This window comes from Dermacentor variabilis, chromosome 2 (genome assembly GCF_050947875.1).
Source record: "Dermacentor variabilis isolate Ectoservices chromosome 2, ASM5094787v1, whole genome shotgun sequence".
Taxonomy (NCBI): Eukaryota; Metazoa; Arthropoda; class Arachnida; order Ixodida; family Ixodidae; genus Dermacentor; species Dermacentor variabilis.
The window spans coordinates 27,485,466-28,487,299 of record NC_134569.1 but is presented as its reverse complement, the minus strand read 5'-3'; the positions used below and the strand labels follow the sequence as shown (position 1 = coordinate 28,487,299).

The window sequence follows — 1,001,834 nt, the reverse complement described above, 5'->3', positions numbered from 1 at the left end:
TCCTTGTGCAGTTCACAAGTAGCGTTAAAGGGACACTAAAGAGAAAAATGATTTCTTCTGTGTCAGTAAATTATCCTTCTACAGTATCAAAAACTCCATTCTTGCCACAGTAAGACACTTGGTAAGCCAGGAAAAGTGCAATAATGAAAGACGGGCATTGACACCTACTGGAAGTTCCTGCAACAGCTCGCTGTGGCATCATGGATTTTGACAGCATCTTCTAGGGCCTAGTTAATTCTTCAGCACTAAAGTTCAACTACATTGTGTCCTAATGTGCCAAAGATTGAACAAGACGGGAACTTTTGCTGAGTCAATGCTGCCTAAGTATGAAAAATACCTTGAAATTCGGGATGTCATCATGATGTACTGGCATTGGGGATTTGGTATGAAATTCAAGAACTGAAACTTTCACTTTCTCTTACAATAATCGACCTATTATTTCAAAATTAACGACCACAGAGTTTTCACAGAATGCTTTATTCATCTAAACTGATTTAGTATTTTGCTTTAGCGTCCCTTTAAGCACTCCTGAAGGGTAAAAAAATAATTTCTACATAAGTAAGTGCGGACTGAAGGTAGAGGATGATTTACACACAGATTTACAGGAAGGACCATCAGTCCTCCTATTTGCATTTTGCAATACTTATAAGCTATACTCTAAGGAACATGCAAGTCCATAGAAGTGCAGAAGACCAGCTGTGCCTGCACTTTGATTCTCTGTTTCACAATAAAGTAGCTCCACACATTTAGAAGCTATAGCTACTGCCAGCCAATCAGGAGTGCGATAACGCAGTTGCATGTGCCCCTGCTCAGTACAGAGCCTAATCGGCAGCGCTAGAGCACACTTTGTATGTTCCACTCCTGTACCAGATTACTGTGGATAGGGGTATACACCACACTGCTGTGCTTTTATGTTACAGATGCAATTGTGCCATGCTCTTACCCTATTTGATAATTGGTCTCACTACTTTACAAGACACACTAACCACTTCAAGAAACCTGATGCATTGTGTCCCATACACCTTGATCAACGAAACTGTGATAAACCCTGTGCTTTGATTAAGCAGAGTCAAGCGATGAGGCTGGGATGCGTACCACCCTCTGTTCCTTACTTCTGGCATGATATGCTTAAACAGTGCTTCAGTAATGGCCTAAGTACACAACTAAGATGGCCACAAGCGTGGCCATCTTAGTTGTGTCAACATAGGTGCGTGAGAAAGCCCAGGCAAAAAAAAAAAAAAAAATGCTAGTCATTTTTAAACTGCTGTTAAATTTTCTGCTGCTAACCTAGTCGCACGATTTTAGCCAAATGTGCCAGCAATATACTGCTTTGTAATGAGGTTTTCTAGGTCTCAACCTGAGCTACTCATTAAGTACTAATGAAGCAACCTCTCAAGGGTCTCCTTAACTTGACTGCCACTTTCGCACTAGTTGAGGGACTGCAAAACTTTCGGATTTGATTTGATAGTGCTGGACACGGCACATGCACCATGGTATTTGATATAGGGATGCAGGATAAATAGGCTGCCCAGCCATTCTCAGCACTCCTTTGTTTGCTACATTGGATGCACAGGCCTCTGCAGGCACAGTGTGAACTGCTTGTTGTTGACATCACAGTGTGCTTCGCTAATGGCTCAGGTAAAGGAGGTTTTCAGGTATGAACTCTTGGTAAAAATTTTATATGTCAGAAAAGAAGTTACATAATGTAAACATATTTTCCACATTTACCAGGACACACCTATTAAAGGGCCCCTCACCAGGCCCCATAGCAAATTTTGGTTATACGCTGAAAGTTGTTACGTGTCCTCTAGGGAGCGTTCTGCCGAAAAAAATGTTCAAGTCGGCTCATTAATAGCAGAGACAGAAATATTTCAGTGCCACAAACACATGATTTCAGGAGGCGGGCTCCACTGCATAGCGAGACTCCCTCTCCCCTCGCCCTGTCTAGCCCCGTGTCGCGCGCGAGCTGTTGTCTTGTGCGCGCAGCGCACTATTTTGCACGCTGTGTACAAAGAAACGTGAATAGCGGTATAATTCTGTGCTACACGAATACTGAGGCAGAACAAGCGGATTGCAGAGCGTTATCACGCACTGGAACAGGGTCGAAAATGGCATAGTTTCGGTACCTGCGCACGTGACCGCACGACCGTGGGAACAAGCAGACGAAGTGGAAGTACATCTCTCTTGCTTCAGTGCGAAGTAAAACAGAAAACACGCCGACTTTCTGTTTGTGTGTTTTATTATTTCTCTAATTTTCAATTCGTCAATTCAAGCAACAGATAGCACAGATAACAGATCTTATCATGAATAATTCGGGAAGTCACGTGTCGACTCGAGCGACGTCACACTGCGGACACGATTACGTCACCACCCGGCTTGGAGCGCGGCGGCCGCAAGTGAAGAGCGAAACGGCGTTCGGATTGAAATTTCAGATCTTTTCATGGCGCGTAGCGATGTAATACTTTGCAGACACTATTGTTATTGCGCAATGTATGCTCTGCGCTTGTCGGCTCAAAATGGCCAGACCTGGTGAGGGGCCCTTTAAGGCACATTGAAAATTCCTCAAATTTCATTGAATTTTTCCTCTTTCTTTTTCTGTTTTCTTCTTGTAGCAAAACTTGTCTGTGTGCAGTCTCTGATGATCTGGGCGTATGTGTAGCCACCATGTTGCTTTTGCCACTTATTACAGCATCCAAAATTATAATATTAATATAAAGATGCAGTTGGTGTACACTCGTGTGCGCACTATCAGTGAAGGCTTAGTTTTATGCAGGGCACAATAGGGCTGAGTCATTTCTGCATCTGCACAATTAATCATGGCACAGCAGAAAGTGCATGAGTGGCATGTTTTGTCTACTGATGATAAATTTGTGTTGCGCGACAGTGACTTATTGCAGCACCTTCATATACCGGTGCAGGTAGCTCACACAAGTTAAGGGGGGACGCGGCCCTTGAAAACCGAAAAATAGCGAAAAAGTCGATTTTTGAAAAACCATATTTTTGGTTTGTATGTCTCATAAACTACCTGTTCTGTAATTATCAGCACCTAATTCAACCGTAAAGTACCAAAAATAACGCTACTTTTGAGGCCACCGCGGCCCAAAAAACGCGCAAATGCCGAAATGAAGTCAAACTTCGCGGGCGCGCCATTCCCGGCCCATGCGGCCTGCCCGCGCCATCTTGGTGTCGTTTTGACCGTGGATTCTTTGTCTATATTTTGCCGCCTTGCAAAATGGCATCGTCGGCGCGGTTGAGACGCTATTGGCGTTTTCCTGCGATGTGATGCGGAGCGCTGATTGGCCGGAGCAGTGCATTCAAATCTCGCGGGCTAAGGCACGCCTGCCATTGGCTGCTGCGCGGGCAGCGGCTGCTGCTCAAATCTCGCGGGCTAAAGCGCGCCTGCCATTGGCTGCTGCGCGGGCGGCGGCGGCTGCTCCCTTTGTTGCCGCGCTCGCGTCGTTGTTGCCCCTTGCTCTGTCGGCCTCAACATGAGCTTGCGCGCTGCTCATCGCCTTGCGCTATCTTTTAGATTATTTGTTCAGCTTTTCTTTTTTCGCTAGTTCTTCGCTGCACGCGATGCCGGCAAAGCCCAAGACAGTGCAGATGTTCGGTGCACGGGAGCGCGATATGCGTCTTGTACGAGCATCGAACTTCCTATCTCTCGCAGCGAGTGCCGACTGCGTAGACGCTTTTCAGCGGCGGAACTGTGCTTTCGGCTGTCGCCAGTCGAAAATCCGACACACTGAGTGTGCCTGGAGCCGCAAGAGCTGATTAGAAGCTCCGCAGGAGCTTTCTAATAAAGAAACACATGTGTTCAACTTTAAGGCCTGTTTTCTCGGAATGGATTTTTTCGCTAGTAGTGGTGCTGGGGAAGGCGATATCTCAAGAACCGCTCTTCAGATTTGTATGCCGTTTTTTTTATTCTGTTCCTGAATGACTTTGCCAGGGGGTAACAGGCTTCTTTTTTTGAAAGCTGGTGCAGTTAATTTATAATAAGCAATTAATTTTTGATGGATGTGGTCATTACTGGCTACATCAAATTCAAAGTTGTCTTAAAAATTTTTGGAGGGGAAATTAAAGAAAAGGGCTCTTTAGCCCCCTGGGATATCTATCAAGGGATCATCACAGTGAATTTCAGCTTCCTACGATGTCCTGGCATTTCTCCAGGCTCTTCCTCAGGCATATACATGAATCACCTAGTTAGACCTCAATAACTCTGGAACTAATAAACATATCTTCATGAAACTTTGCAGTTCCTCATAGTTCAGTGGTGTGAACGTACCCTGAAAGTTTCATCTGGATATCTTAAAAAATAAGAAAGTTCGGTCTCCAGGGTAGCCTCCCCCCTTAAGGGGACCTCAAAGTGAATTTGTTTTATCGCCTGTGACATCATGCTGGCTATGCTTGCGGATATCTTCCTGGGGCAATGAAGGGAAAGCAACAGGAGTGGGGCTTCTGCATGTGTTACTGTGCCAAGTAGCACGTTTGACAGCGGTTTTTTTTTTTTTTTTTTTTTTTTTTTCAGTATCTTGGAGCAGATTCTGAATCGGCATGGCTTGTTACTTGCAAAGGTTTCTGTTTTGTTGAAACATGGGAGAGTATACAAGAAAAATTAGAACAAAACATAACAGTGAGTGGTATAATTTCATGCTATGTTTTGGTATAAGTGCTGTAGAAAGTCAAATGTTTTGCTTTATTTTCTGTCCCCAGCCTAAACAAATGCAAGTGAGAATGTGGGACTGTTTTCAATAGTGCTGTCACATGTGCACTTTCCCTTCATAGCTTTCCGTTCATTGCCACAAAAAGTTTTCTGCAACCATAGTGAATGCTGACGCTTTGAAGCATCTAAGTTAGCCTGCCAAAGAAATGAAGCTGGTAACTTTAAATTGTAGCTTTTTTCTGATCTATTACACTATAGTCTCACATATAATCTTTCTAGTTTAAAAAAATATAAGGAACAGAATCTAGCTGAGCATGCATTGAATGCAACACATGACTACTCCCTTAATCAATGATGATTCGTCGGTGCCCTCTCAACTTAGCTATCTATAATGTGGTTTCATTGCTATACTTTCTCCTTGTGCCATGTTTATGCTTGCTCTTTGGTGGTGATTCAAACTACAAGCCTTGAACGTAATTTTACTCTTCCTGTTCAGCCAGTCTCTTGAGGTTTTGGCTCTCGCCATTACATACATAAATGCTTAAGGGCAAAAGGAAGATGAAAATTAAAATTTTTTCTTCACCCATGCAGTAAGAGAAAAAGTCTTGCTATAACTTTCGCATGTGCTCATACCACAAGCGGCGTGAATAAATTCTCGCACCCTGTTGGTCATGTATGAACCATTGCTAGAGACATATTTCCTCAACACTCACTAAGTAGTGTTTGTACCGCAGTGTGAGCACAGTCTATTTCCTCATTATTACTGCAGGTTGTTTGTCAACCCCCCCCCCCCCCCCCCCATATGTTGATTCTGTGCACTTTGCTATTGCCCAAGCACACTTGAGAGTGTGCACCAGCCATTTTTCGTTGCTCACTTCTCTCTCTCTCTCTCTCTCCCTTCTTTCCCCCCTTTTTTTACTACACACTTGTGTGTTTGTGGTCACTCACCGCCACATCGGCTCTTCCCTTTACACTTCGTGTTGGAGTGTGCGTGTGTGTGCGTGTGCAGTGTGCTGTGAGGCAAGAACTCGTGCTGGTTTCGTGATACACTTCCCTCAACATAGTGTGCGCGGATGCTTGTGCAGAGCGGCCAGTGCTAAGCATCTGCACCGTTTTTCACATTCCGCCCTTTAGTATCGATAGTCATCTGTGCGTGTGGATCCGTTCGTCTACTCCACTGTTTGCAGTGGCAGTTCTCTGCATTGTGTTCGTGTGGTCTTGCGGCAAATTTTTTTCTGAGCATCCACATTACTTTTCACACGTGTGACTGGCTCAAGTGTTGCGTGTCTGATCACGGTGTGTTGTTTACTGCTGAGGCCCGGTGGCACATTGGCATGAGTGGTTTGAGTGCAGGCACACTCTGCTTTTGTGGGGGCAGCTTTTTCTGAATCCTTAGCTTGTGCTGACTATAAAACATTGGCACCAACGTTAACCCCTAGCTTATGCGCATGCTCTGCACAGTACAGCTGTTCCTATCGGCATGCGTTGCTCCCAGTGCCTGTATATCTCAACCAGTTGAGTGGCCCTTGGCAGTTGAGAGGTCTGGGCTGGAATAATGTAACAATGCTCTTCCAGTTCTATTCCTTTTCCTACATTGTCACTCGCCACAGCGATGCCCCTGTTGCGTTATCACTGTAATAACTGGTCAAGAGTGGCTCGTGGATGAGGATGGAATAGAATCTGGTGAAAAGGATTGTTACATTATATCGGCTCTGGGGTACGATTGCACCTGAGCCTACTAAAGTAAAACTGCTGTAACTGGCTGATAAACCAAACTAATTAATTTGCTTTTAGTTACCTGGACTAATAAAGTGTCAAGTGCTCCATTTAATGGAATTTTTTACGCCATTTTTCAGTTGAGTTTGATTAGCAAGAAAAATGGCATGATGCTGTACAGTCTTATTTCTGTCAGCAAGAAAAAGTGGGAGTAAACAACCTCCCTTTGTTCATTCAAGCCTGATGGGAAACTTTCTTTTAACTTTTAAGAATAAACATGCACGTCGCATGAAACTTTTTCATACAGGATACACATGTACTGGGCTGTTAGAAGCGGTGTTGGCAAAAGAAAATGAGAAAAATGAAAGCACAATGCAGGTATCTCAGTAAAAACCTCAGTTTACTATTGTGGGAGAAAGAGGGGATCATTTGTCACACACAAGAGCACAAAGTGCTTCTTTGTTGGCTTGGTGTAAAAGTAATTTATTTTCAAATCAGAGTACTATTGCATAAATCAGAGTACATCTGTAAGCAGAGTAAGTCAGAGTACTAACTGAGGAGGAGAAAGAAATTCATTTACAAGGAAGTAGATGAAAAGACAAGCCACTCACATCCTTGAATCACGTGCAGAGAAGTATAGTGTCAGCGTGATACTGTGCTTCAGAAAAGAAAACTTAAGAAACAGTCTAGTAAGAATGCTTTACGAAATATATAGTAAAATGGGAACAGATACAGTAGACTCCTGTAAATTCAGCTCTGGTTCGTTCTATCCTGACTTGAAGGTCCCAGCCAGCACTCATACATTTCTATGGGCCTAAACTTTCATTATTTCTATACTGAAATTGGTTTTCTTTGAATAATTCCAACTCGACTGGTCATCACGCATGCACCTTGCCTCCATGGTGATCCAAAAGCAGCAGCGTCTGTCTTTATGGCGTTTAGGGGGCAGCGAATGAGTCAAACACGTTGTGTCCTGCCAAAAGCACCAGTTTTCAGCTTGTCCTAAGAAGGTTTTCAAGCAACAATGGTAGCTCATTATGAATGATTACTGTAGTTACCCAATTCTTGATTTTTTCAAAGGAAATTATTTTTAATTGATAAAATTTGGCATGCTTGTTTAGTTTCTTCTTTTGATTCTAAAAATGCGAATATTTTTATGTACATTTATTGCTTCGTTATATAATTTTGAAAAGGATTCCTTTTGTTCTTAGAACAATATACAAAGAACCACTGCACAGAAATATACAAATGACTCATGGAGGCACTTTTACGGTTGAGTCATTATTTTTGTTTTATAGCACAGTGAACACCAGTGTTTTTGAACATGGACATGCAGTGGTCACACAAAAAGGCAATCTTAAAAATTTGCTCTAAAAGTTGTGGGATTCTCTCACCAGTGCTCTTGGGACAAAGTAACGACAACACAGTAGTGCAAACAATCATAACGGCATTTATTGCACCTTTCATAGATCAATGCCTGCTAACCGAGTTGCTATCCACAAAACATGCCGATGGGCGCGCGACAAATCTAGAAGTCCGACTCACCGCGACCGGAAAACGAGCGAATATGTTCGCCCCATGCTGGATCCCAACGCCTGGTCGTTCGCGTGTTCGGTCACGCCAACGGTGGCGCGTTCAAAGGCGGCCACGCGAGACGGTCTTGCAGAAGCATCGGTCGGCGCGCGCGTGCGGGATGTCCTCACTGTTAGCCGATCCGCCGGGAGAGAGAGAGCGCCTTGTCTCCCCTGCGCCCCCAAGTAACCCTGCCGTGAGGCGGCGTTAGCAACGCAACACTCGCGCCATCTCTCGCACTGCGCCCCAACCACATCGACCGCCGCAGGCATCACGCAGGCCACGCGGCGAAGCCGGATTACAGGAGGCGCGCCATGCGGGAAAAACATATCAAGGGACGCGCGAGAGTCGCGCATCCCCACAAAGTTTAAAAATCTGCTTCACATGTTGTGTGCTCCAAACATCTAGCTTCATAATGCAAAATAATTATTCTTCTGTCTGTGATAGGTACTAACATAAGTAAAAGGTTTGCTGGATGTGCAAAATTAGTATGTGGAGCAAATAAATAAAACAAGCAAATCAGCTACCCCGTAGTTATAAATTATAATGGAATCTCGATAAATAGAAATCAACCACGCATTTGCGTGATTACTCATGGTATTGTGCTGTGCTTGAAGCCGAAGCATCTGTAAACAGTAAACTCTTCAATTTACGAATGCCTGAAGCTCAAAAGCAGTGCAAGAATCTTAAGGCATGATCTTTTTAGCTGTATATTTAAGAGCAGCTATATCGAAGCACATGCTCATTAGATTTCCAAGAATTGGATGTCTGATCCAAATTTATTAAAATTTGAACTAGCGATAATGTGTACATTAGGAAACTGATCATCACACTTTGTCTCTCAAGTCGTGTCCACCTGTACAATTAACCAAGTTACATACACAGGATCATGCCAAGCGCCGTTGACTATCTTTCAAAATCTGTTTTGGGAAAGGGAAAGGAGCTGTCTAGCAGGCTTGCTTGCACACTCATTAATTAGTGCAAGCTATTTCTGCGGCTCTTGCACTGGCTGGAAACGTTAACTAGTTCATGGGATAGTTTCCCGTTTGGCTTATGCATATTGCTTTAGGTAACCTGTTGGCGCATCGAAAGCCCTCATTCTTTTCTGGCCTGATGAGCTTCAATTATTTAGAATATTCATAAACATATAGAGAGACAATTTAGTGCATTTAGCCTGTGTTAGAATTTATATATATATTGGCTGAACCCAAAAACAAATTTTAGCCAATAATGGATGTTGACCGTCAATTTTATTTTGTGCCCATTACTTTTCGAGTGTAGATCTGGATTTAGGATGCATGTGCAAGAGCATAACAGTGTGCAAAACTGGATTCAAAAAGTGGTAAAGCGCAACATGGAAAGGAAGACACAAGCCGAGCCGACCAGAAGAAGGAGCAGCGCGCTTGTGTTCCTTCTTCTGACTTCTTCTCACCGGCTCGGCTTGTTTATTTCTTTCCATGTTGTGCTGTACCAGTTATAGAATCCAGTATGCCCAATCCTCAACCCTAGTGCAAGATTGGGCTAGTTGGTGTGCCTCTACCGAACTCTCTAGAAAGTTGATTAATTGCTGGAAGAACTGAATAGAAACACCCAGACACAAAGGAGTGAAACATGTACAAGCGCTAGCATTACTAGTATAAGCACGAACGTAGACACTAGTAGCTGCGTTTGTCTCATGCCTTTGTGTCAGTGTTTGTCCTGTAAACTAAAGGGCTCACTAGTAAAAAAGCAGGCTAATATTTGTGCTATGCCTTTCCTTGGCAGGTACAGTCAAAGCTCATTATAACAAAGTCACATATGCCACGAAAATACCTTTGTTATATCTGATATTCGTTATGAGCATACATATTCAAATTTACAAGGGTGTAGGTCAGGTTCATGTGAAAGGGAAGCACGCGTGATGCCTCCGGCGGCCCACCAAAGGGTCTCCTGCAGCTTTTGGGGTTCCATTGGTGGCTTGCTGTGCCAATACAAAATTATATACACACTGCACTGTTGCTAATACAAAACCTTGCAATCAGTACAATCACACATTATTGGCACTTTGGCTTGCCGGCTGCAGTCCAACCAAGCCAAGCAACTGGCCAAAACCCACATGCGCATCCAAAATCTGGCATGTTATGTTGCTATTACTGGGTACAGTTACTAACCAATTTTCAGGACATGTAGACAGCCATACGCAGACCTGAACTCCCCTGCTTTGGCTGTCAGTATTGCCTGTGCATGTGATCTCACATTTGATCATTGATTAGATATGCAGTTGATGGCGAGCTTCCACTGAGATCTTGTTGCCAGCAACTCCAGTAGCAATCAGCAAATTTTTGTCACAGCCGCACTGCCACTTCGCCTAGCAAGTATCACTTTGTCGCAAGTCTGCAATGAAAGTTTAGATTTAGTGCCAAGCCAACATGGCAGCAACTTTGTTTATGACCGCCACCTTTGCAGTATCATGCATGCACATTATCTCCGAATAATGAAATGGCGCACCGTGCGGAGTTCGAATTTTCGGTTGCTGTTGCACGTTGGTTCTAGGGGTAGGTGGCGATGCCACAGGGACGTATGAATAATAGGGGTGAGTGAATAGTGATTGTTGAGACCAAATCAAATACGAATCGAATAGTGCCAGAACCAAATCAAATTGAATATAGAATGCTTTTCAGATTGTTTTCAAATGATGAATAGCTGTTACTAACATGACACGGTGTTCACATCAGAGTATAGGTAAAGTTGGCAAGTTTCTGTCATCACATAGTACGTTATGAAGTGCTGTTTATTAAAAGCACAAATGGAGCATTAGGAGCAAACAAGTAGTTGGCATGCACATGCGCTTCAGAGAGCACAAATGATTGCTGTACAACCTGTAATGCATAGCTACCAAAGTGACGTAGCCTGCTCCACTACGCAAATTCTCGTGTTCAATGCCTATATTATGCCCGCAGGGGTGAATATTTACCGTATTTAGCTATAATTTTATGTTTATTTGGCCACAGTTGATGTTTTGAAGTATTAGAAAAAATATTTCTACTTATGAATATTGACTATTCCGTTCAGAGACTGAATTGAACAGGACACTATTTGATTCGTTATTCAAAAGTTTTGAGTATTCGTGCACTCCTACCGAATAAGTGTGCAGGTTAGCAAAGAAAAACATGTCTAAAAAATCAGTTCGCGAGTGTATTTAAAATTTTTGCTGCCAGAATACAAATTTTTAGCCACATGCAAAAAAAAAATTGCTTCACTGTAATTGATATTATCTCAGATCTTCAGTTTAATTATTGCAGGGTATCCATTGAAATAATGCACGACTAGCCAAATTGTAGATTTACTTCATTATATCGAATTATATGTTATACAGAGGTTCGACTGTATGGGTAACGACAAAAGTGGGTGTTATAGTTTTTAATGACCCACACATTGTGCATATTTTTTTAATATATATGCAAATATTGCACGTGTATGAGTAAAAATATGCAGCATCAATAAACTGCATGTGTTGCTCATACATTTGCATATGTTGCATACATATTTCTCAAATCATGAATGCAGTAAGAACAATACAAAGCCACAGCTATACTACCTGTGCATTCAGCCTGTCATGCAAACTCTCTTTCAATTAATAGTCATAGCTACCACCGACAGAAGCTGCTAAATGGTAAGTATGCTCATGCAAAGCTGTGAGGAGGAGGATGATGTTTACTGGTGCCTGCTGTGAAATATAATGTTCACATCATCATGTGGCATGTGATCTATATAACTTGAAACTGGAGCCGATACATTCATGAATTTATTTAAGCCTTTGCACAAGCACATTGCGGCACATTGCACATTGAAGTCGAGGACATCATATCGTGCTTCTCAGTGCAGCTGCGATTATGATGGCAAGCACTGGATGATGTGTATATCCTCGTTATTCAGCATGAGCAAAATGCAGTTTCTTCAAGTGCTCGTGCTGAAGAAGTTTTGCGCTGGTACATCATGTGATGGGAATTGCAAAAGCTGCTTGCAATGGTAACTACGAAGCCGCACACAATAGTGATGGTCAACATGCCTCAGCCTGCACCAAAATGTGTCTGCAGGATATACATGCAAGATGCGTGTGCGAGCCGCATTGTTGGGTGATTCATGCTGAGTCTCCTGTTCCCTGTGATTTCTTCGAGAGCTGTGAATCCTGTTTGCCATGTTTCTCTCTGGTGTGTTTGATCTTCCACTGGTAATTTGACATTCCAAACTTTTGTTGTACAAGTGAAAATTTCATATCAAATTGCCTCATAACAGTCATTGTTTTTGTTTTGACATGTTCTGATTCTCTTGTCTTTCACTTATTCTTGGTAACATTTTGCAGCAAGAAAGTGTGGTGACTTTTTTGGTCTGCCATTTAAAATAAGTTTAGGTCTTCTCACTTGTGTTGGCTCTTTATTAGGCGTTTGCAGGAATGAAAAAGAGCACTGCAGATTTTGACTTGACCTATAAAACAATTGCAATGCTGTCACACACGTTAGATTTTAAGCAGTATTGCTATTTAGGCATGATGGTGATTGATGGGAGCAGTAAGCATAGCATGCTGTGGACAAGAACAAAGAAAGAAAGTACAAAAAGTACTGAGTGTGTGTAGTTTCTTATTCATTTGTCTTTTCTGCAATGTGCTATGCTTACTACTTTTTTAATATATTTTAGTCGAGTGAAATTACACTTCAAGTACAGGAGAACACCCAAGAGCACCCACTATGCTTTCTAATGCTATTGCTAAGGGTTCTTTCGTGGTTCCTTCATTCCTTCCTCTTTTATATCCTTCCTTCTTTCTACACTCCCATTCAAATAATGCCTTTATTCTTGATCAGTTTACTTCAGTTAACCCCACCATTTACATATACTATTTTCCTCACTTTCTCTCCTTGAAAGTGTGCTTCAACAGTTCTTGCTACATTTCCTTGGACTGACTGACCTCATTGCCTTTGCCACCAACTTTAGTCTTCAGTGCTTATTTTTGCATACCTACTGCACAGCTATCACACAGTTGAGTGGCAAGGGGGTTAGAAGCAAAGTGAAAGATTGGGCAGTTGGTTCTGCATGATCCAAAATGTAACAGCACAACTTGGGACAAGGGCACAAAAAGAAGAACAGACAAGGACAAGCACTCGTCTTTGTCTGCTCTTCATTTTATGCCCATGCCCAAAGTCATGTACCTGCCAACTATTCTGGGGAGACTCCTGAATTCTGTCCAGTTCTTCCGATTGTACAGACACAACCGTAAGCCTCCCAAAAAGCTGTCCGAACGCCACTGCGGGGGAAAAAAAAGAAAAAACACATCATGCAGTACAGCCACATCGTACCGTACCTTCCAGTCTATAAGTCGTACTGCCCTCAGAATGGCCCTTTTTTTTTTTTTTTTTTTTTTTTTTTTTTTTTTGAGAAAGAAGTATATAAGGTACACCTGTTCATTCGGTAAGCGATTTTTAATATATACAGTGACGTTTCACTTCGTGAACGCGGGTCACGGACAAGCAATGATATGGACACTCCAGGCACATTTCTGCCGTTGTGGTCGCCGCAGTGTTCAGTATAAAGTTAAAGGGCGATAACCTCGTCCCCGCATGCCGTGTGCTGTACGCTCTAAAAACAGTTGCACCCTTTGGGGTGTATATTTGCTTCAGCAGTAATCGTCCTCTGTCTTGCTTATGTTTCCTTTCTTGAAAATGCTGCGCTCTCAAACTTTCCTGTTGAGAATGCTCTGTCATGCTGATAACGCGCAGACCATTTGTGACTTGGAAGTACCGGGCTTGCAGCGTTAAAGAAAGGAAACGCAGACAAGATAGATGACGATTATTGTTATGAGGCAAATATACACACCAAAGCATGCAACTGTTTTAAGAGTGTATGTGCAAGTGAAAGTGTGCAATGGCGAACCAAATCGTGCACAAGGGAGGAAATCGGGAAGGCAGTACGGGAGGCAGAGGGCGGGTTAGCTTGTACTCTGGTAGCAACTGCATAGTTTGCGTAGTGGCGTACATCTTGCCTTGAAAGCGATCTGTGGATGTGATGACTTTGGATTCGGTCAACTTGCGGTCAGCCTGCCGCCGCTTGTGTTGCTGCTGTGTCCTCACACGGCGCACGGCAACTCGATCACGAGAGGAACCCGGTAAATCCATAGTGCGCACACAACCCGTAGTAACTGCCAGAGGAGGTCAATACAGTGCACTTCGCATAGCCATAGCACCCAATCCAATTTTGACAACAGTTCCTCCAAAAAAAAAAGAAAGAAGGCTTGTATAAGTAGCACTGTTCTATTAGACGCACTGACAAAAAAATTCAGAAAAAAAATGTGACTTATATGCCAGAAAATAAGGTGATTGCCATTACGCACTAGGACGCTGCAACTATAGCTCTTTCTTTTTTTTTTTTTTTTTATGTGAGGGTTAATGCCTCGGAGCATACAGGGGTATGGGATGCAGGCAAATGAGGATGAATAAATGAATGAAAAAAGATTAGCCGATCTAATATGGTCCAGGAGGGATCGATAACGTTGTTTCTGCGTCCAAGCAGTGAACTTCCAAAGTACATATACTCAAATTGGAACTATAACCATTTAAATCCGAGCCATTTGTGTGTAGGCGGTGCAGTCCTAACTCAGTTCACTTTAGATGAGTGTGCAGGAAGCAAACGTGTAGTATGCGTTTCAATGGCCGGTTCCCTTAAGCCTGCTTCGCCACAATACGGCCTTTTTATTCAGCGAAGAATATTTGAAGTGGGAAGGGACCACTGTCATGGGACTTATAGTATGTGTTTCTTAATTGCACAGCCACGTACATGCTGTTTCCGGCTACAGTGCAAGCACCAAGATGTCTAATAACTGCACTGGCAGCCATTCAGAGCTGTTTCTGGCATTGCTGTCCCCCAGAAAAAAAAAAAAAAAAGCGAAACTTTTTTTTTTTTTTTTTTTGCCATCATCATCTCTCCCTCCCCCCACCTCCTTGCTTGACAAATCACCCAAATTTAGAGACGCCCAGGTTGGCAGGCTTGTGTTGTTATATTTTGGGTTAATAGAAGCACTTTTCTGCACAGTGTCATGTCTCTTGGTGCGTAGGCAGCTGCTTAGCCAAGTTCTTTAGCTTGATATTGTGCAGGAGAAAAAGCTGTAAAGCACAAGACAGAGTTGCAGTGCTGGTTAACTATACCAGCATGAGGCTTTAGAGTAACGTGACAGGGTGAATGCCTCGTTGAGTAAATATGAGCATGTTACAAAAGTGTGTATAGTGCAGCCAATAGTGAGGACAGTGGAGAGTTAACAAGTACAATGGCCTTTGTCAAAAGTTTCAAAACCACTTTGCATGTAAACAGTGCTATCATCAGGCAGTGTACAAGGATCCTGTGGAACTTTCAGTTCTGCAATCCACACTAGCTGTTGGCAGGTGTTGAAACCATCACATTTAGTAGTCGCCATGTAAATTGTTGCCAGTTGCTAGCCATTTACTACTGCTGTTATCGGCGTTTATTTCTACATTGATTGTGCTGTAATGTCGGATGGATTACGTATGTGACTAAATTTCTATGTTGGTGTACAACATAAATTATGCTACCATACGCATAAATGTGCAGAAGCACCATGTGACTTGAAAAGAGCACTGACCAGACAATAAACCTGGCCACATGCTTTTCTTTTTCTTCACATTTGTTTTGCAGCCTTAATCCAATTTGCATCTGCTAAAAGCACTACGGTAAACAATTTAATTTTTGCCAATGGCTTACATTTCTTGAATTCTTAATCCTGCAGACTATTGGTGGAAGCAAATTTTTTAATATTAGGAGGCCCCTCAAGTTGCATGGCCATCTTGGAAATTATAATGTCCAAGAAGTATTCAAAAATTTTAACTTGGTACAAAACTGAAAAAATTGATTTGCGAAAATGACCCTGTTTGTGGTATCTCTATAAAACCACTGCACCAGATTATGGCCCCAGTGTGCTCATGTTCGAGCCCCTTTCCTCATCATTGTTTGCACTCTACACATCTTTATAATCAATGAAGAAAACAGCTGTGGTGCTGTGCCATTTGTATGTCATTACAGAATAATTTTTTCACATGAGAACAGTAGGTTAAGCCAAACAAATCTACAGTAGTGTTTCATGGCTTTATTCAAATTATTTTTCTCATTTGCTGGTAAAATTTTCTTTGCTTCAGTAAATGAGGTAAGTATCACTCTGCAGTGTGCATCTTCATTTAGAGCAAAGCACAGGTTTTTGTTTGCTTTTGTGAAATGCTACATTTACAACTATTGTTCCTATTTTGTGTTGCCACCTTGCAAGTGGTTCACTTGGACTTGCTGTGTTTCTCGTGTAAGACTTGTGTTTGGCACTGACTTTCATAATCACTAGCACTCAAATTTTTATTTTATGCTTTATAACATGACTGACGCAAAATGTGAATTTGATGGTAAGAGTTTGAGAGCAGTCACACTGTCAGGGAGTGTACCCTTTCTTTTTTTTTGTGCCTTTTCTTTCTTTCTTTTTTTAATCAACCTGTTTCTTAGGGGTGCGATCAGTTACCTGTTCCATTTTGCTTTCACATTTTTTACATAAGAGCAGCCTGCATTTGTTTCTGTTGTGTATTGCACCTGCCTTTAGGTGATCTTCATTACCTGTTGCTGTTTCTTGAGTGCTGCGCATATTTTAGGTGTTTTCCATTCTTATATGTAAAACTGTGCTGGCTTTTTACATTGCTGTTCAGCATTAACTGAAGCGCTGTTCTTCTGGCTTTGGACACCTTCTGTATGTGGACAGCTCCCTCATGTTTACATGATGCTTTAGTGAGACCTCTAATATGAGTGCTAAAAGCCAACCAGAGTACTATTTTGCTTAGTAGCCTACTGCTACTTGGACTAACACATTTTATTTGTATGTTGTCACCTCTTGGTTATTTGACAGGTCATTTGTGGTTACCTTATACAAGATGCAATCATTTCTGCCACAACGCTCAGACAAGAGACTTTACAGCAGCATAAATGTGCTCTTTTTTTTTTTATGCACTTGGCATATAGAAATGGCGCTGCATTGCTTTTTTTTTTTTTTTTTTCATTTTATCTTGCATTTAGTGTGCAGTAGTTATGCAGGAAATTAAGCAAGAAAGAGGAAAGTATGCATTTTTGCAGGGATGGAGTACAATATATGCACTACCTTAGCTGACCATGTTAATGTTCAAAGGTTTGCTTTACCTTTGCATACTCGATTACTTTTTGTTATTTTATTAATGCTGAGCAATTTATTACGCATAGTTATAGAGTAGTATAGAGCCTCCGTGTTGAGTGCAAACCAGTAGCCTTACATATAAGGTCATTTATTACCGTGGAGAGGTAGGTTGAGATAGAGCTCAATCTAAACATTTGGCAGAATGGCCTGTCTGGTTAAGTCAATTTGTTATTCAGTGAGCCCGCCATGGTGGCTATGGCATTGTGCTGCTGAGCACTAGGTTGCTGGTTTGATTCCCAGCCATTACGCCACATTCTCATGGGGCCAGAATGCAGAAACACTCGTGTACTCGTACCACACTTTGGAAGCACATTTAAAGCATCTCAGGTGGCCCTTCCACTACAACATCCCTCGTAACTGTGCACCTTTGGGACATTAAACACCGCAGTTATTATGCAGTGAACAAGGTTAGAGGTGTCATTCACTTTGTGAATATTGAGGTGCAACTACAGTCAAACCTTGATATAACGAACCTAAGTATTACAAAATCCTTGATATAACAGAGTATTTAATCTTTTATAACTTTTTGTCCATAGAACACCATGTATTTAGAACCTCATTATAATGAAGTGCGTTTATACATGATTTCAATGTAACGAAATTTCACATCCACCGCAAAGGAATACCGAGACAGTAACTGCAAACCTAATTAATAAAGATAAAATCAGACATCCACCTGTTCGTAGCAGTTGCTGCCTTGCGGTTTTTGCAATTGCAACCTTGCGGGTTTCGACAGAACTATTACGTAAATGCAAACCTCTGTGGATGCAGATGGTCAAATAGTTAAATGACAAGCAGCTGCTTGCGAGCGCACCTTTCAAATCGAGCTCTGCAGCCACCACCAACAGTGACTAGCAAAGCATAGCAGCGTAATTTTCCGTTTAAAGTCCCAAGTGCGATATGATCACATTGCGGCCCCCGTGCTAGTTGCTTTGGACGCAAGCGAAAGCTTGTGGGTCGAGAAAGATCGTGTCGATCAGCGCCGTCTTTCCACGTACATCTCCTTTTCAAGCGCGACCCTGGCTGCCCATGGCCGCCAGCGTAGCTAAGTGCATACGCAGCCCACTTGCTGTTTTAGAAGTAATCTTCCGCATGTGCAAAGAGTGGGCGTGTCGAAATGGCGTGTTATCATGTGCACTGTCTTCCCACACTACTAGTATTGCAAGTTGGGTGATGCGACGTTTCAGAGACACTTGAAGCGAGAGGCAGACAAAACATTTGCGCAACACCCCCCCACCACCACCCCCTCGCTGCCGGCACTTTTCACAGTAGTGTCGTCCTGTTGTGGGCAACATTATTAGCCACAAGGATATCAATGTTTAACTGCATATTAATAAAATTATTTTTTTTAAAACTGGGCATTTATGTTGACCGACAGCTATAGGGAGGTGTTAAGCAGAAAACACCGTGCGTTCATTCACTCAGGAACTGGTAGGCTTCTGCGCAATAGCCGGGACTCATCACTTGCATTGAACACATACCCGCCGTGGTTGCTAGTGGCTACGTGGTTGCTAGTGGCTACGGTGTTGGGCTGCTAAGCGCTAGGCTGCGGGATCGAATCCCAGCCATGGCAGCTGCATTTCAGCGGGGGCGAAATGTGAAAACACCCGTGTACTTAGATTTAGGTGCACATTAAAGAACCCCAGGTGGTACAAATTTCCGGAGTCCCCCACTACGGCGTGCCTCACAACCAGACCGTAGTTTTGGCACGTAAAACACCTTTTTTTTTTTTTTTTTTTTTTTTTGGAGAGGAGGGAAGTGCATAAGATCACAAGTAGAGAGGAGGCACGAAGGAAGGAGAGAATAGTGTGATGTTGCGCTTCGGTGCTCACAGCTGGCAGATGGCCTGTAGCAATTTGTCAGGTTCAGACATGTCTTGTGACGGCGCATACCATGCTGTCAACAAGCGGTATGGAAAGTCACGTTGAGGAATATCACCGAAAGAAGGGCGATGCGATGGCGACGACAGGCTGAATCAGAGGAAGCTTGTAAGGCTCGTTTAGCTACAGCAGCAGGTGAAATAAAGAGCCGAAAGGTGTGCTGCCAAGTTAAAGTAACGATGGACACCGCACCTTCTAAAAGTGGTACGAGTGATCCTGTGCAATTGCCTCGGCGGAAGAATGCTGAGGCTACGTAACAAAGAGTCTAGCACGTCTCATCATCCTGTGCAAAACAGGAATGCTCACGACGGACAAAAAAGGAAACTAATGCTCGCACATTACTGTTGCATGAATCCCATTGGTTGCCCTCAAATTTATTACTTCTGCATGTAAATGACAGTAAATTGTCACTTTGATGTGTTGCACTAACTGTTGGTAACGTTAACAAAGAAAGCATTGTGCAATGGTTACAGCGTGGAGGAACAGTGGCTAAAGGTTATGCGCCGTTTAAGTTGCCTGACCATGCCTGGCTCATTAGGATGAGAGTTGTAAGGCTACTTGGATGCTATTTTAAAAATACTATTCCCTCTTCATTAATTACAATGTGAGTGGCGCCACAGTGAAGCAACCGCACTTCTTTTAATGTACGACTATACACTACAAGACACCACTTTAGTAATGTGTAGTGCCTTTGCCCAGTTGGGCTTATTACGTAATGCAGTTTTTTGAGCTTCTTTTTACCTTCTGTAGTGAGACTCCAATGCCAAGCTATGAAAGAGCAATTACACTGACACTAAATTTGGCCCACAGTATTGCAGTTGTGGATAAATTGGTAGTTCTATGCTGCTTTGAAGTCTCTTGGAATGGCTGGTGTGGCACTGCGTACCTGTGATACAAGCGCTGTGATATTTTACACAACAATTATTGACACAACATGTATTTTATTCAATTTTGACTGAGACAACTTGTATATCTATAAATTCAAGTCATGTTAAATTTTACCTGTGTATGTACAACTGTTTCTGAAAAATCGCCCATGGTGTGCACTATGTGTTATGCAGTGTTGTTTACGACAGCAGTCTTGTTGTACACAGCCATTGTTCTTCTTGCCTGTGTATTTAGCCCAAAACAAAAGAAATATACAAAGTGCTTATCAATAATGTGCATTGTGATGCCTGGTCAAATCAAGCACTGATCGTTGTTGCATTAAATATTCTTCTTGCTTTACGGAACTGTGTCACTTTCTACAAGATTCCATTACTAAAAACACTGAAATGCTTATGCTCCTTCACGGTGAAGATGAAGTTCAACAGCTGTCTTGTAATCTTCATTACTAATTGCATTTCATTGGCATCTCTGTGGACACAAATGCACTGAGCAAGAATATCATTATCAGTGGGGTAATAAAATATTGTGCTCATATTTGCTCTTGAATGTAGTTTTTACACCTTTGGTTATGTGCCCTGGGTGAGGAGCATGGCTTAGAGACCATGAACCGTAATCTGCTTTTTATGTTCACTTTCAGCTACCTTGCCAAGGTACTTGGTGGTTAATTCATACGTCAGTACTAGGGGTGTTCGAACAGCGAAATTTTCTAATCAAATCCAATGTAATATTCAAGAAAAGTTACCTTCAAATATGAAATCAAATATTGACTATGCCTAAATTTAAATGTCAAATATAAATGTTTCCTAGTCTGCTTGGAAAAAAGAAAAGCTTGTTTACATTATTTGGTACTTGAAATGCTGTTAACTGGATGTCAGGCCAGCTCAAAAACTTGTAAATGTGACGATATATGGTATACCAGTGCCAACGAAACAAAGTAGCATGTCACTAGATGCACATAGTAGTGTGCTGTGCTTCCTGAAGGAGCTACTCGGTCAAAATTATTTCTGCCATGTGCTCGCATAAGAACTGGTTCATCTGTGCAACAACATCTGTTGTGCTGTTGTATCATTCGGAAGCCTTCGGGTGCATCATCTTTCTCTTGGTCAACTGCAACTGTCATTATGTATTACAGGAAAACCTCATTAATAAGTACTCACTTAGTAAGTAATTGCGTTATGAATTTAGTCGCAATGAATCCCCTGCCCTGTTGCCATTGAACATTTACTGGCTGACCACTCGAGCTGTAGTCACTTAATGCATGCCAAACAGTTGGTGCGTAATATTTAATTCATTTTTAGGCGCTTATAAGCGTGCAATCGGCAAAAGGTCATGCGTGCAGACCATAGATTGCGAAATTGCAGCGCAAAGACCTTCCCTGGAGTGCAGTCGCCACCGATAGTGACATCAAAATATGGCAGCCGTGATGCGTTTCCTGCTCCCATAGCTTCTAGCACTTCCACATTGTCATCATGGATGGGCCCTTCCGTATCTGACGTAGCTAGTGCATTGAGTGTCATGAAGGTGCTCGCAGAGAAGTAGGGCCTGATGGAGAAACGGGCTCGCACCCTTGCCATAATTTGATGATGCCATCATCGCCGCAAGGCCGCTACGGCAGCAAGTGAAAATCAGTTTTGCTGCCTGCTCGGAAATAAACTTGTCTGCATCTGTGCTTGAGTAAGAATTAACTTTTTTGGCCGGTAAGTCTGTAACCGCTCATATGCCATTGTCGGTGAATTAGTACATCGCTTAGTGCTTACCTCGTCCCCTGCCAACTACATGCTACAATGTTTTACTGTATACAGTATTCAAACAGTAACAAATGCTATGCAATTTCAAATAGTAGTGAACTGTTGAATGAAATAGCATGAACTATGATTAACATATGAAATACTGAATATTTGTACACCCTTAGTTCATACTTTTCTCCACTCTACCTATCATAAAAAGCTGTATGTTACACAAGGTCCAAACCTCTCTTACTAGGCAAGCAACATGGTAGCTTAGGCTCGTGTTGGTGTTATGCGAGCTGTGATAGATATAAAACAACTGTTTTGCTGCTTGAAAACGAGGTGCGGCATTGTGCCAAGTCTAATTTTAATATGTTTGGAGAACAAAAACAGTTTGGTTTTACAGTCAGGTTGTTTGCACGATGTCTGAGGATGTCAGCTTGCCTGGTCGTGCCTAATTTTTAGCTATTTCGGGTTTCTTATGCATATCTTGATCTACATTTCATAGCTAAAGAAAATGGAGGAGCATACCTCATGTTACCTGACTAGTGATGGAAGGTAAAGTTGCATGAAAATAGGTTTCACCAGTATGAATTGATTTGTTTCTGGTTAGCAGCTTTTTACATAAGAAGTAGCTGTTTATATAGAAACTTCTATGTTGAAGAGAAACAGGAACCCAATTTTTAAGTTTCTTGTTTTATTATTGATGTTTTCAGTTGTAGCTTTATTTGAGATAGAGAAATCAATCTCCGGACAATGGAACTCCAGGTACAGCATCACAGAAAAAGTGCATATACATTTTTCTATAGTCTTTGGCTAACACGTTTGTAGCAGCAACACAATAGCATGGTGGCAGGCAACCAGGAAGCCTTTGTTGGCAGATATTTGAAATGATAGTTTGATGAAGTACTACAATGTCTGCACTTTTGTATTTCTTGATTTTTCCAGTGCATGGACAAAATGGGTGGTTTATCGCTTGCAAAGTTGCAGTAAGCTGTAAATATGCTGACATTTAAGGAACACTACAGAAAAGTATTCAGTCAAACTACATTGAAAGATTAGGCTTTTGTAATAACGAATTCATCATTTGTAGCGAGAACAGAGCTTTTGTGACAAAATGAGAAAACCCAAGTGGCGCCACCTGTTGTGGTCTATGGAACCTCTGGTGTGACAGCACTGGCTCATTCATAGAGAGGAATGTTGCGTGTAGATTACGTCAACTCATCTGTTTGAGCAGGGGTATCTAAACTAAGGAGCACCAGCTAGCAACAAAGTGATATATTGGCACACAGAAAACGACGATAGACCTTTAGACAAATAATTTACGGTTCAAAGCCATGAGGGTAAAAATTCAGTTTTCCCCCCAAATTTTCGAGAACTGCCAAATTCCCTGAAGACAGCTTCACCAGGTTTTTCTCTGATGTTAGACACCTTGAACAATGCTAAATAAACTAAATTAAAATGGCATGTCACTACAGCATAAGTACATTTATAGTGCAAGTTCAGACAAAGAAACAAAAATAATTTGGATTGTTGAACAGCTGCACTTAATTTAACATGTCAAATGTTGAAACATGATCAAGATTATTAGATACAAATTTGCTAAGGTCATCCAATGCTGCAGTTAATCTGACATAGCTCAAGCTATTTTTTACTCAAATTTCTCTGCCCAGCCCACCTCCGCACACACTGTGTGTATTAGATATATTCTGGGAGTGTGGTGTTGATTTATACATACACATTTTGTCATAGCTTTCTCAGATGCTTGTTTCTAACAAACACCCATAAACAAGGTCACACCTTGGCTATTCTTTGGTAGAAGCAGCTCAAGGGCTGAACTGGTTCTTAGCAAATTTTTCACAAAGTATTAAATATCTGGGCCAGTATTTTGTAACGATGCCTTTTCCGGATGCAAATACCTTCCGGTGCATTTAGCGTTCGCTAGTGGACATGCTCTGGCCCGTGCAGGGCCTGGAACATGGCCACTCACAAACGTCAAAAGCACCAAAAGGCATTGGAAAAAGCATCGCTGCAAAATACCGGCCCTGCATAGTTGTCAAAGTTACAGCTACAAAGTTGCAAACTACAGCTGTACAAACTACATTTGAGTAAGCATTTATCAAAGCAGACAAAATTTTTATATTTTTATATTTCACAATGTAGTTAGTTCACAAGAGTTTTCACCGTCTATTTAAAAACTGTAATGCATATGTTTATATTTCAATATTGAAGGCAGTCATTTTTCAGAAAAGACACTTCTGAGCTGCCATAATGGTTATGACATTCTGCTGCAAAATTGCAAATTTGACTTCAAGCAGTGGCAGCCCAATTCTAACAGGAGCAGAATGCAAGAATGCCTGTACTGTTAAAAATATTCTAGGGAAATGCATGAGGTATAGAAAGCTTCACACATGTTTATTGTACATTCTGGAAAGAACAACACACAACAGTGTTGCAAGACCTTATTAGTGCTCAATTTGTTATGCATTATTCCTCTTCCTGATATGGCCTACAATGCAATCTGTCCTTTGCCAAAAATACATGAAAAGCCTGTTTACAATGTTGACTAGATCAACCACAAACCTCGACAGCAGGTACTTTTGCACTCTCCATCACTGTGATATTGAAAAACGTCTTGAATGACAGTGACCGTAGAAGCATTGGCCATACAGTTTCGAATTGGAAAGCTTGGTTGATTACACAAATTTCTTTTCAAAAGAATTCCTCACATTACTTGCAAATCAGTTTCATAATTTTCTGAAATGCAACTTCAAAAATAGCACACACAGCCACATTGCAGGTGCCTCAGAAAGACGGTATTTATACTATAACTTTGAACAGATCACATGAACACCGCCCATATTTTCCACACTACTAACAGCTTTGCACGCTCGCACTTCGATTTTTACGATGTGTAAAAAATTATGCATCGCCAGCACTGTCGTAATCTAACTGCACGTCCAGTTCACCATACACACTCCTAAGCATGTCAATCACTGAATGCTGAATGAAGTCAACTTCTTCCGGCGGACAGTAAGCATCAATGCTGGAACGAGCTATCGTTATCACTGCTGGTGCTGCACACAAGCTCTGGAGAAAACGAGCTGTGCTGGCAATGAGATCCAAGACTTCCTGCTTTGAGCTTCGGTGGTGAGGTAATGTAGAATCCAAGTCGCACGTGCAACCAGCATCGTGAACCAAGTCTGCATGCAGAGTTTCTCCTATTGGGGGACGTTCCTTCAGGTCACTGCATAAAGCCACCAGCTCAGCTGGGTATGAAGGCTCTCCGAGGCTGTTTTCATCGACTGGCTGCTCCAGGTTCTTGCTGTCCTGCAACTGGTAGTTAAGACAGGTCCTCAGGTGTTCAAGTTGCCTAGCACGACCATCTTGAGCTTCCTGCAGCAGTGTGGCAAAAAAGTTTGACTATAGAAGAAAACATTGATGGGGTTTCAAAAGAAAAATATTCGCGCAGAAACTCCTCTGATAGTTGTCTAAGTATACGTAAGCATTGTGCCAGTTGCTCATCTCCATGTAGCCCAGCATCGTCATTAATGTTATGAAACTTTATATGACAAGTATGAACCCTAGTCAACCCTTTTCGGACTAGATCCGAGCCTTATCAACCTTTATCAGTTATCAATCTTATAAAACTCGATTGGAGCCTTGTCAACCCTTATCAGTCAGTATCGACCTTATCACAATTGATCCAATCCTTGTCAACCCCTATTGGACATGATTTGATCCTCAACTCTTATCAGTTCATATTAACCTTTTTTTTTCAGAATTTCTCTGACCATTATAAGTCCTTATCGCTCTTCAGCACCTTATTCATCCCCATCGAACCATTATCAACAGTGATGAGTCTCATATAACCCTTCATGACTCCTTATCAACTCGCTGACTGCTTATCTGTCTGCATTGTGTGACATGAAGTACATGAGTCCTCACAGATCTGCGGAATTTCGGTCGGCGAAGGAACGCCTCCAACGGAAGGCACATCGTGCAACCACCGAAACTCGTCGGGGATGTGGCGTATTTGGCATTAAATTTTCCCAAAATCAGAATTTTTCTGTCTACAATACTCCAAGTCGGCTCTACATGTAGTCCTAGAGATGGCTTTTATTCTGCATCGCGAAATCTTTCGACAGAGCCTTCATAGAAACTGTTCTCTTTTGCCATTTGTTTTGTACCGCTGGTACAACACATTCATATAGTTCAGATATATTCACCTTCAGCGAGCACGGGTGTTTAGCCCAGTGGAAGAAGAAGAGGCTTGTTCGAACGGCCACGTTTGCGATGAGCTCCGCTGGAAACAGCGCATCGGCCCTCGGCCGAGGATCAAACCCACCGTCAACTACTGATTCCGGTAATTATAAAGTCGTTCTCTCTCGTCTACCGACTGGAAATACCGTTCTCAATTCAGTTTTCCTGCATGCTGACCTGGCAGGGCGGCCAAATCGGGCCCCGGACTTTCGCGATGCACTCCTTTCAGTGCCAAATGCAACTGGTATCCTCGGCGCTGGACAATACCAGATGAGCCATTTGTGGTTCGTCACATATGTCAACAGCATCGCGAAACAGAAACTTGTCGACAAAGGCGAGTTGCTGGTGAAGGGCCTCAAGTGCCTTGTCATAGACCCGGAATGCAAAAATATCAAGATGAAGCTTCTTTGGCTTCCCCTACACCTCGAACAGAGACGGATTGTTGAAGCACTAGAGCCATATGGCACAGTGAAGTCCATCACGAGAGAAATGTGGCGGTGTGACGGCATGGAGGGCTGGCAAATGACTGATCGAGACGTAGCGTTCACACTGAAAGATGGGGTTTCTGCCAGTAATCTGCCACATCTATTGAGCACACACAGCCACCAGTGCCTCATCTTGGTTCCTGGGCGACCACCACTTTGCCTCCGGTGCAACAGAGTTGGGCATATCTGACGACATTGTAGAACACCGCGCTGCAGTAACTGTCACCGCTACGGTCACCCTGCAGATGCATGTGTCGGAACCTACGCCGACAAGCTTCGTGGAAATAGACCAGCTGAGGATGGATACCATCACCGATCATCTAATGGACGTGAGCGAAGTTGTGGATGCAACTGGCGAAACACTCCCTGAGACTCATCGACAAGAACAGATTAAGCCGTCATCGGCCGAAATTAGCCTCAGCCAGAAGCCTGCAAGCGAAGATGAGACTAAGGCGCCTGAAGACGAACCAACCGTGTCATGGGCAGAATCGCCACCAAATCAAGATCGCTCACCGTCAGTGGAATCTGGATCGATGTGCGAGGCCGCTAAGAAGCGTCCAGCGCCATCTGACAATCCATCTCTCTCGGGAAAGGAGGCTCGCATTCCCAAAGTGTCAAAGTTAACAAAGCCGCTCCGGGGAACACCTACTCCTGCAGATGTCCCTTGTGTTAACGTGCACCAAAAGGTCCATAGTGCATCACCTCATCGTGAAGGGAGTGGTGCACCTCTGGAGCAGCGTTTAAACGCTGCACCTACATAGGTAATCATGGCGGGCGCTCTTCCCTTCCATTTTGGCACTTTAAATGTCTGTGACTTACAAAATAAGCGACGGAAAGTACAGCTTCTACATTTGTTACACAATAGAAAATTAGATATTGCTGCTATCCAAGAAACAAAGATTGAATCCGACGAAAACACAGAAGTAGCTCTATCTCCTTTCCTATCTGACTATAATGTTTGTGTCAGCCATGCAGTAGGCGTTTCCGCAGGTTGTATGTTATTTGTTAGCAAGCATTTACAATGTAATTTGCTACGTTTGTTTACAGATAGGGAAGGGCGCCTAATCTGTTGCGATATTGATATCTGTGGCACGAGTTGCAGTTTTAGATTTATGTGCGTTTATGCCCCGAACAAGTTACGTGAACGTGAGTGTTTCTTATCTCTAGAACATCAGTTTTGTACTGATCGTGCATTAGTCCTCTTCGGAGACTTTAACTGTGTATGCAACGCGCAAGATCGTACGCCACTGAAGCTGAGACACGATCGAAGTAGTGATGCTTTGCAACGCCTGATATGTGATTATCAGCTTGTGGACATTGGGGAAAATGAAAAGACAGGATGCCGATATACACACTTCCAGGGTACCTCGCATGCAAGGATTGACCGAATTTATGTTTCACTTAGTGCGCTACCACTTACTTATAGTTACACTGTGCACCCTATATTTTTTAATGACCATTGCCTAGTGTCAGCACTGTTTGGCAGCCGTCGTTACCAAAGTCGGTGTTGGGAGCTGTGGAAGTTTAACAACCAGTTACTTTCTCGTGAGTGTTTCTTAAATCGTGTTACTGAGCTCATAGCTCATGTGTCATGCCGCAAGGACTTGCCACTCTTTGCTTTGTGGGAATTATTCAAACAGGAAGCTAAAATGATAGCTATTGAAGAATCATCAATATTAGCCTTGGAAAAAAAGAATAATTACAAAGCATTGCATAGACTTTTGAGTGAATTACATGAGCTTGCATGCCTACATCCGGGTCAATATATTGATGATATTTATAAGGTCAAGGCACAGTTACAAACTCCGAGCGCAGAAAAATACAGAGGTGCACTAGTGCGTGCGCGAGAGCAGCGTTTCCTGGAAGAACAGCCTTGCAGTAGGGCCCTTGGTGATGAGCGCCGACACGAGCTGTCTAAACAAATACTAGAGATAGAGTATGGTGGAATCATTGTCAATGAGCCTACTCTAATAACTAAAGCATTTTTTTAACATTATCAAAAACTATTTCGAGACCATAAACCATTGGATACAGATGCTGCCAAAAAAATTGTATCATTGCTGCCCCAGTTAAATCAAGATGATTATGATTATACAAATGAAAACATTGATATTAATGAGCTAACTGCATGCATCGATTCGTTAGTGAAGGTCAAGACGCCCGGCCCGGATGGCCTTACTGCCAAATTTTATCAGTGTTTTCGTTCCCTCTTATCGCCATTATTACTTCAGGTGTACCAAGAGACCTTAGAAGCAGGGTACCTAACCACCACAATGTACGAAGGACACACCGTCCTTATAGCCAAAAGCGATGATGAGACTAAATTGCAAAAAGTTGACGGATATCGGCCTATCTCCTTATGCAATGTGGATTATAAAATTTTTGCTAAGGTATTAGCTAACTGTTTGCAAGCTGTAATAAGGTCTGTGGTCGGTGATCATCAAACATGTGGCATCAGCGGCCGGTTCATTCAGACGAACATTCATGTTGTGAGATTGGTGCTAGAGTGTTTAGCTGAGGGGATTGGACAGGTGGCAATGGTGCAGCTAGATCTGGCTAAGGCGTTCAACTTGGTGAATCACTCATTCCTGTTTACTGTACTAGAGCATATAAATAACGGATCTCGGCTCCTTAGAGGTGTCAGGATATGTTATTCTAATGGATCAACGAGACTGATAGTGAATGGCTCTCTCTCCGATCCGATTAGGCTTTTATCATTAGTACGACAAGGATGCCCTTTGTCACCGCTTCTGTTCTGCTTGTATTTAGAGCCACTTTGTATGAGCATTCTTAAAGAACAAAATTTCCAAGGGTTTAAATTACTGACTAATGAGGTTCGGGTTCTTGCGTATGCAGATGACGTGGCCTTTTTTTTGCACCGATAAAAAGAGTGTAAAGACTGCGCTTGCAAATACACAAGAATTTTGTGCGGCGTCAGGTGCAAGCGTTAACTTTGAAAAAAGTTCAGGTTTCTGGTTTGGATTATGGGCCACAATGCCATCACATTACGCAGGCATTCAATGGAAAGAGGATCTGCATTATTTAGGTGTGCCTCTCTCACAGCATAGAAATAGCAACGCTCATTGGTCGGGAGAAGTTGGCAAAATTCAACGTAAAGTGAATTCATGGCGAGGGCTGAATTTGTCAATGTTCATTCGTGCTGAAGTGTGCAACATGTTCTTAGCTTCCCGTCTTATATATGTGCTGCAAGTACTGCACTGCTCACGAGTTCGCCTTCAGGCACTGCATCACGTATTTGCAACATTCATTTGGAGTTCGAGCTGTGAATCAATGCAGCGCGACAATCTGTTCTTCCCCCTTGAACATGGTGGCCTAGGATTAGTACACCTCTTTATCAGGCAAATTGTTTCTCGTCTGTTTTTCTTTCAAGACAGTGACCATCCGTTTTTGGGTGAAATGTTGCAACTCTGTTTAGTTCATTATGCTCCTGATATAGTAGTGTCATCAAATGTCAAAGATGTCTCACAGGCTCCTTGAGGCTTCCTCAAAGAGGTTGTTGACACATTTATTTTCTTGAAAGTTAGATTCAGCCTGGAGTAAGTGTTCACTGCCAGTCGAAAAGCAATTTCTGCGGCACTGGTGGACTCTATATTCCCAGATCCTTTGTATCGTGCACCTTATTTAGGCCGACCTTATCAGGATATACTTAAGCGCGTCCAAAAAATGTGTGTACCTCCTGGAGTAAAAACATTTTTCTTTAAATTACATTCAGAAACACTTCCTGTTAAAACTTGGTTAAATTCGAGGGGTTGCTTTGTGCCGTGGTCAACAAACTGTCGGCTCTGTCCACGTGCCGAAACGATAGATCCATAGACTGTAGGGACGCTGTATTTTTTTGGGACATTCTCCAACGGACACTTAAAAAGGACATTGACATAACTCCATATTCAATTAGGTTTCTACCATTTAAGGTTACGGGTGGCCCTCCCTATGACATGTTCATAGTACTTGGCTTATATAGCTTGTGGAGAAGTAGACTGTGTGATCGCCATGCCGAAAGCCCGCGATCTACAAAATCCTTCTTTCGTGAAAGTGCTGCCTATGTAAGAAGTGTGTACGCTGCGCAGGACCCTCCGCCAGACTGGATGCACTTGTTGGGTGCAAGTGTGTGTTTGCGCGAGTTTTAAGTGTGTAGTTGTGTCAACATTGTAATACACTTTCAGTTTTGCTTTCCATGTAATAAAGAAAAAAAAAACGGGTGTTTAGCCCAGTGGGAAAGACACTCGGCCTCTGAGCATGGGGGTGTAGGTTCGAAACTCGCCACCGCCAATGTTTTTCCTTTCGAATTTATTTTGCTTTATACATTATTTTTTTATAGCGATTTGTTTTATGTGACTAACCAATGGGTTTCCGTGTTAGGTAGGCATGGAAATGTTTACGCACTGAAATGTTCTAATGGAACCATATCAGTCCTGCACCACAAGGTCTGTAGTTTACACAGTTAAATGGAACGCCATCAAGCTTTGAATTTCCTTTCCCTTATTCTCGGTCTGTGTTTATAGCACTAATACGTTATGAACACATTCCAACTCACCTAGTTATTGTTGATGTATTTTTGTTTACCCTCCCCCCAAGGTTTGATTTAGCTGCTGCCAACAGGCCACAGGAATCCATAGCTGCATGATGCTTGCTCGTGCGACTGATGTCCCAGTTATGTGAATGTGCCAGGGCAATTAACTGGCAGACACAGTTGACATTTGGGCATGGCACACCTGGCTGGTGATAAACATTGCTCTCTCTGAACACACACTCACATACGGTATACAGGGTGCCCCAACTATCATGCACCAGCAGGTTTTTAAAAAAAGGCGAGATTATTCTATGCGAATAAGACCAACTACATGTTGTTGAGGGTCTTGCTGAGAAACCAGCAGTAATATTTTAGTCCCTGCCATACAATCAGTAATTAAAATAATCATTATAATTGGCAAGATGTAATGGATTGCAAAGAATTGTGAGAGCTGTCAAAATGAGGTGTTTCCAGCAAGGTACAGATTATGTGTTTCCTTAAAGATTGCAAAATATGAAAAGCAACATGTGACTGTGCACCTACATGTGCTAGAGCCATATACAGTAATTATATACGGAGTTATCGTTTATTTATTTATTTATTTATTTATTTATTTATTATACCCTCAGGGCCAAAGGCATTACAGAGGGGAGTGGGTAATATAGGTTACAAATACAATCAATACAATACAGTGAATTTTGTTAGAACATAATTTCAACATTCTCCAAAATAAACGAAGGTTGTTAGTGCATCGCAAAATCGTTGATTACCTTGAATGGCTGCAATATTGGGAGGGAGGCAGTTCCATTCGACAGATGTCTGGGGAAGGTAGGACTGAAAAAAAGCTTTAGTATTGAATTTTTTTATGCCAACCTTGTGCCAATGATCAATGCAATGGGAGATGTATTCTGGTGGTGAAATAAAATCGTCGTGTAGCGTGATGTGATGATATACCTTGTGGAATAGAGTGAGGCAATCGATTTTCCATCGAATTTTTAAAGATGGGAGAGAACGGTTAGGGGGTTTTCACGGCTGTGATACTTGCGGTACGGTTGTAATTTGAAAAGATGAAGCGGAGTTATCTAGTATAAGTTCGAGAGAATATACAAGATTTTCATGCCCAGGGTCCCTTAGGTCGTATTAGTGATTTGTAAAGTAGGAGCTTTAAGGACGATGGAGCAGCAGAGAAGTTGCGACGTAAATACCCTAACATGCAATTACCGATATTAGTAACGTATTATTATGGGCATTCCATGTTAAGTTTCGTGATATATGTACATCTAGATATTTATATGATGCAAAGGAATCAAGAGGAATGCCATTAAGACAATAAGAAGGGGAAGTGTTAGAGCAGCGAGAAACACGCATGAACTTACATTTGTTAATATTTAATTTCATTTTCCACATTGTGCACCAGTTAGAGACCAAATTAAGATCGGTCTGGAGAGTATTAATGTCGTTGAGGTTACATATTTCTCGGAAAATTACACAGTCGTGAGCAAAAAGGATGGCAGAAGATAGGGTGGACGGAAGGTCATTAATATAAATTAAAAATAGAAGTGGTCCGAGGATGGATCCTTGCGGTACACCAGCTAGCACGTTAGTAAGCGGTGAGGTTGTGCCATTAGTGAAAACAAACTGCTAACGGTTGAGAAGGAAAGATTGAATCCATCTAAAGACATGTGGATCAAGATTAAGATGACTTAATTTATAAAGCAACAATTGATGGCACACTTTATCAAAAGCTTTCGAAAAGTCTAAAAAGATGCAATCACCACTGACTGGTCAAGAATGCAATGTAATTTATCAGAGAATGACAGTAACTGCGTTTCGCAGGAATATGTTTGACGGAAACCATGCTGTGAAGAAGAAAAAGAAAGAGTTATCATGTGCTAGCAGCATGTGCTAGTGAGTGAAATGGGAGGATAATTTTGAGGCACATGCTTATTACCGGATTTGTAAAGTGGGACCACCTTCCCGATTTTCCAGTCGTTAGGAAGGCTTGATAAATCGAGCAACTGCTGAAGCAGTTTTGTTAGTATAAATGAACTATAAGTGCAAGTACTTTTTAGGAATTTAGAACTAATTTCATAACACCCCAGCGATGAATCGTGGTTTAAAGACTTAATTTAGCAACGCCAGGAGCATCAATAGTTATTGGCGACATAATGGAAAATCTGTGGTGCGGCATATCTGGAAGATCAACTGTTACGCTCGAGGAAAAGCTCTCAATGAGTGCTCTATTCAGTGCGGTAGCACAAAGATTATTTGGGATTATGTTTCCGGAGGTATCTTGCAATGTAATTAAAGGGTCGTGTGCAGGGTGTATAATGTGCCAGAACTTTTTAACATTTGTTTTCAAAATAGATGGTAAAGTAGAGGACAAAAAGTTGTTCTTTGCAAGTTTCTGGGTTTTCACGTATGTGTCGGAAGCAGTCTTGGTATGTCGATGATCGCTCAATAGAAGGTGAAGTTTATGTGGCTGTTTGATGGCACTACTACCCCGCGAATGCTATGTAGCATTCGCGGGATAGTAGTGCCATTAAACAGTCTCAGTAGCCAAACCAAGCTGTTCATCTCAGGCTTGCTGGTCGGAGCAGCGCGTTTCCTTGATGCTAGTATGCAATAAATGCCACGGGCTGCTAGAAATGAAAAGAACATGCGTGCTGTTATTGTCACTGCTTGGCCCAATAACAGATGGACAGCTTGCTTTCCTCCTGAAACTGTTTGATGGTGCTCAAACATACTGCCAGGGATGTGGTCATCATTGTGAATCGATACAAACCTTGCCAGAACAGTGCCTTTACTAACCAATTAAAGTTAATTTACATTTACCTGTTAGAAAATAATAGAAAATTATGCCAGATGCCATGTTCAGTCTCTGTTTCTCTACTGGAATCATTTCTTGCACAGGACTGCATCCGCACTGTGCACATGTGCACCAAGACGCTAAAGCTGCATTTATATCAGTGCGGCAAGTGGCACATTGCATTGCATTTCTTGACCATTGGATCCATGTACACGGCGGTAATGTGCTAGGAAAGCAAATCGAATTATGGGCCGGAAGAGGGGCAGATCAAGGACGATAAGCAAACTCATGCGATGCATGTAAACACTGGCATATTGCATCGAGGGAGAGAGTAAAAGTGAGACAGTTGCTCGCCTGTGCTCTTATCTCACCAGCAAAACGCTCTCTCCAGAGATGGGCTCCTGCTTGTTTAAAACGAAGGGCAATACACTGCTGTTGCATTCGTATGTAAATGCAGCTCAAGTGTGTAAGTGGTGGCCTTGCACAACTAGAAATGTGATTGATATCCTTTATCAGCTAATTTCAACTACTAACGGGGGCATCCACATATTCAATGATTGATTGTGTCATGTTACACAGCTTCTAAGGCTACCTAAGTGGTGTGGCAACCAACCTTGATCTTCTGTGCATCACGCACATCTTTTGGCCAGTCCCAGTGGTAAAGTTTTCGCAGCATGGCCATCTGGCTGGCAGTGAACATGAGTGAGAAGGGGTCCTGCGTGCTGTAAAAGTCAAGATCAATGTCGAGCACCAGCTGTCGTGAGCTGCTTGGCCGCCAGGTCTCATCCAGGGCTCGCTGCATGAGTAGCCAGTCCAGTGGCCGCACCCTCAGAGTCACCCCGTGTGCACCGGACAGCTCTTCACTAGGTGCCCAAGCACACTCACTCAGGAAGTATGGCAGTGCACTGGAAACCTTGGCACGTCCATCCTGGAAAACACGTATAAGGCTGCAAGGATAAGTGTTTTTGCTAGTGCGTGATGGCTAATGGAAAATTTTTTAGGATTAAATTATGGTGTTTTACGTACCGAAACCATGACCTGATCATGAGGCACGCCATAGTGGGGGTACTCCGGAATTTTGACCACCTGGGGTTCTCTAACGTGCACCTAAATCTAAGTACACGGGCGTTTTCGCATTTCGCCCCCATCGAAATTCGGCCGCCGTGGGCGGGATTCGAGCTCGCGACCTCGTGCTAAGCAGCCCGATACCATAGCCACTAAGCAACCGCGGCGGGTTGCTCATGGAACGGCTAATCGTGGAGCGACTAATCAGCTCACTCACTCTCAATGAATGGTATTTGCGAAGTTTAGCACAACATGCATCCCGGATAAGGACACACGTTCGGCATTGTTGGCTTGACTTTTGTAGAGCGTAAAGTTAAGCAATACAGGGAACGGCAGTAAACGTAATGGAATTTAGCACTCGTACTGTTTCCTTCCTAACTATCGCATGTGGTTTAACTATAAGGTATGAAAATGTACCCCAGGTTACAGTTAAGTGATGGCAAGTTACCATGGGGTATGCTTGTTTCCGCAGCAATTTCCCATACGAGGCGTTGACAACCACGCTAGGAATTCTTAGTCACTTGTACGACATTTACTCTGGAACATTTGACCATAATTTGGGAGTCTTCCTGCGCATAAATATTTTGCCAGCAGCACACTCTTAATATGACATGGCAAATATGGCACAGCTTCTAAAATGTGTTCTGGGCAGAGCATAAATGCAAGAAACTTATCGCTCAAGATAACACTGTCAACACCCGCAGTTCCCAAAACAAGCAAAGTAAGTTAACTGTACACAAACCGGACTTGATAAAGCTGACAGCACTGGGGAACAAGGAAACGCACGATAACAAAGGCTCAACTTAAGGCGGCACCGAAACGATGAAGCACGCGTAGCTGAATCCTGGCTTGAAGCTTCATGCAAGCGAAGCACTGTTGAACTTGCCTTTTCGCCAATTAGAAAGCAGTGGTCTCCGTCGGGCAATTGATCTGACCAGGGTGAACGAACCCAAAGCAGGCGGTCAAAGTGACCTGCCAAAGCACCAGGCATAATCCAGCTTTCAATGTCAATAGATGACATCACATGTTCACGGTCCTGGATCTTTTGCGGTTCGAGCTGGGGAGGAATCACAAGGTCCGGATGGGCATCGAAATGAATCAATAGCAGGCCATCGAAGTTCAATTTCTTGGACCCAATGGCACGGTAGATGTAATCCAATGCATGAAAGTGTGGCTCAACCACATGAACCGGAATAGCGCGACCCATTGTACTAAATGTGCCGCCGGTGTTCACGCATTCATTGAAAACAAAGCAAGCAAGCAAACCCGGCAAGCGGCGCAAGTAGCATGGTTTCCTACAAGTTTACAGTTTATGCTCAAACAATGGCTCGGAACACCTATGGACACAGAAAACCTATATGCTATGGTCATGAATAATAATACGGTTAATAAAGAACAAACTTGGCTATGGATGCGTGTAGAGCATAACAGACAACGGTTGAGTGAACCGAACGTAGCTCTCCCGCTGAGGCGCCGCGTGTGGAAAAATTGTGCGAGGGCGCTGCGAGCGAACTGAATTCAGGTGAAGACGCGCTTCGCGGCATATTCAGCTGCGGGCGCTGAGACTGATTGCACGAGTACACTCGTATAATGGTGATTTATTTCAACAGCAAAATTATATTGACACATTTTTACTCCGTAGACATATCTGAAGCATGGGTGATGCAACATGACGTCTTCAATTTTGCTTTAGTTGCATTTTGCAAGTGCGTCGTCTGCTAGCGAGCGCGCGTTAGTTACGCGGACACCCATTTTAACAGAGGACTCACCTCAACTGAGCCGGTCAGAATCCTCAAAAACAACCCAATGGAGCACCAAGTTTTACTAATCTCGACTCCGGCACATCAGGCTCTCAGGGGCAATGAAGGAGCCAACGAGCTCGCCCGACGACTTACTGTCCAAAGTCTGTGTAGTAAATTTTATGGTTTTAATTGCTTTGCTGCGCCCGTGACTCTTGTCGGCCAGTACCGATTGTACATACAGGGTGTTTCAGCGAACACTTTCAAAAATATTTAAAGGTTGCCAGTGGAGGATATCGCAATTCTATTTCATGAGCTACTACTGGTCTACTCGAAGCAGCGGACAATACTTGCACAAAAAATTGAGATGCAAAATCGGCTAACTAATAAACATTCACCAATTAAGTTTTTAACTAATTACATTATGGTCCATATTGCGATTTGCAAATTGTAGCCGTGGAGTTCGTAATGCGGATCCACTTGGAACGAATTTTCAAGATGACACCAGTTTCGAGATATAAATTCCCAAACTTTGCGGAGAAATGCATTGGCGTTCAAGTTAATTTGTTAACAAAACGTCGTTTCATGCACTGAAGCACACAACCTTGTGAAATCCACTGCTAGAATTTGTAAATTGCAATATGGGTCATAAGATGATTAGCTAGAAAGTTAGTTAGCGAATTCTTGTTAATTGGTCGATTTTGCATTTTGCATATTTGCAGATCTACAAATATCGCTACGTGTGTGTGAGGCAGGCACGTACGCAGCATTTTTTTTTGGGGAGGGGAGGGGGGGAGGGGGGGCCCAACCCAAGGTAACTTTCCGTGCAAATGAGGGGGAGGATCCGTTTACTAGTACAAATGTGAATAATTCCTACCATTTGCCATAAAGACGCATAAAGGCGCAAAAGAGATATGAAATAGCGTGTATCTCACAGGTATGCCTGTGAGATACACCTTTTTCTTACTTGGCAAACAAAGAACCACACCAAATGGACTCGTGTACGAAAGATGCGCAGGAAGAACCTTGCCGAGAACAAGTTAACAAGCGAAAGTGCAAAATAAAGATTTCTAGTAACGTTCTTTTTTTTTAATTAGCTCTGGAAGAATTATAGAGAAATGTATATTTGCGGAACAATCACACTTCTTTTAGATCCCTCGTTTACTGCTCTACCAAGTAGCAAAACCGACTCGTGTTGTTATTCGGGAAGCTGCGTAACGATGCGTGGTCACCAGTCCCGCACAACCGCGTAGAGTGCAGGACGCTGCGGTTCTAGACGTGCTGCGCCCAACGCGGAAGCTTAGAACCCCCCCCCCCCCCCCACTTCCTCCCCATTAGCACAGCAGGGAAGTGGCTACGTCAGGCGGCTCAATTGATAACTGTAGAAGCGTCATTCAAAACACACGGAATTATTCTCCCCTTCCTGCGGCGTCTTCTCTGCTTCCTTCTTAAATAAAAAGATGGTGATCCATAAATATTTTCACAAACAATTTTCACTTTTCCTCCCTGTTTGGCTGTTGCCTTGGCTTTCTCCTTTAGCAGATCGCTTAATTTGTAATCTCCGCGACTCTCGTTTCCAGTTGCCAATTTTGCGCGAGAAATGCTGTACAATAAGGGAAAACCAGACGAGGTAACGGGTGACAGTCATATCGCTGATATATGGTTCCGAGGATCTGCCAGCATCGCGGCGAGCTGTCACTCGAGGAAATAATGAAGCAAATGTGAAAGTTAAACGCAAATGGCGTTTTCTCCGGCCACAACTCGTTCCACGAGCGTACAGACCGGCCGACTATGAACCGAATCTATTTCCTGGCCCCCGATCGGTCTAAACAATGAAGGTTGAACTAACGAAGCAACAGGGTGCGCGTTATCGTTAAATAGATGGTGACATAAAAATTCTGTTGGGCATTATAAATAAACTAAAATATAGTGCCTAAAAAAATTAAATTATGGGGTTTTACGTGCCAAAACCACTTTCTGATTATGAGGCACGCCGTAGTGGAGGGCTCCGGAAATTTCGACCACCTGGGGATCTTTAACGTGCACCTAAATCTAAGTACACAGGTATTTTCGCATTTCGCCCCCATCGACCGTCGGCCTGAAGATAGTGCAATATCGGGCCGACCCGCGGCGGAGGTGTATCAGGCGTTAAGCACCCCGCATACGTGGGCCGCTCCCAAAGATAATGCAACACCGGCTGACCCACGGCGCAGGTGAAACAGACATTAAGCACCCCGCATAGGTGCGCCGATCCCGAAAGTAGTGCAATATCGGACCGACCCGCGGCGGAGGTGAAGCAGGGGTTAAGCACCCCCCATACGTGGGCCGCTGCCGAAGATAGTTAAACACCGGCTGACCCTCGGCGCAGGTGAAACAGGCCTTAAGCACCCCGCATACGTGGGCCAATCCCGAAAGTAGTGCAATATCGGGTCGACCCGCGACGGAGGTGAAGCAGGCGTTAAGCACACCCCACACGCGGGCCGATCCCGAAGATAGTGCAACAACGGGCCGAGCACCAGTGGAGTTGAAGCAGCCATTAAGAACTCCCCATACGTATGCTAATCCCGAAGATATCACAATACTGGGTTCACATCCCGAAGATTCCGAAGGGTGCCTTATAGGTTCCCGAGTCCACATGGGAATGCGCCATTGATCTAGGACCCTTTTTGCACTATCTTCAGGATCGGCCCGCATGATGATGTTTTTCTATTAACTAAAGCCGAAAAAAAACTACGGATGTTAGTCATACACTGTTTTCGCTTGAAAAGGCAGCAAAATGTTGACCGCCGAGTGGATTGATTTGTCGACGCTTTAGGAATGTGTGTGAGGAGTGGTGCCTTGGGGGCGGATGGGTGGGGGCGGTATGCCACTTAATTTCGTGGGGGGGGGGCGCCCCCCCCTCTGGGTACGTGCCTGGTGTGAGGCATGTCGTTCCTTTAATTGTTTCATTGTTGCCCTTATGATAGTGCGCCGGATTATTGGAAGTAGCCGTTCATAATACAGAAGCTGCTTATAGTTGAACGGACGTACAGTTAGGAACGGCGTTTCATTTAGGTATGAAATATAAAATAAACGTAATACGTTTTTCTCAGAAATCAGACTCGAGAATAATTTCTTTCGTTTACACCCATAAAAAGAAGCCGATGGCCGCAGCTACCTTCTTTCTTTCTTTTCGTTGTTTTCTTTTTCTTAAACAAATTCTGGCGTTTTACGTTTGGCGATATGATTATGAAGCCCCCTGTTCAGTTCTCACCATTTGGGTTTCTTTAACGTGCACATAAACAGAAGTACGCGAGTGTTTTTTCCATTTCGTTCCAACCGAATTCCGCGACCTGGTTTGAACCCGTGAGCTCGAGTTCAACAGTGCAATGCCATATCCACTATGTATACCGACTAATAGGGCTACCGCGCCGCTTCTTTTCTTTCTTTTTATTCTTGTTAAGCGTGAACTGGACAAGATATTTCACACGGCTTACGGGCCAAATATTAGATTGTATGATGGCTACATAAAACTGTTCTCGGCGCCCGAGGTCCGACCACAGTACAAGAACCCGTACGAACTTTACTCCGCATTCTGTTATGCGAGGAAGGCGGAAACATTAATGGAATGTTGCACTGTAGTTTTTTTTTTTTTTTCTGTAAGACTTCCCGTAAAACTGAGTATAGGGCGCCGGATGGGGCAGATATGTTTTATTTCTTTGAAGCGGCAAGCAGGAAGTTAACTTAATTTACATATGTTTCTCTGTTCGCGTTTCGCAAGGCCTACTGATGGAAAACTATACGCGCAAAAATACACGCGAAAGATGCATGCTGCTTGAAGAACAAGAAAAGTATTGGTTCTCCCAAGGGAACTATACAATAACCTATAAAAATATAAATTATGTATATTAGAATCAAGGCCGACACTGCGGCCGCAATCACCGAGCGGTATTAAAGAAAATGATGAAATGAAATAAATAAGATAGAGAAAGACATCTATTCCTAAGGCATAAATACATGACATATGCAATTATAAACACCGTTTGAGCTGTCCGAAAGCGTATACCAGCGCGCGAAGTTGTACGAATGACCATTCCGAGAAGTATCGCCAGCAGTTTCCAACGGCGCGACTTCGGTGCGGCCCAATCCACTTCGATCGCAGCACTGCCAGAGTATTTTTCGTCGTCGCTCGCCTCACTGAAAAGCTTGCGCCGCCCCGGCCGCTCGCCCCACTCAACCGTTTTCTAGTACGCTCTAGTGCCTCTCCAGTTGGGTGCATCGATGAGCGTGCTCTCGGATCGGTAGCAGTAGCGGCCAGTCCGAATGCTCATCTTAACCGAAAAGTATGTCTGAGGCAGTTCGTCTAAGGCGGATTTTTTTTTTTTTTTTTTTGCATTCAGTCTATAGAAAATCAAACAAACGTTTCCATGCTGTTCGTTGTATGTGAGTATTCGGTTTAACCAAGTTCGTCTTAGAGAGGCCCTGAACCACTTTTTCTCGAAATGGAGAAAGGCATATGAAGTGAAAATAGGCTATTTCAGAAATACATTGCCGCAAAAAGTACTTCAATGCGTTTAACAGAAGCGGAGTTCTTGGCAGTCAAACACTGCCTCCACTGTGCGCCCGTTGCTTCTTCAATGCTGCCCACAACGCTCCGCCTCCTAAATGTAACCGCGGCGCGCAGTTCACATATTATTTTGGATGTTAACGTAGACGCTACGACATCCACATTTGGGTGCCTATGACGTGCTTAACAATTTGGTTAATAATAATAGAGAGAGAGGGAGAATAAACACTTATTTCATAAAGCGAGTAGAAAATTTCCTCGATGAGTGGGGCCCTCAGTCCAGTGCTCCATTGCCATGCGCGACTTCGCGAGCCCGCTGGATCAGCCGTTGCTGTTCCTGCTGGCTTGTGCTGAGCAGCGCAGACTCCCAAGAGGAAAGGGTAGGGTTGGGTATAGGAGGAACACCTGAAGGGTTAGGGCATTCCCATATGGAGTGATACACCGTGGGTTTGGCCCCACAGTGGGGACAATAGGAAGGGTACAGGGTGGGATGAAAGATATGTAGCATGTGGAGACAAGGAAATGAATTGGTCTGCAGTTGCCGCCAGACTGCGGCATCTGCTCTATAAGCGAAGGATGAGGAGGGGGATAGTTATGGCGACTTTGTCGGTAGTACTCGAGCGTCTCCGTGTACTGTAGAGGCTCTGGCGGTGCGTCGTCTGGGTTGGACAGCTCTTCCGATGGTGCCCGGCCAGTCAGACCTCGGGCTACCGCATTAACGCGTTCATTACCATGGAGAGAGGCGTGTCCAGGAGTCCAGACGATACGCACCCTGTGTAACATGGGAGGGGGGACAGAGGAGAGAATTCGATGTGTGTGTTCTGGCACGAGTCCTTGCGCGAAGGCCCGGCAGGCAGCCTGCGAGTCTGTCACTATGGTGATGGGGGTGTCCTGTGCGGAGAGGGTCGAGGCATGGACAATGGCCAGGGCTATTGCCCCTTCCTCTGCTGAGCAGCTGTGCGTTGTTAGAACTGTGGCACACACCCTAAGCGCGTCTGTATTGTCAGTTACAGCTAAACACATGGCCCGCCTCTCTGGGTAGCGGGCCGCGTCCGTGTACAAAACCGGTGTAATTGTGGTGCGGTCTCCAAAAATGCGTGCCAGGGCCTGAGTTCGGGCGCGTCTACGGCCGGCGTGTCGCTCGGGATGCATATTGCGGGGAATTGGAGCTACATGTATGCTAGCGCGTAGAGCAGGAGCGAGGCGATATTGTGGGACGTGTGTGGGTGTCTCAGGGACAGGGTAGCCAAGGCGAGAAAGTATAGCGCAGCCCTGACGACTGCGTCTGAGACGTTGGAGCTGACCATTGCAATGAGCCTCCAAAAGCTCGCCAACGGTGTTGTGGATACCAAGCTGAAGAAGCCGTTTTGTGGAAGCATGTGGAGGCAGCCCAAGAGCCGCTTTCACTACCTTCCGTAGAAGGGCGTCCATCTTCTGAGTTTGAGTGAGGGTGAGATTGTGATAGGGGAGGTGATATGTGAGCCGGCTGATTATCAGAGCCTGTACTATGTGGAGGACGTCTTTCTCGCGAAGGCCTCTTCTACGATTAGTAATGCGGTTTATCATATGTGTGACTTGTGCTATCTGCTCACCCAAAAGGTGCGTAGTGTGCGAGGGCAAATGCAGTTGTCGATTCTCAGCGAGCCGCAGTGCGCTTAGCCAGTTAAAGCCCCCCAATTTTCCAAAAGTAGCGCCATTCTTAGATCTTTACGTCACCCCGCTCTCCCCGACGTTTCCTCCTCCACGCCTCCTGTCGCCCCAGCCTCCTCCGTTTCCCCATTGGCCAATCTATGTCACGTGGAAGCAGGCGCCGCGCTTTTGTATATTTTTTTCCCTTTACAACGCGTTCCGACCACCATTGTTGGCCCTTGTTGGATCAGAGTTTCTTGTCCCGCCAGGATATCGCCGGTCAACTGTACTATAACTGTACCTCCCACCGCTCAAATGACGTGCTAGGTGTCAAGTGTTGAGGTTTGCCCCCGCACCCTCACGAGATGTAAAAGAGCGTAGGGCGTGTGTCGCCGCACCAGGGGCAGATGCCGCGATATGTATGTGGGAACATTTTACTGTATCTGTGTAGGTTTGGAAAGGTGTTTGTCTAAGGGCTACTGCCTCTTCAGTGCTGAGCTTTCTGTGAGGGGGAGGATAAATCCTGGCGGTTGAGTCGCTGGATCTCGAGTCGGGTCGCAGTAATTGGATGGCAGGGGAACGAAGGTAAAAGACGAGGATTGATAAGACCACGATCTACTGAGCGACCTGTGCATCCCGTGGTCGCCTACGGCAGCGCGCGGCCGAAGAAATACCACGTGATCATTGAGTAGGGACCAAGCGTGCCGGTAGAGGCCGCCAGTGCTCACCCTCACAGCAACGCCCGATACGCTCCGGCCCTGCATTCAGGAGTACGGCGATGACGGTAAAAATTCGCAGAGGAGCTGCAGTAAACTCGGCATTTCACATTATTGACAGGGTGCGGCTAGAAAAATGCGCGTCGATACATGCCCCAGACATTTGGTATCTTCGCTGTGCAGTGCAATGAAATTTGAAACTACTCTGAAGGCGCGGCTGCTAGGATTGAAATAGTGTAATCCCTTAGAGCTTTTTTTTTTCCTCATTGTCTGCTAAAATGTTGGTTACTGCTGTGGTGCCAATATGGTCTGCTGTGCACATTCCGCGCTAGCCGAGGCCTGAGCGCACCCACACGTCATTCTCCCGTAGGTTTCGCTAGCCCCGAGCCGGACGCAATGAACGCACTACGTACCGCTTTGCAGGGCCCACGCGTTCCTTTGCTGCATTCGGCACGTTCACTGAAGTGACGTGCCGTTGAGAGCGCGGCAGAACGTGAGTAGTTTTAATTGCAGTGCATGCCACAATCGCAAAAATGTGCTGTTATTGCATTTATTTACGCCGCTTTACCAAATGATAACGAAAGTCTAGCTTGAAAAATTCCAAGGGCGCTTTATTGTGCCATCACACAGATAGTCACTACACTTTAAGCACTTTTCTGGAGTTGGGCTTTTGAAACGAAAAGCTTCACTACGCTAGTCAACACCGCGCTTCATGCGAGCCGGCGTATGTCGGAATTGGCTATAAGCGTGTTCGGAGTCGGCGCAGATGGCCACTGCCGCGCGCTATGCGTCGTCGTTTGACGTTCGCCGCAAGCGCGTGTTTATCGCGGAGGCCGACTATATAACCGCTTGCCAGATAACAGGCGTGCGCATTCAACATGGAAGGAGAAGAGAGTGATACTACCGATACAGATAGCTGTGTTTGTGGCTGTACAGAAATTGCAAGACAATGTGCCCAACAATAATGAATAAAGAAGATTAATAATCCTGCATAACTTATGGTATATATCATTGATAAGCAATTTGCATAACTACACAAGGCACACGTATAGCATAACCATAAGCTTACCAAAGCATATCCATAAGTGAAACCGTAAGCATAACCGTTGTGGAGTTCTCGTCCCGTGCTCTTGGGACAAAGGAACGACAACACAGTAGTGCAAACAATCACAAGGGCATTTATTGCACCTTTCATAGATCAATCCCTGCGAGCCGAGTTGCTATCCACAAAACATGCCGATGGGCGCGCGACAAATCTAGAAGTCCGACTCACCGCGACCGGATAGCGAGCGAATATGTTCGCCCCATGCTGGATCCCAACACCTGGTCGTTCGCGTGTACGGTCACGCGAACGGTGGCGCGTTCGAAGGCGGCCACGCGAGACAGTCTCCCAGAAGCTTGGATCGGCGCACGCGCGGCACGGCACGTCCGCACTGCTTGCTGTCCCGAACCGAAGAGGAAGCGCCTTGTCTTTCGGCGCCCAAGTAACACCACCTGTCGGCGGCGTTAGCAGCGCAACACTCGCGCCATCTCTCGTACTGCGCCTCAACCACTCCGACCGCCGCGGGCGCCTGGCCACGCGGCGAAGCCGCATTACAGGAGACGCGCTATGCGGGAAAAACATATCAGGGGACGCGCGAGAGTCGCGCATCCCCACATCCCCCCAACCTTAAGTCACTACATATTCGAGCGAAACACGTCACACGGTCTAACATCAACGTGTGCTTCGCGAACAAGGTAGTACATGTAACAGCTAGTGGCCGCGCTGAGGAAATGTCCACACGCTGTCCATAGCATGCGAACCGACATTGTCCTTGGCTACACCGCTGGCGTCCGCCGGTCACAGCAGCAGCTTTGCAGACTCGACGGCACGATTCCAGGCCAGGACTCCGGAAACGGCGACGCAGTAGTCGGAACGAGCAAGCGTCGCTCGCGCCGAGGCGCCCTGCTGGCGAGAGCCGCAGTAGCTGTCGGTGACCGCCGGCTGTTTTCTCCGCCGCCGAGGGTTGCGAGCTGGATACAGGCGGCCGCCGAAGTCGCTGCGCCGAACTCGCCACAGCATCACCATTTCCCGGTGGCTCGATCGTAGTCCGGGGCAGCAGCGCAGACGATGTGCAGGTGACGGCAAACCAGGGGTGACTCCAATCACGCTGCGTACACTCAACACACTCGGCAAACACTAAAGTAGTGCAAGGGAGAGGAATTCTGCATGCGCATCGCCCACGTGGTGCGATGTTCGACTCGGCTAGCAAAAGACCGGGCAGCTACTCAGATGCTAAGTTCACGTGAACGAAGCTCGCTTCCTTGAGTCGAACGAGTAATTTCAATTCGTGCGAGGCTAACTAAAATGAGGGAAGCCAAGTGCAACACCTCAACGCCACGGTCCACCAGGTTGTCCCCCTCCACGTGCGACAGGCAGCTCCGTAAAGCATTAGGCCTAAAGCGTCGCTACCCTGACAACAATTAACCTGCATCCAAAAACAACACCCAGAATGGGCGCAAAACAGGCAGCCGCGAGGAGACGTCAGCTCTGTGAGGTGGTCCTACCCCACTCGGTGCACACAGCATCCGAGTTGACGGCGCCCACTGTCCCAGACGGTGTCGTAGCGCCCGGTGCCAGGCAGCAATACCAGTCAGCCCGTATGGCACCCGTGGCCCGCGGCCACCCGGCTCCCAGAGCCGCGACTTCATCAGAGTCAAAGAGATAGAAGAAGCTATTTACATAAGAAATTCGGACCACCCACGAGGCTTCCGTACTCACTCGCTTCAGGCTGGGCAATGCTCCGCGGGCGCTAAGCCTCGCTCTCCCAGGATGCAGACCACGTGGCTCTCGTACCGACGAATGGCACTAAAAAAACACTTGCGAAAAGGCTTAGCATGTTGACGTGTTCAAACACACTACAGCCACCGTCGCCTCGCTCAAGAAAGTAGGCCGTCAACGCTAGCGATCAAAATCCGCGCTAGCCCTACGCTTCGGTTCAAACAAAGGTCTCGAACGAAGCAAAACTGTTAAATCTATCGTCCGATGCCCCAAGAGCCCCACGTTGGGCAGCCAGATGTGGGGTTCTCGTCCAGTGCTCTTAGGACAAAGGAACGACAACACAGTAGTGCAATCACAAGGGCATTTACTGCACCTTTCATAGATCAATGCCTGCTAACCGAGTTGCTATCCACAAAACATGCCGATGGGCGCGCGACAAATCTAGAAGTCCGACTCACCGCGACCGGATAGCGAGCGAATATGTTCGCCCCATGCTGGATCCCAACACCTGGTCGTTCGCGTGTACGGTCACGCGAACGGTGGCGCGTTCGAAGGCGGCCACGCGAGACAGTCTCCCAGAAGCTTGGTTCGGCGCACGCGCGGCACGGCACGTCCGCACTGCTTGCTGTCCCGAACCGAAGAGGAAGCGCCTTGTCTTTCGGCGCCCAAGTAACACCACCTGTCGGCGGCGTTAGCAGCGCAACACTCGCGCCATCTCTCGTACTGCGCCTCAACCACTCCGACCGCCGCGGGCGCCTGGCCACGCGGCGAAGCCGCATTACAGGAGACGCGCTATGCGGGAAAAACATATCAGGGGACGCGCGAGAGTCGCGCATCCCCACACCATAGGCTAAATCATAAAGCATAACCATAAGCTAAACCGTAAGCATATCCATAACTTAAACCATAAGCATATCCATAAGGTAAACCGTAAGCATATCCATAGGCTAAATCATAAAGCATAACCATAAGCTAACCCGTAAGAATAACCATAGGCTAAATCATAAAGCATATCTATATGCTAAACCATAAGCATCGCCGAACCTTTTCGCTTCGAGATATCCAGGCTTAACTTTAGCTAAGCCCCAGCCATTTTTTTTTCGTTCAGGTTTCAACCATTGGTTCCTAATATTGGTCACGGGGAACTCGTGAAATGAAATTCCTCTTGATGCTCGGAATCCTAGTCTTATTGCCTTCCGTCATCTTCTGGCCCTCAAGGTAGAGGTCGATGAGGCCGGGGGACTTGTAGATTCCTCTTCCGTGCACCCGGATCACCTCGGACTTCTCGGGCGCGCAACGCATCCCGCTCGCTGCCGCAAATCTCTCCACGGCCGTCGCAGCCTCCTGAAGGGTCGCCTCTTTTCGCGCTAGGGCGCCCTTGGTGGCCAAGAGCGTGATGTCGTCTGCGTACAGGGCGTAACCTAGGTCCGGGATCTTCCGCAGCTCTTTTGTTTGGTCTTGGTTCTCCTTCGTATTTTAGAAGGCAGGGTCGTATGGGGTCGCTACCCAGTTATCTGGTTTTTAGGGTGTCAATCAGATCCTGGTCGTTTCCGGGGAACTTGTGAGCGAATTCTAGAAGCGTCCGACTGGTTGTCGATTTCTCCTTGTCGGGCTCGATCAGGCAACGTAGGATGGCCCACGTCTGCGCCGTACTCAGGGTACCCTTGAGCGAGGTGCAAAACTGTACCCAATTTTGCTGCGTCAGCTCGTTCGTGTAATTTCTGGCTTCGTCTGTTATTTTCTCGATTCATAGACGTAGTTTCCGGTTTAACCGCTGTCGCTTCCGCCATTTGAGGAGGTCCTCACGGCCTTCCCACAGGTGTAAGAGCCAGCGGTCGACTTCGGGCGTCTCGACCGTGCGCTGGATGGCTTTAGTGGTTTAGATGTGGGCGTCCCGGAGCTGCTGCATCCATTCCGCTATGTCCTTTATGCCGTTTTCGGGCGAAGGGTGCAACGACGAGGAACGCGGTGTGACGTCATACTAAACGGCGGAGGCGGGACGGCGCTGCGCAGTGGCGGAACGCCTGTGGCTCGGTGCTACTAGTGGCGCATGCGCAGTAGTGACTAAGGAGCGAGAAATATCCGCAGCGAGGCGCGCGTTGTGACGTCATGTGCCTCCTCGGGGCACCGCCACGGCGAAATCACAAGTTAGCGGCCAGTAAAGCTTTCGCCATAGAATAAAGAAGCAGCTTTCGCTTTAAAAAGCGCCTCGTGACTGGTGCAACATACCGCGCCCGTGCGAGGAGAATTACGTAACACCAACGAGAAATCTCCACGTGCCCCTTGCATTTCGCCTCTATCCCGGCTGCTTCCTGACGCGTTCTCAATATTGGAGGCATGAGCTGCGCTTACTCGCACGTGTTGTGTGCAGGATTATAATGGCCGAGAAAAGCCGCAAAAGACCGCAGGCCCTAACATTTTTAATGCTTAACGTTAACATTTTTATGCGTCCGATTAAGTAAATGGGTATCGCATGCGTCATATGCACTGTACGTGAACCTACGATACCTTTACGCTGTCAAATAAAAGTACAAATACTTCTACGCTATCAAAACCTGAAACTCTGGTAATTACGCGCGTTTGAGCGCACCGCGTGCATGCGGCGCGTTTCCGCAGCACGAACTCTCAACGTGCTCGTGCTTTACGCCTTCAGTAACGGTCCTTTTCTCTATTTTTTCCGCAATTCCAACACGACATTCTTAAGGCCAGTTGCCGACTAAGGAAGCAAGATCTCGTTTGAAAAAATCTGCTCCGCAGGGCTCGAACGAACTTTTCCGCTGATTTCCTCCGGTAGCGTGTTAGCCGTCGTCTGCTACGGCAGGGCCAGCATGGGCGGTGCCACCGTCGAGGCCGAGCGGAGAAGTGGCTGGCGCTCCTTTTGGAGATTGAGGGGTTTTATAACTCGCCAGTAGACTCGTGGTGGCACCTCGCGGTGACCGCGGTATCTACGCCATGTAGCAGACCGCAGTTCTTTTGTCAGCTTTCGGCCAAGAGCAGCCGTCGAAGGGAATGACGAAATAATGCGCCCAGAAGAGTGTAAACAAGGCATTCTGTTGAAAAGAGAGCGTTTGAGAAAGGAGACTTCGCAATCCGCTTGCGAGCTCCACGCACCGCGTACGACAGCGAAACTTGGCCGAGATGTTCACAGCAGCGTATGCTACCCGCAGACTAAATCCATTTCACCAAGCCTGAGGGGTCCAGGTGTCCTCGGACTCTTTTTTTTTTTTTTTTTTTTTTTTACGAGCTGACCACATTCAGGCACATTACCCAACATCACAGACTAAACTGATGCAAATACCTCCCACCACACAAGTTAAACAAGACAGTGGCCGTAACTGGGAGACTACTGCAAACGCACACCTACCCCAACTAGGCGTTCCTACGCCACTAATGCACCATCGCTGCCGCTGCGGCACACACCACCGACGAGCTGGTCGATCAGCTTTGGGGCCGTCCGGCAAGCAGAGGATGCCGCCCGGGCCAGACTTCGAGCAGTCACCCAAGGCACCACCACCGACATCATCGACGAATGGTGCGACGGGACAGGGGTTAATCCCCTCTTCGCCCCGAAGGAAAACTGCCGGACCAGTAAAAGTTGTGAGCTTGCGCACACCTATCCCACTTTTTTTTTTTTTTTTAATGCTGATGTGGCCCAATTAAATGGCATGCTTCTGTTCAGTTGTCTAGCCTTCTGCCAGAGTCGGTGGACCGAGGCATTTCTCCCGGCGCCTGGCTATCGCTCTCAGCGATTGTACATAAAAGCGGGTCATGGAAAATGAAACGTTGCACTCTACAAACGCCTTTTATGGCTTGCTCAAAACAATAATCCTTGTACATCTTGCACTTCGCCTTAACACACCGCACTCGCAACTTTCCTGTCAATCGATAACATGCATAACCTAAGTACTGGGCGCGCAAAGGCGTGCATGGTAGACGATTACCGATTCTCCGCATTTGTACGCAACCATCAAAGCCGAGGGGACAAGTACAACTCAAGATGTGCTAAGTTTCCTTGAGTCTACGAAATAAGCGCCCACACTTCATAAGCCAACATGCAGACTCATACTCGCTTACTCCCATTTGTGCCATTGCTTACATAGCACCAAGACGTTACTTCAGTAAGGTTAAATAAATATATACATAAATAAAAATCACTAGTGTTCCACAACAGAATCTAAGAAAGCCAACATTTGGACTGCAAGCCTGGTATGCTAGCCAATTTCTTGCAGTTAAAATTTTCCCGCTCTTGACTGACTCAACAGAGGACAAGCAAGGGGCACCAAATCCAAGGAGCACAACGTTTTTATTTTACAGGAACATGGTGGCAAGCTGCTTGGATATTTACAGTGCAGTTTGCGCTATTATGGGGAATCGTCCACTTGAGAGAAAATCGCACACACGCATAGAATTAAAAGGGGCAGCACAAACCTCAGCACAGCCAAGAAACAAACTGCAATGTTCTTTACCACAGTCCTCACCACCTACACAAAATGGAACCCCTTTTAGAGTTCACAACAAACTTCACATCGCCTTGCACAACGATGCACTAGAGTGGCCCAGTGTGTTTCGACTGCGTCGAACCAGGCAAGTGACACCACGGATGGGACCCCTCTAACATCCCAGTGTGGGCAACGCACACACTGGACTCTGTTCATGGGTCTACAGTTGTCTTCTCCTTGAAGTACCGATGGCGCCAAACCACCAAGACAAAGACATGGTCAAGGCTTCCTTGCGGCACTAAATTTTTGGCCCAAATGGCACACCCATTTTTGTGTAATCTTCAGGTGCTGGAAGCATCAAGGCTAGTCTTCAGGCACTGCTGGTCAGTGGATGCCGCGCACTGCTTCAACACCCCCATGCCAACAAGGGTGTTCATATGCCACACTACATCCTGTGGTCGAGGAGGCCTGGGTATTGACTCCTTAGACCAGTGGAAAGCCCACCATATGCCATGCAAAAAGCCTCAGTGGGGGACTGAAACGGGAGGCAGACCTTGCACAGCTCTGGTCACAAATATCGAAAAGGTTTGATACCTGTGGCAAAAGCTGCTTTTGAAATCACTAGAACAAACAATTTTCATAGAAAGATGGAACAAAACCCAAGCTCCACATTTCTTTAAGATGTGACACAAATGGCTGCGAGCAGCTTATGGAAAAGATGCTTACATTGCAGCACCGGACAGCTAAATGCAGGCATAACCATGAAATCCCAAATCATGCAGCTTTAGTTGCTTCAGAGGTAAGCGCACTTACACAAGTTGATACATGTGCAACATTGTAGGACAGGTCTCTTTCCTTAGAAGAGTAGCCTGGAGGACATGGAAAGGTGACAGCTTTAATGGCAACTGTAGAGTGAGAGTGAGCAGACAGCACATGCCAAGTTAACGCAACTATGCATGTGCTCTGACCTCAAATGTTGTAGTATCCTTGTTTACGTAAAATTGACCACGGAGAGACTCGCACAAAGTGAGGAGTCAACATCTGCACTTCGCACGCCTCTGCCTACAAGCTTAGAACTGCTTCTGCTGCTCCAGTGCATTTCATCAAGGAGCCTTCTGAAGTAGTGCGCATGATGCGACAGCCTTCTGTAGTGACTGTGGAGCAAAGTACATGCACACCGCAGACACGAAGGTGTGCTTCTGACCCTAGAGAGCGATAAGCAGGCAGCACATTGAAATCCTCACAACTCATGCCCGCATTGCAGAAACACTAGTGTTGCGCAGGAGACAGAAAAGAGAGAAGGGGGACCGAGAGGGAGAGCTTTCTCGTTTCCAGTTTATTTACAAAGGGGGATGAACAAGGTGAGAAAAAACATGCCACGCGGAACATTACAAACCAAAAAAATAAATAGTCGGAGAAGCTAATGCCACTCAATGTAAAGCAGTGGGGCCCCGGCGCGTATTGCTGTGCAGCCGGCATGCTTTACACTCTCTCTCCTCTTCTCACGCACACGAGCAGCAGAAATTTTGACCATGGTCTTGGTTCTGTCCCCTCCTACTTAGCGCCATTCACCAGGGAGGCCTCATCCTGGCGTGGCGGCCTGGTCTTGGCTGGTGCACCAGTTGTTGCTGGAGCAGGTGTTGCTGCGTCCGCGCGCACCTCCCCATTCACCTTGCGAGTGGCTGGCCGTTCCTTTGGCTCAGACTGCGTACACACATGAAGGTAAGCAAATTAAAAAAAGACAAAAAGGGGGAGGGGGTGGGTTTAAGTGCCAAACCACAATATGATTATGAGGAACATCGCAGTGCAGGACTTGGCACTAATTTTGACCACCTGGGGTTCATTAATGTATATACACTAGAACTTTTGCATTTTGCCCTCATCAAATGCAGCCGCTGCGGCCGGGATCGAACCCAGGACACAGCTCAACAGTGCAACAGCCTCTAGGCTATCGCGGCAGGAATGAAAGCAAACTCACGAGACATACCACTAAGGAGCACTCTATTTGCCTTAAGAACACTACCTGAATGTGGTACAACCACAAACAACGGTGAAGGCCTGCCTAGGATGGTAAACATACTGCAGAGAAAGAAATGGGTGCACTACAGTGACGCAAATAGAGCGGTGTCTTGCATCCTAAACACTTGTATATACTTGTCATTACAATTTAGACTGCAATATTGGACATACAAGCATTCACTCCTTTTGCTTAGTGTACAATCCATTTAAGCAAGCCATAACAGATGCACACCATTTAACTTAAAGGGCCGCTAAACCACACAGAGGTAGAAATTTAGCTGCATTACAGTTGTGCATGAGCCTACAACGAACATATAGCCTCGAGAATTTTCCGAAATGGTGCCGTAATAGCGGAGTTACACGTGTTTGATGATCAAAATGCGGCCCTCGCTCGTTTTGCTCTTCGCTACTCTCTGTTCATCAACTGGGCTCTTCGCCAAGTGCTCTTCCATATGTCACGTGTCATACGTCACTGCCAACACCCTTTTAAACACACTGTCCATTTCCGGTTACCGCGACTCTGCGCTTCTCGGCTACCCGTTGTTGCTGCGAAGCGTGTCGTTATGGACGCAGTGTTGTGTGCACGCCTAGAAAGGCTTGCCAATATAATCGATCCGTATGGGGACACGCCGTGCCGAAGTACCTTCGCGGGAGATGAACAGCTGCCGTCACCACCTTGCCCAGACCATGGCAATGATATGGGTTGGTGCGTTGTGCTGTTTTCGCCTACTCGCTGTTTGCCCTTCCCCTGCTAATGGCATCATAAATGCAGGTGTGCGTGCGGTCTATGTGTGGCGAGCACAAATGCAGAGAACTTTCTGCAAGGAGGTGACAAAAGTCGTTGCTAAAGGAAATGACAACTGCATTACATGGCACCCATATTTCCCCAGCACATGTCCGAGTTCTCGAGGTGGCGTATTGCGCTTTCCGGGAGCTCGGCATGCAAATATATGAAGAATTGCACAAGTGAACAAAATATGGATTCATTACTACATTACTAAATTAACTCACTGAAAAACCTCCAATTCACTCAAGCCAGGCATTGTGCAGGGCGTCATCATGACGCAGCCGGTGTCACGTAGTTTTTTTCCAGTACCAGCTCTTGCAGCCAAGCACAGAACACAGATGCCTTATAGCAATTGCAAAACTCTGCCGGACTCTGTTGGAGCGCAAGCAATTTAGCACTTGCTTTGGGGGCCGTAGTTACCGATTTGAGAGTGCGCACAAGAGAGAAACACGACGACATGCAGAGACTAACGCATGGAGACTAACGCAGACTAAGGCTACGTTCCCACTTGGAAGTGGAAAGCGTCCGGAAAATCTTTTCTGCGCATGTTCAAGATGTTCACATTTGTTTCGCCAATGCAACAGAAACCACTGCCGCTTTCACCCACATCCATCTAGTCAGTGTACCTTTATCCGCGTGATGGTGCTGTTCTTCACACCATTTCAAGTGGCATGTTCATTCACTGCCCCATCGGTTATCAAAAGCTGTCATTTTGCGTGACTGCACGTGTCGTCTTTAACTTTCGTCTGCCATGGATGAGGAAGAAGACATAGTTTTGATACCTTTAGCTAGTTGTTCTTCCTAAAAATGGAGAATGAACAAGGGAAAATTACAAATTTTACGACCGGATGTTTACATGCTAGTGCAGCTTCCGGTACAGAGGAACCGCTTTCCGCTTTGCCGTGGCGAAAAATTAGGTCTGAGACCGATTGGGCTCACCGCCTGATTTTCCGCCCGTTTCACCGCCTAGGCGGGCAGATTTTGTCAAGTTTTTTCTGCTTCCGCCTGCTCAGAGACAAAGTGTGAATGTAGCCTAACTAGAAATAAATCTATTGTTGAAATTTAGCACTGTGTGTGTCAGATGTGCCTTTCTGTTGTCCTTGTTGTTCAGCTTGTGCTACAACAACGATATGAGACATGCTGTATCAACAAGCCCCCTTCTGCTATCCTCAACAAACCTGCCCCCACGACGGCTTTGCCACAGTATGGAGCAACACGTGGAGCAACCTAAGCAGCAACACGTGCGAGTGCACACAACCATAACTAGACTGTGCTAGAATACGGCCGAGTGGGACGAGTGGCTGGGGCAGCACATGCTTTGCAGTGAGGCGCGCGGCAACGAAAAATACTGTGGCAGCGCTGTGACAGAAGTGGACTGGGCAGCATCAAGGTTGCGCTGTTGGAAACTGCTGGCAATTCTGCTCAGCGGGGTTACTAGTACTGCTTCACGCACAGCTTGTTTGCGATCATACCGTTCAAATGGTGTTTATAACTGGATATGACATGTATTTATGCCTCAGGAATAGATGCCCTTCTTTCTCTTCTGAACTTTATTTTTAATGCTGCTCGGTGACTGCGCGTGCATTGCAGTCAGTGTCAGATTTCATTCTACTCAAGCTACCTCGTGTGTGCAGCTACAGTGCGCAGCAGTCGGGTACGCCCATCACGCCACGGCACCTTCAAGGGTGTTGCAGGAAAGCTTACTGCCCATCAACAGAGCGCACGTGGTCTAGGGTGGCGGAGTTCGATGCATCTATTTTACGTCCGACCCAGTTCAAAACAAAATATTTTAAATGCATACAATTTTCCAGGTGATACAGAATGTGTTCGATATACGAAATAACTCGATATATCCATGCTAGATATATTGAGGTTTGACTGTACGCTAATTTTTGACCCGTAAGCTGTGTGAAATTTTTTGTCCAGTCTGCACTTCACAACAGACAACAAAAGAAAATTCGGTGCCCTTCCACTCTGGGAAGAAGGATGACCTGCGAAGCTGTGTATATGGGCTTCTTAATGACGAACTGTACCTCTGCCACAGGTCGGCCTGATATACTATCTTTGGTATCAGCCCCCGTATGGGAAGTGGAAGTGCATAGCGCCTGTGTCACCTCAGCCGCGGGTCGGCCCGGCATTGACAAGATAGTGGGGAAAGTAGTTCTTAACAGCTTCGCTGTAAAGAAGAAAAAAAAAAAAGGAAAAGCAGCAGCAGCACATTAGCCTAATTGCTACATAGTGGATATGGCATTGCGCTGTTAACTCTAGCTCACGGGTTCAAACCAGGTTGCGGAATTCGATGGGAACGAATTGAACACTCGTGTACTTCTGTTTAGGCGCAAGTTAAAGAACCCCATATGGTGAGAACTGAACAATGTGCCTCATAAGCATATCACAAGGCGTAAAACACTAACATTTAATTAAGGGAAAATGAGACATCCACCCATTTGTAGCAATTACTACAAAGGAAACCCATATGGGGTCCTCGAAAGAAAAGCCTCGCAAATGAAGAAGAACTTTATTGAATAAAACGCTCAATGGGTGGAGCCCCTAGAGAAGGGTCCCGCTGGCTTTCGCGCACCGTCTCGCTTGTCGGATGATGGCTCTTTGGACCTCTTCCTGCGAACTGGACAGCACCGCCTCCCATTTGTGTACGCTCCGTAATTTCTGTGTGTCTTTTGTGTATATGCTGTGCATGCCCATGAGATGTGGTCTAAGGTTGGCGTGGCCCAAGCCATGGGCATGTGTCCGTATATCTTTCGGGATGAATTTTATGGGGAATGCTGAAGAAAAATTCGTCCTGGTCCACGACTTGAATCAGGGACCACTGCCCGTACCCATACGAAGAACCTGTATGGGTTTCTATTGTAGCAATTGCCATGATTAGGTGGATGTCTCATTTTCACTTAATTACTTCTCTCCACCTTGCGGGTTTCTGCAGAACTATAACGGCAAACGCTAAAATTTGTTCAATTAAGAAGAAGGAAAGGTAGCTGCGGCCATCGGCTCTTTTCTCGGGGTGTAAACGAAAAAAATTACCATAAAAACCGGAATATAGATAGGTCGAACTTTTTTTCAAAAAATTATTGCGAAAAGTCGACCCTCGTCTTGTATACCGGACATTGGCGGAAAAGCTACGGAAGTCTTGCAACAATGGGCGGATAAAGTAAAGAGCCGCTTTCGCCATCAGCAGCAGCGCGGCGTGGCAACATTGTGGCACCGCCAATTTGCGTTTACACTGTCACAGGTTAAAGGCTGCTTTTTCATTTTGTTTCAAAATGAGTGGAAGCCGACTGCAATTCACCGTCGCCTTCAAGAAATAGGCGATTGAGTGCACGGAAGCGCACGCCAACCTCGCGGCACAGTGCGAATTTTGAGTATCCGAAAAGACCATTTGGGACTGGCGGAGACAGAAGCAGCAAACCAACAGAAAACGTAATTTCGTGGACGGACAGCAGAACTGGAAGACAAGGTTGGGGAGTTCGTCTGGGACCTGTGTGTAAGATCGCTGTCTGTGACTGCCGAATGCATCCGTTTAAAAGCGGTAGAGATCTCGCGCGCCTCTGGACTGGGCAGCGAGAAGCACTCGTCATCCGACTCTAGTTCGGACGACTCTGATCAAATGTGTTGCTCTGATTCAGAGTAGCGCTTGCGCACTTCGTGCCCTTCTGTGTACTGTACACTCGGCCAATTTTTAACAGTATCGTACGACCACCGACCCGCGTGTTTGTCAGCACCTTATCACAGCATGGAGCGGCGAAATAGCGAAAGCGCATGTGTACACATGCGTGTATCTCATTTGTTTCGCCGCTCAGCGCCGTTAATAAGGTTCTGACAAGCACGCAGGTTGACGTTCGCGCGATATTGTTAAAAAATTGGCCGGGTGCACATGCGAGCAGCATTTAAATAAATACTGTTACTGTTGTGCATGAGTCGCATTTTCTTTTTCAAGGTAAGGGTGTTTTTCAGTACTTTTGCCATTGAAAAAGATTTTCATCTTTAGAATTCGTTAGTTGGGGGATTGGCCTATATTCCGGTTCGACCTATAGTCCGGTTTTTACGGTATTCTCGAGTCCGATTTCTGAGAAAAACATGTTACGCTTATGTTATATATTATAACTAAACGTAGTGCCGTTCCCAACTGTACGTTAACTCAACTAAGCAGCTTCTGTATTATAAATGGCTGCTTTCAGTTATCTGGTGCACTAACATAAGGACAATAATGAAGCATTTAAACGAACGGCATGCCTCACATACATGCAGAGATAGTTGTAGATCTATGTTCGTTGAAGAAGGTAAGTGTGGTACCACATTGGGCACCCAGATTTAATGGGTTGCAGTCTTAGAGACATGGTGAGACTGCCAAAAAAATGTTTTCCTTGCCTGAATCAAGTTAGCAGATTTACAGGCTGCCCCAAAATGGGGCATTTATATTGAATGACAGCTAGGAACTTGTTCAGCAGAACTGATTAGAACCTGTTCATTAATTCTCTCAGAAACTGGTGTGCCTCTATGCAACAGCCACGACTCTCCAGCAGCACAATCATTCAGAATAAGAGTTCTCACTTTTGAAGCCTCTTCGAGACTTCAACAGTGCTGTTATGCATTAGATTCATACGGAAATGGCTATTCGATAATTTCGAATAAAGTGGAACATCGGTTAACGTCCCCCGGTTTTACGACGGATCAGCGCAGTCCCGACGAAATCCACATAGAAGCAATGCATTAAAAACCCCGGTTATCCGATGCAATTTTACGCCTGACTCCTGTTCTACGAAGACCCTCGCGAAGTGCAGGACAGAACGGCGGACGGAAGGAAAGTGTCACGGGTCTTTTCTTCACGCCTTTTCGAGAAAGCCTTGTTTTCTTCACAATCACTTTTAATTCGACACTCTGCTGGGGTAGGATAACAGGATAACAAGGAACGCCATAGTAAAACGATGCACGTTGTTGAATGAAGCAGTTTCCAGAGCCTGTACTTGAGCAACTTCAGCCATCTTGAGATTGACGTCTTCTAGTGGGAATTTGTGGAGAATGTAATCGCATGCTGCCGTTAAGTACAGACGTACAGCAGAGAAGAACTGCTCTCTCTCAATGCAGCTCATGTCTCAACCACAGAGTAGGTTGTGCTGCCAATTACTGTTTTCATCACCTTTCTGGTTCTCTGCAGCTCCATAATCAATTTCTAGCAATGGATGGCATGCCTTGACTGGCTGCCTTGACAACACCTGGGCGCACAAATCTGGTCAGGAGATCCTCGAAAAGGCAGTTCAAGAAGCCAATCAGTACATGAATCTGAGGAGCCTGTGCCTGAAGAAGGCAGTTTGCCTTCTCAACAAGCGCTATAACATTTTGGAGAAAAAGACAGCAAGCTCTGTTTAGCTCTGATGACAAAAAATAAAACAGGCGCCCCTCACGAGTCACGTGGCTGGCTTCCCCAGAATCCTTGGTATGAAGTTTCAGTTTTTTTGTTTGTTTGTTTGAGGTTGTAGGAGTTCCTTTGGTCTACCGGGCGCAGTCGTATCTGTGCCTCTGGCTTTGAACTTATTCGCCATTGCGAGGAGACCCTCCCCCCAAATGCCTGCCCCTCTACTGCGCGCTGTTTTGGCCGGGCGCCGCTTCCCGCGGCGCCATGCTACGTGGACCTCCGATTGGGTCATGCGGCGTGATGTAGGGAAGAGGCCCTCATTAGGGAAGATCGCCATGGGCGAGGGAGTCGAGCTGAGGCAGGGATGAACGCCGGTCCCGAGAGGCAAGCGGCAAGGTACGTGAACGACCAGCTATTTGTCACTCGCCTTGGCCTGGGGACGTTCACGTGTTTTGTCAGCTTGCTTAAGTCTGGCTTGCTAAGTGGCTCTGTGTTCCGCCCTTGCGGTAGTTGCAGGCACTCGGTGCGTCACATTCTGCGTGTCCGAACCGTCGCTGACCAGTGTGTGTGACGGGAAGCGCTAGGTAGTGTTTGCGAACGCATTTCGGCCTACGTGCACGAATCATTGTTCGACGTGGCGTGGCACCTGCCTTCCCCTGCCATCGGGGGCAGAGTGTGCCCTGTGTGTTTGGGTGAAGTTTGGTATGTGCTGGCTATATTGTAATCAATAAATGCATTAACTGTCCTGGACGTCTCGTGTTCCTGGAAGAGCGCCCATATGTACGGCCAGAGCCGGCCAGGCCTTTCGGCTCGGTGCTCGAACCTGCAGTGGGTCTATCACCGTGCGCCGTCGTGAAGCTCCACTTCTCGGGGGCTACTTGGCAATGCCGTGCAGGGAGACGTAGGGTGACATTTTACACAAAATTCTGAAGGGCTGGCAGGTATGCGATAACACTCCTGCGAAAAATTTGCACCAGCAGCAAAGAATACGCTTTATTACTGCTACAGTCGCATACTGTTTATTCGGACCTCCCGGGGACTGCGGAAATGTCCGAATAAACAGGTGTTCGAAAAAGCAGATTAAGAAAAAAAAAAAAAAAAAAAGAACTATTTCCATGCACTTATTCGGGCTCGACAGTAGGCCTGAAGAAATCGTGAATGCGCCATTGCACGCTGTTCGGTTTATGCGCAATCAGATAAGCCTGAATCTTGGAGAGGGTCGTACGGGCGGCTGAAAGCAGTCACTGCTCGTACTCGCTCTGCATGCGACGGCAGTGTAGCACATGGTGCGTCATCTTCTGACGTCCCTTCGTGGGGCAGCAAGGAGGCTCTGTTCAAAACAAAAATGGCGCCCAGCTAGTTGAACCATGCACCGGTCAGAGTCGGTGCATGGTGTTCTCGATCGAGTTGGCCCAAGGAGAGTACGAAAAATCAGACGAGAGGTCGCAAGGTGTCCGAACTTTCAGCAGTTGTTATACATTATGGTCTATGGGGAGAATGACGGTGCCGCGAAGCAGAATGAATAATCGAGCATGTCCGAATTTTCGGAGTCCGGAAAATCGATAGGCGACTATACTGTGTTTGGTAGAGCTCTGTGTCACGAGATGGCTGCACCGTGCAGACCATTGACGTTTGTGGTTTTGCTCATCCCGTGAAATGGCACGGTCAAACGGCGAGGCCCAGTCCCCTTGTGCTTGTGTTTACCCGAATACCGGACTCGCGAAACGCTATTGTAGTAGTAATCCTCCGGTGTTTACAAACGGCCACAAAGGCGCAAATCCTGGTGCCGATCGGATAGCGACAGCCCAATGCACTGAAGTCCCTCCACTCATCTGCTGCCTTGCAGAGGGACATGGTCGCAGCTCGACATATTGCCAGTCGCTACGTTTGCAGCCCACAACGCAACAAAGGTGAATCATGGTGCTCACAAAAAGACAGACCTATACTGACAGCAGAGCTCTCGTCACCATGGAGCACGCTATAACACAACCAGATGACGCTGTGTGCCGGAAGTGCTTAAGTGTAGTGAGAAATTGTCCTTGTGCATTCTATTTCCATTTCTTTTTACAGAAACAAATTAGCTAACATTCCAACTATTAAGAACATTTGGTCTCCATAAAGTAGGAAAAATTATCGGCGCGCTTGGGCAGCCAATCGGATAGCTCGCCCTACTAGCGTCATTAGGGCAATTTACATCAAATGGCTAGGGGCGGCTGAAAATTCAGCCGAGCGGTGTGCTGTGATTGATGTACATTTTTAAAACCTTATAATAAATTACACACTTTATATGCAGCACTTAGATGCGTCAATTAATCATCCCAAGGACCTACTCTGACTCAGTATGTTTGTACAAGATCGTCAGAATCGTTTCAGGGTCACTTTATAGGGACACTAAAGGCAAGAACTAAGTCGACGTGGACTGTTTATATACCATTTCAGAAACCTCGCAACGCTTGTTTTGTGCTAAGAAAAGACTTAGTTTATGAGAAAATTGCATCTGAAGGGTCCGAATACATATTTGAAATTCAAATCTCCCGCCACCCAACCGGGGAAGTGGTGACGTTGCATATGTCATCACCACCCGGTGAGCAAAAGAGCATCCGACAGACAGTGGTACCGAGCCAAGAAAGCGTGGTTGATTCGCCACTGCAGCTGCTTTTTGGTCAAGTGGTACAGACCGTTTGGGCATCCCACGACATCACATGCAAGTTGAATTCTCTGCTACTTGCAGTTTGTGCGAGTTTCGCAAGCCAGTGAAACCAGCACAGCACTACGCGATAACGAAACTACTAAAACGTGGAAGTGCAGGTGGCACAGAGTCGAGAGAAAACAAAACCTTTCGACTGGCCACGTCGTTGTCAAGGGTAATTTCAATGAGTTTTTTCTAAACATAAGATGGAACTGGACAAGTAGCATTTTAGTTCGTCTGATAATACAATACAAGGATATTTCTTGCAACGAGTGGTTGAGTAATAGAAACGGAATTTAACTGAGGAGCGCTTTATTCATCGGGCACGTACATGAATGTCATGGGGGAGTCTCAAATTATGTTCTGTATTTACCTCAATTTCCGGATTATTAAAGCTCTGTTCGCAATAATTTCAACGCTTTAGAAATTCCCAAGCACTAACCTATCACTTAAGCTTGACTTAACATATGCCTTTAGTGTCCCTTTAAAGAGAAACAAGCAGCAGCCACCAGTGCTGTCAGCCACATAGGTGTGAATTATTGAACTGTGTTGTACTTGTTGAATGCATATAGCTTTGAAAAAGCAGTTTTGGAACCCTTCAAAGGCATAGCAAGCAACTTAATCCTTAGGTTAGACCCAAACTGACCAGAATTACAAATTACTGTGACAAAGTCAATCACACTTGGGGAGGAATTTCTGAAAGCTGGCGGCACTTCCATCGGGCCACTAAGCTGTGGGCTCCTGCACCCCGTGTTGGCTAAATGCAGCTGCTGCACTTGCCTTGCGGTCCCTCGGAGGCAGCGGCTGGGCCGAATTGCCTTCCTTGGCGTCACGAGGCTCAGAGAAGCTGCGTGCGGCCACTCGGTCCCCACTGCCTGCCTGTTGCTGCGACTGTTGTGACTGTGACTGCTGGGGACCCCCCTCAGGGCCACCATAGCGCCTGGGCCGGCGTTTCTGATTGGGCCGTCGGTTGCGTGGCCCTTCTGTTGAAGTCACACTCTCTGCACAGGAAAAGGAATGCATACACTCAGTCCCTTTCTTGTGTGCTCACAGCACCGGATTGCAGTGGAGATTTCTCGAAACGCTTCATATTGGTAGCGCTTGTTCACACGTAACTTAAGCAGATGCTGCGATATACCTGTTCTACACTTCTGGCTACTTGGGAAACACAGCCGCTCCCTCCCACTGAACTTTGACATGGCTACCATTTGCGCACTCAGTTTGAACCTTCTTCCAATTAATTTAAAGCCTGGCCAAGAAATGGAAAGCTCCCGCTTTCATTCCTTTCAAGCTGCCTTTCGTAAGCTGCCACAAAATGATAATAGTGTATTGACAGACAGTAGAGACTTGTGCCCATTATTTCACCATATTTCTCACGACAGTCATGTTTTTTTTTTTGCAACAGTGGTCATAACCAGCACTGTTTGCTTTGTATAGTATAATCACTGATTAACTGCTTATTATACAGCTTGCTGAAAGGCACTTGTTTACTAAAAGGCACAAACACCCCCCCCCCCCTTTTTTTTCCTACATGCCCGTGTCCTCCCATGCCATCCTCGTCCGTTTGATAGCTGCTTACAATGGATAACTTGGCTCATCCCTTTGCAAGCTGCTTACATTGGATTGCTGCACACTGTTTTGGTACGTGGTTAAAGAAAGAGGAGGGGACAGAGGAAGTGAAGTGCTTCACTGTCTCTCCTCTGTCTTAGCTTCCTGTTCCGTAACCACGTACCAAAACAAGAATGTACAGCAAGCCTAAGCGCCAACTTACCCTAACAGTTATTTTTGGTTACAATGAAACTCTTCAGTGGCTTTCACATTTAATGAACAGTTGAGTGAATGAGTGACAATGTTTCAACTGCCAGGCTTACTTTAAGATACAGAGTCCCAAATCCACTGCTTGTGTCACACAACGGCACACTGCGCTAAATGCTGCCCCCCAGCTACACTTCCTCTGCCGTGTTTCCCGTCGTGACGGTTTCGTGAATGAACACCACGGCAATGCCAGAGCCACTTGCCCCTGTCCAGGCTGGCCACACTTGACACCTCGTGGCTGTCCAGCAGCGACTCATCCTCATCTGTCACTCGGCGGCGGTCGCGGCCCCCTCCACCTCCTCCGCCTCGCCTGGGCAGCTCTGGAGGACCATTCTGTCTGTCGGACCTGAAGCCTGCAAGCGACAGCCCTTGTGGCAGAGGTGCACCATGGCGATGAAGACAGCCAGCCCTTAAACTGAAACTGTACCTCAACAGGGGCTTAGCCCTAGCACGACACGTGCTCAGTACACCTTGAATGTGCAGTGAACAGCTGAATGAGTAAAAAGATTAGGAGGGAAGGAGCTGCCATGCACACTACCTAGTCATATTTATCATGTTGTTATGCTATTAAGAATTAGCAGCTATGGTGTAGCCCACAGAAATGTTTAACTGCCTAGAACAGCAGTGATGCATGGTGTTAAAATGGCAGGACAAAATTTAAAAACACTTTGAAAATTGGTTGCTTCAGACTACAACCCTAGTATGCTACGGCTTCAGCTATTGTGCAATTGTGGCTATGCAATCCACTGTTCATGACACCAAGGTGCCGCCATTCACGGCTTTGCATGTGCCAGTATTTTGGCATTGCCCTGCAGAATTTGGCAAAAAGAAAAGAGTTGTAAGAGCAGCCAACTGCAGTAAAAGCGAATGGGCTTGACTCAACTATTTTTGGTTAGTGCATAAGCTCACAGTGGAGTACCTGCAGCCCCAGTTCTGACGTAGAGGAGGAAGACCCTTGCAGCAGCCAAAGCATGCAGTGCACTGGCCAGCAGGAGCAAAAGGGTCTCCCCCCTCCCAGGCAGCTCACACACACAGCCCAGGTGACAGAAGAGGCCAGCCTCATTTATTGCATGGTCCAGGCACAGACACCATGTTCACACAAAGTTGGCTTCGTGTCCAGTCACGGCGTGTGTGGTGATACTCTCCTACATGGACCCTTTTGCCCCTGCTGCAGGCACGAGGTTTCCCCGACCACACAGGCACACACACACACAGTCCGGCCCACACTGTCAAGGCACACTGACGAGGGTCCTTGTGGGAGTGCCGCATTTGGCACTGGGCGTAGCACCTCCACTGCCAACAGGGCTGCCTGCACACACACTCTAGAGACGCCACTGCAGACATGCCCATTGTCTTCCTGCTGCCACCTACAATGCCATTTGTGTCAAGCACTATTTGGCGCTTGGCAGAGACTAGAGTGTTACATCACAGGCAAGGTAATGGTTAGTGTGACATCCGAGAAGGCAGTAGTAGTTGGTAGTGTTGAGCACCAGGCTCCCAGGCCCCAAAAGGTTTGATAACCTCCCTGTCTTTTCATCTGCACTGAGAGTCAGCATCTAACACTGCTTGTGTGGCTTTTCCACTAAAGAGATGCAGTGATTCCATTCAAGGTAGGTGCACATTGCGGCATCTTGAGAGGTGCCTACGCTAATACCCAAAGAAACTGGCTCACTCCCTAGCAGCCGACATTCTTGCTTCATGCGCAGTTCGATTCATGTAAAAGTGCTGTACACTGACTTATGCTTTTCAAGCAGTTCTTGGTCTAGCAAGTGCACACCTTATTAATGTTTAATGGGACTGCACTTGTTAACCGGAACCCTTCCTATCCGAAACACTTCCAGTTCACATGGTACAATTCAAGAAGAATTAAAGTGCTTACATGTCATTTCCCTCCTTTCATAACAGCAACAGAATCTGTGAAGGATATGTTCAGTCTTGCTCTTGTGCACTCTGAAGTGTGAACTTCCACACTAGGATCGGGCACCACATTTGGGATGACTTAGGCTCTTTAAGGTGCAACTACTGCCTTCCCCTGCCTCTGCTGCCGCCCCCCCTCCGGTTGTGCTGCTGCCCACCTGCAGAGGAGCCGTAGCGTCCCCCGCTGTCTCCCCCGGCGGCCCAGCGCCTACCGCCCCAGGGGGCACCTCCTCCTCGAGGGGCACCCCCACGACCTCGGCCCCCTCGGCCCATAGCAGGTGGAGGAGGACCCCCCTCGTGGTGCTCTGAGGCGGGGTGGTAGCTCAGGCCCCCCCGGCGGCCCCCACCTCCCATCGGAGGAGCACCCAGCTGGCTCCGAAGCTGCTGGTCAATTTCAAGCTTCTCCTGGCGCAGCTTCTCCACCTCCTGCACCCCAAGAACAGAAGACATGCAATGAGTCCTGTGCTTAAGCAGTGTTTGCACAAGGCTAAGCATTCAAGAGGGCACATGCTTTGAGTGGTGGGAAAAAAAAGAAAGAAAGAAAGAAAGCAAGGGGGAGTTGCATAGCACAATCTTGAAGTTTATCTGGCACTGAACTCGTTTCAACCATGAGAAATGATAGCCAGGGCTGCTTGCAGATCTGTAAATTCAAAACCAACAAAAGGTCTCATCAGTGTGTCAGGAAAACAAGGCCTAACCGCAGGCTCACCTTGAGATGCGCCAGGTGATACTCGAGGAGGATGCGGGCATTGCCAATGCTTTCCACTGTGCCCACAAATACAAAGGGTACCTGCAAAAAAAAAAAAAAAAAAAGCTTGCTCATGACATACACATAAATCTACATTTGCGAAGCGCACAGTACATAGAAGTGAACAGTAAAAATTAATTAAATTTGGATTCCAAATGTCAACTTGTCAAATAGCTAAAGAAGAACTCGTGCTCACTGCACTCTACAGTGAAGTCGCATGGAAACTATATTTCTGCTCGACTCATGCATATAATCTAGCACCTTCTAGGCTGCATGGATATCCACACTAACATGGCAAGGATAGCAAGACCTCCCATTAACATGCTTTGGCTGCATTGGTGCAACATACATCCCTTCATCCAAACATCTTCTGTGCCACTGTTCTCGCTTTGATAAGCAATGTCAGACTCTCCAGCGTGCCTTGAATACACTGGACGCCAGGCCACTTAGAGAAGAAAAGACATTGGGAGCCTCATAGTTCATTGGCCCAGAAAGCAGTTCGAGCGCATCTCCACTACCTGAAGGCAACAGACTTGAGTGCCCAACTATAGACATCCTACACCTAACTTAGTGTATGTGCAAGAGCGCTATAGACTCACATTCTCTCTCTCACTCCCCATTCCCCTCCACATGCGTAGGGTAGCAAACTGGACTCAGTCTGGTTAACGTCCCTGCTTTCCTTCTCTCTCTCTCCTTCATCCAAACAAGGACATGCTTAATGACCAAGCAGAATCAAAGAACAATTTCGCAACACTCGTGGTTTGTATATACATATGAAACAAAATGAGAAAGGGGAAGCATTCGAACGGCTCTTATCAAAGTGAAGATCACATTGTTCCAGTCCATTTCAAGTTGGAAGTATGGTTTTTAGTCTATTCACCATTATACGCTGCACTCCCATGTATGCCATCCTCTAGCAGTAGCCCGAACTAAGCAAGGGACAGCTCAATACTCACGTGTCGACATGTGGCAACACTGACTAAATACGCACATTTGCAGAGACTAGAATGCATGTCCAAATTACCAAGCTTTCGCTATATAATACTGCACCCTTGGGCTCACCAGTCTCCAGGCAGTTTGTTCTGTGCGCTACAGCCACCATGACTTCGCTTCAAAATGACTTGAAACGACCTACAGCTTATGATACAATGCAAACATTCAGAACTGATTCTGTGTGCTTTAGTTTACCGTGCAAGTTTTTGTTAATTAGCAAATTAGGCCTAAAGAAAGAATGTCCTGCTTCTGATAAAAAGCTATTTATCCTAGGGGAAAAAAATATGATTGTATTTTGGAAATCAGCAGGTAAAAATACATTAACTGTAGAAATTTTATTCAAACTGTCTAAAAATGTAAAGTTATTTTAAATGCCTCATTTCCCCGTTATTTGACGCAAGTTAATTTGATACTGAGCAAAGGTCCTGGCCGGCATTTATGTATTTTTATGGGCCTAAACTTCCGTCATTTCCTAAAACCCGCCATTGCCACATATTTCGAACTTGACTAAAGAGCATACACCCACAACCTTTATGGTCTGGATAGCCACTACTTTATTGGCAGCATGCCTTGGCAGAGCTCAGAGGAGAGTGAATGCATCAAACACTTGTCATCTCGTCCTGTGTCCTTTTCACTCTGCCGTCGTTTTGTTTGCGCTGTTCCCATTATGATTGTCATCTCACGTTGAAAATGCCTATTTTCAGTCTGACCTAGCAAGATTTACACTAATGATGGCTCACAATGATTGCAATATTTACTCAATACTAACATAAAAAATAGAAAAAAATAGAGGAAAAGCATACGAAATCACAACAGTGTTTGTGGCATCCGTATGCTTTACTGCATAACACAACTGTATTGTGGCGAAGCTGACTAAGAAACCATAGGACTAGGTTGCCACGGAACCTTGCCCATTTTACAGTGAAGCTGTCTATGGCTAGGTTCTGGTGGATCTTGTCTCCATTGACATAGACAAATTTTTCATATGTGGGCTGATCCCGAAGATAGTGCAATGCCAAGCCGACCTGCAATGGAGGCAGGCTTTAAGCCATCAAGGGGCCCACATTCACAGCTTCGCTGGTCATCGTTCTTCCCAGAGTGGAACGGCACTGAATTTTTTCTTGGTTAAAAGATCAGGCTCATGTTAAATTTCTACTTCGTTTAGGAGATTTAATGTAACTTATACGTTAGCTTTCTACTTCGAACAAGTAGCAAGCAGGCATGTTTAATTTGGGGGCATGTTAGAGTCGGGCAAATACTGACAAATGAATCAGCAGTGTGTTTTGGCATTTTTTCTGGATCTTGCTTAATTTGACTGTGTATTATCAAATGCCCCACACAGAATCAGAATAAATTTTATATTGAATTCCCATATACTTAGGAGTAAGTACATTGGAGCCACTGCATAATGGCAACCACAGTTTTGTACAAGACTCACATGTGCCAGGCAGTGAAAATTGCTGCCATATGCCATTTTGGTGGAATTATAGGCCACTTTGATGGCTTTTCAGGTGTCAGACAACTGCTAAGCAAAAGCTTTCTCTGTTAAATAAACTCCAAGATAACTTTCAATTGCTTTGTCCACTCTGTGGTTGGAAAAGTTGGGATGTCAAGTTTGTGTAACTTATTGTAGCTGTGCTGTGTGGACTGGATATTATGAATGGGTGCTGAACGAGTCGCAGCCCACAAGAAAAACCTTCCAGTCTTTAACCGGGCGGCTAACAAGTGACTCATTCCCACATGTTAACCTCTGTGCTTACAGGCCAGAAAGGAGGAACTATGTGCTGCAGCTCATGACCTGGACGTGTCTCATGAAAATGAGGCAAAATGCTGTCAGTAATGTGCAAGAAATTTACATTTACTCCCTAAAGCACCTATACTCCAAGAACACACACAACACACATACATAAAAAACAGTTAAAGCAATATTTCTTTCAGAAACACACCAATATGCACAATTCTGACAAAATGCTATAACTGATATGCAGCAATCAAGCCAAGAAAGAGTACCACGGCTCAAGCAGTCAATAAAAGAAAGCGCATGCAATCCTTTCTGACAGCCCAACTGTACCACATGCTGATAGAGACAGTTCACCAAACTCCAGATGACCTTGCCGAGACCCATGGTGCGTGCAAAAGTAACATGACAAACTAGCAAGTGCTCCCACATATAGATAAAGTCCGGCTAATCGCAGAACAAAACTTCACTTGAGTGAACTTTTCTGGTTCCAACAATTCAGCAGAATTTTACTTTTTCAGCAAGCTTCATAACATCTCATATTACAGAGAAAGAAAAAAAAGGAAAAAAAGGGGGGGGAGGGGAGGGAAAAGCCTGTGCCCCATCCTAACAGGCATGCTTTGACAGTCCTGTACCAATACGAATGGAACAAAGCTCACCATTGAGGGCCCAATAATGTCTGATGCATCCGCTTTTCCTTGCCATGTAGAATGGGGTAACTGTTGGAATAAAGCACTCTTGGACTGCACGCACTAGGGCCCAAAAACAGATGCACCTTTATGCTGTTCAGAAATGTAAGTTGTTCTGCATGCTTTTCAAGTGAATGCAGGCCCGACTTTAGCCATTCATTCAAGTGAATGTAGGCCTGACTTTAGCCGTTCATTCAAGTGAAGTTCTACTGCATAAAAACCAATTAAAATTGATTTGCAGGACACGTCATCACCATTAAACACACAAGATTTGTTGAAAACCATAAGATTTATAAGCACACTAACAAAATCTAAACGGCTTGACCAATAATTTCTTGCTGTGTATTGTATACTTCACAACTGTTTCCCGGCTACTGATAACAATTAGAGTGTGTGCCAAAGCTAGAGTTTTGTTTATTCATGCCACTGGTGCTTAATCCAGAAAGCCACTGCTATCATTCCTATCACGTGTCCAAAAGCTGTCCACTACCATTTGGCTGTGTACAGTTCTTGCATCGCCAAATATCCTTTCACCCTGGCAACCAAGAAAGATACCCACGCACAGTTTCCAAAAGCACTGAACGTGCCTTTGCATCCAAGCCCCTCACAAAGCAAGCCCCCTCACCCCATTCTCCCCTGACTGAAAAGACTGTCACCTGCAACATTTCCGAGGCACATCCTTCGTCTCAAGCTTCAAAGCCACTCCATGTGTAAACATAGTTGTGATCTGTCTACATACAAGGGAACCCTTATGATTTTCATCTCTCCAAAACAACAGTGATGGAGAGAAAGTATTTTTCATTCCCAAAAGCTAAGCAGTGTTCCAAGGTTAATACAGCAGCACTTCAATAGGGAATGGTAACAGATCTAGTCTCTTGCTGACTCCATGGCACTGAAACTTTCATTCAAAGACTTTGCATATAAAACAAAGATTACAAAAATACTCCACAAACAGCAAAAATAAAAGCCCCATTCCTGCAGTCACCATGCCAGCAAAGATGAACCCACCTCTTCTCGGGGGCTCTCGTTCTCGTTGTCGCCCTCGATCTTGACCCGCACCACACCCGACTTGTCCACCATTTCCTGGATAATGCGGCCATTTTTTCCTATAACCTTGCCTGCAGGAAGAGAGTGGCACACAGTTTTGCGTCACCCACCTCATGATAGGTAAAAGGATGTGTTGCAAGATGCTGCCCCAGGCACACTGCCCCAGGCACACTCAGTGCGCCTGGGGCAGCATAAGAGTGTGCGTAACTGTTTTTGAAATAAGTTATATTGCGGTCACAGTTTTGGCTTACAGACATACGAGGGTGTCGTAGCTCAGTGGCACACCTTTTCCTTATTGCCAGGGTGTGCAAATACCGAATTGTAGATAACAAATAAGCTGCCAAATTAAGTCAAGAAATGAAAGCCGACAATCGAATATCAGAACATATCAAGACACTTACTGCTTATATAAATTTTGTGCAAGAAAACACGATGCTGCACATGCTTGGAAGTCTCCAAGCATGCAAAACAAGAATGTAGCAAGCAATAAGTAACTTAGGTACCTGGAAATGGATGTACAGTATGGTCCACTTTTAATAAAAGGAACACTAAATTAGGGTTGTGATAACATAAAAATACTACACCCCGTTTTTATTCCAAACCCGCCATTGGCGCTTCATGCTTTGTCAAAACTTTTTGAGCTGCTTAGTACACTAGCACTGATTACAGCTCAGTTGACTGTTTGGATAACATTTTCTTTGTGACAGCAATGACAGTAGACTCCTGCTTACTGCACGATTTTATTGGGACGGAGCAAAAATTTGTGTAACCAAAGACTAAACATAGGAAAATCAGAAATATGGCCAAAATTATTTAAATAATATTTTAAAGCAAATTTAACACCTTCCTATATCTTGTGGGGATGCGTGACTCTCGCGCGTGCCCTGATATGTTTTTCCCGCATGGCGCGTCTCCTGTAATCCGGCTTCGCCGCGTGGCCTGCGTGATGCCCGCGGCGGTCGATGTGGTTGGGGCGCAGTGCGAGAGATGGCGCGAGTGTTGCGCTGCTAACGCCGCCTCGCAGCAGGGTTACTTGGGGACGCAGGGGAGAACAGGCTCTCTTTCCCGGCGGGTCGGTGAACAGCGTGGACGACCCGCGCGCCGCCGACCCATGCTTCTGCGAGACCGCCTCGCGCGGCCGCCTTGGAACGCGCCACCATCCACGTGACTGTACACGCGAATGACCAGGCGTTGGGATCCAGCATGGGGCGAACATATTCGCTCGCTATCCGGTCGCGGTGAGTCGGACTTCTAGATTTGTCGCGCGCCCATCGGCATGTTTTGTGGATAGCAACTCGGCTAGCAGGCATTGATCTATGAAAGGTGCAATAAATGCCCTTGTGACTGTTTGCACTGTGTTGTCGTTCCTTTGTCCCCAGAGCACGGAGGAGAATCCCACAAACTGTGCATGACAATGTGCGCATGCTTGTGCTCACGCGCTCCAGTCTGGCCGAGCTATTCCGCATGAAGGAGCTTGACCGCCAGATAGTAGCCACATCCAAATTATGCATTTTGCACAGTAAGTCAATATGAAACCAATCTGCCAAGGCTTTTAGCCAGTAGCGACCAGGAGTAAGTGTGTGCTGCAGAAAGTGTACCTGAGGTCTGACTTTAGGTTGATGCAGTTCGAGGCTAGTTGAGTGTTCAAAACTAATAAAATGAGGGAGAACTGATGGCTACGACACAGGTAAGTAGTGTGGCCAAAGTTTCAATCCTATGTGGGCGACCCCAGCATAGTGTCAGCAATGATAGTACTTCCGGAAGTACGCAACTCCTATCAAAATTCGAAATGCAGATTTTCGCTCACTTTGGCTTGTTTATTAAACTGCATCAATAAATATACAAAGTTAAACAAAGTAACAGTAGGAAGAAGCACACTGATCCAAACACCCTTCTTGATTGATTGGCCAATAACAGCCGGGTAAGGAATTTGCTATGACGAAATATAGCAGTCAGAGAAGAGTAAGAAGGCTTCTATTGAGAAGAGCGTTTGAGAAAAAGGTGCCTTGGCGCTTTACTTGCGAGCTCCACGCGCCGCATACAAAAACAAAATTTGGCAGGGATGTTTACAGCAGTGTACGCTATCCGCAGGCTATGTTTTTTCACGAAGCCCAAGGGATGGTTCAGGACGCCTTAAATTCGAGTAAATATGCTTTTCTTTCCTTTTTTTTTTTACCAATAGCTTTTGGTTCATGTCGTTCCTGCAATATTTGTAGCTATTATTCTATGCAATTTTTGTTTTTCACATTCCCTTCATTGAAACACTTGTAGACTGTGCCACCCCTGCTTTTGGCTGCCAACGCCAAGCTGCACTACTGAATAAATTAAGTATGTACGCCACTATATATACCACAGAAGGCATATAAAAACGAAAGAATGGTGAAGCTTCATTGAGACCTTGAAGCTCCTACACTATTTCCATGTGATGCCAGATTTCAGCAGCGTTTGTTTGGCGTTAGTTAAATGTTTACTATTTAGCAAAGCACTATGCAACATTTGAAAGCAAGCAAAGATTCAACCTGGCCAGTTTTATGAATTTTCATGCACATAACGGGTGTAAACTAGTAGAAATACGTTCCATAAATTAAATTAGATGGAAAGCCCCGGTGCCAGATTGTGGTCACAAAATTCAGGAAGAGCAAGTACAGCTTTGATTTTCTCCACTAACAATACATTTTATCAAGAGAATGAGGAAAAGGCAATGCCACACAAGATTAGTGAAATAATTATATTCTAATTAGCAACTGACTTCATATTTCCCTTAGTGCCCTTTGATGCTGTGTTCACACCCACTGCAGTCACCATAGTGTGCCTACCCATACTGATAATAAGGAGAGGGAAAGTGTCTAAAACAAAAGCAGTACGACAACCAGTGAGGGTTCTGCCTGCCACATGCAGACTTACCGACCAATAGCCTAGGCACTTGGATGGACTCCTCTGCGTACTCCAGCATGCCCCGTGCTGTTTTCACCGACTCCTCCGTCTGGAACAAAAAACTGAGCACTTAGTCACTACACTAACTGCCACAGAAACAATGAGCTCGGCTGGCACACCGACAGCCATGAACAGAAGTAGTCTTTGTCTGATACACTAGTACACCATCTCCGTCAAAATTTATACACACAAGAGTGAGAAATTAACCTCCCTGTTCCAATGAGAGCACATCATGCGACAACCTCATCATGCCTTCATCAGGCGGCACAGCTTTGTTTGATGAAAGTGTAAGGAACACGTGTGCATTGCTCCAATTGGTCGTTCTCGTTTATCCCGTCAGAAGATGCCCCCAAGCTTTTGCCAGCTTTCTGCGCGTGAAACTAGAACATTTAAATAACTGTATGTCATAACATTCCTTTGTTCCATGTCGCCTCATTTTTTCTCATGATTCGATACAGGCGCAGCCTAGATCAGCCCCAGTCAAGCATTCCAAAGGCGCACCACCAGTTATAGCTCCTATAAGAGCAGAGATTGTGCTGTAATTCTGGACCCACTTTCCAAAGCACATGAGCCATGGAAAGCCTAGTAAGCATCCGAAGTGCCTTGTTTTTTATAGCAAATAGCTTTTCTTCTGATTGTTTGGCCATTTTGTGGTCAGTGGTGAATGGACTTCCACTGAGATCACATGCACTCACACAACCGAGTTGCAGGGCATGTCATCTTTCAGATGGTTGAAGGTCAGCGGCAGCGAGTTCGAGACGCGTTTGCCGTCGCCAGCGACCTTCGGCCACTGCTGAGCACATAAGCAGCCCTCAAATGCCTGCGCAAGTTTTTGCCCTGGCATACACCACCATCACATCAGCACCAGCTTGAATACTGTTGTTAGCCGCATTCATACCGTATATTTCATACCGCTTATAAAAAGTCGTTTGAAATGCTGGTCAATACGTGCGCTTGGCAGGCCTGATTTTCCTTCAATCTTGCTACAATCATGCCAGGACAACAGATACCACGGTTTCAAGATCTTGTAAGTACAATTAATAAATTTCATTTATTCGTGGACAACACAGATCATTCAGCACAAAGAGAACACAATCTGCCTTTTTTACAATCATCCTCAATTTTCTACACAACTTTTCGTCCGTTGCAAACAGATTTACCGCTTTTTAAAACACCCCGAGATGCATGCCACAGGGATTGTTTCTGATGGGAAATGCAGCCACAAATTATAGTATTCGTTTTCCACCTGCACCGCCACAATAAAATAAATCGTCAGCAAGTTGTCTTCAGGATTTTAAAAGAAATAGCAAATCTAATTTGTGAATTGTAATAAGGTTTGAGAATTGCATGAAACGAGTAATTAAAATTTTTTTTTGGGCTACATTGGGTGTTTTCCGAGTGAAGGCGTGCTGGCAGTGCCAGACCACTCCTCGCCTTGCAGCGGTGAGCATGCCCAAGGTTGCTGCTGTGAGGTGAGGTGTGAACTGGTTGGTGCCAAATATTAACAAAAATACAATTATTAATATTTTTGTTAATAACTGCTTCCGCTTTAGTACATTGCATTTTGCACCCATTCCGATTCATGCCATTATGATAGTACAGTGTCACATAAGAGTAAACCTTTGAAAAGACGGGGAATGCGGGAGATGGAAATTCAAGACGATTAGCAAAACGTGAACAAGGTGAATGCAGGAGCCAACGTTCCAACAAGTGGACTTGTCTTCTTCAAGCCTTGAAGAAGACAAGTCCACTTGTCGAAACGTTGGCTCCTGCATTCACCTTGTTCACGTTTTGCTCATCATACAGTAAACCTTTGTTGTATAATAATAAAGATGACGGCGAAAAAATTCAATTTAAGTGGCAATTCAATAAAAGCGAACACCCCTTAAAAGCTAAGAAAGTAGAGCTGAGGTAGCACAACTCCACAGAAGTTTAATACGGGTGTCAGGCAGTTTTTGTAGCCAGTTGAATTTTCGCACAAGCTGTGGGAGGGACCCAATCACGGCCTAGAATTTTGATCCAGATCGTGCTGGATCGGAATCAAAAGTGGCCGTGTGACACTGGTGTAAGTGTGAGATATTCAATGAAGCAAACCTTTATTGAGGAGCAAAGAAGGTGGTTAGCTCGGTCTAGGTGCGAGTAAAGCTTGCTCCAATTCGTACAACTACTGAAAGAACTCAATCACTATTGAATAAGCGTCCTGTTGTAAATACCTTGCAGGCATATCTGACATTGTCGCTATTATGGAGACTGCATGTCGAAACCTGCTCTCACGCTTCATGCATACAAGTATCAGGTGCAATCTAAAAATGGCATCCGGTGGCATTACTGCCCTATCTTCAGCATCAGCCCAAATTTTCAGACTCCCACATACCCATGTAACGGGCCACACTTCTGGACTGCACTCCTTTTGGGAACTGTTAAGCAACTTATTAGTGGCTCAGTCGCAATTAGTCGTTAAACCGGGTTAATCAATTCCAGCAAGCCAAAAGCCTACCTTAACATGCCATACAAAAATACCTATGTGAACGTGAAAACGTCTTCTAAACTCTACTTCTTAAGAAGTAAGGTATCCAGTACGACAAAGATTATTGTTCACAAAAAGCATACCAGTAAAATATACGAGAGTTGATCCAGAAATAAGGTTCCCATCAATCTTAGAAATAGACAACATTGTTCATTCTCATAGAAATTTATATAATTGGAAAGACGAAACTTTGCTCTATTTTTCTACATAATCGCCATCTTTTTCTACGCATTGTTGTAGACGGTGCTCCAATTTCAGTACCCCAAAGTCGTAGAACTCTGCCACCAACTTATTGAGGAAGTGTTGGCCACTCAAATGTTCCTTTAGCTTGGGGAACAAGTGATAATCGCTAGGCGCGAGGCCTGACCTGTACGGTGGGTGGGGCATGACAGTCCACCCAAAGTTTATCAAAAGTTCCTGGGTTTGACGGGAGACGTGAGGTCGGGCATTGTCGTGAAGCAGCGTTACACCGGCTGCCAGTCGTCCTCGCCGGTGGTTCTGGTTTTCTTAGTGCTGCACAATAACTGTCTGAGTTGATTTTGTGCCACGTTCCATGAAATCGATCAGAAGTATCCCCTTACGATCCCCAAAACAATGACCATGACTTTGCAAGCAGAAGTTTGTTTGAACTTCTTTGCAATTGGCGACTCTGGGTGACGCCACTGTTTGGATTTCTTTTTTCCACTTCCGGAGTGAAATAAAACACCCACGTTTCGTCTCCCATAACAATGGAGTCCAACAATCCTTCCTTATCTTCTTGACACTTTTGAAGAAACTGGCGAGCACAGGCAAGGCGTTTCTTCTTGCTGTCTGATGTCAATAGCTGCGGTACCCACCGAGCACAACACTTGTGATACCCCAATTTTTCAGCCAAAGCTTTATCCACTGTATCGCAAGAACTCCTAGGAATCTGAACAAGTTCAGGGACGGTGATCCTCCCGTTTTGAAGCACTTGCATTGGACCATCTCGATAACCGCCTCCGAAACTGACGGTCTTCTACTCCGTTCTTCATCATGGAGCTCCTTCCGACCAGCACTAAACTCCCAGCATTACATTCGGCTGTGTTGAATAGACATACACTTGTCGCCATACACTTCTGTCAACTGACGAATATCCATGGGTGGAGTAATCGAGTATTCATTACATATACGGAAGAAACTGCTTGAATGCACGGAATGTACTCACGAGAAGAAGAAAAAAAAAAAAAATGGCGACCGGCTTGCTCCGCTGGCCGCCATTATTGTTTTGCTGTCCCGCACTACATACAGGGGCAGCCGCCTATTTGTTGACCTGTTATCCCGAAGCAAATGAAAAAAAAAAAAAAAAGGGGGGGGGGGGATTTAACTTGCATAGTGATCGCACCCCTGAATTAGAGTCATTTTTTTTTTTGACAGAAAAGTGCCATCATTATGCGAGTAAATACGGTAACAACGAAAGCCTGCATTCGATGATCTGGGCACTGGCACCAAAAGACCGGCACACTTCTTTATTCATGGTGGAGGCTGCTGTGGCAGAGGCAGTATTAAAGTTCAATGCAGGCAATGCAAGGGCCTCAAAGGACATAATGAAAGAACTATGTCCATATCCAAGTGAGAAAGTTGCACCCGCATGGCCGAGAAAGATAGGCGTCGAATGGCAGCATCAGCCAAGGAGTGCAAAGCATCAGAAAATTTGCGCCAGTCCCTCAAGAAGCGGCACACAGGGACTGGGAGTCAGCAGGACTACATGCTGGTGCCTACCGAGCTGTTCCAGCTGTAAGTTTGTAAATAAAATAAGGTTTTGCACGTTTTCTCACTTTTCTCAAAACATGTTTTTGGGTCACTTCACTAGACTGTCAGAGTGATATCTCATGATCTAGAACAGCTAGAGCACCAATTCTTTCTTTAGCAGAAAGCTTAATCTGCATATTACAAAGTGCTGAGAGTAGAATTTCAAATTTGTGCGCCATGTATGTTTCCATTTTATTAATTTTCTTTTGGTGTGGTTGCCTTAAATCAAGGAAAGAACTTTGATCACTTGCAGAATGGCTAATTAGAATTTTATTTGAAAACTTTTTGCAGCGTTGCAGTTATTAGGAATTATAGTACCTAGCTATGCAATAATATTCACTTTCTGCTGAGCAGTTTATTTTTCGTTGTCTCCGGAAACAATAGAGTGGCAGCGCTGTCCATCTCCTGAACTAATGGACCTACAAGAAAAATTATTGCATATTTGAAATCAGCACGAAAAACTAAGTAAGCCTGTTTATTTTCATCAGATTTGGCCATATGATGCAGGAAATTAGCTCCACAACCCATGTCCCCCCTTAATGTGCGTCGGTTCTACAGTAGCATCGAAGCTGTCGGAATCGGCGCCGCAACAGACAATGAGAACACTAACGGTAGATGATGCAGGTATGACCGTATCCCCACAAATGCAGAAGATAGTTTCGTGATCTACAGGGTTCTCCAGGAGTCCTGACGGCATCCTACAAGTTATGAATACCTTCCCTGCGCGGCAGTCGACAGTAACACCACACTACCACAAGTCCATGCCCACAATAACGTCGTGAGCCGACCGAGGAATAATTGCAAACTCTGTTATAATAACATGTCCTCTTGTTTGCAGTGGACGAGCAACTCATCGGCACCTTCTCCTGCTTTTCCTCCAAAGGTGGGTGGAACTCGGTAGTACTGCAGCGGACAGGCTAGACGCTGCCTTTGAAGCAGCTCCTTCTTCAGGCCGGCAAGCTGACGGCTTCAATGAAGCTGCAGCAGTGATGGTTCCGTTGTTGTGAGCGCTCACCCAGCACTTCTTTTGTGCTTACACGCAAAAAAAAGGCCATTTATCACCCTGATGGCCGGAGGGGGGCCATTTATTTCAGGTCACGAAGGTGACCTCAAGAGCAGCCAGCTGGTTGAAGATCTCAACATTGTCCCCTTCTTGCCCAATCCGGGACCACAAACACACTCACAAAACTATAAAGCAAAAGTGCTTGCAATAAGCACTTTTGCTTATTCGAAATTCAAATATATATATATTTCGAAAATATATTCGAAACTTTCAAATACCGAAGCAAATGATGTCATATTCGACTTGGCCTTGTGGGTTCTTAGTGTCTCACAGGAGTACCAACCACCGTGGGTTCGAGCTTAGCACGCCTCAGGGCCGCGTCAGCTGTCAACCTCTAGTGCCGCTGTGCGCGAGCTCAGGCCACAAGAGACTACTGAGCGACGCACGCAAGAACACAGTATTTCCCTGAGTTAGTGGAAACCGTTTATTGTATCCGACGGCACCCGACACTGCACGAACGCGCGGTCCCAGGACTGCGGAGAACCACAGGGGTTCCGCACCAAGGGCGGGAAATACAGCCAGGGGCGCCTATAGCACGCCGCTGCGAGAGCACAGGCTCCCCCCCCCCCAAAGCTGGGACACGCCACTAGGAAAAGTCCCGGCGGCTTTGCGACTTGCTCTCGCGATAACCAATGAGCCAACTTGCGAGAGCTCGGGCAATCTCCTTTGGCTTGGGCCTCCGAATAAGTACGGCTCGGTGCGGTACGACCTCGCGCAAGCACTAGGCACCCATTCTTCGGCTTAGCGTCCGGACAGGATCAACACGAGGTATGCGCTCCCCGCACGGGCAAAGGCACCGTGCATGAGCTCAGACCTAGTCACAAAGGTGTCGGCGGACAAGAGGAAGCACGTACATACGCGGCGCAATCCCAAGGAGAAAGAGACACGCTTTCGCCATGACAGTAGCCACCAGGGGCCGCTTCGTGATGTCGTAGCTCCGCCCTCACCGCAAACTATCATGAGTGTAGCGCCACCGCTGACAACCAATTTGGAGCGAGGAGGCAGTGAGACGTAGGGATTGCAGGTATAGGTGAAATGCGCCCGCGCAATGGCACGTCGAATTCCCCAAGTCCACACAGCCTTCAAATCGAATAGGGCTATTAGAAAATATTTTCGAAGTGTTTTGAAGTTTAAGAATACCAGTATGCGTGCGTTTTTTGCAAGTTTATGTCTTTCTATATCTACCATGGGTACAGCGTTTTCATGCCACTTTGCTGAAGGAGCCACGGCTGCTCGAAAAAAGAACAAGGCCGTGACAGAGCATTGGACTTCTAGCCACCATAGACTGAGCATATGAATTAACGAATGTAAACAATAGTGATAACGATGGCTTTTCGGAAGTTTTAAAGAAAGCATTTACTATTGCATTTTTAGGCACTAAATGTAATGTTGTCGCAGGACAAGGGGAATTGGAGATCGCAGGGAAAGGCCTTAGTCCTGCAGTGGACATGAATAGGCTGATGACGATGATGATGTAACGTAACTGCAACGTCGTCATAAAATCCGTAGGTATTTATCTACATAAAAGTATATATTATACATTGTAATTGTAAGATACAATATAAACCGCCTAAACATCTACTAATCTCTAAAAAAAGAAAAAAAAAAAGTTCGTCTAAGCGGTAGTAGGTATTCGGTGAGGCAACCATGTGCTTTTTAGAGCTTTTTTTAAGGCTTGCGCTTGCAAACGTGGTCGCGGGATGCGTGTGTCGCTTTAAGTTATCAACTCCAGTCATATTTTAGTTTTTCTTTCTGCTCAATTGCGCACATGGCCGAAGTAGCCAAACCATGGACGAATGAGCGCAGCGGGTGTTCAGAAGTGCTATTTGGGAGTTCTTCGATCATGGAGCCAGTGGCACGACGTGCTGCGCGTGCAAGATGTCCCTTAAGACCCCCATGGGCATTACAACCACCCTCATCAATCGTCTAAAGCGTCACCCTGATCCATTCAAACAGTTTGAGAAGCCCCGTGTTGCTGAACGCTCAAAAAAGCCTGCAGGCCCGAAAAAGATGACGGGGCACCAACAAGGCAGGCGCAAGTGCTGCTAGCTGCAGCTACTTCAAGCTGATGTTGAAAGGTGACGGTCAGCGTGCAAATATATTAACGAAAGTTGTGCAGTTCGTGGCCACTGGCTTACGCTCTTATTCTATCGTTGAGGAGCCAGGCTTTTTGTCTTTGATGCAGACCGCAGTGCCCGAGTACAAGGTCCCATCGAGGACTACGTTTTCTCTGAGTGTCGTGCCAGAACTTTACACCAAAGAAAAATAACGGATCAAAAGTGAACTGTGCAATCCCTTCACCCACGGGGCCCTATGCTACTCGGTCATGACCGACAGGTGCACGTCGAGGCCTGGGGATAGCTATATCTCATTTACATGCCACCTCGTTGATAAAGAGTTCCGGCTTCATAATTATCACCATGCATGCTGGCACATGCCCAATGGCCATACATCCGACAACTTGAAGTGCATCCTCCTTGACTTGGCAAAGGAGTGGGGACTGCTTCAACATGTTCCAGTTTTCATTGTCACTGACAATGCTAGTAACTTCCTGGGCGCCGCATCACGAACGGGAGGGACAAATATACAGTGCTTCGCGCATACATTACAATTGTGCATTCAGTGTGCGAAGAAGGATACTCAGAATTTTGAACAGCTGTGCATCAAGGCCTGAGCAATCGTAGAATTGTAGGGCACTACAAGAGGAGTTTCCAGGCCAGGAGTTGCCTCAAAGAGGTTCAAGTCAGCATGGGCTTAGAGCCCCTTGAAGTGATTCAGGATGTTGCAACGCGATGGAACAATGAATATGAAATGATGTCTCGCCTTTTAAAGCTCCGTCTGCCAATTTCCTTGAACCTGTCAGAAGAGGACACATTGGAAAACCTAACTTCAAGTGAATGGCATCTGATGGCAACCGTCACATCAGTGCTGAAATGTGTTGACAGTGCAACAAGAGAATCTTGCTCCGAAAGGACCCAGCTCTTTCGGAAGTGGTGCCACTAGAACATTGCATGCAACTTCTGCAGTTGTGGGAGGAGTCTGTATTTGAAGGAAACCCCCTTCATAGCATGAAGTCCAGCTTCATGGGCATAACATTGTAGGTGACATATATGCCTTGAGCACAGCACTGGAACCCCGATTTAAAGCAGTCTGTTATGACACCAAATATGAGAAACGGTGGCTGAAAAATCTACTCTGCTCAGCTGTGGAGAAGAGCCTGCCTCAGGGGAGGGACAAGGAAGAGTCCAGTGCACTTGCACAAGCTGTCTCTACTGATGTGTGGAATGTTTGTGGAAGTTTGGCCTCCACCACCACTTCAAGCACTGGTTCCCAGCAACTGATAGAAGAGATGGATGAGTGCCTCCATGCAACTGTTTCCTGTGTTTCCAACTCCTTTCCTGTGGTGAAAGAATTTCAGTGAAGTCAAGTGCCCGTCACTGCCAGCAACCAAAGTGAGACGTTGTTCTCGTCAACAGGAAATGTCACTTCTAGAAGAGAACATCTTCTCCCCGAGCATGTTGAGCAATTAGTGTTTATACATAGCAACATGCACTAGGATGAAAGGTTGGGTGAGTAAAGCACAGTGGTCTGAATAAATTGAAAAATAAAAAAGTCTCGTGCCTCATGCCCGTTTCTCGTTGCCTCGCATTTATAATGGTTGAGAAAATACACTTCATAATAACGGCCAGCAGAGATCATTGTAACAAGATTATGTACTTCACTCTATCAATTTTTCTGTTGTGTGCTAAGGGTCCCAAATATTCGCTTCGCTTCGAAATTATTCAAATTCGATAACTATTCGCTTCGTATTCGCTTTGAAGTGAAAAACCACTATTCACACATGCCTACGCATTTCCTTTGATGAGCAAAGAGCTACGAGCTTGCCAGAAGCAAAACTTTGCTGTTACCCACCTTATCATACAAGGATGTCTGTAAAATCCAGTCGCCAGAAATTTCCACATAACAGCATTGGAGGGAGGAGGAGATCTTAATGACTAGAAAGGAGGAGAGGTAAGCCTGGAGAGCATGCCTCTAGCATGCTACACTGGTGCAGTGAGGAGATACATGGGGAAGCAGGAGATACAGGGAAAGGTGGGTGGCAAATGATTATGATATGGAACAATGATCTACTATATACATTGTGGGGATGTGCAACTCTCACGCGTCCCCTGATATCTTGTTTTCCCGCATAGCTCCAGTCTCCTGCAGTGCGGCTTCGCCATGTGGCCTGGCGCCTGCGGCGGTCGGAGTGGTTGAAGCGCACTGCGAGAGATGGCGCGAGTGTAGCGCTGCTAGCGCCGCCTCACGGTGGGGTTACTTGGGTGCGGGTAAGAGAAGGAGTCTTTGGTTCGGGACAGCAAGCAGCACAGACGAGCCGTGCGAGCGCCGATCCGTGCTTCTGCGAGACCGTCTCGTGAGGCCTCGTACGAAAGAGCCGCCGTTCGCGTGACCGTATGCGCGAACGACCAGGCATTGGGATCCAGCAAGGGGCGAACATATTCGCAATTTGTCACGCGCTTATTGGCATGTTTTGTGGATAGCAACTCAGCTAGCAGGCATTGATTTATGAAAGGTGCAATAAATGCCCTTGTGATTGTTTGCACTATTGTGTTGTCGTTCCTTTGTCCCAAGAGCATGGGTGTGAGAACTCCACATGTTGTCCAATATGCAGATGCAAGTTTTAGACAATAACAGCAGGGGAATGACAACACGCACGCATCCAATGCGATTTTCTATCAGTACAAAGTTCATCCAGGCCAGCAATACTGATCGAAATGATTAATGCATCATGGACAGAGGGAACTATAACAACAGTGTTTATGGAAAGCACGAGATCATGTGCGAACATCAGTCTGATTAACCCTCGGAAGGCACGCTGATCACAGCGAATACATGAGTTCAGCATTCATGCACACAGATTCATACAGTCCCCACATGCGAGCATGCAGAACTTGGCAGGCATGCATGCCATAGTTGCCGGCTGATCGACTGCTGATCTGAACGCTGCTTCACAGGCGATTAATCTAAACCGTACGCGTGATCTGACAAGCAGTCACTGATGAGCTACCCATAGGAACTTACTAGCGACAAGCTTTCCACGACTCTGCGGCCCATTTTCATACTGGCCGGCAGCAAATTTTTGTCACCTCCACATCACTAGCCACTTTCTAGCTCTTTAGGCATAACTGGAGCTGCGTCACCAGTTGCCAACAACTAAAGCTTGTGGTCTCCTCGCTATGCTCACAGCGCGCACGCTCTGATATCGCGCGCGTCGGACGACCACCGCATGTTCGAGCACACCGAGCCGCCATGCGTGCAGGGCGCCTCGTCCGCGCCTGCTCCGGCCCGCTCCGTGTGCCGACACGCAGCTGCGCGCGTATGCGCCCCGCCGGCCTCAGCTTAGGGGAAGGCGAGACCGCGCGCGCAGCAAGAGAGACCCTAGGCGAAGCTCTCTGGAAGCCACAAAGAACATTTATTAAGGTTGGACTCAATACAGACACGTTTTAACATCACGTCCAAATCTGAAGCTAATTAAGACACAAAGCATGGCCAAATGGTCGCCGGTGGTCGCTAACGGCGCACCGCGACAGAGAGAGAAAAAATAACAAAGAACACCAGCTGTAAGAGGCTGCCTATCCTTCGGTCAGCGCCTGCCATCGCGCGCCCCACAGCAGAGAAAAGGGAAATAGAGAGAAACGACAGACGAACAGACGGGGGCACGATCGGAAGACGCTGCCTCAGGACATCAAGACGACGGAAGAGTATGCGCACCTGCCGAAGCCGGGACCCCAACGAGCCGAAGTAACCATCGGCCGTTGAGAGAGCAACACGTTTGCACCTTCAGACGCCCCGATTGGTCTCCCTCTGGGCCCCGCCTTGAGCGCGCTTACCTGGAGTGCACGCAAGCAGAGCCCGAATCCCGCCAAAATGTCGGCCAATGGGGAAAGCCTGTTGACCTTCCCGTGGGCGGGATCACAGCAGAGCGACAGTGTTTTATGACCCACTGCCACCCCGTCCAGGCAAGGAGGAAAGGGACATGGAGCCGTCAGGCAACACAACGGCCCCCACACAAGCACCGCGAGAGCCAGAAACCCCACAAGCTGCAGTTACTGAATCAATGCAGATCTAATCACAGCGGTCACATGACCCCCAGAAAGCCAACAAACCACCTCGCCAACGAAAGCAAGTGCACAGGATGACTGGTGCATGTCCATGGCCAGCATCTCTGTGAAATACCACATGGTGGCCCCTCAATCCTAACGCCATTAGTAGGTGCACAATGGTCTCTTTTCGCAGATTCGAGCGACCCATCACAAGATGAGCATTGGATTTGCATGGCAGGCTCGAAAATATGCAACAGGTTGCTGACCTCCAGCGAGGCGAGGGGGACGCTGCACTAACTTGACATGGTGGGCCTCCCAATCTGAAGAACTCTTTACCATTAGCACTTATGAACGCGTGGAGTGATGCTGAGTGACGTGTTGCGCATTCTCTGCTTTTGTTGTCGCACAGATTGGCTTTAAAACGAGCTGACCCTGAAACACAGAAACCAACTGCCATAAAGATGGAAAAACCCTCCTGTTTTCTGGCAGAAAACTAAGCAATACTTTCTAAGGAATACAAGATTGCCATTAAGCACAGTACTAAGCCTTATTGGCATTTAGGACAAGTTTGCCATTTCTTCAGCTTCAGATAAAAAAAAATTCTATTTGACAGGCGTTCCATTGACAAACATTTTTCGGACTTTTGTGTACGAACCAAGTTATCAATGCAAGCACACTAGCTGAGTATTCCCTTTAATAAGAGTAGAGCATACTACGCATCTATTCATTAGTACCTGAATTTATGATAGCTAGCAAGATAATCTTGTTAAGTAATGCAATTAGCCTCCCAAATAACTGTTTTTAGCAAAAAATTAGGAAGCTTAAAAGTTGGTGTTAAATTTTCTCGCATTTAATATTTTATTCGATATTAGGATTTTCCCTTCTTGATTTGATTCAATATTTAATTCGAAATCTACTATTCGGTATTCAAACGCTCCTGTTATTAAACACACACACTGCTTCAATAATCCTACAGCAGGATCAGGGTTCATACCAGTTGTGGAAAAAATTAAAACTTTCAAGGTTTTGACAAGGCCTTTTTAAAAATTAATACTCTGTGATGCCTGACAGCATGAAAAGCAAAACAGTCTTAAACAATAGGGAAGCATTTTTTTTATAACCCAACAAACAAAATGTGCTTGCTAAGCGCTCTTCACATAAACCATCGCTAGCTGCCACAAAGTTGCTACCCGCATCGGATTGGACTGACTATTGGGTTGCATAAACCTCGTGGTCAAATAGAGAAATAAAACCCTCTAAGCTTACCCGAAAGCAACATTAACTAATTTTTAAGCCCTTTGAAGATAGACAGCTATGAAGACAGACCTTAAAAATGGCAGTTTGGTGCTTCAAGGACAATTACGCATTCTGCCTGAGCATGTAACATGAGTGGAGAAGAAAAGTGAGAACGAAATATGAGCCCACCTCGCCAAATATCTTGAAGGTGCAGGTAGCCTCTTGGAGTTCAATGCCCGTGACACCATCCAGCTTCCGAGCATTCTGGATGTTGGCTCCATGTGCCCCTATGGCCAGGCCCATCAGGTCCTCACGCACACTGAACTCCTCCACGAACCCGGAGCTTGACTGGAGGCGCGTGCTCTGCACATTGCAACACATTTCTCCTTGGTTCCATCCACACTGCCAGGCACAGAGTGTGGAATGTGCACAGAGTACTAGAGTGCCACCGTCTGGTGCTGGAGTAATTCAACCACCATGGGAATCGCAGGGGTTGTAACGTGTGGATTTATTTTGCTTGTAATTTTGGCCCACAGCCTTCTATAAAAGAACACACTTCATTGTTTCTTTGTAATCAAGCTGAATGGAGTGTTCCTTCATAAAAACCAGGCAGTAACACCCAGAATAATGCTGTTTACGATGACTGCTCAGTGAATGCCATTAAATTCAAATACTGTACTGGGTAAATAAGATTTTCTAGACATTTTACTCTGCATAGCTGCGAGTACACCCAAGATGCAGAGTCACAAAAATAATTGTTAAGAGGAAGCTTTAGCTCGGGTGCTCCTATCTAAATGCATGCAAAAGGAGAATTCCTTTTTCTCGGCAACCACTGCACCAAATTTGACGAGGTTCATTGCATTTAAAAGAAAAACCTAAAATCTAGTGACTGTTGGTTTTGAATTTTTTATTTAGGTCGTCAATGTTTTTTAAAAATAGGCAAAAATAGCAAATTTTCAGAAAACGAAACTATCAAGTTTACAACTCCGTATCTTGGCAATAAGAAATGATATCACAATAATGCAAATTGCATCTCATAGTACATCTTAAGCAGACAAAATTGATATCTTACATACGAATCTCAAAAAACTTAGTAATGTGCAAATACAGCTTTTGCAAAACCCTTGTACACAACATAACAAATTCATGTATTATATAAATTGACATAGAAAATTTGTCTGTTTTAAACGATCTAACGGATTCCGTTTACAGAACGGCTATATCTGTTCTTGAAGGTGACCTATCAATTTGTAAGCTTCATGCTTCTATTTTTCTCAAACTTTCGAATTTTAAAAAATTCTTTCAATAAAATTAAGCCCCTAAATCAAAATGCCACTTCCAACAGTCAGTAGAATTTAACTTTCTCTCTCGAATGCAGCAAATTTCCTTAAGATCGGTCCAGGGGCTATCTCAAAAAAGCGTTTTTGCGTTTTACATGTATTTGAATGGGTCGAGTCAGAGTTGGGCCCGAGCTAAAGCTTCCTCTTAAGTTTATTTTCTCATCACTGCCCCGGCCCTAGGGGGGTTTACCATGATAGAAAGACAATCTCCAGAAATGCAACTCAAGTACGATTTAGGGCTCATTCACACCGGTGACTGACAGTGGTCGCAAATGGTCGCAAACAGTTGCTTTTCTCAAAAAGCGACCATTTTGGGCCAGTTGCTCTCTGCGCGATTTTTCAGTCGCGCAACCGTGGTCACAAAACTAATAAACCAATCAGCGGTGCACCGGAAGTGATCTTTCGTGTCTACATCCGCCCTCCTTCCGCATTGCTTTTAAATTCCGCGGAGATTCCGAGAGTTCTCGCTGAGAACGATAATCTCCGGGATTGAGACTTGCGGGTCGCGCTCAGCCGGGCTTGCCGGTGTGAACATCAGTCGCCTTCAGTCGCTTTTTGATTGCGAGTCGCAAATGGTTGCGCGACCTTCTCAAGTCGCCGGTGTGACTGAGCCATTAGTCATCACTGTGTCTTCAGCTACATGAAGATTATAACAGGGAGACAAAACGTTTACGCCAGAAAGATAACGAAAATTTGCTCCAATGCTGAACTAATGAAATGCAACAGTCCCCTTCAGTACATTTAGTGCCTTATGTTGTGTTAGATGGACCTGTTCATTCATGGATACATAAACTGAAGGGTGCTGGAAGCAGAGAGCACGTGCTTTACACCATTTCTTGAAGCACATGTGCTTCACTGCACTGCAACCCACAATGAAGGCAGAGTGCCAAGTACTGGTGCATACTATGAATCCCTCCCATGCTGGTTGAATAGCAGCAATATTGGTGGCTTAATGTGGACAACAGCACAAGCATTTTTTCCGCTAGTAATCTTGGTGTACTGAACAATGGTCCAGCTTATACAAAACTGCCACATGGCACATATATCATGCACCTTAATCATGCAGTAGCCCATTGACATGCTGGGATGTGTAAAGCAAAATGGTAACCATGTATGGATTAGGCAGAAAAGGCGGCTATTCCGCCAAAGGTACCGATGTGCACTACTGATGTGTTTAGGCTTTCAAAATTTGATTTCAGCAAGGATGCTATGTAATATACAAACACCAATTAGGCCCCACAGTCGAAGCCATACAGATGACTTGTGAGACAAGTGTGCTCCTTAAATAAAAAGGGTTTAATAACACTTGCGCTATTTGAGTCACCCTATACAATCCAGCTTAGAGATGGTTTTGCCCATTTCACAATCAATGTGCTTCTGCATTTCTATGTAACAGTGAACTAAATTCAACTATCATAATTACTGTTCAATTTCAGTGGAAAGTCAATGCCATTACTTGAGCAGATGAGAAGCTTACAGCTGTATGGAAATTCATGCTGTTTATGTGTCACCCTAGTGCATGCAAGCAGAATGTCAATCCTGCGTTGAAGTGCCCCATCTTCTACTCCATGGACTATTCATGCAGTTAGTCTAATCAGCCATGCACACTCTTATGGAAAATATGTGCCTTAACCACAAAGTACACCTGCACGCAAATGCACATGGATGACAGGTGCCTCGAAAACTGTTCATGTGTGCATACACGCACGTGTGCAAGTCTCGAGCAAGCAGGTCAAAAAAAAGAAAAAAAGGAAAGGGGAAAGAAAGCTGAACGATGGCTGGGCAAATGCTAGAGTGGAGTTGTCGAAGCTTATCTGTACACCTGTGCTATGAGAAGGCACTTTTACCATGCGACCTGTAGTCCATGCACATTCACTCACAAATGTACAAGAACGGTACATGTGTGAACACAAGTTGCATATAAACACAGTTTTAGTTGAGGGCAGTCAGTACATCCACGAAAAATACACATCACAAGCACAAATTAACATTCTGTAAGGCATTACTTTTTCAGAGACTTTCTCAGGCATGTTCGCGCTGGACGAGTCATGCACACAAAGCAAGCTGAGGTTCCCATGCTCAACACCATGCTACAGCCCAGCACACGAACGCGCGCGCACACGCAGGCATGATAAGGGTTAGCACACACACCTTTTGCTTTGAATTGGGGTCGCCTCTCTGAGAAGACTTACGACTCTGCAAAGGGAAATGTCGCAAAGCACACGCTGGTTGGCACAGCAGCTGTTAAAAGTGAAAGTCCTGTCGGCTAAGCAAAGGGCACATGTTCCACACAGCTTGCCTTGCCTCACACAAGCGCCTAGCAAGAAAAGCACAGCTCAAGCTGGGGGACCATGGCAGCAATTATGTGGAAAAAAAAAGCATGTTCATCTTAGTTACCATTTGCTGTAGCTGGAGAATGAGGCAGACAGCAATTAAACAGCTCAGCACTGAATAACTTGTAACAGTTGAAAGCCTGGATATCAAAGCTGCCAAAGGACTCTGTGCAACATGACTCCCTGTAGCATGTAACATGACTCCCTGTAGCCTAGGAGTTCCCAGCTAAAAAAACATTAGGGCTGCCTCCAAGATGGCTGTAACACTGTCTTAAGTCGAACACTCTTCTGCATTTCTATTTTGATACAGTTTGCAGAATAGGGAAAAATTTTGGCCTCGAATGATACAAGCTAGTTGTTAACATTTTTTTTTTTCATGATTTAAGAAAGGGCTCCCTGTGAGTGCAGCCAGCAGTGCACAGCAATGACACAGTGGACTTCTATTGCAGAACTTTTGCACAGACACTGCTATGAAAAAATGTGGTGAGGGGTTATTCTTGACAATTTTAGCAGCTTATTCTTGCTGCACAGCTGAAGCCAGCCCAAAGACCTTAAAAACAACGAAGATGCTTTCTGCTATGCATGTAATTGTCAGAAAACAATATGGCACAAGCAAGTAATGATCTAAGTCCATTGTACGTGCCGTGACTACAATTGCAATGACAAGTAGGTCATACCAAACACGTGCACTTGGTGTTCCATCATGCTACTTACAAATGTTCTTTCCATCAATCACTGTACATCAATGTAATGCATAAAACAGTATGAGGCAATACTGATGAATGGAAAAGCCAGGTGGTGGCACTACCTCAGTATCGTTGGAAAAAGAGGGGCCAAATTGGAAGTGTAAACAAGCGTGTAGAATTATTTGCATGAGCTAGCCAAAAGCAACTAATGCTGCTTGTGTCTTTCCTTCTCATAAATGCCTCCTAAAATGTGAACTCCGAGGATGGCTGGCTGCTCTACATAAGAGAAGACTGAATTACCATCTGCTGTGATTCACTATGTAAAGTCTGACATAGCTTTCTACCACCATTTATGTGCACAGGCACATTCTTTGCTCCATAATAGGAAGTAAACTGATATGAAACATACTGCCCAATGCATGCAACAGCCAGAAGCCAAATAAAAACACTTCTGTTCAACTCATAAATCATTAGAAATACAAGTCTAACAATTTTAGAAGCACTGCCATTTTGCAGTTATCAATGCAAGAGGAAGAAACTAGTAGGTGCACAAACAAACATGTCCAACAATTTTACTCAAGACTCCACACCAAGAAAAATGGCAAATGTTGCCACATTGCAATCCTTCACACAGCAATTAAAAGCTTCAAATACTAATAAGCAACCCTAGTTAAAAAGAAGCAGGTCTTAAAATTTTTAACAGATGTACTTTCACAGCTTGGCTATTATAGCATTCTACAAGACTTCTGGACACCTGCATAAACAACTACACAGCAGAGGCCCTTAATACTGTAGCATCTACACAGCTACAGTAGCCTCAGTCTTTACAAATCCACTGACCAACTAGCATAACTTCTCTGTATCAGAAAAATTGATCAAAATTGCACAAACTTCATCGAAAGCACAAAAGAATATTTTTCAAGAAGAGATTTTCTTCGTGAAAACAGCCTAAAGGTATGCTTGCAAGAATCTCCTGAGATACCCAGCTCTATCGGCAACAGTGCCACAGCTGTTGGCTCCCTTCATTTGAAATGATCCGACTCGGGTCTACTATAAAACTCTTAGCTGCAAATGTGGAAGCCAAGTGTGCTTTCATTCAACTTGTCATTGTCACCTTGACCAGAAAGACAAAATGTTGAAGGACGAAAGTGCTACGAAACTGGCTTCTAGCAAATTCACTCAACCCTTCTCTGCATAGTGAATTACATAAACCAGGATGTTGGGTGTTTGACAATGGCTACATTAAAACTGCTCACAGACACTATATCATACACGGTAAAAATAGGAGCTATGAGAAGTGCTGCAGTCTAGAACTCCAGATTTGTTTTGACTACCTGTGGCTAATAATAACATGCACATAAATCCAACAAGCACAATGGTATTTTTGCTTTCTGACCAACATCAAAATGCACCTGCTCAAATTGATATTATATACATACACACTAAAAAAAAAAAAAGAAAAAAAAAGATGAAAGAAAAACTAGATCCTTTAGAACAATTAAGATCAAAGATGTAGAAGAAGTGGTTAAGATGACACACAAGTGCATGACATCATGTTATATCTAGCACGTAGTTATGCATTTCTTAGTGATGTGATGAAATCACATGATCGAAAGACTTGGGCCCCTCACCAGGTCTGGCCATTTTGAGCTGACGGGTGCCATGCATACAATGCATGCCAACGATTGTGTCTGCTAAGTATTACATCGCTATGCGCCGCGGAAAGAGTTGAAATTTCAAACTGAACACTCTTTGGCCTTCTCCTGGCAGGTACCGTGCTCCCAGCCGGAGAGTCGACGCATATCGCACAAGTGCGCTACGTACATCACACTGCTATGACTCCGCTCGTAGTGACCCGTTACATCAAGAATTATTACAGTGCAGCTGTTAGAACCTCGCTGGGTTTCTCTTGACGTGCACAGTTTCGTAAAGCTGGGGGAGAGAGAGCTTAGAGAGTGGAGCCTAGCGGGGACACAGGTGGTGCGACATCGTTGCTCTCAAAAAAAAAAAAAAAAAAAAAAAAAAAAGCCCGTGTGCCTGCTTTGGCAATCCTCTTTTTTTTTTTTTTTTGCCACTGCGAAAAAAAAGTATGTGTGGCTCTGCTATCAAAAACACCAGACACCAGCGGAGCTGGGGAAGCCAAGGAAAAGTTAGACAAAGTGTGCGGTTTGGCACTACTTTACTGGCCTTCCCTCAGCTGCACTGGTCTCTGGTGTTTGCGATAGCAGAGCCATGCATAACTTTTCAAGGCAACATCTGTTTTTTGTGTAATCTGTTGCTTCAATTGATGAATTAAACTTCAGAGAAATAATAAAACACACAAACCGAATTTCTGTGTGTTCTTGTATTACTCCGCGATGCAGCAAGAGAGAAGAACCGTTTTGTCTGCTTGTTCCGACGTCATGCATTCATGTGCGCAGACAACAAAAGTGTGTAATTTTCTGTGTTCCAGTACGCGATCATGCTCTATGAACAGCTCGTGTCTTCCTTAGTATTCCCGTAGCACTGGATTCTACCACTAGTCAGGTGTTCTCGTACACAGAGCAGAAAATCTTGCACTGCGCGAAACAACACAAACGGAACAGCTTACGCGTGATGCTGTCAGTGGAAGTGCACTGCACAGCAAAAAAGCGAAGGGAAAAAGAAAAGGCTGGGCCTGCGACTTATGTGTTAATCGATCCTTGAGCACCGATACGAGAGAATGCAGGGAACGAATTTCGCTTGCAGGGGCTAGATGGGGCAAGTGGAGAGAGTCTCTTGGCAGTGGCTCTTGCCTCCTGAAATCGTGGGTTCGCGGCACTGAAGTACAGTCGCCGACTGATTTTTCAGACTCCAAAAATTCGGACATGCTTGATTATTCGGTTTGCTTCGCAGCACCGCCATTCTCGCCATAAACCATAATGTATAACAACTGCCGAAAGTTTGGACACCTTACAACCTCTTGCCTGATTTTTCGGACACTCCTCAAGCCAATTCGATCGAGATCACCATGCACTGACTCTGACCGTTGCATGGTTTGACTTGCTGAATGCCACTTTTGTTTTGAACGGAGCTTCCTTGCTGGCCCACGAAGTGGCACTACTGCAAATCCCCGCTCATCATCATCGTTTCTGCCTGGTTCGTGGCTACAGTAATGGCTACAGCAGTTCCAGTCTCAGCTTAGTAAGCCATGTCAAGACAATTCAGCAGCTGATTTGTTTTCGTGCACGACGCTGCAGGTAGGCGACGTTTTTCGTTTGTGCGACTGATGTCGGCATGACGGCGCGGTGACGTTTGCTTTGTGTGCTGTGTCATGGTTGCGGTGATCCAACGCGGCATACAGAAACATCGCGTCAAGTGTCTAATTGCGTCGACAGTGCCCGCGCAAACTGCGCTGGGGAATGCCGGCAAGCGGGTGCCGAGAGGCCTAGGATTTGTCACCTTCCGATGTGCTCCCTACTGACGCCGAAAATGTTCTGCCAAGCATTGCGATTCCGGACACCGTCTCATTTGACAGTTTAAAAAGTGCTGACACTGCTGTACTGACATGTGCAGAACTCGACGACGGCGAGATCATTCGTCAGGTTTCTGCTGCACTGCCGGACGATGACTCCGAGTCAGAAGATGACGCACCATGTGCTACGCTGCCGTCGCATGCGGAGCGTGTACAAGCAGTGACTGTGCTTTCAGCTGCCTATAGTGACCGTACGACCCTCTCCGAGATTCAGGCTTACCCGATTGCGCGTAAAAGGAACAGTGTGCAATGGCGCATTCACGATTTCTTCGAGCCTACTGCCGAGGCTGAATAAATGTGTGGAAATAAAGGATTTAGTTTTTTTTTCTTAATCTGCTTTTTCAGACACGTGTTTATTCGGACATTTCCGCAGTCCCCGTGAGGTCCGAATAAACGGTCGGCGACTGTATTTCTATCATGGCTATTAATGAACCAATTTGAAAAATTATTGCGACAGAATGCCCCCTACTGTGCATGTAACTTCCTGGATATAACTGAAATTTGCTATGTGGCCTGGTGAGGGGCTCTTTAAACGGGCCTTTTTTTCCATTATATGCTGGAAGTTGTTACGTACCCTCTAGATGGCATTCTTCCTCAATAATTTTTCAAATTGGTTTATTATTAAAGATAAAAATACGTGAAGTGCTGTGAACCATTTTAGGAGGTGAGCTTCGCTGCCAAGAGCCGCCTTTCATTTACCCCCCCCCCCCCCCCCGCCTAGACTCCACAAGCGAAATTCTTTCCTTACCTTCTCTCATACTAAAGCGGGAGGAATGCGCGATGCTTACATGATATCCCTGCCTTTTTTCTTCTTTTTTTTTGTGCATGTGTGAGCGTGTTTTTTTTCTGTGTGGAGCACTTTTGGTGATAGTCTCATGCATGAGCTGTAGCATTTTGTCTTGTTTTGCGCAGCACACAATTTGCGCAGCACACAATTTGCGCAGCACACACAAGAGCACCTGACTAGTGCTACAAGTCAGTGCCACACAAGCAGATCAAAGAGCACAATCACATGTTGAAACTCGGTAAAAAATTATAGTTTCATCTTCAATTACACAACATGGGGAAAAGCAGATTAAGCAGGAGCCCATCCTTCTTGATACAGCACAGAGTAAAACTGACTTGCAGAAACTCAGTTTATAGTTTATTATTCCTCAGTTTATTATTTCTCTAAACATTAAACCGTCCATTGAAGCAACAGATCAAACAAATAACTCCTGTAGCGTTGCAAAATTCTCAAATCATGTGTCGCGGTGAGTGACATTTCAGCAATGCAAATTAGGTATGGAGCACTTGTGTGTCTGAGCTCAACTCTCGCTGGGAGTGTATCTCCCTTGAGAAGGGTGCACGGTGTTTCGTTTGACATTTTAGCTGTTTCCGTGGCACACAGTGGTGCAATAGTATTCAGACACAATGGTCACCGCACATTGTATATACTGCGCTTGTTTATTTAATATAGCCAAACCTGGTGAGGGGTCCTTTGAGAGCCTCAAAGGTTACCTCTGTCAGCATTTTGACAGCAGCTTATATAGGACAGGGTATGGGTGTATTAGCCTTGACAAAGGCTACAAGTAACACTATCTTATTTAGCACGTACAGGCAACAATATATTAAAAAGAATATCAGTAAAACTTAAAATGACGCCGCTTTTTCTACCATTATATAGTATTCATGCCCAATTTATGGTAGCCTACTGCATTAGGTAGGTATACAAGTGTTCTTCCTGTTTTATAAATACTTGAGACACTGCACGTCTAATTTCACTCCAGGTGATGGCCCTGTGGTCAATGCCTATATCTTTCACAAAGTGCAGCTAGCTTTCAGAATTCCAAAATTTTCAGAAAAAACACGCCATACTTTTATTACATACTTCCAACCAATTCCGCCTCCCAGCAGTGCCCGTGCTTTAAAGCATAGCCATGCAAGCCCCCCCCTCCCCATACCACAGGCCAAGGCTCCATAGAAACACAAATGTTAGTCTTTGCTGCTGTTTGTGCATGCAAGCCTCAGTCCCTGAACATGCCAAAGTGACATGATGCAAAACAACCAGGCATCCTCCTGTTACGATGACTATGCGCCATCCCAACCACCAATTCTACCTTAACAAGAAGAAATTCCACCAACCAAAGAGCTATGAAGAACACAATGCAAATGCGGAATCACACACTAATATACTTGTTATGAACACATAATGATAAGCACGCTACCACAAAAACCTGCGCTGTTGTCAAAAACCGGTGCACTGTTGTCTCTACAGTTCAAACCAGAATCACTTGGGGGCTATATTTACACTGCTTAGCAGTGAAATGCATAAGTATGCCCAAAGTTTTATTCTGGTCTACCAGACTTGTCTTTTGATCCTTGCTGCCACTTTCAACACTACACCACATTCAAAGGGGCAGTTGCAATTGTGTTGTTGCAACTACACTTAAAAACAACAGATGCCATTCATCGATGCAAGTTATGTAGTGAAATGGTTCATTACCTTTGTTTGTATTTAACATGAAATCTATGCAGAAACCTATTTTTCTTCTACCCACACAAATGTTGCAGCACTAGCAACCTTTCAGGAGAACCTGCATGCAACTGTTTCAAGGAACCTCTATATTTCCTACTTCAGAGAGCAGTAGCTCTAGAATGTGTATCTAACATTCACTTTTTACAACCAAGCTACATCTTCCCATTATTTCAGTGCTGGTGAGCCGATTGGTAGCAAGTTCACCCATCAAAACATAGTCGATTAGTTTAGCCACCTATATACACAATGAAATTTAAATACGGCAATTGAATGATTTTCTGGACATGCCTGATAATTCACACTATCGCAGCACCACCACATTCTCCATTGAGTTTAATGTATAACAATGTCTGAAATTTCGGATGCTGAAACCTTTTTTCCATCCGTTGTATCGGAATTTATGCCATGACCACAGGTCCGAAAGAGCATTTTTCAATGTCACCTCCATTTTGATTATCTGGAGCCTTGAACAAGTGCCTCCATCCATAGCCACTGTGGTCACCATAACCATTTGTGTTTGGCCACATGGTGTTTGGTGTGCGATCATTTCGTGCTGTTGTGCACTCCGAAAAGCTAGGCCTAGCTGCCTTGACAACGCTACCAAGCTTCCTGCTGTTCAGTGCATAATTTTCATTGAAAGCATTTGTTGCTGTCAACAATGGAGCAGACTCCACCTTTGTCATCCTAGCTGATGGCTTCAAAGCATGGAAAGCAGAGCAAGGATCCAAGAATTTCGCAATGCAGACTCAAAAGTCAGCATCGCTGCAATACAGTGGTGTTACACAGTGAAGCATACAATATGTATTGCAGTGAAGCACACCGAGAGTAGAATGAGAAATGGTAAACTCGACGTCCAATTTTTCTGACTCCTTAGGAGCTGTGAAAAAGTCCGAAAAATAAATGCATGCCTTTTACTGCCTCCGAGGAGTTGAATCATCACAGGAACATCCAAAATCGCTCTGAGACCTGCTCGTACACTTATTAGGCATATCGGTGATTGTACTGTGACAGAAGACAGTGGGTGCACGTGTGTAATTAAGGAATACAGTTAAATCTGGATGTAACAAACCTCTAGATAACGAATTTTTGGACTTAACAACTTTTATTTAATTTCCCAATGCCCCCCCTCCCCCCCCATAGAAGCCCATGTATTTCTGACCTCTGTGTAATGAAGGCATTACGGCACTTGACCTTGTTGTAATGAATTTTTGACACTCATCATTTATTATCATGAACAGTAGCTCTACTCAAAATTTAAGTAAATAATGCATAACTTTTGTAGTTGATAAATAAGGCAAGCAGCCGATCACGAGAGGAACGTATGCGATCGCAGCGAGCCAGGGCAATCAATCCAGTGTGCCGCGATAATGATTAAAGCCGCTACCTCCCCTAGCGCAGCTCTCCCAAGGGTTAGAAGCAGGAGGTTGCTTCCCAGTTCAACATCCCAGCCAGCACCCTGTCGACTATCTTGAATGAGAAAGGGCACAATGGGCACAAGTTCAAAGAAGAAAATGGGCACAATGGGCACAAGTTCAAAGAAGAAAAGGATGAAGTAGTCGACGTACACCAATATGAACAAAGCCCTGTTTACGTGGTTGTTGGACACACTGGCAGCAAATGTGCCCATAAGCGGCGTCATCTTACAGCAATGCAACAATGACAATGCATTACTGTCTTAATTTTGTTTAAATTTTCTGTTGCAGTTTATCATGAGAAGCCAACAAACACTGACACCAAGGACAACATAGCAACAACACCAACAACATACAGTAGAACCCTGTTGTTACGCTGCTCACTGCTGCGTTTTCCCGGCTGCTACGTTTTCATCCGGTCCCGGCATAGCTTCCACAGGATACAATGTATAAGGAACCCCGCTGTTACGTAGTAGCTGTGAAAACGTTCCCGCATGATACGTCACAACTTAGCACCCCGCACCAGCCTGCGCTAAAGTAGGCAACGCGTTCCAACCACCATTTTGGCTTTTGAAGAGTTTTGGCTGGGCTTGGCTATGGAACTGGCTGCAACAAGCCGCACGCCAGTTCGAGAGGCCGCCACTAAGTGGCCATTCGTGAAAAATGCTCTCACTATCATCACTGTGATTACGGTCACCGCATCGTTGTTGGACACGGAGGAAGGAAACTCAGGAGAGGCCCTGACGTCACTCTTTGTGAAGCTAACGTGAAGCCATTTGCTCATGGCATTGCTTCGCCTATCAGGCCCGCTCTCCTCTCTTGTTTACATTTCTTGCGAATCCGCGCTGCGCGCAACCGTGGTGCTCGGACGCGCGAGGTCCGCAGCAATAGGAAACAATCGTTAGCACGTTAGCATGATTACGCCAAAGAGGGCAAAATTTTCCGCGGATATTCTTTCATCCGTTGCCATTGCCGTGGCGCGGTGACGACGAGGAGCACGAGCCGCATGATGCCGGGGAGTTGCCAAATCCTAGCTTTGGAGAAGCCGTCGCGGCTCTGGACCTCCTCCGCAGGTACGTCGCACCTCACGGCGACGCTGACAGCAATGCGGCCTTCCAGGCTACTGAGGAACGTGTGGCGATTTCTAGCGAGTGAAAGAAATGGCAAGCCACCATTATAGACTTTTTTAAGTCCTAAGCGCACTCTGTGGAAATAGTCTATAGTTGAAGCTGCATTTTTTTCATTCATTTTCGGAGCTTTCCTCACTGTTGTGTTTTCCCGGCTGTTACGTTTTTTTCCCCCGGTCCGGCGAAAAATGTATGAACGGGGTTCCACTGTAGTTGTTTTCTCATCCACTTGAATTTCCATTAATTTATTGTTTATCTCATTTGTTAAGCATAAGTAATTTCCCCTATGTTGTCCTTGGTGTCAGTGTTGGCTTCTCATGATATGACTAATAAAAATCGGGACCCTCGGTTAACCCTCTCTTCTCGTTTATTACATAAAGAGGGTCTCGAATCCGGCAACATTGATGCCTTCAGGTAGCATGTGTGGGTTTATTGACCAGTTGCCTTCACCCAAAAAGATCCCGTTCTCGTGACGCCTGCGGCATAAAAGGATGTTCCACGTCCGCTGCTGAGGTATGCGAGTGGTGGCGCTGGCTAACACTCCCAGGGTTCTAATAGGACACATAAATAGCCAAGAAAGTGGATGGGGAAACAGCGCCGCAGTAGCTCAATTGGTAGAGCATCGCACGCGAAATGCGAAGGTTGTGGATTCGGTTCCCACCTGCAGCAAGTTTTCTTATCCACTTTAATTTCCATTAATTTATTGTTTCTTTATTTTATTTATTAAGCACAAGTAATCTCCCCTATGTTGTCCTTGGTGTCAGTGTTTGTTGGCTTCTCATGATATGACTAATAAAAATCGGGACCCTCGGTTAACCCCCTCTCTTCTCGTCCGTTGCAGTTTAAGATATTCGTATATTGTGTGCTCCCACCTTGATGTTACCTTAAGTTATGCATTGTTTACTTATTTCTGTGAATAATTTAATACATCTTTCTGTAACTGTCCCCCCCTGCAATAATGCCTTCAAGGTGACGAAGGTATTGTCAATAAATAAATAAATAAATAAATAAATAAATTGTGACGAAGAAGATGGGCAGGCTGAAAAGCCGTGTTGCCATCATGTTCACACGACGTCATATTAAATTGGGACTTTCTCTCCACACATCATGCGATCATTGACTGCGCCCGCGCTGAAATCGAGCTGTTTCAGTTTTCGACCAATATCATCACTGACCATAAGGACCATTGTCGCAAAGTCGCTGTTTCAGACGACACCATTATACCTGCCTGGTCTTCCACTCTTGTCAGTATCTACTGCTTATCATCCACAGACCAATGGCTTAACAGAACGATTCAACAGAACTCTTGGTGACATGCTATCAATGTATGTTGCATCTGACCACTCCAACTGGGACCTTGTACTTCCGTTCGTCACTTACGCATATAACACTGCCTCTCAAGCCACTACCGGATTCTCACCATTCTTTCTGCTTTACGGCCGCCATCCCTCCAGCACCATTGATACAGTTCTCCCGTACCGGCCAGACCCTGCTGAATGCTCACCTGTTTCTACGGTTGCTCAGCACGCCGAGAAATGCCGCCAACTGGCCCGTTCTTTGACGTCTGCTCAACAGTGCCGCCAAAAAGAACTCCATGACCTCAATCCTCCCCCTCACCCCCCCTTCCCCGTCGACTCACTAGTGTGGCTTTGGGTCCCGCCTGTTGCTGCTCCTGGCCTTTCGTCCAAGCTCCTCCCGAAGTACCACGGACCCTACCGCGTGGTTGCACAAACATCACCAGTGAACTACGTGGTCGAACCCGTATCGCCATCTTCCGATCTGCGTCGTTGGGGGCGAGAGACTGTGCACATTGACCGCCTGAAGCAGTATTACGATCCGCCCACCTCTTCCTAGGTCGCCAGGATGGCTACTCTTCAATTCCGGGGGTGATTGTGACGAAGAAGATGGACAGGCTGAAAAGCCGTGTTGCCATCGCGTGGCACGTACCCAGTTCGTTCGCTGGCTGCGTCCTACCTACTGGTGCTGAGTTTGTCGCTGCTGCTCTACGAGCCGAATAAACCCCCCTTTACAAAATAAATAAATCTCAGTAACGAAAGAATTACTGGCAGCTACTCCATTGTACTGGAAACAATATGCACTAGGTTTCCTTAGACTAACGCAACTGCTCTTTTTTGAAGCCTTGGTGTATGATAGTTGGGGAACACTATAATTCACTCAGTAACCGAAATGAGGCCAAGCTGGATTCACTCGAAATCGGAATGAACAGCAGTCATACACAGCAGCGCTTATACTTGGGCCCACGGAAAGAAAGAAAAGAAAAAGAGGCTGCAGTTTCGCAGGAAAGGCGAACCAGTATTAGTGATAGCCAAGTATACTGATGCATGCAGGGACAACTCGGTCTAGCCAAAAAGTGGAATCTCCTCCGATATCTTATGGGCCCGGAAAAGAGTAAATCCGAGCAGAGGAAATACCTCAATAAGATCACTCACCAACACCAGGGCACAAACAACGAGCTCCTGAAAGAGCTCAGAACCCAGTACATAGGCACAAATGCACAAATCCCCCAGAAGCCATACGCAGGTCCGGAGAATCTTAACCTAGACGCACCCATTCTAGAGGCTAAAGTACGAGCCGCCATGCTGAAACTCCGAACTAAACCTGCACCAGGCCCCGTAGCGTAACAAATAAGACCCTCAGAAATCTAGACAACGCATCTATCGCTGCCCTAACAGAGTACTTCAACTGCTTTTGGGAAACAGGTTCTATCCCCTCGCAATGGAAGCATGCACAAATAATATTCATACCTAAACATGGTAAGCAACTACAGCTCGAGAACTTACGCCCAATCTCTCTGACCTCGTTCGTAGGAAAACTCATGGAGCACGTCATACTTAACTGCCTCCACAATTTTGTGGAGCACAACAATTTATCCCCGAACTCCATAATTGGCTTTCGTCAAAAACTTTCCACGCAAGACGTCATGGTTCAGCTTAAACATCAAGTTCTGGACCACATATCCAAGAATGGTACCCGGGCTGTCCTGGGCCTTGATCTTACAAAGGCCTTTGACAACATAGCGCACCATGCTATACTGGAGAATCTGCAGTACCTAGGTGTAAGCCAGAGGAACTACAACTACATCAAAGATTTCCTCAACCACCGCACAGCGGAACTAATAGGAGAACTACAATCGGACAAGAGGAAAGTCTTGGCACACCGCAGGGATCAGATTTGTCTCCCTTCTTTAATTTAGCAATGATCCGATTCTGGAACAACTTACCGTATTTACACGATTGTAAGTAGACCCCCCAAATCGCGTGACAGGGGAAAAAGAGAGAGAGAGAGCATACCCGAGGGCACATTCAATAACGAAAATTTATTAGTAGCTGACATGGTCACTGGACTACTCGTCTTCACTAGTGTTGCCATCGTCATCGTTGCTGCGGTTCGTCCCACAGCGCGTCGTGGTCCAGCAAAATTTCGCATTTGGCAAACGACCGCACCAGGACATCTTGTGGAACAGCAGCCCACGCCAAATGCACCCAACCACACACAGCCGTCAGGGGGGCTCTTTTGACAGGTCTGGCTAGCGTAATTTCGCTGTCTTCTGCCGCCAGCCGCTCGTTGTACTCACGGCGGAGCAGGGCCTTAAAATTAAGGCAAAAGTCCGGGCTTGTTTCATGACCATGTCGCACTTCACTACCAGGGACCGATCACGCATTTCAGCGACGTACGCCGCAAGTTTTGCCTGCAGCTCCGGAAAGCATCCAGACTTCGGCACGTGGGAACTTTGTCACTTGCCGTCACAGGTGAAAATTTCGCTTCGCTGCAGTCGCCACTCTCGCACCACCCGTTCAGAAACATCGAACTTGCGGCCCGCTGCGCAGTGATTTGTTTCTTCGGCGTAAAGGATCGCAGCCCTCTTGAACGCTGCTGTGAACGAGTGCCGAACGATTAGTGGGCCTGGAGCACTCATGATGACTGTGGAAGCATAGAAGTAGCACGTAGCCGGCAGTCAAGTGGAACGCGTCAAACCAATGCCTTTCAGCTGAGAAAGAGAAACTCGCGAGCGGTGTCAGCTCTTCCATGAACTGCTGATACTCCCCGCAAGCGCCTATCGATCCCCCCTCCCCATGAGTGATGCATGCACTGTAAAACTCTCAAAAATGTTGAAAGACCCTTCCGAAAAGCGAATAAACATGCGGGATAGCGAAAAGATACGGTTAGGGCCATAGAGCAAACATAAAATTGTAACTACATTGTAGCTCCCGTTGGTCTCGCTTTTTTGGCGGTGCCATGTTTTTGTTTCGATTGTAAGTCGACCCCCCCAACTTCAGACTTTCAAATTTTAAAAATGTGATCGACTTACAATCGTGTAAATACGGTAATCAGATTCCAGATAGATTTACACCAGTCTGTATGCCGACGACATCACCCTGTGGGTGGTTAAAGGTAGCGATGGAGATATAGAAACCAAGCTACAACAAGCTGTAGACACGGTTGAAAAGTATGTGCCCGACAAAGGCCTCGCCTGCTCTCCGCAAAAAACACAACTCTTCCTACTCAGAGCCCCTACAAACTGCAATTCCGACACTGCACCACCCCCAGAAATGACTATGCGAGCCGGAGAAGGCGCGATCCCGGTGGTGACCACCATCCGTGTACTCGGCCTCTTCATGCAAGCTCACGGGCGCAACAGCAACACAATAAACTAGAAGCATGCATTCAACAGACGATGCGACTCATCTCAAGAATTTCCAACAGACACTCTGGCATGAAAGAAGCCAACCTCGTAAGGCTGGTACAAGCCTTCGTGCTCAAAGGCATCACCTACATCACCCAGTACCTCTGCCTCAAAGCGGCTTAGAGAGAGAAAATAGAGGGAATTATACGGAGGGTTTATAAACAGGCTGTTGGGCTACCCATAAGAACGGCCAACGCTAAATTGCTAGCCCTAGGCGTGCACAACACCGTCAAGGAACAAACTTCAGACAAACACCGGATCTGTTCTGGTCGTGCCCAGCGGAAAATAACACAAATCACGAAATAAGTAGTACTGAGCAGTGGGAGGCCGTGTTGCTCAGCTCCAACCCTCACCTGCAGGCCAAGGTCATGAAAAGAGCTGAAGAAGCCACCCGGGCCCAGGGGCTCATGGCTGCCTAACAACAAGGTCATCCGTCAATACCTTCTTTTCAAATAAAGCCTTTACTCACTCACTTCTAACAATGACAGTGACAACACAAGGCTTTGATTGGTCACTTGGCTCCAAAAGTTTACTGCCCAAACCAAAAAATTTTGGTCCACATGTGTAGCCCAGAGCTCTCTAAAATAGCGTTAAATAGCCGCTCCCTATTGCGTTTTTCACGCAGTAACAAACTATACAGCTCTTGCACATTAAGTCCCATTGCTTATACATTTAGTAAATTTCAGACCAGTTACATTGTATACATTGTAAAGTTTGCTTCAGCGCTTTTTAGAAACTGGAAACCACCGTAACGTTTGACAACAGAATGATTGCCACTCGTTTTAACTCTTAAATGTTGCTCACGAGTGTGTCACGAGTTAAAAAAGAGAATTACGCATGCAGCTTCACTGCGTACATATCTTTCGCAGTACTGTTATGCTGCCACCATACCATACAGAAAAGCTAGCTTTGCAGTTTGGAAAGAGTTCCTTGACACAAGGCCTGCAGTGCAGCACGTTTTAGAGCACTGGTATCCCTTTTGCAAGCTTTTAACTAATTTAAACATTAAAAAGAAAAGTGTGCTCATCTTTTCTTGAAACAAACAATCAATTTCTTGCACACATCGGGAGGCAGAAATTACTTGTGAAACCTTTTACCATATCCTTTGCCTTTCATTATGGCACACAGCAGTAAATCCTAACGTGATCTCTGACAGGCTATCTGTAATCAACTTAAAAAAGCTAGTTTATCCCATGAATCTTTTAAAACAATTTTTTCAGCCTCTTATGGAGGCTAGGGAGGGCAAGTTATGGCATCTAGCATTGCAACTGCCACCTGTGCTCGTTTTTTACCTTTCTTGCCCTGCTCCTCTTCCTCTAGTCTCACTATTCAAACGGAAAACCTTCGCAAATTTAGTTTTCGTTTTATATTTGTGAATTTACTTGTTCACCACCAGTACAAATGCATTGTGCCTGCCAAAATGGCAGCACAACTGATGACACAGATTGTGAAAGCAGATTACAGAGAACAGGTTATAACTAGTGCCACTCTGCAGAACAGTTGAACTAGAGCAGGCGCGCTGGTTAAGGGACATCTGTAAATGTATGGAGTTCAGTAGGTTGTGAATTAGTCTACTGGATGTCTTCCCGTTTTTAATGTTTGCTCTATCAGCATGAAAGGACCAACTGCGAGGACACACCAAGTTCATCACGATGCACCATATAAAAGGAAAGTGATCATGTGTGTGGAGATGGACAGTAATTGGGCCGCATCATGGGCGTAGGGAGTTTTATGCGGGACTTGCGTGAAGAAAATTAGGGACGCCCACGATCTTCCACCCGCGCAGAATGCGAAAGGGGGTAAGAAAAAAAAAAAGGTAATTTGCACCACTGTTCTAGCCCTTCATTCTTATAGTGATTTCACAAATTTTGATGGCACCCACTCAAGCCTAGTTAATATTGCATGAAAACTGGCCTATCTTGAACAGTTACAACTGACTGCTCTACATCCTCGCCTATGCATGACAAGACAGCTAGCTGCTTGTGATTCACCTTCTCCATGAAAATGTGCTAGCATTTATAGGCCATTCACTTGCCTAACCAATCCAGTTACTGCACCAATTTCTGTCGGTAGAGAACTTTATGTGTGCTTGCCAGTCTCTCAATAATTAGCTGTCAATTATACAAGCTCTACCTTCTAGAAAACCAGTATGTTAAACAGCGAGAGTTACGGAATGTATTTTTTCTTCACTTTTGCAGTTTAAGAATTACACAATTTTCCAGGCAAACTAATAACCTGGCTTCAGTCAACACTACAGAATTATGTGCACATAGAAATCTGGCTGCTGTAGGCCTTCAGTCATGGTTACATGTTTCCCATAATGGCTACATAATGGGAGATAACTATGCACACACAACTGAAAGAAAAAAAAAAATTGTTTATGGCTCCTATAACATGTGGCTTTTCAGAGACAATACACTGATGAAGCTACTGCTCTCAAGCTAACATCTTTGCAGCACTCCAGTGTGTACTAGCTACCATGAGCTGCCATACAATGCAGATCTTTACTTGGGGTCTGCCCAGCCCAAGCTAGTTTTGTTGTACAGCACCAGACATTGCATGATGCATGCATAATTGGGGTTCAATTGGCCATTTTTGATCCCATATAACTCTTCGTTTCTGGTTCAACCTGAACTACACTAGGGCCATACTTATCCTAATTGAGGACAGCAGGAAACTCACCTCAAGTTGTCGGGCAGCCTCCTCTGTCTTACTGAGCAGAATCAACTTCTGCCGTAGGTTCCGGTAATAGATTTCACTCATCATTTCAGCCCGTTTCTTGGCTGCCTCTGAGCGGGCCTGCATGTTTACAGAACATATGCAAGTTTGCTTTCAACTGCATCATGCTACAATAGTGCCAAAACTTACACTCAAAACATTGTTTTCCTTATAAAACTGCCAAAACCCACAGTGCCAAATTTCACACAAGTTAAGCACTACCACTTTAGCTCCTCTTTCTATTATGACAAAGCGAGCATCACCAAGTGCACACCATAGACCCAGATGCTTCATAATGTGGACCACCCAGACTCGGAGGCAGTTATGTTGAAATGCCAGTTATACTTGCGGGCAACTTTTCTTGGCTATGCAGCGAACACTACGGGACTGAAGAGCACTTGTGGCACCGCTACCGAAAAGAAGAGCCGCAATTTTGTTCATGTTTTTTTTTGGTGGCAAAGAGAACATTACTGTGAAACTATATGCAACATTCACTGCTCTGCTACTCAAATTTAACTGTATTACTTAGTTTCAGGTGAAACTGTCATACGTATTACACATTCCTCAAAGGTTAAATGGCACCCTCATCTTCTGGTGAATGCTAGTCTCCTGCTGTCCCACCTGTTAGCTTTCCTGGGAGATTGATGACCAATTTCAGCAATGAATGGCTGTTAAGACATACAAAACAAGCATGTGCAACATTTACACACAAACCAGGTGAACCCATTCGGAAATCAACTCTTGGCGTGTGCAGACGATTGAGTGAGCTGACTTATGCTGCGCTGGTTCTAGCGGTGCTGTAGTCAATTGTGCGTTCCCATTGATGCTGTGATCACACAAACGGTTTGGGGCTTTGATGCAGGCTGCCGCTGCTCACTTTTCACTGGATACATGAGATATCTACGAGCACTGATTATCATTAACGCTCAGTTAACTGTGTCCGTCTTCTCTAAAGTAAAGGTGCTAGGTGCTATGCAAGACGGGTGAAATTGAAACTAAAAACCAGTGCCAAACTTTCCTGAACTACTTTGTGCAGGAATACATGTGCAGAAGCTTCGCCTCCATATCTTTCAGTTCATAGCCAAGAAAAGCTGTCTGCGAGTGTAGCATTCAGTAAAATTGTAATTGTTAGAGTTAAAACCACTACTCAGTTATGTCAGCCACGCACATATGTATGGGCAAGTCATCCAATATTTTCCCCCTTTCTTCCTTGAGATTCCCTGGAGAGGGTGGAGGGAGCCTCCAGGCATATGCAGGTTTAGCCTGGCAATGTTGGATGCATGTCATTCTCCAAGAGAAAAAAGAATACCAGCCACTCACGATAACCATGAGGCACTGCTTGGAAGGGATGTACCGAACCACAGCCGCCCCAATGGCCTTCTTGAACTCCTTGTGAGCCGAGTCATCCTTGGAACTGCCACAGCCACAGAAAGAAACGTGGCCAAAGGCCATGCCGGTCACGCTGACTGACTCAAAAACCAGCAATCCCCCCCTCAAGTTGGCCAAGACACTCACTATTCACGTAGGTCGTCAGGCACGTCCAACTCAAACTTGCTGAATGTGTTCTTGGTGATTGGCGGGCTGCAAGGAAAAGCCAAGCGTTTGATACTGTATCCTTGATGAGAGCCAAGAGTGTAAGAGCTGAGTGTGTAGGAATTTGTTCACAAATACAGTATTACACTAGTACAGTTGTACCTCGATAATGAAGACAGAATAACAAATTACCACAGATAACAAGGTAAATATAAAATGTTTCTCACCAGTGCCAGCATGTAATGAATTATGTGCTTATACCAATAACTGGATATACCAGTTGCGCAGACAGTGCGGCACGGCTTGCACGCATCAAAACGCAGCGCGATCCCGGTGAACAGTTCCTCTCTGCTACTGTGCGCTTATTTTGCGTATCGCTGTCATCTCCTCGTTCTGACAGACACAAAAAGCATCCCCCGTTGGCCCCCTCTAACCACAGATGTTTTTCTCATTAATGCTGAAGTCCCGCCCGGCTTGAATCTTTAATGATACCTCTACAGCTAGCAGAACTTTTCGTCTGAAAACGGCACTATAGTGGCATCGCCTGTTTAGTGCCATTAAGATAAAGCCATGCTATGGGCCACGCCGCATTCCGACACGACACAGGTCAAAGCGACGTCGCTCATGTACTTCAGTTGGCTATTGGCATGGCTAATAGCAGCTGCGATACTGACTTTTCTAGATGACGCTAGCTATTATAATGAACTAGAAATATTCTAGTTCACTATACTATCTATGCGCCCTATTTATCATTTTAAATTACAATTCGGTGCATTTTTTAAAATCCTCGAATCTTAAGTCGACCTTAGAGTTTGACATATATGGGGGAAAAAAAAAAAGAAACAACTATCGGCCTAGATTTGAATAAGTATGGTAGTAAAAACCGGCAAACAAAGCAAAGCCAGATGTGCATCAGTCTTGTTATATTGCTTTCTTTCCATTTTAACAGTAAATGTGAAACTAATTTTTGAACCAACTTGTTCCTAGTGTTCTTGCAAAGGATTTTTCCTTACCTCTGCTACTACCCTCACAGTACAAGTCAGGAGATGGAATGCAAAATGACTAACACACTACACTATGCGGGTACTGTAAAGTTTGTCATGGCTTGTTGGTGGACCAGTTGGTTTTGACTCACAGTGAATGGCCAACAGTGCTGAGAACAAAGGACAACATTTGACAAAAGAAAACTAACATCTCTTTCTTGTCCAATCATGTTAATATTTAGCGCTTTTGGCCAGGCACTATAAACCCCTTTATACAAAAGAGCCAGGCTACAGTTGTGGGCACGCGTGGTGGGGCCAGTACTTATCACCTTCGAATACTAATCACCCTTTAGTTCACACAAGCTGTTTGCATACACTATTTCTGAAGCAACATGCATAACTAAATGAAGTGAGGACACAGATGGATATTCATCTCAAGTAATGTTCTATGAAAAATTTAAACCCGCTGACCATTGATACTAGTGTCATGGCCAATCGTGTGAGCTTCAAAAGAAAATTTGTCACATGTGCATTTGCTGAAACTTAAACTTTAAACATCTTCCTAATAAGAGGCAGCTTTAAGAAAGTATATAATACAATGAACAAGCAATGGCATGCTAGAAAAATAATGTAGTAGACCACATACATAATGTAGACCACATACATGAGTCACTAGAAAATTAAGCGTCCTGTTGTTACTATAAATGGTGCCACAGAAAAACAAAAACCTCACCTCAATTTTTTTGTGAAGGGAGAATTTACATGAAAGTACTCCAGGGCACTTGATGACTTAGCAACCATTATACATGTGTGGCCGCAGCAACTAACTCGCTCAAAATGTAGCCCTATACAATGCCATTAAATTTTTATAAAATCACTATGCTAGCTATGGAAATGCTGCTTGCACAGGCAATTTTATGTGCTTAGGCGGACATAAGTTTCACAAGTGAGAAGAGTCAGCAAATAAATAATTAACAAAGACGTGTGAAGTTTTTAAGTTTTGTGATTATGGTATATGTTCATACCAGAAACTTGGAAGACAATCGTACTCAAAGTGAATTCACTTTGTTTGACATTTATAAGGCATTCGCGTTCGAGATATTTGTCATCAAATTTAGGACTCAGTAGGCTCATTACTCATTCATAGAAGGGAATCTCGACAACGATTGACCCCCCCTATGTGATGTGATGCAGCCAACTGCGGAAGAAAGGGGAAACTAATCTTGTTTTTGCCAAACAAGGGCAATGGTGCAGCTGGTCATCAGCTACACCCAGATTCTACACTAGCGAGCTATATGTAATGAGCTACGTCACACGAGCGGTCACATGGGGGGCTTGTTTTCGTGCTGAGATCAGGGTGTCTACCAAGTTGACATTTCCAATTTTCCTGAATTTGCAACGCCCTTCCCGAGTGCCTTTGCAAAATTCCCCGAGTTTCCTGAGATAGGCTGACACCATGCCGCCAGATGCTGTACTAGCAAGCATGTTAAAAAAGAAAGAAAGAAAGAAAAAAAAAAAGACAATCCAGTTTGACTAGCAAGGCGCAGCGTTTATTTTATTCCAAAAGAAAACAGAAGGGAGGGGTGAGTAAAGTGCACAGCAAATAAAACATCTTCGAAAAAATTGTAAAACCCATTGCAAATCGAGTCGCACATTCTCAAACACGAAAAAGGAGATGCATACAGAAGCAATTGCCGTATTTACTCGCATAATGATCGCACCCCTGAATTTTGTCGTCAAAATGCGATTTCTTAACATTTCCTGTGTAATGATCGCACACCAAACTTGCCACAGTGATATGTCATGTGCCAAGTCTAGCTAATAATGATGGCGCTTACCATCTGTCGAATGCTGCGCGAACGACTCTTCAAGACAAACCAAGCAGTCTGCACGCACCAAACATTCTTAAGCAGATGCCCCATTTCATTCCCCTCATCATTTTTTCGCACTTCCATGACAAAAAGAAAGCTACAACCAAACTTGCCTTTACAATGTCTAGGTTTTATAATGGTTGTGGTCAACAACAACAACAAAGGTGTCTTTCGATTCTTTTCTGCACTCTTGCGCACAGAACAAACCGCGAGCGCAGGGTGTCTACCAAGTTGACATTTCCAAATTCTCCGAGTTTTCCAGGTTTTCCCTGAGCACCTTTGCAAAATTCCCTGAATGAGCCAGAACTTTGTTTTATATCAAGACAGGCTGACACCATGTTGCTCGATGCTGTCACTCTCTAGTAAGCATGCTGAAACAAAAAAAATCACTTAATCCAGCTTGAATAGTAAGGAGTAATATCTATTTTACTTAAAGAGAAAACAGAGGGAAGGTGTTAGTAAAATGCACAGCGAAAAAAATCGTAAAACCATTCTGAATTGAGTCGAACATTTTCAAATACGAATAAAAATGAGATGCATACGAAAGTAAATATTTTTGAATATGAGCTATTTCTATCAACTGATAGCAAGCTCATCGGTATGAGGCCTGAACTTTGTCACAACTAAGATTCTCTCTCAGCAGCTGCAAAGTCAACCTCAAATGTCCTGACATACTCTGAGCCCGTACACAACATCTCAGTGTTGGGTTTCATTGCTTTAAAGAGTTTATTTTGGTTTGAATGAAGGACACCTGCATCTCGGCGTCAGCCAACACTTTGTTTTTGAGCTGGTAAGTCAACCGCAGCTGTCCTGACATGCTGTCAGCCCGCACACAAAATTATGACAGAAAATTCCATACCCACTCTTGAATCACGCCGAAAGCTGCTAAAGCTTGAATTCCTTTCCCTTCTTCTCAACAACAGGATTGAAACTAAACCATCGACTTATATAACGCCTGCAATAACACGGCACACAAGACAGCATCATCCTGACTCACTAACACCCTATTATGCTAGAACTGACGTTTAAATTTTCTTTTTTTTCTCCAGAACAGTATCAGACAGGAACGACAGTTTACAGGTACAGTATGACTAAAGATTGTATAAATTTGTATTTGCTTGTTCCTAATTTGTTCTCTTTTGTTTGTATGCATTTTATTGCCCCTCTGCTTGGACCAAAACGTATGCAGTATGTACTAAATAAAAAATAAAAATAAAAGACATCTGTGTTGGGTTTCACTGCTTTAAAGAGTTTGTTTTGGTTTCGATGAGGGACACCTGCATCTCGGCGTTAGCCAACACTTTGCTTTTTGAGCCCGAGCTCCTTCGAAGAGGCGGCGGCACGCTTCCTTTCCCGTTAATTTCTCAGTGTGTCAGTCCTTTCTGTTCTAATCCTTCTGCCACGCGTTCACCCCATGGATCATCCTCTTGGCCAGTTGTACAGAAAACGCCAGGTTTTTCGGACTCCTTAGGGGCCGCAAAAACATCCGAAAAATCGGGCAGTCCGAAAAAAAAATGAATGCATGTCTTTGACTGCCCCTAAGGGCTAGAATTGCCACAGGCACATCTGCACTTATTAGGCATATTGTACTGTGACAGGAGATAGAGGTGCAAGCATGTATAATTAAGGAATACATACTGTGTCCAGTGACAATTGCCCCTTCCAATGCTTGTTACGCTTCACCGCATAACACTCCTGCACGGAGGCTTTCGGAGCCTGGCATTACACAACGCGCTGTGCTCTGCGAGCTTCGAAGCCAATCGCAAGGATTACAAAGGCGGAGTTGGTGCCATTGCTGACAGTGGCGAATCATTTCAATGAAAAACACGACACTGCACGGCAAGAAGCTTAATAGCGAATGTATAAGCAGCTAGGCCTAATGTTTCCGTAGTGGTGGCTGCGGCTGCCAGCGGATCTGCGTGCGAGAGTGCTGGTTGTTAACTACTCTGGCAATACCTTGTGCCGATGACACAACGTCAATGACGATTCGTTACGATTCCTCTGTCACTGGAGCCAGCATTAACACGACTTTCATTCCCTTTTAATAAAGTTACAGCTAATTTTGAGCACAAATTTCCTGAGTTTTCCCTGAGTATTTCCAGACTATTCAAATTCCATGAGAATTCTCGGTTTTCCCAGTTGGTAGACACCTTGCTATACTACTCTTCAGATTGCATGTCTTACTTGACAGAATCTGCCAACATATTTTCAACATGAGAAGCAATTGCACCCTAATTAGGCGAAGCAGACTAAGAGGCTCCCAACAAGACGCAGCGTTCAATACAGAACCCTATTCCCGTGTTTTTCAAGGGACTATGGGGAAAAAGATTTAGCACCTGGGAATACATTTGTCAGGAAGGTCCCAAATCGCCAGAGCAATGTCAGAAAAAGCTAAGCGTGTGCGTACAATTAACCCTTTAACTCTGGAATTACTGAAGAAATGGCAGAAAAAGTTGTTGCAGGAGTATTGCACTTTATTTCTTCCTCCCTCCACCCGAAATTTCTCTGTAGCAGGGATACTGGACAAAAAACAATTTGAACACTGGCCTGCCTCCCTCCGCTACCTCAGTCAAATAATTGCCCCTCATAAAGAAGAGAACAAAATTACCACTCACTGGCTACAGGCATTCAATTCGCCAGGCTTTTCTTCCTCTTAGTAAGCCATCACGGCTTATATCCTCCTACGGAAGATGTGCACGAATACCCTTTTTACTGTAAAAGATCCTAATGTCTATTTTCTACTGAAAAACAAGTCACTTTTTCTGGTCTTTTAAGTTTCTACAACCATTGAGTGCCCCAAATGTCGAATGTTGCGAATTCACAACATACCGTAGCCTAAGCGATAATGCGAAAATTGACTGCATTCTCAAGCTCACTGTACACCCCCGTTGTAATCTCTAGGATGTAAACCATGCAGTCAAATCTTGTTACCCCACGTTAATGAATTTCTAAAATTTACGAATATTTAAACCCCCCCCCCCCCCTGATTGGCTATATTTTCAATGTAAAAACATTTAAGAACTACAAATTTCAATAGAGCACATATTTCAGGATAACGAACATAGTTTATATTCCCCTTTACAACCGAGGAACACGAGTATTACGATTTCGGCTAATACCATATTTACTCGCATAATGCTCGCACTCGCGTAATGCTCGCACCCCCCACATTGGCTATCAAAAATTGGAAAATTTTTTCCCCTGCATAATCATCGCACCCCCAAAATTACTGCCACAAGCCGTCTGCTTGTCGTAGCGATCGCCATCTATTGACTGCGGCCAGAACTAGCTGCCATGGTTGGGCGCGCGTGCTACTAGGCGGCAGTACTGTGCTATCATTCGCTGCCACTGCCGCTACCGCTCATCCACTCACCACCGCTACGCCATTTTGCGAAGGTGTCTCCAGCTCTCCGGTGTCTCGTAGGCCTCGTTTGCCTTGTTCGCGTGTTGCACCGTGCTCTTTGTGCCACTTTGCCATGGGACGCTATGCAAGCTACACAGCCGCTTTTAAGCTAAAAGCTATTGAGTATGCGTTGGAACATGGCAACCGCGCCGCCAGCAGACAGTAGTGACGGGGAGGTTGCGTGCGGCAAATGAAGTGCTTTAGCAGCTTGAGCTTACGTTCACCCTGTACTTTCATAACGAAGGTAAGTTACGCTTGAAAGTAATGTTTTCGTTATATTTACAATTGCGGACCTGACAATCCTGATCTTGGACCCATTCATCTTTGCATTTAACACTCCGAAACATTTGCTTGAAAATTTTCCCCGCATAATTATCGCACCCCCAAACTTCCCGTTGATTTTCAGGGAAAGAAAGTGCGAGGATTACGCGAGTAAATACGGTAGTAACAGTGCCGCAACTCTCGCATGAAACAGAAGCAGCAAGTGCAATAGCTATCATCATCACTGTTCCAGTAGTTATCATTATCGCCATGTCGAGTAACAACTGCTTCCCCACACACTTCATGACAAAGGCTTGGCAATGTTTGCGCGAGATCCAACGATGAATGCAGTTAGTGACGGCATCAAGAAGCGAAAGCAGTTTTCGCTGCAGGACAAGTTGGACGTGTTGCACGAAACCGGCGCAGGGAAAAAGCAAATTGACGTGTGCAGGCAGCGGGGCACTGCCCCATCGACCGTCTCGACCATTTTGAAAGACAGAGATAAGATTGCCAAGCTTCACTGAGAATCGCAACTCGCTCCTACGAAGGAATGGCTTCGACTGGGAAACTTTCAAAACGTGGACCAAGCAGTTCTCACGTGCTTCAATGATGCCAGACTGCAAAACGTTCTCATGTCTGGCCCAATGTTACAAGAAAGAGCCCGCAGATTCGCCGATGCACTTGAAATAACTGGGTTCGACACCAGTATGGGTTGGCTTTTTCATTTGTGAGGAACGGAACGGAATAACTTGGCAGGTAGTCTCGGGCGAGGAAAAGGCTGCTGACAGAGAAGGCATGGATTCCTGGCGCAATAATAGTTTTCTAGAGGTGGCTGAATTGCACTCTGAAGATGATATTTTCAATGTGGATGAGACCGCGTGTTTTTATCAGCTCCTGCCAGACCGGACGATGCACCTCAAAGGGAAGCAGTGCAAAGGAGGGAAGAAGTTGCACCTTCGCGTGATAGTCCTGGTCTGCTGTAGTGCAACAGACACGAAGAAAATTAAACCGCTCGTCATCGGTGAGTACGCGAAGCCTCGCTGCATGAAAAACATGTTACCATACCGTTTCCACTGTGTATTGAATGTACGGGAGCTTGATACAGCACTATATTGTTGCATGGAATTTCGAAGGGGATGTTAAGACTGTTCAATAAAGACAATAATTCAATGTGTCCAGGTTTGAAATATCTGGGATTGACTGCATTCCATGATTCGTTATCTCAAATAACTTGTTTTACAGTCAAACCCATTTATAGTGAACTTGATAGTTCCACAAAAAGTGGTCGTTGCATCAATTGTTCGGACTTGCCTTAGAAAAAAAGCAAATTTTAATTTGACTGCTGCTGGCGTCAGCAGTTACGAATTGCCACCACTTTGTTCTGAGGAAATGCCTTTCAGTACTTTCGTTTTTTTTTTCTCGGCACTTTTCTGCATGTGACTACAAGTTTCCGTTAAAAACATTATCTAAAGAGTGAAATGTGGCATCATAGCACTTTCAGAACTGCGCCCAGTTCCGATCACCTGCCATTTCAAAACTATGAGCGCATCCGCCGCCATTCTTTCTTCGAGAGTGTGACATATTTTACTATCAGCCTGACAAGCGGATTCTACATACGAAGCGAAGCAATCCAGTTGGCTGTAAGCGGCAACTACGGTGGTATGCCAACACTTTGCAAAGAACTTGCCATTACAGCTGCAGCATTGGCCACATGTGCGCTGAGAGCCACACAGTTACATTTTTCTTATGTTGCTTCAGCCAAATAAGTGCGAAATTCCAAAGCTAGAATACTATTGCGAGCCATTATCGGCAGTAACGTAAACGAAGCATCAACAAACCGTAACCACTGATTCTTTACAACTTTATGTGGCAGCACCGCGTTGAGCCACAATTACACCGACTCGGGCCGCGTAATATCGATACCAACACTTGAGCGGCATTGGTTCAAATTGGTCCTCAACAACGTGCAACCGCTTTGAAACGTGCTTTCGCATTGTAGTGAGCGCAATAGTACATAACGTAGTGCATGAAGTGCGGCACAGAGAACTGTGCAAGAACGAGAGTGCCACCGTCGTAGCTTACGAGATTCATGCCGCACGAACAACTCTAATATGGTGCCACCATCGTAGCCTCCGAGATAGGAGGCCACAGCCGCTGTATGCTGTACTGCTTTGTCCTGAAGGACGCTGGAGATGTGCATTCAAAGCATGGTTACCATAGCAGTGTTGAAAGCGGGTGACTTTCCTTGCGGCTTCTGAAATCCGCGTGTGCTCTTCTTGGTGGTTGAATCTTCGTCGCGGTCGGCCTAAAGCTAGGGGGGAGGGGCTTAGTTTAGTCAGGCTTCCATGCTTTGGAACTTCGCGGGCGCCCTGCTTTTACAGCAACCGAGTTTGAAGTGCTCATAATAGAGAAATGAATTTGTTCATTGTAAAAGTACATCGCTTTTGAAAATGTTCGTTATACTTGGATGTAGTTTCAATAGGCAGGGTTGGAACATCGTTAAGCCGTGAAATGTGGTTGTTATAACCAAAAGACTATTATATCTGGGATCATCATAAGTGGGTTTGACTGCATCAGCATTCATTGTAATGCAGTTACTTTCCATACACCTGAAAAACAGTTATCTCCCAGGTGATAACAGTAGCATATCTTATAGATGGAAAACTCGTACATGAACACTGTCTGTTAGATGTACAGTGCTCTGGAAAATGCTCTGCAAGGTGCTTTTTGCACTACCGGTGAGTGCTGGGGGCCAAATGCAGTCAAAATTCATCATGAGGGCCCTTGTTTTCAGCATATACCACAATACATCAGCTCGGTGTCCCTAGCACACACTGGTGGTGCAGAAAGTGTTGGCCACCATGCAAGCCGATTATCGTATTTGAATCACCGAGCACTGTGCATTTATTTGAATCTCTAAAATTGTGCGCTATGCACCTCTACAGGCTATATGTACAGTAAGTTCTTGTAATGTCACTGGGACAGAGAACTGATTTCGTAATAAGCGGTAGTTTGTTAAAAATGCGAAACGCTATCTATAGGAGAATCATAGTAATGCAGCAACACAAACATACACAAAAAAGCTTGCAATAAACTGATACCTCAAAGAAAGATTTTGTTTTAACAGTGGTTTACTGCATGTACTGGTACATACAACCAGGAACACAGGCACAGTGATAATGCTTCTCTGGTGGATATCAAAGGTACAGATTGTTCTCAAAAAAGATCAATACACGGCAAAGAGAAACCCACCATACCAATGCATCACTTATGTTGAGTTCTCAATCTGCTGCTGCATGGCAAATGATGCATTTATGATGTACGCGGTTCAACACCACCGCCTCAGTTTCTTGACGGAAGCCTCACTATTTTTAACCAAGGTTAAATGCTGACTTTTGTCATCTCCTGGCACACTTAAAATTGTGTTTTTTTTTTAGGGCTAATGATGCTATTCATTTCATGTAGCTAAACAAATCAGAGTACCTCAAGGGTTCTTACACACTCTTCAATACCTAAGTTATCTGGCATTTAAAGAATAAGAATTAAATCTAAGATTGTTTAATAAAAAGAAAGATGGGGGTGAAGGAAGGAAGCCTTACTTGGGGTTCTTTGGCCGCAAGCGGTCAGACGGTACAATCTCCGAGTAGGCTGTGTCCCAGCCCTGGTATTCCACGACATGGAAGTCGCCCTTGGTCATCTTGACCCGCGCCTCCCACCAACCAGAGGCCTCCTGCTCATTGGCTTTAGAAAACACTTCCACTTCTTGGCCTTCGGTAAAGATTTCGTCACCACGGGCGCTCGATGGAAGTCGCACTCGTTGGAACGGGAACTTGTTTGGTGGCTGCCAGCTGCAAGAAAGTGCAGGGTGTCACACCTCAAATTGCCCCTCAACATAATAATATCTGAGAAAAAGAAATGAAAGGGAAGACGAGAAAGTTACCAACACTTCTTTCCGCACAACACAAAAATATGTATTTGCATAGTTGCTGTATTTGCATAACTCTTAAAGGGCCCCTGAAACGGTTCGGACAAATTTTGTAGACGCGTAGGGTACAGCTTAAGTAGAACATTCACACCACAATTTAAGTGAAGCGTTACGTATTAATGGAGCTACAAGCGATTAGAAGTTACCCTCCTCACTAGCCATGCTTTTCCTCCTCAACTCGTTCGCCGAGCGAGCGGGGCTAAGCTCCGTCTTCACTGGTTCAGCGTCACGATGCGACATCACATCGTTCACTTCCGGTTGTTTTGGAGCCCGCCCGCGCGAGACCTCTCCGCTAGCCGCTTGGCCGTCGACCCCAAGCGAGAGCTATCGAAGCAGCGTGCGTTGCAAGCATTCTGTCGTAGCGCCGAACGTGTTTTGTATTCCGGTAACCACAGGCAAGCTGGTCATTTCGGCAAATGACTGGAGGCATAAACTCAAGCTGATGAAGGAACATTAGCGTAGACGTACGTGAGCGGCCTCATCGGTCTGCACGGTCCATACACTTGTTGGCGCAGCGCTTAACCAGCCAAACAAAGCGCTAATATTGCTCTAACCAAGTGTAAAACAATTTAAACATTTATAAAAACAAGTGTTGATGATTACACTCCTGCGAAAAATACACACCAGCAGCAAAGAAGAATACACTTCGTTGCTGCTACTGTGTATGGTTGAGCTTTGTGCCACCAGGTGGCTGCACCATGCAGACCATTCATATTTGCCCTTCTGCTCATCTCATGGCTCATCCCGTTACGGCACAGTTAAGCGGCCAGACTCTGTCCCCTTGCGCTTGCGTCTGCCCTAATACCGGACTCGCGAAATGCTATTGCGCTAGTAATCTTCCGGTGTAAAATGACGGCCACAAACGCGCAAATCCTGGCGCCGATCGGATAGCGGCAGTCTGATGCGCAGCAGGCAGTTCGCTCGTACGCTGCCTTGCAGAGGGACACGATGTCGCAGCTTGACATATTGCCAGTCGCTACGTTTGCAGTCCACAAGGCAACAAAGTCCAATCATAGTGCTCGCGAAAAGACTGAGACCGACTCTGACCGCGGAGCTCTCTTCAAAATGGAGTACGTTGTAACACAAGCAGACGACACACGCTGTGTGCCGGAAGTGCTTAAGTGTACTGAAAAATTGTTCTTGTGCATTCTCTTTATGTTACTTTCTTTTCATAAAAACAAATTAACTAACATTCCAACTATTACGAAGATAATTTGTTTACCGTAAAGTTGGAAAAATTATCGATCACGCGCCCTTGTCAGCCAATCGGATAGCTCGCCCCACTGACGTCGTATGGGTGATTTCGGTCATATGGGTAGGGGCGGCTTAAAATTCCGCCGAGCAGTGCGCTGCGATCGGCAGCGATGTGCATATTTAAAACCTTATAATAAATTACACGCTTTACGCGGAGCACTTAGATGTGTCAATTATTGATCAGAAGGACCTACTCTAACGACTCAATACGTTTGTGGAAAATCGTCAAAAGCGTTTCAGGGTCCCTTTAAGCCAAGTGCTAGTTACTATGTTCAGCCTGCCTCAGACAAAAGAACTTGTACACTTTTAAAGGGTTACATAAGGAAGAACTCCATGCATGAACTTGTGACACAGTTGCTTGGCAGTAGCACAATTCACAAATTCAGAGTGCACACAGGCGACAGCAGTGCGATTTGGTTATTACAACCCTTCATACTTCAATAAAAACACCAAATCCAATACAGGCATAGTTTCGCTTAATTTCCCAGGCTACAGCAATTATACATTTATACAAGCTTCAGAGCATCCTGAAACTTGTGGTGGATGGATGCCTCATGACTATGGCTGTAGGAAATCATGAAGCAACAGCAAAAACCATAAAAGAATAAATTAATACAATTGCATGGAAACTAAATTTGTCATAACTAGAAGTAAAATAGTGAAAAAGGAAACACCGTATGCAAGACATTACTTGAGCCTCAATTTTCAGACAGACCATGTGAATCGAAGCAAAGGTGACACTCCACACTGCTGCTCTTTTTAACTCTAAGTGTTTGCTACTGATAAAAAAAAGTGCTCTTAAGCTCGTGATTAGGTACACTTTGATTATTAGGATAACCAGAGAGCACAACCACATTGTAAAATGATGTGGGACAAAGACCCAAGTCAAAAACTGCTAGGCCAATGGATAACCTTGGGACAGTGCCATTATCCAAGTGATAAAAACTTGTGGGACACTTGACTTCTTTCCTCCTTTTCCTTGTATATGCAAAGCACTATCACAAATTCTTTGTCATGTGGCATTTCTCCCAGCTTATCTAAGAAACAAACACCAGGAACGGTGTCACACAATGCCCTTTCAAACACCCACATGAGCTAATTAAAATGTCTTACAAAAAGTACACTAATATTTGCTATTATCTAATAAACAGGCACCTGCTTGCAAGTTAGGAATGTTCACCAGTAAAATTGCTTTTTGAACAATTTTCTACTCATAGGGCCTTGATATCCATATCTCTAATTAACATTAACCACATAAAAAGGCTACGCTGCAATGTGTTCCTTACCTACCAGTCCATTAAATTTAGCAGAAAATAAATAGCCTAAAAACAATACAAACAAAAGATAACCCAGAAGTGATGTTTCAGTAGAGTGGCAAAAGTGAAAGGTACTTGTGAATGTTTCTGGTCATGCCCTTGGGCTGTTACTAGATGGAGGGTATGCTCAGTTCATTTCCTATAGTGCATGTAACCTAGCCAAGAAGCACCACCCTTCTAAGCATTGCCTCACCAACTCTGCACAGCACAGAATGAACTACAAGTTGCATCAGCCAATGTGGTATTTAAACATTCTGGGGTTTTACAAGCCAAAACTATGCTATGATTCCATAGTGAGGGACTTGAATTTTTCTTTTGTGCACTCACTGTATGGTACGCATGCTTTTCTGCATTTCGCCCCCATTGAAATGCAACTGCTGCGACTGGGATTTGATCGCGCACCCTCAGGCTTAGCAGCGCAACGCCAGGCCACCACGGTGGATAATTTGGAATGAAAACCAGCCCCACACAACGGAGAAAGTGATTTTATCACTGTGCACCCCTAATCGTACTTTGAGCCGTCCATTCACAACTGGCACCATGCGACAAAGGACTAACAAGTGATGGTGGACGTGCTCTGCTTCTGGTCTTCACCACTGAGCGGCTGATGCAACAAGCAGACATCTTCTGTGTAAACTAAATAAGACATGGCACAGACTTTATAAATGCCTGAACGGGGGTAAAGCATGCGCCTAGTACAAGAAACAAAACACTAATTTCAACACTTGTTTTTTCTAATGATGCCAGCACTGCATTACACATATAGTGCATTGAAAGCTCGGGAAATGTGTGACAGGTAAACACCAGCCCATTTACTTGACAAGACACTCAAGTGAGCATCCCATAGCAACTATTCCACCAGCAGAGTGCTCAACGCGACGTTTTAAGTCTTGCTGCACAGTAAGCACTACATACAAAGAAACATTAAATGTGTATATCGCAAGAACAACTGACCATGCAAATCCAAGAAAAGTATCTCAAGCAGTCATGCCTAGAGCAGTGAAGGTGACAAACACACAAGCTGCTGCCAGTTCCATAATGAGACGATGAATACAAAAAGTAGTGCAGTAATTCGAATTGAGCAATGGATTAAAATTTTTATCAATGTAATGTGCCAGTACAGCACTACTGCGCTCTGGGAACACCGATTATAGTGCCGTGGCCTGCTCAATAATCCCCAACACGGACAAATTAATGTTGTATAGCTAGGGGCATTTAAAAGTCATGCTAGGCACTTGCGATGTTTGAGTTCTTTTTTTTTTTTTTTCATCTCCGTTCACCCAATGGCAGTGTCATTTTTCTTTCTTCCGTGTTAAAATTTGAAACGATCTATTGCAACGAGCCCTAATTATCTACAGTGCATAAAAAGAGCAACATATTTTCGATATCACTTGCCGATTGTGCAACGCAAGCTACAACTTGACTAGTTTCCTGAAGACACTCGCTCATGCAGAGCTTAAAAGCAGTGTACGCTTCGCTCATTTTTTTACTGATGCCATTTTTGTGTGGATCACACAAACTGCCTTGACTGCGCTGGTACGCCCAGTATCAAACGTTCTGCTACGTCAAGGACATTTATCAGAGCAGCTTAAACCGCCAAAACCGGCGTGCGAGACCGTTGATCACGCCCATGCGCACCACACTCGCGTCGCAGCCATGTGGAAGCCGAACGGCAAGAAATCGTGCAAAGTTATTCGTTTTCTTTTTTCAGCGTTTTGCCTTTATACCTATGAATGCGATAATACGTCGAGGCAGCATCCCTTTAGGCGCCTCTGGTCAATGCGAGCTTTCGTTAAGCGCTCATTACGGGCAACCTCGGAGAGTCGCATCACGCAGAAGGCGTGCGCCCGCGATGCTCGCACGCCGAGGGAGGAGCCACACATCCCGAGATCTCGCCGTGTCTTACCGACGTGCGGGCAGTGCCGAATAAAAGAGAAAACACTCACTCATTCTCGAACGCGACTGTGATGTCGTTCTCGTGGACGTCGACGACGAAGGCCTGCGCAGAGAGAGCAGCAACACGTGAGCCTCACACTACCGCTGAGGCGTTTCACAAACGCGAGGTCCGAGACGCTGGCAACGCCGTCGCGGGGCACAGATTCCTGCCGTCCGGCGATAAGCCATTTCTACATGCCTAGCTTTGAAGATACGTCGCCGCTGTAGTTCACAGTTAGCACACGGAAGCTGGTTGCGATTTTATTAAGTTCAGTGACCCTATAAAGGCAGACGCCTTCGCAAAGGGAGAAACAAAGCTGTCACAGAGTGCTGCTCGGTCGCACCGCGCGTGGTCGGATGGCACGGCGCAACGACAAAGCGCACTGCCAGGAGCGTAAGGAAGACAAATTTCATCGGAAATCTTCATAAAATAAGGTGTTCGCAGGTACTTAAGCCTAAATTAAGACCGATAGCGACAGTTCGGATGAAGCGCGGCAACACAGTTTTAACCCTAACAAAACTTTCGAGTTCGGTCTATTGCCCTAAGCATTTTGACATAGCAGAACGCACAAAAAGATGGGCTGGAACTCGTCCTTTAACTTTAATAATGTCTCCGACGTGACGGACAAAAATAATTTTGGATAGTATCAGCAAATTTACCTTATAGTGGGCTCCGTTTTCGCCGCGTACTTCGACCGCCAGGTCCTCCATCTTTACAGTCATGAGCATCATGGGATTTGGATCGGTGCTATTTTTTATGCGGAGTATTCGTTTCCGCGAATGATTACTATCGCATTTTTAAAGATACGCTTTTCGCGTGAATTTTTGTATCTTCACATAATTAAAGCTTTAGCGAGATAACTGTTTATTAAATCTCATTGAATTCGCATCGGCTACCCACTACTGTGTAAAGTGCGAATGGTTGTCTGTTGCAGAGCTATGCCGCCGTGTGCTGCGGGCGCGTGATGTCTTTTTCGTGTAGTGGTTTCGTTGTAAGAGGAGAAACATCTACGTTTTCTTCGTCAGATGTAGATTAGCCCCTACAGACGCTTTGCGAGTGCGCGTAAATGGCCTCCGACAGTGACGACTCGGAAGAATTTTTCGATGCTGTCTCAAGTCCGATTCGGTCTGTTGAAAACAAGTGAGTTGTCGTCGGTAATCCGAAAGCTTTTTTTTCTCACTCGATAAAGCGCAGGATTACCTTTAACAGCTTGATTAATGGTCGGTCCCTCGCGTTTGCGTCATCACTGGCGCTGTTTTGCTCCGTAACTTGAGGGATGGTGCTTCAGTGCGCCAGGAATTTCATTTGCTCGAGTGGCATGCCACAGGCGATGCCGCCCTTCTTTTGAAAAGTGGTGTTTGACTCCACGCGCTTGGGACACGCCTCGCTCCGGCGCGCGATCCGATGGCGCGTGCCAAAGTGGCCGAAAGTGGCGCCGTACCGGCCACTCAATAAAACGCGGTGGTGTTGCGGGACCCTCAGAGCTGTCAAACGGCTGTCACAACGGGCCCACAACGCCCTTTGCCAATTACTTTCTCCGGTCTTCAACTGTTCGCATCATACGTAATAGAAGGAGAAAAAAAAACTACAAGCTTCGGTGCGCACCTGTCCGTGCTCTACAGTTGCACTTTCAAGCGCGGCGCAGGGGTTAAGGTCCAGCCCAGCATTATTTTTTGTGAGGTGTTTCCGCATTTGAGCCGTGGACTATACGGGTGTCACATGGCGCACTTTTGATCGCGATCAAGCCCGATCCGGATCGAATTTCTCGGTCGTGATTGGCTCCTTTGCACAAAATGCGCGAGAGAGCCAATCGCAGTCGAGAATTTTGATCCGGATCGGTTGCGATCAGAAGTGTACGTGTGACACCGCGCCGGTATTGTATATGGCCTAGCTAACAGAAGAACAGAACATGGTGGCAGATCGCGGAATGCACACCAAATACCCGATATAATTATTGAGCAATGCGTTTCGCCATAGCTGTAGAGAACATGGCAGTATATATCACACTGTTGGGATAATTGCGTTCGGGGGGGTGAAGGGAGGAGGCAGCAAAGAGCCAAGGCCATAGAGTACACAACATGTGCAACAATTTCCATATCTTCATATCCAAAGTGGATGTGAGAGGTCTGTTTAAATTTGAAAAAGGCAATTCTTCGAAAACGGCATAATAGATATCATTGTACTTGCAAATGTTTTTCTTATTTTAAGGGCATTAGTGTGTGGAATTGTATAGTCACTACGTCAGTTTCTTTAAGAGTGTGCAGTAGATGTGCAATGGAACAGTTTGCCTTGAGCAGTCATTTCTTGGCATGTAAGTGTTCTCGACTGGTATAATCCATGTAAGGATCTGTTTTGCTAGATTCTTTTCATTTCTTAAGAACCACTGTTCATGGTCAGCTGATCGCAGTGACAACTTTGACAGAGTGCCACTCAGACCACTGACATAGCGCAAGAAGGAATAGGATCAGTACAGAGTTAAGTATAAAACCCATGCAAGCGATCTTGCGCGCGACACTGCAGCGACAAGCGATGCGATGGAGATGGTTGTTGCATTCGCTCGCCGTCTACAAGTCGTATACGCCCCATGCGAGCAATGATTTTGAGCGACGTGTCCCCGGTGTTGCCGGTATGAGGGCAGCAATATACACACCGAAACTAGCATGACGTGTGCTTTATTAATTTAAGTTGTATTTTACTGTAAAAAGCAGCATAATTTCTGAAGGTCGTGCAGTAGGTTCTTATTCTTGCATGTATAAAATTCAATAGTTTGCTCGTTCCATGCGACAATCAGTAGCATTTGAGTGATGTACATCCAGTTCCGGCTTCATGCTATTGGCTAGTCGCTCATAGCACTTCCGGGCAACGAGCGACGAATTCTAGATTTCTAGAATCGAGCGATTGAGCAACAAGACCGAGCAATCTGTTCAAGCGACAGCATACAGCCCTCCAGTAGGTGGGCTGTATGCTGTTGCAGATGCAATTGAACATTGCAACATGCAATGCGTTATGCTAACAAAGGAAGGGTAAAGCCACTATAAAAACACATACATTGCAGTGTTTCCTGCTTTCTACTACTGAGGAATGCTTTGCCATAGGTGACACCAAAACAGAAGCCCCAGTTGTAGCCAAACATGCCATGTGTTGCAAAAGTCATGCATCTTAGTTATAATGATGAATGAGAAGAAAGGGGGATAACCAAGGGGTCCAGTTTTTAATAATCATATCATAAGAAGTCAACAAACTAAGACACCAAGGGCAACACAGGGGAAATTACTTGTACTTGCTAATTGAAATAAAGAAATTATAAATTAATAGAATTGAATGTGGTTGAAAAAACAAATAGCTACCAGGTAGGGATGATCCCACGTCTTCACATTACGTGTGCGATGCTCTACCAATTAAGCTACCACGGCGCCGCCTTCCCATGATGATAATGTTATAATGATATCACATACAACAATGTATTGCTGATAACATCCGGCTTCCTTAATGTTGTGATATCCTCTATTAACTATTTGAGTATGGTGAAGCGCCATAAACGGTACAAAGTCCATTTCCGTCTATTGCGCTTCACCGTACTCAAATATGCATAGCCAACTGGCCCAAAATTCTTCTCTTCTGAACCTCTACTACTTCTGCACAGGATGAAATGCTTATATCAACGCATTTAATTGCCTCCTTCACACAATTTCAATGGTCAAAACTTGGCTTTCTAGGCAGTGTCTAGCCTGGAAAATGAGGCATAAAATAAAATCCAGTAAAATTGTCTAAAATAAATGTGATTGTCCATGTCCTACCTCAATGTGTAATTAAAAAGGATTCCTGTAGACTGCATAGCTGCCAGGGTTCACACTATTCACATGGCTCTTAATGTGCACATAGCTCTGCTTCCTCGTGGAGCAAGCACTGATCTCAGACCTTTTCTTTTTATTAGCTTTCTTGGTGTCTGCGCTCCATTTCATTTTGCTCAGTGGATAGTTATGCAGTTTAGCATCACATTGCAGTTTCTTCTATTCTGGTGGGTAATACTTGTACAGATGGTAGAAACTCTCGAAGTTTGTTACGCTACTGCGCCATCCTCTCAGGTCTGTTTGATTGATGCTGTAGCCTGCTAATATGATGAAGTGCAACAAGCGCATTGCAAGTGTGTATAGTAAAAGGAGCACTGACATGTACCCATTTTCGAAGTTGTGGAAACTCGACTGTATACTTCTTGGATGTAAAAGGATGACACTTAGCAAGTATGACATACACTTATGACATACTTTATTTTGATGCTAAAGTAGGGCCAGACCTGCTGTCATCGACATTATTGTGATGTCATGCCGAGGGAGGGGGTCCAACGTGGTTCTAGTGTGGGAAAGGAGGTGAAGGAGACGGAAAGAAAAATGTGGGAAGAAAGAATGCTCGGAAAGCCAGCGCTATCAATGTATAGGTCACAAAAACAGGAGATTAAGAGAGAGCTCTTATTTGATAACTCGCGGGGCAGCTCACTATTATTCGAAGCTAGGACAGGGGTTTTGAGAACGAAAACATACAGGGCTAAATTTGAAGACGTGGACCTTCGGTGCACAGCATGCGGTACCGAAATGGAGACCACTGAGCATATAGTGCTGAGATGCACAGACCTTCGCCCAACCCTGGCAGAGGGAACAGTGGCAGATATGGAAGGGGCATTAGGTTTTCCCGGGGAACGAGGGCAAATAGATGTGAAAAGAGTGGCAGTAACGAAGGGGAGGCTAGAGGATTGGTGGAGGAAGTCAAGGGATAGATAATACTATAAATCGGGGAGATAATGTTTCCTCTACTGTGTTAGATAGTTATTTTGGGGGGGGGGGAGGGGAGTGAAAACTAGGTTAAGGAAAAGAGGATATAAAGAAAGGGAAAAAGAATAATAATAATAAAATAGGAAGGGGAGCAAAAGGCTAGGTGGCGCCAGCCGCCGCCCGTTACAAAGGGTATAGCCGCCATCCATCCATCCATCCATCCATCCATGAGGGAAGAAAGTTTGCTGGCATTGTGTAGCATTGAGGCTAGGTATGTTCATGTTGGATTAAAGACTGAGAAACTCCGACCAAAATTTTGTTGTTGTTCATCAAAAAATAAATGGGTGCTGCATGCATTTCTTCTTGCTGTGCTAGCATGCGGCAGGCTGCAGTGATCGCAGGAGCAGAGCCAGCTAACGAATGCATCATGACATAATGATGCATCCATCTACTAGGTAATGAAACCAAAGCTGATTCGTAGAAACTACCATAGCAAATTACTTAGGGCACCCTGATGCTTGCCAGTATTTTTCTAGTGTTTAGAGAGTTTGAACCTTCAAACGCAGAATAATAAAAAGTCAAAAATTGCATGTCTTTCTGCTTCTTAAATGTTCAGTCAAACCTCAATTTAATAGATTATTGTATATAAAAAAGTAAATCTAAGATGTTTCTCACCTTTAACAGTGCATAATGACTGTGGGCTTATAATGAACATTGGATATAACAAAGGTATTTTCATGTGTGATGCGACTTCATTACAGCAAGGTTCTTTGTTTTAATGGCATGCATCTTTCATTACAACACAATGTCAGCAGTGGTCAATTACAATTTTTAATTTCTCACAACATGCCACATCTCTCACATTCATTTTTGGGCCTTGCATGCAGCTTCTTTCAACACTGCTAATAGCTCTTCTGTTTTCATTCAGGGATGCTACTGAGCAAGAGGGCAAACGGTCCTCACAAGCAGAAATGGAAAAGGCAGTTGAGGTAGGTTTTTTTATGATTCACATTCCTGTTACACATGCTAATTTAAAGGAAATTGTAGGGCATGCTGCATGTGTCCCATTTGATTTCTGCATGTGTCCCATTTGCTTCAAGCTACCTTTGCAACCACCATAGTAGCTCTGAAATTTTCGCTGCTGTGTACGTTACGTCTCCAGTTGTGGCAGCACTTTGGTAGGAGATAGACATAAATACGCCTGTGCATATAGATGCTCGTGGATTTGTTGTATACTGCAACACATCATGTGCCTACACAGACAAGCTGTGAGCTTTTTAAGAGGTAGCCTTAACTTTGGGCTAACCCCTGAATTCTTTGTTCAAATGCATGTGGAACATAAGAAATCCACCTACTAAAAAGATTTCACCCAAGTTTGTTGCAGAGAGAGTTCAATTCTACTGACCTTTGGAAGCTGTATTTTGACGAAAAGTCTTAAACTTGTTACAAATATTGGCACATTCAGTAAGTAAGTTTAGAAAAGAACCATAACTGCCATGTTTACAACTCTACATACCAAAAACAGAAGTTGCAGTTCTACTTATCTTCGAGTGTTTTAATGTAGACAGATATTTGTTTACAGCTTACATGAAAGGTTTCACTACTCATGCAAGTTTTGTAGCTGTCCTATCTACAGACTAGTTATATATTTCAAACAAGCGAACAGAATATAAATATTGTGTGCTTTGGGTGTCTTAGTTGGATATCATAGTATTGTGCGTTCATTGCAAAGCTTCACAGTTTTAAGCTTTGTTTCTTTTCTTTTTTTCCTGGATTTTATTTCTTTATTTCTTTAAAGAATTGAAGGCCTATATAAAGAATCTGCTCTGAGCAGCCAGTAGATTTTATCTTTCTCTTTTAAATGCAGGAAATGTCATTCAAATCTGTTCAGTGGTTGTCAAAGAAGGTGATTTCTCTATTTCATGTATTCAAATAAGAAATGCCCAGGTAAAGTTTTCTCTTAACAGGTCCAACTATTTATTGGGTAAACATGTGCCTGCAGAATGAAGCATATAACTAAAAGAAAAAGAAGATATTGTAGTTTAACTGTAAAAGATGCAGTAACCTGTATACAGGGCAAATGCCAAATTTCAAGTCTTTACAATGCAGAGGTGCTAAGTAGATGCCTAAAAAGCAAACATGTCAGAAGGACTGTACCGCACACATTGTTCAAGCAAAATACTGGATTCCAGTCTCCTGTGTAAAGTGCTACAGTGCTCGTATGAGCAACTGCTATGAATGACCGATTGAGGTAACACAGTTAATAGGTGGCCATTTAACTGACCACTGTAAAAGATATCTGCTTCAGCATTTACTAATATCCATATTCTTGATGCTTTTAGAATGCATACACAAAGGGACTTGTGTGACACTTTTGGATCAGGAAGGGAGGTGGTAACCATATTAGCCTTATTTCACAGTATTGTCAAAGATAGAAGTGCTTTATGGCCTAATAAATCTATTATCTGGACAAGTGTATGCCCTGTGTAATGTGCATTGTTGCAATATATGCTGCATGTTCCTTGCACTGCTTTTTACAAATATATTGAACATCCTTACATAGTAAAGACTAGATGAATTTCAGGTTTTGTCTAGTCTACATCTTTGTGTGGCCTTGTTTCTTAGCTCGATTAAATTATGAAGTGTAATGTGTGTAACCAACTGTCCCAGCTTTCTTTATTCTTTAGTTGCTTTCCAACCAGCTTCTGCTACTCCTTCTCTCTTATAATCCAGAGCATGCACTTATAATAATAATAATAATAATAATAATAATAATAATAATAATAATAATAATAATAATAATAATAATAATAATAATAATAATAATAATAATAATAATAATAATAATAATAACAACAACAACAACAACAATAATAATAATATATAGCCTTCCTTCATTTCTTATAACTGTCTTCGCTTTGATGTACTTGTTATCAAGGTATCAGCTACCTTCTGTAAAAATGTTTATGCCCGTAATAAAGGGGAGAGGGGTGTAGTGAAAAGTGATCATATCCATACTTACAGGCCAGTGGAGTGTCACGCACCAGCTAGTCATGTAAGCGCAAAAAATGTTGGGTTGTGATGTGGGGCTCATGGCCAGCAGTTCCACTTCGCAATGGTGTATGCATTTGCTACAATACACTGTTGCGTCGCTCTATTTTGGAGTGTTAGTGATGCAAGCTTTTGCTGCCTTGCTGCAGGAGGCCAGTCGCAAAGCCCAAGAAGCCGAGCGGCGACAGCAGCAGATTGAAGAGATGCGCCGCCGTATGCTGTATGAGGATGAGGAGCCAGGATTCTCTTCGGAGCAGAGCTCTGCTGAAGGGCTTTACCTACAGCAGCAGTGAGTTCAAAATGTCATTAAGTACACAAGACAAAGAACTGCGAATGTAGTTCGTACAAGTGACACATGCTCCACCACTTTTAATGATGCTTTTATGTTTTGCACCTCATTAAATGGACCTTAAAAGGTAAAGCAAATGAAGGCAAGGAAAGCCCTTGTGCAAGTATAAGTAACTTTCCTGGGATGTTGCAATATGTGAAACTGCTAAGTGACAGAAAAGAGGAAATCCTGCTTACCTCACCATAACTGTCCAGCGCGCGGCTGGAAGTTGAGCATCGGTCAGCTGTACGGGGATAGAGGAGAAGGAATGGAAAGATAAGAGATAGGAAGGAAGAGAATGCTTTGAGCTGATAGTTCTGCTGGCATAAGCTGCTCTGTAAGCACCATACGCACTCAGTAGAAGCGCAGAAAGTGACAAATTTCACTGCGCCTGCTATCTTGTGGGTGTGAATGTAACTATCTCGCATATATATTAGACACACAGCCAATCCTTCCTGGCTGATCAGGCCATTCTACAATGTGTGCTGTCTCACAAGCAGGCAAACCCACATGGCCAGAGAATGTATTCCACACTGCCAATGAAAAGGCCAAGTGCGCATTGAATTCTGGCTTGCTGCTTCGTGCCACTGTTTCAGCACTGCAATATTTGAGTTTACCTCCACTTCTGATGTGGGGATCTTTTTGAGTGACTATTGGTGTAACTTTGACACATTTAACTTTTGAATGAACTGCTTTTGGTAACCTGGTTGCTATTCCATGGTCTTGAGCTTGCATTATGCATAGCATGTTTAACCGTGCTTGTCGTGCAGCAAGCTGGCAAAATTTGAGTGCTTTCAATGTAATGGAAAATTTGTATTTGGATTTTTCTTATATCACAGTTATAATTTACAGCAGTCTGATAATCCTGATGACTGATGAAATTAAATAATACCCTCAGCGACAGCTCCAAGGTATATGTATGCATGGTAGCGAAACTCCCACAGAAGCCCATACATCTTGCAATGGTGATTTGTGGAGGCATGCCAGTGCCTTCTACATTCGGTGAAACCAACTTCTCATTTGGGCAAAATCAATGCTTGTTGTTTGAGACTTGTTGTACTAAGTCACCTACTGCACCAGCTCGCATCACGTTTACTACATACACAAAGCACACTACAGTACAAATGAAGCCTAAGTGTGAGTATTCACCGCAACATCGTGTCACAATCCATCGTGAATTATTTATTGACCAATCTGTATTTATAGCCCTAATTCTGTAACCGCACGACTTAGAGCAGTGAGCTTTCAATATTTTATATAAATACAAAGCAGTATGTTCACCCAGATTTTGAACTGCCGTATAGACTCATGTAAGGGCGGCACTTTTTTTTTCACAATTTTGACGAGGTGTGGCCCTATCACAGGACTGAACTTTTTGGTCAAAATGCTGCCGGCACAGCCGGCGACTCCTGCACACCCTGGTTCCCCAAATGTACCATTTTATCAGAAGGCAACAACATGCAGCACTCGCGACCTAGTAGGGCTAAGCGAAGTGCGCAGCGCATGGCATCAGGGAACCAAGGGCAATTGCTTGTCTGATGGAAATTCTTTTCTACAAAATTTTGGGCTGCTAAGCTGGGGGTGCGCCTCTTACATAGGTGTGGCCCTTATACGAGTCTATATGGTAAATACCACATGCATGTGTTCTTTGTACCAACACACACATCTGTTATTTTGGTTTCAAGGTAAAATCTACGCTATATTGAAATAATTCACAAAAACCACAGTTTTATCTTCACTAACAGCATAAGTGCCACCTGTAGATTATCTTTGGTACTGAATACATAACTAAAACACATTTAGTAAAAAGGCAGTTAAAAAAATGAAGTTACTGATTAAATCTTATAAGGTTAATGTTACACACTTAAACCTCGATATAAGGAAGTGGGTAAAATCGGCAATTTGCTTTGTTATATTGAAATTTCGTTCTATCGAAATTCGACTTTTTATGGAATTAAGTACAGTCACCGATCAATTGTTCTTACACGGAAAGTGGCTGCAGGATTTTACAAAGTATCAGGCAATTGAAAAAAGCAAGTTTGAATGACAAAACAATTCATTTTGGTGAGTTTGGGAGTTGGCAACGAATGGTAGAGTTTTATGCCACGTCAACAATATCTTCAGATAGGCAGTATGAATTAAGCGAAGCCACCCATGCTTTCGCATGCACTCTTCCCCCACCCCCCACGGCTGATAGCGTCACCCGCACTGGGACGACTCTATCATGAAAAGCATCGGCAGCGGGGAGCGAATGCTTCATCTGCCTCTCGCTTCAACAAGTCATTGAAACTTGAAATTATGCAACCTTCAATACTAAACCCACAGGAAGGCAGCTTACTTGATGCCACACCATCTTGACATACCCACTCTTTGCACGCACGGCAGGTTACCTCTAAAGCAGGGTGCGCAGCTGCCTATGCGCTCAGCTACACTTACAGCCATGTGCGGCCATGGCCAAAACGCATGTCAGCTTACCGCCCCCTCGCCCCACCCTTCGCACGAGCTTGATCGCGTTACTGCGAGTGAGCTTCCCTCTTCCTCTTTGCTTGCATGAGGAGACAGCACTTGTGCATCAAGGCACCATCTTTCTTTCTCACCCTCCACACTTTCACTCGCACCTAAAGCACAAAGTGCACGAGGATGATAGGATCTTATCACACTTGTATACGGAACATGATGCGGCTTCACTTCGGCGGTGGCCTTTGCAAGCAGCTGCTTGTAATTCAATCGTTTGACCATCTGCGTGTGGGGAAGTTTCCATTTATTGTCTCAGCATTCCTTTGCTGTGGAAGCAAAATTTTGTTATTTTGAAATCGCCTACATACTTCGTTATATTGAGGTTCTAATTACATGGTGTTCTATGGACAAGAGGTTATGAAAAGTTAAATACTTTGTTATATCGAGAATTTCATTATACTGAAGTTTGTCATATCAAGGTTTCGCTATATCTTACCATTAAGTTTTATAGCTACGCATAAGATAGTTTTGAGTACATTACAATGAATGTTACAATGTTACATTACAATGTTAAATATGGTATTACCATCTTGGCATATTTCAGCGTACGTAATGACCAAACTGCATAAAGCCTGCACAGTTTCATACTCATAATTATTCGTAGATGGAAGCAAACAGCCTGTGACTTCATATTTTGCTATTCTAATGACATTGTCTGTACTTCAAATTTTTTCATTAGTGATGTAACGGATGCATAATTTTGATGAACTGGTGTTTTGCTCTGCCAGTATTAGTCGCACTTCAACCGCACGGCCATAGTTGATGTCACTGCCCATTCATTGGTTTCCTACTGCATTTCAGCATCCCCTTCGCGACCATGTAAATTGACCTTGACAGCTCCCTCAAAGTAACAAAAGTCAATCTCAAAGGCCATGCTTTTGTGTACTTCAAATGTTGGAAGTGATTGGCACAAGCCGGAAATACATTATGCTCGCCATGCGAAGGTTTGTTTTCACATTTGTGTGTTGTGTGTTAGCAGTCAGCCCAACAGTTTCTGCTGCCATTCTCTAGTTTGTGCTGCTTTTATAGCATAATCAAAAGAATTGTGGACACAATGCGGTATACGAAGAATGCAGAAGCTGTTGCTCACTTGCAGAAAAAGGTTTCTGCTGGAGCACTCGCACAGCTGTGGGCATGCACCATCTCAGCACAGTACATGCATAGTTTCGGGATGTTTCAGAGCAGACAGCACAGTGCTGGCCCCAAACTTTCTAATGTCACAGAAGCCATGCACAGTAGCCATTTTTGTTGGTGGGAAAGGCTTTGAGCAAGCAACTTCAAAATGAAATTTTGGATTAGATTGTGCACTGAAGCCTAGTTTGTGCATTTAACCATATTGGCCACTCTACTCTCAGTTACAATGATAAACTGACAATATTTGGACAACCGTGCCATGAGTATCCACCCATAGCAATTTTGCTGAAAGTCAATGCTGGATAGACAGTGAAAATCAGTACAAAATTGCACACTTTGCAACTTGGTACTGATTTGCTGTTACTGCACTGTAACCAGAGACTGTACTGTGTAAAATTTAATAGAAATGATGCTTACAGCAGTATAGCTAGTGCAGGAAGTGAACACATGTTTATTGAGAGTGTGACTTAGAGACACGAGCTCAAGCGCTGTAGATACTGCGCATCGCTGACGCGCATCCGCAGTGATACAATCACTACGCATGTCCAATACATCCTCCCTCAGGGAACAAACAAAATAGACACTTAGGTAAATATAGATATTTGTCAAAGCTTATGGCACTTAGTCAAAGTGTTCATCATAATGAAGCTTCTGTGGAGGCCAGACCATCGACGTTTTCTCAGCTGGCGTCAGTGGGGTGCCAGGCGAAGAATCGCAGCCACTTGCTATTAGCATTGATCCTATGTGTGTTTCTAGAGATCACGCTTCAGAGGCCTGCGCTGTTGGTTCAGCTGGTGCTGTAGGCGCCAGTGCATGGGAGCTTTCACCGGATGGACTCTCCTCGCTGTTATCATCGCTTTCACCACTGTACTGCTGCCCCATCCTGAGCAGATGTTGGCGATTTCACCACAGTACACGGTGGTCTTGAGTTTGTATCAAGTAGGAACATAGAGCAATTTCAACGACAACCTTTGCTCATTTTGGGACCACCCTGCAGCATCCTGAAGCCTCACATTCGTGCCTCTGCGCAATATTTCCAAAGACTTTCCAGCCTTGGCTTGGTGGTGCTTCCTTGCAGTGGTCCAAGACACCCTGCCAAAGTCACGAAGGGTAGAACGAAGTTGCCTTGTTTGCAGAAGCTCCCCCGGAGAATGCCCATCTTCAAGTGGAGCTGAGCAATAGGCTAACAAACCCAGCCAGAAGTCCTACCCCGCCTCTCGAGTCTTTTTCAAGCTTCGCTTTACAATTTGCACACCTTTTTCAGCCTAACCATTTGACTGTAGATAATGGGGACTGGAGGTTACGTGATTGAAGTCGTATGCTTTGGCAAACCTGGCAAATTCATGGCTCAAAAACTGGGGTTATCCGTGCAGACTTCTACAGGTGCACCTTACCTGGCGAACATGGCACTGAGGGCTGCAATCATAGTTGCTGCAATTGTGTCTTCGACCTTCTCGACCTCGGCGAAATTGAAAAAAGGCATCATAAGCAGCTACTTACCATATTTACACGATTGTAAGTCGACTTGAATGTAAGTCGACACCCCCCCATATCGCGTGTGACAGGAAAAAAGGAAATAAAGAAAAGAAGAGCATACCCGCGGGCACATTCCATAACGAAAATTTATTAGTAGCTGGCATAGTCACTGGACTAGTCCTTCTCAATAGTGCTGCCATCGTCATTGCTGCTATGGTCCCGAAACACGTCGCCGTCCAGCGAAATTCCGCATTTGCATACATACGTAAGTCCACGCCGAAAGCACCCAGCCACACTGAGCTGTCAAGGAGGCTCTTTTGACATGTCCAGTTGGCGTAAGTTCTCAGTCTTCTGCTGCCAGCCACTCATACAAACGGCAGAGCAGGTCCTTAAAAAGCGAAGATCCAGGCTTTTCTCATGACAATGTTGCACGTCACTGGCAGGGACCGATCACGCATTTCGGCGACGTACGCCGCAAGCTTGGCCTTCAGCTCCAGAAAGCGTCCCAACTTTGGCCCGCGGAAACCTCTTTGCTAGCCGTCACAGGGGAAAATTTTCCTTCGCTGCCGTCACCACTCTCGCACCACCCATTAAGAAACATCAAACTTACGGCCCGCTGCGCAGTTATTTGTTTCTTCAGCGTAAAGGATGGCAGCCCTCTTCAACGCTGCTGTGAACAAGCGCCGAATGTTTAGTGGACTCGGGGCACTCATGACGACTGAAGAACCACGGAAGTAGCACGTGGCCGGCAGTCAAATCGAACGCATGAAACTAAAGAGCTACAGCGAAAGAGAAACACGCGTACCGCGAGCGGTGTCTGCTCTTCCATGAGCTATCGATACTCCCCGCAAACGCCGCTGTTCTGAGGGTGCCGTTGCAAATGGAACAGCAGCACTTCCATATGCTTCCGTGAACTATCGACACCCCCACGAGTGCTGTGTGCGCTGTAAAACACTAAAATATGTTTAAAAAGCCTTCTGAAAAGCGAACAAACATGCAGGATAGCGGAAAGTCGTCGAGCAAACATAAAATTGGAACTACATTGTAGCTTTCCTGATATCCCATTGGTCTCGCCTTTTTTTTTTTTTTTTCGGTGCCATCTTTTGGTTTCGATTGTAAGTCAACCCCCCACTTCAGATTTTCAAATTATAAAAAAGAGGTTGACTTACAATCGTGTAAATATGGTATGAATTTCCGGCATCTAAGAAAAGATATCCATTCCGACCCTGTACCGAGCACACTTTAAAACTCGCCGCATTAGAAGTGGTTCATGTGGCTGTCCGTATGCATACTTTCTGCATGTTTCGCAGCTTTCTACTAGTGCAGCGATGTGATTCAGACCGGGCCAAAAACAAGGATACAGCAAGGACAACAAGGACAGGATACCAGTAAGCTATCGCAGGAGACGAAAGATCTGATCAAGAAACGTCAATGTATGAAAGCCTCTAACCCTACAGCTAGAATAGAACTGGCAGAACTTTCGAAGTTAATCAACAAGCGTAAGATAGCTGACATAAGGAAGTATAATATGGATAGAAGTGAACATGCTCTCTGGAATGGAGGATGCCTAAAAGCAGCGAAGAAGAAACTAGAAATTGGCAAGAATCAGATGTATGCGTTAAAAGACAAAGCCGGCAATATCATTACTAATATGGATGAGATAGTTCAAGTGGCTGAGGAGTTCTACAGAGATTTATACAGTACCAGTGGCACCCACGGCGATAATGGAAAAGAGAATAGTCTAGAGGAATTCGACATCCCGCAGGTAACGCCGGAAGAAGTAAAGAAAGCCTTGGGAGCTATGCAAAGGGGGAAGGCAGCTGGGGAGGATCGGGTAGCAGCAAATTTGTTGAAGGACGATGGGCAGATTGGTCTAGAGAAACTGGCCACCCTGTATACACAATGCCTCATGACCTCGAGCGTACCGGAATCTTGGGTGAACGCTAACATAATCCTAATCCATAAGAAAGGGGACGCCAAAGACTTGAAAAATTATAGACCGATCAGCTTATTGTCAGTTGCCTACAAAGTATTTACTAAGGTAATCGCAAATAGAATCAGGAACACCTTAGACTTCTGTCAACCAAAGGACCAGGCAGGATTCCGTAAAGGCTACTCAACAGTAGACCACATTCACACTATCAATCAGGTGATAGCGAAATGTGCGGAATATAACCAACCCTTATATATAGCTTTCATTGATTACGAGAAAGCGTTTGATTCTGTCGAAACCTCAGCAGTCATGGAGGCATTACAAAATCAGGGTGTAGACGAGCCGTATGTAAAAATACTGAAAGATATCTATAGCGGCTCCACAGCCACCATAGTCCTCCATAAAGAAAGCAACAAAATCCCAATAAAGAAAGGCGTCAGGCAGGGAGATACAGTCTCTCCAATGCTATTCACAGCGTGCTTACAGGAGGTATTCAGAGACCTGGATTGGGAAGAATTGGGGATAAGAGTTAATGGAGAATACCTTAGTAACCTGCGATTCGCTGATGATATTGCCTCGCTTAGTAACTCAGGGGACCAACTGCAATGCATGCTCACTGACCTGGAGAGGCAAAGCAGAAGGGTGGCTCTAAAAATTAATCTGCAGAAAACTAAATTAATGTTTAACAGTCACGGAAGAGAACAGCAGTTTACGATAGGGAGCGAGGTACTGGAAGTGGTAAGGGAATACGTATACTTAGGGCAGGTAGTGACGGCGGATCCGGATCATGAGACGGAAATAATCAGAAGAATAAGAATGGGCTGGGGTGTGTTTGGCAGGCATTCTCAGATCATGAACAGCAGGTTGCCATTATCCCTCAAGAGAAAAGTTTATAACAGCTGTGTCTTACCAGTACTCACCTACGGGGCAGAAACCTGGAGGCTTACGAAAAGGGTTCTACTTAAATTGAGGACAATGCAACGAGCTATGGAAAGAAGAATGATGGGTGTAACGTTAAGGGATAAGAAAAGAGTAGATTGGGGTGAGGGAACAAACACGAGTTAATGACATCTTAGTTTAAATCAAGAAAAAGAAATGGGCATGGGCAGGACATGTAATGAGGAAGGAAGATAACCGATGGTCATTAAGGGTTACGGACTGGATTCCAAGGGAAGGGAAGCGTAGCAGGGGGCAGCAGAAAGTTAGGTGGGCGGATGAGATTAAGAAGTTTGCAGGGACGACATGGCCACAATTAGTACATGACCGGGGTTGTTGGAGAAGTATTGGAGAGGCCTTTGCCCTGCAGTGGGCATAACTAGGATTATTATTATTATTATTATTATTATTATTATTATTATTATTATTATTATTATTATTATTATTATGAAAAACAAGTGTTCAAGCCCTCTCCTTACACTTTTGCGACCCGAGGTGGCCAGCATGCTTCATCATGCTTCGTCATATATTCTTTTGTATTACAACTTTTGAACCTTTCAGCACTATTTTATTAACGACTGACAGTTCTTTCGAAAGTGGCTTGAGTTTCCCTTTCACTGGCTGCCCACTTGCTAAGCTCGTCACCATAGTCCATAGGTACTCATCACAAGAAGTTTCCTGCTGTAATAACCGCGGCGTTTCGAAAGTGACCATATAGCCGAAGGAATGCACTGCATGAATCTCGATGTCGTTTGTAGTGCCAACATGGTCTTCACCCTGGTCTGCTGTCGACCATGAGAACATGTCAGCAAGAACCAGTTGCTTTCTGGGAATGTACTGCGAAACAAAGTCGTATTTTAGCAGTCGCAAGAAGAATATTTGCATTCGTGGTGGCATATTGGCGACTTCTTTTTGGGCTATTGCTACAAGTGCTTATGATCTGTTTCGATAAGCACTTTTATTCCGTACACAAACTTCTGAAACCTTTCACAGCCAAAGCAAATTCCAAGTGCCTCCTTTTTGATTTGTGCATAGCTTTGCTCGGCTTGGGGTTACGACGCGAGATGCATATGCTACAGGTCCCCATTCATCATTGCAGCCTTGCAATAATGCTGCACTGACACTTTCCTTTGATGCATGCCACGTTATCTTAGTTTCTCGTTGCGGATGAAAGGTTTCAAGTAGGGAGGCAGTGGTGAAAACTTGCATCAAGATTTTCCACTCCTGCGTGTGGTTTGCTGTCCACTGAAACTTGGCACGAGAATTAATTTGCTCTCGTAAAAGCATCATTCGCTCAGACAACTGCCGCACGAATTTGCCTAAATAGTTCATCACCCCCAGCATCCACTAAATGTTGGTCTTGGACATTGGTGTCAGCATTCTTGCCAAGCTTTTGATTAGCATTGGGTCAGGCAATATGTCCGTTAGGCATATGACATCACCAATGAATTTGATTTCTTTCACTGTGAACTTGCATTTCTGCGTGTTGAAAGTCAAACCTGCTTTCTCAGCAGCATTCAGCACTGCTATTAACCGCTCATGTACTTGCTTACTGTAACCCTAAAGCAATATGCCATCAATGTATATAATATAGCACACCTGGTAGGCCATGAAATGCTTGGCTCATGGTTTATTTAAATACCTTTGGTGTGGATGAAATGCTGAAGGGCAGATGCAGGAAATTGTATCTCCCAAAAGATGAAGAAAAGAAAAAGCGTAGATCTTGAAAGTGCGCTCATCAAGCTGTATCTGTTGATAGCAGGAGTTCGCGTCAAGACAGCTGAAGCACACAGCGTTGGTTAATTGAGCTTCCAAATCCTTGCGCCTAGGAAGCAGGAAATGCTGCCACTTTATGTACTTGTTAACAGCTCTGGGGCCTATATGCACACCCTTAGCATACCATCTTTTTTCTTTGTGAGAACTAAAGGGCTGACCTTGTCGGTAGGCTCTATCACTTTAACAATTAAGCCAGAATGTACCCTTCCAGGGTGTCACCAACCGGGAAAACCGGGAATTATCAGGGATTTTCAGTAGTCTGGAAATACTAAGGGAAAACTCAGGGAAATTGTGCTTCTGTCAGGGAAAATTAGCTGTAATTTTATTTAAATGGAACGAAAGCCGCGGTAATGCTGGCTCGAGTAACAGAGAGGAATCGCAAAGAATCGTCTTTTACGCCGTGTCGTCGGCTGGAGGAGCTGCCAGTGCACAGTCAACGACCACACACCCCATCGAGACATTATATAAGGACTTCTGAAATTTCGGGCGCAAGAACACTTTGCCGTCGCATTTTCCGGACATTTTGCCATGTCCGCAGGTCCGAAACGGCGTTAATCAAAGCCACCACCGCTGCCGTTTTGATGACCTCACCGCCTCGAACCAGCGATCTCGCACGCAGATCCACTGGCTGCCGTAGCCATCACCGCGGCGACGCTAAGCCTAGCTGCTTAGACGTTCGCTATTAAGCTTCTTGCCGTTGAATTCCGTGTTTTTCATTAAAATAATTTGGCGCTGTCAGGAATGGCACCGACTACGCCTTTGTGGTCCTCGCCATTAGTGCATTGCATAATGCCGGTTCCCGAAAGTCAGCTTCGCCTCAATACAGCAATGTTACGCTGTGAAGCATACGCTAAAGTATTGCGGTGAAGCATAACAAACGTGGGAAGGGTCAATTGTCACGAGGAACAGTTATGTATTCCTTAATTATACACGCGTGCACCCGCCATCTCCTGTCACAGTACGAGCACCGATATGCCTACTAAGTGTACTAGCAGGCCTCAGAGCTTTTTCGTATGTCCCTGTGGCAGTTTGAGCCCTTAAGGGCAGTAAAAGACACGCATTCATTTTTTTTTCGAACTGCCAGATTTTTCGGACGTTTTCGCGGCCCCTAGGGAGCCCGAAAAATCGGACGTTGACTTTACAACTGACCAAGAGGATGGTTCTAAAGGTCTGTAGAGCGAATGTGCGGCGGAAGAAGGACGAGAACAAAAAGGGCCTACACATTGAGGTATGAAAGGGAAAGGAAGCATGCTGCCGCAGCTTTGAAGGAGTTTGAGCTCAAAAAACAAAGTGTTGGCTGATGCGGAGTTGCAGGTGTTCCTCATCCAAACCAAAATAAACTCTTTAAAGCAGTGAAACACAACAGTACGGCATTGTGCGCAGGCTGAGAGTATGTCGGGACAGTTGAGGTCGTGCCGCTGAGAAAATCTCACTTGAAACAAAGCTCGAGCCTAATACCAATGAGCTTGTTATCAGTTAGTAGAAATAGCTCATATTCGAAAATATTTGCTTCTGTATGCATCTCCTTTTTATTTGTATTTGAGAATGCACGACTCAATTTGCAGTGGGTTTTGCCTTCTTTTTTTCAGATGTTTTATTCGCTGTGCATTTTCCTAATGCCTCCCTTCTGTTTTCTTTTGGAATAATATAAACGCTACTCCTTGCTATTCAAACTGGACTAAGTAACCTTTTCTTTTTAATTTTTTAATGTGCTTGCTGCGATGTGACAGCATATGGCGTCATGGTGTCAGCCAGTCTTGACATAAAACAAAGTTCTCTGTCACTCAGGGAATTTTGCGAAGGCACTCAGGGAAAGTGTGGCAAACTCAGGAAAATTGGAAATGTCTACTTGGTAGACACTCTGCCTTCATTCAAATTCCTTCTGTAGAGGCTCTTCCAGCACCAACAGAATTCGTCGAGCTGGTAGCATGATGGGCACCCCCCCAAATTTCAGGACCATGCTGTAGGCTTGTTGCAAGCTACCTAAACCCTCGAAACATGCCTGAAATGCTTGAGAAGTTTCTTTTTTGTGGTCTTGTCTACAACGCCTACTCTATGCTAGACTAGCCCCAAAACTTCACTAGCTTCTAGACCGAGTATGGCCTGCTGTTCATTTTTAACAACAAAAATTGCGACTGTAGCAGAAGCACTTCCTGTGCAGACATGCCAAAGTGCAATACTGCACTGCCATTATACGCCCGCAGCACCGAATTTGTTGGCTTCAACTTTTCTGCTCCCTGCAGTTGGTGGTAAATTGACATAGGAAAAAAGCTTGCCTGTGATCCTGCGTCTACTTTAAAGCTTACCTCACGATTGCGAACTTGAGCTTCAACCATCCAATTCCTTTCGTGTCTTGCTGTCATGACCTTGAGAGCATCTAGGTCTTTGTCTTGCTGTTTTCTGACTTCGCTTACTACAGTTAATGTGCAACTGTCTGCAAATTAGTCTAGCTGTTGGCACAAGCAACACCTCTTTCCATAGGGTGGGCTTTGCTTCGGTTTTAAATTGTTCTTTTCCTTGTTTTTGCTTTTTTGAGGGTGGTACTGAGCACCTGGAAATGGCATAGACACTGTCGTACCCTCTAAGCCATACTTCATTTTGCTGTGCTACCAGCTCCGCTGCATAGCACATCTTCTCTGCTTTTTGAAACATCACTTGGCTGTCACGAAGCATTTTCTCGCGTAGTCTAGGATTGTGTGTGCCAAATATGATCTGGTCCCTCATCATCGATGCTTGCAACACAGCAAAGCAAATTTTTCAAATGATTCTCCCTCTGCCTGCTTTCTTAAATGGAATGCATATCTCTCCTGCATTTCATTGCTCACTTTGGCGCAGTAGGCACCAAACTTTCTCACCACATTACTGTAGTCACTCTTGTCTTCATTTGGCTCAAACTGGAAGTTGTTGAAGATGTCCAGCATATCATCACCCTCAATTCTCAGCGGGAATGCTTCCTTTGATGCTTCCATTTTCAGCTGGTCCTTTGCCGCCGTCGCCTGTAGGAATAGAGAGTTTTAAAATAGGGGCCCCAAACATTTTGGGGCCTCAAAGAAATAGCGTTGAAGCTACTGCGCATGTGCAAGACGCAAACTGTGTTTGGCTTTGATGTCAAGCACGCTAATTTCACAGATTTAGCAGGAGCCCCAGAAGCTGCCCCAAAAGCTGCCCCAAAAGCTTTGTACAAACATGGCAGCACCCACCGAAGCGACAGCTCTAACCTAGCTCCAAACTGGGCTCAATTCATAGTAATGCATGAAGTTCGTAAGCTAAGAGGGGTGACTGTGGTTATCGCTTTCTCTCAACTAACGTGTGTAATGAGGATTGATTCATTAGGCGCTGCTGATTCTGAATTCGAATGTCAATTTCATGGCTCGTAGGCCTAACATGGCTAAACTTGGCTGGTGAGCAAACGTAAAATTGGTCATTGATAACTAAGTGCAACAAATTGCTTGCTGCTAATAGAATAGCCTTTAAATTGTAATTAAACACAAAAGTCAAAATTGCTGTTACCATAAAATGGTATATTTCATTTAATTATTTACAATAGCTTTTCTTTGATGCCATAGTGCCTCTGCAAGTGCAAAACGCTATCCACAAACGCAAAGCCCTATTCTAAAGCTCTTCATTCTTGTGTGCCCCAACGCTAATACCCACAAAAATCTTTGAGGCCCCAAAAGTTCTAAAACTCTCTAATAACTCAAATTTCTGCTTAAAAAGCTTCCAGTTTTCTGTGACGTTACCCGTCAGCCGCAATGATTCTGGTGTCTTCCGCAGGTCCATAACACACTATTTGTGGGTGCGATTGCCCTCAGGCCTCGAAGGGCAACTTTTGACACCATGTAAGGTGCAACAGAGATGACACTTACAACAGCGTAGCCAGCGCAGAAAATGAACACGTCTATTGAAAGCATGACTTATAAAAGACGCAAACTAGTGCACTTTACATACTGTACATCACTTATGCGTGTCCGCACTGATGCAATCACTACATGTGTCTGATGCATACTGCAACCTGGTACTGTGCTATTGCTGCTTGATAACTTAGTTAAGAGTAAGCAGTGCTAATACATCCAAAAAGGAGGTCCTCCCCCTACATTTTCTCCCAAGATGTGCTACTACATCTGTGCTGACAAAAGATTTAATGCGCAGTGAGCCACCCCTCCAACCTTTCTTTGTCTTTTGGTAATGGCTTCCCTTTGATACTACCCTGAAGATGTCCCTAGCTAACACAGTAATTTTTCTGTGTTTTCGCAGCACATTACCACTTGGTCACGTTCCAGTTTACAGAGCTGTTTGCATTCACAATTTATTTTACTGTACTTTGATGGACACCCGGGCACCAAGGCCTGAAGAACCATGTTACAAACATCACTTTGTTGCGTTGAAAGTACTGTTGTGAGCTTAATGAACAGAAACATTAGAAAATTTGTCAGTTAGCCTCATTCCTTGCCAACAATGACATGCTGTAGCCAAAACTGAATGCAAGGCAACAGCAAGAGAAAACATTGTTTCCGTGTCTTATAAATTTTGGGAAGCTGATTTCACTTATTTTTTTCAGTGATCGTGTGCTCGCAGAAGACTACAGGTAAATATAGCAAATTGCTTTTAACTTTGTCAACCTTCCACTTCAGTTTTTCCTACAGTTGAAATTGACATGTTCTGTCTCTTCATAAGGTTTCTTTAATTCTTCCTTTTTTTTTCTATTCCTTGAAATGCTTTTGATTCAGCTTGTGGTTGACTACTACCGTGCATGATTGATGCAAAAAGCCCTAGCTGGTCTCGCAGTTGTGTTCACTAACTGCAATGGTTGCTTAGTGGCTATGGTGTTGGGTTGCTAAGCACGAGGTCACGGGATTGAATCTCGGCCACAGCAGCCGCATTTCGATAGGGGTGAAATGCCAAAATACCTGTGTGCTTAGATTTAGGTGCATGTTAAAGAACCCCAGGTGGTCCAAATTTCCGGAGTCCCCCACTATGGCTTGCCTCATAATCAGATTGTGGTTTTGGTACTTAAAACTCTATAATTTATTATTATTTTTTAACAGTTGTGATCACTTCAAAGATTACGAACCTATGTTCAGCAGATTTTGAGGCGTTGCAGTTATGGGAGCTTGTTCACATAGAACTGATCAGATTTTAGTTGCCCAGATGGGAAAAAAGACAGAGATATCAAGATACCTGAAAGGTGCTGTAATAAAGTGTATATAGTGCTTGCGGTGGGCCCTTATTATACGCTGTATTCAGAGATTCGTGAGCCTTTCACAAGTGTTTTAGTGAAACATGGGAGACCAGAGGTTGTGTTTCTTTATGGACTTCTGCTTTTCGTGTCAGGTTTACCAATGGCAAATTGAATTATTGAATGAAACAAAAGTGTAGGAGAAAACTAGTGGAAAAGCATGTTTTTGATCTGCATTATTCCATAGTAATGTATCCATTCATTGTATTCTAAGAATGTGCAGCAAGAATATTTTTGGCGGAAAATGTTCATCCCTATAGTTGGGCATTATGTTATGCTAGTTGCTGCATAACATGAAAATACCGTTGAAAGTCATAGTTCAAGAATGCAGTGCCAGCTGATAGTAAAGTTTGACTAGAATAGATGCTTAGTAGTAGTAGTAGCATGGTATGGTATGATGAACTCTATTCAGGTCCTGAAGATCAACCCTTAGGTTAACGCAGGCGGCTCCCACGTCAGGACAGTAAGGTTTAACCTTATTGATGTATCGTGGGCCTTCTTGACGGCCTGTACTTAGTCGAAAAGAACTCCACTGTGAAGGGCTCGTCGCCACCAGTCTCTTTCCTTGTCACAGTCTGTGAAAGACACAGGACACTGCCCAAGCATATGATCCAGAGTAATGATGTCATTACATTTCTTGGAATTCTCGTTCTGGCAATAATAAACAGGAGAGCCAATTTTGCCCACCTGGTGTGATAGCTATCATAGTTGTTCCAAATGTTGCTCTCTGGGCAGGTGTGCTGAGCCCGATTTGGTAGCCAGCACCAAGGAAGGTCCCCAGCCACCCCCACGGCGCCGTCGGGGGCAGGCCTCCAGCACCAGCGGAAGTGGTGATGCTACCCCACGTGGCCTGCCACGTAGTCCGGCGCCATCTATTGCAGAGTTCTCAATGGACCTGCCAAGCGCATGCCGGGGGCAGTATGTCGTCAAACCACAGGTGACCTTTCACTTTTTCTTTTTGTCTTCTGCTGTTATAAAGCAAGAGATGTTTAAAAGGAGGAGGAAGTGGTCATTCGTGAGGAACTGCAACATCCTGTAGAAAGAGGCACAGCAGAAAATCGCTTGTAGGCAGCACGTGCAGGCATAGAACATGCACTTCCTTCATTTTAATGGCAACTGTAACAAGCATTACTAGACACTAGTTGGTTTACCGCTGCAACAGAATGATGGTGGGTAGTAATATTTTTCAGCTGCCGAATGATGTGCACACCTGGACTCCCTATGTACTTGGAGGTGTTGGTAACATTATCTGGCTGTGGCAGAAAGCAGCTTTTCATCTAATGTTTCTTGCTTCATGGGTATAGAGAGAGAAAACAAGAAAAGACTGGAAGGTTAGCCAGACCGATGTCCCATTGGCTACCCTGCATGGGAGAGAGGGGATCAGGCATTGAAATAATTAAGGAGGCAAAAGGAGAGAGTGCTCGCACACAAAAATAGTGTACAGAGGATATCTGTAATCATCTTCTCAGGTCTGTTGGTTTTAGGAAAGTTCTTAGAGCTCGCATAGCTTTCTGGTTTTTTGAAGGGTGAGGCCAAGCACACAGGATTTTTGTCTCTGTAGAGGGCCAACCATCCATTTAGCTGAGTGCAGTTCGAAGAAGTAGGCACTTCTCCAAAGCAGAACTGCAGTACTTGTCTAGTAGGTGGAGTTGCTTAGAAATGCTCTCGTCATTCTCCCAAAGACTAAGTATTTGGCTGTGCTGCTTTGTAGCAGAAATTCTTTGTTGAGTGAAATTGAATGTTCTTTCGTATGCCTTGCCCATTTTTTGTCATTTGCCATGAGTTACTGCAGCTATCAGGACTTGCCTGAACACAGGAGCATGTTGCCTACACAAGCACCATTGACATAGCTCATTGGCTACTGGGCTTTAGACATCTGTACAGAACAGCACACGGAATCTCTGCATCAACTGCTGCAGCATGTAACACAGCAGCCAGTGAAATAAATAATTATATCCACTGTCAATTAATGACATCTAACCACTCAGTGTAAGTATTCTGCATGAACTGACCTGGCAGGGCCGAAATATTGCGGTTAACAAAGAAGCTTGATGGGAAGCTAAGGACTGTGTAATGAGTGATAGAACAAAAACAAAAATGATAGGTGGGACTTTAAGAAAAAGAAGATGGAGGACGCTTACGTAAGCTTTGCCTTTAAGAGTGGAACGTGATATCATTCAAAGATCTCTTACTGATTCTCACACTTCTCGACAACTGGAGCGCATGTAACCGTAATGTTTACTGGGAAACGCTGGCTGTGAAAGCTATGCATGAAAGCGGGCTTTCTAGTAGAAATGTGGCCTCTAGCGGGGGCCACGATGCAGCGGAGGTGAGCACCATCTGGAGGTATTGCAAGGAACTTGGTGCACCGCTCCATGACCCCCGAGATACTCACACGTTGGCACACGTGAATGGCGGACGCCATGGCCAGTCTATGAATGGTAGAAATGCTGGAAAAGGGTTTTTTTTTTAGTTTTCATGTAACAGAATTAGGTTTTCTCGTAAAGTCAAATTACAGTCCGACGCTATTGTGTCAGTAGGTTGTGTGTAAGTCATACTTTAAGATTTTTCTGTGTATTTTAGCTTGAAAATTTCAATTAATTCAGTAGCTTCCTTGCGCCACATAGAGGGTCTGGGTGGTTTGAAAATCTGTTTTGCCGAAACGATGTCCGACGCCGGATTTTGTGTGACACGGTGCCCTTAACACTATCGCATTAAAATACTGCAGTATGTACTATAGAGCAAGTTTGAGCAGCTGATGGTCTAGTTGAGAGAAAGAGGATAAAGTAGATAAAATAGAGATGGGCACGTCATGTAATGGCACAGTGCAGATACCCTGGGCTTAGAAATTCAATTCAAGGCAGAAGAGGATTAGAAGTAGTGACGCGGTACAGAAGTTTGCAGGCATGGAACGGAGTTAGGTCTGACGCAGGACAACTAACACTTCATGGCACTTGCTTCTTTGTAGCCTGTGAACCTGTATCCACTGGTTGGTAAGTCTGGCAGCATCCGTACACTTGTTCTGCAACACAGTTGTGCTATGTTAGTCTGTGCTTTTTCCACATTGCCTCACAGCCTTGATTCCAAATGCCATGGCTCTGTGAGACCAAAGCCATTATTTTGCGGTAGTTGTTATAGCGTTACTCTGCTTGCTTGTCACATGGTGTAGACTTTTCAACACAGAAGGGAACAAGGTGTTCTCTTAATTTCTGTTTGCACATGTAAGTGATGCTCTATGCTGACAAATTTTTTGTGCGTTTCGATGTTGTTTTAACATTATGGATTTTAAAGTAAAAACTAGTCTTATATTCCTCTTCTAGCTTGTTCATACTTGTGCAAGGCTTTGTTATCAGCATAGACAACATCCAAACAGCATAAGAATATGTTCAGCAGCATGCGTGCACATATTTGCACTGTTGTTACACCAGCAGTGCAGCATTGGCTGATGTGAAAAGAAGGCACAAACGTTTCTGTGTTCAAATATTCTAGTACAGCAAGTCACATTTTCAACAGATTGACAAATTCAGTGGCTGGACTGTTTACAAGTAAATTTCTTGGTGTTTTCCTGGGTTTGCAGGACGATGAACGTGACCGTGGAAATCCGCGGAGTCCAGAGTCACGTGCAGAAGGAAACCTGCGCCAGCTGAACATAATGATGCGCACCCGCTCAGATTCTGGCCGGCCTCTTACAGACAAGGTAAATCTAGCAAAAAGCACTTGAGGTTTGTGGCCTCTTAAAGGGACACTGAAGAGAAGCACTGAGTCAGTTTAAATTGACAAAGTATTCCTGAAGAATCCCACTTTCATTAATTTTGCGGTAATAGTTCGATTATTAGAAGAGAAAATGACGATCAAAGTTTCATTTTTGAATTTTGCACCAACACCCCAGGGCCAGAACGTTAGTGGGGCATCACAGAATGCAAGGTATCTTTTCGCATTTCAGCCGTTGTGGTTCAGTAAAAGTTCTTGAAACTTCCCAAGTTTAGTCTGTGGCTCTTTTAGTATACAATGTAGTTCATTTTTGCTGATAAAAAATTTAACTAGGCCCAAGCAGATTGCATCAAAATCTACGACGTCACAGCAAATTGGTGCAAAAATTTCAAGGTGGAGCTTTTCGCTCCTTTTCTGATTTACAAAGCATCTTGTCATAGCAACAGTGGCTTTATTGCTATTGATGAAATAAAAATTACTTAAAAAATTCAAATCGTTTTTCTCCTTAGTGTCCCTCATATCCTGAATACTCTGCTCTGACATTAGCTGGAAAGCGCTAATTTTTTTTTATTTATGAAAGCTGTGACGAATATTTCTCTTAAAAGCTCTTGCACCATTATATATGGTAGCTCGCTTTCCTTGATTGTAGGAAATTGTGGGCATCATCCCCTCAGGCATTATGAACCACCCATTTCAACTTCTTTATTAACACACACTGTTCCAATGTTACTTGATTTCTGTTCGTGCAAGCACTAAGTGGCAGTGAATAAGGATAAGTTAAGAATCCAATTAGACCAATAGGCTTTACTGAAAGGGACACTAAAGGTTACTATGAAGTCAAGTTAAAGTGATAAAGCAATGTTCTAGAATGTCTAAGGCGTCAATATTATCGCGAACAGAGCTTTAGTAACCGAGAAATTGAGGTAAATGGATGACACGATTTGAGACTCCCCAGCAACATTCCGGTGCTAGCCCGATGACGAAGGCACTCCTCATCATAATTTATGTCACTGGTACACAACTACTCGTATTAAAAAGATAATTTCAATAGGTTATAAGACGTAAGAAAATGCTACTTGTCTACTTCTGTTCAATTCTAAGAAAAAAATAACATTTTGACATTACCCTTCAGTAGTATGGGTGGTCAAAAGGTTTCGTTTTTGCTCGACTCTGCGCGCTTGACTCTGGGCCGCGCGTGCTTTGGAGTTTCAGTTGTTTCGTTATCGCAGCATGCTATGCTGGTTTTGCTGGCTCGCGAAACTTTCCTTTGGAACAAGCAGCAAGAATGCCACGTCCATATGATGTCGTGGGATGCGCAAACGGTCTGCGGTACTTGGCCAAGGGAAGTTGCAGCGGCGAATCCAACGTTGCTTATCACTGTGTGCCAACGAGTGAACCCCTCCATTCGAAGTGGTTAAGTGCCGTACCTCTGCCACATCACGTTGGCAAAGAGCCAAAAAATCGCATAGTGTGCTCGCTGCACTTTCGTCCAGAGGATTACGAATTCAACGCTGAATTACTGAAGTCATGTGGAGTGCCTTTCAAAGCAATGCTTTCCCATAGCGCTGTTCTGTCGGTCTTGCCTGCATTCTCCGAAGTGTAAGAACAACTGCAGGTCGAAGACGGGGTTGGGAGTGCGGCATTTGGTTTTCACGAAGGAAAAGCTGCAAATGTGCGAATATGTACAGCCATGACATACAGTTGCCGTCGTAGTAGTATGCAACGACGCCGGCAGCGCGAGCCCTTAGCAGCAGGTCACATTCATCAGTGCTTAAATCGCTGAAGTCGAGCCCAGCATCACGAGCCAATGTGTCGTTGTCAGGGTCGTCCATTGCAACGAGCGTCAAAGTTGGCGTCGTAAAATAAAGAACCAGCTTATCGTCGCGTGCTTTCCCTTCCACTAGCCACCATAATTCCGCTTTCGCGCTGCTGTCGGCTCTGTCTTGGCTCTGTTTCTGGTCGCGCGTTTGTGTTTTGTGCAGAAAAACCATAGCGCCGTCTGCGGGCGCCGTTTTACTCACCGACGGCGCAACGTCACTATGAGACCATGACGTCACCACTCCTCGATCAGAGGACGGGCGATTTGAACTGTGCTAGAGGTACGCGGTCGCTTCAGAACAAATTTTCTCTTAAAATAAGTCTCTTCTTCGCACGAAACAAATGTTTCGAGGTTTCTGGGATGGTATTTCAACAGTCCATGTTGACTTAATATGAACCTTTAGTGACCCTTTAAGTATACATTCATCTCTGCTTCAAGTAAGTGACGTCTCAGTAGCGCCATACGACATCTTGAAACTGAGTGAAGCGGCTCATGTGCAGGAAATCCTGGACCAAGTGGAGGTGCTTAATTTGGACACAGGCGAGAAAGTGCCCCTAAGTGTGGCCGAAGAGCGCCTTCCACGCTGTCTCAACCCACTGGCTCTGCACATCATGCGCATCACGTCTGAGTACGTGGGCCATTCAGATGTGGGCCCTGCCTCCGATGAGGAGAGCCCTAGACCACCGGGTGACTCCACAGATAGTCTTCGCCGCAGAGCGTAAGATCCTCTTGTTGACATCTCTACCTAGCACCATGACAGAACTGAACACTCGAAGCTCTTGTGAAAGGAACTCTAGCATTCTCTATGCATCTGAAGGTACCAAAATTGTATGGCTTACTGTCATCGTGGTTTACACTTTCTGTGTCTGCATTTGAAAGAGCATTACAGTAGGATCTCAGTGACACAATCGCGCATGATACGAATTTAGGTATGATGCATATTTTTCAGAAGCCCTGGCTCAAGTCCATTAACTTACATGCTAAATTTCAAATGTTGCAAATCACTTGTCGCACTTGTGTGTCCACCTTCACTGTGTCCTTGTCAATTGTGCGCGCTAAATATTTTACTCAGAGTGTCTACCAACCGGGAAAACCGGTAATTCTCAGGGATTTTGAGTAGTCTGCAAAAACTCAGGGATAACTCAGGGAATTTGTGCCTCTATCATGGAAAACTAGCTGTAATTTTATTGAAAGGGTCCAAAGTCGCGGTAATGCACGTGTGAGTAACAGACAGGAATCGAGGAATTGTAATGAATCGTCTTTGACGCCCTGTCGTCGGCTGGAGTAGTTGACAGTGTCTGTCAACGACCGACTTTCCGGATTCCCGATAATTTGGACGGCCATGCGGCACCACCCCTTAGAGTCAATGTATCAAAACGTCTAAAATTTCGGACACAAGAACTCTTTGCCGTCCGATTTTCCAGACATTTTGTTGTGACCGCAGGTGCGAAACTGCATTAATCAAAGCCACCACCACTGCCATTTTGATTACCTCGCCGCCTTGAACCGACGCTCTCGCACGCAGATCCGCTGGCAGCCGTAGCCACCACTACGGCAACGCTAGGTCTAGCTGCTTCGGCGTTCGCTATGAAACTTCTTGCCATTGGGTGCCGTGTTTTTTATTGAAAGAATTCGCTACTGTCAGCAATTGCACGGATTCTGCCGTTGTGGTCCTCGCGATTGGCTTAGAAGCTTGGAAAGCACGGTGCATTGCATAATGCTGGTTCTCGAAAGTCGGCTTCACGGCCGTACAGAAATGTTACTTGGTGAAGCATACGCAGAAGTATTGCAGTGAAGCATAACAAGCGTGGAAAGGAGCTATTGCCATGGGACACAGTATGTATTCCCTAATTATACACGCATGCACCGGGTATTTCCTGTTACAGTTCGAGCACCAATATGCCTAATACGTGTATCGACATGCCTTCAGAGCGTTTTCGAATGTGCCTGTGGTGGTTTGAGCCCTTAAGGGCAGTAAATGACAACCATTTATTTTTTCCAACTGGCCGATTTTTCAGATGTTTTCATGGATCCTAGGGAGTTAAAAAAAATCGAACGTGAACTGTGAAACTGACGAAGAAGATGTTTCAAATGGTCCGTGGGACGAACGAGTGGCGGAAGGAAGAGAAGAACGTAAAGTACCTACGCATTGAGGAATGAACGGGAAAGGAAGCGTGCTGCTGCCGTTTTGAAGGAGCTTGAGCTCAAAAAACAAAAGTGTTGGCTGATGCCGAGATGCAGGTGTCCCTGATCCAAACCAATATAAACTCTTTAAAGCAGTGAAACACAACACTGAGGTGTCATGGGCGGGCTGAGAGTATGTCAGAACAGTTGAGGTTGACTTACGAGCTGTTGAGAGAGAATTCCAATTGTGACAAAGTTCGGGCCTCATACCACTGAGGTTGCTATCAGTTGAGAGAAGTAGCTCATATTTGAAATATTTGCTTCTATACGTATCTTCTTTTTATTCGTACTTGAGAATGTCTGACTCGATTTGCATTTTTTAAAACATTTTATTTTCTGTGCATCTTACTAACCTCTCCTTTTATTCTATGTTTGAATAACGTAAACACTACTCTTTAGTATTCAAATTGGATTAAGTAATTCTTTTTTTAAATTTTTTCATATACTTACTAGAGAGTGACAACATCAGGCAATAATGGTTTCAGCCCGTCTTGACATAAAACATAGTTCTGCATCACTCAGGGAATTTTGCGAAGGCACTCAGGGAAAACCTGGAAAACTCAGGGAATTTGGAAATGTCAACTTGGTAGACACCCTGTTACTGTGAATTCGTACCAACTCGCCGAACTATCAGTTCTGCTGCACCACTCATTTGCTGGTGCGGCAGTAGTGCCAGACACTGGCTGTTGCCAGGCTGGTAAAGTGCCGACACCGATGTACCAGTTGCATTCCTGTTGCCAATGCGACCTACGACACTGGATCTGCGCCACCACAAAGAAAAGTAGACAGATTTTGTTATCTTGTGCAGATCATGTCCTTATCACCATCAGACAGCAGCTAGGACATAGCAGTGAAAGGAGCTCAAGATAACAAGGTATAAATGTCGACTTGAAATGTCGACTCCAAAACATGCAAAGTGTGCAGCAAGCTGTTGCCAAAACATATGCAAAACAAGTGCACCAGTGATTCAAATTTACGTCAGCCAATAGGAGTGCTTCCTGCGTGCCACATGACTACAGTAATAAATCACGATGCTAGTTTTCCCTTTTCACGCTCTTTTTTGTTGCTTTTATTTCTACATGGAGAAATACCATGCTGCGGCTTCCTGAATCTCTGATCTATCGTATTTACTATCGATAACACCTCCCGAAGCAGAATTTTAACGCAAGAGCGTTAAGGGCTCCGTGTCGCAAAAAATCTGGCATCGGCGTCCTGCATTCAGCGTCCAGCGTTGTACGTCGTTTTGGCAAAAAGAATCTTTAACCACACATACCCAACCATGCAGGCCCTACATGTGGCGCAAGGCAATTACTGAAGGAAATTAATTTCTCAGGGCAAACTACATAGAAAAATTGTAAAGTACGACTTACACACAACCTACAGACATAATAGCACCGTATTGTAATTTGAATATACAAGAAAACATAATTCTGTTACGTGAGAACTAAAAAAAAAAAAAACCCACTAACCTCTTTTCCAACATTTCTACCATTCATAGAGCGGCCGTGGCCTCCCAGGTTTGTGTGCACGCAAATCTCAAAGGCCATAAAGCGGCGCGTGCATTTCCTTGCAACATCTCCAGATAGTGCTCACCTTCGCTGTATCGTGGCCCACGCAAGAGACCACGTTTCTACTAGAAAGCTCGCCTTCGTGCATAGCGTTCGCCATTAGCGTTTCCCGCTAAACGTTATGGTTAATAAGCTGCAGTTGCCGGGAAGCGCGAGAAGCACTCGGGGATCTTTGAATGATTCCATTCTTAAAGACTAAGCTTAAGCGTCCTCCAAATTTTCTTCACGACTTCAAAGACAACTCACAAAAGAATGTGCTATTCTCTCAGGTTCTGCTGCGTATTTCGTCAAAATATTTCGCCATGATATATGTGAAGGTCTTAGGTAAGGAGAAAAAAAAAGTCACAGCTTTGCCCGAAAGGTGAAGCATCGATTTTTTTCAAATACAACTCATTACAATCACGCATGATTTAGACTGGTGCTCGCATATAACTAACATCATATCATCTGCTAACAAAACATTGGGATTTCTGAAATGCAATCTCCGCAACGCTCCTCAACAGGTAAAACTACTAGCATATAAAACACTGGTTAGGCCAAAACTCGAATACGCATCACCCATATGGCATCCTCACCAGATTTACCTCAGCAACGCATTAGAATCCATACAGAACCGTGCCGTAAGATACATTCATTCGACATACTCATATGATATCAGTGTATGACCATTAAAAGTAGAGTCTGGTTTGGACACACTAGCGCACCGTCGCCGTATCGCGAGCTTATCATTATTCCATAAATTCTTCACCAGCTCGCTTCGCCACGCACCTTACATTGTACCACCTTCACGCATATCGCTGCGCACAGGCCACCCACTAAATGTTGCTCGCCCTAGCGGGCGCACTGTCACCTGCTCGTCGTCATTTTTTCATCGTACAGCTAAAGACTGGAACAGCCTTCCCCACCACGTCGCCGCCATCACCACCTCATCTGCCTTCGTGGATGAAGTAACGAGTATTCTGACTTTAAAATAAGATAGTGGACAACCTCCTGTATTTTTGTACCACCCACCCCTTATGTAATACCCCGCAAGGGTTCTTTAAGGTAATGAAATGAAATGAAATGAAATGAAATTTAAAAAGTGCCATTTTCTCAAATTCTGCTGCGTATTTCTTCAAAATATTTTGCCATGAGATAAATAAAGGTCTTAAGGAGAAAAAGAAAGTCAACAGTTTTCCCTGAAAGGCTATGCATTGGTTGTGATAGCAAATCATTAGACATCTGTACGAAGTAAGGATAATAGTTTTATTGGCTGTATAAACATGTTAACATTCGCTTACTAAATTAACAAGCATGGTGTCACACATGCACAGGCAAACATGAACACATTTCTTTCAATAATCGCAGACACATGCTGTCAAAACGCTAGTGTGAGGAATTGTTGCAGCACCAGCAAGTGAATTGCCCTTCATGCTGCCTCTCGCTGCAATGCAAAATAAGCAGCGAGAACACAGCGCACACGAAGCTACCAGCCCTCAGCGCGCCTAGACTCTGTGCCTCCTGTAGAGCGCTTTCAAGATAAGACCCACACAGCCACACCATAGGCAAGCGCCATTTGTATCAGCCACCAATTCAGCTGATACAAATTTTAGCGCCTTCTAGAGAGATTCATATCATCAAAATGCTACTGTATTATCATTGAACAATAAATTAAGATATTGTGATGAGGCATGTTCTCTCACATGCCGTGTTGTCATAAACATCTTGAGTATAACTGAGGTTTAGGTTCTTAAATAGTTTGCAATGAAAACCACCGTGTAATTTATGCAGGGGCCGTCTAACAAGAATGCTCGGCCGGAAGGTGGGCCAGAAGGTGGGTCAGACGGTGACTCGAATCAAGTCTGCAGCTGATGAAAGTAAGCATTCTTTATATCTTGCAATAATTGCGGCAGTGACTGCACACTCTGTCTTTCCACAGGTTGACGACAACCAAGATGACGTGGTGGCTACGATATTATGCTATTTAGCATGAAGTTGTGGAATCATATCTTGATTGTGGCAGCTACATTTTTTTTTTTTTTGGATGTACAGTGAAACCTCTTTAAACCGTAGTTGGCCGGAGCTCGGAAAAAGTACGTACTAAATGGTAGTACTGTTTAACCGAATAGCATGAGATCACCCACTTACCTGTCGAAAACGGAACTCAGAGTGCGATGAAAGGGTAAAAAAAACATGCAGTATTTATTCACTTCGCGCGACAAATGTGTTATTTTCGTTTGATGCCGCCGCGGCCTAGCACGATGACGACAGCGGCCTCAACTTGCTGAAGCTTCGTGCCAGCTTTTCAGCCAGCCCCCTCTTCTCGGCAAACACTCGCATGGCAGATTCCTCGTTGGCGTTACATATTCTCCGTGCACGTGCGCAGTAGTGCTGCAGAAGTCCTGGGGGCGCCTTTTTCATTGCCGGATGCCGGAGTTTAGAATACTTTTCATTTGCAATAGAATTACGTTATCGCGCCCCTGTTCTCATCGCAGCGATTGCATTCATGAGGCTGACATAACGCACAGCTTGTGCCACTGTCGGGCTTGAATCGCCCGTGCTGTCGCTTTCCGTGTCATCCTCATCACTGTCGCTAGTCGACACTTCGGCAACGACACAGGCAACAATGGCGAAAAGTCGAACCTCGTAGCCGACATGTCTTCGCGGTCGCAGCAGCGCTGCCGAGCAACTTCTTAGCATTCCAAATGCCACACACTGTAGCTAGCAGACGATCCCTGTTGCGTGCCAGCGCCGACTTCTTCGTGTCGCGTTCGACAGCACGGACGATGTCTAATTTTTCTTCTATGCTGAGCACCCGGCGTCTTTTTTATCCGAGCTTTGGGACGACGCGAGTCCTCACTTGCACGACACCATATCGCTCTCTGGCACGGCCATAGAGAAAGCACGGCTTCGAAATGATGTTGATGTTGATGTTGATGTGGCTTCGCACAAACGCACAGGGCGCTTGGAGGCCGTTGTTCCGATCTCTGAGGCTTGTTGTTCTGTCGGGCCGCCCGATGGAGACAGCTCACCGCCGTGTTTGCGCGACGAAAAGTTGAAACTCTACGTTTTAACCAATGCGTACGCAATAAGCTTGTAGGGTTTATGTGGATACGAAACACATTATGTTCAGTAGCCGCTGAGTCGGGGATTTGACTTTACTGCTTTTAAAACGAAACTACTGTTTAAGCGGGTACTGTTTAACGAGGTTTTACTGTAGTGCAAAAGTGCCCACGTACTGTAGTTTCAGCAGACGTTAAATTACCCCAGGTGGTCAAAATTAAGTCGCCCAATGTCCTCATTATGACATCATCCATCATCATTAAATGATTTGACCCAATTTCTAATTCAGCCACATGCACAAGTTCAAGAGGGTTGCCCATGTTTGCTAAACAAATCATGTTGTCATGAGAGTAGCCACGTCATGACACTTGGAGATGTACTTCATCTTTAGCTTTTACAGCTTGCCTGGATATGGCTGGAGAGAATGTAGCTCCAAATCCAAAAGGAGGTTTTCATTTTGTGTGAACAATTTTGAATTGAGCAAGTGACGAAGGTTACATTTGGACCTTCTAAAAAGTCAAACAAAACATGGCTGCAAAACATTTTGCAGCTATGTTGCTCTGAAAACCTGGTACACATTTTGCTTTAGTTAGGCTGCCTCTAGGGAGCACAGACAACAACAACAAAAAAAGCAGTAGGGAGGTTGCCACTTTGCTGTCTGCCCAATTGTTGGCCATAACTACAAACTAAGAACATTCTCAGTGCAGTCGGGCATGCAGAGATTTCTTTTTATGCATTAAGTTTTTCTAATGGCAGCTTAGTGCCTTCACTGGGCAGCTTGCTTTTTTGCTCAAGCTGCTATAGACCTCTTCATCGGGTAAGGAGGGAAGGGCGCATGGCGAGCCTTTCCTCCTCTCTGGCTTGTGCGATCCAGCGTTGCGCTGCTTGAAAGTATTGCTGTCGTGTGCTACGGAATGATTTCGAGTTGTTTTAGATTGTACTTTGTGAAATTTACGCAATGTCCATTCATATAAGGTCGTCAGGGAAGCCTTTTGGTGCATTGGTAACTACAGTACACGGAAATGTCTCTTGGGGGAGCAAACATGCGACGCGCATTATCAGCTGCGGTGTGTGTATGTGTTGTGAACTATTTTGCACATATCGGTTTTAATTCAATGAAGAGAACTGGCATCTCTGTATTACCAGCATGAAATGGTAAATCTGCTAACTATCTGATCGCTTGGCGTAGGGACTAAAACAAGAGCGCATGCTCCTGTACGGCCAACCTAAGGCAACCACGAAACATCTAAGCAGCAGACGCTATCAAATATTTGTGATACACCAGCGTCGTTCTCACAGATTTCAAGTCTCGTAGGCTTGAAATCACTATATGTCTACGCTAGCCTCCTGCATAAGGCCGATGGCGCTGCTCAACACTGCGACCACTGCAGTTGGTGGACCAGCATGATACATATGAATAAGCTATGTGCTTCAGCATTGCCTTTTTGCCCTGTAAAGCCATAATATCTGAGATGAATCGCATAAAAAGAATGCGATGGCTATATTGAGGACAAAATTTCCGTAATATGTGTGAGTACGTAGTAGAGAACGGAACAAACACATAATCATGCCGCAAAACGTTTACAGATCTATAAACGTTTATGCCGCATGCTTGGACCATGCACTATATAGAACAAAGGTACCCCTGCTTAGGATACTCGTGCAGTTCGTAAACGGTCACTTTTCTGGACAAGTATAGTTCACACTGTAAGGTATGCTATTGTTACTAACCAAAGCTATTTTATTCACGGGTGGAAACTTCGTCTACCGAACCAAGTAGTCACACAATGTAGTCACACAATCTGCAGCGAGCAGTTTGAGTGCTTGTCAGAGTATAATAGCAGGGCTCCTATCATAGCAGAATGGTACCCACGCTGCTATGATCGTTTTGTGTGTTTCATTGCTCCTAAACCGCAGCTTAGAATTAGAGGATAATACTGCAATAAGGTCACATTAGTGAATGGAACTTTCAGAAATACACAGTTGATCTCCGAGGCTGATTGTAGGCTCTAACATGCGCGCACACATCGTGCTGCATGCTTCGTCCGCCTCAACGTCAGCAGAAAGTCCGGCCATACCAACTTATAGCACTTCAGTACGTCTTACAGAACCGTTTTCCACGTAGAAGATGCCACGTCATACTAAATAGACCACACAAGCATGAAAAGCAATGCCAAAAACTACCGCCGAGTGTATACCTGCCATGCAGAACGGAGCGCTCGCCCAAGCCAGCATGCTGACTACCCATAAACGGTGCCACTGCACAGCAATATGGTGGCGCCTGTGAAAAAACGGTCTATATGAGCAGGGCAGATTGCCTCAGTGATTTTTCATATGAAGCTGAGGCAGCCAGTGAGACTTTGTCAGGGCAGTGGTAAAATAGCCTAGTGTAAAACAATGCAACCTCTGCATGTAATGCTAAGATTCTCTGCAGGACACACTACTATGGTGATGGCAAGAGTATAAGCTGTTTTTCTCAGATATTCAGTGGGTACCTTTGGGTTTGAACAGTTCAAACAATGAAGAAGCTACCAGGACAATTCCAATCAATTCCGCTGGTGAGGCTTCTTGGGGAGAAAAAAAAAGAAAAAGTTATGCAGATCCAATGCACATCTTGGTAACTTGTATGAAGCAAAGCTTTCGTGAAGCAGTTAATCAAAATTCTACAAGTTTGCCTATTTCATTCTTGTGCCTTTGACGTAAAAGAAACTGGCGCACGCACATCTGCTCTCATGCACCTGTGCTAAGCAATGTGATACACGCAGCAATTATATCAATGCGCTAGTTGGCATTGGCATGAAAGAAGTATATGTATGTGTCTTCATGGCCATGCAACTAGAAGAAACTTCTTAGTTTGTTTATCTGTTTGTTTCTAGCAGGAGTCCTGTGTCCCTGAATTAAGTACCATGAACGGAAAGAAAGGCAGTTGTGGCTTAATGGTTAGATTGCTGGCTTTTTTGGTGGACCGAGCTTTGATCCCATCATTGGGCCCGTATTTTTCTTATTTTATTTTTTTTATTATTCTTTTGAAGTGTGAGCTACTTGCCAAGATGGAAGCACCCAGCAGCCATGGTCAGGAATGTCGTGGAGGGTTCAAAAAGAAAGCTTGGATTTAAAAAAATAAGGGAAGCAGCTATATAACAAGAACATTTGTAGTTCCATCAAACCCTTTAGAAGTTGTCTATACACTATTCAACTACGAACTGTTTCCTTTTACCATTCTTACATATTCCATACCATACCATACATTTTACCATATTCTTACAAAAGCATTGTGGCAGCCTGTGCAAATGAAATTATAGTAAAAGTAATGTAATGGTACCACACACACTGTAGTTTCTCCTTTGTTCATTGTCTCTGTCTTTCATCATTCATGTTCATTAACTCCATCCTAATTCCAGATGTGATCTTGTAGCTGCCCTTGACTATCCTTTAAGTTGTGTATGTGACCACACAACCTGGGCGAGTTTAAAATGAAATGTCAGATAATTCCCCAGGAAGGACAAGTCGGTGAGAAAGTGCTTGCCACACCTGACAAAAGAAGTCTGGGGAGTTCAATGTCTGACTGCTGGCCTGTTTCAGGGCTACGCCCAAGTGAAGAAGAAGGAAGTGAGGAAGAGACCCTCAAGGTCAAGACCAGCCACCGGAACCCACCCGACTTCGACTCTGTTCGTCTTGTCCAGGAAATTGCCAACGTGCACACGGTAACGAATGCCCTTTCCCATGCCCTCCATATTTTTTCCACCTGCCATGTACAATAGATGAATCTCAGTTCTTTAGTGGTCTTTCTGGAGCTTGAGGTTCAGTGGGTCTTTATTTTGGATTTCTATTCCATTTCATGGCAGGACTCTCAACCTTGAATACATCATAGTGTGTTTGCTTGAAAAATAAAGTGTAGAAAGTTGCCAATTCATAGTTCTCTGCATTCATGCATGCAGGACGTTGTGTCCAGTACACGTTCATAATTAACTGATTATGCTTGCAAGCTAAAGAAACAGTTTATTGGGGTCCCGTTCTTTATAAGTAAGGTAGCTCTGGGGAGGGAGGGATTCCAAATAAATAATGCATGCAAATATCAGTTCGCAATGAAATTGAGCACAGGAAAAAGGTTTGAGACTAAATGTCATTCTGCACTTAGTTGGGGAAGTTCAGGCATCAGCTGCAGCTACGTGGGACTGTGGTTAATATTGGTGAAGACTTTTCTTATGGTGGCCAATCTGTGAACCCACACAATGCAATACAATCCGTTACAACCACAATTCTGAGTAATTTTTCCACAGGGTGCTGTGTGGACCATGAAGTTCTCGGCCTGCGGACGCCTGCTGGTGAGCTAGCTGATGGCCTCCTTACTTTTTTTTTTTTTCTTGCTTCCTCTCTGAAAAAGCTAAGGTGCTAGTAAATTGAATCGCTGTAAGGTCACAGCAATGATGCAAGAAGTTTTTGCAGCAGTGCTTGGGATTCTGTGGAAGCATATTGCAGAAATTTTTGCAAATACAGCACATAAACACAGACAAAATGCAGTCATTAAAATGGAGGAGGCATCCTGTAGTTGTGAGCATCCACTGCAAGTACATGTGATGCGAGAGAGCAAATACAGTAGGCTTGCATTAAAGAAAAAGTTATCTTATGCTGAATGGTCTGATAGCAGTGATAAGCTAAACAGTTTGGGGACCATTGCTTATGATCATGGCAGAAATTTTGAAAAGTTGGTTAATCATGTTTAATAGTTATTTAACACTGACAATATAAGGGCACAATAACACATGCAGGACTCGCCCAGTATGCACTATTGCACAGTTTGTTTAGTTGCCTTCAGCACTGCCATTATAGCCAAATATTTCTATAGATCTAGTAGTTGTTATCAACAAAAAAAAAAAAATGTGCATTTAGTAGATACTTTTTTTATTTCAAATTATTTTTGGTTTTTAAGAAATAAGTGATTTAGTGGGATATGAATTGAATGACCCTATCAGATGTCTCGCAGGTTTTTCATTCTTTTTTAATAATATGGGATTTTGAGCAGAATTGATATTCTCTCAGCAGACCTATAGAAGTAAGAGGTATAGATTTATTATCGTCAAACTTGGTTAAACTGAATTATTCCTTATATAGAACAAAATCTGAACATGAAGCTGAAATGCAGCAGGGCAGCAGTCACCTGCTTGTAATATCACTTTCTGATATTTCTTGCACGGTACAATAATGTAGTACTCTTGCCTCTGTAAAGGAGTACCGAAGTCTGATCAGAGCTGGTAAGTTATTCCTTTGGGACTGTCCCATCACTTATTTGGCAAAGCTGAGTTTTATAATATACTGTTATGTAGCCATCTCCACTTGAGATACTATAGTCTATATTTGCATATAAAATTAGCTTACTGATCACAAATGTTCAGTATTCATTATATTGCCTGAACAATGCACTCTTTTTGCTTTTTCATATTTTCATAATTTCAAAATTACATATTTTCAAAATTGTAGAATGTCTACCACATGCTCCTCGGACGTAAAAGGATGACACTGTAAAAGTATAAAAGTTGGGAAATGCAGGATATTTTAATTTGATACTAAAGTTTCTCTATATCATGGACCTGGTGTAATAGTAATTATTATGAGCGAGAGAGAGAGAGAGAGAGAGAGCAGAAGTTGCTGCCATTGTATAGCAAGATTGCTAGGCATTATCATATTACTCATTCAAAAATAAGCAGACAATGCTGTGCAATTTTTTTCTAACTTCACTCACGCATGTGAAATTTGCAGGAATGGAATGAGCCAATGTGTTGCGACGTTGTGACATATCCACCCTCTGGCTACTGAAACCAAAAATTTTTTATAGAAACAAGTATTCTAGTAAGTTACTTACAACACTCTGACATTTTCCAGTATTATTTTCTAAGGTTAAAAGGGTTTCGACTTTTATTTAACGCAAAGAGAAAATGACAACTCAAACATTTCATGTTAATACACTTTTAACCCGCGAGGTGTGCACAGTTTTAACGAAACATATCAACTGGTTACTGCTTAATGCACTGTCTTGCCCTCCTCTGCAAGGCGACGGCGGGCCAGGACACTATCCTGCGCATTTGGGTACTGAAGAGCGCCTTCCAGCTCTTCGATGACATGCGCAACAAGTACAAGCAGGAAAGTAAGCTGCAAGGTGTTACTGTTTTCGCAGAGACCATTATGTAAGCAGCAGGGCTGTGGTTTGTTCTGTGAAGTGTTTGCAGGGAAATCTTGTCTTTCACTGCAGGTGACAGAGAATTTTTAGCTAGACCATAGAGTTTCGTAGTGTCATAGTGAGAAGGGTTGCTGCTGCAGCTAATATATGTAGGCTGTCAACAATAGTTGATATTCAAAACATCATAGGCCAACTTCCCTGCATGGCACTATCACAGCTAGAAAAAGTACTCTGGCTTGTGGAGGAGCTGCAAAACAACTCTAGTCATGGCACCATGCAGCAAAGTTGGCCTGCAGTGTCTTGAAAATCCAGTATTGTTTTCAGCAAAATATTTTATGAGTTTAAGTGGTGAAAGCAGTTGTCGCTGCATTTTGCTTGTTTGTTTATGAAACAGAAGCAAGCACCGCTTAAGCTTTCTGGCCTCATGTTATTCCTGGCAAACAATTCCAAGCTTTACTGGAATCCCATTTTATTCTCTTGATCTTGTCAAAGAAAGATTTTGGTGGCAGTGGTACAAGATGGTGGGAGCAGATTTGATATTGTTACAAATTCTAATACTTAACTGCTCACCCAAATCTGGTTGCCTGAAGAGGCATGTCATTATATTTAGCATAATGACCACTTCTACTGCTATAATTGGATTTGGACTTGTCGGTTTCCTCAAGTTGCTTGTCAATTTTTTCCTCACTTGTCATGATACTTTAGGGCTATTGGCATTTGCGCTGTTTCAATTAAATTAACTGCAGTTTAATGCATGTTTTTGCATTAGCAAGTCCTTTTGCACTGTATAATGTTAATGTGTCCCTGGACTACAACGTTGATTTAGATTCAAAACTCATGCCAGGATTGAGAAAAATTGAAAATCTCTTATTGTCATTGCTTACTACAGAGATGGATTGTGATCGACGATGATGACCATGTTTTTTCTCAGTGTTCTTAAGAAATTCAACAGTCTCCAGAAGCCAATGTTAAAAGATAATCAGCCATAGTCTCAAATATATTCTTTAGACACCACATTCTGCCCATTCTTGGCCAATTTCGAAGGAGCCTTACCAATTATACTTAGGCTTGTTTTGAGAGGGATATTCGCTTATTTATCTGGCCTCAATTTATCTGGTCACTCTGTTATTTAGGCGAGCCCAGGCACTCGGCAGATACTTCGCAGTGGTGTGTGATGAATGTCCACCATATTGAAATGTTTGATATGTAACATTAATTAAATTGTGGGGTTTTACGTGTATGAGGCGCGCCGTAGTGGAGGACTCCGGAAATTTCAACCACCTGGGGTTCTTTAACGTGCACCTTAATCTAAGTACACGGGTGTTTTTGCATTTCGCCCCCATCCAAATGGAGCCGCTGTGGCCGGGATTCGGTCCCGCAACCTCGTGCTCAGCAGCCCAGCACCATAGCCACTGAGCAACCACAGCGGGTATATGCAACATTGAAATGTAACAAGTTTCCACTACATGTATTGAAAGCAGCTACTCCTCATCATGCCTCGAGTTGCTTTTTTAAAGTGGAGTCTATACTTTCACACACTTTTGCAGTTATACAATTTATGCAAGTTATTACAAGTCATCACAGTTATACACGGTCCACATGTGCACATTGCATACAGGCAAATGCATGTGCGCTATAATGCCATACCAGCAGACCGAACTAGTGCACTACCATCACAGTAGACGAGTTTATCAGTATTGTGGCAGAACTGGGAACATAAGCCGCAGGACTGGGCAAACACCCCTCATGTGAGTTAAGCATAGGCAGCTGGATGTTTAAAGGAACATTAAATAAAAAAGTAAGTCTAGCTGTAATAGTAAATTGCACTTCTACTGTACCAAGAAAAAAAGACTCTCACCATGAAAGGAGGCTTGGTAAGCCAGAAGAGGCGCAAAAATTACCTAGACAGGCGGCTACACCACTTGGAAGTTCCTGCACTGCTTTGCTGTAACACCATGAATATCTATGGCATCTGCTTGGGTTGAGTTGTTCTTTTATTGGCAAAGATAGACTGTACTGTACTGTAAAGGAGCGAAAGACTGAACTGAGAATGTTTCAGGCACCTTCACTGCAGTTTTAGCACAAAATTCAAGGAATTAAACTTTAGTCTTCATTTTCTATTTTCGTAATCGCATCTTACTGCGAAATTAATGAAGATAGAGTTTTGAAGGAATACTTTACTTTATCAGTCTCAACTGATTTAGTGTTTCTGTATATGTGCCTGTAAGCTTCTGCAGCTTGACTGTACTAGGTCAGCTCTAAGACATCTCTTTTGTGACATATTGCAGCTACCAAGAATGAGAGCACAGAAACAGCAGATCCACCACCAGAGGAGGAAGAGGAAGGACCTTTCCGTTCCTTTTGCAAGTATGCTGGACACACCGCTGACCTCTTGGACGTGTCGTGGTCACGGGTACGTCACGCACATACAGCTTCAGCACCTGTTCTAAAACATAGATCTCTAACAGCTCAGGCACTAAGCAATTTTACATGATAAGATTCAGTATCTTGGCAGCCCTGGAGTTAAGACCAAATGCATTTGCCAAGCATTTATAAGTCCCCACAGCCAGTAGTTGTGACATGTTTGTCGTGTCCCACCTAATGGCATCTCCTATCGTGCAATATATATTTTTTTAATGTTTTGTGCTATTTTTTTTAGCCACTTCCCCTTGTGGCACTGAGTAGCCAGGCCTTCTTTTCATGCAGAACAACTTCATTCTGTCATCATCCATGGACAAGACAGTGAGGCTGTGGCACATCAGCAGTCGTGACTGCCTCTGCTGCTTTCAGCATGTTGACTTTGTCACGGCCATCGCTTTCCATCCCCGGGTAAGGTAGCTGATGCTAGTGCAACAAGTGCGAATGGCTCATTTGTGATCACTCGCAGGATGACCGCTACTTCCTGAGTGGCTCCCTTGATGGCAAGTTGAGACTTTGGAACATTCCAGACAAGAAAGTCGCCCTCTGGAACGAGCTGGACGGCCAGACCAAACTCATAACAGCTGCCAACTTTTGTCAAAAGGGCAAGTTTGCCGTGGTCGGTTCCTATGATGGGCGGTGCATCTTCTATAACACAGAGGTAAAGTGAAGCTTTAGCAGTGGCATACGGTCTTGACTGGGCCTCTTTCGTGCAGCAGCTCAAGTACTACACCCAAATCCATGTACGCTCAACACGAGGAAAGAATGCTCAGGGCCGAAAGATTACTGGTATTGAGCCTATGCCTGGAGAAGACAAGGCAAGTTCATAATTGATTGCAAATTTGCGTGCCAGTTACAGACAAACATTACTTTTGCTTTAGTGCTTACGTTACAGACGTAAGCACTGATTGTGCACAGAAAAATGACCGTACACACTCACCCACGCACACACTATCCTGTCTTTCCTTATGTTCTACAGAGATTCATTTTTGTTGCTTGTAACCTCTATAATTTATGCTAGCTTGTATAACAATGTAACTATAGCTGCTAGGATTTAAATGTAAAGGTCACACAGACAGAATTCACATTGCCATTCCACGGGCGATGTAAAATTAGGGCCGTTTAGCTCCGCATTATGTTAAACAGCTATGCCCTACTTGTCCTGCATATTTTATCAGTTTCATTGAATCAGTAACTACGTGACTGAATTCTTACCTTGCTGCTTGGAATCCTAAGAGCCTGCGCTCTTTTGCAGATTCTTGTGACCTCCAATGACTCGCGCATTCGTCTGTATGATCTTCGAGACCTATCACTCTCGTGCAAGTACAAAGGCTACGTCAACCTCAGTAGCCAAATCAAAGGGTCCTTCAGGTAAGGCTAGCTCATAGTTGTAGAGCTCAGACAAGTGAAAATGCTACTGTGCGCAGCCACGATGGAAGGTATGTCATCAGTGGCTCGGAGAACCAGTTTATCTACATCTGGAAAACCTACCACGACTACAAGTTCTCATCAGCACGGCGGGATCGGAACACTTATTGGGAAAGTATAAAAGGTATTAGTCAGAGTTCTAATGCTACTCGTGCGTTGTGGGATGCCCTGTGTCTCAAACATTCATGCCTTATGATAACAGCTCCTGAGGTTAAAGTGTCTCCTTGAAGCTCTATTGAGCTTCTTTGTTGGCTCTAAAATGTTCTTTTAGTTCACTGCTGCAATGCTTTATCCTTTGCTCTTTCGCTGCTGTACTTACTCAAATCTAGGTCGGCCTTGATTCTAAGCCAACCCCCTAAATTTGGAAGTTCAGAAAATAAAAATAAGATCTCCACAAATGCCGGCTTACCAAACTAATAGCAAACAACAATATAAATAAATAAACAGCAAGAAAAACAAATGGCACTTGTTACCAATGTCCAGCACCAGCCACAAACTTGCTGTGGCTCTTTGTAGATACTCATGTGCAGACGCAGTGTGCTCGATGCCAGTATCTCGCCAAAAAGGAACATTGAAAAACAATGACTGTGCATGCATTGCACGCATTTAATCCGGTTGAAAGGATGTAGTATACTGTTATGGTGAACTGTAGTACTGTTTGTCTATGGAAGTATATAGGAATGGTGACAGCACTCCCTTATGGCACTGGTGCTAGAAGCAGGCCATTTTTTAATATTTTCCATGGCTCCTAGCAAAATCCTCGCAGCTACAGGCCGACTTAGCAGTTTCATAACTCACATTAAAAGAAAACTATCGGCTTAGACTTGAATAAATACGGTATAATATTGTTACGGAACATAGAGTTTCATATTAGTATAACTAGAGGGAAATCTGGTGCTGCGATCGTTCAACCATCATGGGAATGATGGGAAGTACAGGCTACGGATTGGCATTCTGTTGAATGGAGAACTAGTCTACAAGTATTTTCGGGCAGTTTTGGTTTGGCTCCAAGCGCAATTGCTATAACCTGCAGTGGGACAGTGCAACGCAAAGCTCTCTGCCTTTCTGTTGCTCGAAGTGGCGATTGCCTGTTGGGCCAACGGTTGGGACGATGTTTGTGTCGCGGTGTGGTGTCGAAGCCCCGACGAGAAAGCGACTGCATCATAAACGTTGAAAGAACATGTTTTGACCGTTTGGACCTTGGTTTGTTAAGTGTGTTAGGTTGGCACTGTAGCATTACGTGCTTTATAGAATAGGAAAAAGAAGGCACTACTGATACAAGAAATAGACCGTTGTACTTCTAGTGGCTTGACAATCAAATTTTATTAAGGGCTTCATTATGCATTGCTCGTATACGTGATCATTGAAATGCATGTTTTAGGACTTTGAGAACACAAACTTACTTGTGGTAGGAAAGGTTGCTGCTTCCTGGCTGTAGTCTAGTGTCGCAAAATGGGTAAATGCAAAGCCACGCCATAACACTTCGGAAGCGGCACGTCAATATAAAATATAATAAAGCATACTCGAAGGAGGCCACAAGCGTCCTAGCTAGCACTGCAGCAGATGTGCTTAAATGTACTTGAAGACGTTCAGCAATCGTGACAGCTGATGCAGCCTTTCGAAAGAGCGAGAGAGTTCGCATGTGCCTGTCGTCTGCGAGAAAAGTCTTGCGTTTGCAGCGAGCAGGCGTCGTAGTAGACAACACTTGTAGCATTCCTCTCAAACGCGCAACGCTTCCATAGATACTTGAGTATTTTTATATAAGTACATGCATGGTTGTTATTGCTGTTGTAAAAATAAATAATTATTCTTTGACACTAAATCGGGAAGAAAATCGCAGAAGAATGCATACCCTGGTGTGCCCTGGTGGCAAACCATAGTAAACCGTGCTTCAATCTGTCATACAAAGTTTCTGTAACGTGTTGTGCATTATATAAGACACTGCAGAAATAAAATTAGATGTTACGCGATAATACTTAAGTATAGCTTAGTTTACTGTACCACAAGCAAACGCCACTAGTCTAAAGATCGAAGTCAATCCGAAGCCTGTACTTCCAATCATTCCCACATAGGTTGATGCAACGCTCATGAGAGCCCCTGTAGACACTAGCGCCACATTTCCCTCTAGGGTATTTATTTAGAAACTCCACGTTACAGAAGGATAAATGAAGAGAGAGGAAGAAGATCGCGAGATGCTGGCTGCTGCATGATGTTACTAGTCAGCCATCTTAACCCCATCGACTCTGCTTGTACATACATTGTAAATACAGTCTTATACTCTCAACATGCCTGTAACAATATGATGAAAAATTACCTAAAGAAATACTTTGATGCGAAAAGGGTTAAGAGAACATGAAAAGGCAACACCGTATCAGTTTGTACTGGTAAAGTATACTTTCAAAACTTTTGTTTCGTATATTTTGTGAAAGGAAGGTTATTACTGATTTTTTAAAAATGTAGGTGAAACTCCCCTTTTTTCTTCCTCAGTACCCATATTTTATTCAATATATTTGTACATGTGAGACGTTCTTGTCTCAGAGCCACAACTGCCATCACGCTCATTACTACTGTGCAGAACTTCTGATGAAAGCAGAACGAGGCCCCTTATAGAGCAATTCTTGATTTAAAATCATTGTATAGTAGACTTTTGTTAATTCGACGCTGGTTAATTCAATTCTGACTGGCGTCCATACATTTGAGTGCTTGGATCAAATGCTTGCAAGAAACAAAACTTGGCACTTGACGTTGAGATTTCCCAACAAAGCAATGTGCAGTAAACATGAGGCAGAAAAGTCTTGGAATAGGCTAGTTAAGCCATGCTAAACGAAAATTTTTCTGCACAAATTAGACAAGGACAAAATAAAGACACATGAAAACAGCGCTGGTGCTGTTTTCATGTCTATTTCTTCCTCGTCTAGTTCATGCTGAACATTTTTGTGTAATAGTAAGTGCTTTAATGACATTTGTGCACTTGGAAATTCCAATAGTAGTATAGTTAGTAAGCATCTGTTCTGATGTGTTCATGCCTGTTCTGCATTCCCTCCTGTCTTGAAGGGATGAATGCAACAGAGTGACGAAAACAGTTCAAGGTGATGATGTACAGCCAAACCTTGTTATGATGAAGCTGCATCCAACTCGAGAATACCTATTATCGCTATATCTAATTGTTATGAGCGTACATTTGTTACATGTTGATATCAGCAAGAACCATTTAATTTATACTTCGTTACATCTGACACTTTATTACATCCTTGTTCTTCATATCAAGTTGTAGCTTGAAACGACTCTAAGTAACCTGATGAGCTCACATCATTTTTTTCTAATGACCACCATCCCCCCCCCCCACCCAAACACACACTTTTTCTTTTTTTCATCAAAAACACATTGTCCACACTTTTTCCACAGGCTGCAACAGAGTAAGATCATTGAATTAAATTTCTTTCTGCACAATATATGGTGCTCGCTATTCTGGCAAACTCAACAAGCAACAAGGGTAGATATTGCTAAAAAACAAATAAAAAGGTGGTGTGTGGTGAGAAAATAAGGCGGAAAGACAGCACTACCCTCAGATTTCATTGTTGCTTAAGTGAAGTGGATATGGACAGTTTGTGTAATGTCGGCTCTCTGCAAACTGTGAATTTGTTTAAGTCCATTTTGATTATGCATAGGTCGAGTCGATTGTCATAAATTGTCTGAAGCATGGCTAATAGAAACATTGTTATTGTGTATTAAACAAAATTTTTAAGGGGTTCTGACACGAAATTTTCAACTTGTCATTTATAGTGTTAAATGAAGGTAAAAAAGGTTTATGCCTTCGAAGAAATACCAGCAAGCACCAGAGCACTAAATAATTTGCGATAATACTTGCTTATACCAACCTTTCCTGCATTAGTAAGGTCTTGTCTGTAATATTTGTTTCCTTGTTTTATTCGTGCTGTTTAACCTCAGTTCTGAACCTTTCCTGGTTTTGGTACCAAGGTGTTGTGACACAGTGGCCGGCTTCATTGAGAAGAGATATGCACAGCACTCTTGTTTATTTTTCTATGAACACTAGCTACCTAGCTTTACGGGTTTCAAGAACAGTTTCTCTGAAAGCAAGGAATGTTCTTTAGCCCCCCTCCCCCCTTTTTCATGTGTATGAAAAAAAAAAGGGAAAAAAATCTTTAAAAAAGGAGTTACTAGAAAGTGGTGGACCTGCGAAGAACTTTGCTACGTAGAAGTGGTCATTGTTGGCCTCTAGGAGTTGAAGAATAGATATAAAGCAAACTGATAAGTATTCACGGGCAACTGAGTACCACACACACAATTTAGAAGATTAGGAATTTTGAGATGTGGAGGTTCTTGAGTACTGGGAATTACCTCTGGCTGGAAGTGTAGTAGTGCTGGTGATGAAGTGAATTTGTTGGAAGATGTGTTTCCAATTGTGCTACATTAACAATCTCTTGTGGAATGTTGCAGCTCACAATGCTGTGGTGACAGCAGCAGTGTTTGCACCAAACCCAGACTTAGTTCTACAGCAGTTGGATGAGAAGGAAACTACGGTCCCAGAGAGCCCTGCTACGGGCAATTATGTGATCATCAGTGCGGACTTTGGTGGAACCATCAAGGTGTTCGCCAGGCGCAGCCGTCCTAGGGCCAGCCTCCACTGAGAGGGAGATTGCGAGGAGGCACATGTGAATAAAATGCATGTTTCACTTGTACAGTGGGGACTTGAGAATGAAAGCATTGAGCTGTTCTTTGAAAAGTTCACTTGTGATGGGCTTGCCCAGCTGGCACTCGGGGTTCTTGACAACATATTCCACGTAGACCTGTGTAGGAACAAGAGAGCAAACATCTGGAGCAAACTACTCGGGAGTGCAGTTGCACGTTGCGGTACAGAACAGCAGGTGAGTTGGCACTGGTTAGTGTTTGAACAATGCAATTTTTTAGAATGCAAGAAAATAGAAAGAAAAGCCGACAAAAAATTGGAAATGCCCAAAATGGTGATGCGCTCAAATAACTACTTAGACGCAATGTACTTATTGCATGATCAATCTTTGAAAGCAAGGTGCAGCTGAGTAAACGCTACAAAATTGCAACTATCAGATTAGGACTGATATTTGCATCAAAGGGAGCGACATAGTTTTTCATCTTGCTTTTAGTGCTTGTGCTTGTTTCCTCAGTGCAGCTAATGGCGCTTCCAATGCCTAGCTTTCATCCTGTTTAAATATGAACGAAAACTAGCCTAAAGTGGTACGGCCTTCAGCACTGAACCACTTGTTTGCTTGCCTGTGATGGTACAGTTCTATGTTTTCCCATGCATGCAACAAAGCTTTTGAAAGCTATACCTCTAAGGACCACAGCTCAATTGATTTGGTGACAACACTAGTACTTAACAGTAAAGCAGTGTAAATAACTGACAGATAACAAATTAATTTGAATTCCCACTAATTTCGTACTTTGGCCTATTACAAAAAGCTGTAAATTAAGCAGCACACTAGAGATACTGCGAGCTGGCAGAGTAGGAACGTGGTCACCTCGGACCAAAAGTGCGAGGAAAGAAAACATGGACACCAAAGTTAGTTCTATTTGTGGTCCCGTTGTGTTTGTATTTCGCAGTTTTGTTTTCAGATCAGTAGCAAATGCACTGCTTCAGTACGAGCATGCTGCGGTGATCGCAATTTGCACAAAATAAATAGTTGACGCATACAGCCGTAAACGTTTGTAGATATCGCCGTTTACCTGATGGTAAATGTCGTGCAAAAGCTCTCGCACGTTGCTGGCGTTCGTGTCCGTGTTCATGATGAACTTGAGGCCCGACGGTGTCTCGTAAAAGTTTAGCTTGTACTTGTTGGTCTTGAAGTTAAGGAAGCCGTCGTTGCTGCGAGGAACATTATGCGGTAAGAACAAGAACGCTACGCGGGTTTATTATCCTCACCAGACTGTTGGGGCAATCTTGGCCACAAAAGACTTGAGGGAATATATCATTCCATACATCAGTTTCGCCTCCTGCAACAGAAGCAGAGTCGGTGAGAGGGTTCGCTATTGGATCGAGCATTTCTTTTGGCGCCGTGTAAACTGACCTCCTCCCTCAACATGCCCGAGTTCTTGTTCCTCTTCCACTCGTCGTAGTAAAGGAACGCTCCATTGCGGCTGAATATGTACAAATTATGAATGGTCATTTCAAGATTCGCTACACGGCAGGCGCCACTTATTCCGCTGGCAGCTTGCGAGCAGACGATGATTGTGATGATGATGCCAATAACGAAGCAGCCAGAAATGTTTTTTTAATATGTTTGTGGTCAGATTTCTTAACACAAGTGCTGTCAAATTATATTCTGTTAATTAGTAATGCAGGAACATACAACGAAAACTCGAAAGTTCTTGTGTTGTAGCTGCCAACGTTATTAACGTGTCCCGCCATGTCTGCGTATAAAATTAAAATTTTAGTGTCAAATCACTTGATAGTTATTTTTATTAATACTAACATCATTTGTAAAATAAAACTACTTGCTTTTAACTGTATGTCATTGTGGCAGCCATAGTGGCTGCCTCGTTACGGTGAGAAGCTTCCGGGAGCTAATATCCTGTGTTTGCCATGCCGCGTGCATCGTCGCTAAAGTCCATGCTTGTGTCTTGCCGTCTTTCGTAAACATGACTTACAAAAGCCAGTCAACTCCGCGCTGTAGGACAGGAGCAAGCTTGGTAAAGCACAAAGGGACGTTCTCTTATGACTCCAAGTAAGTATAAATTGTTACACGATCATCCTATAAGTGAAAACAAGGTCATGACAACACGAACGGCGTAGACGAAGTCAACTGTCGGCTGAAGTTGCCCCGATCATAAGGGAATGCAACTACTTTGTTGTCAAGCCGAGAGTAGTAATGAAATCCAAGAAGGTCCAAGGTTACGTACACTTGTCACAAAGCATGCGGTGAATGAGTTTGGCCCGTCACGCGGCAGCGCGCAGTAACGTGCGATCCCAGTGATTGCAAGTTTGTCGCGCTGTTTAGTTGTGAAATGTTATTGCTTCCTGTCAGAGAAAGTGCCAAAATGTTCCACATTACATTTTCATCGAACTAGTCCTATCCGTTGGAAGTGGTTTCGGTGGCCCTGCGTGTTTAAAACATAAATCTGGCAGTTTTATGCACATATGTTTCGGCACACTGACGTTTCGCTGAAGGGAAGAATTCGCAACTCTGCTTGACTGCGTATAACGTGAATAACAGCTCTCCTAAGGGCTGATCGACCCTCCCTGTACACATGGCACGATCTCCACCACGTAAATTCCGTTTGCTGCATCAAAATTTAGCGTTGATGCGTTCTTAGTTGTGATGCTCGATTTCATTAAGCGAACTCTAAGCTATATTGAATGGTAATTTAATTGTTTTAGGATACTACCCATGCGTAACACACTACCCATGCGTAACGCACTTTCTTAATCCGTAATACTACCTCGGCAATTATCTTAGTCGGAGCTGTCAGTCTATCAAAATTGTCATGGATGCACTCGGCTATTTCAAGAGCCAACGTTGCCGAACATGCAATATCACATTTTGAACAGCGGTGGCAATCATGCTATATTATATTATAAGGCAGAGTTTGCTAACATGTACCTATGACAGTTCCCTGCATATATTTCAGAGAGACAGGAACATTATGACAACTCGCAAATTAAAATAGACATGAACATACCTTTGTTAATGAATGAAAAAATAAAAATAAAACTTTTGCACAGGATACAGCAGTTAGAACACATGTTTGGTACTATTACATTGACAAGCCTCTCTTCCCCAATTGAGGAAAACATCATAGACTGTAAAGCTTTGCTGGAAACATGCCACATCTCAACTTGAATTAAGTGCACCGCTTTTGATGTTCATGATAGCAGAAAGTGTCTTCTGCAAGAGGTCCTTCTTCGATTTGTTCGTAATTTTATGCAGCATTCTGTGCTGATACTTGTATTGCAATTTTGGTTTTGTTTAGCTTCACATAAGACAAGAGTGCTTAGTTTGCAAATGGGTGGGCTCAGTGCAGATGTTCAATGTCTATTTTGTGACATTATAGTGCCATACTAAAGCAATGATAGAAAGTTCATTCAACCTAGTGCTCCCCAGTAAGCACTACCCATTGCTTTCTTTTCAGGTTTTTCCTCATTCCAAGTGGCACAGGCGTAAAAGTCTACAGCTGTGCTACTGGAGAACGTGTCAGCACCTTTAGTGAGCACAACTCTGAAGTAGTTGCTGTTGTAAGAAACCCAGAAAACCTGGTGCAGGTGAGTAATCGGGAATCATGTATTATCAAATACGATACACAAAGGAACATGTGAGCACTTGACAGATAGCTTCTTTGATGCCGGGCTATGGCTGAAATGGCAAGCATGGGAACATTGTGTACGTCATTCTGTCTACTAGCGGCACTGCCTGCCGTGGCAAATTTTATTCCCCAAATGGCTTTTGGCAATGAAAAGTGTAAGTTACACTCTCCTGTGTTGTTTCGTAGTCTCTACACTGTGAAATGTAATACCTGCTTTGTGATGCCATGGTGAAAAGTTATTGCCCACCTCAAACCTAGATCGGGGTACCTATACTCTGTTTCAGTAGTTCCGTGCAGCACTGTGGAACCTACAGACTTCCTCGCCCAATTAAGGGGCCAAACTTAATTTTAATGGTGCCCTTCCCCACCTTGTTGTCTGCTGGTGGTGAGTGCTGCAGTGCAGGCAGCGGTAGCATCTACCATGACTGCACGTTCGCTCCGACACCAAAGAGGTCTTCCAACATACTTCATGTTACTGAGAAGGAAGGTTGCACAGATGGCGGGAGTGGAGGGTTTACAAGGAGCACATGGCCAGTGCGTTTCACAGGATGGTGGCGCCATCTCTTGACTCCTCTTTTAACATCCACTTCTGCATGGTGTGCTTGCTGACATTCGTAAGTGCAGCCATATTTTCTCAAATGTAAATTTGTGCACATTTACGGCACTTATTCTGCAATGTTCCAAGCATGTTCAATGCCAACTTATTCATTCCCTTCGCATAAAAGAGCAGCTTGGAATGATACCACACAAGCAAGTCTGCTGATGCCATTCTTGCGAAGGATGGAGCACTAACCAGGAGGGAGTCCTCCACAATGCTGTGGCTGTGCTTGCTACACATATGAAATTATCCACTGTCAAAGCAATTAATTGTTTGTACTTTTTACTGCAAATTAATGTTTGTACGGGATCATTGCAGTAATTTTGTTGTTTGCATGTTTTCATTCGAACAAGCGGCGGAGAACTCTATTTGCAGTATCATAAAGCCTCTAAAAAGGTTTTATTAAAGAATAAAGCAAAACCGCACAGTAAACTGCCGTGGCCTGCAGAGAAGCTTCCAAGTAAACACCTGCCAACAAGACCACTTTTCAAGGTCATTTAGTCATCCAGCGTGTTCCAAACTGTTCTTCTACAGCTCGCTGCGAAAGAATCAGTGCTTGCGAGTCGCATTGCCTTGGCTCTGCTGCACAGAACTACTGAAACAGGGTGTAGTGCATCACAGCTGCAAATGTATCATGTTTAGTAGAATATAAGCTGAGATTTTTCCTCAAAAGCCTTAGCCTCGAAGTCATCCCCTCCATTATATGCGAGGCTGGTGGATTCAGTTGCTGTTTCAATATGGAGGCAGCAGCACCATATTTACAGCAATCCAGTTTTTAGACAGCAACATTAATTGTAGCAAATTATAATCTTTGTAGATTAGGCACTTTTTGCCTTCACACCAACGCAAAGTGAATGCCATTGTTCATCGTCATCATCAGCAAGCCATCGAGAGAACAAAGTGCCGCCTCCACAACTGGTGGAGGGCACTTCTGGAACAAGCCAGAAGGTGGCATTGACTAGGATGTGTTTATCTTATAGTTTCTTCCTTTATTTTTCTTTCTTTCCTTATTTATTCCATCACTCTTCTGTTTTAGATTAACTATCCGAGTCAGTTGCAGTCACCAACCACAGGGAACTAATAAACCTACAAACAAGTCAGTAGAACCAGTCATTCTAGGTGTGGACAAGATAATCTGCCACACTTTAGAGCATCTTATTTACTGCTATCAACTGAAGTGCATGTCATTTCAATGTTTTGAGAACTGGTATTTATGCTTATGATCCTGTTTCATGTGTGTGTGGGCATAGGCAGAGTTGCAAGTGCTTTTTAAAAGAGTTATGGTCACAGCTAAGTTTTACATGACATTTTGAAGTTGCATTTGGCTTTTGGTGGATGTATTTTGTAATGTTTCAGGTACTGAGTTGTTCTGCTGATGGTGTTGTGTACAAGTGGGATCCTTCAGATGGTTCTGTGCTTAAGGTATGAAATTCGACCTTTTGTAAATCCTGCAGTGCTGGTGGCACATTCTCTTCGTGTTTAGATGTATGACACCATGTGATGTGGGCCTTCTATATCATAGTAAATTTATTGTCAAGCCAATACTGATCAAAGCAAGTATATTTGCACAACTGCCTGCTGAGCTCATTGAACACAAGGATGTGGTATTTGATATGAAAGAAAGCATGTGCACAGTGTGTTTTGCAGGAAGAGTGGAATGGAAATGGTGTGAACTCAGCCAACTCTGAAGGCTATTAGGGGAGTAAGTTTTTTTTTTTTAATTGTGATTGTGTAGGTTGTCCACAAATAGCTGCTCTCAAGACACCACTTGAGCCACTGTGCTGAATTCACATAAACTGAAACTTCCTTTACTCTGTGGCCAAGAACATCACGCTATTTATTTTGGCATTCTTGAACTTGAAACAAGCTGCTGCTTATGCAGATCATGCTTGAGGATAATTTCTTTGTGTGTTGTATACAGAAAAATTTGAAAAGCTGTGCTCAAGTTGATATACTGGAGGGCATAAATACTGTTATGCACATACTAACCAGATTTGAGAGTTACACAAGAACTTTGGTGGCTTTTTCTGAGCCATACAGCTTTTGACATTTATTCATATTATGGTAGTAGACTCGTTAGCATTGGCAGTGGGCTCATTCACTTTATGTTCAATTGTTAATTTCTTCCTCATTGACTGGCTACACTATCAGTGTGTAATAAAATTTCAGACAAGGCGGTGTGAGGCATGTGTAGTGGCAACGCAGCTGGTACATATCTGCACAACATGTGTGCTATTTACAAACTGGCAGTTGTCAGTATAGCCACTTCATGCCATTTATTAAACAGGTCAAGGCAGCATTGTTCGTTTCCTTTTGCAAAAAAGTGCAGGCTTGGCATAAGTCTTTTATGTGTGTGTTAGCAAGTTAGCATAGGTGCTTGATAATACGAGTATATAGGGTGCTGACAAAGCAAAGCTTGGTAAATTTTATTGGTTGCCCAAGTCACGGAGCACATTTCCATAATGTCTAATCCATTTAGTGCCTCATTGTTAAGCAACTTCGTGTACCCCTAAGGACATAACTTTCACTGCTGTTTCTCTTTTCACCAGATATTGTAGCCAATTTTACATCATCTGATTCATAGTAGGCTCATTTGTAAAGTATCTGGTTTATGTTTTGCATGTCCTGCTGTTTCTTAGCATATTTACGTCATATTCTTTCCTCGTCCTTTTGTGGGCGGGGCGGGGTGGGGGGAGCAGGGACCGTGTATAACTGTGGCGTCACATACTTAGAAAGAGTAAAATAACAAAAAAAAAATGGCATCATCATTTTACGCCTTGTTGCTTCTGTGCAGAAACATGAGGTTTCAATACCTGGTGTTGTAGGAGATACAGAGGAGTCTAAGGTGGCCGGCTTCTATGCTCCACCATCATTTTCCTCCTGGTTTGTCCTCAGGCAAAAACCAGGTAAGCATGACTTTGTAGCATGCATTAGCTCTAGTGCAGTGCCTTGTACAGAACGTTCCCCTGCATTGTGGTGCGGAAGATAAATCTCGGTGTCACATCAAGGTTGCTAGCAAGCTACTACTCAAGTAGCACAGAAAGTTTTTTCCTCAAATATATATTTGGAAAATTCTAAGCACACCTTTTTCTCATATGATTTTGTCTGGCTAGATGTCTTCCTCATTCATTTCAGAGTATTTAGTGTTTTATGATTACATGGGCTTTCTAATGTTTCATGGTCCTGTAACCCTTTCAGTGTCACTGATATACTAGTACATTTCCGCATTTTTGTCCCACCATGTCACTGATGTTCCCATATGTTCTCTACTCTCTCAAGGTGGACCATACTAAGAGTGAATTTGCCATATGCCTTCTTTTTCCTTCTTAATGACCGAAAATAAACCGGTGTGTTCGTTTAGTAATACTTGAGAAAAAAACAACACTGGGGGTGCATACCTTTTGGGAATACCTGACAATGAAAGGGTTCAGTAGCACTATTTTTAAGGCTTGTTAGGATTCTTTTTTTTTTTCGTTCTCAATTTTTGTCATGCAGATTTATGTGCAAATTAGTAAGTCTAAGCTGGGCGATAATTATTTAAAAGTTAGTTATGTGACTAATTCTTTTGAGACAAATCCGTTCTTTATAAAGAATTTCATGTGAATGTTTGTTCACTGAATAAAAGCATTGCTTCAATTCAATTAAATTAAAGGACAGCACCATCATCACTGGCCAATAAACTCAACAAGCTTATGTGGGATCAATAACAACAGGTAGATTGAAGTTGATGTGGCCGCTCATATGCATTGCTTTCCCTCTCTGCTTCTTTGCTTTTTCTTATTTTTACGAGCGATATGTTATATCTTAAGCGCTTTTCAAATGGCTGGTGCAAAAAGTTTTCGCTACCCCGTTTTGCAGAAACCACAGCACATGAGAACAGGATATGCAGATTCGTCAGTGCATCACATTCTTTTGCGCAGTGGTTTCAGTATACATACCATATAATCTTAAGTATGGACTGCACGACGATCTGGGCAGCCCAAAATTTGGAAAAAAGAAAATTCGAACTGAGAAGTAATCGTCACCAGATGGCGTGAAATTTGCTTTGACCGCCGACGTCCGGGGTTTGGCCACAACCAGCTGATTTGTGTTCCTTTGTGGCACTGCGCAAGTCGCCGGCACCGTCCTTTCTTTGTGTGGTTGGTTTTTACAGCCAGCTCCTTCAGCTTACCTGTCAGCTCACCTGTTAGCTGCATGGTGTTCGTAGTGGAGAGGTAGCATTTGATAGCGTACGCTGCTGTATTTAAGCTCTAGGTGGTTGCATGTGCCAAGGAGCACGGCAAGTGAGCAGCCGGCCTCAACTTTGGCATCAACAAGTATATCTGTAGGAAGCTGAAAAAGAAAGCAGCTTGCTGCAACGAACAAATCGAGGAAGCTGCCTTATGGGAAAGTGTATACGTTCCCAGAACGCATAGTCGGAAAAATTTGACCAAATTGCCGGGTCCTGTGTAAGTGCTGCCCTTTGTCAGTCTTCAAAAAAAAAAATAGTGTATCTCCTATACATGTATATCGATATTATTGACACACCAACTATCCCAACTTGATGTTCTGTTTGACAGATGCCAGTCACGGGAAACTTGAGTGCCTGCCTCGTGGTGGCGGAGAAGGCCAGGTGCTGGTGGAGAAGGTGGCCACAAGCAGCTCATCTCCCATTGCGTTCAACTCAGATGGTGGTTTCTATGCAGCCATCTACAAGGCCAAGCTCTTTGTTGGAACTTCTGGGCTGCCTTCCCAACCTGCAGCTGTGTATGTTTCTTGTTTTGCTGCAAGTGGAGACATAGAGTACCTTTTAAACATTTCTGAAATTATCTAGAAACAGCAGTGCATTGTCGAGGTTGTGCTACTGTAAGTTAACTTTTGTGCAGAGGCACCAATGTTCAGTAATGTCCTTGTAAGACATCTATTTCTGTGTGCCAATTCTGAGGAGCAATGACAGTCCCGATTTTTTTGTAAGTCTTGATTCAGGATCCCCCTTCATCGATGCTCTAAGTAGTAATGTGTTGGTAGGCATGAAATTAGGGGCTGGTATTTCTTACTTTTGCTAGTTTCATTGTTATCACTGTATGTCTCCTTTGTATGTCTGTAATCACAGACATACAAAGCACTGTAATCCTTTGTATGACTTGTTATAATCACAGGTTTCGAGCCATGGGCCACAAGAAAGGTGTAAAGTTCTCCTGTGTAGCCTGCCACCCCACCGAGGCATCACTTGCTACTGGTGACACCTTGGGACGCATCACCATCTGGTAAGTCACTGCTGCCATCCTCTAAGTGGCTAAATGACCCACATTCACACTGCCTGTTCCCAGGGTGGTAATGCTGTGAGTGGCCATATACAGTATTGGCTATTTGGTTAGTATGTTTTGAGAAAAATAGTATTTTGAAGTATATAGGAGGTGGAGATGGCAAGTAAGCAGTATACTTGAGCTACTGTGCAGTAAAAATCCTATTTTATGTCCCTCCTTTATGCACCGTTCCACATTTTATGCCAGGCTAAAGTGCCTGGCAAATGCTCCATTGAAACACTAGATTGTCTGTGATATAAGTGCAGGAACACTTATTCTGTATCACTGCTGAGGATTTAATTGACAGATGCTATAGCCTCTGGTGGTTTGTTTCCTTATTGCAATATGATGACCAGTGATGGCAACGAAGTACCTTGCATTCTTCACGCCTACTGTTATATGTCAAGCTGCACGCATAAGTGTACAAGGGACATATTTGTACGCACCAGTTGCATTAGCATGCAACAACACGACATGAATGCTCTTTTTGTTACAGGTGTGCTAAAGAAACCACAAATTAGACAGTTTTAGTTTAGCGCACACAACTATCGTTAGGCTTCGACTCGTTCAAAACGAGAAGCGATCTTAAAAACACCACAAGGTTATCCATAATATGTACTCTGTCGTCGAAGCGGCCTGAGACTAAGCGAAAGCCGTTTACACAGTCATTTACTATGAACGAAGTTTATTTTACAAAATCAGCGCCAAATTCAATTCGAAGTGGGCAGCCGACACCGCTGCCATGTTTCACGCAAACACGCTAACGCTAAATCTGAGAAATAGGGTGCGTACGCTATACGCTATGGGTCGTTTATCGTTCTGTGCATGCACAGTGACGACCCGCTGTTTTACAGCGTATGCTAAAATAAAACTGTCTATTGTGAGGCTGTTCCACACACATATATATATTGTTACGGTGGGAAAAGAGAACAAGTTCGTTGACGGTGAAGACAACGAAATGGCAACAGCCTCTCAGGATTCTCGGCAGCTGTTTATATACGCTTTGTAAATACACCGTGTAAGTAGTTTTATACCCGTGACATTTTGGTGGAAGTGCTGGGTACGCGTCTTCGCCACGGAGCTCTGCGGCTGTAATGACGACTATGCATACCCGGTACGTTGCTCCACCTCAGCTGCAAGACCCTGGCAAGATCACTGGCCTCGATGGTGTTGACGTAGAAGAATGGTTGGAGATGTATGAGCGCTTCAGCAAGGTGAGCAGGTGGAATCTGACCATAATGCTGGCCAATGTCATGTTCTACCTCAACGGAACACCACGAACATGGTTTTATGCACGAGGGAGAGCTGATCAGCTGGGGCTTGTTCAAAGAAAAGCTGTCCGACGTTTTTGGTAATCCAACCGGTCGACAACTAGCCACCAAGCAACAACTCGCTACGTGTGCCCAAATTGCTACCGAGTCTTATGTCTCCTACATTCAGGATGCCCTAGCCGTCTGTCATAAAATCGACACGTCCATGCCAGAGGCGGACAAGGTTGGACGCATTATCAAAGGCATCGGGGAAGACGCATTTAACCTTGTGGTCTTCAGAAACTTATCGACTGTCGATGCCATCATGAACGAATGCTGTCGTTTCTAGCAGGCGAAGAGTCGCCGTATATACAATCAGTTTACATGGCTTCCAAACACTGCAGCGACCTCTTCCTATACCGACCAATCTAGCTCGCCACCACCAAGCGAAAACATTACCCGAATTGTACGCCACAAACTCGAAGCAGCGTTTACTGCCTCACCTCAACAGACGTCTTGGAACAGCACTGCTGAGACGATATCGCTGATCCAGTCTGTGGTTCGTCAGGAAATCGCTAATATGGGTCTTCCAAGCGCCTGCTCCTTGGGTCACCCTGACACCCACCCTGCTCCTGCCTCGGTCCTATCACAGTCCACCTCACAGTGTCCGTTATCCTTACGCTACCAGGAATACCTCGGACTGGTGTACACCTGACGACAGGCCAATCTGTTTCTGCTGCGGCCAAATCGGTCACGTTTCCCATCACTGCCGGAGCCATTGGCCGTCCCCTTCTCGAAACACCTTCCGGAATTCAAGTTCGCCCCGAAGTTCCTCACCCCGTCGCTTCTACGACGCTTCCGACGCCACTACCTCGACTTGCCGCTATGCTCGCTCGCTCTTGCCTCAACATCACCATCCATGTCCGCCCCAGCTTCACCGCTCACCGTCGCCGACCTACCCGGGACCATCCCAGCAGGAAAACTAGGCAATATGGCACCTCGAGGTGGTGCTGCAATGTCGGATTCGCCGCAAAATCCTCCTTTGGCGCTGTTTAGGAGACATAACCTTCTTGACGTCCAAGTTGATGGCACACCCATCACAGCCCTTATAGATACTGGAGCACACATCACACATATCGATTATGACCAGCCGCCTACGCCGCCATTTAAAGAAAATTGTTACGCCTGCCATTACTCTGTTCATACGAATCGCCGACAGTAGCACAGTGACCGTGGTCAGAATGTGTACTGCCCGTGTGAGCATTTTCGGCCGCCATACTGTCGTTATTTTCACTGTGCTTGACCAATGCCCCCATGACCTCATCCTAGGCTTAGACTTCCTCTCCGCCCATTCAGTTCTCATCGATTGTTCTTCAAGTACTGCGTGTCTTGACCAACCTCTACTGGACGTTCCTCCAACACCACACGAAATTCGCCTAAGACCAACTGATTTTGTTCACGTTCCACCGCGGGTCTTGACATACATCGAAATGCCACCTTCTACGCCAGTTCCCGATTGTGATTACATCTCCGCTCCCATAACTGCCATCGTTCTCACGCACAGCGTTACTGTCCTGCATACAATACTGAGGGTCACAGACAATCGCACGTACCTCCCTTTGGTGAATTTTGGGCTCGCGAAGCAAATTCTGCCTAAAGATATCACCCTGGGTACAATCAGTGCTTTAGAAGTTAGTTATGTCGAGACTTTTGCCGTCGACGCTTCCTGTGAGCCATTCCGGTCTGCCAAATGTACTGACAATGACATTAGGAAAATGATCGCCCCGAATCTCACTCCTGTGGAGACTGAACAGCTCTGCAGTCTATCGCTTTTCTACAAGGATATATTCGACCTGAACAACCGACCCTTAGGCCAGACGTCACTTGTCAAACATCGTATGTATACAGGCAATAATCCACCCATCCATCGGCGACCCTACCGAGTTTCAGCTTCAGAGCGGCACGTCATCAAAATGGAAGCAAACAAGAGGCTAGCGAAAGACATAATTGAACCATCGTCGAGTCCCTGGGCATCTCCTGTCGTGCTGGTCAGAAAGAAGGGCGGCTTATGGAGATTCTGCGTTGATTACCACCACCTCAACTGCATCACGATGGAGGACGTCTACCCTCTACCTCGTATTGATGACGCCCTCGATTGCCCATACGGGGCACAGTATTTTTCGTCCATCGACCTACGATCCTGATACTGGCAAATCGCTGTGGATGATCTAGATCGTGAAAAGACCGTCTTTATGATGCCTGATGGTCTTTACCAAAGTTATGCCTTTTGGGCTATGCAACGCTCCGGCTACCTTTGAGCGTATGATGGACTCATTACTCCAAGGATCCAAGTGGCCGACTTGTCTCTGCTACCTAGATGATGTTATTGTGTTCTCGCCCTCATTCAGCACACACATTGAGCATCTTTCAGCTGTACTTGCCATTTTTCGCAAGGCTGGTCTACACCTCAACTCCAAGAAATGTAACTTTGGCCATCGTGAGATTACTGTTCTTGGATATGTCGTCAATGCGACTGGCATCTGACCGGACCCCAAGAAAATTCGCGCAGTGAAGGAGTTCCCTGTTCCACGGTCCGCAAAAGATGTACGAAGTTTCGTGGACCTTTGCTCTTACTTCCGGCGCTTTGTTAAAAATTTTGACACCATAGCACGCCCTCTCACATATTTCCTGAAGAAAAGTGTGCCGTTTTCATGGGGATCCTCTCAGGCCACCGCCTTTTCTCACCTTACCACCATGCTCACCACCCCACCGATTCTAGGACACTTCGCTACTTCAGCCCATACAGAGGTGTGCACCGATGCCGGTGGCCACAGAATCGGTGCCGTCTTGGCACAAGTTCAACACGCCCATGAACGTGTCATCGCGTACACTAGCAGTCTTTGTCACCTGCGGAGCGAAACTACTCTATTACCGAGCGCGAATGTTTGGCCGTTGTGTTGGCAGTGGCGAAATTCCGCCTCCATTTATAGAGCAGGCCCTTTTCCATTGTAACGGACCACCACGCTCTCTGTTGGCTTTCATCCTTAAAAGATCTCACAGGGAAGCTTGGACGATGGGCTTGGCTGCTACAAGAGTATTCCTATTTGGTGGTGTATAGGTCTGGTCGCCTGCACAAGGATGCCGACTGCTTGTCCTGTTACCCTGTACACACGCCCGCCCACGCCGACATAGGCGCTTCCGCAAGTGCTCTTTCTATTTCCCAGCTTTTGGACATGACCAACGAGCAACGCTATGACGGTACTTTGAGGACCCTCATTGACCGAATGGAATCTGCTCCTACTGATCCATCGTTATGGTGGTTCGTTCTCAGCGACGGGATATTGTACCGACGCAGTTTTCATCCTGATGGTCCTCCCCTTCTCCTTGTCGTTCCTCAACACCTCCGCTTAACCGTGCTTCAGGAGCTCCATGGTGCCCCAACTGCCGGACGCTTTGGGTTTGCTCGCACTTATGACCGCGTGCGCCGCCGCTTCTACTGGCCCGGCCTCGCACGCTCTGTACGGTGCTATGTAGCTGCTTGCAAGCCCTGTCAATATTGCAAGAAGCCAGCAACGCTTCCTGCTGGGTACTTACAGCCGATCGACATTCCACCTGAGCCGTTCTTTCGCATCGGTTCGGATCTCCTTGGCCCTTTCCCCGAGTCCAGCTCCAGCAACAGGTGGATCGCTGTCGCTACTGATTACGTGACACGCTATGCCATCACTCGAGCACTTTCCACGAGCTGCGCAACCGACGTCGCAGATTTCCTACTCCAGGATATCATTTTAGTACATGGTGCCCCGCAACAGCTCTATACTGACCACGGCCATACTTTCCTCTCCCAAGTCATCGCCGATATCCTACGCTCATGTTCTATACCAAGCACAAGCTGGCTACCTCCCATCATCTCCAGACCAACGGCCCCACTGAACGACTTAATCGGACCACTACTGACATGCTATCGAAATATGTTTCACCTGACCACAAGGACTGGGATGTGACGCTCCCTTATGTCACGTTCGCCTATAATTCATCATGCCACGATACTGCTGAGTATTCCCCATTTTACTTGCTCCTCAGTCGTGACCCTGTATTACCCTTGGACACTTCACTCCCCTTGATACAGGAGTCGAGGACCAAGCATGCCTGCGACACCATCATCCACGCTGACCATGCACGCCAGCTTGCCCGTACTCGTCTGTTGGCATCGCAGGAATCTCAACGGCATGCTTACAATGGCTGCCATTGGGACACATATTTTTCAGCAGGCTCTCTCGTGCTACTTTGGTCCCCTTGCCGCCAAGTGGGGCTCTCCTAGAAACTTCTTCTGTGCTACAAAGGCCCTTAACGTGTTCTTCGTCGAGCGACCAGTGTCACTTACGAGATTAATCCCTGAGACCTCCGCCACGCCACCTGGTTCCACATCACCTGACGTCGTACACGTCTCTCGGCTTAAGCCTTACTATGCCCTTACTGACAGCCCCACCTGAAGCACCGGGATGGTGCTTTTTCTGCCGGGGGTCGTGTTACGTTTGGAAAAGAGAACAAGTTGACGGTGAAGACGACGATGTGGCAAGAGCCTCTCGAGATTCTCAGCAGCTGTTTATATACGCTTTTTAAATACACCGTGTAAATAGTTTTATACCCGTGAGAATATGCAGGCGAACCTGACTATATCGAACCCGTTTACATTGAATTATCCTGTATATCAAACAATTTCTGAACACAGTATTACTACAATGAGTACCGTGTTTACTCGCATAATGATCGCACTTTTTTGTAAAAAAAAATTGACCCAAATTCAGGGGCACGATTATTACGCGGGTTAAATTTCCCGCAAGAAGAAAAAAAAAATTTTCAACAAATAGGTCACCAAACAGGCGGCTACCGCTGTATGTAGTACGGGACACCAAAACAAAAATGGCGGCCGGTGGAGCAAGCCGAGCGTGCCGAACACAATTTTTTTCTTCTCAAGAGTGCATTACGTGCATTGAAACAGTTTCTTCCGTATCAATAATGAATAATATCGTTAATATCGGCAAGTTTGCCCCAAAAACATAGCCATTTCCACTTTGAGGGGACAGAAACAGACGAGCGTGCTTAGCTGCCAGTGATATAGGAACACGTGGCGGGCATGCTGCAGAAACTGCGGCATTTGTCTTCACTACTATCCTAATGCGGCACGTTTCCGCTAAGGGTGGGCGAATATCTTAGCTGTGTTACAAGCTTTGGCGTATGAATAGGGTACACTTCTAACGTATCAGTGTAAACGTGGCAGCTATCGTTGCCGCTCGCGATTTGCTGCGTGCCCACGAGTGCAGACGAGAAAAATCGAAAGGCACCTTTTTTGTTGTTGACCACAACCATTATAAAGCCTACACATAATACAGGCAAGTTTGGTGGTCCTTTTTTTTTTTTTTTCATGGAAGGGCGGAAAGTGATAAAAGGAATGAAATGGGGCATCGGCTTAAGAATATTTGGTGCTTGCAGACCGCTTGGTTTGTCTTGAAGAGTCGTTTGTGTAGCATTCGACAGATGGTAAGAGCGCTCATTATTAGTTAGACCTGGCACATGACATATCGCTGCGGCAAGTTCAGGGTGCGATCATTACACGGGAAATTATTAAAATCGAATTTTGACGACAAAATTTAGGGGTGCGATCATCACGCACGTGCGACCATTATGCGAGTAAATACAGTATGTATATATATATATATATATATATATATATATATATATATATATATATATAGTAAAAATTCCGCTTACATCGAACAAAAATAGCAGCGACTCCCAATATAATGAACGTCAAGCGGCACAAAAGTGCCCCCAGTAGTTGGCTTTCTCTTGTGACGGCAGGGTAACTTGGCAGCGAAGCTCTATCCACCCGCTCTGCCTACCGTGACCACGTCACGTCGTGCGAGCCATCGACACCCCCCTGCAAAAAATTATCCTGCACGCCCGCAGTGCTTGTTGCTTAGACAGCCAATCAGAAGCTCTTGCGCCCTCATTGTGCAAGATGGTAGAAGTGCGAGTGGTCTCACTGCTTTTCTGGTTCACTGTGTTTGCACCTTGTGGGCCTTCTCCCAAAATGCTGCTGTTATGGCTAGTGTGAAGTGACAAAATTTGCCTTTCGCCAGGAAGCTCGAAATCTGGAATCAAGTTGAATGTGATGAAAAATTGGATGTTGCCGCAGCATGCAAGGTTCTGAGGAGCACTCTCAGCACGATCTTGAAGGAATAAGGGGAAGATAAGGTCTAAAGTGGACAAACTTGTAATCAGGTGCCTGGGGCGCCTGACGTGTCTGCACGGCGACATCGAGGCAGCCGTGTGCAAGTAGTTCATCCAAAATTGCTTCAGACATGCCGGCTTCCGCGTGCGCGATGGTGACTCCAAAAATTTTGATTAGTGCAACAAAGCACGTGGTAGTGTCGCTGAAGTTTGGAGCGAGCTGTTGACGGATCAACAATCAATGAGTTTGTGAGTACAGATGATGGTGCCGCGACTACGGAAGAGCCCGAAAACAAAGACTACATTGCTGACATCGTACCGAGCACAAGTGATAGTGGGTATAATGAGGAAAGCAATGATGATCCTTTGCCGACATCATCTGAAAAAATTGGTGCACTCTCTCTAGTCTGGTGATTGTGCGCTAATCTGGAAGGTTGCTGCCTCAGTTGCTCCGACTCTTTAGACAGTGTGGAGAAGGCGCGGGCAGTGAAGTTGCCCAAGCAGAAGAAAATACAGGACTATTTCATGCGAAACTAAGATAGTTTCATCAATGAAAAGTGGTTTTATGGCACCCAATTTTTTAGCATTCTTATATCGGATTATGCCCTATGTCAAACTGATAGGCGTTTTTTTGCGAGTTCGATATAACAGAGTTCAACTGTGTGTGTGTGTGTGTGTGTGTACACACACACACACACACACACACACACACATATATATATATATATATATATATATATATATATATATATATATATATATATATATATATATATATATATAAATAGATACGGAACAGCCGCCACAGTGTGGCTACACTGAGGATGAAGAAGACGACGTGTGTGTGCCCGCTTGATATAGTGTCGCCATCTTTGCCACCGTTGGTCTACGTGTAAATATATTGTAAATAGACTTGTACATCAGCTACACGTAACATTAATTTGGTGGAGGCGGACGTTCCCCAAACCCGTCATGGAGCTCTGCAGCGGTCACAGCGGCGACAGTGTAATTTTGGCTCCTGCTGGTGGCACTTCATCTACGCAAGCGTCTCCGTCTGCAGCCCCGACCTACATCGCCGTTTCCCCCCTCGGAATCCTGGTGTTTTCACCGAAGTGGGCAGTCCTGATGTTGACGACTGGCTCCGCTTATACGAATATGTCAGCACCAGTCACAGGTGGGATCCGACTATTATGCTTCTGATTCTCCTGATTACCACCCTCTTCCCTCTAGTGTGTCCTTTTCCTTCGCTCCTTCTGTGCCCGCCCCATCATCCGATGCTGCGACACCTTTGACACGACCCCGCTACTCCTGCTTGCCTTCTCCCTGCCACCGTCAATCTCGTTCGCCCCCGTCACGCCGTGCTCCTTCACCGACCTACTCTCCGCACCCCCGACCGGAAAACTAGACAGTGCAGCTTCTGGAGGTGAAGCCACAATGACAACATTGGCACGAAATCCTCGCTTCACCTTACCCACGAACAAGAATCTTTTGGACGTTCTCATCGACAATGTTCCTGTGTGCACGTTGATTGACACCAAGGCGCACGTGTCCATTAGGAGTGCTGCTCTTCGCCGTCGGCTCAAGAAAGTTCTGACGCCTGCCCCGAACCGAGTTGTACAAGTCGCCGACGGAGGGACTGTCGCTATTGTTGGCATGTGCTCTGCCCGACTCACCATTGCTGAGAGACACACTGTCGTCCTATTCACTGTCATCGAGCATTGCCCTCACAAACTCATTCTCGGTCTGGATTTCGTTGCCAATCATTCTGCCCTAATTGTCTGTTCGGCCAGCTCACTTTGCCTTGACTTGCCTCTTCTTGCCGACCCTGTGGATCTGCCTCCAAGCAATTTGAGCTGCATGGATTTTATTCGCCTACCACCTTGCTCCTCCTAGCTAATGTGCGTTTCCAATGGTGTTCTCCATACCATACCATACCGCCTTGCTCTGTGACACACGTCGACTTATTGTCCTCACAAGCTGTACCTGACGGCAGTTACGTGGTCGCACCAATTCCGGCTGTTATACTTACACATGCTGTGACCGTGCCGCACACTGTGCTGACAATTACTGGCAACCACACTTGCCTTCCCCTTGTCAATTTCGCACTAACCGTGCAAGTTCTGCCTCAAGGGAGCTCCTCGGCAATAATTAGCGCTTTGCAGGATGATGAGGTCGAAGCATTCACAGTGGAAGATCGTTACAGCTCAGCCCATACCGTGACATCATCGCACGGTACTGACGTCGACATTGAGAAGATGGTTTCCTCTGACCTTACACCTGCTCAAGCTGAAGCCCTTTGCCGCATTCTTGAAGGCTATCGCGGCATTTTTTACTTTGACAATCGACCCTTAGGTGAGACATCCATTGTGCCCCATTGCATAAATACTGGCGATGCGAACCCTATTCACCGATGTCCATATCATGTTTCTGCGTCAGAATGAGCTGTTATCCAACAGGAAGTAAAAAAGATGCTTGAAAAGGACTTTATCGAGCCTTCCTGTAGTCCCTGGTCAAAAAGAAAGATGGAATGTGGTGCTTTTGTGTAGATTATCGCCACCTGAATAAAATCACAAAAAAGGACGTGTACCCTTTGCCACGTATTGATGACGCTCTAGACTGCCTGTACGGTGCCACCTATGTTTCTTCTATCGACTTACGGTCCGACTACTGGCAGATATCCGTCAACGACATGGACCGAGAGAAGACTGCATTTGTTACCCCTGACGGCCTTTATCAGTTCGAGGTGATGCCTTTCGGTCTCTGTAACGCTTCCGCCGGCTTCGAACGAATGATGGACTCTTTGCTTCAGGGGTTCAGGTGGTCCACCTGTTTGTGCTATCTGGACGACGTAATGGTTTATTTGCCCACATTCGACACGCCTATAGACCCTCTTTCAGCGATTCTTGGCGTGTTCCGCTGCGACGGTCTCCAGTTGAACTCGTCAAAATGTCACTTCGCTCGCCGCCAAATCACCGTCCTTGGACACCTCGTGGATGCCAGAGGCGTGCGACCTGATCTGGACAAAATTTGCGCTGTTACGAACTTTCCTGTTCCAAAGTCTGCCAAGGACGTTCATAGTTTCGTAGGGCTGTGCTCTTATTTCCGACGCTTTGTGAGCGATTTTGCGACCATTGCACGTCCCCTCATTAACCTCTTGAAGAAAGACTCCTCTTTCTCTTGGGGTCCTGACCATGCCGCATCTTTTTCGCAGCTCGCTACTCTCCTTACCACGCCTCCAATTCTTGCTCACTTTGACCCGTCTGCCTCAACGGAAGTTCGAACTGACACCAGCGGTCACAGCATAGGAGCAGTGTTAGTACAACGCTAGCGTGGACATGATCGCGTTATAACCTATGCCAGCCAACTTCTAGCACCCGGCGAGCGCAGTTATTCAATCACAGAGCACCAGTGCCTCGCTTTTGTGTGGGCTGTTGCGAAGTTTCGTCCATACTTGTACGTACGCCCATTTTGTGTGATCACTGATCACCATGTTCTCTGCTGGCTATCCTTGCTCAAGGACCCCATGGGACGGCTCGTGCACTGGGCGTTATGCTTGCAAGAATATACTGTCTCCATGGTATATAACACGGGATGCTTGCACCAGGATGCCGACTGTTTGTCCCGCTACCCCGTCGACGAACCGGCTGATGCGGACGCCATCGCTTGTGTTTTCTCTGTGTCCCAGTTGCTTCAAATCGGCAACGAGCAACGCCGCGATCCTTAATTACGAGCCCTCATTGACCGTCTGGAGTCAACGCCTGGCGACACCTCTCTCCGGATGTTTCTCCTCAAGGAGGGGGCATTATACCGCCGCAACTTCAATCCACACGGCCTTGACTTTCTGCTCGTCATTCCATCACACCTGCGTTCAACTGTCCTCCACCAACTTCACGACGCTCCCTTGGCTAGACACTTAGGCGTCTCGTGCACATACGACCATGTACGCCGTCAACTCATTTGGCCGGGTCTCGCCCACTTCGTGCGGCGCTACATTGCCACTTGTGAGCCCTGTCAGCGCCTGCAAAACCCTCCACACTTCCAGCTGGATGTCTCCAGCCGATCGACATCCCACCCGAACCCTTTTTCTGTGTTGGTCTAGACCTTCTTGGACCATTTCCTCTCTCGGGCTCCGGAAATAAATGGGTCGCCGTCACTACTGATTATGCTACGCAGTGCGCAATTACCAGAGCCCTCCCGACAAGTTGTGCTACTGACATTGCTGACTTTCTTCTGTACGACATCATTTTAGTGCACGGTGCTCCGCGCCAGTTACTCACTGACCATAGCCGCAGCTTTCTCTCGGCAGTCGTCGAGGACATCCTCCGTTCCTGCTCGACAAAGCACAAGTTCAGCACGTCCTACCACCCGCAGACCAACGGCCTCACGGAGCGCCTCAACCGGACCATCACTGACGTGCTTTAGAAGTATGTTGTGACCGACCACCACGACTGGGATCTTCACTTACCACATGTGACGTTATCATATAATTCATCGCGTCACGACACGCCAGCTATTCACCATTCTATCTCCTATATGGCCAAGAACCAGCGTTGCCCTTGGACACTTTGCTGCCCTCAGCCACACGTTCCGCCACTGGATACGCCCGCGACGCGATTGCACATGCCGACCATGCATGTCAGCTCGCCTGCACCCGTCTCGAGGCCTCACAGGAGCGTCAGAGACGCCTCTATAATTGCCACCATCACAACGTGCACTTTTCTCCGGGTTCTCTGGTGCTTCTCTGGTCAACCATTTGACGTGTGGGTCTTTCCGAAAAGCTGCTGTCACGCTACACTGGCCCATACTGTGTGGTACCACTAGTGACCAATGTCACATATGAAATCATCCCTGCCAACCTCTCAGCGTCATCGTCAACTGCAAGTGACATCGTTCACGTGGCGAGACTGAAACCATACCGCACACCTTTCACCGCAGATGTGTAGATTAAGCACCGGGACGGTGCTTTTACCGCCGGGGGTGATGATACGGAACAGCTGCCACAGTGTGGCTGCACTGAGGAGGAAGAAAACGACGTGTGTGCCTGCTTGATATAGTGTCGCCATCTTTGCCACCGTTGGTCTACGTATAAATACATTGTAAATAGACTTGTACATCAGCTACACATAACAATATATATATATATATATATATATATCATATTTACTCGTTTCTAACATGCCCTCAATTGTAACACGCACCTGTTTATCGTGGCAAAAAAAAAGAAGAAAAATCCTTTACAATACCGCATACCTCATTCTTTCATACAGAAATACAACTTTCTCTCATTTGGAAAAAACAAAAGCTTTACTCCCAATACACTAAAGTTGCAATAAATAAGGAACGTCTCAGTTTCGCCCAAAAGGCGAAGCATCTATTACGATAGCAAATTAGTAGAAGACAGCTATACGAAAAGTAAGGATAGTAGTTTCATCGGCCATATATACTTTTAAGCATTCGCTTACTAACCAAATTAACCAGCATGGTATCATGCGTGCACAAGCAAACAAGAACACATCTCACTCAATGACCGCGGAAACTCTAAACGCGGGAGTGAGGAAGTATGGTAGCAGGAGAGAGGTAATTGACCTTTGTGCGGCCTCTAACTTCGACGCAAACTAAGCGATGAGAATACAGCGCAGTGCGCCTAGATGCTTAGACTCTTGTCTTCGTCGCAGATCACTTTCAAGATAGGGGCCGCGCGGCCGCACCGTACGTAGCAGCCGCCAGTGTAGGACGCCTCTCCTGTTTGCTCCAGTCCCACACGCAAGCTTCGTGAACTCCGAACGCCCATGATGCTGCCCGATTTCCATCTGTCTTGGCATACGTGATCGCTTTCCTTTTAATTGCGGCATCGTAATGAACTGGGCATGTCATTGCAGTCGACACTTCTGTGCTGATAGAGCAAATGCAGAAAACAGGGAAACGGACAGTGCACTAACCTAAGCGAAAGAAAGCATTGCCTAAGCACACATACTACAGCGCATAGAGAAAGCTACGGCAGCTAGGCTTGATGCACGTACGAGGCGGCCATTTTGAAGTGCCGATGGCGATATGGTAACGCAGATTTAGGGTCGTAGTCAATTCGTATGCACATGCAATTTTTGGACCCCTTTTATCGGAAAAAAAGTGAACGCGAGATTCAAGTAAATAGAGTACACTTAAATCTCATTATAGTGAAACTGCTTATAACGAAATAATGGATATAACGAAAGAATTGTGATTCCCCTTGAAAGTCCCCATAGAAACCCATGTGTTTAAAATTTCTTTTTAACGAAAAAAGATTAATTGATCAATGGATATAACGAAAAATCTTCATTCCGAAATCGCACCTAACAAGCCACTTTGTACACAAGATATAGATTTCTTAAATTGTGCGACGCGTTGTGACCCTCCGATGCGGCAGTTCAAATCTCCCGCGGCGACCCCTCATTATCCGGCAACACTCCAAGCCAAGCCAAACTGGCCAAGCAGCCGAGCCGCTCCGTCCATTGCATGCAGTGCGCACTGCCAGCCGAGTGCCGTGCGCCTTTGTTTGCATTGTTCCGTACGCTATCCGTCAGTGCTTTTTCGGCCGTGTCGCCAGTTTCACGACAGAGAAATGAATGGCAGCAGCAGCAGCAGCTTGAAGCTAAAATGGAAAGTTATCGCCTTTGATCAGAAGGCAACCATGATTAGGACTGTTGCGTCAGGCACGAAGAAAACTCAAGCGGCCAAGGAGTTCAGCATCGCGCCGAGTACCCTCTCTACAATCCTCAGCAGCAAAGAAGTCATCACTGGCGCTGTCGCACGTGGTGTGAAAGGTAGCCGGAAGAAGCTGCAGTCTCCTGCCTTTGAAGTCGTGGAAGAGGCGCTGTTCAAGTGGTTTTTGAATGCAAGGGCTGCTAATTTGCCCATGAGTGGAGCACTGCTCCAGAGAAAAGCGAGAGACGTTGCTTGCACTATGGGCTGTGACAGCTTCGTTGCAAGCGATGGCTGGCTGCAGCGTTTTAAAGAGCGCCGTAATATCGTTGGCAGGGTCGTCACTGGCGAGTCCCATGCCATCAACGATGAAACCGCAACGGCGTGGGTGAAAGCTAACGTTGGTGCTCTCCTTGAAAAGTATGAAAAGAAGGATGTGTTCAGCGCCGACGAAACAGCTCTCTTCTATCAAATGCTACCACAGAAGACCCTATCATTAAAAGGTAAGCTGTCGCGGCGAGAAACATAGTAAGGTCTGCATCACTGTGCTCCTTTGTACGAATATGGACGGATCAGAGATGATACCACCTTTGGTGATAGGAAAAAGCGTGTCGCCACGATGGTTTAAAGGAAAGAGGTGACTTCAACCGCAGTCCTTATCAAACTGGAAAGCCTGGATGACAAGGGAAGTTTTTGTGGGATGGCTGCGTGACTGGGATGAGAAGTTGAAGAGGCAGAATCGCAATATATGCCTTTTCTTGGACAACTGTGCTGCCCACCACACCACTGCTGCGCTGACGAACATTGAACTTGGGTTCTTGCCCCCGAACTGCACGGCAGTGATACCATGATCAAGGCGTGATAATGTCATTTAAGGCTGGATACCAGAAGCGGGTGATAGACCGACTTGTGTCAAACATGCAGCTACACAGATTATTCTTTGCATTCTGCGTAATTACATAATTAGTCTTAATTAATTAATGAACTTCCCAAATATTATAGTTAGATGAAAGGTGTCAATGAGAAATTTGTACAGCGACATGAAAAACTCCCGACACAGGTTTCTGTTGTTCAAGATGTGCTACATAAATGTGTTTTTATGAATCTGAAAGAATCCCGCAAATACATGCAAAATGCTTTGAGCGGCCAGTCGTGCGGCAATATTGCATGTAGTATTCACGGGGCATATTCGTATTGAGCAACAGAAACCGTATCAGGAGTTCCTCATATTGTTCTAGAATTTTCTCATTGGCACTTCTAATCTCACTATGATGTTTGAGAGGTTAAGTAATCAGGACGAATTATGTAATTAAGCAGAATGCAAACAATAATCTGAGTATCTCCAAGCGATGGCAAGCTGCATTAACTTGGTTCTGTCCAGCTATGGGGCGTTTGCATATTTTTAAATCTTGGTGCATGATAGTTGGGACATCCTGTTGTATATATATTTTTAGTCAAGAGAAATCACCAAAAACTAACTGATTAACCTTTCTTTGGAGGAATTGCTCATTACTGTGCATTTTACCGACCTCTCGTTTCTGTATCCTTTCAGGCAGGGCCTCAAAGAGCCAACACCAGTGCGTTCCATCCACCATTGGCACACACTTCCTGTTTGTGACTTGGCTTACACTGCTTCTGGTAAGTGGCATTGTGCATTTGATGAGCTAAACCTTTTGGATCCAGATCAGGGGTCTCTAACCTAAAGGCCCCTTACAACAAAACTGCATTTTCTCTCTGACGCTCTCTCTCTTCGTCCTCATGCTTTAAGTGTCCTCAGTTCTTCAACATATGAAGGAAGTAAACAAAAGTTATGAGTATCACCTTCCTTGATTCAAAAGAATGAGGTTATTGAGGATCATAATGGAGAGGGAAACAGGAGTGTTTTAAAAGCTCTGTATACCATTGCAGGCTGTTGGTGCGGGAGAGTGTTAAAAATATATAAATATGCTTTTCCCGAAATGTGTCTTCTCTTTTCTTTTTTCCCTTGTATAGATCTTTTTGATTGGTGATAGCTTTTCCAGCAGCAAGCTGGTCTCCACGTCATAAAGTGTCTCTAGACGTGAATATTGAGGGTGTTAAGGTGCAAATTGTAGGTACATTCGATTCACCTGTACCACCTGAACCAGTTCACGAGGTGCTGCACCCTGCCATTAGTTTCAGCACTGAACCACATCGTTCATTTTAAAAGGTGCAGGGAAGGTGAAGGCTGGTTCATTATTTTGCTGCGCCCGCTCCATTGTCAATGCCGACTTGGCGCAGGCGTACAGGTGCAAAGCAGCACACAGGCACGAGCACCGTTAAAACTTCGCTTACGCACATCTGATGTGTGTACGCAAGTGTGATGTGCATTTGCGCCCCAGTAGTCGATCATACAGTGAAACCTCGTTAAACCGTAGTTGGCTGGAGCACGGAAAAAGTATGCACTAAACGGTAGTACTGCTTAACCGAAATAGCATGAGATCGCCTACTTACCTGTCAAAAACAGACCTCGGAGAGAGTGCGATGAAAGGGCAAGAACATGCAGTATTTATTCATTTCGCACGACAGAAGTGTTATTTTCATTTGATTCTGCGGTGGCCTAGCAGCGACGACAGAGGCCTCAAACTTACGGAAGCTGCGAGCCAGCTTTTCAGCCAGCCCCCTCCTCTTGGCAAGCACTCGCATGGCAGATTCCTCGTTGGCGTTGTATATTCTCCGTGCAGCACGGGCACGATAGCACTGCAGAAGTCACCTTTTTCATTGCGGGGTGCTGTTCTCGTCACAACAATTGCATTCATGCGGCTGACGCAACGTGCAGCTTCTGCCACTGTCGGTCCTCATCATTGTCGTTAGGCGACACTTTGATAACAACAAAGGCAATGATGGTGAAAAGTTGAAGCTCGTAGTCGACACCTCTTCGTGGTCAACTTCTTCACATTCCAAATGCCATACATTGTAGTCAACGGTAGATCCCTGTAGCGTGCCAGCACCAACTCTTCGTGCCATGTTCGATAGCACGAACAATGTCAAATTTTTCTTCTATGTTGAGCACCCAGTGTTTTTGATCCGAGCTTCGGCATGACGCAACTCCTAGCTTAGACGACACCACAACACTCTCTGGCACAGCGCTGAAATGATGTTGATGTGGCTTAATGTGCAAACGCACAGGGCGCTTGGAGGTCGTTGTTCCAATCTCTGAGGCTTGTTGTTCTGCCAGGCCGCCCGATGGGGAAGATGCACTGCCGCGATTGTGCGACGAGAAGTGGAAACACTACGTGTTAACTGATAGGTACGCAATAAGCTGGTACAGCTTACGCAGATACAAAATGCATTATGTTCAATGGCCACTGAGTCGGGGATTTGACTTTACTACCTTTAAAACAAAACTACTGTTTAAGTGGGTACAGTTTATCGATGTTTTACTGTACCTGCAGTGCAGGACCTCTCAAACATACGCATTCCGTGCACATTAGTCGAACATAACGCCTGCACTGCGTCTGCACCTTGGCATTCTTTCCGAGTGTTGTGCTGTGCTGGCACCGCAGAAATCGAGCTGCACAATATCTGAACTTCTCGTGAACCACCGTGAACAGGTTCACATGCAGGCGAATCGAATGGACCTTATGTGTTTGCTGTAAAAAAGGGTACCGGTTCGACTTCAACAGCATTGGCTCTCTCTTGATACTTCAATCTTTCTTTACCTGTGCTTCATGGGGGGCAAGTCATGTGCCATTGTATGTATGCCATAATAAGTGCCAGAATTAGTCAGAGGGTTTTTGTGCCTAATGGCAGCTTTTTTTGTTTCTTTGTTTCTCTGAGTCCAAAAGCATTCCGTTCTTGTTACAGATGTTGTTCAGAGTTCTATATGAAATGCTGGTTTGACTAGGATGCCATGTAGCAATACAGAATTTGCTTACTTTCTAAACTTAATTATTGTGGGATTCAGCATCCCAAAACTGCACAACGGCCAGTGGGTTATGGAGAATGTTGTGATGGAGGACTAATAGAGGTTCTTTAACATGCACCTAAACCATGGTACTTAGGCGGGTTTTTGCATTTTGCTGTCATTGAAATGCAACCACCGAGGATGAGAATTGAACCTGAGACCTCATGCTCAACAGTGCAGCGCCCTAGCAATGAAGTAGGCTTGTGCGAATATTGGATAGTTTCAAGCATGCAATCTAATATTATGCTATTCAATATTTGCTTTGGCCCAAATTTTAGTGCTCGAAGTTTTTGAAACAGATGAATATAGTACTATGTAGTGCATATTTTTTCACATATGAGCCCCGCCCCCAATTAGAACACGTCTGGAAAGAAAAAAGAAGAAAAAGAAGGCACGTGTATAACCCGCAAATATAATTGCATACAACATTTTACAGTCTCCATTCTCAAATCCACAAATTGTCCACACTGTATCTGTGGCCAGCTGCTCTGTTCCCCACCTCTTCAGTGATGCGGATGGTAGAGAACTTTGCCAAAAGGTGGTTGCGTGACAACGTAGACCTTGCTGCTGTGAAACAGTACCTTGAGGCTAAATTCTCCTGTTACCTGCACCCTGGTGTTGCTGTTAAATGTTTTTAATTTTTGGTGTGGTTAATGTGCTCAAAACTATGGCAAGTTCCGATACATATAATCAACAGCTTCGGTTTTGGTGAGCAAGTCAGATTGCATATGACAAGGCAGATGAATTTGTTTACAGCCGCCTACTGATTTCTGCACCGGCTGGATTATTCATACATATTGTTCACAGCGGCCATACTGTTTCCGCAGAGCCGTACACACACTGTGAATAGATTTGCGTCGATGCAGCTGACACCCAGCAAAACAGCGCTGGTTAGGCATAACTGCCAAGGAAGGCATGGCAATGGAAGGCAAGCTCTCGCAGGAAGCTTAACGCTCATCGCTGATTGTCTCTCAGATCATGCATGTGAGCTAGACTGACAAGCACCGAAGCAGCGAGCATGCCTATCAAGTTCGTCTGTGTGCTTGCAGAACAGAGTGAGTCAAGCTCACATGTAGAAGGAAAGCATCAAACTGAATCTGCACTACGCAGCATTAACTGTCAGCATCACGCAGTCAGAGTCAGACTTCATAGCAAGTGTACCAACTTTTATTAGATTGGTCAACATCTGGCTCTTTCATCAACGTTTGACATTCACACTAGCCTACCACTGAGCTACCACAGCAGTTGCTTTTAAAACTTGCATTGGCGCCTCCAAGTTTTCTTTCATAAGTTCTGTAGGTAGCAGGGATTGACATTAGCTTTGTTACTGCATCCCCATTCAGCCTTACAAATTCATTTGTTTTTTCATAATTAGCTCAGGACTAATTAGCATTGATCAACAAAGAAGACTAGATTGCCTTTGAAAGTACACAAATACTTTTCAAGCTTTTGAAAATATTCTGCAGCAGAACGACAGAAGTAAGGGGGAGTGTCGTGAAATATATGATGGCGCGATATCGTTGGCACCATGTCTTAAGTGCAAAATCAGAAGCTTTTGGCTTTGTTTTCTGCAAAACTAATCAACAACTTCTGCCAAAGAAATGCAAGTACTGTTTCAAAAGAATAGTCTACTCATTATAAATAACTTTAGTGCTTGCTTGTTGCATTGCTGTTGTCTAAGTATATCACCATGTTCTCCTGGGCCGCAGGCAGTTTCCTACTAAGTGGAGGTGGCGAGTGTGTATTGGTCAAGTGGAGCCTGCCGACGGGAGACAGCCAGTTCGTGCCTCGCATAGGTCTACCCATCTGCCACATTGCCACCTCACCTGATGCCACTCTAATCCTGACAGCTCACACTGACAACTGTGAGCACATTTACAATTTAGTCTTACCTACACAGATATAATGCCTGTAAAGGCCAACTGCAATGACATTTTGGACCATGTAAGAAGCAGTGCTTCAGAGAATGTAAATATAGAGCATTCCCTGTGCTACATTTTACATTTGAAATACAAGTGAATACGTCATGAAATTCCCACAGAAATAGACAAGAAAACCCCTTTTCTAGCGTTTCCACAATTCACAGACCGGATTGGATACCGAAACTTCAAGAAATGCTGCCATCACCACTTGCCGGAAATGACACAAAACCTTTAGTGTTGAGAACTAGCACAGCTTCTTCGCATGACGTCCTATAATTAGTTTTGTGCTCTAATTAAAACAACAATATTCAAAGCCTGCACATGTGCAAAAATTTGGAGGACATTTAAGCTTAGTCTTTAAGAGTGGAATGCGATAGCATTCGAAAATCCCTGACTGCTTCTGACGCTTCCCGGAAACTGGAGCATATGTAACCATAATGTTTATCGGGAAATGCTGGTCGTGACTGCTATACATGAAGGCAGGCTTTGTGGTAGAAATACGGCCTCTTGCATAGGCTGCGATGCGGTGGAGGCAAGTGCCAGCTGGGGGTGTTGCAAGAAACCGGGTGCGCCGCTCCATGGCCCTCGAGACACCCACATGCCGGCGTGCACAAATGGTGGAAGCTGCGGTCGGTCTGTGAATTGTGGAAACGCTGGAAAAGGGGTTTCTTTGAGTTTTTTTGTAACAGAATTACGGTATTTATTCGAATCTAGGCCGATAGCATTTTTCGAATAACCATATACCTAACTCTAGGGTTGGCTTAGATTCGAGGATTTTAAAAAACGCGCCACATTTAATGGAAAATGATAAAAGTGGTTCATAAATAGCACCATCTACAAAACTCAGTATCGTGGCCACTACTCGCTGCGCCAGTAGCCAACTGAAGTACATGAGCAACGTCGCATTTGGACCCATGTTGTATTGGGGTGTGGCGTGGCGTTAGCGTAATGGCACCAAACAGGTGATGCGACTGCAGTGCTGCTTTCAATCGAAAAGTTGTGCTAGCTGCAGAGGCACCGTTAAACTTTCATGCCAGGCAGGACTTCAGCATCGATGAAAAAAACGTCCGTCATTGGAAGGGGCAATGGGAGACAGTTTTTATGCTTGCCGCAATGAGGAGATGACAGCTACAAGGAAGATAAGCGCGCGATAACAGAGAGGAGCAGTTCACCGAGATCATGCCGCGTTTCGACGTGTATGAGGCGTGCAGCACTGTCTGTGCATGCATGGGCGCGCGGACGTGAGCTTGCGCGCGTCCGCAAGCATATAAGGCTAGCAGCGATGATGATGTAGAGTCAGTGTGACATGTTTATATTAAATAAATGCTGTTTTCATATTGTGAACGCTGCCCTCACTTTTTTGTTCGGCCTACATTAGAGGCAAGTTTTTTTTTCTTTTTTTTTTGGCTTCGGACATTCGGGGGTTATATGGCTTAGAATCGGGGTCAGCCTAGATTTGAGTAAATACGGTATGTTTTCTCGTCTAGTCAAATTACAATCCAAGAGCTATCATATCTGCAGGTTGTGTGTATGTCATAGTTTAAGATTTTTCCACATATTTTAGCTTGAGAAATTCATTAAGTTCAGTAAATTCCTTGCATCACATGGATGGCTTGGGTATGGGTGGTTTGAAAATCTTTTTGCCGAAATGACGTCCGACGCGGGACGGCAGTACGAGCTCCTTAATGCTGTCGCATTAAAAAAACATGTACCCTGAAACCTCGTTAAACTGTAGTTGGCCAGAGCTCGGAAAATTTATGTACTAAACAGTAGTACTGCTTAACCGAAATAATGTGAGTTCGCCCACTTACCTGTCAAAAACGGAGAGAGAATGTGATGAAAGGGCAAAAAGCATGCTGTATTTATTCACAATGGCTCATAGCCCCTGTTACGAGGCTATGAGCCATTGCATTTTTTGCTTGCTTACGAGCATATGAGGGCTTACGGGGGTATGATTGCTTACAAGGGTATGAGCCATTGGTGATGCGTGTCGACACGAAAATTCTCTGGTACCCTAGCCATATACAGCTCCACTGTGATACAGTCGACTCTCGTTACAATTGATCCTGATAATCCGGAAAAAAACGTCCATTTTATCTGAAGTCCGTAATCTCCAAAATGCCTCACTTCCGAAACTTTAGTCGAGATATGTAAAAACGTTATTGCAGAGCGAGTGATAAATGTCCAAAATAAAAAACAAACAAACAAAAATGTCACAGTTTCTCCTGAAAGGCAAAGCATCGATTTCGATAGCAAATTAATAGACAGCTATGCGAAGTAAGGATAGTAGTTTTATCGGCCGTATAAAATTGTAAACATTACCTTACTGACTAAATTAACAAGCATTGTGTCACGCACGCACAGGTAATCATGAACACATCTCGCTCAGAATGTTGGAGTGTGGAAGCGCGGCCGCGACAGCGAACCAATTGACATTCATGCTGTCTCTCTCTTCAGTGTGAAATAAACATTGAAAGCACAGCGCATTCAAAAGTACCGGCACTGGGCACGCATTGTCCACATTGCAGGTCGCTTTCAAGATACGGCACCGACACGGTGTGCACGTTGTCCACATCACAGATCGCTTTCAAGATGCGGGGCAGGCGCGCAGTTTGTCCACATCGCAGATAGCTTTCAAGATACAGCGCCTGCGCAGTGAACAGCAGCCACCGGACTAGAACACACCCCCCCCCCTTTTCCTCGCCTCTCTACCCCCTCCCCCCCCCCCCGTAGCGCTGCACGCGTAGGCCGGCGCACTTCTGCCCTGCTTTCCTCCCTCCCTCGCGCGCACGATATTGAGCCACAGTCATCAGCTGACCCTCGCAAGTCAGTTGCCAGCCCGTGTCAACACAGTGGAAGTCCGTTTTATTTGCCCGATTTCGACAAAAATTGGCGCTAATTTCATCTGCTGTAGCCGATAGCCCTTTGTAGTGCGATCCATTAAAAGCAACCTTCGTTGCATTGATAAAATAGGTAGAGCAAACTAAGGTGGAAATACTGCCCATTCTATGCGAAAGTCTGTTGTATGCTGGTTCATTGTAAGGAATGTATACAGTATTGACCTTCCACACACAGACAAAAAAGCCAAAAAGCTTTCGCGATGTTCATATGCTTTGTCGCATAACCCCAGTGTATTGCGTCGAAGCTAACTTTAAAAATGTACAAGGCGAAGCTGACATAGAAAACCGTTCCCTCTGACAGGGCTCCACTAGCGATCGCAGCTCGCTGGGCCTGGTCGAGGGTCGCCAGTTGGCTTCCCAGGTCCAGTTCGGAGAGTCTCGCCTCCCAAGACCACGTAGTGAGTGTGTGTGTTGTGACTCGTGGCGAAATTGCGTCGCCCAGACGGTCGGTAGATTCGTGTGTTATGTGTGCGAGTGTCGCTGTGTGGTTGCTACACCAGGCACATGTCCGGGACATGGCCACCATTGTGCAATACATATTGCCCTCCAATACATATTGTTAAAAAATTGGGTGTGCGTTAAATTTCTACATTGTTTAAGAGCTCATGTTATCTCTACGTTAGTTTTCTACTTTGGACACATAGAAAGTGGGAGGGCGTTTGCTTTGGGGCCATGTCAGAGTCAGCCAAACGCTGCCAGATGAATCGGCAGTGTGTTTTGACGTTTTTTCTTCATCTTGTTTAATTTTACCCATCACATAATTTGATCAGTTTTGTCGGTTTCGTCAGGGTCGAAGTAATGGAAGTCGACTGTACTCTAGTTTTGTTCGCATGGAGGGAACAAGGATGATGGCAAGCTCTGTGCCTAAGCATGTTGTTGACCCTCTCTGTCTTCCAGGCCTGCGGCTAGTGAGCAGCCAGTTGTGTGTGGTGCGCCAAGTGCAAGGACTTGCACTCAGTCAAGGGTCTGCACGTGAGCTGCTGCTTTATGACCCCCGCACTAGTGCCTTGCTTCTTCGAGGACTGCCAGGGCATTTGCAGTTCTACCAGCCCCATGAAGACAAGCAGCTTTTCTGCGTTAGTACACCTTCATCTCTCGCAGGCATTATAAGTTGCTAAAGGTGGCTAGATAGCCCTTTCAGAATTTTTTCAATAATTGTTTGGCCGTAAAAGATTACCTAATTATGTACAGAATCACAATTGAAAGCTGGAGTTTTTCATGCACAAGCACAAACTGTAAATCCGTTCATTATCCACATTGTCTGTTATGTCACGATTACCTAGAGCATGCCTTAAGTGCCATATGCCAATAATAACAAATGGCAGTATCTGTACTGCAATTCTGCATACTAACAAGTAACACATTTAGTCAGTGAGGCTCAGGGGAGATACAAAGTTGACGAAAACAACCATGAAAGCCATTGGCCTTGCCACATTGGATATCAGTGTATCACCAGATTTTTAGTGATGTACAGTAGAGGCAAAGAGGACTAGTACGTGCCTATATAAGAATGCCTACTGGTTGTGCAGAGACATTGGTCGGGAAACACATCAGTAGAACATAATATTTATTGGTGTATTTTTTCTAAGAGTGCAAATATTCAAAACTTTGAATATTCGATTCAAATCAGTTGGTATTTGATTTGATCTGAAAAACACTCACTCTTTGAAATATTCAAATCTGCCCTAAATTGCCAAAAGCAATTTAGGGCGGATTAGGGCAATTTTGGCCAGTCAGCTTCACCGCAGTATACCTGTATTATGCGGCGAAGCATGCAAAATACATTCAGGAAAAGCATATTAGTCTGCAGCAAAGCATACTTGAAGTAAGACATGATTACTGTATCGGTACCATTGCTGGTGCCCTGCTACAAACACTATCAGCTCGAATATCCACACTGTGCTGCCTCTTCATGCATCTGGGCACCACCAGCAGCCAAGTGGGAACCTTTGTGTATGCTACTAATCTGGCTAAGTGCCTAAAAACACAGTTTCCAAACAACATATTTCACCAAGTAGCAAGCTTGGCAATGTTTTTAAAGAAGACCGTCATTCCAATGTAGTCGAGTACCACCAAAATTCTTCAGTGGCAAAGTGGATTAAGAAACCAGCTTTAGAAGAAGCAAGGCAAATTTCAACACCATTTGACGCAGATATGTACCCAATAACAAAGACTCTTGAAGAACCTCCTTCCACATCATCACTGTGGAAAGACTTCCGTAGGCTCATTAAGCTGGAACAATTTTTACTGCCATAAACACATGTTGAAAGATATGTGCATTATGATATTTTCGGCCAAAATATTATGCGGCTCTGATGTGGATTCCCCGCAGGGGCGTCTGCGTAAGCAGGCGTTTGGTGTGTTGCGACACCACGTACCCGAGCACACGAGGGTTGGACCCTCCCGCGTGTAGCCGTGCGCGGCTTAGCCGTGTCCGGGGAAAGGGGGATCCTGGAGGTTGAGCCGATGCCGGGTGTTAGGACCTTTAAGGCCCCCCGGCGGAGGCAACACACCTCTTTGGCCTCTGCTTCACGTAGACGGCACCCCCGGACTGACCCACCCGGGGGAAATCGGTAGTTGCCTTTTCCTGTCTCTCGCTCTCCCTCCAACCTTCGTCTTTCTCTTACTTTCCATCTTTCCTGTCTTCTCCTATCTTCCTCTCACTTCCAATTTTCCAGGCAGCAAGGGTTAACCTTGTGTGAATAACCAACCTAGGTTATCTCATATTTGGTTATAGTGATAACGTACAGCTGGCGTTTGCAGGACCTGTTCTTACAGTCCCCTTGTAGGACTCCCCGGTGGGTGGCTGGCGTTATTGCCGAAAATTCAATCCCTTTATGGCAACCTCTTTCCCTCCGCTTCCTGATCGCCCTCAGAAAAGAGGGCGCACCGATGATGTATTCCAGTTTTTTGGTCGGCAAAAAGAATCCTTCCCTCGTTTTCACGTGATCCACTCTGAAAAACCAGCTAAACCAGTGCGAACTATCTCACCATTCCTTGTTTCTAAGACATTGACTGAAGTCTTTGGTCCAGGTTATAAGGCGTCGAGGATGGCAAGCGGTGATCTCCTCTTGGAGCTCCGCTATCAGAAACAATATGAGAAATTGACAAAACTAGTGTCGTTTGGGGAAACCCAAGTAATTGCAACCCCGCACCGTACGATGAACACCAGCCGCGGTGTTGTCTCGGACGATGACTTGCTGGAGCTCACTGAGGATGAACTCTTGGAGGGCTTCAGTGACCAGAATGTTATCAATGTTAAAAGAATTAAGATCAGGCGTGACAGCAAAGATATCAAGACCAAACACCTTATACTCACATTCGGCTCAAGTATTCTGCCCGAGTCTGTAGAGGCCGGGTACATCAAGCTCCGTGTTAGGCCATATGTGCCAAATCCTCTTAGATGCTTTAAGTGCCAAAGGTTCGGCCACAGTTCGCAAAGCTGCCGAGGCCGTCAAACCTGTGCGAAGTGCAGTGCCCACGAACATACTTCTGAAGCTTGTGAGAACACTCTCCATTGTGCAAACTGTGAAGGGGAGCACGCCGCATACTCGCGGTCGTGCCCGTCTTGGAAAAAAGAGAAAGAAATTGTGACAATCAAAGTCAAAGAAAACATATCTTTCAAGGAGGCACGCAGGCGGGTATCTTACCTGCCCAAAAACACATTTGCCGATGTGGCGCGTCAGGGGGCAGCGCCACAACGGTCTCCGGCGGCTGTCCGACCCACACCCAGTGAGGCGGCAGCGACGCCATCCGCCCCCCCGGCGGATGCAGCTAGTGCTGCTACGCCAACCCAGCAGACGGGGCCATCTACCTCTGGGCAGGTGACCCCGAAGGCCTCGTCCAACGTGCCGAGGCCTTCACGCCAAACAAAGCGCTCGGAAGAGCGCCCGTCCAGCGCCTCGCAAGAGGCGATGGACACAACCACCAGCCCCACGGCGCCACCAGCGCCTAAGGAGCGGCGAGGCCCTCTCGATCGCTCCAAAAGAGATAAAACTCCCGTCACGGCGCCTTCAAAGCGCCTGTGAACTAATCCGTTTCTTAAACACACAGCACCAAACTTATTTATCAAAATGGAAACACAAATAGTACAGCGGAATGTACGAGGACTTCTACATAACCTCGACGACATTAGAGAAATAATACACAAACCCAATCCGAAGCTGCTGTGTGTTCAAGAGACACACCTCAAACCTACCAATAGAAATTTTCTTCGAAACTACACCATCTTCCGCAAAGACCGTGAGGAGGCTAATGCCTCCGGTGGTGTAGCAATAATAGCCGACAGGGCGGTAGCTTGCCGACCCGTCGCCCTTAACACGCCCCTTGAGGCAGTGTCTGTTCAGGCCATTCTTTTTAATAAAATAGTAACAGTGTGTTCCATTTATATACCTCCGAACCAGCGTCTCGAAAAAACAGACTTTTATAAGCTCATTGACCAGCTCCCCGAGCCCTATATACTCGTGGGAGATTTTAACGCTCATAACACAATGTGTGGAGACTCGCGATGCGACGCGAGAGGTCGACTCATTGAAAATTTTCTTTTAACCACCAGTGCGTGTCTCTTTAATAAGAAAGAAGCAACGTATTATAATATTCATCATAACACGTACTCATCAATAGACCTGGCGATCGGATCCGCTTCCATCTTTCCTGACTTAGAATGGCATGTAATTAAAAACCCATTCGGAAGTGATCACTTCCCAGTAACGCTTAACTTCGTAAACAAACTTGACTTGCATTCACACTTCCCTCGCTGGAAACTGGCCTCTGCTGACTGGGAACGTTTTAGAGAATCCACCCACATATCACGGGATTTTATAGATAATTTTACTATAGATCATGCTGTTTCATACTTCACCGCTTTTATCATTGACGCCGCTGAAAAGTTCATTCCTCAAACAAGAGGCACTTCATCCAAAAGACGGGTCCCTTGGTAGAATGACGATTGTAGAGAGGCGAGGAAGCGACAAAATAAAGCTTGGAGCAAACTACGCGAAAGTCCTACAGCAGAAAATCTAATAGAATTTAAACAGGTTAAATCGCAGGGAAGAAGGACGCGACGACTGGCAAAGAGGGCAAGCTGGCAGAGGTTTCTATCGGGTATAAATTCATATACTCAAGAATCTAAAGTATGGGATGGGCTGAAAAGGCTTAAGGGGCAAGAAATTCATCCGTTGCCCCTAGTAAACAGCGAAGCAAACCGCTTGGAAGACCAAGCTGACGCCCTTGGCGAACACATCCAATATGTTTCCAGTTCTAAACATTACTCCAAGGCGTTCCTAAAACACAAACAAGTAGCAGAACACAAGGCTATCGACCGCAAATGCAGACATAACGAACCCTTCAACGCGCCTTTTAACATCGCCGAGTCAAGAGCCTCCCTGACTGCATGTCAGAGCTCCGCACCTGGACCGGAGAGGATCATGTACGACATGATTAAACACCTTCCCAGTGGTACTCAAATTACTCTGCTAGCACTTTTTAACGCAATATGGGCTGCAGGATACCTCCCTACCGCATGGAAAGAAGCGTTGGTCGTTCCGATTCTTAAACAGGGCAAAGACCCCACATTAGTAACAAGTTATCGCCCAATTGCCCTCACAAGTTGTATATGCAAACTTTTTGAAAAAATGATAAACCGTCGACTTTTACACTTCCTTGAATTAAATAAATTTCTTGATCCGTATCAGTGTGGTTATAGAGAAGGACGATCTACAACCGATCATCTAGTGCGCATGGAAGCAAACATTCGCGACGCCTTCGTGCATAAACAGTCCTTCTTATCCGTGTTTCTCGACATGGAAAAGGCGTACGATACAACTTGGCGCTATGGCATCCTTCGTGACCTATCGACGCTGGGGATCCGCGGCACTATGTTAAACATTATAGAAAGCTACCTGCAAAACCGTACATTCCGAGTGAAAATAGGTAATGCGCTGTCGCGTGTATTCATACAGGAAACTGGGGTACCCCAGGGAGGCTTACTGAGCTGCACGCTCTTTGTAGTTAAAATGAACACGCTTCGTAAAACATTACCCCCATCTATTTTTTATTCCGTCTACGTAGACGACATACAAGTAGGTTTCAAATCTTGCAACCTAGCAGTCTGTGAGAGGCAGGTACAACAGTGCTTAAACAAAGTCTCCAAGTGGGCAGACGAAAACGGGTTCAAAGTGAACCCCAACAAAAGCTCTTGTGTTCTTTTCACCAGGAAAAAAGGGCTTGCTGCAGATCCCACTGTTGAAATGTATGGGCAACGTATACCCGTAAACAAGGAACACAAATTCCTAGGCGTTATACTTGACTCCAGGCTTACATTCATCCCACACATAAAATATATTAAAGCAAAATGTCTTAAAACAATGAACTTACTTAAAATCCTATCCCATACAACATGGGGTAGCGACAGAAAGTGTTTATTGAATCTTTATAGGAGCCTAGTTCGATCACGACTGGACTATGGTGCCGTGGTTTATCACTCCGCCGCACCAAGCGCGCTAAAGATGTTAGACCCTGTTCATCATCTGGGTATCCGCCTCGCCACTGGCGCATTTAGAACAAGCCCCGTCGAAAGTCTATATGCAGAGTCAGACGAGTGGTCACTACATTTTCAGAGAACATACATCAGCTTCACCTACCTTCTTAAAGTGCGCTCTAACGAGGAACATCCGTGTTTCACGACAGTAAACGACTTAACATGCGAAACACTTTTCCGTAACAGACCCTCCATGAGACTTCCTTTATCGCTACGTGTAAGAGAACTTAGTGAAGAAATGGATGTCCCAATACTCGAACATCGCCTAATGGCTCCTGCTAATCTATTACCGCCCTGGGAGTGGCAGGTGATTGAATGTGACACATCCTTTGTAAAGGTCTCGAAGCACGCTCCTGAGCTTGAAATTGCCATGCATTTCCGAGAGCTTCAATCGAAGTACTCCTGCTACGAATTTTACACAGATGCGTCCAAATCCCATGCTGGTGTATCCTACGCTGCTGTTGGTCACTCTCTATCTGAATCTGACGTGTTGAATCCCCTAACAAGTATCTTCACTGCAGAAGCCTACGCAGTGTTGTCTGCAGTAAAACATATAAAGACACTGAAACTTGACAAAGCCATCATATTCACAGACTCGTTAAGTCTTGTAAAAGCACTCATTTCGTTACAAAAGCATACAAATCCTGTCTTTAATGAACTCTACACACACTTATGTAACATCTACTCATCACACAGACATGTAGTAATATGCTGGGTTCCAGGCCATAGAGGAATCGAGGGAAATGTGCTTGCTGATGAGATGGCCAAATCAATGGCATCGCAGGGTACTCGTTCTGCTGCAGTCCCTGCCACAGACATGAAGCCTTTCCTCAGAAACAAACTACGAAGCCACTGGCAACGCTTGTGGAACGCAGAAACGAGTAATAAGCTTCACGTAATTAAGCCTAAGTTAGGTTTCTGGCACCCAACAACGAAAACACGAAGAACAGACGTCCTGTTCACTAGACTAAGAATAGGACACACGTTCGGCACTCATAACTTTCTCCTCACCGGTAACGAGCCTCCAACCTGTGGTAGATGCGGCGACAAGCTTTCGGTCCTCCACGTCTTCCTGGAGTGCCGGGAAGCCGAAAGAGACAGGAAGAAACATTTTCCTTTTGCATACAGCCATCATGTCCCCCTGCATCCGGCCATGTTCCTTGGTGTAGAACCGCTTTTCAAGACCAAAGCAGTCCTCGCTTACTTGAAAGATGTTGTGCTACACGTGACAAGCCCCATTATTCCGTAGTGCATCCTCTTTCCAGAGGATACATCTACGATAGTGTTCTTTGCATAGCACATGCCTCTAGGTCCTTGGCTTTCAAGGGCTCTGGTGAGGCAGATGTGCTCCAGACATTTTAGCAGCTCACGTATTTTATATATTGCATCATTTTTTCTCAGTGCCTTCCAATGTTCATAGTACACTTCAATAGTCACTCCCATAATTTTATTACTCGTACATTTTATGGAATTTGGATCATCTCTTTTAGGCCCCTTTACAGCCACGGCACATTAAGATCACAGAACCCATCTATCCACTACGAACTCATTAACATTAGCATGGCGCTCTTTGGCCACACCTGGCCCTTGCGCCATTAAACATCAAACATCATCATCAAACATCATCTGATGTGGATTGTGAATGTTTAATGTTTATCTGTGTTTAGTGCAAGACCACTGGAATGGTGAGTTCATGTTAAAAGTTACCTTGCGTGCGCCACTTGTGTTGGTCTGTGTAGTAGACTGAACACACAGCGAGACATATTTGCCTGAAGCATTGTTGTGTGCCATTGTTTGTAGCCTGTGAGAATGTTAGTGCTGTCATTGCATCACATTTTGCAATGAATTTTTGCAAAAGTGTTAAACATTATGCAAAGCCCACAATCTGATATGAGTCATGCACCAATGGGGGACTTCGTTTTAATTTTGATCACCTGAAATTCTTTATTGTGCAACTAAATCTTAGTACACAAGCGTTTTTACATTTAGCCCCTATCAAAATGCAGCTGCCATGGTTGGAATCGAATCTGCGACCTCAAGTAATGCCATTGCCACAGAATATCGTGGCAGGTACACAGGTGTTGATATCATAGGGAGCTGCATCCATAGTGTCATCTAGACGCTGCGATGCTTTGGTGCAGCTTTGTGCCTGTATGCCCTACATCAGTTGTCCACTTAACAAATTTGCACGATGCTTTTTTTTTTTTTTTCCCCAGAAAGAGTACAAATGTAGGCAAGTGTACCTTGAATATAAATTTATCCAGTTTGACCGCAACTGTTGCCTTGTCTAGTACAGTTAAACCTGGGTTTAACAAAATTGAAGAAAGGCCGCAATATTTCACTTACATACAGGTTTATGTTGCATGCAGTTTTACATGAAAACCGGGAAGTATCATGCAAAAACAAAACCAAAATGAGACAGATTTCACTTCAGGTGAGCTCACTTATCAAACATTTATTCAGGAGAAAAAACTGTGATTTTAGCTTGTTTCTCCTGCATGATTGATAGCATCAAGCGGTGCTTCAAAGAAGCTAAGTTATGCAATGCGGCTTCACCATCCTCTGCGCCGATGGAACAACACAAGACATCCAACGCATCCATCACTTCTCTCGCGGCAGGCACAGCAAACAGCAGATCTGCTTCTGATGCATCTTCCTTATCAACATGATCTTGCATGATTTCAACAAGCAGCGCATCTGACATTTCTTCACAACATACAGTGCCATTGTCAGCATACAAAAATGCGCCAAGTTTCATGTCATCAGGCACTCAATTATTCACACATAACGCATCCCACCTTCGGTGACATCAGGTAGGTTTTCAGGCACCTCTTTGTCGTCGCAAATTTCAGCTTAAACAACCTTTATTTTGGGCATTGGAAAAGCAATTTGAAACTGTCTGGGTTCCAACTTCCTGCCACGATGCAGCAAGCATCTCGATCGCTTGATATATGTTTACCTTCATCTGCCATTCAAAATGGATCTCAAGAAGGGTCTTATCTATCACCTGACAGCGGTAGCAGCATTTGAAGCTGTTGATGATTCCTTTGTCCAATGGTTCAAGTTAAAATTCAAGTTCGCTTCAAAATTGGAGATTTTATGGAGTCGAACCCACTTATAACAACACTCAAGTGCCACGAAATTTCCATTGTTATAATGGACAGTTGTTATAACTGCATTGCATGAAAAAAAAAAATCAAAATTGGGTGGCAGTACTGTTGTGAGAAAACTATAATGTTGGGGAGGCCAGTTCCCCTCCCCACCACCTTCCTCCATCCGGCTGCTGATCGTGTTGACTCGTTTAGGTGCTTAACTGTGCTTCCTGCGCACTCCGATTGCGTGTAACAAGCCACAGCTGTTGACATTCAAGGATGGTACTGCTATAACTGCAAAGTGGAGTCACAGGCTGCAAGTGACATGCGAGCTCCGCTGAGGCGTCGGTTTGGTGGCATCAAAGGGGACCTTTTAAAATATGTGAGAAGGTTGCCACAGCAGCCTCTCAGCTTGAGAAATCCAGAAGAAACGCTGTGGCATGATCACCATGAGCAACGAGCCACAATTCGAGCCGCTGTATGCCGCCATGAGGGCATGCAGTGACTTGAATTGCTTTCTCCTTTTTTTTTCCAAGGATTTTGCATTCCATTACGTTTGGGTGTGGATGCCCAGTAGCCAGACTTCATCGTCATAACCGATAATATTGCATGTAGGCATTGTAAGCAAGTCATTTCACCAGAGAAAACATACAGGAGTTAACAGCGCAGCAGCTTCTCATTGTTCTAACCAATATATCGTTAAAACCAGTATCATTATAAGTGGGTTTGACTCTATTCGCACACCCCTAATTTTCCTTTATACTTTGCCTCGGAATTTGGGGACAGTTCACTAGTTGACCTGACAGTCACGTAGTATGCTAACTTCTTAAATTGCAAGGTATTGTCTTAGTACAGTGCACATTAGTCAATCATTTTGTTCCTAAGTATTGAAGATTTGTTCGTGAAGTCCACTCTTTCAGACACAATAAAGTTTACTGAAAAGAGCTTTAAATTTTAGCCTTTTTCGCTGTTGTCCATTACTAATGATACTGTAGATAAAAAAAATACGTTGTGAGACTCAATTCTCGACAGACAAAATGAAATCGTGCACAAAGTTGAAATCATGCAAAGTGATTTAAATTGTCTTGCAATAAGACAAGTTGCTACGAATAATTACTGCTATCTCTTGCAGCTGGACGTGGTGGGTCAGAACTACATGACCCAGGAGCGGGAGGGTGGCATCATCAACACAGAGGTGGTCCTTGCTGCCCTTGCTGGTGACTGGCTGGTCACTGTTGAGCACTGGGCTGATGACAGCTTGGGCCCCGAGACTCGCCTGAAGTTCTGGCGCTTTGACCACACCCTCCAGAAGTAAGTGGGGCGAAAGCTGTAAACTGGATTATAGTGAAACCTCGTTAAACCGTAGTTTGCTGGAGCCCGGAAAAAGTACATACCAAATGGTAGTGCTGCTTAACCGAAATAGCGTGAGATCGCCCACTTACCTGTCAAAAACGGAACTCAGAGAGAGTGCAATGAAAGGGCAAAAAACATGCAGTATCTAATTCGTGCAACAAAAGTCTGTTATTTTCGTTTGGTGCTGCAGCGACCTAGCAGCGACGACAGCGGCCTCAAATTCGCTCAAGCTGCAAGCCAGCTTTTCCGCCAGCCCCCTCTCCACAGCAAACACCTCCATGAGGCTGACGTAACATGCAGCTTCTGCCACTGTTAAGCCTGAATCGCCCGTGCTGTCGCTTTCCGTGTCGTCCTTATCACTGTCGTTAAGTGACACTTCGGCAGTAACAGAGGCAGCAATGGCAAAAAGTCGAACCTCAAGAAAGTTGAACCTCGAAAATGTTGAGCCTTGTAGCCAACATCTTTTCGTCGTCCCAGCAGCACTGCTGAGCATCTTCTCCTTCACACTCCAAATGCCACCTACCATAGTCAACGGTAGATCTCTCTCTCGTGCCAGCGCCGGCTTCATGCCATGTTTGATGGCATGAACGATGTCAAATTTTTCTTTTATGCTGAGCACTTGGTTTGTTTTATGCTGAACACACAAGTCCTGGCTTACACGACTCCACAACACAGGCCACCACTAGCCAGACACAACGATCTCTGGCTCGGCGCCGAAGTGATGTTGGTGTTAATGTGGCTTCACCCTTCGAAGCACCCTCTGCGTTTGTGCTTGGAGGCCCTTCTGATCTTTGAGGCTCATTCCTCTGTCTGGCCAACCTACCACTATGATTGCGCTACAAAAAGTGCGAACACTATGTGTTGGCCGGTATGTACACAATAAGCTGGTACAGTTTATGTGGATACAAAATTCATTATGCTCAATGGCCGCCGAGTCGGGGATTTGGCTTTACTACTTTTAAAATGAAACTACTGTTTAAGGGGGGAGGGTGGGGGATACCCTGGAGACCGAACTTATTTATTTTTTAAGATATCCGGATGAAACTTTCAGGGTACATTAACACCGCCAAACTATAAGGAACTGCAAAGTTTCATTAAGATGTGTTTATTAGTTCCAGAGTCATTGAGGTCTAATTAGGTGGTTCATGTGTATGCCTGAGGAAGAGCCTGCAGAAATTCCAGGACATCGTAGGAAGCTGAAATTCATTGTGATGATCCCTTGATAGATATCCCAGGGGGGCTACAAAGCCCTTTCTTCTTAATTTTCCCTCCAAAAAATTTTAACGCAACCTTTAATTTGATGTAGCCAGTAATAACCACATTCATCAAAAATTACTTGCTTATTATAAATTAACTGCACCAGTTTTAAAAGGAAGCTTGTTACACCCTGGCCAAGTCATTGAGAAACAGGCTAAAAAAAAATTCCACACAAATCTGAAGAGCGGTTCTTGAGATATCGCCTTCCCCAGCACCACTACTACCAAAAAATTCATTCTGAGAAAACAGGCCTTATAGTTGAACACCTGTGTTTTTATTAGAAAGCTCCTGCGGAGCTTCTAATTAGCTTTTGCGGCTTCAGGCACACTCACTGTGTCAGATTCTCGACTGGCGACAGCCGATAGCACAGTTCGATGCTCGTACAAGTCTTATATCGCGCGTCCGCGCACCGAACATTTGCACTGTCTTGGGCTTCGTTGCGGGCATCGCATGCAACAAAGAACTAGCGAAAAAGAAAAAGCTGAGAAAATAATCTAAAAGATAATGCAGCTCGTAAGCAGACGTCTGTTAAAGTGGACGGAGCAAGGGGCAACAACGATGCAGCGCGCGGCGGGCATCGCACCAAAATACCAAAACACTTGTGTAGTTGGATTTAGATCCATGTTAAAGAACCCCAGGTGGTACAAATTATTCCCGAGTCCCCCACCACGGCGTGCCTCCTAATCAGATTGTGGTTTTGGCACCTAAAACACCGTAATTTAATTTAAGCACCTCGCTGTGATGTCCGTGCTGTTTACTTCTTGGACACGATGTACATGGTTGTAGTCGTAAATTTGACGTCCTTTCTCAAGCGTCGGTGTTCTAAAATGGGCCTCGATGTTTTCGATTGCCTTAAAACCACAATTTAGAATGTCCGACAGGTTACAAATGAGCGCCGCCAAAGCATGCCTCTGTAGCGGTGGCCGCCTTGGTGTTTCGCACAACTGAGACTGTGGCGCTGACGGCCGAGCTGATTGCTGCGCCACCTGACCATTGCAGGGAGACCATCACCATCGACATGACCGGCCGTTGGTTCAGCGTCTCGTGGTTTTGCGTTGCACATGCGTACGTTGACGTTTGACTCTTTGGGCAGCCGTGCATTCAGACAGTTCTCTGCATGTGACTGCAGCAATCCCGCAATGCACAGAAATGCCTTGAAAGTGTAAATTTCAAAGCGCGTAGCTCAGTAACAGCGTCTACAAGGATTGGGTGGCACTGGATGCAACGAATCCACATCGAGCAAAATGCAAAACACACGGGAAGTGCTTCGACCTAGTTGCCATGGGCGAGTCTGCACTGAAAAGCCAGATGAAGAGTGCAAAGCACAGCGCCTGTATGAAGAGAGCAGCGGCAGGTTCAGTACGCGAGTATTTTTCCGCTAGCGCGAGCGCGCAACTCGTAGATACTCCGTCGCAGTCATCTGACATCAACAGCGCATGCAAGGTAAACAAGCTGGTGATGGATGCAGAAACTTTATGGACGCTGATGTTAGTCACATCCCACTGTTCCTACAGATCGTCATCGGAAACAGGCGAGTTGTTTAAACGCATGTTTCCTGATAGCGAGATCACTAAAGGCTTCTCATGTAATGAGAAGAAATGTGCTTGCATGACCTGCCGTGGCCTCAGACCTTTTTTTCTATCAACGCTGCAACGAGATAGAGAGCAGTGGGAAAACTATGTCGTACTTTTTGATGAGTCTGCTAACGAGTGCCTGCAAGGAAAGCAAATGGATGTGCGCATAAGATTTTGGGACTCGCCCAAAAAGGTGATAACTAAGTACTACACATCTGTTTTCATGGATCACACAACAGCTGAGGATATTCAAGACCAACTTCTGAGTGCACTAGAACCGTTGCCATTGGCGAAGATTCTTCAAATCTCAATGGATGGACCCATTGTGAACCTCAAGTTCCTCAAGATGCTGCAATCTCACCTGCAGGAAAACTTTTCAAGTCCACTGTCTTGACTTGGGTACTTGCAGCCTCCACACTGCGCACGATGCCTACAAGGCCGGCATCATGGCAAGCAAGTGGGGACTCGACACCCTTTTGTCCAGTCTGAGTGCACTGTTTGAGGATGCCCCAGCAAGGAGGCATGATTTTTCAGCAGTCTCTGGGAAGGCAGTATTTCCTCTGAAATATGTTGCCCATCACTGGGTTGAGAATGTGGCTGTCATCGAAAGAGCTCTGGAACTCTGGAGTGATGTGCAGAAGTTTGTAGAATCCGCAAGGAAGAAGCAAGTGAGTCTGCCGAAGTGTGTGTCTTTTCAGAACATTGTTGAATTCATTCGGGACACATTAGTAGTGGCAAAGCTGAACTTTGCTCTTGGTGTTGCTGCCACACTGAAGCCATTCCTAATGGAATACCAAGCAGACAAACCGATGTTACTTCTTCTGGCGAGAGACTTGGAGACGATAGTCAGAAAGTTAATGACAAAATTTATCAAGTGTTTGACGTTGTCTTCAGCAACGGGGATCACTGGCCTGCTGCAAATTGATATAGAGGGCCCAAAGAATCATACACCACTGGAAAAAGTGGACTTTGGTCACACAGTCGAACAAATGGTGAAGAAGTGCAATGCAAGTGCAAAAGATGTATTTCAGTTCAAGATGGAGTGTAAGCAGTTCCTAGTCACAGTGACAAAGAAGGTCCTTGAGAAGAGCCCCTTGAGGTTCCAAGTGGTTAGAGGCCTTTCCCCACTTGACCCTCGGCAAATGTGCTGCAGGCCTAATGAGTGCCTGGCAGGCCTCAAGAAAGTGTTGGAAGCACTCATTGCAGCAGGGAGGCTGACAGATCAGCATCGAGACTCTGTACTTGCAGAGTACATGGAGCTGTTACAAGAAAAACATCAACTGCGACTTTTCTAGAAAGCCACCAGTCTGGACACCTGTTTTAGTGAACTTTTGCAGTTCAATGCTTCTTATGCAGAGCTGTGGAAAGTTGTAAAATCTTTGTTTGTGCTAAGCCATGGTCAGGCAACTGTTGAGAGAGGCTTTAGCATAAACCGACAGATCTCTGTAGAGAACTTGAAAGGCCTGTCTTATATCTCGCAACGAATTGTGTGCAATGCACTGGAAAAAGCAGGTGGCATCTTTAACATTGTCGTCACAAAAGGTTTGAGGATTTGAGGATTGAGGTCGTCACAAAAGGTTTTTACTTCTTGAGCATTGAGCCAATGCTCTTTCCAAGAAAAGAGGGAGAGATGTCACCTGCAGTAATGGGTACAGTGCAAGAGAAGAGGCAGCAAGGACAAGAAGAAAGAAGTGCGTGTGCTAAACACCCTGTTCGATAGCCAGGGTTCTCCACTGTTTTCTCCAGGAGCCAGCTGCCCTCAATAAACGTTGCCAGTCCCCTTTCAAGACACATGGCAATATGTCTCGTCCTTAATGGTGTTAAACGCTCGATCACAAAATATGAGCTGTTATGCTGTCCCGAGTCATATTCGTAAGTGCTTCTAATAATTTAAACACCTGATCATTTAATTAAGCAAAATCATGAGGTCCCTTCGAGTTTGAATTATTGAGAGTCTACTAAATGTCGCTCTCAAAGAATTAATTCTCTCCCAGTTTAGTGCAGCCACAGGGTAACAAATTCTTCTGCTGTCCCTGTGCATTCCTTTTCCACCTAAGCCTTAAACTGCCTCTCACACATTGCGGTACATTAGTCCAGGGCATTTTTCTCTAGTTTTCTGTGGATATAATTTTCTCAAATTTGCTTTCTTTTTTATTAGTGGATGCTTCTATTGTTTTTGCAACCAGATTTTTTGCTGCTGCATGGCAATTTGATTTGTGTTAATCTATGTTTGCTTGTCTATGCACGTATGTCTTTATACATGCACTGTGCAAACCTATTTCGTTCAGACTGTAAGGGTTTGCTGCCATTCTGAAACAGTGAGTGTTATTGCCTTTACTCTCATTTAATGGGAACATTGAACACACAGTGCACACCTGTTACAGTATCACAGTGCTTACGTGAAGCCTGTTCCTCCACCCCTGTTCACCCTTGGCAGCTTTGTCCTGGACACAAGTGTCTATGCACCACACAATGGCTTCCTCAATGACTTGCAACTGCACAAGCCAGACAGGTGCAACAGTGGTGGCACCTTCCTTGCGCTCACAACCGCTAGTGACCGCAAGTTTCGTCTTTGGGCACCACAGGATGAGGTAGCAGTTCCTGATGGACCAGCAGCTGCTTCACAGAGCAAAGGTGTGTTCCACTTTGTTATCCTGTAGCAGAGTGACTGGAATATGTGTCAGACCCATGCTGTTCTGTGGTGAACTCCAAACTATTGGTGCATGTTACATTTTGGACACATTTTAAGTAAACGTTCGCACCATGTATTGTCAACGACCAATTTTTCACTCATGCCCGATAATTCAGACACCTTTGTGGTGCAGCTATGTACACCACAGAGCCAATGTCTATGCACGTCTGAAATTTCTAACACTGAAACCCTTCGGCGTCTGAATTTACAGACTTTTTGCCATGACTGCATGTGTGAAATGGCATTAATCGAAGCCCTCACCGCCACCATTTTGATTATCTCGCATCCTCAAACCAGCACACTTGCATGGCGATCCGCTGGCAGCTGCAGCTACTGCGGCAACATGAGACCTAGCTGCTTTGCTGTTCGTGGCTGTCGGCAATGGTGCCAACTTTTCCACCCTCGCCATTAGCATCAAAGCATGAAAAGTATGGCAAGGGTCAAGCGTTGCTTAATGCCGGTTCCCAAAAGTCAGCTTTACTGAAATACAGTGGTGTTAAGTTGTCAAGGATACGCAGTGTATTGTGATGAAGCTTACCAAGAGTGAAAAGTGGCCACTGTTGTGGAACACAGAATATATTCCTCATACACACTTGCACCTGCTGTCTCCTGTCGCAGTATGAGCACTGATATGCCTAATAAGTGTACTGGCAAGCCTTCAGACCTATTTCACGTGTGACTGTGGTGATTTGAGCCCTTAGGGGCAGTAAAAGACATTTATTTATTTATTTATTTATTTATTTATTTATTTATTTATTTATTTATTTCACTGCCCAATATTTTGGATGTTTCGTGGCCCCTAGGAAGTCTGAACAATCAGATGTTGGCTGTACAGACTACGTACTTTGACAATCATCCTTGACAAACATGGCAGATCTATGTGCCAAGGGGATGCCACAAATAAAAAAAGACAATCCTGTGCTACTCTCCAGGCTTTTCCGTTCTCTTCTTTGCACATTGTGATGCTAGCAGAGTCATATGCATGATGTCACTAGAGTAAAAGCTGTTGATTGGTCAGTCAGCGATGGATGTGATGAGAGCCAGCTGTGTGTCCTGAGAAGAAGGGGACTTGCTCATCGTGCGCGACTGGTCCTTCTGTGAAGCTTTCATTCAGTCGTCATCACACAGAGGACAGTCAGAGGCGAACATTGGAGGAGTCTTTATTCTGGTTGCCGGATGCAACCCAAAGCTTTTGCTGCACTGCATGGAGTTGGTGAAAATGCATGGCGAGTTTGGTGCCTCAATGCCAGATAGGTTGGCAAGGTGGAGACTCCACTTGCGACGTACCTATCTTGAGGCAATCTTTAAAGCTTGGGGCCCCTGTGTAGATTTGTAGACTTTCAGGAGAGAAAAGATTGGCCGCACCAAGTTCATACTAAATGGGAGCATGTACATTGAAGTATAGGTTTGGGGACTATTAATAATAATAGTAATATTAACAGATGTTAAAAGCAATCGGTAATTTGGCCCTGCTCAGGAAATTGTCTCTATAATAGAGGAAGATAGTAAATTTATAAACTTTTCTTCAAGGGGGTTGGGGGCCAAGACGCACTGAATCAAAATGAAATTACTGTTTGCCATAGCCACTGCGTACGAAACCACGGTCACTATCGACACATTCGTCAATGTTGAATGCTCAGTTCTCAAGGCGCGCGGTGTTATGTGCGGTGGTAAACACATGAATAAAGGCTGCATATAAAGGCACAAAGAGGCTCGAAATGTTCGTTCCTGTTGCTCCTATATGGCTTCCGTTGATGACTGTGGTGATGTGGACTCCATTGCTTCATTTTGGTTGGGCGCTAGCGCCGCTTTTACTCTTTCGGGTCGCACATTTTCAGCGCTCTGATGGTTGTCCAAATTAACCGGTTTGTGGCCAAATATGTCCAGATTAACAAGAGTTTGATGCTATCAAATAATGCATACAGGCCTGCTGGGACCAGAAAACGAGTCCAAATTAATGAGGGTTCAATTAACAACGTTTTACTGTATACTCATGTGCTTATTATGTTTATATGCATGTGGTCAAATTTAATCAGGAGCCCTTCGTCACTACAGTGTGTCCATAGCCCAAGTGTTGCTTTAGGACATAAAAATTCCATGAAAGAACCAATCAGTAGTTGGACAGGCAGAGTACTGGTATGGAAAATACTGTTTTGCGATGTTGCTGCATTGTACTGATTGACTGTGATGCTTTCCTTCATGGATAGTGCACGTGAGCTCGTGGAACTGCATCGGTTCAGGGGTCTTTCGAGGCTTTGTTGCTGGCAAGGGCTCCATCTCCCAAGATGGCTCATTGTTGGCAGTCAGCTTTGGCCGATCAGCAACCCTCTGGTCTGAGGACTGTGCCATGAGAGCTGTGCTGGCCCACCCACGGTGCTCATCCAACATCACGTAAGTGCCGCAAGCTCCGTGTTGTAACTACTCTGCCCCCCGCCCCCCCTTCTTTCCCCATGCCTTACTCCTTTTATCATTGGCTCAGTTGCCACTACTTCTGCTGCTATCACTTAAACATTTGGATTGGCCACTTGACACAATGGATGATAATAAAAATAAGAGAGAATTGATTAAAAGGAATAATTACAAAATGCAACCTTCATTCACTCATATAACCAATGAAATACACATTGCTTTCATTTCAAATGGAATACCAGAGACTATGCTTATGTACTGTTCAACAGCTGCCGACCTGGAGCAGTGGTTTCAACTTTCTTCTACAATGCACTGGAAGGCATTCATTCATGGCTTTCACTTTTTTTGCTCTGACATTAATTAAGCCACACTGTGGTACATCTATTTGGCTGCATTTTGCTGGCTACACCACTGTGGAAGGCCAACCGCACTTCACCGTTCTGTTCTCCAGTTGAAATGCTCTGTACAGCATATACAGTCAACTACTGATTTTTCAGACAGATGCCTGATAATTTGGCAGCCTTCACGGCACCACCCCGTGCCCCATAGAGCGAATTGGCAAGAACATCAGACATTTCGGACACTAAAACCCTTCGCCGTCCAATTTTCCTGCCTTTTTGCCGTGACCGCACTTCCGAAATAGAATTAATCAACACTGCTGCCACCGCAGCCGCCATTTTGATTGTCACGCAGCCTAGCAGCATTTCCACCATCGCTCTCGCACGCCGATCCACTGGCAACCATAGCCACCACGACAATGCTAGGCCTAGCTGCTTCAACATTCGCTACCTACCACTTGCTCATGCTCATCTGCTGGCAGCCGCAGCTCACCGTCGACGCTGAGCGGACAGTTCAGTCGTTCTCGTGAAAACAATGCATACACGAAGAACTAACTGCAGTACACACGTGAATGCACAAGCAGTCGCTGACGCAATGGCGTAAACAAGCCATAGAATTAAAATCAAGAGGTTATGGAGTGAAAAAGAAAGAAATTTCTTGTATCCTCACAGGGTGGCAGCACTTGCTGGGCAAAAGAAAAGAGAGTTAAAAGATTTGGAAATTTTCCTAACATACAGATGGCATCGTAATTATACGGCATCGAGCATTTGGTACTTGTTTGTGGGTCCGTATATTTACATCTTTGACCCTCAAACGCTTGCACCCACCATCTCATGTCACAATACGAGCACCAATACGCTCAATAAGTGTACTGGCAGGCCTTCAGAGCTATTTCGGATGTGCCTGTAGCAATTTGAACCCTTGGGAATAGTAAAGAGCATGAATAATTTTTTTTTTTTTTTTTTTATTGTTCTTGCAACCCCTAGGAAGTCTGAAAAATTGGACGTTGACTGTAGTGAGGTTTTAAGAAGTTCTTCCAAGTTGAAATATTTCAAAAAAATGTTCCAACAGGAGAAACTTGAAGTTCTAAGGCCTATCGGCCTCATTGTAACATATGCCAAACACATTTACAGCAAAAGCTCATTAACTCGAAGTTCTATGAACTGGCAAAAATTTAGAAATAAGCGGACTTTCGACATAAGCAAATAAAAAAAATATATAAGCTCCTAGCTGCGCATAGTCCACATGAAGCCTTTCAAAATAGGTGCCAGTATCTGCTAAGTTTATCGCAGAAGCTCAATATACAGTCCACTCTCGTTATAACGGACACTGATAAGCTAACGAAAAACGTCCATTTTATCCGACGTTCATAATATCCGAGACGCCTCAGTTCCGAAACTTTCATTGTGATGTCCAACAACTTTATTACAAAGAGTAAATAATAATAATGAAATAATGAAACAAGATAAGCGCTGCAGCAGCAGACGAATTGACCTTCGTGCTGTCTCACGCTTCAACATGAACGTAATGTCAAAACCACAGCATATACAAAGCTACCAACACTGGGCGCACTTTGTTCATATCACAGATTGCTTTCCAAGATACGGCGGCCGCGCAGCCGCGCCATTAACAGCAGCCACAAAAGTAGAACCCCTCCCCTCTTCTTTTCCTGGCCTCCCTCCCATGCCTTATGCGCGATAGACGGTGCGCTTCCGCCCTGCTTTCCTCCTTCCCTCGTGCGCAAGATCGTCGGCTGACCCTCGCAAGTCAGCTGCCAGCTTGTGTCGACGCAGCAAAAGTCTGTTTTATATGCCCAAATTAGACAAAAATTGCCTCTAATTTCGTCCGCTGTAGCCGATAGTCCGTTGTAGTCCGGTTTATTAAAAGCAAACTTCGTTACATTAATAAAATAGGTAGAGCAAACTAAGGCTGAGATATGGTCTGTTATATCCGAAAGTCTGTTTTATGCGGGTCCGTTGTAACGAGCATAGACTGTATCAGAAGTGGTGTTTTCAGTGCATCACTTTTGTGAGATGTGCAACTCGGCACCCAAAACATCGGGCATTTACGATCTAAGGAATCCTCGCACAGAGCCAAGAAAATGCTGTTGCACATAGGCATCGATGTGCCCAAAGCCTAGTTTTGCGAAATATTGTGATATTGCTCGTACTCAAAAAATGTCTTTGACCGGGAATACTGCCCAAGGCTGCATTTTTGTAGCCATGCCTCTCGCTTGATTTATGCTACTCTTCCACTGTTCTCAGCTGGCTTATCCCACTGATAACCCGAGTGGAGTGTCGCTATTTGTCTCACTGACAAAGTGAGATAGGAAACTGCATCAGAAAGGCAACGCTACGAAATCACCACCTTTAATGTAACTTGTTACATTAAAAAATTCCAAAAACATAGCAAACACTCGGTGCAGCCGCACCTTGAATGGAGTCAATGTAGTTGATTTTTGGGCCATTTGTTGGTGCCAGACTGCACACAAGTGTGCAGGTATGTTGCGGAGGTCATTTGTACTTTCTCCAATTTACAGTTGAACCTCGCAATAAAGAAATCAGTGGGGGGCACGAAAAAAATTCGCTTTCGCGGAAATTTCGTTGTTGCAAAATAAGACAACACAGGTAGGTAATCTGTCGCAGAACAAAACTTTACTGTCAGAATTCCATTATCGTACTTTGGCAAGCTTGCTTGAGGATATAGAACCGCATTGCCAACAGTACAAAGTGTGCCGCACGCGTCTATCAACAGTGGCAGCACTGCCGTGGAGCTGTATTCTCGGTCAATTGGAGATACGATCACTTTTGGGAGATTTTGCATAACTCAGCTGACGCAGAGAAACAGTGTTCCAAGTATGCAGCAGCATTTCTCCAGCGCACGCTGTCGCCTGTAGGTGCTGACATGTCCAGTGCCAAGCGTGAAAGTGATCGTATCTCATATACTGGAAGGCAGTCGATCGAGATTATGGCCCCTTCGCGCAAATCGACTTCCAGCGCTAAATCCACAAGCGATGCATGTCGAGTGAAACTAAAAGCAGCATTCTTGAAGCAAGAGATGTGTATTTCCAGACGATCACTCAATCACGGCCCCATGCATATCACTCCATGCTGCTACCGCCATCTCAAGAATCGTAAACAATTTTTTGTTTTTGCTGCAGTTTTCTCACCGAGGCGCACATTACACCCTGCAATGTGTGCAAAGTCGCTGTCACATGGCGGTAGCAAAATCTGTGTTGCTTCAAACAGGTGATCAACAAACCAGATGACGGCCATGACTTGTTGCCAGCGCAGGCGATCACATCTGGCACTTCGTTATTTTTGTAAACAAAAATAGCGGCACCCGCGCAAGTGTAATGTGGTGGTATTTTGCGCAATTTTAATGCAAAGCAACCGCACTTGAGCACATTTTGGAGTCTGCTAGCCTTGTGCGAGTAGTTCATATGCGGGGTTACATTCTGGCAAATTTCGTGGATGCAGGATTGTAGTACAGCAACATTTCATTGTCAAGAGGTATGAAATGCATTGAATCTTATGGGCGTTCGCTGGGGATACGAAAATATTTTGTTGTCATGAGAATTTCGTTGTCACAGGATTTCGTTATCACTGGTTTTGACTGTATTGAATTTTGTGAGGGGTCAGGACGACACTGCGCCCACATTATCAATGAGATTGCATGCAGCTGTGAACTATGGATGATAAGTGTGGCATAGAATGAAGCCGGTATTCCCTACAAGATTGCAGTATTGTCACTTTTTGACAATATCGCAACTGCACACAATGTATGGAAACCTCTGGGTAGTGACTTTTTTCTGACATTTCCGCAGTTGAGATTTCGAGGCGCCTGGAGTATGGTGCAAACACATATATAAGAGTTGAAAAATACATAGAGTTGACACCAAGCCAGGCAAAAATTTTGACTTTACCGATATTTCAAGATATCAGAGTTCAAGTTAACAAAGGTGTCCTATACAACTCCATGAGAAGCACGCTTGTGTAAATGCTGTTTGTAAATGTTGTTTGTAGCACCTCTCGTATGAAATGTTTTATTTATCGGAAATCAAATTTGTGTTTGAGTCAGAAGCAAATGTAGAAGACACTTCACTCAAGTTGAAGCTATAATTGTAAGCCTTGTTAAGTTTTGTACAAATTGAGTCAGCTTTCCACCTAAAACACAGTGCAATTGCTTCTGCTCTTCTTATTTTCAATCAATGTTTACAATTTCAAAAATGTTGATCTATACCTTCAGGGAACTTTCTTTTGGTCAAGGCACCTCCTCACACCTGCTCACAACTTGCACAGAAATGAAGCTGATTGTATGGGATGTCATCTCCCTTTCAGGTGGGCTGCTTCACCTTGCACTCTTCCAGATTGTTTGTTTGTGATGTGTTTACAATTTGACTCGCGCAAGATTTCTTAAAATAGTACTGCATTTCATTTCATTTCGCTTATACCTCAAAGGCCCCAGAGAGATGGGTTATTACATGAAGCATGGGCTGAGTTTAAGAAAACAGTGATTCGAGAATAGCCTTGAATTCATGTGCATTGGAGTGGTGCGTGGCATTGGCAGGCAGGCCATTCCAGTCCCTTGTGGCTTTCACAAAAAATGAGCGTAGATGGTAGGTAGCCTGCCCTGAAGGAGGATACAAGGATACATGGCTTTTCTGTGGTTAAAGGGACTGACAACTGGTCTGAATGTGTTGTGAGATGTTGGTGGAAATGAAATCACAATGATTTATAGTGATAGAATCCAGCATGCTGTTCGTAATTTAAGTAGGAATTATAATTTTAAGTTGGCAAAGAAAGACTCAAGAACCACTAAGTGACAAGGCCTGGCGGTGAAATCTTGGTACTTCGAATGTAGTCTATAAGATTACTGTACGTATGTTGGTTGTTATTAAGTACAACATAATTATTGCTTAAAATTGCACTTGCTATATTATTAGACACTTGTACTTTATTGTATGCTTCGAAAATCAAAAGCGCACACCTGGCTACGGCAACATGCTGAACCACGTATCATGTGTGAAAGCGTCATTTCATTTTCAATCCAATTGGTTTTATTTTGACTGGTTAAATACCACAGCAGTTGGACAGGAAACCACGAAAACACGGAGCTATTATCGCAGGAATACTCTTAACACTTTGAAGAACATGAATTGCAGGAACATCAACTTGATAAACAAAATACTTTCTCCCAATTATGGCCACATTTGTCGTCTACCCTCCACTAAATCTAGCGTATAATCGCTATCGTGCTCACCTATCACCATTCTCGGCATGCTTCCAGTGAACGACTACATCCTCACTGCAGATTGAAAAAAACAGATTAAAAATGTTTCGCGGTGTTTTCTGCATTACCACTTCATGATTAGACTCTTACTGGTAAGCTTTCTGTTGAATTCAGAAAATAGGTACCATGAAAATTTGTTGTCAGTCCCTTTAATGCGGCTGGACTGGCAATAAGCTAGTAATATAGCTGAAATTTAAAGTGGCTCATGATAGAATTTGTGAGAAAGACAGTCTGGAAATGACGTCACGATTCTAGATTGGTCAGAGCAGCACGGTTTTTACTTCAGAAACACTTGCATGATAAGAACATTCAGAATAAGTAAACCGGGCTGCTTGGTTTTGAACTAATTCAAGTGTATTAGATAGGTTATGTTGATGAGGATCCCAGACAGAGGATGCATATTCTAACTTAGGGTGGACATATGTGACTTAAGCTAATACCATATTTACTCGACTCTAACGTGCCCTCGATTGTAACATGCACCTGCTTTGTGTGAATTAAAAAAAAAAGTCCTTTACAGTACCACGCACCTCATTCTTTCATACATAAATACAACTTTCTCTCATTTGGAAAAACAAGTATTTATTTCCAATGCACTAAAGTTGCGATAAATAAAAAAAGTTGCAGTTTTGCCTGAAAGGCAAAGCATCAGTTGTGATAGCAAATTAGTAGACAGCTATACGAAGTAAGGATAGTAATTTTATCGGTTGTATACACTTGTAAACATTTGCTTGTAAGCTAAATTAACAAGCGTGGTGTCACGCTCGCACAAGCAAACATGAATACGTCTCACTCAATGATCGCAGAAACTTGCTATCAAAGCGCTGGAGTGAGGAAGTGTGGTAGCAGGAGCTAGCGAATTGACCTTCATGCTGCCTCTCTCTTCAACACGAACTAAGCAACGAGAACGCAGCGCGGTGCAGTGCGCCAAGACGCGTAGACTCTGTCCCCATCACAGGTTGCTTTCAAGGTAGGAGCCATGCTGCCTCGCTGTAAGCGGTAACCACCAGAGTAGAACACCAATCTCGCACCCAAGTTTTGGGAACTCCGAACGCCTGTGATGCAGCCTGATTTTCGGCCGTTTTCGCACACGTGATCACTTTATTTTTGATTGCAGCATCATGATGAACTAAGTGTGTCATCGCAGTTGGCACTGAAAACGGGAAGACGGGCAATAGACTAACCAAAGCACACATACTACAGCACATGGAGGAAGCTATCACAGCTAGGCTCGAAGGGTGTACGAGGTGGCCATTTTGAAGTTGCAGTGGCGATATGGTAATGCAGATTTAGGGTCGTACTCAATTCTAACGCACACACAGTTTTTGGACCCAGTTTGTCAGAAAAAAGTGCACATTAGATTCAAGTAAATAAAGCAATTTCACTGACGGGGGGGGGGGGGGGGGGTGAGTCTTAGGTTCCAGCGGAGAAAACCAAGGGTCTGATTCACAGCATTGGCTATGTTAAAGACATGATGTGACCAAGTTGGGGTAGTTGAAAAGGTTATGCCAAGGTATTTATATGATTCAACAAATGATATTTTGGAGCCATATATGGTGTATTTCCCTGATTGGTGATGCTGTCTGCAACAGAAAGAAATTAGTAATGTTTTTAGTATTTAAAGACATCAGCCATTCATTACACCATAATTTCATGTGTTTGAGGCCATTTTGACGGAACTCCACATCCGAACTGTTAGTTATTTGTCGATAAAAAAATCTGTGAACAATCGGATCTTAGAAAAGATATCAGTAGGAAAATCATTGTTGTAAATTAGAAAGAGTAGTGGTTCGCGAACTATGCCTTGTGGTGTACCCGAAAGTACAGGCGATCATTCTGATGAGTTCTTGTTAGCAAATACGAACTGCTGCCGGTTAGTGAGAAAGCCAAATATCCAGTCTAATACAAATGGATTAATGTTAATGTGGGAAAGTTTTAGAAGTAGCCGTTGGTGTGTAACTTTGTCAAACGCCTTTTCAATGTCTAAAAAAAGGGCATCTACAGGTACATTCAAATCGACCTTAGAACTTAGATCACGAAAAAGTAAAGCCAGTTGAGTATCACATGAAAGACTTTACAAGAGCTATGTTGAGCAGGATGAAATAGGTTATTGGATAGTAAAAAGTTTGCAATCTGAAAGTAAATAACATGTTCCATTAGTTTGCCACAAATACTGGTGTGTGAAATAGGACGACAACTACTGCACAATGATGGAGAATCTTTTTTGGGGACTGGAACAATCTTGCCTACTCTCTAGTTTCGCCGTCCGATTTTCCGGACTTTTTGCCATGACCGCAGGTCCGAAACAGCATTAATCAAAGCCAACACCGCTGCCGTACTGATCACCTCGCCGCCTCTAACCGGCGCTCTCGCACGCAGTTCCGCTGACAGCCGTAGCCAGCACTGCGGCAACGCTAGGCTGCTTCGACGTTAGCTATTAAGCTTCTTGCCATTGGGTGCCATGTTTTTCATTGAAAGAATTTGCTGCTGTCAGCAATGGCACAGACTGCACCTTTGTGGTCCTCACAATTGGCTTCGAAGCTCGGAAAGCATGATGCGTTAGATAACGCTTGTTTCTGATAGTCAGCTTCGCCTCAATACAGGATTGTTACGTGATGAAGCATTACAAGCGTCGGAAGGGGTATTGTTGTGGGTCACAATATCTATTCCTTAATTATACACGCGTGCATCTGGGATCTCCTGTTACAGTACAAGCACCGATATGCCTAATATGTGTACTGACAGGCCTTCAGAGTGTTTTCGAATGTGCCTGTGGCGGTTTCAGCCCTCAAGGGCAGTAAATTGCATGCATTTATTTTTTCAACCTGGCCGATTTTTCGGACGTTTTCGCGGCCCCTAGGGAGTACGAAAAATCGGACTTGGGCTGTGAAACTGACCAAGAAGGTGCTTCAAATGGTTCATGGGGCGAACGAGTGGTGGAAGGAGGACAAGAACAGAAAGAACCTATGCATTGAGGAATGAACGGGAAAGGAAGCATGCTGCCGCCATTTTGAAGGAGCTTGAGCTCAAAAAAAAGTGTTGGCTGATGCCGGAATGCAGGTGTCCATTATCCAAACCAAAATAAACTCTTGAAAGCAGTGAAACACAACACTGAGGCGTCATGCGCGGGCTGAGAGTATGTCAGGGCAGCTGAGGTTGACTTACGAGCTCTAGAGAGAGAATCTCAATTGTGACAAAGTTCGGGCCTCATACCACTGAGCTTGCTATCAGTTGATAGAAATCGCTCATATTAGAAAATATTTGCTTCTGTGTGCATCTCATTTTTATTCGTATTTGAGAGTGTCCGACTCAATTTGCAATTTTTTTGAAGACATTTTATTTGATGCATATTACTAATTCCTCCTTTCTATTCTCTTTTTGAATAACATAAAGACTACTCCTTAGTATTCAAACTGGATTAAGTCGTTTTTTTTTTATTTGTTTCATATGCTTACTAGAGAATGACAGCATTGGGCGACGTGGTTTCAGCCCATCTTGACATAAAACATAGTTCTGCGTCACTCAAGGAATTTCGCAAGGGCACTCAGGGAAAACCGGGAAAACTCAGGGAATTTGGAAATTTCAACTTGGTAGACACCCTGGAGTTGTTCTTTTACTTTGAAATCTGAAAATTTAACAATAATTAGCATGTTTCTGTTTACTTTGAATTTTCCCAATCGATGGGCACGTTCGACACCAATTGATTGGGCAGTTATATTTACATAAAAACATTTCATAGTTTTGTCTAAACACATCACATCTCTGCTAAAAGGTAAATGAGAATAAGAACATACTAATTATTAGTGGCTAAGTGTCTATTTCTCATTTTTAGATGGGGTAGCCTTGTGCAGAATACACAATTATGATTATCCCCTGCAGGTGTTGTTCAGTATGTGGCATGGCAATTGTCACTGATTGCTCTGGAGGAGCTGTATTGCAAAGCAAATGAGAGTGATTTGCCTGAAATCATGTTGCTTTGAAATAACCAGTGGAACATACATACAAGCTTTGAACCAACCAGTAAGAAATGATTCTGCCATGTAGCAAGAAAATGTCATCCAGATTGACCACTGGAACTCATCTGTATTCATTGTTTTGTACAGTTCTGTGGGAACTTGACTGCACAGCTACCTGCCTGGTAGCAGACATCTCTTCTGACATGATGGCGGCCTTCTGCAGCAACAACTCAAGTAAGCTGTGCTCCAAACATCAGAGTGCGTACTAATACCATTCAGTCAACAACTGATGTCTGATAAGTTAGACGCCTTATATGTACATAAAAGAATGTCTGAAATTTTGGGCTCTGAAGCCCATTGCCATTCGATTTTTTTTTTTTCACTTTTTGTCTGGACTGAAAGCCTGAAATGAAATTAATTGAAGCCATCACTGCCCCCATTTTGATTATTTTGCAGCCTCAAACCATCATTCTCATGCACTGATCCACTGGAAGCCGTCGTAGTCATTTTGTGCTATCGTTAGGCCTAGCCACTTTAATGTTCGCTGTCAAGCTTCCTGTAGTTGGGTGCAGTGTTTTTCGTTTAAAGGATTCACTGCTGTCTGCAATGCTGCCAACTCCACCGTCATAATTTTCACCGTTGGCGTCGAAGCATGGAAAGCACAGCAAATGTCCAAAGCATTGCATAATGACGGTCCCCAAAAGTTGGCTTTGCCGCAATATAGCGGTGTTTAGAATCGGAATCAGAATCAAAAATTTATTATTAGAAGTTGGGTCACAATTACAAGTACTTAGTATGCAGAAGGAGGTCCCATAATCAAAGACTGTATCAGGACCTCCTGTACAAGAACGGTTATTGTAGTTAACATCTAAAGGCAACAACAGCATATAATAAGGAAGTATACAAGCAACAAGAAAAGAACGGTTACAGAACAAAATACATGATTGATTACAAAAAATAACAAGGTTTAGCATATCTCATGGTAGCAGCAAAATTGTGCGCGAACAAAATACCAGCAGTTTATTTACAACAACAAAAGAAAAAAAAGAGGGGAAAGAAAGAAAAACAAAAAAGAGAAGAAAAAAGCGAACAATGACCGACTACAGTAATCCTTGTCGTTAATCTGCCAATAAAAAATGCATTTTTAGTTCTCTTTTAAAATGTGATAAAGATCTTGCGTTTTTTATTGTGAAAGGAAGCGTGTTCCATATTGATATGGAAGAGAATTCTACAGACTGCTTACCATAGTTAGTACGGATTCTTGGTAAAAGAAAATTGTTATTCAACGCAAATCTGGTGGTACTATGAATCATCAGGTTAGAAGGCAAAAATGGGATCGATGGTAGCTCATTATTCACAAATCTGTAGAAAAAAATATCTAGGTTGTATTTAGTGAGTCCAGATATGGTAAGAATGTTATTCTCGTGTATTAGGGAAGTGGCATTAGAAAAGCATGGGCTGTAAGTAATTATTATTATGGCTCGGTTCTGAACTGTCTGGAGAGATGCAGTATGAGTATTATAGGTGTTACCCCAACATATTATGCCATAAGTAATGTGAGAGTGGACAAAAGAGTGGTAAAGTGAGAGTAATGTGGCACGTGAGAAGTAAGGGCGTGTTTTAATTAAGATGCGTATACCATAAGCTATTTTCTTTTTTATGTGAGCAATATGATTGTGATATTTCAAATTACAAACAAGTAGAATACCAAGAAAAGATGAACATGAACTTGGAGGAAGGCGGTGAGAACCGAAAGTGATAGGTGGAATGGATGGTATGTTTCGCTGATGAGAAGAGAATACAACAAATTTAGTCTTAGTTGCATTAATAGATAACATGTTAACATTACACCACCTTAGGATATTTTCTAAGTCAGCATTTAACTTCTTAACGAGAGATGAGATATCTTTATGAAATGTGAATATAGTGGTGTCATCTGTGTACAGAATGCATTTTGTGGAAGAGAGACAGTTAGGTAAATCATTAATATAAACCAAGAATAGAAGTGGACCCAGGATAGATCCCTGGGGCACACCAATGTTAGTAATTCGCTGTCTAGAATAAGTGTTGGAAATGGAAACAACTTTAACTCTGTTATATAAGTAGCTTTTTAGTAGTGAGAGGGCAGGCCCACAAATGCCAATAGCTTCGAGCTTCGAAAAAAGGATATTATGATTTATGCTATCAAATGCTTGCGTTAGATCGATGAAAACTGAAGCGGCGAGAAATCCTTCGTCGATTAATTTTTTTAGTTGATCAGTAAAATGAATAAGTGCCATCTCTGTGGAATATCCGTGGCAAAAACCAAACTGGCATGAAGAGAGAATATTAAATTTAGAAATTTAGAAAGCGGTCTAGCATATCAAGTGTGCAAAGAGACCACTGTTATAGGGCATAACATGTGTTCCTTAATTATACATGTGTGCACCTACCATCTTCGTTCACAGTACGAGCACCAAGATGCTTGAAGTGTTGCACGATAGCCAGCTTCGCCTCAATACAATACTGCTACACAGTCAAGCATAGGCAGAGTATTGCAGTGAAGCATACCAAGAGTGCAGAGGGGCACTGTCACAAGACAAAATGGGTTTCTTAGTTATACACGCGCATGCGGTACAAGCACCGAGACATCTAATAATTGTACTGGTTGGCCTTTCAAGCTATTGAGGACATGGCTGTGGCAATTTGAGCTCTTCAGGACATTCAAAGGCATGCATTTAATTTTTCGTGGTTCCTAGGGAGTCTGAAAAATTGTATGTTGACTATGTACACGAGTCTAATGGGCACATTTCTTTTTCCAAGAACATGGGTCCAAAAATTGCCTGCACATTAGAATCGGATATGAAACCAAAACTATGTTTACGGCAGTTTACTGTCAGAAGCAACATTATCGTCATCACAAGATGGCAGCAAAGCACATTTTCATGAAGGTTGCTGTACCTAATGTGCTCAACTGCAATCTCGAGCTGTATTCTCAATCGATAATTTTCATAGATACCATCACTTTCGCCATACTTTGCACAACTTGGCATCATATGTGTTCGCTTAAAAGGCCACTAGAGTATCTGTGGCAGTACCAAGCTTGCTATCTGCACGCAGTGCCAGGAATGTTGTCGGTTGGATACTTCGACAATTCTGATGCAGAGTCACATAATATATCTCAAAAGTGATAGTGGTGTCTGTAAATGTGATAACTAAAGAATACCGCTCCTGTGTGCATCTATCTGTGGCCTAGTGAAGTGCAAATGGTGATGATAATGCACTACTTTCATTATGAAAGTTCACTTCAAAAAAAATCCTGTAAAGGTGAATACTGCAGGTCTGGCTTTTCTCTGATCCCGAGCATAGGGGGCATGCTGTATTTTTTTTTATAAATCAGGGCATGTTAGTACATTCAAGTGCAATTTTTTTTTCTTACGTTAAATCAGTTGGGCACGAATTAGATTTAGGAGTGCATTAGAACTGTGTAAATGTATTAAAGGGCCCTCACCAGATCAATAATCACATTCTGGTTATATGCTGGAAGTTAAGTGCTCTCTAAGGAGTCTTCTACCATAAGAATTTTTCAAATTAGTTCGTTAATAGCAGAGATAGAAATATTTGTATTACTGCGAACCTATGATTTCAGGAGGCGAGTGTCATCGCCAACATAGACACTCTCTCCACTTGCCCTGTCCAGTCTCCTCAAGCAAAAATCCTTCCCTGCTTTCTCCCATACCGGAGCCAAAGGATCGCGTGACGAATACATCACAGGCCCTGCCTCCTTCCTCTCTCTCTCTCTTGCTGAATGGCGCACTTCCGATGACCGTATCGCGTGTGAGCTGTTGCATTTGTCTCGTTTCACACAGCAGATGATTTTGCACGCTCTGCCTGAGAATGCCTGATTAGTGGTATAAGTCAATGCCACAATCACAACCACTGAAGCAGGCACGAGAGGATGAAAGAGCATGATCGCAGCGCTGGAACGCAATAGAAAACTACATAGTTTTGCTCTCTGTATGCAAAATTGCATGACATGGGAGCAAGCAAACAAAATGGAAGTACATCTCTCTTGCTACAGTACAAAGTAAAACAAAAACATGCAAACATTTGGTTTCTCTGTTTTATTATTTCTCTAACCGTTATTCCATCTCTTGAGGCAACAGATTAAACTAATAACTGATGTTGCCTTGAATAATTCTCAAAGTCTCGTGTCATTATGAGTGACGTCACACCACAGCAATGTACGTAGGTGCACTTGCGCGATTGACGTTGACTCTCTGGCTGGGAGCGTGGTGCCCGCATGAGAAGAGGAAACGGCATTTGGTTTGAAACTTAAGCTCTTTCTATGGCACCTAGTGATGTAATACTTAGCGGACACAATCGTTAGTGCCCATTGTATGTACTGTGCTTGTCAGCTCAAAATGGGTAGACCGGTTGAGGGGCCCTTTAATTCCTCAGCTGCTTGCTGTCAGTAGTTGGTCTCACTCTGTAATTATCGCTCTCCATTTTTCTCTGTGCCATGGTCGCAGTGCTTCTGTTCGAGCCAAGGACCAAGGACTCCGTACAGACCTGTGATGTCCCTTCTGAATGCCAGCCAGTCAGAGCAGCCACATTTCTGTTGAATAATTCAGCCAGCTCATGCGGTGATGCTCTGCAGCGACTCTGCTTCCTTAGCAAAGAGCAGGTGTGTTTACTGAAATAAGTGTGTTGTAGCTAGGAAAAGCTTGTGCTCAAAAACAAATGCAAAAGTGATATGGAAATGCTCTGTACGCGAGAATGCTTTCCAGCACAGCATACCCCTATATAATCTAGGGTTGTCTGGAAAAGCTGAAGGGTTTGTTTGAAAGCTATCACCATTGATTACTTTGAGGCATGTTTGAATTATTTTTCTACATTTTTTTTACAGGAACTGTACTCTTGGGTAAAGGATGCCAAGGAAAAGGAAGCTGTGAAGGGACACCAGGTACTTGTCTTCTGGCTAAATTTAGTAGATGCAATGAACAAACTGCATACATAATATTTAGTGGTATATCTGGATTAAATCCTGCTTACCAAACCCTATAGATTGTTCCTAGATGACATTTAAGTACACCTCAAAATAATGAAGTCATTAAAATCAGCAACTTGCTATCTTATGTTGGAATTTCGTTATATTGCAATGAGGCCTTTTATTGCAAATATAAATACAGTTGCCGATGGATTTTTCTCACACGGGAAATGCCACGAATTTTGATGAATTTTAGGGCAATTGGAAAAAACAAATTTGAATAAGAAAAAAGATTGTTTTGTTAAATTTGAGAGTCTGCGATGCAGGTGTGATTTCATGCCGTGTCGACGGTATCTTCACATCAGCGATACAAAGCGAAGCCAGCATCCCTTTCACTTTCACTCTGCCCCTGTGGCTGATAGTGTCGTCCTCAGTGGTACGACTCTCTCATGAAAAGCGCTGGCAGCTGGAAATAAATGCTCCATCTGCTTCACGCTTCAATGCGTCTCCAAAACTCGAGGTTATGCAACCTCCAGCACTAAATGCTTGGGAAGACAGGGCACATGATTCCATGCCGTCTTCGCACATCCACTCCTTGCGGATGTGGCAGATAACCTCTAAAGCAGGGTTTGCAGACTGCATGCCAACCTGCCCCCCACTTCCTCCCCTCTCGCCCACTTGATGGCACTACCATGAGCTTGCTCCTCTCCCTCCACTTGCCCCTTGCTTGCGTAGCAAGACTGCGCTCTTCAAGCCACCATCCTCTAGGCTCACCCTCGCATGCTTTCACTCACTCCGAAAGCATACAGCACGGCACAGGATAGGATCTTACCGCACTTGGACTTTATATGGAACATGGTGCTGCTCTATTACAGCAGTCACTTTTGGAGGTGGGATTTCAGAGGTGCATTAGCAAGCAGCCGCTTTTAATTAAACCATTTAACCATCGACAACTATGGAAGTTTTCATTTATTGTCTTGATATTCTTTTACAGTGGCACTGAAATTTCATTATATATTGAAATAGTGTGTAAACACACTTTGATTTATTGAGGTTCTAAATACAAGTAGTTCTATGAACGAGACGTTATAAATAGGTAACTACTTTTTATAACGTAAAACGTTTATACGTTTTGTAATGTATAAGGTTCATCATGTCGAGGTTTAACTCATTATATCAAACTTTTTATTGTAAATGTTCTATGTCATGGCAGTGCAACTAATTCTATGCAATATCATAGCAGTCCTAATGACTAAGATGCTGTGAACATACTGCCTTAACCCTAACTGCCGTAGACAATTCTTACTCTGTTACCTCTCTCTCTCTCTCTCTCTCTATATATATATATATATATATATATATATGGGCATGTTCAGATAAGAACGGTAATCGAGGTCCCATGACCATTTTTTGTTTTCAATGAAATTTTTATATCTGATGGGCAAATGTGTCCACACAAAGGAATGAACCTTAGTTTTGCAAGAAACTTCGTAGTTTTCTCGGAAAAAAATTGTATGTCACAAGAGCTGGAGAACGTCGGTTTTGCCACTTCGCAAAGTTGCAAGTTTGGAGCCTCACTGCATGCACAATAAATTTTTCCCGCACATAAGTATTTTTTCGTTACTTTTTCGTAACATATACTATACGAACAAATAAAAAAACAATTTTTCGCTGTGTCAATCTTCTAAATAAAAAATCGCAAACTTCGCTTCCGGAGCTATTCGGTGCAAAAGAGGCACTTTTCAGGGCACCCTCAGGGCAAGATGCGTAAATATCTCCACACTTAATCTTTTTCTCAGTATTTTCTAGCTACTTTTACTCACTTTAGGCAAGTTTTCTAGTTTTACACTTGACAGATATTTTTCAATATGGCCTCAAATTTGGCCAAAGATCAAAAACGTCAAAAAAAGTGACAACTTTGACTTCTATTTAAAAAAACATCATCATCGTCGAATCTCATTAAAATTTGCCTGAATAATCCTCAATACTCGATAATATTAGGGTACCGAAAAAGTGTTGCATTATATTGTTTTAAAGTATGAAAATAATACAAAACTGACTTCATAATTTCAATCCCTACGATTGCTCAGTATTTTCTCTTAGGATGCGCTATCGTGAGAAGCTGGATTTAGTATTTTTTTTTTTTTTTTTGTGGGTAAATTTTAAATGTTACAGTTGCTGAGTTCATAAGTGTAATTTTTAAGTTTTTTTTTTCTCTTACAATCAAAGGTCTAAAGCTCCTATTCGCTTTCGTACTCTTCTAACAGTGGGACTTAAATTACTGTAAGCATATTTGAGAACGTTATTTTTTAGTGACGTGTGGTTAGTGGTCGTTTATGCAAACATTTATTGCACCCGTCGCTACTCTCAAGATGCCTTTAACTAGCTGCCGCCGCTCCATGGATGAACTGCGCTTGGCAGCCGCTCCTATAGCTATATAACGCCCGGCGCGACCCCGAATTTCATAGCACCATGTGTGCCGCCACCGCACCGAGGCTTTAGCCGCCGCTATCGTCTTTCCATCGCAACGCACCGAACGCCTGGCAGTTACACCTTAGCCTTGGACCTTCGACCGAGACAGGCCCGATGAGCGGATGTTGTCCGGATCTCGAGTTTCGCGTGTCGTTTTGCAGGCATGGTAGACGGTGGGGTCGTTTTCTGTACTCACGTGGTTTCTCTGCGCTCGAAGGCTCCCACGACAAGCATACTTGGTATCCCAGTCTCAGCTCGTACGCCAGACCGAACCAGCGTCAGTGTCGACAGCGGGCAGCCTGTGTTAAAAATCCATCCATCTGTCCATCTCCTTTTTTTTGGAAAAGCAGCCCTGGGCCCTGCATCCGTCACCTGCTCTTCTGTCCTACGATAATCTTCGGAAGCGGTCAGCTTTTGCATTCATGAAGAGATTTCCGCGGCGAACGTTTTGTGCCGACTACTCAAAAAGGCACAAACAGAGAATTGAAAAAGGACGTAATTTTCGCAGTGTAAAGACCCTCAATGTCGCTGCTCGCAAAAAAGTCCTACTTTCCGAAGAAGCTCTCCGAGTACGAGAAAGTGACTTCATCTGTCAGAATTGTTACCGTCGGTTCAAGGAAGACATAGATAATATGCAGGCAGAGTCAACCGAAACATTCAAAGAATTCCGCCCTGGAGAAGAAATCGTAGAAAATTTAAACTCCAGTGTCAGCCTTACCTCCGAAATCTCGCCCCTAAAGCCACCGAGCGCTCTAAAGAAAACGCCTCAGACTTTCCTATGCAAAGCGAAAGCAGGAAGAGGTGGCAAGAGCTGTGGTGACGAAAATACGATCAGGGATACAGGCAGCATATAATATCCCAGAGACTTCGCGTGCGTCACAAGAAAAGTGTGCGCAGTGCAGCAGCTGGGAAGACAACCTACATGCTGCCTACAATAGGTGTACGTCCTTTCAAAAGCGTTGCCAGTTGCTGACACTGCTACCACGCAACCTAACCGTGAAATATGTGCAGGAAGTTATTCCAGAGGCAACGAGGTACGTTATTCAAAAATCGAAGAAGATGGTGGATGAAGAAGGCGTATGGTCAACACAGGAGCGATATACAAGATGTAAGCTACAATACGAAGACATTACCACCGTTTTAGAATATTACACCATGGATGAACTCGATTGCTCTAGACAGACACCGAACAAAAAGGATGTTGTGAGAATCGAAAAGGAGGGAGAGAAGGAATGGGTACCTAAACGGTTCATGACGCGGTCCTTGCGAGAAGCATTCCGCCTCTACAAGCAAGCTCACCCTGCCTCCCAGGTTGGCCTCACAAAATTCATATCCTTGCGTCCTAAGTGGGTGAAATGCTCACCACAGTGGCAAGTGTGTGTTTGCGTGTGCTGTGCAAACTTTCAGTTGTGCCTCGTGGGACTGCAGAACGCCTCCGGAAGGTAGCTTTCTCCCGATGATATGCAGAGTCTCTGCGTATGCCAGGAACTTACTGCATCATGTTTCCTCAGGAATTGTGAGCACTGTCCACAAGATGACATTTTCACTTTGGAAAATTTTGATATGAGCAGCGAGGACGAGGTGTTGATTGCTTCTTGGGAATACGGTGAGCTAGTTAAAAAAACTCTGACCGCTTCATCATTTATGAGAGAATTTCAAAGAATGACCATGAAATGAATTCCCCACAACTATATCAGATCTGTGCAAGCAAAAGCAATACATGAAGAAAAACAGAGCTGCGAGAGAGGTGCAATTGTATTGCATTTTGATTTCGCCGAAAACTGGACAGTTGTGCTTCCAGACGCAGTACAAGCGTACCATTGGCAGAAGAAGCAGGTCACCGTGTTTACCTGCGTTGTCACGTCAAGAAAATCGACTCGGAACTACGCCGTTATTTCCGACGATATGTCTCATGATTCAGCTCATGCATGTTTGGCTCTGTCGAAAATCAAAGCACATTTCGAAGACAACGCGCCAATCTACACTAAGGTAACACATGTGAGCGACGGGGCTCCCGCTCACTTCAAGAATAAATATCAGTTTCATGAGCTAGAACGCAGTGAATGTCAAGAGACGAAATGGATGTTTTCGGCCACTGGACACGGCAAAAATGCTTGTGACGGCGTTGGTGGGCTTGTGAAACATCGAGCATCACACCACAACTTGCGGAAGCCTGCAAGTGAGGCCATACAAACAGCCAGCGGGTTCGTGGACGCAATTCAAGGAACGCTAAAGAACATCACCATTCTGGAGCTCCGACAGAGGGAGCTTGCAGACTTTCGCGAAATGAAGAAGGAAGAATGGAAAACGGCAAAGAAAATGCCTGGAGTTCGGACGCTCCACATGTGGAAGTATGTTCAATCAAATGAAGGCAGTGCATCCTACGTGGCCTCCACCGCTGCTTCGGAATGGAAGAGACTGTGATCTGGTTTGTCCTTCGGTCTGGACAATATACTGTGCGCCTACCGAAGTCAACTGCTGCCCTTTATTTCTTGTTATGATTTTCTGAATTGCAATCTGCAGATAAAGCGGCATACCATTTGTAAATTGTGTCCCGATTAAAACTCCTGCTGATTAAGAACCTTGCAGATAAATTGTCCCCCTCAGAAGACGACGTTTCGTCTCCTGACAGTGCTTTGTAGAACCATTGAACACAGAGGTAAACAGATGCAGGTCTGGACACGTCGGCTTCAGAAACACATTAATATTCATTTTTATATATAAAACTTTTCTAAGCACCGATAAATTATCTAATATTTTTAAAGAATTGATTACATACCAATGTAACTTAGGATGATAAATTAGGCAATACAAAAAACGTTTGACCGCCGCCAACCAGTTCGTGAGACATCAGGTGAAATCGCGAATTTATTCCCATTTTGACGCATCATGAACGCCGCTAACAAGCGACTAGAAGCTCTACAAACATTGAGGATCATTCGGATATTGTGGTAAATAAAATGTAACCAAGTTCAGTGAGTGCTAAAACAAATTTCTGAGAGTTACTATTTCTAAGAGGCAGTAAAAAGCAATTCTAGATAACAAAAACATGAACTCAGTTTTGTATTCATTTTTATACTTTCAAACAATATAATGCAACACCTTTTTGGTACCTTAGAATTAACGATTATTGAGGATTATTCAGGCAAATTTTAATGAAATTCGACGATGTTGTTTTTTTTAAATAAAAGTCAAAGTTGTCACTTTTTTGACGTTTTTGATCTTTGGCCAAATTTGAGGCCATATTGAAAAATATCTGTCAAGTGTAAAACTACAAAACTTGCCTAAAGTGAGTAAAAGTAGCTGGAAAATACTGAGAAAAAGATTAAGTGTGGAGATATTTACGCATCTTGCCCTGAGGCTGCCCTGAAAAGTGCCTCTTTTGCACCGAATAGCTCCGGAAGCGAAGTTTGCGATTTTTTATTTAGAAGATTGACACAGCGAAAAATTGTTTTTTTATTTGTTCGTATAGTATATGTTACGAAAAAGTAACGAAAAAATACTTATGTGCGGGAAAAATTTATTGTGCATACAGTGAGGCTCCAAACTTGCAACTTTGCGAAGTGGCAAAACCGACGTTCTCCAGCTCTTGTGACATACAATTTTTTTCCGAGAAAACTACGAAGTTTCTTGCAAAACTAAGGTTCATTCCTTTGTGTGGACACATTTGCCCATCAGATATAAAAATTTCATTGAAAACAAAAAATGGTCATGGGACCTCGATTACCGTTCTTATCTGAACATGCCCATATATATATATATATATATATATCCCAATAAGTGCCATGAATAAGTCTGTCTTATTCGGCCCCTCTTTCTAGGGGCTGGTAACGAGCCAGCCTCGTTCAATCAATTTTGAGGTTCTGGAAGAAATTTAAGAAATAGCGAAATTCAGTGGCGTCTTGTCGCATCTGTTGTGAAAGCAGAGCTTTCATTTGATTGAGTCATCAAGCTTCAAAGATGATTTGCTTCTCCATGAAAGCATTGACAGTGATGGCTGTGTTTTCAGTGCTATAGACACACATCCAGTGACTCATATTGCCGACTACGACAAATAGTTTTGATACAGCACGGCAGTGAACTAAGTTAGGTGAGCGGAAGCTGTCTTTTGCTATTTTGTATTTTGAGACACAAATTGTAAAAGTACTACCTCCATACTATATATATTTTCTACCTGCAAAAAAAATTATATTTATATGCATAATTAGAAAAATTTCATTTTCTGAACACATCTTTATATTTCTTGCCAGCACTTAAAAGCTTATATAAAAATGTATTTCAAAAGATTTTGATAAGACAATTTAAATAGCCAGCCTCATTTCAATATAGCTATGTGAGCTGGAGGTACAGAAAGAAAGCAGTACTTTGAGACATTTTTAATTATTTTTGACATTGAAGGCCATGCTTTCATTGATGACATCTGCTGCCTACTGTTACTGGCTGATGTAGAATTTAACCCAGGTCCAGATATCACTGCCATACTGGCTGAATTGCAAAAACTAACTACCAGACAGTTGAAGCTAATTTCAGAGGTTGCAGACCTCAAAAACAAAGTACTAACCACAGAACAAACATTAACAGCTGTAAGCCAACGCCTAACTCGCTTGGAAAGCCATTATGAAAGCCTTACAACAATTAGGACAAATATTGATAGCCTGTGGGCAGATAGCGTGCAAACAGCTGGCTTGGTTTGCAGCCTTGAAGCCCGCTTGGTTCATGCTGAAAATCACTTGCACAGGAACAACATAATATTTTACGGCATCCCTGAAACCAACACAAAAGAAACTTCCACCCAATCAGGACAGCTAATTATTGACCTCTATTGCAGCCACTTAAATACCAACATAGATCCTAAAGAAATTGATCGTCCCCACCGTTTTCGTAAATTCACCCAAAATCGATTCCGGCCTATTATAGTCAAGTTCGCTTATCATAAAGCTAAATGCGCAATTCTTTCCTGTGATTGTAAATTCAATGGAACCGACTAAAGCATGGGTGAAGATTTTTCCAGTGCCATCCACATTGTGCGAAAACACCTTCATGCATTTGCCAAGTGCAAATCAATTCCATCTTCCCTGCGATTCAAAACGCTTTTCATCAGATCGCAGCATTACACATCTGATGCATCATCTCAAACGGTAAAAGGATCCACCACCTAGCAATCATCTCCTAAACCGAAAGCACCCTGTCATACAACCCTTCAAATGAACTTTCGTTTTCTGTCATTTTTACCAGCATAGGCACTTCCTTGCCGAAATAAGAGATGATATCTAATTTTGTTTCGTCATCCCCAAGTAATTTTTTAGTATTAACAAAGACTGAACTTTTAGCTGACTTGCCAAACTGTAATCTACATCGGAACGACGACAAAGGCTTCTGACAGGGAGGCGGTCTTAACGCTTTGAGTCAGCTGACATGCTCTGTTATTAACATCGTGTCTGACCTAGAAATAGTATGGCTATCATGTCGCCCTACACCAAAAACAGTCATACTAGGTGCGTGCTTGTTCATGCTTTTGCTCCTCAATTGCTGGATTAGGATTTATGCTGTTGCCTCAAAAATAACCCCTTCCCACCTTTAATCTTTTTGTGCTCCTTGCCCTGTGTCATTAAGCATGACAGCCAAGAGGCTTCATTAAAGATGACATAAACTAGCAAACATCAAGTATAACTTCCTAATTTTCTATTGCACATCTGAGGCACCTATGACATACAAGGGGCTTCATACAAGGGGCTTCACCTATGACATACAAGGGGCTTCATACAAGGGGCTTTGCAAACAAGGGCCGGAACTAAGTATAAGCATTATGGCAAGTCATTGCTCGAACATATTTCCTTCTCTTCCTTTCAGTCAGTGAAACTGGAGTCACTGCTGCCTCCCACGCCATTTGGCACTCTGGTGGCTCAAGAGAGTCGATCAGCTGTGGCAACTGAGGCTCCTGAGCAGTACAGGCTGGGACTCTCTGGCTTCCGGGAAGTGCACCAGGTTTGTAGTAGGCTTGACCTCATATTCTGGCACTCACCTCGTGAACCAGATTCACCAACCCAATATTTCATTAGAGGATCTTTTCTTTCTCCCTTGATGTCTATCTCCTCATGAAGCAATCTATCTTACATAGATGGCATCCCCTGGGCAAGTTGCATGCTCATTTGATGTCAAAAAAAAGTTTTTAGTTTGTGTCTCTTGTGAGCACCCTACACCACCATTTTTTCTTGATGATCTTGAATATGCGAAAGAACACCAGACTTAGGCAGATAAAGGGTACGTTAAGCATGACATACTCTACTTGCATAAAGTCAAGTTTGCTTATGACGCATCTGTGGCAAATGTGAGTTGTTTGACAAAGCCTAGAGAAAGGCGTGTTGTTATTGTTCCTTATCATCAACTGCAGAAGCCTCCTAAAACAAAACAGATGAATTTTTTAACTTGATTGACATGAGTAAACTATCTGTGATGTTGGGCACTGAATCGTGGTTGGATGGTAACGATAGAGATTGTGCTGTCTTCCCTAGCAACTATGTTAGTTATAGAAAAGATAGAGACTGTCAAGGGGGTGGTGTTTTTATTCTTGTTGATCAAACAATACAGTCACAGATGTTAAGCAAGTCAGATGATTCTACTGAGGCTGTCCGGGTACAACTTCATTTGAAAAATGAAAAATCACTGGCAATCTCTTCCTTTTACAGGCCTCCTGGCAGTAAGGTACAGGTTTTGAATAAGCTAGTGGAAAATTTAGAAGTGAGAAATTATGACTCCTTAGTGATTGGTGGTGATTCCAATTTACCCAAAATTAATTGGACGCAAAATGCCACAATACATAATGTGTGTGGAAGTAATGTGTTGGAAGTAATGTATTTGACTTATTTTTTACTAATTTGCCTGTGGATACGGAACCTGGGCTCATCTTGACAGGCATAAGCGACCATAACTCTGTTATATGTAAACTGAAATTGGTGTACATTGAAGTCGCTAATAGCCCAGGTAAACAAATATACAGCTACCGAAAGGCTCAAGTCAATGAAATTTCGTTGGCACTTGACTCGTATTACGACACATTTGAAACATTGTCAGAGTCACTGAATGTAGATGAAGTGTGGCATTTACTTAAAAATAGGATTTTCGAGTTGCGTGACCAATTCGTCCCATTATGGACAATGACGGTTAGATGTAAGCCGTGGTTCACAAGGGAAGTTTGTAGAGCACTGTGAAAAAGAAATCGAGTGTACATGGCATACAGAAAGAAACCGACACCCCAGAAAAAGCAGCAATTGCAACAAGCTTCAAATGATGCGAAGTCCACAATATAACATGTGGAAGGTATTTTTTATGCTTCTTTTCATTCTAGTTTAAAAAGTCACTCTTGGGAATTCAGGCAAGTTATCAAGGAATAGAAAATACGAAGTGTCACTTCCTGCGCTCGAACACAATGGGGCTTCTGTTCATGATTGCCTCGATAAGGCAGAATGTTTTAGCTCCTTCTTCAGCTCTGTTTTTACTGCGCGCGCAGCGAACACTGAATGTTTCTCTATGGGCTTATCGGAGGGGAACCCAGGAATGACATCGTGTTCGACAGGAGAGGCATTCAACTACAATTTGAGTGTTTAAGTACCACTAGTACCAGCGGTCTAAGTCCTTGACATGCAGAATATTGCTTACAGACTGGAAGATTGCCAATGTTGTTCCCATTCCAGTCAGGACCTCGAAAATCTGTGTTTAATTATCGGCCGGTGTCCCTGACTAGTGTACTTTGCAAGGTATTTGAGCATGTACTTTTTAGCAACATCATGAGCCACTTAAATTCGTTTTCCTTATTGATCCCTCAGCAACACGGATTTCGAAGTAGTTTTTCTTTTATTACTCAGCTTATAGGGGAATTAACGCACAACTTAGCATCCACCTTTGACAATGTGGGTTGTGTAAATTGCATCTCTTTAGATTTAAGAAAGGCTTTTGACGTAGTTCCCCGCTCTTTGCAGCTGGAAAAATTGTCGTGGTACAACATAAGTAAAACAGTTGTTGAATGGATAAAAGAATACTTAAATTGTAGGACACAACGCGTAGTCGTTGGTGGTAAACGGTCACATGGTGCTGTTGTGTCGTCAGGACTGCCTCAAGGTTCGGTTTTGGGTCCGCTATTGTTTTTGTTATACATAAATGACATTTCCATTGGCATATCATCTTTTATCCGATTGTTTGCGGATGACTGCATTTTGTATCGTGTTATGAAAGGTCCCGATGATTACAATGAACTACTGAAGGATTTAGACAAGGTTGCAGAGTGGTGTGATAAATGGGGCATGGGTATAGATCTTGATAAAACCGTGCAGATGTGCTTTTTGAGACAAAGGTCATGGCACGTATATATCGTATTTACTCGAATCTAGGCCAACTCTCCCCCCCCCCCCCCCCAAAGTCCGAAGCCAGAAAAAAAAACAACTTACCTCGAATGTTGGCTGAATGAAAAAAACTCTGTTTCATCGGCACAAAACCCAGTATTTTTTTTGCATAAGCGCACGCTCCATAGGCACGTACATACAAAGTTTATTCGTCGTCGTGATCGTCCGCAACATCGCTGTCCTCTTTGTTGTTGAGTTCATCCCAGAGGGCATCATCCTCGCTTCCGTCCATCGCGTTTGAAATACAACACTTTTTGAAAGCTCTAATGATTGTTTCATCTGGAATTTCATTCCACGCCACGGCGATCCAGTTCGCCAGCTGGCCAAGCGAAGCACACTTGATGCGCCCGGTTGGGGTGAGCTGATGTTCTTCTGACGTAAGCCAGTCGGTATAGTGCTTGCGAAGCCTATCTTTAAAGGGCTTATTAATGGTGACGTCAAGCGGCTGGAGTTGGCTAGTCATGCCACCAGGGATTATGGCGATGTCTGTCCCAGCACGAGAAAGCGTGGTCTTCATGCTGTCAGTCAGATGGCCGCGGTAGGAATCGAGGACTAGAAGTGACTGCTTGCACAACGCGGCCCCTGGATGGCGTTCCCAAACCATTTTCACCCAGTCCTCCATCAAGCCGCTGGACATCCAACCTTTGTCGAGAACGTGCACAACAACATTTCTGGGGAACTTTTCACCTGCTGATAGAGCCTTGCGCTTGAATATTATGTATGGGGGGAGTTTTCGTCCGTCGGTGGTGCAGCACAACATTACTGTTGTTCGCTGCTTTTCATAACCCGCCGTCCCAATTTTGACTTTCTTCGCACCCTTTTTGGCCACGGTGTGTGCCATTGGCATGTCGAACACCGGGGTCTGGTCCACGCTTACAATTTGCCCCAGTTGGTAGCCCTTTTCCCGCCGTTTGTCCATCACGTAGCACTGAAACTTGACAAGCTTCTCCTCGAAGTCAGCGGGCAGCTTCTGTCAAACGGAGGTCCAGCGTCTCAGGATGAACCCGAACCGTTTCATAAAGCGCATTGCCCAGCCCCTGCTTGCTTTAAAATTGGCTCGTGCGACACCCTTCACGTTGGCAACTTCCCTGGCTTTCGCCTGGATAATCTCTGTTGTCACGGGCATTCCTGCTTCCCTTTGTTCCGTGCTAAAATCGGCGACAACTTCTTCAACCTCATGGTGTCGGCCCGTTTTTTGTCCAGTGAACGCCAAGCAGGTTGCTGCACAGCTGAACAGTTCGGTTCGTTGTTTGCACCATCATCGCACACTCTTTTCGTGCACGCCGAACTCGCGCTGCGCTTGCAGGTTCGAAGTTTTCCCCACAGGCAAAATGACCTTTCACTTAAAGGCCGCACTGTAGTGGCACTGCTTGGTTGGTGCCAACGCTTCTCAAGCACTGGTGGCCCAGGCGTTTTGCGAGCACGTGGTTAAGGCGCGACACTTCCAAAACTCAACCAACATGACCGCACTGAACGATCGCTTTCAGAAAACTGCCAACTCCACGCTCACGCCTCGCGAGAGGAAGAGCGAAGGGGGTGTCAAAGTGCATGGCAATCGCCGGCACTCTAATCACGTGACACAATCCACCCTTGCGAGTTAATTCCCTATATAAGAAAACTACCGCCATCTACTCTCTCCTCCGCCGTTTCCTCTCCTCGCCTGCACATGGCAGCCTGAGATCGGTGCCTGGCGAGCCGTCATGCCGCTAACGCAGCCGGGCCATTAGCGGTCAAACCATGGTACTGTACTTGAATTTAAGCCGACCCCCCCCCCCCCCCCCCACACTTTCGCACATCGTTTTCTCAAAAAAAAAAAAACATCAGCCTATATTCGAGTAAATTGCATTAACGGGACAAATCTTGGTGTGTACTTGACCCTTCAACTATGCCGGCACCGTCATGTTAACTATATAATTGCCAAGGCGTGTAGAGTCCTTGGTATGTTACGTAGAAATGTGAAATGCTTTTACGTAGAAACAAGGAACTTACTTTACAACACTCACATAAAGCCAATAGTGGAATATGCTTGTACCAACTGGGATCCCTGGACTGTGACAGACATAATGAAACTAAAGAGAGTACGAAGCTTAACAGCCTGTTTCGTGGTTCAAAATTATACTCGGTATTTCAGCACATCCCAAACAAAGGAAAACTTAGGCTGGAATACACTTCAAAATTGTAGAAAGACATTCAGATTAAAATTTTTGCACAAAATATAGCATTCTAAAACCGGCCTCAATCGTGATAGCTACATAAAGGCATCAGAGTACACTTCTGCAAGGCACGATCACCCACTTAAAATTAAAAGAGTATAGATGTAGAACAGAGCTTTCTAAGATGTCTTTTTTTTTTCCTAAGATGGTCAGTGAATGGAGCAGGTTGCCTCGTGATGTTGTATCGCTATCTTCAAATGATGGCTTTGCCTCAGCCGTGTGATTTGCATTTCCTTTCTGTACTTTGTGCTTGCGTCACCAGAACTGCTTTGTTTCGCCTCGCGCATGTACGGTTATGCTCTGCTTATCTCTCGTTTTTTTTTTGTCGACGATTTGCCCTGAACTGTAATTTTTATCTTCATGTGTTCTATATTAACTGCTTTTATTTGTCAATGATATATGTACCCCCCCCCCTCCTCTGTAATGCCAAATTGGCGCTGTGGGTACTGTGATAAATAACTAAATAAATAACTAAATAAATAAATCTATGTTCAACTGTTGTGATTCAGCTTTAGCAGATAGGATATGATGACTAAACTTAGAGGAAATGGTTATTTTGTTTAATCATTGCATCTTTTTTTGCCGCAGCTTCTGGATGTGGCTTCTCATGCGTTGCCCCCGATGACAAGTCTTTATGAAAACTTGCTGTCCGCATTCCTCAGCAAAAAGGAACAATGGAAGAGGTAACTGAACCTTAAGTTTTTCTTCGTAGGGTACATGCCTAATGAAAATATTCATGCTTATAGGAAATCTGGAAAGGCATAAAACTGGAACTATCTGTTTGCTTTCATATTTCTATTGCTATACCTCCATATGCAGTGTACTGTAGCTATGTCAAAGGGACTGACAACTGGCCAGAATGTGTTGTGAGACGTTGATGGAAATGAAATGACCATGATTTATAGTTATAGAATCCAACACGCTGTTCAGGATTTAAGTAGGAAATATAATTTTAAATTGGCAAAGAACGTCAGAAAAACCAGTAAGTAGCAAGGCCTGGCTGTGAAAGCTTGATAATTCGAAATAAAGTCAAGAGATTACTGTACACAAGTCAATTGTCATTAAGTACAGTATAATTATTGCTTAAAATTGCAGTTAGCATATTATTAGACACTTGTGCTTTATTCTATGCGTATTATAAAGTAAAGAAAGTCCACGCTAACGTGTGGCGCTTGCGTCGTCCCACATGCATGGTGGCACACATGCTGTTGTACATGCGCGAGTATAGCACGAGTTTGCAACTACCCAGAGTTTTATGATCTCCCTGTGATACAAGATGCCATCGACGAGTTGTGCCGTAAATGGGTACGAATTTTGCCTTCGTGTCAGCGCTTCTGTCACACTGTGCCGACGCCGAGCTCTCCACCGACCATCAGCAGATTGTCAGAATCGGTAGAGTGTGACAGAAGCACCGACACAAAGGAAAAAATGCTGTCGCCGACAGTCAGCAGACCGAAATCGATGTCGGGCTGGCCTAGTGTAAGTGAGCATTTACCAATCATTATTCTTGAGGTGCGCTGTATGTGGCAGGGATGGTGGTCTATCGTGCAAGTTGGATTCATCGCTTCCGCTACCGCTTTTGTCCACTGAAGCATGACGTTCGGGTGCTACTTCATAAGAACCTAAATTCTGAGCATGCACGCGAGCTAAAATCCTTTGTTCCAGCTCACTCAGGTCTTGGAGAGACGACATCGGAAATCATAAGCACATGCTTGGTTACAGCAGCACAAATGGCGTATCACGTGTAAAAGCGTCGTTTCGTTTTTGATGCGCTTGGTTTCATTTTTAGTCAAATATCAAAGTAGTTGGACAGGAAACCGCAAACACATGTAGCTATTATAGCAGAAATACTTTATCACTTTGGAAAACATGAATCGCAGGAACATCAACTTGATAAACAATATAATACTTTCTCACACCTACAGCTGCACTTGTCGTCTGCCTCCCATTAGTGCCGTCCTATAATCACTATTGCGCTCACCTATCACAGATTTCAGTATGCTTCTAGTGAACGACTTCATCCTCACTGCAGATCGGAAAATTCTGATAAAAAAATGTTCTACGGCATTTTCCGCGTTACTACTTCATGATTAGATGCTCTGACCATTAAACTTTCCATTGCACTAAAAAAGTTGGTACCATGAAAATTGGTTGTCAGTCCCTTTAGGTGTTCCATAGGAACTGCATGTCTATTTCGAAGTGTGCTTGTTGTGTACCCTTCCTATAGGTAGGGCTCAGTATCTTCATTCAGCTTGAACTGAAATATTTCTCTGGAATTTGGATTTAACCGAAAAGAGTCGTTGAAAGCAAATTTACTAGGTGGTTAAAACGATCGGCGTACAGCTGCGAGCATGTGCATGCACTTCAATGCAAGGAGCCTGGTGAGATCAAGGTCAAGCTGTATCGTCATATCATTGTGCCCTTGCTAGATTGCTTTTCAAAAACTGTGTTCTTATGTTTTATGCAACAGCATTGAAGAGCAGAATCAGCAGTAGTTTCAGCAGTAGTTTTCATTGTGCTTCAGCTCCACAAAAATAGTCAACAAAATAGTATTCACAGAAAAAAACCTGAAATGCTTGATGCAAAAGTTTGTGCCTGAGAAACATTTGGTGCAAAAACATTTGGTGAAACAAATAAATACTTTAAAAAAGCAAAAAAAAAAAAGTGTCGCATTGGGAAAATAAAAGCCAAAAATGCTGAGCACTACTTACAGCCAGGATAAATGGGGGCAAATGCCTGATGGCATATAAATCTGCTTCAAAACTGTACTCACACCGAGTGTAAATTCATGCAGAAGAGGGCTCTTTACCCCTTTTACTATGCATTTCTTTGATCATTCTTGCCATAATACTAACACAATTGTGACATTATCAAACTATGGTTAACCATGGCAATGAATGTTTTCAACATGACGGGACACACAGTCTACTACAACCTGTAGAGTTGTAGTAGATTACAACGTGCACATTCTCTTGGTAAAGTGATCTGGAAAGCAATAATTGCTGCTTTGCACAAAATTACATTTGAGACTGAGGTATTCATATCTTTTGTGCTTACTTTTGCAGGATTGGAGCGAGACATAGTGAAGGAACTGGTTCTGATGATGATACCATGAGCCAGGATGAGTCTGACTCAGATGTGGACATGGACGTAGATCAAGAGCCCGAAAAGCACAAAGTTGTAGATGCAGACAAGGTGTTGCCTACACACGAGAGCTTACTAGACAGCGTCAGACTGGCTAAAGTGAAGAATTTTAGCTGGTTGACTAAAGAGGGCTAGCACTGCATAAGACATAACAAATCATCTCTAGGCTTTCACATTGTCATTATTCATCTATTAAAGTGTATTTATCATTTTTGTGCTGTGGTTGCTGTTTCGTTTTTTGCATCATGTAGTTTCCTTACCTTTGAACGTTGTTTGACAAACTTCCTCGAGCTCATAGGCAGAAGCCATATTGCATGCATGCAATATGAATAAGGTCTATACTAGATGCTTTCAGCATGAATTTATTCCATAATCCAAAGATTGAGGCCCCATAGCATTTCACTGTTGTGCAGTACCACTAGTCTTTGTTGAAGCACAATGTCAAATACTGTGTCCTTTGAGGTACAATGAATCATCAGCAAGAAGTTTATATTGTCAATGGCAGTGGGTCACTTAGAGATTTTTGATGACAGCTGTTTGGCTCCCTGTTTCACTAGGGTGGGTCCGGAATTGGCAGAATCTTTTCCAGTACGTTTAATGTGTACCATGTGATCTCAGAAACAGACATGCAAAACATTTTCTATAGCAAATAATGCCATTCTCACGTCAACTGGGTTGCTCAAATTGGTGGACATTGTATGAAAAATTGCAATATGACATTAGCTACTTGGCAGTTTTTATTAATTGTGGGGGCATTTATTGTGCCCTTTTTCATCATGTGTGTAGGGGCAATCATCGTAATGGACTGTGCCGAGGGTCTCTCGGGCTCATTAAAAATCGGCCCTTACTGTGACATCATAAATGGTGGAGGTGCTTCTTGATCCCACGTCCTCTACATGCCTGGCCTACTTCCCGGAGCTTTGTTCAGGTCACCACTTGTACTCACTGTCTGCCAGCTTGCCGCAGGATGAGCAGCCTGGCGCTTCTACCCTAACCATCTCGACACCGCAAGCGGCACCTTCTCTGATCATGAGTGGCCACCAGCGTGGTCCCCATCAGTTCGCTGGTCTTTGCGGTGAAGATGTTGAGGTTTGGTTGGACGATTATGAAGGCATAAGCTCTGCTAACCAAGCTCCTCGAGCTGTGTCATGTCTCATTCTATCTGACGGGTGTGGCGAAGACCTGGTTTTTCAACCATGAGATTGATTTCTCTGATTGGACCACCTTCAAGCAGCAGCTTCGACAAGTATTTGGAACGCCAGCGGTTCGCTCCATCCTTGTGAAGAAAACTCGCGATGCTCGCAAAACACTCCGGTGAGTCCTACACATCGTACATTGAGGATGTGCTTGCACTCTGTCGCCATGTCAATGATGCTATGGCTGAGTCGGACAGGGTACGTCATATTCTTAAAGGGATACTAAAGGCAAATACTAAGTCAAGCTAAAGTGATAGATTAGTGATCGAGAATCTTTAAGGCGTCAATATTATCGCGATCAGAGCCTTAGTAATCGAGAAATTGAGCTAAATGCAGGGACATGATTAAAGACTCCTCCGGGATATTCAAGCACTTGCCCGATGACGAAAGCACTCCTCAGTTAAATTCTGTCGCTAGTACTCTACTACTCGTTGCAAAAAACATCCTTGTATTGTATTATAAAATTAAATAAAATGCCGCTTGTCCAGTTCCATTTCATGTTTAGAAAAAATAACTCAGTCAAATTACCGTTGACAACAATGCGGACAGTCGAAAGGTTTTGTTTTAACTCGACTCTGCACCGCCCACGCTTTCGCGTTTCAGTACTTTCCTGATCGCATAACGCTGTGTCGGTTTTGCTGGCTCGCGAGACTTGTACAAACTGCAAGCAGCAAAGAACTTCCGTGTGATGTCGCGGGTGGCCCGAACAGTCTCTGCCACTTCACTAGTACACTGTAACTTCACCAAAAAGCAGCTGCAGCGGCGAATCCACTTCTTTGTCTTGGCTCGGTGCTGCCATCTGTCAGGTGCCGTTTTACTCACCAAAGGCAGCAGAGGGCGGTGATGGTGTATGCAATGTTGCCACTCCCTCGGTTGGGGGGCGGGAGATTTAAATTCCGAAAAAGGTATCTGGACATTTCAGATACAGTTTTCTTGTAAACTAAGTCTTGGCATGAAACAAGTATTGCGAGGTTTCTGGAAAGGTATTTGAACAGTTCAAGTTAACTTAGTATTTGCCTTTAATGTCCCTTTAAAGGTAATGGGACTGTGGCCTCCCCATGAAGAATCTGGCTACCATTGCTGACGTCGTCTTGACGTGCCAGTGCCTCAACGAGCCCGAGTCCGGACGCTTGCAGCCGGACTGCGAACACCGTTATATGGCTGACCCTGACCCGTGTCTTGCAATTTGCATGGTTATCCGCAAGGAACTTCAATCACTTGGGTTTTCATCTGCGTTGGTTGTTCCTCCTCAGCCTTCTGGTGCAGCGTTGTGTGACGTCATAAAGGAGGAACTCGTGTCCATGACTTGGTCTGTGCATGTGGACCCTTCTCCTCCTCGCCTCCTACCAACATACGGCCAGGTTGTTACCCCGCCTCCAACCAGCATCCGTTCAACGTTGCCTCAACCCACATGCGCAGGTTGGTGTGGCACCTCCAGCCAATGCCCCTCAATACCACTTGAGCCTTCGTCACCTCGCCTGACTGCACTATCTCCCAGTGCATCGAGCTTCCCCTACTACCCGCCTTGGCGACCATCTCCTCCTATCTGCTATTACTGTGGTTATTGCGGCCATATATCACGCTTTTGCCACAATCGCCAACAAGATGAGCGTCGTGATGCGTATTCTGGTGGGGCCTCTTCTCAAAGGTTCCACATCTCCATGTGCAACGACCGAGACGCAGAACGGTTATCGCAGCATCAGACGCCGCTCACCTTCGCCCTTCCAATGCTCCTATTCACCGCTCCGGCCTGCCTCGTTAACCTCTGACCGTTGCCCGGAAAACTAAGTAATCCAGTTTTCGGAGGAAAAACTGCATTTACCAGCAGGATTACAATTCTTCCAGCGTGCTCTTGTAATGTGATGCCTGTGTTTATTGAGGGTGTGCAAGTAAGCTTTGGTGTACACCGGCTCGACTTTATGCATGCTGATTTGTGTAGGCATCTCAGGAAAGTTACGATGCCTTACAATGGACCACTGCTGGTTGCAGATCAAGGGGACACTATCGTATGTCGCCGGCCGTATCACATGTCTAGCCGAGTGCAAAATTATTGAGAAAAACATCACCGACATGCTGCAACATGAGATAATCTGCCCCTCTGCTAGCCCTTGGTCGTCTCCCATCATTTTAATCTGAAAGAAAGATGGTGCCATGCGATTTTGTGTCTATTACCAAGTGCTCAACAAGATCATGTGCAAGGGTGCATACCCATGCCTCGCATTGACGATGCCCTCAATTCTCTGCAAGGTGCCGAGCACTTCTCCAGTCTTGATCTGCATTCAGGTTACTGGCGAATTCTGATGCACAAAGACGACAGAAAAAAACAGCATTTACAACCTCAGATGGCCTTTCGGCCATCCGAGGTTGCCCTTCGGCCTCTGCAATGCTCCTGAAACTTTTGAGCACATGACTGACGCCGTTCTGTGTGGCCTGAAAGGGAAGACATGCTTGTGCTGTCTGGACAATATAATTATTTTTTCGTCAACATTTGCCCGGCACCTGTAACATCTGAACGAGGTTCTCGCATGCCTCGCTATCGCTGGTCTTCAGCTCAACACCAAAAAGTGTCATTTTGCAAGCAAGAAGATCAAAGTACGTGTTAGGTCGCATTGTGAGCAAGGATGTTATTCGACCTGATGCTGACAAAATTTTTCGCTACCTTCTTTCTACAGCCACACTAATCAATGACTCCACAACCACCTCCAGTGGCGCAGTCACTGACATTTCCTCAATGGTGATTTTGTCCTTCGCTGCTCTTGACCATCTCACTTCGGACGACCATGAATCATTTTCGTCTCAACAACTCGCCCATTCGTACTGTTGACATATTATAGACCACCTTCATGGCGCTCCACGCCCACCTAACGCCAGGCTCCATCAACAGCTGAAACAATTCAAGTTAGGAAACTCCGTGCTGTATTACCATATCCATCATCCTGACCGACAACACTGGTTGCCTGTACTGCCTCGCTGCCTTTGTACTCGTGTCCTTCAGGCCTTTCATGACAATTTTACTGCTGACTACCTTGGCATCTAGAAAACTTACGACCGCATAAGAAGTCGCTTCTACTGTCTCGGCCTGTCCACCAGTGTGGTGAAATACGTCGCTTCCTGCTCCATTTGTCAGTGTCGAAAGCAGCCAACATCAGCTCCTGCCGGGCAGCTACTATCGGTCTCATGTCCTGCGGAACTGTTCAAGGTTGTTGGCATTGATCTCTATGGGCCACTTCCCATGACTCCCGCCGGTAGTCTATGGATAGTTGCAGCCATCCACCACCTCGCACGCTATGCTGAAACAGCTTATGTCAATTCTGCATCTGCTTCCGAAGTTGCTTTGAGTCTTTAAGCCATAATCCTGCATCACGGCACCTTTCATGTCGTTCTGCACGACCACAGAAAGACATTTCTTTCAGAACTGGTAGGTGAAGTGCTCCAGAGCCTCTGGCACAACTCGCAAGACTACTTCAAGTTACCATCCTCAGACCAACGGCCTGACGGAGCGGTTTCATCGTACACTGTCTGACATGATAGCCGCCTATATTCAACCAGATCTCAGAAAGTGGGATGCAGTTTGGCCATTCGACACCTTCGCGTATAACACCGCTGTTCAACGCACAACCGGTTACCCAACATTCTGCCTTGTTTATGGCTGTTCACCCAGCTCCTTTCTCTATGTTTCATTTTTCTCTGCTACTGTCAGTCCATCCCCATCTTCCTGCAAAGAATATGTTTCCTACCTTCACCATTCTCGCCAGGGTTCCTGCTTCAACACCGAAGCCAGACAACAGAACTGGAAAGATCAATTATGACGCATCTCATCACATAGTTTTCTACCAGCCTGGCGATGAAGTACTGCTCTGCACACCAGTTCACACTCGTGGGTTGTGTGAGAAGTTTCAGTTTTGCTTTATTGGCCCATACACAGACCTGGAAATGACTTCTCTCCTTAATTATTGTGTGACCCCTGTTGTTACCTCAACTGACTGCCGTTACCGCTCTACCGAAGTGGTCCACATTTCTCGTATGAAGCCCTTAGGCTGCGGCCAGGATGGCCGCTCTCGCGCAGGGAATATTAGTGTGGGCATTAATTGTGCACTTCATTATCGGTATATTATCATCATCATGTGTGTGCCCTCCTCCTTCATTGTGCTTGTAGGCGCATCATGATAGTGGACTGTGCCGAGGGTTCTTTGCTGCGTCTCTCGGGCTCAATAAATGTCGGCCCTTACTGTGACATCACAATTGACCTTGTAATTCATTTCAGGGCACATGTCACAATTGCTGAATAAAACTAGGCAGTAATGGAGCCATATCTGTTTAGGAGACATCCTGTGCTCGGCACCACTTTCGAGTAACACGCCCTCAAAGTCTATGGCAAAATGCACTGATGTTCTAGTTAACACTTATCCATGTTTCATTTTTCCAGTGTTGACAAGCTTTAACTGGATTGTCAATGCATTTCACCAATAAACTTGTGAACAACCTTCTCGAAACTGGTGCTAAAGATAAGGTTTCTCTTAAAAGGGTATGACTTCATTGCTGTTCAGCTTCAACAAAATAAATTGGAGCAACAAGTCTCTAGTTGTGAAAAATAGGTCTGAGTGACGAATAAGATTTCTGTGCCACGCATACTTTCTTGGCAGGTGTAGTCAGCCCTCATGGTCGGGCTCTTTCACTTATTATTCTGATAGCAATTATAAGGCCACTCCAGGCGCATTTTCCCTGTCACCGTCGCCGTGGTGTTCCGTATAAAGTCCAAGAGCAGCAACACCGTCGCCGCGACGGGACGTTCATTTGAGGGATCGCCAGCCGTTTGTGCACAGGCGCGAGTGAGCGGGCGCGAGAGAGAACTTCAGGGGCTTTTGCTCCTTGAATATACGACACTGCCTAGGCATTACGGAGGAAGTTTCTTAGCGCGTGTTGTACGCGTTTGTCCCTAGGCGCGCTGGCATTGCGGTGTGGGATCGAGTTTGTTTACTCTCGGACAGGCGCGATAATATAGGCGAAGCAGCGGGCACTGACGCCCGATTTGGCGACCGTTGTGTCGGGCAGACTGTCTCACACCTGCGGCGTTCGTGCTGTGGGCGGCTAGACATAATTTAATAAATCGTTTTTTTTTTTTTTACTACTTGTAACGTGTCATTATTTCGCATCATTGGCGGTGCCTCCAGGACACCAAAGCGGCAACGGGGATACCAAAGCTAGAACCCGGACGCGTAGGTCCGTCGGTTGGGGCTCGCCGAGGCCTGCGCATGCCAGGGGTGTATAAGATCGGCTGTCCACGATAGTAGATAGGCAATTTTTTTATGCGAACACCCCCTGGCACGCTCCGGCCTCCGCGGCCCCAACCCACGGACCGCCCTGCTTCCAGCTTTGATCCCCCCGCTACCCCTTGGGGGCCCTGGAGATCCTGCGCCGCCTGCTTTATTGTAACCTCAGGTGCTCTCCTGAGGCCTCCGTTTGGCGGTTACATGTGCCCTCCTCGAACAGTGCTTGTAAAAAATCCAATCTATCGTCGCGACGAAAAAAGCCACCCGCGACTTATACAACACCAGTCAGAACATTGCTCCTTGAGACACAGCGATCACCAAATGGGGCATACGTTATCCGTGCCCACTGCCTCATCGCGCCGGCAGCAAGCGGCGGAGCGTAAACAAACTCGACTGCACTCCGCAATGCTGGCATGTGGGACAAACGCACCTTCTCTCGCACCCGCTCTACTCGCGCCTGCACAGAATCGTCGAGCGACGCGAGAAACGCCACACCCAGCTGTACCTCCAGTGTACGCATACAAGCCCCGCCTTCATTCTCACTTTTTTTTTTTATTATTGTAGCGCTGCGCTCTTCCGCTGACGGCGTTGCGCGCGAGCTGTTGTGTTTCGCGCAGCGCACGATATTGCGCGCTGTGCACAAGGGCACATCACTAGCGGTATAATTAAATGCTACACGAATACTGAGGCAGAACATGCGGGTCGCAGAGCCTGATCACACTCTGGAACACGGTAGAAAATGGCATAATTTCGATCGGTACCTGCGCACGTGACTGTACGACCGTGGGAACAAGCAGACGAAGCGGAAGTACATCTCTCTTGCTTCGGTGCGAAAAAACAAAACAAAAGAACACGCAGACATTCCGTTAGTGTGTTTTATTATTTCTCTGAACTTCACTTCGTCAATTCAAGCAACAGATCACACAAAGAACAGATGTCGCCTTGAATAATTCTCGGTCACGTGTCACCACGATTGACGTCACACTGCGGACACGAGTACGTAGGCGCAGGGACACGAGTACGTCACCGTCCAGCTTGGAGTGTGGTCGCCGCGAGGAACAGGGAAAACGGCATTCGGATTGAAATTTCAGAACTTTCCATGGCGCGTAGCAATGTAATTTTTTGCAAACACAATCCTTCGCGCGCATTGTATGCTCTGCGCTTGTCAGCTCAATATGGCCAGACCTGGTGAGGGGCCCTTTAAAGGGACCCTGAAACGATTTTGACGACTTTCTACAAACGTACTGAGTCGTTAAAGTATATAGGTCCTTCTGATCATTAATTGACAGATATATACCGACATACCACGAGACACCGATATGACGGAACTCACCCATATATGACGTCATTGGGGCGAGCTATCCGATTGGCTGTCCAAGGCACGTGATCGATAATTTTTCCAACTTTGTGGTAAACAAATGATCGATGTTCGGGATAGTTGGAATGTTATTTAGTCTGTTTTTATAAAAAGAAAGCAACATAAAGAGAATGCACAAGAACAATTTTTCAGTACATTCAAGCACTTCCGGCACACAGCAAGTGTCGTCTGCTTGTGTTACAACGTGCTCCGTCTTTGACAAGAGCTCCGCCGTCAGTGTCGGTCTGTCTTTTTGCGAGCGCTGTGAGTCGACTTTGTTGCGTTGTGCACTGCAAACGTATAGCTACTGGCAATATGTCAAGCTGCGACATCATGTCCCTCTGCAAGCCAGTAGTCGAGCGGACTGGCTGCAGCGCATCGAACTGCCGCTATCCGATTGGCGCCAGGATTTGCGCGATTGCGGCCGTCACTTTACACCGGAAGACTACTAACACAACAGCGTTTCGCGAGTCTGGTATTAGGGTAAATGCAAGCGCAAGGGGACAGAGCCTGGCCGTGCACCCTTGCGTGTCGTTTCAGGGGATGAACAGAAGGGCAAATTTGAATGATCTGCGCGGTGCAGCCACCTGGTGGCATAGAGCTCAACCACACACAGTAGCAGTAACAAAATCTATTCTTCTTTGCTGCTGGTGTAATTTTTTCGCAGGAGTGTAATCGTTAACACGTTGTTTTTGTAAATGTTTTACACTTGGTTAGAGCAATATTAGTTCTTTCTTTGGCTGGTTAAGCTCTGCGCCGACGGGTGGCTGGACCGTGGAGACCGATCAGGCAGCTCACGTACGTCTACGCTAAAGTTCCTTCATCAGCTTGAGTTTATGCCTCCACCGTTCCGTCGAAATGTTCATCTAGTGTGTGATTACTGAAATACCAGACACGTTCGGCACTACGACAGAATACTCGCAATGCACGCTGCTTCGATAGCTCTTGCTTGGGGTTGACGGCCAAGCGGCTAGCGGAGAGGTTTCGCGCGGGCGCGCTCCAAAACAACCGGAAGTGGACGATGTGACGTCGCATCGTGACGCAGAACCAGTGAAGGCGGAGCTTAGCCTCGATCGCTCGGCGAACGAGTTGAGGAGGAAAAGAATTGCTAGGGAGGAGGGTGACTTGTAATCGCTCGTAGCTCCACTAATACGTAGCGCTTCACTTAAATTGTGGTGCGAATGTTCTACTTAAACTGTGCCTTACGCGTCTGCAAAATTTGTCCAAACCGTTTCAGGGGCCCTTTAAGTTTATCCAGCGTTTCCTTGCCTTCTCATGCCACCTTTTCCCTATCCCCCACCCCCCTTGTATTTGTATGGGAACTGCAAGCGAGGAGTGTCAAGGCTGTTATTCACTCGTTTCGCGACTGTGTTGGTGCCTCCTCTCCCCCCTCCGCTCTTCAGTTCTGTCAACTCAGAATTTCCTCTAGGTGGCGTTGTCTAGCTTCCCTCTGGAAAAAATTTGGTTGCGGGCGTTCATAGTGGTCTTCTTTTTTTCTTTTTTACACTAGGTAGAACATTAAGCAGTATAATAGCAAGAGCTTGGTGGCGCAACCCACCGCCTCGTTCCAAAGGGGACGCTCATAACATCCATCCATCCATCCTGGACTTGCACGTTGGTAGAAAGGTAAGCGCTTGGGGTGTGTCACGGGTAATTACAGCTGTCAAGAGGCTCACGTGGCTATGACCCAGGAGCACCAGAGGCAAACGAGTTCCTCACGTCCCTTTTCTTCTCCGCCACGCTCCTTCCATGTATATACACGCTCTGAATCACCCCCAGACGCGGTGTGCCGACAGCAGCAGCCATAGTAGCAGTAGCAGCAGTGATAGCAGTAATGGCGGTAACGGTAGCAGCAGTGGGAAAGACGAAGGAAAAGGCAAATAATTAATTAATTTAATTATGGGGTTTTACATGCCAAGACCACTTTCTGATTATGAGGCACGCCGTAGTGGAGGACACCGAAAATTTCGACCACCTGGGGTTACTTAACGTGCACCTAAATCTAAGTACACGGGTATTTTCGCATTTCGCCCCTATCGAAATGCGGCCGCCGTGGCCGGGATGCGAAACCGCGACCTCGTGCTCAGTAGCCCAACACCATAGCCACTGAGCAACCACGGCGGGTGAAAAGAAATAGAAAGCTTCGCTTTAAAAAAAGAATGTAGCTGCGGCCTTCGGCTTTTGTCTATTGGTGTAACAAAACAAATTATTCTCGAGTCTGATTTCTGAGAAAAAACATGTTACGCTTATCTTATATTTCATACCTAAATGTAATGCCGCTCCCGACCGTACGTGCGCTCAACTAAGCAGCTTCTGTATTATAAACAGCTGCTTTCAGTTATCCGGTGCACTATCATAAGGACAATATTTAAGCAAAAAAAGGAACGGCATGTCTCACATACATGTAGATATATTTGTAGATCTGCTGTGTTTGTTGAAGAAGATAAGTGTGATACCACATTGGGCGCCCAGTTTTAATTGGTTGCAGTCTTGAAGACATCGTGATACTGTAAAAAAAAAAAAAAAAGATGCCTGAATCAAGTTTGCAGATTTACAGGCTGTCCCAAAATGGAGCGTTTATATTGAATGACAGCTAGGCACTTGTTCAGCAGAACCGATTAGCACCCGCGCGTTAATTCTCACAGGAACTGGTGCGCCTCTGCGCAACAGCCACGATCCTCCAGCAGCACAATCATTCGGAATAAGAGTCCTCACTTGCATCGGCCTCCCACCTTCGAGATTTTAAAAGTGTTGTTATTCGTTGCATTCGAACTCAACGGCTATTCAGTATTTTTTAACAGTGAATTCTGAAGTCGAGTACGATCTGAATGGTAAATACCATTCGATTAGACTATGTGTTTCTACTTCATTTCGCCTGCTGGCACGTTGAAGGAGATCGCTAGACAAGCCACGGAGATTACTTTGGTAAAAACTTCCCGGTCTCCCCGATTGAGTCGTCTGAGTACATATATCTTGTCCCTAACACTGTTGTTGCTATTACGTCCAATAATTGCCTTGATTCCTTTTCTCGGAAAGTCGATTGATTCACCTAGGGCTAGTGCAGATTTTAAAAGAAAGACGCTAATTCCGGGCGGGAGTTCTCCCTTTTTCAATCAGCGCATATGGAACATGTGATAATTTTTCTCTGCATATATGTCATGCATATATCTATGTGACCTTAGATTTGCCTATAAGCACATCGGTCATCAGCATGTCTTCGCCCCACGCAGTTAATGAACCTGGTTCATTTCACTATAATGTTGTTTTCTTTGATCATTGTCCCTGATCAATATTCCACCAACAAGAAGCGCGCGTCAAATGACACGATATCAATAACATTTTCTCACGTAGCTTCATGTTGCAGATAGGCGGCCTCTGTGGCAAAAATTGCGTGTTGCATTTAGAAAACAATTAAAAAAAAACAGCAGTTCACCTTCTTAAAACTACAATTGGTACTGGCCGACGAGAGACGCGGACGCACCAATGCAAGTAAAACCATAAAAAATTTTACTGCACAGATTTTTTTTGCAAGAAAAACTGGGCGTCCGCCAGCGACCGCGCTACGAACGCGCGCTCGCTAGCAGACGACGCACTTGACAACGACAGCAAAAGTGAACATGTCGTGCTGTATGACGCATGCCTGAAATATGTATGCATAGCAAAAAGGTGGTACAAAAAATTTGCAGTGAAAATAAAGCACTGTTATAAGAGTGCACGCGCGCAATTGGTCTCTGGGCCTGCAGCGAAATCACGTTGAATATGTCGCGAAGCGCGTTAATTTTTCGCCCCAATCCAATTCGCTCGCAGCGCCTCGCAAAATTTTTCCACACGCGGCGCCTCAGCGAGAGAGCGCTGAACAGTTTGTTAATCAGCTGTTGATCACTTGGAATCTCCTCGCCTATTTTTATTTGTGTTGAAAGCGAGTGTTAGATTGTGTAATTGGTTATGTAATAGACGTAATATGTTAGCATTCAAAGCGACAATGGATTCGAATGAAATGTTGAAACAGTAATACCGGTGTCACACGGCCACTTTCGATCGTTATAGAGCCCGATTCGGATCGAAATTCTCGACCGCGATTGGCTCCCTTACGCAGATTGAGCAATGAAGACAATCGCGATCGAGAAATTTGATCCGTATCGAGCTCAATCGCGATCAAAAAAGCGCCATGTGGCGCCAGTGTTGCTCGCACAATGTAAATTGACTGTTTGATGCACCACGCATATGTGCTATGCATATGTAGAAAATGTTTACTAGGCAAATGTTTTAAAGACAATGAATGTAATGCAGGTTTGAAGGCAATGAAATTGCAAAGTCAAAACCAAAACGAATATTCGTCCTTGGTAGCACATGCTCTTGATACTAATTGATACTATTTCTTAGTATTTCTGGTATTTCTTGCATCATTTCTTGTCACGCTTGTTTTTGTCACGTTTCTGTAGTGGTCACGTGGTTGCGGTACAGTTACGATTTTATTAGTTCATTAGGCAGTCAAGCTAGGTCAAGCCTGGCCATTGGCCTGGCCAAACCAATTTTACGGTGGCGATGATCGTTGCGCTACTGCCAGATGCTGCCAGTGTCAATGCCTCCTTGCTAGTGTTGCTGTTGTGTACTTACTGTTGTACCGATGGGAAGCTCTGAAATCGATTTTAATAGTGAATCAGTTACGCTATTTTCATGCTCCCCCTTGCTTTAGTTGATTTACAGCTACCAGCTTAATTAAGTGTTTAAGGTTGTTGAAAGACAAACCGTCCAGATGCCGTGTTGCCTTTGATTCGAGTGTGAAGGAAGAAAGATGTTTCATCCTGTTCGTGGTGGTACACGCGGTGGCGCCGATCAGTTTAACTGGGAAGACGTCAAGGAAGATAAATACCGGGAAAACTATCTGGGTAAGCAGAGCGCATGCGGTATGGTACGGCCGGTTGGCCTCCCGTTCCGCGCGCTCTCGCTGGCATTTGCTTGCCAATGGCCCAGGAAACGCGTACTGTGTAAGGAAGAAAAGTGTAGATTTCATATGAAGCAAATAGAAGCCGATGAGTTTTGCGACTACTGGTGTTGTAGGCATAGTACAATCGCCAAGCGCCAGAATAATAACACAGAAGGTACCAGACTGGATAATGTGCAGCTCACGAGTCATTGCGGCTTCTGATCTACTACCAATTTCTTTGCATCGCACCGATTGCATGCACCGATTCAGTGCTCTAGACAGAAGTGTTAAAAGAGTGGACGACTGTAAGCTGTACGGCTCGTACACTTTGCACGTATCCTTGGTTCGTGAAACGTGATGGCGTCGTAGATAGCTGCGCTTATTAATGTGGTTAGCATTCTTTACCTACATTAAGCATTTTTAAGTTTTATCTGGCCTCTTACACTGTCGTGACGTCGTCGTGGTCGTTTCTTTACCTGGATGTATGCTAGGATATGCATGACTAAAGCCCCTCCATATTGCGGCAGTAGACGCGATGAAGGTACTTTATGCATGACATGAAAGAATAAGATGCATTCATAATATGAACTACATGACATTACTACCATGCCATGCCATAAACATAAACGTTGAAGCACGCGGGAGGAGCCGAGCTGTATGCATGCCTCATATATAACGCGTTACGCCGTTGGCAATATGCTATGTCGCTACATTACCTCAATGATAAGTGCATTAACATTGATAGTCATCGTGAGATTCATTCTGCTGGCTTTTTATTATCGGTATTGACAGGCGCAGTCAGTCCGTTCACTGTATTCATGTAACCGTGCCCTTTCAATGAACAGGGCACTCTCTTCGGGCGCCGGTGGGACGATGGCAGAAAGGCAAGGACCTGACGTGGTATGCCAAGGAGAAGCAACAGGCTGCTTCAACATCAAGACAAAATGAGGTGGCAGCTGCCAAGAAAGCCGAAGAGGAAGCCATGCTGGCAGCATTGTGAGTCTCTTGTTGCTAGGTAAACTGCAGATATCGGTTTTGGGCACTGAACTAGTACTCTGCCATGTGAGTGATTAGTTAGTTGATTGATTGAAGAAACAGCTGCACATTTGAGATGCCCAAGTGGCAGGGCTAGGGGGTATTAACACTGTATTAACCTTGACCACCTGGCACTCTTTAATGGGTGCCTAAGTTAGACAGGCATATTCGTGTTCCTCTTCTTCGGAATGTTGCTGCTGCTACCAAGAATCAAATGCATGAATTTGTGGTCTACCCCCTTGACATGTTTGTTACAAAATCAGGTGTCTCTGTGTTTAATGTATGTGGTTTCAAATCCAACAGGGGCTTCGCCACACCAGCAAAACCGACACATCAGCCACTAACCAAAGCGGTAAGAATTTTGTAGCACATTCTACTGATTCCTTAAAAGGAAGCTTTAGCCCGAGGCCTCCTATCCAAATACATGGTAAAGGAGAAATTGTTTTTCTTGGCAACCACTGCATCAAATTTTATGAGATTTGGTGCATTTAAAAGAAGCTAAAACCTAGTGACTGTCGTTTGTGAATTTTTGATTTAAGTTGTCTATTTTTTAATAAAAAATTTACAATAATTGTAAATTTTCAGGAAACAAAACTATCAAGTTTACAACTGTAACTCAGTAATGAAAATTGATATCACAGTTCTCTAAATTGCACCTAATAGTAGATCTAAAGCGGACAAAAAGGATGTATTATATGTGGCTCTCAAACAGATCACTAAAGTGTGAATAGAACTTTTGCAAAACCCTTGTTAGCAATGTAGCAAATTCACATAAGACATACATTCACATATCAAATTTTTCCACTTTAGATGCTCTAATGAATGCAGTTTCCAGAACTGCAATATGTGTTATAGCTATAGAGCTACGAATTTGTAAACACTGTACTTCTGGGGTTTTTTTGTCTTCTTTCTTTTTTTTTTTTTGAAGTTACCGATTTTTAAAAATTCCATTAAGAAAATTCCATTAAAATAATTCAAGCCCTAAATCGATATTCCGCTACCAACAGTCACTAGAATTTAACTTTCTCTCTCAGATGCAACATATTTCGTTAAAATTGGCCCAGTGGTTATACAAGAAAAGTGTTTCAGCATTTTGCATGTATTTCAATAGGTGGCACCGGAGTGGGGCCTGAGCTAAAGCTTCCTCTTAAATGTGAAGGCTGTGCCACTGTAGATAATGTTTCTTTAAAATTTTCAAGAATTAAAATGAAAGAACACTTGTTGTGTGGTGCCTTCAGCTTATTTGCATGCATTTTTGTTTTCTTCAAATTCACAGAAATTACATAGAATAAAAAATTTTTCGTCCTTTAACAGTGAAATATTACGCAAATATAGTTTGTTTAAACAGTGTGTCCAAGATCCATTTGATTTAACCTTTTCCAAAAAAATAGAGCTTCTTGGCTTCACGCTGATGTTAATATTCTGTGGCACTGATTGCAAATGTGATGCAATGATTTCATCAAAACTGCCAGTTCTTTCTTGACATTTGGCCTAATCTTGGTGTGACTGATGTGGCAAGTTTTCTCCATCGCTGGATGCATGAGTCTTTTATGATATGGAGAGGTCCTTTTGCCAAGTCATAATTTTAATCTTCCTTCATGAAACATTTAGGTGTGCACAAAGTTATTTTTGTGTAGTATTCTTGTATGCTCAGCACATTTTTTTCTTTACAAAAATGTGTGTGTAAACACAAATTTTCGCCTTTTGTTTATTTTAAATGCATGGAGGCAGACAAGGCATGTGTTTATTTTAATGCATGCAAGTGTCACATGTTACTGTAAAAATTATGCCTTTCAACCTGGTCAGCATACACCTACAACACATGTAGAGCAACTGCAACTCTTAGTTTGAATACTACTTGTTTGAGAAAGCAGATTGTGGTGGTTAGCAGGACTTGAACACTTGTATTGTTTACATAAACTGTTGTGAACTGTGAGGTACTCACTGACACAGCTGTTCAAATCACACATATGTGGGTCTGCCACAATACACTGGCTTTAATTGACTGTTGCTGTTTGGCAAGTCAGTGTGCCAATCTAGGATTTAAGCTACAGGTCACAAGAAAAGTTTTGCTCTTTATATTTCGCTTCTTCAGGAGGTGACTGAGGCACTGCGCAGAGGTGATGACGGCAGAGATGAGGGAGATGCTGACCGGGTCTCGGGCGTGGGCACCAATGCAAGGTATGCATTTTTTTATTTCCTCTACTTAACTGCCACGTGGCTTGTGTGTGTAAGCTTGGCCCCTTTACATTGGCTTTAAGACCTAGTTTGCATGGCTGATTGGGTAGGCATAGAATGAAATAATGCATTCGAGAATAGTTCTGCATGCTGCTGGTTGATTTTAGTAAAAATGTGTGACAATTCCGGGCTGGTGCAATGTTAAGATTACTTTATTCTATTCCTTTTTTTTTTTCATTCACCACTCGCAGCTCGCCAATCCTCATGGTAATGTAGGCGGAGTGCAACTCGGGCCACTGACAAAGCACAAAAATGAAAATAATTGGAATAAAATCATTCCAGTATACTGGCATTGATCTCCCTCTACTAGAAACCTCATAGAGGTTCCCATTTATTTCATTTCTTTATCTTTATTTCACATTTTATTTCACTGAAGTAACAGCATCTTTGTTGTTTCTTGCCTCAATTGAGCCATTATGTAAACCTTGATTAGCAGCTGGGTGCTTGAAACTAGAGTGGAAATGTGTGTTTTCCCAGAGGTGACTTCTGTACTCGTGGAAAGCGGCCAGCCGAAGGTGTGGAGTTCATTTCCCATGCAGCCACCACTCAGGATAGTCGCCAGGCAGAGAAAGAAGAGAGCTCCAGCAAGAAGCACAAGTCTGAACACAAGTCGGTAACTCTTTTGCATGCTTGGGAGTGTGCCTGACCTGTGGGGCTTTGAGTAAATAACTGCTGTACAGTAATACAGTAGGAAGTGCTTTATGGTTCGAGTAAAAGTTGCAACATCATATGTGCATGTTTGTATGGCTCTAAACTGCATAAGATGACATTGTCTTTTCTGTTAACACTATTGAGCTATTGTGCACAGATGTACCACACACCTTTATTGTTGTAGCCACTTTCTTCTTGGACTGCCTTTTTCCACAGCTCAACTTGATAATGTTTCGTTGTTCAGGGATAAACTACAGTTATTCTTTCCCTAAAATTAGGAATCTTGCATCATTTTAGAACTTCATAAGCATTCTTTGAAATTTGTTTCAGAATATTGGTCAGGCAAAACATATATAGTATAACCTCAGTTATGGAATACCAACACGCCCTAACCTACGCTCTTTCAAGTTACATATATAGTAGTTTACCTGCCAATACCCATATAGACCTTTTCTTTTTCCCCAGGAAGGAGAAGAAATCCAAGAAACACAAGAAAGAAAAACATAAGAAGAAACACAAACACCGAAGCCGGCGGTCTCCCAGTTAGTGCCCAGCACTCACATGTAAGGATAATGTTACCAACTTTATGCCACAGTGCTGAACACATGGTTTGTGCTGTGTAATTTTTCGTATCTGCAAATACTACTAAGAAAAGGGGACAATGGTGGTATCTTTTGGGATGCCACCGTCGCTGTCGTCTGAAATGTGCGAGGAATAAACGTGTTTGAACCACTTGTACCCGGCTTCAGTGCTCTCACTTTTTTTTCCCCCATTGCATAAATAGGCGCCTTACGACTGTCGGTGCCGCGAGATGTGCTCTCACTTTTTTTTTTTTTTCCCCATTGCATAAAGATAAATAGGCGCCTTACGTCTGTCTGTGCCGCGAGATGTGCGTGCTCAGCTTGTTCGTTTCTGATGCAACAAAATGATAAGGATGAGAGCTCAGTCTCCCACGTCATTTCTGCGTCATCTGTGCGTCGCCGCACGCCGTAGCAGACGATACGCCCCTCCTTTACTACTGCGCATGTGCGGTCGTGTTAGACGCATGCGCAGTGTGCGGAAGTGCGGCGTGGCTGGTTCTGCCGCCAGGCAGTGGGTGACCTTTCTTGCATTGCTCCGGAGGCAGCGGCAGTGAGTTAACCTTGCGAGGTAAGTTACCGCTTCAGCGGCGTTCAGAATTTTTTTTATTTATCTACAAACCGTTAAGCGATGAACACAGTCCGTAATTATGTTTAATCGCGCTAGTCGGCTGGCATAAATACCCTTGCTTGTCGTCCCCGGCGCTGAAAGGTCAGTGATAGGCCTAACGAATGAATGAAAAATGTGCTTTCACGGAAGGTAGCTTGCGTCAGATTGTACCGCACCACTTTCACGCGTTAACCGGTGCTCGTTCCAGGTCTCAGATAGTCCAAGCAGTGCGCTCTGTGCAGCCGTTAGTTGCTTTCGAGCGACCTTCGGTTGTTTTGCGTGTGACTTTTTTAGCATATTTCTCTTGCGCACAAGGTGACCGTGACTGGCCCGTAGGAAACGGGTCGCGTTCCCATTGCAAGTGCTTTCGCCGCCGGTTAAGTAGAGCTGTACTTTCTAGCAACATCACGCTTCGTGCAGGCAGTAAACTTTGCTATTGGCGTCTGCACGCTTTTGTCTACAACCCTGTACTACTGCCGGTGCCCCCGGCTTTTAAAGAACGTGGCGTATGCTTTGACGTGTGATCTTCTTCTTTCCCTTTATTGAGCTCATTTATTAGTCTTGTATTTTTCCGGGCGACGCGTCAGTTCGTCCGCTTCCATATCGTTTTGTAATTGAAGTCAGCACTGCCGCAGAGCGAAGGCACGAAAACTAGCCTTTCCAGAGAGCTGCTTCTCCACGGTGCTCCTGTGTATTGCTAGCCGGCAAGACTCGCCGTATTAATCCATAAAACAAGAACTTTATTCAGTGGCATATGTTGTAGCGCTAACATAGGAGTGCAGCCAAGCGACTATGACCTGAATCGGACTGGAAACCTGTTTGCACTGTTCAGATTCCGAGTCCAAATTCACATGCCTTAGTGATCACCTTATTAAAACATTGTGAAATTTTTGTGAAATAGTCTAAAATAGCATTGGTAATTGGTTGGTTATACGTGATTTGCGCTTGACCTCTGGGACTTCATTGATGGGCGAGCCTTCATGTCATGGAATTCATTTAAAATATTTGTCCTCACCTTTGCAGTGTGTTTTCCTCTAAGTACAGACGTATGCTACGTGGGTCTTATTTCAGGCCATGGGCGATATCCCTAAGGGTGACCCCGAGAAGGGCAAGAAGGTATTTGTGCAGCGGTGTGCGCAGTGCCACACAGTTGAAGCTGGCGGCAAGCACAAGACAGGCCCCAACCTGCATGGTCTCATTGGGCGAAAGACAGGTCAATCTCCAGGCTTCAGCTATACAGATGCCAACAAGAGCAAAGGTGATCACCTTTTCTTCTGATCAGCACTCTAACTGTGGAGCTGCTTTTAGGCTAACACCAGTAGTTTATTGTGTTCTATTTTCATTTGAAGTTCTGTTATCAAATTTGGGCTCAACATATTCTTCCTGCGCATGAATAGTATTGCAACACTAGTTCAGACTTTAAACTGGGGCCACGTTCACCACTGCACATTTTTGGTGATATCACTTTCAATGTATGCTGATTGACTAAGCCAAAGGGCAGAACTTGCACTCGTGAAAGGTTGTGCCAGGTGTACAGAATACCACAAACATTATTTCTTAAAGACGAACCCTGCTCCTTTTTAGCCATTCAGCATCTTTAGCATCCTGTATGTTATCACCAGGTTTAATCGAAATGAATGTAAAAGAAATGTCCACACTACAAGCATGGCACAACTGGGCCCTTTTATTATTCCATTCCAAAGCATTAATGTGAACTTTTCAGCTAAGATTTAGTCTTGTGCGTTCACTTTCTTTGATGACTCAGCTCTTTGCAAGCATCTTTTTTTATGCAATACCCCTAGAATTCCTCAAAAGTGTATTATTTCATATCAGGGTACCTTTGGCATGACGCTCAGGATGAAAGCAATCATTCATCAGCTTCCTTGAACAAAAAGGATAATAGAATATGTTCACAAGTGTAGCTGTAAATAGATGAGATAAAAGCGCACCATAGTACCTGGTTGGCTGGGTGCTGCAGGTATTACATGCACTGTGCAATGTTTATCCCTGTACTATGCATCATGCTTGTAGTTGCAAAAGAGGAGCCATAGGAGTAAAAAATTTCATGTTGGTGAAAACTGTCTCGGGGCCCTGTCTAATCTTATTGGTGCCCTATGTTCAACCTAGGTGATCCTTCCCCAAGTACACCCGCTGTGGTGGTTTAGCTGCTATGGCACTGCACTGTTAAGCACAAGGTCTAAAGGTCATATCCCAGCCATGGTGGCCACATATTCAGTGGAGCAAAATGCAAAAATGACTGTATACCATGCATTGGGTGCATGTTGTACAACCCCAGGTGGTCAAAATTAGCCCATAGCCCCCACTGTGACATGCCTCATAATCAGATTGTTGGTTTAGCACGTACCTACATTTCAATTTTTTTTGCTATGTATTGGTAAAGATAGTCAACTTTCCAAACAACCTTTAGCAGCAAGCGCATTGCTTCTTTCATTTTGGACAAACAAACAAAATAATTTACCAGGTTTCAGACAAATTTTTCTGTTGGTGGGTGGCACATCATTTAATTCTGTGTAGGCAATGGCCCTTGGTTTTGGTGCCCAGGCTGTTTGCTTTGATCATAATTCACCTGTGTTGCTTGCTCTGTCTTTATAGCACAAAAGAAATAGTAGAATAGCTTATACTGTGTCCTCAGTGCGAGATGAGACTAAGCGATGGCTTAATTTTTGTCTAATTTTTGCTGTAAGACCAGCAGCAAGTGAAGTAACACATGCAAATTAAAAACCGAAACAGGCAGCCTGGGCAACTGCCATGTTATGCACTCTCAGTGACCGCCGGAAGCCATTCTGGTAAGCTTGGTAGAGCCCTGTAAATTTTGCACATGCACGTTCATGGCAATTGGTAATGGTAGGAAGGTACTGCTAAGCTAAAGCTCTCCATTATGTACTTTGCTGTGGGTCTATATCTTTTTAGTGCTCAATTTTCAGCAACAGAACAATACTTGTACTGAGCAGAACTTGTAAAAATGGGCTGGTTTGCAATTGCTAGCATTTATAAAAAAAGCTGTGTCTCAGTGCAGTAGAACCTCGTAAATACAATCTCGTTATGTACAATTTTTCAGCACCAACATTCGCGATCGATAACATGAAAAATGACCCAATACAGTTAGTTTTCCATTAATGGGCCCATGCATTCACGGAAAACATTCTTTTAGCACCAGCATTCGGTGCATTGCCAAACTGATCGCATGATAAGCTTTCCAGCTGCTAGATCCCATGTAAACAAGAAAGGGCATGAGGTGTGCGGTATTGAGAATAGTAGCTGCCCGCTACAGCAGCTTGCCCGCTATACTCGCCCGTCCATTTCATGTGAAAACGCTGGCACGCACTCAGTTTCCTTTCCTGGTACCAGTCAAATCCTCCCTGGTCATCGCATGCCAAATTCACAGATATAGCTGCCAACCCTATTGCGATACGCGTTTTCACTTGTCTGTTTCACAGTGCATGGGATGTAGTGCTGTTGGAAGTGTACTGCAGGCTTTTAATACGCAATAACCCTAATGTCGCCGCTGTTGCACCTTGCTGCAGGTGGCACAATGTAAGCCACGAAAATGACAATGCATGTCTCATGCCGCTCAAGTCTTACCAGCTAGGCACACATCGGTGTCTTGTGCTGTATTGACACCACGCTTCACATTACGTAGATGTCAACTGCAGTTGAGTTAGTTACATTTTTTAGCTGCTTGGGATCGTGTTGTTTTACAAAACGTATGAATTACATTCTACTGTATAAAACTTGCAGTTGCATACTTCAAGAACTCTTGTTATAGTATTGCTGAAACCAAAACAGTAGTACTAAGTGTGCTGTATGACCTTTTCAGATAATTTTTTGCAGAAATGTATTTTTCACAAACTTGCCATGTTTTTGTTCTTAAAAGGTGAAGGATAGTGATCAGCAACCTTTCAACTACATAACTTGTGGCACAAATAGGTTATCCCATTGACCTCCTTCTGGTTTATGCATTGTAATAATGTTCCACAGGCCAGCTAGAGTATGCCAGCAAACGCCAAATTATTTGGAGCTGTAGTTCAGTGCATTGTAGTACTTCTCCATTTACATGAAAGCAGTGCCATAGTTACATTTTTAAACTGCCAGCCTTGCAAGCCTAGACCACCCTTAATTCATTGGTGTAATAGAACATCTGTAACCGACTTTACTGATTACTCTGCACTCTACAACATGTTGCAATGTTTAAATCAGGCTGTACAGTAACATATGCGGTCCTTTCTTTATCCAAGTAAAAGTGATTGGCTTTTGATTGAAAGGGTGTTCAAATCTTATAAATTGATGTTGGTACTCCAGTGCCCTTTCTCATAACCCAGATGTGGATTTGTATGAAACACTAATCAGAATTTTATCATTATTGATGTAGGGATCACCTGGAACAAGGACACGCTGTTCATCTACTTGGAGGACCCAAAAAAGTACATTCCGGGCACCAAGATGGTCTTCGCTGGCCTCAAGAAGGTGCAAGATCGAGCAGACTTGATATCCTACCTGGAGCAGGCCACGAAGTAGAAGCAATGCATTAGAAACACTGGTGACAAGCTTGGGGCACTGCCGCCTCCACTCCTAACCATTGCCATACCCAAGAATAAATTATCACCATTTTCCATCTGTTGTTGAGGGGCAGTGTCTCTTGCTGCAAGGACAAGTTAGAAGCTGTTACAGGGCCCTCGCTGCCACTACAGTAATAAATGTTTGCAGTTTTACCGCTGTTACTGACAGATGGAGCCTTGTCTTTCGTTGTTTCGTAAACACATGACACACACTTATGTTAAGGGGTGCAAGACTACTGGTTTATTCTGGCTGAAGAAACAAATAGTGGGTTTTGCTGCACACAAGTAATGAGAACCACATTTCTTGTCTAATGAAAAGTATATGTGCACGTGACTGCTGTATCTGATGGATTGCTTGCAGAACCTTGTGGCATTTGATCTAGAGGACAAGGTGCCTTTTTAAGCAATATTTCAATCTGAGCTTGATGGTTTACTGTGTTAATGGTTACCTCTGTACTATCATGCATAAGATGTGTTCGTATGATTTTGTTTTATGATGTTTGGGGACCGGGCATTGCCTAAACAAAACTACTAGCATGATGGTTATAAGTCTTGTTTATGAAGAATGCATAAAATTTCTGTGAAACAAACACTAAAATGTTTGCAGTGTTAAGATGTACAGAAAATTCGATTGTGAGGCTTCCTAATGCAAAATTTGAGCGCAGCTGAATGCATGTATTGAGGCATCGCTCAGATTGCTGCATAGCACTATATATAGACCGGCCACACAGTTACCACTTCACGGCAACTGTAGCTTATGCAATCACAATCTTTACCGGGAAATGCTTGTGGCGAACACTGTGCAAAGGCAAGCTTTCTGTTATTTCTTTTCTCCTGCACGGCCGTTTCTGCGGACGTGAGCGCCATCTGGTGGTGCTTCAAGATGGCTTCTGGTTTCCTCCTCTGCTTTCCTACTTGTGCTCTCTACTTTTGTCGTCTTTCATCCGCCATTGCTCTCTAAGTTCGCTCTTTCAGTGTTTGCTCAGTTATGCCGACGCAGGAATGGGCGCCTAAGAGCCGCGCCCTAAAATCTTGGAAACAAAGATGATGATGTAGGCAAATAAATCTAGGTGCCCCCTTTCTACTCTAAAATTTGGAAGAATAAAGTCTGAAAAATTTGTTGCTGGCTGAATGAACAAACCTGCATGCACATGGTGGTGTTGCAGCACATGTGACAAGGGAGATGCACTGATGTTAGTGACTTGTTGCGTGTGGAGGAAGCAGCTAAATGAAGTGGAAAATATGGTGCCACCTTTGTGGAAGGTGCAATTGTTATATGCACACAAAGCAGTGCATGCACCATGCAGTCGCGAGCAGCATAGCTAAACATAGAGATGGCTGGGGTGTGTCACTGGTCGCCTTGGTCATCCCTGAAGTCTGCTGTCCAGGTGTCTACATCTTCAAAGAGGCGGTGAACCACAATCTCCTCCTGCAAATGAGCAAAATGTTATGTGAACGATTAGTGTGAGATCTACTGAATTCTATTGGGGGAATACATACATACTGAAGATTTTGCGCCAAAAAACACACACAAGAAAGACAACGACACCACGGGCGGGGTGTATATAGTTTCATGCAGTAATTACTAGAGGGAACTGCAGTGTCTGCAGTAGCTGCTATAGAGGCAGTTCAACCAGCATGTGAATTATGGGAAATACAGTAATGGATTTGACTCAACTTTGTTCTTCTGGCTTCAAACAGTTCCGCGACTTCACAAACTCGTAATTTTCAACAAAGTAAATTCAGGACTGTGAAATAATACCCCCCGCATACAGTATGATTAGAAAAGACCGCGATACGTGAGGAGAGGGTGTTGCTATAATTTTTAAAGAAAAAATAAAGCTTGTACCGATGCAAAATAGCCCTGATAATGAGAGTATCTGGTGTTTGACAGTACTGTGTGGAGTACCCACACAGTACTCTGTGTCATTGGGGCTGTTTACAGGCCACCCGATGCTCCAGTCTCGTTCTTGAGATCAATCCAAGACTTCCTGTGTACTAGTATATCCCATAATTATAGCCGGGGATTTCAACCTGCCCGGTATAGAATAGGATAAATTTTTTAAGCTCTACTGAGTTTAAAAATAGTGAAGTTTTGTTTGAAATAGCATTCACACATGATCTTGCACAGTGTGTCCCTGATGCAACTAGGGTTGGTGCTACATTGGAACCTGTTCTTGATCGTGTTTCTGCATATTCGATTGTCTGAATGGGATGTTGAAATTAATGGTCTTCCCGATCACAAACTTGTTTTGGTTTGTATAAGAAAGGCGTCAACTAAGGTTGGTAATAGACAAACTTTTACCTGCAAAAACTTTCCCATGGCTGATGATGTCAGTATCCTTCATTGCTTAGAGACGTCACTGTATTTATTCAATAGGGAGATTGATGTTGATGTGCTCTGGAGCCGCTTTAGAGAAATAGTAAATTATTGCTTGGAAAAGTCCGTTCCTTTAGGAGTGAAAACAGTTGGGAAGCAACCCCTGGCTAAATCGAGAAATTATTCATTTAAAGTGGAAAATAAAGCATAAGAGAAGGAAAAAGCAGATGAATCAATCAAAAGTTAAGGATTTTTCGCTTACGCTTAAGCATAAATGAAAAACTGCGAAAGAAAGATATTTCTCAGAAACACTTACACTATTCATGAGCGACTCGCCTCGGCACTTTTGATGCCACATTTCCCCCTCAAAGGAGAATGTTCAGTATGTTACCGTTGATGAACAGCTCAATGAAAACGAATTAGCGCAAAATTTTAATGAATACTTCCACTCTGTCTTTGATCGTCTTGCGGTACTGGCCCCGATGGTATGGCCATCGATGGATGGTCCCGATGGACCGGATGGTATTCCAAATGAATTTTTGAAATGTTATGCAGAATGGATTTCGAAATATTTGCTAATTATATTCGGTGCATCACTGAAACAACAGAAGTTGCCTCCTCACTGGCTTATAGCTAGAATTGTACCGGTACACAAAAGCGGTAGTAGGTTCAATATCGAAAATTACAGGCCCATTTCAGTTACTTGCACTACTTGTAAGATATTTGAACATATCGTGTCTAAACAACTCTTCACTTAGCTGGAAAGCTCAAATCTATTCTTTCCCAATCAACATGGCTTTTGATGTAAATTATCAACTATCACTCAGCTTGTTCAGGCTATATGATTTTGCCAAAGTTTTAAATGAATCGGGTCAAGTGGACGCATTTGTCTAGAGTTATCAAAGGCTTTGATCTTGTGCCACATGCTGAGCTTCTAGTTGAACTTGGTCTTTTAGGAGTGAATAAAGAACTTATTAATTGGATTAAATCCTATCCTATGAGCAGATCACAGTATGTTGAGATTAAAGTGGCAAAATCTGCAATTTTAAAGGTTACGTCCGGGATTCCCCTGGGGTCGGTGCTCGGTCCCATTCTATTTCTGTGTTATATTAATGCTATTGCAGAAGGCATTGACAGCTCGCTCACGGTTCGCCTTTTCGCAAGTGACTGCTTAATTTATTCTAAAATATCAAGCCAGAATGATCAAGCCACTTTGAACACAGTGTTGGAAGGAATTCACGAATGGTGCACGAAATGGAAAATGAAAATTAACCTTGATAAAAAAGTTTTCGCAAGAATAACAAATAAAACTAAGAATACCCTTTCGTTTGATTATGAGCCTAATGGAAAACGATTAAAGCGAGTTACCCACTTCAAATATCTGTTCTCTGTCTGAAACAGAGAACAGACATCCCGTGGCATACCTATGTGTTAAAGATCACGCACAATATCGCGTGGTTTTGCTGCGCTCTGCAGCGCATCTACGCCTACCACAGCAGTATGTGCAACAACGAACACCGGCACGAGCCATATGTCCGACAGCGCGTTCCTAGGCGCGTGAGTGCTGCAGAATCGGCCTCGCATTCGGAAGTACCACAACACGCGCCTAATGTCATCAAGCCGGCGATGCTAGTTTTCAGTGCTGCACTATGTTCCAGCACACGTTCGGTGAATATGGTTGAGAAATGCGAAAGTGATGCAAAGAAACCACGGGTTGACTAAGGCAGGACATCCACCTAAAGCTAAGCGAAGATGAAGACATCACTTGATAATACGCCGTTCTCCTTGGTAGTGCATAAAAAGAAGCAGCCTCAGGGAATTCCAGTTTTTCGACCCTCACAGGAATGCCGCACCTTCTGGCAAGTGAATCCAAACCTCGCTGCGTAAGAAATTGTTTCCGCGGGAAAGGAAAAGGTACAGTCATTCCGCGTGAATAGAGATGGAAGTTTCTCTGTCGGCGTTACTTCAGTCTCGTCTGCAAGACATCTACTGTCGATGAGTCAAGTAGCTGGTTTGGGAATCAAGGCATTTATTCCTGCATCTTATACCAAAAATGTTGGCAAGATACGCTATGTCCCGGTTGAATATACAGAAGAACAATTGGTTGACTTCCTGAAGGATTTTGGTGTGACATCTGCCCGTCGTCAGGCGTGCTAAAGTCGCCAAGAAGACTGAGCGACAGAATCACGCCCTCCGAGAACCGTTATTCTCAATTTCAGAGAAGGCAAACCAATTCCGCAAAGAGTGCACTTGGGTTTCACGAGTCATCCTGTAGAATACCATGGCCCTGTTCTGAGATTCTACAACTGCCAGAGATTTGGGCATTTAGTGAAGAACTGCCGCAGTCCACGTCACTACAAGATATGCGCAGAAGACCACAATCATTCAGAGTGCAAGTCTGTGTGTCAGCCAGAGTGTGCCAACTGTGGCGGAAACCACACAACTTCCTACTCCGGGCGCCCTCAGAACAAAGCTCCCTCAAAGTTATATAGACACGAGTTGAAATATGGAAGACCACAGTGCAGCAGCGCCAGATTTCCCTCTAGATAATATAGTCAGAAACTCTATGGGGGTGCTGGAGCATAATGGATGGATGGATAAATGAGGCTCAACCCTTTCGATGGATGGATGGATAGATATTATGAGCGTCCCCTTTGGAACGGGGCAGTGGGTTGCACCACCAAGCTCTTGCTATTATACTGCCTAATGTCCTACCTAGGTTAAACAATGAAAAAAGAAAAAAAAAAACACTACGAACTCCCGCAACCAAATTTTCTGATCCCCTATTGCGAACTGTGCTTTTGTATGTCTCCGTCTTTTGTCGTTTCCCTACTTTTCTTCCACCAATCCTCAAATCGCCTCTTACCAATGCCTATTACGGACATGTTTGCTTTACCACTGCTCCCACTGAACCCAAGGGCTTCAAGGAGGCCAGTGGTGCCTAAATCGACCGCTGGGTAGACGTCTTCACATTCTAATAAAACATGCTCCGTTGTTTCCCTAGCCTTACCGCAGCAAGCATATGCTTCTTCTTCCTTCTTATATCTCGTTTTATAGGTGCGTGTTCTAAAGCATCCCGATCTCGCTTCAAAAAGTAATGAGCTTCCCTTTGAGTTATCATAAATGGTTTCTTTCCTGATTTTGTTTTTTCCTCTTAAGTAGTTATTCATGGCACATTTCTTTTCCATTGCAGCCACCCATGAGGTTATTTCAGCCTCTCTGACTTTCCGCTTGACCTTCTTTGTTGCTGTGTTGCCCACCCTACAGGCCGCATACTTGCTGGTAAGCTTCCTAGTTCTTTTCCTCCACTGTGAATCAATGTTTTTTCCTGTACAGATACCTGAACACTCTCCCAGCCCATTTACTTTCTTCCATATTCCTCCGCAGTAAAATTGATAAATTTTACTGCGAGCTTCCCTCACTTCAAAACTAGTCCAGCTCATATCACCCTGCACAGCTTCATTTGTAGTCTTCCCATGAGCGCCCAATGCGAGGCGATCCACTGACTTTTGGTTCCCGTTGAGTCCTGATTGTATCCCTGATTTAAAGCAAACAACCACATTTCCAAAAGTAAGTCCTGGAACCATTACACGTTTCCCTATACCTCGGAGGACCTCGTACCTATTGTATCCCCATAGCGCTCTGTGCTTCATTATGGCTGCGTTTTTCTTCCCTTTTACTGTTATGGTTTTTTCCTGTGTTTCCATATATCTGTTGCCTTCATTTATCCATATACTAAGGTATTTATATTCTGTTACCCTGTATCTCCCCTGTCTGTTCACTGTTTTAATTGAATACCATAACACCTGATTTTCTAACAGTAAATTTCAAACCTACATTGTTCCCTTCCTGTAAACAGATATTAGCCAGACATTGCGTATCACTTTGCTTGTTAGCGACACCTATTTTCCATGGTTTATTGCAAACTTCTGAGGAATGTCTTCAATGTTTACTGGCAAGGGGGCTGCAAGTGTGTCTGGGGGTTCCGCAGGCTACCTCGAGTTCTCTAATAATTGCTGAAGCTCGTCACCCACCATTTCCATTCATACGAACGGTTGAAGCATGCTGACATATTTATCTCATCTTAACCCAACACGAGAAGTATCCATTAAACGTCGCTCTTAGCGAACGAAACAAAAGCAAGAGTATTGATGTAGTTCAAGAACATAAAGCATTATTACCAAGATTTGAATTATGCATTATGAATGTTAGTTATCCTCCTTGGATGTTAATAAGTCCTAAAATAGAATTATCGGTCGACGGGATTATAAGAGAGACATGTTCATGGTAGCCGTACAGCAACTGACACTCTTCCAAATTTACTCATTATATATCCCCAGTACATCCACGTGTATACAGATGGTTCGTGTCATAAAAATTCCTCAGCTTCAGCATTTGTCATTCCACATTTGGCGCTAGAGCAAACATTCAAATTGTTCCGAGCGACATCTTCCACCGTGGCAGAACTGTTCGCAGTCCTGTGTGCTTTGCGTTTCATAACATCAGAAAAGAATTCACAAAAATTGGTTATCTTTAGCGATTCGCAAGCTGCTCTCACATTACTACAGAGCAATAAGAAAAATTCTTTGAACACTTTGCTATTGTATGAGACGCTCAAGGAACATGCAAAAGCAAGCGCAATCAGCCACGTAACTGCATTTCAGTGGATATCCGGGCACTGCAATATTCCTGGAAGTAATGCAGCGGATGCAGCTGCAAATGGGCCCACAACAACGCAGAGACAATCAATCGTCTCCTTTTGCGTAGTGAAGTCCGTCCGCTCCTGAAACAGATATTCTGTCGTCTCAGCAAAACTGCCTGGTTTGATCAGCAATCTAAGAACTCGGAGTTATACTTTATAGGCCCATGTATAAACCTATCAATTCCGGGAAATCTAAGAGAAAACAGAAAACATTAAACGTTGATGCGCCGCTTGCGGCTTGGTACTGCATTTACGAGACACTTCTTATACAGGATAGAATGTGCCTCTAGTCCGCAGTGTTCTTGTGGCTGTCCAGACGAAGGTGTGCATCATCTCCTCCTCGAGTACACTTTATACGATCCACAAAGAAGGGTACTGCAAGCGAATTTGTTGCTTTTAGACAGAAGACCATTCACTCTAAAAAAGTTACTTGGTCTATGGCCAACTGCGGGCCTTCAGAAAAGAGCACTTCTTGCTTTAACGAAGTTTTTCGAGGACACCAACATTTTGGGAAGATATTAAGTTTCAATTGATCCTATTAGGCTAAATGAGCAACATAAATGTTCTGGGTTCAAAATTGACTTATGTGGTGATCGTAATATTTACGCAATGTGTAATTGTGTTCTGTGCCTGCAGTGTAATTACATGTGTGTTTTGGCTGTTCAAAATATCTGACTTTACATATGCGTATGTGTACTGAACTCATGCACAAAACTTTGCGATTCATGTACTGTTGGACTGTGCAGTTTTTATTCATCTGGTGTTCTATGAGTGTCATATTTTGTGCCATTATTCTCCCTTTTTGCGCGTACTTGTTTCCTTCGCTAAGCGACAAGGAGTAGCCGGTGCCGCCATAAAGGCGCCAACCTCTCCCATTATTCATTTCAATAACAACAAAAAGAAGTGCCCAACTATGTGAGGGCAGGAACGTAGTAAAAAGCGCCCGCGCGTACCTGTTGCGTTGCCGGTGAGAAGCGGTGGTATATCTGCGCGGGCAGAACAAGCAGGTGGCCCGCGCCGACCCGCAGGCGCAGCCACCGGTCGGACTTGTCACGCACGTCCAGGAAGCCGGTGCCGCGCTCAAAGTAGCGCACTTCCTCGTCCGGGTGCTTGTGCTCACGCCGGAACATCTCCGTCTGCGTACAGTGATGACATCACTCTCGCCGCGCTTGCCGGTTGGTGCTACGGGGGGACGCGGGCAAAGCGAGGACCAGCACGAAACGGCACACTTGATTTGCAATGAAGATTGCCGCTTAGCCCTCGTTTTCATCCCACGAATATCAAGAAATATACTCGAATACCTACGCTTGCGTTATATATATATATATATATATATATATATATATATATATATATATATATATATATATATATATATATATATATATCAGATCATAAGAAGCCAACAAACAATGACACGAAGGACAGCAACTTGCCGCCAGTTGTGCGTCGGCGTCCTCGGCATAACCGAGCGAACGAGCACAGCGAATCATGAAAGAGCGAACGGGGAGAGCAGCGGGGGATGAAAGTGGGTAACAGTGAAGATATCCGCGAGGAGGAAGGCGGGGGAGGAAGGTGCAGCGGAACAATGAGGTGGAAAGCGGAGGAGGAGAGGAGGGCGAAAGCGCGAGAAGAAAAGCGTAGTGCCGCGCAAGACGGGCTCTGTGGCGACGACCGCTACGAGATGGCGCCAGAGTAGCGCCTGTCGTCTGTTCACCGATGACGCCACCGATAAGGCATACTGCGAGCGCGTCCACGGATACCATATACGAAAACAAAGCGCTGCATGAGTGGATATTTGTCTGCGGCGGCTGCTGTGAATAGCGCCCACACGTCACCCACGCGCTGCTTCTCGCGATCTCCCGATTAGCGAGGCAGTCGCGCCACGCCTCGCTCCATTTGCAACGTGCCGCACGAGACAGATTGTCCGCGCCCGCCAATATATCGCGAAATGAAAACACGTATAGAGCTTGGCTCAAATTTCGCCTTAGGGAGTATCGTAATCGCCGTTGAAATTTTGTCATTTACTTTCGTCTTCATGTATTTATCATTTCTTTAATTCATTTAAGAAATATAAATGATTATTCATAGCATGCTGTCCTTCGTGTCATTATTTCTTGGCTTTCTATGATCTGACTGATAATCAGATCCTCGCGTTTCATTTCTTCTCGCTAATTAATATATATATATATATATATATATATATATATATATATATATATATATATATATATATATATATATATATATATATATATATATAACGAGAGAAGGTCAGATGTTGTTTCGGTCGTGGAGGAAAGAAACCCGGGCTTCGTCTTAACAGTAGCCGGTGTCCCCTCTCCTCATTTTCGCTCGATTTGATCTCGGTTATGTTGACAATTTCCCCAGGGCAGCGGAATAAATTCTGCTTTTTGCGCAAAACACATTCATAAAGCTCCCGATTGCTTACATGCGTGATTAAAGCAATGGTCGTAATTATTCCCCTCAAGTTGAACTTTACCTGCATATTACCCATAACGGTATTCCTTATTTTCGGCAAATACAAACAATGCACCTTATTTAGTTCACCGAGGTCACCGTGTAAACCAACTACGAAAGTCCTCTGACGCATGAATATAGGTTTTTTTTTTTCTCTTAATGAGGGCTCGGCAGTTATTTACAACGCTTCGAATGGGACCAAGAACGGAACGGTATATATATATATATATATATATATATATATATATATATATATATATATATATATATATATATATATATATATATATATATATATATATATATATATTATACGGCAGGTTACCGTATTCGTTCGAATGTAGGTCGACCTTTTTTTTTTTTTCGAAAGTGTGACCCATTTTCCTGCGGTAAAAGAAATTGTCAGTTCTGCCCGGAGGGCGCAGCACTAACTGTAATAGCAATGTCTAGCCTTGTGTCTGTACTTCTCGGACGGTGTTCTAACAAAACGCGGGTACGACTACGCGACAGCACGGGAGGTATAGGCCAAAATTTCTGGCACACTTGAAAGCTTTAGAACGCCGTGTCGGGTCTGTAATGACATCGCACGGGCGTCACTGCGCTGCAATATGTGTATATTTAAAATAAAAGGCGTGCACTCTGAATGTATTGTTTCGCGAAGTTTGTTTGCAGGCTGCCATTCGCAAAATTCTGAGCAATAATTTAGCCAAGAAAGTGAGGCCCAGTTGGCATGAGAAACTTTGTAGTGATCGAATAGTGTAGCAATAGATCCACGCATATGCCATGGATAAGCATATAGCATGTATATACCTAAGCATATGCGTAGCCCCACCGCGATGCATATAAATGCAATGCATATAATTGATATAGCAATAAAATGAGTTATCAACGTGACCCAAAAAATTGACCGTCACTTTAGCATTCGCCAAAGAGGGCGAAAGCTTGCGCGCTCAAGAAACAATCATTGAATTAATTAATTGACATTCTCATGCGAATGTGTTGTTCCTTCGCCCTAATCAACACTGAAGGTTGTGGGTTGGAGTGCCTTCTTAACTTCGCCTTAACACCATAGGTCGTGGGCTCGACTCCCACCTAAGTTCGTGGGTTTCAGCGGCTGAATTAACTTTATCTTAACTAACTTTTTGTTTTTGTTTTTTGGGGGGGGGGCATGATGGGTGGCGCTGCAGCCAGCTGTGGGAGACGACGACGACAAACGCATGAGTGCGTCTCTGCGAGAGGCAAGCTCACGTGACTTTCCATACCGCACTGCGCGTTTTCAAGGCCCCCTTCTGATCAGGCATTTAAGGCTTTCGCCTTAATAATTTGGACCTACATTCGTGAACAAAGCTAGCAAAAGTACTGAGCTAACGGAGTTTCTTACCGTTGTGCGCGCCATAAGGCCAGTCTGTAGATTTATCCAGACTGGAGTTAAGAATTGCTTCTATTTCCGACGCACTCGGCGACACCGAGGACGACGCCGTTTACAGGGTGCCGAGGATGCCTGCGAAGCGTCCGACGAGGATGCTGCTTGTAGCATCGAATAGCGCGATTTACTAGCCGAACTTATGGTAAATAAAGGTGTGTCACGTTTAAAGCTTTTAGTTTTTCTAGGAATTATATATATATATATATATATATATATATATATATATATATATATATAGGGGTTTTCTTCAAAGTTCAGCACGCAGGACCCGACGTAGAAGAAGTAAAAAGAAGTCTCCCAAAAAGTTCGTCGTCTCTTTCCTGCGTATATATATATATATATATATATATATATATTCTCGGCGAATTCAATATATCGCGGTCGACCTAAATTCGTGTTAACGGAATTTTTAAAAAACGCCTGCCCAATTTAGCGTAAGACAACTTACTGTGCTGGAATGCTCGAAGATGTATACATTGCTTACACTAAGTATATACGCATAATTAACTAATTAGCAAAATGAAGCTAATTATGTGTTAGCTAATTACATTACCGCAGATTTTGGAATTAACGATTTGAAGCCAGTGGTTTTAAGACACATCCACTTGGAACGAACTGTGAAACTATAACACCAGTTTCGAGATAAGCGCAGTTAAACTTGCCGTGAAGGTTCACTGTTGTTCCACATAATGTTTAACAACACGCCTTTTTATGCACTGAAGCTCAAAAGTTACTGGTACACCAATGCACTTCGTCGCAAGCTTTGCGAACGCATACCTTGAAACTGGTGTCAGTATAAAGGTTCCTTCCAAGTGGATATGACTTTAAATGTTATCAGCTAAAGTTCGCATACTGCAATATTAAGTGCAGAGTAACTGGCTTAAAAGGTAATCAGCAAACGTTTGTTAATTAGTAATATATTCGCTTTCATCTATTTTTGCAAATAACGTCTGTCTATGACAGTAATCTAGCTAATTAAGTAGAAGTGTTCTGCATGTCGCGGGTGATCTATAAAAATTATGTTAACGATAAAATAAAACACCCCGCATATATATGCTGTTGCTATTAGTCAGTGTGATTTTTTGTATTAAAGCGTCGCGACAATGAAGGGATCCCATTTTTGATGAGTTTGTGCAGTGAAAGCATGGAAACCGTAACGCAAAGATCCAAAAATGTTCTCTAATCAGCATCAAACCGAGGTAAATGAAGCGAGTTTTCTTATTACTAAGCGCCACCAGGAGAAATAGTCTTAATAGGCCAAACACTAACGTTTGCTTTAGAGTTTAGAGGGTATGGGAGCGTTCATAAAGATACGGGGTTACAGTTGCCTTCACACAGGCCTTTCGCGGTGCAGATCAAATCTTTTTTTTTATCTCTCTTTTACCAAAAAAAATATTTCAACTGTATTTAAATTGAGTGCGAAGCCTGCGCATAACTTACTAGCAACATTTTAGAAACGTTGGCTTGAAATTATCTGCCAATGCCAAGCCCTCGCGTTTTCGTCTTTACCTCTGTCCAGGCATGCAGGGAGATTGTGTAGTGTTGGAATGAGAGTTTGTCGAAGTGGCGAAGCTTTTGTAAGGACCACTGTCTCCATGTGGGCCTCGCGCAGTTCAATGAATCTTGCATCGACGTCATTTTTCGTCGTTTTCGGATCGGAAAGAAATGTTGCATAGCTTTAGAAATGGCGAACTTGAAAATGTTTCGGTCGTTATGGACATTATTAGAGTGCGTTATACGTAGCAGACTCTAGTTGCGATAAACGACAAATCTAAGACGTGTATATAGCGCATACGCATACCGGAATATACTGGATCGCGCGTATAGTACATGCGCATGCGCAGATGTGCTCGTATGTATACGTACCATGCTCACGTAGTCGTCCTTGTGCGGCGAGAGATGGAGGCGGTCCTCGTAGCGAATTTTCTTCCTCTGCCTGATGCGCTCCAGCATGGCGGCGGCGTCCTCGTACGACGAAGTCTGCGCCATATTGTGGGCTTGCGTATGGTATCACGTGGTACGCATTGGCGCGCTGCACCGACATCACACATCTCTCTCTCTCTCACTCTCTCGAGCGCGCCGTGGAGTGTGCGTGTTTATACGGCAGGGTATCATGTCCTACGTAACTTGAGCCAAGCATTAGAAATATGCAAATGCCACGTAGCTGGACAGAACCAAGGTAACGTTGCTTGCCGTCGCTTGAAGATGTTCAGATTGCTTTTATTTTTCGTTCTGCCTAATTAGATAACTAGCCTTAATTAAATTGTCAACTTCTTGAGTGCTATAATTCGATTAAAAGTGTCAACGACAAAATTGTAGAGCAACATGAAAAACTCCCGATGCAGCTTTTTGTTGCTCGATACGTGCTGCACAGAAGTATTTTTCCTAGCCTGAAAGAAGCCGCGAATGCGCGAAAAGTGCCTCGAGCGGCGAGTCGCGCGGCTCGCAACGCACGCTGCTGGCGCCTAGCGGCTTCGCGCGCTCGCTCCCAGACAACCGCGGAAGCAGACGACACGACGACAACGTCATGAGGCACAGCCCAATGAAAGCGGAGATTTGCCCCGATCACTCGGCGAACGAGTTGAGGAGATAAAGCATGGCTAGGGAGAAGGGTAAATTGTAATCGTCTGTAGCTCTCTTAATACGAGACGTTTCACTTAAATCGTGGCGCGAATGTTTTATTGTAGCTGAACCTTACGGCGGCTACAAAATCCATCCGAACCATTTCAGGATTCCTTTTTCTTATGTTTGGCATACCCTATACATTGACCATAGGGTATGTGCCGCTTCACGGCCTTCTACCGGGTGCCCCACGTAACGTGTGACAATGTGTAAATGCCACGAAAAATTGCCGTGCCACTGCCTGCTCGAGGCGCTTCGCGTGTATTCGCGAGCTTCATTCAAGCTTGGAAAAACACTTTTACCTAGCACGTATTGAGAAACAAAAAACTGTGTCGGGAGTTTGTCATGTTGCTCTACGATTTCTTCATTGACACTTTTCATCTACTCATAATATTTCAAAAGTTGAGTAAATAATTAAGAATGGTTATCTAATTAGGCGGAATGAAAAAAATATAATGTGAGCATCTCTAAGCAACGGCAAACGACATTACGTTGGTTCTGTCCTGCTACGTGGCATTTGTATACTTTTTAAAAGTTAGGCTCAAGTTACTTGAGACACCCTATGCACAAGCCGAGTGCTCCGGTTTGTATAGCATACAAAGAGTGCTGGTCAACATAGTGCCAGTGCGCGCACGTACTTTTGTTCTGCATAATAAAACAATAGATCACGTTATAAACCATGTACCTATCATGTTGGCTCATAGGCACAATGACACAAGGGACACGCACACACACGCGCGCGCTTTAGGAATCCAAACCATAGGTGAACAACCCCTTTGAGACACAACTAAAGGACTGTGAACGGTCAAAGATTATAACAGTAGCAGTTCCATTGAAGACAGCATCAAAGGCGAACGGCTTTTATCAAGCCCTGCGATGTATACGCCCACCGTAAGTGGCTTCAAAAAGTAAAGAGAAGCAATTGTATCTCTCAAGCGGCACGAGCCTTCCGAGAAAAGAAAAAATAACTCGCCTCCGCCCCCGAGAGCGGGGCATCGGCTCTACGGGATCGGGACACTACGACAGAAATGCAGCAACAAGAATCACAATGGGCGTGTGGCAATCGCTTGACCACGTTCAGAGATCTCACCCAACACTACAGACTCGAAAGACGCACATTCCGGCCATCGCACGATAAATTAAACTGGAACTAGGCCGTATAACCATACGCTTACTGCAAACACACACACCAACCCTAGCTCGGCCGTCTTACACCACCGTTACCCAGGATTATACCCAACTGATGTGCGTAAAGCGTGCGGACACAGAGCGACGCTGCGACACAGAGCGACGCTGCGACACATGCTCTGGGAATGTGCCGGCAACAGCGGTACTGAAACCGCTGCCGTTCGCGACGCGTCGATAACTGCGGCCGTTACCAGCGTGCAGGAAGCCTCGAGCTCGCTTCTTCCCGACGCCGCTCCAGCTGCGGGGGCCGCCGGAGACCTTCTCCGTCGGCGCCGCCGTCGCTGGGAAGCAGCTCTCAAAAGTTCGGAGTTGGAAGACCAGCTCTGGGCCGTCCGGCAATCCGAAGATGCCACCCCAGCCCAAGGACTTCGAGCCGCCACCTGAGGCCACCACAACCAAAGCTGCCGGACCATTCATTTCAAGTTTATTTTCTTCCTCAAGGCACATCCAGGCGATAATCTCTAGATAGCCGTGTGCCAACATGCACGTGACTTCCGTAAGGGGGACATCAACGTTCACAAGAGCACTTTACTCTTTCGATCACCGTAATTTCAAAGCAACGACATTGTGTGAAATCTTAGAGGTGCAGTCTCTGTCACAGACGCGCATAATCGAGCCCGCTGTGTAATAATCATAATTTAGCATTAAGAGTTCGGCCATGTTAAAGGTATTTAGTATACACAAGGAGGTCACAGTAAAAGACTGTATCGCGACCTCCTTATGATAGTTAATGATGATAGTTAAAGCTATGAAATTATGAAGTTAGCAATTATGATAGTTAACAACTAAAAGCTCTATTTTTGTTAATCACCACCCTATGAAGCCAACAGGCTCTTTGTCTTCATTGTCTGTTGGCTTTATATGATTGTGACATATTAAGACGTGCATTTGTTGATCTTTTTTCCGGGGACCGTATTTCACCCGCTAACAACTTAAATTTATCGCTCAGCGCAACACGCACCTGCATGATTTGGAACTTACTCGAAGGTTTGCCTATTCGCGGATAACTGTAATTTACCAGACAATAGCTAACCAAGGCGAAATTGCCTTACTCCAGACCGATTTAAATAACATATTTGTCTGGTGTCAAACATGGAACATGTAATTAAACATTTCAAAATGCAAATCAATGCTCGTATCGCGCACCTCATTAGCGTGTACACACTATCACCTTGATAATACTCTTGAGTCTGCTTCATCTTACAAATATCTCGGTGTACATATTTGTAGCAACCTATGATGGAGCCATCAAGTAAAAGGTACATTGCCAAAGCTAACCGTTTACTTGGGTACTTTCGAAAAAATATCGATATGGCAGCCCCTCCTCCTCCTCCTCTACACCATTTACATTCTTCCGTAACTTGAATACATATTATCTATCTGGGCTTCCGGTGGTACACATTGATAAAGGACTTTGAAAGGGTGCAGAATCATTCCATTCGCTTCATCGTATCCTATTATGGCCGCACAGCCAGTGTTACCATGAAGAAGTCACTGCTTAACCTTCTAGAACTTACCATTCAGCGTAAAATAGCACGGCTCACTCTTTTTCATAAATTTTACTATCGCAACAATCATCTTCGTGAACAGTTCATTAAATCCTCTCTTTTCATATCATCAAGAATTGACCACCTCCAAAAAGTTGATGTTCCTTGTTGTAGAACTGTGGCCTATTCACATGCATTTTTACCTGGAACCACCTAAGAATGGAATCAGCTGTCAGAAGCAGCTATTGCTCTAGGCTCATGGCGAAATTTGTGTCAGCACACCTGACCGCCGGAGTGTCCGCCGAAGCGTCATCACGCCATATGAAGACAGATTAAAGAATGAAAAACCATTGATAGTGACAGTCAGTGAATCATAACGTTATAATAGAGCTGGTAGAGGTTAAGAATGACTGGTAACGACTAATAATGACTACTAATGACTCCGAAATGACCAATATGTCTAACGACGGATTGCAATGACCAGAAATGATCAGAAATGACTAGAAATGTCGAGTAACGAATAGTATGGCTAAATGACTACTAATAATTTGTAATGGCTTCTAATGACTACGAAATGACCAATATGTCTAACGACGGCTTGTAATGACCACAATTGATTACAAATGACTAAAAATGCTTATAGTGATGACCAATAATCACTAATAATGACTGAAATGACTTGTAATGACTACTGATGACTATGCTATGACCAACATGTCTAACGACGGCTTGTAATGACCAAGATTGATTACAAATGACTAAAAATGCTTACTAGTGAGCAGTAATGACTAATAATGACTGAAAGCACTTGTAATGACTACGAAATGACCAATATGTATAATGACAACTTGTAACGACTACAATTCATTAGAAATGACTAAACATGCTTAGTAATGACCAGTAATGACTAATAATGACTGAAATGACTTGTAATGACAATGATATGACCAACATGTCTAACGATGGCTTGTTATGACCGCAACTGATTACACATGACTAAAATGCTTAGTGGTGAGCAGTAATCAGTAAAAGAAACAAGAAAAAGAGAAGAGGGAAACAGAAGGAGGCGAATGACAAGAGACCTCTTAAGAGAGATCTTAAGAGACCCTGTAACTTGTTTAGTAACATGCTTAACATCGCCTAATTATTTGTACTCGATTTGTTCTTCAGTTTTAGCCTGTTTGTTTGTTTTTCCTTTTAGATCTTGAAATAACTCCGCTTTTTCCTAGTTGCAGCTGTACATTATTGTATTAATTTGTCGATTGTTCAGGCTCCTTATTCTTATTGTATTAACTGTTTCTTTTTCATTTTGGTCTCTGATATGCCCCTACCCTCTGTAGTGTGCAAACGCTGAGGGAAATAAATAAATAAATAAATAAATAAATAAATAAATAATGTTATCGTTGATTCTATCTGTTGCTTATGTTCTAGTTAAACCTAGCGTCATCAGATTGTATGCGCCACGCGAACAGTATTGTACCTTCTAGATGGTCTGCGAGCACAAGTGGTTACGCTGGAACATTCGACGAGTCATGTATAAAAGCCGACGCGTTTGACCTGCAGATCAGGTTTCGACGATCGACGAGTGTGCTCACTGCTATCATTGTGTACTGAGTATTACTTGTTTTGCTTGGCACAGGTTCGCCCATAAGCAGTTAGTTTCGTGACTTGCGTTGTGCCACTGTGGTTGTTCACCATCACTACAACGTGACATCTGGTGGGGGTGCTTTCGCGTTCATGTACCGGACGCCCCCGGTTCAAACCCTGAAGACAACGCCAACGTTGCACTGGACCATCGAGCTAGCCGCAGGTTACAAAGCCTGCCGCAGCAGCCAAGACAGCAGCCATAACGAAGCTGAAGTGTCTCCTGCACCCATCGTCTTTCAGCTGCCAAGGGAGCCTCCTATTTCCCGTAGACCTTCGTCACATGATTCCAAAATTTGGCTCGATACATTCGAAAGGATCTCGACCTTAAATAACTGAAACGCTAAGAACAAGTTACGCCACCTATACTTCAACCTGGAAGACGCCGCAAGGACTTGGTTCGAGAACAGAGAGACCGCCCTAGCGACGTGGGACCTGTTTCGTGAGAACTTCCTGAAGACCTTCACAAATGTCGTACGTAAACAAAGGGTTGAAGTTCTAGAAGCTCGAGTACAGCTGCCCAACGAGAACATTGCGATTTTCACGGAAGAGATGACTCTTTCTGTTCCGCCACGTTGGCTCCAACATGACAGAAGTAGAAAATTGTGCGGACCGCACGCAGTGTGAGAATCGACGTTATCCGAAACATTTTGCAGGCACCTGGCTGTGCAGAATTGTTTGGGGTTTCGCAAAGCGTTACCAGGTTGAAAAATGTGATTGTAAATTCAGCATTCGTGTGTGTGACGAGAGTACAGTGAACTAGAATTAACGCGAGATTGCGTATGTGACGACAGCAGCAAGACAACGACGACGGTAAAGACGTTTGCATGGTTTGCATCTGAACGAGCGGCACGGAGATGCGAGATGGGTAAGAAACGCAGAAAACTAAATGCTCGCGGACGGCAGAGCGTGCTACTTGGATGACACAAACGGGTGACTTGACGACGATACTGCAGCACAACCTGAGGCCCGTGTCCTTTTATAGCCATTCGAGCGAGTGGTGTGGTACACACCAGTCGCCTAATGCTTAATGCTTAAGCGAATGTTTACCGCATTAATACCACCAGACAGGCAGTCCAGAGGGCTCACGAAAGGGCGGAGGCCCACGGGCTTCCCGTCCGAACGTGGGTACGGCCCGCCACCCATGCCGACCACTAAACCAAGAGTGGGTGGGGAGGGGCGCCTAAGGACTCAATACAGTTATTTCCTCCTCCTCCTCCTCCTCCTCCTCCTCCTCCTCCTCTATCAAGAAAGGGGTCAGGCAACGAATTGGAATCTTTCCAACGCATGCGTCTGCATGCTTAGAACAAATATTCAAGCTATTAGACTGGGAAGCCTTAGGAATGAGGATCAACGGCGAATATCACGAGAACCTTCGGTTTGCAAATGACATTGTCCTGTTCAGCAACGCTAGGGGGGGGGGGGGAGGTCAACAAATGATTCAGGACTTGAACCGAGAAAGTGTAAGAGTTGGGTTGACGATTAATATGCAGAAGGCAAAGGTAATCTTCAATAGCCTGGCAAGAAGACAAGAATTCATGATCCCCAGTCAGCCTCGAGAGTCTATGCTGGAGTACGCTTATCTAGGTCAATTAAGCGCTCAATCATTGCATTCTACCGGTGCTAACATATGGAGCAGAAATTTGGAGGTTAACAAAGAAGCTCGAGAACAAGCTAGGGATCGCGCGAAGAGCGATGGAACGAAAAATGTTAGATGTAACGTGATGAGACAAGAATAAAGCGATGTGGATCGGAGAGCAAACGGGAAGCGCCGATATTCTATAGTTTACATTAAGAGAAAGAAAATGGAGCCTGTCAGGCCGTGTAATGCGTAGGGCAAATAACCGGTGAACCATTAGAATTACAGAATGGATGGATGAAAACAACCTTATTTTAAATCCGGCAAAGTTTAACGACGCGGTCTCAGGTCTCCAATGAGAGGACTTCGAGGCCTTGCTTCTTCGCCGCCTCTCGGGCCTGCTGGACAGCCCAATCTTGCGTTGGAGCTGCGCAGATCGGCGACCCACGTCGACGCAAGAGTCTCCGGAGCTACTTCAATTGTAGCTGATATAACACGACACTCCCACAAGATGTGTGAGAGCGTTGCTCTAGTTTCCTGACATAACTTGCAAAGAGCACTCGGGTATTGCGCGGGGAAAATGTGCCGCAATCGCACCGGACTGGGGAAGGTTTGTGTCTGCAGTTGTCGCTAGACGACTGTCTGGCGACGTTTCAGTTTGGAATGAGGTGGGGGCAATAACCGCCTGCCTAGCTGGTAGTGCTTGGTGATGTCACTGTATCGGACCAAGCGTTCTCGCGTGTTTTGAATCGGGAGTTCCGAACTCGAAGAGGCGGTCTCCGATTCTGCGCGGCGGGTCAGTTCTCGCGCAGAGCGGTGTGCTACTTCGTTCAAGTTAGGGGGGCCTTCGTTGGTGGGGGTGGCGACGTGCGCTGGGAACCACATGATCGCGGTGCTATCGAAGTGCTGTCGACAAGCTTTCCTTAGGATCTGGAGAGCTTCGGAGGAAATGCGCCCCCGCGCGTAATTGCGAACTGCGGATTGTGAGTCGCTAAGAACTACCTCGCAGAGGGAGTCGGTAAGCGCAAGCACAATCGCTACCTCTTCCGCTGTTTCTGGGTGTTCCGCTGCGACACTACGCGCGTGCGTAAGCCGGGAGTTAACGTCTACGACTACCGCCGTGAACCGGTGTTCTCGTGTGTGTTCTGCCGCGTCTACGAAGCGCGTAGTCCTCTTCCCGCACAAGGAGCGCAGCAATGCCTGGGCTAGGGTCTGGCGTCGGCCCCGATTATATTCGGGGTGCATGTATCGAGGGATAGGGGCAACGACCAGTGTGTCGCTGAGGTCGGGTGGAATGACCTGTTTCTGACCGTGTTGGACGTGGTAATTCAAGCCGCGTTTCTGCAGGATGCACCGGCCCGTGGCTGTCAGGGACATGCGTTCGCGTTGCGAGGTTCTTTGCGCATCCACGATTTCCTGAAGCGTGTTGTATACCCCCAGCTGTAGCAGACGAGCAGTGCTCGTGGGCTCCGGTAGGCCAAGAACGATCTTGTTAGTCTTGCGTATAAGGGTTTTGGTTTTCTCCCTTTCGGTGACATTCCAGTTGGGGAAGGCAGCCACATAAGTAATGTTACTGATTACAAAAGAATGTATGAGGCGCATGACGCTGTCCTCCTTCATGCCCGTGTGCTTGTTTGTAATGCGTTTGATCAGGCGGGTAGCCGCTGTAACCTCGCCTTCGATTTTGCGGATATATCTTCTATGTCTGACCCGTTGGCTATATGCATGCCGAGGATGCGTATCTTCGGGACTCGGGGAATACAGGAGCCGTCTTGCGTATAGAGGATTATTTCATCACATTGGCGCGGGCGGTAGAGGAGCAGCTCCGATTTGAGTAGAGATACTCGGAGACCTGTGTCTTAATTGGAGGTAGGTTTCGACTGCAGAGACCGCTGCTTGTAAGGTGGATTCTATCTGACCGTCACTGCCCTTGTCGACCCACAGAGTGATGTCATCTGCATACAAGGTGTGATGGAGGCCGTCAATCTCGTCGAGGTAGACTGGGAGACCCAGCATCACGAGGTTGAAAAGGAGCGGGGATATGACCAACCCTTGAGGAGTGCCGGTGCTTCCTAGTGCATGTTCGTCGGATGTCATGCTGTCGACCGCGAGGGTGACTGTGCGGCGCGACAGGAAGTCTCTGATGTAGTTGTAGATTCGCTCGCCCATGTTGAGCTTGTTTATTCGGCTCAGGATAGCTGCATTGTTACGATCGGCCTGCAGGGATCATTATCATCATCATCATCATTATGGTTACGCTCACTGCAGGGCAAAGGCCTCTCCTACACTTCTCCAACTACCCCGGTCATGTGCTAATTGTGGCCATGTCGTCCCTGCAAACTTCTTAATCTCATCCGCCCACCTAACTTTCTGCCGCCCCCTGCTACGCTTCCCTTGCCTGGGAATCCCTTGAATTCCCTTGAATTTGCAGGGGTACTGACCTGCAAACCTTCCCCTGCCCGCCGCAGCTGTTTCGATCGTCCTGCGGGGGTAGCGATCTTCGAACCCTTCCCGGCCCACTGCGACAAGTCACTTTGGAGGGCCAACAATGCACCTCCTTCGGAGAAATGGCGACGCCAGCAAAGTTAATCAACCATGCGCCTCCTTCGGAGAGTAGGCGACGCCAGCAAGGCTAGCCACGTTCGGCGGACAGAGTATTGTTACTTGATTCGCTGTCGCCTTCACGGTCTACTTGGAGCAAGAGGACTCCTGGAAGAGGGTGTTTTGCGGGTGCGTTTTCACGGGCCCCAGAATTCGCCACAGTCTTCTGACAGTCGCGGCGGCTACCTGAGTCCGCTCTGCAATCAAGAGGCGGCGGCTGGGGTCAAGCGTGACAACTCATATCTGTGAGGGCCCGCTCACCTCGGTGTGTTCTGTGAATCCAAAGTGCAAATGTGAGAGTGTAAACCCTCCCCCTCAGAGGCGGGTCGACTACGCCTCCAACGATGACTTTGGACGGTCCGATTGGACGGAGGTTGAACGGCAGTTTTTCCTCACCTAGAGATCTAGGGAGAGCAGAGGGTTTTTAAACAGCAGTTTTCGACTGCTCTTCGTGCTCGTGTACGAGGAGCTCGTGTGCTTCGTGCTGTCTGCTCGTGTGCTGTGTGATTCGTGCTTCGCCTTTCGGGCTCCATTTGGGAGTCATGCTAGACTGTTGAAATGTATCTCCTGCCGTAATGTAAATTTTGTAATTAAATCCCGTACTCCTAGTTCTCGATGAGAGCAAGTTCCTCCCCACAACCACGTCTCAAGCGCGGGTGAGTTGGACGACAACATGGGCCAGCTACCACATTTTTACATGCCCGACTACAACCCGTACAACTGGTTGCCACCGATGGGAAATTCCTCTTTTCAACAACGTTTAAACATTACAGCATGTGCTAAATTGTCAAATGACTTTTCCAGATCTAGGCCGAGGATGGCCCGGTTGCCGCTAGTTAGGTCGTTGATAATCTGTTGGTAGAGCTGGAGCATGACGTCTTGAGTGGAGAGGTGTGACCGGAAGCCCACCATAGCGGGTGGGTAGGCTCCAGTGTCCTCGAGGTGGCGGTTGATGCGGGAGAGGAACGCATGCTCCATCATCTCGCCAGCGCAGGATGTAAGGGAAATGGGCGGCAAGTGATCGAGGCTGGACGGCTTGCCTGGCTTTGGTATCAGAACTGCCTTAGAGCGTTTCCATGCCTCTGGGATATGACCTGCTCGCCAGCATTTGTTGACGTATGCCGTAAGAGCGGTTATCGAGGCATCATCGAGGTTTCGTAGAGCCTTGTTCGTAACCTTGTCGGAACCAGGTGCTGATTTGCCATTAAGGTCGTGGAGAGCTGCGCGGATCTCTGACTCATGAAATTCTTCATCGAGTGCCACATTTGTCTCTTCAGTATAATCTCCGTGTTTAACATCGGGTCGTTGAGGGAAGTACTTGTCTAACAGGCGTGTCACGAACTGTTGATCACTCGTGGTAGCCCGGTCATTGCAGGTTTGCTCGCTGAGCAGACTTGCTTTGTGTTTCCCCCAAGATGTGACGAAGGAGATCCCACGTGCTGCCATTGTGGAGCTGCCCATCAACTGCGTTGCAGATGTCGTACCACTGTTCGCGGCTTAAGGTCCGGCAATGTTCCTCAAGCTGGCGACTGATGTGTGCGATTTTCTTACGAAGCTTTCGGTTTTGCCTGTGCTTCTTCCATCTTGCGTGTAGTGATGTCTTGGCTTCCCAGAGGTGGGCTGTCGATCTTGTCAACCTGGACTTCGGGTGCGACCGTCTGTGTAGTCTTGTTCATGTCGTCATTGAGCATCTCTATCCATGCCTCGATGTCATCGATGTTTTCCTCACCTCTCTGTTCGACTCGCTGCTTTCGGAACTTGTCCCAGTCCGTCCATTTTAATAGCTTAGGAGGAGGGGGTGTACCCGCCTGAGGAATTCGTGTTTCTATGATCATGTGGTCACTACCGAGATCGTCACAGGTATTGCACCGCGTTGCTTGAGGGATGTTTCAGACCGCCGTTAAGTCCGGTGTCGTGTGCCGTGCCGTTGATGTGCCCGTATGGGTAGGCGCCGTGGGACCGGTAATTAGAGTTAATTCGGCATCATACAGGTCCTGCCACAGGCGTCGACCTTTGGCTGTAGTGTAGCCATTGCCTCAGGCCTCGTTCGGGGCGTTGAAGTCTCTCCCCACCAGAAACGGGCTTGCGCCCGCCAAGGCACGCGCCCCTCGCAACAGAGAGAGGAAACGACCCCGCGAGTGAGTCGAATTACTATATACGTTGAGGAGAAATACACTGTGTTTGCGTGTCCTATTGGGAAGGCGCTCTACAAGCACGTGTTCCGCATGTGTACCGCGTACGCTGTGTTCTTGCACTACTATCCCTTTCCGAATTAAATGGGTGCCAAGGGAAGGTAAGCGCAGTCGAGGACGGCAGTAAGTTAGGCAGGGTGATGAAATGAGAAAATTTGCAGGCGCAAGTTGGAATCAGCGCAACTCAGGCATAATTGGAAATCGCTGGAATAGGCCTCATCCTGCCAGTGGGCATAATTATAGGCTGATGATGATGGTGCCTTGCGGTCGCACTGGCTACAATCTGCAAATATAAATTTTGGAGTTACATACGTGCAAAAACTACGGTATGATTACGAGGCACGCCGCAGTGGGAAACTGCAGACTCATTTCCACCAGCTGGCGTTCTTTAACGTGTACCCTATGCACGGCACACTGGCGTTTTTGCATTTCGTCCCGATCAAAATGCTGCCGCCACTGCCGGGATTTGATCCTGCTCCCTCGGGCTTAGCAGCGCAACGCCATAGCCACTACGCCACAACGGCGGGTCGCGATTGGTAAATTTCAATGTGCCGTAAGTTAATTAGTTAAAACATTATTAATGACTTTGTTAATTAGTACATTATGAAGTTTGATTTCTCATGTACATTACTTGCGTGCGCACGCAAGTAATGTCCGCCTCTTCGACTAGACCCCAGCTCAAGAACTATCACTGTGCTACCTGTCATAGGCGATTTATAAATATACTTAAGGTCTTTGCAGATACACCTAATATAGTGCAAGCCGATGCGGCACGGAGCTGCAGGTGATGCACGTAAGCGTTAGCTCCAACACCAACACGCCGTTGACGTCATGCCATTGTCATCATTCCGTCGTCGTCATTTTATCGCCTTCATGCCAATGCGATTATTCCTTCAATGTCATGTTGCCGTCCTCTTTCCGCTGTTTTCACTCTCTTATGGTCACTGTGTTGTCATGTCGTCAGCACGCCGCCACCGTCGAGACGTCATCATCAAACCACCGTCAATGTGCCTTCGTTGTCATACAGTCGCTGTCATGCAGTCGTGATCGTTCCATCGTCGTCATTGCAGCTTTATGATAGCATTGTCATCATGCCATCGTCTTCACGCCTTCGTCGTCATACCATTGTCATCACTTTAACACCGTCATCCCTCGTCATCGTCGTGATTTTGTCGTCGTCATGCCGTCGTCGCCATACTGTCATCACCATACCGTCGTTGCCGTATTTTGGCCATCATTCTAGTCTCGTCATCCCATTTAGCCACCTCATTGTTGTAATTTTGTCGGCGTCATAATATTGTCATTTTGTCGTCCCGCCGTCATCGTTTTACCACCATCATCATTCCAGCGTTGTCATCCATAAGTCGTCACGCCGTCGCGTGATTCTGTCGTCAACAGTCGTCAGTATGCGGTCGTTCTGTAGTCGTCATATTCTCCAAGTGATTCCAGTAACGTCATCCTGTCGTCGTCATTGCGTCGCCGTCAAACTGTCATCGTAATGCCATGGTCGTTTCATCGTCGTCATGCGTGGGAACACTTTCCAGCGTTTGCACGCACTGGCGCGGCACGCATCTCGGATGCCACGCGCAGACTTCTCAGCAGCACCGCTAGATGGCGCAGCGTGTCTAGATGGAAGTGAGAGAGAGGAGCCTAGCTGCAGTACACGCCCCATGCATGACGCGTTTCTCAGCGTTCGCACGCAATGGCGCACCACGCCGCGTGCCGATAAGGAAGCGGAAGAGAGGAACCCCGGCTGCAGTACACGACTCATACGCCCCGGCGCGAAACCGGTGCTATCTCGGAGGCTACGCAAAGTACTTCGCGGCGGCGCCACTAGATGGAGCAATGTCTCCAAAGGCAAGCGCGAGAGCGCAATCCCTCTGCAGTGCACACTTCATACATGACGCGTTTCGGCGTTGGCAATAAGTTATGTCGCTACATCGCTTCAATGCTAATCGCATCACCGTCGACAGTTATCGTGAGATGGGTTCTCTTAATTTCTTTTAATTCGTTCGGCTACCCCCTTGATGCTACCCTGGATCCGCCATTGCATCGCACGGTGTTGAATTCCAGCTAGCGTGGAGACTGACGTTCACAAGAAGTCGACGCTGATTAATGTTTTCGTTCATCCCGTCTACTTCTTGCGAACGTTTTTTTATTGCCCCTCGATGCAGCATGTAAACCAGGTCGTACATGGTGCCCGATGCGCTGACGAGTTCTTCGAATGCGTCGAGGAATGCGCCACAGGCTGCGATCATTTGGACGCGCAACACAACGTGCGCACGGGACTTCAGTTGCGTTGTTGCTCTCTCTGCTTTTCCGCTCTCTTTTTTGATTCTCCCTCTGCCGGTTCCCCTTTCACCCAAGAGGAAATTATGAACCTTATTTAGGCCCAGGATCAGACCTCTCAAATTCTAGCGGTCAAGAGGGCCCGCGAAAGGGCAGTCAGGTTTGACCTGATGGTCCGCGAGTGGGCCTAGCGAGGTGACGTTGAGTTTACTCGCGTCTACTGTGGACCGAATAAAGTTGTTTCACTCAATCACTAACACACTCACTCACTCACTCACTCACTCACTCACTCACTCACTCACTCACTCACTCACTCACTCACTCACTCACTCACTCACTCACTCACTCACTCACTCACTCACTCACTCACTCACTCATTTTACCCAAATAATACATAAGGTAGACGAATGACGACACGTCCACGTAGTTACCACCCATTGTTACGGCTCAATTTCGTTGCTGTTAAGACATACACTGTAGTGTTATAAACCATATTACTGAACTTTTACAAAAAGAGCCTCTGGCAACCTTACTTTTTTTTCATAGCATGCTGTACAGAGCGAGCAACAAAAACAAAAGCCAGCCGCGGAAAAAGAGAAGCCCGCAGGTTTGCGGCCAACCACAAGTTAAAAAAAAAAGAAATAAAAAGCTATTTTACCGCGTATTACACGAGAAATGATAACTATCTGCGCTTGAGGCATGATACGCATTTATTTTATTTGAAGACGTAGAGAGGGGCTTCTCGTACATGAAACAATACTTTTCTTCCCACATTGTTCAGTGATATGGGACATAAATTATTTAGGAGCTAAAAGAAAAATATAAAAGAAAGGTGCTCCATATAAGACAGGCGAACCGAAGTTTCTGGGCGCTCTGCTGCCGTGGCGTTTACAAAACTGTCTATATAGCAGTACGTTCATTTCGACGCTAGTCGCCTTCTGTTTTTTTACAACTGAATGAGAGTTCGTCTTAAAGGAAATCTTTATAAGTGGGTACCTTATATATAAAGAAGTGCAGAGTATACCTCATAGAACTCCGCGCCTTCCCCGATGATTTGCTGGATCCTTTCGGCGTCCAACACCTTTTCAGGCTCGTTCACATACCAGGCGGTCAGCTTTTTTTCAGGCTTGGGGACCATAGCTCAGGGCAGCTAGCCGCTCTCGATTTAGGCGACGGACGGGGCAATAGCAAGCGGGCGTCTCCAATGCGTGACCGAAACGTGCTGCTCCGATCCCTCGATGAGCGTATACTGACGCGGCGGCACAGCTTTTGCGTAGGAGTCAACACGGTCCTTTTGCGTTATCGGATGCGCGATAGCGCGGCAGATGTTGTGTTGTTGAAGCCGTGAGAGCGGCGCGTCGCATAGTATCAGAGTCGTTCCGGCGCACCTATTCTTATGGTGCACCTATTCCAAGCACAAATTTCGCGAAAACAGTTGTATAGCGAGAGGAAAAGCAGGTGATGATGTAGAGGCTTTGCCTGTCTGCCAACTGCGCAACTGTTCACCTCGGTTCAGCGTATCTTTAAACGTTGCCTCGGCAAATGTATATACGTTATTTACTCGCGCATGCCAAAAAAGAAAAAGGTTAATTTGTACTCTTTGCTGGCTTGTACCAATGAAGGTTAATGTAAATGGCGGTGAAGGACGAAACCTTGGCACCAATGCAGAACCTTCGGCACGTGCGTGCTGCGAGACCTTAGAACACTTGTTGCTTCCGCTCAGCTTTTCTAACTCAGCCTCGTCAACTAGGTTCAAACAAAGATTGAGTCGGTGCGTGCTTTGTTTCACTGCCTTGATTATTTATTAAGACGCACTAGTGCTCTGCCGTGCAACTGTACCACCCGACGAAGTGGTACACCACTGCTCACGAAAGCAGTGCGATGCGAGGCTTCAATGCGGCCTCGTTAAGTAGCCGAAGATACTTGAGTATATATGACGTGTGGACTGTCAATGTACGAGTAGACATGGTCACACAACATCGGCAAAAGCAGCTGACACTACACTCTAGTTCTTTTTTCACTATATTCACCCTTTTGAAGCTTAATCTTCGGCAGGTCCCTTTTGGAAAATAGCCCTCTAGTACTATAACCTTGTCTTTCGGTGAAACCCATGCACTCCGTTCTAGAAGCACGCAAGTGACCATGTGATATATCATGCAGGGTCCTTCGTTTTCTGATTTTACATTACTTGAAATTCGGGGGCTAACAAATGGTTGTTATTTCTAAAGAGGAAAATCAGAGAGAAATCGGGGTAAAAGTCGGTTAGGTATTTCTAAAGAGGGAAACCGGGGAGGAATCAGGGTTTTTGTTGTCTGGCAGCACAATTTTGGGCATTTTTCTGTTAACATTTAGGGACGAATGACACAAGCAATGGTCTCCGTTTGGTCACAAACGTTTTATTTGACTTAAAAACAAAAGTTACGGCGCTAAACAGATGACGACGAAGTGAGAAACAAATGACGTATATCTCCTCGTTACAAGTGCTTGTTGACGTACATTATCATACGCCTTGGACGCGTTGCTGTTTACATCCTATACCTGTCGTGTTTTCGTCCTGTTTTACTGATTACCAATATAAGTTCTTGCAACAAAATTAATGGAACACCAATTAGACGAATCAACTACTTTTTCAACGTAGCTGCATATATAGTGTCATAAACATCATTTCGTCACTACTGACCGTTCGCAATCAAGAGCAACCTGGGCACTGCGTTTATTCGCTTCCCACAGCATTACCAGCACTTAGACGTACGCGACGTGTGGGAAATGCGATGCAATGCGCCTTTGTCGCATTCATGTAAATGCGACAGGCTACTCAAAAAGCAAGAAGCTTTCATTCACTCAGCGCTGGCAGACGCTGGATGCTTCTATATTTAATATATGCTTGTTTTCACTTGGATATGAAACGAAAACGAGGCATATGTCATATTGGATAGATAGATGCATACGACATAGATGGACAACCAATCAATTGTTAGTTTAGCGCCCGTACTACGTAGTTCTTTGTCTTGTGTTGCCGTTCCTTTTACGCTGCTTTTACTGCGTCATATTCATATCATAATAATATAAATATTAAGATGTATCGTAACCACTTACTCAAAGGAGGAGGTCAGCGTCCACTAGTATTGTAAAACCTGTTTTTGCTGTTATGCTTTACGAAAGGGCGGACTTCGGGGAGAAATTGGATCTAACCCGAATTTCATAAATTTTGTTCGGGGTGCAAAAATAGGTAATGGTCGGGTTTTACCCAAAAAGTTGCAGTTTCGCCCGAAACGCGAAGCATCGATTGCGATAGCAATTTAGTAGACAGCTATACAAAGTAAGGATAGTATTATTATCGTCCGTATAAACTTGTAAACATTCGCTTATTAATTAAATTAACAAACATGGTATCAAGGCGCACAGGCAAACGTGAACACATCACGCTCGATGACCGCGGACACTCGCTGTCGAAACGCTGGCGTGAGGAAGCGTGGCAGCAGCAGCGAGCGAAGTGACCTTCGTGATGTCTATCGCTTCAACGCGAACCGAGTGGCGAGAACACAGAACGCACAAAGGGATGAGCCGTCGGTGCACCTATAGACTGTGCCCCCAGCGCAGGTTGCTTTCAAGATACGGCCCGCGCGACCGCGCGATGCGCATTTGCTGCCAGAATACAACGCTGCCTGCCGCCCTTCCCTTCCACTGTGCCTCGGGTAGGAAGACGGCGCGCTTCCTCCGCGCTTTCCTCCCTGGCAAGCGCGATATTGAGCCGCGATCGTCGGCTCCCATCGCACTTGGACTTTTATGCGAAACATCACAACGACTCCGACTCCGACGCCGACGACGATGGCAAAAATGCGCCTGGAGTGTGCATATAATTGCTATCCGAATAGAACGAAGGACCCTACATTTATGGAAACTGTCAACAGCGCGGCCGCACCTCCCTGACGTCGTGCTCTGCGACTTTTACATGCATGCATTTACTGAGTCAAGGCACAAACCGCTACGAAGAAATGTTTTATATCGTTTGCGAATCATCTATTGTTTTGCAACTCGATCAGCAGCAGCAATGTAAGAGTTATATAGCAGGAGCGCTCGAAAATAAAGAAAAGGGAAAAATAAAGCTTGGATTTACCTGTCACATGGCCAAATGTGAAATTCAGTTGTCTTTGGGTTGCCTTCTTCTACGTCTCCTCCCCCCCCCTTCCTTTTCTTTTCGTATATTCCCCCCCCCCTTATTTTTTTTTTTTTTGCTTGCCAGCGTGCGCAGCACCGCGTGAGGTTCAGGAACAGTTTCCGCCTTGGGGTCGTGAAGGTAAACAAACAGAGGCACGCGCGACCGATAGCGGTCTCGGTAATCTTCCTTTGTTTACAAGGGGCGCCTTCAGCACAGCTGCTAGAGGTACACAGCGACAAGTCTCGCATCAACAGATAGGCGAGTCCGGCAAGGTTGCATCTTTAAACACTGCGCGGGTAAAATTTGGCCGTATACGAAGCGAGAGAGGCAGTGATGTGCACTCTCAACTGAATTTTATTGTAATATAGATACAACAAAGCGAAAAAAAAAGAATGGTGCATTAAGAGACGGAGAAAGTGTGACACACACTGGCACATCCAGAGGAGGATAGAGGAGTTTCGTCTCTTTCGGCTTCCCCAGGTGATGGCAACTATAGTTATTATATACGTCATTACATACGTTCAGTATGAAACCTGCATGCACGTCTTGCCAAACCTTTTCGTTTCCCAATTAGCCTAGCGTGCACAATATGTGAGTAGACTTGATCCAGCTGTCGTGGCTCTCTTTCATAAAGGTGTAGCATAGGACAAGCGCTGGCTTCACTGCCCCCGATACGAAGGTGCCTGGCACTACAGAAACCTTTGTTTTTAACTCCTTGTTCTGGACAGCCGCCCCATATTTTCAAGTTCTCCAACTTGTCAACCATCATTGGCTCACAGGACCGTTGCCGCCTCTGCGATTGTCTCAGGTTAAGCGCCAACATGGCGGATTCATCTTAGAATCTGAACGGCAAGAAGGCCGACAAGCACGTAGATGGGACGAAGACGAGCACCGGTATAGAAAGGAGGTCATCATTGCTAGAGGGACTGGTTAACGGGATTAACTCTAGTAGGTAAAGATAAATACCCCAGAAGGTGGATTGGAAAACGGCGCAGCGGATGGCTCAATTGGTAAGAGCATCGCACGCGTGATGCGAAGACGTGGGTTCGTATCCCATCTGCGGCTATTTGTTTTATCATCCACTTTTATTTCCATTCATTTATCATTTCTTTAATTGAAATATTAACTGCAGATGATTTCCCCTATGCTGTCTTTGGTACGCATCGTTGTTTGTTGGCTTCTTATGGTATGACTAGTAAAAAGCAGGTCCGCCAGCTTCCTTTCTTCTCGTCCGCCCCATATATATATATATATATATATATATATATATATATATATATATATATATATATATATATATATATATAATATATATATATATATATATATATATATATGTGCGTGTGTGTGTGTGTGTGTGTGTGTGTGTAATCTCTCAAGGCGACGAAATAAAGGATTCTCGCCACTTTATGCCCAACAAGCAGCCGATGCGCTGAGATGACACCACCTCGAAATGCTAGTTCAATCGCGTGAAACTTACCGCGAAACCCACGGTAACGTTTTTGACACTCCGGAACGAACTACTGTTTCAGTTGCGGCCTAGGTCGCCAAACCAACCACAAATTATTTACTATATATACTAATTAATTTACCCCAAATAACATTTCAATAGTTTTGGCGCAAATTTACTCTCCGTGGCCAGAAGCAGAGGTGATCATGTGGAATGATATTTGGGCTCTGCGTGGTTAAATCGGCGTGGAATGCTGCGCAATTCCGAGAGAATCGGTGCTCTCACGGCGGGCATTAACCAATTATTCCCTTGATTGTAGAACGGTGGCCAACAGGAGCGCCACACTGACAACTGAAGATCTATGGAAATGTCTTCGAACTTGAGTAGTAACACAAAAAGCACGCGAGCATTGATCAAGTGAAAAAGAGAGACAGAGAGAGGTAAAAAGCGAGACACGCACACGTAAAAGAGAAAGAGGGCTAACAGGATACGCATGACCAGACGCCATCGCACAGGCGTACCTCCAAAGCAACAGTACTATATACAACACAGCTAGCTGACTTTATAACGCATTCCCTGTGCCTGTCCGAAGAACGCTATCGCCTTCGCCGTATAATGCCACGAAGTTCACACGACACGTTGGCGTTGGCGCACTTCGGCACAGTATCGTCGATAATGTGGGGTCAGAAGCCGCTTTCCGATCACACCTTCAGGCGCTGTATCACTCACATTCCACCATGTTTTATCTCCCAGCAGCCACGGCGCTGAGGCATGCGCCGAGATATCTCTATTGTCCAGGGGAACCGTTCTATTTCAATCAGGAGCTCTTCGGACGCCGTTTGGCACTTGAAGTACTTACGCAATGTATCTCATTGCACTTCAGCGCCGATGCCTTGCATGCACTTCCAATGCGCGGGAGGTTGGACTACGACTTACGCAATTTAATTTAAAAGCAATGGGGGTGTTGACGACTCCTCTTTTGTTTTTGGAGTAAATGCTAGTCTCATATTTACCACCGCTTTCAAAAGTCAATCGTAGCCCTCACCTACGCAGCAACTAGGGGGTTTCCGCAGTCTTCAACGGTGTAATTTATCATTTGCAAAAAATGTTGTTGCGAGTGCGAGCAACAGTATTTCTAACCACGTAATGTCGACCACCGACTAGCAGAACGAACGGGTGTTTCCGTTCAACATCTTCCCCTTCACCACCGGCGAACGCTGCACACGTCTCTGCCAAAGCCTGTGAGGGCGGGGTAACTATGAGGACCTCGAATTTTCACATTAATTGGAGTAATTTATTGTCAAAGGACTTTGTGCTCGCACTACCTCCCTGGAAGGGGAGGAAGTGGGGCACTTAGAGCGAGAAATGAAGTCTGTGAACGAGAGTACGCGGTTAGAAAACAGTAGATACTTCAGACTATTTTGCAAATCATCAATTAAGAAGTTCTCGCATTCGCCGATGAAGTAATCACGGAGTTTTCGCATTCGCTGATGGATTACTTTAGACGAGAAGTGCTCCCCTACACCAGAGGGAGCATGAATAGGTCGTCTGTATATCGTATCTTTCCAATGCATTGCATTTAAAGAATAATAAACTGAAACTGAAACTGAAACGTACTCCACCGAGAGCTAAATTCAATTTGAGCACTTACTCATTTAAGAATAGTTGCCGGCACTCCTTTTGTTCCCCGAATACACCATTTTTACTTCGTTTTTTTGTAAGGGAAACTTTCTTTGCGAGCCCTCCCGGACTTTCCTGACCATAGCTTCTGACCGAGTGCTGCTGTTTCTGCTGTCTTGCTGAATAGCTCACACTAAAAAAAAAAAGGAATTACATGACCATAAAAGTTTTGAGCCTCGGTTCTACAGCACAGCAGCCCGATGCTCAAACCATTAGGTCACAATCGTTTCTTTTTTCTTTTTTTTACAGCGAAGCTATATGTGGGGGGGGGGGGGGGGGGGCTAGCGTTCCGTGCATTTTTGGTCTCCGTGAACAAAAGTCATCATCATCAATGGATTATACCCCTGTAGGCATACTCCCGTATGCAAGCTAAAATTGCAATGGCTCATAGTTCCATAAGGGAGAGGTTACAAGCACTCAGCAAAGTGAAGCGAACAGTGCTTAAATTCTTTTTAATCACGCATACAACATACAGAACAGCATGTCGAAAACTGCCATCGTCAGTGGCTCATACCTCAGCGAGCAATGGCTCATTCCCCGTAAGCCGTGGCTCACACCCCCGCAAGCAAGCAAAAAAATGCAATGACTCATAGTCCCGTAAGGTTCATGGTTTTACGTGAATTAGCTGCGTTGACACTACCGCTGTTGTCGTTGTCGGTTATTTCAATGTGGATGTGTCGGTACCGAAAAGGGAGCAGTTTATGCGTTCCGGCCCAATCGACGATCCAGCGGCGTACGTGCATCGATTGGACATTATCAAAGAATGTGATTGCAGTTGCGAGTGAAATAATGACCACCGAACAAGACAATAAATGAGCGTGCGTACCTTTCGTCACAATGATCACCCATAAAGACAATAAATGAGTTGGTACCTTTGTTCAAGATTATGTATCACCTCCGTGTCGTGTGCTAAATAGCTTTGCTGGTCAATCACCTTCACAGAGTGGAATGGCTCATGATTTTTTCTTCTTCTTTATCGTCTTTGTATGTGAAAAACATTACGGCATAATCGCGCGTTTACTTCTATTATGCCAATGCCAGCTAGATCTTTGAGATTATCGCTGCGTGTTCATAATGACAATTTCCATACTCTAATACATACCCAGACGGGGGATTGGCCAAACAAACGGGCCGTACATACCGTGCCAACGCCAACTAGCTCTTGAGATGATCGCCGCGTGTTCATAATGATAATTTCCATACTCTAATACATACCCAGGACGGGGGATTGACCAAAAAAACGGGCCGTACATACCGTGCCAACGCCAACTATATATATAGCTCTTTGAGATGATCGCCGCGTGTCCATGATGATGATTTCCATACTCTGGCACATACCCAGGACGGGGGATTGGCCAAGACGGGGGCAGTACATACCGTGCCAACGCCAACTAGCTCTTTGAGATGACAGAAAGTTGACCGTCCCCTATTTTCATTGAAAATAGAGTGTTTCTTGTCGCTGTTTTATGACCCTGGGAAACATCAAGGATAACGGCAGTGTGACATTCTGGAACGTGTGAGCAAGTAACTTTCTACAAAGGCTTTATATATAACCTACACAGACTAAAAGGTTATCGTTCGTCACTCACAACATGCTCCCTGTATTAACGAAATATAAGCACTGTGCCTCGATAGCCAACCAAGAAGACAGGGCAAAAGCAACTGCATGTCTTGCCAACACAGAAACCCAGAGTATTCGGTAGTTATCTTCAAAGCACATAATTAGCCTACACATTGAAACTTTCGCTTCGTGCCCCGCCATAAATCGGCCCCATTTCCTGGAAATATTAAATCTCTGCTATTTTTAGTCCTCTCGGGCAAGGGGAGAAACTTTTGAAGCGTTTCATGTAACGCCCCTAAATGATCCAAAAACGAGTGTTTAGCTACTTTCATTTAGCCCATAATTGACACACAGGATTCAAAATATGCCAGCGTATTGCTCCTATTGTTCGTCACATTTTCTAAAACTGTACTTTGTGAGTGATGTTGCTTCTTCATAAAACCATGAAAAACTGCCACTTAACGTTTTCTAGCGCTTATGTAGTCGCATTAGCAGCTTCGTTGTGAAAGAAGATTACACAAAACAAAAGAGAAACTCTCAGACGCATGGGATCCCCAATTTCCAAAATCAACCATCGCCTATTATTCAAGAAAGTGTCTTAAAAACGGCAGTTGCTTCTGCTCTGCGATAAACACCATTGGACAGTTCAAAATATTGCAGTGGAACTGTCGTTCTATATTCTCAGCTTTAACATGTTTGCTTTACCTATCTAATCAAGCCAGATGTTATACTTCAAGGAACGTGGCTTTCACCAGAGAAAAAAATTTCATTTGAAGGGTTTTCGGTGTTGCTGCTCAGTTCGATCGACATTCCCGAGTTGGAGGATTATTGATACTCGTTTAAAGTAAAATTTGTCACCAGGCAATAAAAGAAAACAACACGTGCACCGACGATTACGATTCTCCCTAATGCGAAATTTGAGCGCAACACTATACGCGTTTTCGTGTAGCGATATATTGGCTGGCCTGGACAATCTGTCTCGTGCGTCACGTTGCAAATGGAGCTACGTGCGGCGCGACTGCCTCACTCATTTGGAGATCGCGAGAGCCAGCGCGTGGGTGACGCGTGAGCGCGATTCACAGCAGCAGCCGCCGACAGACCCCCATCTCGTAGCCATCGTCGCCACAATACGCTTCTCACGCTTTCGCCATACCCTCATCTGCTTTCCGCCTCTTGTTTCTGCTGCACCCTCCTCTCCGCTTTCCTCCTCGCGTTCGCTTTCATCTTTCAGCGTGCTCGCTCGCTCGGTTACGCCGCCGCCGTCGCCCGCCGCAGGAATGGGCGCCTTCTAAAATTTATTTTCAAATCATGGACTCTGCGACTGCTCAATTTTGGCTATAGGTTTCTGTCTCCCAGGGTATCTTCCGTTTTCAATTATAAATGCCTACTTCCCCACCGGTGTGCATAGCACGCGTTAACTTGATAGGGCTGGGCTGCTTGCAGAAAGGAAATTTTGTTTGCAGGGGACTTTCATTCGCATCACGTGTCGTGGGTGCTAAAACAGATTTGCGTGATAACTGACTTTGGGAGTGGACTATTGATAGTCATCTTTAATGTCAGAACGTAGGACATGGGACATTTACTAGAGGTCACTTTCGTTCGGTGTTAGATTTAACATCTTGTAGAGCTGGTCTCAACTTTTCTTCATGGCGAGATGCGAAAACACCGTGTGCTTAGATTTAGGTGCACGTTAAACAACCCCAGGTGGTCGAAATTTCCGGAGTCCTCCACTATGCCGTTCCTCATAATCAGAAAGTGGTTTTGGCACGTAAAACCCCGTAATTTAATTTTTTAACGTTTCGTCGTGGTTAGCGGTTGACTCAGCAACCAACAGTGATCATCTTCCTGCGTCATTAGAAATCATTTGTCCAATAACATCTTCAGTATGTCAAGCGTGCACCATTTGTGTACCACAATAAATGTGATACTTTCTTGGTTCAGCCGCTTAGAAATTTTCCAATGACAAAGAAATAGCTCCAACGATTTTTCCAGTTCTAGAGGGTTTCCGGAATCAAGGTGAATTTGTCATCCCTTCCGCTAAAAATATCGGTTGTCGTTAGTGGAATGATGAGCGTACGCATGGACTAAATAAAAAAGGAAAGCTGCTTGGAAAATTCTCGATAATCAATGCCAAACAAATTGGAAAAAATATCAGTTTCATGCTGGTGCATTTAAACGTACTGTTAACCGAGCCAAATATGAATATGATATTGGGCAGCACGATTATCTACCAAATAATTAAAAGAACAAGCATGCTCTGTTTGCCCTTCTTCGTGCTAGGAAGGTGCAACCAACGCTGTTAACATTAGACTCGATCGTTTTGACCCTGTAACAAATGAGCGCCTCCCTAGAAGATATTGTCAAAGGTTTAGAAAATCGATTTGCAACCTGGCTTCCAACTATCTATATTGCATTAAACATTTCGTATGGCTTCACGTCAATTTCATTATCGGAGCTAAATTATGCTGCACTAAGCTTGCCGAATACAGCCCTTGGGAGTCAGGAATACATTGTCAAAAATATTGTTACAGGCATCTCATAACGTTCTTTTAGACCTGGTAAAATATTCAATTAAATATACTTGGACTATGTTGCAATGGAAGCTTGCCCAAGTAATAATGATGCTTCAGAAACACGGGAGAGGCTATATATAGAAGAACATTAGGGCCATTTATCTTACGTCAAACGTAGTAACATTAATTGAGAGGCTTCTTCACCTATGTATCATGAAATTTGTCAGTGAGAGAGAGAGAGAGAGAGAGAGAGAGAGAGAGAGAGAGAGAGAGAGAGAGAGAGAGAGAGAGAGAGAGAGAGAGAGAGAGAGAGGGGATCTTTATGAGAAATACAGAGATTTCTGCCGTCGCATATACAACTGCTGGCATGGTATACTCTCTATAGGGATGGGGAATGGGATTAAAAGATTCCAGAGGAGTGAAATAAAAGATAAAAAAGAATAAAAATAAATATGAAATGCGCAAGTGGGCCTGATACTATTACAGGTGGGATGGCGGGTAAATTTAGGCTTTCTTATATGAGTTCTTGAATCTTTAAAGCTAATTCGACCAATTTCTGACAGGTATTTGGACGGTAAATCCAAAACACACCGCTGTTTGGAAGGGACCGGGCATGGGACCTAAGATGCTGGGTAGCGTTAACGGATTGTGCCAAATCATTTCCATTTGTTGCTCAAAAGAATTGTCTCTCGTCGCGGTACCCGGCGCGTTCAAGTAGTACAAGGTGTGGCATAAAAGTAATGAGACTGATTTTTTCTAAACAAAATTTGTTTTACTTTTACACGTCAATGTTATCCCCTTCAAAGTAATTTCCTTGAGCAGCTATACATCGGCGTAGGCGTTGTTTGCACTAATCGTAGCAGTGCTGGAAGGCTTCAACTGGAATTACCTTCAGCTCCTTGGTTACGCTCCATTGAACGTTTTCGACACCAAAATGGTGCCCCTTCAAGTTGGTTTTGATCCTGGGCAACAAAAATAGGACACATGGACTAAGATCAGGCGAATAGAGGGGCTGAGGTACCACTGAAATTCCTTTTTTTTTTACTGGTTGGCGAAGATGGCCGTGTGACAAGAGGCGTTGTTATGGTGGAGCATCCAAGTGGCCGTAATGTTTGGTCTGACGCGAAGCGCCCTCTTTCTGAGCCTTTCAAGAACTTCGTCATAAAAAAAAAAAAGACTTTCTGGACAGTTTGTCCTTCGGGCACAAACTCTGTGTGAACAATCCCTCTACTGTCAAAAAGGCAAATCAGCATCGACTTCATTTTTTATATGCTCATTCGAGCTTTTTTCGGTACAGGAGAAGTGTCAGTGTGCCACTGTTGACTTTGACATTCTGTTTCTGGATCGTACTCGAAAATCCATGATTCATCACTAGTGACGATACGGCTGAAGAAGCCTGGGTCATTTTCTATCCTGTCGAGAAGGTCAAGCTAGGTACACGTTCTTCTGATTGTCTTTCTGTTCAGTGGAGAGATTCTTTGGCACCAACTTGGCAAACACCTTTGTCATGCCCAAATAGTGAGTGAAAATTTGATGAAGGGTAAAATGATTCATATTTAGCACACTAATCATAAATTTCAAAGTTAGTTGGTGGTCTGACCTCACAAGAGCCCTCACTCTTTCCACATTTTCCTCAGTTTTCGATGTTGAAGGCCTCCCTAAGCAAGGTTTGTCTGCCACTATTTCCTGGCCCTCCAAAAATGCGTTGTGCCGCTGGGAAACTTATGCTCTTGATAAGGAATGTTCCTTAAAGGCTCGTTGCAACTTTTCATAAGTCAGACTCGTGCATTCACCGATTTTGGCACAAAATTTGATGGCACACCGTTGCTCCAAATTTCGTTGTTCCATTTTTGTAGCGCAGTACAAAAACAACACTTATCACGCTCTTTAGAGTCACGTGTCTACCGCACGAGGTTGACACTTTCACTGAGCGTCTGGGAGTGGTTGATACACAAACTATGTGAAGGGCGCGAAGGGGGGGGGGGGGGCACATCGCGGTTGGAACGCTCCCAGTGTTGCCAGTATGATTACTTTTCTGCAACACCTCGTATGTACTCCACTGTCTCAAAGCTGTCACGGTTATCACAGTAGGGATTAGGGGTACGCAATATGCGGTACAGATAATTGTTCGTGTATGCCACGTTCAGTCGAAGACGATGGTACAATGTCTGTAAGTGCCGAAGAAGTGGTCATGGAGTTTTCTATCTCACTTTTGGATCAATATAACGCAGAAAGCTATTTTGGTGACGCGGCAGATACCAGAGGCGGTATTTTTCTTGATATGCATATTTTTTTGCCAGGTTCGAAGCGTCGGCTTTGGTAAAAAATATTCTTCTGAAATTTCGGTATTGGAGTCAATTTGAGGAAGCTTCAACCGCTTTTTCGTTTCCCGAAATACTGGCATGGCCAGGTATCCACTGGAACGTGATGCAATGCCCAGCAGTCAACCTTGTAGTGAAGATAGGCAATGTAAAATGCTGCAGATTGGTTATTACATCGCTTGTGCCTGTTCCATATACTTTGTACGGCTGCTTTCGAATCCGTGAGTATCATCCACGTCTTTGGCGGCTGCTGTCGAAGTACATTTACAAGGGCCTCCTTAATGACATATAGCTCAGCTGACGTAGATGACGTCGCTCGCTCAAAACGAAACGATGAGCTGCGTTGAGTTGCAGAGCTATCTGTGAAAATGTGCGTCCCGGTTGCGTATTCTTTGTCCATATATTCCAAAGCTGCCTGGTGGGCCGCTGCTTGAGGCATTTTCTTTTTCGCGCTGATTTCAGGGATATATGGCACGATTTTCACTGGGGACAGTGTCGAGATTGATATGTTTCGTGGCACAATTTGTGACGCCTGAGCAGTAATCGAAATAGGTGTGCTGTCGGATTATTTTCAGGGCCGACGTGCTTCATCTGGTGGGCCCACGTGGACGTAGAAAGCCGCATACAACTCGCTCGACGTCATAAGCAACACGCTACTTTAGTGACGCTTGATGTCGCTAAAACATTCGATACCGTGGAGCACCCTGTTTTGATAAATCGATTGACATTCTGTGGTGTTCCCGGTTATATAGCATCGTGCACTTCCTCTATTCTAGGTGAAAGAGAGTTCTATTTCTACAAAAGCGGCATTTTTTCTTCTAGGTATAAATAAACGAGAGGAGTACTGCAAGGCTCAGTCCTTTCTCCGGTGCCTTTTAATATTCTTATGAGCAGAATTCCCCGTCGTCAGGAAGTAACTACTTAAGTTTATTCAGACGATATTGCGTTTTTCGCAGCTGCAAATGAGATCCACATGCTACATCAACGACTGCAAACTTACCTTCGAACCATGGAGATACGGCTAGATGTTAATTAGTCTTTTCTCAATGCCAGGAAATGTGCCATTCTCGTTTTCCCGATACCTGATACAGTGCAACTCTTATTGTCTTACCACATTCAAGACAAACCACAGGTAGAGTCTATTAAATACCTAGGAATGATTTATAACGCCTCTCCCAGCTGGCGTCCACACATAGGTTATGCGACTGGAAAAGGTACCCGTGTAACTCGCATATTGCGTAGGCTGAGCAACCGTCGATTAGGATGGAGTAGAGATACACTCCTAATGATATATCCTATGTACGTTCGTCCTGTACTAGAAAGTGGTGTCCTGGAAACAGCATCACTGCATAAAGTAACAACATACGGTAGCGGTAGCGACTACATCACCAGCATCAGATTCCTAAATTAGACGCATCTATTTAACCTAACCTAACCTAACCTAACCTAACCTAACCTAACCTAACCTGCAGGAGTGTCATAATGCAGGCAGTGTCAGGCTCCGCAATAACTCACTCCGCAGTTTGCCGACATCTTCTATACCCTTGGCACAGAGATTTTTGCCAGAAACGAAAAGTTGAAGTGTCCATCATGAGGCCGCGCTGCCGCATACCTAAGTTAAACTTTAATCCACACAAGTCTGATCCAGTACCCTCACTATTATGCTCACTCTGTGGCGAAACGGATACAACAGACCATTTCTTGTTGTCTTGGAAACGTTTTTCTGTAATAAGAAAAAGATTATTGAAAATCCCGCTTCGTAATATTGGCCTAGGTTTATCTGTGCCTGTGATCCTATCTTTCGGAGCTTCTATTATTGGGCTGAACCACACAGATATGTTTGCTTAGCGATCCAAAATTACCTGATTGAATCTAATCGATTACCATGCTAGACTGATTGTTCCCCTCCCCACCATAGTGCTATTTTATTTATTTATTTATTTATTCTTATTCTTATTTCTTTTCTTTTCTTATTCATGCTTTTCTTCTGATCGCTTTTCTTTCCTCTCACAAAATTATTACTTTCAAAGTTCCAACGTTCAAATTGTTCATTCCTTTCCTTTTATACACTTAGTTTAACCACACGATTCATCGCCAATCTCCCAATGTGGGTATGTGCCACAACCACTCAGATGAACAACAACAAAAAAGAAAAAGAAAAAAAAAGGAACGAGAACGGGCATCAGGGCAAAGCACAAGCCCTTGACATGTATTCTTCCTACCCGTTCAATGTTTTTTCTGTAATAAACCTGTGCAGGTGTCCTTCCAACTAGGCCGAACTTGAATCCTTGCATGCAAATGCACGAATAGACATTTTTTATACATATTTATTTCTGCATTTAATAGGCGAAGCCATGCGGCAGGTTTGATGTGCAAACTACAGAGTTTCCTGCAAAAAAAAAAGAATATTAGAGGGAACTCGGGCGCTAGTATGTGTCTTAGGGACCTACAAGCATGGCGGTTCAGTGAACATGGGAGTCATGATCTGAGTTATGGCTTTGCCTAAACTTCGTCCTTATGGCTTCGAGCGGTTTTGCGACTTTTCAAGTTTACCATTTCAGCAATACAGTGCGGTATAAATGCCACAATTACCAGTGAATATTTAAGTGCGCGAAGCCTTATTGCCTTCTGCGTTTACAAAAGTAAGATTTCTTCGAAATTTAGGCCAATAAAGGGGATAAAGCATAGAAAACACAGTCACGAGAACGTCTGAAGCCGCAAGCACGTATATCAGAGAGAGAGATGCGAATGAGACAAAGGCAGGGAGGTTAACCAGAGTTACAGCCTCCGGTTTGCTACCCTGCAACGTATATCAGACAAATCCATATACTAACCATCATTCCCATCGTAGCTGAACGACCGCAGCGTCCTGCAGAGAATTCCTACGAGTAACTTTAGCAGGAAATTCTATGGCGCGAACTACATTTTCCTGTGTGTACAAGAATGTCTCCAACAGTTACACTCGCTTCAAGGGCGGCGTTAACATCATGGGCGACCTTTAACAACGCAACAAGGATAGCGACCACTGCTAATAGGTATAACCGCTACTGCTCCTACATGTACGCAAAGGAATGCGTATAGGTATAAGCGAAACCACTACTGAAGACATAACTGCCGTCTGTCATTACCTTCCGTCAATTCCCAACTCAGTAGAACCGCATAAGCTTTTCACAGCTCACTTAGAATATAATATGGAGTGTTCTTAGTTAATTATGAAATTTTAATTACTCAAATTTTAGATATCCGTTTTAGGGTATCAGTCGTATTCGAGACGTCTTAGCGCACGCCCAGAAACACAAAATGAAATTGTTTCTACGATGTTATCTTTTGCACGGTTGTCTTTTGCAGGCTCTAATAAAAAGCCCACGAAATATGCCAAGATAAGTACAATGACGTCACTGCGCGCTTGGAGGTCTGGATTGCAGCGTTATGCATCGTGTTTCCAGAGAATGAAGCCCGCATGACAGTGGTTAAAAACAAATTGCGGCAGAACCCATCTCACGATGATTGTCGAAGGTAATGGGTTAGCACTGAATCAATATAACGTATTCCCACCGTAAAAACGTATGTATGAGGCGTGTACAGCAGCGGGACTCCACTTTAGCGCTTCCCTAAGAACACTCGGCGCCATCTAGCGCCACCGCGGCCGCGCAACCTGCGCGTGGCCTCCGATATGCATAGCTCGACGGTGCGTGCGAACGCCGAGAAACGCGTCATGCGGCAACTCGAACGGCAAGCGGGCTTCTCTGTCGCGCTTCTTTCTGGACTTGCTGCGCCATCTAGTGGGACCGCCGAGAAGTCCGCGCGTGGCATCCGAGACGAGAAGTGTGGCGTGCCGGTGCCTGCGAACGCTGAAAATCGTTCCTCCGCTTGCTGCACACTCGGTGGCATATACTCGGGCACTCAGGTTAACGATATAGGTTCATTGAAGCGCAGCACATACCCAGTACATTAATGGCGCAGATCGTTATAGCGTCGGGTTGCTGTCCTTGAAGAACTTTTGTGCGTGGGTTTGATTTCGCTTAGCATTGGAGAAGATTAAGAGATTTTTTTTTCTCGCCATTGCAGAGTCACCTATTCTCAGTGGCACATACCTTAGTGACCCAAGTTGGCGTCAAAGAGGTTCACTGAAGATCAGCGCAAACCGAGTGGCACGTACCAAGAGTTCCAAGTTGGCGTCAAAAAGTTTCTTCGAACAGCGGTACCCACCCAGTCCTACGTGTACAATGACCCATGTCGGCGTGAGGCCTGGGTACCTGCAGCCACTTGAAATCTCGGTATAGAGCCATTCGGTCGTGTCGGCTTGGGCCTTTTGGGCCCTTTTCCGGCATCTACTTCGGGGAACAAGTGGGTTGCTGTCACTGTTGACTACGCGACCAGATACGCCATTCCGCGCGCTCTCCCAACCAACTTCGCTATCCGTATGTGGCATATTTCCTGCTACATGACGTCATTTTGATGCATGGAGTTCCAGGTGAAATGCTCACAGACCGATGCCGTACTTTCTTGCCCAAGGTCACTGATGGCATCATGAGGGTCTGCTATATCCAGCATCAGCTTATCACCTCCTACCATCCCCAAGAATGGCCTGACCGAACGATTGAACCGGATGCTTACAGATATGCTGGAGAAATACGTTTCAGCTGGTCGCCCCAATTGCGATCTCGCTGTACCGTACATTACCTTCGCCTATGATACTTCGTGCCTGGACACGTTCCACCTCTTGTGTCACCGTGAACCTACGCTTTCTGTCGACACATTGCTACCATCGATAACGACCTCGATAAGTGAATACGTCTGTGATGCCATCGCTCACGCTGACCACGCTCGACAGCTTGCACGCGCTCGCCTGTACGTCAGTGTCGCATGAGAACAATAAGCATCGATACGAGCTTTGGCACCATGAAGTGCACCTTTCGCCGGGCGCCCTAGTGCTCCTTTGGACGCCTTCCGATCGAGTAGACCTTTGCGAGAAACTCCTGTCTTGTTACAAAGACCCATACCGCGTGGTTCGCCAAGTTACTGATGTCATCCACGAAATCGTTCCAGTCAGCCTCGCACCGTCCTCCGTTCTGACCAGCAGTGGTATCGTCCACGTCGCCAGCCTTAAGCCCTACAACTCTCTGCTTGCCACAGATATCTAGCGGCACTGGGACGGCGCATTTGCCGCCGGGAGCTTGTGTTGCGATGCAACAGGCGCTTATGAGACACGGCGCAAAGGAAGACGAAGACGGGCATCTGGGCTTGGCACGAGCTGGTTGCCATCTTGGTCTCTGGCTGCGCTTCCCTTGTAAATACAATGTGAATACTCTTTTGTCTGTCTTTCCGCACGTAACAATACATACATACATACATACATACATACATACATACATACATACATACATACATACATACATACATACATACATACATACATACATACATACACACACACACACACACACACACACACACACACACACACACACACACACACACACACACACACACACACACACACACACACACACACACACACACACACACACACACACACACACACACACACACACACACACACACACACACACACACACACACACACGTAGCCTTCGGAAAATGCGTTGAATACCCGAAGGCTGTTAAGGCATTAAAAAAAGAACCTTGACTAGAGTGTTCGCACCCATGTTCACTTGCACGCCTTTCTCTTATCATTAGGGCCGTGATGTATTTAGCTATTTATAACGAAGGTATACGCTGGACGCTATGGCCGATTGCACTTTTTTCTTTTCGATGGGCATTCACGCTTCAATAAGTTCGGCACTCTTGTTACGCTCTTGTAACACAAGAAGGCGAAAGCCTGCTGCACACTTGGTAATACATGAAGTTATACAATCGGGGCTAGACTTCTCGTAAGACCTAGCGAGCCGCAGTAAAGTACACGTGTGGCACTAAGGCGACCTCCTCACTCAGTGGCACGCCGCTACTTCCGCCGTGGCGTACTTGCGAGCCACAAGAGCGTGCACGCTCCTCCATCGCTCGCCGCCGCTCCGACTGTGATGTCAATGCGCATAGTGTGCGTGCCCGCTTTTCTGTGCAACAACACCTGGCGCGACAGCAATTACTAAACTTAAAATTCGGCGGAGACACTTAAGACTGGTTACGCGTGGGAATGCGAAAGCATTATACCGTTTGTAGACCTCGGAAGGTCATCAGCGCACTCATTATATACTCATGACGTGGCGCCACCTTCCCCGCACTATAGAGGCTTTCTAGCCTCTGTACCCGCACCGTCGCCTGCGCCGCCCAATGACGCACGCACTAGTCAGCGAGATGGCTGTGAAGTGTGCAACCAGGCACGCAATAGGCACACCTTTAGTAAGCCAGAACCGTGGAGCAGCCGTCTGAATATGCACAACTGGTGAGTGTCGGGTTGCATATGCTACTGTAATAAACACCATGGAAAAAAAAAGCAGGCGTAGCTTCAGAGAAGTGTGCTCATCTCGCACCCCGGGGACCCGCGTTGGTTTCCCACCCAGACCGATATGCACCACATTTTCTATTCAAAGCCACCAATTTACTTTCCTGGGAAATGAGACGTCAATACGATCACTTTTTTGACGTGTTTTCACTCTTTGCGGCGTCGGCCATTTTTTCGTCACAGCGTAGTTTCGCCAAGGTCACCACCAACAGACACCTAAGGCTTTCGCTTTAATTTTAAAACACGGTTGATATAGTGTTGTCATCTATAGGCATGCAAAAGTGCAGGGGCGTAATATATTATTTCCTTTTTTTTCTTATTTCGCAAACTTTCAGTGGTACGATTGATTACTAATTGCAAACCGGGAAAAAGAAGAGCACGCAAAGAGCAACACAAAGAAAGATCAAGTGCAGACTGCCAGTCTGTTTACGGTAGTAAACAATCGTTAAAGTCAACTCACTAGCCCATCAAGATATGTTCTACTCAACTATACTCCCTCTACATCGGGCTCCTTCATCCGTATACTCTCTCCTTTTTAGAGCGCAGCTCTTTGGCGTCCGTTCCTGGGTTTCGCGTCGTCGTCGGCGTTGTCGTCGGCCTCGTAACCAGCTCCGCCCCCCTTTCATCCCCCCAGCGCTAGCAGCGACCGACTGATACCGCTGGATGCCGCTGACGCCGCTAGAGAGTCAAGATAACGTGACTGCATAGAACACCGTCGCCGCCATGCAGAAAGAGTATCAGTCAAAGGCATCAGTCAGTCGCTGCTATCTCTTCCCTCCTCCCTTTATCGTGTTGTCCGCTTGCTGCGCGCGCTTCTGCCCCCATCGTTTGCCGCTGGGTGTACACGCCGCCCCCCTCCGCTTCCGCTTACTGCTGGTTGCTCTCGACGGCGGCGATGAGCCTCCGCTTCGGCGGCGCGAACTGCACGGTCTTCTCGGCGGCGGCGATGAGCTTCTGCTTCAGCCTCGCTTACTGCTGGTTGCTCTCGACGGCGGCGATGAGCCTCCGCTTCGGCGGCGCGAACGGCAGGGTCTTCTCGGCGGCGGCGCTTAGCCTCTGCTTCCCCCACGGCTGTGACAACCTCGCGAGGCACTTGTATAGATCTCGTCTTTGAGAATCAAGCATTGGTGTACCAAGTCGAACATATATCAGTCTATTTCTCCGACCACAAAGCTTCCTTCATGACTGTCAAGAACTGTTAGTGGAGTCTTTGTTAAAGGAATACGTGTGAAAAATAAAAAAAAAATTATGTGATAGCGCATACATGTGTTGCTCGATTTCTTTGCCTCAATCTATCCAAAAGGTGAAACAGCTTATTTGCTGCGCTCACATTTCGCATTAGGAAGTAACGTAATCGTCGGTAATTTTTTCCCTGATCGATAAATTATCGTGCTTGTAATTCATATCGTCGTGGCGACCTGCAGGGTAAGATGTTCAGCATTCTTGCCTCAGGAAAGGCATCGGACTATAAGGCACTGACGCTGTACCAACAGGCTCAATTTTGCTGTCATGTTTGTTCGCGCGCTAGCGCCGCTAATACGAGTAAAATTATGAACAGCGAACGTACATTTCCATGCTACGTAAATTTATCGCATTGTTCTACCTTTTGGATGCCGTGACGCAGAGTGCACGCAGTCCTATCTACACCGTCCTGAGAAAGCGCATGTCACGTCGTCCCCCAGACACGAAAGCGCGTGCTTGCGCGCGGGACCACGTGATCAGTAGCACAAAACAACGATGCACCAGAAGGCGGGCGTTGTCCCGTTTGCGTCGACAGGCGATATATTACCCTCGGCATATTCCTTCGCTCTGCTCTTGGTTGCTGTAGGCTGTGCTCAACTGCGCCACGCGCGATGGGAGAACTGGAGGATTTGTCGACCGCGGACTCGGGCTACAACGACGACGCCGAGCTGCGCGAGGTGTTCGTGTTGCTCGACCGCGACTGCGACCTGGAGCTGAGCTTCGACGAGCTGAAGACGGCGGTGCGGGCGCTCGGCCTCGCCGTGACCGAGGCCGAGATGGAGGACGTGCGCGAGGAGCTCGAGGCGTGCGCAGGCCGCACGACCGTCGACTACATGGGCTTCCTGTCGGTGCTGGCCAAGCTCGAGTTCGGACACCTGCGGCTGCCGGAGCGCAGCAGCGCGCAGGAAGTGGAGACGCGCAGGGCGCTTGAGATACTCGACCCCGGTGGTATGTCGAACCGCTTCTTTCCCTCGGTGAATAAGTGCACGTGAAGAATATCTTGGGATTAGGAGCGGTTAAGGTTAACGTTAGTTAAGGTTAGCCCCTTTTCTGTCAACTACGCATCAAGTTAACATAGTAATAATCAAAACTAAGTTGGCTCTTCGCTTGCTGTCATCTTAAAGGGACGCTGAAGAACACAAAGTTGGTCTGGATGAGTAAGTTATGATTTCGCCGACTGTGCGAGCAGGCTTGGTACGCGAGCAAACGCCCAAAGACGAAATACCTGTAGTAGAGGTGACACCGCTTTGATGTTCCTGCGCAGTCGATCGATTTTGGCATCGAGTGCACCATATAGTTCAGTGTTCACTGGTAAATGACTACATTGTATCCTAAAATAGCAAAAGACACAATTTGGCAAGTTCCGATAACCTTTCTCGAAGCCGAAACGGCGGAAATGCGAGAATGCTTCGAAATTTGTGACCTCACAGCAACTTCTAGCCCTGACGTTCCAGTGTGAAATTCAAATAAGGGTCTTTGTCGCATTTTCTTCATTTATAACACTTTCACGCCAAATACGTGAAATATTATGGAAGAAAGCCAGAATAAACGCCCTTACTGCTGCTGTTTACTGTTCATTTAATTGGACTGTTCAATTCGATAAAAACCGGTGAACTGTACGTACGAATATTCTGGAACATTTAGCTTCGAATACTGCATTGAGCAACTTATGTCACTTGTAACCAGTGGCGTAGCAACAGGGGGGGCCGGGGGGCCGTGGGCCCCGGGTGCAAGGGGCCAGTGAAGGGGGGGGGGGGTGTCATATACGTCTGAATACACCCGGAAATTGTCGATATGCTCGCCTTCCTCGACTACACCCGGGGGGGGGGGGGGGTGACAGAAGCGCTATCGGCCCCGGTTGCCAGACGACCTAGCTACGCCACTGCTTGTAACATATTGGCTGTAGTGATAACCATGCTTCTTCTTGCAGGACCGCACAGCAACGGTCATAACTAATCGGCAGACATAATTTGCGCAGCCTTTCCCCCATGGGTTCCCTAAGTACAACCAACATTCGAAATTTATGTACGATTATGGCCGATCATACGGGTTTACGATAATTGATGTGCAGGTTGACGGGATAATGTGCAATACCGACGCACGAGGCACCGTTGCTGCATAAAGAAAATATGCATTTGCTGAAGGCACGTGCGTAATAAATCTTCGAGAACCTGAATTCAAATTAAGAAACCTGTTTTCAAGCAGCGTTTATATTCGCGCAGGTTCGACACCGGAGGCCGCCGCGACCGTGTTAGGGTGAAATGCGCGAACGCTCGTGTTTAGACGCCCGCTTTGATTTGGGTGCACGTTAGAGGACCCCGGGTGTCCAACATCAATCCAGAGTCTCCCTTTACGGCGTGCTTCATAATCAGATTGTGGTTTCACCACGTGAAACCCCCCTTTTTTTTAACTTATCTTTACTGTGGCAGTTTAATTCCCATTACGCGATTCACTGAGCTCTTATATTTGTACGTGAACTTTAGAATGTTCGCGCACCCATACGCGGAGCCAATCTAATTGCGGCAGATGACTTTTGTGGTGGTCGGCACGGTTGTCAGCACCAAGAACAGCGGTAGTGGTTTCGGTGCCTATCGTTCGCCTACTGGAAAGTCAGCTGTATAAGCTGTTCATTGGCCGGTGTCAGTTTGCAAGTGCACTCTTAACCAAATGTACAACCTTTGGGTCGTACCTTGCCACACAGCGATAATCGTGATGTCTCGCTTGCGTTTCCTTTCTCGAAAACCCTGCGCTCTCTGCTTTCCTGTCGAGAATGCTGTCATGCTGATAACGCGCATGCCGTTCGTGACTTGAAAGTACCGGGCTCGCAGGGTTAAAGAAAGGAAATGCGGGCAAGACAGATGACGATTATTGTTGCGTGGCAAGATACGACCCAAAAGGTGTAATAGCGAATAACTGTGCACTGCGGTGATACTGGCGCGTAGCCGCATGCAGATATCAGTTAAGCTAATCTGTAGCGCTACAGGCCGTTTGTGGCTAGCTGTATAATAACCCGCATCTATAGTCCCGCCAGAGGTAGCTATTACCTTTTAGCTCGCTTATTTTCCTGTGCTTCGATAAAGTTATAACTAAAGGTACGTTACAGCGAAATTCGCGAAATGCTGGCCTTCACTTTCTGGGGATTTAATCATTTATTATTCGCCCTCTTACGTGGAACTGTGGGCAAGTGTGCGCTCGCGCTGCTGTATGCAGTCGCCGGCATTCAGTGGTCGCACTGTGTTCAGCTATATATAGTGCCCTCACGCGAATGCCTTTTTCGCAACGCAGGCACCGGCCTGGTGAGCGTCCGCGACGTGCGCTGGCTGCTGACAAGCATCGGGGAGAAGCTGACCGTCGAGGAAGTCGACCAGGTCCTGGGCGAGCTGGGGTGCGGCGGCGAAGACGACGACCGCGTGCCCTACAAGGAACTCGTGGAAATGCTCTTCAGGGACAGCTGAGCGAGGCGCTTCATCGCGAAGCCCGCTATATAGCTACGATGGCCTATGCTCTTGAGTTGGTCTGTGTATATATAAAATACGTGCGTCAATAAAGTGGCGGCATTGTCCTGAGTGTCATGCACAGTATTCTAATCGCAAGCGTTAATTTCACACGCAGTCTGTGGTGTACAGTCGCAAGCTCTGACTGTAGAGACGAAAGCACGTGCCGACAAGTTCCATCCTATGTAATCCCTTTTCAGACAGGGCTGAGACAATTAAGGCAACCTGCTTGAGCTAATCAGGTTTTGCTACGTCTATCGCAGCCTAGAATTTTGCTTGCTTCATTAAAAGCACTCGGTACAGGCAGAGCTTTCTGGCGAACCGCTAGCGCACTCTCGTAATATGTATTCGTTTAGCGGATGCACGTCCTACACTGCCAGAGGACGTAAGTCGCACGCATTAAGACGGCACGTTCTGTCATTTCCAGATGCCGAAAGTATAGGGAGTGCGTCCGCTACACCCACACACGCGTGTGTCAGCTGCTCGCCAGAGTGCTGCTGGCTGTATCGAGTGACACAAGGGAGCCTATGTTATTTACGTAACCGCATTTTGTATGATACCCAAGTGACGCGTTCCCGTGCTTGTCAACAATTTGGACTATACAGGTTAACCGTGTCTTCAGTTCGCGCTGCATGGGGCGTGACTGTAAGCATCACCGCTCTCACCGCAGGAGATCGCCTGTCTTCTACGTTGGCTACTTGTCGTGCCAAATTTATGTTCGACCTCGGCAAAGCCCTTCACAACGTCGCCCCCTCATCTCGTGGTTTTCTGTTGGCGCCTGGTATGAAATGGAGTTCCAGTTCGCTGTCGTCTATACGAGGAGTCTCCAAACTACGGCCGCGGCGGTCCCTCCGATGACGGCAGTTATAAGCTCGCGGGCGGGCAGTTTTCCCTCTCAAAGCCACCGCTGCGCCTCAGCCTGCGAGCCTCGCACGACACCACCTCGTCCGAGGTAGCGCCAAGGAATCGGAACCCTCATGCGACCATTACTTGTGAAGCACGCGATTCTCTGATTGGCCGGTCCCAGTACCACGTCAGAAGACGGACCAAAGCTTCCTCCACGTCGCTTATAGGCGGCTCGGAGAGCTTTCGCCAGCTTTTCGCCCCACGAAACTACGGCGTGTAAGTGTTAAGTGTAAGCTCGTTTCTCCAATCCACAGCATTCATGGTACGGTAACAGGAGAGCACATCCATAAATAGTTACAAGTGAGTGTTCCTGCGTACAGCTTGTAGTGAATGGGGCAAACTAAAACATAATTGGTGGGTGAACACATGCCAAGACTTGAAACAGGATTCTTCGAGCAAATAATAAAAGCTGCTGAAATTGGCAGATTCTCAGGCGATGTTTTTTTCACTGCATCATTTACGAGCAGACCTTCCGTGGGACATACGCGGGCATGTAATGCGTTCTGACGCCTGTTGTTTCAGCGGCTATTATGAGGTCGCATGAGCTCAGTAGTCCTCTTGCACAATGCCGACAACGCAGTGCGCACATTGGGTTCCCGGCACCATGCATCGTGAATTCACCATGCAATGTGCGGGCGAGCGCAAGACGCGCGTAGGGGCGAGGTCTAATAGTTTGTTGCAGCGTTCTGACATACACATAGCATGTTTGCTGCATAACATGTTCTGCGAACGCAAGGTTGGCTCTGCATGACAGGATAGGTAGACTATATTTTGACCCTTTCTCATGCTGGTGCCACTGGAACAAGAGGCCTTGACTACATGAAAACCTTTGTGCAGTCTAATGTCGTTTCTGACTTCATCAAAGGACATTACATGAAAAAAAAAGCGCGGCATCCTGCGATATATTATTCACTGGAGTAACAATCCAGCGGCGTCATCTACAGCACGATCGAAGTGGCCTTGCAAGCGCTAGAGTGCTCGGCCACACGATCGTGTCAGCTTATCGCAGTAATACTGTTGCCCGTCATATCATTCTCGACTCAAGGAACGGGACTGCTGTTGCCTAAAAGTTTGGAGGAGCCTGGTCTGGTACCCTCGGGCCCGCTATACGTTCGAGCCGTCTATATACATACTGTACCCTTGCAAATCACTTTTGCAGAGGGTTCATCAATTAGTTTATTAGCCGAAATTTTTGCCGGGAACTTTTAAAAAGGTTGAAACATATAGTTATGTACATTTGTAGAACGCTATTTTATGTTTGAGAGATGGAACCAAGCTTGAAACACAAGTGTATAAACGTTTGGTAAAGGATAATCTTTAACTTGTTAAAGACTACATATAGTTGGTACTAATGGCTTTTGTAAATATAAACAATACGTGTTATAAAATGGCACTTCGTGCAGAATTAAATAATATGCAAGATACTAATGAATCCCTGTACAGTACAGTTAAACAAGAAATAGAAAAAAATGACAATAAAGTCGAACTAAAATATGTGAGCAATTGAAATATGCACAGGGGAAAAGAAAATTACTGGTTTAGGATTTTAAACCGCATTCTATATTCCACAGGAAACACATTTTACAGTCGTTCTACCACAGCCGCACATTCACTCCTCGTGTCCCACCATTCCAGCACGATTTCAAAATTTTCGCGTCACTCCTATCAAACTATCGAAAATGAATAATCGAACAGGCCTAATCGATTAAATCAAAGGTGGGCATCGATGAAGATTAATCGTATTGCAGGATGCGTTTAATCCATTAATTGACTGCTCAATCATCGATATTACCGACCCTAACCTGGCGTACCGCGTATCAATGAATAGCACACTTTTCCTGCAAGCTGTAAGTTCACGAGAGCGCTAGTTCTTGCGCGAAAAATTTGTGAACACTGCGTTGAGGGCGCGCACACAGGTAGTGTTTTCTATGTTTGCAAGTTTCCGTAGGATTCGGGAAAAATGATATTGGTTCAGGCTTAGGAAGGTAAATATTGGTAAACTAGACATTTCCTGTAGGACGCTCAATAACGTTTTCATTCAAAACCATTTTACCTTTTTTTTTTATCCTGACGCTGGCTTCTCCCCACTATGACCCATGTTGTGGAGAAGTCAACTTCCAGGACGCTCTCGGCTTGATTATGCGCGCAGGTAGGTTTTGCCGGCAATATATGTATTGTCACACATATAGACGTTAAACACCGCCAGTTAAAAAAAATTAAATTATGGGGTTTTACGTGCCAAAACCACTTTCCGATTATGAAGCACGCCGTAGTGGAGGACTCCGGAAATTGCGACCACCTGGGGTTCTTTAACGTGCAACTAAATACACGGGTGTTTTCGCCCCCATCGAAATGCGGCCGCCGTGGCCGGAATTCGATCCCGCGACCTTGCGCTCAGCAGGCTAACACCATAGCCACTGAGCAACCACGGTGGGTTAAACACCGCCAGTGTAACACCGGGTGGAAGCTTTGGCAAGAAATAATGACTTTTAAGAGTAGTGTATACCATGTGTTCCACCGTAACTTGTGCAAAAAATTTAAAAATATGCAAGCGCCCCATAGCTGGGCAAAACCGCGATGTTTTTCTTCTTATTTTTTTCTCGTCGCTTGGAGCATGTCAGACTATTTTCCTTGTTTCGCCTAATTACCTAATTAGTCATTCATTAATCAGTAGGTCAAACATTATATTCAGAGCAAAAGTGTCAATGATAAAATTTTATAACACTGAAAAATTCGCGATCCAGATTTTTGTTGCTCAATACTTGTTGCATAAGCCTCTTTTTTTTTTCCAAACCCGAAAGAAAAGCCCGCGAAACACGAAAAAGTGCCGGGCAACTAGTGCCCGTCGAAGTAATGCTGAAGCAGAAAGAGCTCGTCATGCTGTTGAGACGTCCGATCAAAGTTCTGCGCTAGAGTGTGCTAAAATACGGTTGAGTGGGACAAAGCGGCAGAGCAGCGCATGCTTTGCAGTGAGGCGCGCGACGACGAAAAATACTGTGGCGGCGCTGCGATCGAAGTGGATTGGTCCGCATCAAGGTCGCGCCGTTTGGAAACTGCTGGCGAGTGTGCTCGGCGGGGCCGTTCCTACTGCTTCGCGCGCATGCTGTTTGCGATCAGACCGTTCAAATCGTGTTACCAATTACATATGACGAGTATTTATGTCTTACGAATAAATTCTTTTCTGTGGTTTTATACCGCGCAGTGACTGCGTGTGCACTGCGGCTACGATGTCGGCTTTTATTATGCTATGTCATTGTAGTTGCTTTGGAGGACAATTGTTTTGCTTGTTCTACAAGCGTCATGTGTGTTTCGTGTGTATTATTGCGCATATAGTTTTCTATCAGCAAACGCAGATGGAAAAAAAAAAGAAAAGACTAAGCTCGCTTCTTGCCGCTTTAACAAATAAAACGTATCTGCCTCATCCAGCCTCCCGTCGCCCTGTTCTCTGATTTACGTGAAGCATATGGAAAAACAAATCCAGCGCAACATTCCGTTGATGTTTGCGTCTCCCTCGCGTTACAGAAAGCGGAGTAATTGGTACGGGGTCTTTTATTGAGTCGGACCTCGGGCGCCAAAAATAGTTTTATTTAATATTCTATGTACTAACTTTGACCCTTGAGCCGTGTTCAATTTCTTTTTGCCAGTCCATGCTTAAAAAAAGAACAAAAAGCCGGCGCGGTAGCTTAATTAATGACAATAGTGGCTGTGGCATTGGGCTTCTAAATTGGATCTCACGGGTTCAATCCAGGCCGCGGAATCCAATAGGTACGAAACGCAAAAACACTTGTGCGCTTATATTTAGGTGCTTGTTAAAGAACCTCAGGTGGCGAAAACTCACACGCCGTGGGTACCTCATAATCATGTGTAGTTTTGCCACGTAAAACCCCTTAACTTGTTTATTTAAAGAAAGAAGGTAGCTGCGTCCTTCGGCTCTTTTCTAGGGGTTTAAACAAAATGAAATTATTTTCGAGTCTGATTTCACAGAAATACAGGTTATGCTTATCTTATATTTCAAACCTGCATGTAATGCCATTCCCAGCTGTTCGTCAGCCGAACTGAGCAGCTTGTACGTGCAAACGGTCGCTTCCAGGTATCCGGTGCGCTATCAAAACGACGATAATTAAGTAGTTAAAGGAACGGCATGCCTCACAGATACGTAACGATATAGGCAGATTTGCTTTGTTCCTTGAATGAGATAAATGTGCTAAAACATGCAAAACTCAGTTTCAATGGGATTAAAAACAAGATAAGACTGCCCCCCCCCCCCCTCTAAAAAAATCGTGTTAGCAGATTTGTAGGCTGCCCTGATACGGGGTGATTATTGGTAACTAGGGACATGTTAGGCAGAAGTTATCAAACCTCGTGCGTTAATTAACTGGTAACTGGTGGGCTTCTGCGCAACAGTCGCGACTCGCCAGCAGCAGAACCATTCGGAACAGCCCTCATTTGCATCGGACACGCCCTCGATAATTCAAAGTGCTGTTATGCGTTACATTCAAACAGGAACGACTATCACTATCATTATTCACTATCAGGATCGTGCCTGATAGTGAATTCAGGAATCGCATACAATCTGAACAGCAGATAGCATTCGATGATGCTTGTATGTCTCTACTTCAGTTGACATGCTGGCGCATTGAAGACTGCCATACCAGCCATGTAGATTACATTGGTCTTTACTTCCCAGTCGCCCCGATTCAGTCTGAGTATGCGTAGGTAATATCATTTCTCTTAGCACTGTTCGTAATAGTATCCAATCGTTGACATGGTTCCTTCTCTCGGAAAGCGCATTGGCACACTTGGGGTCGCTTCCACCTAGACTGCACTAGAACTGTTGTACAGTCTAGTTCCGTAATCCACAATTGTATCTATTACGGACTCCAGTGACTTTAAAAATCCGCTTGAATATGTTACCGGATATTTGCTTTGTGTTTTTCTTTATTTATTGTTACCACTCCCTTCTGTAGTGCCCTATGGGCCCAGCAGGTGTTCAAATTAATTAATTAATTAATTAATTAATAGGTTAATTAATTCACTATCAGGCTCCAGCCACAGGTCGTCGGTCGAAGTTGCCGTGCGCGCTCCCATGAAGACGGCATGCACTACCAGGAAGAAAAGTGTGATGGTGCGGCGTTTGTTACTGCAAACACGCTTATTCCGGTCGAGTGTCATCACTTCTTCAATTAGTGCATTTAGAGTAGTCATCCGCTTCTCTTCTTCGCGCCACGCACTTAATAAACCTGGTTTATTTCGCTGTAATATTGTTTTCTTCGATTATTGTCCGTGCTCTTTAATATTCCACCAACAAGAAGCGGGCGTGAAACAACGCCATGAAATTTTCTTACGTAGCTTCATGTTGCAGATCGGTGGCTGCTGTGACAAAGTTACATGTTACTTTTAGAAATCTGTGTTGAAGAGAGAAGTTCACCGGGCTAAAGTTACAATTCGTAACAGCCGATAAGAGCCATGGGCTCACCAAAGAAAATGAATACAGTTTAAAAAATGTACTGTGCAAGCTCTCTAAAACAAAAACAAGGCATCCGCGCAACGAACGCGCGCTCGCTAGAAGACGACGCACTTCGTAACGACAGCAAAATTGAAAACATCGAGTCGTACAAGCCATGCTTGAAATATATATGTTTAGCAATATGATGTAAACATAAATTTGCAGTTGACATAAAGCACTATTCTAAGAGCGTACAATGCGCAATCGGCCTCGGCCCCCGCAGCTAAAGCACGTTGAATGTGTTGCGGAGCGCGTCTCCACGCCAATCCAGTCCGCTCGCAGCGCCCTCGCGCAATTTTCCACAGACGAAGACGGAAACAAACTGGAAGGGGAAGCGGCAATAAATTACATACGAAAAATAACAGCCGAATCTTTCGAAGGCAATAAAGAAGTTGTGTTTGAAGAAAAGAAGAGCATGAAAGAGACCCAGGTGGGGAAAAGGAGCTGGTGCTGACAAATTTCAACTGGAAGAAAGCCGAAGAGAAAATTCCTAAGCGCACAGCCACAAGGCTAGAGGAGGTTCCCGTTATTAATGAACTAGGACCAAAAGTAAGGAAGCTCTGGTGAAAGCAGTGGAATAAACTTTAAAAGATAGACGAATACCAGATGGTCGGCGACAAAGTAGAACGAATTTAAATTATAAAGGTTAAGGGGGAGAAAGGTAGAATGCACTCGTATAGACCGTTGACCGGTCTACACGAGTGATTACAGTGATACGAGTGATTACATCGGTGATATACAGGCTTGCAATGCAGGCAATAAAATTAAAGCTGCAAGCATGGGCAGAAAATAATGACATTTTGGGAGAACTACAGAATGGCTTCAGAATAGGAAGGCGTTTGGATGATAACTTATTTGTTCTTACTCAGTGTATTGAAATATCAAAAGTAGAAAGCAGACCGTTATATGTGGCCTTTTTAAACATTACAGGAGCCTATGACAAAGTAGACCGCCACATTTTGTGGGATATTCTAAAAGGGGAAGGCTTAGGTGACGATTGTCTACAGCTTTTGAGAGAGATTTACTTGGAAAATACCGTTTGCGTTGAATGGGAAGGGATGAGAAGCGAGGAGAAAGTTGATATCAACAAGGGACTGAGGCAGGCGTGCCCTTTATCCCCACTGCTGTTTATGATGTACATGGTGAGGATGGAGAGGGCGCTACAAGGAAGTAATATCGGCTTAATCTCTCATACAAACAGGATGGTACAGTAGTAGAGCAGCAGCGTCCAGGTTTATTTTATACTGACGACATTGTGTTGCTAGCTAACAAGCAAAGTGATTTGCAACGTCTGGCTAATATCTGTGGACAGGAAGGCAACAATTTAGGTTTGAAATTTAGTGTTAGAAAATTAGGTGTTATGGTGTTCAATGAAAACAGCGAACAGACAGTGGCAATACAGGGCCAGGAAATACCTCGGGTAAGAGAATATAAATACCTTGGTATATGGATCGACGAAGGCAATATATGGAAACGCAGAAAAAAACAATAATAGTGAAGGGAAAGAGAAATGCAGCCATTATGAAGCACAGAGCGCTATGGGGATACGATAGGTACGAGGTGCTCCGGGGTATATGGAAAGGTGTAATGGTTCCAGGACTTACGTTTGGAAATGCGGCTGTTCGCTTTAAATCAGGTGTACAATCAGGACTCGATGGGAACCAAAGGTCAGTGGGAAGCCTCGCATTGGGCGCTCACGGGAAGACTACAAATGAAGCTGTGCAGGGTGATATGGACTGGACTAGTTTCGAAGTGAGGGAAGCTCGCAGTAAAATTGATTATGAAGAACGACTGAGGAATATGGAAGAAAGCAAATGGGCTGGGAGAGTGTTGAGGTATCTGTGCAGGAAAAACATTGATTCACAGTGGAGGAACAGAACTAGGAAGCTTACCACCAAGTATTCGGCCTGTAGAGTGGGCAACACAGCAACAAAGAACGTCAAGCGGAAAGTCAGAGAGGCTGAAATAATCTCATGGGTGGCGGCGATGGAAAAGAAACCTGCCAGGAGTAACTACTTAAGAGGAAAAAACGAAGTTAGGAAAGAAAGAATTTATGATGACTCAAAGGGAAGCTCATTACTTTTCCAAGCGAGATCGGGACGCCTTAGAACACGCGCCTGTAAAGCTAGATATAAGAAGGAAGAAGAAGCATGTGCTTGCTGCGGTAAAGCTAGAGAAACGATGGAGCATGTTTTATTAGAATGTGAAGACGCCTGCCCAGCAGTCGATTTAGGCACCACTGGCCTCCTTGAAGCGCTTGTGTTCAGCGAGAGCAGTGGGAAAGTAAACATGTCCGCAATAGAGATTAGTAAGAGGTGATTGGAAGACTGGTGGAAGAAAAGTAGGGAAACGACAGAAAACGGAGACGTAGAAAAGCAAAGTTCGCAATAAGGGATAAGAAAATTTGGTTGTGGGAGTTCATAGTGTTTTTTTTTCTATTTTAACCTAGGTAGGACATTAGGCAGTATAATATCAAGAGCTTGGTGGAGCAGCCCACCACCCCGTTCCAAAGGGGACGCTCATAACATACATACATACATACATACATACATACATACATACATACATACATACATACATACATACAAATATTTCTGGCAAGAGGTTTTTGATAACGTTTTCAAAACGTTTACCTTTAAGGGTTTACTTGGACAATATTGATTTTGAGCCTCAGTACATTCTTGTACATTTTATTTCTAAGTTTCTATAATTTGTAAAAAGGTTCAGGAAGGCTAATTTGGTTTCTAAAAGAATAAATTGCCTCGATTCTTCAGACAGAGTAAGGCGCATGCATTTAAATGTGCATAGCAAACTAGAATTCGCGAATTGCGTGAATATGACCATCTAGGAGGTTTAAAAAAAGAAAAGAAAACGAATGACATGCAATTACAGCAAGCTAAAATATATATAAGACATTTCCTATGATAGGATGTGTCCATACGCAGAACAGAGCTCTTATGTCCTTCTCCGTGTCTATACGTGTAGAGGCTGCTTGCTTGCTGGTGGACTGATGTTGGACCATAACTGATATTGCATTACGCAATGTGTAGCGCAAAAGGGGCATGCAAGAGTCACGACAACAGAGTACTCTTCGTCTTACGTGCCCCGTTTTTGCTACGCATCACGTTTATATGTCTAAGGTTTAGTCTCCCTACACGAGCAATCGGGTAGCTGTTCTTTTGCAGTCGCACACGGCTGCGAGTACCTGAAACGCCCAACTCTCTGTGCATAGCATACGCAGGGATGCGTACCTGCGTTAGACTCCACGAGATGCTCCCACCATTCCACAATTTGAGAAGGCTTAACGTCCCCGAACCGATCTATCGAAAGCCGTATTGGTTTCCATTTGGTCAAGATGTTCTTTGCCGTGTCTGTGAAATGTGTATAACGCCAACGGCGAGAACATTTTTCTTTAAACTGCACACTTCCACCTAGCCAGTTAAAGCATGGTTTCATGAAAAAGGAGTATATGTATCCTGGTATACAAATTGTAGACATTGCAACAAGCCCGAGACACTAGAACACCAATTTATTACAGCGAAGCTCTTATAGCTTCTAGTTGGTCGGGATTTTTCGCGACGGATAGTCAGGATAACGAAAAAAAAAATACCTTCAGCGATTAAAAAATAACTATTACTATTATTATTGTTGCTACACAGGAAAAAGAACAACAATCAAAGCTTTACGTGAGATCCAGCGTAGTGTTCGAGTGTAAGTGATACTATGTTCCTTTCCGTTTATAGAAAATTTTTCATGTGTTAAATATACGGCATGGCTGTCGACTTGATGCAGATTGACGGTGGAATCAACATTCTGAAGCCGAGTTTTTGACGGAAGCCCCTCTAGTCGGGAGGCGCCATGATCAAAAGTAAAGCATTTAAAGTCCTCCGAGTGTTTTTCATGCTTCCCGGCAACTGAAGCTTGCGTAACCGTGTAACCGTAATGTTTACCGGGAAACGCTGGCCGCGAACACTATGAAGGCAAACTTTGTGGTAGAAACGCGACCTCTTGCCTGGGTTAAAAAAATAAATAACAAAGGTTTTACGAGCCGAAACCACGATTGGATTATGAAGCACGCCGTAACGGGGAACTCCCGAAATTTGGACCACCTGTGGTTCTTTAACGTGCACCTAAACACATGTACACGGCTGTTTTCGCATTTCGTCCCCATTAATATGCGGCCTCCATGGCCGGGATTCGATCCCGCGACCTTATGCTTAGCAGCAGGCACGTACCCAGGATTATTCTTCGGGGGGGGGGGGGGGCAGCCCAACCCAAGGCAACTTTTCTATGCAAATGAGGTGGGTACCTTTACTAGTACAAATGTGAATAACGCCCACCATTCGCCATAAAAAGGCATAAACCCACGAAAGAGAAATGAAATCAGGTGTATTTTACAGGTAAGCCTGTGCGCTACACCTATCCTTTACTTGGCAAACAAAGAACCACGTCAAATAAACTCGAGCAGGAAGAAAACTGCCAAGAACAAGTAAAGAAGCCCCGAGAGTGTAAAATAAAGATAACTTTAGTAGAATAGAACTTAAAAAACAGCAGTTGACAACAAAGGCACACCGCCTTATTAGGGTAACAGAAAAAGTTTGAAGTACAAATTATTTGCGGCCTCGCGGAGGAACAGTGGCTGGCGGTTATGAGGACGTGGGCGGGGCTTCATTGCAGACTTAAGTTGTATCCACTATTGTAGAGTTTTTTTGAATTAGCGCTGGAAGAATTATGCAGAAATATATATTCGTGGAACGATCACAGTTCTCTTGGATTTCTCATTTACTGCTCTGACAGAAGTGCCACAACCGACTCGTATTGTTATTTGGGAAGTTACGTAACGATGCGCGGCCGCCAGTCGCGTACAACTGCATATGGCGCCGGAAGTTGCGATTCTACACGTACTGCGCCCACCGCGGAAGGTTAGAAAAAAAAACCTACATAAGCACAGCAGAGAAGCGGCTACGTTAGGTGACTCGAATGATAACTGTAGAAGCGTCATTAACACACGGACTTGTCCTCCACTTACGACGGTGTTATCACTGCTTCTTCTTTAAATATGTTGATTCATAAATGTTTTCACAAACAACGGTTAAATTTGGTAATTTTCGCTTTTCTTTCCTGTTTGGCTGTTGCCTTGGCTCTCTCCCTTAGTAGATCGCTTAATTTGTCAGCTCCTTGCTACTCTTGTTTGCAGTTGCCCATTTTGCACGAAAATGCTGTACAATTAGGCAAAAACCAGACGAGGTAACAGGTGACAGTCATATTGCTTAAGGATTTAACGGTTATTGCAGGGCTTGGTGATGGACGCTGTCTCTCATTATTTTATTTTCCACTTTGTCTAACCCATATTACGTGTATATGGTTCTGAGGATCTCTCAGCTTCGCGGCGAGCCGTCACTCGAGGAAATAATGAAACAAAAAGAAAAGTTAACAATTGGCATTCCTCTGGTCGCAACTCGTTCCACGTGCACACAAACCAGCTGACCACGAACTGAATACCTTTCCTGGTCCCCGGATCAGTCCAAACGAAGAAGGTTGAAGTAAGAGGCAACAACGATGCGCGTGACCGTTGAATAGACGGCAACTGAATGCACCTCGAGTTAATCGCGCGGGCACCGAATTGATGAGGAAACTGGCCTTCACATCACAGGAGACGCCAATAACTACCGCCATTCAAAAGGAGTGAAAAAGGCAGCAAAAATGTTGACCGCCGAATAGCTGTCAAGTCTCAACATTGATTTGGCGGCGCTTTAGGAATGTGTGTGAGAAGTGGTGGCGTGTGCGGGGAGGGGGGGGGGGGGGGGGTATGCGTCTTAATTTCGGGAGCTTTGAGGCGAGGCGAGTTCGATGCTGCAGACAATTTTTCTGCCAAATGATGAGATGCTTTACTTTGTGCGTCTGAACTAATATGGCTTGTGGCTCATCCCTCTACGTGTGGCTTCTTAAGCCAAAGCCATAGATCTCTGCTTCAAGGTCGCGTTGTGAGGTATTCAAGATATCACGTGATCCAAGGAATGCCGGAAGCGAACCAAGGCATATCCAGACGTGTATAAGAGATTATTACTGATTAGCAAAGTTAATTAATGATTGAGCAGTGATTGTACTAATACAGATTAAGGTTATTAAGGAGGAATAAGGTGTGTTAAGGAGTATGAAGGTCGATGAAGCTGCATTAAGGAAGATTGGAGCGGATTAAGGGGGATGAAGGAGGATTACGGTGGAATAGGATGAAATACGTTGCGCTGCTAAACATTATTGCCTGCAGAATATTTCTTGCATTACTACTTCATGACCACAATCACGATTGATTGCTCAACCTTCGTAATCAAACGTATTGATGCAATGATTTCGGATCGTGTTAAATCAATAGAAAAAGTTTCCCTACAGAACAAAACCGCGGAAAGGTGTTTTTAAATATTCGCTATTGAAGCGAAGATTACCGGCCTCCACCTAGAAGTCGATATCAACAGCAAGCGTGCGCGATCATGTGAACACCCCCTGCACATTCCCTGTATACATGAGAAAACTAAATGATAATCGTCGCCCACTCATGCGTGCGTGGAAGTGCAGTTCAACCAAATTCCAAAAATCCAAGGTGTCCTTAGGTGTCACCTAAGAGACGCGAATGCGAAAGTCTTGCATGTAAAAGCCTACTGTAATTCACCTTGATCCATCTCCATCACCCTTCTGCCACCCTATTCCACATTAATCCTCATTAATCCACCCTTATCGGTCTTATTTCTCCATCAGCCATAATTCACGTTAATCCATCCTAATCGACCTTAATCCTTTCATCCACCCTAATTCTTTTTAATACGCCTTAATCATTGATCATGATTTCATGATCCGGAGAGGCCGCCACTGGAATCTGAACCTGGCAACGTTTAACGCTAGAACGTTATCTAGTGAGGCGAGTCTAGAAGTGCTATTGGAGGAATTAGAGGGCAGTAAATGGGATATCATAGGGCTCAGTGAGGTTAGGAGGACAAAAGAAGCATATACAGTGCTAAAAAGCGGGCACGTCCTGTGCTACCGCGGCTTAGCGGAGAGACGAGAACTAGGAGTCGGATTCCTTATTAATAAGGATATATCTGGTAACATACAGGAATTATATAGCATTAACGAGAGGGTGGCAGGTCTTGTTGCGAAACTTAATAAGAGATACAAATTGAAGGTAGTACAGGCCTACACCCCTACATCCAGCCATGATGACCAAGAAGTCGAAAGTTTCTATGAAGACGTGGAATCAGCGATGGGTAAAGTCAAAACAAAATACACTATACTGATGGGCGACTTCAATGCCAAGGTAGGCAAGAAGCAGGCTGGAGACAAATCAGTGGGGGAATATGGCAAAGGCTCTAAGAATAGCAGGGGAGAGTTATTAGTAGAGTTTGCAGAACAGAATAATATGCGGATAATGAATACCTTCTTCCGCAAGCGGGATAGCCGAATGTGGACGTGGAGGAGCTCGAATGGCGAGACTAGAAATGAAAGAGACTTTATACTCTGCGCTAACCCTGGCATCATACAAGATGTGGATGTGCTCGGCAAGGTGCGCTGCAGTGACCATAGGATGGTAGGAACCTGAATTAGCCTAGACCTGAGGAGGGAACGGAAGAAACTTGTACATAAGAAGCCGATCAATGAGTTAGCGGTAAGAGGGAAAATAAAGGAATTCCAGATCAAGCACAGAACAGGTATTTGGCTTTAACTCACGAAGAGGACCTTAGCGTTGAAGCAATCAACGACAATCTTATGGGCACCACTAACGAGTGTGCAATAGAAGTCGGTGGTAACATCGTTAGACAGGATACCAGTAAGCTATCGCAGGAGACGAAATATCTGATTAAGAAACGCCAATGCATGAAAGCCTCTAACCCTACAGCAAGAATAGAACTGGCAGAACTTTCCAAGTTAATCAACAAGAGTAAGACAGGTGACATAAGGAAGTATAATATGGATATAATTGAACACGCTCTCAGGATTGGAGGAAGCCTAAAAGCAGTGAAGAAGAAACTAGGAATAGGCAAGAATCAGATGTATGCGTTAAGAGACAAAGCCGGCAATATCATTACTAATATGGATGAAATAGTTCAACTGGCTAAGGAGTTCTATGGAAATTTATACAATACCAGTGGCACCCGCGACGATAATGGAAAAGAGAATAGTCTAGAGGAATTCGAAATACCACAGGTAACGCAGGAAGAAGTAAAGAAAGCCTTGGGAGCTATGCAAAGGGGGAAGGCAGCTAGGGAGTATCAGGCAACAGTAGATTTGTTGAAAGATGGTGGACAGATTGTTCTAGAAAAACTGGCCACCCTGTATACGCATGGCCTGATGACCTCGAGCGTACCGGAATCCTGGAAGAACACCAACATAATCCTAATCCATAAGAAAGGGGACGCCAAAGACTTGAAAAATTATAGACCGATCAGCTTACTGTCCGTTGCCTACAAAGTATTTGCTAAGGCAATCGCAAATAGAAACAGGAACACCTTAGAGTTCCGTCAACCAAAGGACCAGGCAGGATTTCGTAAAGGCTACTCAACAATAGACCATATTCACACTATCAATCAGGTGATAGAGAAATGTGCGGAATATAACCAACCCTTATATATAGCTTTCATTGATTACGAGAAAGCGTTTGATTCAGTCGAAATCTCAGCAGTCATGGAGGCATTACGGAATCAGGGTGTAGACGAGCCGCATGTAAAGATACTGAAAGATATCTATAGCGGCTCCACAGTCACCGTAGTCCTTCATAAAGAAAGCAACAAAATCCCAATAAAGAAAGGCATCAGGCAAGGAGATACGATCTCTCTAATGCTATTCACAGCCTGTTTACAGGAGGTATTGAGAAACCTGAATTGGGAAGAATTGGGGTTAAGTGTTAATGGGAGAATACCTTAGTAACTTGCGATTCGCTGATGATATTGCCTTGCTTAGTAACTCAGGGGACCAATTGCAATGCATGCTCACTGACCTGGAGAGGCAAAGCAGAAGGGTGGCTCTAAAAATTAATCTGCAGAAAGCTAAAGTAATGTTTAACAGTCACGGAAGAGAACAGCAGTTTACGATAGGTAGCGAGGGACTGGAAGTGGTAAGGGAAAAAGTATACTTAGGGCAGGTAGTGACCGCGGATCCGGATCATGAGACTGAAATAATCAGAAGAATAAGAATGGGCTGGGGTGCGTTTGGCAGGCATTTTCAGATCATGAACAGCAGGTTGCCATTACCTCTCAAGAGAAAAGTGTATAACAGCTGTGTCTTACCAGTACTCACGTAAGGGGCAGAAACCTGGAGGCTTGCGAAAAGGGCTCTACTTAAATTGAGGACGATGCAACGAGCTATGGAAAGGAGAATCATGGGTGTAACGCTAAGGGATAAGAAAAGAGCAGACTGGGTGAGGGAACAAACGCGAGTTAATGACATCTTAGTTGAAATTGAGAAAAAGAAACGGGCATGGGCAGGACATGTAATGAGGAGGGAAGATAACCGATGGTCATTAAGGGTTACGGACTGGATTACAAGGGAAGGGAAGCGTAGCAGGGGGCGGCAGAAAGTTAGGTGGGCGGATGAGATTAAGAAGTTTGCAGAGACAACATGGCCGCAATTAGCACATGACCGGAAAAGTATTAGTGAGGCCTTTGCCCTGCAGTGGGCGTAACCAGGCTGATGATGATTGATCACGCACCTTAAACCTCCTTTATACACCCTTAATCCCCTTAATTCACTTTAATTTTCCTTCGCCCACCTTAACACACCTTAATCCTTATTAATGCATCTTAATCCACTTTAATACATCCTAATCAACCTTAATTCTCCCTAATCCGCCTTAATTCAATCACTAATGAATCTTTAATTAACTTGGCTAATCATTAATCTCTTATACATGACTAGACATGCTTTGGGTCGTTTCTGGCCGTCCTGGGTCGCGTGATATTTTCTGCTCACAACGCGACCTTGAAACAGAGATCTATAGACTTTCGCCTTAAAACTTTAAAATAGAACGCAATATGGACTAGCTAGCGCTCATCACCTGCAATACCACGGGTATACTTGCCGCTAATTTTTTCGTGGCCTGCATTGATTGTATGACTGACGCACACATCGACGCAAACTGAAAATAATAGCTCCTCTACAAGCCGCTACTTCGATTTTAGGTAAACCAGGCAACGTGTCCTAACAATGAAAAGAGCGATCGAGAGGCTGTATCATCGCTCAGAATTCTTCACAGCGGGAAACAACCGACAGTGCTGCATTTCCGACTGAATAACAAGAGTTGGCGACGTGCGAGGTCCTTGTTCTTGTCCTTGTTCGCTAGCACTAAATATGCTTTCCACGTGATTTTACCAACACACCCAACAAACGGCAATACATTAAGTTGCGTTTTTTCATTCTGCTTGTATCCATATGATTTGCACGCCTGCCTTTTCTTACCATGAATCCCTTCCAACTTGATCAACGACGGCCGGGCTAGGACTTTTCATTTTTAACAAGGGATCCACAACGACTGCAGTGCACTACCGTGCTGGTCTTAATGGAAACTTTAGGGAAGTGCGATTTGAAAAATATATATTACGCAGGTCCAAGTGAAATGTTGGAATCATCGTGAAGCAAAGAGGACCTTCTTTCAAAGACAGCGAAACAGTATAAGCGAGTTCTCACTCTTCGTCGGATGTACTATGGGTCTGTACGCTGGCTGTCCTTGGTGCCGATTCATCGTCGATGCCGCGTGCGCGTTCTCACCTACGCCTTTCACACGGGACGGCCGCTTCGGGGTCGAGCCCACGCGCGCTTCTCTCGATCGCGGCCGGTGGTCAGCTTTCAGTCTTTCCAACTTCTGACGACGTCAATTGTTCTCAGCATTATCTGCCGCAGACGCACAGGTTCACTTCTCAGTTCCGACGCACTAAAGGAGGCGCCGAGATGGAGTGGCGTTTTTCGTTACAGGCGTCTTGGGCTTCTACAGAGCAAACCTACCATTTCAGTCATCGACTTACTCGAAACAGTTTGCTGTCCGATCAGTAAAAAAAAGAAAAAAAAAGAAAAAAAACTCGGTGCCCTTCCACTCTGTGAAGAATGACCAGCGAAGCTGTGATGTGCGTCCCTTAATGGCGAACCTCTACCACGGGTTGGTCCATCACTGCAGTCTTCGGGATCGGCCCACGTATGGGGAGTGCTTAACACCTGCTTCACCTCAGCCGCGGGTCTGCCCGGCATTGCACTATCTTCGGGATCGGCCCACATATGGAGAGCGCTTAACGCCTGCTTCACCTCCACCGCGAGTCTGGTAGGTATTGCCCTATCTCCGGGATCGGCCCACGTAAGGGTTTCTGCTTACGACACGAAAATTTCCTTGGACGCTAGAGGTATACAGCTCCGCTGTAAAAGGCTTGCATTACTCGAAAAGGAGTAACTCGACATGGAAAACATGGAGATCTTTACTGCGTATACAGAATGGCCCGAGTACGACTTCTGTGACGTCACAAGTACGACACTTCGGTTTTGGCTTCGCTTCGGGGAGAAAACAGGGCGGGGGCAGTTTGGCCTTCTGCAGTAGCAACCTTTTTCCGCTGCGTAAATCAATGTAGTGTGTTGAAATAAGAGTCAAACCTTATTTACTCTGGCTCTTTGTGTCCATTCAACCAGTTACAAAATTTTAGTAGGAAACTCTTGTCTTCTATTGGCAAGGCCTGGTAGTCCTACTTTACTCGTACCAGCTATTAGCGCCAGTAAAATTAGTGACAGAGGCAGGAGAGAAGGACATGAAGGATGGCAGCGAATCGGTAGGTACTAGTAGTCTCTGTAGACGGTCCAAAAAATTGAAGGCATCTTGCTGTTCGCATGTGAATCTCAGTGATAAGATGGACCACATCATCTTGCAAGAGGTATTGCTCTACCTGGATGATACAAGCATAAATGCAAGTTGGCCTGCTTGAATGGAAAATTATCTCGGGACAAAACATCGCCACTCAAATGCAAAGGAAATGTACTTGGCGAAATGCTGAAACAAACTTGAACGAAGTATGCTGCCTTTAACAAAGACAATTGATTCACAAATTCATGATGTATACTTCAGAGCAGAACATATAAATCTCGTTTTGGATAGAAAGTAATGCAGTTTATGCAGCAATATCAGTTTTCATTGCAGAGTCACGAATTTGACAATTAGATTTTTGGCTATTTATGAAGAACTTGGGCCACAAAAATATCTGCATGTAGCCCTCTTTAATACAGTAAACTGCCCACAAACCTTCAGCAGTGGCCAAATGAGGGCATTTATGCCATTTCATGTCTGAGAAGAGCAGTTCACAACTAAGGCTACCAATTAAGCAACTACGTATTAGGCAAACTGATAGGTTATTCTCAACAGCAATGACAAAGTAGGCATCAATTATCCTACAGCATAACCTCACGAGACATGCGTTCCCCATGTCTCAAGTCCCCACTTCAAAAGTGAAAAGACAAAGAGGGAGTCTTGGATGGCATATTAGTTTTATTTACAGACTGAACACACCTGCAACCTGACAAAGACTAAACACGTTCAGTGGTGTGCGCAACAATGGAACTTCGTTATAATTTAAAAGTAGCTAGTTTCACACAGGTTACATGTATTTACAGACAATATCAACTTCTGAACAAATATGCAACCTCCCTTCTCTTTTTTGTTTCAAAATAAACTGGGTGTGCACGAGAAATGCTTCACAAACTTGAACACACAGAGCAGAGAAAGCTCTGGCTTAGCTCGCACAAGGACTTGCACAAAAGCAGTGCGGAATGTTTTCACACATATCGGTGATCCTTACAATAGCATCACAGAAAAAAAGCCAGGAGACTGTACAGCACACACAATACATGTCAAACCAGTCAAGACAGCAGTAAGATAAAATACAGATTTAAGGAGAAGTAGCAAGTGATCTAAATGTGCCCTGCCACACATTCAGTAGCCACAGTACAACAAATAGAGAGACCACTTATTCACACATGAATTAATTAATTTCAGCATGAGTGGCCCCAATCCTACAACTACAGAACATAGCAGAGTCTTTCCAGTTGTACAGTTTAGTGATTTACAGATGTACAAATGGCCCATGCTGTGGTAAGCGCTGCACTTTTATTGTTACATGCCAACGGAGGAGAAAAAAAATATATTTAACTAACACATGTTGACCACTTCAATGTTAAGAACATGCATGAAATTCGGTACCACAAGCGAGTTTTGGGGGGAATATTAGGGACTAGAAACCAGATATGCATGCAGGCATAATAGGCACAACTGCAATGTAGCAAGCATAACTGTTTTTCACTATCTTGTAAAGAGCCATTTGTGCAATGATAATCATGTCCTTGAGATCACTGCAGGTGCCCTGCCTAAACATTACAAGCTCATAAGGACTGCAGCAGAAGTACTAAATTGAACAATATCCAATTTTCATGGGGGCAAGCATCCTAAATCCTATTTGCTTAAAACAGTGCACGAGAGCTCAAATGTGCCTCACCAGTGAAAGCATGTACCTTATCAATACTGAGAGCATTGTTTTTGCTAATTCTGCAATGCGCAGGATGTGCTTTTTGTTGGAATCTTCCCTTCACTGAACAAACTTCTGACGTCAGCTCTTTCACTTGCTACCAGAGTGCATAACCCAGACCACACAAAACAAGAAGGCAAATGTTGGTCCCCAAAATCAACTGCATGAAATGAGCCACAAGGTGTATATTCATTTTGAAGAATTTTCAGTGCTTCCGTACTTCCAGAAAGAAAAACCAAATATGTACGAAAAAAAAAGGGGGGGGGGAATGAAAACGACGGAGGAAGAAAATCTGACAGCATGCACACACACAAACACGCATAGTCCGACACACATCTTTCAAGCTTCGAGTTGTCTTCAACCGCTGGCTGCTGCTGCCTCCGACCAAAGCGATCTCTTGCTCCAGTCATTCGAAACTGGAAGTGCACAGTACTGCAGCGGGGACCCCGCGTAGATTCTGCCAAACAGGCACAGCGCACTGGGACAGCAAGAGCATTGGACAAACTAAACTCCTCTTCACTTGTGCTTATATCCCAGGGCTTGAACCTGGCCATTGACAGTCTTTTTCGTTAGGACACCATCCTCATGCACAGTGACCGTCTCCACATCATTCTCCAGGACCCTGTGATGAAAGGAAAAGAATTCCTCAGTACTCTGCGTAACAGAGAAAACTTTGGCGGTTAAACAAGAGCCCGGTGCAGGGTCATCAGACAAACAGGGTGCAGCTTGCATGAAAATGCAAGTTTCCCCTGCTTTATCATTAATTAGTAAATATTAAAAAACACGTTTTTTATGAACACATGAATATTCGGCGCAAGTTATATAACTGCCCATGAAATATAGTCTGTTCCTCAAGCAATAAATGTCTTTTGCATACTAGACAGGTTGTGGACACGGCAAAAGTAAGAAGTAAGCAATACAGTTGAACCTCTATGCAACGAACCTCTACGTAACGAATTCCTTCATTTTACTAAATTTTTCAATTCCCAAACACATCCCCCATTGAAGCCCATGTATAGGCGACCTCCATGTAACGAACGCACTGCGGCGGTTGACCTTGATGTAACAAATTTGCGACGCAGATCATCGAGCTGTATCTTGTAATGTTTTGCCTAAAATTCGACCAAGCAGTGCTTAATGAATATTATTTAAGTAAGTTTTTATATCAAAAGGTAAAGTAGACCGCGAGCAGAACGCTTGCAATCGCAGCAAAGAAGAAAACGTCAGTGATGATTATGATGTTGAGCGCCGCTCCGTGGCAAGCGTAGCAACTTTTAAGCTTTCATATTGTAGCTTGACAAATTCTTTGTGGTGTCTTGCGGCGCATTTATGATATGCCTTCTTCGTCAGCGTGTTGACGTGCGTGTGCAGGTGCGTGTTTATGGTGTCAATTTGTTGCGATGAGTTCTGCTGTGAGGAAACGCAAAGTTTTGTCGCTTGAAGATAAGCTCTCGATTTTGAATGCAGTTAACGCCGGCGAAAAAAAAGGATGTCGCTGCCGCTTCAATATACCAGCCAGCTCCCTGTCAACCATTCTTGCTGCACAACAAAGCATCCGCACTGCAATGGAGTCGGGCACAAGTGCCAAGAAGAAAAGAATGAAGATGTTGACGTATGATGATGTGGACAACGCCGTGTTTGCATGGTTTTTGGACAGACAAGCACAAAACGTGCCCATAAGTGGCGCGATTTTGCAGCAGAAAGCCATAGATTTGCTCGCATCCTGTGCCACAACGACTTCTAAGCGAGTAACGGCTGGCTACAAGGATTTAAAAGCCGGCAAGGTGTCGTTGGAAAGGTTATATCTGGCGAGTCTGTCTCCACAGACAGCGATGCTGCTGCCTCGTGGGTGGCCGAGAAGCTTCCTGGCATTTTCAGCCGCTATGAAGCTGCTGACATTTATAATGCTGATGAGATGGCCGTTTTATCAAATGTTACCGAGCCACACGTTGTCACTAAAGAGAGAAGACTGCCGTGGTGGAAAGCAAACTCCGTGTGACGGTTTCGCTTTGCACTAATACTGATGGCAGCGACAAGAGAACCCCATTGGTTTTTGGCCGCAATGCCCGGCCCAGATGTTTTAAAGGAACAAGGCGGATGCCAGTAAAATATGTGGCAAACTCCAAAGCGTGGATGTCGTGGGCAATTTTTTCCGACTGGCTGAAGGAGCTCAACCAAGATGTCAAGCGACAAGGTCGCAGCATTTGTTTGCTGCTTGACAAGTGCTCCGCGCACCATGTGGAAGGCCTGCAACTTTCGAACGTCGAGCTGCAGTATTTGCCACTTAGCTGCATTTCTCTCATACAACCCTTAGACAAAGGCGTTATTAACAGCTTTAAATACTGTTACCGCCGTCGAGTGATACAAAAGATGCTCCTGGACATCCGCCTTGAACGGCCAACAAAAGTGGATACCTACCAAGCAAGTGAAATTCTTGCTGCGTCGTGGCAAGAGGTCGGATCACAAGTGATCGCCAATTGCTTCGCCAAGGCTCAGGTAAATCAGGCCATTCAAGCTACAGTCCCTGAAGACGAACCTTCAAGCCCAACCGAGGTCGTAGAAGCGTGGGATTAACTACGCATGAATGGTGGGGTGCCAGACGATGTCGAACTGTGCAAATTTTTGTTCGTGGACAACAGCGCCGTGTGTACGGAAGAGGTGACTGATGCAGCGCTTGTGGAAACCGTTAAAGATAGCCTTGAAGGTGATGGCTCATCAGAGCCTGATACGTTTTGTGTGGTGCCTACCACGAGGGAACTGATAGACGTGGTGGACGTTCTGCACCATTTCGTCGGCTCGCAGGACGATGAAGCAGCCCTGGATGCCTTACTTTCCTTGGAGCACCAAGTAGTGGCTTCGATCGGGCAAAAACAGCAAGCGAAAATTACGCAGTTTTTCTCTATTAAATAAATTCTTTGAAGTTCACTTCAATTGATATCTAGATATCTAGATATCTATCGCATTTTTATTTCGTTTTGGCATGATCCTTACCAGTCTTAACCCGAAACTGCATGTAACGAAAACCTGGATATAACGAAAAATTGCAAACCTTTTTCAATTTCTTTATATCCAGGTTTGACTGCACAAAAACACTAATGTAAGCCTGTCACAATTATCAAAGTGTCTGCTTGCAATCGTAAGCTGGAAACATTTATTGCAATCCTGTCGTAGCAATAGAAAAGCTGTAAGACAAGCAACTATACAATATGTGCAATACAGTCAAACCTCAATATATCGAACACGGATATATCGAATTATTGCATATACCGAAGGCTTTCTACATCACCTAGAAAATCGCATGCATTTTAAATTTTTTCTTTCCAACGAGGTTGGGCATAAAATGTATATATCGAACTCTGCCACCCCAGACTATGTGTGTGTGTTAAGAGGTTAGCGTTCCCGCAACACCCTAGAGGATAGCGGCGGCGCAATGGGCCACCGATCCGAGGGTGCCATTTGAACATAGCAGCATACACACGCGGCGGCCGTGGCTAGTTCGACCAAGTTTGACAACATCAATGACGCATTGCATTTGTCGCACTGACTCCTCTTCGGTGCCGCGCTCTGCGCCTGCCACGCCTCACGAGAACTGGCGGTTTGCATCTGCAAAGACGCGCGGTGTGCTCACTGGGCTCACTCATAGACGCCTTAATTTGCAGACGCCACTTGGTTATTGACAGTGGTACAAAATGCTTCGATTGACGGATGTGGAGAGCGCAGCAGAAGTAGCAGCCAAACGAAGGCACTGCTGAGGTTGATCCAGCAAGCGCTGATGTTGCCCCACTCCCGACTTCAACTGAGGCTGTAGTTGCTTTGGCCCTTCTTTCTACGTTGCTACTGCGGCACAATAGAGGGCACCGGCCTATCTCTTGTGAATAGTTTAGACTATGTTGCGGACTCCGTGTTAAAGCATGCAGCTGCCAATAAGAAGCAGGCTACACTGCTGCAGTACTTTCAGCCAAATAAATCAATACTTTCTGTGAGGCTTCAAGTGAATATTTACTACGGCACAATTGGGGCACGATCAGGGATCACTGTTCGGAGCGCGCAATTGGCCTAGATCACGCCGACTTCGCATGGCTTATGAAGTCAGCACGGCCTACGCTAGTTGCATGCGGCACAATCAACCACACGGCCCCGGCTGACGAAGTCGGCGCGGCTTAGGCCAATTGCGCGCGGTGCAACCGAACACGCACTCAGAACAACGGTCCCCGATCGCGCCCTTGGTTCATTGATTGATTTGCAGAATTTTGTGATGCATTTTTTACATTATTTTAGATATTGGACTCTGGCTATATCGAACTATTCCGCGATCACAACACTGTTCGATATATCGAGGTTCGACTGCACTTAACTACTTTCAAAGCAAGCATGATGGAGAAGAGGTAGAATTAGAATGTTCCTACAAAATAATCATGATCAACCAATAACATGTCACTGACAGAATAATTACCATGAAGCTACACATTATAGTGAACACCAAAAAGGCTTATGCAATAACTTACTTCCTGGTCTCTATCTTTTTGCCATTGACAAACCGCGTAGACGTCGTTGTCTTACGTACACCTGGCCGCACCGCTCCCATGTCTGTGCTGAATGTGGATGTTGTTACTGATGTAAACCTGCAAAGCAAAATGACGAGTTACAACATGTGGGCTAATGTCAGGTTGGCATGACACACTGCATATCAATTTTAAGTATACAACACTATCTTCCAAGCCCTGTTGAATGAAATACAGAAACTACAAACACTGTGGGAACAATGCGATTCACCGTCTACAAATGGTCATTACATAATGTAATTTCATGCTTCCAATGTTGAAGTGTGGTAAGCCACATTCAACCATAATACCTCTGATGTCATCCACTAGGTGCATCATAAGCAAAATTGTCATTATTGTTGCATAGTAACAAAAAAAATTGCTGCCATTGTGAGGGATAGACACAGGCAGTATCTGGTAGCCAGTTACTTGCCCCATTGCACACTTGTATGATTCTTGCAGTTTCTCCAGCATTGCTTCACTGGAATTTGACATGCAGAGATTCAGCTGCGGGCAAACAATGTGCTACATGTGCAGTTCCAGCTGCAAGATATACACAAGTGTGCAAAATTCAACACAGTGTTCAATGCAGCGACTTCAGCTGTGACCTTGCCAACTTCTTGGCAGTCAACCATACGTCCATGTTTCACACTACTAATTGTAACATATAAGTGCAGCACTTTCGCTTCACCAGTTACACAATGACAGGTGAATGTCTACAGTGCACACGTGGCTAGTTATACCAATTTTTCACACTCATGACCCACAGCCCCATCGTAATGAAATGCATCACTTGCCTAAAGCTATGCAGATGACAGCAGTCATTTTTCACGAGGCCAGGATGAGATGCCACACAACTGTAGTTGCAATAATTGAATCGAGCTTACGGCCAAATACTAATGTTAGCAAGGCCACACTTCGGCAATGCTATATGATCACACAAAGATAAAGCAGCACGCAGCACCTTTAATTTGAAGGATGCTTGTCCAAATTAACCCGGTTTTTGCCATGTATCTGTTATCTAGCCTCTTTTGCGAAGCAGCCAGTAAAAAGTAGCAAAGGAAAAAAAGACTTTAGGTAGTCGCCATACATTTCTACCCAAATTAAAAGCATTTTGGCCAAGGAAAGATCATAAAATATAACAATGAACTATGATGTTACTGCGTCTCTTGAAAAGCTGCTTTGCATCAAAGGCCAGGCACCCCTAGCACTAGGTTTGAAGTCACACTTGTAATATAGCGTGGGGGTCCACTCCAGTGTAGCCCTGCCTTGCTCGAGTTGCTCCAAGACCACTCTAAAGACACACAATGCGCTCTAGAGTGAGCTCATTGCTGTTGCACTACCCTAGGTGCCTAGGGAGTCCTAGAGATACACATACCCAGCGCCACTGGGTAAGAGCCCATACATATAGTTAGTTGAATGCATCTACAATAAACGCCTCAACAGAGAAATGACCTGTATAATGGACTAATTAAGTCTGGGCTGAATCCCTATCTTTCATATGTATTGCAAATGTCTCTACAACAAAGGAATTTAGGCATCCCCGACAGCTGATTTGTTGCTTTAAAATGAACGCCAGGTAGGAATTCTGCCACTACCCTCCGCAGATGTCACCAAGGTATGTTCTGCACTAGCGCCAACGGCAGCTATTGAAGAGCATGCTGATATGCAGCTGAACTACCGACTTCTCCAGGAAGCACTCAACTCGTATGCTGCCTGTCTCAGCGCATAAGCAGTTGCAATGGTCGATGAATACATCACAGTTGATGACAACCTGATGATGTAATCGTAACTGATGACCAAGAACATCTTCAAAGCCAGCTAGGGTGAAAACAATGTGAATGTCAGTGAATGTAATGATCAAGGATTGTCACAGCAAGGGAGGTGATAGAGGCATTTGACAATCTGCAGCATTACTTTGCTTACCTCCTGCGTCTCACACCAGAGCATGCTGTAAATTTATGCATTAATGTAGGCTGAAGTCGCACAAGAAGATTAGGGAGTTATTTCACCAAGTCTCTCTTGAATTCATGTTAAATAAACATTTGGTTCTGTTGAACAAGCTTAGTATGCTCTAGTGCGAGTGGCACAGTGCACAACGTTCACAACGAAGTGACCTGTATAGCCAAAATTTTTTTGAGGACATGAGCACTTAGTTATGAAGGAGTTCAACTTTGTACATACATGCATGTATGGATCCATAGGATACACACATCGCCAGAGAAGAAACTGTTCTCCACAGAGCACTTTTACGATTTATAAAAACCTTTCTCTACTGAACTTTCTTGGTTTGTTTCCCTCTTGTTCATTTACTTTATGCTCCTATGGGATGCAAAATGACAAGAAAAGAAAATGTCGCTCCTGCAGTCCAGGACTCTCATCATTGCAACTTTCACTTTGTAGTAGTCAATGACGCCTTTGTCATGCAAGCGAGGGAGAATGCCAAGATATTTGACCTGTCCTATTGTGTATGTATGTGCACCACAGCAGATTCAATGAGACCTGTAACAGAGTGCATGTGTACGACAAAATTTTACACACATTCTGCACTTGCTGGTGCAGCTATCCTTCACAGTGGTGGTGGGAACCCAATATGTGCACAGGATTTTTGGCATCATGCAAAAGGTCTGCAACATGGAAACGGTCCAGCCCATCCAGATGTTGAGCTATATTTTGCTGTATGATCAGAAATATGTAGTGTGTGGCCAATAAACAAATGGAGCAACTCACCCATCAAATCCACCAAAGATGTCTGGAAAGCCAAGGTTTGGTATTGGAAAGCCAGACAGGGGGAAGAAGTCATCTCTCCTGTTTACCGCTGCAGCTGAAATGGCAAATATTAAGGAAGGCAAAATTATTACCACAGACTGCCAATGGCCCATCTGCAACAATAATTACCTGCAATGCCACAAATGGCAGCATGCTCAAAAAAAAAAAACTTCACTACTGGCAGTCAATTAAGGGCCAAAATGGTGCACAATTTGCGACACAGGATGTCTAATGTCATAAATGCGTGAAAGGAGCCAACACTGGCAATGTTATTAGCAATAAAAAGAAAGCACTAAATATTAAGAGGACCCTTTAACACAAATCGATTTGGCACTGAAGTGTTTGTACAAAAGAAAGGAAAGGCTTCTGAAGGTTAGTTTGTCTTCGGCGAGTACTGCTTTAGCGTGCTCAATAATGAGGCGATGCTGCAGCTGTTCATGAAAGAACTGTATATAAATAACGAAGCGATCTGCTAGAAAATGAACACAACTGATAAAGGGATCCAAGCATGGCTTGGCACAGAAAATTTAGGAGTGTGAGGCTTGCCATTTATAAATGACCCCCAATAAAAGGTGCTACAGCAGCTAGGCTAACTTAATAGCACAAATACATCTGTGGACAAAGCTCTGCCAGTGCTGGTAAATAAAACATGCCAAGAGAACAGTTGTAACGCCAGAAAATGATTCTAAAAAAAGTTAGACAAGCAAACTATAATGTTATTGGCATTATAGACGGAGGACAGATAGCAGAGGGAAGCAAGCCACAACAGGAGCACATCAGACGCACATTAGCATGGACAATTCACCAAGCAAGCTCGCACCCAGATAAGGAGCCACTCACTACGAATTAAAGATCAAAGTCTACACAGCACAAAAAATAATGGAGGCGCCACTGCCGTGATCGATTCTAAAATTGATAGGAACGTTCAATGCAAGAGTAATGGAAAACTTCAGTTGCCATTGACATTTTAAAGAAATTAAAGAAAAATTTGTCTTCAATGCTACCTGTAGAATACAGTGGGGTATGAACAGCACTGCCATAGGCAGAAAAGGAATAAATTCTGCAACAGCCAATACAGTTCCATCTTATGCACAGGGCAATTCATTCCTTTCTCAACTGCAAAAGCCACGTGGGACTTAAGACTTGGTGGCCAGATTTGTAGCACAAAGGCTGCAGAGTGGCAAAGCCAGGAGGAAGCCTGTGGTCTCTCACTGGTAGGCAGCATGGGCCAGGAGTAGTGAGTAGCACCTGTCACCAACATCTACTAGTGGCCTGCTTCCTGTTTAAGAGAAAGCATTACCTTCGGCACTTTTGCTTAGATACTCTGAATACACAAGTATATTGTTGCACTTGGCATCCAGTGAGCCAATTCTGATAAGGTCTCTTGCACTTAAAAGAGAAAGTCAGAATATACAAACTGTTGGTAGCAAATTATTGATTTAGCCTCGAATGTTGTAAAAAAATGGCCGAGAAGAGGAAATAAAAAAAAGAAAATCCAAGGGATGAAGTTTATGGCTAATCAGATATTAAAATTCAGTGAAAAGCACATATTACATTTCCAACGTGGATAAAACTGATAATTTATACACCACTCTGAAATACTCAACTAATTTTTAAACATAACTTTTGCAAAAATCATGTAAATACATTTAATGTAAACTAAACACTAGCAGGATCCTGTTTATCCCATTTAACCCCTTTAGATGTTCTAATTAATGCAATTCAAGGAATTGTGATATCTGCTTTTGGTGTAGCGTTACAGCTGTTAACTAAGAGGTATTTTTGAACGTAAGGAGGCATTCATTCTTTTTACCCACGACAGATGTCAGCCATTGAAAACCACATCTACATTCCATCAATACATTACATGCTAATCACCAAGTTGTGCAGGCACCAGAATCCACGGTTCCCAACACCAAAGTTTGCTTCAGTCGAAACTGCACAGTTTACATTATAGTTTTATACAGCCAACTCCGATTCTGCAGATGTGCAGGAACCAATAGCCAAACAAACAAACAAGAACAAACAAACAGAAAAAGGACTGCCAGGGGTGCAAATGAAGGGGTACAGCCGACTAGGCAGCAGGAGGGAATTTGCAAACAGCCAACCAAACCCAGGAATACAGCCAGCCATGGCGTACTAAACCATACAGGGGCAGTGCTGACAACAAAAGCAGCAAGGTAGGGAGCACGTGTTGCTTTGCAGTGCAATAAAGCAGGGAGAGCAAAATAAACAAACATATGGGGCAGCAGGTGTGATGAGGATAACAGAAAAAGGGAGCAGCCTCTTGACCGCTTTTTCACACCTGAATGTCCGTGCAAGAAACGGTTACGGGCCGCAGCCCTGCGACCTCCACCCTCAACATTTGCCCGGTGGCGACTCAGAAGAGGCGCTGAAATCCAGAAGAGACGAAGAACCAGTGGCCAAGGAGAAAAGAAAAAAAAAACTGCCCCTTTTTACAACAATTTCACTCTGTGCCCCTATTGTGCCCAAAGCTCCCCCACTCCTTCCTCCCCACTCAGTGGAAATGCCCATGAAGAATGGTGGGATGCTGGTGCAAATCCTGCACAATGGACATTTTGCAAAATGCTGCAAATCAGGTGCCCTGGAAAGCTCTGATCCAGGTAAAAAAATACTTCCTCCATTCTTGCACTCACCAAGGAGTTTTAGAAATAGCGTACCCAAGCATTTTTGCGTACCCAATGCCCCACTTGCGTTCTTTTGTTCACATCTTTTCACTCATTTGCATGCCTGGCAGTTTGAGTCCCATAACTTTTGGTGTGAAAAACCTAAACTCCCCAATATCAGAAAAGAGCAGGAACTGTGCAAAGTGCCTGGCACCCATAAGCTAGTGGGCACAGTTTAAGAGCACAAGCTCTTGACAATCACAGTCTTGAAGGTAATGTGTTCAGAAGAAAAGGTGCTTTAACAATGCAGGCTTGTATTCAGAAAAGTGTTCTTGCATAAGATCGTTATGCAAATGGCTGACATCGGGCCACCCAGTGCTGTAATAATGATAAGCACAATGATGAGACGGTAAGAACATTTATGGGAAGGTGTGCTAGAACTAGAATGATGTTCTCGAAAGTTATAACTCCAGAATATGTACCTACAATCAGTTTTATACTTTGCATGCAATGGTATGGAAGTGACTAAAGAAGTTCAGTAATATAAATGCATAACTCCGCATATTTCATAGCCAAGTTTCACAGTCACGCGTGTTCGCATGAGCCCAATGTCAGCCTGAGTGTGATGCGCCGTGATGGGCTGCAAATGCAAAGCCCGAAAAGAAAAACAACAAAATGTGAAATGATCTAAAACAGCATTAACAGGCGCACATCACAGTTTGTTGGTTTTTAAGGCGTATAACTTTTTCCTTTATCACCGAGCCTAAAGACAACAATTTCATGTAATTGCTGGCAAAAAGCACATTTCTTGGTGCTGAGGCAGCTACTGCATGAAGTTTTGGTATGCTTTACATTGCACGCTATGCGTGAAATGGGGTATAGCTTCCAACTCGTTCACCTGAACTGAATAAACGTTCATTGCAGTAACTTTAGTAAAATGCTGCAATACCTAATGTCCAAATTACAGAGAGAAAATACAAGTAAACACATTACCACCACTGTGCAGCTCTGTCCCATTTAGAGCACGAGGTCAGAAAAGCAGCCCGGTTTCACGACACTGTGGTTAAGTAGTGATTTGCCAAACAACCAACTTGCAGAATTTTTGCAAATTGTCCATTCAAATTAAAGGCACTTGCCAGGAGTAGCCCTATACATTTTCCTTCATCTTGCATACTCAAAAGACACATTGTAAAATTCTAGAGAAATACATCCACAAGGACTGTCTAATGACAATGACAGCAAACCATGATGGCTTGTTTTGCAAAGAACATTTGTACACGTGGTAGTTAAACAGTGTGAATTTGTAAACAAAAAGGAATAGAACTCGGCGACAGATCCACACACACACACACACACACACACACATCCATGTGCTCCAACAGGTGTCAAATTATAATGACCAATCAATGATGTCAATCAGATTTGATGACTTTCAGGACAAAGTATTCTTGAAATTCATAGTACAACAACAAAATAAATTGCATCATAAAAAGAACATGCTAGAGATAGTCGCTAATATGCAACTGGTTAAACAATAGTGTCTGGTCCTTCATATGAAGTTATTTTTCACATGATGCTGTCTAGGAAAAAGCAGGAAAAGCTCCTAATGTCAATAAACAAAAATTTATCTGCATATTCTGAAGGACTAACTGACAAGCTGTATGAATCGTAACCTGTTGATGTTTCACTTGCCACTTGTCCAAACTTTAATCAGGGGAAGGCCCATCAAAGAATGAAGAACACCACCAAATCATTTTAGACTAGTAGAGTATTCTTTTCAAGCTATATTTAAGTCTGGCAGAAAGTGTGATTATTAGCAAATAAAATGAAGGCCAACTCCCTTTTTAAGTTTCCCATCGAAATTGCAGCGATGATAGGGAGATGCAATGAATTTCACTGTTATTTCTTTGAAGTAACCTTTTTTTACACTGAAGAAATTCCAAGAACTTGACAAATTTTTGCCTTTTCCATCTTTTGAACACAATGCTATCTTTACTCACAAAAAGGATTGAAAAAATATAAGTGTGGAGTTTCACACCCTGTAACAACATTGAGGGAAATCTAGGGATGCTCGAATTAACTTTGTTTTCCTGAAGTTCTTAACAAGCACCTAAATCCAAGCAATCAGAGTTCTTGCATTCTGCCCCCTTTAGAAAGCGGCTGCTGAGGCCAGGAATTGAACATGTGCAATAATGTGGTGTCACTTCTCTTTGGTCTATGTCATTGATGGCTTGTCGTTCCTCAAATTGTAAAGACTGGCCTATCTTATATTCATAAAGTGATATCTACCAATTGAAGCCAGGATCTATTTGAAGGTTCCTTAACACTAACTTAATCAAACTTATTCATTAAAGTAGCAAATGCACACTGACTTGCATTTCACAATGGCTAAATAGCTACTAAATAGGCAATAGCCTAATTGCTAAATTCCACGAGCTCTGCAGCAGTGCTCATGGCATTGTTAAAGTTATGTCGCAACAAAGGTCTCAGCACTAGCAAGCACACTTGAATACGAACGACCCTTCACTGCCTTCACTTGACAGGATTGAGATAACCATGAATGTGGACAGAAAAATAATGTGGCAGGGAGGGTAGGGGAGGCATGTCACTCATCATCCCATCACAAAATTCCTCACCTTGCAAGAGCTGCATGCAACAGCAAAAGCGCTATTCTGCCATGGAAATGAGCACTGCCAGGTGCCATGCCTCTCAAATGTTTAATAAGTGATCCCAAGTGGTAACATAATTAGAAAGATCATTGCCATATGAAAAATAAAAAGGCATCTCCTAAACCAAACATGTTCCGTAAAAATCTGAAAGGTGAAGCAAACTTCATGAAAGAAAAAAAAAATGGTCATCGGCCTAACAGCAGCAGAGTTCTGTGTCAAGATAGTGATTACCGACAGATGTTGCATTCTGCTTCGCCTGCAAGAAGTGAACATGGTGGGCTCTGGTGGGCCTATTGCCGCTACCGTGGAGCTATCTATCCAGATATCCTCAACTGCTAGTTTTGCAACACAGGCAAGCAAGCAAAATTTTTAACTTTGACCTTCTCCCACGATGTCTAAATAATTTTCAATGAATAATGCCCTGCGCTACAGTCAATGCCAGCAACTCATGCCGCACGGTTTACATTCAGCAACTCCTGCTGGAAAACATACCTGCAACGACTTGAATTTTTACTCTAACATGAAAGATTTAGCGTTTACTGCTGCTTTGTTATCACTCATATTTTGCAATGAGATAGTACTTTGTTTTGGCTAGCGTCATTTAATAAAACAATTGCCACTTTGCATGCTTTGTTTATAGCTTGTTCATATTGTGCAGCGCGCAGTCTCGTCATGCTTCGAGGTGGGCGTTCTACATTCGTCGTGACAAATTTCAGCCAGGAACATCGGCACGTATTTCATCCTACAGCTATCGCTTTCACTGAGCCCATAGCCAGTGTTGTTGAATCCTATGCGTCTATGACAATGGACGGCCCAACACAGACACTCAGCAACATCGATATCAATTCAGACCTTTCGAAGGAAAACCAGAAAGCGTAGCTTAAATTGTTTCTTTGGTTCAAGGAGTGCTTCGGATCCTCTCCTAAGGTACGCCAGAAGCCCTTCACGACACACCATATAATCATGTGTGACGATTCTCGTCCTAGACGACAACTGCCTTAGTGCACTTCGGCAAAAAGTGCAATGTGATTAATGCACAAGTCAGAGGAATGCTTGACAATGACGTCATACAGCCGTTTTTCATACAATAAAAAAAACAAAGAAAAGCTTAGCTTTTGTGCTCACCAACTCAGAAGCAAACTGCAAATAACTGAAATCCTTTCGCTGCCTCTTCGCACCTAAACTGGCACCAACTAGCCCAATAATGATGTGAAGTATTTTATTGAACAATGTAAACCAAGAAATAGGATCCTGTTGCAAAATCCGAGATGGAACGAAGCAGGTCACTGTGCTTTCAGGTGTTGCACGTACACAAGAAGCAGTCTTTTTTTTTTTTTTCGTTGAGGACACGCATGCAACAAGTAGTTGATCCAAAAGCCACCCTATTAGACGTTCAACAGTGCATTCCAGACAAATGTGTCTCATACTGTACAAGCGCCTCCAAACTGAAATGCGTACTGGCACATTCTCTCTGCCAACTCCTAGGAGAGGCAGAAGTCAGACTTACAGTGCCCATGCCTGGCTTGGTTGTGGTGATGCTGTTGCGGACGACCAGTGTTGGTGGCCGTGTATGGGTTGTCAAAAAACATGTGGAATGAGTCTGTGCCAAAGAACTCCCGGAATACGTCCTCCGGGTCCCGGAACGTGAAGCTGAAGAATGGTGCAGTAAACCCATCGTCGAAGAATCCACCAACACCACCCATGCATCCATTGAAGTGATGGTGGCTGTGGCGGGCACCTGACCGCATACCACCAGCACTGCCGTTCAGGCCTTCCTTGCCATACCGGTCGTACACTTTGCGTTTTTTGTCTGGGGAGGAAAAAGAAACAGTGTCATGAAATCCGACAGGAAACTTCCAAAAGACCTTGCGCACATAACCTAAGTTCAATAGGATGTGTGCCTAGTTCATGCACCAGCAGCAACAAGCTCCGTCAAGCACCCTACTTTCCCGATTGTTGCAAAAAATTTGGACATCATTGCAGATATACAGTGCAAAATGAAGCAAGCAGATGCCGCCAGGAAATTTGGGTTGTATAGAAAGACGATCAGGGGGATTCAGACCCAACTAGAGAAGCTGTTAAAAGAAGTGCCAATCGGAGCAAGCAGATCAAATGCGCAAGTCATCCCATTACGCCTTAGAAGAGGCGCTTCTTTGACTAGTCCATCTGTACAGATAAAATTATTTAGGCGCAAGTAGACGCCGTCAAAATTCACGATGCCACAGCGAGCTGACGCAGGAACTCCAAGGCAGCAGCACCCATCGTTTGGTCAGTGCATTTTCTGCCTTTTCAAGCCCACTTTTAACAGTAAATGTGGCCTGTTCTTTACTGGCATTGTAGAAGGGTGATTTACTGATAAAGCTCAAATTACTCCCCTCTTTAGTGTCCCTTTAACTTACTCTGACAGCATGAGAAAGAAGTAACATTCTTACGACAACTGACATATTGTGAAAGCCAAAAAAACTGTAGCAAAACAGGCTATTGCACATGAAATAGTGCACACAATGAAATGGAGAAAGCACATCAGCCTCCTGTCTTTCTAACAAGCCAAATCTAATATAAATACAGCAGATAGTGAGCAACATGTCATGTGAAACTGTAATAGTGCTTGATCAATGGAACACTGACCATCTGAAAGAACTTCATAAGCTTCCGAGATTTCCTTGAATCGCCGCTCAGCTTCTTCCTTCTTTTCAGGATTTTTGTCAGGATGCCACTTCAAGGCCAATTTTCTATACCTGCAAGCAGGAAATTGCATTAGCCATAGTAGGCAGAAAGAAATAAACTCAATGCAGAAGACGTTTCAAAGAAGCTCAGTGCCAGCATGTTTAACACACACTCGACACAAGCACAGGATGAAGAACAGTTACAGCATACATATATTGACTAGTGTAACAGTAACTTGTATCCAATATAAACAGAAAAGAACACAACTTGTTAAGAGTAATATCCTTTTATATAGCAGGAGTTATATACGATAAATAAAGCGTCCCGACTATCGTATCCATTGCCAGTGCTTCACCAAATTTATTCCACTAGAATAGCAGCTTGGGCTTGTTGGTTTTCCATCCTGGTGTTAACAGCGCAAAATGTAGACGGGACACGAGACTAGAAGATGACACCACAAGCGCCGACTTTCAACGTTTATTTGAAAGAAACACTGCTTCTTATACCATTGCCCGCACGTGTCACAATCACGTGATTGCACATCATGTGAAACACACACTTTTTGCACTCAAGATAGTGGTTGTACGTGCAAAAGCTCAAGTTCTTTTTTTTTTAGTAACACGGACGGCGTGCAAATGCACTGGTCACTATGTCTGACAATCTCGGCTGCCTCAATTATCTCCCGAACCAGCTGGCCATTGTGTTTCTTCAGCACTTCACAGAGTCTGAATTCTGTGGCACAAGCTTTAGAGGGGCAATCCCCGACATGGACACCTAGATTCCTGTTAACCTACGCGACGCTAAGTTTATGTTTTTTAAGTCTTTCGTTTGTGCCAACGAAAATTTGCCATATTTGCTTTTCAGTCATCACTGCATCAAGTAACTACACTAAGTAACTATGCCAACAATTTAATTTACAACTAGTAAAGAAGGCAATAAGAATCTATATGTAAAGAAGACAAGCTGTGTATTGCACAGCTATTTAAAGAGTCGCAACAAATTTAGCAAACAAGAGAAAAATCACAATTCCTTCAGCGAGTTTATTGTCTCCAAAAAAACACAGGGGCAACGAGAGACACAGTGGGCAGCTTAGGATGAATTGTGACCACTTTCAGTTCTTAAACATGAGAACATGTTGCTGAGCTAGTTAGTGCACAGCAGTGAAATACTCTATCTTTGTGTGAAACAGATGACCACGGAAGGAATAAACACATGGAAGGGACAGGTGTTAACTACCAATTGTTTATTCAAAACTTTTTTTATGTATGTAAAATGTTTCACAGGAGCAATGCGTAAGGTTCCCTGATGTGGCAGCAAGAACTTATTGTACAGGCCTGGCACTTCACCAATGACTTTGCTGGGCAAAATTCCCTCAATAAATATTGAGAAAAATTACACTGTTCATTTAAGCAGACGTCTGTACACCTGGGTATGTGCCTTGCTTTGGGGAAGATACAAAATTTAGAAAAGAGCAAAATGTAGTACGCAAGTTAGCGGAAGCTTTCTCCATTGAAAGCATAGAAGAACTAGCGGGTAGAAACTAAGTAATACAGCGGTATCACTACACGAGAAATGCAACATGCCGGACTTGCACGTGGGGCAACACTTTTAGGATAATAACTGAGAGGTCAGCAAGGTGTGTTCATATGAATACCATATATGATTGATCCCTGGATTTCGAATAAAGAGTTGGTAGTCAAACGTCTGTCCCACTGATGTGTGTATTCCTTTTGTGGTCACATTTTTTTTGCACAAAAGTCTAATTATTTACCATTCTTAACATGCACTGCGATACACATTCTCACATTCCATCCCCATTGCAACCACAGCTTAAAATCCCCTTCACGTGGCAATGCATGGTCTTGATGTGCACGAACAAGCTGCTGAAAAATAAATTCATACTTACGCCTTCTTGATATCATCAGTGGTAGCACTCCTGGAGACGAGGAGGACTGCGTAGTAGTCCACCATGTCTCGACCGTCTACTTTCGAGGTTGAACAGAAGTGGAGGAACTACACCACCTGCTGCCTCAACCTGCATCACACGAAGTTCCATAAGACATCTGCAGGCAACTTTTCACTTGGCAATGCAAGAATACACACTTGCTAAAGTATAATTTGTTGTCAACTGAAAGACACTACGGAAAACAGTGTTGAATGACCACAGTACAGTCATATTTCTGATCTTCATGACAAACCAGCATAAGCATGCATCTGGGCGCTCACTGCTATTATATTTTCAATAGTGTAGCTGTACTACTATAAATTACCAATTTATTTCAAAAATGACTTGCCCACTACATGGAATGACTCCCCAAGCAAGAAGCAACTTCATTTTAAAGAGAAGCCGGACAGACAAACTATGAGAATAGAAGACTAATTTGAAGACAGAGCATGAAATCGCATTCTACCCGTAATTTGGATCTTACTCAATTGCTGCATGCTGTTTCTCCTGCTTCATGAAAGGACATAGCTACTCTAACAGTTTGCTCAAAAAAGTATTGAGCATACCATTCTCCCTTTACAAACCATTTTTACAAGTCTCGTGGCACTTCGGAACATTTTTTTTAATGGTTGCCGAACAGAAAGCATACCGTCCCCAAAAAGCAATGCACAGTGTCTTAATTGCACATGAGACCACAGGTGGACCTTCTTTCATCATTATGGATCAGCAACATTGCTTTATTGAACACTATCATATGAAATTCAACAAAACAGACTGGTAGGCTAGTTGGCATTGCATGTTAATAGTTTTTAGTGCAAAGAAATGCACAATCTGTGTGCCTTCTCTCGTGTCAGATCATAAGAAGCCAACAAACACTGACCCCAAGGACAGCATAGGGGGAATTACTTGTGCTTAATAAATGAAATAAAGAAACGATAAATTAATGGAAATTAAAGTGGATGAAAAAACAACTTGCCGCAGGTGGGAACCGAACCCACAACCTTCGCAGTAGCTCAATTGGTAGTGCACCGCACGCAAAATGCGAAGGTTGTGGTTTCGGTTCCCACCTGCGGCAAGTTGTTTTTTCATCCACTTTAATTTCCATTAATTTATCGTTTCTTTATTTCATTTATTAAGCACAAGTAATTTCCCCTATGCTGTCCTTGGTGTCAGTGTTTGTTGGCTTCTTATGATATGATTAATAAAAGCCGGACCCCTCGGTCTACCCCCTTTCCTCTCGTTCTCTCGTGTCATGCGTTTCTTTCCTCTAAAAACTTAACTATCATATTAAAGAAAAAACCTACATTTATATACTCAGGGTTAAGGACTCTACTGCACTTAAAAGAAGCTTTTAATTGCTCCACAACCTAAGACTGCGTGTATCAAGTAACAGTAGCCCTCTAGGCACAGCATTCAAGTTTTGAGATCGTCATGCAAAGCAACACAAGGAATGTGGGCTCCCAAATGGCTTGAAACCACCTGAAGTTTTAACACGCACTTGCATCTAAATGCATGAACACTTTCACTATACCATTCCTATAAAAATGTAACCCCCAGAGGGATGGATGTTATGAGCGTCCCCTTTGGAATGGGGTGGTGGGTTGCACACCAAGCTCGTGTTGTTTTATTGCCTAATTTCATACCTATGTTAAAAAATTAAAATAAAAAACTACAATGAATTCCTACAACCAAGTTTCTGAACACCTATTGTGAACTTTGTTTTTGTACACCTGTGTTGTTTGTCATTTCCCTACTTTCCATCCACCAATCTTCCAATCACCTCCGACTAATCTACTGCAGACATGTTTACCTTTCCCCTGCTCTCGCTGAACCCAAGGGCTTCAAGGAGGCCAATGATTTCTAAATTGACTGCTGGGCAGATATCTTCACAGTCTAATAAAACATACCCCATCGTTTCCCTATCGTTACTGCAGCAAGCACATGCTTCTTCCTTCTTATCTCTTAATTTATAAGTGCATGTTCTAAGGCAGCCTGATCTTGCTTCGAAAAGTAACGCGCTTCCCTAGGCACTAGGGGCTTTCCTAGCCACTAATCAAATGTCCCACCTTGTGCTTAGCCACAGAACTAGGAGCAACTAAGAAGGAGGGCATGCCAGATTTATTCCAGCAACTATGTATGTGCTCTAGTGCCATAATATACAATTTCACTTGCTGCACATCTGACTAGATATGTACAAAATATGTGCCCAGTGTTTCAGGTCTCACACTGCACATGAACATCGCAGAAATGGGAACAAAATGTACCACAAGGTAATACACTCTGCCACAGCTATTGTGCACTTTGGCCAGCACAAGAGTGGAAAGCTGGGATAGTCTAAATACTAATGGTAATGAAGTGCAAACAAAGCAAGAACAGAGACAGCACAAGTGCTTTTTTGTGCTGGCCTTCTTTCTGTGTCTGCTTTAAATACCATGAATAATACAGCATTACTGGTTGCATGTGCAAAGAATTGCAATTAATGCAAAGTGACACGCATCTGCTCAATCACACGTGATCATTCCCAAATTGGTGCTTAATGAAGCCAATGAAAGCCACAAAGTATAAAGCCTACACATTGCAAGTCATCCCCTATAAAGCCAAGCCTGCATTGGCAAGTTCTAAACAGAAGCACACAAGTGGCATTTTTAATGTTTATAATGATCTCTACCGTAATAAATTTGTGCACACAGGTGTATTATATGCTTATTGTGTACACATAGGCATACACAGTAAGCATCAAAATGAGTGCACGTCTCTTCAGTTTCGGCGGAACATAACAATTTTGTTCTATATAGGACCACGGAACACCCCTAGGACATCAACGCAAGAATGGCAGTACCCGTCAAGAAAGATGACTGAAGCACAAGCAAAGATCTAGTTTCTGCAGTTGAAGGAACCCAATGCCAGGGAGATTCATGCAGAGCTGGTGCAGTGTATGGTTACAATGCCCGAACTTATGGTGTGATTGTGAAGTGGTGCAGGCGATTTCAATGGAGTCAAACAAGCCACTATGCGACAATGAATGGAGTGGCTTGACCACTGTTCAATGGTGAACCACAAATTTATGTACAAGTGGACACTCTAGTAGTTCCTGACCGGCAGATAACTAATAATGCAGCAGGTTTATGTGAATGCAGGCGCTGACGTAACTGCCATCGGAGTCTCATTGCTCAACCTCCATTTATTCATGGCAATAAAAGAATCTTTATAAGTACCCCTCGCAAATGTACGTGGTGAAAACAAGCGTACAGATGCTCACCGAATGCTGTTATCAAACTCATTAACTCCCATCAACTGCTGCAGTGCTTAGATATGAAATACCTGTCATTAGCTCATTCCACAGCCACATGCAATTCCATACTGCCAAGGGGCTTTTGATCCAGTGGGTTTTGATAAAGCTCAATGTATTCAACAGCAGCAGCATTCAATAACCACGGAGTGGAATGCGAGATATCCTGGTCCAGGAATCGGCATGTCAAAATAAACTTTCCTACATGATGTTCAAAATGCATAGCACATCAATTACTGCACTAAGGCATGTCAAATCTCATGGAAGCTTCAGTTTATGCAACCAAAAAGCATAATTCAACCATGTGTCAGGAGAGATAAAAGTTCAATTATGAATTTTGACAGGAGGTTGGAGAGAGACATAGCCACAAATAATTTCTGCATTAGGAAAAACAGCATGAGTACAGACATTACGGAATGGCAAAGAGGGAAAAGAACATATGTGGCATCAAATGTCAAAGGAAGGATTTAAAATTGGCGAGCTGGTACTGATCTATCTTGACAGCGCCACTTTTGACATGGACAGGCAAAACACAGGTCACATGCTGTCCTGTGTCACATGAGAGCACAATAGGCCAAAGGAAAGGATGCAGTGGGCAAAAGTTACTTAAAAGGCAGCATCAACAACAAGCGAGGTAAAGCCTTGCTTTGTAGTACCACAAAAATTTTGGTGGATCTCGTTTTTTTAATGTAGTAACTAATCAACGAAAGTCAGAGGAACGCAACCTACAATCAAATAATTGTGCAGCAACAATGTTCCACAACAGTGCTCTGCTGCCTATTTTGGGACAATGGTATGAGCACTTGAATTAAGGACAATGGATGTGCAGGCTTACGCCGCAGGTTCCGAGGACACAAGAACCAGTGTGTCCGAACTGAAAACTTATCCAACAACTCGCCCACACAATGCTTGTCCCTGTAATACACTTGGACAGAACCTCGATGAAGAGCAGTAAAAATTTCGAGAGAACTACCCAATTTTGTGAACTGCCTGGACAAAAGGAACCACAATTAGCCTTGTTGAAAGAATGACCACTTCGCCTGCACATAGGGGCCATTGTTATGTGCTCAACTGATTAAATATGTTCCAACATGGCAGAGAAGACATGTCAACAATAAAGATTCTTCGACTGTTCAATGTTTGTGGCCTAAAGGATAAATATTCCTGCGAAGTCGCTCAAGAACGTGTGCGACGGCTGTGTCACAAATATTTCCTATACAAGCGGACAACTTTCTGTGGCTATGACGGGAAAGCTACGGGCGCAGCGCATGGCTACTGCACATGTGTTACCGCCGCGCCAAGTAGTCCGGCAGTGTTGACAGTGCTTTTGGCTGCTCGGAACAGCCGCTGAATCGAAGCAGCTTCCCCGTGCGCCGGTTTTCCGTTTGCCCCGACGAGGAAGGGAGAAGCCGCAAAATACGTAGACATTTATACTAAGTGGAGTGTTCTGTGTTACTTAACTGTTGGTGTATATGTTTTCTCTTTCTCAGCCTAACCTAAGGTGGATTAAAACGTGGGACTCTTTTCTGAAGTGCTCTCACTTGTGCGCGCTTTGCCTCCGTAGATTTCCCTTCAAAGCCACTGAAAGTTGTCCACGAGTATAGCAACTGTTCAAAGTAGAACAGTCTTTAAAAAAGTGTGCAAACAAAATACGCAAAAGAAAAGTGCATTGCTGGGTTTCTACACATGATAGCTGATCACAGTTTGGCTAGTTAGTAATCGAAAGACACAAAAGCACAAATGGGAGCGTTGTATGTTAGACTTCGCGTTGTTTTGATGGCGTACTGCACATAAGCAGTCGCGCAAATTTATCGGCATTTAAGTGAGCGGCGCAGCGTATCCACACGCCCGGCGTCGTAAACGATAGCAGCTGTCTCGCATCAAGCCAACCACGCCTTTTATCAAGAACGCAACGGGATTGCCCGCCGACTCGACCGATGTTCTAGAAATTACTGCAGCAGCGCCGCGACTGCACCAGTCGGAGGTTCGGAAAGTACGATCAGTCTGGTTTGGCCGTCGCCACTGAAGTAATATCGTGCTGTTTTATATTCTATGCCTGGAAAATAGAAAAAAAAAAGAAGCGACAGTACAATCGGTACAGCGTCAGGCGAGTTTTCTCTCTCATTCCCACTGGGCAACCACGCAGGCATGCTTCTGCGGAGCTTTCAAAAGAAAGGAGGCTCCGTGGTTACGCCTGCATAAACAAGAGATTAAAAGAGTTAACGGGAAGAAAGCTGCGTGAATTGACTGAAGCTTTCACGCAAACGCGGGGTTTACGCCTGCCCACCCGACAACCTACGCTTTTTGGCCTGTGTAGTCTGCTGGTTAGGCTCCGGAAAGGTTAGCACACGAGAATACGAACAGGGAAATCCAGAGGACAGAACTCAAGCTTGAAAATTTCGCGCACGAGCGTAGGTTAATACTGGTCACTGGCAAATGTGGAACGAGAGCACTTCGCCTTTCACTCGCAGGCAAGTCACACGGAAAGGTCCAGTGATACTCTCAGTGGAGTACACTTGCCAGCGAGTGTGTTCGAACATACACCTATTTGACAAAAGCCAGGAAGTATACTACTAAAAATGCGATGTATTTAGCTAAATACTCACAGCACGAAATACTTTAGATATCATGAAGCGGCAGCACTTACAGAATAAGATCAGCAAGCAGCGCCAACTCAAAGTACGGGTTCTGACCAAGCCGTATGTTTACTTCCCTCGGCATCCGTGACGCTATCCGTGCAGCCTACGCGAAGACTGGTGAGAGCCATGTAGAAGGAGAAAAGAAATGTGCTGCCCTACGTAAACGCTGAAACCAGCGATGCAAGAGGTGCAGTTAAAAATCATGAACGGCACATTTTTTCGAACTCGAGGATTTAGGCTAGTGACAAACGGCGCGGGTAACAATGCGAAGGCTACCGCTTGGGGCTGACACAAAAGGCCACGAATGCACAGTGCTGCGAGGCGCTGTCCTTTCAGCATCTGCTAGTGCACTCACCGGGATCGGCTGACAAGGAACGTCACAAGGAACAGTCGCAATATCGGCCGGAGTTCATGCAGCCACGGCGAAGCCGCGGCTTTATAGACGCAAATGATTCGCCATCTTTTCACGAAGCGCGCGCACTTGTCGCAGCGACATGAGATTTTTTCTTTTTTTTTTAAAAAGTCCGGTGCAGTGCTTACCGCGAACGACGCTGCCTAGGCTAGGCCTAAAGTGGAAAAGACAAAAAGAAAAAGAAGACATCGCCAAACGTGCACGAGCAGAAATACTCTACGGAGGCTGGACTCCCACACTGGCTTGACGCGCTGGCTAAAAGCCGTCCTTGGGTGGATGCACAGGTTCGGCGTCAAACGGGGGCTGTTGAAACTCCGCTTTCGCTCCCAAAAACGGGCGGAAAAAGAAGAGAAGGACGCTCTCACACGGGTTGATTCGCACGTTTCGGAGCGAGCAACCGTTGGGGAGCACGGCTCACCTGTTCCAACGCTGGCAGCTGTTAAATCCACAGGAACGGCACGCGCACAGAAGCACACGCGCGGCCAACACCAGCGCACAACCCGCACTTTCAGAACCCGACAGACACGGCAGACGACGGTGAGCGCAGCGAACCAACTACCCCGTCAGCAGGCAGCTTGCCCTATCCCAGAGTGCACCGCGCGCAACAGATGAACGACAAAGAAAGGTGGCGAGAGGGTCTTTCCACTCTCTTCCTTGACGCGTTTCCTTCCCTTCGCTCGTCACCGCTCCGCTCGCTCGTCGCCTCGCCTTCGCTCGCTTGCGTGTTTTGCTCCTACTGCATAAAAGTTTATTCTCTCTCTCCTTTGCTCCTCCTGCCTTGTCATGGGCCAATTTAGTAGCCCACAAAACGTGGTTGCAGGTTGCGCGGAGATATAGCCAAGGAAACAGCGGCAAGCAAGTGCTACTAAACTTTCCCCGTTGCGTGAGGACGAGGAGACTTTGGCCTCCCGAGGTTTCGAAATATTTCTCGCGCTGCGTTTTTCTGTCGCTCTGCCCAACTGACGGAAGAAATTTCGCGCCCTTGTTTCCTTCGCTCTATCTCCGGCCATCCGTGAGCAGGATAACCTCAGCCGCCTCAGCGACAGCCACGGATAACGGTAGACAGACGTTCGCTCAGCTCTTCACCCCGTTTCGTCGGCCGTTTTCTGTTGTAGTGGCAAGGTTACGCGAAGAGTACAATGCTTGGTATACACGCAAAATTGCCGCGCGTCTGGCCGCTCGAGGCACTTTTTGTGTATTCGCGGGCTTCGTTCACACTCGGAAAAACTTTTATGTAGCACATATTGAGCAACAGAAAGCTGTATCGGGAGTTCTTCATGTTGCTCGACAATTTTCTCATTGACACTTTTCACCTAGTTACAATATTTGAGAAGTTGATTAATTCTTTAAGACTACATGATTATGCAAAATATAGTCTGAGGATATCCATGCGACGGCAAATAACGCTTCCTTGGTTGCGTTCAGCTACGTGGCATTTGAATAATTTTAAATTTGGTGCATCATAGTTGGCACACCCTGTACATTACTATATACAGGCTGTATATAGTAACACAGCGAAGGATGAAAGCGAACGCGGAGCGCAGCGGGAGATGAAAGACTGAGATAGCGAGGAGAGCGCGAGGAGGAAAGCGGAAGTGGGGGGTGCAGCGGAACCATCAGGCGGAATGCGGAGGATGAGGGTATCGCGAAAGCTTGAGAAGAAAAGCGTAGTGCCGCGTAAGACGGGCTCTGCGGCGACGATGGCTACGAGATGACGCCAGAGTAGCGCGTGCGTCGTCTGTATGGAAACAAAGCGCTGCATGAGCGGAGGTCTTTCTGCGGCGGCTGCTGTGGATTGCGCCCACGCGTCACCCACCCGCTGCCTCTCTCGATTAGCGAGGCAGTCGCGACACACTTCGCTCCGTATGCAACGTGCTGCACGAGACAGTTCGTCCGCGCCAGCCAATATATCGCGAAATGAAAACATGTATAAAGCTGAGCTCAAATTTCGCATTAGGGAGTATCGTAATCGTTGGTGATTCTTCTAGCGCTGCGCGAGAAGTGTGCGTCACAGATGAATGAAACCAAAACTGTCAAATGAGCCTTGTTCATAGACGCGCGGAGATCAATGTGCAATCTCCACGCGCTGTTCCCTTCTTTCGGCTCATTTTGCAGGGAAAGGTTCGTTGCAGCGTTGTCACTGGAGATATATGAGAAAATGGAGCTGGAAGAGTGCTGCTTAATTAACCAGACGGGGGAAGACTTCCGAGGCGTTGATCACCTCGTTGCTCCTGCGGAAGTGATGCCGATTTATGCGGACTAGTCCAACGATTCGGTGTCGCTTTGCAAAAATAATAATTACCCGCGGATCCCACGCATATGGGTAAATTGATTACGAGCGAAGGTTTCTTTGATGTCTACTGAAATGTCTTCACTTCTATGTATCTCGACGTTCCTCGCTCAATTCACGCTCTTGTCCCATTTTCGTTGCGTTTTTCTTCACTGGTAGCCCTTTTGTTCACTTAACGTCTCTCTCCACACTCAGCTGCTTCTATTGCCGATTTCTTCACTTCTGTGAAGGCGATTTCAATCATTGATTTATTTATTTATTTTTGCCGAATTCTGATTCACTTTTTATCTGTATAGCCCAACACTCCTTGTTCGATGCGCAATCTCGTCCCGTTTTGTACCGTTTATTTCTTTATCCGCACTCTGTTGGTTTTGATGCCGGCTTCTTCACGTCTCTGTAGCCGACTTGTACACTTTTCTCTTGTTCTGTTCGGGCGCTATAGCCAGTTGCACATATTCTGGGGGATTGGTCAAAAATGTTCACTTACCAGTGCCGCATGCCCAGTTGCACATACAGCGACCCAAAAGGACCACATGAGACGGACACATACCCAATGACCCAAGTTGTCTATTCAAGCTCACATGTCTAGTGGCCCAAGCTGTTGTACAATCGGCAGGGCAGCAGCTTCCGGCATCCGCAATGTAGAAGACAACGACGAAGATGTCTTGGAGAAACTATTACCAAGGCGAGATTTAATTAATATCTTACACGACCACCTATACCAACTAACCACTGAACATGTAATAGCCACTGGCGCTTCTGTGTGCAATGAGAAGGCGGGAGTGGGGATCTTCTCTGAATCTCTAAAATGGTCTTACTCGCTTCGCCTTCCCGATTTCACACCTATGTTTCAAGCAGAATTATTAGCGATTATATTAGCGTTACGAAAACTTCCCCAAAACGACCCATTAGCTGTTATTGTGACCGACTCGCTATCTGTATGTGCAGCACTGACTGCATCTTTAGATACAAGAATTCAAAGAACCTTTCGTTCAATGGTACCTCCGTACTTACGGAAAGTATGTTGCTTTGGGTACCGGGACATCATCGGTTACACCTGAATGAAATGGCCGATTCACTCGCACGAGCATCCCTCAACGGCCCTATCATATCTGTTTTGCCGACATCAGCTTATGTCACCGCGGCTAGGTACAGAAATTTCGCTATATCTCAAAACTCTGCAACATCCATGCTAACACCGTCTTCTGATTTCCACCATCTTGGCTTCCCATGGAATAATAATTGGTGACCTTCAAGACAATTGGAAGTTTCTTTTACAAAATTGAGATGCCGTATACCTCCCCTAAATTTTTACTTACACAGGTCTGGTCTCGCTATGTCCCCTCTATGTTCTTTTTGCAGTGCACCTGAAACTATCGAACATTATTTTCTCTCCTGCCGCCGCTTTATAAGACAAAGAAAATTATTAGTACACTCATTCACCAAACTTGGGCTATCGCTAACCTCACCAACCATTCTTTCTTTTGGTGCGACCTCACTGGGATCCAGCCACAGGGATGCTTTTCTTGCAATTTACAATTTTATTAGAGATACAAAAAGAGTACCTTGCTGACTTTCTAAAATTATCATTATTTTCTATTATTTCATTTATTTACGTTAACTTATTTTATCAAAATTCTTCACAATATTTTCATCACACGTCTAAATTACAGTTCTAGTCTCACGCTCCACAATTTAAATCTAGTTTGGCTTTACTTCTAAGCATACGAAAAACCGCCTGCTTCATGGCCAATCCCCCATAGTGGGTATGCGCCACTGTCTGGGACACAAGACAAGACAACAATTGGTCGTCTGAGACCAGTGGACTTATAATATTCAGTTTTTCTGTCCGTCTGATAGCTTCTAAAACCTTTTTGTGCGCTCTGTGCTCGCCGTGGGACGACCTGGAGGTCCCCGCCCACCCGGAGAAGCACATCAAGCGACCCTCTAGGCGCTCTGCGCCGTATCCACCACGACACGGAACATCACCTCCATGATGCACTCAACGCTGCATCCATGGTAGCGGTGGCAACTACTAGTCCTGCAGCCCCTGCAGTAGCAACTACCAAGGTCGTGCGAACAAGAGACTCCGCGAAGAACGGCCTTCGGGCGAAAATGCAGAAGAGATGGACCAGGCATCTTTCCCGGTCGTATTCTACAAGAAAAAAAAAAAGTGCTGGTGTCCCTGGTATCTTCAGAGCTACCCTAGAAGAGGAAACCTATGGAATGTTAACCCTAACATCGTGTCATCCGTGGTTGTAACGTCGGCTCGAGAGAAAGTTCTCAGCCATCGCCTTAACAAGGACGGCAGCCTGATGGTTGCAGTGTCAACGCTGCCCGCCGCCAACCGTTTGCTCACGGTAACTGAGCTAGCTGGCTTGGCTGTAGAAGCCCGTGTCCCATATTTATACATGGCCAGCTCCGGCACCGTTACAGCAAGGAGGCTCACCACTTACATGTACCCTCAGGATGGCGGCAAGGTCAAAGAGACACGTCGTCGGTCTGTTATATTGGAATTCGCCAATGATTCACCTTTACCTCGAGTTACGCTTGGATTCTGCAATTACCCTGTCGCCGAATACGTCGGGGCAGCAACACAGTGTTACAAATGCCAGAGGCATGGCCACATATCGAGACATTGTACCGGCCCGGTGCGCTGCAAAGTGAGAGCTGGCCCCACAAGGAATGCACCTCGAGACCACAACCTAAATGCGCCAACTGCGGTGGTCCACACCCTGCTTCATATGGAGGGTGCGTTAAAAAGAAGGCTGCTACACTTGGTAGAGTCCGTGCACTTATGGAGAGTGCCATGCAGTTTTAAGTGCAATTTGCCAAATCTAGACGTCGCAAGTGGAGTGTACTTGGCGAAGAGTGCACTCCGGTCGGAGTGCGTTCACGGAACGGACTTTGCTGGCCGAGTGCGTATACTACAGCCTCGTCGCCAGCGGGTTGAATGGTGCAGAATGTAATGCATAAAAGAAGGACACATAAGTTCATTTTAGTTCTTGAACAACTTTTAACAAAATATTCAGAACTCGCTTATATTCTGTTTTAGCAGGATCAAATGCAGTCTCGTCGCACGCCATCATGTTGATCTGGATTGATTAACATTCGTCTTGACCGGCACTGACTTACAACACGCTTATAATAAAAATCTTTTCGTTTTTTGTTGAGAAAATATACATTCTGGCTGTTTTTATCTATAATGCAACGTAAAACAATAACTTTTTAGAAGGTTTTTCTTTTTAATCTACGTCATCAAAAAACGCGCTCTTATGCTGTCGCCTATTGGAGGTTGGATTTCGCAACATTTTGACGAGACACACAGAAGAGAAACGCATACTACAGAGCGTTTCTCTCCTGTGTGTGTCGTCAAAATGTTGCGCAATCCAACCTCTAATATGCTATACGAACAGGCCCAGTCTTCAACCTAGGCTGTCGCCATTTATTTATTTATTTATTTATTTATTTATTTATTTATTTACTGCGAGCGCGCTCTGTTTTCCCGTTTAGCACCGCGTTGACGGTCCCGAAGTGCACTCCCCGTAAGTGCACTTGCCCGATTGACTGGGGTATAAAACGTGAAAACCGCCCGCCGCTCCGATGTGGCAAGTCGGAGCGGAGCGGACGCTCAACTAAATTAGCCTACCCACCGAGTGACGGGGGGAGCGTCAGAGGGAAACGATGGCGGGTGACGATGCTCATTGTCAAATACGCAGTACGTGCGCTAAAATACTATATATGTTAATTTATAGGGTCTACCTATAATTACTATTATCTGAAGAGTACCAATTAATGCTTCTTGAATAGACCTTCTGTAAAGTAAAAGTAAACGATGTAAAGACTAAGGAGTAGATAACTTACACATCGCAACTTTGTCCACCTACTCGCTCTGAGGCAGCATTTTCATATCCGTACTTGGGGCAGAGCTACGGAAATGAAAACTCCGCGCTTAATTTTTCCCTTACTTTTTTCTCGCGATTATTCTGCGCAATCACCCCCCCCCCCTTTCTTTCAAACACATACAGATATAAGAGGAAAATTAAAGCGTAAAGAAATATACTGCTCCAAACAGTCACTCTAGAGGTCACCTTTCTTCCCTCATCAAGTGCAACAAAGCCTATTTCAATCACTTCGGCGGCAGCCAAATGAGAGCATTTCTGCGTTTCATTTGAACAGCGAAATGGGTTGCTCCCACTCAAGGCAGTCCCATACCGCACACGCGCTACAGCGAAGCGCCGCGGCTTTCATTCTCGAAAACGTGCCCCAACGGCTTGCAGGCGGTATCGCAGAAGCAGAGACCTCCTCTGCGAAGCAACGTACGCAGCGAAGGGAGAGATGAGGTCGCCTGTTCCTTCTATTTGTTTTTTTACGTGTCCTTAAACTCCCCGCAGAACTAAAGCGGAAAGCGAAAAAGGATGGCCGAAGCACGCTCTTCGTAGCCGCGTGATTCTCCTCGTTAGGATCTTTTTTTTTCTTTTGTCGTCCTCCCTCCCGTCTTGTATAATTATCGGAGGTCACTGCCCTCGTTCGAGCTGTTTCCGATGGCGTGCTAGGCCCTGGCTTTTCCCGGTCTTCGGAGAATCCTGGCCCAGAAGTTAGAACACACCCAGTATTCTTATCCTATATACGTTCACTTATAGGCTGGGCTACAGCACACAGTTTTCTTTTTCTTTGTTTTTTCAAAGGAGGGCGAGCGCATCTGCATGTCGTTAGCGCTTGCGGTCGGGACCTGCACGGTGCGAGGCGTTGCAGATGCCAGAGGCCTTGTTGCCTGGTTGTGCGCGAACTTTTGCAACGGATTTCGTAACGCGCTAACGACACCCACGGGCCACACACGCTTGCGTGCCGCATGGTGCCAGAGAGTGCTCCCTCATACAGCCGCTGCTTGAAATGGATGCATACTAGAAATCAGTGCGGATAACGAAGGCAACGCGAAAAAAAAAAAAAAAAGTACGCAGGACGAGCGTTGTCTAACATTTGAAGTTTAATAAGAGCAACATACATAAATAAAGAACAATACCCGCGCGCGCATGCCATTAGAAAGCAATACGGCATAAATCAGCGAGCAGCTGTATCTCACAATCTAAAAGACAAACGGTTCAGATACACAATTATCGTGCCGGCATCTTTTAGGAAAAGCTTCGACAAGTTCACGTGCATTCCTGTCTCTGCGCTTGACGACAATTTTAACTTGGATTGGATCTCGTAATCTTGATTCACTCAGTCCTTGCTTCTTCACTTGCCTCAAGGAGACCGAGAAACCGCCCCGGTGCCAAGTAGTGGCGGCGTTGCTCTGATAGCTATAGGACGAGGTCGCAGTTTCAATTCCCAGCGGCGGCGGCCGCAGTTAGGAGCCAAATGCAAAAAAATAAAAAAAAGAAAGAAAAGAAAACCTAAAAAAAAGACGCTCGTGTATTTTAGCTTTATTGCTGTCAACGGTACGCTCATCTATAGAACGCTGGCGCTTGCCTATACGGGGCGTTTCTTACCATTAACACAATGACGACACTGCAAGCTTGCTCACGCCTTCTTCGGCGGCGAGCCGAAATATAGAGCGCAATAAACTTGCTCATATCAGTCAGTGTGGCCTGTAGCAACGCTTATCGTCGCGGGTTGGAAGGGAGAGATAATTTCACGACTAAGTGACGTCGCCTGGACGCCAGGGCGGTGCGCACAACGCGCGATAGCACAGGTTCGTCGTCGTCAGAACAAATCGTAAATACAGATGCGCGCGCGTCAAGACGATGAGTAATAAGATATCGCCGATGATTAAACAAAAGTGGAATATCATTTTTTTATACCTCGGCTTTAGAAAAACAATGAAGAGATTATTGACTCTACCCGGCCCAATGCCCACGGAGGCGGCATTAAGAAAAAAAAAAGAAGAAAAAGAAAGACGGAAAAAAGAAACACTCGTGTACCGCGCACCGAGTGCACGTTTAAGAACCCCAGGTGGCAAAAGTTAGTCAGGAACCAGTTAGATAGGAAGGAGGTTTCTCGCTTTCTTTTAAATTACCTGCAGGACACGGATTTGGCCTCGACATGGTGACCTTAGGAGTGACTATGTGTAGTTGTGAGGCCCGTGTCTGATTTATATCATTTATGTATTTTAAGTGTCGCTACGGTGGAGCAATTGCCGGCAGCTACTGCAAGGCTAATCCCGCCAGCAGCCTACAACCACTCAACTCAACGGCGAGCAGCTGAACTAAAGCACGGGACAATGACGTCGCGTCCGCGGAGCCCTTCACAACCGCGCGTCCCTCAAGGCCCATGCACTGTGCAGTTTCGGCACATTGAACTCTACAATTTATTTTAAGATTTACTGCAAAACTGTCTCGATGGAAAGGAGGACAATTATTGCCAGACTGACTGCGCCGATGGACACCTATGTGCTCTGTTTCCGTGATGTCAGCGGCGGCGCACGCGAGGAGGAGATGACATTAGCCGTACCAGCATATGAACAACTTGTACGGGTCCCGTTGGTAGGCTGCGGTCCCCTGGCCCAGAACATTCCTGACGCTCTGCACTAGAAGCGGCTACAGTAATTTTGAAACGCTGATACATTTGGGACCTTCGTAGGGCCCACTCCCGCCAGCTCCGAGACACTTGTTCGGTGGCAATTTAGAAAGTGAGGGTGACGGGGAACTCCCATAACGTATGTTTATTTGAGGAATATATAGGGGGGGGGGGGGGAGTGGAGTGGGGACTCCGCAGTGTTTCCAACTGTTGGGGAGAGCCTGAATCCAGATTAACATTATGTGTATAGTGTGGCGTCAGCAGCGTGTGTTTGTGCAGTTCAGACGAGCAAGATCTTCTCTCTTGAATGCATGTATAGGTATGTACGCTGGAATTTCACGCCTGTGGTAAGGATAGATATGCGTGCACCTTTCTTTCCCCTCTTCTTTTCTTTTATGTCGGAGCTGGCTCTTCATTGAGAGTCGAGTCGTTTAATGACACCGAGACGTCTGAATACAGGTGGGAGTAATCAGCGTTGAAGGCATATAGGCGATGAACGAGAGAACACAGGGCACAGCGGCGCATTCGCATTATCGATTGACTTGGTAGCAGGCGTACGAAAGTTAGTTAAAGCGCGGGAAGCATCTCGTCGCGTTAGTCCTGCGTTTTCTGCCGTTGTATTACCGAGTCACGGTTTCTCACGTCGATGCGTGACCAACTAGTCCGGGTTACTTCCTTTTTTTCTCTAGAAAAAAAAAGATCACCGACGATTACGATACTCCCTAATGCGAAATTTGAGCGCAGTTGTATAGATGTTTTCATTTCGCTATATGATGGCTGGCGCGGACAAGCTGTCTCGTGTGGGCACGTTGCAAATGGAGGGAAGTGTGGCGCGACTGTCTCGCTGATCGGGAGATCGCGAGAGGCGGCGCGTGCGTGACGCGTGGGCGCGATTCGTAACAGCCGCCGCAAACAGACCTCCGCTCATGCAGTGCTTGGTTTCCATACAGACGACGAGCGCAACTCTGCTGCCATCTCGTAGCCATCGTCGCCCCGTCTTGCGCGGCATTACGCTTTTCTTCTCACGCTTTTGCCATACCCTCCTCCTCGCACTCTCTTCACTATCGCCGTCTTTCATCCGGGATACTTGTTCGCTCTTTCATCCTACGCCGGGTTCGTTCGCTCGGCAACGAGGGACAACGCCGACGTTCGCCGCAGGAACGGGCGCCTAGAAGCTGCGCTCTAAAGGGAAATAAAACGAACGCGACAAGCGTTTTCGAGCAGTCGATCACTGAAAAATGCTAAAAAAAAAGAAAGAACGTTTGCTCGAGTATAAGTGAAGCAGCGCGAAGAGGACGAGGACAGGCATCGAAAACAAGCAGAGCAGGAGGAGCGCGGACGATGAACCAGGTCGCCCCAATCATGTTGTTGCTGCTATACAGAAGTTTGCTTCGTGCGTCCATATATGCATATAAGGGACTACAATCCTTTTTCTTTAGGAAAGGGTCGAGGGGCGAGGAGGGGGCGCACACTTTACCGGGGCGGGGGGGATCGGCAAGCCGCGTACTAACACAGAAATTTCAGGTTGGGCACGTGCACGGTGTGCCACCACCTGGCTACGCCTGCCTCCATTTCTTCCTCACGTCCCTGCAACATGCTCACTCTGTCCTTTCTTGGAAATCGTCTCCGCTATACAAGTCGCCCCTATCTATATCTCTTAGAAATATACAGTGCGGTCTCGTGCAACGAAAACAGCGATTTGTATTAGCTTTATTTTCGCCCCTCGTATCCCCTTATTAATGACTGCCCACAGTTCTACAGCGCCGAACCATTTCAGTTACACTATACTACATGCACCGACTATGACAGCGCACTTCGTGCACCCATCAGAAACCACTTCAGGCGCTTATGAAACGGTGATCAATCGACAGAATGTGTGGGAGGATCCCGCCTAATCGCACTAAACCGTCCTCGCGCAGGTTCTTGCATCGCGCGGCGCCTTCGCGGAGCGTGGCTGCATTGACCTCGCAATGACGGGTGACGACGCACCGAGGTCTGCCGAGGTAGCAGCGCTTGCGCGCGAAATGCGAGCGAATTTCAAGCGCCAGTTTCCGAAAGGGAAAGCGCGACGCAGACCCGGCGCGCATACGCGCATGCCTAACCCAGCACGAGCGCGCATAGACAACTGGCCGATTAGATTCGGCCGTGCAATACGTGGAAGAGGCGGCAGCAAAGAGAGCGCGCGCAGGGTTTTTCAACCGAAGCGGCTCGTGATGAGTAATCGAGTCATTGTATCTACCGCGGGGTGCCTCCTCTTTCTCCTCCCATCGTCACATGCAGCGCTGGGGGGGTATTAGCGAAAGCGCAGCCTGTCGTACTCAAGCGTGGAGCCATTGGCCCCGTGTTCGAGCGCTTCCGCGACTCGGCAGTCAGTTACTCGGGATAGGCGTGTCACAGACGCTCGGGGTGATCGTTCATTGCGATCACCGGGCAGGGTGATCGGCCTGATCGTACTGCCACCCAGCTGACTCGCAGGCACACCGAGTCAGCCTAAACCAGCTCGCTGGCAGTCGTCAGAAGTGCGCGAGGCGAGAAGACAATGGGGCGCACGTGACCTGCGCTCATTTTTCTCGCGGTGCGATTTCGCGCTATCGGCTGGGGACAGCGTTGACGAACACCCGTCGCATCGTAGGGTTCGATGCTGCGCAAACACTGCAGCTTATGAACGCTTTTTTTTTTACCCGCCGCGGTGGTTTAGCGGTTACGGTGTTGCGCTGCTAAGCACGAGGTCGCGGGATCAGAACACGGCCGCATTCCGATGGGGGCGAAATGCAAAAGCGCTCCTGTTCCGTGCATTGAGGGTACGTTAAAGATCCCCCGGGGGTCAAAATTAGCCGGGAGCTCCCACTACTGCATGCCTCATAATCAAATGGTGCTTTTGGCCCATAAAACCCGAGAATTAATTCATGAATGCTTTCTCTTTCGGAAGTTGGCGTGCAATAACAATATGTTCAACGAGCTGGCATGCGCTGCTATTGCGTGCAGTATAAGTTTCAATTACCAATCCCAGACTTGTGCCTGCAACTAAATGACGACATCACTTTGCGCAGAGACGTCGCAAATGGTGGACAGTATATATGTAGCGTCTAGGACGCCAATGATGCCAATGTCGCCACATCGTGACGCCACTAGAACGTTCAGCCGAAACCTAGGAGAGCTGATCCAGTGGTAGGCACTGCATGTTGGGGCTGCACATTTTACCAACAGGCATCAAATTTATAGTCGCCGGCTCCCCTTTGTTAATCCGCGTGAAATTCTTACTATTGCAATATGCGATAGTATGTCCCGAATCGAAAAACAGACTACACACACAGCGAGCGCGATATAAAACTGTAACCATGGTCACGCAGAATTTAATGACCCGGCGGGCATGCAGCTGTTTTCTGGTGAAGCCCGACCGCGCGCGCACCAACCCTTTGCTCCCGAACTGCTGGTCGACGGCAGTTCATCCGAGAGTGCTGACCTGACAAAAAGGGCCAACGTACTTGAGGTTCGGTCATCGGCCGCATCCTCATCACCGGCGTACAAAAAAAGTGAAGGCGACGGGAGAAAAGCAAATACCCAGAAGCTGGGACGTCCCATTAACCGTACGCGAAACACTTGGCATGGCCGTAAATAGAGTTCGCGCAACGCCCTCCCTGCGCTGTGTGTGCGCTCATAAAATCACTCTCGAAAGGGAGAGCCCGGCGCGGGCATTCCTGACCCCTAAACGACTCGAAGGTATAAAGAGCGCGTGCAGCTCGTGACGTGTACACCGGGAAGCTCGCGCAGAAAGAAGCGCACGCGAGCACCTTGACTGTTTTCCGTCCGCCCTATAGCCGTAAGGAGCACACGAAATGTCTCCACGTTCCCGCAGAGTGGCTGACGACGACGAGCTCGACGAGCGGCCCCTCCCTCGCGCATAACAGCCAGCGTGGCCGGTGGTCCTGGTCGCAGAGGGCGCCGCTAATTTGGCGGCAACGACCAGGCAACGCGATGCCAACACAGAGGGCGTCGCGCGTCGACCGTGCCGTGTCAGCGGTCGTTCACACTTTCTTTTCGGTGGAGTGCGTTCTTGCGTTTGCTTTACCGTAGTATGTGCTCGGTTCGGGAGCGGAGTATATATACGAGGAAAGAGACGGCGAGACACCGCCGGCTGCCAGCTCACCGTAGAAGTGCCGACGGCTCCAGAAAACAGCTGCTCTTCGCGTGTCGCTGCTCTAGCGCAAACGACGGAACTGAGCAGGTGCAGAGAGTTGGAGTTTTTGGAGGTGAACCGCGCCCATTCTACGCGCCATCTTAATGGACGACTCTGATTTTCTAGAAAGAGATGAGGCTACTAGACACGGGGCCACAGTGTAAGATATAGGTATATACTCAGATGTGGACACGCCGCAACAAATGCCGTCACGAGCGCGTCCAGATAATGTCTCTTAGATAGATCGCAGCGTCATCCACTGCAACATAAGCGCAGCGAACCAGCGAAGAGTAGAACGAAAGGAAATGATATCGTCACCATGGCAACAGGCGGACGTCGTCCACGAATCTGTCTACTTTGCCAGTGGCAGCATAGTAATAGGATGCTGATGGCATAGATTTTCTTACTACTATGTCTGACGGCTACTCGCGGGATACGTTGGAATAGCGCGCCACAAGTATCGCTCCTTAGTAGCATCCTTAAATGTCTGACGCACAAGTCCGTGCACGGACGGCGAAGGTTTGAGAACGGAACATAGTGATGACATTGTATTCGGTGCACAAAAAAGAGCGTGCAGAAAACGACGCCAGAATAGCCATTAACAGCAGACATTTCCCATTCTTCCATGCATAAGAGCGTTGACGCTTCTCACATGACAGACGAGAGTCATCTCGTGGCGCCTTTTATTGCGATAGCAATTACATGGACACTCCAGGAGCATTTCTGCAGCCGCCATGATGTTCCGCGTAAAGTCCAAGGGCGATAGCATCGTCGCCGCACGCCGTATGCTGCATGTGCGAGTGAAAGCGTGCGAAGATGAGCCGACGATGACGGCTCAATCACGCGCGCAAGGGCGGAAAGCAGAGAGGAAGTACGCCGTATTCCGTCGCGCACAAGGTACCAAGGGGCGGGGGAGGCGTTCTACACCAGCAGAACATGTGACAAAATTTATATGGCGAATCGCTACGTCCGTCGCTTCACCTTCACAGTCTGGCCCATGGTCTGGCGCGCAAACGTCGACCAATCCAGTCATATGCGGTAAGCAAAAAAGGTTAGCATTCGAATGGTTCGCATATTTACTTTTCGAGGCACATAACCTTCCTCCGCGATATATACGGCAAACTTTTTTCGTGTATACGTTTTCCGAGAAACGTTTTTCCGGCAAACGTTTTCGTATAACGTTTTCCGTGAAATATTTTCAACCGCCTACCGACGCAGTGCCGCGACGAGCACCATAACCTGGATACGGGTTCACCTTTGGAATTCGCTTCTCGGCAGTGGTGTCCCGGAATCGAACCGACAGCTGTCCTGGTCGGGAGGGACGACGAACCGAAGGTGCAACGTTCGGGATTGCCCGCGTTTGGGTATGTACGCCCAATGTCGTGGCAGAGAGCGCGGCGGGTCGAGGAGGATGCGGGAAAGAAGTGGGGGGGGGGGGGGGGGGGGCGATCGCAGTCGAGCTATTTCCCATCCAGACGCTCGTCGCCCCCCTTTGTTTTCTGACAGCCGAGGCAAATGACCAGCGAAGCGCCGCATTCTGGGAAGCGGAGCCGTGCCCCGAAGCACGTGGGCGGCGGACGCGACGCCAGCCGTTCGGGCGCACCTGTCACGACGAGTGGCGACGACCCCTCGGCACCGCGGACGACGGCAGCTCACTCGCCTCGCACAGTCCCGCGCGGGCGCGCGGAACAGTCAAAACAAAACGCGTCTTCATGGGGTGTTGTGCGGATCGAGCGTGTGCACATGTACGGAGGCAGCAGGTGTGTGGCCGACGCCGCGGCCGAGAAACGAAACTTTATTTGAACAAACTGTTGAGGGCAAGGACGTCGGATGAAGGTTGCAGCGTGGTTCGACTGCCGCTGGAACGATGACAGCCGTGACGTGCGCGTGAAGTATCTATGATGAATTCAAGGAATCGGTGATTCACATGTGTTTTTGCGCTCCGAGAGAGAGAAGTCACAAGGGAAAGGCAGGGAGGTTGACCAGGCTGAGCCGTCTAGGCTACCCTGCACTGGGGAAGGGCGTGGTTGACTGCACCACTGTGCTGGGTGGTTTGTGGAATAGAAAGCACGCCACAGAAAGCACGTATTCGCATGAGCTGGGTTACAAAAACAAAGCTACATGTACTGCTTCATGTTATCCGAACGATTCATGTTCTGCGATTTAATCTAATTACAGCACTTTTTAAAACACTGACGGAACAGGTGTGGCGCATTTCGATGGAGGCGAAATGCAAGAACGCTCGTGTACTTAGATTTAGGTGCACGTTAAACATCCCCAGGTGGTCAAAATGGATTTGGAGTCTCCTTTCCCACTATACGGCGTGATTCAGAATCATATCGTGGTTTTGGCACGTAATAACCCAGACTTTAATTAAATTTAAATTTCCAGATTCCAATTTCTTCCACTTGGAGCGCCCTGTATGATGCACAGTATATAGAAAACTGCGATAAGTGTCTGTTACGCAGGCGCCGAGTTGTAATGTGCGCCTGAAAATTTCAGAATACGCTAGTACTAAAAAAAAATTAAAAAGTAGTTGAATGCCAAAATCAGCGTCACACTTTCATTAGTGACTATGTGTCACTTACGACTGCTAAATGAACAACAGCGAAAAAATCTAGCTTAGAATTTTGATGTCAAACCTAAAGTGGCAGCTATGTATGCTGCATGCAGCGCGTCGTGGGAAATCGATGTTGGTACTCCAAGCACCCGCTCTGTGTATCGCCGCGCTGATTACACCCCGTACGAGACCCGGCAATCGACGTACCATACTGCCGGGTTGCACGGCGGGCTCCACGGGTCGGCGTTGAACAAATGCAGAACGACTCGTATCTAGAACACGCTTCGCGGTGCATCTATACTGCACACACGGGCCGGTTCCCATGCGCGTGCCCCTCCCGCGTCATTTTTTTTTCTCGCGCCGGGCAAAAGTGCGCGTGAGAAAACAGAGACAACGCAACGATCGGAGTTCGAGCTGAACACGTGCGGCACTGCGCGTATCATGCGCACAGCGCTGCGCGCGCCCCCTATGCGGCGACCGAGAACTACTCTCCATCACACGTGCAACAAGGGAGCGTGGGCTGGGATAAATGCAAGCCGTCTCACATGGCACAGTGGATGCCAGCAAATGTATAGTGTTGGCGATGCAGGCAGGCGGCGGGCGCGTATATACGGCCATAACGTACGCATGCATGAATAAGGCCTTAACGCGCGCTCTCGGCTGGGCCGAATGGACGGGTGTGTTTCGCCCCCGAGTACTCTAATTCATCTCCCTTTTCGTGCACAGCATGAAGCGATTCGACGCTTTACGCACACCTTCGCTCGTGCATTACGCAGCGTTAAGAGCGCGTTATTATTTATGACCGTATAACTGTGCACGCATATGAGCTGAATGCGTGCCGTTTGAGATACGACGCACTGAGATGTTTTCGCGGGATCATCGCATGAATACGTTGGTGCACGTTAACGAGCTCCAGGCAGTCAAAATTAATCCGGAGCTGTTGACTACGTTGTTATCATATGACGCAGTGCAGCTTCAGTGTGGGCCGCATGGTTCTCGAGAATGAGAACTATAGACGATCAAAAGAACTAAAGGAGAAAAAGGGAAGTGTGAGTGTCCATTTTGCCAGCGATATATGACAGCAGGGTATTTGTTTTCCCCAAGGAACTGCGACAAGCTGACTTGTATAAGGCTTTGACGTCGTGACGAAGACCTGTAGAAACGTATCTTGGGGCTCCCCCTCTGACGTTCGCTTTTAGTTCCTGCAACAGTGGTGTAACTTCACGACGTTAAAAGCCCTCAACTAATCATCGAATCAAACGCATTTCCATCTCTTTAATGTCGAGGAGAGAAAGAAGTGAAGGAAACTTGTTAAGGACAGAAACAGGGCAAAAAATGGGACGAGAAAGAGACACGCACACGTGGCGAAGATTTCTGCAGCAGTGGGAACGTTTATTTACTGTAATGGGGATTCCAAGAGCGCCTTTATGACGAGACCCAGTGGCAGCTTTGATCACAAGCGCACGGAACTGGCAACTTTCGAAGCGACCTCTGTGTTCTGCGCGCCTTAATTCACTTGCACGCGGCAGCCTCGATCAGTTCATTACCATCGCTTGCCGGCTTCGTCCACTTTCGCTGTGCCTCCTCGCTCGCACAGACGCGAATGTATGCAAAGAATAAATAACTAAAGGGGAGAGCGGGTTCACCGAAGTCTCGTCGTGGCAACGGTCGACGCATGGACGAGCGCCACCGCTTGCGCAGCTCCGCTTTCTACGCGACCAGTTTCTAATAGGTGCCAGCTTCGGCGCCTTCCGAAACCGGTGCCTCGATAAAAGGCGAGGTGAGCGTTGGAGACGAAAAGAAAGAAAACAGATGAGTAAACTTTCCGGCCCAGCAACAAGGAGGTGTTAAACGTTCAGCGGGCCACAGGAGGCAGCGGGCACGTGCCGTGTTTATATGTACTGGCAGCCAGCGCGCATCTTGACTGGCTTCGCAGCCGGCCGCATACTCGCTGGCACAGAAATCGATGCGCTGGCCTTGGCGCTATCGCGAGACCTTAAAAGCAACGCGTTTTTACAGCGAGGCTGTTAGCCTCTACAGTTGGTCGGGATTTTTTTTGCGTGTCCGCGTGCGCAACCTTCATTCCTCGCAGAGAAAGTGTGGGTCGATTCCGGACACCGCGCGAAGAAGCGGGAAGCGCACTGTGTGCTGCCTCTGCAAGCGGCATCACACGGCGTCATCGGGTGGCATCCTCACGTGACGAAGACGTCATCGCGTAACGTCACGTTTGACGAGACGACGTCATCATATGAAGTCATCAAGCGATATCGTGACGTAACGATGCCGTTATCACGTAACGTAACGTTTGACGTGCTGATGCCATCACGCGACCTTCGGCGTGATAACGTCATCACGCGACGATTGAGGTGATGACGTAATCACGATTCGTCGCCATGTCAGACGTGAGATCACCACTTGGTCACATGGGTTTTGGCACCATCGGATGTTAACGCCAGATTGTCCGCTTCACGGGCCATATAATGATTCCGTATCTATAAAGAATGTCCCCTTCAGCAGTTGTACAGTGGCGGCTTTCCACAGTTTCGCTGCACATCCACTTTCGCAAGGCCGGGATGGCGAGTCATTTTTTATTTACTTAATATTATTATTTAGCGGCAGGATGACTTTTCTTTTTTTTTTTCTCGCGACTCTCTGTGATATCGGCTCCTCGGACGCGCTGCACGCAACGCCAGCTTACCGCAAACAATTTTACACGACAATCAATTTAAAAGGTGCCCGTTGAGGCGCTGCTACGTGGTTGTCTCGTGTCTCCTTCCTTCGTCCGTCGTTTTATTTGGCGCCTTCGTTGTAATCATGTATAACCAACTCGCCCACCAGCACGTGCTCAGAAGCGCTGCTAGCTACTTGTTTCTGCAATGTTCCTGTACACTAAACTCCCCGACGGGGAGCACACACGAAGATGTATAAGTATATATACTACTCCTTTCTGTATCACACCAGTCGACAGTGGAGACACGCATTGTGAACCACGGCAAACGAGACACCAATAAACGCACAAAGCACCAATGTGTTGCAGAGGTATACAATGGGCTGATGCAGTTGCAGGAAGCGATCGCATAAGGCGGCGCGCTTACGAGGCGCGGGGTTAGCGGCGAAAGTGCCTGCTTTACGCAGCATGCCGTTCGCGTATAGATTTATATATACTGCGAAATACCGCAGCCGTTTAAAAAAAAATGTCGTCACGGCACAGATCGGGCCGATGTGAAGCCGTCCTTGGCGGTTTCCTTCCGCCAGGCGGCGGGTCGCTCCTCCTGCGCCACGCGGGCGAGACGTGACGGGCGATTTCTCGCCAACGGACTGCGCGCACGTGCGCGGCGTGTGCGTCCATGATGCGCACGCGTCCGAGCGCGGGCCGTCGCTTCCTTTGCCCGGCATGCCGCGGGGTCTGGCCGCAGCAGATGTACTACGGTGTCACCGACGCCGCGACGGCGAGCCTCGTACACGAGGAGTGCGCGTACTCCTTTTCACGACGCGCAAGCGAGCGCGGACGACGTCCCTGCGCCTCTCGGCGCCGCGTGCGTCGCCTGCAGTTTCTCGAGCACGCTCCGACTCGAGTGCCGTGCAGCGTGCGTCGTACAATCTCGTCGCGGTAACCTCTCATGACGGCGCACTTTCCGCAGTTTTAAAAGTAACGGCCGTGTGCTGCTATCTTAAACGATAGCAATAGTCGTGCAAGTCTTGATGTCTCGCCCTTCTTTTTACTTTTTTTGTCACATCTAAAGGCAACATCGACGGAAGCAAAACTTAAAGCAGCCATTTCTAGTCAATCGCGGCACAATAAGTTATGTTATAGCATGTATATGACAACACAATTAGTTCTACATGTAGGCTAGAAACATTGCATACGCTTGTAGTCTCATAAATAAATAAATAAATAAATAAATAAATCAGTCAATCAATCAATCTCAGTTCTATAGTTAAACAAAATAAATTATGTCGCTGGAAGGACTACTTCGAGAAGAGAGAGCGAGAGAGCTTTTATTTTTACGCCAGCGTCCCGCGCTCAACACTGGTCGGTCAGCTGAGAGAGAGAGAGAGATAAGCAAGAAAGGAGGGCCAGACCGGAGCAAGTCTCCGGTCGGCTACGCGCTTCGCGCAACAGGAGGGTGCTCGGAGGTGTTGCCGAACGGCCCGCGGACGCAGCCTCGGGGGATAAGAGAAACTTGGCAACTCGCGCGCAGCGCATGCAATTTCGTTAGCTTAATGCTAACACGATGCACATGTGGGACGATCTACATATTCTTGTGACACCAGTCACGCGTTTCTCAGTGCCAAATTTTACACGGCGGCGCTGGTTCTGCTATGCGACTGCGGAGAATACCGCCGATTCCGTTTGTCTGTATTCCTCGAGCAAGGACAACTGTGCCTGAAGGTACACACCGCGCTAGACCAAGCGTCTATAGATGGTATATAAGTATAAACAGGGTGTCCCAACTATCGTGCATTTCGATGGGGGCGAAATGCGAAAACACTCGTGTGCTTAGATTTAGGTGCACGTTAAAGAACCCCAGGTGGTCAAAATTTCCGGAGTCCTCCACTACGGCATGCCTCATAATCAGAAAGTGGTTTTGGCACGTAAAACCCCAAATATTATTATAACTATCGTGCAAAAAGATTAAAAAATACGCAAATGCCACGCGTAGCTGGACAAAACCAAGGTAATGTTATTTGCCGTCGCTTGGAGCTAATCAGATTTTTTTTTTTTTTTTTTTTGATTCACGAGTACGCACTTGTGACGTCTGCGGCAGCAATGATGTTCCACATCCGCCGCCAAGGTTTATGAGTGGTGCCGCTGGCTAACACTCCCAGGGTTCTACTAGGAAATATAAATGGGAAGAAAGTAAACGGGAAAACGGCGCCGCGGTAGCTCAATTGGTAGAGCATCGCACGTGTAATGCGAAGACGTGGGATCGTTCCCCACCTGTGGCAAGTTGTTTTTTCATCCACGTTCATTCGCATTAATTTTTTCATTTCTTTAATAGTAAGTACAAGTCATTTCCCCCATGTTGTCCTCGGTGTCAGTGTCTGTTGGCTTCTAATCACACACACACACACACACACACACACACACACACACACACACACACACACACACACACACACATATATATATATATATATATATATATATATATATATATATATATATATATATATATATAGAGAGAGAGAGAGAGAGAGAGAGAGACTTAATCTAGAGGAAACGATGTTAAAGCATGCTGAGCGCCGAACTTACGCAAAACTATGTGCATTCAAAAATGGCGTAAAAGCTCTGCAGCATTCATTGTATACGCCACCCCTGTACATGAAGCTGTCACTGCTGCCTCGGGTGAAATACGAAATATAATTGTTTCTGCGCATACGGGACGGATGTACGATATATACGGCCAGCACACGCGCAGGTGCACACAGCGCAGTTCCATTGTTCTGTCAACGATCAGGATGCTATACCTTCGGACTTCGCGAAGGAAGAAAAAAAAAAGACACAAAGAAAGAAAGAAAAAAGAATACAAAAAAAAAAGGCGTCGGCGGTCAGTCACGCCTCCGTTTGTGTTCGCGAGCACGCAAGCGAGAAGCAGCGGCGTCGCGCGGATCTGCAAGCGATGCGCGGCCACTTGTGGTCCACCCGCGTGGTGCCGGACACGCGGTGGCCGCTCCGTTTCTGGTCCGCACATATGCACAAACCTCTGGGCTGGAAGAGAGCTTCCCGAGGACGCCAGATCGTCTCCATTCCACGGTATATGCGCGGTGTTGCGTTTCGCCTGCGACACGTGGTTTTGCCGGCGCGACGGCGGCGGGGCGGCGGACATTTTGGCCCGATCGTCGTCACCGCAACACTCATCGCCAGGTGTTTCCAGGCGCGTCTGCGGCGATGCGACCGCCTAGGGATTTCGTTCCAGTCATTGTGCCCGAAACAGGCGATGCCAAAGCAGGGATCTCATTCCAGTTATTGGGCCCGAAACAGGCGATGCCAAAGCAGGGATCTCGTTCCAGTCATTGTGCCCGAAACAGGCGATGCCAAAGCAGGGACCATCTTCTCGTTACAGTCATTGTGTCCGACCGGCAGCGCCACGACAGTGTGCTGCGCAGCGCCACGACAGTGTGCTGCGCAGCGCCACGACCAGGTGCTACGAGATCGTGCGCAGCGCCACGACATGGTGCTACGGCATCGCTACGACAGTGTGCGTCACCATTAGCCCATTGTACATTCACGTGCTCGTCTTTTGAGGGGTTCCTTCTTGCCCTCAACTGCGAGAGTATAAAAACAGCTGCCCCCGGACGCCAGAGGAGGGCTCCGATTTCTTCCGTTGAGTGAAGTGCTCTCCCGTCTCTCTACTTCGGTCAAACCTGACCACCAACTCTTTGCGATGTTAAAATAAACAAGTTGTTTCGTTGTTACCAGTCGACTCATGCTTTGCCGGGACCTTCGGATGCTTCCAGTTGTACCCCAGGCCGCCAGGCCAACGCTACCCTTGGGGCTTGCGACCCAGGTACAACCACGGGCGTCAGCGCCGAGTTCCCAACAGATCGTACCAGCGGTCAGATCCAAACATCTGGTTGGCAGCGGTGAGATCGCCTACGACTTCAAATATCTGGTTGCCAGCGGTGAGATCACCTCCGACTTCAAACAACTGTCTGCCAGCGGTGACATCGCGACAACGGAGGCCAGCAGCAAAGAGATGCAGTTGACAGTATGCTGAGCAGCTCAACGACGATCCGGGAGCAGTGCAACGAGCCCTGTGTGACGACTGGTTGCCTGCAGCGGAACGACTGCGCGGAATTCCTGCCTGCGAGGTTTGGTGAGTGCGGGACTTTCTTCTTCTGAGCGTTGCCAGGCTTTTTGTTAGTGTTAGAAACAGAGCTGGTAATTGTGGTTGTCGTTGCTGCCGGGTTAGTTTGCGGCAAGACAATAGTAAGCAGTAGAGAAAGCAGCATTCAGAGCAGCCATGGATTTGAAGTCGTTGCGCAAACCGAAATTGTTGGAGCTTGCAAGAGAGTTGGGTCTGGATGTCTCAGACAAACTCAGAAAACCAGAACTGATAAAGGCTATTCTTGAGTTAGAGGCTGAGGATGACGAGCTGTCGGAATGCCTTGAGACTATTGAAGAGAGGGAGACTGCAAAAAGAGAAGAGCGCGAACGTAAAGAACAGAAAGAGCGAGAGCAACAAGAGAAAAAAGAAGAGCGTGACCGTCAACACGCTTTGGAAATGAAGCGTCTCGAGATAGAGATGGAACGCGCTCGTAATGGAAGTCAGGCACACGGTGCAGGAGAACGCGTATTGTTCAAAATGACTGACCTGATGCGGCCGTTTAAGCTTGGAGAGGACATTGGTTTGTTCCTGGTTAACTTTGAGCGAACGTGCGAGAAGCAGGGGTTCTCTCGGGAAACGTGGCCACAGCGCTTGCTCACTTTGTTACCCGGCGAGGCGGCCGACGTAGTCGCTCGCTTGGATAGAGAGGAAGCAGAGGATTTCGACAAAGTAAAATCGAGTCTGCTAAAAAAGTACCGGCTGTCTGCGGAAGCGTTCCGTCGGAAGTTTCGGGAAAATGAGAAAGGCAAAAGTGAGTCATATACAGAGTTTGCGTATAGGCTTATGTCGAACATGCAGGAGTGGCTCAAAGAAGAGAAAGCGTTTGGTGACCACGATAAAGTTCTGCAGTGTTTCGGGCTAGAACAGTTTTATAGTCGGTTACCGGAGAACGTGCGATACTGGGTCTTGGATAGGCCAGACGTGAGTACGGTGGCTAGAGCCGCTGAGCTAGCCGAGGAGTTTGTGACGCGTCGAGCTCGCGGAGCTAAGGACGGTCAAAAGGGTGAATTTGGCTCCAAGTCTGAGAGGCCAAGGTTCACGCCCATGAGATTTAAGGGGGACACGCGTAGTGAGGATGCGAGTGAAAGCAATCCGACCAAACGTAAAGAGACGGCGGCAGCCAAACGCAGAAAGCGGTTCGAGATGAGGCGAGCGGGCGTTTGTTATACGTGCCAGAAGCCGGGTCACTTTTCGGCGCAGTGTCCGGAAACAACACCAAAAGTTGTGTTTTTTTCAATAGGCAGCACTGACGAGAACATGAAGCTTCTTGAGCCTTACATGCGAGACCTCCTCGTAAACGGGAAAGAGTGCCGAGTGCTTCGCGATTCCGCAGCTACGATGGATGTAGTTCACCCGTCTTACGTAGAACCCCATATGTTCACGGGCGAGTGCGCGTGGATCAAGCAAGCCGTGGAAGCTCATAGCGTGTGTCTGCCGGTAGCAAAAGTGCTTATTGAAGGACCTTTCGGAGCGCTTGAGACGGAGGCGGCAGTGTCATCTATGCTGCCACCCCAGTACCCGTACCTATTTTCAAACAGGTCCGATCACCTCCTGCGCGAGAAGGGGCTTTTGTTTGGTGAAGCTAGTGTTCAGGCCTTAACCAGATCGAAGGTTCGGGAGCTCGCTGCAAAGGCGGTAGTTGCGGGGCCGACGTTATCAAACAACGAAAAAGGGTCAGAGGCGCAGCAAGCTGATATTCAGAGCACGCCCGAACAGAATAAAATTGAGTCTGTAGCGTTGAAGGCGCCAGATACTGGAGAGGAAAATCCCGACGCGGGAAAGTTAGAAGAGCTATCTACTGATTTGCTCATCGCGCCTACGTCAGACGGACTTGATAGGTTGCTAAAAGTCAGCCGGACGGCTTTGATAGCCGAGCAAAAAAAGGATGGCAGCCTGGAAAACGTGCGCTGCAATGTCAAAGAAGGTATCGCCAGGAAAACTGCGCGTTTTGTGGAAAGAGGTGGAGTCCTGTACCGGAAGTATCTAGACCGAAGAGGAGTGGAGTTCGATCAGCTGGTCGTGCCTCAATGCTATCGTCAGGATCTGTTGCGCTTGTCACATGGGGGTTCGTGGTCCGGACACCTAGGAGTTAAGAAAACTAAGGACCGTCTCTTGCAAGAGTACTATTGGCCAGGGTGTTTTCGGGACGCAGACCATTTCGTGAGGACATGTGACACTTGTCGGCGGGTGGGCAAACCAGGGGACAAATCAAGGGCGCCGTTGAAATTGGTACCTATCATTACGGAGCCTTTTAGACGGCTCGTTATTGATACTGTGGGACCTCTGCCGGTAACAGCCACGGGGTACAGACACATTTTGACTGTGATCTGCCCAGCGACAAAGTTCCCTGAAGCAGTGCCGCTTAAAGAACTCAGCTCAGTTGAGATAGTTAATGCACTACTGTCCATATTTGCGCGAGTTGGTTTCCCTGCGGAAATCCAATCAGATCAGGGCACAGTGTTTACTAGCGCTTTGACGACAACTTTTCTCGAAAGGTGTGGGGTAAAGCTGTTACACAGCTCAGTGTACCACCCACAGTCGAATTCCGTTGAGAAGCTCCACTCCGTCATGAAGCGCGTGTTGAGAGCCTTGTGTTTTGAACATCAAACTGACTGGGAGCTGTGTCTGCCTGGGGTGATGTTTGCTTTAAGGACCGCGCCGCATGCGGCTACGGGGTTTTCGCCAGCTGAACTGGTGTACGGTCGCTCGCTTCGATCTCCGCTTCGCATGCTTCGAGAATCATGGGAAGGTAGGGGCGACGACCCAGTCGTGGTGGAGTACGTGCTTAAGCTCCTCGAACGCTTAAGAAGGGCACAGGAGTTGTCAGGTGAAGCAATGACAAAGGCCCAGCAGAGGGCCAAGGTTTATTATGATCGGACAGCCAGGGCCCGTCGTTTTGAGGTTGGCGATGAGGTCATGATATTGCGCACATCGCTAAACAACAAACTAGACGTGCAGTGGGAGGGCCCAGCACGAATTGTTCAGAAACTGTCGGACGTTAACTACGTGGTAAGTCTGCCAGGAAAGCGGAAAGCACAGCAAGTTTACCACTGTAATCTGCTCAAACCTTATAGACAAAGGGAAGCAGTGGTGTGCATGATGGTAAACGTTCCTGAAGAGCTTCCGGTCGAGCTTCCAGGACTAGGCTCAGTGACGAACAGGGAAGACACCGGTCAAGTCATTAGTGACCTTATCAGTAAAGCGCCGCTGTCGCCTGAGCAGAAAACCGAACTACACCAGCTATTACAAGAGTTTCAAGGTCTGTTCTCTGAGAGGCCTGGTAGGACTTCTGTACTTACTCATGATATAGAACTTACCTCCACAGAGCCAGTACGATCCAAGGCGTATCGGGTGTCACCCCGCCAGAGCGATATTATGGAGGCTGAGGTAAAGAAAATGCTACAGCTCGGTGTTATTGAGGCAGGTGAGAGTGATTATACCTCCCCTTTGATTTTAGTTGAGGTACCGGGCAAGGAACCTCGTCCTTGCGTCGACTACCGCAGGCTTAATTCCATCACTAAGGATCAAATTTATCCGATCCCTAACATCGAGGAGCGCCTTGAGAAAGTTAGTAGCGCTCAGTTTATTTCCACCCTAGATCTTGTCAGGGGTTATTGGCAGGTTCCACTTACAGAAGAGGCTAGTAGGTATGCGGCGTTCATTTCACCAATGGGAACATTCCGTCCTAAAGTGTTGAGTTTTGGTTTGAAGAACGCGCCATACTGTTTTTCAAGTCTCATGGATAAAGTGTTGCGGGGACAGCAAGAATTCGCTTTACCGTATCTAGACGACGTAGCGATATTCTCCGCATCCTGGTCTGAGCATATGACACACTTGCGGGCAGTGCTAACCCGCCTGCGCGAAGCAGGCTTGACAGTAAAGGCTCCTAAGTGCCAGTTAGCACAGGCCGAGGTTGTCTACCTCGGTCACGTGATTGGTCAGGGTCGTCGCCGCCCCTCTGAAATAAAAGTGGCCGCTGTGCGAGACTTTCCGCAACCGCGCACAAAGACCGATATTCGGTCGTTCTTAGGTGTCGCCGGCTACTATCAGAGGTACATCCCTAGGTACTCTGATATCGCGGCTCCCCTGACGGATGCTCTAAGAAAGACAGAGCCTCAAACAGTCGTCTGGGACGAGACAAAGGAAAGAGCTTTTAGCGCCCTAAAGAGTGCCCTAACAAGCCAGCCTGTGCTACGATCGCCAGACTATACAAAAGGGTTCATTGTTCAGTGCGATGCTAGTGAGCGAGGCATGGGCGTTGTACTGTGCCAACGGGAAAATGGAGAAGTAGAACACCCCGTCCTGTATGCTAGTCGTAAGCTGACCAGTCGTGAGCAGGCGTATAGCGCCACCGAGAAAGAGTGTGCGTGTCTCGTGTGGGCCGTTCAGAAATTGTCATGCTATCTAGCCGGCTCGAGGTTTATCATTGAGACGGATCACTGCCCTCTCCAATGGCTGCAGACCATCTCTCCCAAAAATGGCCGCCTCCTGCGCTGGAGCCTCGCTTTACAACAATATTCCTTTGAGGTGCGTTACAAAAAGGGGAGTCTCAACGGTAACGCCGATGGCTTAAGTCGAAGCCCCTAACGTAGGAATCAGCCTCAAAATTGTTTGTTACTGATGTTTTTCTTCCTGAGGCAGGATTTTTTTTAACATATTGCTTTTGTTTAGTGTTTCAAAGTGATGATATGCTTTCTAGTGCAATTTTTCAATTTGTGGACGCGTTCTGAGTGATGCTAGACTACTGTAAGGAACTAGGCAGTGGTATAAAAAGGGGAAAGAGCCTGGCAGGGCTTAGTGAGGGTTGTGCCGTGCTTGCTGACTGAGCGGTTGAGTTTTCAGCGTAGTTCTAACGCTTGCCGGGAACGAGAACAAAAATGTGAACTCTCCCGAAGTCACTTTGCAGTGTCCCGTGCGAACCTGAACGAGAGAACGAGGCCTTCTCTGTGCGCTGCGCTCAAGAAACGTCAAGGGACGCCCGACTTCGGTTATGAGCATCATCGAGCGACATCCCTCCGGACAGCGGATGCAGTCCCCTGTCCATCGGGATCTCCTTCCCCCGCCGGGGCGGTCTGTTGCGTTTCGCCTGCGACACGTGGTTTTGCCGGCGCGACGGCGGCGGGGCGGCGGACATTTTGGCCCGATCGTCGTCACCGCAACACTCATCGCCAGGTGTTTCCAGGCGCGTCTGCGGCGATGCGACCGCCTAGGGATTTCGTTCCAGTCATTGTGCCCGAAACAGGCGATGCCAAAGCAGGGATCTCATTCCAGTTATTGGGCCCGAAACAGGCGATGCCAAAGCAGGGATCTCGTTCCAGTCATTGTGCCCGAAACAGGCGATGCCAAAGCAGGGACCATCTTCTCGTTACAGTCATTGTGTCCGACCGGCAGCGCCACGACAGTGTGCTGCGCAGCGCCACGACAGTGTGCTGCGCAGCGCCACGACCAGGTGCTACGAGATCGTGCGCAGCGCCACGACATGGTGCTACGGCATCGCTACGACAGTGTGCGTCACCATTAGCCCATTGTACATTCACGTGCTCGTCTTTTGAGGGGTTCCTTCTTGCCCTCAACTGCGAGAGTATAAAAACAGCTGCCCCCGGACGCCAGAGGAGGGCTCCGATTTCTTCCGTTGAGTGAAGTGCTCTCCCGTCTCTCTACTTCGGTCAAACCTGACCACCAACTCTTTGCGATGTTAAAATAAACAAGTTGTTTCGTTGTTACCAGTCGACTCATGCTTTGCCGGGACCTTCGGATGCTTGCAGTTGTACCCCAGGCCGCCAGGCCAACGCTACCCTTGGGGCTTGCGACCCAGGTACAACCACGGGCGTCAGCGCCGAGTTCCCAACAGATCGTACCAGCGGTCAGATCCAAACAGCGGACAGAGAGACGAGAATGCCACCGCAAAGGACACAAGTCCCGTTCCACCTCCCTGACACATACGGATACATAATACATACAGTATAGATACAGTGTACATACATACGGGCAAGCCGCATCATTACGAACAAATCGAGGTTGCGTTTATACAAGCGTCTGTATATTGCAGCTGTTTAAGTGTGCATACAGTTGCAAACTGTCAGAAGTTCGTGCGCTGCCGAGTCGACGGTGTGGCCCCGCGGCTATATATACTACGATGAGGCGTCAGCGACACCGAGCCATTAAAAAAAAATGTCTCAAACAGTTTAAATACTCCACAGGCTATCGTATAGTCGACGATAGGTCCACGACGCTCGGCATTTTAAGAAAACTATCATCCTGCACCCCGCACTCGGTGGCGCTGCTCAATGACATCTAAAGCGAATGTGAGGGAAATGGAGTAGTGATCTACGTTGATTTTAGTTTCTGCTGCTACTACTTTTTCACAACTCTAGGAATTTTCTAACGACAAAGATGTACACTATAGTGCTGCAGACATCCTTACCGAAAGCGTCGATGCCTGTGCCTTGCGGCCTTCATGCTATACAGAACGTAAATGGACTGTATACGTGCGACACCGCGTATCGAAGTGCCAGTCCTTCCTTGGTTCTAAATTGGGCGGATGTCATTGCGGCAAATGTATAGCTTGAACCACGGGATTCATGTTGGCGAACAACAAGCTGGTTCTAAACAAAGCAAGCCTGCACGACCTGTTGTACCCAAGATGGGGAGCGGAAACTATGACGCACAGGTCAGACGTTGCCTACATAAACCAAGCGTAACGGTGAGGCGTCCGTGGAATTCCGCGCAAGATATCCCTTTGCTCACTATAAACAAATGCCATTAGTAAAGTATATGTAGCAACACGCAGGGCGCCTGTGTTAGCGAAACACTGTCGCGCTCTTATTATATCCAGCCACTCCTGTTCCCGTCGTCCTCGACGACAAGCATGTTAAGCGCAAATGACAATATGACAGCTTTCATGAGAGAAGGAGCGCGATGGGAACAGGGCATAGAAAAGGAGACAACATATGACGCTGACTACAGCGACAATTAATATTGAGAAAGACGCTACTGGGTTGTGTATATGTGTGTGTATACACGTACACATTCGCTCGCGTGCGCGTGTCTGTATCCCTCTTTAAGATTACGCAGTCACTCGTTGTTTGCTGCAAACCAATATTATTTGTAGCCGAAGGCGAACAAGCGCTGTCAAGGTTGAGCATATATCGCATGGGGACTCAAGGTTGCTTTCGTTTATACATATCGGTATTGTCCTCTGTAGTTTTGTCCTCATGACAACGTGTCATGCGCACGATATATTACATAATATGCACAGCAAGAAGATCTGAGAGATAGCCTGAAAGTCAAAGAAACAGGGAAGACATCTCAAAAGAACTCGATCGCGGTTGCAGGTCTACGTGCATGCCAAGCTATAGATGACTCGCATATGCAGTTCAACGTCCTATAAAACTACACTTGGGCAGCAGCGGAAAACTTTTTGGTAGTGTTGTGGATGGCAAGAGATAAAATTTGACCATACATCCGGGTTTCTTCTCTGTATCGGTACAGTGATGTTTCTGCATTCCGTATCGTTCGGAACGTGGCAGCAGAGGCCGAGCCGCGACTTAGCGCACAGTATAGCCGATCAACGGCAGCAGGCGCGAACCTCTCGCCGGATTCCCTTCGCCGATTTCATCGACGATTCAATAATTCTACGACCGATTTTATAAAAGCCTGGCGTACTCTAGCTGCGACGTGTGTGGAAAATGCAGCCAGTTACTGCATCGCCGACGGTCGACGAGGGAGAAGCTCAGCGGACGATTCGAGAAGGCTCCACGTCCTCGGAACGGCTCTCCTTATCGGCGACAAAAGACGTGCCCGGAATGGCGATAGGAGTCGGGCGCCTTTCGAGTCCCCGCATGTAGGATTTCGCCAGAAGTCGCGCTTTCTGTTAAACGCATGACGCCGAAAGAGCGGCGACAGACGACCGCCCACTGCAGCGTGCCGGTCGCGAGATCATATCGACCCGCTATAGCTCCACGATTCCCTAGATTTATATTACCTAGATTCCCTAGATTTATCATACGGCGACAAGAAACGGGCTCTTGTCGCCGTAAGGCGAGAATGGCACCACCTTTAAGCATCTTCTTGTGTAAAATTATGTTAATAGAGCCACCATAAGAGTGCACAAGCAGATGAAAAGGAAAAACCAAAGCTTCAGGAAGTCAGCACAGCACACAGGATGCGCTATAGTAGAAAATTCTCTAACTCGTGAAAAGGAAAAGGAAGACCAGAAGCCCAGAGAGTTGCGTACACGGGACACACTTAGCCAAATGAACAAAACAGGCGAAATCAATGCAGTGCAACACAAGCGAAGACGCAGAGTAACCGGACAGAAGAGGACACGACACGTATACGCGGACGACACCATGGCCCAATACCTTTTCCCCAAAGTAATCACGTAGCGCGAAAACACACTTTCACGAGGCTGCAGCAACATCATTGCAGTTCAGGATTGCACCTATGATTCACTCGTACGAGGAGTGGTTGATAGCGTCTGTTGGAGACCGACAGCGTCATGGTTCACTTAGTGAGCTGTAATATACACGGCGCGTCGTCACCAAAGAGAATTGCGCTCGCCGCGTAAATGCTTCCCTGAAGACAGCGTCCTTATGCGTATACGGTGTGATAACCCACGGTTATCGCCCCGTTGTTACATGGCGCTGTGCTCTCACCAAGGTGAGCTTAGAGGTGTCCGCTGTGATTCTGAAAACCATGCAGGCGAATGGACAAAACACGTAACCCGTCACGAAGGCCCTTAGTATTCGGTGCTTATAGCGAGGGACCAGTAGGGATCTCAATTCGCGTTCGCCAGCAGAATATCACGAAATCATGGCGGAACACAAATGGGGAGTGCGTTTTGGGGAAAAAGAAAAACAAAAGCTTGACGCAGTGTTTTGTTGAGGCCAGCCATTTTCTGTGATCTAAATTGCAGCACACAGGGCGAGCCGCTTTGCTGATGTGGGTTTTATTTGTTCAACTTTCTGCTATTTATTTCATCTCACCCTCCGTTTCTTTTGGTTTCCTTTGTTTTGTTTGTTACATGCAGTCGAGCCATCTTCCAGTCATCCCCATCTGAAGAATTTTTTTTTTTTTTTCACGTGGCATCCCCGTCATAAGCAAACACTGTTTGTAGTAAGTCTGCCTCTTTGTGGCGAAGGGCGTTTTGGTCAGGAAGAAAAGAACACAAGCTGGTGTCGGTGATCGTGCTTCGTAACGCTGTTTGGATGGACCGCCGAGCAACCCGTCTTCTCTTCGTCCCTAACAGCACCAGCAAGTAAACGGATAAATGCGCACGCCGTAAGCGAACAAGGTTAGATAATGGTACGACGGCTCGCGACAGAACCCTTACAGGCAACGCACCAAAGCGTCGTATGCTCGACCTCGTCGCGGCATGCATGAGACGCGCTCATCGGGACGCCACCGCACGAGCGCGCGCAGCTGTCATCTGCCGCTGCCTGTCGCGCGCAGGCGCCTCGGTTTCGCAACGAGGAACAGGCCGCGCGTTCTGAGCACTATGCGCGGGAGGCCGTTTCGGAGTATCGCACCACGCACGCGATAACAACGGGGCGTCGGCGGGAAATGCGCGCGAGCGTGTTTACGCGAACGGGAGTGTCCCGCGCCGCTGGTTATCGCCGCGCGGATGACAGATGTCCGGCGCTCGTCCTTGCACGCTGGGATGTCGCGTTCTGCAGATACGATGCCTTCTCAGACAGCTAAGGCAGCTAAGGCCCTGCCAGATTGACCCTACGTATAGCGGCACGCCTGGTGCGTCGTTGTGGTGGTATACAGGCCGTAGAATCATCGCGGACATATCCTTATTGTGAACTGCTTGCAGTGCGGCATGATGAGGGGCAATTAGGCTGTTCTGTTGTGACTATTGTGACAATGCATTTACACGATGTATGTGCCACCCGATGACTAGAGACTGTATTATTAGGCGACAGTGTCATCTGTATTTTTGAGACTTTCTTCTACAGAACTGTGGAGTCACTTGTATATTGTATGTACCATGTATTTATTACGTCATAGTGTTACTGTAAAAACGTCGCTTGACAAGTCCCTGTGCTTGCATGAAAAGGTTATTTGATATGTAGCCCTGTATGTTGTAAGCTAGACCCATTCAAGAGCTAAGGAGTAGCCAGCGCCTTAAGTTGCGCGTAAACATCTCCTTACATCATATAAATATAAAAAAAATGTGACACGCACGGGTGCGGTGATGCTGCGTTAAAAGACGTTCGCCCCGGCAGAAAATCAAATAAACCACCAAGGAATCATTACGATGTCCTTACGTCACGCACCTGCGAGTTTCTTTCATTAATCTTTATTCTGAGCTTTTATACTCGCCGACGCCTAATTAGTCATTTTCAGCATCACACTGCAACACCATGAGCGAGCGAACCCTGTCCATTTCCAGAAACTGACCTTTTCCCGCCCCTTGCGCTAATGGGTACGCTGACCGACCAAGGCGCAACATACTCAAGTTTATCTGAAGCACTGCTTGCAGACCACATGAGGAAGCTTTTTTTCAGAACGTGGCGGTAATGTAATTTCAGTTCCGACACGACACAGTGGTGCGGGGTGGGTCCGGTGATACGATGCCACGCTGTACGGCCGCGCAGGCAACGCGGCATCCCCTGGGTGGCCACACCGGCGGCCAGCCTGCGCGAAAGTGACGTCACTGGTCCGACCGCTCTTCTTCGTCGCGTGAGAGTGAGACGACACGGTTCCGCGGAGCTCTGCCCGCGAAGCGGTTTCGAGCCGATCAGCAACCGAACGGCATCGGGCCCCGTAATTAGGAGGCCGGTCGCGCCGCGCACGCGCTCATACGTGCATGTGACGGGCGCGCCGGTCAGGAAAAGCCGCGGAACGGAGCGGCGCTCCCGTATTTCCTCTCCGCGACGCTCGCTTCTGCGTCGCAAGTGGGTCGAAGGTGCGACAGACGCAGCGGGGTATAACCCGGCGAATTGGCGGCGACCTCGCGGTCAGCGGCCGCAACCTATATGGGGGCGACGGTTCTATTTCAGGATTGGTGCGGGGGCGCAGACCGAAAAGCAATCTTCGATGGAAGCCGGGAAATGCCACACGGCCGTAATTAGCCGCTTGTAAGAGGTGGAATGGAAGTTCCTGCACCCGTATACACTGTTGTGGCCACGGAATACGCCGATGATCATGTGAGGCCTCTGTCAGAAGTGTACAGGCCACTGCGCGTGACAGCGGTTGTCATGGAGTCGAGCACACAGGGCAGCACGTCCAGCACTCCCACAACTGGAGGCTGCGAAGGACAGCCCTCCCTGCTCACATTGTAGGGTGTATATGTGTCCCAACCTCAGGTCTCGCTTAAGGTTACGTGCACAGTACATAGCTTCCCGTGGGACCCAATGCGGCGTATAAGGTGGGCTGCCGGTGGCTTAAACAACGTTAAGAAAGTGAATGGATTTATACCGATGTGGCCCACGGTACGCATACGACAGCCCCACGGGCCGTATGTGGCCGGCAGGCCACATGTTACGGATCTCGGATGTTAAGCTTCGAAGAGTGATGGATTGGTATACGTGGAAGCTTGGACGAGTTGGTGATTCAATATCGACATATTTGCACAGCGCAGAGGAGTGAAGGGCAGCGCCTGTGTTGTGTTCTTCCTTCACTCCTCGTCTTTTGCGCTGTGCAAACATGTCGATATTGATGGATTGGGCTATAGCTGGAGTATGTTGGATTGAGAATTGGAGCAGTTACGATCGTCACGGGGGCCATAACCCTTGAGCCAGCGGAACCCTTTGGCTAGTACAAGTACTGCAAGAGAAAGAAGCTGTACATTTTGTAAACTAAAATGTCCATCCGACGACGCAAGGAAGCAGGAATAAACGGAAAGACAGGGAGGTTAGCCAGTTCTCAGTCTGGCTGGCTACCCTGTGGTGGGGAAAGGCCATCCGACGATGTGTGTAACACGCAATGCAAGCGAAATCCTTAGCGTTTCGCCTGCACTGACAGCGACAGCTATATATGCATGCGCAACTCCCGAAGAACCAACGCTGTGGCAGTTCTTTGTGGTGATGATTATGATGGAGATTTATGGGATGTTATGGCACTATGGTGTACAATGTGGTCCCTCGTTTCATTTTGTGTCTCAACAATCTTTAATATAGTGACCTCGGGAAAAATATACTGTGTGGCAACGCAAACCTCAGACATAAAATGTAATGAAGGTGACTACGTAGGTCGTGCGACGCGGACTGACAGTACGTGAAGGCGACTCCCCTGGCTTGAACTACGTTTAGCGGGTTACTCTGTGAATTATCGTAAATAATGGGCGTTTGCTAAAGTACACTGTCCAGAACCGATCATTAAACGTATACTCTAACAACTAATAGTCATTAAGTGATGGTGCGCCTAAGGCTCACGTAAACGCACGCTTCTCGTTGCATGTTCTCCAGCACATATGCGCCGCACCTTTCGCGCCTGGCCGTGGACAATACAGAAAAACACTTGAAAACTTGCTGCTAGAATGTCCAGCTTTCCACATTTGTCGCTGTGGGCCCGTCAAGCCTATATATTTTTGGCTTTTTGTCTGTGCTCCTGACAACTGTATCTTTATGCACTGTTGTCCAATAAACCTTAGCTTTACTGCTGAGCACGTTCCAACAGCTTAATCTTGCTCGAAGAGCACATACTGATTTCTCATTCCCGAAAGGTCGTGCTCCAACTCTATATGAGGCTCTGAGCGGTAATTCCTGTTGTCAAGCACGGGACTACACATACTCTCGGTAGTGATGTTCGTTTGTGGTGTGATGTGTTGTGGATTGCGTTCCTCCTCTCTTTTCTTCTTTATTTATCTCCTTCGACTTCTCTCGCGTTATTCTCTCGTCTTCAAGCGGGTGGGCGTGGTGTCCTTTTTATGAGACAAATGCTGGCCCGCTTCGCTTTCTCTCTTTGCGGTGTTTACCTGTGTTTACACTCTCAATAATGCAGTTCACAGGTGCGAACGTGCACTGAACGTGTTAGCACACAGGCGCCGACGACCGATCCGGACACGTCTGTAAGCAAGCCGAGAGCCGACACCAGCCGTCGCGGCAGAACGCGCCGAGAAACGCCGCCGCCGCCGCAGCAAGCGCCGAAACGCCATGCTTGCCGCTTCGTTCCTTTGACGCATCTCGAAAAGTAAATATTTGCCGGACTGTCGCAAGCACGTGCTGGGACATTCGAACCGAGCGGAGCGAGGCGCTCACGCGTGTCTGCAGCGGAAACGGCACACGTGGCCATTGCGATGGCTTGTAAACAGTCGGACGACGCACGCGTGTGTATATATTGTACCGAAAATGGAACGCGATGAAAAAATGCTAGGGAACGTTCGTTCGTATGGTCCAATATCGATTTACAGGTTGACGATGGACTGATCTGAGCGGTCACTTTACGTCGCAAGCTGCCTGCTCTTTGTGAGTAATGGCGACCGCGGCAGTGATCAGCGGTACCGGTGCAAGGACACGAATGTGTAAGGGCGACACTACAAACGCGCAGGGATAAATCAGCTTGTACTGGTCAAGTATTAAAAACTATTTATTTCATTTAATGGTAAATTGGCTGTTTAGTATATATATGTATGCATATAGCGGGTAAAGTTATTGAAGGCCAGGCCTCACTTTCTTAAATTTCGTGACAGAACCTCGGCGTCGATAAGTCATTGTGACGTCATGAACTTAAGAGTGTCTGGGCCGTTTTGGCGTATACGAGAAGTTCTTCAAGCGTGCCAGTTTGAGCGTCCACTAGCTGATTCACTTAAAATAGAATGCAATATGGTCCTTTCTTTATTTTACCGATAAACAACTGACTACATCCGAGTACAACGCTGTCAAAATCCAGGACGCGGCGACTACCTGTATGCATGGTGCGCGAAACTCAGGGCGGCGGCGTCATAAGCATTTAATTCAAGGGCAGCCGCTTTGCTATACCTCCTAATAACGCGTAACAGTAAGAGCAGTCATTTTGCCATCACATAACCGTAATTTACTTATACAGATTTACATAATCCGCCACACATGCCACGAAGCAGCGACTCAATAACGACGACGAATGCAAGGACAATTGCGGCACGGCGGCGGCGTTGCAACGCCGCCGCCGCCGATGACCCGACGCGGTGGCTCAGTGTCTATGGCGTTCTGCTGTGTGGCCGCAAGGGCGCAGGTACGATTCCCGGCTGTTCCAGTTAGAGTGTAATGCAAAAGACACTCGTGTACCTTGTAATTTGGGTGCATGCACACTATATAAAGAACCCCATGGCGGCCGAAACTAATCCAGAGTCATCCACAACAACGTTCCTCACAACCTGCTGCGCTGTTTCGGGACGTCGATCAGAAACATTACAGTTTAATTTTGATGGCGGTACGATAGCCCACACGTCGTAAACCAGGGACTTAATCGTGGGTGGGGACAAATGAAGTTTCCTATCGATTTCTTCCGAGGAAATGCGATCACAATGATAAACGTGACGATGATAGGCATCTACTAGTGACAGCGTTTCGTTCTCCATGGCCGACTGTGACTCAACACCTTGCTTTTTCGACATGTAACAGAGATGGGACAGTCGCACGCAAAAATAGAACCGCGTGGGCTGTCGCGTGACCTGCGTGGTTAGATTCACCGGCTCGAGCTCCGTGAGTCAGGCAACCGATATCGTCTGCGGGGCGGACAAGGCGAAGCCAACAGCATGCGTCGAGCGCGACCCGTGGAGCAAACACACAATAGAGCGAGCCGCCGTGTTCCCTCGTTTCGTGACTCGGGCCGAACTCATGGTTCGTCTTGAATCCCGATCCAGCGCGGAGTCTCAATGGCTCTGCGCTGTTTTGCTGTTCAGCTCTCGCATACGCTTTATTATATATGCGCATGTTTACGTTGCTGTTCTCCGCTCTGTTCAATAAATTGTGTTCGCGTGACGTCATTGACGCAGAACGGTCAGTGGTGAGAGCGCGTGTCAGAGCCCCGCTCCGCCCGCGTTACCAACGGGATCAGCCGGCCGTGAACGCGGTGGATGATAACAGTGGCATAAACTTCAAGCGGAAAGAATCGCTATGCATTACATGAGCACTGTTGTTTCTTGTTTGTGCAAATTCTTAGCGTGCTAGAGTTGCTAGTGGTGCTACATGGACGCCCTGATGATGTCAGTGCTATGTATATGGTACTATTATTTGAAGCATGATATTCACGTGGCGTGGTCGAGCAAACGTTGTGTGAATTAAACTTCGCTAACTCAGTATTCAGTGGTTTGGAAGGGTGCATAGTGCTTTAAGGTGATAGCGGCATTTGGCTGGTGCGCCGCTGAGCACAAGGTAGCGGGATCAAATCCCGGCCACGGCGGCCGGATATCGACGGAGGTAAAATGCAAAAAAAAAAAAAAAAAAGTCCGGGTATTCAAATTTGGGTGCACGTTTAAGAACCCCAGGGGGTCAAAATTATGAGGCATGCCGATAAAGCATGCCACATTTTGTCAACGTGTGCGACAAGCGTTACTAATCACCATCCTCTTGTATCTACATCATCGCTGTTAATGCAAGCAAACTGCAGCACCCATCAGCAACAATGGAGGCAGGCGTTACTGATCAGGCCATTGAACACAATTAGAAAAGCAAAGAGCTTTCTTTTTCGTGAGCCTAATGGTCCGTAAAACGGGAGAAGAACAAAATCTACAATCATGTCGTGCGCGTTTTTTTTCAGTCTTCTTGCCACTATGCATCTGTTCCTGCATTATCTATCACTGACGATCGTCTTCGCCAGCGAACTGAATTCTGGGGTGCTGATTACGGGACACGCCATAGTGGGGAACTCTGGATGAATTTTGACGTATACAGGGGATCTTTAACGTGCCCGCAACCCACGAGACCCGGGCGCTTTTGCATTTCGCTGCTATCGAAATGCGGCCGCCGCCGCCGGGATTTGATCCCGCGACTTCGCGCTTAGCAGCGCAATAACGTAGCGGCAATGCCACCGCGGCGTGTGAGCGCCAGCGAATGGATGGCGGCTGGGCCACTATTTTCCAGCGCGCAGGCTGCCATTTTGCGTCGTCCACCCCTTCCGGTGGCGATCGATGGAGGAAGGCGGCCCTTTCAGTAGTCGTTCTGCTTGCCGAACGGCGATCAAGGAAAATGCACAAGAAATTACCGCACGAGGGATGAAGCCGTGAACTCCGGGCACGACGCTGCCCTGAATCTAAGGCGTTGCAATAATTATGCAAGAGTGGCGAGCTTCCAAGAACAGCTCTGTATCATATGCCCCTGAGAAAGCAGTGAACCGTCAACAAACCGCACCTTTAGAAGTACTCACTCACTCACTCACTCACTCACTATTATAGGCAACAGCAGACGTCTGTACATTCATTCTCCCTAAGACTCCATGTATGTATAGAGCGACCGAGCAGTAAAGACAACCTTAAGTCCTACAGAGGATTGAGACTGCGTCTCCACACTGACATTCTCGATATAATGGCCTTTTTCGCGAGCTCCGTCGACCGAGAAGGTCCTCCTCATGCTGCCAAGCCGTAATCGTGGCGTCGAGACAGATGTGAGAGAGCAACGGAGCGATCGAAAAGCTTCGGAGCACGCGTGGGCGCGCTCGGCCCTTTTCGAAAGCATTAAGGGCGGGCGCCCACCCACCACCGCACCCCTCGGGTTGTTTTCCTCACGACCGGGAAAGACGTCAGCGAGAGTTAATCCAATATATCCCCGGAAATCGATCCGTTTGGCCAGCTACACGACGGGCTCGCGGAGCGCCTTTTCGCCGTCTCTCACGGGACGGTCGATCGCAGCGTCGCATTCTCCACCGCTGCGCGGAGGGCGCGGAAAAAACGCCCCGCGCGTGGCCACATGTAATTGCAACACGAAGCTGTGACGACTGCAACGACGACCTCCTTTTGCGGGCAATGCGCTGAATTTGAACGGGAAGTGAGCGACGCATCTGAAAGCCCCATGGCGTTTACGCACGCATGCACGCATCCAACGAGAATTTCCGGACGGGCTGACCTCCATCGGAAATTTGTTGGCCGGTCCCTCACAAAAGACGACGTTCGGTATATTTTTCAATGTGCCTTACGTATTGATGCTGCGGCTTCACGTATTGTGTGGCTTAATAGTCCCAAACAGCGCTGGTGTATTGTATTATCGTTGGAGAAAAGCTTTAAATTAGGGGACGCGTAAGGATTACGTTCCATCTGTTTACGCAAGTCTTTGGGTCAACCCAGCAGAGCACGAGGAGACTACTTGCGTCCCCTAATCTAAATCTCTCTAAGAAGATTCGGAGATATCCAACCGGCCTATGTAGCACACGCAAGAACCCACATTCTGCTTGAGTTTGATACACTTTTTGCATTCTTTAGTATATGCTAATAGCGTCCTCTGACTTCGTTAGCTTCTAACATAATTTAGCACCTAAAGCCAATTGCGCGAATATGTTGTAAAGCTATGTACTGCCTTTCAGTAGAGTTCATCGGAGAGCTCTCAAAAAAGAATCCAAGTTTGTCTCTTCAGTAAATGTGACACATTACGTATAAAACAGCTGACTGTATCGCGAGGAAAAACCAGAATTTTAGCTGTTTGGGAAGGTAACATCGTGGAGCTACCCCTCCCTCAAAAAACGTTTGGATTTCCATGTTCCATCGAGCGTGCGGCTAGATACTGTCCGTATATACTGGTGTGTTTGCTTTTCGTATGCAGTGTCGTGCCAACTTCTTCCATAGTAAAACGGCCGGATTTACGCAGGAGGAGAGTGCACGCAAACTCCAGTTTCTATAAGGTATATTTGTTTCTGTCTTTCCCAGCATTATGTAGCCCTGGAGTGGCATTGCCACTAGCACCGGGCCTCAACGAGCAGGAAAAATATTTTATTAATAAAAATCACAATAAGCGCGGACACTATGAGAAGAATCTGCGTATACTTGGCGAATCACAATTCGCCAGTTTCTGCCCTCTCATGGTAGGCGCTTTCTCAAAAGGGTGTCAGAGAACAAGGGGAAAAAATGCCCCTCGTCAGCCTATCTATATCTTGCCACTTTAAAGGAAGCTGCTATATAGTACACTGGCTTTTTTCTGTACATTTTTCTCACGAGTCGATATCGGCGTGACGCTGTTCCGTGGTGCGGGAAAGAAAAAGAAAAAGAGCAAGTATCACCACAAATCATGTGGTCACAGAAATCTGTAAGAGACGGAGCGAGAGAGATTTTATTGATAGGAAAGACAGACACGAGCTAGTGCGCTCTAGTCTGCTACTCTACATTCGGGAACGGGTACGAGGGAGAAAAAGGAACATACCCCACGGTGAGCTGGGAACATGACGACTGCAATTGCGAGTTGTTTTCCGCGCAAAACTACGCATTACGCGAGCAGGCCAAAAGTGCCACCGCTGGCCCTGCCCGTACCGTGCCAGCTGGTGATTCATAGCCGGCTGTTATAGTTGCCCCGTCCGGTATACGTGGCGTGCGCGGCGGAGATTAACCGCCGCACGCGAGGCTATTTTGCTCGGGAGAAAAACACGGCGCTCGGTCGCACGGTCCCGCGGGCTGCGCGTGAACTTTTCGCGTCAACGGCCGGCACGCACGGCCCGGCCACATTTTCGGGGGTGATGCGCGCGCACACGGGGTGGCCGTTACACTTCTCGTAATTTCTTCCTGCATCGAGCGCTAATCGCTGGTTTCGAGTATATGCGAAGAATACGCGCGGATCGACCAAAACCTCTCCATCTCTTGCACTCTAGCAAAGAGAGGGGGGGGGGGGGGGAGAAGAGAAGCGGAGCATGCGCCATGCTTTGCGTGTCGCCATCCTGTCTGCGTCCGAGTGCCGGGCTTCACGTTACGGAAGGTTCCTGCTGGATGACGGAGTGTGTAAGTGGGTGGAGCTCACTGCACGGAACGCGAAACGCATTGATTGAGGCTTTGCGCCCCAAAGTTAAACTGCAGACTGCGAGAGGCACTGTAGCTGCAGGAGGGCTTGGCCGGAGTAATTTGAACCACCTGGGTTCCCTTGACTTGCACTGAGTACACGTGAACGCGAACAAATGGTTCCGTGGGGCCCGATTTTTACTAATCATTTCATATATTGTTTGTTGGCTTCTTATGATATGACTATAAGCACACACGCATTTTTCTATTCCGCGCTCCTTAGGAATATATCCTCTATGGCCGTGAGTTGAAGTCTTGAGGAGCAGAACGCTGCACACACCGAGCCCTAACCTAGCCGCAGTGGCGGGTAGGTACGCTACTTGGTTTCTAACGCTCTCAATGGCTGGGTACTATAGCCACCTCGACGATGTCCCATGAAATCGCACACCCGAGCCCGAACAGAACCGCAAGCGCCCCGAACTCATATGTGCTCTTGCTTAAGATACAGTTTTGCCACGTCCTTCATAACTCTTTATAAATGTCGTTTGCACTCGGCGCGGTCACCACACGTGTCCCTGGTGCCCTGGTGTCCCTGGTCAGCTGGTGCCCGTGGAGGCGTTGGGGTGGTCAGCAACGAGCCTACGCGACGCTATCAGAACCGGTCCGCGTAAGCGGGATTGATGGTCCGTAAATTGCTCACAACGAGAGGAATATATTTCATCCACCTACTTAAAAATCGGATTCGTTCGAAATTAAGATATATATTATGCATTATGTTTTCCCATACCCTTGGTTTCACCCTCAAGTATATAAGGGCGTTTTTTTTTTTTTTTTCACTTCGATGAGTTGGTATAGTCTGCGCTTACACTGTTTCTATGTGCCATAGACAGATCATTTGTGCGAAGAACGTTCGCGGAGAGGCAAGGAAGCATTACCGTACTGGACATCAGCGGAGGTATTCTGTATCTAGCGGACGTGTCCACTGGGTGGACTCTTAATGCCTCCCCAGCGCGTCAGTGGCAGTGTGGCCGCAGCTGAAGACACCATGCAGGGCCATTGAGGTCGCCCCTTCCCGTCTTCCCCGCCATTCTCGAGAGAGCCGTGCGCGCCATGACCGAAATGACGCGGCGTGCGGCGAGCACCGCTCGGTCGTCGTCGCTGCCGCCTTGGAAGCGCGCGCGCACACACCACGTGACGGCCTCCTTTGCCACCGGCGCAGCCAAGGACGCTCGCGGAACAAACGCGCGACCAAGTGCAGCCTTGCGCGCGCACACAAGCGCCGCGGTGCGTAGTCACACGTGTTAACTGCTCTGGAGCAACGCGCAAAGTGGCGGAAACGGCGGGGTGCGGTCACCGCGCGTGTCCCACGGCCCCATCAGCTGGTGCCCGTGGAGCCTACACGACGCTCTCGGAACCGGTCCGCGTAAGCGGGAAGGATGGTCCGTAAATTGCGCAAAACGAGAGGAATATATTTCGTCCATCTACTTAAAAATCGGGTTCGTTCGAAGTTAAGCTATATGTTATGCATTATGTTTTCCCACATGCTCCATGTGACGGCTAAAAATGTTAGCTATATTGAGAAATAAGAAAACGTCATAACCATTCGTCATTATTAATCACAGCGCCGCCTTTTTGCTAAGCAATGATGGTGATATATCTATTCGGTTGCTGTTCCCGTTTCCTAACGGTGTTACCCACGGTGTCTTAAGAGTACAAAATGATAATGGTTATGAAGTTATATTATGGTGGGCTACTCACAAATACTCCAGTACAGACAACCTGTTAATATCATCCTGCCGAGGGGCTCATAAGTGATACATCAAACTGCCACATTTAATTTTACATATCGCAAACGAAAATAAACCTAAAGAAACTCAACAAGCCAGTAAATAATTTTACAAGTCGCACCGACCACCTTAGTCACAGGAGTCCCTAGTCAGCTGACGATGGACCCTTATGAACAGACCAGTATACGATATGGGTGACACAGCAGATGCTTAAATAACGAGGGTGCTTCTTTGTTTTGACAACGGGAATAAAAATTAACAATGCCAAAATTTTCTCACCTAAGAAGAAAAAAAAAATAAGCGGAGCTTAGGGAAATGGTGTGGAGAACACCACGCGAAAGACAAAGCAAGTTTCCTGGAAATGGAACGCCGTCCTTTAAGATGTGTCCAGTTTGCATTTGTGATGTAAACCATGGATTGGCACTGGAATAAGATCTTAGTGCTCTTATGTGTATTTGCTGGTCACATTATCTACCCTCTTCCTTTTCCTCAGTATATACTGCATGGAGCTTCGACTGTGAAGCTTTCCTATTGGTCCGTATTTAGTTCGATCACCCTTCCCCCGAACGATTTCCCCGAGTGGACCTCGAGCCACCATTTAACAAAATTAGCGTACTTACTCGCATAATGGTCGCACCCCAGATATTGGCCATCAGATTATTTTTTTACCCTCGAAGATTGTTTAAGCGACAGTCTGCTTATTTCCAACGTCAGCGGCGTTAGCCACCGACTTTGAGTAGGTCAGGACAAAGTCACATTGTTTATCCGTTTAGCGACTGCAGATTTAGGTAGTGTTTGCAAATAAAGAGCCTTTGCAGTTTCTGCCTGTGTAAAATCAGTGCTCTTATTACAAAAGTAAGTGCTGTTTATAAGTAATGCTCTGTTTCGGCTTACCATTTCTAGCGTGAGGACCCCGATTTAGAGCCCTTTTATTTATTTTTTATTTTTCTGTTTACCACCTAGAATTTCTTTAACGAAACATATTACCTCGTAATTATCGCACCCTCCAACTTGGCATCAATTTTCCGCGGGTAAAAGTGCGCGCTTCATGGGAGCAAATAGGCTACTCTCCCTCCCTCTCAACAAGATCCACATTTCCTGTGGTTAGAGTCCCTCCCCCGCCTCCCTCTTTCCTGCTCTCACTCTACCTCCTCCCCCAGTCACCGCGGCGAAGGTACAGATGGGACTTCGTGAAAACTAGCGGTAGACCACCGGTTAACGTGTGTCCACTTGCGCTGCTGAGCGGCACATTCACCGTTCACGTCAACAGATGAAGCCGCGAAAGACATTAAATTGAAATCAATCGAGATTAAAGTGCGCGGGTCGGCCAGGCGGGCAGTGCACGCAACGGAGCGGCACAAGTGGGCTCGACGGAAACGACGACACGGAATGGGCTCGGCGATCGACGCACGCCCCGTTTCTCGCTGGCGAGGCGGATGACGTGCCGGACTCGCCCCGCGATCGCTTACCTGGAACTTCCCTGAAATTAAAGCGAGACGACGCCTGGCAGCAGGCGGGGCGAGCTCCGGCCGCGGTGGTCTGCGCACGCGCTATAGTGCCCTTGCACGCATGACTCTGTGTGCCAGTTGGCGCGAATTCCGCCCATGATTCTTTAATGTAATCTTTAATTTAATCTTGGCGGCTACGTCCGTTGTACTGTCCGCCTTTCTTACTATTTGAGCTTAGCATCATCTAGTTGGTTTCACTGTGACGATATGCGTAGTACACGGCACTCCCTCCTGTACGTCCGAGGTGTAGGCGTGAAATAAGAGTACTGGAAAGGCAAAACAAAGTTACATAACCCGCTTATTCGGTGCGCTAACATTTGTTTGAGCTCATTAACCTAACAGAATGGTGCCAATTATCTATCTCCACAGAGTCACCTTGGCACTGCCGACTTTCTAATGATTGAAACATAGGGGCATGTCAAGTTGGCGTTACGACCCTATCGTGGATAGAAGAACGGTGGACAAATAACGGGCACCAGCTAATCTAGCGTAACTGCTGTTCCGGTTCAACGCGATGGAGCTTGATGGCTGCTGGCGCGTGAAACAGCGCAGCCTAGGTTCATCAGCCTCTCCAACAGCTCTAAGGTCAGCAATATCAGCAAGTCAGCAAGACGAAAATCCATGTTGGCGCACACGGCAGTTTTCTAGAAGCATTATAACCATATATGTACCGAAATAAGTATTCAATAATAAAGCACCGCGCAGCTTACGCCAGTGCACAGCCACCCAATGCTTAAGCAGGTTCGCACAGTAAGCTGGACTGCTGTATACGTCACCACGAAGACGCGGTGCATAGTCACATTGTTCACAATGGTACGTGACGCAAGCTGAACAGGAAAGATGCCGCCACGTCCCAACGACCCCACACTGCGTGCAAGCGAAGCGAGACTCCATCACGCCTTTGTCGCTGACGATATGCATGTCCCGTAATACGAGACGGGACGTTCACACCCCTGAGTCAGCGGCAGTGTTCAGAGACAATAGTCACCAATTAAGACACAATCGTCATTAATACCCCGAAACTAAGCGGAGAAGGAAGGGCACGTGCTCGCGACAAGCCCATGACACGTACGATCTGCGCCTTTCGGTACACGTGAGATGTTTCGTTTCATTTCTGCTCAGGGGTTTGTTTTCAATACATACATGCGGACGAGCGCAGGCACGTGATGCACGTTCAACATGACTTCTCAGAGTAAAACAGCGCAGAAGACGAAGAGATTGAGCACACACATGACAAACCGCTGAAGGTGTGTGCTTATTCCTTCTGTCTGTCTTCTGCGCTGTTTTACCGTAATTTAGGGCCAGGATACTAGTCGACACGGGGTGTGTAGGAACAGCGCTTTCGGATCGAACAGCACAGCCGCACGACAGGCGCCTAACTTGAAGGCGAGAAGTACTTTCCGCGAGCATGCTCCCGAGAAGAGGGAACCACTCCTGCAAATTAAGCCATACTTATGCTCATTGAAGTTGTTCATTTCCTCTCTCTCTCTCTCTCTCTCTCTCTCTCTCTCTCTCTCTGTCTCTCTCTCTCGGCAATATTTTTGACCGGCTCTGTAGCACACATTACGAAAGTGCTATGATTGCAAGATACGGTCGGCGCGAGTGCGCATCGTTGCCCACGCCGATCGAAGAACATCCTAATTGATTTTCCCACAGGCTGTACGAGGTAAGGAAAGACAGCTTGAAAAGCTCCCTGCCTCCTTTGACTCGTGAACGTTACTCCCTGTTCCTTCTTCTGTAGGCTCGTCAGACTCATGACACTCCTTTCTGAGTCTCACGAGCGTATTATGAGCTAAGCCAAAGTATAATATTTTATTTTCTCGGGAAAATGATAAGCACATATTCTTCACGATCGAGTTACCGAGGCTCCTCACTTGAGACACATGCAGGTATTCCCCGTTAGGCAGTTGTCCGATTCTTCGTGCTATTCATCTACACCGCACCGCTTGACCTTGTTGCTTCCCTTCGCCTCTAGTACTGCACTCCCGTTGCACATGTGGGCATTCTCCACCTGCAGCTCTTCGAGCCTTACCTTGAGTAGACACGTATATAATCGCCACTCTGGCGAACGAAACGTGCGAGTGCGTGACGGGAGAAGAGACCGCGCCTCGGGCCAGGCTGTGTGAACGTTCACGCGGCGAAATTATGCGCAGCAGTCATCCGCCCTCTCTGACGTGAGACACGTCGCGCAGAACGCGGAAGGGAAGACACGAGAGCGCTGACGACGCCGTCGCCTGTGTCCTCGCGAAGAACAGCTCAGTGACACATCTAACTATAATACATGCAGGTGCGTTGAGAAACAACCACGCATTCGCTCGGAATGCGCAAACACGGCTAGTATGCGCCATCAGTGCTGTGCCGCTTGAGCGAAATATGATAGTCTACATACAGTGCCTACAGACGACACAAATCGCTGTCGTCTGTATTTGTATTTCTCTGCATTTATATTTCGTCAGTCGTGTATTTGCGCTTTGTGTGTCGTCTTTTCGTTTTTGTGGTCGTTCCCTCTGGGTTACACGACCCGAAGGTCATGAACCAACAAGCCAAAATTTCCACCAGATAGTGTCATACAGTTCCACGGGAACGTTGAATGTGGCTAAGATGAACTCCAGTCAGCGGTCTCCACGGTTGAGCTAACTTAAACCGCAGTTGTTCCACCAGCCGCAGTAGCTACATATACGTAGTTTTTCTTTGTAAGCCTGCATAAACGTGGGAATCCACAACCGAAGTTCACGTTGGCCGCATTTCGAGTACCTGCGAAAAATACAGGGTACAAGGCGCGAAGTTAAATACAGTGCACTATATATATAAGGACCCTTCCCCAATGTCCACTCACGGGAAAGCATGAAAATTATGACGGTTGTACGCCGTTAGTTCCAACTCGATTAAGACAGTCCAAGATGGAGATTGTAATAAGGTGCAACAATATCAAGCTTGCTGCTCTGTGACAGTTCTGTTTTCTTTCTTTCTCTTTCTTTCTTTCTTTCTTTCTTTCTTTCTTTCTTTCTTTCTTTCCTTTAGTTTATCTATGTTTGATGCAGGAGAACAGGCTGACGTACATGGTGCGACACATTTAGTTATTACAGTGATACACAAAAAAAAAAGCATCCTGAAAGTATCATGTACCTTTATTCTTAGACCTGTATACTGTACGGTACTGTGCGGTGCGCCACTGCGCCCTGTACTGCGATGAACTGAACCTTTCAATGGAGTACCTCGCCAACTTAAACGAGTGTCTGCCTCACACACATTAAATACCAGCCTTAAATCACCTATGGGGGCTGCCAAGCAAAAGAAGAAGATACGCACGCCCTTCCACCCCGCAACCCCCACCCTTCTACTATCCGATCAGTAAAGGTCAGTGCACTCGAAGGGCGACGCCCACGCGGTCTGGTTTATTGTTTCAGCGCAGAGAGAGAGAGAGAGAGAGAGAGAGAGAGAGAGAGAGAGAGAGAGAGAGAGAGAGAGAGAGAGAGAGTTCACCAATTGAGATTGAAATGCGGAAACGCTGAAACGGACGGCACATCTCGCAGACTGGCCACCGTGCCGTACCCGGGGTACGAACGAGCAGTTTCCTAGAGTATAGGCGTTCCCGCTTTTCTTTTTTCCAGGAAGCAACGCAAAAACGTATCTCGCGAATCAACCGTCGCATCGCCCACTTTTTTAAAACGCACGCGCTACTGACCTGCCGGCAGATGCGCGATATTCTGGTCAGAGGAAACGCTCGAACAGAGCGAAGCGACGGGGCCGCCGCCGGACGCGCGGACAAAGACCCCCGCCGCCATCGCCGCCGCGTACGTGACGTCGCTCCGCGTGACTTCTTTGTTTACCGTCCCGCACGTACGCGCGCCATGCACCCGCTGGTCCGGTGGCACGGGCGACAGTCAGACTAGACCGAGCGGGAGGGCAATAAAACAAAGTCAACTTTGCAGAGTGAATCGAGCGGGAGAGGAAAAAAGACAAAACAGGGGCGTGCATGGAGCACGCTTCTTTCAGTTCCGAAAAAGCGAGAGAAAAGAAAAGGAACAAGAAGAGCAAAGATAGCCACAGCCCCCGTACATCCGTCGGTTACCGGAAGCGGATACTGTGCAAAGGAAGCGGATGAAGCGGCACTGCAGATTTGGGAAGGAGGGAACAAAAAGGAAAAAAAAAAAACGCCTGCGAAAAAAGAAAGCGAGTACGCACGCTTGAAGAAGTACGCATGCGTAAATGTGTTCCGCGTGGTGTTACCGCTCAGTTCGGCTCTGTTTCAGTGTTCCAGTAATACTGTGCAGTATCACTAATAATGTGGAAGGGAGAGCTCCTGCAGTCAAGCAGCATGTCGCCGAGCTCGCAAAACTGTTCCAATTTAACGCAGCATTAGTGAAAGTTTCGCAACTGATTTGTTTTCTGATGGGGACAGTTGAGACACGCTGCTGACTGAACCAGGCCAGTGGGGAGAACACCCTGTCCGAGGTGTCAGGTGATGTCACGGAGACGGCCAGGCAGAAAACACGCCGTTTTAGCGCTCTCCGTGACACGTGACTGAAGCGAGCCACGTGTCACTCCGTCACTGATTGAAGCGTCCTTCTTTCCTTCGAGGCTTTTCATTTAATATTTGCCACGACGAAATGAACCAATGCAGGCAGTTTGGACCTTTATGACCCCTCGGCGGAGGCACGATGATCGTTATCGGAGAGCTGCTACCAGAAACGGCATACCGTACGTGACAACATACGGCGATGTCGCCGAATGTGGCCGGAAAGCCCCTTAAACAGCTATAGCTGCAAAACGGCTCGTATCTGTCCGACATCCGCTCAGTACCCGCAGTCACGATAGCCAAAGAGGCCAGGGGCCAATCACGAAACCTACGGCGGCAGGCTACCGCTAGTTGTTCTCACGCACCAGCTGTTTCTCAAATTGTCGCTTGGACAACGCCAACCAGTAGCTACTACGAAGATGAACAGTATTGGTGACAGTGCTTTGTCGCGGCGTCGCGACTGCGCCAGCGTGACTGACACGCGGACAGCAGAAAACAAACACCGTGCCGCGAACAGCGCCGGAGAGCCGGCAACGACAGTGGTGTTGGCAAGCACACAACACGCGTGGACGCCAGCTTACAGTGGGTGAGAGAAACCAGCGGGAAAGAACACGAAGACAAAGAAGAGCTACGCAGGACAAGCGCTGGTTTCTTCCTTGTCTTCGTGTTTTTCCGCTCGTTTATTTCACCCTCTCAGACGAACTAATTCGCCCAGCAAACCACGTTACTGTCAGCTTATCAGCGAACCTTTGTAATAATAATGATAATAATAAAGAAGGGTCACAGAACGAACGAGCGGCCTATGGGGCAGTCGGAAACGCGGCTTCAGAGAGAAAAGCGGTTGTGCCTTTATTTCCAACCCTACATCCGCGCTTTACTGCATACACTGGTGCTAAACACGGTAAATATAGAGACACTGTGGTGTGGATTTTACCCATGGGGTAGAAATTAATCCGGGGTCCCCAGCTATAGCATGCCTCATATCGTCATTTTGGCACCCAATACCCCCAAAATGAATGAATTAATAGGTGGACGTAAGCCGGCTTACCGTATCTCCGAAGAAATAGCGTCAACGACACTGCGCGTGCGCGATCCTCGAGCGCTGCCTCAACTATTTTGGGCGCAGCAGAGCCTGACTTCGTTTGCGCTGTTTCTAAAGCTCCCTATTTTGTGTTGCCTCACGTTTGCAACACACTTCGGCCTGGGCTCATCTCGCATCAGCCGCATCGTGCAACGCGCGACTCCCCTTACCCGCCGCAGTCACTCGATGACTGTGGCGTTGAGCCGCTGAGAACGAGGTCGTGGGTTCGACTCCCGGCCGCTGCGGCAGCATTCCGATGGAGGCGGATCGAGCGCTCGTATACCATGCCTCTCGGGTGCACGCTGAAGAAGCTCAGCTGCTCAAAATCGATCCGGAGCTCACTGCTACGGCGCGCCTCAAATAGTGGTGCATTATCAACACAAAGCGGCAGTGACGTCCTGGTGGAAACAACGTCACCAAAGCAGGACAATTTCGCAACAAAGAATTCCAAGATACTCAAGGACATGATCAGCGGGGCGTAGTGAAGGGGAAGAAAAGGAGATAATGAAAGTGTGAGATTAACACGCGTACAACTATATGCATGGTAACCAGCGTGAGCATTAAATGGACAAATTATATTTATGTACATTTTTTTTTCAAGTCTGTCACGAGGACGTCTGCACCTTGATATATGACGCGAAAAGGTGCAAGCATACTGCGTTTTTCTCAAACGTGAGCACTCACCACGCAGCTGGCATTCTACTCGGAGAATATCGTCACTTAGATTCCCAATATGGCGATGAATAAATCTGTATTTCAGCCGCTGCCTGCGGCAGCGCGATACGTGCAGCTCTTACACATCAACGTGCACATCGAGTACACTCGCACCCAAACAAGCAGAAAACATTTACCAGTCTGGTGAGCATACAACACGTCAGGACCATTCTACCGATATAGTGGTATAGCCACAAGATCGGCCACCCTTTACAGCGCTGGGACTAGTGCCTCCTGGACGTGAATAAAATTTTAGCGCCCCCCAGCTTCCCTCTCCAGTTTCTGGTCGAGCGGCATTCCTCACGGGCCGAAGACGGTTTGTCATCCATCCATATCTTGGAGAGCGAGTATGCACGAAAAGTAGCCGGAGATGCCACTATATGGGTGACCTCGAGCCCATGTGATCTTCACGAACTGGTGAATCACGCGCGCCGACACTCGGGATGTGTTTGATCAGCATGCATTCCCGCGGCACATCTGAAACCTGAGTACGCGCGTCTGTGTCTGCGAGAAGGGGAGGCGGAATTGAGCTGGTTTGTGGCGCAGAGGACCAACACCTGCAGCGACGCGCACTTTGAGCGATTATTGCTACTAGCTTGAAAAGTTCAACGGAGGATAAAAAAAAGAAGAAGAACTTCATTAGCTCTGTGCCCTTCTCCGGTGTTCCAAAACGTTAAACGGAATAAAAGATTCGCCTCGAAATAGCGCGTGCGTATATGAGTGTGCATGAGTACAATACAGTTCCGTATTGCGCGGGTCCAGCGAAAGCTCAGCGCGCCCAGAGGGCTGACCCCTGAAACAAAGTCACGGCGTGCAAACACACAGGAGATTATCGAACGCGTCGAGAGCGCTCGGTGTCCACTTCAAGCTGTACATACTGATACGCCGGCGGTTAAACGTAGTCTGCCCGGACGCCTCCGGGCAGCGCCGACGTTGGATGTTACAGAGCCCACTCGAAGCGTGTCCTAGGGTAAGGTTACCGGAGAGAGTGTAGCGCTTGATGTGCTCTGCTTGCTCTGCCCCGGGTTGTGAACTACAGCTGTTGTGCTGTGTTCCAGAGATCATTGCCGCCGACAAAATTTATTTAATTAACGAACAAACGTTCTCCATCGTTCACTGATCGACGGACTTTCAGCACAAGTCCAACACCAACACCTACCAACGAACACAAGGACACCAGTAGGCCCGCCCCCCTCAAATACGCACACACACACACACACACACACACACATACACACACACGTGCGCGGCCTGGTGCTGCTTGCGCTTTATACCCTAAACTTTACAGTAGAAGAATAACGCACTAAAAAAGCCCTAAGTAAAGACTTAGATCTCATAACCACATTACTCATGGACTTCAAAAGGCATTGCCGGCCAAATCTATTTTCTTTATGTTGATTTTAATAATAATAATAATAATAATAATAATAATAATAATAATAATAATAATAATAATAATAATAATAATAATAATAATAATAATAAACTGCGTCTCGGTCTGGTCCTATCTCTCTGCTGCATATTTCTCTCCCGGGTACGCGAGAGCAATTCGTTTACGTCTCCTGGTGTGGCGCAAAAGTGTCGCTGCCGTGTGACATTGCCGCAACCAGCCATCCTTGACGCTGTTCGAGCCGAGTGCGGCTGCGATGACGCTGGCACCCTCCTGGCCGGGCGCCGAAACTCTCGGCAGTCGCACCCGTTGCCGGCTCGCGCCGTCGCCGTGGCCAAGGCACCGCTATTCTTACTTAAGTGAATGATGCCCCTCGACGAGGGTGGAGGAGATGCAATCGCACCACAGCACGTTGCTCGCTCTAAACTTATCGTCGAGTTCACTTACTATAGCCGCCCAAAAATTATCGTTCTGAATCCAAAGATGTACGTGTACTTCGCGACCGATTTTGCCAGGAGCTGGCAGGCGCGCTCACTATGTGACTGCGCAGAAAGCCGACAGATGTTCGTCACCGCATGCATTACCGCGTTACCCCATAGCGGTGCCTGCTAGCCTCCGTTCCCTATACCACAAGTTGCTCAGATATTCGCTAACCACCGAATTCTTAGCCCCTAACTCAGCGGTTATCAAAACACGAGTCGTAAGGGGCCTTTTGCAAATGGTTCGATTTGTTAGCTGTGCATATACTTCGGCATACGCGATATACCGGCCTACTCTTATTGAATATTTCCATGGTTTCTTACAACTAAAAAAAAAAAAAATAAGTGTGGGGTGGTGGGGGCAGAGGAGGCAGGACAGGAGGAACGCTGCATGGTCTTAATAAAATGGCTTATACTCATATGAAAAGGCGTTCAAAAAATATCCAATGATACCAAGTTCTCAGTTAGCCCAAGTTTTGAGCATTACGTATATGAACCACTTCATCATTCCCCTTCCTGGGCCCATTGTCTCGTATTTCTAAGCAGTCTAAATTTTCGACATTTATACGGGAAAAGAAATTAACTCATCGTTACCCGAACATGTCTTTTCTATTACCAGTAAAGAATAACTGCAAAAGAAAAGTTGTTCATCGAAACGCCACTGCGTGACTGCTGCAGAACTACGGGTTTCCCAAAGTACCTTAAAGTGGTAACTTGAAAGCCTATGCGAACAGCATTTGCGTCGCTGCGGAACCCGTCGTTTTGCAACGGTGGGGCAACGCACGACCGCAGCCACTGGAGCCAAAACAACAAGCTCTAGGGCAACAACACACACGTTTAGAAAGAGCAGCAGCTCGCTTTATGGCGAAGTATAATATATACGCTAAAGTCAGAATGTTCCGCAAACAGCTAGCGCGCTGCACGGGCTGGCCGCGAGCAGCGTTCATGCGCGGCTGCCGAAAATAAAGCGCGATTACGGCCGCGCACGGTAACCTTACAGAGCACGCATGCATCGCTCTGCGGATGCGACATGGGCCCGCGAACAGCTGAGTCACGTGCTGTTGCTATAGCAACGCACAGCCACAGTCGTGGAAGGACTCTGGCCGAGCTGATCCCTCAGCTCACTTCGTCGGTGTCCGACAGGTCGCGTGGGCAGTACGACTGACTACTCACTTAAACTTCCGAGCAGCATTTAATGCTTGCCAAATTATGTGCGAGTGCCTTCAAAAAAAAAAGAAAAAAAAAAGAAGAAAGGAAAACACAACAGCAACCAAGGAACAGCTTAAAGCTGCAAGAATACAACTACGACTCGCCTTCCGTGTAAATTGTTTGGAAACATAAGACAATATCTTAAGAAAACTGGACGAAAAACTCCCTTTTATGTCAAAGGCATTGTGCATTGGGCTTAAAGAGAAGAAAAGGCTAATGATCTCCTTTTTAAGTGGTGAAGTACTTATTTTACGCCTAATAGCGTATTACAGAAAAAAAAAAAAAGTGAGGAGGTTGGGGGGCCACTATACACCACGAGGTAAGTTATTACGAGAACATTACAAGAAATAGCTAGAATAAAACCACGTAAGCGCGTTAAACATTCCACTAATCCTCTAAAATTTTATTTTTCACTTGGCAAGTGGTGATTTCAATGGCGTTCTGCCGCTGAACGTGAAGTCGCGCATTTGACTGCCGACGGCGACATCTGCATTCCGGTGGTGGTCCGGATGCTGAAACTTTCTTATTATGGCCTTGTATGCGTGTCAAAGATACCGAAGGTGGTCAAAATTATTCACCAGCGCCCCTCCTTCTCCCCCCCCCCCCCCCCCATTTCGCGGCGTCTCTCACACATATATATCCACGTGTTTCTTTGTGGCGTTAAACCCCGCGAACTAAAGGATCAGGATGTATTTACAGCAACACATTTCACGCTATTTCATTAATAAGCTAAAGTATGCTGTATATAATAGAGTTGAAGCAGGTTAATTGGACCTTGGTGAATTCGAATTTCCCCTTAATTTGAACGCACTGCAAGGTCCCGGAGAGAAAATATATGTTGCTACAAGAAAACAAAAAAACTCGTTTAGTTCGAACGCGAAAGCATGCCGCGTCGTTTAATTCGACCCCCACCGAGCGCCACCGGCGCCCCCTCGTGCGTTGCGCGTGAGAAATTGAGCAGACGGTGCCACTGCCTCCCTATAGGAGACGGCGGTACCTGCAGCTCGTCCTGATGAGCAGTAATGACGACGTTGTCTCTTTGGAGGATGTAGTCAGCGCCGACGATGGTGTTGAGGTCTGTGGGCGACGAAGTGTACAGCTATTGTGATACTGTATTGAAGTAGTATGTCGATGACCACAGCATAGTTCAAGCAATGGGATATATCTGCCGGCGTTTGTTAATCCGTTAATCGTTAAATATTTGGCACCGTTTTCTTAATTCGATCTTTCGGATAATTCGACCAAAACTCGCGGTCCGCAAGGGTGTAATTAACGGGCGTTCACTCGAGGGCATAATGAATGTAACGTGGGGCTCCTGGTGTTATCTGCCTGTCTCTCTGCCGGCAATAGCCGTGCCATGCTTTTTCCCACCTGTTCTTTCCCGCTGTGCTAAGCTTTTACGGGGCGGTACAGATACCTTCGTCTACGCAGGAGCAGAGATGGTCGAGAACGTTAGTGTGCAAAGGATAGAAAAACCTAACGATTACAACCAGTAGTGATAAACACAGGAAGAGTGAAAGCGCTGGAGGGTACGCGGTACTGACAGACACAGACACATCTAGCATTCACAAGATACCAAATGCGCCAAAAGGAACCAGCCTGTATTCTGCTCCCTATAGATAATGTCAGCCCGCTGTCGAATTGCAGTTTGTTAATATTCGAACAGCACGATGGGTGCCGCGATGACCTTGACCTCGCAGGCAAGACAAAGAAAAACAAACGGTGACCTCGACTTCGCCACGTGTCCACTTCAAGTGGTACACGCCAGCAGAAGCAGCGCAAGGGTATCGCAGACCGTCTATCAAAACACCGCAGGCCAGAACCGCGGGGCAGCCCGCGTTCGTCCGACGAAGGGGAAAGCACGGGCGCAAGGTGCGTCCGCGGGCGGGTGACGAAAAGACCTCGAGGGAAGCGCGCTGAATCACCGGTCCCGACTTAGGAGCCTGGCAGCCCCGGTATAGCAGGCAGGGGGACGGCTACTATACCGGGGGCTGTCCAAAAAGCGCGCGACGCGGATGCAGACGCGCGAGCGCTATCGCGCGTTTCTGGCACCGTGTCGACGTCACGAGAACGCGACGTGCACGTCACCGCCGACGCTGTGTGACGCGCGAGAGACACCGCCGGAGAAGAGCCACCCGCCAACTGAAGTCGGCGCTAAATATGCTTGCGTGGAAACCTCCCGCAGAGGACAGCGACAGTCGAGTGATGCGCAGAAGCGCGTGTCGTTCATTCATGGCTGCCGCGGCGACGGTGCGCAAGTGCGTGACGCCAGCGGCGAAGGCTTGGCCGACCCAGAGTTCACAGTCGCGCGCTTCCAGTGTGGAATCGATCTGGGAGCACAGCCACTAACAGGCGACCTACACGTATATAACTGTATATAACTAACTTGTATACGTCTTACTTGCGTGCGCCGACGATAGTGCGTCTCAGTATTGCGTTACATCGAATTCTGTACAAAATGGATACAACGGGGCGGAGCGTCCCACCTGCATTATGCCAAAGACGCGTTTGTGGAGCAGATCTTTCAGATCTCATTATTTTAGTCTGTCTACAGGTCATTGCTTTATTCACTCAGATACCGCGGACCAATGACACACAACCAATGCCGCACAGATGACGAGATTGTGGCCTGAACACGCATTAGACTGCGTTCCAACGCGCTAGTCCCAGAATTACGCTTATAACCCGGACCACCTCCTGTGGGAGACTTGAGACTCGCCCAGCGAGGCATGCATTAGTTCCGCGACCGCATAGATGGTTTCTGACATTGGTCCCGGCTTTTGGCATTTGCCAAGGACGCGTTGCTCCTATTGGCGGCTTTAAATACGTTCCACCTTCGCCATCGCATCCAATAGGCCTTCGAGCCAACCCTAAATAAAGACGTTTTCATCATCGCCGCTGCTTAACTCGAGCCGAACAACGCGACTCAATATAGCGGAGATGTGCTAAGAGCGGTATTACAGGCTGCCAGTGGCGCTCACTCAGACGCGCCCCGAGAGCAACATTACCTCTCGATGCTACCGGGGCTGAAATTACCTGAGTACCGACACGTCTGTATACGTCATTATTTCATTGCGAGGCTGATTTGTCATCGCTGTCCATGTGCAGCGGTATCACCCTCCCATTTAGTTGTATATCGAAGTTATCTGGATTTAGCGAATCTCACTGAAGCTACAGAGAAATAACGATACGCATTGAAAACGAGAGTTCGCAACTTTAGTGTCGAGGGAGCTGCAGTCGAGGGATGTGCAGCATGTCCCGATGGAAGGAAGACGACGCATCTATCTCTCAACACTCCAGAAAAAAAAAAAAGGAATGAATCAAAGACAATGCTCGAACTGTGTCGATTAAAATATGGCGCCAATCACGATTTCCTCGGGTACTCGTGTGTGGTTATAGAGGTCCTATGTCATCACTATGTAGTGATTATCAGTTTGATAGTTCGCCGCGGAAGGCGACGCCTGGGCGGAATAACTGCCGGCATGTTTTTACGTTAAGCCACCGATGCCGGCGGCTTAACCGCCACCAAAGCCATTATACAGGGTGTACCAGCTAAATTTAGCCAAAGTTAAAAAATATGCGAATGCCACGTAGTTAGAGAGAACTAAGGAAATGTTGTTTGCCGGCGCTTGGAGATGCTCAAAATATTTTTTTTTCATTCCGCCTAATTAGATAATTACTATTAATTAAACAACTTCTCATATATTATAGTTAGAGGAAAAGTGTCAATGAGAGAATTGTAGAGCGACATGAAAAACTCCCGATACAGCTTTCTGTTGCTCAATACGTGCTACATAAAAGGGTTTTTCCGAGCGTGAAAGAAGCCCGCGAATGCACGCAATATTGGCGCGCGACTGGCCGCTCGAGACACTGCGCGCATTCGCGGGCTTCTTTCACGCTCAGAAAAAACCTTTTATGTAGCACGTATTGAGCAACAGAAAGCTGTATCGGGAGTTTTTCATGTCGCTCTACAATTCTCTCATTGACACTTTTCCTCTAACTATAATATATGAGAAGTTGTTTAATTAATCAATTAAGACTAGTCATATAATTAGGCGGAATGAAAAAAAAACAATATCTTGAGTATCTCCAAGAGACGGCAAACAACATTCCCTTGGTTCTGTGCAGCTACGTGGCATTCGCGTATTTTTAAACTCTGGCTAAACTTAGCTGGGACACCCTGTAGAATCTCTTTCCTCTCCTGATAACATCTCAGCATACGAGGGCGCCGAACATTCGACCCCGCGGAAGTGCAGCCGCCGCAGCTGCCGTGAATCGAACCAGCGACCTCTATACCCGTAAGAAAAAATAAAAAGAAGAAGGAGAAGCACACGAAAACAACCTAAGGGCAAGTATAACGATGCCAGGGAACGGGAAAACAAAGAAAAGTCGTCACTTCGTCGCAAATAATGACTCGGCAGTGCACTTCGCATGCAGCATGCGCCTTCCCGATATTAGTCTGTCGTTAACGGGCCATTCTCCCAGCGTCGGGCGGCGGGGCTCCCCCGGTTCGGGCAGTTTGCCAGGGGCCCGAAAACGCTTCGCCCCATCGACGCTCTCTGCGTAGCCTTCCTCCGGCATGGGCCTGATGACAACCAGTGATCGAGTGGGAACACTCCTGGGCACTCACCGCGGGGACACGGCCACTGCTGAGCTCGGCGGCGTTATACAGGGAAAGGAAAGCCGCGGTCGAGGAAATAGACGCCGGCTATAATCTCTCAAGGTAACGCGCTTGTCACGACTACTATTAAAGTTTGCTCGCCGCAAGGCTGGGCCTTTTTTACATTGCGGCGGCGCTCCTCGGCACGACTCGTGCGAGAACCTAACCGCGCTTGACGACGGAACGGGAGCGAGAGAGGAGGTTAACCGAGATTCCGCTCACGCGATTCACAAGTACGGCTGCAGTTGTGCGTGAAACGCCATGAATATGTATACAGCCTAGAGAGGGGATTTGTTTGAACGAAGGTGGAGAGGTCGGCCTGAGCTAACGCGCTCTAGCCTGCTACACAGCCTAAGACGTACTTAAATCGCAAACACCTTTAGAGGTTTTTCCTTCGGAGCCGACAGAGATGTATCTTCATCGATCGGGTTATATATATGTCATGGCGGCTGTACGTTAAATCGAAGTGCAGTTGGGAGGAGCTGCACACTCATACTCCCTTGATGCGTTTTTAAAATGTTTAGTGCGTGAGTAGGTTAATATTTCGGTGCGCTAATTCCTGGTTAGTTAGTTTTTCGTATTTTAGCATTTCCTGTTAAAGGCAGTTCGTCGACGCATAGGTCAGCATTTGGCTTAGACGTGCCAAACGATTACAACTGTGAAGTCCCGAACTCAATAAATTATTATTATGGCAAAGTAAATTGTCGGGCCAGTTGGCACACTACCACCACCACCACCGTCATCATCAGCATCATTACTATAATTGCGTTTTTCTGTAAAAACGTTCGCGGCCTTCTTTACTATAAAGTCCGTGAATTCTAGGCCAATCTCATTTCTCCTCCTGCCCTATAACTGTAATTACCAAACTTAGTTGTGCAATAATATACAGTTTTCAGATTTATTCCTGCCTCAATAAAATTTCTTCCGTGGTGACCGAGATTTTAGTGGCCCCAAACAAACTGGTAGCGAAGTATTGATTGGTGTTTTGAGTTCCTTGAAATGCATTCGGCGCACGAATATTGAAATCTTACAGGACTCTATATGAGTTGAAATCAGCCTATAGAAACACACCGAGAAATTGCCAATTGGATCCTTTTATGTGCCGCCGAATGTACCTGCTGTAATCTTTCATGAAGTCATGACATCGATCGAATGCGTAATGCCTTCCAACAGTAAATGTTGCCTACTTGTCCTCGGCGATTTTAACTCCATGGTTTGATGGGCGCATGCATACATCTTCTCACAGTAACCATTACGCAGAGAACAAACGCGGCTTATTGCTAGACTTTCTAGCCTTTAATGCCATTCAGCAGCATATTTCGATCACGAATTGCTGCGATAACGTGTTGTACTTATGTCTTACGAATGTGCGTGATGTACAAGTGTCCCGTTCTGACATACCTCTTGCGTGTCCCGACAAGTTGCATCGGGTACTAGAAATAACGGCCTTTGTGTCTTCCCTTAGACACAGCAGCTCAAGCGGTATACCACTAAATGTCCTCGCTTTGCTTTCAAGCGTGGTGACTACGTTCTCCTACGACCTCTTTTTCCAATGCTGACCCGGTCTCAGGTTCCTGGCATAGTGGATGCTGAACAGCAGGCTCGCCGAATCACGGAGCTTATCCTTGATGGCATGCGGAGATGTATCCCCCAGTGCGAACATCAGTGCTCAAAGTATCCTCGTTGGTTCTCATTCGAACTTATAAATGCTCTGAAGCATAAAGATCGCGTGCACAGAAAGGCTAAACGCTCACAAGATAATGATTGGGGGCAGCAATTTCCTCTTTTTAGGGCTCTTTGCAAATGTCTCTACAAGCGAGATCGCGATTAGTGCATACCGTTCCTGGAAAAGAGCACCCCTGAACGACCGGCTGATATTTGGAAGTACATCCGGAATCACTCTAAACACGGATAGTCTTTTCGCCTGCTAGGTTCAAATGATTCAGAAGTCTCAGTGGTTGCTGATTGTTTTCCTGATAATTTATCTTCAATATAAATAAACCTTCCGATATCAACGATGGTACCTGTCAGCAGCACACTTCAGTTACGGTGCCTAGTACATTGTTGTTCGATGAGAAGCTCATCCATGTATACATCCGACGTTTGAAGCTGTCGTTGTCTTCTTGTCCAGATGGCATTACCTCGGCCATATTAAAGGGCTAAGGCAACATATTTGCTATACAGTATCTACATCTATTTTTAACTGTCTAAATTATTCCACTCTTCTATGCATTTGGAAAACAGCTAATGTTTTCTCTGTATTTAAGTCTGGCAGAGAAGCAGATGTCTTGAACTGCAGGACTTTTCACTCCTAAGTGCCTCATCCAATATCTTTGAGCTTGCCCTTCACAAACATGCCAAACAGGTGTCTTCTAGTGTTAAAGAAAAAAAGCTTGTTAACTCCAAGCCAACACGGATTTCTCTGTGTTCACTCAATAGTCACCAATCTTGCGAGCTTCATGACGCAGATCTCTGGGCTAGTATTCCACAGGGGCAAGTGGATGCCGTGTACTGCCACCTCAGCAGAGCTTTTGATGTGGTCAGCCATATCCAATGCTTCTCGGAAAGCTTACGCGTTATGGTGTTGATGCTTCACTTGGTGCTCGCCTTCACAGCTATCTTCTGGAGAGGTCCTGCTTTGTTAGCGCCCATGAACAGTCATCTTTTGTGTGCAAGGCCTCCAGTGGTGTCCCTCGAGGCTCCGTATTAGGACCACTCCTGTTCTTGGTATTTGCCAACGATGTTTCTTCCACTATCCGGAAGTCGTCCTTTCCTCAATATGTCGATGACATAAGATTTTCAAATATATTCACACTATTGATGACTGTCGAATTCTTTAGTGTGACCTGTTGTTTGCAGAATGACGCAAAAATAATGGCATCTGCCTCAACGCTTTTAAGACCAAAATTATGACCTTTACTCGCAAAACCGAAATCATTGTTTTCTTAATTATTCTTCGGATTATGTCCCGCTAAGTAGATTTGCTGAGGTAAACGACCTCGGCACACTCTTTGATGCCTCCTTGAGATTTTCGTCTCATACAGAGCGGATTGCTATGCATGGTCTGCGCTCTCTAGGTTCTGTTTGCCGCCTCTCGCGCGAATTGAAATCTCCCACTCCTTTCCTAATGCTGTCTTCCCCAACTCGCATACGCATGGGCGGTATGGAATGGAACTTCAAGATCCCACTCGATAGACTAGAAAGAGTTCAGACAAAGTTCGTAACAATTTACCGCCGTCGTCCTTGCGCTGGCACGAGACAGCCTTGTGGCGCTTGCGCTTTACCCTCACTACCGTTCCTTACCTGCCCACGCATTCGCGCAGACCTTCTGTTTCTGTATAAGCTCATTCACTGTAACCTGAAATGCACTGGACTATTTAATTACGTCGCGCTTCCGATTCCGAACAAAGTCACAAGGGAACACCGAACATTCTTCGTTCCTGTTTTCTCTTTTCTGCCTTGAACTTATTTCTTTTTTTCTGACTTCAACTGATCTTTATATGCGAAATCGCCAGAGCTATATACATGAGCAAAAGTAATGAAAAACAACTTTTGCATTATGTCACGCATGAACCCCTATTGCATCACAGCCAGATACTTAATCCATTTCGTTTTTGGTCAGGGCAATAGACGGCATGCTGATGCAAAGGTCACCCAGCCTCTATGGTTTCAGGTGTAAGCTGTTCACGGTGTTTGGAGATTACGACGCAGTTTTCAAATTCAGGGTAACAAGGGCAGTCTCTGCAGCGAATGCCAAGATGACCTTGCACGGAGGTATAAACATTGTAAAAATGCTCTTTCAATCGCTCATTCAAAAATCTGCCTGTTTGGTCAACGCAGTTCTTTCCGCAAGTCAGTGAAATGATGTAAACCACACCCAGGGCGCATGCTCCAAACCGCTTCCCAGGGTTAGCAGTGCCAATATTTCGTTGTGTGGCATGAGCATTCACACGCCTAGAGAGCACTGATAATTTTTCCAGGGCAGAAAAAACAACTTTAACACCTACTTTACTGCCTATCTTCTTCAAACTGTGTTATATCTTGTACAAGTAAGGGAGCCCCGCGAACGTCTTATCGTCTCTGGCAGCGCTGTCTGCTGGTGCTTTGCCTCCCAGCTTGACTTTCTTCAATAACTTTTCTGCTACTGAAACTAACAAAAGATCGGGGTCCCCAGCATGTGTTAGGAGGGAGGCCTACGCATGGAGCCTGTGAACCGCTTTTTTAAAATGTAAATGTGCTCATTCCATGAGGCAAACGTTCACCTTAAGTATAATCCAAGCAGCTCAAGGAAGCCGCTAACCGAAACAGCAGAAGCATTATGGAATGAAACTGAGCCGTAGTTTTCAATGCAGTCCTCTACGCACTCTAGCAGCGTATCACGCGGTAAAGAGTAGTACAGGTCTTTGATGTCAATGGAGCAGGCGTTGAGGCCCTTGTCATTACTTGACATATACGCAATGATATCATTAGAGTCTTTTACCAAAAAAGGGTCGTCAATTGTTAGCAGGTTAAGTTTGTCCTGTAAAGACTAAGCAACCACTTTCTGCCAAGTCCCCATCTCAGAGATGTGTCCTTCCTTCAGTACTCGTCTTTTGCGCTGTGACCCGCCGTGGTTGCTCAGTGGCTATGGTGTTGGGCTGCTGAGCAAGAGGTCGCGGGATCGAATCCCGGCCACGGCGGCCGCATTTCGATGGGGGCGAAATGCGAAAACACCCGTGTGCTTAGATTTAGGTGCACGTTAAAGAACCCCAGGTGGTCAAAATTTCCGGAGTCCTCCACTACGGCGTGCCTCATAATCAGAAAGTGGTTTTGGCACGTAAAACCCCAAATATTATTATTATTTTGCGCTGTGCACATACGTCGATATTGAATCACCAACTCGCCCAAGCTTCCACCTTATCAAGTCAACTGCACCCAAATAAATATAAAATTCGAGCATAGTACGGTAAATTTTCACTCCTGCGGGCATAGTATAGACATAAAAATGGCAGCTTGCGTAGCGGAGCAGGCAACGTCATTAAGGTAGCCATATTTATAACAGGCTTTACAGCGATCATTCGCACTCTAGAGCACTGTGCATCCGAAGAATCTACTTGCTTCGCTTCCAATGCTCAATTTGCATTATTAGTTAACCACGCTTCATAACGTGCTATACGTAATGACAGAACCCTGCTAACTCTGGGACTACTGGGATGCAAACATCGTTTTATAGTAACTGTGATGACCGCTGTTCATTATTCGAAAAGTATTCGAAAAGTATTCGATATTCGATTCGACTCGATTCGCTTCTGGCGTCATTCGATTCGTATTTGATTCGATCTCAAAGATCACTATTCGCACACTACTACAGTGTTCCCATAATGGCCCTCGCCCTCGTGTCACGGCTCGCGCCTTCGTCTTCTTCCACGGCTGGCTCCGATGCCGCACGCCATGCCAGCGTTCCCATACTGCCCTTCCCTGGCGCTGGCGGCAGCTGGCCCACTGCCAGTCGGTGCGGTGATTTAGGTATCAAATTCTTTCCTTCAATATATCGCGAAATGCAAACACGAAATTCTGCGCTCAAATTTCGTATTATAGGGAGTATCGTAATCATCGGACGTTTTGTTCCTGGTCCACATAATCTAAGAACCGGATTGATTAATTTATTGTCATTGACACTCACGCATTGTGAAGAAGGGTAAAAAAGAAGGACACCGACCACTGAACGAATGCAAGAAAAGACGTTTCGGCTCCCCTGACGGGAGCCTTGTTCACTTGGCTGGCCGTACGCCCGGCGAAGGTTAATGAAGTCGAGGTTTTGACGGAAGCCCGTCTGGTCGGGAGGCATCATGAAGAAGGGTAAAAAAGAAGGACACCGACCACTGAATGAATACAAGAAAAGACGTTTCGGCTCCCCTGACGGGAGCCTTGTTCACTTGTGACCAAGGCTCCCGTGAACAAGGCTCCCGTCAGGAGAGCCGAAACGTCTTTTTCTTGTATTCATTCAGTGGTCGGTGTCCTTTTTTACCCTTCTTCATGATGCCTCCCGACCAGACGGGCTTTCGTCAAAACTTCGACTTCACACTCAAGTATTGTTCGCGTTTTTCTCAGTCATTCTGTTATGAATTCACCTTGCTTTTGTTGATTGTAAGATGTGCCATTTCATAATTATCGTTTTCTGTTTCACGATTTTTTTCTTGAATGTTTATTTATATTTATAATTTTCTTACCCTTGCTCGAGAACTCAGACCTTAGATTGTTCCTGGGAACGCTAAGTAAACAATCTATTATTATTATTATTATTATTATTATTATTATTATTATTATTATTATTATTTCTTACTCGTGAATTTTGAGTGTGAAATAGTGATCTTTGTTGACATTTTATTTTCAGCAGCCGATGTTGTCGGGAATAGTAACACAAGCCCCTTCGTCGGCTTTGCACATGTGCAAGATGGCAATAAAGTATTATTATTATTGTTGTTGTTGTTGATGATGATGAAGTTTTATTGCGATAGAAATTATATGGACACTCCAGGCGCATGTCTGTCGTCGCCGTCGCCGTGTTGTTTCGTATAAAGAGCAAGGGCGACAATATCGACGCCGCGCGCCGCATGCTGTATGTGCGAGTGAAAGCGTGCGAGGGTGCGCCGGCGATCGCGGCTCAATCTCGCGCAGGCAAGCGAGGAAAGCGGAGAGGAAGCGCGCCGTCTTCCGTCTTGCGCAAAGCTCCGGGGGGAGGGGAGGGGGCGCATTCTACTCCCGGCGGCCCCGGCGGCCGCGCGAGCCCGCCCAGGCCGCTGTATCTTGAAAGCCATCTGCAACAGGCACAGAGTCCGCCCATGCGCTGTGTTTTTCGGGGCTTAGTTCCCTTGGGGGGGGGGGGGGGGTGCGAGACGCAGCACGAAGGTCAGTTCGCCCACTGCTGCTGCAGCGCTTCCTCACTCTAGATCTTTGATAGCGGGCTTCCGTGGTCATCGAGTGAGATCAAGTTTGCTTGCGCGCGCGTGACACCATGCAATTGTTAAGTTCATTAGTAAGCGAATGATTACAAGTTTATACGGCCGGTAAAACTACTATCCTAACTTTGTATAGCTGTCTACTAAATTGGTATCGCAACCGATGATTCGCGTTTCGGGCGAAACGGCGAGTTTTTGGGTAAAACCCAGCCATTCCCTATTTTTGCACCCCGAACCCAATTTATGCACATGTGGTTAAACCCAATTTCTCCCCGAAGTCTGCCCTTTCGTAAAGGACGACAGTAAAAAAAGGTGTTACAAAACTAATGGACGCTGCCCACCTCCTTTGAGTAAGTGGTTAAGATATATCTCAATATTAATATTATTATGATATGAATATGGCACAGCGAATGCAGGGCAAAAGGAATGGCAACACAAGACAGAGAAGTACACAGTACAGGTGCTAAACAACTGATTGGTTTTCAATCTATCTAGTATACATGTATCTTCCATCTAACTATCGATGCTTCAGGCGAAACTGCGACTTTTTGTTATTATTATTCCTGTTATTGTGATCGTTATTGTTGTTGTCGTCATTGTTGTTGTTGAAAAACAAGCTCAAGCAAGAAAAAAAGACCGAGGAACATGGGCCGGTAACTGCCACCGGGTGAGGCGCGACGTCTGCCCCGGCTCTTTGAAGGGGGAGGGTATAGAGAGAGAGCGAGGAGGAAAGGAGGACGAGAGGAACAGAGGACCCACAGCGACGTCTAAAGCCCTAGATAAGCTTTTAAATGAATAGAAAAAGAACCCGCGTAGCGATAATGCTTGCGGTGGCGCCGGCGCCCCGTGCTTCCTGCAGCAAACAGTTTCCGTCTGCTGTGCACGTGGCCCCGCAGCCATCGGCGTTGTCCTTTGTTCGCTCGTTCCGTGTTTAACTTCAACTGACGTCAGATATGTAGGTCCGGCGACTGGAGTCGACGATGGGATAGCGGCGTGGATACAATGCTATCCATGTGGCCGCCCTTACCGAAGAGGAGAAGGAAGTGGCTTTTAAAAGAAGTGAATTCCCTGCTGACCGAACGAGTTGGGAATTACCGTGATGGCAACAGAAAAAATAAATGCTGATCGATGCTCAGCGAGAGCAATTACCGCCGTTGCTCTGCCCTGAAAAAGTAGTACGTCGCTTACCCGCCGTGGTTGCTCAGTGGCTATGGTGTTGGGCTGCTGAGCACGAGGTCGCGGGATCGAATCCCGGCCACGGCGGCCGCATTTCGATGGGGGCGAAATGCGAAAACACCCGTGTGCTTATATTTAGGTTCACGTTAAAGAACCCCAGGTGGTCAAAATTTCCGGAGTCCTCCACTACGGCGTGCCTCATAATCAGAAAGTGGTTTTGGCACGTAAAACCCCAAATATTATTATTAGTACGTCGCTCATTCGGTCTGCGTCAAGGGCGATCTCCTTCTTCTCGCCTATCACCTGCGCACCATTTTAAATATTGATCGACGTCTTGAGTGAATTGCGATAGTCTGTGGAAGGAATAAACATACTATAATGGAAGACAGATTGTTCAACTATTCTTCCTTTACCAGAAGTGTTGCGTGAAGCACGCTATTCAACTGGAAAATTACGACTTCGTTAACTCTGTATACTGTTTGGATCCCACCGATGGCATCGGTTGTTGGGAACTCGGCGCTGACGCCCGTGGTTGTACCTGGGTCGCAAGCCCCAAGGGTAGCGTTGGCCTGGCGGCCTGGGGTACAACTGGAAGCATCCGAAGGTCCCGGCAAAGCATGAGTCGACTGGTAATAACAAAACAACTTGTTTATTTTAACATCGCAAAGAGTTGGCGGTCAGGTTGACCGAAGTAGAGAGACGGGAGAGCACTTTACTCAACAGAAGAAATCGGAGCCCTCCTTTTGGCGTCCGGGGGCAGCTGTTTTTATACTCTCGCAGTTGAGGGCAAGAAGGAACCCCTCAATAGACGAGCACGTGATTGTACAATGGGCTAATGGTGACGCACACTGTCGTAGCGCCGCCGGTCGGGCATAAAGACTGGGAGGAGAAGGTAACTTCGGCTCTCGTAGCGCCTCTGGTCGGGCACAATGACTGGAAGGAGAGGGTGACCCCCTGCTGTCGCATCGCCGCCATTCGGGCACAATGGCACATACACTCCCACACGCACATGAAGACACGTGGCATCGGAACATGCCTGGAAACGCCTGGAAACGCCTGGCGGGGAGCGTTGCGGCGACGCCGAACGGGCCAAAATGTCTGCCGCCCCGCCGCAGTCGCGCCGGCAAAACCGCGCGTCGTAGGCGAAACGCAACAGACCGCCCCGCCGGGGGAAGGAGATCCCGATGGACAGGGGACTGCATCCGCTGTCCGGAGGGATGTCGCTCGATGATGCTCATAACCGAAGTCGGGCGTCCCTCGACGTTTCTTGAGCGCAGCGCACAGAGAAGGCCTCGTTCTCTCGTTCAGGTTCGCACGGGACACTGCAAAGTGACTTCGGGAGAGTTCACATTTTTGTTCTCGTTCCCGGCAAGCGTTAGAACTACGCTGAAACTCAACCGCTCAGTCAGCAAGCACGGCACAACCCTCACTAAGCCCTGCCAGGCTCTTTCCCCTTTTTATACCACTGCCTAGTTCCTTACAGTAGTCTAGCATCACTCAGAACGCGTCCACAAATTGGAAAATTGCACTAGAAAGCATATCATCACTTTGAAACACTAAACAAAAGCAATATGTTAAAAAAAATCCTGCCTCAGGAAGAAAAACATCAGTAACAAACAATTTTGAGGCTGATTCCTACGTTAGGGGCTTCGACTTAAGCCATCGGCGTTACCGTTGAGACTCCCCTTTTTGTAACGCACCTCAAAGGAATATTGTTGTAAAGCGAGGCTCCAGCGCAGGAGGCGGCCATTTTTGGGAGAGATGGTCTGCAGCCATTGGAGAGGGCAGTGATCCGTCTCAATGATAAACCTCGAGCCGGCTAGATAGCATGACAATTTCTGAACGGCCCACACGAGACATGCACACTCTTTCTCGGTGGCGCTATACGCCTGCTCACGACTGGTCAGCTTACGACTAGCATACAGGACGGGGTGTTCTACTTCTCCCTTTTCCCGTTGGCACAGTACAACGCCCATGCCTCGCTCACTAGCATCGCACTGAACAATGAACCCTTTTGTATAGTCTGGCGATCGTAGCACAGGCTGGTTTGTTAGGGCACTCTTTAAGGCGCTAAAAGCTCTTTCCTTTGTCTCGTCCCAGACGACTGCTTGAGGCTCTGACTTTCTTAGAGCATCCGTCAGGGGAGCCGCGATATCAGAGTACCTGGGGATGTACCTCTGATAGTAGCCGGCGACACCTAAGAACGACCGAATATCGGTCTTTGTGCGCGGTTGCGGAAAGTCTCGCACAGCGGCCACTTTTATTTCAGAGGGGCGGCGACGACCCTGACCAATCACGTGACCGAGGTAGACAACCTCGGCCTGTGCTAACTGGCACTTAGGAGCCTTTACTGTCAAGTCCGCTTCGCGCAGGCGGGTTAGCACTGCCCGCAAGTGTGCCATATGCTCAGACCAGGATGCGGAGAATATCGCTACGTCGTCTAGATACGGTAAAGCGAATTCTTGCTGTCCCCGCAACACTTTATCCATGAGGCTTGAAAAACAGTATGGCGCGTTCTTCAAACCAAAACTCAACACTTTAGGACGGAATGTTCCCATTGGTGAAATGAACGCCGCATACCTACTAGCCTCTTCTGTAAGTGGAACCTGCCAATAACCCCTGACAAGATCTAGGGTGGAAATAAACTGAGCGCTACTAACTTTCTCAAGGCGCTCCTCGATGTTAGGGATCGGATAAATTTGATCCTTAGTGATGGAATTAAGCCTGCGGTAGTCGACGCAAGGACGAGGTTCCTTGCCCGGTACCTCAACTAAAATCAAAGTGGAGGTATAATCACTCTCACCTGCCTCAATAACACCGAGCTGTAGCATTTTCTTTACCTCAGCCTCCATAATATCGCTCTGGCGGGGTGACACCCGATACGCCTTGGATCGTACTGGCTCTGGGGAGGTAAGTTCTATATCATGAGTAAGTACAGAAGTCCTACCAGGCCTCTCAGAGAACAGACCTTGAAACTCTTGTAACAGCTGGTGTAGTTCGGTTTTCTGCTCGGGCGACAGCGGTGCTTTACTGATAAGGTCACTAATGACTTGACCGGTGTCTTCCCTGTTCGTCACTGAGCCTAGTCCCGGAAGCTCGACCAGAAGCTCTTCAGGAACGTTTACCATCATGCACACCACTGCTTCCCTTTGTCTATAAGGTTTGAGCAGATTACAGTGGTAAACTTGCTGTGCTTTCCGCTTTCCTGGCAGACTTACCACGTAGTTAACGTCCGACAGTTTCTGAACAATTCGTGCTGGGCCCTCCCACTGCACGTCTAGTTTGTTGTTTAGCGATGTGCGCAATATCATGACCTCATCGCCCACCTCAAAACGACGGGCCCTGGCTGTCCGATCATAATAAACCTTGGCCCTCTGCTGGGCCTTTGTCATTGCTTCACCTGACAACTCCTGTGCCCTTCTTAAGCGTTCGAGGAGCTTAAGTACGTACTCCACCACGACTGGGTCATCGCCCCTACCTTCCCATGATTCTCGAAGCATGCGAAGCGGAGATCGAAGCGAGCGACCGTACACCAGTTCAGCTGGCGAAAACCCCGTAGCTGCATGCGGCGCGGTCCTTAATGCAAACATCACCCCAGGCAGACACAGCTCCCAGTCAGTTCGATGTTCAAAACACAACGCTCTCAACACGCGCTTCATGACGGAGTGGAGCTTCTCAACGGAATTCGACTGTGGGTGGTACACTGAGCTGTGTAGCAGCTTTACCCCACACCTTTCGAGAAAAGTTGTCGTCAAAGCGCTAGTAAACACTGTGCCCTGATCTGATTGGATTTCCGCAGGAAAACCAACTCGCGCAAATATGGACAGTAGTGCATTGACTATCTCAACTGAGCTGAGTTCTTTAAGCGGCACTGCTTCAGGGAACTTTGTCGCTGGGCAGATCACAGTCAAAATGTGTCTGTACCCCGTGGCTGTTACCGGCAGAGGTCCCACTGTATCAATAACGAGCCGTCTAAAAGGCTCCGTAATGATAGGTACCAAATTCAACGGCGCCCTCGATTTGTCCCCTGGTTTGCCCACCCGCTGACAGGTGTCACATGACCTCACGAAGTGGTCTGCGTCCCGAAAACACCCTGGCCAATAGTACTCTTGCAAGAGACGGTCCTTAGTTTTCTTAACTCCTAGGTGTCCGGACCACGAACCCTCGTGTGACAAGCGCAACAGATCCTGACGATAGCATTGAGGCACGATCACCTGATCGAACTCCACTCCTCGGCGGTCTAGATACTTCCGGTACAGGACTCCACCTCTTTCCACAAAACGCGCAGTTTTCCTGGCGATACCTTCTTTGACATTGCAGCGCACGTTTTCCAGGCTGCCATCCTTTTTTTGCTCGGCTATCAAAGCCGACCGGCTGACTTTTAGCAACCTATCAAGTCCGTCTGACGTAGGCGCGATGAGCAAATCAGTAGATAGCTCTTCTAACTTTCCCGCATCGGGATTTTCCTCTCCGGTATCTGGTGCCTTTAACGTTACAGACTCAAGTTTATTCAGTTCGGGCGTGCTCTGAATATCAGCTTGCTGCGCCTCTGACCCTTTTTCGTTGTTTGATAACGTCGGCCCCGCAACTACCGCCTTTGCAGCGAGCTCCCGAACCTTCGATCTGGTTAAGGCCTGAACACTAGCTTCACCAAACAAAAGCCCCTTCTCGCGCAGGAGGTGATCGGACCTGTTTGAAAATAGGTACGGGTACTGGGGGGGCAGCATAGATGACACTGCCGCCTCCGTCTCAAGCGCTCCGAAAGGTCCTTCAATAAGCACTTTTGCTACCGGCAGACACACGCTATGAGCTTCCACGGCTTGCTTGATCCACGCGCACTCGCCCGTGAACATATGGGGTTCTACGTAAGACGGGTGAACTACATCCATCGTAGCTGCGGAATCGCGAAGCACCCGGCACTCTTTCCCGTTCACGAGGAGGTCTCGCATGTAAGGCTCGAGAAGCTTCATGTTCTCGTCAGTGCTGCCCATTGAAAAAAACACAACTTTTGGTGTTGTTTCCGGACACTGCGCCGAAAAGTGACCCGGCTTCTGGCACGTATAACAAACGCGCGCTTGCCTCATCTCGAACCGCTTTCTGCGTTCGGCTTCGGCTGCCGCCGTCTCCTTAGGTTCGGTCGCACTGCTTCCACTCGCATCCGCACTACGCGTGTTCCCCTTTGCTCTCATGGGTGTGAACTTCTGCCTCTCAAACTTCGAGCCAAATTCACCCTTTTGACCGTCCTTAGCTCCGCGAGCCCGACGCGTCACAAACTCCTCGGCTAGCTCAGCGGCTTTAGCCACCGTACAAACGTCTGGCCTATCCAAGACCCAGTATCGCACGTTCTCCGGTAACCGACTATAAAACTGTTCTAGCCCGAAGCACTGCAGAACTTTATCGTGGTCACCAAACGCTTTCTCTTCTTTGAGCCACTCCTGCATGTTTGACATAAGCCTATACGCAAACTCTGTATATGACTCACTTCTGCCTTTCTCATTTTCCCGAAACTTCCGACGGAACGCCTCCGCAGACAGCCGGTACTTTTTTAGCAGACTCGATTTTACTTTGTCGAAATCCTCTGCCTCCTCTCTATCCAAGCGAGCGACTACGTCGGCCGCCTCGCCGGGTAACAATGTGAGCAAGCGCTGTGGCCACGTTTCCCGAGAGAACCCCTGCTTCTCGCACGTTCGCTCAAAGTTAACCAGGAACAAACCAATGTCCTCTCCAAGCTTAAACGGCCGCATCAGGTCAGTCATTTTGAACAATACGCGTTCTCCTGCACCGTGTGCCTGACTTCCATTACGAGTGCGTTCCATCTCTATCTCGAGACGCTTCATTTCCAACGCGTGTTGACGGTCGCGCTCTTCTTTTTTCTCTTGTTGCTCTCGCTCTTTCTGTTCTTTACGTTCACGCTCTTCTTTTTCTTTCTGTTCTTTACGTTCACGCTCTTCTTTTTCTTTTTGCTCTTTAAGTTCGCGCTCCTGTCTTTTTGCAGTCTCCCTCTCCTCAATGGTCTCAAGGCATTCCGACAGCTCGTCATCCTCAGCCTCTAACTCAAGAATAGCCTTTAGCAGTTCAGGTTTTCTTAGTTTGTCTGAGACATCCAGACCCAACTCTCTTGCAAGCTCCAACAATTTCGGTTTGCGCAACGACTTCAAATCCATGGCTGCTCTGAATGCTGCTTTCTCTACTGCTTACTATTGTCTTGCCGCAAACTAACCCGGCAGCAACGACAACCACAATTACCAGCTCTGTTTCTGACACTAACAAAAGCCTGGCAAAGCTCAGAAGAAGAAAGTCCCGCACTCACCAAACCTCGCAGCCAAGAGTCCAGCGCAGTCGTTCCGCTGCAGGCAACCAGTCATCACACAGGGCTCGTTGCACTGCTCCCGGATCGTCGTTGAGCTGCTCAGCATACAGTCAACTGCATATCTTCGCTGCTGGCCTCCGTTGTCGCGATCTCACCGCTGGCAGACAGTTGTTTGGATCCCACCGATGGCATCGGTTGTTGGGAACTCGGCGCTGACGCCCGTGGTTGTACCTGGGTCGCAAGCCCCAAGGGTAGCGTTGGCCTGGCGGCCTGGGGTACAACTGGAAGCATCCGAAGGTCCCGGCAAAGCATGAGTCGACTGGTAATAACAAAACAACTTGTTTATTTTAACATCGCAAAGAGTTGGCGGTCAGGTTGACCGAAGTAGAGAGACGGGAGAGCACTTTACTCAACAGAAGAAATCGGAGCCCTCCTTTTGGCGTCCGGGGGCAGCTGTTTTTATACTCTCGCAGTTGAGGGCAAGAAGGAACCCCTCAATAGACGAGCACGTGATTGTACAATGGGCTAATGGTGACGCACACTGTCGTAGCGCCGCCGGTCGGGCATAAAGACTGGGAGGAGAAGGTAACTTCGGCTCTCGTAGCGCCTCTGGTCGGGCACAATGACTGGAAGGAGAGGGTGACCCCCTGCTGTCGCATCGCCGCCGTTCGGGCACAATGGCACATACACTCCCACACGCACATGAAGACACGTGGCATCGGAACATGCCTGGAAACGCCTGGAAACGCCTGGCGGGGAGCGTTGCGGCGACGCCGAACGGGCCAAAATGTCTGCCGCCCCGCCGCAGTCGCGCCGGCAAAACCGCGCGTCGCAGGCGAAACGCAACAATACACCCAACAGCAGGCTACAGCGCAAAGCTTTTGGGCAGCAGGGGCGACCGGTTAGCAGATGAAGCCCGCTCGATGACGCGTAGACCATACAAGGAAACGACAGACAATTATTACCAAAAGATGGTTTGGCCTGCTCATACTCTTCATGGAAAATTCAATGAGTTAGCAAGGACGATGGAAACTGCCGGACCACTGATGGCGGACAGGGTTATACAAACGACCTCATGAACAGTTGCAATCCATCCCTTCCTAACGCTAATTTGCCTATAGTTAACACGTTAATGGTGCTGTTCGAGGGCTTTAGTCATCTCGTATTATCGCATAAGGAACAGTAAGAGGCCGTGCGCTAAATCTTCTCATCTGGCAGAACAAAATGGGTTCACGGCAGCGGATGATCGATCCATGCTTCCGTACGACTGATAAACGGAAGCGCTAAAGATTACAAAAAAAAAAAAAGAAAGCAGGACGAATTCGTGACTTGAACCATGTAGCAGGGTTAGCTAGCGCTGCATAAATATGCGTGCCTTCTGTTTAGAACTATAAATAATAGGTCTAAAACCGTCGCTTTTACTTTGTTGTTCATTGTTCGTGTCAAGTCTTGGTCGGAGCTCCTCAGCCAATGGCACCCGGAGATTGCAGTGAATCTACGGGAACAGGTATTGACAGAGCATAAGACATAGCGGTTGCCGGCGCCTTTGTTGACGAAGTCGTCGGACGTCTATTCCACCTCCACCGTGGTTTCGAAGGTCAGCTAAAATGTGGCGTGACTCTGGAACAACTCCAGCTTAGAAGTGGAGTAACGCAACTGCTGCGACCGCCACACGAGCTGGTTGCGTTAAGGCATGGCTGCCGCTCTCTCGGAAGGACATCGGCTCGTCCGACCACCTCGCGTCGCACGGCAGCTATCGCGCGCAGTAACTCTCTGCGCCCGCGTCCAAGTTCGCACCTTCCTGCGGCGGTGGCGGCAGTGCCTGTTCGGGAGGATCGCGGGGCGACACTGTTCCGGCCAAGGAGTGCGGCTGCGACGCATTCTTGGTACGAGTCCACCCACCCGCTGCCACTCGGCACGACAGCTCGCTTGCGCCACGGGCGACACGCAGATCAGCTTCCGCCCTGTCGGCGACGCCGGCAGGGACAGCTGTTTGTGTTCGGGAAGCAGGCAGAGAAGTGGAAGGAGGGGAATGCAAGTGTAAATCACCCCAGCGCCTGGCGCAGAGCCTCGCGGAGGCGACATTATTAGCGCGAGGAGCCTGCGCTTGCATGAGCGCGCTTGCGCGCATCTCTGAACGCGGGGATACACGACGATGCCATATCTTCGGCCATATAGTTAAAAATGGGATAGTTAATCTTTGCGAATGGCACAGACGAAGGAAGCAATACAGGATGCGGAACGAAACGGAACGACTGAGAGATGTCGCTCGCGGGCGCGGAGAACTGTCACGCGGATTTCATTTTTCATCACGGCAATTCGTCTTCCGTTGGCAGCGCGCGTTCCTGGTGACGCTCTCGTTCTTGAAAGCGAATTTAAAAACAGCCACTGTAGCTAAAGTTTAGGTTTAAAAAAAAATGTTTGCGGTTTTCTAGGAATGACACATTAGGTGGCCCTCATATATAGAGCAGGTAAAAATAGATATGTACAAAAAAGATTGGCGTAAGATTTAAGAAGTAGGTTGAAAATTTGTTACGATAAGCCGGGGTCTAATAAAGATCATTTTCGAGCCGAAAACTGTATTTGCGCTCTTCCTGCATTCATTTATATCACATGAGAACAAGAAGGTTTCCTTTAAAATGCAGAAAAGAAGTAATTTTTTTATCCTTTAGGAAAGCAAGGAAGGCAGCACCAGGGAGGCAGCCAAGAACGTGTGTGGAGCAAGTCGGTGCTGAACATAGTTCGCTGATTCAACGGTATGTGACGCTGCGAAACCATTCGGCATACATTGGGGGAAAAGTTTGCCAATATTTATCTGTTTATAGGCACAAAGCGATGTTTACCATAATAATAATATTTGGGGTTTTACGTGCCAAAACCACTTTCTGATTATGAGGCACGCCGTAGTGGAGGACTCCGGAAATTTTGACCACCTGGGGTTCTTTAACGTGCACCTAAATCTAAGCACACGGGTGTTTTCGCATTTCGCCCCCATCGAAATGCGGCCACCGTGGCCGGGATTCGATCCCGCGACCTCGTGCTCAGCAGCCCAACACCATAGCCACTGAGCAACCACGGCGGGTGATGTTTACCATTTCAAATCTAAAACCTTCGTTTAGCGGGGCTCTATTTTGGATAGTTCAGCACAATGCGTTGGCGGGCTATATAGTTGGTGCGAATCCATGAATACTTTGTTTAGCGCAAAACAGCAAACACAGGAAAGACGACAGGACAATGCGCTTTGAGAATGCTGAAAAAAGAAAAGTAGGCGCAAGTTAGCGAAAGAAACAAAACTAGTTGGTGATCAATGTGACTTAAGGTTCCGTCCATTTCAGTCTCAAGTTCTCCTTATTATTACAGCTAGTGTTGTGTTCCACTGGGGCAGTGAGTACTGCAGTCAGCAGGGGAGGTATTCTGTAAGAGTCCACCTAGTGGACTGTCCATTTCGGCCGTTCCTGATTGGTTAGGGCCGCTCGTCTCCTCCTCGCTCGTACAGCTGCATCCAATCAGCAGCGGCCGAAATGGACAGTCCACTAGGTGGACTCTTACAGAATACACCCCCTCATCATCTACCCGGACGGTTTTCGGAGCAGCGGCCCGCACTCACATGACAGCCACGTCAAAAACTTTGGAGGACGCTTAAGCTTCGCCTTTGAGAGTGGAACGCGATTTTTTCCCCATTGCGGTAGGCTTGCATTTGTGAGATGTGTGTAAAATTTGTATGTGCGATATTATGTCGAAGACCGGCAATAAATAATAAAAGAGTGGAACGCCGATAGCATTCAAAGATCCCCGACTACTTCTCGCACTTCCAGGCAACTGGAACGTATGTAAGCGTAACGTTTACCGGGAAACGCTGACCGCGAACGCTATGCACGAAGGCGGGCTTTATGGTAGAAACGCGGCCTCTTGCGGGGGCCGCGATTCGGCAGAGGCGAGCGCCAGCTGGAGGTATCGCAAGGAAGCGAGCGCAAGCCTCCGTCGCCCCTGAGAAACCCGCGCGCCAGCGTGCGCAAATGGCGGATGCCGCGGCCGGTCTGTGAATTGTAGAAACGCTGGAAACGGGGTTTCTTTGAGTTTTCGCGTACCATACTTATGTTTTCTCGTATATTCAAATTTCATTCCGACAGATATCATGTCTGTAGGCTGTGTGTATGCCGTAGTTTACGATTTTTTCCGCGTATTTTAGCTTGAGAAATTCACTTATTTCAGTAAGTTCCTTGCGTCACATGGATGGTCTGGGCTACAGCGGCTTCCGACGCCGCGTTGGAAGCGGCTATAGCCACCATCAATCAGCGGCACCTACCATTTCACATACAGAAACCTTCAACCGAACCTCTGCTGAAAGCATCAGCCGTGAGAAGGCCACCACGCGCAGCAACAGCGTCGCAACAGGGACAGACCGGAGCATATACTGCGACGGCTAAGAGAAGATTTTTTTCCCCTTTTTCAAAACATGACTGAGTGGCGCTACCTGGTGGGAGAACCTGAACTACACAGAAGATGGCGGCAGTGATAGTTTAACCTTAACACGATTTCGCGTCAATTTTATGGGCTACGAGTCCAAACAACAGGCGCCTTGCGGGACTCTTCTCAGCTTCTATGACAGCAGCCCCACGGGGTGAATTCTGTGGTTTACGTATGTATATCGTCCAAGATTCGTTGTTGCACCATAGTAAAAGTTAAGAGTATGTAGATTTGCGGGAATCTCTCAATATCATGACCTCAAAAATCAAACATCCTCTTGTCGATAGCGGTGTCACTCTAGTGACGGCCCTTCTTGCATCCGAACAGAAATTTCGCACTTTCCCGTCACCGCTGTATACAGCTTCCATAATTTTGGGCAGTGTACCTTATACTATATAGCACACTCCAGTTACAGCCTGCGGTGCCACCTTGCACTGCCACCGTTTGTGGGCGTTATCACAGGCAGCGGTTTTCCATTGTTCTCTCTCGATGGCTTGGTTATCTTTCTTTTTTCTTCTTCTTTTCGCTGCTTTGTTCACTCTTTTCATATAACCGCGAGGCTGCCATCAGCGCCAACGACTATTCTGCGCGTCTGCGGTACTTCCGCAATAAACAGACGCATCCGACCCCCGCCTCCGGTGACGCCCGCTCACAAAAGCACCTTATCGGAGCCTGCCGGTTTCTCAGAACGCCGCGCACTTATCGAGACAAACGCACACGTATCGGTGCTTGGAAAAAGGACTGAGATAAATTGCAAGAGAGATGTACTCTTGGTCCACTTTGAGTGCTTCGCATATATATATAGACAGCCGCCATGACGCGGTGAAGGGCGTATGTCTTCGGTGGACCCTGGTCCAAATGCGACTGGTGGATCGAAATTCAGTATGGCCACGAGCCACTGGCAAAATGGTATTTCGCGATATGGCGACGACACCCGCGATGTTTCACGTCCCATTCGGTGGTCCAAGAGCATATGGTGCTCGTTTACTCGAAGAAAAACTTGCACCCCTTTGGGGCTTATCTTGTATACTCCAAGCAATAATCGTCATCTGTCTTGCATGAGCGGCATGCGCATATCAGCGTAACATAGCGTTTCCGACAGCAAAGTAGCGAGCGCAGAGAGAGAGAGTTTACAGCGTCGCTTGCGGACACTCCAGCGAAACGCTTGAACACTCGTTAGAATGTTGTAACGTTCTGCAATGATCGCAGTTTGCTCCTGAGCAAGTTTCATAACCTAATCCTGCATGGACTGCGCTTAATGATATATTGCTTCCGAAGGGTCGTACGTCAACTCGATGTAAGGCTCATAAAGCTGCGCTAGAACGTTTGTCAACGACGGGACTAGACACTCGTCTGTAACGCTGGCACTCTGCGCGTGACTGTGTGATCTTTTCTTTATTTCTCTCTTTCTCTCTTTTCTTCCTTTAGGTCTTCCTTCCCTTTCTATTCTGTTTCTTCTCTCCTCTGCAAGCGGGTGGGCGCGGTGTCCCTTTTAGGAGACGATTGCTAGTCCGCTTTTCGTTTTCTTTGTGATGTTTGTATATGTGTTCACATGACTAATAACTAATAATAAGACATTTAAGCACATATTCGTATTTCGACGTGATTTTGTTGTCGCGCTCGACTGGCTGACTGAATGAACGATCTATTGATCGCTGTACCAAAAATGTTGGTAACAGATATATTCCCGGCTACTCCACAACATTAAGGAGTTGCATAAATGAAAGGTTGATGTTAAGCAGCTATTAAGTCGCAATTTGGAATTTGAAATCGCCGTAGCATTTTCCGCATAGTCTGGCATATATAAACTGAAGCAAACAATTCATGCGGAGATAGTCATTTTTAACAAGAAGAGAAAGAATTGTAAAATGGCGCGTTACGTTCCCCATGATGTAGGCGCTCGCATTTCACGCCGCGCGATAACCGTGGCGTTATCAGTCAGCTAAAATTCGTGCTGCCGGGCAGCCGCTTCATTAGTCATAATAAACACATTGCAGTCGCCGTTGCAGAACCGTCCAGCGCTACGCAAAATGTACGCGCTGACGTCTATCGACGTCACGCTGAAAATACGCCGAAAACGAGTTCTTGACACTTTAAGTGTGCCTATATAAGAACACGACCGGCGGCGCTCAGTGCCCGCTGGTGTAATGGCAGGCGGCGGCAGAACGAGATAGAGCTCGTTGCGAGTGTACTTCGAGCAGGCTCGCACAGCGGCTTCCCACTGCTGCCCTTCCAGTTGTCCACGTTGTGGGTTCCAACACGGAGATGCTGAAATGCCCCAAAATTCCGCTAATTGGAAGGATCATCCCGCGTCTATCGCGCTAGCGCTGGCCGTTATCGCCTAACGTATGGCACGCGCTTCCCGGGAGGCGAAGACTGGGCGCGAGACGACTCGCCGGCGTTTCCCAAGAGGAGTAGCGGCATACCTGGCAGCGCGCGCAACGCCACGTCCTCGCGAGAGTGTTCTAGTGCATGCACTCTAGTCCTCACCAAGGCAACCGGCAGGATTTCTCAAAGTGGCGCACTGCGCGGTGACGCCTATCGAGGCGAAGATGACGGCGCGGAAAGTTGTAGGCAGGCAGTGTGTACGGAGCATGCGGTGAAGATAGAAGGCGAGTTCGGCGCCGTTCCAACACTGCGCGCGGACGGAGCGAAATATTGGCTCGACGCAACGGGGGACGATGTCTGTCTCAGACGAGAAAAGCCGACGGTGAGACAAGGATCCTTGCCACTTGGCTGCCCTTGAACAGCGTCGAAGTGCCCGTCGTCCATTGCGATATTGGCGGCGCAGTGAGCTACCAATATAGAAAGCTGGTTGCTCCCTCCGAGAGTGACAGGAAGGCAAGTCAAAAAGCAACTGTGAAAAATACGAATAAAGAAAGAAGATGCGAAGCGTGAGTTTTGAAAAGGAAAGGTGAAATTTCCCGATAGACAAAGCAATATGCGTATAAATTTATGAATTCATCTGGCGATATTTCTCACGTTGCAAAGGGAAAATTGTGCAGTCTAATTGAAAGATCTATCTTCCAAAGCAATTCTGTATGTTACACCATCTAAAGCAGACAATACTCGGTCTTTATGCGGCCGTTTCCCTATAAGTCAGTTTTAGGCTTTGATGCATATTATGCATTACTGATTGGGTGAGGGAACAAACGCGAGTTAACGACATCTTAGTTGAAATCAAGAAAAAGAAATGGGCATGGGCAGGACATGTAATGAGGAGGGAAGATAACCGATGGTCATTAAGGGTTACGGACTGGATCCCAAGGGAAGGGAAGCGTAGCAGGGGGCGGCAGAAAGTTAGGTGGGCGGATGAGATTAAGAAGTTTTCAGGGACGGCATGGCCACAATTAGTACATGACCGGGGTCGTTGGAGAAGTAAGGGAGAGGCCTTTGCCCTGCAGTGGGCTTAACCAGGCTGATGATAATGATGATGATGATGATGATGATGATGATGATGATGATGATGATGCATTACTCACGAGTATGCCGATACCACAGCCACTATTACCTTACACTTTAGTCGGGTATCCAATAAATGTTTAAATCATGCACATCAGCACAGCGTGTGTACACTGTGGGCCCGGGCTCGGTCCTAGACTTGAATGATACGTGAGGGTGTCGGTGCTCAGCGGTTTTAGATTGTGGAGATTAACGTCTAAAACTGCCCAGTCGGTTATGAAGGACGCCATAGTGCAGGGCTCAGAATAAACTTTTACCAATTGGGGTAATCTATACGGACGGGTGATCATTTTGAAGTGTTCCGAAATTTAAAAAGAACGTGTGACAGATAGCATAAATGCATTTCCTTGAGCTGCATTTTTCGAAGAGGCGGACATTACTAGGAAGAGAAATTGAAACAAATATTCAACTAATTAAATTCACAAACTAACATCTTAATTACATTACGGCACATATTGCAATTTACGAATTGTAGCCGTTGAGATTAGAAGACGTATCCGCTTGAAATGAATTTCCGGGATGAAACCACTTTCGGCATATTATTTCCCAAAGTGCGGGACTAAATACAGGTGCGAGCCAGTTACTTTTGGGCTTCAATGAACACAATAATAATAATATATGGGGTTTTACGTGCCAAAACCACTTTCTGATTATGAGGCACGCCGTAGTGGGGGACTCCGGAAATTTTGACCACCTGGGGTTCTTTAACGTGTACCTAAATCTAAGTACACGGGTGTTTTCGCATTTCGCCCCCATCGAAATGCGGCCGCCGTGGCCGGGATTCGATCCCGCGACCTCGTGCTCAGCAGCCTAACACCATAGCCACTGAGCAACCACGGCGGGTTCAATGAACACAAGAGCGTTCTGCTAAAAAAGTAAGTGAAACAAAATGCATTATTACGGCGAGTGTGATGGCGCATATCTCCAAACTGTGTCATTGTGGAAATTCATTCCAAGTGCCTTGCAATCTCACCGGCTACAATTGCAATATCTGCCGTAAAGTAATTAATTAAGAAGTTGATTCGTGGAATTATATATTTGAATGTGTGTTTCAATATCTCGTGCAAGTAATGTCCACCTCTGAATAATCCAGCTAGAACTAGAATTTGCTTATCTGCAACAGGCGATTTTTTTTTTAAAAATCCGGAAAACATTAAAATGATCACTCCGTAGAGCGTGCACCTAAAGATAAGAACACAAGCGTTTTTTTTTCTCGTTTTTTTTGCAAGTAAGACATTGCAGTATAGTTTCAGAATTGCTTGCGTTTGAATTTATAAGCACCGCACATGCTGCAGCGTTCGACTGTCGCGTTCTAGGGTCTAATCGACAAAGTCGTCCTTTCGGGCCGAGTTCACAAGCCCTCACGGTTGTAATAAGTGTTAATAATAATAGTATCATTGGCCGGCTGTGCGTTCTAACAAACCGCTGTATGAAGTACGAACTGCTCTGTAAAAAAGGAGCCTCGTGCGAAAACCAAAACAGTGCAGTGCACGCCACCGAGTCTTACGTCACGGTTGCCGGCGGTCTTTCCTCGTTTTCCTCGAATGCCGCTCGATTTGCATCGGCTTTTCGCACATGCACGTACAACTCACGCGGGACCTTTTATCTCGACCTGCCGCAGTCGCGTTCTCACAGCCGCGTTATTTTCAAAGCAGGGTGTGCCCTCGTTTCGTTCCAGCGCGGCCGGCGGAGAACGTTTCCCGTTTTCGTGTGCGGATGTACGCACAAGCCACTCCCACGGTGGTAGCGCTAATCAGCGCGCTGTCAAGGTTTCCGGCGCGGCACTCCTCCCTCGGGGCGTGAGAGCTTTGCGGCGTCAAACAGCGCACGTATACATGCGCAGTCTACACGACACTGCGCACAAAAGACGTTCTGGCGGATTAGTTGCATGCACAATAGATCGCGATAGCTTCTTGAATGCGGGGCTACAAAAAAAAAAGAGGCTAATTTATTCGAGGCAGTGATTGAGACAGTGTGGTAGCTTGTGCTAACTGTGCTGCAGTGGCTAGTATACACGATGAAGCCATTTTCTTGGACTTGAGTCTTTTTATTTGGCAAGGCATTTTTACTTGACATTGAGTCCTGCACTTGGCGTAGACGGCCGTCTAAACTGGCCCGATAACCCGCGAGGACAGTGTAATCAAAGCTGGCGGATTGGTCAGCCGTTCGTGACAACAGTGCGCAATACGTGCCTTCGCAAGTGTTTTAACATGGCTTGTAACGCGGGCCGAGCATGAAGGTTGCGCGACGACGCAGCACCCACAAGTATCATATCATTAACCAATTGGGCTAAGCTATTTAAGCGTCCCAGGCAGCATATTTCTGATTTGTCTGCAATCAGAGTCTGCATGATTGTCAAATAAACATGAATAAATATCTCAGCAGGTATACACCGGGCCGCCATAGCTTGACTTTGAGTGAGTGAGAGAGAGAGAGAGAGAGATGAGAGAGATGAGAGAGAGAGAGAGAGAGAGAGAGAGAGAGAGAGAGAGAGAGAGAGAGAGAGAGAGAGAGAGAGAGAGAGAGAGAGAGAGAGATTAACCAGAGGGGAAGATCCGGTTTGCTACCCTACGCTGGGGAAAGAGGGGAGGGGGAGGTCAAGTGATAACAAAGTACAGATAAAGAAAGAAAGGAGCACAAGTGTGTCTTGAAAGCGATCTGTGACGTGGCTAAAGTGCGCGCCCGCGCGAGCCTCATCTTCAAAGCAATCTGCGATGTTTGCAGAGTGGGCATAGTGACATTAGCTTCGTATGCGCTGTGCTTGCGACGTTTCGTTCGCGCTGAAGCGAGACATGCATGAAGGTCAATTCGCTTGCTGCTGCCGCGATTCCTCACTCCAGAATTTTCACAGCGAGTTTCCGCTCTCATCGAGCGAGATGTGTTCATGTTTACCTGTGTGGGCGTGAGTCCGGGCTGGTTAATTTAGTTAAATACGTTGACGGGCTAGTTGGTTTGAATTCATGATATGATGTGTAAGCGCGACTGAACAAGGATGTAGGAACAAGCAGACGCACAAATACAGCGCTGTCTCTGTGTGTGTTTCTACGTCCTCATTGACTCACGCTTACATATTCTATCATGGTTAATTTAGTTAGTAAGCGAATGTTTACGAGCTTATACGGCCGATAACACTACTATTCTTACTTCGTACAGCTATCTACTAATTTGCTATTGCAATCGGTGCTTCGCCTTTCGGGCGGAACTACGATCTTTTTTTCTCAAGGGCAAAATCTGTTATTGGGACTTTCCAACTGCATTCGCGGTTCCAACGTGGGCCGTTGTCACAGCAGCTCCGCAGCAATGATAATCGCCGCGTCGGCACGAAACGAGGCACTTATGAAAAGAAAATGACAACAGCGGATAAAATGTGACATATACGTTCACTTCTAAGCACGAAATTGGGAGATCTAATCCCCGCCGCGGCGGCCGCATTCCGATGGTGGCGAAATGCAAAAACGCCCGTGGGGGTACCGTGCATTGGGTGCACGTTAAGAAACCCCAGGTGGTCAAAATTAATCCGGAGTCCCTCACTACGGCGTGCCTCATAATCAGATCGTGGTTTTGGCACGTAAAGCCCCAGAAATTAATTAAATTAATACCTTCACTTCTAAAAATGACATTCGATAGCCACCAGTGCCAAGTCTTTCTTTCTTTCTTTCTTTTTCTCCCTCTCTCTCTCACGCGGCATTTATTCGAATGATCAAAGAAATATATGCACAAAATATACACAAATTTGGCCATCCACTGCGAGTCGTATACACGTTTACGGTGACAAGCACAGTCAAGCGCCTCTGCAACAAACGCCTCTGCAACGAAACGACCTGTATAACGAAGGAATAATTCTGTCCCGGTTCTATTGTGATCTGTTCGCTGCGCGACCTTTACAACGAAGTGACCTATATAACGAATGATTTCAGAAGCCCCAAGCGCTTCGTTATAAAGGCGTTCGACTGTATAGTGCACGAAAGAGGCCTGCAATGAGACACCGCTTACTCTTGGCGACGACTGAGACACCCGCATTTGCCGTTCATCGACGTTGCCTCACACCATTTGGTCTCTCGTATATGGCTCGCGGAGCGCTTCATACAACTGGCACTTTAGAATAGCGCACGCCCCACTGGCGAAGTTATGGCATCAGCTGTATGAACTAAAATGTTTGGATCAATAAATGTGGCTCTGGCATTGCATTGCTTCAGTAGTGACTAAAAGGAAAGCGGCGCGGGGAAAATGAGAGACAGTTCGAAATGGTTGGCTTGGGGGGGGGGGGGGGGGGGAAGCGGGCTCCTTTACCCTTGCGCATGCGCGCAACTAGTCTAATAATATCGACGGCACTTGGCTCGACCTATCGTCCAACGGTAACGAACGGCAGTTACACCACGACGACAGAAAAATTACACGAGACGGGCAGGCATTTTTCATTAAGTGCTGCAGATGGTCGCATGACCGTATAGGTCTCGCACGCTACTCGCGATCGTGGAATGACCCACTCACATACATGGTGCGCGCACGCACCAACATACACACACGCACGCCGTAAATAACCGGCTACTATAGAGTGTCACGATAAAGGCCAGCGCCCCGGAGGAAGACAACGAGCGGCCAGGTGCACGAAGCGCTATACAGAAATTTCACGAGCTAGGGCACGGCGATAGCCGCCAAGCACCGGAAGACAAGGGGGTCTCCGGTCACGGCATAAGTGTCATCGTATTGCGCGCACATTGCCCGTGTGCGCAGCCGACGCGACCCTCCGCTACCGACCGCCTCGCTCAATTTACGAGACGAGCTGGGAGCGGCTCGGGGCCACACCAACGCGGGGTGACAGAGCGTGACGCGCATGCAGGCGCACGCGCGCGGCCACGGGCTGCGGACGGCGAGGTCGCGCTGCTGCGCTAATCCCTCTTGCATAACGACGGCGCTGCCGCACCGCGCGGTGTTCGTCCGCACGCTCTCGATCCGATGATGGCCGCCGAGACGCGCGCGCCTGAGCAGTGACCACTATACGCATACATAATGACAGGAGGCAGGGAACGCACTGCGCATTTCGACTCGGTTACAAGATACACGCGGCGTTCTGGACACTGCGGCAGTTGTGCGAGGAAGCAGGGTGCCGGAAATACAACTCGCATTAAACCTCGAAGGGCCGTTGTCTCGGCGGACTTCACCCAGAAGCTTTGGATATAATAGCTCGCCATGCCTCAATGTCTCCAATTAGCGCAATGCCTGGACGGTTGTAAACGTCCACTAAGAAAAGGAATGCGAAACTCACATTACTTCAACTTACAGGTAATTCTTCATAGAAGCGGCACAAACATATGTACATCGGTCAACGGGAAAAGCTTCGTGTGGCATCGCTGCATGAGTGTAATCTCGCTCAGCTGCCAACTACATGTATTCCTTCACCGAAGGACGTTCCGAAAATAACTGTCGTCGTTTATTTTCACACGGAAACTTCATTGCCAAAAAAAAATGCACCATGGCATCATAAGCTATACACCTCGCACTATTTTTTTTTTACATAGTCGCCACCGGCATTGAGACATTTGTCGTAGCGTGCAATCAGTTTGAAGAAACCACTCTGATAAAACTCGGCGCTCCGCGATGCAACGAATTGGTCTGATGGCACAAGATCTGGGCTGTAGGCCGGGTGATCCAATCTCTCCCATTCGAAGCGATGGATCTGATCTTCGTCTTCCACACTCTGCTTTCCTTCACTGAACATGCAACACCAGCGACCAACCATTTACGAGACATGACAATTTCACCATACACAATCTGTAGGCGTTCATGGATGACGGACACACTAGTCCAAGTGCCCATTCATACCGGATAATAACACACACTTCCATTGGCGACCACGCTGTGGGCACACGTCTGTCTGCCATCGTGATTTGTACTCGAATAACCTCGGGCACGCCGCTCTGCTGCTATGCTCTCTCTTCTTCGGCGCTCTGCGCATGCGTCACTCTTCCTCCACTGACGCCCCTTCCGTCCTTGAACCAGCAACAGACGTGGATTCTTATGTGTACCATCTTCTCTTTAAAAAAAAAAATGACGGGACTTATTTTGGAACGTCCCTCGTATAACAGCGACTGGTAGTGCACACAGATTCCAGCGACAAACACTGTCATCAAATGTAAGAATCACGCTATTCAGTAATCACCCTTCGCTTTTAATGGCTGTTTTCTTTTTAATGCTTCACACGGATAGGAAGCTAACTTCGAATTATTTTCAAGCAGATGCTTCAAGTAGTGAGAAAGCAGTGGATCCATGCATGCCTGACGTTGAACTGCATGGTGGACGATGCCCACAACTTGCAGCGTCAGCACCTGTAGTCGATATATACTTTTCACGTTGCCAACGTAGCAGGCTTTGGTTCCGCGCCAGTCACGTGTAAAATGGAATTACGCGCATGTTCTTCTGCTGCACACCACATGGCAGACTAGTGCACATCACATTTATCTTGTAGGAAACGGAGACGTGACGTCGTCGTACGGCCGGAGGAGCAGGGGGAAACAGAAGAGAGACTGAAGGTGACGATTATAAGGACAGCATATTGCGCTGAAGCCCTAAGCCCAATGTGTACAGTAAAGCTAGAGCGATGAGCTAAATGGCAGCCGGCCATGTCACGCTAAATCGCAACGGTTCTCATCAGCTAAGCTGCTTTGTTTTAGTTTAATACTTGGGAAGGAGACCAATTCGGAGCACTAAATGCTGGTGACTTATTCTTTGCAGTAGTATAGTTCGGCAGACTTTAAGCCGATACAAGTTGTCCACGGCAGAATATTGCCCTCTTCCTACAACCATTTGCGACTACTTCCTCCCAGCTAATCAGTATTCCTGCTCTGGCAGCAACTCGAATTAGAAACTCAAGGCAGAACGTAACCTGCATTGCGTTGCTGTTTTTTTTTTTTGCGCCTCTTTAGGACGAGATAACAAATGAAATACGGAGCGCAATCTCTCTCGATTACTTAACAAGGTGTCCACAGTTCCCTCTAAAGTGACCTCTACCACACTGATTTAGTAACAAACACTCGCAGTTATCATATCTAAGCACCACGTGATTATATCAGAGCCCGCTACCACTCCTCGCACGAGATTTATCCATGTCCGGCATGGAATAGGCGAGACAAAGTGCGTGCGCGTAATGCATCGCATTGCAATTCGTCGATCTGCGCGGCGTCAACCCGGCATGCAGGACCGGTGACGGCATCCGACGCGGCCTCCTGCAGTGAGCTCTCGACCTCCACACGAACCCGTCCTCCATGCATCGCCGTACACTGGCCCGCTCCGCTATCGAAGCATCGAAGAAAAAAAGAAACCAGACAAAGAACAAGAATCTAAAGCGGCCGTCGATAGAGCGCACCGACAATGTTGTCTGCTTCGAATGGCACGTCTGAAGGCCCGCTGTCCGCCTGTGTGACGCACTCCAGTGACCTGTGCCCTCGCGGACGCTCGCGTTATACGCCCCGGAAGCCCGCTGTTCGGGTGACTCCGATGCATCATTTCTTCCGCCCCGTGTAACAACGGACAGGCGTGACCTTTAATATCGCAGCTGCATCGTTCGTCGAAGGAATGACAGGAGGCGATCGAAAACATAATGGCTCGGGGGTCTGCTGCTATGTCTAGTCGCCACTATTTTTTATAGATCATCCTGCAGGCTGCTATTTGAACAAAGTTATCATCACTGCGCGTGTTGCTTGTGAAACCGCACCCTCCCACCCTGTCTTTTATTTCATTCCAAGTTTACAAACGGCCTCCTGCGGTATATAGCGCCATTCTGCCTCTTCACACGAAAAATATGAAGAGGCGAACATTACTTTGGCGGACAACTCACACTGTGCATCAACTAATTAACAACAATCTATTAATTAACATGTAGTCCATTTCATCAGTGAACATGTCACTGTATAATTTCGGATTCGAAGCTAGCCAGGGCTCAAGGCACGTCAATATATTCGGAATCCGAAGATTATAACGTCACTTCAGGGATCACCACCGTCATAATCATTATCATATCCATGTGTACTGCAGAACGAAGGCCTCTCCCAGCGATCTCCAATTACCCCTAGCTTTCTGGCGCCAGCTGACCCCAATCTTAGGCTTACAAATGTTCTATTTTCATCAGACCACCTAGTTCTCTGTCGAACTCGACTGCACTTCCCTTCTCCTGGGACCCATCCTGTAACTCTAACAGTTAATTGGTTATCTGCCCTATGTTTTATTTGTAATAATATGCGGCTTTAGAGGAGTTCGTTTACAAATGAGTACCGGGAAATGCATTGGCGTTCCACTTGTTATTTCCGCAAGAAGCCTGCCTTACGCCGTGCGCGATGAAACTAAACGCACGTTCACTACAAATTGGTTCCAGGCGCACATTTTATCGGAGGTATACTCAACTAAACTCAAACGCAAAACATTCAAAACATTCACGGGCGACGCAAACTCCAGCGTACTCGCTCTGTAAACACCGTAAAATAGCCTGCTATATATATATTCTTTTTTTTTCAGTTTACAGCGAATGGATGCTTATGCGACGTTACCATACCAGATTTGTTGAAACCTGATAACATGGATACACGCGTGGATATCAGTGACAAAGTATAATTTCACATTGACATATACACCGCCCTTTTTGATAATTCCCAGTTTGTGTAACCACGAACTTCAAAACCTTACAGACATTAAAGTGCGTGATTGAGCGTTACGTAAGAGACCGCGCGTGTCACTTGCGATGAATGCGCAAAGCAAGCGTCAAGCACGTATAATGGCACGAAGCTCGACCGTGGGTCGTATAATTACAAGCATTGGGCAACGTTAACATCCGCGCGCAACCGTCACCGTGCGGTTGCTTGATTCTGTGCTTAAATGAGCAAGAAACAGAAAGGGAAAGAGAAAGAAGGAGAGGGAGGTAAACCAGTGTAAATCCCGGCAGGCTACCCTGCGGTGGGGAAAGTGGTAAATGGAATTAAAGGTAATAGGAGGAGTCGTAGATAAAAATATAAAAGAGCACTGCACACACAAACGTAGAGCAACGCGTTAAAACGGCTCCTGTGTTAGACACGATCTCGACCAGTGTCCGAGGGTTCGTGCTTAGAGGTTGTGTACTAAACACTAGAGCCCGCACTGTTCTGAACCGCGTGCAAGCAGCACATGACACCAACTAAAAAAAGAATGAGGAATATTTATAACGGCTGGTCCCTTGCACTTATTCGCTGTATTCGCGCTTGATACAGCTTAGAACTATAGCAGAGATCACTAAAGCGTAGCTGAAGCGATCACCCATTATATAAGAACGGCGTTCAACATAATAATTCGACCCGACAGCCAGGCAGCATGCAGGGCCTTTTAAACCAACACTCTTCCCTATATCACGTCCCTTCAGCGGTCTAGAAACATACCTCCGCCAACACATCCGCATCAAGTTCTCACTCGAATGGTTAGGCTATATAGCCACCAAAGAATATGGGGGAACAATAAAGCTCATACTACCTTCCGGTGCGATGTCAATCTGTGACTGTACCCGTCCGCCGCTGCATATATCTCACACGAAAGCAAATTCGTCAAGGAACAAATGGCTCCAAAACTTCCAAGAAAGGGTGATCTCTTTATCATTCGTATCACACATGTCAAGCAGAGCAGGAGCCACAAGTCTATTCTCGAGACTCACGTTACACACCACATATTGCCTGGATGTCCCTACTTCTCTCTCTGCCAGCAACAAAAAAGCAGCAGCCAGCAGCTAACTAAATTTGAAAACGGGAAAAACTACAACTAATCTTTAACGGAGAACCCGACGTATTGGAGCCGATCTGGCTCTCTCATGTCAGGGGTGATCGAGATGGTGTGAGCAGATGGATGTTCACTCTCACATTCAGAACCTGCACTATACGAGACATTCTTTCTTGCCTTCCCAAGCAGACCTTCAGGAGCGAACGACTCACTCGCCCTGATTAAGCGCATTAGATGAATGTCGCTTCATCTGGACAACCTCCACCACTAAGATACCAAAAGAGAGAGAAAATGATAAAAGGAAGGTAGGGAGGTTAACCAGGACTGAAAAGATTCCAAAATAAGTGTATCTCTCTCACTGGGACGTCCGGCGTATTTTTCTTTACTTGCATAGGCTATACATAGTGCTGGAATTTCTGCATGAAGCATATTGTCTGAAGCCTCGTGTTTTGAATCTGAATTCTGGGGTTTACTTCCTAAACCCACGATTTGATTATGAGCCACGCCGTAGTGGTGGACTACGGATTAATTTCGACGACCAGGGGCTCTTTAACGTAACCCCAATGCGCGGGGCACGGGCGTTTTTGCATTTCGCCCACATTGAGGCCGGGATTTCATTCGCGCGACCTCGCAGCCCAACAACATAGCCGCTAAGCCACCGTGGCGGGTTAAGCCTCTTCTGTTTCTTATGCGTCTACGAGCTTTAATCATGCAAAATTTCGCGATAGCAAGTTATGCCGAGCGTTTGCACTGGCTCCTGTCTCTTAGGTCTGAAGCCTCTTATCTGTCATATGTCTAGTTCCACACACACAACGAAACTAAAGCCAGGCGCTGAAAGACTCAAAAGTGTGCATCGATGTATCGGAGGCAACAGCTGCCCTTCTCAAAGCAAATGCTGGTAGGCGCTGAACTAGTGCGGAAATTGGCAGAGCTACGAGCACAAACTGTTTACCAAGGCGCGTGGTATCCACGTCTTGTTACTTGCTAGCACGAGTTCGTCAACGTGCATATCTGAGTCCCACTTGAAGCGGCGATTTATTAGCCCGTACTACATCAGCGAAACTGTGTGCATGAAAACCTAAACTTGCTATCGCACAGTCCTTTATGTCTCATTGTTATGCAACGATACTATACTTTCTATTTCTTGTATCGTAGACTAAGGCTACCAAGACAGCACTGCCCTACAGGGCAAGGCAGTCTTGCGCGGTAGGAGTGGCAAAGAATGTCACCGGAGAAGCCGACCCAACGAACCTGCGTCGCGAGTTCTCCGGGAAGCTAGACGCCGTTTTGTTTGCGCCGATTCGTCATGCTCGGCGGCGCGCCCTGCTGGGCGAGGGAATCGGGCGGTGCAAGTCGAGCCGTCTCGCTCGGCGGTTGCATGCGCGGCCGACGGACAAGGTGACCGCAAGCGAGGGGGACACGACGGGGCCTAGGAGACACGCAAAACAAGCGGCCCCGGAAGGGACTCAGAAGTAGGCTCGCTTGATACGCGCGTTGTTCGGGTTTCAATTTCTTTTTTTGTCTTTCTCGTTCTTTAGTTTCTTGCGCTAAGAGCGGCGCCGCATAGCGACCGCTTTGGACAGCACAGCATGCTCGATCCCCACAGCAATACGGAGCAGGCTCATGGCTTTCCCCTCTCTACTGCTATCCCCCTTATCATTTTTATATATCAGTATATCATTTTTAGCTCCTTTATCTAGCCACTCCCCTCTATAATGCATACTTACTCTGAGGGTACTCTCTCTCTCTCTCTTGTGGCCAACTAAACATTGAAACACTCTGCCTACACACAAGTTCACGTGATGACGTAGCACTCAACGTGAATACGCCGTTAAACGGGACACTAAAGAGAGCTGGGACGTCACACGGGAGTGGTAAATTGTATTTCTGCAATACCAGCAACGCCACTGCCTTAAGCATGTACCACAAGCATAGTATAGAGACAAGCCAGGATAGACGCAAGAACAAAACTTTGGTGGAGACTACAACTTGAACTGCATCCACTAGCCTGTCGTGACGTCACGGATATTGAAAGTGTCTGTTGGGCATTATTTAAGAGTTTATCGACAAACAAGAACTACACTGCATTCTAACTTAATGAAGAGTCAACCAAGTGACTATTGAGAAAGTTTTTCTGAGAAAAGCACGCCCACACACGCAAATATATATATATATATATATATATATATATATATATATATATATATATATATATATATATATATATATATATATATATATATATATATATTATAGTAACAGTGACATGTTGGCGCTGTGGCTCGGATGCAAAATTCATTGAGGACCATTCTGCCTCCATTTTCTCCGCCGGTAACGGCATTTTCCCGCCAAATAAATAAAGATTCTTCAAAATATACTTGAACAGATTTTATTTATTGTTGCTTTATATTGTTCCTATAAGGACGCACGGCCGGTCTGTAGCTTTAACCTGCGACCTCACGATTTCTAAACAAAGTCCGCTTCACCGCGTACCCCACGCACAACTTAAACATGCACTACACATGTATGTAACATGCACGCTACATGCGGGCGGTTCTCGCCACATGGATTCAACCAATGTCGCGCTTTCAGGCGCAAGCGGCGGATAATTCGTGGATGGCATGGCGAATATTTATTACGCATGTCACGAGAGGAGCGTAGTTGTATAGGTGTAACACGTGTACAGCCCGTGTTTACATGCCGCATGTTTTTTTCTCCGCGAAGACCACGTACACCTACATGAAAAAGGCAGACCTCGTCCCTAAACCTATGCCATTTGGATTACGACTGCCTTTTTTTTTCCTTAGCGTTGTAAATGCCCACATAGTCTAGACCTCTCCCCCCTCCCCCCAATCTATGGTATAAAGATGAACCGCTCATTCCGACCGTCAAGTAAGCCTTCTTATGGGAACAGTTAGTAGCTCATGTCATAATCCCTCAATCCATGCATGTAACCTGAAGCAGGAATGTTTTTATTTCTTATTTCTTTAAGGCCTGCCAACTCAACTTAATTTTAAGAAAGGATGCTGAGACAAGAGCCATTTCAACATAGTAGTACTGCTTTCGGACAAGGGGACAGTGAGCACGTCGAAGTGCAACTAATGATAATTCGAGGAACGATGAGTGTTTGAGTTATTCATCCTTGTGGCTATTAATTGTCCATGTTTTTCGAACACGGTCATTCTTACACAAGCGCACATTGTTTATGGACGTCGACCACCTCCTGCGCCATTTTCGATGAACAGCGGTTGGCGCTGAGCTCAGAGAGAGAGAGAGAGAGAGAGAGAGAGAGAGAGAGAGAGAGAGAGAGAGAGAGAGAGAGAGAGAGAGAGCCATTCCTGATTAATATCACCAGTTCTTAAGCCAAGAAGACTAAACGTGCAGGATATCGCACGACTCTGTGCTATAGCATCCGCAAATTCCTCCTCCCCGACCTGAGACAGGCGGCATGCATTAAAGGCACGGTTCAGCGCGAAAGAACAGACAAAAAAAAGAAGCACTTGTGGGGTTTGAGATTGCAGCCCGGAACAAGGTCAATGATCAGTGCTGGCACGCGTAAGGCTACGTGGTCGCGGATTCAGCGCACAATGGCATAACCTCATATGGGACACAGCCCCCATATAATGCTATACGGTCGTGCGCTTTACACGAGTGAAAACTGCCACCGCACGAGGCCGAGCTGTGCGGGCAGAACGCCCCGCCGGCGACAAGCGCGAGATGCGAATGCGTTATACGTGCGCGCTGTAGGTCGACTGGCGAACAAAAGAACAGAAAGCTGGATCTCATTTCGGGTCTTCCACATAGACGAGAATGAAGTCGGCGGTGGCGCGCGAGGGAGAGGAGGCAGGAGTCGCCGTTTGTGTTCTGCGCCCAGCTGCGCCGCACAGAGAAAAGAATCGGGTGCGCGCGTCTCACGACGACGGAGCGCGAGTCTGACATCTTTTGTGCGTCGTTTCACGTCGTCGAGTCGGAGAAGTGCAGCCCGTCGGCGCCTCTATCGCGTTTGTCTGCCTGTCCCTGTCTTCGTACGCGCACTTTTTTTTTTTTTTTGCCCCGTTTGAAGTTGGTCGGCTGCCGCGGGTCACAGCCTTCGCACTCGAGCGCGGAAATGTTTTGCGTAGCGCAAGACGCTCGCCTTTCGCCGACTTCTTACAACGCTCGCCGCTACGGCGAAAGGGCCTCAGGCGAGCCGGCCAAGGGCGGCACGAAACGTGCTGCAGCGTTTCCCCGTCGCCAACATGTTGCGATCGCAATTGCGCGTCCGCGGCGCTGCTGCGATGCATTCGCGTTGCAGGGACGCTGGCAGTCGACCCTGAGCTCGCTTGCTTGCGGCTTCACGTGAGTCTCCGTTGGCTGGCTGGATGTGAGCTCGAATCCACGCACGCGAAGAAAACGAGAAAGACGTGGAAAGCGTAGGCTCTTAGCTCATCGATTTCTCGCCCTTCAGTTTTGGCGCTTCTCATGAAATGCTGCGCGAAGCGACCTCTTGCATGGAAAATATCGTGCGCTTTGCGCGGCACCGTCACTCCAGCTGTTTCTCACAGTTTCCTGAGCGACCTCACCGCAGCTCTACAAAGCGCTCAGTCTTACTAGAGGTAAAGCGAGCGGGAAAGAGCACGAAATAATGGCATATATACGAGCAGTGCGAAGACGCAGGAATTTCATTTGCAACTGAAGAGACTGCAACGTGGGCGTGGAAACAAAGTGGTGAAGCTGTACGAAAACCTCGCTGCCCAGGATTGCAATAGGAAGCATGTTCGGCGCGACTGACGACAACACACACTACCGATTGTATTAAAGCTGTTGACATCAATTCACTGCGTCCGAATAGCCGCTCTGGCTCGGGACAATTGCAGCTGCGATTCTATAGTATGCCGCGGTTGGCACTTCGCGGCCAAGCAACACAGTTCGCTCCTGGACGCACGGCTTATCGCGGCGTCAGTGATGCGAAACCGAAGGGGGACGAGTACGAGCTCAGCATATGATACTACGTCCTCATTTAGACCGTGTGAATGAGAAAGGAGCCCCGAGCTCAGCGGACGACTACGACAACAACAACATGAACGAGCTGATGTTAATTAAGACGTCGTTACTGCATAAGAGAAAGAAAACCGAGAGGGTAATTGAAAGGCCCAAAGACGAGAAGAGGCGATCAGTGGTGGAAGACGGCAATGCAGAAAGCTGGGCAAGCTGGGCCTGGCCTGTCGCGCCAAATTTATTGCGAAATAAGCACAGGCAAACACCGGCGTCTGGCTGAAACAGAGATTATTAATGCGATAGCGTTAAGGGTGCCGTATCGTAGAAAATCCGGTGTCGGCGCAGTTGTCCGTGAGGGAAAATTTTCCGTATATAAATTTACGTGTATGCATATGTCACGCCTTGCACTGTAGGATGAAGGCCTCTCCCTGCGATCTCCAATTACCCTGTTCTACGCCAACCGATTCCAACTTGTGCTTGCAAATTTCCTGATTTCATCACTCCACTTAGTTTTGTGCCATCCTCGACTGCGCTTCCCTCTCCTGGCACGCATTCTGTAACTCTAATGGTCCTCCGGTCAACCATCCTACGCATTCCATGGCCTGCCGACCTCCATTTTTAAGCATGAAATGCTTTTAGCTCCCGTTGTTGGCGACCTTCAAGTGACCTTGAGCCAAAACGAGATCATCTGGGCAACAAGTCAAAACATAAAATTATGCGAACACTGGCACCTAACCCTTTGTACAGGTTCGCATTACGTGGGCTTATTACTGCCCAAACAAGTTACAAAAGATATTGCTTTCGAGTTCTTCATAATGTTTGTTTCCCGAGGGATCAGTTATATAGCCCGCAAAGAAACTTCACGTCTCCTTATCGAATTCTTAAGAGAGACTGGTTTGATGGACATATAGTGAAACCCTTCAGAGGTATTGTAAGAGACGCCCGGGCAGAGCAATTGCCAGCGTTGATCGCCAGGCTAAACCCGCCTGTTGTTACAATCCACCACCACCATCTCTCAAGCTGTTACTTCTAGTACAGTGAAGTTGTATTTGTCATTTCCACTAACGACGTTCAAAAGGCAGAAGATACAGGGCAATGTATACACTTGCGTGTCATCATTTGGCGCTTAGCACTGAACACCAGCGGCCCACCAGTTCCGCGGCGAGTGTTTTGCGTCTTCTCGAGAGATGGTGCCACGCTGCGTGGCGCCTCCTTCAGGCGCTTCTACCCGCCGCGGTGGCTTAGCGGTTATGATGTTGCGCTGCTAAGCACGATGTCGCGGGATCAAATGCCGGCCGCGCCAGCTGCATTTCGATGGAGGCGAAATGCAAAAACGCTCGTGTTCCGTGCATTGGGGGGACGTTAAAGATTTCCTGGTGGTCAAAATTAATCCGGAGTCCCCTACTACGGCTTGCCTCAAAATCAAATCGTGGTTTTGGCACGTAAAACCGAAAAATTCGATTAATTCTTCTTCGTGCTCTGCCTCCCTGGCGTCTATCGCTGCCTGTCGTGCGGTCATCTGCCGGTTTTCTTCTTCTAGCGGGGCAGCGTCCATAGTGCACAGTATAGCGTGGTGCGGTGTGGTGTGGTAAGGTGTGCCGTTGCGATCGTGCACCACATACATTTTAAGATAGTGGCTAGTATCATCGCCAACCAATCTCCTTTGCCTGTTGCCATTTCATGCTCACATCTACTCGCGATTACGGGATAGCCCGCATTCTTTTCTCTTAGTGTCAATTAGAATATCGGGTATCCCCGTTTGCTCTCTAATCCACACCGCCCTCTTCGGGTCTCTTAACGGTACGCGTAACATTCTTCGTTCCATCGCTCTTTGTGCGGTCCTTAACTTGTTCTCAAACATCTTTGTCAGACTCCAAATTTCTGCCATATATGTTAACACCGGTACAATACAGGGATTGTGCACCTTTCTTTTCTTCGATAGCGGTAAGCCCCAGCTGAGGATCCGAGGATCTTCGGTTAATTTCCTTCTCATAATCAGGGTCCCCTGTGAGTAATCAACCTAGATAAACGAACTTTTTCGCAGACTCTAGAGGCTGATTGGTGATCCTTAACGCTTGTTCCCTTTCCAGGCTGTTGAACATTATATTTGCCTGCTGCATATTCATCTTGAACCCCGCTCCTACACTTTCTCTTTTAATGTCCTCAACGATTCGTTGTAATTGTTACATGACATGCGGTATATGGCGGCTTATATTTCCTCACCATTCTATCCCTAAAGTTGCTCATACCTTGTCTTACGTTCTTGACAAAGTTATTCCTCGGAATTTTGAGAATGACAGCCCGCAAACAAATATCATGAACCAAAACACCGACAGTGCATGGCTTTCAAGTTAAATTTTCTCAGACTTAAGTATTAAAAGCGCGAAACGATAACAAGAGCCTGAATATGATGCAATTTCTTGGCGCGGCTGTTCACAACCTCCGGGATCGCGGCCCACGCAAGAGGCTGCGTTTCTACCAGAGAGCTCGCTTTCGTGCACAGCGTTGGCCGCCAGCGTTTCCCGGTAAACATTACTGTCATACATAGCTGCAGTTGCCGGGAAGCGTGAGAAGCAGTCGGGAATCTTTGAATGCTGTGTCGCGTTCCATCCTTAAAGGCGAAGCTTAAGCGTCCTCCAATTTTTCCCGTGTGTTTCTAAGATTGACCGATGGTGCCACGGGGCAAAACTAGCGCCGCCGGAAACATCAAACACACCTCGAGTCGCAACACATTCGACGAAGGCGTGCAGCTCTTATACACATCTCGAACTACTGCACACTGCTTAGGAATGTGCGCCACCGCTGAACGACCCTCTGTCACTGCTGTCGTTCCTGGAGATGTTGAGACTAATCGGGAGAAATTGCCCTATGAAATAAACTGATGAACAATGAAACAGATGTTTCGATTAAAGCTGCAATCAAATAAACCTGCAATAAATCCTATAGAGGAAACAAACGATAGCTGAAAAGAAGTAAGTAGGCATGGTTACGTAATTATACTTACGTCATATTAATTTCGTTCACCGTTCACGGAAGCGCATACGAAGACCTGGGCTATACTGTGTAAGGATGTTTCTAATTTTCAGTTCATATTGTCCTTCGTCAATGCCTGAAATGACGTCACGTCTTCGTCATCACAGGTATCGGCCACTCGCTGAGACTGATCGCAAATGAACAGAATCGAAAGAAAAGAGTGCTTAAATAATATATGACCCCTCCTTCCTCATTGTAGCTGCGCGCTGCTCCCGTGTGGATGAAAATAATTCCTTTACATGAAACTGGCTCCTCGTAGCGGAGTTCTAACTGCATTTGCTGTACGAATATATAAATCGAAGTTTTCATTGCCTACTAAACTTCCCGGGATTCGCGGGACTGCCTGGTTGCTTTTGGGTCTGTTGGTATCTTGGCGTATATGTTTGTGGTTTTATATACAAAAGTTATATGTGCGCCGATTGAAAGTACCAGCGAACTGGCTGAACCCTTGTATGCTGACCAAGTATGCACACCGCTGTTCTTCGTAAATAATAATAATAATAATAATAATAATAATAATAATAATAATAATAATAATAATAATAATAATAATAATAATAATAATAATAATAATAATAATAATAATAATAATAATAGCTCCCTATATAAGAGAGCAGCATTCCGGGCAAGTTGGTATTCCATTACTTAAATGATATTGCGCGACACTAAAAAACGACACGGACGTGAGAGAAGACGACACACCAAGCACGCTTGGTGTGTCGTCTTCTCTCACGTCCATGTCGTTTTTTAGTGTCGCGCAATATCATTTAGGTAATCCCTATATAAGAACCGTACATGTAATGTTGGCTCACAGGCATCAACCTCACAAGCATAAAGTACACCGAACTATTAATGGAATGGTGAATTATATTTAAGAGACTCTTTCATTTACGCGATATTCTTTGATTTGGCCTTTCGGTACGTGCCGCTGGATGTGTGCCCGTTCGTGGCCAGATCGTCCACAATGGCGATATGTCCCACTGTGACACAAGTGGTACATAATTTCTAAACGTGGCTTGATACGTGTCGCACTTTTCTGTGCCTGCACCTGTCGTCGCCGTTCTTCCCTCACCAAGTACGACGTAACGCGTTGCCTACACGTCCTTGTAACATCGCCGCGTAAGCGGCTCGCGCTACGCATGCGCCTGAATTGAGTTTCGGCGTAGCTTGTGAACGATGCTGCAGCGCTCAAACATAAGAATTTCATGACAACAACGTTGCGACATTTGTGGCGGATAAACATCCACATTCCATAAAATTACAGATTACACAGGATGAACGCAAACACAATTGTACGCATCGCCGTTAATTGTATCACATTTAATTAACCCTTTCACTAAAGTTTCACATCAAATATAGGCTCTAACCTGCGCGTTGGTTCTGTTTCTCTTTTCTTCTTTCCTTTCTTTCCAGCAAAAGCATACCGTTACCTGCATAGTAAGGTGACAATGAGGCGAAGGACACCTGAGCCGATCTTTTAACAAATCACTCGAATAGCAGGTGTTTTAGAGCGATACCGAAAGTGGTGCGCAACAAAAATTTTATATTTTTGTTGTTGTTATTTTCTGCAACGAGCGGGGCCTGCACCGAGACTTCGACGTTGGGAAAAAAATAAATTTAAGTTGGGCGGAAGCGAAAAGTAAAGCTTGCACAGAAAGACGATTACCTTGCTTTAGGCGATATTAATTGTGTCGCAACGCCTTTGCCGGAGGGGACGGGAGCGCCGCTTGTTGGGCGATGGTAGATAACCAAGAGGGATCGCCGCGCTCAAGGCGTGCGCAGAGGCAGCTGATCCATCACTTACTTCTTCGTTATTTTTATCAGCGCAACCAAAGGAGTTACGCCAAACTGGCATCGAGGTCGACCTTCTAGCTGCAGGCAGAGAGATAGAATAAAAAAAAAATTCTGTCTTCACATTCTGTCACCTCAGAGATGGCGGCAATGTCACACGGAGGTCCCTCAGTGCGTGGTCCAACGCGAATACTTCGATAACTTGAAAAATGACCTGTGAGGGCACCAGTTGCGAGAGAAGGCCCCTAATAAAGCCGGTCATTGATCGGGTGGCCTGAGTGTGAAGGCACAGCGGAAGCGCATAATGTGGATACCTGTGCGGCGCACACGAACTTGAATGTTCCGAAAAGAACAGTTATGCGTGAGAGAAAACGAAATGATAAGCTCCGAAGGCAATCTAATATGCAAAGTTACTGCATTGTGCAACAGCGTAGCTATAAAATACGCCAGCTTTAATATGCCGTCCTTTTATGTTTTCTAGTGGAAACAAGAAAACACTCTGGTGTTTCCCGCGTAGTGCAAACCAGTGCGGTCTGGTGCTGACTGGTGTTCGTGCATGTTCATTCGCGCTCATTTTCTCGTTGTCCTGTCTCCTAAGGTGTCTCTGGGCGGACCAGTGTTAGAACCCGTTGGGTATGGTTTGACAAGCCGTATGTTGGATCATATCACAAGCTAAATGGATGGAAATTCAATATGGATTCTCTCTCTCTCTCTCTTTCGCTATAAGAATGGAAATGCAGCGCACATCAGCCGTCATGCGTGCCTCCCAAGCGTCGCACTAGGATTACGCTTCCTCTAGAAAGCTCGAGCCGATTTGCCAAGCTTTTTGTTCGTACGCGCTCTTTACCATCGGCCAGCCGCCTTCGCTAATTATATACGTATATATCATCTTGATTTGCTGAAGTTTTCCCTCAAGAACAATTCTAGCTTACGAGCGTTTTTTTTTTTGTGTGTGTGTGTGTGTGAATACGGGCCCTGGGTTTTTATCAGCCATTCCGCGTGACCAGACGCAGGGAAGGACACACAAAAGCCCTTTCAGTTCCGTCCGATTAGTTCCGCGGCAAAGGCGAGTCGGCAACGAAGCTCCGCTAGCGCCTTGACGCCGGACCCAAGGGACCGGCGGGCGTCACGTGGTACCTGTGCCGTCCGACTGCTCCGCATTTCGAAACGGCATGCGCGCTGCCGATGGCACGCTCTGCCGCAGCGACAGAGAATGACCGCGACATGCAGCCTCCGTACTTATCTCGCTCGCTGCCAGCGCGTATATAGTATATAGTAGTACTCGTAGTACTATATAATACATGTTCTCAAACGAAACGAGGTCGGCGCACGAGGCGCATAGGTTTAAAAGCGGGTCGTCGAGCCGGCAATCGGCCTCGCATGTAGCCTGAGCATATTCGCGACGGCTTTTCTCGGATGAGCAGGTCGCGGTTCCGCGATGTGCGATTGCACGGCTGTGCTGCGCGCGAGTGTCATTAAAGGCAACGCGGCAATCGAAATGCGCGCGCGCGAGGCCGTATCGCGAGAGAGACCAAAGGCGTGATAATACACACACACACACGGGCACCTTACAAGCGAGGCGACGAGGCAACTGGTGCGGAACGCGGGAGGAAATGCATCGCGTAGCCGCGTGAGCCGACGACGTGTGCGAGCGGCCAACGAGACAGAGAGAAAAAGACAACCCCGCCAATCGTGGGACGTGCACGCGTCACGGTCGATGGGCCGGCGTCAGTGGCACGGAGACGCGGTTTTTGCCGCTGGACCTATCGTCCTAAAATATCACTGGAGCGCTCGGCAGAGGCCGTAATAGAGCGTGAGGCGAAACCTTAAGGAAGCGACGAACCAATAGAGTTACACGGCCGCTCGACCTACATTGTCAGACAATGAAATTTATCGGATGTACAGACGCTCACAAAAGATTACGGCACACAGGTTCCACGGCTACGCGAATTTCTGCTCTGTTAAGGCATCGCGCTTCTAATTAATGAATCACTGTGTAGGTCACAAGAACTACGTCGTGCTGCAACTTTTGGTCAGGGGCTAATGTTCCCAAGCTGCGGGAATTCGAGTTTCATGCGGATATCGTGTCCCCTGAACTTTTGTTGCTGGCTGTACTTGGGATTACGTGTATCTACGAGAGCAATGTTACAGGAAACACCCAAACTCGCATTCAAGAGGGCAAGTAGTGGCTCAGCTTGTACGTCGAACGTTTATGTGTTCCACAATACAAGATATTCAGGCGACGAAAACTTGGTAGACTTATATGGTAGAATTATGCTTGACAGACATGTTCACCTGTCAGGTTAAAATTCTCCCTCTAATTCTGGGATCCCTCACATATTGCTCAGTGCTGCGCTGGCGTTGGTTGATGCGACTGGAGTCACGTGTTTTTGCTATTTCAGAAAGTAAAATATGCCTTATACAGGGCAATGTATATCTATGATTCAGCTGTGGCCACACAGGAAATTAAACTTATGTGGGGTCGCCGCTACGTATAGGGGACACATATCTATTTAGCTTTCAACCTCTGGTCTCGTCTACTGCTCGCCTCCCTTCTTCGTCGAATATTTTTACTCCAGTAATCATTGCACGACAGTTGCACTTCTACAAACAATAGTCAGTGAACGAACACCGCAGAGCACAGCCCTCTCCTGTGCCTGACGGACGGACGTTGAAAACGGCTGCTTATCGAATCCAAGGCCTTGGCTGCAACGAGCATGCCAGATAGTTTTCATCTGCATTAAAGAAATCATCTGTATTCAGAAAAGCGCTGCGATATTTCCTTACGTGAATTAGGCTGCATATATATGTTTATGCCATCTCACTTCTTTATATTTTCTGGAAAGCTGATATTTTGAGTGCATTTATGTTCGGTGTATGGTCGGCATCAAAGCAGTTACGTGTGTAAAAAAGTGTTTGTACGCTGTTCCTGGCGTGTAAAGGGCCACAGCTACGCAACCAAGCAGCCGATCTCAGTGGCCTCTGGTGGCTTCTTGTTTAATTATTTCACCCTCATTATATCTGAAGCAGCATATTTCAGGCATCTCGCTAGACTAATATATCCATCTCTCATTAAAGTATATTTCTCTCTCCCTTGTCCTTTCTCGCAAAAAAAAAAAAATCAATAGCGGTTTCAGAAAGCTGGTCGCGTATGGACACTCCTATATTAGCGAACTTCTGGCACCCACCGTGGACGCATCAATTTTCGAATGACGGGGTCAAGGGTCTTCCACATTTAGGACCCTGGGCTGTCTCTGGCGCCCCCCGCGCTCCGCTTTGGTCGCACCGAGCCCGTCTTAGCCTGCGTTAATTCGAGCCCACCGCGAAGGGACGCTTCATCGGAGGTCGCCATCGGACGAAAGCACCACCGAAGCAAAGGTCCGCAGGCCCGCCGGCGGGGTGTGTGTGTGTGGTGCGCCCAGTTGCCAGCCCCGAGAGCAGCGCGGTCGCAACGCGTCCCACACGCACCCGCAACCCTGATGGGCGCGGTCGACGAGGCTAACGAGGCGACACGCTGCAAGCGGCACTGCAGCACGCGCATGCGCAGGACGCCTCGCCCTCAAGTGTCGCGAGCGACCACATCAGTGCCGTGAAAGGTTGCCTTAATGGCGCCGAGGACACTGCGGCCAAAGGCTTGAGCGCCAATCGCAAATTTAGAAACATTTGCGAAATGCTTACAGCTCGCGTTTGACGTACGTTAGTCATTCTTTTAGAGTATAGGCGAACATGATCTGGGGGATGGGTAGAAGGATCATATAATTTTTTTTAATAGCTACAGTGGGATGTAAAGGCTTGCAAGTGCAGGCCGGCAATTGCTCAGCTCGAGTGACTCCTTCTAATCTACGGGGATGCACCTGCCGCCGGGTTAAACGCAGCGTGAGCGGGTCTGCCGTTATATCTAGAGAGATGAAGGCGAGTGTAAGGAGAAGAGGTACAACCCTACCCCTTCAATAAGTCCCCCCCCCCCCCCCCCGTATGCCCACTGAACATACATGAAGTACTTCACGTGTTCCAATGCATTGATGGTGTAGGTTCCGTGATCTTGACCAGCGGAGATTCTGTGTCTGTGCTCCCTTTCTGTCTCTCTCTATCTCTGTGTTTGCTATCTTTACACATCCCCCTTTTCCCAGTGTAGCTAGGGTAGCAAACCAGATTTCGGTTTTGGTAAACTTCCCTGTCTTTCTCCTTTATTGTGTGTGTCTCTCCCCACTACATTGAGCGATTGATGTACCGGTGCAAGAGGAAAGTAATACAGAAACACAGCTGTTTCTGTGGCTATTTTGTAAAAGAATGCAAATAAGCGATGTATGGGAAAGCGCCTGAAAATGAGGCTATGGGTCAGAGCAAAATGTAGCCACGTTGCTGCGTCTACATGAGTATATGGCAGCAACTTGGAGGGTAGATAATCGCTGTACCGACGATCGCGTCTTCCGAAATTCTAATTCAGTACAGCGCCAAGTTGGGCTAGTTGGTGGAAGTTCATCTTGTAATAAGGGGGCTACGGCGCTATAAAAACACGGACAACATAAGTAGAAGTGGACAGGACGCGCTGCTCCTGCGCGCGTCCTGCACACTTCTACTTCTGTTGTCCGTGTTTTTATAGCGCCGTAGCCCCCTTATTACAAGAAGAACTCTAATTTGATCACGAGGCGACGCGCAGGTGCACAGTGACGAGGACTGAGTCAGATCGCTTCGGTCACCTGCCAGCCATGCATGTGTTGGAACGCGTAAGTGAGATAGAGAAAAAATTGGTGCATGCTGTACACGCTGTTCGCTTTGCTATCGAACGCTGAAGGGGACGATACTGCATATTACGCACGCACGAACGCAGGAGAATGACGCAAAATAATCCACACTGAATAACAAAGTGCCAATGGTACGCTACACACTAGGTATAAGGTTGTCTCAGTTTAATACTTGGTCATGCGGTCACATAGAAGCATATGCATATACGCGACTTATAGAGCTGACTGCAAAACGTTTTTGGAGCACAGGAGCAGCGCAAAAATCAAATTTCCTCTCGGATTCTCCACTCAGCCGGAAATGAGAAACGTCGTAGCCGTATGGAGAAACATCATCATAAATTTTGTATTAGGAGGAGGGGAGGAGGAAAGAGAAAAGTAGAAGGCAGGGAGGTTAACCAGAATAACGTCCGGTTGGCTACCCTACAACGGGGGAATGGGAAAGGGGAAAACAAAGATCACAGGGAGAGAGAGGAGGGAAGGAAAGAAGGAAACTGCGGCAAGTTCGCTGACGCGTGTGGTTTTACAGAAATTGCATTAATAGTCACAGATGGTCGCACAAACCCGTCGTCCTTAAGAAACACAAAAGCGCCTTCACCGCTTTATGGGCCGACGGGCGATGGGGGCGGTGTTCCAGCAGCACCTGCACAGAAAGCGGCCGATTGTCCAGATTTTGGAAAGCTTTGGCAAGTTCTTGTCTCTCTAGGGCATATCTTGGACAGTGGAACAGCAGGTGGTCGATGTTTTCTTCGGTGCCACAGACCTCGCACGCTGCACTGTCAGTCACTGCAATTAATGTAGAGTATGCCTTTGTGAAGGCAACTCCTAACCAAAGGCGACAGAGAAGCGTAGCTTCACGTCGAAGAAGTCCGAGTGGAGGTCGGAGTTGCAGGGAGGGGTTTAGTCGATGCAGTCGTGTAAGTCGTAAGTTTGGCGAGTTCCACTCGGTCACTGTGAGACTGCGTGCCAGGTGTCGAAGCTGCCTTGCAGCGTCAGTCCTCGAAAGCGGAATTGGAACGCTGTGCTCTTCTTGATGTGCTGTGCGAGCAGCGTTATCGGCGGAATCATTGCCACTGATTCCACAGTGGCCAGATACCCATTGAAAAACGACCTCGTGGCCTTTTTGTTGGACATCATGGTAAAGTTTCACGACTTCGTATGTCAATTGGTAATGACATCCGTGTCGGAGAACTGACTGCGTGCACTGTAATGCCGGTTTTGAATCACAGAACACAGCCCATTTTCGAGGTCTTTCAGAATCAATGAATTCCAGTGCTCGACGCAGGGCCGTTAGTTCTGCCGCCGTTGAGGTCGTGACATGAGATGCCTTGAACCGCAGTGTCATTCCTCGCGTTGGTATAACCACGGCACCACCAGAACTGCACGACGTAGTCGATCCATCGGTATATATGTGCACGTGGTTGCTGTACTTTTCATGCAGAAGAAGTAAGCTCAGCTGTTTTAGAGCAGGGGCCGGTAGATCTGTCTTCTTCTGTAGTCCTGGAATCATTATATGTACTTGTGGACGGCTCAAAAATCACGGAGGAAACGCTGGCTTGGCCGCAGGTGCGTACCCTGAAGTAAACGACACACGATGTGCACTGACAATACCGCTAAATGTCGAGCAGGGCCTTGCAGCAGTGAGGCTCGCCAAGTGGTGGGAAGGGGTCCTAGCATAATGCCTGAGATGCATACGCATTGTCTCAACGGTAATGTGCGTCGTGATTGGGTAATCCTGCGCAAGGGCAATGGTTTCAGCCGTTGATGCACTGCGTGGTATGGTAAGCCAAGACATATGTTAAGGGCTTGGGCTTGAATACTCTGAATCGTACGCAGGTTAGTCTCGCAGGTGTTGGATATTGAAGGCAGGCTGTATCGCAGGAATCTAACGAAAAACGCCATGTACAACTGTAACATAGCGTGTATAGATACTCCCCAACTTTTTCCTGCAAGGAACCTGAACAGGTGACAGATAGCAGTCAGGCGCTTTTTCACGTAATTGACGTGCGGAGTCCAAGACAGGTCTCTGTCAATTACGACTCCCAAGAACCTGTGACTTCTGCTGTATGGTATAAGTTGTCCGTTAATAGATACGCCGTAACCAGACATTGGCTTCCTCGTGAATGCCACCATTGCGCACTTTCCGCATGAAATTTCAAGTCCTTGTTCACGAAGGTAGCAAGATGTCGTTGTGGCTGCTTTCTGAAGCCGAGCGCGAAGCTGAAGTCGTGTCACACTTGATGCCCGAATGCATATGTCGTCCGCATGGATGGAAAGTCGTACGGTGCTTGGCAGGTTGTAAACTAATCCACTGAGGGTGAGATAGAAAAGAGTCGGGCTAAGCACTCCGCCTTGAGGGACTCATCGGCTACCGTAATGTTCGGATGTCGGGCCATTTTCTGTGTGCACGTAGAATGGTCTCCTCTGTAAGTAGTTGCACACCCACATATACATTTTACCACCAAGTCCGACGGCTTCTAACGTGCTAAGGATGGCTTCATGGGTGACATTATCATAAGCTCCTTTAACGTCTAGAAACAGAGCAGCAGATAGTCGCTTACAGGCCTTTTGGTGTTGCACAAATGTTATCAAGTCAACAACTTCGTCTGTTGACGAACGGCCCCGTCTGAATCCGGCTATAGCATGTGGATAGATTTCATAGTACTCTAAGTACCATTCCAGACGTGTTAAAATCATTCTTTCCATTGTTTTTCCGACACAGCTGGCAAGTGCGATCGGACGGTATGAGGAAATGTCCAAAGGCGACTTGCCAGCTTTGAGAAGTGGAATGAGGCGAGTTGATCTTCCACTCTAGCGGAACCGTACCCGTCTGCCAGGAGTCGTTGTACAAGAGCAAGAGTGCCTTCCGAGCTTGGTCTCCTAGGTCACACAAGGCGCGGTATGTAATACCGTCAGGTCCTGGCGCTGAAGAACGCCTGCACAAAGCAAGCGCAGCTTCTAGTTTTTCCATAGAAAAAGGGCATTCCATGCGGGGATCGCGTGAGAACAGTGGCTGGTCGAGTGTTCCCGTACCCGTTCCATCGGAATTTGTCTCGCCAGCAATCTTTCTGCAGAAAGATTCAGCGACGTCAATATTCCTACATTGTAGATAAAATGCCAGAGATTTAAACGGGTGGCGCTGACCAAAGGTTGTGCGAAGGCCACGAACAGTCCTCCATATAAGCGACAAAGGTTTTCGCGGATCCAGGGACTCGCAAAAGGATGCCCATTGTCGCGAAGCCAGCTTGTTCATGTGACGCTATATTTTCTTTTGTGCTCGTCTAGCCAATTTCAAATCATGACTGGATTTCGTGCGTCTATATCTTCGCTCCGCACGACGGCGAATTTCTCGAAGTTTTGCTAGTTCGATGTCGAAATCGGTGCGGGAAGAACTCCAGAATCAAACGCTTTCTCGTAATTAATGAAAGCTATATATAAGGGTTGGTTATGTTCCGCACATTTCTCTATCATCTGATTGATAGTGTGAATATGGTCTATTGATCTGATCATGCCCAGCTGCCTTCCCCCTTTGCATATCTCCCAAGGCTTTCTTTACTTCTTCCGGCGTTACCTGTGGGATTTCGAATTCCTCTAGACTATTTTCTCTTCCATTATCGTCGTGGGTGCCACTGGTACTGTATAAATCTCTATAGAACTCCTCAGCCACTTGAACTCCTATAATGGGGTACTGGTGCGTAAAGACAAACTGTCTAAAGTCGGACATGCGTGACTTAAGCCCTCTGGCGTTCCACTGAAAGACAGATGCATTCTCGACTTCCTCTTGAAACGACGGCATCTCTCGGGCCGTGGTTTTACCCTAAAGCCGCAAGCACCGGACTCAAGGTGTCCAGCACCTGCAGTGCACTCTTTGCCGACGGGGTTTTCATGCTGCTCAGTAGAATGCGCATGGCGTCCATAAGTGACTTCAGCATCACTATGACTTGGAGATCCTCAGTCGTCGTCCCATCCGCGGTTCGTGAGGTCATTGAGGGCGGCGTAATTTGATGTGACTCCGAGGCAAGTTGTGCTCTTGGAAGTGTAGGCCACTCTTCAGGAGGTGAGAGTGTTGCCCCAGTCTTGGTTTTCGCAGTGTCTGTTTGTGTGGAAGTCGGCGTTGATACGGTAGCCGCTTTGCCTGAAGATGGTGTATATCTTTCAGTAGACGTAACTCTTCGTGCTGCTTTTCGGTGCCGATGTCGTCGTCGCCTGAGAGTAGCGGCAGCCTCTTTGTGTGTTGAATGGTCCCGTACCATATGTTTGAGTACTGCTCGCTCGTTCCTCACCCGCGGGCAATCATTGGATGAGGCCTAATGAGTACCATGGCAGTTAGGGCACTTTAACACGGTCGCGCGGCAGGCATCTGCTGAATGAGATTCGGCGCACCGTGGGCACACGAGGTTATTCCTACAGACACCTTTTACGTGTCCCATCTTGCAGCATTTGTAGCATTGCAGGGGCTTCGGTACGTATGGGCGGACTGGATGGCGGACGTGGCCAACTTTGACGTGTGAGGGAAGGCTGTCTCCATCAAACCACAGCTTCAGGCAACGGGTGTTGCCAAGTCTTGTGATGTGCGTGATAAGAGTGCCTTCTGTAGCTGGCTTTATTAATATTGGTAAGACGTCGGTTATTATAGAAATATCGACATCATAAATGACGCCGATAGTCCCATTGCAGCCAGTAGGTATCATGGATCGCACTTGTAATTTGCGATCTCCGTTACGTGCCGCAGGCTTTGCAGTGCACTACGGTGTAGAACATCTATTGCAAGGACATTCTTCCGTGCGTTTATTCTCACGTCCTTTATCTCATTTGGCGCGATTCCCTCAAGAAACGCAGAAAGGACTTGCCTGTTCAGGAGTCGCAGATTTGACACTGGGTCCACAGGCATGAAGAGCATAGTGTGCGGCCAGCGCTGTAGTGTTGTCTTCACGGTGGAGACACTTGGCGACGATGACCTCCGTAGCAGTCTTCTTTCTGTGGTTCGGCTCATGGCAAGCGTGAAATTGTCGTCCGACGAGTCGACGCTGTCCGAGTACAACTCGGTTGCCTCGCTGTCCGTGTCACTCGACGCATTTCCCCGTTTCCTGGACGCGACCCCACGTGATGACTTGGCTCCAGGAAGGTCTTCAAGGGCTTCTTCGTCCATTGCCACAACACGGGAGCGGCAGCTCCCAGAGTTTGGAAAGAAACAAAGCGAGACAAAGGTACAAGTGTTCTATGATAGGAACACTTCGTCACCGTCGTCGTCGTCGTCGTCCAAATTTTTTTTGTGTTAGAGAATATTTGTATATTCTCCAAGTTTGTATTAGAGAATATACAGAGGCATCGACTGCGACAAAATTACGTTTTTCTCAAGAACTGCACGCTTTGAACACAATTGTGGCTAGGAGTACTAGGCTTGGGAGCGGGCTAGTTGGTAGGGTAGCAAACTGGAGGAGTACAAATGTCGTGTACAAATTAGGACTAAAGATGTCGTATATTCGTCGACTCGCGTGAAATAATATTAATAAGATATATATTGCTGCTTCATTTTTCTAGCCGCTCTTAAATATATATCATGTACGATTCGCTCTAGTGTAAAAAGGAACGATCGTATGTTCCTGTAGCTCAGCTGTAAAACTAATCGTCGCGTTATTGATGCTCTACAGGTAGTTAGTGCCTAGGTAGTTAGTGCCTAGTTAGTGCCTAGTGCCAAACTGCGTAGGTGCAGCCTTCTCCTCTGGCCACCTATTTTCGTTATAACATTGTATACTGTTTATTGTAAAATTCATTTTACAACTGTTTGAAATTTTTATTTTTTAATATGATATATACGCACAACAAAAAGACACAGATTCACGAATCAAACAGACATACGCTAGTAAAGCAATATCTTTTTTCCCGATGGTTATTCTGCGTGATCGAGTACCACCGTCAGGTGCGCGTTGCGTTCTTCATCACTGTTTGAAGTCATTCGATATTATTTCTTTGATCTTTTAAGGTACTCCACGCGGAGGGAGTTGTTCGCGGACTTAATCTTAATAATTTTCTAGTAAGACCACACTCGCTGGTACGTGCCGGTGACACCCGCATCCCTAAGCTGCCACGGAAAGTTAATTACACTCGACACCAAGGGCGAACCGCGTGCAATAAATAACGCGTGCGCCATCAAGCCCCAGCGTCTGTCTCAGTTTTCTTTCCTCTTTACGCACGCTAACGAAACTCTCCCGCGATGTTTCACCCGTAATCAAAGACAAGAACAAAAGCGCGACAGAAATGAGATGAAACTTTCCCGCCTCTGCTCGCTGGTTCTCGGAGGTGCGAGGAAGACGCGCGCCGCTCTTCGCCGGAGCGGAATCTCCGCGCCAGCGTGCAAGGTCCCCAAAAACAAGCGAAGCCCGGTGATGAGTCGGGGAAAAAAAAAAGAAAGGCGAAGCGCGCGCTTCGCCGGAGGCCGAGGACGAAGGGCGTCGGAGAGGCGTTTCCGCAGGCCGCCACGGTGTCTAACGCGAGCGGGCGATGAGCGCAGCGCAAGGCCGGCCGCGAGTTTCGGCTTTATTCAGCGCGCTACAGTGCCGCCGCGCATCGTCGTCCCTCGCTCGCGCTTGCCGTAGCGGCGGCCGCGCGCGAAATTTTTAGCCCCGCTCTGGCGATGTGGCCGCCCCAGAATAGAGCAGCGCCGGGCTTGCGCCTCCAGCGTCCCTCTTCCTCCTCCGTCGCCCCTCGCGCAGAACTGCGCCGCTTCCTCAGGTTGCTTTTAGGTTTTGTGTACTGCTTGCGACGGGGTATGCACTTTGACGCGCTCGCTACTTGGTAAAGGCTTTTGGCAGCAGACACCGGCAAGCGCGGAAGAAGCGTGCGGGAGGCAGCTGCGACTTGGGGGAGCGTCTTCTAAGTCGGCGGCGAAGATTCAGACACCCTTCACCCCCTGGCGTGCGCTTCGTGCCAGGCGAGCATACATAATGAGGTGTAGAGAAGATGATGACGTCACGACACTCTGGTATGAGCCAGGCACTCGGTCCTGGACAAAGATCTTCATTCACGACTGATCAAGTCTCTTTCAGCCGCGGGAGGACGTAACTACGCATATATGCACTTCTGAAAATGTATACGCCATCGTCGCGATAAGATGAAGGCGTGAAGTACGCGTAGTGTGTATACTCAGTTGTGGGTGTTTCGCCTGTGCCGTTGTATTGTTGCATCCCCTGTTGTGTCTCTGTAAGAATGCCTGGCCTGTCTTTGGCATCAGTGAGGTTGATGAAACCTTATTTATGCTCCAGCTCTTATATCGCCAGGCCGGGAAAAAAGGCATTGCCCACGTGAAAACTCAAATTAGATATTTTGCGGCGTCCTTGCGCTGATTCGAGTCTTTCGTAACAACACCGCTATTAGGTAACCAGTGTAATCTGTTTGTCAACTATGAATTAATTAATTCATTCATTCCCGCCTAAACAACCTAAGAAAGTTACCCGCATGATAAAGAACAAACGGCTTTTTTTCAGGAGGTGCTAAATCTGATAGTAAAGTTATTAATCAAGTTGTACCACAAGGCTCCATACTAGGTCCCTTAATATTCTCCATTTATATTATTGACTCAACCACATGTATTAAATCTGTACATAGAGTACTAAACGCAGACAATACTACCATCTACTTGTGTGACAAATCTTTAACTACCTTATCACTTACACTAAACAATGAGCTTGAACAGATTGTTGCATGGTGTTTTCCAATGATTTAATTATCAATTCTACCAAACTCAATGATTTTCCGAACCAGCCAAAGAATACTAACCAGCATGCCTGAGATAACTCTGAATGATCATCACATTCTTGTCTTCGACTGTATCATTTTTGGACATCAAATTAGATTCTAACCTACAGTTTTCTCAACACATTGTCTTCATTAAACAAAAGTGTACCTTCAGTATTAGAGTAGTAATCCAATAAAGAGCACATTTTTTTCCGAAGGCGCGTTATTGCGTTATACTTTGCTTTCATTCTACAGCCACATGAATTACGGCATAATTTCCTGGGGAAATACATATTACTGTCACGTCTCGTCTATTCAGCACTTACAAAACCAAGCAATACGCGTTATCACTAACGGCGGTTTTTCTCGCGAATGCTACTCTGTTACTTCGTGAAAACAATATCATTATTGTGACAAGCTTGCTCAACTGTTATCTTAAAATTCTGTTTTATATGTTACTTACTAAACTGCTTTCAAACAAGTTCATTGATTCCAGCTATCTCATTACTAAGAATAACACCAGATTCGTACGTAACTCCAATTCTCCACTGCCTATGGTTCATTCTAACTATGCAAAAATAACATCGTCGTTCACTGCTATAAAACTATGGAATGGTTTACCCAACACCAGTAAATCTTGATCATCATTTCATGCATATAAATATGCCCTTCAGTTTTTTTACATGTATAACGAAGTTTACATCGTTCATCATATACTAACTTTGCCATTTGTATTTATTGACAGTACTTTTATGTACTATAGCACACATATAAACTGTATTATAGCGTATATTGACAATTGTATATCACTTATATAATTTTTCTATGTTGTATTTTACGCGATTGTGTTTGTTTATTTTACGTAGCTTGCTTTTCTTTCATACGTATCTACATAGTTATTGCTAACTGAGGGCAATGTTGCAGTCTTTGGGATCCTCGTCTGTATATTATCTCTCACCCATTCACTGTATTAAATAATAATAAACTGAAACTAATAACCTAACCGAAAGTGTTAGTGGAGGCAGCATTCGTCGTATCATACGTGCTTACATTGTCACCGCAACCACCAAACGAACAGCTATGTGTATCACACCGTCGTTCTTTCTCGAGACGCCGAATCCAGGAACATTACAAATAGCATGCCCAGTTGCGTTTGTTACTAACACTCCCCAACTTTCTACAGCGTAGTGCCAGCAAGTGTGCAGATGCTACTGTAACGCAGCATTGTGCAAAATGCCGAATAAAACCCGTGAAGCAAGAAGGGGCTTTAGCGACGACGACGACGACGAATTAAGAGGGGACAACGGCGTATGTTGCACGCCTCGACCGTGAAAGAATAACACCGGGCACACGTGCACGCAAGTCGTGGGTTCGCCATTCCACAAATTTCTTAGACACGGCCGAATAAAACGTTTCCTAGAAAACTGCGCAGGCTTATCATGCGAACAAAAATTCAGAGTGGGAACGAAACGTGGAAACATGTTTCCACGTCGGTGCTTCTCTCTTCGCGGCCTTTTTTTTCTTATTTTGTTTCACGTGTCCAACTTTTTAATGTACTGCGTTGCACGAAGCCCGAAAATGGGCACGATGAAACGCACGTTAACTGACTTGGATGAGGCAAGTCAAGAGAACGCACCTCGACAACGACACCCCATGTAAAGAAACACCTCGACGACGTCTGCGAGACCACTCGCACACAGGAGTACATTTGATATGTGCGTGCCATTACAAACATCTCGCCTCCCCTCCTCCGCTTTCGTCTGAGCTTTTCCGGGCCTCGAGATGAAGCCCCGAGATTTAAGAGTTTTAGGAGTCTCGTGTTCTACCGTGAACCAGCCGGACACGTTTCAAATAACGATAAAAACTGAAGGGTATCCATAAACCGTGCGTTCTCTATAAAGTTACTCTATTCTTCTACGAATATTTTCGAAATTCGCTTTTCCTCGGGCGACTTTCCAACTGCTTAAGCAATCATTTTAGGGTGACTCACTGCACTTCATAAGCTACAGTAAGACATAGGAGAAAATAGGGGAAAACGAATGAAACAATGCTCTAAAAAACAAAAGCATTTACTAGACCTAACAAATTCACGCGTCCGCTATCACACGAAAAGACGATAGTGTCATCACTCTATTTAATAAAGGGCATATCAATCAATTATTTTTATCTGAACAAAATCTATAGACCAAACTTTATATGACCCATTATTCGGCACTAGAGATAATATGTATATTGTCGGCGTTCAATAACAGGAGTTGCGTCGCACTAATTCAGAACTGTCGTATTCTTTTTAATATGATATAAGGAGATGTTGGCGCACAATTTAAGGCGCCGGCTACTCCTTATCTCTTGAGTGGTTCCGTCATACATCATATATACAGGGTTCAATCTTACATATCGAATAATATTTTCACACAAGCACCAGCCCTTATCACGCGACGTTTTCACAGGAAGACTATGACGTAAGGGACACATGGTACGCACAGTATACAAGGTAAATGTCTCCACAGTTATGTAGATAAAAGTCTTAAAAGTACAAACGATACTGTCGCCTAATAACACAGTGTCTAGTCTGCGGGTGGTACATACATCATGTAAATGCATTGTCACATACAGTCACAACAGAACAGTCAACGTAACATAATCCACAAACAGATGCATATATACAGTGACATTGAAATGAATGGAACAATGAAAGCGCTAATAACGTCCAACAATGCCGCTGTCTTCAAGAAAAGTCTTTAGTGCTTTTAAAGCGCTCTTCTGCAAGGCCGTTGTTGGCCAATTAAGGGCCCAAAAGTTTCCTTAAACTGAAAGGTCTGCGGTCTAATTTAATTAGCGCTGATTTAAGTCGGCATCTTGGTGTGTCGTGATGTGGGCAATCTAGAAGGAGGTCTATCTTCGTATACAAATACACAGTCACATTCGGGGGTTTCCGCACGGCCAATTCTATGTAAGAAATGCTTTGTGTAGGCAGTGCCTAGCCTTATTCGATGAATAAGGGTTTCCATAGTTCTGTCTAATGACAATGAAAATTTGAATTCAATAAATGGATCAATATGGTATAAGTCTGAGCTCTTAGAATTCTGGTAAAATCAAGTGTTTCTAGACATTTTGAAAAATGCTGTCTTTATAATGCAGCGTAATTCATTCTTTGATATTGGGAGCGGAACCGTATCACCTTTGAGGTGTGCTTGTCGTGCTGCTTCATCGGCTGCTGTGTTGCCAGGAATGTTGCAATGCCCTGGTATCCACTGGAATGCTATTGCATGTTTCGCTTCGCTTGCCTTTGTGAGGTTTTAAAGTGTTTCATATATTATACTGTCACTGAATGTTTTCCCCTTTGTGCTGCAGAGTGATGTTAGAGCCACCTTTGAATCGCTGAAAGTTACCCATTTTAGCGCATGCCGTACTGACAATATAAATTTTATCGCACATAGGAACTGTCGTATTGATTAGTTACTCTTTACTTTGTTGTCTGGACGATATGAGCGTGTCACAAAGCTGCATTTCTTAAGTAACGATAGTGTCACCTCCCTCGATATGTCCGAAAGCGCCAAGAATAATTACTTTTGCACACGCTTTGCGCATGACTGTCGTATAAGGTGCCTTCTGAGAGAAACTAAAGCTTAACGTGATCCAATTCAGGCCCTCAAGGAAAGCGCTCTATATGAGTCCAGATATACGGAGCACGTTGTGGTAACAAGGTTACCGCACGCGCACACCATGCTTACGTTCGTTTCCTTTTTTTTTAACAGTGTAGATATGTGTAAGGTCCATTCGCTAAAGCGTGGCCCTCTGGTTTTGTGTGCATATCTATAGCGCCGCAGCAAAGATGCCACTCGTGTACTGTATGTACATATTACCAAACGTGAACTCACGTGTCGAAGGCTCGCAGGTAACGCAGGTAGCGTAGATCTCTCCCCGGGTCAAAATACGGCGGCTCGGATCCGTCAGAAATGGCAGCTCGTCACAGATCACGTGGGACCTGTAAGAAAAAGTCAACGCGTTCAAGTCCGCACTGCAATCTATAGGGGAGGGGGAGAGAACGAGAGTAAGGAAAAAAAAAGAATAGAAAGTAAAATGCAAGCTGACGAGCACGGGATACGCATTTAGAATGGTTTAGTATGACAGCGATCTTTTCAGGGTGTTATTCCGCCCTATGTATACTGCCGTGTCGTCATTGTTGTGATATATGAATAGATTATAGCCTTAATTTAGATCAATCATTTCCCAGGGTCTGTCTCTTCAGGTACATACAGGTACGCATCCCTTTCAGAAACTTTCTGACAGCGATAAGCTAATACAGAGATAAAGGAATGGCTAAATGAGAAATATAGTGCACATATAACACTCCCAAACAGGGCTTGAGTGTTTAAAGCTACTGGCGCTTTCCTGAAAGAAAGTTGGAGCAACCACATCGAAAGTGTCTCACGCGTACTGTCGTCGCTGAGTCGCTATGTCCATTTCAGTGGGTGCATAATGCCCACCGCGTAACGCCTCACGTCAGGGTGATATCGGCGTTTCTCTGCAGTCTAATTTAATTCATCGACTTGCAGTCAACCTCCATCGCGGGTATATGTGGGATTCGGGCAGCGGAACCTCGGGACGACCACTGCGCCGGCTCGCTGCCATGGTTTATACTGCGATGTCACGAAAGAACAAATTTACGGTATACAGTATTCGGCCCGCATCTCAATCGCCTGTATACAATCCTTGCTAAAGAATGCGCGGTGCGTTCCCGACCGCATATGCGTCGACTGCACTGCGGTTTCTCGGCCACTGCAGTGCGTCGTCATCCCGTGCATGCGCCAGCACTTGCACGCACCGAACGCGAATCACGTTCGCACTCCACCCGGCCTCGTCTTTATCGCGTTTCATAACGATGCGCACAACGACCTCCGGCTGTCAGTCCGCTTATGAAAAGCGCAAGGTCGCTGCGCCTTGTTCGTCAGCCACAAGGGGCCACATACATCCCGCTCCTGCTCGTTGACCCCGAAGGCTTCCATGTAGGGGGTCTAATCGAAGAGGACGGAAAATGTGCTGCACAAAAGTTTTAATCTCGTCAATGACCCTGTCACGCACGTGCAACGCCTATACCAACGGTCCCAGGCAGGCGCGGCCGCACACATATAGCGGACGAAGAGGGACACGTCGACGCTTCGCTCATTACTCATTCACAAGTTTCATTCGGCGCGGGAGCATCGGGTTTGTCGGGACGGCCTCGAGGACGCTCTTGTTTTCGTACTACTACGATCTCCGCCCCCTATAGCGCCGCGATCGACGACCGCGCCCCGACGTTCACACGCCCACGCCTGGCGCTCGCCGCCGCTTCGAGGAGCGGCCGGTCAGCGCACACTCCCATGGCGCGAGCCCGCACGAGGCATTTCGACCTCGCATACGCTGTTTCATGCTACGCAGTACGTGTCACGACATCACCAGCGGATCCGTGCGATCCGGTCAGCTCCAAGCCGCCTAAACATTCAGCAAGAAAGATAACTATTAGATGACAATCTACTCAAGGACAATTGTGTGCTTCATATAGCTTATCAAGCCAGACATGGCAGATTGCCGCTTCGAATTTCGACGCTTCTTGGTTGAAGAAAGGTGGCTTCTTAGAGAAGGAAATGACCAACAAACTTAGAGCCCAAATCACCCAGCCGATGTCACTCCGGCGTCATGAATGTGAATTGCCTTAATACTGCATACTTGTTTTGATTTCTTAGATACTTTTTTCTCTTTTTACTTGTCAGGAAAAGCTTTCATAAACTGCCAGGTCGTGTCTTGCGTTTCGCGTTCACTTACAAACGCAATATGTAATAATCATTACTTAATAATCGATTAATTACCTTTGACCAGGTGTTACCGTTATATGTGAGGTCAGGAGAATCAAACGGAAGGATCCTTGTGACGTAGAAGGAATATCAAGGTGACGCTGTCGCCCTTCCTTTGTTTTCACGTCGTTTTACAACACATCAAGACTTGAGTGGCCGTAGAAAACGGTGCATTTGGTATTCTGTAGCAGTGGTAATCTAATCATTTCGCTGAACATCATGCTGTCGTTAGTGTCCTCTTAAGTAAGTACCATATGCATTTTGTGGGGACATTATTCCACATCAACTTATAATTCCTGTCACCTACGTTCAGCTGTAAATAATATGTAAAGAGCTAAACTAAACTAACAGTAGCATATCGTCAACACACGATGGAATATACCTCGGTACAAGAGCCAGTGAGTAGTGTAGTAGCTGAGCGCACAGCGACGAACGTTCAATAAAGCATCGGTGAAGGAGAGAGACATAAGCACAGAACACAGGCGCAGCACTTGCTGATTCCACAGCTATTCTGCTGACACGAGACGCCAGCAGTTCACCCAGAGCGGTAGCACGGAAAGTTTGTCCAGGCGCTACACGTGCTCGCTATGGGATTCCGACTATAACGCTGTTTCGTCTTACAGCTATACAGTGTTCGACAGAGCAGCTGCCACTCGCGAATAAACGAGATTGGCGCAACCTATCCAGGCGTTTTCGAAAGCCCCGTTCGATGGACAAATTGGGCGAACACCTGCTTTCTATTGCTCAATTCACTGCAGTATAGCGACGCGCTTAGCCGCCTGCATAGCATATATACCTCGATAAACAGAATGAAAGCTAACCGCGTCGCAAAGGCACGATTTCCAATGTAACTGCACAACGCAAGCTGAAAGAGACCTCACAAAACTCTCATTGTTTCAGGCGGCTACGACTGAGTTTTGTTGCATATTGTTAGCCTAATGGCTGCTAACACCAAAGGCGTGGCGCCACTTCTATCGACCAGTCTCTTCCCTGCCGCACTGCAAGGTCAGGTGAAAGTGTGGGCCACTCGTTATTAAGTATTGCGCAACATATATCGCCATTGTTGAACACCCTTTTGCGCGTTATCTTGTTCCGTATTCCGCAATTTAGTCGGTACGGTTCGTATGAATCGAATAGGCAGAATTAACAGAGAATGAAAGAAGGACTTCCTTTTTCTCTTTTTATTGTTTTTTTATGTGATATCCTTGTACTAGACTCTCGCGGGTTTTTGTTCTTCGTGTCGACGCTAAATAAAGCCGGACGATCTTGAAGGAAATGTCATCAAAGGCGTGGGCGTACAGATTCTTATTGTACAGGGTGTCCCAACTATCGTGCACCAAGATTTAAAAAGATGCAAATGCCACGTAGCTGGACAGAACCAAGGTAATGTTGTTCGCCATCGCTGGAGATAATCAGAGTATCTTTTGCATTCCGCCCAATTGCATAAGTGGTCTTAATTAATTAATTAATTAATTAATCAAATTATCAACTATTATAATTCGAGGAAAATTGTCAATGAGAAAATTGTAGAGCGACATGAAAAACTCCCGATACAGCTTTCTGTTCCTCAATACGTGCTACATAAAAGTGTTTTTCCGAGCGTGAAAGAAGCCCGCGAATACACAAAAAGTGCCTCGAGCGGCCAGTGGCGCGGCAGTTTTGCGTGTATTCGCGGGCTTCTTTCACGCTCGGAAAAACACTTTTATGTAGCACGTATTGAGGAACAGAAAGCTGTATCGGAGTTTTTCATGTTGCTCTATCATTTTCTCATTGACACTTTTCATCTAATTGTAATCTTTGAGAAGTTGATTAATAAACCTAATTGTGCAATTAGGCGGAATGCAACAAACAATCTGAGTATCTCCAAGCGACGGCAAACAACATTACCTTGGTACTCTCCAGCTACGTGGTGTTCGCACATTTTAAATTTTGGTGCATGATAGCTGGGACACGCTGTATACGCGTCTCCGCAAGCGTTTTAATGCAATAGCAACAAATAATGTGATAGCAACGGGTGCGGTGAGGGCGACGGAGCTGGGAAAGAGGAGCACCGGAGTGGTGTGACGTAGAGGCACGTGACAGATCGAGCAGTGGTGGCCCTTACGCAGCTGGCGGCGGCCGTGCTGGAGTGCGCAATGCTCTCCGCCACCATTCTCAATATGAAGACAGTTCTGACAAAGCGATTTCAATGGGCGATCATCGAATTGTAGGACGCCGTAATTCTCTCGCATTACAGTACCTCGGGGATATAGCATGAGCACAGTTTCGCTTCCTTGTCTTCGCATTCGGTTCAGGGCACCCTGCAGAAGCTTTCTCATTCCTCCGCAGGGCGGTGTACGTTCTCGTGCGGGGAAGGTGAAGCACGAGGCAGCGGCGCGTGCGCCTCGCGTGTCCCGCCTATTGGAGTCAAGGCGAAGCGTTCCCCTGCAGGAGCGCCCGACACACGCGGGGAAGCACCCCCCCTCAGCAGGCTGAAGAAGCGGGGGTGCGCGGAGCAGCCTTGCAGAGCGTCACGTTGGCGCAATACGCACACTGACGACGTCTTGGCTCCTCCTCCCATTGTGTCCACGCGGAGAGACGCCGTCGATTGTTCTTCGCGCATTCGAGAAAACTCTGCGAGTGCCGTTTTCGAACACACAAAGCGGCACGCTCCGCACGTGCGGACTGAACACCGACGTGCACCGTCAATTGAACAGATAATATATTTTCGCTTTTTTTTTTTTGTACGCTCTATTCATTCATTTGATATCCATATCCTTTGTGTCTGTGAGCTAGCTTTAGGCTTCGCACTGCCGAAGAGCATAGCAGTAAGATAGTGACGTTTCGCGCGCTATTCTGCTCCTCAGAAGCGTTCCGAAAAATCGTAATCTGATGCCGTTTCCACCATTGAGGCCGCTGTAACCCGCACGAGTTAACTTCTGCTCTGTGCTCAGGCGAGGAGAAGGAGGAGGAAGAAAGAAAGTGAGAAGGCAGGGATGTTAACCAGGAATGCGTCTGGTTGGCTATCCTACTCGGGGGACGGGAAAGATGGAACAGAAAGATGAGATAGAGAGATGAGGGGGGGAGGGGGGGAGGAAAGACGCGGTGAGCTCGTGTATGGACGCGGGAGGCAAAGGCCAGCAGGGACACGCTGTCCTTCTAATGAGCATCCCTCTGTAGTCACAATGGGTATCTTTGTCATTCATTCACCGTAAGAAATGTAGATACACAGAATTGACAGACCCAAACAGCCTCAATAGCGCCTTCAAATACGACTCACGTATGCATATGGAGGATGTTAGTTCCGCACGAAAGAAAGGCTAAGAAAAGCTACCCATTTACATCTCTTTACCGTCACGAACCTATAATGCATTTTACATTCTATTAGTAAAGTAATGCTCGCTGATGACTCTCCCGAGATTCTGCCACGAACTGGGGAGTCGTATGAGCTTTCCAAAACGTGGAGACGTATGTCTGTGTATAGCTTCGGAACACATGGATAACTCGGCGTGTGTGTTCCTCCAATATATTTCCCCACTGCACAAATTTCTCGCGAGTTGTATCCTTGGATCTCGATTCGGAGTTTTGGAGCATTTCCTGGACCTGTCAGGTTCGCGTGCGATTCTCCCAGCTAATATACGAAGCGCAGTAATCCTCATAAAACGTGGTGACTGCGTTGGACATAAGGAGAGTACGGTATGTGAAATTTCCGAAGCATCGAAAGTCAGTTACACGAAAGCTAGACCTCAGCACTTGTTTATGCGAAGGACGCTACTGACGTAACATCTATATGGCTCCGACCAAACAGCTGTTCCCATAGCATGTATGCTTCTTTTTCTTTCTTTTTTTGCATTAATGCTCCTATCACCAATGTTCACGCAAACGCCTAGAATCGTATAGTCGACCTCAAAAGTTCTTTTTCTTTGGGGGGGGGTCTCGTTTCACGACAAACCTGGATTGTCGCTTAGATTTTAACATTCAGACCGTAAAACAATGCAGTGCATTGTTGAAGACACGTAATGCTATAAATTGCAAATAACAATTCGGGAGTATAAACTTCGCGAAAATTCAGACTTTCTTCCTGTGCTGCCCGTAATATTTTGCAGTTGACTGTGGGCATATAAACTAACCGATAAATTCATACTCATTGTATTAACTAGCTCTATAAATGGGAATCTAAACCGTTCCGTTTGCGGTATGCGCCTGGGCTCAGAGGGAGGAGCTAATTCAGGAAGAGAAGTCCTTGTCCCACATCGGCCATGGCCGCCATTATAAAAATCAATATTGCACGCCTCTTCGAGCGAGCGCACCCCTCCGTTGCTGCTGCCGGCGTCCATACGCAATCTTCCGGGCGTGTTCAATGCGCACTTTGTGCATACATTACGCGCGCTGCTCGGCGCATACCCGGGGTAATACGGGAGTGCTGCACACGAATGTAAATACGCTCTCCGATCGAAGCACGCGCGGGCATCTTCAAAGGTTCACGCACATCGCACGCGCCGGCCGCGGCGAAGCCACTCTGTGACGGCTCTGCATCAAGGCTGTCGAAGAGCACGCACACAAACGAACTCTCTCTGCCGAGAGGCAGCGGGAGTGGATCCCCACTTTCGCGGAGATTGCGGCGAGGCGAAGGTTCTGCACGCGCCGCCGAGCAGTAAAGTATCGACGAGCGCAACCTTCCTTTTCGCCGCAGCCCCTCCCGTTCGAGGCGCTCCTCTTCCGAGAGACGGCCTGCCGCCCAAATGTTGGGCCGCACGTACGCTATCACGTTTCCTCTCATCAGAGAGCGCTTCGAGTGGCCGCGCCTTCGGTACGGGTGCCGCATCGACTCGCTCACACCTTGCACTTCACGGTAAGAGGGCGCTGCGACGCTTTCATCAATCGCCCCATGCAGCGTCGCCGTCACTATCCGATAGGGATGCAAAGAAAGTGAGACATTCCACACGACAAACATTCTCGCTTCGTCGCTCGACTGAGGGTTACGAGTGTTACGCACCAAGCTTTGCCGAGCTCAAATTTGGGAACGTTCGCGCTTCTGATCTCGATCGCAAAAAGAAAAAAAGTACGGTTATACAACGCACGTGCACTTCGACATTTCGAAGCGTAGTGCACACTCGCGATGAGCAGCGACAGGAAGGGTCGCAGCGAATCGGACGGGTCCTCCGATCTTGCTTACGCCGCCCGCATGGGAACGTTATACGAAGAACGCTTCAGCGCAAGGTGCCACAGCCTTCTCGGGCGAGGCTATTATATAATCATCGACTTGCCGTTGTTCCTGCCCACGTTCCTTGCCGCAGCGTGCCCCTGCAGCTGTTTATCGGTTGTGCTTTTGCGATGGGGCAATTCTGACGCTGAGCACGACCTCGAAGTCGTGGTTTCGATTACAGGCATCGATTAGCGTGTAGGCGCGCAATGTGGAAACGAGGACGCATATGCATGCTGATTTCGGTGCACTTTCTTTTTAAAAGGAATTCTATGCGGTCGGTAATCAGGTGCCGCCCATTATGACGTCTCTCGATCGTGGCCCGAATCTCATTTTATGAAATAATAATAATAAATAAACAATTCACGCACTAACGACGTTGTATATGACAATCCTCGACGTGGACACGCACACTGGTTAAGCTAGAGTTCGAGGAGGGGATTGCAGAGGAGTGACAAAAAATCTGTGGCACCAACAGCACGCCATCAAGCAACTAATAATAAAAAAAAACATGCTGCGGAGTGATCCAACAACGCAGCAATAAAGAACACATTATGCTACTTTTCTGCTTGCGTACGTAAGCGAGGATGCCTATACAGCGGTATTTTTGTCTTCTGCACGAAAACTTAATGCTTGTGGCCATATGCGTACGGTCGAGTGCACGCGCGGCAAGCAAATGGCCGCACGAGGAAAGAGCACAGACATCACCGCCGCACGCATTCTACGCGAACAAGGCCGCTGCAATGAGCGTGAAATTAAGCGAAAAGAGTCAGTTCTGTTCCGCCGACATGCACGCTCAGTATCTTCCGTTCCCCTGTCGGAAGAAAAAGGACTAAATGCATTCCCGCATGTCTGGACTGGCACGGTCGGGTGAGCCCATGCGTTCCGCTTCTACAAGTATAGGCTGCAGATCCCATAGGCACCTCGTAAGCGTCTAGGATTCAAGCGGCTCCGCGAAACTAGGAAGACTGTCGTAAAACTGTGCAGAAACCATCGACAATGATTGTCAATGTATGTAAGCGAATAACACGAACGAAGGAAAGAGCGAGCGCACGAACGAACGAACGACCGGGCCAGTGAGCAAGCTACAGCGTCAACGCCCCCCCCCCCCCCTCCTTCTCACAACTCCCCCAACCCTCCGCGCAACTCGTTTGCCCGAGAGCACGCGCCTTCGTATATGCAGGTCCTACCAGCGACCTCCGCCAACCACGAAAACGGGAGAAAGAGCCAAAAAAGAAAGGACAGAAAGCCAGGCGAAACGATAAGCGCCTTACGTTCGCTGGCAGAGTATCAGACAAAGGTACCATTACTGTGAGTACTTTCGCACCGTTCAGCTATGGGCACTTCGCGACATGATCGTTCGCAACGTGACAACGTGATTCCGTTGTCTGCACCCGCACCCCTCGCTATACGTGCTGTGTTTCTGCGTTTCACCGTGTCAATCTTTCTTCCTCAACATCTTCGAGCTGAAATCTTCCCCAGTATTACCTTCCCAGCTCTTCGCCGACTTCATCTCGTCTTGCGCTAAAGCCACTCGCGATTGCTCCCTTGCAGTTCTGTATGTTGCCATCTTTCTTATCTGACGCATGTCTCAACGTTCGCGAATTTTGCCGTTCTTCGAATGTCGTCATTTCGCACTGTATCTTGCCCTGCTATTCGATCTACGTGAACTGTCCCGTTTCAGCTACTTACATTACTTCGAACGTCAGGAGTTGTTATTGAGCTTTGACAGAAATGATTGGCGACACGAAAACATCTCTCTCTCTCTCTCTCTCTCTCTGTTTTCTTTTCTTTTTTCTTTTTTGGATGGCTTACGTTGCACACTGACCGCTACTGCAATAGACCGCAGAGGGCAGGAATAACACAAGAGTTCCATTCCGTCCTGCTTCCCTGGGTCCACACTCTTCCTCTGTGGCACGAGCAGCGCAGAACCTTCTTTGGTATCGCCACCATCAGCCATTTGGAGTAGTACGTTGATGATAAGAATGGAACAAAATATGGAACAAAAACAATAATTCCATTACACCGGCCGATGTTTCTACCAATGACTATTCTCGCTGCTCTCTTCGAGGCGACGCCAGTGATAACGTGTACACGAAGCAGAAAGCAGGGCATGCGAAACGACATACAAATAAAGAAATACACCCTATTTATAATAACCACCCTATACACTATATAACACTATATATAGGGTGTATACACTATACACCCTATAAGCTACATAACCTGTGCGATTATGCGCAATCCCTGATGAAATTTGATGCAATCTCAAAGAAACAAAAATATTTAAACGTAAGGAAACCTAGCTGAGTCGGTGCGGTGACATGATTAAAACAGCGCGAAATTACGTCAAGGGAAGAAACAATGGAGCTTATTAGGGGGGAAAAGTATATACAAGTGCTTTAGCTATGTGGGACGCGACTTATTCGTGCAAGTCGTGTCAAACAAGTGCAATACAGTCGAACGCCTTCATCGCGAAGTGCTTGGGGCACCCGAAATCCTTCGTTGTACAGGTCACGTCATTCTAAAGATCGTGCAGCGCACAGCTCACATAAGAACTACTCATTCCGTTATATATATAAAGCTCTGCTCGACTGTATCTTGCGGCGGCATGAGAGAAAAGTACGCGTTGTAAGGGTTGAAAAGGTCGATCCCATCGCTGGCATCCAGTTGTAAGGGTTTTAGGTCGTAGGGAGGAACTTGGGAGGAACTAGGCGTACAGGGTTTATTTACAGTATTTACATTTTAAACAAGAGATACATTCTACAGTCTAGTGTGGTTCCCAAATGGAGCACGCAAGACGAAGCATACAGCATGCGAGCACGAAGCTCCAAACACACCCAGCACACTGCTGGTCGAGCACTATGACGAGCACACAGCTCACAAGCACGATCACAGAGCACTCTAGCAGCGACAAGCAGCCGCTTATAAACACTCCGTTCTCCCTAGATCCCTGAGGGAAAAACGGCAGTTCACCGCCAATTCGTAGCGTCCAACGTCATAGTAGTCGACCCGCCTTTTTGGAGGAGGAGGGCTCACACACACACACGTACACACTTTGTATTCCCAGAACCCGAGATGAGCGCGTCCCCGTAGCCAGGTGGTCACGCCTGACCCCAGCCGGCGCCTCTAAATTCCAGAGCTGGTTTTCTCCTGTAGTCGCCGCGAGTGTCAGCAGACTGTGCAGAATCCTGGGGCCCACGTACCGCAAAGCACCCTTTTGTTAGGGAAACTCTTCTTGCTGCTGAGATACCATGAAGACCCGGCAAATCAATCAACAATACACGGGGCGCCAAACGTGGCCAGCCCTGCTGCTGTTGCCGATTCTCCGAAAGAGGCGCATGGTGGATTAACGCTGTCGTCTTCGCTGGTTCTCTGAAAGGCGCCACCACCGCGGGTCGATCGAAGCACCTGCAGCGGGCTGAGATAGTTTTGCAGAGCAGTACCCCTGCAGGCCGATCCTAACAGCGTACGGTTTGAACATCGCGCTGCTATGTGTTGCGTCAGGTTTTCGATAGAAATATAACCTTTCAATCTTGTCGCTCGGTGTATGAAACACTTGTCTATTCGCACTATACTTATCCACCGTGCTAGACATATCGTGCGGAAAATAACGTGGGAAAATGCGGGAAACCACTGGAAAGCGCGAGATGTGCGGGACATAGCGGTAACTGCGTTAACGTGGGACTAAGGCAATACATTGCCAAGTTCATATATAGTAGTAACATTTAGTGGACCATCGTAGAGTTAAGAAATATTCAAGGGTGTATATATGTGCGCCCTTCGAACACGAACACGCATAGTCACATCATATATACACTGCCTCTGCTCGTCATTACTCCTCCTCCATATCCCTCTTTTCTTCTCTTCCCCTTCCCTCCATATGTAACGTGCTTATATGTCCCGCATGATTGGTTACAGCCACATCCAGGCGTTTCACTTTTTCGTACCATCTGACATACGCTGCAGTCATTAGGGGAGTAAACGTTACCCCATCAATGAAACCGCCACAAATAAATGTTTTCTGCTTCGTCTTCTTCAGTGAAGCAAACTAAGAACTTTCTCTATAAAATTGCATAAGAACAATAAACAGATTGCTGACATCGCAGAAATACAAGGCCGCAAGAACAAGAACGAGAACACAAGAGATATCTCACAAAACTGTGCCGTACATTCTTTTTCTTTCACGAATTTTTTTTAACGGTGCATTGCCGCACGCTTCATTACAAAGGGTGCATTCACACTAGCGATTGACAGAAGCCGCATGACCGGCGCGCGACCGACGAGCAAGGAACGACTCACGGCTACCGTTGTTCACACCGAGATGTCTCGCGATTGATGCCGTTCACGCGTCTCCGCGCGCACTGACGTCGCCACGCAAGATGAGCATCAGAGAGAGAGAGAGAGAGAGGAAAGGGGAAAGGCAGGGAGGTTAACCAGGTGGGAAGATCCGGTTTGCTACCCTACGCTGGGGAAAGAGGGGAAGGGGAGGTAAAGTGATAACAAAGTAGAGATAAAGAAAGAAAGGATCACAGACATACAATCACAGCTGGTCACTGTCGCCGCACACTGCCACCGCACAGCACAGTGGCACTTGCAGCACTATGAACTTCTGCTCATGCTACAGCCGCTTGTCCAATTCTGTTGCGCTTAAAAACTGCAAGTGCTCTCGTCGCCTTCTGCTGCGATGGCTTGTGATGGCGGCATTTTAATATAACTTCCTCTGTTATAGGTCTTCAATCAAAGCGCCCTATCGCGTTTGCGAGCGATCGTCTCTGTAAATTATAGCGAGGACAGTCACAGAGAAGGTGCTGAAGAGTCTCCTCGTATACCACAGGTATCACACGAGGCGTCGTCGGCGTCAGCGTACACATAGTCTTCTGCTCCTGCGCTGGTGATTGGCTCAGTAGGTTTGTGACTGCAGTCACGCGGCTGAAAAATCGAACAGCGAGCGACTGCACCCAAAACAGTCGCTTTTCGACCAAAGCGGCCACTTGCGACCAGCTCGGTCGCGCGACCTCTGCGAGTCGCTGCTGTAAATGAGCCCTTGGACCGACGATGGCATCAGTTCTGACCATTGCCGTTCCGCTTCACTTCGCGTACGGCACTCCACCTTCGCATACAGACGGCGTGACCGGCGCAGCCATTTCCGCTGACAGACGACCGAGCTAGGAGGCGCGCAGTGAATAAACGCAAGCGGAGCATTGCTTTGCCACACAAAGGGAACCGCATCAGATATATATTGCCGCCGGTAAATATGCATGAGACGCGAGCCGATGGTTTTCGCTTATCCTTAGCATTTTTCAATCCCGCGTTTCATCTTACTCACCGTAATCCCTTATACCGAACAAGGCTCCCGAAGAATGGACCGTACGTTTGCCTTCGCGATAATAAACGCGGCAACATATATAACAACGACCTCCAGGACATGTCCGAATCACACCAGCTTGCGCGGCTTAGCAGACCCGCGTGGTAGAAAGAAACGCTCAGTAAGACAAACCCAACGATCGACGCGTCGCGGCGACATAAAATGTAAGGCGCTGAAAGCGGGTCCGATCCCCGCCTGGCCGAGTACGCGATTATGCAACCCAGCCAGAGGACATGCAAGCCCATTTTCTTCGGATATCTCTGGGAAAAATCGCACTCGCAGCACGGCAGCCCACGGGATTAATGCAATCGCCGGCTGAACGAATGCAATAAAAGGAGTCGTATGCTCGAATAACACAATGTCGGGCAAGGTCAGACTGCCCATAAAGCGAACTCGTCTGTATAACCGTGCCGTTACCGTAACTGCCGTCCATGCATGTGTAGAGTTATCGCACGTGAGCAATTCCAAGTCTCTAGAAAGCTGGTAAAAACTAAGTTTTGCGAATTGGCGGCCATGCAGAATGAAAGAACGAAGTTATAGGTGGCGCATGGAGAGTGGAATGGCTTTAGCTTGAGTTGATTTTCGTCCCAGTACTCGACTTCTATTCCTCTTTGAGTGCGATAAAATTTATCACCGTCATTGTACCAGTCATGTGTATGCGTGTGCGCTAAATTTGCGCCATATCACTGCGACGAGATGGAGCGGCGAAGCCGGCTTTTAATGCGTTCAGTGCATCAATACATTCAGTCTTTCTCTATTGCTTGATGTCACCGAACTGAATACCCCTGTTTAGTACAGCAATTGAGTTCAGCAGGTCTCCTGCATGCTCACTTTTCTCGTTTTAGCACTCTTTTATTATTATTATTATTATTATTATTATTATTATTAAATGATAATTTACGAGGTACAACTTGCTGGACTTATCGCCTGCTCCGAAAGCCTCCCGTTGAAGCGTGCAGCGATTTCTAGGGAAATGTGACTGCAGTGTAGTCTGCAGTAGCCTATATATAGGTAAATGCGACTAGGACAATAAAAAAAAAAGGAGGGGGGGGGAAGTTAAGAAGTTTCTGAAGCCATCGCGCACGCTATAGGCCATACATGTATACGGCGGCTAAAGGCGGCCGGTTGCGTAAAGTTTCGCGTCGCAGAGGCCCCTTGGCAACGACACATCGAGCACCGGGCGGGTCGATGCCCATAGAGTGCAATCAGGAACGCGGGGAGAACGACTGGCCGCTGTCTCGCATTGCGTGCGTGTAACTCGAGCTTAGGAATAACGGCACTCGACAGGGCGGTGCGGCGGCAGGAGGGGAAGCGGGTGCACGCTGAATAGAAAATCGCGCCGTCTTCCGAGCGGCACAGCGGGGACCCTCTGCATATGCATATGAGCGGCTCCTTTGAGGAATCTTTTCCGTTAGGCTGTCATCTGTCGCAGGCCAAGGCGCACACGATGTCGGCGATAAAGTCGGGTATAGCGTCGAGGAACAGTCAAGGATACTGGCTGCGATCCAGCCAGCGACTGTCTCCCATTTATTAAATGTTTATAAGAAAACTCTAGCGAAACATCTTTGCCGAAGAGGCTTCATATATAGCATCTGGCAAAAATCAGGAACTACACGGTAGGTTATATACTTAAATTTCGCTAACCTGCTTAATTGTTAACCGTACATTTCTTATAGGCACATAGTTGAAGCCGATCACTGGTCGAGTCAGGTCCACTTAAAAGGAATTATGAAACCAGCATCAATTCCGGATATTTGTCTTCAAATCTGCTGTGGAATGCATCGGCGGACTACGTATCGATTTCTCAGAAATCTCATTGGAAGAGCAATATCGGTTACCGGTATTCACACGGCTTGCCCAAACTTCAGTTCTTTCGCTTAACCTCAACTATTGAATAACATCTGCATAAGTCTGATCCCAACTGCACGCTGCTCTTTCTATATACCCACAAGATCACTCCTGCCACTCAGAAGTTCATACATGACAAACAACTACACTGCATCGTGCGTATAGGATGCAGCCCAATATTACCACCAGCTGACGCGGGATGCGTCACTCGGTATCCTAAGTCAAGTTCCACCCACCGAACTTTATCGTTTGAGCTAATAAAAGAAGACGTGACCATCCTCTAAGCCAAGCACACCATGCATGTATCGTGGCGAATGCGACAGCTGCGAAACGTCCAGAACAGAGCCACAAGTCACCGGCTGCAAGCCTTGCAAGTGGGCCAGCGCAAATTACGCCATGTGGATTGCGAGCCTCGGATTGGCTGTGTTTGCTGCACGTTGACGCTTCCTCTACGCTGCACGATATCTGAGTCTGCGCTTCTCTGCTGAGCATGGTCGCCGCTTTGATGCCAGCCAATGGCGTGCAGATTTCGGCGAGCGCGGAACGCAAAAACGCTCGCGTACTCATGTTTTGGTTGAACATCTTGAAAGGGCAGCGCAAGACGACGAAGTCAGAAGGGAGGAACACACAGGACAGCGCTGAACTCACAACTAACTTTATTCGAAGGGCATGCACAAACCTATTTACTACAACCCATAGCCACGTGCTCTCCCATCGATGGCGTTATTATTAGTGCGCAGGCAAAAACGCAAAATCCCGTAATCTAATGCTAAACTATGAGGTGGCTTAAAAATTAAAATTCACTGTCATACAAATTTAATGATGGTATGCTTACACAACGCAATCCTTTCTTTTTTTTTTTTGATATAGTAGGCTTCAATAATCTTTCTTGTAGCCTGATTCCTATGCGAGAAAAGTACTGTGTATTCATAGTATTGTGTATTCATAGTATTGTGGTGTCTTCAAGACACCACAATACAAGGATCTTGCGTTTTTGCCTGCGCACTGATAATAACGCCATGGATGGGAGAGCGCGTGGCTATGGGTTGTAGTACATAAGTTTGTGTGTGACTTCGAATAAAGTTAGTTGTGAGTTCAGCGCTGTCCTGTGTGTTCCTCCCTTCTGACTTCGTCGTCTTGCGCTGCCCCTTCAAGTTGTTCAACCAGAACCAACTCCCCAAATTTCCATCCTTCTCATGTTTTGGTGCGCAATAAATTACATTAATTACTTTTTTTACTTTTTAATTTACTTTTTTTTTTTACAGGAATCTCCCCGAGAAAGGTGAAGTCAACCCGGGCACCTTTTGGCGTGTTTTTACTCTGCGCCGCCGGCCATTTTTGGATACCGTCGCTTGATCACGCCGGCATTTCTGCCTCATGACACACATAATGCTTTCGCATTAATAGAACTGTCGCTGCTAAAGCCGAGCGGTCCCTGCAACGGATTCCAAAGCCGGTCTCGTATCCCACATTCGTCGTCATCGTCCTACATATTTCTTTGTTACGACTCGTGTTGCGGGTCCACGGTCTCTGTACATGCAGGTCGTTTACACAAGACCATCTACCCGGTGTCATTTGCACAAGGCCACACGCTCGCTTGCCAGCGTTATAGAAGATTGCCGCGGCATTCAAAGAGGAAAGAAAGCTATCCGTCTATTACCCAAAGCGAAACGGCGTTCATTGCCACGTGATGTTGTGCGGGGGTTTCGTCGTCGTCGTCGTGTCTCTGGCGCACTCGTTACGAGCTCGGGCGCGTCGCGGAAGCTCCCAACGACCCAGATCACGAATTTCGAACGCCGCCCCGCGCATACCTGCAGACGCGCGCTGACAGTCTCGAAGTGGGCGTTACGAAACGAGCGCTGGGAGGGGGCGATGGGATGCCTTAGCGACTTCCACTATAGCGCCGCCTGGCTGTGTGAAAAACGCCCTTAAAGAAATACTAGTGTAGATTTTTTGTTTCTTGACTTTCTGTCGGCCTTCAACAAGACCTTTGTGAGAGATTGAATTGAAATTGAAGCCACGTCTCACCGAAACGTGGCTCTCCGCTAAGATAAATACTAGCGAAATTTCTTATTGTGAAAAAAAAAAAAAACAGTATTCATATTATCGCTGTGATCGTGGTGCGCGAACAGGTGGAGGTGCTTCGATTGCAGTTACTGAAACGCTCCATTTCGAACTCCGCTTCCGTAAACACACCACTAGAATTTGTTTGCGCGCGCGTTGTACTCTACAACAGAGATGCCATTTCTTGCACATGCTATCAGCCTCCAACTGCTTTGCCATCATTTTGCGATGACGTTCACGATGTATTAAACAAAATAGTTGTCAAATACCCTAACTCGCCACTTTGTTTTTCTTGGTGACCAACTTTTCGGATACTATTTGGCACACCGACATGGTAACGTCCCAGTCTTGTAAGCGTATGTCCAATTTATAAACACTTGTTTGGAGTTCCACTTCACCAAGTTTGTAATGAAACCTACGTTGCGTATCTGCATCTTCGTCTAATATGCTAGACCCGATTGTCACCGCGAACCCTGATGTAGTTTCCCCAATTCTTTACCTAATGACTTAAGTGCACCTTGCGCTCATTTTTCATATTGACACGCGTACTTGTCTTCATCGGGTGACACGTTTCACCGCCTAACAAATGTTATCGCACAACGCAGGACGCGCTTGCATGTGTGGGAAGTTTCTGGAATGTTATCGATGGTTCCATCCACTGTCTGTGACCGAACCTTGTGTAATCTGATTGCATGTGTACGCGACACGAATAATGTAGAACTTTGGGGAAGGCGCGCGGGTCCCAGCGATTAGTCTGGAACATTCGACGGTTGATGCATAAAAGCCGAGGCGCTTGACCCGTTGACCAGATTTTCGACGATCGCCGACTGTGTTCGACGCTGTCTCCGTTCTTTGAGTGTAGCCTGTTTTTGAGGGCACAGGTCGCCCAATAAAACGCTAGTTTCGTCTTTCTCAGTTTGGCTGCTTTCTTCACAGTCACTGCCACGTGACAATATCAAGACACAAGCTCCTGTTAAGAAAACTATGAAGGTCATCCGCGATTGCAGCAAAACCGACTTGGCTTTGATTACCACTGAAATGGAAATTTTCGCAGCTTCCTGCATCGCTAATTGCAATCAGCGCTGTGTTGAAGAAAATTGGTGTATCTTCAAAAATAAAATGTCTCTAATAGAGCGTTTCGTGCCGCGAAGGAAAGTCGTTTGCAAACCACGGTCCCCCTCTGAAAGGGACTACAACGCTGCCGCCGCTAGTGCGAAACATCATTTTTCACTATTACGCGTCCATCCCTATTGCGACCTAATCCTCTTAAATTCCGGATCATAGTTAACGGTACTTCAAGTAAAATTAACCAGTTAACATTCCCCAACTTTGAACCAGTTGCTCCTGAAGAGTACTGTAATGTACTTAATGATATATTTTCTTCCTATGTTACCGCGATGCCACATAGATTACCGCTTGAACCCAATTAAGGATTTTTGTCTACGGATCCGTTTACTATTCACTGTGTTGGTGTCACCTGCCTAACTAACAATAAAAAAGATATTCCTCTGCCGGGCCCAGACCCCCTCAATTCTAAAATTTTGGAATGTACTGATGTATGTTCCGCTGTTATTTTGTCGCACATTTCCATAGTCATTGCAGCACTCTGTTCTTCCATATGACTGGTGCGTTGGAAAGGTGTTCCAGTTTACAAAGCAGGTCACTCACTGACCCAGCAATCACAGGCCTGTCTCACTAACAAGCAATTGATGTATAATTCTCGAGCATAAAATATATTCGCATTTGGCTGAGTTTCTTAGAAGCCAACTCTTTTTTTTTTCAACCCTGTCAAGATGGTTTCTGTAAGATCTTTTTATGTGAGACACAGCTCTTATCATTTACTAACGATCATTTTGCACTTTCTGATCTAGACTGTAATGAGGAGGACATGTAATGAGGAGGGAAGATAACCGATGGTCATTAAGGGTTACGGACTGCATTCCAAGAAAAGCATAGCGTAGCAGGGGGCGGCAGAAACATAGGTGGGCAGATGAGATTAAGAAATTTGCAGGGACGACATGGCCACAATTAGTACATGACTGGGGCAGTTGGAAAAGTATGGAGGAGGCCTTTGCCCTGCAGTGGGCGTAACCAGGATGATGATGATGATGATGATGATTATGATGATGATGATGATGATGGTGGTGGTGGTGGTGTGATGATGATGATGATGATGATCTAGACTGCGTATTTCTTGATTTTGTCAGCCTTCGACTCTGTGACACATGATTTACTTCTGCTTAATTTGAATGAACTTAACCTGGACGTAAAGGCGCTCGAGTGGATAAACGTTTTCTTTCTAATCAGACGCAGTTTGTAAAAGCTAATAACTGTAATTCTCAGTTTTCTAATGTACCAACAGGTGTTCCTCTAGGCTCCGTCCTAGGTCCATCTCTTTTTAGTCTACATTAACGATTTTCAGAACTGTGTTCTTTCTTCTACCTGAACCTTTTCACGGATTACTATTCTCTGCCGTAAAATTGTTAATCCGTCCGAATCCAAAGAACTGCAGGACGACCTTAACCGCGTAACTGAGTGGTGTTCTAATTGGAGCATGCAACTTAATTAAAATAAATGTAAGACCATGTGAATATCTCGTAACACTGCCACGCACACGTACTTTATTAATCCTGTTCATGTGTCATCAGTTACCTCTTACAAGTACCTCGGCTTTCACGTGTCAACCTTTCTTGGCATTGGCATATTGACTATGTTACTAATAACGCTAACTGCATGCTTGGGTACTTACGCCGTAATTTTAACTCTGCCCCTTCCTCCCTGAAGTTAACTCTTTACAAAACTTTCGTTCGCTCCAAATTGCAGTATGCTTCAGCCATTTGGGATTCGGCTCAGTCTTCACTAGTTTCTGCTTTAGAAAGTATTCAAAACAGCGGTGCACGCTTCACCTTGCGTAATTATTCTCGCTATGCAAGTATCTCATCAATGAAACGAACTCTTAATTTACCAGATCTCGCGTCACGCTGCAAACGTTACCGTCTCTGCGTTTCTCACAAAGATTTTCAATCCCCTCTTAAGAGAAATCCTTTTTTTTTTGCCCCTCCGTCTTATATTTCTTCCCGCACTGACCACAGCCTTAAAATTCGGGGTGCCGGCCGCAGAGCCATACAGACCGTTACAATGACTCATGCATCCCTATAGGACAACCATGGACTGGAATCGCCTTTACGCAACACGGTATATGGTGGTCTGCACGGCTAACACACGAGGCGCTATAGCGTAAGTCCGTGACTCCAGTGAGGTGACGCACGTTATTTCTGCTTGCCCACCGGTTAATTAGCTCGTTAAATGCTGAAATGTCTGCTGTAACAGCAAAACAGCACCTCACGTCGTCACAAGACCTGCAGCGCGTACAAGCGGTGCCAGCACGCTGTAATGGCGAACACGAGGAAGCTGCTGGCCAGCAAAAATCAATTTGCTTTATTAAACAAAACAACCTGTGAGACTGGCCCGAAATTTGCCACAGTCCGTCACTGGACTGTTTATGAGGCGCTCGGCAGGACTGGCATTTTGTCGACTAAATTGCTAAAATTTATGTTGCACGCACCATCAGCAGGAAACAGCAAATAAAGCTTAATTAATTTTTTAAATGATGGCGAAACGAAACGAACTGGCAGTTCACAACATCTCGAAATATGACCGCTGATGAATCGATTCCTTTCTCTTGATTCTACTCCTTTCCCATTTTCCACCGCTCGCGACCGGACAATCCTGGAGATAAAGGCTCCATTTGGGGCTATGACGAAACGCGGAAGGAAAAAAATAATTTGAATACAATGGCTACACCATCACCATTCGCTACAGAAATTCTATTGCGTTTCCAATGACATTTTGGTTGCACTCAACAGACCTTCTGTGGAGATGTTTTTGCGTATAGCATGCGTGATTTTTGCAAGGGATCACCTCAGCCCACGTTTCGAAAACATGGGCCCTCGGCGACTTTTCCTTTGGCCACTTTCACGTCTGTTCCAAGTAAAATCATGATCACTATCGGTATACGGCTCAAACTTCGTGGCGTCATTTTTTATTTGTCTGCAACCCGCCGTGGTTGCTCAGTGGCTATGGTGTTGGGCTGCTGAGCACGAGGTCGCGGGATCGAATCCCGGCCACGGCGGCCGCATTTCGATGGGGGCGAAATGCGAAAACACCAGTGTGCTTAGATTTAGGTGCACGTTAAAGAACCCCAGGTGGTCGAAATTTCCGGAGTCCTCCACTACGGCGTGCCTCATAATCAGAAAGTGGTTTTGGCACGTAAAACCCCAAATATTATTATTATTATTATTTGTCTGAATCGCTCGGTAACGCACGCGGCATGATCGCTTGTCTCGTTCTGCAGAGACAAAAATGAAATACAATCACTGTGCACTTCTTCATCGGAAATGTGAGCAGCTGCGTAAGTTCAACTTCACACACACACACACACACACACACACACGCACTATATATATATATATATATATATATATATATATATATATATAAGAAGTAGGTGCCAAGTGTTCAACGATGCAGACCTAAAGGATGCCACTGCCACCTCGTGAAATTTCACTGAAATGAATACAGCGGTAGGCGCGAAATGCTTCTTTTAGCATTGCCGGAACAAGAACGCAGGTCACTGCACTTCACGACACAGACTGCCGCATGCGCGTACAGCGATCGAACGCAGTGTCGCCTCGCAATCGCAGTGCAGAGTCGTCCCCTCCGCGCAGAGGCGCCTCCTTCTAAGGCAGCAGGAATGCGCGACCCCGTTTTCCGGGTCGGCCTCGCGCGAGCAGCCGCCGCAGCCCGCACCGCTGACGTTGCCGCGGTACAGTGGCGCCGTGATGGTAATGACTGCCGCTTGATACGTGTCACCATGTCCGTAATTACGGGCGCTGACGGCACCGGTGCTGTAACTCCATCGCTAACTGCATCAGCGCACTGAGGCGGCGAAGAAAAGCAACGCAACGCAACGATGCCAGCGACTACGATAATGACTCCGCGTGGAGACGGCATGCGCGCATATACAATGGAGGTATACGCTATGTGCGATGCGGGCGGCCTTTCATTTCCATGGCTTCTGTGTAGCGAGAACGCTTCCCGCTATAACGAGCAGCAATATCTGCAGGTCACTGATGACGTCGCACAGACCTTACGCGTGGCACATATAAGGTTGCTGGTATACACATCCTCCTCGCATCCTTTGTCTTTTGTTGCCTCAGTGAAATAAGTAAAAGAAACAAAAATAAAGGTGAGGAAAATGCTTGCACCACCCTCTGTTGTATGGCAAGCTCAAGCCGATTTTAAAGTAAATCAGAAAGTGCTTGAAAATAAGGCCCAAAGACGAAAATTTACTAGATAGTATGTTTTCCTCTTGGCACTAGTTACATAGCCAGTGATAAGTCAGGAATCGGGAAACGTACTCTTAAGAAAGTGCGAGGGCGGCACCAGGATTCTTCTGTTCGGGGAGCAAGCATGATTCTCCATTTTTGTTGGAGGCTCAGGCGGACACTCCATGATTTGGCAGTCCATGGTGCTATATGGGGGCGTTAAAATGCTGCGGCGGGGGCGGGGGGGGGGGGGGTGGCACGTGCAGCACGAAATATTTGGCGAGGGTACTGCTACCCTTTAGAGCCACCCCTGAAAAAGTGGGATCCGGCTGGCTTTGACCCTACGCACTTCAAGAAACAGTTCCCTTACAGATGTCACTTTCAAAGAGACAGGGGTCCCAGTTATTGCAGGAACAGTGGCTACCCAGCGCCAACGCATCAACCCCCCACTGAGAAAAGATGTGCTATGCACCTTGAAACGACTGGTCCGGTTGGTCCTTACGCGGAGATGGGTATCGCTTGCTCTTGACGAGCAAAAAGCTTCTCCATCAGTATGAGAGTTTCGCCACAAGGAAGAGCGTGCCTGAGCAAACCGAAGGAGGGGACATGATTACTGAAGAGAGAGAGAGGGAAGGAACGGAGCCCGCGGAGGTATAGTGGTGACGATAGGCCCCACGTTAAAGCCAGAAGCCCTGTAAATGTTTCCACTAATGTCCCTAGATTTCCTGCTTTAAAAAAACGCACGAAATATCTAGGGACTTTAGTTTCCACCGGTCTACACACTACCAGGTGCGTTGAGCAAGTTGCAGACTTGAAAGAAAAGAAAGAAAAGAAAACAAGAAGAATGCGCGATCACGTGTGTGCAGCGATCTCTGTTTATCGTGCCGATTATCGACTTATCGCGATATACAGAAATTTAGGAAATTAACTGTTTAGTATCACTCCCAGCTTGCAGAACATAAGCGCGTGAGCTATTCTGTAAATGGAGAAAAGGCGGCCATGACATAACTCGGTGCGTACGACTTTGTATCAGTGCCGGTGTATGACATTATTTTCTAAAAGTAAAAGAGCGTAGCCGGAAACTTGTTACTCCCAACCTCTTCCTCTAACATCCAAAGTTCAACCTATACATGCATCTTCTAGGCGTAGATTCGGAGATTTCAAACTTCGCCGGTCAAAATTATAGGGAAGTAACGAGCGCAGACAAAGATCTTAAACGCCAGCAACCCGCGTCGTAAACAAGTCTTTGCAGTGAGGTGAAATTGATTCCGCGCGCACTATCCCACTGAGGCGCCGCGCTAGGCTAGCGGTACAAAGGCGCAAAGAGGTCTGCACAATTGCAAGCTTAACAAGATAAACAGCACTGCACGCACTCACCATTCGGGTCACATGTAAAGAGCCTAGAACTACCACGTGGTGCAATGATGGCAAACGAGGGAAGCGACCGCGGCCCTCTCGAGTTCAGAAGCGCCATAAATCGTGCAAGTCCGCGCAAGAGTGGATCGCAGGGCACAACTGGACTTCATAATTTCGCTTGTAGTTCTGTGCAGTGCAGAGTGCATGAGCGACATCGGCAGTTGGTCGAATCGTAAGAAATGTAAGAAACGCGTTGACTCAGTACATATGTGTACAGATCGCTTCCAACAAAGTGTGTCGCGGTCGGCTGAATCTTTATCAGGGTCACCAGAAATGCGGACAACGCAGCAGCACAACTTTTTTTTAATGCGAAGCATTTCTTGGCGAACATTTGCCAGCTTTGACAGTATCTGTCCAGCTGCCTACGTCTTGGTGCTCTCATGGTCGTTTCGTTAACTTGTTAGGCACCAAAATTGGCATAGTATGACAAGAGTGTATGAAGAACAAAATGATCGGTCATCACGTGCGTGTTATGTAGGTCACGCAACAGCCACCCACGTCTTGGTGCTCTCGTGGTCGTTTCGTTAACTTGGTATGTACCAAAATTTGCATAGTATGACAAAAGTGTATGACGAACGTAAATGATAGGTCATGACATGCGTGTTATGTAGGTCATGCATCAGCCGCCCACGTCTTGGTGCTCTCGTGGTCGTTTCGTTAACTCGGTAGGCTCCCCGCACACTGCTTCACATAATATCGATTCCCACAGGGCGTGGGATATGCTGGCTTTTTTAACTTCCAGTTGTCAACCATATGCGCGTGCTCAAAGGGTGAATTGCTTTTTCCCGCAGGGTCTGGAAGACCGTGTCTTTGCGCCTAATTTTTGTTTTCAACTGCCCATATCAAGAAAGGTTTGCTCCTGTGTTTCATTTCATCGATCTTGTACCGGCCACTACTACCGACGAAATCGGTTTTCTCTAATAGATGCACACCTTAGCCAGCGTGTACAGTTCGCTCCAGGGTTCCGAGTAGGTGCAAAACTGAGATTTTTGCCTCGCGTTGGGGTCAGTTAGCGTGTGAACACTCTTGTAAGCTCCGAGGCTTCCATCGAGCGCTGCACATAATAAATGAAACGGTGCATATACGTGAACGCGAAACGGAAAAGATCGAAATGTGCGCGTGTGTATAGGAGGAGGATGGGGAGGGAGGAGGAATGCGAGCGGAGGCCTATGATGACAACTGCGGTCACGCGTATATAATGGATAGCGTGCGAACACGACGCGCACGCACTGCCGCTTATGCGTGTTGCGGTCGAATCGGGCCACCAGCGTCCATTTGAGCGCGAAGACCGCTCGTCCTCGATAAGTTGATTTGTGGTGCCGCCGCTCAAGCGGCGTTATAGCGGTTCAACGCTATTCGCGTGCGCGGCGGCCGGAATACTCGAAGCGGAGTGTTATGTGGGGTGATACACGCGCCAGCGCCCTGGGGAAAACCAGAACCGTGAGTCATGCGCGATAATGACGAGGAAGTAAAACAATAACGCGCGTGGTTCTTGCAGGTAGTATATAAAGATAAGACTGAAAGCCGTTTCGAACGCGTTCCACCCTCGAGCCATACATGTAGGGCCAGCGGTGAGAATTAATTTGCTGTGGAAATAACCGTGAGCTATAATATAAAGTTACGAAGTAGAATTACTCCGGAATACGTGGAAAACGTGCCACTTGTCTGTATAAAAAACATACAGAAGACGCAAGAGTTCACAAATTTAAAAAGTCGATCAACAGGACATGTTGATGAACCTCCTAATTTTGTAAGAAACAAGGCTGAGATAGACGTGTTCTGATGAGAAATACAGTCATTTTGATGGTGTGCAGTGAACAGCAGCAGCAGCCGTTGCTTAGAACTCTATACGTGACGCTACAGAAAGATGATTCAGGCAAGTTCACATTAAAAGACTCAGGGAGTCTTCCCAGTCACTGCCTTTTGTGAGGGAGCGAGGCAGTCGTTTGTCCCAAACCAATTAGGACGTTTTGTAAATGGTAATAATAAATTTCGTCGGCGTCGCCAAACGGGTATTGATGACAGCACCCTTAAAAGGCTCAGGCGCTCTGAAGGTGATTTTTGAGGAGGATGGCCAATGCCTCGACCGTCATTAGCTTGAGTGCCCTCATTTGTTTAAGTCGTTAAAGTAAGCATTGCTATCATTTACGAATAAACTATTGCAGCTGGTCATACGTATACACAACGCGAAGAGAGAGAGAGAAAGCGCCAATTTAGTAACGTGTTTCACGATCGTGCTCACACACCGCGAGGACATACCTTTAATACAGAGGTACGCGACATCGTTGTCAATCGAAGAATGTAGATGGAAGAGGTGCCACTAATTAGCGTTATGTCGGCGTGTAGCAGATTCGATTGCATAACGCGAGCTCTCCGAGGCGCCGTTTCATTCGCAGTTCAAGGCCAGCGCGTCGCAAACGCAGCGGACACCGGGACAGGAGCGACCGCTTGTCCCGCGAACTGCACGACGTCACACGAAGCAATCCGCTGCGCTCAGCGGTGCGCGCTCGGCATCCCTGCGCGGCTTACCGCGTCGCCATGACCTGCGCGCGTAATCTTGGCCGTGTGGGCGCCACTCTTCCCCTCGCCCGCCATTCCTTCTGAGGCAAGGCTCCGTCGACAGGGCCGCGAATGCTGCCCGGCGGACGAACTCGTCCGCCCTAAGATGGGATGGAGATTAGGGCTGCCACGAGAGAAACAACGAGGAGGCAAAGCACAACGACGATAACAGTGTTCCGCGGTCTGCCACGTGTATGTTCGCCGCTCGGCTGTGACGCCCCGCTCTGCCCCTGCCCCGTCAGATTCGGTTCCCGTTCTCGGAAGAGTCGCACAGATCCTGCAGCGCTTTATCCACGCCGAGCTTAGAGAGCGTGCCGTGGTATGTAGGAAAAGACAACTTGATCCCGCGTTGAGATATGGTCTCCGCAACGACTCGCGTCTCCGCCCCCGTCTGCAGTCGCATTTCCGGAGACCGACGCTTTCTGCCTTGTCGACCGCGGCAATCCTCAGCAGCGGGCCCTGATACCGCAAGACGCTTTCGTATCCCGACGCGGTGGAGCGCGGGGCTTCCCGCATCAGGGAAGATATCACCGAGCCGTGGGTCGCGACCGCGCCCATTAGTGCGAGCGCAGCCGGAGCCACATGCAGACGACGCAATTAATTAGCCTTTCGTGTCTCGTCACGTAACAATGAAGATCGAATCGCTACATGACCACAGCACTGTCACGGATAATTGGCAACCTCTCCTACGCCTCTCGTTGTAGCCGCCTTCCATGCAGCGTGCAATTCCTGTTTTCCACTGTTTCCTGCAAAATGGTCGTTTTTGAAGCGAATAGCTTTCTTGGACTCTTTCGCCCGTTTTTGTGGTTGGTGGTCGGAGGTCGGTAGCTGGACCGCCGACTCAAAGGCACCGATAAAAGGGCGCGCGCTTTCTTGCAGCCGAGTTGCGCGGGCCGAGTTCGTCGACGGATGCTAACTATAGTGTCACGCGCGAGCGTTGCCATGGTGACCGATATGATTTAGCTGCTGCAGTACACAACGCTCGGGAAGGACGTTCCTCCTCCTCCTCCTCCTTCTCCTCTTCTTCCGCCGCACTATCGCTTTGTGGCAGCTGCGGTGACGGGCTCCGGAGGGTGAGGAGGATGGCAACCGCCTTCCCATAGCCATGCTGCGCTTACATACACCGCATGGAGACAACACCCATACGTCGAATCCGCTTATATGTAAAGCAACCCATATGCTACCCCTACAGATGTGCTGGTTAACGACTCTGTTCTCTATATGGAAACACGCAATGAAACAGGAAGCGCCACCTAAATATCTTCACAGTAACAAATATACGCCGTGAAGCACACCATTCCGTTAATAAAGCGAATAGCTTTCTAGAAGCGTTCCCCTATGAATTCACTTACATTGACAATTATCGTCGATAGTTTCTGCCCAATTTTTTTGTTTCTTTTTATAGTGACGCATCTGTGAGTCCGTCGCAAAGTATTGGCCGGCTAGCTTTATATTTCCCCAGCAACTCGCAGTGAAGGTCCCATTTTGAATATATTTTTCTTGTGCGCCCTTATATTGTTCTCCAAGCAAAGTTGAAATGCGCGCACATGTATAATATGGAAAAAAGAAAAGAAACCCACAAATTTCAAAACTAGTTTGTTGTTGATGTTAACGTCAGATGAAGAGGTGATTTGTTTGCACACGCGAGCTTGTAATGTGTGATGCGGTTAAGATGGAATCACCCTTTCTGAGTACGGAAAGTATTGTGAGTCAAGATGAAGGAACTATTTTGTAACTTCCTAATTTTCTAAATCCCAAAAACGGGTCTCTTACTTCGTCGAAGCCCATCGCGCTGGGGAAGCAGAAGAGATGGTAAGTGATTTCCCCCTTTTTTACTTTCTCTATCTCTCCACAGCCCCTGAAATGGGGCCTACCCTATACAAAGCCTTCCCTACATTGGATCCCTAGCTACCCTCATATCATTTATTCCTGTCTCTGCGTTGTTCTTTTTCGCTTTCTCTTTATAATGCCGCCATAGCTGTCAATCTGCTAAGAATCATTCTTCGATTCCCGCGGTCATGGCCGACGGCGTGGTCCACGATCGGGTCTCACAAAGCCTCATGCTCAACCACATTCAACATTGTACCACCGGTTTCGCTGTACTGAGTTTCAGTTAAGTTTCTCCTTCTTTTCTATTTGTTTATATATATTTTTAAATTTTCTCCAGCAGGAAATATTCGGTCAGTGTCGACTCCCCCCAATTCTAATCGGAAGACACACGGAACGACGCGACGCCCGATACAAACGCGGCACATCAAGAGGCTAGTGTAATCTGTTGGAGCCTGCTCGACCCTGCTAGAAACTTGGATGCGGTTTTTCCATATGTTGGCACATCTGTTCGTACCTGGTGAAACTTGATAGAACCTGATTGACCCTGGTGAAAACTTGTTGGAAACGTTGTTGGGGGGACGTTTCGATGTATACGACCAGTCTTACGACGTGCAGGGTGCTTTTGATGCACACGCGCTTCGCGCTCGTGCAGCACTCGTACGCACCGCGCCAAGATCTGCCGAGTCGATCCCACTGAGCCCTCCGCGAGACACACGGCTTGTAGTATACACATAGCAGCGGCTTCGCACGGGCGTCCCTCGCTGTGTGTCTATGATTTCACGGTCCGCGCGGCGAGGCCGGCTGGGAAAGACGTTGGCGAAGGCCCCGTCTGCACGTGTAGGCGGCCGGTTCCGGACCCGTGGGCGTCCCTTTCTCGGCTCGGTGTAGCTGCAACGGGACACGCCCGTCGGTTCAGAAGGGCCAGACCGCTTTGCCCATAGCCGCTGCAGCCGCGGGACAACGAAGTGCTGCGAGTCATCGCGGCGCCGCCACAAACCCGTGTATAGATGATGACTGTGTGTGCGCAAGGGCAAAATCGATGCGGACGCGACGAGAGGTATACTATACGCTAAAGGAAGCGGAGGTAAGGCCGCTCGCAAGGTGCGGCTGCAAGGTATACGGAACGCGTGCACTGCTTCCGGTGAGACATACAAGGAGACTCAATAACCCGCTTAGAACTTCCGCCTCGCTGACTATAAAGATACTCTTTCTTTCTTTCTTTCTTTATTTCTTTCTTTTGTTTCTCGTGGTCCCTCTTTGAAACACACAAAACAAAGTTTGAAGGCTTGGACTGAATTTGCATAATAATTTCGTCGTAATAAAGGGTCTGCCGCCATCGCCAGCATGAATGCCACCTCGATGCCCCGTTTGGTCGACGCCCGTTAATATACAAATCGGTCCAGCGTACGAACTGCATTGCGCGTGTAGGGCTCCCTATCGGTGCCACGTCTCACGCTTCGTGCCACGATGAGGCTGTTAATAGTCTACATTCAAGCATTTCTGTGCAAGCAGCATTCTGCTTACATAAATGTTAACATTAGATCGTAGCACAAGAAGAGCGCTCCAGGCGAGAATTGAACGGGGATCGCAACGCACGCAGGAATCCGCCAAACAAAGAAAATATTCTTCTGAAGCCAGAAATGACAGGTTTCGAAGCAATCAGAGCACCGCGCGGCGTTCGGCCGTCCGTGCCCGAGGCGCCGACTTGTTTGTCGGTGGTCGCAGGCAGCTCAGCCGCCGCCACCGACACGACACACAATGCAACATGCGCCTTGACAAGCCGCGGTGCTATTATAAACTCGCGTCGGAGCAGCGGCGTCAAGGTGACTGCAGTGTGTGTACCTATAGAGCCACAGGGCGCTACGTATACCTGGAAAGACACCGTCTTCCACGGCTGTCAGTTTGGGGCCGCCGTCATGCCCGGCCGATTATTACACGGTTCGCGAGAAGCGGCTCATTTCTCTTTCTATAGTTGAGCACGGGGCGAGAGCGGGCGTGCAGTCTGGGTTTGCTTGTGCTAACCTCACTCGTCGCGTATATACACACACGCACGCGTGTGTTCGTCCACGGAGCCGAGATAGCGGTCGGTAAAAAAGGGCCGGCGCTGGGAAACGAGATCATGCGCCTCGGGCACCGTCACTTACGAGAAGATCAGCCCCCGCGGATAGCCTTCTTTTTTTTTCTTTTTGCGAGAACCTATATCAGCAGCTGTGGCCCGCGCGCTGTCCACAGGTGCACACGACGCCCAGCCGTGCGTGCCCCAATTTCAGTCGCGGTGCCTGCAGTGTGCTTGTACGCATTCTCGCTTTTCGAGGCTCCAGGGACAGAACGCGCACGCACCGCTCTCTATATAGACTATTTTATTTTCGCATCACGGGGTGGGGCGAAGGCTGCCATCTTGGACTGTTAAACGACAATTTCAACTTCTTTTCTTTTTCTCTCTTTCCCCAGCGACGTAGAAGTTTATTTCATGAGCACTACAAAACATGAGGAGTGAGAGAAAAGGCTGCTTTTAGGCAGCTTGACAAAGCTCTCACCCCCTGTATCTCGGACACGGGTCATAATTATAGGTCGCAGACCTATTGAGTGATACATCACCTGGTGAACTACGTACAATTCATTTAAATGGACAAATGTACAAGCTGTAATCCCATTTAAGAGAAGTACAAACGAAAACTAAAGTTACGATAAATATCTGACATATAATTTCACATAATTCATTTCATGGTACACAAATAACAAACACCTTCAGTTTATCTCAGCGTATAAGAAACTAGGCACAAACAAGGAGCATACAAGGAAAATAGAATGCACTATATAATCAGCGCTACATATACAAGACTGCCCAATTTGGTCGAGTGTGAAATACTTTGTATTTAAATCTTGTTCATAAAACTATTTAATATTCTAGGAATGATGCAACATAACCTATCTTCACCATAATTAGTTCTGCGGGGACGCGGTTCCCTATTCGAAACGTCTAGTGCTATATGTATGTTCGTTTATGTTACCTATGTTACCCAGAATGCGCAAATAATGTGTATTTTTCTTCATTTGTAGCGCATAACACAGCTTAAAAGTACAGAGATGGTCCAAACCAAATGAAACGTATTTCTCAAGCAACGGCCGAGCCGGATGACCGGGGTTGGTAGTAGCAATTGCCCTTATCAATTTGTTTGAAGTCTTTCTAGGTTTCAAAATGTTTGTAGAAGTGGTGGTTCCTTACACGAGAAAACAGTATTCAATGTAAGACATAAATAAGGAGTAATAAACAAAAATCCTGGTCTTCATTGGTAAAAAGTCACGGTGACGGTAGATAAGTCCTAATGCACGAACTGCCTATAGTTAGCTACATGATCAGTACGTGAGTCTCATGACATATATTCAGTAAATACAACACCAAGAGTTTTGAATTTGTTAATAACTTCAATGGGGCTTCCGTTTAGTAGGAGTGGACTAAGTTTTACAAGATGCTTGTTTTTTTTTTGTCCGAGATACAAACGCAAGCGTTTTGGAAACATTAATTAATAACCCATTACACAACGTCCATTCGGTCAGCTTAAGCATAACCCGGTCTCCGCACTAGCATAACCTGTCACAGTCATCGTCGGCTATAAACAGGCTCGGGTCGTCGGCATAGATAATATATTTAACAATTGGGTGCACATTAACTGCATCATTTATGCACATATTGAAAAGGTATGGTGGTCCTAGGAGGTATAGTGGACCTTGCGGCAATCCAAACAAAGTGCATTTATAGCGCTGGTGTCTGTTCCACTTCTTGTCCTTTGTCTTTTTGCGCTGTTCCCCTGTGAAGTGCATTTAATTGAAGATGTGGTATTATCAATAGAAACATATTGCTGGCGGTGACTAGGTAAAATTGGAGGATTTGAGGAGATGCACCACGAATGCCGTAGGATTCTAATTTCTGGATGAGCAGATTTCTATTAAGACAATCAAATGCTTCTGTAAAGTGTGTAAAGATATCTAGTATGTACCTCCTGTATTGAATGTTCTGCAGTATAAGTTATTTTTGATTAAGGAGTGCCAGTTGCGTGCAATAGTCTTTACGAAAGCCAAACTGAGATTCTGTGATTATGTTGTGCTTATCGGTAAAAGAGACCAATCGAAAATAAAAGCTTTATCGAAAATTTTGGAAAACAGGCAGAATTTAAATCGGTCCATAATTCGCTAAATCATTTATGTCCCCCTTTTTATATAAAATAATAGAATAACATGCTCGTGAAACCCATAAGAACACACGTACGCAACAATTCATGCGTAAAAGTCAACCGCAATATTACGCGTTATACGGCATGCTTTATTCTTGTTATACAGCCCATTAAAACATCCTAACAGCTATAGCGACTTGGCAAGATATGCAGTGAAAGTAACAAAAAGGTAATACGAGTAATGAGTTCCTTTCGTTGACAATGCATACGAAGTCTACAGTCCACTTTTGACGGTGAACTGCTATAGTATTCACGGGTGGACTCCCGAGTATTTCTAGACTTTCACGCTTACGTACGTAAGCTCATTAGCGATAACTCTCTTACATATCGGCTCACAGTAAGCAGACGATATCTAAGAAACAACAAAATATGAACTGTGCTTACGCGAAACAGATAAATTTTGAACCTGGCAGTTACGATATAATTTGAGCTACTCTGTTACTGTCTGCTACCTTGAAACTCGGACCCTGCGGCGTCGAGGTCAAAAGGAAGCTTATCGGCTGGCGGGCGCATGCAGCACACGATCTCACGTCATCCGAATGCGTCGTGCCAAATGTATACGACGCAAGAGCTCCCACCTCCGATCACCCGGCGCGCGTCTGATCACCCTCACGCTCGCGTTGCTGAATGTGGCAAATCTGCCGCCCTCCATCAGCGCGCTCGGATGCCGGGCTTATGCATGGTGACATGCAAGTTATAGCTGCTACTTCTTCGAAATGATTGCGCGTGGACGATACACGTCGTCGCCGTAGACACGCGGCTTTGCATCTTCGAGTGCGTGTCCCGACTTGGGCGAGAGGGGGGGGGGGAGGGGGGGAGGTGGACACTCGATTCATCAGGATTGTCCCCAGCTGCGCACACGCCGCGCTATACTCGCGCAGATGTCCCGACCACAACATCGCCCAACCTCTCGGCCGATACTGAGCCGGCGCTCCTCTTCCTCGCAGGCGCAGCCAAGCATAGAGATTCCTGCTCAAATTCTTGTAGCAAGCATTGTGCAGCCAAGCGCTGGGCTGGGAGCTTTCTTCGACGGCACTGGGATCGCCCAGAGCCGAACACTTTACGCCCCTTGTGGGCGCGAGCGGAGTCCCTCAGCGCAGCTGGGCCAACAGGCCCAAGCAGTAATTTATCCCTCCCCTATCTCCTTCCGTGATACCTTTCTTTCACATGCTAATAACAAAATAGCATGCGTAGCGAACATATATCACGCGGGTGGTCAATCGTTACATTTATCTACAGTCGAATGTGATCTGCATATATAATCGAATCCTGCATACATCAGCCTCGCTTTATTGCTCAAAGTGTCAAAAAAAGAAGAATAAACGTACTATACGCGTGATATTTCTCACGTCAGTGCATCTCTGAATCCTTGCCTACAGCATTCTCCGTCGATTTCGTTTCTTTTTATTGCACATTTCAGCGTTGTTCTTTCCGAATTTTCGCTTCAGTTGATGCTCTCTGAAAAGATCGAAGTATCCGGAGATCTCATACCTCACGGCCACCAGCGAGCCTCTTGATCATATTTGATCGACAGTTATCTGGCCAAAGAAATGCTGTACCTAAGCGTATGAGTTTCCAACAACGCATCGGTTGTTCCGAAAGTGAACAGATAGGCACTTACAGACAAGAAAACAGGGATAAAAGCTGGAAGAGAGCGAGAGGCAGAGACTGGCGCACGGGCAGCAGCTAAAGGAACGCCCACCACATGCCACGCGAAAAGTTTTACGAGGAACGAAATTGTGTAGGTTTCCTGAAAAGCCGCCAGCAAACCAGTTAGCTTTCGCAAAATCGTTTAGGGCGAGACGACGTTCCGAAGTAATACACACAAAAAGATTGGGGGAAAAAAGAAAAACTGAAAACGAGCATGCGAGACGGTTGAACGCAGACAGGCCTTTCGCAAGCGCAGGTCCGCTCTATAGCTTCTATTGTATAACGAAAAGTTGCACACGTATGCCCTCATTTTTCATTTGTTGCGAGAACATGCAGAACACGCGGAGCAGGATTGCACAAGCGTACACCTTGAATCCGGATTTAAAAGAAAGGAAGAGAGAGAAAGAGAGAGCACGATGAAGCAGAAAAACTTGCAGTAAGCCTACGGCACTGGCGTCTCGTGAGACTTAGGGACGCCTTGCATAATCTGGGCATTGCATGTACGAGCATGTACTAGTTCGGCGACGAACAGCGCAACTTTCTGGTTCGTGACTCGGAACATTGCGTCGTGCGGCAGCGGTGTAGGTTTCGAGTGGCAGCAACTTTCAGCCATCACAACATATACACATAAAGCTCTTGAAAGACTGCGGCGTGGAAAGACTGAGCTGCAGCCTAAGCTGCTGCACAAGCACCCGTGCACTGTCACTCCATTGTCATTCGACAATCGAATAAGAGCAACTCGCGCATAGATGCAACACGAATGAATTACACACCCACGCGTGTTGTGTCTTTGTGACTGCGGTTGCATAATTTGATCATGGATCAACAACGTCGGCCAAGAACAGAAGGTTATCTCGACGACGAAGACCCTCATCAGTGCAATACCCATGTTGCTGACAAGCACGCGCGACCTATAGCGACTCGCAACGCACTTCCCAAGCATCGGATTCTCTCGTTCCAGTCCTTGTAAATTTTGTGTATAGTAAGAGCAATGGATCCTCGGCTACCACCCACCGTTTTGAGATTAGATAGATAGATAGATAGATAGATAGATAGATAGATAGATAGATAGATAGATAGATAGATAGATAGATAGATAGATAGATAGATAGATAGATAGATAGATAGATAGATAGATAGATAGATAGATAGGGAGGGAGGGAGGGAGGGAGGGAGGGAGGGAGGGTGATAAGGGAAAGCAAGGAGGTCAACCAGGGGCCCTATAACGTAAAACTATTCCAATCTGTTTTCATTTTAATCTCCTGACGCCAAATTGACGTGACCGTCGACGCAAGCTTCGAGCGGTAACCAGGAGCGCTTATTGAAAAGCCTAATCAAACGCGCTTCTATGCCACTTTTCTTGTTATACGTGCCCACTGTCCCGTTCTTCTTTGTTTCCTTTCCTTCCCCGTGGGCAGGGTAGCAAACCATCTTTGGTTAACACTCCCTCTTTTCTACCTTCCTTTCCTCGAATATAAAGAAGTCGTCACTTTTTTTGTGTAAGCGGCCAGGTAAGTCCGAAAAGTTGTTTTTGCTTCCTCCAATGGCGATCGCGACGAGGAGGAAGATGATCGCGAGCTTGTTACACTTGCGCATTTTCGGCGCACGTTCCGCGGTCCCTGTCGCCTCTAGCGCAGTGCACTTCCCGTTCGCCATTACAATTCCGCGGGCGCCGGCCGCCACCCGTCGGGTGTGCCCCACTGCAACACCGTTTGCACTGCGGTCACGTTCGTCGCCTTACCGTGTAATATGGGGTTCTCTTTTTGCCGGATCGTGCACGCGTATGGCGCGCTCTGTTACATAGAAAGTGGGTGCGATAAGACAACGCAACTACGGCACTTCTATATATATATATATATATATATATATATATATATATATGTGTGTGTGTGTGTGTGTGTGTGTGTGTGTGTGTGTGTGTGTGTGTGTGTGTGTGTGTGTGTGTGTGTGTGTGTGTGTGTGTGTGTGTGTGTGTGTGTGTGTGTGTGTGTATACTCGGCCTGGCCCGCACGCGCGGAGCGCGGTTCGAGCTTGCGTATGGTATAACACATGGATCTTTCAGCGCGCGACGACACATTCGGGGCGTCACGGGCATGGTTCTCCGCGAGGTCAACCTGGTTCTACGCTTCCCCAGCATAGGCGCACACTCGTACGGGTCACTCGAACAGCCGGGTGGCGCGGATCGATGCCCGAGGTCACGCCGCGAACAGCGGCTGCCGCCGTGCGTGAGTTTGAGCACATACACACACACACACAAAAAAAGAAATTACGTATACACCGCCTCTACAGCTCTATGGAGACGAAAACTGGGTGCATGGAAGCGTTTTGGATCAGCATGCGTTACTAACCTTATCAAAACCTTATCGTGCATGATGTCATGATCGCATCAGCAAGTCACCACCTTTGATTACATAGTCTCCAAAATCGGCACAGTTTTGATAACGTCATCTGCAGTATCATCCCCATTTACTCGGCGAGACACACGAAGACACGCCGCGCACTGGGGAGGCATAGACAATTTAACGAAGATTTGCTTCAACACCTGAGGTGCGCTGCATGATCATTCCATCTTGCAGCTTTAATTTGCGTTGACTTTAGAGTTTATTCGGCACGTAACGAAACCTGGCTCCGAGTTGTGTTGCGGGTCTCCTATTATTACACGTCCGGTGCTCCGAAACACACAGGAGCGAAGGGCACAGTCAAGGCCAGTGACCGCCATTGTTAAACTGTGAGAATGCTTCTGTGCGGGCTTTTGTCACTTGACATCTCGAGGTTATTGTGCCTTTGATTCTAACTCCCACGCCGCCACACACATCGCATGCTGTAAACACAGAGTGCGCGAAGCTGAGGGGTTGCGGAGGTTGCAATTGTTCCAATATTAACAAATTATTAAGTTAACGCAAGCAGAATCAGGCTAGAAGAGGAGCGTAATGTTGTTGCATGCACGGACGAGTACAAGGCGGAAATACGACAGTAGATTGAACGACAAAAGTTTTCCTCTGATAGCGCAAAATCTGTAACTCCGCTACTTCACGATTGCTGACTACCAGTGCTGGAAGCGAAGGTTCGACTCAGCCCAGAGCTGGAAAAAGTGAGGCTTAGGTAAACGCGTTGACCATATAATTCCCATCACCAAGAGCCCCAGGACTATTCTACGAACCCTGCTTGGTATATCACCATGGTTACATTCAGTGAGTGCCGATTATTTCCTCGCATTAACGAGCAAACCGAAATAAGAAGGTTCCCTAAAACATACTCTTCTTAAGCAAGGATACAGAGGGACGTTTAAAGAAATTTAATTCGAAAACGAGTAAGCGATTCAGCATGACCGCATGGAGAACAATATTTCGGCGAATGACTTCGAATCCGTGTCCGTAAGCACGGCATTGATGCGTGTAATGTACTCGAAAATTTTCTCGTGATGTTGTGGGAATGCCGGACCGCGGTCACCTGCACTTGCTACATTAACGAAACGTTTGAAGTTGTTGACAGCATTAATCAAAAAAGAAAAAGAAAGTAAGAAAGAAAAGAAGCGCACAGGGCATCGCTCTGTGCGCAAACTAAGAACTGAGGCTGGGGTTTAGCTTAACGATATACTGTCACGCACTGCAACGTACTGCTGACGCCCACCGGCTCCTTGGTCTTCGCTAGTGACTTCAACGTGCATCACCAGCTATGCGGAAGCACCAAGATTAGCTTCAGACAGCAGGATGACGGCAGCGTAACGTATCGGCGGTACATTTGCTTAGACTTGACTGATTTCCAGGCGCATTGCTGCGTGCACGCACAGTGTTCCCTCTATCCCGCTTTCCTCCTTCTGTTCCTTTTTTCCCTTCCCCCAGTGTAGGGTAGCAAACCGGACGCTTGTCTGGTTGACCTCCCTGCCTTTCCTCTCTTTCCCTCTCTCTCTCTCTGTGCGCAAAGTGTACCACACGTGTGTGCAATGATCTTTGTTGCCCTTGATTTTTTACCTAAACACGTTAGACTTCTCAACATTCATTTGCAGTACGAGAAAAGTGGATACAAACCAGTTTATATCCACTTTTCTGGTGCGTTGTTCGTGTACTGTGCAAGCGGACACCATCGACCCAGCGTACCAAGGAACCCCAAGCCGAGCTACACCTCTGCCCGTGCGCTTGGCCGCCAACGCCTGTTTCTTCGGTGCGCGGCGAGCCGTACGCTATTTCTAAGACTCTTCGACCTTTCCGAAATCCAGTAATCAATACGCCCCACTTTCAGCGTTGACTGCGCCATTTCGCTTAGCGCGCCGTTTACTATAGGACGACAGTTGTAGGCATGCCATGGAGTAAATTGTCAACGACGTCCAACCTCCTGAAGTAAACCAGATCCGCATGGGCTTTATTTTATCCATCGCGCCCTGTTTTGTAGGTATACGCCCTGGTGCCGGAAATGCGAACAACGCGCTCTCGAGCCCGCAACCCGGGTCGATATACGGGCAGCGTGGTGCTGTATGCGGAGGGAGGCGCCGTTACCCGACACCCCCTCTTTCCTTGGGATGGTCGCACAGTCTGGTCCACTTCCCGTCGTCACTGGGCACTCGCCTTCGCCCCTTATTGTCTCGGGCGTTATCACGCGACCTGCGGGTCACGTGTCCGGCTCAGCGGAGCCAACGTCGCCGTCGTCATCCACAGCCGCGCGGTGTCACTGACCTCGACGGCGTGCTGCAGCGGGGTGCCACGCCCCAGCGAGTGTGCCTATAGGTACACGCGTCGGACTCGCAGTTCTTGATTGTTCGCGACAATCGTCCCGTGACGCGAGAACTTCCCGCGCCAGCGCAACCCTCTCGCATCATTCATTTGGTAGGCTTAAAAACGCTCGACTTCAGCCCGGTATGAAGCCCGCACGTGCGACGCAAAGCGGGACAAAAGCTCTGCGCTGACTTGCTTAGCGCTATTCATGATTCCTTTTTCTTTTTTTTTTTATTTAGGCGGAATACTGTCACCTTTGCATTTTCTTTCTATGTATTTTTCTTTTCAAGAAGTTCAAGAACTGAGCCTGAATAAGTAAGCGGTACGCTTCACAATTTGGCTATGCGAGAAACCATAGAGGATGCTTGCACGTGCTTTATTAATGTATGCTACACTTAGTACAGCACTTGCGTTTCTGCATTCGACCCTATAAGGATTCGGCCAATTCGGCCAGCAATCAAAACTCGCGACCTCCTGCCCAGCAGCAAAAATGCCGTATAGAGGAATCAAGCTGTCTGCTTGAACCGGTTGAATACGCATGTGTAGTAAATGGGAACAAGTTATCACGTGAGTCGCGAGATTAGGTGAGCATACGTGTAGTCTACTTTTATTTTTATACATAATTGCTTCCCGCTTGATTAAAAGTCCATCAAGTTTATGGCAGACAGCAGCTGCGAGCAAAAATTTAAAATTAAGAAAGGAACAATCGAGAACCAATAAAAACTTAATTGGAGCAACTCTTATAGGGGCGCGGTCAGCCTGCCCGGTAACAAGCGCACGCACGGCGGTTCTTTCCGCGTCTTTACGCCCTACAGAGCCAACAAAGCGGTGAATGCGTTGAAAGAAAATCAAGAAGCTAAAGTGTGCCGAAAAACGAAACAAAGCATACGTAGCGAGACGCTCTTTAACAATGCAACTTAGTGAGCTCTGACAACGACTTTTCGGTTTTTTTTTTCTTTTTACTTCGAGTGAAGAAATGTGGCCACCAGAAAGGCCGACGGAACAACGGCGTTTAATGTGGTGAAACCAGCATGATTGTACCTTTATAACAATAACTATAACGCGGCTAGTCCAAGCGTTTTTAACGCCGGTTCTCCGCTCAGCGAAAACGTGTTGCGTGACGTGCCTAAGCAGCGACCCAAAAGCCGTCATCTTTTTCCAAGCGGCTGAGACCGATTGCCTGAGAAAAAAGAAAATTCCGGCGCCTATCGCTCTTTTGATTGCCAGACGCTGTTCTCTCTCTCTCTCTCTCTTTTTTTTCTGACAAGCAGGCCTCCTTTGTGCTTTGCCTTATTGCCGCGCAGATGCACGCCGTTCACAAGACACCAGGTTCACACATTCGACAACAGCGGCGGCGGAAAGCAAGAGAAAGCCGAGCCTCGGGACGCAGCAGCGCCGGGACACGCACAACACCGATTCGGCGAGAAGCTGGCTTTCCGTACGCGAGCGTTTTTCTGTCGCACGTGATCTGAGCACGCGAGCAGGCGCGCACACGCATGCACTCGCGCACAGACTGCAGCCCGTGGCGCGATCTGCACGTTAGCAGAGTTTTAGGTCAGCGTTAAGGCACGTCTCGCCCCGCTTGCGAGGAGAGAAAGTTGCGGAGGGGGCGCGAGGCTGCCCATGAGTTCGTGCAATCGCCGGCGATATGCGGCCCGGTCGTGCATGGCTGCGCCTATAGTCGAGAATCGATAAGCAGTCTCGTGCAAGGATCGAGAGACAACGGTCTCTCTCTCGAAAGAATCGACCATATATAAGCGGTGTGAAAGCGTAGCCATATATTCACGCCATGTCCGCGATGCATCGAAAAGAGCTAAAGGCTCGATATACGGGTGAAAGCGAACGCAGGAGCGGCACTCCTAAATTGCGTCCACTCACATCTACGATGACGCCGAAAAAAAAGAATGAAAAACGACAACCTTGCTTGCGCATTGGATACAATCTGTTCTGGGATATCCTTCGCCTCAATCTGTAAAGCTTGATATATGGGCACTTTTCTGTGGACAGGCTATAAACGACGAGATATAGTAAAACTTAAACAATATGCAGTCTAGACTAAGCTAGCGCAGCGGTAGTCGAAAAAAATTGCTGTGGCTTAGCTAAGGTTAAGCCCAGGATGCGAAGCATACTAGCCTTTATTTTAGTTGTTGAACCACTGTTTAGCCTGGTGAACTGCTGTTGCTTGGCTATATTTGGTTCGGCTAGACGAAGAAACAACTCATGCGTTACTCTGCTTCGCCTTCAAGAGTGGAACGCGACAGCGTTCCCGTCGACCCGCCAAGGGGTGTAAGACAATGGGCTACGGCGCAGCGACTACGCGCCCCGCATTGGACGCGGTGAGCGTAGAGCAACGCAGCGTTCGGCGCGGCAACGAAATGTGCGCCTGAGCAAGCGACGCACGCTTGAGCCTTAGAAACAGCTCGTTTCTAAGGCAACACCGCATTCACTAGAGGCGCTTTTGTACCGCTTTGAAGCATCGTACTCGTGGCTCAGTGGTAGCGTCTCCGTCTCACACTCCGGAGACCCTGGTTCGATTCCCACCCAGCCCATCTTGCAAGAGTTGAGCCAAAGCCACCTAGAAACAAGCGCAGCTGGTTATATACCGCCGCGACGCCGCGAGCGACGGCGCGAGTTGGAGCCCCGTTTCTCCTCTGTCGTGACGTCACGGTGTCACGTGGTCAGCCTTGAAAGCGACACCGCCGCGCCTGAGGAGCTGGGTTGAGCTCTAGTAATATGCTTCGCATAAAACCCAGTGCCCTTCCACCCGGTGAAGAAGGATGTGTGCACTCCACCGTGGGTCGGCCCGGCATTTCACTATCAAATATAGGGAGTGCTTAACGCCTGCTTCACTTCCGCCGCGGGTCGGCCCGGTATTGTACTATCTTCGGGATCGGCCCACGTATGGGAAGTGTTTAACGCCTGCTGTACCTTCGCCGCGGGTCGGCCCGGCATTGTTATCTTGGGTATTTTTTTTCTACACGCGGTCACGACATATAGTAGGGAAAGTAGCACTTAACAGCTTCTCTGTAAAAATATATACAGATATATCTGTGAGCGGAACTCATTACGAGCGGAAGTGAAGTTCTTTCTTATAAAATAATACAGGATAGTTGGTCGCGACTCTGTTGACTATCTTGCTTATTCGACAGTCGATAACAGTTTCCGGGCCACCAGCTGACTGTGTAAGAAGCAGGGCCATGCACTTTGGACTCACTTCTTAAGGCTCCAATAGCCAAGAGTCGTTATCGAACGCCACAGCGTACGTGACTGTTTCATTCCCTCCACATGCGGTTTGTGCAAGAATACAACGTATCCATTGGCTTCCCGAGTCTTAGATCAGCGCTTCTCTTAGTTCTGTATGGACCATACCGGTATGAATTCCTATCCCCCGAGAAATTACGTGGGGCAGCACACGTGTGAGACGCTTATCTTGTGCAGCAGCAACGCCCATTTGAGTTCACAAGAGAGACTGCTTTGACACCTAGACACGGCGATGAATACATGAGCGCGACATGAATGTGTGCGAGCCTACGAACTGCATGCTCTGTTTATGGCTTTGACACGATCACACGTCAGTGTCAGAGACTGTCGCTGTTGTTCGTTCACAAATAAAAGTCCATAGTTACAGTCGTACACCTCTCTGCTTACATGTTCTCTCCTATCTTGTACAATCTTTATTTTCATTATCCCTAACCTTTTGGACATTAATCAAATATATCTTCTGAGATTAGGAAAAATAATTTCTTCATCTGCGTATGGCTCCTAACTCCCTTTCACAGATACGATGTACGAGAATTTAATTAATTAAATTCGAGGGATTTACGTGCCGAAACCGCGATCTGATTAAATCTGAGGCACGCCGTATATGGTGGATGACTCCGTATTAATTTCGACCACCTCTTTAATGTATACCCAAATCGGCCGAGATCGAAGCCGAGGCACCGATATTGGCAGCGCAACGCCAAAGCTACTAGTCTACTCGGGCGGATGATGTATTAGAAGCTGTAACCCAACCAAAGCTATATAGAGAACACTAGAATATGAGCAATACTATTCATTTCTTGCACGCTTCCTTTTGTCTTGCCAAATGTGTTTCGCGACGTAAATACGTATATGGGAAAATTTTCGATGTGGTCAAGCGACCACCATGGCCACACATATAAGACGTTCTACATGTTCGTGTTAAAACTAACAAACTTGGTTCGCCGATGAGGAAGGTGGCCTTGGCCGACCAAACCGCACTGCGATACCGCCGCTCCAGACAGCAAGAAGCGCTCTGGTGATGCTCAGATGGCCAGGAGCCACTTTAATGTCGCTGTGATTATCATACGCAAGGCCGATCAGTTCCACTGCAGCGCATACACTTCTTCCAGAGATATCCAACTAGCCTTATGCAACTAACTGAACTCGCTCTACATTAACCATTTCCTGACACCACTCCAATCCTCTGTCACGCTCGGTTACACCCATTCTGTCGCTAAATCGGCAACCACACCAGATGTATTTACGGCGTCGGCACGTTCATGTTAGGCTGTGCGATGACCTGGGCGCAATCACATCCTAAATGCTTTAGTACGGTTAGCACTTCCACCTGGCCTACTATACACAGTCACTTTGCGTCTGTCACTCTAACCTCTTAACAATGCTCTTTAATTTAACAGAAAATCCTTAAGCTTTCTACGTTGCTGGACGAATTCGAACCCGCGTCGCACGGGTTCCTCAAGCAATGCAGCCTGACGTTTTAGCGCTGCGACGCGAGTGCCCGCAGGCAGCGAACGATTAGTTTTCAGCGCTATAGCACTCACCTGCGCGCCCTCAGTGCAATCTCGGAGGCCACGCAAACTTGGAGGGGGATATCGCGCGCCGCTAGATGGCAAGGCGTGCCCGCAGGAGGGCGAGAGAGGAGCGAGGCTGCAGAACATGGCACATAACACACGATCGCGTTTCGGCGGTCGCAGTAGGGTGTGTCGCTACATTGCTTCAATACTAGACGCACTAACGTCGACAGCCATCGTGGGACGGGTTGCGCCAGAATTTCAATAATCGCCTTCGCAAGCGGGGCATAACGCCTCTGCCTGCCTGAAAGAGTAAGGGGCAGCTAAGGCAGGGAAAAGAAAGAGAAATGCTGAACAATGGAGGCGGAGTCGTGAAGCGGCGTATCCCGACCTCACAGTAATTTATCCACGAGGCTTGTATGCAGGTAATACAAGGATGCTTCAGAGGAGAAGGATCAAAACAGTGCGCACACATGTTGGCGTAAAATAAAGACGCGCAGATGCGCGGAGGGTGGCTGTCGCCTTCCGGATCACGCGTTGTTGTCGTTGCCCTAAGGTCACACGGCGCATGCCCACGGTGGGCATTGGCCAAGAGTCTGGTAGTTTGGTGCACGCCCGCAGACCACGCGGGACGACGACGGAGTTGCGCGCTGTGCAGGCGACGCACCCCCCTGGCGCGAAGAAGACGGATGGCCGCGCGGCTGTCCTAGTGACGGGATTTCTTGGGAGCGAGCCACGCCGGAGCGCGACAGCTCTGCTTCAGGGTCAGCGGGCGCGCGACGAACCCGTTGTGTGGGAGGCGTGGACTTATGTACTGCTCAGCTGAGGTGGTGGACATATGGCCGCCGGCAGCACATTTCGGCAGGACCTAAAGGTTGTGTCCAGTCTGAGCGCAAAAGCGGTCAGTCAGTTCATCGACGCAGCTGCGTCAGTTGATGCGAACGCCGCGCAGACTTCAGTCAGCACAACGAACTGCAGTATATCAAATTGGTAGGGACACCGCTACAACATAATTTCACGGATATATATATATATATATATATATATATATATATATATATATATATATATATATATATATATATATATATATATAACTTTTTATTGGGAAGGCAGAGAGGTATATGCACATAGAATAGTAATCCAAAGTGGATTAATGCAATTGGGCACGCAAGCGTCGCAGCAGCGAACAAACTTGATTCAACCGTAGCACCGAATGTTTGCGACTTTAATTCCTGGATGAAATCGTCAAATTCTCTATATACGCGGCTGACAGTCAACGACGTTGTTAACATATTCTGTGACTCTTTTCAACTCACGCGATATGCTTTAACGAGTGCCAGTAATGTCAGCACACCGAGCTCTAAACTGCCCGAGTGCCTCATTGACCATTTACGCAACATAACATTGGCATAAAGTCAACAGCAGTCGCATTTCATGAAAATTCAGTCGGCCGCACCATCGTTATATAACTGAGCCCATCACGGCGTGAAAACATTCGTGAGCTTTCGGCGTCTCGTCGGGGCCCTGACATTCGACGGAGCACAGAGGATCACCTTCTTGCACAGAAACAATCGGATGAGCTCTCCGACTCGGTATTTTAATGGATATATGGCACGAGGTCGCAAGTTCGATTCGCGACCGTGACCCTGACCGTGACCGTAACGTAAAGATGCTCGAGTGCCGGGATTTCAGTGCGTATTACAGGGAATACCGGAGTCGACAGCACAACAGAATTCGCGCATTGCTTCCCACAGGCCGTACGAAAAATGGCTCTCGACGCCGTGTTCTGGGGCGAATGGCGCGGTTGCATTCTCGTCTGGCGGGTGCTCGAATGACGTCTTCGCTGCAGCACGGGTAGTCGGGGATACGGATGAAAAGGAATAATGTGTAAGAAAGCTAACAACGAGAGAGAGAGAGAGAGAGAGAGAGAGAGAGAGAGAGAGAGAGAGAGAGAGATCGGGTATTGGCAGTTGCGCAGCTCCACCGCCAACGAGTCGGAAATTCAGTTTTCGAGCCGGCTGTTACCCGTTGGCGTGGGACGCGCATGGCAACGAAGCAAAAGCGATCGAAGAGGGGCACATGATGATTGCGTGCCCCAGGACCTTCGTGTGGCGACGACAGTAATCGCTCGTCGGGTGAACCCTCCATCCTGCTCTAGACCGGACTGCATCGGCGAGCCAAAAATTGGGAAGGTAGATTGCTTCCGGCGTTGCGCAACAAAACGAGGTGACAGATTCCGGAGGAGATGGGGGGACGCGTCTTCCGTAGGGCGGAAATTGTCCAACCTCGCGACGGTTTGGCGCATGCATTGATCGAGGGAAAGCCAATTTTATGTGTGCGCCAGATGGCTCAAAGCGGTCGGTCGAGTATACCGAGTGAAGACTTTTTAATGAAAAATATATAGTCATGTTGCAGATGGCGCACTTCTGTCACGTTAGCTCAAAGGCGGGCATTACTTGCACAATAGCGATGCTAACTAATTAAGGAATATTAAATAACTTAATTTGTAGTGATTCACTTTAGGGCTCGTGGAAATGAAGCGGAACTGAAGCAGTACAGCAAAGCAGTCACATCCATTTATCCTAAATTATGTGCTTAGTACTAGTTTCAAGAAATACGTCATCAAAATCTTGGTGAAACGCATCGATGCCCCAGTTAAAACTCATCAGAAACGTATTTTTTCAGTGTAGGCCAGTGATAATTTTTTTTGTATATTTGAAAAATTTATCTCTACAGATGTATTAACATTAGCCAGTGTGTTCCCTATATAGAGGCCGTGAATAATAATAATAATAATAATAATAATGGCACCATTTTAATAATTGATTTATTATTAGCTAATAACGTAAAACAACCCGATTCTTGCCCACGTACCCACAATGGGAGCATTGTGGTTACGTGCTATGTTTCGAAGGCACAAAAGCAACAAGGGCACACCAGGTGTGCCGTATTCCTTGTCTCACTTCAATGTAAGAGTACAGACGTCGATCGTCTCTTGGTCTCTTTTCTCTATCTCACACTCGGCTTTAGGCATTGGTCGCAGTGTGGTGAGCCGCAGTGTCGGACGGCTTTTGAAGCTCACGAGTGTCGGATGAGCGAGTGATTGACGGCAGCACGCGAATGCTAGGTGCATTGCGAGAACGCAGTGGGAAGCGCCGAAGCCCCGGGCCACGGAGAAAAGACAAGGCGCCGCCGGGCCTCCCGTGTCGGTGTCCCCATTGCAGCGTTGCCCTTAACGACACCCGAGCCGACCAACCGTGGAGAGGCAGAGGCGTCTCCATTCACGCGTACTCGTAGGCAGCGAAGTCTGCGGGTTTTAGTGTCGCGGGTTGACTGGCCCGTTTCGTGGTGTCGGAGGCGATGGCAGGTGTCCCCGTCTACATCTGGCTTGCAAGCGAAGCTCTTTCTGACACAGCTGATTACGCGCTGTTAATGCATCCAATCAGGATATCACAAAGTTCATCGCGACAATTGTACCGCGTGAATGAGCGCCACACGTTGAACTCCGGCATGATAAATATCAGTGTGAAAGAAAGAAAGAAAGAGAGAAAGAAAGAATGAATGAATGAATGAATGAATGAATGAATGAATGAATGAATGAATGAATGACAGCACCGCATAATACGACACCTGCATATTGAAATAATCAAATAAGCAACATCCCTGCAAATACTCCCCCCCCCCCCGACACATGCAAATTTATATAACCAAATAAGCAATGGCATCGCGTAATACTGTTTAGAAACGTGTCAAGCTGACTTTCGCGCAATGCACAAGTGCCCATAACATATGGCGGCTAGCCCACCGTTAAAATGACAATCGCTGGACATTTCGTGCATAGTGTTTGCTTTGATGCATTAACTGTGATAGTAAGGAATGAGAGAAAGCAACAATAATGCGCTAGCTGCAGATTATTCAGCAATTCCGCAATGCGCGGGCGCCATTATTTCGGCAATGTGCATAGCAGAAAAGCTAGTTTGACACTTCCCTAAACACCTTTTAGAGGGGGGGAGGGGGGAGCGGCAGGTGAAGCACAAAAACTTCGAAGTCTATGCATGAGGTATTTTCCCGGAGAACAGATTCGAAGTTCATGAGCCCCCCCCCCCCCCTCCCTACCTTGATGCCTCTACGGTCTCCCGCGTGTAGATAGGCATCGCACATTACAATTCGTCATTAAATTAAGCAGGTCAGTAAGTAAACGCATCTCAGTAGTAGTCACTCAAACAGCGTCCGTAACCTACTGGAATTCCCGCCTTGTAACTTGAACAGCCTGGCAGGACACTTTGGCTTACGAGAGAGAGAGAGAGAGAGAGAGAGAGAGAGAGAGAGAGAGAGAGAGAGAGAGAGAGAGACGCTATATGAAATGCACAGTTGTTGATGGTATACATAGTTTTTTTTTTTCATTTTGAACAAATGAAGAAAAGAATGGCTGAGGTTTAACTCTAGCAAACTTAGTTATCAGGAGCGAAAGGTCTGTTTGGCTTGGTTTTGCAAAGACTATGCACACAGTGTTTCATTAAAGTTAGGCCACAGTCTTTCAGACACGTTACGTACGCTGCCGAACGGGTTGCCCGCGAAGCCGCGCGCGGTGAAACCTAGCCGTCGTAGTCGAGCTTGCCGCCAACCAAAGGGTGTGGTTTCGTCAAACGCTCGTTGTGGATGCCGTTGCTTCTATCAACGGCTTCGTCCCCTTGTTGTTTGTGTTGCTGAATGACGGCGGCGGTTGCAGTAGCTTCGATCTTGGCACGCTTTCGCGCTTGGTAAGCTTCCTTATAACGTGCTAATCTGGCCTCCATTTGCTCCGGTGTTTCAGCAGGCAACTTTGCCTTTGGTTGAGATTTCGCAGCCTGCCGTCTAGCTATATCTACTGGATGAATGAATTCAGCCTGTCGCTCGCGCTGAAGCGCACGCACACACGGCCCAGCCGGCGCGCCAACCATGGCGAGACGCGTTTACAGTTCGACGTTATCGGCGCGCGGGCGAGCGTCGGAGCGCGTTGGTCGCGTGCAGTTACGTTGCCTGCGCCAGTGCATCGAATCTTCGGTCGAACTATAGAGGCTGTTGCTCTCGCCAACGTAACGTATCGCGTGCTCTCGCTCGCGCTACGTCGGACTATATTTAGCTCTTACCCTCGCTTAGTCACGTGGCACAGCAGCGGCGAGGCTCCGAGCGAGCGAAGCTGCGACGCCTCTTCACACCGGATCACGTGACGTTACGTCACACATGCCACACTTGCTCTCCGGAGGCTCAAGGTCACTGCGACGCGATGAATGACCATGAGAGACTTGGCGTTGTAGAGCCTTCCCTCTAAAATAAGCGCTTCTGCAGTAATCAAGCACCGCGCTAAACGCACGTCTTTCAGGACGAGGACGAGAAGCACAGCAAAATGATGCCGCAAGTTTTCTGGGAGGGGAGGCACACTGCTGGAGTGGATAGCCGCCAACACAATGCTTCCTCCCCCTCCTAATTAATATGATCTGCAGACACTTTAGTTTTAGTTCCTGGAAAACTGTCATACCGAGTTACTAATGGAACTGGTTGCCATTTTATTGATATTTATTAGCCTTTCACCTTTTCTTATACCTCTCATAGATATAGTGTATCCCCCCGAAAGAAGCGATCGGCGTATTGTGTTACATACACGTACGTACACAGGCACGCAAAAGCACAAAGGAAGAAAAAGGTGAATATACAAGATATATTTCGCTTACAAAACAAAAAGTGAAGAGTAAAGCTGCCTTTCCCGCATAAAGCCTCTTACTGTGGAGAAGTCAACTTTGACGAGCACATCTTTAGTAAGCTACGCGTACACGCAGGGACAGCTCTCGAGGCATCTAAGAATGCAGCACAATATTAAAGGCTATCATCAGTGTGCAAAAGTTGTGCTGTCTATGCGCCAACGACACACAATTTCTCTGAATGTTAAGGCTTGGCTCTGACTCACATTTAACGGGGATTCAGGCCCCCAGCTTATGCACACATGGTGACGAAGAACCAAACCGGCGTTGCGCCTTTGCAATGCTTAATTGTTACTATAGTAGTTGATTCGAATCAAAACACCCAAGGAAATTATCAAGAATTACGTATCACATCGTCCGCGTCCAAAGCCAAAGACACCTAATGTTTTTCCTCCCCCTCGTCGCTTGGTGAACGTTGGTCGTTGTCTAGCAGCGGTTCCACCTACTCCACGAGAGCAGTCTTTTGCAGCGCTCCTCGCCGCCTTTGTGGCACGCGCAGGATGGTGGGGAGGGGGGTCAACAAAGCTCGCTGCGAGAGGCGGACGACGGCGGGGCGGCAGCATCGGTAACAACAGCCGCACACCGGAGGTGCGTGCGAGCTGTAGCACGCGTTCCCGCATGCCTACACACACACACACGCAGGCTCGGAGACTCGGAGACTGACAGCGAGGTAAAGGCGTTCTCTTCCTCCTTTATTATTTTTTTTTCATTGCGTCTGCCATCCGTACAAGGACGCGTTTCCGCGGCAGCTCCAGCGGGCGGACGGGGCGCGCGCGCCGCTGCCGCTTGCGTTGGCAGGCCCGGACGTACGGTACGCGGCAGCAGCTTTCTCGGGAGGGGTGGGGTGGGGGGGGGCAGGCAATGATCACCGCGGGCCGCCTGACAAGTGACGCATGACGCCACGCTGGTCGACGGATCGTCTTGTTGCGCAACGAGCCGGACTTCGCCTGGAGGACTCTCGAGAACCGACGCGGCGCGCGCGGTATAGCGTCTTCGAGGACAAGGGCCACGCGCTCGCCGCCGGTCGTGTCGGGAAGTAGCAGCCAGTTCGGCTGCCTGACTTCGGGCCTTGCCAAGAGCGCAGCTTTCTTGTAGCGCTGCTTTGGCTTTGAAAGTATTAAGGGGCACTTCATCAAGGAGGAGGAGAAGCAGAAACGAGAGAGCACGAGCATTGAGGCAATACAAATTAAATGATGACTGATGGCGGTGCGTTCAGTTTCCCACCGGCGCCAGCATTGCACTGTTGATGCAGCGTGTATTGAGAGCCAGTGCTGCGCAGAAAGCGACCGATAAAAAATTAACCGAAACGTTAGTAATGTTTCTCCTCTTTCCACAAGCTACGTTCAGCTCCTTTATATGAACATCTTTTCGGTGGGTAGTCCTCACTCCATTATTATTATTATTATTATTATTATTATTATTATTATTATTATTATTATTATTATTATAGACCGTGTATTCTCACTTTGTAGCGACATGGCTGCCGACAGTCGTGAGAGCCAGTCACCAAGAAAGAGACAGCAGCAGACACGGCGTTTGCGCACACGTTCAGCAATCTTTTCTCACCTTTCACTCAAGGCGGGACGCTGTCATCGGAGGCAAGCCCCAAGCTCTGGCTGATAACGGCGCGGCCGGCGCGAACAGTCGCTCCCGCAGATTCGCCGCCTGTCCGTCAACGCACACTCGCTCTCAAGGAGCGTCTCGGTGCCTCTCCGAACCGGCCGCGCGACCACAGGTCCCGCTTACGCTGGTCAAGCCCCGCAGGCGGTGGCAGAGCGCGTGAGCGTGTTTATCGCCTTTTGCGGCTTTGCCTGCGCCGACAAGTTTTTCTGCAGTACGCAGCGCCGCGGTTACCGTACCTCGGCGCGCTCGCGCGTAGGGGATCGAGAATGCCGCCACGGCTTTGGGCGAGCGCGTACGCGAGAGCGAGGGCGCAGGGAAAGCCAACGAAAGCAAACCGCTCTGGCAACAACCGAACGACGCATCTACGCAAGCGCAGCAGTCCGCAGCCAACGGCCAGCCGGTACGCAGGATAAAGAAATAAAGAAGAACAAAAAAAAAAGGAAATATTATCAATAAATAAATAAATACATAAATAAACCCCGACCGTTCCCCGACAGAGTACCTCTGCATCCTTTGCACACCGCTGGCGCCATCCAGCGATGGCTTCAAGAAATCTCATTCAAACGGAGTTTTACTTTTCCCATTCCCTATGCATTTCCTTAGAGATGACCGCTTGCTCCGTTACCGCCGTGCAGCGGTCTATTGCGGCCATAAAATTACGAGATGTGGTCGTTTTCATGCCCGATCGTATGGAGAACCGGCGACTGTGCAGGTTGGCTCACGGTAAGGTGGCCGCGCGCGACGCCATGCTCAGTGAAACTTGCCCAGCTTATGCAACGAACGGAAGTGGCAATGCGCACCACACAAAAACACCTATAACTTAAATCATAATTGCAAGGCTCAAGGCCAGGGGCTGCGCCAGGATTTCTTTCCCTTTCGGGGGCGATGAAGGGGCTGGTTAAAATTTCGGGCGAGGGAAAGGAGAGCACCCCTTGCCCCCGCCCGCCCTACCGGTGCCGCTCTTACATCCCGGCTATATCACGACAGCTTTTATAGGCTGATTATTTTTTCACCTTTAAATTTAGGTAACGGACATCAATTGCCAAACAATGGTAACAGCCGCGAAAGTTCTGGCTATTTTCGATAAGGTCTAACCTAATTTACGGGGGCAGCTTACAGAGAGTTAGACATAAAAGCAAAGAGAGATATCTCCGGTTGGCTACCTTGTACCGGAGAAGTGGGAAAGGGGTGCATAAAATGAAAGAAAGGGGTTTGCCAGCTCAGACTTGTGCTTGCCAATCTCATTCACCTCACACACACCACACTTTACTCCCAATCTCCTACGTCCACATGACACTGTGAACATTGTGCGTATCTCTGCACATGACCACAGGGGCAAGCTCAAAAGGGGGACAAGGTCGAAGCTCCCCCAAATTTCCTCTGGCCTGATCCATTGGCCCCATCGTACCACCATAAAGTGCCTAGTGATGAAGTGCATTCGTGGACCCATAATGAAAATGGAGGCAACAGAAAAGTCCTAGAGCCGCCTCTGTTGATCTACAGTCATGTGACATGGAACACCCGGGCTGTACGAAGTGCAATGAGTCAACAATCATCAATGATAGGCACTGAATAATGGTTTATTGATGATACAAATGCATGACAAAAAACAAAAGAAAAACAAGGGAAAGAGTACAAATACATCTTTTCATTATCCCATAATAATATAACACACTTTACAATGGCACATAGTGTACATACAAGTGGCAAAAAATATATGCTTTTATTTATCGTGTCTTCACTTTGTAATGAAATAGCGCAATAATATCATTGAAAGAAAACACAAACATCTCTATGACTGTACAGCTTAAGTTATCGCTTATATCCTCTTCAACATACAATATACAAGATTGCGCAACAAGACGGGTCAAACAAGAAAACAAAGAACAAAACATGTCACGTTAGCCAAGTGCACCTCTGACTAACCATGACTAGCCTTGACCCAGCACTTTTTCATGCCTGCCAACACACACAGAAAGTGTGTCATTGCTAACTACAACGATGTTCGCTTTGAAACCAGCACTTCGTTAACGTATTATCGCAAAGTTTGAAAACAAAAGCATGGAGGAACATCAGCATTAAAAGTTTAACAAAAGAGGGCATCTTAGACAGGCTCAAATAATTGACTAGATTGATCATTGTGTGTTTCAGCATCAGTCAAAATAGCTATTTGCATATAACAAAAAGCAAAAAGAAAAGAAAGAAAAGGCTTGCACTAATGGTCTCGCAAGAAGAAAGAGAAAAAGAAAGGTATAGTTAAATTTTTTTGCTTTTACTCCGCTAGTGTGTCAACTACATAAGAAGACAGCCTGCTGCAGTGAAAGCTTAAAGCCTAACACACAAGCCTTTATTCACACATTCACTGCAGCGCATGTATTTTGCATGAAACAGAGTAAAATATAGCCTCCATTTTTAATTTTTCTAATTTGCACAGATGGGTTTAAATGTGAGCAAGCTTGCAAGCAAGGACATAGATTTTTTTTTTTTGTTGTTGTTAAAGGAACACTAAAAGGAAATAGTAACTCAATTCTACAGTGGTACATGACAATCCTCAAAACCTAGTAGCCTTTGTTCAGTGTCAAGCAGTGGTTTAGTTGTAGATAATTTTCTGAACATGGCACCTATCTTAGACAGGAGATTGCCTGAGAAAACTGGTGTTGATATGTTACTGACATATCGACACGCAGCATAGAATCTCTGAGGTCATGCTCTTCTGAGTGCTATTGCCCTCTGCGAATCGGAAAGCCACATAGAGGGGGCCTTCACTATGCTCTAGATTCTTGAAAATGGTGCTGACAGAGTGGTGCGAGTAGAGAACCAGCAAGCTGCTTCACAAGAAAATTATTGAAAATTAGCCTCACTAAGTTTTCTTTCCCATTCCAATTAACTAGCTTTTCCTATCAGCAGTTCAATATGAAACTTGTTTTTCTTTCTTTGTCATTAATATATAACTTTCGGTGAACATTTGTTACTCACCATTATTATTATCTATTTATTTTTTATTGTTGTTTCCTGAACTCTTATGCACTGTTATCAATCTACATTTTGTTACGTATATGTACTCTGTATATTTTAAGGCTTTTATTCCCCCCTACACCATGCCTTACAGGTGCTGGTGGTATTGTGAGTAAAAAAATGAATAAATAAATAATGACCAATTATGATGAAGGCATCAAGAGCTGGTCCTGTATTCTGAAAGCGGTGTTGCCAATCCCCTCTTACATATACAACCTCTTTTTTTTTCACCTAGAAAAAATCCTTTGCTCAGTTAAAGTGACTTCGACATTTTTGGAGCATACATTTATCAGTTTACCTTGACTTAATGTTTGCCTTCAGTGTCCCTTCAGTGTGAACAAGAAAGAAGTTAAGGTATGCTCTAGAAAAATGCCAATCCACATGCACATATCTTGTATACAGAACTAATAAAACATATATGCCAGCCTTCTTCTTTCTCTCTTTTTCCACATCATGCATTATAGCCCAATTATCAATAAAAAAAAACAAAAACAAGATTATCATCTTTAAAGCTTTCTACTAGACACTTTGACAAAGCTAGATTTCATTTTTCTCTTTCATGGCTTTCTTTCTAATGGCACTCCAACTGACTATGGGTTCAAACTTCACAAAACAAAACATGTTGTTCCTTAATTAAGCGCTCAGCCAACAATGGGTTATGCAGTATACTTTGTTTTGACCTTGAAATGAGGTTTCTGAAGACGGAGTAAAATCAGCACTGTACAAATGATATACTATTATGGCGCTGTAACATGTTATATATATATATATATATATATTATCATCAGTGATTCAGGTGTGGAGCGGGAAGGAAGGAGATGGGGATGGCACGACGCACAACAAATGAGTGACAAGTTGGTTGTTGAGAAAAAAAAAAAAGCAGACAAGAATAAATGAAAGTCCTTAAAACAGCTTGTGTATTTACAAATAAAATGATCATTGGACAAGCAAAGCGGCTTTAGAATGTGCACAAGATTGCAACGAGAAATGAAGCCATGAGCAAAAATGCAAGAGAGCGCAACACAGGAAAAGCAATTATCTGCAGACCAGAGGGTGCCTAAGCAGAACCACAGTCGCAAACAGTGCCATCCTGTCTAGCTTCGTGTTTAACGATGCGCAAAGCATGTATATTATATTATATATATATATGTATGCATATATCGACACGTGCACACAAACAGACGGATATGAAACAAGTATACACGAACTTCACATCAGGTTTCACAGCTCGAAAAAATGCTAACATTCAACAGTTAAAAAATACAATGCGTGAAAGAAAAAAAATGACAACAAAAAAAAGAATGCATGAAGACATTAATGAGAACTTTTACTAGCACAGTAAATATAGTGTACATCACAAAGCACGCCAGTTTTGTAAGGAACTTAAATCACTTGGCAAACTGCAGCTGAAGAACCAGACGCAAGCCCCTGTCTGCGGCATTTGTTCTCCTTCTGATGTTACCAAGCAGCTTTCTAATCAGCATGTATGCAATCCTCTTGCACTAGCCTCTTCAGTGTGTTTCACATGGACATATTTACACAATGAGCGCTGCAGACACGACTGCTGCTCTTTCAAGCAAGCAAGGCCAGCACATTGGTCTGACCAATTTTCACTTTTATGAATGATTTATTCTTTAGCTCGACAAAGGATCAGAACTGAAAAGTGCTGCACATGTGTAAATGTGTTTGCATTATTTGTGTGCGTGTGTGTTTGGTGTGTGTCTGTATGTCTACGTTGTGCATATGTGCAGGTAACAGAAAACCAGAGTGTGGCCTAGAAAGTCATCGGTCAGGGAACCACAAACCAATCAAGTTTTGTTCTGGTCGTTTGTAGAATGCAACAACAAAAATATACAAAATGCAATGTGCAAGGCAAACAAGTGTAGAAATTCACTTATTAGTCCTTCCATGGGCAACAAATAGGTGCGTTCACTGCAGCTACTAGTCATGCCAGTGCCAAGGAAGTAGCACTGACGGGGCTGCACCCGATTCAAACGCCCTAGAAAGCCCCAAAGCCACCCGCAGTCTACCGTCAACAGTTTCATGAGAACCTGTCTTCCAGCACCTACCACAGCAGTATACCAAAGGCAACTATGCGCAGCTATGGGAAGTGAGAAACAGCGACAAACAGGAGGGCACTTTGCTTTTTGCCGTTGCTGCCACAGCTGCTGCCGTAAAAAACACTTAGCACATGTCCCCCGGAGACGCTATACTGACGAGGTTCTGACTAGCATTGTTTTAAAGTTGTCATAAAGCTCAAAAAAACTTAGTACATCCAAAAGACTCTGTAGTATGTAATGCCCATAACAGTGGCATAATAAGACCACTGCAGCAGTGTAAAAACACATTTTAATTCACTATGGTGACGAACTAGTACTCCCTGCTTGCTCTTATTCATAAAAATGGCTGCAACGGTTATAATGATGATTCTTCCTTGTCCTTTTTCTTCTTTCCTTCCTCTCAAGGAAAAAGAGCAGCTAGTTGTTTTTCTACTTGATGCTGTACTGAAGTGGTGAAGCAGACAGTGCATGCCCACACTTGGGTGTATACAAAGTGCAGTTGTACATCGCAATATCCCTCCCAAACAAGTGCACGACGTGACCAATGTAACATTCTTCAATGTTCCTGTCTCTTTCCCTCCGCAGTGTTCTCACAGCCCTTTTTAAGGCCCTCAGTGTTATTGTGCAATGCAACCTGCGAGAATGCTCTGCCAAACTAGCACATTTCTTTGGATTGCAAACGCGTTTCCTTCTCAGAAAATGCAAGCAAGCCTGCTAACACTGTTCTAGACTTGTCTTGCGTACTGTTGGGGCCACTTGAGGGTATCAGTTGACATACTTTCGCAATCTCGGATGCAAGCTCAACATTGTCATGCTGTCATCCTTGTATAAAGACATAGCTAGTGCACAGTTAAAAACTATCAAACCTTGTACAACTGGCACTACGAAATGTACAGGCAATGCACAAGAGACTGCATGAAGCAAGTGCATGCCCTAAAATATACGTATGACAATAACTGACATGAAAAATCTTTAGAACTTGGTAGCTTTAGCCCAACAGCTTACACTCATATTGGGGTGATGCTCAGCAGATGTCCACAGCATCACTCTGTTCTTAACAGTGCAACTGGCAGACATGGAGCCGTTGGAAGTTGACATAATTTGCAACAATGTAGGCACACTGCTCTGAATCTGTGCAACCAACATACATGCAAGACGCAAAACTGCCAGTCAACACAAATCGGCAAGTAGGAAGCATTAAAACTGACAGCAGGCATAATACTTGGTTTGTAACAGGCGAAAAATAGTGCATCGCTTTTCAGAATGAGAGGTTCTGCCCCAGATGTTCACATTCAGTACAGCGTAACTGGCAGCTGCTTGCTGATAAAATGTCTCAACCTGTCGGTAGGAATCCCCAAGTGCAATAACGTGCTGCCTTAAATACCAAAACGACAGCAGATGCATGTCTTCAAAAATCATCTGCATTGTCCCGTCTGGCAGACAAGCCACTCATTAACCAGCAACAATGTCGATAAATTATGATCCAACAGCAGGCCGCAGGCCAACTGAGGATGACAGAATGACATGAGTACGTCACTCCGAAAATGTATCCGTGTTTGTTGGGTGCCCCTGGTTCTTGACTCGCTTGACATTCAGACTTCACATAAACCGTGGCATTATTCCTGATCCTCAGAAATGATGAAGGGGGCTGCATGCATGCTGCCATGACAGCGGTACCGCTCCACTTTCTGTTCATTGATGCTTCCAGGGTTAACAGTGTGAACTTGTGTTCCTTGGCTCATTTGGGCAGGAGTCCTCAGCACTTTGCACCAGTTCGGTTGAAAATGTCTCACTGCTTTATCTGTAACGTTTCTGTTGTGTGCACCATCAACTGCTCACTTATCTTGGTCCTCTTCCATTGGTTCATCCTCCTGAGGCGGTTCGGACTTTGGACCCCTGTTATCCAGGAGGAACAAAGGACAAAGAAGAAAACAGTGAGCAATATGTGCTAATGTTACTTTGCATATATGTACTTGTGAATACCAGAAAAAAACGTTTCTGGATCCGGGCAAATATATACAGTGAAATAGACGCGCATATGAAGCGATTTATTGACATTTCGGCCGTGGTCGAGCCTTCATCAGAATACAATGCATGGCATAGGTACAGTTTATATACATGTGCATATCAACCAGATGAAGATATGCTTACATAAAAACCGAAGAAAATGCGCAAACAGAATGTGTGTCAATTGTTCTGATGAACAGTTGATACATGTCTAAACAGATGGCATTTGCAAGCACATCATTTCAAGATACGCACAAAATATGAAGTTCGAAAGAATTATCAGGTGACAGCAAAAAACGGCACCGAATAGGTGCTATGTCACAAATCAAGAACAACAAATGCAAACAAAAGCAAAAAATAGTGACATGCTAGTAAAAGGGCAATATAGTGTTGTACGGGTAAAAAAGAAGGGAAACGAGGGAAGATGTGAAGGGCTGTGTGGTCAGGCAACTCAATTTTCCAACACTTTCATTCAAACCAGACGCAATGGTATCAAACTTATAGATAAGAAAGGATTCATGGGCTTCTCTATCGTAACTTGAATGAAATCCCGATTCAAGCAACGTGACTTTCATCTTATCAAATGAGTGGTCAGGGAGATGTACGTGTTTTGAGATGGGTAGGTTGGACAACATATTAGCGTGGGATTTGTGATTGTTAAAGCGCAATCTAAAAGGCCCTTCTGTTTGTCCAATATACTGTTTTTTGCACAGTGTAAATTCAAGCAACGTGACTTTCATCTTATCAAATGAGTGGTCAGGGAGATGTACGTGTCTTGAGATGGGTAGGTTGGACAACATATTAGCATGGGATTTGTGATTGTTAAAGCGCAATCTAAAAGGCCCTTCTGTTTGTCCAATATACTGTTTTTTGCACAGTGTACATTCAAGCATATATATTACGTTTTTAGTATCGCAGTTGAAATCGCCTTTGATATTTAAACGAAAGTTTGAAGCCGTACTAGTAACCTGCTGCGATGCACACATGTAGGGGCATACTTTGCATCACAGTTTTCGGCAAGGATGGCTTCCGACGGCGTCAGGGCGGTCATTCTTAGAAGATGATCATAGTATATCTCGAATATTTATAGCTCTACGGTATACTACATTAGGCGGTTGCGCGAAGATGTCTTTGAGGCGTTCACTTTGCATTGGAATATTTTGGTGCTTCTTTAGTACATCTGAAATATGCGTGACTGACGCAGAATGGGTTAGGACAAGATTTGCCTGGGGTGAGGAAGTTGGTTTCTTCGCAGTGGACAGAAGCGTCCTACGGTCATGCACGTCTGCATGTTTTATTGCATCGTCAATTAGTTGTGGCGGATAATTTTGTTTGGCTAAAGTGTTCTTTAGGGCTGCGAAAATTTTTTGAAACCCGGATTGTTCAGAGCACATTTTTTTGAAACGTAAGGCCTGATTATAAGGAATGCTAGTCTTGCAATGTTTAACATGGTTACTATCGAAGTGCAAATATTGATATCGGTCTGTCGGTTTTTGTACAGGGCAGTAGATAGTTTATCATTTAGCACTGAAATGCTGACATCAAGGAACTTAATAATAGATGCAGAATACGTGTGAGAAAACGATATGGATGGATGGGCATTGTTAAAGCCAGAAATGAAGGAAAGCAGCTCCTGTTCACCATGTGACCAAATAAAAAGATCTATAAGTTTGATACTGTCGCACCTGGTTTGAATAAAAGGGTTGGAAAATTGAGTTGCCTGGCCACATAGCCAGTCACATCTTCCCTCGTTTCCCTTCTTTTTTACCCGTACGGCACCATTTTGCCCTTTTACTAACACGTCACTGTTTTTCGTTTTCATTTCTTGTTCTTGATTGGTGACATAGCACCTATTCGGTGATGTTTTTTTGCTGTCACCTGATAATTATTTCGAATTTCATATTTTGTGCGTATCTTGAAATGATATGCTTGAAACGCCATCTGTTTAGACATGTATCAACTGTTCGTCAGAACGATTGACACGCATTCTGTTCACACATTTTCTTCAGTTTTTATGTAAGCATATCTCCATCTGGTTGATATGCGCATGTATATAAACTGTACCTACGCCATGAACTGTATTCTGATGAAGGCCGGACCCCGGCCGAAAGGTCAATAAATCGCTTCATACGTGCGTCTACTTCACTGTATGTACTTGTGCATATATTTATTTTATTTATTTATTTACTTACAATACTGCCAGTCTCATATCGAGACCATAGCAGGTGGGCATATGATTATACATACATTTCATGGTTTATATACCGAATGGTAAGAACATGAAAACATGTAAATGGAAATACATAAAACAGGTTCAATGCACAATTTTACAACACTAATAATATGAAAACAAGAGAAACTCACAGAAATAGTACACATCAGGTTACATGTACGTAAGGATTATTACAGTGTTATAAAAACAAAGAAAGAAACAAAGGGGGTAAATGTTTAGCTACAGTTCAAAAAATGGGAGTTCTGACGATTATATATGCATAAGATCTATTCTTTCCTAATTAATTATTTCATCTTCTAATAACTTAACGAAATCAGACTGCGATACTGTGTTAGTTACAGATGCATCTAGGTTATTCCACTCACGAACAACGTGGGGGAAAAAGGAAGACTGAAAAGTATCGTTATTACAAAGGAACTCGTTTAGTGTATATGCATGATTATGACGAAGTACGCGGGATTTAGAAAAGGTAACATATGCAGAGGCATTTATTCTTAGTCGGCTGTGTAATATTTGATGCAGAAATTTTAGACGAGCTCGTTTTGCTCGTACAGCCGAAGTTGCAAGCCCTGACTGTGTTAGAAGAGGAGTAGGGGAATCACTGCGCCGGTATTTTCGGTGGATAAACCTAATTGCCTTTCTCTGGATCCTTTCCAGTTTAGATATGTTTGTTTTAGTGTACAGGAACCATACGACATTAGCATACTCAAGGACAGGTCTCACAAATGTAATGTAAGTTAAAAGTTTGACGTTAGTTGGTGCCAACCGCAGGCACCTTTTGAGAAAGAAGAGTTTTCGTAATGCACAAGAAGTAATGTTGTTAATATGTGCTGTCCAGTTAAGGTCGGATGTTATTGTTAAAGCAAGATACTTATGCTGTTGAACTCTAGTTACGAGGCTGCCGTTAAGTGTGTAGTGGAAAAACGATGGGTGCTCTTTTCTCGTTACTGTCATGCAAACCGTTTTGTTTGTATTAATGGTCATTGGCCAGTTATCACACCATTAGGTTATTTTTGCTAGTGCATTATTGAACAGAACTTGATCTTGGTGATTGCGTATTTCTCTGTATATTATGCAGTCGCCTGCAAGCAGTTTGATTTTACAATCAATGTTTTTTGTAATGTCATTGATAAAAAGTAAAAATAATAGCGGACCTATTACTGAGCCCTGTGGGACCCCTGATGTGACAGGCACCGGATCAGATGGGATGTTTTCGATGATGACAAATTGGGATCGGTGAGATAAAAAGTTTTTTATCCATGCAGTAATGGGTCCATTGCCAATCGCAGCTGTAATTTTTATATAAAACATATAGTTAGAGGGGATGTATGAGCACATACAAAAGCTATGGGAGAGTACAGTCAAACCCAGTTAATATCAAACCTGGTTAAATCATATTATCCCTTATGGAGAACAATCTCTGAACACTGAAGTTGCAGTGAGAATACTAAGCAAAATGAACAGTTATATCAAGTGAATATCTTTGGCAGCTTATAAAAAAGCTTCTGCCCATGTACTGCAAAAAATTTGAAATGTGGTTCTTTCAACTTCATGCCAGTTTGTGTCAGCATTTCAGCACTTTCTGTGCACAAACCTCTGAGAAACATTATGTGGCTGACTTTGAGCACAAAAAAATTGTGACTGCGTTTTCTTTTGTGCAAGGATTGAGGCAACCTGGCGAGACAGGCTTCTGCACAGTCATTTTGGCTGAACAGGAATAAGCCTGCACCATTCTTGCCTTCAATGATGTCTTTGAAAAATGCTATTTTTTTTTGCCAAAACGTTGGCAAAAGTTGGCAGCCAGGCTCATTACTGGCTTCATTAGAATTGGAATGAAACTTAGGATGGGCTGCTGTTCATTTTGCTGTCTATTTAGCCATTTATGGCGAGTATTGGAACACACGTCCCTACACACACAACAGATTGCAGTGTGGAAATAGTGCGAGACACACACAAACAACAAGATACATAATGCTGTATTTTATCACTATGTGCCTTGATAGTGTTGAGAGTGATTTTGGTTGGCTTCATGTATGTGCCAAGGTTCATTGAGATGTGGGGCTCTCGTTAAACCTTCAGTTGCAAGTTAGTGCTTGCATGTGCTGCACTACTTTCGGTCCCACGTGTTTCGCACTATTTTCACTTTTTTGGCAATGTACCCATGAATTGGCCCCAAATGTATACCCTTCTCATATTCTGATGCCCTTGGGAAGCTCTGACACTACTACGTGAGATGGCATTGCGGCAGAACAGACAGAGATCATCACTCACTGCATCTGTGCAGCAGCCATGGAGAGGGAGGCCAAGGCAGTGACTGTCTCAACCTCTTCCTTCTCCTTCTGCTGAGCCTCAAGCAGAGAGGAACCCATGGTCGGTGCCCACTTCTTGACGCACGGCCAGTGTGGTGCTGCACAGACGTGACAATGTAGTATGTGAAAGGCTTGGCTAAGCGGGACATTAGTATTTGCATGGACAAAATGCACGCAAAGTGCAACATTTCAACAGAACTGTTACATGCAAACCACGTTTAATATTCCAAAGTTAGAATGAATTGTGAGGCATACAGAAGTGAATTCTGAAATATGTGCATTTGACCCCCTGATGCTTTTCTTTTTCTTAACTAAAGGGACACTAAAAGAAAATATTAAGTCAATGTAAACTGTTACCATTCTATTCCAGAAACTTTGTCGTTTCTTTATTGGGTCCTTCGTTACTTGGGAGAGCTTACCTACTAGTTTCCTTGGTGCCTAACCTCCCACTTCAATTGCTGCTTCTGGAGCCAGCCTAGTCACGGTTTCATTCATTACATCTATGTAATCTTCATCTCTCTGTTCTAAGGCTGCACATTTGTTGGCAAGCACCAGCCTGAATTGGTAAATTGTTACAATTCCATTCCAGAAACCTCACAGCACTTTATTCGGGCCAAGAAAAGACTGCTTTATTTGTGCCAAGAAAATTTCAGCTGAAGGGTCCGGATGTCTCTAGAGCAATTCAAATCGCCCGCCCTCGAGCAGGTAGTGGTGGTGTTGCATAAGTTATCATTGCTCTTTACTGTTGTCGGCGAATAAAATGGCGCCTCACACAGGGCACTGCAGCTTTTGGTGCAACTCACACAAGCCACGATTCCTCTAGTAGTCGTTGCTTTTCCACTATGCTCAGCTTTGAGGCAAACTTGAATGACCTGCTCAGGATAAGTAAATTTGAGAATCTCGCCGGTGATTTGTACAGGAAAAACATTGATTCACAGTGGAGGAAAAGAACTAGAAAGCTTACCAGCAAGTATATGACCTGTATGGCGAGCAACATAGCGACAAAGAACATCAAGCGGAAAGTCAGAGAAGCTGAGAGAATCTTATGGGTGGCGGCAATGGAAAAGAAAACTGCTGTGAGTAACTACTTAAGAGGAAAAAAACGAAATCAGGAAAGAAACAATTTACGATAACTCAAAGGGAAGCTCGTTACTTTTCGAAGCGAGATCAGGATGCCTTAGAACATGCACTTATAAAGCAAGATATAAGAAGGAAGAAGAAGCATGTGCTTGCTCCGGTAAAGCTAGGGAAACAATGGAGCATGTTTTATTAGAATGTGAAGATATTTGCCCAGCGGTCGATTTAGGCATCTCTGGCCTCCTTGAAGCCCTTGGGTTCAGCGAGAGCAGGGGGAAACTAAGAATGTACGCGTAGAAATTAGTAAGTGGCGATTGGATGATTGGTAGAAGAAAAGTAGGGAAACAACAAACAACCGAAGTGTGCGAAAACAAAGTTCACAATAGGGGTTCAGAAAGTTTGGTTATGGGAATTCATCGCATTTTTTTCCCTTTCTTTTTCTTTTTTAACATAGGTAGGACATTAGGCAATATATTAACAAGAGCTTGGTGGCGCAACCCACCACCCCTTTCCAGAGGGGATGCTCATAACATCCATCCAGCATCCATCCATCTAAAGCAAAAACGCACAGCCATGGAGAAACCAAACTAAGTTGGATTCACACTGCAGCTGCTTTTGGTCAAGTGGTGTGGACCATTCGAGCATCCCATGTCATCACATGCACATGGAATTCTGATACTTGCAGTCTGAGTGCATTTAATGAGCCAGCAAAACCAGTGCAGCACAATGTGATAATGAAACTACTGAAACGTGAAAGCATACACGGCGCAGAGTCGAGCAAAAATAAAACCTTTCAACTGCCCATGTCATTGGCAAGGGTAACATCGATGAGTTCTTTTTTCTAAAGATTTAATAGAACTGGACAAGTAGCATTTCCTTCCATCTTATAATGCATGCAATGATCTTTTTATTATGAGTGGTTGAGTATTACATTTGACAACAACTTTCTGTGGTAGCACAGCCAAAGCTATGCGCATGAGCGTGCACGTACGGAGCTTCTGTTCTTGTGTTACTAAACCAAGCAGTGCTGATGTCTTGCTGGGGGTTTACAGGACCAGGAAAACCAGACATGCCTGACATGGACACCATAAAGCCAGAAAACTAGGACCAGCAAGAAATGGAAATCGTTTTCCTAAGCAAGCTTATTATTTGTTATGAAATAAATCTTGAACAAAAAATAAAAATAATTGGTACGGTTTGTTTAACGCTATGTAGCTTATAGTTGCTTATATTCTCAGAGTACATGCAGATGCGCAGTAAAAAAATGTGTCCTTTGGCGCCGCAGCCTCGGCTGCGCAACTACAGAAAGTTGTCGCATGGTGTAGAGACAGAATTATAAGGAAGAGTGCCTATGTCATCAGGCTAATGCTTAAGTGTCCCAAGTAAGTCTCAAATTGTGTCCTACATTTACCTGAATTTCTCGATTACTAAAGCTTTGCTCGCGATAATATTGACGCCTTAGACTTTCCGGAGCATTAATCTATCACTTCAGCTTAAATTAATGCTTGCCTTTAGTGTCCATTTACAATGCACTAAATTTTCAGTAAACAGGCGTGGCAGGACCTGTTCACTGATATTTGGTGTTGCTATTAATACCAGTAAACATGCACAATATCACAGTAAAATTATCTTCTCAATGCTGTTAGTGATCAGTGCTCACAAGTTTATCCTACCATATGCACCAGAACACTATAAACATGATTCACTGGCAAGATTATCAAATGTACTTAGCCTGAGCAAGTCATTCAAGTTTGCCTCAAAGCTAAGCATAGAGGCAAAGCAATGACTACTAGCGGAATCGTGGCGTGCCTGACCTTTGTATTCAGAAATGCAACTTAACTTGAAGCTCATGCTTGAGTTGATATAAATGACGCCTGGTGTGAACGCGCCGAAGACGCTCATTGCGTTTCTTTTGGTGCGTTGACGACTGGCATCGTTTAAATCAAGTCAAGCATGGGCTTCAAATTAAGATCCATTTCTGAATACGGGGGTGAGTCCTTGTGCACATGCTGTGAGTCTGATGAGATTGGCCTGTCCTTTTCAATTACTAAGGGGTGAGCACACAGGAAGAGTGTAGGAAGCTCCTTCCCCCTCACATTTAAAGATTCCCAGCGTTGGTTTTCATGTTTACCTTGAATGGCGGCAGTTTTCTGCAGCAGCTGGACCGCAGCTGCACAAGGCTGCCGGGTGATCTCTTCTTCGCGCAAGGGTGAGCACTCATCTCCGAGCAATGCTGCTACACACTCCTGAGAACAGTCACATATGGACGGCAGGTCATATCTGCAAAGACGAAAGAAAACAATGAAGAAATGTGCTCATGAGTGGCACTACATGTTGCAGAATGACACACTGCTGTTCTTACTTAGCAGGTTCTTCAAGAGAAAGCTCCACAGATCTGCAGAGCGCTAAAGGGCCCTGACAAGCGATAATTGTTTGCAATAAAAATTGAGTGATTTCTAACTGTGCAACAAGCACTACTTTGCAGAATTCCTCAAACTATCTCACTTACATCAGTTTTGCAATACATCATCAGGGTAAATACGACCACAGGTCAGCACAGTAAGTGGACACTAACTCATGCTCACTCACATTCATGTCTACTCACACTCACCAGCACTCATTCCCGTTCATACTAATGTCCAACCACACCTTTTGTCACTCACTCCCGCTCTATCCTACATCTACGATATCACTGTGAAGCGAGTATGAGTCACTGTGCTCATGAGCAAGTATGCTGACCTATGCATACGAACGAAAACTCAGCTGTACACAGAGCTCACAATAAGAGCCAGTGCAAGGGTTATGACTGAGAAGCTGACCCTACTACCTCACAATAAGCAGGAGGTGTATTCTACAGGAATACTTAGGAATGATAGAAAATAGCTACAAACTGGAAATAATCATGTAGCAGCAAGCTGACGATCTATGTATCTCCAGTGTCTTAGAATGTTTCATCAATGCACAATTGTACAAAAACTATAATATAGTACTGAAATAAAGCTGCCGTGTCAATACGGCCTAAACTGAGCATAGTTTTCTCCAGCTGGCCTGAGACTAAAACAAAGACAACATGAGCCTGTCTGGTGCAGTGCTATAGCTGTTTGTGGCATTTATATACAGTTAAACCTCGATATAACGAAGTCGGTAAAATCAGCAATTTGCTTTGTTATATTGAAATTTCATTCTATTGGAATTCCACTTTTTGTGCAAAGAAGTACACTCACCGATCGATTTTTTTTTACACGGAAAGAGGCCATAGAATTTTCCGAATTATCGGGCAATTGAAGAAAGAAAATTTGAATAAGAAAACATTTCCTTTTGATAAACTTGGGAGTCGACTACGAACGATACGGTTTCATGTCACATGCATCGACAATATCTTCTCGGCGGTACAAATTAAGCGAAGCCAGCCATGCTTTCACGTGCACTCCGCCCCTGCGGCTGACAGCATCGCCTGCATTGGGACGATGCTATCATGAAAAGTGCCAGCAGTGACGAGTGAATGCTTCGTATGCTTCTCGCTCCAACGGGTTACCAACACTCGAGATTACACAACCTCCAATACTAAACGTGCAGTAAGACAGCATACATGGTGCCACGCTGTCTCGGCATGCCCACTCTTTGCACACGCAGCGGATTACCTCTAAAGTAAGGTGCACGGCTGTGCATGCGCTCAGCCGCACTTACAGCCATGCGCAGCCACGGCCGAGAAGCGCACCAATGCCCAACTCCACCCCCTCGCGCACGCTTGATGTTGTTACTGTGAGTTCGTTCCCCTCCCCCCTCTTTCCCTTTGCTTGTGTGGGAAGGTGGCACTCAGGACGGCAACATCTTTCTTCTTTGACCCTCGCAAACTTTAAAGGGACACTAATGGCAAATACTAAGTCGACGTGGACCGTTTAAATACCGTTCCAGAAACCTCGCAATGCTTGTTTCGTGCTAAGACTTAGGTTCATGAGAAAATTGCATCTGAAGGGTCTGAATACCTTTTTCATAGTTCAAAGCTCTCACCACCCAGCCAGGGGGATGGTGACGCTGCATACGCCATCACCACCGTTTGCTGCCGTTGGTGAGTAAAACGGCGCCCGACAGATGACGGTACCGAGCCAAGACAGAGCGGTAGATTTGTGGCTGCCGCTGCTCTTTGGTCAAGTGGTGTAGACACTTGGGCATCCCGCAACATCACGTGGAAGTTGAATTCTCTGCTACTTGCAGTTTGTACGAGTCTCACGAGCCAGCAAAACGAGCGCAGCACTACGCGATAACGAAACTACTGAAACTGAAACTTGAAAGCGTGGGCGGTGCGGAGCCGAGCGAAAACGAAACATTTCGACCAACTGTGTCATTGTCATGGGTAATTTCAATGAGTTCTTTTTTCTAAAAATGAAATAGAACTGGGCAAATAGCATTTTATTTTGTCTTATAATAGAATACAATGATGTTTCTTGTAACGAGTGGTCGAGTACTAGTCACAGAGTTTAACTGAGGAGTGCTTTTGTCATCGGGCAAGTACTTGAATGACCTGTGGGAGTCTCTAATCACGTCCTGCACCTACCTCAATTTCGCAATTATTAAGGCTTTGTTGGCGATAATATTGGCGCCTCAGACATTCTTAAGCACTGATCCATCACTTTAGCTTGACTTAATATTTGCCCCTCTAGTGTCCCTTTAACTCACACCTAGGGCACACAGTGCACGTGGCATGGCAGGATCTTATCACACTTGGACTTTATATGGAACATGATGCAGCTCCATTTCGGCGGTCAGTCTTGTCGCGCAGCGAGCGATTTGAGAGGTGCTTTTGCAAGCAGCCGCTTGTAACTGAATAATTTGACCATCTCAGTCCACAGAAGCTCCCATTTATTGTCTCGGCATTTCTTTATGGCGGCAGTGAAATTTCATTATACTGAAATGGCATACAAACACACTTCGTTATATTGAGGTTCTAAATACATGGTGTTCTATGGACAAGAGGTTATGAAAAGTTAAATACTTCATTGTATCAAGAATTTTGTTATATTCAAGTTCGTTATATCGAGGTTTAACTGTATTATCTTTTCGCAGACAGCAAGAAGTGCAACATCACATGCTATCATTAATATTTAGCACAAAAGAAAGAAGCTTCAAATATGATACAGCAAGAATAAAATAAAAACCTTACTCACCCTCCCTCTAGAGCAAGCACGAGTTTGCCCTTGGCTAATGTCATCAGCTGCTTCGTCATATAGGCAAAACCTGCAAAACAACCATTCAGATCACTGAATTCATGACTTTGAGCTTCCACTGTTGTTACTCTAAACTAGTTCTATGACCAGGTATTATATAAAGTAATAAAACCAACCCACTTTTCAGTGATGAAGTGAAAAAAAAAAACAATAGCATTATTTTGCATGCACTATATCAATTAATGCACAGAGCAATGCAAGTGTGGAAAGTAGTGGTAAACATTAGCAGCATAAGCGGTTGCTATAATCAGAGCGTTACATTTTTGTATAGTTATTCGGTGGAGAATATCTAATGTTAGGTAGCATCAGACCTCGTTTCGCACTTACAGATATTGATGTGGTTGATGACACACAATGTAGCAGTTCAGTCCTTGGCAGCGTTTTGTGCATGATTGTGTGAAGAATTTGCTGTTATCGCTGTTACACTCATTTTACTCGACCCTGAATACATAAAATCTATTATTTCTCAACTATTCAAAAGAGGAGATGTGCTTTAAAAGCCACAGGAGTATATATAACAACTGAGAACAAGAATGCTTGGTTAGCTTATTAACTATCAAACTCATAGAGCCCGTACTAACAGCAGCTTTCAGAAGCTAGGCCATTAAATACCTAAATTCTTAAACTTGATCCAATATATATTGAACCAGCATATCTGTCCACAAAATCAGTAGAAGTACAGTTTAAACATGCCATTTATGCCCTGCTAACCACAGTTACCACCACAACTTATTCATGTGTGCTAAGTGTTTGCTTTCCCTTTGATTTCTCTCTGTACATTTATTCCTCTTTGCTTTGATAAATTTTGTGCACTGATGTATTTTGCTCCACTTACCGAAACTCTGTATTTATTGTGATTTGCATTTTATGCTAATGTATAATAACTGTAAACATCAAATTGCTGCCAATGTTTATTTTATAGTCCTTACCAGTGGTTTATCTTATAAATGAACTGTAACAATAAAGAATAATCATTATTAAAGTTGGTTAAAAGAAAAGTAATCCGTAATTTAATGAAATAAAATAGGACAGGACAGAGGAAGGTGTGAACAGGACAAATGCCAAAGGCTCATCGGGATTTGTACTGTGTGCATATTATTGAATACTGTCGGTTTTTTGGTGCTGGTAAATTATCAATCACGACATTTGCAGAATCTACAAAGAGGGGAATGACAAAGCGAAGTCCCCAAGTCAACACACTGGTTTCAAGCTGAGGCTTTCCTTGTTTGACCACAGTTGACCCCATCTCAAATCTCCATCTTTCTATGGTCCTTTTTGTTGTTTGCAATGCTTGCAGGAATAAGACATATGACTTGCACCGTATATAAATAGTCATATTAAAGGCATTCTGACTACACTACAAAGGTCATGTCAAATGTAATTCGAGCTGCAATCCACCATTAAAGAGTTTTTGTGCTTGTTGCTCAGTGTAGCTGCTGTAGTACCATGTAGCACTGCTCTTTGCAAGAGCATTCAATGACAGCATTGCATGACTTGCCATATGTCACTGGTTTTGGAAAGGTTAGACTGGAAGGTGTATTCCAAATAAGTTTTGCAGCAAGATGACACATTTTATTCAGCATACCGCACTGTGCCCACTAAATGTCCCACCTTGTTATACGGCTCTTGCATACTGCCATTTCCGAAGATAAGCGTTAAGAGCACGGTATACAGTAGATGCACTAGCGCAGCCATGCACGAGATAATGAGGGAAACAAAGTGTCATCTTACAGGCTGGTGATATCTGGTATCCACCAAGTGGAGGTGGGTGGCCAGCAGCTGCATCAAATCCCGCTGCGACCAGGACAATCTCCGGGTCAAAGTCTCGAGCTATGGGCATCACAATGGTCCTAAAGATAAAGGAGGAACCAAATATGCACACAACAATCCAGACAGTTTCCTTTAGCAAGGACACACACTGACATACAATTCCTTTTGCCTCAGACTTGGCTAACTTGTGCATTTTGTCAATTGCTGCCAAGTGATAGAAAACTTGTGGTGTGTGGTACTGGCCACTTAGAGGGTGCCATTTTCTCAGGTGTTGGTCACAGTTTATGGGAGACGATTCAAGCGATGCGAACTTTCTTTCGTATTATCTCACTGTGGGGCTACTCATAGAGTAGCATGGGGAAGCACAGAAATGGTACCAATGCACAGAGAAAGTTGTTCACATTGTAGCACAATACAGAGCAAATTTCCAGGGAATGTTACACTGCCACAGTGGACTACTGAGAAGGCACTGTGAACCTTGACCATATGTAACACCGCTTGTTACCAGGCATGCTCAGCACCACCGCGAGCAAACACATGCTCCGTATCTTGTGAGAAGTGACTCAATCAAATACTCTTTTTTTCCCATGCACCAATAATGATTGGAACTGCTTAGACTGCACATTATAACACGCCACTTTGTTGTTTTCTGACATGTTAGTAAATACTTCTTATTGTTGTGTTTTTGCATTTTTGTACCTTTATGCTTACCCTTCTTGGACCTTGAGTCTGCAGTATGTATTAAATAAATGACAAATAAATAGAAGAGGCCTTATCACAAGAAAAAAAGGAGTAATACGTAATCCCAACAAAATATAATTATCAGTCTTAAGACTGCTGCCTCTCATACACACAGGGTCCTGATTATTTGGCTGTACGTGTTCAAAAAAAAGATTTTGCACTCACTGCTGCACTGTTCTTGCTCAAATTTTGCAGAATTATTGAATTCTGGCATCGACTTCGTTTAGTATAACATTTGGCACAGTTAATTGCCTGGTTTCTAAGAAAAAGTGCAAATTTGCCTCCGCTTGGGGGGTTGTGAGCTGCTGCCGCGACGGCGCAAGCATACAGTTGTGTCGCCACCTGCCGTCATCTGCAGAAAGCAGCATTTCAGGGAGGACAGTCGCCTGTTCCAGGACCGGGCAACACGCAGCAGCCCTCCCTGAAACACTGCTTTCTGCAGATGACGGCAGGTGGTGATACAAGTCAATGCCAGGGCCGGTTCTCCAGACGCCATTTTTCCCATAGACAAAAACAGTTTCTCATTTCTGTCTTAAAAAACAGGTGACTAATTTTGGCAAGTGATATACTAAATGAAGTCGACGCCAAAATGCAATCGTTCTTCAAAATTTGAGCAAGAACAGTGCAGCGGTGAGCGCAAAATCTCTTGTTGAACACTTGCAGCCAAATATTCAGGACCCTGTATGTCAAAGAGATCAATTTAATTATACTACCAAGTGTCAATAAATAAATGAATGAATGATATTTTAGGGTACCTGGAAGAGTTGTTCAATTCACTAATTTACAAACTAAAATAATATATGAGAAAAAATAAAATAAAAAATAAGCCGCACAAAGAGAGGTGCTGCCACACCTTTCTGCCTTAACAGTTTGATAGATAACCTGTGCATGCAAGCTAAATATGCACACCAAAAATGGAAACATACAGCAATAAAACCAAGGACCACCATTCATATGAACAACACAGATACACTGAGACCTCTAGTGAAAACCTTTCAAAAATAGAACTAGCATGCAGTCGAGTTGCACTCACCGAAAAGCTGCGATGTACTCGGCATCGCCCATCGGGGGGTTTAATGCACCGGACCAGGCAATGTTGATATTGAAGCCTGTGCCATCGTCAATGCCAACCTAGGAAAGGAAAGCGATTAGATATCTGATACAGGGATTGATTGACTTTAACATTCCAAGGCAACACATGATTATGAGAGACTCCATAAAGAGGGTGTTCAGGATTAATTTTCGCCACCCGGGCTTCCTTAATGTGCACCCAAAGCTCAGCACATAAGCGTTCTTGTATTCCTTCTCCATTAGAATGAAGTCAATGTGGTTGGGATTAAAACCTGTGACCTCAACAGGAAGGCACCACAACCACTCAGCCACTACAGTGGGCTCATGACAACATACTCTGAAACATTAGGTCAAGATCAGCTACCTGATGTACTGCTAAATCATGATGCAATTCACTTGCAACTAACACTAACTATGTGAGCGACTGATGGAATGCAACCAAATTGTCTTTGCTAGTCTTACCATTCACAAAGTACAAGCTACAGTTGAAACTCGATCTAACAAAACCTAATTTTACGAAATTCCCGATCTAATGAAGCAATTTCCATTCCCCAGCAGGCACCCATAGGCTTCAATGTTGTCAACAACCTGAATTAACGAAATTAACTAGGCCGCACTCAATTTAACGAAGCTTTTCCTGAAATAAATGAGTAAAAAAGCGGTAATTTCTTTCTACTTCTTACACAGATGGGTTTTTCTTCAAGCATGCGCTCTAACGCTATTAAGTTAAAACATCTGGGTGCCCTAGTCATGGCCTTAGCTTTATTTTGGTGAGGCTGCATGTCGCAGCCATACATGGAACAGTGGACTCAACGCTGCCTCGGAAGGGGCAGCGATGGTTGCTTTCGTTATTTCATCGTTTATGTGACAGATGTCTGGATTAGCGGTAAATACAATGCCGTGGTAGCTTTTGCGTCTCGCTACGTTACAATTTTAGATCAAAGGACCAAAAATTCCTTTCTCAATCTTACAAACCTCCCAATTTAATTAAATAATTCGAGAGCTGTCATCACTTCGTAAAATCGAGTTTCAACTGTATACTGTACAGCAAATTTTCTGTAATGCAATCTGTGTTGCAATACATGTATATTGTATTGCCATCTACTCTGTACATAAGCCACTGCCACAGCTTTTCATCTACATTGTGAACAAGGGACGCGTATGGGCCTCGTAACATCAATTGACATTATTTACTTTTGTTGGCAAGTGTATGTTTTATTTGAGTTATGTCCTTTCATTGTCACTTTCCGTGGTACACTGGTCTATGTATTGTAAGGAGTTTTGAGGTTGCCTTTCTCTCAGGGTAACAAGCAGATCTGTGACAATCATATTATTTGTCATGGATTTTTGAGCTTGTTGACATTCTTTTCTCTGCTTACTAAACTTCAAACTTATGAGAATAGGAGTTATGGCTAGGTAAGTTTGCTTTCTCTAATACCATAGCTTAGCTGTTGTGAGCAGTTGGCATGGCTCACAGCCTTACCTCCTGGGGATCACCAGTGCCAGGAAAAAAGTTGCCATCGTCATGTCGATGAAGGGAGATGTACAACACATGTGGGTCATCGTAAAAGATTTGCTGCAGGCCATTCCCGTGGTGGACATCCTGAAATGAAGCAATGGTTGGTGGAACAAAAACATGCCAATAAAAAGGAAAAGAAGTGTGCTCATCAACTCCACGATAAGACAAGCTAGCACAATACGAGAGAAAGAAGGCCTGCTACTCAGTTTCAAAACTTGGGCAAGGGGTACTTCTGCCATAACTGCCAACATTCTCTGCAGTGAACGACTTTGTTCATCTATGATGCAAACCAAACCTTACAAAACTCGTTAGTGTTCGAGTATCTGTGTCTCTGTTGGTACCGAAAATAAGAAGTTCCCATAGCCTCCGCGCTCAGTAACACTTTTTTGGTGTGTCGTAAAAGCACTGCTACAACGCTCTTGCAGGATAGGCTTTCTAACCGCTTCAGGCACTGATTAATTCTACCCATTGACAATTTAGTTTCATTACATTTGTTGTCCCTTCAGAATCCTGAAAAGCATACAACCTCAGAAAGAATCAATAATTTTCAATTCTTCAGTGACTTTTGTCAAGTTTACAGAATGTGGGTCGACTTCATGGGATAACTCTCTATGGGAACGTCAAATATAAAAACAAACTTTTTGATGTATAGAATACATGGAAAGCACCTATCCAGCTACTTGAAAAATATGCCTGATGCAAAACATTGTGGAAAAAAATGAAAGATGTCAACTCACTGCAGGACGAAAAACTGACACTAAGAAATAATACCCAGCTGTCTAACTACCAACCAGTTCTACTGAAGCAGTTTACATATATTATTCAAACTTGCAGCAGAGGTCCAATCAGAACTACTTCAGAATGTATGTGACACTTGTTAAATATTATTTTCTGCACTGCTTTTGATTTTGATGAAGTATATTGGCATGCACAATTGTGTGCACAGCACCTGAAGTGAATAAAATTACAATGAATATTGAGGAAACAAAGTGACACGATTGAAAAATAAAATAAATGTTAGAGAGCATACCCAGTCAACCACGAGAATCTTCTCCATCTTGAGCTTTTGCCGAAGCTGCTTAGCAGCAATTGCCACGGAATTAAAGAAACAAAATCCCCTGGAAGACAGAAACACACATTGTAAGACCAGCTCCAATTAAAGCAGGCTAATCATTCTTTTTTGAGCATTTTGCTTGGCTTGTTACAGGAAATGGAATCACTAGGTTTTTGCATGGGGTGGATTAGGAAAGATGGGTGTCCAGGAGTAAAAAGTAAAAAGAAACTGCCAACTTGGTAAGAATCTTGTAGCATGCCTGTCTGAAATCCCATTGCTAGACCATACTAATACCCAACAAAATGTACATCATCAATGTGTTATGTTGCATATTCCTGCTGTACAAAACAAGTGCACAGGTTTTTGTTGTAGTGCAGAAGCTATATCTCTGCAAATGATCAACCCTGGCGAAAAATTTCGGTTGCAACTGGTGGCAATGGAAATAAAAACGTTTGGCTCCACATAAACACCATGAACCATGAATGACTCACCTCATTGGGGCACACAGAAATCATGACCTCAAGAAAGAGCTTCCACAGTGACTGTGTTAAGGGATTCGTGGGCGACTTTAAGCGCGGCACTTTTTAATATTGCTCCTTGACTGATAGATTCCAGCTGATAAATTCAACTCGATGGATTGAAGTTGGTATTTCACTATGGGTGGCAAAAGCTCACAGTAGTTCTGTGCTGTGTGGTTTAAGGACATACAGCCAAAAATTCCAAAGTGCAGGGTGTGCATGACCAAAGTCACACAATCAAACAGCTTGCATTATTAATTTGTATTTACACTCCAGAACGTTTTTGAATACCTTTGGACAGTGACTAATTGCTGAATTGATGAGAGTATGGCACCTATCGAAGACAGCACGGGGCAAAAGCCCATTCAAGTGACAACTGTCTATTGGCCATTTCAAATGTCTGCGGTCAATACAACTTCGACTGTTTCATGTGAATTTAAGCAAAAGAATCAGTTGCAAAACTGTTGAGAGTTGTAGACCAAGCTCTTGCTGGACTTACATTGCTTGTTTGAACTCTGCATGGTGACCAGGAGGGCGAACCACAGCAAAACCATTCTGAGCATATTAAAAAGGAAAAGAAAGAAACAAAGCAACAAATTATTTTTGCAATTTCTGGTGCACAAAGATCAACAGCGGAAAATACAAAACAATAGAATAATATCTCAGGAGTCCACTAAACTGCATCTTTAATTAACTGCATAATAACTTTCACTATTTGAATACGGAATTGAGGGTTTAGGATTCCTCATTGAGTTTCATTAATTACTCCTCGGGAAGGTATGACATATGTCCACACAAATGAATATCTGCCCGAGAAATGAAAAGAAACATGAAAGACAGAGGTATATTGGCGGCGAGGAGTTACGGAGTCGCCATCTATCGGAAGCGCCTCGCTGGCGTAGTATGAGGGATCACGCGGCGCGCTCCTAATAGGTTTTGCTGTCAGCGCTCACTGAAAACACCACGCGCGAGCTCTCTCGGACATTTCTGTAAGTACTTTCGAAACAAGAGAAGTTGTTTACTGTCTAAATAATAATCTGGCAAACTGAAAGCACACAATCGTTTACAGACGCTATCTCTTTACCGAATACGTACAGTGAACGCCACTGCACGCGGTCGCCGCAATGGAGTCTCCCGAACCGGCTTCTTGCGTGAAAGGTAGGTAAACGCTGAGAGCAAACTATGTGAAATACGTTCTTATAGTGTTTGTATAATTAAATGGAGCGTAATAGAAAGAAGCCTCAGTGCAGCGATCACGCAGATTCGCAGCGACCGACTGCGCGTCTGCATGCTTGTCCGCGCACTATTTCGCTTTCTCCGCGCGCGCGTTCTCGCACCGTGCCACGAGCTTTAGGCCGCAGAATATGAGCATTTGACAGTATACAAGCAACCATTGTTGCGTGGGCGCTATCAGAGCTGTTAAAAAAAAATTTCATTCTAGAGACTTTGACGCCTACTTCACCTACTTTCACTGTAGAGACTTCGATGTGCCGTCGCGACAATTCAATCTTTTTTTTTTCTAAATTCTTGGAAGTTTCAATATTATTTCTCGAGTTGCGTCACACTGTATGTTTATCGGTGTTCTCAGCGTGCGATTTCCCGCTGCTTCTTTTTTTGTAATCCAGGGCGTTAATTCATAACACAAACATGACCATATGCCATGCTTTCTTTTTTTAAATGTGCTTCTGACCGCTCCCTTTCCACTCCAGTGAACTTGCCAGTATCTATAGCATCGACAAGTTCATAGACCAAACCATCATGACATTAGTCGGGCAGCGGACTCGGACGAGCGTCTCAGTGCGCGTTTTCCGAACATCGCAGTCCCGGCGCCGTAGCAGAAATCTTCCTCGCGTCTGTGCTTGCTGCAGACTCGAGTTGTAGCCGATGACTGTCTGCCGGTTTTATGTTTCGCGAGCCAAGCTTCACGCAGCTTCTTGTCCTGTGCCTACGTATGAATAAGAGTGACACTGGGCTCAGTTGCGTACGTCCGGCACTGCGGCACCGAGCAGTAGCCTACCATGTTGCGCGCCTTCAAAGGCAGCCACTACCTATTGTAGCGCTTTCAAGCGTTGTAAAGGAGACACTCGAAGCGGGAAAATTTTGCCACTAAATGAGGACCGCAGCGTACGAGGGAATTCAAACACGTTTTCAGCTTGCTTCGGCGCTCCCGAAGCAGCCGACGCGGCCGCTATGTCCACGTGATCCCTCCTATCATGTCACGCCGACGGTGGCGCCAGCTTTTCCAGTGGTGGAGCTCGAGGCCAATTCCCTACTGTAACCAGTAGGGAATGTATGGGAGTTTTTGCTTGTTATCTCCATACTTTATAAGAATCATGCAAAAGTTGGTGTATGCAATTTATAGCTGTATTTGGAAAAGCAATACAAAAAACCCCAGTCAGCAGGAAAATCCCCCCAAATTTTCTTTGTTAGGTCCTCCTACCTTTTAGCCAAAAATTTCACTGCATCTTTTCAAAAAGGTGGCCACATGTGCCAAGGATTTATGAATATGAAAGTTATAGGTGAAGTTATCAATCAAATGCAGGAAGAAAATAGAATGTATCCATGCACTTACAATTCAGTAAATTTTATTGACTGACTATAAGAAGGCACAGCTTTCGCACAGGCAAGTGTGCAGCCTGCATATGCAAGTATAATGCTGAATACACCAGCATTCACGTGAAAGAAAGTGTAGGCTCACCTTGGCTTCACCCATGGCCACCTTGAGAGCAAGGTCCACCACACAGCCAGCAGCCATACGCGCTGCACTGGCCGAGTGTAGCTCATTCCAGGTAGTGTCCGAGTCCACACCAATGCCTCCACATGGCAGCATCACAAAGCTTTTAATGGGAAGCTCTGGAATGCCAAAGAATTGCCAGGAACCACATAAGTTGGCATGCTCTGCTGTACATTGTTTTGAGCAGAGTGAAGGAGACATGCATGAGAGCATTAATAACAGAAACACAAGCGTCACTACTAACTCTTGAATGAAAAGGAGGTGACAGAACAGTTCATACACTTTGCGCATGCAATTGTGACCCACTTTTTTATTTATCTTTTACTTTTCATTTTATCAGGGGGGTTTCCAAGACGTTTCTTTTTTACATCAACATCAGCATGGTTATGTTAGGTTAGGTTAAATAGGTTCATTATATGTGGGGGATGCGTTATATGTAAAGGTGTTTGCCAGTTTTGCAATTGCTACCAAAACCACGAATGTCTTGCTAATTAATGCAGTCATGCTTTTCCCAGGCCACTGCTACCAGAACATAGTGTTCATGAACATTATGTTCATGAAAGCATGGTGTATTTTTCCACTTATTTGTGACACTGGGAAATGAGCACATAGGGAAATTAGAAATGCCACAAGCTAATGATACCAAGACAGACTTACCTAATTTGCTCATTTCCAGTTTCTGCCTGTTGAGAGGATTGGTACCAAACATGAAGGCGTAGCCCTCACTGCACATAAAAAATAAATAAAAAATAAACAGAAGAAAGCGACCATTGTAATCTCACATCCAATCCCTTAAGCGCTCGCACGCTGACAGTGATGTAACCCTTCATTTTCCCATAGATGGGTACTTACTCGTGACACGACTGTATTTCCTCCAATGTGGCTTTTCGTGATCGGATCCTCTGTTGTAGAAAAAGACAAACAAAATACTGATTTTTAGTATTTCCTCCAGTGCATCTACAACAATTTTGTGCACAAATGGAGCTGCACCAATTGCGCAGCTGAGCAATGAATGGTTCAAAAGTAAACCGTTAGGCCAGGTGAAGGAAGTGATAGCATCACACTTTATCACCATGATCTGTGCACCTGCAAGTGCCGTAGTAAATGTGACTGCTATCTTTATAGTGAAAGATAGGCAAGAAACACATACTACTTATAACCATTATTCTTGATCACGCATCTTTCCTCCAGGAAAATTACACATTCATCATGTTATGCATTTTCTCTGACGTGGAAGAACTATACAATGTTACAACATATGCATAATATTGTCACGGTCTTCATCTTTCCCGTAACAATATCAAGGAAACAAAGCTTGAACTCAGCTAACTCAATTTCTTGCATAGTGTTATCAGAATATTTATTGTAAACTATTCCTCACACAACTATACTCTTATGTAATGCCTAGACAAACTGTAGGGTGCTCTTAAGCATCTGTTGAAAGTTGGCGGAGTTTTCTCAACAGGCAAGATTCAGGGATTCTTGATTTTGGTAATAGGCAGCTTGTTTGGTGCAAAGGGAGTGCATTTTCTAGGAACACACCTGAACCCAGGGAGAGAGGCATATCTCAAATGAATTTTGTTAAGCTCAGAGCAACCAATGTTACCGAGGGCCATGATGAGTAGCTGCATCAGAAGACAATCACACGGGAATGTGTAGGTCTTTACATTTTCAAAAGCACAATTCAGGTGAGCAATCTCCAAGTTGGCTGTACTCGGCAAGCATTCTCAAAGGCAGCCTCATATATGAACCAGCCTCATATATGAACCTCCTTAAAAAAAATTTTTTTTGAAGAGACCTCGCATCATGATGGCTTTGCAACGCACCTCGCAGCGGGATACGAGTCCTGTTTCCTGCAGGCGTGCCCAGATGCTCTGCAGCCTGCCACCATGTTCTGGATGGCTGGAGTAGTCGCCACAGATGCACTGGTGCTTCAGCATGAGGCTGTCGTAGGCCAAGGCTGTGGTCATCCGGTGTGATGGGCTTCCATGTGGCGGAGGTGGGCTGCCCAGTTCTGACTGGTGCTGGGGGCTGCTGCTTCCACCAGGAGGGCTCAGGCTCACCAGTGGACTGGACAGGGCACGGGACAATGGACGAGCACCATGCTGGTGTCTCGTAAATGCAGAACCTGCAACAAAGCGCATTTCACAGTGCATGAGTTGCCTTTACATTGCGCTCATGTATATTGCACAGCATTTCCTGTCAATTGTCTTATCTATTTCACCCCATATCAGCCCTGTATCTGTTTAACAAGAGTATATGAATGAATGAATGAATGAATGAATGAATGAATGAATGAATGAATGAATGACGTCTGGGCCAGCACAGGAATCACACTAAAATGTGGACTGTTTGTCGCAAGGCACCAAGCTAACAGCAATGGATGGCAGTGAGCCGCTTGTGTGGTCGTCCTGAAAACTCTTGATTAGCCAACAGGACACCAAGTGTCATGCTCTTGCAGGAAGCTTGTCACTAGCATACCCATTCTCTTGGAGAAAAGGCAAATTTTTTCGCGAGGGGTTGGACAAAGTTGTACACAGTGCACTGCCAAATGCACACATTGCTGCAGCAAGGCTTGTATATATGCATCCTCTATACAAATTTTGCACAAAATCTTGTCCTTTGCAGCTGATAGTCTGTTGTAGCTGGGTCCTTTTAAAGAGGAACTTGTTACAGGAATATACAGGCAGACCAAGCTAGCAAGACCACAAGCTGCTGTTATGAAAGAAGTTTATCGTCTTTTCCCTTATAACTACATGCCCTTTTGTTGTGAAGACATTTCGTACCTTCGCAGTCCATAAGCAAGTTGATAAAACGTTATAGCATACAAAACTAATCAACAAGCATGGCCTCAAGTTCACAATAGGTTTACAAACATGCATGTTTTACTACAAGTAAATGCTGTCAACATATTATCTGGAAGAAGCCATATAGAAGATGTATACTATATCTTAGTTTAAAAATAAACAACATTTAAGGATAAAAATACGACATCAAACAGTACAACCTGGCATTCACAAAATACTGAACACACCACACAATTGAACTCCCTAGGAAGTTTATTTTTTCAAGAATTTTCACCATGTGGATAACTGACAAAGGCCGTAATGTGCTTAATTGTTTAATGTAACCATCATGATGAGACAATCAAGTGCCCCATGTGATATCCTCACCTTTTTGAGTTTTACTATTAGGAGACCTGTGCTATCACTACCGGTGGGCTGTTTTTCATCACATCTGTATTGCTGTCTGCTTTGATAATTGCAAAATGCATTGTTTGTTAATTTTCCCATAGAGCTAATTTTGCTAAATAAGCGACTTTTACAAGCCTGGCTTGCCTTATACTTTTCAAAACACTGCAATCCATATAAAAATTGAACTTTGTGATATGCTGGGCACATATTTGGTCATGTTTCATTTCATTTTGCATTCTTTATTGCTTATGTGTTGCGCTGACATCTGATCCAATGATGGACAAAAATAATACAAAATGAAATGTATCACTGGGAAGTACAGCTACTGATCTTCTTTTCTGTTTTTTTAATGTTCATTATATCAAGGTTACACTAAGAAATACGTGGTCAATCACACCACCCACCTTCCATGCCAGTGCCAAGATGGAGTGAGTGCCGGTTGATAAGGTCCCTCTGTCGCTGCTGAAGCTGCAGCAGGGTGGCGGTAGAGGTGGGAGGAGGTGGCGTGCCTTCTGCTGTGGCAGCTGACGAAGCGGATGATCCTTTGCGTGAGTCTGTGAGGTCGATGACCTCTGACTGGTCTTTCATCTCTTGTGCGACAGCAGCCTCTGTCTCTTCCTCCACGTGCTCAACCACTTGGCTCTTGCTACCCGCCCGAGTCAGCACTGTCTGCCGAATGTGCTGAGAATAAAGGACAAGAGAGTGAAGAACGAGAGTAGAGCAGTACAAATAATGGTCCATAATGACATGGCTTCATCTTATAACTGAAAATGAAAATGGTGCAGATGTAGCAAAGGTGAAGGGTGACACGCACAAAGCTGACAAGCAGCTATTTTCCTAGACAGTGTGGTAGTCTCTTCAAAATGCCTGTTAGCCAAAGCTGTCTTGGCCCTTCCTGAGCCAATTCCAGCCCTTTTGTGCTACTGATTTGCCTTTCAATGACGTACCAACTTAGTATGCTCTAGTAATTATCCTACTGCCGATACTCCCCAGTCAGCACTACTCTCAAACCAGCTGTTAAAGTGCAGTGTAGAAAAATCTGCCAAGCAAGTTTTTTAAAGCGAAACTATTTTTGCCTCTTTCTTTGAGTTTTCCACTGCTGCTGCTGCTGCTACCGCTGTTACTGTCTTGCACAGAGCATCGGGTGCAAGACATCGGGGTGTGGTTGAGAAAGTGTGTAATGTACATGGCAATGGTGTGGAGGTGTCTATGAGACCTTTTGAACAAACTCAGGAGGTGTTGTAACAATGCGCTCTAGATCTCCCTGGCCATCGCCACAGTGCCCTCTGGAATTCCCTGGCTGTCGACACAATGCCCTCTCCCGAAAGCTGTAATTAAGCGTCAGCCCCCCGCAATAGCATTGCAGAAGCTGCAGCGCTTACCTTTCTACTCAAGCCTAACAGCAAAGAGAGGAGATAGAATGGTAGAAAGAAGAGACCAAGTATGCATAAAGCCAACGTCATGACAAAACGAGTGAATAACAGCCTTGCCACTCTTTGTTTGTGGCAGCTTCCACACATGAAAGCATCGAGGAAGAAGCAAAAGGCACTGTCCGAAAACGTGCTTCGTTTGGGGTCTCTTGAATAAAAAAAACACAACTACTAGACACGGTGACAGTTGCAGGCAAACTGTAAAATAATAATAATAATAATAATAATAATAATAATAATAATAATAATAATAATAATAATAATAATAATAATAATCCAAGGTAGCTTATGGCACATTTCTGCAATTTGTGAAAAATAAACACTGGCTCAAGTTTGTCCATGTGGGCAGCTGACGCAGGGTGTGCAGATGCAAAGCCATACTAAAGCGCAGCAATGTCAAGACGACAATACGTAATCGGCGGTCTAGCAAATCAACACTTCAGTGCTTTAGCCACGATGTCCTAACCCTGCAACACTAGGATGTCGTGCTGTGTTACAAAAACCCGAGTGGCCAGCGGGTGCTGGTCCGTTGGGAATGGAACGTGGCAGCTATTTCTCTTAAGGCTGCAATAAAAAGTTTCCTCTCTTTCAGCCATGATGTGATGAACCGTGTGAGGGTGTGACAGTGGTAACCTTCTCATAGGCTGTGAACAATGGTGCACAACAATGCCTCCAGCAAACACGTCTCGCCGTGCACTCTGTGTACCACATAGACAAACACAAGTGGTGAAAGCAAGATAAAATTTAGCACCACATCATGACTGTCATCTACCATCAAAACCACTGCCAAATATCATCGATGAACACAAACAGCACAAGAAGCTTCACTTACATCTATTCCTACAGTGCGTGTGGGATCTGCATAATTTTTAGGCTGTCCTTTAATGGACAAAACCTAGACTGAGAACGCATGTAGAGGTATGGAGGGACAATTTGCAATATTAACAACCTTCCCCTCCCAAATACACTACTTTCTACAGGTCACATGCATGATTGATGAAGCCATTCACTGGGTTGAGATAGATGCTGCTGCTTCTGTTTCTTTTTGATACTGCATGGAGGCTCGTTAGTGCTCCTGCTTTTTGGTATCTATGCATAACCACTCAAACAATTATGTTTGACAACAGTGTACAACCTCTGTGTTCAACATTTTAAAAGTGCCTCTGAAAGCTGTTTCTTTTGCTCTACATGGCACATTTTCATAATAATTTATATAGCCTCACAGTTACCCAATATATGCTATGCAAGAAATCTAGAGCAAATCTGCTTCAGTCAGTCAGCTTACCCACCAAAAACTATAAATCAAAGGCAATTGTGCCCCACCGTACTCATAGTGGTAGATGTCCTCACCTGCTTAAGCAAGTTGTGCTGCTGCTGTTGCTCGTAGAGTTGTGCGTTGAGCAGCACACCCTGCGGCTGCAGCATTGGATGTCCAAGGGGTAGGGGTGCTGATTGGGTCCTGCCCAGAGGACGATGAATGGTCCTGGCATCCATATGGAGCAAGCACACATGCATGCATGGAATGCTCAACATCAACAGTCCCTCTGATATGTCACCTTCTGTTTTTCACCAGCAAGAGTGACCAGCAATAAAGTCACAGACAATGTATATAGCATCAATTACAGGTGCTCTGAATAACCCATGTGCTATGAATAAGACACAGAAAACCTTCCCTTCTCAAGAGTGTTAACACAATTTTAAGACTAAAGTTATCCAATCACCAACAAATTATGAAAATATGAATGAGGATACATCTGTTCTAATAAATTATGACTGTCGGGGCAATGAAAATGTAAATTTTGAGAAGGTCGAAGAATTGTGCATGCAACTGCAAGCTTCAAGCTGCAAATATATTTCTTTAGTTCAAGAGTAAATTATAGCAAGTGGAGAGAATATAAATTTTACATAATCTGCATGATCTCTAATTGCATCATTCCACTTCTCATGTTAGTAAGCCACAGTGCTCCACAGCAAACCATAGCATTTGCTTGAAATTATGTTGTCTTTGACTTTGAGCACACCACAGCATTTGCAGCAAATTATGTAATTTTTGACTGAAGAGACCCTCATCGAGTCACTCAGATGGTGAACGACACAGGTGCCAGAGTTTGCAAAAATCCTCCCGTGGATATCCCCTACTGCATAGTTATGGAGTTCCAGACTTGCACTGAGAAACCACAGTGGCATTTTCAACTGAATGCCAGTGCTTGACTGAGTGGAACACCAAAATACACACAAAAATCTGCAAACATATCGATGCAAGTAGCAGTGAAACAGAAGAAACACATCAGTGAGCTGTTTATACATTTGTGCCTTTGGCGTGGCTGCCACTATTTTCTGGTTTATTAGTGCCGTCCATCACTAGTAAAAATGCAACAGGTGTTATGTTTATAGCTCTTATAAGCCTTGCATTTTCCTTTCTTTACCAATTTCACACTTTCCTTCTTTAGCCTAAACAGTGCAGAAATTGCACAATGGCAATACAAACATGAAGCCTTACATGCCTATATGAAGGCACAAAGGGCACCACAGAATGTTTTACGCTAGGTTAGATTACATTATGCCAGGTTAGGTTAGGTTGTGTTAGGCTGAAGCCCCTGTTCACAAGCTTTCTGTTATGGGAAGAGTGTGATGAGGTAGTACAGGCTGGAATAAGAGTACTGACCTGTGCAGGCGTGCTTGTGCCACCTGAGCATCAGTGATAACGGCACCTGGAGGTGGTGCATACATGACTTGCAGCACATGTCCTGGAGCGCCAGACTGTTCCAGACCTTTCATCTGCTGCTGGATGTAGCCAGGACTGGTTGGGGGCGTGAACTCCCCATCTATTACTGCATGTAAAGCCGGATAGACAGCACAGCACAATTAAGGTGAACGATTACAACAGGCAGGAGCACTCAGCAGGCTCCTCACTGGCATGCTACTTAGGGCTTTAAGTGTGCCTGATTTTTGGCACAAAGTCTGCTCAAGTACTGTTAAACACAAGACTTTACAAGCATTCTCAAATCATTGTGAACACCTTCATTCATTACATTAGGCTGTTTGCAGGAACGCTGCTGGTCAGAATAGTGGACCAAGCAAATGTTAAAGTCGAAAGGAAACTCCACACTCTTAATAAGCTCCCACACATATGCATATGCCTTGACATTAAGAAACATAACAAAATTGCCATTAGGTCCATGAACCAGGCAAACATTGGGCTATCAGTGTTGATTGCCTTTGTATTAATACAAGGCTGTTACACCTTCCGAGAAAAAGTTACTATAACTACAAGAATAAAAAGTAGCCAGAACTCCAGTGCGATATGATTTGACTTAAACTTAACAACACAACAGAAAATAAATCTGGTATACAGTGTCTGCAGGCAAGAAGAATCATTTAGAGGTGCACTTTTGCGATGCAATTTAGCAGCTGTAAGCTGAATAAGCTATGAAGCAAAACATTTGTCAAGGGAACGCTCACCTGGCAATGGTGAGCAGAAAGGCAGTGACGAGTGCAACACATGTGATGTGAGTGGCATCCCAAGACGTGCAGCTGCCATGGCACGAACTTGGGCCTCGGAGACAGAGTTGAGGATTTTCCCATCCTTGGAATGCAGAAAGATGCAAGTACATTCAGCACACAGGCCTGCCATAACGAGCCAAGCTAGGCAGCTTAATTATGTAGCATAATTTTTATGCTTCAAATACTTCAGCACAAATGTTCCGTCATATGGTCTACATACACCTAGACTGATAGACAAAAGCTCCAGCATTGCAGAAAATGCATGCAATCATACAATACACATGGTACACCAAAGGAATCTTGTTTTACAAAGTCCGCTGTTGGCCTTTAAGAAATCTCTTGGCATCAACCTATATGTAGCACGAAACTATCAAAAGAGACCCAAGCAGGCTTCTCTGAAAAGAAAGCTGAAGATGGTGGATGCTGACTTCCTTTCTCGTAAATTCACCTCCACATTGCAGATCTCAGTTGCATTTGAAGAGCAGAAAAAAAACTGCAGACTTCAGTGACTGCTCCTGCTCTGAACTCATTTATTGTGACAGCAGCAGTCTCTCACAGCGAACACCCCCTTTTTCTCAAGAACAACTTCCTCATCCACGACAGTATTGCCTGTTGTGGCCTCCGATACACAAGCGCATATGCCCCCACTTTCAAAGTGTGTGTGGTATACAAAACTCCACATCATTACCAAGCACCAAAAGTGAACGACAGTGCATTGGTTAGTGTGATCGCCTCCCAACTTCACATTGCTGCAGGTGTAGGAGAGTTCAAATTGCAGTGGGCAATTTTTCTTTTTTTTTTCCCCTTTGGTAAGGGTAAAGCTGAAAATTGAGAAGTGCCCTAATGACAACCTGATGACGGTATGGCAATGAGTCGTTGTTGGCACAGTGAAGAGGGCAGACGGACACAGCACACTGCAGTTTAAAGCACCTAACTGCTGTTGGAGTAGTGGAAAGTAGGACATGAAGGGGAAGGTGTGAGAGAGAGAAAGGCACTCACAGCTGAGCTGGTGGCCACAGGGGGGCGCCCCAAGGAGATGTTGGGCATAGAGGGTGATGAGTACAGGGCGAGATCACTGCTGCCACCCTGGTTCAGAGGGTGGTATGGAGAAGTGCCAGGCTCCTGGGATGTTGGCATCATGAGCACAGATGTGTGACACAGAGCAAACAACTTAAACTTGGCAAAATATGCACTGACATACACCACAGTCACTATTGAGCTACACCAACAGATCAGAGTGACAGAGAGATGAGCAAGTTGGTTAAGGGATTCATGGTACACAAAGGCAGGTATGCACGCCAGGAAACCGAGGAGGACATCACAAATGCCAGTGTTTCCATTCTGTTCCTTATTCTTCCATACCAACAGCTCAGTGACTCGTGAGCCCTGTCTGACTGAGTTGGTTCCAATGCCGCCTTTGCACCTTGGTTTGTACAAAAAAAAAGTGAGACATGGTTTGCAAGGGAGGCTGCAGTTTATGTTTCAGAAATCACAATTTGAATGACAAGTTTAAGAGCATAAATCTTGAGCCACTCTCACGTTATAAGAGTATGTTTGTTTGTTCGCTTGTTTATTTATTTATTTATTTATTTATTTATTTATTTATCTATTTATTTATCAGCATTTAACATGGCAGCTATGCGAGGCATCACAGTGGAGTGTTCCATAATGATTAGGATCAGCTGGGTTTCTTTCAAGTGTATCAAAAGCAGGTGCATAAGCATTTTTCCATTCCATCTTCATGTGAATGTGGCCGTGATTGCTGGAAACCTAGACTGCACTGTTGTTTTCAGTTGCAGAATGCCATAGTCACTGAGGCACTATGGTGAGTCTACTATAACAACACTATTCTTCCCCTTTCCCCCTCCCCAAGTGTAAGGTAGCCAACCGAGCACATTCTTGGTTAATCTTCCTACCTTTCCCTCTTTATTTATTTCTCTGTCTCTCTCTCTCTCTCTCTCTACAAGATGAAGTGGCCCTGGAAAACGGTAATCTTCAATTCTGCAATAAACATATGGCCTATGCTCCGTAAATAAGACATTTATTAATGAAAGAATGTCAATTAGGTAAGCAAAAATGGCAATTTATGACACAATTCATGTCTGCCTCTTCATATAACCCAATTGCAAATGTAGAAATGTGCTACCTAGCTGCAACAGAATAGTTTCTTGAGGGGTCAAATGAGACAAGAATGCAAGAAACAATTTATTAAGAAGCCAGTTTAAAGTAAAAAAACAAAACAAAAACAAGTGAAGCTGTATAACTAATTGCTATTAGCATCGCAAAGCAAAATAATCTGGGCTTATAAAGCGCACTCTTTTCAAGATGTTCCCTTTGATATTAAGTTCTGCTTAGCAAAAGTATACGCCCAAACACATAAAAGTTTTCAAAGCATGAGAACCAAGAAAAAAAATTTCTTCACAGCCAATGTGTCTGGAATGAATAGATGCAGCAAATGCTTCCCCATACAATCACCACAATGTTCAGCTAAATTTTGGGTTGTGTGGTGAAACCACGAGGAAATCCCTACTTTTCTTTGCATTCTGTGCCACGAAAGCTTTTGCAGTGGCTGCGCACTGAATCTGCAGAAAACTAAGCAGCTCTTGAACCCTTTCAACTCAATACATAAACTTAGCTCGGAAGAGCTTGTCCTAACAGTAATCTGCTGTACGTTAACTTGTGTCATTCTTTAGCGACTATCTGTATAGATAGACTTAAAGCTTTCAGGAAAAGAAAAAGAAGAGAAAGAAATAGTATTGTCATAGCAGCCACACCTTGAAGATTCACTGTCTGGGAGAGGTTGCTTCATGCCAGGAAGATCCAAAATATTCCGAGTTTTCGTGCGAAAGGCATACACAAAGCCCTGGCGGACTAAATAACCCCCACGTTGAACAAGAATAGCTCTTGGCGTCGCTATGCTCTGCAACACTTGTTAACAGCCCTAGGTAAGAAGAAGAAAGAAACCCACAAAACTGGCCTTTCTTGTTGGCTCAACTCGACACATGTGCATGTGCTCCCAAAAATACATGCCACAACTTCTAGTGGAAGAAAGAGCTTGGCTGGTGGATCTAAAAACAACCCTCCACACACACACACACACACACACACACACACACACACACACACACACACACACACACACACACACACACACACACACACACACACACACACACACACACACACACACACACACACACACGCACGCACGCACACACACAAACACACACACACACACACACACCGTCTAACCAGACTTTTTGACTCCAGAGTGCTGGTATAGCAAAAAAGAAACAGCACTTATACAAAATTAAGAGGTTTGGTGGCAAAGACAAATAGATTCCACTAAATTTGGTGGCTGAAGTAAGGTGGTAAGCATCTCAGTAAACAATTGCACCATCTTGGAAAGCTTTGTGGGGAAAAACTAGCCAAATGCATAGAAATAAAGCTGTTTATGCCCACTTAAACGAAGCAAAATCTGCCAGAGGATCCAATTAAAATAGATTATAATGGGTGAAAACACTGATCACTGGTGCCCCTTCATTACAAAATTGTTTCATTTGCTGCAGAGTGCATTTATTGTTATCTTCCCACTTTTGCAATGGTGGTCACAGTGGATTCTTTTTATCAATGTGGCGATTTCTTTGAGAGTGCTGAAACATGTAATTTTCTTTATATACGAAGGTCTGCCGGTAATATAATGAACAGAAGCTATCAAATAAGTGTGGCATGGTGCTACACATATAATGGGAGTACGGAAATTTCTTAAGTGACAGAAGGGTAACACTTATTTGCACTATAAGTTCTCACTGTGTGCCCAACTGTTAGAAACAATAGTAGATTCAACAGACCTGAAAAAGCCCACTATTTAGTTCCTCTCTCTACAATCGAGATGAAAGAATTTACTGGGAACAATATTTGCTAAACGAGGAGGTCAAACAGTAAGTTCTAAGTCACGACCTTACAATGTCGCTCCACTCATGTAAGCCACAATCTCTTCTTACTCACACTCTTCTATAAAGCGTGAAGATTATTAGCAGTATGGTAATAAAATTCCTAGTCATGGCTGCACATTTAATTTAACCAAACCTGCTTTCCTCCCTCTGCACATCATTCTTTTTGACTCAAGGCAGGGCACTAGTTTCTGAAAGCACCGGAGTCAAATGTGTGCTCACAAAAGCATTTTCCTCTATTTGTTCCTTATGGTTCCCGTATTATCTCAGTATTTTTGTTTCCTTTTCACAGGTCCTCCGTACCACACACATGTGAGCTCTCGGAGTGCAAGCAGCCACTGATGGGGCAGGCAGCATCTATATTTAGTAGCATCCCCCAGGGTGCGTGCACTATCCCCTAGGTTGGCACGGTATCTTTGGACTCTCCAAATATAAACAGAGTGCCTTTCCTTTCTTCAGCCATGCCCCTTTCTGCACCTCCAGCAGCTCTGTTTTGTCATGCTCTGCTATCTTTGCTTTCTTATTTTTTCAGACCCTTAGCTGCGTCAGTAGCTTCAACCCACCTCAAGTGCTTTTTTTAGTGAGTTACACATCAATGCACATGATGCTGGGGATGTAGTATTCAGCGTCAATAATGCATGTACCACCAACAAATACAGCACTGATGAATAGAGCCTTAAAGTTGAGCAAGTTGGAGGAAAGTTACCATGGAAAAGTTAACAGTGTGATAGCAAAACATAACTCCAGTGGAGGAGATATAGAGGGAGTACCAGTAATGACTATCATTCACCATGTGGCCAACCACCATTTCTTTCATTACATGCGCGAACACTACATTGAGCATACGAGTACGAATACACAGGCAAAAGCTGACTTGTCTGAATGCATGTACTGTAGAAGCAGAGAGGTGAAGTGCACATCTTTAAGCAAGATGCACTCAAGAAGCTGCCTTCTCTGTACGAAGACAAGAAACTGCTACTGTGAGTACAGCTATGTCCATTATCTCCGGTGTTATTGCATACATGCACCAAAGTTTGCGTATGAATAGGTGCTTTCATCTGAAAAATAGCAACTGTTAATAGCATTAATTTCATATGACCCTGTGGACAACTTGTATTGTGCTAAGAACTCCTTTAGTGCTACGTTGCTGTTAGGATGGTAATAAGAGCACCATATCGGTCCTGTTTGGGCAACAATTATCTGAATTATTTGATCATATTCCCAGCTACAGGAAAACTGCCCTACATGTCCACATCATTAAGCACACCTTTTTATGTATAATTACAACTAATTATGCTTAATCAAGTCATTATATGCAAACATGATTTAACAAGCATGCACTCACCTCCTGAATGGGTGTGCTACCGTTACTGGAATGCAGAGAAGAGTGCAGTGACAGCGACCCATTGGGTGGGGATCCTTCCAACGAGTCAGGTTTGCTTCCACTACCATCGACTTTTTTTTTGTTAGATGAAGAGAAACAAAAAGCAACATTAGCCACTATCACCTTTCCAGGTGCTTTGCACATTTTTGCACAACAGACTCATTGGTGTCTTTTTCTGTATAGGCGCAAAACCATTCCGAAACAATCAGTATTAAGTTGCAACGAGCAATAGAAACAAGTTAAATTTTTTTAAACATAGAGGGTGTTCCGATGCATTTTTAAAAATTTGAGTTGTAAAAGGAACAGACAAACGCACTCAGTCTCCTATTACTGAACGTTATCTGTTGCTTCAAATGAAAATTTTCAGCAAGCAACTTTTCAAAACTTGTCCTCAATGTACGAACCCTGCCTTAGAAGAACACTCACAAAGCAGAGTTCATCATAACTGCATTACAAGCTCATGCATTCACATCAACAAGTGGGCATGATTTTCTTTTCTTACACTGAACCAATTTAGCAGTGGCTTTAGATCTTTATAAAATCATGCTCTGCAGCTCTTCTATGTGAAAGTAAAATAGCTTAAATGTCAATATAACCTTGTGCTTTTACAATTGTGAATAGAAGAAAACTTGCAATACGAGAAGCTTACGTAAAGGAGGAATCAATACAGAAGGGAACATTTATTTGAAATATGAACAATGGTTACTGCAGTTTTGTAAGCTTAAACATCATTTGCTCATGCATATTAATCTAGTTCCCATGTACAAGAAAGTACACGCATTACTTTTTTGCTTCTAGGCAAAAAGCATGGGTGTTTGATAGCGTGAAACATGTCAGACGTTCCTCCTCATATGGTCACCCATACATCGTTTTCAAAGTGCATATAGTATTAGTTATTTCAACGAATCAAACCACATACACTGCAAGTGTCAGTTATCATGCCATGCCTGAACTTGATCGGTTCTCAGCATTGTGGTTATTACACGAAAATGTGAAAACAGACATCAAACAAAGCATGCATGCATTCATGAAATTGCAACGTGTTACTTCCAGCTAACCCATGCCAGCAGTATGAGCTCTACTACTGTTCAACTGCAGCATAAGTGGTGACTATGTAGCATCCGGAAGCTATCATACATTCAGTGTAACCTGAATAACTGGCAAAATGCAACTACGACAGTTTTTGACATGAACAGTGTAAAGAATGGCACAGCCAAATAGGGTAACTGTCTCCAATGCCTTCATAAGTGATATTATATTGACCTTTCTGTGTGGCCCAATTTAATGACCCTCATTGGCAGATAATGCTACTGAGGCATCTGTGGCTGGAAATAAGCACAGCTTGCAAAGGCACAAAACGAAAAGATGAGAAAGTAAAAGAGTAGAATCATGCTATAAAAGAAAGCTTCTAAAGTATGTTCAAGCTATGCTCCTGAATGTCATTTGCTACCAATGGGCCCTGTGGAACACAGGCTGTCTCCTGAGCTTACTAATGTGCATTCTGTACACAACATTTAATTAATAAATCGCAGGGGCTGAAACGGACGGTATCCGAATTTCAAAACAACCATTCAAACATGAAGGAATGTACACAGTGCAAACTAAGCACATATTCATAACAGAAATTGAGGTTTTATGTGCACACCTATAGTCAGAAAACTGGCTAACCAAATGGCAACCAGCTGTGTCCAACTGGCTGTGATTAGGATACAGATAGGTGGCACGTTGGCTGCGCATAGCCAGTCAAATTGCCACAGCTGGAACACTCCTCTGAGTGGATCAGTGTCAAGAACCGAAATGGTTGAAAACTCATTGGTTGCATTTGGGAAGTTTACAATTAAACCCACCACTTGCTTTATCACTGGGTATGGAGTTCTTGATTAAAATTTATAGAAACAGCAATCGCAGAGTGTTTAATTGATTGCTACGTATCCTGCTTGTGCCACAATCGACTTAATAATGGAAGGCTCCAGAGTCTCGACCATGCGGGGTTCCGTAGCGCACACCGAAAGCTTGGCAGATCTTCACCCCCCCCCCCCCCAAATTCAGTCTCTCAGTTTCCATTGATACACTGCCCCTGTTTTTTGGGAAGCAATCCCTCAATGTCATGCTTAATGCTTAATGCTAGTGTCATGCACCTTTCTGTACCTGTAACAGCAGCACTGAAATTAGACATAGGAGGGAAGGAATATCAGCCTATTCCGTCTAGACTGTGCAATGGCACAAAAATACTAACGGGTGCAGTTCAAAGCTCCCAGAGCAGCACCTGGGCTATGCCAGAGCTGTAAGCTTGAAAGGCTCTGGATTAACTCAGACCACCTGGGAATTTTTAAGGTGCCTGATAACATCAGTACACTAGCATTTTTATATTAGGCCTCAATAAAAATGTGCCGCAGCACAGAAGAGGATGTGCGACTGCATGATCAGCAGCAGGTAGTGGTAGAGCCAAAGAACTATCGTCTCAGCCTTCATCTCACGAGCACATGTAACATTCTATTTGAGCTGAAATTTTATCTCCATGAAAGTGTTACCCAAAAGTGAAACCTTTCTGATGGATGTTTCAAGGTAAGCGCCAGCTTGAATTTACTATGGGCATTGTTCCTCACTGAGCTGACTCTAAGCCTGAGATGAGCATGTGAATATGCAGAGAAAAAATATAAGGGATGAGGCATGAAAAGTGCCAAAGAAATGTACGGGAAAAAGAAAGAATGAAGGTGAGGAAGAAGGTAGGAAACGGGCAGTGAGGACAGTGCCCGGTGCTTGCGTACTTGTAAGCGGCCGCCGCTTCAAAGGAATGGGCCCTTTGTCCTTGCGCCTCAGAAGCGGGCTGCTGCGCCTCTCAATTACTTTTTGCTTCAGCGCAGAGCGCACCTTAAGGTTTGGTTCCGACGCTGGAAGGTGACAGAGAAGGCACACGTGCTTGCTTGGAACACATGCTCGCAGGGGTCAACCAAGCAAGCTGAGCCTCCCACAATGTTTCCCCATAGCTGCTGTCTATGCCTGTTGATTAATTGTAGTGACAATTCTCTTTTCCTAAAGGAGATCCTTCAAACAAAGCTGCATGCACCTGCCAGATGCGTCCCTTGATGACAAATATATGTGGTTTAAGAAATTCCATGTTTGTCCCTAATAGAGGGATCTGTGACAAACAAATGTATTCCACAACTGAACATATCTCAACAACAGTAAGATCAGTGAAGTTTTATCATACTAATATAGCCCACTTCTCTTTGCTAGTATTACTTTAAGGAATAGAGTACTAGTATAACACATTTAGAGATTAATACATGAGAGCTGATGTACAGCAACAATACTGTAATAAAGTGTGGGCTGCATGTGCTTGGAAGCCAGTTTACTTCTGAGAGTAGAATTACTTGTACTTTAAAGTGATAACAACCTCTCTCTGAAAGAGGTCTTTATAGGGGCATATCCATAATATGCACATAAATGTGGTACTACCAAATATACAAACATAGAGGTAACATGACCTACATTGAATACAAATCCTACAGAAGGAAACTATCTTGAGATGAAAAATAAGTGACGTTGGGCCTGGGGAGGTGCAGGCAGTGACTTAACATGGACCTCAACTGCTATGCGACATAACTTAAGATGTGTAGTTAGGCTAATGGTCACACTCTAGCCACAGCTTTACAAGAATATGTTAAGTAGCATTCAACACAGCAAAAGCTATCATCACACTGCTAAGGAAATGATGCACAGCACAAACCAAACTTTAAAGACTGTTAGTAATGCTATAACCACTCACTTGTTAATCCAAACAAACAATTACAGTCATTTCAACACAAGCAAGGTTAGACTTATTTCAAGTGCTTGAATCATGCCTTATCAATTATATAACACGCCACAGTAATGCAAATGATATCCTCAATGTTCTCAGGAACTACAGTTGCCGTCGGATAATTGGACTCGGCGGAGACTGCCTAAATGTCCGAATAATATGATGTATGAAATATTGCACTTGCCAAGAAAGAAGTAACTTTATTCAACAAGTGGCCAAAGAAAACCTTGTCAACCTGTTGCTGCATGCACTTACGCTTGCCTGCGACCTGGACAGTCTGCACATAAAGAAGCAGCGCTGGATGTGCAGAACTCGCACAAGAAACTGTAAATGCCATTTTTGCAACTTGGTTGCTTGGCTTGTCCTATTGCTTGTCTGCAGACAGAGACTATTGGATCGGCTAGGCTTCACTTGCTTCGGTTTTTGAGGTGGCACTGACGATATGGCCAGTGACGTATCAAAGTAAAAATATAGTTCTTTCTGCTTGGCTTGGTGCCTGAATTATTGAACGACAGGTTGTAAGGCGTCTGAAATTTTAGTTGTCCTTATCAACTTAGTCTACGAGTCCAGTGGCTGTGCCATGTAGCTGTCAATTAACTGAGTATGTCCAAATTATCGGTCAGCGACTGTATTTCCAAGAAAGCTATAGAATGTCCTTCATAGCAGATGAACACACAGTATACTTCATCATGATCATGTGCTAGAAAATATGGTCATAACAATTCTCTTAAGAGCAGCACAAGGTCGAACTGCAGCAATTTAAAATACTGTTGCTTCTCTTTCACAGGACAAGCACTGGGTAAAGCAATGCTATCAGAACTACACAACCATCTCTGTATGATAACTTTAAAACAAAACTGTGAGAAATGTGTAGAAAGAAAAGTTAAACATTAAAAATGCTTGTTTTTAATTTTTCTACAATTACAATGACTATAGTTCTTGATAAAACAAGAAAGGAGAATGCCAGTCTGAGCATCAACAACGTAGTTTGGAGCTGTTGCCCTTAAATATTAAAGCACAAGAAATAAAGGATGTCACAACAACTGTAGTTATTGACAACAACATGGCAAGCACATGCAGGAAGAAAGCACATGCCTGTGACTCACCCGTTTTCCGGAGCGGGAAATCGTCGTCGTACTTCCCCAGAAGCAGATGTCTGCACTGAGGCGAAACAGCGCTTGTTGAAGGAGGCGAAGCTTGATCCAGAGAAGAACGCTGCCTGGACCTGTGCACACATAAGAAAACAATTAATTGCATAAACCACTGTGTGGCCCATAGCTACACATGCCAAAGAGGGAGCTCTGGCTGAACTGAAAATATAGGCACATGCCTGCTATTTTGGTAGGTATTTTCATCATCATAAACATCACTGTAATGAAGCCTGTTGGTGGACACAGATTTCCCATGGCCTGTGTGAACCAACCCTGTCCAATACCAGCAAGTTTCCAAATATCGACAACCCATGTTGTTCTCTGGTGTCCTCAACCGTATCTACAATACACAAATATCGGCAGGTACAGCTGGCAACAAAAGCTTAAATGTCTGAGAAAAAGCTGAATATTTCATAATCCTGAGCATGCAGCCTGGTTTTACAATTTGCTAACTGCGCTAGCATATGTGACCAAGATAGTGTTGCACTTTCTTACTGGCTGTATCCTAAAACTGGGCTGAAGTTTGGATTTTTCATGAAACCTGCATCCTGTAAACTTTTGACACTGACAGTAGTACATATAAAATACCACATATCCTTTTAGTGCCGCTTCAGGGCTGAGTTTCAAACAGCTAAGAGGAAGATAACTTGCAACATGCACGAACAACTGATAAATAAAGTTGAAACTGATAGTGGCTCATAAAGAAAATAAGGTGCTTATAACAATGACAATAAACATTGTGTTATAGCTATGACAAGCCCATTATTCCATTGCCTATGAGTACAGAATGGAACATGAGACTGGCAAACATATAGTCCTCAAATTTAACCTTTGGTACAATTGTGGGCCAATGTATATCATGAGTAAAAAAAAATTATTTGCAAGCTAGGTATAGAAGGCAAGGTTCAGAAGTACAGCATAAATTCAGCAGTGTGAAAGTTGTCACTTTCAGAAATCGCCATTTAAGCAGTGAACAACTTAACCTTTTCCTTGCTGGTTCATGACCTGCTTTACCGTGCTGGGAAACATTTCACTTATGAGGAGGTAAAAGGATTGGTGGTGAGTGTTTAATACCAGTTACTTGAAGTCTTCCAAGAAACACCCATAACAAAATAGTGCAAGCTAATGGGCTCTGTCTATCAGGGCATGCTTTGCAGCAGCTGTTGCAATGATCTCTTATAGTGGGAACTTTCTAGAGAGGTTTGACCTATGTACATAATGTTGAAGCTCACCAGTTTCTAAAATTTGGTGGTGATGTGTTGGCATTATTAGCTGCTGCTTCCCGTTGTTTCTTGTTCAAGACGAACTCCTGTAGCCTTTGCTTCACTTCAGATGATGCCACAGCACCTGCACACAAGAAATATATTGTTAACACATGAGCCATCGTGTTTGTCTTCAAGAGTCTGCAAACTAAGTGACACCAAATTTTTTTAAGCAAACATCCGCAGAGTGGAACATATATAGTTATACCAACGCCATATGCAAAAAATTATAACAATCAGCCACATTATCAACATTTATGCAGACTCTACATAAAATGTAACTGGTTCACTCACTGGATACGACAATAGACTTGCCTCTCCCATAGTAATGTCAGCGGACGAAACTGGGCTGAGTGAACATGCGGTGTTTGGTATCATACACCAGGATCACACGAACACTGCATGTGCGATTGACTAGGAACACTTTCACTGCTATGCTATGCTCAAATACTACGTTGCAAAACAGATGCACCGCACATCCCTCAGAGGTGCCAAAAAAGCATCCATGAGTAAGCCTATTTTTTACTCCACTCCATTCCACGGACGACCAGAGCTTTCATAAGATCATTGCATGCAATGGCCTGCTTGACAGCACTAAATCAGGAAGCCCCAACAGCTGCTTGGCTCCTATCCTCTGGAACCAGGATGAAGCGAAAATTCCACGGGGTGAGTGTGATTATGCAATGTGCTACACCTACCTCTGAGACTGTCTGCCATGTGTGCTTGGCACATATTCTTGCACGACAGAAGGTATATATATTCACGACAAACTGCGAAGCTGAGTTCATTCATTCAGAATAGAAACCTGGCGCAGGCACACGATGCGACACATCATGGGCACGGCACCAAGTGAACAGAGGGGGCAAGCATATGCCTTGTCCCGTGCATGTGCTGACAGATAAGAGTGGCATGCACCGTCAGACTGCACCCGCAGTCATGGGAAACAGTCTTGTTGTCAGTGCATGTTTCTGAGAACAAATGTTGACAACAGTCACTAGCTTATTCTTCTCACTTTGGCTTTAAACAAGCTGGTCGAATAATAGCTTTCCACTGCCTTGTCCAAATAAACACTTCCTATGTCATACTCCAGCAAGCATGTTTCTCAGCCTTGCCTCGCACTCTGTAAAGCACATCCTTATCCACCCACTGCACTGTAGCAACATGAACATTTAAGTTTGCTCATGTGTGGGCGTATACATATATGCATACGTGTACATGGCATGACAGATATGTGAGTGTGTTCATGTGTACATACACATGTATGTTACATGTTGCATGTGCACATGTAGAACATGCCTACGCAATAAATATTGCGATGTGAAATTTTGTTAAGAAATTGCTTTAAGACAGCTTTATGGTGTTTTGAATGCTGCTGGTCTTTCAATGTCTTCAAAAAGAAAAAAAGCTGCATTTCTTGGTTAGAACAGCACTCTCCCACCTTCCTCTCACGCAGTGAGAAAGAATAAAGAAAGAAAAATATGCTGGAGGGGTCTGAGGACAGAACAAAACAGAGTATAGACTCACTCTGTTCGTGCTTATCCTTCTTGCGAATCTGGTCTAGCTGACGGTCCTTCTCAAGGCGCTCGCGTTCAAGCTTGTACTCTTCCTGGATTTGCCGCTGATGCTCAAGGTACTCCTTAATGCGCTCCTGCAGCTGCTTCTCATGCTGCTGGGCTAGCTGCTGCTGCTGCCGTTGGTAGTGCTGAAGCAACAACTGCTGTTGCACCTGCAGTATCAAGCAAGCCCAAACGAATGTGAATCTGAGTGTGTGACACCACTCTTCTACTGTGTCGAGGTAGCAACAAAAGTAGATCCGCAAAGGTAGCAATGAAAGTGAGATCAGTTTAAATGGACTGTTCTGAAACTGGAGGCGCACCCAATACAGTTATTCTGCCACATTGTTTTGCTGGTTGCTTCCCCTCAATGCTTCTTCTGTGGCTTTAAGTGCAGAGTTGTGTGCACAAGTATGAATTTACAAGAATTTGATTTTGCGTGGTTGCCAGCTGCCAGACAGTGCCATATGAGTGTTGATGTGAAGTCTCACTATACTCTGTTCTCCTAACTATCAAGGTGAAAATCTTGATATAATATAATAACCATTTACAATGTGTGAATGCTGCTCATGTTTAGCGGTTTTGCTACAGGGCAAATAAGCACCAAGAAAAGTGGGAAAAGAATGTGAATAGTATGCAAAAAGGCGCAGTTCAGATTCCATGTAATTGAGCAGTTGCACAAAAAATGCACGTACCTGCTGCTCCTGTTTGAGTTGCAGGAGCTGTTGTTGGAACTGCAAGTGCTCCTGCTGCTGCTGCATGTCTCCTGTCGAGCTCGGCTGTGCAGTGGCGCTAGCAGCAGCCAGTGGGTGCTGCGGCTGTGGCTGGTGCAATGGTTGGGAGCCACCTGGCAGCGAGGGAAGCCCACCCAGGAAGCCCATCACACCATGCTGGTCTGCATCACACATTCATACATGCACACACAAGCACATATTCACATGCACAGTCTTCACAAGCAATGAGGAGAATCAGTGGCGTGGGAGCACGGGCATGCACTTGTGGAGGAAGGAACAGAGGGGACATAACTTTGCCTAACTGCACTTGTTTTGCTGCATGATACGTACATGACTCAGATGCACATAATTTAGGATAGTTTGCAATTTTAAGGATGACGGATATAAGAGCATGGTAAGACAGAGATGCAAGAATTTGAATGACATGACACTGAACTCAATCTTACGTTTTTATCTTAACATTCTGTTATATTCATCATGTCATGCCAACTAGTGCATCAACAGCTTCTGAGTTTATTTTCCAGGAGAGGTAGAGTTACCAAAAACTGGGAGCAAAAAGCAGGTCAACATACGCAAGTGTATGCTGCAACTGAATGTTTATTTTGGAGACATGACATATACGAGGGCGAATCAGAAAGTCTTTGCCCCTATTTTTCTAGCCAAATTATGGCTGTAAATGCAAAGTCAACATATCCATTACCAGCGGTACACCTTTCTTGGACCGGCCTGGCCTTATCTGCTGGTAGCTCTGTGGCATGACGCTGCAGTACACTGTTGAAGATGACGTTTGTGCCTCACATGTCCACATAAGAGCCACGAAATGTGATTCATTTTCTATGGAGCAAGGGACAAAGGCCATCATAATCCATAGGGAAATGCAGCCCACGTATGGGAAAAGGTGTCTCACTTTGAGAAATGTAAGGTGGTGGTGTGGCGAGTTCGCAAAAGGCCATGAAGACTTGCATGACAATGAGCGTTCGGGGAGGCCGCATGCATCGCTGACTGATGACAACATGGCAGAGGGGCATCTCAAATTTAGTGCTGCGATTGGACAAATGGCCGAACAGATGTGGGGACAATGTAGGAAAACAGTGTAAGGTACCTGGAATAGTGTCTACATTTGTAATTACCTGTATGTACCTTATTTTAGCTACTAAACAATAGGGGTAAAGTGTCTCTGATTCACCCTCATAATATATATATGTGTATTGTAGAGAAGGACTGGAAGAATTTAGTGGGTCGTCCTCTTCAGCATTTTGGCTCGTGAATGCCGCTCGTGCTGAGAATTTGTGCCCTGCACTAACGGTCGATCCCAAACGCTGGTGACTAGTAAACGCCTTTACAATATATATATATATATATAGAAAGAGAGAGAGAGAGACTCATGCCACTTGGGTTAAGTACTAAATCAAGTGTATAAAAATACTGCTCCTTATATTCTAATCCATATTTAGTTTGAGAGGCTTAGTAGCAATGTACCAAGCGTTATGGAGCCAAGGAATGCCACTGTGGAGCATGAAGCAATGGGTGTGAGGGCACCTGTTGTGGTTGCTTAGTGGCTATGGGTGTTGGGCTGCTAAGTACGAGATCGCGGGATCGAATCCCGGCCACGGCGGCCCGCATTTCGATGGGGGCGAAATGCGAAAAAACCTGTGTACTTAGATTTAGGTGCACGTTAAAGAACCCCAGGTGGTCCAAATTTCTGGAGACCCCTACTACGGCATGCCTCATAATTAGCTCGTGGTTTCGGCATGTAAAACCCCATTATTTAATTTTGGGGGTGAGGGCAATCAGTGAGGTGTCATGAACATCCAACATCCTAAATGTTATGCTACCTTATTCTTCTTGAACAGACACAGCAGACAATAGGATTCTGCAGCAGTCATCACTTGAAATGCGACAGAATCTTTACAAAAGCGAACACCCTTTCTTTTTTCCACTTTTGCAGGACAACCCCAACACAAGAAAGGATAAAAATAAGCCAGAACATTAACAATCAAGTGATAACTTCTTAAAATTATGGGGTTCTACGTGCCAAAACCACTTTCTGATTATGAGGCATGCCGTAGTGGAGGACTCCGGAAATTTCGACCACCTGGGGTTCTTTAACGTGCACCTAAATCTAAGTACACGGGTGTTTTCGCATTTCGCCCCCATCGAAATGCGGCCGTTGTGGCCGGGATTCGATCCCGCGACCTTGTGCTCAGCAGCCTAACACCATAGCCACTGAGCAACCACGGCGGGTAAGTGATAACTTTTTTTCCGCCTTACCTTTTCTTTGAAGGTTGCTGTATGGAGGATTTATTTCCATAGTATGATGGGACCCCAGGTTTTCTGTGATCAGAACGAAAAGAAAGAGAACATCACAGGATAAATTTTAGGATACATGCAGCGTCAGTGTTTTTCAATGTCAGCACACACTCAACAAACTAAAGAAAGGCTGTCACCATGGTTTCACATTGCAATATATGCATAGTCAGACATCATAAAAAAGGCGGCGATGCATAAGTTAAGCAATCACCTTTGCTTCCTTGATCCTATAGAACTGTTACTTTTCAAACTTACAGCGATCAGATGTCACATAGGAGGCAAGGGGAAGACAAGGGCAAGGGGGAGGGGGGGGGCTCTGTTTTAAATAAAGTACTCAGGCAAAATATTATGCGGATATTCAATAGGCCCTCTACAAGTACTCCGTTGAAAGAATGTAAACCGGTATTGCAAGTTGCTTTAACGAAAAAATTGAAGGAACTCCATTGCTTATTGCTCAGCGCTGTACACAATGAGCCCGCCTGAAGGGGCAAAAGTGATCAGTATTTTACCATTTATGGCGTGAAATATGAACCTCTACAGAACTGCGAAGTTTCTTGAGTCGTTTTCAGGCCACAGTGAGGTCAAGAAATTTGAAGGCGTCGAAAGACTTCCGTTTTCTTTTTCTTCAGAAATGAAAGCAGGAGGTATTCGAAATTCAACGTCGGTTAGAACTGCGAACGAACACAGCGGCGAAATGGCACTCCGAGACAGAAAATCTGCAGGTATAACACCGATTCTACGTCAAGCAACCCAGACAAAACTAAAGCGGCAAGCCTCGTCAAAGGTTGCTTCACTGCATAATATATTTGCCTGTGGAGAAGCCTCCTTCGTAGGAGCAGGAAAAGCAGGAAATAGTAATAGAAAGCAGACGATCGAGGTGAAAGGAACACGAAGGGAAGACAGAGGAGAAGGTATTGCCTTGAAAGGGAACGGCTAGAAGAATAAATCAAATAAGCGAATCGGTACTGGTAAGTAAACTAGCAGCTGGAGGAAAGACACACCAATGTTCCAATGCAAAGTCTTCAACAAGCACTCACGCCATAAGATAAATAACGCGAATGGATTCCAGCCTCAACTCATCAGACACCTGTCGGCTCGCGGCCTCTTGCGGCGTGATGTCCAAACATCAAAGCAAGCGACGCTTGCACGTGCCAATCACTTCTATGAGTAACGATTAAGCTTACTGACGAAGTGCCCCAAGAGGGCCGTCTTGAGCTGGAGTCCACTGCCAACGTAAACTGAAATACGGCAAATGTAAAGGATTAAACGGTAACGCGTCCTCGAGATTCCACATTCGCCACCGCGTGCGTGACACCTGCGTCGTTAAAGGCCCCGACACGGAGTCTGGACGTCGCATCACATTAAGAGAGCGTCTAATGCAGCTGACACATCACCATCCTGTCGGCCAACTATACGCACGAAAGATGTCCTCGTTATTTCCCGCATCTACACCCAGCTTGCATATTTCAATTCATGCTGATAGCGAGGGCTCGACGCGTCGAGCGCTACTGCACCAAACATGCGGCGATATGTCACGAAATCGCCAGCCACAGCAGTGAGTGAGCTCGCCGAGCCGAGTGTCGGTGTCGCCCACGCGTGGACACGACGCGACGCGCGCACGCGCACACGGCCAGAGGACAGCGCGCCAGGCGAGCCACACATTTTCCCTCGTTTCTTCCCGCCCAAGCAGTTGGGTGTTTTGAAAGCGTCCCGCTCTCCGTCACGGGAGACCCAAAGTCGCGCGGGGGTAAACACGGCGGATCGCCAGCCCCGTGCATGCCCGCGGCTCGGGCCGAGAGGAGGCCCGGACGCGCCGCGTTCCCTCCCCCTCCAGCCTCGCGCTGCGCCCTCTCCTTCGCTCTGTTGCTGGTGCCGCCGCCAATCAATATGAGCGGGCTTTTTTCGGGAACCTGGGCGCTCGCCTCGGGTTCTGGGAAACGCCCGCCACGGAGATGGAGCACGTGACGGCGACGAGAGAGCGCAGCGGCGAGAATGAGAGTGGGCGAGGGTATGGAAGGGCATCGAGTGCTCTCGGGGAGGGAGATATGTTGAAACGGGCACGGCACCCTCAAGTAGTAGTTCATTACCATGTGGACGCATCAACAAGTTCCGCGAGCGCGCTCGAAAAAAGAATCCGGCCTTCAAGTCAGTGTTCCGCTGCTAGGCTACGCAAACATGAACACGCTATGTAGTAATAAGAACAACGAACGTAAATGGCTGCGATAACAACGGCGAGCCCAGATGACCCGGTGCGGCGTAAAAATGCGAAGCAGTGGGCGAGAGAGTGCAGCGATAATTAGAGAGAAAGAACGTTATGGGGCGATCAAACCATACAGGGCGAGGCGTGACAGCAACGCACGCGCGACACAAGCATCTGCGTCGAACAACACCAGGCTGCCACGACTTTCATATTTCGATCGAACGCCTAATTTAAAGCACCACATTGTAAACACAGCCCATCCCGGTGTCCAAGTGCGTTGACTCTTCGTACAATGCACACAATCAAGTTAATTCAGGTAAAACATATTAGACGTGAACGGATCGCCCCAGCCCCGGCCAATGTTCGAGTGCCTAAAGGTAGATTTAATGGTGTGTTTGCATGTGCATGCATCGTCTAATAAAATTATATTGACAACAATGTTCCATTCGCGTGTGTCCCTTCTTTCCTATAGTGGGTATACGCGCGCTAGACAGCTATACGATGTTTCACAAACTTGTCCGAACGTTCGTCTGATCATGTGAGAAGTTTAAATTTACTTCCTTGCGCAGAACGAGGACATGATTTGACGAATAAAGTAGATATGACAAATGTGGCAAAGAGCGGCACTTAACCGCCTGACAGCAAGTGAGAACTTAGCTCATCATTAGGCTATATAGTGACTTAACCACAGACACGAGAACACACTCGTATTGATGGCATTCCAGCTGAAATTAAATATAACATGTGGTTTGCGAAAGGCTTGCGACATATAGCTGTACGAGATCATCGCTGCAGAATGGCCATCTACAGGTGAAAAAAACAAAAACACGTATTTCAGAGGGGCAGAAATATAATAAGGTGGATAGATTAGTCACTTAGCAGGCACATGGTGAGCGGTGTAAAACAGATTACTAACTAGAAAGCGTTTGAAGAAGGCCAAATTTTCACGCGCGTTTATGAGAACGGTCAGGCTGCTGATCACAACAATTATCGTTGAAGAAAAAGAATGTTCTCCGCAACAGCGAAGGACAAAGCGGGGAGTATTGATCGCGCAAGGAGTGAAATACTCGTGTACACCGATCCTGACAACGTCGCATCGATTTAAACGAAGTGTCTGCATTCGTATCGAGAGAGAGAGAGAGAGAGGGAGACGCTTCACTACTGTTACGGAACATGTCGAAGTGTTCATCGGCGACACGGCATACAGGAGAGGGCAGCACGCGACAATGACGATTGTTTGCGCACATGAAGGAGCGGCCCTTCAGAACCACGGCCGGCACATGTTCGTCGGTACGTCGCGGGTTCGGTAAAAGTTCAGATAAACGTTTGTCACCAGCAACGAAAAGCTCGCGTCCCGTCACGATCGATGCTGGAAAGCGTTTGTCGCTCGCTAGGCACCTGTGCTTCGCCCTATAGTCTGTTCGTCGTAGCCGTGTCGTTAGCATGAATAAACACGATGAATGACAAATAGAGAGAGAGAGAGGGGGGGGGAGAAAGAACATACAGGCGATACAATCGTCATAGGCAATGAAAAAGTTTGTTTCGCAGTGCACGGGTTGAAGACGATGGGGTGCACTTAAATCTCTCTCTCTCTCCCTCTCTATCTATCTATCTATCTATCTATCTATCTATCTATCTATCTATCTATCTATCTATCTATCTATCTATCTATCTATCTATCTATCTATCTCTGTCAGTGTTTTAACGTTCCGCCCCGTTTAATGTTATGTTCAACGTGTTAACGTCCACGAGAAACGTTCGCGAAAATTCGGGCGATACTGTAAGTAAGGTTACGTGGGATGTGCTCCAACTCTCAATCGTAGACAAATATAATGGCACAAATATTCCTTGAGGTCCGGTTAAAACAATAAATATTGGAACGCCAAAAGGAGCAGCGACACCGCTAATGACAACGTCTTTACAGTGCTCGGCAGAGAACGGGAGCAAATCGAAAAACAAAGTGCAAGTTACCGTATACGTAGAAATGCGAGATAATACGATGGAAAGAAGTGAAAAAGAAATACATAGGTCACTGCAGTAAAGCCGGGAACGCGGCGGCGTTGGTGTCCTTTTATTTTGAAACAGCGCGCATCGCACATGGCCCAATCACAGCAGTTCCAATTTAGCAACAGCGTGACCTTGGAGTCGGACGCTGCCATTGGTCCGCTCGGTTAAGTCGACGCGCGAGGGCGCGCCGGCTCTTTCACACGTGCCGTAGCAGACGCCTCCGCACTGCGCATGCGCGGTTCAATCGCTCGCTCGTGCGCGCACAGGATGGATACACGAGAGACTCGCTCGTTAGATGTCGTACTCAGTACAGCCAAGGGGCTTTAAGCCAGCCAGAGCGCACTAGCTGGCGAGTGAGTCTAAATATAGCCGAACCGCAGTAAACGCAACGCGCGAAGCCCGGAGAGGAGCGGAGAGAGAGGGAAAGCAGCTCAGGGCGGCACATGCATATCTCGCTAGCGACGAGGAAATAAAATAACGCCAGTGACGGATAGGGTGCAACGGAACGAGGGAGAGAGTCGTACGCATATCGATCCGCCATCGGCCTGCGCGAAACGGGCTGCGTCAGAGAGCGAAGGACAGAGGGGGCTGGGGGGAGCCGTTGCTACAACGCCGCGTGTTTCGAAAGAGCCAAGTTTCCCTCGACGACACCGCACGCCCACGCATCCGGCACGGACAGAGAGAACTCGCGCGCAGCGCGGCTAAAGCCTATTAGTGGTGGCGAACGAGGGTGAGAGAAGGGGGAGGGGGGCAGGCACGCGTGGCCTGCCACCATCCACCCACACACGCTCGCTTTCACAGTCTGCGGGCGCAAGCGCGTCTGCTTGTTGTTCTGTTGCGTGTCTCGAGAAGCCGAGAATAGCCCTTCGCTGAAGGCCGAGGGCCGCATATAGTAGCTCGATAATATGACATTAAACTGCTCCAGCACGCCTCCGTTCTTGCGCGCTGCCTCTTGTCCTCAAAAGCATGCCTCGCCCCTTTCCAAGTAGTTGTTTACCAGCGACCCCCACGCAACGAATATATAGAGAAACAAGGCCTTCGCTGCCGCGGTATGGTGCGACATCAACGATCAATGAAACGTTTTGCGCGTGCGCCTTTTCCTTCTTCACTGCGAATGTTTAGAGGTTAAGATCAGTGCTGGAAGAAGTGGTTGCCGTAACGTGTTTTAATCGTTACCTATATGAATGGCAAAACGATAGCATGGTGCCGAGAACGGTCGACCTTTCCTCTTTCTGCGCCTCACACTAGACTTGCATTAGAAGATGTGTAGAACGAATAGAACAATTCCGGAGTAATCAATCACAGCGCTTCGCGGGTACAGTCGTTTACTTTTGTCTCGTTCGCACGCTCTTGATCTCTGTCACGAACGAGAGGGCTGACGTTCTCAGATTGAGTCGGTAGTTCGGTATTTTTTTTTGTGGTGTGATGGATATCTAGACGCAAGCTAAATGCATGTGTGGGAGGGAGAGTGAGAGAACAATGGATATATTCGTTTCATAGGAAGACAGTCGCATGAAGTGATCGTAGTAACGTGGACAAAAACCCGATTCAGTGGCGCCAAGAGATACTGTCACGCAGTCGGCTAGGCGAGTAATATACAGTCCGCCTGCCGCAATGGGTACATTGGCTACAAACCATCAGCAGCAGCGACATGGTACTGGCCGAAACAAGCCCCCTAAATAGAAACAACGGTTTTAGGATGTGTTGTCAGAGTAAACTAATAAGCTAAATGGATCCAGTGGATTGGCTACATCACATGTCCATAAGATGCGATCACTGTGACGTCGCTTAGGACGTACGACGTTACGCAGAAGCCGGCGCTCGCTTTGAAACGGGCCTACCGAAGGATGACGAGTACATTTGAACGCCTTTGTAACGAAGTGACTGAAGCCTCCGAAATAATTCCTTATAAGGGCCACTTCGTTGTAAACGTGCCGCATCCCACAGCTTACAACAGAACCAGGACATAATTATTTTTTCGTTTTGCAGGTCATTTCGTCAGATATTCCGTCTGCGACAGTGTTGTATGTGCTTCTTCATTGGCTGTCGTCCTAGTCGGTGGTGACCTGCGTGTGATGGCTGCCGCCAGGGGATAGCGTTGGAATAGAGGTGTTAAATGACGGTGCGGAGAGAAAACAAGGTGTTCTGGGTCATGGAAACGAGGCTCATTTAAACGCTCGTTGCTAAACATTTGACTTTTTTTCTGTTTTACCTCAACGATGTAAATAAGTTTTGTCCAAGTGTCAGTAAACCTGTTGTTTTACCCAACTTCCGAGGTTCTGATTTCTTCAACCTGAAGTCTCCGCCACGCTACGATATGGAGTCAGGTTCGAGAAGTAACCTAGCACCGCAACACTGACACTACAAGAGCAACCAGCAGAGAGGAGAGGGAGAGGAAAGGAGAACGAAAGGAAAGTTTGAAGCTTTTCGACAGTTCGCGTTGGACGCACATTTGTGTGTGCGAAACAACCACGCGAGCCGTCGTGAACGAAAAACAAAAAACAAGGCGGATCCTGTATATATATATATATATATATATATATATATATATATATATATATATATATATATATATATATATATATGTTTCTGAACCCCACACTAGCCTCTGGCTATGGGTTCAGTCAGTGTTTGATAATTTGTATGGCAAGAGTAGAAATAAAAAGGAAATGAAAAATGAAGTAGGCTATAAGAACGTGAGGGAGCGTCTCCGCTCTTTGTCTGTGCATCTCCGCGCAAGCTTCATACGCGCCGAGCATGCGGAATCACAGATTTCCTCGCATTATCTCGCTTGATTCCAACTATATCCTTTCATCTTCCATGACTCAACTGTAAGGGGAGAACAGCATGTCGCTGACCTTGCGACGATAGATTTCCTCTAAATGAGCGCGCGCAGGAACTGTCTAGTTGCGGCGACGGTTCTCGGAGACTGTCGCAGGAAACGGTCATTAAAAAAAGAACCTCGCGGAGCCACGACGCGAGAGGAGACGTTCCGTGCGGTCTTTGGGGGCGGACGTTCCACGACAGGCGTGCGTTCCGGAGCAACCGCTTGCTCGGCACACAGAGCGCGGATGCACGCCCCCGCGGCGCAGCTTCCGTTTTTCCCCGAGAACCTTGTATTTTCGGTCACGTATCGGGCGCCGGGCCGCGCGCGCGATCCGCCAGCTTCTGCCAGCCGGGCTTGAAAGAAACGGGCGAGAAAAGAGCTATCCGACGAGGGAGAGAGAAACGTAAAGTTAAACAAAAAATTGCGCCGAGCTCCTGCCCGTACGGCTACACGCACGGCTCTAAAGAAATGCGCTTCGGCGTGACTGGCAAGGAAGACAAGAAGAAGCGACGCTATTTTCGTAACGCTTCTGCTGTTGCCGAAACGCAACCCGGCCAGCCCGTCGGCCCGGTGCGCGCGTCCGGAAATCCACGGGGAAGAAAAATAAAGGGAGTATTTTCTCTGTGTCGCCCCCCCCCCCCCCCCCCCCCCCGTCCTTCGCTCACTCTTGCATCCTTTCCTGTATAGGTCTCATTCGACGGAACATCTCCTCTCGGAAGAGTCGTGCACGGACCTGGGGGCGACTTTTCGTGGCGTGACCACGAGAGAGAAAGAGAGGAAGAGACACGCTTTCTTCTTCTTTTTTTTTTTCTCTGCGACACACGCGAGCAGGCGGGAAAGAGATAGTGCTGCATCAAATATCTTGACAACGAAAAAAAAAGGAAGAAAGCTTTACCGCACATCTGTTGCAAAGCATGAGTTCAAACATTGTATGGACGATAGTTCAGTACCATGCGTTGGCGGGCTAGTCGGTGCGAATACATAATTACTTTGTTTAGCGCTAAACAACGGACACAAGAGAGACGACAGGACATAGGCGCTACTCTCAATTGACATCATTGACTCCTTTATAGAGAGCAGAATCTAGAAGAACATGCGCAGTGAGCACCATGTGTAGGACCCACCAACATCCGATCCCCAGAGCGCACTCATTAGTGTGCCTTCTTTAAAGGGACACTAAAGGGAAGAAGTATTTCTTCTGCATCAGTAAATTACCGTTCTACAACACCAAAAACACCACTCTTACAACGATAAGACGTTTGGTAAGCCAGAAAAAACGCAAGAACGAAATACGGGTGGCGACGCCTACTCAAGTTACCGCACCTGGGGGCTTTGACGTCTTGGATTTTGATGGCATCTTCTAGGGCCTACTAATTATATATAGCGGTACAGGTTGACTACACTGCGTTCTAAAGAAACCAAATATTAAACATGGCAAGTTTCGGGAACCTTTATTCAGCCAACGTGTCTCAAATACGAAAACACACTTTAGAATCCCTGATGTCACGCTGACGTACCGGCGCTGGGGTTTCGGCGCGAAATTCAAATACTGATACTTGGACCTTCATTTTCTCATCTAATAATCAAACTATTTTTTTTAAATGACTGCCTGCAGGGTTCTCAAGCAATGCTTAATTAGTCTAAACTGATATATTGTTTCGCTTTAGTGTCCCTTTAACCTTGTACAGCGCTGAATATATTTTTTTTTTATTCTGTCACACGAGTGCGCTCTGGTGATCGGATGCTGATTAAAAATTAAATTAGGGGGTTTTACGTGCCAAAAGCACTTTCTGATTATGAGGCACGCCGTAGTGGAGGACTCCGGAAATTTCGACCACCTGGTGTTCTTTAACGTGCACCTAAATCTAAGCACACGGGTGTTTTCGCCCCCATAGAAATGCGGCCGCCGTGGCCGGGATTTCGATCCCGCGACCTCATGCTCAGCAGCCCAACACCATAGCCACTGGGCAACCACGGCGGGTTGGGATGTTGGTTGTTCCTGCACATGTTCTGCGCATGTTCCTCTAGATTCTGCTCTCTATAAAGAAGTGACGCAATATAATGACGTCAGTTGAGAGTAGCGTCTATGTCCTGTCGTCTCTCTTGCGTCCGTTGTTTTGCGCTAAACAAAGTAATTACGGATTGTATGGACGGCCCGCAGACTTCCAGTAAACAGCATAGCCGTATATAGATTTACTCTTATCTACGTAAAGATTACATACTGTCTACATAACGCTGCGCTTAGCATTGTCTGTTTATTCTGTATACGGTATACTGATCAACAAACAGTGGCCTAATGAAAGAACGTTGGCTCTAGGCTGAGCACTTACGTGTTGGGCCGCTTTTATTACTTAGCCTCCATCTTCCGTTTTGCTTTTTCTTTTTTTTCTTTTTTTTTGGGGGGGGGGGGGGGGGTCCGGTCTATTGGTGATTCACAGAGCTCTAAAGCTAGCTCTTTTAGGAAAGTCTAGAGACACAAATCGACGGTACCTTGAAGGCCATAGATATATAGGTTGCTCATAATGTTTGTATATAGCAAGCATAAAAAAAAAGGAAAGTCCTACTGTAGACCTTCCACAGAGCCGCCTTCTTTCTTTATATAGCAGTTCAACTTCAAGTAACTTCAAATTCAACTTTCATGTAATTTTTAGCCTGCGACGACACACAATAAACGTTTCAGCCAGCTCGTCTCAAGAAAAAGAAAAAAAAAAGGAAAGAGGCAGAAAAGTCAACTGCAGAGGTCGCAGCTGGCAGAATGGGGGACGCTTTCGAAGAACTGCGAGCAGATCAAGGCCATGCTTAATGTTTACCGGCTGGAAAGGAAAACTGCCCGATTGCATGCATACATTGCGGCCATTGTGACGAGTACGAAGCGCTCAAAACGCAGCACCGCCCCCGCAGGAGGGCGGGAGAGCACGTCGCAAGATGAGAAATCTCGACGGTATACATATACGCGGGCAAATCCCCGCTGTGTCGTCCACCAAATGATGCTTGTGCTAACTGCTCCCAAAGAGACGATTCCGTGCGCAACATTCGCTGCCACAAGCAAAACAAAGTTTGCACGACGAGAGGAAACTGCTGCAACTTGAAACAATCAGTGGAACGCGAGGGCGCCCTTCAACGCGAGGGCGCAATGAATACCGCACCCTGACGCAGTTACTGCGCTTGGCAGTGGCTTTAACGTAGTTCACATAGCGCACTCACCACTCAGAGGACACACGCGCGCACACACACACACACACACACACACACACACACACACACACACACACACACACACACACACACACACACACACACACACACACACACACACACACACACACACACACACACACACAGTTATCTCTATTTAAACATAAATATTATACACAAACACAAGCTTTAGTGGTGTTTATACACAAGTGTACAAAGATAAGCTATAGCTACGACAAATTACACATACCCACATTTACGCTATATTTACACAGAAGTGGAATAAATAATGCACCATTTATAACCAACACTACAGCACTAGAAAAAGATAAGCCGATTGTACATGTTCAAACGACTACGCCGCGTATTAGTACATGTCACGTTTTTTCAGCCACATCTTGAACTCTCTGGATGTGTTACCTGTGGCTCAGTCATAAGCTACTCTATACTGCTATAGAAGGAAAATACGTCGCTACTCTATATATTGTAACAGCTGGTGTCGGGCGCCGGAAACATAAATACCGCGCGCTAGACACGTCGGCATGCAGCCCTCCCCTTCCTTCGTTCCTGCATCAACCTTCTTTTTCCTGCTGCTGAACACCAAAAGTCGCGGGATCGAATCCCGGCTACGAAGGCCACGCATCCGTAAGGGCGTGATGCAAAAAATGTTCGTGTAATCAAGCTTTTTCTTCTTCTTCAGTCTATTTCATGCTCACTGCATGGACGAATATATATCTCCTCTTTGAGCCCTCTTCAATTACCTCTGCCAGCAGGTAGAGGTAATTCCACCACCCTAGAGGTAATTCCACCCCCTCTTTATTTTGGCACCTTAGAGTGCGTCCCCTTCCCTTGTAAAGGCTCAGGTACACGTTTAATAACGCGAAATGGCCACTATTAATCCGGAGTCCTCCACCCAGGCGTAAAATTGGGAGGTAGTGCAACATTGGGATGTTAAACCCGGGGGAGTTTAAATATGCTAAAGTTTCAGAAATACGGTACCAAAACATCAGCCCTGCGCACGAAATAACCGAGAAGTCTGGGGTGTGCGCATAGCCGCCGACACTCAATAAGCCCGCTTGCGCCCTCTCGATCTCCTTTGTCCCCTTTTCCGTCGTTCGCGTGCCGTCGTCGCCAGGGGCTCGAGCGATGCAGAGTGGGCATCCCCGAGTCGTCCAATGGGAAGCCGAGTCCAGCGTACACACACGCACGCGGGCACGAGCAAGGCGCCAAGGCCAGCCGGCGCGCTATTTATAACACCTCCTGACCCTACGCGGCGCGCGGGCGGCCCCGCATCATCGCCGTCGTCCGGGCTGCGGGCAGAAGGCGGCGGCCTTGGCGCGCTCTTGCGACGGCGGTCAGCGACGGATTTGCACGCATCCACACGCGTGAGCACGCGCCGGCTGTTGCCCGCAAATGGACACACAACGAGCGCGATTGAGAAGTCACAGGCGCGGAGGACAGTGAAACCTCTCGGATCCGATCGCCCCTTTCGAGTTATCTCGTCATCTCGATAAACCAGAGGGACCCGCGTGCTTCCCGAATATGCATGCACCGTTTGTTTGCATACCTACGTGCACGCAAGACAGGCAGGGCCCGTTAAGCAATCAGCTATGCCGTATAACGGAATTTCTGAAGCGGCTGGAGTTGACATTGAACGCTTCGTCATACGTGGATCGCGTTATGTAGTCGACGTCGCTGGATCGCGTTCATGGAGATGCGGCTCAGCAGAGCTTACGATGTTGTGCCATTAAGATGCAATTAGAGCACCACGTAACCAAACGGAAAAACGGGAAAGGAAATCAGATCGATGTAGCGAGCTATGTGCCTCACAGGACGCTGGCGGAAACAAGCGTAAGGAATGCGCAGGTGTTATTTTGTCACTAACCCAAATTAGGGATTCGGGGGGAAGGGGGTATTCTTGTTGATAGGTTTAGAACGATGTTTTATTCAGACCCTTGAACAGCACTTTATATGTGTATCTCTTATGTTAATTTGCGTAGTACGCTTCATACTTTATAGACATACAAGACACGTACGTGTAACCGGGCGAACATGTTTTTAATTATTTCAAGGAAATTCATGTTTGAGGCTCTGGGCATGACGTCCGTTACGTGTACATGCCGCCATTAAGGACGAAAGCCCCCTCACTTTTGCTAAAGGTGTCGCAAAGCTTGAGCGGCTGTGGAACGCTGTAGTACTGCCCATCGGTTATGACACCTAACAAAAGCCTGTGCTACAGGCGTTCTACGCCGCGGGACTGCAATGCTTACTCGTCGAACTCGTCCAAACTGATGCTTAATAGCGCGGAATTTCCTTACAAAGAGAACAACGCGGCGAAGCCGTAAGATCACAATCCCGTGATTGTGGCGCTAATGGCCGCTAACGCTTTCTGCCAAGATGCGCGCGCACACGTCTCTGTATCTGTAATCGACTGCGGCATCTAAAGTTCACAACAGGCAGGACCACCATAACGCATAATTAGCCCAGTTTTTTCTCAAACGGTACATACGTGCGTCCTCTGTTGCTCTCTCGACCACCTTGGCCACCCACACACGTTCGGACTCGCAATCGCGTGATGTCATGGTGACGTTCTGAGAGCGATAAAGCGCCGCAGAGAGGACGCGTTGCCGCCAACCGACGATGCAACGTGCCGATCCAGGTTAGGCGACAGAGATTCCGATTATTTTTAGTTTTACGTTCGTGCTTGTTTTACTGCACGAGCCTATTACGTACGCTACGAAGGCGTCCGTGCGACGTTTCGCAACGTCGGGAGCACCGAAATAATTACGCATTCCCTTCAGGCGCGCACAGAGTAAAAACGGACATTCGTGGAAACGTGCCCGAGTTCTCCCACCGCACGGTCACCGTCGGGGAGGTGGCGCAGGGCGCTATGAATAAACCGGCGGCACCAGGTTCGCGGTTGCGTCATCCTCAACGGCTGCGCGGAGACACGCGGCCGTACGTGACGCGTGCGAAAAGCGGAGTATGTTTTAAGGATCTCCACGTCTATCTCCGCGTATCTCAACAGTCAGAACATTTTGGAATACCCACACATAAGAGCAGCGTATACACATGAACCGCCACATATGTGCCCACAGAGCATAAACCTACATGACAGGAGCCGCGCTTGGATCGAATGGAAGTCAGTGAGGCAGTGGAGCACACTCGGCTTTACGCAAAGTACATGTGTATATGGAGCGTGTTTTCGAGAATCGGAGCGCGCATTACGGGAGGAGCTCGTCTCTGACAGCCCGGTGTCGCCATAACGACGCAGCGCAGTATGACGGCAAGCGCGTGGCGAAACGCGTCGCAAAACGACACTGCGCGTTTGCACGCTCCGCCGGGGAAGCGCGCGCCCTCCCCTTTCAGCGCGGCGCGGAGGGCGTCCGGAGCCACTGGACCGGCAGGGGAGTGTCAAAAGTTTCTGCGTCGACAGGATGTCTCATGCAATACAAATCCAGTTCCGTCGCGTTCAGACACCGCTTGCACGTGGCATGCATTGTTGTTTCCACGGGAAGGGCGTTCGTGAATCATGCATGGACCCCGCCCGTTTGTATTACGCGGACGCCCGTGTCAGTCGGTGCGTGTGATACGACATATGCAGCACCTACACGAAGCCCCGAACGCGGCCAAAACACATCTTGTCGAGCGTTCATTCGACTTGCGTACGCCTGCCGAGCACGCTACGACACGCTGTCAGCCCGTACGTGGTAAGATTTGAAGGCGACATACAAGGGTAGATCTGTGACAATTGGCACCAGACATAGACACGAGCGCTCGCGTTATGAACTGTGTTATAAACTGCGATGTGAAACATCCTTGACGAATTCAACCGTTTTCTGTAACGACTCTCCCGTTGGTATCTGGCCGTTCTCGTGGGCCGATGTTCCGCTGGGTACGGTCCGCTATTCAACGAATATCTCTGACGTCCACTGGGTATCACAACAACAAACACCTACGTACAGTGACGTGTATACGTAGTGCGCCGTCCCGATTGCGGTAAAGATCCACTGTTGTTCCACTTACCTTTTAAGAAAACGCTGTTCTATGCATGGAAGCGCTAAAGTAACTGGAACGCCAATACATTTCGTCGGTCACATTGAAAATTAATATCTCGAAACTAGCGTAGTCCTGAAAATTCATTCTAAATCAATATGCCTTGCATAGTACTCACTAGCCAAAATTGGTAATCGAAAAATGTGCCATTAAGTAATTAACTAAATATATAAAGTGTGTATTTACGTTAATCATTCAAGTTACGCATTTTGATTTCTCGTAGAAGTAATGGCCCCATCACTCAGTAATTTAGATCAAGGGTTAGAATTGCGCTATTTGCCATAGGCAATTTCTAAAAAATTTGGTGCGGCTAGAAAAAAAAAAAGACACCCTGCACGTGCCATGCGCACGAATACTACCTGAGACGCGTCTATTCAAAGGTGGCGAGCAAACAGCCCACTCGCCTAAATGTACATGAGTGCAGATACCGCGAGTGGTAGACTTTGCGGCGACACGGAGGGCGAGCTAACAGTTTGCTGCCCATTAATCTCACAAAGCCTAACGCGTAGTTTTCGCTATGCGTATTTCGATACCTCATAATAGTGATTTAAGGGTAAAAAAACAAAAACAAAACTCGAAGCTCATAGATATTGTTTTTGATATCCTACAGCGAGGCTTTAGTTGTAGGTACTGCAGGAAACCAATAATAAATTAATTAATTGGCATACTCATTATCTTTATGCAAGTAATATTTCATTGTCTTCTTGTATACAAATGTACTCTTTATCGCCAGAAATAAAGGTGCGCAAGCTGTTTTTGATGTTCTTTGATGTGGAATTGCGTTTGCCCTTTTTCATCCTTAAACTAACAACGCCTGTACACTGTCATACTAACGCTACCTGTTTAAACAGTTATGCCCCTCTTGCAATCGCTTACTAGTGGACAACGAGCAGTGGTACGTGACGTAAGACATTTTACAGAATCGAGACACGATGTCGTGACAACGCATACAAAACACACACACACACACACACACACACACACACACACACACACACACACACACACACACACACATATATATATATATATATATATATATATATATATATATATATATATATATATATATATATATATATATAACGAAAGAAAAAGGAAGCCAATGCTGTGCTTGGGGTTTCCTTATAGGCTCACGCAGGGGCGAGTGAACAACGACCGGCGCCAACCGGAGTGTCGGGGCGATATCGCGAAAGCCCGCTGTTCTCCAGTGTGCCGAGCTAATCACTCGCGCAAAGGCACGTGGATCCCTGCGCGCTATCCGCGGGGCTAAAAATAAAGCGAGCACGTTTCGTAAGCCGTTTCCGGCACTTCAGAAGCACTTAACAGAATATATATAATACAACGTCAGCACGGCAACTTCCAGCCGGTATACCTTAATGGGCGCGCAAAGCGTCCCATCCGCAGGTCGCGGAGACAGCGCAGCGGCTCCTGCCTAATGCCTACACACTACTTCTAGCACGCCTAAATATAGTGATCGGCAGTGTCGGACCTCCTGTTCTGTTCGACGCCTAAATATAGATGCACGAAAGTATTTGCATTTCTTTCTTATCAGAACGCTTCCAGTAATTCTGTCGACAAGTGCCGGACTATTCACAACGAGAGAAAACGGCAAGACAAATCAGGAAAAAATGAAAGGGGGGGGGGGAGGGAGTAACGAAAGTAAAGCCCGTATTAAAGAGAGGTACGTGCCTGCCTGTGACTCCGAAACGTCGGCATCGAACCCGCCCAACCGATAGCGAAAAAGTAGGCCGCTTGTGACGGAACAGCTGGCCGCGCCGGAGTTGCCGCACACATTTCGCCTCGTTTACATTTCTTTGTCGCGCAATGCGCACAGCGACTCAGGAAGCGCGTGGCCAACCCGCGCACACACTGCGCGGCCGTGAGCACCACGGCGTTTTCTTTTCTTTTTTTTTTTTGGGGGGGGGGGGGCAGGCACACAGTATATTTAGCCCCCGGTGCACACGCCCGGCACTATATATAGGGACCGCACCTTCCTTACGTCACACGAATATAGGCGAGCCCGTTCTTCTTTCGTTCGTTCTTCCCCTTCCGTCGTCTTATAAAATGCTCGCCGCCGTTGGTCTGGGTGTCTGTCACGCGCTAACGCGCGGCAGAAGCAGCGGCAGCAGAGTGGAGCACGAGGGGGGCGGTTCCGCGTGGCAACCCGCCGTGCCGAAAGAGGCGCGCGCGCGACCGACAAAATATCGGGACGCATGCAGGGAATGGCAGAGAGCGCGGGCGCCGAGGAGGCACCATTCGCGGGTATATCGCGTACTCACCTCCGTTCTCGGCGTCTACAGTGCCGACAACGCGGCCGAAACATTGCGTCACGCTCTTCTTTGTTTTTCGCCCTCTATCGCTGAAACTAATTAAGACTGCTTAAACCGATGGTCGACCTACAGATGTCCAAGCAGAGAGACTTGCTTTCACGTACACTCGACCCTTTCTAGATGAGAAAGTGTACAGGATGTAATAGAAAAGTTGTTAAATCTGTCTCCTTCGGCCTAAATACACAGCGAGCGGCCAGTAGACTTCCAAGAGGGCTGTTTGCAGGGACCTGACGTTCGAATTGGTCGACAAAAAGTCGGCTACGAGCTGTCTTAGCGAATGTCCCAGAGCGTTCATAAACGGGACTCCTAAGGAAAACATTTACAGACCCTCGATAAATGGATGACTGTCGAAGAAATGGCGAAAGACGTCACGAAAATTCGTTTCATCTGACTGCATAAAGTCTTATAGTAGCTGCGAACAGACTTCACAGACTATGCGCAAACACTATATACAATATGTTGCAGAGATGGTCGAAAGACTTATGACCGGGTACTTTCAATCGTATTGGGTGCGCAGACCAAGAAGCCTATGGAAACATGTTTTCTGTACAGACGTCTAAATAACGCTTATAGACATTCTTACTGCATTTTCAAAGGCGATAAGAGCTCGACGAGCAGACATAGACGACAGTGAAAGTAAGCCACAGTACATGGGCTCCTTGCGGAAAAGCAGCGTGCGCGGCTTATAGTATCAGCTTGTCAGGTTGCTCTTTGTCACCGATGATCACACCTAATCACTGTTTCGCACAGCTTGACCGACGCAACGGCGACCTGCAGCTCGCCGACTTCATTGGGCCAACGAGTTGTACGAATCAGGAACTATGTATTTCGTGGCTCTCGCGTGTACCTTGACACGTCCTCGGCCTCAGCAACTCCGGCCGCGTGTAATCGCTCAAGTGTAGAACAGTGGTGAAATATCTCAGCTAATGCTCTTGCTTCTGAAGGAAGAGATTTATAGCCTATGTACCAGAAGGAGCAATGCTGATCTGTAGGAGATTCTAACCAAGGCATGGTTATAAACCTATGTCTGCAGCCGATATATGCGTAGGCTAACAACGGCGAATACGCATAATTATTCTATAGTGGGATGCGTATTTCTAAATGCGGTCAGTGCTTCCTACGAGTTTCTTCTTTCTGTATGGTCCTGGCTGATGCATGGGTTATAATCATTTCTTTTTTTTTTTGCACCGGAATGGCTGACAGTGCTGCTTGTGACAGTTGCGGTAGCGAGGAAAAAATAGAGCATATCCTTTGTCATTGTAGCAGCCACAGCGCTCAGAGGCAGTCGCTCGTGACGGAGTTGGTACGCCTCGACAACCGGCCGCTTTCTCAGCAAACGATCTTAAGAGTGCCGGCTGATGCGGTCTTCCCACCAGAGGGCGACGAAGGCGCTGCTGAAGTTCCTCAGCTCAAGTGACCCGCTTGAACGACTGTGACACTTCCAAGTTATTTTGTATGTGCATGTGTTTGTTTTAATCTACCTCTCTTTTTATGTGTGCGCATTTTTTTTCTTTATATTTCTGTGTCCTCTTAAGCCTTCCCCAGTGCAGGGTAGCAAACTGGATGTCTACCGGTTAAGCTCCCTGCCTTTCTCATCTCATGTATCTGTCTGTCTTTCTCTCTCTCTCTCTTGCTTTGCCATAACAGTCACCGAATCGTCCTTTGCATTTATTTATTTATTTATTTATTTATCTTTGTCTAAAATTTCCTCGATATTCTCTTGCCATTTCTTCAAGAAAGCCGGCCACAATCCTAAGCAGAGGCACATCTCACTGCGTCTTTATTATCATTCTTTTAAGGGCACAGCTTTCAGCTCTCATTACACTACCAAACCAGCACTACCTTTACTCTCAGTTGTTTGCTGCGAGACCCGCAATTTTAAACAGTTTCTCCGATGTCGGTCGGTTCCGAACGAGTACCTTTCCTTGCCATTTTAAGCGTTCACCTTAGCATCGTTACAGCAACTTGCACTGTTCTGATTTCGACACTGTAGAAAGCGAGTTTTATGTATTCATAAATATCTTTCTTCTTTTTTTCGACAAGTGCGTTCGAAGTGGCTTTGCCGAGTATTTGTCCGACGCTACACGAGCCTCGCCGGGATTGGGAAGCAGTCAACGTAAACACTCCGGAGGGCACACTGGTACACCGCCGCTCAAGAGCACCGCCGGTCCGCCTGGACCATCACTCCCCATTTCCAGAGCCCATTTACGGCAAGGGCAGGGGAGAGCGCGGCGCGCCAATAATATCAATTGATGCGCGGTTTCACGGGCGAGTAGGAGGGAAGCACGGCGCGGACGGGGGGGAGACACGCTCGGTACACGCACATACGCAGAGTGCGCCGCGGCAAACAGGCGTCTAAATATAGTGCGCTCTGCTCGAAACGCAATCGATGGTGAGCCAAAGTTATATACGAGCGGAGGTTAGCTGCCCCTGGTTCTCCCGATAGGCGCGGCGCAGGAAAAGAGGGGCGAGCAGGGTGGTGCAGTAGGAGAGGGCGAATCCAAGGAAAGAAACTCCGAAGCACAACACCGAGCCGCGCCCGAAACAACAACAGAATCTGCGAGCGAGAGAGCAGCGCCGTTGCAGGCGGCGGCCACTGGAGGCGGGCACGCACGACTCGTCCGAGAAAGCGGGGGGGGCCCGCGCATACGCGTACGCGAAAAAAACACAGACGAAAGCGTGGGCTGCCACCATCACAAGCAGGCGGAGGGACGAGCCAGGCGAGGAAAAAGCTCGTCGTATCCGCAGCTTTTCTAAATATAGTCCGCGACCGATGGCACCGCGAAGAAGTGCTCCGGCTCTTTCTCACACACGGTCACCGCAAGCGTTGCGTGGTGCGCCGCGCGGCTCCCCCCCTTTTTCTCGGCAAGAAAGCGGCCCCGGAGCCTGAACCGCTGCCCCTCCCCAACCTTAACATCCTCGGGTACAACGAGCGGCCCAAACGCGTCTGGCTGGGTTGCTGCTCCGCGGAGGTTGTTGCTGGCGCGCCTGCCCGAGCAACAGCGCGGTGCAGCAGGCCACGTCGAAAGAGAGGAGGTGCGAGTTTGTTTCTGGCATCAACCGAGGTCGGTCATTGGAGGAAGGGAAGGAGCCCCGGGAGCGCGGGTCAGAGCACGGGTCAAGACCTATGGGTCAAGAACGGGCGCGGGAGGAGCGCGCCCTAGCCCGCAGCCCACTCGGCGAGAGCGAGGCTAAGTTTGCGTGATTCATCTTGGGGAGAACGGAACACTGACCGGCTCAGTGTGCCAATGGGGCACCTCGCTTCTATACGGCGTGCACTCCTTGGCATCGGGGCGCGCTCAAGCGGCAATGACACGTGAACGGCTCTGAGGCGTATTTTTGGCGCGGCGTCGCAGCGTCTCCTTCACGCCGCCCGAAGCACTCGCTGTAATCAGGCATGACATGCATTTTGTGACGTTGTGACGCTACCGCTGCACATGACGGTCGCGTGCAGCGTCATTCATTCCTGGGGCAGCACTGAATTGCAGCACCGCGGATACGCCAGCGGAGGAGTGCGATCAGTTTTGATGGTGCAACAAAAACGGCAGGAGCACACTCATGGCGAAAAGTGTAATAAGCACACGTATCGGCGCCCCCTGTCTGGCTCGTCCGTACTTTCACCATCGCCATTGCACGAGCTACTTTCATAATTCTGCTTACAGTTGAGAGCTGTCTTGCACATTAAGACCACAAATCTATTCATAACAGTATAATCCCCGTCAATAATTTGGTTGTACGAATAATATATATATATATATATATATATATATATATATATATATATATATATATATATATATATATATATATATATATATATATATCGTCACAGTCGGTAATGTGGAAAGAAGACGACGCTGATGGTGGTCTTGTGTGTGTAGTGATTTTTGGATGAGAGGAAGAGAGAAGTGCAGTGCCGTAACTGTCTCTCAAAGTCTTGGAGACGACGAAGAAGTGTTGAACAATCCCTTTGGCAAGCATCGTGTCAACCTCGCTCTGGATAAGTCGTCGCTCAGAGGGCGACACCCGGTATGGGCGTCTGCGAACAGGTGCTGCATCGCCGGTATTTACCCGATGCTTCACGACCGTAGTTTGACGCAAAGGGCGATCGTTCAGATCGAAAATGTCGAAGTAGGACTCGAGGAGGCCACGGAGCTGTGCGGCTTGTTGGGTTGAGAGGTCCGGTGCAATCATCTTTGTAAAGTCCCCGGTCGGGACTGATGCAGAAGGCACAGACTAAGCAGTGGTCGAAGACGGCGCAACAGATTGAGCAGAAATGTGGCACTCGTGCGTTGGTGACAACGTGGCAAGAGACATGCCTCGAGGAACTACTTGCGGGCACTGTCTGAAATTTAGGATGGGAAGACATGTCTGATTGTCCGCAACAGAAACGATGGTGTGTGGGAAGCAGACATTGTGAGAAAGCAGGACTGACGTCGCGGGAGTAAGGACATAGTCTCCGTCAGGTACAGGTGGGCTGGCTAAAATAGGGATGAAGGTTGCTGCAAAAGATGGCAGACGTATAAAATCCGCGGAACAAAGCTGAGCTGGAGCAGGAAGGTCAATGGGAACAAGTAAGGGTATACGTCAAGTTGTACAACACCGGCGGAACAGTCAATCAGAGCAGAATGGGCGGACAAAAAGTCGAGTCCGAGGATCACATTGTGAGGGAAACGTTCAAGCACACTAAACAAAACGGACGTGTGGCGACCGGCGACACTGTCACGAGCAGTACACATTCCAAGGACAGCCGGAGTTCCACCATCGGCGACCTGGAGCAGTCGAGTCGGAGCAGGAGTAAGCACTTTCTTCAAGCGCGTTCGAAGCTCCGCACTCAAGATGTAAATTTGGGCTCCAGTGTCAATGAGTGCTGTAACGGGCAAACCATCCACGTCCACGTCCAGAAGGTTCCGATTAGTAGGCAGGGTCAGCAGAGGAATTTGAGGCCGGTGTTCTAGAGCAGCGTCACCTCCAGGAGCTGCCCGTTAGTTTCCCGTCGGAGAGCGGCGACGGTAAGCTGGGGATGGAGAGCGACGCAGCTGGGGCGAGCGGGAGCGGCGACTATGTGGTGATGGCGAGCGGCTGGTCGCGGGGGCTCGAGCGTTGTCAGGAGCGTCTTCAACCTTCGCCTTTCGCGTATATATATATATATGTGTGTGTGTGTGTGTGTGTGTGTGTGTGAATTGCACGACACTGCAGAAGTTGCAGCGGTGTGCGAGACCGCATGTCCGTTAGCTGGAGGCCACAGAAAGCGCCGCTGTCATGTCATGAAACTTCAGGGATTCAAACTGCACTTATCGACGCATGATTGCGCCTGCGGAGATAAGAATCAAAATACGGCCCCTGATCATATTTTGATTAGGGGCCTCCTGAAGAAAGTCCTCTTCCGACGTCCATATAGGTGCAATATTTACGGTCACTCGCCGATCTTCGCAAAATCTAGTCGCTACAAAGAGCGCGAGCAGAGGGAAAACGAGATGGGCCTTCAAGCCCGACTTGGATACTGCAGCTACTCCTCTATTTTTCTTTCCATTTAGATCCTCCCTGACCCGCACCTGTTTTCAGACTTCTTTCCTAAATTATATATCTCACTCTTCTGGGCAACATTTTTCATTACTTCCCGTTATTTTCACTTGCAAGCCATCCTATCCCTGCGATATGACAGCGTTGAAATGGCATGTGCACATTTCCTCTTCCCGGTCTTTCGATACGCCGCTCCCTTTTCAGCACGGTTCCTTCCGCGCGCACTTGCAGATCCCCATCCACGCAAGTGGCCGCGCGCGCGTGGGCGAAGCGACTTTCGCCGCCCACGCTGACAGCGCGAAATTAGGGAGGACGCGGAAAGGAAGCGAGAGGCGGAGGACTCTCCAGGAAGCGCCAAATTTGTTTATTTCAAACGTGTTCTTCGCGAGAGTCGCGGCCGCCGCGCACGTGGGCGAAGCGACCAAGCGCAAGACGCCAGAGGCGCAAACCCTTTCTCTGTCCATCCAACACGTCACGCGCACGCAAACACCCGACTAAGCGGGTCTAAACTAAACCGTTACCAGAGAGACAGTCTGGGACCGTTTCACGGGGAAGTCCAGGCTCGCCCACTCGAACGTGGCGGCTACGGACGGCGAGAGAAGAGCTGGGCCCGGACACAGGCGCGCGAAATATACAGAAGCGAAGCCCGCGAAGCGGTAGCGGCGTTCAAAACCCCTGGGCCGTTCCCGCTCTCCTCCTCCAAGTGCACCGGAGCAGCGGGCAGCTACACCGAGCCTACAGGCAGGACACCACCAGAAGAGGGTGGGGGAGAGGAGAGGCCATGTGACCACGCGAGCCCCGGGTTGGTCTAAAAATAGCCTTCCGCGTGGCAGACCCCGCTATTTCGGGGCTCGGAGACGGTCGCGATCGATACGGCCGCCCCGGCCGGGCTTCGTCGGCCGGAGCCCGAACCCTGCAGCGTGGGCGCGCTCTTTTTCTTTCTCGCAGCGGGCGCACGATACAGACACACACACGCACCACCATCGCACAGGCACGCTTGCGGTCTCTTCGGGCCGAACGACGAACTCCCACGCGCCGCCCCCCCCCCCTCCCCTTCCCCTCGGCCCAGCGTGTCTGCGCGTCCCCATTTAGAGTGCCGCGCACTGTATGTCTCCAGGCAAAGGTCGCCAAGAAAAGAGTGGCAGCGCCGGTTAGTTGGGTAGGGTGGGGGGTCGCGCAACCCGTTCCTCTAATAGCGCGCCACTGAGACGAAGGGTGTCCGACCCGAGATGACAGGCACCGGAACGATCGCCGGGGCGGCTTGTGATGGGCGGGAGGCGCGCCGCGAGACACCGGCAGTGCACACCGGGGGTCTCTCGCTCTCTCGTATAGAGCGTGGACGGAGGGCGTATTTTAGGCCGGTTCGTTGCGTAGTACATTGGCGAGATAACGGGCCTCCAGCGAGTCCGTTCAGCTTCACTTTCTTTTTTTCACCCCCGAACCGCCGCTCATCTCCGATCGTAAAACTTGCTTCAACACGGGACACGACTCAACGGCCGCTGCGGAAAGCCGCGTTGCCGGCTTGGGGCCGGCTTCCAATTAAACCCATCGACCGCCGCCTGGCCCCGTCGTGCTATATTGGTCGTCGGAGGCCGCGGCTTCTCGATTATCCCCGGGGCCTAGAGAAACGAGAGGTACCTGAAATAGTAATGATAATAAACGTCAGATTAGTCCTAGCAGTCGCCTTGTTGGTGCGTTATACTATTATTTATATATATGTACTCTGTTGAAGGCTGGTCCACCAGCAGAAAACGTTCAAGAACGACGCCGCGGTAGCTCGATTGGTAAGAGCATTGCACGCGTAATGCGAAGAGGTGGGTTTCGTGCCCCACCTGCGGCCGGTTGTTCTTTCATCCACTTTCACTTCCATTAATTTCAAGTTTCTTCTATTCAATTAATACGTACAAGTACTTTCCTCTATGCTGTCTTTTGTGTATCTATTTGTTGGCTTCCTACGATATGATTATAGATAGATAGGCTACCCTCGCTGTCATCTTGCACCTGTCTCCGGTCTCGTATAAACATCAGCAGCAGTAGCGGTGGTGATGTTCTGCTCTTTTTTTTTTTGGCTCTGAATATCCCTCACCACAGCTGAAGATCGACTCCAATCGTATACTTTGCACTTCGTTATATAGCGTAGCCTACAACATCTGCGAGGCCGAGGAGATAACAGCCGTCGCTACGGCTACTGCGGCGCACATCAACACAAGTGAGGAAGACGTACCACATCCTGACGGACTCCATGCAGGCGTGTATATATATATAAACTGCCGAAACGGTAGAATCTGCATGTCAGCCGCCAAGATAACAAATAAAAACAAAGGTCTTTGGCGCAATCAAACTCATCCGGACACCAGGCCATACTGGCATCGGGGGAAATGAACTCGCCCACGTGGTCGCCACTGCGCACGCAACATACCAGTAGCGCCCCGACAGTGAGGCGAGCATGGAACCCGAACCGATAAACTGGAGCCGATCGGCAATCCTTGAATATTACAAAAGGGCTCGAATTAAATTCGTTCCGCCCCATCGGAAACTAAGCAAAGCGGAAAATAGTCACTTGGAGGAGGTTGCAAACCAAAACTTACCCGCACCCACCACAACGCGAGAGAGGTGGGAGGCCTTGCTCTACAGCTCGGAGAAGGCAGCGCGGAGGACTGTCACACACTCCAGGCAAGCCGCGGAAATCAAGCCAGCGGAGCCAAATTACTCGTCCTATTTTCTACAATAAACGTTTTCTACTAAACCACAGCGTGGTTATACGCTCCGCCCAGTAGTTTACGCCACACATCTTCCATTCCACAGTCCAGTGGACGTATACAGGCAGGTGATTTCCTTTTCCGTCGCTGATCAGGCCCCCAATCAAGCGTAATCAACAAAATATTTTATATACACCCTTATTCATTTTAAGGGTGTAAATTGTTCTACAGTGTGTGACCATCCGGAAAGCAAGTGGCCACCGTGATGCGAAGGCTGGCCCTGTTCGGAAATGGACAGAGAGAGGATCGTTCCGTCGCTCTGCAACTTCACATACAAGGCATCGATAGTGCGATGAACTTAGTCCCTTTACCTCCTCCTGCCCACGCAGGTCGAGCCGGTGTCCCTTTTGAATAAATTTGTCGTCGCTCTCATTCATAGAGTTTTTCACTATATTACCTAGAGGGAAATCTGGCGCCACCATCTATGGGCGTTTTCTAACGGGAGCTGTGCCGTCATGGGAATGACGTGGGTATATACGAGGTTTGTGTTGGCTGGTGTTGTACGAGAATTCGCCTAAAACGTCGATATGGCGACACGGATAACGCATTTTTATAATGAAATCTTCATAAAAGGTTTTCATTCACCCGTATTACATATTTCAGTGAAGTTTACTCACCTGCAGTGCATAATCAAACGGAGAAAAACAAGAACAGAGGACAAACTGTTCCAAAGCGAGCGCCAATCTTGTCGTCTATTCTCCAAATTTAAAGGCCCGCTGATACTTTCTTACGTTTCATATAATTTTACATGCCACCAGAAGTACTCATAATTAAACAAATCATGCCTTTGTGTAATCATAAACTTAAAACTCATTTTTACGTGCTGTTTTAGTAGGAAACGAGTCATTGTGACAGACGGAACGGTGCTACCCAGGCGCGTCGCCAAGGCGTCCTGGCTCTCCGAAAACGATGCCAATCCGAAGTCACAATATACCGGCGTTGCCACGCATACCACAGTGCAGTAGCACCAGATTTCCCTCTAGGTATTATGGCGAGAGACTCTCCGCTCTCATTCTTCCAAGCGACGCTGCGCGATCATCTGGCGACGAATCTGCACAAAGAATACGCCGGCGCATGCACGGTGTACAACGCCGCCTTCGACGCGTTCCACAAAGTTCACGAAACCTAAGTCTGCGCATCTGTCTATGGCCTACACCCAGCGCAGTGGGAAACAGCGGGCGCCATTTACGTTGCTACTGTTCCTGTCACATTTCCTCGCCTCTATTTCTAGTTCGCAAGGCCACGTTGACCTCGCATCGACTGGATGAATTATTGCTTGTCGAGCGAAAAAAAAATTAAAATAAGAGGGAGCCGAATAAGTACAACTGCAAAGGCCAATGAGTGCCGAGTCACGCGGGCTCGTTGTCAAGACACGAGCGCATAAAATACAAGGCTGTCGCAAGAGCGCTTCCAAAGAAACGGCGCGAGCTAAACCTGTCGTTCGCGTTCCGCCGCTGCTGATGGATGCTTTTCGGACGACGCAACGCCGACAAAGCAATATACAAATCGTGCGTCATGACCTCGTACACGTGATCCTGGTGATCACTATCTCTACTGACATTCTCCTCGAGAAGGGGAGGCCACAAATTGTCGCCTATAGCCTGCTTGAACTAACCTTTACAACGTCTATTGCGGTCTATCATTTAATTTACATTCTCTCTCTTCATTGAAACATCGATCTCTATATCGCGAAGTTACCTACGCCTATCTGCGTTATGACTACGATATATTGTATATATATCTACCGAAAAACCAGCCGACCGACCCAGCAGCCACGCCAAACGCGGGAGCACAGGCTAAGAAAGCTTCACTTTTAGAAAGACACGTATCCTTGGTCACACGTACAAACAGGAGCCGTAACTACCCAAATCTCGCTTTCCCTAACATCCGCATTAACAAACAAGTGAGCTGACAAACAGAAAATCGCGAATTTGTTTTCCCTTTTTTGTTCACCGGTCTGTCTGAATTATCGCTCATTTAGCGCCAAGCTCGATTTCCTGTCGAGCTTGATCGAAATCGAAAGGACTTCCTCTTATACCATCTTTGAACATCTCGCCAAGTTTAGCGAGTAAGGAAGCTAATACAAGCCTAGAAATACGCATTGGTCACTCCAGGTGGTACGAGTTCTGCTACGCAGTTATAATGTTGTTTGCAAAATGAAATTTCCCGCTAAATACAAAAGAAAGCAGCACACACGGGTTCGACGGACGAGGTGTGCGTATCATATTCGAACACATCAAAAACAAGTGTATATGCCCGTAATAAACTATACGGGACAAAATACTTGTACTTCTTCGGCAAGCACGACTGTCATAAAACGCGCGCCCCGGATGTTTTCTGCGGTCGCGAACGCCTTGCTGCCACGGCGCGGATAAAAGCAACGGGACGCGTTCGGATCTGCGTGGGCGATCACACTGCACACACACTCGACCTCCTTGCGTGGCTGAACTTCCCGATCCGCCGGGCGGGAAGCCAGCCGAGGAACGGCGGAGGGCGACAACCCGGGAGTCGTGTCGATGACTACGGCGCGCTGCTCTTGTCGCCGCCGTAGAGCCGAGGTGAGAACCCCGCGGGGTCGCGCACGTGTGAACCGACGCGCCAGACCCGCCGGAATGTTGCTTGCCTCAGCCGCGTGCGCAGCCATAGCGCGCGCGCGTCACCCGCGCCCACTGCGTCAGCGTCGTTGGCGAGAAGCGCGCGAGTGGAAAGAGTGTGGCACCGTTGGGAAAGACGAAGAATGCGAAATCATGCAGTTCGTGGTATCGTTCATCGTTTTCGTCATCGGAAGCTTGTCGTTCTCGTGAGTACAGATGCTCGTCCGTAATTCGTTCATTCGTTCATTCATTCATTCATTCATTCATTCATTCATTCATTCATTCATTCATTCATTCATCCTGTCCTTACTAGTCATTTTCTGATGGCAGGTGAACGAGTGCTCACAAGTGAGGAGCTCGATGTTTAGAGAAGTAACTGCCAGACACTGCATTTAGCCAACGGCAGAAAGAAGAAACGGCTGACGCTCTCAAGGCTAGGCTACACGTACATGTTCACGAATGCCCACTAAACTACAAGCGAGACGGGTGGAGAACGCCTAACGTTGGATCGTAAATGCTTCGCCTCACCAACTAATCTAACAACGATCTAAATCTAAGTCACACTGCAATACATCGAGATAGGTTATTTTCATGCTCGATAAGTTATTTCATGCAACAAACAATAAACAAAACATCCAACAGCTGTGTCTTGGCTGTAATATCATATGTCCCAATTGTATTTTTCGTTAATCAAGCATGTGTGAGGGAGAGGGGGGGGTGCTTACATGAAAGACACCCGCTTCTGGATCTTCCCTTCTTTCGCCGAAATCAGACCATCCAGGCTTCGGTGCTGCTAAATATAGGGCACTGGGCTTCTTTGAAACTCTACACTAACGCCGGCACGTTTTTACCTCCATCATACTTTTTTCCCGCCTCCTCGGATCTTCGTTCCCCGTTGTCCCGCTTCTTTCTCCTCAACTTCCCCGAAACGCGCACTTTTTCTTTCTTCATTTTTCCCGGGCGTAATCCCACGCGTCTCGAGCAGGTTCCCTCCTTCCAGATGCCGACACGGGGCGCCTACGCTGGTTTCTAAATAAAGCCCCAGGATTCCTCCCACGGTTGCGTCAAGCTTGTCGACACATTATGCCCGTTCTCGGAACTCGGACGAGTACCGGGGAAAAAAAAAAAGAAAACGGCAGCGGAGGCAGCATTTTTCCCATGACCGGCTTTCTGACTATTTTTTTCATTATGGAAGCATTAGAATAGCGTTTCCTCCATTTCCGTTTGCTCGCCTACATAGTTTCGGTCGTAAGTCCTTCGCGGGAGGCTTTTCCAAATCGCGAGCGCCATGGTCACCGCTAAGAGCCCTGGCGCCATCTGGTAGAGGTGACTGCATTTCATAGACACGACGGCGTCTTTGGATAGGCCTAACTAAAGCCCCTCCATCCACACGCCACCCACTTGGTCGGGCGAAAACGCGTATGTGAGGGCTTCAGGCTTAACAGCATCGCATGCGACAAACGACGAACGCTGCGGCTAGTTGTCGTTAATACTTTATCCTCGAAGTGAGATAGGAGTGCGAGAAAGCCTATCTCACCATTTGCTTTATTATATCTTCTTTTTTTCGAACTTCACCAAAACCAAGCCGAAAGGACGAATTCGAATCGGGTTCGAACTGCGTTCAGCACCCACGCATTTCCGACCTACTATTTTAAAGCGCATGAGCAAGAACTCTGCTTACGTAATACCAGAAGAAAAAAAAAAGTGATTTTTTTTACGACCTCCGTGTACAAAAGCCTTCTTGCGCGTATATGTGCTGTACGTCGGCGCCTCCATTTTATTTCGAGAGTTGCTCAGTCCTTCCTCCTGACAGTGGAAGTTATTGCGCAACAGTTGGCCGCACCGCACCGGCGCAGAATTGTGTGACGGCGACAAGCCGAGCCCGCCGCTTTATAACGTATCCCTTCGGTGTCGGTCCGCGCGAGAGGAAGCGACACAAAGACGAGACGCCACGCCGGCGTGGGAGGAGGGATACTTGGAAGCAGGCGCCCAGGTGTTGCTGCCGTATGCGAGCGGCGTTTCCTTCTAAATATGGAGGCATGCACTTTCCTCAACCGCGGCAGCAGCAAGGCCGGGCGCCGCTTGGGTTGGGACCAAGAGAGAGAGAGAGAGAGAGAGAGAGAGAGAGACGTTTAATAAAAAGAAAGGCAGGGAAGTCGACCTGTGGTACAGTCGCGTTCAAAATGATCCGCAACACGGTCCCCTCTGCTGAACGGCTTCCAAGAATACACGGCGGCGGTGACATACAAGAAATATATGTCGAATAAATACCGGCAACTGGAACGGTGTTTCAGTTCTCCCACCTTTATTTAGTATGTCACCGCCGCCGTGCAGTCTTGGAGCCCCTTCGACCCCGGGCACCGTGTTGCAGCTCATGTTGAACGCGAGTGCACATTCCTCCAGCTAGCCACTCTGTGCTGAGGGAAGCGGAAGAGGGAAAGGAGGAGGAATGAGATGGGACGATGACGACAGAGGGAACAATCCAAAACGTATCCAAACGCCCAAGACTCAAAGACCGCACTTTTAATACGTCAAGTAAGGCCTTGTATGGCCTGAAAGCTAGATTTACACTCATGCCAGGTGCCCGGTATAACGGCTAAGACGGCTTTCGAAACTTTGAAAAAGACGACATGATGCCTGACGATGCCTGAAAGTTCTGTGACATGACTAAAGAAGAAACAATTTCTCAACAACTGCGCATGCTCTGTATCGGCGGGACATATATAAACGCTTTTTAAAGGACGTGCAATGAATGTTGTCCTGAAAGTTTACAAATTTACGCAAGTAACTGACGTCCACAACTTGCGACCGGTTTCGACAACGCGGAGAAGAAAGTAAGCTATTGTTTGACGACAGCTGCTTACAGCGGGCTTCTTGGCAATACAATTCTGCAAACGCAGTTTCGGTCTTAGAAAACAACAGATGTTTCAGTACGTTTTACAAATGCACGGCTCGAAGCGTTCAAAGTGCAATCAGAAAACTGGCGAGTTTCTCTGAAGCGTACCGATGGAAAAACAAAGAAAAAGAAGAAGAAGGAAATTGCAGGCGCGGCGCCGCGTCTTTCGGCTAGGATTTGACTGGTCTTTTCGATCCACTCATGGAGCAAGGAACGCGCAGGAGAGGCCCAGGCTAAAGCCCAGGCCAGCACGGAGGTGTTGGAGAAAGTGTGGCGGATGTCACGTGCTGTTTTTCGCAAAGGAGCACTGGGACTTAGTACTGGTACTGGTTGCTTGGTACTGGTTGACTTCTGGTACCCCAGAAGTCAACGTTACCACAGCAACCACGCTCCTGAAGCTCTCGCTGCTGCCCTCGGCCTCTGAAAAGTGAGATTAGATTTTTAGGCTCGCGTCTTTTTCGCAGCACATTTTGTTAGCGAGACAAGCTGACTTTGGAGCGTGGTGTGTAAGCTTGAAAGTTGTGTTTAGGGTCTATGTGTGTGAGTGTCAGCCTGCGAAAGAGATACTCGAGTAATTATGGCGCGGGTACTCGTCGTCGTCTTCATCGTGCCACGCAAAAATCTACGAGCGCGTCTGCTTCATCAAAACTGTTACATAAGTTGCGTATAGGCTTTGTACTGACGCGCGTCCGCAGCACACACTCCCGGCGGCTCGTAGCAATTCAAGTTTAAAGCACCCGCCTATATGCTCCGGCGAGCTGATTGGAGGAGCAAAGGGAGATGGTACACCAACATGGCTGCATTTTCGGCTTCAATAACGTGGCGTCAGAACCTTTCCTATTTTGTTTCTTTCCTCCACGGATCCGCTTGTCAAAAAAGGCGCTACGTCTAACTTAAGGGGTACATTACCGTTTGACACCGCTCCTTTAGCTGTGCCAGGGATTTGCATGGCACTGTGTGGCCATCTCCCACACAATCTGCGTTACACGGGAACTCCCTCTCCTTCGCAACACTTTTCCAATACGCGCCGTTTCATCGGCGAAACATTGACGTTTTCTTCGCATGGGCGATGTTGCCAGTCGGGCCGCGTATTTACCGCCACATCTCTATACACAAAGTAACACCGGTGGAACTTTCCGAAGACCACATTCACGCCGCCATTGGTGGATGCTAATGTTACAATCCGGCAGCAAAGCAGCGCGGCGAGCGGAGGACGACAGCGCGCCAAATTCCGGGAACTCGAGGCTTCTCTCAACAGCGATCCGTTTCGCCTCTAAAAATACGTACACAACCATCGTCGCGACGTCGTCGGTTGTGAACTGCGCAAAAGAAAAACGGCGAAGCGCGCTGCACGAGCGGCGCAGCAGGTTCCGGCTAATGAGTTGCACAAGCGAACAAAACAGAAACAGTTCCAGGAGGGGGAAAGAAAAGGAGCTGCGGCGCAGGTAAGAGCTCACGAGGTTGGGGGTGTGGGGCCTACGCGAGCACTTTCATACTAAAGACCCTGTATATATTTCCGACCGGTGCGACGACTTTATTCTGTTCGAGCGCGCAGGCGTTCTTGTATGCGTGGATGCGCGGAGATTCACAAGAGAGCGCCGTATATAAACGAGAGAAATAAAAATATAACGCGCGTACCTTTAAAAATAGCGCGAGCGCTCTCTCAGAGACGGTCGAGTTTGTCTCAAAGGCAGCCACAAACAACAAGATAAGGACGCGTCTTTCACACACAAACGCACAATGTATCCTTAACTGCGTCTCGCAACCTGCTCTCCGGCTCATTAGGCACGCAGGCCACTTGTATTTGCATGCATTTGCGCCTAACAGCAGCACGATCGCAGCCGAGGAGGAAACAAACAACAAACAAACGGAGTTGACTGATAAGGCAAGCGAACAAAATTAGAAAATCCAGCTTGAATGGCGACGCGAACCTCGATTCCGTAAAAAGATAGCGCGCATATAAAAGGTCCACAACGCGCGCGCAAGGAGAAAAAAGCAAGCCCGCGGTTTCACCATTTTGCGTACTCGTTCGTAATGTCGACGTGCATTCTAAAAGGAGACATATCGTCATATAGGCTGCGTGAAATTTGTAATATTTCGCTGGACTGCCGGCGTTCGAGGTGCGTGTTGTGCTCTCAAGTTTGTGCCAATACCAATTTACGAAGTGGCACCTGTCTATTCCTGATGCAGCGATAGTCAAACGTTGGTGGTTTTCCCTGCTCTCTTTGCAGTTGGAAATGTTTTCGAATCGCTATGTTTCGAGACCGTTATTATATATGATAACGAAATTTGAATTCGATTTGAAGGCAACACAAATGAATGGCTGGTTTAACTAGCAACGGTGCGTTGGAAATGACACACACACACACACGCACGCACGCACACACACACACACACACACACACACACACACACACACACACACACACACACACACACACACACACACACACACACACAATATATTGTAATGTATTCATTCAATTCAAAGCCGCAGGCTGTCTTCCTTTTGAGGCGAGACACCCCGTGGCCCGTGAAGGTCAGAGTCTACCGAGAAAGCACGGTGTGCGAGGTCGTACCCGAGGACGCCGCGCGCGACAACAAACATATACAGCGCCCGTTTGTTGTGTTGTGCGCGTTCTCTCCGGCAGTCCCGCAGAATCGGGTCACAGCGCGGCCGTCACAACGGTGCCCCCCGCGTCGTGCTCGCGGCATTGGACCACACGACGCGCGAAGGCGAACCGCTTTCTTTCCCCCAAGACCGCGTGCACTACACGCGCGTCGGCACGTACGAGCACGTGCGCACGCGGCATCGGAAACGGGGCGGGTCGGCCGTCCGCATCGAGGCGCCAAGTGTGGAGCCGAATGGCGCCAGGTGGGAAAGCGAGTGCGCGTACGCGACCGGGGCGCGTCGAAGTACAAACATGCGAGTACGCACGGCCTCGGGCGGCTGTGCTGACGCATCGGGCGAAGGCTCGCGCGCGCACGGGCGATCCTGGCACGGAATGGAACGCGTACAAGGCCGCTGTCCGCGAAGCAAGGATGCGGTCCTGCTTCATATATCCCAAACTGCATGACCCTGTTTACGCCCGTAAGAGGCTGCATTATAAATATAGCGGCAGATCAACCTGCTGCGGTGGGTCCGCGGCTGTGGCGTTGCTGAGCTCTGGCTGCTCAGCAAGAGCTCGCGAGTTCCGATTCCCAGCTGAGGCGGGTGCATTTCGATGGGGGTGGAATAAAAAGGACAAAAATGCTGGTAGTTAGTTCTAGGTGCACTTTAAACAACCTCAGGCAGCTAAAATTAATTCGGAGCATACCACTAAACCATCTCCCATGGTCTGTGTGTCGCTTTGGAACGAATATAGAGTGCGGAGAAGAAAAATAATACTAAAGCGAAAATGCTACCTTGTAATTACAACAAAGAATCACTTTAAAGGTGTCAACGATAGGAAGGAAAAGGCACGAAAAGGTGACGAAAGTACGTCGATTATGCGCCACCCGCCTGTCATTCGTCGGCTGCAAGGCGCCGCTTGCGTCTGCGCCCATCGCGCGAGAACGTCCGAGCGAGAATGTCCGAGCGCGAAAGGCTGCGACAGCGCGTCTAATTAGGCTTTCTGTACGGGTCGCGCAAAGTGGGAATTCGCACACACGTATACTTGTCCGCCGGCTCGCTTTTTTTCTTCTTTAACAACCCAGCATTCAGGTGAGCACGTACGGCAATGGAGGCGCCTGCCAACACGGACGATTCAGAGGCGAGCTATTAGCGCCGTATCGAAAAGTCCGATCGTGAGAGACCTTGCCTGGGGACTACGCGCTGCCCCGACGTCCCCGTCGCCGCTATTCGCACAGACATGGCACAAAGAAAAAAAAACATGCGAAGCAATGGAGGACGGAGAGAGAGAGAGAGAGAGACGAATTAAAGACAGCTCGAGAGATAGTGAAAGAAAAGGGGCGGTCGAATTGACCAAGGGGGCGACCCTCTACGGGGACGGACGGTTTAGTGTACACACACACCGGCAGGGGAATGGAGATCACACCGGGCCGTTATTAATTGCGAGAGAGACCGCGGCCTTGCCCGCAGGGACGGTAAACACCGCTCGACACTCGCGTCGAGCGAGCTGCGGCGGCGTCCGGGAGGAGGAACCCCGGAGCGAAGATTCTCATCGCGGACTTGCTCTCGCGCGAAGCATACGCATTAGAAACGAAGGGAGGCGGAGGGGTGTACTGTGTACGTAAATGCGGGTTATCCGCAGCAGGCCGGTCGCTCCGTTCGCCGTGAAAACGGCCGGGAAATTGGCATTGTCACCGCGGTGGGGTGGCGCGGGAGGTCGTCCGATTTGTCCGCAAATATAGTCCCCGACTTTGCAGTTATAGGCGCCATTTCCCAAATGGCTAATTTATTAATTCATTTATTCACATTTCTGCAGCGCCGTGAAGGAACGATTGCAGGGGAGATACAGACACACAACTTTCAAAGATAGTCATATAGCATGCGGCATGGGCTCAACCTGTGGTTTAAAATAAAGAAAGGATCGTCCAATGTGAAATCACATCAGTCAATGTAAGGAAAAAAGAAAAGCGAAATACGAAGAGCGGGTAACAGTAGCTAAGCGCATTACGTACATCAGACTTACTACAATAGTGCTCGAAACTTTACTTCGGACTGGCATTTTATTACAGAGTGAGGCAGCTTGTTCCATTCATTGATGGCACGTGGAAAAAAAAGAGCGTTTGAAGACATCAGTACGACACTTCGTTTCACAGATCTTCCATTCGTGCTCGCATCTTCTTGATACAAAATGTGATGGGAGCAAATATATTGTAGGTTTAATGGCAGTTTTATTGAAGTAAATCCCGTAGAGAAGTTCTAGCTTAAATCGCAAACGGCACTTTTCCAGTGAGTTCCAGTTCAACTCCTGCTTGTTGCAGCTACTATGGACATTAAAACAGTATTTCTTTGTGACAAATCGCGCTGCACGATTCTGAGTACGCTCCAGCATAGCACAATGGGTTCCGACTTGAGGGTCCCAGACTGCGCAGGCATACTCTATAATAGGTCTGATGTTTGTGAAATACAAAATTTCCTTCACTTTCTGAGAAGCATCTCTGAAATTACTCTTTAAAGAGTTCAACAACCTTGCTGCCTTTGTGCGTCCTTTACGTATATACATCTCCTGCAGGTTATAATATCGCGTAAGATAGGTGTCTACCGTTGCCTGTCGCGCTCAGGATTCTGTATGTCCTGGGCTTTTTTACTGTTGCACAAAAAAATGAAGAAAAAGAAACCGCAGAATATTTTTTTTCTATTTTCCTATTTTTCCTAGATTTAGCGCGGAGAAACCACGGACACACAATGTATAAGACTAGCACAAGTGCCTGGAGATCGCTTCAGTGTTCGCGGTTTCGGCGCACAGAGTAAGCTTGGTCATGGAATACCAACAAATATAGCCCGATCTATCACGTTCTTTAGCCATAACGACTGACAAGACTTCTTGATTACACAATCATTTCTATTTTGGCAATTTATCAAGACCCGCAAGAGGCCAGATACCAAAACGCCCATTTCCCACCCAGTCATTCCGAAGTGGGCAGTAATATATAAACTTACAACAGTGCCGAAGTGGAGAGAGAAGTGATGCTAGCGACAGCGTAGAAAGTACTAGTTGGCGGAATACACCGGCAAAAGTAACCACATCGCCGGTACTGGAACTGGCGTTCTTTCGAGGTCCTTACAGTATCTGCCTTCTGCATTCGGGTGTTGCCATAACAATGAGAAAATCGGATGGTGGGCGATATAAATGTCGGCCAGCGGGCCCCGTATTCAATGTTGACAGATCAGCTACTCGTAAGTGAGCTCTAACGCGCGTTCGAGCGATTACTCCGGGCTGAGCATGGAAATGCGGTCCCTGACCAAGCGTTGGAACGTCTCGAAATTCGAAAACATTATCATTGACATCAGTTTCGATCCTTCATTACGATAAATTTAGTCCGTGGCCAGATGAAGACTTGCAACGTTTACCTATACTTACTAGTTGGGAAAAAAAAATCCGCAGGGGAAAAAAAAAGGCGAGGAAGTACAGGCGCTATACTACGCGTGATCAGCAAATGAGCGATAGGCAACGAAAAAGCAAAATGTGCACAAAGTAAACACCGAGTGTTCGACTAAACCTTGAGCGTTCGGGGAGGCCAGATATTTTCAGTGTGTGTTTATATATGCATACATATCGCAGCGCGATATACAAGTTCCTTCCGATCCCTCCCGCGTGTCGCACTCTCGCTACGCCGACGCCTCGAGTGCCGCGCGAGCGCCGGTCGAGGCATGCGAGCGCGCGGCCAACGCCGAACGGCGGCGAGGGGAGCGCAGAGAGAACGCGATCGGCGCGGCCAAATCCGAAACGAAGGTCGCAACAAGCGCACGGCCCAGACCAATCAATCAGCCACAACCCAATTCGGAAATGGAGCGCGAATCGCACTCGAAGGAGGGTCGGGATGGAGATCGAGAGACAAGAGAGAAGGCAGCCAGGCCAGAAACTGCCGCAGTAGGCAACAATGAGAGCCGTTATAATAAATGGACAAGGCCCCACCGTGGCGCCTTGCACTGTCTCCGGCGCACGCGTGCACCAATGGAAGCACGCATCAAGCACGTGACGGACGCGTGGCGCGAGAATCTGCATAGGAAAGGCACGGATGAAAGAAAGAAAGAAGATCGCTGCAAGGAGGAAGGCAAGAGGAAGGGATCGCTTCCTCTGGCATGCAACGTCGCCGCCCCATTCTCCTCTGCGTCGGGTCTTTCGCGTGTACACAGTGTGCTCTCACCGGCTCATTGACGATACTCGACGCAGGGAAAGGGTCTTCGTACTCGTTTTGCTCTCTCTCATTTTTTGTTGTCGTCTTCGTCGCCATTGCGAAAGAAAAGAGCAGCAGGATGGATGGCGGCTTCAAGGTCGCCCCCTCCCTGCTTTCCTCTCTCCTTCCCGGACTTGGTAATGAGAGAGGAGGAGTAGGAGGGAACGAGCGGCTAGAGAAAGAAGCGGGAAAGGAAGCCCGCCAGACGGGACGCCGCCGCATCACCGATGAGGGACGCGCGATATCACCCAGGGCTGAAAGACATCCGCGCCCCGGTTACTATCTTCGAAGAAGCAACGGCAAGGAAGCAACAGGTTGGCTGCCCTTTGCACAATCAAGACCTCCGCGGTCGCCACGAGAAATACTAGCGGTGAGAGAAAAATAAAGAAGAACGAAACGAGCAGCCGTCGATGAATGCGAATCAGCGCGGCTCGGCTTCCCGGTGATGAGTAATCAGGGTGATGAGCAAAGCGAGCTCGACAGGTGATGCAATCGTTAAGCCAGCTTTCCTGAACGAAAGTAATGATATCCGTGCAACGGTCTCTAGCGCTTTCCTTCTTACTTCGTGGTATATATATGTCACCGTGTTTGACGTCACACGCATCTGTCAAACGTCGACATCGCGTTCCACCTGAATGATGACTCTTACTATTTGAAGCAGGGTAAAAGTGCAGCGCAGAGCAGTCAATCTGACGAGCAAGAAAAAAAGAAACTACGACAACGAATCATTGTTCTTTACTTTCCGCCGCCGATAAAGCAGTGCAGCGAGTACAACCGAAGCGTCGCGCCTGGCAGTCGTGGCCATACGACAGGCGCTCCCCTTCGGCCCCTCCCTCTCTTTTCTGATTTCCAACTGACAACGCCCGTCATGACATCGCGTATTTATCTTAAGCCCCGACAGCTTTCAATGTTTCGTGACGCAGTGTGCGATTAACGCCGCACGTTGATTATAATTATTTCAACATGTAAGAGCCTCGCGATATGCACCGCATGCAGTGAATGATCCGATAGGAGTGCGGGTGTGCCAAATCGGGGGCTCTGACCGTGGTTAAAGAGAGGCGAACACTAAAGCGCGCGGCGATAGTGACAACCCGTGTGTAGCAGCTGCGACGAGCCTGGGAAGTTTTCATGTTCGCAGAGTTACGTATACGGTGAAAGAAACCCCTGCGCGGTAAGTGTTCGTCAAAGATGGCTTCTCCGCATCAAGAATCCTTGTGCGGGTAAGCCCACTTAAGGGACTCCACGTGTACATGCAACAGCCTGCATATCGGAAATAATTTCAACCACGCGACGAAGCCTTGCAGAAAAACTCGGCCCCTGACCATCCAGTAATTTTTTCACCTCCGGTAAAATGGGACAGGAAACGAGAGAGGACCGCTCTACCGCACGGTTGATACAAGAAACCTCACTAAAGAGTTCTAGCGCTACTTTTCATATCGACATTTTCTGTATCATGTGTCATCATCTGCGTCATACCTACTCCATTTTGCAAGCAGAAAAGATTTACTGCAGGTAACATGACATCGTTAAAACTATCTATTAGCGCGTGCGTTACCAATAATAGCATGGCCATATGAAGTACTGTTATAGGTAAAAAAAAATAATAATCTAATACCTGTATGCACAAAGACGCACCAGTCGAAAAAGGGCCCGAGTCCTGTCAATTCTGAGACTAGTTGTCAGCCAACGGAACTGTCGGGTCAGGACCTGAACGCTCGAAAATGATCTGCCCAAGCCTCGCAGTCCAGCGCATGCGATGCGCGCGCCGCACGCTGAGGGCTGGTGAAGGCTCCATCGCATTGTGCACAGAGCGCGTCGCAAGTGATGAGAGAGAGAGGGAGAAAAATAACCTATAAGGTAGTAATAGCTCAGTTACCGGTTAGGACACATGCATAAACGGACACTAAATTAAGAGCCACATCTACTTTACTTGCTGGCAGGGCTTTATTTTAGGGATATAACTAAGTTTTCCCAGCGAAATAAAGAAGCTGTAAACACAAAGTTTAATCATCAAGAGCGCTGTTTCTGCCTTCATCCATTTCGCTTCTAACATGCAACAGCGCGACGCCTGTTTTAAAAGCGATGTGGCATAGAGAAACACCGACGTCGCAGTTCCATAACCTGTGCCTTCAGCACAAACAATCGCTTATGCTAATCGGAAGGCGGGAAGGTGTCGCGAAGTTAATTGTGGAGCGGCCATCTCACAGTCAAAGGAAAAAAAGAAGGAAAGAAAAGTCAGATGCACATTATGGAATATTAAATTCGTGGATTCTAAAAAAGAAAAAAAGGAAAGAAAGGTCGCGTACACAAAGCAGTACATGTGTTAAGCCACATGTGTAGGGTAGGAGTCGGCGGCGATGTCTCGGAAATATAACTTCTATTCTTGGGCCTCCGGCTCAGCGAGCGATCGAAGAATCGCGCTTTTGCAATATCGCGGTCGTCAATGGATGACACATGCGACCTGGCGTGCAATTGCAATAGCTAGCGCGCCCTTCGTCCTTGTCTATATATTTCTGAGAATGTTCAAATTGCTACGCACGTGCGTGCCCTTCGCATAATTCGTTTGCAGAGACTATTTCTTTCGCACCATATTCTTCGCATCACACTTGTTACACGCTCGTTTCGTTACGTGTGTCAACCTTCTTTACGCTCGGTGGTCGACCATACTCGCCCCTTCCCCTCTTCTCCTTTCGTCCTCCACGTTCCTTCGTGCTTAAACACGGATATACTCGATCGTATTAATAGAATTAGCGAGGTGGCAATATTGCAAGTCAGCGCTCCTTTCATCAGAAAGCTTTAAGAATGACCTGAACAAGCGGCGACCATACTAGCGACGTCATGATCGATTGGATAATAGAGAGTTATAGCTGCAGCGAGCTAGTGGGCCAGCGTAGACACCACTGCGCATGTTGTACCGCGCATGCGCACTAGCGTCTACGCTGGGCCCGCTGGCTCGCTGAGCTATATAACTCTCTAATGGCTTTTACAAAGCAATCCATTTTCGCGCTTCGTCGTAGGTTCCGGCAGCGCTCCGTTCTCATTATCGCCGGCGTCGGCCGGCCGTGGACGGCGGATGGTAAGACAGGAATAGAATCGAGCGAAAGGAATCGCTACATTATAACAGCTCCGCTTCGCCTATAGCGGAGTCGCACGGGCTTCCCAACTGCTGGGCATGTACGAAGCGACAGCTGCCATTCCTAAGCCGCTGTTATACCTGTGCAAGCAAGCGATCGCTGGGTGGTTGCTAGACGGGCGCGGACGAATCCGTTGCCGCAGGCAGAGACCGTGACTGTGGCGTTCAAGGCAACACTAGAAAGGAACCACCCTCGTGTGGTACGTTTCCACACGGCGCCCTGCCCAAGATGTGACCGAACCTATTGATTTTGGCTACGGCCGACGTATTCAGTGTGACGCGAGCTCACTTTGTATGGCTAGCGCGTTCGCGAAGCGACCATGTGCCCCTTGCAACGACAACAGGCGGCCAAGCCTGTATGCACGCAGGCCGGTGAGCCAAACATGCTCCGCACTAATGAGCACGCGCGCGTTTACTTTTGACAGAGGTCGAACTGGAAACTCGATCGCCGATCTAGGAGGCCGCATCATCGCTGCGCCCACACTCGGCGCGGCCTGAATGTCTTCACAGTTAAGCGTTCCCTGCATGCGCTTTTCGATTACGGCATACGTATACCCGTTTACTTCTGCAGTGGGTTGAAGTGCGCATAATTTCATCGCTTTCGCCTCTATGTATGTGACCCGCAAGCAACCGGCCGTATACCTACTTTTGCGTCATATGTGGCGCAACGGCAACGAAGGCGACGGATGCGCGCCGCAGCTGTTTCTCTGTAGCATGCGCGCGTCACATCGCGACGCGGCCAACGACGGCAGCGCTGCAGACATATATGACACGAAAATACGCTCGCTTTCTGTTCTGTCTGTCTAATTTCGAACTGCCGGAGGCGCACTCTCAGTGCACGGTGAGAAAATAAACTTTCCAAGCAGGGAGCACGCGTGTAACGTGTGTACGCGCGGCCAAGGAAAGGCTAAAAATACGTCACCGAGTGCGTTCCCGGGCACATGCCGATCCCGAAATAAACGGCGCGGTGTGCGTGTGTGCACACACGGGTGGAGGCTTCACGCACACCCCGTCCACGCACGCGCGGCAGGAGGGACGCGAACAAAGGACGCAAGAACAGCCTCCGAGGATTACGGCATCCGATGGGAGGCTGTCAGCTAGCGCGTGCGCACGATCCGCGGATATTCCTAGCCTGGCCCGCAACGTTATCGTGGCGTGTAGCGGAGTGCAAGTGGAACGTTTTCGGCACTGCAGCATTAACTCGTGCGGATATTACGGTAATCTGCTGTCACCTATAGCGATTGTTCAGTGGTTATGACGTTCTGAATGAATAAATGTGAGATGCAGGTAGGGGACTTGGCAAATTAGATTATGAAAGAATTCGAGAAAGGAGACGGGAGAGGGTGAGAAAGGTCTGCGTGAGCCTGATGTCGCCGGTCCGATTGCAGACGAGGCGGCCGTAATCCGACGGACGACGGGTCTCTGAATGCCCCACACTCTTTTAAACAAACGTGCACCCTTTGGGCCATGTGTTGCTGCACAACAATAATCGTCATCTGTCTTGCTTGCGTTTCCTTTCGTGAAAACGCTGCGCTCGCTGCTTTCCTGTCGAGAATGCTCTGTCGTGGTGATAACGCGTATGTCGTTCATGACTTGGAAGTACCGGGCTCGCAGCGTTAAACAAAGGAAATGCGGACAAGGCAGATCACGATTATCGTTGTCTGGCAAGATACGGCCAAAAGGGTGTAATTCTGCTTAAGAGTGCATATATGGGTTGCTTTGGAAGCCTCTTCGAAGGCGTCCACCATTCCAAAAAGAGAGGAGCTGACAAGAAGCAGAGAGATCAACTCGTGGGATTTAACTTCAACATTTCGACTACTTTAGGGTGAAAAGGGTGGTCGAAGTGGTCCCAATAACGCAAATATCCATTTTTGTAAACATCATTCTGCAGGCCTTTAATTCCGTACTATGGGCTCTTCAACAGAAGTACGAAGAACAGAAAAGAAGAGCGCTGGGGATCTCTGCTTGGGGAGCACTGAATGTGCTAGCCTATAACACGTCTTCCAAAGTATTCCATGCTTGCTCCTCCTCCGCCATCTAGATGTTTCTTCATCGTCCGGGTCGAGTCTGAGGGCGGTTGTGCATACCGCCGCAGCACAGCGCACTGGAGCTGCGACTTCCCCCGAGCCTCGCGCACGGACCGGAGGGCATAAACAGGCCTAGCTCACCATCCGCCTCAACGGCCGATAGGTATATGGCGAGTTTCGCACTCTCCTCGAACGGGAACTTGCAGCCGCATGCTGTCAAGCCTTGCGCGCGCTGCGAGGATTGCGATGTACGGCCGTTCACGAGACTCGCGTGTATGCGTCGCGAGTGCAAGGCAAGCGCGGCTTGTTTACCTTCCCAAGCACGCGCGCAAGAAACGCGGCAGAGGCGTCGTTGGCAAAGAAAGTGCTTCGCCCCAGCATGCTGCCACATATCATCATCCTATATGCATACAAGAACGCGTGCGCGCACGCCGCATTAAACACAATATACGATCAGCCGGGAACGTACACAACACGGCCTGTCGCAGCACACAGTAACTCCGGTGCCAACCTGCTTGTGGCACGGCTTCCTAGAAAGGCCGGACGAGTGCTGCATAACACGTTATACGCAGGTTATTCAGTGCGCGCACGTTATATATATATATATATATATATATATATATATATATATATATATCTCGAAGACGCGTACACTCCTAACGATATTTATTGTCAGTCAGGATTCTTACCACATTCGCTTACACAACACGTTCACTTCAGAGATAATCTTTACAAAAGATATCCATATTTCAAAGATTTTCTAGCGCATGCACGAAAAGGTAAAACTCGATGACTACGCAGATAAAGAGTGCGCACGAGACAGTCGAAAGCGTTTCCAACAACCGATTTCACTAAAAAAAAAAAAAGTGCGACGTTAGATGTAAAGCCATCATTAAAAGAAACTGACAGCACCCATCAAAAGGAACAAGGCCGGACAAGCTGTTATTGTTTGTGGGGTTATATTTAACGCGGTGTCTTCGAATAAATATCAGCTGTCAGAAGCGCTTTCGTCCTTCCCGTGACCTTCCCTGTCTGCAATGTACAGTTCTAGAATTTTCCCTCTGCAGCGCAAGTATGCTCTTGGTGTTCCAAATGAGCCGTCATTCAATCCCTGTTCACTGCCTATGTAAACTACTGTCTATGGGCGTCCTACTGGCTTTCGTCAGTAGGCTGTCCATATACGTTATGAAGATATTATAGGAAAATGGCGACAAGCTATCAACAGTCACCACGCGGTCGACTGCATAAGTCTACTCTCTATATAAGGACAGCATCCCGCGCGGCGAGACCAGTAATATCAAATGTCCTTGGTAGAACTAACTCGCAGCTATATAAAGAGGAGGAGCTTGTTAATTAGCGCTTCAAGTACCTAAAACAGACGGGCCTTATCAGGTAGCCTGCGAAGCACCGCTCCGAGACGAAGCGCGCTTTTCGGTACACACAGCTAAAAGAAGCAAGTATACGACATTCCGATAAGATGAAATCTTGACATGCTTCGCGCACGCCACATTCATGTTTTGCATATTGAGCCTCTCGAGCTCCTTATAGCCTCGGCAGGAATTAAGCAAACTGGAATTGCGAGTATCACACCACCCGCTACCCGCCGTTAATTGCAAAGCAACTACATGACGTCAAAAGCCGCTTTGAACAAACAGGCACGCTATAGAAAATGTACGCTCGCCCTCCACTACAGCCGTCAACTATGAACGCGCGTGATTTCGCCATTGAATCTCAGCGCAGCGCTACGGGAACAGGTATTTGAGATAATTATGCCAGAGCGCGGCACGTGAATGCCAATGAGGACGGCGAAGCGACGGACCGCGCGTGCTCCCTCGCTGTGCCGCAGCGCCCGTTCGCAAGTATGAATAACAAATTCTGGGACTTATGGTCCCGAAAATATTCAGTAAGTTACGAGCGACCCTAGGCTCAGCGGCAGAGCGTCTTATAGTCAGAGAACTACCATGCGGGAGTTTACAAGCGTGCCGCTCTATATCATCGCTGCGGTGAAGCAGAACGATCGCCTAAACCGATACCCCTGCAGGGATATGCACACACCCACGCGCGGGCGAACTGATGCAGGCTCAGCGCCACGGAGTGAGGGACGTCACAGCGGAGACATCGGGCGACAAGGGGGAGAAAAGCCGGGACAAGGCTCCATCCAGAAACAATGGCTCACGCTGCCAATGATGTCATCGCGGGTAAAGGAAGAGGAGGAGGGGTAGAGGCACTTCGCGGAACCGTGTACAAACCGGCCGCCGACTCACGGCGGCAGAGCGAACACGTACTGTTTGGATCCGACTGCTGGTACGATCTGTTGGGAACTCGGCGCTGACGCCCGTGGTTGTACCTGGGTCGCAAGCCCCAAGGGTAGCGTTGGCCTGGCGGCCTGGGGTACAACTCGAAGCATCCGAAGGTCCCGGCAAAGCATGAGTCGACTGGTAACAACGAAACAACTTGTTTATTTTAACATCGCAAAGAGTTGGCGGTCAGGTTTGACCGAAGTAGAGAGACGGGAGAGCACTTCACTCAGCAGAAGAAATCGGAGCCCCTCCTCTGGCGTCCGGGGGCAGCTGTTTTTATACTCTCGCAGTTGAGGGCAAGAAGGAACCCCTCAAAAGACGAGCACGTGAATGTACAATGGGCTAATGGTGACGCACACTGTCGTAGCGACGCCGTAGCACCATGTCGTGGCGCTGCGCACGATCTCGTAGCACCTGGTCGTGGCGCTGCGCAGCACACTGTCGTGGCGCTGCCGGTCGGACACAATGACTGTAACGAGAAGATGGTCCCTGCTTTGGCATCGCCTGTTTCGGGCACAATGACTGGAACGAGATCCCTGCTTTGGCATCGCCTGTTTCGGGCCCAATAACTGGAATGAGATCCCTGCTTTGGCCTCGCCTGTTTCGGGCACAATGACTGGAACGAAATCCCTAGGCGGTCGCATCGCCGCAGACGCGCCTGGAAACACCTGGCGATGAGTGTTGCGGTGACGACGATCGGGCCAAAATGTCCGCCGCCCCGCCGCCGTCGCGCCGGCAAAACCACGTGTCGCAGGCGAAACGCAACAGACCGCCCCGCCGGGGAAAGGAGATCCCGATGGACAGGGGACTGCATCCGCTGTCCGGAGGGATGTCGCTCGATGATGCTCATAACCGAAGTCGGGCGTCCCTTGACGTTTCTTGAGCGCAGCGCACAGAGAAGGCCTCGTTCTCTCGTTCAGGTTCGCACGGGACACTGCAAAGTGACTTCGGGAGAGTTCACATTTTTGTTCTCGTTCCCGGCAAGCGTTAGAACTACGCTGAAAACTCAACCGCTCAGTCAGCAAGCACGGCACAACCCTCACTAAGCCCTGCCAGGCTCTTTCCCCTTTTTATACCACTGCCTAGTTCCTTACAGTAGTCTAGCATCACTCAGAACGCGTCCACAAATTGAAAAATTGCACTAGAAAGCATATCATCACTTTGAAACACTAAACAAAAGCAATATGTTAAAAAAAATCCTGCCTCAGGAAGAAAAACATCAGTAACAAACAATTTTGAGGCTGATTCCTACGTTAGGGGCTTCGACTTAAGCCATCGGCGTTACCGTTGAGACTCCCCTTTTTGTAACGCACCTCAAAGGAATATTGTTGTAAAGCGAGGCTCCAGCGCAGGAGGCGGCCATTTTTGGGAGAGATGGTCTGCAGCCATTGGAGAGGGCAGTGATCTGTCTCAATGATAAACCTCGAGCCGGCTAGATAGCATGACAATTTCTGAACGGCCCACACGAGACATGCACACTCTTTCTCGGTGGCGCTATACGCCTGCTCACGACTGGTCAGCTTACGACTAGCATACAGGACGGGGTGTTCTACTTCTCCATTTTCCCGTTGGCACAGTACAACGCCCATGCCTCGCTCACTAGCATCGCACTGAACAATGAACCCTTTTGTATAGTCTGGCGATCGTAGCACAGGCTGGCTTGTTAGGGCACTCTTTAGGGCGCTAAAAGCTCTTTCCTTTGTCTCGTCCCAGACGACTGTTTGAGGCTCTGTCTTTCTTAGAGCATCCGTCAGGGGAGCCGCGATATCAGAGTACCTAGGGATGTACCTCTGATAGTAGCCGGCGACACCTAAGAACGACCGAATATCGGTCTTTGTGCGCGGTTGCGGAAAGTCTCGCACAGCGGCCACTTTTATTTCAGAGGGGCGGCGACGACCCTGACCAATCACGTGACCGAGGTAGACAACCTCGGCCTGTGCTAACTGGCACTTAGGAGCCTTTACTGTCAAGCCTGCTTCGCGCAGGCGGGTTAGCACTGCCCGCAAGTGTGTCATATGCTCAGACCAGGATGCGGAGAATATCGCTACGTCGTCTAGATACGGTAAAGCGAATTCTTGCTGTCCCCGCAACACTTTATCCATGAGACTTGAAAAACAGTATGGCGCGTTCTTCAAACCAAAACTCAACACTTTAGGACGGAATGTTCCCATTGGTGAAATGAACGCCGCATACCTACTAGCCTCTTCTGTAAGTGGAACCTGCCAATAACCCCTGACAAGATCTAGGGTGGAAATAAACTGAGCGCTACTAACTTTCTCAAGGCGCTCCTCGATGTTAGGGATCGGATAAATTTGATCCTTAGTGATGGAATTAAGCCTGCGGTAGTCGACGCAAGGACGAGGTTCCTTGCCCGGTACCTCAACTAAAATCAAAGGGGAGGTATAATCACTCTCACCTGCCTCAATAACACCGAGCTGTAGCATTTTCTTTACCTCAGCCTCCATAATATCGCTCTGGCGGGGTGACACCCGATACGCCTTGGATCGTACTGGCTCTGTGGAGGTAAGTTCTATATCATGAGTAAGTACAGAAGTCCTACCAGGCCTCTCAGAGAACAGACCTTGAAACTCTTGTAATAGCTGGTGTAGTTCGGTTTTCTGCTCAGGCGACAGCGGTGCTTTACTGATAAGGTCACTAATGACTTGACCGGTGTCTTCCCTGTTCGTCACTGAGCCTAGTCCCGGAAGCTCGACCGGAAGCTCTTCAGGAACGTTTACCATCATGCACACCACTGCTTCCCTTTGTCTATAAGGTTTGAGCAGATTACAGTGGTAAACTTGCTGTGCTTTCCGCTTTCCTGGCAGACTTACCACGTAGTTAACGTCCGACAGTTTCTGAACAATTCGCGCTGGGCCCTCCCACTGCACGTCTAGTTTGTTGTTTAGCGATGTGCGCAATATCATGACCTCATCGCCAACCTCAAAACGACGGGCCCTGGCTGTCCGATCATAATAAACCTTGGCCCTCTGCTGGGCTTTTGTCATTGCTTCACCTGACAACTCCTGTGCCCTTCTTAAGCGTTCGAGGAGCTTAAGCACGTACTCCACCACGACTGGGTCGTCGCCCCTACCTTCCCACGATTCTCGAAGCATGCGAAGCGGAGATCGAAGCGAGCGACCGTACACCAGTTCAGCTGGCGAAAACCCCGTAGCCGCATGCGGCGCGGTCCTTAAAGCAAACATCACCCCAGGCAGACACAGCTCCCAGTCAGTTTGATGTTCAAAACACAAGGCTCTCAACACGCGCTTCATGACGGAGTGGAGCTTCTCAACGGAATTCGACTGTGGGTGGTACACTGAGCTGTGTAGCAGCTTTACCCCACACCTTTCGAGAAAAGTTGTCGTCAAAGCGCTAGTAAACACTGTGCCCTGATCTGATTGGATTTCCGCAGGAAAACCAACTCGCGCAAATATGGACAGTAGTGCATTAACTATCTCAACTGAGCTGAGTTCTTTAAGCGGCACTGCTTCAGGGAACTTTGTCGCTGGGCAGATCACAGTCAAAATGTGTCTGTACCCCGTGGCTGTTACCGGCAGAGGTCCCACTGTATCAATAACGAGCCGTCTAAAAGGCTCCGTAATGATAGGTACCAATTTCAACGGCGCCCTCGATTTGTCCCCTGGTTTGCCCACCCGCTGACAAGTGTCACATGTCCTCACGAAATGGTCTGCGTCCCGAAAACACCCTGGCCAATAGTACTCTTGCAAGAGACGGTCCTTAGTTTTCTTAACTCCTAGGTGTCCGGACCACGAACCCCCATGTGACAAGCGCAACAGATCCTGACGATAGCATTGAGGCACGACCAGCTGGTCGAACTCCACTCCTCGGCGGTCTAGATACTTCCGGTACAGGACTCCACCTCTTTCCACAAAACGCGCAGTTTTCCTGGCGATACCTTCTTTGACATTGCAGCGCACGTTTTCCAGGCTGCCATCCTTTTTTTGCTCGGCTATCAAAGCCGTCCGGCTGACTTTTAGCAACCTATCAAGTCCGTCTGACGTAGGCGCGATGAGCAAATCAGTAGATAGCTCTTCTAACTTTCCCGCATCGGGATTTTCCTCTCCAGTATCTGGCGCCTTCAACGCTACAGACTCAATTCTATTCTGTTCGGGCGTGCTCTGAATATCAGCTTGCTGCGCCTCTGACCCTTTTTCGTTGTTTGATAACGTCGGCCCCGCAACTACCGCCTTTGCAGCGAGCTCCCGAACCTTCGATCTGGTTAAGGCCTGAACACTAGCTTCACCAAACAAAAGCCCCTTCTCGCGCAGGAGGTGATCGGACCTGTTTGAAAATAGGTACGGGTACTGGGGTGGCAGCATAGATGACACTGCCGCCTCCGTCTCAAGCGCTCCGAAAGGTCCTTCAATAAGCACTTTTGCTACCGGCAGACACACGCTATGAGCTTCCACGGCTTGCTTGATCCACGCGCACTCGCCCGTGAACATATGGGGTTCTACGTAAGACGGGTGAACTACATCCATCGTAGCTGCGGAATCGCGAAGCACTCGGCACTCTTTCCCGTTTACGAGGAGGTCTCGCATGTAAGGCTCAAGAAGCTTCATGTTCTCGTCAGTGCTGCCTATTGAAAAAAACACAACTTTTGGTGTTGTTTCCGGACACTGCGCCGAAAAGTGACCCGGCTTCTGGCACGTATAACAAACGCCCGCTCGCCTCATCTCGAACCGCTTTCTGCGTTCGGCTTCGGCTGCCGTCTCTTTACGTTTGGTCGGATTGCTTTCACTCGCATCCTCACTACGCGTGTCCCCCTTAAATCTCATGGGCGTGAACCTTGGCCTCTCAGACTTGGAGCCAAATTCACCCTTTTGACCGTCCTTAGCTCCGCGAGCTCGACGCGTCACAAACTCCTCGGCTAGCTCAGCGGCTCTAGCCACCGTACTCACGTCTGGCCTATCCAAGACCCAGTATCGCACGTTCTCCGGTAACCGACTATAAAACTGTTCTAGCCCGAAACACTGCAGAACTTTATCGTGGTCACCAAACGCTTTCTCTTCTTTGAGCCACTCCTGCATGTTCGACATAAGCCTATACGCAAACTCTGTATATGACTCACTTTTGCCTTTCTCATTTTCCCGAAACTTCCGACGGAACGCTTCCGCAGACAGCCGGTACTTTTTTAGCAGACTCGATTTTACTTTGTCGAAATCCTCTGCTTCCTCTCTATCCAAGCGAGCGACTACGTCGGCCGCCTCGCCGGGTAACAAAGTGAGCAAGCGCTGTGGCCACGTTTCCCGAGAGAACCCCTGCTTCTCGCACGTTCGCTCAAAGTTAACCAGGAACAAACCAATGTCCTCTCCAAGCTTAAACGGCCGCATCAGGTCAGTCATTTTGAACAATACGCGTTCTCCTGCACCGTGTGCCTGACTTCCATTACGAGCGCGTTCCATCTCTACCTCGAGACGCTTCATTTCCAAAGCGTGTTCGCGCTCTTCTTTTTCTTTCTGCTCTTTAAGTTCGCGCTCCTGTCTTTTTGACCTCTCCTCAATAGTCTCAAGGCATTCCGACAGCTCGTCATCCTCAGCCTCTAACTCAAGAATAGCCGTTATCAGTTCCGGTTTTCTTAGTTTGTCTGAGACATCCAGACCCAACTCTCTTGCAAGCTCCAACAATTTCGGTTTGCGCAACGACTTCAAATCCATGGCTGCTCTGAATGCTGCTTTCTCTACTGCTTACTATTGTCTTGCCGCAAACTAACCCGGCAGCAACGACAACCACAATTACCAGCTCTGTTTCTGACACTAACAAAAAGCCTGGCAAAGCTCAGTAGAAGAAAGTCCCGCACTCACCAAACCTCGCAGGCAGGAATTCCGCGCAGTCGTTCCGCTGCAGGCAACCAGTCGTCACACAGGGCTCGTTGCACTGCTCCCGGATCGTCGTTGAGCTGCTCAGCATACTGTCAACTGCATCTCTTTGCTGCTGGCCTCCGTTGTCGCGATCTCGCCGCTGGCAGACCGTTGTTTGAAGTCGTAGGCGATCTCACCGCTGGCAACCAGATGTTTGGATCCGACTGCTGGTACGATCTGTTGGGAACTCGGCGCTGACGCCCGTGGTTGTACCTGGGTCGCAAGCCCCAAGGGTAGCGTTGGCCTGGCGGCCTGGGGTACAACTCGAAGCATCCGAAGGTCCCGGCAAAGCATGAGTCGACTGGTAACAACGAAACAACTTGTTTATTTTAACATCGCAAAGAGTTGGCGGTCAGGTTTGACCGAAGTAGAGAGACGGGAGAGCACTTCACTCAGCAGAAGAAATCGGAGCCCCTCCTCTGGCGTCCGGGGGCAGCTGTTTTTATACTCTCGCAGTTGAGGGCAAGAAGGAACCCCTCAAAAGACGAGCACGTGAATGTACAATGGGCTAATGGTGACGCACACTGTCGTAGCGACGCCGTAGCACCATGTCGTGGCGCTGCGCACGATCTCGTAGCACCTGGTCGTGGCGCTGCGCAGCACACTGTCGTGGCGCTGCCGGTCGGACACAATGACTGTAACGAGAAGATGGTCCCTGCTTTGGCATCGCCTGTTTCGGGCACAATGACTGGAACGAGATCCCTGCTTTGGCATCGCCTGTTTCGGGCCCAATAACTGGAATGAGATCCCTGCTTTGGCCTCGCCTGTTTCGGGCACAATGACTGGAACGAAATCCCTAGGCGGTCGCATCGCCGCAGACGCGCCTGGAAACACCTGGCGATGAGTGTTGCGGTGACGACGATCGGGCCAAAATGTCCGCCGCCCCGCCGCCGTCGCGCCGGCAAAACCACGTGTCGCAGGCGAAACGCAACAGTACATATATCGCGACCGGCTGGCGATGTATGTCGCGTGTACAGCATCGACGCCACCACGGACGTACGATACGTACGTGCATGTGTATCATACGCGTACACCAGCGGCGCACAGGCGCGAGCAGTGCGTCGTCTTTCACGAGCACGCGGCAAGAACACGCGACTACAACCTCTTTTTTTTTTTCGGCGACAGCGCCCCTCCGACAATGAAACCACCCGGGCGCAGAGGCACTCGAGCTTCAACAGGGGACGTTTAATTTTAACGCGATAGCATTAGCAGCCCCGCGTCGCAAAAAATCCGGTATCAGCGCTGGACGTGCGTTGGCGAAAAACCGATTCCGAGCCACATCCACACAGGCCCTCAGCGTGGCGCAGATTTGTTACTGAACTAATTGAATTCCTCAGAGTGAGTTGTGTCAGAAAAATCATAACGTACAACCTAAACACAACATAAAGACATAACAGCGTCGGATTGTAATTTGAATATACCAGAAAACATAATTCTGTTACACGGAAACTCAAACATAAACTCCTTTTCCGGCGTTTCTATGCCATTTATAGAGCGGCGTGGCCCGCTCGGGTCCTTGCAACAACACCATCCAGATGGCGCTCGCCTCCGCGCATCCGCGGCCCACGCAAGAGGCCACGTTTCTACCGGAAAGACCGCTCGCTCGCCTTCGAGCATAGCGCTTGCCGCCAGCGTACCCCGGTGTGCATTACGGTTAAATAAGCTGCATTGCCGGGAGGCGTGAGAACCAGTCAGGAATCTTTGAATGCTGTCGCGTTCCACTCGTAAAGCGAAGCTTAAGCGTCCTCCAATTTTTTTCTCCACAGTCATACGCCAACAGCACGCTGTTTGTCTATCGATTCAAGCATCGCTGCGCCAAGAATAACGCAGAAAGGAAAATTATACGCAGGAACGAAGGACGGCATTTGGGTAGCCCGAGTTTTTCTTAAGCAGCCTCCAAAACAGAACGTTCCGTGCAGTCGGCTTGTTTTCTACGCTTTGTGTATCACCTTAGAATGCATGAATGAAAACGTTATTATCGTTAAAAAGCACCGTTAGGCTAGATAGCCCTCAGTTCAGAGATGCTTAGCCCCGAGAAAAAGAGCAAGTGCAACGCGCTGCCTCTGCAAATTCAACTTTCCGAGTTCACAGAGCCTCGCGGGACCGGACAATCACTGGCCAGCTTATCGACCACGCACACATTAGCAGTTCGTAGAAAAATTTGACGAAGAAACATAAAACAAATTAAAAAATAAACTAGGAAGGGGGTGAGCGCTAGAACAAAGGGATACTGATTCTTCAGAGAGCACAGTAGTCGATTGCTTAGTTATCGGATAAGATAAGCGCTTGCGCGTCCGGATATATCACCACTTAGCTACAACCTCGCAGTTGTTGGCATAATACGCAGAACAATGCAGTGACGCTGCACGTGACGCGAAGATACACCCGGAGAGAGCCCCTTTGGCCGTGCCTCTCAGGTTAATGCGCGTCATTCGTCCCTCACGACCTACGTAGCAGTATTCCGACACGCCTCAGAGAGGAGCTCACTTAACCACTCTTGAACGCTGCAGAGCGAAGGGCGCTTCCAACAAAGGGCACTTGCTTGTATTAACGGACACATGACTCACCGCCGCTGGTCCTCGCCGTCACTGCCACATCCATGATAGGCGACCAGCGCTTACCACAATAACATTAAAACAGACAGACTGTCATACATACTAGCTGAACGTTTTTAACAGCCGCAGTATAGGCAAGACAAAATAGAGAGAGAGAGAGAGAGAGAGAGAGAGAGAGAGAGAGCAGGCGCCTAAGTTGACTTTTATGTTATTCGCTGTTCGCCACATCTGAGTACAATCTTCGCAAAGTCACTTGAGAAATCTTAGCCACATCTATTAACCTAGCCTGCCGAGAGAGAGAGAGAGATCGTAGAGATCGTCTCTCTCTCTCTCTCCTGCTGAATGTGACGGCAACACCGTCGCCACTTGATGACGTCACGCTCTGCGAAAGCACAAATCGCCGGCCGCCCTCTGTTTGTACAGTGCCGTCGAGAGTCCTGCACGGCAAACCGCCAACTAAAGCATGCCACTTGGATAGGCGATTCGGCAGCGATACGCGTCAACGTATATAGTGAGACCCGGCCAAGCGTCTCGTTAGCCAGCACGCAGGCATTCTTGGCGTCGCCACTCGTAAGAACAACGTGTTTTGACCGAGCGGCCGTGTAGAGCACCCGTCGTTTCTAAACAGGAACGGGCAAACTGAAACCGACGGTTACCGCTTTCTGAGCAATACATAGCGATGAAATAAAACCGTGCGAAGCCGTTGATACCGGCAATGGTAAACACATCAGACAATCGCGAATCTTCGATAGTCAGTATGCAATAGTATTTGTTGCTGCTCGAAGCTAACTGTTCGAAACAGTGACAGGGAAGATAACATAATTTTAGCACAAAACCAAGCGTGTTGGAGCGTCTTCTGCTCACTGTACCCAGCAGCACACGAGTCCGTAACACGCATGCCACGAACGAGAAAAAAGGAAAAATATTGTGCAAGAACTATTAACGATGATTGTCAACGTAAGCGAAGAGCCGGACGCTTCTATAGAAAGCTATTGACTTTATTGAAGAACAGACGCGCTTGAAGGCGTAAATTTATTGCGGTGAGGATGTTTATGTAGCGTTTGGTGCTTCAGTGCGTCATACCGTAGACAAAAGAGTTCTTAGCCAGCACATGCGTATCGGTAGTATAGGTGGCCGTACATATAAGCCAATTCGTCATATTAACGCGACAGCGTTTAGGAGCTCGCATCGCAGAAAAGCCGGCGTCGGCGGCGTTGGCCATGAGCGAAAAATCCTGGAAGGTAATTTATAAATAAAAATAACTTGCAAGATGGGCTGGGTGGGAATCGAACCAGGGTCTCAGGAGTGTGAGACGGAAACCCTACCACTCAGCGATGAGTTCGATGGTTCAAAGCGAGACAAAAGCGCCTCTAGTGAATGCGGTGTTGCGTTAGAAACGTGCCGTAGAAAGTTATACTGCGGTGTATATCGGTAATTATGAGCATGTAAATTACAGAAGTCGCAGTTAAACGAGTAGCGAAGTACGTTTCCGCTACATTTCTTCTGCGCTTGGCGCACACGCAGAGCCATCTTGCGGCAAACACAGAAGACCCCCCCCCCTCCTCGCAATGTACGGCGCTGTCCCGACAGGTGGCGCGCCACTGGCCCGCTTCTCCGCTTCGTCTCGTCAAGAGCATGCCGAGCGAATGAGTGGGCGGTGCGAACGGGGTGCGATAACGCTATCGCGTTCCACTCTTGAAGGCGAAGCTTAAGCGTCCTCCAATTTTTAATGTTGTATCCAGTGGCCTGAGTGCCAGCACAGCCCCCATAGACCTTCAGACGCTCCAAATCTCTCGCGCGACAACACGTGCATCGGAGCCATATTGGCGTTCGGCGACGAACGCGCCCAGCAAAATCGGCTGCGCAGGAACAGGCGCCCTTCGCACTGGCGCTTTGTATGTCGGCGGTAAAAGTCCGGCCACTGCAGAAACGACCGACCCCCACGAAAACGAGTGAAAGAGCCAAAAAAAAAGCTGTTCGCCTTAAATGAATGACACTTGCTCCACGCGAACTGGTTGACGCGAATTCCCACTTCCGCTACAGCCCACGCTTTGAGCTGCGCGGCAAGGAAAATATATAGTACTGCGTGCACAACGTAAATATTCAGATGATATATAACTTGATCCGAGGATGAAGTGCGCACGCACGTATCCTATAAGAGATATATGGAATCCGCTTGCTGCATACGTATACAGAAAATAAAATCTGTCTGCTGACCTTCCCAGCCCTCCTCGGTGTGACGAATGCTAAGGGTATGAGTCACCATGGTTTCGCGCTTGCTATATATAACGCGTACGATCCGCGAGCAGGCAGTCGTTACCACGTAGCAGTGAGCGAAGCCGACACGTTTCACACAGTTTCTTCACCGTCCCTTCTATTGTGCAACACGCATACAGAAATGGCAGCGACCTAGCTGAACCTCGCCGCGCAGTCTTGTCGTTTAGCTTTAAACACTGGGCTCGCGGCAGCGGCCCTCGTCGTCGCGCTGAGGCGTTCGGTTGCCGAGCGCGACGGGCGATCGCTGCAGCTGCGTTGGCTTTCCGATTGGCGCGCATTTCGAAAATGTCCGCGTACTTAGCTGTGCGTTAAAGAATGCCAGGTGGCGACAATTACGTGGGAGCTCTGCGCTATACGACCTAAGCTTTGGAACATAAAGACGCATTATCTAAACGTTTCAATTTCATTGATTTTTTTTAACGAAACAGCAACTGAAAATTAGTGGGTACGTCGATTTATCTGTCTCTGTCGACCGTTCACCCCCGGCCTTCGGTGTCACACAAACTCACGAAGACTTGTATGACGAGGGCGCAGTAAAACAACGTATAAAAATGTACGGGGAGGATGTGATATTAACGATAACTTTTGAGCCGCAGAACGTACATGTACTACAGGAAAGTTACAAGCTACAACAAACACAGGACGACAATTGAGCGCCCGTGTTTCTGAACTTGAGGTCCGGACGCATAACTCGTTAAACCGCCACATAGGAGTCAGTTTTTCAGTCCTTTAGTATACAAACGTATTGCAGCTACGACTTAACGCGACCATCCATCTTTGACGCAGTTTCAAAGTGACAGACATTCAGAATCATGGGCGAACCAGCTTCTCCCGATGAAAACAGAAAACATAAGCCTCAGGCTATCCATAGTGATCCCGTACGTACGCCATGCTGCCTTTTCTCTATAGGTCAGTCATTTAGGTATAACTATGGTGTCCCAGCTAAATTTAGCCAGAGTTCAAAAAATATATGCCAGTATACTCTAAGACGGCGCGATCAAATGCATGTTGCTGACTACTGCATGAAGTAAGTCGCACTATTTTTTTTTATTATGCTTAATTGCATAATTAGTCAAGATTAATTAACCAACTTCAGAGGCAACGAAGCTAGGCAAAGAAATTCCACGTAGAAAGCTGCAGAGTGATTTGCAAAAAGTCCGATTAAACAATTGCAAACTTTATATCTACTAGATATTAGTGTTTTCCAGCTTACTGCAGATTGTGAAAGAAGCCCGCGAATACACGCAAGCGCCTTGAGCGGCCAGTCGCGCGGCAATTTTGCGTGCATATGCGGGCTTCTTTCGCGCTCGGAAAATACTTTTATGTAGCACATATTGAGGAACAGAAAGCTGCATCGGGAGTTTTTCATGTCGCTCTACAATTTTATTATTGACACTTTTCATCTAACTATATCATTTGAGAAGTTGATTAATTAATTAAGACTAATTATGTAATTAGGCGGAATGAAAAAAATAGTTATCTCCAAGCAACGGTGAACAACATTACCTTGGTTCTGTCCAGCTACGCGACATTCGCATATTTTTAAATTCTGGCTAAAGTTAGCTGGGACACCCTGTACTAGCAGAGGTTGTAAATGCGAATACTAGGCTGCGTTGTGAGGCTGCGCAGATATTCGGCTTTTTCTAAGACCTCGTGTTCCGTAAAATTTTGTGGTTGACTGTGCGTCACTCCGTTTATTTCTTCGTTCTGTAGCACAGAGTTCACAGGTATGTGAAATTACGCAGGGCTAATTGCTGCCTTTAGTGCCCTGGAAGATATCTGTCCGAAATTAAACTACATTGCAAGAGAGAGAGAGAGAGAGAGACGTCTTCCTTCGTTGTTTCTGACCACATTGACTTGCAGTGTTAGAGGCGTCGGAGTGGCGAGATCTCCAAGAGTAAATATATACGATTGCGCCGTAGCGCAATCAGATCGACTTATCTATCGGGATTAACGTATAGCGGGTATCTGTCCTCAGTGCGTGCGACGTTCTCTCGTTACAGTGTGGCAACGAGGTTCTGCTCATACAACAACAGTGCACCTCCCCTCCTGCGCACTTCGCATGCAATACGTTATGTGAAAAGGAAAGAATAAAAAGGAAACGTGCGAGAGAATGTACAGGCGTGGATGACACGAGTGCGTATACATGCAATGCGCACCATGTTGTCTCCACAATCACAGTCGTCGAGTCCATAGGGATTACAGCTCGAGGACATAAACTTCGTACATACTACGCGCATTTATCTTCGTCGTCGACGATTATTACTATTATTATTATTATTATTATTATTATTATTATTATTATTATTATTATTATTATTATTATTATCTGATGGAAAAACACCTGATAAGAAGAAGGAGGTCAAAGGCTGACGTTCAACGTGGCACCGGCTAAAACTCTTCAGCTAAAACCCCCTGTCCAACGGCCTTTCCAGGTAACGGACGCTCGTAGCCAGTGGCCTGTGAGCCGAAGACGCCGGGAGCACCGTAAGAGCTATGGGATCCTTCGAGCGCCGCCCGAAACGATGCGGCAGCTGTCGCCAGTCGTGCATGTGCGCCACCGCGACCTTAACACGGGCGAGCCCGTACGCGGCACGTTGTTTGGCGTGACGCAACACCACCGGCCGCAGCTGTGTACGTGGCAGGCGATGCGTGAAGCACGGTACACTGGCCTCTGCGTACATATACACTCGGTCCCAGTAGTTCCGTGCAGCTGGGGCAAGGCTACGGTGGCCTGCAAACGCATGCGCCCGCGCGGACAACAAAGCGCGGGCGGTTACGTTTAGCCGCGTTTACCGTCCCGATTGGTCAAGAACGCGTACAGGTTCCAAAGTGCGGCACGGAACTACAGAGGCGAGAGCACAGTACATGTACGCGGCGAGGAAGCCTCTAATGGCGCCGCGTTGCGCCACGCGCGCACAGCCACCGGCGACGACGACGACTGTGCGAACAAAACGAAAAAAACATAAATGAGAGAAAGAGCGGAAGAGAGAAAGAAATATACGTCATGCGTCAAGGTCAGCAGCGCGAGCAAAAATAGCTCGGCCAGAGGCAGCATTACGCGTGCGCGTGCAGCTGAAAGGCGTCGGCGCGTACACGGAGCGTACAGGAACCTCGCCGCAGCAGCAGCTGCACGGGGCTTCCTCTGCAACGGCTGCGCGCCGCGCTGCCGCCGAGAAAAAGCGCGTGACGCGAGCGCCGACGGGAGCGCGGATCTGAGAGGCTCTGTGTTGTAACAATCCGTTTCATTTTCCATTCATCGGTTCTTATCATCGGTCTGCCCCAGGTGCATGCCCATCACTGCGATAACACGGGTGCGGCGGCATCCGAGCCCACTAGGAAGAGCGTAAAGAAATGAATTGTTACTAAGGCTGCGTTCCAATTCTGACGAAGACGTCAAAGTAGACAGCACCTCGAAAACAGCATCGACGTCAAAAACGACGCAGGCTACTTTCCTCTCCAAACAAGATGGTGGCTGAGCAGGACGCTTGGAAATTCGACGGGAAGGTCGTCTGCGCACAAGAACACGTAGATACGCTTTCTTACGCCCTTATTGTAAGTTACATCGTCTTTTTCATAGGTTCGCAGGCGCAAAGACTTAAATGGGGAACAAATGTGTGCTTTTCTCAACTATTTTTTTCTGTCGCCGCGAGGTGGCGTCAGGTCGCAGAAGCTTCTTCCATACGTCCTCCAGACGGCTAGTAACGCGTTCCATTACTTGACTTCGAAGCTGCCTCGGCAGTCTACTTAGATGTCTACGTAGACTGTATCCGATCCAGGCCAGAATTTGAACACATCTTAAATGCACCATTTCGGGCTTATCTTGGCCCCGAACGGTAATCGTCGTCCATCTTGCGCGCATTTCCTGTCTTCAGCGCTGCGCGCCCGATAATTTCGTGTCAGGAAAACTACGTCATGCGGATACGTGCATACCGTTAGTGACCTGAGAGTGTCGCTAGTGCGGCGCTATAGAAAGGGAGCGCACGCGAGGTAAACGTCACTTATCGTTTGGAGAGAAGATAAGCCTGAAATGGCACATATGTTTCTGCATTAAGATCCTAGAGCCACTCTTTTGAAGCGATCCATTCAGTTTACCATCACTGCACTTCGTCGTTGGCTCGAACGCTGCCGAGGTGCTGCCATCTCCGGGATCGGCCTTTAAGCTTGACGAACGATAGGAAAAGAAGAAACGAAATAATGGTTGCGTGTGTCCCGGGACAAAGGCAATTCGCGAAAGTGTTCTTACTGGTGTGAAACTGAACGGTGATCAAGTTGAAGTCTATGAGAGATGGATTATGGACAACACATTTTATATGTCACTGTTGCAGTATCTCCATGAAATGGGCCTGCGTGCTTATATTTAACTCCATTATGACGTTATGCCGCGTGGCAACCCATGGGAAAAAAACAAAACAAAATCTAAAAGTTCATGCGGCTATCAAAGTACAAGTGTCCTCACACTAAAAATACTTGCCCGTTTTCTTTCGTGTAGAATGAAACAACCGCAACCAAAGGTCCGCAGGAGCTGGTGTCTTTGTGCAGCATAAACGCATAGAGGGCTGGGCACATTGCAACGCCGAAATACGGGTATACGCATTGTGTCGCGTATGTTACATACGTGCCTTCAGCCAACCTTTGCCGTTGCTCTCACGTAACACGTCCGCTTCCTCGAAAGCGCTTAAAGGCGTCGTCATCCCGACGGCCATACGCAGGAGAAAATTCCCGGACAGCTGCAGTGTGTAGCGCAATCACGAACAGCCGTCGCAGTGCTATAGCTAAAGGTTTGCCTTCTCCGACTCACGCGCTAGACGAACGGCAATTTAGCCGACTCAGCTCGGTGCAATAAGTATGTGCCCCGTCTGGTAGCACATTAACAGCTCGTAGCCAGGCATCTAGAAGTGGTTGCTATGCAAGATTCCCGGGGAAGTACGCTTGCGAAAGGGTGGGCTTATAGTTTTATAGCCAGGTCAGCGCCTAAGAAACGCGAGTGGCTGCACGAACGAGCAATCGGCGTGCGCAGACGCTCGGAACGGTGTGGCTGTGGGGCCGCGGCGCTGACACGGCGGAACGATCCCAGAAGGAGCTGCGTCGCTGCTTGTACAGTAAACCACAAAAGTTTAAGGACCACGGAATTTCAGGGAAAAAAAAAAAACATTCAATTTCCGAGCAGCCTGTAACAGCAGTCAGTAAAACCGAACATTGCAATGTTGTTCACATATACTGGTAGAGGCTGTAAATGCGAATATTAGGCTGGGTTGCGTTGTGAGGCTGCGCAGCTAGAGCTTTTGCTCAGATTTCGCGTTCCGTAAAATTCTGTGGCTGACCGTACAGTTCCTGTGGGTGGTGGGGTGGTATAGCGTGCTTGGACTGCGCGCTCCGCGGCAGATGCAACTTGTCAAGTTGCTTGAATGTCAAGTTGATACATTGCATGCTATCGGAAGACTTGCCACCCCCACGCATGGGGGCACGGTTCGCCCATCAATGAAAGAGTTTGCAAGCGTCCGCACTTCGCGCTCACATATGGCACGCTCATATGCATGGTCAAATAGACTACACAAATGAAGCGGTCAGACAGCTAGTTCAAGAATAATCGCGTAACTGCGCTCGTCACGTGTCCATAGTCTGCTTCGCGCCAAGTTGCATGTAAAAGGACTACCTAGCCCAAACTAGATGATCTATATACTCCCGTATTGAGTCACGTCCACGCAGCCCATATGTACCATTCGCGTTGCATGGGGGACTAATGTGAAGAACTGACCAAGGTGCATTCGTGCACGCACGACGAGCTGTTCTTGCACGCTATACCCGGAGCCTATACAACCTGTGAAAAAGTAACGGACCTTGCACCAGTCCTGGACAGTGAATCCATGGTCACGCGACGATGTATGACTGCTTTCTATAGTCCTGCGCATGAATATCAACCTAAAGTATAAGCAACGACAACAGCGTAGCTTTATGTAAGTGAAGTGAAAATGAGGTTTTATGTCGAATTAGAGGGTCCGTCAAGCGCACACACGGAGCTACGAGCGCAATAAAGGACCGTGCCCGCTCCGCCAGCGTCAACAAATTTACTTCCGTGCTTTATCCTTCGGATTTTGCACCATGCAGCCCGAGAGCGCGGCGACATTGTCGTTCAGCCAGCGAGACCAGCGATCCCCGCAGTGAGTGTCCACCTTCCAGAAGCTTTGGGATTTGAAGAAGATGGCAGGACTGACTGGCCAGCGGTCGAGATAAGCGAGAGACGATTGGAGTGTTGGTGGAAAAGAAGCTGGGAAGAGATTTATAAAACAGGAGTCATTGCAAGCAAGCGTAGGTAATGGTACGATATAATGATGAGAGGCCTTAAGACGATTGGAGTGTTGGTGGAAATTAAACTGGGAAGAGATTTATAAAACAGGGGTCATTGCAAGCAAGCGTAGGTAATGGTACGATATAATGATGAGAGGCCTTAAGACGATTGGAGTGTTGGTGGAAAAGAAGCTGGGAAGAGATTTATAAAACAGGGGTCATTGCAAGCAAGCGTAGGTAATGGTACAATATAATGATGAGAGGCCTAAAGACGATTGGAGTGTTGGTGGAAAAGAAGCTGGGAAGAGATTTATAAAACAGGGGTCATTGAAAGCAAGCGTAGGTAATGGTAGAATATATTTTAATACCAAATTAATTGCCCGATATAAAAGGTTACGTAACTCTATAAACAACCAGTTAAAAGTGGCAAAACGATTGTATCTTGAACAAAAAATCTTACAAGCTGGCAATAATAGCAAATTGAAATGGAACATCATCAACTCTTTTCTAAACAGGAATTCTAAACCAGAGCAGCTATCAAAAATTATATACAATAACTCAGAGTATAACTCCCCTAACCAAATAGCCAACGCCTTCAGCTCCTATTTTTTTTTATAATGACACACCCTCTCCTTCACAAGTAACTCAACTTAATCGTCTCCCTCACACATTTTTTTATTTTCCCCACAACGCCAGAAGAAATATATAACGTTATATGTCACCTAAAACCCACCAGTGCTGGAATAGATGAAGTTCTACCTGCTACCATTAAAATGATTGCCCACCTAATTTCTGATATCATGTCTCATATTACTAATTTGATATTCAAGACTGGTGTGTTTCCTAACGAGCTTAAGCGCGGTAAAGTCATTCCAGTTCTAAAAAAAGGTGACAGTACATTAATACATAACTACCGCCCTATTTGTATTTTACCTTTTTTCGGCAAAGTTCTAGAGAAATTAATCGCATTGCGTCTAGCCAAATATCTCACTAAATTTAATATTCTCGCTTCATGCCAATTTGGCTTTCGTAATGGATACTCCACAGATTTGGCACTCATACATCTAACTGACCAATTAAAAAAAATAATTGACGATGGTCTATTCGCAGGTTCAGTTTTCATTGATCTAACAAAAGCATTCGACTGCTTAAACCATATTATTCTTTTTGCTAAGCTTGAGGCTATCGGCGTTCGTGGTCCTGCGCTCTCATTATTCAAAAGTTACTTATCAAACAGGGTTCAAATAGTGTCTGTGTCTAACGTCTACTCCAGAGAACAAACCACTAACATTGGCGTCCCTCAAGGATCCATCTTAGGACCACTACTGTTTTTGATTTATATCAATGACCTACCTAACTGTTTCACCTCTACTACGTGCATTCTGTACGCTGACGATACTACCATATTTTCATCTGATAAACACATGTCACTTCTTATTAACAAGCTCAATACTGATCTACAAAATGTATTAAGTTGGTGTAACGCCAACCTGTTATCTATTAATGCCACCAAGACTAAATTTGTTGTATTTTCCTCACATCAACAACAATCGGCATTCTCCCCTTTAACTTTCGGCTCACACTCCATCTCTCCCAGTCCATGCTCATCTTTTCTTGGTATTTCTCTTGACTGTAGCTTAAAATATAAAGATCACATTTCTCACATCAAAAAGAAAATAGCATACGGTATTCGCGTTCTAATTAAAACTCGTCCCTTCTTCACACATAACACATTAATCTCGCTATACCACTCATTCATTCACTCTCATATTAACTACGGCATACTATGCTGGGGTAACACTTATAACACCCATTTGGCATCTCTCCAGGTAATCCAGAATCAATCCATAAGAATAATCACAAGGAGTTCACGCTTTGCTAATGGAAAATCCCTTTTACATGAAAACAACATCCTAACCATTTCAGAACTCACCAAATATAATCTAGGAATTTTATTCTACAAATATATGACTAAGGAACTACCATCAATCTGCTTCTCACCTTGTGACTAATAGCTCATAGTCACACTAGAATTTGCACTCAATAATAATTTTCTTCTACCTAAAGTGCGAACTAACTATGGTAAACAGACTGCGGAATTTTCCGCAATATCGCTTTGGAATACTCTACCACCTATCATCAAAAAAGCAAAAAATTTATACCAATTTAAAAGAGAAATAAAATCATTCATAATAAATACTTACTGAAACTCTCCTTGTTTTTTTTTTCGTTTTGTTTTTTTATGTTTTTTTATTTTTTTATTTTATTCCGTTTTTTTTATACCGTCTTGCTGTTAACAAGTGTTCTTATTACTCATATGCTATAAACATGTTTTGATATTACTCTTCGCTCTCATCTGTACTACTGTTGCTTTAAAGATTGTATAACATCATAAGTGTCTTTAGAAGGGGGTCCCGATACAGTCTTTGACTATGGGACCTCCTTATGTATACTACGCACATGCAATTATCTGTATTTTTACTAATAAATAAATAAATTATGAAATTAATTATTATAATGATGAGAGGCCTAAAGACGATTGGAGTGTTGGTGGAAAAGAAGCTGGGAAGAGATTTATAAAACAGGGGTCATTGCAAGCAAGCGTAGGTAATGGTACAATATAATGATGAGAGGCCTTAAATACGAAAGTTATGATCCATATCAGATAGGCAAAAGCTAAATAGCGGTAGATGTAGTAAAACTTAATTAAATCAAGCAGGCTAGGTGACTTTTTGCCCCCGCCCCGTTTCGAATGGTATGCCAATAAACACCACCACCACCATAATCATCACCATCATCATCATCATCACATCGTCGCCGACACCGGCCGCGTTACGGGTGCGAAGAAAATGAGACGCCATTCCAACGGCAACCCCCGTTTTATCGGCCGTTTGAATTTCACCTGGCGTGACGCGCCAAGCTTTGCCGAGTTCAAGCTCACGAATGTTCGCGCTTACGATTGCGACCACTAACACATCCAATCATATGCAGAGCATGTGCACGTTAACATTTTCACATACATCCCTGACGCTCTCGATCGCCTCGTGATAAGCGATCGAATATGTCATAGCGAATATTTATCGCGTCTCTCGAATTTTCTTCCCACTCGCTATAGGCGTGCCTGTCAACTGCGGGAAGCTTCAGCGCAAGGTTCTTACGAGCCTGCGGCAGCGTGCGGGTGCTAGAAACGCCGAGGCCAACCAATCGCTCCCCGCCTCTTACCGCCGCCTTTCTTTACTCTCAACCGCCGAGCCCGACGTCGCAACGGCGAAAATTAATGGGGGGCAAGCCTACGCACTAGAGGGACGCGAATGATGGGACGGGAGTCCCCGCTCCGCGCTGTCACCAGCGGCGTTCCCGAGATCCTTCCGCCTACGCATGAAATACAAGAGCGCAGCAACGCACGAGCTGACAGTTTGCCGCGCGAGATGGTTATGCATGTAACGCGACGGCGAAGTAAGAACGCTCGACGAGCATCGGCGATGGCTTCGCCTCGGATCCGAGATTACAGCGGCATTGGTTTTGCGTTTCACGAGCGATGCGAGGTCACAATGGAGGCGCATCGGGGACTTGGAACAATTACATGCGCCTCTGCAGCTGGCGCGTCGCCGTAAATGAAAAAAAAAATAATATAGAATAAGTGGTGCACTCCGATGGCGAAATCAGGCAACACGACGTGGGTGCGCGCAAGTGAGGCAACACAACGAGCCGCTATACTGAAAGTGAGATGCGAACTGTTTTTGCATGCGGCCTATATACCTTCATACCAAGCGGATATGCAATCATCGGCCTCAACGGCGTTATTTGAGCGCTCGCCGACCGGACATCCAATTATAAGCGAGCCAATCCTTCGCTGTGCCTCCGTAAGGCGATAGACTGCGTGGTTAGGGCAGGTACTTGACCGAACGGTCCCCGATTAGCCACATCTGATCTCACAATGATTTAAAAAAGACAGGGCAGCTAAAGTAGAACACAAGAACACGGCCACCACGTTTGTTTTCTCGCTTCAGTCTCCCAACATGAAGTTTGCAAGTTCTCGATGTACGTCATCGTGGAACTATAATGAAGTGAGGAATATGAATGACGTTATGCTAATAAAGGAGGCGTCAATCACATAGAACGACACACTTCTGGCCCGTGCGTCGCAGCCAGATTGAGGCCACACAAGCAGGAAAGAACGCTGTGCAGCTGTGCACGGACACCAGCGCGTTTAACCAACACGCTATGACATTAACACAGGTGCGTAAGATTTCTTTTAACTTTTCATCGTAGTCGCTCAAGAGTATTCAGAGAATGCGAGATACTCTGTAATGCAACGAATAAAATGCAGAAGGTATGACTAGATTAGCCTGGCTTCCTCAATCCAGAAAGAAAGACTTACTGTATATACGAGGTATCAAGGAAAAAGAAAAATGGCAGTAACCTGAGTGAATGGGGAAGCAAACTACGCCTGACTAGCATATAAGAATAGGATTACATGTATACAACCATCTATTTTTACAGTGGCCTCCTAAAGGGGCTCCAAAAAACGTGAGCGAATTCGAATTATTAGCGAGAACAACGGCTCAAGGATCTCTGTCCAGGCACCCCACACCCGATTTTCCACGCGAACACGCATCCGTCTTCATCTAGGTCTGTAGTAGGTGTGCTCGTCTTCTCGGTGGCGTAATGCCGCCCATGAAATGAGAACTCGCAAACAACCGGTTCTCTTACCGTCGCGATGACAGAGACCGAGATAAACCTAAATTACCCTCGGCTAGGTGCTAGTTTCAAAATGCGGCGTCTTAAATACAGAGGCCGCCATAAGGGAAAGCCACGAGGGTGTACGATATGCTTTGGAGAGATGTGTTCGCTCAACGCAGTTCATAGAAGTTGACTGCAGGCAACGGACCATGGAAAAGAACTGCTTCGATTATCGCGAGAGAGTCGGTGAATCACGCGATACAGGTTGGGATGGCCAGCTACAATGTATGACAAATTAAATAATGATAGCCGCTGCGAACAGCTGCGGCCAAAGCGCACTAGCTGCGCTAAGAATTGCAGCGCTCCGATGCGCGGGTAATTTTCGCTGCACGATGGAGCCGGACAGGAGCAACTGCCCGTAGACGCCGTAGCGGACAGGCGATAATGTGGCATTTAGCAGTATGCATTGTTGGGCAAGTTGGTTCATTGTAATAGGAAACATCGGTGGTGCTTTCTTAGACAATCACATGTAAGAAGACAGGACAGGCGCAAACTAACAACTCAATTAACAACTCAATTAAAAACTAACAACAGTTGTTAGTTTGCGCCTGTCCTGTCTTCTTACATGTGATTGTCTAGAAAGCGCCACCAATGTTTCCTATGATAATTTGGCTGCACATTTGTAGCCGGAGCCGACGCGTTCGCGCTGTCGTTATGAACAGTGAGGCGCCGCACAACGCGAAAGAGGCGTAAAGTATACAGCCACAGAGAGAGAGAGAGAGAGAGAGAGAGAGAGAGAGAGAGAGAGAGAGATGGTGTGGAGCGGGAGTGCATGGAGGCTTACCGAGACTGGTCCCGGTTGGCTACCGTACTTTGGAGGAGGGGGAAACAGGAAGAAAGTATAAAGTCGTAAGAGAACTGAGGACAGTGGAATGCTAATCGTGCCTCACAAGCGAGAACTCAGTCTGGTCAGAGTCCTTCCATTTTTTTCAATCTGGTCTGGTTCAGTAAATAAGAGTTCAAGAAAGATGAATACTGGCCGCAGTATACGGCTCCAGCCGCTTTAAAAGCTTGAAAGATAGAATATATATATATATATATATATATATATTGAGTCTCCCCTTGCTGCGTCTTTTCCAAGACACCGCCCTTGAACAAACTCCCTGCAAACAATACTTTAAAAAAAAAATGTGTTTGCGCGCAGCAGCTGTCATAATCGGCTCATGCATCACCTGGCTCCATATACCGAAATAAGTTCACTGCGGCTAAACAAAGAACCATGCCTCGACCTGTTGCATGCAGCAGCAATCCCCATTGACCAAGCTCTGCCCTATTGACAAAAACTGCAAAGGTGTCAACAGCTGCTTCGCTCGCGAATGCTTCGGAAATAGGCACTTCTTCTGACACACGGGTGCTACGCTTGAAAGAACGGACATCTGTTATGTTCGAACAATCGCGCACAGACCGACAGCCAGATCCTTTTTGTGAACATTTTCGCCTCGATGACCAGAGTTATGGGAGGAAGCCGTGTAGTGACAATATACATTGTGTGCCCGTTAATGCGCCAGAAACAGCGCGCTACAACATCCACCGAGGCGGACCGGACTCGCGAGGACGCCCAGCTGCGAGGACGCGACCTTTTGCTTCCCGAGAACTGAAGTGCGTGTCGTGTCGCCTCACGCGCTCGCCCCTTGAGCTTCGCTGGAACGATTGTTCAGACACATAGGCGCCGGGCAGGGAGATGTCTTTCTGCCGCACATTGTAAGGAACTCTGTCTAAGAGCAAACAGACAGGAAAAGAGAGAGCGAGCGAGCGAGCGACCACGGGAACAAAGCACAGTACGGTATATACGTGGTGTCCCAACTATCATGCACCAAGAGATATATATATATATATATATATATATATATATATATATATATATATATATATATATATATATATATATATAAATGCAAGTGCCACGCAGCTGGACAGGACTAAGACAATGTTGTTTGCCTTCGCTTGGAGATACTCGGATTATTATTATATTTTTTTTGGTTCCGCCTAATCAACTTCTCAAATATTATAGTTAGATGAAGAGTTTCAGTTAGAAAATTGCAGAGCAGCATGGGAAACTCCCGATACAGCTTTCCTGTTGCTCAATACGTGCTACATAGAAGTGTTTTTCCGAGCGTCAAAGAAGCCCGCGAAAAAATGCAAAAGTTGCGGCGCTACTGGCCCGCTGACCCTCCGGAGTTCGTTCTCTCGCGCGACGGTTGCACCCGACAACTAGTGATTCTCCAGTGGCGTATAGTACTGTCAGATAAGAATAAAAATGCAGCTACCTTATGCCGAAAATAACACCCGCTCGCGTTACTATACTAGCGATCACGCGGTCACGTTACGTTAACAGTAGCGGTTCGCGCATCGACAACAGTCTGCTTGGCGCATCGACGTCGTGTCACGCGATCGAGCAGCGGAATGAAGTGACCACGTCTCGTTACCCGGCTATGGACTGCACGCCTTGATAGGCTTCCGGTAGAATAAGATTGCTGTAACGCCGGAGGTGCCGCTTATCTCTTTGGATGCTTTTTCGTGAATATCACACTTCACAGCAGGTCTTAGGAGGAGACTTAGGCAGTTCGGAAACAGTCTGGGCATCCCACAAACTGTGCTCAGTTTTATTGTTTCGTTATATCGTCTGTATATACAGGTACTGAAAAAAAAAACAATGATGAGCCGTTTCACTCTGTGAAGCTGGATGACCAAGCGAAGCTGTTTAGCACACGACACACAGGTGACACAGAACTGTGAACAAAGGTACGAACGCATTTATTGTGCCGATCGGTGGTCGACGTGACGATAGGTACGCACACACAATCTCGTATGACCTCTACTATTCAATAAGCATGCATTTCTATGCCTACTCAACGAGAAACTTGTCCGTCACGTATTACAATGAGTCGCTCATAACCCCTTAAGGAATTGCTCACACTCCCGTAAGCAAGCAAAAAAAGTGATGATCTATGTGAGAACCTACTGATCTTGAATATTGTGCCTACTGATAACTAATCTATTGACCATACATATCCACGTGACGTATAAGCTTTTGCGAAGAGTGAAGCGATCTTGCATCGAATTCGGGAGCCGAGTTCTTGCACACGCAAATTTGTTGACGGACACGAAAAGTCCACGGAACCCAAGCCCTAACCAGCCTCGCCGTAGAAAGGACGTTGACCATATGGACCGTCCAGTTCGCTACCCGGCACTGGGGGAAGGGCAAAGGGCAGAAGGGAATCTGTGTACGCACGAGATAGGCAAACGACGACCGCAGTTTTTCGTTCAGTCCAGCTGCCTTTAATGAACACAGCAGCGCTGTTACAGCAACTGGCGCACCTTGAGCACTGCGGCGAAGACGCCGCGTGCACGCAAGGTGCGCGACCGTCTGTTTGCACCCACAAACTTCACATTCGGCCGGGACTTCTGGCCGTTCCGACCAGGAAAAAAGTAGGCGTGTAGTGATTGCTACTGCAGGCAGATATCCCGCGGACACTCGACGGATAAAAGGTGCGAGGTGCTAAAGAACGCGGTCGGACCAGGCCTCGTCCAGCAGCAGCGCGAGGTCGCGAGCGCGCTCCGGGTCTCGGGAGCGCCGCGAAAATTCCGGCCCGATATCCCAAAATAACGTCCGCTTCCCTCGCCTGTCGGGCAACAATAACAAGGCCATCTCTCTCTCATCCGCACCGCAAACAGATTCGCCTCTTCCACGCATAGTGCATCTTTTCACCTCTTCTTTGTAAGCTCTCTCTCTCTCTCTCTCTCTCTCTCTCTCTCTCTCTCTCTCTCTCTCTCTCTTCCCGTGCATCCCTTTTGCAGCGGGGCGTTTGTTCCGTTGCATCCGAAGGCACGCGCGGGAGTGGCGAGGGCCAAATATTTGCCTTGGCCCTCGCAGAGCACGTGCAGAAAGAGGTACACTGTGGGCCCGCGGCTTATCGGCCCAGTCGGAAAATCGCGAGCCGTGTTGCTCGGCGGAACCGTTTAGAGGCGCTATATGTTCTCCCGAGGCCCGTTGTTGATGGCACGTACGCAGAACGAGGCTAACATGCTCCACTTTGTGAAACTTATGTGGAACGATATTCAGACTGACATGCAGTACACAGTGGCGAAAAGCTCGGTAATAGGAAGAGCCGACGCACGAGGACATTCGTTCCACATAGCTACCACTTAGCAGGTCAAACGATTCCGCGCATATGTTTTCCACTTAATGGAATCTATGTGAATCGAGATTAAGAGGTTGCCAGCGTAGCCCACTCCTTCTTAATGAGCGCGTATATACACGCCCTCCCGAATTAACCGAGACTTGCGCGCGGGTTGCACAACGCTGTGCAACGCCGATCGAGGCAGCCATGCCCAGTGGCGTAGCTAGGTCGTCTGGCACCCGGGGCCCGTAGGTCTCCTGTCACGCCTCCCCCCCCCCCCCCCGGGTGTAGCCGGCGGAAAGAGGGGTGCCTTCAGACGTATATGACCCCCCCCCCCCCCCCTATGGCCCCTTGCACCCGGGGCCCACGGCCCCCCGGCCCCCCCTGTTGCTACGCCACTGGCCATGCCTTCCCGAAAGATCTACTTCGTAGACGCGTATTACACTGTTGGAAGCCCTGGGCCGAACACCGAGGTATACCAAATACAAGCGCCGCCCTCGCTAAACGCGTATGACGCGTGCAAACGGCCTTCGGAAATGCTTTGATCGACGATTGTATATTCGCCAAGGAATTTAAGCGAAACGAAGCTTCCTCTATGTGTCCACTGTGTCGATCCTAGCGTGTATAGGATGTGTTGTGAACAAGGGGCACGTACCTTACTGAGCTCGCGCTCACACACGAGCGGCGTCTCGTACTTTCACGACTTGAATAGACGTTCACTTTCAGCATCAGTACAAGCTTACCAAAGATACAGACAGAACTGGTACCCAGACCCGCCGCGGTGTCTTAGCAGATATATGGTGTTGCGCGGCTAAGCACGAGGTCGCGGGATCAAGTCATCTCGATGGGGCCGAGGTGCAAGAGCGCTCGTGTCCCGGGAATCGGGAGCACGTTAAGGATCCCCCGGTGGTCAAAATTAACCCGGAGTTCCTCGCTGCGTCCTGCCTCATAATCGTATCGTGTTTGTGACACGTAAAACCCCAGAATTCAACTCAGAACCGATATTCAGACCATGCATCTACAGCGTGGAAGGAAAGGCTGAAACATCACTACCATATTCCTCCCACCACGTTCATTCAGCAAAACCTAGTTCAGATCCCATTCAAGCGCCTTTTTCACGGCGCTTACGTTATCCGCGCGAACGTCACGAAAAAAAGAAAAAAGAAGGAAAGAAAAGAAACGCTCGGGAAGGACGACCGCTACTCAAAACAGAAAAAAAAAATAAAGAAAGCTTGCCAGAAGCCTGCCTGTCGAGAATAGCATCCGTCTGTGGAAAAAATTGGCCCCGCGCTGATAGCAGCGCAGCCTTCGGATAAAAAGGGGGGCGAAACGGTCACCGCGGGCGCCGCTGTTAAAGCCCGCACTCCGGCTGCCACATTTGGCAACGCCGGCGCCAGCGAAATGCAGCGACAGCAACTGCAGCAGCGAAGCCACAGATGTGCACACGGCAGCGGATCCCCTTATCAGCGGGGTCAGTTGAGCAAGCACCGAAGGTTTCGCACCGCAGTGTATATAGGCTGATAAGAGAGAGAGAGAGAGAGAGCCAAGTATACGCGCCGCTCGGACAAGCGCGAAGCGAATGAAACCGCAGAACTGGGGCGTTACTGTGAGCACTTTCAAACTGCGCCATATCGTAAAATTCGCCGTCTTGTCAGTTATGGTTGGCCCACACTGGGCCGCTACGGACTCTCTGACTGGCTCCCAACGCCAATACGAAGGAATTCGACAATATGGCGGACTTAGGTATAGCGTCAGGGGCATGCAGGAAGGAAAGCGTAGGAGAGGCCCTGGCCAGCACGGACGTGTCGGAGAAAGTGTGGCGGAAGTCACGTGCTGATTTTCGCAAAGGTGCACTGGGACTGGTACCCCAAACGTCAACGTTGCCGTAGCAACCGCGCTCCTGACGCTCTTGTTGTTACTCTAGGCCTCTGAAAAGTGAGATAGGTTTTTTCGGCCTGTGTCTTTCCTGCACCACATTATGTTGACGATACAAGCTGACTTCGGAGCGTGGTGTGCAAGCTTGAAAGTTGTGTTTAGAGTCTATGTGTGCGAGTGTCAACCGGGCAACAGGGATACTCAATTACGGCGCGGGTATTCGTCTCCTTCAATGTGCCACGGAAAAGCGCACGAGTACGGCTGCCTCACTAAAACTGTTACAGAAGTTTCGTAGGTTTTGTTCTAACGCGCATCGGCAACACACTCTTCCGGCGGCTCGTAGCAATGCAAGTTCAAAACTCGCGCCTATCTGCTCCGGCGAGCTGACTGGAGGCGCAGAGAGAGATGGCACACCAACATGGCTGCGTTTGCGGCTTCAAAAATGTGACGTCAGGGCCTCTCTTATTTTGTTTCTTTCCTCCATGTTCAGGTAGTTCTATTTTATAGCGGCTCGAAAAAAAGGGAACCATTATATGATCGCAGCCCAGAAAAGCACCCGCGGCTAGGTACGACAGCGACCACATTTACAACGGTTGAGGGTGTGATGATCGTGATGATGATAATGATGTTGTGTGAAACATGTTGATGGCATGTGCCCTCAAGCTCGTTCTTTCAACTTTTTTTGGTGTACACAAATATTTGAATATTTCTATATTAAGGCCGTTCGATGAGTGCAATTTCCGAGTCGAATGCGAATATTCGAATATATAGTCGAATATCGTATCGGATACCGAGTAGTTTCTCCTTTCTAAACAAAAGAAAGGTATCGCGGAGTCCGTTTGGTACTAGAAAAAAAAAGACTTATTTTCATTTTTGGATACGTGTACATGCAATACCTATCACAACCGGACGTCGTGTCAGAGTTTGTAATTCAGAAGTGGTTGAAAGTCGATCGCTTACAATGCACTGTGACAATGGCAGTAATGAAACAAAGGAAGCTGCAGGTCATTCTTTGCATGGAGTATATTGTGTTCGTTGAATGATCTAAGCGTAATACCACAGCACCGCACATTATTTTAAGCGGATGCAATCATGGTGCCCCCATTGGCCGAATAATAAAGAGCATTCACTAAATCGAGAAAAGTACGGATAGGCTTCCTAAAGGTGCGCCATCCTTAGTGAATTGTTTAGAGAAGCTATCTGCTTAGTGAGCTTTCTTTTTTTCTTTCGGGAACTTAGCTAGCTTTCCTGTAGCACATCACCACTCACATTGGTTCTTTCACCCTGCAGTAGACTCCTATAGGAGCCGTTATCCTGTATATTCGAGCTGAAACGAATATTCCACAATTTAGAATAGTGAATTCTGGATTCGAATAGCAAAGACTATTAATTTCGTATTCCAAATCTCGAATATTTCGCACACCCCTATTTTATACGTTAAGCTACATTACTGAAAAATGAAAGTTCGCGTTATAGCGTGTTTTCCCCTTTCTTTGCGACATATGATTTTGCAGCTGTATCTTACTTCGCCTCCACCGCAGATTCTTTAACCGCTTCCGCTACTGGTCCTTAAACCCCGTGGAGGAAGGAAACAGACTACCAGGGAGCACCGCATGACAACTGTGAATCCTAGTCAAAAAAAAAAAAAAGAAATGCAAAGGAAAGTCTTGTGAGAAATACACCCTCTCCACGGAATAGGCAAGTGGTAATTCCTAACCGCCGAGCTTGATATGAGAGTATGGGAGAGAGCAGAGCGAGTGGCGAGGACCGATCGTGATGAGGGCATCACTAAGAGCTAACGAGAGAAAAAAACGTTTTCGAAGGCCCGGCAACCATGGAGGGCCCACTTCTCCAGAGCCAACGCGCAAATAGGCTACGGGGAGACGGAGGGGCGGCGTCAGAGGAGGTTGGCTTGCCGCGGCATGCTGCCTGACGTCATGCTTTCTTTTTTCTATCCTCTGTGATAAAACTCAATTTGTCAGCCGCGAGCGCGCCGCGCCTTACGGAGTCGACAGATCCTCGGCCTGCAGCAGCAGCAGCCTGAAGAGCCAATAGACTACGCAGAGTTACCGCATTTTCGCATCTACAGGCCGTATGCCTTGCGTCACTGTCCGAAGGGAAGAAAAATTATCGCCCGTTATTGGAGGAAGCGTAATTGGTGAACTTACTTCGCTGAGAGCGCTGCGACGTTCGCAGGCGTGTTCGTGCTTTATTAGAACTCGCAGTGAAATAACGCGATGTTCAGAGCCTACGCGTAACTCGTGTGCACACCTCAGCCGTTCGCGGGCCGCGCGGTATACGCCGCTGGTCGTGCGCGAAAAACTCGTGAGCCATTCCACTCCGTGTAGACGGATGACCAGCGCAGCCGCGTAGCACTCGACATAGAAGTGACACACATGATTTTGAACAAAGGTACGAACACATCTGTTGTCTTGATCGGTGGTCATCGCGACGAAAGGTACGCACGCACATAAATTTTTATACATCCGCGTGAATTCGTTTTACGCATTCGTTACGTACATTCGTGTTTTCATTTTGCGATATACGGAGGCAAAGAATTTGAGACCGAAATCGCCGCACCGAGTGGCAGTGGGCCATTGCCGTCAGCGCCTTCGCAGAGGGAGGGGCGGTATGGGAACGCTGGCACGATGAGAGGCAAGAGGACCAGCTGAGGAAGAAGACGACCACGACGAACGCGCGAGCAGCGACCCAAGCCATTGCTGATGATGATAGTGTTTGCTAACACAGATTTGTTGACGGACCCGAAAAATGCTCGGAACCCTAGCCATAAACAGCCTCGCTGTAAAAAACAAATAAAGATACGCCGATTCGTGAAGGGTAACTGCATGCAGATGACCTAAACAGTGCAGAGGGACACGTGAACCTCGTAACTACGCTCGGCGAAAGCAGTTGTGCTTCCAGCGACTATAATTTTCAAGATACGTAGACGACTATGCTATAACGAAGTATGACTATATATATATATATATATCTCGAGAAAAGTTAGTTTCATGAAAGTTTAAGCAATGTTGCGAATTCCCATTTACTTACGTGATGAACAATGCATTGTGAAAATGGCACTAAGAAGGAATACGCGGACAAGCTATTTTCGCGCTGTTCGTGATTACACTTCCAAATTACACCTATACATGCACCGTACTTAATTCCGCACTTTCTTCCGTCGCGAAAACGAGCGCATATCCGCAGCTATGGCGTAGAAACAAAATACTGTCTGCATATGCGAAAACTGCGCGGTGTCGGAGCTGTGGTTGTATACGCGCTCCCTTGCCCGGCAGTAATTGTACAGGGCGTGCGTTTTGTGTCAAGTACGTGAACTGATGTACATAATTAGCGCAGCTGTGCCAACTGCTACACGTATACTCGGCGACTTGTTCTGTACATACTGGTGTGTGCAGTGAAATATCGTGCCCGCAGCTCCGGCGGTCTACAATTAGAGATGCAAAGTACACGTATATATAAGAAAGGTGGGACGGGAGGGCTATAGTGCTTAGCGAGAAATAGGGCGCCTAACAATAAGTACAGAGCCTTTTCCACGGAGACCGACAGCGACAAGCGCGACATACAAAGTCCAGAAAAGACACCACACACGTAGCAGATGGGTGCGTATTTAAACGCAGACGCATCCGTAAAAAAAAAAGGGGGGGGGAAGAAAAAAAGAAAAGAAAGAAAGAAAATCACGTGTTTAGGGTACGTACCGAGCACATCCACTGCAAGCATAGCTGTAAGAATGACACACGCGAATGGATAGCACAGTGAGACTGCGTGCGCGCTGTGTGTGCCAGGTAGCACCATTGCCCCCACTATTGGGATACTCGAGAGGCAGCCAGGAACAGCAACGCTTGAAGCTACATTCGTGACGGTACTTTAAATACTGGAAGCAGTTTTCTTATCGCAATGCACGAGTTTTTTCCACTATGTGGCAAAACTTCCAAACTGACACACGAGCACGGTTCTTCAGGTTCCTCGCAGACTATACATCTCGGAAGTTAAACCCTCGATTGTGACGACCCTTAACGCGACACATTTCTTCCGCACGTTGACGACATGTAAAAGAGGGGCTCGTCGCTCGCAGGCGTCGCGCTCCACAAAGCGTCTCGGGGTCACCATCGATTACGTCCCCCAAACCACCTGCGCTCACGAGGGAGAGGGGCAGAGAGAGGGGATTCCAATGACCCCGACGCGGAGCTCGCTGTCCTCTGCCGCCGCAGGGGGGAGAAGCCGACAGAACGAGCGCACCAGCCGTCGGAACCCGTGCCCGAGCGACCCGAGCTCGCCTCGAAAACGGGTCGCGTCGACGACTCGCGCGTCCACGGTCGCTATACGGCAGCAGGAGGCAGCGGCGGTTTTTCGCGCTGCACTGCATCGCCGCAGAACAAGTGCGGCATCGGGCCCGCTTTTCAACAGCTGGCGGCAGCCTTCACTCCAGGAATAAACTTTCGCCGCGAACTCTTTCTTTTTGCCCCCGCTATTCACATTGTTATCGCGCGCGGCACGTTTTGGCTTCATTGGCGCGATGCTCGCGACTGTCGTTGCATGGTTAAATCTGAGAAATCGACGTGCGCCTATAACTACAGGGCGCATTAATACGCGGTGGAAAGAGCGAGAAGGTATACCCCCGCGTTTCTATGCAGAAGCAGAAGGCACTGTGGAGCGCTGCGTCAATCTGCCAAGACGTTTTTGTTTGAATTGCGTGAAATTGGGACGAAAAAGAACCGCCGGTTGCTGGTGGCACGCCCGGATGCTTTTACGCGCGCTGTCTACACGGGCGCCGTCTCGTTCTAGTGTACGTGCAGAATGGCGATCTCTTAAACACGCTACCTAATTAGAACTGAATCGGTTGGCACAGGACAGTGGTAATAGGAGATCGCAGGGACAGACCTTCGTCCTGCAGAGGACATAAAGTAGGCTGTTGATGATGATGAAGAATTAGTATAGCGGCATTCGTTACAGCCAGGTTTTAATACAAAAGCCCGTAGAAATACTTTCCTAAAAAAAAGAAAACACGAATCAACCCATTTCTTTTATAATTTCAAATTAATTTTTTTCCAGAACACGCGCACTCCAGCATAAACACGCGACCGGCGGCATCCCAATCTGCTGAGATATGGTCGAAATGTTGCAGCGTTTCCAGCACGCACGGTTCGCCGAATGGGCAGGCCTGGATAGCGAGGGCTGCCCCTCAAAAGCAACGAGGCCGGCGCGATGACTGCGACGACGAGTAGGGCAAGCAGCCGCGCTCTCGTACGGCTCGCGCCGCAGAGGCGCGCAGAACAGGACTCTCGCGAGGCGGCGCGACCGCTGGGAACGACCACGTATCGCTCAAAACAATCACAGCGACGGCGTGAACAAGGGCTTTATACCTGCGCCAAAAGCTAGCGGTGCATTCCCAATGGCGGGAGGAAATAACTGGAAGGGTGCATTACGTAACAAAAGTGAAGCAAAGAGAAAAAGTCGCAACAACACGTGATCGCGCGTCGTACGGTAAGTTTCAGTGTCTTCTGTCGCCTCTCTCAGCTCGCGCCGCTTCAGAAAAAGACAACGGGTGGGACAGCAAGGTGCGGCTGGCGCACTCACACGTTGCAACGAAGACGACAAATATGTACGTTGCAATAAACGACCGAAGATGCACGAGCATGTCGGGAGAAAACTTGCGCAGAACGGTTGACAAAGCACCCCCGAGAGAGTGTACGCGCGGGGATTGGAACCTGCCGGGGGCGGAGCGCACTGGGCCGAGTCCGCCGAGCGCAGAGTCACGTGTCGGGCCGACTTTTCGAGAGAGAAACCCGCGAAGGGCACGACATCACGGACAGTTGACTCGCGAAGGCCGGCTGTGGGACGTAATGCATCCTCTCCTACAGTCTAAATTTGCTTCCTCCGCGCAGCAACCCACGTCCCGGCATTGGGCCGGCGCTGAACCCCTGCGCATCCGTAATGGCGCCGTCGATCGTGGGCCGGCCGTGAGTGACTCGCTGACCGCGTAACTGCTGAAATGAAGGAACGAAACGGGCGGGGTGCGTGTCGTGAAACATCCCATGTTATCTTCCATTCTTCTTTCCTTATCATGCGCCAGGCCCAGTGGGCTGTCTAATCGATAACGACAATAATAAATACGGCTCCTGTGCACGCGCTCACGCGAAGAAAAAAGAAGGAAGGAAAAGGTCAAAGCAAAAAGAAAGCCTATGACACAAGAATTTTTCGCAAGATAAAACTGCAGCCAATCCTGACGATAGGTGTGTATATATATATATATATATATATATATATATATATATATATATATATATATATATATATATATATATATATATATATATATAGCGAGGACAACCGGTCAATAGCAAAGAACCCTTACAAATGAAAAGCTTTGTGAATTCGGCCCCATGGCCAGCGTAATTTGTCACGGTCCACTTCATTTTACATTCTTGTCGTGAATGGCTCGGACGTCGCCGCTGCCATCGCCAGGATCGACAACTCGCAATCACAAGAGGAGTCAAAACGCAGCGTTACGAAATAGTGCCTCCAGGGACCACGCGTTTTGTGACGTGCACATATGGCCTCCCTGTACAACACCGGTGCTGACAAAACCTCGCGATCCACGCCCGTAGAAAACAACGGACTTGCGCGCGCATCACATACCCGGGAAGGTCGAGGAACTCGTACAACGAACTGAACACTCCATGCATAAAACACTTAGGAGACCCGACACAGCTGTGCGGGAAATGAAAAAAATAAATAAATAAAAGCTTTGCGCGATGCGCTGCTGCCGCTGACAATCGGCGAAGTCACCCAGCCTCACGCTGGCGGCCCGACCGGCCCACCCGCCGATCGCTGAAAGCAAGTCATAAAACTATTACGTACTTTCCGGTGATCTTCCTTTCTTTCTGGATCAGCCTCCGCTTCAGATTGAAATTACTGTACCACCACAAAAACGACAGGGAGGCAACGACCTCGTCGTTACAGGCAACGAACGGCATCCCAATTAAAGGAATACGGCCATGGTATGTTCGACTCTTCAGTTCTTTCGTTATTTCTTTCTTTTTTTGTGCGAAGTGATGGACGGGGACCTCTGAACTACAGAAAAAATAGTGGCAAGCCTCAAATCAGCCTAAATTTAATAGAATAACTTTACTACAGCCGGCTTTGTTTCCGCTTTCCAGGAGACTACTGAGTCGTGGCGTCATGACGCAGAAGGTGGGAGCCGCTCAGATTATGTGGGACCAGCGCTTAGACGACGTGCGCCGACGAACACATGTGTCGCTCTCTTCTGTGTGCTATACTCTCAGCAATGGTGTTCAAGAATCTGAAGTCATCTCTCCCTTCTTTTGCGGTTCATAGATTTAGGGCCTTCATTTAACGCAAAAAGAATGAAAGAACATAAATAGTCGCGAACGTATCAGCACTTTAAAAGCTTTCTCGTTCAATGAACATAATGAAAGAAGATGTGCAGATCTCTCAATGATTCGACGAGTGGATTTTAATTCATGTGGGTAATTTGGCTTAACTATTTCGTAGTGCCGAACTGCGCGTACACCCCATGTGAAAAGAAACTAAGCCACTTAGAGCTCGAGCGTTGTTCAGATCTATGTGCAGCTTACCTTGTCGTGCCCGTATAAGTTCACGGGCCCTGGTAACCCCGAAGGGAGAGATCTAGAGTTCACGTACCTCTGCTGTGGCGACGCTTCTTTTGACAAGACCTGTATACGAGCGCTTTCACGGCGACGGGTTCGGCTGCTCGTCCGCACTCAATTGCTTTCGTGTCACTAATTGTCACTGCTGCTAACAAAGTGCACTTCAGAGTTGACAGCGAAAGCTGAAAGGCACAGTGAAAGTTCAAGAGGAAGCCGTGTTCACAAGTTGCCTGTGAGGTTGTCACTACGCGCGCACCTGTTCACGTGATCTGTCCTCTCTCTCTCTCTCTCTCTCTCTCTCTCTCTCTCTCTCTCTCTCATTACACGTTCATCACTCCACCTTTCCAGACGGACAGGAAACAGCGCCCGTCTTCCCTTTAAAGCATACACCGACCTTCAAATTCTTCCCGCTCCATATGTTTCATCATGCTGCCTGCTCAGCCTATCACAGATCCGACTGACCTAAAAAAATAAGCTTGAAGAGCTTGTTGTCACTTGATATATGTGTTTCTGTTATTTGATGTTCTCACTTGTGTAACGCCCGACAGACCCCGAAGTTAAATAAATAAATAAATAAATAAATAAATAAATAAATAAATAAATAAATAAATAAAATGTTACAGTCGACGACTGAGGACGACAATGCAAGGGACGTATACCTGTGATCTGCAATTGAAGATAGGGATTGCAACTCTCGAAGGTGCACGGCATTGCATGCACGACGGCCGCCGTATAGCGGAGGGCTCCGAATTAAACCTGACCAGACGGGTTTCTTTCATACACAGCCACAAAGAACGCCACTGCAATTCCTCAAACGAACGTCTCGCTGCAATTCCGGCCTGATGGGCCCGCCGCGGCCGGCCTTGCCAAGCCCGCAACCTCGCGCAGCCCAACGACACGGCCGCAGGGACACTGCGCCGCGTGGCGTCGTAACGATCGGCTGCCCCTTCGAAGTTAACAAACGTCCCTCGCGGTTGGGACCGCGCCAACGTCAACCTACACGACACGGAGCGGGGGCAAAACGTCTTTCGACCGAATGTCTCGTCTCTATACAGTTATGCAGCCACTTCTGTTATCGTGAGTTCGATAGGTTCGATGCCCGGCGGCGTGCGCATACCAAACGCCGGCTAGGCGCAGCGCAGCTGGCAGCGTCAGAACACCGCGCGCCTTTTGCGCGCCAGAGGTGACTATACGGCTTCGTGCGTTGTGTAGCCTTTTTCGCCGCCTGAACAACAACAACTATTCCAATTTTTATGTTAGAGTCACGCATTCTGACCATCTCACGTCCTTTGTTATCTGAGCACGCGTATTCACGAAGAGCTTTAAGACTTATGTTTCGAGCATCACGTACAGCGCGTCCCTGTCTACGCACGCGCTGTAAGTGATGTTTGAAACAATGGAATACCAACTAGTCCACAGCTAAACCTTGCTTGAGGACTAAAACTGTTCGTAAGAGAGCACACCAACCAATTCTGATACCATGGGCGTATCATTAGCGAAGGCGGCCAGCGAATGTCAAACAGCATAACGGAACGAAAATGCTTGAAAATGCGGCTTCTCGTCTTATTTCGGTGCGCAAACGTGTTTCCGCACTGACCAAGCTTTCAGTTGCGAGTTGACGTTATTTCGCGTCTTCTCCATTTGCATAGCTTGGCGTCTCTTTTACACCGTAACTGTTATACGGCGTCACTGCTGTAGCCCATGTGCGGAGCCGACGAGTCGGACTGTGCATGCAGGGATAACAGCGCAGAATTATTACCGCCGCTGCACGGGGGGTGTCCGGGTCATAAAGGCCGCGGACACGATGAGGCCTCGTAACCATTTGCGAACCGTAACCGCTGGCGCCAGCGTCTCCGCCGGACAGAAGAAGCACGCGCCACTGCAGCGCGTGCAAGGGTTGCGCCCACGGGGCTTCTCGGCAGCCCCGGAAAGATAGAAGTCGCCCTCGGACGGCGCGCGTTGAAGAACCCGTAGCTCTCCCGTTTTTATCCTCTCGGCGACCCTGTGCCGTGCACGCATGGCGTCAGCACTGCAACCTCTGCAAAGCTTGTGGCGAGTCGTATAACGCTAGCTATGGCAGAGCGCGAGAACACTTGCTCCGCGCACATAACGGACTGGGAGACAGGAGGGGCGCCGGTTGACAAAACTGTCGGTGGGCTTCCCTCTAATCGGGCATGCCCACTGCGCTTTGCTTTCTTTTTTGGCAGCGCGCTCAAGTTTGAAAGATGCTACAAGCTTGCAACGTCCACGCGAACGGGGAAGCTACGCGCTTTCTAGAGTTGGGTAAAAGAGCGTCGGCCACTACAGAATAAAGACTCACGGTCACGTTCTTTCTTTTTTTTTTTCGCGAGCAGGTGATGCGGCTGTCTATAGGTACAACGATAAGCACGCACGCACGCGAGAAACTCGCTATCAATCGCTACGGATTGATGAGCCATCCGGCTCAATCTGCGTCACCCCCCCCCCCTCCTCCTGCCTTCCTTCTCCACACACAAACACGCACTTATAGACGGACAGGTGCTTAGGCGCGTTCGCGGGTACGTCATTCCAGAAACTCGGCTGCAGCATCGCCGACATACCGCCCACACAAGCAGACGCACTATAGAAGGCACGTGCGTGCGTATCCACTGCGACAATGTATTGTGTTTCTGTGCGCAGAAGCTCGCGATGAATGAACGCGAGCTGACGTTTTTCAGGTTAGCACCGGTACGAACCGCGCGAATGCTATATTCAGAGTGCCAGATAAGAGGCGTCAGAGGACTTAAATAGCGCACCCACGTAGAGTAGCAGAGAAAGAGAAAGAAATGCGGTCGGGGTTACACACACACACACTTCATAAATACTTATTGACAGACCGCACTCAACCGCCTGGACACCGGAACGTTGTAAAGACTCTCGGACCTTAAATATCTGGCGTAGATGCAGAAAGCATACGCGCGCTACACTGTCATCTCTAAGTGCATCGGTCTCAGTGAGTGTTTACATTGCGGATCCTCCCGCAGTCACTCTCGTCACTCTTTGCGTTCGCTCTCTTCCCTTTCCCCCAGCGTAGGGTAGCAAACCGGACGCTCGTCTGGTTGCCTCCACCTCCCCTTCCACCTCTCTGCTGCCTTGCGCATCTCTCTTCCCGAACTCAGTGCGACGACGCGAGGATACGAAGGCGGGGGAGGAGCGAAACGGCGCGGTGCTTGTCCACTTTTGATGAACAACCTGCGACCTTCATACGGCCGGCCCACGCGCAGTGCAGAGACACGGCGCGCGAAAACGAGAGCTTTCGCCACACCATCGGGTCTAGTGAGCAGCTGGGCGACGCGACGTGGGAGGCTCTGTGCGCCGAGTTGCCCGCTGCGGCTTTTCTCCCCGTCGCGCCGGCTGTTGAAGGTCAAGGTTCGCGGGACGAAGCAGCGGCACCGGATGCATTGACCAAGTAGCCGCAGCGCTGTAGGTGAGGGGACGCACTTACGTCGAAGCCCTTCAATACGTTTTCAATCTGCGAGCAGCCACCGCGAAAATCGGTCGACAAAAAAAGAAAGAGCGGGAAAGGGGCAACGAAAAAGAAGACGGACGATCTCGTCGACCTTTCGGTTAATTAAACTTTACAGAGCGAGCGCACGGGCGCCGCCAGACGCAGTCGTACGGGGCGGCTGCACATTTCAGTCTATCAGAAAGCGCTTCACGGGCTTTTCTGAAGAACTTCTCCGGCAACAGCGGCCGACGGTATTTATTTATATGCAATTATCTGTAACTTTCCTTCTTCGTTTCTTTTCTTTTTCGGGCTCGAAATAAGAAGCATCAGCCGTAACAATTTCACTTGATCTTTTTCAGCGGCTTCACTCTATGCCCTCGTTCGTACTAGAGCAGTGTTACAGGAAAGTGAGAAAAAGAAAAAGAAAGAAAGGAAACACAAGTATCAAACAGGTGGAAATTGTATATCACCCTATATCTTGGCATTACTGGTTCCGTGTTGAACCAGAAAAAAAAAATAATGTTAACTGGTTCATAAAATTTGTTGCTTGGGGGCGGCGATACTACCAGCGTTGATGCAGAATTATTTCCCGATGTAATAAAAATAAATAAATAATAATATTAAAGAACAGAAAATCACCAAGTTCGCCCGTGCTATAACGCAATGCGGTAAAGGTGATGCTAAAGCCCACGGAGGTTTCTTCGAGAACCGATAGTTGGCTGACGCTTACCGAAAGCCCTGAATCTTCATTTCGTTTGTTTGTTTGTTTGTTTGTTTGTTTGTTTGTTTGTTTGTTTGCTTGTTTGTTTGTTTGATCACAAGCTATGGCACTTTCTTTCTTCAGGCTTTACACTAGGGTTGAGCAAAAGGTAGGCGGCAGAACTGGAACTATAAAACATACAGAAGCTACGCGGGGGTTATAGCGGTTACGAAAAATGTTAATTTTGAGAACTAGAAACTAAAGGTCGGCAATTTCATAACGCTAACATTTCTTGTGTCACAGAGAAAGTCGTAAATAGCAGTGTAAACTTTCTTGCAGCTGAAGTTGATCACAGAGGCTATAGCTTCTGCGGGACAAAATAATCTGCGAACTTTATATATAAAGAAGCTTCGGAAATGGCAGACCAAACGTGTAGCACGCGCTACCTGTTGCTACGCAAACACTTATCCGTACGAAGCATAAAAGAACTCGAGCCGAGTCAGTGTCCTGCGCATACACTGTGTCGCTTGCGTCAGCTCTCAATATGTGCATAAATCGAGTTGACGAGGCAGACTTTCTAAATATTTAAAAAGAGAAGTTTTCTCTGGCTCTTCAAACGAGCGCGCTGCCCGACCTTGGTTCTTTCCGAACAAAAGAATTAGGCTAGCAAACAAATACGGCAACTAATCAAGAACCGAAATTCTTGAAGTTTCCAGCCTGCGTTGTTCATTTACCCTTGACGAATGCTGTAAAGAGAAAATGTCACTGAATTGACAAAGCTCTTTTCGTTCGTAAAAGCTGTTTACGATTTACCGGCCGCCCTCAGTAGTCGGTAACGATATGCCCAACATCACGATCACGATTGGCCGCTACCGTGTACGGGAACCGTTCGGGAACAGTGTCATTTTTGTGAACCCGTGTCCTGGAGTGTCGGACGTGTATATACTACTCTTCGTGAATTAAGTCACGGAGCTCATGAAATAGTAAAAATCAAGTGGATCGAGAGCGGGAGGTTCGGGGAGAGGTCATAGTCGCGAAACGATGTTTTATGTGCTTGGTGGATCGCGGGGTTACCAGAGTGCGGGAGGCACTGAGGTGTCGCAGCTTCGCAAAATACGTTGGCGATTTCATTCTCCCCGTTTTTTATGCCGGAGTTCCGAGCTCAAAGACTACACCGCTGCTAGGGATTCGCGTTCTTTTAAACGTGTATATGGGCAAATATGAAGGCAGGAAAATAAGTGCGTGTGTGGGGGGGGGGCACTGAGTGTATCCCATATTCCACTTCACTCGGTAAAAGTAAAGAGCGCTTTGTGCGCAACTGGGACAGAAACATTTTCCAAGAACCCCTACGTGGCCTGGAGGTACACAAAGAATGCGCAAAAGACCCGCGAAACGACGAATGAAACTGCCAACCTATTTGAACAGCTCCGTCCGCTCTCAAAGCAGGTTGCGGTCTTGCCTCATTGCTCTGCAGTATTAGTGAGCTTATAGGCCGCGCCGCAGAATGACAAAAAAAAAAAAGAACTTTGTTAAGTGAAAGGAGGGGGTGGCGGGAAGACGCATTTTCTAAGCAGCCAACTCGCCAGTGAAGCCGTTAAGAGTCGCTTTCACTGATCTCGGATGCCGCTGAAACACGCAGTTCTCCAAGGCCCTGCGCACAGCTCCCGTTTCTTGCCAAACGCTTCAAACGGGAAAGACCTACAGAGCGATCGATCCATCCGTCGGGGATTTTCCTCTAACCGTGCAACCAAACCTCACGCCCACACTCCACGCCTATCGGTCTCATTCATGGTGGAGTGGCCGGGATCTTACGCACAACCGCGACGACGTCAGCGCGAAAAAAAGAACGCCGTTGCAGGCGGCGGTCGCGTTGCCGAGAGAGGGAGAGAACGGGCATCCCTCGAAGCGCGACACCGCGCCGCTATCCGAGAGGACAGCCGCCGCTCGGACGAGCGGCTATCTTATCTTGCCGCTCCTCAAAAGCGCTGCCGCGAGCCTCGACAACGACGACGCAGGCTGGACACGCCGCGTCCGGCATCCCCGGAGATGCGAGCGGCCGCTCGGGACGCGTCTCCCCCCACACCCTCTCATGGGCCGGTCGTCCGTCCAGGGGGTCGGCGCTTATCACTGAGGGCCGCATGCCCCGGGCGCAGCGTCCTACATGATATCGGGGAACGGGAATGGCGATCGTCAACGCAGTGGCGAAATATCTGGAGTTGTCACCACCAGAGTGACCTCGCCCCTCTCGCTTTCGGTTCTCGCTATAGTTCAACCGCTTGTTCACGCACGACGAGCTGTCATCGACGAACAGTCCTGTCCTTCTCGAGAAATCTTCCTCGTGAAAAGCCGTGAGTCAGCAAGAACACCACGCGTACGAAATCTGTTCGATCACATCGATAGTGTAAAGCGCTTTGAACGAAAAAAAATAAGCATTATTGGTAGACCGACTTATTCTTTATAACGTCCCGAAGAAGTAAAGGGATTGATTGATTGATTGATTGATTGATTGATTGATTGATTGATTGATTGATTGATTGATTGATTCCTCGGATAATGTATCCCGGACTCGCACGACGTCTCTACAAGAGTGGAGCTGAGCTCTTGACTAACTCAAACCACCCGGGTTATAAGAAAACGTGTACCTACGTTAGGCTAGGTTCTAACATTTGTATTCCTACCTAACCTACCCCCTATATCTAAGTATACAAGCGCTACGAGGGTGATATGCTAGGCGCCGCAAATACGAATAGAAACGAAGGGGTGCGGAAAAAGCGGCAATCACCATGCAGAGAAACCAACCTGCCTCGTTTCATAAAACGATTGCGAAAGGGAAAAAAATGCAAAAACAGACGGAAAGAATGGAAAGTCAGCTAGAGAGTCATTATAAAGAACTAAGAATTGCGGAATATAGATGAAAGATAGAGAGAATTAGATTTCGAGGGAAATGGCGAGGTCGACCCTCGAGGAGAGAGACAGGTGCGTGTCTCTCTTTATACGAGGGGGCTTGGCATACGTTGCTATGCGATTAGCTTCCGCGAGAGAAAAATAAAATTGTATCCAAAGGAAGAAAGAAGCAGAAGAAAACGAAACACACGCGCGCGCACAAAGACGCGATTTCGAAACTTTCGCCCGCCTCGCACTGTTACTTTCCGTTCTATCTTTCTTTATTTCATTGTTCTTTTCTGCCCTCTCCTTCAGTTTTGTACTCCGTGGCGCATAACGTAAATACGCAGAAGGCGTTATAAAGTTCCAAGGAGAAGCGCTGCGTCCTCTCTCATCATCGGGATGGGCCGGTCGCGAACGATGGATGATCATAAGAAAGAAATCATTATAACGACTCAGCTCTTTAGCCCAAACGTACTGAGCCCCGTCAATTATACATCGCGCAATTGCAAATGCTCCGACAGTTTTCACATACTAAATATATATCATACGTGTCGCGTCAGCACAATGAGGAGAGGCAGAATTTTGACTGTCCGGGTTCCGTAACAGGCGCAGCGCACTCGGATGTCGAAAAGTTCGCGCTCGCCCCTCTCTTCGCATATATATATATATATATATATATATATATATATATATATAGTCGAAAGTATGCCTCTTCTGAATGTGCTGACACGGCACGCGCAATAACTGGCGCCTCGCGAAAGAGGCGCCGAAGTAGCCGATAAGGAAGCGGGGAATCGCAATTGAAAGCTCGAGGATAGACGATAAGGAGCAGACCTACATGCACGCCCGTGTCCAGAGAGGATCCCATATATAAACCTCTCGAAAGCCCTCTCAATCGCGCCTGACGTCACGGGTACTGGCTACTTGGAACGCTATCGGCGTGGAGCGGAAAACCTCCTCGCTCCGAGGCCTCTTATCGTTCGCGGTTCGCACATCCGAGCTGCTGACGGCGCCGAGAAGCCACGGCGACGAGGCGGGAACGCGTGCGCTGCGCGCGAGTGCGACGGCATGCCCGGACAGAACCACGTGACTCGTCGGAGGAGTGGCGCGCGCGCGAGAGGAACCTCCGAGGGCCGCGAGTGAATCCGTCAGCTTCCTACGAGATAAATGCGGACGTACGTACAACGCCTCGGCAGTGCTATGTGCGGAACGCTGAGGAGGCGATAATGCATGCGAAAACGCTACACTGAACAGAGACGCACTGTGTTATCGCCCAGGTATTGTATACACGGGCGGCCCTCCTGGGTTACACTTTAGGAGAGCAGCGCGCTACGACGCGAGACCGAGGGCGGAGCTCGAGGAAAAGTTGTAGCGCTGACGTCTGAATCGGATGAGCTAGCTGGTAAGGCGACATCTTCGGGAGGGATCAGCGCAAAATACGGGAGAATGACAAACAAATATGCACGGCAACCACGCTGTGTTCTTTCCACTAGCTTGTCCCATTTTTTGCTATGTAACCTTCAAAGAAGAGCTAAAGGTCTGTATACGTGAAGTCGACGACAAAGTGTCGAGTCAGAAGACAGGCTGACCTAAACTCGACAGGCACTAGCTCAACCCGAGAGGTCAACTGGGTCCGATTTTGTCGAGTCCGTGCATAAGCTTCAGGTAAGACTCGGTCCAACGATAGAGAGAGACGCTGTGCGCCCGTATACTGACTGCTAGACGAAGGTGACATATGCAGGCAGGCACACGGTGAAAAAAAAATGAAAGAAAAAGAAAAGAAAGAAAAAAAGAAAACGAAAGAGCAGGAGGATGTGTCGAACCAGAAAGCGTTGGGCCTAATTCAGAAAGGAAATATAAAAAAAAACATCAGCAATTCGCCAGCGACTTGGTCATCATCCTGCCATAATCATTATGATACTTCCAGCCGGCAACTGCTATTACGAATCGTAATGACTCGCACATAGCGCGCCTGTAATTGTGCAGGGGAATATATGCACGGTGTGTGGTGTGTGTGTGTGTGTGTGTGTGTGTGTTTCCAGTAGAACGCGGAGCTTGCAGCATCAGCATAAAATTGTTTTGTGATTTCCGGGTGATTACACGAAATTTAACCTGCATGTATACCACTTGAGACACATACATTCGGATACATTTAACGTTGTCGCTACACTTCTGGGAACGCACCCGTACATACACGTAAGCAGCCTTTGTTAACTTTCTCAAATAGCGAAAAAGAAAAGAAACACATGAACAGAATTCGTGCCTCAGCGACGCTACGGCGAGCCTAAACCTTGTAGAAGAATAAATAAAGCACAAATGAGAAAGCCAACCTTGGCGAGGATGGAAAGTGCGGCTTCCAAAGAGCAGCGGCGCACACGGAGAGCAGCTGTCGGCCACCCGAAAGGGCTCGCGGCGGACGACGACGAACTACGCGCCGCGCGTCACTCTCAGGCTTCCATTCATCGCCTGTCTTCGACCTCCGCGGAAGCTCATAACCGCATAGGTCAGTTATGTTGACTACAAGTCACAGTCCTCGACGAAGTTCTCATTAACATCGAATAGTGTGCTTCAAAAGCTACGAACCTTACGTACCGTAAGCCGCCGAAGCGAGCCGAAGATCAGTCAGCTGGGTTCGAAGATGGGTATCCACGTGCGCCTTCGTGGCGGCACGGGACATGGGAAAGGGTGGCAAATGGCACCCGTACTTGTTGTGCCGCACATTCCTGATCTCTGATCGTATGGGAGCCTGTGTAGTCGTTGTCGGGCACCTTCACCGCGATTGCGTGGAGATTCTCTCCGCAGCTTCCTTTATGCTCAGTTTCTTTCTACTATCTTTCCTCCAGTGCAGAGTAGCGAACCGGGCGCTTACTCTGGTTATTCTCACTGCCTGTCAACTTTATTTCCTTACTGTAAGTAAAATAGATATTGGAGATTCACCCTACAATGGCGACGGCTACTCCTTTATCACAGAACACTTATACTAATTACTTTCCCTGTTTCTCTATGCTGCTCCGCAACGAGAGATGGCAAAAAGCAAGAGCCGCCGGCGTCTACGGTGCCCCCATTTCCTCCTTGCGACGTCGGCGCACCCACGCCGATGCGACAAAGGCGGCCCTCCGACGTCAGGCCAGCTGTTCAATTCGCGCAGGAAACCGTTCTGCGAGTAAAACTTGCAATTCGGTTCTACAACCACGGCCGCTTTAAATAGATAAAGAGTGTCGCCAGTCGAAAAAATGCCGACACAGAAGAGCGGCGCACAAGTTCACTTACACCGCATGTTGAGAAATTATTCGGACGCCGCGCTCGCTAAATGCCTCGCTCCTCTTTCTTTTCCCTTTTTTAACCCGCGTACAGCGCGCCGGGTCCAACCAGCAAACAAAGTCGCCCATCGACACCAGATCGATACCGACACGCGGACACACGTGAGCCCGTATTTCTCGACCGATAACGTCCAGGGTGTGCCATGATTGGAAACTGAATCGACCGACAGTGCTCAAGCAAGGGATAGCCAAAGTTTACGCCTGCCCTGACAAAAGACAAGCCCGCTTGCCGAGAGAGAATCTTTTAACTGAGAGTGCGGAGCCTTGCCCGGCTTCACGCCTAGGATGCTACTCCAGGCGAATGCGATGGCAAATGAAATTATATACACGCAGGATATACACGGCCCTTAACACACGCATTACACAAAAATACAGATTCACGGTATGTTGTCGATACCAGTGTGCCGCAGAAAAGTTTAAAGCATCTTCGTAGCGCAGGACACCCAGGGGACTGCACGGTCCAAGTACACGTACTGCAGCTCAAGGCGTGAGCCCCGAGGGACACTTAGTGCGGTCATTACGACGCCACCCGTCCTCTCGTACATTGTACACCGGACACAGTGACGATCCTATCCGCTTAGTTTTGCACAACAAGTAACGCTGCAGCTCCAAATACACCCCTTGTTCGATCACTGTTGATCTCCGTGTTCCTGTGATGTTTTTGTGCTAGTGCGCGCAAAGAGACCGAAGCTCGTCAAGTTTCTAGGGGCTTCAACGTCGGGCTCCTGCGTAGTACGGTGATGGCGGACAAAATAAAGGGAAACAAATGACCGAACGCGTGACATCAATGGGCACAAAAGGGGCGCTCAAGGATATGGAAGTCTGAGCAGAAATGCTCTTCATATTAGCAACCGCTCTGTCGCTTATGACAGATCCTAGACACGTTACGTAAGAGAAGCACGATCCTTTAACAGGCCTCGACATAATCGCAGATGCATAGTGCAACTTGGCACGCTTTCGAAGAGAACAGCCGCCAACAACGCGCCTTGAGACATCCCCGCCCGTGACAGGTGACAACAGTGCGGCAACAAGATGCGTTCCGATCCGACAACCTATCTGGAACCTCGGAAGGCCTCTACGTCGCAGTCCGCGGTCAGGCCACGCCGAGACGGAAAACACCGCGGCCATGCATGGCGCGGACAGGCCGTTATCGGGCGCCGGTGGCGGGCGGAAAAGAGAGAGGCCTGCGTAGTGAAAGGAGATAACGCCACCCGCGCGAGACAAACGAGCTGAGGCGACGGCCATAAACGATTCCGGCAGGACAACCGTCGTCCGAGCCTTAAAACGATGCAACTGCGTCCCAGACGAACATAAAAGAGAGAGAGAGAGGGGGGGGGGGGGGGCGAGACGCGAGACACTAAGATCCGCTTCCGAAGGGGTCGCGACAACGTTCGCTGAGTAGACGGAACAGTCCAACGAAGTCAGTCTCGCCAACACAGGCTCTCGGCACTACAAGGCACAGCGAAACGACGTCAATGCAGCGCCGAACACGCGTCGGAATGCGGGCTTCTCCCGAGTGGAAGCCATTCAAGTTGTTCCACGCGAGGTGCGAAGTAGCGGGGCCGGTCACACCGGCGGGTACTCGCATGCGCGAACACACTCGGCACACGTACGCCTTACCGGAATGTGTTTATCCGTGAGGTACAGAAGAGATCAGAGCACACGGGCGTAGCCGATATCCTAATTGAAATTAAGCGAAAGAGGTGGAGATGGACAGGTCATGTAATGCGTAGGTTAGATAACCGGTGGGCCATTAGGGTTACAGAATGGGTGCCAAGAGAAGGAAAACGCAGTCGTGGACGGCAGAAGCATAGGTGGGATGATGAAATTAAGAAATTCGCAGGCGCAAGTTGGAATTCGTTGGCGCAGCACAGGGGTAATTGGAGATCGGGGGGAGAGGCCTTCGTCCTGCAGTAAACGTAAAATATGTTGATGATAGCTACATGAAAACGCGAGAGTGCATCAGAAAGGGATGTGGGCAAAATGATGCGAGGCAGCTGCGGTACCCGCCGAACATCCGCTTGTGTTTGCTTTATTTTCTTTTTTTCGTCTCTCCCGGTACTTATCAGTCGTTGGTGATCGCTTGATCTTGTTCATAAGCAAGCATTCAGTAAATAACTCGATAGCTGTATACGTTGCCGTACAGCCTTGATCAGGGCTCGATGTAACGACTAGACAATTTATAACGCAATTTATGCGAACCTAAGCATACTCGAAAACTACGCGCACGCACACACACAAAGAGCTCGTTAAAAAACACAATAAAGAAAAATAATGAAACAGACCAAAAATTATAAAGTATTCTTTCAAAACCATGTTCTACTTAATTTCGCAGTAATAGACTGAAAATTATAAAAGAAAATGAAGATCAAAGTTTCATTTTCCGAATTTCGCGCCGAAACACCCAGCGTCGGTATTTTTCTCCTACTTCGGCCCCCCGTGTTGGTGCCCAGTAAACGTTATCCAAACTTTTCAAGTTGAGTCTTTTGCTTATTTACAATACAACGCAGTAGATGTTTATCGACAAGGACTAAACTAGGCATGAGCAGAAAGCGGCAAAATCCATGACGTCATGGCTGGCTAATGCGGGAAGTTCAACGCAGCGTCGCCACACAAGTTCTTTTTGTGCCTTTTCTGGCTTACACCGAGCCTCTTCGCACGAAAAGGGTGCAGTTTATTTTATTTTTTGTGTAGTAGAATGATAAAACTTGACTAATACAGTTCGAATCGCTAGTAGATCAAATAAAAAAAACAGAACTAACCGTTTGGCTCCTTAAAATTTAGTATATTACGAAACTTAGGATGACAGAAATCTGAACACGTTGGTAGGGATTCACATCATGAAGAAGGAAAAATATAGGAGGGAGCATTACGTCACGCAGCCAACCTTGGCAAGCGAACGCTCCGTGAAGCCACAGTTGTGGCCCAACAAGTGACCTCTTGCGTCGAGATCACGGAGCAAGAACCGAGGTTTGCTGACATGTTCGGTTCCCAGCAGCCATGCCAGTAGTTTTTATTCGGTACGCCCTTGTTCAGCTGCCCTGCCGTGGCTCTGCCTGCAGAACGGGAACACTAAAACCAACCGCGCACTTCGACGTGGGATCACGTGTTGGACCACCGGTGGCCCAGCAGATTTCGGCTTCAATCGCGTTGCAGTATGCTCCTTCCTCTTTTTTCCTTCCTCCATTATTCACATAATAAGATCGGTTTACAATACACGGACGCAAGAACGATAAGGACATGGTAAACGTGTGAGGACTGGTGGTACAACAATGGTCGCAATGCTTTTTGGCGACAATGCTTTTTTTTTTTTTTTGACATGTGCTAGAGGACGAGCAAGAAGGCAGTCGCGCTTTTTTTTTTTTTTACACTTTACACAATAGAAGAGAGGTGAGCAAGATGTGGTAATTTGCCGCCGCGCAGAATCCGTCATGATCGAGTTCTCAACGAGTATACCTGCTGGCAAGGCAGACACGACAACATGACAACACGACAACACGAAAACAATCCGCGAGAGACGGGCAGGTAGATCATTATTGCGTAATCTGCTCACATCCGGCATTGTGTACCACCGCGAGCAAATGAGCGAGCGACTCTCCACCTAAAGAAAGGAAAGAGGGATGCATGTCAGGTGAACGGGCGAAAGGACGCGTTACTACTGGCTCCCAGCAACAAGCCTTAACGCGTCGCACAGCGCGGAGAGAGATCGGTTAACACCAAAAAGAGAAACACGCACAAACGCAAGTAAAAGAGAAAGGAAAACAGCGCGTGTTATGAAGTGACATCCGCAGCGGACGTGTTGGAATGCAGCGGTACTCGCATTATAGGTGCGGTATATACAGGAAGCGCCCCACAGGCGAAAAGGAAGAAAATGAGTGTGTGGCAGGCATGAGCGGGAGAGAAAAGTTGCGACACCCCTACGAGTGCGCAATAAAAAAAGAAAAGCAAAGCAACCCCGACAGCACCAACAACAGAACCATGCACGAAGATGCATCAGTGCAGGGGTGAGCGACGCCGGGGCGCCCTCTCCACGGTAACCTGGTAACAGATACGGAACACACATACCTGCCGGCGAAAAGCTCATGCGATGTAACCGGGTCGCCATTCCATTATCCGTAAGCGCGGTGGACGGAAGCCACCACGACGACAACGACGATGGTCACGGCTGAGGAAATAAAACGAATATACTGCGGGTGGCGGTGAGGATAGGGTTGGTTCTCCCTCCAAGCACACTCAGTTAGGCGGCACGATGGACATCCGAGGATCCGCTGTGGTTAGGTACGATCTCCTTGGCGATGACAATCCGCACGCACGAACTTTAGGCTGGCTCCGGGGTTCGGCGAGACTCCAGCGGCTGTCTGTTTTCCTTTCCGCCCAACGACGTTCGGCGCACCGTTCTGGACGATGTCAAGAACGAAGAAACGGACTGGCAAGATGTCTCGCACACACGGAGGTCACACGATCGCCGTGAGGAGAAGAGGCCAAAATTGCAAGAACACGGAAAGAACAAGTGACTGGGCAACCCGCCTCGCAATTATACGGTGCTAGTTGCGCGACGCCCGTACACTGCGTCAACGCCGTAGTACGCTCGATGCACGTCTGCTCGGGATCGACGGGAGGCGGTGGCGCCAAGGTTTGCAAACGATCCGCCAGACGGCGCCCTCGCCAGCAGCTGTTATTTTCAGCGCGCGTGGAGAGAGGACGCCACAGAACGCCCCGCAATTGCTTTCTTTTTTTTTTAAAGCTTGTCACTCCCGAGGAGGTTACATAAAACTTCTGGAGTGGCAGTCCTAGCAACCGCCTACTGGAGCGAGTGAAGCCGCCGGCGGCCTTGTTGCTAGAGGCAAAAGAGCGCGGCTGTAGCACAGGCGGCCGCAGTTCACGCGCGGCGCTCGCCGTGTTTACGGTTCCGCAATGAAGAATAAAAAATAAACCTCTTTAGAAAGCATAGCAGTGCGCACCTGCGTATCGCTGTTGTGGATAAAAAAAAATATTCCTGCGTCGATTTATTGCCGCAGGCTCTGAGAAAAGCTATCAGCGGAACGCTTTGCCAATCGCACTTCCTCGCTTGGTTAAATTATGAACGGTCTCTCCACACAAACTAAACTTGTGTGATGTGAGTGGGTAATGAATATTCAACGCTGTTTACCAACTAATTGCTGTGAAAGATACGATAGGCGCTGTTGTGCGGCGCGTAAAGTGAACGGTCTTCGAAGTCGCGTGGTGCATCACCGCGCAATCCGCGTAAAGCTTTGCCCTGTTCAATTGTGTCGCGAGAATTTCTGAAGTGATCTCTGTCAAATAACCTTTGGTGGATGTTATGGATGACGACGCCGTTCTCGCCGACGTGAATACATACGTCAGCACTCGCCCTTTCACTTTATTTTTTTTTTTTTTTGCGAGGGTAGTTTGAAGTAACGATGAATAAATCCCTGCGGGTATACTTTTTCTTTTCTCCTGTTTCTATAGTACCAACTGATGTTGTATAGTAATTTCTACAGTAAGCAATCTTGTTCTTTTTCTGAGAGAGCGACCGTCCCCCTCGCGTTATATTTGTGGTTGTGTTGTTTATGCGCAAATGCGGTAATTATTCTATATCTTAGAAAGTTAGAGTACAACATTACCTAGCTGGTTTACACAAGGCGCCGCAAGCTATGTGTTTAGCATCCTGTGCAAGTTGATAGTCATATGCTGAACCAGAGCTTGCGTCATGAACTTCCCTGTGGACGTTCTTTCATGTTTCATACGTGCTCACAAAAATTGATGCCACTCATCCACCCCGTCTAGAACTTAGTTCTTATTGTAACCCACACGACAACTGAAACATCAGTCAGAATTCCTACGCAGGCATAGGAACAGCAGAAAACATTTCCAATCGACACCTGATCTTCGTTTTATTCATAACCTACCATATCATGAACACGTGTCATCTTATTTTACATCAGAGCATATTCTTAGCATTCGTGAAGTGTATAACCAACGTCTCTCTGAACTTACATATGCGGAATATTCCAATGAGTGTGAACAATTTTTTACTACTCATTCTAACAGCATTCCTTGATTACGACTTTAGACATTTCACTTTCTCGAAACCCAAAGCTACAACTAACTATGGACAGGAACTCTTAAAATGTCAAATCTCTCATCTGCTAAATAGTCACCCGCAAGTACTGACGTTGATAAAGCACTCTCTGTCCATATCATCATTCAGAAAACAATCAAAAATACTTTCTTGGATACGCTTAGTTATTTCATTTACATATATATGTATGTACACAAGTGTTTATACACGTGCCTGTTCGCTTATGCTCACGTTTGATGCGTACGCTGTAAAAAACAGTATGTTGATTTATTTTTGCTCTCCTTTATTTTTAAGGTATATCTGTTTTCAAATCATATTTGTTTTTCATGCGATCCATTAATTTCTATTGCCTTGCTACTATTTGGCTGTATATATATATATATTCTTTCTAGCTGTTTAAAATGTTATTTTGCTTTTTGTGTTTTCCTTTTCTTTCCAGTGCCGTTGTGTGGTGAATGCACAATGTGGTGCTACAGGCCTAGTCAGGCGACCCTTAACGTCGCTTTTAGTCTCCTGCATCACGACAATCATGTATTGTCAAGCAAATAAAGAAAGGAATGAATGAAAGTGACACATTACACACAGCGTCATCTTAACGCGACTGGTGCAGCTAAGTCCTACTGAGGTGTTGCACTGCCCTCGGAAAGCATGCCGCAATCAGTTAAACACTGTTGCAAGAGCGAAAAACCAATAATCACGACGAACATACCCTGTGCTATGCAACGGCCACTACGGCGTTTCGGGATTCTTGCCTCTAGCAAGATGGCGGCGACCGGCGTCACTCTTGGAGAGCCACCTCTACTCCGGAAGTATATGACCCCCTTGGTCGCTCCGCGTGTCGCTTCCGCCGTAGTCGTAGGGGGTTTACGTAGTCGCGTTACAGGCGCTATTTCACGATGCGAGTCAGACGCAACGACGTTTGACCCACAACTCATAGAAACAGGAACGTATCAAGACAGCGTAAGCGCTCCAGTCGAACATGATACGACAGACGCGGACTAGATCGCGATACGCGCCATTCCACGCTAAAGAGCCGTGAATTAAATGTTTACTTCTAAAAGTGTCATCTCTCTTACTGCACTCGTTGCGAGAATCTCCTGATTCCCTGCTCCTTCGAAATTCCCACAAGATATCATCCAGGAAGACTGCAACATTTCCACGATGGTGTCAATGAGACCATGCATGATCGCCAAGTTGCCTGTCATCCTCGATCTTCCTTTAGAAGCGGGATTTGTATTAACATTATTTGGCATCCAAGCACCGAATAGCATTCAGAAAGAAAGCAGGGGTGGTGCGAATAGTAGTTTATCAGATCGAATCGAATGCGAATCGAATATATTTTGAAAAGTTTGCGAATAATGTGTAGCCTTTCATTATTAATATGAAAGAATATTCACCTCCTAGTATTCACAGTATTAGAGTGTTTCTGTTATTAAACTGCCGATTAGAAAATATCACGAAGGGAGCATTAGAAACAACTAAGCAGTTTATTCGAAAACTGAGGATTATTCGGCTCATGCATATACAGCTTACACAGGCAACTTTGTGGGCCAGTAAATTGCGTTTGTGCATGTCATCCAGGTTAAACCAGAAGTATGTGTACTCTGCGAGGGTCGCAAAGCGAAAAAAAAAAATGACGACGCTTTTCCCCCAAATTAGAATGGTGCGGCAGGTAGCGCCGCTTTCGTAACAAATATAGTTAGGATCCTTCGTTTTCGGGTTTTCCATGTCTTGAATTTCGGGGGGTAAAAATCCGGTGTCATCTTAAAAGAGCAAAACCGGGGAGAAATTGAGGTGTTTGTTGACTGGCAAGAAAATCAGGAATAAACCTGGGGTTCTGGCAGCCTAATGTTCGGGATTTTACCGTAACATTTAGGAACCAGTAACACAAATGGCCTCCTTTTGGAGGCAGATGTTCTACTTAAGCAAACTAAGCCACTCACAGAAATGTGTAATGGCAAATAGAGCCGCTCGCAAAACATGTGACGAACTTACCTCCACAAACCCTAATTTTCAGTGTTACGTTTACAAACAAATGCATTACAAAAAAGGAAGCAAGAAACAAATACAGACGCGTCTGCCGATTTCTCCTTTACGTCATTCTCTGCACTTTTTAACAGAGGAAAGGAGTACAATAACTAGTCCTCGTTTTTAGGCATTGTTATTACGTTTAAGATAAACCATATTTCAAAAACCACTACAACAAAGCTGCAAAAAAAAAAATAGCAAGTAGCAACATCTACATCATAAAAACAAAGGAAGAGACGGGTGCGGTTATCCCTTGTTTACTTTCTCATCTGCAATTTTTATTAGTAAAAACCGAAATCCCCCTCCATTCCACCCTGCGAAAGTGGATATACAGTGAAGGTGGTGCGGACGTTAGACAAGTACCACAAGCGACGTACGCCACGCACGTGTGCGGAAGTGCAGCATACAGCTTCATTATTCTAGGCCGTGCGCCAAACACAAAAGTCTTGTCGAACTAAGTTAATGTTTAAAAGTAAACTGGGCCAGAAAATGCGTAAAGTACGACTTACGTACAAGCTCCAGACACGATAGCTTTGGATTGTTCTTCGAATATACGAGAAAACATAAATCTGTTACGCGGAAACTGAAAGACAAGGCACTTTTCCCCAGCTGGTGTTCGAGATCTGTCTGAGTGGCCGCTGCCGCTAGATGGCGGTACCGTTAGCACAGCATACATCCTCATTCTTGTGGGCCCTCTGCCTAGCGCAAGTGCGTTATTGAAGCATTTGAATGTTTCAAAGCAAAATGCGTCAGAAAATTCGTAAAGTACCAATTACACACAACCTGCAGACACGATATAGCATTGGACTGCAATTCGAATACACGAGAAAACATAATTATGTTGCGCAGAAAATCAAACACAAACACTTTGCCCAGCTGCTGTTTATTTTATTTTTTTATTATTTTTTTTGTGAGCACAGCACGAAAGATTCAGAACAACTAGAGTCTAACAGCTTAGCTGTAAAAAAACGTACACAAAGTAGTGCAGGTGGGCATGCTTCGCTGGAGGTGTGACGCTTTTCCTAAAATCTCGCAAACCCTTGTTGACGTACATTATCATATGCACAGGGAACCCTTCTGTGTCCCTTAGAGGACTTGTCAGGCCTTTCGTTCTCGTCTGTTGTCGACCTGTTTCACTGGTTCCCAAATTACGCTTTTGCAACAAAATCAATGGAATTACGCTTCTTAAAACGCGATGCAGTCGGGTAAACATGTCACAGCTACCATACGCAATGCAGATCAACGTCAGCGCTGCGTCATTTCGCTTCCTAGGGCATTACCGCCATTTTAATGCATGTTACGTGCGAGAAGTGCGTTGCAATGCCCCGTTGTTGTGTTCAATTAAACGGGGATACTAAAGAATGCAACCATTAAAGAATGCTTTCGTTCACTCAATGTCGGTAGGCACCGAACGAGGCATATACTATATCTATATATTAATGATAGTAATATTATGATATATACTAAACCACTTGTTCGCAAAAGGTCGGCCGCGTTCATTAGTTTTGTAATGCCTGTATTTATTATTATTATTATTTAAGGAAGGACAAATTTCGGGGACAAACCGAATTTTACCCGAAAACGAAGGACCCTAAGTATATTGCAGTGAAACGCATTAAGATTTAACAGGATGAGAGCACATATGTGTTGCATCTATCAGTACTACCACTGAATGACTCTGGTACTACTAAAGAATATATGCACTGCCGACATGAGTGAAATTTTACTGCGAGTGATCATGGTTTAGCCGGAACAGTCTGACTCCCTGATATACGCAGCGAATTCTACTTATGTCCACTGTCAGTGGAATGAAAGTTATCGCACCTTTGCTTCGACTTGATGTTTGATCGTGCATAGTCGACGACATGAAGTAATCGAAGACAATTAGAAAAATAAAAAAAACACTGAGATTTTCCAACATTGATTATTCGATTCAAGAACCGAATCCAACAGGAGAATATTGGATTGGTTATTCGAATGGTTCCAACGTTCGCGCATCTTTAACATAATTAATTCGAGTAATACATCTCAGCATAGCTTATTAACGCGAAGCATTGCATAGAAAGCTCTCAGCAAAGTCATATTTTAACTTCCCGGCTCATCATTAAAAAAAAAAATTCTCTTACAAATCCGGAAAAATAATGTTGCAGTCTTAAACTGGACCTAACAGTTAATGTCTGTCATGGTGAAATATCGCGAGTATGAGTGCCGTAGTTAATTAGTGAAATTAGTAATTAACAATTAGTAATTAGCAGCTGTGGAGAGTGCCGGCGAGCGCGCGCCGCCGCGGCTCCAGCGCGTCGAAGGGGCGGAGCTTCGCACTTTTGGTAGCGAGTGGTGCGGCCTTCGTCCTCAGAGGACGCTCCTGGAACCCCGACTATCGCATGTCCACGTGAGTCGCGTTAAGTGAACCCCGACGCCGCAGATGATGCAGATTGACTATTTTAAAACTCCTACGTCAGCTTATCGTTTCGCAATCCTCACAAAATCAAGAGAGTGACATTTATTTGAAATCTCATTAATTAAGTACTGCATATATCTTCGTTACTTTTCAGTATTATAGACATTGTTAGATCTGGTTTAAGACTGTAGCATTATTTTGCAGGATTTTTGAGCGGAATTTGATCATTTTCTTTTTCTCTTTTTTTTTTATGGTGAACCTAACGATTGAATATAACCTTGCATGACCTGGCTGAGAGCTTCCTATGTAATAATTCGCATTCAAAGGATTTAGACTGATCCATATTTAAGCGCAAACGAAAACGATACACACAAAACTGAGTACGTAAAGCGAGCGCGCACGAAACTAACACACGCTCAGCATGTTTACTGATTTCTCATGGGCCCATTTCTGGCCGTGATCGGCTACGGAACCAGATGATTAATATGTAAACTACGACTTGCGATTGAATAAAATTCTTATTATTCTCTAAGGAAAAAAAAAAGAACGGCAGCCATAAGCGATCTCTTCTTGTGTTTATGAGCATCGTCCACTCTGCGTTTTAAAGATGGATCTGAACAACTATGGCCCATTTGATTATTTTTTATTTCGGCTCACGCTGATTTAAATGATTGATTCCTGGGGTTTAACATCCATAAGCAGCACTGGGGCAATGAGAGACTCCACGTACAGTGGACGACTCCGCCTTAATTTCGATCGACGCTTGAAATCACACGAAACCAGCTTACACAGCAGAGCAATACGGTACTTGGAACACCATCACCAACAGAATTCGCCACGTCGCACGTTAGATCGAGGACGAACGAACGAGTAAACGAGCGATTAAATATGAGGGAAGGAACAAACAAACGAATGAATGAATGGACGAACTATATGACTGAGAGAAATGAATTCGCCATGTGTGAGCCACTGAACCGCGAACGTGAGAACAAAAGGCAATCTGTTTGCGGGCGGATGCACGAGATGCCCATCACGAAATAAATAAATAAATAAAGATGCTTGTCAGTTTTACGCGCCCTGCGTACACCACGCGATCTTTTGGACAAGAGACAGAAGAGGCGACGGGAAATAGGCGAGACCAACGAAAGAACAGATGAAGGTAGTTCTAAAAGGACACGCAAAAAAAAAAAAAATCTACAGAAAAGCCGCTTCGCCATATCGCTTCCGGAAGACAAACAGGGCTTGCGTCGAAAACGAAAAAAAAAAAAAAAAACAGGCAAGACGAAAACAAGAACGGAAGAGCGCTAACGTAGGTGGATAGGGACGTCGCTTGTACAGAAATATATCTGTTTACAACATGGCGCTTCGAAAGCGAGTTGCGACACGTTCAGGGCGGAGGCACGCAGCTCGTACCGATCTCGCTTTCAGCGCGCATTCTTTGTCCGCGCAGCGCTGCTACACGTGCCAACGACTCGCGTGCGACCACACCGCTACTTCCGACTGAGCAGTGGTAAAATATTTCAGAATAGGACTTGTTGCTGGGCGAGTTGGTTGGGATCTAATGAATGCATTGTTGCGCCAAAAAAAGGAAAATAAAGACTTGGGAGGGAGAGTACGAAACGACAGATTGAGCGCTGAACTTCAACTGATTTTATTCTTACAGCAGGGCAGGGAAAATGAGCAAATGCGCATGCGTACATAAGTGTTGCCTAGAGCGATTACAGCGACGTTTTTAACAGTTGCAACTCGTTTCCAAACAGAAAAACAGACGTATCACTAATACAACGCGTGCCTCTCTCTATTATGTGATATGTCTCCAAAAGTTCTCTTGCTAACGTATCACCACTCCTGCCAAGCATAAGCCGCGTTGACAAAAAGTCAAGATGCCAGAAAAAGCACACTGGAATGTGCGTGAAATGTGCGACGGGCGTTATATACGAGATACCGCTGAAATGCGGGAAATCCTACGTTGGACAAACGGGGAGATGTGTTAATGACCGGCCCCGGGAGCATGAATTGTATGTAATCAACAAAGGTAATGCGCATTTACCTGCACATTGCACGATTTGCCTGGAAGGCAGATGCCAGCCACTACTGCGTGAGATAGAAGTGCTTGGCAGGAGTGGTGATACGTTAGCAAGATAACTTTTGGAGGCCTATCACATAAAAGAGAGAGGCACGAGTTGTATTAGTGATGCGTCTGTTTTTCTGTTTGAAAACAAGTTGCAACTGTTAAAAACGTCACTGTAATCGCTCTAGGCAACACTGATGTACGCATGCGCATTTGTTCATTCTCCCTGCCCTGCTGTAAGAATAAAATCAGTTGAAGTGCAGCGCTCAATCTGTCGTTTCGTACTCTCCCTCCCAAGTCTTTATTTTCCTTTTTTGACGCAACAATGTATTCATTATTTCAGAGTAATGGCGATTATGCGCTTCGTCTTATTAAAACCAAGCGGCGCTGTGGAAGCCGCGGATACACATCCCATCTTCCAACCAAGGAGGTGAGAGCATCGACGCAGTGCCGTCCTTGTCATTCGCGACCAACCACCGTGCCGTTTGCGGCACGGTGGCAGATGCGGCTTAGAACATGCGCAGCCTACACCACGTTGCCTCAGTGCAATCCAGAAAGGCGAGACGACGTCGATGCTCGTTTTCGAGGCATCCAGAGACTTCTGTTTATACGTATAGCCAGCACCGTGAAACGCACCGGAACCCGACATACGGTGCCCTATGAATATCTACGCAAGCACTAAGACGTTCCGTTTGCTCCAAACACAATGTGGGCGCGGGACCATCACTGTCAACATGTCTCACACTCCGCGCTTTTGCGCATTACAGGTGTTCCTGCCGCTTTTCCTGCTGTCAACCACAGCCTTGCCTCCTGGTGAACCCGAATGCCCTTCCAGCCCGATACCATTGACGCCGCTCTGCTATCAACCGCACTACCCCTACCGTACTGCTCCGCTCGTCATCTCCGCCTACTGCGCATCATCCAGGTCTACGATGACGTCACCAACCACAGTCGATATAAGAAGGCGCCAGTGCGACAGTTTCTTCAGTGGGCGCGGGACCATCACTGTCAACATGTCTCATACTCCGCGCTTTTGCGCATTACAGGTGTGTAACGTTTTTTCCATGTATGCCAGAAGGAGCGACAACCGTTTCCTATTATTGTTCCCGCGCCCACGAGTGCTCCGTGATATTGCTGTTGATTGTTTTTCAATGGGTGTTTTATTACTATGCTCTGGAGATATTGAGTCGAACCCAGGTCCCCCGACTCGTTCTCAGTCCTTGGCTGAACTGCAGTCCTTGCCTGACGAGCCAGGCGAACAGATGAAAGTCATATTTCATATTCTAAAAGATCTTCAGGCTCGATCCGTGCAAGCAGCAAAAAGCCAGTATGATATGGTCACTGACATTAAAGCCATCAAAGCCAGTCAAAAAAATATCGAAATCAAAATTGGCGCCATCGAAAAACGACTAGATGACCTTGAAGATAAAACGGACTCACTTGACCAAATTGATCACGAAATAGCCACCATCCAGACCTCGGTACAGTCGCTGTCAATCACTTCTGCTTCTTTGCAATCACGGCAGACCGAACTTCAAGATCAATCACGACGCTGCAACCTCATTTTTTATGGATTAGATGACCACCGGGAATCGTGGGCTGAATCGGAAGAAAAAATTAAAGTAGTTTTGGCTGACGCACTTGACATCCTTCCGGATTCAGCCATTGAACGCGCTCATCGCCTAGGTCAATACTCGCCAGGAAAACAACGTCCGATCATTGTAAAATTTACTAACTTTAAGATAAAAGAGATAGTCCTTTCTGCCCGGAAAAAGCTGAAGGACAAAAACGTCACAGTTAATGAAGATTACTCACCTGCTACACGTCACGCTCGAAAGAAATTAACCGAGTTTGCCAAAAGTGCATCCGACGGAGGTCCGTATCAGCTCCGATATAACAAATTACTAATGAATAAGAAATACAACATGTACGATCCCGAATCTAACTGCGTTAACGAGCATACGAAGCAACCGCCATCACATGATAGTCATCCTACTAACTCTGTTAAACAGCACGCGCAGAAACCGCCCTCAGCTGATAATGCCGCCAGTTCGGCTCACGGCAGTCCGTAGGGACGCGCGAGGGGATGTGGACGCTCTTTTTCGCAGATATCCGTTCTTTTTACTAACATCCGCAGTATCATCAGCAAACGTGACTGCCTTAACTCCGCCATCGACACCTGCAGCGCTGATATCATAGTATTAACTGAAACCTGGTTACGTCCTGAAATTCAAGACCACGGACTCTTTCTTATTGCAAATAATTTCTCCATCTATCGCTGCGATCGCATTGGGCGACAAGGAGGAGGCGTACTGCTCGCTATCACGAAAAATTGCGCTTCACAGTGCATCCACGTCAACACCCCTTTAGAAACTGTCTGGGCATGCGTCGCCCTAAATCATAAAAAAGTTATTATTGGGGTCTGTTATCGGCCCCCTACCTATACACAGAACTTCGTAAATGAATTACACGATGTTGTTAACATCGTTTCATCCCGTTACCCAAACTGCCCATTACTTTTGCTTGGTGATTTTAATATGCCAAACATAACCTGGTCTAACACTGTCCCCACGATACACCCACCTTCCACGCTAGCTAAAGAATTTTTAGAAATGTGCTCCGTCTTTTCTCTCGAACAGCTTGTAACTGAACCGACTAGAACCACAGACTCTGCTGCTAATACCCTTGACCTTGTTCTCGCTTCACAGCCCGACCTAGTTTCCAACATCACTCACGTTCCAGGAATGAGCGACCACTCTTTACTCTTTTTTCACTTAAATCTCGCACAACCTAAACATACCAAAAGGACTGTAACCATCCGTAATTACAATAAAGCAGACTTTGACGCGATTAATAGAGAATTATGCTCATTCCTTGATGTTTTCCTGCAGGATTTCGACAGCCGTACAGTAGAAACTAACTGGGCAATCTTCGCAGAAAAAGTAACTTACCTAACCAACAAGTACATTCCCATTCGCATCGTAACTAACAAGTCAGACGCTCCCTGGTATAATGTTCATATAAGACGGTTATCAAATAAAAAGAGTCGATTGTACAGGTCGGCAAAGTTTTCCTCGAGTGAAGCTCGTTGGAGTGCCTTCCGATTGGCTTCGAGCGAATATGTATCAGCGCTAAGAAACGCCAGAAACAATTTTTTATGTCACACGCTGCCGTCCATGTTAACAAATGATACCAAAAAATTCTGGCGCGTTATTAACCAGAAAGATGATCACACCATAACTCTTGTAGATAACCCTGGGAATGCCATACCCTGTGATCATATCGCATCCGTCCTCAATGAAACATCTATCCAAAACTTTTCTGTAACCTGTAATGTTTCCCCACCCACTGCACCTTGTTATGATTACCAGGCTATGTTTCCAATTACAATTGAACCCTGTGGCATCGAAACCGTGATTAAATCATTGCGTCTCTCCTCTGCTCCTGGCCATGACCTAATTTCCGTGAAATTTTTGCACAGCACTGTTGTTTATTCATCTATTTTACTAGCAAAACTTTTTCAACAGTCGCTTGACACAGGATACCTGCCCCTTGATTGGAAAGTCGGTAAGGTGATTCCACTTTATAAATCAGGTGATAAGCATTCTCCTCTCAATTATCGGCCTGTTTCACTAACCAGGATCCCATGCAAAATATTAGAACATATCCTATGTTCACAGCTTGCTAACTTTCTTGAGTCAAATTCATTTTTTTCAAGTTCACAGCATGGCTTTCGAAAAACATATTCTTGTGAAACGCAGCTGGCTTCCTTCATACATAAGCTACACCTAATTCTTGATACTCGTTCAATGGCGGATTGCATTTTCCTAGACTACTCCAAAGCTTTCGATAAAGTGTCTCACAAACTGCTACTTCACAAACTACAGCTCATGAACATTGACCCCAAACTTCTTGCTTGGATTGAGTGTTTCCTTAAAAACCGTTCACAATACGTGTCAGCTAATAATCTTAACTCTCACTCAAACCCTGTCCATTCCGGCGTCCCACAAGGCTCCGTCCTCGGGCCTCTTCTTTTTCTAATCTACATCAACGACTTGCCTTCTTCTGTTTCCTCTCATATCCATTTATTTGCGGATGACTGCGTAATCTTCAGAGAAATAACAAGCAGTGACGATGTAACCGCTCTTCAGACTGACCTGAACGCTATTTCATTGTGGTGTAAAACATGGCTAATGGAACTTAACATCACAAAATGTAAATCTCTTCGTGTATCAAGAACTTGCAACAGTATCCCCACTTATTCCTTAGATCATGTCCTCTTAGAATCGGTAGGCTCATACAAGTACCTTGGTGTACACATCACTTCCACTCTCACTTGGTCTGCACATATCACATACATAATTAACAATGCTAATCGTATGCTTGGTTACATCCGCCGCAACTTTTCTAAAGCGCCCTCTTCCCTCAAACTGCTGTTGTACAAAACATTAATACGTCCGAAACTAGAGTACGCCGCATCCATCTGGGACCCTCATCATGAAAACCTAATACATTCACTAGAAATGGTCCAAAATAACTCGGTTCGCTTCATTCTTTCCAACTATAACAGGACCGCTAGCATATCTTTAATGAAATCAAGCCTTAATCTACCATCCCTAGCCTCACGTCGCAAAGCGTTTCGTATCTCTCTGTTCCATAAGATGTTTCATCATCCACACCTGCGTAGCGAATTAATCCCTCCCCCACGTCACCTATCATCTCGATTAGATCATGCCTACAAGGTCGGTGTCCCATTTTGTAGAACTAACGCTTTCTTCCAGTCATTTATACCTCGTACAGCAGCAGAGTGGAATCACCTTCCCGCACTGACAGCCACCATCAAAGATTACCAACTTTTCAAGAACGCCTTAGCTAATATTGTATGAGTAGACACACCTGTTAACTTTTATTGCAATACTCCTATTCCTTGTATCACATTTCCTATTTTTTCTTGTTTTGTATGCCTGTAACCACTCCCCTCTCCAATGCCAATGGCCCTGAGGGTACATGAAATAAATAAATAAATAAATGTCATGCGCTTGTAAGGGCCGTTGAAACTCAAGGTCAACTTCTCTGCACGCCAGTGGACTCTGTTTTGTGGCACCGTGTAGGTCGAACAACGCTGCGTCGTTTTTATTGAGACACAATAGAGGCAACCACGCGCGTGGGTTGCGCCGGCGAAAACAAAAGGCGGAGCTCCCACTGCGCAACGCGTGCAAAGAAAGAGAAACGCGTCGAGTGGAGGAGGGATGGAAACAGGCGCCACGAGGAAATCCTTCGCAAACCGATCCTCGCACTTTCCCCACTTCGGCTGCATAGCTGCCCGCAAACCGACGACAACGAGTCACGAAACATTTCTGGCACACAAACAACACGCGGCATTCACTTGTGCCCACTGAGGGCCGACAAGAAACACACGCTCGAACACGCACACACTCACGCGCAGAGATAGAGACAGAGAGAGAGAGAGACAGAGAGAGAGAGAGAGAGAAAAGCAGTGCCGAATTAGAGGACTTGTTCCGACGACAAACGCTGCTGGCATGCAGACATGAAAGGACAAACCGATAAGCAAAAACAATCGGGAACATCTTTGAACGGAAAAGCGCAAACCACGAGACAAAGCGAGTGACAATTAATGCACACTCACAGCTCTGTTCCCTTCAACGACATTGCCTTGCCAACTAGCCCCGACATGGAGCTCAGGGCGGAATACTAAAAAGAACTTTATAAACGTTATTCCTTCCCGCCAAGCAGTATATATATATATATATATATATATATATATATATATATATATATATATATATATATATATATATGGGGGGGGAGCAGGTCTATTTTTTTGTAAACCATGACCACACGAAGCCAAGAGACAATGAAGCCAAGGAAAGCATCGGGGAAATTAGGGCTAGTTCAAACTGAGACTATATATATATATATAAAAGCTTTCTTTCGGCGCGCGGCGATACAACAGAACGCAGCTGCACTCGGCTTTACGCAGCGCGTCTCGAGCAGCTGACGCTCTTCGCTGTATATAGCGCGTTAGGCTCGTATGCCGAGGACTACGCGATCAATCCAGGTAAAAGGTTTTCACTGCGAGAGCAGAAAACGGTTCATCCAAGACCTTTCGCCTGCTTGACCATGCGTATGCAACGTGAACGCTGTTCACAAATGTCTCGGAATTGAGAGAAATGTGCCGCAGGGCATCGTGCATACTATTGCCGTACACCAGTAAAGACAGAGCCAATTAAAAGGCCATAACAGAGACATCGCTGCAAATGTATGTGCACCAGCTTGAAAAACAAGGAACACACACACACGAGCTCTGCACCACCAAAGCCATCCCGCGCACAACTCGCACGCAGATCGCAGCTGCACAGCGAACGGGGCAGCGCGCAACGCCTCCTGGAAACAGGCCGCGCGTTCCCGCGCACGACTACTACGCAGGACGTCCGATTCGGGAGCTGCACATTATCGCGCGGCGGTCATCAAAAGGGGAACACGCGCGCGTCCCCAGTACACCTCACACGTGCACCGGGCGTACGCGAGACAGCGCCTCGCGTTGCACAGTGCATTCAGCGCATGGACAACGACGACTGCTGCGCCGGCGCATTCCCCTCGCACGGATGAACGGACGAGTGAAGCTATTTCTTTAGAGGAGCAAACAATTAGCGACGGCGCTCTGAGCGCTAATGGGAACCGGCGCAATCAGCGCCACAAGGGGGTGAGGATTTATAAGGCCGCTGGCGTATGTACCATCGTTACATAGGCGCGCATTGATCTCTCGCTCTGCATGCCGTAGCTAATGAGGCAGCCGAAGCCGTCGACGCCTCGATGAGTGCCTCACATCGCATTACACGCGGCACGTCGCGCCCGATGCAAGTCGGCCGGTCTTGCGAGCAGACAGGCATGCACGTATATGAGCGAACACGCGGGCACGGCTGTCCCAGTTTCGGAGGCCGTGTATATAACTGTGAGGCTTCGTATGTTCTGGGCATCGAGGTAATCGATGAGTCCATTGATGGCATCTTGGATCTCTTGCGTTCGAGAGCAGGTCATCTGGAGGTGACAGCCTGTCTTACGTGCAGCCGCGCTGCGAGCACACAGTGTTTCTGCGGCCAGTATCTGAATCGGAACTTATTACAACGTACACGAGTTTAAAAAATAGCACAGCCACAGATATGATGCATCTACAGATAAAACCGGTAAAATTCGTTATTGACCTGATCGCACATTGCTTAACGCAGATAATTAACAATTGCATTTCGTGTGCCGTATTTCCTCGTAAAATGCAATGTGCAAAACTTACAGCAATCTACAAAAGAGGTGATAGGAATGACCTTACAAAGTACCGTCCAATCTCTATTCTACCAGTCTTTTCAGAAGTTCTTGGAAAAATAATTTTAACGCGTTTAATTTCATTTACTGATCGGTACAACATGCTAACTGGCTCGCAGTACGACTTCAGGAAAGATAAATCTACAGAGCTGGCATTGCTCATCCAGAAGGAACAATAGTTGAAATGTTTGAAAGTCAGAGCTTGGTCCTTGGTATCTCTCTAGCTTTCACAAAAGCATAATAATAATATTTGGGGTTTTACGTGCCAAAACCACTTTCTGATTATGAGGCACGCCGTAGTGGAGGACTCCGGAAATTTTGACCACCTGGGATTCTTTAACGTGCACCTAAATCTAAGCACACGGGTGTTTTCGCATTTCGCCCCCATCGAAATGCGGCCGCCGTGGCCGGGATTCGATCCCACGACCTCGTGCTCAGCAGCCCAACACCATAGCCACTGAGCAACCACGGCGGGTCAAAAGCATTCGCGCATCTTAATCACAACATACTTGTGAAAAAATTGGAGCACTATGGCATTCGAGGAAAAGGTCTGTCACTCATTTCATCATACCTTCAGAATCGGTCACAGTTTGTCATGATTAATAGTCACTCTTCTTTAGTCAAACCAGTTATGTTAAACGTTCCACAGGGAAGCATTTTGCGTCGTTTTCTCTTTGTTCTTTACATTAACGATATTGTTAACATTGATCATATCGCCAAGTATATATTATGCGCTGACGATACAAGCCTATTTTTTTACCGGCTCGGATGTCGCATGCCTATCTTTTCGATCAAATGAAACAGTTCATCGCAATCACTTGTGGGCTACAAATAATGAATTAAAGCTAAACATTAGTAAAACCAAAGGAGTTTTGTTTCATCCACGAAACAAATTCTGCGAAATCCCACGACTACTGCTAAACGATTTCGAAATAGAAGTTGTTTTAAAACCCTTGGTGTGATTTTCTCCAATAATTTTTCCTGGGATGCTCGCATCAATTACCTAATGAAAGAACGGTCCGAAGTAATCGGCCTCATGCGTCGACATTGCTTTACGTTCTCTCTTTCTATTACCAATGTTTTGTACAATGCTCTATTTTCTTCTACGCTAAACTATGGTGCGCTAGTTTGGGGAACAACTAAAGAAAATATGAAGAAACTTCTTTCACTTCCGAAGCGTGCAATACGCCTTGTTTTTAAAGCTCGTTACCTAAGTCACACACAGGACATGTTTAACAAGCTTAAGCTTGTAAACGTACAATCTCTATACAATTTCAGGCTACTTCGACAACATAAACTGGAAACAAACAAGAAAAATAACCATCTGAAATCACTGGCGAAGTTGTAAAAGAATTCCCCTGCATAAAGCACACGCTATCCCGAAACATGGAAAGTTGATAGGTGCCGCACGACCTACGGTAAGCCAATGTTAAAGTACACATTACTGACCTTGTTGAATGAGTTGGCCAAAAATGGCACGGATATAGAAATGATCGCTCTCAATCAGCTACGCAACATAAATGTATAACTCTCCATTGTTATATATTTTTTTTTCTTGAAACACTACTTGTATTTCCTGTACTTCTTTTTCCTCGTTTCTGATCCAGTGAATTTCCCGCGATGTTTCTGTATATTCATGGAGTTTCTTTATGCACATATTTGCCTGTTGTTTGCATTGTTTTTGTATTTTCTGTAGTTTTTGAATTTCCTGCAAGTCGACTTTCTCCTGTGCTTCTTGTATGGAACTGATGCCACTGTATGCCATGCTATGGTACACGGACCCAGTCAAGCCTTTTCAGGCTTTTTGTCCGTGCTCCAAACATTTGACAGATGTTGTTGAATGAAGATGCCACGGGTGGAGGACTGCGTTGATTTCATTATTTCATTTCTGTGAGTGAGTGAGTGAGTGAGTGAGTGAGTGAGTGAGTGAGTGAGTGAGTGAGTGAGTGAGTGAGTGAGTGAGTGAGCGAGTGAGCGAGTGAGTGCGTGATTGAGTGAATAAACGAGTGCGTGAATTAGTAAGCGAGTGAATAAGTTAGTAAGCGAGTGAGTAAGTGAATGCGTGAGTGAGTGAGTGAGTGAGTGAGTGAGTGAGAGAGTGAGTGAGTGAGTGAGTGAGTGAGTGAGTGAGTGAGTGAGTGAGTGAGTGAGTGAGTGAGTGAGTGAGTGAGCGAGCGAGTGAGCAAGTGAATGGAGTGAATGAATGAGTAAACGAGTGAGCGAGCGAGTGGAGTGAGCGAGTAAGTAAGTGCATGAGTGGGTGAACGAGGGAGTGAACGAGCGCGCGAGAAGAGTAAGAGAGCGAGTGAGTGAATAAGCGAGTGAGTAAGTTAGTAAGCGATTGAGTGAGTGAGTTAGTAAGCGAGTGAGTGCGTGATTGAGGGAATAAACGAGTGAGTGAATTAGTAAGCGAGTGAATAAGTTAGTAAGCGAGTGAGTGAGTGAGTGAGTGAGTGAGTGAGTGAGTGAGTGAGTGAGTGAGTGAGTGAGTGAGTGAGTGAGTGAGTGAGTGAGTGAGTGAGTGAGTGAGTGAGTGAGCGAGCGAGCGAGCGAGCGAGCGGGTGAATGTAATGAATAAGCGAGTGAGTTGGCAAAAAATAAAATTAAATGGTGGGATTTTACGTGCCAAAACCACGATCTGTTTATGAGGCACGCCGTAGTAGGGGACTCCGGAAATTTACACCACCCGTGGTTCTTTAATGTGAACCTAAATCTAAGCACACGGGTGTTTCCGCCCCCATCGAAATGCGGCCGCCGTGACCGGGATTCGATCCCGCGACCTCGTGCTCAGCAGCCCAACACCATAGACACCAAGCAACCACGGAGGGTGAGTTGGCATCCCTGTTAGTTATGGTTAGATATATGGTTTGTTAACGGACCCATAAATAACCCTGGCACGAGCTATTAGACAAGGGATAGAAAAGAAAGCTACACAAGGAATAATGGCAATAGCAAAAAGTGCAAATGCACATAATAAAAAAATAAAAGCCGTAAAGGCAAGCGCAGGTCACCACGTGAATAAAACCCACAATACGCTGCAGATTAAGAAACAAGTTCAGGTGGGATGAGAATTACACTGCCAGGGAACGTATTTTGTGACGATATTTTCAATTTTCTCCTCCATTTGCTCTTCGTCATTGGCTCGCACGCACCGCGTATACATAGCACTGGAATGCTGTCGCATTGAATGTTTCTTGCGGAAAAGAGGTAGGTAGCCTTGATTTCAATGTTGAAGCCAAGATACGACTCAGCAACGGTGTGCCACAAACGCCACGACTGCATTTTCCCCCGCATTGTCTGTAACGCCACTCCCATTTCATCCATATGGATCCCAGGTTGTGAGAAGCATTCCAATGCGATTGAGCGAAGACGTGCACTCTCGCGCCGAAGGAACATACCTTCCGTACTTTGTTCCCTCAGCGCGCCATTCGCAAACGGCAGTCGTGGGGTCGCCGAACGCACGGAGAGGCACGAAGCTTCGGAGATACGCCGTCAGCTGCGCAGCAGCCGGAGTTCGGACGGAAGCGGCCGCGTTTGTTTCTGATGGTAAAGCTGAAACGACCGAAGGAAAGCGTTCCGGGCAGAGCAGCAGCGCGGGTCCGTTGATTCGGCAGGGGCAAATGCGGAGCGCCGTATAATTTAGAAGGAAATGATGAGCGCGGGGTATTGACGGGTAGAGGGAACACGTATAAGCATTCCAGGAAAAAGAAATGGAACCAACGTAGGATTCAGATTGACCCGGGCGGCGAAAATCCGGCTCTGTCAAAACGAGTAGAAGGAAATGTCGATACACTTTTTATTTTCGCTTCGGTAATCAGTATACAGAAAAAGGGAGGATGAAAAACAGTGAAGCTATGTGAAAGAGCGTGGGTGGAAAAGCGATTACGAGGGCGGGCAGCCAAAACACGGAGACTGAGAGAGAGATAGAGAGAGAGATAGAGAGAGACGCTTTACAAACAGCGCGGATCCGTCGATATGCGGGTGATAAATAACCGAGATCTGGCGAAAGCGAGAGGAGAGAGATAGATATGAAGGAGGGAGGAGAAGAGGGAGATGGCAGAAGGAATGGGGGTATCCCTCTGGCGCGATGCCAAATGGAAAAGACCTACTGGATCGAGCCACCGACAAATGGCGCCACGGCTCGCCCCTCTGTGGCCCACATGTCGTGACGGCGCTACAGAGGCCTGAAAACGTGCAAGCAAGCGCACGGACATTGAAATGAACTTTTCTCATCGCTTCGAGATCTCTTTGGGATAACGCGACCCGTAACGTTGCATAAGTTTGATTTCTCCCATTCAGATGCAGCCGAACGGGTAACATGATCTTACATTACTTTGCAGCGCGCACACCATAAAATTAAGCTTTTTATGATAAGGCGGGTGATATATTTATCGATTGATGCCTCTTTACATTCAGCACTGTGGGTAATATGTTCCAAACGGACTCCACTCCTGCTTAGTTTTTGCGGCTGTAACGTTCATCCCACACTCAAGTAATACCGTCGAACCCAGCTAATCAATGCATGAGGTCTGCGTTAAATTATGTGCAGCCGTTTCTTCTCGAATTTTTTTACAATTTTCTTGTTTTGGAGTAATACGTACGCAATATCAGTAATAATTATACGATAAACGAATTAATATAAGGAAGTGTTAATAAGGTATGAAAGCTTTTTTGGAGGCTTAAATAAGGTCGAGAAGGCGTGTCGAATCAACAGCCTACTATGCCTCCAACAAGCAACTGCAGTTCTACTCCCTCCGTACAAAAATATTGCATAGGCTAAATATACCTCGAATCACACTGTGCTCCAGTTGCCATGAAGTGATTAGTTGTAGGTGCCGCAAGACAATTGCAGCGCTTATCGTACTTACAGTACAGGCTATACGAGTAACGTGATTCGCAGTTCCCCAGCGAGTAGGCGCCTCGCTCGGCAATCAACTGTTCTGGACCGGCCAAGGTTTGAGCGCCAACGTCAAAGTGACGTTCGCCGCCTCGAGACACAAGAGGAAACGTGTGTGCTTTGGGCTTATATTGATAAGGCGATACGAGGGTGTCCCTCTGCGGGCCAGATATCTATCTCCAAGTTGCCGCCGCCTCGAATGCAGGCGAAGGCGCTGTGTAGGAGACACTCGAGTTTGCCTGTGCGCTCCTGTGGGCCATAGCTGCATGGCAGACCACTCGAGCTTTGACAACAACACAAACCACCTTCCGTGTATTGCTGCGACCTGAAAAACTCAAACACACGCTTAAATATCGAAGAGACAGTCACAATGCTTGGCGTGACGTCAGCTGAACGTGCTGCTGCTTCCCGCTATAAAAAGACTACGTTATTCTATCTTGTTTTTTGCTGCTGCAAATTTGAGCACGGAGTTTGCCTCTGGGCGATCGCTGCAGACCATAAAATGCCGACTAGCTAAACCGGAATATATGCCGCGATTCCACGATGTACCGTCGGCGTCACACTTGTGTAGAGCGCGGGAACGGCGCGGCCTCCTGGGCGCCCCGGAGGCCGCCGTTCCCGCGCTCTACACAAGTGTGACGCCGATTGCACACACAATGTCCGAGCTGGTCGACAACGACCAGACCGTGGCAAACACCCGCGCAAATATGCGGCAATGAGTAGAGTTCCTTAGTGGAAAATACAATGTACACTGCGGGCCGAGCCTTCCCATCTATAAGGGAAGTGTGGTTAGGCGTAATACAATGCTTTGCTCGTGAGAAGACACGGGGCCGAATGCACAACGCTTTTAGTTCGTAAGTCATCTTTGCCATTGGGTAGCAGCCTTCGCTAATGATATGTGTAGCATTAGTATTGGCTGAAAAACGCTCATGCGAAAAATCCTATCGTAAGGCCTTTTCGTGAACATAGGCCCTGGTCTGTCGAAAAAAGAAACACCAAGGACAACATAGGCAACAAGGCTGTTGTGGCTGGTTGTCCGAACTCCACCGCCGACTTCATTGCTACCAAAGCCTTCATCAACGCCATCACTGACCTCAACGTTCAACGTTTAGTCCGTCTCACCCACCCGTCTACAGTTCACGCTGCCTTAGCTCTTGCCTTGGAAGCTCACATAGCAGAACGCTCCACTGCAGTGCCCTGCCCTCGCCCTTTTTCAAGACACCAAGCGTCAGCAGGCCAAACCAGGCGCTCGGACGCATTCCGTCAGCGCTCTCCAACCATGCGCTGTTATCAATGCGACGAGATCGGCCATTACAGTCGAGAATGTGTGCGTCGTACCCCTACGTGGGAAAACTCACCGCGGGCCACCGAGGGCGGGACCCCGCGTAAGTCGTCAAGTCCCTCTTCTGTCACTGGGCCCGTTTACAGGTATGCTCACGTTACAAGCCCAGCTAGGTGAGCCACCGGTGCAATTACGCTTTCTTTTTTTTTGCGACTTCCGTGCTCCAAAACATCTTGCGTCGGTAGAATGTATACACATTCATCGCGAGTTGCGCGTAAAATCCGAGAGATTTCGTTTGCCGGCCGACGCGTGTAAGCGGCCCCGAACTACTCGGCCCCGAACGATGGCATGAACACGGACACGGGCACGCGAATCGAAAAACCGCGCGGACTATTGTCAGCTATAAGAGTAATCAGCGACGCAGAGCGTATACATACAAACAAGCCGCACAACGCGATCGTCGTCACGCGGTGCTTGCGTACCACGCGCGGCGGACGTGCTATAACGACGCCGCGGAGAGGCGCGAGCAAGCCGGGAAAGGAAATGCGACGAACGTGCCACGTGCCAAGTTGCTCAACAGAGGAAGCCCCCACTCCGTTCCAGCGTCTGCGACCGGCGGTGCCAGTCTGGCTGCACCAGGGCCGCCACAGCGATAGCGCCGATAGCCCCGTGCACTTGGCACGCGCCCACGCCGTCTGCTCGGTACGGGGCCTCGTTGGTGGCAGGGGGTCGCCGCCTTGGATGTGATGCGCACGTTTCTATCTCCCCTTCCCTGGCGAATCATTAGCCTTAAGAGAGAGAGAGACGAGAAAAAAAAAACGCGGATTTGAAAACGCAGGCTCACCGGTCTGTGGTCGAAAGGCAGTGTTTTCTTCAGTCAAACATCACAAATATGCAAATGCCACGTAGCTGGACAATGTTGTTTGCCGTCGTTTGGGGATGTTGAAGATCGAGCAATATGAAAAACTCCCGATGCCGCTTTCTCTTGCTCGATACGTGCTCCATAAAAGTGTTTTTTTCCGAGCGTGAAAGAAGCCCGCGAGTGCACGCAATATGGCTGCGCGACTCGCGCCACTGGAAGCACTCTGCGTGTATTCGCGCGCTACTTCCCCGCTCGCAAAAACACTTTTATGGAGCACGTATCGAGCAACACAAAAGTTAGCTGCATCGGTAGCTTTTCATGTTGCTCAACAATTTCCTCATTGACACTTTTCACCTAATTGTAATATTTGAGTTGATTAATTACGACTAATTATCTAATTAGGCGGTATGAAAAAAAAAGCAATCTCAGTATCTCCAAGCGACGGCAAACGAAATTACCTTGATTCTGTCCGGCTACGTGGCATTTGCGTATTTTTATTGTTTGGCTCAAGTTACGTAGGACACCCTGTATACATTTTCGAGCAAGCAAATGGAAAGACGATTGCTTCCGTTTAGATCGCCCACTCCACCAAGTCGGAGCAGCCACTGTGCACGTGGCTTGAGAGGTTCCATCAGTTATATCGACGGCACATACTACACGACGAGTGGGGCGACAGATAAGGCGTGTGTACATTTCCCCGTCGCTCCACTACCATGCGGGTCTCAGACGACTCCTCACATTCGCCCGCTTTCTTTATACCTTCCAGACTTTTTACGAATTATTTCCTTTCTTATTTCTCATTTTTTCTCGGCGAAGGCGTCAATCTCTGGAACAATTTTGTAGTTGCGTGCGAGTGTCGTTGAGTATATATGGCGATAAGATGGGAAAACAGCGATAGGCCGAGCACTTCGGAGGCCGCCATGCCCAGCGCTTTCAGCATCGTCATCATTTATTTTCCCTTAAGGACCCCTGTCGAGGTATTACATAAGGGGGAGGGGTGTCACATAAGATAAGAATAGAAACAAAGACGTGGTTACAGCCTCCTACAAAACTCAGCCTGTGGATTCGTATGAGAACAGAAAAAAAAAACCTAACAGTCACAGTGAATACAATGCAAAAGCAAATCAGCAGACGAGTCACAATGTGAAACGGCAATCGCGAAAGAACGAAAACACAGTAAGGTCAATGTAAGGTTACGGTTTCAGGTGGTCAGTAAGCAGCTGTTCGAAGATAATGGGGTTACGTTCGTTGACAACTCTATCTGGTACATTGTTCAACTCTACTGTGGCGCTAGGCAAAACGATTTATTAATGGAAAATGTTGAACCATGCAAGCGCTGGATGCTGCAAGAGTCAAAAAGGCGACGAGATATACGGGTTGGTGGGATTAGACGCTTGCCATGTAGTTGAGGGATCGAAGCTACAACATAGTCAGTGGAAAAGGCACAGCTTTGCAATTTTCCGACGGAACACCAATAGTTAAAGTCCTAGGGATGATTTCATCGTACTGAAGCTTTATTCACGGCTGTATACCTAGAAGTGATGAATCTAGCGGCACGATTTTGTGTTGATTCTAAAGTGTTAATTAAGCAAGTTTGGTGCGGGCTCCAAATAGCCGAGGCTTAGTCAAGTTCACTTCGAATGAAAGTTGCATAAGCTAGTTTTCTTGTGAATGAGGGTCACAAGGCAAGGGTCCGTACGTCTGTCGTAACCAAGTGATGTAGTGCATGTCGGTAGCCAATTTTGTGATACGGTGAGAACAGATCAACTTGCTGTTAACAGTGATACCGAGATAACGATATGATTCAACGGCGGACAGGGCTGTCGAGTTTAAAGAGCACGGATAATCCTAGTTGAAGTGTTTACGGGAAATCTGTATACCTCTACATTTGGGGATGTTAAGCTTCATTAAAGAGAAGGAACACGAGGTTTCTATTAAGTGTGAGGTTCCTATTAAGTGTAAGCCTTTTTCAAGCACTGCATGGTAGGTTTGGTCTGTAATGCGACGTTAAAGTACGCAGTAGTCCGCAAAAAGTCGGATAGAGGATGATATGCCGTTATGAAGGTCGTTTATGAAGATAAGAAAGAGAAGGGGACCGAGGATGGACCCCTCCGGAGGTCACGCCAGAAGTGGTGGAACAGCGATTTCCGACAGCTGAAAGCGATTAGTAAGAAAGCAACGGATCTATGACAATGCGAGAGGGTCGAGACCGAGGCACGAGAGCTTGGCCAAAAGTCGGTGATGGGTAACACAGTCAAACGTTTTGGCAAAGTCTAGGTATATGACGTCAGTTTGAAGAGATGAGTCTAAGTTCAAGTGAAGTTCAGTAATAAATTCAAAGCTAATTAAGCAGCAACTGCGTAGATACTCGTGAAAGAAACAGACAGAGAATGAAAAAAGAATAAGAAAAAGGAAATTGAAAACAACAAAGGCCGAAAAAAGAATTTGAGAACAAGAAACGTCACGCGTTCGCAGAATAAACGCACCAAAGTCGGATCCAGTCAACACCTAAACGACGGCGCCCACTCGACCATCGATGAAAACACACACTGCGGGGGCGATCGAGAGGGAAGAGAGAGAAATCGCCCGCTGCTTTCCCCAGCTACGCCCACAACAAACGCTTTTGCAATGTGTGTGTGATACGGGCGGACGCTAGGCGAAGTTATTCTTCCTTTTTTTTCTCTGTCACTCTTTTTTTTTTTCTTTATGGTGAAACTTATTCCGCGAAACGCCAAGCAAGCGCTCCTCAAGCGGGCGCTATGCCGCATGTACTCTCGACTGCACGGCGTCGGCGCGCGCACTGTATACAAGGCTCAATCAATACACGATACGCTTCGGCACGACAAATCGATCATTCGATCGGTTTATTCAATCAGCAAAGCAGCTCTGTAACGCTCTGTAATGTGCAAGAGCTGCTCAGCTGCATAGCAAGGTAGCCAGCTCGGACAACAACACTCCGGCTCGTAAGGTGCAGGTCTTGTGTTGCTATCGGTAGCAGAATAATCGTCCAAGGCGATCAAGCTAGGCAGTCTTCTTAAAGCTTGACAGTTAATGCAAAATAAAGTAAAATCACAGTCCTGAATAGACGACGCGTGTTGCTCACAGTGTGGGTCACGGATTAGACGACGCGTGTGGGCCAGAGCAAAGTTAAACGAGAAGCGAGGGAACTGAGGGGCCCGATTTTTTATTAACCGTATCATAAGAAGACAACAAACAGACACTAAGTACAACGCAAGGGAAATTATTTCTACGTACTAATTGAATTGAAGGAATGATAAATTAATGGAAATGAAAGTGGATGAAAAAACAACTGGCCGCAGGCGGGATACGAACCCACGTCATCGCATCACGCGTACGATGCTCTTACCCACTGAGCTACCGCGACGCCATCTTGCCGTTCACTTTCTGCGGTTTTTATGTTTTAAAAACTAACCCTGGGAGTGTTAGCCAGCGCCAGCACTCACAACAAGCCTTGGCGGCGGATGCAGAACATCCTTTCTGCCACAGGCGTCACGAGTACGTGATCAATTTGGGTGACGGCAACTGGTCAATAAAGCCACACATGCTACCTGAAGGCATCAATGTTGCCGGTTTCGAGACCCTCGTTATGTAAGAACGAGAAGAAAGGGGGTTAACCGAGGGGCCCGATTGTTATTATAGATATCAGAAGAAGCCAACAAACAAGGGCACCAAGGACAACATATAGGGGAAATTATTTGTACTTACTAATTGAATAAGAAATTAGGAATGATTGGAGTTGTTCTTTCCTCCACTTTCTTTATCATTTCTTTAATTAAATTAGTAAGTACAATTCCCCTATGTCGTCTATATATATATATATATATATATATATATATATATATATATATATATATATATATATATATAGACGTGCTCTAAAGATTCTACGGTGCCGCAGTTGTCACAACATGGACTTGTAATCAGTAATCTGGCCATTGCGGAAAACAAGACTTCGTGTATTCAAAGTTTAAACGAAACCGGTGATAGAGGGTCTCCAGATGCAGTGGTAGACATTGTGGTAGTCTTGATTGGGGTTCTGGTTGATGTAGATGGTCTTCACATTCAGGCAATTCACCCCTATAGTATAGTATAGTATAGTATAGTATAGTACAGTATGATATAGTGTAGTATATGGTATAATATAGTATTTTATACCGTGACGCAGGAAAAGACACACCTGATGTATTAGAAGAACTTTCATAAGATTCTCGCTTGAGGCAAAGAGAGAGAAGTAAACTTTGTTACAGGCGTATTAGTTATTGAGACCCTGGCAGAGGAGCTAGCGTCGAGGTCACGTGGCCGCGACATGGTAAGCCCACTCTGGCTGAAGGCAAGCAATACGTTTTTGGTTAGCATTGACGTCGGTTGAAATAATTTCTAATGTGGAACTCTTTGACCATTGCGTCGCAGTGCATCGATATTCAGGCTGCCCGACACTTCGAAGGCACCTGCAACTGACATCAGATTACACCGCAGCCTCCAGAACCTATGAAACACGACGAGTTCTGCACCGTGAAAAAAGACGACCAGAACGTGTCGGAGGTCGTCGCGCACATTTGGAACGAACCAATAAACAATAAAAACAAAGGAAAAAAGAAAGCAAGGAAGAGGAGGAGATAAATAAGTTGAAAGAAGGCAGAGAGGTCGGCCTGAGCTAACGCGCTCTAGCCTGCTACTTTGCACAGGGGGAGGGGGAACGGGGATATAAAGGTGTGATGAGGGATGATGGTGAATAGAAAGAGGGATGCGCAACGGTGAAAGCGAGTTCAACATTCTGATGATAAACATTCAGAAATCTCATCCATGAAGCCACTACCGGATTCCGTGTCTAGTCTGTTGTCAGTAATTCAAATGAACTTTCAATATAAAGGCGCTAAGACTAAGCTGGTGTGTGGGCCTCCCCTGCGTGTGCAGCACAAGAACGAATGAACAAGCCAGCTGACAGAGACACGAACAGAAGGGGACGAAAGACGGATGCTGCCCCCCTTTGTTCCGACGACAGACGTCAAATTGCCGTGCGAACAAACGGAAGTGTCACAAATCAAGGACGAAAGAGCCGCAAAACCTGTCCCAACTTTTATTCATGACCAGTCGGCGACTATAACGTGGTCAGCTCGCCCTTTCAGGACTTATCGATAAACGAGTACGACATCTGAGTTTCGTGAACTTTCAGTAAACCAGCGCAAACCTTATAGTTACAAGTTTTCGTAATGCCAAAACATTTCGAGCAGAGCACACTAATGGCGTTGTATTAACGGCATGCTATGAAGCAGGGGAAACATGAGCGGGAGTACTCGTATACCAGAAGCCAGACTTCCTGAAATACCATATTATACGAGTTTGCGCTAAGGGTAGCGAGACAGCTTGCAATTAGTCGCGGGTTCAGGGCGGTGAGACCTGTCACTGGCGGTACCTGGGCCCCACACGTGCATCTAATCAAACGTCCAACTGCAGATGTACCAGAGCGGAGACGACGACTATCGGCGAGAGCGCAGGTGATGGTCCCACAGCGACGTCTATGATGTCTCGTTGCAAAACATAGAACATCAGCTTTCCTTTTCAATGGTGAATTTCGTCAAGTTTCAGACAGACAGACAGACAGACAGACAGACAGACAGACAGACAGACAGACAGACAGACAGACAGACAGACAGACAGACAGACAGACAGACAGACAGACAGACAGACAGACAGACAGACAGACAGACAGACAGACAGACAGACGGACGGACGGACGGACGGACGGACGGACGGACGGACGGACGGACGGACGGACGGACGGACGGACGGACGAACGAACGGACGGACGGACGGAAGGACGTAAGGATTGATAAATAGATAAAGTGATAATAGAAAGGCGGTAGGGTTAACCGGGGCTGAGGCCTGCTGGCTACCCTGCACTGGGGAAGGGGGAAACGGGACTGAAAGATGAGGAGGAGGAGAGAATTTCGCAGTTTGCGCGGACGCAGACGCAATGAAGTGTTCATTGTTCAGTTCGTAACAATTGGTCATGCAGGCCCGTGCACCTCAAGAACTGCAGCAGCGCTTTTGTGGCTTTGCACACTGCAGACGTCACGGTCCCAGAATTCTCTCTTCTATAAAATGCCTGTCGTCTAAGTGCCCTAAATCTGTTCGAAGGACAAGCCTCGCATCATCGTATGATGGGCAGTGACACAGGAGGTGTTTGAAGGTTCCTTCTACGTCACATGGCGCTGCAATCGGCACTGCACGCCATTTCAATTGAGAACGAAACAGACTGAAATGGAGTTGAGGAAAGGGGGAGGGAGGCAACCGAAAGAGGGGCTTCTGGTTTGCTACCTTACTATGGGGTATGGGTATGGAGGGAAAGCGAGACGGAAATAATAGAGGAGAAAGAAAGTTGGCGGCACCAAAGAGGGAAAAAAATTTGTAAGGAATGCGTTAATATGAGAGTCTTACTAACAGGTTACTCGAACAGCAGGAACTTCCACAGTAGCTTAACTAACTTCTGGTGTGACGACCTATGGGCCGGCACGCCAGATATGTCTACTCCGAAAGCGGCTTGTCGTGGAGATGAACCAGCGCGCCGCGAGCGACCACCTGTGTGCGCTGTGTCGAGAACAACGGCCAAGAATATGATCGAAAGAACATACTCGTCACAAGCAACGCTGTCAGCCATTCCGATGCGGATAGCAAATGATTTTGTGAACGCTAACACCAAGCCAGAGTTGGCAACGTACTGCTATCTCGGTCCGGGGTAGTCCAGATGGGGACAGAGTCGAAAAAAGGCGCCATGGCGACGCAGACAAGTGTATTGGGAATTCGGTGTGCTTCCATAAGGATTATCAGACATCATATAGACGTTTCAGAGAGTATAAAGTGTTTGCAGACTATATACTGTTTGAGGCAAGTCAACAGAACATGTCTATAAATAATAGAGGCTTAGTCCTATACGTCCACAGACTATATATCTATATACCAGAGTGAGAGTCTACGGACTTTTGGCCTTACACCTAATTCATACAGTAACTGCAAGTAGCATATGTCATTGCAGAGGTGAACTAACCGTTCAAATCGTTTGGATAGCAGATTGCTTACGGAACGAAGGATATGATAGGACACGGCTGCGCTTCCCTAAGACTCCTGGCCTTTGAGGCCAGTGCTCAGTATACGGGCTCATGCACTGTCCATTATTAAGGCGAAAGCCTTAAGTGGCTCATGGGTAAAAAAAATCCGTTGTCCGGCGTTATCGAAAAATTGACCGTACGGTGTTATGGCCCGAAAATTCAATGGCACCAAAATTGACGGTGCCACCCACGACCATTGGTGGGACTCGATCCCGCGACCTTTGGTGGGAGTCGAACTCACGACCTTTTGGTGGGACCAAATTCAATGGCACCAATGTTGATGGTACCACCATTGATGGTCGAACCCACGACCTTTGGTGGGAGTTGAACTCATGGCCTTCGGTGTTAATTAAAGCAAAGTTAATAAGGCATTTGAAACCACGACCTTCGGTGGGAGTCGAACTCGCGACCTTTTGGCGGCACCAAAATTCAATAGCACCAAAATTGATGGATAGAACCTACGACGTTTGGTGTTAATGAAGGCAAAGTTAATTAAGACACTTGAAACCACGACCTTCGGTGGGAGTCGAACGCGCGACCTTTTGGTGAAACCAAAATTCACTGGCACCAAAATCGATGGTCGAACCCACGACCTTTGGTGTTAATGAAGGCAAAGTTCATTAAGACACTTGAAACCACGACCTTCGGTGGGAGTCGAACTCGAGACCTTTCGGTGGGACCAAAATTCAATGGCACCGAAATTGATGGTACCACCATTGATGGTCGAACCCACGACCTTTGGTGGGAGCCGAACCCATGGCCTTTGGTGTTAATGTAGGCAAAGTTAATTAAAACACTTGAAACCACGACCTTCGGTGGGAGTCGAACGCGCGACCTTTTGGTGGGACCAATATGCAATGGCCCCGAAATTGATGGTGCCACCATTGATGGTCGGACCCACGACCTTTGCTGTTATTAAGGCACTCGAACCTACGACCTTTGATGGGAGATAACAAGTAGTAGGAAGTAACGACGCATTTGAATAAGAATATCAAGTCATTTAATTAATGTTTCGCGAGCGCGCAGGCTTCCGTCTTCATCTTCTTTAGCGTACGCTCTTCTTTGCGACACTTTGGACTGGCGCTGCATAAAGAACCAGTCACTATTAGAATTATGTTAGCCGTTTTCCTTCTTTCCATAAAAGGAAACGTTACCACAAGGTGTGCACAGACAAGTCTATCGATCGACTGCCTAAATTTACTTTTGTAATGACGCCCTCAGATAGTGGAGCTATGCCACAGCTTCTTAACCGCATCCGACCCGGGATGAGCATATGAAGGGGACAACTAGCGAAGACTCGTCCTCAGAAACAAGCTCAACGGTATGGCGCAGCTTGTCTAAATATTGCGTACCACAAGCGAATCATTCCCTATAAAGAATACGTCTAGGAATTCGGAATGCATAATTTACAGGTTCAGCAGGTTCAGGTTTACTAATCAATGTCATGTTACAAAGACGTAATGACAAAAGTTAGCAAAGGAGGTTCAAAAAATAATAAAAAAAAATACCTATCAGGGGAAACCTCCCGCCGAACTACTATACAACATTAGTAACAAAAATACAGAGGACTTGCCAAGCATAAAGCAAGTAAGTAACAACGGCTTAAAATATTCCACACAAAACTAAGACTACAAAAAAAAAAAAACATTACAAGTAAATAAAGGCTCAAGAAATAGTAGGACAGAATGTGCGTAATTTCAACAGGCTTAAATAAATATAACTCTATGCCAAATTATTTGACGCTAGTTGGGAGCCAATTCCACATGTATATGACGTTGCATATGGCGTAAAACCTCCCGTTATTGCAATTGGATAAGAGCAGGTTACCGTGTCGAACAACACTTTGTACTTTCCCGCACATCTTTTCAAATGAAAAAATAATTATTTTTTTATTTGTTTATTTATTTTGCACCGAGACGTACGCATTAGATTAATCAACCAGCCAGCTCAAGGAAGCCACGTCAATAATGTAATCGTGTTGGTGCGGGAATGAACCTGAAGCTATCCTTCGTTCTCTATTTCCTTTTCTTTGTGTCTGTGCGAAGGTAATGGCGGGGGGGGGGGGGAGGTTGTGAATTCCAGCAAAAGTAAACGGAAACACCGCAGCAAACATACGAACACGTCACAACCAGCTAAGCGAAAGCGAGAGGTCTAAATCCGCCTACACTTGTAATAAGCGCAGCTTTTCCTGATAGCTTACCCTACGGCGGCGAAAGTGACTACTTGCAGGAAAAAAAATTGCAAAAATAAAGACAAAGAAGTAAAGGTGAGACAACGCGGTATGCCCAAGAAGAAAAAGAAAAATAGAGAAAGGAAGGAACGAAAGAAATCAAGAAAAAGCACGAATTAACAAGTCAGCGGTCAACAAAGGTCTAAATGGAAGAATTGTCAGTAAGAAAGAAAATAGACGATGTGCGTGCGCGCGCGAAGGTCGAGAGGGGATGAACAAAGGGCGCCCAGATTAGTATCGGAGAGCAGTGTGTGGAATAAGGCAACGAGGAAACAGGACGCAATGGGTTCTCCATCGTCAACGTTGGCGCGGCAGTGGTGGTGGTGCATTCGCTACGAACTACGGGGGAAAGGAAAACGCCCCGGACGGACGCGAAAGACCGGAGTTGAAGGAGGAGGAGGGGCGAGCGTTATTTTTACTCGCGAACGCGACGACGCGCAACCGTTTGTGAAAGGCCGCGCGACACGAGAGCGCAAGCGCCAGCGCCTCGTGTTTTTCTCGTTTGCAGTCTTCGCCCTCTCCCTTCCCTGCGGCTCTTTCGCTCTCTCCACAGCCATCCCTCAACGCCAGCAGCGGAGACCTTGGGGGAAGACCGGACACACCGCGCGCGCGCCGCTGCGTCCTTCTCTCCGCCCACCACCGCGGAGAACACCCCTTCCCGCACACGTGGAGAGATCACGCCCGCTTCACGTGAGCGATAAACGACGACAACGACGCAAGAGCCGGTCGGTGGCAGCGGCCATGCCACGACCGACGATCCGACCGCGGATCGTCGTAAACTGCCCAAACCCAGCCGCATCCATGGAAGCGTGTAGAGGTAGGCGGCGCCAACGCAGAGTGAGATGCGCGCGAAGGAAACAAACACAAGCGACACACAAGGTAGGGGACGCAAAGCAATCTCGCGCAAGCGTTTGCGTGCACCTTGCAGGCGGTGCAGGTACAGGTACACGTCGGTACGGGTATATAGACATACGAGAAAGCGGAAAACCAGAACAATACCCAAGGTCCCAACCTCGCGGTCGTGTTCTATTCTCGCCGCAGCCAGCTACGAGGCCAGTTTTACAGTAAGCAATGAATATATGGATAGGTGGTATATGAGCGTCCCCTGTCAATCGGGGTGGTGAGCGTATGCAACCAATCTCGTCACGTTACCTTTCTTCGGCGCCTATTTTCAGTCTTTGGGACATACGGCTCGTGTTCACAAACCAATTACCCTGAAAAAAAAAAGAATCACCGACTATTACGATACTTCCTAATGCGAAATTCGAGCACAGCCCTATACGTGTTTTCACTTCGCGATATATTGAGACAAAGAATTGGAGAGAGTCATGTAGCACAGTCAGCGATTGTCGAAAACCTGATCTGGGGGTGAAGCGCGTCGGCTTTTACAAGTACGCACCGAGCGGTTGAACGGGGCCGCATGACACCAGTTTCCCGCGAACACGTCAGCGAAGGGGCCGCCGCTCTTATTGGCCTCCGCCGTTCGGGCCTCGCGTCTTTCATATCCCGCTCTGCGTCCGCTCTTTCATCTTTCGCTGTGCTCGTTCACTGGTTACGCTGCCGACGCCGCCGACGCTCACCGCAGGAACGTGCGCCTAAGAGCTGCGCTCTAAAGAAATACATTGCTCCAAGATCTACTCTTTATTATCCCTGATTTTACGCCACCAATACTCCAGTCATCTTTCCCTATTCTCCACTGCAGATTTATTAAACATTACTTTCTATCCCAATGCATCGGGCAAAGTTACTACGTCTCGCTGACCTCTGGATACACACCGCGACACGCTAACAAAATATTCCCCACGGTTTCGCTATGATTTTCTCCCATGACATCTTGTTCTCAGGCATCTTGGCCTGGCTTCGAACAAAGTGCGCAGGCTTCGAACTGTAGTATAAATTTTCTGTTTTGGTTTGAACTTTCGTTGTTTGATGTATCTGCATTGCTCTCTTCTCCATCGCGCTTTATCCAGCACGCTGTTACTGCAGTCTCTAACACTACATTTGATCCCCGTTTCATTAGACAGTATTATAATAACGTTTACAACCAAACGTAATCGCATTGCGTACGTAAATAAATGGCATCGTTCTAACTGCGCATGCTTCGAACGTTATTAGGTTTCTGTGGTTTACGTGCTCTATGATAACGTAGGTTATTTTGCAACTTTAACGTTTGTATTGTTTACCGACGCTAAGAAATAGCTTCAGCGTGAATTCTGGTGATAGCTACGCTCTCACTCGCGTTGATCGCCAGTAACTATTGTAATGAACTTTCGCTTTGTCTAAACTAACCTGAAAGGTTAGTTATGAGCGTATTGCGCGTCCACTTTCTGAGATCGTTCGGCGATTATGGAGCCCGTAGCCCTAACGACACGCGTCCACATAGCAACAGCAGGATGGTTGCTAATGGATCGTTTTGGCTTAGATACGCTTGGCACAAGGCACCAGAAGGCACCCTGTTTTATAACGTCTTGTTTACGTTTGCGTTTCCATACGGTAAACTAAAAGACTTGAAAGGACGCGCACCGTAACCTCCCGCAAAGGTGCTTATACGTTTAACGTATGTAAGGCGACAGACGCTATTCTAAACCTGTCTGTCGTCGCTGTTACCGCCGTTAGCGTAGCATTTCTATTGGTTAGTTTCCTTGTTCTTTCTCTCCACTGTGAGTCGACGTTTTTTTTTTTTTTTCAGTATATAGGCCCCTAAAAACTTTACTTACTTAAAATACACTGGACAGTGTGACAAGTTGTGACTGTACACTGTGTGACGTACAGTGTATTAGTGGGACGTTGACACTGTGTATGACTACGTAACGCCTTCCCAGGCTGTGTGACAGCGCTAACAGAAATAGTTCTGTATTTTTTTCTTTTTATCTCATCTTTTGCCCGCCCTTCTCCGGTAAATTTAGGGGATAACCAACCAGATATGTACTCTGGTTAACCTCCCTGTCTTTCCTCTCTCTCTCTCTCTCTCTCTCTCTCTCTCTCTCTCTCTCTCTCTCTCTCTCTCTCTCTAGCCGCCTATCTACCGTCATATTTCTCAGTCGTTTTTCGAAGCAGATTTTGCTTTGGGCCTCCTGTACTTCGGAGGACGCCCAGCCCATATCTCCCTGGACTTGCCTCAAAGCTAGTCTTTCAACAGCCATTTGATTAATCTCTAGTCCAGTAACTTCAAGCAACAGCTAGACTAGCAAGAACAAATGAAAAAGCGCTATCTTCTCGCGCAAACGTGTAGTCTGGTATACGCGAAATTGCGGCCAGAGAAGTCAAGAGGAAATGGGTTTCTCCCGTCTCTACTTCTGCGGCATGGCATAGATATTAATGAGCACGTTGTTTTTTTCTTTTTCCTTCTTCATAAAGCCGTACCAGAGTAGGTTAAAGGACAGTCCTATTTGGAGATTAAGGAAAGCTAACTATAAATCAACACTGGCAGTTTTGGCGCAAGTCGACCGACTACATATGCTTTTCTCAAGCCCACGGCATCCTCAAGGTCACTGCTCAGAGGTGCGATCTTGTGACGGCTAGGAAAGCGAATCTTCGATCTCTCCTCGTGTGATTGGTCAGAACGGCACTTTTGCTGACAGATGCGCGATTCCGACTAATCATGCAAGCACAGGCAAACTGTTCGCTTTGCGAAACGTTGCAGGAGCGTACCCCATCTTATACGCAAGCAGCACCCTTTAAATTGGACAGTTTTTAGGAATGCAAGACAACGAGGCGTTGCATGGCGGATCCCCGCGGTTGACAGCGTTTGTCGGATTCGAGAGTAAGCGTGTAGAAACAACAAAGTGCCGGAAAGGTTAAACTGAACAGGAGACGGAGCGCCAAAGGGACGCAGAGATTCCTTAAAAAAACTTATAAGCTGCATTGGTGCTCACTTAATAGCAAGAAGGCATACAAGAAACCGTGTTACGATCATCTGCTGCAGGACATGCCATTATGCGCTATTTGTACCGCCATTCTCATAAAGGAACACCAACTAACAACGCCTAAATCAGTTTATACTGGTATTCTTTCATATGCTCTTCGTTTATCCGGCAGGAAAAGTTTGATTATCATTAAGAAAATATAAAGTCAAATTTCCCAAATTTGCTGAATTTCGAGAATTTCAATGTCGGTGCGTCAGTGTGACGCAGCAAATTTCAATGCATTAACCCCCATTTGTGCGGTTCTGGCGCAGTAAAAGTTATCGAAACTTACTAGGTTTAGTCTTTGGTTCGTTTAGGATGCAATGTACGTAGTCCTACCGCTTACCTAAAGAAATGATTCATTAGACCCGAGTACACACTGTCAGAATCTATGACGTAAGGGTATAGAGCTGGGTCTCTCCTGGATTACTGTAGGACTCCCCTCAGGATAGGAGCGTCCGTTTTGCTATTGCGGAAGCGCAATTTGTTAATCTTCATTTGTTAGTGTCCCTTTCACTAACATTGAGCAAACGCTACCGAAATCCTTGACGTTACGAAGAGTATAATAGGTGCGAGAACGTAGAACATAGATGTGGTGTCGATACCTGTCTTTCGTATTTGCGTCTTTCCTGGCCTATACAAAGCCCCCACTTACTGTAAGAGCGACTGTGCTTTCAATATTTCAAAGGCTCATTTCAAATGCCGAAAAAATTTACACGTAATTTGCAAGTGTTACTGTACCACATTCAACCTTAGCCGCGTCCTCCTCCGCCCGGTTCACTCGGGTGAAGATAATCACGCGGGCGTCATTGAATATAGTGTTCGTAAGCGCATGAATCTTTACAAGCAGCACGCTGTATACGCGCAAGTAATGAAATGCGCACATTTCTGCCTCTGTCACTTGCGCGAATAAATTGTAGTGCTATATAACCTGCAAGGTTCAAAGTATACCTAGATGAAAACTGTGTGGCTACCACGTGTCATAAGCTGTACGCGTGCCCATTACTACTCATCAAATCGCCAAGATCACTGTCCAGTTCTACGCTTCTTATCGCCCGCAGATGCTGCACTCAAGATGTAAGAAAGATCAATGAAAGAGGCAAACATTCTTTTTGTAAATAAAATTCAGTGGCGATATAATGCGAAATAAATGCGTCAGACTTACGTCGCACGTACCTCTTTGAGGTAGCGGATCCATAATTTAAAACGCGCTCACCAGATTGCGATGTGCAGGGGCTAGCACGTCCTGCCTCTTCGAAGAGCGAAATGCGTCTCGCTCCTACACAACTGCCAACCACAGTCAATTGCACTATGTAAATAAATAAATAAATAAATAAATAAATAAATAAATAAATGAGAAGTCAGTCACTTTAGCCTACGGTAAAGAGGATGAAGGCGAAAGCCTGCGCGCTCACGAGGCATTCACTGCATTACTTGACATTTTCATTCTAATGCTTTGTTACTTCCTGTCACTTGTTCTCTCCCACCAAAGGTCGTGGGTTAGAGTGCTTTAATTAACTCTACCTTTTTTAACTGTACCTTAATCAACATCGCCCTAATTAACACCAATGTTGCCGGTACGATTCCCACCAAAGGTCGTGGGTTCTAGTGCCTTAATTAACTCTCCCTTAATTAACCGAACCTTAATTACCACGAAGAATCGTGGGTTCGACTCCCACCAAAGGTCATGGATCCGACTCTCGACCTTCACGATGCCAATTGGAAACCAACTTGGAGAGCTGGCTAGTGGTTCGCCCATATCTCCAAGTGGGTTCCACCAAAGGTCGTGGGTACCGGTGCAATAATTAACTATATACTAATTAACTTCGCACTAATTAACAAAGGTCGCGGGTTCAACTTCCCACAAGAGGACATGGTTTCGAGCGCCTTAATTACCTGTCGTGTAATTAACAACAATGGTCGTTGGTTCGACTACCACGAAAGGTCTAGGGTTCGACCCCTAATTTCTGTGCCGTTGAATTTTGGTGCCATGACACCGGATGGCCAAATGTTCATCCCATGAGCCGCTTCAAGCTTTCGCCCTTATTAATTAATTAATACGCTATTCTAAGCTTTTCCACCCCCTTTTCCACCTCTACCACATGACCGCGGCTTCCCATACCTCACACACATGCGCTCTTTTTCCACTTTGACGCTCCTGATGCATGCGAACGCTTAAATAATTGTCCCTTTCGCCCGATGGCGAAGCATTGAAACGACAGACAGATTTAGCGTCGCGCTGAAGGCGTTTAAGAACGCTGTCGTGATGAGAAGTGCGCCAGCGGCACTGCAGGCTTCGCAAGCACCTCGATGGTGCACGAGATGAGACCGAAGGAAAACCGTCGGCGTTAGCGAGCGCATCCTAACAACGGCGACGCAAAGCGCGATGAAGCATCTTCATGCCAGAACAGCGCCTAAAAAGATCGCCTCTGGCGCAGTGTGTGCAATACTTTTTTTTCCCCAAGGCTGTACGTGCATACGCCACCGGGCGCCCTGCGCCGCCAAGACGCATCGAGCCACGGCGCACGATGCAGCTACGCCGTTCCCGGCAGCCTACGGCGTCGCTCGACCACGGCCGCAAGAGGCGGAGGAGCCCTCGGCGCCACCGCGTCTGGATCGTCGACATCGCGAGCTCCCCGCGCAGCCTTGAAGGGACGCACGTCCAGCGTGCTGCGTGCGACGCCGGTGGCGCCCGGTGCGGCATGCACGCGAGGGGAATGTAATCGCTTCGGCGTGTACGTACACATCGGCACTGGCAGCCCGCGCATGTCTCGCTCCGGCCATGTAACCGGTATTACATCCGGCTCTGGCACCCCTGCATCACCCAGGAGGCGAGTAGCGAACGCATACAGTGAACGTCACACGTCCCGTCAGTGGCAGTTACGCGCAGCAATGCACCACGCGTTGCATACTCTCTCGGTGAAGTTGCGTGCAGCACTGCATGCCCCTATTTATCGTCTCTCACGTTGCACTTTCTCTACAGCAGTTGTACTCGCCGGAACAGTGCATTCTTCTAACCACGCTTACGTGCAGTACGACAAGCGTTTATCTTCGTAAACCTATAACTTTGGGTGAGTGTTGCGCAACCTAACGTACTTTTTTTACCACTACAAACGCGTCCAACATCGGTCCAGCCGGGAAATGGTGCGTTAAGCGAGCAGAGGACGTGCCGAAGCATAGTGGCCAGCACTAGGCGTCCTGTGGGTACACAAAACATGGCGTTATCGAAAGACGCTCGACGTATCTGACGCTACATACCGAAGAAGAGTCAAACGTTGCAGCGGCATGCTGCAGCGGCGCTAAGAAGACGTCGAACGTGGTTCGGTTCCAGCGTTCAAAGAAGATGCACGAAATTAGTGTCACTTGCTCCCACCGGCGACAGCGAACGCAGTCTTCGCCACCGCTGGCTGTGTTGTCACCCGGCGCGCGATCTTATTTCTCTCGCCTATCGACCCACGCGTGACTTGAAAGAGCGACGCGATGGGTTACGGTCACCGCTACTGCCGTCCGCTATGGGGAGGCTATATGTGCTAAAGGAAGCTCGGAGCCGCTTTGAGAGACGGGAGGCCGCGCGGAGGATAAGAATGCCAATGTCAAGACTTCGTGGAAAAGAACGCCACAACAGAGGACGCGGTTTACGTATGTAGGCTGCGCTTTTCTCATTAGGGTAGCTCTCTTCAGGGGAGACATACTTTGCCCAGTTGACGTGAGCCACATATTTGGGCTACGCGGACTGCCGATGTAATTGCCGCGCTGCTAAATCTCATTCGTTCGAGGTGAGAACACGATGAAATTCGTTAGCCTTTGGTGCAGTGATGTGTACAGATGTCTATTTTTGTGTGACCGTCACTGACTTTTGTATTCATCAACTGTGAGAAGTTACGGTTTTATCCCGCGCAGCGTACCCAATATCTGAGGAAAGGAACACATAGTGAGCTGTCCAGTAGTAAGTGTTGAAAAAGAATATATATATATATATATATATATATATATATATATATATATATATATATATATATATATATATATATATATATATATATATATATATAATGCACCTGTCGTCTGCAAATAACTGCAAAAGTGATCGCTATACTAAATGTATTATTTTTTTTTCTCTATAGAATATACGCAATTATTTAAAATCTTCTGTGGCAGATAGCATAATTCTAGTGCGTGAGCTGGATGACTCGACGAGGCGGACATTAGTTGTGCGATAAATCGAAATACGTAATCTGCTAATTAACAAATTATTGATAATTAACTTTCTGGCTAATTATTTACAGAACATATTGCAGTTCGGCGCAATGTAGGCGGCGAGCTCGCAAGGCGTATTCACTTGGAACGAATTATTAGAATCACACTAGTTTAGAGATATTCCTTCCGAAAGTGTGCGATGGATGTCTCATCTCAGGATAATCTCAGGATATCACCAGTTTCAATTCCTTCCCGAACTTTAGGGAGAAATGCCCTGGCGTTTAAGTTAGTTTCGTATTTCAATGCATAAAACGACGTTTTCTGTAAAGTGTAACTGGAACGTCAATGAATTTTTCGGCAAAGCTCGGAATATCTCGAAACTGGTGTCATCCTGAGAATTCGTTCCAAGTGCATCCGCCTTGCGAACTCCAGGGCTAGAATTTGTATCTGCGTATTTTCTGGCCTGTGCAAAGCCAAGGAACTTTTGTTAATTAGTCGATTATGTATTTAGATTTTTCGTGCAAGTCCGCCTTTTCGAGTAGACCAGCACATGAATTAGAATTGTGCTATCTGCCACAGGGAACACTTAAACATTTTTGAAAGTAGTCGCTGAAACACCATATATATATATATATATATATATATATATATATATATATATATATATATATATATATATATATATATATATATACACACCAATCCACGGTTCAGCATTACGGGACAGCGAAAAACTTTATCTTGTCATGTAGGTAAATGCATAGCGCTTCCGCTAGAGCGTGACACATGATGTTTCGTATGACGTTCTAGGGGTTCTGGGAAGCTAGTAATTGCTCCATATAAAGCAGTCTGTGCCAAAAATGTCAACGATCATAGCAGGCGCCAAGCTGACGCCAGGAGCCATGAGCATACAACTCACGTACCCTTGAACTTTTTTTTTTCCCTCTTCCTAATTATCCATCCGGCTACGTCGCTCAGCATGCCGAAAGCATGTGAAATAATAGAGCGGGATAAAAGCGGCCGTCTATCTGCAAATCGCGGACGACAGCATGCAGCGCGTCAGGCGCACTTCATCGGCACGAGGGGGGTTGCCAGAAACGGCGACATGTGCCCGGCGGGCAATCGTGAAAGCTCGCAACGGATTTAGCTTTCCGTCTACAGACGGTCAGACGCTGACCAAGGCCGCTTCTTTCTCCGCGGCCGTGCACGTGATCGCAATTGCTCGATTTCCTCGTGCGTCGCGCCAGGAATCCGGTGGTACGGCGCCGAGACGTGCGAGAGCGCAAAGAGCGAGAAAGCCTGACATTTTTCGCCTCGCCGTCGTGTTCGTGCTCCGGGGATACGGATGATCGATCACAGAAGGAGGGGGGGGGGGGGAGGGGTGACGTCAGGGGGGCTGCTAAATCGAGCGCGAGTCCAAGTTTACACGCACACAGCAACAGCTGCGAGAGATTGTGTTTACACATCGAGCCACTGGTTTCCGGCTTACGCATATTTTTCGCTCATATCGTGGAACTCAAAACGAGGTGCACTGTTGCTCAAATCGGCATCTAATCTGACAGAGGGGAACAGGATGTTCTCTTTCTTTTTTTTTTTTTTTTTGAAGGGGCCCAAGTGAAGGGTAGACTCTTTTTTTTTTTTTTGTCGGGCTGTTTGTATATTGTCACGTGGTGGTGACGTTGAATATGCACACGGCTAAAGCTACTAAAAGCTGTGTATTATTATTATTATTATTATTATTATTATTATTATTATTATTAAACTATTTCGGGTTAACAGAATAGCACTGTTCTATTAACGATGAGGTTTCGATAATCTACCCATCGTATACTAACACAACAAAAAGCCACGGAATTACCAGCATGCTCAGGTTTTGACAACGAGGATAAAGAATACAAAACGCCGTTTTAACCGTAAGTAGGCACCGCATGTAGCGCACAAAGCTCTCCCTTCGTAAGAGCTGTCTGTCAATGGCCGGCCGCCTTCGCTGATAATATGCTGGACAACAAGACTGCATATCATATGCTCTCACGAACAATTGAAGCGTAAGAACGTTTGGTAAATGCGGGCCCTGTTTGGTAAGCTTCGTCGTCACTTCAAGCAACTCTAAATCTAGCTGACCACATTGAAAAAATAAAAATTAGAGAATGACGGAGACGTTAAAGTGAGAGCTAAAGCATGTTCAGATGTGCAAAGTTTGTTCGTTTCAACTCGAGAAAGAGCACGAGAATATTACATAATAAATATGTGTCTTGCCTTCTAAGACTGTTTTGATTGTTCCAATGCGACACAAAAACAAGATAAATTATGTATTTAAAAGCTTTCCTTTTCACAGTGGCGTTGTAGATAGCAAAATAAAACCGATATCAACTGGTTCGGACTAGTCGTGTGGGCCGGGTCCGTATTCATATACACACGTACAAAAAAATAGAGTTATTACGCTAGAACTGCTCGTTAGAGTAAGTGCCAGCCATTTGTAACTTTCGACATATTATGAACGAAGCAGCCGGCCAATGGGAAACGGAACTGGTGAACGAAAAGCTTTGTGAAATGCAGCTTTTCCTGCATAGCAACAGAAAAGTTGTCCGTGAGTGAGGAGCATTATGATGACACACTGTTGACGCCAATGACGATGAATCGACTAGCATATAATACAGCTAACAGCACATCCCGCTCGCTTCGTGCACGGGCTGTCAAAACTGTGCATTCAAAAACCATTCAACTATTATCAAGCGGCCGACGAAACGTTTGACGCGCGTTTGACAAAATGATTTCCTCCTAATGGGATCGCTTGCAGCTGCGAAGTGCAATGAATGGCAGCACCGCGACGCGCGTATGCGCTCGAGCCGCTGGCGACAGCGCGTTAAGAATAGACCTCGCAGAAGAGAGAACGTGCGTCGTCTCGCAGGCTCGGTTCCAGAGCGAAGCGGTTATGCTATTATAAAACGAACGCGAGAAAACGCAGATGCTGTCGTCGTAACACCTGCACGTAATCCACCAAGGACGTTCACGTTATTTTCCACTTCCACGTATAGTCGGCGCGTCGGATCTACACGACCAACTGCGGGCAATCCAGCGGGCCCGGGCAGCGGTGGAAAGGCTATGTCTCACCGCACATAAAGCCCGGGTGGCCTGAGCACAGAACACCTATACAAACTTAGAGAAGGGAAACTGTACCTTCCACAGTGCTACGGAAATAAGCGTAGCGGTGGCGTCGTGAACTAAAGTATGCGACCACAGGTGGCGCTGTACAACCGGAAACGGAAACGGGGTTTTGCACAGGATGGCCGCTTTACCAGGTGTTCTGTGGCTTTACTGGGTTTCTGGCTGCTGCGCCTCGATCGTGCTCCCGCCAGTTTAGTTGCTATGTGGCAAACCTAGCGCCTAAATTTATATGTAGGCGCTACATTTGCCACACAGCAACCAAACTGGCGGGAGCACGATCGAGGCGCAGCAGAATACATGTAGCGCTGAGTCATATCGAGTTAAGGCACACTCTGAACTGACTTTTAAGGGCATCCCGAGCGGTTTTTCGTTTATTACGCCGCCGTTGCCCCGAGTTGTGCCTCCGCGCTCCAGCTGTTGCATTTCGTGTAGGGCTACTGACATAATGCGGTTTCCAGGTGGCACGATGGCCTCGACTGGAATAAACGCACACGACACCAAAGATTGAGCAAGCCTGAAAATATTTTATTTTCATTTTACAAGTACAATAAAAAGCACACGTCTACGCATCCACACAAACGCGGTTACATAGTCAAGAACATAGTCAAGAAATGGCTCATTAATAAGGGTACCACAAACGCACAAGAAAGAAGACCTAAGCTACAAAACGTACGGCCGGCTGCTAAGTATAATAATTTCCCTGTCACCGCGTGTCACTTTTATACAGCATCTTTACAGCACTACCAGGCCGGGTAGTTTGGCGGAAAGAACGCAACAGCTTACGGCCGTCAGCTGCCTCTTCCTTACGGGTGTCATAATTATCCTAATCTCCGCATCAACGTCGTGCAACTCCGCATACAGGTATCTGTATCTGAACCATATGTGCCAGCTTATTACATGTGTAGTGAAATTATCATAACCACTGCGTCTTATCAAACGTATTGGTTTTGCAAATGCGCATTACAGCTGACGGAACAACACACAAGAGAACAAGGAAAAAAGGAGGGTACAACACTTGAAGAAGAAATGAAGAATTAGTAGGCGTACAGCAAACAAGCGATGACGGAGAACACACAATGATGCATCGGGTGTTCTGTGACATCGATTTGCGTAGTTACGGTGTTATGGAGATCAACGGCATAAAAACGTACCTTCAAGCGTACTTCCTCAACCTCCGCCGCATTCATTATGATAATCAACGCCTAAACAAAATGAGGCACTATTTTTTGCCAAGCGTAGACCTCTTTACAGCAAGTCTATGTAATGACTCGCAGACGAAACCAGCATGCTTTCGAAAATGTTTTACCGCCGTAGTATTCGAACGCCAACGGCCAGGAAACACATCGATGCCAATAGGCTGTCGGCTGTCGGTGGTTATTCAAGTACAAAAACCTTGACGCTATGACTAAAAAGCAGCTTCAACAATCAAATTTTAAAAAAATCAACTGCCTATTTGCCTGAGGTAAAGAAACATCCTTAGACACCTCGACTGTTTATGTCAATGGTTTGTGTAAAGTAAAAAATTCAGCATGTTCAGCGCCCCTAGCAGAAAAAGCACAAATTAAAGTATTCGACCAAATTACAGTAACTCCACTTGCGCGCTCACGCTGAAACACGCCTCGATTGATTTTTCGCCCTCTGTGGCCATTTGTTGAACTTGAGAGTGTACGGGGCCTGGCCTGAGCCCGGGCTGGCAACCTCGCAGGTGCTTCTACCAATAAAGTTTCTTTTTTTTTTTTCCCCGTCCGTCCGTCTCTGATTCCGCTTACCGACTACAAACGTTCACACAAAACTACCGCCGTACAGTTCTCTTTTTCTGATTTTTTTTTCTCCCGCTGTGAAATCTCTGTGAAAAGCAGGAAGTCAGGTAGACCTGTACTTTTTCGAAAATCTGTTCTCCGTAAAAATATATGACGCTTTTAAACATGCAAGTGCTACGAGACGGATGTATACGTATCTGCTCATCCTTTTCCCCCTTAATAACTGGTTTAATATATCTACGTACACGCTCCGTCGACTCAAGCACTCCTTCAGCTAATGGTACTTTTCTGTGGACGATCACGATGAGCGTCACGTGTCCGTCTCATTTATGTGTACACGCGCTCGCGTGCACTGGCAAGAGCACGTGCCGAGCAGCTGGGAATTATATAGGGGCTTGTGCGCACCCAGTTGGATGCGCCATCTTTTTTTTTTTCTCGCAGGTAAAACATCTACAGTCGAACCTCGTTATGACGAAGTTGAAGGAGCAGTAGAAATGACTTCATTATATCCGTTACTTAATTATGTCCATTATTGCTATTTACTGCAATATATGCCCCATGGGGCGCGCAATTGTAAATATGGAATAAAGATTGCGGATTTGCAGCCTGCGGAACCGCTACACGGCCAAGCGGGCGATGAAATTTCAATAAAACAACAAAACCGACTCCGACGTGTGTAACAAGCGACTTAGCACCTGAGGCGACAGCCTTTCGATAGCTGCATTCTGCTCCATTGTGATGGTCTTTCGCTTCCCATTTCCACATGGCTTGCCGCGGTCCAGCGCACGCGGCGCACAATACAGAACTCTGCTGTGTGATCGAGGAGGCAAACGAACTTCTCCGCGCCGGCTTGGCTCGGCCGACTCCGAGATTGCACCGGTTCCAAAGTGATCTCGGAGGCCACGCCGGCCCGCGAGATGCGCCACAGGAAGAGGGAGCAGTGAATAAACAAATCTCTTGCACCGCCACGCGTAGCCAGCAAAGCGTGGCGCGGCTCGTGCAGGCAGGCGGGCAGGCACGGCCTGAGCGCGACCCACAAGACTGCGTCGGAGAGATCTCGGAGGCGCTGCGCCTGATTAAGCGTGATTCCCGAGATTGCACCGAGGGGACGTCAGAGGCCCCGCCCAGCTGTGCCTGTTTACACAACACTAACACTAACACTAACCCTTTTCGTAAGCCTCCAGGTTTCTGTCACGTACGGGGCAGAAACCTGGAGGCTTACGAAAAGGGTTCTACTTATTGAGGACGATGCAACGAGCTATGGAAAGAAGAATGATTGGTGTAACGTTAAGGGATAAGAAAAGAGCAGATTGGGTGAGGGAACAAACGCGAGTTATAGACATCTTAGTTGAAATCAAGAAAAAGAAATGGGCATGGGCAGGACATTTAATGAGGAGGGAAGATAACCGATGGTCATTAAGGGTTACGGGCTGGATTCCAAGGGAAGGGAAGCGTAGCAGAGGGCGGCAGAAAGTTAGGTGGGCGGATGAGATTAAGAAGTTTGCAGGGACAACATGGCCACAATTAGTACATGACGGGGGTAGTTGGAGAAGTATGGGAGAGGCCTTTGCCCTGCAGTGGGCGTAATCAGGCTGCTGCTGCTGCTGCTGCTGCTGATGATGATAATGATGAACACTAACTAACTAATACATTAACTTTTTTATACCGCCCCGTCGCTGTGCAGCGTAGATCTCGTTGCATAGACACGCACAAGAGAGAGAGAGAGAGAGAGAGAGAGAGAGAGAGAGAGAGAGAGAGAGGGGAGAAATGCGATAGTGAGCCGCTGCTTGCGCGCAGCTACGCGCAGCGGTGAAAAAGACCAGCGTTGCTCGACAGCGTTTTCGACGGGGTGAGGCTGCGAGTTTTGAACTTCTGCGGCAAATGAGTGCCGAACCCAGCGGAAAGCGATGTACTCGACGAGCAATGGTCTGGTATTATTTGGCTTCGGAGACGAATCTATAGTTCGTTCTACCTACTGGCCGGACAATTTCACTTGTTTAAATGTGAGGTACATTGATCTACGTGGATGAATCTCCTACATCTACATATATGGATCTAGATTTCATTTGCTTCGTTATATACATTGTTTCGTTGTACTATCCCGTTTCGTCCCACGTAGGGACCTGTCGGTCCCTACGTGGGACACGACCGCTGCGCGCCAAGAGCGTCCTGCAGGACCATAAGGTTTTGCAGTCCAGTTCAGTTTCGTTATAACAAGGTTCGAACTTTTTCTCAATAATGCAAACGCGTGCGCTGGAATACTCAATTTTGTAACTACACAAACCCATTAACCATGCGCCATCCGCGTTTACGCGCCTGCGTGTCCACAAGAGACAGGGCGCGACAAGGCAACGCCTCACCCGCCGTCGTTGCTCAGTGGCTGTTAGGCTGCTGAGCACGAGGTCGCGGGATCGAATCCCAGCCACGGCGGCAGCATTTCGATGGGGGGCGAAATGCAAAAACACCCGTGTGCTTAGATTTAGGCGCACGTTAAAGAACCCCAGGTGGTCGAAATTTCCGGAGTCCCCCACTACGGCGTGCCTCATAATCAGAAAGCGCTTTTGGCACGTAAAACCCCATAATTTCAAGGCAACGTTTCCTAGGTGCACAGCGCCATGAAAGGTCGGAATGACATTGCATTACTGGGCAGACAGTGCACACATTTGCAAGGGATTGCTGGCACTCACTGCGGGAAACAGACTTGCGACTCCAATGAAAAACGAAGATGCCCGCTAGCAAGATGTCGCAGACAGTTCGCTTTCAGGGCCTGCGCTATCTAAGTCTTGTGCTCCGGGATAATTTTAGAATAATACGGCACGAGCTGTCTTCGTAGGGTCATCGCACACGCGTTCCTGCCCCACTTAAGTAGCCCACCAAGCGTGGCGTTAGAATAAATAAATATCTAATAAAGCGCGGGAGAGGTTATGATTACGAAGATGCAGAGACCAATTAGAGACGCGACGCCGCGCGACGTTGGAGCGGTAAAAGCACGCAAACAGAGGCAAAGTGATTTACACTGACTAAATTGTTGACGTCACTGTTCTTTTATTTGTTTCATTTTCAATTTTATTTCCATAGTCCTCATTGCTATTTTTACCTAAAACACCCAACCTGAGTCATCCATGTTTGACTATTCCCAATCGTACATCGTCTGTCTTTCTCGGTTGCCCTTTTGAGCTTTAAATATACATTCAATTAATGTAGTTTTGTATGCCTCGACTCATTGTCAATTCCACTTAGTGGATATGCGCCACGCTTTGAGGTTATCGTCATTATTATAATGAATGATGAAACACGACTTGGCACGTTTTGCTTCCTTTTCTTGGTCACCGAGTTGCGGAGGACCAGGAAGAAAACTGGCTAATTCCAACTATTATATTCTCGCGAAACTCGCGCGTGTGGCGTCAAGCATTGGCACTAAGAAGCTTTCGAGGAGCCATTCGCACTCGACGTGCCAAAGGTTTTTTTTTCTTTGTATATTCGCTTATTCCTTTTTCTTTTCTTCCCATACAAGTAGGCTTGTTTCCAATAAGAGCTGATTCATCGACGTGCTCACAGAAAACCCGTAGCTTTGGTGGGACATCTTACGATCGAGATGTAATCAAGCGCGAAGGTTCACTCGCTGTTTTTATCCGTACGCGCAGCATGAGCGAATAGTAGAAAAAAAGGTATCAGAGATAGGTAGAAGCGGGAAGGAGAGATGCATCGAGATATGTGTCCTTTGTTTCTGTATTCACCCAGACAAGGCTTTATCATTACCATCATTACGAGCGTAGGGAAGATTCCGCGGATTTCAGACATGAGGCCGGCCGATTTCCTATATAGCGCCAACAAGCGGTGGTGACCAGCAGCGTGCCAACATGTATTGCATCACCTATAAGAAGAATCTCGTTGGCTTGGATCGGGATTTGCGGTGCATATGTTTTTTTCCTTGGAACGTGATACGGATGGAAACGAGCTAGACACCGTCGCGCACGCAAGGAAATTAGCGTCCATTATTGACGCTATTGATTGGGTCGGTCCATGCGCTGCGTTAACGGGGCAAACTTTAAGCTTGCACCCAGCTGCCCTCAGCGCGCTGTAGCAGGCGTGCCGTGCATACCATGCACCCTGCCGAAAGCGACGAGGAAGTTTGGACTTCCAGTCTCGCCGGCGGCATGTTTGAGGCAACAACAACAACAACATTTCGACGACAGATGAATCAGGCGCGAGAAATGACAGACGCGCGTGGCTGCAAAGTTACGGTGGGCAATATATGAAGACGTAGTGAAACAACAGGTTGTAAATAGAGAAGAGAGGGGTGGATAGACCGGCGCTTCGCCTAGACATCTATATACCCACAAACACCTCAGTGCAGTGCCTGCATGCAGCCCTATATAGTCCGAGACCGGATACCTATTCGGCTTTATAGTGCACACCCGCATGTCACCGGAAGAACTGTTCGCAGCAGCAGCCCTCGACGAAGGGAGAATATCGTTTTTCCTGCCCTCCTCTCGCTGACCGCTGTTCAGCTGCCATCGGATGTAGCTGGACAGGCTACAGCGCGATCAGCAGTGATTTCCTTACTTGCCTTTTCTTCGCGTAATTGCGAAAATAAACGACCAATTACTACTTCTGGTCTCGCTATATCGGCTCGAGGAAACGAAGAATTCGCCCCACCACTGGGGATCGAACTATGCGGCCTTGTGCAGCAGGGCGCCGGACGCCCTAACCATTGAGCAACCATTTTGCGCTACTAACACTAACATTAGCCTATACCGTGTTATGCATCCCACTGTATAGATGTCCTCACTGTGATGAATGCGCCTCCTTTTGTCACGCAGCTTGGGCATGCGCGCGTACTACATACGCCCAGCCTGCGGCCACTCTCAAGCCCGCCCCTGACCAGCGGGAAGCAGCGCCGACCGGGCTCAGATCCGCACGAACAGCTCCGACTGCTTATAGGGCGGGAACAGCAGACAGTCTCTGCGCTGCTGGGTTTGAGGTGGACTAAGCAGCCCGCCAACAGGAGACGAGCGAAGAAGCTCCACCAGCTTCAACGCTCGTTCTCTTTTCATATAAACGTTTCCCACTACTACTTGCGGCTGGCAATTCGCATGTCACACGTGCAGTGCGTGCATGCGTGCTTCAAAGGCCACAGGAAGCGATACATGAAGCGGAGGAAAACGACGTTGTATATGCATCGGCAATGTATTTAATGCCGTTTGCGGTTACATGCAATCAACTAAACCAATAACATTTTGAACGTTCTTTCGTTATTTGTTTGTTTTTTAATCGAATATGTAACACTTCGAAATATTAAGTAAATGTTTCAGCACACAATTCTTGTCCAATCCCCCAGTGTGGGTATGAGGCGTAATATGAGGCTTTCTTCTTCTTCTTCTTCTTCTTGTTCTTCTTCTTCTTCTTCTTCATCATCATCATCATCATCATCATCATCATCATCATCATCGTCATCATCATCATCATCATTGGCAAAGTGATGCCGTTATTTCTATTATTTCGTTTCTTGGATGTTAAAGTATTTCATCTCAAAATTCTTTACGGTACTGTTTTTTTTTTCTTCTCATTTCAAGTTTTCATTTCCTTAACCCACGCTATGCAAATTTAGTTTTTGTTATGATCATAATAAGAACACTTGAAACCACCTGCTTCTTGGCCAATGCCCCATAGCGGGTATGAGCAAGTGTTTGGACAGAAAAACAAGAGCAATTGGATGCTTTCTTTATGAAGATAGCGCCATTATTTAAGGGGAAAGCAAGCAATCAATATGGCGGGGTCCCATCCTTGAGAGTCTCCTGCACTGGCGCGGTAAACGATTTCGCTCCATGCGGAGGAACCGCGGAAGCTTTCTTTCTTTCTTTCTTTCTTTACCACATTCATGTCCTTGCCTAAAAAAATTATGGGGTTTTACGTGCCAAAACCACGATCTGATTATGAGGCACGCCGTAGTGGGGGACTCCGAAAAATTCGGACCACCTGGGGTTCTTTAACGTGCACCTAACTCTTTATAAGTACACGGTTGTTTTCCCATTTCGCACCCATCGATATGCGGCCGCCGTGGCCGGGATTCGATATCGCGACCTCGTGCTCAGTAGCCCAACACCAGAGCCACTAACCAACCACAGCGGTTTCATTTCTTGTCTGGTTCACGTATTTGTACCTCAAGTATTGTGCCAAGTGGCGCCGGTACAAACTGCGATAGGTTGTTCCTGGTAACTGTCAATAAGCATCCAAAACAACTGGTAACCGCGCTAGTTGTTTGTGGTACTTATGATCAATTGTAATCATGTCACCGCAACACAAAGGAATAGGAGCACCAGTCATCTTTCTTGTCGACGTGTTTTCGCAGAAGTTATTAAATTATTATTATTATTATTATTATTATTATTATTATTATTATTATTATTATTATTATTATTATTATTTGCTACTGCTACTATACTGCGGCCTGGCCAGTCTCTCACCAATGTGAAAAAGCGTACAGCTGCCGGACGCCTCTGTAGCAGGCGGATGTTTTTATTGCAACATTTCGATGATGGAACGCACTTTACGACGAAGCTTCTTCGCTATAGCGAGTACTATTTTTACGTCCTGCCTCTGGAATAAAACTGCAACACACATATTCAGCAACGCTGCGTACATGCCCTAAAAGACGAAAACACGCTCGGCTCGCGCCCATTTTCCGAAGAGTCGAGGCCTTTCTTTCGCACCGTAAACTTGGCACCGGCTCTGCGACTCGACCCAGAAAGCGACACCCGTATTGACATTTCTTTCGAGATGACGCAGCCGGTTTTACGCTGCCCTACGAGCACAGCGGCGTCTCAGAACCAGCGTCTTTCGAAAACAGAGGCGCGTGACCCTTCCAGCTCGCGTGTGAGCACGTAGATAGCCGCGCGCATAAACACGCCGAGTTCCGCGTAATCTTGCGCAAAACAACGAAATCTGCGGAAATGAAACGATAAGGAACAACATAATAAAGCGGAGAAATACGGGCCCGCTCATAAGACTCCAACGAGTGACGCAATAAAAAGCGCGCGCGCGACACACTGCGTAGACGACAGCGCCGGCAGGGAAATCGCGTGACGTCGTTTTGACGTCAGCCCACGGGATGCCTCGATGGCCGTCGCATGTGGCTGGCGCCGGAGGCGGCGTTCGGATCTGGCAAGGCCGCAAAGCGGAAGAGCGCGCCGCGATGCTGGGGGTCTTTCCCAGCAGTCTGCCAGCGTTTTCCACGAGGCCAGTGCAGTGGAGAAGCCCGCAGCCGGTTCTCAACTATATTTATAAGAGTCACTGAGGCTCTTTTGCGGACGTGTTATCTTCGTTCGTCCGTATTGCCTGCGCGCGCGGTGTGACGCGCATCACGCGCCGTTATCGCGATATCACGGCCCCCGGGCGTGCGCTCGTTGGTGCCGTGAAGAGCTCAGGGTTTCGAAGACAGGGCTCTTTCTTGTTACGAGAAAGCCCTACGAGGCCGCATACTTTCCGAGCTCGGAACGAGTGGGCGGCTCATGCAGCGGACCCTGGGTCGACACGCGAGACCATTCGTGCCTCACGGAATGGCCCAGAAACGAACTAATCACATGACCAAATAGAAATTTCGAGTCAACTGTAATTAAGCAAAAACTCGTATCACCAATGTTCACGGCAACCGCGTTTACAACAACGAGATTCTGCTGAACAGCGCACTCATAAGGTCCGCTCGGTGAACAATTAAAGGTTCGCGAACACACTCCGAGTTTATTCTCAGAGTTCCATTCGGAGAATTCCGATTCTCCGAGTTCATTCTCATTCATCCAAAAGCTCATTCATTCAGTTGGAATCACGTAACAAAGCCAAAAAATGCGGGAAAGCTATCGGTGCACTCGAAGCGCACGAAAAAAAAAAAAAGAAACATCACGCGTCCGGCGCAGGTCGACGGCGCATGTCGAGCCACTGCTGTGCTGGCTCACGAGAGCGAACTTGCCGAGTCGCGTTCGTGAGCACGCCATGCTCACGCACGCCGATGCAGCGGCGAGCCAGTTAACAGATGATGCGTGCAAGCAGGTGGCAAACTCGCATGCTCAGCCATTATATTTCTTCTGAATAAAGGGAAAATCAGACATCCACCCGATCGTAGCAATTGCTACAAATATTTCTTCTGTGCCAGTCCAGCGAAGCCAAAACCGGGGGCCACTGAAAGGGCGCCACTTTCCCTCCAATTGGTCACAGTTTATAGCGACACGGTTAAATTCACGCCGACTCTTTTTCCTGGCACGTGATAGCACGTAATAAAAAAGACAAGAATCGGGCCAACCGGCCACGAAGCGGCAGCAGCGCCGAGCTAAGTTGTCCGTGTTTCCGCAACAACAGGTCATTAATGACTGGGAATGTGGCGTCGCTGCAGTGGACCGATGGCTCCCATGTATACTGCGGAGCGACTGGGTGGACATTGAAAGATACATACAGCTTTCACGAGCGGCTGCTAGCGTTTAATTTTATTCTGACAGCACGTTGCTATATCAGTAGTTGTATACAATTGACTTCATTCTGATGGAAGAATCTAGGCAGAACTAAGCGCGCTAACTGAAAGAATTATACGTAGACGGCTGTTCAGAAAACGTTTGTGACACTACACGAATTTTCGCAACGGGCGCCGCGAACTGGACGCCTCCGGATGTGGTCGCAATCTTTCTAGAATTATCTCCGCGCCATAAGTGCCAACCCGGTGACAGGCCGATAACAAGAGTGCTCTAGATATGAGCGGAGGAAAAGAGAAAATAGAGCCACGTTAGGCGCGCTAAGCCATATAGCGTCGGCGAGAAAGGAAACAGCACAATGCACAGCAGGAAACATTGCACATCCGCGCCAACGTGGCATGCATCGCCCAGAGGCGAGGGCAATACGCTCATACTGTGTACGCCTCAGTTTGCACTACAATCACGCCAAATTGGTTTTCACGCCTAGGCCAAATCTGTTCTTGCTCTGCTTGTTTAATTAGATATACAATATTTACCTGTCGTGCTCATGCAAACGCTATAGTCGGTTGGGCTGAACGAGCGTCGGGTTGAGCTGAGGCAGCCCGATGTACTGAAGCGCACGTGTAACTGCGGACGGGTAGATTCGCATCCAGAAGCGAATAACCCGAAGCGTTGTCGTAGCTTCGACCCAGGCTGTTCTAACAATTTCGGCCCGCCAGGTGCGAGCATATGGAAACGCTGTCGAGTACGGCATAATGAGCCGGAAATTTTAACCGACCCGCCTTAGTTGGGTTAACGTAGTCACTGCGGTCTTCGGGCCGACTATCACTTTTCCGGCCGGCGCACGCACGCGGAAAGAAAAGTTAAATGAACGGTGAGTTGTCATAGAAACTTTAATGAAGTGGTTGCGACTAGGACGCTCACGGGCGAAATTTTCACGTTTCTTCGACAAAGCTGAACAAGAACGTTGCCGGATATGGTATAACGATTCCTTTTGCTCGATCCTATTCGTGTCTCACCATCCACCGTTCCCGATGATACATGGGAGCAGCGCCGCCCGGACCACTGACGAAGTGCGAATAGTAATAGCACTGGAATATCACCGTTACATTATCTAAGCCCATGTTAGTGTTTACCTCCCTTAACGTTCCGCTGCCGCTCACCAGTGCCGTATACAGCGGCATAAGGCGAAAGAGTGCAGGACTTTATTTCGCACAGGTTTATGCATAGTTTGTAGCATTATGTGATAATTTGCGCATAAAAGAGTACATTCCCACTGCCTCCGCTAAAAGGAATGTTTTCCGTATCGCCTAGTCGAGCCATTCGCAAGTAAAACACATATGCGTGTCGGTTCTGCTGACGCGACACTTCGCAGTCACGACATGGCAGAAAGAGTTTCGTTACACAGCGGCACAGAAAGTATTTAATGTCCTGGAGTGACATTTATCGCAAGGCACCCCATGCACCGTGCCTCCTGAATGAAATGTCTGCAATGACAATATATACACCAAAACAAGTGGACTGTGTTGGACACTACTGCAGAACAACGTACTAGCATATCCGCAATGTTATGCACTTCATGCAAACACTTGAAAAATCGCAATGTCGCCAGATTTCCGCTTCGCCCTGCACTAGTCAAAATCTTAACTAATGTAAACTAACATTGAACTAAATTAGCTTCCACACCATCCAACGTGCCCCATCCTCGCAGGAACCACCGTAGCTCCACTCTTCTCAAATTTACCTACAGTCTCTAAGTCGACATTACCCAACTTGACTCAACGTTAACTACGTGCACCTTCTAAACAATCGGCGTCGTTTCTCCAACTCTCATGTGTGCCTCCTTCTCGTCAATGCGTGCATATATTAAAAAAAAAGGACACATTCATGAGAACAGTTATCTAAAGAACCATCTAAAAGATGCTTCACACAGAAACATATGAAGCAGGCAAAATGACTGTATTGCATGTCATGTTATTTAACTGTTATGCACAAAAGTTTCTGTCTTTATATATATATATATATATATATATATATATATATATATATATATATATATATATATATATATATATATATATATATATATTGCTACGAAACAGCCACCACAGTGTGGCTGCACTCAAGAGGAGGAAGACGACGTGGACCCGCTTGATATAGCGTCGCCATTTTGGCCTCCGTTAGCTTCCCTGTAAATAAATTGTAAATAGCATTCGGCTTCAGTACACGTAACATTAATTTGGTGGAGGTGGACGTTGCCCGTACCCGTCATGGAGCTTCGCAGCGGTCGTAACGGCGACAGTGCAACTTCGGTTCCTGCTGGCGGCACTTCATCTACACAACCGCCTCTCTCCGGATGTTTCTCCTTAAGGAGGGGACATTATACCGCCGCAATCTCGATCCACACGGCCTTGACCTTCTGCTCGTAATTCCATCGCACCTGCGTTCGACTGCCCTCCAACAACTTCACGACGCTCCCTTGGCTGGACACTTGGGCGTCTCGCGCACATGCGACCGTGTCCGACGTCGATTCTTTTGACCGGGTCTCGCCCGCTCCGTGCGGCGCTACGTTGTCGCTTGTGAGCCCTGTCAGCGCCGGAAGAAGCCCTCCACACCTCCAGCTGGATGTCTCCAGCCGATCGACATCCAACCGGAACCCTTTTTCCGTGTTGGTCTAAACCTTCTTGGACCGTTTCCTCTCTCGGGCTCCGGAAATAAATGGGTCGCCGTCGCTACTGATTATGCTACGCGGTACGCAATCACCAGAGCCCTTCCGACAAGTTGTGCTACTGACGTTGCTGACTTTCTGCTCTATGACATCATTTTAGTGCACGGTGCTCCGCGCCAATTACTCACTGACCGTGGCCGCAGCTTTCTGTCGGCAGTCGTCGAGGACATCCTCCACTCCTGCTCGACAAAGCACAAGTTCAGCACGTCCTACCACCCACAGACCAACGGCCTCACGGAGCGCCTCAACCGTACCATCACCGACATGCTTTCGAAGTACGTTGCGACCGACCACCACGACTGGGATCTTCACTTACCATATGTGACGTTCGCGTATAATTCATCGCGTCACGACACCGCCGGCTATTCACCATTCTCTCTCCTATATGGCCGAGAACCCGCGTTGCTCTTAGAACTTTGTTGCCCTCGGCCACACGTTCAGCCACTGAATACGCCCGCGACGCGATCGCACACGCCGACCACGCGCGCCAGCTCGCCCGCACCCGTCTCGAGGCCTCACAGGAGCATCAGAGACGCCTCTATGATTGCCACCATCGCGACGTGCACTTTGCTTCAGGTTCTCTGGTGCTTCTCTGGTCACCCATTCGACGTGTGGGCCTTTCCGAAAAGCTGCTGTCGCGCTACACTGGCCCATACCATGTGGTGCGACAAGTGACCGATGTCACGTATGAAGTCGTCCCCGCCGACCCCTCAGCGTCATCGTCGGCTGCAAGTGACATCGTTCACGTGGCGAGACTAAAGCCATACCAGATACCTTTCGCCGCGGATGTGTAGATTAAGCACCGGGGCGGTGCTTCTACTGCCGAGGGTGATGCTACGAAACAGCCAACACAGTGTGGCTGCACTGAAGCGGAGGAAGACGACGTGGACCCGCTTGATACAGCGTCGCCAATTTGGCCTTCGGTTAGCTGCCTCTAAATAAATTGTGTGTGTGTGTGTATGTATATATATATATATATATATATATATATATATATATATATATATATATATATATATATATATATATATATATATATATATATATATATATATATTGTTGCAGGAAGAAAGCAGTATCGATGTTACGGTGAAGGGAGCGAAGAAGTTGAATTGGACTAGAAAAAGACGAAGTCTGGCAGTTGCCTGAACGCCATTAACTTCAATGTCCAGTAGGTTTCCACATGTAGGTAGGGTCAACAGAGGATTTGTGGGCCGGGTCGTAGTTGCAGCTTCACCTCCGGGAGCTGCACCGCCTAGTTTCCCGAAGCGAAGCGACCGGTTGCAGAAGGGGACGAAGAGCGGTGAACGAGAGGCGAACAGGACCTACGACCTTGCGGAGACGGGGGGCGGCTAGATCTTGGTAGAGCACTGTCGGCGTTGATGTTACTAGTCGGCGTATAGGGCGAGAAAGTGCGATTGTCTGGCACTTGGCGGTAGTGACTCGGAGAAGACCACCGAGGATGCGACGACCAGTGGTTGCGGCAATGACGGGCGATGTGTCCAATACCGGAACAATTAAAGCAGATGGGTTTATCATCCGCTGTGCGCCAGTCAGCTGGGTTTCGACGGGGTGGCGGAAAGCTTCGCGTCTGGGAGCGAGCGGCCGGAGAAATCTGGTAGGTGTTTGTATGGCGGACCGAGCAGAGAGATGGAATGCCCAAACTTGCTATTTCCTCCCGAACGACCGCTTGTATAAGGGAGATAGCGGGCACGCTTTCCCGACAGTCGGGACGAACTGGAGCCGGAGCCATGGCCTCAAGCTCACGGCGAACGATGCGTGTGATATCTTCCGGTCCTGCGGGATGAACGAACCGCGGCGGGTCTTCGCAAGAAGATGTCGCGGCGGTATTGGGCAATCGGTCGAAAGTTTGAGCGACGCGGCGGCCCTTCGCTTGTTCGAAGCGCCGGCACTCCTTTACAATTGCATCGACAGTGGCACAATCCTTACACATCAGGAGATTGAATGCATCGTCTGCAATACCTTTCAGTATGTGACCAATCTTGTCTGCCTCGGTCATGTTGTCATCAGCCTTGCGACAGAGGGCCAGCACATCCTGTATGTACATGACATAACGTCTGAGCGCGGCACGCAAGTTCTTTTTTTGCTGCCAGCTGACGACCGACAGGTCTGCCAAACAGGTCCCGCATTTTTTCTTTGCAGACATCCCAGCTCGTTAGGTCAGCTTCGTGTGTGTCGTACCATTGCTTCGCAGTTCCTCTTAGATAAAATATCACATTTGCTAGCATCGTTGTGGGATCCCACCTGTTGTTGTCGCACACTCGCTCGTACATCGTAAGCCAGTCCTCGACGTCGGCGTTGTCCATGCCACAAAATGTCCCTGGGTCCCGCGGATGAGTGAGGATGACCGTTGGCACGGGCTGCTGAGGTGTTGTCGCTTGTGTCGGTTGATTTGCCATTGTGGCGGCAGGTAGATGACGTCCGCTGCGAAGTTCCGTGATTGTACCCCGCACCTCCACCAAAATGTTGCAGGAAGAAAGCAGGCCCACGAGTGTAAAATAATGTATATTTACAACTGAGGTTAATGGCGTTCAGGCAACTGCCAGACTTCGTCTTCCTCTAGTCCACTTCAACTTCTTCGTTCCCTTCACCGTAACAATATATATATATATATATATATATATATATATATATATATATATATATATATATATATATATATATATATATATATATATATATATATATATATATGCCTCTTTTAACTTCATTCGGTGGTATATGATGGCCACTAATGCACATGTCACTCAGTACCCACTTGACCGAATTAGGTGTCATTCATGCGGCTCGTTGGAGCGCGGCTTGGTGGGTTCTGAACGTCATTATATGGCCAACAGCATGGTTTAATAATCCAACCGAAGTGTTCCATTTGTAGCTATGTGACTGAGGCGGTGACGTGGAGCAGAGGTAGGACCTCTCTGCCTTTCTGTAAATAAATTTCTCTCTGGGCCTCTAATCTGAAGGTTGTAAGCTCGAACACTCCTCCAGTACACTACATTTTCAGGCTTGGAGTGACGCCTGACACCGGAAAAAAAAAAGAAGATGAGAGCCACTGGCGCTATACTACAACAGGTGAAACCAAATAAGGAAGGCCTACTAAGCTTCAACAAAGACACCCCCTCAACAAAACAGGAATTGACCTCCCTGGTGCAGTATTCGGGCACTACCTCCTTCATGAACCCTACAATCAAACCATGGCCTTCAGTCCCAAGCGGCTGCGGAGCACAATGGCAGAGGGTGCAAAGAATTTCTGGACCCCGACAGGCCACCCCTGGAAAGAACCTGGAACGTTCAACACACGAACCCTCTCTAGTAAAGCCAGCCCAGCAGGACTCTGAGGAATTTTTAGGGATTGCGCGGGATATTATTGGCATTAGTGAGGTTAGAAGAACTGGTGAGGCTTATACAGTGACTAACGGCCACGTCCTTTGCTACACAGGACCTCCAGATAAGAGACAATACGGGGTAGGACCTCTAATCCATAAGGACATAGCGGGCAACATTGATGAACTCTACAGCAGTAATGAGGGAGTAGCTGCAGTCGTAATAAAACTTAACAAGAGGTACATAATAAAGGTAGTACAAGCCTACGCTCCAACCTCCAGTCACGAAGGTGAAGAAACAGAACAGTTTTATGAATATCTTCAATTAATGATGCGAAAAGTGCAAACTCAGTATTCTGTAGTGATGGGCGACTTCAATGCAAAAGTGGAGAAAGGGCAGGCTGGTGAACAAGCAATTGGCAACTACAGCGTCGACTCTAGAAACACTACAGGAGAGATGTTGGCAGAATTCGAGGAAAGGAATAAGACCTGAATAATGAATGCCTTCTTCAGGAAGCGTAGCAACAGGAAGTGGATCTGGAAAAGCCTTAATGGAGAAAAAGAAAATGAAGCAGATCTCATACTCTCTGCGGATTCCAGGATACTGCAAGATGTAGGAGTGTTAGGTAGGGTAAAGTCCAGTGATCATAGGTTAGTTAGGTCTAGGATTTCGTTCAATATGAAAAGAGAAAGAGTAAAATTGGTCAAGAACAAACAGTCCAACCTAGATACAGTAAGGCTAAAAGCAGAGATTCATTTTGGCACTTGCAAACAAACCTGCCGCCTTAGAACAGAGAGACAAAGATGACATAGAGGCAATGAACGAAACCGTAACTAGGCTGGATTCAGAAGCAGCAATCGAAGTCGGAGGTAAGGCACCAAGGCAACCAGTAGGTGAGCTCTCCCAAGTAACAAAGCACCTAATAAAGAAACGACAAAGAATGAGTGTCCAGCTCAAGAGATCAGATAGAATTCGCGAAACTGTGACAACTAATCAACAAGGAGGAAATAAGGGATATTCCAAATTATAACGTAAGAAAGAGTGAGGAAGCAGTAAAATATGGACGCTGCATAACATCATTGAGAAGAAAATGTGGCGTAGGTAAAGCCAATATGTATGCACTGAAAGATAAACAGGGCAAAATAATCAACAATTTAGAAGATATAGTAAAAGCAGCGGAAGAATTCTATAGTGACCTGTACAATACTTAAAGCAGCCACGCTACATCCATTCGAAGTAGTAATGAACAGGTTACAGAGGCTCCTTCTATAACTAGGGATGAAGTTAGGAGGGCCTTACAAAACATGACCCGGGGGAAAGCGGCAGGAGAAGGTGGACTAACAGTCGATTTAATCAAAGATGGAGGAGATATCATGCTTGAAAAGCTTGTGGCCCTTTATACACAATCCCTCACTACTTCAAGTGTGCCAGAGAACTCGAAGAACGCCAATATTATGCTAATCCATAAGAAGGGACACATTAAAGAATTGAAAAATTGTACGCCCATTAGCTTGCTTTCAGTATTGTATAAAATATACACCAAGATAATTTCTAACAGAATAAGATCACCACCCAAGCACTCCGTACAGATGGTTAACCAGAGAAGTTGAAACATGCGGCCCCGGTGTTTATCACTGCGTTAAGCTCGACGGTTCATTAAACCGCGGCTTGGTAGACTGCCGGATCCTCGGTACACAGTTGCTGTTTGCGCTCGGCTGCACGAGCCTGTTCTTATGTCCGGGCTGCAGCATCGGCAAGGCGTAGACGAGCTCGTTCGCAGTTCTGCTTGCGGCGTTGCTGATCGAAAGCTGCCTGCTCCTCAGGAGTACGATGACGCATTGCCTACCCATTTCGGAGCCGGAGAGAAACCGCTGCGCGCGCGCTCGGCTGCGACGGAGAGCAACGACGTCACTACTGGCGCAGCCAATCGCGCGCCTCTCTTTCTCTTTTTTAGCGCATGCGCATGGGGTTTCGCCGGAGTTTACGGCGTGCAGGTGACAGACGGACGGACGAATCGGATAGCCATACGCAGCCAAACACCTGACTTCAGTCAACCAAGAGAACAGGCTAGCTCTAGGAAGGGATATTCTACAATGGATCATATCCATGTCATCAATCAGGTAATCGAGAGATCTGCAGAGCACAATCAACCTCTCTATATGGCTTTCATAGATTAGCAAAAGGTATTAGATTCAGTAGAAATACTAGCAGTCACAGAAACAATATACATAATCAAGGAGTACCGCGCAAAGAGCGATGGAACGAAGAATGTTAGGCATAACGTTAAGGGACAGGAAAAGAGCGGCGGGGATAGCAAACAGGGATAGCCGATATTCTAATTGACATAAAGAGAAAGAAATGGACCTGGGCAGGTCATGTGTAATTGTATATCGTGTATATATATATATATATATATATATATATATATATATTATACATATATATTATACTTTTGCATACACTGTGTAAATGCTCTCGACATGTAGTCGAGACAGCTAAGAGTGTTATTAGGCTTTGCGTCTTTAGTCTTACTGTCGGCCTCGATCAAATGACAAAGAACTAAAACTGTTATTAGTTTTCAGAAAGTTGACTGTGGGTGTTGCAACGCAGTGGAAAACTCAACAGCCGCGAACGTTTGGCAAGCGCCGCATGAAGGATTGTTCATGTTTTAAGAGGCAACAACGGGTTCCCCCGCGGGCAAGTCCGCGCAAGCGCGTCGGACAGTGGCTACACGCCGGATGCCATCCGGGGATCTCGCCGACATGCATCCGCCTTCCGCTCGCTGCCTGGCGCAGCCGGCCTTGCCAGGCCGTGCGGTCGAGCTGCGGCCGCGGTGACGTGTGCGTGCCGTTCCGAGAACGCAGCCTCGAAGGGCGTTCGCGTCCTTGACTTTGCTTTTGCATTGTTCTCCTCTGCCATTATTTTTCTTCTTCTTTCGCGTCGGCCACTCGAATGCCGTACAATTCCCTGTAGCGCCAGCTTATCGACGATGCGTATCCCGACGCTCGATCGCGTGCTGACGCGTGCGGGTGTCGTAACAAAGAAAAGGGAAGTGGAGCCTCGCGTAGTGCTATACGAGAAGTGCTTTGTGTGTACATACGAGATGTCGGTTCGAACAGAAAAAAAGAAACCAAAAGATGAAGGAAGCGGAAAGAGTTGCACAGGCACGGGCTGCCATCTTATCGGCGGAAAAAAGAAAAGTGAATCGTGAGGCAGTTGCCTGCAAAGACTACAAGCTGGCGCTGCAGCACGAGCGCCATATGCTGGACAGAGATGGAACCGGGGTCGTTACACGCATAGGTTGCTTTAAAGTATAGAGATAGGGGTTGTAATGATGATGAAGAATATGAAGTTTAGAAATAGGAAATGTGCTAGACGGCAGGAGATGCAGTAAAACCTGATTACCTCAAGCGTTCTAGGTGTTTGTCGCCGCCGCGTTTCAAAGGAGATGCCATTAGAAACTATCATCATCATAATCATAATCATCACCACCATAACACCCCCGCTATCATTATCATGATGATTATGATCATCATTACCCTCATCAGCAGCCTCATCGGATTCTTTATACATTTGCAAAAAACTCTACCGATGTTTTTGAGAAGATCGTCGAAGGGAGTGAGCTCCCACGCTACATTCTCCATTTCACAAAGCGTAATACACGTAGGGCATTAAGAATTTCAACAAAACGAAGAAAGCGTAAGCCCTATGCGTGAGCTTGCCTGTCTAGGCGGCAGGTAACGAAGGTTCCGCCTGTCCATTCATACATAGTACACATTGAGGCCCCGTTGAAGATTACGTGGGTCAGCCCGGCATTGCACTATCTTCGGGATCGGCCCACATATGGGGAGCGCTTAACGCCTGCTTCACCTCCGTTGCATGCGGGTCGGCCCGGTATTGCACTATATTCGGGATCAGGCCACGTATGGGGAGCGCTTAACACCTGGCTCACCTGCGCCGCGGGCCGGTACGGCATTGTACTATCTCCCGGATTTTGTGTCGACGCACGGACACAATCCTGGGGGAACTAGCCCTTAACAGCTTCGCTGTAAAAACCACTACTTAAAGATGGCGCCTAATAGTAATGACACGTACCCTGCACAGAAAGCTTGGCTGTTGACTCTACCACTTGATGCTTCTCAGAAATTATCATAATTGGCTTTTTCAGGGTTCTCACACATGATGACCACTACCTGCCGGAAAAACTACCAGTGGCGGCGTCTATTTCTCTTTGTCTCAGGTGACAATTGGCCATAAACTGTTGTCTCAACCCCAAAGAGAAAGGATTTGACGAGATTCAAGAAGGAAGCGATCTCCAACCGGCTGCGCTCGGCCTGTAAGCCGATTAGAACAGCTAACGCTTTCATCTCCTGTGTCAGAATGAAAGCTGTTGCCCTTGAATAGATCTGCTAGATAGGTGGCAGAGAGGTTGACAAGATGAAGTTAAACGCCTAGAAAAATGAAATGACAGCGTTTATGTCTATGGCGATTCGAAATTGTGTCGTCAAATATCTCGCGCACTCGGTAGTTATATGAGGAATTGTACATGTATGGACATACATGAACCGCGTATGCATATAAAGTCACATATTGGCGTATATAAAAAACATATATGGTTCCCATACAGCCATATATAAGACGTCACGTAAGCCATTTACAGACAAATATGGTCACATATGGCGTCACACCTGCAGCAAAAGGTCGTCAGTCTGGCCACTTTCTCGGCGCACATCTGGCTTCGTCGCATTACTTGCAAATGATGGTCGTTATGGCGACTCCTAAATTGCCACTCGTGTATTGTTCGTTTCCATATTATATGCATGTCGTCATGGTAGTTAATATATTAAGTAGAAGTGCATCTGATATCATGAATATTCTTTTGTTAAATGAAATTATTGATCTCGTAATTTATATGTTATCTCGTGTTGCTGCAATACTGACAATTATAACGCGCGCGCGCACGCGCTCACGCACACACACACATACAGAGAGAGAGAGAGAGAGAGAAACAGAGAGAGACGCGCGCACGCACGGACGCATGATCGCACGTAAATGCTGCAGACTTTAATGATGCTTGGTGACCAGAAGTATGTTAAATCTATGAATTGAGCAATGCATTTTCTCTTTCTTTAATATTTTTGCTAGTACGATGGATCTTCAGACTCGGATCATTCGTAAAGTCTTCCGATAAAATCACTCTGCTACAAAACCACAAAGATGAAACCCTGCATCGTGATTGTTGTGTAATTATTATAATAAAGAAAGACAGAGAAGGAAAGAAAACAGTACAGATAACGCAGGTCAGCCTACAACATTGCAGTACATGTTTTCTGACGGCTGCTCTATCGCAAACGTGAAACACAAAGAAAAGTTCCTTTAGTTGACAAAGGCAGATTGAAAACAGTGCGAGCGACAAGAACACTAAAAACAGAGAAAGAAAGTAGCAGAGGCGGTCGATTGAAACTAAGCATTCAAGAAAAAAAAATAACAGACTAGACCACCGGTACAGGAGCCCTTGACATTGTTACAAGGGAAGCACATCATTTCGGATCTGAAGCGCGGACCGAACAAACAGTGGCGCCGGTATAGACGACAACGAACGAGATAAGGGCGTGGAAGAAGGTCGCTGATCAGTCGGGAAGAACCTTTTGACAACGGCGGGGTAAAGGTAAGTAAGGAGAACGGGTACTGGCGAAAAAGGGAGGGGGAAGAACGCGAGCGAAAACAGATGCTATTTTTGGGCACAGGACAAATCGATTGAATCCATGGCGGCCCATGGGACGCCGTGAAATCGATCAAATCCGCGGCGAACGCGACGTCAAGGGGTGCGAGCGACCAGCAGGTGTGACGCAACCGCCGACTGAGAATAAATCGCGAGCAAGGATCACCTGCTTTCGCCACTCCAATCAACCTTGACTGCCGCTCGAAGATACGCACAAACAACATGAACATGGAAGTTCTATATGTCACGATTTGCAGAAGCGCTGCTGTGAGGCGACCGATGAGAATAGTTTTGTTGCACGCTGTCTCGACTCTCGCCGTGAAGAAGCAGGCTCAAGATGAAGTGCGAAAATCTCAATCTCACGGGAGAGGCAGAAGGCAAAAAACAAAAACAAAAAAGAAACTGAAAAACGCCACTCACAAGTGCTGCGTCACTGCTAACTACTGCGTCATCGGACAAGGCGCAGTGGTAACGATGTTCCCATTTAAGTGGCACTGACATCACGAACTCGGCTTTTGTTTCCGTTTGTAAATTGTAGCCAAAGGTTTTATACTAAGCGCTATCTACACAGTTCTTGAGAGCCATCCTCCCCTTCCCTGCTCTTTTTCATGCTGTTCGTACACTGGGAAGCCTCTTGTCTTCCCAGACCACTCACCAGACAGTACAGCATAGTTCACTGCGCGCTGACGCCTCGCATTCGCAAGTGTTAACTATGCCAGAACTGAGTGAAACATGATCCTGACGCGACATTTTTAGTAAAATTCTGGGCAACCATCAGGAGCGAAGGTATAAGGCCCGATGCTGATGGTTTCTCTTTCCCAGTGAAACAATAACTTTAACTACAAGCTTATTTCACAATGTGCGCACCACTATCTTGTTTGTATACTTGTTTGTTTGTTTTTTCCTTTCTTTTTTTCACCGCTTCCCGAAGTCGTGGAATCGATTTGCACCACCGCTTATTTTCCAGTTGCCCAATACAGTACGTAGGCGCAACAGGCGTCTGCGGCAATGAAAGTAGCGGCGCGTGTTCGCTGATAACGGTCATGATTAAGGTATAAATAATGTACCAGAAAAGACGAGGGCAAACTCAAAGTCAACGCAGGGGCGGATCCAGGGTATCATAAATGTGAGGTATGCGGGGATGGCCTTCATTAGGACAAATTGGCCTGACTGGAGGCCCCATTTTGCCAGCTGATATGAACTTTCTGCGTAGGATATATGTGTACCAAGACCAAGTGACGAGTCAGAAGCAGAAGCCAAGTGCTGGCTTGTCTGGGAGGGGAGAGGGATATGGGCGGCGAGGAAGGGGCTTCTGGATCCTCCAGTGAGCCGAGCACGAAGAAAATGACGCCTTCGAGTCTCCCATCGCATTTGTCCCGGCTTTCCTTTGTTCTTGCTATGTGCTGTAAGGGGGCCAAACAATGAGACGGATGTAGGGAATACACCGCGAAAATTACATAAACGTTTTTATTATTTCTTTTCTTTTTTTTTCCCCCAGTGTCTAAGCGCGGATCTATAGAACTTCGCGCCGACGCTTCGCGGGTCGGTTGAGGCTGAAGGCCGTCCAGTTGTTGTTACACGTCACGTGATGAGGTCCGCTCGCCCTTCCTCAGCGTGCCCTTCGCTAAGCTACAGACGGAGTGGAGAGGTGAGACAAGAATAGAGTACGACGCGGCCCTCGAAATTGGCTTGGCTGGCGCGCGACCGTGGAGCAGCCAGTGCGTGACAGTGTGCAATCACGGTCTGCCGTGTAGTACACACACACCACGCGCACTTTCCCTCCGCGGTGACCTGCCCGCGAGACTCCGGCCGAGATTTGTCAACACGGGAGAGCCTTGACAGACACGCTCGCTTGCTCGCCGCGGTGCCCCTCTGCTCTCGTTGGTTCATCGCCGAGTCTCGCGGTGGAAACGGTGGTTCAGGATCCGGGATCACATCGTGCGCGGGGTCTATCGAGACGGAAATCAAATCGACACTGCTAGACCGGGAACCACGTTCCCGTCGATAATATCCCACCTGCCGTATGACGCGTTGCAAAGATGGCCGTTACGATTGTTGGACGCTGCTGGAATTTATGAGAAACGCGTTGAAAACGTGTTTTATGCACAATACCTGTTAATAACTTGTTGCCCGCAGTTGCTGGCAAAATGTAGTCGTGTGCGATGTACCGGATTACTTTTAAGCTCATGGTGTTTCACGGCTGCTGCGTATACGCCGAGATGGAAATGTCTGGACGGACTTAATCCTGTGAAGAAAACGAAATGGAGTTTTTTTACGGATTCCGTACACGTTTGATCAAGAACCGCTTGTATTGAAGTATGCATGAGGGTGACGTTTGTCTATGCTTTTTCGGTTAATTGGCCTCCGTCACAAGATTGAAACTTCCTTCGTACAGCGTTGCGATTGGTCCGAGTACTATTTGGGATCGCGGCGCTGACGCCCGTGGTTGTACCTGGGTCGCAAGCCCCAAGGGTAGCGTTGGCCTGGCGGCCTGGGGTACAACAGGAAGCATCCGAAGGTCCCGGCAAAGCATGAGTCGACTGGTAACAACGCAACAACTTGTTTATTTTAACATCGCAAAGAGTTGGCGGTCAGGTTTGACCGAAGTAGAGAGACGGGAGAGCACTTCACTCAACTGAAGAAATCGGAGCCCTCCTCTGGCGTCCGGGGGCAGCTGTTTTTATACTCTCGCAGTTGAGGGCAAGAAGGAACCCCTCAAAAGACGAGCACGTGAATGTACAATGGGCTAATGGTGACGCACACTGTCGTAGCGATGCCGTAGCACCATGTCGTGGCGCTGCGCACGATCTCGTAGCACCTGGTCGTGGCGCTGCGCAGCACACTGTCGTGGCGCTGCCGGTCGGACACAATGACTGTAACGAGAAGATGGTCCCTGCTTTGGCATCGCCTGTTTCGGGCACAATGACTGGAACGAGATCCCTGCTTTGGCATCGCCTGTTTCGGGCCCAATAACTGGAAAGAGATCCCTGCTTTGGCATCGCCTGTTTCGGGCACAATGACTGGAACGAAATCCCTAGGCGGTCGCATCGCCGCAGACGCGCCTGGAAACACCTGGCGATGAGTGTTGCGGTGACGACGATCGGGCCAAAATGTCCGCCGCCCCGCCGCCGTCGCGCCGGCAAAACCACGTGTCGCAGGCGAAACGCAACAGACCGCCCCGCCGGGGAAAGGAGATCCCGATGGACAGGGGACTGCATCCGCTGTCCGGAGGGATGTCGCTCGATGATGCTCATAACCGAAGTCGGGCGTCCCTTGACGTTTCTTGAGCGCAGCGCACAGAGAAGGCCTCGTTCTCTCGTTCAGGTTCGCACGGGACACTGCAAAGTGACTTCGGGAGAGTTCACATTTTTGTTCTCGTTCCCGGCAAGCGTTAGAACTACGCTGAAAACTCAACCGCTCAGTCAGCAAGCACGGCACAACCCTCACTAAGCCCTGCCAGGCTCTTTCCCCTTTTTATACCACTGCCTAGTTCCTTACAGTAGTCTAGCATCACTCAGAACGCGTCCACAAATTGAAAAATTGCACTAGAAAGCATATCATCACTTTGAAACACTAAACAAAAGCAATATGTTAAAAAAAATCCTGCCTCAGGAAGAAGAACATCAGTAACAAACAATTTTGAGGCTGATTCCTACGTTAGGGGCTTCGACTTAAGCCATCGGCGTTACCGTTGAGACTCCCCTTTTTGTAACGCACCTCAAAGGAATATTGTTGTAAAGCGAGGCTCCAGCGCAGGAGGCGGCCATTTTTGGGAGAGATGGTCTGCAGCCATTGGAGAGGGCAGTGATCTGTCTCAATGATAAACCTCGAGCCGGCTAGATAGCATGACAATTTCTGAACGGCCCACACGAGACATGCACACTCTTTCTCGGTGGCGCTATACGCCTGCTCACGACTGGTCAGCTTACGACTAGCATACAGGACGGGGTGTTCTACTTCTCCATTTTCCCGTTGGCACAGTACAACGCCCATGCCTCGCTCACTAGCATCGCACTGAACAATGAACCCTTTTGTATAGTCTGGCGATCGTAGCACAGGCTGGCTTGTTAGGGCACTCTTTAGGGCGCTAAAAGCTCTTTCCTTTGTCTCGTCCCAGACGACTGTTTGAGGCTCTGTCTTTCTTAGAGCATCCGTCAGGGGAGCCGCGATATCAGAGTACCTAGGGATGTACCTCTGATAGTAGCCGGCGACACCTAAGAACGACCGAATATCGGTCTTTGTGCGCGGTTGCGGAAAGTCTCGCACAGCGGCCACTTTTATTTCAGAGGGGCGGCGACGACCCTGACCAATCACGTGACCGAGGTAGACAACCTCGGCCTGTGCTAACTGGCACTTAGGAGCCTTTACTGTCAAGCCTGCTTCGCGCAGGCGGGTTAGCACTGCCCGCAAGTGTGTCATATGCTCAGACCAGGATGCGGAGAATATCGCTACGTCGTCTAGATACGGTAAAGCGAATTCTTGCTGTCCCCGCAACACTTTATCCATGAGACTTGAAAAACAGTATGGCGCGTTCTTCAAACCAAAACTCAACACTTTAGGACGGAATGTTCCCATTGGGGAAATGAACGCCGCATACCTACTAGCCTCTTCTGTAAGTGGAACCTGCCAATAACCCCTGACAAGATCTAGGGTGGAAATAAACTGAGCGCTACTAACTTTCTCAAGGCGCTCCTCGATGTTAGGGATCGGATAAATTTGATCCTTAGTGATGGAATTAAGCCTGCGGTAGTCGACGCAAGGACGAGGTTCCTTGCCCGGTACCTCAACTAAAATCAAAGGGGAGGTATAATCACTCTCACCTGCCTCAATAACACCGAGCTGTAGCATTTTCTTTACCTCAGCCTCCATAATATCGCTCTGGCGGGGTGACACCCGATACGCCTTGGATCGTACTGGCTCTGTGGAGGTAAGTTCTATATCATGAGTAAGTACAGAAGTCCTACCAGGCCTCTCAGAGAACAGACCTTGAAACTCTTGTAATAGCTGGTGTAGTTCGGTTTTCTGCTCAGGCGACAGCGGTGCTTTACTGATAAGGTCACTAATGACTTGACCGGTGTCTTCCCTGTTCGTCACTGAGCCTAGTCCCGGAAGCTCGACCGGAAGCTCTTCAGGAACGTTTACCATCATGCACACCACTGCTTCCCTTTGTCTATAAGGTTTGAGCAGATTACAGTGGTAAACTTGCTGTGCTTTCCGCTTTCCTGGCAGACTTACCACGTAGTTAACGTCCGACAGTTTCTGAACAATTCGTGCTGGGCCCTCCCACTGCACGTCTAGTTTGTTGTTTAGCGATGTGCGCAATATCATGACCTCATCGCCAACCTCAAAACGACGGGCCCTGGCTGTCCGATCATAATAAACCTTGGCCCTCTGCTGGGCCTTTGCCATTGCTTCACCTGACAACTCCTGTGCCCTTCTTAAGCGTTCGAGGAGCTTAAGTACGTACTCCACCACGACTGGGTCGTCGCCCCTACCTTCCCATGATTCTCGAAGCATGCGAAGCGGAGATCGAAGCGAGCGACCGTACACCAGTTCAGCTGGCGAAAACCCCGTAGCCGCATGCGGCGCGGTCCTTAAAGCAAACATCACCCCAGGCAGACACAGCTCCCAGTCAGTTCGATGTTCAAAACACAAGGCTCTCAACACGCGCTTCATGACGGAGTGGAGCTTCTCAACGGAATTCGACTGTGGGTGGTACACTGAGCTGTGTAGCAGCTTTACCCCACACCTTTCGAGAAAAGTTGTCGTCAAAGCGCTAGTAAACACTGTGCCCTGATCTGATTGAATTTCTGCAGGAAAACCAACTCGCGCAAATATGGACAGTAGTGCATTAACTATCTCAACTGAGCTGAGTTCTTTAAGCGGCACTGCTTCAGGGAACTTTGTCGCTGGGCAGATCACAGTCAAAATGTGTCTGTACCCCGTGGCTGTTACCGGCAGAGGTCCCACAGTATCAATAACGAGCCGTCTAAAAGGCTCCGTAATGATAGGTACCAATTTCAACGGCGCCCTCGATTTGTCCCCTGGTTTGCCCACCCGCTGACAAGTGTCACATGTCCTCACGAAATGGTCTGCGTCCCGAAAACACCCTGGCCAATAGTACTCTTGCAAGAGACGGTCCTTAGTTTTCTTAACTCCTAGGTGTCCGGACCACGAACCCCCATGTGACAAGCGCAACAGATCCTGACGATAGCATTGAGGCACGACCAGCTGATCGAACTCCACTCCTCTTCGGTCTAGATACTTCCGGTACAGGACTCCACCCCTTTCCACAAAACGCGCAGTTTTCCTGGCGATACCTTCTTTGACATTGCAGCGCACGTTTTCCAGGCTGCCATCCTTTTTTTGCTCGGCTATCAAAGCCGTCCGGCTGACTTTTAGCAACCTATCAAGTCCGTCTGACGTAGGCGCGATGAGCAAATCAGTAGATAGCTCTTCTAACTTTCCCGCGTCGGGATTTTCCTCTCCAGTATCTGGCGCCTTCAACGCTACAGACTCAATTTTATTCTGTTCGGGCGTGCTCTGAATATCAGCTTGCTGCGCCTCTGACCCTTTTTCGTTGTTTGATAACGTCGGCCCCGCAACTACCGCCTTTGCAGCGAGCTCCCGAACCTTCGATCTGGTTAAGGCCTGAACACTAGCTTCACCAAACAAAAGCCCCTTCTCGCGCAGGAGGTGATCGGACCTGTTTGAAAATAGGTACGGGTACTGGGGTGGCAGCATAGATGACACTGCCGCCTCCGTCTCAAGCGCTCCGAAAGGTCCTTCAATAAGCACTTTTGCTACCGGCAGACACACGCTATGAGCTTCCACGGCTTGCTTGATCCACGCGCACTCGCCCGTGAACATATGGGGTTCTACGTAAGACGGGTGAACTACATCCATCGTAGCTGCGGAATCGCGAAGCACTCGGCACTCTTTCCCGTTTACGAGGAGGTCTCGCATGTAAGGCTCAAGAAGCTTCATGTTCTCGTCAGTGCTGCCTATTGAAAAAAACACAACTTTTGGTGTTGTTTCCGGACACTGCGCCGAAAAGTGACCCGGCTTCTGGCACGTATAACAAACGCCCGCTCGCCTCATCTCGAACCGCTTTCTGCGTTCGGCTTCGGCTGCCGTCTCTTTACGTTTGGTCGGATTGCTTTCACTCGCATCCTCACTACGCGTGTCCCCCTTAAATCTCATGGGCGTGAACCTTGGCCTCTCAGACTTGGAGCCAAATTCACCCTTTTGACCGTCCTTAGCTCCGCGAGCTCGACGCGTCACAAACTCCTCGGCTAGCTCAGCGGCTCTAGCCACCGTACTCACGTCTGGCCTATCCAAGACCCAGTATCGCACGTTCTCCGGTAACCGACTATAAAACTGTTCTAGCCCGAAACACTGCAGAACTTTATCGTGGTCACCAAACGCTTTCTCTTCTTTGAGCCACTCCTGCATGTTCGACATAAGCCTATACGCAAACTCTGTATATGACTCACTTTTGCCTTTCTCATTTTCCCGAAACTTCCGACGGAACGCTTCCGCAGACAGCCGGTACTTTTTTAGCAGACTCGATTTTACTTTGTCGAAATCCTCTGCTTCCTCTCTATCCAAGCGAGCGACTACGTCGGCCGCCTCGCCGGGTAACAAAGTGAGCAAGCGCTGTGGCCACGTTTCCCGAGAGAACCCCTGCTTCTCGCACGTTCGCTCAAAGTTAACCAGGAACAAACCAATGTCCTCTCCAAGCTTAAACGGCCGCATCAGGTCAGTCATTTTGAACAATACGCGTTCTCCTGCACCGTGTGCCTGACTTCCATTACGAGCGCGTTCCATCTCTATCTCGAGACGCTTCATTTCCAAAGCGTGTTGACGGTCACGCTCTTCTTTTTTCTCTTGTTGCTCTCGCTCTTTCTGTTCTTTACGTTCGCGCTCTTCTCTTTTTGCAGTCTCCCTCTCTTCAATAGTCTCAAGGCATTCCGACAGCTCGTCATCCTCAGCCTCTAACTCAAGAATAGCCTTTATCAGTTCTGGTTTTCTGAGTTTGTCTGAGACATCCAGACCCAACTCTCTTGCAAGCTCCAACAATTTCGGTTTGCGCAACGACTTCAAATCCATGGCTGCTCTGAATGCTGCTTTCTCTACTGCTTACTATTGTCTTGCCGCAAACTAACCCGGCAGCAACGACAACCACAATTACCAGCTCTGTTTCTGACACTAACAAAAAGCCTGGCAAAGCTCAGAAGAAGAAAGTCCCGCACTCACCAAACCTCGCAGGCAGGAATTCCGCGCAGTCGTTCCGCTGCAGGCAACCAGTCGTCACACAGGGCTCGTTGCACTGCTCCCGGATCGACGTTGAGCTGCTCAGCATACAGTCAACTGCATCTCTTTGCTGCTGGCCTCCGTTGTCGCGATCTCGCCGCTGGCAGACCGTTGTTTGAAGTCGTAGGCGATCCCACCGCTGCCACCAGATATTTGGGATCGCGGCGCTGACGCCCGTGGTTGTACCTGGGTCGCAAGCCCCAAGGGTAGCGTTGGCCTGGCGGCCTGGGGTACAACAGGAAGCATCCGAAGGTCCCGGCAAAGCATGAGTCGACTGGTAACAACGCAACAACTTGTTTATTTTAACATCGCAAAGAGTTGGCGGTCAGGTTTGACCGAAGTAGAGAGACGGGAGAGCACTTCACTCAACTGAAGAAATCGGAGCCCTCCTCTGGCGTCCGGGGGCAGCTGTTTTTATACTCTCGCAGTTGAGGGCAAGAAGGAACCCCTCAAAAGACGAGCACGTGAATGTACAATGGGCTAATGGTGACGCACACTGTCGTAGCGATGCCGTAGCACCATGTCGTGGCGCTGCGCACGATCTCGTAGCACCTGGTCGTGGCGCTGCGCAGCACACTGTCGTGGCGCTGCCGGTCGGACACAATGACTGTAACGAGAAGATGGTCCCTGCTTTGGCATCGCCTGTTTCGGGCACAATGACTGGAACGAGATCCCTGCTTTGGCATCGCCTGTTTCGGGCCCAATAACTGGAAAGAGATCCCTGCTTTGGCATCGCCTGTTTCGGGCACAATGACTGGAACGAAATCCCTAGGCGGTCGCATCGCCGCAGACGCGCCTGGAAACACCTGGCGATGAGTGTTGCGGTGACGACGATCGGGCCAAAATGTCCGCCGCCCCGCCGCCGTCGCGCCGGCAAAACCACGTGTCGCAGGCGAAACGCAACAGTACGGACCTACAACTGTAGTATTAAAGCTCAACAGAATCAGCACCTGGGCGGGTTAGTGACTGATAATCAGATGAAGATGGTACAGCAGTGTTACTGTATGCTTGAACACCATCTGCACAGTGCATACACGCGAATTGCGCATGCACCACGCTTTCGCAGTATAGTGCAGCTTCGCGCCTCCCGGTTATACGCTACCACTTGTGAGACCGCAACGTCTTGCGTGACTGTGGTGTGCAAATAGCGTATTTACGGATGTTTCAGCTCCATTGATCCACCGCTCTTACCGCGAACTAACGTCCCGTTAGAAAAAAAAAATCAGCCCGCGGTTTTTATGCAGCGTGCAGCTGATATATACGAGCGCCTCCTTTTCTGACGTGTAAATAAATCCACGCCCTCTTGCTGCAGCTTGGTCTCTCGCCGAGCAGCCTTTTCAGATCGGCCTACAACATTATCGCAGACGGGTTGTAACGCTGGCGCCGGGCAAAACACCTCGCTGTGTCACTCGCGTAACAACAGATGCCCGTGACCACGGGAAAAGTGTGGTTCAGCGAGTGCCTGCGCAGCAGGGCCGCGCGGTGCCTCGCTTGGTTTCAAGCGCACACGTGCCGATCGTCTCTCTGTCCACCGGCTTCCTGTTTATTTCGGCCGCGCGCTGACACTGCGTTGCCCTCGGGGGTCAGCAGCACTGCGGGCGTGCACGTCGTGCCGACGCGGCCGCGCTGTTGACCGGACGCTCGCTGCAGCAACAAGCTGACCGCGCGGACATCGTGCAAGCGCCGGGCGCTGCAGGTCGACAATACCGAGCCCTCTGAACCAATGAATCACTGGGCGCTCATATCGTGGCATAAATGTGTAAACTGCATAACTTGAGAGGGCGGTATAGGGGCGCCTGCCTGCGATCGTGCTTCGAGGCATGCGGGTCGCCCGCTGGACACATTGCTGACCATCACCGTAGTAATTTATAGTCACCTCATACCTTCCTCTCACTTTCTTTCTTACTCTCTCTCTCTCCCCAACCTTACGCGGTCATACCTCCTCGTAGAGCAACAGGCCCGAGGCACGCTATTATACACGCTCGACCTTTCCGCACTTTTATTTTTCCTTAGGTTAAATTGCTGCCACACTTACAATTCATCTCTCCTGAACAGAAATTTCAGTGACGCATAGAGCGGCGCGTCTCTCCACATCCCTCGTGCTTGAGCCAATGTAAAGTCCGCTAGACAATCATAGCAGGCGACCATAGAACAAAGTTGATGCAGCGTTTGCCGACACTGATTGGGCTTTTTTGATGGAACAAAGGTATGGCATATTCGAATGGCTATTTCAGAGCGCCGTTCGGGGGAAGCACTTCGAATGTCACATATAAGACTCCAAGATATAATAAAGTCGTGTTATCACTGGCACAGTCTCGTTATTCTAAAAGCGCGAATGACTAGCCGGATAAGTCATTAGTAAGCAAGCACGAAAGCAGCTTGCAACTGAAAAACAAAAATCGGCATGCGCACCAGTACCAACAGTGTAAAAACCGAAAACCATGCTCGGATTGTAATTTTTTTCGCTCTGAAACGTCATTAAAATTGGTCAGAAGGGGTAGCCTGCTAAATTCTCATGTATACATGTTATAGCCATATCGCTTATCTGTATCTTTGCGACCATACCACCCACGCGCCTTGCTTTGATATCGTTGTGAGAGAAAAGAAGTCATTACTCGATCATGCATGTGTCGCCTGCACACGCGATGCGCTGTCACATCACGCATGACGTAGTCGGACCTAAAATTATCCTCTTGATTGGCATTCATATCGGGGCACTCTGCACTCCAATGCTCAAGTATCCTCTGCAGGAAAGGGCCCACTGCGAATAGGGAGCGAGCACGATTGCAAAATTAGACCGTAAGACGACCGCTATAGCTGTAAATTAAGTTAGATGTGTAATTTTTCTAATGCGTGAATAAATGTAAACTGTACATTTGGTTACGTCATTTCTGTACGCTTAAGTGCCAATACACTATAGTACACACTGTAGTACACTGTAGGGCTCTGCAGCAACAAGGAGTTTCACGTACCTCACTGCTGCTGCATCCCTGATACAGCCTACCCATTTTTATTTTTTTTTATTGTATGTTTAAGTGTAATCATATATAGAACTCACAGAAGCACACACTCTGCTTGCAACTCTCTTGACCCCCCCCCCCCCCCCCCCTTACCTCCCCATTTCGATGTGCCTCACTCAGTTGCACAAGAGATAGCAACGTAGTTGCGACACGTATCCCGACAACCCGTTTTCTGGCTATGGATATTTGCTATAATGAATGTCTATGCCGAATCATGAATGTACGTGGTACAATGCTCCGTAGCTTTCTGACCTCGCACTCTCTCTATGAGCTCTCAGACCGTGCAAGTGCGTCGATTCTGATAGGATATCCACCGACGCGACCATGCAGCGACGACAGCATGAAGGATTTTGTTAACTTTCGATACGCCGAGGTCATGCTAAGGATTGTGTGAGACGTATCAACAGCGTCTCACAAGACAAGAAAGTTCAACGTAAGCAATCCATGACTAAAATCTGGAGCGCGATTAGTCGAAGAGCCACGCGACGCTACTTTCAGCTACAGATTTTATTTTCGCACGTGCACGATTTATATACACATCGGCCGAACAGGAATAGAAACAAAAACAACATACAATCTTATGTTGAAACTGCAGCGCTAAAATACACAATGGGAAAGAAACAGTGCGGAAAATTGTCCTCTTGCCCGTCTTGGTATTTTCTTTTGCATTGTGTAATTTCGCGCAGTAATAACCAACAGGCACAGCATACGCTTCTCTTCAAGCAGACAATGATAGGCATACATCCATGATTGCATGATTACGCGTGTTCACAGCGCAAGCAAAATATACAGCCCAGAAGGCTACATCAAGAGCCTGCACTAATATTCGTCACAATCTCACAGAAGGCGTGCTACGCGCTCTTGATTTCTGCGATTTCATTCGCCTCAATAATTTCCCTTGCAGTCTTACTTCAAGCACGATTCAACATGGAGGTATATCTTCAAAGACTGAGACGCCGGCGCGCTCTCGGCAAGGCATCCCTGAATGGCGTGCACACACACAGTAACCTTTAAAACACAACCTACCCTCTAAATGATTGCAGTTATATTCGCTGTCGTCACCGAGTCGTGTAAATTGTGGATTGCGCGAAAAGGTCGAACCTCAGCAGCTGAAAGACTGGGCGCTCCTTCCTAAAACTTCGAAAAAGAGTTCGACGAACCTCGTCGCTTGGCGCGGAACGTTTATGCATCACGTCAGGCCTTGGCAGCTAAAACGATGACCTTAGTTCGTTGCCGTAGAACGAGCGTGAAATTAGGCAACGTGCACAATATGACTGCGTCAGACAGCGCATACAACACCGAATTCCTTTGTTATCGAAAGCAACGTCGTGGTCGGTAATCATTACTGCCATGCAGTGCCAACGCCGCTTGAAGGAAGGGGAAGTAGGTCGAGTGGATGTATCGATGAACAAAGTAGTTCGTGTAACATTAAAACGTGACAAGTGACAAATGGATGCTATCGCTTTCCCCCTTTATTTCTTTTCATATTTTTTTAATTTTCTTGCGCGTCCCCTCTGTTGCTACACGTCCTTTGTTTCAAGATAATTATTGCAACAATACTAATAAGAAATTGCCACATTATTGGTCCCATCATAGATTACCTGCTCTTTCTCTCTTCCTCGCAGCATCTGAAACGAGCATGGAAGTCGTGTGGCAGCCAGTTTCAGTTACCACGAAAATGCCATTTAGCGCCGGACCACGCAGAGAAGCGAGTCTCGTACCTACAGCCACTCAACAAATGTATAAAACTTTCAACTTCGCAAGTTGCAGTGTCGTCCTCTTCACGGGCCGATGATCTGGGACGCAGCCCACAACGTTATCTTCCCACCCACTCAGCAAGATGACGCTCACTAAAAGAAGCACTCCGAGTCTGTTCGTCTGTCCGCAATGTCATTTCACACGAACACATGAAAGAGATTACACCCCTAGACAGGAAGCATGCCGCGCTATAAGAATTAAACCGAGACCAAAACGAAAGGAAACACCGAGCTTCGAAAAACAAAGTTGCAGGCGAGAGAGCGGGCAAGCGGAGAGAGGTGTACCGCCCCGTCGCCGCCCGTCCAACGGGAGTCAAGCCAAGTCACGACCAGACCACGCAAAGCGCCTTATGCCACATGCAAGTCCCGGTCACACAACCCTCCCTTTCCTCGCTTCAGAAGCAACCCATTCGTTCCGCAGGATATACGCGAGCACGCGCCTGCACAAACACGGACGTCCCGTCGAAAGGTCGCACTGCAGGAGCTGCACAGGAGACGGAGGGCTGCGGAAGGAAGCCGCTCCGAGAGGTCCCAGACGCACCGTTTCTCATCTCGTTCGAGGATCACTCGCCTCTCGAGGACAGCGGCCCGGAACCCTTCGCGGCTCTTGTTCAGTTTCGAGCAGTTCTTGTTGTTCGCTCTGGACGCGAGCCAGGGGACACACGCGAAGCCGTTTTGCGCGCCTCCCGTGTATTTTTCTATATTTAAGTTTTGCCCCTCGCTTGCTGCTTTCTCTTTTCTTTTTACCCCCCAAACAGTTCTCTTTATTCCAAGAGCTCGAGCTTGCGGCCAACCGGTGCAATCCACGTACTGTGCATACGCGCCCTGTGTTGCGACATGGTCAACAACGAGGAGCGGATGGGACTCCCTCTCTCTCCTTGTTGGATGTATTAAAAAAGCGCGTCACTCTCAGTGCTCCCACTGGCTGACACGTCTCGCCGGCTCCGCAGTCGCGCATGCGCACAGTGGCTAGCCTTTGTTGTCAGCGCGGATCTCGTATCAAGCATCCATCTGACGGTGACTGCTGGTTGCGACAGGCCCTCGGAGTGCTGACGTCAAAAATGAGAGAGAACAGTCGAGATGTCTTGTTTAAATACTATTAGAGGCAGAATCATAAACAAGAAAATAAAAGCTTTCGAATCGCGTATACATTTGAGTCCGTTAGGTTAGTGGCATCTTGAAGAAAAACGTATCGCCAAGTAAGACTGGGTAAAAATGATCAGGGAGCATGACAAGCCAATGCGCGGGCCAAGCGCTTTTCCTTCTCTTAAATTACCAGGTGTAATATTGCTGATGCAATATACATACGATAGGTTATTTGAAGAGCATCAGTCGGATGTCAGGCTCTAATTATCAAGAAAACAACCCCCTCTCTTTCTCTCTTACACGAACTAACACTAAATTCCATACAATGTATAACTTATAACACAGGGAAACGTAATCCTGCTGACAGCAGAAATTACATATCCGCTGCTTAAAAACACAAGACAGACAACAAAGAGAGAGAGAGAGAGAGAGAGAGCAACATGTGTTGAAAAAAAAGTACCTTCTTGCAGCTTTCGAGCTAATGAGTCACCTTTAATGCGGTTTGAAGCCGCACTATGCTGCCATCTTCTTTGCATAAGCACGAAGTAAGTCGCAGATGTAAAATTTGTTTGTTAAGATTTTAAGGTAGGATTCAGGCGTCGCTTCCAACTTAATTCAGGTGGACGTTACATAATTGCAGCCTCGTAAGAATACAAACGGCCGTTCTGTATGAATGTAAATTATAAAATTCGCAACTTGAAGCGCGATTAATGTAGTGAAAAAACTTTTTGTAGGAGGGTGTGCGACCCTAATCAAGATATTTCAGCAGCGAGTCAGCGTTAAATGTGAGAGAAATGCATTAGCATTAAGTCGCATCTCTTTGAGATCACAGGCCCATGATTTAAACCGCGTTCACGACATTGCAAAGTGTTGTTCAGAAGCTGCACTCGGCATACGGGCTGCTTCTTCGAGTTCGAGGAGCGAAGGTGGCCTGGAGCAGACTGTGCCCGTACCACCAGCCCGGAATCCGAATCTACAAGATGCAGAATTTATCCTGCGAACGCCCTTTGGACAAACCCGGGGCTGCGCCGAAAGGCACAGCGCCCTAAACTCTCCCTTGACAAGTCAAGATGCTGAGCCGTCAGGCAGCGGAGTCCTGAGGAGAAGCATCGGCAAGCGACATGTCCAAACGTGCAACAAAGTGCTAGACAGCCCGGCGCCGTATTTCCTTTTCCCTGGAGGTCACCGCGAACGGCAACCTTGAACAGGGTGGCCAGCGCGGTCGCTGGTTGGACCTCTCGGACGACCGTCGAGTGATGGCTTTGTATTGGGCCGTTTGAGTAACAATCGTTTCTCGGGGCTTTATAAGCCCCGACGACGCCGCCTGGAGAACGGGATCCACCGACCCACCGGGAGCCGAGTGCCGCTCTCGAGCGGAGTGAGATGTGTCACTCGTTTCACCGGACGTCGCCGTGCGGGACCAGTCGCGTTTGCTGTTAGCTCTCGGCCCCCGTGCCGATCCGATCTTGTCCTGTATAATGACCTGTATATAGTGTATAAAGTCCCTTTTGTTATTCTCACCGACGCCTGACTCAGAGTCTTCGCTACCAACGCTCTGTCACGAAACGGGTGACGAGCGCTACGGGACCACCTAAAAGTCGTAATAAGACCCAACGACACAGGAACCCGCATCACTGAAGAATTTACGAAAACTCTTAACATTTATCACTGTGGACAGCAGAAAAGATATAAATCTGCGCAGGCTTCGCGTTGCTCCGCGGGTTACAGTGCGCATGCGTAGTACGCAGGAGAACGCACGCTCTCTTGCGTGCGCCCGCAGCTTTTCAAAAGCTGCGTACAGCGCGTCCGCTGCGGGCTCTTCGGGCATTGCGGGACGTTCTCGCGTGTCCACAAGAACACATTTTTTGATATGGCTTTTGCCGAAGATATGACTCCGAAGATATGTGTGGTTGGATTCGTGGCGGCTGATATTGGCTACACAGGCTATGTTCCAATATTTGTTGTAGCGAGCAAAGTAGACGGCTAAGCGGACAGCGGTCATCTTAAGTCTCGTTCCGATTCTCACGAAGACGTCGATGTAGGCAGCTTTGCGCAGACAGCATCGACATAGAAAACGATGCAGGCTACTTGCCTGTTCAAACAATTATGGCGCTGAGCAGGACGCTTGGAAACTCGACGGGGAGGTTGTCTGCGCACAAGAAACCGCAGACACGCTATCCTACGCCCTTAATGTAAGCTACATCGTGTTTTTCATAAGTTCGAAGGTGCAAAGACTTGAAATACAGAACAATGTGTGCTTTTCTCAACTTTTTCTTGCGGCCGCGAAGTGGTGTCTCACGTCGCAAAAACGTCTTCCGTATATATATATATATATATATATATATATATATATATATATATATATATATATATATATATATATATATATATATATATATATATATATATATATACGTCTTCCAGACGGCTCGAAACGCGTTTCATTACGTGGCCTCGAAGCTGTCTCGGCTGTCTGCTTAGCTGTCTACGTTCACTGTCTCCGATGCTGGCCAGAACTGGAACACGCCCACAGTTTCAGAAGCTGGCATATGGCCGCGCTGAGTAGCACACTACCGGACCCTGTGCGTACATGTCGACACTCCCCTTCTCAACTTTTGCGTCCGACCAACTATTGCCGTTTCATGCGCGCGCGCTTCGCCATAGAGAAATTCAACAAGAGGGGCTACTTGGCGTCAACTGGCAACAGGGAAATACATCACGCTAATCAATTGATTCGAAGACAGATTCAAAGCGCATAGGGATACAGGCGAACAAGCCGGTCGGTTCCGCTAATATGTCCAAACCCGCCGTGCTGGCGTAGTGTCTATGGCGTTTGTGTGTGTGTGTGTGTGTGTGTGTGTGTGTGTGTGTGTGTGTGTGTGTGTGTGTGTGTGTGTGTGTGTGTGTGTGTGTGTGTGTGTGTGTGTGTGTGTGTGTGTGTGTGTGTGTGTGTGTGTGTGTGTGTGTGTGTGTGTGCGTGTGTGTGCGTGTGTGTGCGTGTGTGCGCGTGTGTGCGCGTGTGTGCGCGTGTGTGCGCGTGTGTGTGAATACGGGCAGTTTATGAAACAAGGATACAATATGGCGATTCATTTTGCTCGATTCTCTCGGTCGTCGGGGTGCCGCTCGGACCACTGACGATGCGCAGAAAGGCAAATACCTGAATTATTCCGGCACATGTGCCGGAATAATTGTAAAGTGACTTTACAAACAGCGATGCAGTGCGGTACAGATGCGCCTTGCGCTGAACTAAAGTTCACATTAGTGAGTAACACAAGCGTCCTTCAGATTTCAATACACTTTAAACAGCCGCAATTTGCATGACCTACGGAGTATAAAACAGTATCTGAATTAAGGTACGGCCGCTTTCTTGAGACAGTTGATATACATTTTGTGGTGTAGAGAAGAGGCGTGCTCTTATATTTTACGGAATGCCAGTAGGCGGTGCCATCCGTAATATAGTGTCAACATAAACATTATATCTTTAGCATACAAGTGAGTTTACATTAACTCCTACACAATTTCTATAGACTCTAGGGTGACGAAATTGGGGGGGGGGGTGATCTAAGATCTGCAGAGACATTATACATCATCCGTCAAGTCGACCAGCAGCCACAGGCACACATGCACCAGAGACAGAGGTGTTTGCGCACAAACCACCACAGGGAAAAAAAAAAAAAATTCTCGTGCTCCCTCGCCGCACAAAACGCGCACTTATGCTCGCCGTGCACGAACTCAAGGCAGAACGCACGCACAAAACTAAAAAGCGAAGAGGAAAGGAACGGTGGCAGGGGAAGGCAGGGCAACATATATCTTAATGGCAACATATTGCCGCGCACAGCGAGGGCGCGCCCACTATTTTTAGCTGCGTCGAGGCGCGACGCATTCGCCAGATTCGGCCATGACGAAGTCTCCGTGTCTCCTTCACGGCTCCGAGTCGCGTCGTGCGGACGGGACGGGGAGCTCTCGGCGCAGCCTCATCGCGCCAGTCAGCCGCGCGTCGTGATCGAACGGGAGCCACTGCTTACGAGCCCGGGTGAACGCGAGCCTCCTGGCACGCGCGGCGCTCCGTGCCTTCTTGTTGGTCTTCCTGTTTTGTTTCCTCCTTTCTTCACCGCATGGTGCTTTGCGTCATTGCACTCGTTCGTTGTGCATCGTCCCGCTAAATAATGGGTAACGCCGGCGCGGTGCTTGCGTGTCGCAACAGGAAGCTTTCTGTTGTGTGTACGGCTTTCAAGGACGCGAGGACATGTATCGACTTGCGGGCTGCCCGCTTAATATTTACGCTGAAGAAACGCGGAAACGAAGGACGAACGGCAGCGCCTCGTAAGCGCGTAAGAAGACACAACGCGAATTGCATCACAATCAATCAATCAATCAATCAATCAATCAATCATTTACTTAGTTATCGTGGCCAGGAACAACCACGAATTCTGAATGGTGGAGCACGCATGCGTTAAAATAGAAAAAGCCGCAGGGGAATATAAGTAAAAAATGAATAAAAAGAACAATCTTCAAAAAGGAGTGTGCACACAGCAAGGCGCAAGGTGAACATGAAAGAAAAAGCAGGATAAAGGCAGTTGAAGAATATGTGGAACTACGACACAACAACGCAAAGCTCGGAAAAAAACGATGACAGTGAGTTACGAAAAATATGAAGATCATGAAAATGAGCGTTATAAAGAGCGAATTGTGAGAAAGGCTGGTAATAATAATAATAATAATAATAATAATAATAATAATAATAATAATAATAATAATAATAATAATAATAATAATAATAATAATAACGCAGGATTTCAGCAGTGAACAGTAATATGATTTATTTATTTATTTGGTTGCTTTACAACTGCCATGCGACAAACATTTTCACGTTATGGCTGCAGATTCACATAACCATTTATAAAACCTTGCTGCGATTTTGCCAGGCACGCGATGTTTTCATGCGTTTGGCCGCTAAGATGAGAGTATTTGCCTGAGGTGTTTTCATATGGTGGTTGGTTGGGCTTCGAATATTGAGATAGACCGAAAACGTCTAGTCGTGGTTAGCGGTGTTCAGCGTGAAAACTAGCGGCCAGATTGTTGCTACCACGATTAATTATACCCCTGTCACACGGGCCACTTTGCATCATAGAGCCCGATTGAGATCGAATTTATCGATCGAAATTGGCTACCTTTCGCAGTTTGCGCAAACGAGCAATTTCGATCGACAAATTTGGTTCCAGTCAGGCTCCACCGCGATCATAAAGATGCACCGTGCAAGCCGATCCTGACGGTATGATTGTAAAAACGACCACCACCCTGTACTTTTCTCGCTGAACACCACAAGCAATTCCACAAGATGAGCACTTGAATGCTCGAAGTGGCGGCCTTTTACAGTGCCCCCCCCCCTTATGCCGTTTAGCCCTCTACCCCCGTCTTGCTGGTAACCGTTCTTTGATAGTTCTAACCATGTTTTTCTTCGCGCATGCGCGAAAATAAAAAAGAAAGAGAGGCGCGCGACTGGCTGCGCCAGTGACGTCGATGCTCTCCGTCGCAGCGCGCGAGCAACAGAGAGAGAGAGAGAAATTTATTTACAGAAGGCAGAGAGGTCGGCCTGAGCAGTTTCTTTCCGGCTCGGCTGCTAAATGTGTAGGCCACGTGTTATACGTACTCCTTAGGAGCAGGCAGCTTTCGATAAGCAACGCCGTGAGCAGAACCGGGAACGAGCTCGTCTGCGCCGTGCCGATGCTGTAAGCCCGGGCAAAAGAACAGGCTCGTGTAGCCGAGCGCAATCAACAACTATACGTACCGACGATCCGGCAGCCTACCAAGTCGACGTTAAATGAACCTTCGGGATTAACCCAGTGATAAACACTGGCGCCGCGCGTTTCAACTTCGCTGGTTAACCATCTGTACGGAGTGCTTGGGCGGTGATTTTTTTAGCAAGGCTGTTTAGCAACAGCACCGTTCTGTTTTTTAGCAACCGTTTTGGCAAGCAAGCCTCAATGCTAGACAGTAGCAGTACGTCCAGCCAGGTATTTTCTTAGCTCAACCTTATCGCTAGTAAATAAAACAAACCATTCTAATTACTATTGCTACTTCTAATTTGACTCGCCTCGGTGGCTCAATGGCAGTGTTCCAGTGTTCTGCTTCTGAGCACAATGTGACGCCGGCCGCAATCCAATGGGGGCGGTAGAGCTCTTGGTTCATTTTCATCGCACGTGGTTCTTTAACGTGCACCGTTTGGGTGCACGTTAAGCAACCCCATGCGATCGGAAATTAACGCACAGCCCTCCACTACGGCGTCCCTCGTAACAAACTGTGCACTTTCGAGACATTCCACACCAGATTTTTCTTCTAATTTTTTTCTTTTAATGTGAACGTTAAACCAATCAACGCGGGTTACGCGCGTAACATTTGTCCGCAGTTGACGCGACCCGCATGAACGGCCGGCCGCTGGCACATCTCTCACAGAAAATGCATCCGTCGAGACGGCTTCACTGTTTTCTGTTACAGTATACATATACTACACATATTCCGCTCGGAACTGGCCAGGAGTCCCTCGTTCGTGCGGCCCAGGTCCTTCACTCCGAGGTTATCGCTCGGGGCGGTGAATACGATGCGGCGGCAGCATCGCGACGACAGCAGGTCGCACGTCGGCGGCGACTGAGTGCGCCAATCGCGTCCGGAAGAGATAGAGCTGAGCGGCCACGCCGGGGGCTCGGAATGTGTCCGGACCGAGATGCGCGCCCGCGAACACACGGGGACGGCCGGCGCAAGCCAGCCGTCGCAGGCCTGGAAGAATGTTACTGCCGCGCCTGCCGCTGTTGCTACACTGTCCGCGCGCGCTGCTTCCTCTTACACCCACCGAAAGAGAAACCCCGCACCGATGTCACGCGGGCGTTGTCAGCGTCTCTTCGCTAGGACACTGACCTCGGCGGGTAGAGATCTTGGATGGGTGCGCGTCAGCCGGCTTCCGTTGTTGTTGTTGTTATTATTATTGTGGAACAGGAAGGTAGGATACATCAGAGCCGGCTAGTCCAGACCAGAGTTAAGAAATTGAAGTTAACCCTTTGCTCATATATATAACACACGCACACTCCACAGACTGCTACAGCAGCACACGAAGTCTACAGAAAAAAAAGAGAAAAAGAAGAGAAAAAGAAACACCCGTAAGTATCAAGAAGACAAAAGAAAAAAAAATACCAACCAGAAGAAGCATCGTATATGCATTGGCGTTAATCAATTGAAGTTCATGCCTTTTGTGCAACAAAAACACTGTCATACACGCGCACACACGAACATCATATTGTTCCGGTAGTCCTAAAAGCAAACACAAAAATGTAAGCGCATGGAGTTCGCAAAAATCTACGAATCAAGGCAAATTAAACGGCGCGCGTAATGTCATTGCGCTATTCTCCTAAAGTCACTTGTGCAGGTTTGTCGCCCTTGAGTATTGCATCAATGCCTTTGACGCCCTTCGCTGCGGTGGCTTATCAGGTTGTCATTCCAAAAATGGCTTGTTCTGAGAATGGCCAGTCATCGACATGAGCTAGCGCCAGTCTCGAACGATTCGCCTCTTGTACGCTGTGTCGAGGCCAGTCACGTAAAACCTGCTCAAGGGTGCCCTCGTGACCGCAGCCATCACAGGCAGCTTTGTCGGTCATTCTAAGGCGAACAACAAAAGACTTCGTAAAAGCCACTCTTAGCCAGAGCCAACAAAACAGGGTAGACTCGCGACGGCAGGGTCCGGATTCCTGAGCAAGGAGTCCAAGTGGTTCAGTCGGCTTTGACATTCATTGGTGTTCATTGTTATCCTGTGATGTGATCGTGAACGGCTGCGATCGTGTGCAGGTGCTCCTTGGCTTTCTTCCTTTCTACTTTTTATTTATCTCTCTGGCTCCCATTATACCATCCCCAGTGCAGGGTAGCAAACCGCATTGTTTCTTCCAGCTAACCTCCTGGCCTTTCTAGTTCCTTCCCCCTCCCACAAAAATTAAAAATAAGCAAGAAGAAAATATCAACAAGCCTATGCACACATGAACAACGAACACAAAAGTGTCTACTGACTACAGCACCGAAAGCGCAGTCTGATAACTATAGGGGAGTCACCCGGCCATAATACTGAAGCAAAAGAGCCCGCACAAGTCTTTCTATGTATACACATCGTGAGGACAAGGCTATGACATCAATACGATTAAAGAAGGAGCACAATGTAGAGAGGATAAAACACGTAATGTCACCTATAAAATCAGTTCATAACAATAGCGCCAACCGAAAAATCGCGACGGGCACTCACGAGACGCCTCTGCTTAATAATTAAGACTCGTTCACACTAGGCTAACACGACACCGATTTCGGTCCGCCGACTGTCGGCGACAGCGTTTATTTCCCCCCCCCCCCCCCCCCTTCGTGTGGACGCCTGTGTCACACTGTGCCGGAGCCGACAATCTGCCGACGGTCAGCGGAGAGCTCAGCGTCGGTACAGTGTGTTACGAACGGCCTGCAAGGGTACCGACCTACAAAATTTTCCCAGCCAGCCGCAGCTGTGAGCTTCCCAGAAGCGACCACGGAAGCCTTCCCCACCTGCCGCGGCGACTCGTTTTGTAGGGACGACGGTGTGCCGCATCACCACCACCTCGGCGCCGCTATGACTATGCGGTCGACGGACCAAGTATTGTTGTGGATTCGCCGTGGCCGCCACGGCTTGTTAGAAGCGGTGGAACTCCTGGGAGAAGATGTCTGGCGGCTGTCTCACGGGGATTAGAAGTCATGGACAGACGCGGCGGCCATTGTCTGCGGAGTCAACAACACTGGGATGAAGAGGCACCTGCTCGGGTCAAGCACCATGTCTGCGAAAACCCTCTCACCTAGGCGTTGTCAGTGAAACCTGTGCGGAAGTGTGTGTAAACCCTCCCCCTCAAAGGCGGGTCGGCTACGATGACTTTGAACGCTCCGAATCGGTAGCTGGTTGAACGGCCGTTCTCCCTCACCTAGGGATCTAGGGAGGACATAGTGTATTTAAGGAGCCGTTGGCGGCTCCTCAGTGTGCATTCCTCTTTCAGTCATGTTAGACTGATGAACTGTAACGTTCTCATGTAGATACTGTAAATAAATACCAAATTCCTCGTTCTCGATGAGAACAAGCCTCTCCCTTCAACAACGTCCTCAGCGTGGATGAGTTGGACGACGGCATGGGCCAGCTACCTTCTATTTCATGCCCGACCCCAACCATAACTAGTGTGACAGAGGCGCCGACACGAAGGAAAAAACGCTGTCACCGACAGTTGGCAGATCGAAATCGGCATCGTGTTGACCTAGTGTGAATGAGCCTTTAACAGAGCGTTGAATGGGCGAGTTGGTGTACGTTCACTGTTATTGCGCTATGTATATGGCACACACTAAGGGTGACAAGATGAACACTGATTGGTGACGAAGACACAAAGTGGCGCGAAGAAAAGCGCCTCTCCGTGTCAGTTTGTTCCCAGTCAGTGCTCATCTCGTCCCTGTTCGGTGTGTGCTGCACATAGCGCAATAACAACGAATCTCTTATCAGGGCAACGGCACAAATCAGAGGGATGCTGGAGTTGATTGCGTGGTCATGCCCTTATCATAGTAACTCCACCAACGAAACGTGGCAAATAATGCAACTCATTCATACATACACATGAACACAACGTTACAGAATCAGCACGCACTGTAATAAGCGGACACAGTGGATATAGTGACACTTGGTGCGATGCCTTATGGCTCCCGAACGGATCTGATGTTAGATGCGAAGGGTGGCACGCTGAGAAATCCAATCCGAATATTTGGTGCTTCGGAAAGGTGCAACTGCAAAAATTCATTCATACTCTTACGCCTTTCTACGGTGCACCCTAAGCAGCCGTTTAGATAGATTTAAGGTAACAATTAAAAGTACGCAGTATGACTGGTATATATGACCCATAAGCTAGATGCTTCCAATCAAAAGATCGATCATCATCCGTAAATTTCTCACATTTTAGTTGTCCTCTGTCTCACGAAAGCAACCGGACGAATACATTCATAGATGCGAGGGTCCGTTACCAAACTCCGTAAAGTGATCGGCAACAGATGGAGCGCGAAAAACAAGCAGGCGGATCTGCCGCCGTCCAAACGGATGCACGAGAGGAGGCGAGAGAAAAGCGCCACGCTGCCGCCCCTTGACACACGCCAACAGCGTCACGATATAAACAGCACTTGCAGCAGCAGCGGTTCGAGAGCCTCTCCGCCGATGCTATAGGGATTTCCTCGTTGGCCATCGTCCAAGCGAGGCGCACTTGCGAGTCGCCACTGCGGATGCCCGGCCATGGGCTGCATTTCTGTCGTCGCCTGGGCGTGCGAGGACAGGAGCGAGCGCGACCTTCTCTCCGGTGCCTCACTCAACAACGCAGGCCGCGGATCCGTCTGTGCCCAGTGCGTACGAAGCCGCCTGCGCAAGGGGACTTTAACAACAGGCGCAGCGTTTAATCGCATGGCTGTGTGAAAGTGTGGCGCCTGCTCGTCAGCGTGTTTGCTACAGCCGGTGGTAATAACTCTGCGGCAAAAGCTAGGGGCCGAACGTCGGAAAGTTTTTGTTTCGTCCGTAAGATCTACCTTACGGACGAATCAATCAATCAATCAATCTATCTATCTATCTATCTATCTATCTATCTATCTATCTATCTATCTATCTATCTATCTATCTATCTATCTATCTATCTATCTATCTATCTATCTATCTATCTATCTATCTATCTATCTATCTATCTATCTATCTAACCTGTCGCGCTATCAAACTGCTCGTTATCATGACTGGCCTACGCCCGGCCTTACGGAAACTGCGTCGTCAGCACGGGCCCGTATTTTGTATGCCTATTCGGTTACATTTTTTTCATTCTCCTATTCTCAGTGGCCATGTCACTTAGCGGATCACGGCGATAACGGTGGTGCGCCGACATCCCAGCGAATGGCAAAAATCCGAAAGAATGGAAAATGAAATTTACAGTTATAAGGTTATAGCACCTAGGGTACTCTTTTGACCATATATTGTAACGATTGTTTTCACCCTGCAGGGTGGTCATTATTAAGTATTCCGGAATTTTTGATAATCGACATTTCTTTTCGCGGAAAACACAGTTCTTGTTCTTAAGCGGGCATCTTCAGATAGGCGGACATTAGTTGCACGAGGAATTGAAACACACATTCAACTATCTGAAGAAAATCACTATTTAAGTTATCATTATTTATTTATTTATTTATTTATTTATTTATTTATTAGACGACTAAAGCTGAGCGGCCAATGCCAGCAATATATAGCACAGGGCGCTGCTTCGAGCGAGCTCTTGATAGCGAAAAAGAAAAATGAAAATGAAATCGTTGCAAAATGGCAACCCGGAAGTGGAGTCTACGGAGCTTTCAATTCGCAAAAAGTAGGGCAGCGTTTTGCAACGATCCATCTCATTTTCCATTCTTTTCGTCCTTCGTTATTGTCTCGGCCGTCGTCCAGCCGCTATTTGCGTCTGGATCGGCCGCCCGATTTTCGCAGTTGATGAAAGGAACAAAAAAGGAAATTTATCGTTTTACAAGATACATTCCCAGTCTAGCAATGGCTACCCGCATTCTATATGTCCGGCGTCACTATTTATTGGCTAGTGCCTGATCCTGAACAAGTCTCTCTACAGAGCAACGAGTTTCGTTTTGTGAATACGATCCCGGGACCAAATTTACAAAGCTTTTCAGTCATAAGTTCTCTTTGCCATTGGCTGACCGCTATTGCTAATAACGCTTCGAGCATCAGGATTGGCTGGAACTAGCTCCGAAAACAATTCCATAAAGTACGAGGTTTTTCTTGGTAAGTGTTCTCGGCCTTTGGCCGGTCTCCTTCGCTAATGATATGCCCTGTATCAGCATCGGTCGGACTTCGTTCTTCCGAACAACTCTAACATAACAGATATTTGTTCGTTTGTGTGTGTGTGTGTGTGTGTGTGTGTGTGTGTGTGTGTGTGTGTGTGTGTGTGTGTGTGTGTGTGTGTGTGTGTGTTCGTACGTGGTCCTTGTCATTGGCCGGTTGCCATCGCTAATAATATGGCCATAATCAGGATTGACTGGAATGCGATCTCACGAACAATTCTCGCGTAGGAGCTTTTTGTGAGTACGCGCCCTGGTTCGTAACCAGCGGCCGTCGCTTGTAACAGGATTACTCTATTTATTCGATTGTAATGCGAGTTTTCTTTTCTTTTTCGTTATTTTCGTCGCTTGAACTGTATACCCTCGCGTTAGATTAAAATAAAAGCAGCATTTACGATTTTAAAACAAATATTCTAATTCTTGCGGTTTTGCCGTTTCGTTGGCAACCTGGTATAGTTTCGCTCTCGGGAGACTTCTCGTATCGGCACCGAACCTGTCCAATCTACCGGCGACAGCGCTCTTGGCACTGATAACGAGCTTGGCACAGCGCCAGGAGCACTTGACGAGGAGGCTATCGATGCCGAATCACGCGAAATTTCGCGAAAGCAAGACTATCTCCCAAAGCCCCGCAATACCGCCCGAGGAAAGCTCCGTTCTCCTTCTCAGGCGACGACGGTAAGTGAACTAGTTTCCAAATTGATTCCTTGAATAAAGGCATCAGCTCTCTTTCCGTTCATCTCACGTTAAATTAACGGTTTTATTTATTTATTTATTTTATTTCACGGACTGAAAAATCGACCGTCGCGTTACAATCGTGGTTGTGTTATATTCGAGTAAATAGAGTACTAAGATGACTAACGCAGCAATCTATTACCGCCCGTTTCTTGACATGTCACTGGTGATGCTGCGGAAATCCGAGCAAATTTCATAAATGGCGGCTGCTAGCTCTGGCTTTTTTCGAAAATAGCGGGCGCTGTCTTAATATCCCGGTTGTCAGCTCCACGCCGTGTGTAACTTGATTGAGATATTTACAGCTCCATGCTCTACTTGCATGTTCATTACGGAGTTTCAACAGGTGGTTCGTGGCACTTTTTCGATAATGTAAATTGGTTAAATCACGAGCAATCAACTCAAACTTTTGAAGCCGCATTCACAAAGCTTTTAGTTCGTAAACGTATTGGCCATTGGCTGCCCACCTTCGCTAATGATATTCCCCGCAAAACGATTGGCTGGAATTTACTCTTACAAACAATTTTAGCCTATAATACCTTTTCGTGAATACGGGCCAGACTTTTACACCGTAACAAAAAAAGAAATCACACGCGAAGTATTGATCAAGATAGCAAATCAGTGAGCAGCTATATGCGAAGTACGGATAGTAGTTTTATCGGCCGTATAAAGTTGTAAACACAGGCATACAAACAAATTAACAAGCGCGGTATCACGCACGCACAAGCAAACATCCACATACCTCACTAAACGATCACGGAAACTCGATCTCAGAACGCTGGAGTGAGGAAGCGCGGCAGCAGCAGCGAGCGAATGGACCTTCGTGCGGCGCCCCGCAAAAACGCGAACTAAGCCGTGAAAACACAGCGCGCGGCTGGACTCGGTCCCTGCCGCAGATGGCTTTCCAGACACAGCGGCCCGCAGTAGAACGATCCCCACCCCCCCTTCCTGTCCTGCCCCCGGATCCTTGCGCGCGACAGAACACGGCGCGCTTCTTCCCCGCTTTCTTCCTTTGCGCACGCGAGATTGAGCCGCGATCGCCGGCTCACCCTCGCTAGCCGGCACTCGCACATACAGCACACGGCGATGATTTTATCGCCCTTGGACTTTATACGGAACCTTACGGCGACGGCTGAGATGCGCCTGAAGTGTATATATACTTTCTTTCACAATAAAAACAAACTTCAAACACGGCGATACCATGACAGGTTGAAGCTCTTTTATTCGCTATTCCACATTATAGTAAAAATTGATCAATTCGCATTCGTAGCACCTGCAACAAACAGCTTACTCGGTCTCTTCACCCGAATATAGGTGACTGAGCTTAAATGCAGAACAAACGCGTTCAAGAACTCTTCTTTCTCGGCTGATTGCCAATTGGAATGCCGTCTGCTGATGTAATCGAACGTCCAAGTCTTCATTCATTTCTGCAAGCGATTAGAAACACAGCGCCGTATGGGGGGACCGCAATTACAGCACGTCACGTAATCTGCCCGTATGTCGTTGCTATTTCACTTTTTTTTTCTTTTTTCCTACTATTGAGTGTTCGAATAAATGCGCGCGCGTGCATCGTGCACTTTTGCTGTTTTTTTTTCGTTATCCCTTGTTCGCTTCTACATAATATGAAGGTCACTGCTTCACAGGGTGCCCAACAATATGTTCGCTTTTTATGTACTATGATTGTCATTACTTCGTAAGTTGTCCTGTAAATTTTTTTTTTACCTATAACAGTTCTTTTTTTTTTCGTTCTGAGTGTACGCATTGTCTCATGTGTGTCCTCCTCTAATCCTCCACCCCCCCCCCCACCCCCGGTTTTGCTTTTGTGTACTGAGCTTGTATTAGCTGTTCCTGCTCTCACCCTTGCCTGTGTCCTCCGTTGATTTTCTTTCCTTTCTTTTCTTTTTTTGTATTGTATTATGTTATATCTCTGCTCCCACTACTGCATAAGGCCTCAAAAATAGGACGGCAGTATGTAATACATAAAGTAAATAATAAATAAAAGAACGCAGACATATTAAAAGAGCTGGTGCACCATATCTATGACGACACTACATGTACCATATGGTTTTCTATATCTAAGCATCAAAATGCAGCAGCCACAACCAAACCCTTTACTGCTACATTTTGTGAAGCCCCAGCACTGTCTAAGTAGGCAGAACATGCTCGGACAACGGACAAAGAATGGGACAACCACAGCGGCGATGTGAGCTTGTCGGTTAGACATATTGAATTGCGTGTGATGAAGTGTAGCGCCATACCAGGATATGCAGTGAATTTCTTTTTATTTTTCAATTTAATTTTGGCCCTCGTGTAGTTTTTAATATGTGTGTCTGTTAGCTATGATTTTCGGACAGCGGGCTCGTCGGCAGTCACACTGCTCATTTCGTCACAGTTAACAAACAAATAAACAAACAAACAAACAGCGCAACAGGGTGAAACCAAGGCCGTGCAATGCAAGTCAGCCGCATCCATGGACTATATATATATATATATATATATATATATATATATATATATATATATATATATATATATATATGGGTCCGGCCTTCATCAAGAGTGCGACTGCAGGCACAGAGAGTTTATTTATACATTTTCTCAGTAAGAAGAGAAAGAAACGAGCGAGAGGAAACAAAAACGTGAGGAAAAGGCAGGAGTTGGAATTTTTTCATCATCGTTGGACTGGTCTTTTTCTATTCGGCTTCCCGACTTCACTCTAATATACCTAGCGGAATTCCAAGCTGTTGTCCTAGCTTTACGAAAGCAACAATCTTCCAGGACAACGGCGGTAATAGTCACAGATTCTTTGTCGATGTGCACCTCACTTACTGCTCCCTGCGAGTCACACATATTGAAAACTTTGTACTCACTGGCTCCAAGTCATTTGCGAAGTTTACGATTAATATGGGGTACCTGGAAACAAAGGCATACTTATGAATGAGGTGGCAGACAGCTTGGCCAAGGCTTCTATGAGCGGCCCGGTGCTTCCCTTTCTTCCAACCATGGGTTGTATCACGTCCGTCCGGTTCAGAAGATACATCCTTTTAACATCACAATCAAACCTTAAATCATCCTTGGAACTGCACCACTTACGATTTCCTTGGAGCCGGAAATTTTGCAAAACAAGACAAATCGAAATCACATTAACGAGACTACGTTGTCGAGTCCCATCTCTCAATTTTTACATGCACCGATCTGGTCTGGCAATATCCCCACTGTGCCATTTTTGCGACGCATTAGAGACGATTGAGCACTACTTACTGGAATGCCGGCGTTTCTCCTCCATGAGGAAAATGACATTAGAAATTACAGTGCGACAGCTCGGCCTGCCATTGAACACTCCGGTACTGCTGTCTTTCGGAGCGTCTGTGCTTGGGCACTCACACAGGAATGTGTGCTTCGCCCTGGAAAAATTTATTATTGAATAAAACCGATTTCATTGATGAACATATTATTGTTTTCATTCCTCCTCTATTGCTTCATTTATGTATTATAGATAATTTTTTTATATTTTTTTCCTCTTCATAGCATGACAATTTGCTGAACCGTTTTGATTTTTCCTCGCTTAAATTTAGGTGACAAAATTATACGTTTTTACCTTCTTTTTCTGAAGACATAAGCAAAGTCTGCCCGACTCTTGGCCAATCCCCGAGAGTGGATAAGTGCCAAACTCATCAAGGACATCATCATCATCATCATCATCATCATCATCATCATCATCATCATCATCGTCGTCGTCGTCCTCATCATCATATTCATCATCATCATCATGAGCCTGGTTAAGCCCACTGCATGGCAAAGGCCTCTCCCATACTTCTCCAACTACCCCGGTCATGTATCATCATCACGTCAATACAAATTTTACGCACTTGCGCGTCTATAAAAAATAAATAAATGTAGTGATATATATATATATATATATATATATATATATATATATATATATATATATATATATATATATATATCGTTGTTATTCATGGAACAAACATCCAACACTGAAAAAACTTAACGACCGGATGTTCTTTCACTGTGGACAAACAATGGATCGTATTCCCACCCACCCAATAGGCGCACACGAACTACATATTCCCCCCACAACGACCACTTGAACTCTGGATCGCGGACAAGCACTGTCTGCGCTTTGGGCGCAACGAAAGAGCTAGTATTTCTTGTAACTACAGGACATAATGAGAGTTCGCGAAGGTTTCAGTGTGTGTGTATGCGTGTCAGTCAGCGTGCGCGTGTCTCTGTGCGTAAATTCCTTTACCGTTAAGTATACCGTATTCCCCCCCCCCCCCCAGTACCTGTATAGGACAGCATACCACGCTGCCAAATACATCTCGAGCTATTTAGTAAAGACAGCAGCACAAAAAAGAAACCGTACATCGAAGGCTCCAATAGCAGTCAATAAGTGCAAACTCACTATCACCCGTATTCCTAATGCAACTAATTACGATCTATTACGTCATGTTAGTTTGCAGCATGTGCGTTATGTAATGTATTATGTATAACACGTTTACCTTCGCTCATTTAGTTCTTATGATAGCGCGTTAATGAGTAGTTCTCTTCCTTTCCTCTCAACCACTTAAGTAGCACATTAGCTGCCTCTCCCTTCCTCGTGACATCCTCTCTTGCACTTCTGGGTACTCAAAATAAACAACGTAAACAAACATTAATCTAGCTACATCATGTCCACTCCTCTCTCTCTTTCTGCAGTGGTGTCGATTAATCAGTGTTCACAAACGCGCCAACGGCAATCAATTCGCGTACGCCTCCCCTTCCCAAATTCCTCCTCCCTAACGGGCAAAAAGAAAGAGACAAAATACGCAAACAAAATCTTGCTTTTCCTATAATCGTGAAACCATACGTCATAACAAGTGGAACACAGCGACATCCCCTGCGGCACCAGGGAGAGGAACGGGGACCACACGTCCCCGCGGATTTCGCCCGAGGTCCTGACAGAGACGAGGCCTGCTGCCACCATGAAAGACGTGCCCTCTTCTCACGCTGCGAGCGTGTTTTGGTACGCCTAGCGACGCCCCCCTTCTCGTGCGTTTTTTTTTTTCTTTCTCGAGCCAGCTCGGCATATCAGTATAAATAGAAGCGTATTTGGTCGAAACCGCCGGGGCGTCGCCTTCGTCGCAGAAGGGCGCCAGCGAGCTCTTCCTCCGCTGCGCGCTCAGTGGCTTCGCCGCAGCCGTCGCTCGGTGGCCCACAGAGGAGGCCTCCTCGCCTTGCGACCGGGAGAAGCAATCGCGACAAGAACGGGGACCATTTCTAAACGCGGGTCGCCCGTGTCTGTCGCCCGTTTTTTCCACTGAAGCGCATAAACAGACGAGGGGGAAGGAGACTCGAGGTTGCGCCGGTTCGGGCCCGGAGCGCCGTTCTGCAACAACCAGAAGGTTGCGTCACGGAGCGCGTCGCCGCCACCACCCGCCGGTTGGTGGGGGGGCAACCAAAATAACTGTAACAGATTCGACGCGACCGACGTCGTCTGGTTTCGTGGCCCGACCAGCCCAACTGTCAAACGAGAGAGAGCGCCGATGACGTCCCGTTTACGCACGGCGAGGTCAACAGTTTTGACCGCGGTCGTTTGCTTCTCCGTGCTCTTTTTTGGGGGGCGTTTCTTTTCCAACGGATAAAGAAAGGGCAAAAGGGTTGCCATCACCTGAGACAGACGTCGGCGTACAGCCGCGGCACCAGAGTTTTTTGGCAGCGTTCAGGCGGAGAACAAACACATCGGCGTTCTTCGATCGTTCGCCTGTACCGAGGTCCGCAGTCCCTGGATACGCAGCACGCGAGATCAATTGGTCTTTAGGTGACAGAGAGCTCAAAACAGTAGGCGATGCCTGTGGTCTCACTGGATTTGGTAATGAATACTGTGAAAAAATGTATTAGAGAGAGCCTATATACGATCCGGCGCTTATGCTTTGTGACGCTGGCTCGCCTACACGGCGAATACAAGCATCGTGAACAACACTCCTCTATGCACGCTATACAGCAGGAGGCAGTAGCAAAGTTTCAGTGCCGAAATTCGTACAAGTGACTTCCAGGCGGTGTTATGATAACACAGACCTGTGCCTTACTTTTCGAGGTCCCAGCTGGCTGTCTCAGGGCAAGGACAAGGAGGAGAAATATATATATATATATATATATATATATATATATATATATATATATATATATATATATATATATATATATATATATACGTGTGTGTGTGTGTGTGTGTGTGTGTGTGTGTGTGTGTGTGTGTGTGTGTGTGTGTGACGAACCGCAGTAGTAGTGAAGGAGGAAGTTGAAGAATAAAGGCAGTGTTCGGGGTCCATGTCTCCGTCCGCAACCTCCTGCTCGCGTCACACAAGTCGACAAAATAAATATCTGACAGCCACCTCGTCGGCCTCACATGATCATGCAAGTACGCAACACCACGGCGTGAACCAGGAGCGCACAGCTCCACCACCGACACCGACCAGCATTATGACCACATCACCGCAAGCCTTGGACATACCCAATTATACCGGATCAGCGGACGATGGGCCCGTGGAAGATTGGTTTCGCCTCTTCAAGTTCCACGCATCCGCTGCATCATGGTCGCAACGGGATATGATCGCAAATTTCAACGATTACGTCATCGGGGAAGCATTTCCTTCTACCTCACGCACATATTTGAAAACGATTAATCATAGAATAAAACCAAAGAAGAAATGATCAGCCAATTTGAAGGTTACAACCCCTCCATTATCTACGGTCTGCAGACATTTCAACTGGGTCGCCGCAGTCGCACACAGTTTCCACGTAGCCATCATCATCATTCCGAAACAAAACCCAATTTCAGCAGATCCTCGGCGAATTTTCCTTGCCATGATTTTCCCACGAAGAGGAAGCCCAATCGCACGTTTAGTATGAACTTGACAATCCCGATAAAAGAAAAGTCACTGCGCACTAAACGATCCGCACGCCTATTCGTTCCTTCGAAACCCAACATTGAACCAGGTTTCACCTCCGCACATCAGTCAACAATATGTACGTCTTCAGCAAGCTGCAGCGCTGATGTCGTCATTGAAGCTTCTGACGAATTCTACCGCTCGTCTCGAAGGCGCGGGCCAATACTCACTTTCAAGTCGCACGACCCTTGTATGAAATGCTGTAATGCAGTGATTTGGGCTTGTTGGTATGAACATTAGGCCGCAGTGCATGCTTTACACGATTGAGCACCACGCCACGGCATCGCAGACAGATGACCTTTCTTTGAGAGAACATGATCGAGCCACATCCACTGGGACATCTTCCAGCGCTCAATCACCAAGAATTTGAAACAGCATGGACATAAACTACAGTTTCAGCAACACGAATCGAGAAAATACCTCAACAGTCAGTTATTCTCGTGACACGAAGCCAAATTGCTTACTGCCAGGGCGAAACCAGAATACGAGTACCAACGCCAACGCATGTAACTTTCAAGGCGTAGACAATTTGGAGCAACGCACATATAGATATCAAGGCGCACCGCAACTCTCAAGCCTTCTTCTGCGTAATACACCTCAACAGGCCGCTGCCACTTCAGAAGCTTCGCACGCGCCGCGCGGCATCGCAAACTGTCAAATGACAAAAGCGTGCATTCTGAATGACGTCGCAGCAGCCTTGGAAGAGACTTTTGAGAAGCCTGGAACATTACACTCGCCACCAGACAAGTCTCACAAAAAGGAGCTGTGTGCAAGCTACCCATTCATCTCCACGTCAACTCGCGCAAGCAATCAAAGGCATATTCCAATAGATACGCTACATCAACAACTGTCGCAACAACATCACAAAGATCAACATCAACAACATCAAGAACAGTTGCAACGAGGAATACGTCAGTGAGCAAGTCAGCTAAATTCAAGGCCGACTCAACAAACACGACGTTTTGCAAGAAAGAACATCGCCGAGTACACCTTCAGCACCGTCCATGAGAACTGCACCCACCGCATCGATTCCTGCGACGACGCTGTGCACAATGACGAAAACAACACGGGCATTTCCCTGGCATACCGGGCAAACTAATATTTCGCCCCCGCTACTCAGACCACCGAACGGTCGGGCGGGAGACTCTACCCACACTGCTATGCAGATCGTTGCCCTGGCTGTGGCAGCTCGCCCACAATCTTCCACGTCACGATTGAGTGCACTGCAAACCTCTTTCCTCCCTTGCCAACTCTCCTTTACCCCCTACGCAACAAAGAGCTGTGGGACGACGCCCTCCGCGACGGACCACCCGAGGTCCTCCGAGCTGTGATACAACGGGCTCGAAATATCGCCGGAATCATCATAGGGACCCTGGACTGAGGGTTCCTCCCACACTGCTCTCGCCATTCAAATATTATTAATAAAGATGTTTTACTCTCTCTCTCCACGTGTCCACAGGACGCGACGCCTACTACATCCGAGTGCCCACACCTGCCATGTGTCCAAACCTTCCTTCGTCGGGGCATGCATATGTCGTCCGCAGTGCAGCAGCCAGCCTCGGCCACCTAAGCTCGGCTGAACGCCACCGGACTGCCAGACTGACATCACCCATGTGAGAAGCATGACGGTATCATCGGCCCCTGTAGCTACGGCTCTCTCAGGGGGAGGGGGAAGAGTGCGACGAAGCGCACAAGGACAGTAAGGTGCACTAGTGGTGAAGGAGGAAGACGAAGAATAAAGGCGGTGTTCGGGCGACCATGTTTGTCTCGGTCCGCAACTCTCCTGCTCGCGTCACACACACACACACACACACACACACACACACACACACACACACACACACACACACACACACACACACACACACACACACACACACACACACACACACACACACACACACACATCGGAGACGACTCAGCACATTGTAACGGAAAGCCAAGATACTCGCCCAGTACGAACCGTAAGGAATGTACACCTTCCACACACGAAGCGCCGGGATTCAAAGCTGTAGATGGGAGTGGTAAATGCTCGATAGTCGCTATAAGCAAGAGAGGTTTATTCAGTGTATTGGTGGAAAAAAAAGAACGATTAAGAAAAATGTAGGAAAGAGATGGGGCTGGGGTCGTCACAAGCCCATATACATTTACAGTATAAAGTAGATATGGACGAAACCCGAGACTGCAATACATATAGTAAAACCTATCGGTCTCTCTGGATAGATGACTATTCATGGCCGCATCATTTGGAAAAAAAAAAAAAAGATGCGTTTAGATTCTAACATCAAGACACGGCTTTAGCGTACGGAAAGCCTCTGTTTTCACATACGCCTGTCGTCGTCGGTGGTTAATATCGAATCACTGCTAACCTAGCGCCCGTCTCGTCCGTCTTCATGCTGTGTTGCGTCTTCAGCGCTGCAAACATGTCACACAATTCAAGCGATCACCTAGCCCTTCTTCAACATAAGCCATTCATATGGCAGGCTTTCGGGGCGTGCTCGGAAGGTCGAGGTGCTACGACGGCGTTTTAATGCATAGTGCTATCTTCCAGTGCAGAGACGCGACAACCGAACAGACGAAACAATCGTAGCAAGACGGCGCGACCACGCCGTTTGACGCAGCGACGCACCGCCACGCGGCCACAAAATGAACGCCTTTGGCGCAGTCTTGAAACTGTATGAAGCACCGGCTCGCCGTGAGACAGAGCTATGTAGTTTCGTCGACGCCTAGCGCGGTCTGAAGGCATGTGTACCCCCATAGTACAACTGTGTACACACTTCAGAGTAGATATTTACTTCAGACAAAAGTCGACGGAGGAGGAAATTCATATACCATAACGGTTGTCGACGGAGAGTCGTGTAAACTTCACATGGAGGATTGTTTCGAACCCCCACCAAACGAAGCCTTAGTATCCACAGGAACTATGCTCTGCACTCATGCATTTCCCGCCGCGTGTGTATAGTAGACACACACACACACACACACACACACACACACACACAGAGAGAAACAAAAGTTGGTGTAAGCAATACTCCAAAAGTTGCCAATTGTGCAACTAGGTGTTGCTGTCGAGGTCGCATATTCTTTCAACGCACGCACTCGCAAACGTGATAACGAGCGACCGCCGTCACAGCGCACGTGTGTGCTGCATAAACGCGTGTTAAACAATTACCTTTGCTGAAGGTGCTGGTGTGACGTGCCCAACAGTCCCGCGAGCGCCCCTGTGCTTTTCGCGCGCCTACCGCACGCGAGCGCTTAATGCCGATTCGTTGTTTATGCAGATAAAAATGACGGGGCTTGTATTTCTTTTTTTCTGCCCAGAACAGAAATCACCTCCTCATAGAGTGCTGCCGTGATGGATGGCTCTCGAGTGGCTGTCAGGAGAGCAGTTTTGCGCAAGGGCCAACAATCAGATGCTCTTGTCCTTGCACGAGTTTTCCTTCCAACACGGGAACGGAGGAGTAGGGTTTCAATGCTATCTCTGGTCACGAGGCATCGTTATGCAGAAGCACAAAACACAGACACACAGACACACGCCCGCGCACGCACACAAACGCGCGCACACTCACACGCATAGAGAGAGAGAGAGAGAGAGAGTTCGTGAAAGTTTCACCTACGCGCGGACACCCACCCACAGCTGGAAATAGCAGCGATTCTAGTAACCCACAGACGCATAGCAGATAAGGCAGCAGTTCCCCGTCATTTCGCAGTAAGACGAGCCCCACACTCGAGTGCGCGGCGGCGCCTGGCAGTCGCGGACACGGCGCTTATCAGGCGCCCGCCGGCCTCGCGATCCGCGCACCGGATGACCGCGGGAACACGACCCCGGATCGTGGAAAGCCTTGAGGGATCCCCTTCCCGCTCCCTTGAGGGCCGGCTCGCTCGCGCGCACTGCGGCATTGCGTAAGGGCCAAGGCGAGACAGCGCGCTCTGATGTGAGGCTGCCTAGCACTACTTCGAGGCCTCAACAGGCAGCCCTCTCGAAGGTCAGCGACAGGCATCGCCGTTGAAGAGGCTGGTTAGCCGCCTAAATTGTTGTGTATCTTAATACCGTAAATTATTTGTTACCCAATGTTCAGTCTGACAGTCAGCCGTTGCGCTTCCCGATAAACCCGAACGGTGATTTCGGGAACTCGATCGGTAAAAATGTGCCGTAATTCTTGACACACCGCTCTGTGTGACACGAGCAACATGGAATCACCGGGTAAGACCCTTGCGAGAGCCGGACGTCTGAAAATTTTCGATCAGGCGCAACAAAAATTTTGCCAGCACGTGGTTTTGTAGTTGCAGTTATGACTGCCTCGATCCATGCGAGCATTAAACATTTTACCGATATGCTTTTGCGCGCGGCAGCATGGACATAAGTCAAAGCGGAGAAATCGCCTCTCGTCGGCGTTGTCGGTGACCGAATGTTCTTATGGCATTAGAAAGCGTCGGTATAGATAGCTACGTGTATATCAAGAACCACAATAAATAAATAAATAAATAAATAAATAAATAAATAAATAAATAAATAAATAAATAAATAAAGGAAGCAAGTGACCTCGGTCGCGATATATCGTATAGGACTTCTCGATACAAACATGTGGCAAGTAAAATTAAAAATAAGACAATAAAACTGGCTTGGCTAAGTGTTTGCTCCGTGGTCGTAATGGCATAGCGATGCACTGCGCTCTATGTTAGCGTTAGAAAAAATTGCTGCGCTAATATGCAAGGTTCAATAATGCAGCTGCAATGCATGCCCCAGTTTGCGAGCGCTAATTTTAAGGGTCCATAATTAACAGCGAGTGGTACAAACCTTCTTATTTAATTTAAAAGTTGCGGGCGATTTCCCGTAACGTCAACCCATTTCCTCAACTATTCTAAGCGAACAAGCTAATAAGCCATTAAAGACTTTCGGGGTCTAAGCCGCTTTCGTTTCACAAGGAAGCGCACAATCGCTTCTGCCCGCGCCCTTTGTGGACTGCGCGTTCCGCTGTCACGGGCTTCGATCCTGCGACAGTCGCCCCCGCGGCCCGTGGTTGAGGCGTACGTGTGGTTATACCGTCTCGTGTTCGTTTACTACATACAAAAAATTACTGGAGGGAAAGCGTGACGCTAGTGTCTAGCTGCGCTGCGAGTGTGGCGGTTCAGGCAGTGTGAGAATGATGGATAGAACATGAATTTGCCAAAACTTGGTTCCTCCTGGCTTAGTTGAAACGACTTCGCGGAATTGCACATCTTCGGCCAAAATATTGCGCTATAAATTCAACAGTTCGCAACCGTTCGCATCAATTACTAATGTGTGCTGAAACTTACCGCTTCCATATGAGTTCAGAAAAGTGTGCTTGCTTGTAAATGAAAAACTACTACTACTACTACTACTACTACTACTACTACTACTACTACTACTACTACTACTACTAATAATAATAATAATAATAATAATAATAATAATAGGAGGAACGTCGGAAGCCACAAGCACTACGATTACATAAATCTGCTACCCATCATTATCACAGCAGCTGAATCATCGCAGTCGCAGATTTCACTGTAATAATTTACGAAGGAAGCTAGACGAGATTTCGTCAGTGCATCACGGCACCTGGCTCACCTTTGGTGGGTTCCGCCATGGCTCCGCGTGCTGCCGCTGGCTCCGCCTGGGGGCAGACGCTGCGGCCGCGCCACGACTACGCACGCTGCGCGCTCATCGGCCCCGCATGGCGCTGCGAAGTAAGGGAGAGGCGAGGCACAAGGCGAGTGAGCATCGCAACTGACGTTGTCCCGCCCGATTTGCAAAAGCGCAAGCAAGCTCGTTACCGAACGCACACGAGCACACACAAACTAGCGCGCGACATTTTGCTGGAAGCTTGGCGATGTTGTTACTGGAAGCGGCTAAAAGTCTTAACAGCGCTGAAGGGACTTTCGCGTGTTTACGGAAGCGTGTGTGTGTCCCTTACTCTTCGTTTACTCTCTTCTGTGCTTTCCTTTACGCCTGCGCGGAACTTCACAAGTGTCCGTGTTATCTGACTGTTTCCCGTGTGCTTTTCCTCTATACAGTATTGCCTGCCCTGCACGGGGAGTGGCCGGCGTCTATGAAAACGCCAACCTCTCCTCTAAAGACATATTTAACAAAAACGTGACAAAGAACAGGAGTGACGCAAGACGAGCGCTGAATTACTCACAAGCACAGGACCTGCCAGTGTTATGCATACTTCGCGTTCTTTGCACACCGTCCTTTCAGCCGCTTTGGACAAGCTCTGTATCGTCCTTGCACAATAAAAATTGCCAGCCACCAGACCTGGAGCGCGCAGCGATTGCTGCGTACATTACGCAGAAATTTCAGCGAGGGAAAGTATAGCGAGTATAGCCTGTATAGAGAAAAATGCGGTACTTGAGATATTTGCTCTGCAACGATGATAATGGGGGGCGACACACGACGGCCAACATGCACGGAACAGCACCGAAGAAGATCACGCACTCACGTGCACAAGACCGGACTGACTGATTACACTTACACAACGGTATCTCCACAACGTAAACAACAAACTGGATTCCTCCAGATGCACCAGCCGTGACGATTACGCAGACAACAAGCGCGCCTTTTAGAAAACGCTTTATCGGACAGGAGTCATCGCGGACTCGCTCGAGATTTGGCATTTCGGTCCGCACGAAACGTCGTGCGGACCGAAATGTCAAATCTCGAGCGCTTCCGTTAGGTTTACTAAGCGTTCGGCGTACCATCACATGCTTACGCGAGAAAGAAAGAAAGAAAGAAAGGCCCAACGGAAGTCACGCAAACAGTGACACATCGATGTCGCATCGTGAACGCGCACAAACTCGATCGCCTTTGATTTCTCCACTCGAGTTTTATTCCTTCCCTTTCCTTACCGTTACATTCGAAAAGACGCCACCATTGCGCCTTATTTTCAGGTGAAAAAAATGATGCACTCATTCTTATCCCGCCGAACATTTTCTGTACGTGTAGACGGGCGGAAATTCGGATCTTTTACATCAAACCGGGGGCTACAACAAGGTTGCGCTCTAGCACCGTTATTTATTGTTGCCTTCATGCCTCTAGCCTGTTATAAACTATACAGGACGTTGATAACATAAGATTGCGCATTTACGCCGACGTACGACGTCAAACTGTGGTTCACTCACCCAGACCCTGAGATACGGTGTGAACAAGCGCACAAAGGTCTTGGTGTTTTACACCAATACGCGCAGGCTATTGGACTCCCGATGTCGACATAGAAATGTCGCTGAATACATGTTTGCCAACAAACCGCGCAGAAAGTCAGTTTGCGATTGCCACTTCCATGTAAAGGCTGTCTCATCGCTGACTCCTGAGACTGAAGAGCTGCGGTGTACTTGGCCTTGAATTTAACCAGTCGGGGTCTAGCGTGAAGTGTATCAAGAAGGTAAACAAAACATCATCAGAAACAGTTCAGCTGGTTGGAAGAATTGCGCCACGGAGTGGTGGGGCTCCCAACGACGTGGATTCTTGCCTCGTGCGCTCCATTCTGCAGCCTCGCATCATATGTGTATCAAGCGCAGTTCTCGCGACTGTCTGCTCAACAGTGGCACAAGCTTGAGGTTATCAAAGAAAGTGCCATGCATGGGAGCTATTTGGCCCTCCCTGTGCCAACGCTACAAGAGCACGCCCAGCTTGACACCATTTCTGAGCTTGTTAATTAAGCGGCGACAGCAAGCACGAAAGCTGAAAAGATGCCACATACCGACAATCGCATGCAGCGCTCCGTTCCTATTTCTATGGATATTGTGCCATGACAATGAACTTGGACAATCTTCTACCGTAGAAGTATACATCACTAACTAATAACGAGACGACAAAGCTCCGCTGGTGGGTGCAACCGACTGCAGCAACTGAAACTAACGTACCTGCGGGTAGTTGTGTGATACACACGAACGCGGCGGTTAACTCAAAAAGAGGGCAAATAGCTTTATGAAGCCCGACACACCCCGCGATCCAAGTCACTCGCAGCTATGCAACGTACTTTTCAGACCTCTTATTATTTGAGCTGCAGGCTATACGCGACACGATAGAAACCCTTGCCAATTTGCCTAACATCAACGAAGCCCACATCTATATCGATAGCCTCGGCGCAGTTAAGCATCTCAAATAAGAAGCAAAAACGTTGCGTATTTGTGAGAAGATGCACAAATTTCAGAATTCTGCCCGTGTGAACGTTATTGACCACTGGGTGCAGTGGCAGGCACATGGTCATGAAAAAAAAAATGACCTTACGGAACGCATTGCTCACTCTTTCTCGACAGCCGTAACCCCTCCTATTTCCCTACCCTCTGACCCCCGCTCTGTTTTCATTACCCGAAAACCCATCGTCGACATCGAAAACCCGAAAACCCATGTCGACATCGGGAGTCCAATAGCCTGCGTGTATTGGTGTAAAACACCAAGACCTTTCTGCGCTTGTTCACACCGTATCTCAGGGTCTGTGTGAGTGAACCACAGTTTGACGTCGTACGTCGGCGTAAATGCGCAATCTTATGTTATCAACGTCCTGTATAGTTTATAACACGCTAGAGGCATGAAGGCAACAATAAATAACGGTGCTAGAGCGGAACCTTGTTGTACCCCCCGGTTTGATGTAAAAGATCCGGCGTTACACGCATGCTCTAATCCTCCCGCGTGTAGATGTGCTCCTTTCTCCCCAACCTTTCTCGGGTGGAGGAAGTCTCTCTCCATGGACTTCGGGCCGGGGCGGCCCTTACACCAGCCATAACTTGTGCATGGGGTCAACCATTCGAAGACATATTCCAACGCCCGAAGCGCTCCGCTCCTGCGTCTGGAGCGGATGTTCGTCATCTACTCTGGACGTGCTCTGGGACAAAAACAATTCGCGAAAGTGTACTTAAACGTGTGAGATCGAACAGTGATCAGCTGAAGACTATGAAAGATGGATTATGGACAACCCATTTTATAAGTCAATATTGCAGTGTCTCTATGAAAAGGGTTTAGACTTAGTTCCAAACTTAGGAGGTTCAGGATGAAACTTTGAAACATGGCGCCGGAAACCAGTGGCAGAAACCATACAACTTTGTCCTCATCGTCTCTAGTCAGCTGGCCTTTTTCACCGCTACAGTATTGCTATATCGTTCGACTACCTGCCAATAATTAGCATGTCATCACACCTCCCACATCAGGTGCGCCGACAGACCTTCTTCGATGACACAGCGGATGCTCCCACGTGTGGCACGTGGGTGTATTAATGCGATTAGCACTCGGCACCTAAATCTAAGCAATTAGATTTAGGTGCCTATTCACGCCACAGCGTTAAGGGCCCCGTGTCGCAGAAAATCCGGTACAGGCGTCGGCGGAGTTGTCCGTGAGCGAAAATTTCCGTATATATTTAGGTACATGTGTATGCCACACCGTGCTATATGACATGCGGTATATGCAGGTTATATTGCCACACCATCCCATCACTCATGTTGCTCAGATTTTTGTCTTACATTCTTGACAAAGTTATTCATCAGAATTTTGAGAATGACAGCCCACAAAGAAATATCATGGAACAAAACACCGACAGCGCATGTCTTTTATGTTAAGTCTTCTCAGAGTTATATATTGAAAGTGCGAAACTATAACAAAATCTGAACGTTAATTAATTTTATTTTTTTGGCGCGGCGCTGTGCACTACCTTTAGAATGGCCCCACACAAGAGGCCGAGTTTCTACCAAAAAGCTCGCCTTTGTCCATAGCGTTCGCCACCAGCGTTTCCCAGTAAACATTACGGTTACATAAGCTGCAGCTGCCAGGAAGCGTGAGTAGTAGTCAGAGATCTTTGAATGCTATCGCTTTCCACTTTTAAAGGCGAAGCTTAAGCGTCCTCCAAGTTTTTACCTCGCTCCAAAACACGCACTCGCGCTCCGCACACGCAGCTATAGTACATAGTAAGCAGGTCACGAATTCACGGAAAGTTTAACTGAGTCTTACATTAGCTGTATCGCGTATATAGACTTTACATGCCGCGCTGCTGTCGTGAAATATACTTCCCCATGTGCGCCCTATAGCTGTATCGCCATTTCAGGCCTATTGCTTATTGGCGCCATGCCGCCTCGATGATGTCGATGACCACGACGCTTATTTCTATCGCGTGTGCGGTACATTGCGTTTAAATTTTCTGACGCAAAATATTTTCCCCAGTTGAATAAAACATTCAGTTGCTGCTACTGAGCGCCTCTGTCATCTTCTCATTCCTTCGCGCCTCTTGCGTTGTTCGCTATATGAAAGAGCTTTTTGTTGCATTAAATACTTTCTTTCTTAAATGTACAAAGGTTTGTACATGCATGCGGCCGGAGCCATTGTCACAAGGCTAGCAGTAAGTGCAGTGCAATAAAACGCTCGTAAACCGGAAGGGAAAAGACGCGTGCACTGAAAAATAATTTACAACATTAAAACTGAATAAGGATGTAAATCGGCCCTATAACGTAAACAATTAAACCCTACACACAAAAGGAGTAGAACGGTGTGAATTATAGGCCGGTTTAAAACTTTATTCAGTTTTAAGGGTGTAACTTGTTTTACAACATGAGCATGTGCACTTTCAGTATATCAAGCTAGCCACCACTTATGGGCACTGTGGAAATCTCACGTTTCTGCATATGCAGGACCTGCGAGACTCGGTGGCGTGCGCGAAGAATACGGCCACAATGTATAGTTACTCGGCGAGCTGCAGCTGCTGCCAACACAAGCGCACAATTCAACGTCATACGCACAACGTCATACGCACGCGCGCTAACTTTCATCCACGCGGACATTTGTCAGCTTGGAACGGAGAACTCAACATCATTTCGAGGAAGGGTTTCAGGCGCGCCCGTGTCAGGGTCAAGAAAATAATATCGCAGCTGTTGCGCGCATCCAAAGCAATTACAGAGCATAGAGGTGCCAGCAGTGGATATTTTCACGAGTCATATGCCAAGTCGACGGAACGAGGAAGACGGAGAGAAGAATCGAACACGTTTATTTACAGCCTTGTGTGACCGTATACGACTGGAACTTGCGTATAAACTCATGGCGTGGTATTTTTCTGTTCTTTTTTTTTTTGCTGTCCTTTCTTTTTTAAATTTCCGATTCGGTCTTTTCTGAGACTCAGCAAAAAATAGTCCGAAGCGTCTGTTCTTGTTTCATGTTTTTTTTCTCTGTCGTCTTCTTACCGTTCTTATTAAAGTACTCTGTAGTAAGCTCTTCGCTATGAAATGGCCGGTGCTTCTGAAATCAAACTTTCTATGCTGTCGGAACTGACGATGCAACAGCAGCAAAGCAAACACTTAAGGGCCCTGAAACATTTATGTGGTCTTTCTTGTATATAGGCAGAGAAAGATGTAATGCTGCCTGTAATTACGCTGGTGCCTTGGTGTTAGTATCAAGGTTAGTACAACTGCCTTTCCCAGCCCCTGCTCAAACATCCCCTCTGCAATGCCTTTGGCATTTTGCGTAATACAAATTAAAAAAAAAACGTCTCCCTTGACTGCAGACAGTAGTGCTGGCGTTACCTGCGTGCGCAAATGAGCGCGTACATGTCTGTGTGTCTGTCTGCCTTTCTTGAGTGAGTGAGTGAGTGAGTGAGTGAGTGAGTGAGTGAGTGAGTGAGTGAGTGAGTGAGTGAGTGAGTGAGTGAGTGAGTGAGTGAGTGAGTGAGTGAGTGAGTGAGTGAGTGAGTGAGTGAGTGAGTGAGTGAGTGAGTGAGTGAGTGAGTGCGGGCGGGCGGGCGGGCGGGCGTGCGCGTATGAACCATTCAAGCGTTTCGCTAAGTTAAAGGTGACCACCCTGCCCCTCGAAACCAAGGCACATTGCGCTGAACGAGGCACGTCTGCGTCGGCTGTTACGAGCACTGTCGACTGGCCCACGTACACTTCACTCGTTTCTTTTCCCTTGGCTATGCGCAGCCGCCCTAACCTCCACTCCTTTGCCCTATAGCTTATCAGCGAAACAAACTATGTGCACCTGTAGACAATTCGCATACAGCGGAGAAGCTGAAGTCCGATCAGCGTTCGCGTCATGAATTCCACACACTGCGTCCCACAGAACGTCAGGCGCGAGCCTCTTACGTACGCCAGCTCTGGCGGTGTCGAAAGAAGCCAGTCCAGACGCCAGCACCGCCGTTTACCGCAGTGTCACTGACAGGTGCCGCGGCCACAATCGCAAGCAGCGGGGACAGGGCATGATGGGAGGAGGCGATGCAAAGCAGGAGCTCAATGCGGGCTGCAGCGCGCGCGCAACCCGGTTTCTCACAAACACGGACACACCGGCTGCGCGGCAGAGACAAAAGGCGGCGACAGAATCACGCGGAGGAGACCGGTGGAGCAGCGCGAACCGGGAAAACAGCCGTCAACGATCCGTGGCGAAATCGGCGCGGCAAACAACACGCTCGATGTACTGCCGGTGCACTGAGCGCTATCTATAGATGCGCTGTACGGCACAGGCCCGGGAGCGGACGGTTGTGCGCAACCCGAGCTTCACGAGTTTCGCACAAAGCGCGCGGTCGGACGCTGGAAACCTGTGCCGATCAACTATGCGGCAAGCTATGCATCCAAGCGCGTGCGGCATGTTTCGCAGCATGTGTTCTTTTACGCTTATTGCGAGCGAGCCTGCGGGCGCGAGGTAGGGCTCGCTTTCAGCGTGCGCCCTTTCATAAGGTGTCGGTTTGCCCTGCAAGTGACTCGTTGCGAGCAGCAAACAAAGTGGGAGAGGCGCGTAATGACGCCGAGCGTCAGCGCCAGGCAGTGCGCGAACAGCACCGTCGACGCGCTCAGTGATAATTCTCAGCAGCACGCGGGTTCGAATTCGTGAAACGTTCCGAACGCCGCTTTACTAAACGACCAACTCGGCTGTTCGGTATATGACTGACAGGTTGCAAACTGGAACATACAATGGGGCACTGAAACTTTCTAAATTAGGATGATGGTGAAACTACGGACGCGGGTGTTGTAAGCTCGCCCTGCAGCAGGCAGCTGACAGTGGCCACGCGACCGCGGCTCAGCGAGTTCCCTCTGTTCAGCTCTAAACGTGCGTACGCGAAAGCTCGCAACGGCACAAGTAACAAGAAAACAATGAACAGTGTGCTATGCGTCTCAAGAGCTGCAGCTACGTCTTGCCGCACCCCATGGATTGCAAGTCAGTTACTGAGACCGCCGAAATCGCAACTTTTGAGCCATGCAAACATAGTAGTTGAATGCATCTCACATCTGAAAGCGTAATCCTGTTTTAACCTCGCGCATCCTACGCGTTTAAAATACGCATACGTATATTTCTTTATAAATCTCCGAAATTATTGATGTTTCTGCGACAAATTCCAAAACACATTTGCCTGTTTGCTCATTAACAGGAAATTGATAATCTGGCTCAGGAACTTCCAGCCATCCGCGAAGGCCAACATGCAAACAAACCACTGACGATCCTCACGCATTCCCAGCAGGCCTGCCGCAACTTCATATACAGGGAAGAATCGGAAGACGTGCTGCACAAGTCCTAGCCCAAATACTCAAGGGGGACCCTGAGGACATCACCACTCAAACCATCACCTGGGTACCGGGCCACACTGGAATCACGGGTAACCTGCAGGCCGACAGAGCAGCTCGAGGATTCGGGCATAACCGAGCACTCATCACGACGGCTGCAGAAGACCCGGACCCTGTCGATCTCGAGTATTCAGCCATCGTGAACTACCACAGAGGGAGTCCCTTGCGATATCCACCACCCCATCGATATGCAAAGACAGAGGATGCCGCTGCCTGGTGTATAGGCTCCAGACAGGCACTTACACGAACCTACACATATTACATCGCATACACACCACAGCCTACAGGGACGAATTCCCGTGGTGCTGGGCCACAACAACCCTATACCACATTACGTGGGAGTGCACACTACACAGCATAGAACACAGAACACCCCGACACCAACACTACGAGGGAGCAATGGGAGGCACTGCTGTCCAGCTCGGCCCTCGACGACCAGACCAGCTCAAGCTGATCCAGAGAGCGAGAAGATGGCAAGAGCCAGCGGGTCGGTCGGTCGGTCGGTCGTCCGTCCGTCCGTCCGTCCGTCCGTCCGTCCGTCCGTCCGTCCGTCCGTCCGTCCGTCCGTCCGTCCGTCCGTCCATCCGTCCAGCGAAGCGAAATGTACGCGCCACTTGAAACATCCGTTGGTAACACCGGCCTGCGGTTAATCTGAACAACACTGCAGACTAAGTGATGAGTAAGTACACTGCAAACCAAGTTACACCATTAAGGCGCTTTCTATCTGTAAGCTGCACCCTTACACCCTTTTACGGGTGTAATGGTGTGAGCTGTACGCCAATTTGCACCCTTAATGACCCCGAAGGGCGTAAATTGGTTTACAGTGTGGGGTTGCTGGTGAGCCGAAATCGCAAGATGGAGAGCAAGCGCAGATGATTAACTCACGAATTAAACCAGAAGAGAGAGAGAGAGAGAGAGAGAGAGAGAGAGAGAGAGAGAGAGAGAGAGAGAGAGAGAGAGAGAGAGAGAACGCCCATACAGATAGCAATACATTGCAAAAAACCAGAAATTACGCATAAGGCAGGGAGGTCGATCAGACGCACGTCCGGATTACTATTCCCTGCGCAGGAGGAAGGGAGGTAAGGGAGAAAACGAAGGAAAGAAAGAAAAAGAGCACTCGAGGTGCGTTCATGCGGAGGTGCACATTGAGATTACAGTATGTCGACTTTAGGAGTTGCACAACAACGCAGCAATGCAGCTATCGCCCTCTGAGCTTGCGACGCATGTGGCCACGATTTCAAAAAAGGTGTTTTTTGAAGAACGAATATTTAATGGGACTAAGTACCTGTGTCACAGAGGATGATCTTGAGCTCAAGCGACTTCACGCGGTGCGGAGCCGAGTGGAAGTATAAGCGCGTGGGTCTTCGGGTGAGGTAATCAATAGTGGAATATGCCACCAGAGCAGTAGAAAGTCAAACTATACTAAAACCAAACATCTACCGATCCATATCCATCCGCTAACCAAAGAGGGTTATTACATTCCCGTATAGCGTGCTACGACAGTAGCTGAAGACACGATGCCCGACCTGTGTGCGCACTATATATGCATATACAATCGGGCAAGCACTGGTAATCTAAGAGGCACGCGACGAGTGCAGTTTCATTCGGAGAAAGGTCGGTCGGTGTGAGCGCAAATGCTGCTCGCAGTGGCAACACTGGCGTGACGGACTGTGCCCCCTTACTCTGCATGGCGAAGATGGCACAGGTACGAAGCGGTGTCTGACGCAACGAAGTCGCCAAGCGCACGCGAGGCACTCAAATAAATTGGTGGGCAGTGAACCACACAGCACGCACGTTCGCTGTCATATGCGCGGCGGGACCAAAGTGGCCCTAAAGTATTCGCGAACGTATGTCAACACTAAAAAGCTAGCAATACTTGTCGCTAAGGTCAAATCGTAAAAGTGCGGATATCACAGGGATTTACACTGAAATAGCGGATAGGTCAGGCTTGCGCTATAGCTAATTTTCATTTTCTGTGTGGCCGCTTTTTAGGGAGCTCGAAGAAGCGAAAACGGGGCTATAGTTGGTTAGCGTTGTACATAGCGCAAAGACAGCTCATACTACACGACACAGGGAAAGAGGAACAGAGAGGACAGCGCTCCTTTTGTCCATTCCTCTTGCTCTGCTCCGTGTAGTTCGTCCACTTTAACCCATAATTTACCCACTAATTAATTTCAATCGGCAGTGTATTGCAACCGTTTTTCGTTGTCACTCCAGCCTCAGCCGGCTCGCTGCTATACAATTTGGACGAATGATAAAGTTTTATTCGTCGGGGTCTGTTTGCTTTTATAAGCCATAATCCACTGTCTCGTAGACTGCAACATGTTGTACCAATGTACTTCATTTCATACACTTCCTCAACGATGAAAAAGGCCAAACCAGACAGAGGAGACACGCTAATTTTTCTCTAGAGATTATGGTTCACGTTGAGAGTTGCAAACCGCACTTGAGATCTCTCTGCCTTCTCACAATATTTTCAAGGCAGCGTATTCGTTTACAGCATTAAATATATAAAGTGTTTCCATTCATCGCAGACTATAGATGTCTCACGCAAATCACCCAAAATACCACCAAAGTAGATCGAAATCTACACAGGCGTACATACAGAGAGGGCACCTGCCTGCCGCTCCCCCCCCCCCCCCACAGTCAGAAGTGGGGGGGAGTGAAGTATGCCATTTCCCCCTCCCTTCCCCCCTTTCGAAAGCGGCGACTGGGAAAATATAACAAAACAACCAGAGGCGAAGTTGTCTTTCAGAATAGCAACCCTGCAAGTATGTTTTTCACTTCTTTTTTTCTTACGACGTATTCCGTGCTTTGCCAGCGAGGATAGTGTTTTGGGCCTTGCAGTTGGTGCCCGACCGGCCGCACTAAACAGAGCACGGTTCTTCGCGGTGCGCGTCGTCTGCGCGACGCGCCTAGCACTCCTGCACCGCTGAGGAGGCCTGTCGTCGGGCTGCAGTCCCTAGTCGGGCGTTCCAAAGGAAGTTCCATCTTCCGCTGCTTGCTTCATCCCGCGTTTCTTGGGGTCTTCTAACCTAACCATCTATGAAAACCCCAAATCCGCTTTATATATATATATATATATATATATATATATTACTTACCGGTCTGTAGTCAGTGTTGCCATTTCAACGAGTAGTACAGGCGCAAAATATTGCGGTGGAGATAACGCGTGCGATCGATTTATGTGGGCCCACACACATCGTCTGCAAAATACCAACGCCGAATATAGCTTGGAACATATCTAAAATCGATTTTAAAGTACATGCGCGCAGCCAACCGCAAAACGCAGCACCTCGCCACATCGACATCGAGGAAGGATTGTAAACAACCGAGAGAACGTTACGTCACGAATTTTCGTTGGCTGCCATGCTGCTTGCATGAGCCCTTCTTCTCAGTTGTTGCTTGCAGTGGGGCGCTCTTCGTGTCGCTGCAACTGCAGAATTAAGTGGCAGTTTTTGTCGTGTTAAATACCGTGCAGGCCACGACGTTCGACGCCGATTTGTCGTGCCTTACCACTGAACATGGCCGATGAGAGGGTCTTGAGGCTCGTACTAGCTGTCGTCGGCCGCAATATCCGAGTCGCTGCTTTCTAGCGGGTCGAATAGAATGTGACTGGCCACGTGTATAATACGACAACGTCTCCCGCCTGCAGGAAATCGTCGCCGCTGGACGATGAAAACAAGGACGACGACGATGGCGGCCAGGACATCGCAAAGCACGTGCAGGCGTAGCAGACGATCGAACTACCAACACGAAACTCGCGCGCCAGCGTGCGCACTGGCGTGCGCGTCAGGTCTACGTCAGAGGTTTTTACGATCACGTGCCCAGCTACGTTTACTTTCCTTCTCTGGCCCATCTTGTTGCTGTCTGAAACCGAAACTTGGGCTGGCCGCTAAAGACAAGACTCCAAATAATTACCTGTCAAGCTCTGAAGTAAATGCGGCTTCGTGGCGTGACTACTGAGTCATTAATTTCTTATTAAAGCAGAAAAAAGCCAGATCGATTTTTTTCGTGCCAGTACTCCTTTAAGCTATGTTGTCGGTAGCTTTAGGGACTTTCTTGTCTGTTTAGCGACTGTGACTTTTTGGCGACTTGAATAAACAATTAGCGACATTTTAGTGACTTAGAAACTAGGAAAGTCGCTTCAAAAATTGCCTGCTAGAACGGAGTTCATTATTCAAAATCTACATGTGGGAAGCCGAAAATCGTTGTATGACGCATAGGCTCCATGACCATGATGAAGCAACGGTTGCTTTCACATCGGCAGTCTCCACATTGCAATCGTGGTTCACAGCACAGAGGTCAATCAGTCTTCATATTGTGCTCACAAAATTGTTTGCTTATTCTCTGCAAAACAGATTTGAGTAGGTTGAAACGCCGCCGGTCCTGAGGCATCAGTAAATGCACTCGATTGGAGTACATTCGCAAGCGTAGCAGTAAATCATTTCCCAAAATCATTTGCAATAAATATCGTGTTCAGGTCCAGTGTATAGAAAGGCGTAGATCTCGGAGCGGTTGAGGTCGTTCGCGCGAATCTGAAGAAATCGCCTTCCGTTTCTCACCGCTTTCCGACCAATTAATACTTCACGGCGGCTTTTAGATCGATCAAGGGCGGAAGCGTGGTAGTTGACCTGTATAAAGCTTAGGTTATTGTCATCGCCATGTTAACAACATACGGTGAAGAATTAGTTCTCCAATCACGAATGTCGGGAACCAGAAATATTTAGGTACAATGTAGACTAAGTGCCTTTTCAAGCTAGGAAATCTAGATTATTTCTGTTCCTTTGAATTGGTGCTCTATTAGCAATCACCTTTCGGTCTGAAAGTAAACACAGAATCTAAACAATCATCGTCAGTGATGTAAATATATTAGTACTATATCAACACGCGTTTCTTAATGTTTTAAACATATACTCAGCTAACTGAAACCGTTCATAATTTCGCAGTAGCAATTAATAATAGTAACCAAACTAACGCAATTTTTATGGATTTCAACAAAGCATTAAACAACGTTTCCCACAAAACGTCACTTTATAAAACTAAACCAAGACCTCAAAAGCAAACAATTAATAACCTGGTTGTCAGCCTACCTAAGAAACTGGCAGCAATATGTTTTTTACAAAGGTAATTCTTGAGAACGACTTTCAGTAGACCATGGCGTCCTACAGGGATCCGTGCTTGGGCCGCTTTTATTGCTCATATTCACTAATGACAAAACAACAGATATTTCAGTTAAACTTAAATTGTATGCTGATGATTGTGTAATTGCTCGGAGATCAAAAGTTCTTCTGATTGAGAAAAGCTGAATCAGGATTTCCAGAAGATTATTGAAAGATGCCGATTCTGGAAAATGGAAACCAATTTCGGAAAGATCTTTGACTATTACTCTGAAACTAAAACCTATACAATTTAGGTTTGGTGCAAATAGTGTGCTTCTCGATAAAAGAGCTCGCTTTAGATATTTAGGACATTGGATGAAAAAAACACTCTTCATTGGTCAAAGCACATTGACCATGTTACAGCTAACCCAACCCGAAAAATGCTCCTTCTTCGAAAAACTTTAAAATGATCAACCCTTGCTCTTGGGTTGTTAGCCTATAAAGCTGTTGCCTTATCACTAGCAGACCATGCTTTTGTAATCTGCAACTCTCAGACTGAAAGTGATACTGACAAAACAGAGAAAATACAAGAAAAAATGATGTCCGCTTTACAGATAACAGTTTGGGACGCTCTTAAATAGCAGCTCTTTTGGCCAAGGCTAATTTACCTGTCTTGTCCCCGAGGAAGCTCTTTTCCCGTATTAATTTTTACCGGCTAATATATGGGCCCTACAACACTGATACTCCAAAAGTAGTCTCTTTCTTATCCGAATATATATGCCACCAGACAAAGGCACGATTTAACAGTTACTCCCTTTCGCACATGCGTTAATTACTGCAAGTATTCCTTCTTTCTGAGAGTTGTCAACGATTGTAACAGTATAACTATGATAAATTTCTTCAACCAAGTGTTGAATCTTTCTTTTCTGAACTAGTGTGCTGAAATCGTGTTCTTCTTTCTACTGTATGCTGTGATTTGCGGCTGTATTTCATGTGTGCCAGTTTTTACGATTTTATCGTAGAATGCTCGATTTCTAGAGCTTGGTTATGAGTGTCGTACTGATTCCAATCATTTTACGACTGATCATTTGCGTCCTATGTAAGGTTGAACTTATGTCAACAGGGTGCAAATATATAGTCGTCGAGCGATGTTTCAAAGCCTTACTTTTTGGACCCGCTAGATTATTCTGACCTACGGGTGGAAGCGCCACCACTAAACTGACAGGTGAACTTTTGGCCGCCGTTCCGTGGATATTTCACGAATAAACATTATGAACATTACCGTTTCACTCTGAAGCGAATAATTTCTATCCGAATTTTTTATGCATTTTTTGAAGTGTCCCTAGAAGTAATTTTTTTAATGAACAGTGTGCGTCGTGACTAATGGAACAACTAGTATACTTCACAAAACTTTTGGTATTTCTTGGCTTCGGCAGTAGTACTTTTCGCATTCTTAAGGTTGGCAAGTCTAGTATTCATTATATCTTTGCAAATTTTATAACTTGTTTTGTTCATAATCCGCTCTGCCAAAATGCGCATTGGCGATTACAGTATAAATAAATAAATAAATAAATAAATAAATAAATAAATAAATAAATAAATAAATAAAGGCCATGTACATTCTGTTGGTATATTCACTGTTTATCAGTCACCTACCTGCACGCATATCACACAAACCTGAAACGTCTAGGCAACTGATTTACTTCAAGTCAGAGTATAGTGTTCCAAACGCCTGCGTCATTTAAGATACACTAAAACTAAGTGGGAATCTAATTTTAGCAACCTTTTTGTCTCAGTTCAGCGACACGCTTCAAAAAGCTTTTGCAAAACTGTATTGTAATGGATCACTATGTGTGACTGATAATCAGGTCTGTCAATGACAAAGATAACTTCCTCTGAGGCCTTTTTCAGCCTCAGTATATATATATATATATATATATATATATATATATATATATATATATATATATATATATATATAAAGTAGTATATAGTATATATATATATACAAAGTATATATATACAAAGTATATATATATATATATATATATATATATATATATATATATATATATATATATATATATATATATATATATATACCAGGTACCTTTACCAGGTCTTTTTCATTTTCCCAGGCATACTTTGCGCGAAACAGAATCTGGCGCTGAACAAAACAAACATAATAATAATAACAATAATAATAATAATACAGAGACTACGACGTAGAAAAAGACACTCGTGTCTCCGGGCCTGGGACGAGGTTCCCACGGTATATAGACGCAAGCGCGTCGGCGGGGCTCGGTCCCGTTGCCGTTTATAGACGAGCAAAACAGGCTTGCCGCGTTTTGCGCTAATCAACGCCGACGCTTCGGCCTCCTCTCTGACGCTCCGGCTTTCCTTTCCATTTCTTTTTTCTCATATGCTTTTTTTTCTATTATCTTTTCTGTTGCGCTCTGTTGTTTTCCGAGCCGCATGCTAATCCGCGTGGAAAAGAAGACAGTGGGGGAGAAAACTCTCTCTACAGCGGTCTAGGCTCTTGTGACGTATATCACCTTCTGAGTGAGGCACGGCCGAGAGCATCAGTACGCATTTCATCAAAAACGAAAAAAATAAAATGAACAGAGAGAGAGAGAGAGAGAGAGAGATTTATAGTACTGTTTGACATCGGTATCAAAACTGATGAGTGCTGAACATACACGACCTTTACTCATTCTTCCCAGCTCCCTGCTCGCAAATTTGGCAGCGCGAATTCCACACACACACGCACTCAAGAAATATAGGATCGTACAGGGCTCTTTAAGGACGGCTACCCGGGTGTTTTAAAAACTGCTCAGGAAATACAACAAGATGGAGCAAACAAGAGGAAAATAACCACGAACCCTACGAGCACTATAAACAAAAGTAACAAGTACGGTGTCCCCAGGTATGGCTGCAGTGTAGTGGTCGATGTCGCTGTTGTTTAAACCTGTTACCCATTATGGCGCATCGACAGAGAGTCGAATGAATGATCCGACGTGACAAGAGCGATTGAATAGGTGCGATCGAACATTCGCTGTTCCGAATGCGAATAAAATATTACGGACTAACTATTCCTATTCGTATTCGAAAACTAACTATTCAGTATTTTCGATTATTCGAGACTAAACAAATCATTCGCAACAGACAGTGTTAAATTAAGTTTTGTTACTGTTCTCCGTCTGCTACACAAAATATCAGCACAGATGAGCAAGCGACCAACCTTTTCGACGCAATGCAGGAACAAGAAATACGGGTAATGCACGCCTTATTTTCAGTTTCGCAATGGAAGCCTACATGGCAGCCAGCGATCCTTTATTATTATTTTTTTTTGCTCGTAGTCTATAATCTAGTTTTCGGTAGTCTAGTCATGGTGAAGTTTTATCTTTTACGCTACAACTAGGTTTCTTTTCTGTGCTGCAGGCTCTTTTGCATGTGTTTACTGCACACAGGTCCTTCAACAACATTTATTTATTTATTTATTTATTCGACACCAGATTTGATCTGTTTTGGGCAACCATTTATTTATCAGCTTTGGAAAGCTAGTCATATACGGAGCCATTCATTCTAGGAGAGCTTGTTTGCAACCAGGCTCTAAAGATGTTGATAGGCTATACATGCATATCTTTAATGAGAATTGGTGATCATGTCCTTAAAAGTGTCTCTTTGTCATTGATGGCTGTATTTTTAGCCCTAGTCAGTACGGGCGTGGTACCACGGGCGTGGTACCGTCTGTGTTTGACTATCAGATGTTCAATTCAATATTTCACACTTAAGTACTATTCGTGTTCGATTCGTATTCGAAAAAGTTAATATTCGCCCACGTTTAGAATTGAAAATTCTAGCGCTCACTAAAAGTAACTGACACGAGAAAGGCAAAATTGCACGTTAATATTCGAACAACAAAGGGAACATTAATCGGGTAGAAAGCAAACACACGCACAGAAGCAGAAACGGTCAAATTTATCACGGCAATCAGTTGGAACCGATAAGGAAATCCTAGGCTACGGAGCAAACATCCTTCTGGACGTATATCGACGCTCGCAGAAGAAAAGGGAACAAGAACTGCCTGGACATGGCCATATGCTTACGAAATGGAAGTTCCGCAGTTCCAGCTAATCCCTCTGCCGTTCTCTCGGTTTTCTCTGTCTCCCTCCCATTAGTAACTTCGAAGAAACGTCGAGGTAATCGGGGTATACGCCAAGCTAAATGAGCGCGACGCTTCAAATACGCGACAGCGGCGACGTAAGCATCGTTAAAGATTTCGACGAGACGACGGCAAGAGATCTGGATGAAAAACGCTACCACAGTTTAAAAGGTAAACCCTCTGCCATAACACAACTCTCGTGAACAGCAACGGCAAAGGAACGCGCACGACGCGAAGAGGATGGAAAAAATGGAGGACAAAGATACGCGAAACAAATACCTGCCCAAACGTATCTTGCCTGCTTCATTCGCTCTATAGTCAGCACGTCATTTCCTGTCTCCATTCGATTCCTGACCAGTTCTACGTAATGGGCACGCTCCATTCCCAGCGTGAAATAAAATCAAATGAAATCTATACGATGGCGACTCTTTAGTCAAGGAAGTGTAATTTCTCATGTCTTCAAAGAAAAGCTCCCCGTTTCGTTGCTATACTGTCATCGTGTTCGTTTCGTTATCATATGCGTCAAGAATCACACTACCACAGATTTGGTACTTTTGATATTTTTTTAGATGCAAGAAAAATGGAACGCAGGTTTCGTTACAGCCGGCTATACGAATATCCGCAATACCGAAATGTATTACTCAGATGTCAATAGATAAAAAGAACGCAAGAAGAAAATGTCAACAAACACTACACGCGATCACGTGCAAAGCACACAAACAGCGTCTCTTAGGGGAAATAGCACTTTCAGGATTGGGGGCTCAACCCCATCGCTCGTAACCCGTTGTCAAGATTGCAGTCCGGCATGAATTCGAAGGTAGCTGGCCCATGCCGTCGTCCAACTTATCCACGCTGAGGACGTTGATGAAGGGAAGGACTGCTTCTCATCGAGAACGAGGAATATGGGTTTATTTACAGTATTTACATGGAGTTCATCAGTCTAGCATGACTGCGAGAGAAAGTACGTTAGTCTAACACGACTGCTTGAGAGAGTGTCTCAGTCTAACATGACTGCTTAAGGAAGTGTGTCGAGCATCCGCACAACAGCGGTTTATAAACACTCGGTCCCCCCTTGATTCCAAGGGGACGGAAAACGTTCGTCCAGTCATTGTAACACGCCGCCTCTCTCCGGGACGGCTTACACACACACACACACACACACACACACACACACACACACACACACACACACACACACACACACACAGGTTCACGGTCCGGTCCGGAACCGACGTCGCACGGACTTCGTAGAACTCGGAGCTGACCCTCGCAGCGCGGCCGGGTAGCCATTGTCCTGCGTCTTGGTCGGCGCGTGGGAAGGGGTCCCCGACGACGTTCCCGCGGCAACTCCCCCGCTCGCGGCCAACCCGGTTGGCGGTGTCGTGCTGCGGCACAAAGCCTGCTTCGTCGAACTCATTCAGTCACAACGGCGACGAGGCTAGAGCGTAAAGGTGTCGTTTCTTGAAAGTTGACGCCGCCATCGTCGCAACTGGCTGGCAACACTTGCACCTCAGCTGGGCCGTTCTTAACAGCACCGAAAGCACCGTCCAGTACTTGGGACGGTCACACATCACACCGGAATGAAGGAGTACGCACAAGACGTCACGTGTAAAGTTTCTTTGATACATGCTGAAGATGAATAAAGTTGTTTAGAGATCAGGTTTATTGCTCATCGCTTGCCCACATATTCATTGCACAACTGAGGGTATAAGAACCTTAAACTATCAGCGTTATTGCAATACCTCAGGTCTTGGCGACCATTTGTAGATTCGGGGCGAACCTTCGAATGTGCGCGAAACTGTGCTCTCTCTTTCTCTTCTGATCCCTATATCCCCTTCCTCCAGTGCGGTGTACCAAACCGGACGTGCGTCTGGTTACACTCCCTGCCTTTCCTCTCTTCTGTTTCTCTCTCTCTCTATACGATGACAGAAATCGATTGTCGATCACAACACAGAAGATAGGCGATCACGGCAAGGTAAGGACTGTGACACGAGGGGTGCCATGACCGCCTGATGTAAGCATATGCGCGTGGAAGGAACCGGAAGGACAAAAAAACAAAACAATGAAAGCGCAAGCGGGCCGGCTTACAAAACGGCATGTACCACGGGCTCAGGGTTACGAAGCGGACACAAAAGAGCGGGTGGGAGCATGGAACAGGTATAAATAACCTCGTTACGTCGCCTAGCAACCATCGACACGCGCCCACGCCTGCGAGGCAGACGAGCGCATCAACAAGCCCCAAGGACCTTCGCTCGAGCGCTTGATTGTGGGCAGAAGAAGAAGGGAAGCGCAAATATGCTGTTTCACTCCTCGTGGGTACGTGCCGTTTCCATCCTCAAGTAACAACAACAACGACGACGACAACTGACGATGGCAACAAAACACACAGGGTCAAACAGAATAGCACCCCCCTCGTCCCCTCCACACACGCACACGCGCACACACACACACAAAAGTTATAGTAAACCGCAAGCAGAGGGCACGCACAAAGGCGGAAGTCTGTGGATAAAGGCGGAGAACAAGAAGAGAGCGATGCTGGAAGGAAGCGAGAGACGAGAAAGGATTGCCCTGATGTGTACAAATCCTATAGCCAACGCTGTGCGAAAGCGTGCCGACAAAAAAAGAAAGGAAAGCAGGAAAATAACGCTACAGAACGAGCGTGAGAACAAAACAGGAGGAACGAGATCCAAGGCCAAAAAAAAAAGGAAAATCACGGTCCACGAGTGTAAACTGAAGATAAAGTGCAGGGGGCGGGAACATGCCCGCGTCACGAGTGATTCATTTCAGCCAACAGTTGTTTTGTCGAGGTGACAAGCAGTTCTACCTGTTAGCAAGTAAGCTGATGTGACAGGGTCTACCTCTCCGATATTTAGGTATTCCGTACACTGTAGTACGCTTACGGTAAGGCTAAAGATTTCAGCCCCACCTGCATGAATAACTGGCGCCCTACTGATAAACCGTTCCCACCATCTCCTTCAGCTTTTTGTTTTCTTTATCCAGCGTCTACGGTACCAAACTGGACGTTTTTGTGGTTGACCTGCTTGCCTTTTATCTCTCTGTTTTCTCTCCCTCAACGCAATATGCGCAATGTGTTGGGCGAATGTGTGGCAAACATCCGTAGCTCACAACCATGACCTCGGACTGCAGTTTGAGAACTCCTATAACACTCATTCAATATCTCTACGAATATCTAACTCACCTTTCTTTCTTTCTTTTTCTCAAATCTTCAACTAAACGGTTACCTCGCAAAGGTTACCGCACGGCCATCCAAACGCACGCGGAAGGCTGCGCGGATTTACCGTAAGTCAGCCCTAGCAACCCAAATCAAACTGCGGACATTCGGCAGCGATACAAGTGAACTATAAGAATTCGGCAGACCATGCACAAATTCTGGTATCCACCACTAACTACTATGAATCTCGGTGTCAGAAAAAAAAATTAATTCTCTAAATAATATCTTTGATACTTTTATCCTTGACACTTAGCTACAGTCGTCGCTCAAACACCCAGTTTGTTTCAAGGCACCGTATTTAGAAAAACAGGGACAAAAACAACCAGCGACATGGGAAAGCGAACAGCCTTCAAGGACGTTCAAAGGGACACGCGAACTCCTAACGTTGCTAGCATTATAATTTCTCGTTAACTGTGGATGCGTGCGATAACACATGTTCTACGCTGCGCATTCACGGGCAAGGGAATGGGCGACCTTGACGATTGAAAACAAAGACTGTAGCAACCCATGTCGCCTCCCAAACTGACTCTCGCTCCCTGTTGCCTGTTGGCTTGACTGCCCTCTCACTCGTAAACGCTCCCTCGCTCCTTTCCCTCTCCGCCAACGCCACACAGCACTCCCCCTCCCACCTCTCGGTTGCCTTGGCCCTTTCCTTCCCGGGCCAGTTCGTCCATTGCTCTCTCAGTTCATTACTCCAGTGGTGGTACGAAGCTAGACGGCCCTCTCGCCATTCTCCCACTTTCCGCCTCCTTTCTCCCCCTTACCCCGTCCACGCTTGTCCTCCCTATTTTCACTTGAAAAATTTACCCGCCTCCGTCGGAAACCCGGCAACAGCGGCCGCTGCGGCGCTGCAGCAGCGGGAAGCCGTCCTTTGTCGTCGTGTTGCGCAGCGCTCGACCGGCTTCGCAGGTTGAATCTACAGGGACGGGCTCACGGCAGAACTAGCAAAAGACAATCCGCCACCACGTACTCGTTTATGGCTGTGAGTGTCGCATGCTGCATGCGTTCTGTAACTGCGCCGTCTAACATCATGAACACCTCCCTCAAATACGAGTCAATGGCTCCGAATAAAAAGTAGGCAGAGCACAGAGATAATGATTGCTGGCAACTATGCGTTATTCGTGGACGCAAGACAACGCGGCCTGTGAGCGCAAAAAAAGAAAAGCGCTCTTGCCGACAGCTTTTGATGCGCTGGCAGCACGCGAGGATACATATCAGATGATCACGTCCTGGAAGGATAACGCTAAACAAACTAAATGCTGAAAGTAATATGTAACGGGAAAGAAGAGAGGAAGATGCTGATGTATTTAAGCGGTACCTGTGAATGACATACACGCACACACATACATATATATACATATTGTCACGTAGTAGTGACGGTGAATAATACAGCGGTAAAACTGTGAATGACGAAACTTTTTATTGGACGAACTTGTGCCCACAAAAGCAAGCTACACTCAAAGCACACCAATGGCGGCGAACACGGTCGGCGATCGCCGAAATGTGATCTTCCGGTCAAGCACGTCGGCTTCTATACACGAGTCATCGAAGGTTCCAGAGTAATCGGTGGTGCCCGCGTGTATCCCAGAAAGTTCTACAAAATTCGCGTCGCACATGCTATCAGATTTTACAAGCTTCGGTGACAGCGGAACCGTCGATAACATTCCAGAAACTTCCGATACATGCGGGCGCGTCCCGCGCTGAGCAATAACATTTGTTAGCGGTGAAAAGCGCTCACCCAAAAAAGATAAACAAGTCCACCGTGTCAATGCCTCCCTCTCAAAAAGCATAGTCCCGATGCTACAAACAGAAGAGATAAACATAAAAGAACACCTATTAAGCAAAAGTAACAAAAGAAAAACACACACACAATGAAACAAAGCCCAAGGTAACGCAGTCCAAAGTAAGTCCAAAGTTCAGCTATGCAAAGTCCCAAAGTTCGTTAGTGCTGGTTGAACGGCTTAGGTCGTACAACATGGCTTACTTCAAGTTGTGAGCGGCGTCGCTGTGATAGCGAAATGCCGCCTGGCGCGACCTCATAGTCGAGTGCGCCAAGAGAGAGATATGCAAATGAGAAAAAGGCAGGGAGGTTAACCAGAGTTGAAACCTCCTGTTTGCTACCCTGCACTATAGGGCAAGGGAAAGGGGAAGTAAAGACGGAAAGAAGAGCGTTGACAAAAATAAAAGCGTGAAAAAGAAATGAAAAGGGACGGAATGGGATCGTTATAGTCTTTCTAGTAGGCCAGTGCCACGTAAAAAGGTCATCAAAGCCTTGACTGAATTTCGGTGCGACGACAGTTCATGTCGACATTCCAAGACTGACTGTTCTGAAAGTGGCCTGTCGTCAAGGCGTGCCAACGCGGTCGTTAGTGGCAGCCGGTGCGCGCTGTATTGAGGACAGTGGCAAAGTACATGTTCTATAGTCTCCTCGCCACCGCAGTAACTGCAAACCGCGCTCTCGTCCATACCGACTCGGAAGGCGAAAGATCTTGTGTGACACCAAGCCACAGTCGGCAAAATACTGCTGCCTCGAGTCGAGATGGTCCAGATGGGGTCGAAATCGAAGGGACGGGTCCAGTCGGTGTAGACGTGTGTGCTTCAAGCTTGGTGTGTTCCATAAAGTTCTGATGGCTTCATTTGCAAGCACACGAATTTCCGTGGCAGCGTCTGTTCTTGAGAATGGAATGGAGTCTTCCAAGCCCTCCTCATGTGCACATCGTGCTGCTGCGTCGGCATGTTCACTGCCCATTATGCCACAGTGGCTTGGAATCCACTGTAACGTGATGTCGTGTCCTTGCACGACGGGGTGGTGAAGCAGCAGTCTGATTTCTAGAACTATAGTTGTTCGTGGGGTCCACGGCGTAAGGCAGAAACCAAACAATGAAGAGCAGCCTTGGAGTCACTGAACACGCTCAATTTCTTGGGCAGTTCATGAGAAATTACACGAAGTGCACAACGAATAGCAGCGAGCTCCGCGGCAGTCGATGTAGTCTGGTGATATAGCCGAATCTTTATGGTGGAGGTTTTTGCAGGAAAGATCACCGATCCTGCAGACCCATTCACCGTGGTTGAAGCGTCAGTATATAGATGATGATGTTCGCCGTGTGTCTCGTACAGCAAGCGCAGTGAAATCTGCTTGAGTGCTTGAGCGCGCCAATGCTTCGAATGATCTGGGAGGGTACGCAATAGCGGTTTAAAAGCTTCTAGCTAAGTCTTCGTCGGCGCATTGGCGTCCATACCCAAAACCGGTCGCCGGGATGGTACTCGACGTAGCGTCGTCGAATGTTGTAATGTCGGCTGTCGGTACTCTACTGGTTCTTGATCTGCAGGCACGCGAGCTGTCTTCTGGCTTCTTCGGCGCGTTGGAGATAGGTGGCGACGTCAAGGTTCTCTTCGTCGGTGACGTGCGGTAGCATGGCGTCGAGAGTCGTCGTCGTGTTTCTGCCGTAAACCAGCTTGAATGGCGTGATCTGTGTTGCTTCCTGCACCACCGCGTTGTAAGCGAAGGTTACGTACGGCAGGATGGCATCACAGGTTTTGTGTTCGACGTCGACGGACTACATTGCTAGCACGTCGGCGAGGGTCTTATTCAGGCGCTCCGTATAAGCCCATTCATCTGAGGGCGATATAGCCGTTGTCCTCCTGTGGCTTGTCTGGCTGAACTGAAGAATGGCTTGGGTAAGCTCCCCTGTAAAGGCCTTTCCTTTATCGGTCATGAGGAGTTATGCGAAGCCATGTCGTAGCAGGATGTTCTTGACGGAGAATTTCGCCACTTCTGCTACACTACCTTTCGGCAGAAGTTTCGTTTCAGCGAGGCGAGTGAGGTGGTCTGTCCCCATGACGATACACTTATTTCCGGATGTTGACGTCGGAATGAGTCCCAATAAATCCATCCCGATCTGCTGAAATGGTCGGTAAGGAGGCTCGATCGCCTGTAGTAATCCCGCAGGCCTCGTCGGTGAGGTCTTGCATCGCTGACAGTCTCGACATGTCTTGAGGTAACAGGCGACGTCGGCGGTCAGGCGCGGCCAGTAATACGTTTCCTGTATCCTCGCTAACATCCGGGAATATCCGAGGTGCCCAGCGGTCGGATCGTCATGTACAGGCGTGCAGTACTTCTGGACGCAGCACTGAGGGAACAAGAAGGTAGTTGGCGCGGACTGGTAAGAAGTTCTTCTTTACGCGCGTAGGTTGTTTTGAAGCGAGAACGAAGGCAATCCTCGCTTAAATGCCCTGGGGACAACGTGGGCGTTCCCTTATAAATTCTCGACGATCTTTTTTTAGCTCCGGGTCTACTGGTTGCTATTCAGCGAAGTCTTCCGCGCTTATTATTCAAAGGAAGGCGTCGTCACCCTCTTCATCTTGCGGCGGGTCAATGGGGGCGCGCGATCGCCAATCGGCAGCATAGCGTTTTCGTCCGGACTTGTAGATTACAGTGATGTCATATTCTTGCAGTCTAAGGCTCCACCGCGCCAGTCGTCTTGAAGGGTCCTTTAAATTCGCTAGCCAACACAATGCGTTATGGTCGCTGACTACTTTAACGGCCTGCTATATAGGTAAGGACGGAATTTCGCTGCAGCCCAAATGATGGCGAGGCATTCCTTTTCGGTCGTAGAATAATTGCCTTCCGCTTTTGACAGCGACCGGCAAGCGTAAGCTGCCACCCGTTCAAGTCCCTCGTTTCTCTAGACTAGGACAGCACCAAGGCCTAAGCTTCTGGCGTCAGTGTGGATTTCTCTATCGGCGTCCTCATCTAAGTGCACAAGTAGCGGTGGCGACTGCATGCGTCGTTTGAGTCCTTAAAATGCGTCGGCCTGTGGCGTTTCCCACTTGAACTCGACATCACATTTGATTAGATTTGTCAGCGGCTCAGCGATGCGTGAAAAGTCTTTGACAAAGCACCTGTAGTATAGGTACATATGCCAAGGAATCTACGTACTGCCTCCTTGTCGATGCGCTGCTGGAACTTTGCGATGGCAGCTGTCTTCTGCGGGTCGGGGCGGACTCCAGATCTGCTGATGGCGTGGCCCAAGAACAGCAGCTCGTCATAAGCGAAGCGGCACTTTTCCGGCTTCAGAGTGAGCCCTGATGATTTGACGGCCTCTAGTAGTGTCGCAAGCCACCTAAGGTGCTCGTCAAAATTTTCAGCGAAGTCTTCGACGTCATCCAAGTAAAGAAGACAGGTCTGCCACTTCAATCCTGCTAACACCGTGTCCATGACATGCTGAAACGTTGCAGGCGCCGAGCACAATACGAATGGCATGCCCTTGAACTCATAGAGGCCGTCTGGCGTGATGAAGGCGATCTTTTCGCGGTCGCTCTTGTTCAGTCGACAATAATCGACGCAGAAACGCAGGGTTCTGTCCTTTTTCTTCACCAAGACTACAGGATATGCCCACGGGCTTTTCGACGCCTGGATGATGTCGTCACGCAGCATTTCGTCAACCTGTTGCCTTATAGCTTCACGTTCTCGCGTCGAAACTCGGTATCTGGCGGAGTGGTCGAGCGCACTCTTCGGTTATTGTGCGACGCTTTGCAACTGGTGTTCGTCGAATACTCGATGACGGCGAAAAGCAGTCTTTGTGTCGTCGGAGAAGACTTCTGAGCTGTTGCTGCTGCTTCTTACTCACGGGGAAAGTTGGATTTACTCCTCGTCATCTACCAGTCTCGCTTTCCCAGCCAGGCTCCAGCCAGGTAGCCAGCCAAGCTCAGCGATCGTTAACCTCCCTGGCTGTGGTACTTGTGATGAGTCAGTCAAGGGCGACGTTGTGGTGTGGTGGAGTCGCCAATAGCGAAAGAGGTTACGAAATCAGACAGAACGATGGCAGCACCGGACAACAGCGTCGGGCGGAAGAAAAAGACGACGACGTTGGCGGGTGGCGGCGCGGGCGATCGGACGAGGGAGAAATAAACGATGACCAACGAGGGACTTGAATGAAATCCGTGTAAGGAGCGCGAGGAGAGAAGAGGAGGACGAACTCGAACGTCGAGAAGGATACTCTTAAGTTATTCATACGTTATTTTTATTAATTTCCTCCTGACAATTTTGCCCATTTCAGTATTAACAGAATTCTCCTAATACCATCCAAACCTTGGCCAATCGCGCGCATTGGGTGTGCGCCATCATTGAAGGAATACCAAACCAAACTGAGAGGGAAGATGGCACAGCGCTACCTGTCGTGATACTTCAGTTTGGTGCGGAAGAGTGCGATACTTTGGCTTTCGCAGTAACTTGTAGTACATATGGAGAGCGAACAGTAAACGGAGCACGACACGTACCATTTTCTGATCTAGCGCAAACGTAGCCACTGATTCCACTCTTGGACATGGCACCCTGCGGTCAACAATCAACAGCCCATGTTCTACGTTCATTGACCGGCCGCGGTGGGTCAGTAATCTATGATGGTGTTGTCACTGCGCCGTCCACGGGGCGTACATCAACCACCTGGAAAACAGTCACTGAACCATCGAGGCCCCCATACCTTCGTCCATTGCCACACTCAAAAGCCGGACTGCTGGAGACAACAGCGTGTATCCCTAAGAATTTTTAAAGCGAATCATTTTCTTCGCCTCTTTCACCCGTTTTTAGGGTTGGCGGCGGTCGGTGGTCGGCGGTCGGAATGGCAATGCCGAGGCGCCGATAGAAAGGGCAAGCGCTCTCGTGCAACAACGTTGTGTGCAGAGGGGGGAATGAGGGGAAGGGAGTGTGGGAGCAGCCCTGTGAATCACTCCGTCGTTCGTCGGGTGGCTAGAACTTCTAGCCACACTAGTCTTTCGTTCGGGCTCTATTCGCCTTATAAAGCCCCTCCATACACGTTTTCACCGACCAGCGGCAGTTGCGTGTGGATGAAAGAACTTTATTTGCTTGCATGGACGATCATCGTTGATGGTTTCCGCACAACATTCTTTCTTTACTTGGACCGTATCCACACACGCCTAGATTGTAAATTTCTGTATGTAAGTGTATACCCGTGTGCGAGGTTTCGTCCCGCCTTTCTCTTTTGCACACAGGTTCCGCATTTTCTTGTTAATAATCTTGTCGGAGTCGAGGACGAAACGTCGCGGCTTATCTACACTCAGCCGTTGCAAATCAAACAGTCCATCTATCCATCCATTCATCCATCCATCCGTCGGTCATGTAGCTATGGGATGCTGAAATCAATCAATCAATCAATCAATCAATCAATCAATCAATCAATCAATCAATCAATCAATCAATAATCTCTTCAGTTCCGTGCAGGTACAGAAAGAGGGAACCCTTGGATGGCTCGCTCGTGCCCGCGACTTTGTCGCACAACCTGACACGCGCGCATTTTATTACTCGGGCGGACGAGTTCGTTCTCATCTCGCGACGGCGCAGCCTCAAGAGCGCGAGGCGGGAGGCCAGCGCAGTCGCTTATGCAACCGGCCCGCGCCGGCGCAGCGGAGAAGCCTTCGCCACCGCAGCCGGGCAGGCCACGCCATGTGGCGCTCTCTCCGCTCCGTTTTGCCGCCGTCGTCCCTTCCCGCAACGTTCCCTGCCCGTCCAGCGCGGCATCTCACTACGGCCCCGGAGCAGCAGCGAGACCACGGCGATGAAGAAGGAGAAGGGCTAAGGGAGACGGGACTCCATCGTGGCCTCCTTTGTCTCCCTCGCGCGCCCGCCATCTCCCAGGGGTGCCCCGCCCACTTCCGCCCGCGGCGACACAGTCCGTCGCCGGTCGCTCGACCGAGTTCCCGGGAGTCGATGCGCACGAAGAGCGGGACCAGCGCCGTGCGCGATGCGCTATTTTTGGAAACAGAGCGTCCTTTGCAATCCCCCTCCTCTCCTTTCCTCCTGCCTCTTCCGACGAGCCCTCACCCCTTCGGTGTCCCTCGCCCGATAGCCTTGTCGAGGGAGGAACACTGCCGCATCACCTTTCTTGCTGCGGGAGCGCCTTTGCCAATAGGAGCGGCGGTGAGACGTTAAACCGACGGCCCAGTGAAGGCGTTTCTCATTCGTGTAGCCAGCGTACAGTGTTCCGTATATCACCAGATTCTCACCTCCTGCGCTACAAACTATTTCCTTGCTCTCAGAAGTCATGCGCCGTGTAATACACGGCCCGATTACTGAAGCGAGTTCAAGAACCCTGGTCTAGTGGAAACTGCAGAAGCCACTGCGAGAGAATGGACTCTCGCGTTCTTTCACAATCACCGCAAGCACACTGCGCTTGGTGCCAGAATAGAGAGAGAGGGACAGGGACGCAGAATGGCTCGGTCTCTCAAGAGGAGCTGGCTGTAGTAAAATCCCGACGGGAGGTGACTGAATCACTACTCGTGACGCTGTAGGAGAAGGCGGAGGAGCTGGCGAGGCACTGTTCTTCCTATGGCCCTAAGTTCTGTGGCCAAGCTTAATTACGAGGCAGAAAAACAAAAAAGCGTGCCACGATGCTTGTTTCGTGGCTGGTTAACTACTGGAGGAGAAAGAAAGAACTGTAGGTACATTACATTATGGGGGTTTTACGTGCCAAAACCACTTTCTGATTATGAGGCACGCCGTAGTGGAGGACTCGGGAAATTTTGACCACCTGGGGTTCTTTAACGTGCACCTAAATCTAAGTACATGGGTGTTTTCGCATTAAGCCCCATTCCAGCCTTTTCTGCCTGATTAATATTTCTGTTTAGAGTTACACACAGTCACCCATTGGCAAACAGCGCGGGAAGCGTTACTAAGTAAATTCGCGAGCGTAAGCGAATGCCAATACTCGTCGCTCTAATTAAAGCGCTACCCAGTAGTCAAGAACCATTTAATCTCTCCTCCCCGAACAGGTGCACGTAAACAGGCAGCCAAATAAAGCGTATTTAGGCATTTTTAGACGTCTGTCTGTCTGTCTGTCTGTCTGTCCGTCTGTCTGTCTGTCTGTCTGTCTGTCTGTCTGTCTGTCTGTCTGTCTCGCTCTGGAGTAGCAAGCTCCTAGAGTGCATGCATACACTACAAACTGGCCCTCCTTATACTTGACGAAATGCGGGTACAGCCACTCCGCCAAGCGAAGCCTACGCTTCACGCGCGCTTCCTCCTCCACCAGCATCGTTCTGAAGGACGTCGCCCTGGGAAACGGGAGGTGAAAGAGGAGGGGGAAGGACGCGCAACCATGGTAACATCCGCCCCCTCCCTTCCGCGCCGAACGGCGCGCTGCGCAGAGCACGGCGATGGATAACTCGATCGCGAACTGGACGGCGAGCAGGACGGATAAGAAACATCGAAGAAGAACAACAAGAAGAGGAAAATGGCTATCGCCAGGCACACTCGACAGCCTTTCGCAAATGGAGAAGAACGCGAGAGAACATGCCCAGGAAAGCGAATTCGCGGGCGGCTGAGCAGAAGACAGACAGACACTGGTTCCCCGTGTGATCTGGAGCACAACCTACGCGAACAGCTTGGAAATATCGCAGTACGACAGCGCCAAGGAAACCGAATGAGCATTATAAGAGCTCTGTCAGGGACATCTACGTTCCACCATACGGTATGAGTGTACGGTCGCCGCTGACTAACGGATTGGCTATTGAATGACAAATAGATAATGAACCAGAAGAGAGAAACCAAGGGGCCCAATTTCGTTTACTCACAACCATACCAAGCCAAGGAAAGCGCATGGGATATTACTTGTAGATTTAATTTGAAGTCTAGAAATTATAAGCTAATAGGAAACAAACTTGGACGAAAAAACAACTTGCCACCGGAGGGAACCGAACCCAGAAGTTTCGCATTACGGCTGCGTTGCGCTACCAATAGTACCACAGCGGCGGCTGTTCCCAGTATTTATGTATGTGTACAAGATCTGACACGGGGAGTGTTAGTCAGCGCCACTCATGGTGATGGCGACGGATGTGGAACTTTCTTTTGACTGATGACGTCCAAGAGTACGTAAACTTTTAGGACGCGGCAGCTGACCAATCGGTGGGCAGATCTTGCAGTTAGATCTCGGTTTAGATAGATAGATAGATAGATAGATAGATAGATAGATAGATAGATAGATAGATAGATAGATAGATAGATAGATAGATAGATAGATAGATAGATAGATAGATAGATAGATAGATAGATAGATAGATAGATAGATATTCTGTTGACTTCGGAAGAGTCGCAGCGTTCATCGCTACCGTTTCCGCAACAGTAAAATGACGATGGGACAAAAGACACACAAAAAGAGCGCTGGTAGCTGGGAGCTCGTGTAGCCTCTTGGTACTCGAAGAGAAGATGAAAATGAGCCGCTAAATACAGGAACAGAAAGAATGACTTGATTTGCCGAAATATGATGAACGCGTCTCGAGAGTGAAGGCGAAACTATAACTCTAGGATAAAGAACAAGAAATTAGACTGCCGAATTAGAAATGAAGCAGCAGCTGCGTCACTCTGATAAGCAAATTACTGTTACTACTTCGGAAATCCTTGTGGGGTTACGGGTTTGATTCGCGGACAGCCGCTGGCGTCACATCAACTACAGCAGGCGTTTCTTTTTATGCGGAACAGTTTATTTTAAAATAAGCTGTCACATCTGAGCCCCTGTCGTATTTGCAGATAGGAGACGTATCTAGGCGGCCATTAGAACAGCCAGAAATTTTTCGACGATAATTTATCTCTTCTTGATCACTTCTTGATCATTCAATTTTGGTACATCGTAATTGCGAAATTGAAACCTAGGGCAGCGGGCTAAATCATTTTCCATTCGTAGAAAACACCTGCAATGCTACGTAGTGCTTGCATGCATAATTTATTGCAAAGGCCGCAAATGAGTCCTTCCACTTTGAACTTTCCTAACACAACACACAAAACCGGCCCTTACTTTGTGGAGATGATCGAATTTCACTCGCCCTCTGATGTTGTTTTCCCCGCATGGCTCTCACGTCTCTTCTAATCCGGCTTCTCCCTGCAGCTAAGCGCCGGCGGCGGTCAGTGTGGTTGCTGCATATCACGAGAGATGGCGCGAGTGCTGGACTGCTAGCGCCACCTAAAGGCGGGGTCAGTCGGACGCGACAGACGGTAGGCTCTTCCTCTTTGACTCGGAATCGGCAAGCGGCGCGGACGTTCTGCGTGTGCGCCGTTCCATCGTTCTGCGAGATAGTCTCGCGAGACCTAGGAGCAGGACACAGGAATGGACGAACGCGGTCGTTCGAACGCGCCACCGTTCGCATGACCGTACACGCGAACGATCAGGCGTTGGTGCCCAGCATGGGGCGAACATATTCGCTATAGAAATCCAGTCGCGGTGAGTCGGACTTGTTCGATTTGTCGTGCGTCCATCAGCATCTTCTATCGGTAATAATTCGGCTAGCAGTCATTATTGTATGAAAGGTGCAATAAAGGCCCTCGTGATTGTTTGCACTACTGTGTTGTCGTTCATTTGTCCCAAGAGCACGGGTGAAACTCCACAACTATCACTAAATATAAACAAAATGCCTCGTTTAGTTCACCAGGAAATCGTACCATACGAACCTCGTATAACCCATTAATACCGAAAAAGAAAGAAAAAAACGAGGGTTCAGTAATTATTTTCAACGCTTATAACTGAGCCAGAGGTTACCGTTTCGCTACATGTGCCACTTGACATGCCACCCATTCCCACTGAAGTGAACTATATCATGCACAGTTATTTTAGGACTTAAAGAAACATCACAGATAACGGCCGTTGTCAGGATTGGGGGCTCAATCCCATCGCTCGTGATCCGTTGTAAAGATTGGAGTCCGGCATGAATTAGAAGGTAGCTGGCCCATGCCGTCGTCCAACTTATCCACGCTGAGGACGTTGATGAAGGGAAGGACTGCTCCTCATCGAGAACGAGGAATATAGGTTTATTTACAGTATTTACATGCAGTTCATCAGTCTAGCATGACTGCGAGAGAAAGTGCGTCAGTCTAACACGACTGCTTGAGAGAGTGTCTCAGTCCAACATGACTGCTTAAGAAAAGTGTCGAGCATCCGCACAACAGCGGCTTATAAGCACTCGGTCCCCCCTTGATTCCAAGGGGACGGAAAACGTTCGTCCAGTCATTGTAAACAGGCCGCCTCTCTCCGGGACGGGTTACACACACACACACGCACACACACACACACAAACACACACACACACACACACACACACACACACACACACACACACACACACACACACAGGTGCAATGGTCCGGAGCCGACGTCAGAGTGGCTTCGTAGAACTCGGAGCCGACCCGGTTAGCGCGCCCGGGTAGCACATTGTCTTACGTCTTGGTCGGCGCGTGGGAAGGAGCCTTAGTCGGCGCTCTCGTGGCAACTCCCCCACTCATAGCAGAACAGGGCGGCGTTGTCGTGTTGCGCACAAAGCCTGCTTCGTCGAACTCCTTCAGTCACAACGGCGACGAGGCTAGAGCGGAACGGTGGCGGTTTCAGCACAAAGCCTATAAGAAAAAGACGGAGAGTGGAGGATGCGCGTATTGTTCCCGACACAAAGTCGACTTAGAGGTTGGCGGCGGAATTCCAAGATGAGGTTGCCACCGCTGGCGTAAATGGCTGGCAAACTTGCACTGCAGCTGGCCGTTCTTAACACCGTGTGGCACTCGGGAACGCTCGAATGTAATGTTCAACAAATGCTGCAATTAACCTACACGTATTTAATATTTATCTACGTACGTCACCCACAACATGCTGCTTACCTCAACGAAATATAAACAATGTGCCTCGCATAGGTCACCAAGGAGATCAGGAAAACCAACCACGCGCCTCGTATAATGGATGAAATTTTGGAGGAATCGAGTATTCAGCAATTGTTTTTAAAGCACACAATCAGACCACACCCTCCGTACACGTCACCTGTACAGGGTGTTTCACTTAACTTGAACCAAGGATGAAAAAAAGAAAGTGGTTGATCGCAAATGAATGAAACCAACGACATGTGGTTTGCCGTCATGTGGCGCTCCTTAGGGTATATTTATATTCCGCTTAATTAGCTAGTTACTAAGAACAATTATGCACATTTTTTAATATTCACTTTAGGGCACCCGTGCTTTAGGGCCAAGTGCGTCCCATTACATTGTAGAGGGCATTCCAAAACGGCTGATCCAATTTTTTGTGCCAACGTACATGCTGCGTGATTTTTTTTTCGTTTAAAAAAAAGCCCGCGAAATATGCAATGAAACCACGTGACTCAGCTCGTGCGCTTCGAACTATTCGAACTATTCACGATTTATATACAATACAGTTTTTGCCGCATCCCTGCACGACACGGACGAAAACAGCGGAGCGCATGCGGAGTAACTGTTGCCGTTCGTCCTCCCGTTACTCTCTTTCGGACCAGGGACTAAACGCTTACTCTCCAAAATTTGCACACGGCACGCACATCCATGCAGTTACTCCCTTGAGGGACGAAAGCGCCCTTTTTAGGACTAACTGCCCAGTTACTCCCGTTTTCCCCGGAATTCTTCTTAGTGTGTGCAGCGCTCTCAACCGTGCGTGGAGCCTATCGCTTATCGGGCACGACCGCGCTGCCTTTCCGTGTATACCACCGTCAAAGATGCTGACTCACTGTGAAGCCGATGCCTATAGCCGCCGCCGTTCAATTCGCACAGTTCTTTTGCACGAAGCGCGGTTGAGAGCGCTGCAATACGGTAGCGTATGAGCGCAGTCACGTGGTTCTATTTCATGTTTCACGGACTTTCTTTAAACGCCGGCAAAAATCACCACACAGCACGTACTACGTTGCCACAAAAAAAATGGATCGGTCGTTTTGGAATGCCCTGTACAACGTAACGAACTTAGCAGATACCCAGCTGGACAAGTGTAGACCAGTCATCACAAGATTTCATTGCTTTAAAGACAAGCTTGGTATACTAGAAAACAGTCCCAAACAGAAAGACAGGCACTTTGCCATCTGCGAGCATTTTCCTCCTCAAACCCGCTTCTCTAGAAAGAAACTGTTGGAATTTAGAATTTTTTAAAACGTTTCTTTCAAGCTTTCTGTTGATAAACTACGCATCGATAATGTTACTTATGTGTATGATGCTAACACAGACAGAGTAACACAAGCTTCGCTATAGCTAGCACGCAAAGCAGCTACGCGCACAGTGTTAAGAACGGCCAGCTGAAGTGCAAGTTTTGCCTGCCAGTTGCGACAGCAGCGGCAACCTTGTCTCGGAACGCCACCGTTACGCTCTAGCCTCGTCGCCATTGTAACTAAACGGGCTCGGCGGACCAACTGTTGTTACTGCGCCCGCGGGAACGTCGACGGAGAGCCCTTCCCACGCGCCGACCAAGACGCCAGACAATGGGCCGCGGCGGAGGCCACTGTGCGAGGTCCGCTCTGGAATTTAGAGGCGCCGGCTTGCGTCGGGCGTGACCACCTGGCTATAGGGACGCAGGACAATGGACAACACGACGGCCGTGTTCAGAAGGTCAGCTCCGAGTGCAGTGAAAGTGCGTACATGTGTGTGTAAACCGTCCCGCCGAGAGGCGGCTTGTTTACGATGACGTCGAACGTTTTGCCTCACCTAGGTATCTAGGGAACACGAAGTGTTTAAAACCGCTGTTGTGCGGCTGCTCAGGATTCTCTCTCAAGCAGTCATGCTAGACTGATGAACTGCATGTAGATACTGTAAATAAACCCATATTCCTCGTTCTCGATGAGAAGCAGTCCTTCCCTTCATCAACGTCCTCAGCGTGGATAAGTTGGACGACGGCATGGGCCAGCTACCTTCTAATTCATGCCGGACTCCAATCTTGACCTCTTGACAATCTTGGTATGGTCATGTTTGTGTTATGAATCAATGCACTGGATTACGAAAAAGAAGCAGAGGGAAATTGCGCACTGATGAGGCCGATAAACATACAGTGCAACGTAACTTGAGAAACAATATTGAAATATCGAATAATTTAGAAGGAAAAGAAATTGAATCGGTCGCGACGGCACATCACAGTCGCCGTATATAGGCGTCAAAGTCTCTATAACAAAATTATTTTTGAACAGTTCTGATAGCGCCCACGCAAAAATGGTTGCTAGTGAACTGTCAAATGCTCATAAGCTGCGGCCTAAAGCTCGCGGCACGCTGCGAAAACGCACTCACAGCGAAAGCAAGACATTGCGCGCCAACATGCATGCAGACGTGCAGTCGGTCGCTGCGAACTCGTGCGACCGCTGCATTGAGGCTTCATTCTGTTATGCTCCATTTGGTTATTCATATAGCCCACTATAAGAACATATTTCACATAGTTTACTTTCAGCGTTAGCCTACCTTTCAGGCAAGAAGCCAGTTTTGGAGACTCCATCGCGGCGACCGCGCGCGCTGGCGTTCGCTGTACATATTTGGTAAAGAGATAGCGTCTGTAAACGATACTCTTATCTTAGTTTGCCCAAGGTTATTATATCGACAGTCAAAATCTTCCCTCATGTTGAGAGTACTTACATAAATGTCCAGGAGGGCTGCCGCGTGGTGTTTTTATTGAGCACCGTAAGCGAAACCTATGAGGAGCGCGCCGCGTGATCCCTCTTACTACGCAAGGGAGGCGCTTCCGGCAGATGGCGACTCTGTAAATCCTCGCCCCCAATACCCAATAATAAGCCAGTTATGCCCGGAACTATATACCGCTGCGTAAGGATATTGCCTGTGTACGCCTCTTACGTTTAGCAGTGTTGTAGGGTACTTGAGAGATGGAATATAGTTTTGAACCTTCTGCAAAATAAAAAGGCGAAGTTTAGCCCGAAAGGCGAAGGGTCGATTGCTATAGCACATTAGTTGACAGCTATACGAAGTAAGGAGAGTAGTTTTACCAGTCGTATAAACTTGTAAACATTCCCATACTGACTGAATTAACAAGCATGGTGAAACGCGCGCACAAGCAAACATGAACCTATCTCATTCGATGACTGCTGAACCTTGCTGTCGAAACGCTGGAGTAACGCGGCAGCTACAGTGAGCGAATCGTACTGCGTCTCGCTCCAACGCAAACTAAGCGGCCAAAACAGCGCACACGACGCCATCAGCACTCGGCGCGCACTCCGTCCCATCGCAGATCGCTTTCAAGATAGGGCCAGCGCGGCCGCGCCATACGCAGCAGCCGCCGCAGTAGAACGCCCCCCCCCCCCTTCCGCGATGCCTTGCGCGCGACGAAAGACACGGCGCGCTTTCTCTCCGCTTTTAACCAACGCGCGCGAGATTGAGCCGCACCGTATGCTGTATGTGACAGCGAAAGCGCGCGAGATTTAGCCGCCACAGTCGGCTCCCCCTCGCAAGCTTTTACTCTCGCATACAGCATACGGCGCGCGGCGAAGATGTTATCACCCTTGGACGTTGTACGGAGCATCAAGGCGGCGGCGGCAGCAGAAATACGCGTGGAATTTACATATAATTTCTAACGCAATAATAAATGCCAACTCTAGCCATTTAGAACATCATGTGCAAGCAATGCACCAATCACAGACTCGAATGAAGGAGAACAGAGATATTCAGCGCAAGGGTGAGGAAGACGACGCAACGAACATTGAGTGTCGCTACCTTGGAAACTTCTTTTATCTAGGGACCTCACATTTTTGCTGAGATGCTGAGAGTGGGACGGTCGGAGAACTCCACCTGATGGTGGTGTCGTCCGCGCATCATCTCGGGGGAACACCTCGGCAGGCGGTCGGAAGGGCTGCCGGCGTGAACCCCCCCCCCCCCTTTCCGGTGCAGCCATAAAAGTAATAATAGTGCGATCAGCTACGAAGATGCACGTAGAGTTCGCGCCACGTTTTCAGTTCCTTCGCGCGAGTGCTTTCGCGCCCTCCCGGCTCAGGCGCATGGCGCGCGCCGCACTTTCGCTTGCTAAAAACGTGCCATGCAGTGACGATGCATTTTCGCCAGATACGGACTCACCGCCACGTCTGATATACCTATGACGCCTGGTGCCTTCGGAGTGCTGTTTAAACGTACGTACATCAGCACTGGTCTCGCGTGCTTGATATCGCTGTCATTGCATCGCTCTTCGAGCGAAACTGTATCAATAAAAGGTCGTGCACATTTGTGGATTTGTATTTATGAATGCGCGACGAAGCTGCCAACTGCTTCTTAGAATGCACGTTTTACTTTTGTGTTATGACTGCAGTTCCTCTGAAAGAGGGAGAAAACATTTTCCCCCTTTCCCTAATCAAAGCCCTCGACTGTCGTTCCAGTCTCTCCTACATAAGGGAGACCGTTTCCCACTTGAAGTACCTTGAGGAGAAGCAGCAGATAGTCATTCCTAACGATGCGATGTTCGGCAAACCGAGCCCAAACCTACCCACGTGCTTTCCTCCGCCGAACTATTCTTCTCAGGTCTCCTGCAAGCGCGAATTCCGCATGAAAATGAACCGCACCCACGACGACAACGCGTCCCTGACCCAGTTCGATCGGGGGAGGCCCGCTGAGCGGTTTTTACCGCGATTTCTCCACTGTTTTCGCTCTTTCGCGCGTACGCGTCCGCCGGCCGTTTTGCCTCGTTCGCGGAATAAACGAGAAAGGGGGTAGGACGGGATCGCGCCAGAGGGCTGGCCCTAACCGTGTCCGTAAGTGCGGCCGAAGAAAGGATGTCGAAAAGCACTGGACGTGGCAGCGAGCAAAACGTTCGCTGCGCTGTGCTCCACTAGATGACGATATGGCTGCCATAGCCCACTCTCCAACACGCTCCTCTACTGGTCCTCTAGCCACCATACCCCTACCGTCCTTCCACCAACCGGCCCGGACCCGGGGCACAATAAAAGCCACGCCCTTCAAAGCGCCATTAACTGCGGGCGAGGAAGTAAGAAAAGCGGCCCACACAGTTAACGAGCTAAGTGGGAGGGACGGCGCGATGGCAGCAGAGAGGAAGAGCGCGTCAGAAAGGAAGGAGAGGATAAGACGAAAACAGAGAGAGGGAGTTGGAGTAAATCAGATGGAAAGGGTGGGGGTGCTGAAATGGCGGCAGAGCAATGTAGCGGTAGGTGCATGAGCTGCGAAGCGTGTCAGTTCTACCTCGTGGCTCTTGGCAAAATGTTACAACGCCTCAAGGGAAGGGAATGGCACACTTACCTACATGACACGTGGCGGCTACCTAATTGCGCCTTGTAAATAAAGAGCAGTCAGTACTGTTATGCGCGCCAAATCTGCATTAGGTCGTTTGGGATCCGAGCTGCGCCGTGGTGAAGGGCTCGTGCATAACTCGGAGAATCAGGTTCTTACGCATCCCCAAATATCCCATACACCACCGACCCTATAGTTATGCTGCGAATGTGTTAATGTGATGTGTTAAGTTTCTTAAGCCCAAGAGGATGATTCTGATGAAGCAACTCAGGCTAAGATATAGAGTAAGGTATCGAGCACCTTTTGCTTCGGCCACGGCCCTGGCGAACAACAGGCCTGCGAACAGTGTCTTGATCTCAGGATGGCAGAAAATATGACAGCTCTTTTGACACGCGTCCCCATGCGCGCTCTACTCGAGCACTGAAGGCGCCGCCCAGAGAGAGAATAAGTCGCTGCCCCGGTGTGATGGCTGTGGAAATGCATAAAGAGTAACAAAGTCAAGGAGTGAAACAAAATGGTTCAGATTCCACACACTCTGGGAATAGATGTTATGCGAAACAAGGGGACGGACATGTTTGTGCAAGAGGAACGATTGTGACGCGGTCGTGTGTGTGACGACAGCAGCAAGACGATGACGTCCGTGACGACGATAGCGTAACAGCGATGGCAGGACAACCAAAGGAGTTGTCTTATACTCTGGCGAAAAAAAAGAAAGTTATGGTGTTGCAAGTGAGATTGATGACGCTCTCGAGTAAAGAACGGTGAGGAAGAAACGTTCTTTACTGGTCCGCGAAGAAACGTAAGACAGCGACTGCTTCTATTTAGTATACAAGTCTGAAGCAGCTCTGCAAGCAGTGTGATTTGATCAAGCTTGAGAAGAGAGATGTGGCGCTAGCTTGAGCGATGCCGTGATTGCATGAAGAGCCAATCTCGTCGGCGCACTCTCATTGCTTGTATATGCCCCAGCACTAGCTTCGTGTATAAATACAAAGAGGTGGAGATATTTCTCTCGCGTATGCTACTTAAAACAACAAACACGCACTGCAGATATTTCGCCTACATATGAAGCCGAAATTAAAAAATTTTACTGAACTGTGGAATTAATTGAGGACGAGAGCAACGAGTATCGTATTCTTAATAAAGGAAAAATTAAAGCGGAGTAAAAGACAACTCGTCACCGGTGCGAAGCAAAGCATCGCACGGAGCGCTCGCCGTTCCCAGTTCTGCGTCAGCCATGTACGGCCACTGCAGCCCCTCCATCTACTTTCTTGGGTATTTGCGCACGTGTACTAAACGTGGACCTGCGAGTGTTAGCCAGCGCCATTAAAGGTCATGACAGGGGGTGTGGAACATCCTTTCAGCCGCAAGCGTCATGTAGGATACGTGATCTTATACGGGAAGGCAACTGGCTAATGAAGCTTCGCATATTCTACCGAAAGCATATATTTGTGCATGCATGCCACAGTCGAGATCCTCACTAACACTGAATGACCTCAATAGGTGGAAACTCGCAGCTCACGTTCTGAGAGAGGATGCGTTAGTTTCGGAGCAGAACGCTTTCAACTTGAATTGAGTGGGAGTTGAAATGAAAAAATGCTTGCAGCGCTCCTGATGGTGAAGCACTGCTCGCAGATGTGTTAAAACGTTCAGACGTATTCACTAACACCGCCTCTATAGTGCGTCCGCATGTCGTAAAACCAGGCTTTGGCCGTAAGTTCCGGTCTGCTACAGGCGATTTCACCAAAGGTTAAAAGATGCGACTATGTTAGTACGTAATTATCGTCAACGTGGGATTTACGGGACGGCCTGTAAAAGCGGACATTAGAGCTCGATTTACACGACAAACCAAATCCCGCAGACGAGCATGACGTGGCCTTCAGCCGCAACGAATCGCACCGCCAGCAGCGCATAGCTGCTTCGTCCTTGTGTGGGGCGTGATTGGACGGCACTGAGTCGCCGAATTTGGTCCGTCGTGTGAGTCCAGCTTAAGCAGCTACGCAGGTGAACGTCTTCACCATTTATTCTCGCCCTAAACAGTGTATGCATGCAGGTGTACTCTATATACTGCGCCATGTCCGCACTGTAACGAGGATCAAATTGTGTTCCGTGCGACTGATTAAGAGTGGAAGCTGTACGCACGCAGAGAAGAATATGTGTCCTGAGGAGGAGGCTGGGGCGGCGCGCCAAAAATACGCCGGAAATGCGCTTCGTGTCGTTATAGAATCGTTGTATGGCCGCGTTTCGCGCCTCGTGGAAAGGTTAACACGGCGTGACCGGGCGCACGGATGAGACGACGTTCCCAGTAACAGCTCGATGTTGACACTAAAATGGCCCACAGTATACGTCGCTCTCGAGAATGCTTAGTGCGGCAGAGTTCGTCTTTGAGTAACGAAGCGAGCACTGTCTACATCAAGCGGATTAGCAACATGCAACGCCTGAGCCACAGAAAACAAGACCCTTTAGGCGGTCCTTCTAGTCAGTGCGCCCGGATGTGGCAACAAAGCGTACTTCCTGGAGCAGACGTCGCCGCGTCAAGCCTTTCTCCTCTTCGACCTTTTCTGATCGCTTAGTCCCTTTACCATCATCAGCGATAGCCATATTCATAGAGATCCAGTTTATCTGCTCCGGATGCGCCCTGTGCTCCCGACCGGCAGTCAATTCGATTGCCGTCGTCTGGTCGACTGGCTGCAGGTAATCGAGCACAAAACGGTGAAGAGGCCTCGTTGAGGTTTCGGCCGACCTGTCACAGAATGCCGTTCAAATCAGTACAAGAACAGTTAGTAATGTCTCATGAGAACGCATAAAAGAGGCCGAGAGTTGAAATCAGCATTTCATGATGCACACTTCACCATCATCATCATCATCATCATCACCGGCTCAGCTGAAAGACGGTTGTTGTTGTTCTCCTGAGTGGGTGTGGCGCATACCACGGGGGGGGATTGGCCATGAATCGGGTGGTTAAGTTAGGTGTATAAAAAACAAGGGAGATAACAATTTCAACGTTGGAGCTTAAAAAGCGAAATGTGTGTGGGGGGGGGGGGGGTAGCAATAAGAAGAAAACAATGCATAAAAAATCTAATAACAAATAAATAAACAAATAAAAGCTATGGTGGGGAGGGAGAACGATCAGTCTAACATGATGCCTGAATCAGCGCATTCATAAGACGCAACTAGCGCACAGGCGCTAGTTGGAATCGGTTGGCGCAGGACAGGGGAGGGAGGGGGGGGGCGTCGGCGGCTGCTGATGCTGATCATGATATGACGCAATTACCTTGCGTCAGTTTTGGCGCGCGCGCACACACACACACATATATATATATATATATATATATATATATATATATATATATATATATATATATATATATATATATATATATATATATATATATATATATATATATATATATATATATATATATATATATGTGTGTGTGTGTGTGTGTGTGTGTGTGTGTGTGTGTGTGTGTGTGTGTGTGTGGTGAAAGAGAAAAGGGGAACGAAGGGGTCCGATTGTTATTAATGATGTCACAGTTAAGATGCCAACAAACAAAGACACCAAGAACCACGGCAACAACCCTACGGGCCAAGAAACTCATCCGAATGTTATGTTGTAGCCATTTCACCATGCCATTCAAGCGATATCCGAATCCATGAGTAGTCGACGTCATGCACAAAACAGCTGCTGGAATGGCGTCACGGGACACGATATATTCACTATACACCACACAATCAAATCATTCTCGGATAGCAACGATGCTCCGTTTCGTGCATACAGGCGACGCTGCGAAGCCTGGAGAGAATTTGACCACTGCTCGCATTCGCCACCAAAAAATCATGCGTCACATCAGTCATATGACTCGACGCAATAACATTGTCTCATACTTTTATGTCGTAAAATATGCCGTATTTAATGCATAAAAGGCGTCGCAGATCTGAAACCACTTACCATGAAACGAGCCGAATGACACAACGTTGCGACCACTGGCCACAACGCACCGCTTGCGCTCGCAATCGAAACCTAGTACTTCGCATAGGCGGCGGACAAAAGTACACAGATAGTACGTGAATTCACGTAACCTTACGGCTGCAAGTTCTACGTTTAATATATGAAGTAGTTATCCCGCATGAACTGTCGCAGGTCCAGATCAAATGCACTGCGAAACGGGCGGACTTTACTGCACGACCGAACTATACGTTTATGCTTGCGTATCTTCCGCAGCGTTGGCTGCTACCTATGATTTAAAACCAACCAGTGGTCAATAGATCTGGCAAAACGACAACCGCCATCGTGACGGGTGACGTCGCGGATGTCGCGGAGCCATTTGTATGTGCGCTGTACGTGCCTTTACCCTTCGAGCTTATGCGCGAGAAAAGAAATCGGTTCAAAACCAGATCGCGACACCAGACGACACCCGCTTTAGTTTCGCAGCGACTTGCTCTTTGGGTTGGCATTCAATCTCAGTTTTCCTTCGCATTCTCCGTTTTATACTTCTGCTAGTATCCCTTCGATCCTCCTTGCTATCGCAGCCAACCGTATCTCCTCGTCTGCCTCCTAATTTCGTTAAGATATTTCTCTGTCCCTTCGTCACTGAGTCCACTTCGCTTTTTTTTTTCTTTCGACCATAATTTCGAGCTCTACGTGATATCAGCAAGCAACGCCCTGCCATTTTCTAGGCCTGGTCGGCCCTAGCGACCTTCATTGTAAACCCTTCACCTCTCACTCTCCGTTCGTGCTTTTCAAAAGTAATCTACGCAGCCTCGAATCCTAATGAGCGCATGCACTCCCGGCGAGCTGCTCTTCGATTAGCCGTCACCCCTAACCGCGGCCGAAGCAGTCTCCCTGCGCAACTACCCCCTCCCCCATCCCTCCCCCGCCCCAGTCCATACCCCACTCCACATCCACTACGTACCACCGTTAAGTGAAAGAAGCAGCACCTCCATGTATATACGTGGACACAGTGACCATCTCCTCATGTTTGATGCGATAACAACGGCTGTTCTTTTTTAGGATAATCATGGTAATGAAGATGCAACATCGTGCGGTTTATGTCATGTTTAGGTTCCATCCTGGGTTTTCATGCTAACTATAAAGGTATTCGAAACGCACTTTACGAGTGTTTTTCGTCGTTTTCGACGGCACAACCATCTAGATCAAATTATAGAGTCAATAGCTGGCGGCGAGAATATGCATAATTAAGTAACTTCCACACAGTCGCGCGTGAAATGAAATCACGTCCGGGACAAATATGTGTTACGTAATCACCTCCGAGTTAATCTCGAGAAGGATTGAAGGAAACGCGCAATACTATAATTCACGAGAAGTTTCGGGAGGCTACAACGAGCATCTACGATTAGATTTGTAAGGCCTGTGCCTCCTGCTGCGTGCAGTGTTTGCGCGAGCGGCTACAGCCCCGTCCAAAGTCGGGTTAGAGCCGTGCTTCGAAGCACGCAGCTGGTCCAGCCAGCGCGCACGCACGGGCACAAGCGCACCGCGCCGCTTCCGGAGAACTGCTACGGCCCCGGGCCCGGCCCGGGACGAATTTCCGGGAACCGAGAGCGCGAGCACCGCTTGCTACACCCAACCTCCGCTCGATACACAGGGACGCGTCCTCCCACCCGAGTCCCTCGCTTCTCGGTCGACTGTGGTTGTTTGCTTTGTTTCCAGGCCCCGTATTCCTCCCCCCTCCCCTATTTCTTCCCCCAGCTCGCCCTTCTTTCCCCAGCCGCTCCCTCCCTCCCCTCCTCACGTTTTTGATCGGCGCGCTTCGACCCCTCGGCGCCCACGCAGCCGTCCTCATTTTTTGTTTAATATCTTCTTTGAATGCGTTTAGATATATAGGATCGCGCACGTGACATACGTCGAAGAGCGCGCATTTGGACCACCGCCAAATTTCGGTCATTAGGCTTTCTCTACGTTCAGTTGTTCTTTTTTTGTCCCCTCGAGCGAGGACAGTAGTAACTTCTTCAGGTATCACCAATTTGTGCTCGTATTCTTTGGGGCAAGCTCAAATGACAAAACATCGAAACTGGCAGACGCAGACAGGGGTTGCGTAGAGACTTCTTCTCTCTCGCTCTCTCTCAAAACACAGATGAGCGCATGATAGCGCAAAACCAATGTGCATACGTGCAGTTCTTCATCGTAGAAATAAACATGCGGCCAGCTAGCTGTTATGGGCTCATTCCTCTAGCCGCGTCGATGCCCGTCGGGGTCGCCGGTATCCGTCGCAGGAAACCCGAAGTGCTCTGCAAGAAGTTTATGCATATACATAAAATTATAACTAAACACGCTGCGCCCAGCGAGCGTTCAAACTCCGGATGAAGTAACGGAAGCCTAAGATTTTCCTTCTCGGCGTTTTTCCAACGCAGCAGGGAAGAATACTGCGCCTGGAAAGTGCAGTCGAACCGTGTAATGATTTGCTGTTGTGTAATAATTTGCCTATGTGTAATGATCTTCGGAAGCGTCGCTCTGCAGCTAATTCTTACACCAGCACCCAGGTAAAATAACTTAAACGCGGGAAACAGAACGATAGATAGGGATATTTATTTGAAACAAGAACTGTAAAGTTAGCTTGCCAACGGAAGTATAGCATTGGCGCACCTCAGCAAAGAAGAAGACGAAGAAGAAGTCAAATTATCTCCAATATATCTTTTAATTCTAACCTATCTATTCTCAAATCTTCTTTGAAGTAGTTTTCTTTCTTTTTCTACCCGTCTTTTAGTCACTCCCCCATAGTGAGTATGTGCCACTACCTCAACGACTCTACAACTATAGTATAAATTTAGATCAGCGGTAAGAAGCGAAAGGCAAGCTTGGTAAGAGACGGCCGGAAGAGAAAGCCATGTGTCTACCTATACGACGCCAGTTAATTGAGGAGCAACAACTACTACTACTATTACATCTTGGTCGCTTTTCTTTCTTTTTTTTCGTTTATCCCATTACTACCCGATCCGTGGCCTATATCCCACAGTGGATTTGCCCCACAATGCACGAAACTATCATCACCTTTTCGGCGTGCGCGCTCTTTACACAATGGTGCTTACCTCACTCGCGGAGGAAGAGTATAGAAGGCAGGGTATAGATGAAGATTCTACAAATATAATTGAATGATGATGAAAAACGTTTATTTGCTCTATTTTGCAGTGATTTTTGCGGCTTCAGATGGAGTCTTCCATCTTCTCTCCAGGGTCGGTTCCCCTAGTCCAGGGCTCGCTGAGGGTAGCTGCCCTGCGTGCACGCCTTACTAGTCCTTGTTGGACTTTCAGGATGTCGCTGGATAGCATCCTCTCCCACTGTTCCGCACTCGGTTTTTTTTTATTATGGCTAGCCCATCTGTTTTCTGGCAAGCCCATGTGGTATGGTATAGGGTTGGTTTGTCTCCACACCATGGGCACTTGCTCTCGTACTGCGTGGTGTAGATCTTGCTTAGCATGTTTAGGCACGGGAATGTTCCCGTTTGTAGCTGTCGCCATGCTACGGCGTCTTCTCTATTTAGTTGTTTGTGAGGGGGCGGGTATTTTCGTCTGATGCCTCTGTAGTTGTTTAGCATCTCTGAATATCTTTGGGCTACCGGCTCGGATTCCTCAGCGGGGTCGGGATTGTTGGATGCTCGGTTTGTTGCGTGCCCTCGAGCTATCCTATCCGCCTCCTGATTTCCCGTAATGTCGGTATGTCCCGGCACCCAAACTATCGTGTGTTTGGCCTGGTTGTTGACGGTTTTGCCACTTGAGCGGAGGATGCCGAGCGCGCTGTGGCTGATTCTGCCGTTTAGGTAATTGCGGCATGCTGCTTGTGAGTCTGTGAGTATGGTTAAGGACCTGTTGGATCGGTAGCCCTCCGCTGCCGCTAAAGCCACGGCTGCCTCTTCGGCCTCAACTACCGTACAGTTCCGAATGGATGCGCTGGGGATTTCTTTTAGGTCCGAGTTGATCACCGTTGCGACTTTGCTTTTCTTGTGGTTTCTGTCCTTAGTGCAGGTAGCGGCGTCTACGTACACTGTGTCGTGTCTAGTTGCCACTGTTCTTTGTACATACTCTGCTCTTGCTTGTCTTCGTGCCATGTGTAGGTTCGGGTCCATGTTGCTGGGTATCGGTGCTACTTTGATGGTGTTTCTGTATTCGTCCGGTATCATCTCCGTGCTTTGTGTCTCCTTTATGGTAGCTTCACCGCCGTATCTGCTCAGGAGTCTTCTGCCCGTCGCCGATAGCTTTAGTCTTTGCATTTGCGCGATTATCTGCGCTTCTTGGAGCTCCTCGAGACTGTTGTGTAGCCCCAGGGCCAGGAGTTTGTCGGTCGATATTGACTGCGGTAGGTGGAGCGCCGTCTTGAGGGCTTTCCTCGGGATTGCATCCGCTTGTTACATTTAGTGAATATAATTGAAGTCGGCTAATTTTAGACAAATTGATTTCCACCTCTATCATAAGATGAAAACGACTCGAACTGCAGTCGCTTTCTTCTTTTATTAACTACTTGAAAAGAAATGAGCGCCACAAAGACGCGGACTAAGAGAACATGTACGACGGACAGGCGCTAACTTCGTCCTTTATTAATCGATAGCTGTTATGGTCTCGCTTTCATACAGTCGCATGATGACTGCTAGGGCCACCGGTATCCGTCGCTGGAATCTCAGAGAGTGCTTCGGCGAGAATTCTATGAAAAAGAAAGAAAGAAAGAAAGAAAGAAAGAAAGAAAGAAAGAAAGAAAGAAAGAAAGTAAGAAAGAAAGAAAGAAAGAAAGAAAGAAAGAAAGAAAGAAAGAAAGAAAGAAAGAAAGAAATGTCGCAGTGCCTTGGGAAAACTCGATTCAGCTTCAGATTTGCCAGCGGAATATTCTACCTGTCAGCCGCTCCGCCGACGCAGTAACAACGAAGCTGTATATACAGAGTGTGCCTGGCTTCTTACGCACACGTTAAAAAGATTGAGCGGCGCGATTCTCTGCGCTTACCCCCATACAGGCGCCGAGGTGAAAGACTATAATCTTAAGATGGCGGCAAGAAGCGAAAGGTAGCATAGGAACAAAGATTCGCGTTTCTCCGCGCCTCCATCACAGGGGAGCGCCATCTACGCAAACGCGCATCTGCACATTTCTATGGACACTACAATAGGGGCATCACTGACTAAAGCTATCATATTTTTGTTCTGAAAAGGAGGTCGCTCTAGCGCATGTGCAAATGTTTACTACGACGGATACTGCACGCAAAAATGCAACACTTAGAGCGCATTATATTACACCAGCTTACGCCTCGGGCTCGCCGGCGACACTCGTTTTCAAAGCGAAGAGCCTTCGCCCTGGACCGACGCAAGTGCATAAAATTCATAATTTTACACGTGTGAACATTACCATCCACTGGGTGCAGGCACATGGTCATGACCACAACAATGACCGTGTGGACCGCATTACTCACTCTTCCTCGACACCCGTAACTCCTCCTCTTGGCCTTCCCTCTGACCCCCGCTCTGTTTTCATTGACCCCCCCCCCCCCCCCGGGGCGTCAGCTCCTTTGCCCACAATCTTCCTCGGGTGGAGTAAGTCTCCCTCCGGAGACTTTGGGCCGGGGCGGCCATTACACCAGCCATCACTTGTCCTAGGCATCAAGCACACGAAGACATTGTCCAGTGCCCGATGTGATCCGTCTTGCATCTGCAGTGGATGCGCGCCGTCTACTTTGGACGTGCTCTGGGACAAAGACAATTCGCGAAAGTGTGCTCAAAAGTGTAAAAGTGAACAGTGATCAAGCTGAAAACTATGAAAGATGGGCTATGGACAACACATTTTATCAGTCAATATTACAGTATGTCCATGAAAAGGGCCTGCGTGCTTATATTTAGCTCCATCATGACGTTATCCCGCGTGGCAAACAAAGCGCAAAAAAAAAAGAAAAACAAAGTGCTAATTTATTAATTTAGAGAATACTGCAGGCCAAGCAGACCCATGCTGGAGGGGCTACAGTACAAAAGAATGGAATCCAAGCAGGACAGTGACTACACACACACACACACAAAAAAAAAAAAGATACAAGTATGTCACCACTTGAACAGAAGGACTACGAATGGAAAAGAAAATGATCTAGTTCCTTCGCGAAATCCGGGGACAGAAAAATGCTTTGGGGAAGAAAATTCCATTCTCATACTGTTCGTGGTTAAAAACTGTGCTTATATAAATTTATTCTAGAAAACAACGGCGCTAGGAAAAAATCATGCGTGCGGAGTGTTCTCCTCGTAGAAACACGCTGTGTGCAAGAAGCTAACGTAAATTTGGTTTTCCCAGAAAGACAGTTGTGAAAAAACATGATGCGATTAAATTTTCTGCGTGCTTGCAACGTTCGTATATTATTTCGTTTCGTTATAGAAAAGGGAGAATCTTGCGGTCGATATGTTCCATAAGTGAATCTGACTGTCTTACGCTGAACCCGTTCGAGTTGGCTGACATCTTTTTTAGTGAAAGGGTCCCATATTATTGAAGCGTATTCCAACTTGGACCTAACGCAACTGTTATAAGCTAGAAGTTTGACATTTATAGGTGCTGACGCGAGTTTTCTCTACATAAGCCTGCTGTGCTACCAGCCGTCCTACGTCCCGCGCGTTTGCAGCAATGGACTAGGCCTAGAGGGGAGACACAGAACATAAAAACAATCCTGGCCTCTCTCCTACATAGTACGTCTGCGATGCGTATTTATCCAATTAAGTTTAGCTTCCCCCGCCCAATATCCTCTTCCTCACCAGGCGCTGGTAGTCTGCTTCGTGCATAGCTTCGACAGGCGCGGCACGCCTTCAGCGACGCATAGTGTGTGCGCAAGCAAAGAGGGGAGTCGGCGGCACGGTCCCTGGGAGACCCGGTGCCGCGGGAAAGGAATACGGAGAAATGCGAGGGAAGCGGGCACGAACCGGGGTCGTGCTCCCGCCATCGACCCAGCACCGCGGCTGTGACTCACGAGAAAACTACGTCGCACGCCCGTTACCCTCCTCATCGACATCTCTCTCCTCGGGAGACAGACAAGCCTCTCGGGCGGTCTTCTGGACACTCCCGCTCTCCTTCCCACCCACTACAAGCCACTTTCGCACTCCGATATTCGCGCGCATTCTTGCGACCGCTTCCTTTCTGTTTTCTTCGCAGCGCTGGTGGCACGGGATAGCGGAGCACCGTGCTGCCTTCCCCATGTCTATCTGCCCAACCCCACCCCGTTATACACCGCACCGGATAACGAACCCTCTGTGCTCGACAAGCGTGAAGGGTGCCACGTGGTACGCGTCATATCCTCCTCCGTCAGCGGCTGCTGGGTGCACAACGAAGAAATCTCGCCGCGGATCATTCGCGCAGAAGGCTCCTCTGCGCTCCAGGAGAGCGCACATTAATCCGTTATTACAGATGGGCCAAGACGGGATCGAGCTGCAGGAGGATTAGGAGGAAGTTGCAGTGCTTGCCTCGCGCCCGCTCCTCGGTTTCCCTGCTGGACCCCGAACATATTAAAGAGAACCTAAAGAGAAAAGTAAGTTGGCCTGTGTCAGCGAATTATTCTTCAACAATATGAACAAGTCCACTCTTACCGTTAGGCGAGGTCGAATTAGCATAAGCCAGAAAAGACGGAAAAGCGAAAGACGGGTGGCGACGCTCCCACAATGTTCCCGCACTGTCTCGCCGTGACGTCACGGATTCTGACGGTGCTTAATTGGCCTCCCTGGTGCAGTATTCGGTCACTCCCTCCCAAATGACCCATTTGATTAACCAATGGTCCTCAGTTCCCAGCACCTGCGGAGCACCTCACTAAGGCGGCGGTCAGGCCTGTGACGCAGCGGAGGTTGCTAAGAATCTCTGGACCGGACAAGCCGCCAATGGCAACTGACCCTTGCAACATTTAACACCCGAACTCTCTAGAGTGAAGCCAGCCCAGGCGGTTTGTTTGAGGAACTATCAGGCATTGTTTTGGATACCATTGGCTTCAGCGAGGTTAGAACTGGTGAGGCTTATACAGCGCTGACAAATGGCCACGTCCTCTGCTACAGAGGACTGCCATGTAAGAAGCAGTTCGTAGTAGGATTCCTAATCCATATGGACATAGCGGACAACATTGACAAATTCTGCAGCATTAATGAGAGAGTAGCTGTAGTCGTAATAATACTTAATAAGAGGTATAGAATAAAGGTAGTACAACCTACGCTCCAACCTCCAGTCCGGACGATGAAGAAATAGAACAGTTTATGAAGATGTTGAATTTGCGATGCGAAAAGTTCAAACTCAGTATATATACTGTAGTCACGGGCGACTTCAGTGCATTAGTGGGGAAAAAGCAGGCTGGTGACCAAGCAATTGGCAACTGCGGCGTATATTCTAGAAACACTCAAGGAGAGATATTGGTGGAATTCGCGGAAAGGAATAAGCTGCGAGTAATGAACACTTTCTTGAGGAAGCATTTGAACGAAAATTGGGCCTGGGAAAGCCCTAATGGTGAAACAAGAAATGAAATTGATTTCATACTTTATGCCGATCCCAGCATAGTGCAGGATGTAGAAGTGTTAGGTAGGGTAAAGTGCAGTGATCATAGGTTAGTGAGGACCAGGATTCATCTCAATTTGAAGAGAGAAAGAGTCAAATTGGTTGAGAAGAAACAGGTCAACCTGGACGCAGTGAGGGTAAAAGCAGACAGATTCAGGATGGCACTTGCAAACAAATATGCAGCCTTAGAATAGAAAGATGAAGATGACATAGAGGTAATGAATGAAACCATAACTAAGCTGGCTTCAGAAGCAGCAATTGAAGTGGGAGGTAAGGCACCAAGGCAACCAGTAGACAAGCTCTCCGAAGTAACAAAGGATCTAATAAAGAAACGACAAGGAATTAAAGTGACCAATTAAGGATATCAGATAGAATTCGCAGAATTGTCAAAACTGATCAACAAGGAGAAAATAAGTGATATTCAAAATTATAACCTGAGAAAGACTGAGGAAACAGTAAAATATGGACGCAGCATAAGATGAGTGAGAAGAAAATTTGGCGTAGGACAAGCCAATATGTATGCCCTTAAAGGTAAGCAGGGTAATATCAGTAATCTCGAAGATATAGCAAAAGCACCGAAAGAATTCGATACTGACCTGTACAGTACCCAGAGGAGCCACGATACCTCCATACGAAGATGTAATGAACAGGTCGCAGAGACGCCTTCTATAACTAGCCATGAGGTTCGAAGGGCCTTACAAGACATGAAACCGGGAAAAGCGGCAGGTGAAGATGGAATAACAGTCGATTTAATCAAAGATGGTGGAGACATAATGCTTGAAAAACTGTTAGCTGTCTATACGAACTGTCTTTCGACTTCAAGGATCCCAGAGAACTGGAAGAATGCAAACATTATACTATGACACAATATGGGAGACATTAAAGAATTGAAAAAGTATAGGCCCATTAGCTTACTCCAGTATTATATGATATATTCGCCAAGAATATCTCCAATAGAATAAAAAGAACACTCGACTTCAGTCAACCAAGGGAACAAGGTGGTTTCAGGAAGGGGTACTCTACAATGGATCACAGGGACAGGGGTAATTGGAGATCGCAGTGAACATAAAATATGATGATGATGATCGTACATGCAATAACAAGTTCTCATAATCAAACAAAACATGTTTTTGTGTAATAATTAAGCCTAAACAGCTTTTTACGTGCTGTTTCAGTAGAAAATTAATCATTGTGACAGGCTTGCCATACAAGTTCTCATAATTAAACAAAACAAGTTTCTGTGTAATAATAAAGCTTAAACAACTTTTTATATGCTGTTTTAGTAGAAAATGAATCATTGTGACAGAATTGCCGTTGGCGCTGCCCAGGCGCGTCTTCAAGGTGTCCTGGCTCACCGAGAACGATGCCAATTCGAAGTCACAATATACCGGCATTCCCATCACGGTCTTACACCGTGATTCCCATGCATACCACAGCGCAGCAGCGCCAGATTCCCCTCTAGGTAGTATAGTGAGAAAATCTATGGGCACCACCACCACAAGCAACGTACGTCACGCACGTGCGCGGAAATGCAACACACATTCTCACTTTTTCTAGGCCGTCCGCCAAGCGCAAGTGCCTTACTGTATTAAATTGATGTTTCAAAGTGAATCGTACCAGAAACAGCGTAACGTAGGACTTACACAAGCTACCGACACGGCAGCTTCGGATTGTTATTCGAATATACGAGAAAGAAAGCTGCCATTTGAGGTCTGTCTGAGTGGCCGCGACCGCGAAATAGAGGAGCCGTTAGCACCGCATACATTCCTGATTCTTATAGGCCCTCCGCCTAGCGCAACTGCGTTATCGAACTAATTGAACTTCTCAAAGTAAAATGTGTCACAAAATTCGTAAAGTACAACTTACACACAACCATCAGACATGATAGCATCGGATTGTTATTCGAATATACTAGAAAACAATTCTGTTACGAGGAAACTCAAACGCAAACCCCTTTTCCAGCTGCCATTTTTTGGATGAGCACGCCACGAAAAATCCCGGCCAGCTAGAGGCTAGCAGCTTCACTGTAAAAGCACTTTCTTGCATGATATAAATCTGCTCCACTGAGAGTTGACTGTGCCACGCCGCAGCTGCGCCGAAGAGCGCCATAACAGATAGGAGCTTTTCACCGTGGTTGTGCCCATATATATATATATGTATGTATTCATGCGTACGAGCCTTGCTGCGCCGCCTGCGCATTCGTGGGCGCGCATCCGCAAGCGTACGTGTGGTCTGGGCGAGCGTTTCTCAGCGTTCGCATGCACCGGCGCGCCAAGCATTTCGGAGGCCATGCGCAGGCTTCGAGGCAGCAGCTCTGCGTGACGCCGAGTGTCCTTAGGGGAGCTAGAGAGAGGTGTGCCGCCGCAGTACACGCCTCACGTATAACTCGTTTCGACGTTGGCAACATGTGTCGCTATATCGTTCAATGCTAACGCATTACCGTCGACAGTCGTCGTTAGGTGGGTTATGTCCATCGAGGAAGGAAAAGTTAGGAGAGAGCATAATGTCACGTAGCAAGGCTTGGCAAGCGAACGCTTCGCGAAGTCAGTCCCTTTGCTCAGTCGCGGCCCAACACGCGACCTCTGGCGTCGAGATCACGCAGCAAGGATCAAGATTTGCTTAGACGTTTGGTTCCGAGTAGCTATGCGTTTTTTTTTGTTTTTTTTTGTTCGGTGTGCGCTTATTCGGCTGCTGTGCCGTGACTCTGCCTGCAGAGCGGGAACACTAAAACCAACCGCGCACTTTGGCGTGCGATCACATTTTGGGCCAACATCAAGACGGCAAGTTGGGCCAGTTGGTTGGTATTCATAGTAAGCCACCAGGCGCCGTGTCGTCTTTTTATACTTCCTTTTGTCCTTGTCTTGTGTTGCGCTGTAACGAACCTTACTATGGGCCAACTTGTTTGGCTTCAATCGCGTTACTCCCTGCTTTCTCCTTCCTCCATGGTTCTGCCGCAATTTTCTTTTTCTTCTGCGTTTAGTGCTCTCTTTCAAGCACCTGCTCCTTCGGACACACTGCACGAGGGTGCCATATACAATTTATTTATTTGTTGATAATGTCAGCCCGTCAAGGGCTGACAGTATCACTGACCATATGACCATATCGGCTGACCATATGAAGTATTGTGGTGTTTTTATAACTGCAGCATATAAATGGGAAATGTGTCAAAAACAAAAACATACTTCCGCTACCCATAGCGCTAATAAGCATATAAATCAAGCACACGCAACGCTACTTGCATATGTAGCATATGCAAGCTGAACTTGCATATGCTACATCCCAAAGCGGTACAAGCATACACCGGGTGTTTCAGTGAAGACTTTCACAATTTTCTTTTTAATTGCCTGTGGCAGGTAGCAGAATCTTGGCCGCTGCATTAAAAAATGAGGTGTAGCCTGCCACGTCGGGCGGGCTGCAATGGGAGCGAAGGCGACAGCCGTAATTGCATTCTCGACCGCTTGGCTGGGCCGAACGGCGCTAGTGGCAGGGGACGGGAAACAGTGCCGGCGGGTGGCGCCGCGGCGGAGGACAGCGTTTTCGATGCGCGCGACAGGCTGCATTTTTCTTTTTTCTTTTGTGTTTCTTCGTTTCTTTCTTTTTAATCCAGCAGCCATGGCACAATTCTAGTTCATGAGCTGATCTACTCTAAGAGGTGGACCTAAATTGCACAATACGTTGCAATGCATTATTGATTAATTAACAAAAAGCGCTAATTAAATTTTAAGCTAATTACCTTACGGCACATACTGCAATTTACAAATTCTAGCCGGGGAGTTCGCAAAGCTGATCCACTTGGAACGAATTCTCAGGATGACACCAGTTTCGAGATATTAATCCCCGAACTTTGCGGAGAAGTCCATTGGCGTTCGAGCTACATTTGCGCTTCAATGCATAAAACGACGTTCTGTTAAGAAAGTAAGTGGAACGACAGTGCATTTTTGTCGCAAGTTCGACTGCGCACATTGTTAGGACCGGCCTGCAGAGGTACCGACATGCAAAGTTTTCCCAGCCCGCTGCAGCAGCAGGGTTGGCGTTCTCTAGGAAGCGACCGGTCAGTCTCCAGCCGAACGGCGCCACTAGGTCTATTGTGGAGACTTGCTTTGAAAGGACGACAAGGCGTCATTCCGCAGCCTCTTGGCGTCACGATGTCAGCTGCGGCTACTGACTTTGTGAGGAGGAAAATACGCCGAGTCAGCGACTCTTCGTCGCCGGAATGCCGAGAGAGTTCGGCGAACCAGGCTTTGTTAGTGAACTCGCCATCACCGACCTGATCTGACGGGGCGGGAAAGCTCCTGAAGGAATGTATTTGGCGGCCCCGTCCCACGCGCCTTTCAGGACGCAAGACAATGGAGAACCACGGCAGCCACTCTGCGGGTGTCAGCTCGGGGATTAAGAGGCGCCTCCTTAGGGCAATACCCATTTCTGCGAAGACCGTCCCGCCTCGGTGGGGGCAGTGAAACCTGTGCGGAAGCGTGTGTGTAAGCCCTCCCCCTCAAAGGCGGCTCGGCTACGATGACTCTGGTCGAACGTTTTCCCTCACCTAGGGATCTAGGGAGGACGAAGTGTATTTAAGGAGCATGATTGCGAGAGAAAGCGCGGCTCCTCAGCGCGCTTTCTCTCGCAATCATGCTAGACTGACGAACTGCAACGTCCTTCTGTAGATACTGTAAATAAACCCATATTCATCGCCCTCGATGAGAACAAGTCTCTCACTTCAACAACATCCTCAGCGTGGATTAGTTACGACGGCATTAGTGACTAGTTACGACGACGGATTAGTGACGACGGCATGGGACAGCTACCAACTAATTCATACCCGACTCCAAAAATTACATCTCGCAAATGGTGTCATTCACACGATTCTTTTCAAGTGGACACACCTCGGAGCCTCACCTGCTAGAATGTGTAGCTTGCAATATCTGCCATAAGGCATTAAGTTCAAAACTTCTTTTGTGAATTTTTCTTAAATGGTCGATTAGGCATTTCAATTTTTGTGCAAGTAATCTCCTCCTCTTCTAGTAGGCCAGCTCATGGACTAGAATTGTGCTATCTGACACAGGCAATCTTTAAAAATTTTGGAATCCGTTCGCTGAAACACCCTGTAATGCATATAACAATGTGAGAGCGACCGCTCGATTGCAGTCAAGCATCTGCTTGGACATAAAGGCGAACGTATTAAATGTGGTAAAGTCACAGAAACAACTTAGAATGGGAGAACGATGTGAGTGGAACGAATGTTGCCCAATTAAGACAGTCCACGCAAAAAGAGAATGGACGGATAGACCGATGGATGGGCGCTATGAGCGTCCCCTTTGGAACGGAGTGGTGGGTTGCGCCACCAAGCTCTTGTTATTATATTGCCTAGTGACCTACCTATGTTCAAGAAGACAAAAAATAAAGGAAAAGAAAAAAACACGATGAATTCCCATAACCAAACTTTCTGAACTCCTATTGAGAACTTTGTTTTTGCCCGCCTCCATTGCTTGTCGTTTCCCTACTTTTCTTCCAACACTCTTCCAATCGCCGCTTACTAATCTCTACTGCGTACATGTTTACTTTCGCCCTGATCTTGCTGAACGCAAGGGCCTGAAGGAGGCCAGAGGTGCCAAAATCGACCGCTGGGCAGATATCTTCACATTCTAATGAAACATGCTCCATGGTTTCCCTAGCTTTACCGCAGCATGCACATGCTTCTCCTTCCTTCTTATATCTCGCTTTATAAGTGCGTGTTCTAAGGCACCTTGATTTCACTTCGAAATCAGGAAAGAAACAATTTATGATAACTCAAAGGGAACTTTATAAATTGTTTCTTTTCTGATTTCGTCTTTTTCCTCTTAAGTAGTTACTTATGCCAGGTTTCTTTTCCATTGCTGCCACCCATGAGATTATCTCAGCCTCTCTGACTTTCCGCTTGATGTCCTTTGTCGCCATGTTGCTCCCCATACAGGTCACATACTTATTGGTGAGCTTCCTAGTTATTTTCCTCGACTGTGAATCAATGTTCTTCCTGTATAAATACCTGAAAACACTCCCAGACTATCTACTTTCTTCAATATTCCTCAGTAGCTCTTCATAATCAATTTTACTGTGAGCTTCTCTAACTTCGAAGCTTGTCCAGCTCATGTCACCCTGCACAGCTTCCTTTGTAGTCTTCCCGTGAGCGCCAAATGCGAGGCGTCCCACTGACCTTTGGTTGCCATCGAGTCCCCTGATTTCAAGCAAACAACCGCATTTCAAATGTAAGTTTTGGAACCGTTACACCTTTCCACATACCTCGGAGGACCTCGTACCTATTGTATCCCCATAGCGCTCTGTGCTTCATTATGGCTGCATTTCTCTTCCCCTTTACTGTTATGATTTTTTCCTGTTTCCATATATCTATTGCCTTCGTTTATCCATATACCAAGGTATTTATATTCTTTTACCCGAGGTATTTTCCGGCCCTGAATTGACACTGTCTGTTCACTGTTTTCATTGAATACCATAGCACCTGATTTTTTAGCGCTAAATTTCAGACCTAAATTCTCGCTTTCCTGTCCATAGATATTAGCTAGGCGTTGCAAATTACTTTGCTTGTTAGCTAGCAACACAATGTTGTCCGAATAAAACAATCCTGGAAGCTGCTGCTCAACTACTGTACCGGCCTGTTTGTATGAGAAATTAAACCCCTAATTACTTTCATCTAGCGCCCTTTACATCTTCACCATGTACATTACAAACAGCAGTGGTGATAAAGGGCACCCATGCCTCAGTCCCTTGTTGATATCAGCTTTTTCCTCGTTCCTCATCCCTTCCCATTCAACGCAGACGGCATTTTCTAGGTAAATCTCTCTCAAAAGCTGTATACAAACGTCGCCCAAGCCCTCCCCTTCTAGAATATCACACAGAATGTTGCGGTCTACGTTGTCATATGCTCCTGTAATGTCTACAAAGGCCGCATATAACGTCCTCCTTTCTACTCTGCATATATCAATAGACTGAGCAAGGACAAATAAATTATCATCCAGACGCCTACCTATTCTGAAGCCATTCTGAAGTTCTCCCAAAATGTCATTACTATCTGCCCATGCTCGCAGCTTTAATTGCCTGCATTGTTAACCTGTATAATACGGATGTAATGGTCAACGGCCAGGACACGTGTCCTGACCGTTGACCATTACATCCGTATTATGTACATCAATAAAGTTCTTGTCAATTGGCAATTGTCGCTAACTGTCTGGTATTAGCTTATCTTTCAGACTTTTTTCTACTGCTTTCAACACTGCTTCCTTACTTTTTGGACCTAGTTCATTAATCATGAGATTATGAAAGAGCATAGATACGAATAGCGCCACACTTCTTTTTTTCCCCATTTCTTCCCCCCCTCCCCCCGCAGATAACTATCGAGTGCGAGTTACGTAAGTGTTCGCCAACTATATGAATTATCGCACCATGGGAAATTTAATAGCCCACGTTGAAACTATGCAATGCCACAAGAATAATAAACGCGAAACAAGAGGCGCGCGCCGTAGCCGAAGGAGAGCGCCAGGCTGCAAGCTAGAACCCATGAGGGGTTGTTACCCTCTGGCGCACATCTGCCGACAGTTATTAGCGACAACAGCCGCGCAGACGCGCGGCTGACGCCAGTGGGACCCACCTCGGCACGCCGTTACATTTTTTTTGCCGCCGAGGCCCGATGCCGCTGCCCTTCGTCGATCCCCTTCAGTCTGTTCGCAGCGGGCGGCCACGGAAAGAGGACGGGGAATCCGGCTCGATATGAAACGATGCGACGGCGCTTTAATCCCCTACGACCTTGGTGCATCCGTGCTGGACAACTTCCCGGTTCTGACGAGCGCCACCAACTGTCTGCGCCACATCGCGCGGATCACTTGTCGTGGAGTGCGCGGTGCTAGCAGCTAGCCAGAGTCTTGCGCACGGTGGTTGCACACGGTGTCGTACGGTGGGTCCTTGATCTTCCTGAAGGAATGTTGTTGCGGACACGGGAAGACACACGACCAACGGCACAGTAGGGCGCGGGACCACGGGTGGGAGATATTTTGGTCAGGGCGGAGGATTTTCGCTCGAACACTTACGTGCGGGGGAGGGCAGGCCAGAAAGCGAAAGTTGCTCCAGCGGCGCAGTGACCAAGTGAGCTTTCAGCTGCGCGCCTCTCGCCACCTCATGGAACAGATGTGCACTTAGCGGCCATTCAGCCCAGCTTCCGTGACTCTCGCGCGTCGAAAATCTTGGAGGCCATGCGCTTAGCTTCGCTGAAGTCTAGCGTCGCTTCAACGAAAGTAACAAAAGCTTCGGTCGATGTTCGGTCGGGTTGGTCTGGCTCAAAGGCGCAGTTTGCCGCGAAAATTTAATTTCGATGAAGCGGCACATCATCGGGCTAAACCAAAAGAGAAAAAAAGAAGCGACAAGTTATACCGTTTCTACCAAATGTAAGCTGCCGTTTCTTTGCAAAAGACGTGTTCAGCTCCCTTCGACCGAGCTGAGCGCCTCTCACTAAGATTTGACAAATGATAATATGAATGAATGCGTTGAAGATGATAACAAGCACTTAACATTCGTATGATCTCATATATTCGTATTTAGACATAGCGGTTTTGTGTGTTCCACTCATGTGGCTCCATGTAACTATATTTATCTCAATGCAGTTTCAACAAAATGCAGTGGCACAAATGCCGATCGCGTCCGCTGAATATTACGGCGTCGACAGCGAAGGTTTCCGCGGTATGTCGCTGCGTACGACAATAATCTGTTATGGTTGCTTGCTGGGCTAGTTGGTTTATTGCAAGTTATGTAACAGCCGCTCTTTTCATTCTTTCTCTATCGTCGTCCCTTCCTTATTTTTCCGCGCTGTTACATAACTTAAAGTAATGTAGCATCTCATAATTCGTCGCACGTGAATAATGACTATTTTATCTGACGTGCGTCCAACGTTTACAGGTGACAATGTGCGTCCAGGACAACCTGAAAAGCTTTGGCACCGGTGACTTTTCGTTCGAGAGGTCGGGTGAAGGTTCAAGTTACCCAACAACGTGAAGACTAGTTTAACATTACACCAACATCGTCACGGCTGCATCCATGAGTACATCGCAATGACAACACTCGGCTCACACGATGATTTATTTCACAGGCTATGATATAGTGTTTCACATGATTTTTCGCAGATTATTTTAACATTGTAAGAAAACTACTGCCACTGCCCTTCTGAACATATTGCGGAAATAGCTGCAGTGACGTTTTCTCGTAATTGTGGTACATACGTACACAAAAACTTCTGTTCACATCATTGTGATGTGTGTCTCCTAATTGTGGTGTAAACAGTAGCGAAGTATGCATAAGATATATTGGGAAAGATGTTTATTTCTGGGGTAGTGGCTGGAAATGCTCATCGGCGTGCCTATGGGTGTGTCTGTGTGTGTGAGGGGGGGGAGGCATGTCCCTCTCTTACACACAAACACACACACACACACACACACACTTGTGAAAGCGGGCAATATCGCCGGTGTACTGACAGATCGAACAAAACAACAGCTGATGCCAAGCTTCCTCGCAGAATTGAGGTCACATAGGTAGGGTTTCTTTATTACGTATACCCTGCTTGGGCAGCTAGGATGGTCTTTCGGGCGTCGTCGCCACGTCACGTAGGAGATCATGCTCGGCCGGCAGCACTAAGCTATTAAGGGTTAGCGTGCTTTGCGGCGCGAGACGCCTGCTGGACTTGCCTTGCAAGCTGCATTGCTGAGAATTGCTGTCGCTGTGCAGCCCAAAACAAGTTTATTCTACCACCCCTTGCCCCATCCCCCGTTTGTTGCGGCCACCTAACCTAACCATCTTTGAAAACACAAAATCAGATTTGCTTCTTATAATTTACCGGTATTTATCAGTGTTGCCATATTAGCGATTTTGTCACTAGATTTAGTGACATTTTGTCTGTTTACGGAAAAGTTTTCTATTTAGCCATCAGCGAATTTTTTTAGTGACTTGAACGAACAATTGGCGACATTTTAACGACTGATCAGTTAGAAAGGCTGCTTGAAAATTGGCCTTCTAGAATGCACTTTAATATTCAAAAGTTACATGCAAGTGGCCGAAACTCCATGCACAGATGCATAGGCTCGGTGAGCATGAAAAGCCAACGGTTGCCTTCACATTGATAGCCTTGTAAGAGTTGGGGTCGGGCATGAATTAAGTGGTAGCTGGCCCATGCCGTCGTCTGACTCATCCACGCTAAGGGCGTTGTTGAAGGGAGGGACTTGTTCTAATCGAGAACGAGGAATACGGGATTTATTTACAATATCTACATGAAGGTTGGAGAACGTTACATTTCATCAGGCTAGCATGACTTAAAAAGAAAGCACACCGAACGGCCGACAACGGCTGCTTAAAAACACTCTGTCCTCCCTAGGTTCCTAGGTGAGGGAAAACTGCCGTTCAACCTTCGTCCAATGGGAGCGTCCAAAGTCATTGTAGTCGACCCGCCTTTGAGGGGGAGGGTTCACACTCTCGCTTCCGCACTTTGGTCTCACCGAACACACGGAGGGGAGTGGGTCGTCCTAGGCAGGGGTTGATACGCTTGACCGAAGCAGGCGCCTTTTGATCCCAGAGGTGACCTCGCAACTAGCCGCCGCGTCTGTCCATTGACAGTGACGACTTCTGGGGCCCGTGAGAAAGCACCGCAAAACACCCTTTTCCAGGAGTTCTCTTGCTCCAAGTACACCGTGAAGGCGACAGCGAATCAACAAGCAATACTCGGTCCGCCGGACGTGGCTACACTCTAAGAGCAGTTTACACCCTTTGGCATGCCCCTTCTGCCACACAACAATAATCGTCATCTGCCTTATGCATTTCTTTTCTTTAACCGTGCGAGCCCGGAACTTTCCAGTAACGAACGGCACGCGCGTTATCAGAAGGGGCACCCCAAAGGGTATAAACTGTTCTATGCTGATAACGCGCGTGCCGTTCGTTACAGGAAATTTCCGGGCTCGCAGCGTTAAAGAAAGGAAACGCATCAAGGGAGATGACGATTATTGTTGTGTGGCAGAAGGGGCACGCTGAAGGGTGTAAACTGTTCTTAGAGTGTAGACTCGCTGGCGCCGCTGGCTGTCATCAGGAGGCGCATTGTCTGCTTTACAAAGCGAGTCGTCGCAGCGGGCCGGGGAAAGGTTCGAAGGTCGCCTCTCCGAAGATCGCTAACACCGCAGGTCGATCCAAACACCTGGAGTAGGCTGTGAAAGGTTTGCAGTTCAGTACCCCTGCAGGCCGATCGTAACAGCTCCTCCATGGCCCAGGAAATCTCGACTGGCCAGTGCTGATAACCGCTGGGCAGGAAGAGAATGGATGGTGGCAAGGGGGGGGGGTGCCTTGGCTTGCAGCGACCAGCTGTGAAATGATGACACCGCCCCAATACATCGAACAAAGACAGGCAACTGCAAAGCAAACCCCACAACACGGCTCTGCGCGATGACGTATCGCTTTAGACCAGCTAGGCTTCAAAGAAAACGTAAGTGCAGAAACAACAAATGCTGCATTTCGCTACACCAATTTTGAAGGAATTTCGTGCTGACAAATTCAGCAATCATGGATGGAGTACTGCTATATGAGAGGGGATCTTCTCGGCTTAACAAAATTAACAATAACAACTCCAAAATTTAGGTGGCATCCAAAAAGAATTCAAATTAGCCTGCTCAAGCCATCCGCATTGCTATGCAACTTTCCCTTCTTATATCTAACGGAGAAGTAGTACTCTTGTAGAATGAGGCTCCATCGGAGCAAGCGGCCATTTTTGTGTGACATTTGATTGAGCCACGTCAAAGGACAGTGGTCGGTCTTGAAGAGGAACCTCGCTCCCTGCAAGTAACACGGCAACTTCTGGGCTGCCCAAACTAAATGAGCACATTCCTTCTCTGAAGCGCTGTGGACTTCCTCTCTTACAGTTAGTTTACGGCTGGCATAGAGGATAGGATGTTCCTCATTATCGTCGCCGACCTGACTAAGTACCACGCCCATACCCCTGTCGCTTGCGTCGCACTGAACTATGAATTCCTTTGCGTAGTCTGGCGCGCGAAGCAGAGGACGAGAGACCAATAGCGTTTTCAAACCTTGGAAATTTGTGTTCTCTTTGTCCTTATCCCAGTGCACGCTACTCGGTGCTCCCTTTCGGAGGGCGTCTGTTAAACGAATTGCTATTTGCGAGTAATTATTAATGCACCGTTGATAGTACCCCACAAGTCCCAAAAATAAACGAATGTCTGCTTTCGTGCGAGGCTGTGAAAAATCTCCAATCGCAGCTATTTTCAGCTCGGCCGGCCGTCTCATGCCCTGGCCGACAACATGGCCCAGATAAGTAACCTGCGAACAGCCAAATCTACGCTTTTCCGCTTTCATCGTTAAGCCGGCTTCCCTCAACCGTGAGAACACCTGCTTGAGGTGCGATACATGCTCTTTCCAGCTGTCCGAAAAAATTGCTACATCATCAAGACATGGCAAGGCGAAATCCTGCAAGTCTTTTAGAACAATATCCATTAACTTAGAGAAGCTAAACGGTGCGTCCTTCAGCCCGAAGCTGAGGGCGAGAGGGCGAAAAGTGCCTACAGGTGAGATAAATGCGGCATAGCGGCTGGCACTTTCTGAAAGGGGAACTTGCCGGTATCGCCGCAAGAGATCTATAGTTGAACTGTATTTAGCAGCGTTAGCTCTTTCGATTTGTTCCTCAATGTTGGGTATCGGGTACAGCTGATCCCTAGTGATGGCATTTAAACCTTCCTGTTATCAACACACGGACGAGGGTCCTTATTAGGGGCTCCTCCAAGTATTAGCGGCGACGTCACTCTCAGCGGACTCAATAATTCCCAACTCTAGCATGCGCTGTATCGCTGCCTCCATAATTTCTCTCAGTCGTGGAGACACCCTGAAAGGCTTCGATCATACGGGTTCGGTTGATGTCAGTTCTATTTCATGCGTTATTAGTTCGGTTCTACCTGGCCGATCGATCGCTGAATCTATCGAGATATTCCCCTAACAGCCCTCTTAGCTCATCTATATGCTCGGATCTAAGAACGTGCGAGCTTACCGAATGTTTTACCACTTCTTCCAGGCTGATTTCAGAGTTGGAGGTCGCCTTATATTCATTAAACTCGGCACTAGTGTCATCCTGCACCTTGATGGTAAAGTTAACGACTCCGCTGCGCTCTACGTACAGCTTCATCAAATTGCAGAGGTATATCCTCACCTCCTTCCTGCGACCGGGCATTTTCAGAGCATAGTTATTCTGCGAAAATTTGTGCAAAACTTTAAAGGGTCCGTGCCAGTGAACTTCAAGTTTGTTCTTTCTTGAAGGTTTGAGGGTCATTATCTGGTCTCCGGCGGTAAACGTGGGAAGCCTCGCATTCTTGTCGTAATAAAACTTGGCGTTCTTTTGAGCTACTCCCATGTTCTTTTCGACTAGTTATTTGGTTGGACTTAGCCGTTCCAGGAGATTTAGCACGTACCACTGTTGGACTCTATCCTCTTTCCTCCCACATCTCTCTTAACATTCTCAGTGAAGAACGGAGTGTACTCCCATACACTAGTTCTGCTGGCGAGAACCCTGTAGCCTCATGAGGAACCGTTCGCAAAGCAAACAAAGTGGCCGGAAGACAATTCTCCCAGTCCTCCTTGCGTTCGTAACAGAGCGCCCGCAAAGCTCGCTTAAGCACTGAATGTCACCTCTCTACACTATTTGACTGAGGATTATAGACCAAACTGTGAATCAACTTTACTCCGCACTTTTGTGAGAATGTGGAAGTCAGTGAGCTCGTGAATACTGACCCTTGATCCAACTGAATTTCGGCTGGAAACCAAAATCGTGAGAATACTGTCAAAAGCGCGTCTACTACTTCGGAGGAGCTGAGTTCTTTCAGAGGGATTGCCTCCGGAAACTTTGTAGCCGAACAAAGCATGGTAAACAAGTACCTGTAACCCGACGAAAGCACTACCTTAGTAGAGCTTTCCAGGTTTCTCCTGGTTTAACCGAGCGCTGGCAGGCGTCGCATGATCTTACAAAGTTTTCTACCTCTTTGAAACAGCCAGGCCAGTAGTATTCCATAAGCAAGTTTAAGCCCTTTGTCACGCGTTTACTGATCCGACCGATTCGAAAAAATGTAAGGGTACTGCAGTGACAAAAATTTGGAAACTGCAGCCTCGGTCACTAGCTCCCCGAACATTCCACCGATTTTGACTTTGGCCATGGGCAGACACACGCTGTGTTGTTCTACAACTTGTTTGATCCATACTACTTCTCCAGTGAAGTAATCTACCGTCACGTAAGACGGATGGAGAATGTCCATAGAGGCGGCGCTGTCTCGCAGCACCCGGCATGGTTTCCCATTAATTTGCAGGTCGTGAATATATGGGCTCAAAAGTTCCATATTCTCGTCTTTTTCATCAGAAAACTTGTCAGAAAACTACGCTAGGCTTCCCGCAGTTTACAGCGACATGTACGAGATTGTGGCACTTATAGCAGCGGATTGGCCTAAAAGATTCGAATTTTCTTCTCTGCTCTTTTTGTATGGTTTCCTCGTTGTACTTCTAGCTCTTTTCTGAGCTCTTTTGCTCCACGTCTACAGCTAGGCTCCGGTCGTCTAGTCTGCGAACCCTTTTTGAACGGAAATGGTTTCTGCGGTCCATTTCGACCGTCCCAATTTCCGTCCTCGGCGTTCAGCTTTCTACGCGTTGCGTACTCTTCGGCTAATTCAGCCGCCCTTTCCACAGTGTTTACACTTCCTCTGTCTTGCACACACAGCTTCACAGATTGTGGGATGTTTCTGTAAAACTGCTCTAGACACATGCATTCAATAATCATAATCAGGGAGGGACTTGTTCTCTTCGAGAACGAGGAATATGGGATTTATTTACATTATCTACATGAAGCTAGGTTGGAGAACATTACATTTCATCAGTCTAGCATGACTTAAAAAGAAAGCACGCCGAACAGCCGACAATGGCTGCTTAAAAACACTCTGTCCTCCCTAGATCCCTAGGTGAGGGAAAACTGCCGTTCAACCTTCGTCCAATGGGAGCGTCCAAAGTCATTGTAGTCGACCCGCCTTTGAGGGGGAGGGTTCACACTCTCGCTTCCGCACTTTGGTCTCACCGAACACACCGAGGGGAGTGGGTCGTCCAAGGCAGGGGTTGGTACGCTTGACCGAAGTAGGCGCCTCTTCATCCCAGAGGTGACCTCGCAACTAGCCGCCGCGTCTGTCCATTAACAGTGACGACTTCTGGGGCCCGTGAGAAAGCACCGTAAAGCACCCTTTTCCAGGAGTTCTCTTGCTCCAAGTACACCGTGAAGGCGACAGCAAATCAACAAGCAATACTCGGTCCGTCGGACGTGGCTAGACTCGCTGGCGCCGCTGGCTGTCATCAGGAGGCGCATTGTCTGCTTTACAGCGAGTCGTCGCAGCGGGCCGGGGAAAGGTTCGAAGGTCGCTACATATATATATATATATATATATATATATTGTATTTTCGCGATTCTAAGCACCCCCCTCTATTGTTGCAAAAGAAATTGGAAAAAAATTTTGTATGTAAATCTAAGCACCCCCCTATTTGTTAGAAGAGCGCGTAGCCAAGGCCGTGAAATAGCGTCCGCGGCGCGAGTACGCCGTACAGCCGCACTCGCGCGGTTGTTTATGTTATTTCTCGCACCTGTCTCACGTCGTGATGTCGCAGCGACAAGAGGGAGGGGGGGTCATTCTAGATTTTTTGAATCTAAGCACCCGCCCCCTCACTTTGGGCAGCGCGATCGTAAAAAAAAGGGGTGCTTAGAATTGAGTAAGTACTATATATATATATATATATATATATATATATGTGTATGTATATGTATATATCATAAGAAGCCAACAAACACTGACACCACGGGCAACATAGGGGAAACTACTTGTGCTGAATAAATAAATCGAATAATGAAACGATAAATTATTGGAAATTAAAGTGCATGAAAAAACAACTTGCCGCAGGTGGGAACCGAACCCACAACCTTCGCATTTCGAGTGCGATGCTCTACCAATTGAGCTACCGCGGCGCTGTTTCCCCATCCACTTTCTTGGGTATTTATGTATCCTAGTAGACCCTTGGGAGTTCCCACCTGCGGCAAGTTGTTTTTTCATTCACTTTAATTTCCAATAATTTATCGTTTCATTATTCAATTTATTTATTCAGCACAAGTAATTTCCCCTATGTTGTCCTTGGTGTCAGTGTTTGTTGGCTTCTTATGATATGACTAATAAAAATAGGGCCCCTCGGTTAACCCCCTTTCTTCTCGTTTATATATATATATATATATATTGTGGGGATGCGCGACTCTCACGCGTCCCCTGATAGGTTGTTTTCTCGCATAGCTCCCGTCTCCTGTAATCCGGCTTCGCCGCGTCGCTTTACTGCGGTGGTCGGTATTTTTGCAGGGTAGTACGAGAGATGGTGCGAGTGTTGCTCTCCTAACGCCGCCTAACGGCGAGGTTACTTGAGCGCGAAAAGGAGAAGGCTCTTCCTCTTTGACTCGGGTACGGCAAGCGGCGCGGACGTTCGGCGCGTGCGCCGATCCATGCTTCTGCGAAACCATCTTGCAAGGCCTACCCCGGAATGGACGAACACGATCGTTCGAACGCACCACCGTTCGCGCAACCGTACGCGCGAACGACCAGGCGTTGGTGTCCAGCATGGGCGAACATATTCGCTCGCTATCCGGTCGCGGTGAGTGTCGGACTTCCGCCATTTGTTGCGCGCCCATCGGCGTGTTTTGTGAATAGCAACTCGGTGAGCAGGCATATATATATATATATATATATATATATATATATATATATATATATATATATATATATATATATATATATATAACATGTACACGCATTCCGCGATACATGAGATAAAGTTGCGCGCAATAATAACAACAAGAAAAAACAACATAAATATAGCGATACCACAAACGTCGCGCACAGTGCAGAAATGAATCGTTCGTTTACTCAATATTACAATGTAAGCCACTTGCAATCAACAATAAAAATATAATACACCTTCATCCCCACCTCCACCATCATCACCCACACGACCAGAGCCATCAACACTGTCGAACCGAGCGGTGATAACCCAGAACGACCTCAAGACACTTGAAGACCGCATCAACGCCAACGTGACCGTCATGATGGAAACCACACTGTCCACAGTAACGCAGGTTATGCAAAACACGGTAACACAGATGATACAGACTGGCTTCCAATCTCTCAAGAACGAAATAGAGAACCAGATTCAGGCTCTACAGACCAAAATGACACAATCCGGAGAAAGTTTCACTCAACGCATCCACATGCTAGAAGGAAGAGATAATGCTCGCAAGAAACCTAAGTACCCTGCGAGAGAAGCCAAGTTAGTGCACACCCTAAGCGAACAAGATGGCGAGGCTAACTAAAGAGGAAGGTGACTACGAGCAACACCCACGGCTCAAAATTTGGCAATGGAACTGTCATTCTATCCGAAGTAAGAGAAGCAACCTTGTACAATTCTGTAAGTAGTTTGACCCAGATATTATAGCCTTACAAGAAACCGAAGCTGAAGGCTTCAAGGTCAGTGGTTACCTCACTCACGTCACTGACGGTAAAACGGGGACAGCAATCTTGACCAAGAAGGCCAACAACGCTCAACGACACGACATCCAACACCGCATCGAACACACCCTCGTCGAAATCGTACCCGAGAAAAAGCAGCAGCAAAGCCTCTTTGTGTTAAACGTGTACAGCCCACCAAAGGACCACCTAAAGGATCTAGACAAGCTAATGAGAGAGGTGAAGAAGCTGAGCAAGGGTAACGGGCTGATAGTCGTTGGAGATTTTAATGCTCCCCATGTGGCCTGGGGTTATGCGGCCTCAAAGAAAAAAGGAGAAGACGTGCACAAGGTAGCCCAACAACACCTCCTCACGCTACTCAACGACCCGCAGACACCCACGCGCACCGGCAACAGTGTATCTAGAAACACCAGCCCCGACCTCACATTCGTACAGGGACTCAAACAGTATGAGTGGAGCTGCATGGACGAGAATCTTGGTAGCGACCATTATATAGTACAAACGATCATTCCGCACCACAAAGCAATGATGAAGATCGGAAAAGCCAAGATCACCGACTGACAGGCCTTTCGCAAAGATGAGAGCGCCATTAATGCGACGATAGACGACATGAACATATGGATCAGAGGAGTCGTGGAAAGAGCCGAGAAGCATACGAGGACAATCCAGCTGTCGCAAGTCACCCCCTTAGTTGACCCCCCCCCCCTTACTCCACCTGTGGGAGGCGCGGAGGGGTCTCGCGAAACGCTGGCAGCGTAACAAGTGCAACCGGAAACTCAAAATTCGAATCTCTAAGCTGATCAAGGAAACGCAAGAGTACTCTGAACAACTTGAAAGAAAGAACTGGCGCTAAACATGTAACAAGCTTCAAGGTGCAAGGCTGTGTGCAAGGCTAAGCAACGGTATCTTCAATATACTCTGTCTGGATTTATGCGCAGTGCACCAGAAAAAATCTGGAATTATCTAGGCAGCACGAAGGTTGACCCATTGATTGCATCGTGCACAACAACGTCACTATCACTGAATTTATTTTCCTCAGCGTTTTTTCAAGTCTAAAGAACCATGCATCCTTCAGCCGTACCCCTTGTTATGTCGACCCTGCCGTTTTATAGCTTGGTATAGCTCCTATGTTGCTAAAATTAAAAACGAAATCATCGCCAGGACCGGATAACATCCCAAACGCCTTCTTGCGTCGCTATGCAGAGATTATTGCAAGTTTTGCAGTGATATTTTTTGGTGTATCTCTATCTTCCTCCACCCTTCCCAAAGACTGCCGATCGGGTCTGGTTGTACGGGTGCTTAAAAATGGCTAAGTGACATTAACAACCAACTATCGACCGATCTCCCTTACTTCATTTCGTTGAAAACTATTGGAACATATTATAGCTAACCAGATAAAAAAAATTACAGTGGTGTTTCACTTCGTGAACACGGGTGACGCGCAAGCGTATGGGTGTTATAGAGCACACGACGCTATCGGCAATAGGTGCGTCTAGACGCCTACACTGTGCATCGCAGATCGTATTCAAAACAGCGCTCGCGCGGCCGCGCCATATGCAGCAGCAGCCGGAGCAGAAGGCCCCGTTGGAAACATTCGCTTACTATCTAAATTACCTAGCATGGCGTCAGCGCGCACAGGCATACATGTACACTTCACGCTCGATGACCGCGGACACTCCCTGTCAAAACACTGGCGTGAGGAATCGCGGCAGCAGCAGCAAGCGAAGTAACCTTCGTGCTGTCTATCGCTTGAACCCAAAATTAGCAGTGAGAACGCAGCGCGCGCAAAGCTACGAACCGTCGACCCACCTAGACTCAAGATAAAGCCTGCGCGACAGCGCGCGGCCGCGCCAAACGCAGTTGCTGCCAAAGTAGAACGCCCCCTCCCCCCCTTCTACCTCCCCTCCCCCAGGTTCCTTGCGCGCGACGGTGCGGCCCGCTTCCTTCCCGCTTTCTTCCCTTGGGCACGCGAGATTGAGCCGCGATCGTTGACTGATCTCGGACGGTTTCACTCGCACAATAGCATATGGCGACGGTGTTATCGCCCTTGGGCTTCATACGGAGCATGACGGCGACAACTTCAAGAATGCGCTTGGAGTGTCCATATATCGCGATATTGCTATCGCAATAAAATGTAATATGGGCGAATGAAAACCTCTTACGAAGATTGAATTTTAACAACGCATTATCTGTTTTAAAAAAGATAATGAGAACGCAATATCCACGTTATAGACGAAGCCTCGTTGTAAGGGTTTGTCGGACGATCACACCGCTGTTACCAGTTGTAGGAGTTGTCGGACGATCTCGCTGCTGCCACCATTTGTAAGGGTTGAAGGTCGTAGAGACGAACTTGGGAGGAACTAGGCGTACAGGGCTTATTTACAGTATTTACAATTTAAACAAGAGATACATTCGACAGTTTAAGCGTGGCTCCCAAATGTAGCATGCAAGACGAACATACAGCCCACAGCTTACGAGCACACAGCTCATGAGTACATTGACGACGACGAGCACGAGCACACTCTAGCTGCTTATAAACACTCCATTGGTCCCTAGTTCCCTAGGTGAGGGAAACGACTGTCCAATCGGACTGTCCATAGTCGTTGGGGCGTAGTCGAACCGACTTGGAGGAGGAGGGCTCACGCACTCTGGATTCCCAGAACCCGAGTTGGGTGCGTCCCCGTAGCCAGATGGTCACGCCTGACCCCAGCCGGCGCCTCTAAATTCCAGAGCGGACCTCGCACAGTGGCCTCCGCCGCTGTCCATTGTCTGGCGTCTTCAAAGGCCCGTAAAAAGGCACCGCAAGGCATCTCCCTGCTTCCAGGAAATCTCCCTGCTTCAGTCGAACCGTGAAGGCGTTGGCGATTTCACTAACAATAGTTGGTCCGCCGATCGCGTTTAGTCATAGCGGCGCCAAGGGGCTGTTGACGCGCCACCTCGTGGTCCCTACGAAACGAGTCACCACCGCGGCGGGTGTTGAAGGCTTCCATGGTATCTTCGGGGAAGCTCGCCACGCTCGCAGCTGCAACTGGCTGCGAAAACTTGCATGTTGCCACCGCGGCAGGCCATTCCTAACATCGCGCAACACCAACCAACTCACGAGCCTCGCACAACCATACACCGTCGTTCCAATAATGGCACATCGCTCGTTATAGAACTCCCATAGACGGTGGCGCCAGATTTCCCTCTAGGTAATTTAGTGAAAAACTCTCTGTTCAAGCCCCGCAGCACAAGCTACGGCTGCAGCCTCCTTGCATCTGCCTACAATCTGAAACCAGCAATAAAGTACACAGTCGAACCTCTATATAACTAACACGGATATAACGGAGCAAAACTATTTTGTCTCGCCGATGTCAACATGCATCAAATTACGCTTATAACGAATATCGTAAGTAATAATGTTCCTCTGTATTTTCCGACTAAGCAACAACAGCGGTCAAATGAGCAATCTGTGCGACCACTTACAGTGTTCTCAGGACATAGCCTGATGGCGACAGGGTGACACTGTGCCAGTGTACACACACTGGAAGTGCGTTTTTCACTTAAAATCGTAGAAAAATGTATTTAGCGCGTATCTCTGTTTTGTTCTTACTGAAATTTTGAAGAAATATCGCATTTTACGCTCCGCGGATCGGTAAATGTATACACTGAGCCTATTTTCGTGGTTGGTCTCTAAGAAAAAAAAGAAAGCGAAGTTTCCCTTGTTCGTGGGGAAGCTAGCTGCTGCGAAGTCGGCGCTTTTTCGGCAAGACGGCAAGACGTGGACACTTCACCGCGCGAAACACGAGACCAACGCGACCACGGATTTCAGTCTCCAGGACCGGCCCACATTTTATTACCATCTCCGGGATCGACAGTCTTTTCAAGACACCGTGTCCCGGATCGAGACTTTGCTATTACACCGTCTCCGGAATCAGCACTCTTTGCTCACCGTCTCCGGGATCGACTCACATACCCATTACACCCGCCTCCAGGACCAGTTCACTTTGATATTACGCTGCCTCCCTTAGAGTGCCACAGCCAGGAATTATTTTCGCGGAGAAGGGGAACGCACTTATCCGTGGGAGCAGACGCTAGGTATATGGGTGTTGTCGCACGTGGTTTTATGCTAGGCATCATGTTACACATAAATTTTTAGGTGGGGGGCACGTGCTCGGAGTATTTACCCTACACACGCACGCGTGCACACACTACACACATGCAGACACAGAAGCACACACACGCCGTACGCACGCACACACAAACAAGTTCAGTGTACGTTCTGACGCGTTGCTCTTTACAAACATCCGGAGCCACACAGGTGCCCTGACTGCGACATGGCCACGCGTCCACCCGCAGCCCATCTGTTTTGGGAGTGCCAGCGACACGCTCAGCAGCGGGACCACCACCTGAGGGCGGTGCGAGTGTCGTCCTACGAGGAGTGGATTAGGCTGGCAACTGGCTCGATGGATTCCGACAGGGTCATTCTGGGCTCGCTGTTGGCTTTCGCCATGGACGCGAAGCTCCTAGGACGGCTCTGAATACGCCTCCCCCTCCCCTTCCTATTCCACATTAGAGGCCTTCGAGTCATCCCTCAATAAATACACCTTGTCATCATCATCATCATCATCATCACAACCGCCATTGTCGGCGGTGGTTATCGGTTGTTGCGCTAATGGTTTGTGCTCTATCCAGTGTTGGACGCATTTACTTCTGACGAGGCGAAATAAGAAGAAATAAGGAGCATGGCATAGGGGGGCTGAAAGTTACGAAAAGTTTGGGAAAAAAAAGACATCGTGCTCTGGTGGGCAGGATAACCGGTGTCAGCATATTGAGTTCTGGGCCCCATTTTTCTTTTCTTTGTCGCAATATCGTGTCTGTACGTCCATCAGTCACTTCAAGTACACAAGAAGGTGGTCTCGCCAGCTAAACTTTAAATCATATGCCATCAAGGTACATGGATTTCTCTTCGTAACCTTCTGACAATATCAGATAGATAGACGGCGGCCATTCGTGTAATAAGGAACTTTACGAATCAAAGGCTTCATCAACAGACTGTAGCTCTACCATTACAATATCTTACACTGGAATCGACAGAAAAAAAAACAGACAAAGAAACGAATGCAGATATACCGCACCTAAAACATCATTACTTTGCCCAACTACTGGGATTTTACTGAATTTGCACGGAACATTTTCGTTTTTTTTCTGTTTTTACGTTGGAGGTGCAATGCTGAAAGCACCAGGTGTCGTTCGGAAGCAGCAACGAAGCAGCCGATAATGTCTGTGCAACCGATCATTCGGAAAGCCTTCACCAACCTGGAACAACGGGCCTGCTACTTGCAGGCGCACATATTTTTGGGATAGTTGGTTCGTTGCATCAATTGAAGTCATAGAGGTGGACTAAAACGGACAAGAAAGACGACAGGACGTCCTGTCGTCTTTCCCATGGAATTCCCATTCCCATGGAATGTGATCCTGCCCAACCTGAGCTAAGCCCAACGAACGTTGGCTAAGCCGCAAAACGTACATGTTGACACGCTGTCATCCCTTAGGATTACCGTTAGTCTCCTGGGGCTGAGCACACTGTGCGTTCGGGCTCTGCGCAGGACCACGGCCGCCGCATGGAGTCGGGTAGACTTTGCCGACAGAGGCGATCTCCGTAGCTTAGAGACCGTCCTTCAGGGTTTTCCGGGCGAGCCTGCCACTCCGCCCGGTTAGTAGTTGCACGGGCAGCGAGGTAGTCAGCTTCGTTGCCGGAGTTTCCCTCGTGGCTGTAGGGGCCCAGAGAAGCCTGATAAAAGTTTAAGAACTGATCGCGTTCCGCCTCCTCGTGGAATAAACGAGTACTTACTGGCCACTCAGCAGGACTTCCGTGCTTATTGCCCCGGAGGTTATATAAAACAGGAGTGGCAGTCCCATCCACCGCCTACGGGAGCGAGTGTAGCCGGCGGCGGCCATATTGCTAGAGGCAAAAGAGCCCTGGCTCTTGCAAATGCGACCGCGGCCTGCTGTATACGCGCGGCGCTCGCTATTTACGGATTCGCGATGAAGAATACAAAAGAAACCCCTTTATAACGTATATCAGTCCGCACTTGCGTATCTCTGTTGTCGATAAAAAAAAAATTCCTGCGCCGATTTATTGCCGCAGGCTTTGAGAAAAGCTATCAGCGGGACCCTTCGCCAATCGCACTTGCTCGCTTGGTTAAATTGTGAACGGTCTCCTCACACAAACTAAGTTTCTTTGATGTGAGTGCGTAATGAATATTCAACACTGTTTACATCCTGTTTACATCCTGTGTTTGGCATCCTGAGCAAGTTCACAGTCATACGCTGAAGCCAGAGTGTGAGTCATGAACTTCACTGTGTGTGCTCTTCCATATTTCGAACGTACTCAGAAAAATTGAAGCCACTCATCCATCCCGTTTAGAACTTCCCAAGGAGCACACAGCTAGCTAGTAGACGTCTACCTTCCAGCTTGATCTAGCTAAGGCCACAGCTGGTATACCCGTCTTTTGCAAGCTGTACTCTAAACCTAGCCCTCTACCAACCAGCTGGTAGCTCAGCTAATGCTCCCTCCACTTACGGCTAGTAGCCATCTTGGGAAGCACTGCTGTAGTTTCGGTGTAGCTATTCAATGTTCAGGCTTCTTTCGGTTTCGCATGTGCTATAGTTACCTCTAATCATCATGTTTAAGATCCTGGAAGGTTGTAATCTTATTTTACATGTCACTACAAAAGCACAGGCAAGGCAACAACAACAGTAAAATTTTCACTTGAACTGTGGTCAGTGTATTTATTAATTAATCCTCAAACCAGATCAGCCGTTGTTATCATCATCACCACCAGCCTATTTTATGTCCACTGCGGGACAAAGGCCTCTCCCCGCGATCTCCAATCACCCCTGTCCTGCGCCAACCGATTCTAACTAGCGCCTGCAAATTTCCTAATTTCATCATCCCACCTAGTCTGCTGCCATCCTCGACTACGTTTCACTTCTCTTGGCACCCATTCTGTAACCCTAATGGTCCACCAGTTATCTAACCTACGCGTTACATGACCTGCCCACATAGGCATATCTACCGGGGGAGCAAGGGGGGCACTTGTCCCCCCCCCCCAATTGGCCTCACACAAACTTCATTTAGATGATGTCATCATCATCATCATCATCATCATCATCATCATCATGTGTAAAGGTGATCATTTTTTTTGCAATCTAAATAGCATGCAGTGCCCGTCAGATTTTTTAACCACTTTAAAAGTTCAATCTTCATGAAATGTTGCATATGTATGCTAACGAGCTGCTGCTGATATTGTTTTACTCCTTCGTACCTTTCCTTGAAACAACACCGTAAACTTCTGTTCTTTACTCATTGTACAAAAGAGGCCTCAACTGCAGGCGGCCGTTACCTTCGGCGACTGCACTTGTTTGCTGCCTGCCGTTGGTATTATTTGCATTGCCCTCAAGCCTAATAGTGGAGTGGACACGCTTCCATAAGGTAAATGTGGGGCCATTAATTAGCTGTTCCTTTTTTTTTTCGCGATCTGAAAGGACAACTTACGGTTTTGAGACGACTTTCATGCGATATTCTTGTGGTTATCTACGCGATCATGTTTAATTGCAGCGCTTAATTAGTGATGAATATAGTAACGAAACTGCATATCGGGTCATTAAAAAAAGTACACAGCAACAGTCGTAGCCTGAAAGCCAGTACTTCATTCAAGTTGCAAAAAGGCAAAAGGGAAAAAATAATGCTGCTGAGCTGACCCGCTTTAAAATAAGAAACATGCAATATGAAACAGGCTCCTTCAATTAATAACTGCATGAACGCGACAACCCAAACCTTTAAGTGACGTTCGTAACGTTGAAATCCTGCAACAACATTTCCACCAAAGTTGGAACCACTTCAATCATATAATAAAATCACTTACCGAACCGAAATAGAGCTGTACGTGTTGTTGCTGCCGTTCTTGCAAACACGACCCGAAGTCCTCCACTCGAAAACTCGTTTTCACTTTAAACCAGCGAACGACACCAACGAACCACCGCCACTGCTGGCGAAAGTTTCAAAATCAGCAAAAAACAACGCGAAGCGGCACTTTTGCGTTATCGGCGCTGTGCTTGAATAAAATTGTCTAATCTTCTTTCATGCTTACATATTTCCACTTTAAAATTACTTTAATGCGGAGCTACGTTTTTTGAACAGCATACAGACGGCCGAGATCCCGCTGGGTCTCAGCGGCGACCTCGGCTAGCTGGACGGTCCAGACCTGGTCTCGCTGGTCTGAGCTGAGCAGCAGGGTCTCCCACTGCTGCCGGTTTTGAATTTTGCGGCCCTCGCGAGGAGCCGCATTCGAGCATGCCCATAGAATATGTGACATATCCGCCTTACCCATACATAATTTACATTGATTATTGTATTGCCATGGACAGAATCTGCTACAGGTCACCAGGTTGGGATACATGTTTGCAGGAGGCACCAGCCTGTGAAATCTACGAAGAATGGCTTTCCGCCGTGGTTTCCGCACGCTCCATTTGTGGTGCTGATTATGCTACTAAGGGTTTCGTATGCCCCATCAACGCAACTATCCCCTACCGACGCAACTATCCCCTTACTTTTTCCTACGCATGCCGGCAACTTCCGCGTTTACAAAATTGACCGTGTGGCCACCCCCCTCCCCCCGTTCAATCTATGCATTGCCGAGCCGCCCCACTCCCTCTCCAATTCGTTGAGGCTACCCTGGATCCTCCCTGGTAATGCCTTCGAAGTTTTGACACTCATTCAAAGTAATTGCCTTCACAATGGCTAGAAGCGTATGGTTTCGATACCTCAATGTGCTAGCCATGGCGCAGAAAAATTTTAACTTTTGATTTGATTTGACTGTTGACTTGATTTTTTTCCAACTAAACGTCTTCACAATGGTTAGTGGCTATAGCTTCGAGACATCAAGTGCTAGCCATCTTGAAGATGGCTAAACTATAGCTTGACATAGCTCTAGCTGCTTCTAACCTGCTCAAGCTGTATCAAGCTACCTAGCAGTCAACTTGTGCTTCCTGGGTTCCTATTGTAACACGCACGACAAGTGAAACATCATTCAGAAATGCTACGCAGGCATAGGAAGAGCAGAAAACATTTCCAATTGACACCTGAACTTTTATTATGCATAACGGTTCATTATGCAGCTGCAAAGTTTGTAACTCAGGTTCTGCGTTCATTCATTTTTAGATATTGCAATATTGAAACACGCTTTTTCTCGTTTAGTATTCTTAGTGATGTTGTGTACCAACACATTAGATATAGCGCCCTGCAATGTTCTTGTCAAAGAGATCACGCTCTTGTGTTCAAGCCCAGCTCTTAAAACAGAATGTCTTGCTCGCCTAGTTGCTGCAAATGTTTGAACAGGAAACCTACGAAACATAAAGACGGTACGCAAGAGAAGTGGTCCGGACTAGCACTTTCAACTCTTCCCTTGTAAGTCCAGCGCTCGTCGTGTCCACGTGTTCTCCTGTATACGAGTTTGTCTCGCTGGTTTCCCCCATTAAAACGCAGTCGCTGCGCGGAACGTACACGGTACAAACAAAACCGAGGGTGTCGTCGAACAAGCACACCGCACATGTGTTCGAGCACAACCTGAGACCGCTGCAAGTCAACGGCAAACAAGTAGTCCACACATGCGCTACATAAAAGCCGCACGCAGTGACGTGGCAACAGGTATTTATAAGAAGCAAACGTAAATTTAATGCGCGTGTCTTACAAGCGCCTTCCCAACTGTTGTCAACCGAAGCAAACGCACGCACGACGTACGAGTCCTGAGCAGATGACGCGAGCTTATCACAGAACACCTATATGAGCTTATGTTATAAGTGACACGTTACACACAGCGTCATCTTTACGCGACTGGTGCAGCTATACTGAAGCGTTGCCCTGCCCTCGGAAGGCATTTTGCAATCAGTTGAACACTATTTCAACAATAAACAATAAACACGACGAACATGCTCTGTGCTATGCAACGGCCGCGGCAACCGGCATCGTTTTCGGAGAGCCACCTCCACACCAGAAGTTACGCTTTGTTTATCGCGCGTCGGCGATCTTGGAGGCCATGCGCTTCGGGTCGCTCATAATGCGCTCATAGAGAAAAAAGGCTATGGCGTCGCTGGCGTCGCGGTTTTACAAGCACCGTATGCCGCGAAATTTCGATGAAGCGGAAAGTTCGGACAGAACAAAAAGAGAAAGAAAGAAGGAAAAATGCAAAAAGTTATATTGTTTCTACCTCTAGTTTCTACCAGACGTAAACTGTCATCTGTTCGTAAAAGACGTGTTCCCTAGTGGTTATCTCCCTGCGTGCCATTTGACCGTCTTTCGCTACGCCACTATCATGGATTTCACAAATGATAATACAAATGAATGCGTTGAGGATGACAACAAAGAGGTAGCGTTCATTTGACCTTATATAATCGCACGTACGCGGTTTTGCATGTTCACTCAGTAGGGTCGATCTAACTATCTCAATGCAGTTTCAACGAAATGTGCCGGAACAAACGCCGACCGTGTCCGCTGAAAATCACGCCCTCGACAGCGAAGGTTTCCGTTCACAGATGTCGCCTGGTATAAAAAATAATACAGCATGTGTCGAATATGTGGATACATTTATTGTTTTGTCGGATATGTGTCCAACGTTTACAGGTGCAGATGTGCGTCCAAAAGAACCTGAAACTGTTGGCGCCAGTGCCTTTTCGTTCGTGAGGCCGGATGAATGTAAGTGGCCTAACAACATTAAGAATGAATGACGTGAAGGCTCTTAATATATTTCTCCATGAGTACATCACAGTAGCATAACATTCTTCAATGTCATAGTTAAACAAGAGCATGCTAACCACACTAAATATTATATAGTGCATGTACCTTAATACCGTGTGACTGTCAGCGCATATGACACTAATGGCAAAATTAACTTGATAAGACTAACTGTAAACTTGCCCATCTGACAACTGGAGGCATAAGCTGAACTTCAGTTATCGTCTACCCCATTTCAGAAGTATACGTGTGAAGGTGCTGTTGCAAATGAAATAACTGCAATAACGTTTTTTTTTTCATAATTTTACTATGCGAAAGATTCAACCAGCGTTGACCTGTCCATTCCTTTTACTTGTGCTCGCGTCTGTACTTGCTGGAACCATGCACCAACTGACCCAGGAAACCACACTACTATACTTAATTTCTCATGTTAGTGATGTGTGGCTTGTAGTGGCCACTTTGCATATGGGAGGAAGTAGGATTAGGCGGAACTTTCTGTCCCCTTTTTTTCTATTCCCCTTCTCCCTTCCCCCCAGCATAGGATAGCCAACCGGACTCTTGACTGGTTAATATCCCTGTCTTCCTTTTATCTCTGTCTCTCTTGATAGGAACTAATTGATTCGAGTGAGCTCAACTGTTTCTTGGATTGGCACCTAACTTTCCTGAATGTGAAATACACCTTTAAATAATGTATGTGGAGTCGCATTGTTGCTGGAACGAACTGAAATTTGACAGGGCACAGCCCAAACAATGAGTTTCCACACAGCTGTGTCACTGCAATGTGTGTTTTTATTGACATAGGTGATAATGAGGCTGAGTCAGAAGAGGAACTTGAAGGTTTCAATGATGGAAATGCCTCGATCGAGATGTCAGCTGAACGTAAGTCATACAAATAATAAACTATATACTTTTCTTTTACATTGTACCTAAATGCTGATGCCTTGAATTTCATCCACTTCTGGCTGCCGTCTCGCATAACTTTAGAGTGTCAGGTCAGTGCCATGATAATCATAGTACATATACAGGACAGTATGAATGATGTACAACATACAGCGGACCCATCCACTCAAGCCGCCTTGATTTTATAAAGAACAATCTTCTTTATGAATTTAACCCCTAAGCCCTCAGGCCACGTGCAATTTTTAGGGGTTTCCGAACATTCTAAATTTTAATTACAAATAATTACAAATCGAATATAATTGCTATTCAATTTCTATATGATTTGAGAATGTAGTGTTTGAACACATCAAATATTTTCAGCAAAATTTTAAACTGTGCAAGAAAGCCAAGACATGAACAGAAACATAGGCACAGTTTAATATTTGGCTGAATCTATGAACTGACTAGCCCAACGACTTGCCTAACATTAAGTGTTTCTTTATTTTTAAATATAAATGACAAAACAATTATTGGAGTCTCATACAAGGGACACAGGTTGATCCACTTGAGGACTGTTCAGAATGCCTCTGTTGCAGGAGAGCCACAGTTTTTCGTCTAGGCACCTCTTCCTGAATGAGTGCATGGGGGGGCGGTTAACCTTCTTTCAATGATTTTCATGAATTCAATAAGAATGCCTTGCTTTTAGGAATCCTATTACAGATTTTTCATCTCAGTTTAAGCAATTTATAATTCAAATAGCAGAGCCGTTGAAGGCAAGCATATTGGATTATTGCACAGCCTTTTAGCATGCTGTTAGCGCTTCAGTATTAGTGGCCGCAAGGACATCTGTGCAAATCATCTATTGCTAAAGTGAAATAAATGTCGTTGATACAATAGCCCAGCTTCGGCAGATAACTCTTAGTAGTGGGTCACCACTACTAGTTGAATGTCATTTGTCTAATTCCATTGCCCTAAATTGTAGGCTGGCCTGATATCCGCCATGTCAGGCAATGACCTAATTTCCTTTGCATTCTTGCAACGAAAGTCTGCAAAGAACCACAAGAAAAACTGCTTCCATAGTAGAAATTAGTGTATACAAAAACAGCAACTAAAAGTAATCACAATAGCAATTTCAGGACATTAATTGCCACTTCGTTCATGAAGTGCTCATGAATGAGCATGTTCTGAATGAGCTGCACGTGAAGTCTGTGTGTTTGATGCAGCACAGTAGTGTGGTGCCATCTGGCATGCATTCAGCAAATTACATTTATTGTCTGTGAAATATTAGTTCACATCTTTGCATCATGTCGTGCCTTTAAATCATTTTTTTGCATGATTATTCATATGACCCACAAGAAGCTTCAGACAGGATTACACAAATCAGTGCCAACACTAAGTTTAGCTTGCTATCTGAAATAAAATGTTTTGATTTTGCCTCAGTTCAGTGATCACTAGCCTCTTCTTAGCTGCCTAATTTCCTTAAAATTTCAATTTTTTCTTAAGTGTTCTTGATTTTGAACATTTTGTTACAGTAGAGACACATTTCATATGCGATGTCTCAATCATTTCTATGTATTTTGCATTGCAGGCCTTGGCAGCCGGTTGTGCAAAATGGTTGAGACAATGAATGAAAATTTGCGCAAGATGTTTCAGAAGAGCGAAGAGAGCATTCTACGCCTGACAGCACTCCGAGATGCTGTGTTGCAGCATGAGCAACAGCAAGTGCAGAAATTTGAACACGCCAAAAGGATGCTGCTTGATGTCCTGGGGAAGTATTCAGAGGAGAGTGAGTAGTTGGAGTCATTGTGACAGCAAACTTTGCTTTTTCAGCCTTCTGTGAAGGACACACCATATTATTGTCATGGCTGGCATCAATGCACATCATTGCACACTTTATTTTGGTGCCAGGTCAAGCACCTCTTCAAGTTCTTAGCTGGCCATTTACATCAAACGTGTACTGCGTGTATCTTGAATACTTGGAGTTAATAAAGGAGTAATACCTCAGTATTCTTTGACATCATGTTTTAGCGCTGCGGAAGCAACATAGTTTCAAATATTTCTTTTTTTGTCAAAGTGAACTTTAAATTATTAAGATGTTGAACCACATATGTCACTGCCCCATCTTAAACCAGTTTTGTACTAACTCCATTTTCCAAACCTTTCAGACCCCCTATGTATAAGTACCTGCATTCTACTAAGAAAATATTCTGTATCAAGAAATCATGTGCTAGAAAAAGTTCTTTTTTAATACTGCTTCGAAAGAAAAGCTTGAAGTTTCATAATGGTGAAAATAGCAAAACAATGTTATTATATTTGGATCTGCGCAAGTGAATGTGATCACAGAAAAACTAAATAAGATATAAGTGCACCTCATTAACTGGTATATCGAATAATATTGTCTATAGCGAAGAACAGGACGGACTACATGCACAGTATGAACCACTGTGTCGACATGATATGAAGCATGCAAATGTAAACAAATGCACTGTATTAAATACAGACACTATCCCTTGACACATCTTCAGTATCATTCACTTTATTCATTTCTCATAATGAAATTGTGCAGCAGGTAATTATGTGGGGTGATACATGAGTAAAGATGGTATTCACGAGGCAGTCTGCCACACAGAGGCTGCCGTAATGGAACCAGTGCTAAACATAATTCAGAAGTGATTAATTCTGCGATCATAATTGATAAAACACCATGTACATGTCAACATGCTTCTTTATAACGCTCTCTTTTTACCAATAATTAACTACGGGTTGCTGATTTTGGGTACAACCACGAATGAAAATATCAACAATCTTGCAATGTTGTAAAAGCGTGTGGTTTGATTAATATGTAAGGTATTATACCATTTTCATACTGAGGACCTTTTCTTAAAACATAGTATCATTAAGATCAGTTCTAGATAGACTTATAATTTGTGTCGCCAGTACACATTTGGTATAGTCAACAATACTAACACGCTATCAACACTAGTTGGAATGGAAGCCACCATAACAAAATATAATACATGCAAACCGGAAGAATGGCAAATAAAAATTTGCACAAATTGTGACAGGCACAGGCTGCAGTTATTGCTACCCACATTTATAAATGCAATTAGTAGAGAACAGCTCTTTTGCATCTCACAAATGTCATTTAAAAAACCAAAGAGAGTATTACTGGCAGTAATAACACTGCCATAAATTCATACATTTGTGTGAAACTCTTGCTGATTGTTTATTTCATTTTGCTATTTATCGAAATAGTGTTTGTATAACTTTTTCTGACACATACCATGCATAAGTATGCTTTGCTTGAATGTGAGCCATGTACACTGCACTGTATATTTCTTTTCTTTCATTTTTTCCTGTTACAACTACCGTTATGCCGACGTGTGTGTAGAATGGCCAGGTCCTCTCATACTGTTTGATCAGCTTTTACTCCTGGTCTCCCACAACATTGTTGCAAATAAACTCAATTCAATTTCTTCAGATATTAAGATGCAAGTATCTGCAGCGCAAGCTGGAATTCATAGCTGTCTACTTGCCTCTGCCAACTGTCTGAAAGCAATCAAAGAAGTATTTTCCAACAAAGCTACAATAGTAGTCAAATGAGTAGTCTGCGTAACCACTTATATAGTATTGTCGCGAGATTCTGGTGGTGACATAATCGCACTGGCATAGTGTAGGTTATGGCAAGATAGTTTACACTGGATTATGCAGCTGGTGATGTTGCACCTTTGCTCTGTTGATACTCTCAGCAAATATGCTTACACCTGCACAAGTGGCAGCTCCTACGGGAGAACATCAACCAAGGATGACAGTCAGCAGAGTATAATTTGCTAATTCAACATGTATCAATGTCACATGCATTTGTCATTAAAGAAAAAGAGTCAGCTGCACTCCTTCGTCAATTCATGGTACCAGTTACAGCCAGTAACTGCCTACTCCTTGTTGGACTTCAACCATTGTGTGTGACTTCAACCAAGAAATGTGTGATAGCCTTGTGATTTATCTTTGTGAACCTTGCGACACCACCACACCTCTGAATAATTCAAGTTGATTTAGAGGATGGGTGTTTTTCAAATATTTGATATTGACAGTGGATTCCAACATCATCATTCTGAGTGTGAGGACAGGCCTGTAACAGCTATAACTGTCAAAAACAAAGAAATGTGCATTTACGGCAGACTCATATCTTGCTACCTGATGCGAGGATGAATCTGTATTATTGTTTCGGGGCATCATGATGCAATGTTGCATGGAATTCATTATTAGCATCGTCCCTGTACATCACAAAAATGCCTGAAGAGTGCAGTGCAAGATTGAGCAAATTAGCACACCACCTTGTTAAAACAGACCGTTGTAACTTATCAGTTGTTTCTGCAATAACAAATGCTCCTAATATAAGGTGTATTTTGTACATTTCATTCTGCTCTTAGACTGACACAGCTTGCATAAAAGGGTTGGGTTGCATGTGCCCTGATGACCCAAAAAACTTGTTGCTGGCCAGTTCAATATTTCACCTTCGTAACCTGTTGATGAATGTGCCAGGTGTATCTTGAGGCAATAACAGAACTATGCAGTGCACCAACAAGCTCAATTTTCAGCCCTTCTGCAGGTCTATGTTTAGGCATTTCAACCATGTGAACAAAGTGGCACTGCTTCACTGGTGGAATATGTGCTGCGACTGGATGTGGAACTTTGGAAGGGTGTGCATTTTGGTATTGGTACAATACTCAGACTTATATTGCATGCTTTCCAGCCAGCGGCATCTGCTCCAGAAATGCCAGAAAGATGAGACAGGGAACAGATGGGCCACGCTGCTCAAGCACAGTCAGTCTTTAAATTTTCAGTAGAACCCATCTCACAATGGACTGTTGATGTTAATGCGATTAGCATTCAAGCAATGCTGCGACTCACCGGATTGCTGAAAACACCTTTATTTACACTCTCTAATGGAGGAAGTCAGCCAAGAATGCTAATCGCATTAATACACCCATGGGTCATAGCAGATTCATTATAAAATATGAAGACTCCAAATAGACACACACAAGAGAAGAAAACGGGACAGGGCGCCACTCGCAACTAACTGTCCCGTTTTCTTCTCTTGTATGTGTCTGTTTATTTGGTGCCTTCATATTTTATAATGAATAGCTACCAACTAGCCCAACAAGAAGTGCTTTTAAGGTCATAGCAGACCACAGTATCTGCACCTTCGGATGCCACAGAGAAAGATTCACTAAACATGGCCTCCCAACTGTACCGAGGCGGTTTTGTACCACTGGCCACCACAGACCACTGCCTCTACACCTTCGAATGTCACTAGAAAGCTTCACTATATGCGGCCTCCCAACCGCTGTTAGTTTTATCCCACTGGCACTGTAGAATTGGGGTTCAGCATATCTGATTTCGAATGAACTGCGACATCATTGCACAGGTGTCTTTTTAAGGTGTAAAAATTTTTCACTGTCAGCTCGAAGAGCACACATTTTCATTTTTATCAGTCAGAGATGCAATTTCCTTTTTTCGTGAGCAAGAGCAATGCTTCAATGGCTAAAAAGCAGAAGCATGCCAAAGTGGGTGAAGTAGGCTAATAATGCTAATTGCATTAATAACTGGAAAAAACCAACAGGTTTGTGTGTCCATCCATCCAGAAGGCATCTATCCACCTCAGTAACAACTTCTTTAGTGCAGAAAAGCCGCCGCCATTGCTTAGTGGCTATGGTGTTGGGCTGCTAAGCACAAGGTCACGGGATCACATCCCAGCCACTGCGGCCACATTTCGATGGGGGTGAAATGCAAAAGCACCCGTGTACTTAGATTTAGGTGCACATTAAAGAACTCCAGGTGGTCCAAATTTCCGGAGTCCCCCACTACGGCATGGCTCATAATCAGATCATAGTTTTGGCACGTAAAACCCCATAATTTAATTTTTTTAGCGCACAAAAAAAGAACACAGAACTGAAAGGGACGACATGGATACAACGCTACTATGCACCTCAACTACAGAGCCTGCTCCACGTGCGAGGGCCCCAGCATCTTCATATATTTAGGTCAATGGAATAAGACGAATGATATTCGACTAACAGTAGTGACCTACTACTCAGAGTTACCTGCCGAAGCCAGGCTGTTGTGTTAAGGACATTTATTTCACTTGAGCAATAGATGATTTGCACAGATGTCTTTGTAGCCACCAATATTGAAGTGGTAATGTCATGGTCGGGGTAGTTGGAAAAGTATGGGAGAGGCCTTTGCCCTGCAGTGGGTGTAGCGAGGCTGATGATGGTGATCAATGTCATGGTAAAAAGCTGTGAATTAATAAAATCTGCTTACCTTCAATGGCTCTGCTGGAGCTGTGAATAGTGCTCCAGTACTCTGTCAGGCATACCGGAGCACTATTAATGCATGAGCTATGGGCAGTATAGTAGGCATGGAAATCGTTCATCCAGATATTATGACTTATCCAGGTACAAAAAATGCAAGAAAGAAGAAAAAAAAAAGCAGACCTTAGCAATTCTTCTAGCACTGAACTCTGCAACAGCAACAGGCTTGAAAGCTTACACAGTGTAATCCTCGCCCTCTGCAGTATTGGCTGTTATGGCCTTGAAATAGGTGCACAGACATCACCACTCTCAGAACCTATGTTGGGTACAACATTTTGCACAATTTACAAAGAAATATTGTTGCACAATGGTGCAGTGCATCCCGCTCCAAAGTGCACAATGCAGCAGGAATACAAGATTCAGTCCCAGTGGTAGGCATATTTTTCTAACAAAACCATCGAACGCCATGCACTCTTCTGTTAGATGGTTTGGATGGCTTATGACCTATGGTTCTGTTAGATGGTTGGATGACCTATGAAGCGACTATGTATATCAAAATATTACATTGTGATTTACTGTTCTAGTGTACAGAACAGACACACTCACTGGTACTACTGTGTGGCTCAATGTGCGGTACTATGTGAACTGGTTTGCTGGGGCTTGAACTGTCTGCAGCAGAGGCAATGTAATGTTGTGGTGGAGTTTTCTTCACCCCATGGTGCGATTGAAGCTAACGACAACAAGGTGGCCTGACGACACGACTTGACAACGGCGGCCACCAATGTCAGCATAGTGGAAAGAATGGATGGACACAGTAAACACAATTCTAAGCCTTTTGAAGTAGGAGCATGATTGACACAACTAAAATGTCTGCCCTAGTCAATAACAACTTAAATAGTTTTTGAGTCCCTATAAAGTTAGACCTGGCATAGCTTTTCAAGATAATTACGCATGAACAAGCTTTAGATTTTACAAGAAACTGGTACTTCTGTTATCAAATCTGTAGTGCGCTAGGAGTCCTTTCTTGAAACTAATGATGGGGAACCAAAGATATGAAGTGCTAAGTCAGGACAACTTCATTCAACGATTTAAAGGTGTATGTAAATTTTCATGTTTTTACCTTTAGTCGCAACACTGTGGTTTAGCCCGTATGTCAAAGACCATTACACTAGGAACACATTGCAGATTGCCAGCAATGAAAATTGCACTCGAATGGAGAACTGTCTTATTGATGGTGTGCTAATGAATCCACCACACGACAATGAACTCTGAACACCATGATGTTGCTCCATTACGAAAGTCCTTATACCTTCATAAGTGCTTAGCTCTGGACTACTTGCAGCCTCTGAAGATTCACTCAACTTTCTTGCAAGACTGATTCGAAGATCTAAACAAAGCAATAAGCTTCTCCCTTTTTCTTTTTCTGAAAAAAAAAAAGAAAGTGTGCATTTATTCCTAGCACAAAGGATGGCGTTACAGAGACTTCAGACGCGCAGAGATACGCAGCCGGAAATGTTCCTTTTAATCCATCCTGGTCTTGAGGTACTTTGTGGTGACCTTATCCTTCTCGATGACGTGCACAACACCACCCCAACCCGAGCTGGAGTCTCTGTCAAAGGCATTCATGAGTGCCTGCGCAGTGGCCTCAAAGAGTTCGTCGGGCCCCATGTCGGGCTCCCACAGCGTCTCGCACATGCCGTAGCACTGCTCCTCGCACGTACCCGAGACCACGAAGTCGGTCGGTTCGTCAATGCAACCGATCAGGTCCATGACGCAGATGTAAGGCTCGTTTGTCACGGGGTCGAGGCCGGCCACTATGGGCTGCACGAAGTACGGACCGAACCGGCGCTCGTACAGCAGGTTGGAGATGACCGAGCCGAGCGTCTTGGGCGTAATCGAGCGGCCTTCGCGCAACTCGTACAAGTTTATACGAAACTTGAGCCTCTGCGCCACCGTCTGCGTGTCGGTGGCAAGGCCCGGCAGGCCGCAGTAAAGCTTGGGGCCCATTTCGAAGATACGGTCGAAGTCCAGCGCAATGGTGTGGCCACGCGCGCCGAGACGCCGGTCGGCTGCGATGGCGACGCATTCTTTCCCCTTCATGGCGACCACGACGCCTCCATTATAGGACATTATACTCATCTTGTCGGCTTTTGGTTGTACAGTGCAACTGAGGAACACAAGGAGCAAGGCAAGGTGACAGCGACTCACAAGTTGGCAATGACTCTCCAAAATCCTTTTGCGAGAATGGTAATCCAAAACACGCTTTTGGATCGGATTGGTTCTGTCAGCACCCACTAGCCGAACCGCGTAATGCTGTGTAAAACAAGCGTATCGCAACTTTGACGTGTCTGAACTACATTATCTCATGCGTGAAGTTTATAATAAATATTAAATAAGTTATAGTAATTGTTATTACACATAAACTTTTTATTTGGTCGCAACGGCATGAAAAGTACGATGCGCTGTGTTTAGCCGAAGTTGTGGATTCATTAAGCCGATAACGACAACTATGCCGATCGGCCATTCCCGAAAATGAAAGCTATGGCGGATGGGCCAGAATGCTTTTCCCTTGGAAGTCTCGTTAGTTGTAAAACTTGCTATGACCAGGTTATCGAGGGAGAAGTGTTGGCTTTCGACCAGCAAACCAAGGCTCTCATGTTAAGTATCCTTTCAGGAAGCGTGCTGCATGCGCTACAACTTCGGCCACTACCTCCGCTAAAGAGAAAGTGGCAACGTGCTTCTCAAAATCTTGCCTCGGGATCGCAAGTGTGCAAATAACAATTATGCGGTGCTCCTCTTTATCATGTTCTTAAGCTTATTATCGCGCTCGGCCAAGCAGACTTATTTATTTGTGTAGTCTTCTTTTTTTTTAACTCAAGAGGATCGCCGAGTAGATGCTACGTTACTTGTTCCCGGTCTCTGCGATGGAATCATCTGACGCGTTGCCCTTAGCGGCGCAATGCATTGCGCGGCATGTTAACCTAGGCTACTTAGCTTAGTGGGTCACGTACTCTTACTGGCTCTTCTTTTCGGCGTAACTTGGTCTCAAAGTCCCCGGCATCTTAGACTTCCCGTTCCTAGTAAGAGAGCTGTGATGTCATGCCTTTACGCGACAAACTTTTAGTGCCTGCGTAGCGCGTGGTGAACCGGCACCATCGTAGCGGTTATCCTTTGCTCTACATGTATGTTTTGTTGCTTGGGCTAGTTCCCTGTTGCAAGACAATCCTGCAGCGAACGTTTTGCCAAAACGTAATGTGTGCATGGCGTATGTGTCACTTTTTGCATTATGTGCTGTTCCTTGACGCGCCTGCCTCAGAGTGTGCCAGCTCAAGCGGGAAAGCCAATGTCAGCGACATACGCATGGTCAACCTCAACTTTGTCTCCGAGTTGACCGTGAAGAAGGAAGCCGCGTCCAGCCCGCTCACGCCTCCGCAGCCCCTAAACACAGAAAAGGTGCGTAGAAGCAAGGGTTTTGTGCCAGTATCGCCATTGCTGCGATGTGTTTGGTGCTTACTTTCGTAGATTACATAGATGAAAAATCGTTTCGTCTTGATGTTTGCAAGAACGACCGCAACATTCTTTACAGCAAAAGTAGTCTCTCAGCTACACCGATCTCTAACGATTGTTGAAAGCAGAACAGCGTGAAGCACGGCTGTAAACTTTTTATTTTTTTCAGCAGCAGATTGGACAAGGCAATACTGGCTTTTCAGTCTGTCATCATGCAACACTTTTTATCATGAAGCATTTTCATCAGCCAGTGTGCTGTCGTAGCATGCTCATTGTTTACATCATAGCTAGGCCAGTTAGCAATTCAGATTTTATCACTGAAAGAGATTTGTCTTTAACATCAGTAGCATGCGTTACTGTGGTGTTGCTGTTTGCCACATCTACAGCTAGTCTGGTGCATTACCAGCCTATAGAGTCTGTGAAGGAGCATGTTTACCTAGGTCAATTACTCACAGGGAACCGTGATCATGACAAGGAAATTCACAGAAAAATAAAAACAGGTTGGAGTGCCAGACATTGTCAGCTCCTGAATGGAAGCTTACCATTATCATTGAAAAGGAAGGTGTACAATCAGTGCATTTTACCGGTGCTGACAAATGGGGCAGAAACTTGGAGATCGACAAAGAAGCTTGAAAACAAGTTAATGACCACGCAAAGAGCGATTGAACGAAGAATGCTAGGCATCACGATAAGAGACGCAGAGCGGTTTGGATCAGAGAGCAAATGAGTATAGCTGATATTCTAATTGACATTAAGAGAAAAAAATGGAGCAGGATATGTCACGTATAGCTTGGTTAACTGGTGGACCATTAGGGTTACAGAATTGGTGCCAAGAGAAGGGAAGCACAGTCGAGGACAGCAGAAGACTAGGTGGGGCGATGAAGTTAGGAAATTTGCGGGCGTTAGAATCGGTTGGCGCAGGACAGATGTAATTGGAGATCACAGGGAGAGGCCTTCGTCCTGCAGTGGACAAAATAGGTTGACGATGATGCATTACCATTTTTGAAGCTTATATCCATCCATTGAGCAGAAATGCATGAGTTGTTGGAAAAGGGGCACTTGAAGACTGCACATCAATTCTCTGAATGCCTTATGTTTATATGCACACGTGCACAAAAAATCCAGGAATGATGACACCATTGTGTGCTGGAACAGGTTTCATTGTCTTTTTGCCCATTTGCAGCCATCTTTTGCTGCACAAGGCGCCTACATAAATTGTCAAATTTTTGAGTTCATTGTTATTTTTTTAAATGGCAAGGGTTGGCTAGCCTTGGTCTGTCATTGCAATAATGTGTAATGTTGCAGGGTCCGTATGAGGAACATGAAGGTGCTGTCACCACCCACCTCTGTTCTTTGTAAACTTGTACCTCTCTGCAACAGGGAAAATTAAAGCTTGAGTCTTTGCTGTTCCTTTTAGATGTTTAGGTCACATGTGCAACCTGTGTTGTATCGTTCATGTAACGCAGCTCAACACAAGAGCAAAGCAGAACATAGATGAGCGGCAGCGTTTGGCAGCTGCCATCTCTGCTGGTGTGTCCCACGATGGCATTCGCCTTTTCCTGGCGATACGAAAAACGTGAGTCACCCGGTGTTCTCAGTCTTCTTTGCATTTAGGCTAAGCATGGTGTATTTTTCAAGGCATTGTGCTTTCATTTTCAATTTGGTTGTGTTAGATATCCCCAATCTTGCAGCTTCTATTTGTGATAGCTGTGACATGCTTACTTTGACACAAAGGCATCAGTGCACATTGTAGAAGCACAGCCTAGAATCTGAAAATTTTTTGCATTACTTGCAGTTGAAGCTAATTGATGCATGGCTGAAAGGCTTGTTTGTGCCAAATAAATGTTAACATTTTTCACTAGGGCCTGAATTGGATAGTGAATATCTCATACTACAGTTCATGCCTATAATGATTGCTGAGTGCATAACTTCTGTACCATACTTTGGGTGTTAGGAAACCCAGGTGGTCAAAACTGATCCTAGAGCCCGTTACTACAGCACCTCTCACATCTTTTGTGCTGTTGTGTTTGTTTGGGACATTGAATCCACTCACTCTTCAAGTAAATGTGCATTCATAGAAATAGATTTAGGCATCAGAGCATGCTGCGTGGTGTGCGACCAGTTTTCTTTGTTGCTTGGGGCATGACAGCAGGTAGTCCTCTGGTGAGGTCTTAGCTTTCAAATTTGCTGCTGAGGCAAGAACTGATCTAAATGATTGTATGTGCTCTTGTTTTCGCAGGATTGATGATGTGACGTGGCAGGGGAAGAACATAATTGTGATGAATCAGGTAACCATCGTGCCACCTTATCGGCCAGAGAACTGCAAGGGGAAATCTGACAGCGACGCCAGCGTGCTGCATGTTCGCAAGATTGTAAGCAGCCACTTGTACTTCAAGCAGCCCATGCAAATGTTGTTACCTGGTCCCTCCTCTGCCTAGTTGAATGATCTGAGATATGGCAGCCATAATTGGCTTGCTTGTTCTCAAAATGTGTTATATAAAGTTGCTTGCTTTTTTTCGAACTTATTGTGTGCTCTTTGTGTGGTCACAATAAATTTTTTTTTTCTTTCGTTGAGCTATTGTGTAAAGTATGGCTCAGAAAAGGCAGCAGGCTGCATCGCATGCAGCCTTTATATACACTGGTAATGTCTTCGCTCATATCTTAAATTACGCAACATGCAAGGTATGTCCCTTGTCAAAAAAATTGAAACAGCTGTGTGCATGTATTCTGGTTGCCATGCTCATGGAGGTAATCCCTAAGCAGCACAGCCCCGTCAGCTGAAGCACAGGAAACAACAGCGTTTATTCATCCATGACAAAGTTCAAGTACCCACTACTAGCATGCACTCTTACTACACTTATTGTTGGCCATCTGTCCATCTGACGAAGTTCCTTTTGCCAACTGTACAACAACTGGCTACCTTGCATTAATCCTGCAAAATGCTGCATAACAAAGTAAAATATCTGAGTAGATTTTTGAAAAACACCTTTTTTTTTTTTGAAGCAAAACACTTGAGGGGAAGGGGGGAAGTGCACAGTAACCTCTTATGAATGTATCTCTGACACAGCTGCCATGTCTGCTTTGCAATGGTGCGTCTTGTTGCCAAAGTTCACACCGAAGTGTCAGGAATGTGGCACTCAAGGCTGATTGCAACAAGCTATAGATTGTGTTATAGACAGTCGAGAAATTGAGTTTCTTCAACCAAACGGCACATTCATTGGCAATTGTGTTTGAGGGGATCGGGAAGTCAAGCCCTTAGTCGGTCTCCTCTAACAACTACACTGTTTCAAAGCTCTGGTGCAGGATGCACCCACCCATCCTTGAACCCCCACTGTACAGGGGTTCAAGGCAGCATTGAGAGGAATGCCGAGGACAATTGTAGATTTTAGAGTGAATTGCCAGGTGGGGAGTGCATCTCTTACATCCTACTTCCATCTCAAATTCCTGCCTTTTGAACTGCCAGCTTGTCATGGTAAAAATACATGCATATCGCCATGGTTACCCTCAGCCGCCTTGGGACTGCTACTACCAGCATGCTTGCAGCAGCGGTGGATTAGTGAAACTCATCGTGATATCAGTCTACTGCTGTTTCGACTTTCTTTTAAGCACTCACTCACTGTTTCCTGATGGCCTTTTGCTCTGCTTGCAGGTTGAGAAGCATCTTCGGGATCAACAAAAACAGGGCCAAGGGACACGTCAAACCTCACCAACACAACCTTCAACGAAGGCCTAAGCTCTCTCCCTTTCTCACACCTACCCTAAAGCCTGTCTGCCATTGTTCTTTTTCTTTTTTTTTTGTTCTCATGCTTTTTCTTGTTACCTTTTCTTCTTTTTTTTTTCATTATATTTGCAGGTTTTGTTTGCTGTCATAAACCGCATTTACAGTCATTTGCCACAACTATTGGATTTCCGTTTAACCTTGAGTGGCAGGCCTGATTGTTGTGCTAGAGAATGGCCATGGTGAATGTGATGGCATCTGGTTTGCGAAAAAAAGAAGAAAATACTAAAGAAAAGTTGCTTATGAAAATTCTTACTCACACGAGCTCATGGTGGCACAGCCTGCACTGCTCCACATGGTGCTTGGCGTTTTTAGCTGTTTTGCACAACCTAAATTGCATGAGACAAAAGTGACATACTTAAAACTCACTGCATTGATTCTTAACAAAATGTATTTCATCCCTGCCGAGTTTTCAAAAACTTCTGTCAAACTGTTGCCTTGTTGCTGCGGTTGCCGACTACACTTAAAACATGTTCTTGCAAAATGTACTGATGGTGTTGGAGTGGATTTTGTTTCTTACCAAGCTACATCTGTTTTTACTGAACCTACCATCACAATATTTGGCAATTGTGACAAGCTGGACATGACTGAAAGCCAATACCCTAAACGGGACTTACGATGTTATAGGTGGCAAACTGTAGTTTAAGCTTCTGTTTGCCGATCAACTTTTGCCCCAGGGCAGCATTACATTCCTACCGTCTGTTGTTCCCATCTCATTTTCTTGTTTCTTTCCTCTTCCTGTTCCCACTTGTGTGTTGCTACCCCTCCTCCATCTTGCACTGAAGGGTACCACTCAGAGATGCCCAATTTTTTCACGAATCGAAGATGATGCCGGATCTTTGTTGTTTATGCAAAGCTGCAGCTTCAAGCAATGCTTGTCAGTGCAGAGGACAAGCTAGTGGAGAGACCTGCCTTGTGATAAAGGCAACAATATTGTGAACAATTTTTTTTTGTATGTGGGAAAAATGAGGACAAAAGTACTATAATGAGATGAAGAGCCAAGCGAAAACAAGTTGACCCTGAAGAAAAAAAAGTATCTTGGCAATAAAACATGGGAAAACTTGTCATTTTGTGCAAGTGTCTCACTCGAAGGTTCACTTGTAGACGTGTAAATTGTGCTTGTAAAAAAAAGTAGCCCATACCACATGGTCCATTTGGTTGGAAAGAAAAAGCGGTGTTCCTGAAGCTCGTCTAAACACTACAGTGCTGTACAAGGCTGATAAATTAGTAGGCCACAAATGTAGGTGGGTAGTTAGCAGCACGCTTTTGCTCTAGATGCTTCAAGCGCAGAAGTGCTTCCCTGCCAATTATCTAGCGAACTTGTCAGATTCTGTAGTGCTAAGCTAGCTGCAGAGGAATGCTAAAAAACCAAGATTGCTTAGCACTCGCTTTCTTAGTGTCTACTAATTTCCCTGCCTTTGGGGTGTTGTGCCAGAGGCATGCTTGTGCTTTTACTGGTCACAGCTAGTAATACAAAAGTTGCTAGTCATGGATCTATCACTTTGTTGGCATATCTCCCCCTGTACTTGTAGCTTGTGCTAGGGGTGGCATAGGTTGTCTCCGTTGAGAGGGCAATAAAGTGATGTGGTAAGACAAACTGACAGAGCTTCACCAGACAGCTAAACAAGACAAAATTTCGACTCCTAAGGAAGCACTTGTGACTAGAAATAGATGCTTCAGGAACAAATGCAGGTAGCTGTGGGTATTTTCCAGTGCTGTTTGCATGTTAGAGGGGAAACAAACATTTAAAAAAATAATTCCCTTCGGCAAGGATGGAGATTTAAGGGTTGGGATGTAAGAAGCACCATGTGTAAAAGGTACAGATCACCAAGAGGAGGCTGGAAAATTAGTGAAGATTAACAAAACAAGATAAAAAAAAAATGCGGTTGGGAATTTTCATTTATGGCAAGGTGATAGCTGTGACCACACCCGCACACTAAATACCTATCCAATGCCATATTCAATAGCTTGCACAGTTGTGGCACTGCCCCGTTGTCTTCACCACAAGCTCCACAAAGCTTTGTCCACTGACACTGCTTGGGATCAAACTTTTGGCACTGCAACAATGTGGAGTTTTCGAGCTGGATGCATGAACCATTAAGCTGTTGTGCAACTTCACAACCTGCATGTATTTTAGAGGCTACATCAAGCAATATACCCACGTGCATGGCTTTCGACGCAGCTGCTGTTTTAGAGCAAAGCCTCCCAGGGAAATCCTACTGGACTTTGCTGACTAAGGCTGCTGGGTATTGCTGCTGTCTTGCCTAATCATTCATGCACAGAGCAGCGCTCATATAGCAAATTGGATTACATGTAGCCCCATCTGGACAGTGCCTACAGATGTGCTGATTGCCGGAACTATTCTGTACTTCAATTACACAGTGAAAAAACAAAACAGCACCTAAATATCCTCAGTGCAACAAATTTATGCCTTTGATCTTTATTATAAGTGAAGCTTTCTTTCACAGGTTCTGGTGCGCCTGCTCGGAGTAAGGTAGACCTATTCTGATAAATAGTGCAATGTTAAACTGCGGCAGTCCCGGGGATGAAAAGTGATGAAAAGTGGGCTGATCCCAGAAACAATGTAATGTGCAGCTTCATCGATCATGCGAGGTGCATCGTGGAACTTCAGTGTCTTGCTGGTTTACCGAGCAGGAGCGTAATCGCTATGCACTGAAACATGATGCAGAAGATTTAGAGCATTTAATTAACCACTCCAAGGAAGCTTTGTTTCACATAGATTCCAAACTGTGCATTGGATCTGCATAATTTCTTGAACAGTTCTGTAGCTGTCACCAATGCACTTCTGCTATGTAAGGGACTCCCACACACCTCTATTTTGCAGCTCACTCTCATGCCAGCTGGCTTCTGTTTGCAATTCATTTGCATATGGCCTTGTGCTGCTTATGTATAATGTAGGAGTGTTTTTATGCATCAGTTGCTCCCAATTTTTGTAAGAGTCGGAAGCTGTAGAGTGCACCAACGGAAAGTGTGCCTCTGTTGGTGCAAATTTGAAGCAGCCATGCTTCTTTAGATTGGCCCAGTGGAATTGACACATGGTGTAATGAAATAAAATGCTTAGCAAGCGTGCTGCTTCTGTATACACCTAATTAGACTGCATAATTGAGCAGCCTTAAGTTCTATGTAATTAATGCAAACAGCCACATCAATCCGTGCAGAAAAGTAAGGTTAGGAACCACATACTACAGTGATGCTTCCCGATAAATGATTGTATGCATTTAATATTGTATAACTGTGTATGTAGTAATAAACACTTAATGGATCAATAATGGAATTTTTAAAAGTGCACCAAAATGGCTCTCTGGTTAAAAACAACCACTCTTCTATTGCAGTTTACAAAGTGTACTGTAACTGACCATGGTAGCTCTACAGTACCCTATGTTGTTATTAGTAAGACTCGCACGCTGCTGGCCTAAGGGTTCGAATGTGTCTGCATTAAAAAGCCGTGGTGACACAATCAGTTTCCAGGTGACCCCTCTGAATTGCACCAGTGTGGATGAATAGGTAGTTTATAAAAGCTAAACACTATAACGTCTGCATTCAGACTGCATGGAAGCAATAATCAAGCTGAACATTTCCACTTCTTTCAAGTAAGGACTATGTAGTGAAAAATAAAATACACTAGAGCAAAGACTAAAAAAAATCACTGCCCAAGCACTCTGTACAGATGGTTAACCAGCAAAGCTGAAACGTGTGGCCCCGGTGTTTATCAATGGCTTAATCCCAATGGTTAATTAAACGACAGCTTGGTAGGTTGCCAGATCCTCGGTACACAGTTGCTACTTGCACTCAGCTGCACGAGCCTGTTCTTGTGCATGGGCTGCAGCATCGGCATGGCATAGACGAGCTTGTTCCCGGTTCTGCTTGCGACCTTGCTGATTGAGAGCTGCCTGCTCCTCAGGAGTACTTATGATGCATGGCCTACCCATTTCAGAGCCGGAAAGAAACAGCTGCGCGCACACTCGACTGCAATGGAGAGCAGCAACGTCACTACTGGCACAGCCAGTCGCGCGCCTCTTTTTTTTTCACGCATGCGCATGGCGTTGCACCGGAGGACTTTTTGGCGCACAGGCGACAGATGGATGGATGTACAAATCAGCTGGCTATATACAGCTTTATTGTAAAAGCAGGCAGGTAGAAATCGAAATATAATGGAAGCAAATCAGCTTGTACAAGACCATGGACTTTCAGAATAGTGTTATTTTCTCTTATGACACTAAATTAACCAGCATGCAACAGTTACTGGAAGCCACATACTGGTATAGTGCAGCATCACATTGATTACAAGCATGCTCTCAAAGTCTGGCTGGCCTACAATTTAAAAATATTCATTAAGTAAATGCACAGCCAACTCATATTATTCCTAACTGATGGGGACCACATATTGTTTCTACCATAGTGGGTTGATTACAATATAAATGTAATTACTGCTTGTAGCACCAAGGTATACCAGCTAGTTGTGTGCAAATGAATGTAAGAACAGGTAGACATACTATGCAGCTACTCTTGCAGTCGGCAGGTTGTTGATGTCATTTGATAATGGTGCCTGTCAACATCAAACAGGTATTGGAGCAAATGGACATACTAGCCAGTTTTGTGGTGACCAGGTTGGTGGTGTGTCATAATGAAGCTCATAAGCATACACAGCAGCATGAATATTGAATGCAGGCACACTTTGGCTAATAACTCCTAATAAAGATTCCTATCTGCCACTTTTTACTGGATTCATTGGCCATGGAAAGTTTAAAAGCTTGAATAAACGTGCATGATTGTGTGATTAGTGCTTTAAATAATAAATGACTTCAGAATTTATTAAAATCATGGTGGGCCAACCACACGTTTGAGATCGGTCCTAATTAACAAGACTCGTGAAGGATAAGTATTTGCAATTCCACTAAAGTTATAGTTCTTACTTTTCAAGATAAGGTTATGGTAACTCAGGCATGTATAACCATGCCTTGCTGAACTCTATTCACTCATTTTGTGCATCAAGTGCCCACATTCTCTACACACACGCAAGTTTTGGTCTATTTCCCTACACTGACTGCTCCATAGGCACAAGTGGGCAATAGGCTGGACAAGGATGGATCTCTCTCCCTTTTATACTAAACAATGAACATAGAAAAGGCATTGGTACACAAAAGAAACATCTCAGTGCTGGAAGAAAATAAAAACAAAACATCACGCAGAACTACTGAACAAAATGGTCAATCGAGTTATTGGTTGATTTGCATCTTGAAAACTTAATTGCAGTGATAGGCAGCACATACAGTACAGTAATATTTTGCCTAGTTGTTCCTTCGTGTACAGATTGTTGTAGCACTTAAAAGGTTTTCAATACACAACTCTTGCCAACTATTATCTCTTGGGCTGACTCAAGTGGTGTGCGCTACCAGAGAAAGTTCTGTTCTAGACTTGGTGTTCTTAGGCCTTAGCCTTGCAGCTAAGGGCTTCAAGTGTGATGTGGTTAAAGGTGTCTCAGACCACAGGGCTGTCTTGGTTACTATTAATTGCTGCGTTCTGAAGGCATGTTTTCTTCTTTAGCCCATCTCGTAACTTTAACAAAGTGGGTGACGCTTCAATTATAGATACCTTTGATGACAATTTTGACACATTTAGGATGCTGAATGTTAGTCATGATGATATAACTTTTTAAGATACTTTGAGAATACGGTTAAAATGTGCATTGAGTATTTCGTTCTACTGAACAAAAAAGAAAAACCTGCAAATACTGTGGGTGAATTGAAAGATACTGCATCTTTCACATCAAGTATAAAGGCTCGGGCACTTTAGGGACCCAACCAAACCTGACACCTCTGCCCATGTTGCCAACACAAAGGAGGGGATAGAGAATTTATTTGAAAGACGGCAGAGAGGTCGGCCTATGCTAACATGCTCTAGCCTGCTACTCTGTACATGGGAGGGAGCATGGAGACATTCAGCCAAAAATCACCTCTTTCAAGTTCAACTTCGTCGTTTGCCAAGGAATAACCTGAGAAAGTTTTGGTCTTCGGTCTTACTGAACGAAGACTGAACTACGTCAAAGGTTGTTAATAACCCTGCACAAATTTCTAATGCCCTAAATAAATATTTTCACTTGGTTTTTTCACAAGACAATGATGAAGTTCCTTTTTTTGGTACTTACTCTGACAGCTCTATTCAAGACATTGAAGTCACTGTTGAAGGTGTTTTGAATCTTGTGTTCAACCTAGATACTAAAAAATCTTGTGGCCCCGATGGAATCTTGAATGTGTTCCTTTATCGCTGTTCCATGTTGGTAATAAGCAAGGTAATTCCATGCTAATGAGCAGCAGCTATGTAACTGTCAACCAGTTTCCTTAACTTCTTATCCCTGCAAGATATTAGAACACGTCATTTACAAGCACATATGGAATTTCTGGAAACAAAGAACTTAACAATCATTCAACATGGCTTTAAATGCAGGTTTAGCACTGTAACACAATTAAGTGAATTCATCCGACATCTGCCTTGATTTGGATATTGGAAACTAATCAGACGCTATTTTCATTCATTTCTCAAAAGCATTCCACACAGTACTTCATTCTAAGCTCTTCCATGAACTAAATGTTATGCTAAAAAATATGTCTTAGCTAACTGGATTGCAAGTTTTTTGTATCAACGTTCCCAGCACGTCGCCTTTGTTTCAACCACTTCCTCTGTGGTCAAGGTCCGTTCTGATGTTCTACAGGGGTCAGTGCTGGGCCCATTACTGTTTTTATTACTAATTTATGACATGCCCAGTAGCATTGCTTCTAAAGTATGTCCGTGCGCCGATGATTGCATGTTGCGACACCATGAAGTCCCCTGTTGATCATCACCCATCACCTTAATCATTAATTTACAATTCTGTGCATGATGCAATTCATGGCAGATGACATCAACTTTCGAAAAGCAGTTATCACACTTTCTAATCGAGCTTCACCTTTGATGTTTAATTACTCCTCAATGGAGTAACAATAATACGAGTTCATAAATACAAGTACTTAGGTGTTATTTTAACCCATACTCTCTTGTGGTCAAAGCACATTGATTGTACATACAAAAAACATTGAGGACGCTTGGCTACTTATAGCAAACAGTTAAAAGAGCACCCAGATACACTAAACTGTTATCGTATAAATCCCTGATATGGCCAGTGTTGGAGTACGCTTGTATTGTTCGGTCTCCTTGTAAGCAATGCGAAATTAATTTGTTGGAATCTGTTCAAAGGAAGGCAACATGCTTTATCTTTCACCACTATGACTACTTTTCTCCATCCACAAGTTGTCTTGCTGAATCTTAATGCTTCTCTCTGCGTTGGGATACCGAATCTTTAAAAACGTTACACTGCATCATCATTTTTTTCTACCACCTCTCAAACACCCTCTTAAAGGGCCCCTGAAACGGTTCGTACAAATTTTGTAGATGCATAGGGTACAGCTAAAGTTAATCATCTGTACCGCAATTTGAAGCGTCTCATATTAAGAAAGCTATGGACGATTACAAGTTACCCTCCTCCATAACCATGCATTTTCTCAACTTGTTTGCCAAGCAATTAGGGATAAGCTCCGCCTTCACTGGCTCTGCATCATGATGGCATGTTGTGTCGTCTACTTCTCGTTGTCTAGAAGCAAGTGTGTGAAGCCTCTCCAACCTCTCCGCCAGCAGCTTGGCAGTCGACTCCAAGCAAAAGCCATCGAAGCAGCATGTGTTGGGAGCATTCTGTCGCAGCGCCGAGCATGTTTGGTATTCCGATAACCACAAGTGAGCTGGGCGTTTCGACGGATGGGTGGAGGCATAAATTCAAGCTGATTAAGGAGCTTTAGCATGGACATACGGGAGCGGGCTGATCGGTCTGGATGGTCCAGCCACCTGGTGACACAGAGCTAAACCAGCCAAACAAAAAGCTAATGCTTCTCTAGCAAAGTGTAAAATATCTTAAACATTTACAAAAACAACATGTTCACGATTACACACCAGCGAAAAATTTACACCAGCATCAAAGAATACACTTTGTTACTGCTACTGTGTTTGGTTGAGCTCTGTGCCACCAGGTGGCTGCACTGTGCAAATCATTCACGTTTGCGCCTCTGCTCATGCCGTGAAACGGCACGGTCAAATAGCCAAACCCAGTTCGCTTGTGCTTACCCGAATACCGGACACTAGAAACATTATTGTGGTGGTAATCCTTCAGCATAAAGTGACGGCTGCAAACTTGCAAATACTAGCACTGATCGGATAACGATAGTCTGATGCGCTGCAGCCACTCCGCTTGTCTGCTGCCTTGCAGAGGGATGAACTGTTGCAGCTTGACATACTGCCAGTCGCTACGTTTGCGGCCCACAATGTTACAAGGGCAAGCTCTGGTGCTTGCAAAAAGAAAGATCGAGATCAACACTGACCGTGCAGCTCTTGTCAACATGGAGCATGTTGCAACACAAGCAGATGATGCTTGCTTTGTGCGGGAAGTGCTAAAGTGTAGTGAGAAATTGTGTTTGTACGTTCTCTTTCTGTTACTTGCTTTTTATTAAAACAAATTAACCAACATTCCAACTATTAGGGACATTTGCTTACCATAAAGTTGAAAAAGTTATTGATGATGTACTCTGGGCAGCCAATCGGATACCTCGCCTTACTAGCATAATTAGGGCAACTTGCGTCAAATGGTCAGGGGCGGCTGAAAATTCAGCTGAGTGGCGTGCTGCGATCGGTAGTGATGTACGTTTTAAAAACCTTATAATGAATTACAGGCTTTACGTGGAGAACTTAGATGCGACAATTAATGATCAGGACTTACCCTAACGACTCAGTACGTTTGTACAAAATTGTCAAAATCGTTTCAGAGTCCCTTTAACATTTGCTAAGGAATCAACATGAAGTCACCATGAATTAATTATACCCATAGTTGCACAGTATACCCATAATTGCACGGTCTAACATCTTTGAAATCGGCATCTTTGCTGACTATTGAGCTCTGCAACACTTTAAGTGGCAGTATTCATCTGCTGCTCTATGTTTGTCTACACTTGGTGACAGTGACATTATTAAAAGATTTCGTTTGCTGTACTTGTTCAACCTTGCTTGATTGCCCCCCCCCCTTTGTGCTGTCCATGTATAACCACTCCCACAATAGCCCTTATTGGGCTGCAGTATGTATTATTAAATAAATAAACACACAGACAAGGATTGGGCAATGACAGCAATCATGAAACTAAAGGAGTGAGAACAATGATGAGATGATTTATTTAAAAGGTGAGCTGTGTAATCAATCAACAAAGCAGAGTGAAAGCAGAGTGAATTAATCAGTGTGAATCCATGAACTGAATTTCACTCAAGAGCAACACTCCCTTCGGCAGAGGCCTTGGTTGTGGTGAGAGTACTGTCAGTGTTTGCCGCTCCATGTCCACTTCCGTTCTAGGTAGGAAATACAGTGCAGTAAATAAGGACGTACATTTTACATTTCATATGAACTGCATGCTAATATTTTACTTCATAATTTCCTAAAGTTCTCGGGGCACTCTGGCAATCTGACAAAGGAACTAAGTAATACCGCTTGGTATAAAGTCTAGCCACATAATACACAGGTCCTTAACATGAATGAATATAGTCTTCTTTCTTCCCTCTTTATTTCCCTCTTCCCCATCCCCCAACGCAGAGTAGCTGGCTAGAGGAATATACCTCAGGCCAACCTCTCTGCATTTCGTATCATTAAACTTCTCTCTCTAGTCTTCAAATCTCTCCCTGCGAAAGGAACGTCAACAAGCAAAGAAGGACATCAAAATGAAAGATGTGTGGCAATGCCACCTTGAAGTTTGCGCACCCACTCGCTGTGAACTCATGGACTCTAATGTCATCTGCTTGAGCCTAATTAACTTTGAATGATAAAGAAAGACTACACTGTATTGTACATAAAACAGTGTATCTGCAAGTCCGGAACGTGAATTTGCAAGGAGGCAAACAGGGCAATGCATGGCAGAAAAGTTTTAAAGCGTTCCTTATGCCTGCCTCTTGGTACTACTCATAATGAGGCATACTTTACATTTCAGCATAATACTGTGTTAGCAATTTTCCTTTCCTCTTGTTTAAAGGAGCAGTGGCACAAAAATTCTTGAGATTGTCTTTTCTGTTGTAATAAGTAGCGAATGAAACAGTAATCACAGCAGGGAACCTTGTTTGCTACAACATAGGATGGGTAATTATTTCAAGCCTTGTCTATAGTGACCAGTCCAAGTTTTGATTTCAGAGGGGAACGAAAGAAGCGCAATTTCATGCTAGGCCCCATAAACACAGCTGGTCACGTGACTGCACAAAACTGTGACACACACACCAGCACCAGATTTGTGTTGCTAGTTGTTTTTCTCCATTTACATACACATGCGCTGCATGTGTTGTCCTCATCGTCCAGTGGCAATGATCTTTTGCTGATGGCAGTCGCTGCCTTACAAGATGTGGCTGATCACTTTCAGACATCGCTATCTTCAAATCAACTGCCTTTCCCACGTGCCAACCCTGTCAGAACGGCTGCTTTGCTTTCTGCAGCTAATGATAGGCAGTGACATAAGTGTAGGCTACCGCTGCCTTGGCAGCAGCTGGCTTCTCCATAGCCAAAGGCAAGTGTTAATTTTCTCTTCTTAAAGCAAGCAAGAGTGCCAAGTGTTATATCGAACTATCCGAACAATAAAATGCAATCTTTTTGCAAACTTTCAGTAAGCATAGAGCGGAGGTAAGTGCAAGATCTGTTTTTTTTTTGTTTGTTTCTAGGCTTTTAAGAGAAAAACGCACAACACGGACAGCATTCCACCATAAGTGCAAGCTGAAGAAAACTGGCAGCGCAGCCTGTGATGCGGCACAGACCGAAGTCCTGGTCCACAGACGAGCCAAAGTGCAAGCAGCATGGTCTGCTCAATACATTGTAGGTGGAACTGCAACAAAAACTTGTGATGTTGTTGTATAAAATGTTTACAAGGCATCCCATGTCAATGTCATGTGGTGCTACACATTACGGTTGACTGCCTTTAACAATGAGTTTGATTTAGCTACGAGTGGCTGTTTTAGCTCCTTATTTAAAAATCTTGTTCCTAATCTAGCTATAATAGCTAAGTCTAGCATTAGTCTAGAGACATTTTGGAATCACTATTCTGGTGTGAACAAATATTTGCTACACATGTGCAACACATGATGGTACTGATATTAGGCATATAGAACCATCTAGTAGCTTTTCAAGAAGATACAAACTAGACCAAGATATATAGAGTCTCGAGAGAAAGAAGGACATACAAAAAAAGACTGTGAATGCGTCTGCTTCACTGTGTCACTGAAGAAAAGCACATAAACAAAAGAGGCGATGCAGCGGCACAGCTTCAGACGGATGTCGCTTATCGCGCGGGGGCTCTGATGAACATTGAATTAATACTTGCGGTACAATATTGTAGTACATGTGCATACACATGTGTCAGCATTCCTATTACTCAAACGTTCTGTGGACACAACATGAACCTCCGGCACTTAACGCTTCTGCGTGGTGAACACGAGGCGTTCTGCTTCCATGCACCCGACTCTCTATGGATCACGCATGCTGAATGGAAGAGGGGCTGCCGGTCTTCAGGATATGCGTGGCGCTTCCAATCAGAATCAGCACAATCTGCCTTAATCCGGTTTCTATCCAATGTGATCAATTCAAACCCACAAAAGGAACCATTATCGGTTGCAAAAGTGCGACGTGCCAAGGCCACTTTCAAGGACAAGAGCTGGTGTTACTACTCATTTCACGTACCATTCAAACTATAGCTGCTCACACTGCACCACCATTACGGTCGGTCGTATGCAGACTGAAGGCACATGATAGAAATTGATGTCAAAGATGAATGAATTGTTGGGCACTCTGTTACAACAGAAACCGAGGGTAGATTAGGGCATATTGTGTTTATTTACTTGTTATTCCCTCTCTGGTGCACTGCCCTTTGCTGATGCTGCTACCATTTTTGATTTCATGTGAAATAAGCATTTTTCGCCAGTGTCAAAGAAATCAGCACACATTTAGGAAACTAGAGCCATGTGAATGAAGTCTGACCCACTCAAGCCACACAATCTGAGAACTGAGAAAAAAGAAAGCACACTGATGACACCCGTAGAGAGTGTAGCCTTGCTCGTGCAAATTTCTCCCTCTCCTCATCAATCGCTCGCGCTGCCATCCGAATGACGAAGAAACTCTACATGTTTTCTAGAGGCTTCCTTGCCTCCTGACCAATGGGGACACGTGCCCCCGTGGAAGAGTGAGAGGACACTTGTACCGCCGACATTAGATGTTTGTCTACCTGTATGCTTTGGTGCGAATGAACTAACAAACACGTCGTGTCCTATGAAGAAGAAGCTATGATCGCTGGTTATCAACCCATGCCTTAGTTTAGTTTTTGATAAGCACTAGAAGTGCTACCATGCGACCTCCAGGGTTTCAACACTACTGATGCCCAGCCAGTGGCAATCCATGCTCCATTCATTGGGATGGGCACATTGTGATCCTGCTGTCATCAAAGCGAGCATCAGTAAGTATGCCACGTCTACAAAACACATGGCATGTGTGCCATGCAAGGGACTTCAGCAGCCTGCTATAACTGATGTCATGCCACATGTTATGCCAAGTCCTTTGCAGCAAGGAGAAACCAACCTTTCTTTTTTTGTTGCTGAAGATTGTGCAATGAACACCACTGAACACTTGGGAGAAGCTTGCAAATGGATTTTTCAAGATAGCCAGGTCGCATCTAAGATTAAGATTCACTGCACAAAGTGTACTAATCTGATAAAGAACATCCTTGGACCGCATTTTGAAAAATTGTTGTGGAAGATATTGCAGAACAAATGTGCAGCATTCTGACTGAAGAGTCCACCGATATTGGTGCCATCAAGGTTCTCGACATTGTCATCAGGTATTTTTCCCAGTCAAAAACTGAGATTATTTTGACTTTTCTTACCCTGCAAGAACTCAAACAGTGCAATGCTGAAGGCATCGCCTCAGCACTTTTTGAAGGATTGCGGTCTAAGGGTTTGAACCCCAAAACCTTCTCAGCATTGGAGTAGACAACGCAAGCGTCATGACGGGCGTGAATAGTGGCGTCTACACTCGACTAAGAAACAAAATTCCTCGTCTTGTTATGGTGCAATGCATCTGCCATTCTCTTCAGCTTGCAGTTTCACATTCGTCGGTTACCTTGCCGCAAAACATAGAATTTTTGTTGAGAGAGACATACTGATCTTTGCTCACTCCTCATCAAGGAAACTGGAATACCAAAGCTTATACTGTGAAATAAACGATGGAGGACTCCGTTTATTATACCGCTAGCCTGTGACACATACTCATTGTCAATACACACGGCACTGAATAGGACACTTGCTTAATAGATTGAACTGAAGGAAGCTTTTGAAAAAGCACAAAGTGACAAAAATTGCTACACGGCAATGATGCCTTATAAAATGTGCAGTGACCCCAAAAACAAATACTATGTACTGTTGCTGGACTGGGTTCTTGCGAAAGTTCAGTGCATCAACCAATCCTATCAAGTGGAAAAACAAGATTCAATGAAATTGTTCGAGGATCTGATGATACTTGTGAAGTACACAGTCGCAAAAGCATCTTCACCAATTTCCCAATACGACGTGTTAATGGTCAATATCAACGAGCATCTCCATACTTTGGTCACCGGTTTGAAATGGCACTCCAAGATGCATGCCTGTCACGCGACGACGAAAAGAAACTGCGCATTAGCTCTCGAGGTTTCATGGTGAAACTCTTCAGCCAGCTGCATCAACGGCTTTCAGAAAACATTCAGCTATTTCAAAAAGCTTCTCTCCTCTCTGTAGACCAAGCGCTGAAAGCAATACACGAGCCAACTACGGAATTGGCGTCGCAGTTTCTCTCAGTGGAAGCCATGTCCGCTTGTGAAACGCAGTGGAGCAATTTGCGGCATGTAAAATGGTGCTCTACGAATACAACCAATGATTTCTGGGCAGAAGTTCATTCCTACAGGGATGCGCAGGGTGAAAACCCCTTTGCCGAGCTGGCCATGCTCGCCATGACAGTGCTGTCATTGCCTTTCTCAAACGTTGGAGTAGAAAGATGCTTCAGCAACATGAGCATTGTAATAGGTTAGACATTGACACACCAAATGCACTACTGAGTGCGTGGGATGGGCTTCGGAGGCGTGCACCCACCCACCCACCCACACCTACACACACACACAAAGGAAGTGCCATGAATATAGAGCTTGCCAAGTGGCGTGGTAGCAAAAATCGGCATGACGGCATAGCACTCAATGGTAGAGGATGATGCTCTGCAAGCTGCAGATATTACCCAAGAATTATGTATGCCACAGAACTGATTGTCTTTAAGTATTGCCATAGCTTCCTGTATAGTGCTTGTACTGACTGTGACGCTGTATAACTGGCAATTTCGAAGCCAAGCCCTTCTTATGTTTGTTTAAAATTGGGACAAACATAACTAACATGGACTGCCAGTCCGTAAGCTCCAGTATTTTCAAAAGCAGATATGACACTTCCCTTCTTACATACATCTCAGTTCATCTGGGAAGATTAATGTGACAATTACGAGAAATGTTAGTCAAGACAGATTGGTGGATTACACTTACAGAATACCTAAGAGGTAGGCCTTACTGTAACACGAAGCTCATTAAGCCAGAATAGCTGTAAGCACAAAAGACTGCCAAAAGGACGACTTCAAAATTCCTGCAACAGCTTGATGTGATACAATAGATAGAGATTCTGCTGGGCTCTAGTTATTAATGAAGAAAATTAATAATAAATATTAATAAAGAATGATTACACTGTTTGAAAGTACACAAAGTAAACCTTGAAATTTTTTTAGGCTTTTACTCTGGAAAACCATCTGAGCTATGCTGAAATATAAAGTGAAATAACAACATTGCACCGATTCCGTCGGTACCTTTGTGGCAAGGTGACAAGTATGGTCACAATTACTTTTCCTCCAGCTGCAGTTCGCTACAGATGCATCAGTCAGAAGGGGGACATATTATGTTGTGGCTGCAATAAACTATTGTGTTCTTATGGGACATGCACTTACACAGTAAATTACAACAGTGTAATTGTGAAACACCTTGAAAACTGCATATTGTGATGAAAGCTACGGGTTGCATCAGTAAATTGGAAATAACAACTGGCTGCCTCTCCCAGAAAAGAAACAAGGGCTTGCCCATTAGGCATTGCAATGCACATGGGAGGATCAGCATCAAGCAATGAGCAAGTCCTTTCAGTTCTTGTTCCTGATTGGCTCATGCGACATCAAAACGGGCGCTTTTGTTGTTTTTGCCACACTCAGTGAAATAGAGTGCTTTATACATGTACACAAGATCTGCCAGGTAGTTTCGGCTATACTGCAGGAGAATTAAGAAGGCAACTTACACACAGATAAAGCCAGCCACATTAGTCTGTAGAATATCCTCATCACTGCTAGTTGCAAAGCTGAGACTCAGTATGTGGTGCAGCACATTTGGTCCTACGAGCAAAATAATAAAACAAATAAATTCACAGTCGCTTCAAAAGGAAATGGCTGTCAGGGTAATACAACACACCACCTGCTCATGATGCTCCTCTCAATGCACTGACAACACAGTCAAGTCTTTACACAAATGCAAATCTGTTCATGCTTGCCAGAGCACACGTGACACCAATAAAACTACGAACCTTACTTTGTGTAGTTGTCTCATTGCTATCACCATCAATGGTCCGCCTTTCTGATGAAACTGCAATTTTTCTTTTCACAGCGAATATCCATATCTTTTTACACTTTTGCTTTCATTTGCAGGCGCAATCTGATGACCGCTGTGGGCACTAAGTGCAGTCAGTCATGGTGTCCAAGATTTACCGCGCTGTGCAACGCAACAAATGCAAATCTTAGACACTGTGAGACACACTGATGTATTGCTCTCTACGCAATCTGCACCACACACGCTGGTGCTCATAATCGTACTATTATGGCCCGACCTTCTTGCGATTTATTTGTTTGTAAGTGCTTATTGACAAGATACTATCCACCAAGAATGTCCTGTGAGTTTGTGAAAAGTATTTATCCTGCTGAAGCTTTAAAACCTCGAATTAAGTTTCTTGCTGCAAGTACAACTTTGTTATAGTATCAACGATTGACTGTATTCTTGTTTATGCTAAGCCTGTGGTTATTACTGAAGAGAAAGCTTCAGCTTAGGCCAACTCTGGTTGCCCAATTCAAACACGAAGTGCAGAAATGCGAGCCTTAGACAGGCACTGAAAAGTTTTTAATAAAGTTTGTTGGATGTAAGACAGAAAGCACAATTCTACTGACCACTGGAAGCATAGCTGATCTATAGCCTCAAACCTCCTTACAAATAATGTCGAAACTCTGTTAATCTTAAAAATTTGAAGCAAAGAACTTACAACTTTGTAACTTTGCACTCAAAACAGATATCACAATTCTGCAAAAGTGGATCTGTTAGGGCGTACTAATGACAAGCAAGATGCATTAGTGCACAGACAGCTGGAAGCTTTACATCATGGACATTTTGCAAAAGTCCTCTTAACTTGCTAACTCTATGCTGGACAAACATTCTCTTTGCAACAAATGGGGCAAATTGTAAACAGAATAATAGAGACCACATCATTTACCCAGTGGAACAGGTACTAGCTTTGTGAAGTTGTCCTCAGCCTTCATGCCTAGTGGCATGCAGGAGTCAGGTAAAGATGGTGCTGAAAAAATAGTTTTATATTTCATCAGTTTCAAGAATAGAACAACTTCCCTTTTTTTTAGTATAATTTTTCTATAAGTTTATACCTACACAATGAAGCACTTTATCACCAGCTCTCTTGCATAACACAGGTTTCTTATTAGTGCAAAAAGAAAAAAAGAAATGGTGTGGCATAATGCAGTTCCAAATGTGTGCCACGAGTGCGTGCAACAACAAAAATACTCATTGCTAACAATGCATATGCTGCTAAAGGGTCTGTTAAAGGATGCAGTTTCTTATGGCGCAATGAAAGGCCCATCCTCAAAGTGCTTATAATCTCAGCAGTTACTTCCAAAAGTGCATAGCAACTTTGTGGGCACAATTTTTCGATCTGAGCAATCTCTAAAAACATAGCACCCCTGACACCAGCAACACTCAGAAGTGAGAGCAATATTCATACCCTGCTTTGCCAAATTGGAAAGAACAATGGGTGGCTTCCGCAGGAGTGCGACTTCTATTAACTATCCACACTGACCTTTTCACCTCTTCCAAAAATAAAATGCTACTGCAATAAGTTGCAGCATATGTGGCTGCTGCAAATTCTAGTGCTAGCTAGTGGCAATGTGGTGCCCTCTTTTGGCCATCGGTACAAGTTCTCACAGTGCCACTATGGCCTCCGAGAATGGGCATAACAGAAAAAAAAAGTGATGCCATGGCCTTCGAGATTGGGCAGCGCACGCTGCCCGATCTCTGTATTGCTGCCCGATTTGGCAGGGCATTGCGAGCTCCAGAAAAAAACTTACAAAGGCTGAGCACCCACGTATACTAATATAATGTCACGGTATAGGCCACCCTATTTTTGTCAAGATTTTGCCACATGAGAGCACCAATGGTCACTATCTGTGATTGTTGTGAAGAATTAAAAATATAAATCTGCGTTTAATGAGGAAAGCAGTGCTTGTTTCAGTCAATACGAGACACGATCATGCCGTCGTCAGTGGGGCTATCTCGATTCACATTATGAAACATCGTTCCAGCGCACAATTGAACACGGATGAGAACAGAAAGACAACACAAACGCCGGACTTCAACTGAACTTTATTCATGGGAAACAGGGCTTTATGTACACGGGGGGGGGGGGGTAGGCTGCTAGTGCGCAGGGCCACCCGAAAATATTTCCTTGGCCCAGGCAACAGTCATCAGAAGCGTCGAAACCAAAAGAAGAAAAGAAGAAAAGCAAAAAGTGAAACCTTTTCACTTTTTGCTTTTCAGACCTTCTGTGCCGCTCACTAAGCCCTTGCCACGCATGGACACTGCGCCATCGGATGTGAAGGTGACTATATTTTTGTTTTCTAAGCAGTTCACTTTTTTCCTGCCAGGCTATAATTTTTAAACGTGCTCCGACGTTGTGAAATCGTCAAAGTAGAAATAAAAAATGGCCGCCTCAGGGAGCAGAGCACACGCTTGGAAAAATCGCAGATCTCTCGATTCCACTGCATCTGCAACTGATTTTATCAATGGACCGAGCAGCAGTGAGTCTGAGGATGCTGCCTTTTCGTTGGACTTTGACTGTAAGAGTGACGACAAAGCAAACCAGCCCAGAATATCAGCGGCCACAGCCCAGCCTGCCCAACTATAGTGCTTGCAGATAAAGTTTTGTAGTGGAATACGTGTTCGATGAAAATTTTAAATTTTTTTGGTGATAGTGCCTATTAGACGGCCATACATTTTGTATATCTCATAATTTTTGGTAGATTTCTTTCTTAGTAGATACGAGCATGTCTTTACAAACTTTGCTCAATTTATGCCAAAATCTTGATTCTGGTAACTTATACCTTTTTTATGACATACATCTCGTTAATTAGCTTTTATGCGTGAAAAGTGCATTCATATTGCCTTTTGTTTATGTATTACATAAAATACCGAGCGCCGTAATTCCTTCAGAAGAAATATCTAGCGTAACCTACAAAAAAACACCTATTTTCTCCATCGTAGGGAGAGTTAAAGGGGACCTGAACCACCCTTTAGGCTGGGTGAAAAAACACAGTCCGCGGATAGCATATGCTGCTCTGAACATCTCAGCCAAATGTGGCAATCGTGTGCGGCGCATGGATCTCGCAAGTGCAGTGTGAAGTCACCTTTCTCTCCAACACTCTCTTTTCAACAGAAGCCTCGTCCTCACTCTTTTCTGAATGCTTTATTTTGTAATATAGCAGATTGTCATACGCGGCTGCTATTGGCCAATATCGCTTGCATCAATGAAGGTTGCTTGGATCAGTGCACTTCTTCCTACTGCTACTGTGTTTACCTTTGATGCAGTTTAATAAAGTCTGAAGTAAGCGAAAATCTGCTTTCAAATTTCAATAATAATTACATATTTTAGGAAGAAGCCGATTATCGTCTGCTTATCGTCTGCTTAGGAATTAAACTTTGGCCACCCTGCTTATCAGTGTTGTAGCCGTCGACTCTCGCTAATTTCAACTAGTTTTAAACACTCAACTAACGTTGAACCATGCGAAACTTAAGATCGGACTACACGCACACTTGCCAGCATGCGCCCGCTCCTGGTCACTTCTGGTTGGCTGCCTTGGCGGACTTCATTTTGTAATTAGCTATTGACAGTGCTTCAATATGCGCAAGTTGGATGTGGCTACTACCCGTCAGTCAAGCTGATGCAGGACAAAGCAGGTTCACACATAGCACAGCCAGACAGGAGAATATGAGCACGAGTACACACTTTTTAGCCCTGTCATGCACAAAGCAAATGCTGCAGTTGCATGTAGCTGCGATCTGCTATGTAATGTAGATAGTGCGGCTGCCGCCGGGTGTTGTAACGAGTTCATTGAACAAGGAATGGAAGCACCGTGAATGATATGCGTGATTGTCAATAACTCTGCTTCTGCTGAACACACTGACGAACATTTTACGGCAATGTATTTCTGAAATAGTCTAATTTCACTTCAGATGCATTTCTCGAATTCGATAAAGAGTGATTCAGGGAGCTTTTATTAAACAAAAATACCTGTGCCACTAAGTGATATGCAGCTCCCCTGCTGTGCTGCCAATAATAAAGAACATTGGTGATGCTTACACATGTATATAGTCGATCCTGGATATATCATACTCAGATATATCGAATTACTGTCTATATAGAACAGTTGTCAAATCCTTTTGAAAATCCCAGGAAAAAGATAGCAACATATTACATGTGCATCAAATTTTCGTTCACAGCTAAATACAGTTAAACCTCGCTATAATGAAGCCGGTAAAATCGGTAATTTGCATCGTTATAATGAAATTTGACCTTTTATTCAAATATGTACAGTAGCCAATCAATTTTTCTTGCGAGGGTCCACAGAATTTAGCGAATTATCAGGCAATCTAAAAAAGCAAATTTGAGTGAGAAAACAATTCAGTTTCATTAATTTGGGAGTCAGCGACGAATGATAAGGTTTTATGTCACGTCCACGATATCTTCACATCGGTGGTACGAATTAAGCAAAGCCAGCCACGCTTTCGCAAGCACTCCGCCACCACAGCGGATAGCGTCGCCCACACTGGGACAATGCTACCATGAAAAGCGCCAGCAACGAGGAACGAATGCTTCGTCTGCCTCTCGCTCCAACAGGTCACCGAAACTTGAGACTATGCAGTCTCCAATATTAAACCTACGTGAAGACAGTTTACATGATGTCATGTCGTCTCGGCACGCCCACTCTTTGCACACATGGCAAATTACCGTGCACGGCTGCGTATGTGCTCAGCTGCACTTACAGCCACACGAAGCCACAGCTGAAATGCGCACCAGAAACCTGAAACCTGATGACAGTTTGCCTGGCTAGTAGCCCATGTATAACGATCAGCTGTTTAAGTGGCATTTTGTTGGTGTTGTAACAGACATGCAGTCAGGCATGTTAACACGTGATTCGCAGTACAAGCGAGGAAATGTGGCAGCACGGTGCATATCCATATCCATATCCATTTTATCTTGAATAAAAATGCACAACAAGCATTTCAATGTGCGCGAGGCAGATTGCAGTCTTGCTCTCGGGGAATGCGGGCTTTTAGGGGTTAGCGCTACGAAGACCATTCTGCCACCCAAGTGACTTGCAAAGTTTATGAGCTAAATATAAATCCATTTTTGTGCGTTCAACACAGCCTTGAAGATGCAAATCGTTAAGTTCCTGCTTTCACAATTTCAGGAAACTGTCCAAGACATGTGGAGATCTCAGATAGGCGTCAGATAGGCATACTATATATTTTGAATTATCTACATATCGAACTATATTTTGCGATCCACGTCAAGTTCAACATATCCAGGATCGACTGTTTTACCTTTAAGTAAAGAGTTTCAACAAACTTTAACCGTGGAAGGCCATGCTTTTAAGAGGCAGAATATGAGAAAAGTGGATGCACTGATAATAACTATGTCTATCTATAACAAAACAGAGTTCCTTCCACTTCAATTTCTTCAATTTTAGTGCAAAAGAGAAAAAAAAAAAAAAAAGAGGAGGGGGGGAAACAACAGCCACTGTTATATTCTTCATTGAAATGGCTGTGTACTTACCACCTATCTTGTACAGTTTGATGTCAGAAAATTTGATATCGAAAGAGTGTGGATACAGAGGTGTCCTGAAGCCATAGAAGTACTCTCTCACCCTTGAATCCCTGGATTCTGATCTCATAGACTTGCTGCGCTCTACAACCTGTGGCCAGAGCATATGGTGCGATTCAGACAAGTGTATAGGGGAAGTGTAAAGTGCAATAAACAGATTTAGCATAATGAAGATGAACGCATGCACATATAACAAAGACCCAGGAAATGCAGGTTCTAAGATCTTATGATTCAGTGCTCAACCGAAGCATGCAAAACATTCATTGCAACGACCAAATGTACAACTTATTTCATGGCATAATAATGTGAACAATAGGCTGAATATTATTATCATTCTTATTTATTTTTTTCTAGAGGAGGAGACACATAAGATGAGAATGTTTCTAGCACGCTATTGATAACTGCAGCCAAAACGCTACTCTCAGACACTTCTCCCAGAGTTCCAGTACACATCTGCACTAACACTTGTTTGCTGAACTAAATCTCAAATCTCTTTAATGTCAACTCAACATGCACAATAGAGAAGAGAACCACTACCAGGAGAGGCAGCTCCTTAGACAAGCTTTGCTGGGTAAAGAAAAGAGAGCTAAAAATATTCTCATTCTTGGTTTGACATAATGAAACCTTGCAGCAAAAGTTCATGCAAAATTTCATTTACTTTTACCTAATATCGATCATATGATACTGTGTTGGTTTCCTAATGCAAATACACTCTTTACATGGCTGATACCCAGTTACTACTGAATGTGCTCCAACAATTTGTTTTGAAGAGAGAGAGAGAGAGGGGGGGGGGGGATTTATGTATGAAAAGGCAGAGAGGTCGGCTTGGGAAATAGTTTGCTCTGGTTTGCTACTCTGCTCTGGGGGAGAGATGTGGGGGAAAAAATGGCATGACGAGTGACAATGGTAATGAAAAGGAGGCATGCATACAAGTCCACTATGCTGAAGCCTCTCTAAAGCCATGTGTCTAACCCAGTGGATTGTACAAAAGCTATAGCAGCTCTTAAAATCATGGTTGCACTGTTTACATCAGGCAAAGAACCCAAAACACCTGATCATGTCAGCTATTGATGAGTTCAATCAAAGAGACCAGTTTATGTCATTATTTCATGCATGCAGGACAAACATAAAACATGTGCAAGTGTTTTTGGCATCTGAGAGTGTTAAAAATTTTGACTAGTGTCACTGCTACCTATGAGCTGTGTACAGTATAACATATGGTAAATGCAACACCAAAGCAAATCCAGTGCACCATACTTGTTTGGTTTCATCTCAGCTTGCGAGGCATATGGAATTTTATTTCTGGGTCCAACATATGCCATCACCAGTGGTGTTGATCTGGTTCATAATTTCATAATTTATTTGGGCCGAGTGTTCAAATGTAGAGTTGTGTATGAACTCAACAAAGCAAGGTTTCATATCTGCTCACAAGAGTGAAATATGTATTTCAAGAGCCACTGTTAAAAGCTGCTTTTCCTTCTGCATCTGCCTTCTTATTTCCGACCCTGCCACAGTGTGCAAGTACCCATTGAAAGGCGACGGTGTGGCCATTTCATTGCATAGCCCATTACCGCATGCTGAAGAAAGTGCTCAGCAGGATGTTAAAGCATGTTCATGGTATTGGTCATTCTGCCATTTTGGCTGTGTCTTCTCTGTACATATTTTGTAAATATAATTTTGCCTACTCTTTATCTGTGTCACAATATGGGCCAATTCTCAGACTAAACTAAAGAACAATGTCAAAGCATGGTCTGTACAATCCGGGAGAAAGGGAGTGAGGGGAAACAAGACTTAAAACTTACACCTCCAGACTTTGGTGTGAACACCACTTTGACGAAACCTGGCATATCTCTGACTAGTTCGTTGTACAGCCGCTCCTGATCCAGCACTAGGACAACATCCACTGAAAAGAAATGGAATATGTCAACTGCTATTGACCAACTAAAGGCTCTATTCTTCAAAGAAGCAGTACTCAACACACGTAGAAGAGCATTTCGTACAAAATTTTTCAGGGTGCAAATTGGAATTTCATAGGAAGGTTGCTGGGTTTGAGGTGCACGCCAGCACATTTGTGCGGGCATTCACCTATTGGTCAACATAACATTTTTTTTTTCTCACTTAAAACAAAAATCACTCTGATTCGACTGTCACAAATAAATCTCCTTGGTTTGCTCTTCCAAATGAGCGCAAGCATGCATTTTTACTTGAATCACACCACCAATCTACACGTGCCTGAACATGGGGCATTTCACACATTTTCCAATGTTTGCATCCCTTCCACTTCAAAACTACTGCACTCGGTCATCAACTTCAATACTTTTTGACACACTTACTGCTAACTATCCAGCCGTGTAATATAGTAGTATTGTGTCTGTAAGCTTTGTAGAATTATTAAAAAATAATATGGGTGCAGAATTGCCATATTGCTTCACCACAAAGCACTTCGTGAGACACAGAAGTGGCCACCAATGGGAGAGAATAAGAAAGCGCCATTCCTTTGCTAGCAAATAGCAGAGATTTAAGGCATTCTGTGTAGTATTGTATTTTGAGAGCATCTTTTGGTAACCTAGGTTTCGCCTACTACAGCAACATTCAAATCACTGTAAGAGAGAGAAAAAGTTTTTTCTTACAAAAATACTTTACGAGGGCAAATAACACGCTATAATGATCGTCCAGAATTTTTCAGAATAGAATCGGAGAGGGTCGGGCACACGCTTGGGATGTTTGGCATGGCATGACCCTCTATGAAGTTGAATGACCAGCAGAGCTGTATATATGGTGACAAATATGTTCATAAAATGTTCATTGAAAATAAAAGGCACATAGCACAATCAATGTTGTTTTTTCAAGAGTTTTGTTGTTTTATTAAATTGCATACTCAATGCGTTTCTTACTTTTAACCCTCTTTTGCTTGCTTTTTTTAATTTATTATTTGCTCACCAAGGTGGCAATTGCTTTATGTCCACTACAATATATGGCCGGTGGATCTGTGGCAACCGCAGAAAGTTTCTTGGCCAATGAGACCACACACGACCAATGACACGTCTTGGGCTCCCTGACGTTTGTGTAACATTGAACGCCGAATCTTTCCAAGAGAAACGCCACGAACCACTTTCCATCTGGCCGAGACATGTCTATGTTGAAATCACCCACAATTACAGTGGGCGTGGAGTCGGAAGGGTTGTTCCCACCAAAGGGGCATATGCTTGGTGTTTGCGGCATGATCTTCATCCGTATTATGTGCGCTTCCGCTTCTGTTCACAACGGTGCTCTTCGTAGACACAATGTTTTTCAGCAGCCCTCACCGCATGTGCCCTATCCATTGCACGGGTGGAAATGAGCTGAGATAAGGTTACGTGGTTTGCCTATAGGGCGCGTGCCGTCACACCGCAACCCATACTAAACAGTGTGTATTTTGGTTTGTTTTTAATTACAATATTTGTTTTATCACTATGTTTTGCCACTTCTCGCGATTGAACGAAGATATCACCAGAGGACTCTGGTGATACCTTCGTCGCCGCGCACTGTATGCTGCATGTGCAAGCAAAAGCCTACGTGTGGTTTCCAGTTTAAAATTTTTTGTTTATTTTTCCAAAAATTTTACATGTGCTGTATGACGGGCTGAGGGTGTATATATAGCGATGAGAACGAGAAATAAATCTGTTGTTGAAAGTAGCACTGTGTGTGTCAGATGTATCTACTGTTGTCCGTGTCAAACTCGCGCTATAACAAAACAAGACTGCGTATGGCACAGCCGCGCGGGCCCTATCTTGAAAGCGATCTGCGATGGTGACAGAGTGCGCCCAGTACTGATACCTTCGTGTGCGCTGTGTTTTTGCCGTTTAGCTCGTGCTGAAGTGAGAGGCAGCATGAAAGTCTATTCGACTACTGCTGCTGCTGCCGCGCTTCCTCACTCCAGCGTTTTGACAGCGAGTGCGCGTGGTGATCAAGTGAGACGTGTTCAGGTTTGCTTGTGCATGCATGACACCATGCTTATTAATTTAGTTAGTAAGTGAATGAGTACAGGTTTATGCAACCGAAAAAACTACTATCCTTACTTCGTATAGCTGTCTACTAATTTGCTATTGCAATTGATGCTTCTCCTTTCGGGTGAAACTACAACTGTTTTTCAAAGCCATCTTTACCTGATAGACCAGGGTTTTCCAAAGCACCTAATGCTTAATTTTCTGGTTTAAGTTATACCAGAAAGTTCTAGAACAGATTGGAATAGCTTTACGTTACAACATAACGTAAAACTATTCCATCTCTTTTTATTCCAATTCCGCCATTAGCCCTTCGTGACAAGTCACAATGGCTTAGGCCTCACCCATATGGGTACAAAAATAGATTGGAATAGTTTTATGTTATACCTGCCCTGGGGACAGAGACGCCAGTCCGCCGAACCTGCCGCGGCGTGCGCCTATCAAATATAGAGTTCATTCGCAGTGCCCTCAACCTACATTTCGTTGTTTTGCGCCTCATCTAGGGAGCACCGTGCTGCTTGGCCCGCTCAACTGTATTTTAATACACTGTAAATCCTGGCCGTTCCAACAGCAGTGACGACAGTCGGGAGTGGCCACACGCGCGCCGGCCACTTGCCGAAAGGGCCGAAATGTTCAGTGTTATAAGTGAGAAACTTACAATCGTCCGGGAGGCATCATCGCGCTGAATGTGAACTGCACTCTTTTTTGGAGAAAGAATCCGCTTGCTGTTCGCGCCCACCATCGGAGCACACATGCCAAAGCCGCTCTGGCACATTGTGGTGCAATTTCCATTAATTTTCTTTGGTGCAGTTTGGTAGAGGAACTTGAGTTTGTATCGAAAGGCTGCAATTTGCGCCAGAGTCCCACCCTTGACTGTCTCTTGCCAACTGGCCTTTGCACCTACAGCGACTGCACACCTGGTGTTGCTCTTTTTCAGAACGCTAGGCCGAAGAGCAGTGTTTAGTGCTTGCGTGTGGTCATTTGAGCCGAGCCACACTTATTGGAAACCAAAACTGACAGAGATTGCCTGAGCTCTCGTGAATGGGCACATTGGTTATCATGACAGCAAGCAGCATAGCCGTGCGGCCTTTCCTAGCAGCGTGCTGTGAGGAGCCATCCTCTCACAGCTACCTGCTAGTGGCGCCCTCTGTATTTTTCACCCTTGGCAAGGGAGCACTTTTATTTATGCTCCAGTCCGGAACCAGGCGTTTGTGCAGTGTTGGGTGTCGCTGGGGACAAATAAATGGTTTCTGCTAACTTAGGGCAATACTATGTTCGCATGCATGCGCAGTGCTCGGTGCCCCACTTTTGTGGCCTGAGTGCACGCGCAGCAGCATGCTCGTTCATGCAAGGTATGACTGACACGACCCTGTGGCTTGCTAAGCTCAAACCAACAGTAGCTGGTACTCCTGTGAGATACTAGACCCGCATGAGGTAGAACAAAATAGCAAAACATAGATCTTTAAAGACAACTTGAACACAAAAAGTTACGAAGTGTCTCAAAGTAAAAGCTGAATGTGTTTCAACTCTAGATAGCTGTCAAGTAAATTTTAGTTACAATTCATACCTTCAAAAGCAAGAGCAGCGTGAGTAATAGCCTTGTAGCCAGCTCCTTTCACCCAACCACAGGTGTTAATGATGATGCCACTGACGCTAGCTGGAACCAAAAAAATTATGCAAGACAGTGAGCACTAAGTATTTGGTGATATATTTGTTTACAATATTTTAAGACAGTCCAGGAATAAGATTGAAAACAGTAATGGAACAAGTACAAGAAGGCAGCAGATTTGCACAAATGTTAAAGGGACACTAAAGAAAACAGTAAAGTGAACTATACTAGTAAATACCGTTCTGCAATATTAAAGAAGCCATTGTTACCATGTGAGGATGCTAATTAGGCGAGAAGATTCGAAAACAAACAACTAGTGGCAAAGCTGCCTTGAAGTTCTCAGACCAGCTTGCCATGATGTGGATTTTGATGTAATCTGCCCAAGTTAATTTCTAGGAATAGATGGTGGGTTACATTACAGTAGAACCTTGTTCATACATTTTGGAAAAACCGTGAGAAAAAACATACTAACCAGGAAAACGTAAAATCCGAAGTAAAAAAAAAATGTTGACAGGCTCAACTATTGTTGACGTCTATGTAATGCGAAGCGTCACACGGATTGTTGCGGCACAAGACATGTTTTGTTGTTTTCCTATTGCGTGGTGTTTTCAGAGAATGACGAAACCAAAATGAAATCGAGGTGGTGGGTGATGCCGGATGCTGCCGAAGCAAAACGTGATGCCCACATTGCGTCGCCTGCAGAAGGGAACGATGGTACGTTTGGATTATTGGATACTAAAGGCATGCAGTACGCTATCAATGGCACTACGCACCATGCGGCGTAAAACAGATAGATGAAGATGCTTATCGCAAGAGGTTTCGCGACGATAGTTGTGAATGCGGCGTGCGACAACCCGGGCGTAGATTTGCTCGCACCGGAATAAGAAATTGTGTGCGCCTTCGTTTCCATGTGAGGCGGGCAGCTATATACTGTTCTGGGTCGCGCCTTTTCTTGTTCACATGGGATCTAATGGCTGGAAAACTTATATGATCGCAGTCTGCAGCCGCGAAGGGTGGCACATTCGGTCATTGCCTATTAAAAGCGTGCACTAAGATTCTGATGGCACCATGCGCTGTGAAACAGATAGGTGAGGATGGTTAGGTTATCACAGTAGGATTGGCGGTGATGGCTGTGAATACTGTGTACGAAAACCCTGGAGAAGATATGCTGCTACCGAAATGAAAAACTGAGTGTGCACCGGCGTTTTCAAGTGAGACAGGCGGGCAAGCATTGCGGTGAAGCGGGCAGCTATGTACTGTTCTTGATCGCGCGCGTCCCGTGCATTTTCTTGTTTACATGGGATCTAGCTGCCGGAAAACATATCATACAAGCACAGTTTGGTGATGTACTGAATGTTGGTGCCGGAAAATCGTGTTTCCTGGGAGCCTATGAACCAGTAAAAAATGAACGCAATTCTATTCAGTAATTTTCTGTGTTCTCGATTGCGAACGTGGGAGCTGGAAAAATGTACTTAACTGGAACATATCAATCAGGTTTTACTGTATATTCTAAAAGAGCCTAAGACTGAACTTGGCAAGTTTCAAGAATTTGTACTGAACCACAATGACAATAATATGAGAAAATATTTTGATATCCTTGATGCCACACTGGCATACCAGTGCTGGAGTTCATTCATTCATTGCTTTAATTGGCATCATGCCACATGGCGCCAGGGGCACAGACAAAACACCACAAAAGTGCAGCGTGATGGAGATCTATGCTCTCTAGATTTGGTATATGGCCCAAGATTTAAAAAGCAGAAATTTAGCCTTCATTTTCTTTCTAGTAATCAACCCATTACCTTCATATTAAATTAACAGAAATAGTCTTTTGTAAGCATATTTTATCAGTCTAAACTGATTTAGCGTTTCTTTAATGTCCCTTTAAGCAATGCATGCAAAATCAGTTGACCAAAATTTGCCATGATTTTAATCACAATACACGTTTCATTCTAATACTGATAGAAATGAACAGGATGTCAGCAGGAAATGGAAATATATAATATTAAAGTGACATAGAAATCCACTTAAAGCTGCGTACCTTATGACACATTTCTGTACGATACTAACTTGACATAACATTGCATTGAAGACAGTTGAGCAGAGATTATTCAGGGGCCTGGTTACATATTGCAACTAACCTTTCTTGTTGCTCTCAGCACGCTGGCTGATGACCTCCGCAAGTCGAGAAACAAGAACATTGTACAGTGTGGCATTGGTCCCTGGAGTACTATGGCCATAATGATAGACGAGGGGGGCCTGCTGAGAAAAGCCTTCTTCAACATCTGCTGGTCTCTCCACCAAAATTGCCGCTGTGGATAGTTCCAAGAAATTCAAAGTTTGCATTAGAAGTGTTGAAGTGCCATGGTGTCAATGTCACATCAGTTGGAGCATCAGCAATACGGTCTAGTCCAATCAAAACATAGCAGGTTTAATCTGCTCCTGACTAGCACAATAAACATCATTTCATTGTTGGCAACACTTGTACTTGCACCAATCGCAAGTTGTCACATTAGTCAATGTAGTACACGAAATAAATAAGATTCAACTAATCAAATTGGACTGGCATTAATGACTCTGTACAACAAGTATGCGCACACAATCGTAGCTGCACAATGTGCTATACAGTTGAGCTTGCTTATAGTGACACCACTTATACAAACTGCAAACAATCATTAACAGTCGTAGCAATATTCTTTCTATAGGACAGGGGTTCTCAAACTTTCTGGCCCTGAGAAACTCAGTCAGCTTTCCCTCTTTGCATGGATATGCTCATACAAAGACTCAAGGGCTCGTTAAAGCATGCAGTGAATAAAGAGAAATAGAGAGAGGGAGGGGGTCTTGCTGCCCACTTATAAATCATTTGTCACTTATTACTGTGAGCACTGGAGTGCCGGCATGTCTCTGGGGAAGGTGGAGGAGAAGGGCCACATTCCCTCTGGATCAGCCAAACCAAAGTTGCATGCTGCTGCATCTGTGTGTGGCCTTTGTTATGTTCCATTCAGTGTGTACATAGCTTTAATCTTGATGGCCATCGCTCTTGAAGAGGAACTCACGATAATACATATGATGTGTCGTCTGAGAAGAGGGCAACAATGAAGTGCATGCGCTAGTTGCACAGGTGCTCGGGCACATACACGCCTCACGTGGTGAATGCTAGCCAGTGCTTGAACTTGTTCCAAGCTTGTCTGCTGATATATTTCTTATTCCTTATGTTTAATAAATCATAGACAGCAACCAACAGCTGTGCAGATGCAGCGATTGGTGACCAGGAAGACTCAAGACTCACCAGCTGACAAGCAGCATTTCACCGACTTCAAGGAACGTAACGACATGGTGATGCCCGACTTTGTTCAGCAACGCTAATTTATTGGCAGCTCTGATTCCTGGAAATCCTAGGATGGGAGGCTCCAATTATTCTTTGAAGCTATGGAAATTACGGACGCTTCTAAGAAATGTGCGCATCTGCTATCACTGTGCGGGAAGCACACTTATGTCATCTGCACCCTCGTTCAACCCAAGTAGCCCGGTCAAGTGGGCTACAATGTGATCATCAAGCTGCTCAAGAGCAATTTTGATTCACAACCTTCAAAAGACTTCTGGAGGGCACGCTTTCAATGTGGCCAACTGCACGGCGAAACAATCAGTGATTACGGGACAGCACTCCAGAAAACAGCAGCTGGTTGTAATTTTGGAACCAGCGCAGACACGGCTGCAATTACGACAATGCTATCTCTTGACGTAATGTTGCGTGATCGACTGGCTTTGTCAAAAACTGCCAGGTAATCCCTCTCTCCCCTATTGAGAAGAACCATGATGGCTTGCATGCCTCATGGCATCCCATGACTTGCGTTTCCTTCTCTGGCTTGAGAAGATCAAGAGGACACAAAAGTTCTCATCCAAACATCACCCATGCAGGTGTCATTCCTGTAGCTGTCTGAACTGTGGTGTGTTGCTGATACAGCAATCCCATAAGTCCACACTGCATGGTCCCAGTGGTTTCTGTCATGAGTGCTCTCTCTAGTTCCGCCACATGGCGTTCTGCCCGGCCATTTGTTGTCAGATGGTACACTGGTGTTGTTATGGCCTATGTGCCATTTGACGCATAGAACTGCTTTATCTCACCAGAAATAGAGGCTTTTCCCATTGTCGGAGACGACTTTATGTGCTGTGTCGAATGTGGTGAAAAGGCTTTGGAGCACACCAGTAACAGGTGTGAAGGTTGCTTGTTACATGAAGGACTTCCACCCAGCTTGTGCACGTATCCACAATGACTACGTAGGTGTCCCCGTGTAGTGGCCAGACAGCATTCCCTCCATGAAGCGCTTAAAAATGGCTGGTGCTGCAGAAATCCCAAATGGCAACCATTTGACCTTGCATAGACCTTTCAGAGTGTTAAGGGTTATTATCTCAGCTGTCTCCATAGTTATATGACGTTGCTGGTAGGCCTGTGCTAAATCCAGGGTGCTGAAGACCTTGCCTTCCCTCAAGTGGTTGATAACCTCATCTACAGTGGGAAGTGGGTAAGCTGCCTTCTTCGATACCTGATTTACTGCGCAATGGTAGTTGCTGCACAGTCGCAATGACCCATTTTTCGTTAGAACCAGTACCATAGGTGTTGCCCAATCCTAATGCTGCGGACGTTCAATAATGCCTTGATTTTGCAGTCGAACCAGTTCAACCTTTACAGCAGATTGCAATGCATCAGGAAACGGCCATGCCTTTGGTAACTTTGGCTTTGCTCCTTCCAAAAGTTTGAGTTGTACAGCAGGACCGCCGTGTGCTGAGACATCCTCGTCAAACACATACCGATACTTGGCCATAAGCTTGGAAACACGTTTGTAGTCTGATATGTCACTACTGCCTGTTGTGGTATACCAAGAGGAGGAAACCAGTTTCGTTCGAGGAGGTTACACCTTGCTCCTTTGGTAACCACAAGCGGCAATCTGCAGGTCTTGTCCCAGTCGAATATTTCCACAGTTGCACAACTGAGAACTCAAACGGCCTGGCCTGATAATGTGCGTAGGAGAACACTTTGTCTGGAGCCGTAGTGAGTCTTGTGTCGATGTGGCTTTGAACGTAGCATCACTGTAGGCAGCACCCGAGTAGACTCCGAAATTCAAGTACTTGCCATGGATGCCTAGCTGGATCATGACTTTCTGTGTGCTTGATGTGTCCATTATGGTTTTGAGTTCGTACAATGCCGCATTTGGCAAGTCCTGGTGAGACACGACTGGTGCGGAAGCCACTGGCGAAAATCCTTGTCATGGGTATTCGATGTTGTTTCCCTTAGTTTTTGCACTTTTCTGCTTTTTTATGCATGCCTTTTCAATGTGTCAGTGTTTCTTGCAGCAGTTGCGAGAAGCTGTCGGAAACTTGCAAGTGTCCGGGCTATGTTGTGGCGTCACATCGCCAGCAGCATTGATTATTCTTTTGAAAATTGATGCTGCAGCTACCTTGGTTTTGTCTCACAGATACTTGTATTGGCTTTGTGAACCTCTTTAAAATCCGTCCTCACGTTTTTCTTGTCATCAGTGTTTTCAGCTTGCAGTGCAAAGTCGAAGCATATTTTTCCCCATGTGCTGTATTGAAGCGTGCACCATAAATAGCATATTCACACAAAAAAGTGTCAGATGCACAAATGTTTACTATTCACAAACAAATGTCGCATGTTACTCGCACTGTGGAATGATATCCAATATACCGATCGTAGCTACGCTAAGCCTAAATACGCTTGTTGCCCTGCATATGCAGCTGCTGCATGGGTCTCTTGCTGCTCGCAGTGTCGAAGTGTGCATGTGACAGGCTTCGTTAATACAAAATTCAATGCAATATTGCTTCTCTAAATCAATAAATTGTGGAAGTGAATGGGAAAAAATGGGATGGGGTCAAATTTGGTCTGACTGCTTGCGAAACCCTAAGGTACCCTTTGCGAGATGTAGTTTGACACCCTTGCTCTGTGACATCATATAAGTAAAACTCAAGATGTATACTACAATCATTCCTAATACAAAATACTAATACATCAGAACAGGTCTTGTGATTCTTGTGAGAAGTGGACTGAACCATGCACATGTCAGGAATGGTTGAGTGCTCCTGGCTATCTTTTGTGAAATGAGGTGGCACAATTTTGCTAACAACACTGACACAGAAGCAAAGCAATGATCAGCGCATGTTGAAAAACAGTTCTAACTGTAATTTGTGCAAAACACAGCTACATTTGGTGATAAGAACGAGAACAGGCACAGTCACTTGACCTGGACAACATAGTGAGAATATCATTAAGCAAGTTGGAACTATAAGAACAGCACACCTAGCATTTTAAGTTGCTACAACAACAACACAGGGTGTAGTTCAGCACGCAATAGTGGTAATGCAGAACAACAGAACAATCCTAAAAACATAAGCACCGCCAAATTACACACTCCTTATGTTTGCAGGTGACCACTAGCCAGATAATGTGAATACAGGGTGTCTACCAAGTTGATATTTCCAAATTCCCTGAGTGCCAGTTTTTCCCTGAGTTCCTATGCAAAATTCCCTGAGTGACAGAGAACTTTGTTTTATGTCAAGACGGGCTGACACCATGTCACCCGATGCTGTCACTCTATAGTAAGCATGTTAACAAATAAAAAAAAAACGACTTAATCCAGTTTGAATAGTAAAGAGTAGGGTTTATTCTATTCCAAAAGAAAACAGAAGTAAGGGGTTAGTAAAATGCACAGCGAATAAAATATCTTCAAAACAAATGGTAAAACCCATTACAAATCGAGTCAAACATTCTCAAACATGAATAAAAAGGAGATGCATACTGAAGCAAATTCATTGGTATGTGGCCCGAACTTTGTCACAAGTGAGATTCTCTTGCAAGAGCTGGTAAGTCAACCTCAACTGTCCTGACATACTCTCAGCCCGTGCACAATGCCTCAGTGTTGCATTTCACTGCTTTAAGGAGTTTATTTTGGTTTGGATCAGGGACACCTGCATCTCAGCGTCAGTCAACACTTTTGTTTTTTTTTTTCTGAGCTCACGCTCCCTTCAAAGAATCAGCGGCACGCTTCCTTTTCCGTTCATTCCTCCATGTGTACCTAGCTCCTTTTTGTTTTCGTCCTCCTTCCGCCGCGCATTCGTCCCACAAACCATTTGAAGTATTCTCTTGGACGGTTGTACAGTCAACGTCCAAATATTTGGACTCCTAAGGGGACGCGAAAACATCAGAAAATCGGGCAGTTAAAAAGAATCTCAGTGCCCTTCCACTCTGTGAAGAAGGATGACCAGCGAAGCTGTGTATGTAGGTCCCTTAATGGTGAACTGCACCTCCGCCGCGGGTCGGCCCGGCATCGCACTATTTTCGGGATTGGCCCACGTATGGGGAGTGCCTAACGCCTGCTTCACCTCCGCGCGGGTCAGGCCCGTATTGCACTATCTTCCGGATCGGCCCACGTATGGGGAGTTTTTTGCTCATGACACGAAAATTTCCTTGGGCGGCAGACGTATACAGCTTCGCTGTAAAAATGAATGCGTGTCTTTTACTGCCCTTAAAAGCTCCAATTGCCACAGGCACATCCGAAAAAGTTCTGAAGGCCTGCCAGTACACTTATTAGGCATATCTGTGTTCGTACTGTGACAGGGGATGGCCGGTGCACACATGCATAATTAAGGAATACACACTGTGCCTCGTGACAATTGCCCCTTTCCACGCTTGTTATGCTTCACCGCAAATACTTTTGCGGTGAAGGCAGTCAAACTTTCACTGCTGCCACTGAACTGCCTAAATTTTTTTCATTGTCGGTAACAAGCAAGAAATAAAATTCATACAGTGTATATTAAAAAGAAGATGCCAATGACAACACATGCAGTTGACTCGTGTTAACTGGAATGTACCTAACAAATCCGTATTGGAAAACGTTAGCATACTGGAAATGCACTGTGCCTGAAAAAACAAATGAGACAGCTGTTAAATTGTTCAGTTTCATGGAGAACAGAGACGATCTAACAAGAGAAACAGAGTCTTTGTTTCCGTATAAATGTACATTTACGTAATGAACCTTTTGGCAAAATTGAAATTTGAGACTTGCTTACACATCTGTTTTTGTGCTACACCACTATGAAACAGTTTTATCAATAGCAACAGTGGCATGACAACAGGCTTGCCCACAAGTAATGATATACAGTTTTGTGCATAAATATGAGTAGCTGTCAAATACTAGAAATGAGCAACTGACCAGTCACACATACCAATTGTTCCAGGTATAGATATGTGGCCCTAAGAAAAACAGTAAAAAAATATGTGTTACACATCAGCACAAACCAATTGCATGACGGTACTGGAGCAAAAGTATGAACCACGCTTGTGGTCTCAGATGCTGTTGTAGTTAACACTTACCAACGCTGTATGTTTTTTGCTGAAGTGATTTTTATTTATTTATTTATTTATTTATTTATTTATTTATTTACAAAATACTGCAGGCCTTGGAAGGCCAAAGCAGGAGGGGTAAAGTACATATACAATAAAGCAAAACATGTAGAATCAAAGTACAACACACATATATTGTGACAAGCACACTAGAAGTTACATTCTACAAGTTACACTAGAAATGTTACATTATACAAACAATACAACAAAATCATTTTATGCAATACAGTAGTGCAAAAGTACAAATCATTAATAAACTAGAAAAACAACAGCAACAATAACAATAACAGGTTCGTTAGGCAGCCGGTTCAACAAGAGGTTAATTAAACATGAAAAACTCAGCCAATTTTATGCGATATATGTTCAATTGAGTCAATGCTGGTCAGTTGTTCAATGGGCAGATTGTTCCACTCTGCTATTGTGCGAGGAAAGATGAATGTTAACTAGAACAGCCATGCATTTTGCCGCACATGTTGAGGACATATTTCTCGAAAAGTTGTGCTAGATACTGGGCATCAGCTTTATGGTCTGGTTAGCTTCAATTTTGCAAGTGCAATGTGTCATAAAACTCGCTAAAGGGCAACTCCGGCGCTTTTTTAACCATATTAGGATATTGTCATATTCAAATGGCATTGACAGTCCCGTCATAGGTAGGGTGGTTCAATTTGCTTAGAAATTCATCAATCATTTTAAATAACCAATAAACGACGTACCAAAACCGAAACGGGTAGCTGCTTCGTGCGACGTCACGATGACATCAGATCCTACACTACTATAAGGTAAATACGCAGAAGGCATGCTAAACATGCAGTACACGTGGCACTAAGACTAAAGAAGCGAAGCCGATGTCTCCCGACAACACAGGGAGCTTTTACGGATCTTCTGAACTAGACAGCGGCGATTTCAGCAATGATTTCGGCGGCAGTAGCGGTGTAGTCTCTGGCACCACAAAGACACCCTTAGGGTGGCCAGTAAAACGTCATGAGCTGGGAACACGCAACTAATCTTCAAAATTCATTTTCAGAAAAATTAAATGACTTGCAGCCATATTGTTTGGAGCAGATAATCAGAGTGCAAAAGAGAATGTATATTAAAAATTTTATTAAGATCAGTGGACATCGAAAAATCACCGGAGTTGCCCTTTAATGAAGAGCTAATAGTGCACTTCAGTTAACTAGTTCCTCAACTAGTAATTAACACATTTGTTCCAAAGGCCACTGCCGCAAAAAAATGTGTTGTGAAAATAATTGTTCCCCAAGCTTTATTATATTCTGCGTTCTATAAGCACTTACATGTCTTCACTTAAACACCTGGTATAAAAATGTATTCTGCCAGCACATACCTATGGAGCCAAAGGGAAAATATAATAATAAAGGAAACTTCGGAGGGAGCTAAGCACAGTTCAATGAATAATGGAAGAAACGATGGGCGTAATGACAGGAAGACGGCAGTATGGTGCTGCAATAATACCACTGGTTTCTGTCATTTCACCGTCTTTACTTAATTGTTTCATTTCATTGTTCCAACAGTCAATAGATGAACCAAGCAATGCATTTGCACACTTTAAAGGGGCACCTCAGAGAAACACTACATCAGTTTAGACTGATGAGTATTTTTTCAAAACGCTATATTCATTAATTTCACAATAACAAGTTGACTATACTAGAAGACAGAACGAAGGTCAAATTACCATTTCTTAATTTTGCATTAAAACCCCAGCGTGTTTCAGTGTTGACATCATGAATTTCAAGGTATTCTTATTCTGCCTCTAAGTTGCTGTGGCTCAGGAAAAGTTGCTGAAAATGGCAAAGTTTAACCTTTGGCCCTTAGAGAATACAATGCAGCCAATCTTCAGCTATAAAGAAATGAACTAGGCTGACGTAGGCACTGTAAAAGAACATGATGTCACAGTGAGCTGGTGCGGGAACTTCAAGCTGGCCATCACCACCAGTCTTTTGTTTTTGCATCTTTTTTGCATTACTAAACCTCTTCTCATGATCAGAGTGGCTTTTTTTGGTATTACCGTACTTTCGCACGTATAACTGGCAGCAAAATTTCAGAGAATTTAACAGTAAAGTGGGAGTGCAGATTATATACAAATTTCATCATGGAGTGCGACTTCACGGCAGTGCATGCAACACTGCCGTGAAGCCACACCTCAAGGCAAAGTTTTCAGACATTCAGATTTGTTATCTCCTAAGGAACCCAAATCCTCCCCACCCCTGCACGTTGAAGCTCCCTTCTCCCTTTTTTCATGGTCGCCTATTCTTCTCCGCTTTACAAGTCACCGTTTTGCATTTAGTAGTTAGCGGAGAGCGCACTCGGTGCCAGCAAGCTCAGACATGTCACCCATTCCTGCGGTGCTCCTTCCGTCTATGCGAAGTGCTTCGCAATACAGCAGAAAGCCAAATCACCGTTGAGATTTTCAGCTCAGTCACATTAGCTTCGTTGTCGTTGCCAATGCAAGGGCTTCTCCGTCCATGCTGTCATCCATTGTCGTGCAAGTGCTAGCTGCGTAGCGACCCAATTCAGGTTCGATATCATGTGACTGATTCGTCCGTGATAACGTCCGGCGTGTGAATCCAGCTTTATCAGCATCGCCGAAGAATGAAGGAACAGAGCCGCTGGCCAAAGATATGACGTAGACAAGTCGTGCATCCACGAATGGAGATTGTTTTCGCAAAGATTGGAGCAGTGTTGTATGCAGTTACTTCCGCGGATTATACATGGTGGCAGGTTATACGTGCAAAAATATGGTCTAGAAGGATAGCTTAAAGATACGAATACTAATACAACTCAAGTTAATTTTCTCATTAGTGCCCACAATATGACACATCTTAGAGCTTTCGTGTTAATGCAGAATTTGGCAGCATACTGATACAGGCCTCACTATGAAATAATGGTGCAAGTGCAACATCATGCAGAGACCGCAACAGGTCACAGTATGTAACGAAACATGGTGGTGCCCCGGAGACTATTTGGCAAGTGGCATATGTGCGCATCTATGTGATAATCTTTCTGCAATGATTGCTCACTTGTTATATGAAATGATGACCTTACCTGCCCGACATCAAGGTCCACAAAGATTGGCCGTCGACTTTGACGAACTGCATAATTTAGGAGTATTCGACAGAGACTGCTCTTGCCGACATCTGTGGGTCCAACAACCAATACCTGCCGAAAGCACACAAACTAAGGCATTGCAGACAAACAATAAGTGAAAATTTGCAACATACCTCAAGCACTATCATAAAAAGTCGACAAACAAAGACAACAAGGACAGCATAGGGGAAATTACTAGCACTTATTAATTGAATTAAAGAAATGATAACTTGATGGAAATTAAGGTAGATGAACAAACAAACTGGTCACATCCACTTTAATTACCATTAAGTTATCATTTATCTAATTAATAAGCACAAGTAATTTCCCCTATGCTGTCCTTGGTGTCTTTGTTGACTCCTTATGATTGTACTAATAAAAATTGGGCCCTCAGTTTCCTTTCTTATTGTTCAAGCACTATGGCACTTAGCTGAACAGTGCCCAAAGTGAATCACTATACAGGGTCCTGAATGTTTCGCTACGTGTGTTCGAAAAAAAGTTTTGCACTCACTTTTCTTGCTCAAATTTTGCAGAATGATCATATTTTGGCATCGACATCATTTAGTATAACACTTGCCTCAGTTAACTGCCTAGCTTTTAAGAAAAAAGTGCAAATTCGCCGGCACTTATGGGGATGCGAGCTGGTGCCGCGACGGTGCAAGCATAAACTTGTGTTGCCACCTGTTGGCATCTGCAGAAAGCAGCGTTTCAGGGAGGGAAGTCACCTGTTCCAGGAGCGGGAAACATGCTGTAGTATATAAGATGCTTATTTTTTCTGTTTTGCAACTTTAAAGAAATGCAAATGAGACTGCATAACTATGTTCACGAGCACAGTCAAGTGAGTGATTTGTCTCTGTAGCTTTCTCTTTATTGCCATAGGAAATTATCCACGAGTATACAACTCAAATTTTACTTTCAGAAATGATCCTGGTATAACATTCTTTCAGTTATGCATTGCAACTTTTTGTGCCTGAACTGTCTTGTGCTATCTTGCATTTAAATTATGTTAAGTTAAAGCAGCGTGTAATTATGTAAATGAATTTAGCATGTAAATAAATTATAATCACATGTCCTTGGTCATTTTTCAGCAATATCTCCACTGATAGAGCAAAGTGAAAGGAACTTCTAAAAACCAGTTGCTGATATAAAAAGTTTGAAGGATGCTTAAGCTTCGCCTTTAAGTGTGAAACATGACAGCATTCAAAGATCCCTGACTGCTTCTCACGCTTACCGGCAACTGGAGCAAATGTAATCGTAATGTTTACCGGGAAACGCTGGCTGCGAACGCTATGCACGAAGGCGAGCTTTGTGGTGGAAACACAGCCTCCTGCATGGGTCGCGATCGGCGGAGGCGAGCGCCAGCTGGGGGTATTGCAAGGAACTGGGTGTGCTGCTCCGTGGCCCAGGAGACACCCATCGTGCCAGCGCACACAAAATGGTGGCCACCGCAGCCACTCTATGAACGCCAAAACCGGTTTGTGTGTGAATGTGTTTCTTTCAGTTTTTGCGTAACAGAATTGTCGTTTTCTCGTATAGTCACATTACAATCTGAGAGCTATCTGTCTGTAGGTTGCGTGCAAGTCATAGTTTAAGATTTTTCTACATACTTTAGCTTGAGAAATTAAATTGGTTCAGTGAATTCCTTGTGCCACGTGGTTATATGGTTTGAAAACCTTTTTGCTGGAACGACATCCGATGCAGGACGCCGACGTGGAACGCCGACGCCGGATTTTTTGCGGCACAGGCTCCTTAACGCTCTTGCGTTAAAATATCAAAAGGAACTTGACCAGATTAACAACCGTCTAAATATTGCATGTTTCATATGTACACAGTGCATTTTTACTTTGAACAAGCCAGATTTTAAAGCGAAGCTTTCTTATAGAGTTCGAGGCACTTTTTCGTACGTATCTGGCCTTTAATGGAGAATGCACTTAACGGGATGGTGGCGCCATCTATGAACGGTGCAGAGAAGAAATAGTTTACAAGTTTACCGTTTCAAGCATAGATTTTCATACAATAGTTACTAGAGAGAACTGTGGAACTAATGTCTACAGGAGCTGCAAGCAGGACAATTCAGCCAGCATGGGAATCATGGTTAGTACATGCATTTGCTAAAACTCATCATTTTAAACAAAATATGGCATTATCAGAAATTATGGGGTTTTACTTGCCAAAACCACTTTCTGATTATGAGCCCCGCTGTAGTGGAGGACTCCGGAAATTTCGACCACCTGGGGATTTTTAACGTGCACCTAAATCTAAGTACATGGGTGTTTTCGCATTTCGCCTCCAATGAAATGCAGCCGCCGTGGCCAGGATTCGATCCCGCGACCTCGTGCTCAGCAGCCGAACACCATAGCCACTGAGCAACCATGGCGAGTGTACGGCATTATAAATCATTAAATAAACATTAATAAAATTGTCCGACATAAGGATTCCAACACAGGACCTTTAGCACATATGCCTGATATTGAAGCCATTGTGCCATTTACACATGCGTGCACAAGCGGCATAGAAGACCCTTTCTTTCAGTCAAGCTTTTACGGCGCATTAATACCCTTGGCATGTTTCTATCCGCAGTTGCACTAGAAGAACCCAACGCATCAGAAACACCATGAGTGCAATGCGACACTAAGAACACTACTGTGAATTTAAACAAATAATATATATATGATGTACTGCATGTATATAGCGTACATAATATCCAGCCTGTTATAGTACACTTCAAATAAAATAATTTCTTCAAATAACATGCTGCTCTTTAATACTAATATTTATATGCCTAAAATCACACTTCATATGCACACACATAGTTCACGAGCCAATTAAAGAATGCTTTGCTTTACGTAGATGTAAACTGGAGATAATTCCGCCTGTTTTCGTAAAACTTCAGGAAATATCTCCCACTTGTGTTATTCTTTAGGCGTTTATATTCTCACTGGTCTGGCATCCTCCCGCCACCTTGGCCACTAATGCGAAGGCAACGTGGGCCAAGGCATATCACCTTTTATCCATCACACCCAAAATAAAACACGCCAAGTACAAAGCAAGATACAGTAACAACATTACCACAAATCAACACCAAAGCGCCATGCAACTCATCAGGGAAAAAGCACCTAAAATACAAAACAATAGATTTTGCATAAGAAAGATTGTGGCTCAATGAATGCATTTGATAAAAGGTTTAACGACACACTTTTTGCTGACCTATCTATGCTAGCTATGAGAACATTGCTTGACTGAATTACACACTTTTCTAGTTTACTAAATAAAAAACTAGAAAAGGCAAGTGGCGAGTCAGGAGATGCATTAGAATAGCTTCACTCACTGTGGGTCCCTTGGAATCATCCTCTTCACACTTTTGTCGCATTTGTTCAAGTACTGCGTGGATGTTGGCATAGAATATCATCGGTGTTTCCTTAGCTACATAGGCAACTTCTGTCTTTCCAGAGAGGTAAGGTATGCTAAGGAAATGCACTGCATTGGATTTACCAACATTTCTTAAGCAAAAAGTGTCGGCAAGAGTTCACACACAGCTCTGTACTGTACACGCTAGAGCAAGAGCAATGTTATTAATATTATTTAGCATAACTGGTAACCCCCCCTTTTTTTATCTATAAGCTTTTACTGTGGATGGCGAGTTGGCGGGTGCACTTGCATACGGATTTTCACCTTCCTGCGCAGCCTCGTGCACCATCCACCATTACCCTGTGATGTGCAATTAAATATTATTAACCAGACGGACACCTCTTTAGCATGTCTGTTACCATACTGCTCTGCACTTAACAGTGTTATGTACATATGAGTTATGTCATCTTGACCCAAGTATAACAATATGTTTTCGCAGGCTAACCAAGGGTTCCACAATAAACCTAAAATGTTGAAGCATAGGTTTCGGTTTTGTGAGGTATTTTACACAATTTTATCTAACCATGATTTTCTGCAAAACGTGCGATCACAAGTAGTGCTGCAATGAAAACGGTGCTGTGTATAGATGCACTAGATATGTCAAGAACAATTCTGCGATAACAAGAGTTACGCTGGAAAGTCGGTGTCACTTATGTCGCTGGGACATGTGCGCTGCTTTTTACGTTTCAGACGGCACTCCTCAGCGATACACAGCGTTTTCTCACCGACAGCTCAGCAGAACTGACAGATGAAGAAGAAATGAGAAAGCGATCTTCTCGAAGAAAGGAGTTACTTAAGTGCAACACAATAGCCTCCCAGAGGTCTACGCACATCGCTACACAGTGGTAACTGCAAAACTTGCCGCGATACCCCGAAATGGGCCGCCTGCCGTGCTTACACACACGCGCGCTCGCACACAGAGAAAGGATATCTCCAGCGTGCATCCATGCCACGTGAACACTGCAACTTTGGCTCCAGGTCCAAATGTAAACTTCTTATTTTTCACCAGCTCGACACCAAATATTTCAGCGAGGCCAGACTTCAGCTGACGGAAAAAAAAAAAAAGAACACGAGTCCAGTTGCGGCATTGCTTGCAGGAAGTGACACCAGTTCAAACAAAACTTCATTACCTCAACGGTGACCTTCTCTTTTCCTTCTACTTCAAAGCGGAGCTCAGACTCCGGGTCAATGCGGAATTCCTGTGCGGCCTGTCAAACACAATACATGCGCACAGATAAGAGCAATTCGCGAAGCGACACGAATTTGAGACAGCTCGTCGCATAGAGGTTCGGGTAAAACAGACATCGAGCTTTGCTCATGCAGCTCACTCATTCAATCTCTACTTATTGCAAGGAGTTTGCAAAACATGTTGGATGTGTTTAGAAGGGAAGAAAAAAAACTGTGGTATGTGCGCTAGCTCGATAGCGCAACCACGTTGTAAAAAAAATATTCAATAATTTGGCAAGCAAGTGTACCTCTTCTTTGGTTTCTTTCTCCTCACTCATTATTGGCAGTGCCTCCTGCAGCAATTATAAATTGAAACACGTTAACGTGTGATCACAGGCTCAAAACACACGTTCACAACAAGGAAGCATTGCTTGATATCGATGTTACTAGACATTTTGGTCACATTCAGAGCCACAACCGCCGAGCAAATATTTCAGTAAAGTTAAGCTTTGCTACATAAGTAATATCATATATTTTTAGTTTCCGTGTGAACTAAATATCAAAAAGTACTTGCAACACTTTTTATGGTTTAAGACAATGACTACTTGCCAGAAACCAAAACTGGAAGCAACAACTTGATTTGGGCGAGTTGGTTCATCTTAAAACTTGAAGCAGTGCGACTGTTTCGATTATTGTCCTCGTCTTCTTCGCGCTGCTTCAAGTTTTACTTATTCCTAAGAAGTTTCCTTCAATGGTGAAGAAAACACCCGCGAGTACACTGAAGTGCAGAATTAGCTACTGTAGTTACTGCAGATAACTTTTACAGTGCACTCGTAGCTTTTTGCCATGAAATTGTGCAACATTAGTGCAACCAATTCTATGGTGCAACCACTGTAGCCAAGCTGTCGTCAACTACACAAGGTCCCGTTTTGTAAAGGAACTACCTGCTTCGGTACTCTGACGATTGCGAGCGAACGTCGGGCAAAAATAATAAAAAGTGCAATGTTCGATACTTATATATTGAGCGCTGGCCGTGTTGTTTCTGCCTATTTGTCATGAAACAACAGGAATAAACCATGCCTACGCCCGCGGTTTGGTTTTTGAAGTTACTGGTTTTGTGCTTTTGTCACGAGGTTACGAAATACGGTCTCTGAAGCCTGAATTGGGCGCTGTGTGAGCGTGCATGGCGTGGAAGCACATGCCGCCCAATTCTCCCCTGATGTCTGCTGAGCTAATTAAGCGCGCTCCAATGCAGCGAAGAAGTGCACATCGTTAAGAACAGTTCCTGGTGCAGCGAGCGTGAGCAGGAGGTGAAGCGGCACGTACGCTGGGGACTTTACTTTTGCCGGGAGGAATAAACGGCGCAAGGGTCCTTCGACAACACTTGCTTTCACGGGATGATCTGTGCCAAAAAGCTTTATAAACGGTGATCTGTGCAGCCTCGATCACACAGCCGTCCGCAGTACCACGGAGGGACGAATTATGTACAGCCGACGTTCATGCCTTCGCGACAGTGGTAAAGTAGAAGGGTGTAAATAAATCAACCGAAAATGAAACCACACGTGACAAAATGCGATCCCTGTTCACAAGTTCGACGCATCACGGGCCATCCACAGAGTCGATTGTCAGGTCTTTGTACAAAACTACGGAGGGAAATAAATAAATAAAATACAACGATTTCACTACGCATATACTTGTCCAAGACACTGTGGTACCATAGCATTCATGGTAACACGTATAATAGTAACACGTGGTACCTATCGCGTCCACATAGAATAAATGCATTGAATAAATGGCTTTCAAAAAGCGGCCCTTCTATCTGTTTCCCGCGCTGACCGCCACGTGCCGTGCACAGTGCTGCGATTGGTGAGAGCTCGGTTTAACAGTCAGGCAACCACAAACATACGATGGCCGCACACATGCGCTGGGCTCGTCTGCAACACCTCGGGTAAGTTTTTTTCTTTCGTTTGCTAAAGCCGCTTTCGCTTAAATCGTTCAATAGTTAGAATGAAATAATTGCGTTGATAAGAGGTGCAACGACATTAATAATTTTAGTGGAGCTCATTATCCCAGAAGTTGTAATACAGCATTCCATTTCATTTCCCTTTCGTTCAGCTAGTCTGATCGATCGCCTGAGGGTCGCCTCACTTGCATCCAAGCTCGGATCATTCTCCAACACGTTTGCCGGCTAACCTGTTCAGTGGGTTGCTGTGTGTGACTGTTGAAGTAACCTTTCACGCTGTTCTGGTAATACTGCATTATCGCGTTCTGTCAAGAATATCTTCAGTAAAACCAAATCCGTTTCATATTTCTGTGATGATTACGTCGCACCATCTCTTCCTGCCGCTCGTATGGCCCCCTAGCAGAGTTCAAGTATCGCTCACGTATCTACATCTCTGGTAAACCGAACTTACTTTTTTTTTTCTTTTTTGTTCCTTGGTCCAGCCGAGTCGGCCTTTCGAAAGCGACAACAAGATGCTGGAGCGTCGTGTACGGTCAACGTTTGTGTAAGACATTTTCACCTCTGTGCGCATCAATTGCCTAGCGGACGTGGCGGTTTCCTTCATTCCTTTTAAACTTTGTTTTCACGTGGTCAGCTCCCAGTGTCGTCTCGTAGTGAAATGCAGCACATGATCTTTTCTTTAGCTGTAGCAACAAATCTGTATTTGCATTGGGGAAGGTTAATAGAAAATGCAGATATAGCTTCAAGCAGCTTCCAGAGTAAATCAAAAGATTACGGTTTGTGCTTTACCTTATCAGTACTTTTTTAAAATGTAAAACATAGTGCTTTTATAGCAGACCAAGCTAGAAAAAAGTGTGTGGGAGAGGGGGGGGGGTCGAAGGGGAGAAGTTGGAAGGACGTTGCAAACACACACACACAAAAAAAAAAGGGAGGCGGGGTCGTGAGATTAGTAGCTGTGATCAAAACTGTGGTCGAAACAAAGGTAATAAACTTTCTTTTTTTTTTCTTGTAATGGTGACAAAATAATTTGCTTGTCAAATCATGCCATTAAATGAGCAAGTATGCCATTTACTGTTGCTCATTGCTTCTCCCCACCACAGCAACAAATGTTTAATGTCATTGGGCCAGCCTGGCAGCCTGCGACACTGGTTTGTACCAAGGTTTTAGGGCTTCCTTTCCCATTTTTCCACTTAAGACATTTTTGTCTGCAGGGCAGGGTAAACTGAAGGAATATCTTGTGTTAAATATTCCAACTTAGAAGCATCCATGCTAGTATCCTTTATTTCAACATCACTGTGCATAAATATGTTGAGGGCCGGGAACCAAGAGCCAATAAACAGCGTAGAGCACAGCCCACGGCCTCTTTCACTTGGTGCAAGGTGACAGCTATGATTACAAGAAACAATACACACTGCATAAATGCTTACACATAAAGCACTATAATGTCAATGTGAGAGTGACTATTAAAAGAAAGGAGGAAAAATGTGTTATGCCGGGATGCTATAGGCAAATATTGAGTCAAGCTAGAGTGAAGGATTGGTGCTCCGGCTTGTGCAAAGTGCCACTCTTGCCAATAAAAAAAGAACACCTTTGTCAAGACACCATGAACGCGGTACAGGATTGGCACCTCCATTGTGAAAATGCAGTGCCAACACCCATTCTGTAACAGGCCCTATGTATTATTGGTGATACGTACTGAACTGTGAATAAAAACGTTCATTATGCTGCTTTTCAACGCCGAAAAATTCATATGTAGTTTGAGCAATATTTGTTGGATTTTTGCGCAGTAGAACTCACTGATGCTATTGCTTCATAAGTTCAGCATTTGCTGTCTAAAAGCAAGCAGTAGCATCTAGTACAGCATAACCTCTGGGATTGCTGGCTCAGTTGATGATACCTATAAATGTGACCACATTCATCAGCGTTGGTTTGAAGGACATAAGAATTGTGTACCCCCCTTTGGTCATGTATGTAAGCTGTATAAAACCAAATCACAGATTTGGAGGGGAGCAAACAAAGCTTACGTCATCTCTGAAATCCTGTGGTTACAAAATGAGGGGAGGGGTGGTTTTGGTGATGCATGAAACTATCGCCACCATTGTCGACAGTTCTTACTCTTCCTTGACATTTTTCCAGCTGCCAGCACTTCAGCACCAGTGCGGCGGCGACCCATCGAGAAGATTCTCGTGGCCAACCGGGGTGAGATTGCTTGCCGCGTGTTTCGGTCTGCTCGCAAACTAGGAATCCGCTCGGTGGCCGTCTTCAGTGATGCCGACCGGAAGGCCATGCATGTCACCATGGTCAGTGATACATGCTCTATCACTCATATGTGGATGCAGTATACATTGTGGACAACAATATTGAATGATTTTGATGGCACTGTTTCACACCATTCATCTTTTTATGGCGCTCATAGTATCTGAGCAGTAGCACAAGCCACAACACAAGGTTTAATGCCTTGCAGCATGTAATTTGTGTGTGCATTTATTATAAAATAAAGGGTATCACGCAAAAGTCGTCAGGAGGCATTTACTGTAAAACTTGTGTGGTAGACAGTGTGGTTGCAGCAGTAATTCCAAGTAGCTCAACGTTGGTAATTTAGATTGTTTTGTGCCTGGGGAAACTTTACTTATTTAGTGCTATCAGTGATACATTGAACAAGGCTTCTTGATTTTAACATATTTTTGCTGCACAAATGTGGATTACTGAAATCACGCATTCAGGCATCATTGTTTGTTCTGTCAGTGTTTCTTTTCTTTTGTGCTGCAAGTGGAAAGTGCGATCACATGTAATGACGTTATTTACTCACCAAAATGCCCTTGTACTGAATCTACTAGTGGTCATTTTTCTATATTTTACTCCATGAGGTCAAACTATTGTATCATAACTTTTGTATATTTTGTTTCTAGTGGGTGCTTGCACCCACCGTGACACTAGAAAAGCTCCAATGCTTGCAGGATATGGGAAAATCTCGTGCCAATTGCTCGGAAGTAGCTGCGCATACTTGTCTAAACTTGTGTTTTATTTCGTAAGGATGTGTTGGCAGGCTGGTTGGTTTGATATGATTACATAGGTTATGCAACATGTGCTGTAGAAGAGGTGCTTGTCCTGTGTTCTTGCTCACTATGTAACTTATGTAATTGTGTTTTATTTATTGTTTAGTGGACAGGGCGAGCAGTACTTTAGTTTTGGCTTAGTAGCAGAAAAGTTATAGTTGGGTGGCTTGCTTTCTATGGACATGAAAGCTTTACGCGTGGAAGTAGCCCAGCACAAAACATTGTCTTATGGCAGTAGCTGCTATGGGCTTTTTAACGTGCATGATTATGTCTGAAGTGGTCATTTGCTGTAATATGTTGCACTATTTTCCTTGTGTGAAACTTCTCAATACATGTAGGTTCGCACCAGCATGCTTTGCCTACTGCAGAACCGTCAATGCTGCAAAAGTGTACAAGGTTATCCACTCTTATGGGAGATGCCTTTTCAGTCAGTAGGGCTGGGCAATCAATAGATTAACCATCTGCTTAGTTAAATAATGCTTTGAGGGTGTTTTTTTCATAGTGGTTATATGATTGAGGTTGCATGAGCAGGCATGAATTTGTGCTGATGCTCCTCCTATGCTTGCTCAACACTAAGAAAGGGAATGAGCTACAATGTTCTGACTAAGACGATTCCTCAGAACAAAAACCCTCCCATGTGTGCTGTACTTTGAGCCAGCAAAGGAAAACCCGAGCCCTTCTTGCTGTTGTGCCACAATGGGATGAACGTAGAGCACTGCCCGCCTATGAAAGCACTTCTAGGGAATGCAACAGCTCAAGTGCCTACTGCAGTCGATAGTACAGTTTGTATTTTATTCAAAGTTTATGTACAGGCAGGTTCAAAAGTTTATGAAATGTGGGCTCCCTAAAAAAGTTGAAATATCAGCCCAGTTTTAGCTTCTAGCCATTAAAACAACAGAATACTACACTTTAAGAAAAGTTTGTACACTTTGGGGCTTATCTTTTCCCCCAACAACAATCATATATCTTGTGTGCCTCTCCTTTGTTTAATTACTGCTGCATGCTCCTAAATAGCATGCGCATTATCGGTATAACATAGCATTCTTGTCAGAAAAGTAGTGAATGCAGAGGTTTCAGGGAAGGAAATGCAAGCAAGACAGATGATGGTTATTATTCGGGGGCAAAATACGCCCTAAGGCTGTAAACTTCTTTTCAAAATGTATCACTACACTACTACTCACCGCACATTTTAAATCTGGGCTGTAAGCTTAGGCTCATGAAACATTTTGCTACCCACTAAGGTTGCTCAGTCGCTGTGACATTGAGATCCTAAACAGGAGGTTACAGCATCTATCCTGGCCACGACGGTTGCATTTCGATGGGTGTGGAATGTAATAACGCTTGTGTACCCAGATTTTGCTGCATGTTAAAGGACCCTAGGCAGTACAAATCCAGTGTTCCCCACAACGGTGTGCCTCATAATTGGCACATCGTGGCGGCTTGGGCTAGTTGGTACATACTCTACAGGGGAGCAGCACGAAAAAACAAAGGACAAAAAGTGAAACACACACCAGTGCTCGTGTGTGTTCCCCTTCTTGTCCTTTGTCTTTTCGCGCTGTTCCCCTCATAATCAGATTGTGGTTCTAGCGTGTAAAACCCCAGAAAATAATTTTTCCAATATTATGCTTTTCTCAGATCCTGTATTCCATAAACGTTTGACCCTGCATTTACTTAAATCACCAGGTTCAATATTTTTATAACTTACGTATGCAAATCGACAAGTGCAATCAATCAATTAAATGGTTCAGATTATTCCATTTATGATTTTTAAGCAATTACTAGCCTTTTTGTTCAAGAATTCATAGTAAATTAAATTTGAAACTGAGCGAATAATCTTTCATTAATGCATGCAGGTGCTAGGGATCATATCAGGCATGTTTTTCCCATAGAGTAGAAGAAATGGGGTACCCATACTGCTCATGATGTGTTTCCCCTAAAAGTGTAGGTCTTTGTCCTTTTATCTATGCCTTGCACATTACCAGCAGTCATTATGGTGTATGCTTATGGGTTGCCTGCGATGCAGATGGAGAGCAATTGCTAAGTGTCACGGGGTCCCCCTGCATGAACCATCACTCCCTGTTGCACAGTATGTTTGCTGTGTGTCCAGAGGGCACTAGGATTTCGCACTGTGCCTATCATGTAGCTCCTGGAAAGCATTCAACATCGGTGCTTAAAGTGACATTAGAGGCAAATATTAAGTCCAGCTAAAGTGATAGATTAGGGCTCGAGTATCTCTAAGGCGTAAATATTTTCGCGAACAGAGCCCTAATAATAGAGAAATTGGGGTAAATGCAGGACATAATGAGAGACTCGCCTGGGTCATTCAAGTACTTGCCCGATGACGACAGCACTCCTCAGTTAAATACTGTCACTATCACTAAACCACTTGTTGCAAAAAACATCCTTGTATTGTATTATAAGACGAAATAAAATGCTACTTGTCCAGTTCTATTTCATTTCTAGAAAAAATGACTGATTGAAATTACCCTTGACAATGACAAGGGCGGTGGAAGGGTTTCTTTTTCGCTAGACTCTGCGCCGCCATTCTTTCACATTTCAGTTGTTTCGTTATCGCGTAGTGCTGCGCTGGTTTTACTGGCTCGTGAAACTCGCACAAACAGAGAATTCAATTTCCATGTGATGTCATGGGATGCCCATATGGTCTACACCACTTGACCAAAAAGTAGCTGCAGCGGCGAGTCCACCGCTATCTCTCAGCTTGGCACTGCCATCTGTCAGACGCCGTTCCGACGGAAGCAAAGGGCGGTGATGGTGTGTGCAATGTCACCACTCTCCCAGTTGGGTGGAGAGAGATTTCAATTTGGAAAAACATATCCGGACCCTTCAGAAGCAATTTTCTCATAAACTAGGTCTTTTCTTGGCATGAAACAAGCGATGCGAGGTTTCTGTAATGGTATTTAAACAGTCCACATTGACTTAGTATTTGCCTATAGTGTCCCTTTAAGTGGTCGTACAATCTCTGTCCATGTTCAGCACAGAACTATTCTTTTTAAGGGAGACAAAAAGGAGAATATTAAGGCAAGCTAGACAGGCGAAATAAACTTTACAAATCACTTTTACTGAGAGTAGAGGTGGTGGTTCACCAGAAGCAAGGGATTAGTGGTGACATCATCTTCCAATTTCTTGAGCAGATCCTTGTAATGTTACTTACTGAAGCCAAGGGGTTGACGTGGGCTTGTCTTGTTGGGTGTGTACATGGCAAAAAAAAAAAAAAAAGACTATAGTTGGAATTTTTAAAAGGAAAAACAAAAAGTTATGTTTCAGTTGTCTTAGAGGAGTCTTGTTATGGTGGAACTTAACGAATGGCCAAAGCTGGGTGTCTGCTGATTTATAGAAAGTGGTTATGTTGCATTTTAAGGTAAAAGAAAATTCAAGACAGCAGGTCTCATTGAGTTTTTTTAGAAAGAAGTGTGGATCATGGAAGTAACAATGAAATCTGGGATGTCATGCAATGACATCATCGCTGCCCCAGTTTTGACATGAGTGGATCTGAGAAGTGAAGTATTGGCCTTCAGTTGTGGTTTTCTTCAGATAAGTTTTCATGTGATCAGTTTGTAACAGGGATGTTATACGACACTTTCAAATAACCAATTGAATATTTGCCTATTGAATACTCCCCTGAATATTTCTTACATAGCTTTTGAATATTTCACGTTGTTGACTGTGCATGATCAGACATGAAATTGAAGCAAGAATACGATAACTTTTATCCAATCCATTGCAGACATAATCTACTAGAGCATACTGCACCGCTCAGGAAGCCAGGTTTTAACAGCAAAACTATGATCAATCACAATAAAATTTTGTTTAGACATGACATTTGGCAGTGGGTATTGTTTGGCAGCATTTATAAATGCAGCAGAAGTGCTCTCTCAGCAGGTTAAATCTGAATGTGTTTCATTTTAAATAGTGGCACCATCTACTGTGGCCATTTGAAATAGAAAAGCAGTGGGTTTTTTTCTCGCTCTGCAGTCACTGCAGATGGCATGCATTTCTAGTGTGGCTACAAAGGTATACACAGATATTTATTTCTCCACAAGGCTGCGTTTCTAAACTTTATATGATAAGGCATGACTGCATATGCTCCGAAGAGCCCCGAGTTTGCAATTAAATTGTTTAGTTTTTCTTAATGCTCCGTTTATGCTTTTCAAGTAGATCTTTTATAATGTGCAATGTAATGATAGAAAAATTCTAATGTCGTGAATACCATGATGTGAAAATTGTTTGATATGAACGGCGAGGCCATACATTATTTGCAAGCTATTCAAAACATATTCAATATTCCATTCAATACGATTTACCCCTGGCACTATTCAATTCGTATTCAATTCAGACTTAAAAACTACTATTTGCTGGCTCCTAGATTTAAGTTCCTAGTGCGGATCCCTATAGAGGTACCAGTCTCGCCTGACTTGGTAGCCACTTTTGCTGTTGCCTTAGCATACTTTGACTCTAGCTTGGACAGCACTGTTCATTCTCCTTAAGATGGAATACACATATTGAGACTTGCATAATGACTGCAAACTCTTCGCCCATTGCAGGCTGATGAAGCATACCACATTGGGCCAGCAGCATCCCAGGAGAGCTACTTGCGGCAGGACCGCATTTTGGATGTTGCCAAGCGCAGTGGTGCACAGGCAATCCACCCCGGATATGGCTTTCTGTCGGAGAACACAGAATTTGCTGAGCGCTGTGCTACCGAGGGAATTATCTTTGTTGGGCCCCCAGCATCAGCCATTCGTGACATGGGCATCAAGAGGTACATGCATTCTGTTGTTACTCATGTCACTGGACATTTGCGGTGAAAAAAAGAAAAGATCACCCGCATCTGTGCTAGTGCCCACGGTGTCACATAGTGAGTGTGTGTTTTACCCCCAAATATTGCCATTCCTATGCACTAGACCACTCTTGCCCCGTTCAGAGCGTATGCGCACCTGCCCTATTGGCACTGTCGTGGCGGTACTTCTTGCCACTTTACTGCAGAACTTGGGTTTCCGGTAAAACTTACCAGTATGCCAGAGTGAACTGTAGCTTGCTTGCCATCAGATTTTCTGAGGTGCATCTTTCTCAACCTCGCTTCTGTTGTAGAATCTTTGTCCTCACCTTCCTGCCTATTCATCTCTAAGGTCAAGCCAATTGGTTATGGTTAAAAAGAAAGAGGGGAAGGGGGGACGGCAAAGGTGCACATTGATTGTAAATTGAAGCTAAGAGTGGCTTTGAAGCAAGGTTCGAACCGTAACTAAACCAAAAGTATAATTTCTCTAAACCAGAACTGAGTCCAACACAAGATGTATTACTATATTGAAGCTGAGCCTGAATCAGAACTAAATTATTAAACATTCCATACTGGTTCAGACAATCTCTCAGAATAGTTCTGAACTAAACAAAGGACGCGTTCCAAACCATTCCACTAACTGTTTCAACACAGTTCAGAGCAAAAAAAAAGCAACCACACTGAATATTTTTGGCAGGCGATTCTGAATGCTACTAAGGAAATTATCTTTCCTACTGGACTTCTAGTTATTTCCTGGTGAAATTGCCTGCTAAATTGAGTGTTGCTTTGGGCATTGCAAAAACATTCAGTGTTGTGCTGCTAAGCAAGCAAATTTGTAAAAGAAATAAAGTCCAAGAACATCATTATAGAAACAACCAGCAATCGTAATTGCGATAAGCACACACTAACACACAAAATCAGTTATGGTCTTGGATTTGAGCATCTGACATGCAGTGTTTGTGATGCAAAAAAATTGCTGTGTTTTATTTCAAAAAGGAAGGCCGAACACAAACACTATTGACCCTTTTCGCAGAGCAGTTGTTCTAGAGAAACAAGATGACACTTTCGGCGGTGCGCTGCACGTTGCCTCAGCGCCAGCACACGAACATGAAACCACTACTGCTTCCACCTTGCTTTTGTGCAATCAGCTGTTTGAAATGCAACTGAGTTTTCGCTAACGCACTGTGCTCCAAACATGCCGGATTGAATCATGTGGATTGAAGACATGTGCAGTAGTTGGCTGCAGAAATAGTGACTGGTATAGTATTAAGGAATGGAATAAATCTGTGCAGCCAAATTTGTGGACCGTTGCTGCAACTGTCCATAAGTGTTACTGGCACTTCGAGATGTACAGCTTTCTTCGAGGATACAAAAATTTACTCATCCGCCAGCATTGTATCGCTAACCTTCAAAGAAAGTACTTCAGCCCCGGAACGTCAGCAAAAGTGAATACCGCTCGAAGGGTGAGTGCCGCTTCCTGTCATAGTATGTTTCGTGCACAGTATATATACATATATGTCCCAACTGGCATGAAAACTTATGCCCGCTATATCTTCAATGTGTGTGGGCGCACACTTGAATATATGTGCACCATATACAAACAGGAAAACATGGACTACACCAATAGCGCACAAATAGTCGAAGCTGAATGTTTAGTGACAGTCCACAAGAGTAAGCAAGTTACTAGTGGTAATACATCTTTGCTACAAGGTATTACAATGTACGAAACGGCTGCATTTCAAGCCTTTTGCACAGCAAGAACAAACCTATTGGAACTGAGCACAGCCGCAAGCGATCAGGCAGAAATAATCAGATAGTGGCCACACCAAGGAAGTTTACTGAGTCAGAAATGTGTCAAGCTGCTACTTCAAAATATTTGACAAATAAAGAACGAAGAGCAAAAAACACTAATCCTGATTCAATTGATGAGCGAAAAGTTTGGATAGCTTGGAATACATATTTAGCCTCACTTTTAAAACAAACGCCATATATGCTGCTCATGCCATTTGGACATGGCTTAATCAGCTTCCAAAACACTTTTGCCTGTTGTCTGAAGCTATGGCCAAAGCTTTGTGTTGTCCACCCGATCAGCGCCTACGATATCTTCCGAAACAGGTTTGCTAAACAGCACCAGCGTCATACACACCCATTGTAAACGCGGAGGCAATGGAGGCAAGTGATGCGTCACCACAGGATCAAACATGGCAGCGCCCACAGGGTTGCAGCGAAAAGGGTCGCTAGGTTCTTTCCCAGCCGATTTTCTACAGGACCAGCATATGCATCTGTCTTCATTCTTGCAAACAACATATTCTGCAAGTCGTGGCAATCTGCAAGCAAGTTGTGCCAACTGAAAAAAATAATCTTGTTTTGGTGAATATTGGATTGTTTGATTACCCGTGTTGCCTATATGCTTGAACCATTGCATTCCAAATTGGCGACTGCCCTCATTTCATTTCTTTCATTTCTTTTTCCTTTTTAAGTTTACTCTAAGTTTAGACACATTCCAAAAATATAGATTTTGGTTTGGCTTCAGTCTTGGCTGAAATTTCGCTTTCGAATTCTGTTCGACATTTTGTATGTATCCATAGAACAGGAAACTAATGAAAAGGTGTTATAGGCTGCTAGGTGAGATGAGTTTTTCCAGTAATGTCCTTGTTTATTTCACTGCTCAAAGTTGGTATGAAGGCCAAAGAATAGAGCTTTATTCTGAAAGCATTCTAGTAGTGAACTAAAGATTTTCAAAATGCTGTCGCGAGTCAGGAACGACTGCACACCACCTGTGGCTAGTATGCCAGCTAAGTGTGTCAGAGGGCAGGGCTTGATGGAGCACACCACTGTGTTGCAGTACATCCAAGGCTATCATGTCGGCGGCCAACGTGCCCATCATTGAGGGCTACCACGGTGAGGAGCAGTCAGAAGCACGACTCAAGGAGGAAGCACGTCGCATTGGGTTCCCCGTCATGGCCAAGGCAGTGCGAGGCGGTGGGGGCAAGGTGAGTGCTCACAGATTCAACCCACTGTCATGGTGTTGAGGTACTGGTGTGACTCATGAGATTGTTGTTTTGTGCACCAGCGCATTAGCATTATAGCCTTTCACTTTTGTTTGGTAGCAGGCACAGTAAATGCATTGTATTGCTAGCCTTAGTACACATAAGTGAGCCAGTCAGCGTAACTAGCACATCGAGTACTGTGCTGCCTGAAACAGTGCTGACTGCCAACAGGGGGAGGGTACAGCAACATGTGCTGCTGCATTTTTGTGGCAGTTGGTAAACTGAATGTAGTGAGGAAAAAAAAAGTAGAATGCAGAGATGGTGCCTCCTCCACTATTTGAGCTTTCATAAGCTTCCCCACCAACAAATTCGTATGGGCACCAATCACTTGCAAATTTTCCATGCAGGGCATGCGGATCGTGATGAGCGAAGATGAATTCGACTCGCAACTTGAGTCAGCAAAACGTGAGGCCATGAAGTCCTTCGGCGATGATGCCATGCTCATAGAGAAATTCGTGGCTGACCCAAGGTTTGCTGCTGTGTTTTTTTGCTTTTAGAACATGTATGGTTCATGAGTAGTCAGTGCAGCATGACTGGAGAGAGAGAGACAAAGATGTTTATTAATCAAAAAAAGAAATATGTACACGTATTAAAAGGCAATCCCAGTGGTTTTTCTGCAGCATGACCAGAAAGTATCATATTCACATGATTACACTAACAGAACCACAAATGAATTAACTGGTTTTTAATTGTCTTAGCATTTATATTCCTCATTATCAACTATGTTTGCTCATAAGTGCCTCAATGGTATGCTTAGAATCGCTTCCAAGAGATCATATAAGTAGCAACCAGGGAGAGAAGAGGCAACAGCACCCGTCCATTGGCAACTATTTGTAGTTTTATGCGTACCAATACTGTGTTGGTGAGTTTCATGATGAAAGTTGCAAGTTGCAAAATAGGGACAAGAGAGACGATGCAGGCAGACAGTATTACAGGGAAGAAGTGACATTGTTAAGAAATAGCTCACATTTTCATAGCAGACATGAGAAAGGCGGCAGTTGCTCCAGTAGCAGCTGTGCATAGTTTGACTGAGCTCAGTTGTGGGGACCCTGTCTCGAAAATGATCTGCGATGGGTACAGAGTCTAGGCGCACTGAGGGCTGATAGCTTCACGTGCAGTGTGTCTTTGCCACTTAGTTCGTGTTGAAGTGAGCGGCAGCACGAAGGTCAATTCGCTCACTGCTATAGCCACTCTTCCTCACGCCAGTGTTTGGACAGTGAGTGTCCGCGGTCATCAAGTGAGATGTGTTCATGTTTGTGTGTGCATGTGTGACACCACACTTGTTAATTTAGTTAGTAAGCGAATGTTTGCAAGTTTATACAGTCGATAACACTACTTTCCTTACTTCTTATAGCTGTCTAATAAGTTTCTATCACAATTGGTCTGCCTTTCAGGCGAAGCATTACAGCCCAACTGTAATTCCTCTGATAAATAACATTAGACAGACATTGTTGAAGGTAATATTGTTGAGTCAGTCTTTATTCTTTTTAACTGAACTCGTAGGCTCATTCTTGTAACACATGAGTTGTGGTGACGACTGATAAATGCATTGCAGCTGATGAGGACGTGGTGATGTAATCATAACTGACAACCGACGACGTCTTCAAAGCCATCTATGGCAGAAAGGATGTAAATGTCAATGAACGCAAAAGGGATGAAGATCCTCTGAACAAATCAAATATTTTGACAGCATTCAATGATCTTGGCTTTAATTTGCATAGCTTCTGCATTTTGCCATGGAGCATGCTGTGAACCTCGATGCAATAAGGCTGGCTGCAGTCACACATTCTGTCAAAGTGCACAAAAATATTAGCAACCTACTTGACTAACTTTCAGTTTAATTCATGTTACATAATGGTTTTCATTTGTTGAACGTGCTTAGCATGCTCTGTTGTGAGCAGTAAGCTGCGCACCACTTTCAACAAAGTGGTTTGTATTAGTAAGAATTTTGGAGGCCTCGAGCATTTCGTTATAAAGGCATTTGACTGTGGCAGGTTCTCCACTACAGTGACATTCAGGCGTCATCTGCAGGACAGGTATTTTTACAGCAGTATAGGATGAGACAGTGGCTAAGGACAACATGAGATCACAGTGGCCTTCGGCTTCACAGAGCAGTGACAGTGTTATACAGGCAAGGGAACTTAAGGTTACGCTTTGGTGTGCAGGGCATTTGTGTGTGAGTCAATTTTGGTTGTTCCTGCATGCTAGTGCCCTTGGGAATGATTTTACTGACAAATGTAGTTTACTCCAGCCTCTCATCCGTAAGCACATGTGGTTGCACTACCTTTGCAGAAGGGTTGAAATTTGGGCCAGTTGGTACGTAGTTGAATGGAAAAAAACAGTAAAAAAACAAAGGACAAGAGGAGAGGTTCACACCACAACGACTGCTTTTTTTTTGTTCTTTAAGTTTTTCCAAGTTGTTTTCATTCAGGAGCTTCACCGCTGCCGTCTTCAACCTTGAGGGCTTCCGATTTGTAGACTCGAAGTTCTTCGCTACAGCAGCCATTGCCTTCTCTCCAAAAGACCTTGTCGGAAGGACCACAAAGCCACCATTCTTATCTGCTTGGAGGAGGGTCAGATCATTTTCAATGAAGTGGTCGACAACCCGGTTGAGTACTCAGTTGCTGTTTCCTAAGTGCTTGCCATCGACCTTCAGGAAGAGGTCAGCCCCTTCAGACAGACAGCGCTGTTTTTCATCCTTGTGTGCTTTATCAGCCAGCCGATGTACGGTGGTGAGCAGTTCATGGCTCCTTAAGCTTAGTGTGAGGCTGTACTTGGGGCCATTTTGAAGCAGATCATCAACAACATTGGGCACTGTTGCACCTTCCAAGTATGTAACTGAGCCTCTGTTCACCTTTAGCCTTTCCTTTTTTGGCAAATAAGTCCTCAGCTGATTCCAGAACACTTCTGTCGCCTGGCCTGCCAATCGGCAATGATCCCGGAAACAGCGAACTCCTGACAGTTCATCACGTCCTGCGAGGCACAACACTCGCAACAGTCGTGCAGATGCCTCACCTGCCTCCAGCACTCCAATTTTCAAATCTTGACCATTCGTTTCCAATGGCCTGTCGAAGGCTCCAGCAAACCGAAGAAGGCCACAAGCTCAGGTGGAGCGAGGTTGACCTTGAGGCAGTGGGAAAGGGCGCGTGCACGACAAGCGATGGAAGCAATTGCGCTAATACAAAGCGTAGCCTGACTGCCGGGAGAATGAACATTTAGAACGACGCCCAGAGAACAAGAAATGCTTTGCAGAAGGGTTGAAATCCGGGCCAGTTGGTACATAGTTGAAGGAAAAAACCAGTCAAAAAACACAAAGGACAAAAGGAGAGGTTCACACCACCAATCGTTCTGGTGTGAACTTCTCCTCTTGTCCTTTGTGTTTTTTGACTGGGTTTCTTCCTTCAACTTTGCACTACCTAACAGGCATGTAGCTTAGGCATATTGATTGAATGGCCATGTAGCAAGGTGGCCTGGAGGTGAACCTGTCATTGTTTATAAAGGATCCTAATGCTAGGCTAGGCTAGGCTATATCAGTAGGTTGCCAATAAGGTGCATGGTTAGCCTCATAATCAACAGAGGATTGGTAGGTAAGCCAGAAAAGATGCAAGATAAAGAAATATAAATACTGCTTTGAAATAGATTTTGGCATCATGTAGTTAGGTGCTAGTTTATTGTTTATCAGTAAAGGGCTAGACTGCATTGGAGAGTGAGCATAGGCTTAACATGGCAACTTTTGTTACTTTGAAGGGCATGGATGTATGAAATACCACCAAATTCATGACAACAGACTGATATCATGGGCATCACTATTTCAGCGCAAAGCCTCAAAAAGTGATGTCCTTCATTAATTTACTCTGCCGGTTGTCAACTTTCTTCTGGCGAAAATGCAAAAAAAAAAAAAGCAAACAGAGGTTTAATCTATCAGTCTGACCTCATTTATTAGTGTATTTCTTTATGGATCTTTGAGATTGCACAGCAGTCAAGAAAAAGGTTTTGAGAAATCATTTGCCGGAATAATTTGCATGAGTCAGTGAAACATGAGCATTAATATCTATTATAAGAACATCTGCATTGCTTTTACACAGGCATGTGGAGGTGCAAGTGTTTGGAGACCAGCATGGCAACTATGTGTACCTTTTTGAACGAGACTGCAGTGTACAGCGGAGGCATCAGAAAGTCATCGAGGAAGCCCCTGCTGTGAGCAATTTACTGTTGTTTTTCGTGGTTAGAAATTAGACAACATTTTGTAGATGTGTGTCTGTTACAGAGACTGGTGAATAGATTGATTCATGGGTGTCCCAAAGCCACACTTGGACTATGAAAATTACCATGGCAGAGGAATTTGGACTTTAGCCATCTGAGGTTCTTTAAGTACACCTGAATCTGAGTACACAGTTCCTTTTTGCATTTCATCACACTAAAAGTATGGCTTCAGTGGCCAGGAATTACCCTGTGACCTTGTGCTGATTATCAGCCAACTCACTGTACATTCAGTTCTTTTTAGCAGAGCACCGTAGCCACGAAACCATTGCAGTCAGTGCTGGTGAAGGCAGCTAGCATGAAAAAGATGTACAATATTTAAATCTGCAGAAAAAATAATGGGGACAAAGTCAGGAGGATAATTACTAAAAGAAGCACAGTGCTTGCAATTATCAGTGGGCACAACCTAGATGTGGTGTGTGCACTGCACCATACTGACTCACTGATGCTAGCTGGTCAAGTCGGCCAATGGCTCTGTCCATAGCTTCTCTGAGGAATTGAGATGTGTGTTGTGAAGTCGTTACCACTGTGACAATTTCGTGACTTTGGTATGGTGTAGTCAGCAGTGTGTCTGTGCTCAGCTGGTAATTTAGGCAAACCCATCTCATGCTTGCAGAATTTCTTATCTTCACCTGGTAGCTTCCTCACGCACTGACCAGTATGGTGTCATGGTGTTCAGTGGCTCTTGGCAAGTTTTGCCAACCAAAGGTATGTGTGAGGAAAGTATAGGTTAAACTACTGCATAGCACACAAGTTGGAGAGAAGACTAGGTGTCAACTTGTTATACAACGTAGCCAAGAGACAGGCTCCTTGGGCACAGTTAAGGAGGAACATTGGCGATTTCTTAGCAGTGATTTGGAAGCAGGGCATCGGTCATTCTTGGTCAAAGTTCAGGATTCACTTTATTTGCTTACAGGTTCACCTAGAATGTGGACTGAGCAGTTGTTAACATAGAAAAATAATAATAGCAATGAATCTACACTCATGTGACGCAGGGAGCAGTTGCAGTATGAGTAACAGCGTGAACTGACGGGGATGAGATGAGAGGGTGGCACACAGCTTCTCGTCTTGTTCTTGTCAGTTTGCACTGTTCATTACGAACTAGAATCGGCTAGCCCACCAACAAGCGTTAACAAAGTTGCAGTAAATGTTTTCACACCTTTGACTTCAAGATGGTGGGTTCAGTGTTGTGATAGTGGCAAGTTGGTTGTTCCTAAGTTTCCATAAATTGGGTGCATGTGCTGCACACAATTCACAATATCGCCACTTCTCATCCATTCTAAGGCCTTATTCACTCAGCTGTCAGCCACCGCGTTCTGTCACTACCGTGGCACTGACATCTGCCATGAGAGAGTGCTTTCTTGCCAGTTTCCCCCAAAAAATGGGCCACCGATGAATTTGACTGATGCTCCTAATATTGCTGGTGTCCTTTTACCAATGTGACATTAGACGCACTGAGGACAGCAACAAATTACGCCAAACAGACTGCATTTTTACAAGGAAAAGATGCAACCTTTCCCGCTATAGTGGGGTCCATTTGGCTCTCAGTAAAGTTGTTTTTGGTACTCACTTGTTTTGAGTTGTGCAGCCCTGGTTTCTGGTGTAAAAAATAGGTATAAAACATAGCACAGGTTATACCAGCTGTCATATTTGTTGCAGAATGAAATGTCCAGCAAATCACAGTTTATGTATGAGAGATGTGTGCATATTGTCACATAGCACTCTTTTTTTTTTCTTTTTCCACTAGCATTTATGTTCACTGTCATTGTGAATTGATGTGTGATGGTGCTGTGATTGTGCACCTGCAGCCCGGCGTGACTGAGGAAACCCGACGGCAGATTGGTGAAGCTGCCGTGCGAGCAGCACGGGCAGTCAATTACGTGGGTGCTGGCACAGTTGAATTCATCATGGACTCCGAGCAGCGCTTCTACTTTATGGAGATGAACACACGGCTTCAGGTGGAGCACCCCATCACTGAGATGATCACGGGCACTGACCTTGTCGAGTGGCAGATCAAGGTGTGAAAACAGCCTCCTTCCTGCTAATGACGCTGCATTTTACAGGCAGCCTTTGTGAAGCAATACTCACATTTGGGAGCCAACAGGAAGTGGATATCGCATGCATGTGCATTCTGCAACAGTAATTCCAGCCTTGGTAAAGTTTTGGAGGAGCTGTAGCTTGGCAGATGTTTGCAATGATTGCCTGATGAGAAATGTAAGCAGCAATGTTTTGTTCCAAAACTCAAAGTAGTGACATACTCGCCTTTTTGCCAGTGTCAGAGGGGGACAAGGAGTTGGTCTCAAGGGCTGCTGACATCTCGACAGGTCTTCTGTGTGTGTACAGCCCTATCTGTGCCAAGGAGGAGTCTCGTGTCGCTCCTCCAAGGATTTCCTTCCATCTACTGATTGCCACTGAGAAATGGCCATCACTGTATGATATTGGTGTGAAGGCTGTGCTACTAAATTGAATTGAACTTATTTCCATATTGAATGCAGGAAACCCAGAACTAAAAGGGAAAATTAATTCACTTGAAACAGAGGTTCAGGCCCCCTTTACAAGGCATAGAGCAGAAGGAACCAGAAATACAACTACTAACATTGCAAACGTTATGTAAGTGCTAAAAACAAAAAAAAAGTAAAATAAAAGCGTGCCAGAATGCATTTCACTATCGAAATTAAAGACACAAACTATTGTTTAATACTTTATTTATTTATTTATTTATTTATTTATTTATTTATTTATTACAAATACTTTCAGAGCCCGAGGGCATTACAGAAAGGAGTGGGTAATACATATACAAGTGTGCAATAATACAATTTATGAAAATACAAGTTAACAAAATAAGTAATCTTCAATGGCACTTCTGAACTTAGTGTCGATAATGGCAGCGATGGATGCAGGAAGGTGGTTCCATTCTGCGCTGGTTTTTGGAATGAAAGAATAATTATATAAGTTGGTTCGGCAAAATGGCACACCAACCTTGAACTTGTGGTCCACACGCGATGAAATGTGCGTCGGTTGAAGAAAAAGACAGCTTTTTAACACTTCATTTTGATGATAGATTTTGTGAAAGAGGCAGAGACGAAGAAATTTAAGACAGATCAGGCAGGTTTAGTGTGTTCTTCATAGTGGATACAGAAGCGTAGCGGGAATAATTTGATAGAATAAACCGGGCTGCGCGATTCTGAACAGATTCAAGGGAAGCGGTTAGTATGGATTGACTGGGGTCCCAGATGCTGGATGCATATTCTAGTTTTGGACGGACTAAAGCTTTATAAAGAATTAATTTTAAGGAAGACGGCACTTTGGAAAAGTTTCGGCGCAAGTAGCCAAGAGTGCAGGTAGCATTGCGGGTTACGTAATCAACGTGCATGTTCCAGGATAGGTTGTTAGTAATATTAATGCCAAGGTACTTGTAGGAGAAAACGGGATTCAAGAGGGCCCCTTTAAGGTAATAACTGTAGTTTGTACTTTGAGGGCACCGGGTTATTCTCATGGTTTTACATTTATTAACGTTTAATTGCATAAGCCATTTGTCACACCATAGAGATAATTGATCGAGATCTTTTTGCATATTTAGTGAATCAGATAAATTTGTTATTTTGTTGTAAATTACGCAGTCATCTGCAAAAAGCTTAATTGATGAAAAAACAATACTGTCAGGAAAATCATTTATATATACAAGAAACAACAAAGGGCCCAGTACAGACCCCTGTGGTATGCCGGACGTAACAGAAGAAAGAGCAGAAGAATAATTGTTAGCAGTTACATATTGAGTACGGTTTGAAAGAAAGTCTTTAATCCAGTTAAATACGCTACTCTCGATATTAAGCTTACTAAGCTTAAAAAGGAGTAAGTCATGAGATACTGAGTCAAATGCCTTTGCGAAATCGAGAAAAATGCAGTCTATATCGAAACCGAGGTCAGTAGCTATAAACAGATCATTAGTAAACGTTAGTAGTTGGGTCTCACACGAAAGCATTTTCCTAAATCCATGTTGAGAATTATTAAGAAAAGAGTTGTTCTCCAAAAATTCAATTAGCTGCGAATGTATGATGTGTTCTATCATTTTGCATGGTATGCTAGTCAGTGAGATCGGATGATAGTTATCTGCTGAATGAGCATTACCCAAATAGAAGATAGGGACCACCTTCCCCACCTTCCAGTCGCTGGGTAATGTGGAACACCGTAACGATTGTTCAAAAAATTTTGAGAGTATGATTGCTGAGTACACTGTGGTTATTTTTAGCATCTTTGAGTTGAGTAGGTCAGCACCAGCGGAAGAGGAGATCTTCAGATTGTCAATGAGCTTGGTAACGCCAACCCAATCTATAACAATGGGGTCCATAGGGGGAAAGTTTTGGTCAGGTAAACGGGGTAATAATGCAGGAGCAGCTGTATTGAAGACGGAAACAAATGCGTTGTTTAAGACTGTGCAAGACTGGCTAAGAGGAAGGATAGTGTCATCGCTATCAGATAACTGTATGAGACGTGTTGTTGAACCACTGACAATGCTCCAAAATTTGCGAGGGTTTGTTCGAAGTACCGATGGCAGGGTGTTGTTAAGAAAAGAATCTTTTGCGCACTGAATCGCACCAGTATATTCTTTATGAACTCGCTGATGTGCTGCCCAATGATCAGTATCGTTAGTTCGCTTTGCGCGACGGAACATTCTTTTCTTTTTATTTGATAGGCGCTTTAACGAAGAATTGAACCATGGTGACCGGGAATTGTAGATGATTTTCTTTTTCGGAATATATCGTTCAACGAGATGTAGAATCTTTTCTTTATACATGATCCAGTTTTCTTCTATGGAATGTTTGCCGAAGTTGCTGACATAGCCTTCTGTGAATAATTCTTACTCAGCTATTATTGAACTTGTATCAGCCGATACAAGCTCTATGTTGGAGAAAAAATAAGCAACAGAAGGTACAGAGGATTACAGGAGTGCTGAAGTAAAACATGCATATCAAAATTCAGACCGTGCCTTCTGCACTGAACAAAATAGTATCATGAACATGCTACAACAAATTAGCGTAGCGTGTTTTTACTGACAGTGGTTATATCAATGTCTCTTTCATAAAAAAATTTAGAAGCACACATATGGTGTATTGAAGCATTTGCTCGCCATATTTCGTTCAGCAAAATGGGACTTTCCAATACTTTTTGATGCATGTATTTGTAAATCGCCATTCTAATCTTAAAGTGTGATGTCATGTTGACGTGTCTTTCTTAGCATTCATGCTGTTTTTATATCATATTGCCATACTTATATTAATAAAGATTATGAACAGGTATTACCATATATGCATGAATATAACGAGAATTTTTTCTAAAATTTCCGTCCTTGGAACGCATGTCACATTATGTTCGGGTTCATGACACATCTAATCGTATTACATTTTTTTCTTTTTTAGAAAGAGCGAAAGGTCCCACTAGGGTTATATTCGTGGTCGCATTACATATGTGCTATGCAGTACATAAACTGCCTGAAAAGCTGCTCTGTATTTGTATTGTAGGGAACACAAGCTTTGTGTCTATTAGCTTTTTATTGTGATAGCAATTATATGGAGCAATTACGATGTTCTGTATAAAATCCAAGTGCGATCACATCGTGGCCATGTGCCATATGCTGTGGGTGCGAGTGCAAGCATGTGAGTGTGAGACAAGGATGGTGGCTTGATCTCACATGTGCAAGGGGAAAGGTGGGGAGGATGCGCGCAGTCTTCTTTCGCCCCAAGGCGCTGGGGGGGGGGGGGGAGTGATCTACTCTGGCAGTGGCTGCATATGGCGCGGCCACACAGGCCCTATCTTTAAAGCGATGTGCGATGGGTACAGAGTCTAGGTAGTTTAGGGCTGATAGCTTCATGTGCGCAGTGTTCTCGCTGCTTAGTGTGCATTAAAGCGAGAGGCAGCACGAAGCCGCTGCTGCCGCTCTTCCTCACGCCAGCATTTTGACGGCTAGTGTCCACGGTCATCGAGTGAGATCTGTTTGTTTGCCTGTGCACGCATGACATCTTGTTTGCCAAATTAGTTAGTAAGCGAACATTTACAAGTTTATGCAGCCAATAAATCTATCTTTACTTTGTATCTGTCTAATAATTTCCTGTCGCAATTGAAGCTTTTCCTTTTGGGCCAAAGTTTGACTTTTTTCCTAAGTGCACATGATTTATGTAAATTAGATAACATAGTTCTGCTCCATATAAGAAAGCAGTAGTTTAGGTTGCACAAAATTAACACATTGTAACTATCTAACTATTGATAACAGGTGGTAGAAAAATATTAATTTTTATGGTTACACTCTGTGGTACAATAGCATTTAGGCTGCTTTCGGTGTTGCTTATAAAAGGTATGTATTTCACTGAGTATGCTTTCCACACTGCAAAAAAGTGCACTGAGCCACAAGAGTTGTACCAGTAAAAGCGCACAGAACTATTTTTATAATTGAGCCAAAAAAATAAAAGAAAAACCAGTGATGTTTACGATACTCTCTGATGCAAAATTTGAATGCCACTCTATACGTGTTTTCATTTCATGTGATATTGAGGCAAAGAATTTGAGAGAGACGTGTAGCAGAGCAGCAATCATCCAAAATCTGATCTGCCCTTCAAGTGCGTCGGCTTTTATAAATGACTCTTTGAAGGTTCTAACGTAATCTCTGGTACCGCTTGGCTTCCAGAAAGTAGTATACAATTTGTGTTGCACATAAAATCAGATTACACAAAATTTGCAAACTATGACAATATGAATAAGTGCAGGCAAGAGCTGACATGAGCAGACATTAGTATGAAACGAGCGGTCGGGCAGGTCCGCATGAAACTAGTTTCCTGCGTGCACATCACTGAAGGGGCCGCTCTCATTGGTCTCTGTCCGCAGCTCCCATCTTTAAGCTGCAGCTCCACATTTGCTCTTTCATGTTTGGCTGTTGTGCTCGTTTGCTTGGTTACACCACCACCGCTCGTCGCAGGAACGGGCCATTAAGAGCTGTGCTCTAAAAGAAGAAACCAAAGCAGCTCTCCCCTCCACACATGTACACGCATATGTTACACCAAAATCACATCTAACGCAACCTTCATTCTATCCAATATTCATTCTAAGCATATGTTTGATACAAGCTGATGTCAGTGAAAGACCTTCTATGTTTACTTTGTAATATCCAATAATTCATAGTATCCTAGTTCATTCTGCCATGGTTTGAATGCAGTAATAATTAGGCCTTCGTCTTTCCTAGTGGCCACTGTAGCTGCCAGTGCTAACATAATTGCCAGCTTGTCTTACAACTGTAAGTTTCCGGTTGTGATGAACCATTTGTTTTGAACATCCTTTATTATATGGGCTACTGATGGGCTTGACCCTTGTGCCTGTAATATGCAGCTTGTGTAGACCTCGTTCTGGCATTTGCTCTACTCTGGTCTTGCTCATACCACTGATGACTGGCAGTTTTCTTATTGCCTTTTATGTTAGCACATTGTCAACATTTTTGCTGTTGCAAATTAAGTTACTGACGTAGTAGTTCTGCGGAAACCTGCAAGGTGGAGAGAAGTAATGAATAAAGGGAAAATCAGACATCCACCCGTTCGTAGCAATTGCTACAAAGGAAACCCATACGGGTTCCTCGAAAGAAAAGCCTCATAGTTGAAGAAAAATTCGTCCTGGTCCGGGACTCGAACCCGGGACCACCGCCTTTCCGGGGCAGCCGCTCTACCATCTGAGCTAACCAGGCGGCTAGCAGATGGCAGGGCGAAGTCGAATTTGTCGACAACACGAGGCAAAGGCAAGTGTTTGACGTAGTAGTTCTGCGGAAACCCGCAAGGTGGAGAGAAGTAATGAATAAAGGGAAAATGAACAAAGAACAAGGGAACAAAGGGAAATGAACAAATGAATGAACAAAGGAAACCCCTATGGGTTTCCTTTGTAGCAATTGCTACGAACGGGTGGATGTCTGATTTTCCCTTTATTCAAATTAAGTTACTGAGTGTGCTCTCACAGGAAGCAGAGTTTCTTTTAGGTGTGCCATCCGTTGCACTATGTGGACTAAGTCCGTGAGGGAAAGGCGCACGTCATGCTCGCAGGAGCCGAGCTTTTCACAGCATCCGAGATAAGTAGGAGTTCAGCTCGCTTCCCCTGGGACACTCAGCGACACCTTATTACACACTGAACATATCTAAACTTTTCCTCAATAGAAATATCCCGACCTGTGCATGTGGGTGAGACATTAGCACAGGATCCTTCGCTGCCCACAGCACAGCTGTGCCATCTGCTGAAAACACATGGTAATCTGAAATCCTGAATCAATAAAAAAATATATGAAAGAAAAAAAGAGTTTAAGAGTTGAAGAAGGCAGTAAAGACGAATGGCTGGGAAAAGTTGACCAAAGGGATCCTTTTCTAGCAGTACAATGCCCCTTCACAGACGTCCAATGTTATGGCTGCCAAACTGAAAACCCTGGATTTCAAATTTGTTCACTATACCACCTATTCAGCTAACCTCGTGCCTTCCGACTACCATCTGTTTCCTAACTTGAAGGGTCACCATTTTGACAACATTATCGATGTCTTACATGCTGCTCGCAGATTACAAGATTTTTTTTTTCTTAGATGGGGCTAGAAAAGCTGACACAACGACGTAACAGTTGCGTCAGTCTGAGGGCGTTATATGTTGAATAAATGTGTACCTTCAAAACTGTGGCTCTAGTCTTCCTGCTCAAAGCCAGGAACTTTTCAGCACTCCCTCGTATATTACACGACTTGTGCCTTATATATTTGAAAAGCTAAATATATGCACGAAATAACAATAACAGTGTGATGGTTTAGATATATTTGTACACCACTGTACCAAGCATTGCCTACAATTCCTAGCAAGCAAGAGCTTATCAAAAGACAATTTACTGTCGTCACTGCTATTGCCTTGTATAATTGCTGTGTGATGGCAACAAGAGGTAATTACAGAAGCCCCTCCAGTCTTCTACAAAAGGAGGAAGTGGCGGTTGTTAATGCATACCACTCCTTTGTCGTTCTCAGGTACATTTAACAGATGCCGACCTTGAAGGGTTTTTATAAGTGCACCGCGGAGAGAAGAAAACATCCCTCCAAAAACTATCTCGGGATAACTGTTGATGTTAATAGCATTGAAGAAATGTAGCAACACACTGTATTGCCAGTGCCAAAATGCATAGTGTGTGAGGCATGTGCTGCAGCCGGGCTCCTCTCTAGTGCTTTCATCTGGACATGCTGCTCCATCTAGCGGTGCCATCATGAAGTCCACGCATGGCACATGTCTGAACATATACGATACGCGTTCGATTCTGCCCAGCACTAGACATGGTTTAACAGATTTCTTTTTGTCATTGGAGAGCGGCACACACCTAGCGAGCCTAGTTGACGTGCAAGAGGTTCACTGTAGAGCATCACACACCCCATGTCACCTACCCAGTGACCCAAATTGGTGTGAAAGCGAAAAGGGAAACACAGCAGTCAATTCTTAATTTGTTAGACCATGGACTACCCTATGACCCAAGTTGACGTGAAAGAGATTCACTGAAGAGTGGCACTCACCCAGTGAGCCAAATTGGCGGGAAAGGGTAGCGCAGCAGCCCAATGCTTACCCATTAGATCAGGGACTGCCCTATGATCCAGCTGGCGTGAAAGAGGTCCAAGGAAGAGTGGCAAATACCCAGTGGCTCAAGTTGGCATGGAAGAGGGTTGATACAAATGGACAAACTGGAAGATAGGTAAAGTTTTCAAAGAATGCTGGTCGCATTGAAAGGGGCATTGCTATTGGTACTGCCCCAGCGGAGAGGAAGCATTCAGTAGAGACAGAATGGGTAAAGTAAATGTTGCATTCTTTACATCTTCGTTATTATTAGGTCCTTTTTGAAAGATTTTGCAGGAATATACATTCATTGAAACAGTCACGCCTGCGCATTCTCAGTTCTGAAGAAAAGGTGTTGCAGGGCCCCTTTAACTGGCATGCTGTTTGCAATGTGCACATGCAGGTGGCCCAGGGGGAGCCACTCCCATTGCGTCAGGAGCAGCTGCGGGTGCACGGCCATGCTTTTGAGGCACGTATCTATGCCGAGGACCCGGACAACAACTTCATGCCAGGTGCCGGCTCTCTGGTGTTCCTTCGTACACCAGCCTGTTCAGAGCATGTGCGGATTGATACAGGTGTACGGGAAGGTGAGCTTTCTTCTACTGGCTTCATTTGAGTTATGACTGAAATAGTGACTGAGCCACTCGAGAAACCCTGCTGTGATAACGTTTGTTAAGTCTAGTTAAGAGATAATTAATGCTCCTATATATCCCCGTGCAGATTTGAAATTTTCTTTTGACACAGTTGAACTTGTAGTTCTCGAAGATAGCTGTTGTAATCTTAAGGTTGAATGCATGACACTGGAACTTTTTGGAAATTAAAAGCCTTTATGTAATTATGCTTAAAACATACATAACTTAGCACACTAGGAAAGCCCCCTACGTGCGTTTAACGAAGCCCAAACACGCTATAAGTTACATGCTACACACACACTATAAGTTGTAAGTTAGGAATAATGGAAAGAACAATACTAAGAAAGTCCTCTTATTCAAGGGGATGTCATAATGTAAAGGGACTTTTGAGAAAAGGTACATTTATTCTATAGAAAACTTAAACATACATTATTTTTCTACATAACCTCGCTGCACTTCAACGCGCTTTGCCCAACGTTACACAAGTTTTTTTATTCTGTCGGAAAAAGTTTTTTGGTTGCACCTGTAATCAATCTTACATCGCATGAATGACTTCTGCATCGGTTGCACCCCTGAGCACTTCCTTCAATGGTCCAAACATATGGAAACCGCTTGGAGCCAGGTCTGGACTGTACGGCGGGTGTGCCAGCAATTCGAATCCCAACTCCTTTATCGTTTTGGCCAGCCGTTTGGCAGAATGTGGCCGAGCATTATCTTGCTGCAGGATGACACCTTTTCGCAGTTTTCCACTATGTTTAGATCTCATTGCAGGTTTCAGTTTAGTTCGCAGCACATCACAATAGTTCTCGCTCTTTACAGTTTTGCTTCTTGGAGTGAAATAAACGGCTACCACACCTTCCACGTCCCAGAATAGTGTTAGCGTAATCTTTTCAGCTGATGTTTCAGTTGACATTTAGATTTCTTAGCTTCTGGCGATGATGAGTGTTTCCAAACCATGCTCGCAGCCTTACTTTCCAGTTCGTGATGATGCACCCAAGTTCCATCTACAGTAACAATTTGCTGTCAAAAACCATCTCCCTGGACGATAACGGGCCAAACGTTTACGAAAGATGTCCAACTTTGTGCCTTGTGCTGCGCTGACAATTCTTTCGGGACCCACCTTGCACACACTTTCCGAAAATTTAGCCTGTCGGGTAAGATGGAATACGCTGAACCACGACTGATATGTAATGTCTTGGCAATTTCGTCCTCTGTGATTTGTCTGTTTTCCACAACCATGCCCTCGACTACTTTTAAATTCTCCTCAGTCGTTGACCTCGACGGCCTGCCCAATTTTTCCTCGTCGCATAAAGAAGTTCTTCCCTGTTTGAAACGCTCTATTCATTTGTAGATCTTGCTTCGCGATAAACAACTGTCACCATACTGCACTTGCATTCGACAAATAATTTCCGCAGTTTTAACACCTTCCGCAAACAAAAAGCGAATCACTGCCCTCATTTCCTCCTTGGTGGAGATCGACATTGGAGCTGCCATGTTTAACGCTCTTAACGGTCTGCTACACTCGAATGACTAATGCGGGAATAAGAGTGACACTTTCCATAGAAGTGTTGCAGACGACACTAATTCAGCACTGGATACAAGCAGTGTTACCAAACCCTAGTGCGAAAAGTCGCAAAAGTCCCATTACTTTTTGACTTCCCCTCATATTTACAACCAGTTTATTGAAACCATAGTGTTTGCCGTCGCTGACTCCAACGTCGCATAACACAGCTCGATGTTGTGGCAAAGGATCTGATGTTGCTAGTTCTGACGTCAGGGTGACCGGCCTAGCCCTAAGGTGGGGATGATGTCAGGTTGAAGTGGCTGTATCGCTCGGACCTCTCCGCTAGGCCTGTGGAGTGTAACCATAGGAGCTCGGATACATCCTCATGGTGAAGGCGCTGTCAGGTCGTTGTTGCGGTACTCATCTGCACCCGCTCAGCCTATGGATAGTAGCTGCAGAAGCTGGGTCATGGCCTCTACAGGACTGCTGCTGACTGTCTCTATGAAACACCATTCTGATCAAAACCCCAGGCCGCCTCCCTCTTCACTGTCCCAAATTGTGCATAGGGCACCTTCCTTCTCATCCTACGTGTCCTGAAGCCGTTTCCTTTATAACCTCTTCGACACATCTAACCATGATTGGCATGCTTAACTCTGTGTGGCCTTCCTCCACTCACCACTTCATGCCATGTGTCTTGAGTCTTTATTCTCGTCTTCCACTTACCTTCCTTGAATCATGACACTCTATTACTGATAATTTACACAATGAGCATGCACTTTACGGAGAGGCTACAGTTGATTGTCGTTAAGTAGATTTGCATTAGTGAAGTTGGAGTATTGAATCTACGAAATTGTGCTAGAGTAAGTATTTTTGTTTGTGGACACAATGTGAAAAAAAAAAAGTGCATCATGCAAGTGAAGGTGCGACACACATTGTTGATTGAATGGCTATCTTTGTTGCAGTACAGCTGTGCTACCAAACAACACAGGAATACACGTATAAAGGTGCATTAGCAACTGAATGACTAGACCACATTTGTAGTGCACCACCATGACCAGTAATGCTTGGCTGGCTTTATGGCAACTCTGGTTGTAAGCATATGATTTTATTCATGTTTGTTTTACTCTCAGTTATGTGATGCAGTATTAAGCAATATTAGGGAAGGGTAAGAAGCTGAGTGCACTAGGTGATGGATTTACAAGATGGCATCAAGTTTATTGCTGTACAAGTGGCCTTGAAAAATTGCTCTTTTAAAAATGATGTATTGGTTAATACTTGGCAAAAGCTGTAGGAGTCATTACATGAAGGCAACCACGAGGGCAAAAGACGCAGTGATTCAAGTGTGTGTGGAAATTTGACAAATGGAATTAGATTAATGAAGGTTGACATTTGGCTTGACGCTGCAAAGGAAGCACATATGGGCTCCTCAGAATTGCATTAAGGATTTCTTGCTATTTGGTGGAGGCCGACATTTCCTATCACAATTCAGCTGTTGTGCCAAATGATATTTATTGTGCCATTCTGAATAAGGTTGGCAGTATTGTACCAGGCTGCTCTAAAGGAAGCTTCTCAATAGTTGGCAGTGCCTTTCCCAACCAATTTTATCCAGGACCAGTCACTAATGGCCTCCTTGCCAAACATAGGTGATTCTAGAGCAGCAGTTCTGGAGCTCCACATTGAGAAACTTGGAAAAGTGCCAACAGCTAACCAACAAGCTTTCTTTCTTTCTTTTTTGGAAATGTTGCCAAAAATGCTGACAAAGCTATAGAGCTGCACATTATCATACCGAGTAAATTTGATTATTCTAGGCTTGGTGCACTGCAATTGAGCTTCGACTTAGTGACATTTGGTTTGACTAATTTTTTCTCATTCCAATGAAATGCTTTCATAAAATGTTATACTGTATTGCGTTGTTCTTTCAATGTCATAAAGGCCTGTAGACTTCCAGTTTGCACATTGCCGGAAGTTAGGTGTAAGAACAGAGTACTTAATTCCTGGTCATGGTATCTGCTGGACCAGCACTTTGCCAGAGCCAATGCTCAGCAGATCCATTCTCTTGGGCACACTCAAGAACACAGAGCTGGAACAGATGTGAGTTTTTTAAAATAAATAGTAACATATCAGTGCAGTGTTAACTGTATTGATATGATTATAATGCCTAGAATGATTAGAATCAATCAATGCAGAATCAACTGCATTGGTTGACTTTCTCAGGCAACTAATGGTGATCATGTTTAGTGATGAAGTGATAAACTGCACATGGGTTGCAGACAGCTACACATGATTCATGTGTGCTAGCTTCTGCTTGGAAAAGTTTTGAAAGCGTATTTTTGCATGTTTGTTCATTCCTACCCTAGCCAAGAGAAAACTTTGTGACTTGATATTGACCAACTGATCATCATCCCAACGCATGGCAAATGCCATTTTTGCCATAACAGTGGCAAATAGTGCCGTCATTTCATTGCAGTGAAATCAACATCTTTTATTGGGGTTGCCACAGGTGACATGCACTTCGAATTCACTGAGGATGAAACAAGCAAATAATGCATGCAAATGGGATATTAAGCTCTCTTCGTGGGCAATTCTTGAAATGTCCGAATAAAAACAAAATCTAAAAATCTAGAAATCTGTCACCAAATGCTGCCTATGTGCAAAAGTTCACTACAAATGAGCTGTCAGCTTAACTGGAAGAGTTGTGTACTATATCTGATGCTCCTATTTACGGAAGATTTAGTACTTGTAACATATAATTTCACCAAGTAGAACGTTATACTTTGGTGAAATAGGCGTGAGGCAGCTACCTTGAGAAAGCTTAACTGTAGCTTTGCCGAGATTGCCTGATATGTACAACTGTGGTTGAAAGACTTCCTTTAGATAAACAGTACAATACGGCGCATATGTGAGCTGATTGGTGACTCATGGTGAATAAACAGCACAAACATGGGACACAGCTTAAGAGGACACAGTGCTGTGTCCTTAAACTGTGTTCATCTTATTTGCTGTTTCTGTGCAGTATGTTCATCGCACAAGCCTCACTTCCTAATGGTGTCAAGCAGATAGTGAGGAGTCTCTGTCAAATGATTTGAGACCAGAATTTGAGGCCAGGAAACAATGGATCAGCAAATTTCGAACAGTACAACAGAACATTTTCTTTTGTAAAATATTATTGGTGTATATTTGGCAAACACAATTTAGCAGCTGCAAACTGTTAATTTTGAAAACTAAGGACTAATATTTTTGACTAAATTGCATTAAATTTATTTTCTTTCTTCTTATTTTCTTATTTTTTGTGCTTCTGGAGAATGGCTCGAAATCACAGTTCACCAGTAGAGTTAGTGACAATGAAAATGACATGCAGGGGATGATGTGTCTGTCCATTACGACCCCATGATTGCCAAGCTGGCCGTGTGGGGTCCTGACCGGCCCACAGCCCTGCGGCGCCTGTACCAGTCACTGTCCGAGTACACCCTGGTGGGGCTGGCCAACAATGTGTCATTCTTGATGCGGCTGGCGGCACACCCAGCGTTCCGCCAGGGTGTTGTACACACTGGCTTCATCCCTACCCACAACGATGAGCTGTTTCTGTGCCCTGAGGTGAGCCAGCCTGTCATCTGCGCGGCTGTGCTGTCCCTTTTGGCCCATGAGAGGGCTGAGACTCTGGGTGCCCAAGCACGTGGTGAGTAACCAGTTTGAGAAATGCTGGGACGGTTACATTCCGAGTGGTCTGTCTCAGATCACCTTTTTTGGTCCAACATAGTGTACTGGAAGAACTACATCATGTCTGCCATGTGTACCATCAACTCCATTAGTCATTGTGCACTCATCTGCACCATGAATTGGGACAGTACTAACTTGTATGCATCCGCCGATGTTGCTTAGTGGCTATGGTGTGGGCTGCTAAGCACGAGGTCATGGAATCAAATCCCAGCCACGGCGGCCGCATTTCGATGGGGGCAAAAAATGTGAAAACACCTGTGTACTTAGATTTAGGTGCACATTAAAGAACCCCAGGTGGTCCAAATTGTTCCGGAGTCCTCCACTATGGCATGTCTCATAATCAAATTGTGGTTTTGGCACGTAAAAACCCATAATTTAATAAACCTAGCTTATACGCAACAAAAAATGAATGTAGTACATGTTAAGTGGTCAGACTGCTGAGCATTGACATTGGTGCCTTTCTCTTGCAGAGAGCTTTCCGTCACTGAATTTCTCGGCTCCCTTTCGTGTGAACAGCAACTGCAAGCGGAAAGTTCTGCTGGCATGCCGGGACAAGAGTAAGTATGCTGGGCTTTTTTTTTTTGTCAACTACCTGTGCAAGAGATGTCACCATGTTCCACATCAATCACTTTCGGGGGCATCACTTTCAGTGAACACTTGACTGTCTGATGAAGTGCCATGCCAGATGCTACATTATGCAAAAGTGAAGATATCGTCGAAAGTGATCTATTCAAAATACAAACACTGATAAGGGCTGCTGCATTTTATTATGATCATAGTGTGACAACATCTGTGAGCAGCATATATGGCTTGTATTGAGAAGCTGGAACGCAGTGATTGTCCAGCAGCTGGCTCCGTGAATCTGATGTCTGCAACACCACTGTGTATGTACGGAACCATGATGTTTCACTCTTTTTGTCCAGTTGGCCTGATATTGTGTCATGGAAGGAAAATTGAATGACAATACCTGTATTGACCTGGGCTTAGCACCAAGGCACACTTTGACTGTGCAAGGTGCAAGGACAGCCTGTGCCTCAGATGTGTGTGCATGTGTGCATATGTGTGTGTCTTTCTTTCATTTTTGACACTGTGAGCAAGTACTGATCAGCCACATCTTATTATCTGTACAGTTCATGGGGCACCAAAACTCAGTGTGATTACAATACAAAACACTGGTGCTCACGAATGCTCATGAATATACAGAATCATTGTAAAATATCAGATGTAATTAAGCTTAATTCATTCTTCTAAGTATCCTCATGGCAGCAAGTTGTAGTGGTGCAGTGCAATTTGATTATAGTATACAGTGAGTAGAGCTTCAGTTATGGTTGACATAAGCATTGATAATGTTTGAAATCATGTGCTTTCTGTTGCAAAAAGAAATATACATGTGTCTATGAATGAATGATTTGATATCCAAGCTTTCGGACCATCCATCAATTTGGTATCTAGGCTTTTGGTGTAAGCTATGCAGGCCATTGATAGCTGAAGTTCATCATTTGCATTCTTTCTATTCCCTTTAGTACTTCGATGTGATTAAACAAAACAATGTGGATTGACAAGGTAATCCATGTAACTTAGTCACTAATATTTTTACATTCAGGCATTTTGTTGCTGGGATAATAAACGCTTGGTGTAGTGTTGGCGTAGGTTTGTGCACTGATAATAATTTTATGTGGCTTGTCTTATAAAAGAGCACTTTATAAAGCGATATTCAGCTTGGTCATAATTGGTTCACTATAACAGAGTCTCACTGTATCCATTTCATGGAGACTGCTGCAGGACATGTTTTCTTTTTGTCACTTTTGCAGAGCATGAGGTGCTGGTGACATTCCTCGACGCTGGCTCATATCTGATGCGCTTTGGAGACGAAGCCTTTCAAGTGTTGGGACGTGCTGCAGTGGACCGCGGTGTGGCTCACGTGGAATGTGAGGTCCAAGGCACTGACATCAAGATTCGCACAGTGCTCCATGATGGCACACTTCACGTCTTCACTGCAGTGAGTATCCCTGGCCCTGAAGTACCTAGCTCGAATTCATTATTGCACTAGGGCAATATAACCTCGTATCTCACATGGTCATAGTGATGTGTTATCGTACTTCATACTTCAGTGTAACCTGCATCATAACCTGCATCATAGTGATGCAGGTAACACTGATGTAGAGGAAGGAACAAGGCTCAGAATAGAAATTTTATAAGTTGCTGGAAGTGTCAGGATGCAGAAACGCTATCAATGTGTTTAGTCCAGAATGAGTATAAACCCATCCTTGATAAAAGACAGAATGTGTGTATGCTCTTTTCAAGCATGTGTCAGACGTTACAATGCAGCAGTCAAATTTGACATCAAATTTTATACATGTTCAGTACATTGTGTGTTTCCTATTTCATTACCGCATCTGCTGCATGACATCTGCATCATTATAAGGCTTCAGTGGTGTTCTTGTACCCTTTCTACCATGGACATAATGGTACAAGCTTCTCTCTTTGGTGTCAGGTTCCAAGTTCTTGCATTACATGTAGATGAGCTGCACAAGTCCGCTTGCTATCTGTGTCCATAGGCAGCACTACCACAAAGGTGTTTTGGTAATAATGAAAATATTCTTAGAACTAGCGAATGCAAGTTCAAAATGGTATTGTCGTTACATGGTACGCATGGTTTGCTAGTTGTAAGTCAACGTCATGTTCATCCTTTCCTTGTCTTGTGTTCTGTCAACTTTGCGCTGTTGCCCTACTTTTGTTACATGGTGCTTTACACAAGGGCAGTTGTGGTTCAAAAGTGGTCCAGAATCAGTATAGATGTACAGCTGCCATAGTAGATACCTACAGTCAATTCAAGTGACTCATTTGTCTTTTAATTCAAATGAACAGGATGGCGTGGAACAGATGTCTGTGCCAGTGCCAGCATACCTGGAGAATGCTGGAGACGGCAGTGGTGTGGGCAAGAAGGGCGCAGTGGCCCCTATGCCAGGTGTGGTTGAGAAGCTCTTCGTCAACGAAGGTGATGCCGTTGCTGAAGGGGACCCACTTGTCGTCATGATTGCCATGAAAATGGAGGTACTTCCATATTTTAAACAATTTCAGATGTAAAATTTTTCAGATTTCAATGTGCACATTGCAATCATACCTTTAATGGCCAGGCTTACAAAGTTAGCAGACAGGCCATTTCACTTGTAAAATGGGTCATCATAATGAGCAGCAATACTGCATAAAAGTCTCATTTCTATTATCTATCTTTAGAATGAGCTGTGGCCACTCTAAAATCCATGCTTCATGAGGGCTACACTGTTGCTTGGGAATACATTTAAAACTCGATCTTATGAAACATGATTTTATGAAGTTCCCTATCCAATGAAGAAATATACATCCACCGTCAGGTACCCATAGGGTTCAATGTTGAGATCAACCCGAATTGATGAAGCAAACTTGGATGAACTTGATTTGACAAAGTTTCTCCTGGAATAGTAAAAAAATGGCGATTTATTTCTAATTTTGACACAGATTGGTTCTTCTTTGAGTGTGCGCTCTAAAGCTATTGTGTTAAAACATCTAGGCGCCATGGTCACATCATTAGCTTTAATTTAACGAGGCTGCACGCCATGCCCATGCATGGAACAGCCGACTCAACACTGCCTCGGTAGGGGTGGCGGTGGTTGCTTTTGTCATTTCATGGTTTAAGCGACAGATGGCTTAATTAGCAGCAAATACAATGCTGCAGTAGTCTTTGTATGTTGCTACGTTAAAATTTTATATTTCAAAGGACCAAAAAATTCCTTTCTCAATTTTATGAACTTCCCGATTTAACAAAATAATTCGAGCATGGTCATCACTTCGTTAAATCGAGTTTCAGCTGTAGCCAACATAGTTCTTAGTAGAGGCGTGCGAATACCGAATAGTAGAATTTGAATCGAATATCGAATACAGTTGGATCCGGACATATCGAACCTACATGTAACATATGTTTGTGTATATCGAACAGCTGTAAAATTCCCGTAAAGGCTTCTAATAAAATTCTTGTTTTATATATCAAATTACCTAGACATTGAACTTTTCCTGATCCCCTTCAGATTCGATACATCTCGGTTTGACTATACCAGAAAATTTAAAACAACCTTTTATGCTTCAAAATTTTCTGCAAAGAAAAGAAACAGTGCTGCACATGCTCAGAAGGCTAAGTATGTTAACGAAAATCTTGCTAGTTATCGGTAACTTAGGTACCTTTGAATCGAGACGTATAGTATGCTCTACTCTTACTAAAGGAAACGCCAAATTAGTATGCCAGCACTGATAACAACCCAGTTCGTCGTGCATGAATCTCTGGAAAAATTTTTGATCAACAGTGTCTGTGAAATTGAATTAGGTGCTTCTTTCTGTCTGAAGTTGAAGAAATAGCGAATTTATCCTAAATACCAATGAGGTATTCAGTTTAGTAGTGGGCCATACTGTATGTGCTTAATGGGAATCTTCTGTTGCCTAGGAAGTACTGCTTTCCAGTTTTCTTCCCGTAAACAGGAGGGTTTTTTCATCTTTATGGCAGGTGGTTTCTGTGGGTTATCGCCTGCTCGTTAGGCAAATCTGCACAACAGACAAAAGAGAGGAATGTGCATGGGGTCACTCAGCATCACTTCGTGTGGTCATCGACACCGACGATATAAGAGTTCTCAAATTGGGAGGCCCACGGCAAATTCGTGCAACATCACCCCCCACTATTTCTTTCTTCTTTCCCCCCACCTGCCTCCATCTGCCACTTGTGTAAGCGCGTCTGCAGCCAAGGGTCAGTGCGCTGTCAAGTGATATTTTCAAGCCCGCCATGTAAATTCCAAAGCTAATCTTGTGGTGGGTCATTCGAAGCATTCGAAGCTACAGAAAGAGATGTTTGTGTGCCTATGGATGGTGTTCGGAATGAGAGGCCACTGTGCAGTATTTTTCAAAGATGGCGAAGGTGAGCATGCAGCGGTCATCCCGTGCACTTGCTTTCATTAGCGAGGTGGTTTGTTGGCTTTCCGAGGGTTGTACGACCGCTGTGAATAGATCTGCATTGATTCGTTAACCGTAACTTTAGCCATCGACATCCGACGACGCAGCTCCGATTAGGCCTTATAGGCTAGACAGTGCGGCCAATGGTGTGGCTCGGAAGAAAACTCATCGCCAGCTCATGTGATTACGGGATAACGGCTCTCAAACCATCGTGGAAAGCTTGTCGCTAATATGTTCCTACAGGTGGCTCATCAGTGATCGGTCGCAATATCACGCATGCTAATTAGATCGACAGCTGTTAAAGCGGCGTTCGGGTCCGCAGTGTGACTTTACAATTGCTAATAAGTACAGCGGGGCGTGGCACTTCCGGAGGCGCCAGACATGTGTGCGCATGCGTGCGTAAGAGCGGGTGCGAGAAAGAAAATGTGGGGTCTTTTGCTCCTTGAATATATGACTCTGCCTAGGCATTATGGAGGAGAAATTTCTTAGTGCGTGTTGTATGCGTTTATCCCTAGGCATGTCAGCATTGCGGAGTGGAGTCAAATTTGTTTACACTCGGATGCTGGCTTCCTGCGCAGTGGAACAGTTTGGTGAAGCAGCGGGCACTGACACGCCATTTGGCGACCGCTGTGTTGGACAGTCTGTCTCGCAACTGCGGTGCTTGTGCCAAGTCAGTCGTGCTGGATCATGCCTTTGTCATGCCTCACGGCGCTGTACCTTAAAAATAACAGACGGATGTTACCATGGGAGCAGTAGGGACTGTAGTAGAGACCAGGCCGCATATATTGAAAATGTAGAAGGCAGAGTGCCTTAGCAACCGCAGTTGAACGCGAGTGGCTGATAGGCTGCGGGTGACGCTCTACGCCCCTGTGACCACTGTGATGATATGTCGCGCTACCATAACGCCTTTTACGCTAACGTAACCTAACGTTAACTTAATTAAGCAAATGTGGCTGAGACGCAAAGACAATAATCCTCACGGTGTAACCATTGTGCGAAGACACCGTGACACCCTAATGCATCTTGTGCTTACCTAACCCAACATAACCTAACGTTAACCTAACCAAACATGGCCGAGACACAACCACTATAATCCTCACGGCATGAATGTTGTGAGAATACGCCAGCCACCCTAAAGCATTTTATGCTAACCTAACCTAGCCTAAGCTAGCCTTAACTAACGTGGGCGAGACACAAAGCCAATAATCCTCACGGCGTGGCATTAGGCAATGGCATTCAACCGAAGTTGCTAAGGTGCTGTGCATTTATTTGACTCAAAGGGGATCACTCAAAAATGCTGCTGGCAGACAGCAGCATACAAAAAGCCTGCCAACAGCGAAGATACGGCACCAGAAGAGCAGACCCGACCCCTACTGCTCCCTTGGGAAAATCAGTGATATTCTTTTTTTTTTTTGAGGGTAGAGCGCAGTAAGAGGCGAGAAAGGTTTAATCTGGCATGACTGACTCAGCTCCAGCGCCACAGGTGCAAGATCTGGCCGACGTACCTTCAGACACAACGATCACCAAATGGGGTGTCCGTGCTCACTGCTTCACTGCACCGGCAGCCAGCGTCAGCGCATAAACAAATGCCAGCATGCCTAGGGGACAAGCGAATACAACACGAGCAAAGCATCCTCTCCTCCGTAGTGCCTAGGCAAAGCCAGATATTCAAGGAGCAAAAGACCCCAGATTTTCTCTCTCGCAGTCGCTCTTACTCACGCTTGCGCAGAAACATCGGGTGCATCTGGAATTGCCTTGGGAAATGCCACGCCCTGCTGTACTTAGTAGCAATTGTAAAATTATGTCTGCGGTGGACCAGTCAGTAACTATCGCAAGCGCGCGTGCGAAGTTGCTCGGTGTACTCGTGTCTGGGTAGAGAGAGCTCCCAACTGCGTAAATCTGCATGCGTGAACGCTGAACTCGGATCACTGAGCACTGAACGTGTATCCGATGCGATCATGCAGCACACCTTCTGGTGGCTAGTCAGACCGATATTCGCACATGCTCGTACTTTCCACATGTGCTGCTGTTGTAGTTCCCCCTGTCAGCGTTGTGGTAAATCAGTATAGACAACCAGGATCAACCTTGTACCAACAGAGATCATGCGCCATGGGAACACTGCGCACGTCAAGGCACCGACAATGGCCAGGCCATTTCAACATCACCTAGGTCATTCACCGGAGGTACCGATATTCGAGAAATAAAATATTAGATATTTGATTCTTGAATTGAATGATTCGATTGTTCACTATTCGATTCGCTGTCGAATATTCGAGTATTCGCACACCCCTAGTTCTTGGTTGCTTTTCTCTTCATCTGCTTTTCCAGTGCATGGCAAAAACCATTTTCCCCTGGTTAGTGTGAACTGAACTTGCAATTTTTTTTTTCATAATTTTTTTTCTGCCTACCTCGACTGCATTGTAGTTTCCTTGGGACTCGCTCTGTCACTGAAATTCTCCTAAACACCATCTAATTCAATCTCTAAATTGCAATATGGGCCATAAGGTAATTAGTTAAAGGGACCCTGAACCACCCATTGGGCTTGGTGAAATGACATAGTCCGCGAGTAGCATACGGTGCTGTGAACATCTCAGCAAAGTTTTGCTGTTGTACGCAGTGCATGGAGCTCGCAAGCAGAGCACAAAGTTACCTTTCTCTCAAATGCTCCCTTTTCAACAGAAGCCTGCTCCTCATTGTCTTCAGGACACTTTATTTCGTAATAAAGCAGATTCCCATACACAGCTGCTATTCGTAGCTGCGGTTTGCTACATATCACAGATGCTGTAGCTGCCGCAAGGCGCCGCCATGCGTCCACTGGTTCGCTGCGGCTCGCTGAGGACAACTGCATTTGGCTTATGCTTACTGTGTTGTAGGCACCAAAATCGAAGGTTGTGGTAACTACATTAACATCTAAAATTTAATTTGAACTGCGTGCCACAGTGACATGTAGAAGGCGGAGTTTTGTGGACACACCCCACTCCGCCATAGCCTTCGCAATGCCAGGCCTTGAAGACGGAATGGGAGCACAGCGGAGGCTGTGTTTGATTGCCAATAACTCCGCTTCTGCTGAACACATTGAAGTACTTTTTGCGGCAAAGTATTTCTAAAGTAGCCTATTCCACTTTAAATGCATTTCTCCACTTCGATAAATAGTGGTTCAGGGGCCCTTTAAAAACTTAATTAGTTAATTCTTTAATTAGTCGATTATGCATGTCAATTTTTTGCGCAAGTAATGTCCACCTCATCGAGTAGACCAGCTCATGGCCTAGAATTGTGCTATCTGCCACAGGCAATTAAGAAAAAAATTGGAAGTATTTGCTGAAACACCCTGTAAATTTACTAGATGCTGATATCTGTGAAAGTGTCAACTTTCTACATCTTTGCTATTTTGTTGTGAATTTTCCAATGAACAAAAGTGCAGTTGCTGTGTGCCAAACCTACTTAAGTATAATAATGGTTTAATGTTCTCACCTGGCTTTAGCCCCTTGCTAGTCATTTGTGGCCATATTACAGTTTACTATGAGACAGGGAACAGGTTATGCATTGGAAATCCACAAGTGGCATGAAAAAATGGGGTTCTGGTGGACAGTGCCGTTGAGCTTGTCATGTTAGCTTAGGTATTTCAGCACCCTACCCATGTTTCCTTATTTATGAGAAAACTAACTTGCAGCCATGTGGTGAGTGTAGCCTTTCAACAATGACATAAGTATCAGTGTTTCACAGGCACAGTACCTCGATTTTTGTATTGGCATAACAAAAAACATTCATTTGGCACGCCTTTATTCTTTTGCCTGTCTTCTGCTTTTGTTTACAGTATGTCATCAAGGCAGCTACTGCAGGCGTTGTTGAGAAGTTGCTCTACAAGGCCGGGGACAACGTAGCCAAGAATGCTGAACTAGTGAAGATCAGAGCTGCCGAGGTTAGCTAAGGAAGGCATCACACAATGGGCTCAGCGGCCCTTGTAATTCTAGTGATACAATTGACCTGCAATTAGTGCCTAGTAAATGGTCATAAACAGAAGTGTTCAACTTGTGCCTTCAAACAAGTCACACTGAATACAGTAAACGTAACTCCAGTGTACCTTTCGTTTTACTTGAATACAGTGTTCTTACTTGTAAGAACATTCGTCTGCTGTACGTGCCAGAAACTTCATACAAATTATGACACAGCTGTATTCATAAATTTGGTTTTGAAGGTGCAGGTATTTACTTATGGAATTTTCCAGGACTCTCACTATCTATTTTCATGACAAATTTATAAACTGCATGTTCACTGTATGAACAGCCCCTCCCTCCCCCCCCCCCCCCAAAAAAACATTATAGGCTAGATAGAATTCAGGCCTATGGACATATTGAGATGAAAACAAAGAAAATTGTATCTTAAGAAATGCTATGTGCTATATACATACATATAACATATACTGTCTATAAAGTATGTTGTATAAGAGTACTGAATGTGCACTTCATTTCTCCAAAGTACTGTGCAGATCATTTCAAATTTTTTACACAAATTATTTTGTGTTGTTTCCATTCAAGATATGATGGTTGACACCATACTCGCCTGTGGTAACTCATTGATAAGTTCTCACTTTTATTTATATGGCTGTTGCACCACTGAATAATATAGCCAATTTGGGTCGCTTGCTGCAGCGCCACCAGGCTAAAACGCATAAAGTACATTGTTTCACAACACAGAATGCACAATACCACTAAATGTGACAACTTCTATGATACGAAAGAAATGTATCACAGTAGAATATTTTGCTTGTGAAATATTTCTAACTCTGCTAAACGTACCACTTGGCCACTCACTGGCTTCCTTCATTCCATCATGAATAACATGCCAAAAGTGGTGGTTGCACATTTATTTACGAGTGGACAAGAAAAGTAGGGCAGTAGCCATAAGAAGTGTTTCACTTTCAGGGCATCCCCTAACTTTTAATGTTCTTTCCTTACATAAAGAAACTGTTTGATATTATTCTGAAAACACTTCTCAAAATTAACAGCAAGTTCAAAACACTCCATAAACAAAGGTCTAGCAATATTAGTGAATCTAAGGGAACTTATCATGAAATGTGAACAAAATATTGTATTTGAAGCAGCTTCTGCAACTCATGCATATAGTATTTGTATATATAAGGGGATTTCCTTCTTGTTCATTACGAAATATATATATATATATATATATATATATATATATATATATATATATATATATATATATATACGAAAGGGGGTTAACCTTTCGAGGGGCCCAATTCTTTTTAATCATGTCATAAGAAGCCAACAAACATTGACACCAAGGACAACACTGGAGAAATTACTTGTATTTACTAATTGAAAATAAAGAAATTACAAATTAATGAAATTGAAAATGGACGAAAATACAACCTGCCGCGGATGGCTAACAATTCCACATTTTCACATTACGTGTGCGGTGCTCTACCAATAGAGCTACTGTGGTGCCGCCATCCCATCCACTTTCTGGGGTATTTATGTGTTACTACTAGGTTGGGGGGCTGCTGTTGCGTGAGGGGTGTGCCATATAGTCGATAAAGGCTACTGAGGGCCACCATGAAACATTTCATCGCTTGCAATTGATTGGCTATAGATTTTGACCACGAAACTTTTCTTTCAGTTGATTGCTACAGTGGTATTTGTGAATTAACTATGTAAATACTCTACATGACATGCCGTCGTGTTAGCACCTATGTGCAATTCGTTTTATGGAGGCTTGTTAGGCTTTCCCCTGAGACCCCAGTATTGTGGAGAGGAAATGGCATAGATAGATCGCAATGTTCGATCGCACATTGCGGTGGCCCCAATTCCCAAAAACATGCACCCCAAGTACCATCCCGGACGACGCAGAGCAAGTGTAAAAACCCTTCACAAACGTTTTGGCATGGGACCGGGGGTGTATTATACGGATGCCAGTCGAGCCAGCTCAGACAATTTCACCATAGTCTCCACATGCAACAACAACATAACAACGGCATCCTTCAAAACCGCCTCGGCATGCGTGGCAGAGGCTGCAGCTATCGCCTTGGCCATTCAAGACGCCGAGCGCCAAACCAATTCGGCTGTCATATTATCCGACTCACAAATGGCTTGCCGCCTGTTTTTACATGGAATGGCACCCAAATCAATAATCAAAATTTTAGGCAGTCAACTAGAGGGGCACCACACTATCGTATGGTGTCCGGCACACGAGCGATAGGAAGAAAATGCGAGGGCAGACCGTATTGCTTGAGGATTAAACGTCCGAGCAACGGCATGGCCTAGCGACGACCTTCCACCGAATTCTTGTGACATCCTCCTACAGCAAAGGCAGGAGTGGAGACGTTTTGGACATCCTCACTCCGATTTAAACAGCCAACAGGAGAGGGACTGGCGTCGTATTCAGACGACGAATACATACCCCAACCTGCACCACCTACACAGAATACACCTCACGAGGTTCACTGACGAGTGCCTGTGGTGCACGGACACACCCACACTAAAACACATCACATGGGAGTGCCCCAGTAGGCCATCGCACATACAGCCCCATATTACACCAACATCCACTAATGAGGAATAGGCAGTGGGTGGCATGGCTTGCGGACGAGGGTTGGGAGAGCCAGTTGGCTCTTCTGGACCAAGCCCAGCCAGCCGCTCGTGCCAGTGGGGCCCTGGAATACTTTTTCATACAAAATGCGTGCCTAACTCTTTCTTTTATGCATTAATAAAGTGGCCACATTTGGCTAGAACAACTCACCAGAGTAATTAGAATCATGATAACAGCTTTGCGGCTCAGTGTCTAACATGGATAACATGTTGACACGTACCAATTGCCAAGATTTTTCTTCCATGTAAAATGCAATGTCTCTCATAGCTAAATAATAAGGGAATGTTAAGTGTTTAGCAAAGCATCATACACAACTTTGCATGTTGAATTTGCAGACATTCTTTTTACGCAAAATTTATGGACAGACACTGTGCATATATGCATTGCAAAACCAGTAGAACCTTTCAACGCTACATAGCTTGCGATATCGAAGCCGCAAATTTTCTCTACTCACGTGCTTTAGAAGGAACTGTGGTTCAGGTATGTCAGCAGAAAGAAGCCGACATATCCTTCAAAAAGTATGGTGTGAGCCACCCATATGCGAAGCATACACGAAGAGGACGAGCGCGCGCGGCAGCCGAGCGGCGTTGCGGCGTCCTGACCGTGACGTCACTCGCGAGAGGGCGCCACTCAAATTCTCGCCATATGTTCTCGCCGCTAATAGATTAGCGTGTTCACGCGGTCTTCGTACAACCATGCGGCACAGCATCTTCCTGTCTGCCGCCTTTTCCGGACGCTGACAAATGGCAGTTTCCCTGTACTTGAGCACACGACGACAGGGAGCCGGCCGGTCAGCACTGCGGCCAGTGGCGTAGCAACGGGGGGAGGGGGCGTGGGCCCCGGGTGCACGGGGCCAGTAGGGGGGGGGGTTGTCATATACGTCTGAAAACACCCGAAAATTGTCGATATCCTTGCCTTCCTCGACAACGCCCGGGGGGGGGGGTGACGGAAGAGCTATCGGCCCCGAGCGCCAGACGATCTAGCTACGCCACTGACTGCGGCCGTGGCGGTCGCCCGGCCCGAACGCGTCAAACATCGGTATGCAACGTTTATTCCTCGCACATAACAGTGGCGGGTAGTATAAAACGATCTCAATTTTATCTTTCGCTGTCGACCACTGTCAAATCTGTAGCCCGAACGCGATTCGTGGCACGAGGCAAGTTTCCCTGAACAGGGTGAAGGCTTGCAGGCGCTCACGTGCAAAGGTTCTTGCCTATCTGTTTTGCCTAGCACGCCACCGAGACGTCTTGTGCAAAGTTATAACTCTGAGTGCGCGTCTGGCCGCCGCTGCGTTGCATGCGAGACGGCTCGACCGCATCACGCGTCTTGTAGTGTCGACGCCGCGAATTGCAACATTGTGTGAATTGATGCGATGAGAAATAAGGCCTTCTCGCAACATTGCATTTTGCGATCGTCGAGGGCTGTTTTTGAAGCGCCGTACGCTACAGCTTCGCTTCGAAGCTGGTTAGGCTTAGCGGAACTCTCGGTGCTTGCTCGGCTCTGAGCCGGCGGCGGTGGGCGGTGGTGCATAGTTTGCTTGCATGGTCGACCCGACAACTCTCCGCAGACAGCCAGTCCGCTGTTCCAGCAAACGGAGGTGGTTTGGGCGGATTGACGGATGGGCGTCGGCGTGAGCGGCCGGAGCGGTGCAGGCGCCTGGCGGCGTAGAGCTCAACCAGACAAACACAGTGCTAAAATTGCAGTAATCTACAATATTCTGCTTCGCTACCGGTGCATATTTACGGCAGCAGCGTGTGCATGCTTTGAGCTTGCTTCTGTTTTTATTTGCTAATTTTTGCCTTTAAATAGTAATTGGGTGGTTTTCTTTTTCTTTCCTTTCTTTGTCTCGTATTTCGGGGGCGCGGGTGTGCTTCGTGTAAATTTGTTTTGCAGGATGGTTAGAGCGTCCTTTCGTGCCACGTGCAGCCGGGTGCAGCCGGGTGGGACGTACACGTACACGTGCAGCCGGGTGGGACGTTGAGCGTTTGTAGTCTTTAAATGGTAGCTTGGAAGTGGCAAGACAAATAGCTATTAGTGGTTTTACTGTGCGTGTTTTGGCAGGAAAGTGAGAGCGTGGCCGCGTGGTTGAGCGCGTGCGAGAGCCTGTCATACCTTCGGTCTCCGCGGCATTGATTGTTTTTGAAACAGTGGTGAGAGTTGCTTTGCGACATTTTGAGGATTTGGATCCTCTGCGTATCGGTCTTTATTAAAAGGCACGCGCTCTGCATTGATATAGTATTATAATATTTGCATCAGTAGTAGCATTAGTATAGTATTGTAGTATTTGCAAAAAGCCGTGCAATACATGGCGAGAAAGACGGGAAAGCAAGCAGTGCGCGGGGGGTCCCTCAAGGCAGATGAGACGGATGAGAATGGAGAGGGCATCGAATCAACCGGCACACAATTTGATGTCGATACTAGGCTGCAGAAAATGGAGGCTTTCCAGGAAGAGCTTCTCAAACAGGTGCAAGAGCTCAAAAATGAGCTAAACAGGGAGCCTGATGCACGGAAGGTAGTTGAAAAGAGACTCGAGGCAGCCGAGCAAAAGCTGAACAGGGCCGCCATTGTAAACGAGAACGTGCGTGACAATGGAACGCCGACCCCCGACGCGAAAGTCTAGGGAGTATCAGCGGAATACGTGGAATGCATGCAGCGTGATAAAGGGTTAGCTGGAAAGAGCGACACCTACCTTGAAGCCGCCACGCGGAAAAACCAGGAGCCCAGGGGACAATGCCCCTTGTCGAGTCCGAATCACGCGGAAAAGGACAAAGGGAAGCAGGGCGAGGTAGGAGAGAGTGAAAGGGTGATTATCGCCGGCGACTCAAACCTGGCTGGGTGCTCAAAAGCAATTGTGGAGAGGGTGAAAGGCGACAAAAGAGTGGCGGTAGGGACATTTCCAGGGCAGACACTGGGTTCTGTCATGAAGCGAGCAAAAGAAAAGCTCGCGGAAAATGCCCACGTGCGCAACCTTGTCATAGTAGCTGGTGGGCTAAATGACGTCCTAAACAGGAAAGGGCCAGGACTAAGCTCAGCGCTTGGCGAAGGGGGTGGACGACTTGCGCGAGCTATCCCCTCAGTTGCAGATCGTAGTGTGCACGGTGCCAGAGGTGCCTGTACGTGACAGTCACGTACAAAGAGCCGTAGTGGCTGCTAATGAGGCAATATGGAAAATGAGCCGAGAGAAAGGATTCGAGGTTGTCGAAGTAAACAGGGAAGTGAGAAGTTGTGGTTGTTTTAAACGAGACGGGATCCACTTCAATTACACGCTGGCACGAGAAGTAGGCTGCCGACTTGGTGGTCGCACTGTTGCTTCTTTAGGGGGCCCGCGAGCGCTCAGGAGGTCAGAGTAGATAGTAATGAAGAAGATCCCCTAGGTGATCATCAGAAGAGCATCGCTGTCGATAACAGAAAAAGGAGGAAAGCAAGAAAAAGAGCTTGCCATGCAATAGGCTACATAAACATGCAGGGCGGCAGGAGAAAGGAAAAGTGGGCAGAGATTGAGGAGCAGTTATATAGAGAACAAATAGGGGTGTATGCGGTTACAGAAACGCACCTTAGAGACTCAGAAGAGCCGCCAGTTATTGAGAATTATGTTTGGGAATGGTGCAACAGAACTAAGTCGGAATGAAAGGGAGGGGGAGTCGGAATGCTCATCCATCAGGGAGCCAAATGGAAGAGTAAATTCACAATGTCAAGAGCATCTTTGGTTATCAGGTATAATGAGTGGAAAAGAAACTTGGCTGGTCATTACGTATTTGTGGACCGGAAAAAATTGCACAGAGAAAGAATAAAGAGTTAGTGGACTGCATAAGCGCTGATGTTAAGGGTTTCGGGAATGGTGCTGAAATTGTTCTATTAGGTGACATGAATGCCCACATACAGGACTTAGATGGCTATAGCGACAATAACGGGAAGTCAATGCTAGACCTTTGTGAGCAACTTAACCTCGTTATCGTGAATACAGGGCCTAAGTGTGAAGGACAGATCACATGGGAAGTGGGAAACCCGCAATCGACCATTGATTACTGTCTGATGACAGAAGGAATTCATGATAAGTTGAGAGAAATTGTCATCGATGAGGAAGGGTTTAGCAGCATAGGGAGTGACCATAAACGCATCATTTTGAAAATGGGATATGTAGTTGCGAAAGAGCAAGGAGAGCAAAATGGCCAGTCCAAATTTGAACGCTGAACAAATAGCAAATATAGTCACTAGAGTTGAGGAAGAACTTGGCAAATGGCCAAGTAAAGAGTGTGAATATGGTGAGCTTCTAAGTGTAATAACGACAGAAATACGGAAAGAGAAACAACATGTTCGTTGGAAAGCAAAAAATAAACCGAAAAACTGGTGGAAGAAGGAGATACGAGAAGCGATCGCCGAACGACAGAAAGCATCTCGAGAGCACAGGCAGGCAAAGAAGGCGCAGTTGCCGCAGGATGAAGTAACCAGTGAATGGGAAATATACCGGGAGAAAAATCTATGGTTCAAATACTGGTGCAAGCAAAATTAGAAGGTGAAAGTGAACGTTGGTAGTCAGAAATACGTGAGAAAAAGAAGGCCACACCTAGAATGTTTTGGAACCACTTAAAATTATTAGGCAGGAAGTCAACAACGATACAACAACATATCCTAGACGAAGATGAAAACAGACTGGAAGGAGAAGCGGCAATAAATTACATCTTAAAAGTAACAGCCGAATCTTTCCAAGGCAATGACGAGGTTGTATTTGAAGAAAAAAAGAGCATGAAAGAGACCCAAGTGGAAAAGGAGCTGGTGCTGACAAATTTAAACTGGAAGAAAGCGGAAGAGAAAATTCCTAAGCGCACAGCCACAGGGCTAGACGAGGTTCCCGTTAGGCTGATAAATGAACTAGGACCAAAAAGTAAGGAAGCTCTGGTAAAGCAGTGGAAAAAACTTTAAAGATAGGCGAATACCAGACAGTTGGCGACGAAGTAGAATGAATTTAATTTATAAAGGTAAGGGGGAGAAAGACAGAATTCACTCGTATAGACCGTTGACCATTACATCGGTAATATACAGGCTAGCAATGCAGGCAATCAAATTAAAGCTTCAAGCATGGGCATAGAATAATGGCATTTTGGGAGAGCTTCAGAATGGCTTCAGAATCTGTAGGCGTTTGGATTATAACTTGTTTGTTCTTACTCAGTGTATTGAAATATCAAAAGCAGAAAGCAGACCGTTGTATGTGGCCTTTTTAGACATCACAGGAGCCTACGACAACGTAGACCGCAACATTTTGTGGGATATTCTGGAAGGGGAAGGCTTAGGTAACGATTGTCTACAGCTTTTGAGAGAGATTTACCTACAAAATGCCGTTTGCGTTGAATGGGAAGGGATGAGGAGCGATGAGAAAGCTCATACATTTACTTTTGGAAATGCGGTTGTTTGCTTTAAATCAGGGGTACAATCAGGACTCGACAGGAACCAAAGGTCAGTGGGTCGCCTCGCATTGGGCACTCACGGGAAGACTGCAAATGAAGCTGTGCAGGGTGATATGGGCTGGACTAGTTTTGAAGTGAGGGAAGCTCGCAGTAAAATTGAGTATGAAGAACGGCTGAGGAATATGGAAGAAAGTAAATGGGCTGGGAGAGTGTTCAGGTATCTGTACAGGAAAAACATTGATTCACAGTGGAGGAAAAGAACTGGGAAGCTTATCAGCAAGTATGCGACCTGTAGGGTGGGCAACACAGCAACAAAAAAGGTCAAGCGGAAAGTCAGAGAGGCTGAAATAATCTCATGGGTGGTGGCAATGGAAAATAAACCTGCCATGAGTAACTACTTAAAGGGACACTAAAGGTTACTATTAAGTCAACTTGGACTGTTGAAATACCATCCCAGAAACCTCGAAACGCTTGTTTCGTGCCAAGGAGAGACTTATTTTAAGAGAAAATGCGTTCTGAAGCGTCCGCGTACCTCTAGCGCAGTTCAAATCGCCCGCCCTCCGATCGAGGAGAACTGACATCATGGTCTCATAGTGACGTTGCGCCATCGGTGAGTAGAACGGCGTCCGCAGACGGCGCTACGGCTTTTCTGCGCAAAACGCGAACGCGCGGCCAGAAACAGAGCCAAGACAGAGCCGACAGCAGAGCGAAAGCGGGAGTATGGTGGCTAGCGGAAGGAGAAACGAATTACGTCCCACGTTACGTCCCACGGCACACGGAGAGTCCGTTTTCGTTAAACTATAGGCTGCAGCGAGCTCGCAGCGTGGTCGGCGTGGTCTATGAGAAGCGACGAGCCTTTTCGCACTCGCAACAGGGCATAAAAATGTGCGAATCGACGCAAAACTCGGCCTAGAAACGTGCTTCGCCACGGCCAGGGCTCAATACGACCGAAGCTGGCACGACCCAGATGTCGTTTCCCGCACCGCCACCAGGCGCCGCTACTATACCTCACACTCCAGCGCAAGACGCCCATAAGCTGGTACTTCATTCTATGACGCTAACTTCGACGCTCGTCGCAATGGACCCTGACACCGACAGATTGGCTCGCGATGGTGGGCTCAACTTCAGCGATTTGAGCACCGACGAGCGCGACCTGCTGCTGAGGGCTCGCACTGCCGGCGTCGTTGCGTACTACGACGGCGGCCTCGACACCGGCTCTCCGGAGCGGGAAAGCAACGAGGGCTTCCCACGACATCACATGGACGTGGCATTCTCGCTGCTTGTTCCAAATGAAAGTTTCGCGAGCAGAACCCTCACAGCACGACGCGATAACGAAACTACTGAAACTCCAAAGCGTGCGCGGCGCAGAGTCGAGCGAAAACGAAACCTTTCGAACACCCATATTACTGAAGGGTAACGTCAAAATGTTATTTTTTCCTAGAATCGAATAGACGTAGACAAGTAGCATTTTTTCCGGCTTATAATCGAATGAAATGATATTTTTAATACGAGTAGTTGAGTATTAGTAACACAAATTATGAGGAGACCTTTCGTCATCGGGCTAGTACCGGAATGTCGCTGGGGGGTCTCAAATCGTGTCATGCATTTACCTCAATTTCTCGGTTACTAAAGCTCTGTTCGCGATTATATTGACGCCTTAGACGTTCTAGAACATTGCTCTACCACTTTAACTTGAGTTTCTGGTAACCTTTAGTGTCCCTTTAAGTGTAAAAAACGAAATCAGGAAAGAAACAATTTATGATAACTCAAAGGGAAGCTCATTACTTGTCGAAGCGAGATCGGGATGCCTTAGAAAGCGCACCTATAAAGCGAGACATAAGAAGGAAAAAGAAGCATGTGCTTGCTGCGGTAAAGCTGGGGAAACGACGGAGCATGTTTTATTAGAATGTGAAGACGTCTACCCAGCGGTCGATTTAGGCACCACTGGCCTCCTTGAAGCCCTTGGGTTCAGCGGGAGCATTGATAAAGCAAACATGTCCGCAATAGGCATTAGTAAGATGCGATTGGAGGATTGGTGGAAGAAAAGTAGGGAAACGACAAAAAACGGAGACGTACAAAAGCAAAGTTCGCAATAGGGGATCAGAAAATTTGGGCGTGGTAGTTCATAGTGTTTTTTTTTCTTTCTTTTTTCATTGTTTAACCTAGGTAGGACATTAGGCAGTATAACAGCAAGATCTTGGTGGCGCAACCCACAGCCTTGTTCCAAAGGAGATGCTCATAACATCCATCCATCCAGCCATTCTCACGTTTACGCCCCCGCTCATCCGGCAAACCGCCCGCGCTTGCCGGAATACCGGACGCAGCGTATTCGCAAATTCCGCAAGCGGCCAGAAATAGTTGCGTGCAGTGCACTGCCGCACGCACGTGTCGCTGCTGCATAGTACGTGGTATTTGCACCTTCTAGACAAAATTTACCCCAGAATTTGACTGGTATAGACGGGTCCGTTCACAAGAGTAGTGCTATATCCGAAAGTATGTTGTATGCGGATCCGTGTTAAACGGGCGCGGTCTGTATACTTATACGTTCAACAAACTTGTGCTGTCCCGGAAAGTATGTACTTAAAAAAGAAGCTGCACATTTCCAAACAAAATTATGCAGGTCCAATGCACACGTTAGAACCTGTGTAAAGCGAACCTTTAGTGAAGCAGTTAAGAGGCAGTTTTTAGCTCGGGCCCAACTCCGATGCCGCCTATTCAAATACATATGCAAAACGTAGATACGCTTTCCTGAGATAAGCACTATAGGCCAATGTTAATGAAATTTGATACATTTGAAAGAAAAAAGTTAAATTGTATAGTGACTCTTGGGAGCGCAATTCGATCTAGGGCCTGAATTTTTTAAAGAAATTTTCAAAAATTGGTAAGCGAAAAAAAAATAGAAGCACTAAGCTACAAATTCACAGCTCTGCACCAAGAACAGATATCGCAGTTCTGTAGATTGCATCCGTTAGAGCGTCCAAATCGGATAAATGTTATATACCAAGTTACATCTTACGGGCATTCAACACATTTTTACAAGGGTTTTGCAGAAGTCGTACTCGCATCTTAGTGGCCTATTTGAAAGCCATGTATAATACATCTATTTTGTCCGCTTGAGATTCACTATTAGATGCAATTTACAGAATAAGTACATTTGCAGCCTAAAAAGATCTGCGCAGCTTCGTGGGCTTGTGTTCCTATTTTCGTTGGTTTGTTGAAAATTTTGCGGATATCGCCCGCCACTGACCGACCTTCTCAAGAAGGAAACTGCGTTCTTTTGGGACCGCGAACAAGCCGACGCCTTCTACGCCCTCATCTGCTCGTTGACAACGCCTCCGATATTAGGTCACTGATCCACCTGCACCAACTCAAGTTCGAAACAGATGCCAGTGGCCATGGCATAGGTGCTGCGCCCTCCCCCAACAGCGAAATAGAGACGAGCGCGTCGTTGCCTACGCCCGTCGCCTCTTGTCCCCTTCAAAGCGCAATCACCGAGCGCGAGTGCGTCGCTCTGGCATGGGCAGCGGCTACATTTCGCCCTTACTTGTTTGGCCGGCCATTTTCTGTCATCACGGACTACCATGCCCTGTGCTGGCTATCGTCACTGAAAGACCCGACTGGCCGCCTTGGTCGCTGGGCACTCAGACTCCAAGAATATTGTTTCGTTGTGATGTACAAGTCCGGTCGCTTACATCTCGACGCCGACTGCTTGTGTCGTCACCCTGTCGATCCTCCTGACAACGATGAACTGGATTCCGACACATTCCTTCTGGCCATTTTTGACTTACGCAACATAGTTACTGAGCAGCGAAATGACTCTCTACGGTCGATAATCGAGCGCTTGACTTCTGGCCAATCAGATCGCTCAATCAGAATGTTTGTGCTCCATGGCAACATTCTTTATCGACGCAACATCAGCTCTGACGGACCAGATTTATTGCTACTTGTCCCTCGTCACTTCCTTTCTACTGTTCTTGCTGAGCTCCACGACGCACCCACACCGTAGCACCTACCGCACTTACGACACAGTGCGACGTCGTTTCTTCTCGCCAGGCCTGTACCGCTCTGTGCGACGTTACGTTGCGGCTTGTCGCCTATGACAGCGGCGAAAGAGGCCATGTGCGCAGCCTGCTGGCTGCCTTCATCCAATCGATGTTCGCAAGGAGCCCTTCTTCCGTGTCGGCATGGACCTTAGATAGCTTTTGGAACGGACGATGCGACCCGCTATGCTATACTACACGTGCCCTGACCACCAGCTGTGCTATGGATGTAGCAGACTTTTTACTTCAGAACGTGATTATTCATCGTGGCGCGCCAAGGCAACTGCTGACAGTTCGTGGCCGCTACTTCCTGTCGTTGCCGAAGACATATTCCGTTCCTGCTCCATCGAACACAAGCTCGCAACCTCACATCACCCACTAACGAACGGATTGACTGAACGACTAAATCGCACCATTACAGAGATGTTGTCTATGTACGTTTCAGCAGACCATCGTGATTGGGACAGCACTTTGCCCTATGTGACATTTGCGTACAATTCGTCGCGTCAGGATACCACCTGCTTCTCGCCTTTCTACCTCTTGTTTGGTCGCCATCTTACTCTGCCTTTTGATGCACTGTTACCTTCGGCGTCGCGACACACCTCAAAATACGCTCATGATGCCGTTGGTCGGGCTCGTATGGCTCGCCAGATTGCCTATGATCGACTTAATGGCTTCACAAAAGACTCGCAACGACAGTCGCCACCGCAACCTTCACTTCTCTCCCGGAAATGTCGTTTTGTGGACTCCAATTCGCCACATTAGCCTGTCCGAAAAACTGCTGTCACGCTACACTGGGCTGTGCCGGGTATTACGACGATTGAGTGACATAAACTACGAAATCGTCCTTTTTGAAGAAACGCCATCATCATCCCAGCTATGAACTGACGTCGCCCACCGTGTACCGCTTAAAGCCATACTGTTCATCTAGTTATATAACGTTCTAAGAAGCGTCGGGACGGCGCTTCTTAGAATGTTACGGTACATGTTACTGTTATGTTGCGGTACATTTAGACAGGCCCATGCGCGCAAGAGGGAGACGAAGGGGATGTGGTGCTGGAGCAGTGACCCTTGTACCAGCCTGCGCGTTTACCGCTAAGTTTTTCCTATGTAAATAGTTGTACGTTTGTGCATCGGGCTTCCTCTTCGTAACAATGGTTTGGCATGCAAAACCTCAACATTTATTTTTATACATTTTTTTGCGTTTATTTTTACTGTGGCCCCATCTCTCGCGGGCAGCGACACAATCTCGTGAATAGTCATAAAACATCGCGCCGAGCGAGCAAATGAGTTTACGCTGCTTTGGAAATAAAGCCCAATCGCAGGGCTCATGCGCAAAATTTTGCGTTGATAAAGCGACATTTTAATTTAATGCGAATTTCACAGTACGCTGGTCATTCCATTCACTTGGTGTCGCAAATATGAAACTTTTTCTGAAAACGGCCCACGACCGTGCGCGAGAACTTGCCCGCCGCGACGGTCCCACGGCCTCCGAGGGGCTGGACATTCAGTTGAATGACCCGCTACTCACTTATCAGGAAATCACCTCACACTATCGAAAAGGCAGAATCAAATACCCGCTCCCGCATGCCAAACTCGAACGCGCGCAGGCGGCCGCGTTTCGAATGCTACAAACGGACTCGTATCCGTCACGAGGCCTACTGAGTCACTATAACTCAGACATCCCGGCAAGTTGCCCAGACTGCCAAGAACTCTATTGCTCACTCTCGCACATGCTATGGCAATGTACCGCGTTACCAGAAAGGGCCCTCTCTCCAGTGAGCCCGAATGGGAAGAAGCCCTCAAAAGCCCGGACCTCAAACTCCAGCTCAAGGCCGTCCAGAGGGCCCAAGGACTGGCGGAGCGTCACCACGTTCCCGTTCCGACTTGGGCGTCGCCAACAGTTTCGGCCCGGGGAACTCCCCGCGTGGGATCTCCAACGGCTTAAAACTCCTCAGGACCTCAATGAAGTTCTTGACTGACTGACAACAAAAGTATCGTTATTTACTGAGAAGCGGTTTACCTTGAGCATTAGTGGGGTACCACGCGCTATATGTCGTTCCAAATTGTCAAGCATGCTTTGCACTATCTTATTGCTAAGAAATATCAAATACCACTTTCTAATGCAGGAAAATGTTTGTTTAGGTTAGCTAGCATAATACTATTTCTGTTCAACGCACTTTACGACTACCGGAAACCACTCGGAAAGCATAACTTTATCCGTAAAATGTTAAAAAACACATGAAAGCCTGTAAACATTTCGCGCGCTACCCAGGCGCATTCTCGTATAGCCATCGTCGCCGCAAAGCCCGTCTTGCATGACCTGCGTGGCACTAAGCTCTTCTCACGCTTTCGCCATATGCTCCTCCTCCGCTTTCCGCCTCGTGGTTGTGCTGCACCCTTCTCCGCTTTCCTCCTTGCGCTCTCTTCGCAATCGCCGTCTTTCATCTCCCGCTGCACTCCGAGTTCGCTTTCATCCTTCGTTGTGTTCGTTCGCTCGGTTACAAGGGACGACGCCGACGCTCGCCGCAGGAACGGGTGCCTAAGAACTGCGCTCTAAAAAGGGCCGACAAACCATTATGAGCGCGCCATGGAAACGGAATAGCAATGGCATGCAGCCAACGCCGTACATGCACGTGTACACACTGATGGCTAGCAAACGACGCCAAGAGCAATCTACACTGAGCGTGATAAAGACGACTACTCCGCTCGATTTCGCTAGGAATAGCGTCCTCGAACATACCGTACACACTGGTCGAAAAAAACCTACAGACTCCCATTTCAAGAACTCGAGCAGAGCAGGTCGACCGAAAGCATCAAGTTGCCTTCACGCAGCGCGTGCGCGGCGCGGTAGCGGAGTGCTCCCATCTACGTCACACGTGGGAGGGCGCCACTCAAAGATCTTGGTGCTAAGCCCAGCGGCCCAGCGTCATGTTTATTGTGCACAGGCAGTCATATCAATTTCTACAGAGTAAGCAGGCCTAGCTATGGTACAATTCTGGTACACACTACCTGCGGCATGCTCGGGCACTTTTCCAGATCTATATGGCCTCGATAGTCGCCCTTTCCTTGTTGTCTTTCATTCGCTTTGTAATTCTTGTTTTACATCTGAAGCGGCTTTTTCTTTTTTTCGAGGTCTGCCGCACACTTTTGTTGTAATGGGAATTACACCATAACCTGATGGCGGCACCTTATAGCCTGTGCACTTTAGGCCGAACGGGCATAGATACGGGTAGCCGTTTTCTAACCATTTCGCCCCCTTCACTAAAAGTGATTGTTGTGTTACTTTCGGTGCGCTTTATCTCACTTCGGCAGCAAAGTTCGGGCGTTATCTTGGATGTTTCCTTGAGATGGTTCTCGATATCGTGCGATAAAGGCTTAGTCTTTATTCCGCGATATTGCGAATGAAGTAAAATCATCTATTCTCTCCTCCTGCACAGTATAGTCTTAAAACGCTTGTACCCTTTGAGGTGTATATTTGCCCCTCAACTATAATCGTCATCTGCCTTGCTTGCGTTTCCTTTCTTGAAAACTCAGCGCTCGCTACATTCCTGTCGAGATTGCTATGGCACACTGTAACGCGCAAGCCGTTCGTGACTGGGAAGTACAGGGCTCGCAGCGCTGAAGAAAAGAAACGCGGGCAAGACAGGTGAGGATTATCGTTGTGGGAAAGATAAGCCACAAAGGGTTGGAAGAATCCTCATTCCAACTGATACTGTGTAGAAACACGACTGCCTCTAGCTTTTCAATACAAACATACTCACTTACCGCAGCCAAAAAAAGTTAATTATTCAATTTTAGTTCATTGGACTTCTGACGCCGATAATTATCATCTCACTTTGTGTCCCTCTGGCCTCATAACTTACTTGCGCAGGTGGTCTTCGCGTGCCTCCCAGTGCCTAATTTTAAGAAAACCATAAAGCTTAATTTTGAACACCCAGTATATACGGGCAACTTTTTACAGTATGCGATATAACTACAAGAAACTGGAACTTTTACTGCAGATGTTCGAAAGAAACAGCTTCGCTGGAAATCGGGTTGTAATTCTCCATGGTCGCACACATCTGCTGTCTTATTTTTTTATTATTGTGAATATTGCAAGTAATTTATATTAATAGTACTTCGTTGCGTATAACCTCGACAATACTATAACCTAAGCTAGCGATGCATTTATATATGCTGTAGACTTTTTGCATTTATGCTGTAGCACAATTTTTTGTTGAATTATTAAATTTGTTTGTCGCAAATCTGCATTTTTTACATGTGCTATGCTGCTGCTACTGGGCGGGATCCGGGATCTCTGTGAGGCACTCATTGCCTTTTGTTCGTGCATCTTCTTGAGATTTTATATACTTGCAAGAAAGAAATGCAAATTCAAATAATTCTTCGGGCCCCCATGGTTCGCCACGTGTGATTGATAATTAGGTCTACGTCTGTGGAATATAAATATAACTGACAGGAGCATTTCCAGGTTCTTTCATTTATTATTCTGATACCAATTATATACACACTACGGGCGTATTTTTGCTGTCGTCGTCGCGGTCACCGTGGTGTTCCGTATAAAGTACAAGGGCGATAACATCGTCGCCGCGCGCTGTATGCATGCTATATGTTACAGTGAAACTGCGAGGCTGAGCCGACGATCGCAGCTCAATCATGCGTGCGCAAGGGCGGAAAGCGGGGAGGAAGTGCGCCATCTTCCGTCGTGCGCAAGGAACCGGGGGAAGTGGAGGTAGGGGAGAGGCGTTATGCGGCAGCAACTGCGTATGGCGCGGCCGCGCGCGTTCACGCAGGCTTTGTCTTGAAAGCAATCAGCTTTGGGGGCACAGTTTAGGTGGGCCGACGACTCGTAGCTTTGCGTGCTGTGTTCTCGCCGCTCAGCTTGCGTTGAAGCGATAGGCAGCACAAAGATCACTTCGCTCGCTGCTGCTGCCGCGTTTCCTTACGCCAACGTATTCACAGCGACTGTACGCGGTCATCGAGCGTAATTTGTGCATGTTTGCCTGTGCGCGCAGACGCCATGCTTATTTTTTAGTAAGCGAGTGTTTACAAGTTTATACGGCCGATAAAACTAGTGTCCTTACTTATCATGGCTGTCTACTAATTTGAAATTTGCTATCGCAATCGCTGCTTCGCCTCTCAGGCGAAACTGACATTTTGCAATAGTAATTCTCTCTCTCTCTCTCTCTCTATATATATATATATATATATGTATATATATATATATATATATATATATATATATATATATATATATATATATATATATATATATATATGTATATATATATATATATATATCGGCCGTATAAACTTGTAAACACTCGCTTACTAAAAATAAGCATGGCGTGGCATGGCACAGATACGTGTGTGTTTGTGTGAGTGAGAGAGAGAGGCCAGATCATTTGCGGTTGGCTACCCCCCCCCCCACACACACACACGAGAAACAGTTGCTACGCCACTGAGTGACACCACTGATACATACTAAGCGTGCGGCGGCAGAATATCGTTTATTCATGTGCACCACACAAAGGTGCTGCGTCACCAGAAACTGCAGCTGTGGCGTGGCCGCATGGGGAACCCGCGATGGCAGTGGAACGCCCTGTGGAATGTGGGATCGTGTGCCAGCGCCATGTCGACGCGCTGCCTTGCAGGACTCTCGTTGCGCGCCAGGAAGCGTCGGAAGGCCAGCTCGTCGTCGTACGCCTGGCATTCCGACTCGGCGTACGAGACGAAGAACAGCTGCTCGGAGGACCATGCCTGGGCATCGGCCAGCCGGTAGTCGGTCATGTTGTGGCGCAGAAGCTGTACGCCCCGCCGGAACTCTACGTGCGCCAGCGCGACGGCCACGTGTTCGAGCACGTCGTCGCGCGCTACGGCGGCCGGCTTGGGTACTAGCCGGCCTTCTTCAAGCGGGTCGCGTACCGCTGGGAACCGGGACAGGAAGCACGACTGCAACGCCCGGTACCGACCGCGGGCTGCCGCCGTCCAGATATCGTCGGCCAGCGCTACCTGCAGCAGCGCCTTAGCTAAACGCACGTTGAGCCGCGTGGAACGCAGCAGGGCCACGTACGGTGACGGTGACGGGCCAGTGCTTGCCATCGCCGCCGCCGCAAGAGGAACACGCAGCACACCATGAGAGCCAAGCTCAGAGTGGCGCGAGAACATGCTCTCACCAGCCGTCGTGCCACTGTGGACAGACGCGGCAAAGCTCTCTTCGACAGCACGCTGGTACAGTTCGAATGCACTCCGCTGTGGCGTGGGTGCGGCCATCGGGCTCGTCTTTGGCATGTGCGGCGGGAAGAACAACTCGACGCTTGTTGCATCGATTCTCTCGATGACCTTGACCTTCATAGCGTGGTCCATCCAGGACAAGGACCGGACGCCGTCTATTATGTGCTTCTTCGTCTCGTTCGTACGTCTGCGCAGGTCCGTCCAATTGAGGCGGTTTTTGTATACCTGAAAGCCAATTTCGAGAACTTGAGACGGAACAGCCCTCTCTGTCATCTGTAGACACCTTCGCTCGCGGTGACCGGATTTGACTTCTTCTCTCGCGCCCTCAGGTGAGAAAGACCACATATGGTCCACTGTGTAAAAGCCCAAATAGTTGAGCACTGCGCGTGGCGATACAGCGCTCAACAGCTGGCTCAGTTCGTTTACGTATTTGGGCGATTCTAGGTTTATATGAACGTTTGTTCTTGTCAAATCGATGAGGTCACCCACTGCAACGTCAAGAAAACTTGAAAAGTTCGCGCCAAGCTTGGACGCGCTGTTGTTTGTGGCAGCGTTGAGGTTGACCAGCCGTAGGCAAAAGTTTAACACTTCAACTGCTCTCGTCGTCGTGTCATTGACGTCTGACGTGAGGAACTTCATTGTTGTTTCTACTCTCTTCACGAAAGTAGTCATGCTAGCGTTGCTTCGGAAGTCGCGGAGGTCCAGGGGTGGGGCTGCGTGGCCAAGCACAATGGTGACATTCGGCCCGAAGCCGCGCTCGACGCGCAAACTTAGCAGCGTGGCCAAGCGGAGCAGGCGGACCAAACGACCAGCAACGCGCAACGTGTCCACGTCCAACGGCGCCTCGTGGAAGGGCCAGCCCGCTAGCCCTGATGCATTGAAGAACTCAAGGAAAGGAGCGGCGCCCAAACTGCTGACGTCCAGGCAGCTCCTCCACATGACTGCTGCGAGCGACTGCTTGCTGTCACTCTTGATATTTCTCCATACGCTGTCCTGGATGTCCTGCACGACACCGTCGTCCGCGGTCATAGCATCCGCCGGCCTACGCTTCGACGCCCAGCGGCGCGAGCAAACGTAGTCGTAGAAGCTATCACAAGGACCGGAGGCGAGCACACTAGCCAACCTGTCGGCTTCACGTTTGCAGTCCGGCGCGTGGCAAAACTTGTATCCGCGCACGAGCAACGTTGAGGCGACGCCTGACAGGTTAAAGAGCCACGGGCCATGCATCACGGCGCCTTCCTCCTCTTCCTCTATTGTGTCGCGACTTTCCCGGTAGCGGCCATACTGCCCAATAAGTGCTATCACACAGGCTGCTATACCCAAAATGAAAATTATGCTGAGCACAAGGTTGCCCTGGTCGAAGTTGCGCCGCATGTAATTGTACGGTGCCATCCAAGGGTTCTCAGCAGCCTTGCCGCCATACGCCTGCGGTGCTGCTCCGCTAAACGAAGACGTCGTAATGGTCGAAGAAAAGCTTGTCGGCTGCTGGCTAACTGCGTATCCCTGCTTCCAGCTGTCGCTGCTGCTTGAGTTGGTGCCATACCGGTTGTTCTGGTAGGTGAGCAAGGGTGCTGAAGCCGTATACGAGGTAGGCACTGGAGGACTAGCGGGTGGCGTCTGGACCTCTACCGTGAGTGAGCGCTGCTTAGTAGGGAGGGGAGGTTCTGATGGCGGTACGACCTCAGGAAATGTGAACGAAGGCTGCCGCATCGGTGCTGATAACATTGCCGGACTGGGCATCGCTTGAGGTATTAGCGGTGTAGGTAGCGCTGGCAGGGGAAGTGGTCGCGAAGGAAGCGGTGATGGTGTCGCCACTGGTGACGGCTGCATCATGTTGTTCGTGATCATCATGGACACAGGCGGAATTGCTTCACCACTCGACTCGAATGGCACGGGCGGCATGTCGGGCATAACCGGCGGCCCGTAGCCTGCCACGTAGCGTGGGAAACGCGGCGGGACACGCTCGAAGGACCGCGCCCGACGCCGCATGTAGGGAGCCGGTACACCCATGGGGTCACCATAGTAGTAGGATGGAGGGCTTGCGTACATGGGGCGACCGGGCCTACCTGGGATCTCGGGGTCATCGACGTAGTAGCGTCGTGGTCGCCTTTCGTGCGATCGGCGACGTCGGCGGCGGTGGCGGCGACGACGACGTGACTCGCTCGATGTGCTTTCCGACGAGCTTCTCCGGCGTCGCGACGAGCGGGAGCCCGAGGAGCGGTGATGGCGTCTCCGTCGCTGTCGTCGGTCGTACCGATCGTCGTCATCCAATCTCTCGTCTCGCTTAGGAGACGGCGGCGATGGAATGGTCGGCGCCTCGATGATGATGGGCCGCTGGACCAGCATGGGTGGAGTGGCGGTACCGCCGCAGTTGGAACACTGGGAAGACGTGCGCTGAACCCTGCCACGTGTGTCAAGCGGTGAGGGAGATGGCAAATGGTGCATCCGCTGTCTGGACTTCGAACGAGACTTAGACTTGCTCCGTGGCTTCGGCAGCTGGTAGACCCTGTCTGAACCTGTGCCGCTTAGGCGGGCTGCCGAGCTGCCATCGCCGAGAACCACGTGGGTGACAATACGGTACTTCTGCGAGACGACGCTGCTGTCCGATGTGTCGGAGTATGTCCTGCTTCGGTGTCTACGGCGTCGCCGCCCTTCGCCTGCGGGTGGAAGGTAAGCCTCTCGCTGTATGCGTTGTCTTGAACCTCTCAACAGGTCGTCTGTCTGTGTAGATTTGTAACTTCTTGAAGACACACTAACTGTAGCCATGGGTTTTGTAATGCCTGTTGTAGCTTTGGAGGTTGTAGGAGACGGAGTCTTTCCGTCGCCCACTTTTTCGATTGAGGACGATGGACTAGATGACGATGGTGATGATGTGGGACTGCTCTCATCACTCTTTTTCTTCTTTCTCTTCTTCTTCTTGGACTTCTTCGACTTCCTTTTCTTCCTTTTCTTCTTCTTCTTCTTCTTCCTCTTCTTCTTTTTCTTCTTCTTTTTTGACTTTTTCTTTTTCTTCTTAGACTTCCCTTTCTTTCTTCTTTTTTTCTTTTTGGAGCGTTTCTTCTTTTTTTTACGCCTTTTCTTTTTCTTTGCGTCGTCATCTTCCACGACATACGCAGCAACAGTTGTCCTGAGCGGGTCGCCTGCGCTTAGAATGTTTGCTTTCGCACTGGCGAAATCTTTGTCCACAGTGTCTTGAACAAGTCCCGTTACTGACTCTAGTAAGAGACAGGTAGAACGCAGGCGAACGATGTCCGGCCTGTTGACTAAGCCCACCACATCAGGCCTGTTGACAGCTACCTCAACTCTTGCGTTGAGGCCTGGAAATGAAGGAAGGCGCCGTGAGTCAGAGTCTTCGGACAGTTGCGAGCCCCTCTGTACCCATGCTTCTGAGGAATCGAAATTTGACATTCGACACTTCTCTGAACGCACAGAACCGGCGGATGTGGCCTTTCGAGAGCCCACGGGCCTCCTGGCGCTTCGAGACTTGTTATTCTCGCCTACCAATCTGTGACGGGCAGAATTTGCAGACGATCTCGAGTTTGTCTCGGCTGTAGAGAGCCTGGATGAGGCCGATCTCTTACGCATTACATTTATCATAGGGGACGTGCACGGCTCGCTTTGAACTACATCGTCCATTACTTGAAAACAGTCGTGGACCATTCTCACTACAGTTTCAGCTCCTTGTACCTCGCTGTACCTAGGCTGTGTCGAGGATACTTCGGTTTTAATTACGTCATCCATGACTTGGAAACAGTCCTGAACTATTTCAACTACTGTTTGGGGCCCTGGTGATTCGGTGTACTTAGATGGCGCGAGCATGCTGGACGTGTCCTCGTACATGGTGTCCACTTCGCCAAACGACAGAGTGTTCGTCGACGACGCCTCCTGTCCCGTGATGTCGTCCTGATGGGAGTCGTCAGCATCGATACCTAGCGCAGTCGCAAGGAGATTCAAGACTTCGCTTTTCGGCTGTTCTGTTGAAGGTTGCTCGATTACTTGAGTAATGTTTGACGGTGCTGGATTGATGATCACTGTGACGTTGGATACTGCGGCTTCTTCCGTAGCTGCATGAATGGTAGGCTTTTCTACGATGGTGACGACGGGTGGAGCTGTCGTGAGTCCCCTCTGATGTCCTTGGAAGCTCTCTTGGCCGAATGTGCCATCCTCGTTTCCACCGAGGTAGTCTTCAAGAATAACTGTTTCTTCAATAGATTCCACGTTTTCCGGGCTCAGCGGCGCTATATCTATATCTATCTTTGTTTTTATCCTGAGATGCGAACCGACAGGTCCGAATCCGGGAGGGGTAAACAATGTCATTGTTGGTTTGCGCTCAACCTCGAGCGCCTCTACTTTCTGTTGACCTTTCAAAACTAATTCAGGCGTCCTCGCTGACTGCTCATGCCTTGCTTCATACATTTTCTCTAATTGTTGCAATTGTTGTACCACCTCCTTTCTTGCCGCGTGTTGCTGCATTGTTTCCAAGCCATTGTGATAGTCCTGCCTCTGTTGGTCTTTCTGGTGTCCGAATGAGCCCTGTGAAATTTGATCAGATCTAGCTCTCTCTTCTTTCTGAAGCTGTACAGCGGTCTGGTAGCGTAGGTGTTCTGCTTGTTGTTCTTGTTGGTACGGCTGTTGTGTCGCCCGATTTTTCTGTGCCACTGGACCCATCTGAGCCTTCTGTTCTTCCCCCTTATTTAATTGTTCCCCTCTTTGGTGCCTGCGGAGCTCCACTTCTTGTGGTTGTGCTGGTTGCGCTGGCTGCTGCGTCATTCTCCACAAATGGACCTTCTGTTCCTTTTCGTACGCCTTCTCCATCTGCTGCGCTCTTTGGTACCTCTGGCGTTCCTCCTCTTCTTCTTTTTGACTAAGTAGCTGTGCCGCTTCTTTCTGCTGTGTCGTTCCCCACAAATGTGATTTCTGTTCCTTTTCGTACGCCTTCGCCATCTGCTGCGCTCTTTGGTACCTCTGGCGTTCCTCCTCTTCTTCTTTTTGACTAAGTAGCTGTGCGGGTTCTTTCTGCTGTGTCGTTCCCCACAAATGGGCTTTCTGTTCCTTTTCGTACGCCTTCTCCATCTGCTGCGCTCTTTGACATTTGTGGCGTTCGGCTTCTTGTTCCTTTTGGTATTGCTGCTGAATTGCCTCGTCTTGATGCTTCTTCCGCAATATTTTTAGCGTTCTATGTTGCTCTTGTTCGCATGCATTCTCCATTTGCTGGTCTCTTTGGTACCTTTCGCGTTCCAAATATTCCTCTCCTTGGAGTTTACCTGCGGCTTGCCTTTGTTCCCGTAGCATCTTCAACTGTGCTGCTTGTTCCAGTTCGTATGCCTTCTCCATTTCGTGACATCTTGCGCGGGCCTCTCGTCTTCTTTGCCGCTCTTCTTTCTGTTCTTCCCGAATTTTTCTTAGCTGCGCAGCTTGCTCCATTTCGTACGCTTTCTCCATCTCACGACATCTCTCACGAGCCTCTTGCGCTTTCTGGTCATCAGCAGCTTCTTCAATCTTTCGTACCTGCACAGCTTGCTCCATTTCGTACGCTTTTTCCAGTTCGTGAAACCTCTCGCGATCCTCTTGTGCTTTCTGGTCGTCAACTTCTTTCAATTTTCTTAGCTGTGCAGCTTGCTCCATTTCGTACGCTCTTTCTATCTCGTGACACCTCTCGCGAGCCTTCCGTGCTTTCTGGTTATCAGCGACTTCCTTCATTTTGCTTAGTTGCGCAGCTTGTTCCATTTCGTATGCTCTCTCTATCTCACGAGACCTCTCGCGAGCCTCTTGCGCTTGCTGGTCATCAGCAGCTTCTTTAATCTTTCGTAGCTGCGCAGCTTGCTCCATTTCGTACGCTTTTTCCAGTTCGTGAAACCTCTCGCGATCCTCTTGTGCTTTCTGGTCGTCAACTTCTTTCAATTTTCTTAGCTGTGCAGCTTGCTCCATTTCGTACGCTCTTTCTATCTCGTGACACCTCTCGCGAGCCTTCCGTGCTTTCTGGTTATCAGCGACTTCCTTCATTTTGCTTAGTTGCGCAGCTTGTTCCATTTCGTATGCTCTCTCTACCTCACGAGACCTCTCGCGAGCCTCTTGCGTTTGCTGGTCATCAGCAGCTTCTTTAATCTTTCGTAGCTGCGCAGCTTGCTCCATTTCGTACGCTTTTTCCAGTTCGTGAAACCTCTCGCGAGCCTCTCGTGCTTTCTGGTCGTCAACTTCTTTCAATTTTCTGAGCTGTGCAGCTTGCTCCATTTCGTACGCTCTTTCTATCTCGTGACACCTCTCGCGAGCCTCCCGTGCTTTCTGGTTATCAGCGGCTTCCTTCATTTTGCTTAGTTGCGCAGCTTGCTCCATTTCGTACGCTCTTTCTATCTCGTGACACCTCTCGCGAGCCTCCCGTGCTTTCTGGTTATCAGCGGCTTCCTTCATTTTGCTTAGTTGCGCAGCTTGCTCCATTTTGTACGCTCTTTCTATCTCGTGACACCTCTCGCGAGCCTCCCGTGCTTTCTGGTTATCAGCGGCTTCCTTCATTTTGCTTAGTTGCGCAGCTTGCTCCATTTCGTACGCTCTTTCTATCTCGTGACACCTCTCGCGAGCCTCCCGTGCTTTCTGGTTATCAGCGGCTTCCTTCATTTTGCTTAGTTGCGCAGCTTGTTCCATTTCGTATGCTTTTTCCACTTCGTGACACCTCTCGCGAGCATCCCGTCTTTTCCCTAAGTCACCAGCGTTGAATTGTGCAGGTGTAGCGTGAGTACCTTGAGCTCGCTGTCTAGCCGCATCCATTTGACTGCGCACTTGCTGCACTTGTTGGTAAAGGCGATTCAAATGTTCGGCTTCCAACCGTTGCAGGTTCTGCGTGTGCTGGTACTGCTGCAGAGCGGCTGCGTAGGCAGCAGTGTCATGTGCTTGTTGGTCGTACGCTGCTTGTGCAGGGTACCGCTGCAGTCTGTGGTCTCCTTGCTGGTCTGCTGTGTCAGGTACCCACTGCTGGGCGGACAAGTTGGGAGAGCCCGACGCCATTGCTTCACCGCCGCTGGCCGGCGTCCAGAAAGCGGCCGCGTCCACTACGCGTGACGACCGGCGGCGCTTTTTCCGCTTCCTCTTTGGTGGCAACGTCTCTGCGGCGGTCACATCTGTCGGCTGCATGACACCCGCAGGTTTGGCGATGGCAGCTGCATCCATGGCTCTCTCGTTCATAGGCGGGCTCGCTGCCGGATCCGCTGTGAAGAAGTTGGCTACGCCTGAGGGCAGTAATTGTGACAGCGAAGCGCCGAAAGATTGACCCTCTCTGGACTCTGTCGTCTCCCCGGTTGTCGCCGTTGTGCTGTCGTCATCTCTGCTGCGCTTCTTCTTCTTCTTTTTCTTCTTCCTTCTGGACTTTCGCTTCTTCCTCTTTCTGTGGCGGCTTCTCCGACTTTTCTGTGATATCGAACCACTGGTGTCGAGCGATGGTTCGGCGGCGCGCGCCTTCGTATCGGGCGAGCGCACCAGCTTGCGTACTTCGCTCGAGCTGCGATCTTTCTTGAACTCCTGCACCCGGATGTCGCGCTCGAAAGATAGTTTCCGGCTCGGTTTGACGATCTCCTCGCCCCAGAAGTGGTCATCCTTCTTATCTCCTGCACAGAAAAGACGCAGCCATCGTTTTTTGCCACCGCCAGGCGCACGCGCGTCTCAAGTGAATGAGCTGCAGCTCTGCTTTACACGCGATATACCATTCGAAATGTATACTGTATATAATCTCGTCACTCGCAACGCCACCTTCTATCCTCTCAGCGCACGTGTCTCATTTAGCTATAGCTTCTTGTTCATGATAGCAGTGACATAGTAAAATACTCATTTGCACCGATCACACAGTATACTGTGTACTGTGTGAAAGAAACTTATAAGTTTCTTTCCTGTCGGGCGTGTTGGCAAAAAATATCGCAGTTTCGCCATAAGGGCGAATCAATGAATACAATAGCAACATATTGGAATACATTACACGAAGTGTATATAAAGTTCGTAGCTGTAGTGGCAGTCTGTGATGTGTGGTGCGCGACATGGTGCGGTGATCGGGACGGTCAGGAGCAGACGACGCTGAGTGCACGCGCGCCGAGGTGGAAGAAGGAAAACAACGACGCCAAAGAGCGTCCGGCACGAGGACGCGCGGCGCATGAAAAACAACAAAAAGAAGAAAAGCAACCAATTAGAAAAGACCACGGGGCGTAAGGCAGCCAATCCGAGAATGCCAAATCGGCCAGACCAGAAGAAAAAGCGTGGTGCGCTGGCAGAAAGAGAGGGCACGCAAGGAGACGCAGGGGAGACGCCAGGAGAGTTCCAGGAAGCAACGGCAGGAGGAGGTCAACCACCGGAGCGGGCGTTGAAGACGGGCCGTCGGGTTCCCGACCCGAGCCCACCAGGACTTCACCCGACCGGGGCCTCCTGCCAACCTGTTCCTGTGCGTCGCCCGTCTACCTGAGTGGGCCGCCAGCTGCTCAAGGCCGGTGAGCTTTTGCGCCAGTGGGCAGGACGAGAACAGTCGGGCTACGGGCCCGAGTTCTACGCCAGCTGCCCGGCCAGAACGCCGCCCCGTCTGTCGTTCCGCCTGCTGCCCGAGGCCGGCGTTCGAGCTTCTGTGCCCGTGGGCAGGGCAAGAGCAGTCGGGCTACGGGCCCGAACTCTACACCCAGCTGCCCGGCCAGAACGCCGCCGCCGTCTACTCCTGCCACCAAGCCGCCCGCTTTACCTCGCCTGGCCAAAGCTGGCGCGCTCCGATCGCCCGGTCGGTCAGCTTACGCCGCGACCTATGGTGAGACCGGCGCCACTCCTTTCGTCAGCTTGTCGCCGCGTCGCCGCGTCGAGACTGTTACGCGTCCCTGCACTCATGGCAAGCCCGGACTCGCGCACCCGTTAACCTCATGCAAGCCCTATATGTGTTCCTTGCCGCAATGTCTGCTTGAGTGTTTATTTTAGGCATGCTTTCTATTTCCTTATATTTACTTTATGCCTCTTTTTAGTTTGATTAAAAGTCTTTGTGTGTGTTTTCAAACCAACGGCTTTGTCCTCAATTGGGTTCTCGGAGGCTCCGCCTAAGAGAACCAACCGAACCATTGAGTACACGAACCTTTGCCCCATATTAGGGTCATCACACAGTCTAAGCTGACTAAGTAAACATCCGTGGTGCGGCGTGTGTAGAGACATGAACCGTGTAGACACATGACCGCAAGCAGCATCGGTTAGAACTATACCATCATCAGCCTGCTTACGCCTACTGCAGGACACAGGCCTCCCCCATACTTCTCCGACTACCCCCGGTCATGTACTAATTGTGGCCATGTTGTCCCTGCAAACTTCTTATCTCATCCACCCACCTAACCTTCTGCCGCCCCCCGCTACGCTCCCCTTCCCTTGGAATGCAGTCCGTAACCCTTAATGACCATCGGTTATTTGCCCTCATTACATGGCCTGCCCATGCCCCATTTCTTTTTCTTGATTTCAACTATGATGTCATTAACTCGCGTTTGTTCTCTCACCCCCCAATCTGCTCTTTTCTTATACCTTAACGTTACACCCATAATTCTTTCCATAGCCTGTTGCGTCGTCCTCAATTTAAGTAGAACCCTTTTCGTAAGCCTCCAGGTTTCCGCCCCGTACGTGAGTACTGGTAAGACACAGCTGTTAAACACTTTTCTCTTGAGGGATAATGGCAACCGGCTGTTCACGACCTGATAATGCCTGCTAAACGCACCCCAGCCCATTCTTATTCTGATTATTTCAGTCTCGTGACGCGGATCCGCGGTCACTACCTGCCCTAAGTAGATGTATTCCCTTACCACTTCCAGTGCCTCACTACCTATCGTAAACTGCTGTTCCCTTCTGAGACTGTTAAACATTACCTTAGTTTTCTGCAGATTAATTTTTAGAACCACCCTTCTGCTTTGCCTCTCCAGGTCAGTGAGCATGCATTGCAATTGGTCCCCTGAGTTACTAAGCAAGACAATATCATCAGCGAATCGCAAGTTGCTAAGGTATTTTCCATTAACTCTTATCCCCACTTCTTCCCAATCCAGGTCTCTGAATACCTCCTGTAAACATGCTGTGAATAGCATTGGAGAGATCGTACCTCCCTGCCTGACGCCTTTTTTTATGGGGATTTTGTTGCTTTCTTTATGGAGGACTGCGGTGGCTGTGGAGCCGCTATAGATATCTGAGTATTTTTACATACGGCTCGTCTACACCCTTATTCCGTAATGCCTCCATGACTGCTGAGGTTTCGACTGAATCAAACGCTTTTTCGTAATCAATGAAAGCTATATATAAGGGTCGGTTATATTCCGCACATTTTTCTATCAGCTGATTGATAGTGTGAATATGGTCTATTGTTGAGTAGCCTTTACGGAATCCTGCCTGGTCCTTTCCTTGACAGAAGTCTGAGGTGTTCCTGATTCTATTTGCGATTACCTTAGTAAATACTTTGTAGGCAACGGACAGTAAGCTGATCGGTCTATAACTTTTCAAGTCTTTGGCGTACCCTTTCTTATGGATTAGGATTATGTTAGCGTTCTTCCAAGATTCCGGCACGCTCGAGGTCACGAGGCATTGTGTATACAGGGTGGCCAGTTTTTCTAGAACAATATGCCCACCATCGTTCAACAAATCTGCTGTTACCTGATCCTCCCCAGCTGCCTTCCCCTTTTGCATAGCTTCCAAGGCCACTTGAACTATCTCATCCATATTAGTAATGATATTGCCGGCTTTGTCTCTTAACGCATACATCTGATTCTTGGCTATTCCTAGTTTCTTCTTCACTGCTTTCAGGCTTTCTCCATTCCTGAGAGCATGTTCAATTCTATCCATATGATAGTTCCTTATGTCAGCTGTCTTACGCTTGTTATTAACTTAGTTCTACCAGTTCTATTCTAGCTGTAGAGGTAGAGGCTTTCACACATTGGCGTTTCTTGATCAGATCTTTCGTCTCCTGCGATAGCTTACTGGTATCCTGTCTAACCGAGTTACCACCGACTTCTATTGCATGAATACATCAATCATATTGCATGAATACAACAATCAAACCGCGGCCCTCAGTCCCTAGCAGTTGCGAAGCAACTGACCACGGTGGCGGTCAGACCTGTGACGCAGTAGAGGGTGCTAAGAATCCCTGGCTCCGGACAGGCCGCCACTGGAATCTGAACCTGGCAACGCTTAACTTAGAACGTTATTTATTGAGGTGAGTCTAGCAGTGTTATTGGAAGAATTAGAGGGCAGTAAATGGGATATAATAGGGCTCAGTGAGGTTAGGAGGACAAAAAAAGCATATGCAGTGCTAAAAAGCGGGCACGTCCTGTGCTACCGGAGCTTAGTGGAGAGACAAAAACTAGGAGTGGGATTCCTGATTAATAAAGATATAGCTGGTAACATACAGGAATTCTATAGCATTAACGAGAGAATGGCAGGTCTTGTTGTGAAACTTAATAAGAGGTACAAATTGAAGGTCGTACAGGTCTACGCCCCTACCTCCAGTCATGATGACCAGGAAGTCGAAAGCTTCTATGAAGACTTGGAATCGATCGGCGATGGGTAAAGTCAAAACAAAATACACTATACTGATGGGCGACTTCAATGCCAAGGTAGGCAAGAAGCAAACTGGAGACAAGTCAGTAGGGGAATATAGCATAGGTTCTAGGAATATCAGGGGAGAGTTATTAGTAGAGTTTGCAGAACAGAATAATATGCGGATAATGAATACCTTCTTCCGCAAGCGGAATAGCCGAAAGTGGACGTGGAGGAGCCCGAATGGCGAGACTAGAAATGAAATAGACTTCATACTCTGCGCTAACCCTGGCATCATACAAGATGTGGACGTGCTCGGCAAGGTGCGCTGCAGTGACCATAGGATGGTAAGAACTGGAATTAGCCTAGACTTGAGGAGGGAAACGGAAGAAACTGGTACATAAGAAGCCAATCAATGAGTTAGCGGTAAGAGGGAAACTAGAGGAATTCCGGCTCAAGCTACAGAATAAATTCGGCTTTAACTCAGGAAGAAGACCTTAGTGTTGAAGCAATGAACGACAATCTTACGGGCATCATTAAGGAGAACTATATACAGGGTGATGAAGAAATTGCGGTCACTGCCCAGGTCAAGGTGAAACAACACAGAGACGTTTCGGGACCCGTTCGGGTTACTTGATCACACAAAAGCGGGCAAGAGCCGCAAGTCGTTTTTATGCCAGAATGTGACGTAGGGAACGGTATAGTTGGCAGGAAGATTTCCATCAGTCCTGTTGATACTGTTGTCAGTAGTTTGAATAAATAAAGATTCTAGCGAGAGTCGCGTCATCGGATTCTTTTTCTTAGCTATTATAGCAGCGTTTTCCCAATCGATGCGGTGACTGCGATTATAGGAGTGTTCGGCAAGGGCGTTCGAGACCCTTTTTTTTTATTTGGAGACGTCCCTTTGGTGCTCTTTTATACGTATACAGGGTCTTATCGGCGTTGTCACTTATCTTATCGGCGTTAGCGGCGCTGAGCTGCAGCTTGCGCCGCGCACGCAGCATCACGATGTGTCTGCATCTGAATTAACGGAGTGGTCTTTGCGCGTATGCGGGCCCACCTTGCGTCATTGCAATTAGTATTTCGCTGGAGCTTCTCGGCCGACGTTCTGCAACACGCGGCGGCATGATTGCGCTATGTGAGGGAGGTACGCGGTGCCTCGCTGCGGAAACCACGCACCGCGGCAAGTATACTATACTCCAGCCACCGTACCTTGGCTACTACGCGTCAGAAGACAATGACCCAAGCCGACAGGGTCTGCATGGTCTGCGTATTCTGAGCAGTCTGCTTAGGATGCGTTACAATTCGTTACAGCAAGCAAAGTTGTCTAACCTGACGTCTTAGAATACAGCTTCTTCTGTGCACCAGTCTCTGCGATGGGAACACGAACACGCCTAGACATATTTCGCAAACTGGCGTTCAAATTCTTACGCACAGGAAAATTGCGCAATTAATGTTAATAATGTTCTTCGGAAAACATATTAAAATAATGTAATCAGTATTTTTTATGTGTAATTATTGATGGCGGCGAAAAATCGCGTGCAGTGTTCATAAAACTCGACAGAAGTCTCGGCGCACTGTTTAAACATTATTATTAAACTTTACTATTATGATTAACAGTGCATTATCAAAACATTATTATTAAACATCGGTTATTAAACAAAGGCAGATGATATGCAGTCTGTTCATCTTGGCCCTTTTCATTTGTTTGTGTAGGCTTTTTCAAAAACTGCAGTCATGAATGGGCATTCGCTCAGTGCCGTCATACTTCATAAGTGTAACGTGTGCGAGTCTCTTTCATTAAACGTATACTTGGAGTCAGCGCTCGTCCTGTCATGTCTTTCTGTGTCCTCGTCTTAAAAAGTAGCACTGGATTACTTTCGTAAGGAAGAAAAATAACGGCAGTAGCAGTGGCGTCCAAATGCCGTGATGAATACACTTGGCATTCTTGGGACAATCGCACTTGGTGAAGTACTGCTGTAGCGTCCAGCTTCGAAAACACTTTTGCGTCGCCCAGTTGCCCGAGCACCTACTTGACCGTTGGAAGCACGTACACGCCTTTCACGGAGAAATTCTGTGTGGAGCTTCGTTAAGTGCGACCTCCGATGCAGCCGGGAGATACGGCGTGGGTTCGACACATCAAGGATAGGGCGTGTCTTCTCAGCGCAGCCTCCAAGACCCGCTCGCACGTCGTGCAAACACCCACCGCGGTGCTTGTGCGTAATAGGGTGCATATAGTGCTCTATTCAGATCCAACGATGGGCCAGCTCAGAGTGAAAATTGCGAAGAGCGGGCCGCGGTAACAGACGCCACGGCAACAACGACACCACGAGTATCCAATGATCGCGCAGTGAGAGTCACCACGTTTGGGCGTCGAGTCAGGACTCCGAGAAGACTTGACTTGTGAAGTGGTTGGCTTTTCGTGTGTGCATACACTCTTAGGCAAAGTTACACCCTTTGGAGTGCCCCTTCTGCCGCACAACAATAATCGTCATCTGCCTTGATGCGTTTCCTTTCTTTAACGCTGCGAGCCCGGTACTTTCCAGTATAACGAACGGCATGCGCGTTATCAGCATGATAGCATTCCCGACAGGAAAGTAGCGGGCGCGGCGTTTTCAAGAAAGGAAACGCATCAAGGCAGATGACGATTATTGTTGTGTGGCAGAAGGGGCACTCCAAAGGGTGTAACTTTGCCTAAGAGTGTATCTCGGGGAAGAGACGTAGAGGGAGTTACGCGCCAAACTTTCTCCATATAAGCTGTAGCCCAATAAAAGTGTGGGGATTCGTTCGGTCAACACGGCTCCGAGTCACTTGTCTAGACGCGGCTGGCGGCTATCGTACAAGCAAAAACTGCAATACTACGCGGCGCACAAGACCAATGGAAACCACACACAACGAAAGTGCTTATTGGTTACACGGTGCCAGTAAGCGGAATATTACGCATCTTTCCGCAGTATGTCTGACATCGT

General features: G+C 46.4%; 17 protein-coding genes, 3 non-coding genes and 1 pseudogene across 43 annotated transcripts in view; 10 read left to right on the top strand and 11 right to left on the bottom strand.

Annotated features, from left to right (window-relative positions):
* Positions 1-22,962: 22,962 nt before the first annotated feature.
* Positions 22,963-36,275, bottom strand: MESR6 (misexpression suppressor of ras 6). Of its 2 annotated transcripts, none has more exons than XM_075680031.1 (3): positions 35,721-36,275; positions 34,383-34,697; positions 22,963-25,077 (listed from the first exon to the last, which is right to left on the bottom strand). In XM_075680031.1, exons 1-3 carry the CDS (start codon positions 36,039-36,041, stop codon positions 24,604-24,606), a joined length of 1,110 nt encoding a protein of 369 aa, XP_075536146.1. In that variant the 5' UTR covers positions 36,042-36,275; the 3' UTR covers positions 22,963-24,603. The 2 variants fall into 2 exon arrangements, with proteins under 2 accessions (XP_075536146.1, XP_075536147.1); XM_075680032.1 differs by having other exon boundaries at positions 22,963-25,017.
* A 14,234-nt stretch (positions 36,276-50,509) lies between these two features.
* Positions 50,510-123,820, bottom strand: Fmr1 (synaptic functional regulator FMR1). 8 transcript variants are annotated; one of them, XM_075680023.1, is made up of 15 exons: positions 123,642-123,820; positions 122,993-123,045; positions 118,091-118,339; positions 107,956-108,021; positions 107,761-107,854; positions 106,405-106,521; positions 86,298-86,471; positions 73,379-73,457; positions 70,436-70,545; positions 69,398-69,457; positions 65,969-66,049; positions 65,418-65,685; positions 63,546-63,710; positions 62,308-62,528; positions 50,510-52,368 (listed from the first exon to the last, which is right to left on the bottom strand). In XM_075680023.1, the coding sequence occupies exons 1-15, from the start codon at positions 123,711-123,713 to the stop codon at positions 52,219-52,221; spliced, it is 1,959 nt and encodes a 652-aa protein (XP_075536138.1). In that variant the 5' UTR covers positions 123,714-123,820; the 3' UTR covers positions 50,510-52,218. The 8 variants fall into 8 exon arrangements, with proteins under 8 accessions (XP_075536138.1, XP_075536131.1, XP_075536133.1 ...); XM_075680016.1 differs by lacking the exons at positions 50,510-52,368; positions 62,308-62,528 and adding an exon at positions 89,600-89,644 and having other exon boundaries at positions 63,418-63,710; positions 107,761-107,863; XM_075680018.1 differs by lacking the exons at positions 50,510-52,368; positions 62,308-62,528 and adding an exon at positions 89,600-89,644 and having other exon boundaries at positions 63,418-63,695; positions 107,761-107,863.
* An 88-nt stretch (positions 123,821-123,908) lies between these two features.
* Positions 123,909-173,180, top strand: LOC142571559 (WD repeat-containing protein 44). 4 transcript variants are annotated; one of them, XM_075680013.1, is made up of 18 exons: positions 123,909-124,122; positions 128,677-128,737; positions 130,949-131,088; positions 145,458-145,484; positions 146,871-147,072; positions 149,713-149,832; positions 152,166-152,383; positions 157,188-157,273; positions 162,042-162,163; positions 162,740-162,784; positions 164,508-164,601; positions 166,923-167,047; positions 167,341-167,463; positions 167,522-167,713; positions 167,772-167,870; positions 168,308-168,423; positions 168,480-168,604; positions 172,939-173,180. In XM_075680013.1, the coding sequence occupies exons 1-18, from the start codon at positions 124,049-124,051 to the stop codon at positions 173,127-173,129; spliced, it is 2,160 nt and encodes a 719-aa protein (XP_075536128.1). In that variant the 5' UTR covers positions 123,909-124,048; the 3' UTR covers positions 173,130-173,180. The 4 variants fall into 4 exon arrangements, with proteins under 4 accessions (XP_075536128.1, XP_075536127.1, XP_075536129.1 ...); XM_075680012.1 differs by having other exon boundaries at positions 167,769-167,870; XM_075680015.1 differs by lacking the exon at positions 123,909-124,122 and adding an exon at positions 125,235-125,293 and having other exon boundaries at positions 167,769-167,870.
* Bet5 (blocked early in transport 5) lies at positions 173,155-174,725 on the bottom strand. The gene is made up of 4 exons (XM_075680024.1): positions 174,543-174,725; positions 174,398-174,468; positions 174,202-174,340; positions 173,155-173,288 (listed from the first exon to the last, which is right to left on the bottom strand). The coding sequence occupies exons 1-4, from the start codon at positions 174,639-174,641 to the stop codon at positions 173,172-173,174; spliced, it is 426 nt and encodes a 141-aa protein (XP_075536139.1). The 5' UTR covers positions 174,642-174,725; the 3' UTR covers positions 173,155-173,171.
* A 313-nt stretch (positions 174,726-175,038) lies between these two features.
* On the top strand, positions 175,039-255,473 carry l(2)05287 (WD repeat-containing protein l(2)05287). 2 transcript variants are annotated; one of them, XM_075680010.1, is made up of 19 exons: positions 175,039-175,199; positions 176,605-176,734; positions 178,730-178,795; positions 180,168-180,279; positions 181,933-182,119; positions 182,512-182,619; positions 198,370-198,455; positions 202,452-202,607; positions 206,462-206,640; positions 216,327-216,505; positions 221,816-222,012; positions 224,278-224,461; positions 229,067-229,158; positions 234,214-234,324; positions 238,578-238,732; positions 238,955-239,011; positions 247,358-247,492; positions 252,705-252,799; positions 255,182-255,473. In XM_075680010.1, the coding sequence occupies exons 1-19, from the start codon at positions 175,114-175,116 to the stop codon at positions 255,393-255,395; spliced, it is 2,529 nt and encodes an 842-aa protein (XP_075536125.1). In that variant the 5' UTR covers positions 175,039-175,113; the 3' UTR covers positions 255,396-255,473. The 2 variants fall into 2 exon arrangements, with proteins under 2 accessions (XP_075536125.1, XP_075536126.1); XM_075680011.1 differs by having other exon boundaries at positions 175,040-175,199; positions 234,214-234,300.
* LOC142573320 (uncharacterized) lies at positions 242,969-243,931 on the top strand (annotated as a pseudogene).
* A 12,129-nt stretch (positions 255,474-267,602) lies between the features above and the next one.
* Positions 267,603-272,670, top strand: LOC142571554 (multiple myeloma tumor-associated protein 2-like). 2 transcript variants are annotated; one of them, XM_075680005.1, is made up of 6 exons: positions 267,603-267,972; positions 268,856-269,006; positions 269,349-269,397; positions 271,141-271,226; positions 271,761-271,896; positions 272,400-272,670. In XM_075680005.1, exons 1-6 carry the CDS (start codon positions 267,879-267,881, stop codon positions 272,439-272,441), a joined length of 558 nt encoding a protein of 185 aa, XP_075536120.1. In that variant the 5' UTR covers positions 267,603-267,878; the 3' UTR covers positions 272,442-272,670. The 2 variants fall into 2 exon arrangements, with proteins under 2 accessions (XP_075536120.1, XP_075536119.1); XM_075680004.1 differs by having other exon boundaries at positions 267,604-267,972; positions 271,761-271,892.
* A 261-nt stretch (positions 272,671-272,931) lies between these two features.
* On the top strand, positions 272,932-277,867 carry LOC142571557 (cytochrome c). The gene is made up of 3 exons (XM_075680009.1): positions 272,932-273,083; positions 274,194-274,380; positions 277,513-277,867. The coding sequence occupies exons 2-3, from the start codon at positions 274,197-274,199 to the stop codon at positions 277,656-277,658; spliced, it is 330 nt and encodes a 109-aa protein (XP_075536124.1). The 5' UTR covers positions 272,932-273,083; positions 274,194-274,196; the 3' UTR covers positions 277,659-277,867.
* A 534-nt stretch (positions 277,868-278,401) lies between these two features.
* On the bottom strand, positions 278,402-305,590 carry LOC142571556 (acireductone dioxygenase-like). The gene is made up of 4 exons (XM_075680008.1): positions 305,255-305,590; positions 290,495-290,608; positions 285,675-285,857; positions 278,402-279,128 (listed from the first exon to the last, which is right to left on the bottom strand). Exons 1-4 carry the CDS (start codon positions 305,366-305,368, stop codon positions 279,048-279,050), a joined length of 492 nt encoding a protein of 163 aa, XP_075536123.1. The 5' UTR covers positions 305,369-305,590; the 3' UTR covers positions 278,402-279,047.
* On the top strand, positions 283,203-329,186 carry LOC142571555 (calmodulin, striated muscle-like). Of its 2 annotated transcripts, XM_075680007.1 has the most exons (3): positions 283,203-283,301; positions 326,206-326,567; positions 328,905-329,186. In XM_075680007.1, the coding sequence occupies exons 2-3, from the start codon at positions 326,231-326,233 to the stop codon at positions 329,072-329,074; spliced, it is 507 nt and encodes a 168-aa protein (XP_075536122.1). In that variant the 5' UTR covers positions 283,203-283,301; positions 326,206-326,230; the 3' UTR covers positions 329,075-329,186. The 2 variants fall into 2 exon arrangements, with proteins under 2 accessions (XP_075536122.1, XP_075536121.1); XM_075680006.1 differs by lacking the exon at positions 283,203-283,301 and having other exon boundaries at positions 326,051-326,567.
* Positions 329,187-348,007: 18,821 nt separating this feature from the next.
* Positions 348,008-539,966, bottom strand: mrj (DnaJ heat shock protein family (Hsp40) member B6 mrj). Of its 6 annotated transcripts, XM_075679999.1 has the most exons (10): positions 539,643-539,966; positions 537,468-537,594; positions 489,423-489,529; positions 366,240-366,368; positions 364,295-364,404; positions 363,174-363,476; positions 358,676-358,762; positions 356,332-356,425; positions 353,566-353,682; positions 348,008-349,682 (listed from the first exon to the last, which is right to left on the bottom strand). In XM_075679999.1, exons 4-10 carry the CDS (start codon positions 366,302-366,304, stop codon positions 349,577-349,579), a joined length of 882 nt encoding a protein of 293 aa, XP_075536114.1. In that variant the 5' UTR covers positions 366,305-366,368; positions 489,423-489,529; positions 537,468-537,594; positions 539,643-539,966; the 3' UTR covers positions 348,008-349,576. The 6 variants fall into 6 exon arrangements, with proteins under 6 accessions (XP_075536114.1, XP_075536113.1, XP_075536112.1 ...); XM_075679998.1 differs by lacking the exon at positions 537,468-537,594; XM_075679997.1 differs by lacking the exons at positions 489,423-489,529; positions 537,468-537,594; positions 539,643-539,966 and adding an exon at positions 373,037-373,211.
* On the top strand, positions 393,043-393,114 carry TRNAT-UGU (transfer RNA threonine (anticodon UGU)). The gene has a single exon. It is a non-coding gene; the product is annotated as a tRNA-Thr (tRNA).
* Positions 539,967-541,258: 1,292 nt separating the features above from the next.
* HDAC4 (histone deacetylase 4) lies at positions 541,259-849,776 on the bottom strand. Of its 5 annotated transcripts, none has more exons than XM_075679990.1 (27): positions 849,279-849,776; positions 790,707-790,818; positions 591,271-591,333; positions 588,961-589,160; positions 588,237-588,438; positions 586,683-586,797; positions 585,406-585,524; positions 583,266-583,388; positions 580,459-580,568; positions 576,160-576,282; positions 575,119-575,242; positions 574,322-574,487; positions 573,007-573,139; positions 570,631-570,907; positions 568,859-569,160; positions 567,885-567,934; positions 567,690-567,757; positions 566,997-567,151; positions 564,798-564,853; positions 563,757-563,844; positions 562,691-562,810; positions 561,170-561,267; positions 559,357-559,475; positions 557,566-557,635; positions 554,532-554,680; positions 551,286-551,421; positions 541,259-546,670 (listed from the first exon to the last, which is right to left on the bottom strand). In XM_075679990.1, the coding sequence occupies exons 2-27, from the start codon at positions 790,723-790,725 to the stop codon at positions 546,610-546,612; spliced, it is 3,246 nt and encodes a 1,081-aa protein (XP_075536105.1). In that variant the 5' UTR covers positions 790,726-790,818; positions 849,279-849,776; the 3' UTR covers positions 541,259-546,609. The 5 variants fall into 5 exon arrangements, with proteins under 5 accessions (XP_075536105.1, XP_075536107.1, XP_075536104.1 ...); XM_075679992.1 differs by having other exon boundaries at positions 588,961-589,112; XM_075679989.1 differs by lacking the exons at positions 790,707-790,818; positions 849,279-849,776 and adding an exon at positions 685,833-686,369.
* TRNAT-CGU (transfer RNA threonine (anticodon CGU)) lies at positions 712,041-712,113 on the bottom strand. Its single transcript has one exon. It is a non-coding gene; the product is annotated as a tRNA-Thr (tRNA).
* A 7,850-nt stretch (positions 849,777-857,626) lies between the features above and the next one.
* On the bottom strand, positions 857,627-857,699 carry TRNAS-CGA (transfer RNA serine (anticodon CGA)). Its single transcript has one exon. It is a non-coding gene; the product is annotated as a tRNA-Ser (tRNA).
* Positions 857,700-869,458: 11,759 nt separating this feature from the next.
* Positions 869,459-874,773, top strand: LOC142571551 (uncharacterized). The gene is made up of 5 exons (XM_075679996.1): positions 869,459-869,645; positions 869,731-869,821; positions 869,900-869,971; positions 870,812-870,889; positions 872,478-874,773. The coding sequence occupies exons 1-5, from the start codon at positions 869,592-869,594 to the stop codon at positions 872,681-872,683; spliced, it is 501 nt and encodes a 166-aa protein (XP_075536111.1). The 5' UTR covers positions 869,459-869,591; the 3' UTR covers positions 872,684-874,773.
* Positions 874,774-878,631: 3,858 nt separating this feature from the next.
* On the bottom strand, positions 878,632-879,477 carry Prosbeta3 (proteasome subunit beta type-3). Its single transcript, XM_075679994.1, has one exon. The coding sequence runs from the start codon at positions 879,340-879,342 to the stop codon at positions 878,725-878,727; it is 618 nt and encodes a 205-aa protein (XP_075536109.1). The 5' UTR covers positions 879,343-879,477; the 3' UTR covers positions 878,632-878,724.
* A 228-nt stretch (positions 879,478-879,705) lies between these two features.
* Positions 879,706-885,555, top strand: LOC142571550 (protein LSM12-like). The gene is made up of 5 exons (XM_075679995.1): positions 879,706-879,865; positions 880,520-880,656; positions 882,177-882,286; positions 882,950-883,082; positions 884,360-885,555. Exons 1-5 carry the CDS (start codon positions 879,736-879,738, stop codon positions 884,441-884,443), a joined length of 594 nt encoding a protein of 197 aa, XP_075536110.1. The 5' UTR covers positions 879,706-879,735; the 3' UTR covers positions 884,444-885,555.
* An 8,174-nt stretch (positions 885,556-893,729) lies between these two features.
* On the bottom strand, positions 893,730-927,985 carry cbc (protein CLP1 homolog). Its single transcript, XM_075679987.1, has 13 exons — positions 927,842-927,985; positions 927,497-927,574; positions 927,298-927,411; positions 926,287-926,412; positions 922,917-923,030; positions 919,679-919,706; positions 913,582-913,752; positions 911,399-911,488; positions 907,651-907,751; positions 905,801-905,939; positions 901,175-901,255; positions 899,939-900,032; positions 893,730-893,923 (listed from the first exon to the last, which is right to left on the bottom strand). The coding sequence occupies exons 1-13, from the start codon at positions 927,869-927,871 to the stop codon at positions 893,812-893,814; spliced, it is 1,278 nt and encodes a 425-aa protein (XP_075536102.1). The 5' UTR covers positions 927,872-927,985; the 3' UTR covers positions 893,730-893,811.
* A 1,380-nt stretch (positions 927,986-929,365) lies between these two features.
* On the top strand, positions 929,366-969,376 carry Mccc1 (Methylcrotonoyl-CoA carboxylase 1). The gene is made up of 14 exons (XM_075679986.1): positions 929,366-929,481; positions 929,979-930,040; positions 931,633-931,796; positions 937,115-937,332; positions 940,193-940,340; positions 940,745-940,866; positions 944,483-944,594; positions 946,466-946,675; positions 954,652-954,835; positions 959,743-960,060; positions 960,572-960,658; positions 961,913-962,100; positions 962,970-963,155; positions 968,890-969,376. The coding sequence occupies exons 1-14, from the start codon at positions 929,441-929,443 to the stop codon at positions 969,001-969,003; spliced, it is 2,154 nt and encodes a 717-aa protein (XP_075536101.1). The 5' UTR covers positions 929,366-929,440; the 3' UTR covers positions 969,004-969,376.
* A 17,210-nt stretch (positions 969,377-986,586) lies between these two features.
* Positions 986,587-1,001,834, bottom strand: part of LOC142571545 (uncharacterized) — a 15,664-nt gene continuing 416 nt past the window's right edge. Inside the window, exon 2 of the mRNA XM_075679985.1 lies at positions 986,587-994,952. Coding sequence (XP_075536100.1) covers positions 986,665-994,952 — 8,288 coding nt within the window. The 3' untranslated portion in view covers positions 986,587-986,664. The remainder of the gene's footprint in view (positions 994,953-1,001,834) is intronic.

Excerpts from the sequence above, each read along its gene's own strand:
- MESR6 (XM_075680031.1), bottom strand. The coding sequence starts at position 36,041 with ATGGGTCGCGCTATTCCGGTTCATGTGGTTGAGCCACACTTTCATGCA. Across the intron at positions 34,698-35,720 it reads GCTTTCTAATTGGCGAAAAG|GATGGACGTGCCAAGGTTTC; the intron begins GCAAGTTCAACA and ends CGTGTTTTCCAG. Across the intron at positions 25,078-34,382 it reads GTGATGCACAGAAGATCAAG|GAAGCTCAAGATGGTCGTGC; the intron begins GTTGGTTGCCAC and ends ACACTGCTGCAG.
- Fmr1 (XM_075680023.1), bottom strand. The coding sequence starts at position 123,713 with ATGATGCTCATGACTGTAAAGATGGAGGACCTGGCGGTCGAAGTACGC. Across the intron at positions 107,855-107,955 it reads CCTGACGACCTACGTGAATA|TTCCAAGGATGACTCGGCTC; the intron begins GTGAGTGTCTTG and ends TGGCTGTGGCAG. Across the intron at positions 73,458-86,297 it reads CCTTCAAGATATTTGGCGAG|ACGGAGGAGTCGGTGAAAAC; the intron begins GTGGGCTCATAT and ends TTTTTGTTCCAG.
- LOC142571559 (XM_075680012.1), top strand. The coding sequence starts at position 124,049 with ATGGCCTCCGACAGTGACGACTCGGAAGAATTTTTCGATGCTGTCTCA. Across the intron at positions 145,485-146,870 it reads GTGCTCGCAGAAGACTACAG|GTGTGCTGAGCCCGATTTGG; the intron begins GTAAATATAGCA and ends CTCTCTGGGCAG. Across the intron at positions 164,602-166,922 it reads CAACAAGTACAAGCAGGAAA|CTACCAAGAATGAGAGCACA; the intron begins GTAAGCTGCAAG and ends GACATATTGCAG.
- Bet5 (XM_075680024.1), bottom strand. The coding sequence starts at position 174,641 with ATGACCATTCATAATTTGTACATATTCAGCCGCAATGGAGCGTTCCTT. Across the intron at positions 174,469-174,542 it reads CGGGCATGTTGAGGGAGGAG|GAGGCGAAACTGATGTATGG; the intron begins GTCAGTTTACAC and ends CTTCTGTTGCAG. Across the intron at positions 174,341-174,397 it reads AAGATTGCCCCAACAGTCTG|CAACGACGGCTTCCTTAACT; the intron begins GTGAGGATAATA and ends TGTTCCTCGCAG.
- LOC142571554 (XM_075680004.1), top strand. The coding sequence starts at position 267,879 with ATGTTTCATCCTGTTCGTGGTGGTACACGCGGTGGCGCCGATCAGTTT. Across the intron at positions 267,973-268,855 it reads ATACCGGGAAAACTATCTGG|GGCACTCTCTTCGGGCGCCG; the intron begins GTAAGCAGAGCG and ends TTCAATGAACAG. Across the intron at positions 271,227-271,760 it reads GGCGTGGGCACCAATGCAAG|AGGTGACTTCTGTACTCGTG; the intron begins GTATGCATTTTT and ends GTGTTTTCCCAG.
- LOC142571557 (XM_075680009.1), top strand. The coding sequence starts at position 274,197 with ATGGGCGATATCCCTAAGGGTGACCCCGAGAAGGGCAAGAAGGTATTT. Across the intron at positions 274,381-277,512 it reads AGATGCCAACAAGAGCAAAG|GGATCACCTGGAACAAGGAC; the intron begins GTGATCACCTTT and ends TTATTGATGTAG.
- LOC142571556 (XM_075680008.1), bottom strand. The coding sequence starts at position 305,368 with ATGGTCCCCAAGCCTGAAAAAAAGCTGACCGCCTGGTATGTGAACGAG. Across the intron at positions 285,858-290,494 it reads AGGACGACTACGTGAGCATG|ACGGAGATGTTCCGGCGTGA; the intron begins GTACGTATACAT and ends CACTGTACGCAG. Across the intron at positions 279,129-285,674 it reads TCTCACCGGCAACGCAACAG|GAGGAGATTGTGGTTCACCG; the intron begins GTACGCGCGGGC and ends GCTCATTTGCAG.
- LOC142571555 (XM_075680007.1), top strand. The coding sequence starts at position 326,231 with ATGGGAGAACTGGAGGATTTGTCGACCGCGGACTCGGGCTACAACGAC. Across the intron at positions 326,568-328,904 it reads TGAGATACTCGACCCCGGTG|GCACCGGCCTGGTGAGCGTC; the intron begins GTATGTCGAACC and ends TTCGCAACGCAG.
- mrj (XM_075679999.1), bottom strand. The coding sequence starts at position 366,304 with ATGGTGGACTACTACGCAGTCCTCCTCGTCTCCAGGAGTGCTACCACT. Across the intron at positions 363,477-364,294 it reads TTATGAAGTTCTTTCAGATG|ACAAAAAACGCAAAGTGTAC; the intron begins GTCAGTGTTCCA and ends TTTCCTCCCCAG. Across the intron at positions 349,683-353,565 it reads AAAAAGATAGAGACCAGGAA|GGTCCTGGAGAATGATGTGG; the intron begins GTAAGTTATTGC and ends CTTTCATCACAG.
- HDAC4 (XM_075679989.1), bottom strand. The coding sequence starts at position 685,872 with ATGGCGACCCGGTTACATCGCATGAGCTTTTCGCCGGCAG. Across the intron at positions 591,334-685,832 it reads CATGAGCTTTTCGCCGGCAG|AAAACCTGGGGTCCCATCAT; the intron begins GTATGTGTGTTC and ends TTCTGATCACAG. Across the intron at positions 557,636-559,356 it reads ATACCAGATATCACCAGCCT|GTTTTGCCTATATGACGAAG; the intron begins GTAAGATGACAC and ends GTTGTTTTGCAG.
- LOC142571551 (XM_075679996.1), top strand. The coding sequence starts at position 869,592 with ATGGATTTCACAAATGATAATACAAATGAATGCGTTGAGGATGACAAC. Across the intron at positions 869,646-869,730 it reads TTGAGGATGACAACAAAGAG|TTTCAACGAAATGTGCCGGA; the intron begins GTAGCGTTCATT and ends ATCTCAATGCAG. Across the intron at positions 869,972-870,811 it reads GTTCGTGAGGCCGGATGAAT|GTGATAATGAGGCTGAGTCA; the intron begins GTAAGTGGCCTA and ends TTATTGACATAG.
- Prosbeta3 (XM_075679994.1), bottom strand. The coding sequence starts at position 879,342 with ATGAGTATAATGTCCTATAATGGAGGCGTCGTGGTCGCCATGAAGGGG.
- LOC142571550 (XM_075679995.1), top strand. The coding sequence starts at position 879,736 with ATGAAAGCTATGGCGGATGGGCCAGAATGCTTTTCCCTTGGAAGTCTC. Across the intron at positions 880,657-882,176 it reads AGCCCCTAAACACAGAAAAG|CTCAACACAAGAGCAAAGCA; the intron begins GTGCGTAGAAGC and ends CATGTAACGCAG. Across the intron at positions 882,287-882,949 it reads TTCCTGGCGATACGAAAAAC|GATTGATGATGTGACGTGGC; the intron begins GTGAGTCACCCG and ends TTGTTTTCGCAG.
- cbc (XM_075679987.1), bottom strand. The coding sequence starts at position 927,871 with ATGAGTGAGGAGAAAGAAACCAAAGAAGAG. Across the intron at positions 911,489-913,581 it reads TGCTGAGAGCAACAAGAAAG|CTAGCGTCAGTGGCATCATC; the intron begins GTTAGTTGCAAT and ends TTTTGGTTCCAG. Across the intron at positions 905,940-907,650 it reads TCACACCAAAGTCTGGAGGT|GTTGTAGAGCGCAGCAAGTC; the intron begins GTAAGTTTTAAG and ends CTCTGGCCACAG.
- Mccc1 (XM_075679986.1), top strand. The coding sequence starts at position 929,441 with ATGGCCGCACACATGCGCTGGGCTCGTCTGCAACACCTCGG. Across the intron at positions 940,341-940,744 it reads TGCGAGGCGGTGGGGGCAAG|GGCATGCGGATCGTGATGAG; the intron begins GTGAGTGCTCAC and ends TTTTCCATGCAG. Across the intron at positions 960,061-960,571 it reads TCTGGGTGCCCAAGCACGTG|AGAGCTTTCCGTCACTGAAT; the intron begins GTGAGTAACCAG and ends TTTCTCTTGCAG.